General features: G+C 38.2%; 3 protein-coding genes and 1 pseudogene across 5 annotated transcripts; 2 read left to right on the plus strand and 2 right to left on the minus strand.

The window, feature by feature from the left end:
- Positions 1-213,596: 213,596 nt before the first annotated feature.
- On the plus strand, positions 213,597-685,124 carry PPFIA2 (PTPRF interacting protein alpha 2). Its single transcript, XM_081084175.1, has 34 exons — positions 213,597-213,787; positions 214,518-214,625; positions 218,707-218,957; positions 313,978-314,031; positions 510,759-510,860; positions 519,067-519,231; positions 528,893-528,967; positions 556,920-557,036; positions 575,182-575,403; positions 581,912-582,058; positions 583,048-583,182; positions 588,622-588,708; positions 589,135-589,218; positions 589,490-589,621; positions 591,294-591,356; positions 595,694-595,785; positions 602,147-602,282; positions 604,035-604,255; positions 609,953-610,190; positions 612,719-612,748; positions 614,853-614,983; positions 617,441-617,595; positions 626,403-626,496; positions 645,727-645,808; positions 651,733-651,933; positions 661,317-661,379; positions 662,722-662,751; positions 664,490-664,665; positions 668,559-668,656; positions 675,039-675,214; positions 676,061-676,129; positions 679,955-680,114; positions 681,263-681,354; positions 683,741-685,124. Exons 3-33 carry the CDS (start codon positions 218,709-218,711, stop codon positions 681,319-681,321), a joined length of 3,843 nt encoding a protein of 1,280 aa, XP_080940301.1. The 5' UTR covers positions 213,597-213,787; positions 214,518-214,625; positions 218,707-218,708; the 3' UTR covers positions 681,322-681,354; positions 683,741-685,124.
- LOC308512132 (homeobox protein NANOGP8-like) lies at positions 646,703-650,288 on the minus strand (annotated as a pseudogene). Its single transcript has 2 exons — positions 650,200-650,288; positions 646,703-647,544 (listed from the first exon to the last, which is right to left on the minus strand). The product of its transcript is annotated as a homeobox protein NANOGP8-like (transcript).
- A 643-nt stretch (positions 685,125-685,767) lies between the features above and the next one.
- On the minus strand, positions 685,768-837,096 carry ACSS3 (acyl-CoA synthetase short chain family member 3). The gene is made up of 16 exons (XM_081084176.1): positions 836,722-837,096; positions 806,108-806,252; positions 783,538-783,726; positions 777,756-777,890; positions 774,168-774,308; positions 762,029-762,109; positions 761,853-761,948; positions 749,001-749,152; positions 738,938-739,041; positions 723,389-723,484; positions 719,943-720,006; positions 705,798-705,879; positions 703,555-703,677; positions 689,056-689,155; positions 688,794-688,969; positions 685,768-687,974 (listed from the first exon to the last, which is right to left on the minus strand). The coding sequence occupies exons 1-16, from the start codon at positions 837,027-837,029 to the stop codon at positions 687,906-687,908; spliced, it is 2,061 nt and encodes a 686-aa protein (XP_080940302.1). The 5' UTR covers positions 837,030-837,096; the 3' UTR covers positions 685,768-687,905.
- A 127,786-nt stretch (positions 837,097-964,882) lies between these two features.
- Positions 964,883-1,104,532, plus strand: LIN7A (lin-7 homolog A, crumbs cell polarity complex component). Of its 2 annotated transcripts, XM_081084177.1 has the most exons (6): positions 964,883-964,975; positions 1,014,325-1,014,443; positions 1,059,543-1,059,614; positions 1,062,270-1,062,479; positions 1,093,969-1,094,187; positions 1,102,561-1,104,532. In XM_081084177.1, exons 1-5 carry the CDS (start codon positions 964,933-964,935, stop codon positions 1,094,185-1,094,187), a joined length of 663 nt encoding a protein of 220 aa, XP_080940303.1. In that variant the 5' UTR covers positions 964,883-964,932; the 3' UTR covers positions 1,102,561-1,104,532. The 2 variants fall into 2 exon arrangements, with proteins under 2 accessions (XP_080940303.1, XP_080940304.1); XM_081084178.1 differs by lacking the exons at positions 964,883-964,975; positions 1,014,325-1,014,443; positions 1,059,543-1,059,614 and adding an exon at positions 1,059,691-1,059,766.
- The last annotated feature ends 48,901 nt before the right edge of the window (positions 1,104,533-1,153,433 follow it).

The raw sequence follows: 1,153,433 nt of genomic DNA on the forward strand, positions 1-1,153,433 counted from the left end.
TAGCCCACTAAGACTCTAAATTCCTGATGCACAAAAATTGTTGCAAAAAAATGTTTTATATTAAGCCAAAAACATTTGGGGTTGTTGTTATGCAATAAAATTGATGATTAAAATAAATCTGTATTTGAAAACAAACAAAATCCTAATGTCTTTGTAGATCTAAATTTGTAATTCTACTGATTTTTTTCTGGTTTTGCTCATATTCTGTAATGAACTCATATGTGATTGCTTTTAACAGGTGAGAATCCTAAGCACCAGAATTGAAACTATTCTCTGTAAGGGAAAAGGGAATTGTATTTGTTATAGGAATTGAAGTAGGCCCCAGATTTGACGCAGGTTTCTCAATTTTAGCTCCCTCATCTAACCATAGGTCCAAAGTTTAGTGCTGTGTTTGGAGAATAATATGGGCAACCCTACCTATACCTTTCACCTTCACTTATCAATAACCACTTTCTATTCAGGTTTCAGCTCATGAGTTTTATTTTGTTTTGTTTGTACAAAGAGGTTGTAAATTGGAGATTTCTCTCAGTTCCTATAATTTTAACAATGTATTAAAAAGTATGCTTTATCTAGAAGTGTTTGTTTTTTACTAGAGAGCCTCTCAGCTATCTACTTGCCATATTGTATGGTTTCCTTCTGTCATCTTATTGGTAATTTAAAAATGGTCCATTGAGAAACAAATTTATGTGTTAAGGTTCTAAAGGGGCTACACCACTTCCTTGGAAGACCTCTAATCTGTGGCTGTGAAAGAGCCCCAATTCTATAGGAGCATCAGTAACCCTCTCCGACTAAGACCCAGCATAATAAGACATTTGAGAATTTTATTTCTTTAGGCTTCTTATTTAAAAAGAACAAGATGGTTCAATATTCAGCTTTATTCATTTGGATTTTGATGCCTTTAATTTATACTAGGATTTAATCTTTGTATTTTAATTTCTTCCATGGAATATAAAAATATGAGGAAATTTCTTTCAGATTTTGGAATCTCTGCTATTATTATTAGACTATCCCAATTTGACATTTGATCCTTTTTGTAGACTCTTAGAGAATTTATGCACAATATAAGTGGATATAATTTGAGATGGAAAATAGAAGTTAGAGCACACTGTTGCCTTTAGGTATAAAATGACCTTGGAGGTAATTCTTAATGGAATGCGAAATGACCAATCCTCCATGGTAATTGTCTGGTTCGTACACAAGGAGAAAATTATCTGATTCAACTTGAGGTGGCCCTGTGCCTTCTGTTTGGACAGTGTGCAGTTTTATAATAATTCCAAGTTTTACAATTTTACTATTCACATGAATTACTGGACTGTTAAAAATATTTTGTACCACAGATCATTTCTCTGATTAAATAAAAAAGAGTCGTTGTCCGGCTAGTAGATCATTATATGAAATTTTACAAGTAGATTTTTCAAGTTTGATTTGCAAGTTTGATTGTGGGACTTTAGATAAATTTTCTGAGTTAAGTTTTAAAAATTTCTGGAGCTACAAATGAATATTTTTCTCTTCCTTGTCATAAAAAGTAGTCTGCAGATAGCCCTGTGCATTTCATATTTATTAGTATTAGCTCTAAACTTTTCATTTTGGAGGGATCAGTCATAGTTCCAAAATTTTCTCAACCAATTTCACTAATTAGTATTTTAAATCTTTTTAATAAACTTTAAGAAACAGAACCTGCACTATTCACCAATGATCCCAGGAAGGTACTAAAAGAAGCAAAAGTTGGTAAGGGAAGAAGTGACCTCATGAATAAAAGAAGCAAATTGTCATGTTTCTCTTTTAATCACCATCAAAGGGAACATAATCTTAATGTTTAAAATGAATGGATTAAGAGAACCAATAGCTAAAGAAGATTATAGGGAAATGCTTCTTGCCTATTCTTGATCATTCCTTGTATGTGGAGGGGTTCTAGTAGTCAAACATCTTAGCCTTTTTGATACTCCCCTTCTCTCAATTCTCCCCACAAATGTGGAGTGAGTTATTATATTAGAGACCTTGAAAAGAGAAAATGCTGATGCTGCTGGTCTAGGAACCTCACTTTGAGAACCACCGCTGTAATATAACTCTGCCCAAAGAGAGCACATTCTGCTCTGCTTCTCCATCTAACAATTAAGCAGTGGCAGCTTCTGCCCCCATGGTGAGTCCAGCACTGGGGTCACTTCTAACAAAGTTAGTAAACCTGTAAATCTGTTCAATTCTGGGTTGATATAAGTAACCCTCCTTTACCGCAGATAGCTCCCTAATTTGGTCTTTTATCTGCCTGAACCTCTTGTCTGTTTTAACTCGATCAGAATTTGAGTTGGGAAGAAGGGTGCTATTATTGTATCTTTTCAAAATCTCAAAATGAATATCTATGGTCTCCTGAAGTCAATTAACATGTATGTTGGTCTGCCTACTTGGATTGCAGGAATTTGAAAAGAAGCATACGTTCTCTTTGTAGAGTCAGTATGCAATCCAGGGCTGCCCTTCGTTCCCTTTTATCCAGTGGAGATTAAATAAAAAAGACCTTATATATAAGTATTGTCAGCTCCTATATTTCATGGTTAGTTAGAATTTTAGACATTGTCTCAAATATATGAAGAACCTGATCTATAGAGTGGACTACCAGCAATCTCTTTTAAAGGTCTGATGCTGCTGAAATCATTAGAATGGGACTTTTGGAAATGATGCCCATGGCCCAGTGACTAAGCCATCTTGATATATGCTATTCCAGGAAGTTAGTTTTTCAAGTTTGATGAATCATCAACGTTATTCCTTCAAGGTTTTCTATCTCATGCTGGGTGAATTACAGTCCAGTGACTACTCCTAGCAGCTAGCCAGCTGGTGATAATTGCTGTTAGTTTCCTGGTATTTGGCAACTAACTGTTCCCTGATAATCAGTGGGAGGTAATATAAGAAAATGTCGGAAGGGAATTACTAAAAATCACATTTATTGTTCTAGTTGACTATAAAATGACTAGAGGCCTGGTGCACAGATTCATGCACCAGTGGGGTCCCTCAGCCTGGCCTGCAGTACTGGGCTGAAACTGGCTCTCCAACATCCCCTGAGGGGTCCCAGATTGTGAGAGGGTGAAGGCCAGGCTGAGGGACCCCACTGGTGCACAATTGGGGCTGGGGTAGTTGGATGCAGGAGGGCTTCAGGGTGTGTCTGGCCTGTCTTGCTCAGTCCTGATCAGCCAGACAGCAGCAGCAAGCTAACCTACTGGGTGGAGCGTCTGCCCCCTGGTGGTCAGTGAACGTCATAGCAACTGGTTGACTGGTCGACTGTCTGGCCCCTGGTGGTCAGTGCATGTCATAGCAAGTGGTTGAGAGGCCTTAGCATATCATTAGCATATTATGCTTTGATTGGTTGAATGGACAAACAGACAAATGGACACTTAGCATATTAGGCTTTTATTATATAGGATACAGGCTTATAGTTCAAAGTTAAAAATATGGAAAATATAAAGAAAATAGAAGAATTTAAATATAACCTTTCTATTCAGAGAAACTAATTTGCATAATTTTAGTAAATATATGTTTTGTATGTCATCTATGTATACTTACATATACTGATATGTACATGTACACCACATCACCACCACCACCACCACCACCACCACCACTTCTACTAAGAAAATTTGGCATCATTTCTGTTTTCCCAGCTCTGAGTTCCGCTTTTCTTTTCTACTTAGAAATCTATCTTCATCATTTCTCATCTCTAGTTTTCAGAAGGATAATTTTCTCATGGCATCACAATATTCTATCAGATGGTTGTGGAGTATATTGGTTTAACAATTAACTAGGAGTCATAAAGATAAATAAATAAATAAAATAACTGGGAGCCAAAAAGTCCATCAAACAGGAAATTAATTCTGAAGTTCATTTTAGAACCCAAGAAGGGTGATTCTCAAAAGCAGCCAGATAATAAAATTTTATTTGATCACCATAGCCTGATGAGGGCCTAGGCAGCCAAAGAAACAAGTCTAGTGTCATAGGATATATGCTATGTTTTTGCTACATATATATTAATCATCAAAACCTATATATTTTCTACCTTTAAGTGCTAACTAAGGTATAATGCTCACTGATTCACCTGACAGAGGCTCTTCTGATGCTTAAAAATGATTGGTACTTGTTGTTACTCAGGGTTCTCTACCGAAGCAGAACAAAGAAGACCTATCAAGAAATAGATATAAAAGGAGATTTATTATAGGAATTGGCCCAAGTGGTTATAGAAGCTGAGAAGTCCCACCATCTGCCATTTGCAAGCTAGAGAACTGGCAAAGTGAGAGGTATAATTCAGACTTAGTATGAAGCCCCAACAACCAGGAGCTCCCATGTACAAGGGCAGGAGAAATAGATGTCAAAGCCCAAAAGAGAGAGAATTCACCTTTCCTTTTCCTTCTTTCTCATTTGGGCCTCCAACCGATTGGATAATGCCATGTACATTGCTGAGTTTGGATATGTTTTACTCAGTTTATTACTGAATCAAATGTTAATCTCTTCTGGAAACACCCTCACAGACACACATGGAAATAATATTTTACCAGATATCTGGGCATCTCTTAGGCCAATCAAGTTGACACATAAAATTAACCATCGCAGTACTCCTTGGTGAGTGCATTGGATACTCTTTGGGTGCTGATTCTTTTTTTAAAAAATATGTTTTTATTGATTTTTAGAGAGAGAAGAAGGGAGAGGGAGAGAGAGAAAGAAACATGGATGAGAAAGCAACATCATCAATTGGCTGCCTCCTGCATGCCCTCCACTGGGGATAAAGACTGCAATCTGGGCATGTGCTCTGGACAGAATCCAACTGTGACTTTCTGGTTCATAGGTCAACACTCAACCACTGAGCCACACTAGCTGGGCTGGGTGGTGATTCTTTAGAAGCTTAGCACAAGCATTTCTTCAGAGTTTTACCAACAAGCCTATCTACTTCCCTAAAGTACATAAGAATGGAATTCATCCTGTTTCAAATTTATTTTAATCTGTGATAAATATCTTCTTTTATTTTCGTGCTCTTTGAAAACATAATATTTTTGTAAGATGGGCTAACTAAAACAGGATAAAGCACTGTCTTTCAATAGTTTTGGGTTTGGTGCACAAAATCTCTAAGACAAGAAAGTTTCAAGTTCCTCAATACCTGCTTGTACTGGAGTGAAAGGGAATTATATAGAGTTTAATATATTTTTTAATACATGAATGTATGCATGAGTGAATGAATGAGAGGTTACTAAATTATGACTGTCAAGCATTTTTATAGTGTGTTATAGTTTTAAAATCATACCTATTGTCTTATTTTAGCTTACAACTACTCTAAGATATACAAATAATTATTCCTATTTTTAGAGGAGAAATAGATGCCCAGGGTCACATTTATAGAAAATATCAAGTGCATGTAGTTTTGATACTAGGGTAAGTGTTCATTTTGCCAAACATGACTCATCTCGTATAATGGAGTAAGCACTAGAGAAAGAAGAAATAGTACAAGAGTCTAAGGGAATTGAATTTATAAAAATCTATAAAAATCTATTCAGAGAATGGAGACTCATGACTCAGAAATGAAGATAACAACTCTTTAATTTCCTAACTAATACACATGGGACTTGTTACATCAAGGTTGACACTAGGGCATGTTCATGCTCTGTGAAATAAGGATGAAAGAACATTTGGAAATCAAAAGAAAGTCATACAGATAGATAGTTTAGAGAAGTGATGTAAGGAGAGTAGCAGAATAAACAGCTCTACTGGAGTTCTAAAATCAAGAATGTTCTGTTACAGGGAATATAGATTTCTGGGAAAAACAATGTACCAGTGTAATAACGTTCCCTGAGTTCCATTAATTCCAGGAATCCAACAGTGTTCTTAGAAAGTAGTGATGGTTGGTTGTGGACTCCCTAATGAGGCCTGTAGATCTGTGATCCACTGAGAGATGTGCTCATTGAGTATGGGATGTAACAGACACCTGCCCTTACCTAGCCTAATCTGCTGGATGCTAGTTGTTGCTACTAATTTATATGGAGGTAAATGATATTTTTGGAAGAGGGTTTCCAAGATTCTTAGAGAACTTGGCAAAGTGGTTTGAACAAAAAAAATGAAGTACTGAAAGGGTATATTTTCAAGTGAATTCAAATATTACAAGTGGTCCTGAAAAAGGGAGTCTGAGTCATAACATCAAAAGCCTGAACCCTTAACTATGAAATTAGCTTACTTCCCAAGAACCAAGAAGAATATATTAGTATTTTCTTTTTGCCTGAAAATGATATCACTTGAATACTGTCTAGTAGTAATCATAAACTACTTAGGAGAGGCTAAGGAATAAAATCTATGATCTCAGAGGTCTATCACATACCAATTTTCAGCATATGGGTAATACATGTGAGGTGATTTGCATAAGTTGGTAATGTTTAATCTCACGGAGGTCCTAAGGAGTTGTTGGAATGCATTCACAAAGGAAATAAGCAATTGGAACCAGTGAAAATAGACACATAAATCATGAGAGCAGGAACCAACATCAGGAAGACATATTCTAATATATGCTGGATCCCTGAATGCATTGGGGCTGTAACTGACAATGGAGATGTACATATATTCTCCTAATGCCAGTATACTTTTTAAATATCCACTCATCTTCATGGTGTTAGGAGCCTCTTGGATAAAACAACATCAACAAAACAAAAATGAAACAATATAAAATAAGCCTTGACTTTTTCCATACTGAGAGTATAGATCTAGGTTAGATAGTTAGGGGTGATGAATTGAGGAAGCAGGCGGCGTCAGAGGTCAAATTGTAATGAAGTGAGAGAGGGAGTGGAAACTTTGGCCCTTGAGAAAGGATTCTTTTAAAGGAAAGACAGATTCTGAACCTCAAAGGGGAACAGTGGTTTTGACTATAATTGGGAGCTGAAAGAAAAGTAAGACTGCAGCTCTGTTTCTTCATTTCCCTCAAGGCAAGACATTTTGTGAATATTCTGGTGGAATTTACCAGCTGGAAGATAAATGAAGGTCTCCAAGGAGCTGCTATATACTGACCAGGTATCTTTTTAGCAGATAATTTCTGGCTTGTTAAAACTGGTTATTATAAATAAACCTACAATTTATAGATTTATGAGACACAGCTGTACTGAAGAAGAGAAGTGCTCATATAATCTTTGTAGCTATCTAGCTAGTAAGGGATAAAAATCTAAAGGACCACAAACTAAGTAGCTTCCCTATAAAGTTTGTAACAGTCATTGCTAGTGCTGGTCACTCCCAATAAACTGTAGAGTGGAAACAATTTTAGGAAGGTGATTCTGATAGGGTTAGGGCATCCAGATTTGATTTAGCCTTGAATGTGGCTCCAGCTTGGTCCTGGGTAAGATTTGTTCTTTGTAAGTCTGCTTGAGACTAGAGCCTTTTGGAAGAGAGCAGTAAATATAACTTGATATAAGAAGGACTGAGGTCCTACAACCAGGTTTGTGGGATTAACAACCTAATGAAATCTAAGTCTCTATGACTCAGTGTTAAAATGACTTCAAAGTAGGGACCATTTTTGAAAAGGTAAAAGGGAAGAAGTGCTGAAGTAACATCATTATCATGTCTGAGTCAAATACAAATGCTGCTTCTTTATAAATCTTACATTTGAAGGTGACAGACTAACAGATGGGGAGGAAAAGGATGATGTGTTCCTGACACAAATTATGGAACTGGCACAGAGGCAAAATGAGGGACTTGCTGGACATCTGCTGGAAGCCTCAGTTGGCTAGAATCAGAGTAAAACAGGTTCTTGACTTGTATTACTGATTACTTCATGTCCCAAAAGACAAGAACAGAAACTGCTCTTCTAATTTTGACCTTCTCCTCAAAAGAATTGGTGGAATAGAAAGGAAAGGAAAAAACTCCATTTTGGAAGTTAGTGTAGCCATGAAGTAAAGGCTGGATTTATAATGACCTATAATCTATTGTGAAAGCCAATTTCATAAAGGTAAGGGGAAAGATAGGCTCCCTTACAGCAAACAGGGCTTTACAATGGAAGAGAGTTGTGAATGTGTGAGCTTTCAATTGCTGCTTAAAACCATGCGCATTACCTCAGAGGATTAAGGGTCAGGACTCTGGGCTCAGTGTGGCTAAGCTGGACTCTCTGCTCAAGGCATCACAAAGCCAACATTACTGTGTTGTCTTGGCTGGGTCTTATCTGGATGTTCTGAGGAAAATTCTACTTCTAAGCTCATCCAGGTTGTTGACCAAATTTATTTCCTTGAGGTTATAGTACTAAAGCCCCTATCTCCTTGCTGGCTATCAGAAAGTGGCTAGTTTTTGTTCCTAGCAGCTCCCTCGGTTACTTCTCATTCTTTTCATGTGGCTCCTTTCAGTAACAGCAGAAGTGTCTTTCTCACATTTTGAATCTCTCTGACTTCTCTTTCTGTGGCATCTCTCAGACTCCATATGAATACAATTTTCTGCATTTAAGGGCTCATATGATTACATTGGCTAAACATGGACCATCATGGGTAATTGCCCTTAAGGTCTGTAACTAATTATGTCTACAAAATCTCCTTTTTCTGTAAAAAGGAAGGGATTGAAAATTTGGGGATCATTCTGTACATTACATTAGAACTTTCTTGATAAGATTTGAACTGTACAAAGGGTCAAAACAAAGCATGAAAAGTACAGATTAAATTTCCCTTGAGGTCAAATTTTTAAAGAATAGCTATCTATATATCTACACTTTTAATAATAGTGTCAGGAAGACTAATACCCTAAATGAGTTGAGACATCAAAAAATGTTAAAAAATACTAAAAGAACCATTACATTTATATTTTCATTAGAAATATATTTGTATATTATGCTTATGATTTACCTGAGGAATTCTACTATGAAGCCTCAATTGAATATACTTGCTCTGTCAGGCACCTATAGGAATATGTATACAAAAAATAAAAATTTATACCCTAAACTTTTTGATGACAAGGCTTTGGGAATTTTTAGTGGAAGACTTTTGTTTTTGTTTCTATCAAGATTCTAAACTAGACAACTTTTATTTGTCAGAAATTTATATATATATATATATATCTCCTATCTAATAATAGACAAACATGGTAATTAACCGTAACTTCACTACCCTTCCCATTGGCTAATCAGGGTGATATGCAAATTAACTGCCAACCAAGATGGCGGCCGGCAGCCAGGCAGCTGAAGCAAACAGGAGGCTTGCTTGCTCCAGTGATGGAGGAAGCCAAGGTTCCCCGCCTGCCGCTGCTGGGCTCTGAGCTGCACTCTAAGAAACAATGTTGCAATTATAGAAGCTAAACAAGCCCCAGATACCTGCTTTCAGCCAGCTTTTGCCTCAGAGCTTAGAGTGGCAGTGATGGCAACAATGTTTCAATTATAGAAGCCAAACAAACCCAGTACCTGCTTTCAGCAAGCCGCAGCTTCAGAGCTGGAGCCGGCTCTCAGCTCCAGTGACAGCTATAGAAGGTAAATAAATCCCAGAATAAAAACAAAAAAACAGATAAAAAGGAGAGGCTGGGAGCTTCAGTTGCCTGCCAGCCTGAAAACGGCCCTCAGCCCCTCACCCAGACTGGCCAGGAACCCCAGTGGGGATCCCCTCATCCAGGCTGGCCAGGCACCCAAGTGGGACCCCCACCCTGATCCGGGACACCGTTTAGGGCAAACCAGCTGGCCCCACCCGTGCACCAGGCTTCTATCCTATATAGTAAAAGGGTAATATGAAAATTGACCCTAACAGCAGAAGGACTGGGAATGACTGGTCACTATGACACACACTGACCACCAGGGTGCAGACGCTCAATGCAGAAGCTGCCCTCTGGTGGTCAGGGCACTCTCACATGGGAGGAGCTCTGCTCAGCCACAAGCCAGGCTGATGGCTGCCAGTACAGTGTTGGTGGTGGGAGCCTCTCCTGCCTCCTCAGAAGTGCTAAGGATGTCCAACTGCAGTTTAGACCTGCTCCCCGCTTGCAAGTGGACATCCTCCGAGGTCTGCCGGTCTGCCAGAGGGATGTCTGATTGCCATCTTAGGCCCAGTCCCCTGGGTAGCGGACCTCAGCCAGCAGGTGGTCATCCCCTGAGGGGTCCCAGACTGTGAGAGGGCACAGGCCGGGCTGAGGGACCCCCCTCATCCCAAGTGCACAAATTTTTGTGCACTGAGCCTCTAGTATATATATAAAATTAAATTTCTGGCAAAAGAAATTTGTATATATATATATATATATATATATATATATTATATATACATATTATATATACTGCATATATTACAACTTATGCATACCTCCTTTACTTGATTGAAAACCTTCTTACGGTACATACAATGTTTTACATAGTTAATATCAACTTTGTCCTCTCTGATTTCAGTGAGTTGTGTTTGGGTTTCTATGCTCCAGACTATGTTGCCTGTGTGTGTGTTTTTTTCAGGACCAAGGTGGGCACTTTCATATAAAATCTTCTTTCCAACTCCTCTGGCAATTATTCCCTGGATTCTTAGCTTTGTATAATTATACCCACAATGGAACCAGCATCCTAAATCACAAGTTAAAATACTCTTACCCCAACATCACATGATCTTCTAATTCTATTAGTTAACAGAAAAGGTCCAAGGCCTGCCACAACTGCACCTAATGAATGATATAATACTGAGTCTTGTGCACAGGGAATATTTATTTTAGTTACATTTTTTCTTTAAAAATTTTTAAAGTAAAACATACATTTATTGACTGTGCACAGTTGTTCACAGTTCACATTTCACTTTATCTCCTGAGAGGAAGAGCATTTATTCTTTCATTAAAAAGTTAAGCTCTTAGGGCAGCAGCAGGTATGTAGAGCCGTCTTCCTCTATATGGCACTAGGAATGTGAAATGCTTCCATATTAATACAAAAGAGAAAAAGAAATAAAGCTAATGATTTCTGCCATCATCCATCATCCTGTCTCTGCCAATATGCTCCTCTTATTTTATAAAATGCCAAAAGGTAAACAGTTCTCACATTAGTAGTTCCATCAATCAGAAGAGTTTTGTTAACATTCATTTGGCACCATTAAGTTCAGAACCTCCTCAAGGCTGTGTGACAGTTGACAAAAGGAGTCCAAGGCTGTGGTCACGTCCTCAGGAAGATGCCTTTTGACAGCGAGGGTGGAAAATGACAAGGGCTTCCATCAGCCTGTTCAAGTTTCTAGAGCTATTTTTCAAGTTTTGAGATGTTTACTTGATACATCATCAGAAATTTGCCATTCGAATGAAAGACAGGGATGTCAAATTTATACCTCTCATACCAAGCAGAGTTTTCTGGAAGTATGATGTTCACCTCCTATAAAATGGGAATATTTATATTTTCAACAACTACAATTCCTCGGAGCTTAAAGGGTGTTAGGGTTAATTTGCATATTACCTCTTTATTGTATAGGATAATTTACTAAACTGGCCCCTCTAAATTCAGCAGATTGCAATGAATCATGTTTACCAAATGGGTGAAATGAGAAGAGTGGTCCCATTTGAGCAAAGGATGGTTATTCTTTGCCTAACATGGTTAAGACTGACCTGGGAAAGTGTTATACAACATGTCACCACATGCATGAGAGGCAAAATAGTACATAGATCAGGACTCTTTGGCTTTGTAAGACAACAGTCTCAAAATCTTTTTAATAAATTAGGTGCAACTGCCACAGAGGACTCCCCTACACATGGCATAGAGCCAGTGGAGGGTTAGTGAGGGGCACACAGAGGAAAATAGGCTTGTTAGCATCCTCAGATGTTGCGGACCAGAGGCAGCATGGTGGTAAGAAAATGGGTGTATGAGATCTGACACATGAATCTGAATATTGATCCAACCCATGAGCTCACATCAAAGGGTCAATAGTTCACTGTTGTCAGGTCCCTTAACTCACCCTGTGTCTGATTGTCTTTTAACATCGTACTGGTACACAATTAGCTTGTCAAGGCCATTCTGGAAGCCCAATTTTATGTAGTCCTGTGAAAGAAATGGCACATGGGCCTATAGCAGTGGTCGGCAAACTCATTAGTCAACAGAGCCAAATATCAACAGTACAACGATTGAAATTTCTTTTGAGAGCCAAATTTTTTAAACTTAAACTATATAGGTAGGTATATTGTTATTAACTTAATTAGGGTACTCCTAAGGCTTAGGAAGAGCCACACTCAAGGGGCCAAAGAGCCGCATGTGGCTCGCGAGCCACAGTTTGCCAACCATGGGCCTATAGGGTGTAATTCTCTCTCCAAGTTACACTTCAGGAAATAAAGCCCAGCCTGGGGCTCTGAGGTGATCTCATGGGCATATGTTTTGGAGCTTTCTAGGGGCCTCTGTTTGACTCCAGGCATGGGATAGAATTGAAAAATGGCTGAAGGGGAGAGACAGGGAGCAGGGACCTCACAGGACCTAATCTGAGCCTGAGACTGTCCTTTTGGACAAGACTGCTGCCTCTGCAGGCCCCAGGCATAGGAGGGGGCTTTGACAATTTTGAGGAAAGCTGGTCCTTCAATGTCTATAGCCCCTTGAAGAGCAGAGCCTGGGCCAGGGGTCCCACTTACCTGAACCTAAGGGAGTTACTGGTCTCCCTTATGAAATTCAAGAGGGCAGGAACAAACACGAAGTAAATTTTTAAAGAATGAATGGATTGGAACTTAATAGCTACACACACACACACACACACACACACACACACACAGACAAAAGATTAAGTTAATCATGACAAGATTTTTAACTTGGGAGTACTAGCTTCTTAACTGTACAATATATATCATAATACCTTTATCATAAGATTTTTTTGAACATTGTTGTAATAAGTTATATAAAGTGCTTAGCAGAGTATCTGGCACAGAGGTATACTTAATACATATTACGTGAACAATGGATGAATCCTATATAATAAAGAGCTAATATGTAACTGGTTGTCACGCCCTCATGCCATCACGCTGTAATGGCTCAGACACTCAACACTGGGGAGAGAGGAATGGGTACCAGCCGGGCACAAATGAGCTCTTGAGAGAAGAATGTGGACCAGCCAGGCTGAGGCCCGGGAGAGGGACAAACCGCCTGCCCTGCGGTCCTGGGTGCCAACGACTGCACCTGCTCCTGTGGCCTGGGAGAGGGACACACCACCTGCCCCACAGTCCCAGGCACCTGCGGCTGTGGCCCAGGCGAAGCCACCTGCCCACAGTCCCCTGCAGCTGCTGCTAGCCTGGGCAAAGCCAGCCCAGGTCTTGGGTGCCTGCAGCCAGCCAGAGGGAGAGAAGCCCGGTTTCCTGGGTGCCTGCGACTGGTCAGAGGAGGGAATCCTGGGTCCCAGGTGTGGGGCGAGGCAGAGGTAGTTATGGGTGATCAGGCCAGCAGGGGAGCAGTTAGGGGTGATCAGGCAGGCAGGAAGAGGTGCTTGGGGGCGATCAGACAGGCAGAGGGGTTAAGGGCAATCAGGTAGGCAGGCAGGTGAGCGGTTAGGAGCCAGTGGTCCCGGATTGCGAAAGGCAGTCAGACATCCCCCAAAGGGTCCTGTATTGGAGAGGGTGCAGGCTGGGCTGAAGGGACCACCCCTCCCATGCATGAATTTTGTGCGCCGGGCCTCTAGTAAATTAATAAAACCATAAATAAATGTAATATTTCTAGTTTTTCTGTTTGTAGAGCTTTAATTCATTATTTAATTCATGATTTCTAACTCTATCATGACTTAAAAATTAATTTCAAGAATGGTATGTGTTGCCTTGATTTACCCTGGCTGGTAGGCAGTAGAATATATAGATTTTGTCAACTGCATTTTTATTTTTCAAACAATGAAATTTCTGGGGTTCCAGATACCAGTATTTAGTTTAATTTCTACACACAATAGGCGCTTAGTTTTTGTAGAACTTGGTTGATTCTATGGAAATAAAATTAATCCTATATACCAGGTAATAAAAGCCTAATATGCAAATTGACCAAACAGCAGAGTGACTGGTGGAATGACTGGTTGCTATGATGTGCACTGACCACCAGGGTGCAGACACTCAATGCAGCAGCTGCCCCCAGCCTGCAGGCCCCAGGCCAGCCAAGGCAGGTGCCAGCAGGGGCCCCCCTGATCGTCCACTGGTCGCCCCGCAGAGGGAGGCGACCAGCAGCAGTGGTGGCAGGGGATGGGACCTGCAAGCGGGCAGCACCTGACCAGCCAATGGTGCCAGAGGGGCCCCACCATTGCCCTACCAGTAAGCCCCTCAGATTGGCCCTGATTGCTGGCCAGGCCTAGGGACCCTACCCATGCATGAATTTCATGCACCAAGCCTCTAGTTGATTATATTGATGGTACACTGGCCTTAGAGCTTGCCAGGGACTATAAAAATTCCTGTTTTGTTGTTGTTTTAAATTTTTATTTGATCTAAGTGTGTAGAAACCTTAAAAATTCTGAAAAGAAATCTGGGTTTAGGTTTTATTTTAGAGACTTCTAGCAAGAAGAACTAAGAACTGATTTTAGAGGGGTTAATTTCCTTGTGGTCATTCTATTTTTTTACATACCTAAAAATAACACTCTCAAAGGCCAAAAGATTATAGAAGGTATTTAAATATTTTGAAGCAAGTAGGAAAATGCTAGTTTTTCTTTTATTTTTAAGTTGTACATATTGTATAGCAAGCAGAAAAATGTTGAATATTTAATTCATCCATAGGACTCTCTAATTCATATTAATAAAAAATATGCTGAGACATTCATATTATAGCTTTCCTTGGAAAATCTTTAAGGGCTAAAATTACTCTTTTATGCACACATAAAACCCTCACTCTCTGGCATGTTTTCTCTTTAAATAACAATGACTACTTGAGAAAAATGTATAATTCCTTGGTAGCTAGAAGCTAGTAATATTTCTGCAGAGGTTTGGCATATTCTGGAGGACAATAAAGGAAAGTCTAAATAATCTTATTTGGACTTGGGGTTACAATAATAAAAATGTGTGCTCTTCAAGTTTTTTCTTTCTTTGGCATTTAAAATGTCATTAGCATCTAAAAGCACTCTATCATTATCTTAAAACCTCTATTCATGTTTCTCACCTTACTTATACCTGTGTTAGGATGACAGCTACTGGTTTGATCTTCTGACATAGATCCAGGGACCTGATCATTTCCACTGTAATCCCAGTTCCCCATGAAATGGTGTCAACTTTAATAGTAAGTGCAAAACTGCCCTCACAAGATGATGTCATGATTTTCTTTAATGCACCACAAAGTTTCAACCTGAACATGAACATGATGCTGATTGGCATGGCATGATTGATATTAGAAAATCTACTTTGTTCCCTTCTCTAAAGATAAAAGGAAAATATGGAGATGAGTTGCACCATGAAGAATGGTGCACTCTAGAGCTGGACAACAGCTATAGTTTCCTTGATTGCTAAGGACTAATCGGTAATCTCCTACCGACTAACTTAAAACCATCATTTGAACCATAAAACTTAAAAAAAAAAAATCCCTTATTCTTTCCTAACTTAGAAATCCTGAAACAGTGGCAAGGTCCTCCATGCGTTTGATTGTTATAATGATCATCACTTTTGGATTTCATTAATCTGGAATGGAGAGCACTTTTTGGCAAATGGGATTTTTTTCTATTGAGTCTCACCATCAGACCTGTGACAAATAGCAATTTTACATGCAGTGAATCATCTGTAAAGATGAAATATGCTCAGAGAGTGAGGGAGGGTGTGCTCTAGCTCTTCTGCCTGCTGTCCTTATTGCAGTTGGATTCAGATAACTGAAAGCCTCCACATTCAAAATGTTTTCAACTGCCAATTGCTCCACACTATATGATTTTTATTATTTTTTGAAATCATAACTGCTTATAATATCACTAATTAACTTTTAGTTAACTTGTGCTCATTTGAGCTATTTTGGTGGTGTCTGTGTGTGCGTGCGTGCGTGTGTGTGTGCGCGCGCGCATGCACGGAATATGCATTGTTAATAAGGACTGCAAAGCAATGATCTTATTAAGTAATCTTTGTTTTTGAGTTCCATTGATATTAAATGCAGTAGGCGCATGTGGAGTCGAATAGAAAACTACTATGGATTCTATCAATTTAACCTGATGCATATTACCCAGATCTAGACGTACTTGACATTAAAGACAATAGATATTTACTAAAAAGGTAATAAATTCTACATAAATGACAGAAAATTTAGTGTCTATTTCAAGTAGATAGGTAGATGACAAGGAAGTTCTAAGTAGGCGTTGGACTCCTACATGACATACAGATTTCCGGATCATATTATCTTTAGGAAAATTTCACCATTATTTTGAGCCATTCATCGCTGAAATAAGCAAGATTATAGACAAAATGTAGTTGTAGTGACCTAGGTATGGCTTAACATATATTGAGGTTTAATTTGGAAACATTTTAAGTTAATGTTGCTTTTATGCATCTGATACTGGTACATTAGGTGACTTCCTACCTTCATGACTCTTCAATTATCCATGCATGCATTTACTGGTCCTCTGAAGACATTCCTTAGCAGAGGATATTTGAGGAGCTTTAGAGCAGCAGCTCAGCATCTAGCTAATTTTGCTATTAGTCATGTTCTAATCTTTGGCCCAGACCCCGTATCTGAGCTCTTGCCTGGAGTCCGTTTCTGTTATGAGGATCCCTGTGGCACTTTTTGCCAGAATCTCTTCCCTATTGAATTTTACACACATCTTTACTATATATTCCAGTCATGTTAGGTTTCCTACCTTTTGGTCCCTTCATTAGTTTGCTGGGGCTGCTATAGCAAAGCACCACAGACTGGATGGCTAAAGCAACAGGAATTTATTTTCTTGCATTCTGGAGGTTGGAAGTCTAAGATCAAAGTGTAAGCAGGGTTGATTTCTTCTGAGTCCTCGCTTCTTGGAAGATAGCAGATGGCTATCTTCTTGTGTTTTCACGGGGTCTTTCCTCTATATATGTCTGTGTTCTAACCTTCTCATCTTATAAGGATACCAGTCATACTGGGTCAGGGCCCATCCTTATGGACCCATTTTAATTTAATTACCTCTTTACGTAAAGACCCCCATCTCCAAATATAGTCACATTGTGAAGTACTGGGGATTAATATTTCAACATATGAATTTGGGGTGGGGGACAAAGTCAGCCTAAAAATGTCACCATTTTTCTTATTCCTGTTACAACAGCAACACCAATTATTATTTTCATAGCTAACATTCATTGAGTGCATATTATATGCCAGACACTATTCTAGCTGCTTCACATCTACTGTGCCCACACATCAGATCTCTAACCCGGTGATGTAAGCCTTGCTACTACTGCCAGCATCTATGATGTTAGCTGGTTGAGACCTGACTGTAGAGGCAGGGTGGCCAAGTGGTAATGAGTGTGTGCTCTAGAGCTGGGCAGCACAAACTTTTATTCTACCTCTGCCTTTTATTGGCTGTTTGATGTTGGGCAAGTTACTAACCTCATTGTACTTCAGTTTACTCATCTGTGCAAAGGGGGAAATAATACTAGCTACGATATTGTAGTTAATGTAAGTGAGTTACTATAAGTAAAGCATTTTGAGTTTTGCTAGTTATGTGCATGGCCAGTAGATCACTGAGATCATTTACCTTGCAATAGAAAATAGATAGAATGTGATTAGCAATCATCCTTTACAGCATTCTTACCCCAGTCATTTCATCACCTTCATATATTGTAACTTCACATGGTACAGGTTATGTTTTTTGGATCTCACATATGGTATTATGCTGGAGTTTCATGGTGCTTGTTATATTTTAACTCATTACTATTTTCTTGTTCCTGCCAATGGGATTCCTGCTTCTGTTTCTATACTTGCCTTTGTGACATCTGCCTGAATTGTCACCTAGTCTATCATTGGAATACTATACCGGCCTGACTGTGTTTTTGACTGCAGCTTGTAATAGGTTTGCTCTGCTCCATCAGATACGTTTGATTCCTCACCTGATTTGGGCATCTCAGTGCCTACTTCCCATACCTGCAACAAGGCAGGAGTCCTTGAAATTCATCATCGGCTGCAAAATTTTTTGGTATCTGTGTATAAGTCCAAATAACCAGTGGACTATGTTCATTGGAGTGATAAAATTAGTTTACTTCAGTGACTTAGCAATGTATGTTTTCAGAGGTTGTACTGTCTTGTCACTGTCTCATCCAACAGTTACCTGTCAATAAAACTCTTGCCATGTGCAAGAAATTGTGGGCATGGCATTGTTATTGGAGAATTATACGGGTGGAACTTCTCTGTTGCTAGTGAAAATGGGGTTTTGGGGGCACCACTGGAATAAGAATTTCCTGAGACCCCCATGGGAGGATGAGATGTGGTAGAAAGCTTTATTTACATGGAATTATGTCCCTTGGTTTCCAAAGTCCCATTTCCAATAAACCAGTCCTGGAAAATGAACAGCTGGGCAGCCAGCAGAGCTAAAAGCAAAGCCAGTGTCCAGAGTTTCTGTTCTGTGGTGGGACTGGGTCCGACGCGGCATCAGGCTAATTAAAGTCCCCTAGTCCATTGTGTGGGGTCCACGTGGCTGTGGGCCATGTGGGCGAGGGCAGAGTGTAAGAGCCACACAGCCAGGAGTCAGGCTAGAGCAGAAAGAGAGAAGGGAAGGAAGCTTCTTTGTTTAGGAGCTTATGTATCTAGAGTTCATGGCCTTGTGGTGGGCATGCCTATTCTGGCCAATGACCTGCTCCCGGGCATGCCCGACATCATTCCAATCTTCCTGGGCATATGCCTATTCTTTCTTTGTCCAGTCCTTTCCGCCAGGACCTGCAGGGAATAGACCTACAGGTGTTAAACTCCAGCTTCCTGGAAAAGCTGGACAAATGACATGCCTGTATTATTTGGCCTTCCCTTTGCTCCTTTCCTGTTAATTAGGTAATAACTGGGTTAATTACAAGGTATCAGTAGTAGTATATTTGGAAGGTGTTATCATAGACAAGTTAAGTCTATCACTTCTGATAAAATATTGATGAGCCTGAATATCATCCTAATGATATCATCCTAATGAGCTAATATCATTTATTAGCCTGATGATTTGGCCTCAGTTTCTTTATCTCTCAAATTGGGTTATATGCAACAGTGGGGAAGATGTAGCAACATAATTTATTAAGCAGTCACATTTGCCAGTTATCTTATTTGACTCTGTAGAAACTCTTTATTCTAGATATTATTCTACTCACTTTAAGGAGATGTTATTATTTTTTTAATATATTTTATTGATTTTTCACAGAGAGGAAGGGAGAGAGATAGAGAGAGTTAGAAACATCGATGAGAGAGAAACATCGATCAGCTGCCTCTTGCACATCCCCCACTGGGGATGTGCCTGCAACCCAGGTACATGCCCTTGACCGGAATCGAATCCGGGACCTCTCAGTCCGCAGGCTGACGCTCTATCCACTGAGCCAAACCGGTTTCGGCAGGAGATGTTATTATTAAACCAGATTAGACCCTGCCATTTTTACTATGCTGTCCTGCTATTTTTGTGTGAAATATCTTTGGATATTGAGATCTTATTTATATGCTTCTTAGATAGGGGAAGTGTTTTATGTTTTTACTATGCAAAAGCCAGCTCTTAATTAATAAATTAATATATTTCCTGAAAGTGATTTTATAATGAAACTTTATTATAATGGAACCTGTCATGGCAATTAGAAAGAAATGTATTCTACAGAATAGTTTTTAAAATGTATTTTTTCACTTTCCTAACTGAAAAGTTGTATTTGGAAAGGAATAGGAATCCCATGAATAAAAAGGATGATAGCAAAAAACTGACTGCAAAGATCATTTTCAATAGAGCTTATTTTGAACATTTCTGGGGAAAAAAGGTTTAGATCTTTTTTTTTTTTTTTTTAAAAAAAGGTCATTAATGTGTTAGCACATCCTATAGTCAGTTCTCTCTTATTTTTAAAAAAGGCAGCAGAAATCCTTTAAGAAAATAACTATGGTAGGAATGCATGCCACTCGTTAGGAAAGGCAAGACTATAATTGGCATCAGATCCAGAGACTATTTGGGCTGAGAAAGCACTGGAACAACCAAGCAATCAAAGCCCTCGGATAAAGGGTGAGGGGCTGAAGTCTAACTGCATTGTGTGCTTTGCTCAAAATCACACCTAGAGCCTCAGAGCTAGGATTAGATTCCCTGAACTTTAAAATATATAGTATTTATGGATGTGAGGAAAATGGCCCTTAAAATTTGTGTATTATGTATAGACTTATTCTAGTGTAAGAAAAATGTCAAGCTTGCCTCATTGAAGTGCGCTTGCCATCAATATAATTAAACTCATCTACTATTTGTGTATCTGTGTTACTCACTCTTAGGTCAGTTCCACAATATAGCTGCTTCATTGAAACACTCTCATTTGTGCCACTCACAGCTGCTGGGTTTGCTCTGGTTGTATCCATTGAATACATGAATAAATAATGTATGAACGTAATATCACCTTGAATTCATTTAAAATAAAATCTAATTCCAAGCGAACCTGCCATGACACCTGGAATGTGGATCCTGTCTATCTGTCCTCTTGAGAAGATGGCGGTAATCTACCCAGGCATTGGTAGAGGGGTAATTGTAGTGATGACCACATTTCTTGTTTCTACTTTCCTTCCTTCCTTCCTTCCTTCCTTCCTTCCTTCCTTCCTTCCTTCCTTCCTTCCTTCCTTCCTTCCTTCCTTTCCTTCCTTTCTTTCCTTTTCTTTTTGTTGTTAATTCTTACCCAAGGATATTTTCCCTATTGATTTTAGAGAGAGTGGAAGGGAAGAGGAGAGATAGAAAGAAAGAAACATCGATATGAGAGAGATACATCAATTAGCTGCCTCCTATACATGTTCTGGCCAAGGCCAGGGATGGAGCCTGCAACCAAGATACTTTCCCTTGACCAGAATCGAACCCATGACCCTTAAGTCCTCCGCAGTGGGACAACACTCTAATCACTGAACCAAACCGATTAGGGTTTTCTCTTATTCTTAATACCACCACATGAGGACATGTCAGTGTATCAGGCTTCCTGAAAATATGGGGTTTAATATTATATGAGTGAAAATAACTTAGAATCGAATATTTAGTATCCTCTGTTCTAAAACATTCCCTTTAGCTATGAGAAAGTTCTCTCTGGTTACATTATTGTTCTCTTTTTCTCTCTCTCTCTCCCTCTCTCTATCATTCCCCATCCTTCCCCACTCTGCAGCACTCCACTCATACCCACCCCACCCCTCCTTTTCCTTCGCTTTCTCTTCCTCCTCCTCATTCTCCTCCTTGTTCTCTCCCTCTTCATCCCTTCTCCTTTCTTCTTTGACCTTTTCCACCCTGAAATTCTCATTGATTTATTATGCAGTACAGTTTAGCTATGCCATTTGTCTACTTCACTATTGTATAACCTATATTCAGCTCCCTCCCTAATAAGGTTACATTTCTCCCTCCAGCAAATTTGGAAGCAAGGAGTTTTGCCTCACATCTGCTGCTGAATCAGTTCCATACTTCAACTGCTAATCTTAGCCTAGACCTCTTCGTCCAGGTGATGTTTCAGGTAGATATTGTCCCACACAAAACTGCACCCCTTTTTAGAAGCATTTAGGGTGTCCATGTTGCAATAATAATCATTTTCATCTACATAGTTAAAAAAAATCTTGCTCTAGATTCTCTTTGCATTTCTATTTGACATTGATGCTATCCAATCCAGTGCTGGCTCCTGTTTACTGAACAAGGTATTTCTAATTCTCATACTATTTTATCCCATTGCATCATAGTAAGTGGTATTTAATATGCACTTATGTATGATTTTTTTTCCTAAGAGGAAAGCACAAGTTATTTATTATATGCTTCTAGTGTCTTCATTTTTTCTCCTAATCATTGGATTTGGCAAAAAAAAAAAATCAGGATTTAATAATTATGGAAAAAAACTTAATTCACAAAAAAAGAACTGGGTCCTTTGGTAATAATTAGTAATTATTATATCTAATTATCCATTTTTGCTTCTATTATAGAGTTACATTTATAACTTAAACATCTGAAATGACAAGACACTGAGAACGGAAACAATTTCAAAGGTACAACATATAGACATGTCAAATGTATACCCAGAAACCAGTTCATCATTTCTCATCACAAATTCTATTTCCTTTGGCTGCTAGGGTACCACCACCATACATGTCCTTTCGACCAACCATAAAACATGGGATGCATCCTTAGCTTTGTTCTCTCCTTCATTTCTTAAATCCAAATAATCTCCAATATCTGTCTGCTCTGTTGAATACCTCTTGCATCTTGCGTCAGTGTCTCTCTACTGATAGCACTTTGTCACAACCTGCTACCCAGTTTCTGCTTCTTTCCTTGGTTCTGTCCACTACTCTACACCTTGCAGGGTGGTACTTCTAGCATGGCAATCTGAGTGGTTTCTTCCTCTGCTCAGTTTGATGGCTCTTAGTTGCTTTTATGATATAATTGAAGTTACATGCCAAATACAACAGGCCAGCTGCCCATGCATTCAATTTTATTTTTCCCATTACCAAGAGCCGGGTTTCTACTGGTTCTGGATGGTTTCAGGGTTATTGATTTCATCTTGGCTCCAGGGTTTGAGCAGGAGACCTGGGTAAAACCAGTCAGTCCATTCCGACGTCTCACCTTCATGTGACCTAATTTGACCCAACCGAAGTGAATCTCAGGACTTTCCTGGTTTTCCTATGCTGGTTGTGAAGCGGAAGGCAAGTAGTTCTGGGAACCGCTGATAGTCACTTTGAGACTGTCAATGTAGGTATTGGGGTGCCAAGAATGAAATGAATGGTGAGGAATTGGAACTGAGAAAAGGAAAGAATAAATTGGGTCCTATTCTAATTGTACGCATAGCAGCTCAGGATTTTGAGGTGATTTTTCTGCTTCTTAGTGTTGAAAGCATCTGCTGAAAAATACTTAACTGATAACCACCCCTCCCTCCTCAATTTAAACTCTGTAGTAGAATTGTAAGGAATCTCTCTAAGGTCATTCTCTCCTCTCTGGGTCATTGCACATATGTTCCCCCATGTTGAACAGTTTTCTCTCTTTTCTGCCCACCTCTCAAAAACTTGGCTAATTTCCAAACATTTTTAGGTTTGAGGGTTTTTTTGTTTGTGTTTGTTTAAAATATATTTCTATTGGTTTCAGAGAGGAAGGGAGAGAGAGAGATAGAAGCATCAATGATGAGAGAGAATCATTAATCAGCTGCCTCCTGCATGCCCCTACTGGGGCCCAAGCCTGCAATCCCAGCATGTGCCCTGACTGGAAATTGAACCGTGACCTCCTGGTTCATATGTAGACACTCATCCACTGAGCCATGCCCAGCCAGGCTAGGTTTGCGTTTTGATTTCAGAAAGCGTTCTTCTAATTTCAGAGTTGGTACCTATGCCTTGTGTTCCTCTCTTATAGTATCTGTGATATTAGTTCTTATAATTTTCTACCTATTCTATAAAATATAAGCTCTTTCATGATAGGGACCATGTCTATATTGTTTATTACTGCATCTTTGGCACTTAGTTAAGCACATGGCGCAATAACCATTCATTCATTCACTCAGTAAATATTTATAAAGCACCTAATATGAACCGGGGACTTGTCTAACATCTGGGTATTAAATTTTTTAAACTACAAAGACAGGCCTCCTCTCATAGAGTTCATAGTCTAGTGGGTGATATGGACAATACACCAATAAATATGTAATAGTTAGGTGATGATAACTGTTATGAAGATGAATAATTCACGGGGAGAACAGAGTAAATGAATGAATAAGCTTCAAGAAGTTGAGTTTTTGTTTTATGTTTATAACTAATGCCCCAGTGCATGGATTCATGCACATTGAAAGGAAATTAATTAGAAGGTGGCCAGCAGGGCGGGACTGGGTAAGACGGGCCAGACATGCCCTGGAGCCAACTTCCCGAGGTCCCTCCCAGCTGGCCACACCTGGAATGGCGCAGTCATCTGCGAAGTGCGTAGGGTCCCTCCAGCAGCGTGGGGTCCCTCGGCCCAACTGGCTCTCTGACATCCCCCGAGGGGTCCCAGATTACGAGAGGGTGGTTCTTGGGTGATGCACCCTGGAATCGGGCTCCCTCTTCTCTGGTTCTAGGTCTATTACCTGAGAACTGCTGCTACCAAGTCACTGCAGCTCGGCAACTCCTGCATTAAGCATTTGCCCCCTGGTGGTCAGTGCACGTCATACCTATCGGCTGGTTGGCCGGTCGGATGGTCGCTTAACCTTTTATACATATAGATGTTATAAGATTTGAGAAATTTAATTGTTCTGGTCATTTAAATTGTTCCTAACAATTATTTTCTGAAGAAAATGCTTTACTTTTGAAACCAATGTCTCAAAGTTAGAAGAGCATTGTTTAACAATTACCCAGCAACATTTATCTTAAACCTCCTTCCATTCCTTTTTTTTTTAATGCAATAATATTAACAAAGTAGTATTTCTAAGAATCTGTTAGCCACCTTCTTAGCCTTTTATTCATTGCATTTGAATGGTGCAGATTATTAAAGTATAGGTTATTATAACTTAAAATAATAAAGCCTAGAAAAAATTTATGAATATTTAAATTCTTCAATCATATCTTTGAAAAAGTTGTCAGTTTAAAATTGCCTTTAAAATGATTTCTCAAAGTCACTCTTTCATTTCCTTTCCAGAATCATGAATTATAAATTATAGTATAGAAGAACCTATGAGACAAGACTGAGAAAGAGGTAGTTCATAGCATATTTGAATTGGTTTTAAATTACCCTAATTTCAGCTTTTGAGTCCTGATATAATTTTCACTGAAACTAGATACAGATACTACTATAAGATAGAAAAGAGGTTTTTGTTGTCATTTTTATAAATACTAACTGACCTTTTAAAAATATAAAACACCTATTATTTCTTTTTCAAAACATAATTATTTGGAGATATGAGTTTCTAGACTGGCAGAAACATTTTGCTTCTTGTGTGTGTGAATCTTTTAAAATGTACTTACATAATTATGGATGTTTTTAGTCTTCTTTAGAAGGTCCATTTTCCTTTGCATTATTAACACAAATATATAACATATTACCATATTTTCTTTTGTCATTTTACACAAAATGGAGTAGAAATAAAGTGTATTTAACCAATAAATGTTTAGAATGCCTTTTATGTGCCAACCACTGTGTGATCATTACTCTCAATTATGTGAACCAGAATAATAAAATTATTGAAAATATTGCCCTGAGTCCCATCAACTTTATATAATTGAAATGAAAATTACATGGGTTGTTTGGAAAACTTTCTGTACAACTGAGATGAATTCCATAGCTCAGAAACTGGAAGGTCAGGATGCTTCTTCTCAAGGATAAATATGACTACACTGAAGAACCCTCAAGCGAATCTAGACTTAAGTGGACATGAGGCAGTGTAAAAAGTCTGCTCAAATGTTTACTTAGTTAGTAACATGTGAGAGGCATGGTGCTAAACTGACATTTTGTGCTGTTCTGCTCTTTCAACTTTGCAGCAGTAAGCTTTCTGATGTCTCTGCTGGTTTTGCATTATAGTCTTAGGTTAGAATAAAACTTACATCTCTAAACTTTCCTGCTTTCTCTGCACACCTTGTCTGGGCCACTGGGACAAGTAGGGCTCAACTCCCCAAGGTGGATAATAGCAGTGATTCTTTGGTAGCCACCCTCCAAGACGACACCTAATGATTCCTCGTGTTTGTTGTCACACCTCTGGGCAGTCCCCTGCCATACTGTACCAGGTTGGCTGTGTGATCAGTAGCAATTAGCAGAAGTGATGGTATGCTATTTCCAAGATTAGGTGTAAAAGGCTGCAGTTTCTGTCTTGGGGACTCTCTTTCCCTTGTCAGTTGGTATAGGCAAAGGCATCCTGTTTGCACAACTCTGTGGGGGTCTCAGAAGGTGAAGAATCAAAGCCCCCATCAGTAGTCACATGAGTGAACCTGGACATGGACTTTCGGCTCCTTCGGAGGACTGCAGCCCTGGCTTCCTCATGAAGATTCTGAGCCAGACCCACCTGAATTCCTGACCATCATAAACTGTGTTGAAATAGTACATGTTTGTTAACAGAAGCTGCTAATTTTGCGGGCATTTTGTTCCATAGTAATAAATAACTAAGACATATGTAAATTACTCAATTTTGTTTTCTGGTTTTATAAACTAGGATAGGAGTGCGGCACAATGGATTTTCAATAAGTGAGATTTATTCTTAGAGTGAACTCAGGAAAATTTAGAGAGATCTGCCATTTTTTCACAAAGTAGAAAATATTTGTCATCTTATTTTTTCAGCCTTCCTTTCTCTTAAACCAATAGACATGTCTTTAAGGGAGAAAGAGGAGAGAGGAATGACAGGGATGGTGGGAAACATATTGAATGCTTGCTATATTTCTGGCCTTGTGATAGATAACCCATTTAACCTTGTCAACCATGTCTACAAACCTTGGCAAAGCCCCTTTTCCTTAGGCAAATTAGATGACATCATGCAGAATTCAAACATGGGTCTGCTTGACTCCAATGGCTGATTTTACATTATATTGCTAAATAATAACATCAAAGACCTAAGTCCATAATGTGGAGATGCTATTTATTTCCAGTTCAAGTGGAGCTTCTGTTAAAATGTTTGGGGAACATTTTCTCTAAAAGGAGAAATATATCTCTATTGACAGATTGGTTGCAAGGATAAAATTAAAAAGCAAGTGCAAGCAAAGCTTTCACAGCTGCAAAGCATCATGCAATCTAAGACCTGTATGATTTTTACAGGTCCTGTGGTGGATGCTCAGTGCATATTTGTTCATGAATAACATCGCTGAACAAAAGTGGATTCTATCCTTTTGTGTGCAAAATGAGTTTTAGTACACATTAGCTTAATAACTGCATGTTTTTATAAGACAGCAATTTTTTTTCTATTTGTAAATCTGACATGCACTTATTTCTTGCATTGAGAATCTATTTTAGAAAGATTTCTATAGATATAAAATTTATGAGAGAAAAATAATCTTCAATTTATAGGATGTAGAATGTTATTACTGCACATTATCTGAAGTACAAGAACGTAGATAAAGTCTTAAATTGCTGAAAACACATGCTAATGTCAGCTTTGGTTACTTTGTTTTATCTTACAGGCTGGTTGGTTTTAGCTGTGTATATCATTTTGTGACTTGTTGATGCCAGCTGAGGCATTACCAATGTGCATTTAAATGTGTTTTACTTCAATTAATACCAAAATGAATTTGTAATTGGTTCCATTCAACTGAATGTGTTGGAGGCATGTTTGAACTTTTGTCCTGCTGCTTTACTAATGTCAATTCTAAAAGAAGGTATATTTACTGACAAAGTTTAGTAATTTATGTTTATAGCTATTTAAATAAGTGAACAATTGAATAATTCTACTTGCAAGCTATTGGTTTGTTATAGGGAAATGAAGACTCAAGTAAAGAAAAGAAACCACTGAGAATGAAGTCTTCATTGACTCACATGTAATTTTTATTAGATTTCAGTATGCTTATATGTTATAAAAATGCTAGAGGCCCAGTGCACGAAATTTGTGCATGGGCGGGGGTGGGGGGTGGGGGGAGGAATCCCTCAGCCCAGCCTGCACCCTCTCCAATCCAGGACCCCTCAGGGGATGTCCAACTGTCTTTTGCAATCTGGGACCGCAGGCTCCTTACCGCTCGCCTGCCTGCCTACCTGATCAACCCTAACCCCTTTGCCTGCCTGCCTGATCACCTCTAACTACCTCTGCCTGCCTGATCATCCCTAACTGCTCCCCTACTGGTCTGATCACCCCTAACTGCTCCTCTGCTGGCCTGATCGCCCCTAATTGCCTCTGCCTTGCCTCACACCTGGGACCCAGGATTCCCTCCTCCGGCTGGTTGCAGGCACCCAAGACCCTGGGTTCCCTCCCTCTGGCTGGCCGCAGGCAACCAGGACCCAGGCCAGCTTTGCCTGGGCTGGCCACAGCCATAGGAGACTGTAGGTGGGCAGCTTCGCCCGGGCCACAGCCACAGGTTCCCGGGACTGCGGGGCAGACGGCTTGACCCTCTCCTGAGCTGCAGGTGCAGGTGCAGCCATTGGCTCATGGGACTGCGGGGCATGTGGCCTGTCCCTCTCCTGGGCCCAGTGTTAAGTGTCTGAGCCATTACGGCATGATGGCATGAGGGTGTGAGGGCATGATGACCATTTGCATATTAGCTCCTTATTATGTAGGATGTTTTAAAAATTCTTTTCAAAATTATTTTGAGTTCCATGACATAGAAGACCAGAAATTCATTTTGCATTATTTTCTACACATATGAGTTAGGACTAGATCCTGTGCAACTGGTTGGTTACATTTTCTAACATGGGATTCAGATAATTTACAGAAAAATTATCTGATGGCAAATTTCATTCTTGTGAGCATTTGGAGAATAAAAAATTGTGATAAAAGGGAAACTACATAGAGATTGGATTGTGTTTGCCCAATATTTGTTATATCCTTAATAAGTATGTGCTTATTAATAACTTTTAACACATGAATTAAGGAAGTTGGAGAGGCATTTATATGCCAGTCATCCAGATTATGATAAGGCCTTTGAATTTTAGCCTCACAGAAATGGGGAACTACTAAAGGGTCTTAAAGAGAATGTGATGAATTTTGGACTACAAAAAAATTATCTGATGGCAAATGGATTAAACTGGAGGCTGTAAGACCGATCAAATAGCTGATCCAGGCAATAGATGCTGGTTTGCTAATAAGAATGGTTAGAATGGGAGAGTGGGATGCAATTCTGAATACTTGGCATATTAAATAGGAAGGCATTTGGCTGCAAGTAGTAGAACACTCCATTTCTAGTGGTAAAAGCATACTTCATGTTTTTCACAAATGGACTCCTGGGAGCATATTGTAGCTGAAGTTGGTTCAGGAACTCAGTGATATAGGATGCAGTGTCTTTGTAGTTCTTTGGGAAATATTATGCTATTCCTTCTTAAACACAAAATAATACAGGACAATGACAAAGGAAAAGAAAATGGCTAGGTACAAATGTCTGTTTTTATCATGAAAAGCTTCCCCAGAAAATCCTTCAGCAGATTTTTTAAAAAGTCTATTTGGATAGAGCCAAGTACCTTAGCCCCCTAGCTTCAGGGGAGGAAGGGAAATCAGGGAACATTTTGTCATGTTTGATTGGCATGACCCATCACTAGGGTGCAATATTACTTCCCTAAATAAAAATCACGATTCTGTTAGCAATGGAGATGGGGAAAATGGATGCCACAAGAGAATTAACAATGTCTTCCACAGTATCTATTTTCACCCAGGTGACATGATGAAATAGGTTGCTGCAACTCTACTTAGGTGTGAATGTGCTGCTCCATTGGTGAATTCGTGTCCATGATTATTTGTGGTGGCTTTAATAGTGAATATATAACCTAAGGGGTGTGAAAATTCAATTAAAAAGAAAGCTTTTCATACAGTATAATTTTGCTTATCTTCTATTTTTATTTATAACTTTCACATAGACAACCCGTACCAACCAAAGCATCTATCTCTTTAGCCAGGCTGCTATAGAGCTTTTTTGTTCCATGGTGATAATATTTTAATTTTCATTTCAATGAGAAGACATTGAAATTCAGGTTTCAGAACTAGTATGTGAAAGGATACCATAACATTGATCTGCATTTAAAATTTTTCATTATCCAGATATTTCATTATTTTACCCTTTTTTTATTGAGGCAGTTGATTTTTCTTGTGGCCATAGTTTCTCAAAAGGAGTACAGTCATATGATCATGCAGACTTTTATAATCTGCTTCAGGTTTTTTGGCAACAACTGCCAGAAAGGACATTAACTTCAGGGAGGCTTCATCTAGCTTGAAGATATGCAGCATCTGGCATGTTAATCAACGATTTTTGGAAAGTCAGTGAAAACAAGGGAGTTTTTATGTATTTTTAATTCATTTAAGAAAATTGAATACCATGTACCTTTAAATGTTATAAATTTAGCAATTGAATTACAGTAATCAAGTTCTTTGTCTATTGAAGGGAAGGTATTACGCTACTTTCTAAGATGCATAGGAAAGACCTGACTTCCTGCTACTATGCAATAAATATTCCTTAATTTACCTTTAAAAGAAAATTGGATGTCTTAAGCAGTTTTGTTATGGAGTAATTTCTTGGATGGAAACTACAAAATATGCACCTAAGATATATAATCAGAAAAAAGAAAAACTAGCCGATAAAGTTCAATTTATGTCATTTTCTACTATTATATTTTCATATATTATATTTACATATATATTTTTACTTTATGCACTATAAATAAAAACTAAAATATGAATAGATATCTCCTATTCCATAATGTACTTTTATATTAAATTATAGGCTAAGTGAAAATATCCCACTCATCTGAAAAATTAACAAACCAATCAAAAATATAATTTTTAGGGTCATTGAAATTTAGATTATAGACGTGGTTTGAGATATTAACTTCTTAAAAATACTAAATTTGCAGATAAAGAAATAAAAAACCCAGGTCATTGAGTTTCCTGTTCAAGATCTCACAGCTTACCAGGGAAATCTGTACTAGCTAGGATCACAGGATCCTAATAGTCAGTGAAATGAGCCTAAATTTATTTTCCTAAATATCCAGATATAGTCATTATCCAAACCTGGAAGTCCTTCAACTGTAGCATAATGTAATGCCAGATAGATGAGATTGCTAAATTATGTACTAAAGAGCCCCTTAAGTAGTTGCTCTTTGAACCTCAATTTGTAAAAAGATGGAATCTGTGGGAGGTTAGGAGACAATTGACTGGAAATTATTCGAGTTTTGGTTCATTCATTCACTCATATAATAGATATATAGGGAATATTTGTCAAGTATTTATTACCAGTCCAAAGTCCATGTGCCCAACACTTGGAAAGACCTCAACTCAAAACATCAGAGTTTGGAATAAGGAAATATTTATTGATCAAGACTAAACCAACTGAGAAGATGGGAGACCTAATCCTCGTACCTCTCTTAAGAAAATGCAGAGTTCAGGCTTATTTTATGTCAAGGGAAAAGGAATTGGGAAGGACTGTTTTTGGAAGCCACACGCAGGATGCCTCTAATGATTCATATCTCTACATGTAAGACTAGGCAGAAAGTATTCGCCTGAAGGCCATGGGAACTAAGCAAGCTTGAACAAGATGGAGTCAAAGAGAGACTGAGCATTTTGCTCTGTTACACCATGTACTGTTGGAGGAGCTGGGGCTGTCATATTGTATAACACAGATAAAATCTTGTCATGGCACTTACATTCAGAGAAGACAACTACGTGGGGATTAAGCAAACAAAGGAATAAAGAGGAAATGTATGTGCTTGTAAATGTTCATTCTCAGCACCTGGCTACAATAAATTTTCCCAACTGACAGATCCCACACATTCTTTGAAGTAGATGGAAAATCTGTTATACTTTAGTACTTTTTAAAAAGTTTATAATTTTTTTTTTTACTGAGGGAATTATTTAGCCTTATTCTAATATTGCACATTAGGAAATTATGGGCTTTGGAATGAAGCTCACCTGGACTCCATTTTTCATTCAAGCATATATCATATTTATTTATTCAACTTTAAAATAGACCTAACTCTATGCCTAGTATATATTAGGCACTCAATAAATGCTATTTTCCTTTATTTCCATCATTCTTAGGGTTAGATCTACATGAGGAATATAGATTTGATCTAAGATAAGCCTGGATAAATCTTCTATTTTAGGAATCTGTTCAGAATCTAATTCTGATAGAAGTTTAAGTGAGTAGTTACTATGAGTTGGTAAGATAGCAGCATCTTGATATTTTGTCCTCTAGCTGGGAACACAAGTGAGTCTTTACTAGTCCTTTCCTTCATTTTTACAGTGATAAAATCATTAAATCCATGAGCATTAGCCCTTTGTCTATGTCTTTTGCCATTTGTCTGATGATTAGAAGTAGTGTTGTATGGGACAAAGTGTTGATCAATCAGGCATTTAGCATAGCCACAAATGGTGGTTCTGATAGAAGCATGGTGAGTAAAAAAATCAAATTCAAAAGCAGAATGTTTCTCTTTCCATGAAGATGTTTTACTGCCTTCTTCATAATAGAAGAAATCCAATATAGTTAATCTGCCATCATCTAATTGGACTGATTTCACTGAAGCATGATGGCATACTAAGGGACTAGAGTTAGTCACCACTTCTGCAAACTGAGTTACAGTGTGATCGATCAGTCTTTATAAAGACAATTCCATGGTGTTATCCCAATGCATATTCAATGTCCATGCCACCATCTCTGCTTACCTCATTTATAAGTAAGTAGCGGGTTCCTGAGAAGAAGGCTAACCTACCTCCAGAGCAGGTGAACATATCCATCAGATTTAACGGTCTACTTCACTGTGGAAGTGTTTTGTTAAGTATTTCTTCCCTAATGTTCTTAGTCATGTCTTTAATCTTGTTTCTTACAAGTTCCTGATTATTAGCCAATATTCATTAGCCACAGCCCAGTAATTGGTACAGCTCCTTACTTCAGGTCATCTATCTTTGCAGGCAAAGTGGACAATGAGATATAAAGCTAATATTCTGTCCGTTGAAAGGATCGCCTTTAGTTCCAGACCTTCAAAGCCTTTCAGAATTTGGTTAAAATAGTCCACTTTTGGATCTGTGTCTGGGCTTTAGACTATTTCATCTATCTATTTGTCTATGTTTTATGGTTTTAATTATTTACTTTATGGCAAATTTTAATAATAGTATAGACATCCTCTCAACATTTTTCTTTAAAAATAGTATTGCCAATCCTTGCATATTTCTTCTTCTATGTAATATTTTACATTAATCTAGGAAAACTGGGTAGTTTTATTCTTTAACTCGTCAGTTACTCAAGGCTTATTTTAATACTTTTAATAAAATTGAGTATATATTTGGCCTGGTTTTGAGGGTCCAACATAATAGGACCTCACTCAAGCAATTTAACTTTGTCTCAATGATCAGTCAGACTCTTTTTATTAGACCCACCCACACAGCTATTTAAATAAATAACATTAATTGTTATTAGTGAATAATAAAATATTGCAAACTTACTGTGCTAGTTGCCAAGTAGTTAGCAGACTTGGTCAAATATGCTTTATTTTTTACTAGAAATTTGTAATGGAGTGGAGAAAATTTGTTATGCAAACAAGAGTGAGAATGGCACAAGCTAGTCTGTAAATAGATGCTCCATAATAAAGGTGTGAATGAAATTTAAATCCAGCCTTCTAATCCTGTCTCTATCGCTTCCCCAGTGTTTACTCACTTTCAAAGCCCAGATCAAAATCATTTTCTACATGATATCTTCTCTCGTGGATATGATTCTTAATGATCTCATTGATTCCACTGTTCTATAATATTAACTATATTACTAATACTGAATGAATTTCCTGTTGTATTATGTGCTTTAAAAAGCCTATTCCCAAATGTTACACAAGGAGATATATTACTATCATTCTCACTTTATTGATGAGGATAGAGGCTCAAAGAATTTCCTTTCTCTTAAGTTATGTAATTAATGACTGGTAGAATTAAAATTTGATCTTTGATTTGTTTGACTTTGGGCTTCAAACTTTTTCAACATGTTTCCTCTTCACTCAGATCAACACTAATTTACATTCTGTATATTTAAGTTTCTCATTGAGCATTATGTTATTTTATTTCCTCAATGCCTGTTTGACACCAAAATTCTGTCAAATTGTTGGCTGTATTTATTCAGCATCTTAAACAATTCCTTTACTAGTACATATTTACCAAATGTTATGGTCTATCTTCCCTCGAAAGAAAATCTCCCTTATTACCTTGGGAATTTGTTGGTAATTACCTTATTTTATTATGAGGAGATCCTCTAAGGTAGTAAGTTTGGGAAGTAATACATAAATGTCCTAGTTTAAAACGTAACGAGAATCATATTTTGATTGACTATCCATGACACGTAATCTTGCCTAAAATACTAATTTTCTTCCTTGTTTACTTACTGTCTATTTGTGAGGTGCCTATTTTCCTGTCTCTCTGCCAGACTAGGGATATGGTGGTAAATAAGTAGGGGAGAGATGAAGGGACTCAGGCAGGAAACCCATTATAGTTTTCAGTATTCCTGAAAAATGTGACACCTAAACTGAGATCTGATGGATGAGAATTAATTAGACGATATAGGGGAGGAGTATTTTAAATAGTGAAATAAGCATGTGTAGAAGCTCAGGGGTTTACAAGAGCATGCAGAAGCATAGCATACATGGGGTGGGACTGGGGAACGCATGTTAGGAAATGGAGAGAAAAAAGATCTGAATTGTATGTAGGGGAATGGTTATACAACATTTAAAAAGTTTAGGCTCTGTTTTGAGATGGGTGGGTAACCTCTAGGAGACTTCCAAGTGAAGTTTGATGCTCAGAATTGAATAGCAGAAAGATTATTTTTGTCTAGCTGCATGTTGGAGAATGCGTTGGGTTGGGGATGGTGATGAGATTAGAACCAGAGAGTTAGGTTGAGTGGACAAGCAGATACCCGAGGTGGACATGGCAGGACTTTGTAATTGATGGATGCAGAGATTCAGGAAAGCAGCAGACTAAAACCAGTGAACCAGCCATGTGCAATCTGAAGCTATAATTTTTTGAAGAAAATATTAAAGCATAAGAAATGCAAAGATAATTATAGGTATTATTTCCTGATAAGTTACATAGTGGGCATGAAATATTTTATAAACAGTTTAAAAATAATTTCTAGGCAACATAAATGTTAAAGGGGCTTTCAGATATGATCAACACAAAGGCTATTTGAGATTTTGGAAGTCCCACAATTTGTTCCATTTCCAGGAGCAAATTTACAGACAGTATTTACTTAGCCAAAAATTCTCAGGAAAACAGTGATCCTCCATTTTATTAATACACTGTGGTGTTGGCTAGTTCAAACCTAATTTATTGGTTAGAGTAACATTTACCTGACAATGTACAATGTGATGTGGTATTTTAAATATACATATCTTATTGCTTTTATATATTCTTTCTGCTATAAGACATTATTATTCATTTTTTATTCATTTTATCTTTCTACCTAACCTTGAATCTTTTCAAATTATTGCATTAATATTTTCTATTTTTCCTTCATAGTCTTCTGTTATCTCTGTAAGTCAAAAGTACAAGATGAAAATCAAACTAAAATTAAACATAATCAAAACATGATTTTACCATAACTCAGTACATACTCTCTAATGAATAGAAATCTTTTGTCTTGTTATACACTAATGTCCTGAGAGTGAAAGTAAATTACACAGAAAAATTGCTAATAAGAAAAGGGAAATGAACTAATCACAATGAGAGGAGAAATGATTACTCTATGAATATTTCTATATTGTTTAATTGCACTGATACCAATATTACAGTTATTTAATCCAAGTTACTGTTATTTGAAATAATGATTATTCCAGGGAACAATAGAAGGCAACACCAGAGGTACAGTAACACTAATTAGAATTTTTGCATCATATTGATGGGATAAATTTGGTTTTGATATGTATTCTAAATTCAAGAGTATTTGGATGTTTCATCTTACAGAACACTGTCATATTTCCTATTTTTTATGATCCCGTCAATAATTCTGTTAAAAAGTCAGATAATCCTTAGTTTATATAACAGAAAATTGAGACATAGTGAGGTTGAATAACTTCTGATAACACCAAACTGATAAATATCAGAGCTGGCACTCAAACTTAGATGTCTGACTCTAAATTCTATACTTTTTCCTGTATTATTATTATGCTAACAAAAAACAACAACCCAATATGATGAGTTGCAGTGGATCATTTTCAGTTCCACTAACATTTATTGTATGCAGATTAAGTGATTCCTCTAACTATGGATAGCAGTGCTCAGAGTGCTGAAGCTAACATCAGGATCTTTACTTACATACAGATAACTTCAATTCATGAGGGGGTATGTGAAATTACATTTTTGTTGAGTTAGTATATTCTTTAGTATAGTTTTTCTCTTAGCTACACTAATAAAAGAGAAACATGCAAATTGACCATCCCTCTGCTATGCCCACCAGCCAATCAGAGCAATATGCAAATTAACCCAACAAAGATGGCAGTTAATTTGCATACCCAGGCACAGAACGAAGACTGAAGACAGTGTAGAAGGAAGCCAAATGCTACAGAAGGGGGCAAAGTGGCAGAGAAGGGGACGGAGCCAAGGCAGTGGAGACGGGAGTGGAGCTGAGGCAGCGGACATGGGAGGGAGTGAGGCAGCAGAGAGGGGAGGGAGCGAAGTGGCAGAGAAGGGAGGGAGTGAGGCAGCAGAGAAGGTAGCGAAGCCCGCCAAGGCCAGCTTCGCTCCCTTCTCTGCTTCGCTCTGGCCTCAGGAAGCCCTATTCTTGCAGGAATAGGCCCGAGGAAGCCCTAATCTTGCAGGAATCTTCCTGCAATGGGTCTCTAGTTAAATTTATAAAAGCACAAGAAATGTTATCCACTGTGAAAGTGCAAAGACTCACATTCTAATCCAGCTGTTCTCCTTAGATACCTGTACTAGGATAGGAGATAAAAATATATACTGGTAACTGTTTTGTGAGCAAAGAATTTTTTTTTCTTTTATACTAAATAGAAGAATACAGTGGGTCTAATAAGACAAACAACATAGCACACCTCATTGCCATATATCAAATTCCAATTACTACATTTAAAGTTATGTATCTTTAAATGAAGAGAACATCTCTTTTTGAGTGGTTTGAGAAATGAATTTTAAGTAGCTTTTTACAAATAAAAAGAAAAAAATATACATTTTAACTGGTATCTTTATAGTTTGAGGAGTGGTTTATTTTTGAAGTAAGACTACCTCCAAAAGTAATCTTAAAAGAAATAATGACCTTAGAATTACTTTTTTTTTATTGGAGTTCAATGCCAAATCTAAATTTGTTACATTAATTTTTCCCCATTACACAAGCTTAAGTGTTTGGTGAGTTTAGATAATGTTTTCAATTATTTTAAAAAATTATTTATTAGGGATTTATTGAGATAAAATGATAGCCAGTAGAACAAATAAGGATCTCAGCTTGTGGCACGTTGATCATTACTTAATAAACTACAAGTAGAAATTCTCAGCAGTAAATGGTCAAATACAAATTATAATGTTGTGAATAAAATTACCTTGGGGAATGTAGACTTTTTAATATGCTTGAATTTTTTATTCATAGCATATTTTTCCTGGTTACTTTTCTTCATGGCTAGAGAGAGAGAAAAAAAAAGTGCTCGCTGATCTTTGGGATGTTGGGTCTTATTGTTACTTGCTACTGAGATTCTGCTAGAACTTAAATGATACTAAAGACCTGACTTTCTGTATGAGCATGAGGTCTCTGAAGCATAAATAACCTGAAACTGCCATATAAATTCCAAGTTATTGAACTAAGGCAGGAATCTCCTATTTTATAACCTAGTAGGTCCTCTGTACATGATGAGGAATTTTTGAAGACCTGAGTCCTTTCAGTACCAGGAATGGCCTGTCTGAGGCTGATGGAAGATTTGGAAGCATTAGCAAGTGGGAAAAACATGATCTTGTGCTGCTCATGGTGGCCTGAGTTTGGTCACTGAGGTGGGGGTGGGGCTGTGTTTGAGGAAATATGAATAGACTAATCTTAATAATTCTTATTACTTTTATAAAAATCACAAAATAGGCTATTGATCCAAAGTTAATAGTGCATTTTGTTATGAATACTGTACAATTATACAGTTGTGTAAACATACAGAAGTTAGAGGTTTCAGAGACCCCTAGCTTCATGGAGGTACTTCAGAAAACGGCCCAAGTCTTTTCTATTACATTTATGAGTCACCTAGTGCCTAAATAAATAAATGTGAGGGAAACTGAAGTTTTATGAAGACTAACAAAATTTTAGTGGAAATATGGTTTAAACTTAAGTAGACTTAAGTTCCTTGACTCTGATGAAAAACAGATGCTTAGATAGAGAGCAGGCAGGTGGCTCTGGTGTAGAGAAGTGTTGAGATTAAGCAAAAAAAGAAAAAAAGAGAGAAAGAACTCATGGACAAGGACAACAGTGTGGTGATTGCAGGGGCAGAGAGTGTAGTTGGAGGTGGAAGAGAGGATGGGGATAAATGGTGATGGGGAAAAAATAAAAATAAAAAAATAATCAAATACTAAAAAAAAGTTAAAAGGAGAACATAAAAATATCTACACTAGTAAAAGAGAAACATGCAAATTGGTGTCAATCTGCAACACCCACCGGCCAATCAGAGCAACTATGCAAATTAACCCAACAAAGATGGCGGTTAATTTGCATATGCAGGCGCAGAGTGAAGACTGAAGACTGAGAGGCTTGGCTTCTCCACTGCAGCCAGACCAAAGGCCTGGGTCCCGGTTGCCGGAGGAAAACCAGTGTCGGCAGCCAGGGGAAGAACAGCCTATTGCACGAATCTCTTCATGCAATGGCCTCTAGTGTATATATAAAAGAAAATAACTTTCTGTTATCTTTGCATTTTGTTACAAATAATAGGAAGTTCTAGTGCTTATTATTGGACCTGAAAAATAAATTAATATATATTATTGTAATATCTATAGCAGATAAAAGAATATTGTTTATATTGATTACTCTTTTGCTCCATAAGAAATACTGTTCTGCCCTAGATGGTTTGGTTCAATGCTATAGCATCAGCTGTGGACTAAAGGGTCCTGGATTCGATTCTGGCCAAGGACCCATATCTCAATTGTATGCTACTGAGATTTAGGGTTTTTTTTTCCTTGAAATACAGAATTATTGTGGTCATACAATTAACTGATACGTAGGAATGCTTGTACAAATAAAAAATATAAATTTCACAAAACGTTTTTTTTTGTGTGCTAGCTTAAGTTTATTAAATGTTATGCCCTTTAATTTTTAAAATAATTATACTTATTTTTTTCATTTTTCCTCTCTTTTGTTTCTATTTCATTATTAAAAGTGATAGTTGTATACAATTAGAATGTATTGTATTCCATGACTATCTCAAATACCTTTCTCGCTTTATTATTTCAGTTCTCCTGGACTTCCATATGCCTCATATTATCTTTAGTATGGAGATCCTGTTAGTATCAGGCAAATACACAAGACAGGCAAGGACAAGTTCAAGGCCTAACTGATTCAGCTCTAAAGATACAATGAGCTGCTTACAGATTTAGACTGTCTATTACTTAATAGATAATGAGATAAGATTAAGTTAAAGGTGTCAGCTGTCGGAGATTCTTGTTCCACACACCAAAAAGGATGGTATTGAAGCAAAAGGGGCTGGATAATTGCAATGAGAACTGTTGGACATGCCATTGCTGAGGAACCAAATATAGACTGTAGCTAAGTGGGTTTATATTGTGACATTATTCTGAGGGAGGTGGCAGGGGTTAGGTTGAAAGCACACAACCTCATTAGAACCCAGAGACCATGAGAAACTGTTTTGTGAAAGCATCAGAGGTAGGGGATGGTGGAAGGGAAATAGGGAAATGACCTCATAGCAACTTCTCTTAGTCTTTCCATCCTCTCCTATTCCAGGAGAATCATAAAGCATCCTGCTTCAGACCTCGGCCTACATGGATTTGTTCAAGGTAAGCAGGGCACCATGGTGGAGTTATTCCCCTAGAGGTAACACCTTATCTGTTTTTGGTGTGGCAAGTGCTCAAAGTTCACAGACTTTATAGAAGTGTGACATGCCTCCAATAGTCTATGCAAAAATAGTAATAGCCTGTTTTACTTGTTATCCCAAATGGCTGCACAATAAATATATCAGCATCCTTCTCATTAAGTACACTTCAGAACAATTTCATCTCTCTGACCTAATTGTTTTTTTTTCCCCAGTGATTAGCATTATGTAGACTCTGGTGATTAAAGAGTTACTTAAAACTCTTTTGGAAGGAAGAATAATTTTTTTTTGAAGTCTGAGTTGAATATGGACTTAGATTATATAGTGCCATGAAGTTTCTTGTGTAACATCAATAATTTTTGTCCAGAGCAATCTTTCAGAGACTTTAACATTTAATCATTTCATCTGATATTATTTATTACTAGAGGCCTGGTGCACGAATTGGTGCACAGGTGGGGTTCAGCCGACCTGGGGGAGGGGATGCAGGAGGTTGGCCATCTGGCCCCACCCCCAATTGGGTTGGGGGGGGGCAATTGGGGGTAGGGCTGGCCAGGGGGTGGGGCTGGGGTGAGGCCAGCAAGGGGGAGGGGCCGTGGGTGGTTGGTGGGCTGACTCCACCCCTGATGGGGGGGGGGCTGGTTGGGGGCGGTTAGCTGACCAGCCCCGCCCCCTGGTCAAAATCCCAAACTCCCAGTCGAGGGGACAATTTGCATATTAGCCTTTTATTATATAGAATTTTATTGTTGCCATGCTAGAGAAAGGTACTGATTAAATAAATAGTAGCTTGGAACTTGTGTTTCAAATAGTATTGTTATATGTAAGTTGTTCATGATCCAATTATTCAGAGTATGTAAAATAGCATTACACTAGGGCAGTGAAAATACTCTGTATGATGCTACAATGGTAGGCAGATACATTTTATTATACATTTTTCTGGATCCAGAGTATGTAAAATACTGAGAGCAAATTCTAAAGTAAACTATGGATTTGGAGTAATTATGATGTGTCACTGTAGGTTCATCAATTTCAGCAAATGTACAGCTCTGGTGGGGAATGTTGATAATGCTGGAGCCCAGGTATGCATGGGGTAAGGGTATACGGGAAATCTTTGTACCTTCCTCTTACTTTTGCTATAAACCTAAAATTGCTCTTAAAATCAGTCTTTAAAAACAGGTAAAAAATTTATTACAGCTCAACCATTATAGTGTACTTATTAAAAAATAGTTTATTTTAAACTAAATTTAATTTCCCTCCATGTGTGGAAAAATGTGAATAAGATCATTAAATGTTCTATACAATCAGAAAACAATATGTTTTTCTGGCATTGGCATAATTACAAAATTACTGCAAGAAATTTATTAAATTTTTCATGAATAAACATAGCTTCATTGTTCTGAGAGAGGCAAAGTAATTAATTCTACACACACCTTCCGCAAAATGTTCTGACTAGGGAATTAATCAAAATATCATTTTATATTTCTTGCTTTTTATAGGCCCATAGATAAAAGTGAAAATATCCCCAAATATTAGGGCTAATTCTAAGGACATAAAATAGCTATTCTTGGAGAGACTTTGCATGACAAGGTTAAAATTAGATAATGACTGACACAAAGACATTAAAAATAAAAGATAGAAAAAAGTGTGTTCCTTTAATATACATAGTTAACAGTTTCAACACTTTATAAAAGGAAGACAATTTCACAACTTTCCTAGAAACTGCACTGAAAAAACTGCTATTTTTTGTTTTCTTTCTCCTTGGAATAAAACTCTACTCTTCACTGAAGGATCCCCTGCCTCCCTGAGCCACAATCTTCCATTATCACCATATGATGTGTTACTTGCATTTGTACCAAACCTTCTTTGGCTCAGTGATGTCAGAGATAAAATGGTACTTGGTTCCAAATATATTTCTGGTTGGGAAGACTATATATTTTAAAATAATCTGGAACAGAGAGAACTCCTGTTGCCAAGGTGCATGGTGTTAATCTTGCTCTGACAGGTCCTCAATAAATAGGGTGCTTTCCTGCCCTATCCCAGCAGGAAGTACTATTCATGCCAGAGTTAAAAAGCTCCCTTAATGTTCATGCACAGTTCAACACATGCCTTCTGATTTCCATGGGCTGTGCCTATTGGAGCAAAAGAAAAAAAAATCATTGAAACAGAAAATACATCTGATGAGGCAAAATAAATTGCTCTGTATAGAGAGAAACATTTTAATGTATTTTTAATTGAAATGCTATAAGAAGCATATACAAAACAAAAAACAAAAACACTAACAACCCTGCCTGGCCTGTGTGGCTCCCAGGTTGAGCATGGACCTAAGAACCAGAAGGTCATGGTTGAATTCCATATCAGGGCACAAGCCCAGGTTGAGGGCTTGATCCCCAATAAGGGACATGCAGGAGGCAGCTGACCAATGTTTTTCTCTCATCATTTGATGTTTCTCTCTCTCTCCCTCTCCTGTCCTCTCTGAAATCAATAAAAATATATTTTTTAAAACCCCAACAACCCTAACACACAGAATATACAATTAAAATGTTCTCTCTCCATTATATATCTACTAGAGGCCCAGTGCACAAAATTGTGTATGGGTAGGGTCCCGAGGCTTGGCCAGTGATCAGGGCCAATTTTGTCCTTCCTTCCCCCAGCTTCTGGCTGCTGACTGGGGCCTTCCTTCCCCTGAGTGCTGGCTGCTAGCTGGGCCCTTCCTTCCCTGGATGCCAGCTGCCGGCCAGGGCCTTCCTTCATTCTACACCACCCTCTGGTGGTCAGTGCATGTCATAGCAAGTGGTCAAACTCCTGGTCGGTTGAACTCCGGTCAGTCAAACTCCCAAGGAGACCAATTTCATAGTAGCCTTTTATTATATAGAATAACACCTCTACCTTAGAGGTAATTACCTGAACAGATATTTGTATCCTTCCTGATATAATATTCTGTGTTTATAAACATAAATAAATATGTATTTACACATATACAAATTATAAATTTATGCATATACTTTTATAGTATTAATACACACATACTTATCTATATAATAAAAGCCTAAGTGAGCATTATGGAGGAACAACCAGAATGACTGGTCGCTATGATGCGCACTGACCACTAGGGGGCAGACGCTCAACACAGGGACTGTCCCCTCAAGGTCAGTGCACTCCCACAGGGGGAGCGCCGCTCAGCCAGAGCTGAGCTCACGGTTGGTGAGCACAGAGGCGGTGGCGGAAGCTTTTCCCACCTCCGCAGCAGCACTAAGGAGTAGCAAGCCGGGCGGTAAGGAGTGAAGGGTCCCGGACTGTGAGATGGTGCGGGCCAGGCTGAGGGACCTCCCCCCCCCAGTGCATGAATTTTGTGCACTGGGCCTCTAATATATAATATAAATACATGTATGTATTTATATATAAATTCATAAATATGATTTTTATATGTTTGTATATATACATATATGTTCTTACATATACGAATATATATGTATGTTTTTAAAGCAAATTATGGGCATACCTTGAGAAATATTTTTTAATTTATATACTATATAATAGGTATTAATATAAGTAGTACCACTGGAGGTATTCCCAAAAGATATGTTTAAAATATTTTACTTTCAGTAGCTACTTTCTCCCTGGACTCAGTTTATTGAGAATAATTCAACGTTGCCTCTAAGTCATTTTAATGCATTACCAGATTACTAGAGGAGACATATTATTCAAATAAGATATTGACTTGACTAATAATAATAATAATAATGAATAAAGTTGAGTGCTCATTGTGTACTAGACTCTCTTTTAAGTGATTTACATGTATTAACTTATTTAATCATTGCAACAAAAGCCTACTAATTTTATTCTGTTTTATAGATGAAGAAGCTGAATCCCAGAAATATAAGTAATCTGTGAAAGCGCACATAAAATATTAATAGCAAAGGCTGAGTTAGAATCCAGATAGTCTGACTCATGTTCTTATGTATTTTGCTGTATTAGCTATTAATATTTAATAAGAACTAATTTCCTCTTATTAATCTGAAAATATTGTAACTAGAGTATATAGCTTTAAAGAAATTTTCTGCCACAACATTTTCTTTAATTTTTTCTGTGGTTTCCTGATACAAATGGCAAAGAGGTCTTTCTTTTTTCATCATCATATAGTCCCTAGAAATTACTTCCAACAATCTATATTGCTATCATTCCTACTCTTTCTGACAGAACTCTCAGAAATACAGTTTTTATGGGACTGTCTTGACAGCATAGAGTGCTGGATTCATCTTGTGTATCTGACATTATGGCCTCAAGCTTTCGGCTTCATGTAGATCCATCTGGACATTGACTTCCTGTCTCTCTCTGTCATTGTGTGCCTTAGCTCTGTGACACTTGGATAGCTATTGGGCTCTTCTTCCGGCTTCTCTCTTATCTTCTCTGTCACTCCCAGCAAATCAAAAATATCCTTTGTGATATGTTAACTCTTCTGGAATCAAATCACCTTTTACTGGGGTAATTGTGATTTTACAAAAAAGGTCCTCATCAGTGTGAAAGTGTGGACCCACATTATCTTCCTCAATAGCAACATTCTGCCGACCGTGTCTGAGAGAGCTGTGCATGACCAAAATACTTCCACACACAGTTTCCCTTTGTCATTACAGAGCAGAAGCTGAACCGTGTTCCTGAAAAGAAAAATAACTAGGATTTTTAAGGTTGTTTTTTTTTTTTTAGAAGATCTCAGCTTTTTTATGAAATTACATTCAGTTCCTATCACTATAAGTAGATATGTATTTTTAAGTCCTATTTCTCAAAATATGAAACCATCAGATTACATCTAATAAATTATTCAGACTCATCTGAGAGAAAAAGAAAAAAATGGGGGCGCAGAGTAAGGAAGATTTTTCCAAATTTATTCTAAGAATATTTGCCTAGAAGCCTGATGTAGTACTTGTCGCCTGACTGATAAAAACTCTATATATTGCATTTCACTTTCAATTGTATATAAGGGGCAATTTTCATCCCTTGAGAATGATGAGCTACAGGGGTAGGACTCTTAGGTGCTAATCTCTCAAAGGTGAGATAGCATTAACAATTTGTTAGGAACTAAAATTGTTAACTGCTTAGTTAAATTAAGCCTTTACTTTTAAAAAAAATTATATGCATATTTGCTTTTGAAAAATGTTGTTATTTATTTGGTTTATTTTCTTATAATTTTGTTGTGGTCATTAGGGCTAGTATATATAACTTCCACATGTTACCATGCCAGTGTTAGAGAAGGGGTCTGTCAGCTGGGTTCATGAGTCACCTCCATGAACAGCTTCTCTGCTGATCTGTATTGGATATGTAGTGTGAGGGAGAAATAAATCATTACTATCATAATCCACTGAGATTTGGAAATCATTTGTTACTGTAGCAAAATCTAGTCAGTCTTCCCTATCATAATACACATAATTTCTCTCTTCCGAATATATCTGTATGAATCCTTTATTTTGTTAAAATATCTATCAAGATATCTTATTGGGGTATATTAGTTTTGTTATTCCAACCATCATATATTTTTATATTATAAAATATATATTCTTTATAATTTTCATCCTATGTGTACTCTTAGGAGAAATTATACCTAGTTCTCCATCTACCACTTTTGTTTTTCATATCACATTCATATCCTCTCTGATTTTATTGTCTTAGTTATTATACTTTCACTAGAGGCTTGGTGCATGATAGCCATGCACTTGGGGGGGGGGGGGGCGGGGTGCAGTGTCCCTCAGCCTGGTCTGCGCCCTCTCGCAGTTCGCAGTTTGGGAGCCCTTGGGGGATGTCTTACTGCCAAGGAGGTGGGAGAGGCTCCCGCCACCACTGCTACAGTTGCCAGCCACCAGCTGTGAGCCTGGCTTCTGGCTGAGTGGTGCTCCCCCTGTGGAAGCACACTGATCACCAGGGGCAGCTCCTGTGTTGAGTGTCTGCCCCCTGGTGTTCAGTGCCTATCATAGCAACCAGTCATTGCACTGTTTGGTCAATTTGCATATTAGCCTTTTATTATATAGGATACAACCTTAGCAATTAACATTAAGGGAAGTCTCCACATATCATATGTCTGACTCTTAAAATTAATGAGTATTTTGCACCAATATTTTGCATATATTGGTGCACCAGATACCTACTCATGTCAATTTCTGTAATAATAAGGATATAACAGTCTCTGAGAAAATGGTCTAATCCAGGGGTGGGCAAACTTTTTGACTCGAGGGCCACAATGGGTTCTTAAACTGGACCGGAGGGCCGGAACAAAAGCATGGATGGAGTGTTTGTGTGAACTAATATAAATTCAAAGTAAACATCATTACATAAAAGGGTACGGTCTTTTTGTTTTTAGTTTTATTCATTTCAAATGGGCCGGATCTGGCCTGCGGGCCGTAGTTTGCCCACGGCTGGTCTAATCTCATCTATACTAATAAAAGGGTAATATACTAATTAGACTGAGTTGACCAGCAATCTTCCAGATGTCTGACTTCCTTCCGGATGAAGCCATGGTGGTGGGGGCCAAGGCAGAGGCAGTTAAGGGTGAGATCAGGCCAGAAGGGGTTTAGGGGCAATCAGGATGGTAGGGGAGGGCAGTTGGGAACAACCAGGCTGGCAGGGGAGGACAGTTGGGGGCGATATCAGGCCAGCAAGGATGGGCAGTTTGGGGCGAGATCAGGCCGGCTGGGGAGAGAAGTTGGAGGCGACCAGGCCTGCAGAGGAGGGCCATTGGCAGCAAGATCAGACCGGCAGGGGAGGGCTGTTGGGGGTGACCAGGCCGGCAGGAGAGAGCAGTTGGGGGCAACCAGGCTGGCAGGGGAGGGCAGTTAGGGGTGATCAGGCTAGCAGGCAGAGGCAGTTACGGGTGATCCAGCAGGCAGGCAGAAAGGTTAGGGATGATCAGGCTGGCATGCAGAGTGGTTAGGGGCAATCAGGCAGGCAGGCAGGTGAGCAGTTAGGAGCCAGCGGTCCCAGATTGTGAGAGGGATGTCCCCCAAAGGGTCCCCAGTTGGAGATGGTGCAGGCTGGGCTGAGGGAACCCTCACCCTGTGCATGAATTTCGTGCACTGGGTCTCTAGTGTACTATAAGAGATGTTTTTCCCTTCCTCTACTTATAGTGTGGAGGAAGACTTTCTGTCTCATTTCAATTGGTAACGGTAACTCTATAAATTTATTCTTTTGGAGACCAATTCCACAAAGTCATATTTGTTATTTAATGCTCTTTAACTGTAACTAAGTTGGCCTTACATGAAAACAAAGCTTTAAATTAAGATGAATACGGAGGACCATGCATTTTACATCAATGATTTTCTTCATTAGATTATATATTATAAATGATATTCACTTATCAAGAATTTTATTTCTGCCCTGGCTGGTTTGGCTCAGTGGATAGAGTGTCAGCCTGAGGACTGAAGGGTCCCATGTTCGATTCCAGTCAGGGGCATGTACCTTGGTTGTGGGCACATCCCCAGTAGAGGATGTGCAGGAGGCAGCTGATCGATGTTTCTCTCTCATCGATGTTTCTAACACTCTATCCCTCTCCCTTCCTCTCTGTAAAAAATCAATCAAATATATTTTTTTAAAAAAAGAATTTTATTTCCCTTTGTGCAGTCACTCTCTTGTGACTTAATTTTGAGTATTTAAAAATATTCAAAATATGCATGTAGGTAATTTTTCCATCATCATACTCTCTCTGGCTTTGACCCCCTCACCTCCATTGACCTTGCCCTCCATCTTAACTCAGCTGCACTTGTCCATGTGGATACACTAAAGACGCTGTCCTTACTATAATTACAACATTCCAAATTTCAATTTCATGCATCTCACTCTATAACCATATCTTTCTCCTTTTTTATAAAAAATTGACCACAAGAACCTAGACATCAAGTCTCCTTTAATCTAACTAATACCTCCACTCACTTCAGATGGACATTCTTGTACTGTTCTTCACCTGCTCATGTCTTTTTCTTCTACTCAGCTTAAAATCATGGTCTCTGATTTTCATGCCTTGTATATACTCTCTACTCTCTTTTCATTATGTTACTCTTGGCTTTATTTTACTTCCTTAGCAAAACACAAATCTTATTTAATTAAACTATTCTCCTATACCAAGCTTCCACCCTGCAACATAAGGCTGGGAAAAAAAGCACAACTATGCTAACTTGTCTCACATTAAATTCACGAGTTTGAATCACAGATGGATCCTTCATTTTTCCCAGCGATCATATTCTGTGTCCCTAATTATTTCATATTTTAAGATGACTATTTATTTTATTTTCTCCTTAGGCTCTTAATATTTATTCAGCCTCACTTTACTTCTTACTTCAGTGAGAAATTATAGCAATCACCATTGAACTTTCACAGAAAGCCACTACTATATCTAATTACCAACCAATATTTGCACATTCATACTCTAATTACCTGTTTGTTTCCATATATGAATTCATAGTGTTTCTATTTAGAGACAACCCCTCCATTCATGCACTAGATTCCATTTCCTGTCACCTACTCAATGTCATTGTTCCAGGAGTCCTTCCCTCTGAAATATGATTTTTTATTCACTTAGTACTTGATAACTATACAAATATATTGTTATTTCTTCTGTTTAAAAATAGTTCTTTCCTCATTTCCTCCAATGCTGTTTTCTCAAGGAAGATATACAAATACCAATAGGTACATGAAAAGGGACTCAATATCACTAATCTTCAAGAAAATACAATTCAAATCACAATACATATCACCTAATAGCTGTTAAGATAGTTATTATTTTAAAAAAGAGAGAGATAGTAAATGTTGGCAAGGATGTTGAAAAAAAAAAAGAGAGAGAATCCTTGGTGTGATTGTAATTTGATGCAGCCATTGTGGAAAACAATACAGAGGTTCCTCAAAAAATTAAAAATAGAAATACCATATCATCCAGCAATCCCACTTCTGTGTATATATACCAAAGAAACAAAATCTCTGTCTTAAAGAGATATTTACATTCCCATATTCATTGCAGCATTATTCCCAATAGCCAAGATATTAAAACAAGTTAAATATGTCAATAGAAGAGTGGATAATGAAAATGTGATCTGTATAAAAAAGGCTAATATGCAAAGTGTCCCCTCAAGAGTTAAACCTGGATACCGGGAGTTTGATCACTCGCTATGACATGCGCTGACCACCAGGGGGCGGCATGGAATGAAGGAAGGCCCCAAATGGCAGCCAGCAGCCAGGAAAGGAAGGCCTCAGCCAGCAGCCAGAGGGAAGGCCCTGGCTGGCAACCGAAAGGCCCCTATCGGCCCTGATCACTGGCCAGGCCTAGGGACCCTAGCTGTGCACGAATTTCATGCTCTGGGCCTCTAGTATATATGTAATGCAATATTATTTAGCCTTAAAGAACAAGGAAATCCTGCCATCTGTGACAACATGGATATGAACCTGGTAGTTGTTATGTTAAGTAAAATAAATCAGTCACAAAAATATAAATAATGAAGTACTGTATGGTATCGCTTAAAAGTAGAATCTAGACAAAACAAAACAAAAAACACCCCACAAACCCTAAAACTTTCAGAAACAGAGAATAGAATGGTAGCTACTAGTGGGTAGAGATGTTGGCCAAAGGTTATATACTTTTAGGTATAAGTTGAGTAAGTTCTGAGGATCTAATATACTGCATGGTGACTCTAGCTAATAACACTGTATTTTGTACTTGAAATTTACTGATTTCAGATTTGAACAGTTCTCAACACACACAACACACACACACACATAAAGTAACTATATGAAGCAATGAATGTGTTAATGAACTTGATTATGGTAATTATTTCACAATGTATATTAAATCATCATTTGTTCACTTTAAATATATACAATTTTATTTTTAAATTATACTTTAATAAAGCTAGAAAAATTCACTATTTCAAATTAATTTCTTTTATAGTAGTACTAGAGGCCTGGTGCACAAAAATTTGGGCACTCGGGGTTATGGGGGGTCCCTCAGCCTGGCCTGTGCCCTCTCGCAGTCTGGGACCCCTCGGGGGGTGACCACCTGCTGGCTTAGGCCTGCTCCCCAGGGCATTGGGCCTAAGATGGCAATCAGACATCCCTCTGGCAGCCCAGCAGCCCTCGGGGGATGTCCACTTGCCAGCAGGGAGCAGGCCTAAACTGCAGTCGGACATCCTTAGTGCTGCTGAGGAGGCTGGAGAGGCTCCCACCACCACCGCTGTACTGGCAGCCATCAGCCTGGCTTGTGGCTGAGCAGAGCTCTTCCCACGTGAGAGCGCACTGACCACCAGAGGGCAGCTTCTGCATTGAGCATCTGCCCCCTGGTGGTCAGTGTGTGTCATAGTGATCAGTCATTCCCAGTCCTTCTGCTATTAGGGTCAGTTTCCATATTACCCATTTACTATATAGGATAGAGGCCTGATGCATGGGTGGGGGCCGGCTGGTTTGCCCTGAAGGGTGTCCCGGATCAGGGTGGGGGTCCTGCTTGGGTGCCTGGCCAGCCTGGATGATGGGATGATGGCTGTTTGCAGCTGGTTACACCCCCTTTAGGGTGGGGATCCCACTTGGGTGCCTGGCCAGTCTGGATGAGGGGATGATGACTGCAGCTGGTCACACACCCTTCAGGGTGGGGGTCCTCACTGGGGTGCCTGGCCAGCCTGGATGATGGGATGATGGCTGTTTGCAGCTGGTCACACCCCCTTCAGGGTGGGGGTCCCCACTGGAGTGCCTGGCCAGCCTGGGTGAGGGGCTGAGGGCTGTTTTCAGGCTGGTGGGCGACTGAAGCTCCCAGCCTCTCCATTTTTCTTTCTTTTTTTTTTCTTTTCTTTTTTTTTTTTATTCTGGGGTTAATTTACCTTCTATAGCTGTCACTGGAGCTGAGAGCAGGCTCCAGCTCTGAGGCCGTTGCCGGCTGAAAGCAGGTACCTGGGTTTGTTTAGATTGTATAATTGAAACTCTGTTGCCATCACTGGCCGCTCTAAGCTCTGAGGCTGCGCTGGCTGAAAGCAGGTTTCTGGGGTTTGTTTAGGTTCTATAATTGCAACATTGTTTCATCCGGAGCTCAGAGCTGAGCTGTGGCAGGCGGGGAACTTTGACTTCCTCCATCACTGGAGTAAGCAAACCTCATGTTCATGTTCACTTCAGCTGCCAGGCTACCTACCGCCATCTTGGCTGGCAGTTAATTTGCATATCTCGCTGATTAGCCAATGGGAAGGGTAGCGAAGTTATGGTTAATTACCATGTTTCTCTATTATTAGATAGGATATGTGTCCCAGATTCAGCCACACATTTACATATTTTAGCTTCTATTTATTTTTTAAATTTTAAGCAGTTTTATTTTAAAAATCCATTTTTATACCTGATTTCCTATTAAAAAATCAATTTCTATGTCACAAAATAATTGATGAACTTAATGTTGCTAATTACCTGATTAAAAACTGTTCTTCAAAAAAAATTTTCAAGACACTGTAAAAAGATTTTATTCAAATTGTTATTTCCATTCTCTCATGCCCTTTATAGAAAAAGGACATAATGCTATAAAGTGTTCCAGATTGATCTGTATATTTATTTAAGAACTTTGTTAAATATTAAAAAGAAGTTGATCTGAAGAAGTACTATAAATGGTACACATTATTCTATCAGGAGGAAATATCTCACTTAAGTCATATGCCTACTTAGTCTATATATAATTCAAATATATGATTAGCTCAACATAGACTCCTGCTAGCTTGCAAACTAAAAGTGGAAATTGTAAGAAAATAACAGACTGGGCAATTCTTGTTGCATAATATTAAGGGTAGATTATTGCAATATTTATTTGACTTTTTTGCCTGTCTTTTATAGGTTATTCTTCATATTTTGGCTGTGTTTTTTACAACATTTAATTTATAAAAATGATACTACAATTATAGTAATCCTTGCTCCCAGTTACTAGAAGTATATATTTTCACCTAGAAAATGCTCTAAGATTCTTAAGTTTTAAGAGGTTATAATTTATAAAGTTGTAAATTAATTTCTATATATTTATGTAAATAATAGTATGTTTAAAATATTTTGAGCACTGTTTTGAGTAAAGTTTATAAGCTAGTTCTTTATAAAAGAACTAGCCTGATGAAATTGACTATGATTTACTCCATTTCATTGGTTTTTACATTTTTATATGTAGTTTGAAAACCAGATATACAATACTTCTACATATATATATATGCGTATATATATGTGTGTGTGTGTGTGTGTGTGTGTGTGTGTGTGTGTGTGTGTGTAGCCAGTCTTCTGGCAAATTCTTATGACTCAACTCATAGTAAGCATCATCAGACTTTAACAGTCACATACAGTTTTGTGATCTTGATTTTTTTTCCTAGAGAATTAGACAAGGTGAGAAGATGAAGTCATAAGACTTTTAAAAATGAAATAAAATAGTTACAGTAGGTGAGCTTCCTATTAAAAATAACCACCATTGATGGCTGTGTATTTATGAGATTTAAAATATTTTAGAGCACTTTTATGAAATTATTTTTGAGTCAAATTTATGAGTGATAAAATAATTAGCTTATTATTAGACTTCATGTATAATGAAAATGTAGTATGAAATCATACCCATATTTTTAGAGTCCAAACAGCAGTATGAAATGTTAGTCTGGTAACATCGGGCTCATATCAGTTTAAATGAAGACAACTTTAAACACACACAAAATGTATCATTTCATAAATTAAATTAAAGTTTCCATCAAATTCTATTAATCTGTGATCTATGTTGCCTTAGGGGAATAATGGGGAAAACTTATTAGGGAACAGTATCACACATATAAAAATTGCCTGACATTATAATATAAATATAACTCAGATAAGAATCCACTCATCAATTATACCATTTCTTCTTAAACTACCTTTGCTCTAAAAGATATGTATTAGCTACAAGCATTATCTATTGATTTCCATTATCTAGGAGGAAAATAAAATATTTCAATGAAGCCAGTGCACCAACATTGATATTATTTTTTCTGACAACTGGACAATATTCATCCTGGTTTGTTTAGAAAACCAATTAAAGTAAGATATCAAATCAATTGCTGATCCCTTTCTGTGTGGTAAAGTCAATACGATGACATTCTCTCTTTTATTTTTTTCTCATCTTTTTATTTTGTCTCCATGAGAGTAGTCTAGTAGTATGGGCTGACTTTTCTCTATTTGCTCTTCACCCCTAGACTCACTGGATTTGTAAGCAGGAAGTAGGGAGTATTCCAATGATTAGTAAAACATGGGCTCCAGAGAATGAGAGATAGACTTCATAACACTTAGAGGCCTGCCATATCTATGTTGCCTGGTGGCCAAGGAGTCTGTAGCATGTCAGGGCACTTATTTTAAAGAAAAAGAGAAACATCTATACCTTACATGACTCACTCATGAGCAAAGAGGCACACCACCTGCAGAACCTGTGTGGGTTCTGGTGAAAATAAAAGCCACATTTCAGTTTTCCCCTCTCTGAGTAACCCCATAAGCTTTGAGTGGTACCCAGAAGATGAGTGTTCTGCAGAAAGTATATGTTAGGCCCACTATACTGCCCCTTGGGCCTTATGATTAAGAAGATCCAAGAAAAATTGAATATCCATGGGAAATATTGCCTCATTTATAAAGTTTTGTATCTCACATTTGTAAGTTAATTTATTTATTTTTTAAAGACAAACAACAATGTTGGGCAAGTGTAGAAGAAAAAGAATAAAACACAAAATGGATTTCCTTTGCTTTTTACAGACTAAGCTCAACATGAATCATAAGAGACAGATCCATGAAAAAAAACTGATAGCTTCCAATTAGTTAATTAGCTCATAGGGTCACTAAACAAATGGTTAAATATTAATTGATTTTAAGTAAAAGTTTTGTCAGTCATTCACAAGTGTTTTCAGCAGTACATGTTGATAAAGAGTTGAAAATTATGTGAGGCAGAAATTTCAAATATTATGGACTTGTTTTATACTTTTATCATGCTATTGAATTCTCCCTTTTTTTGCTAATTTTCATTGTGAGCTGGGAGGTAGTATGATATAATTGGTAAGAATTTAGGCTTTTTAGTTAAACCATATCTATTCAAATGTTAAGTCTACCACTTCCAAGTTTTGTGGCCTTTAGTAGGTTATTTAAATCTCTGAACCTCAATTTTACCCCACATAAAGTGGGGATAAAAATCATACTGGATTAGAGTTGATGTGAGGTTTAAATGAGATAGAACATGAAAAGTACTGGCCACAGAGAAAGACTGCAATAAATATTAAGTATTAATGATCAGGAGACTGCATGTCAGCTTCAACTGTAAAATAAGTTATTTACAACACCCAGAAATCTATGACTTTTTTATACACCAATAATGAACTCACAGAAAGAGAAACTAAAAACAAAACAATCCCATTTATCACTGCAACAAAAAAATTAAAATACCTAGGAATTAACTTAAGTAAGGAGGTAAAGGACCTGTACTCAGAAAATTACAGGACGCTGAATAAGAGATAGAAAAAGATATAAACAAATGGAAGAATATACAATATTCATGGACTGGTAGAATCAACATCATTAAAATGTCCATATTACCCAAAGTAATCTATAAATTCAAAGCAATCCCCATTAAAATGCCAGCAGCATACTTCAAAGACCTAGAACAAACTCTTTAAAAATTCTTCTGGAATTAAAAAAGACCCCGAATAGCTGCAGCAATCTTGAGAAAGAAAAAAAAAAGTTGGAGGGATCACAATACCAGACATAAAGCTATATTACAAAGCCATTGTTCTCAAAACTGCCTGGTACTGGCACAAGAACAGACATATAGACCAATGGAACGGAACAGAGAACCCAGAAATTGACCCAAGCCATTATGCTCAATTAATATTTGACAAAGGAGACAAGAGCATGCAATGGAGTCAAGACAGTCTGTTCAATAAATGGTGTTGGAAAAATTGGACAGATACATGTAAAAAAATGAAACTAGACCACCAACTTACACCGCATACACAAAAACAAACTCAAAATGGATAAATGACTTAAACATAAGATGGGAAACCATAAAAATCTTAGAAGAAGCCATAGGCAGAAAAATAGCAGACATTTGTCATAGCAATATCTTTACTAATACAGCTCTTAGGGCAATGGAAACTAAGGAGAAAATAAACAAATGGGACTACATCAAAATAAAAAGCTTCTGAACAGCAAAAGAAACCATCAACAACACAAGAAAGCCCACTGCAGGGGAGAACAGTGGTACATCTACACAATGAAATTCTATGCTGCTGTGAAAAAGAAGGAATTCTTACCATTTGCAACAGCATGGATGGAACTGGAGAGCATTATGCTAAGCAAAATAAGTCAGTTAGAGAAAGATAAATATCACATGATCTCACTCATTGGTGAACATAAACTGATGAACAAAAATAGAACCAGAGTCATAGAAGCCCATTTGCCAAAGTTATCTCTCATAAGGGTTTGATCTCTAAAATTTATACGGAACTCATACAACTTAACAAAAGGAAGATAAACAATCCAATCAAAAAATGGGCAAAGGACCTAGACACTTTCTGAAAGAAGAAATACAGAAGGCCAAGAGACATATGAAAACATGCTCAAAGTCACTAATCATCTGAGAGATGCAAAACAGCAATGAGGTACCATCTCACACCTGTCAGAATGGCTATCAACAAATCCACAAACAACAAGTGCTGGAGAGGATGCAAAGAAAAAGGAACCTTCTTGCACTGCTGGTGCTAATGCAGACTGGTGCAGCCACTGTGGAAAACAGGATGACGCTTCCTCAAAAAAATTAAAAATGGAACTTCCATTTGACCCAGTGATCTCACTTCTAGGAATATATCCCAAGAAACCAGAAACACCCATCAGAAAGGATATATGCACCCCTATGTTCATAGCAGCATAATTTACAATAGCTAAGATTTGGAAACAGCCTAAGTGCCCATCAGCATATGAGTGGATTAGAAAACAGTGGTACATCTACACAATGGAATACTATGCCACTATAAAAAAGAAGGAATTCTTACCATTTGCAACAGCATGGATGGAACTAGAGAGCATTATGCTAAGCAAAATAAGCCAGTCAGAGGAAAATTAATATCACATGATCTCACTCATTGGTGGAATATAATGAACAACATAAACTGATAAACAAACATAGAACCAGAGTCATAGAAGCATGGAACAGATTGTCCAATCTATGGGTAAAGGTGGGAGAAGAGGGGGGAAGAGACCAACCAAAGGACTTGAATGCATGCATATGAGCATAATCAATAGACACAGACAGGCCCCGGGGGTGGGGTGGGGGGGAGAAGGAGGGTGAGAGCATGTGCTGGGGGATGGGGGTTGCTGAGGAGAGGTCAATGGGGGAAAAAGGAGATTAATGTAATACTTTAAACAATAAAGAATTTAAATTATATAAAAAGAAGTTATTTATAGCCTTAAAATGGTAGATTACTGGTATTTTAGGTCATATCTATGGAAATTGAAGTGGTGATTCAATCAGCTATTCAGTGAACAGAGAAAATAACCAATATATAATCAAGGTTTAAGAACTAATTGTAAGGACCATTTGTATATCAATGATTCACTGAATAATTTCTATTTTGTTAACTTTAACAAGTCAATCTCATTAAACCCCCTTTCAGAAGCATTTACTTATACCACAGATATATTGTATCCTAAATTGCCTTAGTTCCCAGCTACCTCATCCTTTTCTTTCAAATTACATTTATCATGTCTTCCTCATATTAAAGACTTTGCAATTAGGACACATAATGTATATAATTAGCAACTTAATTTACATTTAAATAATGTTTTTATCTTGTGTTTGGTGAAAAGACTCAATTTTTTCTACAATCTTAATTTTTTCTTACTAATACTATCAAAGGAAATACTTTTTAAAGATAGAAATATTAATGGGAAAATGGGTTCATTTTCTCATCCAATACAAGAGTAGAAAACACCAAAGAAAAACAAAAACAAAAAACTTTTTTGGCATTTTCAATTACAGAGGGTCTCACAGCAGAAAATAGCTGGGTAATTGTTTTGTCAGTTAGAGATCACAAACAAAATTATAGCATTTGCTTCATTTCACTCCATGCCTTGAATTGATAGGATACACAATTTGGGGGAAGATTTTGGTTTCAAAATATACTGTGGACTTTTTTCATCAAAATCAATATCTCTAAAAATGTGTCCATGATGAATGAAATTTTATGCTATTAATGATGGCCTGCACAGTTCCCAACTATTTGTCACTGTAAAGTACAAAGTAGTTATCATAAAAGGAACTTGCATCAGGCTTTGCATTGTTTCCTTCAAATTGTGGACTGATTTCTCATATTTGGATTTCACTACCTGACCTGAAATTGGCTTATTGATTGTGATACATTTCTCAGTATTTTTTTTTTTGCCAAAGAATGTGACTTACATGTTAAATGCTAAATAGTTTGTGTAGGATCAGGAGACATCAATAATGAACCTAAGAATAAAATGCATGGTATATATTTAAATATTGATAATCTTCAAGGCATATAACACTGTAACTAGCAATTTCCATTGAAATCCTTATAAGTAGTGTCAACAATAAATTTTTTTAAATGGCCTTAGAGTCACAGACATTCATAATTCTAACATTACTCAGAAATACTATTCAAACTATGGAAAGCAGGGATGTGTTTATTATGATAAAAGAGAGCATCACAAATATGATGTGGAAAAATCAGCTGTACCTGAGACAACAAAGGAAAGACTTCTGATCCCTCCTCTCCAACTCTCCTGGTACTCCTAAATTTGGAACAGAACTCACAAACTTAAATGCTTGAGGAAATTGCACTGTTAACATTTCTTTCATAAAGGTAAAGAAAAAAGAATACCAGACAACAAATCTGCTTATGAATTCCATGCATAGCATCTGCCTAATTTCACTGCTGCTTATCACTAACAGCCTACACAGGTCACACCTTTGTTTAAAATAATTTTTACAACTTGGTTTAGGCCACTTAGCGTGTAGTCTCTGCTTTCTATCTTCAATAACTCAGGTACACCCCGTATACACTACACTGGTCTCCTAAACATCCAAACCAACTGCATCATTTTCCTATTTCTACTGCATTCCTTTGTTACTTAATGCAAACACTTTACTTTCCAATACCATCTTCCCTCTCTAGCCTCATGGCAACAGCACATGCTCCATCCACACTGAAGGTTTCATTGAGCCCTGTCAGTCCCTCAAGATGTTTCATCACCAACATCTATCCTTTAATTTCCTTCATTTCCAAAAATTGACTTTGTTTACAAATCTTTCCTTTACAATCAGCTGTATTTCAACAGGCTCTACCTATACCCATACCACTTCTCACATTGTATTGCAATTTTCAGTGTATGTGTATGTTTCTGGTACTTGACTCTCAAGTCATAGAAACATTTTTGTTTATGCTTGCATCAAAACCTAGCAATATATAGTTCTCAAGAGGTTTTTAATTAATATTTGTGTGTATATGTGTGAGTTTGTGTGAATAAATGAATGAGTAAACTAGCAATGTGATAATATTAAATTTCAATATGTACACATCAAAGCATTGTGAATGTTTCCTATAATTTTCACTTAGTGATGATTGATTGCTTTCAACAAATGTGAAGAAATAGAAACAAACAACAAATGCAGTCAGAATTTTCAAAGGACATGTGTCTTCTAGTTTTCATATTAACTGAGAATATTTTCTACTCAATCTATGTATTGACTATTGTTTCTTCACCTTGACTTAAGTGGCTTCCATATCTGGGATACTTTTATGATTTGCTACATTATTTGTAGAGATTTCACTCGCTTTTCATTCTAGCAATAGCACTGTCCTTGAGATTTGAATGTTTTTAAAGTAACAAGACATTTTAGCTATCTGCTTCTGAGGTAACAGACTTTTCTATGATATCCTGCACCTGGGTCTCAATTATGCCTCGAAAGAGAAAATAGAAAGGCACAATAAACTTTCATTTGGTGCATGATTGTGTGTGTGTGTGTGTGTGTGTGTGTGTGTTTAAATAGGATGGGCTAAAGCTAGTGATTTGAAATTCAGTGTGGTGTTCTAGAACATATGTTATTCCCTATGCCTCCATAAAATCTCTATATTTCTTTACTTGAATTAGAATATTACTATTATTTGTTTTTATAAATGATTCTGCTCTATTATTATAATGTTTTAAAATTAATTTCCCACTAGAATTGATTTTCCAGACTGATGAAAGAGCATAGTCATTGTCTACTTTTATCAATCAAAGTGATGATGTAAGTCTAGGGTATGGCATAAAGCTCTTCTTTTTTTATATTTTGATATTTTTCAGATCTCTTTAAAAACTGACATTTTTATTAAAGCACACGTTTTACATAAGAAATGTTTATATTTCTTACTGCTGAACTACTTTAATATCTTTCTGTCTTTTTCTATTTCCTTGGTGTGCTGCAAAGTTCTAGAACTGTTCTCGGTGATTTCTGTGCTCACCAGAGAGTTTAGGTTATGAACTGAAGCTTTAGTATCAAGTCCAGTTTGAAATAACAGCTCTGCCAATTATTCTATCTTAATTAAGGTACTTAAACTGTAGAAAAAAATGGGACTAATACTAGAGCCCATGTCATAGAGTTGGGAAGATTAAAAAAGATAATGCATGCAAAGCAGATTGCAAAGTATCTGACACATAATAAGCATTCAATAAATGCCGGTTGTTGGGATAATAATGATGATGTTAATGATGATGATGTGGAGGCTAAAAACATTAATTTTTAAAGTTTTCCTCCCACCTTCCAAATTCTTCTAGCTGGCTAATAAATTAAGAGACAGATTAACAGGAGAAAATAAAATTTTAATACATGCACAGCGGGAATTCACATAAGCATGAAAATTCCAAAGACAGTAAAGTAACATTGGGTATAAATGACATTTTTGAACAAAGGAGAAAGGGGGAGGACAGGGTATTAGATTTCAGAAGTGAGAATGGGCGATTTCAGGTAGTCAAGGAAGAGCAGCACGCATGGCAAGAAAATTCTTGTTAGGCAACTCAAACAATGGGGCACGGGTGTAAAGAGGTGACAGGCTGGGAGTCTTCCTGACTAATGCTAGGGTGCAGATTCTTAAGGTGCTTCAGCCAAAGCTCCTTTCCTGAAGCAGGGTTTCCTGTCTGAATCTCTTGGGTAGGAAAGGAGGGAAGGTCTTTCTGAGTCTTGTTTCTTAATAAACAGCTTAAAATCAATATCCCCAAAAGGCAACCTCAGGGTGGAAACACTTTGGTTCCTTTCAATGACAATGCTATTCTCTCTCTGTGTCCATTTACACTGTAACACCTTTGTAATCCAGCTTCCACCTACGTCACTTCACACTCTAACCACCACTGCTGTTAAAGAACAAAAATTCAATTGTGCAAATTTGAAAATGTAATTGGCTTTATGGAATGACTCATGAATCAAGCAGCATACCATCTAGTAAATATAGAGATAGTCTGAGAAGCTGTACAATTTGGAAGGCTTTTATAGGCAGAAACCAGGGACCAGAAACTTATTAGCAAAATAGAAGAAAACACTGTTTCAGGCAAGGTTACTGTGGGGGGGGGGGGCGCAGGAGGGGTCTTATCAGATGGATCCCCTCACCTCAGCTTCTTTGTGAGAGGAGGGGCAGGGAGAGGGCACCTAATAGGCTACCTCATTGATATGAACCGGAAAATTCCAGACTGACTGATCAAAATGACATTTCTGAAGAAGGTTGATGCCATTAGATCATTTATTAAGTTTAGGCTTGGTGTGTGGGCTTTATTTAGCACAAGTGACACCATTTTGGGCCTGAGGTTTTCTCTTTAATACTACCTTTAGTGATAACCACTCACCACATCATTCAATAAGATCTACAGTGGACCAGGCCCTGCTCTAGTGGATGGAGATGCAGTAGCATAGGATAAAAAATCTCAGTCTTTTTGAAGTTTACATTTGAGTGGAGGGGCAATAGATAATACAGAAATAAAAATGAATTATATTGTATTTCAGGTAATCATAAGTGCTACGGAGAAAAATAAAGCAGGAATGGAATACTGACAACTGGGAAGCAATGGCATTTAAATAGTGCCATCATGAAGCTCTTTCTAAGAAGGTGATCTACACTAATAAAAGAGAAAGATGCAAATTAACCATCACTCCATCACTCTGCTACACCCACAAGCCATGCCTACCAGCCAATCAGAGCGACTATGCAAATTAACCCAACAAAGGTGGCGGTGGCCACAGAGCTGGAGTGAGCAGGAGGCTTGGATTGCCCCCGGTGATGGAGGAAGCCAAGCTTCCCGCCTGCCCTGGCAGGCTGTGGCCTCCACTCAAGGAGGGACTGGGAGCCTGGGTTGCCAGGGGGCATGGCCAGCCTGAAAACGGCCATCAGCCCTTCACCCAGGCTGGCCAGGCACCCCAGCGGGACCCCCACCCTGATCCAGAACACCCTTCAGGGCAAACCAGCTGGCCTCCACCCATACACCAAGGCTCTATTCTATATAATAAAAGGGTAATATGCAAATTGACCCTAACAGCAGAAGGACTGGGAATGACTGGTCACTATGACACACACCACCAGGGGCCAGATGCTCAATGCAGGAGCTGCCCCCTGGTGGTCAGTGCACTTCCACAGGAGGAGCTCTGCTCAGCCACAAACCAGGCTGACGGCTGCCAGCACAGTGGTGGTGGCAGGAGCTTCTCCCACCTCCTCAGCAGCGCTAAGGATGTCCGACTTCAGCTTAGGCCTGCTTCCCTCTGGCAAGTGGACATCCCCCGAGGGCTCCCGAGCTGCCAAAGGGATGTCTGACTGCCAGCTTAGGCCTGATCCCCTGGGGAACAGGCCTAAGCCAGCAGGTGGACATCCCCCGAGGGGTCCCAGACTGCGAGAGGGCACAGGCCAGGCTGAGGAACCCTCCCCCACCAAGTGCACAAATTTTTGTGCACCAGGCCTCTAGTATCTAAATAAAGACCCAAAAAAAAAGATGACAAAACATTTGTGTCAAATTCCTAGGAAAAAACATTTCAGGAACTGAGCAAATACTAAGTGTGAGATCAGAATAAGGCTAGAGGATTATAAGGATCAGGATGTGGCTAGAGATTAATGCCATTATGGTATAGGTCAGCCGTGGGCAAACTACGGCCCACGGGCCGGATCCAGCCCTTTTGAAATGAATAAAACTAAAAAAAAAAAAAGACCATACCCTTTTATGTAATGATGTTTACTTTGAATTTATATTAGTTCACACAAACACTCCATCCATGCTTTTGTTCCGGCCCTCCGGTCCAGTTTAAGAACCCATTGTGGCCCTTGAGTCAAAAAGTTTGCCCACCCCTGGTATAGGTCATTACTAATATAGAGATAGATTATAAGAACTAAACAAAAGACCCAAGTGAAGCCTTTTTAGGCTCAGAGCATGCTACAGGCCATCAAATATAAAAACTTGGTTAATCAGTCATGAGATAAGATTATTGCTCAAATCACAATTGTTTACTCATTCCATAAAGACAGACAACACAAAATGCACCTTGTAAGGGTTAAAGTCAATCCTGTTGTTGTTGTTTTTCACTCTTTACTAGTATTTCCCTATACAAGTAATTTTCCATAGAAACTACAAACAGATATAAGCTCAAATTCTAAGGAGAGTTGGAGTCTCTTTTCCTTTTCTTGTGAGGAAAGACCACTACTCTGTCTGTGAAGTGGCTTCTCTTGCTTGTTTCTCTAATCAATAAAATCTGCTTTTCCACTTCATTCCAATATTCCCTCTTGAGTTCTTTTTTTGCTTGAAGTGAAGAACTAGGTTCAAGTCCCCACTAGAGAAATGCCACTCTGGTGTCATTATCGTACTTTGCTTTTTACTTCAAGCCGGTTAAGGTTTTGAGCCCTTGCTGATCATAACCTTTTCCATTTAAGATTGCTCTATGTGTTTGTTCTTAGTAACGATGGGGCCAGGGAGCACTAGAGGGCACTCAAGTGAATCATTTGATTTCCACACAGATTCTTTCCTGCCCTCATTGTGTAGAAGCAAATCTATTTCCTGTTGAACACAGTCAGTACTCAGGGAGGATGGCGAACTCATTGCCAGTTGGTCCCTTGACACAAGAAGTCTAAAGCTCTGACAGCAGCTGTAATTTATAATTCAATATGCCCCTTGTGGTGTCTCCTGACAAAATAGTGACTCCTTGGGGTACTGAGATCTCCAGTACTGACAAGCCCAGAGGGATGGGGCCAGGAAACATAAGATCCTCCAGTGTGTAATTGGAAGGATGGTAAGTAGGATAACTCCTGTTTCCTGGAAGGATCCTGTATCTTTCCTATTGAGGATACAGAACTATACTGTGGTCTCTGATTAATTAATACAATATATTCTGAACAATAATGCATTGTCTTTTTAGAATGCTTCCTTTAGGCACATCTTTTGATGGCTCCTGCAGCATCTTATGAGACTAGCTGCTTCTGAATGGTGTGGTACAAGATTTTACCAGTGGATTACATGGCCCTGAGGTCACTCTCACACCGCCTTTACTGTAAAGTGAGTATTCTGGTCTGATGCTATGTTATGTGGGTGTTGGGGTTCAGCCCCAGCAGGTCCAGGGGTTCCCTAAGGTGTGGACAGAGTCAGTGAAGAAGGAATGACACGGAGACAGCATTCAGTTGATCAGCATAGCCAGATTCTCTTTTTCTCTCCTTTATTTTCCTGTTACAGCTGTATTTATAAGCAATGGTATGTTTTGTGTCCTCCCTTGGCCTTCTACAGTTCCTGGTTTCATGTCCATAGTTTCTTATCTGACCTTTGCCAAAAATCCTGTCTCTATCTAGTTCTGTTGATTTTAATCTTGTCTAGGTTAATCTCTGTGTTCCATTATAAGGGCTATTCCAAGGTCACTATTCTACTGCTCTACTGATAAGCTACAAGGAAGTGACTGGAGGAGATTATCCTACCCAGTAAAGGTCATGTCCTCCCAGACCCGCTGCTTGCCTTCCCTGGGACTGCCCTGTGTCAGTGGGTCTCCAGGGGTATAGGCTTTGGTGCTTTCCCTGGTGGGCAGACCCCTGGGGATGTGGGCCCAACAAGTCCCAAATTTATTGCCAACAGTCTTAGTCCAAGTTCTTCATAAGTAGTACATGGTATTTCTGTAACTCTAGGGGGTTTACTGATTCATTCCCCTCCCCATTCCCATCAATCCCCAACTCCAGGGAAACATCCCCACCTGGGGAAACAACCTTTATTGGGGCGGTGGCCCTGGTTAAAACACATAGCTCTAAGAGGGGGAGCAAACATATTAAGAACAGTATGCCATATACGCCAGGTCCCTTGAAACATATGCTGTGCAGATGTTTCTTCCCTGCAGCGACTGTGTCAAGTAGCAAGGATGGACCGGCTTCTGGCATGTGGGATTCCATGTTTATGAACTAAACATTCCATAACCCCTTGATAGTAGTGATTCTGCAGAGAAGAAAGGCAAATCCAACCTTCAATAAGTCTCCCTATGGGGAAAAAACACTTTCCCTTCTAGGATGGGAAGGGACTCATGCAGCCAATTTGCCAGTAACAGGGTAGTTAGTCTTCTTAGGGAATAATATTGGAGTTCAGTGTTGATGTCTGTTTTTACAATTAGCTCACCAGAAGCATTAATTAGTAGATAGATTTGCCTTGACAAGTAGACTCCATAATTTTGGTATCCATATGTACTTTTCATGTCTGCCATAGTGGCTACTCTAGTTCAGCTTAAGCTTGATCCTGGATATGTTATTTCTATCTTATGATGGACTTCTTGCCAGTCATGTTTAACTTTATGACTTGGCAGGTCTGAAAGAAGCCAGCTCATCATGAATAGTTCTGGACACATACTCACTGGGCGTCCCATTGGTCAAACATTTCCTTTCTACCAGGTCCCAATAACATGCCAAGACTTACTTCTCAAACAGCATAAGTTACCTCCTCTGAATGTATGGTGTTTTTCTGAATCCCAGTGGCTTACAGTTGCTTCTCCCACCAGAGCTTGCATGCTTTCCCATCACTGACACCTCCAACACCATAATGTCTACCAGATCACATGATATAAGCTGCAGAGCTTGCTGCAACAAGGCCTGGGCCTACCACAGCATCCTGTGGTGCTTTAGGACCTACTCTGTGCAGGTAGCTTATGTTTCACCCAGTATCTGAACCAGAGGAAAATTCCTAGCTATGGAACATGTTGGCTCCAGACCCTAAAAAGGCCTATAGACATTATGCTTCATTTATTCTATGGAGAACTCAAAATGCATCAATTTATATTTTAATTTGTGGGGAATCATAGCATGCTTTGTCTACTGGATCCCTGAAAATTGCACTGCACTGTATGTATGGTTTCTGAAACTTCCTAGGGCTCATTTCCTATACTATGGAACACATGTGTTTTACCATAGCCTCTAGAATACTAACCACCTTTTGTTCATCCTGTCCAATCAGCATGACATCCATCAATGTCATGGATAAGTGAGATGTTTTGTGGGATGTCTAATAAAGATCTCTTCTATATCATGACTGTATTATGACAGAGGATAGGAGTGTTAAAATACCTGAGACAAATATGCAAATGAAAATTGTCATCTATTCCATAAGAAGAGCAGTGATTTTTTTATAGTTTATTTTATTTTTAATTTTCACCCAAAGACATGTTGAGAGAGAGAGAGAGAGAGAGAGAGAGAGAGAGAGAGAGAGAGAGAGACATGTTAGAGAGAAACATCTATTGGTTGCTTTCTATATGTGCACTGACCAGGGATCAAACCTGCAACCCAGGAATGTGCCCCTATCAGGAATCGAACTGCAAATCCTTTGGTGCACAGGAATGCTCAACCAACTGAGCCACTCATGCTGGGCAAGAGCAGTGTTTTCTATACTTTTTGTCTGTTTGGAATGGTAAAAACACCTTCACCAAGTTAACAACCACCAGGCACATATTTGTGGCTTTAATAATCTGCTTAGCTATAAAACCATGAACAAGCAGCTGCTGCTATCAGTGATACTGCTTTGTTAAATCTGAGACGGTCTGTAACCATTATAAGTATTCATCCCATTTCTTCAGGGGGTAGACTGTGAATTAAATGAAGTGATAATATGGAGCCCCAATCTTGCATCTTCAGTCTTTATTGATAGTACTATTCTATCAATAGTACCCATGGAACATGATATTGGTTTTAATTTACTATCTTGACAGGGATTGGATGATTGGAGGGTAGATGGTTTCAGAAGTTTCCTTCTGGCCTTTCCCGATATGATAGCTCTTATTCTACAGACTAAGGATTCCCACAAACAAGTACACTAAAATATTCCCTCGAGGATTTATAAAATGACCACTGGGTTGGTTTTCTTTGCCCACTGAGCACACTCTATGCTGAAAGTTAACTAGGACACCATTCATTACCTGTTTCCTATAGACTGCCATTCTAACAAAAGGACTGTGGTAAAAGTAGGAATCTTCAGGTATCAAAGTCATTTCAGAACTTTCATCTAATAGTCATTAAAAAGTTTCATTATTAAAAATAATAATAAAGAGGGTAATTAAATAAATAAAAAGTTGAGTTATTCCCTTAACTAGTTATTCCTTTAACTAGGCTACAGTTACTTGAGTAAATGGTCATATGTGGGTCCTTTTGGAGAGTTCCGATGTGTATACTTGCTATGGTGTTGCCAGGTCACTCTTCCTAGAGATTCAAACACATTCACGTAATGGTCTACAGGTCCGAAAATGGGCTCAGGCCTGGGAACTGAGCAAGGGGTTATAATTTTATTGTGACTGGCCTTCTGCTTTTCTGTTCTTTTTCTGTTTGCTTTTTTTTCCCCTCCTAGGCACATCATGGTTTATTAATCATCTTCACAACTTTCTGTAGGTCAAGGCCCCTTGTCTATTCCCTGACCTTACCATAGTTACAGTAATTGCAGCCTCTTGGCTTCTGCCAATTAAGAACTACCTTTAGCATCTATTATTTTGAGGCCACCATCATCCCATGAATGTTAATGACAGCATCTAACTGATTTCCTCTTCTACCATCTCTCCTGGATTATAGAGGTGATCCAACAAAGAACTTCTTAATGATGGTACCCCTGTCCCCATACATTCCTGAAGGACTTGGTGAATGGTGTGTTCTCTGAACCTCTTTATGAATCATAATTCTCTGGTGGGCCTTTTGCCCTTTCATAATATACTATTCCAGTATGCCCACTTCTCTCAAAGTCCTCATTTCTTTCTCAATCATCTACCAGGGTAACTCAGACATTTCTACTTTGCTTAAAGTTAACTATCACTTTATTTCCAGCTTATAAGAACCACTCCAGCAACAACTTCGCTCCATTTAATAGTGTCCTTGGTAGAGAATTAAATCCCATGTCCCAGTAAAACTCCCTGCCTCCTCAAGTACAAGAATTCTTGCTTATTCAATCTTACATCCTGGCACTCTTGATTAAGCAAATTTAAAATCCAATCCCAGGAGGACTCTCTTGGCTCCTGCTGGTAAATACCAACTAATTCTTGCAATTGCTTATTTTGGATGTCTCTATCCTCCCTTATACTCAGCACATCCCCACCTGGATTATGTTGGGATTTAATATGTTATCAGCTTGGTGGCTAGGAGAGGAGCCAGAAAGATGCTTCATGAGAGAGAGGCTCCTAAAGCCTGTTCAAGCACAGTGAAGTGCTAGCTCTAATGGAGAGAGCATAGGCCACCTTTCTGCTAGCCCAGAGGGTCTGAACAGCTCAGAAGTCTCCATCTAGTTATCCCTGACTTTATGTTAGCATCTCAGTTTCCTCCACCATGCCCTGACCTTTGTATAACAAACTCACCTTGATTGAGCATTAAAATATCTCAACAATCTTCCGACTTATGCTTGACTGTGTTTTTCCTTTACCTGTAAGCAATAAGGATCACCATCTCAGACACCCTGTAGCTCTAATACTTAGCCATTAACTGCTTGCTAAAAGCCCTTAATTTCTCAATTTTTTTTTCCTGGATATCAGTAAATTATGGCAGAACCTAGTCAACTCCACTGTCTTTATAGGCAACCCTGTCCCTGCCAAGTTTTCAAATGGCTGCATCACTTCACCTGCCAAGGTACTCTCCTCCATTGAGGCTGATTTCTTTATTTTCTTTTATGTTTTTTTTCAAGTCACTATAGGAAACACTGTTAGTAATGACAGTGTCACTTTGTGGCAGGGACTATCCATGTCTTATTTATCAACCAGATGACATTCTCTTCATCTTTGTGGTAGCGGTGAGCCAGTCCCAAATCCACATCTTATTGCCTGCTTTCTCAGATCATTCTACTTCCAATACCAGTTCTATTTGTCTAGGCCTAACAAGAAGTAGACATTAAGATGAGCTTAATTAGGCCACCATTTTATTAGAAGAAATGCCTCCATGACAGAAAATGAAAGGTGTGCCGAGCCAGCTCAGCCAGGTTCAGCGAGCCTGAGAGGGGGCGGTGAAGGATTGAGAAAAGACAGACAAGAGAAGAAAGCTGGGTCTGGGTGGGACGCTGTCCTCTCTGATGGAGAGCTAGTGACATTGCCACAGACTACAAGCCGAGTCTTTATTTTATAGCCAGTTTGCACGAGGCAAAGTAAGGGTGTGGTTACAACGTTCTCATGAGTTTCAAATCTACTCAATTACATGTACCTGGTCAAGCTTTGTTTACTTGCTGTACCTTCCACAGTCTATATCACTCAGCCATGTGGGACCACAGGTTTGAATCATAAGGTCAAGCTTACAAGTATAATGGGGCCTTGACTTACGAGTTTAATTCGTTCCATGACGGAGTTCATAACTCAAATTACTCATATGTCAAATCAACAGTGAACGAGTGAGACACGTGATGCTGGGCTGATGTTGTGGCATTCACTGTGACGTTCGCTGTGCCAACTAGCGGTGGGTATCTGAAGCTGGCTTGTAACCCGATTTTTAGCTCGCAACTCAAAGCAAAAAATCGGCCGAGAGACGGCTCCTATCTCGAAAAACTCTTTAGACGAGACACTTGTAAGTCAAGGCCCCACTGTATAGCCTTTGGCTATAATTGTGCTGGGAGGGCTTTGGCCTCCAAGCTGGGACTTGCACGTGGCTTTGCCATGAGAGGACCATGCCCTCTCATTAGTCCAAGGCTTGAACCTGTCCAAACTCTGTGGCTGCTCTCCACAGGGAGGCAGCTAAAGAAACCTGCAGGACTTATATTTAATTTTTAATTTTAATATTAAATATTAAATTAAATGTTTAATTTAATATTTAATTTAAGTCCAACCCATAGTAAAGAAAGGTCGGATGGAAGCATCTTATTGTTTCCTACAATCATAGAGGATTTAGCAAAATCATCAGAGAATCTGGAGTGTATTTTAGAATCCCTACATGCTCAGTCAGTGGCTGGGAGCAGTCAAGAATGGGCTTAGTGAAAATGTGGTAGTGGGTTCAAAGTACAGCATGATGGCTTTGGCAATTAAGTTCCCTAGAGCTGAGGGTCTGTGAGGTGCATCCTCATGGCTGCCACATTAAGTTAATAAAATATCCATAGAGGACCACACCAAGACACATCATAATTAAAATGCCAAGAGCAAAAGACAAAGAGAGAATCTTAAAAGCAGCAAGAGAAAGTCAGTTACCTACAAGGGAGTACCCATACAACTGTCAGCTGATTTCTCAACAGAAACTATGCAGGCCAGATGGGAGTGGCAAGAAATATTCAAAGTGATGAATACCAAGAACCTACAACCAAGATTACTCTACCCAGCAAAGCTATCATTCAGAATTGAAGGTCAGATAAAGAGCTTCACTGATAAGAAAAGGCTAAAGGAGTTCATCACCACCAAACCAGTATTATATGAAATGCTGAAAGGTATCCTTTAAGAAGAGGAAGAAGAAGAAAAAGGTAAAGATACAAATTATGGACAACAAATTACACATCTATCAACAAGTGAATCTAAAAATCAAGTGAATAAATAATCTGATGAATAGAATAAACTGGTGAATATAATAGAATCAGGGGCATAGAAAGGGAGTGGACTGGCTATTCTCTGGGGGGGGGGGAAGGAGTACGGGGGGTGCGGGAAGAGACTAGACAAAAATCGTACACTTATGGATGAGGACGGGGGGGGGGGGCGGTAAGGGCAGAGTGTAGGGTGGGAACCGGGTGGAGGGGAACTGGGGGGGGGGGGTAAAATAGGAACAACTGTAATAATCTGAACAATAAATATTTAATTTAAAAAAATAAAATATAAAACTTTAGTTCAGGGGTCGGAAGGAGTGGGTTACAAACTCAAATAATTCTAAGGATGAGGCAGATAACGGAAATGAACAAAGTAGGCAGCCTGGCTACTGGAAAGAAAGACTGCTCAAACTTGAAGGTAACTTGGCCTCAGTGTTAGAAAAACAGTAGGGTTTGGTGCTAACTGTGAAGGAATGATTGTTGGGTAGAAAAATTGGAGTCTAGCATTTCCATATCTTCTGATTTTCTTTTTTTTGAGAATCCAGAAATGTAGATATTTATATGACATGAATTTTGCATACTGAAAAGTAATTTTTAAAAACCTATTGGAGCCAAGCTGGTATTGCTCAGTGGTTGACCTATAAACCAGGAGATCACGGGTTCCATTCCAGGTCAGGGCAGATGCCTGGGTTGCAGGCTCAATCCCCCGTAGGTGCATGCTGGAGGCAGCTGATCAGTGATTCTCTCTCATCATATATATATATATATATATATATATATATATATATATATATATATATATAAAATCTCCCTCTCCCTTCCTCTATGAAATCAATAAAAATATATATTAAAAAATATATTGGATATATTCCTAAAAGTGGGATCATTGGGTCAAATGGCAGTTCCATTTTGAATATTTTAAGGAATCTCCATACTGTTTTCCATAGCGGTTGCACCAGCCTGCATTCTCACCAGAACTTGTCGTTTGTTGATTTATTGATGGTAGCCATTCTTACAGGTGTGAGGTGATACCTCATTGTCATTTTAATTTGCATCTCTCTGAGAATTAGTGACTTTAAGAATTTTTTCATGTGTCTCAGCCTTTTGTATGTCCATTTTGAAGAAGTATCTATTTAGGTCCTTTGCCCATTTTTTAAATTGGATTATTTGTCCTCCTTTTGTTAAGTTTTATGAATTCCTTATATATTTTGGATATTAACCCCTTATCAGATGTGTCACTGGCAAATATGTTATCCCTTACTGTGGGCTCCCTTTTCATTTTGTTGATTTTTTTTGCTATGTAGAAGTTTTTTATTTTGATGTAGTCCCATTTGTTTATTTTCTCCTTAGTTTCTCTTGCCCTTGGAGAATCTTAAAGGAGTCTTTGTCCCAAAAATATATATGAAAATCTGTATTCTTTGCTGTTGGTATGAGGGAAATGTAGTTGGCCCAAGCATCATTAGGTTATTTTTTTTATGCTCTCTGTTCCAGAACCATGATTGTCTCAGTCACCAATAAGAGGATTTAGAGAGTAAATTTTCTCTCCTGCACACCCCTGCATACCACACCATCCATCATTCCTCCCTTAGAATTAGTCCCATTCAAAAAATATGTGATTTCATTGTTCATTGATTTTCTTTGTTTAAGTGTCCATTCAAGTAAAGAGCATTTAGAGAGATTAAAGACTGATCTTTGACTTTATATTCAACCTCTTGCAGCCCCAATTGTTTATTTCAATGCTAAAAGAAGTTTAAAATATGAAATAAAATGTTATTATTGTAGCATTTGTAGATATGTATAATGAAAGAATCATTCATCCATTTCTCTATAAATGCCATGAAGTTTACATTTACTGTAAGGATGTTATTGAGGAAGTCAGTTAGTGTCAAAGATACTCTTTTTTGAGGTTTCTTGGAGTAAACTTTGCTCTGATCTCAGAAACAGAAAGAGTTAATGCTTTCCTTGGGAAACTAGTTGTTTTTATCTTAAGGCACTAAGTATGTAACTGAATAAATGCCATTCTTCTGGAAAGTTTGGAGCCAATCTGTGAACCTTCCAAAAAGGTTAATGGTATTTATTTTGTGTTAAGCTCATTTATTTCCCCATCCTTCTTTTTTCTTTGCCTTGTTTTTCCTTTTCCTTTTAGAATTTAATCTGACCCTGAAACATAACATATGTCTTTTATTGTATACCTCCTTAAAATTCCTTTTGGACCAAAGTTAAAAATATCAATAAATTACACATCAAATCAACACTCCTCCAACTAACAAGTTTCTAATTTGAATTCTTAAGTACCATGTATGGTTTCATGGGAGCCTTTAGCCTGTCCAATTCAAAGACATATTATCAGACACGTGATTAATTTTAGACTTGTTTCCTAAGTATATGGTGACGTTTATTTAAAGTACATTTCAGAACAAATGCGTGGAGTGAAATTAGGTTGTGTGTCTACCAGCAGAAAACGTGTGAAGCTTGTCTGCAGAGGTTGCCATTCTTCAATCTCTATTTCTCACCAGAGTCAAGCTAGTCCTGTGAAATGTGACTTTGCTGAAGGAATAATCTGACCTTCCAAACGTAGACAATTCTAGAGAATAAATCGCTGCTCATCCATCCAGATATAGGGGTAAAGAAACGAACACCATGAGCAGCCTTGAGTTTTATTAAACTTCTAAAGCTCAAACTCTTTTTTAGATTAATAACTTCTAAGAAAACTCAAATATATACCTTAACTGATATTGTCTCTAATTTTTTTACATGCATTATAATGATTGTTGATTTCTCCTATTTTTCTCTGCAAACTGTACATTATTTCATTGAAGGTTTATTCTTGTTATTTTATGTACTATAATTAAAAATATCATTTATGTAATCTACTTTTAGTGAAACTGCTAAATGGTTAAATTGTCATGGTGAAATTCACTTTTTCAAAATGGTGGATATCACATCTTCATTGCCTAGAACCCGCCAAGAGCTCCCCACTGAATTTAGAATGAATCTCAACTGTATTATGATTAGTAATCCTTCCCTAGTCTGATGTCTAACTAACTTTTCTGTCCTCACCACCTAGCTCTCTCCCTTTCATTTTCAGGATCCAATAATATGGGTCATCTTTTTGTTCTTCTAATAATATTGTTTCCCTTCTCAAGCATTTGCACTTACTTCTTCCTTTTCTTGGAAATTTCTCCAGGCATCTTCAAATGTCTGGCTCTTTTTATTTATTCAAATTTGGTTTAAGTTAACCTCTTAAGAGAGAGGCATTTTTGAACAATAGCCTATCTATAATAATAAAAGGGTAATATGCTAATTAAACCTGAAATCTTCTGAACATCCTTCCTGACAACCAAGGGTCTGGGTCCTGGATGCCACTGGACAGCCCAGAGGAGGGAAGCCCAGGTACTGGGTGCTGGAGGGAAGCCGGTGCTGGCAGCCAGGGGAAGGAAGGCCTACTCTTGCATGAATTTTTGTGCATCAGGCCTCTAGTAATATCTATATTAGACTACTTCCCTGTGTCCCCACCCAACCCCCCCATCACATCATTCTTTTCTTTATTGTGTTAGGTTACACTAATTGGTTTGCTAGCTCATTGGTTTTCTTATTGACTCTTAGTTGTCATTGGTTGATTGTAAACCCCTTGAGGGAGTAAGCTAGCTGGTCATCTTAATTGCTTTACCTCCTGTTTCTGTCACAGAACTTGGAACAGTAGGCTCTCAATCAACACTTTTGCTATTTTAATTAATAAAATAAAAACAATGCCAGGTATTAGCAAACTATGCCAAGTATTAACTTCAACTGTGCTCTATCAAGCCAGTGAACAAACATTCTGAAATGTCTTCTCTCCAGCAGCTGGTTTGAGGACTGGGAATGCTGTTTCCTTCACTCAGCTATTATTATTTTTTTTCCTGAAAAAATATGTACCTGTGAAATAGCTCAGTTAGTTTTGAAGGCCCAAATATATGGCTGTTAGAATATTCTGTAAGACTTACTTTTCAACTTGGCAAATTTCAGTGGTTATACTTGAAAACACTGTGTACTTTCTACTTGAGGCTCATAATTGAAAACTGTATTGCTTGTCTGCATTATTTTAAAGTTAGTTTTAAAACCCTGAAACCTAGAGTTACACAATATAATTATATAAGTCAGGAAATTATTAGAATAAAATGTCTTTCAAATTCCACATTATTCAGTCTTTATTCCTGTTTTACCACATGTCTAATAAAACTAATTAATGACTCAATCTCATATTTTATTCAAAGTACATGAGTGATAGTTATGAAAACTCCTACAAAATATTGTTAATTGAGTCCATGTCATGTCCCAAGCATTTTTCTAAGCACTTAATTTAATTCTGAAGCAACCTTCTCTGGCAGTACTATTATTGGTTCTATTTTAAAAGTGAGGAGTCTGAGGCAATGAGCTCAAACATCTTTAGTGTGGACCTAGACTGTGAATGCAGGTTACCTGATCAATGGCCTTTGTGGATTTCAGCAGGGAGAAGAAAGAACATTTTCTTCCCTCTCAGTGGGCAGACATCATTCTACTTGCTGTTAGGTAGGCTATGAAGTCTTTTGCACTTGAGGTGACCCCTAGGATCTTCCTTCCCTTCTACCCAGAATTATTTTACCCATACTAGCTTTGGAGGTGCCATTCAATCCTTCTCTAAAACTTCTATTGTGTTTTTTTTATTACAAAATATTTTATCACTCTAGACAATTTTGTAAAGAGTAAGACTGTGTTTATAAATGTAAAAAACCCTATAATTTTACAACCGTTAATAATTATTTATTTTCTTCCTCAAGTCTTCCCTTTATACTTATACTTCGTGCTTACATATCCTTATGTGTTGTTTCAGGTCTTCTTAGAAGCAGATGCCAAGATAGGACTAAGCATGATAAGAGACTTATTCAGGGAAATGCCTGTGCTGGGTCAAAGGGGAGAGAGCTAAGGAGGGTCAGGAGAATCTTCAGATTATGATGCAGGTTTGATCCCAGTAAAGGTGAGAGGGAATGAAAAAGAAAGAGTTTCAAACTGTCGGGCAGTTCTCAAAGTTTCACTGTGGTGGCAGGTTAGAGACATAGTAGCTGGGGCTATCTGTCAATTGTGCTCTGCGTGGCTCATCATCAAAGTCATCAGGATCTACCCATTGTGCTGTACACTTCTGTTTCGCCATGCACATTCCAGGAGCTCCTCATGGTACATGTGGGCCTCTCAACCTGAGGAGAAATATAAAAGTTGGATGTGAGTAGCATGAACATTAGTCAGTGACCTTCTTGTTGATCTAGAGGCCACATCTGATCTTCTTCCTCCGCCACCATTCATTCTAAAACATCTCTCACCTTCAACTATCACCTTGCCAAGTCATATTGGCTTACCTGTGTGACTCAGACCTGTGTTTCTGAAGATTCTCAGCCCTTGGTAACTACACCTTCCTTAGGCCAGAGTTGCTGTATTTGTTTGTTCAGTGACATTGGACCGCAGGTTACCAGAGGCACCAAGTGAATCACTGGGTTTCGCCTCCACTGTGTAAAAGCATCACTGCTTCCTTCTGATGATCGCAGTCAATTACCTCTGCCACAGTAGTGACGCCTCTTTTTACCTACTGGGTCCTAAACACAATAAATCCAAAATTCCCTGGTAACAGGCATGTTGGTCAATGAGACCCTTGTGTCCACTGGCAAGAATATGGCCCCTTTGTGGACCAGAACATCCAGCACTGGAGATCCCAGAGTTGATTTAGACAGGAAGACAAATTCTTCAATCTTTAAGAGTGACAGTAAGAGTGATGGTAGGTTGTCAGTTTGCATTCTGATCAGGGCACATGCCTATGTTGCAGGCTTGATGCACGGTAGGGGTTGTGCAAGAGGCAGCCAATTGATGTATTGCTCTCACATCGTGTTTCTATCTCTCCCTCTCCCTTCCTCTCTTTAAAAATCAATAAAAATAATTTTAAAATAAGAGTAATGGTAATATAGGCTACTCAAAGGGTACATCTTTAATACTTTCAACAATAAAGATCACTTTAAAAAAATAAAAGATGGGTTACACAATGTTTTCACTCTTTGGACCCAAGACCCATATAATCTTTCTATTGGGAACACAGCATCATAATACAGTTCTCAGATTACATGCATCCACAAAAATCATGAAGGATTTCACCCCACCTTCTCTGAATATTGCCTCCAAACTACAACTTCAGCTGTTCTTGAACACGCTGTCCCATTGTTCTCTAGGCTGGCTATTTCTGAATGATACGTATGACCAGCGAATCCCATAGTCATGGTGGCGCTCCCATACCCACTTTCCCTGAAGTGTGTCTGCTGACTGGAAGCTGTGTTGTAGGGGTTCAATGCCTATAGAGCAGGCACTCTGTCAGCTCAGGACAGTGGTGGGAACTGAGTCCTGGGAGGCAGGAAAGGCAAACCCAGGCCCTGTGTAAGCAACTGTCTTTCTGAGGATGAACCACAGCCCATCTCAGCGTGGGAAGTCAAACATAGTTGATTTTCTAAGTGATCAATTGGTCTTTGAGGAATATTACCACATTTGGGAGGGGGGTGTCTACTGTTAATGGCCTGAATTGTATCCAAAATGTATATGTTGAAGTCTTAACCCTCATTGTTACTGTATTTAGAAGCAAAGCCTTTCAGGAGGTTAATTAAGGTGAAACGAGGTAGTTATGGTGAGGTCCTAATCCAATGGGACCAGTGTCTATATAAACAGAGGAAGCAGCACCAGATCTTTCTTCCTCTCCATGTGCAGAGAAAAAGACCATGTGAGAACAGAGGGAAAGTGACATCTGAAGCCCAGGAGAGAGGCCTCACCAGAAACCACTTCTACCTGGCACCTTGGTCTTGGACTTTCAGCCATAAGAACTATAAGAAAATAAATTTCTGTTGTTAAGGCCACCAATAGGTAGTATTGAGCTATGGAAGCCCAACCAGACTAATACGGTTGCTGACAGGATGGGAATTCAGAGACGTAGCATCTTGGATGCAGGTGTCCATTATACTCTTCACAGCAGATCTGAGAGAGGAAACATTTTCAAGGCTTCCACACTTTTATTTTATTATTCATTAGGCAGGAGACTGTTGTAGAATTGGAATTGCTTTAAATGAAGTAACTATAAAATTATAATATTAAACATTCTCCCCTCAATTCTTCTTAAGCACCTGGATATTTAAGTTAATAGTGCTAAGGAAGATATGATTAATACAATATTTTAGCCATTGGAGCTTCTAGTAAGCAGTGGAAAACTCAATTGATATGATATTTCTGCAAGAAGGTATCTTTTGCCTTCAGTTCCAAAAGGCATTTTGTTGAGCTTGCCAAAGCTGGAAAGTTGGATTGTTTTGGATATCTTTTTATGGTTCGCTTACCAAACATTTAGTATGAATAAAAGTGAATCTGAAATCTTTTTAACATCTTGAAATAAATACATTAAAAAATTTTCTACTTATTTAGAGTTGATGTCCCTGAACCAGTAGATACGTTCCTAAATAATTCTGCAAATTTTATTTTGCACTTACTCTAGTAGGTGGTGGGGACAAAAGAATGAAAAAAGACAGGTATTAGTTACACTCTTAAAGAGATTACATATTAATGGCTTCCTTGTCAGAGTTTCACTTAAGGTGTCAAGGTAAGATATTTGTTACATCTTTTGAGGCAGCTTTTGAAGCCTGTGTATCTACTTTAACTCCATTATCATCTGCACAGTTAAGAAAGTCAAGAAGAATAGCATAATGAGAGGAAACACTAACCAGGATATCTGTCACTTTGTTCAGTTGATACACATAGTGAATATAAATCTTGCTAATAGACTAAGCAAGAATGATTATTGTCATAATGTGTATAGCTAGTTGAAAGTGCAACATAAAAACAAAGAAAGGAAGCTGAATTCATGCAACAAATCCAATTTAACCTGAATTCATGACCAACAGAAATGGAACCTGGGTAAATTTTCTAATTGTCAGTCTCAAGTTATATGTTCTAGAGCATTTCTATAATGTGTTTTAATGTGGGAAGATATTTATAAAATAATTCCCAGTGATGAAATTCTTTTGTTTATCATTTACAAAAGTACTTTAATGTTTTAACTTACCATTATTATTTTTGTATTTGCTGAAAGCCTTTTGTTGAAAGCTGCTGGCAGTGTGTGTGTGTGTGTGTGTGTGTGTGTGTGTGTGTGTGTGTGCGCGCGCGCGCGCGCATTGTTGAATAAAACCCGTATAATTTTCCCTATATCATCTGGTTCTTTGTTCTACATTATACTTTTTCTAAGGTTTCTGGTAAACTGATATTCTGTATTAAGTTGCTAAGTCTCATGAGGAAATGTCTTTTCTTTCCCAAAATAGATTTAATATAGTCATACAAAGGTTTATTCCCAAGACCTTTAGCAATATCCAATAAATATGTCCGAGTAAGAACATGCATTATTTTTCATATCATCAAACTCAAGGACAATATCACTGGGGCAACTTTACAGTGCTCTATAAAATTAAATGCATATAATTCTTTCAGTGCAGTTACCTAGGAACACATTGTATTTTACAGTGCTTTCCACAGCAAATTTATAGATGTTGAATTGAGCCAGTAGAAGATTTTTCTTTATGAATACAGTGTAAACTACTTTTAAAAACACACTGAGATGTGTTAGTATATTTGCTTCTGAGTTCAATAGAAAAAAATATACCTCCTAATTAGTCATATTTGCTAAAATACTAAAAATTGCCACATCTTATCTCACATGATTTGGTTGCTAGATTACATAATTAATAATGTGTAGTCTATGGAAGTGTGAGTACTCCCTTAGTAATATGACAAGGCAATTCAGTTTATTATTTCTCCTTATAATTTATCTTCAGTTGTGAATGTGATTCTAGTGGCAAAAGCTTTATGAATAAAAAATAATCATTACTATATCATTTTGCTTTTGGGTGAGGAAATATTTGGGTCTGAAAAGAGTAAAAAAAATAAATATGTTGTGTTAGGGAGTGCATGACTAGAATAAGCTATGCTATTCAAAAGTGCATTGTTTTTGTCTTTTTGAATAATAAAAAAATATATACTTTCTTATTGATTTTTTTTTGCCATGGATCTAATCATATTATTTTATTATTAACCCCTAAACTCTACAATTGGTTTATATTTTGTATAAAGTACCCTATTAACTAGTACCGAGGTTGCTGGTGTAAAAAGTAGTCTGTATGTGACATTAATATCATTAGAGAATTGTTTTGTTATATAATTAGGGTTCTTATTTAACTAGAGAGATATTTAACTATATATTTAGAGATCTGGTTGGTTTTATTTCATTTGGTCAAGCAGTGGTCCACATCTCAAAGATGCAGGAAGCATAAAGCATTCCTATGGCAAACATAATGCTGCCTGACTTTTATGTTTAAGATGATATGTGACAAGTAATATTTGTTTTATATAAATTCTAAAATGACAGTTCAACAAATTCAACAGATAAAATAACCCCAAGCACCGAACTCATTTATCTTATATCAATAAGCCAGATATCTTCTGGCTAGAGTCTCCTGCTCCTTTGAAATCATTTAAGAGGCTCAAACAAACTTCCAAGCATGATCTTCAGAAACCTACACCCTGTCTCTGACATTGTGGGAACTGACTGGAGCTTCTGAGATTTTGATTCCTCTTCTGTTGGGCTAATGCTTTTGCACATGCTGTTGTACTCCATACAGCATGTTTCAGGGAAAATATCCTACAAAAAATCATTTGTAACTGAGCTTCCTCCATCAAATGCTAGTTGGGAAGCATATTATTCGGGGGGCGGGGGTGCTGGAGTTGGGAGAGGAGAGGCTGTACATTGAAGAAACAGAAATAAGTAGAAAGTAGATTATTTCTACTAGATACTTCCTATAGGTATGTCTGCCATACAACATCACTCTGGTTCTTCTGACTCTCTTGTTATTCTTTCTTTGTCTTCATATACTTCTATCCTCAGAGCAAGACTAATTTCTTTCTTCATCTTTTACAGAAAAAGTTTAGTCACAATTCATTTTATTTATTTATTTATTTATTTTTCTGATAATAAGGTCCAGAGAACTAAACCTCTATAGAAAGTAGCTTAGCAGGATGATTACCTAACAACATTTCTCTTAAGTTTTTATTTTTGCCTTGTTCCACCTGACTTTTGTAAATGAGATGTTATGTGAATGCAGCAGAAATGGCTCACTTGTTGGTACCTGAGGGCTTGACATTCCCTAGTTAGGCGTGTAGTGGGTGTCTTGAGGTCCACGGTCAACTTAGCTCCTCACAGAGTGATGGCTTCTTCAGCCACCAAGTTCCCCCTATGGTGGAGCTATCTCTATAAAAGCAAAGCAGTATTTTTATAGGAAAATAATTCACAGGCCTCTTCCTCAGGCTGCATGACTTTATATGGAAAATGAGTCTTCTCTTTTTGTTTAAGAAGTGACAAGTATATCCCTGGCCTTTTTAATAGTAGCAAAAACCTACAGTTATTAAGTAATTTATTGCTGGATTTTTAGTGTTGTGCCCTCATAATAAAATTATGTTAATTACATAATGTGTTTTAAATTAGAATGTATGTTTTCAAGTCAGGTAATACCTTTTTGTCTTGGATTTTTTCAGAAATAATATCTGTAATATGCCCTATTTCCAGAGAAGAGTCATTGATCTAGAAAATCTAAATGGTTACTGTTTAGAAGTACAAAGAAACCAAAAATATTTAGAAAAATTTCATGCTTTTGCAGGCTAACAGGGCCAATGCAGAACTAAAGAATTATTATTTAAAATTAACCCAATTTGGTTTAGATTTTGCTTTCTTTTTCACAGTCAATTTATACACTTTCTCTGAATGCAAATGCACATTTATAAAAAAGAATATTGAAAATATTTATTTTTAAAATAATATGAACTGACTATACATAAATATTAGAGAAACTAGAGGCCCAGTGCATGAAATTCGTGCAGCGGTGGAGGGGGGGGGCGGGGGGCGGGGGGAGGCAAGCTGCAGTCTGGCTTCCCTCTGTGGGAGGCGACTCTGTGATCAGGGGAAGGCAATGCCCTCATCATGCCTCTTCTGCTGCCACTGCCGGCCACGAGGCTGCCTGAGCCTCAGCCATCGCAGCCACTGTGGCTAGCCTGAGCCTCGCCTGGCCCTCATTGCCTGAGCCTTGGGCCCTCAAAGTGGCAGCAGCCATCGGCGACCTGCCAGAGCCCCGGGCCAGCCCTGGGCAAGTGGCAGTGGCCATCGGGAGCACTCACAGCCGCTGCTACCATGTGGGGAGTACAGGCCACCCGCCATGGGGCCCCACCTTCCCCGCCCCATCCCCGCTGCCACTTGCCCAAGGCCAGCCCAGGGCAAGTGGCAGTGGCCATCAGCAGCTTGCCAGAGCCCCAAGCCAGCCCTGGGCAAGCAGCAGCCACCATCACTTCCCCAACGCTGCAAGTCCCCGCCCATCCGCTGCGCACACGGCCTGCTGATCAGTCGTTACTGTGATGGTGTCCCAACAATTTGCATATTACCCTATTATTAGATAGATATTATCATAGACTTTATATGTTCATGTCTTTATATTTAAGAATTGTTTTACACTGTTACTTAGCAACAGTCTGGTCATTTAATTCAAAAGCAATATCTAAATGAAAAAGTCTTTTTTGAGAAACTAATAAAATAATTTGTATTTTTATGTATAGAAAAAATGCAGAGAAGGTTATGCATAAAGCGACCATAGTATTAAGTGCTGAAAAATAACTTTTTGACTAAATGATTTGTCATGATTTTTATTTTAGTCTGTTTATATAATACACTGATAACAATAAAATTGTTCTTCACTCTGTTAAGTTGCTAAAGTGACATCCAATTTACATTCAAAATGTTAAGTGTATATGGAAAGCCTAATCTTTCAAGAAAAATCTGGAAGAAATGTGCTCCTTTGATTTCTATTTTTGTGTTGCTTAAAGAAGATATAAAGTAGGGACTTATTATTTAAAACACATAAACAAGTATTGTACTCATAGCACTTATGCATCTATTGGAAGATGCATTTCGAGACTTATTACATTCTGGCTGGTATTAGAGTTTTGTACATATTTTATCTTCCATGTTAGTCTCTGTGCTTAAAATCAAAATCCTTATACATATGTGAGTTTCTATTATCTAGTAGTATATTGTACATAACTAGCACTCCATAAATATGTGTCAAGTTGAATATTTGATAATAATAACAACAATGACATTTTTGAACAGTTATTTATGTGTCGTGTACTATACCAAGTACTCTACTTTGATTGTGGGAAAAAATTGGTTCTTTTTTCTGCTTATATCAAGGTCAGAGAAGAAAAGCTTAAATTATAGCAACTGTAAGGGTTGGGAAACACTGAAATAGATGACCAAGAATTTGCAGTCTTTCATATTGTGCTAAATAGGTAAATTTAGATGCTCATATTTTTAATTATCGATAGGTTTATCAATTGTTACTGACAAACTTAGGCCTCAAGACACACCAGGAATAATTGGTTCTATCTTAATGTAGTGGAGATCTGTTGATCTAGGCTGTGCATCATCTATTGTCTCTCATAGTAGCAACATCCTGCTTTTCCTGGGGGAATCTTCTCTCCTCCATTCGCAGTTCATGTGGTTGCAGTGAGACTACCCCGTTTGTCAACCCAGGAGTGGGGATATAAACCAGGCCTACTCTGTGACAGTCATCTTCCCTTTGGCTATTCATTTGGGAATCAGTTCAGCAATGAATTTGTAAGCCAAAGAAAGGAAACAATTGATGGCACTGTTTTGTTGCATCTGGGGAAAGAAGTGGCCTGTTTTCACTGGGATTGCTGAGCTGGTTGAATTTAAGTCTAGAGCTACTTGTAGTCACTCTTTACCTGTGTCCCTTTGAGAATGAAACTAATGAAGAAAACACAGTGCCAAAGCAAACATCACAGAATAATTGTTCCCGACAATATCTACCAATGGATGCCAAAATCACTGGGTGAAAGTTTGAGGAGAAACAGGGTATTAGTATAGTCTCAGAGCACCTCCCCCTAGTTATCAATGACAAAGGAAGAAATATTAGCTTTACAATAAAGAGACCTGGGAAAGAAATCTTAAGAAAGTGAACAAGTTTAACATCACCAGAAATAAGATACATTGGCATTGTGTTATCTCGATATTATGCACTTAGAGAGAAAAAAAATGATTACTTCTGTGGTATTCTTGCCAAAAGTACATAACCTAAATCTAATTAGCATACAAGAAGAAAAAACATCAAACTCAAATTGAGACACATCTCCAAAATTAGTGACCAGTACTCATCAAAAGTATCAAGATAATGAAAGACAAGGAAAGACAGTGAAGTTTATCACAGATGGGAAGAGACTGAAGAGACAGAACAACTACATGCAATGTAGATGTCTGGATTGTATCTTGGAAAAAAAAAAAGACCTTGGGTGGTGAAATTCAAATGAGAACTGTAGTTTAATTAATAATATGGTAACAACGTTAATTTCCTGATTTTGAAAATTATAGTTTGGCTATCAAAATTTTTAACATTAGGAGAAACTGAGTAAGAATATATGTAAATTTTTTGTAATGTCCTCCTAAAATTTAGTAAGTCTAAAACTATTGCAAAACGAAAAGTAAATAAAAAAGAAAGAAATAAATTGAGTCAAGAGATTAATAACAACAGATTCCTGGCAACTTTATAAATTCTATCCGGCTATATTCAAATCCAGACCAAACACTAGGCTTTTGAAGTTTGTGAGTCAAAAAATTATTTAATCATTTAAGTTGGGTTTTTCTCACTTCCAAGCAAAAAGATATGACAAATATATATTTCTTTCCTTTGCCAGTTAGTTTACTGTGCCTAGTCTAGAAAATGCCTCATGACTAATGCAGTGTTACACATAAGGAAATTTTTCACATAACTTCTATACTCAAGGCAATACTCTTTTTTTGTTTTTATTTTAATAATTTTGCATGGAGACATTTATATAATGTATTTTTCACTTTTATGTGTTTGTTGTGAAGTGTATGGGAGGTGATTTTTCATTCTTTTCTTTAAATTTTTTATATATTTTTAAAGAGAGAGGAAGGGAGAGAGAGAGAGAGAGAAAGAAACATCAGTGTGAGAGCAAACCATCAATAGGCTGCCTTCTGCACACCCCTTACTAGGAGTCGAACCTGCAACCTTTCTGTGCATGGGACGATGCCCAACCAACCAGGCATGATTTTTTATTCTTTTAATGATTTTGAGTCATCATTCAGAACATAAAGCATCTTATAGAATGTGTTGGTATCATGATAGGTATAGGTGCAGAAATATATGTTTCTATATTTATTGACTGCTGATTAAGATTTATTTATTTTGTCTATTCCTATAATTTTTATGGTCCCCTCCCTTAGCTTATATGGTTTTACATACATTTTTCTGTTGCTAACATATTTATAGCAGCTCCTTCCCTCCAAAACTTGCTGCTGCATATCTACTGTTGAAGAACACAATCTTATTAAAATTAAATCTAAAATGAAGAATCATGCTGTAAAATGAGGGTATCTCAGGTGATCAAAGTTGGTGGATGTTTTTATATCTGAAAAAGTAGTTTTTGTTGGTTTTGTTTAATTCATATTCATACTGTACATGTGATATATATGGGTGATTTGTTGAATGTGTAACCTTGGGATGTGATAGTGTGACTCAATGAGAATTAGTTTACATTTTTACCAATATTTTTTGGCATTTGTTGTCTTAATAAGTTATCAGCATTCCTAGTCACCATGATAGAATTCCCCAAAAGGCCTAAGGAAAATGAACATCACATGTTGACAAGAAGAAATAAGAGTAACTCCCTGGGCAGATTAAATGTGTCTCCATGTTCCAGGCTGTGTGATTACTTCTTTCTGCTTAAAAGTCATTCATGACATCCCTTCTGTCCTAGCTGATGTGAATATAGAGCCTTCTTTTTTTCTGAATGTATCAGTCCCCTATAGCCACATTCAAAGCCTCTCCCCTTTTATCTTGGTCTCCTTCAAAATTCATCTCCTGCACATGTATTGGGCTTATAATTAATCTGAGCTGCTTGTACTTCTCACTGTCCATATGCAGCTATTATTATTATCCTTTTTATTTTTTCTATTCCTTAAAGTCAGCTGCAGCTCTACGGTGCTGTCATTTCCTTGGCTTGGAATCAATTCACTTTTCCTGCCAAGTACTATAGATTCTACAAAGTGCTTCTGCAGTAGTTATTTTGTTAGCTGATATAAATAAATAGCACAGCTTCGGAGCATTCACTATAAATAGCATGGAGTTTCTCAAAGGTCTCCCACTGATTGCACACCCGAGTGATTTAATATCTACTAGTGGTCTTAATTCATTAATTGACATTTTAGTAGTCCTTTCTGGAATTTTTTCACCATAGCACCAATTAATTTTTCTTATTGTTTTTAGAGAATCGGCTCTTAATTGTCTGTTTTAGAGCACTTATATGTAAACATATTTAATTTTAAAGAAAGAGGAAAAAGGGAATAAACAGGAAGATTTAAAAATTTCCACTATTTCTTATTCTTGTGAACTCTTTATCTCTCCACCCTCTGAATAAAATGTTACTGGGGATTTCTGTACATTTTGTCAAATGGGATCATCTTTTGGTAAGCAAATTTATTGATCACTGACTATGCTCAGGTATAGTTTCAGTAAAAGGGAAATGAGGTAATGACGTGATGGTGAAAGCCCTGGGCAGGGAGCCATAAGACATGGGCATTGGTACCAACCATGCCAACATACTTTTCTGTGATAATGTATAAGTTAACTTCCATCTTCTGTAAATAGTTAGGCTTGACTAAATGAACTTAAATTGCTTTCATGTCTATTATTTTCTCAGTCTAGAATAGTGTATTCCTTGAGGAATTCACAATTTAATTGAGATGTGGAATGAGAAAAGTGCAATTGCCTGCAATTTCTGTAAGTGTTTTATAGCACAGGGACAACATCATATTCTCTCTTTGTTACCCAGTCTAAGCATAACCTGAAACAGAGGTTCCAATTTTTCCCCACGGAGACACAAAAGACAGATGACAGTCACACCTGTAACATATACTCAAAGGAGCACATAGGATCATGAGCTATTCCATGTCTAAATTGTAACATTCATCCTTTCTGACATACTAAAATCCAGTTATACTAGTCAATCTCCCCTTGTTCATTTATTTAAACATCTTTATTCAGATATAATTGATATATGTAACCTGCACATCTTTAACATGTAATATTTAATATGTAAAATTATCACAGTATAATGAACATATCTCCAATTACAACAATTTCCTCAAGTTTGTTTGTAATTCCACCTGTCTACTTCCCACCATATTTTTTTAGTATTCAGGCTACTACTGACCTGCTTTCTAAAACTTGAGATTAATTTGACTTTTCTAAACTATTTTGGGGTGAGGTGGGGGCTCTGGCTTTTTGTACTGCATAATTATATTTATATTCATATTTTATATTCATTTTTATATTATAGGTTAATAAGGTCATTAATTTTTATTGTGGGGTCATATTTTATTTTATGAATATCCCACAATTTGTTAATCTATTACGTGGCTGGTGGAAATTTGTTTATTTCGAGTATTTGGCAATTACAAAATAAAGCTACTGTAAACATGTGTATTTGACTGGTATGGACCTATGCTTTCATTTATCAGGGGTAAATACCTAAAAGTGGAATAAATGATTGGGTCATGTGGCAGGTATATGTTTAACTTTGGAAAAAAAATTGCTAACTTATTTTCCAAATTAGTTGTACTATTTTACATTTCTACTATCAGTGTTTATAAGAGTGTCAGGACCTCCATATATTCATCAGTATTATGCTCCATCATTTGAATTTTAGTCATCCTAATAGGTATGGTGATATATCATTTTGGTTAACTTTCATTTCTTTAATTATTAATGATGATGAGGATGTCAGTGTGTGTATATGCTAGAGATCTGTATATCCCTGAAAATGTCTGTTAAAATCTTTTGCCCATCAAAGACAACTCTCCAGTTTTCAACGGCTTCCCACGTATATTACTAGGCTGAGCCCACTCAGGAACAGTCAAAGCGAGATGTGGGCTAGACTTGAAAGCATTATCCAAACCTCACTCAGAGCAAACATGTCTGAAAATTTACAGCAAAGGGGCTTAAATGCAACATCTGACTGAACAATGATAGAAAAATAAGCCATTCTGACCAGTTGTTTTAAAATAATATCACAGTCATCATTTGGCAGCCTCAAAGATCATGTAAATGCCCCAGACTGTATTCTCTCAGGTGTGTTTAGAGAGAGAACTTCTAAACTACTATTCCTGGATGAACATGGCAAAAAAATATATAAAATTCATGAATTGTGATAGCAGTCTCCAAACCATAAATATATATTCAACTAGAGGCCCAGTGCATGAATTTGTGCATGGGTGGGGTCTGGCTGGCCCACCCCAATCAGGTCAATTAGGCCAGACCAGCCAGGGGGGAGGGGCCGTGGGTGGTTGGCCGGCTGGCCCCGCCCCCTGGTCGAACTCCCGGTTGAACTTCTGGTCAAGGGGACAATTTGAATATTAGCCTATTTTATATAGGATGATAAAGGGTCAAAATCTAACTGGCTAAGGAGGTTTATGTCTCACTATGACCAATAAGTGGCTTATGATGACCCAGGAGTGATCAGGGTAAAAAACAAAACAAAAACAACAAGGAAATATATGAATGCCATTATCAGAGGCTGCACACTGCAGAGGAAATATACTTTCAATAATCATTTCAGCGAAGTTATTTAAAAAATAAACTATTGACCAAAAGTACGAACAACCTTCAGGGGTATGTAGCATCCATAATTTATACAATACATACATATCTTGGACATATTGTGGATTCAGTTCTAGACTATCACAATAAAGTGATTAGTATTGCAATAAAGTGAGTTATAAATTTTTTTTACTGGTGGAGCATCTTGCCTTCAATTTGTAAAAAAAAAAAAAAAATACATCTGTAAAGTACAATAAAGTAAAGCACAGTAAAACATGGGATTCTTGTATATTATCAAAAAATGTCCAGTTTTCAACAAAAACAAAGGGACATAACAAACAGAAAAGTGTGAGCCATACACAAGAAAGAAAAAGGCAATTTAATGTATCTTTGAAGGTGTCAGGATAGTGAACTTAGAAGACAAAGACTTTAAGGCAGCTATTATTAATATGATAAAAGAACTAAAGGAAATTATGGTTAAAGAATTAAAGGAAGGTATGACACTGTCTCATCAAATAATAAATATCAATGATCAGATACAAATGAAATTGTATGGTTGAAAAGTATAATAACTGAAATATTCACTAGAATGGCTCAACAGTAGGTTTTAACTAGCAAGAAAAATATCAATGAAATTGAAATATCAATTAAAGCTGGATCAATAGAGATTAAGTAATCTGAAACAGAAGAAAGAATGAAGAATAATTAAGAGCCAGGGAAAAGTGGACACAGCATACATGTAATGGGACTACCTGAAGGAGAAGAAATCAAGGGACAGAATAAATAATCAAGAAAATAAAGGCTGAGAACTTCCCAAATTTTATGAAAAACCAGGAATCTCTACAAATTATCCTATCTAATAAAAGACAAAGGTGCTAATTGATTGTACCTTCACTACACCCATCAGCCTATCAGAGTGATATGCAAATTAACCACCAACAAAGATGGCGGATAATTTGCATACTGTAGGCAGGGCTGGCCAGCATGAGCCACCATCCAGGCCCCCATGTGCCACCTAAGCCCAGTGCTGCCTAAGCCCCGCCCCCAGCCTGGATCCTCGTGTGCCACTTAAGCCCCGCCACCAGCTGGGACACAGTGGCTATCAGAGAGCAGGAAAGTGCAGCCTGCAGGCAGCAACCAGCAGGACCTGCTCCCCGGTCACCGTGGCAATCTGCGAGTAGGAAAGTGCGGCCAGCAGGCAGCACCCAGGAGGGCCTGTCCCTGGATCGCCACGGCGATCCGGCGATCCGGCGATCTGTGAGCAGGAAAGCGTTGCCTGCAGGCAGCACCCCACCCTGGCCACAGCTCAAGGGAGGGAACAACACAGAGTGGAGGCCAGGAGCCTGAGAGATCAACACAGAGGAGCGCCTGCTCCAAGCCTCCACAGTGTGGCTGGGGGCAGGCCCCCAGCAGACACACACACACACACACACACACACACACACACACACACACACACAGGGGGCAACTGCTCTGAGCCTACGTGGTGCAACTGGGGGCAGGCCCCCAGCAGACACACACACACACACACACACACACACACACAGGGGGCAACTGCTCTGAGCCAAAGTGGTGCAACTGGGGGCAGGCCCCAGAAGACACATACACACACACACATACACACACACACACACACACAGGGGGCAACTGCTCTGAGCCAAAGTGGTGCAACTGGGGGCAGGCCCCAGAAGACACATACACACACACACATACACACACACACACACACACACACGGGATGCCTGCTCCAAGCCTCTGCTGCCAGACTGTGGCCATCAGTAGGACACCCACTGAGGGCTCCCAGACTGTGAGAGGGGCAGGCTGGGCTGAGGGAACCCCACCCCCCAGTGCATGAATTTCATGCACCAGGCCTCTAGTATGTAATATAAGTACAAATAGCAAAACACCCAGAACAACTGTAGACAAATGGTGAAAGACAAAGAGTAAATCTTGAAGAGAAAATAAAAGGTGATCAAAATATCAAGCTGACTATTCATTGAAAACTATGGATGCTAGGAAGCAGTGGGATTAAATATTCAAAGTGGTAAAAGCAAAAACTGTCAAAAAATAATCTTATATATAGCAAAATGATCTTACATATTTTCAAAAATGATGCTAAAGAAAACATAATTTATTGCTAGTAGATCAAAGAAATATTTTAAAAAGTACTTCATGCTGACATCAATTAATATCTATAATAATAAAAGCATAATATGCTAATTAGACCAGACAGCTGACTGTCCTTCTGGATGTCCTTCCGGAAAAAACCACGGTGGCTGTGAAGGCTGAGGGCAGGCAGCACGGCAGCTGTGGCGGGGTGATGGGGGCGGCGCCTTCCCCTGATTGCCTGGTTGCCTCCCACAGAGGAAGGCCAGGCTATGGCTTAGGACATCTCCTGAGGGCTCCTGGACTGTGAGAGGGGGCAGGCAGGGCTGAGGGAACCCCTAGTAGAGTATAATTAAAAATTACAAGAAAAACCAGAGTGCCAGCAAAAGTAATTATGTAGGTATTTACAAAATACAGTATCATTGCATAGTTTTGTTTTTGTTGTTAATCCTCACCAGAGGATATTTTTCCCATTGATTTTTTAGAGAGAATGGAAGGGAGGGGGAGAAACAGAGAGAGAGAGAAACATGGATGCAAGAGAGACATATCGACTGGTTGTGTCCAGTACATGCCCAGACTGAATTAAGCTTAAACTGAGGTATGTAGCCTTGACCCAAATTGAACACACAACCCTTCAATCCACAGGCCAACACTCTAATCACTGAGCCAAACTGGTCAGGGCATGCATAGTTCTTTTCCCTTTTTTTTTTTTTTAATGGACTGATTTCTAAAGCAATTACATAACACAAAATGTAGACATGGTGATTATATTACTGGGTATGTAACATACAGAAATATAATATACTAGGGGCCCGGTGCACGAAATTCCTGCACTGGGTGTGTGTGTGGGTGGGGGAGAGTGTCCCTCAGCCCAGCCTGTCCCCTCTCACATACTGGGAGCCCTCAGGCGTTGACCCCCATCACCCTCCAATCGCCTGATCGGCCCCTTGCCCAGACCTGACGCCTCCGCCAGAGGTGTCAGGCTTGGACAGGGGACCCCCATCTCCCCCCGATCACTGGCTCTGGCCCCCACCCAGGCCTGAGGCCTCTGGCCCAGGAATCATGCCTGGGCAGGGGACCCCCATCTCCTCTGATCGCTTGCTCCACCCCCCGCCCAAGCCTGATGCCTCTGACCCAGGCTTCAGGCCTGGGCAAGGGGACCATTATATCCCCCCAATCCCCGGCTCCGCCCCCCACCCAGGCCTGTTGCCTCAGCCAGAGGAGTTGACCCTCATCACCCTCCGATCACCAATCACTGGATCGGCCCCTTGACCAGGCCTGAGGCCTCCGGCAGAGGTGTCAGGCCTGGGCAGGGGACCCCCAGCTCCCCGCGGTTGCAGGCTCCACCCCTGCCCAGGCCTAACGCCTCTGGCCTAGGCGTCCGGCCCAGGCAGCGGGGACCTGCAGTGGCAGCGGGGGGTGCCGTGATCGTGGGCTTCGCTTTAGGCCCAGGCAAGGGAACCCTAGCTTTGACCGTGCCCAGCTCCCATCGCTGGCTCCACCCCTACTTCCTGCTATCACTGGCCAGGGCGGCAAAGGCGCCTGATTCTCCGATCATGGCTGGGGGGCCGCCTTTGCCCTGCCCCCCAGCTCTTAGCTCCCCCCTGGGTTTCAGATCACTGTCAGTGGCAGGGGGCTTCTTCCTGCTTTCCCTTTCGCCTCCCTGCATTGTACCTACATATGCAAATTAGCCGCCATCTTGTTGGCAGTTAACTGCCAATCTTAGTTGGCATTTAACTGCCAATCTTAGTTGGCAGTTAATTTGCATATAGCCCTGATTAGCCAATGAAAACGGTATCGCCGTATGCCAATTACCATTTTTCTCTTTTATTAGTGTAGATTTGACAATAACTGCATGGAACAGGTGGATGGGAGTAAAGTTATGCTGGAATAAACAAATGATACCAAAAAGTAGAAATAGAACTAGAAAGGTATAATAAGAAATTTCATGTAAAAAACTACAGGCCCAGCTGGTGTGCTCAGTGGTTCAGTGTCAACCTATAAACCAGGAGGTCATAGTTTGATTCCTAGTTGGGGCACATGCCCGGGTTGTGGGCTTGATCCCCTGTGTGGGGCGTGCGGAAGGCAGTTGACCAATGATTTTCTCTCATCATTTATGTTTCTGTCTCTCTCTTTCCCTCTCCTTTCCTTTCTGAAATAAATAAAAATATATTTAAATATAATAAATAAAAAACTGTACAAATAGACATTTTCAGTGTCTAAAAGATATGTATTTAAAGTAATAATGTAATTATAACATTGTATTATTTGGTTTATAAAATGTGTAAAGTATGCATAAGAGTAACAACACAAAAATATCGGGAGGAAATGGAACTATATAAGCAATAAAACTTTAAATAATTCTATGAAGGCCTATATAATAAAAGACCTCAAATTAAATAACCTAACCTGCCACTTTAGCCACTAGAAAAAAAGTAGAGAAAATTAAAGCATGAAGAAGGAAGTATTAAAGTAGAAACAAATGCGTAAAGAATAAAAAAGAATAGAAAAAATAAATGAAACCAAAATTTGGTTCTTTGAAAATATCAACAATGTTAACAAATTTTTAGCTAGAATAACTAAGAATAAAATATAGAAAACCTAAATTATTAAAATTAAGAATCAGGGTTAGACCATCAGCCTTACTGAAATAAAAATATATAAATATTACCTGTGACTATAATCAATATGTTAGATAACAAAAATAAAATGAACTAACTTTTAGAAAGACACAAGACTGAATCTGACTTAAGAAGAGATAAAAATTCTGAATAGTCCTATGACAATTAAAATGATTAAATTACTAATTTTAAAACTTCCCAAAAGTCCAGGCCCAGTTAGATCAATTCCAATACTGAAGACTGCAAAGGCTTGGAAGGTTGACCATGGCCACTCCTTTCTCTACCAAGTCTTCCCCAGAGAGGAGTTCTCAAGAGGAGGTGCACAGTAGAGTTACCTGGGGAGCTTAGACAAAATCTTGATGCCCTGGTAATTAATTAATTAACAGGGCATCAAGCTTAATTAAATAAGAATATCTGGGATGAGACTAACATCACAGATAAGTAACATGACTTATTGGTTGGGTAAATTGGACTAACACGCTGAATGTATATATGCTGAATGTATATAGATCACCCATTCCTTTCTGCTTTCATTTTGAAATTTGAGTGCATAAAGATGCATTATCTGTGCCTCTGTGCTGCAGGTTTTTTTCAGATACAGGACCTCGTGGGTAAGAAGTATAGTTCTTTTGTATTTATATTTATGGCAGGCCTGCTATGTAAATTTCAGAAAGCCATTTGAACCTTTTTTCCTATAATTGCAAAATTATCAAAATTCTCATAGTGAGAATAAAGAAGATAATTACATGCACCATTTTGAGAATTTAAAAAGCCTTAATATATCATTTTTAACTAATTTAATCTTATATATTGAAATTCAGGTGAAATAGGGATAGTTGTTTAAACTTCAAAAGCTGTTACTAATTTTCAAAACATCAAATGAATACTGGAGGTTGTACTATCTTGGGAAAGATAACAATCACAATCTTTTTATTTTTATAATGATTCTTTTTTAGGCCCTCATTATTGCTCTACAACATTTATTTTTAAAAATTCTTTAAAGTGTGCTTTAACTGCACTCTTGAATATTTAATATTGTTGTAAAATGGTCTCTGCTGAATTTTACCTCTCTAGTGAACTACATAAAAATTGATTTTTGTTTTCCCAGAAAAGTGGTGAAAATGTAGTATAAGGAAAGACTGTTTCCTTTTTTGTTAATTCCTTATATTCTCTTGTGTTTTAGTTTAGAGTCCTTCCATTTAATTGTATTTTAATGTTGTAGGACTTAAAAATTTCCTGGGATACAAAAGGATGCATTTTGGTTTTCCCTTCCACTTACCAATCATTGATTGGAAGCAGTACGTTTCAAGTTGAAATCGCATTGGCCAGAGTTTTGGAAGAGGTGTATTTGATTCCATTTCTGTAACTAATGATCTGTATGACCCTGGGCTGGTGAAATTTCTGAACCTTAGATTTCTCATCTGTGAAAGGAGGGAGTTAAAATATATTTTCTTCAATTTCCCTACTAGTTCTGGTATATTCTTTTATGATGGCTTTGTGAAATGATTCTTGGTTTATAGTTATTATGGTAAACAATTGTGATGAGCATTGAATAAAATACAGCACTTGCCTGGCATAAAGTAGCCACTTGATAGATCAGCTGTGTATTATTCTTAGAAATGTTACCTATGTTTAGATCACCTGGATAACTACATCCTGTGACTTGTACTCCTGTCTTGTATTCCTTCCTCTCTATCTCTTTTGCTATTACCTGAATTGTACATCTTTCACTTCTCACCATGATTATTGAAATAACCTCTTGAGTAGTACACAATTGGCTGTCTCTATTGGGGAACTATAAACTCCATGAAGGCAGGGACTCTGACATTTGTATTTATAGTACATATTTATTTCCTTATACTTCACACATTCACAAATATTTGTTGAATGTATGAATAGAATATTAAACTCTGTATACAGAGAAAGTTTTCAAAAATCAAATCGTGTTACTCTGCTTTATTATATTTCTCCAGTGGCTCCCCGTAGTGTTTCATAATAAAATGTAAGTTTTTTAGCTTAACCTATAAGCTGTCCATGATCTAACCCCTGCCTCTATAACTTCATCTGTGACTCTTTCTGTACATGTAACCTGTCTTTGAGCAGTTTTTTTTTAATCCCATTGTGTTTTAATAAAAGATGTTCTTTTTCCCGGAATATTCTGAGCTCTCTTTTTCACCTGGCCTACCTCCTACATGTCTTCAAGACTTAGGTCAACAATTTCCTACTCTGGAACGTCCTCCTTGACATTCCAGCCTTGGCCAGTATCACTCCTAGCATACGACGCATAACCGTACGCATAACAACGATTATCAAGCTAGAGAGCAGATGCTGTATCTTTCCTCTACATATGACCAGCAAGTATCTGGCATACAATAGATGCTTTATAATTATTATGTGAATGAATAAAGACAAGATGGCAGGTGTGGAAGAAGCGTAGCTTTAAAATTCATTTCCAGTTTGATGGATGCCCCATTTAAGCCTGGGTATATTAAAGTCTCACTAGAGTTTTCTTCCACTAAATGGACTAAATTGCCTTTCTTTGTGCTTAAAACAATTCTCAGTAGTGAGCTTGGTGTAACTCTATTCCCAGCTGACTATTGTTCTAACCTTTCTTTGCACTGAAGCTTGAAGTCATTTCTCTTTGATTGCTTTTGTTGATTGAGCAGGTGGCTTGTGCTTTATTTCTGAACAATCTCAAAAGACAGACTGGTCCGAGTAAAGCTATATTTGCACACTGCTAGACTATTCACTTGGTAATGGCTAAATTATTTTGGCATCTTGGGCACAGAACCCATCTCAGCTTTTCCGTAATAATAATGATATTGTGTTAGTATAAGTGCCTCTGGGAAAGGAGAGGAAATCCAGCCTCAATTTGACAAGACTAATGTTTAGTGAATTCTGCTGCATTTGCTTTTCAATAGAAAGAGAAAAATGATAGTTCCTGTGTGTGCCATTTGTGCATAAGTGAAAGTAGCCCCAAGCAACTTTTTACTTACTCTTCTTTGATTTACTGTTTTTGTGGTTTTTTTTTTTCTCAAAATGAAATATAAAGGCATTCTACACAATTTTAGGTCACCGAGTGCTTCTCACTGTTTCCCAGCTGTAGCCTAATTCTTAAAATTCTTAACTATTTAAAGGAAGAGTATCCAAAAGGAACACAATTTAGTAAAGAAAAATACAACATCCACAATATGGGAAAAACCACCTTTTCCTATTTCTTAACAGCCAACTAGAGCTAGTCATTTCATTAACACACCGGGTAATTTTAGAAGATGGATGGGCTTCTTTTTGAAAAAATATTATTCTTTATTTTTCTTTGTGATATTGTCTAAGATTGAGCATCAACTTTCATTATCAATTATTTCCCCTTACTGCACTAATAATAACAATTGACATACTTAAATGCACTTATGATGAATAGGACTTTGTTTGATTGGTTAAAACTGACATTCTCTTTATCCAGGTGGCAAAACTGAAGCCCAAAAAAGGAGGTGACTAGGACAAGGTCATACAGCTGTCTGATGCCAGAGTTAAACCAGGTAGCACATCTTCAGTTTCCTTTCTGTTCTTTTTACTACATCACTACCAATTTTATTCTACTTGTTCTTTTTGGTGTTATCCTTCTGAATGTTTATTTATAACAAATTGTTTTAATGGTGGTTATACATTTTAAAGGGAATAAGATTTTTAGCTTAATAGAATTGGTTCTAAGGATTTATTTAAAGACACAATGCAATTATTATCCAGTTTTAATTTCTTAAGCTACCTTTTATGGTATTTTACATAAATCAAAAAGAAATTAGTATTTAATTAATTAGTATTGTTATAGAAACTATAACTTATTCAGGTCATTTGGGGATACATGCTATTGGCAAGATATGCTACAAGTAAAATGTATCATCTATATTTAATTTGTATTTAAATTAATTTTTACTGGGTGCCAGGAATTTCTTGGAAGTATTCTAAAGCACTGTTTTAGTTATCCTTACCCTATCTTTTTATATTGCACTTATATTTAATATAAATCTACATACAGAAATACAGATGTATTTATGATTTGTCCAATTTAGCATTCTGGCTAGGTCAATCAAGATATAAATATATCTGTATAGTATTAAATACTGGTTGAGTTATTTTTCCTTTAAATTAAATGCTTTGTACACATCTCAAGGTACTGTAACACATATAGATTTCATTTGTTTTCTATATGTGTAAATATATAAAAAAACATGCAAACTTGTATTTACATAATTATGGTCTAGGACTCAGTGGTCGGCAAACTCATTAGTCAACAGAGCCAAATATCAACTGTACAACGATTGAAATTTCTTTTGAGAGCCAAATTTTTTAAACTTAAACTATATAGGTAGGTACATTGTTATTAACTTAATTAGGGTACTCCTAAGGCTTAGGAAGAGCCACACTCAAGGGGCCAGAGGACCGCATGTGGCTCGCGAGCCGCAGCTTGCCGACCACTGGTCTAGGTGAACAAGAATATAAGTATTCCTCTACATGTCAAGATTAAATGGTATATATGTGACTGTTAATATGTATATTTCTTTTCAGACCTTATTCATTTACTGTCACCTAATATTTCTTCACATTATGATGTATATCTACCTCTTTAAGACCTCATTGCCAAAGAGGAGTTTCTCATTTTTAGAAGCATTTCACAACTCTTACTCATTAGACTTTTGAAACAATATTGTGAGGTTTAGATATTATATTTTTTTATTAGGGGAGAAATAAAAAGGCATAAATATTTTCTAAAAACATGTTCTCCCCAGCGGTGTTGTCAAAATAAGTGGAACTAGAGCTCAGTTTACTTGAGTTTTGTCCTATTAGGGGTCATGCTGAAACTATATCTATTTTTCTAGTGCAGAAAACTGTTTGTTCTGTGAAAAGCTACACATTTTCAAAGTAACTATTTATTATGAGCAAATGATAACTAGCATTTTTGTCTGTTTTTGCACGCACTCGTGTGTGTGTGTGTGTGTGTGTGTGCATGTGGGCGCGCTGAGTTGGGAAAGGAGGAGGATGATAATGGGGAGGGTGAGGATGTTTCCGCAGGAGCAGAGCAGGAGTGTGCTTTGTAGCGCTACTATAATCCTGACCTTGAGAAAACAGGAAACGTGACCAAGAAAGGAACTCTGGACCAATGACAACAGAAAGCACTGAGGAACATTTCTGAACTAGTCAGATACGATTTTGGTTGTTAGTAACAGAGACCCAGCTCCGTCTGGCTTAAGCAAGAATTCAGGTCTAGTTTCAGGCAAGCGAAGCCTAGTGTGCTGACCCCTCGGGTGCCATAAAGATGTGTCTCTCTCTTCATCTCTCAGCTCTGTTCTCAGTGGTGTTTCCCCTGCCTGCCACTTAGGAGCGAGGTCTCTAAAAGAGGATAGATTTAGGTGTCAGTACCGGAACACTGTTCATTGTATCCTTGGGGAAGGATGAAATCACCCGGGGAGAGTGCCAGAGGGAGAGGAGAAGAGGACCCTGAAGGGAATCCTGACAGTCACCAGCATTAAGGTCAAGGAAGACAGAGCCCAACGAGGAGACTGAGCAGGAACCACCTGAAAGCGAAGAACACCAGGAACCCGGAGGCCCTGGGAAGGCTCGAGTGTCATGGACACATGTTGTCTGGCTATTGACGTATCACAACTTCTCCTTCTCCAGAAATGCTCAGGGATGGCCACCAGGATCATATGATTGACTCCTGGCCACCCTTGCATGCTTCAGGTGGGTCCAATTGAACCCAGCTGGCCCATCAGATTCTTGTTTCTCAGAAGCTGGAATTTAGAACCAAGAGTCACAGAAACCACATAAGGCAGGCTTAGGGGAAGCAAACAAAAAATAAATAAACCCAGACACATCAAGAAGTAGAGGTGTTTAAAGAGACTCAGCAGCAGGAGGAAAGTATTCGTTGGGAAGATTGAGAAGGGTTTGCATAGGAACGGGGAACTTTTTTGCTGTGTGTGTTTTTTTAAGTTTTCAAAGATGAATTTGTTTTTGATGCATTTACTTCACCATTCTCACCAGATGAACTTGCTTCCTTAATCACAGACAAAATAGGACTAAGTAGGTAGAAAATTCCTCAGTTCCTTGCCCCCACAGCTGTCAACTGTTTACATCACTGTTCAGTCCTTTGTCCTCCTTTGTACGATGCCAAAGTGGCAAAAAGTGGCTCTCTGGTAAATTCCCTCACATAATATTATATAGTAGGATCCAAAAATTAAGTAACTTAATATGTGGGGGTTACCTTTATTGCAGGATTAATAAAATGAATTCTGATCCTGCACGGCTACCCATCCTGAGTTCCAGGGGTCTGTCTGCAAGAGTCACATCCAATTTGTTCTGGCTGATGTTTGGAACCATATGATAACTGTTTTCCACTGTGGTTTAAATATGATTAAAATTGAAGATGATTCTAAGACCTAAAGCTGGTTGTGACTTCTAGCACTTGCAACTCCAGGAATATTCCTAGATATTGTTAGAGAGGTTGAGGCTGAAAAATACTGATAACAAAAATCTTGTGCAGTTTTCCTGCCTGAATTCAATCCCCTTTGATATATTCTCTTCCTTCCAGGAAACAAAAGCTTTGATCTGCTCCAGTTTGGGAGTGGGGTCTGGATGGATGACAGAAGCTGATTGGCAGTTTTACTAAATGTTAATTTTCTTTGTCTTCTCAAACATTTTCTCTAAGATTGTATTCTCCTCAGTCACTATCATAATTCTTAGTACATACTAGAATCACAATACAATTTTAAAGACTATGTGAATGAATGAAAATATAGATCATTTGTGCAAGTTAGGAGTGGTCAAGAAGGAAGAATTTTAGAGAAGGAAGAATTTTAAGGAAGAGGAACTCCTTTTCCTTTTAAAACCTCTCTGTTCTTCCGGGGAGATAACAATATGGATTTTGTCTCACACAGTACAAAGAAAAAAAGAAAATCAGATAATAGGTGTTTGATGTTATTTTTAATTCTCAGAATGGTGTTCTGTGTGAATAAAGGTTTATAATATTTGGAAATATGTTTAAATGTTTACTTCTAATTTTCATTTCCAAATGAGTTAATTGAAGTAGTTTGATACAATTTTCTTATTTTGGAACAACCAGCCTTATTAAAGTAAGTTATCATGGACTTAACAGCTGTGGGTGTTAAACTAAGGATAACTATTAAACTATGTTTCTTGAGTTTGAAAACAAAGTGCTTTATTTATATTGCTACAATTATAATGTGGCTCTGTTTGGTGAACACCTTTGGAATTTTTTTTAAAGAAAAAAATATGTATAGCCCAGCTGGTGTGGTTCAGTGGTTGAGTGTTGACCTATGAATCAGGAAGTCACACTTCAATTCCCTATCAGGGCAGATGCCAGAGTTGGGGGCTCCATCTCCAGTAGGGGGCGTGCAGGAGGCAGCCAAGCAATGATTCGCCCTCATTATTGATGTTTTTATCTCTATTTCCCTCTCCCTTGCTCTCTGAAATCAATACAAATATATTTTTAAAAAGTAAAAATATGTATAGACATGCTTTTTAAATGTTACATTTTGGTTTTTTGCACTTTTAGTCTTCAAAATTGACATGGAACCCTAATACTCTTGGAATATTAATCTAAGCCACAAAGAAACAGCTATCTAGAATGAGCTTTATTTTTAGTATATATCTAATAAGTTACTCTAGTCCAGAATTTTTTTCATACTGCCTAGGTTTATCTCCTGTTATTTCTAAATCACCCTGGAACACTGATTTGTTTGATAAATCCTCTCTGATGAATGAAAAATGGACAAATCACTTTGAAATCTCTTTTGAGATACTTTAGTATTCATTAAAGTAGGGGATTCATCAAAAAAGCTGGCTATTATTGCTAATACAGGAAATTATCATTAATAGTAGGTGTCCCCTGTAAAAATATGTGAATGTAAAAAGAGGTTCTATGGAAAATAACCTCACAGGGTGATCTGTTTATAAATTCTAAGCTGGGCAAGTCATGGTGGGTAGTCATACCTAGGTATATAAGTCTTTACTAAAAGAATTATCTTTGCCTTAGCAAGCTTTGTGCATTGTTTCGGTGCACTAACACACCATTGAAATGCCTCCTTTTACACCCCTCCTTCCAATATCTAGGCCACCCTATCATACCCCTTCTTTTAAAGCATGCAAGAGGTAATATGACCCTCTTACTGCTTTCCCTCACCTTCCTGTAACCTTCTGTCCCTTCCCTCCTAATCATAAATGCTTAGAAGAAACTGCAAACTTATTCTCCAAAGCAATTTTCCTGTCTGTCAAGATCTTGATTCCAGCCATATCCTTTTTGACTCAAGTAAACTTTTATAAAATTATCTTGAACCTTCCTTATATAAACAAATTTGAACCTTTCTTATATAAACAAACAAAAATATAGGGTCTCCCAAAAATGTATGCACACTTTGAATAGTTATAAAGACAGTGTTTATTAAAATAGATTTCATTTTCAAAATTGAGCTATCAGCAGTTAAAGTGTGTATACATTTTTGGGGGATACCTTGTGTATGATGTTAGTTTAACAGTGGTGCCTGGATAGAAGGAAATCCATATTATGATATGGCAAAATATTAGGCAGTATGTCTGCTGAGGTCACATGGAGGAAAATTAGGCACACAATGAACTCAACTTTAGGAGATGTAAGAAAATAGAATGCCAATATGTATGTATGTAGGTTGTTGTTGTTGTTTGCATTTGCTGAGGAATTACAGAAAGGGAGGAGCTCAAAAATAAAATTGGTGGGTTTTCAAGCAAGAAACAACAGGACTGTATAACCCAGAAATCAGGGCCTTAAAATATTATTAGAGGCAATTAATGTTAGAACATAAACAATAAAAATAACATTAAATGAAACACTTTATGCGACAAAGACTGATTTGAGCAACAAAGACTTTATCTTTCCACCACCAAACTATCAGAATCCTAAACTCCAAAGCACTGGCTAACACCAAATGCTGGTGAGGATGTGGAGCAACAGGAACTCTCATTCATTGCTGGTGAAAATGCAAAATGAAACAGCCACTTTGAAAGACAGTTGACAGTTTCTCATGAAGCTAACCATATGCTTCAGCAACCCTCCTCCTATGTATGTACACGAAGTTATTGAAAACATGTCCATACAAAAACCTGCACATAAATGCTAACGGCAGTTTTATAATAATTATCTCAAATTGGAAGCAACCAAAATGTCCATCAGTAAACATATGAACAAATGGTGGTACATCCATACAATGATAAAAAGACATGAGCTATCAAGCCAGAAAAAGACATAGACAAAACTTAGATGTATTTCGCTAAGTGAAAGAAGCCAGGCTAAAAAGTCTACATATTTGCTGTCTGATTCCAATTATATGACATTTTAGAAAAGGCAAAACTATGGAGACAGTGAAAAAAAAATAGTGGTTGCCAAGGGTTTAGTGAGCCCCCTCTCCCACAAATACACACCTGGAAGTATGTCATATGTTAAGATTTTTAAGCCACTACAAACGATAATCTCAGCTTAGATTCAGCAGTTGGCTTGTTTCTTATTCTCAAAAAGACCAAGGAAATAATATTTGAAATAAATAAAAATGAGAATCTAAGAGTGTTGTACAAATTATTTTTATAACTATGAGTACTAACTTCATGTAAACTTTTGGGGATCTTTAAGTAAATATTTTCCTTCTTATTACTCTATTGTTTTTGAGAACAAATAGTTATCTTCTGGAGTGTTTGTGTGTGAGCTTGTCAGTTTGTGAGAGAGAAATAGAGTGGTGTGTGTGTGTGTGTGTGTGTGTGTGTGTATGTGTGTGTTCATGTGTAAAAATAAGAAGTCTGTGCAAATGACACTGGTGAGAGAACTGAAAGCAAAACAAGGGTTTGGATTATCAAAGCATTGGCAGACACTGTAGTATGGTGGAAAGAACCTGGGCTTTGAGATTAAGAAGTTTTGGGTTTAATTCAGGTTTTAGTTTTCCTAATCTCTATGGGTGTTTATTTACTTATTTGCAAGTGGGATTAGTGATTTATAGCTCTTAAGATTAAATGAGGTGATACATGCAAAGGGATTGGCTCATGGTAGAAATTCAATAAATGCTAGCTAGTTTTATTCTGCTGGTATTTAAAAACCATTGAAATTGCTTGAATAAATAGTGAGTCATATTGAGAAAGTAATATAAGACATTTCTTTGGTCATGGCACCATATAGATCTTGGTCCAACTCCATGTAGATTCTTTTATACAAATGAGTAAACTTTTCTTTATATTGTCTTAAGTATTAAATATTTACTGAACAATTACTTTAGTACATACTAAAGTAAATGCATTTAAAATATATAATTCTTTCCTTCAAAATGCTTAGAAGAAAATTCCTAACCACTCAACTGCCTGCCAGTCTGATTGCCCCTAACCTCTCTGCCTGCCTGCCTGATTGGCCCTAACTGCCTCTGCCTGCCTGCCTGCCTGATTGGCTCTTACTGCCCTCCCCTGCCGCCTGATCTCACGTCCAACTGCCTCTGCCTGCCTGATCACCACCGAAGGCCCCCCCCTGCAGGCCTGATCTCACCCCTCAACTGCTCTCCACTGCCAGCCAATTTGGTTCTGATTGGTCAGTTTCTATGCCAGTCAGTGTCAAAAGCTCCACCTCCTAGGCAGCCATTGGCTCCTCACAGTTGACCCAGATTTGGTTCTGATTGGTCAGTTTCTATACCAGTCAGCGTCTCTGGGCCTATCAACAGGGCCTGATCAGAAAGGCGGGACTGATCAGCAGCCCTGGGGGAGGCCTGGAGAGAAATGGAGGTCTGGACTCTTGGCCAGGCCAGGAGAGAAAGAGAGGCAAGTTCTGATCAAAGGCTGCCACAGAGGCTATGGATCAGACTGCCTCTCTCTCTGCAGGCCTCTCTCTGGGCCTGATCTGCAGCCCCCTATGCAGTCAGTGCTGGAGTGCTGGGTGGGGTGCCCACAGCACCCGTCAGTGCTGGGTTGCCATGGCAACCATGCCAGACTTCCGGTCTGGAGCATTCTGTCCTTATGACCCTGGCTCCTTATTATATAGATATGTATGGATATCTCCTATTGGTTCTATTTCTCTGGAGAAACCTTACAACAGCAAGTTTTAAAAATTATTTAAGTATCCGTTAGCTTATCTCTTGCATGCAATAATAAAATTTCCTATATGATAGAGTTAATAAAAGTAGACCTAATAAGTATAATCAAAGATTTTCAAACAGAGTTTCCTTCTGAAAGAGAAATTAGTGTGGATTATGATAAAACAAATTTTAAGTTACTTTGTAGAAAACCTTTTTAGTAGCCAGCCATCATCCCACATTGGAATAAAAAATGAATAATTTATGTCATGCTGGATATCAGAAGGTCTAATATAAAAATGATTTCTGAGTTAGATGAGGTCTGAAATTAGAGTATAGCAACTACATATAACAAGTCAAGCAAATTTTTTTAGTTTTGCTTAAAGGAGAAAAGAAGTGGCACAGGAAGAGATTATGGGAAAAGAGAAATTTGGCTTTGTTTCTTAAACTAGAAGAAAAGACAGCATGCTTATATGTTAAGAAAGATAATCCAGGAGATAAAGGGGGCATAGAGAAGAAACATTAGGAAAATTATGGAAGTAAAACTCTATGCTGTGAAAAAGCAGGTGAGATGCAGTTGACAAGTGGCAGATTCATCTTTGATAAGAATGCAAGTTGTTCATTCTGGTAATGTGAGCTGAGGCAGAAACATGAGTATAATGCAGTGGGTTGAGGTATATGATGGTGAGAGAATGAAAGGATTCTAATAACGTTTCATTATATATCTTAATTTCCACTTCCATGAAAATCCTAAAAATAAAAATCTGATTTTTGAACTTTTTTGTTTTATGTGAGAAGAGTAAAAAAGTACAGAAAGGATACCAACATGTACATAATATTTATGATATTTCCAGGCACTCTTAAGAAAGACTTATATTATCACATTTTATTCTCATAAAACTCCTGAATTAAAGAAATTAGTGTAATTCTTTTATTGGTAAGTAAACTAAGAATCAGAAAGATGAAGCTATTTGTGTAAATGACACACTGCTAGAAGTGACAAAGTCAGGACTTAGAGCAAAGGTCGGGAAAATTTAGACTCCATGTCTCTCCCGTAACTCATCATTGCCTAAGTAATTGAAAACCACATTCAAGAAACCCCATTCAATTTCATTTTAATGAAAAATTAATACTAGTGTGTTTTTAAAATCTTTCCTAGCATGTGAATTTTACGATAATGGTTGAAGCCATTATGATAGGCGCCCTTTATTTTCATTTTTTAAAGACTTTAGAGCACATTGGCACTCTGGTAGTACTTACACAATTCCTAAGACAATGCACTTAGAAGCTAATATGTATATTTTTACAGTTCAAAATTTATCTCAATTTTCTAACTCTGCCATTATACAACAACTCCTCTTTGTTGTGCAATTCTGATGCCCAATAATTATTTATACATATTTTTGAAATTCACAACACACCATATGTTTAATGTAAAGAACTCAGCCCTATCTTCACAAAGTTTTGGACTTCAAGTAAAATATCTCGCTTTGAAAAACTGTGTGGTCCCTGAGAGGACAGGCAGCTGCAGGGGATGGCTTCCCTGGCATGCTAAGTTACTCTGCTGCTCTGGAGGATTCATACGTGATTGCTATCTACCTCTGGTGAAACTATGCCCAGAAAACCTGGCCATGGGATTGCAGATTGTCCAACCACCCTTGCGAATCAGGAGAGGGGTGCTGGAATATGTTATCGCTGTGGATCTACAGAGCACGGAATAACCAAGTGCAAGGCTAAAGAGACCCAGCTCTTGGTGAATTTCCGTTTGTAAAATGTTTTGCTTGTGGGGAAATGGGCACCTGTCCAGATCTTGCCCTGATAATCCCAAAGGAGCCTTTGCTGATGGTGGTTGCTGCCGACTTTGAGGCTCTGTGGGAGATTTTAAGAAATCATAGGGTTACAGTTGGTTCCTGGGCCAAGAGAATGAGTGCCAATTACCAATAAATTTTGGATGTGCCTAAACCACTGACACCAAAAACAAAGATACCTAAAGTTGTTAATTTTTGATAATGATCAGTACTATCATATGTTACCACCTCATCGTTACATTCTCAATTGGGCCTTCTCACAAGTTGGAACCAACCTCCCTTGGAGAGACCTATGTTGTGGATATCAATATGACAAATAGTTTCCTGAGCTCTGTCCATCAAGGAGTACTTCTACTGCGTGGAGAAAGTCACTGAACAAAAGCATAAGATGTTTAAGTTAAATTCTTTGAAACAGCTTGTTTAATAGATAGAACTTAGGTGTAACTAAGTGGTTATATGCCAACTTGTAACAATCATCTTTTTCTTCTTTTTAAAAAAATATATTTTTATTGATTTCAGAGAGGAAGGGAGAAGAAGAGAGAGAAAAACATCAGTGACGAGAGAGGATAATTAATTGGCTGCCTTCTGCATGCCCCCTACCAGGGATTGAGCAACACAGGCATGTGCCCTAACTGGGAATTGAACCGTGACCTCCTGGTTCATGGGTCAATGCTTAACCACTGAGCATACCGGCCAGGCAATCATCTTTTTTTTTAAAAAAACAAATCACACTTTCATCTGAACCACCCCTAAACAAAGGGTGACTGCTTTGCATTTGAAAATTAATTTTTGGTTATATTGTTTTCTAGGTTCAAAGTATCAATTTATTTATAAGTTGCCACAATATCTGCTGTATTTAAAAATACTTAATAAAAACTTATTTGCTATTTTTCTGAATACCTAAAAAAAGAAGAAAAAAAGCAGTACAATTTCATAAAGTAATTACTCAGAAGGTTCTGAATATTCGTAATTCCTTTTAATTTGTCTACAGTAGGAAAATAAGTTGAGTGTTCTTCCATTCTATTAGTATACATGGTCATTTATAAATCAACATCTTTCTTGACTTTAACAAAACTTATAAGTGCATACCATGTTAAGCTTCTCTGCCCTATCTTCTGTAGTGTTAGCAAATATTTTATGCTATTCATAAATAAGAGATTCTTTAATGCTTGAAAGTTCTTTATAAATTGGAGAAAACAAACCTCTATTCTATTTGGCGTAATTATTATTAATATTAATAAATCTCAGTAAAAAAATTAGAAATAAGTACATTGTCAAAAGAGACTGTTATACATAAAGTGAGCTGAATGCAGAATAACTTCATTGGAAGTAAAAACAAAAACACAGAGAAACATACTGAATTATATATAACTTCACCCCACTGTTCTTTCTAATGATGGAAACAAGCAACCCAAGATGGATAAGGCCTTTGAAAATATTTAAAATGTTAAGGTTAGTCAAAGAGAAATTTTTCAGAAAAAGTATTATAGAATATATAGGGACTTATAAGACAAGGCTAGGCTTTGTTTTTTTAAAAACACAAGTCACAACAATGAGAAATATTTAGATAAATTCTTTTATACTGAACATTATGATAATACATTAAAGGCAGTCTGCATCATGTTGGCTTTCTTAAAAAGAGAGTATTGAGCTTTATGCTGGCTAGAGATTAAGTGGAACTTTTTGATCCCATCAGGCTCTTTTTCTTTGAGCATTTTATTTCAGTTTTATTTTTACCTATAGGCTGTGGTCTTACTCTATGCATGGTACCTACTCTTGAGTTTTGGGTGACTACGGGTCTCACCTAATGACCTTCCAAGAGTTTTCTTCACTCTGGTCAAGCAGCAGTATCATGGCATGAGTTCTGGTGTCATGGTTCAGCCATGCAGGACTAGCCCTTGCCCTTTGCATTTACGGTCCAGGCATTGATCAAAGACTCAATTGGAAACCCTCACATTGACTTCTGGATCGACATCATCAGCTTTGAAATTATCAGCCACTTCAGCAGCCCTAACTCTAATCCTTGATCCTTACTTCAGGGAAACTATGTATTTTGTTTAGTTTTATAATTATTATGGTAGAGGACAGATCTAGTACCAATTACTCCATTATTTCTGGAAGTGAAAGCTCTATAGATAAATTATTAACTAAAATATAATCATGTTGGTTTTTTTCTCCTAAGAACTCTTTTCTTTCCTGAAGGATCTATGCTAAAGCAATCCTTAATGATAAACATTACATGTGCATTGTAGGAGAAAGTAAATATATATTACCTTTTGTAACTTATGCTACTTGTTGGTAAACAAGATTTCCAGCATGCGACAAAACAATGCAGGAATTACAGCAAAACAGCTAAAGGTAAAACTCTGTAATTGTGCAATCCATGGGGAATAGCAGTATGGCCACTTTAATTTTTCCTTTTTAAAATTTTACATATTCCTCAAGTTACCAGTTAAAAAGACCTAGAAGGAATGACAACATAGTAGTATTGGCCTTTTAATTTCTCTAAATATCATTTCCACTTAAAGGAAGGAATCCTCCTTGAAAACATGACTGGCTTCAAGTCTGGGTCAGAGGATGTATATGAGAAGGCTGGGACGTCGTGCTGTGCTGGAAAGTAAGCTAAAAGAACTAATGGTGTTATATCAAAACTTCACAGGAGTTGTCACTGACTAATGATGGGACAGTGTGACTCTCAAAGGAAAAAAAAAAAGACAGAATTTGATTAAAACATGTGAGTATTAAAAGCCATGAGTTTATCATAGTATTTAAAATAAAACGGTGGACTGAGAAACAAAACTCAGTGTACAACACTAGAAATAAATAGTATACTGATCAATAATTTATAATATCAAAAGAATTAAGCACTTTTCTACCTTTCCAACATAATTGTAAATCATGGTAACAAAAGACTCTAATGGATGAATAAAAGTCCTTTTTTAGAGAAGAATTCCAGGTAATGAATCTAGAAGGAAGGACATAATTAGGAAAATCACTGTTTTGCTATCATGAACAAAAGGACTGATTTGGGCAATTCCCAGTAATGGATGCTAAAATCATCAGGTGAACTTTGATGGAGAATTTTGAAGTAAAAGAATTGAGATGTCATCATCTAAATCAACACATCAATCAGTGTCACTAAAGTAAGACAATTAGACAATGTGTACCGCCAAAGTGATGCCTTATGAAGCATACAGAATGATTTTGTGAAAAAGAAAATAAAGTACCTGAATTGACTCAAGTCTTAACTTATACCCAGTCTAACAAAATATACGGTGAAACAACACAAGAAAGAATCAGCTAATCTAGACTGTGGATCATCTGTATGATAACTGATCTAATTTCTTCAAAAAGGCAATGATATGAAATATACAATGGGAGGAGGAGAAACTGGGATATATTTTTTTTTTAAAAAAATATATATATAGAGAGAGAGGAGGAATATCTTGGTTTTTGTTTGTTTATTTTGTTTTTTTTGTTTTTGTTTTTTAATTTATTGCTTAAAGTATTACAAAGGGTATTACATATGTGTCCATTTTATCCCCCTATTTTGTTTTTTTAATCTGGGTGGAAGTACACAGAGGAGTATGTTGGTAAAATATTTACAGAAGAATATGTCTGAAATCCCTTGAAAAAGGTAAGCAGAGAAAAACAAGTGATTTTTTTTTTTCAAAAAAAAAAAAGGGATAAATCTGAAGATATCTTTTCATAGATGTTGCCAGAATGCTGGAATTTAAAACATTTGAAATAAATATGCTTAAAAGAAAGAAAGAAAGACTATCTAGGTACAGAAAGAATATCCACAAATCTCTAAGGAAAAAAGAAGAAAGTCAACAAAGGATTATGATGACAGTTTATAGAATTAGAGAAAGGAGGTCATTTTCTGAAAATACTGAAGTCCAGTCTATGTCTCATGAAGATAAACTGAAAACTGAACATCAGTTAGAACCAGTCTATATACGTATATAGCATACATTATTTGTAGTTTTGAATGTGTCATCTATTTCTGCACATACTCGGATGATAAAATTGGCCAATAGTAAGACCAAAAAATACTGTTAATAAAAGTATTTTAGGTGTGTAAATGGCATTATATTTCTAAGTACATCGTAAGTGTTCAATAAATGGTATTATTGTTATTATTATTCAATATTTATTCTCAATATTGGTATCTTAGTAGAATTTTGTATGGCATTTTATATATGGTATTGCTTTTTAGCATATACTATAGCATACAATATAGCATTTTACTAAACCATCTGCCCTTCACCAAGTTAAAATATCTTACCAATAACTAGAAAGTGGTAGACTAATAACTTCATGATTAATTTATTGTCATTTTATAAAAATACAAGTTCATCCTCCAAAACTGCTGCAGTAGCAGAAGTACATTTACTTTGTTTTATGTCAACTGGGAGAGTCCTCTGTATATAATAGTGTAGTTCAAATATAGTTCAATTTATGATGCAGGCAAGAAAGTAAATCATAGAACAAGGTTCTAAAAATAGTGATTACCTGTCTGCTTCCTGAGTTTCAGAAGCTATAATAAAGCAGCTCACTTCTACTTCATTCAGACAATAGCCACCACATTCAATTGGCCAAATATAAAGCTATGGGGAACTCAATAATTAATTTAAACTTAGGTTTTAAATTCTGTGTTCTTCTAATTAATGTTTGTGAGTAATTTTTTGAGAAGGTAAATCTACATGATGCTATTAACGACTTTTTAAAATTTTTTGCTGGTAAGGAAATCAACATCCCAGCCTTCCCTTTGGAATTGCTTTTAAGCTCATACCTGAGCATCATGTAGTCACTATAACACGACATGGAGTCCCAGATCTTTAATGAGCTGGGCAGAATGACTGGGGTTAGAAGTACTTGAATGTCCACAGGGAGTCCTGCAAGCTTCTTCATTGCCAAAAAGATAAAATTGGAAAGGGAGCACCACAGCCTTTGGTCAATATATAAACTCAAAAAATATTACCTATAGCAATATTATGTAATTTACTTTATACTGTAATTATAATTTTAAACTACATAATTAGTAATTTTAGTTTTAGTAATTTATTTTATTGACAGTAAAAAATCAGATAAATCTGATTTTTTTAAAAGCCAAATATCCTTTGAGATATATCAGATAAATCCATGTGGCATCTGTATTTTGTCATACATATCCACTATGACTATGAAAGTCAGTAAAGCTTTATTTCCCCCTGTTTTCCAAAATTCCTTTAACTCAAATTCTTCTGTGTCAACCACCAATGACATTTGTCTTCCAGATTTACAGTTAAGCCATTTGTCAGACATTTCTTTACTCTTGGCACATAGAACACAACCAGCTGTTTTCAATCTTTATCCCTACCAAGCCTTTTGGCTCAGTGACAACATCTCACCTCAAAAGATTCATTGGTGTCTTGCCTACATAGAAAGCCAAATGAGTATCCATGGTCTCAGACCACAGGAAAATGCTTCTGGGAAATGAAAGGCTGTTATAGTTGCCCACTGTAATGATAAAAATGGCCAAAAGTACAATTTGTTTACAGATCACCGAGGATAGGACACGACTCTTCATGCTACAGAGAGTCAATGCTGAACACTTCCCACTTAGAAGGAAAAGAAACACTGCTATGCCAGCTGTTGGGATTGTTCATCGTAACTTCTCTAGAATACCTACATTTTTAAAGATCTAAAAAGTTCATGTTCCATAAAAATCTATGGAAAAATTTTAAGAATATTTAATATTTTAAAAAGTGAACTTAAAAATGTAGTCAATATGATTAACCTTTGTTTTTTATTCGCTAACACTTTTTATTAATCAGGTCATTTGGTTGTTCCTCATAGAATTAAGATTGCCTACTTTTGTTAGTCCCACCTGACAGATTGCAGGCAGCTCAGCAAGGCAGCAGCTACAACACATCCCTTCACGATGCTGTATGTCTTCATGCCCACGTCTCTTTGTCATATAAAGGGGATGGTAGACGGACCGGAAAGAGCAATGAGAAATGCACAGATGATCTCTAATGGTGCCTTCTGGCTCATGGACTCTGGGGCCCAAGATAATCTAAATGACTCATTTAACTCCATCTCTGCCCAGATGGTACTCTTTACATATATATTCAGTGTATATATATTCAGCAATCATAAAAAAATAAGTTTAGGAATAATGCTGCGTCAGGCATATTGTAACCTTTCTCTCTCGGGATTTTTACTGAATTTCTCTCTCCATTGACTACCTCCCCTCCCCAAATTTTTATTTCATATAAAAGTATTTATCAAAGCAATATAAAATATAAAGCAGTTTAAAAATGCAGAGCATTGAAAAATCACACTTCCCACTGCTAATCCCCAGTGCAATGACCTCTCTGTTCCAGTTGCCTCTTCTGATACTTACCTATAGTTTTCCAGGAAACAAGTTGATGCCATCATCTCTTAATTTGTATCTTTGTACATATATATATATTGGTTTCGTTTTATGGCAGATAAAGATTTAGTTTCCCTGTGTTCTTGCTATTCCTTTTCTTCCACTCAATATGAAAATTATAATTTTTAGTTAAATTAGAAATCAGTGCTTAGAATATCATGGTTGTGTAAATGTTATTGTTGAGTGTACTGTGATTTATATTTCCCTTATTGAATACCTTTTAATGGTTTTTACTTTTTTCCCCATAAATTCGTTGTTGACTTTTCTGGTGAAAATCAAAAATGATAGAAAAATATGGAAGAGTAATGTTAAAGACACACAAAGGGAAATTTAAAAACTAAAAGTCATGTCAATGTATTACAGTTCTTCAGAGAATCAGAGTCAAATTTACACACACACACACACACACACACACACACACACACACACACACATATACTAGAGGCCCGGTGCACAAAATTTGTGCAAGGGGCTTGGCCCTCGCAGCCCCAGCTGCCTCTTGGCCCCGTGGCCCTGCCCACAGGTCATTCTGGAAGGCCGTTCTGCCATCTAGTCTAATTAGCATATTAGCTCTTTATTATATAGGATATATATTTTACTTATATATAATTGATCTATGTGTATTTTATTTATATACGAAATAAGGAATTGGCTCACACAACTATGGGGCCTGGCCGTCTGCCATGTGGGCCAGCAAACTCAACACTCAGGAGAGTCGGTGGTGCAGTTCCAGTCCAAAGGCCAGCAGGCAGACCCAAGAAAGCTGCTGATGCAGAATTAGTCCAAAGGTAGTCTGCCAGAGAACTCCCTCCAGATCAGACAGGCCAATCTTTTTATTCTATTCAGGCTTTCAACTCACGGGATGAAGCCCACTCACACCATGGAGAGCAATCTGGTTATTCACAGTTTACTGATTTAAATGTTAATCTCTGCAAAAAATTACTCTCCTAGTTGATACATAAAATTAACCTTCACATCCATAGTTTTCTTAACTACAAGCACTATATTTAAAATGACATTCTACTTAACCAGAATTTCCCCCAATATGCACATTTTAGGGAAATTATGAGAAAAAAAATGGTCTCCTTTGTATATCCTTATGTGTTTAAAATAGTAATTGACTTTGTTATAATGGGCTGCTATAAGCTTACTATGGCTTGTTTTTACCAGGGGATACAAAAGTTCAAATAAAAAGAGAACATGAGCTTTCAGTGACTATAATAGAAGCAGGGGGGGGGGGAATAAACTATAATTTAAAAAATATGAGTGTTCTGCCTGTCTTCAGGGTTCTATTATTTTTTAAAATTGTTTTCACTTTCCTAGACCTGTGCTGTAAAATGTGGGAGCCATTAGCTACATGTGGCTTTTAAAATTTAAATTAATTAAAATAAAATACGTTTGTAAATTCAGTTCCATAGTCACACTAGTTCCTTCTTTCAAATATGCAGTGGCCACATGTTTTTACTCCACTGCACAGAGCAGATATAGAATATTCATCTTATCATGGAATGTTCTGCCCTGGGAAAACATATAGAATTATTAATGACTAGAAGCCCAGTGCACAAAAATTTGTGCACTGGCAGCAGGGGCAGGGGAGGTGTCTCTCAGCCCAACCTGTGCCTTCTCACAGTCTGGGACCCCTCAGGAGATAACCACCTGCTGGCTTAGGCTAGCTCCCCTGGTGGCAGATGGCACGCCCAATCCCGCGGTGCCTGCCCCGTCTCCCCCAGTCGCATACAGCAGGCCCAGATCCGGCGCTGGGGTGGGCGGTGGCTCGGGATCACGCTGCCACCCACGCAGGGGGGCGCAGTGGGATCTGCCTGCAGTATGCAAATTTAACGGCCATCTTTGTTGGGTTAATTTGCATACTCTTCTGATTGGCTGATGAATGTAGCAAAGGTACGGTCGATTAGCATCTTTGTCTTTTATTAGTGTAGATGAACAAATATATTATTCCTATCTTAAAAGATAATTGAAGCATGAGTTGGATTTCTAAAGACTGCTTGATTCTCTTTTCCATTAATAAAAGCTGTTTGAAATTGAAAACCAAAACTTGGACAAAATCTAACCTTTAAAACATTCCATTAGGACTTCTTGATTCTTACAACTCAACCTATAATAAAGGCCAAGACATGAACGATAACAGGGAACATTAGAGGAAGAGCAATGTGCTTCATATTTGGGAATGTGGTACATGAAGGGAGAGAGCTAGGCTGTCAGGGGTGGGTAAGGACTAGGTTCTGAAGGTGTATGTCAAACATGTTCAGAAGTTTAACTTGAAAGCTTCAGTAGGAACTTTTCTGAATCCCAAAAACAGTTTGGGTTGGGAATTAGAGCCAGTAATTCCAGGGGCAGAATATGTTTGACACATTTATGCTGTAGAGGTTGCACACTGGATGTACACTTGTCACATCCTCCCTGAAGGCATTTTTCCCCCCAGACTAGGTTTAAAAGTATTGAATTGTTTTACAATTTTAAAATGCTTGATTTCATAGCAAACTGAACTATGGGCTTCTGGGCTCCATTCTGGCTATCCTACATAGCAAAACTTTTATGGAATGAGCACCTGCAGGACTCCCTTGATGGAGCCTTTGCATTCAGGCTTGTCACCCAAGATCTGCATTGCTCATATATATCACTGGTCCAACTCCTTTATAGAATTTGAATTTATGATCATTTCATTAGGTTATGTCTAAACTCTTGCCTAACAGAAAATTATTTCCCAAAATGTCTGCTATGCCACCAAATTCCATAAATAGAGACCTTGTTTTTGATTTACAAACTCTACAAAATTACCAGGCAGAAGGCAGATGGTATACTATGGGAGAAATTAATAATTTCATTCTCATGTTAATGAAGATTGGTTTATTAATGCCTGAATAGGGAGTAGAGTTCTCAGTGAAGGTGACATATAGGGTATATAACTGTTCATGGGTTGAACTTGGAAGCTATTGATGCCAAAAGGTCTATGAAACTCTGAGTGATCAGGTTGCAGGGATGAGAGATAAAACAAACAGTCCATAGAAATCAACAAAATTAATTTACTTTTGAAATTAGTGTGTAAAATTCCCTGACTTGTGATAAACACAGCAGCTTAAAAAGCTGCTCACATTGGCTTTTGAACAATTCTGAGTTAGTTGCAGAATTTTGAAATAGTGGCTTAAATATACATCCTTATTAAGCATATAATATGTTTAATATTCTATGGTAGTTTGAACTCAGAAGCAGTTTTTAAATCTCATACTGTTCTATATTTTCATGAAAAACAACTGAAATCTGTTGTTTTCTCTTCAAGATACATGCGATTAGTCTACATTGGCATTGCTCTAAGAGTAAACATCATTAAAATTGTAATGAAACCACTCATGCAGCCATTAATAAAATGTGAATAAAATCCATACTTAAAAACTCACATGGTTCTTTCTGTAAATCTATTCAACTTTCAACTTTTCTATTTTGTCTCAGGCAATTTGGAATAGAGATTTACCACAGTCAGCAGTTGTTGGAATGGTTTGATGCCCTATGCGATGATAAAAATTGGGTCAGAAAATTTAGGTCCCATTTGGGAAAATAGAGTATATGATCCTTTTACTCATTCAAAAACATTGAAAAAAATCTGAGTATATAATATAAGCATGTCAAACTCATGGCTCTTGGGCTGCATGCCTCGTTTATTTGGCCCATGTTAGCCTTTGAGGTTGACATGCTTGATAATACTTTCACTAGTCCTTGCTGAGACTATACAGAGGAGAAGACATGGTTCCTGTTTATCAGGAGCTAGCACATAGCCAGGAGGAAAGACAGCTAACTAGTAACTTGTGATAGCTGTAGTAATGATCAGAGGTGACTACAAAGGGAGCACATGTGGAGGATAGATTAATATTACCATGAGAAGCAGAGTTTTCCAAAAAAAGAAATATCAGTGAATTGAACTTAAAAGCAGACTATGATTTTATCTCAAAGCGAAGGGATCTATGAAAGCACATGGCAGGCTCAGAGAGCCATAAGTAAACTCACATGAAAATAAATTTGATGAGTCATAAGGTGGCTACAGGATATTGGGACCAGATGGCGAAGTGTTTTACATTGAGGCATTGTCCAAGAAAAATTAAGACAATTGGGAAATACATACCAAGAATCTTGGAAGTTATATATGTACTTTGAGCAATTTCATGTCTGGGAGTTTATTCTAAGAAAATAATGCAGAATAGACAAGGATGTTCCTCACAGAATTATATAAAAGACAAAAATTTAGAGACATCTGCAGTGAATAACATTAGAAGCCTAAAACAGGCCTAGACCTTTAGAATAGACCTTTAGAATCATCTACATTATGGTCTGTAAGGATAAGATTTTATAGTTAAAGCAAACTGAGTTAGACAGGACGAACTTCCAACATCTCTAATTCTCTCCAGAAGGACTATTCCTTATATCCCATTTACAATTTTTCCACCAATTTTAATGATTTATGAAGAAACTAGTAGATTCAGGGAATGACTGGGGAAAACAACTGGTTGGCAAAGCGAGTCTTCCAGACAGGTTTCTGCATTTGTATCTATCGGACAGGTTTCTGCATTTGTGTCTATCACTTCACTCTCATTTCGCAGTACCCTTTGTTTATATGCTTTATTTGTACTTCTTAAAGCAAAATGTATCACTTTTCCTTAAAGTTAAACATTTGTAATATGTTCAATATACACTAAGTCAACCTCCTATCACAGGTAGCTTTTAAATTCAAGCTAACCACTAAGTTAAAGATTGGGATATGAAGCCAGATTGCTAGAATGCAGATTTGGACTTCACCTAGATGAGCTTTAGCAATTTACTTTGGCCTTCTTGCCCTCAGTTTACTCATCTGTAAAAATTTGGATTAAAAATACTACCTACCTATTATGGCTTGAATTTTGTCTCTCAAGTACTCATTTGTTGAAGTCCTAAGTCCCAGTACATCATATTATTACCTTATTGGGAAATAAGGCCATTGCAGATATCCTATCTAATAAAAGAGAAACATGGTAATTGGCTTACGACCGCTACCCTTCCCATTGGCTAATCAGCGAGATATGCAAATTAACTGCCAGCCCAGATGGCGGCTGGCAGCCAGGCAGCTTGAAACTAACATGAGGCTTGCTTGCTTCAGTGACGGAGGACTCCAACGTTCCCCGCCTGCCTTGCTGGCCTCTGAGCCTGCAGTTTGAAACATTGTAACAAATATAGAAGCTAAATAAAACCCCAGAAACCAGCTTTCAGTGAGCTGGGATCTCAGAGCTGGAGTTATACAGTGTTTCGATTATAGAACCAAAACAAACCAGATACCTGCTTTCAGCAGCAGAGGCCTCAGAGCTGGAGCCAGAGCTAAAACTGGCCCAGAATAAAAAAAAAGAAAAAAAGGAGCAGTTGGGAGCTTCAGTCACCCGCTAGCCTGAAAACAGCCCTCAGCCCCTCACCCAGACTGGCCAGGCACAGCAGTGGGGATCCCCACCCTGAAGGGGGTGTGACCAGCTGCAAACAGCCATCATCCCCTCATCCAGGCTGGCCAGGCACCCCAGTGGGGACCCTCACCCTGATCCAGAACACCCTTCAGGGCAAACGAGCCAGCCCCCACCCATGCACCAGGCCTCTATTCTATATAGTAAAAGGGTAATATGCCTCCCAGCACCGGGATCAGCATGACAGGGGGCAGCGCTCAAACCCCCTGATTGCCCTGCGGCTCTGTGTGTGACAGGGAGTGGGGCCACAACCTCCCTATCGGCCCTGCTCTGTTCCTGACAGGGGAAGGTGCCCCAACCCCCTGATCGGCCCTGCTCTGTGTGTGACAGGGGGCAGCGCCCCAACCCCCGGATTGGCCCTGCTCTGTGCGTGACTGGGGGTGGTGCCGCAACCTCCCCATTGACCCTGCCTTCAGTGTGACAGGGGGCAGTGCCTCAACCCCCCAACCAGCCCTACCCTGAGCATGACTGAGGGTGGCATCGCAACCTCCCAATCCGCCCTGCTCTGTGCATGACAGGGGGCAGCGCCCCAACTCCCCAATCGGCCCTGCTCTGAGCCCGACCAGGGGCTGCACCTAGGGATTAGGCCTGCCCTCTGTCACCCGGGAGCAGGCCTAAGCCAGCAGGTCGTTATCTCCCGAGGGGTCCCAGACTGCGAGAGGGCACAGGCCGGGCTGAGGGACCCCCCATCCCCCCGAATGCACAAATTTTTGTGCACCGGGCCTCTAGTAATTAAATAAGGGCCTAATCCAATAAGACTAGTGTTCTTATAAAAAGGGGAAATTTGGACAGACTTATAGGAAGAACATTATGTGAAAATGAAGACAGAGATCTACAAAGCAGAGAATTCCAAATATTTCCAGCAGAAACTAGGAAAGAGACCTTTACCTTACTATTGTCTTTGTCTATAGGTTATGCATATATGCAAATAAGTTATTTCGTTAATCTCTGCCAGCCCCTTTCACCCCCTTTCCTCTGAGATTCCTGTCTGTTCCATGCTTCCATATCTCTGGATCTATATTTTTTTGTCAGCTTATTTGTTCATTAGATGCCGCATATAAGTGAGAGCATATGATACTTGTCTTCCTCTGACTGGCTTATTTCGCTTAGCATAATGCTCTCCAAGTCCCTCCATGCTGTCTCAAAGTTTCTTTTGAAAAAATTCCATTTAATTTTTAAAAAATATTCTAGCAGTTCCTCTAGACTTCCCCCTGTTCCAGGAAATGCTGTCATCTTTTTTTATAACCTTTGATGTAAAAACTTTGACTCAACTTAAATTTTTTATATCCTTCATGATTGGTCACAGCAATCTTATTTTGTTTTGTTTTGTTCAGATTTTCATAACATTTAGGTGATCTTTTAAAATATGTTTTTATTTATTTTTTAGAGACAGGGAGAAGGAGAGAGAGAGATAGAAACATTGATGAGAAACATCAGTTGGCTGCCTCCTGCATGCTCCCTACTGACGATCAAGTCCACAATGCAGGCATGTGCCCTGACCAGAAATGGAACCACCATCTCTTTGTGCACAGGGTGACACTCAACCAACTAAGCCATACCAGCTGGGCACATTTAAATGATCTTAATAGTTTCCATATTGTCTTTCCTGTACATTTTATATACTGATACTCAACATACCATCCTGAAATGCTCTTTTGAGCCCATCATCTCCCTGCTAGAAAACATAGTTTTCAGAAACTGACTTAAACTCTTCAATTTAGCATTTAAGATTCTTCATTAATAATTGACCATTAAATTGATATTTTACTCTCATTTACATTAGCAGTTATTCTCAGGGGCAGAGAACATAACAAAAGAAAGCCTTCTGCTTTTGCATTTCACCTTATGCCAAACAAATACTATCGTTCAATTTTCCTATAAATAGTCTTTCTCCTTTTTTCCCCAGAGCAATTCACTTTATTATTTTTATTAACTATATTGTATTTATGCAGAAGTTTATAAAATAATATGATGAGTATTCATGTGCTCATTACCCAGAAATATAGAGCATTAAAAAAAATCTTGGCAGTTCAGTATGCGTTCCTCCCCAATCTAATCTCCCTTCTTAAACTTCAGAGAAAATCAGCTCCATGAATGTCCTTATACTTGCATTATGTTTTCATCTCTAAATAATGTACAGTATTATTTTAATATGTAGTATTTTATATTTATCTTGTATGTAGAATTTCTTCTGTAACTGTTTTACTCAGTATTATGCCTTTGGTACTCATCATGTTGATGTAGCTCTGGTTAGTTTATTTTCTCTTTTGTATGGACTTTTATATATGACTATGCCAAATGAATCCATTGTCCTATTGGTGCTCATTTAATTGGTAATTGGTTTGATTTGATTCATTTAACAAATATTTATCAATCATTTAGAATAAGAGGAAAATGAAGCCCTCATTTTCCTGAAGCTTATGTTTTTGTACAAATCCATTGTAAACTTGCAGTGGTGACATTGCTGGGGGGATTGATTATTCATTTATTTAACATCAATAGATAGTTTCAACATTTTCACCACAGAATTTGTAGCAGAATATTAGCATGCTACCTGGTCTATAGCCGCACCAATACAAACAAATTTTACCAGCCTAATGGATATGAAATAATCTTTCCATACGGCTTTAACATGCAATTCCTTAATTACTGGAAATATACACATTTTATTAGTTTGTTTTTGCTCTTTATGTTCATAAGCCATTTGTGTTTTCTGTGCTTTTGCCCATTTTACTACTGGAATATTAGACTTTTAAAAACTGATTGGTGGGAGTTCTTTATATTTTTTGCATGATAATCTTATAATTTTCTCTGTATAATTTAAAATATCTCTCATATTTACTCTGTATAATTTTCTCTACAAAATCTTAATACTTTTGATACATTTGTCTTTTTTAAAATGTTTTTATTGATTTCAGAGAGAGGAAGGGAGAAGAAGATAGAGATAGAAACATAAATGATGAGAGAGACTCTTCAGTTGGCTGCCTCCAGCACACCCCCTGCTGGGGATTGAGCCCACAACTGGAAAATGTACCCTAACCAGGAACCAAACTGTGATCTTCTTATTTATGGGTTGACACTCAACCACTGAGCAATACCGGTTAGGCTGATACATTAGTTTTAACTTATATTATATTACCTTTTGTATATGACATTTATAAATTAGATTGTCTAATGTTTTCTGGTTGTGAAAGGATTTTATATGGGGAAATAAGTCAGGAGTTGGCAAACTTTTTCTATAAAAGAGTAGTTAGTAATACGATTTGGGGCTTTGAATAATAAAAAGCAAAATCTAGCAACTGTTCTCACCCCAAAACTAAGAGATGTTTTACATTTAAAATCATTTTTAGTAGATAGGTCTTAGAAAAAAAACAAAAAAAAAAAAACAGGCAGCAAAATGGATTTGGTCTGCAGGCTGTAGTTTGTTGACCACCCATCTAAATTATAGCACACTTGCCAAAGTCTATTTTCAAATGTAATACTTTTATACATTTGTGTGAGATTTCTAGTTAGGCAATGATGTCATCTTTGATATGGAATAGTTTACTTTTCTTTTTAATTATCATAAAATTACTTCCTTTATGTTACTGCATTTTATTAGGACTTTCAGAAGAATATTGAGTAAAGTGTTGATTGTTGTATCGTTCTTGTTTTTTATATACTGGCATATCTCATTTTATTGTGCTTTGCTTTATGGCACTTCACAAGTGTGGTGTTTTTTTTTTTTTACAAATTGAAGACAAAACCCTCCACCAGCAAAAATATCACCACTTAATTGTGGGAGTTACTTCATTACAGTGTTCTGGAACCAAAACCTCAGTATCTCCAAGGTAAACTTGTAATAGTGATCATCTTAATATTTCACCATTGGGTATGGTATTTGTTAGGGACTTGTATTAGTATTTTCATCAGCTTAAGGGATTGTCTTCTGTTCCTAGTTCCAAAGGATTATAATAATTATTATTAATTACCATGAATGCACATTTAATCATGTTTAATTCTTTTTCTTCATTTTTAAATTAAGATCATCATATTTTCCTCTTATCATAACTAAAGCAAAACAAGAGATCTTCTGATGTTAAATTCTTTTGCATTACTTGTATTTACATATTGCTAAATAAGATTTTCTGTTTATTAAGAACTTTTCACCTATGATAATATGTGAGATTAATCTACAAATTTTCTTTGTCATATTGTCCTTTTCTGGCTTTGGTATCAATGCTATATTCGCTTAATAAAGTGAATTGGAGAGCATACTCACTTTACCACTCTTTCAAAGGATTTATATGTAATTGAAATTGCCTGTTTCTTGAATATATAGGTCTCACCTGGAAAAAAACACTTGAGACTAGTAGGTTTAAGGTGTGTGTGTTTGTGTGTGTGTGTAGATTTTTACTATGGGTTCCAATTTCTTCAATGGCTATATATCTATTAAGATTTTTGTTTCTTAAAAATGAGGTTTGATAAGATGTTTTAGGAAATTGCTTATTTTCATCTAAGTTTTCAAATTCATTGGCATAGATTTGTACTACTTTAAGTTTTCAGATATTTTATTATGGAAAATTTCCAAACATTCATCAAATAAAGTAATGAAATAAACTGCCATGCACTCATTGCCCAACTTCAATTATATATAATTATATAAATACTAGAGGCCTGTTGCACGGAAAGATTCGTGCAATAGGCTTTCCCTTCCCCTGGCTGCCGGCATCAGTTTTTCTCTGGCACCCGGGACCAAGACCTTCACTCTGGCCACCGCCTTCCATCTTTGCTCTGGACACAGTCTTCGCTGTGGCTGGAGCCTTCAGTCTTTGCTCCTCACTCCGGCAGGAGTCTTCAGTCTCTGGCCAGAGCTGCTCCTGTAGCTCCTTCCACCCCCAACCCTCCCCCTCATAGCTTGATCGCTGCTTCACCTGCAGACCTCGCCAATGGGCTCCTGGGTTCCAGGGGGCCGCCTTGCCTCTGGCCCGGCTTTCCGATCAAGATCACAGCCGCAGGCAAGGCGGCTCCTGGATCCTGAGCTGCCGCCTTGCTTGTGGCCTGGCTTTCCAATCATGATCACCGGCTGGAGGGTGGGCAAAGGCAGCCCCGGTTCTCCAATCCAGGGCCACCCGGTTCTTGCCTGCAGCCTGGGTTTCCGATCACTGTTCTTCCGTCCTTCCCCTTTCACCTCCCATCATTGTGCCTACGTATGCAAATTAACCACCATCTTTGTTGGCAGTTAACCGCCATCCTTCTTTGCAGTTAATTTGCATATCACCCTGATTAGCCAATGGGAAGCATAGCGAAGGTATGGTCAATTACCCTGTTTGTCTTTTATTAGATAGGATTGTACTATATTATTTTATTTATCTTCCTGACAGACTTTTTTGGTATAAATATTTTAAAGCAAATTTAATAAGTCATATAATTTTACCTGTAAATAATTTACTATGTATTAATTAATCTATAATAATAAAAGCATAATATGTGAATTAGACTGGACAGACAAATGACCTTTCAGATGTCATTTTGGACGAAGCCGCAGCAGCGGGAGCTGAGGCAGAGGCAGTTAGGAGCGATCAGGCAGGCAGGCAGGCAAAGGGGTTAGGGGCAATGAGGCAGTCAGGCGAGTAGTTAGGGATAATCAGGCAGGCTTGCAGAGTGGTTGGGGCAATCAGGCAAGCAGACGAGCAGTTGGGGCAATCAGGCAAGCAGGCAAATGGTTAGAAGTGATCGGGCAGGCAGGCAGAGGGGTTAGTGATGATCAGGCAGTCAGGCAGAGTGGTTAGGGGTGATCAGGCAGGCAGGCAGAGTGGTTAGGGACAATCAGGCAGGCAAGCAGTTAGCAGCCAATGGTCCTGGATTGCAAGAGGATCCCGGATTGCGAGAGGGTGCAGGCCAGGCTGAGGAAACCCCCACCCCCGTGCACGAATTTCATGCACCAGGCCTCCAGTAAATTAATAATGACCAATATATGTATTTTAATACACTGTCTGCATTTAGTTTACCTCATTTTGGGGGAATGAGCAGAATGCACCTTTTTGAGGAAAATAATTATGCCTCTAAGTTCAGTCTGGTTTTTTTCTGTAGTTTCTCACTTAGTAGTAATAAGTTTAAATGCTTACATGACCTTGTTAATCACTTTATCTTCATGGCTCAAAACTATCCTGTAATGATAAGATAATGTTGATCAGAGAGAAAACTTGATTAGAGAATTTGAATTTTAGTTCTCATTATCTATGTGATTTGCCAAGTCTCTTGCATCTCCAATTCCTTAATTGGATAAACAGAGCAAAGATACTTCTACTGAGAATGCAAGAATTTAGATATGTATTAATGCACTTGCTAATCCTTAAATGCTATAGAGAATGTGATTTGCAAAAGCCATGTAGAATGCTGTGATTGGTCAGTTCAAATTTACCTCCACTTATGAAAAAAGAATTCAATGTGCATGATCTACTGATGGCATATAGGAAGCCCCATCTCTGTATATTAGGCAACAAGTTTTGAGTTTGGCATATAATAATCAACATGAACAGAATTTTGCAGAAAAATATCCTATATAATAAAAGGGAAATATGCAAATTGACCAAACAGTAGAACAACCAGTCACTATGATGCTCACTGACCACCAGGGTACAGACGCTCAATGCAGGAGGTGCCCCCTGGTGGTCAGTGTGCTCCCAAAGGGGGAGCGCTGCTCAACCAGAAGCCCAGAAGCCCAGAAGCTGGGTTCATGGCTGATGAGCACAGTGGCAGTGACGGGAGCCTCTCCTGCCTTCATGGCAGTGCTAAGAATGTCTGACTGATGGCTCCCAGACTGCAAGAAGGTGCAGGCTGGGCTGAGGGACCCTCCTGAGTGCACAAATCTCATGCACCAGGCCTATAGTCCTATATAATAAAAGCCCAGTGACCAAACGGAAGAATGACCAGAACGACTGGTCAACCAGTCACTATGATGCACACTGACCACCAGGGGGCAGACACTCAATGCAGGAGCTGCCCGCTGGTGGTCAGTGCCTCTCAGCTGCCTGGAAGGAGCGGCTGCTCCCACTGCAAACCCCTGGACAATGAGCAGGAACCTGGGCTGTAATCATCTCCTCCTTGCCCCAGGCTCCTCCTCCTCACTCCCTGCCACCTCCTCCAGATGCCTGCAGTCTGCCCAATCTGCCACCAGCATGCAGAGCTGACTCTGGAGGCTGGGAGTTGGGGTCATGGCCGCCACGGGATTGAGGCCTACTTCACCGCCTCTCAGTATCCCTGTGCCAGGCCCTGACCGGGTCCCCTGGAGAGGCGAGTGCTCCAGCTCCACGGACAATGCTGGACCAGGGAGAAGCCACTCAGAGGGCAGGTCCACAGCCGCTTGTCTGACCGAGATGAGATGAGTGGTGCTCCCACAGCAGGCAGATCCCCACAGGCCACGCCCCCGACCAGTGCACAAACCCCATAATCTAGTAATTTAATAAAATTTCTTACTGCTACTTTTTGGAGTTGGGTAGAGGAGATGATAACATTTTCAATTATTCTTTTAAAAGTTTATTTTGTATGTAATGACACAAAAATGTTTCTGTAGATTTCCAATATTTATATTTTAATAATTGTAGCGGAAATGCTAGGACTCTATTATCTGTACATTTTCCATGTACCACTTGCAATCTCTTTTATTTATGCTCATATTTATTTTTCTAACCCTTATATTAATTTTTTTTCATGATGAGAAGAATATTAAAGACCTATTTACCTCTTATGAAGCCAATTATGCCCATGGAAAGTCTATTTTCAATATAGTTGAATTGTAGTGCAAATAGTGTACCAATACATTTCATCACTCATAATGTGCAAGGTAGAAGTCATTAACTATAGATAGATGTTGGTAGTCATTATCTACTTAAGACTTTATTGTTAGAATCTACAAAATCATCTGGATTATTTGGGTGCCATGCCTTCTCTTTTGCTCTTTGCCCTTTTTAAAAAATGGCAAGGCATTTTTATCTGTGTTTGTGTGTGTTTTTAAAGGGGTTTTGGGGTTGTTGTTAATTTTAAAACATATTTTTCTCATTGTAAAAAATGTTATTCTTAAATAATTATTTGGAAAAAATATTTTAAAAAGAAATAAAAAGAATGGTAATCGCTTCACCTAAAAAATACTATTATTTTGAATTCTTCAATCCCAGTATTTATATGCATTTTACTACTATATTTTCATTTAATAGGAGTATTTGCTAATATATTTTCATTTAAAAACATTTTAAGGAAATTTATATGATAAAATTTAAAGTTCAAATAAAATTTAAAAATTGAACTAAGAAAAATAAGTTAAGTTAAAATGTTAGCATTGTGATGTAAGCATTCTAATAATTTAATGAACCCTTTCAAGATCTCTAAGTGTATGCGCATGTGCGCGCATACACACACACAGCGTATTTTGATATATCATGTTAATCATGCTGTTCCATAAGTACCCTTTTCCCTTAACAGCATATTCTACACTGAACAGGAACAACTTTTAAGAAAAATTACAATAAAGATAAAACTCAAGAGAATTGTTTACTTGAGACCCATCAGGGAAAGCTTAAATATGTAACATTCATTTTTATCTTTTCATGAGGTCTTTCAAGTAACTGCCTCATAAATTATTACCTTCTGTGACTTGGTTCGTTCTCATACATTTCTGCATGCATGTATACATTAGGCATTAATTCTACTATGGAGAGCCCATTATTTTGAGTGCTAGAGTTAGCTGCTGGGAAGCAAATGCAGCCCTGCCCTTGAGACATATCAGCTTAGTGAAGAGTAAAAAGAATTAAACATGTATAATATGTATTAGTGACCTACATAGAAAACATCAGCAGTACTTAGAGGAATGGGCATTCTTCCTAGGGATGAAGATGGTTTAAAAAAAAAATCTTAAAATAGAATATCTGTATTGAGTCTTAATAATAAAAGGATGTCTGTTTACTAAGTACATTGTGAAATTTTAAGACTCAGAGAGAGGAAAAAGAAATCTGAAATCATATCCGATATTGAAGTAATAGCAACTTCAATAGATTCGCTAAGTCAAGAGTGTAAGAGTAACAAATTATAGGTACTGGTGGTAGAAGTAGTAAGCCCAATTACTGAAAAAAATTAAGCCAAAACAGACAATTTTTCCAAAATGAATTCATTTTCAGTGATATGTACTCCTTATTTTATAAGACAGCTATTTTGTATGACCTCCTGCTATGATGGTGAGATTAGATATTCATTTCAGTAAACACTTCAGTATGTTTTAATTAAAATGCCTTCTGAGAAAATGGAATGTCACATTTTAAAATAGAATTGTAGGTTGCTATAGTAACTGGTAAAACTGTCACTATTTATTCTAAATAACATTAAAGCATCTTCAAAGAGGATAAATCATTTTTTAAAATATCCTATTAGTTACTGATATTAAATTGAATTGTATTAACAATTAGTTGAATGTTTCGCATGTGAGAAACTGTAGAAACTATATAGAAAATGAAGAAAATAGAGCTATCTTTAAAAAGCTTATGAACTAATTGGAAACAAATATTTAACATACCTTCTACAAAAGAGAAGACTGTTTTTCTTCACAGATCAGATCATCTGTTAATTTCAAATCATCCAAAATAATATTTTTTTCGTTCCCATAGAAGTATGCAAGCCACTGAAGCATAAGGATAGCTAAGTGAGGGAAAGAGTGAGTGACATACGGAGTAATTCATCCTGGAAGTATGGGCCTCTTGCAGCCAAATCTCTGCAGGAATACTTGTCTCGCCATTGCAGACTTTAAGACATTGGAAACAAAAGGCCAGTTGAAAACAGTTTAATATTTTGAAAAAATGTTTTTGCACACTATAATGAATGCATTATAGAACCTCAGAGATTTCCCGACATCTTTTGAAACTTACAATATTGTATTAGTTTCAGGTGTATAACATAGTGATTAAACATTTACATAACTTAGAATGTGATCGCCCTGATAATTCTTGTAGTTCTTAATCCCTCCAACTTTTTCACTCCTCTTTCCAACACTCCTATCTGGGAGCCATCAGTTTGTTCTCTGCATGAGTTTGTTTTTGTTTTGTTTGTTTATTTTGTTCTTTAGATTCCACATATAAATGAAATCATATGGCATTTGTCTTTCTCTGACTTATTTCACTAGCATAATACCCTCTAATCCATTTATGTTGTCACAAATGGCAAGATTTCATTCACTTTATGGCTGAATAATATTTGATTGTATATATGTATCACCTCCTCTTTATTCATTTATCTATCCATGGACATTTGAATTACTTCCATATCTTGGCTATTGTAAATAATGCTGCAATGAGCATAGGGGTGCATATGTGTTTGACTTTGTGTTTTAGATTTCTTCATATAAATATCCAAAAGTGGAATTTCTAGGCCAGATTGTAGTTCTTTTTAATTTTTTTGTGGAACCTTTATACTATTTTTCTTGGTGGCGGCACCAGTTTATAATCTCGCCAACTGTGCATGAGGTTTCCCTTTTCCCCACATCCTCCCACTTGTTTGTTGATTTATTGATGACAGTTATTCTGGCAGGTGTGATGTGATATACCATTGTGGTTTTAATTTGTATTTCCCTGATGATTAGTGATGTTGAGAATCTTTTCATATGTCTATTGGCTATTTGCATGTCCTCTTTGAAGAAATGTCTATTTATGTGCTCTGCACATTTTAAATTCAGATTATTGGATGTTTTGTTTTTTTTTCCGTGTGTTGTTGTATGTGTTTCTTATATATTTTAGATATTCTCCCTACTAGATTTATCACTGGTGAATATATTCTTCCTTTTAGTAGGTCCTTTCTTTTGTTTTATTGACAATTTTATTCCCTATGCAAAATTATTTTAGTTTAATATAGTCCCATTTGTTTATTTTAATGGTGTTGTTGTTTTCTTTGTCCTAGGAGACATATCCAAAAAGTATTACTAAGCTTGATAGCAAAGAGCTTCTGCCTATGTTTTCTTTTAGAAGTTTTATGGTTTGGGGTCTTAATTTAAGTCTTTAATCCATTTTGAGTTTATTCTAATATCCTATATAGTAAAAGACTAATATACTAAGTGTCTGAACGTTCGTTTGATCATTTGACCAGTCGCTATGACGCACACTGACCACCAGGGGGCAGATGCTCTGACTGATAGATTAGCTTGCTGCTGGGGTATGGCCAATCGGGACTGGGTGAGATGGGCTGGACACGCCCTGAAGCCCTTCTGTGGCCCCTCCCTGGCCCTGATCGTGGACCAGTTGGGTCCCTAGGCCTGGCCTGCTCCCTCTCACAATCCAGGACCCCTCAGGGAATGTTGGAGAGCTGGTTTTAGCCCAATCCCCACAGGCCAGGCCGAGGGACCCCACCAGTGCATGAATCCATGTAATTATGGTATAAGTAATCCAGTTTCATTCTTTTGCATGAACTATTCAGTTTTCCCAACACCTTTTATTGAATAAACTGTCTATACCCTACTGTATGTTCTTGCCTCCTTTGTCATGGATTAATTGGCCATATAGGCATGGGTTTATTTCTAGGTTCTCTATCCTTGTTCCATAGATTTATGTGTCTGTTGATCTATGTGTCTGTTTTCATGCCCATAGAATGCCATTTTGATTACTATATTTGTGTAGTATATTTTAATACCGGGTTGCATGATACCTCCAACTTTGTTCTTTTTCAAGATTACTTTGGCTATTTGAGGTCTTTTATAGTTCCATATAATTTTAGGGTTATTTGTTCTAGTTCTATGAAAAATGTCACTAAAATTTCAATAACCATTAAGAAGGATAAAAGTATACATTCATGCTTTTCCAAGGAATACTATAATATACTAATAATCAGCTTTGCTTTAATACAATATTTAATAATATTTTGTGGTAGAGGAAGGAACATATTACTATGATTTTCTTAATTGAGACCTTAGTCATTAAAATATTTGCACATTTGAGTGCATATATATTTAAGGTATAGTATTGTCAACTTGTGCCATAAATACACTGAAGAGCATAACAACTAATATTTAATGCTTAAAATAGCAAAGGTAATTTTACCACACTATAGAGATATTTCTAAATTCCATGTAATTTGTAATTAAATTCTGAACCCAAGTAACAGGAATAATTATACGTTCCTTCTCTAGATTTCTATAATAACCACTTTCATTTATTCATTTATATTACTTTAACATGTCAGAGGGAGTGCTCATAAAGTCCAGAATGTTTTAATCAGTGTTTTATAAAGTATTTGAGGAAAAAAAACTTGATAAGAAATCAGAAAAAAATTTTTAGGAAGGGTTTATGACACATTAACTGCATGTGATTCCTATCAACACATATTAAATCACAGTTGCTTTCCATTGTTTCTTTATATAGTGATTTACATTTTCAAAATTTTTGTGTCTCATAATGAGTTTCTGAATTATGTTATCAAATTTGTATGTTTCTCTTTCCAAGACATATTGTGAGTTCCTAAATAATGGGACTCCTTTTCATCTAACTTTGAATGGACATCAATTGGTACCTTGTATTTGATTGACTAAAATTGAATTTCATGAAAGATTCCTTCTGTCTGCTTTTGGGAGACTTAGATTCATATACTAGCTCTATTATTAATATTGTGTGAGACACTAAGATAGTTGCAAGCACTCTAAATCTCTGACTTCTCAGCTGTCACATACAGATCATAACATGTTCTGCCCTGCTGACCTCATAGTTCTATTTAGTGCAATAACATGAACTAAAATGTGTTGTTTACTCTAAATCCATTGCTTCCTTTCTAATCACACATTGTCCACCTAAGCCAGGAGCTCTCCTTTAACAACTCATATAAACTATAGGGGACAAATTTTATCAGACCAACCTTTAGTGGCAAATAGTCCTGTAGTCAGTTCTTTTTTTCAACAAAAACACAATAAATTTATGTCCACAAATATTAGCTGATATTCTTTTCTATAGCACAAATTTATAAAAGGTCACCAAGGACAAAAATGTGTCTATGTCCATTAATTTTTTTAGCATAATTCATAGATCTGGACAATTTTGTCAATTCTATTATTAATCTTTAATATGTCTTGTACTTTATCAATTCTGATTGCTTGCATTTCAATTGGAGATGTATGGCTTTCCCTAAGTTGTATTTGTGTCTTGACTAGGCAGTTTTATAAAAAAAATACATATAAGAAACATCATAAACCAATTATAGATAGTGTTTTTATGATGTTGTTTTAGCTGTAATTTTTTTGAATTATTTTTACTATGATATCTAACGTGTTTGACAGTTTTATTAAACTCTCCATAATTACCCACTGTGAGTGTACTATCTGTTTCCTGACGGGCATGGCTGAAACGGAGTATTAAGTATTATAGTAAAAAGGAAAGGTAGCTACTGAATATGAAGGACTTGCATTTCACCAAAAGAGTATAACTTTATCTTATAATCCGGGTGGGCACTGAAGATTTTTAAATAGAAAAGTAGCATTTTCAAATTTCAATGCTTATCCTAGTAGTAATAACCCAAGATCATGGCAATTTGATACATGAAGAGATTCTGAAATTTGAGAATTAAGCACATTCAGATCCAGTGATTTAATAAATAAAACATGAGCAAATAGCTTGTCTACATCAGTTTATTGACTGAAATATTTAATCTAGATGAGGCAAAATTCGAAAAAGAGGATTTATCAGGAGTAGTCTTCCCTGAAAAACACCTTCGACTCCTCAAACATTCATGAACCTCCATTCTTAGATCACTTCATCACATAGACCACTAGTATTATCCTTTCCTTGTCTTGCTATCTCAAAAGTACTAACAGACATTCCTTTGACATTTAATCTTGACTGGACTTGTATCTTATTCTCACTTATGAGAAGACTCAGAAAATATTCTACCCTATATTCCTTGTTATGCAATCCCCCCCCCCTTTAGTCAAAGTCAGAAACTTCTACAACTTACTCCTAGAAATGTTTTTTGTATCTACTTGTTTCAAAGTTCTTCTACTAGATATCTGTATGATTAAGTCACCACCTTCTATAATACTTGTTCAAATGACTTTTTCTTTTTTAAAATTAAATTTATTGGTGTGACATTAGTTAATAAAACTATATAATTTTCAATATACATGATCGGTATATTGCATTGTGTGCGTACCACCCAAAGTCAAATTATCTTCAGTCTCCATATATTTATCCCCCTTTACCCTTTACTCCCCCTCCCCACCCCTTTCCTCTGGTAACCATCATACTGTTGTCTGTGTCTATGAGTTTCACTTTTATGTCCCACATATGAGTGAAATCACATGGTTCTTAGCTTCTTCTGACCTTATTTTGCTTAGCATGATATTCTCGAGGTCCATCCATATTGTCACAAATGACAGTATTTCACCTTTTTTATGGCTGAGTAGTATTCCTTTGTATATATGTCCCACATTGTCTTTATCCAAGCATCTGTTGAAGGACATTTTGGTAGTTTTCATCTTGGCCATCATGAATAATGCTGCAATAAATATAGGGGTGCATATATCTTTCTAAATAAATGTTTTCAAAAAATATTTTTTAAATATATTTTTATTGATTTTTCACAGAGAGGAAGGGAGAGAAATAGAGAGCCAGAAACATCAATGAGAGAGAAACATCAAACAGCTGCCTCCAGCACATCTCCCACTGGGGATGTGCCCGCAACTCAGGTACATGCCCTTGACCGGAATCGAACCCGGGACCCTTCAGTCCGCAGGCCGACGCTCTATCCACTGAGCCAAACCGGTTTTGGCGTTTTCAAAATTTTTGATTATATACCTAGAAGAGGGTTTGCTGGGTCATATGGTAACTTTATTCTTAAGTTTTCTATAAGTGGCTATACCAGCTTTATATTCCCAACGTCAGTAAATGAGGGTTCCTTTTTGTCCACAACCTCTCCAAGATATATATATATATATACCATTTGTATGTCTTCTTGTGATAAATATCTTTTAAGGTCCTCTGCCATTTTTAAATTGGACTGTTTGATTGCTGTTGAGATGTATGACTTCTTTATATATATTTTGAATATTAACCTCTTGCTGGAGCTGTTGTTTGCAAATACCTTCTCCCATTCAATTGTTTGCCTTTTTTTTTTAATGATTTCTTTTGCTGTGCAGAAACTTTGTAGTTTTATTCATTTATTTATTTCTATTCATTCATTTTTGCCTTTGCTTCCCTTGTCTTTGGGGTCAAATTCATAAAATCTTCTCTAAGACCAAGGTCCATAAGTTAAGTACCTATGTTTGCTTCTATGTAATTTATTGTTTCAGATCTTATATTTAGGTCTTGGATCTCTTTTGAATTAATTTTTGTACATGGAGAGAAAACTAGTTTCATTCTTTTGCATATGGCTTTTTTATTTTCCCAGCACCATTTACTGAAGAGGCTTTCTTTATTCTATGTTTTTTATTCCTTTGTCAAAAATTATTTGCCCATATATATGTGGTTTTACTATATCTGGGCTTTCAATATTGCTCCTTTGGTCTGTATTTCTGTTTCTCTACTAATACCAAGCTGTTTGGATTGTTGATACTCTATAGCAGTGATGGCAAACCTATGACACGCATGTCAGAGGTGACACGCGAACCTATTTTTTTGGTTGATTTTTCTTTGTTAAATGGCATTTAAATATATAAAATAAATATAAAAAATATAAGTCTTTGTTTTACTCTGGTTGCAAATATCAAAAAAAATTCTATATGTGACATGGCACCAGAGTTAAGTTAGGGGTTTTCAAAATGCTGACACACCAAGCTCAAAAGGTTCGCCGTCACTGCTCTATAGTATACTAGTAATTTGAAGTTAGGTAGTGTGATACCCCCAGCTTCCTTCTTTCCTTCTTCATGATTGCTTTGGCTATTCAGGATATTTTGTGGTTCTACAAATCTGATAAATTTTTTTGTTGTATTTCTTTAAAAAGTGTCTTTGGGATTTTTATGGGGATTGCATTAAATCTGTATATTGCTTTGGGTAATATGGGCATTTTAACTATGTTGATCCTTCCAATCCATGGACACAGAATATCTTTCCATTTTATAGTGTCTTTTTCAACCTCTTTTAAGAATGCTTTGTGATTTTCAGTATATGGGCCCTTCACATCCTTTGTTAAGTTTCTCCTATGAGTTTTCAATAGCAACTTTACACATAATTTAAGATGTTCAATCTTAATCAAGTTGAATGAGAAGAAGCAAAGAGCTCCAGTTAAAATTATATGCTTGTGGTATGTAGGGCCAAAGAATCTATAAAAAGTTAGATTTGTTTTAGAAATAGCATAGTGATTGTGCAGTGGTTGGATAGCCAGGGGAGACAGGAAGACCATTGAGGATGCTATTTCGATAGCATAAACAAGAGAAGTTAATTGAGGATAGAGTGTAGGGAAGAAATTTAAAAGTTAATCACTAAGGAGAACTTGCTGACTAAATGTAGAAGATATTAATAGAAGTTGAGGATGTTTATAACTTGAGTGAGGGTTGGCAAATGACATGACTATTTCTATCATTCCATTCAGGATCTCAAATATTGTTGGTGGGATTATAAACTGGTATTTCTTTCTCCCCATTCTCTCATATCATTTCAATTAGGCCTTCACTTTCACCACCCCAGTAAACAAGCTCTTTTCAAGGTCACCTATGACTTGTATGTTGCTAAACCCTACTGGTCAATTCTGTTCTTATGTATGTGACCTTTCATCAGCATTTCACTAAAGTGATCATCATGTATTCTTTTATATACTGTTGTCATTGGTTTTCTTTATTTTTTTTTCTTTATTTTCAAGTCACTCTTTATTTTTGCTAGTTATTCCTCTTTTCATTGACCTTTTATTTATTTTTTAAATATATTTTATTGATTTGTTACAGAGAGGAAGGGAGAGGGATAGAGAATTAGAAACATCGATCAGCTGCCTCTTGCACACTCGCTACTGAGGATTGCCCGCAATCAAGGTACATGCCCTTGACCGGAATCAAACCTGGGGCCCTTTAGTCTGCAGGCTGATGCTCCATCCACTGAGCCAAACCAGTTAGGGCTCATTGACCTGTTAATGCTTCAATGTCACAAGACTCAGCCCTAGGTTCCATTTTATCTTTACCAATAATCACTTCCTTATGTCTTATCTAAGATACTTCAATTTTTCCCAAATTTATATCTTCAGATAAAAGATCTCTCTCAAATTCCAGATATGAGTATAATACTGTACGCTTGATATCTTTATTTAAATTCCATATAGATATTTTGAACTTGGATAAAAACATCAAAAACAATGCTATTTATGTTACTTCAGCAAACTGTTTTCTTTCTAGATTTGTCATTTCAGGTAATGGAAATTTAGACTTCTGGATGATTGGACCCAAAATTTTGGAATTATATTTGACTTCTATTTTTCTTTACACATCACATACATTCTCATGGAAATATTTTTGTGTTGTTCAAATGTTCCTAAAGTCCAATAATTTCTTATGAAAGTCAATGTTACAATTGATCCCAAACACCATTAACTCTTAGTTGAAATATTGCAGTCGCCTCCTTGTGAATCTTCTTTTCCTTTATCCTTGCCACTAAACAGTATCTTATCAACACAGCATGAGGAGTGCTCCCTTGAAAACATTAGTTAGACCATGTCTTTCATATGCTCTAAAATCCATTTCATTAAAAGTAAAACCCAAAGTCCTTATGATGACCAACAATTTCCTTCATAATCTGTGTCACCACAGACTCTATTATCTTTCTGATTTTATGTCCTATTTACTTACCTCTTCAGCTGCAAGGGCATTCTTGCACAATGTATTTTGAACCCATGTTCCCTCTACTTGAATATTCTTCCACTAAATATCTGTATGGTCAACTCCCTCATCTCCTTCAATTCTTGCTCAAATGTTTTGTCAATGGAATTAAATTGCAGGGCACCCCTGCTCAACAGTTCTCCCAGTTCTCTTAAGCATATTATACATTTTTTTTAATTTTTCTCATTGTGCTGATCACCCTCTAACATACTATGTAATTTAGTTAGTATATGTATTGTCTGTATTCTCTATTTAAACGTAAGCTCCAGGAAGGCAGCATTATTTCGTTTTTATTTATTTTGTTTTGTATTCCATGGATACAAAATGATGATTAGCACAATATATTTTTTTCAATAAATACTTGCTGAATGAATGAGCTATTTCTCAATTTGACAGTGTAGCGTGGCATTAGACATTACTGTACTCTCCAGTAAGTTCACTTCAAGGCACATATACCCAAAAGAAACTTTAGCACACTGTACGAGGAGATATATACAATCCAAAATATACAAAGAACTCCTACAACTTAATAGCACAAATCCAAATAATTAATTCTAAAAATGGACAAAGGACTTGAATAGACATTTTTCCAAGGAAGATATCCAAATGGCCAATTGGTATAGGAAAAGTTGCTCAGCATCATCCTATCTAATAAAAGAGAAACATGGTAATTGGCGTACGACCACTACCCTTCCCATTGGCTAATCAGGGCAATATGCAAATTAACTGCCTGCCAAGATGGTGCTGGCAGCCAGGCAGCTTGAAACTAACATGAGGCTTGCTTGCTTCAGTGACGGAGGACTCCAACGTTCCCCGCCTGCCTTGCTGGACTCTGAGCCTGCAGTTTGAACATTGTAACAAATATAGAAGCTAATCAAAAACCACAGAAACCTGCTTTCACCGAGCTGGGATCTCAGAGCTGGAGTTGATACAGAGTTTCGATTATAGAACCTAAACAAACCAGATACCTACTTTCAGCAGCTGAGGCCTCAGAGCTGGAGCCAAGCCTCAGAGCTAAAGCTGGCCCAGAATTAAAGAAAAAAGGAGCGGTTGGGAGCTTCTGTCACCCGCCAGCCTGAAAACAGCCCTCAGCCCCTCACCCAGACTGGCCAGGCACCCCAGTGGGGACCCCCACCCTGAAGGTGTGTGACCAGCTGCAAACAGCCATCATCCCCTCATCCAGGCTGGCCAGGCACCCCAGTGGGGACCCCCACCCTGATCCAGGACACACTTCAGGGCAAACCAGCCAGCCCCCACCCATGCACCAGTCCCCTATTCTATATAGTAAAAGGGTAATATGCCTCCCAGCACCAGGATCAGCGGAGCCGCGAGGCTTCCCGGCACCGGGATCAGCGTGACAGGGGGCAGCGCACAAACCCCCTGATCGCCCTGCGGCTCTGTGAGTGACAGGCGGCGGGGCCACAATCTCCCTATCGGCCATGCTCTGTTCTTAACAGGGGAAAGCGCCACAACCCCCTGATTGGCCCTGCTCTGTGCCTGATAGGGGGGAGCTCCCCAACCCCCTGATTGCCCTGAGGCTCTGTGTGTGACAGGGTGCAGCGATCCAACCTGCCCAACGACCCTGCCTTGAGTGTGACAGGGGGTGGTGCCCCAGCCCCCCAATCGGCCCTACCCTGAGCGTGACTGAGTGTGCATCGCAACCTCCCCATCTGCCCTGCTCTGTGCATGACAGGGGGCGGCTCCCCAACTCCCCAATCGGCCCTGCTCTGAGCCCGACCAGGGGCTGCACCTAGGAATTGGGCCTGCCCTCTGCCACCCGGGAGCAGGCCTAAGCCCGTAGGTCATTATCTCCTGAGGGGTCCCAGACTGTGAGAGGGTACAGGCTGGGCTGAGGGACCCCCCACCCCCGAGTGCACAAGTTTTTGTGCACCGGTCCTCTAGTTAATTATAATGGACATGCAAAACAAAACTACAATGAGATATTACCTCACACCTATTAGAATGGCTATTATAAAAAATGAAAGATAACAAGTGCTGTCGAGCTTGTGGAGAAATCGGAAACTATGTGCTGTTGGTGGGTCGGTAAAACGGTGCAGGTACTGTGAAAACAGTATGTATGTTCCTCAAATAATTAAATACAGAACTGCCACATAATCTCAAAATATTACTTATGGGTATAATACTTAAAAAAATTGCAATTAAGACCTTGAAGATATATATGCACTCCTGTGTTTATAGCAGATTTATTCACAATATCCAAGATATAGAAACAACAAAAATGTTCCTCAATATATGGATAAGTTAAAAAAAAAAACCATGGTATATACATACAATAAAATATTATTCAGCCTTAAATAAGAATGAAATATTGCCATTTACAACAATGTGGATGGATATGTTAGAGGGCATTATGCTAAGTAAAACAAGCCAGTCACAGAAAGACAAATACAGCATAATTCTATCTACTTAGATGAGGTACCTAAAATAGTCAAGTAATATGAATAGTACTGCTAATAGTCAAGTACAGGAAAATATGCTATAAATCTTAATAACAATGTTGAGTGAAAATGCAGATAGTAATATAAATAAAATATTCAGGCTGAAGATTTGATGAGGAAAAATCCATAGTAAATATAAATAGTGTTAGTGTTTTAATTGTTAGTGGGTAGTGGGTTTATGAATTTTTTTGTTTTTATAAAAAGAAAAACATGACAGAAAAAAGAGCATGCATGAATCAGTGCTAACAGTGTACCATGAACTATATGCTATTTTATCATTCATCTAGTTCTCTATATATAACTTCCAAAAAAGGAAGAAGAAGAATATTTGGAATTTGGGAAGAAACTTTCGATTCTCCTTGGTTGTGCATCAACTTCCTTTCTTTTTTCATTTAAAGGCATAGGAATATTCAGAGCAATCATCTTCCATTTCCCTGAGCTGGGTGTCTTGGGTCTTACAGAAGAGTGCTCAGTAAGCAACATGAGTCAGGTGATGTTCGGGTATGAAATTAAGAAATCTTCAAGTGTGATGCAGGATGTCAAAAGGTCAAAACACCACCTCTTTTCATGTAGTTTCAAAAAGTGGAAATTTATTCTCAGCATGTAGATATCACAGTGGGAGATTCTGGTGCAGCAATTAACACTCAAAAGTAGTCAAATGCTCAAGTAGTTTAATAACATGAGATTCTCTGTTTTTTTGAAGTAATTTAGAAAAGGGAGAAATATAAATAATCAACTACATACATGAATTAAAATGAAAATAGCCAGCAACATGGTGGAATGGTACTTAAAATCAATTTCTTTGAAATATTGTCAAATTTCATTTAGCTCCCCAAATAGAAATGCTCATTTTCTTGCTTTTAAAATATTTATGTGTCTTTAAAAATTCAGCAGTATCTTGGTTTCTGAATTTTATTTCACCTTACACACATAATAAAGTAAATATGATGATGAAGATAGTATACACATTAACTATGACACTTTCTGAAAATAAGGAGTTTTAAAAATAATATTATTATGAATATTAGCACTAGAATACCAATAAAAAGTAAAATCCAGATCAAATAATTGACATTGTCTAGAAAAGAGTCTAGAGTTTAAATTTTTATTATTCATCATATTTTTTCTTGCTGGAAGAGTCTTATGAAATATACATCATAATATTCATCCAGGAGAATAGTAAAAATTTTGCTTTCCAAACATGCTTAGCAGTACATGAATAATGTTATGTTGAAAATTATATAATATCAATTATAATTATTTTATAATCAAGTGGTAGATGATACATGTTAAACCAAGTTTTTGACTATAAAATATTTACTCTTTCCATAATGGGAAAGTTTACCACTTTCCTGGTTCTTTATCCTGTAAACAGGCTAGATAAAGTATGAATGAACCAATTCTCTTTGGTGATAACGATATAAATACCATCACTAAAGTCTTAGTAAAATTTCTAATAATGATATAACCAGCTGATATTTTTCTTCTACTAAACATAATTCCATTTTGGATCAATAAGAAAACTGTAGCTTACTCCAAAACAGAGTAGAAAAACAAATCATAGTGGGTTAACTGATTTGCATGCTCTGAGATGTTACCAGCTGCTGTTCTTAATAATAAATGAAGTCATTGCTTTCAGCAATCTGGAAAATAAACTGAAGTAATTATGTTTTCAATTTTGATTTAACTGGAAAATAGTTCATAGGAAGGGAACAAATATTCACCCAACTAAAAAAGAAAAAAAAAAAAAAGAAAAGGCTGTAGTTCACTAACAAGCAGGTCAAGTGTGTATTTTCTGCAGTGGCCTAATTTATTGGTATGCATACCCCCTAAAGTGAAGAAGCCTCAGAGGGCCTTAATGCAGAGGCCCAAGAATTAAAATCACAAACTGTATATCACAGTCAAGCTATCAAAGGCACTGTTTTGAGATTTATGACCTCATTTTTTATTAATAACAAGCATTTATTCATAACAAGCATGTAAAGAAACTGAAAAGTATTAACTTGCCCAAAGTCACACAGTAAGCAAAAGATCTTGGATTTCTACAGTATTTCTGATTCAAAGCCTGAGATTCCTTCTCCCCAGCCCCCATGTGATAGTAACTTCCTATGGACTCATTATTAAATCCACTATTTCCATTGAGGAATTAATATATAGATTGCATCTTTGGTTTAAGAAACATTTTCAAGAGAAACAAAGAAACTCTTTTTTAAAAAAATATTTTTATTGATTTCAGAGAGAAAGGGAGAGGGACTGAGAGAGAATCATTGATTGGCTACCTCCTGCCTGCCCCCGACTGGGGATCAAGCCTGCAACCTCAGCATGGGCCCTAACTAGGAATCCAACCATGACCTCCTGGTTCATAGGTCAATACTCAACTACTGATCCATGCCTGCCGGGCAAATAAACTCTTTATAGCTACATATAGCACAGGAGTCACAATCAATCTAGTACCATAAACATTTAAGATCCCAATATTCCAGAAGACAGTACTAAAAGCACATTCTAATAAGTTAAAATATTTATTTTATTAGAGCTTAGAATTTAGTAGTTGGATCCCAGAATTTAGCAACTCAGAGCTACAATGCACAATTGTGGTGGTGTGCACACCCAACTCTACTGGGCACTATGCATGTTGCTCACTGTGTAACTGAGATACACTATTAAATTATATATATCCAACTTCTGTGTGCTTCCAATACTTTGTAGAGCTTTGATTTTAAAGAGCTAACACTGGAACACATTTCTTTTGTATGTATTTTGCTAAGCAGTAAATTACCAGGAATTAGTATTTTTTCTTCTTTAATGAAGAGACAGAAATACAAATTATGCATTTTGTAATTCTATGTAATCAGAGCCTTAAATATCTATGTTCAAAATAAAGCAAAAGCAATATGCCTGTTGTAAGGCATTAGATATTTCTAGGAAAGTAGTAGGCGTTCTGGAGTTAATCTGCTGGATTTGGCATTTGGCTTTCCTTACTAGAAGTTATTTAATACTTTATACCTCAGTTTCTTGTTTATAAACTCAGGGTGACAATAGCACCTATCTTGTAATTAGTTTTGAGAATACAATGAGCTAGTGTACAGCAACCCCATGGCCCAGTGCTTGTGACATAGAATAGTTCAATTAATGTTCAACAAGTATAAAAGAAAATTGCAAATGGGGTAGAAATAATTGGTTTATAAATAATCTTGCAAATTAATGAGAAAAAATAAAGTAAGTTATGACTATAAAAGGAACATGCAAGGAGGAAATATAATTAATACCTACATGTATATTTTAAAGAAGTAAACTTCAGTCATAATCAAACTAATGCAAGTTAGGCAAAATAAAAGTGATGAAAATTTTTCTATGCACTCAGTAAAGAAAGTAGAATAAATATTTATAACAGAGAATGTGATTTAAAGTAGTTTTATTCTTCATTGATGGTACTACAATTATATTGAAAACATTATACAATTATATTGAAAATACGTTTTGCAATATGTATCAAGAAGTGTCCTTATTTTAATAATCTTTGATATAGTAATATTAGTCCTGTGGACCTTATCTAATAAAATGACCTTGATATAAAAAACAAAAATAATTTAATAAGGACATTCTTACATAAATAATAGTTTATTTACATAAAATATTGCATAATATTAAACGCTATAGTTTATACAAAAAAGGAAAATCCTTGTTTTTATTTTAAGTAAAAAGGGGGCAAAAATTATAAATATGTTTTTTAAAAAGATGAAATAAATCCTAGATGAAAGTATAACATCACATCACAGTAATTGTATTATATTCATAGCATTTTTAGTGACTTTTTTTTCTTTCCATATTCTGTAATATGGTTACAATACTTTATAATTCTAAAAAATGTTTAAAAATATATATCATACAATATAAATATATATATTTATATATATATAAATATATCATACAAATAAATTCACAATTATGTACATTGTCTACATGGGAAAGTTATAAATAAGCTTTTACTCTTTGGAAACTTTGTAAAAAAAAAAAAAAAAAAAAAAGATAGCTCCCTCCCTTTAGTGTTTATCACAAATCGGGCATTATGCTTCACACAGGGATACAAATTTAAAAAATTTAAAAGATCAAATGTCCCTTCAATAAGTTTTGGGGCAAGAGAGAAAAGCAAGCTCAGTTTAGGAGTTGGGATAATACACTGTGGGTGATTTGATTTCTTAGTCAAATTTTGAAAGATGTGAAAAGTTTGCTAAACCAAAAATGCGGAGGCAGAGGATACAGTATAAAAAGATATTAGAGAAAGCAATATCAAAGTCAATTTAAATAGAGAAGAGGCAGTTCATTATTAATATAATGTAAATTGACAGATAGGAGTAGCAAGAGATGATGTCCGAGAGACAGCCAGTTCATGAGAAAGCAGATATGCAATATTTAGAAAATAAGCTCAATAAATAGTTTCCTCTGTTGCTTTAAGTTATGAGGCTCTAATTATCTGATGCAGGTAATTAACTCACTTCTCCTCAAATTGTACATATATATATTCAATTATTTTGCACACAATTTTCATGATTTCACTGAGCACCTGAAATCTATTCATTGACTCTGGAATATCGTGACAGGTGAATAACAATAAAAAAACCCAAAACAACAAAATTGATCTCATTAATTAAGCCAAAATGATGACAGTAAAAAAGGAGCTGTGATTTTTTTTTTTAATCAGATGTCTATCAGTAACTCTTGCTTATTCAAAATTAAAACAAATACCAAACAAATCAACCTTTCCCCATTTCAACCTTTCCCCATTTCAACCTTTCCCCATCCTGGACCAAAGCCACTATTTGGCTCTCTAGCAGACTTCTTCGTTGGTCTCAGGGTTTCCATTCTGCTTTCGGATAAGCTGTTCTCTGCTCTAAAGCCAGAGTGATATGTCTAAAAGGTATACCAATTCATGCTACTCACTGACTGACTCTAAAGGCATTGTATCGTGCTTAGCTTAAACTCAAAACCAGAACAAGTACCAGAGTCCACAAGACTGGTGCTCGGGCCCTGGCTGACTTCCCCACCCTCACCTGATACCTGCTTTTCTGAGTGCCTGCGCTCCAGGCCACTGGTTTCTTCTCTCCACCTACCAAGCTTGTTCCCATCTGAGGCCTTTGAATCTGCTCTTTCCTCTGCAGCATATCCTTCCCCAACAGGCTCATGATTGATTTCTTCCTATAATTAAAATATCAGCCTGCCCAGACCGGTTTGGCTCAGTGGATAGAGCATCAGCCTGTGGAGTGAAGGGTCCCAGGTTCGATTCCGGTCAAGGGCATGTACCTTGGTTGCAGACACACCCCCAGTTCGGGGTGTGCAGGAATCAGCTGATTAATGTTTCTCTCTCATTGATATTTCTAACTCTCTATCCCTCTCCTTTCTTCTCTGTAAAAAAATCAATAAAATATATTTTTTTAAAAAATCTCAGCCCAAATATTACTCCTGAGAGTAATATTATTGAGAAAGAAATTCCTTAACAACTCAATCAATAGTACCCTGGTACCCTACAGTCACTATTTCAATAATATATTTTTATAACAATTACTAGAGGCCTGGTGCACAAAAATTTGTGCACTCGCGGGGGAAGGGGGGTCCCTCAGCGGGGCCTGTGCCCTCTCACAGTCTGGGACCCCTCGGGAGATAACGACCTGCTGGCTTAGGCCTGCTCCTGGGTGGCAGAGGGCAGGCCCAATTCCTAGGTGCAGCCCCTGGTTGGGCTCAGAGCAGGGCCGATTGGGGAGTTGGGGCGCCGCCCCCTGTCATGCACAGAGAAGGGCAGATTGGGAGGTTGTGATGCCACCCTCAGTCACTCACGCTCAGGGTAGGGCAGATTGGGGGGTTGGGGCACTGCCCCCTGTCACACACAGAGCAGGGCCAATCAGGGGGTTGGGGCGCCGCCACTGTCACACTCAGGGCAGGGCCAATGGGGAGGTTATGGCTCTACCCCATCACACACAGAGCAGGGCCCATGGGGGGGGGGGTTGGGGCGCCGCCCTCTATCACCCACAGAGCAGGGCCGATCAGGGGGTTAGGTGCCACCACTGTCACACTCAGGGCAGGGCCAATGGGGAGGTTATGGCTCTACCCCATCACACACAGAGCAGGGCCCATGGGTGGGGTGGGGGGGTTGGGGCGCCGCCCTCTATCACCCACAGAGCAGGGCCGATCAGGGGGTTAGGTGCCACCACTGTCACTCAGGGCAGGGCCGATGGGGAGGTTATGGCTCTACCCCATCACACACAGAGCAGGGCCCATGGGGGGGAGGGAGGTTTGGGGCACCACACCCTGTCACACACAGAGCAGGGCTGATCAGGGGGTTGGGGCACTGCACCCTGTCACACACAGAGCTGCAGGGCGATCAGGGGGTTGGTGAGCTCCCCCATATCAGGCAGAGCAGGGTGGATAGGGAGGTTGTGGCCCCACCCCCTGTCACACACAGAGCCACAGGGCGATCAGGAGGTTTGGGCGCTGCCCCCTGTCACGTTAATCCCAGTGCTGGGAGGCATATTACCCTTTTACTATATAGGGTAGAGGCCTGGTGCACAGGTGGGGACTGGCTGGTTTGCCCTGAAGGTTGTCCTGGATCAGGGTGGGGGTCCCCACTGGGGTGCCTGGCCAGCCTGGATGAGGGGATGATGGCTGTTTGCAGCTGGTCACACACCCTTTAGGGCCGGGGTCCCCACTAGGGTGCCTGGACAGTCTGGGTGAGGGTCTGAGGGCTGTTTTCAGGCTGGTGAGTGACTGAAGCTCCTAACTGCTCCTTTTTTGCTTTTTTCTTTTTATTCTGGGCCAGTTTTAGCTCTGGCTCCAGCTCTGAGGCCTCTGCTACTGAAAGGAGGTATCTGGTTTGTTTGGGTTCTGTAATCGAAACAGTGTATAACTCCAGCTCTGAGATCCCAGCTCACTGAAAGCAGGTTTCTGGGGTTTTCTTTAGCTTCTATATTTGTTACAATGTTTCGAACTGCAAGCTCAGAGGCCGGCAAGGCAGGCGGGGAACGTTGGAGTCCTCCGTCACTGAAGCAAGCAAGCCTTATGTTCCCTTCCAGCTGCCTGGCTGCCGGCCGCCATCTTGGCTGGCAGTTCATTTGCATATCTCCCTTATTAGCCAATGGGAAGGGTAGCGGTCGTACACTAATTACCATGTTTCTCTTTTATTAGATAGGATTGTTTGCTACATTGTGATTATTTAAATTATTTATATTAGGTTTCTTTCTCTCTTTCCCTCCACAAACCTCTAAGTAGAGTTTGACTGTTTTTTTCTCAACATCTCTACCTGCCAGGCACATAGTAGGTACTCAATAAATGTCACTGAAATCAATTTCTCCTAATAATTGAGAATGTATCACGAAGTATTTAGACTGAGTCTAAAATATAGCTTCCATGTGTGTCCTGAACAAAAGTGTTAAAATGGACAATAGTTGTTTCATGTTCAGTAGTTGTTTCATGTTGACATTCCTGAGATGAACAATTAACCTTAGCAAATGGATTGAGGTTTATGTACAGTATTCTGATTTGTTTTACAACTATGCCTTCTAAATAACTGACTTGAGCAATTTAAAGCTTGAAATATTTGTATATCTAAAGGGAACATAAAATTCTCTGTATTTTTCCAGCCTAGCTCCTCTGCCAAGTTGTTTTCCTGCTTACTTGAAGTATAAGGCAAACATTACCTAAAATTGTTTTGGCACTCCTGCTTAGAAACTATACAGTCAGTCCCAAGGATTTGGAACGAATGAAATAAAAATTTAGCATTGTACTCATTTTTTTTAAGTGTGAGAAAAAGGAAGACTAAATGTTGTGTAACTTCTATTTTCTTAAATCCATCATGAAATATAAGTGAGATGACAAATGGTTTTGTTTGCCTGAGATAGTCCTAGTTTATGTTTGGTTTCTTATCCTAATTATTCATACTTTCACTCTCAAAGTATCTCAAAATGGACAGCAAGTTATATGCTAACTATAAGTAGGGGCTATATTAATTTTGGTAGCATTGTGAGAAAAATAATAATAGCATTTACTTTTATAAGTTGCTGTCAGGATTAAATACCTTAGCATATGTAAGTACTTAAAAGGTGTCTGGCATATGATGCATGTGAAATAAATATTTGCTCTCATTCTAGTTCCTTTGGAAAGGATAGACCAGCAAAAGCTATTCATTTTGGTAGAATGAAAGCATTTAGATTTTAGAGGGTCTAGACAGGGGTGGGCAAACTTTTTGACTCGAGGGCCACAATGGGTTCTTAAACTGGACCGGAGGGCCGGAACAAAAGCATGGATGGAGTGTTTGTGTGAACTAATATAAATTCAAAGTAAACATCATTACATAAAAGAGTACGGTCTTTTTTTTTTTTTTTTTTTTTTTTTTTTTTTTTTTTTTTTAGTTTTATTCATTTCAAATGGGCCGGATCCGGCCCTCGGGCCGTAGTTTGCCCACGGCTGGGAAGCACTGTCCCATCATAGGTACCTTTTCTTGTTTGGTTATATTTGATTTTGTTGTTGTTGTTTATCCTCACCTGAGGATATTTTTTTCCACTGACTTTTTTTTAGATTGGGAGGGAGGTAGAGAAAGAAAAAAAAAAGAGAGCGAGAGAAACATTCATGTGAGAGACACATCAATAGGTTGCCTCCCACACATGCCCTGAGTGGGGTGGGGATTGAACCTGCAACCCATGTATATGCTCCTGACTGGGAATCGAACCTGAAACCCTTCAGTGCATGGGCCAACACCCTAACCATTGAGCACACCAGCCAGAGCTGTATTTGATTTTTACATATTTTCAAGTTCCCTGATTTTTCTATGTAAATGAAACCAAATAACCACGCAGACCACCACAGTCCTTTAAAATAATTGCCTCCCTTTGTAGGCATTTTTCTAGCATTTGATTTCACTAGAAACAGGTTATGCTGAACAAAAGACTGAAAAAAAAATAACATACTGACATTATTAGGTTATGAATAGTATGGGGACACAAATTTCTTTTCGTGTGGGGAGAGAATTAGATTTTGGAGAGTGTGAGAACTAGAAGACAGAAAATCTGTTTGATTAAAGTTATTGTGCTTTAGCTAACATATTCTCTTATTCCTCCAGTTTTAGAATAGAACTTAATTAGATAAAACAGTTTCAGATGTAATAGACTCACAACTGAAATGAAAGTATATGTATCATATATCCAACTAACACCAAAGAGCTTATTATTCTTGTGTTAAGAAGCATTTTCTTGTATTTTATGATAAAAAAAGGATTTGAGAATTTCTTTGTGATCTTCAGGATATTAATTAATATTTCAGAACTACAACTCTCATTTTTCTTTAAACTAAACAAAATTTTGCCTTTTAATTTATGTATGGAGATCACATTCATATTAAAATTGAGGCAATTTACTTAAATTTTACAGCAAACATCCCTAGTAACAGAAACACAGTTGATCAGGCGCTCTTCACTCTTGAATATGTCTGTATGAAAGGTCACTATTTATTTCAGAATGCTAAATTACCAAGGTATTTATGACCTTTGCTTCTTTTATAAACTAATTACAAAAACATTTTGAAAAGCATTGCTGGTGTATATTTGTCTTTTTATATTCATTGGTCCTTAGTTTACATTGTTATTCAGTTCTAAATATATTCTCTTTAAAATAGATCTTTTTGGGAAATCTACAGATCCATCTTGAGTGACAATTGCTAGAGAACACAGTAAGCTCCTCTATTCCTAAATTTTGTCACAGGACAAAAAAAATGCCAATGCTTATCTTTAGTCTGCATTTCCTCAGACTATGGTCTTCCATGAGTGTATTTGTGGGAAATGTTTATTTTTTAACATAACAAGTGTCAAAGTAGCAAAAGTTTTGCATTTAAATTGTGCAAAAATAGATTCTTAAATTGAATTCACAATCAGTTTTACTGGCTTGGATGTATAATACTTCCTATAGAATAAAACAGGAAGTAGAGATCATTTGCCACTTAATTGGTTGTGCAATACTCTGAACAGTGGAAAGATATCAGATTTTGGGTGACAGAAATTCTATATGAGTATAAAGAGCAGGAGGATGATGGTTTGTCAAAAAAGGGTGCTACTGTGGAAAACAAGAAACTGATGACAGATATTCTGTAAGTGACTAAGAAAATGACAGCCAAAGTAAAGAGAACTCCTAAGAAATAATATGTCAGATAATGGCTGTCAAACAGTAACTTCTACATGAGATTGGATTTAAACATATAACAAAACTGATAATTGTTCATTATTGAATGAATTACTAAAGATTTGGTTAGAATCCATTGAAAAGGCAACAAAAAAAATGTAGTATTGCCACTTTATCAAATTAACCATTGAGTTATTTTAGATATTGACTCTTTCAACATGAATGAAGGCTGGCAAAAAATTGCCATACTCATATCTAGCCATTTTTAGTGCATTATCTGGAACCAATATGCAGAGTTGCTACAGGCTGTTTTTAGTGATGATTCTCAATTTGCATTATTTATTCATTCATTTATCAAATAATTACAATCCTATATAATAAAAACATAATACGCAAATCGACCAAATAGCTGAACGACCAGTTGTTGAGGGGGTTGGGGGGGGGGGAGCTGCGAGCAAGCTGCGCCAGGCTAGCCAAGGTGCATACCAGCGGGCTGAGGGAGGGGACAGCGATAGGGGAAAGGCATGGCAACCAGCAGTGGCGGAGGAGCAATGGGGGGGGGGAGGGGCAGGGCTGGCTGCTTGCTGGCCGGTGCCATCCCCTGATAGGACGCCTGGTGGCCTCCAGTGGGGTGATGGGGGGCGGGGCTGGCCCCTCACCACTGGCACAGTCCCCAGATCGGCCTTCAGGTCGCCTCCCACAGAGGGAGACCAGACTGTGGCTTAGGCCTGATCAGGGGTGCGGGACTAATGAAGCAGGCCTAAGCCATTAGTCAGACATCCTCTCAGGGCTCCTGGACTACAAAAGGGTGCAGGTCAGGCTGAGGGACCCCCCCCCCCAAGTAATAAATATAAAATAAGCAGGCATTCATTGTGCAAAACCCTGGAGATTCAGTATTGACAGAGAATACTTTGTCTCTTTCGATAATATGAAATACTTTAGGGATCAAATGGCCTACTAATAATGTGGCCTTAAAAAGTTCAGTTTATTGTTTAAATCTTCTTAGATTACAGTTGATTGACATTTTTCAGTTACCTTATAGAAATAACTGACTGATAAGGCAACTGTGCAAATATCAAGGAATATTTCACAGTAAGAGCATACCCGATAACATTTACTAAGCTTTTATTATGGGTGAGGCTATGTGTTAAATCATTCCTCACAGCAATCCTTGGTCAGTTGTATTAGTTAGAATAGGGTAAATTACTCTGGCTGGTGTGGCTCCAATTGTTGAGCATCGACACATGTACCAAGAGGTTGCTGGTTCAATTCCCAGTCAGGGCATATGCCCAGGTTGTGGGCTGGGTTCCATCTAGGGCTTATGCAGGAGGCAGCTAATTCATGTTTCTCTTTCTCCCTCTTCCTTCCTCTATCTCTCTAAAATAAATTTAAAAAATAAAAGAATAGAGTAAATTACTTTCAAATGGCTCAAACCTATTTATCAGTTAAATAATCAAAAGTGATTAGTCCTGGTAGGTGGCCCGCTGTTCTCCATGGAGTGATTCCTCTGCAATGAGCTAGTTCAGTGAGAAAAAAGGGCATGGAGGAAGATCTCTCTCTTCTAAATAATCTTGGTCCAGAGCAGGCAGACATCACTTCTGTTCAGATTCCGTCAATAAGTGCTAGTAATATGGCCATACCGGCTACAGGGAGAGCTGAGAAATGAAGTAGATAGATGGGCAAACATTTCTTAATGAAACCTAATGAAGAAGTGGAGAGAGTTAAACAGCTAACCTACCTGTCTAATACCTGTTAATGTGATCCACATTTTACTGATGAGGAAGCTGAATGATAGAATTACCCAGAATTTTCCAAGAGTATTTGATATTGGACTTTTTTCTTTTTATGAAACACATTAAAACCCATAGAAAACTTGTAAATCTATGAAATACATTTTGAACATGTTGGAAAAATATGTCTATATCACCAAACACTGGAAAGATTTAACCATTTTAGTCACAGTAGAATATCTGACGGTACATTTTAGAATATATCTGGAAAAAGTAATTGCTTAATCTTGAATGAATTTGAAAGGAACTGGATTTAAGTCATTGATACTGACTGATAGGTGACATGAACAAATATAACTGCAATTTCATCATTTGGCTCTATTTTTAGCTATTAAGTCTTGGATACTTCTATGACCACTAGCAAGGAAAGGTGGCCTGAGATACAATTATTTGTATATTAAATACATATACATAAAATAAATAAATGCATGCACATATGTTTTATATATTTACATATAAATACATCATTACTTGAAAATGGAATATCTCATAACAAAGAACTTCAAGGACTGATTAATTCTTTTAAGTATAGTTTGTTTTAAAATTGGTTTAAAGAATTTTCTTGTTTATCATTTATTTATTAAGAGGTTTGCAAAGTCATAATACTCTTACTATGCTAAATACATTTTAATTTCAGAAGCCCAGCAGGATTAGGCATAGTTAAAGGAAAAAGAGAAAGTTAGGCCAACATTCTATCTATTTCAAAGCATTTTATTTGGTTTCTATTGTTTGGAATGCATAAGGCTACAGGTAATTTATTCCAATTGATTTACTTCACTTTAAATCAATCTGTTAAATCCTCATTTCTGAAAAACTACTCAGTCTATAGAACTTGAGTTTTGTTAAACATGGACCAGATGATGCAGGGTATGTAGAGGATTTTGAACTTGATCTTCAGATCAAACGAAAAATATTGAATATTTTTAGATAAAACAACATAATATCTAAACATATATAGAAACATACATAGAAACATATATAGAAACATCAATGAGGAGAATCATTGATCGGCTGCCTCCTGCATGCCCCCTACTGGATATCGAGCCTGCAACCAAGCAAGGTATGTCCCCTGACCTGGAATGGAACTGTGACTTCCTAGTTCATAGGTCAGTGTTCAACCACTGAGGCACATTGGTCAGGCTACATTTATATTTTTAAACTAAATTTATTGGGGTGACATCTATACTAATAAAAGGGTATTATCTATACTAATAATATGCTAATTAGACAGGGAGACCTTCCAGATGTCCTTCTGGACAAAGCCTTGGTGGTGGGGTCAAAGCAGAAGCAGTTAGGTGTGATCAGGCCAGCAGGGGGGGAAGTTGGGGTTGAGCAGGCTGGCAGGGGGCCAGTTGGTTGGGGGTGATCAGGCCAGCAAGGAGAGTCAGTTTGGAGTAAGAAGGCCAGTCGGGGGGGCAGTTGGAGGTGAGCAGGCTGGCAGGCAGCGTGGTTAGGGGCGATCAAGCAGGCAGGCAGGTGAGTGGTTAGGAGCCAGTGGCCCCAGATTGCAAGAGGGATGTCTGACTGCCGGTTTAGGCCTGATCCCACAGAGTTCCCAGATTGGAGAGGGTGCAGGCTGTGCTGAGGGACACCCCCCTCCCCCCAACATGAATTTCATGCACAGAGCCACTAGTCTATATATAAAAGCCTAAGCAACTGTTCGACCATTCAACCCTTTGACCATTCAACCAGTACCTATGATGCACACTGACCACCAGGGGGCAGATGCTCAATGCACAGGCATGGAAACATGGAACAGACTGATGAATCTCAGAGGGAAGGGGACAGGGGGAGGGTGGGAAGAGATTAACCAAAAATCTTATATGCATACTAGAGGCCTGGTGTACCAGTGGGGCCCCTCAGCCTGGCCTGGCCTGGCCTGTGGGGATCTAGCCAAAACCGGCAGTCCGACATCACCCGAGGGGTCTTAGATTGCGAGAGGGTGCTGGCCAGGCCAAGGGACCTTACCGGTGCACGTGCACAGGGCCTCTAATTGGTAAATAAGATTACAAAGTATAAAGGGAATCATATATATATATATGGTGGCGTCTTTGCATTTAAAATGATCTGTGGGAAATAGATTGGATTAAGAAAAAACAGTGAGCTGAGAGTCAGTATCAAGATTCAGCCTATTATTTTTTCCTTATATTGATTGTAGATCTCCTTCCTTGTCTGATCTCCCTTTTCAAACTGAGAATCCTGAATTACTTCTCTACTTATGAAAACTACACTCATCAATTCCAGGATAAAGAAGAACATCATAGGAGAAACAAGAAGCAGGCTCTCAGTATGGGGAACAGGAGTTACTTACTGATAGGTAGGGGCATAGCCAAAGGGAGCAGGAACTAGAACAGGAGTGGTAGACAGTGAATATTTCAAAGCCTGGATTCTTAAAAATCACTTCTCACATTAATTTTATTTAATTTGTGTTTCTTGGCAAGATCTTTGGCTTAGTATAGATAAGTATGATAAATGTTAGAAATGAATACTATATTAATATCATATTTTAAATTTTTGACTGGAAGAGGAAACAGTTTGAAAAGTTAAAGAGACAAATATAATAAATAGTAAGAAAAATTATTTTAAAATGGTAATAATCCTGAAAAATATTTTGGATGTGTGGAGTTTTATGTTGTCTCTCAAAGCTGAAGATAAATTATATTCTAGTTGGTTAATTATTTTTTGCTCAACTTAACTATATTATTTTTGGTATTCAAATAGATTTTATCACTTTTGAAGAAACTTGCAAATTACAAATTTATTGCTAACTTTTCTATTCATCTCATATACATTATGGTCACATAAGACTAATGTTTTCTTTAAAGTAATATTTTAAATTATACTTATGGTTTTAAATTATTTTCTTAAAATTATTTTTTTATTATGCAAAATCTTTACTTTGGTTGTCTCAGAGGAAAAGAGATTAAACCATACAACTTATATGAAATAGAAGATATAGATTTTACATTTTTTAAATAAATTTAATTCATTTAACTTGATAATTGACATTCATGGTACTAAAAGTTTTTCTTACACAACTGTACTTAGAAAAGTAAGTGTTAAATTAATCAGGTTAATAAATTATCTTTCATTTTTTCATTTCCACTTTGGTACATTAATTCTCTCTAATTTTTATCTCAAGTATTATGTGAAATATATGTACTTAACTCATCTACATCATTTAATTAAGAGCCTATTAGTACTACAAAATTAAGTAGTAACTAAATAAGCTAATATAAGAACTTTTCAAGAGATGTCAATAATATGGGAGTAGATGGGAGAATGGTAGGCATACTGAAAAGTATAGGTTACTAAAGAGACAAGCTTTGCATTAAATTCCTATTTGCAAACCACATCCAGGTTAACAATTGTGTCTCATAATTTGAAGAAAAAAGAAAATAACATCTTAAAAATACTAGTATTATGGGATAAAATTATTGATTATTTTTAAGAAAGATACATTTTCATTTAAAATATTTCCATTTTCAAAAGTTATTCATCATTCCAGGATATTAATCTAAAAAGATTCATGATCTTGTCAGCAAAACCTCACAAAGCATGAAGAAAATAGAAGGTAGTCATTTTGTATTCACATAAAAAATTGACCAGTGTGTTTTTTAGATTTGCTTATGCTCAGTCTTAGGCATGAAGCATGTGAAAGGATGGGAATGCATGAGAGAGGATGGGGTATTTAGCTGGGCACCACTTCAGCTGAACTTACTTATGTTTCCACAGATAAAAGTAATGGTTGTCTCCTCTACATTTTCAAAGCATTTGGTCATACCAATTCTTGAATGTGTATTCGTTTGGGCGTGTTTATTTTAAAATTAAAGCACACATTTATAAAGTTAATTGCAATAATTTTAAGCGTATGACTGGATAAATTTTGACATGAGTTTTATATATTAATAGACTTATCTAACCACTACAGAGATCAATATATTTAACTCCATGTGATTCCATTTTTATTGTGCTCCATCCAAGAGTACCTTCCTCCAGAGGTAACCAGTATTTGGATATATATTATAATAGATTTGTTTCACCTATTCTTGAAGCTAATATAAATTTAATTATACAGTATATATAACTTTTTTCAATTAAAATGTTGTCTGTGAGATTCATTTATGCCATGGTGGTTATTACAAATTTGTTCTTTTTATTACTAGGTGTGCATATACCTAATCTATATATCCATTCTATTGTTTATGGTCATTTAAATTTTTTCAAGTACTTGAGCATCCTATATAATAAAAGCCTAATATGCAATCGGATGGTGGGACAACCGGTCACTATGATGCACACTGATCACCGGGGGGAAGATGCTCAATACAGGAGCTGACCCCAGCCCGCAGACCCTAGGCCAGCCGTGGGCAAACTACGGCCCGTGGGCCGGATCCAGCCCATTCGGCTGTTCTATCCGCCCACGGAGCCGAATGAGCGGAGGGTTCTCTTGCTCTCCCCTCTGCTCCTTCACCAGGGGCAGTGTTAACATGGCAACATTGGGAAACACGGCCGCAGCTCCTTCTTCTGAGTCCAGTTTAAGAACCCATTGTGGCCCTCGAGTCAAAAAGCTTGCCCACCCCTGCCCTAAGCCAACCAAGGCCCTGCTGGTCACTCCAAGAGGGAGGTGACCAGCGGCAGTGGCGGGGGTCGGGGCCGGCAAGTGGGTGGCACCAGGCTGGCCAAGGTGGGTGTCAGTGGGATCACCCCCATCATCCCTCTGGTCACTCCACAGATTGGCTCCAATTGCTGGTCAGGCCTAGGGACCCTACCCATGCATGAATTTCATGCACTGGGCCTCTAGTTATAAATAAAGTTGGATAAACAAATCATTTGGTACACATATGTACTCTTGGGAATTTAAAAGTAGAAGTGATGGGTCTAAGGCAGCAATTTTCAACTGGTATGCTACAAGAATTTTTAAAACATGCCATTCCTGACTATTTAGTCAGGGGCACTTAAATTGTCAAATAAAAAAAATGAGCCTGGCTGGTGTGGCTCAGCAGTTGAGCATCGAACTATGAACAAGGAGGTCAGGTTTGATTCCTGGTCAGGGCACATGCCTGGGTTGTGGGCTCAACCCCCATTAGAGGCAGCCAATCAATGATTCTCTCTCATCATTGATGTTTCTCTCTCTCTCCCTCTCCCTGCCTCTCTGAAATCAATATTTTTTTTAATTACGACAGCCAACACATCAATAGCTGTCAAATGTGAATGAATCAAAATTATACCTATTTTTAAATTAGATCCACAAAAAATACTATATATTTTTTGGTGTGCAGAATTTTTGTAATTCGTTTATGTATGCCATGAGATGAAAAAAAGTTGAAAATCGCTGATTTAGGATAAATGCAGGTGTAATTTTCATAAATACTACCTAAAAGTTTGCCAAAGTGGTTGGACCAATATATACTACCACCAGCAATGTATGAGAGTTTTTCTTACTATATCACTGTTCTAACACTTGGAATGGTCTCTCGTTTTAATTTTTGCCACTGTGGTGAGTGTTTTGTGGTTTTAATTTCAATTCTTGGTTAATAATGTCTATTGCCTATGTGAACATGCTTTTTTGTGAAGTACTTGGTCAGTCTTGGCTATTTTTCAGATTGAGTCATTTTTTATTATTATTATTGTTAGTTTAGTGAGTTTTCAATATATTCTGGATATGAGTCCTTTGTCAGGTATATTTATTGTGAATATTTTCTTCTAGTATGTCTTAGTCACTCTCTTAATGATAATTTTTTATGATAAGATATTGCTAATTTAATGTACAATTAACAATTTTTAGTTAATTTTTGTGTGTTCCTGGAAAGTCAGGAAGGCTTAGAATACAAGCACAGACAGAAGAATTGGGCTTGGATATGATGAGGGGCACCTCTTTTGAAAGGAGAAAGATAGAGAAGAGAATGTGTATAGATATGTGGTTTGCAAGATAGGTGGGAGGAAGCTGAAAGACTTCCTCTTACTTTTCTTCTGTGAAATAGCAAGGGTGACCATTTGCTGACAGGGTGGGAGACAGAAGAATGGATGTAGAGAGTGGAAAAGATTTTAAATAATTTATAGAATAAGAAAGCAATTTGACCAGAGAAACTTAGCAGGACAGCTATTGGGAGGGGTTCAAGGTTAATGTTACTTTGTTATCATAAATTTGCTTATTGTAGAAATCTCTCTAGAAGTAACTGTGCAAATTATTGTCTTGTAGGTATATCTAAGTTCCATATTTTTTTTAAAAAAATATTTTCAAATTAAGTTTTCTCACAGACACGTATTTCATTATGTCTGGATATTATAACTTAATATGAAAATATCCTTTGATACAGAATATTATTATGCTTAGAAATCTTAAGAAAAGTCTTTATTTTAATTTCTCTGGATTACAAAAACTCTTATTTTATCTGTGGTGAAGAAGAAAAATAAATATTATTATTTATATGATTAAATCATCAGCTGCTTAAAAGTAATTATAAAGTTAATTCAGGTTTTTCTTACCAAAATTTTTTAAATATGTTTTTATTGATTTCAAAGAGGAAGGGAGAGAGAGGGAAAGATAGAAACATCAATGATGAGAGAGAATGATTCATCAGCTGCCTGCTGCACGCCCCTCCTGGGAACTGAGCCTGTAACACGGGCATGTGCTCTGATTCAGAATTGAACCGTTACCTCCAGTTTCATGGGTCGATGCTAAACCACTTAGCTACACAGGCTGGGCCAAAATTTTTATGTATATACATATACCTTATTATACAATCCTTATATGAGTTTCCCTAGTGTATATTTCTTTATATTCCTTTAATTGTCAAGTTTAGAATAATAATAATTTACATTTACATAAATTTGAAGACTTACCAAGTATTTTCTCCTGTCTTGCCTAAATTCATACAACTTTTATGCTCTATAACTAGAACATAAACTCAATTCTTTTGATTCCAATCTAGTGCTCTTTCCTCTATACCCAGGGGGGGATAATAGTACACTTTTTGTCAGACTGATTTAATTATACTGGAAAGTTTGAATTGTATTTATTGATGTGTATGTTTTCATTTGAACATGAAGATACAGTATTTTTTTCTTTTATGTTTAACAAATGTTTTGTATAAACTTATTAATTAGTCAGATGATTAAATGCAGTGGACAAGTATTGTTTTTTAATCTTGTAATCATTCTTTTTCTTACATTTTTTGGAAAAGAAAGAATACTATATGATGTGTATGTGATTTTACCCTAGTTTATTAGTTTTGTAAATGTAGATTCTGTTATTTCAGTTTCATTTTTTTCTAGAGTGAGGCATACCTAAAATTATAAGAAGGAACATTTAACATATAATGTGAAATAACCAAGAAATTGAACATCTACATTTCAACTCCATCTATATTTTAGGAAACAATTTCAAAATTTGAAGATATGATTTATGGTTTAATGTTTTATGTAAATTAACACTGGCTGAGATTCAAAAATAAATACCAACACTAATAAAGACAGATTGTTTATATTTTCTCATGACCTACATTAAATGTTTTTGTTTTTGTTACACTATTACACCACTTACATGACAGCTAAAATATCGCTTTAAAAACCTCCTTAAATCTGAAAAATCAAAACAAGAGAATTTTAAATTTAATTCCATGTAAAAGATTTAAGCAGATATTTCTGCAGATGACAAACACATGAAAAGATACTCAATTTCATTAGGAAATACAAATCAAAACCACAATGAGTTTCTATAATATGTCCAGTAGAATTGCAGTGATAAAACAGATAATAATAAATGCTGGAAGGATATGGTATCATTTGAACTCTTATATATTGTTGGTGGGAATATAAACCTGTGCAGTCACTTTGGGAAAGAGTTTAGCAGTTTCTCAAAATATTATGCATGGAACTAACCCAGAAATTTCACTCCTCAAAATATATCCAAAGGAAATGAAAACATGTCCGCACAAAGCCTTGTAGGTGATTGCTCATAGCAGAATTATTTTTCATAGCCAAAAAGTAGATGTAATCCAAATGTTTATCAACTACTGAATGAATAAACAAAATGGTACATCCATACAATAAAATATTATTCAGCAATAAAAAGGGATGAAATCCTGACACATACTACAACATGCATGGAATTGAAAGCATTATGCTAAATAAGATACCATGTATTATATGATGACATTAATTTATAAAATATGCAGCATAAGCAAATATATGAAAACTAGAAGCCTGGTGCACAAAAATTTGTGCACTTGCAGGGGGGGTATCCCTCAGCCAAACCTGTGCCCTCTCACAGTTTGGGACCCCTCAGGAGATAAGCACCTGCAGGCTGAGGCCCACTCCTCTGGTGGCAGATGGCACACCCAATCCCACGGTGTCTGCCCCATCTCCCCCGGCCGCAGATGGCAGGCCCAGATCCCGTGCTAGGTTGGGCGGCCGCTCAGATGGTGCTGCCACCCGCCCTGCCCGCCCCACACACAGCAGGCCTGGATCCCCCACTGGTGCGGGCGGTGGCTCGGCATCTCTCTGTCACCTGCCCCGCCTGCCCTGCCTCGCACTCGGCAGGCCAGGATCTCGCACTGGGGCAGCCAGCGGTTGGGGATCACACTGCCACCAGCCCCAGGCGGGGTGGCGCAGCGGGATCTGCCTACAGTATACAAATTAACCGCCATCTTTGTTGTTGGTTAATTTGCATATCATGCTGATTAGCCAATGGGAGGTGTAGCGAAGGTATGGTCAATTACCATGTTTGTCTATTATTAGATAGGATAGAAAATATATTACTGTTGCCTATATCAAAGGAAAATTGCACCAGACAAGCTAAATAGGCAAGGAAGATTTTCTTTAAAACTATTGCAGTAGAGGAGAGAGACTGAAATAAAAAGTGAAAGGATTGTTAAATGCTGGGGTGAGCTAGGGATGTACTGGAGGACATTCAGGGGAAGTCCCTCAGTGTGATCAGGCTATCTATGTTTGCTAATAAAATTAGGCTCCTACCCTCCCACAGAGATAGGGAGATAGTGGCATTATCTCCTTTGATGTTTATATTTCAAGGTGATGACTCTCAGGTTCTTGAGAAAGAGATTTCTTGGTTGTAAAGCTAATAAGAGACTGGGAGGAAATTGATCAACATTTCAAAAGAATAGAGAAATAATTTGCAATGATAAGTTTCCTAAAGTAGATATTCTATGAAAAGGGGGTTCAAGGGTCTATAGCAGGGGTGGGCAACCCCTGGCACATGTGCCAAACATGGCACGCCAGTAACTTTTGCTGGCACGTGAAACCCTCTCTTATAATCTTCCATTTACAATTTTTTTCTTAATATCGACTTTTTTATTTTTAAGATAAATTCAGTGTAGGTGCATTTTAGATAAATAAATAATTTTACATACAAGTTATCTTAAAGACCATAGACATGGATTGACAAGAGAGGGGAAGAGAAATTTCTATGCCTCTGCCTTAATTCTCCCTGCCTTCCTAGATCCGACCAGTGTTTTGGTTTCATCCACATACACTTGTGAATCTTTGTTCTCAGTAATGAATTTTGTTAAGTCTCGTAATAGGAGTAGCCTGACGGATGAAAGTAGTAGCTCGTCCATATCTCTGAAGGTCATGAAATATAAACCTGATGTAAAATCTCTGTCATCAGTGATGCAGCAGCAAAAGTTCCACTGATAATATCAAATGGAGTCATAAAGTTTTCTGTCGGACTATCAGTGTACATGTACACATTAAAAAATAAATGTATTTTTCATCACCATATACTGTGTTTTTGTCGCTCGAATGAATTTTATTATTTTTTCAAGGTTCTTCACATACGTACACCTTAAGAGATATCAAGTAGGCATAACATGTTCTCAAAAAATTAGGGTTGGCACGCGGAAGAATTTTGAGTCAGAGATTTTGCTGGTTTTGGCACACACTCACAAAAAGGTTGCCCACCCCTGGTCTATAGTCAGGAAGAAACCTATCTATAGTTTAGTCAAGCTAAGGGCGTAAGGTCAGTCATATTGATCACCTCGGTCCTGGGAGAGGGTTTGAGTGAGAACAAGAGTCACTGCTAATGGGTAAGAATGAAGCTTTGTTTTGGAGTGAGGAAATGGTCTAGTAATGATTGTGATAACTGTTGCCCACCTCTGTGAATATAGTAAAAACCATTGAACGGTACACATTAAATGAGTAATTGTGTTAATTATATCTCAATAAAACTTTTAAAAATAGGAGCTTGTATAATTATTTGGGTGTATAGTCCTACTTATTACTAGTGTTTCTTTACAAAATTACTATGAGAAAGAACAAAAGGGCATGTACTTGCAGTTGATTATAATTTTTGTCTATAACATATCTTTCTTTGCTTCTTAAGAAATATTACAGGGTTCTCACTACTTGACTCCAGACGCAGTTCAGTGTTTGTTGAGTATCTTTTGGTCTTCCTTTATACTGCTAGTACCAGCCAGAACAGTCTGCCTGTCAACATTGTTGCTTCATGATCATCTTATTGGATTTGCAGAACAAAATAGGACCCATATCCCATGTGACATATGCACTCAGACAAATGATATATCCTTTAACCAAGACTTGGGTCCAAAATCCTTGCATGACCTCCAACTCTAATTCATTCAACATGTAAATTTTTATGGGGACCTTAAAAATTCCAATACCTTTTTAGCACAGATTTGATTAAAAGTTAGACCTGAATAATGAGGATTGTTTTTCCTTTGCCTGAGAAAAAGGTTATATTTGACAATTTAGCATCATTTGACACATTTGACCTCTTAGAAATCCCCCTTTTTTAGCATATTTACATAAAAGCAAATTTTTCTTATTTTTCTTCTACTTCATGAACTATTTCACCTCTCTTTTGCTGAATCTTTTTTTTTTTTCAGACTTCTGCACAGATTCTGTCCTCCCACCATGCTTTTCTTTCTTTTTTGAAAAAATATGTTTTTATTGATTTCAAAAAGGAAGGGTGAGGGAGAGAGAGATAGAAACATCAATGATGAGAAAGAATCATCGATCAGCTGCTTCCTGCATGCCCCCTGCTGGGGATTGAGCCCACAACCCGGGCATGTGTCCTTGACCAGAATCGAACCTGGGACCTTTAGTCCCCAGGCCGATGCTCTATCCACTGAGCAAAACTGGCTAGGGCTCTTCTTTCTTTATATACATTTCTTCACTATGTGTACTTTATGGATATTCAATTCACTTTTGCAAACTAATGATAATATGTATGTAACAAGGAAAAGTGGTCATTTACCTTCACTTAGAGACCAAATAAGACTAAATTTCTTTAGTTATGAATTTAATTCATTATTTATTAGATGTCTTTTTAAAGTTTTTTTTTTCATGGGGTTATGTAGGCAATTTTAAAACTTTACCTTTTAATTTTCATAAATATGCATACAGATATTTATTAGAGGATTTTGTGCAGAGCGGTGGTTTGACCTGTTACATTTTTAAAGGAGCACTCTTGCTTTTATGTTGAGAATCAGTTTTAAGAGGGCAAGAGTGAAAGCAGGGAGACCTGGTGGGAGGTCATTGCAAAAATGTAGGGCAAGGGATGGCAATGGTTGGTGGAAAGTATTGAGAAGTGGCCAGTGTCTGGGTATATATCAAAAGTAGATGTGAATGGATTGGATGTGGAGTATGAGAGAAAGAGAGGTGTCAGGATAACTTCAACTACTTTATTATGCAATAACTAGAAGGATGAGTTTTCTTTAACTGACATAGGATGAGTGTTTTGGGAGGTAAAACACAGAGATGGTTAGAGCCATGCTAATTGTGAAATGACTATTAGAGAGATTGAGAATGCAATTGAATCTCTGAGAATGCAGTTCAAGGAAAAGGAATCAGTATGAGATTTACAGTTGGGAGTCATCACTGTTTATAGATATTATTTATGAATGAGATCTCCAAGGAACGACTAGGCAGAGAGCCAAGTGACCCAAATCCTGAGAGTCAGCAAAGAGACTGAGATAGCCACTACGAAAAGAAGAAACCAAAAATGTATGGTATCCTGGAAGCCAAGGGAATAAAGTCTATCAAGATAGAAATGAACAATTATGTAAATACTAGAGGCCTGGTGCATGAATTAGTGCACGGATGGGGTCCCTTGGCCTGGCCGGTGATTGAAGCCTATCAGGGGGCTGGCCAGTCAGGGGGAGGGACCATGAGAGGTTGGCCAGCCAGGGCAAGGGGCCACAAGAGATTGGCTGTGGTAGTGCACTGACCACTAGGGGGCAGCTCCTATGTTGAGTGTCTGCCTCCTGGTGGTCAGTACACGTCATAGCGACTGGTCGACCAGTTGTTCAGTCATTCTGGTTGTTTGGTCATAACGGTCACTTAGGCTTTTATATATATAGATAGCTGAGAGATCAAATAAGATAAGAAATAAGAATTAACTATGAGATTAAGCAACTGGTGTCTCTGAACAATATTTTTGGTTTTGCTGGAAACTCGATTATATATTGGCTTAAAGAGAGAATAAGAGAGGAATTTAAGTAAAGATAACTTTGATTTGTTTTTATTTTTGTTTTATTTGTTTGCTAAAAGGGGAGAGACATGCATATTATTAGATTGGTAACTACAGTAGTTCTTAAACATCTTCAAGTGTGCCTGTCACCAAGTGTTTTAGCTTTCATGAGTGTACTGGAAATATCTTGTAATCGGAAGATCCATCAGAACCATGATCTCAAAAAGTTACTTCTTTGGTGCTTGTTAGTAGCCTTGATAAGTGGAAAACTGTGGCAAAGTAAGATGACAGATTCTATAATAAAGATGATTTGGGTTACTCCACTGAAGAACCCTGTCCAGAAAAGTTACTGGTATAGGGTAAGGAGAATATGACTGTATTGTGAATTAAGGCAATTATGATCACCAATCCAGGTCAAAGAAGTGGCGACATAGCTGTATTTCACATTATTTAACACTTTTTTTCTCTCACTCTTTTTTTTAACCCATTTTCTTATATGAACACTGGTTGTGGTTAATATTTTAGGTTTTATATAGGAATATGATTGAATGAATGTTCTGTGGGACTTTTATGTGTCTCCTGTGTTTGGGACACACCTGTCACCTAGGTCAAGACAACAGTGTATGCTGTGAAACAGAAGGATGAACTGTGCCATATATCTTCCTTTGTCCTTTTAGATTCACTCTACCCCCTGCCCACCTTCCTGGAATGTGTATCTGTAGAGGTTATCTCAGCAGGCTGTCTTGTCCTCTCACTTCCAATTGAAATTAGCCAATGAACATTTCTAAATGATTTTCAGAAGGAAGGCAGACAGACACATTGGGTATTTAGTGCATGAGTCCTTTCCCAATGGAGTTCCTCAAGCAAAGATTGAGGAACTACTTTTTAAATAATCTCTTTAATAAACTATCCTCAATTTATACTAATTGAAAATACCATCTGTTTCTTGCTGGCATCTTGATTTATACATTAACTATGACATATTTTTGTTTATATGGGGGTTAATTATATATCTATGTTAGTCACATGACCTATAGCATTGTATTAAATATGAAGCTAAGTGAAGAAATATTTTGGCCACAGAAAATATTCCAAATCTTGAAAGCTTTGAAATTAACTGCTACCTTAGAAAAACTGAATATAATATGGCCTGGTAAAGTCAGTCATAATAGAGTATAACATTCTTCCAGGAAAACCAAGTTTTTTTTAAGAAGCCTTTATATTAACTTACATACTATTCTATTGATGAACAAGAATGATAAATGAATTATCTATATTTGCATTTTTTTCTAATCATATGAAGATAAAAATCATGTATATACCTAATGTGTCTTAATAGTAGTTAGCTTAGTATATTATTTTTAAAAACTAACACTTCCATTAATCAATGTTACATCTCCAAATATGAAACTAGATCCCAAAGCAAATATTTTTAAAATGATGTTCCTTTCTGATTAAATATTTCATCTTTACTATTTTGTCCTCCGGTTATGGCACAGTGAATGACCTACTTTTCATGAATTAAAATAAACTGAAAATATTTATTGAATGAATGAAACCTAGTTTTAAAAAACCTATTTAAAAATCACATAATGAATTCAAGAATTCATATCACAATTCATGAGCTTCGAAAGCTTTCATTCAAATAAAGGAGATAAAAGTTACCATTCTTTCCAGTTTCCTCAGGGTAATCTTGAAAAGGAAAATGGGGGGTGTTGGTGGGGGGTGCTTACAACCTAGTTCAGTATCTGGTTAAAACTGTAGTCTCATTTCCCCACTCTGACTGACTTGGGCAGAGCTGCTGAGCATACCCCCAAGGCCTCCCCAAGACTGACTTGGGCAGAGCTGTGGGGACCCTCAGGGGCCTGCCACAGGAGGACTATATAGGTCAGAGCCTCCCCAGGAGTTCAGTTCAGGTTTTGGGTCCAGAATTTCCCTGGACTAGCAGATCTGTGAAATAAAGGTTAAACTTTCCTCCCTCAGAGTGCTGGCTGATCGTTCTCCCTTGCATTCTGCCACAACAATCTCAGTTTATACCTGTGTTCCTGGCTTAATTACTAAGGTGCCCCCTTTCATTCATTATTAGGGCAATGAATTATATGCTAACCCTAGAGATAATGTGCATAAACCAGTAACTAAAATATAATGTGGCAAGTAATTAGTATTAGGCAATAAATACAAAGCAAGTACCATTGAAATTCACATCATGTGAGTTCAATTCTCTCTGATGATCAGAGAATTGGCAGAGATAGCAGATCTTTAAAAAAAGCAGAGGTAGCAGATCTTTAAAAAAAAGAGAAACATTTCAGTAAAGATGAAAGGCAGTATATATATATATATATATATATATATATGTATATATATATATATATATATATATATGTATATATATATATATATAATGTTTTTTAGTTCCTTCCAGGGTTAGCTTTCTCCCATTTCAATAATTTAATCAAGATACTGATACACTATGAAAAAAATGTTCCATCTCATTGCAAAGTATTTACAATGTTTTAACTTAGTCTATTTTTTTATAAAAGTTTACAGAGTAATATATTTAATTCTGATTCATTAAGATTTTGTATTTTTCCATTCCAGCAATACTTCCATTGCACTTTTCCTCGTCTTTAGTGAAAGAAGATTGGCTGCTGGTATTTTGGGGTTCTGCCAAAGGCAGGAGAATTTGAGTTGGGACTACATTTATTCCCCTGTAGAATTCTGTTAGTACTACCCATCCGAGTGTATCAGTAGAAATGGCTTCCCAGAACTACCGCTGCTGTCCACTGTGACAGCTCACCCTACTTTATGACAAGGGATACAGGGCAAGAGGATATAATATAATATAATATAAACATGTTTTATGGCATCAGAGACCAGATGTATGTGGACAGCAATGGAGAGAAAAAAAGGTCTAAAATGTACAAATGATACAGATACAGATACAGAGCCAGAAGCTAATCTATGAAAAAATTCTTCCAATTACTTTAGTATATGTGTTACCAAAGCGAGCACTCTCCCAATTATTAAATATGTAAAATTGCAGGGGACTCTCTCTGTGTCTCTGTCTTTCTATCTGTCTCTCTCTTTTACTCTCTTTGTCTCCCTTCATCTCCCTCTTTCACTTTGCCTCTCTCTGTCTCTGTGTCTTTCTCTGTCTCCATCTCTCTCGATATGTATCATGGAATTTCTCAAATAGAATTGATCTGTATTTGTTTGGTATGGCACAAATCAGTAGCAATATTACCAAGTTAGGTCTAAAATTAGGGACCAGTGAAACTCATACTCTGTTTCCTTCTAGTTTGGTCAAAGCATGATGGTTCTTCCTGAGAGAATTGGTCTTGTTTTCAGGTCTTTTTGCCCCGCCCCACTTGTGTGGCTCGCCAGCCTGTGTGAACGCCCAACCACTCTGGGAAAGCTCAGCAGCCAGGATCCTCTGTGCCTTCTGGGCCCCACACTAACTCATGCAAAAACTCCGGGAGTCAAACTGAATTGCCTAATATGTCATATGACCACTTACTCTGATGTGGACAACCCAGGATTGATGTGGGAGAAGATAACACCGGAGAAGCCTTTTTATCCCATAATCCAAAAGGAAACGGGGTAGGACATCCGAACTCTCTCTTATCTGACTCTGCCTTCCATGTCAAGGCCTAGAAGGAAAGATCAGAACACAAGGTTCACCAGTGTCACTCTTTTCTCTCTTCCCTGCTCCGATAATCCCATGGGTCAGAGAAGAGCTGGCTTATTCCCCTCCTCTTTGGCCTAATTTCTTTCTATGAAGAAAAAAAAGCTTTAAGGCCCAGCCAGTGAAGGAAGAAGAGGTGTCTTCTCTGTGCTATGCTTGTGCCCTTTATTATTGCCCTTCAGTATGTTAAATGGGCATTGAAACAGTCTGGAATTTTTTTTTCTCTCTCCATAGTTTGTTCATCAAGTCCAATGTCTTGCTAAAGAGAGAAAGGTCCTAACCTTTCCTTCCCAGGAGCAGTAAACCTCCTGGATTAGCTCTGGAGGTGGAAGAAGGAAAAATAAGACATGATTTAAAGGGGAAATTAAAATGCATTTGGGTCACCATTTGCAAAATATTAATCATGATACACAAGTTTGTGTCTTTCGGAAGTTTTTCTTTTTTCATAACCTTATTCACAACCCTTGTTTTCAGAATGGAGCACATAAAAGTGATGGAAACAAACTCTGAAACATCTTAAAAGTATAGACAATTGATATTTCCTAATTTAAAAAATAAAAAGTTCTACTCCATTTATTGTTAATATCCTTGAAACTATAAATTTTAATTTCCTTGGATAAAAAATTTATAACCAAAGTTAAGAAGCCATATCTATATAAAAGTATTGACATGTTTATGTAGATGAATAAAAACAATGAGAAATCAAATTTTTATCTGTCCTTTGTATAACTTACAGCTTAACTCTCAAATTATACCTGATTTATCTTATTTTTAATATATTTAACAAAAATAAATTAAAATTATGTGGATTATACTACCAAATGACAGCAGAATTTAAATTTCTCTTACAAAAACATACTGTCATTCTAATTTTTGCCTAAAAGTAAAATATTAATAACATTCTTCAGTTTGTCACATTTTCTATGATAGGAAGAAAGCGAAGGGTTCTGTCTTATCTTTAAAATGATTTTCAATCACTGCAACAATTTCTAACTTTTTAAATTCTGTTACATATTTGCTCTATTAGCGTAATGAGGCAGTTAATTTTCTTTATGATCAAGGATCTGGAGGTTACACATGGTCCAGGTCTACACAAGGATGTCTTCAGTTAACCAATGCTTCTTCTCTCTTCTTTTCCTTCCATCCTTGGCATACACCGTTGACCCTTCCTGGTCTTAAGAAAGCTGCTGCACTTCTGATCACCATGTTCACATTCTAAAGAGGAGGAAGGAGAAGGGGGAAGGTCAAATGTAAAAGTCTTTTATTAAAAGAGATTTTGACTTTTCATTCAGGATGTAAAGCTTGAGATGTCCTTTTACATTCTACTGGCCAGAACATTACATTCTGACCAACTCTGTAAGGAGACTGGAGTAATGAGTATTTTCTTATTTTGCTTCCCAGTCTTTAGAGTAGAGAAAAGTAGAGAGTATTTCAATGAGTTGTGAGTGAGCCATCTGCCAGCATCTGCCACACTGACATGCAGCTATCTTTTGGCACAAATTCAAACTTAAAGGAATTTTGAAAATACCCTTACCTATCTACATTCAAAATTATAAATTATATTGTAATGGTAGTTATTTATTGTAAATGTTTGTGATTTGGGGTAATAAGCATAACTAGTTCAGTACCACTTACATACTATGTAGCATCTAGTATAATTAAATACTAATTCTGATCTATTATGACAAAAGTTTCTTCATGATTGGGATGATCATTCTTAGTCAAACCATAGTAAGATAACAATATTTTCACATATAATAAAATGCCATTGTGTGCAATATTAATTTTCTCCCAGGAAACAAAGGCGATTGAATTTCAATTGAAATTCCACTTGAACTTCAGTGAAAAATTTGTTTGGTCAGCACATCCAAAAAAATACAAAAAGAAAAAGAAAAAGGCAAAACTCATGAATGAAAATGAACTTGATTCAAGAGAACATTATATTTAGTTCTTTTATTTTCTTTAGGTAAAGTTCTTTATCATAGCTACAGTTCAAGTTATACTATTTCTGATTATATACTATAACTATTGCAGAATAAGAAATTTGAGGATAAGGGTCAGATGACATTATTTGAGCTTTTGTTCATTTATTTTACAATAACAGACACCTTGTATATGTTTTCAAATGAGATAATTAATTCATCTAAATAGGGAAATATATGTATTTCATATAATTACTATCATAGGAAAAAATCCTAAAATCAAGTTTTGAAACCAATACAACTAAGTTTTCATAAGAAAATAAGTATCCCAAAATAAGCCTTGATGGGCAGTTTGAGAACTTTTACCTAAATATACAGAAATTACCCATTCGGGAAATATTTATGGAGTATCTACAACAAGCATGTCAAACTCGCTGCCCGCAGGCCACATGCTTCATTTATTTGGCCTGTGTTAGCCTTTGAGTTTGACATGCTTAATCTAAATTATATTAAGAAATGATTCTAGATGATAAGAATACAGTCATAAACAAGATAGATGTTAAGATATTTGAACCATATTTAAATAGTTCAGCCTAGAGAGGATGAGATTTCTATGTACAATAGTTTAAGGTCCAATAACTATGAGCCGTTAGCTTCTGTAATGAAGAATTCAGCCCTGCTGGCATGGCTCAGTGGTTGAGCATCAACCTGTGAAACAGGAGGTCATGGTTCAATTCCCAGTCAGGACACATGCCCAGGTTGCAGGCTCGATTCCCACTATGGGGCATGCAGGAGGCAGCCATTCAGTGATTCTCTCTCATCATTGATGTTTCTATCTCTCTCCCTCTCCCTTTCTCTCTGAAAGCAATAAAAATATATTTTAAACAATTAAAAAAAGAAAAGAATTCAATCTGGGTGGTCAGTCCCATCATTCCAGAAGACCTATGCTCTAGTGGTAGCTTCAGTAAGGGCTTTGGATATCTGTGTATTGAACAAGTAATGGCTTTCTAATTAGCATACTGGACATCAGAAATGGGTTTATATTAGTAAAAGTAGTGGCTCTTGAGTATTATGATGAATACTATGCTGGAGGCAAATTCCAGCAGGTCATAATTATGCCAGAAGTTCATCAGAAGGCTGATGGATCTTGGGGCTTCAGCAGGGCTGAAGATCTGCATATTATTACCTGCTGTCGAACAGCCTAGGGCAATTCTCCTAACCCATGGTCGGCAAACTGCGGCTCTCAAGAGCCACATGCGGCTCTTTTGCCCCTTGAGTGTGGCTCTTCCTAAGCCTTAGGAGTACCCTAATTAAGTTCATAACAATGTACCTACCTATATAGTTTAAGTTTAAAAAATTTGGCGCTCAAAAGAAATTTCAATCATTGTAATGTTGATATTCGGCTCTGTTGACTAATGAGTTTGCTGAACCTGATGGTCCTTTATTGTTTACCAGGCCTTACCTTTGATATGTATATATATCTGCTTTGCTAAAGGGTAAAATGTGGGAATAAAATGCCATGGGTTCAGACATTCCGAGAGCCCACTTCACTAGAAAGTGGAGCCTCCCTGGCTCCCCCATGCCTCCCAAATTTATATTTCTTATCTAGTCTCTATTCATTTGTGCCACAGCCCCTTCTCCAGATTCCTGAATCCTAGCTGTGGAAAGACTACAGTATACTAAATTTGGATTCTTGGTGGAGAACATTCAAGAAATATCCATTGTGTTTTAGAAATACTTCTGCTGCTGCACAACAAACCATAAGACTCTAGCAAATCCTTTCTCTTGTAACCTTCAGTCAGCCTCAGGCAGGGTTATGGTCAGTGCCTGAAGATAACCACAAGTGTAATAGAACAGATTGTTTTATCTGCCCTTTGGGCAAAGTGTGGTTGAAACTCCTCAAAGAACAGAGCTGAAATGTTTTGATTTACAGAATAGTTTGTGTGAACTGTTTTGTGCCAGCTTGCTAATGATTGTATTTACTAATGTCTGACATAGAATTGGTCTGAGGTAACTTTCATCCTGATCTGGTAGTACAACCGTGGAAGAGAAGGAAGGCTATGGAGGAGAGTCACGCTACTGCGCACTTTTTTGGAAACTGCTGTAATATAAAGCTAAAATAATAAAAGTTTAAAACTTCTGCATGACCAAATTGTTACCCCAAACAGCAAGCCAGAGTTCTTATTTTAGGTTCTTATCCCACAAAGTTTGAAGACTAAAAACTGTGGACTACAAGGTTTGGAGCAAAAGCGTGGAAATTTGTTGCAAGCTTATACAAACTCCCCACTGGGGAGAGGTCCCGGAATGGGTAACTAGTGAGGTCTCTTTGTCTAAGGGTTGATAAATGCTGGCAGCTTCTTTTTCTGTTCATGCTACTTACTAGTTGGACCCTTCCCCATTTTATATCCCCTTGTGTTTTTTCCCAATTGGCAGATTTCCCCCTTCCCTGCCTGGTATCAGTTTCAAAGTTTCAAAGCCCACTCAGCGCTCCTCCTCTGCTCCCCCTTCTCTTCTAATATTCTGCTGCCCTCTGTGCTTGTAAGATAAACATTCTGGCGGTTTGGAGCTGGCTCCGCCTGTCACATACTCATTGCTTTCCCATGGACTCTACCCTAATTGCCTCTCTTATCTCTACATCCTCTCAAAATCAAATTAGGTCAGATTACGACAAAAACTTCCCTAATCTGTGGAGTTTACATCCTGGTAAGAGAGATGAATAACACACAAATGTACATACCATATGTTACTGTTATGCTATGTTACTGGGTACTCATAGAATGCCCCTTAGTAGATGATGATTGAACTAAGACCTGAATGAAACGGATTGAAGCAGGTTTAAAACATTACATCAGCGTAGAGTCTTGTCAGGTATCATCAGGATCTGGGAGCTCTTCTTCCCGAGGTGTACCTAAACCAGGGTTGTTGGAACTACGGGTCTGCCAACCATGCAAAATGAATACCAGGCAGGAGGGAATAGTCCTGAATTCTAGGAAAAGTTTTATCATCTAGTTGTGTGACCTAGAAAAAGACAGATACTATTTTGTCCTTTATGATATGTAAGCTGAGGTTGGAATATAAAGTATCTCATGCTTCTTTCAATTCTAAAATTTAAGTGGTTATTATTCTAAATACTCTAGGAAATGTTGACCTCCTAGGCTTTGATACAAATGAAAGTCAAGACATTTTTATAAGCACTTTTTTAACATATAATTCACATAACTTACAATTTACCCATTTACAGTGAATGATAATTTCTATATTTACAGTCATGCAACTGAAAGGAGTTTTAGGGGTAAAATAGGCAGGTTTAGGGAGTTTTAGAAATAAAGAGGGTCCATGGGGGAGGACTGCATAGATGGGGGCTTATAGTTCCAAAAGGCATACATCCACAGAAAAGAAAAAAGAGGTGCCACAGGATAAGGGGAGAGGAGGACATTCATTCACAGAAGTTAGGGAAAAGCCACAGGGTATGGGGAGAAACAGGAAACAAACATTCACAGAGGATAGAGAAATGCTGACAAATGGGAGAAAGAGGAAAACATATTTTCACAGGAGATAGAGAATTCTACCACTGAAGGGGGAGATAAAGAGGGGCGCATCACGTGGGTTTTGAGTTTTGAAGCTGACATTCTACCAATTGAAGGCAGTATGAAGAAACAAAAAACTGCAGCCTTTATAAACCTTAGAAAAAGAGAGCTTAGCGGATCACCTCCTTGGTACCCCCTCCCTACATGGGAGTCTGGATTTGCTTCCAATACATTTCCACCTTTTCATCTATAACCCTTTTGCCTGTGGCTTCATTCTTCGAATCCACCTGGACAAGAACCCAGGAAAGAAACCACCCTTGCATCCTGATCATGAGAAAACCAGCCAACTCACAATTGCCACAATCAATTTTAGAACATTTTCATCATCCCCAAAAGAACCTTATACCCATTAGCAATCTTTCTTCACTTTCCCCCAAATTCCTTCACTTCCAGCCCTAGCCAACCACCAATCGACTTTCTCCGTGGATGTGCCAATACCAAGCATTTAATAGAAATGGAATCATAAAATATGTGATTCTTTGTGATTTGCTTCTTTCACTTAACCTAATGCTTTCAAGGTTCATCCATGTTAGAAAATTCATCAGCACTTCATTTATTGCCACATCATATTCCATCAAATGTATATACATCCATTTATTGCTATTTGACTTGTTTTTATTCTTGCCTATTATAAATCAGATGCAGCTATGAGCATTCATATACATGTTTTTGTGTGGACATATTTTAGCTTTTTCTGGCTACATACATAGGACTAGAATTACTAAGTCATGTAGTAACTATATGTTTAATCTTTTGAAGAACTGCCAGATTGTTTCAAAGCTGTTAACATTTTACATTCTACATGCAGTGTATGAGGTTTCAAATTTTGCACAAAGTAACCAGTTAAAGGTAAAGTTTTTTAATTCAAAAGGTAATCTGAGGGATAGACTAGCAGTTCAATCATCCTGGCCCCCAACTTGTTCTTAGAATGTAACAAGTTGTGCTAGAAATGTAATGCATGCATATCAGAGTTTGTTATGCAAGGATTAAAGGATTTATAAAATACTAAATACAGAGCCTAGTGCATAGTATACATTCAAAAGTGGCATTTCTTTGTTTTATTATTAACTAGAGGCCCGGTGCACAAAAATTTGTGCACTCAGGGGGGAGGGCTGGTCCCTCACCCCAGCCTGTGCCCTCTCACAGTCTGGGACCCCTCAGGGGATGACCACCTGCTGGCTTAGGCCCGCTCCCTGGGGGATTGGGCCTAAGATGGCAATCAGACATCCCTCTGGCAGCCTGGCAGCCCTCGGGGGATGTGCACTTGCCAGTGGGAAGCAGACCTAAACTGCAGTCGGACATCCTTAGTGCTGCTGAGGAGGCAGGAGAGGCTCCCACCGCCACCGCTGTACTGGCAGCCATCAGCCTGGCTTGTAGCTGAGCAGAGCTCTTCCCATGTGAGAGCGCCCTGACCACCAGGGGGCAGCTCCTGCATTGAGTGTCTGCCCCCTGGTGGTCAGTGTGTGTCATAGTGACCAGTCATTCCCAGTCCTTCTGCTGTTAGGGTCAGTTTGCATATTACCCTTTTACTATATAGGATAGAGGCCTGGTGCATGGGTGGGGGCCGGCTGGTTTGCCCTGAAGGGTGTCCTGGATCAGGGTGGGGGTCCTGCTTGGGTGCCTGGCCAGCCTGGATGAGGGGATGATGGCTGTTTGCAGCTGGTCGCACCCCCTTCAGGGTGGGGATCCCCACTGGGTTGCCTGGCCAGCCTGGGTGAGGGGCTGAGGGCCGTTTTCAGGCTGGCAGGTGCCTGAAGCTCCCAACCTCTCTTTTTTTTCTTTTTTCTTTTTTATTCTGGGATTGTTTCTTAGAGTGCAAGCTCAGACCCCAGCAGCGGCAGGTGGGTTACCTTGGCTTCCTCATTCACTGGAGCAAGCAAGCCTCCTGTTCTCTTCAGCTGCCTGGCTGCTGGCTGCCATCTTGGTTGGCAGTTAATTTGCATATCTCGCTGATTAGCCAATGGGAAGGGTAGTGAGGTTATGGTTAATTACCATGTTTCTCTATTATTAGATAGGATAACAAAGTTATTAATGTGTGATAGTTGCATATTGATGAAGAGCTCAGATTCTGAAGTCAGAGTCCCTAGAACTCAGACAAATATTAGCTGTATGATCCAAGACAAGTCATTTATCATCTCTGTGTCTCAGTTTATTCCTTTATAAAATGGTTTTAATAACAGAACCAAGTCACAGGGATGTTGTAACTACCTAGAAGCTCAGTAAATTTTAATATTATTTATGGGAGAATTGTTTTCAATCTCCTTAATTACCACATTGAAGGTCTCACTTTTTCAGATGTGGAGTTGTATTTGTTTACATGTGGGTAGAGGAATCTTGAATAGTGTGGTGTTGTGTTTCTATAATTATCTTCCAGTCTGTCACACCCTATTTGTCACACAATTCACACCAAACAATGTTGCCTTGATCCCTAAACCAGTGGGGAAAATCCCCTATTAAGTGGCCCATTTACTCAACCCCTGTCACAGTGCTTGATCATCAAGGTGGCTTCTAACTCTGAAAGCTTCCCTGAAGGCAACCTCCCCAGGCCTGCACTTGTGTGCAAAATTGTTTCCACTTTTAGGAAAGGAGCTTTGTTTGCCCTGATAGCTCCTATGCAAATACCTGTTGGCTCTCAGCTTAGAGTCCAGTCCAGCTCAAATTCAGGTCAGGTATGAGAAAGGAGCAAATCAGCCTGCACAAGCATGCCAGAATCAAGGCCAGAAGCAAACAAAAATACATCCTGAATTTTATGTATGGATTTTCTCCAAAAGCACTCAGAACAATTCAAACACTTTGATTTGCACAAACATTATTTTAATAACTCTTCTCAAGCACAACATCTCACTGTTTCATATTGCAAGACACGTTCAATATTTTTTCTATGAATTGTCTGTGTATATCTTTTAAAAATAATAACTGGAGCTATTAGTGGAATTTTAGAAATTAATTTATGGGAAATATCTTTTTGATTCTCACATGTTATATTTCCTCTGGTTAAGTTTTGCTTATTATTTTGTTTATGATGGTTTTGATGTCTGTAATAGGTAATTATGTATTAAAAAGACAAAATTCTGTGGTAAATTTGAAATATCTTATTGGATTTATTCAACAATTTATGAACTGGGAAGCATTCCATCCAAAGAGCCATGCAAAATAGACAGGTGTGGGAAAAGGTAGCTATGCTAGCAAAGAGCAGCTTGTTTGTGTCAAGGTCACCTTTATTATGGGGCAAATTACCTTACTAGTGCTAACCAGGTAATTTCAGGTTGACTGGTTTAATATTCTGATACCACTGTAATTAGCTAGTTAGTTATTAATAATAGAAAAGGAGCAAAGGAAAGGCCAAATAATATAGGCATGTCACTTGGGCAGCTTCACTAGGAAGCTGTAATTTCACACCCCTCAGGGGACATCTATCTATTTCCTACAAAATGTTGGGGGAAGGAATCCAACAAAGGAAGAAAGACACATGCCCAGTAAAGCTGGGTGGAGCAGGGAAGGTACTTGTCTGTCAATCAAACCTGGGGACAGAGATGGTTGGCCAGAAGAGGTGTGGCCATTGCAAGTGTGCCAAAATGTGGGAATACATATCCCTAAACAAAGGAATTTGCTCTCTTGAGACTCTTGTTGCTCTTGGTTCTTGTTGCTCTTGGCTCTTGTTGCTCGTGTGTGTGTGTGTGTGTGTGTGTGTGTGTGTGTGTGTGTTTTGTTGTTGGTGGGGGTTTTTTTGGTTTGTTTGTTTGTTTGTTTTTGCTTTTACCCATGTAATCATGGCCATGTGGACCCTCACATGCAACTTACTGATAGACTGCAGTGGTGAACACAAGCTAAGTTAAGCTGATGCTGGACTGGACCTGGCTCCGACATGGAAAGGAAACTCTGGACACTGGCTCTGATTTTAGCTCTACTGAACCCCCAGCTACACTTCTTCTATGACTGGACTAAGGAAAATGGAACTTTGGAAGCTCAGGGATTTAATTCTGCACAAATAAAAATCATTCGTTCGCCCATGTGAGTCTCAGAGAATTCATTTTCTTGACATATCACAAGAACTTCATCCCCAGCAGCAACCGAGGGAGGTAAGACCTTCTCCCATCCTTTAGCAATTCTACTCCTGGAAGAGGCTGAAAATGTAATTAAGTATTATGTCTCACTTTGGTGACATGGGACTTAGCACAAGTGACTCCATTTTGGGCCTGTTATCTCCTTTTTAACACATTGCAGACAGATCTCGAGAATTCTCATGTTTCCTGTTCTAAGGCTTGTGGGCAATCACGATAATTCTCAGCTTTTCATTGTCATTTAGAGAGAAACAGTGTAACGGACAATGCATTCGTTGAAGTTAAAAATTACAAAAGGAATTAAAAGTGATTAGTCTCTTGTAATTAGTAATAAAAATAACTGTTTTTTATATAAATTTGATATTTTTAAAGTGCTCAGTAACCATGGATAGTGATGAAGAACATGATAAAATTTGGGATATATTTGCTGAAAATTTATCAGATATTCCAAGTGAAAGTGATGAAAGCTTTGACAGTGGCATTGATATAGTTATTCCTTCAAAAGGTGAAAAATAGTAATTTCAAGTGATTCCAAACCTAAAAATTTGAACAATTCTACACATGATTTTGAGTGTAATTTGTGTCTTGGTTGCTGAGATAATGATTGGTCAAAAGAGGACTTTCAACTTAATTTGGTAAAATTTGAAGGTGATTCTGGGGTTAGTTATGCCATCTAATTCTAAGAACATCATTGAAGTCACCAACTTGATTTTTGATGCCAATCTGTTTGAACTATTTTGTCATCAATCAAACATAAATTATAACCAAAATTTGGGAAAGCACAAAATTTCGAAAGCAATAAAGTGGTCTCCTGTTACTCCAACAGATATAAAATTTTTTTAGGACTTATAATGCTAATGGGGAATACTGGAAAGGATACTTGGAAAGAATATTGGTCTACAAATCCAGTTGTAGCTGCTCCAATATTTCCTCAGACGATGAGTCAAAATCGTTTTGAACAAATCTGGACTATTGGCATTTCAGTGACAATGCAAACATGACTAAATCTTCATCCAGGCTATTTAAAATTCAATCTGTACTCGACCACTTTATTAGTAAATTTCAAACAATATATAAATCTATGCGAGAATTATCATTAGATGAAGGCATGATTCCCTGGAGGGGATGTCTTCTATTTCAAACTTACAACTCAGCTAAAATTATTAAATATGGTTTACTTGTAAGAATGGTATGTGAGAGCAAGCCTGGGTATATTTGCAATATGGAAATTTACACGGGTGAAGGAAAAAAATTGAATGACTTTATTCTGTCACTACTTTGACCATATCTGGAATTGGGGCATCACATATACCAAGATAACTATTACAATAGTGTTTCAATTGCAGAAGTAATGGTAAGAGAAGAGAAATGCATTACATTTGCCAGCTTTGTTTAGTTCCACTTCATATTACACAGTGTTTTACAAAGTATCATACTTTAAAAAGATATTAGCTTGTAAGAACATGTGGTAAATAACTTCAAAATGCAATGGGTATTTAATTTTAAAGTGTGCCTTTAACATTTATGTAAAACATTTTTTGTACTCGTTCAATAGAAACTTATCTGGCCACTGAGTAAAGCTAGCAATAAAACTACTGGTCCACAATGTGTTAACATGCCTAATAATAATATATGCAAATTAATTTTTTCTTTATGATTTACTTATAATTTTGTCATAGAAAACCTTTATTATCTCCTTCCCCTAGATCACACACCCATGATCATCTCCATCTTATCTATTTGCAGGTGTATGCTTCACATATAATTCTTCAAACTGGTTGGCATATTATAGTCTATAGTGTAAGGTTAGAAAATAACTATTTTTTTCTCAAATAGAAAGAAATATCTAGCTGTGTCATATATTTATTTATTCTTGGTAGTATTTTTAAAATACATTTTTATTGATTTTAGAGAGAGAGAGCAAGGGAGAGAGAGAGAGAGAAAAATATTGATGGGTTTCCTCCTGTCACATACACACCCCAACTGAGGACCAAACATGCAACCTGGGCATGTGCTCTAACAGAGAACTGAACGGGTGACCTTTCAGTGCATGGGATGATGCTGAACCAACTGAGCTACACCAACCAGGGCTATTCTTGTAGTTTTTATTAGAGCTCTTAAACCTAGTACGGAGGCTAAAACATTTATTTATTTTTCTTCTGGCTTCTAAGTTCTTCTGGCTGGATGAATAAAGAAATTAGCAGAGACAGAGTAACAGGAGAAAAAGCAAAGTTTCAATATATGCACATGGGGAATTCACATAGGCATGAAAATTCCAAAGACAGTGAGGCAACACTGGATACGTAAGACACTTTGGACAAAGGAGAAAGAGGGAGAATGGGGTATTAGATTTACAGATAGCTGAGGAACAGCCAGAGCATAAATGGCAGGAAAATTCTTGCTACCCAACTCAGAAACAATGGGGTATCTAGCTAACAGGCTTAGGGTCTTTCTGCCAGAAGCCCTCTATGTCCCATACTTAATTCAAATGAGGCTATAGCAAATACCCCTAGATCTCCTTCCTGAAGCAAGTTTCTCTGTCTGAAACTCTTGGACAAGAAATGGGGGAGAGTCAAAGACTTCTTTCTGAGTCTTTTGTTTCTCTAATATGCAGCTCCAAATCCATACCCCAGAAAGGCAGCTTCAGGGTAGCAAAACTTCGGTCCCTTCAGTAGATCGTATCCTACACTTTTCTTTTTTTATTTTGAACTATCTTTATAAATGTTAGCATTATTCTAGTTCTTACTTATTATTTGCAAGGAGCTTTATGATTCTATAAAGCTAAATAACAAACTAAAATCAGAGTTGATAAGTGATGCGATGAAGCCATGTTTGAATGCAAGCAATCAAGCTCTAAATGATGTATGGTTATCATCACACTGGTCTGTCTCCATTTTATTTCTTGTCTTTTTTCTCTTACTTGAGATAGCATATGTGTTTCTTACATTTTAGTGACTGCATATATTAAAGTATTTTAACATTTTCTTACTTTTCTTGTATTACATTTGAGGAGTCAACTTTATGCTATATTTTGAAGGCAATGTTCCCATTATGTCTTGCCTAGTCTTTTCATTAGCCTAAGGCCATTTCCTCTGTTTTAAACTTTTTCCAGTTTCCTTATTCTTTTATTCTACTTTTATTATATTTTCTATCACCATTTATTTCCCTCTATGCCCTCTTCCAGTTTTCTTATTCTTGAATAATGACTGCTCTATCCCAGTAGTTTGTAGTTCAGCACAGACAAGATGCACATTTTTCTCTTGAAATACCCCAATTCCACCTGCCTGCTACCAGAACACTCTCTGATTTTAAGCTGCAAAATCTTAGCCAAATTTCCACTGTCTGACAGCTTTTAGCCAGTATGGTTCTGCAAGCCTAAGAAATGATGTGCTTCTCATTTTGCCTGTGCTTCCAACTCTAAAAGGATAGGATTGTTTTCCCTAGACATTTTGAAAGAAACCGCAGTTCTTTTGCCAGCCTCAGAATGACTGCCTGAAGGTACGGTAGTGTTTACATCCCCGGGGGCTGGTTTCCCTGTTTGGAAATGTTCTCACCTGGCCAAGCTACATTACTGCGTTCTTGGTCTCCAGGGCAAATGCTAAAAGTATAAAGCAGGGGTCCTCAAACTATGGCCCCACGGCCACATGCAAATACAAATATTGTATTTGTTCCCATTTTGTTTTTTTACTTCAAAATAAGATATGTGCAGTGTGCATAGGAATTTGTTCATAGTTTGTTTGTTTTTTAACTATAGTCCGGCCCTCCAACGGTCTGAGGGACAGTTAACTGGCCTCATGTTTAAAAAGTTTAAGGACCCCTGGAAAGGGAGCACCTAAAAGTGAAGAAAGATTTAGAGTTTTAATGCAGTTCCTTTCTTTCCAAGGGCTCTCACTGCACCATGTGACCGTCCCTGAACCTCATACTCATGACTTTCCTAGGTGGCTATGTTTGTTTCACTAGTCAAAACCTAGAGCAGCTCTGAGCATTTGCAGAACCTGACACATCTGCTGTGTAGCAGGGGGAATTCTTTGCTGAATGTGGCAATCAGAGTTAGTACTCTCTCTAGGGCAGTGATTTTCAACCTCTTTCATCTCATGGCACACATACAATAATTATTAAAATTCTGCCACACACCAAGAAATATATTCTTTACCAACTGGTCAAAAATAGGTTTAATTTTGATTTGTTCACACCAGACAGCTATTGTTACATTGACTGTTGTCATTTTTTTTTTTATTTGGCAGTTTAAGGGAAAAGAGATCAGTACCCCTGACTAAATAGGTATTGCATGCTTTAAAATTTTTTGAGGCACCCTGGTTGAAAATTGCTGCTAGAGAGCCATGGAAACATCGACACTTGTGATTTCAGGGGTAATTTGAGGAGAAAGCGGAGCAGCAGGTGGATGAGTCAAACACTGAGAAGTGTTAGTCACCAATGTAAGACAAAGGCCATGAGCGGGTTTAAGAATTCTAATACCACACAAACCACGATGATTTACAGATTTGTAACACCTTATTTCAACCCACCTCCCTGAGAACTGTTCTGGACGTACATGATTCCAGGCACGCTATGGGAGAGTTCTGCCTGTTTCTCACTAATGCTTTATACTTTTTCCTATCTGTTTCTCTTCATAGAACCCAGTGCAGTGAGGCAATTGTGAGTCACATAAGTGGTTATAAGTTGATGCTGACTAGGTTTTCTTCTCTTAACATTTTGTTTCATCGTTTTCATCCACCCTGATTTAGCTGCTATATTTTCACACATGAAACTCAGGTAAAAGCTATATTGACTCTGGAAATCTTCTGAACCATTTCCCATTCCTGCTGTTTCTTCATTATCTTTAGGAAACACACATCACAAAGCCCTGTTCCTGTTTTCTTGACTCAAAACCTTTTGGTTCAGGAGTACCTTCTATTTGTTTCTTCCTCCTCACTCAGTTATTATTTTGTATTTACTTGAAACAGTTTCTCAAAACTCACAAGGCCTATTGTTAGGGGTCATTTCAGTAGCTTGCCCATAGCCACATACCTGATGAATCAGTGGTAGAGCCCTATGTGAGTATAAGGATGTTAACCTTACTGGTTTACACTTTAAAAATCATTCTAATATACTCATGACCTCAATGAAGGCCATTATTCATTTTGTAGGTAATAATGAAAAACTGATATAAAATGTATTATTGCTGAACTATGACATAATGTAAATTCTTTATAAAGCTAATAAATGTTGCCTAGATCACATTCAATTTTATAACAATTCATTCGGACAGTAAATGGGACAATGCAGTGGTTAGCAGAGTGTCTGGCACATAGTAGGTGCTCAAAGTCTTTCCTGTCATTGTTTATTCAGTGACTTATAGGTTCCAAATGAGCTGGTGTTTACTTTATAGCCAAGGAAGACTTTAAATCAAATTATTTATCTGGATTTTTTTTTAGGCTTTGATATTTTCTGTGAGTTTATTGTATCTATTCACTGTTATTCCAGTATAATTTATATCTCAGTATAATTAGAATTGGCATATCAGAGAGCAGTGTGTTTTTCTTCATCTATTTAAGTTCCTTTAGTGAATGCTGCAGTGAATTGGTCACATCCAGAACTGCATTTTCTGGAAAGAAATGTGCTCTTATAAGTCTGCTTTCAACTGTTTATCATAATTTCTACCTGAAAAAAATTTAAAAACCTTTAAAATGTTTTTATGCTCTGATTTTTCTTATACAATGAGTATATAAAATGAAAGCCTGCTGATTGAAAATAAGCAATTCTGTTATGCCCAGATTTCAAGATCCCCAAGAAAACCACACCAGGGAGCCAGTCCGATGCAAAAGCAGAGGGTCCTTTATTGAGCTAGCTAACTCGACCCTGCCTTCCGGCCGACGCAGGGACCGGAAGCAGAGTGTCCCCACCGTGGGAAAAACAGGGTTTTAATAGGGGGTGGAGTGAGGGGAGGGGAGCTGACTGTGGGCCCTGACGATTGGCCAGGCGCCAGTCGGGTCTTCTTACACAGGATGTGGTCATCTCTATGGCGCGCATGTCCCTTGATTGTCATTGGTTAGTTTAAAGAAATCCCGGGCGTGGCCAGCAGGGACCTGGGCTTCCAGGAAGAAGGTACTCTCCTGAGCACATGGCGGCTGCCCCAACATGGAGGGTACGGGGCAAGATGGAGGGCATAGCCCTCGCCCTTTCAAATTCCAACTTAATACTGAAAGGGCGAGGGCTATGCCCTCCATCTTACCCTGGATCCTTCATGTTGGGGCAGAGGCCACGTGCTCAGAAGAGTGCCTTCTTCCTGAGCCCAGGCCCCTGCTGGCCACGCCCGGGATTTCTTTGAACTAACCAATGACAAGCAAGGGATGTGCGCCATAGAGATGACCACATCCTGTGTAACAAGACCCGACTTGCGCCTGGCCAATCGGCAGGGCCCACAGTCAGCTCCCCTCCCCTCACTATTAAAGCCCTGATTTTCTCATGGGTGGCACTCGGTTTCCTGTCGCTGCATCGACTGGAGGCCCAGGTCGGGTTAGCTAACTCAATAAAGGACCTTCTGCTTTTGCATCGGACTGGCTCCCTGGCGTGGTTTCTTGGGGATCTTGAATTCTGGGCATAACAAATACCATGGCTTCAGTTAGTATCAAATAGACATTAAGGCCATAGCTGGAAAATGAAATGAAAAACAGTAATAATTCATTTCATAAATACACTAAAGCTTTTTTCCCCCCCAAAGGATGCCCAACAATTTCTCTGTTTGAAACACTATTGGGATGTACCACCATAAGCAATCTTGGGTGAAAATCACCACCACAGTTTAATCCTTAATACTTCGTGTTCATGGAGTTTTCTTTATGGCTGTGATTGGGATGCCAGTGAAATGTGGAAACCAAACTGGTGGTTTGGTTTCTTCTAAGTAGGATGCAAAGGTGATTTCTTTCCCGGGTTCTTGTCCAGATGGATTCGAAGAATGAAGCCATGGACAAAAGGCGGTATATGCAAAGGTGGAAATTTACTGGAAACAAGTACACTCCCACGTAGGGAGGTGTCCCAAAGGAGGTAGCCCTCTAAGCTCCGCTTTCCTAAAGTTTATAAAGGCTGCTGTTCTTTGTGTCCTGATATTCCCTACTGATGGGTCACTATAGCAGCTTCAAAGCTTATACCTCCCCCGTCAGTGGTAGAATTCTCTATCCCTTGTGCAAATCTGTTTTCCTCCTTCTCCCTTTCATTTCTATATTCCCTGTGGCTTTCCCCTATCTTCTGTGAATGGGTGTCTTCCTCTCCCCTTATCCTGTGGTGCCTTTTGCCAGCTCCAAGTCCCCAACCAACTATGCCTCCTTCCTCCGCGGGCCCCCTAACTCCTAAAATTCCCTAAACCTGCCCATTTTACCCCTAAAACTCCTTTCACTCAGATCCTTCTCCTTTCACTGTTCTCCAAGAAATACTTTTTTTTTTTTTTTTTACATTGTTTCTTGCTTACAGGAGGCAGCAGTAGCTAATCTTTTCAGCTGTCCAAAGTTAGCCTTCTATTCCTTCGGGGGCGGGGGTTGGGGGTGGTGGTGCGGTGTTCACATTGATCCCTGTCCATCCTCTGATGTGTGTGAATGGTCTGGAAACAAGAAATTAACATATATGTATTGTTACCATCAGTCAGAGCTTTCTGCTGATTCATTATCCTCTTCTGCCCCAATACAAAACAAACCCACGTCAAAAGAGGTACCATGTCAGGATATGAAATGAAAGAAATCAGAGCAGCAGAACATGCAGGATGTGACATACCTTTTGCAGGAAACAGAACCCAGTTTTCATGAAGAAGGAAAGGCTGAACTCACCAGAAACACACATCCTTCTGCCCAGTTTGTTGCCTGCACTGAGAAATGAAGACGGAGAAGTTTCATTATGTTTGGAGCTTGCCTGTGTTAAATCAATCTCTCTTCAGTATTCCATGTTTCCATTATTTTACTTCATCCTGTGCTCCACTGTAAAGAAATTCTCAGTTATCTGTAAGTAAATCCCATCCCAGTATGATCAGATAGTGATTTAAGGGAAAGGTTTTCAGAGTAGGTGTGTGGGTGTGTGCACAAAGCCCCAGTATATTTATTTAAGAGTGCAGTCCATTGCACCTTAAAGAAACCTGCCTAAACAAAGGTTAGGTCTAGTTGTACTGTCTGATATAGCGGCTACTAGTTACATGTGGCTATTTAAATTAAAAACGCACTAAATTGAAAATATGTTCCTCAATCTCATACTGTATTTCAGATGCTCTATAACTACATGTGACTAGTGGGCAGCACACACACAGTAGAAAGTTCTGTCGGACAGCACCGGAGAGCTGGGCAGTCACAGAGCTAGCGACTCTCAGGCTCCTTCTAGGTTCTTACTAGGTTACTCATTATATGTACTTATCCATGAGCCCACCGCTCAAAGGGACTCCTCCACCTCCAGGCTCGTTCAATGCTTCAGGAAGGAGAAAGGCAAAAAGCAAGAACTACAAAGTTTACTACAGCTGATGATCTCCCCACTTCTTGTTTTTCAGAAAAACAATGGCTTTTCCAGAATCCCCAACTACTGAGCAACTTATAGCACATTGAACTGAAATGGGTCACATGGCCTTCCCTGACTGGGAGAAGGTCTGGCATAGTGAATATTTGTAATTGGGAAATCACTACTACAAACAACATCAGAGTAGTGCTGTAAGACAGAGGGACGAATCACAGTTGTGGGGGCAACACCTGAGTCTTTTGTGGCATCAATTTTAAGAAATTTAAAACATTTACTTTAAACTTTGGTAAACAAATTTAAGTAATATAGACTATTAAAGTGCATATTAAAATAAATGTACTATGCAGTAGAATATAAAAAAAATCATAAATTTTTAGATTAAACATGAAAATACAAAGGAATTTTATCCTTAGGCAGGATCACTTTATCACATCCATTCGGAGTACTTATTCTTCCTCTTCTGCCATGAGGAGGATTTTGGCTTAATATATATTTGTGTTATTAAAATATATATGGCATCAATTTCACATATAGTTAGATATCCTTTACTAGTAATAAAATCTCCATTTTCATAGATGACTGTAAAGAACTATCTTCAGTGTGTCAAGAAATAAGGAGATATCCACCATGGTAAGTGAGAGTTGAAAAGATTTTTGTTGTTTGGGGTTGTGTGGGGACGAAAGTTTCTTCAGTCTTTGAAATAAACTTCATAACAATCATGTACACTAGTGATATCAATGCTCCAACTACGTTAACAGGCTCTTTAAAATCCTGATAGGATCTTCTTAAAATTAGAAATTATGTTTTAAATTGCCACATGCTATAGTGTTAGAAAGTATCAACCTAAATATTCTGTCATTAAATAATTAGTCTCAGTATATGAAGTATAAGGATATCTATTTTCAAGTGAATTTGCTTTGAAAGAGCTGTGGTATTTTTTTTTTAAGGTACCATTATTTTTTTTTTTTGGGGGGGGGAATTATACTTTTTCTCTCTTTGCAAGAAAAAAATATGTAAGTTTAGTCTTTCTTTTTTCCAACCAAGTTATCTTTTAATAACACCATTATTTTTTTTTTATCTTTTTTATTTTTTACAGAGAGGAGGGGAGAGGGATAGCGAATTAGCAACATCTATGAGAGAGAAACATTGACCAGCTGCCTCCTGCACACTCCCTACTGGGGATGTGCCCACAACCAAGGTACATGCCCTTGACCGGAATCGAACCTGGGACTTTTCAGTCTGCAGGCCGACGCTCTATCCACTGAGCCAAACTGGTTAGGACAATAACAGCATTATTATCATAAAGTACAGGTCTAAGATTTTCTCTTCCATGGTCATTAAATAGCTCCCTCACTTAAAAAAAAAAAAGTACTGTACAGTATCCTTAATGACCATTTTACTTAGGTCTTTCAGGACCTGAATTCAGTCTATCTCCTTGATCATAGGCCCGTCTGTGTCTTTCCTAAGTCTCTACTTTGGACAAACCTGAGAACTCATACATCCTCAGCAAACACTATGTGCTTCTTCTCAGAGTTTTTAAAAAGATAGTTTTACTGATTTCAGAGAGAAAAGGAGAGGGAGATAGAAATATAAATGATGAAAGAGAATCATTGATCAGCTGCCTCCTGCACCCCCCACTGGGGTTCGAACCCACAACCTGGGCATGTGCCCTGACTGGGAATCAAACCATTATCTCCTGGTTCATAGGTTGATGCTCAACCACTGAGACACACCGGCCAGGCTTCTTCACAGAGTTTTAATGATGTTTCCTTCATGGGCATGGACAGAGGCTTAATATACTACCTGGGTAGCCCAACCAAGGAGGGTCTTAGTGGAGAAGAGCTATGATTTTGTACAATAAGTAGATCAATTTTTCATCATTTTCATGACTCCTCATTGCATTTCAATATTTTCAATAAAATAAAATGGGATTTGATACATCTTCCCTCCTTGATGCCTCTATCCTGAAAGTTGCATATTAATCACAAATATTGAAGATAGAAATAGCCCTTCACTTTGTCTCTGTAAGTATATGCTTTTTATCTCCAAAGTAATGATTTGAAATAGTTTGATGAGTGGATAAAAAAGCTGTGGGACATTTACACTATGAAATACTATGCAGCTGTGAAAAAGAAGGGTTTCTTACCCTTGAATTGCTTGGTCAAGTTAGATGATTATTTTTTCTTAAGGGTTATCTGTCTTTGTATTTTGGGATTGTTTGAATTTAAAATAGCCTGAACGAAAGTTCTCTTTAGATATAAGTGTTACAAGTCTTATCTCTCTGAAGCTTGACTTTTTACTCTTTAGTGTCTTTTGATAAATATTTTAATAAAATTATATTGCAAATAGAGAGACATCATCACCATGCAACACAACCTAACAAAATTTCTATAAGCCTGCTGCTGTGTTTTCATTAGTATCCCCCGACCCCCTTCAGTGGCCTATTTAACCAATTTGTGCCATAAATTCCTATAAATTTCTTTTACTCTCTTGTTCCAATCCTTAAATATCTTTTATTTTCAGATATCTATTTTACTTTTGAATAAAAACATTACTTGTCATCAGCAGATGAGTGGATTAAAAAACTGTGGCACATCTACACAATGGAATACTACGCTGCTGTAAAAAGGAAGGAGCTCCTACCATTTGCAACAGCATGGATGGACCTGGAGAGCATTATGCTAAGTGAAATAAGCCAGTCAGAGAAAGATAAACATCACATGATCTCACTAATTTGTGGATTGTAATGAACAACATAAACTGATGAACAAAAACAGATACAGAGACAGAGAAGCATCAATCAGACCATCAAACCTCAGAGGGAAGGTAGGTGAGGGCTGGGGTAAGGGGGAGAGATCAACCAAAGGACTTGTATGCATGCATATAAAGCCTAACCAATGGACACAGACAACAGGGGCGTGAGGGCATGAGAAGGGGGGAGGAATGGGAGGATAAAGACACATATGTAATACCTTAATCAGATCCTGATGATACCTGACAAGACTTTATGCTGATGTAATTTTTAAACCTGCTTCAATCCATTTCATTCAGGTCTTAGTTCAATCATCATCTACTAAGGGGCATTCTGTGAGTACCTAATAACATAGTATAAAGAAAAAAAAAACACATTATTTGTGACAGAAAAAAAGATTTAATATTTTAAGTCCCCAAAACTTTATAAGGAACACTAGAGGCCTGGTGCAAGAATTCGAGCATGGGTGGGGGCCATCAGGGTGGCCTGTGGAAATTGGGCCCCAGCTCACACCCCCAGCCTTGCAGCCCTGCAGCCTGGCACCCCGCCTTGGCCTGGTGCTGCCCCTTCACCTGCTCCACCATCCCACTTGTGGGACAATGGATCAGGGCCGGGTCCCCCACCCAGCTCCCTTAGTGCCTGGGAGCCCAGCAGTGGCCCCACCCCTGGTCGCTGCTGCTGGTCACCATCTACGGGGTGATCAGCAGGGCAACCGGGCCCCTGCTCACACCTGCCTTAGCCTGGCGCCACCTGCTTACTTGCTCCACCAGCCTGCCGTGGTCCCACTCTCATCCGGGCCCATCGGGGCCAGCAGCACCTCTACTGCTGCCCGCTGCCAGCGCTGTGTCACTGACGCCTGCCATGTTCCGTGCCACCCCCTGGTGGTCAGCGGACATCACAGCAAGTGGTCGAACTCCTGGTCTCCTGGTTGAACTCTCAGTTGAAAGACTGCCAGAGGGGACAATTTGCATATTAGGCTTTTATTATATAGGATGCTTTGCTTCCTGAATGAGGTGATAGGAATGAGGACATTTGAATTCTGTGAAATGGAGAGACCCTGAGGGCAGATTCCAGAGGTTGAAAGCAGTGGTGGAGGCTGGAGAGAGCTAGAGAAAGGAAATGGAATGGAGGAACTTCGAAAATTTTTCTTAAATTATGTGATTGCAACAAATCTCCTTTTTCAGTAAAATATACATGTAAAGCTGTTGCTTTCTAGAATTGCATTCACTTTGCTGGAGGGTGTGCACAGGGTTCTTATTCAGAATGGGCACAAATAAGTGAGATGCTGATCAAGAGGATCCCATCACACTTGCATTACCCAGAGTTCCAACTTACATCTGCACAGTGTAATTTATGCTGCTTTTTAAGTTGTATTTTCAGTTAACAATAGGAAAATGATGTGTATAATCTGATAGCAATACATTTATAACAAATAAAATGATATTATATTTCCAACCATAGTTCTCTAATTTGTGGACATGTGAGAATTATATCTGAAAATTACCATTTTTTGTTTGCTACATCATATTCATATTTTTAATCAGATTTGCATTGGTGACAGACAGCCATTTGCCGTGTTGTAGTTACAAAGTAGGTTTTGTCATATTTGACAAACTTTAGCCATGTCTTTATTTTTTTATCTCAATTATATTATTTTAGAGAACTGTGGTTTTAGTGTGTCCAAGAAAAAAATATCCTGCTAAAATTCCTTTTCTGCTAGATTATGTAATTTCTTATAGTATTAGAAATTAATAAAATTCACTGAACTACTATCCCCTACAGATAATTCCCACCTTCCTTTCTACAAAAGAAACTTTCACATAAAATTCCCATCAAAATAATTTTAAGACTCATACAATTTTGTATGCATGTAAAATTCATGTCATGTACATTCACAAAGGCCCTTCATGCTGCTACCATTAGTATTGGTGAGAACTGATCTAGTGGGGAGGAATGCCAGTGCCATGGGGGGAAAGGGGTAAGATGATTTCTGCAGGGAACCTGAGTGCCGATGCTAGAGTCCTGATGGGATTCTTTGTTGAGACTTTCAACAGAGATTTTCAGTCATAAACTTTAGATGTTGGTAATTCCTACATTTTGTAAAATGACATAGAACTCATTTTGTGTGGTATCTCCTATCAAAAGAATTTACTTTTTGTCATTGACTGCCAAAGGCTGATTAGGTAACACAGAAGCTGAATACTAAAAGACTCTTTTTTAAAAAAATTAAAAAATTAATGTCTATAACCTTCTAGAACAACAAAAAAAAGATTGATATTCTGTTGCCAGTAGGATAAAGGGATTAAAAAAAAAGGATTACACATGAAATAAAGCAAGACATTTAATGCACATGTATGGAATATTTGTTGAGTGCCTTCTTTGTGTAGTATGGACACTCAATGAAATGGTCTGAAGATTATTTCACTTCTCTCATTTGCCTGGAGAGAATGTTAATGCTCAGGTGTCAATTCTCTTTGTGTGTGTGTTGTTTTTTCTCCTCAATTGCCTTACAAATTGGTGTTTAAAAAAGGAAAGTTTGTGCCCGGTCAGTGTTGTTCAGTAGTAGAGCATCAACCCAGGAACCAAGAAATGGCAATTTGATTCCAGTCAGGGCACATGCCCGGGTTGTAGACTCAATCTCCAGAAGGAGGCGTGCAGGAGTCAGCCAATTGATAGTTTCTCTCTCATTGGTGTATCTATTTCTCTATCCCTCTCCCTTTCTATCTTTCTCTAAAAAGCAATAAAAACATATTTTAAATAAATAAATACATAAATAATAAATATTAAAAAGCCAGGCTTGTTACTATGACCATTTATGTATATTTGACTGAGTCACGGAAAATATGTCCTATAGGAGCAGCAGGACTGTCCGCAGTCCTGCTGGATGTGTTTCCTGTCATCTGCTTCATGATTCTTCACTTTGCTCCTCCAGCCCTTCTCTAATAATCCAGCAAACAGAAGGTAGCAGCAATCTCGGTAGTTTTTTCTTTCATCCGGCACCCATCCTCTTGTTGATTACTTGTTTCCTTGAGGTCAGATATCATCAAGAACAAACATAATTTACTAGAAGGCAGCATGCTGTGGTGTGTAGAGAGAGAGCTTTGGAGCCCAGGGTCTTCAGTCTGAATCATGGTTTTGTCACTTACTTAGCAGCATGGGCTTAAACACAAGTCACATACTTCTCTGTCACTTGGTTTTCCCATTTTAAGATGATGATAACAACACCTAGTGAAAGGGCGAGGGCTATGCCCTCCATCTTGCCCCGTATCCTCCATGTTGGGGCAGCAGCCATGTGCTCAGGAAAGTACCTTCTTCCCGGAAGCCCAGGCCTCTGCTGGCCACGCCCGGAATCTTTTTAAACTAACCAATGACAATCAAGGGACATGCGTGTCATGGATATGACCACATCCTGTGTAACAAGACCCGACTTGCACCTGGCCAATCGGCAGGGCCCACAGTCATCTCTCCTCCCCTCACTCCACCCCCCTATTAAAACCCCTTTTTTTTCTCACAGGGCGGGCTCTCTCGTCTCGCTGTTTTGCCGGTGGAGGCTGGGAGCCAGACCCGGGTCTATAATAATAAAAGACTCTTTGCTTTTGCATCGGACACGGCTGGCTCCCTGGTGTGGTCTATTGGGGATCTTGAAATCTGGGCATAACATTAGCAGGATGTGTGGTGTAATTAAAGATATGAGACATATAACATTATTACAACAACGAGGTGTGACTTAAGTAATAGCTAGATGTCAAAAGTAAAATCCAAGGTCTCTGTCCCCAGTAGCTTAGAATATAATCTGAGATACTTTTTTTTTTGGTTAATCCTCACCCAAGGATATTTTTCCATTGATTTTTAGAGAAAGTGGAAGGGAGGGGGAGAGATAGAGAGAGAGCAACATCAATGTGAGAGAGACACATAGAATGATTGGCTCCTGCTCAGTCCCAACAATGGTGGAGCCCACAGGCAAAGTATGTATCCTTGACCATGAGGTATGTGCCCTTGACCAGAATCGAACCCATGGCCCTTCAATCTGTAGGCTCACACTCTATTCACTGAGCCAAACCAGCTAGGTCTGGAGATACATTTTACACACACACACACACACACACACACACACACACACACTCAGTATTACAATACAGTATGTGATTTTGCCAAGTTGTTGATCAGGATTATCAGTGCTAGAGAAGTTTAGAAGCCCATGTGAAAGAGCCCATGACATTCACAAGCTAGTGACGTTTTCTGAGTCAAGAGCACCACTGTGACATCTCTGTCTTGGGTACGTCCTCGTGACAGCAGTTGCCGCAAGACACTGGAAGTGGCTACGGGAGACTACAAACCTATTGCAAAAATTTAACAGTGTGTTAGAGAATGGAATTGTACAGGCAGATAATCTTGTTTACATTGGGATTAACAGCATTTAAAGACTGAGGGGAGCAAGTAGCACAAATAGGTAATTCTCTCCCCAAAGGTTAACCGGAGATAGAGTAAGCATAATTTTTTTCCCACAGATAGATTGGTAGCATCATTGACTTGAAATGAATTCAATTGCATTGTGCTACTTATTAGTCCAGAGAAAACCAATTGCAGCTATGTGTAAGTATCTTTCCAAATTATTTCCCTAGCAAGTCCACAGCCTGGTGCTAGTGTTGAATTTAATAAAACAGGGCCAAAGAAGCTGTGGAAATGGAAGCATGTAGCTTAACTGCAGAGCTGAGGGAGGGCACACAGGGCTTTCTCCAGACCATTTCACAAAGATATAATATCCACAGAAAGCACCTCAGGATTTGCTTTCTTATAAATTCCTCATCTTCTCTTCACTCTTGGCCTCCTACATATAGGAAAGATTAAAAAAATTCTACTTCCCAATAGAATAATAATAATAACAACTGTCTTATCCTATATTGGCTTAGTACTTTGAAGTTGTCATAGTGAAATCACATATATCTTAAGCCGTTTTTATTGGCTATCATCTCTACTAGTAAATTTCTAAATATCTTAAAATATATTTTATTGTCTCAAAAATTGCAGACATTCACATTATTGAAAGACAGTCTGTGAATTAAATTTAAAATGTCCCCTATGTTAAAATCACTTTAAAAATTGATGAATAGAAACATGAGAAGTTTGGTCAGAATAATTATGTCTCTTGGTAGGAAAGGAAATGGAAATGTGAAGAACATGGCTTTTATTTAAGAAACTAAAATGAATTGTTTGAAATAGGACATTGAAGATGATGAGCAATAGAAAAAGAGTAACATGCTCCCCTATACCTCACCCAGCTTCTTGAATGCCTCAGTTTAGCATTAATATTGAATCGGAATTTTTGGACTGGAACCGTTTTCTTTGTTCGCCGGAATCGAAAAATGAATCTATGGACAGAAAGTGGTATAGAAAAGGTGGAGATTTATTGGAGAACAAGTACAGACTCCCACATGGGGAGAGGGAAAGAGTCCCACAGAAGGGACTCCCACATAGGGAAGACAAAGGGTCCCACTGAGTTCTTTTTCCCTATGGCTTATAAAGGCTGCAGATCCTGGTGCCTTGATATCCTCTCTGATTGGTCACTATTACCTTAGGCTGGTTACTATAGTAACTCCTGAACTCAAAGGTCAAACATCACTTGGGACAGGTGATGCCCTCCTCCCTCATTGTTCTTTTCTTTCTGGCTATCTTCATTCTTTATTTTGTAAATATAGACCTTTTGGGCTACTTCCAGCTCCCTTGTCTTATGGAAATGTTCTGTTTCTGCTTCCTTGTCTTATGGAATTGTAACTGCACCTGGCTTCCTTGTGTTATGGAGATGTACCTTCTCCCAATCTGTAGCCCTGTGTTTTTCCATGGACCCCAATTCTAAAAATTCCCTAAGCCTGTCTATATGCCCCTAAAATTCCTGTTTCAATATGATTATATAAGTCTTTCAGAGAAAGAGATTGGAGTCTTCAGAACTCTAAACTCCGACATTGAGAACAGCAAGTAATCGATGAGCATTAAAAGTGCCACTTAAACGTAGTGTGCTCAAGGACAAATGCCCAAGTTGAAAAACATGTATTGCTCATTATCAATTGTAATGAATGTGAGTGTTGCACATTGCAATCCTGTTACGCCCAGAGTTCGGGGTCCCCAATAATCCACCACCAGGGAGCCTCTTCCGATGCAAAAGCAAGGAGTCTTGCCGAAGCCGGTTTGGCTCAGTGGATAGAGCGTCGGCCTGCAGACTGAAAGGTCCCAGGTTCGATTCCGGTCAAGGGCATGTACCTGGGTTGCGGGCACATCCCCAGGGGGTGTGCAGGAGGCAGCTGATCGATGTTTCTCTCTCACTGATGTTTCTAACTCTCTATCTCTCTCCCTTCCTCTCTGTAAGAAATCAATAATATATATATATATATATATATATATATATATATATATATATATATAAGCAAGGAGTCTTTATTAATCTTATTAATCAAACCTAGGTTTGGCTCCCAGCCTCTGTCCTACGCAGCGGTAAGGCAAGAGAGCTTGTCCCAGGAGAACAAAGGTTATATAGGGCTAGTCATTTGGGTGGGCTTAGGGGGTGACGTGGGTTACAGAGATTGGTCATTTAGGTCAGGGTTTTTCATCAGGGTCTTACAGCACAAAGGTCAGGAAGTGACCAGCACATTCTGAGGCTTGGGCCGTCCCCCACTATAGCCTTATCAGGACCTTAGCTGCATTCCTGGAGCTTCATTGGTCCACTCAGGTGGTGGTTGGGGGAGTTAGGTCAAAACCGGCATTCTTGTGGTCACTCAGAAAAGGAGGGGGCTTGGGCTGAGGGCCCAGCCCTACAAGGCAAGATAGGGGAGAGGGAGGGGAGTGTGTTTCTGCTTTGTCCTTTCAATCCATGTACCAGTGTTCCTGACAAGGAAATGTATAGTTTTTAAAGCCTGTGCCCTGAGTGTATGAGTCCACTTTTCAGCTATAGGAATCTATTGGTAAAGCATAATAAGCTCAAAAGAAGTCAAATAGTAGGAGAGCCTTTACTGTGAGTGTGTGTGTGTGTGGGAGGGGGGGGGGAGGGGGGGTAAGAGGGAGAAAAAGCACCTAGTGTAGATAGAAAGTTCAGATAAATAAACATTGAAAATAAAATTTTTAAGTGCTGTAAAAGATTGTGTATTTCAAAGCAATGATTCTGAGTATTCACTTAATATTATATTGTCTAAAAGTTTAAGCATCCTATTTGGGAAAGGCCAGGAATAATAATGAAACTAAGCATGCTATCTCTAACTTTTGCTCTGTTTAATTATACTGTGAGTGTAAATTCTACAGTCTATATGAGATCACATCCAAGGATATTTCAATGAAAATATCATAATATTAATTAATATTTAAACTATTATTAAAATGAGGATTCTGGAGAGAAACCAAGATGGCAGCATAAGTAAACACCAGAAATTACTGCCTCACACAACCACTTCAAAAATGCAGCTAAAAGACAAAACGGACATCATCCAGAACCACAGGAAGTCTGGCTGAGTGGAAATTCTACAACTAGAAGGAAAGAGAAAAGCACTGAGACTCAGAGGAGGTGCCGTGTGGAAGTAAAGTGCAGAGGTACAGAGGCGCACGCCGAAAGGACTGGCAGCTGAGGACATGGCGCATGTGGAAAGGGCTGGCGGCTGAGGACTCGGCACATGTGGAGAGGGCTGGCGGCAGAGGATGCAGTGCACGTGGAGAGGGCTGGCAGCTGAGGACATGGTTGTATTTTTCAATCAGGAGTGAATCTCAAGCTCCCGACTGCTCTGAACTCCAGTTCTGGGTGAGTCTCTGGGGACCCAGACTCATACAGGGAGAAACTGAACTGTCTGGCATCAGTCGGAACTTGAGGGCGGCTTTCTCTCAGAGGTGCTTGCAGCGATTACCAGGACACTGAGATGTGGGGCCTCTTAGGGTAGGACTGAGGAGCAGCCAGAGCTACTTGCTCCACACTGTTGATCCCCTGAAACCCTGCCCCAACCAAACTGTGCGCAGAGGTTTTTGCATATGAAAGGGCTGGCCCCTTGCAATCTGAATATTACCTAACAAACTGCAGCTGGGTCAGAGAGACCCAGAACTTCCAAAAGAAGGCCCAAGGCCCCACAGCAGCTTGCATTGCTTCACAGTTGGGCCTCATCTGGGCACCTCCAAACTCCAAACAAAGAAGAGGAATCTCTCCATAGCTCCTGCTGGGTAGCCTCAGGCAGAGGCTAAATTAGCACCTCCTTAGAGATCCAAGAGCCAGTGTACCCAGTGGTCAGAGTGGGACCATCCAGATTACAACTCGTCAGATCCATAAGGGACACACTCAGGGGGAAGACTCAGTGAGCACCAAAGCCCCACTGAAGCAAGTCTTGTCCCAGAAGGGTGTCTCCAGCTCAGAAGTTCTCCCACTGCAGACACAGCTGATTCTCACAGTCAACTGGCCTGGAGGTCAATTCCTCCCAGTGATACCTACAACAATCAAGGCTTAACTACAACAAGACTGTGCACAAAGCCCACAAAGGGGTGCACCAAGAGTGTCCACCTCAGGTAATCGGGGAGGCTGAGCAACTGAGCCCTATAGGACACCTAACACAGAAAGCCACTCTATCAACACAGGGAAGCATAAAAAATGTGGAGACAAAGAAACAAGTCACAAATGACAGAAATGGAGGACAGCAAACTACTGGATATAGAGTTCAAAACCACACTTTTAAGGTTTTTCAAGAATTTTCTAGAAACCGCCCATAAATTTAGTGAGACTCTCAAGAAATCTAGTGAGACCCTCGAGGTTATGAAAAAGAATCAACTAGAAATTAAGCATACACTGACTGAAATAAAGGATATTATGCAGAGTTCCAACAGCATACTAGAGGATCGCAAGAATCAAGACAAAGATTTGAAATACGAAGAAGCAAAAATCACCCAAATGGAAAAACAAAAAGAAAAAAGAATCTAAAAATATGAAGATAGTGTAAGGGGCCTCTGGGACAACTTCAAGCGTACCAACATCTGAAATATGGGGGTGCCAGAAGAAGAGAGAGAGCAAGATATTGAAAACCTAGTTGAAGAAATAATGACAGAAAACTTCCCCTACCTAGTGAAAGAAATAAACTTACAAGTCCAGGAGGCACAGAGAACTCCAAACAAAAGGAATCCAAAGAGGACCACACCAAGACACATCATAATTAAAATGCAAAGAGCAAAAGACAAAGAGAGAATCTTAAAAGCAGCAAGAGAAAAACAGTCAGTTACCTACAAGGGAATACTCATACGACTGTCAGCTGATTTCTCAACAGAAACTATGCAGGCCAGAAGGGAGTGGCAAGAAATATTCAAAGTGATGAATAGCAAGAACCTACAACCTAGATTACTTTACCTAGCAAAGCTATCCTTCAGAATTGAAGGTCAGATAAAGAGCTTCACGGATAAGAAAAAGCTAAAGGAGTACATCACCACCAAACCAGTATTATATGAAATGCTGAAAGGTATCCTTTAAGAAGAGGAAGAAGAAGAAAAAGGTAAAGATACAAATTATGAAAAACAAATACACATCTATCAACAAGTGAATCTAAAAATCAAGTGAATAAATAATCTGATAAACAGAATAAACCGATGAATATAATAGAATCAGGGGCATAGAAAGGGAGTGGACTGATTATTTTTTGGGGGGAAACAGGTGTGGGGGGTTTGGGAAGAGACTGGACAAAAATTGTACACTTATGGATGAGAACAGTGGGTGGCGTGGGTAAGGGCAGAAGGTGGGGTGGGAATCGGGTAGAGGGGAGCTATGGGGGGGAAAAAGAGGAACAACTGTAATAATCTGAACAATAAAGATTTAATTAAAAAAACATATGTATATAGGCATAACCCATGGATACTGACAATAGTATGGCAAAGGTGGGGAGGGCTGTGGCGGGTGTCACTGCAGAAAAGAAGGGAGCATCTGTAATATTTTCAACAATAAAGATAAATTTAAAATTAAATAAATAAATAAATAAATAAATAAATAAATAAATAAAGGATTCTGTGTATTGCCCACGTTTTTCACATGCTAGGCAACATTATAGCATAAGCTGGACATTTTGAAATAGCAGTTTACCAAGTGCATCTTGCCATACTTAATGCAAGAGTTAATAGTAAAATTTTATTTAAAAATGAAAAATCTTAGACAAATATAAAAATGAATGTGACACCATAACAGCAAGCATGATCCAAGGTTCTCTTGAGCAAACCAAGAAATATTGTCATTATGGTTAGGAGTAGAATTAGGAAATATGGTTTTAGGAAAGCTATAGAAAAAGTTCTGAGAAATAGGGCTGTCCGCATTGCCTACTGTTTCTGCGAGCTCAGGTTAGATGAAGCCTGGAAAGTGCCCATTTGGTGTAGTAACATGAAGCTCACAGTTGACCTTCGTTAGAGAATCTTGTTGTGTGTTGTAGAATGAGTGGGAGCTCATGCAATGGAGAGATTATGAGTGAATATGTCAAGAAGGTTGGCTATGATACGAAATTTCTGGACTGGAACCCAGATTCTTTTCCTGCCGAGTCGAAGAATGAATCCACAGACAGAGGGTGGTATAGCAAAGGTGGAGATTTGTTGAAGAACAAGTACAGACTCCCACATGGGGAGAGGGAAAGAATCCCACAGAATGGACTCCCACGTGGGGATGATGGGGAAAATGGGACATTTTGGGGGGGCTGGCAATCTGAATCTGTGCCAGTAACTTGATGTACAATCCTGAGAGCCTCTAATTAAGTCACTGCCCCTTTCTCCTCAGTCTGGTATGGTGCGACCTGTTATCCTGATTGCCCCCAATTTACAAAGGGGCCATAAACAAAGAATGTAACAGCTTAGCAGTCAGTGATGGCGAACCTATGACACGCGTGTCAGAGGTGACACGCGGACTCACTTTTTGGGTTGAGTTTTCTTTGTTAAATGGCTTGAAAATATATAAAATAAATATCAAAAGCATAAGTCTTTGTTTTACTATGGTTGCAAATATCAAAAAATTTCTATATGTGACACGGCACCAGAGTTAAGTTAGGGGTTTTCACAATGCTGACACGCCGAGCTCAAAAGGTTCGCCATCACTGGCTTAGTTAGAGGGGAGGTCACTGGCACCACCCAGACCAGGCATTAGATACAATCTCACTTCCCCTTCTAACTGACTCAGGAGGGGCTGTGCAAGCCCACCACAACAGCCTGGTAGTTAGGAAACAGATAGAAAACAAAGAAACCAAAGGGTATAAAGAGAAAGCTTCCTCCATATTGACGTACTCAGGATTTGGAGAACTGACCCCCTGAGTCATTGTACTAGAACATGTGAAACATCTGAAAATAAATGTGTTTATCCTGGACCTCCAAGTACTCCTGTGTATTTTTTGGTCTCCTGGTAAATTCTGTACCAGGAAGGGGGAAAAGGTCCCACTGAGTTCCTGTTTCCATGGTTTATAAAAGCTGCAGTTCCTGTGTCCTGATATCCCCTCTGATCATCAATATTCCCTTTCAAATTGGTTACTATAGTGATTCCTGAAGCCCTCCTCCCTCATAGTCCTTCCATTCCTTCTGGGCTGTCTTCCTCCTTCTTTATTTTGTACACATAGACCTTTTTTGGCTACTTCCAGTTCCCTTGTCTTATGGAAAAATAGCTGCACCTGGCTTCCTTGTGTATGGAAATGTACCTTCTCACAATCTGTAGCCCTTTTTTCCCCCCACGGACCCCAATTCTAAAAATTCCCTAAACCTGCCTATATCCCCCTAAAATTCCTGTTTCAGCTATAAATGGGAAGAGATCTATATTATTAATTGATAGTAGAGTAGATAGGCCCTAGGAGGGATTTAAAAGATAGATGAGGCTTGAGTAGGTTTGTATGTTTGTAATAATTAGAGCCAAAAGAAAGGGAGAGGTTGATGATACAAACGAGAGGTAGATCAATAGAATAAAACATGGAGAGAGCTCCAGAGCACAGGCATATATTTAAAGCCAATTTAAATGAACTTTGAACATGCTATAAAAAATTTGCTTGTAATTGTGTGAAGCAAACCTAAAGTGAATTAGATCCAACAGAAAGAACAGAAAAAAAGTACACTTATTAAGAGAGGATAAAATAATAAGTTATGAGGACAAAGTCTTCAGTAGTTTGAAATGAATTTCACTTTAAACTACATTAAAAATAAATGAGAAAATATTAAGAAGTTATCATGGCAATAATGAGTTTTAAGGTTTATTTTTAAAATGCTGAATAATTAGGTCAGATTTTTCAAGTGAAGATTGAGTTATCATCCTTAGAGATGCAAAATACACATGGAACCTATAACAAGGATGTTATTAAAGTTTCAGGTAAGTTTAATTCAGTTCAAAATAATAAGCTTTCATTTATCTTCCAGAATGTCAATAAAATTTAGCTCCACATTTTTTATGGAAACTAAAATTCTATATAATAATTTTTACAGTTTCCAGATGAGAATGTCTGAAACTCTTCTAACTTTGAAAAACAATTTTTTGAACAGTTGAAAACCAGTGAAACTGCTATGTATAAATATAATTCCCCTGTTTAAAAACTTTGGTTCAATTCAGTCATTGTATCACTTCTCACATAACAATGTAACTTGTTAAGGTTTAATTTATTGTCTACATTTGGCTGTATCATTCTATCTTTTCATTATTTATACCACTACTGGAAAGAAATCAATATCTGTTTATAAGCTATATCTGATAAAAATAAAGTTTCTTTATTATTAAGGTACATGATGGAGTGGCTAGTAAAAACTTAAAATGAGAAAACCTATATTCTATTATAAGAATATGACTTTCTCATTGTCTAACAATATAAAATCAGTCTATCTCTTTTTATATTTAATTTCTTCAAGAAAAAGAGAATAAGATAACTTTCTATATATTTATAATAGAACAAATTTCATGGACACAGCTATCTTTTCTTCCATAGCATTTTAGCAATACTATGATTATTAATGATATATTCTATTTAATGTTACCACTTATTTCATCCTATATTTTCAAATATTTATAATTAAATAGCTCACTTGCTATCTGAGTAAGTCAAAGTAATTTAACAGATTTTTATTTGTAGTGGTGAAAAGCTTACAGTATGGCTTAGAAACTACTATTTTTATCATGTAGTGAAAGAAAGCCCATGAAAGACACCATATCTGCATGCATATGGAGAATATGATTATTACTTGAACTCAAAGAAATTCTAACGTGTGACTTCAGTTTAATCACTAAAAATAAATCAAGCGGAGTGCAGAGAGGTCAGGCGTGAATCTGGAGACCCAAAATGACAGTGTCCAAAACACTCTCCTTGTATTATATCCTTTTCAAAACATTACAGAATATCAATTGTATTTCAAAACCTTAATTTGTTTAAGTAGTCCCTTAGGAATGATCATTAGTATTTTTTTTTCCAGTTTTGACTATAATAAACTTATATAATGATGATTTTTATCTGCAGAATGCTATTTAACATATGCTCAATGAAAGAGTATATACGTTAGTTCTGTTTCACTTAGAAGCTTTTGATATTGTTTAATGTAAGTAGCTGATATTTTAAAATCTTGTCTCTTACTGTACCTCCCTCAAGAATAGAGGCTGTTTTAAAATACTAAAATATGCCTCAAATGATGGACATAACACAAATTAATAGAAGCTCTGACTAATGCAGAACCTCTAGTGTAACCATGGTTTCATCATTGAACATTTCTATTGTTAGTTCCCTATTCTAGTGGAGAAAGGCAAAACAGCAGGACTTTTTGATATCAGAATAATTTGAATGTAAAATGATAGAATATAATACAAAAGGAAGATAGCTGAGCTTTTATGTGAGTATTGAATTAAATATATATGTATATCTTAATTTCACAAAGGCAATATGAATTCTTATGCCAAAGCTCTGCCGCTAATTTAAACTTCAATTTATTGTGAAGAATGAAGTGCATGATGAAACATTAAGGCAAACTGTCAATACCAATGCTGAAATGTTGTGATTACAGTTGCTACTTGAGGGCAGTGATCATTTTGCTGAATTCCTTGCCAGTAAATTTATTGTTCAAATAATATGGTCCCTAAAATGTGGTCTAAAATGGATGGCTACAATCAATAGACTTATGATTTATGCATCTGTTGTAGATATTTTCATTGTCAGGCTGCTATGTACAAAGAAAAGAAAGAGGGCATACCAGTGGGAAATATGTTGAAGATGCAAATTACAGAATATGTTTTCAATTCGCTCAGTGGCAAGGAAATTTTAAGGTACACACCAGCTTCATATGTTTTTACTTTTTTGGTAATTAGAAGAGAGTAAATGTTCTTCAGAAGGTGTAAAGTGACAAGAGACACTAGCTCCTTTGGTAAATAATATTGAACAATTTTATGTGTTAGTGAAGTTACATTATAAATTTACATTGATCAATAGGTCTGTGACATAATTTATTAAATTAATTGTTATAATGTAAAGTTTAAGTTTAAAAGCTCCCAGAGCAAAACCTTCAAAGATAATAAATTAATATTCCTTTGAACTGTTATCCAAACATTGATGGGCATAGAAGATAATTTTTGTTTGTTTGTTTTTAGAATTTTGCCCTGAGCTGCATCAAATTATGTTCAAATAAACAAAAACTCCTACTTCACTTTTTAGAATACTACATCCAAGTTTCTATTTGGGATTTGGCAGATTAAAAAACAAAAAACAAAACACTTGTAAATATTCTTTAAACTGATAAATCATAATGGTGATTAATGACCCTCTAAGATAAATTACTTCTTGAAATAGATCTTAAAATGGCAGGTTTTTTCCCCCCAATTTTCATGACTTGTGTTGAGATACTATGAACTTTCCATATTCATTTTTTATTGTCTAGTATTAGAAAACATTTTCTAACTAATCAGAGATGCAGATGACAGGAATAATTATTTTATTTAATTTTAGCTTTGATTCTAAAACACTGTATTAAACAGAAAAAAAAACAATACTTATGACCTGATTTTCTTATAAAAATGGTTTTATTAGTAGTAGTATTAATATTATTATTAAAAATTGATTTCTTTTTAGTTCACAGGATGGTGTCATATGTAATGATAGACAAGAATTGGTCTTACTATAGAAATCATATATGATTCTCAGGTTTCTTAAATGTGAATTCATTACCAATACAAAATGGAGTTAGAACATTAGAAATGTATTTTAAACCCCACTCAGCATACCTTCTACTTACCATTTGATTTGAACATATTTTAAATACTTTGGAGAAATGTAATATAATTAATTTTATTATCTTCTACAAATATATATATATTTCTTTATATTATACTAGGAGCCCGGTGCACAAAATTCGTGCACTGGGTGTGTGTGTGGGGGGGGGGCGGGGAGAGTGTCCCTCAGCCCAGCCTGTCCCCTCTCACATACTGGGAGCCCTCAGGCGTTGACCCCCATCACCCTCCGATCGCCTGATCGGCCCCTTGCCCAGGCCTGACACCTCCGCCAGAGGTGTCAGGCTTGGACAGGGGATCCCCATCTCCCCCCGATCACTGGCTCTGGCCCCCGCCCAGGCCTGAGGCCTCTGGCCCAGGAATCATGCCTGGGCAGGGGACCCCCATCTCCCTCTGATCACTTGCTCCACCCCCCGCCCAAGCCTGACACCTCTGACCCAGGCTTCAGGCCTGGGCAAGGGGACCATCATATCCCCCCAATCCCCGGCTCCGCCCCCCACCCAGGCCTGATGCCTCGGCCAGAGGAGTTGACCCTCATCACCCTCCGATCACCAATCACCGGATCGGCCCCTTGACCAGGCCTGAGGCCTCCGGCAGAGGTGTCAGGCCTGGGCAGGGGACCCCCAGCTCCCCGCGCGGTTGCAGGCTCCGCCCCTGCCCAGGCCTAACACCCCTGGCCTAGGCGTCCGGCCCAGGCAGCGGGGACCTGCAGTGGCAGCGGTGGGCCCCGCGATCGTGGGCTTCACTTTAGGCCCAGGCAAGGGACCCCTAGCTCCTGGGACTGCCAGCTTCGACCGTGTCCAGCTCCCATCGCTGGCTCCACCCCTACTTCCTGCTATCACTGGCCAGGGCGGCAAAGGCTCCTGATTCTCCGATCATGGCTGGGGGGCCGCCTTTGCCCTGCCCCCCAGCTCTTAGCTCCCCCCTGGGTTTCAGATCACTGTCAGTGGCAGGAGGCTTCTTCCTGCTTTCCCTTTCACCTCCCTGCATTGTGCCTACATATGCAAATTAGCCGCCATCTTGTTGGCAGTTAACTGCCAATCTTAGTTGGCAGTTAATTTGCATATAGCCCTGATTAGCCAATGAAAACGGTATCGCCGTACGCCAATTACCATTTTTCTCTTTTATTAGTGTAGATTACATAAATACTGGAAGATATAACTAATGAAATAGGTACTGTCAAAACATTGTAAAATGAGCATACAACTAAGAATATTTGTCATTTATGAGTACCATCTGCATGAAATATTTGATGCCCAGGCATTCCATAAACAATTATGTTTTAACAGTCTCCCTTCCTTCCTTCCTTCTTTCCTTCCTTTCTTCCTTCCTTCCTTCCTTCCTTCCTTCCTTCCTTCCTTCCTTCCTCTCCCTCCCTCCCTCCCTCCCTCCCTTCCTTCCTTCCTTCCTTCCTTCCTTCTTTCCTTCATCTATTTTTATATTTACTAGTATATGAATAAGAAATGTTATTTCTTTCATGAACTTATACATTAGGTATTTATATTTTAATCTTACAGTATATATATATATATATACAGTATATATATATAAAACATTTTTTTTGTGTATCACTCAAATATAAGCAAAAAATTTGTTTTACACTGTTTCTTTTTGCCTTTTTACATTAGCTTTTAAAGTGACTTTACTTTCAAAGATATGAATCAAAGGATAGTGGTAGCACGTAATTTAAAGGTGTCATTTAAGATTTTAATATACTTTCCTTTCACAATAATTAAATTGTGAACTGCTTGGCTAGAATGGTTCCTGATCTGAAAAACTTTTACTACAGGGATATTATTTAAGAAAAGATTTATTTCAGAAAACTGACAGCATAATGGATATCACATCATTAACCTTGAAACCAAGACTTATAATTAGCTAAAGTTTACAAAGAACAACGGTCACCATCTGAAGGTCATCCTGAATATCTTGATCTAATTTCTAAAGAACAAACCACTTCTTTAACACCTGATCACAAAATAACTATAAATTAGTCTACACTGAATCACCTTGTGTATCTGTGGAGTGCTTTTGTCACATGATAGGCAAATGACAAAGAAGGAAATATTAGATTACTTTTGCTGATATTCACATGGTGCCTGATCCAAAACGTATACGCTTACTAAGCTAGTGGTGTTTTATTAATCTTCTCCAATTGGCCAATGTGGTTAGTCCTTAAAATGTGCCATTCCTTCACCAAGTATAGGTTTTCCTAAAGTTTTAAAAATAGATAACCCTTAAGCCTTGAATAGTCTCCCCACTTGAATAAGTTAAACATCTTCAGGTCACAGAAAAGTAATTAACCAAACCATTCAAAGGACTTTTAGGTAAAGATGTCGCCTTTAATTTACATGGCATGTACATTATTCCAGTAAAAGACAAGAAAATAAATAACTACAAATATAATTTGGGATTTTTTTCAACTAATGTAGGTTTGTAATACAATATAATGTAAGCTTAAAACATAAATACCTAATGTACAAGTTCATGAAAGAAATAACATTTCTTATTCATATACTAGTAAATATAAATAATAGAGATGAAGGAAGGAAGGAAGGGAGGAAGGAAGTAAGTAAGTAAGGAAGGAAGGAAGGAAAGAAGGAAGGAAGACTGTTAAAACAGTAATTGTTTATGGAATGCCTGGGCATCAAATATTTCATGCAGATGGTACTCATAAATGACAAATATTCTTAGTTGTATGATCATTTTACAATGTTTTGACAGTACCTATTTCATTTGTTATATCTTCAAGTATTTAGCCAATTTTAAATGTGCATAATCCTTCTGTACAGCTTGAATTTATATGGAATATTATGAGTTATTTGTTAAAATTAGAGCTTCTGAGATAAGTATAAAGTAATGTCTTCTAAAATGAACCAAAGCATAAATTATACATTTAAATTCATAAAATGTAATGTTTATGGCAGTAAACATAACAGGATATAATAATACTAGAGGCCTGGTACACAAAATTTGTGCATGGGTAGGGTCCCTAGGCCTGGCCAGTGATCAGGGCTGATCAGGGCCTTCGGCTGTTGACCAGGGCCTTCCTTTGTTCTGCGTCGCCCCCTGGTGGCCAGTGCACATCAGAGCGCACGATTGGTCTCCCAGTCAAACTCCCGTGAGGACAATTTGCATATTAGGCTTTTATATTCTTAAACACTGTCTGACAGGAGTATCAAGTTTATACTTAAAGTAAAATAAAGAAATTTAACTAATATTTTTCCATATTATAAAAAACTGTTTCAGTCAAAATCCAATTTTAATATTCAGTTTTTTATAATATGCACCCAAATATTCAAATTGCTTTATAGTACTTAAAAGATTTTCCTGTAATATGCCTTCTATTTGGAAATTTTGTCTCATTTTACTATAAAAATAATATCTGGGAGGTAATTATTTTTAGAACCCCATATTTTTTTTAAGATTTTGAAACTTGTTTCTTGGTTTGGCGGAATTCATCCTGCTTCCTGAAGCCTTATGAGAACTCTGGATAAGCCTTCCCAGATGTTGCAAATCAACAAAGAATTCCTATTTAGAGATCCTCACATTTTCTGTGTCCTGTGTCTTTCCTACTATACCCTCACTTGCCAGCCTACTACCTCAATTTCTTCCCAAGGCAAAACTTAGGAAAAATTTTAAAGTAAGCTTAGAGCCACTACGGTGTTCATTAAATGTCATAAACTGATTGAATAACAGTGTGCCTTCAAAGGAAGACAGAATAAAATGTCTTCTCATAACTACTATACATGATGATATCAGAAGTTAGCCTGACAACATATTGGTGAGGTAGGAGGAATAAATAAATACAAAAATAAAACTGTATTTGATGTAGGAAAAGTTATTCGAGTGAAAGATATCTTTGCATATTTTAGTTTAATATTAAAAAGAATAATTGTTCTGTTGAGTAAGTCCAGTGTGTCAGCTATTAATTCAAGTGCATTGAAGTACATACAACTCTTTACCTTTTTAAAGTAAAAACAATACCTTAGAACAGCAAGTTTCAACCTTGTGCCATAGCAGGCACACTGGTGTGTGTGCCGCAAGAATTTTTTAGTCAGGGTGTTGACTTCTTTTCCCTTAGATTTTCAAATTAAAAACTGAGAACAGCCAACACAACAATAGCAGGCCAATGGTGAATGAGTGAAAGTTTTACTTATTTTTTCTTCAGATTGGCAAAAAAAATGTTTTTTGGGGTGCCTCAGAATGTTAGTGATGAGTTCATGTGTGCCACAAGGTAAAAAGGTTGGAAATTGCTGCCTTAGAACAGTTTAAGTGGATATTTATTGCTTGTTTTGACAGGTTGCTCCTCTCTATTTAACAATCATTTTGGTAACTGCTCAAAGAGAGTATGTCGGATTTATCCTATCAACTGTGCTGGCACAATAAATATTTGTTGGATGAATTAATAATTTACTGTTTTAAACACAGGGATATTTTCTATAGATCAAAACACATGTAATCCTAAGATGGCTGTATTATTAATGTTTTACCATGTGTTCTTATTTTTTTAAAAGAGCTCTCACATAGCCTTGTCAAAGAATAATATTATCTGAGATTAATAAACTAAATGGTATGTTGATGTCATAAATCTATATATATAAAAGCTTAAGCGATTATTATGACCAGAACGACCGGTCGACCAGTCACTATGATGCTCACTGACTACCAGGGGGCAGACACTCAATGCAGGAGCTGCCCCTTGGTGGTCAGTGTGCTCCCACAGTGGGAGTGTTACTCAGCCAGAAGCAGGGCTCGTGGCTCACGAGCGCAGCTGCAGTGCCTGGAGCCTCTCCTGCCTCCACAGCAGCACTACCCAGCAGTTGCAGTGGCAGGTGCTGCAGGGCAGGGATGAGCATTGGCCTGGCCTGGCCCCAGCTCGAGTTCCTCCCAGCCGCCTGCCGCTTTGGCACTGCTACATCCCTTGGGGGATGTTGGACTGGCGATTTTGGCTTGGCCTGCAGGGATCAGGCTGACACTGGCAGTCTTACATCCCCCAAAGGGTCTTGGATTGCGAGAGGGCGCAAGCCAGGCTGAGGGACCCTACCTGTGCACGAATTCGTGCACTGGGCCTCTAATATTAACATAAATTTTATATAATTTAGTTATATATTCTCTAGATGAAACCTCAGAATTCAAAGAATAAAGCAAGGTATCTATTAGGGACATCCCTGACTTCCATCTGCTTATATAAATTTGATCTACGGTGACCTCTAATTTTTATCTCACTGCAAATACTAGGTTTTGCCTGGTTTCTCAGGTCTGGAAATACTAAAGCTAATAATAGCTGGCATTTATTTAGCTCTGTATATAAATGATCTCTTTTAATTCTATGATGCAGATACTATTTTATCTCTATTTTATACATAATGAAATGGGAAATACAGAAAGTCTAAATAATCTGCTTAAGGTTGGCTAGCATATGATAGGATTTGAAATGGGGCAGTATGCTTAATTATACTTTCAAGAATACGTTTTACCCCCTTACTTAGGGCCAGTGTCCTCGCTTGCTCTTGCAAGGTCTCATGGGCTGGAACTCTGCTCATGTCTATATCTGAGTAAACCTCACACGCTTTCCAGCATTCCATTTGCCCCTACTCAACTGCTGGTGGCCATTTGGCACCACTTGATGATAATTTACATATCTATGAGATTATTTTAGGTTCTGTGGCTAAATGGGAATTCATTGATTCCGGAGGACATCCAGTTGGCTGACATCTGATTGGTTGGTATCAGAGACATCTGGTTGGTTGGTATAAGGGTTTTGTTGTTTGTTTATTTGTTTTATTTTGGGCTCAATCCATGGAGCTAACACTGGGAAAATATTTGGGGTTATGAAAAACCCAGTTGCCTCTTCACTTGTCAAGATAAATTGTTATACGGGACATCACCTTGGTACACTAATGATCTCCAAATATATTATCAGCAAGCTACACCAGTGGTCATGAAATAGAAAAGCTCACAGAACAAATTACTGAAATCATACATTTTATCAAATCTATTGAAAACACACGGAAGCAGAGAAAAGAGCTAGGATAAATGAACATACCTATGATAAGGTACAGTGGAGAAGGGCACCATTATCTGAATCCTGGGGTATGTAATGTTCAAATGTCCTGTTCTTCTCTCTGCCACACCAGCCTTCCACACTGATGGTATGGTTTCAAGGGCCAGAGTTGAAGTTGGAGCCAGGAGGAGTCAACAGGCAGAAGACACTCTGGGGCAACAACACATCCTTGTTCTACTAGAGAGATGCAGGAACAATTACACCTGGCCGATAGATGTAGCTCTCCAGCCAAATGAAAAGCCATGAGCTTTATTTATATTACATAGCAGAAAACATCTAGGGTTGTAATTGAAGTCACCAATGGACGGCCAAAAAGGATTTGAGAATGATCGTACTTTTCTTCTTTTTGCATATCTAGTGGTATTTGAACACCTGCAGGCTCTTGTATATTTATTCTTAGACATATATACATATTATAAATATAGAGTACCTAGGTGTCTCCTAAATATTTGGTATCTCTTATCTTTTCGTCTCTTTCTGTCTATGTTTGACACACAGGTGATCTGCTTTCTCATACTTAATTCCTATGAATTCTGCCCATCTCTAACAAACAGCTTATCAGCTACATATATATTCTTTTTAAAAAATATATATTTTATTGACTTTTTACAGAGAGGAAGGGAGAGGGATAGAGAGTTAGAAACATCGGTGAGAGAGAAACATCGATCAGCTGCCTCCTGCACACTCCCTACTGAGGATGTGCCCACAACCAAGGTACATGCCCTTGACCGGAATTGAACCTGGGACCCTTGAGTCCACAGGCTAATGCTCTATCCACTGAGCCAAACCGGTTAGGGCGCTACTTATATATTCTTATTCTTAAAAGACTTTGCCTACATTTAAAAACCTATTAATGTAATATAACTGAATTTTTAATAATAAATATGCTTTTCATAAAGGCAGGCTGCTGTGGCTGATTGTATTTGCTAAATTGGCTTCAATAATATTCTTATTATCATGTGATTTTGATGCTCTTCACACCAAGAGAAGTGTGTGTGTGTGTGTGTGTGGGGGGGGTGGGTTGTTTTTTTTCCCTTTGGAATCAAGAGAGCTCGTTACTATTATCTAATGACAGAATATGGTGGAAGTGACACTATGTGACTTTCAAAGCTGGGTCATGAAATGTGAAGCACCTTCTGCCTTGTACACTTTTGACTTCTGCTGACATGTCTGACTGCTCTTAAGCTGCTGTTTTGTGATGAAGCCCAAACTATCCCATTTAGCAATACCACATGGAGAAGTCAAAAGGAGAGAGAGAGAGAGAGAGAGAGAGAGAGAGAGAGAGAGAGAGAGAGAGAGAGAGAGAGCCCATCCCTCTGAGTCAGCCTTAGCTGCTTTAGCTGTCCCCACTTTCACTCTTTCAGCATCTAGCCACTGTTACACTGCATCCCATGAGAGCTTCCAAGCCAGAACTACCTAGGCAAGCTATGATAAAATTCCTGGCCCACTAATGCTATGATAAATAACCAAAAGATTGTTGTTTTAAACTACTAGATTTGGAAATGAATTTTTTAATATATGCCAGGACACTTGCCATTTTCCCACTTGGTCTTGACCGCCCTTCCACATCTCACTCCTCTGTACTCGTTAGATATAAATTTGAGTCCACCTCATTTAAGACTGAACATCAGACAAGAGCCACTTACTAAAGACATATATAACAATCATTTTGAAGAAAGTTTTCTACACAACATCAACTGTCTAGGAATTATTCTTAATAATTTTTTTTATTGAAGATGCTGTCTTCTATTCACAGTCTTTATAAAGCATACATTTGTATTCCTCATTGCTCTATGAATATTTAAACTGCATTCAATAAGGATTATCCATATAAATTATTTTTTAAAAATATACTCTTATTGATTTCAAAGCAGAAGGGACAGAAAGAGAGATAGAAACATCAGTGATGAGATGGAATCATTGATCAGCTGTCTCCTGCATGCCCCTTACTGGGGATCGAACCTGCAACCCAGGCAAGTGCCTTGACCTGGAATCTAACTATGACCTCCTGGTTCATGGGTCGACACTCAACCACTGAGCAATACCAGCCACGCATTATCATTTTATTTTTATTGTTTAATTTACTATCCATGACTGCTTACATGTCTTTGAATGGTGAACACTATGGGAAAGCTTATTTTTATGTTGGTGAATTTTCTTTCCCCAATGATTTCTAATCTGAAGAACAGCAATACTCACTTATCTCAACTTCATCCACTTTATTTGTGTTGGCAATTGAAACAAAGAAATATTGGATTGGTATCAGTGATGTCAATGATCAAAGTAATTAGGTAATCATTACTCATTTGGAATCAAATTCTGGAAGATTTATGTTTAATAGAAGTTAAAAAGTACCTGCCTAGCTTCTTTAGACACTTCATTTGAAAACCCAGGAATTAATTCTACTGACTTTTATTTTATTCATCTGTAAAACTGTAACTAGATTAAAACTCCCAGCATAATATCCCATAATTCTTTAATTACAAAGTGAGGTTGCCTGAATTGGAATAAAGGCAGGAATGAAAATCTTTATTATGAGGGTTTATGTTAGAATAAATCTTCTCTCTAAAAACAATTAGAGAATATAAGTAGAATGTTTTTTCCCTTTTAATATTTGATCTCAGGGATTAAAAAGAAAATATATTTTCTACAATGTTATTTTGTCCTTTAAAAAGAATAAAAAATATTCCAAAAGCCAACACTATTTAACTTAACTTATTTTAGAGCCCTTATATTGCTCCTACATTGATGTCTGATAGCATTAAAGAATGCAAAAAAATCTCTAAAACTTGTTTTCTTTTATCACACCTTGACTTCAAAAAATAACAGTTTTTGCTCTTCTTTAATACTAAGACATTCTTAGTTATGAGTTGAAATCTTGGTGACTATTCATCAAATTGCTACATTTTACAGTAATTCCATATAAATGCATAGATAAAGGTTGATTAATGCAGCCTTTCACAACAATTTATTTTGTGAGAATTAATACTTATACATTTAGTGGAGGCACAAGAGTCAGCAAGTGTGTGCTTAATATAGCTTTCATATTCTGTAGTTTGCTTCTTTAGACAAATAAAAGAGTAATGTGTAGCATAAAAAATAAAAAACAAAATGTCATTTAATTGTTTTAATAATGTTAATATAAACTATTATGAATATAGGTGAAGTATTTTCATAAATGGGTAGCAATATAGTTGAAATGAGGTGACATTAATATCAACATGTCTATTACAACTAATATTACTTGTTTTCATTTTGCGTGAAAATTATTCTTGTACTTAAAAGAAAATTACTGCCACTTACTAAATTGCTATTATTGTCATGGCCCATGCTTAATTACCCATTTTCTTTGGTGCTTGATTTAAGTAAACTTTATCTTTACAAACAAAACTATATTTGATTTAAATAAAACAAGTGTTTCTTCTTATTATTATTACTACTAGAAGCCTGGTGCACAAATTCATGCACCAGTGGGGTCCCTCAGCCTGGCCTGCAGGATTGGGCCGAAACCAGCTCTCCGACATCCCCCAAGGGGTCCTGGATTGCGAGAGGGTGCAGGCCAGGCCAAGGAACCCCACTGGTGCACGATCAGGGCCGGGGAGGGATGTGGGAGGTTGGCCAGCTCGAGAGGGACTGCAGGGGGTGGGGGAGTTTCAGGATGTGTTCAGCCCATCTCGCTCAGTTCCGATTGGCCAGACCCCAGCAGCAAGCTAACCTACCGGTTGGAGCGTCTGCCCCCTGGTGGTCATTGCACATCATAGAGAGCGGTTGAGTGGCCTTAGTTTATCATTAGCATATTAAGCTTTGATTGGTTGAATGGACGACCGGACACTTAGCATATTAGGTTTTTATTATATAGGATCATTTTTACTACTAACAGAACATGCAATATGTAGAATATCTAAAGAGATGGAAAGAATAGCCATCATAGTGAAAATGAGAGTGGTTGTACTTAAAGAGTATATAGACAAGAATACTCGTATTTGAAATAAAATACAGTAGAAGAATTAGTGAGTATGGCTGACAATACTGTATACCTCTATGGAATAACTCATTTCATTGACGTTAGGTACTTAGACTAATGAAAGAAGTAGCAAATAGTTGACTATTTAAGAGGTAAGCTATTTCATCTTAAACATTGATTCTTACCTATCAAAAACTAGTAGGAGTAGATGATAAAGTCAATATAATAATTGGTTTTATATTTCTATGAGAGATTTTTGTCCTGAGTGAAAATATTTATCAGTTGGTTTTCTTGTTCTGTAGAATAAATACTTAGTGTACAGAACAAGAAATATTTTTTGTTCAGGTTAATTTCTTCAGTGGTTCTGAAAGTCGGATTTCTGACCTATCACTATTATTAGCATTACTTTGGAATTTATTAGGAATGCAAAATCTCTGGCCACACCACAGACCTACTGAGTATGAAATTGTGGGGCCTGGCCTGGAAATATGTATTGTAACAAGACCTTTGGACATTCTCTTGCATGCTAAGTTAGAGGGTCACTAAACTTGAATAACTGGTGCAGGGAGTGACTTTTTTCATGTGAATTGTTTTACCTGATATTTTCTGCAAAATTGCTTCTTAGTAATGCCTTTCAGTTTGATAGAAAATGTTATTTACACTCTTGGCCATAATGTTGGGACTGATAACATTAGATTGTATAGTTTCTAAGCTGAGAGTATCCATAAAGACTATATCTTCTTAATTAAATATCTTTTACTTCACAACTATTCTCTGCCTTCCATTATCAAATTCTTCTTTAATGTGATACCAACTATGGAGTAGACTTTCAACTCTGTTATATCAACTGAATGTACAGGGTTTATACTTAGAATTAAAACTTTTATTTGATATGCGAATGGGAGTCAGGCAAATCAAAACTTTTGCTGGAAATGACCCTGTATTTGAAAAATGTTTACTACCAAAGAAATTAGAGGCAAGGTTTAAGAAGGAAGGAATTCTCGGACAAAGAGACGTACTAACTGTCCTTTAAAATATGAAGGTCTACCATGTATAAGGACATTTTATGTCTTCTGGGGAATTTTAGAGAGTGAGAGTTATCTGATATCTGATTAATATGATAAAGCTATCATCTAATCAGATGTATTTGAAAATGGACTGGACTGCCTTGTGTGCTAATGGGTTTCTTATGGTTAAGAGTATTTAAGTCACAGCAAAGGATGACATGATAGGATGGTTTGGAACTTTTCTGCTCACAGTGTGGTCCCATCTGGGAGTTGTTAGAAATGCAGAAACTCAGGGTCCACCCCAAATCCTAGTGAATCATAATCTGAAATTTAATAAGATCCATGAATGGTCTACATGTACATTAAATTTGGGAAAGTGTTCCAGTTGACATATAATAAATCTTCATATTATTCTATGTTTAATTCTCACAGAATTATTTTGTGATTCAGAATTTGAATAATAATCTAGAAGAGGCTGGGAAGGGTGTACTTGACTTCACAGGTCATGGTGGAGTCACTAAATGAATGAAATGCTACCCTCAAAATGAAAGATCTGTATCTTGAATATTGTGCTTAAGGGAGCTGGTATTTGAATATTATTTCATTAGTTAGCTTGTGACTCTTGGCTTTAAACAAAAGTAAAACATACCTTTTAGAAGGTATGTCCTGAAGGTACTTGCACGAACCCCAAAATTATTCCTAATGTTTAAAACCCCTTTCCCAGTTCCCTTCTGCACACCCTCTTTCTTTCCACGGAAACTGGGATATGTACATTTCCCACACTGAAACGTTTTCTCTTTGGCTGAGAGTAGGTACTGGTTTTGTCTTCTGCTCCCTCCCCGCCCCTGCTGAGATGGGTTTGTATGAATGGAGAAGGAAAGGAGAATGGGTAAAAGGACATGTAGGTACAGAGAAACCAGAACTCTATGGAGACCAGACTTCGCCCAAATCTGAAATTTACTAGGGCAGGGAGTACTTAACACACAATCCTCATCGCCAAAGCAATGAATGGAGAGGAACCGGAGAGCTAATGAGAAGTGACAGATGCCGCCACACCCTGGATTGACTCAAGTCTTTACAACCGTGACTGTCATGCCTCGTCCTGGGAGAAGGAAGCCGCTTAAAGAAATGAGCACGGGAGACAGGAGAGCCAGAAGGTGCCCCAGCCCATTCCCCTCCCCAGCAGCGCGGGCAGACACTCGGCTTCCAGCGAGGACCATTGTGTGGGGGGAGGCTCGGTGAGGAAGAGCCTGCCCCCGCCCCACACCTGCCCATCCCTAGCTCCCGCCTTCGCCGGGGGCACGGGGACCCGCGCGAGCCCCGCAGCCTGGCAGCGGCTTCGGGGCAGTCGTGTGTATCCGCGAGCGCGTGTGCGTGGGGAGGGGAGAGCGAAGACGTGATTACTTCAGAATTTATTTAAGGGCCGGTGGAAACCACTGCAGCAGCTTCCAGGGGAAGCCCTTGTTCCAGAGGAAGACGAGGTGGCTGCTGCCAGGGAGGAGGAGGGGGAGAGACGGAGGAGGAGCAGCGGCAGCAGCCACAGCGAGAGGCAAGTGGGGAGAGACGCTGTAGCATCCACGGCGGCTCCGGCAGGTTGGTCCTCCCGGCCCCCGGATGCCGGCAAGGAGGCTTGCAAAGAGGCTGGGAGGAGAAACGGGGTGTGTGTGGGGTTGACTGCTTGCCTTTCCGGAGAAGGACTGCCTTTTTTTTTTTTTTTTTTTTTTTTTTTTTAGTGAAACAAGACACCGTAGCGCGGAAATAGGCTGGGGGCCAGGAGGGGACCTGTCCTGCCTCTCGCATCCCTGGGGACTCGCTCCCCTGTAGCGTTCCTACCTGGGGCGTCAGCGGTCAACTCCGGAGGGGGATGTGGTGGAGAACTTCCCTGCCAGTTACTCAGCATCCTCCCCCCCCCACGCCCCCCGAAGCTCACGTTGGGGGAGATACCCTGCGGGTGGCTTGGGCCTGGACGGGGAGCAGTGCCACTAGATTAAGTTTCTACAGGTCCAACCCAGCCCCCAGTTCCCGGCTCCCCGCGCCGGGTGTCCGGCTGCACGCGTGGAACTGGGGCGGCTCTGGCAAAGGGGCCGCTGCTGCTTTAAGAGCCGCCTCCCCCTCTCCTCCCTTTGACAATGGTCTGAACCGAGCTCTGCTTCCCAAAGCAAAATTTGTAATATGCCATTTTTCCGATGGACGCTTCTCCTTCGGGCTGCTGACGGAGCCGCGGGAAGATGCGGGGCCGCTGCCTCGCCACGCAGCCGGGGCAGGTTCCGGAGGGCGCGGGGGCGCGCGCGGGTCTGAGCCGCCTTTCTCCTCCCATTGCCAGGGGAATGGTCCCGGAGCGCCGGGCGTGAGCCTCCCCCCTGGTCCAGCCGGAGACTGCGGTTGTCATTGATCCATTGAAGAAGCAGGACCCGAAAACTACTGGCATTAGGTACAATAACTGCCTTTGAGTTACATGGCTCCCCTACCGCTTTATTTATTTATTTTTTTTAACTCCCTCCCCACCCCGGCCCCACCCCGCCCCCAGGGAAGATGAGATGCAAATTCCTCCTTGCCAATTACTGCTCTGTACCTTTTCGCTCTCCAGCAGACTCCCATCCCTCCTCCTCTCTCCCTACTGCCTCCCTGCTTGGTTCCCTCCTGTTGGGCAGAATGAAGAATGTTAAGTGTGGAAACGATGAAGTCAACTTCTTCAGGGGGTGGGGGTGTGGCCGAGAGATAACTGTCCAGCTCTGTGAGATGATCTGGCTCTTTGGCCAGCTGTAGAGGCACTGGGGTAAAGAAAGTGCAAAATGCTTCCCTTAGAGGTGATGGTATTATTTCCTGAGGACAGGAGATTTCAAAGGGTTAAATAGGAGGAGGAATATTCATGTAACGTAATCAGACAATAGCTAGGATTTCTCTCAAGGAATTACTTTTGTGTGTGTGTGTGTTAACTGAGATGGAGCTGGGTTAGCTCTTAAAACTCAATCTTTGCAAAAGAAACTGACTACCAAAGATAATTTCATCTTTGCCTCTACTAAGGTTTAAATCCTAGGGATCTGCCTGAATAAAGTGATTCACTGACAGGAAAAAACAAACACACACCTTTTGTAGTACTATTATATCTGTATAGGTATTGCTTAAATGGTAAACATTGCTAAGAAACACATTGGATCTTGAATCTTTTGGGTACTGACTCCAGTGGGCATTCAAACTTTTATTTTGAAATCTGGAAGATTTAGGAGACAGTCAAGGTTATGTGCTAAGAATAAGGGAGTTGGTTTTCCTTGTATAAAATTATTCAAGCTAAACTTATGCACTGGGATAATTAAACAAACCAACTTATTATTATTGTTTTTTTCTTTTTAAAATAAAATAATCTCTACTAGGTCTTGAGACCTTCAGTAATTTAATGAACAAGGCATAAACATCTAGGAGAGGATAACATAATTCATGTATCCAATTGACTTTGAAGAGGAGGAGATAAAAAGGCAAATATCAAAGCAAAGTGTTAATAATCCCTTCCTGGTTTTTCAGGAATTATGCTATGCAAGGCAGTTGTGATTTTGAAAATTATCAGAAAAGTTAGAAGTGGTATATGAAAATGAAATGTACTAGAGGTTGAATGATCATAGACTTCTGTACTGCCAAGTTGCTTCAGATGTCATCTATTCTATGAGAGGGTGTTTAACTCTTACACTGAATATCTATTTTTAATTGCTTTTAATACCTAAAATGTGCATTTAAGAAATAGGTTATATTATATTTTAAAGATTATACAAATATTTTGTCACTTATGTTAGAATCTGAGTTCTATTGCAAGAAGCTAAAGTAGTTCATGAAAGTGCCTTATTTTTTATAGAAACATAACCACCCCCTCTCCTCTCCCCCCCCCCTCCCCCCCAGTTTTGTTGAGAAGAGTTCAGATGTACTTATTTGGGTTGACTGCTGGTTAAGAAAAGCAGCATGTATTTATCTTATTTCCTAAGTAAATTTTGCATAGTTTGATTTTTTAAATTGAATGTGGAGAGTTCAGAGTACCCAATGAAATTAAATCTTTAGGCATAGAAATATAATGAACAAAAAACCAAAATATTCTTTCTGAAAAGATGAATGTTGGTCACTTTATAATAAAGAAATACTTGAATTTATAAAAGCCTTTATTATCTTACTGTGTAATCTCAGTTAGGTATACTATCAGAGCCTTAGAACACCTTTTTAAAAGCACAGATTATTAACCCTACTTTACAGAAGTTTTGACAGGTGAAGTGACTTTCCCTGGTTCACATGCTACAGAAGTGAAATTGAATCCAGTTCTCTTGAGTGAAGATTTAATAGACTTTCCAAAGTCCCCAAGGTGCTTCTTCTCATCATAGCATCTTTGGACTTAATCAAAGACCAGCTTTTATAGCTATCTAAGAGCCTGGTGACAAGCCTTTGTTAGAATTAGGGTAGTATATTCAGGAGAAAATTATAACGAAGTTAATCAATGAAGTTATATTTTTCCTTGGAATTTAAAGTTGTTATAAGTAATTCTGAGTGAAGATGGGCTAGTGGCTTTCTTTCAAGAAAGCTATAATTTAAAATACAGATTTAATAATGTTTAAGTAATCCTAAAATTTAAACCTTGCAAGTGTTTTGACACAAATTGTCACAATGCTACCATTTTCTCTTCCAGTATTTTGTTGTAACCATACATGACAAACAAACAAATAAACAAACAAACAAAAAACACAAAAAAAACTCTACATTGGCTCCTGGTAATGATTTCCCAGAATGACACAGCTGTGTGTATGTCATGCATGGCAAGTAAACTAATCGTTTTAAATATTCAAATGTTTTGGAACACATTTTTGTTTTTGCAATTTCCTTTCAATCAATGTAAAGAAAATTTGTAAATTTAGGAGTCTCTTTTTATTCCATCTTTGTGATAGTGTTTGAATAAAATGCAAAATTAAAAAATACAAATAATATTTTATTTTCATCATTATTTAACAATAGTAACAATGTGTGTGTGTGTGTGTGCCTGTGTGCACACATGTGTGCATGAATACATCCTGTGTATCTAACCTGTTATTTATTTTAGGGTGAATAGAAATTAACAAGTCAAATTCTTACCTACAGGTAGCACAGTGTTTTGAACGATAAGCAATAATTCCAAGCATTATCTTGAATTATTCTAAAAATCACCCTCCTTAAATTTTTTACATAGGGTAGCAGTGGCAAAAGTACTTTTATCTTTCTGAAAGTTTCTCCTAGTTTTCAGTGAGCCCTGACCAAATCATTTACAGATAATTGAATTTCTCTCCTCAATAACTCAATTTATAGAAAGAATTACATAAAAAATAATTAACTATTGAGCTGTTAAGTCTTGACATTTTATTTGAAAATATCATCATAAACATTTTCCCCAAGGACAGGAATATGTAGGCAGAAAAATGAATTGACCTTGCATTATAAAACCAAAGAATGCTTCAGGATCAACAGCCAAACCAGCCTTGCTCCACATCAGCCTTCTACAAAACCAAGCCCTCTAATTAATAGCTCCTGGCCTCAGGACAACAGCTAAAGCTGAGATGTGTTTGATTCTTTTAAAAATATAAGACAGAGCATAACTGATTATTAAAATGCCACACAATAGATCAATGTTGCATCCTAATGTCTGTGTTGTCTATTTTAAAATAAATCAATATATTTTTTTAAATATCCTGTGCAGTTAATTTATTTCATGACTGGTAGCCTCTGATTAGCAGCTGAGATGTGAAGTTACTGCATTGGCTAATGTAATTCATGGTATCTGTTTTGTGGAGTATTTGAAAGTGTTAGTTTGTATTGGTTGGATGAAAACTAGACAATGCAGCTCACAGGAAACAAAGGAATCTTCAGTGCAATTAGTAGTATATTAACCTAAACAAATGTATGTGCCTCAGTCTATTTCATAAAGCTTATATTTAATTCAGTCACTTTACCGTGTAGTCTACTGCAGGAATTTAGGGAGAGAGCATGTGAAGATAATAAAATGGGAGTTTTGAAGTAAAAAAGCTTTAAATTGGTATGAAAAAAAGTTGATAAAATAAAAAAGTAAAAACTGTTAATGGTATAAACAGAATACTCTCTTATTTGTAAATTTTCCTGAATAAAAGAGTGAACATTAATTCATTGAATTACTCAAGTCATTTAAAAATAATTTACTGCCCACCCATTAAGGGGCAGACCCTGCTTGTGGTTAACAATATAACAAATAAAGATAACATGAAGGTATTAGCAATAAGGGATTTGTAAATTTATAGGGGAAGAAAGGTGACCAATTAATAAATGTAGCAACATGTTACTATAAATTGAATTAGGTGGAATAAATCATGAAAAAATAATCACTTTTCCTTGAGATAAAAATATTTAGTTTGCTTGGAATAAGGGAAAAAGAGACAATTAAGCTAAGGAGCTGCAAAGCATTTGCTGGGTTGAGGCCTGGGCAGCATTTTTGGAAAACATTTCTTTACTAAACTCCCCTCCCCTTTACTTTCTTTAAGCAATGATGTGTGAAGTGATGCCCACGATTAATGAGGACACCCCAATGAGCCAAAGGGGGTCCCAAAGCAGTGGCTCGGACTCAGACTCCCATTTTGAGCAGCTGATGGTGAATATGCTTGATGAAAGGGACCGTCTTCTAGACACCCTACGGGAGACCCAAGAAAGTCTTTCACTTGCCCAGCAAAGACTGCAGGATGTCATCTACGACAGAGATTCGCTCCAGAGACAGCTCAACTCAGCCCTGCCACAGGTATGCTTCCTGGTAGCATTTGTCCTTCCAACTGCAATTGAAAATATGATAAGACTTAAGTAAGCTTTGTTTTATTTCCATTCTTATAATTACATTTCCCTGTATAATATATGGTCTGCATGTTTTGGTGAGAAACAAATTAAGAATCGATACTAATTCACATAACACCTTGCCTCAAAGAAAATTGTGGTATGTTGGTGATGGGAAGTTTGAAGCATGAGTTTCTATCTGGTCTTTTCTTTTTATTTTATTTTAATTTAATCTGTATGTTTTGGTGGGGGTGGAAAAAAAATCACCTGTTGATCACCAGAATATGGGAACAGTTGATTTCTCTTCCTTGCTTTTTAAACACAATCATGACATTTGGAAGTATGTGCTTTCCATTTTCAGTTGTGTGTTCTATCTTTGGAAGTGATAACAGTTTGGAAAACTACTGTCTAATTATTTTTATTTAGACAGCGTTAGGAATATTTCTTTAAAAATGCCTAACACCTGCTTAAAAATTCTGGGAGTTATTGATGTATTGCCTTCTCCACTCAAAAACATTTCAACCAGTTTCTTTTAGTAAACTATTTTGGAAATTAGAAAAAGAGCAAAAGTTCAGCACCATTCTCACAAACTTAAAATTGTTAGATGAGTTATTTTTTTTTAGAATATTTTTGTGAAGAATATCATTTTATAAAAAAATGATATAAAATTTTAAGGCTTTCCAGATTATTTATATAGAAAGTTAGTAATGAAAGTTAATTTTCTTATTTAAGAGTAGCATACTTGTGTTTATTTGCGGTATGGAAAAAAAGCTAAGAAAATGAACAAGATTTTTAATAATAACTTCCAATATATACTCTATTTTTTTGTAAAATATACAAAAACCCTAACCGGTCTGGCTCAGTGGATAGAGCATCAGCCTGCAGACTCAAGGGTCCCAGGTTCGAATCCGGTCAAGGGCATGCACCTTGGTTGCGGGCACATCCCCAGTGGGGAGTGTGCAGGAGGCAGCTGATTGATGTTTTTCTCTCATCGATGTTTCTAGAGATCCCTCTCCCTTCCTCTCTGTAAAAAATCAATAAAGTATATTTAAAAAAAAATATATATATACAAAAAATTGGTCCTCTTCTTTACATACAATATAGCAAATGTTGAAGAGTTTACTTCTATCTGTGAAATTATATCTTGTAAATATTATGCTTTCATAAATATTAAAATGTATATAATGAAAGTTGATGAAATTCTAAATCCAGCTGTATTATTAACTTACACTGTGGTGTTGAGGTACTGATGACTATCAGAATGGAAAGGACCACCTAGAAACTTTTTTCACACCCCCATTAGGTAATCCCGTAACTCTATATGGATAACTCGTGTCCTAGTTCTTTTCATTTTCAGCCAGCTTGTCTTGTTTTGAGATATAATAATATTTCCAGTAACTCTCACCTCTAGCTACACTGGTGTGTCTAATTACACAGAATGAGTTGATTCATTTCAAAAATTTCATCAATAATTTTATTCTTAAAGCTAGACACTTCAGGCTTTGCAATTGTTCTTCATAAGGTAATTTCTAGAGTGATCACATCATGTTTACTCCTCACTAGGATTATTTGAGTTGGTCAATGCTGCTATTAAAGGGTGGTCCCTGAACCAAACATAGTATTCATTATCTTCTGTGACAAGCATAGAATGGGACAATCATTTCTCTTTCGAGGTAGAGTGTTTCATTATCAGAAGCATAGGACTGTATTATATTTGAGAGCAGCTTCAACATACTTTCAGTATGTCCTGGGACAGTAGTCAACTTATAACTGAGTTGCAAAAATGTTACCTGTGTTCCCATTTTCCCTACTCTTCTCGGAAGTTAACCCTTTGGTCCTAAGTGTAAGAATATGCATGTATCCCTCCTACACTTATCTTTTCCTATTTTATTCAAGCCTGATGATGTTGATTTGGATCCTAACCCTACCAAAGTGATTCTAAGAATAATTTGGGTTTTTGAAAATTTTTTCTCTATCTTTATAAAAATGAGTGATTATTTCATAAGGATGATGAAGATAGAAAGTACTAGAACAAGGTATTTTTTGGGGAAAAGAAAAAAAGCTGGAAATGTTTTCAGCATAATGATATTGTATAGATAAATCTATTCTTAAAGGTATAAGAATGAAAAATTTTAATTCTAGAAATTCACTTGTGTTGAATATCTGGTTTATAACATGACCTAAAATTTCAAGTTTTGAATTTTAGTTAATCTCTTATCCAAACACTTTGGGGCCAGGTGTTTTAGAATTCAGAATTTTCCTTAGTGTTTTGTATATATGTAATAAATATTATGAAATACTTCTGCAGATGGATTCTGGATAGAACCCCATAAATACACATTTACATATCTGAAGATAATTCTATGAATATTTCTATTGTATGGAAAAAAAACTATAAATGTTTCATGTTAGTACAGGCCTGGTTTTACCACCAATCAAGGTTGCAACACACAACAAAATATCAGTTTATAGAGTGTATAGGTTTGGGAATTATATACTAGGCATTATAAACCTGTTCATTTAGATGCACATGATTTCAATCTGTTCTACAAATACTTTGACACACTTCTTCAATATTGTTTTGTAGTTTACAATTATAAATATCAAATACTCCTAGTAATCCACAGGTTCTTAAGTGATCGTCCTGTCATTTTAGTAACATACTCTGTACCTTAAGGGCTATAGTTTTCTGTAAGTAATAGAAGAGTATTCTTCTTTAATTGTTATCTTTGAATCTTTTTCAATATTTTGTAAGCAATGCACTTGCACTGTTTGGTGGCACTGCACTTGACATTTATCTTGATGGAGAAAATGATTATCGTAAATGTGAGTTTTAAGGCAGAAATGAAGTATGTAAAATTGAAAATTACTATAAATACATCACATGAAAATTATTTTAGCAAATATGGGAGAGAATTCAAAGCAGAGTCAAACTTTATGACACATCATCATAAAAATTGCCTATCTAATACTTTTAGATATTGACGACTTGGTGTTTTGCTTTAGTTACTTTCTCTCTTATCATTCTTTTATGAACAATGCATCAGTGATTAGTTCTTCACTATATGAGTGGGTATAAATGTGTTTAAATAGGACTCACAGTTTTAAATTATTCCACATCTCCAGGCCTGATGTATCTTAACTACTCACTCAATTTTTTACCTCACACAGATCCATGTACATGTTCCACAGAACCTCAGATTCTATGTGCCTCAAACTCAGTCATCATCTGTCTCCCACTCCTCAACCTAATCTGCTTGAATTCCTCACCCAGACACCTGAGAATCCTCAGAGATGAAGTCTTCTTTCTCATCTCTGAATTTAGACCTCTTTGGGACATTCTGTTTTTAATCTCTTAAGTAATTCTCAAATCGCTCTGTATTTTCTGGTTTTCTGCAGCTGACTCACTTCTCACCTTAGCCTAGCCTTTATATCTTGCCAGAAGCCTTCTCTGAATGCCCAGGTATATTTCTTCTGTGTTCCTTATCCTTATCATTTAGCATATTATCACTAAGATATCTGATTAGGTGGCTAGATTGTAGGCTCCTTGAGAACAGGCACACATGTCAATCATCTACAACCCTCTCAGCCAGCAGAGTAACAGAAGTAAGGACTTTCAAGGTAAAACTAGAACTAAATGTACATGGTTTAATATAAAGAGAGCAATAGATTTGAAATGGGAAGATTTGGTTTGTATTGTGACTCTACCATACATCATAAATTTGAGTCAGGGCTTCAGATTTCCATACTACAAAAAGTGGTTAATGCAAATACCTCAAATGATAGTTTATGATGATTAAAGAAAAGAATGTAAGTAATAATGTAAGTAAAAATTAATTAATTTGTAAAGCATTATATAAAAAATGGTTGCATTTGTTTTATCCAGAATGCCTAAAGATAAACTAATTTCTACATATGTATGTCAATGAGCATTAGAACAACTTACTAGGAATATTGATAAAATAAACAGTCTAACATTTTTGAAATCAGAATAAATATTTGTTAATTACTAATATGCTTATTAAGAATATTTAAAGAAAAATTAAAGACAGTGAGATTTTTTAAAAAATATATTTTATTGATTTTTTTACAGAGAGGCAGGGAGAGGGATAGAGAGTTAGAAACATCGATGAGAGAGTAACATCTATCAGCTGCTTCCTGCACACTCCCTTCTAGGCATGTGCCCACACCCAAGGTGCATGCCCTTGACCGGAATCAAACCTGGGACCCTTCAGTCCGCAGGCCGATGCTCTATGCACTGAGCCAAACCAGTTAGGGTGACAGTGAGATTTCTATTGCAAAAAATCTACACTAATAAAAGAGAAAGATGCAAATTGACCATAACTTCACAATGCCCACCAGCCAATCAGGAGTGAGTATGCAAATTAACCCAACAAAGAAGGCAGGTTAATTTGCATACACAGTCACCGAGCGGCCAGAGGCAGGTTGGGACACCATGGTAACAATGCAGGCGTTCCGCCCCGCTCCAGTTGCTCCGGGCATCTGGGCAGTGGGAAGGCGGAAAGGTGGCTCTAGGCTGGAATGAAGACGGTGCCAGCAGCCAGGGGAAGGAAGGTCCATTCTTGCATTAATCTTTGTGCATCGGGCCTCTAGCCATATAGAAAAGTTTAAAATTCATTTTTATCATTTTATTTAGCATTTATTGAGGGCCTTCTGTATATTATTAAATGGTTACATGTATTTGTAAAGGTATTAGAAAAAAAGGAATATAATTTGGTTCCCAGAGAATTTAGGGAATAGAGTTGCTTAACAAAAATATATAAGTGGATCAAAATTAATATGGTAAAAGATTATAGAAGTACTGAAAATATTTGAGACATAATATTGATTGTGATTAACTGCAGAAAGTTTCATGTGGAAAGCAATTTTAGAGAGTTATTTTTAGGAAAAGGTTGGAAATAACTCGGGTATGCCATGTGAAGGAGTAAAGTTTTGCATAGGCTTCTGTTCAAGGACATTTGGGGGATAGAAATTAAGCCTATACTTTGCTTTCAGGTTTAGGCTTTGGGTTTCCTAATATTCACAGTATCCCCCCCCCCCCACTTTTTTTTTTCTTAAAGAAGACGAGGAATTAAGTAAGGAGAATAACAACAGATTTATTTACTGAAAGATTTTAGGGTAGGAATGAAATTTTTTATAGTGGCAATGAAGTGTGGCCTGTTCATACGTGTGGTTTCAGCTCAGAACAGGAGTTTCTTAGCTGGATACTTAGTAGAATTATGAATGAACTGGTGATATGATAAGGTAATAATGAAGAAATATTATTCTGATGTTTGATTTAGGATAGATTGCATACTATTCATTTATTAGCTATCTTGCTAAAATAATGTGGTGTGACAAACAACACAAAAGCTTAGTGTCATGCAAAAATATTGGTTTATGAAATTCAGGTGATCTTGACTTGGATTGGTTGATCTTGGCTATGCTCACTTATGCCACTGGTTAGCTAAAGGCTGACATGGTTAGTTATACTGGCCATTGTCTGATATAGATGGCCTTAGCTAGACCAACTGGACTCACTCAACTCTTTGCATGTGTTTAATCCTGCAGTAGGCCAGAATATTCATGGTCATGGCAAAGGAGTACGAGAAAAACAGAATCAAGCAAGTGCTCCATAAGCTTCTTTTTGGGTATTTTTGGTAATATCACTTGGCTTAGACCAAAGACCAAGTGGAAAGCAAGACAAAATTACATGGAAAAACTATAGGGAGGGACGAAGCAGGGACCATAAGTGCAATTCATCTATTGCTAAAATAATGCTGTGTAATCTACGCTAAAAGAGTTACTTAGGTAATCATTATGTTAGGGAAACATCATCATGGTAATGTATCAGTTTTGGTGAAATGTAGGAATTTAAAATAGGATTGTGAAGCTTGAATATAAAAGAAACAATACAAACGGAAAGAATATTGAGGAGAAAAAAGAAACAAGAAGTAGTAATGAACTGAATGGCCAAGGCTTTGGACTTGAGTGGGAAGATTTGATTATTTATTTAAAATATATTTTTATTGATTTCAGAGAGGAAGGGAGAGGGAGAGAGAGATAGGAACATCAGTGATGAGAGAGAATCATTGACCGGCTGCCTCCTGCAGCCCCACACTGGGGATCAAGCCTGCAATACAGGCATGTGCCCTGACTGGGAATTGAACCATGACCTCCTGGTTCATAGGTCAATGATAAACCACTGAGCCATGCGGGCCAGATGGAAGATTTGAATTTGAACTGGAGTCCTTTCCCTTACTAGCTGAGGAACCACTGGTATATAACTTGACTTCTTTGAAACTCTGTTTCCTTAATTCAGCGGTTCTCAACCTGTGGGTTGCAACCCCTTTGGTGGTCGAATGACCCTTTCACAGGGTCGCCTAAGACCATCCTGCATATCAGATATCAGATATTTACATTATGGTTCATAACAATAGCAACATTACAGTTATGAAGTAGCAACAAAAATAATTTTATGGTTGGGTCACAACATGAGGAACTGTATTTAAAGGGCCAGAAGGTTGAGAACCATTGCCTTAATTGGAAGAAGGGATGATATCTTCTCTCAGGAGTGGTTGAAAAGAGCTGTGCTTACTAGTATGTGCTTCAGAAACCCTGAACATTATAAAATGTCAGGAGGTATTTTTCATTAACTGGGATGTGCTCATATACTCTCCAAAGAGGAATTAAATTAAGAGAGGCTACTTGTGGAGAAGAGGGATATGTTTTTGTTTTGACATTTTATTTATTTTTTTAACTTTATATTTAATGTTGACACTATTACAGATGTCCCCATTTCCCCCTTTGCCCACCTCTACCCAACCTCCACTCCCCCTTCCCTCTGGCCATCACTGCACTGTTGTCTGTGTCTAGAGTTTATGCATATATGTTCTTTGGCTAATTCTTTCACCTTCCTTCATCCACTTTCCCCAGCCCCCTCCCTTCTGATAGCTGTCAATCTGTTCTATGCATCCAAGCCTCTGGTTCTATTTTGTTTGACAGTTTATTTGTTCTTTGGATCCCACATATAAGTGAGGTCATATGGTATTTGTCTTTCTCTGACTGGCTTATTTCACTTAGCATAATCTCCAGGTTTATATTTTGACATTTTAAAATGCAAAATATTTAAGTAAATTTGATGAGAGTGACAGAAATTACTTTTATTCTGGAGGCACACTACCTAGGTATCTTTTTGGCTTGCTAGCTACTAGCTCAATAACCCTGGTCAAAGTAGTTAATTCAAATAATGATAGAACCTGCCTTATAGGATCATTATGAGAAATAAATGAACTGGAACATGTCAAATGATCAATTCAATGCCTCATAGATAGTACATGCTCAATAAATGTTAAAAGCCACTATTGATGCTGTTATTATTACCATAGATGTTATCATCATTATTAGCCAACCTTAACTGCACAATTTTACTGGGTAATAATGAACACTGGCACACAGTGAAAACACTAAAATCCTTACCGTCCAAAAATCTGTATCAAATTTTGCAAGTCCTTTTATTATTTATTTGTGTGTGTGTTTTTTAAAATCTTAACTACACTCTTCTAAATAGTTTTCCCACATTCTCTATTTCTTCAAAGTCCACTCTCATGTGTTTCTTGATTTAAGTCAAACAACATCCTTTCCTATTGTGCTGAGAAGATAAAATCTGGGTTGAGCTTCTCGCTTTTCAGGGAAACCTAATGCCACCACACTAAGCATTTTGTCCCTTGCTCCTGTCAGAAAGATGCTGCATTTTTTACTATCTCTTATTGTAGTCATTCTATTTTTTTGATGGCTATTTCTACCAGTTGGCGATTTTCCCGCCCAGGCAACTGAAATGGTATTCACTTTAAGCTTTTATTTTTCATTATTTCTATCTCTTTATTTCTATCTCTATTTTTAACCTTTACAATCAGACTGCTATCATCATCATTCTTCTAAAACTGCATTTCTATATGCTATCAATGGATGCAGTTTTTTTAATCTATCTATCCTTTCTTTCTCCATGCTCCTTGTATCTTTGTGCCAAGCAATGCTATTAATTATTTTATCTTGAAATTCTAATGTCCTTAATTCTCTATAACTGTTCCTTTTCTAGGCTACTAGGTATGTTGTCCTTCAATATACATTCTTTTTTAACATACCATTATACACTTATTTATACCCATAATTGTCTTTATTTACTATGTTCTCTAATCTTAAGCATTGCTTTTCCTGCTTAGGACTAATACTTTACTCTAAATCCTTGATCCCTCCTTCTCATCTCTTCCAATTATTTTTTTTCTGTCTCTGGTATCTTCAGCTTCCCCCTTTCTCTCTCTCTCTCTCTCTCTCTCTCTCTCTCTCTCTCTCTCTCTCTCACACACACACACACACACACACACACACACACACACACACACACTGGCTTTTGGGGTAACATTAAAATCTATTCCTTAAAAGTAAAATAAGTACAATCTATACTAATAAAAGGATAATATGCTAATTAGACTGTACGTCTTCTGGATGACCATCTGGACATCCTTCCGGACAAAGCCGGGGGGCGGGGGCGAGGCAGAAACAGAGGCAGTTAGGGGTGATCAGGAAGGCAGATAGCCCCTCACAGGTCTGGCCCTGCCCCCCCAGCAAGCAGTTAGGGGTGATCAGGTAGGCAGGAGAGCAGTTAGGGGCATCAGGCAGGCAGGCAGAGAGGTTAGGGGGGATCAGGCAGGCAGGCAGAGTGGTTAGGGGTGATCAGGCAGGCAGGAGAGCAGTTAGGGGCATCAGGCAGGCAGGCAGAGTGGTTAGGGGTGATCAGGCAGGCAGGTAGGTGAGTGGTTAGGAGCCAGCGGTCCTGGATTGCGAGAGGGATGTCTGACTGCCGGGTTAGGCAGGGATTGGGCCTAAATGGGCAGTCGGACATCCCCTGAGGAGTCCTGGATTGGAGAGGGTATAGGCTGGGCTGAGGGACCCCCCTCCTGTGCACTAATTTCATGCACTGGGCCTCTAGTACCAATAAAAAAAACAAAAACAAAGCACTGTCTCCCCAATCTAACTTTTCTTTTCCTATAAACTTCTTTCCCATCTTGTCTGTCCTCACCTTCTATTGGCTTTCCCTCTAACTCACTGCTCAAAATTACATCTCTATTAACCAATTAATGAATGCAGTTGTTTTGTTTCACTAAAATTCACCATAAAATTTGACACTGTGATTACTCCCTTCTTAACAAAACAAAACAAACACCTACTCTCTTGATTTTTATGACACCAAACTGTCTTGGTTTTTAAATCATTTTGATTTTTTCTCTAATTTTTTTATATGTGCAACTCCTCATCTAGCCACTCTTTAGATGTTAAGATGAATAATAGCAATAGCGAACATTTCTGAACTCTCCCACAATGCCAGGAATGTTTCATTTAAGTATCCACATATTAAAATGGGAGTCTTTCTTTCTGTTGAAAGGAGTCTAAATAAGTGGGGTGTGAGACTTTACTTGCAGGGCATGATAAGATATAGTCCTACTATAAGTCCAGCATTAGCTCAACCTCTATTTTAAGATTCTAAAGTTTGAGGTAATAAAGCTCAAAGGGATGGGGTTTTCTTGGAGAGCTGTTGCTTTGCTGTGTATAATCTACCATTTCATGTATGAGGGCTGAGTGGTTCCTGTTCAACTTAACTAAGTGAGAAGGTCTTCAGGGAAAACATTCAGAGAGTTTGATGTTTGTTTCCTTCGAGATGAAGATGAAGGATATAGGGTCTGATGTTTGTTTCCTCCAAGATGAAGATGATGAAGGATATAGCATCTGAAGTCAAATGTAGCTTGAGATATCCTGCCTCTATGGTAGATTAAAGAATCATAGTATCAGGCAAGTTGTAAGAACTCCAAGGTCAAGACAAAAGTTGGTGGTTTTTTGAAGAGCCAATGAGACCCTCAAAAGGGGAGCTTGGCCCAGCTGGTTCAGCTTAGTTGGTTGAGCATCATGCCATGCAGCAAGAGATTTCCTATTCCATTCCTGGTCAGGGCACATGCCCAGTTGTGGGCTCAATCCCCAGTAGGAGGCATGCAGGAGGCAGCCAAGTGATATTCTATCTCATCAATGCTTTTATCTCTCACCCTCTTCCTTCCTCTCTCTGAAATCTCTGAAATCAATAAAAACATATTTAAAAAAGGGGATGAGCTTGCTTGGGATTGTTTTTGTGTAAACCTACAGAGTGAGTACCTTGTTAGAAACCCAGGTACCTAAGTAGTGAACAATAAGTGAGGACTGGGTGATTGGTGCCAGAGAAGAGCCTGAGAGCAAGTCAAGTAAAACTGGGGAGGAACCATTTTTACTTTGGAAAGCCACAAATATACTCCAGAAGGAGGGTCATTAATCATCTATATATTTAATATATTTTTATTGATTTCAGAGAGGAAGAGAGAGGGAGAGAGAGATAGCAACATCAATGATGAGAAATAATCATTGATCAGCTGCCTCCTGAACACTCCCCACTGGGAATCGAACCTGAAACCCCAGCATGCGTCCTGACCAGGGATCGAACTGTGACCTTCTGGTTCAAAGGTTGATCCTCAACCACTGAGCCACACTGGTCAGCCAATTTTATCCTCAGAGCAATGGGAACACATGGTAGTGTTTTAAACATGGAAGCATCCTGATTAAATACTGTTATGAACTGTCCATGTTCCTAGAAAAGGCCGGCTACCTTTCCTGTGTTCTAGATCTCATCCTCTCTTGCTATTCAAGGACAAAACATTCTGTTTCCTACATCATCAATGTTTCTATCTCTAATGGATTATAGTCAAGCACATTAAATAGTCTTATATTTATCCCATTTAAGAAATCTATTAATGACCCTGTCCTACCAAGCTACCACCAGTACAGCAACCGTATTTTTCTTTTCCAGTACAGCAAAAGTATATTTTTAAATTATGTATCCTTATTTTTTTGTAATTTCTCTTGAATCCATTTCAGTTAGGTATTCACTCAATCAACTTTATCTAACTGCTCTTGTGAACATTATCTATAATGTCTATATTGCTAAATGTAATGATCAGTTCTCTGCCTTCATTCCTGTTTATCAATATGCACAGTAGATTTCTCCCTTCTGGAAACATTTTCATTAGGCTCTAGGTAGGGCATATCACCTGTCTGTTTTTTCTCCTACTTCATTGCTCACTCCTCAGTCTTTATTATTGGTTATGCCTCATCCTCCAGGGTTTAGTTCCTGTACCTTTTCTCAAGTCTCGACTGACACCATTAACAATCTCTTTCCTCTCCTGGCTTTACATATCAGCTAAGTGTTGATGATGCAAGTGTATATTTCTCATCTAGACATGTTCCTTGATGTTCAAACTCACATTGCCATATGCAGAAATTTAACATGTCCAAACTGAGTTCATAATCTTCCTTTAGTCTTCTGCATGTCAATTAATGGCAATGCCAATTTTCCATTGGCCTAGGCCAGAACCGTGGTGTCTTATTTTGTTCACATTCTGTATTTAGTCTAAGAGTTGAGTCTCTCCGTTTTATCTTCAAAGTATATGTAGAACTGAATCACTATAATCACCTCTACAACTTGATCCTAATTTGTCTTCATCTCAGACCTGGGGATTAGACAGGATTTTCCTAAATTGTCTCCTTGCTTGGATCCTTGTACCTCAGCAGGAATAGCAAGTGATATTCTGATTTTGATAAAAGGTAAGTCATGTTTGTCTTTCATCTGCTCAAATCTCTGAAATGCCTGCCCATCTCAAAGTACAAGCCCAAGTTTTAAACTGGCCAAGGTCAAATATCTGTCCCCTTCTTTTTTTTAAAAAAAATATATATTTTATTGATCTTTTACAGAGAGGAAGGGAGAGGGATAGAGAGTTAGAAACATCGATGAGAGAGAAACATCGATCAGCTGCCTCTTGCACACCCCCTACTGGGGATGTGCCCGCAACCAAGGTACATGCATGCCCTTGACCAGAATCGAACCTGGGACCCTTCAGTCCACAGGCCGACAATCTATCCACTGAGCCAAACCGGTTAGGGCTGTCCCCTTCTTTTTACCTATCTGATCTCATCTGCAATTTTCTAGCTCACTCACTCTATTCCCACCACCCAGGTGTTCTTGCTGTTCAACATTTCATGCAGCTGCCTTAGGGATTTTGCACTGTCCATTTCCTATGCCTAGGAAAGTTGTCCTCTTACCATTTGACTTGCTTTCTCAACTCATTCAAGGCTTTACTCAGCCATTATCTCCTCAGTGAAGTTAGGCCTGATCACCCTATTTAAAACTGTAATAGCCCCTACTTAATACTCCCAATCCCTTTTCTCAGCTTTCCCTCCATAGCACATAACCATCCAACAGTGTACATTATATTATTATATTAATTATATTATATTATATTATATTGTATTATATTATATTATATTATATTATATTATATTATATTATATTATACTAGAGGCCCAGTGCACAAAAATTTGGGCACTGGTGGTGGCGGGGGGTGTCCCTCAGCCCAGCCTGTGCCCTCTCACAGTCTGGGACCCCTCAGGAGATAACAACCTGCTGTCTTAGGCCCACTCCCGGGTGGCAGAGGGCAGGCCCAATCCCTAGGTGCAGCCCCTGGTCGGGCTCAGAGCAGGGCCGACTAGCGAGGTGGGGTGCCACCCCTTGTCATGCACAGAGCAGGGCAGATCAGGGGGTTGGGGTGCTGCCCCCTGTCACCCACAGAGTGATGCCACCCCCAGTCACACTCAGGGTAGGGCTGATTGGGGGGTTGGGGCGCAGCCTCCTGTCACACTCAAAGCAGGGTTGATGGGGAGGTTGCGGCACCACCCCCTGTCACGTACAGAGCAGGGCAGATCAGGGGGTTGGGGCACTCCCCCCTGTCACACACAGAGCAGGGCCGATCAGGGATTTGATGAGTTCCCCCCTATTAGTCACAGAGCAGGGCCGATCAGGGGTTTGGGACGCCTTCCCTTGTCATGAACAGACCAGGGCGGATAGGGAGGTTGTGGCCCTGCCCCATGTCACACACAGAGCTGCAGGGTGATCAGGGGATTTGGGCGCTGCCCCCTGTCATGCTGCTCCAGGGGCCAGGAGGCTTCGCGGCTCCGCTGATCCCAGTGCCGGGAGGCCTCGCGGCTCCACTGATTCTGGTGCTGGGAGGCTCCACTGATCCCAGTGCCAGGAAGCCTCGTGGCTCTGCTGATCCCGGGGCATGAGGCCTCGCAGCTCCGCTGATACCGGGTTTGGGAGGCCTCGCTGCTCCGCTGATCCCGGTGCTGGGAGGCATATTACCCTTTTAATATATAGGATAGAGGCCTGGTGCATGGGTGGGGGCCGGCTGGTTTGCCCTGAATGGTGTCCTGGATCAGGGTGGGGGTCCCACTTGGGTGCCTGGCCAGCCTGGATGAGGGGATGATGGCTGTTTGCAGCTGGTCACACCCTGTTCAGGGTGGAGGTCCCTACTGGGGTGCCTGGCCAGCCTGGATAAGGGGATGATGGCTGTTTGAAGGTGGTCATACACCCTTCAGGGTGGGGGTCCTCACTGGGGTACCTGGCCAGTCTGGGTGAGGGGCTGAGGGCCGTTTTCAGGCTGGCAGGTGACTGAAGCTCCCAACCTCTCCTTTTTTCCTTTTTTTCCCCCTGGGATTTATTTACCTTCTATGGCTGTCACTGGAACTGAGAGCCAGCTCCAGCTCTGAGACCTCGGCTGCTGAAAGCAGGTTCTGGGTTTGTTTGGGTTCTATAATTGAAACACTGTTGCAACTCCAGCACGGCCAGCTGGCTGAAAGCATGGGGTTTGTTTAGCTTCTATAATTGCAACATTGTTTCTTAGAGTGCAGCTCAGAGCCCAGCAGCGGCAGGCGGGGAACCTTGGCTTCCTCCTTCACTGGAGCAAGCAAGCCTCCTGTTTGCTTCAGCTGCCTGGCTGCCGGCCGCCATCTTGGTTGGCAGTTAATTTGCATACCACCCTGATTAGCCAATGGGAAGCATGTCAGAGGTATGGTTAATTACCATGTTTGTCTATTATTAGATAGGATTATATTATATTATATTATATTATATTATATTATATTATATTATATTATTTCTTTGTCCTGTTTACTAACTCTTTCTCCCTCTACTAGATTCTTTTCTGTGAAGCCTCGTGATTCTTTTCCAATGGCAGTTGTATTTTCTACCTACAACAGTATCTGGCATTTGATTGTTGTTCAAAATACTAAGTAATAAAATGAAAATAAAAATAATTATTTTGCATGTTGAACATATTTCCATGATATTTCCTCTGTGCTTAATTGGCAAGTCATATAGTCTGAATAATTAGACAGTATGTATTAACTATCTGGATAAAAAAAGAAACAAATACAACTTATAGAGCTTTATACTATACTGAAGTCATAGTATAAAAAGGATGGTGTTAATATTGCACCTCAAAGCCCCTGCTAGAATGAAGTGGGTTTTATATCAAGAGGTGGTGGCATTTTGAATATTTTATAAATCAGATCAAAGAAGATCAGGATGTAAATTACTTGCTTTGAAGATATGCATAAAGGATATTGATCCAAGTCTTCAAATTCAAATTCCATTTGTTTCTTTTTTCTTTCTTTTTCTTTTTTACTAAGGAGTGTTTTTACAAAATAAATTATATGGATCATTTTGTGATGTTTTAATACTACTACCACTATTTGATAGCTATGTCTGACTTTCATTTTATAGAAAGACAAAAGTAAAATAATGTTTTGGTTGTTTTTTAATTTTGAATCAGTTTGTTGTAATTATTGATTTTTAACTTGCTCCCTTTCTCTTTTTCTCAGAAGGAATGATATCAACAGGAAAACAATCACTAGTGTCTAACCCAGCCGTGGGCAAACTACGACCCGCAGGCCGGATCCGGCCCATTTGAAATGAATAAAACTAAAAATAAAAAGACCGTACCCTTTTATGTAATGATGTTTACTTTGAATTTATATTAGTTCACACAAACACTCCATCCATGCTTTTGTTTCGGCCCTCCGGTCCAGTTTAAGAACCCATTGTGGCCCTTGAGTCAAAAAGTTTGCCCACCCCTGGTCTAACCTGTTTTCCACAGAATTTCATAGATTAATTTCTTATACTTAATATTAGCATATATATGATTCATTTATTTTTGAAGCATTCCTAAAAATCCATGTTAATGTTGATGCTAATTAGACAAAATTCCTCAAGAATGGATGTGATTAGAATTTGATAGTACATTATTCTACAGTAAACTAATTTTCTTGATTTTTCTGACCTATGATTCTTTTTTTTAATGCCCACTTGCTGGGTAATCTGCTTCAATTAGGATATGTAATATATTGGCTCAAAATTTTATCAGTACTTGTGAGAGTTTAGAAGTTACATGTTTTGGTGATTTATAATATATTTTTAATGGACCAAGCTTAAAAAAATAATACTTGTTATTTGAAAGTTTTTCATGATGAAGGTCTTACTTAGTGATCTATTTCTAAGATAAAGGAGATAAATCACTTTCAAATATTAGCAAGATTATTTTATCTTTGTTAATTTTATATATGAGAAATATTATTTAACAATATGCATAAAATGTCATTTAAAAAGTCTAATAGCCAGTTGCCTCATATACTGTCACTAGAGGCCCAGTGCATGGGATTTGTGCACTGGTGTGGGGGCGTGGCCTGCAAGGATAGACCTGCTATGAGAGCGCAGCTCATCCCAGTCATCTGTGTGGCTGTGGACCCGCCCTCTGAGAGGCTGCTCCAGCAGTCGAAGTACCAATCATCCCTGTCAGCCTAGCGGCTCATCCACTGTGGGAACGCACTGACCTCCAGGGGGCAGCTCCTGCATTGAGCATCTTCCCCCTGGTGGTCAGTGCACGTCATAGTGATTGGTCGACCAGTTGTTCTTCCGTTTGGTCATTGGGCTGTTATTATATAGGATTAAAATATGGTCCCATTAACTATATTAAATCTACATAAAATAATCTCTGGGAGTTGACATTGATAGAGTTAGAAGAAACATATCTATTAGGATCTTTTCTTGTAGAAAAATGGTGTGTCTTGGGCAGATCCTCCTCATTTGGAGCTGAGACTCTGAAGGGTTGTAGTATAGAAGAAATAATCCTTGGATGATAGATCTTCCCAGGAATTGTTTGGACAGAAGTGATTGAGGATTGCTATTTTCTCAGACACATGGCCAGGACAAATAGATATTCCCTCTGGAAGAAGATAATGTAATCCTAGAGCTAAAATGACTTCCACTAACAATTTTACAAATAAAATGACTGACACACATACAAAAATAATCATATAAATGAGATGACAAGGAATCAAAAATGTATTTTTTGCAGATCTGACTAAAAAAAAAAAATAGGTACAATTTTGACTAATTCACACCAGATGGCTATTGTGTTGGCTGTTGCCACTTTTTATTTGACAGCCTAAGGGAAAAGAGGTCAGTGCCCTGACTAAATAGTCAGGTAGTGCATGTTTTAAAAAATTTGGCACACTAGTCCAATGAAGTTGCCAAATATGCTGACCCAGCCCCTCTAAAACTAGGGAAAAAGCAGATATTAATTTCTGAGACCAAACTTTCCCCCTATTCCAAACTCTTAATTCTTCACTATCTTTCTTTTTATATTAGGTCATAAGTGAATAAAAAAGTTAACATTTGTAGTTTTCTAAATAAACAGAGCTGGTCCATTATGCACAGTCTGCCATTACTAGAAGCAGAAGTTTATAAGCTTTAATGAGTACGATAAATGTAATTAATTCAAAAGACAGCTTAAAGCAATTTTCTTAAGATAAACAGGTCAATTTCCATTAAAAAAATAGCAATTTTATTTCTTAATTTATTTTCTGGTTGACTCCTAGTCTTATTAAATATTCCTGCTAGGATTCTGATGTCAGTAACTGTTTCAACTGTGTTAAAAAATAATCTTCTTTCTCCAGCACTTCCTCCTTCAAATACATCCTTCTTGCAGCTGCAAAATTATCTATTTAAAATGCAAATTTCACTATGCTACTCCCTTTCTTAAAATGCTTCCATGCTCACAAGAAGGAAAAAAAAAATCACCCAAAACTACTAGAACCAATAAACTAATTCAGCAAGGTCAAAGGATAAAAGGTGCATATAAAAAATATTGACTGTTTCTATATAGTATCTAAAAGTGATCAACAATGAAATTAAGAAAATAATTTCATCCAAAATAGCACCAACAACAGTAAAATAATTAAGACTAAATTTAACAAAATGCATGCAAGGCTTATGTACTGGAAATAAAATGTTATGAAGAAAAATTAAAGATTCTGAACAGATGGAAAGATATTCCATACTCATGTTTTGAAAGACTCAAAATTATTAAGATAGCCGATATGCACAAATTGATCTATAGATTGAGCACAATTCCTATCAAAATGTCAGGTGGCTCTTTTTTTTTTTTTTTTAAACAAGGGAGAAGGTGATTCTAAAATTTATAAAGGCAAAAAAAGAACCAAATAGCCAAAACAATGTTGAAAATTAATAACAAAGTTGAAAAACTTAAATTACTGGTTTCACTACTTATTTAAAAGTGCAGTGATCAAGATGGTTAAAGATAGCATATTCTTAACATAGCTTAAGAATAGACATAAGGCTAGAACAATGGAAAACAATAGAGAACAAAACTAAACTCTAAGATTTATGGTCAATTGATTTTAACAAATATACCAAAAGTGTTCAATGTAGAAAAGATAGTCTTTTCAATAAATGATGCTGGGATGAATGGATATTCACATATGCAAAAAGATTAATTTAGGTCTTTACCATGCATAATACATAAAAAATCAACCCAAAATGGCCCAGAGATCTAAATGCAAGAGCAAAACTATATACATCTTAGAAAAAAAAAATAGAATAAGATCTTTGAGACCTTGGACTAGGCACATGACACATAATTCATGAGAAAATTAATAAATTGAACTTCATCAAAGTTAAAAACTCTTATATTTCAAAAGGCACTGTCAAGAAAATAAAAAGACAAAGACACCTAGAGAAAATATTTCCAAATTGCTAATCTAATAAAAGACTTGTATTCAGAATATATAAAAAACTCTCACAACTGAGTAAGAAAACAACTCAGTTAAAGTATTGGTAAATAGGACGTGCTGTCAGGAACAGAGCTGAGTAATAGTCCCACACTCTTGTTCTCCACTCAACAACAATTTGGCATCTATTCATGGCAAAGTGCCTTTGTGGGAGCTGTGGGACCCAGCACCATATGCAAAGGGACCCAGGAGGAGTCTCACCCAACTGAGTGTCAGGTAATAGACATATTGACCTGGGTTTTAGCTTGAACTCTGCAATGGCTCCAGTATCTGGTAACTGCAGTCCAGGAACTCATAAGAGAATAATGTCAGACAAATACCCATGGTCGAGAAAGTTTTTCTGGAAGTTCAGGTTTCCAGTGAAGTTGTAGCACCAACAAAATTGGTACAGTCACTATGGAGGAGAATGGAGGGTCCTCAAAAAAGTAAAATTAGAACTATCATATGACCCAGCAATCACTTCTGGGCTATTTAGAAAGAAAATAAAATCAGGACCTAGAAGAGATATCTGCAAATCAGAATTACAATAGCCAAGATATGAAAAATACCTAAGTGTATGCCAATGGATGAAAGCTTAATGTACAATGGAATATTATTCAGTCATGATAAGAAGGAAATCCTGACACTTGCAAAAACATGGATAGACCTTGAGAGCATTATGCTAAGTGAAATAAGCAAGACATAGAAAGACAAACACTGCATGAGATTACTTATATGGAATCTAAAAAAGTCAAAATAATAGAAATAGATTTTAGAATGGTTGTTGCTAGGGCCTGGGGAGTAGGGGATATGTGGGGGACATTGGAGAGATATTGTTTCAAAGGTACAAACTTTGAGATATGAAAAATAATTTCTGGGGATCTAATGTACAGCATGATGCCTATAGTTAATGCGTAATACCATATCATTTACTTGAAAGTTGCTAAGAGAGTAGATTAAATGTTCTCATCACAACAAAGAAACAATAATTATTTGTGATAATGGAGTTGTAACTAACCCTACTGTGGTAATCATTTCGCAATGTCTGAGTGTATCAAATCATCCTGTGGTACACCTTAAACCTACACAATGTTATATGTCAATTATGTCACAATAAAATTGGAAAAAATTAAAATATTGGAACATTAAAAAATGGGCAAACGATTTGAATTGACGTTTCATCACTAATGATAAATGGATGTCAGTAAGCACATGTAAGCACTCAACACATTTAGTCATTATGAATTCAAATTAAAGGCACACTTCACATTTATAAATAAAAAGACATCCAGTGCCAACTGTTAATGGTATTGTAGAGATCCTAGAACTTCCATAAATTACTAATTGACATGTAATATGGTACAATCACCATGAAAACTTAGTGGCAGTTTTCTAAATAGTTAAGCGTAAATCCCATTCTTAGAAATCTACCCAAGAGAAATGAAAACATATGTCTACATACAACCTGTTTACAAATGTTTATAGCAGCATTATCCATGACAGCCAAAATGGCAGCAGCATAAACATTCCTCAACTGCCAAATTAATAAACAAAATAGTGTCTATTCATGCTATGAAATGCTATTCAGCAATATCAATAATAAACTGACACTACAGCTTAAATTAAACTCAAAAGCATTATTCTAAGTGAAAGAAGGCAGTCACAAATGGTATGATTTCATTCATATGAATTATCTAGAAAAGGCAGAGATATAGTGATGGAAAGTATATTAATGGTTTTGAGGGATAGAGGTGGGAATAAGAAGTGACTGCAGTTGAGGACTAGGGACCTCTTTGGGTTATGGAAACACTCTAAAATGGTATTGTGGTGATGATTACATAGCACTATAAATTTATTAAAATCAGGCCATTGTACATTTAAAGCAGATGAATTTTATGGTATTTAAATTATTGATCAATTAAGGTCTTTAAAAAAATATATTTTTTCATGGCTCCCAGTCATCTAAAATAGTTTTCCCAAACTTGACTAAAGATAGAAATCACTCACAGTGCTTCTTGATAATGACATCATCTCTAGAGGTTTCGATATCATATTTTTAACAATTACCTTGGATAATTCACATAGATTTGGAAAACACTAACCTGGAATATAAATTATTAAGCTCTTACTATATCTCTAAAGTCTGATCTCTAATCTGCCTCTCCCACCTCATATTCTTTCACTCTCTGCCTCATAACTTAAGATACAGTCTAAACTTCCTTATTAATGCTGTCCTGCTCAATGTCATTTCTTGCATTTTTTTCCTCCAAATAAATACACTCTCTGAGAATATAGATATTTTATCTTATATCTCCCCAAACTACTAATGCCGTCCTGAGCCTGACTTTATTTGCAATTAACAATTGTTAGATGTTTGAAGGGTTCACCTGAATTAAGAGAAATTCAAATTATGAGCTCCACAGTCCCAGGAAGAGCACTCATCATTTTCACCAGCGTTCTCAGATTTGGGCCTTATATGCACCCCTCAAATAGGAAATGGTGGCGACATGAGAGCATGGTTTTATCTAGGACATAAATTGATTATCTTTAACCTGCATTTCTACCCTCAATGATTTTACATATTTTCAGAAGATGCAGATCCTAATCAGAAAAGTATAATACAGGGTGGGGCAAAAGTAGGCTTATAGTTGTTTATATGGAAAATAATGCAAAAATTAATAAATAATAATACAAGAATAAACTGCATTTTGTGTACTCACAACTGTAGACCTAATTTTGCCCCACTCTATATAATGGTTATGTAATAGGCATGTGACTACTAGCATGGGAACACATAGAATGGACAGTTAAGTTAGCCTGGGGGTTCATTTTACTGGGCTTACAGAAATGGAAAAGAAAAATTAAAAAATGCCTCTCCATCTAGAAATGCTTAGCTTATTTGAGGTGACTGATGAATAAACCTATATTTATGATGTTATGAGGTAGAAGCATGATAATGATAGAAGTATGCGAATAATGAATAAAGGTAAAGAGTGCACAGTAGTGGAATGGTAGGAGAGGAGAAACATCTGTTCATCATGTATTATACTCCCAAGTACTACATTAGATGACTCCAACACATAGTTTACTCTCATTGGGGTCCAGAATGCAATCCCTTTAATTCTATTTTGTATATAGTAAGATAAAGTCTCAGAAAAGTTTGTTTTCTACTCTCACATTATGGGTGCCAGGAGCAGGATTTAAATACAAATTTCCCTGATTTATCTTATTTCTTTTAAATTATCGTTCTTGTGGTAAGAATACTTAACATGAAATTTATCCTCTTAAATATCTTAAGTGCACAATACACAGTATTGTTAACTATAGGCACAAAGTTTGTTGTACAGCAGCTCTACAGAACTTACTCATCTTATATACTGAAACTTTATACCATTACACCTTTGAAATACAGCTTCTCTTAAAGCACTTAACATGTTAGCGTCAAAGGCAGTCAAAGATAGTCAGGAACAGTATTAAACATGTGATACTTCCTAGTTGTTTTACATTTCTGGAGGAAGTATTTAACCTGAAACTTAAAAAAAAAAAGATTCTTAAAAATGATAACTCACATGTTAGAACTGGAATTATATATATTTCATCATCAGAAACTTAAATATAATGTATATTTATACATGTAGTCTCTCTATATAGAGACCACAAAGGGATTGCTATTTTAAGGAATCCCTCTCTAAAAGATTTGTCAAAAACATAAGACCAGACACAACTAAGATAATTTTTTTCTGATGCTATGAGCTGATTTTCAACACAGTTTACAACATCTATTTTGCTGATTTTCCACTTTGAGTCACATACTGACCTTGTTCAATTTTTGCCTGCTCTTGGAAGTTGTCTTAATTTGCTTTTTTGTGCTTTGCAGTACATGTTCAGGTAGCTATATCTACAATTACTTGAAGGTCAATTTAAATAGATTTTTATCACTGGCTATACTAAGGGAGAGGTACTTTTCTCAAAACTAAAATCATACTGTATCTAATTTTATATATTGATTTTCTCATTTATCATGTCACTAATTGTTCTTTCTTCTTCTTTGATATTGCCTTTGCTTTTTTTCTTTGGCTGTTAATTGGCTTTGTTTGCTTTTCTTCCTGCAATATATGTAAGAAATACAAATTACTGTATCCTGTTTTCTTTTTAAAATTATCCAGAGTGCTCGCTTCGACAGCACATATACTAAAATTATCCATATTATTTTATAGCAAAATTAGGAAAGTAATTGCATCACTTTTGTATAGACTATAAAGAGGAAGAATTTAACACTTCTCTCTTTTTACTGTTTTCTCATACTGAACTTACCCCTCTGTGTTAACATGAATTAATATTTATTTTTAGAAACTTTTATACAGGTTTTTTTTTTTTTTTTTTTTTTTTTTTTTTTTTTTTTTTTTTTTTTTTTTTTTTTTATCCAAGACATATTGTCTTGAAGTACAAAGAAAAAGCACTGCCTGTGAAATTTGATGTTTAGATTTCAAGTTGCATCAACCTTGAGCCTCTCCATGCCAAAGGGTCTTCATGTTTGAATCAGCAAAAAAGCCCTAACCCGCAGATTCAAGTATTTCACATTGTTAGGGAGGGAAGTGGAAAGATACACTGGAAAGTTTCAGTTCCAATCTCAATCCTCCTAGACAGGTACAAAAAGAAGAAAAGAGTATGAAAGAGGAGAAAACATTTTTTAAAAAATATGTTTTTATTGAATTTTAGAGAGAAAGGAAGGGAGAGGGAGAGGGAGATAGAAACATCAATGAGGGCGAAACATCAGTATCAGTCAGCTACCTCTTGCACACCCTCCTCTGGGGATCCAGCTGGCAACCCATACATGAGCCCTGACGGGGAAAACCGGTGACCTCTTGGTGCGTGAGTCAACACTCAATCACTGAACCAGTGGGACGAGAAAACATCTTTTGAGCAGCCAGCACTGGGTGGGGTGTCAAAGCAGCACCCACACCCTGGTGGAGTCCAGAAGGGACTTGCGGCACCAGCTCTCCGCCGACTCCCCCACCTTGCTCCCACGCCTTGCTGGGACACTAAGCCTTACAGAGTGCACTCTGTGATGGCTGTTGCTGCCTCTTCCCATGTGACCAGCTCATCGTGGCTGGTAAAGAAGCTCAAGGCCTTGGGCAGGGAGCCCTGCTCCTAATGGGCATCTGGCCAGCTGTCTGAGGGACCTGAAAGCAGCTGAGGCTCTGTGAGCATTGTGTGGAGGGGGACAAAGACTTCCTCAAGGCCAAGGACAGCACCTACCAGATACTACCTGACCCCCTCAGGCCTGGGTTGCGCACTGAGGGAAGGAGGACAAAGGCTGCTCTCTGGGTCCCCTTGTGGGCACCAGGGTTGGCAAAAACTTTGGCCACCAATTTTTGGTCCCTGAAGGCACCAAGCAGTCTCAGTGTCATTACCTGTAACTGAGAGCAGACTTCAACCAGCTCTTGTCTCAAATGTCATCCCTGTGGGCCCCCTCCAGACCCTCAGCTTGGCACTGGGTCTGTGCCTGCCTCTTTCCACTGACCTGGCCTGGGCACTGTCCCCAAATAAAGGAACTGTTTCCAAACAACCAAACAAAAAAAGACTCATTGTCAAGCTATGGCAAAAGTTGAATTTCAACTGAACTTTGTAGCAGTGCTGTCAGCGTGTGGAAGTGGTGGTAGTTGTAATCAGAGTAGCAATATCAGGATGTTAGGAGCCACAGAAATGTAATGGCTAAGCAAACATTATTGACTCTGTTTTGCCATCATTAAAGAGTACCATTTGAATGCTTAAAATTTTCACTTTTCTTTTTAATCTTTTTGTAATCGATGGTATCTACTAGTATTTCTTATCTTGTTTGTTTGTAATCCTCTGGAAAGTATGACTATTTTACATTAGAAACTTCTCAGAAGCATAGCCTGTATCTAATTAAATTTTGAGTATGCCCAACACTACACTATCTAGCATATTGTAACTTTTTTTCTTTGCACATTTTTGGTGAAGCAGGGTAGGCAAAGCCAGTTTCAGTAAATTTAAGAGAAATTGAGTTGATTAGAATTAGAGATTTTAAGTATTTAAGAGATGTTTCAAGGAATTTTGCTATAAACAGGAAGATATAAATAGATGGTAGCTGATGGGTAAAGTAAATAAAGATTTTTTTTCTTTCTTTTAGATAGAATAGCAGGATGTTCTTATATTTACAGATGCTGATAGGAATAATTCATAAATTTGTGGTGTATGAAGAGGGGAGATTTCCTGGAATTAAGTTGTTGAGGAGGTTGACAGGGAAAGTACTGCCAATAGCGACAGTAAGAGAATACACAGTTTTTTCTGTGTAGTATCTGAGATGTTCAAGGATGTCAGCAGAGGTGCTGGTGAGTGGCCAGATGTGATTAGGGAGCCAGCCTGTTGCTTTAATTTTCCGTGCAGTAGGGAGCATGGCATCAGTTGAAGTTGAATCTGGGGGAGAAGTGGGAGGATAGAAGAGATGTGAAATAGTTTTCTAAGAGAGTGAAAGAAAAACGAATTAGATGTGGAATATGATTGCTGGAAAGTGTGAAGGATTCTGTTAGGTTTGTTAAAGTAGCTATTACTGTAGCTGTTGTTTTTTGTGTTGGTTTTTTTTTCATTTTGTGTACCCATGCTTGTCCCTTCCCCTTTTTTCTTGATTAGGATACTCCAAAGGTGGTCTATTTTGTTTTGTTTTGTTTTGAACTTATGGACTTTTATTTGGTTTATAACTTTTTAATACTTGTTTATATATTTATCAATTTATTTACCATTTAAAAATATTTTATCCTACATTCTATAGGTTTATCTTATTTTTCTAACTTTGTGACTTGGATGTTTAATCTCTATTTTTATTAATATGGTTATTAAAGACATCCCCCCCCCCAACTGTTTTGGTTTCTTTCCAATAGGTTCTGATATGCTGTGTTTAAAATATTCTGCAGTTGAAAAAAAAAAGTTTAAATATCCCTGACCTGTTTGGCTTAGTGGATAGAGCGTCGGCCTGCGGACTGAGGGGTCCCAGGTTCAATTCCGGTCGAGGGCATGTACCTCGGTTGCGGGTACATCCCCGGTTAGGGGTGTGCAGGAGGCAGCTGATCGATGTTTCTCTCTCATCGATGTTTCTAACTCTCTATCCCTCTCCCTTCCTCTCTGTAAAAAAATCAATAAAATATATTTTTAAAAAATGTTTAAATAGCTTTGATTTTTAGATGACGTAAGGATTTTGGGGGTTTATTTTCTAATTTTATTAGTATTTCTATTTCTATAAATTGTGATGATAAATTGTGGTCTCTATTTCCAAATTATTGATTTTCTTATGTTTTAATATGATAAAATTTTTGAACTTTCTAAAATAATTTGGGGAAAAAAACCTTAATTTTTTGTATTTCAATTTATAGAATTAAGGCACATTTCAGGTAAACATATGTTATTAAGTTCTTCAAAATTGTTATTTAATTTTTGTTCACTTGATCTCACATGAACTGAAAAAAATCCGAATTAATTATAAAGGCAATTTAATAACATTTTGTCATCCCTTATAATTATAGAGCTTTCAAGTTATCAGCCAGGCATAAAATAATGACATTTTGAAACTTATAATAAATGGAACAATTAACAATCACTATTAACAATGTCAAATCAACCTATTTAAAGAAGATATTCTACAAATCTTTTAATATTATTTTTAACATTCAAATTTAAAAATAAACAATTGCAGTCAAGCCAAAAAGTGACTGGAAATACTCTCACATGAAACAGTGACATTTTCTGTTTTTCCCCTTATGTTTGTAGATAACTCCATTATTTAAGATAAGCAAAGTAATAATAGCTTGAAATTCTTTAAAATGTGCTTCAGTTTCAAACATTTCAGTTGACAATTTAGATAAAATTAACAGAAAATGTCACATAATTTATCTCATTTACAGTCTTGAAGGAGAAATGTCTATTAATTGTACCCTCTAATTTGTGCTTTCAGAAATAAAGCACCTTAAGTAGGGAAATTATCCCATTGTAATATGCAGAACTTTCTCAATGAGCTTGCTTTATAGACAGAAATTATAGAGTATCTTCATATTTCATAATTTGCATTACAATAGATGTTATTTGCAAGAACTTAATGTACTCAACTGAAAGCTTTTCAGTGTGTACAGGGAATTGTATTCTGTGAAGTGATGTCATGATTTTTTTCTTTATGTAGAAGAGTAATTATTGTCTTGGACACCTGGGGTATATGTTAGAATTAGAATACCTAGGACAGAATAGATGATTATTATGATATGTAAGATTATGTCCAATTGATTCCCCTATTACCTCAATATAGACAGTTTTCTACAGAATGATAATCTTTCTTTGTTCACTGTTTTCAAGAAACTAAAAAAAAATATTAGCTTTCTATTTATTTACTTTTTTTAACATTATATATTTAAAACAATATCCTATGTTATTTCAATTAATTGTTTCCATACACTATGAGGCAGCTTATGCAGTCTTGGCTGTGCAATCTCTGTAGACTGACAAAGCATGTCTTCTTTATATTTCGTATTCAATTGCAAACAGAAGAGGTGTAGTGAGCTAGTCAGTATTTTGAGATGTTAATTACAGGTTTCAAAGGGGTTGCATGGAGTTAGCAGAGCAGTGAAATTGAGGCAGTGACATAAAGACTCAGTATATTTATAACCTTTATGTTCCTGAACATGTTTGCCTGTATGCTTAAACCTGTACACATGTGCAACTAAACTTAACTGAGGTTAGGCACAGATGACAGAGGTTATATCTCAGGCAGGTTTTTTGCTGTTATTTATTGCCAATTGGTGTGTGGTTTATGTATTTCAGAGGCCTGAAATGTTGCAGAGGTAATTAGTATATTTTATGCTTGACACATGCACCTTCACGAAATCTCAGAAGAGAAATTTGAAAATAAATCATGTCATGGCAAGACAGCAAGACCAGTTTAGATAGGCATCAGTTGGACACGTTTTTTCAAAATAGGGATCTTCATTAGGATGGTTAGAATGAAGTGATCTGGAAAATTAATATATTAAGACCTGAATTTTGAATAATAAAAAAACTTCCCGTGTGGAAGCTGAAGCCTGCCTGAGGGGGTATTTTGATTTGCAAGCAAGAGGGCAAGGGAAAGGAGATATATAAACTCTTCCTCAAGGGGTGTTACTCTGGGCAGCTGAAGCTTAATGTAGGAAGTGAGATGGGTGTGCTCTCATGGCATTCTGTGATGTTAGGCAATACCTTGATAAAGGAGGAATTATTTTAAAAAATATTTGAAGGAAATGACATAGACATTGTTACCTGTCAATATGTATTACAGAAGGCAATCTCAGATCTATTAGATCTATTTCCAGTTAATTTAAATTTGAGAATAAGTTATGTGTGGTATGCACATCAATAGAATTCTCATAAAACATGATTTTATGGGCAGTGTATCTTGTTTAGAGAAAAATTTATACCAGAGGCAGGTTGATAGGCACATCATCAAGTTCTTGTTGTTGGTTGTTATATACAGCCTTCTATTATTGCATGGCTCAAGACCACTTGTTTTTTTGTTAAGATTAAACTTGGCTGGGAAGTGGAAGGTGAGGGAGACTGAAGAGTATGTTATACTGAAGAACTCTGTCTGGGTTATACTGCTCCATATATTGCATAATCTATAAAAGTTTTGCATGAAAATGTTATTTTAGAGGTAAGCGCTATAGAAAAAGTTTTCTCTGAAAAATAGATGGGCTTTTCTTTCTAGACAATAGGAATAATTATAAATCACAGGTCTAAACTATTGACCTACACATGTCACTACAGATATATTTTGGTTTTACAACTCATTGTTTTAAATAGAAATGATAGCTAATATTTACTAAGTACTTATATCAGGCATTCTGTAGTCCCATTGAAATCTTCACAAAACCCTTATGAGGTAGACACTATTATTATTTTGTTTTCAGTTGAGGCATAGAGAGAGTGATTGTTATATCCAAGGTCAAACAACAGAAAGTGATGAAGCCAAGATATCAACTCAGGCAGTCTGATTGGAGACATAATTATTTTTTAATCTCCCAACTATGATTTAATTTCAAATTTGGTACATTTTACATAAAATCTGTAATTCCAGTTTCTCTTAAAACTTGGGTAATCTGGTGACTAGAGTGTTTGCATTTCTGCATAGAAGCAATGAATTTCAGCTGAAGAGCAATTGCTCTTTTGACACATTTCAGTAGGGCTGTTCCAGTTGTTTGTGCTCATGGGAGTTGTGACCCTGATTGTAAGTCATTATGTCCTCCTCCTGGTTTTGATCACCAGCATATTCAGAACTATTTTTGAGACTAAGTAGTAAAATACTTTTTCCTTTTGGAATTGAACTTTAATCTTCATAGTTCACTATTTTATTGTATGCATTTCTTTATAGGCATGTCAAAGTCTTCTTAGGGTATTTTACTCGACTATTATGTTAAAATCTCTTCTGTGGTTGTGTAAAGACCTAGGTTTTTAAATAGGCACATATTTTGTTGTAAAGGATTTAAATAGATGTCTGTGGAAGTATAGTAGAGCGTCTATAGTTTATCTGCATTTTCTTTAAGTATATGAAGTTTATGGAACTAAAAAATATGTGGATGATATGTCACCAGAGCTATAGTATGGTATTAAAAATAAAGAGGAAGAGTTACTTTTGGAAAAGACTTAGAGAAAAGTATTATTTTTTCTAGTGGTAAAATTTGGGGGAATATATTTTCTGAGACACCCCAGTTCATTTGAAGTCATGTTCCAGTAGCAGCTACCTAATCATTGGCGGTAGCCTTAGAGACCAAATTGCTATATGTGCATGTGTGTGTGTGTGTGTGTGTGTGTGTGTGTGTGTCCATTCACTTCTTAACTGGAATGAAGTCAACATCTACACTAATAATAGACAAATGTGTAACTTGACCATACCGCCACGACCTCCCACAGCCAATCAGGAGGTAATATGCAAATTAGCAGGACGAAGATGGCAGCAGCCCCGGAGCCAGCTAGAGCTTACAGTAGGCTTGGGTCACCCTGGTGACAGAGGAAGCCAAGCTTCCCCTGTCACCCTGGTGACAGAGGAAGCCAAGCTTCCCTCCTTCCTGGGCTGGCCACTGAAGGAGGGGCCTGTGGGCGGTAGCCATGGAGCAGGCTGGAGCAAGCAGGAGGCTTGGGTCCCCCAGGCCAGCCGCCGAGGGACGGGCCTGAAAACGGCCCTCAGCCCCTCACCCAGGCTGGTCAAGCCCCTATGGGATGAGGGTCCCCGCTGGGATCGTGGCCAGCTTGCAAACAGCCATCAGCCCCTCACCCAGGCTTGCCAGGCACCCCAGCAGGGACCCCCACCCTGAAGTGGGTATGGCCAGCCTGAAAACAGCCCTCAGCCCTTCACCCAGGCTGGCCACACCCACCCAGTGGAGACCCTCACCCCATGGGAGCGTGGCTGGCCTGAAAACTGTCCCAGCCCCTTACCCAGGCCACCCTGCCCCCCAAGGGAACCCCCACCCTGATCTGGGACACCCTTCAGGGCAAACCAGCGGCCCCCACCTGTGCACCAGGCCTCTGTGCTTATAAAAGGGTAATATGCTAATTAGACTGGGAGTCCTTCCAGGAGACCTTCTGGACATTCTTCTGGACAAAGCCATGGTGGCAGGGCCAAGGTAGAGGCAGTTAGGGGCCAAGAGTGGAGGGCAGTTGTGGGTGATCAGGCTAGGATGGGATGGCAGTTGTGGGTGATCAGGCCGGTGGAGGGGCAGTTGGGGGTGAGCAGGCTGGCAGGGGAGGGCAGGTGGGGGCAAGCAGGCTGTCAGGGGGGGAGTTGGGGGCAAGAAGGCTGGCAGGGGGCAGTTGGGGGTGAGCAGGCTGGTAGGCAGAGTGGTTAGGGGAAATCAGGCAGGTAGGCAGGTGAGAGGTTAGAAGCCAGCATTCCCGGATTGTGAGAGGGATGTCTGACTGCCAGTCGACTCCCTGTCCCAAAGGGATTGGGCCTAAACCAGCAGTCAGACATCCCCCGAGGGGTCCCAGATTGGAGAGGGTGCAGGCCGGGCTGAGGGACACCCCCCCCCCTGCATGAATTTTGTGCACCGGACCACTAGTGTATTAATAAAATAAATATTCTGCACAATTCACTTTACTCGATATGGAAAACATCATAACCATAAGTCCTGTCCAATTGGAGCTTATAAATACATTGAGCAATTCAATACATATTAGAACACATGCAGAGCAAAATATACAGTCCTTGAGACCAGAACATAATTAAGCAGGGGAATTTTTCCAGGAAAATCCTGGAGTCAACATGAAAGAATCTGCAATCTTGGCCCCATTTACACCTGCTTCTCCATTTCATTAGAGGCCCTACACTTTCCCCCTTTTTTGTAGTACTAATGTAACTTCTAATAGCTGTAGCTAGGTAATAAAAACTGTCATTTTTTGTCCTGCTAGAATGTTACATTTTATCCATTACATAATCACTTCCCTCTCTGTTGCCTTTTCCACCTTGAGACTTAAGGTCCATTTTATGTGTCTGTTCTAATTTATTTGGTATTACTCCCACACAGAAACATTTCATTTTCTCTGAACATATAATATTTTATTTTTATGAGGTTTCATTGGTCAGGAATCTTTCGAAGTAACATAAGTTGATTCTTGCTAACTAAGGCCAAACACAAATTTATTATAAGTATATAAGGCAGCTCAGAGTCTCAGAAAGGAAAAGTTAGGTCTCAGAAAGAATAGTAACCAAGGAAATTACAGGGATGTGAGCAGGAACTAAGGGACATCAACAGGCTGTTTGCATATGAGCTGAATCACCTTCAAATTTTTTCAGCCTTCCTGACATTCTGTCGAGAATTCATATTCTGAGGTAAGGGGTTTGAAGCAGCCTAAGTTTAGTCAAAGCCCATACTTCGCCAGAGGAGAGCAGTACTTTAATGGACAATTCTAATGTAATGGGGAGAAATATTGTTCCAAAGAAGGTGAGGTCTCATTAACACAAGGAGGAATAAAAGTTGTGCAGGAAAACCATCACAATGACAAATCTTAAATTCTACCCATTTTAGGTTCTCTGATATGTGTGTAGCTCTTGGCCATACTAGAATGACAATGTATATATATTTGACATGAAGACCCAAATGCATTTAGTGCCAGTAATTTCAATCAATACCTTCCCCAAATTCTATAATCAGGGAAGTGTTTTTTTAAAAAAAACATTTCTCTTCCTAATTAAAGAATTCTGCTAAGAGCAAATTCTGTCTGTATAGAAGAAAGAACAATTAGGGATTTGATTTTATTTGAAATGTAATATGTGGGCATATGTAGGCCATGCTTCCTCACCAGTTATAGCATAGGTTATTTCACAGAATCATACTTGACCTCTTAAAGTGGAGAAATGCCAGACTATTTTTAAACCACGTTGAGTTTTCTTGAGACTTACTAACTCTAAATACATTTAGAATGGATAAAAATTGTCAATAAAACGTCACCCTTTAACCATAAGCGAATGAAATAAGTGCTCTTTTAGACTCAAATGGTCCAAATATTTTAAACGAGTTTTAAAGTATATTAGGCTAAGTATGACATGATGTTATTTTTCAGAAATATCTCCTTGTAAAAGTCAGTAGTGGTACACAGTATTTAGAAATGACTTCGTCCCACTAAGGCATGAAAATAAATAAATATAAATGTATATTAACCTATATAATAAGAGAGGAATATGCTAATTAGCCATTACACCTGAGGTGTAACAACCAAGCATGTCACGACCAGATCATGGATCAGCAGGAGGGTGGGCCAGCGAGGTACAAGCGGGCTGCGGAGAGCTTCAGAAGGGGCCAGGGCAGCCAGCTATGAGGTGGGGGAGGGTTTAGGGTGGGGGGAGCTACAGGAGTGCAGCAGTGACCTACTGGCTACAAACGGGTGGCAGAGAGCTACAGGAGAGGGCAGGGCAACAAGCTATGGGGGAGGGGGGCAGGGGGAGCTATAGGAGGGCGGGGCAGTGGACGGAGAACTATAGGAGGGCGGCAGCGACCTACTGGCGCACGGATTCGTGTGCAGGGCTACTAGTAATATATATATAATTGTAGAAAAGAAATAAAGTTTTACTCAGTGACCCTTTTAACATCTGTGTTTTAATGCTGTTTTAAATATAAATTTTATTAAACTAAGATAAATAAAGATGTTCAGCTAAAAGCTCTATCTCCTCTAAATGTATCACTTTGACTTAGATTTCCTTTTTTTGCTATTTATGTATATTTTATAAATTTTATTGAATTTATTGGGTGACATTGCTTAATAAAATTATATATATGTTTCCAGTGTACAATTCTATAATACATCATCTGTTTTATATATTACTAGAGGCCCAGTACACAAAAATTTGTGCACTCGGGGGGGGAGGGGAGGGGTCTCTCAACCCGGCCTGTGCCCTCTTGCAGTCTGGGACCTCTCAGGGGATGTCTACCTGCTGGCTTAGGTGCGCTGCCCGGGGGATAGGGCCTAAGCTGGCAGTCAGACATCCCTCTGGCAGCCCGGGAACCCTCAGAGGATGTCCACTTGCCAGTGGGGAGCAGGTCTAAGCTGCAGTCGAACATTCTTAGCACTGCTGAGGAGGCAGGAGAGGCTCCCACCACCACCGCTGTGCTGGGAGCCATCAGCCTGGCTTTTGGCTGAGCAGAGCTCCCCTGTGGGAGCACACTGACCACCAGGGGGCAGCTCCTGCATTGAGCGTCTGACCCCTGGTGGTCAGTGTGTGTCATAGTGACCAGTCATTCCCAGTCATTCTGCTGTTAGGGTCAATATGCATATTACTCTTTTATTATTTAGGATAGAGGCGTGGTGCATGGGTGGGGGCTGGCTAGTTTGCCCTGAAGGGTGTCCCGGATGAGGGTGGGGGTCCTGCTGGGGTGCCTGGCCAGCCTGGGTGAGGTGCTGATGGCTGTTTTCAGGCTGGCCATGCCCCCTGTGACCCAAACTCTCAGCCTCTCCTTTTTTCCCCCCCCTGGGATTTATCTTCTATAATTGAAACTTTGTAGCCTTGAGCAGAGACCAGGGCAGGTGAGAAGCTTGGCTTCTTCCATTGCCGGGGCAACCAAGCCTCCTACTCCTCCAGCTCTGTGGCCACTGCCACCTTAGTTGGGTTAATTTGTATATCTGCTCCTGATTGGCTTTGTGGGCATGGCTTGTGGGCGTGGCTTTTGCGTAGTAGAGGGATGGTTAATATGCATGTTTCTCTTTTATTATGTAGAATGTGTTCACCACTCCAAGTGAAGTCTTCTTCTATCGCCATTTATCCCTCCTTTACCTTCTTCTACCTAACCCCACTCCCCTTCCCCCCTGCTAATCTTTATACTGTTGTCTATGTCTATGAGGTTTTTTCTTTGCTTAATCCCTTCACCTTTTTCACCTCCCCCCAACTCTCCTCCCATCTGACAGCTGTCAGTTTTTTCTCTGTATCTATGAGTTATTTTCTATTTTGTTTGTTAGCTTATTTTGTTCTTTAGATTCATATATAAGTGAAATCATATGGTACTTATCTTTCTCTGACTGGCTTACTTCACTGAGCATAACACTCTCCAGGTCCATCCATGTTGCCACAAAAGGCAAGATTTCCTTTTTTTTTACAACCAAGTAGTATTTCATTCTGTAAATGTACCATAGTTGTTTTATCTAATTATCTACTGATGGGCATTTGGGCTGCTTCCAAATCATGGCTATTATAAATAACTAGAGGCCTGGTGCACAAAAATTTTGCACTCGGGGGGGGTGGAGGGGGGTCCTTCAGCCCGGCCTGTGCCCTCTCGCAGTCTGGGACCCCTCGGGAGATAGCAACCTGCTAGCTTAGGCCTGCTCCCGGGTGGCAGAGGGCAGGCCTAATCCCTAGGTGCAACCCCTGGTCGGGCTCAGAGCAGGGTTGATTGGGGAGTTGGGGCGCCGCCCCCTGTCATGCACAGAGCAGGGCGGATCGGGAGGTTGTGATGCCACCCTCAGTCACTCTCAGGGTAGGGCTGATTGGGGGGTTGGGGCACCGCCCCCTGTCACACTCAAGGCAGGGTCGATGGGTAGGTTGCAGCGCCACCCTCTGTCACACACAGAGCAAGGCCCATGGGGGGGTTGGGGTGCTGCCCCCTGTCATGCACAGAGCAGGACCGATAGGGGAGTTGGGGCGCCGCACCCTGTCACACTCAGGGCAGGGCCGATGGGGAGGTTATGGCTCTACCCCGTCACACACAGAGCAGGGCCTGTGTGTGTGTGTGTGTGTCGGGGGGGGGGGGGTTGGGGCGCCGCACCCTGTCACACACAGAGCCGCAGGGTGATCAGGGGATTGGGGAACTCCGCCCTATCAGGCACAGAGCAGGGCTGATCAGGGGGTTGGGGTACTACCCCCTGTCACACTCAGGGCAGGGCCGATGGGGAGGTTGCAGCAACACCCCATCACGCACAGAGCAGGGCCGATCAGGGAGTTGGGGAGCTCCCCACCTGTCATGCACAGAGCAGGGCCAATCAGGGTATTGGGGCGCCTTCCCCTGTCATGAACAGAGCAGGGCGGATAGGGAGGTTGTGGCCCCGCCCCCTGTCACACAGAGCCGCAAGGCGATCAGGGGGTTTGGGCTCTGCCCCCTGTCATGTTGATCCTGGTTCCGGGAGGCCTCGTGGCTCTGCTGATCCCAGTGCTGGGAGGCATATTACCCTTTTACTATATAGGATAGAGGCCTGGTGCATGGGTGGGAGCTGGCTGGTTTGCCCTGAAGGGTGCCCTGGATCAGAGTGGGGGTCCCCAGGGGGTGCCTGGCCAGTCCAGGTGTGGGGCTGAGGGCTGTTTTCAGGCTGGCAGGTGACTGAAGCTACCAACCGCTCCTTTTTTTTCTTTTTTTTTCTTTTTTATTCTGGGCCAGCTTTAGCTCTGGCTCTAGCTCTGAGGCCTCGGCTGCTGAAAGCAGGTATCTGGTTTGTTTGGGTTCTATAATCGAAACACTGTTTCAACTCCAGGTCTGAGATCCCGGCTGGCTGAAAGCAGGTTTCTGGGGTTTTGTTTAGCTTCTATATTTGTAACAATATTTCAAACTGCAAGCTCAGAGGCCGGCAGCGGCAGGCGGGGAACATTGGCTTCCTCCGTGACTGAAGCAAGCAAGCCTCATGTTCGCTTCAAGCTGCCTGGCTGCTGGCCGCCATCTTGGCTGGCAGTTAATTTGCATATTGCCCTGATTAGCCAATGGGAAGGGTAGCAGACGTACAGCTAATTATCATGTTTCTCTTTTATTAGATAGGATGCTGCAATGAATATAGGAATGTATATGTTCTTTTCAATGGTGTTTTGGGTTTCTTAGGATATACTACCAGAAGTGGAATCACTAAGTCAAAAAGCAGTTCCATTTTTAATTTTTTGAGGTAACTCCTTACTGCTTTCCACAGTGACTGCAACAGTCTGCATTAACTCCAATGATGTACAAGGGTTCCTTTTTGTCCACATCCTTCATCCTTGACAAAATGTTGTGTTTTTTGTTTTTTTAAATTTATTCATGGTAGCCTTTGTGATAGGTATGAGCTAATATCTCATTGTGGTTTTAATTTGCATTTCTCTGATGATTAGTGACTTTTAGCATCATTTTATATGTCTATTGGCCATATGTATGTCCACTTTGGAGAAGTGTCTATTGAGGCCTTCTGCCCATTTTTTAATTGGATTGGTTGTTCATTTTTGTTTGTTTTGGTGCTGAGTTATATGAGTTTTTTTCATAAATTTTGGAGATTAACTCCTGATCTTATGTATCATAGGCAAGTATGTTCTCCCATTCAGTGTTTTTTTTTTTTTTTAAAGGTTTCTTTTGCTGTGCAAAACTTTTTAGTTTGATGTAATCTTACCTGTTTACTTTTTTCTTTTTTTCCTTGCCCAAGGAGATATATTAGAAAAAATATTGCTAAGAGAAATGTCTGAGATTTTATTGCCTATGTTTGCTTCTAGGAGTTTTAGGGCTTTAAATCTAACATTAAGTTTTTAATCCATTTTTAGTTTATTATTGTGTGTGGTGTAAGAAGATGGTATAGTTTCATTTTTTGGCATGTATCAGTCCAATTTTTCCAACATGGACTATTTTTATTCAATTGTATGTTTTTTCTCTGTCAAATATTAATTAATCATAAAGGCATGGGTTTATTTCTGGGTTCTCTGTTTTTTTTCATTGATCTATATGTCTGTTTTTATGCCAATACCATGATGTTTTGATTACTATGGCCTTGTAGTATAGTTTGACATCAGGTAGCATGATTCCTCCAGTTTTCTTCTTAGTTCTCAAGATTGCTGTTGCTATTGGGGTCTTTTGTGGCTCCAAATACGTTTTTGGGATATTTGTTATAGTTCTGTCAAATATATCATTGGTATATTGATAGGAATTACGTTGAATCTATAGATTGCTTTGGGTAGTATGGACATTTTAATGATGTTAATTCTTCCTTCCCATGAACATGGTATATGCATCCACTTCTGTATCTTCTTCAATTTCTTTCTTTGGTGCCTTATAATTTTCCCAAGTACAAGGTATTTTACACCCTTGGTTAAATTTATTCCTAGGTATTTAATTTTTTAATATAATTGTAAATGGGATTGTTTTCTTAGTTTTCCTTTGTGATAGTTCATTATTAGTGTATAAAAATGCAACTGATTTCTGAGCTGTGGCTGGGTAGCTCAGATGGTTAGAATGTTGTCTCAATACTCCACAGTTGCAGGTCAGATCCCTGGTCAGGGCAATTACAGGAATCAACTAATGAATTCACAAATAAGTGGAAGAGCAAATCAGTGTTTTTCTCTCTCTCTTCCCTTTCTGTCTTTCTAAAAAAATCAATTAAAATATTTTTAAAATGCAACTGATTTCTGGATATTTATTTTGTATCCTGCTGCTTTACTAAATTCATTTATCAGTTCTTGTAGTTTTTTTGTGGGATATTTTGAGTTCTCTATATTCAACAACATGTCATCTGCAAATAATGACAGGTTTACTTCTTCCTTTCCAATTTGGATGCCTTTTATTTCTTCTTATCTGACTGCTCTGACTAGGACTTCCGGTATTATGTTGAATAAGAGTGATGGAAGCAGACATCCCTGTCTTGTTCCTGATCTTTAGGGAAACACTTTTAGTTTTTGCCCATTCATTGAGTATGATGTTGTCTTTGGGTTTGTCATATATTATTTTTATTATGTTGAATTATGTTCCATTTATTCACACTTTGCTGAGAGTTTTCTCATAAATGGGTGCTGGGTTTTATCAGATGCTTTTTTTGCATTTATTAATATGATCATGTGATTTTTATCATCCATTTTGTTTAGTGGTGTATCACATTTACTAATTGGCATCTAAACTTGCATCCTCAAAATAAATCCCACTTGATCATGGCGTACGATCTTTTAATGTATTGCTATATTTGGTTTGCTTATATTTTTGTTGAGGATTTTAGTACCTATGTTCATTAGGGATATTGGCCTATGACATATTTTTGTAGTGTTTTTACCTGATTTTGGAATTAGGATAATGCTGGCCTTATAAAATGAGCTTGGTAGTCTTTCCTCCTTTTGAATTGTTGGAATAATTTGAGGAAGACAGATGTCAGTTTCTCTTTGAATGTTTGGTAAAATCCACCTGTGAAAGCTGTCTGGTCCAGGACTTTTATTTCCTGTGAGTTTTTTTAAATTACAACCTCAATTTCATTCCTTGTAATTTGTCTATTTCGATTTTCTGATTCTTTCTGATTCAGTTTTGGAAGAGTATACATTTCTGGGAATTTATTCATTTTGTCCAAATTGTCTGATTTGTTGGCATATAGTTGTTTGTAATATTGCCTTACAATCTTTTATTTCATTGGTGTCAGTTCTCCTCTTCATTTCTGGTTTTATTTATTTGGGTCATTTTTTTTTCTTGCTCAGTCTGGTTAAAGATTTGTCAATCTTGCTTATCTTTTCAAGAACCAGCTCTTGTTTTCATTGATACTTTGTATTTTTTTTTAGACTCTATTTCATTTTCTTCCTTCTACTCACTATGGGTTTTGTTTGATGTTTTTTTTTTCAGTTCCTTTAACTATAAAGTTGTGTTGTCTATTTGAGATTTGTCTTCCTTCTTAATGTATATTGCTATGCATTACCCTCTTAGGACTGCTTTTGCTGTGTCTTATAGATTTTGTGTTGCTATGTTTTCATTTTCATTTGTTTAAATGTATCTTTTGATTTCTTCTTTGATCAAAAGGAAGAAAACATTGTGTAGTAACATGTCATTTAACCTCCATGTCTTTGTGTGTTTTTCAATATTTTTTTTGTGATTGATTTCTAGTTTCAGACCATTGTAATCAGAGAAGATGCTTAATGTGATTTCAATCTTCATAAATTTATTGAGACTTGTTTTGTGGTCTAGTATGTGGTCTATCCTAGACAAGTTTCCATATGCACTTGAAAAGAATGTATATTCTGGTGCTTTGGTGTGAAATGTTCAGAAGATATCAATTAAATCCATTTGATCTAATCTGTCTCTTAAGGCCACTATTTTCTTCTGGAAGTTCTATCCATTGATGTCAATGGGGACTTTGGTTTCTTTTTTATATCATTGGTATCTCAGCACATTTTAAAAATGGAAGAAGTGTGACACAGAGATGAAAATTAGACTTCTATTTCGAGTTTATCTCCTTAGGAAAGGGTAATTTATTTGAATGCCAAATAATTAGGAAGCAGTATTGGTGTTAGAAAATTTTATATAGAAGAATTGCCATCATAGTAGGATATGGGGTCTTTAAGGTAAAACCAGAAACTTAAGAAATTATTTTTAAAAAGCAAACAAGTATGGCTTTGTGTTGGAGAATATAAAAATATTTTTATTTAATAGAGGCATTGGGTACAGTTACTTTTCACTAAATCAAAACATCAGCAACAACAGAGGGTTGCAGCCATTAGTAAATATTTCTTGAAATGGAATATTTCTTTTAAACTAATAGAGATAATAGGATATCATTAGAGTTATTGGGTATTCATGTGCAGTTATTTTCAAATTACTTTATGACTACTTACTGATTATCCTTCAAGGACAGTCTGCTGTTCTCCATTCATTGACTTGAACATAAAATACTTTGCATTGGGCCTAGTGGAATTCACAATTTGTGGAGGATAGTCATCCTGGCAGTTGCATGTAAGGGAAATATGGCTCACTTGTTGAAAAACAGTTATCACTATTTCTCTTTCCCCAAGGTGGTGAAATTACAGCTAGCATAAATGCCAAGCCAATGCCAGACTGTGAGCAAGCATTCTCTACACATCAGCCAGCTAGCTCTTATTCTCTCACAGTTTTGTCATTGATTGGATGACATTAAGATTTGGGACTTAAACAAATGGAGCCTAATATGCAGAAACTGTTCAAAAATTTCTAGCAGAATTTCTTTCAAATGTATTAAATGGGACGTCACTTTCGATACATTTTAGAGTTCTATCTTTGTCCTTTAGCTTCAATGTAAATTTTTCCATTGTAGAAATGCTTTAAAATTGAGGAGTTAGACCAGATGGCATTTGAGAATCTTGTGGTTCTAAAACTATGATGAAGATACCTTGTGGAACTTGGTACTTTTTAAATAAAATATGTTTGTATTGATTTTAAAGAGAGGAAGTGGGGAGAAGAGAGGATAAAAACATCAATGATAAGAGAGGATCGTTGATTGGCTGCCTCCTAAATGTCCCCTATTGATGATCAAGCCTGCAACCCGGGCATGTGCCACAACTAGGAATCTAATGATGACCTCCTGGTTCATGGGTTGACGCTCATCCACTGTGTAACACTGGTCTGGCCAGTTTTTGTTGTTGTTGTTGTTTAGTTTAAGAGTTCAGCACCATACAATGATCCTCAAGGCTCTCACACTACCCCTTTCATCTCCAGCCTTAGCTGCTACTTCTTTGTCCCTTGTTACCCACACTTCAGCCACACCTACCTTTTCAAACTTCCTAGAACATCCCATTGCTAGTTCTGTATTGATTTAAACTCTCTCTTCTCTCAGATAACTGCAGAACCAGGACTCTTAATTTCCTCAGGTCTCTTCTCAAACTTCACATATCAGAGATGCCTTCCTTGTCCACCTTATCTAAAAGAGCAAATTTCTCTACCAATGTCCTTCTCCACCCACATAGCCATGTCACCATCTGAAATATTAAATGTTTATGGGTCTAATTTTATCTCCCTCTGGTAATGGATAATGTCTGTTCCTTGTCTGGATTCCCCTACTGACCACTCCCCAGTGCTTCTGTCTCCCTCGCTTGGGGATATTGTCTCAGGCCAAACAGGAGCTGTCTTTCAATGAGGCCATGCTACCCCATGCCAAGAGTACACAGGTCTAGCCCCTTCCCTCATGGGGCAGCCAACTGTGCTGCAGTTGCTACTTCACATTTTCTCAGTGGGATCAATTTGAAGCCTGTCTTCAGTGAAGTCTGAGTTATTGCTTAGATCTTACCTCTCCTGCCAAATTCTGCTCCCTCCATTTATTTTCTTTTGAGAAAACTTTACTATTGGATTGCTTGCTCAAGAATTCACACCTCAGGCTCTGTGTCTATGGAACTTGACCCAAGACACCACTCTGGGATATAAGTTCCCTGAGGTTAGACAACGAGCCTCCTTTATTCACTGCTCTATTTCCAGCACCAGGACACTGCCTGACATATGTAGGTGCTTAAATTATTTTGAATGGCTGTGTTAGTCTTGAGGGCTCTAATTATTTGAGGTAGAGCAACACTCTAGGTCAGTGGTTCTCAACCTTCCTAATGCCGCGACCCTTTAATACAGTTCCTCATGTTGTGGTGACCTCCAATTTCATTGTTACAAATTGAACATAATTAAAGCATAGTGATTAATCACAAAAACAATATGTAATTATATATGTGTTTTCCTATGGTCTTAGGCGACCCCTGTGAAAGGGTCATTCGACCCCCAAAGGGGTCGCGACCCACAGATTGAGAACCACTGCTCTAGGTTATTTGAGTATACATTTTGCACTGAATAAAACAAACAAACAAACAAATAACAATTCCATCTACCAGTTTCACCCTTCTCACTTGCAAGCATCTTAAAATTCAGTCAAATAGAGGATCATTAACCTAAATATTTTGTTAACCAACATTGAATTTTCTGCAGTTCTAGAATGATTTAGGCTAGAGGTGTGTCCTGTGGGCCAAATCCAACCCTCTTTGGTGTAGCTCACAAAATCAGAAGGCTTTCACATTTTTAAATCATTGAAAAAGATAAAAAGAAAACTTTTAAGTCACGGTACATGGGAACTGTATTTACATTCCAGTGTTTGTGACTAACGTTATATTGAAACACAGCCATGATCATCGATTTATGCATTGTCTGTGTTTGCTTCCATGCTACAAAGGCAGAGTTTCTTAGTAGCTGCAACAGAAACTGCATATCCGGGGGAGCAAAAGTAGGTTAATAATAACAATAACTAATATAAAAATTAATAAATAAATAATAATACAAGAATAAACTCTATTTTGTGTACTCACAACTGTAAACCTGTGTATGACCTTCAAAGCCTAAAATTTTTCTATCTGATCCACTGCAAAAGAAGTTTGCTGACCCCAGATTTAAACTTCCAATTTGTCCCACTATCTTTGGGTTCTTAGAAGCATCACCACATCATGAAATGTCTTTAGTACATCAAGGGCTATGATGCCATTGCTTACCACGTCATCATTTTCTGACCTCTTCAATTTATGACAAACTTTACTGTTTCCTGGTGGGAAGTTAATCTTTTCCTGGTTGCCATCTCCTACTTGTCCAGCTAGTAATCTTTCTTAGTTATCCAAAGATCTGCAACTCTGAGTACATTTGCTGTCTTACCCAGAAAAACATCCCCAGCATAGGTCTTGCTAACAGAAACAAGAAAAACAAATAAAATACACAAAAAAATCTCACTATGGCAATTTTCTTCTAAGAGTTTTTTTTGTGATTTAGCAGGTGCAACTTTTAAAATCCTTTATTCCAGAAGAAACTACTTTTAGCAGCATTCCTTCTAACATGCATTGCTTAAAGAACAGGTCTCCCCCCTCTCACCTACAAACAGTGTACAGAGGACAGAATGCTTGTGTGTGTATGTGTGTGTGTTGGTGCTTTCCAACTAAGAGGTAGTTTATTATCTAGTTGAAGATCTGTTAGGAGGTAAAAAATAAAATTTAAAACAATAATCATGGATTACACTTGATATAAAAAATGAATTTCACCTGGCTGGTGTGACTCAGTGGTTGAGCATTGACCCATAAAGCAAGAGGTCCTCAGTTTGATTCCTGGTCAGGCACATGCTTGGTTATGGGCTCAGTTCCCAGTAGGGAGAGTGCAGGAGGCAGCCTGTCAATGTCTCTCTCTCTCTCATCGATGTTTCTATCTCTCAATCTCTCTCCCTAAAAATCTATTAAAACATATTAAAAATGAATATCTTGGCAGTTATATCAACTGTGTCATGATTTAGCTATCTCAGTTAGCAGTTAGACCATAGTTCTAATGAGTTGAAAAGAATAAGCTTATTTCCTGCTTAGGCAAATTAACGTTATGCAGTTCTCTGGACACACAACTTCAATTTAGTGGCATATTTTGTTGGTCCAGCTCTTTGTTTGCATTGAGAATAAAGCAATAGAGAAGATAAAACCAATATAATTCAAGTAAATAACTTTTATTCACATTCTAGAAGAAAACATTTTATGCTAGAAATTCATATTACATTTTATGAAACTTGGTTATATGTACAGAAACTCAGTGGTAAAATTAAAGTCATGACAATTAAGGTCATGACAATCAATTAAGGCCATGATAATCAATACTAAAACCAAATATTTGGAAACTACACAAATGTTAAATATTATTACTTTATTTACTTAATAAATTTATTAGATTTATTAAAGAAAAACATTTCTGGCTCTTCCTAAAGTTTTTAACTGAATTGTCAGTTAAAATTTATTACTTCCATAGAAATTTTAAAATTGTGTTTTTTATCTCTGTGAAAAATACTTTGGAATTTTGATAGAGGCTTTGTTGAATCTGTATATTACTTTAGATACTCTTTTCTAACAATATTAATTATGTTGATCCATGGGCACTGTATATCTTCCCATTTATTTATGTGTTCAATTTTTTTTATTTATCTTTTTTTTTTTAATATTTTTTTATTGATTAAGATATTACATATGTGTACCCTCTACCCCCGCTCATCCCCTCACCCCCCGTTGTCCGTGTCCATTGGTTAGGCCTATATGCTTGCATATAAGTCCTTTGGTTGATCCTTCCCCCTTGCCCCCACCCTCCCCTACCTTCCCTCCAAGGCCCGACAGTCCAATCAAAGCCTCTCCGTCTCTGGATCAGTCCTTGTTCATCAGTTTATGTTGTTCATTATATTCCACAAATAAGTGAGATCTTGTGGTATTTATCCGCTCTCCAGTTCCATCCATGCTGTGGCAAATGGTAAGAGTTCCTTTTTCTTCTTCCTCTTCTTAAAGAATACCTTTCAGCATTTCATATAATGCTGGTTTGGTGGTGATGAACTCCTTTAGCTTTTTCTTATCCGTGAAGCTCTTTATCTGACCTTCCATTCTGAATGATAGCTTTGCTGGATAAAGTAATCTTGGTTGCAGGTTCTTGCTATTCATCTCTTTGAATATTTCTTGCCACTCTCTTCTGGCCTGCATGGTTTCTGTTGAGAAATCAGCTGACAGTCGGATGGGTACTCCCTTGTAGGTAACTGACTGTCTTTCTCTTGCTGCTTTTAAGATTCTCTCTTTATCTTTTGCTCTTGGCATTTTAATTATGATGTGTCTTGGTGTGGTCCTCTTTGGATTCCTTTTGTTTGGGGTTCTCTGCGCTTCCTGGACTTGTAAGTCCATTTCTTTCACCAGGTGGGGGAAGTTTTCTGTCATTATTTCTTCAAAAAGGTTTTCAATATCTTGCCCTCTCTCTCCTTCTGGTACCCCTATAATTCTGATGTTGGTATGCTTGAAGATGTCCCAGAGGTTCCTTACACTATCTTCATATTTTTTGAATCTCTTTTCGTTTTTTCTTTTTCGGTTGGGTATTTTTTGTTTCTTTGTATTTCAAATCTTTGACTTGATTCTTGGGATCCTCTTGTCTGCTGTTGGATCTCTGTAAATTATTCTTTATTTCAGTCAGTGTATGCTTAATTTCTAGTTGGTCCTTTTTCATGTCCTCCATGGTCTCACTATACTCCTTGAGGGATTCATTAAATTTATCGGCGGTTTCCATAAAATTCTTGACAAACCTTATAAACGTGGCCTTGAACTCTATATCCAGTCATCTGCCCTCCTCCGTTTCTGCCAATTGTGACCTGTTTCTTTGTCTCCGCATTTTGGCTGCTTCCCTGTGTTGTTGGAGTGGCCCTGCGCGCCAGGTGTCCTGTAGGGCCCAGTGGCTCAGCCTCCCCAGTTACCTGGGGTGGACACTCTTGGTGCACTCTTGGTGCCTTGGTTGTTGTAGGATCACTGGGAGGAATTGACCTCCAGGCCAATTGGCTGTGGGAAGCAGCCGTGTCTGAAGTGGGAGAATGGTCCCCCTCTGACCACTGGGTACAGTGGCTCCTGGATCTAAGGAGGTGCTAATTCAGCCCCTGCCTGAGGCCACACAGCCGGAGCCGCCACGAAGAGGCTCAGCTGTGAAGCAATGCAAGCCGCTGCGGGACCTTGGGCCTTCTCTTGGAAGTTCCGGGTCTGGTTGGCTGGGCTGTAGTTAGGTACATTCACATGCAAAAGCCTCTGCCGCAGCCTGGGTGGGGCGGGGTCTCAGGGAGTCAAAGGGCGGAGAGAGCAGCTATGGTGATTCTCCGTGCCCCCAGCCTGGGTGGGGCGGGGTTCAGGGAGTCAAAAGGGCGGAGAAAGAGGCTATGGCTGATTCTCCGTGCCCGGAGTCGCGCGTCTCAGTGTCCGGGTAACGGCTGCAAGCACCTCTGAGGGAAATCCGCCCTCAAGTTTGCCCGCTGCTGCCTGACAGACCAGCCTCTCCCCGTATGAGTCCTGGGTCCCCAGAGACTTCCCAGAACCGGAGTTCAGAGCAGTCGGGAGCTTGTGATTCAAAAAGACAGCCGCGTCCTCAGGTGCCACCCCCTTTCCGCGTGCGTGAGCCGCCGCCGTACCTCTGCACTCAGCCTCCGCAGCTCCTCTGGCTCTCAGCGTGCTTTTCTTTTCTTCTAGTTGTAGAAATTACACTCAGCCAGCCTTCCTGTTGTTCTGGACGATGTTTGCTCCGTCCTTTGGGATATTTCTCAATTGTTGTGGGAGGCGACTATTTCCTGGTGTTTATCTATATCCATTTATCTTATAGTTGTTAGTGCAGAGATCTTACACCTCTCTAGTTAAATTTATTTATTAGTATTTTATTGTTTCTGATGCTGTTGTAAATGTGATTATTTTCTTTATATTCAGATAGTTTATTGTTACTATATAAAAATGCTATTGATTTCCATATGATGATTTTGTATCCTACAATTTTACTAAGTTCATTTGTTAGTTCTAATTGTTTTGTGATGGAGCCTTGAGGGTTTTCCATATCCAATACCACGTCTTTCGCAAACAGAGACTACTTTTTCCTTTCCAATTTTCATGACTTTATTTTGGTTTTTGACTAATTGCTCTGTCTAAAACTTCCAGTGAGATATATATATATATATATATATATATATATATATATATATATGTATAGCTTTATCTCTTGATTTTTACCCTATATTTTATTAAGATAGTATATCACATTTATTTATTTTTTAAATGTATTTATTTATTTATGTTTATTTATTCATTTATTTATTTTTGATCCTCACTAAGGATATGTTTTTGTTTTTTTGTGTTTTTTTTTTAGAGAGAGAGCAAAGGAGATGGAGAGAGTGAGAGAGAAGTATTGATGAAAGAGAGAAACGTCAATTGGTTGCCTCCCATTCACATCCTGACCCAGGATGGAACCCGCAACCTGGGTATTTTGCCTGATCCATAATCAACCTGAGCCCTTTTGGTGTACCAGAAAATACTTCAACCAACCGAGACACACTGGCCAGATTAGTATCACATTTATTGTGTAAGGTGAACCATTCTTTCACCCCAAGGACAAATCCCACTTTATCAATGTGTGTGATCCTTTCAATGTGCTATAAATTTGGTTTGCTAGAATTTTGCATCTTTATCCATCAACGATATTGGCCTGTAGTTTTCTTTTCTTATAGTGTCCTCATCTGACCCTCATATAAGGGTAATTATGGACTCATAAAATGAGTCTGAGAGTGTTCCCTCTGCTTCAGTTTTTAGGATGAGTTTGAAAAGGATTGGCATTAATTATTTTTTAAATGTTTGGTAGAATTCACCAGTGAATCCAGAGTCAAAATAGCCTAAACACTCTTGAGAATGTTAACAAAATGGGAGAATCACACTCTTAATTTTAACCTATATTGAAAAGCTATGGTGATCAAAACAGTATGATACTGGCACAAAAAAAGAGACACAGAGACAAATGCAACAGAATTGAAACCCCAAAAGTAGACCCGCTCATATACAGTCAATAATATTTGACAAGGAAGCTAAGGATAAACAATGGGTGAAAGAATATTCTCTTCAATAAATATTGTTAATAAAAGTAGGTATTCAAATAGAGAAGAATGAAATGTACCCTTATCTTGTACCACAAAAATTAACTCAAAATGAAGTAAAAACTTAGGTACAATCTGAAACTGTATTACTCCTAAATGAAAACTTAGGGAAATACTTCTTGACATTGGTCTTTTTTTTTTTTTGTCTAAAGTTTTACATATGTGTCCTTTTTCCCTGCTTGACACCCCGCCCCCAAGCCATTCCCACTCTGGGCAAGCCCCCACCGCCCCAGTGGTTATGCTAATATGAATGCATATAAGTCCTTTCGTTGCTCTCTAACCACCCCCTCCCCTGCCATTTGTCTCTGGATCTATTCTTGTTCATCAAATTATGTTGATCAGTATATCCCACATATGAGTGAGATCATATGATATTTATCTTTCTGCCACTGGCTTATTTTGCCTAGCATAATGCTCTCCAGTTCCATCCATGCTGTTGCAAATGGTAAAAGTTCCTTCTTTTTTTATAGCATCATAGTATTCCATTGTGTAAAGGTACCACAGGTTTTTAATCCACTCATCTGCTGATGGGCACTTAGGCTGTTTCCAAATCTTAGCTTGAGTATTGTAAATTGTGCTGCTATGAACATAGGGGTGCATATATCCTTTCTGATTGGTGTTTATGGCTTCTTGGGATATAGTCCTAGAAGTGGGATCACTGGGTCAAATGGGAGTTCCATTTTTAACTCTTTGAGGAAACTCCATACTGTCTTCCACAGTGGCTTTACCAGTCTGCATTCCCATCAGCACTGAAGGAGGGTTCCTTTTTCTCCACATCCTCTCCAACACTTGTTGTTTATTGATTTGTTGATGATAGCCATTCTGACAGGTGTGCGATGGTATCTCATTGTTTTGATTTGCATCTCTCTGATGATTAGAAGATAAAACCAGTATAATTGTTTTGTTTTCATATGTTTGAGCATGTTTTAATATGTTTCCAGGCCTTCTGTATGTCCTCTTTCAAAAAGTATATATTTAGGTCCTTTGCCCATTTTTTGATTGGATCCTTTATCTTCCTTTTGTTAAGTTGTATGAGTTCTCTGTAAATTTTGGAGATCAAACTCTTATCTGAAATATCATTGGCAGATATGTTCTCCCATGCAGTGGGCTTTCTTCTTGTTTGGCTGATGGGTTCTTTTGCTGTGCAGAAATTTTTATTTTGATGTAGTCCCATTTGTTTATTTTATTCTTAGTCTCTCTTGCCCTGGGAGCTGTGTCTGTAAAGATATTGCTACAATATATGTCTGCTATTTTGCTGCCTATGGTGTCTTGTAGGATTTTTATGGTTTTCTATCTTACATTTAAGTCCTTTAGCCATTTTGAGTTGGTTTTTGTGTATAGTGTAAGTTGGTGATCTACTTTCATTTTTTTTTGCATGTATCTGACCAAATTTCCCAGCATCATTTATTGAAGGGACTGTCTTGACTCCATTGTATGCTCTTGCTCCTTTGTCAAATATTAATTGAGCACAAGGGCTTGGGTCGATTTCTGGGTTCTCTGTTCTGTTCCATTGGTCTATATGTCTGTTCTTGTGCCAGTACCAGGCAGTTTTGAGAGTTGTGGCTTGGTAATATACTTGATATATGGTATTGTGATCACTCCAACTTTGTTCTTCTTTCTCAGGATTGCTGTGGCTATTCGGGGTCTTTTTTTATTCCAGATGAATTTTTGGAGAGTTTGTTCTAGATCAGGGGTGGGAAACCTTTTTGTGAGTGTGTGCCAAAACCAGCAAACTCTCTGACTCAAAATTCTTCGGCGTGCCAACTCTAATTTTTTGAGAACATGTTACACCTACTTGATATCTCTTAAGGTGTACGTTGTTGAGTAAGACTCCCTCCACGTTATGCGTGGAGTAGGGTTCGGTATCTGAAAGAGGAGCCGCACAACAAATGAGAGAAAAAGACACGAGATAATTTTTGCAATATTGGGGGACCAGGCGGCAAGTCCCGAAGGACTCCTTCCTTGCTCAGGCCTCACCAAGCTTTTATTGATCTGGGATGCACCCATAGCATAGCCCTTAGGCAGGTGACCCCCAAGTAACAAGCAGACTAGCCCATCAGCAAGGATTTACATAATAATAAATGGGGGAGTAGTTTCAACTACCACTGTCTGGACAAACAGAGGTGGCGCCTAGCTCCAAGCTTTGCTAGGGTTTCAAAGGCACCCAGCCTTTGGGGGGTTTCGGGGAGTTCTCTGTCTATGCTTATCAGATAGTGAAGACAATAAACAATTTCCCACAGTACGTATGTGAAGAACCTTGAAGAAATAAAATTTATTCGAGTGACAAAAACACAGTATATGATGATGAAAAATACATTTATTTTTTAATGTATACATGTATACTGATAGCCCAACAGAACATTTTATGATTCCGTTTGATATTATCAGTGGGACTTTTGCTGCTGTATCACTGATGACAGAGATTTTACATCAGGTTTATATTTCGTGACCTTCAGATATATGCACAAGCTACTACTTTCATCCGTCAGGCTACTCCTATTACGAGACTTAACAAAATTCATCACTGAGAACAAAGAATCACAATTGTAAATGGAAGATTATAAGAGAGGGTTTCACGTGCCAGCAAAAGTTACTGGCATGCCATGGTTGGCACACGTGTCAGGGGTTGCCCATCCTGTTCTAGATATCTGAAGTATGCCGTTGGTATTTTAATGGGGATTGCATTAAATCTGTAGATTGCTTTGGGTAGTATGGACATTTTAATGATGTTGATTCTACCAATCCATGAATATGGTTATGTTCTTCCATTTGTTTATGTCTTCCTCTATCTCTTTTTTTCAATGTCCTGTAGTTTTCTGAGTACAGGTCTTTGACCTCCTTGTTAATTTTATTCCTAGGTATCTTAATTTTTTTGGTGCAATGGTTAATGGGATTTTTTTTTTCAGTTCTCTTTCTGTGAGCTCATTATTGGTGTATAAAAAGGCCATCGGTTTCTGGGTGTTAATTTTGTATCCTCCTACGTTGCTGAATTCATTTATTAGGGCTATTAGTTTTTTGATGGAGTCTTTGGGGTTTTCTGTCTACAGTATCATGTCATCTGCAAATAAGGACAGTTTTACTTCTTCTTTTACAATTTTGATGCCTTTTATTTCTTCCTCTTGTCTGATTGCAATGGCTAGCACTTCCAGTACTATATCGAACAGGAGTGGTAAGAGTGGGCATTCCTGTCTTCTTCCCATTCTCAAGGGAAATGAGTTTAGTGTTTGCACATTGAGTATGATGTTGGCCGTAGGTTTGTCATATAAGGTTTTTATCATGTTGAGGTATAATTCCTCTATTCCCACTTTGCTGAGAGTTTTTATCAAGAAAGGGTGTTAGATTTTGTCAAATGCTTTTTCTGCATTGATTGATATGATTATGTGATTTTTGTCTCTCAATTTGTTTATGTGATATGTCACATTTATTGATTTATGGATATTGTACCATCCTTGCATCCCCAGAATAAATCCTACTTGGTCATGTTGTATGATCTTTCTAATGTAATGCTGAATCCAACTTGCTAGAATTTTTTTGAGGATTTTGGCATCTATGTCCATCAGGGATATTGGCCTGTAGTTGTCTTTCATTGTGTTGTCTTTATCTGGTTTTGGAATTAGGGTAATGCTGACTTCATAGGAAGAGCTTGGAAGTGTGCCTTCCTCTTGAATTTTTTGAAATAGTCTGCGGAGGATAGGTTTTAGTTCTTTGAATGTTTGGTAGAACTCCCCTGTAAAGCCATCTGGACTAGGGATTTTGTTTGCTGGAAAATTTTTTATCACTGCTTCAATTTCTTTGGTAGTTATCAGCCTATTCATGTTTTTTGATTCTTCTTGGTTGAGTTTTGGGAGCTTGTATTTTTTTAAGAATATGTCCATTTCATCTAGGTTCTCCAGTGTATTGGAAAGGAGTTGTTAATAGTATTTTTTTATAATCCTTTGTGTTTCTGTGGGATTGGTTGTTACTTCACCTCTTTCATTTCTGATTTTGTTTATTTGGATCCTCTCTCTTTGCTTCTTGGTGAGCCTGGCTAGAGTTTCATCAATCTTGTTTATCCTTGCAAAGAACCAGCTCTTGGTTTTGTAAATCTTTGGTATTTTTTTCCTCTATTTCATTTATTTCTGCTCTGATCTTTATTATTTCCTTCCTTCTGCTTACACTGGGATTTTCTTGTTGCTCTCTTTATAACTCTTTGAGTTGTAGGAGTAGATAATTTATTAATATTTTTTCGTGTTTTTTTGAGGTAGCCCTGTAGAGCTATGAACTTCCTTCTCAAGATTGCTTTCACTGTGTCCCATAGATTTTGGATTGTTTTGTTTTCATTGTTGTTTGTTTCCATGATGCTTTTTATTTGGTCTTTGATCTCTTTGGTAACAAAATCATTGTTTAATAGCATGCTATTTAGTCTCCAGGTTTTTCATTTTTTCATTGTTTTTATTGTAGTTGATTTCAATTTTATGCCATTGTGATCTGAGAAGATGCTTGATATGATTTCTATCTTCTTAAATCTGAAGAGACTTTGCCTGTGTCCCAGTATGTGGTATATCTTTGAAAATGACCCAATTGCACTTGAGAAGAATGCATATTCTGTGGCTTTGGGGTAAAATGTTCTGAAGATGTCAATTAATTAGCTCTGATCTAGTGAGTCATTTAGGATTGATGTTTCTTTGCTGAATTTTTGTTTAGAGAATTTATTCAGTGGTGTTAGTGGGGTATTAAAGTCCCCTACTATAACTGTATTGCTGTCAACCACTCCCTTGATATCCTCCAGAAGTTTTTTTTTTTTTTTATGTATTTGGGTGCTCCTGTATTGGGTACGTATATGTTTACCAGAGTTATATCTTCTTGTTGAATTGCTTTCTTTAGTATTATTAAGTGTCCTTCCTTATCTTTTGTTATGGCCTTTAATTTGAGGTCTAATTTGTCAGATATAAGTATTGCTACCGCAGCTTTTTTTTCATTTCCATTCACCTGAAAAACCTTTTTCCATTCCTTCACCATCAGTCTGTGTGAGTCCTTTGTTCTGAGGTGGTTCTCTTATAGACAGCAGATATATGGGTCATGTTTTTTTATCCACTCAGCTACCCTATGTCTTTTGATTGGGGCATTTAATCCATTTACTTTTAAAGTATTATTGATAGGTAATTGTTTGTCGCCATTTCTATTCTTTATTCCTATGTTCCTTCTTCCCTTCCTATTTCTTCTTTTTACAGCAGTCCTTTTAGAATTCCTTTCATTGTTGGTTTGGTGGTAATAAACTTCCTTCGTCCTTTTTTTATCTGTGAAGCTCCTGATTTCACCCTCAATTTTGATTGATAGCCTTGCTGGGTACAGTATTCTTGGATTCAGACCCTTTCTTTGCATGACTTTGTATATTTTATTCCATTCCCTTTTGGCCTGATGTATTTCTGTTGAGAAATCAGTCGATAGTTTGATGGGAGTTCCCTTGTAGGTAACTTCCTGTCTCTCTCTGGCAGCCTTTAAGATTCTTACTTTGTCGTTGGTGTTTGCCAATTTGATTATAATGTGTCTTGGTGTTGGTCTTTTGAGGTACATCTTGTTTGGGACTCTGTGAGCTTCTTGGACTTGTGTGAATTTTTTCTTCCCAATATCCGGGAAGTTTTCTGTTTTTATTTCTTCAAACAGTTTTTCTATTCATTTCTCAGTTTCCTCTCCTTCGGGGACCCTTATTATGCGGATGTTGTTTTGTTTTGTGTTGTCTCAAAGTTCCCTTAGGCTCTCCTCCTGTTCTTTAAGTTGTTTTTTTAGTTGCTGCTCTGCTTGGGTATTTTTTCCTACCTTGTCTTCTAGCTTATTAATGTGATCCTCTGCTTCTTCTAGTGTATTGTTGATGCTTTCTATTGTGTTTTTTATTGCAGTGATGCCATTTTTCATACCTTCTTGGTTCTTCTTAATTTCCTCTTCGTTCTTACACATATTGTTAAATTTGTCTTCCAATCTTTTCAGTGTCCTTATAACCATTGCTCTGAATTATTTCTCGGACATATTGCTTGCCTCCATTTTATTTACTTCCTTTTCTGGTGAGTCCTCCTTATCTTTTGTATATGGGCTATTTCTTTTTCTCCCCATGTTCACTCCTCTCAGGGTGTCTGGTTATGTAGCTCTGTCTCTCCTGCGTTGACTTAAAGACACAAAATACAACACGACAGGATGCAACACACAGGGCACCTAACACAAATGTATTCACAATACCAAAAACCCCAAACAAGGTTACCACCAGAGAAAAGAGAATTAGAGGAAAGAAAAGAGTTCAAAAATGATATTGAGAAAAGGAAAAAATGTAAGAGAGAAAAGAAAGAGAAGAAAAAGGAAGGGGAGAAAATATATGCATCTGAGGAGAAAACTCCAAAAAACCAACAACTACTCCAAAAAATGCAAACAATAAACAGCCAAACAACCAATGGCCAGCTGAATCTGAGGAGGCAGAGCTCTCTCCAGGTGATCTCTGATCTTTCCTTCCATGGATTGCCTCACCAGCTGTATTTAATTCGCCAATTCCAGGCAGATGCTGTTTGATTTGGCTGTTCCTTCTATCTGCTCTGTGAGAAGGCGCAGGTCCTATCCACTTATTTGGTGCCACTTTGTCTCTCCCTGGACAAACTTTTTAGGTACCCATGGCTGGTGAGGCTGGAATCGTAGTGTTCACGGGTTTTCAGCTGAGGCAGCTAGTCCCTGGGTGATGTGGTTATAGGGTCCCGGGAGGTATCCGAGATCTCCTTGGTTGAAGGAAAGACTGGGCTTTCGATAACAGCCACTCTCCCCTTTAAGATGGTGTGATCACTTTAGCAGAGCCAGCCACTCTGGGAGAGATTTCAGCAGTAGTAGAGACTGCCCGGCCAGGGGAGCCTGGTCTATTAGTCCCCAACAGTCCTGTGGAATATAGCTGTCCCTCACTCACAAATACAGACACTCCCTGCATATCCACTCACTCTCCTTTCACTCTCTCACTTGCACACTGTCTTACAGCCTGCAGTCCTGTTGGCCGCCATGTTGGATCAAGAAACCTTGACTTTGGTCTTGGCTATGACTTTTTGGCTATGACACCAAAGCACAAACAACAAAAGCAAAAATAAACAAGCAGGGCTACAGTAAACTGAAAAGCTTCTGCAGAACAAAGGAAACAAGAAAATTAAAAGACAACCTATGGAATATGAGAAAATATTTTTAAACCATGTAACTGATAAGGGGTTAATGATGTTCAAAATACATAAGGAACTCATAAACTCAGTTGTAGAAAAACAGTCTGATTTAAAAATGAGCAAAAGACCTGAATAAAAACTTTTCAAAACAAGATATATAAATGTCGAACAGATACATGAAAATGTGCCCATCTTTAATAAGCATGAGGGAAAGGCAAACATTACACCTACTATCAAAACATACAAGTGATAACAACTGTTGGCAAAAATGTGGAGAAAAGGGAACCTTATGTACTGTTGGTGCAAATATAAATTGACATAGGCTTTATAGATAACTGTATGGAGATTCCTCAATAAAATTAAAAATAGAATTACTACATAATCCAGCAATCTCTCTTCTGTGTATAGACCTGAAGTAAATAAAATGTATATCTCAAAGAAATATCTGCATCTCCATGTTTATTATAGAATTATTCACAATAGCCAAGACATTGACACAACCTAATTGTTTGTTGACAGATGATGGAGAGGGAGGGAGGGAAAGAGGGAGGGAGAAAGAGAGAGAGAGAGAGAGAGAGAGAGAGAGAGAGAGAGAGAGAGAGAGAGAGAGAGGTATCAATGAGAGAGAGATACATTTGTAATAGGTATGTTATATTTCATATTCCTATTTAACGTTCAAGGGGAACTATTGAGTATGTAGAATCTAAAAAATTGTATTAATAGAAACTGAGAGCAGACTGGTGGTTACCAGGGTCTGGGAATGTGGGGAAATAAGAGGTGTTAGTAAAGGATACAAACTTTCTTAATAAAATAAATTCTTGAGATATAATAATATATAGCATGGTGAGAATAGTTACTAATACTGTATTGTATACTAAAATTTTCTGAGAAAATAGATCTTAAATGTTCTCACTAAAAAAGAAAAAAAAAGAAAAAGGTAAACATGTGAAGTGATGGATGTGTTAATTAACCTTATTGTGGTAATTAGTTCACAATATATACTACCATGTGTTTCAAATAATCACATCCTATAACTTCAACTTTTACACAATGTTATTGGCCAACTATATTTTTAAAAAGCTGGAAAAAATTAAAATTGGTTTATATATCAAGATCAGTCCTATGTAATGAGCTATATGTAACTTGGTAATATATATTTTATTTTAAACTAGAGGCCCAGTGCATGAAATTCTTGCATTGGTAGGGTCCCTAGTGGCTGCTGGCTGCCACCCAGATACTCCCTCCATTCCCCTGGCCAGCCCCGCCCCCACCCCAGGTCGAACTCCCAGAAGAACTCCAGTCAAGGGGACAATTTGCATACTACGCTTTTATTATATAGGATCATTTTTTAATTAATAAAAATACAAGCTATAAATAAAATTGTGTACACTTGAAATCTATCTAATATTATTAACCAATATCACCCAAATAATTCAGTAAGAATTTATAAAAATAAATAAATAAAAATGAAATATACCAAAATAAAAAGAAAATAGGAATTGAAGACTAATGCATAATGGGGTATCTTTTTGGGATGATAAAATTCTTCTGAAAATAGTGGTGATAGTTATACAACTTTGTGGATATACTGACAACTACTGACTTTTATACATTAAGAGAGTGAATTTTATGGCATGTGAATTATACCTCAATAAAAATAATAAAAGATAAAAAAACAAGGTAAAATGAATAAAGGATCTACAAGCCATTAACTTTGCTTAAATTCCTGTGAATTATATTACTTTGTCAGTAATTGTTCATTTGTTTTATATAAGTTGTATTTTCTTGTCTATGTTTTATACATCCAACTTGCAAAGCATTATACATAAAATGTGTGTTTTTATTATTGATTCTAGCATTAAAGTTTATGCTCATAAAGTCTTTGATCCAATTTTGCATTCTTCTCAGTAATATTACTGCCTTCACCTTAATGTCATTTTTTTTTTTAATGCTGAGACAAAACACAGAATATTTGATTATCTCCTAATCGCCTATACCTAGTAGATTTTCTTCACATGAGGTTTGAACATGAAATCATCTGAGAAATTGTTTTATTTATTATCCCCTATTTTAAAAGAATTAAAAATGCTCTCTCTATAAAATTTAGGGGACAAGTATGCATTTAAGAACATTTACCAGATTCAGCTATTACTATGTTGCTATGAATATAATTACTATAATTAAAGTATTATACTTATTATAATAATGTAATTAATATAGTTAAATTCTCTTAATATTAGTAAAGGGGAGGAATACATGAATGAAGATAAAGAGTTCATATTCTTATCAAATAGATATACTGTAAAGTGTTTCCAGTAGTACAGCTCTATGTAAAAATTGTGTTATATGGTCTGTTGCATATATTAGGAAATTATGTGCATTTAAGTACCAGAGATCTTGTGGCAGGCATCTTGTAAGATCGGGGCCAAAGAATGCTTTTATTTCTTCTGCGATTTGACCTCCTATTGCCTTCCAGATTAATAATAAGAATAATGGCTGAGGGAAATTGATAATAGACTTTTCTCTTCATTAACATCTATTGATCATTTATAGGTATTTATAACAAATCTTTTATCAATTACCTCTTATAAATGGTAAGTATTGACATGTGCTCTTGGCATCCCATGCCATGAATTAATGTATGTTTTCCTGGTCATTGCCTTTTTCATAAAACAATATCAATTTATACTTCCCTTGGCTCGTTGTTAAAATCAAAGAGTCTTCCCCTAACCAGGTACAATATCTCTATGACATCTAGGATGTATCTTTTATGAATGTACTTGAAAAACATAATATGGTCATAGAATACTGTCTCAAGGATATTCAGAACCTCTGTTTCTTCAGATCCTATATTCTAACTTTTTAAAAATTTGAACAATAAAATTTTTTCTCATTTCTCTAAATGCCAGCATGCACCGAGGTGGGCCCCCTGTCTTCTCTTTCTACATGGACTCAGGGTGAGCTCATCCAGCCTCAGGGCCTTACATACAGTTTGTAGTGGGATAACCCCAAATTGCATTTCCAGCTAGAAGATTTTCCTCAAGGAAGGCTCGCATCTTTAACTATTTACTCAATAGTTCCCATCTGACATTAAGTAGGAATATGAAATATAACATACCTATAACTCGAAACCCTGATTTTTACTCCCAGACACCCCGAAATTGCTCATGTAACTGCCTACCAGATCTTTGTAACATATTCAATTTTTTCACTTGCTTAGGCCACAATTTGAAATCACCTTATATTTAATTTTCTTTCTCACACACATTCAAACCAGCACTTAATGTTCTTGGTTCTGCTTTCAATACATAGAAATGTATGTGTGCATGTAGATATGAACACACACACACATATTAATTTACATATTTCCAATTTCATCTGACTCCTCTATCTCTTTGACCCAGCCTACTCTCCTTTCTGTTTTCTTTTCTCTAACCTCATCGGTACCTTGGATATTCCTCAGAACTCCTCCTGGCATGGTTTCCTCCTAGAGATTTACATGGATCACTCCTCTTCATTTAAGACTTCACTCAAATGTCATTCTGTTGTTGAGGTCTGTGCCCACCACCCTATATAAAATATCTTCCCTTATCTTTGACTTTTTCATCCACATCCGTATGCCTAGCTGACAAACTATCATTCGTCACTCTTCTCTAGAATATAAGCTTCATAAGACAGAGATTTGGTTTTATTCTTTGCTATTTTCCCAGAGGCTGGAACAGTAGGAGACGCATAGTAAGCACTCAATAAAATTTGATCAATAAATTAATCAGGCTGACCTGAGAGTTAAATTAGACAGCAGGAAAATTCATGACAGTGACATAGGAAATATGCTATAGAATAAATACACTGGCAAGCCCATGACACATAGCTAACACATCAGGATTTCCAGAACTTGCTAGGAGTAATTGAAATTGGAATGATGTAGAACTGCAGAAGTTGGCCTTGCTGAATCAAGGAAATGTTTTCTCTATTACACACTTTCATTATGACCCTGTCATAACTTCAGACTATGGAATCTGGGGAAAAGTGTAAGTTATATGAAGCAGTAGACAATATTCTGTAGATGCAGTTGGCCTGGCTTTGTGTCTTAGTTCTGCTGCTCCTAGCTGTGTGACCTTAAGCAAATTTCTTAATTTTTTGATGTGTCAATTTTTTTGTCTGTCGAATAGGAATACACAGAATGTGAATGTCATAATATTGCTATGAAGATTTAAATGAATTAATATCCTTAAAGCTTTTAATATATTGTCAGTTCTCAAAAGATGTATTGTTTATAATAGTTTCTAATAAATTTGTACTATAATATTCAAGGGAACCATAGAAATACTAATCATGGTTATTATACACTGGTGAAGTTTGACTTATTAAGTTCCATTATGCACAGAAAAGAGCAAGAAAATGAACAAAGTTAATCAGAGTATTTTAGACTTCCAGAAATAGGCTCCGGTTCTTGCCTTGAGAATAATGACCTTTTGATAAACTCAAACTTGACTTACTCAGTGGGACTTAAGTCACACCATCACTTCATCATCTCTCTTGGAAATGTGGTTGAAAAATCAAAAGATTTAAGCAAGTCTTAGGCTACTGACACGATAGCACCTCCATGATGCAAGTTAAAGGCTCAATTGAAAGTATAAAAACAGTGACCCCCCCATTAAAAATCTCTGTTTTATTGTGAGAGCCAGAATGAAGGGGCTGAGTCACCCAGTAAGCCACCTGTTAAATCGTGTTTCAACAAACTGTATCTACTTTCAGAATATATTTGAGAGTGGGTTGTTCATTAGTCAGAACTGAAAACATTGTGTGGTACTGAAATGCAACCTAGAAACACGACATTTCTATAACTGATACTAACTTATTATTACACCCCTACTCTAAGCTTCTAAATACACTTAGAAGTTTAGTCATCCTGCTTCTAAGGATCGTTCTTATAAACCCAAATTAAAGTCAGTTGGGAAAGACACATGAGCAATTATGGGGTTTCAGCATTTTTTTATTCCACAGAAACAATATTATTTAGGAAGTTCTCTTTGAGATCTATCAATAGAAAATATTAAGTACTTTGTATCAAACTATTATAATTGCACCTTTATATAAGCCTCAACACATTCAAACTTGCAAAGTAATTTCTCTGCTATCATTTATTGATTTTTTAAATATTAAAGATGAAAGTGAGACCAATGTAATAACATGTAAATGTGTGACATTTATTATAAGGTATGCACATTTTTATACACGTGCATCTAATTTTCACTTGGGATAAAGTGGGACTTTTTTAAAAAAAAAATTGTTTTTATTGATTTTAAAGAGAGAAGAAGGGAGAAGAACAGAGAGATAGAAACATTGATAGGCTGCCTCCTACACACCCCCACAGGGTATCAAGCCTGCCACCTGGGCATGTGTTCTGACAAGGAATTGAACCGGTGACCTCTTAGTTCATGGGTCGACGCTCAACCACTGAGCCTCACAGGCCAGGCAAAGTGGGACCTTTTAAAATTTGATACTAAAAATAAAAATTCTGCCCAAGCCGGTTTGGCTCAGTGGATAGAGCGTCAGCCTGCGGACTGAAGGGTCCCAGGTTCGATTCCAGTCAAGGGCATGTACCTTGGTTGCGGGCACATCCCCAGTAGGGAGCGTGCAGGAGGCAGCTGATCAATGTTTCTCTCTCATCGATGTTTCTAACTCTCTATCCCTCTCCCTTCCTCTCTGTAAAAAATCAATAAAATATATTTAAAAAATAAATAAATAAAAATTCTGAGTTAAAAATTCATTGTCTATAAAGCAGCTAAAGATAAACATATAAAAGATAACATGCATATGAAAAATTAGAAAAACATTTGCAGCTGAATTATTTGACTACTTATATTAAGTATTTTAAAAATATTAATAGACCTTAGAAATCAATTCATAGCAATTTAACTTAGGGGAATATCTGGAAGAAACAACCAGGCAAGTGATCAAATATCTAAGTACAAGGATGTGAATCAAAATATAGTTTATAATTGTATAAATTGGTCCTAATCTATGTATCCAAAAATAGGGGATTTGACAACCAAGTCTGGTATATTCAAATGGTGGACTACCCTGTAACCATTAAAATATATGCTGCAGAGGTATGCTTATGGACTTTGAAACTGAATATGCATACCATCAGTCTGCTAATGGTAATTTTTTAATGGCAAGTAGGTTTCTGCTCTCCTGGGTGTATGCTCCACAGAGGAAAGTCCAATAATAAATAACTATGCACATAAATTAACAAGACACCTTTAAATTTGTTGGTTGTTCTGAGGGAAAGGAGGGGATAATTTTTGCATTAGGGGAAATGATGAGCACTTAGAAAAGGAACTTTGGATAGATGTTTGAACTGAGACCTAAATGAAAATAAAAACCTAGTTGTGAGGCCTGAGGAACATAGTCTTCCAGGGAGAGGGAACAGCATGAACAAAGATTATCAGGCCAGAAGAGGGTTGCAGGACTAGAGCAGGATGAAGACCTATGAGATGGAGGGACCTGAGCAGTGAGAAGAGGGGTGAGAAAAAAAGAAGTCTGAGATGCTAGTAGTCTAAGGGCCCTGGTGGTTCATTAGTATAAACAAACAAACAAACAAACAAACAAACAAACAAACAGTAATCCTAGTGCAATGTATGAATTAAGCAGGACTTATAGTTATAAAAACAATAAAGCAATTTAATTTTTTTTGTTAATCCTCCCCTGAGGATATTTATTCCATTGTGTTGTTTTTTCTTTTTTATTCTTTTTTCTGTTTAAAGAGTGAAAGGAAGGGAGGGGGGGATGAAAGAGAGAGAGAGAGAGAGAGAGAGAGAGAGAGAGAGAGAGAGAGACATTAATGTGAGAGAAACACATCCATTGGTCGCCTCCTGTACACACCCAGACTAGGGCAGGGGATGGAACCTGCAACCCAGGTATGCACCTTTGATGGAGAATCAAACCCACAACACTTTGGTGTGTGCATTGATGCTCTAACCAATGAGGCATACTGGCCAGGCTTAAAACAATTCTAATTTTAAAATTACCTTGCCTTGAAAAGTAAAAATTCAGATAGAATCTTTAGTATTGACTTCCTAAAACAACACTGCTTGCCTTCCCTAACAGTTTAACAGGTAATCTGGTTCATTGAATCACAGTTAATTGTAAAACTTTCAAAATTAGCAGAAATCTTCCATTAAGGGCCCAGTGATTATTTGTGGCCTGATTTGTTATTAGGGACAAAATGCTATTGCTGTGTAATCTCATGCATTTTAACAGCTGTGTTATTCCCAGTCATTTAAAGAACACTATAAACTGAGTCTCTTATATTAACACAGTAGAGTAACAATCCTTTTTATTTTAAGACACTTCACAGAAGTTAGTGGAACTATGTGATTAGTTTAACGTTATTAAATACCACTATAGCTTCATGTTAACTCAGCTAAATAAATATTAGATGTAATTTTATACAAGAAATAATGTTATCAAAATTACTTCAAAAAACATGTCATATGAGGTTCATTGACTTATAAGAAATTTCTAAATGTATTCTTCTTAATTTTACAGCAAATTGTCAATAGATTCCCAAATCTTTAGTTTTAACAAATAGGTATTGACCATTTAAAGCCATTTTTAATTTGATTCCAGATTATGTTGTCATCTTCTGTGATTTTATATTTCTTAAAATTAAAAAAAGTAAAGAAAATCAATGAATATGTTGCTGTGTACATTTCTACTTGATGTTCACAGTTTGATTTTATCTTTAGTTTTAACATATACAAAATTCTATTGGAAATCAGAAGATTCAATTGAAGGGTATTATTCATGAATCAGAAAAATAAAGAATTTTTGTGAGTTGATTTTCTAGGGTTGAGAAATAACAGAAGTAACACAATAAATAGCTCATTTAAAAAATGAATATGGTTATGAAACTTACCCCTAGAGTAGCACAATATTGTAGAATCTTTTCATGTTTAATTAAAATTATAAAATATTGTTTATGTAGGTGAAGCCCCATTTTTAATGCTTTCTTATATGTATATGAAAATACAACTATGCTATGTAATGCTGGATTTAAAATTTAGCCATTACAGCTAGAACTGGTGAGCCAGTGAGAGTGGCAGAAAATAAAGGTGGAGGAGTAGGCAAGGGGTGGGATTGAGCTGAGATTTGTAGGCCACAATAAGGAATTTTGGTTACTTAAGATATTTTGAATAATGAAGGGCATGATTTAAACTTAGCAGAGAAATCTACAGAAGTAGATGGAGGAGAGCCAGAGGGCATATGGAATAAAAATAAGGGGGGCATTATAGGAGAGTCTATGATAGAAGATAGTGGCTTGAGCCAGAATTGTAGCCTTGGCGATGAAGAGAAAGTGACTATTTTGGATTTGAGGAATACTTATTGAGGGATAGGATGTGAGGATCCTATTGAGGAAGGGTGAAGAGTGAATAATGACTAGCAGTTTTTCTCCTTTGTAACTTGTGGGTGTTAGAATTTTTTTTTATTTTTATTTTTAGATGGGAAGACTAAGAAATGCTGTGGGTATGAATTTTCAGGAGATACAAACATCTTATCCATAACAACAACCATTTAGAGTTTCATTTTTGGAGGATACACCAAAGAATTAGGAGTACATCCCAGGATTTGTAATGTCCTCGGATCCTTCCCTCTCCTAAAAACCTTTTGTAGCTTTCTATGGCCCTTTGGCTAAAAAAACAACACTGTGATTTAAATATCCCAGGGTTTTCAAAAAGTTATCAACAAATCCAGGACATGCTACTGACATGTATTAAAATGGATTTAAATAATTGGGTGATGCCAACATGATTGGCTGTGCTGGAGTGGTGGTATTTGAAGCCAGATTGGAGTGGAGGAAGTACAGTGGAGGAAACTAGTAGACACAATGTTAAAAGTTTGCAGTCAGTGGCAAGAGAGAGAAAAAAAATTATCTTCCTGTGTGCCCAACACCTATTTTAATTTTAACCGTTTGTGGGGTATTTTTGTTGTTGTTGTTTGTTTGTTGGTTTTGCCGCATTTGCTTTACATATTATTAAGAAGTACATTAAGAATTAAAGTCAAACTTTACAAATACTATTGCATGAAGAACTACGTCAGCTTGCAAAATCTGTGCTAGAGTGTGGCACTGGACAAGAGTAGCCATTTGTGTTGGGTGTGGGTCTCCGAAAAAGAAGCTACACCCCAACTGTTTGCCATTCACCCTCTTCTTCCTATTCTTATCTAACAACCAGCTGTGGGTCGCGACCCCTTTGGCGGTCCAACGACCCTTTCACAGGCATCGCCTAAGACCATCCTGAATATCAGATATTTACGTTAAGATTCATAACAGTAGCAACACTGCAGTTATGAAGTAACAACAAAAATAATGTAATGGTTGGGTCACAACATGAGGAACTGTATTTCAAGGGCCAGAAGGTTGAGAACCACTGTGTTAGGAGCAAGTGATAGGGACTTCCTGCTTACATTCCACATTTTCTCTTACTTTCTCCAGCTACCTGTCTGCTGTTCTCTCCCTTTCCTTACTGACCCAACTCTTGCAAGTCTCAGCTTCCAGCTACTTTCTTTTTACTCTTTTTACCTTCCCATATAATGTTCAGCTTTTGATGTTAACTGAAATAAAATAAAAGTTTAGTTTGGGGTTTATCAGAACAATCATGTGACCAATAAAATGAAGCATATGTAATAAGCCTCTGTTTATTTTTAGTGGAGAACCACATTACCATTTTTACAACATACTGAATGATAGAATGGTAGAATATTAGACAGTAATTGATATTTATTTACTGAGCACTGACCATGATTCACAAACTATAAGTACTTTATGTGAAATGTAAATTTCACACAACCCATATAGGCAGCTATTATTATTTATCCCTCACCTTATAGGTAGAGAAGTTAAGTAATTCAATTAAGATCAGGCATTTTGAAAGTCCTGGAAATAGTATTTGAACCCAAGTAGTCTGACAGCAGAGCCTAAGCTCTAAACCCTAAATTCTACCGCCAGGGACACCAAATAAATGGTGTGGATGATGTCCTAATAGAGTTACAGCATCACATGGTTCCTTTAAGTTGGTGTCCTTCTAACTCCCTCTAAACACATTGCTCAGTTCGACCCAAGGTCCTAAAGGAGGGCACTATGCCTTTAACTAACATATAAGCAATAGTAAAAGCAGCAGCTACAGCAGCCTCGCTTAGACCACCTGTGCTCTTGGTTGGTGACTAAACAAACGCCAGGCACTGTGCCAACTAATTGACTTGTAGTATTTTATTTAATCTTCCCAACAACCCTGTGCATGATGATCCTCATCTCACAAATGAGGAAAATGCGCTTCACAGTGGCTGGGTAATTTGCCACCTAGCCCATGAGTGCAGGAGGAGGCAACATTACTATAGAGTCCAGGCTGTCAATCTCAAAATCTTGAACACTTTTACTAGCTTAAAAATTTGTTGTGCAGTTTAGCCACTTTTTCATATTTCACCTCTGCTTTATCTTCCAAATCTTTTTTCTTTTTTTAAATCCTCACCTGAGGATATTTTTTCCATTGATTTTTAGAGAGAATGCAAGACAGAGAGAAATATTGATGTGAGAGAAACACGTTGATTGGTTGCCTCCTGCACGAGCCCCAACCAGGGCCCCGGGTTGGGAGGAGCCTGCAACCCAGATAGGTGCCCTTGACCTGAATCAATCCGAGAACCCTTCAGTCCCCAGGCCAACACTCTATCCACTGAGCCAAACCTGTTAGGGCCCCAATATTTTTATCCCAATTTGTTAGGTGACATTTTATTGATATCTAATGTCTATGAAATGTAGGAAACCCAAACTTCCAGCATTCTCAATGAAGTTTATTTCCATTCAAAATTTTTGTTTTTAATCAATTTTTATATTCAACTCATCTATTTGGATTTCATGTACTTTTTTTCCTTCTCTGTTGCCTTTATTGGTAATTGTCATATGAAATATTTCTGTAGTTATTGTTAGCATTGCTTTACCTTTTATATCATTTTCAACACTGTATGCAGTTGAAATGTAAATTCAAACACAATACACAATGCTCGAAGTAGGACTAGTAATCTTTTATATAGTGATATTAAATTGTTTTGAAACACATGTCCCAAAAACATATGCTTTGGAATGTGCAAACACACAAACCAACCTCTGGGCAGAGAAAGGTTTTCATGTTTCTTGTTTTATTCTTTTAAGCTAATCATTTATTGTTTCATGAGCTATAACAGATTTTATATTGTCAGAAGAAAGCATCTTTAAAAAGCATAAAAACAGGAATTTTATATATTTTTTAATTTTGCAAGCAATAGACATAGTGTTGGTAGAACTTTGTGTGTGATTAACAACTGGAATTTTTCAAAATACTTGATATTTATATGTTAAGTGTGATCTTTGTTGTTACTTTTACAGTTAGATAGGTTTATCTTTGCTTTCCAAATGAGGCAACTGTCCTCAGAGGCTAGCCAAATAATTTTACATAGCAAGGTCATAATTAGCATAGATGACAGGGAAAAACATCCTCCATTTTGGGCCTTACTGAGGGACTTCATTGACAGTATGGAACAACCCGTTGGATGCAAGAGGCATTCCCAAAGATAGTGCAAAAGATATTACCCTCCCAAGGTCCAGAGCCACTCCCTAAGATAACCAAAACAAAGATTCAGACAATTTCCCTGAGAGCTGCAGCAGTCAGAGGGACCCTAGTCACAAATGGAGTGCAACTCCCATTTTTGTTCAGCCATATTCGGCCTCAGATGGGATGCAACCCACATTTCTGTCTGGCCATGTTTTGAGGGCCCCAACCTGACAGATGCCAAGCCAAGTTCTCAAAGGACACAAAATGAGACAAACAAAAAGGCACTAGTTGTTCCTGGGAAAGAAATGACTGACAACCAATGGGTACCCCAAAACAAACTCACGGTTCCTGATTCAAAGATCTAACTTTTTGTTGTTGTTGCCAATCCGTATTTGGGTAGGAAGGGACACTGTGAAGTCTTACCTACCTCTCTTGATTAGGCACCATGCCTAGAGATCTGAGAGCTGACTTTGGTAAGATTCTTACCCTTCGTGGTCTTCTGACAGTTTTTCCAGGGCTAGTCTGTAGCTTCTAGAGCCAGTGGGGTGTCCCAGTGGGTCTCAGCCTGGTAATGAGAAAGTGGAGAAGAGAAAAAGATTTCCCCTCCTCCACCTTTTATAGTGAGTGCTTGGTTAACGCTACTTTTTTCTCTGGGACACCTCATAAATGGGTAAGTTTATCTAGGTTAACAGTTCTCAGCTGTGGCAACTGTAATTCACAACTATCCTGGTAAAGTTAGCTTGCTTGTCAGGATTAAAATTTTATTAACCGAGGCCTCCCACTGGCTCCAGTCCAGTTTAAGTTAGACCTGATGTGACCAGGATCCAGTCCAGTTTCTGAGTCTGACTCTGTCCAAACTTTGACCTGTCCGATTTTTAAGTGGGACCAATCTGACTCTAGCATTTTCCGATCCAGTCCAGAAAATAAATGCTCAAGTTTGAAAGCTCATAAGGCAAAAGCTGGGAAGTTGAGAGGGACTTACCACCTCCTGAGGCAACGAAAAAGGAGTGAGCTGCAGGGGCTCAACAGGTCCCTACATCTGATTGCTCGTTGGTCCTGGGAGTTGTTAGAGTTTCCTTAGGTTCCAACTCTTACACCAGACCTGTTAATAGATAAACTAAGGCATATTAAACATTTTTAGAGATTATTTAAGCAAAAATTGATTTGAATTGGTCAGAATCCAATGTAGCAGATAGAAAGGAGCTCCATGCCTTGCCTGGTGGGGCTCAGTTGGTTGAGTATCATCCCATGCACCAAAAGGTTGCCACTTTGATCCCCAGTCAGGCCACATGCCTGGGTTGCAGGCTCGACCCCCAGTGTGGGGTGTGCAGGAGGAAGCTGATTAATGAATGATGTTCCTCTCTCATTGATGTTTCTATATCTCTATCCCTTGCTCTTCCTCTCTCTCTAAAAATCAATAAAAACATTTAAAAATTATAAAATAAGAAAAGGGCTTCTGGAAGCTGTTCAAAATAAGACTTTTATAGGCACAAGGGAGTGGGAACAAAGAAAATAAACGAGGCAAAAAGTCTGGTTGGCTATTGTAGGTTACTTTAGGTGCTGGTAGGGGTCTATATTACTGCAATAGTGCTGATTAGGTAATCCTATATAATGAAAGGCTAATATGCAAATCTACTGAACGGCGGAAGGACCGGTCGCTATGATGTGCACTGACCACCAGGGGGCAGACGCTCAACACAGGAGCTGCCCCCTGATGGTCAGTGCACTCCCACAGAGGGAGTGGCACTTGGCCAGAAGCCAGGCTCACAGCTGGCGAGCACAGCTGCGGTGGCGGGAGGCTCTCTTGCTTCCATGGCAGAGGTAAGGATCCCCGAGGGTTCCTGGACTGCGAGAGGGTGCAGGCTGGGATGAGGGACTCCCCTCCTCCAAGTGCACAAATCTTGTGCACCAGGCCTCTAGTTCCTGATAAACTGGTTTAATATTGATACCTCAAACAGCAAGCTGGATTGGGTTCTTGTCCCACAAACTTTGAAGAATAAATTTTGAGGACAAAGAATCTTAAGCAAAAGTGTGGAAATTTATTGTAGGCACATATACAAACTCCTGCATGGCCAGAGATTCCCAAATGGGTAACCAGTGAAGTCTCTTTGTCTAAGGGTTTATAAATGCGGACAGCTTTTTTGACTATACATGCTACTTTCTAATTGGACCCTTCCCCATTTTATGCCCCCTGTGCTTTTCCTAATTGACCACTTTCTCCTTTTCCCTGCATAGTAGCAGTTTCAAAGTTTCAAAGTTCACCCAGTGCCCCCCTCTTCTTCTTCCCCTTATCTTGAAACATTCTCTGTCCTCTGTGTATATAGGGTAAACAATCTGTTGGCTCCCATCTCAGCCCGTCACATATGCAATCCTGTGCCATAGATCCCTCCCTAACTGCCTCTCCTGTCACTAAATTCTTTCAAATACTGCAGTATCCTTTCAACAAAGGATATCATTTTTTTTCTAATGCAATATAAAATATAACAATAAACTTTCAAAAAGAAGCGAATAAAGTAATTTTTTTCTGATTCATAGAACTAAGAAGACTAGATAGAGTAAAATAATGGGATCTTTAAGCTTTGTACATTATCCATCCCCCAACAACCATTTCGCTTTGTATTACCAAATGTTACAGGAATAATTTTACAACAAAGGAATGTCTCCATGCCTAACAACTGTATTAGTTCCCTATTTTCTTTTTTGGTGACTCCTTATCCATAGCCTACATGCAGTTTATAAATATACTCAGACCTTTCTCATCCTACAAAAACAAACCTCCTTTGAAAGAAATGCAGATATTTATTCCCAAACACACTGAATCAGAAACTTTGGATGAGGTATGGGATCTGCATTTTTATCAGCTTTATAAGTTATGTATGTACACAGAAATTTGACATTTACTTAAGGTGTAAAATTAGCAGGAGATTGAATAGATGTGATGGAGAAAAGAATCATCCAGGGTTTCTCAAAGTCTGACCTGCATGATGAATGGTGTCATTAATTGAGGTATGAAGTACAGTTGAGAAGAAAAGTGAGGACTTTGGGGTACATTATATTTGAGATTTCCCAGTGACAATAAGCACCAGGACAGATAAAGATTTAGGAATCACCAGTATATAGGGTGGGGCAAAAGTAGGTTTACAGTTGTTCCCGTGGAAAATAATACAATACTTAATAAATAATAATACAAGAATAAACTCTGTTTCGTGTACTCACAACTGTAAACCTACATTTGCCACACCCTGTAGGTTATTGGTGGTGGTTGTAACTCTATGAATGGATGAGATCATCTAAAGGAATCACAGAATAAGAAGACAGATGGGTCAAGTGTTGAACCCCTAGGAATACCAGTGTCAGAAGAGCTCAGATAGAGAGGCATCCATAACACACAACACAATATACTGATGATGTACTATAGAATCATACCCTTGAAACTTGTATAATCTTATTAACCAATGTCAACCCAATAAATATAATAATATTTTAAAAAAGCAAATCTGAAGAGTGGTCAAAGAGGAATAGGAGTAGAACTAAGAGAAAGTCCAATATTTTATGGAAGACAGTTTTATGAATTAAAATGTCAAGAAGTGGGGATTCAACTTTGCTTTAGTAGTATTGACAGCTAAAAGAATTTAATTTAACAACATATTGAGATCATTGTGCCCTTGGCAAAATAGAATTCAATAGAATTGTGGAAGCAGATATAGGTCTGGAATTGTATGATAAGTAAAAATATGGAGAGAGGAAAACGTATGTTACTTCTTCTAGAAGGTAGATTAAAAAAGAGGAGAGATGGACATATCTGGAGGATGAATCAGGGCTAAGAAATGCATATTCAGAAACAATAATTAATACTGGTTAAAGTTATAAGAGAGAAAAAATATGGTGATAAAATACACTAAAATAAAACTTTTACATATGGAATCATCATTTATTACAATAATGTATGTTTTTCTTTTGTTTACCTTTAACCTACATCAATTCTAATATTCAAAGAAAATGTTAACTTTTGTTCTAGAATATATTTCATATTTTTAAGGTAGTATATTCTTGACAGGTGCTTATAATACTACTATAAAAAGTAATTTTGCCACTACACAATTTTTCTAACATAAAATAGCCATGATAATGTTTTAAACAACTTTAAATCAAGAAAATATTTCTGCAAAGCTCATGTTTATCCAAACTTAAAATCATTAAAAAATAATGTTCAAATATTATGCTTATTTTAACCATATATATAATGAATACCACAGTAGGGTATGCTGAACACCAACAATTTTTAAACTGCTATCGAAGCAAATCAAATTCAAGTCACTATTCAAACATTAATAAAAGCTAAAGCAAAATCAATTGAGCAGTGACTTCATACCCTATATACCACTTTTAGTAATTCTTAAATTCTATAATGTTTTATTTCTGAAGTCTTTCTGTGGTTTCATTGTAGGTCTATGGCCTGATTCTGCATATCTTTTGATAGTAGAATATATTATCTAAAGGTGTTTCTGGATGAATTTTCTCATGAATAGCAAATACCATATATATATATATGTATATATATATATATATATATATATATATATATATATATATATAAAGCCAGAGGCCGTAATGCCATCACGACCATAACATTCTAATGACTAGTCGCTATGACACCCACTGCGGCCAGTGAACCGGCTTGATCTGGGCCGGATTGCCCCCAACACCCTAATCAGGGTGGCCAGGCTCCAATCAATCAGTGGAAGTAGTGACTAGTGAGCGAGTGGAAGGGATGGCTAACGGGGGAACCGGGGTGAGTGGCGCAGCAGGGACTGGCAAGCAGGCAGAAGGCAGACCTTTTGGTCCCTCCTCCAGGTCCTCAGTCTCCAATTGATCAGGGGATGGCTAATGGGGGAACAAGGGTGAGTGGTGTGGCAGGGACTGGCTAGTGGGTGAAAGGCAGACCTCTTGGTCCCTCCTCTAGGCCCTCAGGCTCCAAAGGATCTGTGGCGGCAGCGGTGGGGCGGAACTGGGGATTGGCGAATGGGCAGAGCATGGCCCTGATCGCAGGCTATGTCTAGGGACCCTAACTGCACACAACTTTGTGCACTGGGCCTCTACTTTATAATAAAGTCCCTTGTGCTCAAATGTACTTTATTACAATATATGGTCATTGTCATGGAACATGCAACAGGTAACTTATATTCAGTATATTCACAGTCACTACTTTAAAGGTGAAAATTAATGAATGTTTCCACTAACTCTCCATGTGTATGTGTATGTGTCTGTATAAGTATTTGTATGTTATATATATATGTGTGTGTGTGTGTGTGTGTGTTTAATACATATACAGTATATGAAAAGGACTAGGGCCCTAACCAGTTTTGCTCAGTGGATAGAGCATTGGCCTGTGGACTGAAGGGTCCCAGGTTCGATTCCGGTCAAGGGCATGTACCTTGGTTGTGGGCACATCCTCAGTAGGGAGTGTGCAGGAGGCAGCTGATCGATGTTTCTCTCTCATCGATGTTTCTCTCTATCCCTCTCTATTCCTCTCTGTAAAAAAATCAATAAAATATATTTAAAAAAAAGAAAAGGACTAGGTAAGTTGAAATTAATAATATGTGTAAAATGCACATTACATACACCCTCTACAAGCACAGGGAATGATAAAAGTTATACAAATTAATTTCAATTAATTAAATTTAAAAAGGATTTATCTCAAATTTTAAACAAAATGCTTCTCCCTCAGTTCCTACATCTTCATATTCCTTTTTTGGTACTTTATCCATAGCCATTCTACATGAGGAAGCCTCCTTTCTTAGAAATAAATATTTTCAGTTCTTGGCTTACTAAATCAGAAACTCTCAGAATAAGGCCTGGAATCTGCATGTTTGTCATCTTTATGTTTCTTTTCTGGTAACATTCATGTAGATATATTTTATGTGGCATTAACAATATTGCCCAACAAATTTATTTGAATGGACTTATTTTTATCACCTTGGTTGTAGTATTCTGTACTTCAGATTCCAAACACCATATATAAATAAAAAAATTATAATGTCAACTACTTCCTTGATTGTTCATTCTAGCCTGATTTGAATGGAAAGAGCATATTCTCTCAGTTATTCAGTTGTGTTTGCTGAGTGCCCATCATATGTAGACATTGAGCCAGGTGCCTGGAAATTGAGTGGTGAACAAAGCAAAAAGTCTTGGCCTTGAGGAAATATGCTGGATTATAAGGAAAAGAAACAACGTAAGTGTATTTGTAACATTTTAGAAGTTTCTCTATTGGTTGATTTTCATTTCACTAAAGAGAACCCATGTTGTCTTGCAGTTTCCGAATGAATGTTGTTGTTTTTTTATGTTTTTTAAAAATATATTTTATTGATTTTTTTATAGAGAGGAAGGGAGAGGGATAGAGAGTTAGAAACATCTATGAGAGAGAAACATCGATCAGCTGCCTCCTGCACACCCCTACCAGGGATGTGCCCACAACCAAGGTACATGCCCTTGACCGGAATTTAACCTGGGACCCTTGAGTCCGCAGGCTGACGCTCTATCCACTGAGCTAAACTGGTTAGGGCCCAAATTAATGTCTTTGATAAAAAGTGGTATAAATTTTCCTCCTCTGGATAATCTAAGCCTGTAGTCAATAATGTTATATACTTACGGACAGATTTCTTTTCTTTTCTCTTTTTTTTAGCTGAAGTGGTCTGTAAAACTCTTCGTAATTATAAATATGAATTATTTAATTTCCCTTCCCTTCCATCCCCTCCACTCCCCTCCCCTTCCTGCCACTCTCCTTCTCTTCCCGTTTCTTCCCTTCCCCTCCCTTCCCTTCCCTTCCCTTCCCTTCCCTTCCCTTCCCTTCCCTTCCCTTCCCTTCTTCTCCAGCTAATTGGATATATGTCTCTAGTCTGAGTCGAGAGGTTGTTGCAAGGGAAAAGAACTGTAACTAGACTAAATAATTATGTTTTGTAAATGTTTTTAAATAATTTAGTATAATTTTTCATAACATTGTATGGTATAAAATTTAGTGAATTAGAATAGCCTAAGGTTTAAAAATAATTACTGAGAAATTAATTCATTTGGAGTATACACTGAGAAAGACAAGGAAAGATATCTTTCTTTTTATATTTAATTTACTGTATAATTAAAACATATTCAATATTAAATTTATAATTTGAGGAAAATTTTCATTTCCTATGTAAGCCTTCCACTTTTCTATTAGGTAATGTCTATCTATGATTCATTTCAACAACAACAAAATGATACTAGGTTCATAATAAACCCGGATATAAAAATGATATCTTCTACTTTAACATGCAAAAACTTTTTTACTTCTCAAGAGACAAAAACCAAGGTCAAAGGTAGAACTTTATTTCCTTTTAAGTGTATGAGGTTTAAGGATAAAAGAGAATCTTTTCATCTAGTGGAGAAAAACATAGCAGGAGATCAAATAAAACAGGACTAATTGGATCCCATTTTATTGCCTATTTTTTAAAATATGTCCATAAAATCTTTAATTCCTTTCCTGAAAGAAGAGCTCATGATATGGATTGAAAAATTGCTTGATCTTGATCAAAAATAATCTCTTAAGAAATGGAAGTACAGTAATGTGTATGATAAATGAAAAGTTTTGCTGAAACCATTATATACACATATACTTAAAAGAGGTTCTGCTTATTAATGGGCTCCTATTGAACCTGTAAGAATATTATGAGATCTGTTAACCTTGGTTTACGTCTCTCCTTTAGAAGATAAGCATGTTTGATTCATGGTTTTGTAAGTCAAATATGCAAGGTTGAAATAGACAAATGTGCAAGATGTCAGACTCTTTTCTTACTGTTCACTAATTCACAATGTCTGCTGATGAAACTGGGATACAGCATCCTTTGTGATTGGATTATGAGGGTGAAGAGCCTGTAGGCCATACACCTGGTAGAAAAACCGAAAAGCCAGATTTCCCTCCATACCCATATTAATTTAAAATTTAAAACAAAACAAATCAAAAGAAAATTGAAATAATTACTATTGCTACTTAGCTGCTCTCAGCTAACCCTTGTTTGCATTTACCATGTCTAGTCAATTACCCTCCCAACAACCATGTGAGATATGTACTGAAATGGAATTTTTGGAATGGAACCCGAATCCTTTGTCCCCTGGAGTCAAAGAATGAATCCACAGACAGAAAAGTGGTTTAGCAAAAGTGGAGATTTATTGAAGAATAAGTAGAGACTCCCACATGGGTAGAGGGAAAAAGTCCCACAGAATGGACTCCCAAGTAGGGAGGGGGAAAGGGTCCCACTGAGTTCCTTTTCTCTAAGGCTTATAAAGGCTGCAGATCCTCCTGCCTTGATATTCCCTGTGATTGGTCACTATTCCCTTGGCTCAAAGGTTGAACCTCACATGGGACATGTGAGGTCCACACCCCTCCTTCCTTATTGTTTTCCTATTCCCTTTGGGCTTTCTTCTTCTCCTTCTGGATGAAGGGCTTCCTTCTCTTTATTTTGTAAATATAGACCTTTTGCTGTTCCCAGCTTCCTCATTCTATGGAGATGTACCTGTTGCAGCTTTTCAGCTTCCCCTATTCTATGGAAATATACCTTCTGCTGCTCTGCAGCTCTGAGCTTCCTCCATAGTCCCCTTAATTTCTAAAATTTCCTAAACCTGTCCTATTTTACCCCTAAAATTCCTGTTTCAGTACTATTATTATACAAGTTTTACACATGATACAATAAGCTTAGAAATGTTAAGTAACTAGCTTAAGTTTATATATCTAATCAGTGGCAAAGTTAGGATTCAAACCTAGATACCCTGCCTCTAAAGCTCCAATTGTAATCAAGCTATACAACCCAGGTATTAATACTAACATTAAACTACAGGACACAACCACTATATGTTGATATTAAATTAGCTTCTTCATTGATTTTCTGATTCCCAAATTCTTTATAAATTCCTTTCTCTCATTGTTGGAAACCCTGCTTGTTCAGATAATTGTATAACAGCACTGGGAATTAGGAATGAGGTCAGAGAGTTGCCTAAGGAAATCAGAGTTGGGTAATATAAAATGCAAAACCATTTAGAAGAAGCAGAAATCTATTGATAATGTAGTGGCGATCATTGGTATGTGGAGTATGTATGTGCATATGAGGCTCGATCATTCATAAATATTCAAATAAATGGGTAATTCTTTATATGGAATTAAAAGAATATCTTATACTAGCGGCCTGGTGCACAAAAATTTGTGCACTCGGGGGGCCCCTCAGCCTGGCCTGTGCCCTCTTGCAGTTTGTGACCCCTCGGAGGATGTCCACCTGCTGGCTTAGGCCCGCTCACTGGGGGATTGGGCCCAAGCTGGCAGTCAGACATCCCTATGGCAGTCCGGCAGCCCTCGGGGGATGTCCACTTGCCAGCAGGGAGCAGAGCTAAGCTGCAGTTGGACATCCTTAGTGCTGCTGAGGAGGCGGGAGAGGCTCCCACCACCACAGCTGTGCTGGCAGCCATCAGCCTGGCTTGTGGCTGAGCAGAGCTCCCCCCGAGGGAGCACACTGACCACCAGGGGGCAGCTCCTGCATTGAACATCTGCCCCCTGGTGGTCAGTGTGTGTCATAGTGACCAGTCATTCTGTTAGGGTCAATTTGCATATTACCCTTTTATTATATAGAATAGAGGCCTGGTGCATGTGTGGGAGCCAACTGGTTTGCCCTGAAGTGTGTCCTGGATCAGGGTCGGGGTCCTGCTGGGGTGCCTGGCCAGCCTGGGTGAGGGGCTGATGGGTGTTTGAAGCTGGTCACACCCCCTTCAGGGTGGGGTTCCCACTGGGGAGCCTGCCAGCCTGTGTGAGGGGCAGATGGCTGTTTGCAGGCTGGTCAAGCCCCCCCACTCCCCGTGGGGACCCTCAGCCCATGGAGGTTTGGCCAGCCTGGGTGAGGGTCTGATGGCTGTTTTCAGGCTGGCCACACCCCCTTTTGGGTGGGGGGTCCCCACTGGGGTGCATGGCCAGGCTGAGTGAGGGGCTGAGGGCCGTTTTCAGGCTGGCCAAGCCCCCCAGTGAGGGAAGCTCCCAGCCTCTCCTTTTTTTATTTTTATTTTTTTTCTGGGATTTATTTACCTTCTATAATTGAAACTTTGTAGCTTTGAGAGGAGCTCAGAGCCGGCCAGGACGGGTGGGAGGGAAGCCTCCTGCTCACTCCAGCTCCGTGGCCATGGCCAGCTGAAAGCAGGTATCTGGGTTGAAACTTTGTTGATTTGAGTGGAGCTCAGAGCTGCTGTGGCAGACGGGAAGCTTGGCTTCCTTCATCATTGGGGCAACCAAGCCTCCTGCTTACTCCAACTCCGTGGCTGCTGGCCGCCATTTTGGTTGGTTAATTAGCATATATTCACTCTGATTGGCTGAGGGGCATGGCTTAAGTTGTAGCAAATGTACAAACAATTTTCATGTTTTTCTTTTATTAGTGTGGATACCTTATAGTAGCTCCTTAAAAAGATACTTTTAAATTCCCTTATTTATTACTAAAGCACTAGGTAGAAATGAATTAAATAGACATTATCATATTTTTATGTGGTCTACATTGAATAAGGGTATTTTAATCTATGTTGTAAAATATCTCAGGTTAAAAATAAAGTATGAGTCATCTGCTATGATGGTATATTCAGCAGCTAAAAATCACAGTGCTTTTAAAACATTCTTCTGTGTCAATTTTACCAAGTTATTCATACATAATTGAAAAGAAATTGCTTTTTTATAGGATTTCACATAATAACTGATAATTATATGACTTTGAGGTATCAAAACTCAACCTCATAGTAATCATCACAAAAAATGTCTTCTTAGAAATGTAAAGATCTTTAAATATTCAGAAATGGCCAAGACAATAGAAATGCGTGTGTGTGTGTGTGTGTGTGTGTGTGTAAGAAACTATATTGTGAGTTATATGTATTTTTTAAATAATTCATACTGATAATTATAAAAAATGTAGACAATGGATCACTTCATATTTTGCCTCAACATTTCTTCTCTTTTAGAAACATAATTAGAGTTGTACAAATGCATAAAAATAGGAACAAGAAAAATGTTTATTTTTATGGATTATATTGGTAAAAAGTTTAATACTGTGAAATATTTTAATTTTATGTAGAGCTTTTATAATGTGAATATACAAAATTGAATGATAAATTTGAAATATATGCAATTTGAGTTTAGTTGTTTGTTTTAATTATTCTTTCATTTGTAAACAACTATATAGTTTTGTAAATCTCAAAACTTACTAGCTTAAAACAACAGCATTTATTACCTTAGAACATATGTGGATAGGGATTTGGTGCAATTTATCTGGGTCCTCAGGCTCAAGATCTCTCACAAAGCTTCAATCTACTAGTAAGTATTAGCTCAGGCTGTGGTCATCTCAGGCTCAAATATGGGAGGAAGGGCCTCTAAGTTCACATACATGAGCTCAGCAAGCTTCAGTTCCTGACTATTTGTGGGCATGAGACATTCATATCCTGCCACATAGACCTCTCCATAGGGATATTCACAATGTGTCAGCTTATCCAGAGGGTTCTGACAGAGAAAGATACATAGAGATGTCACAGGTTTTTGTAATCTAATCTCAGAAATGACATCTCAACATTTTTGCCATATTTTAATTAGGTCCAGCCCACACACAAGGGGAGAACATTACACAAGGGCATAAATTCCAGGAGATGAAATCATTGAGCGTCTTCCAACCACAGTTTCCAAAGGCATCTTAAACAATATTGTAAAATAAATGAGATGTATCTTTTTCTTTTCTTTTTGATAATTTTCATTCTTATAGAATGTCTCACTGGATGTTATCTCTGGTCTGAAATTATAATTTTCTTTCCATGATTCATTAAAGTTTGTTTTGAGCTATTATCTATCAACTAGAGGCCCAGTGCATGAAGATTTGTGCAAGAATAGGCCTTCCTTCCCCCAGCTGCTGGCACCGACTTCCCTCCGACACCCAGGACTTGGGCTGCTTTGCTCTGGCTGCCGCTGGTACCCGGGACCCAGGCTGTTTCATCCGGCCGCTGCCAGGCACCCAGGACATGGGCTGCTTCGCTCTGGCCACCATCACCACCCACCGGACCCGGGCTGAGGTGGTCAATGCCACCTTATGGCAACCAGTCATTTGGTCATTTTGGTCGTGACGCCTCTTGGCCTTTGATTATTATGACTAGAGGCCTGGTGCATGAAAATTCATGCACTGGAGGTGGGGTTCCTCAGCCCAGCCTGCCCCCTCTCACAGTCTGGGAACCCTCAGGGGTGGGAGGTGACCCAGCGATCAGGGGAAGGCAATGCTCCATCACACCTCTGCTGCTGCCACTGCCGGCAGTGCAAGCCTTGGCCGGCCCTGGTTACCTGTGCCTCAGGTGGCTGGGCAGCTGCCATTCGAGGTTTGCCTGCTCCTCAGTGCTGCCATCTTTGAGGGAGTGGAAGTCAATTAGCATATTCCCTCCTTATTGACTGTGGGTGCTGCCATCTTTGCGACAGTGTGTGGGTCAATTAGCATATTCCCTCTTTATTAGATAGGATAGGCATTTACTGAAGTTACCTTATTTTATGTGCAAAACATTTGGAAAATTCAAAGCAGAGAATAAAAGAATGAGTAACTCAATGTACTTCCTCCCAAAGAATTTATACTGAAGGTGCTTAAAATTGGGTAGAATCTGTTGAAATGATTTAGTTAGTGTTAGTGACTAATTACAATAAGTGTTTTAATAATGCCTATGGTTTCAATGACTTACAAAAGAAGAATAATGTATATTGGGAAAATTTCAGATTCTAGGACTTGAAAGGGAATGCTTTCTGGCATAGGCCTTATGAAGGCCTTGCTTCCAACAGACAGGAAACTCCAACTGCCTACTTCATGCATACTTCCATGGTTTGGGGTTTTTTGAATCAACATATTTATTTGGAGCCTACAGAAAACCGTGAGTTGTAGATAAATGTTAGCTAAGGGTATTAGAATTTATATGGAAAAAACAAAAAGGATGATAATATAAGGCAATATATACATTAACATAAATAATTAGAAATTTAGTGGACAGAGGTCACAGTCTGATCAAGAAAGTGCTGTTTTGATCTGAGCTATCTGTACAGTTCCTGTGATTCAGGCCAACACTACTCTGGCTTACATTTTTATTATCCCCCTGCAGTTGGCTGAATAAGGATCCATCAAAAATGTTGTGGGTGATCAGGCCAGCAGGAGAGGGTGCAGGTTGGGCTAAGGGACACTCCCCCTCTCCGTGCATGAATTTTGTGCACCAGGCCAGTAGTATTTTAATAACTATGTATAGTGTCAAAAGGATGCGAGATTTCTTGGAATGAGCACTTAGTAAGTTATGTAACATCAAATCACTGGGGTGTACAACTGAAACTAATATAAAAATGTATGTGAACTATAATTGAAAAATAAAAAATTATTTTTAAAAAATAAAAAAGTGGAATCTGTATGTATAAAATGATGTCCGACTGCTGGTTTAGGCCCAATCCGGGACTGCTGATTTCCATCCACTTGCCTGCCTGCCTGCCTGATTGCCCCCTAACCACTCCCCTGCCAGCCCAATCGATGTCTAACTGCTCCCCTGCCAGCCCGATTGCCCCCAACTGCCCTCCCTTGCCAGCCATCTTGTGATCACATGGGGGCAGCCATCTTGTTCAAGGGTGTGAGAGTCAATTTGCACATTACCTCTTTATTATATAGGATTTTAGCATGGTCTTGTGTAGCTCCTTTCTTGAGAATGTGGGGTTACTTGTCACCATAGCTTAGTTATTGATATCTTTGGGCCAAGCTAAATTAGAGAAAGTTTCTAGTTTCAATATTGGGTTATATATAGCTACTCTATTATTCATTCAGAATTTACAATTTAGTTTTGGGGATGCTAGAGGCAAAGGAATAAAGCTAGTCTACTATTAAAAAGTAACTGCTGCCCTACTATTAAAAAATAACTATAACTCAGTTTGTTAGAGCACCATCCTGATATGCCAAGGTTGTGGGTTCTATCCCTGGTCAGGGAACATGTAAGAGTCAAACAATGAATGCATAAATAGAGATTTGGTTGGTTTCTTGGAAACTTAATCAGATGAATAAAAGAAAGCAAGACTGTCTATACAACTTATATTGACTATTGAACATTCTGCCATTGACTAAATTTCCAGTTTGGAAGATTCTCAAATTATGCTATAGTCTCAATTAGTTTAGTAGCATAATATCAGTGCATTTTAGTATATGATTTTAGTCAGTTTCATTTCCTTTCATTTAGTAGTATTTTGAGAATGTGATGTTGATATTGCATTGATTCATATCAGAATCCTGGTAGTATAAATTCAAATGGAACTGCCCAGAAGAAAAATAGAGAAATTATGTCTTATTGCTATTTCTGGTTACCATTATAATCTTCATTAATCACTTAAATAAAATAATAGAAGAACTAGGAAATGAATTTTAAACATACTTTCTATGGTTTTAAATGTGGTAAATTTTTCCCCAAAGAAAAAAGTAATGCAAAGGGAATTAGTCTGCACATCATTTACATTCAAGTTAGACTTCTTTCTGAAATTTTTGCAAATCTGTTTTTAGATAGTGCTACTAATTGCTGTTGTTTTCTAGTTCCTACCTCTTCCTCCAGCTCCATCTGATTCCTGCAGGGCTAGTATTTCTAAAATGAAGGTATGGACATGAAATACTTAACATGTAGGTGAAAAATCTCATACCAAATTTCTCTGAAAGTGTAAAGTTAATGAATTTGAAAATATTTTATCTGTTTGTTTGTTTTTTACCACCTTCTCATGACCACATTAGAAAATAAGAGATTAATTGCAGAACTTGTATGCATATATGCATAACCCATGGACAAAGAAAATAGTGCGGTGAAGGCCCGGGGGAGGAGGGGGGCAGGCAGGTGCAATGTGGAGGGGGTCAATGGGAGGAAAAAAGGCGACATCTGTAGTACTTTCAACAATAAAGATACATTTAAATATATATATATATATATATGAATGAATTGGCCTAATCCCTAAAATTTAGTGAGAGATAGATAATATTTATTAGAAATATCATATATAAATATATGTTATTTGCTCTGTTTTTGTTTTCAGTTAACAAGCAATTCTTCCTTGCATTTATTTATAAAGCAAAATGATAAATGGTCTTAAGGTATAATAAACAGTGGAATTACAGATAATAACAGTTGGAAAAGACAGACATATTTTATTCTTCTATTAAAATATCACATTAGGAAAATCTCCTTTATTTGTATTTTATTTTTTTGTTAATCCTCACATGATGATATTTTTTCCCACTGATTTTTAGAGAGAGTGGAAGAGGGAGGGACAGGGAAAGAGAAAGAAACAAGATGTGAGAGCAACGCATCAATTGGTTGCCGCCTGTATGCACCAAACCGGACCCTGGATCAAACCTACAACCTAGTGAGATGGGAATTTGGTGAGCCGACTCTCCTTGTGGGTTCTTGTCCTGTGAAGTTCGAAGAATAAAATTCGCAAACTAAAAGACATTTTAGTAAAAATGTGGAAGATTATTGTAAGTGTATAGTAACTCTTCCTGGGAAGAGATCCCCAAAGGGGAACCCCCTGAGGAGGGGACTTCAAATGGAGAAAGCCTCTCTCTTTCTTCAAGATGGGAAAAAAGCAGTCCTCCAAGTCCCTTTGTCTCAGGCGTTATCTACTAGTATGCTGGTAGCTTCTTTGTCTGAACATCTCACTTTCTAATTGGACCCTTCCTTACTTTATGTCCCCTGTGCTCTCCTAATTGCCTACTTGCCCCCTCTGTCCTTATAGGGTATCAGTTCCAAAGTTTCAGAGCTCACCTGGTGCCCCCTCTTCTTCTTCCCCTTATCTTATAACATTCCTCTGTCCTCTGTGAATGTCAGATAAGCAATCTGGCTTGGAGCCATCTCCACCTGTTATGTATGTCTTCCTCCCCTTTCCTGTCTCTAAAATTCCTTTCAGTAGGTAAGTGCCCTTGATTGGGAATTGAATGCTTCAGTGAGCAGGCAGACACTCTAACCACTAATAAGCCGGCCATGTTAATCTCATTAATTTTTTTAACCGAGTGAATATTTTAAGTTATTATTTAATGAGTCAATAAAACCTGATTTCTAAAAGAAGGGTAGGATATTATATTTTCCTTGTTATTTACTTCTGTTTTGTGTTAGAAAGGGAAAGATCAAGCATTATTAATTAATTGGAGATTTCATTGTAAACTAAGATCACAGTAATTAAGCCTCTCTGACTCTCAACCAACAAAGGCTGATAGATATATCTCTCATAAATTATGTGTATCTAGGGTTATACCACTGATATTCTCTTTTAAGCATTAGATGCTTCCTCTCAGTTGCTAGAGCACATTTCAAACAGGCTCAAAGCTGTCCACCATGGTCCATAACCAGGTGATGCCAGATACACAATAAAAGGGGAATAAAATGTGTATGGGTTCTTGGTATGGATTTTATCCAATAAATAAGTTTTATTCTAGAGCAAAACAATTGCTCAATTTTTAGAAGAAATAATAAAAATGATGCATTTTTAAATGACAGTGTAAAACTTACAACAATGTCATAGAAATACATGAAAATTATAGGGCTAATTGAGGAGGTAAAATACAAAACAGGATCTCTTGCCTTTGAGGGAAAACACAGAAATTTAATGGAGATTATAGCCAAACTTAATATATATCTGGGTCTTATGTACATGCATTCTAATGCATGTATGTTTAAACATATTATCCTATAATATGTGCCCATAACCTATCTTAATTTTATTCATGTGTAATCCAATTTGTGCCAGTGCATGATTCCATGGATAATAATAGATAATATTAATTTAAAATTTACTATAAGTTATCAATAGTAACTTTTCATGAACTTTCATAATATTCTAAGATCCTCCTAGTACCTACTAGGTCTAGGACATAGATTAACTTATTTTCTATGAGAAACATAATTGCCCAATGTCACACAGTTAATAACTAGTGAAGCCAGGCTTGGTCCTGTTCTCTTGGTCACTATGATCCTTTTTCTTGCATGTGTTGCATCTTGCAGGTTTGAGCAGAATTGAAGTGCTGCTAGCTATCCCTCTGGCAGGTCTCTTGGGACAGTGCTTATGTTATTTTGAAAAAAATATATGAACAGTTGCCTTGCCATTCAGAATTTCAATTTCTACAGTAAACTCAAAGATAATCAGCTTCTCAATGGCTGGTTTACAATAAGAAAACCAATATATAAACATAATTCAAATCTGTTCATATATCGTACTGCACATTTCAGAGTGGTCCCAAGTACCAATGTCAGCCAAATCAGTTCATTCTTTACCTGTAGAAGGAGTTCACGGGAAGCGAAATTTAACATTGATTTACTTAATTCCTTTAACTATTTTTGGTCATTCTTTGTGATAACTTCTGAGGATACAGAGATGACAAGTACACCACTGAGTTGTTTGACACTTAAGTACTTGGGAAAAATGAATGAGTAAAATGAAAATTATAAAATGGTGGACTAAGAATCATGGCAGAGATGCTGTGAAAGTAACCGTAAGTAGAACAATTACCCTCACGTGAGGGACTCAAGAAAGTCTCCTAAAAGGTGGTAAAGCCTGGGGTAAGTCCCAAAGGGTGACTAAGATTTATCCAAAGGAGAGAGGTGACTTTCTAGGCAGAGGAAGCTGTGGTGCAAAAGCATAAATACTAAAACAAAAACAAACAAACAAAAAACACAAAGAGGAGGTATAGAGTATATTCTGATAGAAGTATAATATCACTTTTAGGAAGTGTTGAAGGGTGAAATGAGAAAAATAGTTCAGAACTTTATAATGAAAGACCTTGCTATTTTTTCTTTCTAAGAATGAGGACCTTATTAAGAAGTAACCTATACATATTTGCATTTGAAATACAACATTCTGGAGCAGCGGTTCTCAAACTTTAACCTACATCAGACTCACTTCAAGGAATTGTTAAACAGTTTCTGGAGTAAGCAAATATCGGAGGAAACACTGCCAAGTATATTATTGACTAACTACTAAGCAATACACCCAAAACCAATGCATATATATATGCATTTCTGTTTCCAGTGCTACTGTCTCCCCCATTTTAGGGTTGAGAGTGGAAAAAATAACTGAAAAAATAAATCACAAAAGACATTATTTTGGAGAAAACCAGTGATGGGGAAAAAATAAAAAGAGACTTTGAACTAGGTAGTGAATGCAGTGGTTATTTTAAAAAAAAGAATAGATAGGCTGAGCAGATATTTCTAAGGTAAAATTACTGGCTTGGTGTGGCAGATGGATACCAGATTGAGAGAAGACTATTGACCTCCAGAAATCTAGCATGGTCACTGCGTCTTGGAAATACCAACAGGAAAAAGTGTTGGAGGATGAAATTGGATGGGAACAGTTGGCCATAGAATGGCAGAGGAGAGGAGATGATGTCTGATTTGCATATATGGAGTTTGAGATAACAAGGAAAACTTGATGTGTGAAAGTTGGCAAGGAGGAACTGAATGAGACTAAGTCAGGATTTAGCAAAAAGCTGTCTTTATCAGCCATATGGGACAAACAGTCATGGAAGAAAATAGACAAGATAAAAGCAGTTCAAAAAATTTCATAAAGGAAAGTGCTTCAAAGAGAGCACTCCATGGGAAAAAAAAATGAGCCTTAAATCTGGCGCTTTCTTCAGAAATCCCTACTCCATGGTTCGCTGACGCAATTGTGTCTTTGATAGGTATTAGATTGCCTGTTTAGGTTTGAATTTGAGGAGAATATTTAGAAATTAGAACTATATAGAAAAAAATCTTTGGAATTTTACTTTTTTTGCTAAATCCAATAGCACTAACTCTCATATCCATAGATCAAACGAGGATATTCTCTTTTCTATCAGAAAAAAAATCTGTGTCTTGGAAATACCATTGCAATTTCATTCATATACAAATATTAAATGAGTACGTTTTCTCTTAAGTCGCTATGTGGCATGCCAAGAACCCCCCACCCCCGACCCCTTTTATATTCCTCAACTTATACAAGAGAGCACATTGTTAACAATGATTGCCTGTGGAGTCGGCCTGTCTACATTTGAACACCTACTATCTGTATGATCTTTGTCAAATTATTTAAACTCTTAAAGATTCAGTTTCATCATCTTGAAAATGGTGAGAATAATACCTGGTCAAAGAGCTAGGATGCGATTTCATGAAGCAGTAGAGCTCAGTGTGATGACTAGCACAGTAAATCCTCAATAAATGTTAGTTATTATGTTACCCAGCCAAGTTCACAGGACAAACGTACCCAATATGCATTCAAAAAGGAAGTAACGTTCTGGCAACATGAAATGCTCAAACTTGGTTTCACTCTACAAAATGTACCCCACAACCCCTGTTATAATTTTAGCACTTATTTCCCAAAGTTCTTCCTCATGCAGTTCTGCAGATTGACATACTCTTAGATAAAAGATCCCTGAAGTCAGAGAGCATGTCATAAAGTCTGCATTCCATGCCCCAGACTGGGTGTTGCAACTTGCGCTTATTATGTATTCACTATATGCTTGTTGACTAAATTCTCTGTGCCATTCTGAGTCTGTACTAAACTCTGCACCCTTTGAAAGCTGTGACCTTGACTTATTCATCATCATGTTCTCGGTGTCCAGCAGTGCCTCCGTCACAACAAAGGCTCAATCATTCTTTTTTTGAAGGCATTAATTATGTGGTTCAAGGAAAATTCAGATTTGGGCTGGAATATGCTCAAAGTAAAAGTCTAGTCATTTTTTTTTTAAAAAAACTAATGACTATATAGGGCTCCGTCTGGCTTCCATAGGAAAGATGATTTCTAAAATTGGTGTGTGTGCTTCCTCCTTTTTCTCTGCCTCCCTGTAAAGTAGCCAAGGCAACACTCACAGCTTAAATCTGGTAGAGTAGAAAGATGCCTCATCAACAAACTCAGTTTTATTATTTGGATGCTTGCCTCAAGGAGCTGTGACGAAAGACAGTTTCTGTTAAGCATTGTGTGAAAAAACTGAATGATTTAAAAAAAAATACTGTCTTCTGACTGTTACTCATTCCCAGTGCTGTGAAACTACTTACCATGAGATGATACACAAAAATAGTGACTTTAGTTTAATATATTTGAACTCTTTATCAATACTAAGCATTTTAAGCATTGATTTATTCATTGTATAATGATTAAGGTATCAAGTCTTTAATCTGTAGTAATAACCGCATTTTGCCAGAAAATAAATTTAATGTATTCTTTATTGCCTATTGAATTATTTTGTACATTTTCCTTCTTATGAACTGGATATCCTGGGATATATAAAATGTATTTCCTCAGGAGGAGACAATACAGAGTTGAGTGCATTTTCCTTTAGGAGGATATCTCATTAGTGAAGCATAATGAAATAGAAAGTACACTGGGCTTGAAGTTAGAGCACTTGGGATTTTAAAGTCTCTTTCCAGCATTCCCCAGCTATGTGATCCCGGGCAAGTCATTCATTAGTTTGTTCATTCAGGCATTCTGTAAAGACTTGTTGTGCAGACACTATAGCCATGAGCCCTGCTTTCAAAATGATACATTTATACAAAAGTGAGAAATACTTCATCATTCACATAATCTGAGCCTCAGCTTTTTTATGTATACACATGGTATTACGTGCTTCATTCATTTATTCAGTCATTCATTCATTCAAAAAGTATTTACTGAGCTTCCATTATGTGGCAGGCTGTTCTAGAGGCTGTTGTTCCCCTTTGCTGGACTCTTCACAATATTGTTCTTTTGCCTTATTACTTCTTTGGGCTTAAGGGTGGTTATGATCTCCGGCTGTTGCTAGCCCATGTGACTCAACTTTCTTCTCAATTCACTAAGCCATCCATACTTCTATAAAATATCCTTTTATTACACCTTCTTTTATAGTGTTTTTTGAGTTTGCCATTTATTTCTGGGTGAAACCTTCACTGATTTAGACAGCTCGTTAGGGAAAATTTGTCTGAGATTTTGATACTTAAACTTAGAGATCTGAATGAAGTGACTGAGTTAACTAGGAGGCTTTCTAAGGAATAAGCATCCTAAACAGCAGGAAAAGCCTGTGCAAAGGCCCTGAGATAGGAGCCATATTTGAACTGTTTGTGAAACAGCAATGCAGCCAATGATACTGATGGCATGAAATGAGGGGGGTTAATGGTGAAAAAGAAATCAATGTTATGGCCAACACCAGATCACCAAAGGGCATTGCTGGACATAATAATAAGTTTGTATTTTATTTTAAGAATAATGGGGCATGGCTGGTGTGGCTCAGTAGTTAAATGCGGACCTACGAACCAGGAGGTTGAGCTTCAAGTCCTGGTTGGGGCATATGTCTGGGTTATGGGCTCGATCCCCAGTGGGAGATGTGCAGGAAGCAACCAATCAATGCTTCTCTCTCATCATTGAGGTTTCCATATCCCTCTTTCTCTCCCTGATTCCTCTCTGAAATCACATGGGATTAGGATGGTGTGAATATAGGTGGTAAGAAATAGTCAAATTCAAGGCATATTTTAGAGATAAAATTGGCAGGATTTGCTGATGAATTTGGAGCTGAGAAACTAGGTGAGTGATAATGTCAAGATGGACAGCAATGGGACAAGAACCTAATTTGGATGAGATATTCAGGTGGAAATCAAGTTTGATTTTGCAAGTGAAGATTGGAGTAGGCATTGGAGATCTCACAGGAGAAGTTAAGGCTGAAATGAATTCACAATTCATCAATATACATGGTATTTAAAGCCATGGTATTAAATAAATTGATATAGAGGGTGAAACTAAATTGAAACCAAGAGAAATAAAGTATTTCAAAGAGGATGGAGTGGTTACTGTGTCAAATGTGGCTTAGAGATCAAGAAAAATGATAATGGAGCAGTGACAACTGATTCAGTCAACTCGGTATCATTGGCAATCTTGATAAAAAAAGGTTGCAGTGATGTAGTGGGGACTAAAACCTGTTTCAAGAAAAATGGGGGATGAGGAGTAGTTTCAGGAATTTTTCAACAAAAAGGGATGAGAGAAATGCTTAATTTTGATATTTTGAGTATATAAATTGTGAAAACTTCTCTACAAACATAAAATACCTCACCAAATAATTTTGAAGGTTTTAAAAACAAATTTTGAAAACAAGCATTCAATTAAAATGATTGATATTTTACTATTTTATACAATGTACTGATACACTTTCATAGAATGTCTAATGCACTAAAATGTACTCTATATTGAAATGTAATCACTTTCCTCCAAAGAATTTCTAAAATAGTCCCAAATTATAAATATACATAAATCAAATTTTAAAATACTCCTAGCTGGAAACAATATTGTTATGCTTCAAGTATCTTCATATTATATAAAGTTATTTTTTTTGAAGAGTAATGCTGAAAACTTGATATAAAGTTTACATCGACTATCAGGTTTAAAGATGATCTGGGTCTTGTGGCAGGTGGAATGTCAGATTCAATTGACTATAATTTTATTTTTATAATTTTTACTGTATTTTACATTCAAATTATTTTAAAACTTTTTCTTGACCATAACTCTTCAGAAATAAAAATGAGGATCCAGCAATAGCCTTGAAAGAAACCTCAAATTCCAATATCCTCTTCCCAGCTCTACACAGAGGAAGCAGGACTTACATCTAAACTTAATGACTTGCACTGAAAACCACATGATTAATCCCCATAGCTCCATCATTCAAATTGTCTGTCAAGGGAAAAATATGTTAACTATTGGCACAGGGATCATAGGGAGGGGGTACGGATGGAAAACCAACAGTTATCAGTTCAGCATAATGTAGAGTTTATTTTAAACCTGTGCTAAGGTGTTACCTAATCCCCAGGATACCCTCAAATCTCGCTCTACTTGTAGCTCTGACACTGATTGCCTCACTCCATCAGCAGGTCAACTTTCCAAAGCTTTAAGACTTCTGATTCACATGTCAGCCTAGTATGACCAGGTTTCCATCCCAGGAACAGAGCTGCCCAATAATAAAAGAGGCGGACTCTTCACATTTTGTGTCAAGGGCTGGTAACAATCTCACTTAGGTATTTGACACCTTGGAGAGAGAAGTGAAACTTTCATTACCTGAAATTTATTTTCAAGAAATAAAGTTGATTATATCATTAATAGGTCCTAGTTTTTTTGTGTTTTTTTTTTTTTTTTCTGTGCAGCTGATAACAAGTCATATAGCAGAGGCTATATATTATTGGTATTAAGCAGCAAGCAGTCTGTGAGCATGCAGGCAAGTGCCAGGATCTCTTGTCACACTTCTATAAATTTGACTTCTATAAAGGAGACAATGAATCCAAATAGATTTTTTAAGATTTTATTGCATATACAGCATAAACAAAGGCATGTTGGCATCAGCTCTCCATGTCCTTAGAAGAGCTAGGACTAGGGTGAGCCAAGTAAAGGACTTAGGGCACAAAGTTTAAGGAGTCCCTCACTTCCTGAATTGTGTAACTGCCAAACCTGCCCTTGCAGGACTCTAATAATGAGGTTGCTGGGGCACAACATTTCAGGAGATACTAAATCGCAGGGTCCTGCCAGTGCAGGGTCAGCACTTGTGTGACACTTAGAATGAGTGCTTCTAAGTTTTACACCTTCAGCACATCACTTGCCTCTAATTTTGCGCTGGTCCCTAGTTCCACAGCACTACTCTGAATTGCATGGGTCAGATAGTGAACAATACGAGCAGGGGAGTTGCTCTGTTGGCAAGAGCTGATTCCATATTGCACCCAGGCAGTTTTATAGACTGCAGATGGATCTGGTTTGGAGAAAAGTGAGGTGGAAAGTACCATGCCTCATTGGTGCCAGGGAGGAGAGTGATAGACAGCCACGTGGAGGCTCTTCATAAGACCATCTACCTTGTCATGTTCTTGGGTGGCTCACAGGGGGTTCCACCAGCCTATGGTATAGCCTTGCTTTGTGGATATGTGCAAAGTCACCAGGATGCCAGGGTGAAGCTGTTCCTTCACAACTAGTGTTAAAAACACAGGTTGGGCATCATGCAAATAGCTGTGTGATACTAGTTGAATTATATAAACTCTTAACCTTTAAGTGAGAAAAGAAATAACTAACTTATCTATACTAATAAAAAGGTAATATGCTAATTAGACTGGACATCTTCTGGATGTCCTTCTGGACAAAGCCACAGTGGCAGAGGCCTAGGCAGAGGTGGTTAGGGGTGATCAGGCCGTCAGGGGAGAGCAGTTAGGGGGCGATCAGGCCAGCAGGAGGGAGCAGTTAGGGGGCAAGTAGGTCGGCATGGGAGGGCAGTGAGGTGGCAATCAGGCTGGCTGGCAGGGTGGAGCAGTTAGGGGGCAATCAGACTGACAGGGAGGGCAGTTAGGGGGCAATCAGACTAGCAGGGGGGGGCAGTTAGGGAGGATCAGGCCAGCAGGGGAGCAGTTAAGGGGCGATCAGGCCAGCAGGGGAGCAGTTAAGGGGAGATCAGGCCAGCAGGGGAGCAGTTAGGGGGCAATCAGGCAGGCAGGCAGGTGAGCAGTTAGGAGCCATTGATCCCAGCTTGCGAGAGGGATGTCTGACTGCCGGTTTAGGCCTGATCCCACAGGAATCGGGCCTAAACCAGCAGTCGGACATCCCCTGAGGGGTCCTGGATTGAAGAGGGTGCAGGCCGGGCTGAATTTCATGCACCAGGCCTCTAGTGTTATCATAAGAAACATTTGAACCTTTGAAGAATTTGTGCGAGTTTATTTGAGCCAAACTGTTGACAGTTGCTGGGAAACAGAATCTCAAGGAATTGAGATAAGGCTCCTGAGAATGAAAGTTTTGCACCTTGTTTTATACCAGTGGTTCTCAACCTTCCTAATGCCGCAACCCTTTAATACAGTTCCTCATGTTGTGGTGACCCCCAACCATAAAATTATTTTCATTTGTACTTCATAACTGTATTTTTGCTACTGTTATGAATCGTAATGTAAATATCTGATATGCAGGATGTATTTTCATTGTTACAAATTGAACATAATTAAAGCATAGTGATTAATCACAAAAACAATATGTAATTATATATGTGTTTTCCGATGGTCTTTGGTGACCCCTGTGAAAGGGTCGTTCGACCCCCAAAGGGGTCATGACCCACAGGTTGAGAACCGCTGTTTTATACATTACAATCAATAGAAGAGATGTAAGCAGGTTACATGAAATCCATTGGTGATACATTAGGGAGGTGGGGGAAAAGCAAAGCGGGTGGAAAGCTCTGGGACTGGATAAAAAGTAAAATGATAGGCACATACTTCTTTTACATAGGTGGGTATGGGATAGTTAAGAGTCAACACTTAACACAATAACAATAACAGATAACAATAACAATGAGGGAATTTATGGTTTCCGCCCCGGTGCATTGGTTGTGCTTTGAAGGGTCCAGAAAAAGGGAAGTTACCTTGACACTCCAAAGGTATGTTATAGTAGATGCAAAAAGGACAATAGGCTCAGTTGAGGTCAAGGTTGATCTTTGTCAGGGAAGGTACCAGCCTAGAATATGACTACCTACCATAGACTGCATTTTAATTAAGAAAGTTTTAATTTCAGGCCATCCTTTGTGGTTACTTTATATCTCTGAGTTTGCAAGGCCACTCCATAGCACCCCCTGAGCTTGTCAGGTTAGTATGTGGGCCCTTTTCGCCCACACTTTGAAGGTTGCTATAACCACATTATAAAGTTGTTTATAATGTGTATAAAGCATTTAAAGAGAGTGCCTGGAATGTAAATGTTCAGTAAGGGGTAGCTAGTTTACTAGCTATTAAATCTAAAGCATGAAGTATAATAGAGTTAATAAATTCTGTAACAGTAAAAAATCAAAGTTTGTTTTAAATTTTTTTAATCAAATAAATATTACTATAGTAGTTAGTTTAAAAGTTTTCTAGGATATCAATGTATTTACTTTTGATGTCCTCTTTGGTTGCTATCTATATAAAAATAGATTTAAAAAACTTTTAAAAAAAATCTATCTAAACAAGATAGATACATTTGTCAAGGGTTTCGGTTATATTTTATAGGTAAAATATTTAATAACTATAAAAGAATTTACTCACTTTTAATTATGTTCAGAGCATCTCAAAATAATTATTTATTTAACCTATTAATTTTACCACAAAAAAGCATTTATCCACACTTACGCTCATTCATACATGATTTTTTTTTTTTATTGAGAGATGAAACATGCTTAACAGGGTGTCTGTCCAAGTAGGACACTCTTTTTCAACTTATGCTCAAAGTAGAACACAAGCTCAAAAAAGTTTTTCAATTAAACAAGTGAATGGAATAAAAATGTACATCTATACTCTGTTTATAGCCATGAGTTCAGCGTTTGCTTTAATTCAACATGTTAAAAACCATAAATATCAATGCATTTCTATTTATTTTTTAAATTCTCATTTGCTTTATTTTTCTCAGGACCATGACTATCATGAAAAGCTTAAGATTTTAGAAACCTGAAAATTTTCCCAGTTTATCTATGATAGCAAGAAATTCATGATGGAACTTTTAACACTATGACAAAATGCATCAAATTGCTAAAGTACTTTTTAAAACTGAATCAATTTCTCTATTATCTCTGGTAATACCATCAGCAATTCTACTGTTAATTTAAGTTATATGCCTCTCTATGAAGAACAGAAGGTATTAACTCAAAATGCACTTAACATATAATTTTCTTTCATTTTAAATGTACTCACAATAAACCTTTCATAGGAATAGAATTTGGAACTTTTTTTTGTCATGGTCATAACAGGAAAATGGGTTGTGTGTTTTTTCTGTTCATCTAATAGTTTAGCCATTTTACTACCAAATCTTCTCAGTTCATCCCTTAAAACTCTGAAACATTTTAAAAAATTATATTATCTTTGGATTTATAAGGAATATTAATTTTGTTGGGCAACTTATGTATATGTTTTATACTTTGCTTTTAAGGACATAATTTATAGATGACTTAATAGAAATGTTAAAGAACATGCAAGATCTAATAATGTAGGTGATTTGGTTGTTTATAGTGTGTATGGTATTGGAATAAAGAATTTTAACAGGATGGAGAGGGGGAACATTTTAACAATAGACAGAACAATGCAGGAGTATTAATTAGGACCTTTTGGTTTTTGAGAGCCAGAAATGATCTAAAGTTTGAAGGCAGGGAGAACATTTAGTATCAAGCATTGTTCATACAATAAAATTACGGACTTTGACTATACCATTATACTTTCCAGAACCTAAATTGCCTTAATTCTCTGGCAGGCTCTTACAACATTTGAAGCAATTTTTGTAAGCCTTTTTATGGAGCTAGAGTCAGGGAGCAGGAAGGTTCCCCAAAGGAATGATGGATAGGAAAACATATTATATACAATATTTCCATTACGGAGAAGACAACTTAATTTTTTTGGCTAGCATCCCTTGTGATTTTCTTGTCATTTATGGCCCTAATAAAATATGCATGTCAAAATTCATCACCCACTGAGTTCCCATTTAGAATCAGCTTCTCCAAATGGAAACTTGCATTGCACCATCCCTTCCTTCTCCCCAGCCTTCAGTGTTTTCTTCACATGCTCATTTGAGCCCCATATTTGTTGTTAAGATTCCCCATTTTTTGAGATAACCAGGGAAATGGTGTGATTAAGTCCCAATGAACTAGTAACATAAATCTTCATGATATCAAGGTGTTGGCTGTTTCTCTGATCATAGGTATTTATTTTCTTCTTTCTATCTTTATTCAATTATTTTTCATTTGATTTTTTTAATACAACAATATTTTCCCAGGTTCCTCAACCTCAACCCTATATGTATGAGATGCAAACATATAAGAAGTGACCAGGATCACACAAAGGAAACTTTTTAGCAAATAATGTAACTCTTCAAGGTAACCCCAAACTCCTAACTGACAGCCTTTGAGCAGACAGTTTCTTGATTGGTTGCTTTTTCATTTTGGAGTGTGGGCCCATGGTTTTAAAATCAAAACACTTGCAAACGTTAACATCCTGAGAGATTTTGCTTAACACCCTGGACGGTTAGCTTCTTTTGGCAAAGTGGTCTGATTAGAAACCCTAGAACCGAAGCCCTGCAATGGCCAGGCTGAGCTCTACTTGTCCCTGCAATATGCATGCTCTCCAGTGTGTCACAGCATCACTCATTTCTCCATTGGCAATACCTTTGGCAATCAATCTACTCAGGCATGATCCTCTGTGGTTAGTGACTCAAGATTAGAAATGACCCTTGTAAAAGAATAGCTAATCTATCCCTCTCTGTTTATAGTTTCATCTATGTATGAAACCGGAGGTCAACCGAGTCCAGTGCTCGTGCTACTACCTGTCACTATCCAGCCAAAACGCAGAGACAGGGGTTAGACCAGTGGTTCTCAACCTTGGCTGCACATTAGAATCACCTGGGAATCTTTTTAAAATCCCGATTTCTGGGCCTCATCCTCTGGAAATTCTGTTTCTTTGTTATGGGGTGGGGGCCCAACACTAGTAACAAAGAAACAGAATTTTCAGAGGATGAGGTCCAGAAATCGGGATTTATAAAAGATTCCCAGGTTATTCTAATGTGCAGCCAAGGTTGAGAACCACTGGGTTAGATTATAAATGTGCTTAGTATCAGATGCTGGAAATTTGGGAAGGTAACAGGTGAAAACCCTAACATCCGCCTTCCCTTTAAACTTGTTAGGAATAAGCTTTTAAAGGGGAATCAGGGGAAGAGAGTCTGGGTAAGGGTACAGAGGGGGCTCTGAAATTTGAGTCCCTGTGGGGGTCCTGGGTCTTGATGAATGTCTTCATTACTGGTCCTCAGAACAGGATGGCCCAGTGTCCTGAAACCGGTCAAGTGAAGATTGGGTGTGCATCATCCCAGTGTTTCTGAGACCTAATCCATCAGCCTATGCATTCCTGGTGGTCAGGCATGTAAATCCGGGGCTGGATTAAAAGTCTCTGTTCTTGTCTGGCCAACTGAGACTGCAACAAAATCTTAGCCAGAACATAGGTTAAACACATACCATTGATGAATCAATTACTTACACATCCTGTTAGTAAAGGGGAGGGAAATGAAAGAGAAAGGAAGAGGAGGGGAAAAAAAAAAGTAATCCTATTTTCTTCTACCCTTGTACCCCTATCATAGAACAGATGGATTATGGGTGATTGAATCATTTCTATAGGTTCAGCATTTTCCATGGGATTAGTATTCTTGCAAATGATATACTGTATTATATTGAAGTTTCATTAATTTTTTTCATTTCCTTTCTTCACTTACTTTAGCTCCTCAGAGAACAAAACATCTGCTCTCCCTCCTACAGCCTTTTTTTGTATAGTCAGGAACACTTCGTCTATTTATACTTTTTGTTTTTATAGATTGTACAGAGTTGGAAACAAATCTAAATGTTTAGATACAGGCTATTTGTGTAGTATTTGTATAGCAAGATGGTCTAAAAACAGAACAAATGTAGCTTAGTTACCTAAGTTTGTAGCTTAAAGAAAATATTACACTGTGGGACTGGGAAGTTCTCCATGCTGTTGAGTAGCATTTTACAATCAACACCTCTCCCCTTTTCAGGATATCGAATCCCTAACAGGAGGTCTGACTGGTTCTAAGGGGGCTGATCCACCGGTAAGTTAGCTTCTTCATTAAATTTAACTATTAACGAATTGAATTATGTACACACCACATCATCAGACGGTTACTTGCATACAGTGGTTATAGAGGTAACTTTTTGAAATATATAGTTATTGCAGTAACAATACAAAAGTGTGAACTTGCCTTATGGTGTCATTTGGTGTATAAAAAAGTTTTAATAACTCATAAAATTCTTCTCCATGTATTGACTCTAAAAATAAGAATAAAGACTTCATTAGAGTATGGAAATGATTTTATGTCTTGCTAATAGATTATACCAAAAGTTAAAATCTTTTGGAATTTGAGAGTTTACCTTTCCAAATATGAGTGTATGATTTGGGTTGCAATATATTTTCTAATTATTTTTTCAGCCTATTTGATCAACAGTATTGATTCATGATATTGCTGTTTCTTTTCTACTTTACCTAGGAAGCCTCTAGAAATTTAGAAAAAGTGTCCAAAAGTTTTAAAGAAATCATTTTATTGTGTTTTTTTTGTTGTTGTTTTTTCCATTGAGAAAGAGAGTGGCAGAGAGGGAGGAATGGAGAGAGGGAGGGAGGGAGAGAGCGAGGTGAAAGGATGTGAGAGGAATGGGAATTGAATCTTTGATCCTTTGGTGTGCAGGCTGACCTTGTAACCACTGAGCAAAATGAGCCAGGGTGAGAGAATTATCATTTTTGCTCAATAGTCTAGTTTTGGAATATTTTGGTTCTTTCTGTGATGTCTGATTTCAGAAAACATTAATTAATATAACATTCCTGTGATTTCATGTTTGAAGTATAAACATGAACTCATGCTGTATGTCTAAAGTACTAAGATTCAATTTATTTCAGCAGTCAATGCAGTAATGGTATCACCATTTGTTTTTTTACTCAGCATTGTAAGATTTAATGTGGAAAAAACAGAAACCAAAGTTATCAGTTTTTAGCTGGACTGCATGTAGACATACAGGTGAAGAACGTTATTACATTGAAACACCAGTGAGCTGTTAAAAAGATCACTTGTAGTTGTAGCTTCTCTTCTGTCTCCCTCTCATGTGTCTCGTGTTATCTAATCTTCATCAAATTGCAGGGATTTTAAAAAATGTATTGTCTTCAGATAGTAGCTTATATTTAGTTCCTGAACCAATAAGATTTCAGTATAAGACAAAGTGAAATGTAAGTCAGCCCAGGAAGTATATTGTGACAGGATTTATGGCCACCCTTATGTGTAAGGAGTATAGGTCACTGCTTATGTGATATAATTTCACCCTGCTGTCTTGCATAGTGTTTGTACATAATCTAATGAACAAAATAAACTGATGAACAAAATCGATCCACAGACACAGATGCATGGAATAGACTGTGGAATCTCAGAAGGAAGATGGGGTTGGATGGGTGAGTGGGAAGAGATGAACCAAAGAACTTGTATGCATATATACATAACCCGTGGACACAGACAATAGGGTGGTGAAGGTCTGGGGTGGGAAAATGGGGTGGGCTAGGAGGGGCGAAGGGGGGGGGAGGGGACATATGTAATATTTTAAACAATAAAGATTTTAAAAAGTGAGATCACTGGGTCAAATGGGAGTTCCATTTTTAATTTTTTGAGGAAACTCCATATTGTTTTTCACAGTGGCTGTACCAGTCTGCATTCCCATCAGCAGTGTACTAGGGTTTCATTTTCTCCACATCCTCACCAGCACTTGTCATTTGTTGATGATAGCCATTCTGACAGATGTGAGGTGATACCTCATTGTCCTTTTAATTTGCATCTCTCTGATCTGACTGAGCATTTTTTCATTTCTCTTGGTCTTCTGTATGTCCACTTTGAAGGAGTGTCTATTTATGTCCTTTGACCATTTTTAAATTGGATTGTTTGTCTTCCCTTTGTTAAGTTGTATGAATTCCTTATATATTTTGGATATTAACCCTTTATCAGATGTATCATTGCCAAATATGTTCTACCATGCACTGGGCTCTCATTTCACAAACAAAGGGGACATCTGTAATACTTTCAACAATAGAGATAAATAAATTTAAAAAGTTAAAAAAAAAGAAAAGGAAAATAAATCCATTTCCTTCAATGTATCTTTCTCATCTGTTCATTGATTCTGGAAAGAAGTATACAATTAAGATCAATCAGTTTTAAAATGATTTGTCTCTTGTTCAAAACAAAACTAAACATCTATCTTCTGCAAATAGTGATAGAACTCTTATCCATTATTTACATGTTAAAATAATTTGCTTTATCATGTCCTGTCAAGAAAGCATCTTTCTGCCTGGCCAGTGTGGTTCAGTGGTTGAGCGTCAAACTAGGAACCAGGAGTCATGGTTTGATTCCTGGTCAGGGTACATGCTTGTGTTGCAGGCTTGATCCCAACTCGAGTGCATGTAGGAGTCAGCCAGGCAATGATTCTCTCTCATCATTGATGTTTCTCTTTCTCCCTCTCTCTTCCTCTCTGAAATCAATAAAAACATATTAACAAAAAAAAACCCAAAACCAAAAAAACATCTTTCTAAGCATAAATGATTGAGTGAGCATAAAGCCTAATTATTGGAAGCCCCTTGCAGGGGAAAAGGTCACAGACAGGCAAGATGGTGTTCTGAACTCAAACTTAACCAACTTCATTCCCATTCACTAAATGTGACATGCATATGTATATGTATATTTACACATATGTATGTTTTTTTTTCTTTAGACATAATTTATAATATTGTGAAGATAGAGGTTCTCTCTTTGCTATGTCCTGCTATGATAATGGGTATTTTATACTGCTGCCTACAATGACTGAAATTCAATGACTGTGCTTACTTTATAACGTTTGTAGAGTGGAGAACATAATGCATATTTCATAGTACATAAGAGTTTAGGCAATCTGGGGGTGGGGTAGTAAAAGTACACATAACTTTAGTGTCTCCCATGGTTAAAGAACAAGCTGGGGTGTATTACTAGGAGCTATGTAATGAAATAATTTGTAGTCCTCCCTAAAGCTTATGGAAAGTAGTCTTAAGTAAGAAGTTGAAATGATGATAGTATTCTAGGAGTTACTTCAATCATTTAAAAATAAGGCTTTTAATGAAGCTATTATTTTTGCCCCCAAGTTACAAAACTGAAGTCAGGTTAAATTATACATAACCTAAATCTATTTGAAGTTTTATATTTTTTTCTTTAAAAATTCCTTTGCAATAGTCATTTAAATCTCTTATTCATTTCTATAATTGTGTCTTTTGTATAAATATTTATAGTGAATTTCTAAATCCTTTCTATGATGAAATTTTCATTGGTTAAAAAAATGAAGGTTCTCTGATTTTTCATTCCTTGAACAGAATATATAAAGTGCTGAAAGAATGCATAGCTGTGGACTTATTTCTTTACCAGTATAATGAAATCCCAGATACATATTTAAATGTTATATTTAAAAATTGCAAATTTTTCTGTGGATAGAAATAAATATTACTTTTGAAGCATAAGAAAAAAGTGAATTTTTCACTTTTTAAAATACCAAGCGTGTATAAAAGTTGTGTCAAATTTTGCAAATGTTATAAATAAATTTGTGTAATAAGAATAAATTTGAGGAACTCCAGAAATATAGTTTGCATTAATTAAGGCTATGTAGGTATTTTAAAACTTGAATTAGTCTCAGTTTTAATGCTAATAATGAAAGAACCAGTCATTCATGATTTTCAGGGGGGTCAATTCAAGTTTTCTAATGGTTTTCTTTTGAAAAGGATTTTAAAAAGCATGTTTTTAAATTCAGACCCTGGAAATTAGTTGCTGCAGCAAAAAGAACTTGCAGATTTTTCTAAATCACATAGTAATTATAGAAAAAAATTCTATCAGTAAGAAAAATATTAACTGTTAAATGTTAACTTAGAATTTTATTTGAAATATTATATTAGATATTCTACATTTGAAATGATTTTCATTTACAAAAATTGGATTAGAGATTAACCTTCAGCATAAAAGCAGCATACATTTATATATAAAAAGTAAGGAAAAGAGAATAGATAATTAAAATCTAAAAGGTAAAATATTATTAAATAGAACTTTTAAAGAAATTCCCATAGTGTTTTAAATTTTAAATATTAACAATATTAAAATGTGAAAAACTTGTGAACTATAAGTTATCAGGGGTGTTTCACATGATTGTCATCCAGCCTTTGGGAAGCCAGGGTAAGGTCTAAGCCACTTAACTTCATATGGCCAAGAGGATTCTGGATACTGAAGCACTGAGTACAAGGTCTGAACATCATTCAACTGTGCCCGCTGTACCTGGCATCTGGAGAGTGTGGCTATGCAGTTCCATGTGGAACCAGTAGTGTGACAGATTGTTTTCCTGTCTGGGGCCAGTGAGGCAGTGACATAGAGGTGTTAGCCAGCCCCTGGACAGGAACCAGGACTTTTCCCAGACTGTGGGCAAGATTTAAGGTGGGATTTAGTAGCTCAGCTTGTTCACCAATACAGTATTACGTTTATTCATGTAGACCCAAACAGACTAACATACACAATGAGAGGATTTTCTCTTTTATTTAATTTTATTAAATGTATTGGGGTGACATTGGTAAATAAGATTATGTTTCAACTGCAGTTCTATAGTACATCATTTATATATTGCAGTGTGTGTTCACTACCTAAATTCAAGTCTCCTTTCATCAAACTATATTTGACCACTTTACCCTCTTCTGCCTCCCCCTCCACTCCATGCTCTGGTAACCATCATACTGTTGTCTGTATCTATGAGTTGTTTGTTTGTTGTTTTTTGTTTTATATTCTACATGAGTGAAATCATAAGGTTCTTGTCTTTTTCTGTCTGTCTTATTTCACTTAGCATGATATTCTCAAGATCCATTCACGTTGTCCCAAATGGCAGTGTTTCGTCTTTTCTTATAGCTAAGCAGAATTCCATAGTATATATGTACCACATCTTTATCCAATCATCCACCAAAGGATATTCAATGTCTTGGCCACCATGAATAATGCTCCAGTGAACATAGGGGGTACATATATTTTTACTCATAGATGTCTTCAGTTTTTAAGACAGATACCCAGAAAAGGAATTGCTGCGTTATATGGTTGCTCTATTTTTGATTTTTTGAGGAAATTCCATACTGTTTTCCATAGTGGCTGTACAATTTTCATTCCCACCAGGAAAGTATGAGGGTTCCATTTTGTCCATAGCCTCTCAAACACTTGTTACTTCTAACACTTGACAACAGATTATTGCCATTTTAACAGGTCTGCAGTAGAATCTCACTGTGGCTTTCATTTGCATTTCCCTTATAGCTAGCTAATGGAATTGAGTATATTTCATGTATTGTCGGTCTTTTTATGTCTTCTTGGAAGAAATGTTTCAACAAACAATAAAATAAAAAAGCAACTACTTGAATGGGAGAAAATATTTGCAAATAATACCTCTAATGAGAGACTGATGTCCAAAATATGTAAAGAACTCATATAACAACTAAAAACAAAAAATCTACTTAAAAATGGGCAGAGGACCTGAGTTTCATTTGGTTTAAGAAACATTCTGATTATTAAATAGCTATTTGTTTTCTTATCATTTCTGATTTGTTTTAAAGGTTAATAGAGACAAAATTTAATAAAGAGGAATGAGGGCCAAATCTTAGACAACATGAAACATTCCTGAACACATTGGTCCAAGGTGGGAGTGTGATATTTCAGAGTGCTTTTATGAGGTGTTTGAATTAATTTCCCCTCCTTGCTTCATCTGGAATTTACAGCAAGATTGCCACTTGGGGTATGCAGTTCTTTTGTTTTCCTTTCTATTTTTTACCTTTGGAGTAATAAGATCTATAAATTTGCTTCCTTCAAAACTTGGTACTTTTTAATTGTTCTAAGTTTCCTTTATCCAAATGCTAATGGTTCTCTTTATTTCTAAAGTGTGTTTAAAAAGTGATTCTCTATCTAGTTCCTATCCTTGGGCTTGAGATGCACAATGTGTTGAACATTCTACAGTTCCATTAATTATTTTCCCCCACTGAGGAACCAGAATTGTACATTCCATATTTCTGTACTTTTTGTTCTCAATTTAATGGTCTTCCTGTTGGTTCTTAGCAATGTGAATAAACACTCCACAGAATTGAAAACAAATTTAATTTCCTGAGGGTGCTGTTTAGACCAGGTTATATATTTTTCAAATTGTAGGTGATCTTACAATTTAAAAGTCTCCAAAACTGATTTTAATTTGATTACTCAAAAAATGCCAATGTTCTGCTTATCTGCTTCAAAGAATAAAGGAATAAAGGAGGTTAATCTAAATCATGATCTAATTTAATATATTTTAACCTGAATGTTATGCTGCTATATTACTTACTTTTATTCTCCTATTTTTAGTCTGAATTCTGTGTATATTTCAGTGTATATTATATACTAGACATTTGGTTAGGTTTTGGAAATACAAAGGCAAAATGCAGTTTTATATTTCAGAATCTTGCAATATAGGGAAGTTAGTAAAAACCAATTACAATATACTGTAAGCAAAGAATGAGATGAAAGTAAGAGGGTTGTGTAATTCCAATTGGTGGGAATGAAAAGTGGCTGGAAAAACAAGGAAGGTAAAGAAAAAAAAATAACTTGATAATTGCAGGATGAGTTGAAGTTTGCCAGATGAGGAAGGTGGTGCATGGTATTTTAAGCAGAGGAAATAGTGTCTGCATAGGTCAAAAAATGAGAAAATAACTTCGTGTGGATAGATTAAGAAATAAGGAAGAGGATAGGAAGTAGGATGTTGTCAGGGCAAGAAATAAGACATTTCATGGAAAGAATTTGAACTCTATATTAAGGATCATGAGGACCCATTAAAAGTTTTTAAACAGGCGAATCATTTAATCAGCTCTCTCCTTTAGAAATATTTTCTTGGCTCTGGTTAGAGAGTGAGTTAGAGAAAAGACTAAAGCAGGGAGACCAGTGAAAACACTCTTACAGTCACACAAAGCAGAGATTATGAAAATGATTATGGTAAGTTTTTAGAGTGTCTGTCCCACTATATTATAAAATGAACTGAGGGTAATAACTCAGGAGAAAGTCACCATTTTATTTTGAGTAAACCACTAAGTTATTAATATAAACCTTGCAGTGGTTTTCAACCTTCCTAATGCCACGACACTTTAATACAGTTCCTCAAGTTGTGGTGACCCCTGACCATAAAATTATTTTTGTTGCTACTTCATAACTGTAATTTTGCTACTGTTATGAATCGTAATGTAAATATCTGATATGCAGGATGTATTTTCAGGGGTCACGACCCACAGGTTGAGAACCGCTGCTTAGAGTGACAGTGAGAATGAAGAGGAATAGACTGATTCTTGAGATGTTAAGGACATAATGAATACACAAGATTGGAGGTTGTTTGGAGGGAGAAGAATGAGGCTTATTGCGAAGTCAAGGCTGAATTTGAACTTTCTGGTTTGACAACTGAGTGGCTGAAGGCATCATACATAGGAATAAGAATCTGATGAGCTACAGAATTTTTGGAAGGGTGATGATGAGTTCAGTTTTGGACACATTAAATTGAGCTGACTGATTTGGCAATACATAAATGATTTTGGAATTTACAGGTGATACCTCATTTATAGCCTTTTATTTGGACATACTCAGTAGTGAATTGGAGCTATTGGAGTTGATGAAATCACTCCCCCCTCCCCCCCCAAAAAATGTACTCTGCATGAGAAGATAAGAGAGTTCTTCTCTGAGAAAGAAAAGCATTGAATAAAAATCAGAGGAAAGGGAAAAATTGGAACTAGTCTATACCTCAAAAAAAAAAAAGATAATACAGAGATGGATACAAGGAAGGAACACCAGGAAGATGTGGAATCATGAATGCCAAGGTCAAAAGAGGGTGGCAAAAATGACTTATTAGCAGTTTCATGATGTTGAGAGTTCAAGGCCAAATTACTCATTGAAATTTAGCAGCAAGAAGATAGAGGGTGATTTGGTGAGAGTAATTTTAGTGGAGTAATTCAGGTGCAATCAAATTTCCAGTGGCCTGAAGATTAAATGGAAGATAATAATTAGATTCGGTCGCAATACAAAACAATTTCGAAGTGCTTAATTATGAAAGGGAATAACAGCCAATATAGGACATGAGGTTGTGAGACAATTATTTTAAAAAGAGAAAATTTGAGTGTGTTGAAATATGTGGAAAGCACATAAAGAGGGAGAAGAATTAGGGCTGAAAAGAATGGACTCCAGGGCATGTCATATAGAAAGAGCAATGTCTCTTCAAATTTAAAATGAAAGTAGAAAAAAGGATGAAAACTGATGCAAACATATTTGCAGGTAGGGATTTTACAAAGTTGAGAGTTTCCATTTAATGGCTTCTATTTTCCCCATGAGTTTTTTAAAAAGCAAATTAGCTGATAGTGACAGGGGAGATGATGGGATCAGGTGTTTAAGGAATATGGAGAAAATTTACCTAGCATGATGGATTGTGAGGCAGCTAGGTAAACCATAGATGAACTAGTGGAAAGTGTTTAAATATTGTATGTCTTATTTATTCATCATGTTCAATATAACTAGGTATCGGCCTCTTGAAAACAGGAATTTCTGTCTGGCTTATAGCTGCATCCCCAATGTTCTGAATATGTCTGGCACATAGTAGGCCTTAAATAAATGTTTAATGAGCAAATAAATGAACCAAGCTTGATAATACTAGTAAGTCTTCAGACAGAAAAAAATGTGGATGAGCTATTGCAAACCTCAATAAATAAGAGAGTAATAGGTGTGACATGGAACTTCCATTGTTGATTCAGAATTTTATTTAAAGACACAAAGCATTGTACCATTGGTAATAAGTATCCCCATGTTCTATGGAGAAGTGCTAGACATACTCACACAGACTTAACTGGAGTAGTAACAGTCCTGTAAGTGTAAATCACCACCTTTAGCCTCTCTAAAACAGCGGTTCTCAACCTGTGGATCGCAACCCCTTTGGGGGTCAAATGACCCTTTCACAGGGGTCATCTAAGACCATCGGAAAACACATATATAATTACATATTGTTTTTGTGATTAATCACTATGCTTTAATTATGTTCAATTTGTAACAATGAAATTGGGGGTCTCCACAACATGAGGAACTGTATTAAAGGGTCGCAGCATTAGGACGGTTGAGAACCACTCCTCTAGAACAAGACCAGAAAGGACTCAATAGCAGAATTTCAGCTTGTAGGGAAGTCCTGCAGGGTTTTTACTTGTGAGAGACAACGTTATGCTTCTCCAAAGCCAAATGAGGGCAGAACCAAAGCAAGGACTCATAGATGGTCTCTGAATCTGGGTATTTATTCGGCAGCTGAGTCAACATGTGATTCCATGAAATAGATGTGAGGGCAGAAAGAAATTAATGTGCCCCTTGGAGTTTGAGGACATGAATAAAATTGAATCAGATATTCCTATATGCTAGTGTAGCTAGGGGAGAGGAAAGAAATAAATCAACAACATTTTAATTAGTCTATTTATTAATATTTCAGTTTATCAGAATAGGTATTTAAAATGTTGGTGGCATGAATATCCAGTCAAAATAATGAAAGGTTGTTCATATGCAGGAATTTTATCATGAGAGAGATGTGATGCTTAGTATATGTGGCACCAAAAAGATCTCCATGATTAAATTTCCTACTCATTAGTGCATTACTGATTAGAACTATTTAAACATCTATATTTCAACACAATTGAACTACTTAATCAGAGGGCACATTAGAATGTGGGTTTCTATATTAAAAATTAAATTATGCTAGGTATAAAAGTGAGCAAGATATATGATTTTTAAAAATATGTTTTTATTGATTTTAGAGAGAGGAAGGGAGAGAGATGGAGAGATAGAAACATGGATGAGAGAGAAACATCCTTCACCTGCCCTGCTGCATGCCCATCACCCACTGGGGATCTAGCCTGCAACTCTGGGGCATGTGCCCTGACGAGGAATCACACTGGTGACCTCCTGGTTTATGGGCCGAGGCTCAACCACTAAGCAACATTGGCCTGGCAAAATATATGAATTTACAGGCTCACACTTGAAAATTGGGTTTAGACTAACACTGAATATAGGAAGCATTTTTTATATCTTCCAGCATATTCTTTCACTGGTGATTAATATGTTAGGAAACATTTTAGAAATGTTTTCAGTATTGGTGAAGTTATTTGGGAAGCTCAGAGTAATAAAACAACTCCTTACTGGGAATAGATTTACATGATACTTACAGTTAATGTCAAAGGCACTTGAAATTTTTTTGAAGGAAAAACAATCTACACTAATAAAAGAGAAAGATGAAAATTGAGCCTCACTTTGTGACACCCAACAGCCAATCAGGAGTGAGTATGCAAATCAACCCAACAAAGATGGTGGGTTAATTTGCATACGCAGGCGCAGAGCGGTTGTGGGCAGGGTGGCTGCTTGCGTGCATGCCAGCACCAAGTGGCCTGGGTCCCGGGGATTGGCCTCCTCGGGACCCAAGCCGCTCTGAGCCCTTAGGCCCGCATGTAGGCCCAGAGTGGCCAGGGTCCCGGAACGACCCCTGGCCACTCTGGGCCTACATGCTCAGGTGCCGAGTAGAGGGGGGCGGGGCAGGAACATCTCTGGGACCCAGGCCCTCTGAGCAGGTGCGCATGCAAGCGGCCGGGAGCAGGGCAGGAACGCCCCCCGCAGCAAGCGAGCAGACAGCAGGGCCCTGCTTGTCCCTGGACATGGCAGCGAGGGGCAAGCAGTCCCTCACAGGGCCCCCACAGAGAGCAGACACCAGAGCCTGTGGTGGCATCAAGCAGGCAGGTCCGCAGAGAGCAGAGAACCACAGGGAGCAGGCCTAAGCCATCAGTAGGACATCCCCTGAGGGCTCCCAGATTGGAGAAGGTACAGGTCAGGCTGAGGGACTCACCCCTGTACATGAATTTTGTGCACCGGGCCCCTAGTATGTTAATGAAAAAAGACAAATAAAATAATTCAGAAACTTGTATTATTGCAAAGATATATTATTTTTGTTAATAATAAAACATTGAAATATATATTAAGATATACTTAGTTTCCTGGTCATATAATTTAAAGTTTAATGTGAATTATGTTAATTTGCCTCCCTTTGCTCCCCCAAATATCTACCATAATTCAGGCCAAAATAATAATATACTTTGAACTACATATATTGTTCATACTTATATTTTGTTTTGTTTTTTCTACCTTCTTTTCTATTTCTGTTTAATTTTATTATGTAAAGATTCATTTATATATATACACATATACTTAATATAGCATATATAAACACATAAATCTATATAAAACATATAATGTTCATAAACACATATATATATTTGCATGTATTTCTTTTTTATTTCTTTTTAATTTATTTTTTTAATAAATATATTTTATTGATTTTTTACAGAGAGGAAGGGAGAAGGATAGAGAGTTAGAAACATTGATGAGAGAGAAACATCGATCAGCTGCCTCCTGCACACTCCCTACTGGGTATGTGCCCGCAACCAAGGTACACGCCCTTGACTGGAATCGAACCTGGGACCCTTGAGTCCGCAGGCCGACGCTCTATCCACTGAGCCAAACCAGTTAGGGCATGTATTTCTTTTTTTAAAAAAAGGATATTTTAGTTTCTTGAGTTCTTGATTAAACAAAAGGGCATTTTCTAATTAGACTGTTCTTATCTAACATAATAAAGTGGGACTGTTTTTATTCTTGATCAAAGATACATATAATATAGGATGTTTATGAGAAAAAAGATAGATGAACACACCTTTATACATAGAATTGCTCATTAACATGAAAAATATAAAGTAAAATTAAAGGTTTATTTGCCTATTGTGTACTCAGCACATTATTCTGGTCACTTTAGAAAAAATAAACTATAACTCAGTACTATAAATATTTGCACTCTAACTGGGTAACAATTGTTTATCTTAAAAACCTGATTCATAAGTGTAAAAAAGGTATGTAGGTAAATAATTACTTTTGTGTTATAGGAAAATAATGATGATAATTATATTGGGGGAGATTTTATTTTTATTTTCTGGGAAGACTTATTTTAAAAGGTGAATGTTGAACCAGACCTTGAATTAATCTGCATCTAATTAAAATCTTTATTTTGAATAAAAGGAAATCAAGAGTCTTTCTTCCCCTGATATCCAATAGTACAATTCTGTAGGCTTTAGCAACTAGTAAAGCTGGCTGCTGCCACTTATTTACAGTATGTTTGGTTAAATTTAATTGCCAAAGTTATTTATACTATAAAATTAAAACTGGTTTTAAGATATATTTTAAAAGGTATATATATATATATATATATACACACACACACACACACACACACACACACACACACACACACACACACTGAGTGGCCAGATTATAATGACCACCTCATCAGTACTTCATTGACACTTCCAAAAATACTTCCTAAGCAAACACTCTTAAGGTTTTATTATTAGTATTATTTGCATAACTAATTCACTTCATTGTACTGATGGGGTGGTCATAATAAGCTGGCCGGTCATAATAATCTGGCCACTGTGTGTGTGTGTGTGTGTGTGTGTGTATAATTTTTTTTTTTTTTTCTGTAAGAAGCCCCGGCAACCTTCTATTTGGGCTGCTTAACAGCTAAACACCTGTTCCTAAGCCTCAGTGAGTTTAGGCTGCTGGGGATGCTTGCACCCAGCTGGCCCTCTAATGGGCCATTCCAGCATAGCCTGAGGCAGTAGAACATCCACAGATCCAGTGCTGCTGTTATTGCCTTTTCAGGGATCCCAATGAGTGGATTGATGCTCCATCTCCTTTGGCAAGATGAGAAAATTTTTCTGAGAATTTTCCTTCTTTTTGCCGTTAGTTATTTATTAATCATAGGTTGGGTGGATAAGAAACTACAAACTTCTTTGGCTTGGGATCCTCCCATTTTTCCTCATTAGGCTTCCAGAGGAGGCAGCATTAGGGCTTCCTTGCACTCTAACTCTACCCAGGAACTTATGTCTCTGGGAAGGAACACTTATCTGGAAGGAAACAACTTGCTCTAGTTACTGTTCAGTAACTAGATTGTTTCAAATGCTTACTGTCTGGGAAACATGAAACAACAAAATGGAAATGCCTGAAATTGCATGCAGAGTCTCTCTCTCTCTCTTCCCCCACGCCCCCAATTTACATTACTCATAACCACTACAGCAAGCATGTCAAACTCATGGCCCGCGGGCTGCATGCAGCCCAAAATGAATATTTTTGCAGCCCAGCCAACATAACGGTATTAAGAAACGTTTTAATAAAAATTTCATAACTTAATTTTTATAATATCCTGTTACACATAATTATTAATAAGGAACTACAACGTTTGCTAATGACTGATTACTATAATCATGTTGTATTCATTTCTCTTATGCGCCTTACACCCAGGCGCACCATTTCTCTCCACTAATACTGGCAGCGAATATTTTAGCAGCTGATGGCCACGTCACTAGTCTTGGACTGACTTGTTTGGTATACGCAACAGGAAATATTTCGCTTTCATAGAACAAGAAAAATAGGTTTATTTGTGTTACGCTTATTAATTTGTGCAGTTATTCAGTGTCTGGTAAGTTAATGTTCAAGAAAAAAATTAATTTTTATTAAAATGTTCTATTATTTTATGTCAACGATTACTCATTTACTTCATCCCTTTGTATTCAGCATGTCTCTATCAAAATAAACCTACATTTTTATGAAAATTGAAGCTTTTGTTTTTTTGTGGCCCACATAAACTTAAACCTTGTTTATTTGTCCCAAGTTAGCCTTTCAGTTTGACATGCTTGCACTATAGATACTTTAAAAAGGAATCTGATTATATATTCATAATAAATTAAAGTTGAGATTCTGCAGAACTCCTACTTTCAATTAAAATCTATGTTGATTTAAGAACACCACATAAGGATATGATTTTATGATAGGCTATTAAATTATTTTTCAAAAAGATATTTGAAGCAATTGAAGTGTTTTTAAAGTTATAAATATTATAGGAAAAGTGGAAGAGTTATAATATTAAAAATTTAATATTTGGCCATAAAAGTTCACCAAGGTCCCTGACCTAAATAATCTTCTGGTTACATAAATTCTCCATATATTCTTACATTTTACTCATGGGAACCATTTATATTTTTACGGGAGTATGATGAATTTTATGGTAATGCTAGTTTTTTTCTCTATTTTTACTTTTCTTTATCACAGATTAAAATGTGTAGTCCACATGAATGACTGTTTTTCTTCTGCAAACAACTCTTTCTGCAATAAAAAGAAAACGTCCTGTTAGTAGGCTTATCCAAAAAACACTGGGTTTTATTTAATTTACATCACCATTCTCTAAAAGACAAAGAAACTAAAATTTGACATTACAACCAATAATATTATTCTAACTTTGAAATAAAAGTATATAAGTCATCGCATTAAATATAAGTGGGAAGAAATAGTCAATGTGAGGTAATGGTTGTCCAAATGAATTTCTAAAATACATAGCTTATAAGAGAGGTCTAAAATATGAGAATAAAGAAAGGTTTAGACTAACATGATAGAAAATATATACCATATAATATGATTTTTAATCAAATAACAACAATAAAAAACTAAATATAAAAAAAGATACTTAAGTATAAAAATTGGTATACCAGGAAGATAGAAATGTTAAATGCTTATGCACCTGATAAACACTTTAAAATGTAGAAAACAAAAATTAACAGAAGTAAAAGGAGAATAAAAACATGGTGGAGAATGTTAATATTTCTCTCAGTACATGACGGAACAAAAAAACAAATTTGTAAAGATGATGATAATTTGACCAATGTGATAAACTTGTCCTCAGTGATATATAGAGAATCCTGCACTTATTTCCCATAATCGACAAATGTACGTCGTATAGGAAGACTCAACAAATTTCAAAGAATTGAAATGATGTAGAATGTGTTTTCTTACAATAGCAGAATCCAGCTAGAAATCAATGCAAAAAAATGAAATTTAAAACATAAAATACTGAATTTTTTGCAAAGTATAGCATATATGTCTAATTAACTCATTGGTCAGAGAATTCAAAATAAAAAATTTTAAAAAGTTGAATTCAATGAAATTTATATACTAAACATTGTAATTCCCTAGTTATAGTCCTCTTAGAGAAAATTTATGGCATTAATCTATATAGTTGAAAAAATATTCAAAAAAATTGATTATCTGAGCACTTATTTCAAGAAGCTAGGAAATAGAAGAGCAAATAAAACCTGGGGTATATAGAAAGGAGGAAATAATGAAACTAATAACAAAAATTAATAAAGTAGAAATACTTAATATAGAGTATAAACAAATCTGAAAGTTGATGTAAAAATATTGATAATTCTCTGGTGGGTTGATAAACAAGTGAGACGCTGTAAATACATTAAAAAATAAGATAATTTGAATACAATTTATGCTGATTAATTTAAACTGTAGATGAAATAGAGAAATTCCTAGGAAAACACACTTTAACCAAGTTGGCACAAGAAATGAAAAATGCAAATACTGTAATTTCACATTATAGAAATAGAATCTTCAATTAAAAATATCCTCACAAAGAAAACTCTAGTGAACACTATAATTATTAAAGGAATTATACCAACTATTAAAATTTCTAAAAGTCAATTAAAAAGAAGAAGGGCTTTCCAAGTTATTTTGTAAGTTGCAGTAGTTTTCTATTGCTGTGTAACAAATTACCACAAACTTTCAGGCTTAAAGCAATACACTTATTATCTGAATATCTGTGGACCAGGAATCTGGGAATAACTTAGGTGGGTCCCCTACTCAGGGTTTAACTGACTGCAATCAAGGTGTAGGCTAGGCTATGTGTATGTGTAAGTGTACACAAATATTATATACACATATATACATGTAATGTGGAAATGACATCCAGCTGCCTTTACCGTAATCTGTCTAGTTAAAAGCAAATCACATGAACATGGGGAACACCTGCGGCCAGAAAAAAAATTATTTTTGATTAATCCTCACCCGAGGACATTTTTTCCATTAATTTTTTTTTAAGAGAGAGAGAGAATGGAAGGGAAGGAGTGGAAAAGAGAGAAACATTGATGTGAGACACATCAATTGATTGTCTCCCTCATGCGCCCTTATGGGGACGTAGAGCCCAGGTATGTGCCTTTGACCAGGAAACAAACCCGCAACCCTTTTGTGTGCTCTGGCTGAAGCTCTAAACACTGAGAAACCACCAGCCAGGGTGAGGCCAGAATAATTTAAGTTAAATTTAAATTTTTTAAAAATGTAAAATTAAAATTTTAAAAGCATTAGTTTAATATTTATAATTCAATGAAGGTAATTCACCAGCTTAATTAAGAGTGGAAAATCATATGATCATCACATATATCCAGACAAAATATAGATAAAAAGTTGACATTTATGACATACTTTTATATTATATACTGGTCATATAATGGTTAAAATTATGTAGTGATTCAGTATCATTAGCTATTGGCATGATAATTATTTTTAATGATAATATTTCCACATTCTAGAAATAGAAGTGAAGTTCCTTATTAATTAATTAATCGTTGTTATTATTTTATCCAAACATTTATTAAGTAACATTTGCCAGGAACTCAGTTGTTTTCCCCATTCATGTACATTCATGAGGATCTCTTCTTTTAAAATATTGGCAGCTCTCCATGTGCGTTCATTATACAGAGAAGACTACTCTATACTTATTAAGTTATTTATACATCAAAGTATTATACATCAAAAGTACTCAAAATGTACTGTACACTTATCAAAATGTATATCTATATTTATTTATATTTAATAATAAATATTTTTTTCTCTCACTCTTCTTTCCTTCCTTTTTATTTAACCAAACATAATAGCTCTTTCAGATCTTTCCATATTTAACACCTAGAGTTGTATCTAATTTTCAAAATTTATCTAATTACTCCCTTATAATAGCTAAACTATATACACTTATTTTTGGCCAACTGTACTAAATCAACAAAATGAAAAATCTTTAAGGAAATGTGACTTTCATCCTGGTTTGAATTTTTTAAAAGTGAAAAGAATTAGATTATTATAAGTAAATTATATAGTATACTTCCCAGACATTAGGAGTATGGAAATTTTTGAAGAAATTAATGTATTTATTTATTATATACTTTTTAAATTATTATGGAAAATGTATAAAAAAGTGTTATTCTCATTATATAGAAAAATAACCAGCTCTAGAATTAAGATTTAATTAAAAACTAATATCTTTTTTATTTTGCTACTCAGTGCAGAACTTTAATTCTAAAAACAAATCACCAAAATGCATATATTACTACTAATAATTAGTCAAGAATTTATGTTAGTATAGTTTTAAAATATTGATAAATGTCTGGAACTTGTTTCTTGTAATTTTGTTTTGCTTATCTCATGCTTTTTTAATATTAGGACTTAATATCGCTCATCCTAAAAAATGTTTTTTATGTATAAAATAGACTTTACTTGGTAAGCTACAGTACAGTTGATATCCTGGATAATATGCTAAGACTCTCTTCCTTCCTTCCTTTCTTCTGCCCTTCTTTCCTCCCTTCCTTCCTTTCACTCTCCCTTTCTCCCTCTCTCCTTCCTTTTCCCTTTAAAATTCTTATGGATCAATTTCTTTTGAAGCACTAATCATCTCTTTGGATTATACTAGTGCAGCCATCTTGATTGCTTATAGAAACTAGATGATTTTGGATGTCATAAGAAACACAGGTAAAATGCTATGTTCAATGTAGCCCTTAAGACATGCAATTCTAAATTTGTCAAGGCATTAAGTGCACATATTTTAATGCTACTTAAAAAAATTTAAATATGTATTTGGACATAAAGGATTTCTAGTTTCAAGATATAGTAAGAAAGATTGCAGCAGATACTCGAAAAGAAGTTTCACTTATATTAATGTTGAAGGTTTTCTAAGGATTCAAAATGCACTGTATTTCTAAAGTGTAACTATAAAAATACAGGTTTTGCTAAGCATGAAGTTTTTTATTTAGATATCATATCAAGCAGGGTCTCCACAGCTAGACATTTAACTATCCTCTTTGCTGTCAAGGTTGGATTTTATAGGAATGGCTGACAAGACTGCTTTCCTTCCTTTTCACTTGATAAGATGCTTTTGCCTCTGGCAAGCTAGGTTTCTTTTTTTTTTTTTTAAGCAAAAAAAAAAAAAAAAAAAAAAAGTTCTTTTTTGCTCCTCCTATCAGAGAACTCTATAATCCTTACACTCCAAATAAAAGACTGACAGTTTTATATTTAATTTTTTAGAACATTGGATTTTTTTCTCAATAGCTCATATAATACAAAGTGCCATTGCCTTGTGCCTTCCTTTTCCCTTTCCATTGCTTTCTCATATTTTATCATTGATACATATTTATATTTGCGGATGTTTCTGTTCATTTTCTTTCCTTCCTCACTTGTACTCTTCATTCTTCAGGTGATTTTACTATTTTTCTCCATTCCTTAAATACTTCGCTTGAGTACTTGCTAACTTCCTTTGAGTACATGCCATGACACAGTTAAATCACTATGTTCTTAAGTGATCACACAGAGTGTGTGGTGTGTATACACACACATATGTTACTATATGTTTTCTTTTATGTTTAGACTAGAGGCCTGGTGCACAAAAATTTGTGCACTTGAGGTGGGGGGTTCCCTCAACCCAGCCTGTGCCCTCTTGCAGTCTGGGACTCCTCAGGGGATGACCACCTGCTGGCTTAGACCTGCTCCCCAGGGGATTTGGCCTAAGCTGGCAATCAGACATCTCTCTAGCAGCCCGGCAACCCTCGGGGGATGTCCACTTGCCAGTGGGAAGCAGACCTAAGCTGCAGTCGGACATCCTTAGCACTGCTGAGGAGTCAGGAGAGGCTTCCACCACCACCGCTGTACTGGAAGCCATCAGCCTGGCTTGTGGCTGAGCAGAGCTCCCCCATGTGGGAGCGCACTGACCACCAAGAGGCATCTCCTGCATTAAGCATCTGCCCCCTGGTGGTCAGTGTGTGTCATAATGACCAGTCATTCCCATTCTTTCTGCTGTTAGGGTCAGTTTGCATATTACCCTTTTACTATATAGGATAGAGGCCTGGTGCATGGGTTTGGGCCAGCTGGTTTGCCCTGAAGGGTGTCCTGGATCAGGGTGGGGGTCCCGCTTGGGTGCCTGGTCAGCCTGGGTGAGGGGCTGATGGCTGTTTGCAGCTGGTCACACCCACCTTGAGGGTGGGGGTCCCCACTGGGGTGCCTGCCAGTCTGGGTGCGGGGCTGAGGGCTGTTTACAGGCTGGCCTGTGACTGAAGCTCCCAGCCTCTCCTTTTTTTCTTTTCTTTTTTTATTCTGGGATTTATTTACCTTCTATAATTGAAACTCTGTTGCCGTCACTGGCGCTCCCAGCTCTGAGTATGTGGCTGGCTGAAAGCAGATAGCTGGGGTTTGTTTGGCTTCTATAATTGAAACTTTGTTGCCGTTCTTCTCATTCCAGCTCTGAGGCGGTGGCTGGCTGAAAGCAGGTATCTGGGATTTGTTTAGCTTCTATAATTGAAACTTTGTTGCTTTTGGAGCTGTTGCTTTCAAAGCTCAGAGCTGGGCTGCGGCAGGTGGGGAACCTTGGCTTCCTCTATCACTGGAGCAAGCAAGCTTCCTGCTCGCTTTATCTGTGTGGCTGCCGGCCACGATCTTTGTTGGCAGTTAATTTGCATATCTTGCTGATTAGCCAATGGGAAGCAAAGTGGAGGTATGGTTAATTACCCTTCTTGTCTTTTATTAGATAGGATATTTATTCTGTAGATATCTATATCTATTATCATATGCTACTGGAAAAAATGAAAGTAATAAAATAAGCATTGAAGTTATCCACATTTGGTGTGAAAAAACAATGGGGAACTATTATTAAGAGTGGAAGACAAGGTCAAAGAAACTCTCCCTGAGGAAGTGACTTCAAAAAGATAAACTATTTGGAGAGGAGATGACAAATAATTTGGGCAAATGTTATAACACAAGGTGTGTAGTGAGTTAAGTGGTGTGCACCCCAAATTCATGTTTACCCAGAATCTTGGAATGTGATCTTATTTGAAAATACAGCCTCTATAGATAAAATTCATTTAAGATCTTGAGATCAAATCATCCTGGATTTGAGTAGGCTTTAAATCCAATGACCAGATGTCTTCGTGAGAACAGCATAGGACATGAGAGATGTTCAGAGGAGAATGCAATATGAAAATGGAGATATATTGGGATCACTCACTTACATGCCAAACAGCACCAAAGATTGCTAAGGACAACCGGAAGCTGGGAGAGATACATGGAATCTGTCCTCCTTCAGAGTTTCCAGAAAGAACCAAACCTGCCCAATAATTTGGTTTTAGACTTCTGGCCTCCAGAGCTATGAGTTAGTTAATTTCTTTCTAAAAGTTCCATCATTTGAACAACTTGCATTTCTCTGTGTCTGATTCTTCCTTTTTTTCTTTTTATATATCTTGCAGTTATGATTAAATACTAAACATTGTGTGGGGAAAAAAACTAGGGTAAATTATTTCATAAATGGTCACCTGTCTTTATCTGGCCATTAATTTAGGGGGTTGAGTTGGTAGGTAGTTGTTGAGTGTGATTTTGGCTTTAATGACACTTTTAGTGTAACACAAGCTTAAAATTCCTCTATTTTTGAACTGCACCTATGTTGTATTTTTTATGAGTTTTAAAATACTGGAGGATTTGTCTAAGTGTTGCTATTCCACCCTCAACTTTCAGAAGACTGCATGTGGTGTTACGAAAGGGGTGGGGAGAAAGAATTCTGCGCTTTCTTGTGCTTCCTCTTAGCTATAGACTACTGTCGCTTATTACTCAGTTCAGGGCTCATGGTAGGAGCAGGCAAAGAGGAGCCTAGGCCTTCATAATTCTACTTCTTCAGCTTCAGTCTTAAGCTGGATCTGTGCACCAAGCCTCAGGACTTGGCCTTTCTCCATTTTCCTGGCCTTTACCAGTGGATTTAGTGTTTTCTACCTTTCCTCCAAAGTAGCAGCTCTCTGTCTTGAATCAGTGGGTGTTTCCACAAGCTAGTCGCCTGCCCTTCTCCCACAATAGACCTCTTATTAATATCATTGCAGAGTCCTGGGTTTTTTGCTCCTCTCCTAATGGCAGACTTTTTTTTTTTTTTTTAACCTATTGTGAGTTCTAGTTAGAGGAGGTGGATTTCTATTCCACTCCCACAGAGAATCCTCTCACCCCTAGTCCCACGCTGGCCTTTGCTTAGGACTAAGGGGTGCGAGGATTCTCTGTGCCCTCCCTAGTGGCAGCCAACCTTTGCCTGTGATTTATGGAAGGGTTCCTTCCTCTCTTACATACAGATGACATTTCTTATCAAAGCAGGACTAGGTGTTTGATGCTAGAAGAATTCTTGCCCTTACCCCAGTGGCAGATAATCTTTTCTCTTTTCATGCCTGTCCCCACGCAGCAGATGAGCCCAACTTTCTAAAGAGCTGTTAGTCAAGCAGGGGTAGACTTCCCTTGGTCAAGGAGCTCCCAGGAAGTCTGATCTCGTAAAAACCCACACGAAGCTTTAAAGAATTTTTTAAAATGTGAGCTTATTTCTTACCTACTTTTATGGCTGCTTTCAGTTGTATCCCATATTTTTTCAATAATTAAACAGATTGTGTATCCTGTCTTTCCTCAGATGGGCTTGTCACCTTGAAAGCTTGGGTCTTCTGGATACCTTGCATCATTAGTTCTCTGACTATTATATAAAAATTTATGTTTTTTAGATCACCTGGTCTATTTCATTGTTAGCATGGGTCTCTTAACATTTTCTATATCCTCAGTGGAAATAGCACTGCTTATCTAATTTATTTTTCCAGTATTACATAAAAGAAGAACATATTCTTCTTCTTTTGGTTGGTTACTAAATAAAATCTTTGACTTGTGCTGAGAGGTGATATGAACCAAATAATGTAAAATTTTGAATATTAGAATGGGCTCCAGGTAGGTGAGATGCAAATTCTGAGAGTTGAGGGAACTTAGGATGTTAAAGAAATTGCAGATTCAATCTTCCCTGTTCATACTCAGGAAATTATATCCTTGAAAAAAAATGGTGGATAAAAATCACTATCATTATTTCTTCTCTCTTTAATTTTATTTCCTTATTTCTATGCTATTCTAGTTTCCCTGTTTCCAAATAACAACTGTCCCAGACATGCTTATCTTCCTACTATCTTTTATTCCATGTTTTTACTCAAAATAGAGTGCATTTTCCTATTTAGATTTTAACCCTGCATTTTGAAAACCTCTACATTTTCAGTGACTGTATTGCTACCAAAACTTATTTTGTACATTTGGCATTTTAGAGGTAAATCCTAACTATAATCCAATAAGTGGAATGGCATGATCAATAAAGATAAAATTTAAATCACATAGCATTCTCAGTGATCATTTGATCATTGATGATATGCTGATGCTATTATGTCATCAAATATAGAACAAAACTGCTTTCTGCTATGATTTTTAAATAAAGAGCACCACCTTGTGGGAATACATGCTTGTATGAAATGGAAGACAGGAATCTTAAAGGAATAATAATTCATTTTAAAATACTTTTATACTATATCAAATTATTAGTGTAGATGGAAAACATCATATCTTTTCCTAAGAAAAATACAAAACGGGAATATAGAATTATAATTTTTATTGTCTAATCATATGTTAGTTTTTTTCATATTTCATGAAACAATAAAAAATCCCCTGCAAAATTGTAATTTTTAATAATTACTTTTATACAAACATTCTGTTAAAAATAATTTTTGGTATAGAATAATTAGCATGTTAATAAACTGTTACCATTACCTAATAAGAAAAAGCCTTACTTTAAAAAGAAGTAAACCAAAATTGAGGGTGTATTTAGTGTGTCCACCTACTTAGGTATGAGCAATGGTAGGCTAAATATATTCACAGAAACTTCATTCCTGTTTATCTGACTAGTTTTTGATCAATTGTCAGACATTAGAATATAGCAATGCTTCATTGTCTTATATTGGGGAATAAATTATTTATCAAAAGTAAATTTTGTTATCATAATAGAACAGTGCACAACATATACTATTGTCTGCTTAAAGAAAATATTCACTTTTTCTAGAGTCTTATGTTTTAAACAGCAGATAAATGCATCTAGTGTTTCATGGAATTTAATGTGAAAAAATTCTTAACATTTTTTGTGGTTAAATTGTTGTTATTTCTTTTTAAAGTTCCATATTTTACATTGTTTCATCCCAACTAACTTTTAAAGGTTGGACTAAAGTTTGTTGATATTCTTACACTGGGGAGCCCAGAGCAAGAAAGCAGTACTACTCCCTAATATAAAACGAATGTAGGTTTCTTCATCTTGCAAAATTGAACACTGTGGTTATGTTTTGGAATGCTAAATTACCATACTACTTTTCAATAACAAATTATATCATGCTTCTATATTGAAATTAAAGAAAACTATGTTATGTTGTTTGCTTTTGTAATTTTTTGTTGTTTAAAGATGGAGTTTTCTTAAGCCAGATTTCCCCCAGATTCTTCTAACATGTTAGAGTTGGGCAATTATTTCCAATGAGGTTAAGCAATCTGGCTTTGATTCTTCCAGTTTGTTGGAATCTTTATGTATCCAGATTCTGTTCTTTGTTTCTTGTTTCTCTAAGTTTAAGTGATAAATATAACTTATGAATGTAACTTTGTGTCTTCATATGCAACGGTGAATTATAAAAGGTAAGTAACACATTTGGAGTTTTGCTTCTGGTAATCCTACACTCAGGTGACTCCCAACCAGTTACTCCTTATAGAAACCATCTCACAAGACATTAAGCAGCCTTCATGTCTTTATCATTCCTCTAGGAGCCTCAGCTCAGGTAATTATACCCACCAGGATTATTGGGCTTTAGTAATATTTATCTCTTTATTCTTATAACTAAATAAAATCCAAATGAATCTTGTACGTATGGCTGTGTTCATGAATAACTTATTGCATCCCATAAGATGCATAGTTCTTTGCATTCCAAAGAACTAGAGATAGCAGAATTATTGGACTTTGCATGATTTTCAGAAATCATACAGGATAATTAATAGAAGTTTTAGGGCAGAAATCTGTGCATGTATTTTGTCATTGAGGGATATTTGATGTTTATATTTCAGTTTTTAGATAGGTACTTCCATATGGTATATTTATTGGAAACCTGTCCAGAGAGAAGACATGTGGAAATAAATTATTTGAATAAATTTAAATTTAAAATCAATAATTTCTTTGCTTTTTTAGCCAATCTGAATAGAGTGCTGAATGATAGCATGCTGTTTTTTTATAGTGACATTTTAAATAATTTGGGTATGTGTGTTTTAAGAATCAAGTGAACAAATGTATATAAAGTCTTAGTACAGTGTCTGGCACATATTAGTAGCTGAAAATGCTTGCAGTTATTATTAACATCATCATTGCCAGATTCCCAGGAAAGTCTTGTAGAAAATAGAAGGATCAGAAGGCTATAACTATGAGGTTTCTTTTTTTTTTAATCCTCACAAGGGGATATGTTTTCTTTCATTGATTTTAGAGAGAGAGGAAGGGAGAGAAAGATGGTGAGATAGAGAAACATTGATGTAAGAAATATTGATCTGTTGCCTCCTGCACATGCCCCGACCAAGGATTGAACCCATGACCTGGGTATATGCCTTGACCAGAGATCGAACCCATGACCCTTTGCTGCATGGAAGGATGCTCTAACCAACTGAGTCACACTAGCTGGCTAGGGAAACCTATATAGATCTAATTGAATAAAAGAAACATGCAAATTGACTGTACCTTCGCTATGCCCCAAACCACACCCACCAGCCAATTGGAGTGACTATATGCAAATTAACCTAACCAAGATGGCGGCTGGCAGCCATGGAGCTGGAGCAAGCAGGAGGCTTGGTTGCCCCAGCGATGGAGGAAGCCAAGCTTCCCACCTACCCTGGATGGCTGTGGCCTCCGCTAAAGGCAACAAAGTTTCAGTTATAGAAGATAAATAAATCCCAGATACCTGCTTCCAGCCAGCCTCCTCTGGGAGCTTGGGTGGCTGGGGGGCCGTGGCCAGCCTGCAAAAACCCATCAGCCCCTCACCCAGGCTGGCCAGGTACCCCAGGGGACCCCCACTCTGAAGGGGCTGTGGCCATCCTGCAAACAGTCATCAGCCCAGGGGACCCCTACCCAGAAGGGGTGTGGCCAACCTGAAAACGGCCCTCAGCCCCTCACCCAGGCTGGCCAGGCACCCCAGCGGGACCCCCACCCTGATCCAGGACACTCTTCAGGGCATACCATCCATCCCCCACCCATGCACCAGGCATATAATAAAAGGGTAATATGCATATATTGACCCTAACAGCAGAACGACTGGAAATGACTGGTCATTATGACACACACTGACCACCAAGGGGCAGACGCTTAATGCAGGAGCTGTCCCCTGGTGGTCAGTGCTCTCCCACAGTGGGAGTTCTGCTCAGCCACAAGCCAGGCTGACGTCTGCCAGCACAGCAGTGATGGTGGGAGCCTCTCCTGCCTCCTCAGCAGCGCTAAGGATGTCTGACTGCAGCTTTGGCCTGGTCCTCGCTGGCAGGTGGACATCCCCCGAGGGCTCCTGGGCTGCCAGAGGGATGTCTGACTGGCAGCTTAGGCCCAATATCCCCGGAAGGCAGGCCTAAGCCAGCAGGTGGACATCCACTGAGGGGTCCCAGATTGCGAAAGGGCACAGGCCAGGCTGAGGGACCCTCCCCACAAGTGCACAAATTTTTAGGGTCAATTTGCATATTACCCTTTTATTATATAGGATAGAGGCCTGGTGCATGGGTGGGGGCCAATTGGTTTGCCCTGAGGGTGTCCCGGATCAAGGTGGGGGTCCTGCTGGGGTGCCTGGCCAGCCTGGGTGAGGGGCTGATGGGTGTTTGCAGGCTGGTCAAGCCCCCCGAACCCCCAGTGGGGACCCTCACCCTATGGAGGTTTGGCCACCCTGGGTGAGGGGCTGATGGCTGTTTTCAGGCTGGCCAAGCCTCCCAGGCGATGGAAGCTCCCAGCCTCTCCTTTTTTTCTTTCTTTCTTTTTATTCTGTGATTTATTTACCCTCTATAATTGAAACTTTGTTGCTTTGAGTGGAGCTCAGAGCTGGCCGCAGCAGGCGGGAAGCTTGGCTTCCTCCATCATTGGGGCAACCAGGCCTCCTGCTTGCTCCAGCTCTGTGGCTGCCGGTCGCCATCTTGGTTGGGTTAATTTGCATATAGTCGCTCTGATTGGCTGGTGGGCATGGCTTAAGGCATAGCGAAGGTACAGTCAATTTGCATGTTTGTCTTTTTTATTAGTGTATATACTTATTTGAAATAGCAAGCTTAGGGTAACTGCCATAATGTCTTATCAGAAGGTAAAATATGTCAATGAGTTTAATCCATATGACATTATTACAAGAAAATAATACGAAAGTTTGAAATAAATTATGCAAGTATAAGATTGTGTGAATATTAAGTAGACCAGTTTGACTAGAGCAGAGTTTTCATAAGTGAATAGACTACACTTTGATGCATAACAACACCCCTGACATTTAGTATTTTAAAACAGTAAACATTTAGCTAGCCTTGAATTCTGTGGGGGTGGCAATATGGGATGGGCCATCAGCTCTGCTGATGTGTGCTATGTTCAGGTGAGCTTGGCTGGGTTTGTTCATATGACTTTGGTCAGTGGCCAGATCCAAGGTGCTGGCTGGTTTAAGTGTTTCAGTGGGAATGGCGCATCTTGTGTGACCTGTCATCCTGCAGCAGGCTTGGCCAGTTGGCAGAGGTCTCACAGGAGAGCGCAGAAGTATAAACTGTCTCCTATGGCTTTAATTCAGAAGTCATATAACTTAATTTCTGGACATTTCTGTGGTTCACAATAAATCACAAGCCAGCCCAGATTCAAGGAGTGGGTAGCTGTACTCGTTCATGGGTGGATCTGCAAAGAACTGTAGTCACTTTTGTAATCTATCACAACCAGAATTTAGCCATGGAATGGAAATGGTATACTCTGTGAGATTATAATCAATATAACTTGGAATCACAGAAATAAATGAAGAAGGGAGAAGAACAAACTTAAATTGTGTGAACTAGGTGACTTAGTTTATGAGAAGGAACATAATTTATGCGTTAAGATTTGCAGTAATGATGCTTGGCTGGCATGGTTCAGTGGTTAGAGCATCGACCTGCACACAGGAGGGTTTTAGGTTCTATCCTTGGCTGAGGTGTGTGTGGAAGGCAACCGATTGATGTGTCTCTCTCACTTCCTCTCTTCCACTCTCTGTAAAACTCAATGGAAAAAATATTCTCAGGTGAGACACACACACACACACACACACACACACACACACACACGATTTGCAGTAATGTTGATATGGATTAAAAGTCCATTTAATTTTACCACCAATTCCTGTCTCCAAAAACTGGCCTTAGGTATGCCATTTTTTTTTTCTGTGAGTTCCCATTTGTTTCTTCCTTGACAAAACAACAACAACAAAACAAATAAAAAAACCTTGAAAATTATAACAACTACCTATTAGGTTATTGAGAGAATTAAATAAAATCCTGCAAATAAATTGCATAACTGTATTCATGATATGGTAAGGGCTCAAAACTATCAATAGTTTATCATTTATAGAATTCACATTTTTCTTAGTAGTAGTATGAATAATATTCTGCTTACAACAAAAATATATCTCAGAAGAAAAACTCATTTGAAAGTAATTCTGTTTGGACAAGGTTTGATTACACAGTCAATGTAAATATTTGATGGGGCATTGAAAATTTAAAACTGGACTGTTAGTGAATATCATAGGGAGAGATATCCATATAGAGATGATAGTGAAAACCATTTCATTCATGGGAATGAATTAAATATAGAGCAAAATTCTGTGCAAGAAAAAGAGCAGGCAGCCAAAACTGATTAATTTGGCATGTTTAATCAAATATATAAGATAACTAGAGGCCTGGTGCACAAAATTTGTGCACTTGGTGGCAGGCCTAAGCCATCAGTCAGACATCCTTAGCACTGCCGCAGAGGCAGGAGAAGCTCCTGCCACCGCCGCTGCACTCGCCAGCCGTGACTCTGGCTCAGAGCTTCTAGCTGAGCAGTGCTCCCACTGAGGGAGCACACTGACCACAAGGGGGCAGCTCCTGCATTAAGCATCTGCCCCTTGGTGGTCAGTGCACATCATAGTAAATGGTTGTTCCACCATTTGGTCGATTTGCATATTAGCCTTATTATTATATAGGATATGACATTTTTGTTATTGTTTGCTTTTCTGGCACTAAATTTTTTCTCATTCTGTTTCCAATCATCACAATCACCAACTGTTAGAATTCTATTCCTTTGCAAAGGCTTGTTTCATACATCTCCTGCTTTCTGTTCTTAATGATCTCAGCCTGAAGTATGGTGTAGGCAAAAAATAACTGTTCAAGGAATATTTTAATTGAATAAAAAGTAGATACAAGATCCATAATATAAATACAATTCCAAAAATTTATTATAAACCTAATATTATATAAACATTAAATTTAAATTTATATAACCATACTAGAGGCCTGGTGCATGAAATTCATGCATGGGGTGGGGTGTCCCTCAGCCCAGCCTGCACCCTCTCACAACCCAGAACTCCTCAGGTAGGGTCCCTAGGCCTGGCCAGCGATCAGGGCCTATCTGGGCTTTCCTTCCCCTGGCTGCCGGCAGCTGGCCTTGCCCCTGCTTCTGCCACTGCTTGCCACCTGTGCAGCACTGCCCCTCTCCCCCGCCATCAGTTGCCTCCCTCTGTGGGTGACAGGCATGGGGTGCGATCGCTTGGCTGGCCTTTGCCTCCCTCTGCGGGGTGATTGCTGGCTCGCCCCACATGCCTGCCACAGCATTGCTGGCCAACGGTCTGGGCCTCTCTCTGTGGGGTGATCGATCATGTGGCCCCCAGATTGATCGCCCCACAGAGGGAGGCCCTGCCCACCAGCCGCAGCTCCACCAGCCAGGTGGCCTGGGCCTCCCTCTTTAGGGCAATCGATCATAGGCTTCCTCAATCGATTGCTCAGCAGAGGGAGGCCCTGCCTACCCAGCCAGGGCTCTGCGATCAATTGCCATGCAGAGGGTGGCCTGGGCCTCCCTCTTTGGGGCAATCATTGAGCCCACCTCCACCCCTCGGTCAATCGCCCCACCAGCTGGTGGCCTGGGCCTTCCTCTGCTGGGTGATCGATCTTGGAGCCCCCTGACCAATCACATCACACCTGCCTTGGCTGGCCTGGCACCAGTGTGTGTCATAGTGTGGTCGTCCAGAAGATCGTCCAGAAGGTCATTCAGATGGTCGTTCTGCTGTCCGGTCATTCGGTCAGTATGCATAGTACGCTTTTATTATAGATACTAGTATATTTATATGTAATCATGTTCACATTCAAGGACCATTAATCATAGCTAAGCTTCCTCTAAACTCAACTATTTAAAAAAACACATGAAAAAAACTATTAGTTCCTGATAGTGTGTTATAAACTTAGCACTACCAGGTAACTAACATTGATTATAATTAATTACCATTGAATGGGACACCATAGAATTATCTGGTTCCTTCAAAAGCAACCTGACATTCATTTCTTTTTAATGGTTTACCACAGGACAGAGCATTGCCCAGATTATCAGCAATGTGGGCCTCAATTTTATGATTGAATATTATGACTTTAGTGTGAATTCTTCATGAATTATGTAATTTTTCAGTTTTATTTAGTAGACATTTCCTTACCATATATTATGTGAAGGATGTTCTTGTTCATCAATTAAGAAATTTTTTTACAATCGATGTGTGAAACACATCTATTTTAATTCTTAGTTTAAATTAAAAAAAACTTAAAACTTAAACATTTCAGTAGAACATGTTTGACTGCATATTATATCTTATTGCTGACTTAGGAAAACTAAATTTTTCAACTGAGTCTTTGTAAGTGTGGTTAAGGGGAACGTGTGTGGTTCAGTCATGCTGAAGGTGGCAGGGGATGTGGGTGATTATATTTTATTTTTCCAGCTGCAGTCGATATATTGATATAGTGGGGATATTTCAAGTCCTGAAAGTGAATGCTCTATTGTAGCTTCTGGGTTTTTTTTTTGTCAGAGATGCTCTGAATCTTGTTTTTGTTACAGGTGGTATTTGGAAATTGGATCCAGAGAAACATGTTTTAAGAGGAAAAAAAGTTTGGGAAATTTGTACCAGTCAAACATACTCCTACACTACTCATCTGGTAGTTGTTATTGCTTTTGTAGTTGTATTTTGTTTCTTCATGAGGCAGATATTGAGTGATGAACAAGATTATTGGCTTTCATATCTGAAACATACTGGCTTTGACAATTCCCTTAGTAACAAGTATTTCCCTGAAAGGAGATAAGAGATCAGCAACAGGAAACTAAAGAAGAAATATGGAAAGGAGTCTCCAAAAAACATTAAAGTGGGAAAGAAAATTTAAGTCATAAAAGAGAATACTGGAATTGCTGTCTCCATTTTACTATATTAAAATGGAACTTTAAGAAATCCTTGTATAGAGACTCAAATTTATAAAATGACTATGATGCTACATAGATCTTATGTGTATAAAATCAACTAATCAAACAATTGCTCCAATATTCATCCATAGTTTACTACTTATCTCTCTACATAAAATCATCCAAACTTGTAACTGCAAATATAGCTATAAAAATGATCTGTCACTGTAAAGATAAATTTATCTCTTAACATACAGAAACTTCTACTTATTATGTTTTCCTAAGTTCTAGATCCACTTTATAATTTGGGTGTCATATAAACACTTGATGTACAAATTCAGTGTTACCCTCATTTTTCTCCTGTATATTATATTATATTTTATTTATTTATTTTTCATTGTTTTATTTTTTATTGAACTTGTTGGGGTGACACTTGGTTAACTACCAAGATAGGTGCTCCAGTTCAGAACTTGAATATCATTCTTAAATCTTCCTTTTCCTGAAACATACTTCCATAGCCAACTTTCATCAATTTAATCTCCAATTTCCATCAATTTAATCTTTAAACTACACCTTTGCCACAGCCTGGATAGACCTGGAGAGCATGACATTAAGTGAAATAAGCCAGTCAGAGAAAGACAAGCACCATATGATTTACTCATATGTAGAATCTCATAAACAACATGAATTAACAAGCAAAATAGAGACAAGAGTCATAGAGAGTAGGCTGACAGCTACTGGGGTTGGGGCCTGAGGTGGGTGGAAAGATTGAGCAAAAAGAAAAAAAAAGAGAAAGAACTCAAGGATATGGACAACACTGTGGTGATTGCTGGGTAGAGAGAGGTGGAATAGAGTATGGGGGCAGGTAAATGGATGGACTGAGACTCAAGTTGGGGTAGTGAACACACAATACAATATTCAGATAATGTGTTGTAGAATTGTGCAACTGAAATCTGTAATTTTGTTAATCAGTTTCATCTAAGTAAATGCAATAAAATAGAATAATAAGAAGATGAATAAGTAAAAAAATATATACAGGAGAAAATGAGAGTTTCAATCAAGTGATCAAAGCTATAAAGGGAACCACATGGAAATTTGGGAACCAAAATGCTATAAACAAAAATAAAAACTCGATGGCTGAGCTCAATACCAGAATGGAGAAGGCAGAGGAAAGAATTATTGAAGTTGGAGACAAAAATAGCTTTGGGACTTAAAATAGTACATATTCATCTTGTGTGAAAAAGCATGATGCATACATGAGTGATCTTAATTACATAAACATGAAGCTTAGTTGTGAAGATGCACACAGGGCACTTAGAAGGACACGCCAATCTGTAAAATGCTTATCATTATGGATGATTTTGTTCTTTGCTTTTTGTGTTTTTCAGTTTCCTATTATATGCACATGTTAACTTTAAAAAATAAATATTATTTTAAAAACCTAAAAAAAAATAATAGAGGTTACCTAATCTGAAAGACAAAGAGTAAATAAACTGTAAAACAAAGTAAACAGCGTCTCATACACATATGGAACTGAAACAAAATCTCTTTTATTTATGTCGAGTCCAGTAAGAAAAGGCGAAAGAGGGTGAGCTGAAAAAGTATTACTAAAAATAGTGGCTGAAATTTTTCCATTTTTGAGCAAATTCCAAATGGGATAAATTTAAGCAAATCCTCACCAAGACACATCATAGTCAAATTTCTAAAGACAAAGACAAAGAAAAAAAAAATCTTAAAAGCAACCAGAGAGAAATGACACATTATCTCTAGGAGAAAACCAATCCAAATGACAGTAGATTTTATTAAAAACTTTGAAAGTGCAGAAAGAAAAGAACTATCAACACAGACTCTTGTATCCAGTGAAAATATCCTTTAAAATGCAAGGGATAATTACGACATTCTCATTTGAGGGCAAAATAAGAGAATTTGGCACCCAGAAACCTACTCCAAAAGAATGTTAAAAGAAAATTCTCTAAATGGAAAGGAAATGATAAAAGAAGGAAACTTAGAATATCAGGAAGAAAGAAAAAAACAGAAAGATTAAAAAAAATAGGCTTTCCTTCTCCTCTTGGGTTTTCGAAATTATGTTTAGTGGTTGAAACCAAAGTTATTGCACTGTCTAATGTGGTTCTCAAAACTAATTATGATGACAAGCATTGTCTATGGAAATTGTACTATAATGCGCAGCATGTTCCTTCAAGGAAAAATAATCCACTTTTCTTCACAAGAGGGTAATGAAAAGTCCTCCGGGGGAAGGAGCCATGAGCATTAATGTGTAAGACATGAGAATGACTCAGTTCCATAAAGTTATTATCAGCCTTGCCGGCTCTGGGCAACAGCAGAAGTACAATCGGACGGGGCCACTTCATTAAGTCTCCGCGAGGCCAGAAACGTGCCCCTGCTCTACAGAATACAGAGCGTAACCATTTTTTTTTCATCCCACAGAGTAAACTTACAGAATTAATCCTGGTTTACGAAAAATGGGACTGTTCAGTTGTAGCAGGAACATTCAAAGAAAGAATAAAGGCTTCTTGCCTGATCCGCACCTTTAAACCTTTGCTATAAATTTGTATTGTAAGTTATAAAAAAAAAGTGCCGGCCTTCGAACCAACAGTTCATATAGAGCAGCTTGAGAACAAAACTTGCTATCGCAAAGGTTACAGGAATTTCTAGAAATAAAAGAATCTCCAACTTTTATTTTGTATCCATATTTGGTGTGAGAGGACACATTTCAGCTTTACTGAAATAAAATAACACTTTGCTTGTATTTTTAAGTGAACAGCAGCTTAAGAGACAGTACCATTAAGTAGATTTTTTTTTTTTTTTACTTTTAAACTTTGCCAGAGTCCAGCATTTTAAGTACCTGGTTCTCTCATTTTTGCTTTGTATTTTCCTGAGTTCCTAATAAAAATATAAACAACCTCTCTATTAGCTTTCTCCTACACAAAGGAAAAATAAAATTACCTTAGATATCATCCTGATGAGGGATTATGGCTAATTTTATACTCCCCTATCTCGTTTAATGTTTCCATTTCTCATTATCTTCCTACATTCAATTATATAGTTTTTATTTGAATAAATGTGTGATTTCTTTTTTTTCACTCATAAAACTATTCTGCCCTGAAATGCTCTACTCCTGTATTTACCATATGCTTCTTTCCTGGCAAGCTCCTTTTTAGCTTTCAAGAATGAATTTAAAAGTGACTACCTCTGGGAAATCCCTGCAGGCATTTTTTTTCTGTCCTGGAAAAAACACACAAACTAGCTAACTAACTAATCATGACTACAGGATTACAGCACCGTTTCTGTAACCTGAGCTCCCAGGTAAGCTCCAGAATATCCTGTATCACATTGTATTAGAGTTTTTACATATCCCTCTCCATAAGGTTGTCAGAAACTGAAAGGTGGGGACAATGAGAAATGTATCATCAAATTTGCTATACCTAACCCAGTACATAGCACATCACTGCAGTGATTGGTTTATTAAATATTTCCTAAGGGGAAATAAGCTTTTTCCCATCTAATCACCCTAAGCCATTCTAGAGGTATTTTTTAATCTCTTGCATTAAAAACAAACAAATAAACAAAAAAACATGAGAGAGAAAAAGAGAGAGAGAGAGAGAGAGAGAGAGAGAGAGAGAGAGAGAGAGAGATCCCAGATGTGCTCCAAATGTATGAAGTTGGAAAGTGTTCTCTTTTCCTATAATTCTGTTTAGACAGAAGGGTGATATATTAAAAATAGAAACAACCCCAAATTTTGAAATCAGACAAACACCACATTCATTACTTAATAGATATGTAATCAGAATAAATTTTTCTAACCTCTGCAAGACTTAGTTTTTCTCATTAATACATTAACTACCTCAAAAGAGTTGTCATCCATATAAACTGCGATAAACCACTTAAATGTATTTAGAGTTCTTCACGCAGCATTAGGAATCATTACACTTCCTCATCAGGAAAAAACGAGATTCCAGTTAGGTCTCCAGAACCACCAAAGATCAGAGTGCCAACAACTTGGATAGAGACCTATTGGTTGTCCAGGGCCCATGTGGCTGGGATCAGAAAGGAAGAATGCAGCAGTTCAGAACACCCATGAGCTATAGAGGCCCACAGGGCACAGAGATGGGTGTATCTGTAAGAATGGGACCCACTGATTACATCCTAGCTTCCTTCTCTTTGCCTCAGAGACTAAAAGGAACTGCATTTGCAGCTTGAATATTTCCTTTCTAATTTCTGTGGCAGGTGAGAATTTAAACTTACTATGTAATGCCTATGATCAGTTAAAGCAAGCTATTGATAAAGCAAGAGAATGAAACAGGCAAAGAAAAGAGCAAGAATGAAATAGCAAGGAATTTCAGACCAATGTAGTGTTTTCCTTTCCATCTACCAACTGTATTTTTGCGTTGCCTTGATCTATTTGCTTTTTTTGCATTTTTTACTATCTTACTGCAATATACACTTGAACACTTCCAGATATATGATAATATTTGGGATATATGTATATAGTATATACTAGAGGCCTGATGCACAAAATTTGTGCAAGAGTAGGCCTTCCTCCCCACCCCCCCCACCCCCCCAGCTTCTGGCACCAGCTTCCCTCTGGCACCCAGGACCCAGGCTTCCCTCGCAGCTCCAGCTTCGTCCAGAAGGATGTCCAGTCTAATTAGCATATTACGCTTTTATTAAAGCGTAATATGCTAATTAGACCGGATGTCCTTCCGGACATCCTTCCTTCCAGACAAAGCCGCAGCAGGCGAGGGCCATGGTAGCAGCAGATGGGGGTCACAGCAGAGTCGGCAGAGGCCCCTGGCCGCAGCCCTGGCGGGCAGGGGCCAGGGTCAAGGTCTTTGCATGAATTTCGTGCATCGGGCCTCTAGTTATAGATAGTTACACACACATATTGTGCAATTTAATATAAACACCTACTATTTGTACATTTTAATGGTTTACAATAATAGAAACCTGTGAACTAAGTCTATATAGTCCTTACGCATGGACACAAATAATATTCACTCAGTACACATTTGACTAGCCCTTGACTTATCATTGCTTATGTTGACAACTAACATGTACTGAGTAGTTATTTTGTGCCAGATAATGTGCCAAGTCACTGAGGCATTATATCATGCCTCTAAATCACATTACTAACATATGAGATAAGTTCTATGGTTACTATTTTTCACATGAAGAGACTTGTTTAGAGATTGTACCTACAACAGGTCAGAGCCAAAACTGGACGTTAGGTCTGTTGGGAATTAAAGCTTTGCTCTTCAACACAATTCTGCATGGCTTACATGCTTAGGAGTCACTGTAAAGCAGTATTGGGATGAAAGTGTTCACAGAAGCATAAACACTGAATAGTACACGTGTTGAAATTTTGTTGTAACTTGGTTGGATGGTATCTTCCAAATTTAAAGTTAAGCAATTCATGAGCTATATCTGTATTTATTACCAGAAATGTTGATAAAGAATGAAAAACTTAATTTTGAAATTTGCCTTTTGCATCTGTATTTTTACAAAAACATTTTATAATTTTACTAGAGGCCCAGTGCATGGATTCGTGCACCAGTGGGGTCCTTTGGCCTAGCCTATGGGGATCAGGCCGAAATCTGCTCTCTGACATCCTCCGAGGGGTCCCAGATTGCAAGAGGGCCGCTTTCAGGTGACGTACCCCAGAATTGGGCTCCCTCCTCTCTGGTTCTGGGTGCATCACCTGAGAATCTCAGCTGCCAAGTCACTGCAGCTTGGCAGCTCCTGCATTGAGAATCTGGCCCCTTGTGGTCAGTGTGCATCATAGGTACTGTTTGGAGCATCTGCCCCTGGTGGTCATTGCGCATCATAGCTACTGGTCGGACGGTCGAACGGTCGGATGGTCACTTGGGCTTTTATGTATATATATAGATTGTCAATAATTTTCTCTTCATTTTAACACATCATCAGATCTTTGGTTAGGTTGGGGAGAGCATTAGCCAAAGGAACTGGATACAGAAAGAATCATTTTCAAAAGGCCAGTTATTCATTCAATAAGAATCTTATTTTAAACCTAGGATTCAGAATTTAGTCTCACTTTTAAGTCAACATGATTTTTTACCATACAACATTGATAAGTTTAATTATATAGTCCACACTTTATATTCTAAATGCATTTATATAAATAACTAGAAATGTGTATTTTAGAGTAAATATTGATAATAGCATTAAAATAATATATAATCATATGAATCAGGTTTAAAAAATTCTACAGACTGATAAAGTCTAGCAGCGCAATTTTCAAAAAGAAAGCATTGTGCAATTATATATAAAATATTTTCTCTTTCATAATATGTCTGAAATAGCTATAGGTTGAGCTATTATAACAATGTGTTTTATTTCTGATAAAGTAAAAACAATTTTTTTTTTTAGTTTTATGATTTCACTTTGATTTTTTGAAGGCAGTGGTTTAGAAAAGAAAGGATATAATAAATCAGAAAGTCATCAGGACTAGAACATCAAAGAAGTCTTCCAAAAGCGATTTGATGATAACATAGTCTAAAGATAATAAAAGTAGTAAACCATGATAATAGGAGATATTTGTCTGTTCTTTGAGTTTCCCAGAAGCTGGAACTCTTCCCTATGTTTGGGGGAACGCTTCATCATATACTTTCCCCCCAATGCCAGTTTTATCGAATTATAATTTTTGTGTAGCATTGTATAAGTTTAAGGTGCACAACATAATGATTCATGTATATAATGTGAAATGGTTACCACAGTAAGTTTAGTTAACATCTATCACATCTCATAGTTGCAATTTTCCCCCTTCATAATGAGAATTTTAAAGATTTCTCTAAGTAACTTTCAAATATACAATAAACTATTGTTAACTATAGTCACCATGCTGTACATTACATCCCCAGCATTTATTTATCTTATAATTGGAAGTTTATTTCCTTTGCTCACCTTCACCCATTTCTTCCTCTCCCAACCCTGCCTGGCAACCAACAATCTGTTCTCTGTATCTATGAATTCTTTCTTTTTAATACTATGCATGAGATCATATAGTATTTGTCTCTTTTCTCTCAGTCTTATATCACTTAACATAATGCCCTCAAGTTTCATTCACATTGTTAAAAATAGCAGGGTGTCTTTCTTTTTCTGGCAGAATAATCTTCCATTCTCTGTGTGTATCTCACTTTCTTTATCCATCCATCAATAGACACTTTGGTTGTTTCTATGTCTTGGCTGTTGTAGCTAATGCTGCAATGAACTTGGGTTAAAAATATCTCTTTGAAATAGTGATTTCATTTCTGTCAGAGATATGCCCAGAAGTAGAATTGCTGAATTTTATGATAGATCTATATTTAACTTTTTGAGAAATCTCCATACTATTTTCCATAGTGTCTGGACCAATTTACATTCCCACCAGCAGTGCACAATGGTTCCCTTTTTTCCACATCCATGTCAACACATCTGTATTTTTTATGGTAGCCATTCTAACAGGTACGAGTTGTAGCTCATTGTGGTTTTAATTTGCATTATTCTAATAGCTAATCATCATTTTCCTGATGGTTAGTCATCTATAATAATAAAAGCATAATATGCTAATTAGACCGGACAGCCAAACTACCTTCTGGATGTCATTCCAAACGTCCTTCTGGATGAAGCTGCCACAGTGGGGGCTGAGGCAGAGGTGATTAGGGGTGATAAGGCAGGCAGGCAAGCCGTTAGGGGCGATCAGACAGGCAGGAGAGTGGTTAGGGGCAATCAGGCAGGCAGGCGAGTGGTTAGGGGCAATCAGGCAGGCAGGCGAGTGGTTAGGGGCAATCAGGCAGGCAAGTGTGTGGTTAGGGGCAATTAGGCAGGCAGGCAGAGTAGTTAGGGGCAATCAGGCAGGAAGGCAGACTGGTTAGGGGTGATCAAGCAGGCAGACAGGCGAGTGGTTAGGAGTCAGTGGCCCCAGATTGCGAGTTGGACATCCTCTGAGGGGTCCTGGATTGCCAGAGGGTGCAGACCAGGCTGAGGGCCCCCCCATGCACAAATTTTGTGCACGAGCCTCTAGTATTAAATACTTTTCTATGTTGGCCATGCAGATATTTTCTTTGGAAAACATGTCTATTCAGGTCCTTCTCCCATTTTTAAATTGGATTATTATTATTATTATTATTATTATTATTATTTTACTATTGAGTTGTAATATTACTCACTATCTATCCCAGGGGAAGTGGAGCTCATGTGTCCTGTAGAAGCCACGAAAACACTGCATTTTTAGGCTCTCGTGTGACTGTGCAGTGGATGTATTCCCTGGACCTGGCAAGTTCTGATGTACCCAACCAGGGTTGGAATTAAAAGACGATCAAATTAGTATCTGCAATTTGGGATTTAAATATATAATTATATGTTTTCTACTACTGTAACAAATTACCACAAATTTGGTAATTTAAAACATTAAAAAAATATTATCATCTTACTTTTCTAGAAGTCAGAAGTCTGAAATTGGTCTCACTGAGCTAAAATCAAGATGTCAGCCAGTCTATATTCCTTTCTGGAAGTTCTAAGAAAGAATCTTTTTTTTTCCATTTTCTAGTGTTTAGCACCCACCTGCATTCCTTGGCTCATGGCCCCTTTCTCCATCTCCAAGCCAACAGTGTTCAAATCATGCTCACACCCTTGCATTCCGACTCCCTCTTTTAAGGATGTATGTGATTGTATTTTGGGCTACTGAATGACCCAGAATAATCTTCCCATTTTAAGATTCTTAAATTAATCTTATCTGTACAGCCCTTTTGTCATGTGAGACAACATATTCACCCATTTCGGTCATTAAGATGTGGATATTCTGGGGCAGCCATTATCCAGCCTATCACAAGAATCCTTTTGGGTGGCTCACCAGAAGCGGCAATATTTATTCTGTAGGAGCAACAGTGACCTAGATCCTAGAGAGGACCTCTGGAGCCCAGTGGAAACTGTCCATTTAGGGGCATTCCATGTTCTGTAACAGCGGTGTCTTCATCTGATGGTTCCAGGAATGGAAGTTTAATCTTTGGTGTGATCCCAGTTACTCCCAAACCTTCTCTTTGTATTTTTCAGGTGGGAGGTGCCTCAGATTTTTGGTGGTTCTATGAGCTGTTAAGGACCCTTTTTATAAATTCTTTTTTGTTACTTAAGTTAATGAGAACCCTGATTATATGGAAGAAAGGGGTGAATAGATGAGATATATGATGAGAGGTCCAGGCAAAAATAACAACAAAAACACACAAAAAACAAAACAAAACAAACAAAGAATCCCAAAACAAAGAGAGTTTCCAGCTGTAAAAAAAATAATCATTGACTTATTGAATAAATGTAGTGACTAACTAGTTATTTTTAATGTTAAAGACTTTTCAACTGTAACATACCAGGTGGGGCAGAAGTAGGTTTACAGTTGTGAGTATGTGAAAGTTTATTCTTGTATTATTTATTAATTATTGTATTATTTTCCATATCAAAAACTGTAAACCTACTTTTGAACAACCAGGTATTTTATATGACTCCTATATTTTAAGTAGCTATCTAGTTAAATCATACTGTCAAAGCTCACCCAATTCAATATAAAATTTATTAATGTAATCACTACAGTATAAAATAAAAAATATCTATATCCTCATATCTATGATACATACACATTTGCAAAGCTTGCATGATCTAATTTATTATTGTGATGGTGACTACAGAGCTTGCTTTACCTTTCTTCTTGGCATATATCCCTCTGGAAGAGGTAGAAAGGTCACCTAATTTAGTTTACCCAGGGGAGCTTACTCAGCAGCTCTCTGCTTGTGGTCCTTTTCTTCCCTTCCATTGGCTTTGGGTCACCCCCACCCCTTGCTATTCTTACACTGAAAACAACAGAAGACTATGCACATCATGTGTCACTGTGTCCCTTTGCTCTCAAAAGAACTACTTCAGAAACTTGCAAATGTGACTAGGAGGCAGAACTTCAAAAACAGAGGACTTAAGTAGATATTTTGATTTACATTCTAGAAATCAGGTGCAGAAAGTAAAAAACAAGAATGGAGCAACTAATTGTTAGTTAGTTCTTGCTAATAGGACACATCTAAAATGGATATTAAGATCACCTGGCTCAAACTTCTCATTTTAGAATGAGGAAAGTGAGGCCTACCAAACTTAAATAGATAGCTCAGGGTCAATAACTTTTTAACAGCTTAGTTGTATGATTGAATTTGTTTTATTTCTTAAACAATCTTTGAAAATAAAAGAGCTTAGTTTATTAAGTATGTTAGGTAAAAAGAAAGCCACTTCTAATGCTAATACTAGTTATTTTCTAATACTCAATATTAATATTATATCCTAAAAATTTCTCTTTATGCTAACAATTATATTAAAGGGAGCTCTAGAACTTCAGTTTTTAAAATTAAATCATTATGTCGGTTTTATGGGTCAATGAATGTCATGGCCTAAAACTAATAAATAACCATAATGAGCCTACATTCTCTTTTTATAGTAATTCTTTAATCATTATATTGGAATCAATATTGAATTTTCAGAAATCAAGATTTTGCTTCCAATTCACACTGAACACTAGTCATTTCATCTTAAAACATTAAAAAGTAAATGTTAAAATATTAATAAACCCTGAAAGAAAAATAAAAAGAAACAGTCATTTTGTCGTTAGTAACATTAGATATGGCCACAAGAGGGCAATATATGAAAATAATTGAAATTCCAAGGAAAGCATTTAATTATTTAATCCACATAAAGGATTTAATATGTGGATGTTATATGGTGTCTTTGATCATTAATTTAGCATTATTGTTAGAATAGATAAAAGGGGCCCATTTTCACTACATAGTATTTAATATTTTTCTAAACTTAGACAAATTAAGCTGTAAATTTTCCTGTAGGTTGTGATGTTGACAGCTATTAGTAGGTACATCCCATGTGTGACACAGGAATATGATTACTTGTTTGTAGTAACAATGTTTTGAAAAACAGTTGTAATGTCAATACTGTCCTAGGAAGTGACCATCTTTCAATGATCAAAATGACCCATTTTTAAAGACTGTCATGAAGCTTAATGACCCTTGCCTAATCACTGATAATGCCCATTACCTGCTTTCAAGCACATGACATAAGACTGAGGGGAAAAAGGAACCCTTATAAATTAAGATCTCTTCTAATAGATAAAACTAGATTGATTACTAATTTGTCTCCACCCCTATGACTCAAAGTAACGTAGCCTAAAATGATTACATTTTACTGAATCAAAGAGGAAAAAGTGTTTAGATGATAAAGAATGTTTTGACATATTGATCACTTCAAAATCTCTGCCCACCCTAAACTCCCACCCCAACAATTCCCAAAATAATGCATGTATTTTAAAAAGCTTTTCTTCTTAGGGAAATAATGCAATAGAGTCTTCCAATTGAATTTCTGGAAGCAGGTGTCCTTTTTGATAGCATCACCTTAATTCCTGCCAAGAACAGAGTGTTCAGCACACGATTCCAGTTTTATTAATTTCATTATTGTTTGCAGTACTCTGACCATTCTACCAGACATACTGCAGGGTGACTCAAACAGCTCAAGAGATCATTTCTATTTATATCTGACATTGTGTATATTTGTCACAGGCTTTAATTGTTAGCACTATACCATTTTAAATTTAATAAGGATGTAAATATAATACTGGGTTAAATATTTATAGAATTACATTTTAGGTGGTGCCTCAGATCATGTAATTAGCTTTAATTTGAGATTTTATGAGTCAAAATAGCTTCATTAGTAGGAAATATCCCTTTGATGTGCATTGGAAGAAGCTCCAGAATAGCTTCTTTTCAACTCATGGAGAAAATTTCTCCCAGTTAGTTTTAAAGTCCTTTTTGACCTCGGATGAGTTCTCTCTACTACCTTTGATGTTCCTGTAAGTAGAGTAGGATGTGTAAATTACATTGATAATCTTGCTATAAATGCTATCAACTTGGGATGATGCTCAGGAAATGAGTAACTAAAACTAGCTTTACATATTCTACTCTGGAAACTGAACCTGTCTATTAACTAAGTATGGCTCTGTGGTTGGGCTTTAAAATAAAATCTAATTATGATTGCTACTGAGACTTATCTGTCCCTCTTTCTGTAACTTTTTCTTTTTATCACAGACATGTAAGTAAAATACATAAAATAATTATTGGGGGTAAAAGTAGAAGACAGGAGAAAAATCAGAAAATAGCAATAATGTTTAGTAAAATGCTAAAGAATAATAGAAATGACATATAAATGAAATTAACACATATTTTATTTAACTACCCATTATTTTCAAATAGTATGCCTAAATATAATCTTCACAAGAACACACTTAGGTATGTGTTATTATAGCTAGTTCACAGCCTTGGAAACCATGACTTGAAAAGTTAAGTATCTCTCCCACTGATAGACACTATACAAAGTGGCAAAGCCAGTATTCAACTTACACCATTTGGTCCCGGGGGAATCACTAAACAAGCAGAAGACTGATCAAAAAACGTTCTGGGTATTCATAATGCCTCCGAGAAAGAAGAGGCAGAGAGAGGAAGGATGTAAAAGGAGGAAAAACAGAGTAAGAGCAAGAAAGAGGGAAGTAATTTGCCAGGATTTAAGGTGGGCAAATTTGGGTTCTGTATCCGAGAGGCACCGGAGCATACTCAAGAGGTGGAGGCCACTTCTCTGCACATGTGCTCTCACTCACCTGCATTCTGCCCTAAGCCTGCTCTGCACGTGCCCTGTGGTCTGTCCATTGGCACCCACCCGGTCCCTGACTGAATGCAGTCAGTCTTTTTCTCAGATGCTACAACTATGCTGGACAACTTTGGCCGAATTTCTAAAGCTCATTCAGGCTCTCTTTCAGGCTATTATCATTATTATTATTATTATTATTATTATCATTATTATTATTATTATTATTATTATTATTCCTAGAGGCCTGTTGCATGAAGAGATTCGTGCAATACACCTTCCCTTCCCTTGTCTGCTGGCACAAGTTTTCCTCTGGTACCCGGGACCCAGGCCTTTGCTCTGGCTGGGCTCCGGCCAGAACCCGCACCCAGCCGTCAGGCTTCATGGCTCTGCTGATCCCGGGGCTGTGAGGCCTCCTGGCTGCACTGGTCCCGGGGGCGTGAGGCTTCTAGGCTCTGCTGATCCCGGGGCCGTGAGGCCTCGCTGCTCGGCCGGCTTCTGGTATGTTTGGCTTCGCTCCACTGCTTGGAGCCTATGTATGCAAATTAACTGCCAACAAAGACAGCTTTGTTGGCAGTTAATTTGCATATCGCCCTGATTAGCCAATGGGAAGCGTAGAAAAGGTATGGTCAATTACCCTTTTTGTCTTTTATTAGATAGGATTATTTTAAACTGAGAGACATTTGCTAAGGTTGGCCAAGGAACCAAGGAAGATCGCCTGTCAGGGCACCACTGTGTAGATGATTCCAGCCCTGGGTTTGACCTGCAGCATTCAGATCTTTTCTATCACCCTGCCTTTTCCTGCCTTTTTGGGGTTCCATCTAAATGGAGTTCAGATTTCAATAATGAACCTGAGTACTGTATCTGAAGTAAAGCATTGCTGAATTCCTTATTTCAGGATGTAAATATAGGCTTTGAATTCTTCATTCACGGCTCTTTCCAAGTGTTTAGCACATGTGCATGCAGATTGGACATATTATAGACAACCTTGTCATATCAGAATTAATGAGATTTAGAAGGTTAGGCCCCAGGCAAGCATGACCCAACCTTGGCCTATCAGAATTAATGAGATTGATAAGGTTGGGCCCCAGCTATGAGCCTAATTAAAGTGTATAAGTGCACAAGTTAGAAACTAGTCATTAATCTGAGTCCAAATCTCTTTATAGGTTGTATATAATACTATGAGCTAAAAAGATACATTTCTGATCCCAGAAGCCTCCTACTCTTTATGTAGAGCATAGAGTATATATGTGTATGTATATAATATATAGTATGTTCATACAGATATTTATAATGTATAGTCTTTTTTCTTGGAAAAATAAAATTACAGTTATAGTTACTTTATTTTAGTAACATATCCAAGACTGTCATAAATTTTTACTTAAATAACCATATTTTTTGAGCCAAGTCCCCCTACAACTAAGGACAACTCTTTGCAACAGAGTGTTGAGCATGGGGTAAATTCTGGTACCACTTGAGAGAGTGAAACTGATTAATACCTCTGTATTAACAAACTAGGTTAATATTCTACATGAAATTTGCACAATGATTCACATTTTATTGGACAATTTAAGTTATTCTAAAATTTTTTAATAGCATGGTTAATTGCAGATTGGCCTAACTTTCTTTACTTCTGCAAATTGATAAAATATTTAACATATGGAAAGATTTTTAAATGTAATGTAACCTGTAACTAAGAAGTAGCTACTTCTATCAAAATTTCTAAGACAAAATCAGTAATAGAGTATGGTTAATGTCTATGTTAAAAGGTGGAGAGGCTAATCTTAATTGGTTTAATCATACTTGTCATGATTATACTAGTATATTATATATAAAAATTTTCCCTGGGACAAATGCTAAAGCAATGTACAGAGTATTGGAGTAGCCTCACTCTGAACCTAACGAGTTAACAATTAAGGCATGGGGTACATAGAAATTAGCAAGCATTCATCCACTCAACTAGTATATTTTCCTGGATTTGCAAGTTGGCATATGATAGTCAATTACTCTAAGAAGAGTATAGTATTTTGATGGTAAGTGCTTGAAAATGTGAAAATTCATTTTCTAATCCACCGGTTTCTTCCTAGTCACCATTTAACATGGAATCTTTTCCCCTGGCAAGGGCAGGGTAGATTAATCACAACAACCAATTAGTACAAAATAAAATGACAGGTGATTCATTACCAAAGTATATGTTCTGATTAAAAATAGTGAAATTTGGTTTTGGGTATGTATGTGTTTTTCTTTTTATGCAGCTATTTGAGCAGTGGCCCCAATGTAGTTGCCTTGCTTACAAGGAGATAAAGGCGTACTAAGTAAATTTGCCTTTTGACCCCAATATCACAGTCTTACCTTCATCATATCTTACGCAAATAATGATGTGGTTAATACTTCTCTATTCAAAATAAACTCCAAACTTAAAAACATGATATCTTTAGCTACAACATAATTTTCATTTAAAATCTTTTCTGGTGTCCTGATTTATGTACTTGGAATCTAATTATTTAAATAACCTTGTAGAAATTATTTTAACTGTGTATCATTACATCAAATACTATATGTCCCAACGACTATGGTTCTTTATAACAATGCAAAAAATATAAATTTTTATAATGAACCAGTTAATAAATATTACTGTACTTCCTCCTAGGCATAGACTATATAGTCATGAGTAAGTGAGTGTCTTTACTCTCATGTGGCTTACAGTATCAATTTATAGAGGAAGAAAAAATAATACAGATTTTCTGCCATATTTTATAATTCAAATATCCTATCTAATAAGAGACAAACATGGTAATTGACCATACCTTCGCTATGCCTCCCATTGGCTAATCAGTGCGATATGCAAATTACCCACCAACAATGATGGCGGCTAATTTGCATACTGAAGGCAGGGTGGGGCAGCGCCATCCCGCCTGTCCTGCTGCCATCCGGGCCTGCTCTCTGCGACCGGAGGCGGCGGGCGTCCGTGTGCAACCCGATCTGGGGTGGCTGGGTGGTGCAGCAGCAATTGGCCAGCCTGCCTGGCCTCCATCCGGTTGTCTCATGTGTGACCCGACCCAGGGTGGCCGGGCGGGGCAGCAGCGATCAGCTGGCCCACCCGGGAGTCCCGTGTGCAACCTGCCCAGGGCGTTGCATGTGCGACATGACCTGGGGCAGTGCCACAACCCCCAGATCGGCCCTGCCATGTGCATGACCTGGGGAGGCACCCCAACCCCCGGATCGGCCCTGCCATGTGCATGACCCAGGGCAGCACCCCAACCCCCGGATTGGCCCTGCTGTGTGCACGACCCAGGGTGGCACCCCAACCCCCGTATTGGCCCTGCCATGTGCACAACCCAGGGGAGACAGGGCAGGCACCAAGGAATTGGGCCTGCCATCTGCCACCCAGGGAGCGTGCCTAAGCCAGCAGGTGGTTATCTCCCAAGGGGTCCCAGACTGTGAGAGGGCACAAGTGGAGCTGAGGGACCCCCTCCCCCCCTCCCTCTCCCACCAGTGCACATATTTTTGTGCACCGGGCCTCTAGTGTGTGTGTGTGTATATATATATATATATATATATATATATATATATATATATATATATATATTAGTGCTAAAATTTAATAGGCAATTATTCATACTCTAGAAGAGAATGACAGTTAATTGACAGAGAAAAGTATGCAAATTATTCTAATGTAAGAAATGCAGCTATAATCCTCCTAATAAAACTATAAACTGAGCCCTGACAAGTTTGGCTCAGTGGATAGAGCATCGACCTGCAGACTGAAAGGTCCCAGGTTCGATTCCAGTCAAGGGCATGTACCTTGGTTGTGGGCACATCCCCAGTAGAGGGTGTGCAGGAGGCAGCTAATCAATGTTTCTCTCTCATTGATGTTTCTAACTCTCTATCCCTCTCCCTTCCTCTCTGTAAAAAATTAACAAAATATATTAAATAAACATTAAAAAAACTATAAACTGAATTATCTGGGAGTATGTGAGAGGGAGAAATTATACCAGCATGGCTGGAGGTTCCAATATAAGAATAAATAATTATTACATGAACATTCATATTTCCACAAATTTTAATTACATGGTAATCACATACGGATTGATTGCAACTAGGATAAATTGAGTTATTTAGAATGCAAAATTTTCCTTTTCTCTCTCCCATTTTGCATACCCTTGCATACACACAGCCCATTTAAGAATTCAAAGTTAGCCCTAGCCAGTGTTGCTGAGTGTATAGAGCATCGGCCTGCAGACTGAAGGGCACATACCTTGATTGCAGGCTCGATCCTGCCAGGGATCCTGTGGGAGTCTCACATGAAAGTTCTCTCTCTTTCTCTGTCTCTCTCCTTCCCTTCTACTCTCTCTGGAAATCAATGGAAAAATATCCTCAGATGAGGATTAACAACAATATCAATAAGAATTCAAAGTTAAATATTTATTATTTTTGGAGTTACCTGCAAACTGGGTTTTAACTGCCCTATGATTACTTTGCTTGTAAGCTTTTTGTTTTGTTTTATTTTAATCTGTTTTTTTGCACACTTTTAATCTGAGTGGGAAAACCTAATGCCACATAACCATGTTCTAAGGCTTTCTCCTTCCCTAATCACCTTGATGATTATTGGCTTAAGTAAAGTTAGAAAATCAATTCCTTAATTCCCAAGTTTGTTTCAATTACCAAATATTGTTACGTTTCTATTTTGACCCAAACCACAGTGTATTATCTATAAATGGGGAGTAACTAATGTTTTCTTCTAAAAGGTGAATGTACATTTTTGGGCCTCCTTCTTGTTCAAGTGTATAATTCTGCTATGCAAAGTAGCTTGTTTCAAGTAGACATTTTACCAACCAGTCCTGGGAACAGTGTTGCACTTTGGCTTTGTGTATGATAATGGTGTTCATTCTTTCAACAAATACTCATCGGTTATCTATTTTATGTGAAGCACCGTCTAAGCACTGACGTCACAGCAGTGAGCAAAACAAAATCCCTTGTCACTGTAGAATTTACATCATTCTAGAAGGAGGAGAAAATGATTTAGTTTCATTCCCGGCCTAGATACTAATCATTTTTAAAATATATATATATATATATATATATATATATATATATATATATATATATTATTGATTTCAGAGAGGAAGGGAGAGGGAGAGAGAGATAGAAACATCAATGAGGAGAGAGAATCATTGATCTGGCTGCCTCCTGCACACCCCCCTACTGGGATCGAGCTCACAACCCAGGCATGTGCTCTGACCAAGAATCGAACCATGATGTCCAGGTTCACAGGTTGATGCTCAACCAGTGAGCTATGCTGGCTGGACTAGATACTAATCATTTTAATGAGAATTTACAAATACCAGTTTGTATTTCTAATAACATTTATGTACTCTTTTAATATAGTTCCATATATTTTAAGCATCTCTATTTTCACTGTTTTGAATACCTCCTGAAAGTCTCACATCTCTAAATAAACTGGACAATCCTCTTGAGAGACCCCACAAGCTTGTTTTTCTATTCACACTTCCACTTACAGCTTGCTGGAAGGCTAATCTTCCGTTTGATCAAAATAGAGTTATATTGGATGCAATTATAGGTTCATTTTCATGTCTGCTCTTCAGTGCAACTTCTTTCTTCCCCAAGGTAGTTATAGAGAAGCATATTCACTCTCTTGTTCTTAAATGTGGTACATCTGTAATAGTGTCAACAATGAAAGATAAAAATAAAAATAGCTCTTAAATAAAAGCTTTTTTTTGTCTTAAAAAAACTCCCAAAACTTTTAAAAGCATCTTTTTAACCCCTTACATTAGTGTTAATGTGTTATTTCTGAAATGGATAAAACTTGCTGTATACATGTATTCTTATTCATATCAGTTTAATTGTCTTCTAAACTATAAATTTTCTCTTTTATAAATTATATGTTATTTACTAGTAAAACTAGTGGCCCAGTGCATGGATTCATGCACATTAAAAGGAAATTAATTAGAAGAAAGATTTGTGTGGTAATTACATTACTCCAAAAAAATACATGTCAAAATAGTACACATAATATAGTATTATAAAATGAAAACACACATGCTATTGGCCCCATCAAAAGCTTTATATGTATTGAGCATGCATGAGTCAATGATTATTTTTAATTTGCCAGTGCATGTTATATGTACCAGCCGGTTGGTTGGTCGAATGGTCAATGAATAAATCGCAACGTGGTTCATGTTGAATGTCAAGAAAAACAACCAAATTCATGATTGACAATGACAGATCGAAACACATGCATGCGATTGGCGTCAGTGAAAGCTTTATATGTATCACACATGTGCGAGTCAACGTTTACTTTTAAACTAGAGGCCTGGTGCACAAAAATTTGTGCACTCGGGGGGCATCCCCAAGCCGGGCCTATGCCCTCTTGTAGTCTGGGACCCCTCGGAGGATGTCCACCTGCTGGCTTAAGCCCACTCCCTGGGGGATTGGGACCAAGCTGGCAGTCAGACATCCCTCTGACAGCCCAGCAGCCCTTGGGAGATGTCCACTTGCCAGTGGGGAGCAGACGTAAGCTGCAGTCTGACATCCTTAGTGCTGCTGAGGAGGCGGGAGAGGCTCCCACCACCACCACTGTACTGGCAGCCATCAGCCTGGCTTGTGACTGAGCAGAGCTCCCCCATGTGGGAGAGCACTGACCACCAGGGGCAGCTCCTGCATTGAGTGTCTGCCCCCTGGTGGTCAGTGTGTGTCACAGTGACCAGTCATTCCCAGTCCTTCTGCTGTTAGGGTCAGTTTGCATATTACCCTTTTATTATATAGGATAGAGGCCTGGTGCATGGGTGGGTCTGGCTGGTTTTCCCTGAAGGGTGTCCCAGATCAGGGTTGGGGTCCAGCTGGGGTGCCTGGCCAGCCTGGGTGAGGGGCTGATGGCTGTTTGCAGGCTGGTCACACCCCCTTCAGATTGGGGGTCCTCACTAGGGTGCCTAGCCAGCCTGGGTGAGGGGCTGATGGCTGTTTGCAGGCTGGCCACACCCCCTTTAGGGTGGAGGGTTTCCACTAGGGTGCCTGCCCATTCTGGGTGAGGGGCTGAGGGCTGTTTTCAGGCTGGCCAAGCACCCCGGTGATGGAAGCTCCCAGCCTATCCTTTTTTTCTTTTACTTTTATTCTGGGATTTATTTACCTTCTATAATTGAAACTTCGTAGCCTTGAGAGGAGCTCAGAGCTGGCCAGAGCGGGTGGGAAGGAAGCCTCCTGCTCACTCCAGCTCCATGGCCACTGGCCATGGCCTGCTGAAAGCAGGTATCTGGGGTTTATTTACCTTCTACAATTGAAACTTTGTTGCTTTGAGTTGTGCTCAGAGCTGGCCACGGCAGGTGGGAAGCTTGGCTTCCTCCATCATTGGGGCAACCAAGCCTCCTGCTTGCTCCAGTTCTGTGGCTGCTGGCCGCCATCTTGGTTGGGTTAATTTGCATATAGTCACTCTGATTGGCTGGTGGGCGTGGCTTAAGGCGTAATGAAGGTATGGTCAATTTGCATGTTTGTCTTTTATTAGTGTAGATTGCCAGTGTGTGTCATCTGTACCGGCCGGTCGGTCAGTTGGACAGTCAGACAGACAGTCCAGTCACTTAGCCTTTTATATATATAGACTAGAGGCCCGGTGCATGAAAATTCATACACTGGAGGGGGTTCCCTCATCCTGGCCTTCCCCCTCTCACAGTCCAGGAGCCCTCAGGGTTGGGAGGTGACCCAGCGATCAGGGGAAGGAGACACCCCATCACACCTCTGTTGCTGCCACTGTCAGCAGTGCAAGCCTCGGCCGGCCCTGGTTACCTGAGCCTAGGCTGGACCTGGTTACCTGCATCTTGGGCTGGCCCTGGGCAGCTGGAGGGCTGAGGGGACTGGGGAACTCTGAAGGCAGGCATGTGGAGAGGCTGGGCCCACCTGGGGTCGGGCCCAGCTTTGCCATGCTCCTGCTGCCTCAGCGGGGCTGAGGGGACTGGGCACCACCATCTTGTGGCTGTGGGCGCTGCTATGTTTGAGGGTGGGGCAGTCAATTACCATATTCCCTTTTAATTGGCTGGGGTGCCACCATCTTTCCGATGGTGTGAGGGTCAATTAGCATATTCCCTCTTTGTTAAATAGGATTATTGCTAGATGGCCCTGGTTATCCCCGATAAGCTATCTGCAGTTTTGGAGGTTTTGCAACTGAGATGTCATAATCTGGGGCGGGGGAGAGCGAAGCATTGACAACCTGGGCACATTGGATTCTGTCGAGTCCATTTTCCCAGGCCTCCCGTGACTGCTTCAAATACCACTTACTTTAATCTCTAAACTGCTTTATTTTATGTTTTTGCCAGTGTTTTCTAAGTGCTAACCAGGGTCAAGATGCATTAAGGAGAGCTTCAGCAAGGACTCTTGAATAGGCAGGTCTGTGATTCTGTGACTCCTGCCTCAAGCAAAGAAACACCACTCTATATGGCTTATATCTTGTACTTCCTGTGTCCACTACTTATTTGAAATCTCCATGTGAATGTCTAATACGTATCCCAAACTCAACATGATGAAAACTCAGCTCTAGATATTTCTTCCAGACCTGATGCAGTTAGTCTCCCCCATCACAGTTTATCCCAAGCTCACCCTTCCTCTATGTAGGTAACATTCTTAGAGCTGTGCTTGTGTAACATTTCTCTCATACTCAAACCTACCTTCAAAATATTTTTAGAGTCCAGCTATGTCACCTTCACCACTACTGCAGTGGGGCCTTAACTTACGAGTTTAATTCGTTCCGTGACGGAGCTCATAACTCAAATTACTCGTATGTCAAATCACTGTGACGTTCGCTGCGCCAACTAGCAGTTGGGTATCTGAAGCTGGCTCGTAACCCGAATTTTTTTGAGCTTGCAACTCAAAGCAAAAAATCGGCCGAGAGACGGCTCGTATCTCAAAAAAACTCATTAGTTGGGACACTCATAAGTCAAGGCCCCACTGTACTTTGGTCTGAGCCATCTCTAGCTTTCACCTGCATAGAATTTAGCTGTTCCCCTTTTTCCTATCTAACCACTCCTCCCCATGCTTTATCCTCAATCCAGGAGCCACAATATTTTTAAAATGTTATTCAATCATTTAATTATGTCACTCTTTATTGTTGAGAGTATTACAGATGTTCCCCCTTCTCCCTCCCACCCCCATAGTCTCCCTCCTGGCACCTGTCCCTCCCAAGCCTTCACCACCCTATTGTTTGAGTCCATAGGTAATGCATATATGCATATACAATCTTTGGTTAATCTTTCTCCCCCACTCTTCCCTCTGAGATTTGTCACTTTGTTCAATGTTTCCATGCCTCTGGTTCTATTTTATTCATCAGTTTACTTTGTTCATTAGATTCCTTGTTTGTTTATTTTGATTTTTAGATTCAGTTGTTGATAGATATGTACTTATTGCCATTTTATTTTTTATATATTTTTTATTCTTCTTATTTCTAACTGCTTTTCTCTGGCTGCTTTTAAGATTCTCTTTTTGTCTTTAACCTTTGGTATTTTAATTATGATCTATTTGAAGAAATAATGACAGAAAACTTCCCCTACTTAGTGAAGGAAATAGACTTACAAGTCCAGGAAGCACAAGAGGAATGAAAAGAGGCCCACACCAAGACTCATCATAATCATCTACTACTGTTTTACTCATACCCCAGCTTGGATACACCACCCTCCCGTCTTTCAGTCACACTCTAAGCGTGCTGTCCCTTAGCACCTTTGTGTTTCTTCTTTGCTCTGCCTGGTATCCTCTCTGTTATCCGTGTGGCTCGCTCCCTCACCTCAAGTCCCATTTCTGCTCCAATATTATTTTCTCATTGAGGCTTTCTCTGCCTATCTTAGAGTTTCCTACTCCTCCCGACTTTTCTTTTTCTCCTCTATAGTACTTATCACCTCCCAATATGCTGTATACATTTCTTATTTATTCCACTGGAAGATAAGCTCCATGGGGAAAGGAAACTTCTTTCTGTGTTGTTCACAGTAGAATCTTTAGCTGTTCAAACAGATTTGGGAGCTTAAAAAAGATTTGTTAAGTGAATAAATGATCTTAAGTTCTTTCCTTCAATATCTAAATAATATATGTACTTTACTATGGGGGTTTCAGCACCTTTAATATTTCCGAAGATGCCAAAGGGGATTTTAAATATGCTTGGCATTTGCCTCAGATTTCTTACTGCTGATTCTTGCTGCCTGCCCTATTCCAAGGACCTCAGATACTCACAAGGACCTCCTAAAAGATTCTGTCCCTACAGAAACTACTTTGGCTCATTCATGGATGCAGCCTCAGCACCTTTCTTCCCCAAGTTGTCATTAGTGAAGGTTTTAAGGAATGATTTTAACATAACAAAAGATTACATTGCCAAACAGAAAACAGTTAAAAATCAACACTAGATATAATGGTTCATAACATTTATTGGCCATCCTCTGCCTCAGATTATGTTTTTTCTTGCTATCTCTTACCTGAAACTTTGGATATTTGTTTATACCTTTATAGTTCTAGGTTTTAGTTATAGTCTGTCAAACTACAAAAGGTGGTACATTAACCTTAGAGATGATGAAACTAATTTGGGTAGTTTTGATTGTTTCTATATCTATTTTGGATCCAGAGGACAAAATGGAACCATTTGAACCTTTTCTGTTTGGAGTTTTCATGAATAAATATTTTTCCTTTAAAATATTAATTATACATTTAGTTGTTAGATATTTTACTTTTGATGTGTTTCTGTTTTGTCCTCTGTGAATAAAGAATTTGAATTGATCTAATCAATATTTATTTTTATCATTGAGCAGTTTTTTTTTTAATAGTTAGCTTTATTTTGCTAGTGGCCATAAGGGAAATTATTTAGGGTGTCCCAAAATTCACGCAAAATTTGCAATTGAATTGAATTGCAAATCTTGCGTGGATTTTGGGACACCCTATATTTCATATTGTGAATATTAAACTTTAACAACTCACTAACTAAAACATGGATTTTTATAATGTGCTTGCCTTTGATCCCTATGGGAGAAACTCTAAAACTGCCAGAAAAGCAGTACAATGTTTGAGTTGCAAAAATAATAAAGATCTTACTCAAATTTCTTGTTACAGAAAAATATTTTTTTGCTCATTCTAAAAAGTAAGTAACATTTCCTTAATATCTTACAGTAAATTTATATCGTCAGGATATTAACTAGGCCATTCACCTTTCAAAGGCATGAATACTCTTCTTAAACCAGGTCATATCCAGGTAGAAATTTCAAGGGTGAGAAAAAAACAACCGGTGACTCCATCCTGTGGCCTTCCGGTGGGCTGCTTCGCTGACGTCTGCGACCACCTGGGATTATTCAGTTATGCATCCAGCATCCATGATTACCTAGGCTTACACGTCTATTTCACTAACCCCTTAAGCATCAATGCCATCAGGACCAAAGCTCCTAAGAATGGAAGGAGCATTAACCAATTCAGATGCTCCTAGTCCTTTACTAGGGAGAGAGTTTGCTTTACCCTAAGGAGAAATATAAGAATATAGTAAGTAGCATATCAGAAATATAGTAAGTCATATCAGGCTTCTATGACTATTATTGAATTATGATTTAACTCAAAAACTCAGTGTAATGAACTTCACAATCTTTGTGTTTTAATGTTATAATAATATATAGTTGAGGTTTTTAATAATTAGATATGCCATTTAAAAAATAATTACATTCATTACATTCATGTTTTGAATGTACCCCCCAATGCATAATATAAAATTTAGGACATTATAAGCACTCAATCGATAACTGTCGAGTTAATGACTGGTGGTCTCATTTAGAGAGGTTTGGCAAATCATTGTTATCTATAGAAGTGCCATGGGCATCAAAAGCATAATTTTTAAATATGAAAAATTTTCTCAATTATTGAGAAATAATATAGTTAGTTAAATTTCAGCCTAGCTGGTTTTGCTCAGTGGATAGAGTGTCGGCCTGCAGACCGAAGGGTCCCAGGTTTGATTCTGTCAAGGGCACATGGCTGGGACTGGGGGCATGCAGGAGGCAGCCAATCAATAATTCTCTCTTATCATTGATGTTTCTGTCTCTCTCTCCCTTTCCGTTCCTCTCTGAAATCAATAAAAATACGCTTTAAAAATTTCAGTTTTCTTGGCTTTACTTGTGTTTGATAGCCATCAGCTGAAATTAATTATTACCTGCATTTTATTATTCAATAAATACTTATTCAAAACCTTATGCTAAACATTGTCCTAAGCCCTGGGAATGCAAATTAATAAAATATAAAAAAATCCCTTCATAAAATGATTAAATATTTTATAAAGTGAAAATACAATGAGGAAAATAAAGCTTATCAAGAGAATAGAGAGTTACACTGTGAGAGTGGAGGCAAACATTTTGCACTCTCTTCAGTTAAGGACTTTAAGAAGTGTTGATATTTGGGCAGACACCTAAATAACTGATGGAGGGAACCATATGACTATTGGCTTGGCTGGGAGAAAGCCAGGCAAAAGGAACAGCGATTGCGTATACCAAGGGAAGAACATGCTTAACATGCGATTTGAAATCACAACCCACTGAGCCCAAGTTCCTGTCTCACTTCCTGGCTTAGCTTACCTTCCTTGCACTTACTTACTATAGCATTGATGGTTTCTTCACTTTTCCCTCTGGAGTGAAAGCTCTACAAGGAAGCATGTTTGTCTATTGTGTTCACCATGTATCCTAAATGCCTAGAATAGCAGCTACCTTATAGTTGATGCTCAGTAAATCTCCGCTGTATTGACTGACATTATATTCTAGAAACTTAAAGGAGATTGTGTGGTCAGTGGACAATGTGTAGGAACATACTGATATAAAGTGATGACAGAGAGGTCTAGGAAAAAAAATCGTATGGCTTTTTAGACATGGAAAGGACTTTAGATTTTCTCCAAAGTGTGATAGGAAGCTTTTGGAGGGTTGAGAGTAAGAGAGTGAAATGGTCTGATGTACTTATTTATAGATCTTATTGGCTGTTGTGTGGAGAACACAGTCCACATTCTCCAGGAGCGCCCAGTTGAGTGGACAGGCGCACCAAGTTACTGATAACTCACCCACTGCAGACCTTAATAAGGGCTGCAGCTGAAGTACAGATGAGCTGTGTGGCATAAAAAGATTGTGGACTGGCGAGAACTTATAGAAGAGGGCTCACTAGAACTGGATCTTGAGTATGAGTAAAAAGAGAATTATGGGCAACAGAAATCAATTGAGAAAGGGATAAATGCAACATAATCTATTGGTGAAAAGAAAATAAATTTAGAAACTAAATTTTATTCTGAGTTATTGAGGAGGTGACAATGGCTATAAGTGTTTTACTATATTATCTGACTTAGTTTTCACAACACCCCAATAAGTTAAACTTATTTTAATCCCCACTTCTCAGAGAAGGAAAATGAGGCTTGGAGAAGCTAAATCAAAGTTTTTTTTCATCAAGAAAGTAGAAGCATGGAGGTTGGGTCTGTTTGACACCAGAGCCCGCGTACCGAGTTGATGATTTAATAATAATACAACCAGAATTTAAATCAAGATTTAATCTTTTGCATCTAATCAGTTTGATCTAATTAATATTTATTTTGTGTGACTGGAGATGTCAGTGTAATAATGCTGTCCTAGGCACTGTAATCATATTACTGATTATGTGTCTTTTGATATTAAAGGAAAGTAATTATAATAAGAATTTCTGCCTTTGTTATGACATGTTAATATTTATGTTCCTTTTATTTATTTATGTGTAGTGAATGTCAAGTACAAGGCAGATACATTGAAGAAACTAACGTATGTCCATAATTTATCCTGCCATAATGACCTCATGTGTCTCTGCATGGCCTCCTAATCAACAAGCTGCAAAACTGGCTCGACCATAGTTGTTTAGTGTCTACATTTCCACCTGAGAGGCTGTGACCCAGGACATTTTTAATAGCTCACTATCAATATGTTCAATATGAAGTTTTGCTATGGTCATTCCCTAAATGGTATTTAACCTTTTTATTCCTTATTTAGCTAGTGGACTGAAGAATATACTCATGACACAGAACTACTAATCGTCACATGACCTGGACTTAGAGGAGAGGGTCAGCATTTAGAAATGGAATTTAACGGAGAAAAACATTAAAAGATAAAAGTCTCAAAGAAGAAATATTAACCAGAGATATTTTGAGGATAAAAGTACACCAGATCAATGTTTCTGAAACTTTTTCACATTTTGGCACAAATAGAAAATCATTATATTTCCGTTTCACAGCAATGAAGAGAGAGGAGAATGCTCAAACCTAGAATTGACTACCGCAGGAGCTCAGGAAGTCCCAGGATTTAAGGCGTCACTGCAGCGGAGAGACTGATGTTTCAGCACGCCTGTAACCTACTTGCAACACTGGTTGGAAAGCTCTGCCCCAGTTAGCTCAGAATGATTCATTGTATGACCAAGAAGAGCAGGGCATTTCATCTCCCTTATGTTCAGTTTCACTATAAAATAAAAGATTGCACAACATTAGTGACCCCTCCATTCTGTGTGCACATTGAAAAACACCTGGGGAGAAAAGTACCCATTTGGCATACTTAAACTAATTAAAACAAAATCACTAGAGGTGAAGCCTAAACACTGGTGTTTTAAAGAGCACCCCAGTGGTTTCCAAGGTCCTACTCTGCTAGATGACCTCTAGGGTCTTCTAGATCTCTAACCATCTGGGACTTTAATTAATGGCAAGGGATAGTCTATAGCAACCTCAATTTGGAGACTGAATATGTGACTGTTTTAAAGGGGCAATCAAGGAAAAGTCATAAAAGAGACTGTTCCAGAAAAGGGAATGTAACCATTGCTAAGGAAGCATAAGATACCATGTGAGCTTAAACTTGCTGGGAAGCTTCTCTCTCTCCTTGTGACAGAACTCAAGTGGAAATATCAGTCTCAGACTTTGCAATGAAAGAAAAAAAAAATAAGAGGAGCAAATACACGTATGTTTGAAAGAAAAGGAATTTCAGTATAAAACTGCGAACTATTTGTTCATCTGTGGAGAGTGAGTGAACAGCAATGGGAGAGAGGTTGTAAATAGACTGGAAAAAGGTTTATTGCGCTTCTGTGAAAAGAAAGTGGGAGTGAATGAGGACCAGGCAGTGTAGATGGCATGTTGGGGTTGAGGACGGTAAGCCTGTGAGTGCACTGGTTGTCTGATGTAAGCACAGAGGAACTCGGGTTGTAGCAGAGAATCTGGATAATTGGACTAATGCAATTTTTTTACTGAATGGGTCAAACAAAGTACATTAGGAAATTAGGATGAGGGTATTTCCAAGAGAATGGAAGAAATAATAGACCATGATTTTTAGTTAGGTATAAAGACACACAGTTAAGAGTTTATTATGTTGTGATGAATTATGGACATACACAATTTACACGCCCCCCTCCCCCAGGAAGAAATGGTTTACTTAATAAGAGAGTTCGAGAGAATAAACTGGATATGTGTGGCTCATCCCTTCCCTCCTTTGTTATCATTCTAAACTGCTTTCTGCCATGCTGGAAAAACTTTGTGGTTTTTTGCAACCCACTCATTGACAGCCAAAGCCTTTAATTTAAGGAGGTAAAGTCAACTGATTTGCTTGCATAGCTAAGGTATGTTCTTTAATATGGTATATTTTTATATTCTCCCTTTCTCTTACATGCCTATTCCATACCACTCCCTCACTACTCATTCACAACACTTTCCCCCAACCTTACTCTCAGTTGGTTTCCATTCATCTTAAGTTCCTGATAACTGGCACAAAGTCCCACCATCACAATGACCAGCATGGGAACCCACATGCTCTGCCTTCCCACCTGTTATCAAAAATGGTGTCCTCTTCCTCTCTAAAGCCGATCTCTTCTCTCATAGATTCTATCTCCTCTCACCTAAAGAAGGACATTCCTCCAAAAATTTGCCTCTTTCCATCTACCTCATCAATTCTTCACCTTCTCATAGAGCCTTTTCTCAGGAAAACTTGTTCTTATTTCTCTCTTTTCCTTGCCAGCCACCGTCTCATTTCTTTGGTTCCCTTTGCAACAATATGCTTTGTTGTTGTAGAAGAACACCTTTTCCCAAATTTTCTCCTCCCATTTCATCATAAACTGACTCCAGTCCGGTTTTCCCCCAAACATCCACTGAAGCCAACCTTTACATTGCTGAATCCAGTGACCTGTTCTCAGTCCTCACCTCTAATCTCTCAGCAATGTTTGATAAGGATGATCAGTCTTGCCTACTTAATGCATGTAATCACTAAACTTTAAGGGCACATCCTGCTGGAAGCCGGTCCATCCTTTCTGCTTGACACAGTCGCTGCAGGGAAGAAACATCTGCACAGCATATGTTTCAAGGGACCTGGCGTATATGGCATACTGTTCTTAATGTGTTTGCTCCCCCTCTTAGTGCTATGTGTTTTAAACAAGACCACCTCCCCGAGAAAGGTTGTTTCCCCAGGTGAGGATTTTTTCCCTGGAGTTAGGGATTAACAGGACTAAGGAAGAGAATAAATCAGCGAAATCCCCGAGTGTTACAGAAATACCATGTACTACTTATGAAGAACTTGGACTAAGACTGTTGGCAATAAATTTGGGACTTGTTGGGCCCAAATCTCCAGGGGTCTGCCCACCAGGAAAAGCACCAAAGCCTATACCCGGGAGACTCACCGACACATGGCAGTCCCAGGGAAGGCAAGCAGCAGGTCTGGGAGGACATAACCTTTACTGGGTAGGATAATCTCCTTCAGTCACTTCCTTGTAGCTTATCAGTAGAACAGTGACCATGGAATAGCCCTTATAATGGAACACAGAGTTTAACCTAGACAGGATTAAATTCAACAGAACTAGATTAACAAATGCCCTAACCTTTGGAACAGAATGGATAGGATTAAAATCAACTGGTATAAATACAGATGTAACAGGACAATAAAGACCGAACCTGGCTGGAGAACCTGGCTAGAACCTGGCTAGGCTGCTGATCAACTGAACCCTGTCTCCATGTCATTCCTTCTTCGCTGACTCCATCCACACCTTTGGGAACCCCTGGACCTGCTGGGGCTGGACCCCAACAACATCCCTCTCTTGGTCTTCCCCCTACCCCATGAATTGTTTCTACTTATTGTCTTTCGCTAGTTTCTCAGAAATCTTGTGCACTAGGGTGTGAACTTGGACCTCTTATCTTCTCTACTTGCTTTCACTTCCTGACAACTTCATTTCAGGTTTTTTATTTTTAGTCTGCATGCTAATACGGTCTCCAGATTTGTAAACTCAATTGCCAATGTAACATGTCTTTTTGACTGAGTAATAGAGACCTTGAACTAAACATGTACATAACTGAGCAACTGAATTTTTTCCAAGCCTGCTTCTCTTGCAGTCTTCTCCATCTCATTTGGTGGCAGTTTCATCCTTACCCTGTTCAGGTCTAAAACTTCAACAACTGCTCAGACCAATGACCTTTCATTTGTTCTGTGTTCATTTCTGTTTTTCACAGCTCATGTCTGATCTATCAGAAAAGTTGGAATATGTCCAGAAAATAAAAATACGTATTTCATTAAATAGTCACCTAAAATTGTTTTGATGTGTGAAATTAATCAATCAGGTATTTATTAATCCCTTCTTCGTATTCTGTATTGAATTAAAGTCATTGGCAAATAAAGCAGTGCCAAAATGTAATTTTGATTGATAGTGTGGCTTTGAAATCAGATAGACCTGATTTCAAATGATGAGGCTTTTCCACTTAGTTATGTGATCTTAGATAAGTTATAACTTACCTAAGACTCAGTTGTTTTTTTTTTTATAACTGAGGAATAATATCTTCTTTAGAGGGCTTAAAAGCAGCACTATGGCTGCCATAAAATATTATTCAATAAATGGTAATGATTGAGCCACTGCTCTTGCCCTTAATAAAAATAAAATAGAATAGTGATTGGCTTTGTCTACCAAAGAACATTCTTGGAAAAAGTAAAATTAAGGAGAAAATAATGAACTTGCTACCAAGGCAACTGTGTCAGTTTTACAAAGTACTACTCCACAGTTTTGCCGAATATTGCCCTTGTTCCTATAATCCTGCAATCTTTTTTTAATTCTTAAACTTGGTCCTATTATGGAGTGTCCATATTTATAAATTAATTTTTTCTTAAATTATTTCAAGCTAACCATGGTCGTGTGACCCTAAAAGCCATCGCATAGAATTAGTTACCATCATGATTCTTTTCCTCTCATCTTATCAGTTAAACCTATTTTCTCTGGAATGATATAAACAAAGTGTTTGGAATAAATTGAATTAGATAAAAACATTAGAACACCTGCTTTGTTTGCTTGGGACATACCTTTTCCCCTATTTAATGTGATATTTCTTTCAATGCTCTGTGAATGTGTGCATGGAGATGAATTTAGCTGTGTGTGCATCTGGGTGGATGAATGCATATAAGTTTGGAAGGTTATGTGTCTCAATTTTTTTTTAAGAATTTCTTTTTAAAAAATATATTTTATTGATTTTTTACAGAGAGGAAGGGAGAGAGATAGAGAGTTAGAAACATCGATGAGAGAGAAACATCGATCAGCTGCCTCCTGCACATCTCCTACTGGGGATATGCCCACAACCAAGGTACATGCCCTTGACTGGAATCGAACCTGGGACCTTTCAGTCTGCAGACCGACACTCTATCCACTGAGCCAAACCGGTTTCGGCTGTGTCTCAATATTTTTAAAAATCTATTTTCTAAATCACTTAGGCAGCATTATATAATAAAACAATATGGTTAATATTTTGACCATCGGGATTTGTTTATTCATTTTTTTTCATTCATTCATCAGTTCTTTCTTATCATGTGCCAAGCAATACACCCAGCCTAAAATTTGAATGTTAAATATAGGGTGTCCCAAAAATGTGTACACAAACACTGAATAATTATAAAGGCAGTGTTTATTAAAATACATTTAATTTTCAAAATTGAGTAATTAGCTGTATACATTTTTTGGAAAACCCTGTAAATACCACATATTAACTTTAAGGACCTGGGAATATGAATTTTTAAATCCAGACTAGTCAGCAAGTCAAAATTAAATAATGAATATTACAATGTAATCCAAGAAAAGAAAGAAGCAACACAGCCAGAGAAAGATGTTTCAAGCATTTCTCAAATATTTAGTGATTGCTATTCTATATTATGCATTGTGCTGGTCCTTGTTGGTGATCGACAAGGAGTTTCATATAAAGCACAACTTTTGCCCTAAGAAACCATTTTTCAGGTCAAACATTAGCTAGAAATTTTGCTTCCTTATAGAAAAATAAAATCCAAATTCTGTATAAGTGACCGAGAATTCTTTGTATCCTGATACAATAATTCTAGTGCAAAGTATCAGATAACGTATATGGAAACTAGACAGTAAATAAAGTAGAGAATATAGACTTACCCATAGTGGAAATATTTTCTTTGGTCACAAGTGGCTAGGAAATTACCAATTTCTGAGGAAAAGTGAAACTTAACTTCAAACCCATACTATAGAATAGAGCATGTAGGGAATATCCAAGTTTAAGTTCAACATATAATGCTCTATATGAAGTTTTCATGCCATAGAATGGATCCAATATTTCTCATCTAATATGAACATCTGGCATTCAGAGTGGTAGATGAGCAAATAACATCCTTTTATATAATTTTAATGTAATTTTGGTAAAACTAGGCTGATTACATATTTCAAAACATGAAATAAACAACAAAATATAATAAAATTATTCAGTTGTAAAATTACAGAGTTGTAATCAACTAATATTTTTAAAGGAACAAAATAAAACTCAATCCTGAATTTCATACAATTGAATATTTTTCATTTACATAAAGGTGTTCCTGGACTATCCTAAAACATGTAAATATTTGTGGAAAATGTGCTTTAAGCAAAGAGAAACTAAAGTAAATGAAAAGAAGGAATGTGGAAATAAGATACTACTTTAAAATTTTCTAATTTCAGGTTTGAAGACAGTATATATGTAAGTATGTATGTGTGTGTATATATGCATGTACATGTGAAAACACATGCATACACATACATATGTTTGTATATATGTGTATAGCGCATACACAAATATATGAGTACAACTACACACATGCCTAAATATACAAGCATATAGATTATGTTAAAAAACGTGTTCTTGTCAAGATGTGGATTAAAGTCAAATTTAATATTTTTCTTGTTATAAATGAAAGTTTATAAATTTAAATATGCTCAAATTTTTTTTTTTTTGTCTACATGACTACAATCTTGAGAGTTCCCAATGAATTCTAAATATTGTCTTCATTTACTTGGGACATTTGAATGAATGGTTTGCTAACAAAGAAATCACTCGAACTTGGAAGAAAATGCCAATGGAGTTCTTTGTTGTTTTTTGTCCTGTTTATTTGCTTGTTTGTTTGGGTGCCCCAAGAAAAAAAGCTCACTGCTAAGATGGATTACACCTGTTGGATGGAGCTCCCTACAAAATGCAAAGTGTTTATTACTGGGTTCATCTGCTCTTCATTTCTGTTCTAACTGTCACAGGTGTCTGGCACAACATTGCTTCTCAGTAAGGATTTCTTGAACACATGAGTGAGTGAATGCCATCTTATATCTTTTCACACATTGATCCTTCTCTTTGGAAAGCCTTTAACTTCCTGCTTTTGCCAGGGTCTCTTTGATATCTCTTGAGTTAGGTACTTTCCAGATAAACTCACTTAAGTGTGCTGTAGCTTAAATCAGTCTTAAGCATTTATTAGACTGCATTTGAACTGTCATACTTGCTGTCTACCTCTTATAAGTTGATATCTTTCCCACCAAATTTAAAGTTTCTTAAAGGCATAGACCATATATTTTATAATCATACTAGAGGCCTGGTGTAAATTCATGCACAGGTAGGGTCCCTTCCACAGCTGCCAGCTGCCGGCCGGGGCCTCCCTGCATCCTGCACTGCCCTCATAGCAAGTGATAGAACGCCTGGTCTTGTGATTGAACTCCTGGTCTCCAGGTTGAACTCCCGAGGGTACACTTTGCATATTAGGCTTTTATATTTATAGATCTCCAGGGCCTGGAAATCATACCAGTTCTGTACAACCATGAGGGACAAGGCAGGATTCTATATGCTTAGCAATTTTCAGACCTGGGCACCACTTTTCCTATACCTATCTGACTGAGAGAGAAAGTTGCATTTTCTCCAAATAGGTCATCAGAAGAATGAAATAATGTCATTATCATAAATAGCTTACATAGAAGAAACATTTTGGAAAGATTGTATGTTTTGGCAATTTTCAGCAACATTTAGAATAAAACACTATATATACATCAATTATATATTTATACTGTTTTGTCCTGCTTCTTTTAACATTAGTTCCTACTACTATCTTTCCTTCCCACACAAGAAATGTGGAAAAGAAAAACGTATTCTTATTGGCTCAAAAGCTTCAGAATTCCAAATTAAGATAATTTGCTGGTTGATGCAAATTCAGCAAATATATGAGATTATATTATACCAGATATATTTGTTTATTGGCTCCCCTACAATAAAAATGAGAAAGCTAGTGAATTGTCTGGTGAAAATTACATCAGACCAATTTACAGGTAAGGATAAAAGTACATGGAGGTTATATTTGCACATTTTTTCCCTGTCACTTCAACATAATTCTTTAAATAAAATAATTGTAGATATATTCTGCTTCAAGACAATCAAATTTTTCTTTTAAAACCTGCTTTCCAAGAAGATTCACTTTGTTTGGAGACATTATTTTCACTCTCAACTTTTTACTAAGCACAATTTATGGGGCCCCACTAGCTACAGGAACGCTTAAGCGTGACCACAACATGTATCTTCAAATGAGAAGAATGAAAATATCTTACATACATCACTGGTTACTGCAACTGGTAAGCTTATACAGTTTATTTAATTTGAGAATCATTGAAATAAATTCTATCTGGGCTAATAAATTAAAATGGATAAAAACATGATTATTTTGAAAAATAACCTAATATGGCTATTTAAATAATTCTGAAAAATATAAAACATTTTTCAAGTTCACTTGTAGTGTTAATTAAAATTATAGTTAAGGGAAATAATAGTTTTAGCAAGTAAGTAATTTATATAGGAAAAAAAAAACATTTTTTATTGTTGACCCCTCCTTCTATCCCCCGTCCCACCCAGGCCTTAACCACACTATTGTCTGCCCATGAGCTATGATTACATGCATATAAGTTCTATGGCTAATCTCTTGCCCTCCTCCCCTATTAGATATGTCAGTCTATTCCAGGGGTCCTCAAACTTTTTAAACAGGGGGCCAGCTCACTGTCCCTCAGACTGTTGAAGGGCCGGACTATAGTTTAAAAAAAAACTATGAACAAATACCTATGCACACTGCACATATCTTATTTTGAAGTAAAAAAACAAAACGGAACAAATACAATATTTGTATTTGCATGTGGCCCGCGGGCCGTAGTTTGAGGACCCCTGGTCTATTCCATGCATCCATGTCTTTGGACCCATTTTATGTGTCAGTTTATTTGTTCATGAGATTCCATGTATAAGTGAGATCACGTGATGTTTGTCTTTCTCTGGCCGGCTTATTTTGCTTAGCATAAGAATCTCCAGCTCTTAGAAGGGAAAGGAGATCCTTTTTTATTTTTTTTTTGTTTTTAATGAACATATTTTATTTCTATAATTTATATTTGGTTCTTTATTTATTTATTTATTTATTTATTTATTTATTTATTGCTTAAAGTATTACAAAGAGTATTACACGTCCCGTCCCCCCCCCCCCCACTCGGAGGTCCTTTTCTGTATTGCACTAGTGGCCCGTTGCACAAAGATTCGCACAATAGGCCTCCTTCCCCTGGCTGCCAGCACCAGTTTTCCTCCAGCACCCGGGACCCAGGCCTTTGGTCCGGCCACAGCAGCAAGGCTTGGCTTCTCCACTCCAGCTGCTTCCAGCCCCTCCTTTTTTATTTTTTTCCAGCTCCTTGAGCAGAGGCCAGGGCTGGCTGGAAGCCTGGGTCCCAGCCACTCCTTGAGCGGAGCCCACGGCCGGCAAAAAGCTTGGGTCCCTCCATTGCCAGGAGCAACCCAAGCCTCCTGCCTGCTCCAGCTCCTGGCCGTCGCATTCTTCAGTTGTCTTCAGTCTTTGCTCCATAACTGCATATGCAAATTAATCACCATCTTTGTTGGGTTAATTTGCGCAGTTGCTCTGATTGGCTGGTGGGTGTAGCAGAGTGACAGAGTGATGGTTAATTTGCATGTTTCTCTTTTATTAGTTTAGACTAGAGGCCCTGTGCACAAAAATTTGTGCACTTGGAGGGGAGGGGGGTCCCTCAGCCCGGCCTGTGCCCTCTAGCAGTCTGGGACCCCTCGGGAGATAACGACCTGCTGGCTTAGGCCTGCTCCGGGTGGCAGGGGACAGGCCCAATCCCTAGGTGCAGCCCCTGGTCAGGCTCAGAGCAGGGCTCATTGGGGAGTTGGGGCGCCACCCCCTGTCATGCACAGAGCAGGGCGGATCAGGAGGTTGCGATGCCACCCTCAGTCACGCTCAGGGTAGGGCCGATTGGGGGGTTGGGGCACCGCCCCCTGTCACACTCAAGGCAGGGTCAATGGGGAGGTTGAGGTGCCACCCCATCACCCACAGAGCAGGGCCAATCAGGGGGTTGGGGCACTGCCCCCTGTCACTCACAGAGCAGGGTCCATCAGGGGGGTTGGGGCTCTGTATCCTGTCACCCACAGAGCAGGGCCAATCAGGGGTTTGGGGTGCTGTCCCCTGTCATGCACAGAGCAGGGCCCATCAGGGGGTTGGGGCACTACCCTCTATCACCCACAGAGCAGGGCCGATCAGGGGGTTAGGGCTCCGCCACTGTTACACTCAGGACAGGGCTGATGGGGAGGTTATGGCTCTACCCCATCACACACAGAGCAGGGCCCGGGGGGGGGGGGGGTTGGGGTGCCACACCCTGTCACACACAGAGCAAGGCCCGTGGGGGGTGGGGGGTGGGGCGCCGCACCCTGTCACAGAGCCGCAGGGTGATCAGGGGGTTGGGGAGCTCCCCCCTATCAGGCACAGAGCAGGGCTGATCAGGCGGTTGGGGCGCCTTCCCCTGTCACAAACAGAGCAGGGTGTATAGGGAGGTTTGGCCTGCCCCCTGTCACACAGAGCTGCAGGGCGATCAGGGGGTTTGGGCGCTGCCCCCTGTCACACTGATCCTGGTGCTGGGAGGCCTCGCGGCTCCGCTGATCCCGGTGCTGGGAGGCATATTACCCTTTTACTATATAGGGTAGAGGCCTGGCGCATGGGTGGGGGCCGGCTGGTTTGCCCTGAAGGGTGTCCTGGATCAGGGTGGGGGTCCCCACTGGGGTGCCTGGCCAGTCTGGGTGAGGGGCTGAGGGCTGTTTTCTGGCTCGCAGGTGACTGAAGCTCCCAACCGCTCCTTTTTTTCTTTTTTTTTTTTTTATTCTGGGCCAGCTTTAGCTTTGAGGCTTGGCTCCAGCTCTTAGGCCTCCGCTGCTGAAACCAGGTTTCTGGCCTTTGTTTACAATGTTGCGATCCTGCTGGCTGAAGCCCTGAGGACTAAAGCAGGTTCTGGGGTTTTGTTTAGCTTCTATATTTGTTACATAGTTGCTTAGAGTTGCAGCTCAGAGGCCTGCAGCGGCAAGCAGGGAACGTTGGAGTCCACTGTCACTGAAGCAAGCAAGCTTCATGTTAGTTTCAAGCTGCCTGGCTGCCGGCCGCCATCTTGGCTGGCAGTTAATTTGCATATCGCCCTGATTAGCCAATGGGAAGGGTAGCGGTCGTATGCCAATTACCATGCTTCTCTTTTATTAGATAGGATAGTATTCTATTGTGTACATGTAACACAGCTATTTTATTTATTCATCTACTGATGGGCACTTGGGCTGTTTCCAGATCTTACTATTGTAAATTGTGTTGCTATGAACATAGGAGTGTATACATTCTTTCTGATTGCTATATCCAGATTCTTAGGATATATTTCCAGAACTGGATTGCTGTGTAAAGTGGAAGTTCCATTTTTAATTTTTTGAGAAAGCTCCATGTTGTTTTCCATAGTGGCTGCACCAGTCCACATTGCCACCAGTAGGGCACTAGTGTTCCCTATTCTCTACGTTCTCACTAGCCTTATAGTTTTTTGATTTTTGATGGTAGCCATTCTGGCAGGTATGAAGTGATACCTCATTTTAATTTTAATTGGCATCTCTCTGATGATTAGTGATGAACATTTTTTCATATGTCCATTAGCCATCTGTATGTCCCCTTTGGAGATGTGTCTATTCAGGCCCTTTGCCCACTTTTTAATTGTATTGTTTATCTTCTTTCTGTTGAGTTGTATGAGCTCTTTATATACTTTGGAAATTAATCCCTTATCAGATGTATGGTTGGCAAATATGTTTTCCCATATAGTGGGTTCCATTTTCATTTTGTTGAAGGTTTCTTTTGCTGCACAGCAGCATTTAGTTTTATGCAGTCCCACATTTTTATTTTCTCCTTAGTTTCTCTTGCCCTAGGAGATATATCCACAAACGAAAGATATCTGAGATTTTACTGCCTATTGTTTCTTCTAAGATTTTTATGATTTCATGACTTACATTTAAGTCTTTTGTCCATTGTGTATGGTGTAAGTTGGTAATTTAGTTTCACTTTTTTTGCATGTATCTGTCCAATTTTCCCAACACCATTTATTGAAAAGACTGTCTTTTCTCCATTTTATGCTCTTGTATCTTCTGTCAAATATTAATTGACCATAATGGTGTGGGTCAATTTCTGGGTTCTCTGTTCTGTTCCATTGATCTATATGCCTGTTCTTGTGCCAGTACCAGGATGTTTTAATTAAAATAGCTTTGTAGTATAGTTGATATTTGGTTTTGTGATCCCTCTAGATTTGTTCTTTCTCAAGATTGTTTAATTTATTTGGGGTATTTTTGGGTTCCATATAAATTTTTGGAATAGTTGTTTAGATCTGTGAAATGAAATATGCCATTGGTATATTAACAGGGATTGCATTAAGTCTATACATTGCTTTGGGTAGTATGGACATTTTAATGATGTTATTTCTTCCAATCCATGAGAACAGTATATGCTTCCACTGGTTTATATCTTCCTCTATTTCTTTATTCAAAGTCCTATAATATAGGTCTTTACCTCTTTGGTTTATTCCTAGTATATATTATTGCATTGGTAAATGCGATTTTTTAAATAGTTTCTCATGTTGTATAAAAATGTCATCAAGACCTGACCAGTTTGGCTCAGTGGATAGAGCATCAGCCTGCCGACTGAAGGGTCCCAGGTTCGATTCTGGTCAAGGGCATGTACCTTGGTTGTGGGCACATCCCTAGTAGGGAGTGTGCAGGAGGCAGCTGATCGATGTTTCTCTCACATTGATGTTTCTAACTCTCTATCCCTCTCCCTTCCTCTCTGTAAAAAATGAATAAAATATTTTTTAAAAATTGCCATCTATTTCTGGATGTTAATTTTGTATCCTGCTACTTTGACAAATTCATTTACTACGTCTAGCAGTATTTTGGTGGAGTCTTTAGGATTTTCTCTGTACATCATATCATCTGTGAATAATGACAGTTTTACTTCTTCCTTTCCAATTTGGATGCCTTTTATTTTTTCTTCTTGTCTGTTTTCACCACTATGTTGAAAAAGAGTGGTGAAAGTGGACATCCTTAATGTTAAGGAAAAAGCTTTTTGTTTTCGTCCATTGACTATGATGTGAGCTGTACTTGTGTCATATATATAATTTATTAAGTTGAGCTATCATCCCTCTAGTCCCACTTTGTGGTCCTGGATTATTTCTGATAATTTTTCAGGGTCTATTGATATGATCATGTGATTTTTTTATTTTCCAATTTGTTTATATAATGTATCACATTTATTTATTTGCAAATATTGTACCAGTCTTGCATTCTAGGAATAAATCTCACTTGGTCATGGTGTATGATCTTTTTAATATGTTTCTGGATCCAATTTGCTAATATTTTGTGAGTGTTTTATTCTGAGGTGGGTCTCTGATAGACTGCATATGTGTGGGTCATGATTTCTTATCTATTATCTACCTTACGTTGTTTGATTGGAGCATTTAATTCATTTACATTTAAGGTTATTATTGATAGGTACTTGTTTATTGCCATTTTTATAATTTATGCCTATGTTCCTTTCTCTTTCTCTCTACTTCCTCTTCTCACAGAGATCCTTTAACATTTCTTGCAATGGTGGTTTGCTGGTTAAATATTCCTTTAGCCTTTTTGTGGTCTTGGAAGCTCTTTATTTCAGCTTCAATTTTGGTATATTTTTATTGATTTCAGAGAGGAAGGGAGACGGAGTGAGAGATAGAAACATCAATGATGAAAGAGAATCATTGATTGGCTGCCACCTGCATGCCCCACAATGGGGATTGAGCTCGCAACCTGGGCATGTGCCCCAACCGGGAATTGAACTGTGGCCTCCTAGTTCATAGGTCAACATTCAACCACTGAGCCATGCTGGCTTGGCTTCACCTTTAATTTTGTATGCAAGCCTTGCTGGATAGAGCATTCTTGGTTTCAGATCCTTGCTTTTCATTACTTTGAATACTTCATGCCATTCTCTTCTGACTTATAGAGTTTCTATAGAGAAATCAGGTGACAGCCTTATGGGAGGTCCCTTGTAGGTAATCGCTCTCTATTGCTGCCTTCAAGATTCTCTCTTTGTCTTTAATGTTTGCCATTTTAATTATGATGTGTCTGAGAGTGGTTCCCTTTGGGTTTATTTTGATTGGGACTCTCTTTGCTTCCTAAACTTGTGTGACTTTTTCCTTCACTAAATTAGAGCAGTTTTCTGTCATTATTTTTTCAAACAGATTCTCTATCCCTCACTTACTTGATACTCCTTCTAGTACTCATATGATGTGGATGTTGTTCTGTTTCATGTTGTCCCAAAGTTCCCTTAAACTGTCCTCATACCTCTTAAGTATTTTTCACTCTGCTGCTCTGACTGAGTGATTTTTTTCTACCTTTCCTTCTAATTTACTGATTTGATCTTCTGATTCCTCTAACCTACTGTTAATTTTTCTTTATTTCAGCTAGGCCAGTGTTTTCTTTATTTCAGCTAGGCCATACTTTATTTTTGACTGGTTGTTTTATGTGGATTCTATATCCCTTTTCATGCTGTTGAGCATGCTAAAAACTATAACTTTATACTGTGTTTCTGATAAATTGATTGCCTCCATTTCATTCAACTATTTTTTTAGAGATTTCTTTCAGGACTGTTTCTTTGTTTTCCCCATTTTTTTCCTGTTTCTTTGTGTTTATTTCTGTGTATTGGATAACACTGCTATGCCTCCCAGTCTTGGTGAGGTGGATTTCTTGTGGGACCCAGTGGTGTAGTCTTCTTGATCTTCTGAGCTTGGTGCTGTAGGCATAGCCCATGTGTGGGTTATTTGGGCCCTCCTGTTAAATTTGGCTCTTGACTGCTATTGTCCCATTCATAGGTTGGCTCAGCACTCAGGCTGACTGACTGTGAGGCTCAACTCTGACCACATCATGAATACTGTTATATAGGTGCTGACAGAACAGAACAGACATAAGACCACACCAAAAACAACACACACACACACACACACACACACACACACACATAAATAATAATTACAAAGAATACTAAAAGAGAGAAAAAAAGAAAAACATAAGACCAAGAAAATTAGAGGAGAAAAAAGAAGAACCCCCAACAAAGAGAATATGAAAGAAAAAAATTGAATATACATAAAACAGAATTAAGAGTTTAAAAAGAAAGAAGAAAGAACATGACAATAATTCTTTAAAAAGTAATAATGGTAAATAAAATATAAAATAGGAAAAGATAAAAGAAAAAATAAAATTAAAAATAAAGAAAACAGAAAGAGAAAAATAAAATAATAAAAGGAAAGAGAGAATAAGAGATATGAAAGAAAATAAAAGAAGAAAATAAAAACAACCTTTGCGTCTGCTGTTTGTGAAGCCTGCTGAATTTGCTCTGATGTTGTTGAATCTGACACCTTGTTGTATCCATCCTGGGTATCCTGGGAGGTTCTCTGGTGCAAAACAATGTGAGTCAGCATCCCTGCCTGGCCCTGTGTAACTTGACTGAAGCAGAGCAGGGCAGAGCCCCAAGTAGTCTGGCAGGTGAAGCATCTGTATCCCAGGGGCTGGGTCTGCCTCAGGTCTCGCTCCTTGAATGTCCCTGTTTTGATTTGCTCTCTTTGCCCACATGAAACTGGGCTCTGTGAGTGTATCTGGGTTCTGGCCAGGATAGTTTGGGCAGACTTGAGTTGGGAGTGGTGCCTGTAGCTTTGTAGGAGGGCTACTGGCCACTCCTCTCCTTCAAAGGCCTCAGCTCTGCCTGGCTCACTGGAACTCCCTTAGCCCCGCTTGGCACTGCAATCTTCTAGTGGTCAGGCCCCCACTGGGTGGATTCTGCCCAGGCTCCGTCCTAACCAAATGGCTGATTACCCAATGTCACCATACCTAGTCACATGGGCACAGATTTCCAGTCCAGAAAGGACAAAATAAACATCTAAAAAATAATCATCTGTGTGCTCAATAACACAGAAGAGTGGAAGCATGTCAAAGGGAAACAGGAGCAACAATTTGAGTATCAAAATATATTATATTTAATTGTATTATCACTCAAAATATACAATAAATATACCATAGTATATACTGATATAAATAACTGATTAAAAAGTAATTAGAGGAGAAGAGGCAAATTTTCTATACAAAAAAATATTCTATTTAATATATGTAGATACTAACCCCTCCAGGAGGTAAATCTTAATTTCACCCCTCCCTATCACCTCATTGAGGATGCACTAGATTATTGACTAACTTCCAAAAATAGAGTATGGCTAGAGAAAAACAATAACTTTGCAGTAGAGAAACCTGGCAAACACTACCTTAAACAAGTGAAGGTTAATATCAGTAGTGATATGTGGACATCATGTACCCCCAATATGATATGATGGGGTTACTTCACTGATATGATGTGATGAGAAGGACACTTTGCCTCTGTGGTATTCTTCTCCCAAATTCATGACTCTTGTCTAGCATGAGGAAATCATTAAGCAAAATTAATATATGCATCAGAGCAGGGAACCTACAGGATACTTGGGCAGTACTTCTTTTTTGTTTTTATTGTTTTCAGAGCGGAAGGGAGAAGGAGAGAGAGAGAGAGAGAAACATCAATTATAAGAGAGAATCATTGATCAGCTGCTTCCTGTACACCTCCTACTGGGGATTGAGCCCGCAACCTGGGCATGTGCCCTTGGCCGGAATCGAACCTGGGACCCTTCAGTCTGCAGGTGGATGCTCTATCCACTGAGCCAAACCAGCTAGGGGGTGGGAAGTACTTCTTGATTGTCTAATAAAGATATTTTAAGCAAAAGATAAAAAAAACAAAAGCTGAGAAGCTTTCACAGACCAAATGAAACTGGGATAGGTGGAAAATAAATAAATGTGGTGCCCTGGGTTGCAACCTGGAACAGAAAGGGGACATCATCAGAAAGATTAGTGAAATACAAATAAAATCTAGAGTTTAGTTAATAATAATGTACCAACATCAGTTTCTTATTTTGATAAATGTACCACGGTAATGTAAGATGTTAATTGGGGAAACTGGGTGAAAGATTTATAGGAACTTTCTGTACTATCTTTGCAACCTTACTATAAATCTAAAATTAAATCCAAATTTAAAAATTATCTTCTGGTTTATTGAGCAGTTTTCTAGGTAAATGATTACCTACTCTCATAATTTACCAGATTCTAAGAATCTCATCTGAAGAACTGAGAACCATTTTTTTCTGCTTCCTCCTCATTGATATTATAAATTTGAATCATAATTGGAGAATCTAAATACAAATGAATAATAAGTTAAGTTTGAAGACACTACTTTTGGCTCATTCTGTCTCTGTCCTCCTAAAGTCTCCACCTTGGAACCATGTGTAAATGGAACATTTATTTTTACCTCTAAAAAGTGTAAAGTCATCTGAATATGATCTTTTATACAGACAGTAATTTGTGTTAAAAGACAGAAGAATGAGCATGCTTTGCAATGTAGCCTAGATGTTTCAAATTAATATTTTTGGATCTTGTGTAAAAAATATACGCATCTAAAAGATATATTGTTTGTTTATGTATAAGAGATAAAGTTTGACTTTTTAAAATGTTCTTTTTAGGCATTGACTGTGAAATTGAATAATTTTTAGTTAAGATGGGAAAATAGAGTAATGATTATGTTCATATTATGATGTTTTTTAAGAATTCAGAAAAGTAGAAATATCTAGTGCATTTTATTTTATAATAATCCTAGTATTATTTAGACTTACTGAGTTATATGCCTGGGGCCTCGGCGCCCAAGCCAGCTATAATATGCTTTGATCTATAAATTTAAAAAGAATCCTTTATTTTAACATAAAGGGCTTTGTACAAAAATTGAAAACCTTGTTGAAAATACTGGGAGTGACAAAGAGATTTGGAGACATACAGAAATAAGAGCGATGGAACAATAATTTGTTACTACATACAGCTTGAAACATGCCTCAGGTTAGTCAGAAGAGGTCCTCTGAATTACACTGTGCACGCTTCCCTGAAACTGTACGTTATTGGTTAACCAGGATATTTAGCATAATCACTCCGCTAGACTGTGGTGGAGGGAGGTGATTATCACTGAGAACAGATGGGCAGGTCCAGAGCACTGCCAGATTCTGCACAAGCTCCATTTACTGTTGCTTCTTGCTTTTTTCCTTCTGTGTTTAAAAGATTTTTAAAAACATTCTATGTTCTAAAGAACTAGCCACACAAAAGGCCAGTGGCTGATGACCTTTCAGCTTAGATTTCAAACGTAGGAGAAAGATTCAAAATGCTATCACTGTGTATCTATGAAGGATGGGGCAGATTTCATTTTGCCCTCTAGCCTCCCTCAATGCATGCACGGATTTATCTGTACGCTAAGCTCTCTGCTCTGCATCTGTAGCTCCTTGTGGATTATATTGTCTCTGTGATCAGAAATGATTTTCTCGGATATGAACACCGTTTCTGGCTCCCCTAAAGTGCATCCTCCTAATGGGACCCGGTTTTACACTTTTCAAGTAAGTGTGCTTTAAATAACTTCACTACTTAAGAAGTTAATATATAGTCAAACTTATAATAAAGGGAAAATAAGGAAAGAAAAACTGCAAAGTGTAAAAGTATTAAAGAGGATATAAGAATGAATAACATGCATGCCAGTTTATGCTTGAAATATGGAAATAAGATGGTATTAGGATTTTTTGTGAATTCAAGAAAAATAGTAGTGAATAATTCATTTTCACAGGGATTTTTAAATTTCTACAGTATCATCCTCGATATGTCTCCTGAAATTGTTATTTATAGCTATGATATGGTGAACATTATAGATTTACTTCCCTTATATATCACAGAGAGTAGAATTAAATTATATTTTATGGAACTTTGCAAACTCTGTCCTCTGGGCTTAGAAAAACATTTGTCATTTCATATACATAATAATATAATTCCTATTTTTTAAATTTCTTATGTGTGCAATATATGAGCAATTAGCAACATAGAAAGTGTAAGTATCACATTTAATATGCTTTTCAATTTGAGGTAAAGTAGAAACTCTTTAAGATGGAAGATTCTGGGTGTTATCAAAAAGTCAAAATGATTTATAATATATATGTAATAGTGAGTTACAAAGCTGTTACCTACTAAATGTATTTCAACTGCCAGAGAATAAATCAGTCATCCATCCAGAAAATGGTTAAGTCTAAACTAAGTCAGATTCTACCTCATTTTTTTATCCTCAAATTGCATCTTTCAGTCGTGAGGCTTACTTTGTTATTCAGTCATGTCATCGTTACATGAAAAGGAATCATGAACCTCATTTCTCTGTATAATTTCCATTATGGGAATATAAACATCCTGGCATTTAATTATCTTAGCAACATAATTATAATGTTCTGAAACAAACTATAAAGACCTAGAGAATTAATATAGTAGAGGTAGTCTGAGTTCTTTAAAAGGTGGCTCTGAATAAATGCGTATCTTATTTATTAAAGCCTCTTACCTTCACAAACTATACGCAGTAGATATAATTTCTCTCTCTCTCTCTCTCTCTCTCTCTCTCTCTCTCTCTCTCTCTCTCTCTCTCTCCCGTTTTATACTTCTATTTTTAATCCTGTCGCCTCTCCTGCTTTACACTGATGTCTACTGATAGTGCACGTCTGTGCTGTTACAGAATGTATTCGCTTCCCAGTGGCAATATCCTTTTTGTGGCAGCGACTCAAAATGCAAGTGCCCTGGGGCTGTTTTACAAAATTATTACTTTTTTGTTTTTCTTCTTCATAGACTGAGACATAACATTTTACAATATCCCTATAGCTGGCTCTTTGGGGCAGCTTTTGACATTAGATCTTCTACTTCAGCCTCTTAAAGTGTAAGGGTCAGTGAATTCCATATGCTCAGTCATGACACAGGCTTTCTACAATTCCTTCAGTAAAGATCTTGCTGACACCTTTCTTAGCAGGTGATTTTCTTGAAAAGACCCTGGAATGATTTTTAAGCAGCCTGTTATTTTGTTGATATTATAACAATTTGTGTAAAAACTCTAGGATTTCAGATAAATAAAAAATGTTGGCAAATGTGAACTCTACCCTAGATTTTTACTTTATAAAATAGTATTTGATCTTGACATTTATGCTAACAGGAAATGTGCTTAACTTTTAGTTGCTAATATTAGTTTTTGGTGGAAGAAAAGGAAGAAAGAAAGATGGTTTTAATAAGCATGAAGGTAAAGGTTTATAAAAGTTGACTCTGCTTTTATTTTCAAAGGGACAGAATGAAACATGATCATTTTTCTTATTTATATACGTTAACCTATTTTAAGGCAATATATTTTCTTTGTTTCAAATACTGTTACAAGAGATGAGATGCTACAAAAATAATAAATCAGTCTCAAGAATGTATCCTGCGAAAATGATTAAATTTTCAAAAGTGGTTCTCATTACAGAATGGCATAATTGCATTTCTGAAGTGATTCTGCATCAAGGAGTTGAGATTTTAATACTTACTTTCTTAAAATTATTCTAGCACAAGAGTTAACATATGCAAAAAACATGGAAGATAGCTTAGCATGACTAAAACTGAGTTTTAGTTTCATCTTCTCATTAAATATTCAAACTACCCTGTCATTTTTGCTGAAATTGTACATTATCAAATTTTAAGAGTAATATTTAGAATGCATTTCACCAAAGTAGTTTAAAGGTAAAAGGACAACAAATAAGAAGTTGAGGGAAATTTGAATTACAAGATTTTCTTTTTCATTGCATTTTAATTTAGTTAATGATAGTTTTAACAAGTATGAAGGTAAAGGTTTATAAAAGTTGACTCTGCTCTTATTTTCAAAGGGACACATGCAAATCATCTTTTTATGGTTCATCTAACACATAATTTAAATTAATTTCCTTGTGTGTGAGATCTCACTGCTATATTATGAGGAATATACTTTTGTCAGCATTTTTTTTTTCTCTTCAGAGGTGCCTGAACCATGATGATGCCAATGCCCAGTTTACACTGTATGTTTAGTAATTTACTTATCACCAAAATTACTAGTAAGTTCTGGAGTATAGTTGTCTAGAATGCCCTTGATTGACAACAATTAGGATTGAATGCTACTATAATAAAATATTAATTATGATATATGTATGCATGGGAATTATCAATTTATAGGGCTCAAATACTTGGGAAACCTACTTTAAAATAAAATTAAATGGTTATACGTGTATAATATAGTATATATGAATGCAGTAGCTTCTCCTTAATTTTATGTCCCAAATAATGATGTCCCCACATGCTTTTACATTTAGCTCTATTTTTGCAAATAAAAACATTTACATGCTTTACTAAACCTCTAGATTGGTTAATTATCACATAATGTCTTAATCTTCCCAGAGGTATTGGTAAATAACACCCCCCACCTCCCATTTCCCAGAGATTAAATATCTCAACCTAGTCATTTTCAAACTGTCTGCACAGCCTTGAGGTTTCATGGGAGTTTGTCAGTTTTTGCTAGACACAGTAGGGAAGAGGAATACATTCTTTTGAAGCCCTTAATGTTTCCTTATTCTACATTTACCTGCTCTATGCAAGCTTCTATAAGCAACAACAATAATAAGTAGTGTGCTATATCAAAAACACATTTGCAAACCACTTTCTAATCCAAAGGAATTCATTTCTGACAGGAGCACTTTTATCTATTATCCCTGGCCCTTAAGGAATAAAGTTCATTTCCCTAACTTGGCATGAAAAGCCCTCTGTGGTCTGGGTCACATGCAACACACTGCTTTCCTGTGCTTCCCCAGAAAGTTGCCCGTGTGCTTCTGATGTCTTTGCCTCATCACTGCCTGCCCATTGGATCATTGTTTTTACTTAAAGACTCATCTTAAATGCCACCTCCCTCAAGAACCTTCACTCATTCACCTCATTTCTGCATGCCTTAGTAAATGCCTTTTCTTTGATCCTTTGCCTGTTCCTGCCACTATCGAAGCACTTACGTTTTGATTTAATCTCTGAGAATATTTTATTAATCTGTCTCTATCACATGGATACCTCCAGTATCTCTGTTTAATAAGGTGGGGGCATTTATTTAAAAGTTAAGTGATTAATATGAATACTTAACACAATAGGCAACACATTCTTTTTCTTTTAACTATATGGATAGGTTGTGAGGGATAACTACATATTATTAAAGAAAACACCTAAAGATATAGCAAGGTAAATTTGTTTAATACTCAGCTTTTGTGTACCATGATTATACCAAAATAGGTAACTGTTCCCTGAGTAATCAATGAAATGCTTTAATTTTGTTATTTTAAAAATATATTTCTAGCTTGAAAGGTACAGATTGGTAGTTACAAAATAGTCATGGGGATGTGAGTACAGTATAGGAAATAAAGTCAATGATATTGTAATAACTATGTCTGGTGCCAGCTAGGTACTAGAAATATCAAGGGAAACACTTTGTAAAATATATAATTGTCTAATCACAATGCTGTACACATGACACTAATACAAAATAATATAGAATGTAAACTAATTGAAAAACTAATAAAAATAAAAAGTTTTTTAAATGTATATTTCTGCGATAGCTAGACAAAAACCTTTTTTGAGAATTTTTCCTTTATATCCCTTTACGGTTCCTTATTAATTGGTATTTTCACATTTTATTCAAGAGACATTTAAAATTTGATTAGTTTATACTTTGCGATTTAAAGATATAATTAGCAGTTGAAATATATAGACGACTAATAAGCAAGCTGGAAATCTCAAATGATGAAGAATTTCACTCAAAAGATATGACTGGTAATTAGCGTGAAACCATAACTTTGTGAGCAAATGAGATTGAGGTAATTCTGTCTGTTGCGCAAAGAACCAGACTTTTTTAGATTTTGTCATTTTGGCACTACTAGAAACCCACCATTATTTTTATATTATTTGGGGCACATTATGACTTCTTATTGTTAATCATTTTTAAATGCATTGGAAATGTCCAGCAGGATGGTTGGAACATGTTTTTACCTATATTTTTTTAGAAGAATGAAGGCACAGATGCTGAGAAAGGCAGAGCCCTTGGCTCCAGGGTTGCATAGCAATACAGGCCGCGGTCCCCAGGTAAATGAGAGACCCAGGGTCTTAATCTGTCTCCCAACTGCATGAAGTCATGATTATGAGTAACAGAGATAACACCAAAGGTGTTGGTGGACCAGCATGTTCAAAGTTACATACTGGTGTGTGGGAAAGGCAGCATTTAATATAACTGGAGCATAAGTTGGAGATAGTAAATGACTAAAAATAAAAATCTCAAACTCCAGAATATAGAGATAACTTTAAATGTCATCTGCAGGACATTGGACTTGAGACTTAAGGATTGTCAGTGAGGACTGACAGACTAGTATTTCTGTTTAGTTAGAATACTGGACTGCGCCTCTGCTGGGCGGTAGGACGAGAGCAGAAAGAACAAATCCCTAGCTTTCTACTCTATCCAGATGAATTGTCATGATTTCCCTGCTTTACAGATGAAACAACAACAACAACAACAACAACAAAAACACACCTGATGCTCATAAAAGGTACCCAGGTAGTTGTTTATAATGCAGAGAGTAACTACCAATAAAGTAGCTCCTTTCTGAACCCAGGATGATAGAACCCAAAAGTCCATGCTCTTTCTTCTATATTCAACTGGCTAAAGTGTTTATGGTAGAATACAGTAGCAAAAAACATTCCCAGCTATATACTTTCTAATCTCGGTTATTGATTCATTCTGAAATTTATAGAAATTTGGCTCCACCACTTCAAAGCACTGTATTATAAAGACTCATTAGGTTTTTAAACTTCAGGCTTTCATTTAGTTACACCTCTCCATTCTGTCTTTACTGACACACTGTTCTCCTCATTGGAAATACATTCATATAGTAACTGAATTGTCAATAAATTTATATCCTGTATTTGCACTGAAAGACAAAATGGAAATTGAGGGGGAAAGCCTTTCCTAAATACACACCTTTGTTAATTTAATAGTACTCTTTACGTAAGTGAGGTTAACACTAGAAGTCGCTGAGTAGGCCCTGGGGCTCCATGTAGGAAAGGATAACTCTTCCACCTGCAGAGGTTTCTGCTTAATAGAAACCTACTAGGCTATATGTTCTGTGAGGACAGGTACTGTGTCTTTTTTACTATTGAATCAGTAGCATCAAGCAGAGTGCCTGGCACATAGCCATGATTAGGAAATATGTATTGCATTGGATTACAAATTAAAAATAAGAATGCCTTGCTAGGCATTGATGATATCCTGATTTAAAATGACCTTCCCCGAGGAACACACAAATGGCTGTAAGATTCCCAGGCTGAGGCCCACACATACAACTAGCCTATCCCGAGCTAAAATCGCGCTAAATTTCAGTTCATGCCTCAAAGGGAGGGAAAGTGCATATTGGGAAATGATTTAAAAGACTCTTAAAGCATTTTCTGCACTGAGCACAGTGCCTGGTGGTGAGTAAGAGCTCAGTAAGCAGCTGCTGCAACACTGGAAGCAGCCAGAGTTGGGGTCTGTAGGCCATAATAGAGGCGGCAAGAATGTGAGCAAGAATAGTTAAGAACGAGAGAGAAGTCGTTAAGACATATGTTCAAAAGATATGTTAACTTACTGAATAAAGGACACAATAAAGGACACAAAAGAGAAAAACTTCAGAAAAACCTCTGAAGTTTCTAGTGAGGGAGAGAGGGATGTGGAGGAGGAGCTTTGGAAAGCAATATACTGAGTTCAGTTTTGGACAGATTGAGTAGACAGTTGGAAACACAGGTTTGGCTCTCTGGAGAGAGGCCCGTGAGTAGTAAACGTAAATGTGTGAGGCATCTGCTTACAGGGGAGGGGATGCTATAGAAATGGATAAAATGACCTTGGCATAGAAGGAGGAGGATGGGGCAGGTGGGGTGGGACACGAAATCCTTGGACACATTGACATACCCAGAATTATCATTTTGAGCATGTGTGCTTGGTCCATTTTGCAAACACATTTTGGAAGCTTTTTCCTTACCTCCTCTCCTTTGAATATTTACCCTGAACCTAATTCAAGTTAGATGCTTCTGCCTCTTGAAGTGTGGACATGCTTTATTTTGTGAATGTGTTTTGAAAGCTAGTTTCCTTTTAACTCCTTCCATGAATGTCATCTCTGGACCTTAATTCAAGTGAAATCCCCCAGTTCTTATATTTCAATAAAGTAACAAGTGTGTCCATTGTACTATTTATTATACTCCACTTGGTTTTTCACGTATCTCTCTCTACCACTAATTTGTGAACTTTTATATCTGTTTATTGACACCTAGCCCAATGCCTATCAAATAGAAGCCTGTGCTTTTAGGTTGAGTGAATGAATTTGTGTTTAGCTGAAGATTGCCTAAAATGAATTATCTTCTATTAATTTGTTAAGTCATTCAACAAATCTTGTTGAGCATCCCCATTATGCCGGACTTTAGCAATAGTGAACAAAACACCTAGTTTCCACACTCAAAAATCTTTGAGTCAACTCAAGGAGAATTACTTAAAAGCTACAATAGCACATTATTTGGGTCGACTCTAAAGGTACATATAGATATTATTATTATTATTATTATTACTATTATTATTATTATTATGTGGTAACTTTAATTAAATAATTTCATTTTCAAATCCACTTTGTTTCATCCTAGTTAACAGTTAACTTTTTCGCTGTTCCTAGTGGTAATAATAAGATTGCGTAATATTTAAGAGCATCTCTTTTGGCGTTAAAACACATGATTCAAAATGAGAGTGTGGCTATGAACAAGTGGAATTATTTCTGAATTTTCACTTTCCTTGACTAATGCAAGGGAATAAGAGTAGGCCATGAGATCATTATGAACTCTAAAAGGATTATTTGTGAAATCATGTATAAAGTCTTTTCTTCCAATAAAGATGCCACTCAAGCAAGATTAGCTAATGTTGGCCAGCTGAGTGTCCTCTCATCCACCAGGAGGTCACCAGTTCAATTCCCAGTCAGGGCACATGCCTGGGAGGCAGACTTGATCCCTAGTAGGGGGATATGCAAGAAGCAGCAGATCAATGTTTCTCTCTCATTGATTTTCTACCTCTCACTCTCCCTTCCTCTCTCTGAAATCAATAAAAAAATATATTTTAAATGAGATGAGTAGTGTTTTAATGATTAATTTGCTTTCTAAATAATAGCATAATTTATTCCACAAATGATGTTTTTGTTTATTCTTAATTTAGAAAAAAAACTAAGCATATTCACCACTTTAAATACTTCATTTGAAATACTGTATACATAAGGAAGTTTATTAAAATATTTGTAATTGACTTTTAAGTATCTTAATTTTTGTGCTTATAGAATATAAACGTTCAGGGCTTATTGATATTGGTATTAAGTATCCTTTTGGATGTATACTTGGATTTCTTTTATAAATACGTATTTTGTATTTTCAAATGTATTTTTAAAATTTATTTTTAAGTTTACTTTGTATATTCATTATTACTTTTATTATCATCTCAAGCTTTACATACATACAAATGCAAATTTAAAATCACCTTTTTATGAAATTGGAAATTTAGTGTACAATTCAAAATATCTACAAATTAAAAGAGGCTAGTTCACTTTGTGTCCAGGGTGCTCTGTATAGCATGTAAAGATTTAAAGTAGTGTACATTACTGAGAGTCAACAAGATTTGGTGCTATTTGCAGGAGAACTGTATGTGAATTGATGAGCATCTCAAAAATTATTAGGCATTTTAACAGTGTTAAAAGTATATAATGTTTTTAAAGAATATCACAAAATGATATTTTGAGGTTATCACAAAGCAGAAGTTGGCAAAGTTAAATGAAAAACAGCAATATAATTTAAAAAATGAGCATAACCTAGTTCTTGTAGCTTAAATATTCACAATTTTAATTGTGTAAGGGAAAAATACAGAAGTGATAGAAAATAATGTTTGTTTTCTACGAATAAAGTCAATAACAAGTGACAGTTCTATGCTACAAGACCATGTTAAGCTGTTCTATAGCATGCTGCTCCTTTTTGTTTTTCTTATTTAGTACATCATCAATCTGCTTTTTCTAAGATGATCTATCTTTGAAGTTACAGTAAGCCTATGGGGGGGAGCCACAAAAGTATTTTGATTCATGTTTACAAAAGAAAGCTTCTTTGAAATTCTAAAAAATATAAGCTATCATAAATAAAACATGAAAATTCACTGTATTTGAAGAATTATACTTTATTATTATTTAACTGTTTTTGTTTTAATACCATTTTGTTTAGGATGTTAAAATATGTGCATAAAGAATCAAATGTTTTAACAATGATATAATACAATTCAAATATTTGCATACACATTTTTTTTCATTTAGGAAACACTTATTAATAACTTACTTTACATATGGTCTATATTTTTAAGGAGCAAGTATTTTAATATGTAATAGGTCAAAATAAATATTATAGTAAAGTATCATTCAAAATTCATTGAATTACCTAAAAGAGTCAGGTAATTTCAAATGTATCTTCAAGAAAGAACATTACTTGAAAAAAATAGTAAGGACCTTCAAAATAACTCTATCACAAGATAGTTGAACAAAAATAATTTTCAACCCTTACTAACCATCCTATCTAATAATAGACAAACATGGTAATTGACCATACCTTCGCTATGCCTCCCATTGGCTAATCAGAGCAATATGCAAATTAACCACCAACAAAGATGTCGGTTAATTTGCATACATAGGCTCCAAGTGCTGGAGTGAAGCCTGACGGGCTGGGGCCGGTGGAGCAGCGAGGCCTGACCTTTCCGGGGCCGGCTCCGGCCAGAACTTGGCCAGAGCGAAGGCCTGGGCCCCAGGTGCCGGAGGCAAACTGGTGCCATCAGCCAGGGGAAAGGAAGGCCTATTGCACGAATCTCTTCATGCAACAGGCCTCTAGTATTCTATAAATGGCCAAGAGGATAATACCTATGCAACCATCCTAGACAGAGTTCCACTCTTTCTTTTCCTATATTTTTAGAATTTTCTAAAAAAAAATATATTAGCATAATATAGGAAACTTCAAAAGAAAACAGATTCAGGAATTTATGGACTTATGCAGCCTACTATGTGCCAGGTTCTGATCTATGCACTGGATATATAGTGAACAAGTGAACTATGAAGCTTACAATCAACAGGATGGAAGATAAAGTAGATAGGACACTATATAGTTTGTTAATTGGTATTGAATGCTAAGGAGGAATATAGACCATAGAGAGTGGGGAAATATTGGAATATGCAGTTTGAACCATGTGGGCAGGGAAGCTGTCCTGAAGAAGAGACCATCTGAATGAAGACCTGAAGTTATCAGAGCAGCTTTTTACATCTCTGTAGTAGAATGAGCTGAAGGGTAGTTTCTTCACATGCCATCACCAGATAGGTTAACTACCTGCATCCAACTACTCAAGATTTACATTCAAGGGAAAGAAAAAATGGTTGGCCCAACCTGGACTTGCCTTAATCATAAGTGTGCTGTCATCTGCTTGCCATCTAACTGGTTTGCCTAACTTCTGTCCCAAAGCTTTACTACTTTAATTGAAGGAGATTTATTGTAAACAGACTATGGTGTTCAACAGATTTTAGACTTCCTTTAAGACATAAGAAAGTGTTCACTACATCTCTGTATTCCTCACTGCTCCAAGGACTTCCTTTGTACCCCAGCCTCTCTTCAATTTCTTTTTGCCCCAAATATCACTAATTCTTTAGAGTTCAATGAAATGTATGTCTTCTATGAACGCTTCATAGTGTCTAGTTAGGTTCATCTACCAGTGTGCTAAGATCCTATAAGAAGTATTTTTTACCTCAATCATTATAATTAACACAAATCTAATTTAAACATCATATCTGTTTCCTCATTATATTATACTAGAGGCCCGGGGCACAAAAATTTGTGCACTTGGGGGGGGGGGGTCCCTCAGCCCAGCCTGTGCCCTCTCGCAGTCTGGGACCCCTCGGGGGATGTCCACCTGCTGGCTTAGGCCTTCTCACTGGGGGATTGGGCCTAACCTGGCAATCAGACATCCCTCTGGCAGCTCAGGAGCCCTCAGTGGATGTCCACATGCCAGTGGGGAGCAAGCCTAAGCTGCAGTCGGACATCCTAAGTGCTGCTGAGGAGGCGGGAGAGGCTCCCACCACCACCACTGTGCTGGCAGCCATCAGCCTGGCTTGTGGCTGAGCAGAGCTCCCTCTGTGGGAGCACACTGACCACCAGGGGGCAGTTCTTGCATTGATCGTCTGCCCCCTGGTGGTCATTGTGTGCCATAGTGACCATTCATTCTCAGTCATTCTGCTGTTAGGGTCAATTTGCATATTACCCTTTTATTATATAGGATAGAGGCCTAGTGCACAGGTGGGGGCCAGCTGGTTTGCCCTGAAGGGTGTCCCAGATCAGGGTGGGGGTCCCGCTGGGGTGCCTGGCCAGCCTGGGTGAGGAGCTGATGGTTGTTTGCAGGCTGGCCACACCCCCTTTAAAGTGGGGGTCCCTACTTGAGTGCCTGGCCAGTCTAGGTGAGGGGGCCCTGAGGGCTGTTTTCAGGCTGGCCACACCCCCTTCAGGGTGGGGGTCCCCACTGGGGTGCCTGGCCAGTTTGGGTGAGGGGCTGAGGGCCATTTTCAGGCTGACCACACCCCATGGCGACCCAGGCTCCCAGCCTCTCCTTTTTTTCTTTTTCTTTTTTTCTGGGATTTATTTATCTTCTATAATTGAAACTTTTTAGCCTTGAGCGCAGCCCAGGTCTGGCCAGGCCAGGCGGGAAGCTTGGCTTCCTCCATCGCTGGGGGTAACTCAAGCCTCCTGCTTGCTCCAGCTCCCTGGCCACTGCCATCTTAGTTGGGTTAATTTGCATACTCGTTCCTGATCGGCTTGTGGGCGTGGCTTGAGCGTAGAGAGGAGCGGTTAATTTGCATGTTTCTCTTTTATTATATAGGATTTTCCTTAAGGTCACAGTGTTTATTTATTATATGAACAAACTGTAAGTGCCCAATAAATGTCTAAATATATAAAAGATGTTGACAATTATACCAAAGATCACAAAATGTATTCTGTACCAATCTTTATGTTGATTAAACTTGACATTGTGACTATAAAATATTAATTATCTGAGAGAGGTAGTTGAATACCCTCATTATATTGTACTAGAGGCCCAGTTCATGAAATTTGGGGTTCCTCAGCCTGGCCTGCACCCTCTCCAATCCAGGAACCCTTGGGGGATGTCTGATTCCCTCTCCCAATCCGGGTCCACTGGCTCCTAACTGCTCACCTGCCTGCCTGATCACCCCTAACCACCTCTGCCTGCCTGATTGCCCTTAACTGCTCCCCTACCGGCCTGATCGCCCCTAACTGCTCCCCTGCTGACCTGATTGCCCTAACTGTCTCTGCCTTTCCCCACACCTGGGACCCAGGATTCCTTCCTCTGGTTGGTCACAGGCACCCAGGACCCAGGTTTCCCTCCCTCTGGCTGGCCTCAGGCACCCAGCACTGGGGCTGGCTTTGCCCGGGCCAGCCACAGCCACAGGGGACTGTGGGTGGCGGCTTTGCTAGGGCCGCAGCCGTAGGCTTGTCCCTCTCCCAGGCCACAGCCACAGATGCTGGCACACAGGATCATGGGGCAGGTGGCTTGTCCCTCTCCTGGGCTGCAGGCACAGGTGCAGCCACTGGCACCTGGGACTGTGAGGTGTGTGGCTTGTCCCTTTCCCAGACCATAGCCCCAGCTGCTGGTGCCCAGGACTGCAGGGTGGGAACCTTGTCCCTCTCCTGGGCCACAGCCTGGCTGGTCCCCATTCCTCTCTCATGAGCTCAGTTGTGCCTGGCTGGTCCCCATTCCTATTCCTCTCTCCCCAGTGTGGAGTGTCTGAGCCATTACTGCATGACAGCATGACAGCATGAGGGTGTGATGACCATTTGCATATTAGCTCTTTATTATATAGGATGTGTGTGTGTGTATGATTGTTGATATTGTTTATTTTACTTGGTGGAGAATTTATAATTATGGTCATAATTTATTTTTGTAAGAATTTTAAAAATATTCCTAAATTTTAGATAAATATACTCATTCAATATTATGTCCACCAAATTATGTTATGATATGTGTACTTCATATAACCTTTATAAAACTTAGATGCTCCATTTCAATTTGTTTGATGTTCTACATTACCAGGCTACACAAATCAATTTCAATTTTTTCTCCTCATCTAACATTTTTTCTAAAGTTATCACTGTTAACTAGTAAATCTTTTTTACTCTATAATGATATAGTAAGCAGTTTGAAGTCAAATAGACTGGAATGTTAGTCATCCTCTGCTTACTGGACAGGTGACATCATCTCTCTAACTTCACTTTTTTTTTTCATCTGTGAAAAGAGGTAAATATAATTACAAACTTCAAAGAATTAAGGCCAATTGAGGTGCTTACCATAGGTCTCAAGATGAACAAATACAAAACAGGTGTATCTACAGCAGTCTCTTTATTAATATTATTATCATTATAGTATCAAATATTTGAATGAAATACTTTGTTTCTCAAGACTATATTTACTTTTTACTCTTAATGCAAATTCTCTCTGGGATTTGAAATTGGACTTTCAGATTTTATGTTATTGACTACAGTTTATTTTACCCCTTCTTTCTTGTGGATTGGAATAATAGATCCTTGGCATTTTATATATACTAGAAGCCCATTGCACAAAATTTATGCACTTGGGGAGAGGGTCCCTCAGCCCAGTGTGCGCCCTCTTGCAGTCTGGGACTCCTCAGGGGTGTCTGCCTGCCGCCTTAGGCCTGCCTGATCCCCGGGCCGGCAGACAGACATCCCTCTTGCAATCCAGGATCTCTCACTCCTTACCACCCACCTACTCTCTCCTTACCACTTGGCTCACTGCTCCTTAGTGCTGCCACAGAGGCGGAAGAGGCTCCCACCACCGCTGCTGCGCTCGCCAGCCATGAGTCCGGCTTCTGGCTGAGTGGTGCTCCCTCTGTGGGAGCGCACTGACCACCAGGGGGAAGCTCCTGCACTGAGTGTCTGCCCCCTTTTGGTCAGTGCACATCATAGTGACCGGTTGTTCTGGTTGTTCCATGGTAATGATAGCTTAGGCTTTTATTATATAGAAGATTCTTAAATTTCAGAATACATAATTATCCAAAATGCAGGTTTGCCAACCCCAGAGATGGTTCCAAAAATCTGGTAAGAGCCAGATCTTCATTTAAACAGAGTTCCAGGTAATGTCTATGCAGAAATGTCACAAATTGGGAAACAGGAAGCAAGAGATAGAGAAATTGTAACACTATGAAAGGTACTTTCTATTTGAAAAGTACCTGATGAGCAGAGGTTAAATATCCGCAGTGACATCCTTTTGTGTTTTGTGGTTTTTTTTTTTGTTCTTTTTTAATATGTCTTATTGACTTTGATAGGGAGAGGAAGCATGAGGGAGGGAATGAGAGAAACATCAATGTAAGACTGAAGCATCGATGAGCTTCCTCCTGCACCACCACCCCCAGGATCAAGTCTACAACCCAGGCATGTGAAAGGGACAATGACCAACCAACTGAGACACACTGTCCAGGGCTTCCTCTAGTCTTGAATAATTATTCTATGTTAGAAAACCATGCGTTGATTTGTTGTGATGAAGGCATTATTTCTTTCATGGGCTAGTTTTAAAATCCGATTGATGAATTAATTGTTAGGATTTCAAACTACAACTAAAATAAGCTGATTAAATGGTAGACCAGCCCTCAGTAATGATGACCTTTAGCTTATCCTTCCTTTAGGGCACTTGTTTGTCATAAAATTTCCAAATTCAGACTTAATATATTGCCATGTCCAGAATAATATTCATCTATTGTTCATGATTTACCTGTCACCTGGAGACTGTGTCAAATAAAACAAAACCTTTAAGTTGTCCACAATAGTAAATAACGAGCTTTAAAATTCTGATTTTAAATTAGATCTTGATCAAAATAATTCATGTTCATTAGAATACAGGTGTTATGTGGTTGCTCTTCCTGTACTACACAATATTTAAATACCAAGAATAATCCATCCTGTGTGTTTGGTCATTATTTTTAAGCCTTCAGCTGAACTCAGTATTAAGGCCTACAAATTGTGGCTTTGCTTTCATAAAATATCTGCCCGTATGCCAAGATGTATTTGCAAGTTCAAAACTACAGTTTCTTTCTTAAGAAAACAGTAATGTTAAAAATTCATGAGAGGGCCCTATCTACTCTGTGATTGGTTATTAATTCACTAATTACTTATCTTAAGATTTTTCTGAATTTATCTTCACTTATAAGAAACTTATAAATATTAATTTAATAGAGAAAAAAATAAGCTTTGATAATAAATATACTTTATCTAGAAAAATTATTTAAATAATGGTATTATTGATGTGGATTAATGTTTCCATTTCCTGCACTTTGTACTATATTAAAGAAGTGCAATGCTAATATCTAACAGGATCAGCTCAGAACAGACAATATTTTTGGAAAGGTATCATGTTATAGTTGAAAGTGTAATATTTGGAACCAAATCAACATATATCATGCCACTTACTACTTATGTGACTTTTGGCCAGTTATTTAACTACTTTGAATTTTAGTTCTCTCACTATAAATTGAAAATAATAAAACCTGCTTATAAGAATTTTGTGAATATTAGAAATGAAGTAAAGGAATTTTATAAAGATTGGAAATGATAATAATAATAAAATAAGAATATTAATAATACCTGATTTAGTCTGGCTGAAGTGGCTCAGTGGTTGAGCATCAATCTATGAACTGGGAGGTCACAGTTCAATTCCTGGTCAGGGCACATGCCTGGGTTGCAGTCTCAATCCCCATTAGGTGGCGTGCAGGAGGCAGCCGGTCAATGATTCTCTCTCATCATTGATGTTTCTCTCTCTCTCTCTCTCTCTCCCTCTCCCTTCCTCTCTGAAATCAATAAAAATATTTTTTTAAAGACCTAATTTCATTTCTAACCTCCAAAGCAACTGCCAATGATCCTCACTTCCTAAAATGCATGCCTTTGTGTAAACTTGTCCTTTATTAAATTAGAACTGACCCCCAACATATGTGCAAGTCAAAGAATGTGCCTTCTGAAATGAGACCATAAAGGCACTGCAGCTTCCGCTTTCTTGGAATTTGTTCACAATCCAGCTGCCGTGCTGTGAGTATGCTGCAGTCCTGGGCACATGTTCACACAAAGAGGAACTAATGCCCCCAGCCAACAGCCACCACTAAATTGCCACTCATGAGAGTGAAACACTTTGGAAGTGGATCCTAGTAGTCATGCCTTCAGATGACTGCTGCCCCATCCAACATCTGATTGCAACCACAAGACAGGTCCCAAGGCAACTACCAAATTGACTCACAAAAACAATGAGAGATAATAAATAATTGTTTTTCAGCCACAATATTTTGGGATTTTTATGCACTATAAATTGCCTATGTTGAAAGACAACTTTGTCATCTCTAAGCAAGTTCATGATAATACAGTCTGTCCATGTATCTATCATTGTCCTAGCCAAACTGACTTGCTTGTGGTCCACCTAATTTGTATTTGCTCCCACTTAACCTCAATACTTTACTTCATGAGAACATCAATCTCAGAACGTCAATATCTTACACATTAAACCTATTTTATTAGTCTTTCTTCCTGTAAGTGTTTTCTTAAGTGTGTCCACAATACACTTATAATTTGCTGGTCAGCGGGTATATTATTGTCTTGGAATCTTTTGATAGCTGATATGGTCTAATCTCATTTTATGGAGGTTAAATAAATGTGTAGAGATTTTTTATAAAAACTGAAATACTTTACTGTAATTTGAAGTTCCCTTCTGAGAAGAATGTTAAGTTTAGTAAGCTGGATAGTTAAAATAATTATTTTAAAAAAAATTTTGTTAATCCTCACCCATGGATATTTTTTCCATTGATTTTTAAAGAGAGTGGAAGGCAGGGAGTGAGGAGGAGAGAAGGAGCGGGCGGAGAGAAAGAGAGAAACATAGATGTGAGAGAGACCCATCGATTGGTTGCCTCTCGCAGGTGCCCTGACTGGGGCAACAGAGGCCTGGGGATCAAACCTGCAACCCAAGTATGTTCCTTTCACCAGAAATCGAACCTGCCACCCTTTGGTGTGCCGGCCAGCACTCCAACCACTGAGCAACACCAGTCCCTTCTAAAATAATTACTTTATGAAAGATAAGATATAGTAATGTGTATCTTGGATAAAATATCATTTTGTACTGAAAGAACTCTTGTTAAATATATATACAGATCAGAATAGCTGGGTTAATAATGCTTTTTATTATTCTAACAAAATTCAATGTAATATTAAATCTCATATTTGAGGTATAATGTTTATGTGAAATTCTAGTATCCTCAGCTGTATTTTAAAACTGTTCCTGACAAGTCTTGGTTTGTCAAAAAACAAAGGACAGGTCTAAAAGTATTTGAAATGGTTTTACATAAATTGCCAACACCTCTTCCTCAAAAGAAAAAATGGATAGGAGATATTTTCAGAGACTATATATCACATGAAAGTATAGCAGTTAAATTGGCTTATTTTAAAATATTTTTTTAGACAAATACTTTTTTAAACGTAAGATTTAATTATATAAATGTTTTAAAAATCTTTGCATTAGCTTAGCAAAATAATACTTCAACTTTTGTAAAATATTTATATATATATATATTATTTATATATTCTAAGGACATATGATCTTGACAGGAGATACTTATTTACATGTCTGTAGGTGATACTATTGGAAACTTACATAAACTCATTGGAAATGTAAATCTATATTACTAATAAACAAGAAGAAAGCAGTAATCATGCACCAGGCTCAAGAAAAATAGTAAAATAGAGAAATTAAATGTTATCTAAGAAGTTAACAAAGGCCATTATATTAGATAATATTAGTTAGGATAAGGTTAAATTGTATATTTAAAAAATCTTAAAACATTGGTTGCGGGCACATCCCCGGTGGGGGGTGTGCAGGAGGCAGCTGATGGATGTTTCTCTCTCATCATTGTTTCTAGTTCTCTATCCCTCTCCCTACCTCTCTGTAAAAAATCAATAAAATATATTTTTAAAAATCTTAAAACAACATTGACTAAAACAACAGAGAAGTTATTTTCTTTCTCACATAAAATACTACTGGATACACGTGGTCCATGTCCAACTGCAAGGGAGGCTGGTGTAGCCATGTGGATTGTGCTTCTGCCTGGAATGTTCTTTACTCCTCCCCTCCACCCATCATCTGGTTAATATCCATTCACCTTGCAAACCTCAGCTCTAAAGTCATTTTCTCAGGCAGGCAATGGTAGGCGTTGATACTTGCCTCTAAATATCCATTTGTTCTTCTCTATTAAAAGATTCCAAATTATTAATTAGTCACATTTTATAGCACTATATCATTTCGTACTTTCTTATAGCTAGGCATGGCTATATGGATCAGTTCTCCATATAGTGTAAGGTGACAGGTTTGTGAAACTTCTAGGAAGCTCTTTAAAAGAGATGGAAGCAGACATTCCTTCCTGCTAGTTGGAATGCAAAGCTGATCACTGAATATCAAACAGCCATCTTTGATAATGAGGCAAAGCACATGCTTAAACTGGCAGAAACAAAGGAGAAGGAATATGGGCCTCTGTCAGCTTGGAGCTTCGTCTACACATAGCCCTGGACCACTTATATTCAGTAGTTTTTTAGATCAGAGAGCAGTCACTTTTGTTTCTGCCACTTTTACTCTATAAGTTTTATATCCAACTGAACCTTATCCTAATACAAAAGTCTTTGCTGACCCACCAGACAAGGTCAGGTTCCTCTATTTTATAGGTTTATGACACCATATTCTTTTGTTTCTCACTAGTTATCTCAGGACAGAATTACATGCTTATATATATTGGCTTTTTTAAAAATTAGAAACTCTAGACAGCAGGCCCATGTATGTTTTTACTCACTGTTACTCACTGAAATCTACTGTTGTGCTGCCCACAAAGTCAATATTTCATAAATATTTGTTTTATAAGGAATGATCACAAGGTCAATATGTAAGAGCTGAGATTAATAAACTTGAGTAGGACTTAAAATTCTTCATGAAATACTGTGAATAATGATCATTTTCTGGTTGTCTGTTCAGCAGTAGGAATGGATTTACAACTATTTACTTGGTTGTGAGACTTAATTGGTAAGAGGAGTAATGTGAGAAATACTCTCTATTTTGCGTGGATGATGAAATTCACTGTTCTCCTTGCTCTGTGATGAAATCCACAGTTTTAGATATTTTCTTATATTTCTCTTTAATCTCAGAAACTATTTCCATTATGGATATGGAAGTATTGAAAAGTAATTATTAAGTAAGTGTATGTTGATAAACCTATAGCTAGTTAGAATTTTAATAGTCTTAAGGTGATTTTTAAAAACCATGATCCCACAAATATTGCAATTTTAAATTTAAAGGACATCTCTTTGAAATGACTATTCTTTAAAACCTCCTATACAAGTTGAAAAAAAATTAAATACATGTATATGAATCTTTTTTGCTTCATAATAGAGTATTCTGCCAGTTTTCAGAATCAAGGAAACCATTTATTTAGCATTCAGATTAGTCTTAATTAATTTCATGAAAATATCAAAATCTTTTGGTTGCATGTCATGTAACCTCAGGTAACACAAAGCTTTACCACAGCAAACAATTAACTTGGCAAATGTAAGAGCACCACAAAAGAACCAATTGAGTTAGGACTTTGTTTCTATAAATGGGCATGTGATTCACTGAATGCAAGCCCTCTTGGAACAATGGAGGTTTTTTCCAAGAAACAAAAGACCTATAGGAATACCACTGTAACTAAAGGTAGAAATATATTTGCACATATTTGTTCATGGAAACTGGAAAGTCAAAGGGTATTTTAGGGATTATGTGGCTAAAAGGGAATTGGTGGGTTGTGCAACTTATCATTGCATTCAATAAGTCTTAATGAAAAAGTTTATCCCTGGGAAGCTGAATATTGTGATATAGTAGTAAGAATCACCTGCTCTAATTCTGACCATTTTCTATTTAAAGGGGTTTATATAAATTTTTTTAATATAAGGAATTTCAGCCCTGACTGGTTTGGCTCAGTGGATAGAGCGTCGGCCTGCGGACTGAAAGGTCCCAGGTTCAATTTCAGTCAAGGGCATGTACCTTGGTTGCGGGCACCTCTCCAGTGGGGAGTGTGCAGGAGGCAGCTGATCAATGTTTCTCTCTCATCGATGTGTCTAACTCTCTATCCCTCTCCTTTCCTTTCTGTAAAAAATCAATAAAATATATTTTTTAAAAAATATAAGGAATTTCAAAATTCTGATGGGCCTTTTGAAATATTGAGAAAACAGTAATGGTCACTGTAGTGTTGGCTTTAGATATATTCTAATTCTTTAAAAACTGATCATTGCTATTAACAAAATGTTATATTATTCAGAATTTTCCATTAATTCCATGATTAAAACCAAAATATATTAAGAAGCAATACATCAACAGATTGTAAGGCGTGGCCTGCAAACTTCTGGCTGCACAGAAGCAGATGATAAAAGAGGAAATGCGAAAGTTATTTTTCCTGGGTGTCTACAGAAAATGGTTATGTAGCCCATGATATCTATTTCTGTTCTGTGATGTTAGAAAATGTAACATTAAACATGCAATTGAATACCATCTGTCTAGTTGCAAGTCAAAATCATGATCACAGATCTGACATATTAATTAAGTAAAGCTCTAATGAGAGGAAGAAAGTAAGAGGTACAATTCTGTTTGAGAATGTTTTCAGCCTAGGACAGATTGGATTGCTGTGTGTGGTTCTTTTTCAGCTATTAGTGTTTTTAAGTTAGAAAGAAATATTAACCTCTCTATGACCTTAGGGTCAACCAACACTTCTTTAACAGCAATAGATATTCAAAAATAATTTAAGGTAGTTAAGGACAATAGTTAATTAACATTTTAAATAACAGTTTTGAAGCTCCTGGCAACATTGATTGAACCCATGCTGCTCTTTTTCTGTATTCCTCAAGGGAAGTTACAAATCCATAGATGGGGAGGTAAAGAAAGACCTGTGACTGTGGTTGTCAGACCCAAGGCAAGCTCAGAACCAGCTGGTGAAATCAGAGGCAGAGAGTGGAATGTGGGGGTTCAAGTTTACCCAAGAAGAGCTTATTATTCTGCTGTTCCCCTATGAAGATGCAGTCTTGATAATGCCATATATGGTTCAAGAATTAGAAGGATAGATGTTGGTCAATGTTTTCTAAATAGGCATGCAGAGACTGTTAACATTCCAAAATGGAGACATAAGGCCTACGCTTAAAACACTTATGTGTTGTTAGTAGCAGAGAATGTGATGACAGTTGTACTGGTCCTTTAGGGTACGAATGGATAAGGACACAGAAAGCCAAAATATTCTACTGTTTGTGTGGTGCCCTTCTTTTCTTAAGTTCTGTAACCATCACCATATAAATTGGGAACTTTGGATCAAGTATACCTGTGCTTTTCCTTCCCACCGATCTCCAACACAGTTAAAAAAATCTCAAGATAGTCATATTGACATTTGGAGCACAATATTTAATTAAACTTATTGTTAGTTTATTTATTTGTTTGTTTATAAAATGTATTTTCACCTTCTTGTGATACCAACCAAGCTATATTAGTTGCTATTATATATTGTATAAGTACTTTTAATTAAAGGTTGTGTGTTTTGGGTAGAGGCAGGGTTGGGATGGAGAGTGCTCTACATAGAAAAAGAAGCAAATGAAAATCTGAAGTGGAAGGTTGTTTGATGAATCCTAAGGAAGCAGAGACCAGTGTGGCTGGAGCCAGAGTTTTTTGTTTTTTTTGAAATAACTTTTAGTTTTATTTTTAAACTTTATATAAATGGTGGTAGACACTATGTCCTATTGTGACTTCATTTTATCAAGGAAAACACTTGTTACAATTTCTTTGTCTTGATACATGTAATCAGAGTTTGTTCTATCCCAGCGCTGTATCAGGATATACCTCAATTTATTACACATTCTCCATTTGGTGGACATTTGGTTGGTGTTTAGATATTGCTCTTTTACACAATGCGGCTGCAGACATTTTTCATGTCTTCTGGTGCAATGATGCAAGAGTTTCTCCAGAGTGTAAATCCCTCCTGATAGAAGCTCCTAAAAGGGAAGCATCTTTTCATCTGTGTCTCAGGAAGAGCAGATCTTGGCTGCGACATGGGTGGTCCACAAGAGATCTGACTGATGAAGAACTGTCTCTGCCGAAGGAAACGTTTAGCATCCTCTGATATTTTTCGGCTTCCTTGAACCGCATGGGAGGAGAACCTGGTGTATGCCTCAGTGCACACAGCCAGCTGTCCAAGCACCTTCAAAGTTGTGTACTGTTCCTGTGCTCACAGGGTCACAGAACTACATATCTGGCATGTTCTGAGGGATACCCTAAATCTGGTTCGCCCTTTAGCTTCCCTATCAAGACTCAGAATCCACATTGGCTGAGATAAAATAGTTAGATAATTTTTTGTTGGAATGCCACTTTCATATTTGGAAGAAGTAGATAGACCACATTGTATTTCCCTTTTGTTAATGTCTTAATACCTATTGTTTCATATCACCTTGAACAAAATGTTCTAGGCCTAGGAAATATATTGCTATGAGGGATGTCTGAGATTTTGCTGCCTCTTGTTTCTTCTTGGATGTTTGTGGTTTCTCAGCTTACATTTAAGTCTTTTATCCATTTGTATTTTATGTGTGGTATATAAGTTGGTGGATAGACACATTGCATGTGTATATCCAATTTTCCAATACCATTTATTGAAGAGACTGACTTTACTTCATTGTATGCTCTTGCCTCCATTGTAAAATATTAATTGAGAGGAATTGCTTGAGTTAATTTCTGGTGTCTCTGTTCTGTTCCATTGGTCTATATGCCTATTCTTATGCCAGTACCAGACTGTTTTGATTACAGTGGCTTTGCAGTATAACTTAATATCTGGTATTGTGATGCCTCCAACTTTGTTCTTCTTTCTCAAGATTGCTGTGGCTATTTGGGGTTTTTTGGTTCCATATAAATTTTTGGAGTATTTGTTCTAGATCTGTGAAATATGCCATTGGTATATTAATTGGGATTGCACTGAATCTATAGATTGCTTTGGGTAGTATGGACATTTTAATGATGTTCGTTTTACCAATCCATGATCACAGAATACTCTCCCTCTCTCTCTTTTTTCAACATCCTGTAGTTTTCTGAGTACAACTCTTTTACCTCATTGGTTAAGTTTATTCCTAAGTATCTTAATTTTTGTTGCAGTGGTAAATGGGATTATTTCTTTAGTTTCTCTTTTTGAGAATTCACTATTTGTGTGACCTAAATAGGTACTTCTTCAAAGTGGACATACAGATGACCAAGAGAAATATGAAAAAATACTCAAAGTCACTGATCATCAAAGAGAGGCGAATTAAAAGGACAATGAGGTATCACCTCACACTTGTCAGAATGACTACCATCAACAAATCAAAAAATCACAAGTTCTGGCAAGGATGTAGAGAAAAGAGAGCCCTAGTACACTGCTGATGACTGCAGACTGGTGTAACGATTATGGAAAACAGTATGGAATTTCCTAAAAAATTTAAATATGAAACTGCCACTTGACCCAGTGATCCCACTTCTAGGAATACTAGTATATCCTAAGAGACCTAAAACACCAACCAGAAAGAATGTATGCACCCCTATGTTCATAGCAGCACAACTTACAATAGCTAAGATTTAGAAACAGCACGAGTGCCCATCAGTAGATGAATGAATAAAAAAGCTGTGGTACATTTACACTACGGAATAGTATTCAGCAGTAAAAATAAGGATCTTTTACCCTTTGAGGCAACATGGAAGAATCTGGAGAGTATTATACTAAGCGAAATAAGCCAATTAGAGAAAGACACATATCTCTTTATCTCACTCATATATGGAATCTAATGAACAAAATAAACTGATTAACAAAATAGATCCAGGGACATAGAGCATGGGACAGACTATAGAATTTCAGAGGGAAGGCAATAGAGGGTGGATGTTGGGAAGAGATCAACCAAAGAACTTGTATGCATATATGCATAACTTATGGACATAGACAATAAAGTGGTGAAGGCCTGGGGTGGGTTGAAAGATAGAAGGGTAATGGGGGGAAAAGGGTGACATGTGTAATACTTCCAACAATAAAGATTAAAAAATAAATGAATCAGGTTCCTAAAAATATATATACTTTTTCTTCTAATATTTTTCCTTTATGTGTTTACTATATTATTACATATTTTCCTTTATCTTTCTCTACCCCAATGCCCTGTTCAATGCTCAGAATATAGTTCAGAGTTGTTAATTGCAGTAGTTGATCACCACATGGGACTCTAAATCTGAGGTTGTATGAAAGAATATGTTATATCTTCCCCCCGCCCCCAGTTTTATTGAACAGTATTGCTTAAAATTTTTTTTAATTAAATATTTTTTGTTTAAATATAGTTGGTATACAATCCTGTATTGGTTATATTAGTTTCAGGTGGACAATATAGTGATATAACATTTTGTACCTTATCCTATCTAATAATAGACAAACATGGTAATTAACCGTACCTCCGACATGCTTCCCATTGGCTAATCAGGGCAATATGCAAATTAACTGCCAAGCAAGATGGCAGCCGGCAGCCAGGCAGCTGAAGCAAACAGGAGGCTTGTTTGCTCCAGTGATGGAGGAAGCCAAGGTTACCCGCCTGCCGCTGCCAGCCTCTGAGCTGCACTCTAAGAAACAATGTTCCAAATATTGAAGCTAAACAAACCCCAAAAACCTGCTTTCAGCCAGCCGCGTCCTCAGAGCTGGAGCTGCAACAGTGTTTCAATTATAGAAGCCAAACAAATCCAGATACCTGCTTTCAGCAACTGAGGTCTCAGAGCTGGAGCCGAGTCTCAGAGCTAAAGCCAGCTCTCAGCTCCAGTGACAGCTATAGAAGGTAAATAAATCCCAGAATTAAAAAAAAAAAAAAAGAAAAAAAGGAGAGGTTGGGAACTTCAGACACCCGCCAGCCTGAAAATGGCCCTCAGCCCCGCAACCAGACTGACCAGGCACCCCAATGGGGACCCCCACCCTGAAGGGGGTGTGACCAGCTTCAAACAGCCATCATACCCTCACCCAGGCTGGCCAGGCACCCCAGTGGGGACCTTCACCCTGATCCAGGACAACCTTCAGGGCAAACCAGCCGGCCCCCACCCGTGCACCAGGCCTCTATCCTATATAGTAAAAGGGTAATATGAAAACTGACCCTAACAGCAGAAGGACTGGGGATGACTGGTCACTATGACACACACTGACCACCAGGGGGCAGATGTTCAATGCAGGAGCTGCCCTCTGGTGGTCAGGGCGCTCTCACATGAGAGGAGCTCTGCTCAGCCACAAGCCAGGCGATGGCTGCCAGTACAGTGGTGGTGGTGGGAGCCTCTCCTGCCTCCTCAGCAGCGCTAAGGATGTCTGACTGCAGCTTAGGCCTGCTCCCTGCTGGCAAGTGGACATCCCCCAAGGACTGTCGGCTGCCAGAGGGATGTCTGATTGCCATCTTAGGCCCAATCCCCTAGGGAGTGGGCCTAAGCCAGCAGGTGGTCATCCCCTGAGGGGTTCCAGACTGTGAGAGGGCACAGGCCGGGCTGAGGGACCCCCTCTCCACCCCGAGTGCACAAATTTTTGTGCACCGGGCCTCTAGTATGTTATATTTTTTTTATCCAAAGAATTTTCAATCTTCGAGTCATTCTCAATATAGACATGCTCTAATTAGGTTCTGTGAATGCTGGTATCGTAGGTAGTTTGTGTAAGCACAGCATAGCCGAGTGGAAAAATAAATTCTCAATGTAAAAAGAAAGACAAAGAAATGTTTTTGTAACAAATGCTCTAGAATACAATAAATGCTCTAGAAGAATTTTTTACTTCAGGAGGCAACTTAAACTTGGCTATGTATGTGATACTTTGAGATAATCTATATTTGTAGAGCAGTAAACATTTTAGAATAATAAAAAAACATAAGGGAAACTTATCTTTAGTGATTTTAAAACTATCTTTCTATGATGAAATGATGTCTCATGCTAGGCATTGTGGAGTTATTTTTATAATCTGCATTGCAGTTTACTATGGTGTAATTAATAAGAGACTTTTTGTCTTTAAATTACATTATTATATAAGGGTGTCCTCAAAAGATGTGTACACGCTCTGAATGATTATAAAGTCAATGTTTACTAACATACAGTTCATTTTCAAAATTTGAAAGATTCTACAGAAATGAATTATTTTTTTGTCAATGCCTGTTTTCAAAGTGATGACTGTTCTGATCCAGGCACTGCTGATAACGTGGAGCAATGAAATTGCAGATATTGAGAATCCTTTCCTTCAGTATTTGTGCCCTCAATTTGTTGATTGTTGACCGTTTTGTACTGTAAACTTTAGCTTGTTTGTATCCTATAAAAAAGAAAAAGGCTAGTGTCACTTTAGGGTAAATTTCCTTTTTTCAAAGCTTAGTTTGGCTTCACCTATTATTTCACATCAGTTAAAACTGAAAAGGAGTGAAAATTAAGTTAGTTTTTAGCTATTAAATTGAGTATACATTTTTTGGGACATCCTATATAAGCTTTGTTTTATTATTAACTAGAGGCTCGGTGCACAGGATTTGTGCACTGGCAGGGGGTGTGGCCTGTGGGGATCAGCCCACTGTGGGAGCAGCTGCTCATCCCAGTCAGGGAAGTGGCTGTGGACCCGACCTCTGAGCAGCTACTCCCGCTGTGGAAGAGCTGCTCATCCTGGTCAGCTGAGTGGCATTCTACTGTGGGAGTGCACTGACCACCAGGGGGCAGCTCTTGTGTTGAGCGTCTGCCCACTGGTGGTCAGTGCGCATAATAGCAACTGGTCAACCAGCCGTTCTGATCATTCTGCCATTTGGTTGCTGGGCTTTTATTATATAGGATTTTTAAGGATTGAGGAAGGGAGAGGGAGAGAGAAACATTGATGTAAGAGTGAAGAAGAAACATTGATAGGCTGCTTCCTGAATGCCCTCTATAAGGAATGGTGTTCTCAACCTGGGCATATGTCCTGACTGGGAAGCAAACCTGCCACCTTTTGATACATGGGATGACCCGCAATCAACTGAGCCATACTGGTCAGGGCTTTATGTTATAATCTTTTTAACTGAATGGGTCAAAAGTTCCTCCTTCTTTTAAACAAAAGTGTCTATAATATTCATGAATGTTAGAGAATGAATAAATTTTTGAAAACAAAACAAGATAGCATAAAAATGCACAATAGATTATTTTTAATGAGTCATGAATACTATATTTGTCTTGTCAAAAATAGCAGCATCTCTTATTGCTCATAATCCAACTCCCATCACCCTGCCTAAGCACATTTCACGATTTGGCAACAGCAGTTGTCTTTCTCTAAATTTAAGTTGGCAAGAAGTGAAGAAAAATAACACACAAAACTTCGTATGGACTTTGCAAGAAATCAGTGGGACCTAGGAGAAAATTCTCCTCTAAAACTTTACCATTTTGGAATAACATACAAACCAATATATAATGCAGTTGTGGAGTTAAGAAATAGCACCTCTCATCGTATTGTTACTGGATATAGTCAAAACAGTCTTGTCGTATGACAGGTTCCTTTTGGCTCCTGATGTTAACCATATAGGAAGTCATCGTATATTTGAAAAATAGGAAGCAGTAATAGGAATAGGTTGAAAACAAAGATGAAGGAAAAAGGGTGAACAGTTGCTTTGATGAGGTGTGAAACAATTTTGGATAGCTATATAGAGATCTCTATTCCTAGGGGATGCAATTTAAACTCCAAATTTAAACATGGAGTTTGTATTGCAGATAGACTTGACTTGAACACCTTTACTACTTCTTACAATTTATGTAACCGTGGGTGATTTATTTACCCTCTTCAAACATATAAAAGAAATAATGATAGTGTCCTATTTATAGATTTTGCATATTACATAAAATAGTATATATAAAACTTTTTGCACAATTCTTATATTCATTAAAGGACAGTGAGTGGAAGATTGATCTTATTATTTAATTTATCCTTAATTTCACAATAAAAAATGTTCTAAACGTGTTCACTATTCTAATTTTAAGTTTGTCATTTTATGGTCTATGTACAGTATGATTCTATTAGTGTAAGTGTTTTAGAGTGAATGCATTTGTAAAATTATAAAAGTATACTTTTAAAGATGATCTTTTCCCCGAACAGTAGGACTTAAAGTGATTTTATATATTGTAAATATTAAATATTTTTTTGCCAGGGATGTAAGATTTTAGGTAATTTTAAAAAAATATTTATTTGTGCATTCAAATTGTTGTATAGTACGTGAACATTAATTTTTTTTTTGCTAGGGAAGATAATAGTTATATACAATTCTCAAGGCATCATTTTCATCTTTTATATTTTCAACAAAGCTAATAAATCTGCTACTAAGTCCTTTCAAATCATTGGAAGTCTAATGCTAGTTGTTTACCAGATCTTTTGTTTGTTAAAGATAAACGAATCTAATTTTTTCTATTGTCCCCAATGCATCCCTTTGGTCTAAATAAAATTATTTTGAGCTTGTTTATCATTTGGCTCTGACCTGAATAAATCTAAAAACTGAAGCATAGAAAGATGACATGATTTATACAAATCATGTTATCATGTAGGTAAATTTTCAGCAATATCATTAAGAAATGCATGGTTCAAGATGAAAGCATATTGATGACCAAATTAAATATTTGAATTTTGCTTTTTCTTCAGCAATTGTATTTAAATATTATTATGAAGAAAAGTAAAAAATAAAAGTTTTACCTAAACAGTGGCTTTCTATTTTGGCCACATACACATATTTTACTTTAAATAAATGATGATAAATCTATATTCTTTTTTAACAAAGGATAATGTTTTGAAAAATAAATAAACTGATTTGTTTTAATTTCCCCATTAAACCATGGTTTCATTTGTAGCTTCAAACTTCAGACACTGAGTAATTATGTAGCGAATGTGGTAAAGCCTGACTCTCTCCAGCAAGAGATCTAATGAAAGGAAGCAAGGATAGGAATTGATCAGGTTAAATATCTATATATATAAAAGCCTAAGTGACTGAATGACCGAACAACTGGTTGACCAGTCGCTATGATGTGCACTGACCACCAGGGGCACGAGCCTCTCCTGATCGGGACTGACTGGACATGAGCCCACGGCAGGCACATTGGGGCCGGGATGAGCGAGAGTGGCAAGGAGGAGCAGCAGGTGGCCTTCGACTGTCAGTTTCCACCTGATCTCCACAGGCCATACCGAGGTACCCCACTGGTGCATGAATCCATGCACCAGGCCTCTAGTATTAGATAAGTAGAGATATGTAAGGTAGACAGAAGACTTGACCATAATGGATTACTGTTTGGTACTCTGAGGTGAGCCTTCCTCACCCAGGGCCATAAGGGAGTTTGGTTTCCTAGGCTCCCTGTTTCCCCTATAGGATGTACAGACCTGTGCTTTCTCAGGTTAAATCTTCCTGAGAGGACATGCTAGAAGCAGCTGATTTGAGGACCTGTGGGCTTGCAATTGGGCTTGCAAAACACAACATTTTGATCCAGCAGTAAAGGCAGAAGGGTGAACCACACATTTGAGAAAACTCAGTGGAACCTGGAGTTTAGGTAAGGATAAGCTGCCTGACAATAAGGCTTTCACAGAGATTTCAAATTACATTAACCACAGATAGTTTTTGAATATAAAAAATAAGACCCATTACCAGTCAGATAAGGGACTTAAGGAGGTAAAGGACTATGTCCTTTGAGGTCCCTGACTCTTGTCCTTTTTATGGACGTTTCTATAAGCCCCACCACTCTGAGCTGTCATCTCAGAGAGAAACCAGGGCACCAGATATAGATGTCTTGTTGATCAAAGATTAACCTAAAGGAACTGTTTCAGTGATCAGACATGGATTAAGGTAATTTTTTATCTTTTACCCAGATTAGATGAATTCCAGATTAAACAAACAACTCACTCTGTACCTTCAAACATAGTTAGTGTTAATCACACTATGACATGATATTGCAATGCAATGCTGACACTGACTACCCAGGGTTAGCACAGCTTTCACAGACTGAGGGCAGAGTCCTCCACAAGACACCCTATGCTGCACACACCAGATGCAAGCTTTGGGGCTCCCTAGTCACCCAAACTTCTAAACAACTGGTTATAAATTTGAGGCTCCCCACTACCTGCTTAAGTTTGATAATTTACTAAAATTTCAAAGAACTCATAGAGAGGCTATACTTAAGTTTCACTATAATAGATACAAATCAGGACAAGACAAATGTAGAGACACATAGGGTGAGATCTGGGAGGGTCTCAAATGTAAAGCTTCCCTGTTATCAGGATGCCTCACCTTTCTGGCACATTGATGTGTGTTACCACCCAGGAAGTTTATCAAGCTTCAGATGTCCAAAGTTCTTGTTGGGGTTTTATTATACCAGTATGGTTAATGGGATCATTGGCCAAATGATTGAACTCCACCTTTAGTCCTCTCCACTCTTTAGAGGTCAAGAGGTCAGGCTGATTTCACATTCATCAAAGCCCCAACCTTCTAACCACATGGTTGATCTTTCTGGCTTACTCTTCCCCAGTAGGAGGGATATGTTCTAACTTGGGGGAGGAAATTGCCTGGAGTGTACTTAGTTGGACATAGTATGCTGATGGGCAGTGCTGTGTCTCCCTGAGGGATTCTCTAGAGCAGTTTTGAATAAATTGATTTTTGTCTTATGAACTGACTTTAAAAGTTAACCTCCAGAGAAAAAATGTGATTTCCCTGTAAACATTTATATGTGAGAGATTTGAGGCAGGTTTCAGATACAGGTCTGCCTTTAGCAACTAATTTTTCAAAATAGTTGTAGATTTACCCAAAAATGACATGATTACATGACAAATAAAAGGGATGTCTGTTGCATTTTTATGACTTTTTTTGAGGCTCAGATTGTAATATTTTATAGTATAAAAGACATTTCTAGGAATATGATTCCTCATTCTTGTTTTTTATGGCAACACCCTATTAGCTATGTTAAGTAATATCCATTTGAAGGTTACAGAGAGTTCAACCCTATATTCAGGAGTTGGTCTGTCATTTTATAATTGGAGTAAATGAGGGGGTGAGAAAACACATGTACGGAGTAATACTTATTAAAATATTTTTTCTTTAGACTATTAGAAATAGTTCAGAAAAAGGTGTGCTTCACTGTATAGAGTGACCATGGTGCTCAATTGGTCTTTTTGTAGAAAGATCATTTGGTACAGAGCATCCTGGCTTCTAATTCAGTGTTGCCCCTATGCATTCTGTCTCCCAGAGAGTTAGTTCCTTCTTTGTAAAATAATGAGTTTGGACCAAATGATCTCTAAGTTCCCTTCACCTTTAATAGTCCACAGTTCTATGGGTTTTCTCATTTCAAATAATCTGTCTTTGAATTACCATTTGAATAATGATTAATTTCATACATAGTCAATGAAGATGAATATTTTCTATTTGCAATGTTAATAAAAATTAATAATATCATTCAAAGTAATTACTTTTCATATGTATGCCTGTTTTACAAATGAGTGATTTTTATGTCATTCACACAGTATTCTTTTTTTTAAATTTTTAAATTGATTTCATAGAGGGAGAGTGAGAGAGATAGAAACATTAATTATGAGAGAGAACCATTGATTGGCTGTGTCCTGCAGGCCCCACACTGGGGATCAAGCCAGCAACCCAGGCATGTGCACTGACAGGGAATCGAACCTCCGCCTCCTGGTTCATAGATCGGTACTCAACCACTGGACCCTGCTGGCCAGGCCACACAGAATTCTTTAGAAGCCATTTGTGCTTGCTTATTTTTACATAAAGGATGAGATTTATATAGAGTAATTTTTATCAATTTTATGTACTTGAATGGAGTGATTTGTATTAAAGTTTTTAAATAAGCCCTCTTCCATGATGCCATACTATAATATAAATATTTTGATTATAACATTTATCACATTTTAGAATGATTATTTGTGTACTTGTTTCCCCTCAAACGTTCAGATATCTTATTTTACTGAGCTTTATACTTTGGCACTTGGCATCTATAATGATTGATTCCTGCTACATAATAATAGTTTGATATCTGTTAAGTGACCAAATTGATGCATAGTGACTGAATAGTGTGTCATTATAGAAGCCAAGAATAGAGACAGCTTTAAAGAAAGGAGTCATAAATTGTATCAAATATTAGAGAGATTGGATGTAGACTGAAGGGACCATTGGATTCATTTCATTAAAAATGAAGCCAGATTGCAATGTACAAATTAAAACCAATGGAAGCAGTGAAGTGAAACCCCTGAGGCAGAGTTGTAACAAGGAGAAATCTAAGGCAGTAGAATAGAGGTTGTAAATACATTAAAGGCAGTGTTGTAAATCCTTAAATATATCAGTGGTATATAATGTTTGAAAGTCATGCTGAAGGATCTAGAGGAGATACTAGGGTTCCGGGAGCCAGTCCATCCTTGCTGTTTCAAAGGACCTGGCATATATGGCATACTGTTCTTAATATGTTTGCTCACCTTCTTGGCACTATGTGTTTTAACCAAGGTCTTCTCTCTTAGAAAGGTTGTTTCCCCAGGTAGGGATTTTCCCCTCAAGTTAGGGAGGGAATAAAACTCCTCAACTAAGTGCCAGGTGGGTAATTAATCACTTTAACTACGAACAATCATGCTTAAGCTACATAACCTTTACTCCCTGGAATGGAGATAAGAAATGCCCTCACCTTTGTAATAGAGATTGATAGGATTGAATCAACTGGTATAAATACAGATGTAACAAGACAGCGAGAGACAGAACTTAGAAGACAGAACCTACACAGAACCTAGAGACAGAAGAACTTCGCTGGAGAGAACATGGCAAAAGATCCTGGAAAGAACCTGACTACAGAAACTGGCAAGGGAACCTGACTAGAACCTGGTGACTGAACCTGGCTGGAGAACCTGGACAGAACCTGGCTGGAGAACCTAGCGAGGGAACATGGCTACAGAACCTGGCTGGAGAACCTGGAGAACCTAGCAAGAGAACATGGACACAGAACCTGGCTGGAGATCCTAACCAGAACTTCGCTGGAGATCCAGAGCAGAACCTCTCTGGAGATCCAGACCAGAACTTGGCTGGAGAACCTGGCTGGAGAACCTAGCAAGAGAACATGGACACAGAACTTCGCTGGAGATCCAGACCAGAACTTGGCTGGAGATCCTGGTTAGAGATTCTGGCTAGGCTGCTGATCAACTGAACGCTGTCTCTGTGTCATTCCTTCTTCGCCGACTTCGTCCACACCTTTGGGGACCCCTGGACCTGCTGGGGTTGGACCCCAGCACTAGGGGAGAAAGATACCCAGGAGAGTAGTGGAGTGACACAGCAGAGAAATACAAGACAAAAGTAATGGCAGAGACAAACATATATTTGGAAATAAATAAATGGCTGAGATCTTTCGAAAAAATCATTTAAGAATAAAATGAATGCATTTTTTTAAAAGAGGACAAGATGAAAAAATTCACTCCTGAATAAGAAAGACAGAATATGGAAGCTACAACCTCTCATAGACAATGAAGAATATCTCTTCATGACTAATACCCTACAGCAGTGATGACGAACCTTTTGAGCTCGGCGTGTCAGCATTTTGAAAAACCCTAACTTAACTCTGGTGCCGTGTCACATATAGGAATTTTTTGATATTTGCAACCATAGTAAAACAAAAACTTATATTTTTGATATTTATTTTATATATTTAAATGCCATTTAACAAAGAAAAATCAACCAAAAAAATGAGTTCGCGTGTCAGAGGTGACGTAGGTTCGCCATCACTGCCCTACAGTAATATTTATTTTCCCATATTGGAATTTTCCAGAGGAAGTAGTTATTATAGAGCCAATGCAAATTCAACGACTGCACATTCTTTTTTTTAAAAAAAAATAATTGCTTTTTTAGAGAGAGAGTGAGAAAATACACACATCAACTTGTTTCACTTATTTATACATTCCTTGGTGATTCTTGTATGTGCCCTGACCAGGAATTGAACCTGCAACCTTGATGTACCAGGGTAACACTTTAACCAACTAAGTTATCCAGCCAGGGCCTACATACTCTAGAAATATTCCTCAGCTATCAGCTTTGGTCCTAAGAATTTTCACTGCTTTTCCTAATAGTATTTCTCTGTAACTATCTGTATAAGGAAAACAAATTCTTGATTGGCAATAAAAACAATGCAATAACATTCTCTGAATCATTTTTATTTTACATGCTGGATTAATTACTTTTTACTTAAGTTATGAGCTTATGATCAGAAAACATCTATGCCAATAATACTTGGTTTAGGTTAGCATACATTATTCTTAGTAATTTATCACTTTTAGATTCATTCAATGTTTATGTTTCTTTCACTGGGTTTTCATTACTTTTTCTTTGTGTCCCATAACTTATATTTATCTTTCTGCAATGCTAGGCAACTGCTATAAAATTAGGTCTGAAAAACATTCAGGCTCCATTCTTTTCTTAAGAGATAAGAAGACTTTAGAATTAAAAAAAGTCCTGTCAATATTAACTTATTAAATGATTTTTATCTTTGATAATATTCCTGTTTTCTGTCACTAGTAAAAAAAAAAATGTGGGCACAGAGTACTTGTTACAGTTAAAAAGAAAGTCTAGCCGTAATTCACTGGACATAAAAGGCTGTCACTGAATGCTGAATATTACTGCCTCCACTTTGTTGGGATGAATCGGACTTGTCCATGTTGCTGCTTATCACGTTTCAGATTAAAAACCTCAGGTAGAAGCATTGATATGGCTGAATGTGTAGGTGCTAAGGATCAGATTTTTAGGAGACACAGAAAAAGAAGATGCTTTGTACTTGTACACATAAAATTTGGGAGCTGTATGAAGTCCCATTTTTTTTTTTTTAAATCAGGGGACTTAACAGGTAGGTCTCCTGATAAAAAATTTCTTAGGGCTAAAATGGAAAAGAACCAAGAAGATTAAAAGAGAGGAGTACAGTTAAAAAGAGTGAGTCTGCTCATATTCAAGTATTCTTTCTTTTCTTCATTCCTGAGACACAGTTCTATTCCTATCCCTGACTTTTATGAGGCACCACTTATCTTTATTATGATTTATGCTTCTTACTTAATTCCAGCTGTTGATCTGTTTGCTATGATTGCTGTAAAGATGTTCCTTATTTGTAGGCCAATTGAAATAAGATAAAATATGATGAGATTTGATGTGGATGAAATTGTCAAATCTATACTAATAAAAGGGAAATATACTAATTAGACCTGGCCTACCGGACATCTTCTGGTCATCCTGCCTTCCTTCCGGACAAAGCCAGGGTGGCGGGGGCTGAGGCAGAGGTGGTTAGGGGTGAACAGCTGGCAGGGGAAGGCAGTTAGGGGTGATCAGGCCGCAGGCAAGTGAGCCATTAGGAGCCAGTGGTCCTGGATTGTGGGAGGGATGTCTGATTGTGGGAGGGATGTCCAGCTACCGGCAGTCGAACATCCCCTGAGGGGTCCCAGGTTGGAGAGGGTGCAGGCCGGGATGAGTACCTTCAGCAATGTTTCTACACTAGTGGTTTCCTCCTGTGTGCATCATCAACCATACCATAAGTTTGGTAATATATTTGTAAAATTGTCAGTCATCCAAAGATGCCATTTTCATATAAAATTAACTGTTTTCTGTGCCAGTTTGTGTGAACTAGGGAATTTAATAATTTGGTAATTCTAATAATGCTAAAATGCATATCTCATAATTATATGGTATCAACACCAAAACATTAACAGTAATTATCTTTGTGTTGCAGTATTTATGTAATGTTATTAAGAAACTTTTAAATTATGGAATAACTACCATAAATAATGCCATATAGGTTACATTAACATACAAATTTTTTTAAATTGGAGAAAACAAAGGAATTATATCTCTGAAAAAGCCTACATGTTTTGCTTAGAGACAGAATTAGTCTTTGACGATTTAACTTACCAATAATAGGTTATTTCCATTTCAACAAATGGAAAAACTTGCTTATGCTTTGTTTTGTTTTTTTCTGAACATACTTTAGCTTATTATGTCTACATTCACAGAACAAAGAATAAAAACTTCTCTCTGGGTTCAAGTAGAGAGTATTCCTGTGGAGCATATTAACATTTTAAATTAACTTTCACACAGAACATTTTCTAGATTTTAGTTGCCTTCTTCTTTAAAAGCTTTTCAAAACAGCTGTCCCAAATTAATACACTGTACTTAAAAGTAATACTGATAGCAGAGGTTTTAATTAGATAATTTCTGTTTTTAAAATCCATGTATGTTTTCTATATCTTCTTGATTCTAGATGTATAATAGCTAGCTAGTATTTATAAAAGATGCAACAATTCCTGAATTGTAATTCTGAATTATAATCATAATTCCTGAATCATTAGCACAATAATTATTTTATCAAAGTTGTTGCTTTTTTATTTATATATGTGATCAAAAGAATAGATATCTTTAAGTTCTTCTTTAAACTACAACGTGTGACCATATTTATTAAAATTTAATTGTTGAAAAATCCCCATATGGATTTTTATTTTAATCAGACTGCTGACTTCACACAACACAGAAAGCGCCTTTTCCAACCTTGGTAGAAAACTTCTCTATACGATCGAACTCCTCGTTTCCTCTCGCTTCACCCACTTATGTGAATTCTGCATCTTCTCAACTCCTCTCTGAGTCATCTCTGGTTACCCCTCATACTGCAGTCTCCTTTCCTTGAACTCCATGTGTAATCTTCTAACATCGACCTCAAAAGTGTTAATGCAAACATGAAATTACATAGAATCTGTACAATAACTGACTTATTTTAGGTGCTCAACAAACACAAAATCTCCTTTTGGTGAAGTACATAACTGTCTTAAGACAGAAATGTTTACTTTACGTTAACCAAACCATGCACTAAATGAGTGGTGTTTCGTGATGTTTTATAATAAATATTGTTTGAAAAGAAAGTGGAGAAGCTTTGGAAAGTGATGGCTTTCACTTAGGAAACAGAAGTTGGTGGCTTTCATCTGTTACCAATTTCATTAAAACTCTGTGTGGTAATTGAGACAAAGTGATTCATTAAACTATCTTAGTCAGTGCTCCAGAGAAGATAAAAAGTATTCAACAGAAGACAAACCTTTGGTCTATATGTTTACTTTTTTTTTAAAAAAAAAAAATGATGATTCTTTTTTCAGAGAGAGAGAGAGAGAAAGGGATAGTGAGATAGAAACATGAATGAAAGAAAAAAACATCAATTTGCTGCCTCCTATACTCCCCCTACTGGGGATTGAGCCCACAACCCAGTCTTGTGCCCTGATCAGGAATTGAACCAGTGACCTTTTGGTTCATGGGTCAATGCTCAACCACTGAGCAACACCAGCCAGGCTTGTCTACATAGGGGTAGCAGCCCCTGGCGTACCTTCAGCAATGTTTCTACACTAGCGGTTTTCTCCTGCATCGAATTTCAGTAAGCCATATCTCTCCTGTGTGCATCATCAATCATACTATAAGTTTAGTAGTGTATTTGTAAAATTGTCAGTCATCCAAAGATGCCATTTTCATATAAAATTAACCGGTTTCCTGTGCTAGTTTGTGTGAACTAGAAATTTAATAATTTGGCAATTCTAAGAATTCTAAAATGAATATCTCATAATTATAAGGTATCAACACCAAAACATTAACAGTAATTATCTTTGTATTGCAGCATTTAGGATGACTTTTTTTCTTAAGAGCTATCATTTCCATCTTTCACTTTGGTTATTTCTACATGAAACCTAGCCTGCCTATATAATTGATCTTGTAGAAGTTGCCAGAGGTGATTATTTGCAAAGAGAAACTTGCTTTTTTTTATACTTGTCAGGTTAAAACCCCTCAGTGGCTCCTAATTTTGCTAAAAGAAGACTATCCTTCCTAACACAGTTTAAAAGACCCTAGAGGCTGGGATGTTTTTGGCATCATTTCTTGCTGTTTTCTTGCAATTTATGTTTATTTAGTTCCACTACACTTTACAATCTGTTTCTTATTCCTGTGTTTGCTGACTTTATTGCACCTTCACCAGGAAAACTCTACTTAACCTTTCACAATTCTTCAGATTCCTCCTCTTTCTTCATTAATACACCAAGTGTTTTCTGTTGAGAAGCTACGTATGATAAGATAGACACAATATAGCTGTCTTAGAGCCTCTTGTCTAATAAAAAGCACATGTTTATTAAATACTTAAATATAAAAATTAGTCAATAGTTATAAAGTAAAAGGATGAGGTTGCAAGAAACTTTCCTTGAGGAAGTCAAGAACTAAAAGAAAAGTTGGCTTTAGCTACTCAAAGGAGGGCAAGGAGTGGGTTGGTGGCTGAACAAACCCCTGGACAATAGATTCAATTAAGCATTTTTCTTGGCACTCCTCTCCTATATGACTATCTACACATCTCAGCCTCAGAACTTATCTCATTAATGTATTATTTCTACTTGCTCTGTCAGAGAGATTGTAACATTTTTGAAGCATGAACTGTGTCTAATTTGTTTGCTTTTTCTATTGTAGTTGCCTGACACATAGTTGGCACCAAAAACTATTTTAGGAATTACCAGTATTGTAGCCTAATTGACATGTTATGTCTCAAAGTAGTGAGATTAAATTAGTTCCAATATCATAAGAGGAAAGTTGGACATAAAGACAACATATTATGCTCATGCATTTTGCTCTTTGCCATCTCATGTGATATTACAGTCTGTGTATGTCTTTCTTCCTGTGTAAGTCACAATAGAAATATATCCTAACCTTAAATGAATCATAGGAATAATTTTGGCATGTTATTACACTTTTAAATGTATTATTGAATTCAGCAAATCAGTGCTGTAAAATAACTAAGATATATATCTATATCTATATCTATATCTATATCTATATATCTATCTATATATATATATATGCAATTAGCTTTTCATTTAGAATCAAAGCTCATTTATCATAATTTGTGCAGAATTTATTTATTTTCATAAAAGGTTTATTAATATCTATTCTCCCCTGATTGGAAGTCTCAGTAGATTAAATGTACTAATTTTATTCTGATCACCCAATAATTTGTTAAATTTTCTCAGTTTAAGCTCCTATGTTCACCAAGAAATAACTCCCATACTAATAAAACCTGAGGCACCTGTACTGGAGCTGAAATTTAAATTTAGGTCTTTGTGATTGCAAATATGACCCCTTTCTCCTATCCTACACTTTCTCTTGATGATATAAGGTTTCATGATGTCAAAACATAGTTAAAGCAAACATTTACATGATTAAGCTAAATTGGTATTTAGAACTATAAATTCAGGATCTGAAGAAGTTTTCTATGAGAGAGAGCACAGTTTTCTGCCTGGCAAATAATAGGCTTTCAAGTAAATCAACCCAGTTTTTATTTTGGAATGAACTAAGACTTCTGATAAATCTTCTAGATCTTTTTCAGAATACATATGATTATCTGTTAATATTGTATAAGAACACTCAAAGAGTGAGGTAATGTCAGTTAATACTGCTTATTACATATTGATTACATATTGCTTTTCACATATAATTCAATATCTAATACCAAAGGATTATCTCTCTCTGTCTTTCTGTCTCTCTGTCTCTCTCTCCTCCCTTCCCTTTCTCTCTCTCTCTCTCTCTCTCTCTCTCTCTCTCTCTCTCTCTCTCTCTCCCTCTCTCTCTCTCTCTCTCACACATAGACACACACATTTTGTTTTTTAATAAAGAAATGCCAATTTTTGAAACTACTTCAAACATCTGTAACCACACCACCTCTAGTTTCTGTTCCACTTTAACCATATTTTGCCTTCTTGCATAGTGGTCTCTCGTGTTCCTCAGGACCCCAGGTATCGCCCAATAAATGTCAGTTAAAAAGATGAGAAGAAGAAACAAGGTTCACGGGTCTTCTGCTTCTGTTAATGTGAAGTATAATAATGCCACGTGTTTAATTTTTTATGGAGGAGGTCACATAGGTCAGTCCATAAATTAGCATTTGAACTTTTTATTCAGGCTAAATGAGTCTATTGAGATAGGATGTTACATAATTTGAGCAGAGGTATATCAACATCAATCTGTGGAAAAACATGAACCAGGAGATTGCAAAGGAAATCAGCATCATGGAAGGCACTGGATAAGAGAAATAAATGAAATGTAAAGTTATTTAATAATTATATTTACATTGCAATTTAAAGATATTCAAAACAGCCCACCTAAATATGAAGATTTTTGTGATGTTCTTGTGAACTATCTGATACAGTAGCACATAGTTCACATTCTTAACTCTGGAATTACTTCGCCCTAGAAAAAAAGTTTAACGTCATCTTGGGTATAATTTTTTCATATATATTTATATATACATAAAATTCTCTTAGGTTGCCACAGGAAAATACTAATTTAACTTTTGGAGAAAAATAATTTTCCAATCAAACATTGGAGAACCCATAACCCACAACTCCATGGAATTCTAATCCTGTATCATCTTTTCTTGCCCTCTAATTTCCTTACCACCTAAAATATGTGTGTGTGTACACACACACACACACACACACACACACACACACACACACACCATGCCCACATTCCTTTTTTTAAAAAGAGGAGCAGAGTTCTTTAACACTTACTTTTGAAATGTAGTTATCTCTTATTACCTGAGTTTTGTACAAGTCAGAGTATCCTGAAGCAATTCTTGACTTCTTTAGACAAAGGATGGCATTTCCTCTGTGATGGCAAATATCTTTTATGTTTTCAACTATGACATAAACTATATAATTTTCAAAAGCTTCAATATAATTTTTAATTTTCATGATGATTAATTCTTGGATGAAGTTAAAAATGAGATTAAGCAAGCCAAATAGCCCTACATTGTAACTCAAGAATTTAGAAAAATAAGTCACCTGTGTTGCCCAGTGCAGAAAGGCCTATAGTTTGGCTTTTTAAATACACAACATATTCATCTAGAAATGGCACTAACTCCACTGACATAAAATAGAAACACATGTATATTTATAACCTATGTTACAGTGTGTGCTTCCCCAGTGCACTCTAACCAGAGTGTCAGTGGGCAAGTATAGTCGTAACCTGGAGTAACCTAATTTTCACTAATTAGACTACAGTTGGCATTGCAGAACTTTAAATACTTAGCAAAAAGTGGCTGTACTTTTAAGTATTTTACAAGTCTCCAGAGATGTCTGAAAGCCTTTGAGCTGCTGTTACTTTAATTGACGATGCTGGTGGCCTCTTTGCTGTGCATTGCTCGACAGCTCTAACCATACAGGCTAGGCTTCTCTTCACTGCCACTGCGTGCCAGGGCCATGCTACATTCCATGACAAAATGGGGGAATACTCTTTCTGGGTGGTGCAATTATTGGTGATTTATTTGTATTTTGCTTATCTGTATGTTATTTCCTAATTTTTCTCAGTGAGCTTATATCAAACTATACATGAAAATCTATTTGTATTAGGGTAAGGAAATATCCACTGTAGTAACTATACATCAATCTTCCATTTCTTATAAATATTGGTTTAAGGTCCAAGCTCCACTAGCTGAGAGTGCAGAGAACATTTGGAAAACTGTGAATATGTTTCTCTATATATTTCAACTTAGTCATGAGAACAATCAGGCATGATACAAAAATATTTATCACATACAAGGTGGAGTGAATCAAATATCTCCTTTGAGAAATGAGCCAAGAAATGAGAAATCCCAAGAAGCTACATTTGATAAACTCAGTGAAATCTCATCTTTTTATGGTGATTTGTGTATAAATAGCATATATTTGGAATAGCAAGATCATTAGTCAAAAACTTTTTAAATATTATTATACCTGTTAGGATGGCAACTTTCAAACAAGACTGCCTAGATCTAATGCCGGTGAAATTAATGGGCCAGACTTCCCAGACATGAGTGGGAGTGCGGCTCTTTTGATATCTTCAGAAAATGAATTTTCTAAGACTCGCATGGGAGGATGGAATGTGGAAGAAGGCTTTATTGGCGTGCAGTTACATTTCTTAGATTCCAGAGTCCCCTGCCCAGTCCTGGAAAAGGTGCAACTGGGAGTTCAGTCAAGTCAGAAACAAGGCCAGTGTCCAAAGTTTCTATGCCATGTTGCAGCCGGTGTGGTTCAGCATTCATTTCAGATTGAAGTCCATTAGTCCATGTATGGAGTCTAACATGGCCATTCTCCATGCGGGGCAGGAGAGTGCAGCCCCTACAGCAGAAGTCCCAAGAGGCCTGGTGCCCTGGAGCCAAGAGATAGAAGACCAGCTAGACTTCCTTTGTTTTAAAGTTTCTATAGATTGCATGTGCTTCCAGTGGCCACGCCCATCCTGGCCAGTTACCTGTTTCCACGTGTGATTGACGGGCAAGCATTTTCTCATGTCACTCAGACCTTAGTGGGCATGTGTCAAAACTGCCTTTGTCTAGTCCCCTCCCCCATCAATCCCTGGGGAACAAACTTGGAGAATGTTATATGTAGCTTTGGGGCAAAACTATAGAAATGGCATGCCTGTATTTTTTGGTCTCCTCTTTCACTCATTTTTGGTTAAATAATAACCAGGATATTACAAAGGTATCAGTCCTAGGGAAAACCCTATTGTGCCTTCCTGTGGCTCTGATTTAAGAAGTTTTTTAGTTTGCCAAAATATATACATTTCTTGCGAGTGAGTATGAGTTAGTTTCTACAGCTTTTTTTTTATTATTATTCTACAATGTATATCTAAGATATATACTTTTGAAACATAAAATTCCTTCTTACTATTTCAATAATACAGTTTGGATTTTATATTAAAATATTGCTTATTTGTATGTTATGTCAGATAGCATCAATAAAATATGCAACAATTTTTTAAGTAACATTTTGGGGTGACATTGATTAATAAAATTATAAAGGTTTCAAGGATACAATTCTATGATACATCACCACCCCAAGTCAAGTCTCCTTCCTTCACCATCTACCCGCCCCTTATACCCTCTTTCTTCTACCTCCCCCTGGCTCCCTTCCCCTCTAGTAATCACCACACTGTTGTCTGTGAGGTGTGTTTCTGTTGTTGTTTTTTTCCTTTTTTGCTTTGCTTCATCTTCTGCCAATTTTTATTATAATAATGGTAATTTTTAAATCTAGATAAATTTATATGTGTCAGATAACTAAAGATATATATTTTAATCCAGAGAAGACCATTTATTATTCAAAATAAATAAAAATGTTGTGATATTATATTACTACATATTAATGCTTTAACATATAGTTAAATGATGATTATGATGAATAATATAACAAATTGTTCAATTAAGAGAGAGCTATGTAATGGCTGCCATGAAATTTGAATCAGGAACAATTCCATATTCTTACCTCTCAGATTTTAAAGAACGGAAACGGAAATTTTCTTTGCCATTTTTGGGCTAAGATAGAAAAACAAGATATACATTAATTTTATTTCTATTAGCTATGTAGAATTCTTAAAAGCACAGATGAAACATTTGAACATATATTTAAATTTATATTAGAGGAAAGGAGAGGAAGAAACATCTATGTAAGAGAGAAACATTGATTGATGGCCTCCCGCACTCGCCCTGACCAGGGATCACACCCAAAAGCCTTTTGGTGGATGGGAGAATACTCCAACCAGCTGAGCCACACCGGCCAGGGCTGAACATATTTTTAAATAATTTAATTAAAACATTTTATCTCTCATGAAGTAAAAGAAAATATTGTACACCCAACCACATTATATAGACCCAATTGATGAAATTAGACATAATTTTAAAGTTATCATCCAGGGCCATTGATTCCCAAGCACATGACCTGTAACTAGAAACCCACCATTCTTCAAGGACCTTGTTGCTCCCTTTTCCTATGATAATTAATTTGGCAATTGAGAAACATAATATGCTAATCAAATTTCAATGGCTAAGGTTTAGTGATTTTATAAATTGTTCCTATAAACATTTATACAAATTAGGCGATGGCTTTCCTATAGAAACCTTTCCTGAGTCTCAGCTGATAGAGATATAATATATGGCCAGGGAGTTTGTAAGCACATTTAGCTTAAGCATTAATTCTCTCAGACCATTAATACTCTAAGTAAATTTCCCATTTAGCGAGCTAAATGCTATTTAATTTGAAATGGTTCAGTTATGATCTGGAATTACTTAACTCTGAGTAATGGCCTAGACTTACTGTATTTTCAGCAATGAACTTAAATAATAGAGAAAGGAAATTACTATAGCTATTCACCTATGCAAGGAATAATTTTAAGGATAGCTAGTGGAAATCGCTGAAATAATGCTTATTCCCAGAACAATTTATAGCCTTTATGATAAGATCTTTGAATAAGAAAGCATTAACTCTAACAATTATTTAAATCTTAAAGGTTGATCAATCTTAAAGATTCTTCTGTACTCTGCTAAGCAGAAATAAAAAGTGCAGGAATTCTAAAAAGAATGAGTTTGATGTGTTACTCTAGCAGAAGTGATCTTAAATGTTCTTTAGGGTTTGGGGGACTGGGAACTGTGCAAATCTATCCTGTGTAAGAAATTGCTGATCTGAGAATATCATGATGAATGAAAGCACACCAGATCCCTTCACTCATGGAGCTTTCAGTCCAGTTGACAGACAAATATGAATCCAGTAATCACTCTAAGTAATGTACAGCTGTAGATCAAGGAAAGATACATAGTTCTATGAAAGCATGTAAGAATGCTCCTCTTCAACTTGGAGAGAGACAGAAATGCTTCTCATAGGTAAATATAATTACACTAGAGGCCCGGTGCACGAAATTCCTGTGTGGGTACGGTCCCTAGGCCTGGCCTGCGATCAGGGCCATCTTTCTCAGCTGCCTGCAGCCGGCCCCACCCCCTGCCACCACCCATCCCCAGTACCCAGTTTGCCATCAGGTGATAGGTGCCTGATGGCCATGGGAAGGGACCAAGAGGTTGGCTGTTCCCAACCACGCACCAGCCCCATCCCACCACGGGTGGCCATCAGGCGTTTGGATCCTGCCAGCCGGGGAAAGGAACCAAGAGGTGTTTAATGTGCCTCATAGTGACTGGTCCAGTGGTGGTTCTGGCCATTCTGCCGTTAGGGTCAATTTTCATATTACCCTTTTATTGTATAGGATAGAGGCCTGGTGCATGGGTGGGTGCCCTGAAGGGGGCCCTGGATTGGGGTGGAGGGTCCTTACTGGGGGAAGGGGCTGGCCTAAGTGAGGGGCCATGGGGTTTGCAGGCCGGCCCCACCTTCAATCAGGATGGGGGTCCCCGCTGGAGGTGGGGTGGCCTGGGGAGGGGCCATGGGCGGTTTGCAGGCCAGCCACGCCCTTGGTTTTGTCAGGAAGGATGTCCTGAAGATGTCTGGTCTATCTGGTCTAATTAGCATATTACCATTTTATTAGTATAGGTTCATTTACATTTATTTTCATTGAATTTATTGAAGTTATATTGGTTAATAAAATTATATAAGTTTCAGGTGTACAATGCTATAATTCATCATCTATATATAGTATGTGTTTACCACTCAAACTCTAGTCTCCTTCCATTACCATTTATAATTTATGCTCCCTTTACCTCTGTACCTGACCCCCATCTCCCCTTTCTCTCTGGCAGTCACCAGACTGATGTTGTGTCTGGGAGTTCTTTTTTGTTTAGTTTTTCTCTTAATCCCTTCACCTATTTCACCCAGGCCACCAATATACCATTCCACCTCACTCCCAACAGCTGTCAGTCTGTTCTCGGTATCATGAGTCTGTTTCTATTTTGTTTTCTTTATCTCAGATCTACTATCTCAATTCTCTAGCAGTCTCTGTAATTACAATTTTGTGGCAAAATGAGTTTATTTTACCAATGATTCAAATCTAAATGTGAATAGGGATGGGGATTTTATCAGTCAGAATAACCAAGATTTCAAGAATGCTTGGTAGAACTTATATTGAATTAATGAGATGATTTCAACTTCATTTTGTGAAAAAGACTACTGTGTGTGTAAGTTTTCAAATAAAAAATCTCATTGAGGAAAAAATAAAAAGTAGAAGCTATCAAGATAATTTAGGTCACTGATATAAATATGTTTTTTTTCAGTAGTTAAATAAAGAGATGCTAGTTAAAAGTTATAGTGAATCCAAAAATTAGATAATCTGCCACATTTTTGCTAAAAATGAAAAACACTAATAAATGCAAGATTTACTGACCTGATGTAAACCTTAAATTTTAAGCTTCTCTTAGTTTTATTATAAATTTCAGTAATAAGGACCACAATAAGTGATAATTCCCAGGATTCATGCTATATGTGGAATTTCTCTCTTAAATTAGTTTATTGTCATTGATAAGGTTTTTGCTTAATGTCTTACCAACTGCATAAGTTAATGTAGCGGACAGATAGATTGAACCAAAACAATCTGACAAAGCATGTATCAAAAAGCTCGATCAAATTTTCCCATTTCTGTTTGATGAGAAACTCCATCGCCTACCTAATCTCACCTTCAGCAACAAGTTTTTGCTGATAGGATCCCCTAAATCCAATCAACAGATTTTACATTTAGTTATGAAACATTTTGTTTCCTTTAACATTCATAAAAATTGTAAGAAATTTTCTCTAGCTGATTACCAAACCAGTTTATAATAGCACATGATCTCACTCATATGTGGGATATAATGATCAACAGAATTTGATGAACAAAAATAGATCCAGAGACAAATGGCAGGGGAGGTGGCGGCGGGGGTGGGGAGGTTAGAGAGCAACTAAAGGACTTGTATGCATGCATATTAGCATAACCAATGGACACAGACACTGGGGCGGTAGGGGCTTGGCTGGGCGGGGGGTGGGGTTAATGGTGGGGGAGACTTATGTAAAACTTTAGACAATAAATAAAAGTTTATCAAGGAGATATTTTAAAATGTTAGAATCTCAATAATCCCACTTTATTATGCATAAGACACATTATTCATTTGATAGTGTGGGGCGTTAAGAATGAGTCACCCTGAGACATAGCTCAGTGGCATGCAGATTACTTTGAGCTAAAGGCAATTTTAGTTTCAGATTCAAGAGAAAGGTCTGTCCACTTGTTTAACTAACTAGATAGAAGAACTTGAATTAGGGGCCTTGTCCAAAATGAGATTATCAGAGATAACTTCTTCTGACCTATCTGTAGTGCAGAGCAAACTTCCATTTAGTAAGCATCTGCTCTGGCTTTCATCCTGCAATGACTCTTTTGAAGCCCCAAAGGTGTATTACCTCATCTCTAGCTCAGGATGGTTTATATACCTCAACCCCACTTTTGATCTCTGAACGTCTTGTGCATGTAGGGTTTCTGGTTAGCTCATGTACACAGGGTTAGCTCATGTACACAGGGTTCCCATACATATGTATGAATTAAATCTGTCTCGTGTCTATTTGATTATTAGACCAGCCAGAAGAACATTGAGGTTAGAGAAAAGTTTGTTCCTCCACCACAGCAGCCATGGACTCTTGTTTATGCATTGGGTTAATTTTGGTAAAATAATTACCACACACTTATCAATGAATAACTATTGGACTGGCAGCACCTCAAGTATTTGATCAAATTAGCAAGTTTTTATTATGATGAATAAGTAATGATAATGAGAAAGTATGAAAATGTAATGTACAGAGTATTTGGAAATAGTTAGCTGGTGATTTAGGAGTACCCAGTCCAGTGATTCTCACGTGTCATGCATGGCAAGTCACAGAGTAGTGGTCTCAAAATCACCAGGGGTGTTTTTAAACATAAACATTTCTTGGTCCTATGCCAAAAGCTTCTCATTCATTTGTATTCAGTATATTTCAAGTTATACCCCAGGGGTATTTATTTCTAAAAACTATTATGATTATCCTGATGGGCAACAAGATGCAGGAGTGACTGAATTTGACTATGTTCTATTATATTTTGTAAGGGACCTACTCAAACATCCAGAGAAAGTGTAACTAGTATGTATATTTCTGAGCCTTAAGGTTTTTCTTCTGGATACATGATTTGGGATTCTGGATATGTCCTCCTCCTCAGTTGCAATTAAAATTTAGTTTTGAAAAATATCTCAACTTCATCAATTTACTGATTTACTAACTTGTGCTCTAATCTTATTCATGTCCTTTGTGTAACTAATTATGTTTTGTGTTTTGCCATCCAAAATGTCAGTAAAAAATTAAATAACAGAAACTCATGACTAAAGAAGTATTTATTTTCTCCTAATGAATGTCTGTTACCATTTGAAAATTATACCTATTAAAATTTACAGATTATTATTAAATCAAAGAATCTCAGATGAATAAGGCATAAACACATTTGGAAAAATATGATAAGAGTGAATGCCAACATTGTCCCTTATTTATAGCTATCATATTTAATGAGATTTTATTTAGCTAATAATATACATGATAATGATTTTATACATAATACTAGAGGCCCAATGCATGAAGATTTTTGCAAGAATAGGCTTTCCTTCCTTTGGCTGGTGGCACCGGCTTCCCTCCGGCACCCAGAACCTGGGCCTTCACTCCAGGTCAGAGCCGCCTCCTGGCTGCTCCAGCCAGCTCCATGACTGCCCCTCAGAGGCTGACCCTTGGTGGCCTGCCGGGACTTGTGGGAGGCTTGGCTTTCTTTGTCACTGGGGCGACGGAGGAAGCCAAGCGTCCCACCCACTCTGGCTGGCTCCGTGGCTCCAGCTGGTGCCTCCATCTTTGTGGCTATGGGTGCTGCCATCTTTGTGCTATGGGCGCCGCCATCTTTGTCATGGAGTGATGGTTAATTTGCATATTACCCTTTTATTAGTATAGATTGTGTTATAAAATACTATATCACTCATCATATAGTTTAAATTGGAATTGCAATTTAAATGCTTTCCATTTTAAAATCACAGAAATATATTTTTAAATCACCATTATCTTATATGCATTTCCCACAACATGTAGTACAGAATATTAGAAAGGTTATCCTATACTAATAAAAGAGAAAAATGGTAATTGGCGTACGAACGATACCTTTTTCATTGGCTAATCAGTGAGATATGCAAATTAACTGCCAACTAAGATTGGCAGTTAACCGCCAAAAAAGGTGGTGGCTAATTTGCATATTGCAGGCAGGATGGTACAGTGCCATCAGAGAGCGGGTAGGGGGCGTGAGTGCCAGCGGTTGCCCGGTCCCGATCCGGCTGGCAGATCCGGATGCGGGCCGGCGGGGCGGCTGCGGCGTCCGCCCGCACTCACGCCGCCAACCCGCGTTTGGGGCATGAGTGCTGGCGGTCCCCGGGGACCAGATCCCGCTGGCTGACCAGGACACAGGCTGGCGGGGTGGCTGCGGTGTCCGCCCCACTCACGCCGCCAACCCTGGGCAAGGGGCTGATCAGGCGATCGGAGGGTGATGGGGGTCTATGCCTCTGACCAAGGCATCAGGCCTGGGAAAGGGGCAGAGCCAGCAATCGGAGGGGTTTGGGGGTCCCCTGCCCAGGCCTGATGCCTGGGCCAGAGGCATCAGGCCTGGGCTGGGGGCAGAACCAGTGATGGGGGGAAATGAGGGTCCCCTGCCCGGGCCTGATGCCTCTGTTAGAGGCATCAGGCCTGGGCAAGGGGCCGATCCTGCGATTGGAGGGTGATGGGGTCAATGCCTGAGGGCTCCCAGTATGTGAGAGGGGGCAGGCTGGGCTGAGGGACACTCCCCCCCCCCCACCCAGTGCACGAATTTCATGCACCGGGCCCCTAGTTTGAAAATAATTGTCAAATACATTATTAAATACTTTATGTATATATGTATAGATATAGATATAGAGATACTTTTTTTCAGAGTTTTTAATCTTCTAGTCTATGTAGTGAATGCCTAATAGGCAGACATAGAATATAACACTTCCAAAATTTATATGACCATAAAACCCTGTTTTCAAAGTATTTAGAGGAACACTCTCAGAATTGCTAACCTAAGTCCAATAAACTTCCTTAAGATTTTCTCACAAACCATACCACATGATTTTATTCTTGAAAAAACTTCTACCTTAAAAAAAAAAAAAGAGTGAAGAACCTTAGTTATCAGACTATCTACCTAATCCTACCACTGAGTTTGAAATGAACTTACATGGTATTGAACAAGAAAAACACTGACATTCATTTCAAACAGTCTTCAGTTATTGTGCTGAAAAATTGTATTGCATTTTGGTTCAGAAAACATTTCTACTTTATTTTTTAAATATATTTTTATTGATTTCAAAGAGGAAGGGAGAGAGAGAAAAAGAGATGGAAACATCAATGATGAGAGAGAATCATTGATTGGCTGCCTCCTGCATGCCCACACTGGGGATCAAGCCCACAATCCAGGCATGTGCCCTTGACCAGGAATTGAACCTGGGACCTTTCAGTCCACAGGCCAATGCTCTCCACTGAGCCAAGCCAATTGGGACAACATTTATATTTTAAATAAAAGAACTAAAAGCTTCTACTTGATCTATTGGAATTTCACTTGAACATAATCATTTGCTTTCATAAGACTGTTCACCACACCAGAAAAAAAAAACAAAAAACTCCCACTTAGGAGAATGAGTACTATGGAGTGAAATCTTTCTCAAATATCTGCCCAGATTTCTTAAACATTATTTTCCTGTATTTGAGGAAGAGAAAGTAGGCTTTCTATTAGATTTTGGAATATTAAATGCAAACATTAGCCAATTTGGAGGCCATGTTTTCCTCCACTAAGATGAGAAAATGTAAAGAAGCCATTGTACAGAGAAATAAAATATGAAAGGTTTAGGAAGGAATAGAAAAGAAAGATTTCTAGTTCCAGTTGCCCCTAAGACTCAGACACATGCCAATCTTTGAGTTTCAAGGGTACCCCTTCTATCCCAGGAATATGTCCCATGCTGGCTTAAGAAAATTTAATTTGGGTTGCTGACATTTTTTACTATTTGAGTACTGAAAATTATATCTCCCATCCAACTGATCCAGTTCAACTGATACATTTTTTTCTCCTATGTATATCTCAACACCACTTGTATCCTACCTTCCTCACTGCTGCTATTTTAGTTCAGGCTCATTATTTTATTTCAGTTATTAAAGCACCATTCTACTGGATCCCCTGATAGCCTTTTAAAAATTAAGTTGCAATACCTAACATATAAATTATATCAGGTCAATAACAAAAAAATGTTTCAAATCAATTAAAAATTTTCTGTCTTTCCACTGCTGATTTAAGATTTTGCCTAAACCAAAATCTTAAAATGCCATAAAGACCATACTTAATCAGGTTCCAGCTCCATCTCTTACCACTTCACACATTCTATAATTCAATTATCCACTGTTGCTGAACAAAAACTCCAAAACATAGTGACTTAAAACAATAATTTATTACTATTTCTTTTTATCTGAGAGTTGCCTGGATGATTCTCACTTGGAATTTCTCATGACATTGCAGTTGGGAAGCAGTTGAGATTGGAGTCATGTTAAGTCTCAACTGGACTATGTGTTAAAGATGGCTTCTTAGGTAAACTATTTCTTTTTATATTTTCTATTACAGTTTACATTCAATATTATTTTACACTAGAGGCCCTGTGCATGAAATTTGTGCATGGGTAGGGTCCCTAGGCCTGGCCAGCGATCAGGGCTGATCAGGGCCTTCCGGCTACCGGCCAGGGCCTTCCTTCATTCTACGCTGCCCCCTGGTAGTCAGCGCACATCATAGCGAGCAATAGAACTCCCAGTCGAACTCCTGTGGGGACACTTTGCATATTAGCCTTTTATATGTAGAGATTAGTTTCAGATGTACAGCATAGTTATTAGACAATCATATACTTTACAGAGTGGTCCTCCCAATATTTCAAGTACCCACCTGGCACAGTATTACAGTATTATTGACTATTCCCTCTGCTGTACTCTACATCCCCATGACAATTTTGTAACTACCAGTCTGTACTTCTCAATCTCTTTACCTTTTTCACCCAGCTGCTCCAACCTCTTTCAAAATATATCACTTTATTACCCTACCTCCTGTGTAATTGTATCACATCATCCTGTATATGCCCTGTCAAAGATATCTCAGTATTGTTTTTTTCAAATAAATTACTTCTATGAACAAATGCTCTCCCCTTGGTCTAAAATGCCTTAACTTCCTAAGTGGCTGGCAAATTCTTACCCATCCTTGAAGACTTAGTTCAGATCAGCTGTTTCCTTATATGTGTGAATCCTCCCCCTAGCCATGAGCTCTATATGCCCTGGATTTTTCCTGCTGCTTAAACACCTCACACAGATCTATTAAAGCAGTTAGTGGATTGAATGTAACTTTTTTTACTTGTGTATCTTTCTGCTTAGACTGTGACTTTTGAAAGAACAACAATTTTGTTGTTTGTATCTCCTTTTTCTAGTGCTAATTAATTAGTCTATCTACTTGAGATTAAAAATAAATTTTAGACTACAAAAATTTTTTATCTAAGAAGTTCACAAACTCTTCTCAGGAAGAAAATTGTTTTTGCATTGGAATGTATCTTAATGAGCTTGTTTTTTTTTATTAAGATAAATGCTCTGGAGTTGCTTTTTGAGAGACAGAGACAATTAAATTGCTTTATATAATAAATTAATTGGGATGTGTGGGTTTGGGACCCCAGCAGGAAAATGATTCAGCTGGACAGAAACATTAACAGTAATGTGAAGAAATGGTGACAAAAAACAAAACAAAACAAAAAAAACCAAACACTATTTAAAATAAGAATGCTTTATACTCAGATTATTATTTTAATTCTGATGTTATTATGCATTACTATTATTAATTCTGAGATTACTTTTATTATCTGTTAAATATACAAATGTCTTATGTGAATGATGTTTTGAGAATATTTAGGGGGAAAGGCTATATTTAAAAATTCAGTGAGTCAAGAACTTTGGAGTTAAGAGGGTGTTATGAGAATGAACACTCCTGTATTTTTAGAAACATCAAAGAGGAATGGATTAAGCTTCCCAAAGAGCCTGATATGGGGGTAATAAAACAAAACAAGTGTGTTTGGCTGCCTTCCACAACAAAAACTGAACTCATGAGCCAGGTGCTGGTGTAAATGGAAAGAGGTTTATTCAGGTGCCGGGACCTGGGAGAATGGTGGACTCCCATCTCAAAGACCATCTACTCTTCCTACTCAAGCTGTGGTTCTTATAGAGATAGGGAAAACAGGGCTTGTTTTCTCTATCCAATTATCTTGCTAGCTTTTGGTGTGCTAGGGCCCTATTCATTCATTGTTTTAGCCTTTGCCACACTCAGTGTAAGAACTTTCCCCTGCACCATCTTGGCCAATTGGAGAGACTCCCAAATACTCCCTGTAACAGTAACAGTAGCAGTCAATATTATTTCAATATCAAAATGAAGGAGACCTCTGTTAGCATCTAGGTCATATTTTTACAGAAGCTAAATTTTCTGTCAGTTCCTATAGGGTCTTTAATGCCCATCATTAGATATCTTAAAAGTAGTTTTTTTCTTAGAATATACATTAATTCTCCACTTGTTAATTGAAAATACTATTTCCAATTATGAATAGTAGCGACTGGTATCTTTCCAATAAAGTATGTAAATCTTTCTTGACATCATTAAAGGACAGAAGGTTCTAGGAAAATAGAGGCATAGCTTGAACTATATATAAACGAAAGCAATAATAAATGCATGTACCAATGCTCTTTTTAGAGAGGCATGTGTTACTAAAAGACACAGTTGGGTTGGGACAGATGGATGAGTATGATTCACTACTGGTGTAGAAGGAAGCTATGGCTTAAAGACATTGATTTCTATTACTTCTATTCTAAGAAACTAAGCTCTCTTGTATTTTTGCTAATTAAAAGTTACCAACTAAAGCTTTGGAATAATGTAAATATTTTCTTTGCAAATTTAGTATTATAGTTCCATAATAAGCACCTGTGTAAAATCATAGGATCTATTAGTTTAATGACTGCCCTCAGAATTCCTAACTGCAGGTACATGTGTCATGAATTAATGTTGTCATTGTCTAAAAGCGTGTAAATATCCTAATTCTCTTCTCACTTTTTAAAAGTAAGAATAGTCCTTTGCCAGAAAAATCTCAGTAGAGTGCTGGTTCCTTTCCTTACTACATGTTTCCTAGGTATATTTTATTATTGCTATAATTAGAGATCAGTTATTATTTCTATTTTTCTGATTAAAATATTAGACACGTGGGCTTTACATAGAGTGTGAAAGAACTGCAGAAAATCATGGTGGAATTGAGCTCAAATCTGTAATTATTTTTGTTCTTTCTCTAATTCTCTGTTGGCTTTTCAATTAAATATATTATGGATCCATTTACAAGTTAATCAACCAGTTACCAGTTACCATAAAGTGAGGTATATAGAATTTTATTTTAGAATGAGGCTCAGAGGTAGACCTTTGATGTCTGGATTTAATAGTGTTCAAAATATGTAATTAATCAATTAGAATTTTTGGTAATAAAATAGGAATTCAAATGCAACTTGTATAATACAACTTAGGTTTGTAGTTAATTTAAAGTGAGCATAATTCCATAAAATGAGCACCATTTCCATAAAAGATAAGCACAGTTTTTCATGGACAAATAATTTTGCTGCCAACCCCAAATTCTAAGTGCTGGAAAGTATTATTTCCTTTTCCCTTTCAGCACACTCACCCCAGCATCTGTCACACGTCACACTGCCAGCCTTAGGGCATGATTAGGAACTGAGAAGTCACACCTGCTAACTCTTCACAGTGGAGAAGAAAACAATCACAGGGTGGGAAGCTTCAGAGACTAATGGTGTTCAAACCTCCCTGACCCTAGCCCTGACTTATAATAAATCCAGTGCTTCCCAAAGAAATGCTCTTTTATATTTCTTAAAGTGAAATTCATACAACATGTAATTCATCTAAATACATAATTTAAAACTATATAATAAAATATATAGTATTCTGAGTGCAAAAGAGTAGTCAAAGAAAGTTAATGCATAATAAATGGCATTTATTTTGATATGTAAATATTCAAGCATGTCCTGACATAATCAATTAGATGCTATTACTTATGTACATGATCTCTGTGAATGTGGCAGATGAGATATTAACATATCACATATTGGCAACTTGAGTCATTAGTAATGGGGCTTCCCAAAAAAATCCTCAAATAAAACAGAGTTTGGTCAATATTCCTTTGCTACTGGAGTCTCAATACTTCTAGACCCTCTCAGCTGCCAGACAAATATATGTGTATATTAATATAGATAGATAATAGATAGATAGGTGATATATAGATAGATAATGATAGATAGATAGATAGATAGATAGATAGATAGATAGATAATTGATGGATGGATGGATAAATAGATGGACAGATGTGTATTAGTTTCCTGTGGATGCTGTAACAAATTGTCACAAACTGGGTGCAATAAAACACATACAAATATATTCTTTCATAATCTGGAGGCAAGGTTTCCTAAATTGAGTTGTAGGCAGAGTCACACTCCTTCCCAAGGCTCTAGAGGAGAATCCATTCCTTGCCTTTTCCAAATTTAAGTGATTCTCAGCATCCCTTGGTTTCTGGCCACATCACTCCAATCTCTGCTTCTGTGGTTTCATTGCCTTCTCCTCTTCTGTCTCAAAATTTCTTCTGCCTTTCTTTTATAACGATACATGCAATTGCATTTAGGGATCACCAGGATAAAGTAGATTAGCTTTTTTCAAGTTCTTTAATTTAATCACATATTTTGCCAAATAAGGTGATTTATTCACTCTTTTGCCATGAAAGGTAATAGTCATAGGTTCCAAGGATTAGGACAAACACATCTTGTTAGCGGTCATTAATCAGCTCAATACAGTATTTCTCTATATTTATATCAAGCTAAGCATGAATTCATTCTGCTCTCTCTAACCATGAGTAGTCTTCCATTTACTTATTTTTTCAATTCCATTATATATCTACTAGAGGCCTAGTGCATAAATTTGTACACAGGTGGAGTCCAGCTGGCCTACCCTCATTGGGGCCAATTGGGCCGGGATGGCAGGGGGAGGGGCTGCCCCCTGGTCAAACTCCTGGTTGAACTCCCAGTTGAACTCCTGGTTGAGGGGATGATTTGCGTATTAGCCTTTTATTATATAGGATAGAACAGCCATGGGCAAACTACAGCCCGAGGGCCGGATTCGGCCCTCGGCTGTTCTATCCGGCCCATGGAGCTGAAAGAGAGGAGGGTTCTCTTGCTCTCCCCTCCGCTCCTTCACCAGCAGCAGTGTTAACATGGCAACGTTGGGAAACACGGCCGCAGCTCCTTCTTCTGAGTCCAGTTTAAGAACCCATTGTGGCCCTCGAGTCAAAAAGTTTGCCCACCCCTGGGATAGAAGCAATTTTCAGTCTTTTTCATCTCATGGTACACATAAACTAATTACTAAAATTCTGTGGCACACCCAAAAATATATTGTTTGCTAATAGAACAAAAAAATGACTATAATTCTGATTCATTCACACCAGAAGGCTATTGTTGGTTTTGGCTGTTGTCATGTTTTTATTTGCCAATCTAAAACAAAAGAAGTCAGTGTCTCAGACTAAATACTCAGGTATTGCATGTTTTAAACATTCTTACAGCACATCAGTGTGCCACTATACACTGGTTGAAAATCACTGATCTATAATCATTTCAAAATTGTTACCTTGTAGCTTGGAGCAAGTCAACTCCTGAGCAAGTCCACTGAAGAAAAAGTTTCTTTTGCTCAGTCGTAGTGGCTCAGTGCTTGAGCATTGACCTGTGAACAAAGGAGGTCAAGGTTCAATTCCAATTCAGGGCACATGCCCCAGTTGTGATCTCAGTCCCTGGTGAGGGGCATGCAGGAGGCAGCCAATCGATGATTCTCTCTCATCATTGATGTTTCTATCTCTCTCCCTTCCTTTCTGAAATAAAAAAAAATATATTTAAAAAGAAAGTGTGTTTTCATCCCAGAAACCTGATCTCAGATATCCTACTTAAGACGCTATTGTTTACTGATCACTTTAAAGAGATAATCTATCTCATTAACATAAAGAAAGGGAGCTATTTGTTGAGCAATAAAAATTGTTTTCACAAGTTTGTTATAGTTTCCACAAAAGAACATAAGCCCTTTTCAAAGATGTCATAGATACTATAAAGATCATATAGGGAGCTTCCAAAAGGGATTTACTTTGCTATATTTCTTCTTGGTGTTGTGATTTTCTTTTGGCACTTGATTTTCTACCACAAAAGGCAATTTCTTTCATGGGAACTTCTTGTATAACATTAATTTTTACATAAAATTATCTTGTATTAGTATGGACAGCTATTGAAAAGGATTCTCAGATTTGACTATGCCAGGGACAATTTCCTACAGCTGCATTCATTTGAATAGCAGTTATTAAAAAGAAAAAGCCTGCCAATTAAGTCTTAATGCAAGAAAAAATTGGAAATGACAAAGTTCTCTGTAAGAGAATAAACAAACTTTTTTCTTTATCATAGGAGACTAGCAATTAAAACAAATGAACTATAACTAGATATAAACATACATATAAATTTTAAAAATTTAGTGTTGTTAAAAAGCAAGTTATTTATGCAAATTCTTAGAATAATACTGTATATTTTGTATGAATGCATATATATGTATAACATGCAAGAATTGTATGCCATATTATTTCTGTACTTTTCTATATGTTATTTTATTGAAATGCACCAAAATACGTTGGTATTCTAAACTGTGATAACATGTGAATAAGGATAATTATTTGAGTATGTAAATTTTTGTTTTGAATACACCCTGTCTTACCCATAATAACAGAAAAGAATGGATAGACGCATACAATCTACCCTTAAAATATTTTTAAAGCCATAGTTAAAGAGCTATATTTATTTTAAATTAAACAGTTGTTAAATCCCCCTAGTCCCAAAATTTCTTCTTTTAATAAGAGATAATGTTTTCCATCTATTTTAATAGCAACTTAATCTTTGCTGAGGTTTTGGATTGACAAAGCATTGTCACATAACATGAGAGGTTAATCTCAGCCCTCATGGTGAGTTTACAGGAGGGGGTGTCCTGGTTGTATATATACTTACTGTTGAACATGATGAGGTTCTGAGAGATTAAATTACTTTCCTCAAAATTAGTTGTTAGGCTGGTATCAAACCTTTACAGTCTATTCTCGCAACTGTCAATTCTTATTATTCTTTGTGATCAAAACTCTCCAAAAGCTCCCAATCTCACTCCAAATAAAATCTCAAAATCTTAAATGAACTACAAATCAAAATTTACACTCTAACTTCACCCCACACTATCTATTTTCTAGTTTATTCCACTCTGGCTATACTGACTTCCGTTCTAACACACACACACACACACACACACACACACACACACACACACAGCAGGACTATACCTTTGCACTTGCAGTTAATATTATAATGCTTTTACGCCTGAAACCCATATGCTCACCTCCTTCAAGTCTTTACTCAAACAGCATTTTATTTTTATAAATATATTTTATTGATTTTTTTTTTTTAACAGAGAGAAAGGGAGAGAGATAGAGAGCTAGAAACATGGATGAGAGAGAAACATCCATCAGCTGCCTCCTGCACACCCCCCATCGGGGATGTGCCCGCAACCCAGGTACATGCCCTTGACCGGAATCGAACCTGGGACCTTTCAGTCCGCAGGCCGACGCTCTATCCACTGAGCCAAACCGGTTTCGGCTCAAACAGCATTTTAATTAGACCTACTGGGATTTCCTAATTTAAAATTGAAACCCCTCTTTTCATCCTTTATTCTCAGTATTTCCAAACTCCCTGTACCTTCTCTATTATTATCTCCAAAATACTTATCATCTTATCTCTTATTATATAAAATACATATTTATTGGATTTTAAAATGCATGTTCATCTCCACCAGAATATTAACTCCATATTACTGTTCTGTATATGCATATATCTAAACATCTAGAATAGTGTCTGACACTCAGTAAGAATATTTAATGAAGGAATTAATTAGTCATCAAGACCCACAACTTCATCTTCCTTGTTTGCCTCAGTTATTGTCATGATAATATCAACATTTACTGCTTGATGTGAACATGCAGTGATTGTGCTATGCATTTACAATACTTTGTCTTTTTAATATACAAAACCAACTTTTGAGATGGACATTATTATGCTTATGTTACAAACGAGGAAACAGGCTAATCGGGATATAGTAACTTTCTAACACTACCATTTGGTAGGGATGACAACATTGATCCAATAAAATCTGATCTAAGACTTGGACCTGAACCACTGTACTGTGATGCCTGCTCTTCACTCATTGACTTGTGCTTATCATCACATTATGAACATGGTTGCTGTGAGTCTCTGTTTAGGACATTACTCACTCTTAGTGTGTGTCCAACATCAAAAATGTAACCCTGGAAGATTGTGGGGAGGGGACTGATCTAGGGAAAATTCAGTAAGGAGATGTCGCACCTTGAGATCCCTGATAGCCTGTCAGCTCTCTTCTCCCTCAGAGCTCTTGTCTCTTCTGATTACGTTTTTGTAATGGCCAAGAACTGTGCCAGGCCCTGGATAGCATTGGTGAAACAACTCATTCACAGTCTAATGGGAAGAAGGGGTTCTTAAAATAATTTGTGATCTGCACTCTAGTAGAGGTGTGTTGACAGAATAAATGGTCTATCAAGAGCACCTGAGTTTCCCAGGATGTTTAGGGAGGCATCTCAGGGATCTGGGTTAGATGAGTAAATTATCCCCAAAACGTGGTGGAGAGGGGGAGAGGGAATCCAAAAACAGGACATCGCGTGGGCAAAGGCACAGAAGTGAGAAAGAGCTGATGTATCCTTGGATGCCTTCGGTTCTAGTTCAGGTCACACTGTATTTTTCTCTCTCCTGCCCTTATCTCTTTTACTTCTTTTATTTCTTTTTTTTTTCTTATAAGTTAGGGAGAGAGGAGTTTGGGTACAGTGTCTGGATTGCCAATGGGGAGGATTTTTGAAAAAATGGAACAAGTAAGTCAAATGTTTTAATGTTGAATTTTACTTACTATGTAATTGTCCCAGCAGAGATTTTTTTAAATTTTATATCACATCAAATAAATCCTCTATTGCCTGGTTTCTCTGTGACTGTATCTATAAAATGCATATGTATTTAAGTGTTTTATAGAAGATATGTATTTTTCATTCTTTACCCTTCTGCTTCCCACTGAGGGTTTAGGGCTGTATTGTACAGACAGTGTATACTGGATAACTTAATATTTACTGATGAAAACCATGAATTTGTTAGGCACTGACAGGCAGTCATTCATGGCTTTTAAAAGATGTTTAACTTATTCACATTTAATATATATTGCATAGCATATATTATTAACTGGGTGATCTGCAGTAGCTGATATGTCATAAGCATATTTTTATTACTCCTTAGGGAAATTGAATACTTTTATTCTTTTCAGTATAAAACTTGGGAATGTTAAGAGATTGTTTTTACTGTTGGTTTTCTGTGATAAACTCATGAAGAAAGATATCTTTAGCTGGTATCTAAAATAAGGTTTTTGATATTTTTTGTATGGTACTTAAATAGTTTAGAAAATATAACTAAAAGCTTTATTTGTTAAGCATAATAAGATTCTTAAATAAAAATTACAGTTTGTGCCCTCTCTGGTTTGGCTCAGTGGATAAAGCATCGGCCCATGGACTGAAGGGTCCTGGGTTCAATTCCCATCAAAGGGCACGTACCTCTGTTGCAGGCTCCATCCCCTCTCCCCTGCTCTGGTCCCTGCACAAGCAGGAGTCAACCAATTGATGTGTCTCTCTCACATGGATGTTTCTCTCTGTCTTTCCCTCTCCCTTCTACCCTCTAAAAATCAATGGAAAAAATATCCTCGGGTGAGATTTAACAACAAAAATATTACAGTTTATATGCAATGTTCAATATTCATGAGTATGTTAGAGTAAAATTTGGAAATGCTGCTGAGCCAGTGAGGATAACTGTGTTGATAGTTCAGAACAGATAATACATTTATCTTGTTACGAGTTTATCTTCAGCTAATCTGATGAGGAAGTAAATAATAGTTGTCAGCTTTGTTGGGATTGATGAATTTTAAGTGCTATGACAATTAATTCTTCTAGTGTATTCTATGCATGCTGAGAAGCTGACTATATTTATAGCACTCAAATTTCACTGAAGACTTTGCTTTGATGATGTGTGAAAATGAATTTAGGGAACAAATGTAAAAATCTGGTTTTGCTTGTATTTTATGACTTGACTGACTTAGTGAAGTAACTAATAGCACAATTTGCTAATTTTTTTTCCCTAGTTTTTACATTGTGTTATTCTGGTTTCACATATAAATAGTGGATTTGTATTCAGCTACAAGGGCAATATGAATGAAGAAGTATTTCAAGTTATCAGTCTTATAATGGAACTGAAATTTTCATACAATTCCTAAATATAAGAAAAAGTCCTTCACATATTCTTATTTTCTATATTGGATATATTTTTTATTCTTGAACTTTCATTGTTTTATATGAAGAAATGTGTGAGACTATCATAAATGAGACCTCCGTTTCTTTTAGCTTAAAATAGTCTAATTTTACATAATTAGTCCATTTTTTGGGAGGAGAGGGGGAGAAGTGTTTCTATCCATGCTCATGAACTTTCCTCCTTCCCTTCTTGCCCAGATAGTATCAGGGTGGAGAGGAAAACAGGTATTTTTGTGGCATTGAGTTAGAATTTCTTCCGTTTAATTGTCTCACCATGATCTCATGGCAGGCATCATCTGCAGTGAAATGTTACCTTCTCGAATCTGGGCATCATGATCTGATGTCCCCTGAAGTGTGGTTGGCCCCATCTGATCTTGCAAGTGTTGTTCTGGAACCCCGTGCTGATGACTGTAGACCTAGCCTCTGCCTGTAGTTAAGAGTTCCCAAGCTCTGATACTCTCTTATCCAGGCCTTTTGAAAGCCACAGCACTCTCAGAACTTCCATATATCTAGTAGCCTGTGGTGCCCATGGCCCTGAAGATCTCAACTACGTGTTTCATACTCCAGGCTGGAGTGTTTCAGATCTTTTGAGCCCACTCTCATATCTATTCACTTAGATGGCTTCTTCAGTCAGTACCTGTTGGCCATAGCACCTGCTAACATAGGGGTTTCTCCGAGAACATTGAGGCTTTCTAGGGCTACATAGGGGGAAGCAGGGGATATCCCCAAGATGATCAGTTCTCCAATCTACCTGAATTAGTTCAGCCCCTCTAAAACTATTTGTATGTCAGTTACTGTATCTGCTCTTTCTTCTGTCTTCATGGTCTGTCATCTTAACTTTGGTTCTTGAGAGATGTAAAGTCTGCTTTGATTGTTTCTAGAAAAGCTTTTATTCTCTATTTTGAAAGTCTGCCTTTCTGTGAATTATTGGTCTTAAAACTCAAAGTTCAATCATGAATTCTTGGTTCTTGGCATCCAATCATGACTTTCTCTAAAAGAATTCTAAAAGAATAAAAAGTAATAAGACAATAACTTAATTTCCAAGAAGAAAAAAAAATGCACTGGCAATATTTCAAAACATTGGCCTCCTTCATTGTATTCCTTCTTTTACTTGGTAAAAAGTCCAGCAAGGTATTAATGATCTAAAGGTAAATGTGATGTCATTTAACAATCTTCCTAGATTAGGGCAACTACCTGAAGCAAGGAAATACAAATATAGGAATCATTATAATTAAAGAGGATCTTTGCCATAACATTGGTAAGTTCTAATAAAATTTTTTTTCACATTTATCACTAGGACTATTTCTAAATCAGAGTAATTTTGCAAACAAATTCATTCCCACCCCAAAACTTCACAAGTTTTAAAAGTTCACAAGCAATGGAAAATAACCATGGAAAGTCAGCAACTGAGTATAACCTATCAGCAATTATTTCTTTCAAATTTTGAGGTCTTCTCAGTAGCACTTAAAAAAAAAAAAAACTTGGGCATAAGGAGTAGGATAAAAAGGGAACTGAAGACATACACCACATAAAGAATATATGTATAAATTTGGTAGACCCTAGAAGCATAAACGATCTTTGGAGAAAATTAGTACCTTTATAGAGTGTTTTTTATATTAAAATGTTACAGCATTATTTATAACAGTACCATACTTGAATACCTATAAGCATTTTGAACATTTTAACCAGTTTCCTTTTCATAACTTTTACAACACTTAAATATATAAATCCCAGCCAGGTATTGGTGATATTGGATATGAAACTGAGCCCTACTTTGCTCAGAAGGCTAAGTGCCCCTTCACAGCATTCATATCAACGTTATAACACAAAGTTGGAATGTCAGCTGAATTTTAGCAGAAGGAGGAGGAGGAGGAGGAGGAGGAGGAGGAGGAGGAGGAGGAGGAGGAGAAGAAGAAGGAGAAGAAGAAGAAGGAGAAGAAGAAGAAGAAGAAGAAGAAGAAGAAGAAGAAGAAGAAGAAGAAGAAGAAGGAGGAGGAGGAGGAGGAGGAGGAGGAGGAGGAGGAGGAGGAGGAGGAGGAGGAGGAGGAAGAGGAGGAGGAGGAGAAGGAGAAGGAGAAGAAGAAGAAGAAGAAGAAGAAGAAGAAGGAGGAGGAGGAGGAGGAGGAGGAGGAGGAGGAGGAGGAGGAGGATAAAGACAGATACATGAGGAACACACTATTAATAGAAAACTCTTAAGTGATATTTGACAAATTGAGACAAGTTATTGGTTGAGATAAACGGGCTTTTGCTTCTGAGTGAGAAACTATTTCAGTTAATATGTTGAGAAGGAGTGAGATGCAAACAAATTTAAAAACATTTCTAGGCAATCTGCTAAAAAGAATGAAGTCATGGTTTGAGGAGAACCAAAGAGTAAGAGCAATTCTTGACTTGCTAATAAATAAAGATCAAGATAGATTTTACCATAATATTAAGAGCTTGCTAATAATTAATACCTAAAATTCTAAAAATGGAATAGACTTTATCTAAAAGAGATGGCTTCCGGTAACTAGATATTTATAGAGAAGCTAAATAGCTCTTTCTTTCTCTTTTTTTGTACACAGAGTAAAATTCCTAACTACATAGTTTCTTATTTGTGTTTTCTTTTATTGTTGATTTATTGCATTTCCCACCCACTACTCCTTCAGTTGCAAGCAACAGACACATGTGAATCAGATCAAGAACAGGGGCTATTAATTATAAATGTTTGAAGGGCCTCACAAAATCCAAAAATGGAGTGAAAGGACTACTTGACTTCATGAGAACTGGCAGGCCTTTGGGAGCTGAGCACTCTGGTATCGCATGATTCTTATCTCACTGTTGTTTTTCATGTCTTCTCTACCTTCCTTTCTCCACAAATTGGCTTAGTCATCAATTTGTGCAAATCTGAAAATACCCACCCCAGAACCTAAGGGTACACAATCTTCCAGCTGTAAAGCTCACTAATAACAACCTCTAAATCTCTTGTTTGATTGGATTAACTCATTTGTTAAAGCCAGACCACCCAACTCATAAATTTCCTCTGGTAAATGTCATGGCTGCTTTTATTTCAGAAGACTATTTCGATCTAATTAACTGTGGTTAAGGTTGTGATTGGGGAGACAAGATTGCACTAAAGATAATGCTAACCTTTTAAGAAACTGAGTCAGTATGTGTCCATTACATTTATTTAATTAATATGTATTTAATTAATTCTCAGTTATTTCCAGAAGTGATTTCATACACCTGACAGTTGATCTCTAAGTTTCTTTCTAATTTTCAGATTCTCATTATATCTTACCAATTTTGTTGTTATGACACATTTTACTGGTAATAAAATATCACAATTGTCTCTTTTCATAATTATTATAAAATATGCTTTTGTATCCATTGATTTACATATAATCTTAGAGTGCACAGTGACTGTTTTATATGTGAAATGTAATTTTTTATTGTTCATGCTGCTGATTCTGTTGTGTGGGTGAGAACTGTAGTCCCATGACTCTGAGAAAAATAAATTTGGCTTCAGCACATTTCTTCTGTTGCTGATTATTGAGATAATTATTCTAAAGTTGCTGAGGACATATGTTTAATGAGAGTTTTTGTAGCTTGTGTTGCTAGTGTAATATTTCATTTTATTTACTTATTTATTGGTGAACTTAAGTCTGGGCATAGACAATCTATAATAATAAAAGGGTAATATGCTAATTAGACCAGATGTCTTCTGGACATCAATAAAAATATATTTAAAACAACAACAACAACAACAAAATGGATGTCATTCTGGACATCCTTCCTGATGAAGCGTGGTCTCAGGTACTGGAGGAAAGCCAGTGCAGGCAGCCAGGGGAGGGAAGGCCTACTTTTGCATGAATTTTCATGCATCGGGCCTCTAGTTAAGTATAAAGCAAGACTGCATAGGGCTGAACACATAAGTGCTCAGTAGTTTGAGTGGAATGTTGATTCCCTCCCATTGTCAGGAACTCCTTGTATTTATTTATATGTTTTTTGTTAATATTCACCTGATGATATTTTTCCATTAATTTTTAGAGAGAGTGGAAGGGAGGAGGAGAGACACACAGAGAGAAACATCTATGTGAGAGAGAAATATCAATTGGTTGCCTCCCACATGGGTTTGGGGATTGAGCTTGCAATCTAGGTTCATGCCATTGATTAGAATCGATCTGGGGGCCCTTCAGTCTGTGGGCTGATCTCTATCCACTGAACCAAACTGACTAGGGCAGGAACTCCTTTTATTGCATCTCATACCTAGAAGTTATGTGTGCCTGCTTCCACTTGTAAACCAGCTGTGCTCAGAACAAGTTATGTCTCTAGAACAGCGGTTCTCAACCTGTGGGTCGCGAACCCCTTCGGGGGTTGAACGACCCTTTCACAGGGGTCGCCTAAATACATCCTGCATATCAGATATTTATATTACGATTAATAGCAGTAGCAAAATTACAATTATGAAGTAGCAACGAAAATAATTTTATGGTTGGGTGTCACCACAACATGAGGAACTGTATTAAAGGGTCACGGCATTAGGAAGGTTGAGAACCACTGCTCTAGAATATATGAAGGGTGTGTGGGTATCCTTCTTTGGCAGAGTGCAGATGCTTTATCTAGTTTTGCTCTGGAAGGTGGAGTCCTGTGCATCTTACCTAGCCTTTTTGTTGAAGCTTTAAATTCCTCTTATTTATATCAGTGTCTGGATTCTTGATCCTTTCAATAACCTGTGTGCTTTAAGACTTACCCTGACATTCTATGTCTACTGATGGTGGCTGGTCTGATGTTTGCTCATTTGATCAATGTTTCTCTCTCATTTATTCAACAGAAATTATTGAATGTCTACTCAGGAGCGGGCACTAGTCTAGGAACTTGGATACTGAAATGAATAAAATAAATAAAAGGCCCTCCCTGGGGAGCTTGCATTCCAGTGGAAGCTCCTGGTGATGATGATAAATAAAATATATAGTATTTCAGGCGATCATTAAACACTAAGGAGAAGTAAAGCAGGGGACGCTGGAGGTATTAGGGAAGGCTTCTCTAAAAAGGTTGCATTTAGATAAGATCTCAAAGTACGTGAGGAAGGAACTATGCAGATATTTGTGTGTATGTGTGTGTGTGTGTGTGGGGGGTCACTGTGGACCTTATCAAGATGAGTTTTACTCAAGAAGGTTTGCGGGAAGGCCGGGGAGGGTTGGGGGGCAGGAGGGAGGGGGGTAAGAGATCAACCTAAGGACTTGTATGCATGCATATAAGCATAACCAATGGACATAAGACACTGGGGGATAGGGGAGGCTAGGAGACTGTCAAGGGCGGGAGGAAAAAAAGGACACATATGTAATACCCTTTGTAATACTTTAAGCAATAAAAAAAAAAGAAGGTTTCAGAAAGAATAGAAGAAGTGGAAGTAAATACCATGAGTAGATACAACATTTTACAATAATTTTATTCTAAAGAGAAGCAGAAAAATGGGTGGTAATAGGAAATGAGAGGATTAATAATGTGTTTTTTTAGGATAGTTAAAATTATAGCATGATTGTATATTGATAGTACCGATCCAATGGGAAAAGAAAAGTAATGATGCATCAGATACCTAACTCTGGTTTCTTGGTCTGTTTTCATACCTATTAAAGTAAGATATTGATCATCTCAATTCTTACAGGCAAAAAAAAACCCCAAAACAAACCCCACTTATGGTTCAAAAATGTATACACAAATATTTTGATTATATAATTGGCATGGATTTTCCAAAATTAATCCTCTTGGCCATCAACATTTTACAGATTTCACTTAATTTCCCACCAGTTTTGTTATACATAACCTTGGTTCTAATCAAGGGCTACTTTAAATTTTTATGGAGAGAAATATATTATTTTAACCATTAGATAATACTCTCATCTAGAAGCATAGGTAAAATTCTGTTATGGGAATTTCAAAATATGAGTAATTTTATCTGTCAATTAAAACAGAAACAAATCACATGTACACTAAACCTAATCAGAATCACCAGGTATTAGGAGCTAGAGATAAACATTATCAAGAAATCTAATATGTTAAATATCTTAAAACATCTGATATTTGTTACTTCTCTATTTGCAACTCAACATTAAGCTGAGATGCATTATTTTCTGCTTACATTACTATATGATGATTATATTAACAGAATGTCAAAACAATTCAGTTATTTGACATTCTGTAAATAATTGATTTAATGACTACAAGTTCATTTTATATCAAGTTTTAGCAACGCCCTGAAAACATAGTTTTAGAAACTGCAACAAGTCAACTTTATGTTAAAGCTCTAATAGAGTCCCAATTGAAACTTGTTTTAAACTGTGAAGAAATTGTCTGGTAACTCAAAACCCAAAAATAAGGCAGGATTCAGCACTAGGTGGTATAATACTTCCATTATGTCATCGATAACACAGTTTGCTCTGTTTCTCTGCTCTGCACTACACACATCTCCACCCCCAAACAGGAAAAACTCAGAGCCACAGATCGGCTTTCATTACAACCAGGGCCACATACTCCCGTGTTCACACCTAGCAGGAGACAGGCCAGTTTCTGTTTCCAGAATTCCAGAAGAGATTCAGTGAGGATGATTTCCTAGGACAGGGACTGAGACCAAGAAAATTTTTTTAAAAAATGCTAATTATTTCAAGTCAAATGGTTCTCTGAAGTTAGGAGATTAATCAGCATTTCTCAGACTGCCTGGGATGCATGTAGGAGGGATAAATAACTGTTCTAAAATCTGGATACATAGAAAGGAGAAAAGAAGACAGCAATTTCCATTAGTGTGACCTCGATTTTTATTAGAATTTCTTAACTTTTTATATTTTATCAATGACTATATTTCTTAGATAAGAGTAGTGTAGCCCTGACCGGTTTGGCTCAGTGGATAGAGTGTCGGCCTAGGGACTAAAGGGTCCCAGGGTCGATTCCGGTCAAGGGCATGTACCTTGGTTGCAGGCATATCCCCAGTGGGGGTGTGCAGGAGGCCGCTGATCGATGTTTCTCTTTCATCAATGTTTCTAACTCTCTATCCCTCTCCCTTCCTTTCTGTAAAAAATCAATAAAATATATTTAAAAACAAAAAGAGTAGTGGAGAAATTTATAGGCATTATTGTATAAATATATTATTCAAGTCAACAATAAAAGATTTACTGATGTATGTAGTTTTTTATATGAGATGTGGACTCTGCCTTCACGGAATGCAAGTCTCACCATGAAGAAAAATACGAATGAGTTAGTTACAGCATGTAACTGAGTTACTCTACTAGGAGAACATACAAAAAGATCCGTATTAGTTTTCTAGTGCTGAATAATAAATTACCACAAATATAGCAACTGAAAACAACACACATTTATTTTCTCACAGTTGACTTGGTTCCGAATCTGGGCACAACCTAGCTGTTTTCAGTTCAGTGTTAAAAGCCCATAATTAAGACATCAGTCAGGCCTGAGTACTCATCTCAAGCTTGGGGCCTCCTTTCACGCACACAGGGTCATTGGCAGAATTCAGGCTCTTGTGTTTGCAGTACCAAGGCCCTCAGCTCCCAGCGACCACCTGCAATTTCTTTCAAGATCAGCAGGAGAGTCCCTCTCATTTCAAGGTGGTCCCGTCCTCCTTTGAAGGCTTTTCACATGAATAAGCCCACCTCACCCGAGATATTAACACTCAAAATCAACTAGTGTGGAACTTTAATTACATATGCAAAATCCCTAAACCTTTGCCATATTTTATTGACTAGGAGCAAATCACAGTTCCTGTCCACACTGAAGGGAAGGGATATACAGAAAGTGAACAATAGAGAAAAAAAGGTGAGGGTCATGATCCTGTCCCTGGGCTTCATCCCCCACAGCAGGAGCCAAATGGACTCTTTCTGAAGGAGCAGAGGATTATGAAGGAAGGCTTCAAATAATGGACAAAATGTGAGTGTGGTAATGGGAAATAAGTACAATTATTTTTAGGAAGAATAAGAGAGGAAAGGGCATGGAGGTACTGAACTAAAATAAGCAAAAGTATGGACTTTTAAAAGGGAATAACATGTGTTACAGATAAATAGGTTCAACCTGGTTAAATCAAAATGTCGATAACAAAAAATTGCTTTAGCTTTGGCCATATATGGCCATGTCATAATATGTAATAAAAGGATTAGGCTTTTTTTGTATATGCGATGGAAAATGATCACAGGCATTTTCATTTTTGCTCATGTGTTCATTCATTCATTCATTCATTCATTCATCAATATATATAACATGGCACCTTGTGTAAGGCACCTCCTAAATGCCAAGGGCATGAAGGTTAATGATACCCTTTCTCTGCCATCAGGGACTGCAGTCTAGTGAGTAATGAGTCCAGTTTGTTTAGCAACTTGTATAAACATGACTATGACACAATTATAAATCTGTGATTTACCTGGTTCAGTCCCAGAGATACTTTGACATCCAAAGAACACAGTTTAGCAAATAAAATTATTTCAAAATAATTAATTTCTTTATTTATGTTTGTTGGAATTGGAAAAAGAACATGAAATTTTTAACAGTATTTCCTAAACTCCTCCGGTTCTTTTTCCCCATCCATCTTCCTCATATACTGCAGCTACTTCATCCTTATCTTTGTAAATTACCTAGAAAAACTCAATAGCCTAATTCACATTCTCCATATCCCCATATCTCATGTCCTTTTCTATTTATATACAAATATGAATGAACCAGTTCTAAGAACTTGGAAAACCTCCTTATGGAAAAAGGTAAAGAAAATAACAAAACAAAACTGGTTAGACACAACAAAAATCTCCTTATGCAATAAGAGGGTGTGAAGCATGAGGGAATAGTCATATTAAAATACATTTAATTTTGTCAAAGAGCAATAAAGAGTAAATATTTTAATACAGGAGAAAAACAAACCAAATGTTAACTGTGTAAGACTTTATTAAAAGTATTGCAGCCCGACCTGTGTGGATCAGTGGTTGAGTGTCGACCTATGAACCAGGAGGTCATGGTTCGATTCCTGGTCAGGGCACACGCCCAAATTATGCTGGCTCAATCCCTGATTGGGGGGCATGCAGGAGGCAGCTGATCTCTCTCATAATTGATGTTTCTATCTCTCTTTCCCTTTCTCTCTGAAATTATATATATATATATATATATATATATATATATATATATATATATATATATATTTAGCATTGAAATGTAAGAACATCTGAAGATGAGAGTTTTGTGGGAACTAAGATGCTTAACATTTTAGAAGATAAATTGATCAAAGACTTTGAAGATAAATATCAAAGTTCAGTTTTATTTTGAGAATTATTCATTTTCCATATTTTTGGAGGTATGTGGAACTGGATATAGAGAGAGCAGAACTAGGCCATGGTTTAACAGTTCTTGATGGGTAAATATGGGTTTAGCGAGTTTGGGTGGAAAGATTGAACTAACTAAGGTCTTGCTTAAGTTAGTGGGAATTTTTATTTTTTTAGTATCCTTCATAATATAAAGTTAAACTCTAGTTCTTTGTTAACACAGAGTATAGATATTACTCCAAGGTTAGGGGAGGGAAGGCCAGAAAAGACTTTCTTGTAAATAGTAATTTACCAAATAATTCAAATGTTTGAGTGACAGAAATGTGTAAAGCAATGAGGATTAAGTGTCCATGGATATGAGAAGCAGAACAGGTGGAAAGTCAAAATATTTATATTGAAATAAATTTAAAATACAAAATAAAACTAGGTGTTGGAATGGGTCAACCATATGACAACTAAAGCTTCTCACATTGATAAGAATATAGAAGGCGGTCAGTTATAAGAAGGTGTGATTTCTATATGTTTCTCAAGGAATAAAGAACTATTTACTAACCAGAAAAATGGAGACTGTGAGAGACTGGTTAGCTACATTGCAAAACTGTTTCTCTTTCCTGTAGGGCACTTGGTTACAGTATATTTCCCATTTTCCTTTGCTCTTCGGAGCAGCCTTATGACAGATTTATGGCCAATGAAATAGTGGCCACAAGAGCACACACCAGTTTCTAGTCTGGCCTATAAAATCTCATGTAATTCTCCATAGATGGGTGTTGATTCCCCACACAAATTAGAAGCAGTATGGTAAAGACCATAGAACCTCCATCAGCCTGGATCCTTGAGTGAGTATGTGGGACAAATTTCTCCAGATTACTAATTAGAAGAGCTTCTATTGAGATTTAAGGGTTTCTCTGTTATTAGAAGCTACCACTATCTTAACTAATAGAAAACATTGTCTTCATGAATAAGGGAGAGTGATGACTTCTAAATCAAAGTTGGTCTCAGTCAAAGCAGGCAGATGGAAAGGCTTTTGTGAAGAATTTAAGTATATAAGAGAGTTATTTATCATGGAAAATGACTTTTGAGGAAAAAAATTATGGAAGAAAAACAAAGTGGAGTAAAATGATGAAGTGACGTAACTTTTATAAAGATAAGTCATGCAACTTTTATAAAGATAAGAAAGAATTGTAGTACTGAACTAGTAGAGGCCTGAAGGCAGAAAGCTTGTGTGATTTTCTACTCAGAAGTATGTCTATTGTATACTAAAAGAGATGTGGTGCTGATTGATTCAGGTTTTATATCTAAAGAATGTTGCATAAGAACTTCTAAAACACTTTCCCAGAGAGCTAACCTTCAGATAGATCTAATACTCTATTTCAACATATCATGTTTCTGAACATGTAAGACAGATAGCGTTACATTGAATTGTCTTATATTGTATTCTATGTATAGAATCCACAGAAGATGGTCGATACATGTTTCTAAAAATAAGGTATCTATGAATGTCTAACAGTACTTACTCCTTGGGAAGGTGTAGGAAGTGGAATCAAGAGAAATGTACAGCTTCAAGAAGTTATTTTGAAGCCATTAAAGCATGTCTGTGGTCCAGTTCACATTTCTTACATTTTTTTCATTTTTCAAATTTATGGATTTAATATTTTCAAGAAGCTATTATAGAACAAACATACTAGTATAATGAAAAGCCATATTTTACTATTTTCCTTTATTTATCTTAATCTGTTCCCCTAGATAATTTCTCTAATGATATTTGGTTGAAAGAAGAGCAATTGTAAAAACTAATCCTTGCTCTTAGCTATATATATAAAAGCCTAATATGCTAAGTGCCTGACTGTTTGACTGTTCAACCAGTCACTATGACACACACTGACCAACAGGGGGCAGATGCTCTGACCAGTAGGTTAGCTTGCTGCTGGGGTCTGGCCGATAGGGACTGGGCAAGACAGGCCGGACACACCCTGGAGCCCTCCCTCAGTCCCTCCCTGGCACCAGTGGGTCCCATGGCCTGGCCTGCGCCCTTGCACAATCCAGGATCCCTTGGGGGATGTTGGAGAGCCAGTTTTGGCCCAATCCACACACCGGGCTTCTAGTCTTTATATAACAGCCAACAATGTAAACCTTGTACAAAATTAGTCAGTGCTGGATCCAATTTAACTTCTTCATAATTCAATAAAATTGACTTGTACATAAAAGTGTGCAATGATTTGAATAAAAGTCCATTAGCATTTCAAAACCTCTCCATTTAGATAACCTATTACTATTCAAAATCCTACTCCAATTAAGAAAATAGGATAAGCACTGACTACATATAGACTGCACTTACTATTGTGGATCATATATTAAAGGTGCTTGCAATATGTTGGCTCTTTTCCAACAAATTAGTGATTAGTAAAGAATAAACCTCCATCCACTCAATTAGATGATTAATATGTCAAATTGCCAATCACAGAGTTACTGTATTAAGCAGAATTTATTAAGGGCTGTTATCTCGGGTATGCAGGAGACTCTAAACTCACTTTGATCTTTTGTTAGTAATCATTAGAGCACACTTTCTTTCTTGCGATGCCTTAAATTTCTAGGTGTCAAAAATATTTTTTTTTCCAATAGTGCTATTCATTTAGTTATAGTCTGATAATTCTTATATGGGTATTTAGCACCACTCTTTTTTTAAAAAAAAAGTACTTGTGCCCTACCCAGTTTGTCTCAGTGGCTAGAGCATCGGCCTGCGGACTGAAAGGTCCCAGGTTCGATTCTGATCATGGGCATGTACCTTGGTTGTGAGCACATCCCCAGTAGAAGGTGTGCAGAAGGCAGCTGATCAATGTTTCTCTCTCATCGATGTTTCTAACTCTCTATCCCTCTCCCTCCCTCTCTGTAAAAAATCAATAAAAATATTTTAAAAAGTACTTGTATTACATTATTTCCTAGCGTTACATATAAACTAGAGTAGCATATATTTTTAAAAAATGGTTTCTATTATTATCTTTTACAAAATGTCAATAATTTGATTCTTTCCCACCTTCCCTCCGTCCCTAAAAAGCATGATAAGCCAAACTCCCTCCCCAGGCTACCAGGCACTGCATGATATCAATCCTGCCTACCTATCTATGCTCTCTCTTCTCTAGCACACTCACTGCCAGGCATGCCGTTCCCAGCACACAGGATCTTAGAACAGGCAGTGCTTTTCCCAACAGAGGAAAGTTGTGGGTGCTCTCCAGAAGGGTAAGCCCCAACTCCTGACCTCCTCCCCCACAGCTCTTATCTTGATGGACTGCTTCCTCCCTTTCAGATCCGTCACCTGTCTGTCTTGCTATTTGTTATCCTTCCAAACCTGGTGAAGTGCAGGCACATAGGAGGTGCCCAACAAAATACTTGTTGAAGGAAGGAAAGAAAGGAGGAAAGGAAAAGGGGAAGAAAATTATAATTGCCTTTCGCACTTTTTATTGCACACTGTGCACACTGTGTGGAGTTACAAATACATAAACCCAGATCATATATTATTATGATAAGCTCTAAATAACATTTTGTGTGATATAAACTTCTACAGTTAAAGACTGCAGGTCTTAGGACATGTTAATTACACGGGACTTGAGCCATTTCTTTAAGTGTACTGTTTCATGCAATTTGACACACTATAGATCTCTGAATGCTGCATTATAGCAACAAAAACAACATTGCTGTACACAAAGATAGATGCCTGTTAGGATACTGAGAAGGCTCCCTATTTCATGCTTGTGCAGTGTAGATCTCTATAATTAGCTAATCAGTTTAAATAGTTCTTACTAATTCCATTTTCTTCTCTATCTCTTATTAATAGATTTTCATGGTTGATTTAACTGATATAATTAATAACTTGGGAGCTACATTATGACTGCTGAAAAGCATCACTAAAATGAATCTTTAAATATTCAAGCTATTTAATTTTCTTCCTGAAAGACAGATTGAAGAGAGTAGAATCAATTTGAAGAGAATAATAGTTTTAATACAACCTTAATGAAATTAATTGGCCATTTGAAGAATTTATTCAATTAGTTATCACACATATTTTTAATGTTCAAAAATTATATTATTACTTTAGCTGAATTATCATTAAAAATGTGGGAGATTTTATAAGGAAAAATAGGAAAGGAAAAATTTCAAAGATATATATTCAATTTTCATGATATATAGCAAAAAGAATAGAATGCTTTTGTATTTCTTATATATATCATTTACAAAATGAACTTTTCCATTTCAATTTATTGGATAGTCCAAGTAGAATTTTAAGGATTTGCTTCATCTTAGAATTGGAATGCGGTATGATTCATTTATTCAACACAATATTTGAGCACCTATAACATGTCAGTCAGTGTTCTAGTTAAACAAAGGAATTATTACAAGATAATCATGTCATTAATTTACTCAGTAAATATTTATTGAGCTCTTACTAAATACCAGACAGTATTGTACATTCTGGGACAACAGTAGTGAACAAAAGTGTCTATGACATCATGGAAATTATAATCAAGTAGGGAAAGAGGCAGCTAGCTAGCTAGTTAGATGATAGATGATAGATAGATAAATAGATAGATAGATAGATGATAGAATAGATAGATGTTATGGAAAGTTACAAGGCAAGAAAAGTAGTTTTGAGAGTGTCCAGTACTTGGAAGGGTGAAGAAATCTGCCAAATTATAATGATGATCATAATGATGGTTTATAGTATCTAACATAGCTAGGGATGTGAGGACATGAGAAAGAATGAAGAGATGATATGCAGTAGATGTGAGTCCTAGCTTTGAAGTAGTGCTGAATTTTGGGTATTTGAGGGAGTAGTTAGAAATTAGAAGACAGTACATAGAAAATATGTTTAAAATTGAGATTTTGGGAATCGGGGGATAGCTATTGTTATTAGCAGAACATTATATGACCTTGAAAGTGAAAAGGTTAAGATTGTTTTGCATGAATATTGAATCATCAAAAAATTCTAACTGGAAAAACAAAAGCTGTGGTAAGCCAGGTGTTAAAATCTTTAAGGAATGAAGGAAACAAACTGAATTATGTCTTTAAATGACTGCAATAAAGAAAGGTGGCAGGCAGTGTAGTCTGAGAGTTTGGACTTGTGGGAACCACGCCAGAGATGCCTGGTAGTCAAGGCCAGTTAGAGCACAGAGGCCATGTTGTTAATACACCGAATGTCCAAGGCCACTCTGTGCCTAGGCTAAGATACCATAAGCAGGTGCAAGGCCACAGCAATCTCACAGTACACTGTGCCCTTCTGTAGCCAAAATAATTGATGTCACTGTTGGCAACTAGCCTCTTTTGTGTTAGTAGTATTAAAGTATGTCACTAAGGCTAGGGAGCTCAGACAAAGCTGGGGAGATAGACAGCTTTCCTGAGAGCTGATACTGCTACATTGTAAGGCTAAGAGCTCATAGAGAGCTCAGATATAGCTACCAGGTTAACCAGCTAGTGTGCTGGGCAGGGGAGAGAGGAGAAGGAAGCTGCTGAACCAGAGAGCTCAGATACCGCAATGATGTGAGGCGATGAGTTTAGAGGTAGTGTGTGGCTGCTCAGATAATGGCTGTGGGCACAGAGATTAATGCTGCTTTTGTAGGAAAGATATGTATTTACCAGTCTGTGTGTGGCTGCATATATGGAACTTTGCTGTAAAGAACTGTTTTGTCTAATGACTTATGGCCACTGGCTTCTGCAATAAACATTCTTATACACCCACAACTTCTCATGGCTTCTCTGTCTAAGACGCAGCGTCTTAGGAGGCCCAGCCCCAGGCAGAGGGGCTCAGACCCGACACCTGTAACCAGGACTAAGTTCCCAACTGTTCGTACAGTGGGCAGGGTTCGAGAAGGAACCTGCCCTGAAGTAGTCCGGGGAGAACTTAGAAGAATATAGGAACTTGAAGCAACTCAGAGCAGCAGTGCTGTGCAGTGCTCGAGCGGTCTCTGACAGGACTTCAAAAGTGGAAGTTTCAGGAAGGAAATAGTTTGGCAATGACAATGAAGAGTAGGCTGCTATACTGAAAATTTCATTGGGTACCCAAGGCACTTCCATAACAAACCAGCCTTCCTGGTCTATCTGGTGGGTAGGGTGGATGTTCAAAACAGCCCTCCCTCTTTCTAGTGGGCCTTGATAATAGAATGTGGAAAGCTATAAGCTACATTCTCAAGATTCTCTTGCAGCCACAGCAGCCGGTGTGATTTAGGCTCAGTCAGTTTCACGTTCTCTCAGAAAGCTCTCTTTCTGTGGCTTCTTCTCTACTGGATGACGCCACACCAGAGAAGTGAGTGGGGCCTCTGAGGCAGCCTCCCAGAGGTCTCAGCATCCGGTCAGCTTCTCTGGGAGGCGGCATGTGGCACAGATCCCGCTGGAGCAGCGGGAGCAGGAAGCTGTGGTTCTGGTGCTGCCCTGGCTTATTTTCCTGGCCATGGCCGTGGTGCTGGAGGCTGGAGACTTTCTGACTGGGGAGGAGAGCAGTTCCCTGGATCCTTGTTCTGTGGAATTCATTATTAACTATATGATCTCATTCAGCCATTTAATATGCTCTGACAAATCCCCCACCAGCTAGAGTGAAATTCCATTTCTCTACAGAATCTGAACAATACCGAACAGTTACTCAGAGCTACATGGAATTCTATTTGGTAGACAGACAGACAGAGAGAAGTTATGGACAGATGTCACATAAATAATTTAATTTAGCTTTTCTTTTGACCATGAAGCCTTCCTAATAAGGATGATTTATTTAATGTGTTTTCCTCTGAGTTCAATAGAATTTCATGTCTGGCATTATCGATATCTTTTTTAACTATCTAGTTAGTTACTCATGGTACTTTACTAAGTGATCAGACAAGTGATCTACATATTTCAGCTGCATGTCTTTTCTTAATTAACCTTCTAAAACAGTTAACACAAGAACAGACAAATTTACACAAAACAACTGCATTCATTTCCTGCTGCTGCTGTAATAAAGTATTACAAACTGAGCGGTTTTCTTCACAGAAATTGATTGTCTCGCAGTTATGGATGCTCAGTCTGAAATCTAGGTGTTGGCGGGATAGATTCCTTTGGAGAGCCATGAGGGAGAATTTGCCCCATGCCTCTTGCCTCCCTCTGGTTGCCTCAGGGATTCCTTGTAGATAGTGTTCTCCTGTGTCTTGACATTGTTTTCCAGGGATATGTCTGTCTGTCTGTCTGTCCAAATTTCCCCTATTTATAAGGACACAATCATATTGAGTTAAGACCCAAACTAAATAACCTCATCTGAATGTGATCATCTGTAAAGCTCTTATTTCCAAATAAAGCCATACACAGGTACTGGGGGTTAGGACTTCATCAGCTGTGGGGGAACAGAATTCAACCCTGGACAACCAAATAAATATATAAATATCTGATAACTGAAAGTTAAGTGTTTAGTAGAGTTGACAAATAGAGACCAGAAGATTTTACGTTGTATCTCATTTACTTATTTAACCTCAACAACAACTCACCAGGAAATATCCTCATTTTAGCAGCGAGCAGACTATCTGTGGGTAGTTGCATAATTTGACTGAATATAAACAATCATAAAGACAGTATCTGATCTCTGGAATTCTAAAACAAATCTATTTGAAATGAATCCAATGTGCTTTTCCACTCTTCTACACTGTGTTCCCCCAAAAGAAAAACTACATAAGAATTATAAATCTAGGAAGTAATTTTTCTTGATTTTTCACTGCCAAGAAAATAGTTATATTGTAAGGACTATTTTCTAAGAACAATATTATAATAACTATTTCAATCATCAAGAACAGAAAATTTGGTATGCTCAGAATTTAAGAACCTATCTGGGTACATATAATGTAAACTTGGTAAGAGATGATGAGAGCAGCGGGCAAGGAGAGAAAGAATGAGATCCCAGAAATATAGCTGAAATAGAATGTATGTCTTGATGATTCATTGGATGTTAATAATGAGGAAAAAAAAGGAGTTTAGAATAACTCCTATATTTCTGATTTCAGTCATAAAAAACCACTCACATGACTATGGAAAATATTCAAAAAAAGAAGATATACAGAAAGTAAGTTTTTAGGACACTGAGTTTGAGGTGATTTTGCAACATCCAGATCATACGCACTTACTAAAAAGTTCCAATATGAGAATCTGAGCTGATGGGAGAAGCCTGGACTGCACATCAGAGTAAATGCTGAAGTGCAGCCAGATCCAAACATGAGTCAGAAATCAGACAAATGGATGATGAAGCTGAAATAACTGTGGCACGTTGTTTAGAATTATTTGCGATCTACATTTTATTAACTTAATTATGTAAGCACAGTATGTTGATCAATGTAAATAATATGCATTTAAATTTTTGCATTATCAGAGTATGTTTATAAAAGTTTTGGATAATTGTCAGGATTTATGAGAAACAACAGGATTTATTCTACAATAAGTTTCCTTTTGGTTTATCCTTTGCCAACCATTTAGTACATCAAGCTGGTAGGAAGGAGGAATGTAGCCTTATTGTAGATTTCATTACTGTTGAGTTAGCATTATCTCCTATTTTTCAGGTGCCAAATGTTATTTATTACAAATAAAGCATAATTTTAATAGTCAGGCCATTTTTATAGTGTTTTAAAAGCAAATAAGTGACATAAGATTCATGGAGATGTCAGTAATAGGAACATGTTATATTTTCTTATTAAATTCCTTTTAGTTTGCACATGTGTGATTAAAATTAATAATAGGAAAGAACACTGAAGAAATGCACAAAAAATGTATCAAAAGACAGGCACTAAAACTACACAGGGTTTTTCTTTATAATAAAAGAGTAACAGCTTAAATGGTAAAATTTCATAAAATAGCAAATGAGCTCATTTTTTTCTACAATCTATTATCAAGCAAAGGATAGTGGATTACAGAAAGTAAAAAGGCTAAATCAAGCAGAATAGCTTAGTATATTTACTTTGAGAAATAGAGCCAAATCTGTTATTGTATAAAAGTAATTATTTTGAATTTTCAACTGTGTCAAAATATATAATTTAGTTGAATCAGCGTACCATGCTATGGGAGGGTGGAGGAAGGTAGAAGAGGGTAAAGAATAGATAAATGGTGATAAAAAGAGACTTGACTTTGGATGGTGAACATACAATACAATATACAGATGATGTATTATAGAATTGTATACTTGAAACCTATGTAACTTTATTAACCAGTGTCACCCCAATAAATTCAATAAAAAGAGGAATACCATGGTACCTCTCTAAAGTTTTTCTCCTAATTGCATGGTCTTAATAAAGAGTTTACTTATATGGGAATAAATTATAAGAGAGTACAGAGCTCCAAAAGATCCTAACTTTATATGGATAAAATGTTCATAAAAATACTCATTAAAGGATTAAAATAAAATATCTTAACTTACAATTAATTCATTTCCTCAGATGACTGGGAAAGGGAAGTTACAGGCATTTGTCATTATTTAGCAACCCAGATGTGAATTACTATCATTCGATGTAAAAATCAAGGCCTTCATTCTAACTGTTGCATATCACTTAAAGTAGTGTGCTCTTAGGGTAAATGGAGGCTATTTAATAAATTATAACAATTCAAAAGATTTTCTCCTGAATGAGTTTTAAACCAAGCATTACTTCGCAGTTTGCCCCAGTTTTCTATATATTGTAGATTCTGCTTAAAATAACTTTTTAATGTTTATGCATAGCCACTGACTATTTAAGATTTGAAATCAATTTTTAAAATGTAGGACTTATAAATAGAGAAAAATACACAATCCACTCCACTTAGGTACCCAGGAAAATTAATTTCTGAGGAAAGACTATAGATTTTGGCTCATATTTTACCTATAAGGTTGTCAAAAACTGCATAAATGACAAAAACAGTTTGCATCTTTTTTCTTCTTCTTTATTTATTAAAGTTTATTCTTTTTATGAAACAACAGAGTAGTCACATGTGTATCTAGACTTGCCTGGCTGGAGTTGCAACCAGGAAATTTGATCAGAGTCAGGTTGTGGAAAACTGGGTATTGCCATATTAAACTATTTGATCTTTCCCATGTAAATACTGGAAATTCTCTCTCTCTCTCTCTCTCTCTCTCTCTCTCTCCCTCTTTCTCTCTTACAATCTGATGGACAGATCTGAGTTTCAGGGATATATTTTGCAACTCTCAAAGGCTATCTGAATAGTGAAGATTCTAAATGGAAGGAAATTAAAAGGCTGCTCCCACAGTCCTTACCAGAGGAATTGACCTGGACCAGGGCAGTGGCAACGGGAGGGAGATAATGAGAGAAGAGGACTACTCAGAGAGGTGTTGGCTATGGTAGGTGGGAATGCTTAGCCTGGAGATAAAAAGCACACACGCACACATCAGGTTTCAAAATAACTGAGGAGCTCATCTTTGGTTTCGAATTAAATTCTTCCTCCCTCTCTGCCTTTGTCTCTGTCTCTCTCTCTCTACCTTTCTCTACTCCCCTGCACCTTTGTTTACTTCTCTCTTAAAGTTTCTGTAGGCCAATGCCTTTCGACAGAGGCTGCACTTTCTCCTAGAGGAGACATTCCAAGCAAGGGGAGCAGTGTAACTTGTATTAGATAATAAATTAATTATTATTTAACTAGAGGCCTGGTGCACAAAAATTTGTGCACTCGGGGGTATCCCTCAGCCTGGCCTGTGCCCTCTCGCAGTCTGGGACATCTTGGGGGATGACCACCTGCTGGTTTAGGCCTGCTCCATGAGGAATTGGGCCTAAACTGGCAGTCAGACATCCCTCTGGCAGCCCAGCAGCCCAAAGGGGATGTTCAATTGCCAGCGGAAAGCAGGCCTAAGCTGCAGTCAGACATCTTTAGCGCTGCTGAGGGGGTGGGAGAGGCTCCCACCACCACCACTATACTGGCAGCCATCAGCCTGGCTTGTGGCTGAGCAGAGCTCCCCCTTGTGAGAGCGTACTGACCACCAGAGGGCAGCTCCTGTATTGAGCATCTGCCCCCTGGTGGTAGTGTGTGTCATAGTGACCAGTCATTCCCAGTCTTTCTGCTGTTAGGGTCAGCTTGCATATTACCCTTTTACTATATAGGATAGAGGCCTGGTGCACAGGTGGGGGCTGGCTGGTTTGCCCTGAAGGATGTCTGGATCAGGGAGGGGATCCTGCTGGGATGCCTGGTCAGCCTGGGTGAGGGGCTGATGGGTGTTTGCAGGCTGGCCAAGCACCCGCCCCCCCCCCCCCCCAGTGGAAACCCTCATCCCATGGAGGTTTGGCCAGCCTGGGTGAAGGGCTGATGGCTGTTTTCAGGCTGGCCACCCCCCTCTGGGGGGGGTCCCCCTGGGGTGCCGGGCCATTCTGGGTGAGGGGCTGAGGGCCGTTTTCCGGCTGGCCAAGCCCCCCGGCGATGGAAGCTCCCAGCCTCTCTTTTTTTCTTTCTTTTTTTTCCCTGGGATTTATTTACCTTCTATAATTGAAACTTTGTTGCTTTGAGTGAAGCTCAGAGCCAGCTGCGGCTGGTGGGAAGCTTGGCTTCCTCCATCATTGGGGCAACCAAGCCTCCTCCTTGCTCCAGCTCCGTGGCTGCCAGCCACCATCTTGTTTGGGTTAATTTGCATATAGTTGCTCTGATTGGCTGGTGGGCATGGCTTATGGCATAGAGAAGGTATGGTCAATTTGCATGTTTGTCTTTTATTAGTGTAGATAATTATTGGCCCAATTTTACTAACTCTTATATGCAATTTAGATAAATAATAAAAATAGATTTAGATTCATTTGAGTTCAGATTCTCTAAGAGTGAGGCTAAGAAAGATTGAAAGTTTGGTTCATCATGAGAAAAAGTAATTTTATCTATTTTCTTAAAATTACAAATCAGATCAGAGCATGACTTCATGAAAATATGGTATTTCACTGGAAAAGAGAGAAGGGCTCCAAAATGCTCATCCCTTTTTCTTTGAGGAAATGTTGCTTATTACGTAATTCCCTGCCTATGCCAGAGCTCAGATCTGCTCCTCTTCAAAACTACAGTAGTGGCTCTAGTCCTGTGCATCTTTGCCTTTCAATTTCTTTTTCTTTGATCTACTGTAGCAGAAAATGAAAATAAGAACACTACATATACTTAAGAGCTGATCTGCACCTTGGAAATAACACTGCCTTTAGTATATTCTTTTAAAATTTTCATTTAAAAAATTAAAATATTGATGATACACTTCTAACAATATATATAAAGATATAACAAAATATATCCACACTAGTGGCCTGGTGCACAAAATTTGTGCATCAGGGAGTCCCTCAGCCCAGCCTGTACCCTCTCCAATCGGGGACCCCTTGGGGGATGCCCAACCAAAATCTGGGACCACTGGCTCCTAACCGCTCACCTGCCTGCCTGCCTGATCACCCCTAACTGCCCCTGCCTGCCTGTCTGATCACTCCTAACTGCCCTCCCCTGATGGCCTGATCTCGACCCCAACTGTTCTCCCCTGCTGGCCTGATATCACCCTCCATGGCCCTCCCCTGCTGGCCTGATCTCACCCCCAACTGCTCTCCCCTGCCAGCCTGATCACCCCTAACTGCCCTCCCCTGCCGGCCTGATTGCCCCTAACAGCCACTGCCTAGGCCCTCACCACCATGGCTTTGTCTGGAAGGAAGTTGGACATCCAAAAGATGGCTAGTTGACCTGGTCTAATTAGCATATTACCCTTTTAGTAGAATAGATAGATTATAAAGGATAGGATTGCTTAAATGGGGGGGTGGGGAAGCCTTTTTTATCAGGAGGAGATGGTCTTGGCAGACAAAATTACATAATTCCTACATCTGGACTGATAATCAGCCATATCCACTATAATGCCAAACCGGTCATTAAAAAATTGAACCACTTTCTAAAACCTTACACCAAACAGCTGTTGCCCTTAAAACCCCTCCTCAGCCCCCACCTTAGGTTCTGCCTTCGCAGTTCACCCAGATTAGGTTCTTTTTAAAAAATATGTATATATATTTTATTGATTTTTTACAGAGAGGAAGGAAGAGGGATAGAGAGTCAGAAACATCGATGAGAGAGAAACATCGATCAGCTGCCTCCTGCACACCCCCTACTGGGGATGTGCCCACAACCAAGGTACATGCCCTGGACCGGAATTGAACCTGGGACCCTTCAGTCCTCAGGTGGATGCTCTATCCACTGAGCCAAATCAGTTAGGGTCAGATTAGGTTTTGATTGGTCGGTTTCTATGCCAGTCAGCATCAAAAGCTCCACCTCCTGGGCAGCCATTGGCTCCTCACACTTCACCCAGATTTGGTTCGGATTGGTCAGTTTCTATGCCAGTCAGAATCTCTGGGCCTACCAATGAGCCTGATTAGAGAGTCAGGCTGATCAGCAGCCCCAGTGGAGGCCCAGAGAAAGAGAGGCACTGCCGCTGGCCTGGCCTGGAATGAAAGGGAGAGGCAAGTGCTGATCAACAGCTGCCACGGAGGCTATGGATCAGACCCTGCTTTTCTCTCCAAGCCTCTCTTTGGGCCTGATCCGTAGCCCCGACAGCAGTCAGCCGAGGCCACCCAGCACTGACTTCCGGTTGGTTGAGCCTTAGGTTGTTTTGGATGTTACAGACCCTGGGTTTTTATATATTAGAATGATATTAGCTTTTATAAACTGGCTGGTATTATTTAGTAATAATAATCCATGCCTCAAACATTTGTGGAAGCCAATAGTAGAAAGTACATTTATTTATTTATCCTGTCATTTGGTAAATATGTTTTGGGAAACAATTAGGCAGCAGGCACTTCTCTAGGCCTCATAATATAACAAGACTCAAAATAAAATAATGTACCTCTGTCATGGAGCATACAGTGTTCAGAGGAAATCTATATATATAAAAGGCTAATATGCTAAGTGTCCAACCACCTAACCAGTTGCTATGATGTGCACTGACCACCAGGGGGCAGAGGCTCAACACAGGAACTGATGAGCTGCAGTGACTTGGCAGCGGTGGTTCTCAGGTGACGCACCCTGAAACCAGAGAGGAGGGAGCCCGATTCCTCATGGGGAAGCAGGATTCTACCTTCAGCCGTGGGTTATGTTGTTGCTGGGGCACTGTCGGCCCCAAATCTGGTTTACTGTACACTTGCATTTGCGTTCCACACCCTGTATGACAGCAACTTTGCAGAGTGCTCTCTCCCACTTCTGGACCCCTCAGGGGATATCAGAGAGCCGGTTTGGGCCCGATCCCCGCAGGTCAGGCTGAGGGACCTCCCTGCCAGAGCGAACCCACTCACTCTGTAGCCACCAGGGAGGGACTGCAGGAGATTGGCTCCAGGGTGTATCTGGCCCATCTAGCCCAGTCCTGCCCCACCGGCTTTTAATTAATTTCCTTTCAATGTGCACAGATCCATGCACTAGTCACTAGTAGATAATAAATAAAACAAGCTAATATAGAGTATGTTAGATAATGATAAATGTGCTGGTTGAAAACAAAGCAAAGAAGGGATAATGAAAACTTAATTAAGGAGGTCAGAAAATGCCTTGATGAAAATGAGACATTTGTATAAAGTTTTAACTAAGATGAGGGGGGAAAAATATCTGGGAAAAGACAAGGAAATAGCAAGTTCAAAAAGCCCTGAGGTGGAAGTATCCTGTCATGTTTGAGCAAAGAAGACAATATGCTATAAGAGAATGTATTAGAATAAAACTTATCATAAATGCAATCAGAAGAGAGGAGTACAGATAGTGGGGGATGTTGTAGGCAGTAGCAAAGACTGGCTTTTACTGTGAGTGAGGAAGAAGCAACTGGAAGATTAAGAGGGGGTGGTGGTGTTGGTCTGATTTTGGTGTGAACAGGATCTCTTGGCTACTGTGTTGAAAATAGACTGAAGTAGGGCAACTACTATTATTAGCAATGGCTTGGACCTCTTCCCTAAAGCAGCTTTATCTGCGTTAATCTGATTATGAGGAGTAGAGGTCAGGAGTACAAGAGTTAAATCCATAAACAAATGAAAATAACAGTTGAGAAATCAGGGTCAAATTAACAGATATAATTCAGAAAAGTCCACAATTTGAAGATATGGGTCATACAGCAGGTTGAGATATGAACAATCATTAGCACAAATGAATTAATGAGCATTTAACACCCTAAATGTTATTTTATATTACATAATACCCAAGTGAGATAAAATCTGATTATATTAATTTAAATTATATATTTTTAAAAAATAGAAATTGAGCAGCATCTATTGTGTATCAATGGAGACATGTTGTTAGGTTGACAAGATGTTGGATGCTTTGTGCCAAAAGTAGCATCATGTGTGAATTGCAGTCTTTGAGCTGGAAGCTTTCTAATCTGAAGTGCCTAGGAATTTGGGTAAAATGTGCAAATGAAATAAAAATGACTAAAAGCTCATGAATATTATTTAATTCATATTTAATAAAATGGATGGAATGCTCATTGTGTTCCAAGCACTTTACTACAAGGAGAGGCTGGGCAGAGGTGGGTGGTACAGAGGTACATAGTTCAGAAAGGGTGTCAGCACAGTGATTGTGAGGTCAGGCTTTGGGCCAGAGAGAAGGGAATTGTAATCATTCCTTGCTAGCTTTGTGACATTGGGTAAGTTCATCTCTCTAAACTTCAGTTTCCTCAGGTGTAAATGGTGATCACAGTATCTGCTTCATAGGGCTGATGGAAGATTAAATGAAATAATTATATCAAGTGTTTAGCAGAGAGCCAAGCACATAATAAGGACTCAGTTAATGATAGTAGTCCCTCTGTGGCTGCTTTTTGTCTGAATTTAATTATTTTTAGGTTAGGATAGCAAACTCTAAGTTTTGCAATGTATTTTAAAATAGATTGATATATAGATAGACAAATAGATGATAGATAGATAGATAGATAGATAGATAGATTAATGTAATTTCAAGAAAAAATAACACTAAAGATATCTGAGGGAATAAAAACAAAAAAGTCACCTAGACAGATGAGGGAGCAGATAGACTGGATTTTGAAGAATTAGTTTAAGTTTCCATTCATTCATTCATTGTCAGTCACTTAATTAATACACATTTTGTTGTTTACTATATCCAGGAACTGAAAACACAAACCTTTATAAGAAATAATCGTTACCCACTCTTTTCCACTCTGATGGCAAAGAGCCACTTGTTAGAATCAAATGTTATACTATGTGAGTATTTGTTCTCTAAAGCTGCCTGTGGGATATATGCTCTGAGAATGAAAAGGGGATAAAGGTTGGTTCTGTTTACAGTAATGAGAGAAGGAAAATAAAAAGAAAATTCTAGCAGTGTCTGTTCTAGGTGCTTTACACGCTCACTTCATCCTCATGACAACCCTCTGAATTAAGTGCTTCCTCATTTGACAGATGAGGAAACTTATTTCAAGTCACATAAGTAGCAGAGCAGAGAATTGGGATGTAAGCATGGCCACAGCTAACTTCACTGTGAGAAAGGAGATTCATGTTGCTCTCTGCATAAAGGAAAGGAGACCTGGAATATTTGTGAGCAGCTCTGATTGACAACCTGCTTTGAGGGACTGCTCACAGCTGAGTTGGCTGAAGTCCGTCAGTGTAGAAGGATTATTGCCGGGAGCTGGTCCATCCTTGCTGTTTCAAGGGACCTGGCATATATGGCATACTGTTCTTAATATGTTTGCTCAAGATCACCTTCTTGGCACTATGTGTTTTAACCAAGGTCACCTCTCTGAGAAAGGTTGTTTCCCCAGGTAGGGATTTTCCCCTCAAGTTAGGGAGGGAATAAAACCTCTTAACTAAGTGCCAGGTGGGTAATTAATCACTTTAACTACGAACAATCATGCTTAAGCTACATAATCTTTACTCCCTGGAATGGAGATAAGAAACGCCCTAACCTTTGTAATAGAGATTGATAGGATTGAATCAACTGGTATAAATACAGATGTAACAAGAGACAGAAGAGAGACAGAACCTAGGCACAGAACCTACACAGAACGTTCTCTAGAGACAGAAGAACTTTGCTGGAGAGAACATGGTAAAACATCCTGGACAGAAACTGGCCTCAGAACCTAGAGACAGAACCTAGCGAGAGAACATGGCAAAAGATCCTGGACTGAACAACAGAAATTGGCAAGAGAACCTGACTAGAACCTGGTGACTGAACTTGGCTGGAGAACCTGGACAGAACCTGGCTGGAGAACCTAGCGAGGGAACATGGCTACAGAACCTGGCTGGAGAACCTGGAGATCCTAGCAAGAGAACATGGACACAGAACTTCACTGGAGATCCTGACCAGAACTTGGCTAGAGATCCTGGCTAGGCTGCAGATCAACTGAACGCTGTCTCCATGTCATTCCTTCTTCGCCGACTCCGTCTACACCTTTGGGGACCCCTGGACCCACTGGGGCTGGACCCCGGCAGATTATGTCCTGGTAAGAGCTGGAAACAGCAATGCAGGGTATTGGAAGAGTGGTATCGGGAGAGATGATCAGGTAGGCACTTATGCATGGAGCCTCACATGAAATGAAAAGTGCCTGGGAAGCACTGGGCTGCCCAGGCCTCCATCTGAGTTATGTTACCAGGTGGGCTTTTTATTTTTAATAGGAAGACCTAAAGCCTTGCGCATGAAGAAGTTTGTTCTGCAAGTTCAAGATCTTTGCACATATAATGCCAAAGCCAAGAGTAAAGGTCAGAGTCTTTGTGTTTAGTTTCTAATTTTGCCATATTCCTGCAAGGAATTCTTAGTTTCTGTTGAGTGTGGATCAAGGAGCCATCAGAAACAGAGAAACGTGCTTTGTTTGTACTTTAGGATTACATGATCTATAGCTACTTATTTGCAGTAGAGTAGGACTAGCCATCTGAAAGCCATTTGAGGGAGACAAAAGCCTTCTTCGTCTCTAGCAGGATCCAATCTGTATACAGTTGAGTAGCACTGAACAAGAATTTTACAAAACCCTGTGTGCTGTGGATCTTATTGTTCACATCATTTCTCATTTTCAAAAGGGATCAGAGGCACAGAAATATCATTACCAATTATCTCAGGGAAATTACTGGGGAAACTACCCTAAAGAATGGGATCAGTATTGAGATTTCATTGGTGATATCAGGCAGATGTGTCTTTCAACCACAGACTCAGAAAGCGTGTGAGATCTCTGTGTCCAGGTGAGACAGAAAGGGGGCATGCTATAACCCCAGCTCTTTACCCCTTACTACCTGGCTGACTTTGAAGAATATTTTAATCCTATTGAACCCCACTCTACTTGCTGTAGAATAGGGGTGACCACAGTTACCTCACAGGCTTCTCAGAATTAAGGGATATGGTGGAATGCCTGTTACAAATAGGTGGTTTGTCTTCCCTTCTCCCTCTTTCCCTGTTACTCAAAATATCATTATTATTAACTGAACCTCTAACTCCAAAGTGAGAATTAACCAAGGAATGAGGGTGGACTCCCCTAGAAGAAGCTTTAGGATGAGCCTCTCTGCTCAGGTGTAGAATAAAAGAGAGGAGAGATAATATGAAAGAGAGAAGGAGAGTGATGGCCCCTTTTTTGAGATTATCAGAAATTTTCTTAGTTGGAACCAAAGGAAAGAATAACAGGCAGGCCCTCCTGCTACTTGTCATAGTTGATAGCAGAAGAGCAGATGCCGCATGGTGCACTCTTGGACGAGGCAGTACAGAGACATGGTGCAGAGACAGATGTATGTCCTGGCAGGGAGAATGGTCCATGAGTTCACTGCTGGGATGTCAGAGGCGGCAATGGTTGACATGGCAAAAGTGCTAGCATTCTTGTAGCCCCTACCTGCTAGCTCATAGCATTGGCTTATGGCCAACAGGCGAAAAATGCCAGCAGAGTCTCATCATTTTTTTCTCCATTGCTTCATGCCCAATACTTTTCTTTACCTCATTTTTCCCAAGAGAAATGTGCATTTTTAAATACCTATGACCTGCACCCCAAGAGGGCGCAATAAGAAGGGCGCATCACCTCTGTGGTATTTTAAACCCAAACTTGCAACATCTGTGTAATCTTGGGGAAATATCAAATTAACCCAAATTGAGGATCATTCTACAAAAATCTGTGGTCAAGGTCATGGAAAACTGAGAAGCTCACAGATTAGAAAAGACTAAGATGTGATGAATAAATCCAACATGATTTTGTGACAGAATAAGAATATTAGTGGAAAAACGTTGGAAATATGGGTGGCTTAGTTAATAGTTTGGCACTAATGTTAATGTCTTAGCTTTAAAGAATGTTCTGTGGTTATGTCAGATGCTAACCGTAGGTGAAGCTAGTGAAGGGTATATGGGAAGTCTTCGTGCTGTCTCTGTAACTCTTCTGTAAATCTAAAACTATTTCAAACTAAAATTTAAAATGCTATATGGCACATACCACAGTGTGTCTGCAAGTCAGGTCACCTTTTCATAACTTTGCGAGAACAGCAGCCATTAGGATTTTTGTTAGTTTTACCAGCATTTGGGATACAGCCCCTCCAACCCCCGCCACCCACCCCCCGCCCCTCCCCCCGGCTGCACACTCCACTGTCACTTTTCCCTTATTGAAAGTGAAGGAAACTTTTTAGCACTAGAACTTTAGGTCATTTTTAAGAGCTCCAAAAAGGGACCTAACTATGAAATATAGTAACTTATTTAGATGCAAGATCAACATGAGGGCAGGGAGAAGACCCTTCTAATAGCTCATCTCCATTATGTTTTGTTATGTAACTCATTCCAAAAGCATATAAGGAAACCATATATAAAGAAAAGAATAATACAAAGCTTAATTTACAAATATTCTTGGGAAGAACAGATACTAAATTACAAGTCCCATCTAGAAATTCAAAGGCATCTTATTTTTTAAGCTTTAATGTTCAATATCGTTGAGCCAAAAAACAATCATGAAATGACCTGAAAATGTGGCCTTGGTGCAATTGCTTCTTCTCGTTTTATTAATCACAGAGAACAAGCTCTAAGAGGATTATTTCTGTAGTCAAAACTGTCATTGGTGACTAAAGCATTTGGTTGTCTCTAGGGAAGTGGGGCTGCTGCCAAGCCACTCACATGCATGAGGAGGTAAGCATGGGTGAGGACATTTATTTTGACCTTTATGATTCAGGGCTATTAATTAGGACACATTTGGTAACCAATTGTTGGATTTTAAAAATAAATCATCTGTATCCCCACTCTGCAGGGCGCTGGAGCCCCAGTAGGGGTAAAGCCATTTTAAACTCTATTTGTTCTGAGACACATCATAGTCAAGAAAAAGAGCAAGCTGTGGTACATGGCATAAGATATCCACCTTCTCGGGTTTATTTTTATGCCTCAAAGCTGTCTCTCCTGTCTATGGTACTAAGCCATCCTTCTAGTATTATATATATATATATATATATATATATATATATATATATATATATATATATAATCTCCTTTCTGTTTTTATTCCTAAATGCTGAATTATCTCATCCTATCCCAGAGGGTTGTGGGCTACAAACATTGAACTCTGACCATGTGTATTAAAGCTGACAAAGTGGGCAGAGTAAAAGTTTATTTTATCAAATTTTTCCTTCATCTCTATTTATGATTATTTTGCCACATTTGCTTTATCCATTTCTTTTTCCAACTTCTTATCTGAAACATTTGAAAGTTAGTGGCAAGTAACATGGCACTTCACTCCCAAAGACTGAGTGTCTCTTGCAACAACAAAGACTTTCTTCTATTATAACAACAGTAATGTTATCACACCCAATAAACCTCACAGGATAAAATAATATTATCTAACAAATAGTCCATGTTCAGTCTCCTCCAATTATCTCCCAAGTATTCTTATTCTTCATTGCTTTTTATTCATCCTAGAACTTAATCAAGGACCATATATTGACCTGTGATTGGATTTTCCATGAGCTCCCTTTTCTAAAACTGATTTGTCTATTGAAGAATTCAATTGATTCTCCTTTAGCACATATAACTCTACAAATACATGTCTCTCTATTTATATATAAAAAGAAATACAAAAGAGGAAAAGAAAGGAGGAAAAATTGGAAGAAAGGGAGGGACAGAGAAGATGCATCACTCTCATCAATCTCAAATTTCTTTCTGGTACATTGCTCTGTTATAAAAACTCCGGGGGCATCAAGCAATGGTACAAAATACAAAATTGGCATCTGTGAAGTATTTCTTAGTCAAGTCGTGATGTATTTTCCCTTTTAGGCAGTGTCAATAAGATTTACTTTCTATATTTTATAAATATGCATCAAACTTTATAATATCTGTATATCATTTTTATTTTCACCAATAATTTGACTGAAAATAATTAGTCACTAATTTTGACTAATAATATTTTGACTAATAATAATTGAGGATAATTAAAACCAAAAGAAAAATTCAAAAACTGAAACCTTAGCCCTAACCGGTTTGGCTCAGTGGATAGAGCCTCGGCCTGCAGACTGAAGGGTCCCAGGTTCGATTCCGGTCAAGGGCATGTACCTTTGTTGTGGGCACATCCCCAGTAAGGGGCGTGCTGGAGGCAGCTGATCAATGTTTCTAACTCTCTATCCCTCTCCCTTCCTCTCTGTAAAAAATCAATAAAATATATTAAACACTGAAACCTTATTATATTACACAATTTAATTTACTTAAATATGTTTATTGTAGGTAAACATATTAGGTGATCAATAAGTGACTTGATACTTAAAAATACATTTCATGTGATTGAGAAATAAAATGCAAACACAATTTAGGCAGAACAAAAATGCAAAATATATGTCTTGAAGAAGAATTTGTGTTTATTTATGTTTTAGTGGATATTGGTGAGTATAAAATTGCAAAGCTATTGTGATTCAATTTGATGCATTTAAAAGAGTCATGTCACAGTTATGGTTTAATATGTCAAAATTTATAATATATTGAAAATTATATACTTGTTTCCAATTAAACGTAACATAACAATTTTATGTAAGATGCCTGAGGAGTTACATCCCTTAAATGTCTTTAAGAAATCATTGAGCAAACATGTTTGAAGACCTAAACAACACTTTCACATCTTCAATTTCTCTCAAATTTCCAAACGGCCTTTCTCATTTTCAGTTGTTGACTCTGCTTCCTACACTAACTAGAATACAGAATTTTCCAACATTTCACCTCCCCACGTCCTTGCATGTTATGCATGCATGTGCTGTCTCCTCTGTGGAAAAATAGGCCCTACCCCAGCAACGGCCCGGCCCATGCTCCCCTTTCTCCTCCTCAAAGACAGAGTTTTAGTAATTCTTCCCTCTTTCTCCTTGATGGATCCCCTCTTGTACTGGGTCTTTTCCATTAATGTTCAAAATTCTGTTATTTTTCTGATGTTAATAAAAATACATAATAACCCTCCCCCCGTCCAGTTCCACTTGTGCTTCCAGTTACACCTGTCACTTCGATTCCTCTCATTTCCTTTACAGCAAAATGAGTCAAAAAATTGTGCTTCATAATTTTCTCCAATTTCTGTCTTCTAATTCTTTCATGTTCTGCCCCCAACTTGCCAATGAAACATAATATCAAGAATATCAGTGATCTTTGTGTTGCCAAGTCCAGTGATTCATTTGTAGTCTTTAGGGGTATTTAGCAGATTTGATTACTCTCTCCTTAAACATGTTTCCTCCTTCTAGTAATATAGTCCTCTGCTTTCTCTTCCTCCTCTCTGCCCACTCTCTCTCAATTTATTTCATTGACTCCCTCCTCATCTCCCCAATATCCAAACATTGAGGAGTGCACCAGAATTATTATGAATACTCTTCTTTGTATTCATTCTACCTCATATCTTTGGTAATCTTGGCTGGATCATAAATTTAAGTATCATTTGATAAGTAATGACTCCCAAATTAATGTCTTTAACCTAGACCCTTCCCTTAAATTCCAGACTTCAAAAATACATCTTAATTTTCTGATAAGCATTTCAATTCATTTAACAGATCAAAAACTGACCTCCTGACTTCCAGGCCCTGACCCAAACCTGCTCTTATAATTTTCCCAATCTCTATCATTTTTGTCTAGTTGCTTCAAACAAAATTCTCTAAATCATGGCCATCATCCTTAAATTTCCTCTTTATCTCACACCCACATATACATGTTTCAACATACCCTGTTGTCTTCCAGGGCTAACACTGGTTCAAGTCACTATTACTCTCTCCAGGTTTTTGCAATAGCCTTCTCCTTGATCACCCTACTTCTCCTTTTGTCCCTCTTCTCAAGCAGCTGCCAAAAGGATGGTATAAACACAGAAATCAGATCAAGCGATTTTCCTACTCACCATGTTCCAATTGCTTCCAAAGAGCCAAGTCCTTGCCATTGCCTAGGGAGAGTAGCGCACACTTGAGTCTGAAGTCACCCCTGGGACCTGGTCTCCTTTTCCTTGCTCAGTCTGCTCAAATGCTCTGACATTTATGCCCAATCTTCCATTATCTCAGGAGCACTCTACCCAACCCTCAGCTATCCGAGTCCTACTTTGTCACTCACTCACACCTTTAGTCAAGCATCACATACTCCTCCAGTGTTCTCTGCCTACCCTACCTAAACTCAGGTCCCTCTCCCATTTTCTTTTATTCCTTAGCACTTACCACCACCTAATATAGTCGATATTTGCTAATTTGTCTTTTTTATTTGTATGTCTTTCCAGCCCCGCTCACCATACAAAGAATCAAGTTCTGTAATAGCAAGGAATTTTGGCAATTTTGACTGAATGGGGTCTATTATATTTCCATCTTCTGGCAGAGCACCTGATCCTCTTTTAGAAAGTCTATCAATGTTTATGACTAAAGAAATGCAAGAATGAAAAAGATGATTTTTTAAAAAGAGATCATTGGTATATTTTCTGGCCCTTTTTTTTGGCTGATTTTATTACGTCAGACATAACAAGTATGTGACATGATACTTCTTTTTGTAAAACAATTTGCAAGACAATTTTAAATAGTCTTCATAATTAGGAACACAAAACTCTTTCTGCTTAGATCTGAAGAAAAATGGATTCTCAAATCCTGGGACAGCTGGAGAAGTGTTCACTGAAGTACTGGAACTTGACTTAAGCCTTTAAAAAAGAAAAAAAGAAAAAAGAGGATTTAGAAGTATAGAAAGGTGAACAAGGGAGTATTCCAGGCAAGAGAAGTGATGTGAAACTAAACTGAACAGGCAGGACTTTACGTAAACATGCATTTCCCCTGAGGCACAGCATGCCTTTCCAACGAGTAGAAGCTGTAGTTTGGGGCTCTAGGTAGAGACTAGCACATGGTGACCTTGCACAAAGGGCTAAGGACTTTTTATTTTATCCTCTAGGTGTGGATATTTTCAAATGTGGGAACACACGTTGCGGGTGGGATGGGGGAATAAAATGGCCAGACAAGGCTTTGGGATAAGGGGCATTCTAGCTGTACAATGAATTAAACATAAAACTAAAGTTAGCGAACCCACATGAACATTTCAGTAGATGTTAATTTCAGTAGAACGGGGATTAAAAAGGTAATGCCTAATTCAGGGACAATATCACAAGGTAATTTTCCTAAAGCCTGATAGACTGGAGAGAGATGGTCACTGGTAAGAAGGGGTTGCAGAAACCTAACTTACAACAGGTACAAAGGGAAGCCCTCTCTCAGAAGATGGTATTGAAGAGGGGAGAGCATTCCTATCAATGAAAAGCAAACAGAAAGTCCATCTGTAGGTGGGAGTTGGTGTTATAGAGAAACAGGTAGAAATGGCATTATGCTCAAGTGGGAAATGCCAAGAGATGAGGCCAGAAATAAAGTCAGAGACCTTGAAGAAATGGAGTCAGATAATGAATGACTTATGGTCCACAAATTATGGTCATTTTCTTTAACTGAAGGATACTCAGTAGAGGATTTATGCTTCAAAGAAAGTTGAATGATTGACTGGGAATGTTAAACATGAGGGAAATCAATGGAACATGTACCAGCAAATGCCTCGGTGCCATGAGCAGCCTTGTACAATGAGAACAAAGCAGGAAGAGGCTGATGTGACGGAGGGAAAACGGCACATTGGAAAGGTAGAGCTGGGCACCGGAATAGAGAATCTGACGGTGTGGAAGCCTCAGGAGGCTAAAAAAAATTTGTTGCTGCTTTTTCCTTTGCACAGTCAAATCTACTTAACAACATTTACATTTGATGAATGTAAACCTGACACCTGAAATTCCTGAAGAAACTAAATATTCAAACTTCAGCAAACCTCTAATTGCATGTAGTGCTCTTACTTTTGCATCTTCTTAGATATAAGCATCCAATTTAGAAGAAATAGGATGTTGCTCATTTCGAGCATTAGTGATGGTAAATGGTGGTAGAGACATCCATGGGAACGAAAGATGCTGATAGCCTGGATGCATTTCTCTCTATTTGGCAATTATGAGCTTCCATTGAGGCAGGTGTTTATGTTTATGCCGAGTTTGCATTTCCAATTTTCTGTGGATTGCATTTCTAGAAACACCCTACAAAGCAATATGCCCAGGAAAGAATTAACAAACAACAACAAAAAAATTTTCTAAAAGGTGACCTTAGAGCTGCTAAAATTCCCTGGGTGAACCATTTGTGAATTGGTGGACATTGTAAGTTTGAACTGCGTATTTCCAAACTACTTAATTACTTTAATTCAACATGAATTTTTAAAGCCTGTGCTCAACACTGCTAAGGTGTTTATTCATGATACGAAGATGAATATTATAATGGGGAAGATCTTATCATGGGGAACCTGGACATATATACAAAAGAAAGACTATCATAGTAAGAACAAGTGATATGAGACATGTGACCAATGATATATAAATAGATAGATGATAGATAGATGATAAATAGATAGATGATATATAGATAGATAGATAGATAGATAGATAGATAGATAGATAGATAGATAGATAGATGAAAGAAAGAGAAAGGAAGAGAGGTCATTTATTTCTAACTGGGGGAATATCTGAGTACCCTTCTCCATCTACAGTGGTAAAATACAAAATGAATCTTAAAAGATAGGAAGTTATGCAGCAAGAGTTAGAAAGATATTTTTGTCAACCTCCACTTATGCAATGTTTTGAATTGTTAAATATGATGCATTGGCAAATTTCAAGAAATGCAGGTTATTTTTTCTTTGTGTTATTTTTATTGCTTTAAACTGGCAATTGAAAATATTTACAGATATAAACATCCAAATAAACAGAATATTTGGTAAAATACTTTAAAAATAATTATGTTATAAATATGTTAATGTATTAATAATTTCTCTATACACTATTAGCATACTGAGCTACTAGGGAACCATTTTTTTTTAAAATTTCTCTATTACTTTAACACTTAAAATACCCCAAAACTCATGAACTACATGATTAATTAGCAATGCGCATGACTATAGCAGTTTATCATTTTTGTAACCGCCAGTGTTACCAAACTAAAATATAATGAGAATATGGTAAACAGTATATGTGATCCAAGAAAAGTTGGGCATTGGTGATCTGGTCTGACCAATTTGTGAAAATAGCACACATACTTGTTTATGTGGCTGAACTCTGCAATCTTAGAACCATTGTGCTGTGCTCACTGTACACCTCTATCTCATTAGGTAATTTCTTCATTCAAACACATTGAGGTCCTGCTCTGCTCAATAACCTTGTTGTGAGAAGGATACTAAAATAAAAATATCACAATCTGCCCTAACCAGTTTGGTTCAGTGGATAGAGCGTCAGCCTGCGGACTGAAGGGTCCCAGGTTCGATTCCGGTCAAGGGCATGTACCTTGGTTGTGGGCACATCCCAGTAGGAGATGTGAAGGAGGCAGCTGATCGATGTTTCTCTCTCATCGATGTTTCTAACTCTCTATCCCTCTCCCTTCCTCTCTGTAAAAAATCAATAAAATATATTAAAAAATGTGGTCTCCTGTGGGTCTTTGGACAACTGCACAAATAATGACAGCATCATGAATAGATAACTCTAGGCTATGGGAAACTTCAGGACAGGTTTCCAAGTTCTTCCTGCAGAAGATAGGCTTCTTGGAACAGAAGATATGCCATCCAAGTCTTAGAGAATAAGGACGGTCACGTTGAGCAAGAGCTACCTGCACAGAGGGAAAGGTTTACAGCATAGAGATCACAGTGCCTTAGGTAGACACTGCAAGGCAGTGGGCGTTTGAGTGGCAACACTTACGCAAATGCTATCAGGAGCCAGATCACAGAGATTTTAAGAGAAGAGTTAGGGTGATACTGAGTTTTTGAGAGATCACTTTGGTTGCCTTGTGGAGGGAAAAGGCCCTGGGTGCTGGAAGAGTTGATAAGAGTCTGGGCAAAAAATAAGCCTGATCTTAACTAAGACAGCAGTAGTGAAGGAGAGTGTCAATAGTTACAAACGAGAGCAAAAATGTTGAATGACAAAACATACTATAATTGGCTATTTTGGCAGAAATACAAGGATAAATCTTTGTGTTACTATCTCTGCCTCATTTTATTTGCGTTTGTATGTGTGTGTTGGTGGTGACTTCAGTGATATCCCCCAGTTATAATGGAGCATTCAGATATTTTGGCACAAGATATTTAACACCCAGCTCTGAAATGGCAACTGGCAAGTGATGAGAATTGTAAATAGTGGTAATGGGAGGAAACAGATGACAAAATAGTATATTTTACTAGTACAGTTGAAGTGAATTCTGACTTCATATGGTTATACCCTCTGCATGTTTTATATTTGTCTGATCCTGTTCTACAAATGCAAAATTTTTAAAAACCTGTAATAGTAAAACAAGAGGAAAAGACAATGAAAGATAGACCATTGAAGCTCTCTGATTTATTCTGTATAGTATTGTTGCATGCGAACTTTTCTTTGGATAAGTGCTGGATTTCTCAGCAATGATTAGTGTATTCACAAAGTAGTTAACTCCAATTTACATTTATTTTAAATCACCAATTTATATGTGAAAATGAATAAAAACGGAAATGCAAATGTTAACCATAAAATCCGATTATGGAACTTATTACCCTCTCATACATTTTTAATTATTTGTGAGTATGATTACTTTTTATCTCACACATTCTAAATTATTTGTGCATATGTTTTTTTTTATCTTTTGTTTCTTATGGTCATTTATATAAATGAGTCTTTCTGTCCAGTCCTGTCCAGATTCTTTAAAAACATCAGCCAGGCTATCAAGCAGCTGTCATCACCATGATATCAGGTCTGAATGTCACTGTGTTGTTTTTCTTGCTATAACAGAAATCACTGAAGTGGACTATGATAGAATTCTGTTGGTAGACTCGAGGGCATGGATGTCAAATACCAGCCATGGCAGCCCATGGTGAATGTAACAATGTCAGTACCTATGGACTGGTGGGGTGCAGAGACATACAACTTACTCCGAGAATCACTTGTGACGTGAGCCTCCCTCAAAGATGTGAGCTGTGAGTTTGTTCCAGCAATAAAAAAAATAATAATAGTTAATACTTATCAAATACTTACACTTGTCCAAACATGTTACATGAACAGCTTAAGTCTCATAGCAGCCTAAAGAGACTGTTTGGTTCTGTAATTTATCCTTTTTCTAAAGGTGAATAAAGTGAAGCACAAAAAAGTAAATTTCCCAAGGATACACGGCTTCTAAAAGATGGAGCTGGAATCCAAACACAGCTGCCTCTTGAGCTGGAGGGGTGTTTTGCTTTTATTGTTGACACTATTACAGATGCCCCCCATTTCCTCCAATTTTTTTCCCATCCCCCCCGGCTCCTCCTCCGTCCCTTACCACATGGAGCTGGGGGTGTTAACCACTGTGCTATTTTACCTTCCCAAGGGTCACTTTCTCCCTCCTATAAATAGACCAATGTCACACTCACCCCAACGGACATTCTTGGTCAGCCCAGTCATGGCCAGTTGAGGTTCCCCATTCTTCAAGCTTAACATTGGGTGCTGAGCATGTCCACATGGTTTTCATTCCCACGGAAGCTTCCTAAAGGCAGGCATCACATTATGTTTTGCCAAATATGAATGTCCATTGAATAAATAAAGAAATTCATTAATATATACATTAAAAAAATCTGGGGAGGGTGGTTGTGGGAAGTGATCAACCAAAGAACTTGTATGCATATATGCATAACCCATGGCACAGACAATAGGGTGGTGAAGGCCTGGCATGGAGGGGTGGGGGATAGGGGAAGGCTAGAAGGAGTTAATGGGGGAAAAGGGGACATATGTAATACTTTTAACAATAAAGATTTCATTAAAGAAATAATATGGCTCCAGGGTTTTACATGATTCATTATCTGACTATAAGAAGGACATGGACTTGGCCGGCATATGTATGGAATTTCTGGGTTATATTGTAACTCGATGGTTAAATTTTGAGAAAGTGCCAAACTGTTTTCCAAAGTGACAGTGCTGTTTTTAAATACCACTAAAACAATGAAGGAAGGTTCTATGTAATTTTTATGATACATAGCTGAGTTGCAGAAGAATTCTACCACCACTTCTATAGCATACTTTTTCATTTTAACACAATATAGTGTATGTCACAGTATAGCTGGAACATCCTTAGAGTGTAAGCAGACCGTTAGAGTTACATCGTGTTTTATCCATCTTTGTGATGCCTGCACAATTCGGGCAACTGGCAGTCACTTGTGGAATGTTGAATAAATAAATGGTGATGTGGATTTATCATTCAATAAAAATACCTTTCTGACTTCCTTAAAGTCATTCTTGGACTGTGAAGCAACTCTTTCAAGTGAAAGCCCTTCAAATAATTGAAGCTAGCTCCCGTCTCCCTCTCCTCTCAGTCCTGAGGTTTACGGGTATTTTCTTCAGAAGAAACTAACAGAAAGCACTGCACTGTTGAAATGTGAATGTTTTAGTTGATTGAATTATTTTAAATATCATATCTTATGTGATATTAACCAGATGTCTTGTTTTCCTTTTATGAACTCATTATTTTTTTTTATGTTACATTTAATCATGTGTCACACAAACTAGGTAACTGGCAGAGAAAAAAAAAAACAAACAAATTTTGATGATCTTACTTACATGTGGAATCTAATGAATAAAATAAAGTAACAAAATATAAACAAAGGCATGGCCAGAGGGAACAGACTGACATCTGTCACAGGAGGAGCTTGGGGGATCGGATGTAAGAAGATGAAGGGATTAAGCAACACACACACACACACACACACACACACACACACACACACACATATATATATATATATATATATATATATGAGGGAAAAGAGGGAAAAGGGGTTGGTTAGGTGGAGGTGAGCAAAGTGCGGGATAGGGATTTACTAGTAAATATACTGCTTGAGGTGATGGGCGCAGATGATGTTTTCTTGAATTATACACTTGAAACCTGTGTGGTTTTGCGAACCAATGTTATCCCAAAAAGTACAACTAAAAAAATAAATAAAAGCCAGCCCAGCCGATGATGCTCAGTGGTTGAGAGTAAACCTATGAACCAGGAGGCCATTGTTTGATTCCCAGTCAGGGCATATGCCTGGATTATGGGCTGGACCTCCAGTGTGGGGCATCAGGAGGTAGCTGATCAATGATTCTTTCATCATTAATGTTTCTATCTCTCCCTCTCTCTTCCTCTCTGAAATAAAAAAATATTAAAAATAATAAAATAAAAGCCAAAAATAAGAGCAACTAAGTTACTAGAAAACGGACTGGGTATTAATGTATATTTATAAATGTGGAGTTGTTTAAAATAGAATGTAAAAATTCAACATTAAGGAAATGTTGAAAATGTTTTCTTCTCTGAGTTATAATCTGCTTTTACTTTTTCCTGTATAAAATTTTCCTTTTCCTGTATAAAATGTTCTTACTCATGCAGTATGTTCTTTCTCTTGATGTATATCATAAATGAACCATTTTAACACCAAAGATAAAATAGTCCCTCACAGAGCTTACCATCGGATTATATACATTGACTTATATAAACATTTCATTTTCCCAAGTAATATTAGCTTAAGTTAATAAAAAAGGAGCAGAGAGTGCTATGGACCCTCGGATAAATAAAGTGGTCTTCTTGTTGATTTCTCTGCATAATGTGCACAACAGTCAGTCATTTTATGCATGTAAACAAATAATGGTAATGAAGTCATGGTTTTCAGTTGAAGAATTCTCTACAATAGAATTTTTTAACTTGGACTATTTGCAATATTTATTTTTTAAAGGAGATGTAAAAAAAGTACAATTCTAGAATAAGATGGCAAATAGGATTTATCTCAGGTGCCAGTTAGGCTATTAAGTAGTTGCTGCTTAAAGTCCAGCATCAAGAAATGTTATGAGACTGATTCAAGAAAAAAAGTGATTTCATGTTGTCTCAGGCAAGGAAGATAGAGTGTGAACACACATGTAATTTATTGGATAAAGTTGTAGCAAAACAGTAAAAAATAGTAAAAATCAATATATTATGTACCTGATTATACATTTCACTCTTTACATGAAATTTTACGCATGTATATGTTTAGATACAAATTCATTATTGACAGGATTTGTTTCATGTGAGTAAACTAGTGGCCCAGTGCACGAAATTCATGCACATTAAAAAAGAATTAATTAGAGGAAAATTTTAATATTGTTATTTGATCTTTCTCTATAATAGAAGTGTCAGAGATGAAAGAAAATTAGTAAAATGTATATGAAAATCTTCCTCCTGTCAGAGTCTGGGGTGCATCACGGGACCCAGAGTCAAGTCCCCGCCCACCCGTGTGCACCTTGAAATCATCTGAGACCCAGACCCAGCCGGCCCCACCCACATTGGGCCAGATCCAGACCCATCCGACCTCACCCCCATCAAGGTGAGGGGTGCAGCTTCAGGTCCCCCGTCAAGCCCCGCTAGGCAGGGGACACAGCCTCAGGTTCCCTGGCCTGGCACCAGGGTGGGGGTGTGGCCTCAGGTCCCCCATCAAGCCCCACTGGGCGGGGGATGGGACCTAAAGTCCCCTGTCAAGCCTCACCAGGTGGGGGGGTGCAGGCTCAGGTCCCCACCCTGGCCAGGCACCACACAGCCTCAGGTTGCTGCTGATCACTCATTACAGCTCGTTATGGGAACCCCGCCTCAGCTGTGCGTGCAACCATCTTGTGTTACGGGAACCCTGCCTCCTCTGTGGGCACAGCCATCTCATGACGGCATGATGGAGTGAGAGTCAATTTGCATATTACCTCTTTATTATATAGGATATCTAAAAGACAGGCAGAAGTCAAGAATTTTTCCTAAATTTGACTAAATCTTCTGAATTCTTATGAACAGTTGCAAAGGTTAAGAATAGATGTAGTGATTTTACATATATTTTTCTTGAAAAAATGTATCATGCTCCTCAAGAAATAAGAGACTTTTGCATTTCTTTCTCCTTCTACTGACCAAAAAACTACTTAGAATTGAGAGAAAGTCCCCTGGGAGAAGAATGGAAAATGGCAAAGAGGGACTATGGTATATTTCTTATGTAAATTTTTTTTTTTTTAATATATTTTGTTGCTGGGTGAGGGACATCAAAATGAACAGAATAGGAATGAAAAATTTTCCAATGCTGACAATAAACAAATGCTGTTGAAGTTGAAAGAATGGGGTGTCCACAAGCAGACTGAATGGCTATTACAAGGAATAGGCAAGGATGCTACTACCTTGATAAATTTAGCAAGATCCAGAATTCTACTCTTAGTTTAGCAAGTCCAGAAATTTGGTGTTTTCAATGTCTTTGCATGGTTGCTAAAGGAGATAAAGATAATGATGTCACTCACCTGCTTAAATCCCTTCCATTGCTCCCATTGTCCTTTACCAAAGACCACAATAACTAAGATAGCTTATACTTGACACATCTGTACTGAACTGCTCTTTTAAAATAGCTATATTGACATCTCATACTATTTTATTCACCCACTTAACATGCAATTTATTGTCTTGTGCACCTATCAATGCAATCAATTTTAGAACATTCTCATTCCCCCAAAAAGAAATACTGTACCTCTAAGCTGTCACCTCTTCCAATCTCCCTATATTCCATACTAGCCTTAGCAACCACTAATTTACTTCCTGGTTCTACATATTGACCTGTTTTGGACTATTTCATATTAATGGAATTATATAATGCATGGTCCTTTGTGACTGGCTTCTTTAACTTAGCATATTTGAAAAGTTCATCTAGGTCAGTGATGGCGAACCTATGACACGCGTGTCAGAGGTGACACGCGAACTCATTTTTTGGATTGATTTTTCTTTGTTAAATGGCATTTAAATATATAAAATAAATATCAAAAATATAAGTCTTTGTTTTACTATGGTTGCAAATATCAAAAAATTTCTATATGTGACACGGCACCAGAGGTAAGTTAGGGTTTTTCAAAATGCTGACACGCCAAGCTCAAAAGGTTTGCCATCACTGATCTAGGTTATAGCATGTGTCAGGACTTTAGTTTTTATTTTTGTCTAATATTCATATATATATTCTATATTAAAAAATTTTATTGTTGAAAGTATTATATATGCTCCCTTTTTCCCCCATTGACCCATTTTAGCCCACTCCCACCCCCTACCCTTTGCCCCAGGCCTTCACCACCCTATTGTCTATGTCCATGGGTTAATGCATATAAGCATACAAGTTCTTTGGTTGATCTCTTCTTACCCACCCACCCTCCCCCACCTTTCCTCTGAGATTTGACAGTCTGTTCCATGTTCCTATGTCTCTGGATCTATTTTGTTCAACACTTTATTTGGTCTTTAGATTCCACATATGAGTGAGATCATGTGATACTTGTCTTTCTCTGACTAGCTTATTTCTACATTTTTAAATCCATTCTTTAATTGTTGGACATTTGGGTTGTTGCCATGTTTTACCTTTAAGGAATAATGCTGAGATGAATATCCACACAAGTTTCTGTGTGGGCATGTTTTCTACTTTATTGGATTTATTCCTAATAGTGAAATTGCTGGGTCATATAAAAACTGTTTTTACTGTTTGAGACACTGCCAGACGTTTTTTCAAAACAGTTGTATCACTTTACATTCCCACCAGCAGTGTAGGAGGCTTCTCCACATCCCTGCCAACACTTATTATTTATCTTTTGATTATAGCCTTTCTGGTGGGTATGAAGTCATATTTCATTGTGATTTTAATTTGTATTTCCCTGACGGTTAGTGATGTTGAAAATCTTTTCATTTGCTTATTGGCCATTTGTATATCTTTGGAGAACTGTCTATTCAGGTCCTTTGCACAATTTTAATTGGGTTATTTGTCTTTTTATTAATGTCTTATAATAGATAAATATATAGATGATTGAAGTGCAAAAGTTATTAATTTTTATGTCGTATTAGTCATCTCAGGCTGCCATGCCAAAATACTAGAGACTGGGTGACTTAAAACAGATTTGTTTTCTCACAGTTCCAGTGGCTGAAAAATCTGAGTTCAGGGTGCCACCATGGCCAACTCCTCTTTCTGGCTTATACACAGCTACTTTCTGGCTGTGTCCGAGAGGAGAGAGAGAGAGAGAGAGAGAGAGAGAGAGAGAGAGAGAAAGGAGGAAGCGGGGGGGGGGGGGGGAATCTGGTGCCTCTTTTTCTACTTACAAAGGCAATAATCACATCATGAGGGCCCCACCACTATCTAAACTGTATTATCTCCCAAAGGCCCCATCTTCAAATGTCATTGGTTAAACATTTGAATTTGAGAGAACACAAATCAGGTCACAGCAGATGGTGACCAATTTACTTATTTTTTCTTGTGTTGCTTGGGCTTTTAGTTTCATATTTAAGAAACCGTTGCCTAATTCAAGATTATGATTTACCTCTATGGTTATTTGTAAGAGTATTATCATTTAAGTGTACTTAGATTTTTTTTTTTTTTGGACTTAGAAATCATTCAAGCTGTTGTCCCCTTGATCTGGAAAAAACTGTATTTAACATATATTTTGCCCTGCTTACTCTTACTCATTTTTCACATGTTGTCTTAGGTGCTCTCTGCCTACACATACCCTTTACATGGATTACTTGAACTGTGCTTGTGCTTTCTGAGCACCCTAGATATAGCCCGATTAACACATTTATCATACTGTATTGTAATTGCTGTAGTTACCTTCATTTACCATGTCTTTTTCACCATTATGCACATTATAATGTCTGAAAACATTACAGGATCTCCTTCATATTAGCATTCAATATTTTGTGGAGTCAGAAAGCAAATGATCAAAATGTCAGTTTATTAATTTACAATAAGGCCAGGCTGACATGGCTCAGTGGTTGAGCATCGACCTATGAACCAGAAGGTCACAGTTCGATTCCTGGTGGGGTCACATGCCTGGGTTGCAGGCTCTATCCCCAGTGTGGGGCATGCAAGAGGCAGCCAATCAATGATTCTCTCTTATCATTGACTAGAAACCCGGTGCACAAATTCGTGTACAGGTGGGGTCCCTGGCCTAATCGGCAATCTCGGAGGTTGGCCAGCCGTGGGAGGTTGGCTGTGGGAGCCCACTGACCACCAGGGGGCAGCTCCTGTGTTGAGCATCTTCCCCCTGGTGGTCAATGCATCATCATAGCAACCAGTTGACCAGTTGTTTGATTGACCGGTCACTTAGGCTTTTATATAGAGAGATTTTCTCTCTCTCCCTCTCCCTTCCTCTCTGAAATCAATAAAAAAATATTTTTAAATAAAGGAATAGAATTTTCAGGCAGACCTGGTATCCAAACTGGGTTAACAAGGGCAAATCTCTTCTCTGAAGAAAACTACACACACAAAATTCAGTTATTCTAAGAGCATTTCTTGGTATTCATGGACTCAGAACTTGTGACATTATCTCAACATTCAATGACACAATGTCATGTTAGTGTGTTCTGACAATTGTTTCTACCCCCATTCCCAGATTACTATAATCCTTGTGCCTGGACTCCCTTTCAGACTGAGATTGTTTAGATGTTTAGGTCTTTCTTTTTCATTATTTGGTGCCATCCCCTCCCCTTCTCATCGACAAATAATATAATGGGACACAAATGTTATTTTCTGAGCCATGTTCTACTCTTATAAATGCTACACAGGGTACAATTCTCTACGTCAGGACAATATGTTTTCATACACTTTATAACTTCTATAGCACCTGACACCTTTTTTTTTTTTTCAAAGAGAGAGAGAGAGAGAGAAAGAGAGAGACATTGATGTGAGAGAGAAACGTTGTTCTGCTGCCTCCCACATGCTCCCCAACTGGCAATTGAACCCACATCCTTTTGGTGTACAGGACAATGCTCCAACCAGCTGAGCCACACTGCAGGCACAGGGGCCCACTACACCATTTTAACTCAGTGAATAGCAACAATGTCATAGCCCAAATATTTTTGTTACATAATTATAACTGTTAATGCTAGAGAGACATGTTTAGAGTTTGAGCTTTGTTGGGCTATATTGGGAGAGTTAAACATTCAGTTTGGATGCTATTTTGTGTGCCTGAGAGTGTTCGCCACAGCAGGTGTTACCTAACCAGATGCTAAAGCCTTTGAAATTAATCTGTAGCATCTTGTCAAACATGCCTCCTGCTTTGCACTGTCAAAGCTGTTGAAAATTGGCTTCATCTGGCAACAGAGTTTTCAGTTGGCAATGACTCAGCCCTGACATGCTTTAGCTACAATGCTTACTGGGCCCGGTGATTTTACCAATATATTAGAATGCTGAGTTTTAATAAATTTTCAAATGCTTCAAGCATCAAAAAACCAAAAATATCTTTTGGTAATCAGCAGCGATAAAATATATTTTTCCACTCTTTTTATAAAGATGAGTCAAGATTAAGGACGGGAACCTGAATTGGGTTACAGGACTAGAAGGCATAGTTCCTCTGTTAGGATTTGTGTCTGACGATCCTTCTCTCTCTTATTTCATATGTCTGATACTATAAGATGAGGTCTAAGGGCTTTTTCTATTTGGGGGGAAATAGGTTAAAGGGGAGGGATACTTGATGCGGGTAACTTTGGTGTTGGTACTAGGCCATTGAGTCTGTGTCTCTCCTTCCAGTAATAACATACACAGGAACAGGATTTGGAAATTAGAGAAGCTGCTCAAATTTAGGATTTGTGAAGCTACTCAAAGAGCCAGCGCTCAAAGGAGCGGAGTCTTCATTGTCCATCCTACGCCCCTGTGTGGTAGGCTTTAGGCTGTACCCTGGACTCTGGCCAGCCTCGTAGGCAGCTGGGCTCCTCTCACACAGCACCTCATAACAAACAACACAAGCGTTCACTGAAACCTTCTCAAATCCATTTTATCCTGTCATTGTATTTCATTCTTCAGACAACATCTTGAGAGTTGTGTGAGCCCCAGGGTAGGAATAGATGCAATCAGAGACATGTGGAGAGAATAATAGCAGACAAGGTCAGAGACGTTTTTTAGGGGGCTTTTAAAAACAGTTTTATGATGCCTAGAGAATTTTCTCATAGTTTTCATCTTTATAGACATAAACATGATGTCCTCTTTTAAAAAGAGAATATAGACTGTTATTTGATGTGCTCCAGATAATGAAAACCTAATTAATTGATCAGCAAGAATTTACTAAGTGCAAAGGAACAAAGGGTACAACAAGCCATTTTTTCTTATAAAAATGTGCTGGGTATTTTTACTTTACCATATTCATGTCAACAATTTTTAATATGCTAGTCTACTAATGATACAGTGAGACCCTTCTTTCTTTATTGATACTCTTAAAAGCAATCATACTGTCTCTGATTATTAGGAGTAATATTAGGATCTCCCCCCCCCCCCCGCCAAAGTTAGGGATACTTTGAGATTTATCTAAGTGATTTATTTTAGTCAGTTACATGACTCGAGTTACATTTCAGTTACCATTAATGAAAAAAAACGCTGCATGATTTTTGCATTTCCTGAAGCATCTAATGAACTATACTATCTAGATATGGAAAATTTGGTGTTGGAAGAAAACAAAATTGTATGCGAAATAACTACAAGTAGATCAAAAATTACTGAGTGTATATCACTTATTGGACATCTATTATAGTCAGAAACTATACTAGTCATATTTGTACTAAGGCTCTCATTTTTTTTTCTGGTATGTTAACACTTTATATTTTAGAGCAATTTAGATTCACAACAAAATTGAGAGGAAGGTACATAGATTTTCTATATACCAATTGCCCCCCTCCAGGTGTAGCCCCCCTCATCATCAACATCCTACACCAGATGGCACATTTCCTACAATTTATGAGCCTACAGTGACACATCGTTATTATCCAAAGTCCATAGTTTACATTATGGTTCTCTCTTGGTGTTATATATTCTATGGGTCTGAAAAAGGAATAATGACATATATCTGTCATTATAGTACTATACAGAGTGTTTTCACTGTCCTAAAAACCTTGTGTGCTCCACCTATTCATCCCAACCCCCTCTGACTCAACTGCTGACAGCCACTATCTCCATAGTTATAACTTTTCCACAATGTCATAGAGTTGGAATCATACAGTATGCATGATTGGCTTCTTTCACTTAATAATATTCATTTTGGGTTCTTCCATGTCTTCTCATGGCTTGATAGCTCCTTTCTTTTTAGCACTGATTAATAACTCATTGTATAATTGTACCACAGTCTATTTATCCACTCACCTATTGAAGGATATCTTGGTTGCTTCCAGGTTTTGGCAACTATGAATAAGCTGCTGTAACATCCATGTGCAGGGCTTGTTGTAGGTATGTTTTCAATTCATTTGGATAAATATCAAGAAGCATGGCTGCTGAATCATAGGAACTAATAATCTAAATTTTTACCTGCATCCATCTAATAAGAAAGCATGCTGCCTACATTTCCCAGAAAGACAACTGAGGTATTGGGCCCAGATATGAGCCTAGCTCTATTTCACCCTGAAATTTGTACTGTGTAGACCAGTGATGGCGAACCTTTTGAGTTCGGTGTGTCAGCATTTTGAAAAACCCTAACTTAACTCTGGTGCCATGTCACATATAGAAATTTTTTGATATTTGCAACCATAGTAAAACAAAGACTTATATTTTTGATATTTATTTTATATATTTAAATGCCATTTAACAAAGAAAAATCAACCAAAAAAATGAGCTCACATGTCACCTCTGACATGCGTGTCATAGGTTTGCCATCACTGGTGAAGACCATGGCACAGTGACTTCCGGGAGCAGGCAGAGTATAAAGCCAGTTTACCCATTAGGTACAGTGAAAGCACTGCTTAAGGTTTATAATACTTTTTACTTTTCATGAAAATGATTCAATTACCTTTAAAACTAAAAGAAAAAAATGAATATAAACCAGACTGGATTATATTTATCTCTATATCTGCTGGGTAATGAAATACAGTTTTTAATAATTTTTATGAACAAATGGGCCCACAAATGCAAAAGTACTTAGGACCCACCAAAGTTATAATGCCAATTTGGGGGAACTGAAAAAACTAGCTTGCTTCTAAATATGTTCCCAGCCAACCTGGGATAACACTGCCTGACCTCCAGGACTCAACAACCAAGAGGAGCCTTCTCTACCAATTGCTGTTAAAAAGCACCTGGTATCTGGGGCAGCTCTATGCACACATTGACAAATTCAAGTCCGGGAAGCAAAGCGGAGATAAGATGTAAGATGGCACATTTCAGGGCGAGTGTAGTAAGTGAAGCATGGTAGGAATGCCACTTGATAGCCAGGCAGCCCAAGGCTCTGACAGCACCTATGTTTGATTTCAACCAACATCCACTTTTTGGACTTTGTGATGCCAGTTACCTTGACTAGAAGATTTTTTTTAAACAAAAGTTACCTAATACCTATGTCCACATACCATAAGATAGCTGTCAAAGCATGTTTGATTTTAAATAGACTTACATGCCTCAGGTCACTATTAATGCATTAAAATAATCTACTGTGCAGTTTTAGGGGGAAAACACACACAAAATAGTTCTCTTAGTGGAGTATGAACACAAAAAATCAAGGGAGCACAAAATATTATTTGCATGGTGTTTAAATCTCATTTTCTTTTTAAATTGAGCATCCTTACTCAACAATTTCTGTGATACTCTAGGAGTCCAGTTGTGCCTGTCAAATTGTATTAGCTATGTAGGAAGTTCTGCCTTCAAGCTGTCTAGCCCAAAGCTGACCACGAGACAAGGCTGTGGCTGACCATGAGACAAGGCTGTGTCACACAGTAATTTTGGATGACAGCTTACCCTGAGCTCATGCAACTCTAGGAGGCAATTAGAATACCGGAGGTCATTAACGCTGTGTTTGATTATGTAACATAGTATAGAAAAAAATTACACACACACAAACGCACACATTGGTGGGGTATTGATTTCTATGAAACAAATGTGTGTGTGTGTGTGTGTTTTCCAAACCGAATGATTTCTGAAGTGAATTTCTAAAGTCTCTTGTGAATTTATAACCAATATTCAGAGATATGTGTACATATAAAATTTAAGGAATATATTGTCTTTAATTGTTTTGTTTTCATTTCTCCAATGAAGTATTTCTGATATTAAGTTGTTCTAAAAAGTATGTCCTACGGTGTGGGGAAGGATGTATTTTATATATGTAAATTTATGTGCAGTTTCGTCCGAAAATATACATATTTAAAAATCCAAAGCTTCCTACTGAGTATTACAAATAGAATTTGTTAGAAGAATTTTCAATTTCCAAAAGAAGAGACACTCAAATATAGTAAATTGGGGGCATAGCCTAAGGAAGTCTTTATAAAAACATTTTGAAGCAGTTAGTTTTGTCTAATTTAAGTGCTGGATGGTCAAATCGGCATACTCTCATGCCATATGCTTCCCTCGGAGCTAGTTTTGATTTGCATAAATGTTAGATGGTTGGAGAATAAACTTAAAAGATGCTTTTTTGTGGTCGGTGAGGGTGTTGGTGGTGCTCGGTGAAGCTGAATTCCAACTCAGCCTTAATGTTACTCTTCTCTCTCCCACTGGTTTGCACTCAGATGTATGGCTGCAGAAATAAGGCCATTATCAGTTCGTTCATTTAGTAACCACAAGGTTAGAGAATGCAGGCTTGATTGCTAGGTAAAGAATGTTCAAACTGTAATTATGATGAATGCACTGTCATAGATTGCTCTGGAGACTTCTGTCAATGACTTGAAATTAAAAGGTTGATTTTCCTTGTTGCCATGCAGTGTTTCCTGACCTGCTTTTCTGAGGTGAGGGCTCACCTATTAAACCAAGGCCCTTGCAAACATTTCAATAATGAGAAAATATACTTCCCTCCCTGCAACTAAACCTCCTGGAGTTAGCACACCATTCTGTAATGAGCCAGGGAAGTTAACAGTCCCTTTTCAGTACTCCTATGTTTAATATTAAATATAAAAAAAATGGACTTAAAGGTACACATGTGTAAAAATTGAATGTTCGCCTGACTGGTGTGGTTCAGTGGTTGAGTGTCAACCTATGAACCAGGAGGTCACGGTTTGATCCCTGGTCAGTGTACATGCTGGATTGTGGGCTCAGTCCTTGGGGGAGGGGGGGTGAGGTGGGGGTGGGGGGAGGGAAGGGGCGTCAGGCAGCCAATCAATGATTCTTTCTTAATGCTGATGTTTCCATTTCTCTCTCCCTCGCCCTTCCTCTCTGAAATCAATAAAAAAAAATAAAAAATAATTGAATGTTCTGCACCTGTCCAATGATGAGCAGCCTGGTAGGCTGTGGTGATTTTCAGGGTGGAAAGAGCATGAGGAGAACAGATGAAGGAGGATGCCAGAGGAAGCTCTGAATCTATACACCTTTCTGACCAGGTTACTTCTGTGGAATCTAAGTAGGCGCAGGAACTGAGTGAATCTGTATTTTGCCCTTTTATTTCTCACTTTGAGAATTACACATGTGGGACCAAAACAAGAGAAGATTGTTTGCGTGAAACTGGTTGAGAATAACCCACTGACCTAAAGGCTATTAAAAGAAACATTAACAGCTCAGCCACTTAAATTACTCAAGTTCACCCTTAGCTGGATGCCAGCATGCACAGGTGAAACCACCATTAAGATAAAAAGGAAGGCTACCTGTGCTCTAGGGTTTGAAGAGTGTGAGGGATGTTGATACCAGCACGGACATTGCCAAATATTAGTACTTCCGTGATCCTTGAGGGAGTTAAACCTTTTTATACAAATTGTGTTATCTGTGTTATAAGCTCAAAAGGCTGCCATGATAATTAATCATGTAACAGATGCAAAGTTCCTAACAAAGCCCTGGCCTATAATAAATGCTCAAGAAGTAACACTTTAAGAAGAGGACGAGGAAAGGCAGTAACACCAGGAATTTAGCTAAAAATGAAGCAACTTTTGATTTTATGTAATTTAAGAGACTTGTAATTTATAATTTGGAGCACAAGAAAATTAGATGACTGTGTTGGTAAATAAGAAATGACACCTTCAAATGACCTCATGAGTTGAACTAGAATCGAGGGGACTTGATGTAGCTAAAAATGATGCACTCCTGAGTAAAATGTTTGACGGGTGAATGCCTGAGCGCCTGTAAACTTACTGTGAGCAAGGGCTTTAACTTGCTTCTTTTACTACCATCTCCCTTGCACTTAGAACAGTGCCCAATACATAGGGAGTGCTCGTGTGTGCGTGTGTGTGTGTGTGTGTGTGTGTGTGTGTGTGTGTGTGTGTGATGTGCATGAGTACGTGCTGAGAAAGAACAGGACATTCCCTTTGGTCTGTGGGTACTTATATAGTACTGTGTGTCCTCACTGCTTTTTAAAATTTCAGGAAAAAATACAGAGTAGGGAAAGTAATTTTGGTTCTTGGGCAAGTAAGAATTTTGGCTGACTGTGGTTGGGAACACAATGATTAGTCTGAAAAGTTGTTGAGTATAATTTGTGGTTGGTAACGGATCTATGACTCCCATCTCAGCGATTCAAAGCAAACTCAGTGCCTTTGAAATCAGACATGGTGAAGTAAAAATGAAGTTTTCTTCTCACATTATGCTTCACTGTCTTCAGCTTCTAACAATACTCTCTGTTATACACTGTGTTCTCTTTCTTTCTTTCTTTTTTACCATAAAGTGTATTTTTTAATCTTTCCATGTTGCTATATAAAGTTCTAGCCTACTTATTTTGCTCTTTGTACAATATTCCATTATGTATATTTAGTTTATTTAGTTCATCCATTTTATTGTAGATGGAAATTTGGATATTCCCAATTCTTTTATTTTTTTAATCCTTTATTGTTGAGAGTATTACAGATGTTCCTCCATGCCCCCCACCCCCATTGCACCCTCCACTCAGGTCCCACTCCGCCTCAGGCCTTCACCACCCTATTTATTACCTATGTCCATGGGTAATGCAGGCATGTATATAAGTTTTTTTATTAATCTCTTCCCACCCCCCTCCTCACTTCCCTCTGAGATTCATCACTGTTCCATGTTTACATGCCTCTGGTTCTATTTTATTCATCAGTTTATTTTGTTCATTATATTCCTTATTTATTTTTATTTTAGGCTCAATTGTTGATAGATATGTATTTATTGCCATTTTGTTGTTCATATTTTTGATATAAATATATATTTTTTTCTTTTTTTTCCTTTTAAATATATTTTTTTGATTTTTTACAGAGAGGACAGGAGAGGGATAGAGAGTTAGAAATATCAATGAGAGAGAAACATCGATCAGCTGCCTCCTGCACATCCCCTACTGGGGATGTGCCTGCAACCAAGGTACATGCCCTTGACGGGAATTGAACCTGGGACCCTTGAGTCCGCAGGCCGACGCTCTATCCACTGAGCCAAACCGGTTAGGGCTTCTTCTTAAAGAAGACCCTTCAACATTTCATGGTTTGGTGGTGATGAACTCCTTTAGCTTTTTCTTGTCTGTGAAGTTCTTTATCTGACCTTCAATTCTAAATGATAGCTTTGTTGGGTAGAGTCCTCTTTGTTGTAGGTCCTTGCTTTTCATCACTTTGATTATTTCTTGCAGCTCGCCTCTGGCCTACAGAGTTTCTGTTGAGAACTCAGCTGACAGTCATATGGGTGCACACCTGTCCAAGAGAAAGCTGCCCCCCCCCCAGTTTATGCAAACCCAGTTTATGCTCTGATGCAGATAATTTAGTCCCTCCCTGTATGTCCCTGAATCCTTTCAAACTTCTGCCTCAGTGCTGGAGCTCAGAGAGAATGAGTCTGAGTAAGTCCTTGTTTGGGCACTTTAAGAGTATCTGGGATTCCAAATACCATCAGTGACACTCAGCATCAAGTCTGCTATTTTTTAAATATATTTTTATTGATTTCAGAGAGGAAAGTGGAGGGGGATAGAGATAGAAGCATCAATGATGTGACATGTAGGCTGCCTCCTACATGTCACCCCACTGGGGATCGAGCCCACAACCTGGGCATGTGCCCTGACCAAGAATCAACCCTGGGTCATAGGTCAACACTTAATCCCTGAGTCAAACTGGCCAGGCAACTCTGCTATTTTTTATAGCTCAAAGTTATGGGAACTTCTACTCCTGGCACTGGTACCCTGGGCTAAGGGGTCTGGTGCGGGGCTGGGACCCTTGTTCCCCATGGGGACCTCCACTTCCAAGATATCTTTCCCAATTGAAAACACACCACACATGTGTGTCAGACCAGCCTGTTCATCACCTCTGCTCCTCCTACCAGTCTCAATGTGGCTTCTTTAATTATTTAGTTGTAAGGCTTCCATTCAATTAGATTTCAGGTGGTTCTGAATGATGGTAGTTCTGTGGTTTTGTTGTAATTTTGATGTGGTTGTGGGAGGAGGCGAGTACTGCGTTTACCTACATTGCCATCTTGGCTCTCCTCTCCCGGATATTCCCAGTTCTTGAACACAAAACCAACTTTCCTTAGAATCTCTTATATTCTGGCACCTATAGTACATTTACAAGAGCAAAAGTTAGCATACATTATTTTTCAAATCCATTTGATTATGGATTTTTTTTTCTGGGACTCTTGTGGAAATACTGTTCTATAGAATATATTTTGAGAAAAAAAAGTCTAGAGAAATAACATATGGGTTAACTATGTATTTCACTTTGAAAATGAATAAGACCAATATAATATATCAATAAACAAATGCTAAGTCTGAATGCACAAAGTATTGGGAGCCATAATGTCACTTTATATACATGCAAATAAAATATAGCAGACAATAATGTCATTGTGTAGAAAATGGTATAATATTTCAGATATAGACAAAAACAAAAGCTACAAAATAAAATAAATATACATGTTATGTATTGAGAAAATTTAAAAATCTCACTCAAAAGATAAATAGCTTCTTAATTATACCTTTTAAAATTGTTTTGGTATTAAAGTTTCGGGAATATGAATCATTCATTTCTTGTTACAACAAAACTATATTAAGTGTATGCAGTTTGTCAGGAACTATATGAAGTCTTGAGGATATGAAAATAAACAACATAACTACGTTGCCTTAAAGGAATGTACTGCTGACTTGGAGGAGATGGACACATAATCCAATTAATATAAACACAATACTGTAAGTGCACTGATAGATTTTGAACAAGGAATTATAGAGCATCAATAAGGAAAGCTGGTGCTTTATGAATAAATTAGGCAGACAGGATGGGTGATTGTATTCCAGGTACAGGAAGTAGTATGACAACAAGAGAGATTAAGTTCGAAAGGTGGAAATACAAACAGGAAAGAAAAATCTCTGACAGATGTGGAAGATACACCTTTTAAGAAAGAGGTTTGAAAGGGTCAGTGTCATCTATACATCAATGGAATTTGTAAGCATATAATGTTCCTTGTGTGTGGTACTTTGGTGATGAGTTTTGAGTGCTTGTTAGTGATGAAAATCCCTGATTTGCCTCAAATGTGAACTATGAAAGATCTTTGGGGTCAAGTGTGACAACTATGTCTCGGTTAACTCTATATCTTCAGCACTTAACAAGGCTCTGGTAGGTAGTAGGTGCTCATTAAATATTGTATGGATGGATAGTTAGCGGGATGATAAATTTGTATAATTTGTACAGTTGAGGAATTTGATGATTTTTCATTTTCAGCCAGAAGGAGGCAGTGTTGCAGAAATTTAAAAATTTTGAAATCAGTGGATTGTTTTTAACTATGTGACTGTGAGTGATTTATCCACCTGTGCTAAGCTTCAATATCCTTACATTCAAAATAGGGAAGAGATGATGTAATTCATTCAAAATGCTAAATTGTTTTTGTCTATATCTGAAATATTATACCATATTCTCCACAATGACATTATTGTCTGTTATGTTTTATTTGCATGTATATAAAGTGACCCCTACTCAAAAATGATAATTGTTATTATTCAGTGAGAAATAAAGCTAATTAATTATAAAAGGGCCATGTTTAGATGATTTAAAAGTTAAAGTCTGTTTAAATTTAATGTATTTGAAACTAGGAAGCTCTGAAAAGTTCTGTGATCTTAAAAAAATATATATAATTTTTACAAAGACTGAAAGAAGGACAAATTAGAAGGAGAAAGCTCATGATCAGGAAGAGAAAAGACAACATATTGTCATCATTCAGAATGAAATAGATTGTTTGGGTTCAAAGTCCAGCTATACCATTGACTAAGTGTCTAACTTTGGGGAAATGTCTTAACTTCTCTATGCCTCAATGAGATTTAGAAAAAGAAAATTTATACTCTTAGAGCAGTTTTAGGTTCACAGCAAAATTGAGGGACAGGTACAGAGCTTTCTCATATACCTCCTGTAACCACACATGCATAGCCTCCCTCATTAAAAATATCCCCCATCAGAGTGGTACATTTCTTATATGTAATTGATGAACTTACATTGACACAGCATCACCCAAAGTCCATAGTTTACATTATGGTTCACTCTACATTATGGAACATGCTACATGTTTGAAAAATGTATAATGATATATATCTGTCATGCTATCATACAGAGTATTCTACTGTCCTAAAAGTTATCTGTACTTGGTCTATTTATCCACCCACCCTCACAGCACCTGGCAAGAATTAATCCTTTTACTATATCTATAGTTTTTATTTTTTTTTCAGAATGGTATATAGTTGGAATCATACAGAATGTAGCCTTTATCAGATTGTTGTTGTTCTTTTCACTTAGTAATATGCATTTAATGTTCCTCCATGTTTCTTTCCTGGCTTGTTAGCTCATTTCATTTTTAGCACTTTATAATATTCCATTGTTTGGACATAGCACCATTTGTTTATCTATTCACCTACTGAAAGGCAACTTGGTTACTTACAAGTTTTAGCAATTATGAATAAAGCTGCTATAAACACCCATGTGCAGGTTTTTGTGTAGATAATTCTCAACTCTTTGGGTTAAATACCAAGGTGTGAGATTGCTGGATTATATGATAAGAATATATAGTTTTGTTTAGTGAGATATTGTATTTTTCAGTGTTTTAATAGGATGAATCAGATAATCAATATAAATTGCTTGGCAGAGTACCTGGCATATCAATCCATGCTAATTATATTTTCTTTTTTTAAAAAATATATTTTATTGATTTTTTTACAGAAAGGAAGGGAAAAGGAGAGGGATAGAGAGTTAGAAAGATCTATGAGAGAGAAACATCAATCAGCTGCCTCCTGCACATTCCCTATCGGGTATGTGCCCGCAACCAAGGTACATGCCCTTGACCAGAATCGAACCTGGGACCCTTGAGTCTGCAGGTCGACGCTCTATCCATTGAGCCAAACCGGTTAGGGCATAATTATATTTTCTGATATTATTTCATAAAAGATTATATAAAACTCAATTATTGACAGTATGGATGGAAAAGTAGGTAGAGAAAAAAAATCAGAAGAAAAGTGTAAAATCATTTGATAATTAACTCCATGTGAAGTAGTCGCATCTACAGCAGTCCTAGATATGCAGAATATGTTGTCTAATACTTGTTCCTCTGCCTGGAAGGAATACCTTGCCTCGAGTCTCCTAGTTCCCCACCCTCCCTTTGAACTAATTAAGAAGGATTATGCAAGGTAATTGTAAGTAATGGTTATCCAATTCTTCGAATAAGAAAAAAGAGTATTGCTAAATGCACCCTGGATCTGAATCATATAAACCTGATGAACAACTAAGGTTAAAATGGTGTAGTGGAAAAGCACTAGACACACAGTCTGGGGAGCCAAGTTCATGGCCTAACTCACTCTCCATGGCTTGCTTTGTGAACTTGGATTTAATTCTTAGTAATTGAGTTTCCTCCACCATAAAATAGGAAGGAGACTCCCTCACTGGTTATTAGAGAGCAAGATGAGATAATGAATGTGAAAGTAGTGCCTGAAATATTCAAGAAGTCAATAAGTGTAAGTCTAATTTTAATACATGGAGTCACTAAATAGCTTGCTCATAATCAGTGCCATGGTAATAAATAAAAAATGCAAAGTCATCTGTCACCAATAGCATCTTGAGTAAATGTCATGTCATGGTACATTTCTTACAATTGATGAATTTACATTGACACATCGTCACTCAATTTTGAATAGCCGAATGCACTTGCAGAGTTATATTTTTCTCTTATTCTCTACACATAAAAGCATATTTCTACATTGCAGGGGGTTTGATAATAGAAATACATAGGAAGAAGCCAAAAAAAATCACATATTATTCACTACCTGGAAATATTCAATTTCTTTTGTTTTTTTATCTTTCTGTATGTAACAAGCTAAATCTCCAGAAAGATCAACCCAAATATATGTTTCTTAAAATGTCTATGTTAAATACACATAATTGATTTCTGTTTTATAATAATATTCATGAGCATAGGGTTACATTTAAGTGACTATATGTTTGTATCATTTTTGTTGTTGTTAATCCACTCCTGGGGATATTTTTTTATTGATTTTTAGAGAGAGTGGAAGGGAGGGAGAGAGACAGAGAAATATTGATGTGAAAGAGACACTTTGATCAGTTGCCAGGGATCAAGCTTGCAACTGAGGTACATGCCCTTGACTGGAATCAAACCCAGTACCCTTAAGTCCTGGGCTGACACTCTATCCACTGAGCCAAACCATCCAAGGGTTAAATGACTATCCTATCTAATAATAGACAAACATGGTAATTGACTGTACCTTCGCTACGTCTCCCATTGGCTAATCAGCATGATATGCAAATTAACCACCAACAAAGATGGTGGTTAATTTGCATACATAGGCTCCAAGCAGTGGAGCAAAGCCTGATGGCCCAGGGCCAGTGGAGCAGCAAGGCCTCATGGCCTCGGGGCCAGCGGAGCAGCGAAGCCTGACGTTTCCGGGGCCAGCTCTGGCCAGAACTCAGACAGAGCGAAGGCCTGGGCCCCAGGTGCTGGAGGCAAACCGGTGCCAGCAGCCAGGGGAAAGGAAGGCCCATTGCACGAATCTCTTCATGCAACAGGCCTCTAGTATGTTAATAATACACAATGCAGAACCTTTGTCTCTTTCTTCTTTTCTCCATCAAAGTATGCAGTTCATACAAAGGCTTCATTTTTATGCAAATTTTTATTGTTCTCTACTTGTTTATTTCCATTCTCCAGTTAAATAACATATCAGAAAATATCAATAGCATTTAAGCAGGCAGCAATTAGGGGAGAAAACCCTTATATGTAATGCCAGCCCAAATGGAGCAAGGGACCCTTTCATCTTGATTTTAAGCTCTCCTTCTATTCTGATGGCTTTGAAGTGCTCACTTGGGCTGAAGCCACTCAGAAAAATTCAGCAAAATAAGTGGTTTGACGCAAGCAAAAATATAATCCCTGAACTTTTCCCAGCTTTGTGTAATCATCATATTTGTTTACTTTATACTAAACTTGCCTTTGTGGAGGTTACATTAACCAAACATATTTCCCCCATTTTTTAAAATCCTCTGACAGTGCTTTCTCAGTCTGCAGCTAAGTTTCCCCAAGTACTTAAATATTTGACAAGCACCAATTTTGTTACTAAGACTCACTCTAAATTATTAAATATATATATAGACCCGTTTATTATTTTTCAAAAATGTTTTAAAATAATGTCTGCTTATAAGAGTAGCAGAATAGGCAAATTTGATTTCTTGATCTTCTTTTAAAGTAATTTTTACAGTGTCTAAACTCTGCTTAGTAGTAAAATTGTCCATATTATATACAGTTGTTTGTATGAAGAATAATACAATAATCAATAAGTAATAGTACAAGAATGAACTCTATGTTTCCTCTACTGTACTCACGACTCTAAATCTAAACCTACTTCTGCCCCACCCTGTACTGTCTGATCGCATTCAGGGGAAGGAAGCCACTGAAGTGTCACTTGTTGTACAGAGCAATACTCCAAAACTTCCAATATTTCATAACATGACCCACTTTCATTTACTGAAAATAAATATCAATTGAGCACCCACTATGTCGTAGACATTGGGAGTATAGTAGTGAAGTCAGACAAAGTCCCATTTCATATGGAGTTTACAATTAAGAAGAAAGGCTATGCATAAATTAGTAAGAGACTCTTTGATAATGTTATCAAGTCTTAAGTCCACTTATTATTTTGTAAGAGGTACATTCTCTTTCTTTATCTTGTTAATGGGTAAATGAACTTTTTAATCTCTGAATAGCACATTTAGTAGGATTTTTTTGGTTGGTGTTGGTGGTAGTATTTTTGTTGTGTGTTCTTTGATGATCCGGTATGTACAGTCACAACATTGCTCTCTATAGGAATAAAAGTGTAAGATTTTTTGAGGGGTTAACAAAATTAGCCAAATTTAAATTTCTATATTATTAATACACTAGGAGCCCAGCGTGCGATTCGAAATCGCCAAGTGCCACCCACTCCCTCTCTGGCCCTTGAAGCAGCCACAGCCACTGCTGACCATGCCCTCTCTGCTGCAACCCCCCCCCGACACTGCGAGCGCAACCGCCTCCTATCGGGTCAACCCGTTACGGTGTCCTGGTTAATTAGCATATTTCTCTGTTTTTTACATATATATATTATCATATGAATGTTAAGTTCAGTACAATATATCTGATACATTTTGAAACATATTTTATCCATTCATCTAAGCAGCATACTATAATAAAATGTATATTTTAAATACAATGAATTCAAATTTTTTGAATGTTGGAATCAAGTTAATTTAATAACAGCAATATATGTATATAGCCAGTCAATTGAGTCATTTTTTTTTTCATTCTTTACATTCAAAAGATTAGACTTTAACTTTTTAAATTTATGTTGGAATGTTGTTTTTCCTTAATCTGAAATATGTCTTCAAATATGTTTTTTTCCCTTTTCAGGAATTTGCTGCACTGACAAAAGAATTAAATGCATGTAGGGAACAACTTCTAGAAAAGGAAGAAGAAATTTCTGAACTTAAAGCTGAAAGAAATAACACAAGAGTAAGTATAAAACTGCCTCTGCTTGAAATTGATTCCATATATATATATAATTCAGTGCCTTATCTCTTACATGGGCATAAAAAATAAATATTTAAAAACTTCAGGAAGACTTTAAGCCGACATCACTTACAGTCAGTTACTTAAAGTAAAGGACAATATACTACAAAACTCAAAACAGGAAGACAGGAAGCCTAAACTAGAGTTTCAGGCACTAAATTACCATGTTGCCTTAGAAAATGTCCCTTTCCCCTGTCCTTTTTGCTTTTTTCAATTTTAAAAAGCAAGGCTGGGTTTCGATACAGAATTTCAAACTTTCAAAGTGTCACACTGGAGTGGGCGACCAATACCTCAGAGGCCGGAGATAGGCACAGGGGAGAGGTTTGAGGGGGGAGCATGAGTTTCGATTATGAGGTAATATGAGGGAGTGTTGTGGCCTTGGCCTTACCTCACCCAGCAAAATATTTATTTATAAAAAATTTTTAAAAGTTTTAAAATGCAAAACCACTGGAACAGAAATCTCCAAGTTCAAAGAGACCTACTTTTTCTGTTTTAGAAGATTGTCATGGAGACTTTCATTTCTGATTTCTGAGTTTAGGAAAATGATGGAATATACTATATTCTCCTCTTGGACACCCACGTATTGTTTCAATCTCATAACATTTAACATTCAAGTTCAAAATGTGATTGAAGATTCCGTCTTTTCTAGCTATGAAGTCACTAAATTTAATAAAATGTATAAATTACCATAATGCCCAGAAATGAGAGCAGCTATTCTACTAATTAACATAGAGAAAAAATACTTTTGTGTGATGTAGCTCAACTTCATATAAAGTAGGTGAAAAATATTTTAAATGTTAGAGTTCTAACAGATTAATGCTGAGAAAACAAGTTATAGTTAATGTACTTGTTCATTTTATGCTTGGTCTTGGAGAGTAATATAAAAATTATAGCTTCATAAACAGTGAGCTAGTGCGCTAATGAGAGATACTGCTACATGAACAATGGTTATATCATCAGATTCAGTTTATCTCCTGATTCATCAGGGGCTTGTTTTATGCCTGTGCACACAGGAACTGGTTTTTATTGCGACTCTGATGAGCCAGTCTCATGGTGCTCCAAACAGGACAAAATGAGAAGTTTAGATCGTGTTATTTAGGGATCAGGTTAATTTTTTTTCTCCCTCTATATATTGCCCCACCCTTGACTTTTGAGTTACACTGTATTTTTTCCCACCCAAATTTAAAGTTTATTTCTGCCATGAACTTTATTCTGCCCGGTTTCACTGCTCTCTATCTTAACACTTCTGGCTACATTCCCTGATGTAGCACAATATGCCAAATGTAAAAGTAGGAGCCAGAAGCTGAAAATGGAGGGAGATGCAAACCTCCAGGTAGCTTTCAACTATTTCTCATATTTAAAATGCACAGAAACTCTCTTATTGGTTGTGTATCTATTTCTGCTTTATGTAGCCTTTCTTTCCACATCCCTGTTACCCCTTTCCACAGCCCTGTGTGGGAGATGTTATAATTATCTCCATTTTGCAGATGAGTCAGCTGAGCTCAGAAAAGGGCAGATAACTTGCCAGAAGTCATGCAGTGATAAATAGCACATAAGGGATTTAAAAACTAAGGCAGAATAACTCCAGAGCCTGTACCCTTAGCCATAAGGCCTTCAGCACAATTATTCAATTTAAATCCATGAAAAAACGCCTAGGTTTACTACAGCTTATATGAGACATTGCCTAAGAATTAATGGCTACCATATAGAGTATGTCAGTTCTCCTTAATTGTGACTAATTTCAGAGAACTGGGAGATTTGGGGACATCATCCACACGGTTTTCACCATATTATACCCCAAGAGGTCCAAAAGTACCTGTGACTATTGTACCTGCAAAGGAGCTTGGGTAGTAAAAGAACAAAGGCAAGCTATATTTGAAATACCTATTCAGGAGTCAATGTGAGCAAAATACAAGTATTAAGTTTCATTAGGACAGTAGAAATTGAAGCCATTGATTTTAAACATGAATAATAGTTACTTTGAAAACATGGATAAACCTGGAGAATGTTTTTCTTTTCTTTCTTTTAAAATTAATTTAAAATTATTTTTTACATACAATACTATATTACTTTCAGGTGTACAAATTGGAGATTAGACATTTATGTACCTTATGAAGACATCACCGAAATGTGTCTACTTCTCATCTGCCACCATTCATAGTTATTACAGTATTATTGACTATACTAGAAGCCTGGTGCATGAAATTTGTGCACGGGAGAGGGGAAGTCCCTCAGCTTGGCCTGCACCCTCTCCAAACCAAGACCCCTCAGGGATGTCTGACTGCCAGTTTAGGCCCGATCCTAACTGGCAGTCGGACATCCCTCTTGCAATCTGGAACTGCTGGCTCCTAACTGCTCGCCTGTCTGCCTGCCTGATCACCCCTAACCTCTCTGCCTGCCTGCCTGATCAACCCTAATCACTTCTGCCTACCTATCTGATGTCCCTAACTGCTCCCCTGCCAGCCTGATCACCCCCTAACTGTTCCCCTACTGGCATGATCGCCCCCTAACAGCTCCACTGCCTGCCTCATCACCCCTAACTGCCTCTGCCTTGGGCTCTGCCACCACAGCTTTGTCCAGAAGGACATCCAGAAGGTCATTTGGCTATCCGGTCTAATTAGCATATTGCTCTTTTATTAGCATAGATTCCCTACAACCCTGTGACTATTTTTATAATTTGTGATTTGTACTTCTTAATCCCCTTTACTTTTTTCACCTGTCCTCCACCTAGAAAACATTTCTCTACTTTCCTTAAAATCAGTTATATGAAGGATTTTTTTTGTTGATTATGTCAAAGGAAAATGAATTTATGAAGTCTTCCTTGTGCAAAGTATTGGTTATATGACAACTACCTAAGTTACATAATCACCTCTGACCTTCTCCACCACACAAAAAATATAAAGGGCTGAAAACTAGCAATACCCATCTCTTCCTCCATAATGCCCTATTAAATGTTGCTAAATATAACAGTTTTATAGATTTTATATAATCGTTTTTCTTCTATATGTTGTGTTTTCCCTTTGCTATAAACACCAACTTATTGGTCATTTAGAGAAAGTAACAAGCTAGTATTTTCTTCTCACACCTGCAAAAATTTTTGATTGGTGTTAGATTGTGAGAAAGTTTAAAGTAGAATTGCATGTTTTAATTTCCATGGTTCTCATAAACTTGTCCTTTTATCTTGAGTAGTTAACATATGGGTTGAAATAACACAAAAAAAGACAATCACAAAGAGAACTCATAAATGGATAAAGGTATTTGTGTTAATTTTGAGTATCATAAAAAATCAGATCAGAAGGGCCCTCCTGTTTGATATTTGGATGAATTATACCTTCTTTGAAATAGAAAACGGAAGTTTTCAATGGAGTTTAATGAATAAAGTTTATTTAATATATCAAGTAATAAAAATGATAATATAATAGCTGAATTAATTAAGTACAAAATGTTTTTCTAAGGGTTTCACATGTTTAACCCACTTTATCCTTGTGGCACTCCCACTTTCCGCACTTAACTGATGAGAAAACTGACATAATAAGTAACTTGCATCAGGTCACATGACTGATAAGTGACACACCTAAGGAATCCATTGCTCAGCTTCACCACAGGTGATGTATCTAAGAAATCATATTCCTATGTAATTCACAAGTCACATGTGCTATGACAAAATTGTGTTTAAGGAAGAGCAGAGCCCTTTTTTGGTGTGTAATTCATTCCTAATCTGTTCAATAATTTATTTTTGCCTCAATGTGTGGAAAATAATGTACTAGGTATTTATTGTGGTGTCCAAGCTGAAAGTTTTGGCTATGTATCATGTTGTCACTACAGAAACAACTGGTCCCTTGCCCCAAAATATGAGTGAATGAAAATCCAACTGCCTCAAGTAATTAAATTGAGGACATCCAAATAAAAGCATCCTAATGTTATTACTTGATTGTACAAATATTATAGCAAGTATTTACAGAAACTATTAAACAAGCTTTATTGTTTAATATTACCACACTAATAAAATATAGAAAAAGGTGATTAAATAAAACTTATCATTCTTAATACTCTGATCACACTTAGATAAAGTTATACGTAGAGAAAATAACTTATTTCTGATGTTTATTTCAACTTACTCAATTTGATTACTAAAATGTACATGGTTTTTTATTCAGAATTATCTGAATTAATGACGAGATAAAAGGAAAACCAAAAATGTTGATATAGTTACTATCTCTTAATACCGGAGTGGAGAATTTTTTAATATGTTCTTATTGATTTCAGAGAGGAAGGGAGAGGGAGAGAGAGATATAGAAACATCAATGATGAGAGAGAATCATTGATCGACTGCCTTCTGCACACCCCACACTGGGGATCCAGCCTGCAGCCTGGGCATGTGCCCTAATCGAGAATCGAGCCTTGACCTCCTGGTTCATAGGTCGATGCTCAACCACTGAGCCACGGTGGCTGGGCTCAGAGTACATAATTTTTGTTGTTGTTTTGGAACTGTTTCAACTGTTTTTGTGGCTGAGGATCTCAAAGGATGGTTGTAACGATTGCATAACTTTGAAAAGAAAGCTTTGATTTCAAAAGTCAGAAATAACAAAGCTGAAATCTCATCTCATGGGTCATAAACTAAGACCTAATTGTCCTTAATTCAAATTAAAGACCTAATTTAAATCAATTCTTACTATGCCCTCTTATTTTTATCTAAAGGAATTATATAAATGTTCAAATACAGAAACCTGCCACTACCAAAGGAAAGCTTCCCATTCCTGACAAACCTTTCTTCACAAGTTCATAACCTTCCTCCAAAGACATTTCCTCAATGATTATAAAATACAGTCCAATTGAGGAAAAAGAAGACCCTAGTGGTGAAAAGCAGGTGATGATACATGTGTATGCATATATGGGTGCTTTCTACTTCAATGCCACTTGTGACTGTAAATAATTGTGACAATGTTATGTCAAATTCAGGTATTAATATAAAGATGTATAGTTTTAGAAATTTAGTTAAAAAATATCCAATGGTGCCATATGTGTGCATGCATATATGACATGTTTCTTTGTATAGCTATATATGCTGTGGTCATTTAAAGTGAATTCCAACATAGGATTAATGGCCATTCATATAGTCCCTGAATTTTTTTTTAGTATACCTCTGCAAGCTTTATTAAATATTATACTAAAGTGTGGCTTCCAGAAAAGGTACAATAAGCAGATATTAAGTGGTATCTTAGATTAGTTCTTTTTATTTTTAATTTATTTTCATTTGTAAGCTTAAAAGCCATAGATACACCTTACATTAAAATATCTGTAGGCACATTATCCAGGCTAGATAATTTATATTTATCATTAATTTAAATCGTCAAGTACTAAGCATATGTTATGTAGAATATTTTCCTAGGTATTGAAGAGTATTCAGGATAAGTTAATTTAAGCTCTTAAGGAGTCTGTTTTATACTAATAAAAATATATTTGGTTTTATTATTATATAGATGAGAGTTCCTAGTTGCACATAAGAGTACAGCTTAGCTGTTTTAATCAAGAAAACATGAATTAAGGTATCTAAAAATCTCTCAACTGAGCTTCCAGGCACAATTTCTAGGACCACATTTCTTAGTCTTGTAAATTTTCCTCACACCCCCAGTCCCAGTAACAGGCACCCTCTGCTGCTATCTGTGCCAGCAAAACAGATGCCCCGCCCATCACGTTTCCTCATCTCACCCCTCAGAATCTGTCCTGTGCATGTGGCTCTGATTAGCTGACTCTAAGTCACATATCTGCCACCTAGTGGTAGCCATGACTGAGAAATGTTTCTTGGAGCCTATGTTACTGAGACAATAGCATTCAGAAAGTGGGGAACTATTAAATATGGAGGGTTTGTTCATAAGATTTGGGGGAACCACAACTGTCAAGTCTACAGTACAATCTCACTTTTATCAGCTCCTTTTCCATATTAAAATTCTAAACAACACTCAACAAATACTTACTGTGTATCTATAGATGTCAGGAACTAAGCCAATATTCAAATACCCAGATCATTTAAATCAAGATAATCATCATACCTACCCTTGCGGAGTCTATATTTTAATGAGGAAACAATAAAATTTAGTGAAACTGTTCTTGAGAAATAACACAGCATATGTTGTGAAGAAAATAAGCAAGAGATTCAAATAGTGGATTATGGAGGCTGGGAAGAGGAGAGACTACCTCACATAGAGTATCAAGCAAGTGTTTCTTTGAGAGGGTGAAGTTTAAACTAAGATTAGAGAATGAGAAAGAGCTGGTCACATGAAGAGCCAAAGGAAGAGTATTCCAGGCAGAAATTTCAACATAAGCAAAGGCTCGGCATATTGAGGGTCCAAAAGTAGGCGTATGTAGTTAGACCATGCTGTTCCAGGGAAAGACTAACACCAGATGATGCTGGAGAAATAGGCAGGGTTAAGTGCATAACATGCTATATAGCCTACCTGAGACTGATTAGATTTAATGAACTCGGGCATGTATCTATAGAATTCAAGAGTAGAATATCATGAATATAATCAGAAGTTGATAAATAAAAGGAAAACTCCTTGAAATATCAATATTTGTGTCATCTTCATACAGAATTTCTATTACAATTATTTTGATCCTTAAACATGACCTCTACCTACTGATTTCTATATGTTTAGAACCTCAGGTTTTTATGTTTCTTTATGCCAGTGGCATGGCAAAGTTTTCTGACACTGACCCATAATTAGAAACAGTAAGTGTAGAGAACTTATTAACTTAATAAACATTAAGAAATGTGATGCTAATATGTGACACTGAATCTAGCAATGACATTATGAAAATCAAAAATTTTCATTACTGTGTAAGCTTTAGGAAAAAATCTTGGGGAAAAACTAAATTTTTTATTTTCACCCCAGTATCTTTTATTTGTTTTTTTCTCTTGTTTGAGTAACTTCTGCTTTATTTTGCACAGACACCATTTGTTAGCCTACACTTCCACCATCCTCCTGAAAGGCTCTCCTACAAAACCAACTGATCATGTGTTATTCTTCAATAGCAACATTTTAATAACTGATAACCCAGTAGTTTTTTTTTAATTTTCTTCTCATGTATCTTTGCTTTTAGTGGCAGAACTCCCTCATAAAATAAGATAAAGGTGATATTCTAAGTCACGAAACATTTAAAAACAAATCTTGTCTGGAACAATCAAAGCATAGAGTCTGTAACATACTGAAACCACTGGACTTCTATCTATCCTGGACTCCTATCATGGCTCCAGTGGCCACTCTGGGTAAATGAAGGTTCTAGACTACTCATTTTAAAAAGTATTTATACCTGAAATTATATATATATATATATATATATATATATGTATATATATATATGTATATATATTATATATATACATATATTATATATATATCATGTCAATTGTAATTAAAAAAATGATTTAAAATAAAATTACATCCTTTAACCTTTTTTCCCAAAATAGCTATTGCAAATTTCAGTTACTCTATTCCATTTGACTGCATACATTTTTATGATATAATTTAAGAATTAATTGTACATAAAATTATTAGCGATTATCACTAATAATTACTATAGCAACTGGTAATTGTGATTATTACTGTAATCACTATACAACATGTGATTATCATTACAATCACATTTAAAGCCATGTGATTATTATGTACATTTCCTTCAAATAAAAAATTAAATAACCAAATATAAATGGAATTAATTTTTACTTTAAACATTATTAACAAAACCATCATGCATTGTGCAATGTTCTTGAATAATTTTCAAATTGGGTCACACATATTACGTTGTGTTCTACTGAATCCATACTCAAATGGTTAAATTTTCCAAAATAATGTATACAATTTACATTATATTTTTAAATTCAGTAATTGTTCATATAATAGAACTGCAATTTAATTGATTTCCCCCATCACCTTTATCCCCTCTATGCCCTCTTGCAATGCTATTTAGTTTTAATGTAGTTTATGAAGCCTGGTTTGGACACAGGTTTGCACTTTTTGCCACTTACCTATATTATAATCTGAGGTTATCATTAGATATTATGTAAACCTACAATCTTTTAAAGAAGTCATTTTTAAGAATTAATGATTCAAATCCATAAGATAATTCTATTTTCTGTTAAACTCAACAGCTGTTACTGGAGCATTTGGAGTGCCTTGTGTCACGACACGAAAGGTCACTAAGAATGACGGTGGTGAAACGGCAAGCCCAGTCCCCCTCGGGAGTTTCCAGTGAAGTGGAGGTTCTCAAGGCACTGAAATCTTTGTTTGAGCACCACAAGGCCTTGGATGAAAAGGTACAGTATTGTGAAAGGATTCTTACAATCTTACATGTCAACTTTACTTCAAAAAAGCTATATTTAAAAAAAAAACTTTACTAAAAATAAAAACTATAGTAATGGCAAAAGATTTCAGCTTCCCTGTGCTTTTGCTGAGGATTGCAGCAACTGTGCTCTTTGTCTTCATCCATGACACTCCTGACTCCTGAACACTCAGTTCAGGGGAACACCTTTGAGTTATAAGAAATTTATTTTTTATAAATGCAACAGGATTACTGTGTGTATATTGGTAATATTCATCACCATGTGAATGTTTTTAATGTCACTGGATATATGGCTTCTCTAGTTAGACTTCTGTTATGGTACATTATGGTCCAACTCCCTATTGCCAGTTGAAATTTAATATTATCACTCAGCTTTTCTCTCTCTCTCTTTTTCATTTCCTCTTGCCCCACCTCTCTCTGAAATGCATGTATATAGATGCCAACATTAGAGACAACTAATTGGCAAGTAAGCATATCTTGAGGTATATATTATAACCATACAGTATTTATAGGTCTCTAATATCATAGTTTTTAATATACATTTTTAAGCCTCTGAAGATAATAGCATAAGGTATTAGTAGAAAAACCTACTTTAGGTCTTTTTTAAAGTAGCCATAAATTTCTTTCAGCTGGTCCTCAGATAGATTCTACTGACATAAGCCAATATGATGATAATATTCTTTGCGGGTTAGTAAGGTTTATGACATAATTTCCATTTTGTAAATTTTAAAGAATGAACATTTAAAAATGAATAAAGCTTTAGGACTTTGTAAAGTGGAAATTGGGTCACTTCATTGTAAACTATCAGAAAAGTTCTGGGCATTAAAATCCACACTAGGGATTCTTACCCAGTTATATCTAGGTTTTGACATGCAGGCTCTTGCTCTATTTAATATTTATATACATATGTATTTTTATCATTGGTCTTTCAGATGTTCTTTGAGCTGGGGATTATGTGGAATATGTACATAATAATAACTATAGTTCTGTTTTCCAGACAATTAGGAATAAATTATTTTATTTTTTATTTTAGCTCTGAGAGGTGACTTTTTATGAATACTGAATAAATCAAAAATATATAATGATTCCTGATAAACATAATACCAACAAATATTGCTTATCAAATCATCATTTAATATATTTAATGTTGTTTCATATTATTTCCCCTTTCTTATTACAAAAGTATATTGTTAAGAATCTGCAAGACTTTATAGAATATCTGTTATGTATCAGACTCCTTGGCAGATATTTGGCACAAAAAGATAAATAATATATTCTTCTTACAACTGAGGAGTTTAAAATTAGTACTGCAGACTCACATGTCAAAAACAGGCACTACTAAGAAGACGTGTAAAATGTGATATGGATTCACAGAAAGAATCGTGACTTATTCTGCTTGAGAAAGTGACAAGGAAGTCATGAATGTATTCATAGAGGGGGTAACATTTGATCTGGGTATTAAAAATGTGTCAGGGTTTTTTAAGCAGAGAAATAAAGATACTTTAAACACTGCAGCCAATATATAATATAACCCAGAGGTATATGAAGAACATGACCTATTCAGAGAAAATTTAACATAACTTGAATGAAGGTACTTGAGAATGTGTGGTTTGGGACGCTCCCTGGAAGCACCCCACATCATTTAAGTGAGGAATACTTTTATGCAGGAATGAATAGAAAGCAAAAAACGCCATTTAAGACAAATAACCTGATAGATGTACATACATTTAAGAAGAAAATGATTGTTGTACAACTTAGAATATAGAAATAATTTACTATCAGTACAGTGAACTCAACATAATTAAATGAAGTATTTTAAGCCATGGCCCTGGAAGCTGTAATATGTTGTAATAACTCACCAGGTGTGTCTTGCATATTAGTAAGTTTAGGGACAACTGAACTAATTATCAACTAAGTAATGCTCAACAGCTTAAAGGAAAACTGTCATGACTTTGGTCTCTGAAATTGGACAGACATGCATAAGTGTCATCTCTAAGCATCTTCTTTTTTTGAGGAGAGAATAATAGCACCTACCTCAAAGAGTTGTCATGAGGATTAGGAATGATCTGACATGCAAAGCTCTTAGCTCATGCTTAGCATGTGTCAAATGCTCAGTGAATATTAAATGGATATTACTATTAACATGAGTACCAAGTTTCAGCATTTGACAAAACTTTAGAACTACGTAAAGATATTATCACTGTTGACCTTCATGCTTGTTTTAAATAGTATTTCAGCCCTAATCGGTTTGGCTCAGTGGATAGAGTGCTGGCCCATGGACTGAAGGGTCCTGGGTTTGATTCTGGCCAAGGGCATGTACCTTGGTTGCAGGCTAGATCCCCAATAGGGGGCGTGCAGGAAGCTGGCTGATGTTTCTCTCTCATTGATGCTTCTATCTCTCTATCCCTCTCCCTTCCTTTCTCTAAAATAAGTAAAAAATATTTAAAAAATAAATATTTCATTTAGTTATTGAGGAATTAATATGTGCCTAAGCACCTTCATAGACAATTTATCTAAGAATAGCTCACAGCTTCTCATGATGATAGGAATGTGTGGGGAAACAGACATAAAACAAGTAATTACAATATTCTAATTTAATTTATGGACATTATATTAAAATATAGATAGAAGATCAAATGAATATGCAATTAACCATATCTTGAGAGCAAGAAACTGCCAACTTTATCATATAGGGTTTAGAACACCTGAAGAGCTAAATGCAGCATAAAAGCTTGAGCATGCTATGGACAATTAAATGACTGGCAGTCTTCATTGCTGATGTCCTTATTCATACATCCACTGAGTTCTAAGGTAGGATTATTACAATTAGCTAAGACCAACAGTAGTTTTGACATCACTCTAATATATTCACCAATTCTATAGGCTGGAGGAAGTGAGAAATATATATGTGTTTTGTAATTGACTATTTTTAAAAAATGAATAGGAGATATATGGCAACTATAGCAAAAATATCAAATATATACGCACTCCCCATTAATTTCTGTGATCTAATATAACAGTACCAAAACTGGGTTTGAACTTTTGCTATTTGAAGATTTCCTCACAATGGTGTTGTTACAAGATGGATAATTCCAAAATTAAATCCTGCCACAACTTAATACTTATTTAAAATGTATGCTTATTCCACCAAAATTTCTTTTCATTCTGAAGCACATTTGTTGTATTTAGGGATTTATTTTATTTTAACTCACAGGGATACAATTTCTGTGGCTTTCAAACATCTTTTGGGAAGAAAAAAATTCCACATAATTATTTTAAAAGCATTATGAGGAATATAGATGTCACAAATGAAATTATATATCAAATATGCTATACATGCATAAAATATATATTTTGGGGGTTATAATATAGCTCTCTAAATAAGCAAGCAACATATCTTAACATAAAGACTATGCAGGAATTGATGAATTGAATATAGTCAAATAAAAAAAATTAACAAAGTTAAGCTGAGAGCCAAGGCTATACATTGTGTACTCATATTTAGGGGGGAAAAAAACACGAAATCCAATATGAAGAATTAAGGTAATTATGGCATCCTGCTGATGCTATGCTCAGAGCAGAGCAAACAGGTGAAAGCCTTGTCAGATATACTATTGTTTTCCTATCAATGGAGTTTCACCTATGTGCACAAGGTAAAATGTTCGTGTTCTTTACTAGTAAACCCTGGAAATGTTACCCTTTTGTCCTACCTGTTGTTTCTTTACTAAGTTTAACATAGTAAATTATATACAGAGAACAAGTTCATTTTAATATCCTATCTAATAATAGGCAAACATGGTAATTAACTGTAGCTCCAATATGCTTCCCATTGGCTAATCAGGATGATATGCAAATTAACTGCCAACCAAGATGGCGGCCAGCAGCCAGGCAGCTGAAGTGAACAGGAGGCTTGCTTACTCCAGTGATGGAGGAAGCCAAGGTTCCCCGCCTGCCGCTGCCGGCCTCTGAGCTGCAACTCTAAGCAACTATGTTGCAATTATAGAACCTAAACAAACTCCAGAAACCTGCTTTCAGCCATCCGGGCTTCAGCCAGCAGGACTGCAACAGTGTTACAATTATAGAACCCAAACAAACCCAGATCCCTGCTTTCAGCATCCGAGGTCTCAGAGCTGCTGCCGGGCCTCAAAGCTAAAGCCAGCTCTCAGCTCCAGTGGCAGCCATAGAAGGTAAATAAATCCCAGAATTAAAAAAAAGAAAAAGAAAAAAAGGAGAGGTTGGGAGCTTCAGTTGCCCGCCAGCCTGAAAACTGCCCTCAGCCCCTCACCCAGACTGGCCAGGCACCCCAGTGGGGACCCCCACCCTGAAGCAACAAGATGACAGCTAATTTGCATACTGAAGGCAGGCGGCAGCAGGCAAGGCTGTCCGCAGTCCGGGACCAGATCTGTGACCCTGCCGGGCGGGGCGCAGCACTTGAGGCTTTCCGTGGCCCGGGACCCGGATCCTTTACCCTTCGTGGTGGGGCTGCAGCTCACACAGGGGCAGATTGGCCGGGGTTGGGCAGGGCATGGCAGAACGCCTGGCTTCCGCCCAGCCCCAGTCACTCTGGGTAGGTGAGCAGCACAGAGAGCCTCTGGACAGGGGAGGCAGGCTGGTGGAGGGTGGCCTGTACTCCCCACATGGCGGTGGTGACAGCTGTGAGCGCACCAAGCGGATCCTGCAGGCTGAGCTGAAGTAGCACATGCAGGCCATCAGCGCCCAGGAGTGGCTGCGCAAGATCCGCCTCCTGGCCCAGAAGGTCCAGGATCGCAGGGACAGCCACCGTGGCAGGCCAGACTGATGTCCTCCTGGCCGCACCATGGGGGTTTGCAGATCTGCAAAGCCAGAGGCCTCTGGTGTGTACATCCCCCCCTGGTGTGCAAACATCCCCCAGCACACTGTCACCCTCCCACGCCTGCAACAGTTGCAAACCAAGGTGTGCACAAGTTCCCCCCACCTCTCCACCTCACTTCCATCAACCCAGCATGCCTAACACCCCCACAGGATGTGCACACATCCCCTCTGATGTGCTCACGTCCTTTGCAGAGTGTCTGGGTGTTCTGGGTGCTGAGCGTGGGCACCTGTGAGATGACAGTGAGAGGGCGGAGTGGTGATGCTCTGTTCCCAAGGAGGCCAGTGCAGCTACGAGATCACCTCTGGGGGGCTAATGCAGGTGCTGAGGCAGGAGCAGATGCAGACAGACACACCTGGTGGGTGCAGGCGGCCCTTGCTGAGGTGCCTTCGGTCAGCGTTCAAGATCAAGAACCCAGAGGCGGAGAGGAATTCCGTCCTCTCAGTGAAACAGTGGGACAGTCGGGGTGACTGCAGAGGAGGAATGTGCACTTTGGGTGCCAGCACCCATGAGCGAAGGCTGCCCTGACTGAGCCTCGCTTGCTTGGGGCCTAGCGCACTCCTGCCGGGCAGCAGGTGACAGGACGTGCTTTTCCGAATTAATGAGAGAAAACGTTGATTCTCCTGCTGCCCACGAAGGTGGAAAGTGAAGTGGGGAGACATGTGGGGAGTGAGCGAGGATCCCTGTCTGGGGGTTCCAAATCTGCTGTTGGTTTCTTTCACCGCTGACTAGAGATATACAGGGTGTCCCCCCAAAATGTATACACACTTTGAATACCTACTAATTCCAATGGTTTTAAGCATAAGAAAGAAACAACAATGGAGCTGTTATCTGTTAAAAGTGTGGGCACAAACAGGTAGTTGGACATTCCCTGAGGGGTCTCAGATTGGAGAGGGTGAAGGCCAGACTGAGGGGCCCCTTTCCCTTCCCCACCCCAGTGCACAAATTTCGTGCACCGAGCTACTAGTAAATGTGAATAAAAATTAACCTTATGTATTGATACTTATATCAACAGTGTTTACATTTAGAACATTAATTCACAATATATTCAGAAATTATTTTTATTTTCTTGTAAAGACAGCTTCAGATTCATTACTTTGTGGCTAATATAATATCAAGTTTTTAATGCTGTTCTAAATTTATTGAGGGGTGATGCTGTTTCCTTAAAGGCTCAGTATAATGGGAATATAAATGTTTAACTTACAAGATAGCCTAGTTTCAGCCATTCTTATATGACTCAGGTGACTCTTTTAGAATCATTCCAATATTTTAATATATCTTTTAAAATATGGTACCTTAACCTCTTCACAGCAGTCTAAATGAGATCCAATCAATGTTACATATAGTGAAATCATTTACTTATATTTAAGCATTGCTGTTCTCATCAGCTGGGATACCTAAACCTTTATCAGAATACAGTGTGGCCTTGACTTACGAGTGTCCCGACTAAGGAGTTTTTCGAAATATGAGCTGTCTCTTGGCTGATTTTTTGCTTTGAGTTGCGAGCTAAAATTCGGGTTACGAGCCACCTTCAGATACCCGACCGCTAGTTGGCTCAGCGAACGTCACAGTGAACACCACAACATCAGCCCAGCACACGTGTCTCACTCGTTCACCTTTTGATTTAACATACGAGTAATTTGAGTTACGAGCTCCGTCACGGAACGAATTAAACTCGTAAGTCAAGGCCCCACAGTACCCACATTTATAGTTGGTGTTTTAGGAAGTGGGCATAAAACTTTACAACCATCCTTGTTAAACATCAAGCACAGCTACTAAAACTCTTTATTCATATCTGCATTCCAGATATCAGCAGTCCTCCTATTTTCATGCCTTAGGGGTATTTGCTTCTTTGGCATCTTTCCAAGATGTTCGTACAAAAGTATTCCCTAAGTCAGATAATCAAAGAGTTTCTTCCAAGTAGCTCTTGTTCAGTTATTAATCAGAATAAGTTTTATGCATTTTTTAAAAAATATATTTTTACTGATTTTAGAGAGGAAGGGGGAGGGAGAGATAGAAACATCAATGATGAGAGAAAATAATTGATTGGCTGCCTCCTGCACGCTCCCTACTAGGGGTTGAGCCTGCAATCCCAGCATGTGCCCTTGACTGAAATTGAACCCAGGACCCTTCAGTCCACAGGCTGATGCTCTATCCATTGAGTCAAACCAGCATAAATATTGTTATGAACAATTGGATATTCGTCTAACAGCACTGATACCTGGCAGTCCATCTAGTATGCCTAGATATCATGGAGTATCTGCATAATCATCTCTGTTATCAAATATCCATTTATGTATATGTACTAGAGGCCTGGTGCACAAAAATTTGTGCACTTGGGAGGGTCCCTCAGCCCGGCCTGTGCCCTCTTGCAGTCTGGAATCCCTCGGGGGATGACCACCTGCTGCCTTAGGCCCACTCCCCGGGGGATTGGGCCTAAGCTGGCAGTCAGACATCCCTCTGGCAGCCTGGGAGCCCTCGGGGGATGTCCAATTCCCAGTGGGGAGCAGGCCTAGCTGCAGTCAGACATTCTTAGCACTGCTGAGGAGGCAGGAGAGGCTCCCACCACCACCACTGTACTGGCAGCCGTGGGCCTGGCTTGTGGCTGAGCAGAGCTCCCCCTGTGGGAGCACACTGACCACCAGGGGGCAGCTCCTTCATTGAGCGTCTGCCCCCTTGTGGTCAGTGTGTGTCATAGTGACCAGTGATTCCCAGTCGCTCTGCTGTTAGGGTCAATGTGCATATTACCCTTTTATTATATAGGATAGAGGCCTGGTGCATGGGTGGGGGCTGGTTGGTTTGCCCTGAAGGGTGTCCTAGATCAGGGTGGAGGTCCCACTGGAGTGCCTGGCCAGCCTGGGTGAGGGGCTGATGTCTGTTTTCAGGCTGGCCACAGCCCCTTCAGGGTAGGGGTCCTCACTGGGGTGCCTTGCCAGCCTGGTTGAGGGGCTGAGGGCTGTTTGCAGGCTGGCCAAGTCCCCCCAGCAGGGACCCTCACCCCATGAGGGGGTGGCCATCCTGGGTTAGAGGCTGATGGCTGTTTGCAGGCTGGCCACAGTACCCAGCCACCTAAGCTCCCAGTGGAGGCTGGCTGGAAGCAGGTATCTGGGATTTATTTAGCTTCTATAATTGAAAGTTTGTTGACTTTTGCGGAGGCCACAGCCTGCCAGGGCAGGCGGGAAGCTTGGCTTCCGCCATCGCCGGGGCAACCAAGCCACCTGCTTTCCCCAGGTCCATGGCTGACGGCCGCCATCTTGGTTGGGTTAATTTGCATATAGTCGCTCTGATTGGCTGATGGGTATGGCTTGGGCGTAGCATCTTTGTCTTTTATTAGTGTAGATTAGCAATTGGCAGAGAATTTGAGCATAATGAAAATAACTAATATTAATCTCCACTCATATACTTATTCTTTATTACTCAAGATTATTTCAGGATTTAAGTACAGTCAGTCACCTGAATATATATCAGATAACATTATCCTATCTAATAAAGAGGGAATATGCTAATTGACCCCCACTCTGTTGCAAAGATGGTGGTGCCCACAGCCAATAAGGAGGGAATATGCTAATTGACTGCCCCACCCTCAAAGATGGCAGTGCCCACAGCAAATAAGGAGGGAATATGCTAATTGACTGCCACACCCTCAAAGATGGCAGCACCCACAGCCACAAGATGGCAGCACTCATTCCCCTCAGCCCCACCAGGTGGCAAGCATGGCTGGGGGCGGGGCCGGCTGCTCCACGTGCCTGCTTCCACAGTTCCCCAATCCCCTAGCACCCAGGGCCAGCTCGAAGCACAGGCAAGCCTTGGATGGTGGCTTGCCAGCCACCCAGGGCCAACCCAAGGCACAGGCAAGTCTCAGATGGTGGTTGCCCTACCACCAGGGCCACCTGAGGATCAGGTAACCAGGACCGGCTGAGGCTTGTGCTGCAGGCAGTGGCAGCAGCAGAGGTGTGATAGGGCGTCACCTTCCCCTGATCACCAGGTCATCTCCCGCCCCTGAAGGCTGCCGGACTGTGAGAGGAGCAGGCCAGGCTGAGGGTCCCCCCTCCCCTCCAGTATATTAATTTTCATGCACCAGGTCTCTAGTACAGTATAAAAGTATATTGAGATTTTTAAAAATTTCAAATTAGATTTTAGATTTATAGGACACTAGTGCTTTTTGTTTGTTTGCTAATTGGAAAAGAATGCAACTTAAAAATTGTTGTTTATGGCCCTGACCAGTGTGGCTCAGTTGGTTGAGCATTGTCCCATGCCCTGAGAGCTTGTTGGTTCCATTCCCAGTCAGGACATTTGCCTGGGTTGCTGCTTAATCCTCAGTGGGAGGTATGCAGGAGGCAGCTGTTGGATGTTTCTCTCTCATTGATGTTTCTCTTTCTCCCTCTTCTTTCCTCTCTCTCTAAAAAGCATCTTTTAAAATATAATTGTTTTGTATGTTTTTATCTATTTCATATGTTATCTAACCTATATTCCTCATTAAATCTTACTAAACGTTTAAATTTGGCCTTCACTTACTATGAATCAGAATTGAGAACAAGATGGGTCAATCTCCAAACCCACAGGAAAATCTATCCTCAAAACACTAAACGGACTTAGTTACAAGGAAGTCTCTTTTGATACAGTGGCACTATGAGGTGACAATGTATTCATCATATTCCCAAAAAATTAGGACTATAAATAGTGGGAACATAGCCAACCATGACTGTCTTTGATAATGTTAATGACGGATTAGCAGTTTAACTTGTATGGGATGTACATTACGGCACATTTTTGGTTTTTCTTCCAGGTAAGGGAGCGACTGAGGGTTTCTTTAGAAAGAGTCTCTGCACTGGAAGAAGAACTAGCTGCTGCTAATCAGGAGGTAACATACCAAACTTTCTCCTCTTCTGAGGTGCAATATCGCTAACATTATATCCCTTGTGTTTCATGTCACATTTATGAAAACTGTCACACAGAATAAATTACATTCTGTATCTGCCACTGAACAAGGCCTGTTGAAACTGGTTGCCAGTCATGTTTTCTCATTTCCGGCGATTCAGATCTGTCACTAAGAGATGAAAGGAGACTTAGGAAGAGCTAGTGACTTGGGAACTAGTGAGATGGAGATTGAGAAAGACTGCAGTCAGAGTGCCAGTCCTTCTGAGAAGCAAAACTTGGCTCCAAAATTGAAAAACATGGAAATTGTCTGTTAAACTTAGATAATGTTGCAAATGAAGTTAATTCCTTGGAGATATAAATATATTTCCCCTAGGGACCTTATTATTCTTATCTTCTAAAAAACACTGTGCCCATGTTTAGTGGCATCATTGAATCCATTTCATTTTATCTAATTCATGACTTTAAGAAAGTGTTTTGTAATGATCTCAGATTTAAAGAGCTGTTGTTTCTTTTCCTTTTTTTAACTTTAGAGATATTTATTTATTTATTAATTTAAAATTTATCTTTATTGTTGAAAGTATTACAGAGCTTTTTTCTTTAGAAGATTTTACCGCTTTTGGTTATTAGTGCACAAATGAACTTGGAGTCATTAGACTATATAACAAATTTAAGCTGTGTATACCACAAAAATAGCCCTATCTCTCTTTCTTTTCTTCCCTCTCTCTTTCTTATACACACACACACACACACACACACACACACACACACACTTTATTAATGAGGATATTTTTTCCCAGAACTTTATTCTTATACTATAAATATTGTTATTACTAGTAGTGGACATAATAGAATAATTCAATAGTTATTGAATTATTTAATACAGCAGTAAAGAAGTGGGAGGTTAATGTAATTAATTATGTATTATCAAGGGATTTATAAGAAAATAATATTCACATTTACACTACACACACAAATTCACACATTTTCAAATCAGACTAAAAATCTTATCCAATACAAACTCCCTGCTCTTTAAAATAAGCTGAGGCAAATGAGCAAGTTTACATATGCTTTTGTTTGTTCCAGGTTTAACAATTTAAATATCAGAAGTAATGGACTTTTAATTACAGGAAGAATGAGTTCCATGGGAATTAAAGGCTAGCAGTGTTAAAAAGCATAAATGGTGGAAAAACAGTTTAAAATATATAGAGCAAAAGCTTTTTGGCAACCAGATAGCTTAACAAACTGGATGGAGAAAAGAACTCCTAAAATAATGGGTAATAACAAGAACTCAGTCCTTTTAGGAGAGAGAATATGTAAATTATCTGCAAAGTGAGTGTGCTAATTCCTAGAGTGTGCAGTAAGAAAATGTTAACTGTGTCTATTTTGTCATTGTTAATTCTGATTTTCGTTTATGTTTATCTTGGGCGAATCAAAATATTTTATTAATAAGGGTAAACAATCAAAAGGTTTGGTGACTACTGATTTGAAAGTCTTGCTTAATATGACAGCGGTAAAGTTTCTATTTGTCATAACAAAGGTGTAGTAGGACCACTTGGCTGAAGTATTTACGCTGAAATAAAAATGTTCTATACATTCAAGTGAGGCTCTGAAACTTTGCTCCAGAAATGGCAACTGAAGAGTCCAGTTACATAGAGAAACAGCAGTAGTGGAGAAAAGAGTTTGTTGTCTTTAACACAGTTTTAGCCCTCAAATATTGTTACTGTCTCTTGTAGGCTGAATGGTACATTTGATTGCTTATACTAGTACATAGATTCATTAATTTTAAATCATTAGAATTACTCTCAAAATACTGTAGTTTTTCTGAATGCTTTTGTTTTGTTTTAAATTATTTATATAAATAAGAGGAAAGTAATTGTGTACTCATTATAAACTTTAATATATTTTGTTGTTGTTGCTTGTAATAAATTTCCATGAGGCTTAATCTGAGTTAAGGAATGCAAAGATCCATTAAAAAAGGTAAAAAATAAAGGTATCTTAGTTCTCACAATAAATAGTTTATAAATGACTAGTGGCCTGGTGCATGAAATTTGTGCAGGGGGGGGGGCTGTCCCTCAGCCCGGCCTGCACCCTCTCCAATCTGGGACCCCTTGGGGGATGTCTGACTGCTGGTTTAGGCCCAATCCCTGCGGTCTCACAATCCGGGACTGCTGGCTCCTAACTGCTCGCCTGCCTACCTGCCTGATTGACCCCTAACTGCTCCCCTGCCAGCCCGATTGCCCACAACTGCCCTCCCCTGCCACGACCCGCCTCCTCCGCACCATGCAGAGCTGCGGGACCCCCAGGCCTCACCACGCGGAGCAGCTGCTGGGCCCCACCTCCACTGTGCATGTGGCCATCTTTGTGGTGGCCATCTTGTGACGAAGTTGCACGTGAGGGCCACTTAGGCTTTTATTAGTATAGATTAGTGATTTTTAAAGAAAGAACATAAGAACAAGTCAACTTTTCTTTACAATGCTATTTATATTTCACAATGAAATACTAAAAAAAAAATCAGAAAACACAGCTTGACTTGTTTCTCTATAGTAACAGCAACCAGTACAATAAATTTTTATAAGTATTCATTGTTTATTGATGATGACACATTTAGAAAACTGACAAAAGTCAGTTTAGAAAAATTCATGCTAATGGCAGCTTTAGAAAGGGGAATAGATAGTTTGGGTATTAGAGAAAGTAATTGAAGAAGGTACTTTAGAAAATAAAGAGAAAATTTTTATTTCAAAAAAGAAAAACTTAAGAGCACATTCTTAATAGTCAAATAAAAATATGTAAGATAGAAGAAAAACAATCAGTTATTAGAACAAAATTTCTGCAAATGACTGGTGGTTTGGGAACATTTCATTTGATGCTTTAAATTTTAAACTAAAACTATGATGTAGTTAGTGTTCCTTATAATTCCTTTTTTCATTTTTTTTTTTACCTAGCATGAATCTATTCACATTCTACCATTTTTAAAATTTTTACTGTTGAAAGTATCACATATGTCCCCCTTTTCCCCCATTTACCTTTTCTAGCTTTCCCTGCTCCTTGCAACAGTTCTTCACCACCCTATTGTCTATGTCCATGAGTTATGTATACAAGTTCTTTGGTTGATCAATTCTCACCCACCCACCTCCCCCACCTTTCCTCTGAGATTCCACATTCTGTTCTATGCTTTTATGTCAGGGCGCATCATAACGACTGGTTGTTCCGCCATTTGGTCGAATTGCATGTTAGCCTTTTATTATATAGGATTTCTGTCTGCTCATCCCCTATCCCTTTCTGCTATATAATTCTTCACAGTTAAACCTATTAAGCAAAATTCAGTCATAATGATTATGTTTCATAACATATTCCAATATGTAATATATACTTATACATAATGTGTGCCATATTAATATATTAATAACATAATGATATAGTATACTATATTAATATATAATCACATATATTACATAGACCTTTAATATACCATCGAGAACCTCTTCAATGGTCCTAACCTTTAAATCTAGCTCTAACTTCCACTACCCCTACTGCCTCTGCTAAGGTCTTGTTCAATCATTGTATTCATTGTTTCTGAAAGCAGCCCACATTTTTCCTGCCTCTAAATCGTATGCTAATGTCTCTCTTGGAATGCCTCCACAACTCCACTTCACCCACTGAAATTATAGTTCCCCATTGAAACTCAAGTTCAGACATCATCACAATTTTGATGAAATATTTTATGGTTTCTTGCCAACAGCCATTGCTCTTTAGTTTAAATTGTTAAAGCTTATTGCTTCAGCACTTATTATGACCGTTCACCAAGCATTAAGGTTAATTATATGCCTGCATAATCCAGATTGTTGGTTCCCTGAGAAAATGGACTGCATCTTTCTCATTTTTATTTGTTTCACTCAGTACAATGATATGAATCTCGTGATCAATATATATTTGTCAAATTTCATTATATAGAGTTTGTGGTAACCAGTGTTTTCACATTATTCCTTAACTATTTCATTAATAGAGAGTTTGAATAAGTTTAAGCATGCTCAATAAACACCAATGCATTGGTCTTATACATCAAATTAGTAAGATTTTTCTTCTTTCAAAATATAATTATTGAGCAACTACCATATGCAGAAAATCCGAGGAGTCTCTGACAATCAGGAATAGGAAAAAATAAAATAATTTAAAAATTATGGCAATTTTCATGTAATTTGCCCTCAAGTGATAGCAATGCACATATAAACATATTGGTAAAATGTAATTTGGTGCAAAATTAGAAGTCCAGAAGAGCAGAGAAGAGAAGGGTATTTATTCTGATTATAGAAGCCTCACCTAAGAAGAAAGACTAAGATTTAGCTTCAAAACTGATAGAAAACATTTCAGGCTGAGCAGCCAGTATAATAAAGAGAACCTGAAATTGGTTGCTTCTATGATAATGTATAATGTGTTAGTAAGAATCAAGTTGTGAAAATATGTAGAAGTGGAGGGTGGTGAGACTGATCGGACTCAGATTTTAGAGAACCCTGAACAATATGATCAAAATTTGAAATTCATACTTTATAAAATGAGAAAGTACTGAAGGCATAGTTTTGATTTGATTTGTTTTTGTTTTTTAAAAAGAATATCATTAAAAGGATGTGATGTGTGTGTGTGTGTGTGTGTGTGTGTGTGTGTGTAAGTGTTAACTTAGAACTGGAGAGTTGACATAGTCTGATATAACTTGTTGATGTAATGATCTGATATGTGATTTTGATCATAACATTTCAATTCAGCAAACATTTGATGGGCATATTCTGTTAATCAGGCAGTATGTTCACTACTTGGGATCAAAATATATAATAATAAAACGCAAATATTAATAAAGCAATCATTCTTCTTTTTAGTGTGGGAGATAGACATGATAAAAAGTAATTATAGTGGTGAGTTATTTAATGAGCAGAGTTTCAGGTTGGGAAGATGATAAAAGTTATGAAGATGGATGGTGGTGATGGTTGCATAACAATGTGAATGTCCATAACACCACTGAACTGTATACTTAAAATGGTTAAAATATTAAATTTTATGTTATGTACACTTTACCACAAAAAATGTAATTATAATACAGTATGACTAATGTGAAAATTAAAGTAAGTGCAAGGTTTAATAAGTACAAAGTCTACTTTGTTTTTTTAATATTACAAAAGAGAGTAGTTAATTGTATGGGCATGGATGAAGAAAAGAAGAAGGTGTTAAAAAAAAAAAGTCTTCCTAGAGAAATCATGCCATTTGTAAGAGCATGAATGAATCTTGAGGACCTTATATTGAGTGAAATAAGTCAGACGAAGAAAGACAAATACTGTCTGACCTTACTTTCGTGTAGAATGTCAAACCCATATTAACAGAGTAGATTAGTAGTTTCCAGGGACTGAGCGGTTGAGGGAAATTGGGAGCCTTTGGCCTAAGGATACAAGCTTTCTCTTACAATATGAATAAGATTAGGATATCTAATGTATAGTATGGTGACTATAGTCACCAATACTATATTGCATGCTTAAAATTTGCTGAGAGTAGAGCTTTAATGTTATCATCACCAAAAAAAAAGGTGACTATATGAGATAATAGCTGTGTTATTTAACTTTTTTGTGATAATCATTTCTAAATACATACATATATCAAATCATCACATTTTGCACCTTAAGCTTACACAATGGTATTTGTTAATTACATCTCAATAGAGCTGGAAAAATATTTTTAAAAAGTATTCCTACAGAAAAAAAGTTACCTTCAATTTGAAGGGTGACTATAAAGCACTTACCAAATGGACTGGGAGGAAGAGAAAGCCGGCAGCAGGAGGGAAGGGGAAGAAGCTGCAGTGACTGGCAGATCTGAGTTAGGGATGGCTGGACCGGGCTTCCTCCTGTAGAAAATGGTGAGCCAACAAAGAGTTTGTAAGGAGGGAAAAGATATCATATTTTTAATTTTTCAGACCAATCGTACCTACAAAAATTAAAGGTAAAAAATATATATGTTAGTAAATGTACTGTGTTTATAGTTCAGATTATTTGAAAGAAAAAAAATCTTGAAAGAAATGAGGGGCTAAGTGTGAGAAAATACTGAACTGTGTAGAACAGAAGTATTACACCTGTCTGTCATTTCTTATGTCTTTTTAGTGCTGGAAAATACAGCTATAGATGAAAGAAAGCAATATTGAAATGAATATATATATTTGCTTTTAATTTTTGCCTGTTTGAATAGCCCACACAGGCTGGTTGTATTTTTGTTACCGCTTAAAATTGGAAGCTACAACAAAGTAAAATCAAAGCAAGTGAAAAGAGAAATAAATAGATTACATTCTAAGAATATGTATTCTCCTTTAGAAGTCTGTATCACATGATCTCGCTCATATATGGAATCTAATGAACAACATAAACTGATAAACAAAAATAGACCCAGAGACATAAAAACATTGAACAGACTCTCAAACCTCAGAGGGAAGGCAGGGTAGGATATGGGGAGTGGGGTGTGGGGGAAAGATCAACCAATGAACTCATAGGCGTATATGCATAACCCATAGACAGACAATAGGGTGGTGAAGGCTTGAGGGGACAGAGAGAGAGAGGACAATGGCTGAAAAAGGGACATATGTAATACTTTCATTAATAAAAATTTATTTAAAAAATAAAGAACTTTCATGGGCAAATAAAGTACTATTTACATTCAGAAAAATATTGGATCAGGATAGTGGGAGGAGGTTGAGGCAACAAGCATGTTTGAGAGGTTAATAAAGCCATGGATGGGGCATGGCTATTGCTTTAAATACATCTCACCATTTAATGATCACAGCAATCCTTTGAGTTGATTTAAAAACAAGTATTCTGTTGAATTTATGGAAAGGGATGGAAAAGGTGAATAAATATGAGAAAAAAGTGGAACTTACCTTAAAAAGCCAATAAGAAGCTGGGAAGGAGAGATGAAAGCTGGAAACTCAAGTGATTCAGTCTTTGAAGCAAATAAACATAGTGATAGAGGTACAGAGATAGAGGGATGGAGGGATGGAAGAAGGAAGGGAGAGAGAGAGAAACAAAAGAGAGAGTTTTATGTATAGGGATTGGAGGTGATCAACAGTGTCAAAAGTTTCATGAAGGCATATAAGATTATGTTTAATATGAGGTGATTAGACGTACCATTAGAAGGTCACTAGAAATGCTTGCAAAGAAAGTTTTAATAACTGTAATGCAAGGAGAATAGCTCTGATAAAAGGAAATTGAGTCAGACATTTTAAAATGTGAGATGCTAATACTCTTTTGAGAAGTTTTCAATACAGAAAAGTGGAAAGTAAAACCTGAATATGAAAGCAATAATAAGAGATAGCCTACTGAAAATGCTTATAGCCAATGGAAAGAAAGATGGAAGACACAAAGGGAAGGGATTATTAATGGACAACACAGTAGAGGATAAGCATGATTTCAAAACCAGTAACAAGTAGCAGAACTACTTCCTCTGAGAAATGGGCGAAGGAGAAGGGGATGTGTAATGGAAACTCATTAAGTTTCCACAACACTTACTCAATCTATTAGAATTCTATCACAGCATTTCCTTGTCTAAATCTATGAAGTTGTGTTATTCATAATAATTTGAAAGAAAAAGATACAAATATGAAGTTAAAGTTGTCTCAAATGACTTTAGTCACTTGGAATAAATCCAGAGGTGAAATGTTTCCCTGGAACTTAACAGGGGTAAAAAACAGGATGCTTCAGAAATCCATAAGCAACTCAGCTATATTTAGACAGAAAGAAATTTAATGGCTAAAATAATCCCAGAAAATCATGTGAAATGTGGGGAAGTTGTTGAGCAGTACTTATTAAAGGACTGGGGTAACTGATAACAGTATTATTCTGAAATTATTAAATTATTTCAGAATCCCAAAATTGAGGTTATTTATCTTGATAGATCCTGTGCCAATTGTTCACTTCTTTCTTTCTTTCTTTCTTTCTTTCTTTCTTTCTTTCTTTCTTTCTTTCTTTCTTTCTTTCTTTCTTCCTTTCTTCCTTCCTTTCTGCTTTTAATTCTATTTCTTTTTTTGTCTCTGAGTTAAAAGCAGGCATAATTTTTGTTTATCACTGCCTTTATAATAACAACTAATCTTACAATTTTCTAACTTATACTACATATCCTAATTCAGCTGAGTTGTTTATTTTCATTAGTAAGTGTGTGAAACTATTTTCATTATTAGTAAATCCCATTAGTCAAAATCAAGTTTTTTGTTTGATTAGCATTTGAAGCAAATCATCATGGCTAAACTTACCAGGAAATAACATTTGTTTAATGACAACAGTATTTGCATAAGGTACTGATGTCCTTGAAGCTCTAAACATAAATCCCTAGAAGACAATGTAAAAGTCTCTGATGTGATGTTTTTAGCTTGCCTGCAAACTGTTAGGAGTTTCCAAAGGATCCACTTAGTGGAACCAATTTTCCCTGTTGGAATTGTATTATTTGGGGGTAGAAAATTATATAGTTTTGGAATGGTCTATCTTTCAAACTTCATGACATTTGGATGAAATAATATACAAGAAAGTATGTTGTAAACTTTATGTACTAAAGTTGCATTGCTAGTATTATGCTCAAAGTTCAATATCAGCTAGTTAGTAGCCAAGTAGATAAAATTTCTTTTCAGTTGACAATTTGAACTTGGGGATAAACAAAATAATAGTATTTTATTTTATACCCAGGCCTAAATCTCCTTTTATTGGGTAAATAAATACTGTACCTTATTTGTTTATAGGAATATCCTGTACCATTACCTGAATTTTATAAATCACTTGCAATTCACTTATTTATGAAACTGGTAATAATAAAAGCATCTACAATTTCGAGGGGGAGATTATTCTATGCCTGGCACTGTGCTAAGCACTATAGAACACTTCCCTCAAACATGCACATGGGCACACACACGCATACATTTTTCACTTAATCATCACAATTACCCTATGAGGAAAGTATAATTACTACTAGCACTTTGCAAATGAGGAAACTGAGGCTCAGAGAAACCAATTGAAATATTATGTATGTTATCCCTAGTTAGCAAGAATCGAAAGCCAGAATGTCTGACTCTGAATTTGAGTGTTTAGCAGTTGCCACTGGAATGCCTGGCCTTTCTCTTAATAAAAAAGTAAAATAAAATCTTTATACATGAAAACTGTGTTTCTAAATTCACAGCTTATCTTCTACCAGTTATTTAAATTCATCATGACATCTTTATATTGTTATATTTCCATGGATTCATAGCTTTATTAAATTGACAGGGGAAAAAACACACACAGATGTTAACTAAATTAATAAAATGTCTTAAATCAATTAGTTCAATTAACATGACTTTAAATTGCCAAATATTGGGTTGAAATTAAACACTCAACTCTGTAAAAAAAGCACACACACATTAAAACATCTAGTATGATAAGTAATTTAGATGAATTGGATTACTGGATTTTAAACCTTGCATCTAAATGCTTTTCCTTGGTATAGATAACAGTATCAGTGGCTCTGGCTAGTTTTCTGAAGTTCATGGCATAAGAGCATTGTATTGGTCATTATTTTCAGTGTAGAAAATGTGAGACTTGAAGTTACATTAAACAAGATGAGAGGATTTCTGCAGCATTTTTTTTTTATTTCCATTTCATTTTTAAAGGAGAAGAACAATGAAGCTCAATGTTGAGAAATTTGAAAGTTCAAATAAGTGAACATTTGAGACACTAAAAGGAAATGATTGTCAAAAGGATACATGGATTGCTTTAATCTGTTTGTTGTTGTTGCTGTTGTTTTATTATTTTTGTGAATAGTAATTTGATTGTTCATGAATTTAATTTTTAAAATTTTTGTAGCGGAAAACATAACAAATTTCATCATCTGGTACATACCATATGTAATTTATTTGTCTTAGCCTTTTGGGGGAGGGTTGCTTTAACAAACTAGCATAGTCTGGGTGGCTGAAACAACAAACACTTATTTCTCACAGTTCTGGAAGCTGGAAAGTCAAATATCAAGGTGCTGGCAAAGTCAGTGTCTGGTGAGAGCCAGCTTTCTGGTTCACAGATGGTGCCTTCTCTTTGTGTCTTCTCATTGCAGAATGAGCGAGAGAGATCTCTAGGGTCTCCTTTGTAAGGGCACTAAATCCACTTCATGTGGGCTCCACCCTCATTACCTAATCTCACTCCAAAGGCCCCATCTCCTATCACCATCACATTGGGTGTTAGGACCCAACATACGCATACTGGTGGGACAGAAACATTCAATCCATAACACCATTACCATGCTGAGCCAACCTGCCAATTCTGAGGGCACAATCCTTCACAAGACTGGCCTCACTTCTGACACCAGCTACATACAAGGGGTTCCCAAATGTACTCTCAGGTTCAGTAGTTCACTAAGAAGACTAACAGAACTCATTGAAAGCTAATATACTCATAGTCATGGATTATTTTTTTTAAATTGTTGTTTCAATTTTATTTTTTAAATAATTCTTTATTATTGAAAGCATTACATATGTCCCCCTTTCCCCCCCCATTGATCCCCCTCCAGGCAACCCCTGCCCCCCACCCCAGGCCCTCACCACCCCATTATCTGTGTCCATGGGCCCGATCATGGTTTATTATAGGGAAATGTTACAGACCAAGTTAGCCAAAGAAAGAAGCACATAGAGCAGAGTCTGGGAGGGTTTCAAATTTCCACTGTCCTTAGGATGCATTTCTCTCCTAAAACTGATATGTGATAACACACACAGAGCACTGCCCAACCCAGAAAGCTCACCAAATCTCTGAGTGTCCAGAGTTTTTACTGAGGTTTCATTATAGGAGAATCATGAATTGTTTGTCCATGTCATTGACCTCAGCCTCCAGTTCAAGATGCAAAGCCTCCTAAATCACATGGTAGGTCATTCTGGCATAACCTACAACTAAGGTAAGACTATTAGGTGTGGCGTGCCCCATCCTATGATCCAGACCCCACCCTAAACAAAGCTATTTCTAGCAGGTGTAACAGATTACTTCCCAAAAGCTGAGGACAGAGGCCTCCAGCATAGCAGTTCTTCCTCTATAGACACAGCAGGTCCTCACAGCCAATTGGCCTGGAGGTCAATTCCTCCCAGTGATACCAACAACAATCAAGGCTTAACTACAACAAGACTGTGCACACAGGCCACAAACGTGTGCACTAAGAGTGTCCACTTCAGATGACTGGGGAGGCTGAGCCACTGGGCCCTATAGGACACCTAGCACAAAAAGCCACTCTATCAACACAGGGAAGCAGCCAAAATGCGGAGACAAAGAAACATGTCACAAATGAAAGAAATGGAGGAAAGCAAACTCCTGTATATAGAGTTCAAAACCACAGTTATAAGGTTACTCAAGAATCTTCTACAAACCTCCGAGGTAGTGAGACCTTCAAGGATCTTAATGAGAATGCAAAAAAATGGAAAAGGACCAGTCAGAAATTAGGCATACACTGACTGAAATAAAGAATAATATACAGAAATTCAACAGTAGACTAGAGGATCCCAAGAATCAAATCAAAGATTTAAAATACGAGGAAGCAAAAAACACCCATTCGGAAAAGCATAAAGAATCCAAAAATATGAAGATAGTGTAAGGAGCCTCTGGGACAACTTCAAGTGTACCAACATCTGAATTATGGGGGTGCCAGAAGAAGAGAGAGAGCAAGATATTGAAAACCTATTAGAAGAAATAATGACAGAAAAATTCCCCTACCTGGTGAAAGAAACAGACATACAAGTCCAGGAAGCACAGAGAGCCTCAAACAAGAGAAATCCAAAGAGGACCACACCAAGACACATCATAATTAAAATGCCAAGAGCAAAAGACAAAGAGAGAGCATTAAAAGCAACAAGAGAAAAGCAGTCAGTTACCTACAATGGAGTACCCATCCGACTGTCAGCTGATTTCTCAACAGAAACTATGGAGGCCAGAAGGGAGTGGCAAGAAATATTCAAAGTGATGAATAGCAAGAAACTACAACCAAGATTACTCTACCCAGCAAAGCTATAATTTAGAATTGAAGGCCAGATAAAGAACTTCACAGACAAGAAAAAGCTAAAGGAGTTCATCACCACCAAACCAGGATTACATGAAATGCTGAGGAAGAAGAAGAAAATGGTAAAGATAAAAATTATGAACAACAAAATGACAACAAATACATATGTATCAACAAGTGAATCTAAAAATTAAGTTAATAAAAAAATCTGATGAACATTATAACCTGGTGAATATAATAGAAGCAGGGGCATAGAAAAGGAGTGGACTTACAATTCTTGGGGGGAAGGAGGTGTGAGGGGTGTGGGAAGAGATTGGACAAAAATCTTACATCTATGGATGAGGACAGTGGTGGGGGGTAAGGGCATGGAGTGGGGTGGGAACCGGGTGGAGGGGAGCTATAGGGGGAAAAAGAGGAACATCTGTAATAATCTAAACAATAAAGATTTATTTAAAAAAAAGTAAAAATAAAAAAAACTGAAGACATGAAAAAAATTATAAAAATGTATATAAAGGTAATATTTCAATATTATATTTATACTTAGTAGAAACAATAATCACTCAGTAAACATTTAGTAAAACAACATTAATCACTAGCACTTATAAGTTACCGAAAGCATAAGAGCCTCTCTTTTAAGTGTTTTATACTTTTTATTTAATTTTATCTTCACATTAGTAACCTTTGAGGTTGGTGTTACAAATGTCAGCATTGATAGAGGGAGAGAGAGGGGGTGGGGAAGGAACCTGAGGCATATAGAGGAAAAATAACTTAAGTCCACACTGCCAAAAAGTAGTGGAACCAGAATTCTACATCATAGTTCATGTTGTTAATCAGTGCTCTATATTATCTACTGGGCAGTACTAAGCACTGTTTGGAGCCTTGAGTGCATATAGGTAACCAAGTCAGAAACAACCAAAGACCTTGTATGCATATATGTATAACCCATGGACACAGACAATAGGATGGTGAGGGCCTGGGGCAGGGGACCAGAGCAGGCTAGAAAAGGTCAATGGGAAAATGGGGGACATATGTAATACTTTCAATAGTAAAGGTTAAAAAAGAAAATGAAAGAACCCCAGCTCTCAAAGAACTTATATTAGAAACATAAATTTAAAAATAATTTTAAATAGTGATAGTCTGTGAAAAAATTTACAAAACTATGGGTAGAGTATTGAAAATGTTACCCACACTTATTTTTAAAACTAGAGGCCCAGTGCATGAATTCATGCACGGGCAGGGTCCCTCAGCCTGGCCAGTGATCAGGGCTGATCGGGGCCAACCCCACAAGGGGGAGGGCCCATGGGAGGTTGGCCAGCCAGCCCTGCCCCTGATCAGGGCCCATGGGGGGGGGGGGTTCGGGCTGGCCCCTCCCACAGGAGGTTGGCTGGCCAGTGGGAGGGGCCGTGGGAGGGCACTGGCTGGCGGGGGGTGAGGAGCCGCAGAAGGTTGGCCAGCCAGGGCGGGGAGGGGCCTTGGGAGGTTGACTGTGGGAGCGCACTGACTATCAGGGGGCAGCTCCTGCATTAAGCATCTGCCCCCTGGTGGTCAGTGTGCGTCATAGAGACTGGCTGACCAGTTGTTCCAGTTGTTCAGTCATAATGGTCGCTTAAGCTTTTATATATGTATATAGATATAGATATAGATTAGATATAGATAGATATAGATATAAATTTAGATATAGATATATAGATATAGATATTTTTTGTCCTCTTAGTTCTTATTTTTATAATATGATTAATTTCATCATGTCATCCAAAATATTCCTTTTTTAGACACAAGTATACCAAATCATATATGAAAAACACATTCACTCAGTAAGTATTACAGTTCCATAGATAAGTTATCCAATGTTTTTACTGATTTAAATGAAATTAGAAATAATGTGTTCCAGTGAATAGAGAGCATAAATCTAAAAATCAGGAGTAAGAGTTATAGTTCTGACTTTCACTGGGTTCATTTGAACAGTTTTTTTTTTTTTTGTTTTTTTTTTAAGGATGCACATGACCTACTACATGAGGGATCTGAAAACTTTCCTCTGAAGGGCTAATAAATATTTCAGGCTCACTGGCCATATGGTCTCTGTCAAGACTACTCTGCCATTGTAGAGTGAAAGCAATCATAGACAATTATGTAAAAAGTGAGCCTGGCCATGTTCCAATAAAAATGATTTTGTGGACACTGGAAATGAAACTTCTTATAATTTTTATGTGTCACAGAGTATTCGCCTTCTTTGGATTATTTTTAACCGTTCAAAAATGCACAATCATTTTTAGCTTGCAGGCCTGACAAAAATAGGAGCCTGAAGCAGATCATCCCTGCACTCAATGATCACACAGGTCATGTCCTAGAGGCCAAATCTGTCACAGGCCGTCAGCAGCCTTTCACCAGGCTGCTGCCTCTGCCTCCAGTAAAGGGACATGAGAAAAACTGCGCTTGAAGAATTCATGTGTTAGTCCTCAGACTAAACCAGCCGTGGGCAAACTACGGCCTGCGGGCCAGATCCGGCCCGTTTGAAATGAATAAAACTAAAAAAAAAAAGACCGTACCCTTTTATGTAATGATGTTTGCTTTGAATTTATATTAGTTCACACAAACACTCCATCCATGCTTTTGTTTCGGCCCTCCGGTCCAGTATAAGAACCCATTTGGCCCTCGAGTCAAAAAGTTTGCCCACCCCTGGACTAAACGGTGTATAAGGGTCCCCTGGAAGCATATTAAAATTTAGATTCATTAAATGGGTTTCGTACTTTTAACAAGTACCATAGGTGATTTTGATGAAAGCGACTTTGAACTGCTGATAAGAACCTTCATCTAAATAAGACATAAACGGAGAGCATATAACCTGTAAACAGGAGATTACAAAGCAGTGAGATACGGATCATAACAGAAATAAGAGGAGCAAAAGAATACATCATTTTCTATGAACAGTAAGGAGTAGTTAGGAGTTAGTGTAGACAAGTGGGTGAAAGTTCCAAGTACAAAACCTTCATTCTATATAGAATACTTATTGGGTGCTGTGAATATATTCTGCCCTGGCTGAGAAAAGAAGGCTGAGGACAAGAAGGGAAAGGAGCTATCACACAGCAGACCAGAGCTGTGATCTCCAGCCGGAGGGGGGGGGGCATTTTATTGCTCTCCAGTGGTTCTGCCATTTGCTAGCTCTGTGACTATAGGCAATTTCCTGACACCCTCTCTGCCTCAATTAGCTCCATTCTAATAATAGAACTTACCTTGTGAGGTTGTTGTGAGATTTAAATGAGTTTTTACATGCCAAATATTTAAAACTGCGCTTAGCAGAGAGTAAATGTTACTGCTATTGAAGTTGAAGCTGATCTTTTTAGCCATGTTACTGTCCAACTCATTTTAAAGGTGATTGAACTGGCAGGTGAAAGGTGCAATGTGTGTCCTACGTTGGGGACTGATGACGTGGAAATTCGTTTTATCATTCATTCATTTTCTGTAAGCTTCATTTTCTTTATCCATAAAAATAAAGTATAAAGACCACATAAGTTCTGTTCCCTTTACAAGCTGACATTTTTTTCATATGTTCACATTTAAAAATCACATAAAAATAAAATTGAAATGCACCCAAAAAATACAACATATGATTAATTCCATTAAAGCCCAAGCAAATGGATTACTTTTAGAAGAATTGTTCAGAATAATGGGTTTACTGTGCTTCTTTTGTTATTTCTAAGGAATGCACTAAATGGGTAAATTATTTTTATTGCCTTGGCTTGCTGTTTTATATGCAAGAATGACTAATGGATATTGTTTCCGCCTCCTGTATTTTCTAAAGTACAATTCAAGCACTTCGAAATCCTTTTCCCCCTCTTAAGACTCTTTCCTTTAGCATGCAGAGCTAAAGAGAATTGTTCTAATACACAGCCTATAATTTTGTCACTTCAGCTCTGACTAGGAAAAAAACACACACAAAAAAACTAAAGTGTGTACTTAAAGTGTTAGCCATGCCTGGCTGACGAGGTTAAATCTCATGGTACTAACAGGGAAATATAGTCCATCTTCAAAGAGATTAATTTTATTTATTATAATATACTAGAGGCCCGGTGCACGAAATTCGTGCACTGTGGGTGGGGGCGGGGGGGCGGGGGAATCCCTCAGCCCGGCCTGTGCCCTCTCACAGTCTGGGACCCCTCGCTCCTTACTGCCCGCCTGCTTGCTGCTCCCTACCACTCGGCTCGCTGCTCCTCAGTGCTGCCGCGGAGGTTCCTGCCACCTCCGCTGCACTCACCAGGCTTGAGCCCCACTTCTGGATGAGCAGCACTCCCCCTGAGGGAACTCATTGTACCTCCAGGCCCTGGTTGGTGTGGATCAGTAGTTAGAGTGTCCTCCCACGCACCAAAGGGTCATGAGTTCGATTCCAGGTGAGGGCACATACACAGGTTGTGGGTTGCTTGGGCAACTGATCAATGTTTCTCTTTCTCTTTCCCTCTCCCTTCCTCTCTCTCTAGAATCAATGAAAAGAACATATCCTTAGAGGAGGACTTAAAAAGAAAAAAAAAAATGCTGGTTTGGTTCAGTGGATAGTGCTTCTGCAGGCAGACTGAAGGGTACCAGGTTGGATTCCAATCGAAGGCATATACCTGGGTTGCCGGCTTAATCCAGGGCCCTGGTTGGGGATTCAGCAAGAGACAACCATTTGATGTCTCTCATATTAGTTTCTGTCTTTCCCCCTCCCTTCCACTCTTCGTAAAAAATATAAATAAACAAAAAAAAAATCAATGCAAAAATGTCCTCAGGTGAGGATTAACCAAAACAAACAAACAAACACCCATTCCCAGTGTGATTATTGAAGGAGCATATGAAGTATTTGTTGAATGAACGGGAAGGGATGAGACTGTGCTTTCTAACTGTTTTAGCAAGTCTGCAAGCCAGAGGGTTTATTTTTATTTTTTTAAAATATATTTTATTGATTTTTACAGAGAGGAAGGTAGAGGGATAGAGAGTGAGAAACATCGATGAGAGAGAAACATCAATCAGCTGCCTCCTGCACACCCCCTACTGGGGATGTGCCCGCAACAAAGGTACATGCCCTTGACCAGAATTGAACCCGGGACCCCTCAGTCCACAGGCCGATGCTCTATCCACCGAGCCAAACTGGTTAGGGCCAGAGGGTTTATTTTTTGTTTTCATTTTTATTGATTGATTATTTTAGAGAGAGGAAGGGAGCGAGAGAAACATCAGTGTGTTGTTCCACTTACTATGCTCTCTTTGGTTACTTCTTGTCTGTGCCCTGACCAGGGATCCAACCTGCAACTTTGCTGTATCAGGAGGAGGTTCTAACCCACTGCGCTGCAGACTGCCTGTAAGGGCCCCTCAACAAAATCCCTCTGGTGTGCCCTGGCCCCTGCTGTGGGTCGGAGCTCCTCTGCCACAGCAAAGGTTTGGGTTCCATTGTCAGGTTTTGGGTTTGATTCCTGGTCCAGGCTGACTGCTGCTCAGCAAGTGACCGAGGACCATTGAAGTCCATGTGCTCTAGTCATTCGGGGCGGACCGGGGTTCCATGGCTAACTTGGCCGACTCTGATCCCTGCTACCCCCAGTCCTCCATCCAGGGCGACTTCAACTATAAAAGCTGTGTGGCCTCCAGGTAGGTCGCCCTCTCCATGGCTCACCAGGCTTGGTTTCTGCGCAGTTGCCCTGGGAGGTGGATTTCCAGGTTCCCAGGGAGAGCGCCCTCCGATCCAGACTCCCAGGGAGAGCCGGTTGGGGGCTGAGTGCTGGCTGACCTCTGTGGTCGCCCCACCAGCCCCGATCTCCACTGCCTGTGGCCCCGCCCCTCACTTCCTGATCTCAGATCAGGGGACCACAGGCATCTCAGTACCCAGTCCCCTGGGTGCCACCATGCCTGTGGCCCCGCCCCTCCCTTTGCATGGCAGATCAGATGGCCGCAGGCAGGCTGCACCCTGGGCCTGCACCAGGTGCCCTGGATGCTGCCATGCCTGCTGCTCCACCCCTCCCTTCTCCATTGCAGATCCGGGGACTGCAGGCACGGCTGTACTGGATGCCCTGGGTGCCTTGGTGCCTGTGGCCCCGCCCCTCCCTTTGCATGGCTGATCAGATGGCCGCAGGCAGGCTGCACCCTGGGCCTGCACCAGGTGCCCTGGATGCTGCCATGCCTGCTGCTCCACCCCTCCCTTCTCCATTGCAGATCCGGGGACTGCAGGCACGGCTGTACTGGATGCCCTGGGTGCCGTGGTGCCTGTGGCCACTCCCCTCCCTTCCTGATTGCCGATCAGATGGCCGCAGGCAGGCTGCACCCTGGGCCTGCACTGGATGCCCGGGATGCTGCCGTGCCTGCTGCCCAACCCCTCCCTTCGTGATCGGCCGTGCCTGCTGCCCAGCCCCTCCCTTCGTGATCGCATATCCGGGGCCGCAGGCACAGCTACACCTGGTCCCCCGGTGCAGCCGTGCCTGCGGCCCGCCTCTCCCTTCAAGATCGCAGATCAGGGGACTGCAGACACAGTGGCACCCGGTGCCAGGGTGCCTCTGTGCCTGGGGCCCCACCCCTTTTTTCACCATTGCAGATCAGGGGGATGCAGGCCAGTCGGCACCCCTGGCCCCAGTGGTCCTACACCCCGGCTCTCTCTTCCTCCCATCGCCATGGCAATCACCCGCACTCCTGCCTGGGATATCGCCTGGCCTGCTGAGCTTTCTGATGGTGATCACTGCCTTTGCCCTCCCCCCAGCTCTTGCCTGCCACCATTCTTCTGTCTTTCCCCTTTTGCCTCCCATCATTTCGCCTATGTATGCAAATTAGCCGCCATCTTGGCTGGCAGTTAATTTGCATATCGCCCTGATTAGCCAATGGGAAGGGTAGCGGTCATACGCTAATTACCATGTTTCTCTTTTATTAGATAGGATGCTTGGCCATCTCTTTTTATAAGTGATATTGAGATATAATTGATATACAACTTTGCACATATGTAATATGCACTTTTTTTTAGTTTGGACATGTGCATACACTCATAACATCACCACAATCAAAGTACTAAACTTATCCTTCACCTCCAAAAATGTTGTGTTCTTTTGTTGATTTGTTCTTATTAATTTTTGTTAACCTTAGTATGTTGTATAATAGATCTCTCGAACTCATTCATCTCACATAACTGAAACTTTATATAATTTGAGCAACAACTCTTGATTTCCCCATCACCTCCACACACCCCCCCCCCCCCCCCCCAACGAATGCACCAAATCTCTTGTCTGATCTCAGAGGCTAAGCAGGGTAGAGTATGGTTAATACTCAGATAAGAGAGATTAAATCAAATGTGACTTTTAAAAAAGTACAATATTTATTGATAGAAATGTAGAAATGTAGCATGTTTAAATTTTGAGAGCAGAACTTTCATTCTAAAACATCCAAAAATTCCTGACAGTGGATAAATCTCACTTGAATAAGCAGATGACAGAGACATGATTAGTATTACAAAGGTTTACCTTTATTAATTTCATAATCAGCATTTTCTCAAAGCATTTCAATACTTCCTATATATAAAGCAATGAAAGTAGAAACATATTCCTGTCTTAAGATATTTCATAAAAAATAAACATTTATTGAAACTTTGAAGAAAGGGACTCATTCATAGAGCTACTCTGAACTGATTATTTCTGGGCCCATTGGACTATTAAATTTGCTGTGACTTTCGGAATAACTTGGACTCCTTATTCTTGCTTTTTTTTTTTTTTTTTTTTTTTGAGGGGGCGAGATAAATACTACAGTCAGTTGTTCTGCCCTTAGGTGAAGGCCAAGTCAAATCAGAGGCTTAGGGGCCTGGGGGAGTGATAGTGGGGCACATCATGAAGGAAGCCTCTATTCTATGCCAAGATGCCATTTATAATAACCCATACCTTTAATAAGTCCCATTTTTTTCCACTGTGAGACATGTTACAAGATAAACAGAAGCATATTAAAAAATTTAAGAGTTTATTTGAACAAAAATGGATTCATAGCCAGCAGAGTCAAACCGGAAGTGGTCCTCACCACCACTCCATGATCAAAGCCAGAAAAGACTTTTAGAGGTTTCCCCACCATCCCAAAGTAGAGCATTCCTAGGGAAGCTTTCCTAAGCCTTGATGGCATAAAGCAAAGAGTATTCCCTGCTTTCCAAAGTGCGCCTTATTTCTCAATTTTTATAGTTTCCCAATTAATGGATAAGTATACAAATCCAAACTATTGTGGCTGGAGAGTTACTTAAGTGGAAATTGTAAATCCCTTCTGTTCTAGTTGCTTTTTTTGTTTTTGTTTTTATATTGCAACCTCAGTGTAAACTAAGCATGAATTCAGCTTAATTAAAATAAGTATGTGTGCAGAAGCAAATTATGTGTTGGTATGGTGAGACTTCTGTGAGTCTCACTCTTGGAATTGTTAATTGAACTTGGGGTGAAAATAGATGAAAATAATCTTTGTTAATTAAGTGCGGGCACTGTCTTAAAGTCATTGTTAAGTAGGGAAAGGCAAAAATGAGCCTGAAGACCTCAGAATGCAGATCCCTGGAGAATTAACATGAGGCCTAGATATGATTTATTTTTAAAAGTTGTTGGGCCCTAACCGGTTTGGCTCAGTGGATAGAGCGTCAGCCTGCGGGCTCACGGGTCCCAGGTTCGATTCCAGTCAAGGGCAAGTACCTTGGTTGCGGGCACATCCCCATTGGGGAGTGTGCAGGAGGCAGCTGATGGATGTTTCTCTCTCATCCATGTTTCTAACTCTCTAACCCTCTCCCTTCCTCTCTGTAAAAAATCAATAAAATATATTTAAAAAAAAGTAGTTGGGAAATTTTCAAGGTAAAATGAAATGCCTGTGACACACAGATTTGTAATTTAAAATGATAAGTAATGTAAACAGCATGATTTTAATTCCTAGGTGTCGTGGGAGACATCTTCCAACTGTATCCAAATTATTTTGCCAAGTCAGGGCAAATAAATTCCCCTGCTATCAGTCCACAGAACAGTAGCAGGACTAGACAAATATTTGGATTGTGTATCCTGTGAATTGTTTTATTATTTTTTTAAATAGTATTATAGAGTAATGCTTATAAACATAAATTTTGAAGGTATCAGACCTGTTTTGGAAATCTGCCAACATAGTTTCTTTTTCTTATGACCTCAAGTATATTACTTATTTCCTCTATGCTAGTTTTTCCTTTTGTAAAATTAAAAACAACAATATCCAATTTATAAGGTTGTTGGGAGGATTACATGAGATATTACATGCAAACTGCTTTGCGTGCATGTGGCATATCATAGATGTTCAAGAGATAGCAGCTATTATTATTGCTAGTAGTTCTTAATTACAAATCTATTTTCAAAACTCCTCTCTCTTATTTTTCTTTTTTCCTTAACTTCATAAAATTTCCTGAACATTAATATTTTCAAAAATGAAGAAGTGGGGAGGGGAGTAAAATCTAAATTAATTTACATTTCTTTTCTCATCCTACTTTAAGAATTATGGTAACAGACATAAATCCCTAGACACCCTTGGAATTCCATTTTTCCATCGGTTGTCAATCGAGTCTAAAGCTAATGTGTATAAACACAGCATGCAGTTCAATGCACCTGAAACACATTAACTAGACTACAATATACTTATAAGGATTTTAAGACATAATGAAATTGCCTACTGCTTTATATTCACATCCTATCTCTTTCTGACTTTCATTAAGCTGCTTTGCCATGATCCTACAAGACTATGTTCTTTTCTTTCTCTCTTTCTTTTTTTTTATATATTTTATCGATTTTTTACAGAGAGGAAGGAAGAGGGATAGAGAGCTAGAAACATCGATGAGAGAGAAACATCGATCAGCTGCCTCCTGCACACCCCCCAACTGGGGTGTGCCCACAACCGAGGTACATGCCCTTGACCGGAATTGAACCTGGGAACTTTCAGTCCACAGGCCAATGCTCTATCCACTGAGCCAAACCAGTTAGGGCATGTTCCTTTCTTTCTTAATTTCCCTTAATCAATTCTTCTATGCTGAGGATTCCCTTTTAACCTTGGATTGTGTAATATAAACTTCGGGAAATACTTTAAGTTTATATAGTCTTCTATGCGGATGACTAATTGTCTTCTCCATGCATAAACACTTGATTACTTTTCCATCCAATTTACCCAACTCCCTGCACTCTTTTTTATTCACACGGTTTGCTGTCATCCACCACTTCATAACATTTCTAGAGTGCCTCCCATTTGTCAGTCATTATTATCCTAAGAACTGGGAATGAATAATCAGATATAGCTTCTGGTCTCAAGGCACTCAGTGCCAAAATGGGCGGTCAGAAAACTAACAGCCAATTGTGATAGAGAGTGATGTTTGGATGACATGCGTCATTGGAGAATACTAAGGGATTACATAACTTAAATTCCTGGACGGTAGGATGGTCTCAGAACCCATCCCAAAGTGAGTGACATATAGGCTAAGAGTTAAAAGATGAGTAAAAGGCAGTTAAAAGGAGGAAGGGTATGTAGGGAAAACCCCCAGTCTACCTCCTATGTTTCTCCTTTAGCTCGCACTACTCCCACATCCACACCTCTGATACCAGGTATGTGGGAGTTTGTCCTCCACCGAACAATTCACTGAGACAGCTACTGGGTGTCCTACAATTGAACTCAATTCTCACACTATCCACTCGGAGTCAGTGTCAGATCTGACAGGGCTCAGTCCCATAAGATTACTCCCATCACATTTTAGATGCCAATGGCAAGTGCAAATTATCACCTGTGCCTCTGACTAATTGGCTTTACATCAGAGGTTCTTTCAACCTCTTTAGGTTGGATGAATGTGTTAGAGCAGCTCACAGGACTCAGGAAAACAGCTTCAACTTATGTTTACATGTTATTAAAGGAGGTGTTAAAGGATGCAAATGAACAACCAGATGAAGAGATACATATGACAATATCTGGGAGCATCCTGAGTGCAAGAGCTTCTGTCCCTGTGAAATTGGGGTGCATCACCCTCCCAGTACATGGATTAATCACCAACCGGAAAGTTCCCTGACACCTGTACTCTGGGGATTTTTATGGAGGCAGCATTACATAGGCATGATCAAACAGCTCCGTTTCCATTCCCTCTCCCCTCTCTGGAGAATGGGAGATGGAACTGAAAATGCCAAGCTTCCAATCATAGCTTAGGTCTTCTGGTGACCAGCCTCCATCCAGGAACACACCCAGAGTCACCTCAATGGAACAAAAGATTCTCCCACTGCTCTTATCACGTAGGAATTTACAAGGGTTTTAGGAACGTTATGCCAGGTATTGGAGGCAGAGACCAACATATATTTATGTATGTGTATGTGTATGTATGTATGTATGTATGTATGTATATACATATACATACATATATATATTTTTTTCCTATCACCTCACAAAGGGTAATCCAAGTGAATAAAAACTCAGTCAAGATGGCATTTCCTATGTGTGTGAATGGAATACCATCAATAAGCCAGAACACGAAGTGTGGATAGGAAGATAAAGCTGAAGAGGTGACTGGAGGTCTTTGTTATTATGTAACAAAGTTTTACTGTACACCAAAGTTGACTAAGTACTTTATAGCACAAACACTAAAAGGTATTATTATCCCTTATTTTATAACAGAGGAGCATGAACTTCAGTTTAAGTAATGTGTACAAGGTCATATCGTCAGTTACACCTAAAGAGGCCAGGACTCAATCAAGGCCTTTCAAGATTATTTAAGGATGAATAAACTACATGCACATTATTACATGTCTCAAAGTCTGCTTTGAAGAAATCTCAGACTTGGTTAGAAAGCATAGTACAGGTAAACAGTTGTTTTAAAGATGCAAATTTCTATAATGTGTTTAGCACAATCTTAAGCACATTTTAAGAATTTAACAATTCATTGCTATTTTGTTATCTTACTGCATTTTCTTCTTTTTCTTTCTTTTTTTTCTTTTTTGCTAGAATGCAATCTTATTGCTTGATCTGCCTTTTTCCTGGTGGTGTTTGATACTTAGAACAGTGATTAATGAGTATTTGTTGAATAAATGTATTAATACATCTTAAACTCCTGAGAAATTTCAAAATTCGGGAATATAAATTGTATTTTCTCCAAAATCACTTTTTTTAAAAAAAAAGAATCACATGTTTCTGTATATTTCCTCACACCTCAGGTTCTAAGGCAGCAGTTCTCAACCTGTGGGCCGCGACCTCTTTGGGGGTCGAACGACCCTTTCACAGGGGTCACCTAAATACATCCTGCATATCCGATATTTACAGTACGATTCATAACAGTAGCAAAATTACAGTTATGAAGTAGCAACGAAAATAATTTTATGGTTGGGGGTCACCACAACATGAGGAACTGTATTAAAGGGTCGCAGCATTAGGAAGGTTGAGAACCACTGTAATCTAAGGCATCGATTTTCACTGGTGTTTAGTTTCCTTTTGAAAAGACATTTTACATCATTTGAAGAACTCACTGAAACATTTGCATGAATCTCAACTCTTTTTTCAATAAGAATTTACATCTTCCCCACCCTCTGCCTGGAGAGTTCTCTCCGATACCCACATTGCTGTCTTTGTCCCGTGTCTTCAGGTCTACACTCAGAAAGCACCTAATTCCTAATGAAACTACACCTCACAGCACCTCTCCCCTGCTTTCATTTACAGTTTGCAATTATCACCATTTAAAACTGTGTGCTACTAAAATCAATAAAATATATTTAAAAAAAATGTATGCTAGTTATTTTTGTTAATAGTTTCTCTCCTCCAACAAGAATTAAAGTTTTGTTAAGGCAAGAATTTCTTTTTTCCCCTTGATTTGTTTTTCCCCAATGCCTGTTCTCAATGAAAATTTGTGAAGTGAATGAATCTCTCCAGGTTGGCAGGGAAAACAGTTGTTCAAAGACCAGGGGATAGGAGAGAATCTGTTGGAAGACATGGTAGAATCCCAGAGAGAGTTTGGTAGAAACAAGGAATGAGAGCTGGGGAATTTTCCAGACTTGAAAGACCAGCAGAAGTCCATTGTATGGGCTCAGAGCTTCTCCAGCAGAATGCCAGAAAGACAGGAGCACTCCGAGGCCAGAGCTTTAGTTGAACCGCTTTAGTTTTTTTAGTCTCCTGTCCTAATTCCAACTTCCTCCAGATACTTTTTGCACAGAAATAGTGAAGCCGTAGTACTAGGAACACACAGAGCTCTTATATAAGAAAATTTTTCTCCCATTGTGCCTGGTAAATTATTAGTAATTTTACAAAACCTCCTCTTAGCAATTCCATATGCTGTGTTGCCTTCCATGTTCCCTGCTATATTTGCAAGGATACTTTTATTATTATAACTATTATTATTATTGTTATTGTTATTGTTATTTTAGTCCTCATCCAAGGATAATTTTTCCATTGATATTTTTAGAGAGAGTGGAGGGGAGAGAGGTGGATGCGGAGGGGAGAAAGAGAGAGAGAGAGAGAGAGAGAGAGAGAGAGAGAGAGAGAGAGAGAGAGAGAGAAAGATGGATGTGAGAGAGACACATCAATTGGTTGCCTCCAGAACTCACCTGGTCTGGGGTAGGGGACCGAGCCTGCAACCAAGGTACATGGCAAGGACACTTTTAGTTGCAGGTGACAGAAAACTATCCGAACTAGTTTGAACACAAAAGGGAAATTTTTGGCTTTTATTGCTGAAATGCCAGAGGTAGAGATAGATATAGTCAATACTATTGTGATAACAATGTATGGTACCAGGTGGGTACTGGGAATATCAGGGGGAACACTTTATAGAGTATATGATCATCTAACCACTTATACTGTATATATGCCTGAAACTAATACAAAATAATATTTAATGTAAACTGTAATTGAAAAATAAAATTTAAAAAAAGTCAGGAGAAGCCACGGATGATTAAAAAAAATGGCAAAAGAAGTTGAAAAAAAAAGCTAGAATCAGGAACAGCAACATTCATCAGGACTCCATCTCAGCCCCTGGCTTTCTCCACAGGCAGAACTACAATAATGGCAAACAGCACCCTGATCATCTCCTACCAGCTTATCTTCCATAGCAGAGAGAATCTCCCCCCATAGCTCTGCCAGAAGCATCTCAAAGAACATGCTAATTGCCCTGACTTGGACCATGTGCCCAGCTATTTGCCATCAGCTATGACCCCTTGATTGATAGTCCCTCTAGGATTAGAGTTGAAAGGGAAATGCGTTAACTCCAATGAAAATGTGAGATGTTGTTACCAAAAGGAATATGCAGGGATGATGGGCACTTAGAAACAAATGTCAACAAACACTTGACAAGTCCTGGTTGATCCGCTAAATTGATTGTGGAAATGTCTCCTGACTACATTTCCATGGGCCTTCAGTGGATTGAAAATGTATGCACAACTTGCCTATATAAGAATGATACATGCAGGGCTATTTCATTTTGGTTTTCTTTTGATTTACTCCATTTACACTAACATGAAAGGATGTCTCAAACACTTTAAATCTTTATCTTTTGTTATTTCCAGATGAGTTAGTTTTATACACTCATTGTTTTTCCATATTCATTCATTATGTAACTGAACACATTTTTACTGAATACGATGCACATAATAATATGATGCTGCTTCATATGAAAATGTTTCCAATAAGACATTCCTTTGAAAATTATTTTCCCATGAGATATTATTAGTTCTTCTGCTAGCTAAATAAATAAGCCAAGTGGGTAAATAGGGAATAAAATATTATATTTTAATGAGTGAAACACCCACCAAAATAAACAGGGATATTGTAATAAGTGTTTGACAGCAAGGCATGTTTTCTCTGACGAGTGGTTGTGTCAGCTGAGTTGTGAAGGCTGGGATTGTGCGGGCTGGTCTGAGCTGGGGAAGGATGTTCAGGCAGGAAGATCGTGTTTCTCAGTTCTGGGTAAGGAAGAGTCTGGTATGTTTAGGTGACAGAAAGGAGGTAATTGTGGCCAAAGGGATCATGTAGGAAGTTAGAGACCTTGTTAAGAAATTTCAATGCAGACTCAATAAGTTGGGAAGACATTGAGGTTCTGTAGAAAGCTGAGAAATGACACAATATTAATGTACAGTTAAATGAAGAAACCGGTTGCTTTGAAAAAGATTGTAGATGAGCAAGAATGGGAGCACGGGGGCTAATCATTTAGTGATTGCAGTACTTCAAGAAGTGGCATTTACATCGTTGTTCTTCGTGGTGTGGTGATATGCCCCTAGAAAATGAAATGCCATATGTTCAAGTGCTGGAACGCACGTGCAAGTTCACTTGATCTTGTGAACACATCACGGTCCACCTGGGCACTGCAGCAGTGGCAGGTAGCTGTGCAAACACCCAACTAATTTATATATTTTGTTTATTTGATGATTATTGGTTGGTGATTTTCTTTAATTAACTACTATATTTGGACTAGCTGAGCTAAGACAATGGTCATTAAAATAAGACAGTGAGACCAATTTAATTCTAAGTACTTATGATAGTGCTACAGCTATTTAAGTCCAGCTTATGTGTTTGTTAGTTTTTAAATTGCAGATACATTATTTCTTAGGGTAAATGATTGTGCTAATAATTAGTCTTCAGCTTTCAATCTTTTCATTTATGTTTCTTTTATGCTTTAAAAACACAGACCAACGCAAATTTTATCACATTTCATAAATTAATTTTGAAGGTAATTTCTGATTGAACAACACATGGATCATACTTTTTATTTAGGTACATTTCCAACCTGATAGATACCTTTTCCAAGTAGAAAATTTTTAAAGAAAATTTTCACATTCCTATAAATATTATAAATGTTATTCAACATGCTAGTCAATTTTTGAAATAATAACGAGTAAAACAATGTTTATTTTCTGATTGTGCTCATTAGTTCTTAACCACATTCAAGTAAATTCAAATTTTTTATACTTTATGTTCTTCTTTAGGTTTTAAAAGCCTGTCTTTTTATTTTACAGATCGTTGCCTTGCGTGAACAAAATGTTCATATACAAAGGAAAATGGCATCAAGTGAGGGATCCACGGAGTCAGAACATCTTGAAGGGATGGAACCTGGCCAGAAAGTTCATGAAAAGGTATGACCCACATAACATGCTCTCACATGGAAATGCTTACTTGCTATACATCATTTGACAGGAATATACAATGTAAAATCCATGTAATAATTATTACATTTTGATTTTTTTGTCAAAAGTTCATGATGATTCCTTTTCATTTATTGCTCTCAATTTGATTCTCTTAAAAATATGTGTGTGTTTATGCCCTGGCCAGTGTAGCTCACTTGGTTGCAGCATCGTCCGGGACACCAAAAGGTGGTTGGTTCAATTCCTGGTCAAGGCACATACCCAGGTTTTGGCTTCAGTCCCTTATTTGGGTGTGCACAGGAGGCAACTGATCTATGGATTGGTGTTTCTCTCTCACATCAATGGTTCTCCCTCTCTCTCCTTCCTCTCTCTAAGAGTCAATAAACATATCCTTGAATGAGAATTTTTTAAAAATCTGTGTGTTTTTGCTTATGCATATATGAATGTCTCATTACTTACTATTAACTTGATTCTCTTAAAAATAATTCAATCGTATATAATTATATACCCAGGACTTTTTAAAATACAAGAACAATAATTTTGATTTATAACTGATATTTGTACAGTTGTCAAAAATCCATGATTTATCACTACAAAAACTTTTTGGTAATTTCTTATTTTACTTAGTATTTTCTGTTTGTTTGGGAAGACCTTGGCAGTACTCCTATTAATGATAAATTGCATAAAAGAATATCTAAAGTCATAGGATTTTTACTGCTTTTTTGGAAGGGAGTGATTCTCCGTTTGGGTGGGGCTTAAGCGCAGGCCACAGAAACCAGCAGCCTGCTTGGCCCTTTTCTGTGCTGAACCACTTGTATCGAGCGCAAGAGGAAGAAGGTTCGTTGCTGGTAGGTCTGGAATCAGGTGAATGTGCACATCCTGTGCATGAGGCTCAGGCAGTCTCCTGATATTTGTCTTCAATAAGTTTTATCTTTGGGTGGACTTCTTTAATCATCGAGATCACATGAATCAGGTAGATAAATTGGTGCCATTGCAAATGTCAAGAGGTTTTAAAACATAGAGATTACAAAGCCACAAAACAAATAGCACTAGACTTTTTACTAGAAGATAAATTGAGCACTTCCTCACTCACCCAGTTGAAATAAATGGAAGGACTTCTTATGTTTCCAAATTCAGGTAAAAAAGCAAAGGAAGCCCAATAAACCAGACTGATTTCTGAGACCACCATCAAGTCTTGTGGTTATGAAGCAAACAGCCCTTTATTTAAGGTTTCATTATTTTAAGCTTTCTCCATGTATTTTATAGATCTTAAAATAAATATTAAAATAAACTATAATCTGACAGCTAGATTTTATAAGCTGTATCTCAAATCTGAATACCTATTACCTCTCTTTCCATCAGATAAATGAATTGACACTAATTCAGTAAATAAACCACCAAGATCTTTAGAATAAGGCATTTGCACATGAAACTAAATTTAGGGAACTAACATTATAATTTTCTATTACTGTTTAATTTTATTTTATGAATACTATATTTATTTTGTATGTATATTATTTATTTAATTTTATTTTATTGCTGTTTTATTTGAATCATGTCATCAGTAATACAGTGCTATCCCTTTCCTCAGAGAATAATAGAATCCCACTCATTTGGATATGAAAATGGACTTTATAGTCATCTAGTCTTTTTTTGAAGCCTATAAAATATTGTCTTCTGTAACAATGCTATATTTATAATCACCCAGATTAGAATTAAAGAAAGATGCATTTCAAAGGCATAAAACCTTGACATCTTCTCTACTAAAATAAAACTATTTGATGCTGAAGAATTCTTCTAGTACTTCTGAAGAGGAGGGTTACTCACACAAGTATTGTTTTTTCAAATATTGTTTAAGATATTAATCCTAAATATCCAAGCGTTATGGAATGTAAGAATTCATGTCAGATTAAGTTTTAGAAATTCATTACAGAAATAGGACGAGGACCTATGTGTAACTGGTGTTTTGTCTTGTGGACTCCATAGGTAGAGGAGTATGTATGGAAGATTCTGAATACTTGTCTTTAACTTTCTTTGCCTTCCAGTTTTTTGTGAAGGCATTTCAACCAGTGTAGAGAAATTCTGTGACATTGCTATCTCACCCACTCTTTTTTCCCCTCTTTATTTATTGTTTCCATCCCTATTTATCCCACCTATACTCCCGTCCACCTCCAAGGCCCCTGCACTCACCATACCATAGTCTCTGTCCATTAGTTATCCCTGTCCATTAGTTCTTATTTCATTTTTCCCAATACCATTTATCACTTCTATGCCCTCTTTCATATCCTCCTCTTCCCCCCACCCACAATCACCATAGTGTTGCCTATTTCCATGAGTCCTCTCTCTTTTTTTTTCTTTTTTGCTCAATTCCTCCACCTTCCCCAACAATCCCCCCACCAGAACTGTCTGCCTGTTCTCTATCTGTGAGTTTGTCTCAATTTTGCCAGGCAGACCAGTGCGTTCATTAAATTCCACATATGAGTGAGACTATATGGTACTTGTCTTTCTTTGACTGGCTTCTTTCACTTAGCATAATGTTTTACAAATTCATCCATGCTGTTGTAACATTTTCTTCCTTTTTATGGCCAAGTAGTATTCCATTGTGTTCCTGTACCAGAGCTGTTTTATCCATTCTCCTACTGATGGACACTTGGGCTGTAGAGAACCCAGAAATAAAGTCACTCAATCTTTTTAAAAATTATTTTATTTTTTAATATTTTTGTTGATTTCAGAGAGGAAAAGAGAGGGAGAAAGATATAAAAACTTCAATGATGAGAGAGAATCATTGACTGGCTATCTCCTGCACAAGCCCACAACCTGGGCATGTGCCCTGACCGGGAATCAAATCATGACTTCCTGGTTCATAGGTTGACGCTCAACCACTGAGCCATGCCGGCTGGGCTGAGGGATGAATTTTAAATGCTTTGGAATAATGATATACTAATATTATTTAATATATTATGCCCCTATCCTCCAAGTGAAGCTAAAATATGTCATGTGTACATACTTTTTAAATTTAAAAGTAAACTGTGTTTTAGTTTATATGACACCTGAGATGATTCAAGAAAGCCCTCCAAAAGATTCATTTTTATTACAATTCCTTGCTTGACCCTTTCTCAGCTTTATTGTGATATAATTGACATTGTGTACACTTAAGATGTACAATGTAATGATTTGGCAATGCATAAACTGTAAAATGATCACAATAAGGTTAGTTAACACATTCACTACCTCACATAGTTATCTTTTGTGTAGGGAGGGGGATGAGGATATTTAAGATCTATTCTTTTAGCAATTTTCAAGCATACAATACATTATTGCTAACTATAATAGCCATGTTGTATATTAGATCCTCAGAACTTATTCATTTCCTAACTGCTGACATTTCTTAATAAAATATGAAATAATATCCTAATTAATACTTTATCATCCTTAAGTAAATCCTTCTCAATTGCACGCATATCACATTGTAAAGCATCTTTTCTTTTCAAAATTTTTCCCTATAACATGATTATTTAAACTATATCGATATCATTGAATAACAAATACCATAGCATTGTCATTTAAATCCTAACACTTAGTTTTTAACTGAGAACTGCTCTAGAGGTATATTCAAACAAAGAAAAAGATCATATTATTTGGGTGGAGTGTCTATGCAATGAAATTTATCAGTGTAGGATGATTGTTGCATTAGTGTGTAAATTACAAAATGGTTATTGAGGGGAAAATGACAAACTATGGTGAGGTGCTATGGAACAGTCAGAAAGTGACTTGTAAATCCTAGTCACATGGATTACCCTTTGTTTAGGTTGGTAAAGTTACTTAAAATTGTAACTAAGTTACAATTTAATTCAGTTACTAGTAATTAAGTTACTAGTCTGTGTGGGTTTAATTAGCCACAGGAGATATTTTATGTGTGTGGCTTGAGAACCCTGCTGACAAAGTAGTTGATAAAAATAGTCTTATAAGAGCACACTCTGAAACAGGCCTATTACTCATAGAAAAGTTGTTTAATCATTAACATTTTCAAAACAAAAAATGAAAAGAAAATATAAGCTGAACTGAAACAAGCTCAAATGTTTTTAATCAGTTGTTCTAGAAGAGCATAAATATTCCTAGGGTAATCAAAATTTTCAGAACACAGGATTTTACCTCATTAGGAGTTCAGACTGAGCTCAAGAGCTTTCTTTCTGTTGCTTTCTAGAGGTCGGTCAATTTGTCAGTTTTTGGTTTTGGTTTTTGTTTTTCAAGAAACATGTTACTCTCATAGAGATAATAACGCTCCATGATCGTATAGTCTGCACTTCCAACTATTTTTTCCTGCTGTAAATGTTTTCTAAGTGACGTGGATAAGCAGAATGTGAGACAGTGATGGCGACTCGGGAGACATAGTCCCTGTAATAAATTCACTAGGAAACTGGAATGAAACATAAATATGCCCCCCCCAAAAAAAAAAATATTACAGAAGATGGTAAAGTGGAGTCAAAATGATTCTACAGCTTAAAGAAGAGACCAATTATTTCTGATTGGGGGTGTCAGAGAGACAGTGTGGAACACTGATTTGTTTGGACCTGGATGCAAATTCCATTTCTGCCAATTACTAACAGTGTACATGTGACCATAGGCTTCCTCCCTGAGCAACAGTTGCAGGGAAATACACACGCATAACTTACAGCTTTGCTGCAAGGAATAGAAACACTAACAATGAATGACAAAAACCCTGGCACATTGATTACAGTCATTAAGTAGTGTAGTTCTAGTATTTCATAATATGGGCTTTCATGTGCATTCATTTTTTAATAAGTATTTTGTGATGATCTTATTAAAGGTGCTAGGAAGTAGGTCCTGTTCTAGGTAGGCCAGAGTAATGAACAAAACAGATGAGGACACTGGCAACAATTAAATACATATAAATGGTTAAAGGGGGTCAAAAGGTAGAAAGAAAACATGTTTTTTAAAAAGTAGTGAATGTGAACCAAGGTGAGTGGGGGAGGATGTTAAATAGTCATGGCAAGGAAGAACTTTCTTTAGAACCACGTTGAGGTTTCACCTGGGACTTTAAGCTTAGAGTTTCTGAGGCAAGGGAAGCACAGTGGACAGGGTACACCAAGGATAGGAAAGAGCTTCTTTGGCACATTCTCTGGAAGGAAAGGTGACAAGGTAACTGAAGCCTCTATTGGTCGGGGGAGAGAGCAGAAGGGGACAGAACAGCAGTGAGAAGGGCCAGATCCTTTAACTTCTTGTAGGCTGTGGTAAGGATCCCAAATTTTAAAAATATATTTTTATTGATTTCAGAGAGGAAGGGAGAGGGAGAGAGAGAGAAACATCAATGATCAGAGAGAATTATTCATTGTCTGCCTCCTGCACACCCCACACTGGGGATTGGGCCTCAACCTGGGCTTGTGCCTTGACCAAAAATCAAACCATGACCTCCTGGTTCATAGATTGATGCTCAACCATTGAGCCACATGGGTCAAGCAAGGAGCCTGATTTTATTTTCAAAGCAATGGAAACACATGGTATTTTAAACATGGAAGCATCCTGATTAAATACTTTTTGAACAATCAGTGGCATTACAATTTTATGTGGATTTGTCATTTTTTCACATATCAGATTTCCCAAGTAGGTAGAGATTTTTCTTTTATTAATTTCATAGATATTAATATTATAGGACCCTTGTCTTCTCACTTCCAGACAATAGTGTGCTCTCACATTCCCTCATGCCAGGTTGATTTCTCTAGGTGTTTGATGATTTAAAAAAGTGTCTCTCTAACCCAATCTGATTGTTTCCAGTCATTTATTATTTCATAATTATACATATTTACTTGTTTCTTAGAGTGGATTATTTTATTACATACAAGAGTATTCTTTTTAAGAAAATTCATTAATATTTCCCACAACTTCTCTCATTAATTTTACTTTGAACCAATTCTCCAAGTCAGTGGCATTCAAGATTTTTGACCACTATGAATATAGCTCTTACACCTGGGCAAGAGGCCCATGCTCTAGGCCAGTGATGGCGAACCTTTTGAGCTCGGCGTGTCGGCATTTTGAAAAACCCTAACTTAAATCTGGTGCCGTGTCACATATAGAATTTTTTTTATATTTGCAACCATAGTAAAACAAAGGCTTATATTTTGGATATTTATTTTATATATTTAAATGCCATTTAACAAAGAAAAATCAACCAAAAACGTGAGTTTGCATGTCACCTCTGACACGCGTGTCATAGGTTCGCCATCACTGCTCTAGGCCCACACCTTATGGCGTCTTGCTTTAGCCCTGTGTGCTCCTTTCTGCAAGATAAGAAGTTCATGGGAACAAAGGAAATTATACATTGACTAGAGGCCCAGTGCACAAAATTCATGCATGGTGGCGGGGGGGGGGGGCGGGGGGGAAATCCCCCTCAGCCCAGCCTGCACCCTCTCCAATCAGGGACCCTTCGGGGGATGTCCAACTCCCAGTTTAGGTCAGAACTTAATAAATGTTAACAAAATGGAGTAATGTGAAAACCCATGCATACTGATAGCCAAAAATTACCAGCAATATATTCTTGGATAAGCAAGTACTCAATAAATGTTAGCTAGTATTGTTACTTGTCATTATTCTAATGAATGATATACTCTTATTTAGGGATTTGGAGGTAAATTCAAACTTAAGGATTTGAAGTAAAATAAGGAACATAACAATCTCTTAGAATGAAAGGAAACACTTATTAGAGCATCATATTGGCAGGAGTGTTCCAAAGTCCTTCCCTAGGTCAATGCCTGGTCTAGGACTTATTCACATATTCACAATTAGACTTTATTATTGGCCTATAGAATCCCTACTTGATTTGGCCCTTAATTCTATATATACATTTCTTTCACCCTGATACATTGCTTATGCTCATAAAATTTATAATGGACTATCATCTCTAGTTTTTCATTTTTATTTTTATTCCTATAAATACTTTTCTTGTTTCAATTTGTGGTGTTTTGTGTGTGTGTGTGGTGTTTTTTTTTTTGTTTGTTTGTTTGTTTGTTTTTGTTTTGTGTGGTGTTTTTTTTTTTAGTACTACATTTCTCTTCTCCTCACAGAATAAAATGTACTTTACAAAACTTTCCCATTTTATAGATTCATTCAAATCCTACAAATAATTTTTAGTGCTAGATTCTTTATGTTAATGATTGCAAATTTTACTGTAAGTTCTTTGACCAAACAATAATTCATCTCTAACCATACATTTTATAGAACTATTTTTGGAAATGGAATGGCACTGCTCAGTGTTTATCCCTAAATGCTGGTAAGTTTTCAGTATATCTGTGCCTTTAATATCTGAATTTAATTAATAGTAATGAGGAGATAGAAGAGGGCTGGGCAGTTAGAGATGGGGAAGTGGAAGTGGAGTGCTACAGACTTGGGTAGAAAGTAGCTTGATGAGAAAAATCACTGACAAAATGACCTAGAACTGAACACCGCTGGGCAGGGAGAACTAGAGCCTTCTAGGAGGGAGTTCCTAAGGCAACCCAGCTGGTCAGGGAAAGAAAGGTGGCTGGAGCCTTGAGCTTTAAAATGTATGGATAGCCCTAACCGGTTTGGCTCAGTGAATAGAGCGTCGGCCTGCGGACTCAAGAGTCCCAAGTTGATTCTGGTCAAGGACATGTACCTTGGTTGCGGGCACATCCCCAGTAGGGAATGTGCAGGAGGCAGCTGATTGGTGTTTCTCTCTCATCGATGTTTCTAACTCTCTATCCCTCTCCCTTCTTCTCTGTAAAAAATCAATAAAATATATATATTTTTAAATGTATGGATGTTATTAAGGCAGGCAGCTTGCAGATAACCAGTCACAAGGCAGTGAGGCATATAACCAATCCTAAGGATGTTGCTAAGGCAGAATTATTTTAAATAACCAATCAGAAGCTAGCAAAGTATTTATCTACACCTAGACAAAGAAGCTTAACAGGCAACCCACTTTGGGCCTGCGCCCTGCCTGCTACAGAGAGTCATTCTGTCTCTCAATAAACTTTGCTTCCACTTATCATCTATGCCTGTGAACTCTTCAATTTTGTGAGACAACAAATTTCAACAGAAATGTTGGCATCAAATAAGATGAATTACTAAGTTCTACTCTTCGACCCCACCTTTTTCTGATGTTTCTCTCATACATTGATGTTTCTCTCTCTCTCTCCACCCCTCCCCGATTCTTTTAACTCTCTCTAAAATCAGTAAGAACATATCCTTGGGTGAGGAATAATAATAGTGATAATAATAATAGTAATAATAATAAAGTTATATATTTTTTCTCTAAGATAAAAATGAGTTTTTATATGGCCTTCTTACTTTGAGATTATGAAAACATATTCAGCTTACTATAAAATATATTTAAGGTGATTTGAACAGATGAAATATTACACATTTTTAAACAAAAGACTCATAAACAATTTAGAAAAAATTTTGAATTTGAAAATTTTCCCATGGAGAAGTACCAAATTTCAAAATGGTGTAAAAATATGCAGTACACAACTGTTCTTTAAAGCAATTAAGGAGGTTAGCTTTTTAAAAGTATTTTATTTTAGTTGCCTGATTGCTGTTTATATTTGGTTAAAATTGTTCTTACCTTGAGCCCATCAAAAAATATGCAGTTTTTAAAGAAGATTTTAATGGATCTCAGGTGCACAGAATTGGAATAACCATTTTCCTAATTAGAAAATGAACATCATTCAGTTGCACTGAACAAATATTTGTTGAATATGAATATATGTGAATATATATATGCTAGAGGCCCAGTGCATGAAATTTGTGCACTCAGGGGGTTCCCTCAGCCTGGCCTGCACCCTCCCGCAGTCCAGGGGGAGTGGGCCTAAGCCAGCAGTTGGACATCCTTAGCACTGCCGCAGAGGCAAGAGAGGCTCCCACCACCACCGCTGAGCTCGCCAGCCATGAGTCCAGACTCTGGCTGAGCAGCACTCCTGTGGGAGTGCACTGACCACCAGAGGGAAGCTCCTGAATTGAGCATCTGCCCCCTGGTAGTCAATGCATTTCATAGAGACCAGTCGTTCCACTGTTCAGTCAATTTGCATATTGGCCTTTTATTATATACTAGTAGCCCAGTGCATGAAATTCGTGCACTGGGATAAGGGGAGAAAGGGGCCCCTCAGTCTGGCCTTCACCCTCTCCAATCTGAGAACCCTCAGGGAATGTCCAACTGCTTGTTTGTGCCCACACTTTTAACAGATAACAGCCCCATTGTTGTGTCTTTCTTATGCTTAAAACCATTGGAATTAGTAGGTATTCAAAGTGTGTATACATTTTGGGGGGACACCCTGTATATCTCTAGTCAGTGGTGAAAGAAACCAACAGCAGATCTGGAACCCCCAGACAGGGAACCTCGCTCACTCCCCACATGTCTCCCCACTTCACTTTCCACCTTCATGGGCAGCAGGAGAATCAACGTTTTCTCTCATTAATTCAGAAAAGCACATCCTGTCACCTGCTGCCCAGCAGGAGTGAGCTAGGCCCCAAGCAAGCGAAGCTCAGTCAGGGCAGCCTTCACTCATGGGTGCTGGCACCCAAAGTGCACATTCCTCCTCTACAGTCGCCCCGACTATCCCACTGTTTCACTGAGAGGACGGAATTCCTCTCCGCCTCTGGGTTCTTGATCTTGAACGCTGACTGAAGGCACCTCAGCGAGGGCCGCCTGCGCCCACCGGGTGTGTCTGTCTGCACCTGCTCCCGCCTCAGCACCTGCATTAGCCCCACAGAGGTGATCTCGTAGCTGCACTGGCCTCCGTGGGAACAGGGCATCACCACTCCGCCCTCTCACTGTCATCTCACAAGCGCCCATGCTCAGCACCCAGAACACCCAGACACTCTCCAAAGGACGTGAGCGCATCAGAGGGGATGTGTGCACATCCTGTGGGGATGTTAGGCATGCCGGGTTGATGGAAGTGCGGTGGAGAGGCGGGGGGAACTTGTGCACGCCTTGGTTTGCAACTGTTGCAGGTGTGGGAGGGTGACAGTGTGCTGGGGGATGTTCCCACGCCAGGGGTAGATGTGCACACTAGAGGCCTCTGGCTTTGCAGATCTGCAAACCCGCATGGTGCGGCTAGGAGGACATCAGTCTGGCCCGCCACGGTGGCTGTCCCTGGGATCCTGCACCTTCTGGGCCAGGAGGCGGATCTTGCGCAGCCACTCCTGGGCGCTGATGGCCTGCATGTGCTACTTCAGCTCAGCCTGCAGGCTCCGCTTGGCGCGCTCACAGCTGTCACCACTGCCATGTGCGGAGTACAGGCCGCCCTCCGCCGGCCTGCCTCCCCTGTCCAGAGGCTCTCTGTGCTGCTCACCTGCCCAGAGTGACTGGGGCTGGGCGGAAGCCAGGTGTCCTGCCCTGCCCAACCCAGGCCGATCCACCCCTGTGTGAGCTGCTGCCCCACCGCGAAGTGTCACTGATCCAGGTCCCGGGACGTCGGACAGCTTCAAACGCTGCCCCCCGCCCGTCAGGGTCACAGATCCGGGTCCCGGGACAGTGGACAGCCTCAGGCGCTGCCCCCCGCCTGCCAAGACATGGGTCCGGGTCCCAGACCACGGACAGCCTCAAGCACTGCCGCCCTGCCCGCCAGGTCACGGATCCGGGTCCCAGGACCGCAGACAGCCTTGCCCGCTGCTGCCCGCTTTCAGTATGCAAATGAGCCGACATGTTGTTGCTTCAGGGTGGGAGTCCCCACTGGGGTGTCTGGCCAGCCTGGATAAAGGGATGATGGCTGTTTGCAGCTGGTCACACCCCCGTCAGGGTGGGGGTCCCCACTGGGGTGCCTGGCCAGTCTGGGTGAGGGGCTGAGGGCCGTTTTCAGGCTGGCAGGTGACTGAAGCTCCCAACCTTTCCTGTTTTTCTTTTTTTTTATTCTGGGATTTATTTACCTTCTATGGCTGTCACTGGAGCTGAGAGCCAGCTTTAGCTCTGAGGCTTGGCTCCAGCTCTGAGACCTCGGCGGCTGAAAGCAGGGATCTGGGTTTCTTTGGGTTCTATAATTGAAACACTGTTGCGGTCCTGCTGGCTGAAGCCCGGCTGGCTGAAAGCAGGTTTCTGGAGTTTTTTTAGGTTCTATAATTACAACATAGTTGCTTAGACTGCAGCTCAGAGGCCGGCAGCGGCAGGCGGGGAACCTTGGCTTCCTCCATCACTGGAGCAAACAAGCCTCCTGTTCGCTTCAGCTGCCTGGCTGCTGGCCGCCATCTTGGTTGGCAGTTAATTTGCATATCCTGCTGATTAGCCAATGGGAAGGGTGTCGGGGTTATGGTCAATTTGCATGCTTCTCTTTTATTAGACAGGACTAGCGGCCCAATGCACAAAATTCATGCAAGAGTAGGCCTTCCTTTCCCCGGCTGCTGGCACTGGCTTCCCTCTGGCACCTGGGACCTGGCCTTCCCTCTGGCCACCAGCAGGAACCCAGGAACCAGGCTTCCCTTGCTGTGAACCTAAGGAGGGGTGGTGAAGGATTGAATAAAAGACAGACAAGAGAATACAGCTGGGGCTCAGTGGATCTCCTGTGCCTGGATAAGGAGACAAAAGACCTAGCCTGCAAGCCGACACTTTATTTTACAGTCTGATTAAAACAAGGGTAGATTAACATGTATACAAATGTTCTTGTTTTGGCAACATTTGCTGCACCTCCCACAGCCCATTAGCTGTGGGAGGAAGGAATTAGGGAAGGCTAAAAGGTCAGGCTTAATTATGCTAGGAGAGTTCTGCCCTCCAGGCTGGGACTTGTTTGTGGCCCTGTCACAGGTCAGATGGAGCCTTGACCCTACAGCCGCTCCCTACACTTTGCAGCCCTAGCTTTGTCTGGAAAGTCATCCAGAAGGACATCTGGTCTAATTAGCATATTATGCTTTTATTATTATAGAGAAAAAAAATATATATATATATCCTATCTAATAAAAGAGAAACATGGTAATTAGCGTACGACCACTACACTTCCCATTGGCTAATCAGCGAGATATGCAAATTAACTGCCAGCCAAGATGGCGGCCAGCAGCCAGGCAGCTTAAACTGAACATGAGGCTTGCTTGCTTCAGTGACAGAGGACTGCAACATTCCCCACCTGCCTTGCCGGCCTCTGAGCTTGCAGTTTGAAACATTGTAACAGATAGAGAAGCTAAACAAAACCCCAGAAACCCGCTTTCAGCTAGCCGGGATCTCAGAGCTGGAGTTGATACAGGGTTTCGAGATTATAGAACCCAAACAAACCAGATACCTGCTTTTAGCAGCAGAGGCCTCAGAGCTGGATCCAGAGCTAAAGCTGTCCCAGAATAAAAAAAAGAAAAGAAAAAAAGGAGCAGTTGGGAGCTTCAGTCAGCCTGAAAACAACCCTCAGCCCTCACCCTCACCCAGACTGGCCAGGCACCCCAGTGGGGACCCCCACCCTGATCCAGGACACCCTTCAGGGCAAACCAGCTGGCCCCCACCCATGCACCAGGCCTCTATTCTATATAGTAAAAGGGTAATATGCCTCCCAGCACCGGAATCAGTGGAGCCGAGAGGCCTCCCGGCACCAGGATCAGCGTGACAGGGGGCAGCGCCCAAACCCCCTGATCGCCTTGGGGCTCTGTGTGTGACAGGGGGCGGGGCCACAACCTCCCTATCCGCCCTGCTCTGTTCGTGACAGGGGAAGGCGCCCTAACTGCCCCCCCCCACCCCCGCGGGCCCTGCTCTGTGTGTGACAGAGTAGAGCCATAACCTTCCCATCAGCCCTGCCCTGAGTGTGACACTGGCGGCGCCCCAATCCCCTGATGGGCCCTGCTCTGTGCATGACAGTGGGGAGCTCCCCAACCCCCTGATTGGCCCTGCTCTGTGCATGACAGGGGGTGGCGCCACAACCTCCCCATCAACCCTGCCTTGAGTGTGACGGGGAGGTGCCCCTACCCCGCAATCGGCCCTACCCTGAGCATGACTGAGGGTGGCATCCCAACCTCCCAATCCACCCTGCTCTGTGCATGACAGGGGCTGGCGCCCCAACTCCCCAATCGGCCCTGCTCTGAGCCTGACCAGGGGCTATACCTAGGGATTGGGCCTGCCCTCTGCCACCCGGGAGCAGGCCTAAGCCAGCAGGTCGTTATCTCCCAAGGGCTCCCAGACTGCGAGAGGGCACAAGCCGGGCTTAAGGACCCCCTCCCCCCGCCCCCCCGAGTGCACAAATTTTTGTGCACCGGGCCTCTAATATATATATATATATATATATATATATATATATATATATATATATATATATTTTTTTTTTTTTTCATATAAACACACATACACACTACATTCTTGGTACTTGTCCATACCACATGCTTGTATGACTTTATGATGCTGATTTATATGTTCTGAATACAGGCAATATGGTAAAGAGTAGATGACCTAAACTTGGAATTCAAAGTTCTGCATTTTATTTTAGATCAGCTGTATGATTCTCAGTTTCTCCAAAAAATAAAAATTAGGGCACTAAAATCCTAAATGTATTTTTTTAATTATGTAAAACATTTTTCAAAGTAAAACTTTGTTTTTAAAAAGTTTTATAGTTTCTAAAAATCACTGTATTTAGTTGATGGCAGAAAGTTCTCAATGTGAGGAGGTAGGGGTTATAGTAAAGCTTACATTTGCCTAGTCACTTGTAAGTAGTGTCCAGAGTTAGAAGTTATCTGTTATTATGACAAGAACCCTTAATATTATCCCTTAGTTATCACAAATTTGGACATAACTGACTGGAAATTGGCTCTCACCTTCTTCCCTAAACCAGTTCTCAATTGCTGCCTAGTGATTAGAAACTGGCTTTTCCAGTTCAATGTGTAGTTAGTTGTGAGCTGCATAAAGGTCACTATCAATGTTTTCGAGAGTTGTGTCCATAAAAGCTGTCTAAAAGTTTGTTTTTCATTGGTTTCCCAATAATACAGTGCTACATGTATGTAGTATTGCACGCCTAGGGAGAAGGGCATAATTTAGGAAAGGCAGTTCCCTTCCCCTGAGAGCAATTCCTGGGGACATTCTCAGCTGTGATCTCTCAGCTCAATAACAATCTCACCAGAGAGAATAAAGATGTTGAAGAAGGATCTGTCAACCTACTGTAGTGTCCAACCAACGTTCTTATGTAGTTGTAATGTCTCTTATCATTTCATTAGATAATTAGAGGTTCAGTATCTGCAATAGTGAAGTTCAGTAATACTGTCAAAGTGTTAGGGCTGTAGATCTGACTGACATCTTAAAATACTATCTTAAATCTGACTCCGTCTTTTTTTGCCTGTTTTTCTCACTGTTTTTTAAAAATACATTTTTATTAATTTCAGAGAGGAAGGGAGAGGGAGAGGGGGAGATAGAAACATCCATGATGAGAGAGAATCATTGATTGGCTGCCTCCTGAATGCCCCCTAATGAGGATCGAGTCCGCAACCTGGGTATGTGCCCATGACCAAATCAAACCCGGGACCCTTCAGTCTGCAGGCTGATGCTCTAGCCACTGAGCAAAACTGGATGGGGCTTTCTCACTGTTTTTACGTTGTTTTCTGCTCTTCCCCTTTTCTCCTGTTGTCAGTTGCTCTTTTTTTTTTTTTTTTTTTTTTTTTGAGAGAGAGAGAATAGAATCACAGATTTGTTGTTCTACTTATTTATGCATTTGTTGGTTGTTTCATGTTTGTGCCCTGACCGGGGATAGAACCCACAATCTTGGCATATCAGGATGACACTCTAACCAACTGAGCTACCCAGTCAGGGACATAACATTTTTTTTAATTAAACTTTTTATTTTGAGATCATGTAGGTTCACATGTGGTTCAAAAAAATAATGTATAGACATTCAGTACACCCTTTGCTCATTCCTAAATGATTTCATGAACTGTACAAAGTGCACAATAAAAATCACAGGGTTTTGGAGTAAAAGTGATTTGCAGCACACATTAAAAACTTTACCAGTGACATAAAAAAGAGATATAAAACTAATAAAAGTGGTAGCAGTTTTACATATGTTACATGGTCAAGAATAGCATAAATACTATGATAAATAGGCCTCTTTACCTTGAGAAAGACCTGAAGTTTGCTGATGGAATGGGTGACGAAAAGGTTATAGCTGTGAGTTATTGTGTGATGGTGGAAGGAGAGGTATCTGAAATCAGACAGAAATTTATAACACAGATGCAGAGTGTTTGTCTCTAACCACACAGTGAACTGAGATCAGTGGTAGATGTTTGGGGAAGGTGCATGTGTGTATTCTGTGTATTTCTACATTGATTCGTGCAGGTAGATGCAGTTTTCTGTATTTAGCCAGTGATTCTCAGAGATGAAACAATGTATAAGAGGACACATAATTTACGTATGTTCAAATTGTTTCTTAATATATCTATTGTGTTGGAACAAATTTATATTTTCCAAACAAGCATAGTGGAATTGATTGTACTTTTTTGTAGTTTCTTATTTTGTTAGTTCAACTTGGTTGGACTCTTTTTCTCTTAGCACCATTTCTGTCTAATTGTTGCACAATTTTTGCCACAGAACTTCTTCAATGTGGCTAGGCTGTAGGCATGCTTTTGAAAACATGGGTCACACAAGCAGCCCCTTCAGAAAGGGAAGAGTTAATTTCCCTTTATTTAATTCTTTTCAGTCTTCTTTCCATAGGTTGTGTGCACTCATGACTTTTATTTTGATAACAATATAGAGATCAAGACTTTTCTATACTTTTGTTCTAGCTAAGTCACATTCACAGTGGGGACAACCTTCTTTAAAAGATAATGTTGCATCAGTTCTTCATCTGAGTGTCATTGAAAATAAAACTTGCAGATGCACACTGGATCTTGAGTAAAAATATTACATGTTTTCTACCCCCTTACTTATTATTTAATATCTAGAGGCTCAGTGCATGAATTCATGCACATTGAAAGGAAATTAATTACAAGAAATATTTTAGAGGCTGGGGAGAGACCACAGGAGGGCTCCAGTCGTGTCCGGCCCATCTTGCCCAATCCTGATTGGCTGGACCCTAGCAGCAAGCTAACCTACTTGTTGGAGCATCTGCCTCCTGGTGGTCAGTGAACATCATAGTGACTGGTCTAGTGGTCGACTGAGTGGTCAACCGATCGGTCGGACACTTAGCATATTAGGCTTTTATATAGATAGATAATATACTGTTACATAAATGTAATATTACTTCTAATATACTAGAGGCCCAGTGAATGAAATTTGTGCACTTGCGGGGGGGGTCCCTCAACCCTGCCTGTGCCCTCTCACAGTCTGGGAGCCTTTGGGGGATGTCCAACTGATAGCCTAGGCCTGGACGGGGAGAAGGTCTAAGCCAGCAGTCACACATCCTTAGTTCTGCCGCTGTGCTCACCAGCCATGAGCCTGGCTCAGGTCTTCTGGCTCAGGTCTTCCAGTTGTTCCACCGTTAGGTCGATTTGCATATTAGCCTTTTATTATATAGGATCTTATATATAACTAGAGGCCTGGTGCATGAAATTCATGCACTGGGGAGGGGAACCCTTTAGGGGATGTCTGCCTGCCAGCTTAGGCCTGCTCCGTGGAGATCAGGCAGGCAGACATCCCTCTCAGAGTCCGGGACCCCTTGCTCCTTACTGCCTGCCTGCTCACTGCTCCTTACCACTCAGCTCACTGCACCTTAGCGCTTCCACTTCCATGGAGGCAGGAGAGACTCCCACCACCGCCGCTGTGCTTGCCAGCCATGAGCCCGGCTTCTGGCTGAGCAGCGTTCCTCCTGTGGAAGCGCACTGACCACCAGGGGGCAGTTCCTGCATTGAGTGTCTGCCCCCTGGTGGCCAGTGCGCATCATAGTGACCAGTTGTTCTGGATGTTTGCTCTAATGGTTGCTTAGGCTTTTACTATATAGATTTATACCATAATAGCTGCCACTTATTAAATGTTTAGCATATGCCAGTGTTTTGTGTGAAGCCATGTATAATCTCTATATATAAAACCCTAATTGACCGGTCAACCAATCGACCGGTCGACCGATCGACCAGTTGTTATGACACACACTGACAACCAGGGGGAAGATGCTCAATGCTAGAGCTGTCCTCTGGTGGTCAGTGCACTCCCACAGTAGGAGTGCCACTCAGCTGACCGATAGGTGCCAGACACTGGGCTCACAGCTGGCGAGTGCAGCTGCAGTGGTGCAAGCCTCTCCCACCTCTGCAGCAGCACTATCGAGCTACTACATCCCTCTGGGGCTGTGGTCGGCAAACTCATTAGTCAACAGAGCCAAATATCAACAGTACAACAATTGAAATTTCTTTTGAGAGCCAAATTTTTTAAACTTAAACTATATAGGTAGGTACATCGTTATTAACTTAATTAGGGTACTCCAAAGGCTTAGGAAGAGCCACACTCAAGGGGCCAAAGAGCCGCATGTGGCTCACGAGCCGCAGTTTGCTGACCACGGCTCTGGGGGATGTAGGACTGCCAGTTTCAGCTGATCCCCACAGGCCAGGGCCTCTAGTAAATATATAATACCTTTCAGTTCCAATGCCTCTGTTAACCTGTTTGAAAATCACTGATTTACCTTTATATTCTAACTAGGGGCCTGGTGCACGGATTCGTGCACCAGTGGGGTCCCTCGCCTGGCCTGCACCCTTTTGCAATCTGGGACTGCTTGGGAGATGTAGTAGTGCGCTAAGTGGCAGGCAGCCAGGGAGGAGCCTGATCCCAGGCTGGGCAACGCGCTGCTCCTGCTTATCCTGACCCCACTACACCTGCCACCACCCGCTCAGGCATGCAGGGGGAATGTCCACAGGAGAGGCTATTGCCTGTCGCAGCTGCGCTTGCCACCCATGAGCCTGGCATCTGGCGCCCATATGTCAGCTGAGCAGCACTCCTGCTGTGGAAGTGCACTGACCACCAGGGGGCAGTTCCTGTATTGAGCGTTTGCCCCCTGGTGGTCAGTGTGCATCATAGCTACCAGCTGGTAGTCGTCTGGTTATCCAATCACTTAAGCTTTTACATCTATATGTGTCAATTAAGAGTTCTTGTCAGAAACTTAGTTGTCCTCTTAAATTAACTCTTTTAGAGTTCTTATTTCTCAGTGTGAAAGCCGTATCCATTTCATTTCTTTAAGTTTGTGAATTGTAAATTAAAGATGAGAAAATCCTAAGCACTGTGTCTTTTCTTTTCCTGCAGCGTTTGTCCAATGGTTCTATAGATTCAACTGATGAAACTAGTCAAATAGTTGAACTGCAAGAATTGCTTGAAAAGCAAAACTATGAAATGGTCCAAATGAAAGAACGTTTAGCAGCACTTTCTTCCCGAGTGGGAGAGGTGGAACAAGAAGCAGAGACAGCAAGAAAGGATCTCATTAAAACGGAAGAAATGAATACTAAATATCAAAGGGACATCAGGGAGGTGAGTGATTAATAACGCTTTCAGTCTTTACTTTCTGAATGCTATCTCTGAGATGCTTTTTTTCCATAATATCCCCTGTGGTAATGCTCTTTTCATCTCAAAAGACCATAATCTGGGATGTATTGTGTTAGTTATGAAACTTGTTCAATAAGGCAAATATTGTTTACTTCATCATCTCTTTAAATATGTGTGGAAAGGAATTTTGATATCAAGTCTCAAATATAATAAAAAATTACAGTTTTTAAAGATTTTTTTTAAAATTGTGAAGCTGTTCATTTTAAACCACCCTTGATATGAATATGTATAGTGAATTGTTATGCTCTTAAATATGGGACTACTCAAAAACATTTTAAGATGTCCCCTCTCATTTTTGTATTTGTGTCTATGAATGTGAATGTGTATGCTTGTATGTACTAACTTTACTTTTTCTATACAATTCAGTTCTTGCTAGACTTAACATCATGTTACTACTCTGTAAAGAGAGTACTGGAAAGTTACTACAAAAGACACAATGATATGGTTTATTTGTAACATTGCCAAATCATCTTACTAGCTAAGGTGAAAAGTTTAGAAGTTTTTCACTTTCTCACTTTATTCAATTAAAAAGATGATATTTATGGAAATTTTATTTTGTGACTTACCGTTTTCACTTTTACATATTCATTTAAATAATCTATTTTAGACATTTTATATCTTTTGTATATACTAAACTATTTTTATTGAAGTTTAACCTACTCTGTGTAGCCAGTTCTTTTCTTCCCATTTTATCTTCAGTTTATTCTACTCATACTTTTGCCTTCACTGTCCTATCCAAACTGTTCTTTCCCGCATTGTTCTTGGCCTCCCTGTCGCTGAATCTAGGGACCGCTTCTCAGTTCTCTGAAGCACTTGATCCAGCTCTCACTCCCTGGGGCACTTTTTCACTTGGCTAATAACACACTGCACTCGCCTGATTTTCCTCCAGCCTGTTTACTACTCCCATTTCAGCCGCCTTTACTGGCTCAGCTTCCTGCCAAGTCATGGAGTGTCATCCTTTCTCAATCTACCTTTACTCCCCGAGTAAGTTCATGTATTCTCATGGCTCCGAAAACCACCTAGTGACTTATGACTCCCAATTTATATCTCCAGCTTACCCTTCTCTCCTGATTTTCTGATGCCTGTGTCTAAATGTCCAATGGGTCTCTCAAAATTAGATTTCTCAATATTGTTTTCCTGGTATTCCCCTAGGAAGCCAGGCTTAGTTGAGGTCCTACACATCTGAACCGATGGCAACCCTATTATTGTTGCTCAGGCTAAAATCCTTGGAGCTGTCCTTGGCACCTCTCCTATTTATGTTGCAAAGTCCTTGCAGAACCTACTAGCTATAGGTATTGTCTGACCTCTTAGAACTCATCTTTTAACCTTCCATTTTATCCCTATCTGTTCAGTTAAGGGGGCCTCTTAAAGAAGCCAGGCCTATTCTGTTACGTCTTCTTTTCCCTCTGCTTTTGTCTCAAATGTTTTCTCAGTGAAGTGTTCCCTATCCATGCTATTTACACATACACAACCTCCCTCTTCTCTCATTTTTAGTCACACAGCATTACTGCACCTGAAACAATTCATATTTTACTGATTTACTTGTTTACCAAATGCCTTTCAACTAGACATAAAAATGTATAAGGGATGTAATTTTTTGTTTTGTCTTTTTTGGTTTACTGCTCCATGTGAATTGAGCATAGAATAGACACTCAAACATCTTTATTGGGACAATGAATATTTATAGATTTTTGATGTCAACATCAAAAGGCATGGATGAGATTAGAGTAAGTCTTAAAACAATGTCAATTCTCTCAGAAGATGCATGATCCAGGAAGTGGTAGATTGCTCTACCACTGCACCAATAAAGATATTGTGCTCTCTATACCCTTATATGAATTAACAGTCTATAGATATGTCTCTTAGCTTAACTCCTTCTCACAACCCAAACTTGGAGAATTTATAAAGTAAATAAATTTGACCTCTCCTCTATATCACTGATAAGGAATACTGAGATTTCTGGCCAATAAATGACCAAGGCAATTTCTTGAGCTTTTGCTCATTCTGTATTTGTTGATTTTCTTAGTCCTGGATATTTAGCTGTTTTCCTTTCATTTAATGCTCATCTATTTTATTCACACTTATTTAACCCAGTGTCACAGGTGGAGCCCAGCATCACCAGCTTCCCCTTTCTTACTGCTGATGTAAAATAGTTCCTTGATTCTAAGAGTCTTTGAATGTAGGTGACAAAAAAATTTCAATCACCTGGCGCCAGGTGTTCTTTTAGTGGGAAACTCTTCTCTTGTGTAAGCTGTTCTGCCTTTAGATGAATTATTTTAAAATATAACTATTCTTATCAGCTCTATCATTTCTATGTAGTTGTACTTTAGAAGAGTTTCATAAGAAAAGAATGTCTGTCATTATTCACCTTGGAAGGGAAGTTGCAAACACTAATGCTTTCAGAGCCAGACAGACAGTGTAAATGTATGAAGTGCCAGGTGCAGGATAGTAGAAAGTGATAGAGTTAATGAAACCTGGACAAGGAGCCTACACTCTGCCCGACTTCCTGCATGCATCACGTGTGTGTGTGTGTGTGTGTGTGTGTGTGTGTGTGTGTGTAAGACACTGTGAAGGTCAAGTAAAATATTATCAGAAAGATTCATGTCACAGGCCACAGGCTCCTGGTTTGCTGCTCTGAATTTCTTGAGGACCAACCAGGAAAGCTATTTTAGGTGCATTATAGCTATGCAATAGAGAAGGTACTTGTCATGATCCCACTTTTCTCAGGTGAATAATCTCAGGTTTTAGTGAGATGAAGTGACTTGTCCAAGGCCTATGCACTGACGTCCCCACTCCCTCAGGCCCCAGAACCAGGAAGACATAGGACAAGCCTGACTTCAAAACCTGTGGTTCTGACACTTTGATCAGCTTTCAAAATCAGTGAGACGCAGGCATTACTTCAGTGGTAGAAACTGTCCTAAACATGCAGCTACAATATAACGGCCCCCTAAATGATCAATCCCAATAAGCATGAAGATACACAAAGCACATACTTATAAAGGTATCATTTACTCACACTCATAGCCCCAGACTTAGCTTTTATTTTCCTGAATAATAATGCATTCTTGGACTGTGGTCACACAAAATCTACTAGATTGCAAATATTTTAGTAGAAAGAAATTAAGGTGATTTATCTCACTACCTCTGCTAGCACAGTATGATTTACATATTGAAAAAACAATAAATGGTTATCGAATTAAGAAAAAATTCTATCATAAGCAAAACTAACCATATAATTAAAACTGAAGTGTATTTTGCTTTGCATGTGAGAACAATCAACTATATCTGAAATGAATTATTTTAGTATGCTTCATTAATGCTTTCAAATATAGTTTTGTAATTCTCCTTTGCCAAGAAATAAGTCTATCTAAATTTATTTTGATTTGAAGTTTAGTTTCAGTTGCTTAACAAATTGATTGTGACCTACTAGAGTAGGGGGGCTGGATCAAGGCATAGCGCGCATTTGGAAAGCACAGACTGCATTGTCCTTCGTGTTGGGAAAGTGTTTTTAAGAGCAGCTATTATTGGATATCTTCAGGTGTTTGATCCAAAAGCACAGTCTGAAAGTTCAGCTAAAAACCTATTTTTCCTGCAATGTTTGAAAATACAATGGTCAGAACAAATCAAGAAATCTACTAATATGCGGAAGAGTAGGGAAGTTATCTGTTAAAGCCTTAGTTTTTGAAAGTAAAAAACAGGAAAAAAAGTAAACATAAACAATCTCATAACAGAAGTTTAGCGCTCCACTTTTTAATCAGAGGGCTACTAAGCAGGCATTGAATATAATATCACATTAAATATGTTGATACGCAAAGAGTTAGAATTTTTTGTGAAGTCTTTAAATTGTATTTTATTTTACAAATAAAATCAGCTTATCTTTCCAACTTCTTATAAAAGCTCCTCAAAAGGTTGCTAAGTGATTAAATAAATTTTGTATTTTCTATTATCTGAAATATGGAATTGTATTCTTCACTTTACTAGATTTATGGAGTTATATTTATTTGATATAATAAAATTCAGTTTATAAATAAACTTCAGGTCAAGAGATAATTGAAACTTTCATCTGTTTTTCTCCTTTTTTAGATAGCATTTTCAGGGATGAAGAAAAGCTTTCTTTTTTAGAAATTCCAAGTGACACACAGGGAAAAGATATTTCTTGAACTTGTAAATTCAAAATTTATTTTTGTCAACACAGCCTACAGCTAAAAATTGAATCTCCCACATGAATCATTGACCCAAAATGTAAAACCAAAGTCACATACCATGATTCCTGCATTTAATGTGTGGCACAGCCATATCAGTTAATTGTAGGCACAATACCAATTAATAATAAAAGTTAGGTATTATTTATTAAGTGTGTTTTCTTCATGAAACACCATGCAAAGTATTTCAACATCACAGCAAACATACTACAACAATGTTATGTGGTAAGTGCCAATATCCCACCCCCCCCCCCAAAAAAAGGGAGGTTAAGCAATATTGCAATATTTACCTGATAACAAAGGTAATATGCATCAAAAACTAGGATTTGCAGCAAGTATGTACTTCTCTAGGATCCGTGTTCTGAAGAAACATATCTATGCCTTTTACTGAATTTATTGCCATTAAATTTGGTGCAAGTTTTATAGGTGCACTCTAGTTTCAGAATTTTCTCTTTGAGCTAAAACATTAGCAAGATATCCCAAAGTTCTGGATGAAAATGAAATTAACAGGATGCAATATTGTATGTGCTCTGAAGAGATACCCTGCCATCATTGGACTAAAATTATATAAAAATAGTCAAAATTTAAAATAAAAGTTTTGTAAATAGTCACTGTTGTTTGGGATGGCTAAAATCTAGGGTTGTGTACCTGTCAAAAAATATAATCTGGATTTGTTTTTGCCAAATTGATGGATTACTTGGATTTTATACATCTGAACTTAATATTCACATAATTAAACAAGCAGTCTTTAATTGGGCCTTGAAGGTCGGCAGAACTGAGTTAGGCAAAGAAGTCAACAAAAATGAATTCCAGGTGGAAATGAAATCACAGCGTTTATTAGTTTCCTGAGGCTGTGGTAACAACTACCATAAACTGGGTGGCTTATAGCAACAGTAATTCATTCTCTCACAGTTTTGGAGGCTATAAGTTCAATATCAGTAAGGCCATATTACCTCTGAAGGCTCTATCTAGAGAAGAATCTTGATTTGCCACTTTGAGCCTGGTGGTTGCTGAGATTCCTTGGTGTTCTTAGCTGGTAATAGTGTAACTACAATCTCTGCCTCCTTCTGAAGACTGCCCTTTTCTCTGTGTCTCTGCGTCCCCAGATCTCCCTCTTCTTATTAGAACACAAGTCATTGGATTTAAGGCCCACACGAATGCTGTATGACTTCATCTTAACTTGATTACTTCTGCAAAACCTTATTTACAAATAACGTCAAGTTCACAGGTCTTGGTGGACATGAATTTAGGGGGGTTAAGAGGGGAACATGATTCATTCCAGTATATAGAGCTAGAGATGTGTCAGGTCATAAAGCTACTTCTTTTCTAGACTTTGTAGCTCAGATTTTACATAAAAGATGGAGTACAATGTGCTCACATTGGCATTTAGAAATGTCTCTTGGTCAGTAGGGTGGAGAATCAGTAAGCAAGAAAAAAAGACCAATAGCAAGTGACAGGTTAGGTTATTAAAGTGAGAATATTATGCTCAGTGAAATAAGCCAATCAGAGAAAGATAAATATCATATGATCTCACTTATATGTGGAATCTAAGGAACAAAAAAACTGATGAACAGAATAGATCCAGAGACATTGGAGCATGTAACACACTGACAAATCTCAGAGGGGAAGGATGGTGGGGAGGATGGTGGGAATTGATTAACCAAAGAATTTATATGCATATATTCATAACCCATGGACAGACAATAGTGCAGTGAAGGTTTGGGGAGTAGACTGGGTGAGAGTGGGGTAGAGGGGGTCAATGGGGAGCAAAAAGGGAGACATCTGTAATACTTTCAACAAAGACACATTCAATTAATTAATTAACCAATTAATTAATTAAAGTGAGAGTTAGGGTGGAGAAATTTTCAAGAATGATCCTAAAATCCTAGGGAGATTGGTGTCATTCTATAGCCAAGTAATACAAGAAGAGCTGATTTGTGGGTAGGCAGGGTGACTAAGGACAACATGAGTTTCATGGTAGATATGTATGCACGCCATTGCACTCTCAGAGAAAGACAGCTTTCGGTTATCCCAAGATATAAGAAGAATTCAGACAGGTAATTTGGGAAAACTCACATGAAATCTTACATTCCTCTCGTGAAATGAAATAAATTAATATTTACTTCAATAAAGCAATGGTTTTCATGGCTTAGTCTTTTATTTAAATAACAAGACAATAAGTTACACTGTCTAAGAATCTGATTTAAAAGTTTTTATTATTTTAATTGTAGGCCATGGCACAGAAGGAAGATATGGAAGAAAGGATCACAACCCTCGAGAAGCGTTACCTCAGTGCTCAGAGAGAATCTACCTCCATACATGATATGAATGATAAACTAGAAAATGAGTTAGCAAATAAAGAGGCCATCCTCCGGCAGGTTCAGTATCTCTGTGTTGTTTTTGTTCTGGTCCATGTGCGTGTTCTCACCATTCTCACAAAATGTTGAGTAAATTAAATACGTTATTTCTTCACAATCGATCATTCTCTAAAATTTAGAATGGTGTGAACTAAACATGTGGTTTTCAGTAGGTAATTTAGAAATTGTTCTTAATAATAATAAAAATAATGACTAAAATTTACTTTGGATCTAAACATGAACCAGAAACTGTGCTAAGTAGTTTACATGTATTACCTCACTTAAATCTAACCACCACCTGTGAAGTAAGCACAGTTATTATACCGCCGACAGTAAGGTTCAGCGACATGAACGTTTTCTCTGGTAGTTGCCAGCGTCTGTAATGGAAACTACAGTCTACTCCACTCCAGAGCAGGAGTGGGCAAACTGTAGCCTCTGAGACAAAACTATGGCTCTGCTTTGTAAATAAAGTTTTATGGAAACATAGTCATACCCATTATTTAATCATTATCTATGCTTTTGTGCTACAACTGTAGAATCAAAATGTTAGAACAGAAACTATATGATACACAAAGTCTGAAATATTTACCACCTGGCCCTTCACAGAAAAATATTTGCCAATCCCATCTTTTGAGCCTAACCATTATAGTACATTACCTCTCCCTCTCCAGATAATACTCTGACTTTCAATGTTATGCTTAATATGGTAAATCAGAAGTGTAAGTACTGACTTGTATTCCATTTGTCCAAGTATATATTCACTGTTAACTTCTCTTCTTTTTGCTGCCATTGGTAAGAGCTTTTCTAAATTTTTTTAATGTCCTCAATTTTATTAAGGAATGTGAATAAGTAATATATAAAAAAAACACAAGGGCAATGATCTTTTTGCACGGTAAGTGTGCAGCTAATTTTAAATCTATGATAATGGCTGAAGTCCAAGCCCCCTAGTGAATTGGGTCTGCTATACTAACTGTGATCCTTTAAGTGTCTCTTTCCCACCCCTGTTTCAGATGGAAGAGAAGAACAGACAGTTACAGGAACGACTTGAGCTTGCGGAGCAGAAGTTGCAGCAGACTATGAGAAAAGCTGAGACCTTACCTGAAGTAGAGGCTGAGCTGGCTCAGAGAATTGCAGCCCTGACAAAGGTACTGCAATATAACACTTGGTCAGCTTAGATGTGCTCACAGAAATGACTGGCAATCAAAATGAACCTGTAAAGATTTTCTCTAGTCTTTATGAAAATTAAGTTCATCTAATATTTATTATATTGGTTTCATTATTAGGTGAATTTTTCAAACTATGTATATCTTATTTATGCTGACATGAATGATTAACATATGACTGTGATGATTCCCTTGCCTACTTAAACATTAACAAAAATAAAATTTTATGTCCTTATATTAATTTTCCATGGCAATATTTTCACATCAGAATAATCACAATATAAGCACATAATGATATTTAATATGTATATACATGAGACATATTTTAATATGCTAAACATAAATTGGTACAATAAATATAGGAAGTATCATAGCAGTTGATTCATTTCTGACTATAGTAGAAAAGAATTTTTAGAATTTGGAAGTTAGATTTATAGCAGTCTAAGGTCTCCAGCCATTAAGTAGTCAGAGAGTGGATACAATTTCTTCAGAACCAATTAAAATCCATGGTATTATATCCCACATTTGAGTGAAAAATCATATGGTTCTTTACTTTTTCTGACTGACTTATTTCACTTAGCATAATATTCTCAAGTTCTATTCATATTGTTGCAAATGGCAGTATTTTATCCTTTCTTATGGCTGAATAGTATTCCATTGTGTATATGTAACACATCTTCTTTATCCAGTGAATAATGCTTCAATGAACATAAGGGTGCATATATCTTTGCAAATACAAATTTTCGAGTTTTTCAGGTATATCTCCAGGAAAGGGATTGCTGGGTTGTGTGGTAGCTCTATTCTAAATTTTTTTAAGGAATTGCCATACTACTTTCCATAGTAATTGTACCACTCTAAATTCCCACCAGCAGTGAATGAGGGTTCTCTTCTTTCCACAACCTCTCCAACACTTGTTCTTGCTTGTCTTATTGATAATGGCCACACTAACAGGTGTGAGGTGGTATCTCATTGTAGTTGTGATTTGCCAGAGGAAGGGTGATGGGAGAAGAAGGGAGTTATGGTGACAAGAGAAGATTTGACTTTGGGTGGTGGGCACAGGGTGCAATATCTAGATCTTGTAAAATAGAAACTCATACCTGGGACCTATATGATCATGTCAACCCATGTCACCCCAATAAATTTAACTTAAAAATATAAATAAAAGATAAATATTAAAAAGTAAAATAAAATCTATAGTATTCTGAAAAATGTTCAATATTATCTTCCAAGTAAGTTATAGGCATTGGATTCTGTAATTATCTGCATATTTTAGAATTCTGCAACCATTATAATGTTTAAAAAAAACTACCCTTACCTTTCACTATCAAACTGAGATGACATTGCTTCAGAATATATATATATACATATCACTAAAATAAAAGTCCATATTTTTTACTAAAAGCATGTTTAACTTTCAATATCAATTGAAAATATACACATATTTTAGTGGTTCACACAATCATTACTGTGTGCTAAGTTGTGTCCTCCACTGCAAGTAAGTGGGTAAACTACAAGTTACAAATTCTGTCATTAGGGATTATTCAAAGCAATTGATGTGGCAATATAAGAGTAGGCACACATATTTTATTTCCTGCAAAAGTAAATAATTAAAGAGGAACAGTAAACTGACACCTATTAATTAAAATAGGGAAGTCAATCGGGTAGAAAAAAGGCAAACGTTTGGCAATGAATTGCAGGGTTAGAAAATGTTGGAATAGTTGGTTAACTATAGAGTATTGGAGTAACTAGCTGAACTAAACATTAGGTGATTAGGGTTATGTTACAATCTGGATCCTTCCATAGTCACGTACCATGCCATAAATTCCTCTGGCAATTCCAGAAATGTGTGATTTCTAATATAAAGATAAGTTTAACATTTAATTTAAATATCTTTTCTAAATTATATCAAAATGTGCAAATATATTAATAGCATTCAATTTTTTTCCTGTGAAGGTATTTTCAATTACTATATTATGGATTGAGATATGTACAATTAGCCTTTTTATCTGAGGAACCCAAAAAACTTTTATAAAGAGTTATTTTATTGAATTGAATTATGTTAGTGGCCATTTGGTGGCTAAATAATAAAAAATAACTTTTGTAAAATTTTAGTGTAAAATAATCATCAATATTATCCTGCATAAAATACAAGAAAGTTTGGAATCTCTCCCAATCAAACACAATTTAAAATTCAACATAAAATTGCCCCAAATTTACCTCTGATAGACTGAAAATAAAACATAATTTAAAAGGCAATACTTTACATATGAAACTTTACATTAAATATTCATGAGAATTCTTAATTTAGAATAGTTTTTAAGTTGAAATATGTGTCTCACCTTTTTTTTGCCTTTCATTTTATTCTCTTGGGCTCTTACTTTGATACATATATTCACTTGTGTACCCAAATAATTTTCTCAGTTTACTCCGACCTCATAATATATTGCTGAAATTTCATTTCTTCTGGACCCTTTTGATTTCTTCTTTTTACAGTAGAGTTTTGTTCTTCTTAAAAAGTGTTAAAAATGCTAGAGTTTACTCTGCTTCTCCTTCTCACTGATTTTTCTTCTGGCTGACTCTATATCAGCAACATTTCAGATATACCATTTTCAGATGATTGCTGCATTTAATTCATCATACATCCTCCTCTAGTGCTGAGATTTTTATCAAAACACTCCCTCTGTAACATTTTTATAATATTTGAAGATCATTCTTTCATATTTCCCCCCAAGATTTATGGCCACAACAATCATACTTTTTCTTGCCTTCTGTTCTTGAGACCATTAGGGAACATCTCTAGAATTTGCTTTATTTATTTATTTTTTGAATTTCAATTTGTTTTTATTATCTCACTATTATTGATCATCACAGTCTTTTTCTAGTTCTTAATATTTTTGACTATTCACAAAAATAAAATATTTTTGCCTATTTTAAACCTAGGCTCCTCTCTCCTATATTTTGAATGGTATTCTTAACAATCCCACATACATTTTATTTGGCCTATATATTTTTCTACTTTTATTATTAGCTGCCTATTTTTTCCCCTTCTCTTTGGTTCCCCGCTCTGTAACTTTTGCTTCTTCTCCATTTCCAAATATATCCACACTCTTCCCAAAACTGCTTCTGCCTGTGTGATTTTTTTTTCCTGAATCTTTAGCTCATTTGGAACTGTCCTGTGCCACATTAAAGAGTGAACAGAAGATACATTCTATATCCCATCAAGGAATGTAAAAAATAGCAGATTGTTCTTGTGTGACACTGGTGTTTACAACAATTGCTTAAGCTGCAGTCTTTACAAGGCTAAGGTGAACATAAATCAACAGTAGTTGAAGCTGATCCCAGTGTCTGTTCAGAAATGATGTCTGAATCTATTCTTTGATTGGTAGGGGTATCTTTCTTTCTGTGTGTGTGTGTGTGTGTGTGTGTGTGTGTGTGTGTGTGTGTAGGAGGTAAACCTCATTTAAGATTTTTAGAAAATCAGAAGTATAACTATGGAGAAAACTTAAAATTTTTGGCCCCCAATCTTGTTATTTGTGATGTTTACTTCTTTAATTACAATGCATATTCCTTCATCAAGGACATAGTTCATCTTAATTTCACAAGGTATTTTATTCATTTTTAGTACCAGTAAAAAGATCAGCAATGACATAGATATTTAATCATGACAGAATTCTCATTCATTCTCTGAAGTGAATTTTGACAATGTTTTGGTGTATTTTCATTATTTAAGATAGAAACAGGTAGAAGTTTTAAGTACCTTGGAAGACCTATCAGAAGATACAGTTTTGGAAATTGAAATGTTCATGTCTTGACTATCTTGAATCAGTCCCCTGATTAATTTTCATGCCACTGTCTGTTAAATTATATTTTTAAAAATTAAAAATACCTTTATGAATTTAGATTATATAATTTCAACAACATTTTGACCCACTAACTGTATTCTTGATTTAATTCTAAGTTTTAAATGCTATTATAAAATCATTTATGACATTTGGAGACTATGATAGCTTTCTGTGTTGCTTATGCTTAGAATTTGAAGAGAGAATTTGGTTATTGTTATTTCTTCATTATTTCTCATATTTATGAAATAAGGGTATCAGAAGGAAAATTAAAAACTGTAAATGTTGAACTATAACTTGTGTAAGCACTCCAGTTAAATGTTAAATGTTATTTGATAGATTAAATTGGAATTTATTATACACAATAGTACATATGCATGTGAACCAATACATGGGGACTATTTCTTTTCAGATACTGAATGATATATTTATATATAGTCCTATATTTGCATATAGTAAGTTTCACTGTTTTAGAATAAATATATAAATGTAATAGAATATGGTCTAGAGTTGAATTTTGTTGTCCTGACATAGGTTACTTTTAATGTTATAATTACTTAATAAGTTGTAATTATCATGAACATGTTGATGTAACTTTACGTGTAACCTGTGTATAACATACTAATACAATTCAGCTATCAGCAATGTCACATGTGTTAAACAGTCTGCGTCTGTGGTAACCTGGCAATCACCTCTAAGACATGTAACTAACCTTGGCACTGGGGAAACTTTAGCTCACAAAGGCAAGTGCTGCCTATATACATTAGGGCACTATTTTGTTTCCATAGCAACAAATCAATGCAGAAACAGTTTTGGAGTGGTCACTGGTGCCATTCAGGAGAGTTCACAAATAATTTTTCTTGTCCTCGCAGTATTATTGTCACCTCGATAATTTGAGAACTTAATAATACTCATTTAAAAGTTCAAATTAAGACTGTCCCTGAGGACATACAGACATAATGTGTATTTTGAGAACACAAGTCATTTTGCTGCCGTTGCTGAGGAAACCCAATCCTGCTTGAATTGACTATACTACTAATAATTAACCCCATGGCTTAGCTTTTCTCTGATTTCTACAGAGTTGAGCTTATAACAAATTGTATTCCAAATTTATTTCATCAGAGTCATTGCCTTAGCATATTCCTCAACATTGAGATACATTGTTTCCATTTTTAAGTAACACGATAAACAAACAAGCAAACCAAAATACCAAACTTTTAACGATCTATCGAGATATATTCTAGTGTTTGGTTTCTCATAATTCCAATTATTACATGACTCTTTCGGAGTTGCTTGAATTCATTCTGTAGTAGTCTGTCATCGCCAGCCATCACTAACCTTCCATACCTTAGGTTGGTAGCTTTTTATTTGAACATACCATTGTTTTTCAATTATAACCATCAACTGCATTATGTTCACCCGATACCAGTGTAGATCTTTCCACATAAAGTTCTGTCTATTAAAATAGTAAATTTGCTGTCACGCTTTTCTTTTAAGCATTCTGTGCTGTGTTCTGTGCAGTGTCAGTGTCTTTAGTTCTGATTTTTCTATTTTGTCCCTCTCCTTTTCCTTGACTTGTTAGTCTGATCCAACCTCTTCTACCTCATCCGATGATTATCAATATGTTATGGAAGCTAAACTACAAGAAATGATCTCCATACGTAGGAAGGTAGTCCTACTGGACTTTACTTTCTATTGCTAAATAGAATCCATCTAAGTTTTTCTTTTCATTTATTAAAATTATGTTACTTTTATTTATTGATAATCGACCATCTGTGCAGTTCAGTGCTTCAGGAGCTTAAGATTGGACAATGGCAGGTTTGTGTTCAAACCATGCACAGTCTGCATGTTACATTTGGCTGATTTCATTGCTCATAAATAACTCCAATGTTTTGCTGATGCTTGGATGTAACAGGCCTTTGTAGCTGACACATTTCAAGCAATGCTGTTCAGCTGCCTGTTTAACGAAAGTTTATTTTTGAAAACTACATTTGCGGTTGGTAGTAGCTTGCTTTACATTTGATTTCAGTTTATTTAGAGGAAATGTGTTCATCAAGTCTTACATGTCAGGTGCATTCTTCATATTTCTTAACAGGCTGAAGAGAGACATGGAAATATTGAAGAACGTATGAGACATCTGGAAGGTCAACTTGAAGAGAAAAATCAAGAACTTCAAAGAGTATGTCTATTAAGCACCTCTACCTCAATGATCAGTTTATGGATTTATATTCTACATACAAAAAAATGAACGTCTTTTGTGGTCATGGGTTGTATTGAAAAAGTTATGGATATGCCGTGCGCACTTCAAAGAAATTAAGTTTCTAACAATTTAATCAAAATCAATATAAAATTGAATCCATTTTTAAAACTACAGAAAATGTAGAAATAAACCCAGAGACTTATTTAAGGATTTTATGTCGAATTTATTTATTTTTTTTCTTGCATGTAAGGCTAGGCAAAGAGAGAAAATGAATGAGGAGCACAACAAAAGGTTATCGGACACCGTGGACAGACTTCTGACTGAATCCAATGAGCGCTTACAGCTGCACTTAAAGGAGAGAATGGCTGCTCTAGAGGAGAAGGTAACAGGGCAGTAGAGTGGAATCACGTGAACATTTCACAGAGTTCTTGTGCTCACGTTTGTTTTATACCAGCTGGGGTCATTACATTGATCGGATGATTCATTGACTTTCCTTAATTAAAAAAAGGAATGTTCTTAGAAGAGAATGAACAGCTTCTGTAAAAATGTATAAAATCAATTTTTATTTATTTTAATTTTTTATTTCTTTTTTATAAGATCGATTTTTAAATGAATAAAAATTATTTATAGTATATAAATTTTGCATATTAATATGATCATCTGAGACAATTGTGTTAAATGTGCTGCACTTTTGTGTTAAAAATATTTCATTTGTCCTTCGGTATGCAAGGAAGAAGAGTGATAAGACAAAAAATAAATATGTTGGGGGTGTGCAAGGAAGCTTGTTTTGAATTATTCAAATGTTTTAAGTAACTGAATCTATCACTGGTCTAAAAGCCAGACTGTGGGTGAGCTTCATGTCAATCTCAGTACAGAGTTTAGGCATGCAATCTATCTAGCTACATTGTTTTTTTAAAAGTGCTTCTGTACAGTCTGCAATTTCATTCACATTTACATATGTCTCATTGACAGCAGGCAGCTTCCAAACCAGCAAGAGTTACATGAGCTGGTTTCCAATTCCAAGGCATAAACAAAAGTAGAGGATAAAACCTAGGTGCACAAATCATTTTGGAAATTTAGATTGAATGCCAGCACTACTTAAGCTAGACATTTTCCCCTGCATCATCCAATAAACCAAAATAGAAAAAATAGGTTTTGATAAAATGTTAAAGTATTTTGATTAATTTACCCATTAGGGAGTCATAGGCATGACTTCTTCCCATTCAACTCCAAATTCATGGACTACGCCAATTACTACACTCTTGGTTTAATTTAACTCTGTAAACTTGAAAACCAGACATGGTTTTAAATCACGCTTTGTAGTACTATAAGAACATTATAAAGCTTATAACAGTAATACTTTTATGGCAAGGATTTTTTTAAAATATCTATAATGCAACTTATGTTCACATGTTATGATGTGTAACATCAGTTTTTTAAATCACTAAAATTTTGCTTTATTTCTGTAAAAAATAACTATCACAGAAATTGATAATTCTGCATTTGAAATATAATTCCAGAAGTTATACATTTAAAAAATGGACTGGGAGGAGTGGGGAAAAGGTGGGAAAATGGGAGATATCTGTAATACTATCAATAATAAAAAATATATTAAAAATAAATAAATAAATAAATAAAAATGTGATCTTATCTTTGCTTGTTTTTTCAGATAATAAAAATAATCTGAATTCTTTATCAACAATACCTCTGGACAATATTGACCTTTTTCTTATTTGAAGAATAACCTAATTATTTCAAATTTTACAGTGACTGAGAGGATACACACAGAAATATAAAGATAATATTCAGTCCATTTGTCAATTCAAATGTTACAAAGTATCCCATTTAAAGTTGTATTTCTCAAAATGTTAAGGTGTAATGTTTAAAGGTTCCATTGAAACTTGGTTTTCAAGGAAATCTATAAATAAACGCAGAAAAAATTGATGAAGAAGGTTCTTGAAGGTTATTTTATAAATATATAAAAATAGTTTATATATTTAATTATTTTCTGTTTAGTTTGTTAATTATTTTTGTTTTTCTTTCCTCTTCTGTAGAATGTTTTAATTCAAGAATCAGAAACTTTCAGAAAGAATCTAGAAGAGTCTCTCCATGATAAGGTATTACAGAAACTTACATTTTGCCTATTTTTCTATTTCATATTGGTGAATGTTTTATAAAATAAATTTCAACAGAAATAATTTTAAGATGCCTTCTTTTTAAAACAATTTTAAATTTTATATTATACATACAAAGAGATTACATATATTGGGAGAGCTTGATGAATTTTTACAAACTAAACACACTAAAAATCATCATTCTGGAAGCCCCCCTCTCATTAATATATAATCACTACTCAAATACTAAAGGGTAATCACTATCTTGACTTCTTAAAGAAAAAAATTAACTTTTGACTTATTTTTGCTTTATATAAATGGAGTAAAAATGTATACATTAATTTGTGTCTAATTTGGGATATCATTTTAGAAGAAATATATTAAATACCTATTATGCATATGAATTATAAGTTATAAATTTTCAATCATGAGTCTAGTTCCAAAGTAGCTGAAAATTTTAATTGAGGAAAGAGAACACACCTTTGACAAAGCAGTGGGTTGCAAATTAGCAGATGCTGAGTATCAAATTAGTGAAATAGACAATAATAACTACAGGCAGGAAAGATCACCATACATTCCTGCTATAAAGAAGTCTTCAGGGAAGTGGGGCTTGACTAAAACTTTAAGAAAAGGTAGGACTGTGTTGCAAGCCTTTTGAATACAGAACATGTAGCATGATTGCAGGTGCTTGGTGGGGGAGGGTGTGAGAAGTGAATTTGATTTCTTAAATAATAATAGGCATATGGCCCAGCTGAAATCATTACGCCAGTTGTAAGATATGTGGCAGAAGAGGAAGATCAGGGCCACATTATGAAATATTTAAAAAATTGTGATTGCTAATATATCTTTGGTCTCCTTCATTAGCCTGTAAAATTCTTGTTAGCAATTTTGTCCTAATTTTATTTTATTATTTGGCAGAAGCAAAGAATAATATCAAATTACTAACTTTTGAAATGATCTATAAATGTGTATTGAACAAAAGATGGAAGGATAGAAAGAGAGAAGCGGGGGGGGAGAGGAAGTGAAGGAAGGATGAACAAAAGTATGGCATAAGAAAGGTATTTGAAAACTTAAAAGAATAAAGGTAATAGTGAACAAAGAGATTAACCAGTGAATTTATGTACATACTAGAGGCCCATTGCATGACATTCGTGCACTGGGCGGGGGGCGGGGGGGCGGGGGGCGTTCCTCAGCCCGGCCTGTGCCCTTTCACAGTCCAGGAGGAAAGGGTGGATGGGGCGAAGTCAAAGGGGGAAAAATTAGACCTATGTAATACTTTAAAAAAAAACTTTTCGGTCTCACAGTCAGTGTGTACACTATCTCCGAAAAGATAGATCTACTAGAACAGTATAATATGATGCTTAGAATATAACATCAGATTCTCTTTGAAGTAGTCGAGAATGTCTACATGGGGAGAGATGACATTTCTTTAGGCTCTAGAAGGCAGATATATTCTTATATAAAGAAGGGTAGGACAAGAGAAGAGAGCCTATGTAATAGCATAGAGAAAACAAAGATGGTTGATTTGCTGTATCATCAGAAGTTTGCTGAGACTGGTATGTGTGTAAAAATAACTAGATTTTGACCAGATTGTAAATTTTGGACTTGATCCTGTTATGCAGTATTATGTTATTCAAAACTCTGTGTGTTCCTGGCAAGATATCCAGAACCTACTCCCTCACCACCACCCTACCCAAGCCTTGTAGCATCAGCAGTCTGCTTAAGCAGCGAGCAGTACTAATCACTCCATGCTTCCCATCCTTGTTCATGTCAATTGCCAGAAGAAGCAAGTTCATGTCATACTTCATTTCTGAATATCATCTCATACAGCCAAGCATATTTCCTAATCTAACCATATTTCCTATAACTCCTGAAATTTCTACTCAATTCTCTATAATGCATTATCAGCAAAATCCCCTGTGTACACAGCCTCTTCTCTCCATGTTTTTCTTCATCATTCTGATCTCTTAAATTTGAAGTTCATAGAATTGTCCTTGGATTTCTTCTCTATGCTTAGTCCCTGGTGAACTCATATGATTTCATGGGTTTAAATACTATCTATAAATTGAGTACTTCAAAATTTACATCTCCTACTGGGTTCCCTATCCCGAGGGAGTTCATATATGCAATAATCTACGTTTTTTTAAAAAGAGTCTACTTAATATCTTTATTTAGACACATTAACAACTTAAACCCTTACATCACCACTTAATCTCACCATCACTGTCAGCAATCTTCTCAGTAAATCTTTCTCTTAGTTACTCAGGTTAAAAGCCTTGGAGTATTCTTAACCACATTCAGTCTAATAGAAAATTCTGTTCTATTTTCAAAATATGACCAAATTCCAGCCATACCCTCCATAACGCCATTGTTGTCCAAGCCATGATTCTCCTGCCTGTTTTTGGAAGAACACTAATAAGTGCATTTCTTCCTTTCCTCCCAATCAATTCAAGTTCATTTTACAGCCATCAGAATGGTCATGCCACTTCTCTACTCAAAAATCCTCTAGTAATTTCCTGTCTCACTCAGCGTAAAGCCAAAGGCTCTAATGGTTTACAAGGCCATTCAGGACTACTCTTCTCAAACCTTGTAATCCTACTTTTCTAAATTTATCGCATGTCTGCCGTTGTTGTTAACCTCCCCAATCCAGCCCCACTGGCCTCTTTGCTCGCTACATATACTCCCACCAAGGGGCATTTGTACTTGCTGTTCCTTTTCTCTGCCATATCTTTTCATACAAGATATTCCAGTTTTCATAACTACCTCCCTTTCTTCAGTTCTTTACTCAAATATCACTTTATTGAAGAGCCTTTCCATGTTCCCCCTGTTTACTCCTTCCTACCAACATCCTTAAGACCATATTTGTTTATTGTGTTTTCTGCCAAATTATAAATTACATGAGAGCAGGAAATTTGTTAGTTTATTACTGTATCTTAGGTGCCTAGACACAAGAGGTTCTTAATGCATAATAGGGGAAATAACAAACAAATTAATTAATAAATATAAAAAGCAATGGTTTAATTTTTTTAAAGTATTGATCTAACCATACATCATTTTTAAAATGATATATCTAACAGAAGAATATGTGGGGAAAAGATTGAAGGGAGCATCACCTTTGTGGAAGCTGGTAAAATATTCATAAAAGAGATAAAAAGGATGTAGGGTAGAACGGTGGTAGTAAGAATGAAAATAATAGATATGAGAAACTTTACAAAGTTCACATTGACAAAAAAATAGTGAAATGAGAAAAGAAGTATAAGTCAAGTAAAATGGTAAACACATGACACCTAGAGAGGGAAAAAACAGCAATAGAAAATCCAGAAGGACACATTTAAACGTCTATATAATAAAAGCCCAAGCGACCTTTATGGTGGAACAACCAGAACGACTGGTTGCTATGATCACACTGGCCACCAGGGGACAGACGCTGAATGCAGGAGCTGCCCCCTGATGGTCAGTGTGCTCCCACAGAGGGAGCACTGCTCAGCCAGAAGCCAGGCTCATGGCTGGCGAGTGCAGTGGCAGCGGTGGGAGCCTCTCCCGCCTCCATGGCAGCACTAAGGAGCAGCAAGCTTAACGTTAAGGAGCGATGAACAGACAGGCAGTAAGAAGCAAGAGGTCCTGGACTGCGAGTGGGCGCAGGCCAAGCTGAGGGGGACCTCCCCCCAGTGCACGAATTTCATGCACAGGGCCTCTAGTTCATATTATAAAAATTATAATTATGAAAACAAAATTAAGTGCTTACATGAGCACTTAAATGCTATAAGACAACTTTTGATAAATTTTTAGACTGAAATTGATAATGCCAATCTGAGAAAATTATCAGTTGCACAAATAATTGTACTATTATCAAACTGATAATTTAACTCATATTAGATGATTATTTTTTTCCTCATTCTTTTAATTCAACCTTCTTTCTCCTTCACCTATATATCTTTCTACTCTTATAGAATAATAGAAATCCTTCACTGACTGCATAAATAGGACCTTTTCTTATTTTTTAAACCAGCTATGGTTTTGACTCTGTATTTTTAAGTGATGTAAACATAGCTGGTCACAACCTTAGTATTCCTGGGGGGTTTTTTTAATTAAAAATTAATGAATTCCAGTAACTATAGATAGTGTTTTGTTGATTTCTGCCATTCACATTTTCATTACAAGGGGAAAAAATCAGGCATGCTTTACTTTCATGACGAATAATTTTTAATAAAATTATATCCATCAGTTTTTTCATTTTTTAAAAACCCACTAAACTTGGTGGCTGGCTTGGTTTATCATAATTGAGTCTTGGTATTATTGGTATTTGTATATCATTTAAGTAACACTTCTTTGATTTTTAGGAAAGATTAGCAGAAGAAATTGAAAAGCTGAGATCTGAACTTGACCAATTGAAAATCAGAACTGGCTCTTTAATTGAACCCACAATATCAAGGTAACATTAAATTAAAAGCTTATCTGCAGTTGACTAAAAACCAGCATGAATCTCCTTATGGTTAATATCTCCTCAAATAAAATAGACAAATACATGTGTCTCCTATTGCCTAGCCATTGCCTTATTTTGACTCCTCACCAATTTAGTTTCTACATTCCAAAATAATTGTATAATTTAGAAATCCTTTCTGCAGATTTGCAATAAAAGTTGAAATCACTATCTTTCATATTCTGCATTTATTATATAGATATAAGATGTAAAAGGAATATTAAATGAAGAAATGAACTGTATGGTAGATTACATCTCATTCCAGGAAGAAGTATCAGCTCTTTTCTCTACATGCAGAAATATTTTCAATGCTTACTGTTATTGAAGAAATATCATTGATTATGGTCATTCATATTCAAAGAGCATATAACTATTTTGGTAAAGTAATTGCAAATAAAGAGGAAAAGCAAAATTATATTTGCTAAAGAATTCAAGTTAATTTAGCTTTACTTATCTACTTTGACTCAATACCTAATGTTTAAAAAAGAAGCAACGAGACAATTGTTTCTCTCTAGATAGACTTCAATAATTCACATAAAAGTTTCTTTTTTGCTTAGAGACTTTTATTCAAATTCTATTAGAAACCCTAGAAGGGCTCACTCATTTAATCATTTATTTATTAAGCAATACAGTGACATCAGCTATCTGAAACTTTTGACACCACAGATTTCTAGATGTTCATGTTTCATGGTCATATGTTTATATTAAGAATATTAGTTTCATGAGGGCTGAAGCTAATATTCTTAATATTTTCTCTCTAATAACTACAATCTCAGCACCTTAAATAAACTGCCATATAGTGTGCTTTCAATCAATATTGTTGAATGAGTTAATATCTGGTAAAGGATTTTTCAGATGTTCAGATGACTAATCCAAATTTTTTAAAAAAAAAATTCTAAAGGAGATTATATTTGTCAGTATAGGTACTAATGAAACATTCAGTATTTTGAGTATTTCTCTAACTCATTTCTGTAGCCACAAATACACCTAAATACATCCAATTTTTTTAAAACGGATAGGCCTTTACTTTTGGAAATCATGCTTATTTTAAAGAAAGTATTCTGACTCTGAATCAAATTAATTCAGTTCCATGTGTTCATATGGCAATGATTATTATGACGATGGAGAAGAAAAAAAAAAGAGCTGATAAATAAAAAAGGTGTAAATACAGAGAATGAACATTATTAAATTAACAAATTAAATGTATTTTAATAGGATCCAATGGGCATTTCATTGTCTTTTTCCCTTTCAATCTTAGGAATGCAGAGTTCTAGAGGTGTTGTCTAAAAGTTCATGCCACAGTGAATCATCATGGGCCACCTAACAATGTGACATTTATTCACAATTACAGAACAACACAGTACAACTTTCCTCTATGCTGCAGACTGTAGTAGAAATAACACTACAGCAAGCATTCTTAGCTTCAGATATACAATTACTAGCTGTTTGATTTTGAAAAACCCATTTCCTTACAAAGGTTCTAATTTTGTATATATTTTGCATGAGTTATATATAAAATACTGTTTTTCTGACCATCTCACAAGCTTACATTCCAGATAAAATGAGAAGTAATCAAAGGGGTTTTGTGAACAGTAAATCACACCAAAATTATAAAGTATTATAGGAATTATTAAGCTAAGCTGATGGAATTTATAGTAAGTTACAGTATAATCAAATATTTATTAAATAGCAATTATTTGTTGGACAGCCATGCTTTTGAGTGCATGTAATTAAGAAAGAAACAATGAAGAAAACAGATGGTGCATGATAACTTCATCAACTTGTGTTTGATCTTCCAGTTGAGGAGGTAGGAAGAGATGAGCTAAATTTAGTGATTATCTATCTACACTAATAAAAGACAAACATGCAAATTGACCGTACCTTCACTACACCTTAAGCCATGCCCACAAGCCAATCAGAGTGACTATATGGAAATTAACTCAACCAGATGGCGGCTGGCAGCCACAGAGCTGGAGCAAGCAGGAGGCTTGGTTGCTCCAGTGATGGAGGAAGCCAAGCTTCCCGCCTGCCGCGGCTGGCTCTAAGCTCCACTCAAGGCAACAAAGTTTCAATCATAGAAGATAAATAAACCCCAGATACCTGCTTTCAGCCGGCCATGGCCACAGAGCTGGAGTGAGCCGGAGGCTTGGGTTGCCCCTGGTGATGGAGGAAGCCAAGCTTTCTGCCCGCCCTGGCAGGCTCTGCGCTCCACTCAAGGCTACAAAGTTTCAATTATAGAAGGTAAATAAATCCCAGAATAAAAAAAAAAAAAGGAGAGGCTGGAAGCTTACATCACTGGGGGGCTTGGCCAGCCTGAAAACAGCCCTCAGCCCCTCACTCAGACTGGCCAGGCATCCCAGTATGGACCCCAACCCTGGAGGAGGTGTGGCCAGGTGAAAACAGCCATCAGCCCCTCACCCAGGCTGACCAAACCTCCATGGGGTGAAGGTCCCCACTGGGGAGGGCTTGACCAGCCTTCAAACAGCCATCAGCCCTCACCCAGGCTGCCCAGGCACCCCAGTGGGGACCCCCACCCTGAAGGGGGTGTGACCAGCCTGCAAACAGCCATCAGTCCCTCACCCAGGCTGGCCAGGCACCCCAGCGGGACCCCCCACTCTGATCCAGGACACCCTTCAGGGCAAACCAGCCGGCCCCCACCCGTTCACCAGGCCGCTATCCTATATAATAAAAGGGTAATAAGCAAATTGACCCTAACAGCAGAACGACTGGGAATGACTGGTCACTATGACACACACTGACCACTAAGGGGCAGATGCTCAATGCAGGAACTATCCCCTGATGGTCAGTGCAATCCCACAGGGGGAGCTCTGCTCAGCCACAAGCCAGGCTGATGGCTACCAGCACAGCAGTGGTGGCGGGAGCCTCTCCCGCCTCCTCAGCAGTGCTAAGGATGTCCGACTGCAGCTTAGGTCTCCTCCCTGCTGGTAAGTGGACATCCCCCTAGTGCTGCAGGGCTGCCAGAGGGATGTCTGACTGCCAGCTTAGGCCCGATCCCCTGGGGAGCAGGCCTAAGCCAGCAAGTGGACATCCTCCTAGGGGTCCCACACTGCAAGAGGGCATAGGCCGGGCTGAGGGACCCCACCCCCGGGTGCACAAATTTTTGTGCACTGGGCCTCTAGTATATATATAAAAGCCTAAGCGACCTTTGCAACTGAAAGACCAGAAAACTGGAACCACTGGTCATCCAGTCGCTATGACACACACTGACCACCAAGGGATAGACACTCAATGCAGGAGCTGCCCCCTGGTGGTCAGTGTGGTACCACAGCCAACCTCCTACAGCCTCACCCCCACCCTGGCTGGCCAGCCTTCTGAGGCCCCTCCCCGCTGCCTGGCCAGCCCCCAATAGGCCTCAATTGCTGGCCAGGCCAAGGGACCCCACCTGTACACCAATTCGTTAACCAGGCCTCTAGTCAGTAACTAATATCCTCTACTAGTATCTCATCTGAGAAGAAAGTAAAATAAGTAGCAGAGTGTCTGGAGACAACCTGATTTGGCTAAACTCTGAAGAAAGGGTAAGATGTGGATAATTAGGACAATAGAGGACATTCTAGAAGCAGATGAATGGATTACTGGTTTACTCTAAGAAAATTCATATTTGAGTTATCTATGGACATTCTTTTGTGAGATAATGTGCAAGAGTCACAGGAGATTCCAGAGTGAAAAAAACACGAGGGTTCCTTGTCTACATGAATTGGTGACTGTAGATGCACTTGTTTTTTTAAATATATTTTATTGATGTTTTTACAGAGAGGAAGGGAGAGGGATAGAGAGTTAGCAACATCAATGAGAGGGAGACAGCCATCAGCTGCCTCCAGCACACCCCCTACTGGGAATATGCCCGCAACCAAGGTGCATGCCCTTGACCGGAATCGAACCTGGGACCCTTCAGTCCACAGGCCGACGCTCTATCCACTGAGCCAAAACGGTTAGGGCGATGCACTTTTAACTTAAACCTCCTAGTATGTCTCAAAATAATGTACAGCACATGATTAAAATTTTAAATATATAGAAATATTACCTTTGTTAGAGAACTAGCTCACAGAATGAATAAAAGGAAAGAGGTGAGCAGTAAGCTCTTTTTTTAAAAAAAAATATATATTGTATTGATTTTTTACAGAGAGGAAGGGAGAGAGATAGAGAGTTAGAAACATCGATGAGAGAGAAACATCGATCAGCCGCCTCCTGCACATCTCCTACTGGGGATGTGCCCACAACCCAGGTACATGCCCTTGACCGGAATCGAACCTGGGACCCTTCAGTCTGCAGGCGGATGCTCTATCCACTGAGCCAAACCGGTTTTGGCAGCAGTAAGCTTCTTAGATCAAGTGTAAGCAATGGCCTCTTCTATGATTGCTGTTGTCTCAGGCCTCAGGTTATTTCAAGGTCAATTAAACATTTTTTACTTACCAGACACTGTGGTATTACAGATACAGTGATGATGGTGGTGAAGAGGACACGTTCCAGATGGAAAATAGAGGAATAATGGTTTGAGGACCATTTTAATGGAAGGAATGTGAGGCGTTAAAATAGCATATGACAATGGGACTTTTAAACTGAGACTTTAAGAATGCTAACCATGTAAATGTGTGACGAGACTGTTTTCAAAGGCTCAGAGACAAAAGAAAGTGTGAGTTGTTGAGGGAATTGAAAGTCAGTACAGCTAGATGGAGAAATACAGACAGTAGTTAGAAGTGAAGCTGGAAATTAATTGTAGAGGGCCTTTTAAGGACACTGAAGATGTTTAAGCTGGTTGTCAGTGGGACCAGATCTGTGTTTTGTTTTATGTTTTTAATAAATGACCTAGAGTTGAGAGATAAAACAACAAAAAATACTCCTAGGATGATATCATAATTTTAGAAAATCCACTCCAATGCCCAAAGAGGCATTATCCTAAGTACCACAGGCAAAAGGCACATAGAATGTTCTGAGCTGGTTTGGAATGTATTATAATCAATTTCATTCATTATCTTACCAGACATTTATTAGGTATTTAATAAATCCTTGAGCATATAATGGTGATGAAAATATATTTGTCTGTCAAATAGATACATACTAAGATTTGTACCATTTACAACCATGGCCTTCTTGGTTAGTTTTTTATATATGATTAATCCACATAAAAAATATAATTTGCTTAAGTCTCACATTAACAGCTGTAAAAAACAATCTCTGTCCTCTATTTTGGGGATGATTCCTTAATTCATTTGCTTTAATGTCCTATTGGGCAAAACAAGGGCTTGCATCAGCCTGGTCAATATCTTCTAATGTTATAAACACTCAGACTTCACCTAACCTCTTTCATCTAATCTGGCCAAATATCTGGCAATGCTCCATTCACAAAGAAACCTAGGGGCAAAAACATAGATCAGCAAGAGTCCCAAGTTCCAGAGTAAACAGAGCTTTAAGGATATTTGCTACTGATAATAAATCATTTTGTAGGACAGCATCTTGCCACTGTTATCATTATTATTATAGTAATAAACTGAATTTGCTGTAAATCTCCATATAAATAATGTTCATGGAGAAACTTTTACTGCACTTTAATTAGAATGTACTTTATTATCATGCTTATTGAAGAACAGTGTGCCAATATTTTCCAATTGGAATGTTCCAACTGTTTCATCTGTAAGTAGATTTCCAAATCAGATGTGATCATCAAAATATTTTTTTTTAATTTAAATGAATGTCTTGTTAAAAGCTAAAAAAATTATTTGGGTGGTATATCCTATTTTATTACAAAATAACTTTAACCTTGGGTCAATCTGATTTTAAGCATTTTTTTGTTGATTTTTCTAAGTTGAAAAATAGAATGTTAAAAAACAGAGAATTCTGGGACCCCAAAAGTTTACTTTTTTTCTGTTATATTAATGAGAAATGCTTAAAACAAATACAGTAACAAATAGCATATATTGGAATATCCACTAAACAGCTCAAACGAAATATAGAATTGCCAGAATTTAAGCCTCAGGATTTTGGCTAGCGATCTTAACATGTTTTGTTGTCCCACGACATTTGAAAATAATAATTAATGAACAGAAAGGCTTTTTATATTCTAAAAAGAGAAAATGCAGTCGACCTTCAGGAAGTCGACCACAGGAAAATGCACCTGCGGCCAGAATTTCTGACATAAGCCTCTGGAGTGACCTCAGAGGGTCAGGACAATTCATCAGTTTTCTTTCTTGAAGTTTATTTCCTTGAGGCTTCATTGCCAATTAAGAAGTGGATAGTGATTTGCTGATAAGTTTAACTTTGGCGATTGACTATATTTCATATTTTTCATTTCTTCCAGGACTCACCTGGACCCCTCAGCTGAGTTGCGCTATTCCGTTGGATCCCTCGTGGACAGCCAGTCTGACTACAGAACCACTAAAGTAATAAGAAGGCCACGGAGAGGCCGCATGGGCGTGAGAAGAGATGAGCCAAAGGTTAAACTTTTTATTTCAAGTCTCTGATGGTTTTGAGTAAATATGCTATTGCATTTTGGACAGAATTTTAATCCTGAGAAGATTTATAATGCTAACATTTTTATTAGTGTGACATATGCCATGCTTTAAAAACAATAACAAACTTGAAACCCCTACTGTATGCTAGGAGTTCAACCAAGAATTTCCCTGTATTTATCCACATAATTTTATGAATTGGGCACTATTTTTATGCTATAATTTTATGAATTGGGCACTATTTTTATGCTAACTTAAGATATAAAAATATTGAAGTTCAGAAATTTTGTGTTCAATTACACAGCCAGCAAAGTAATAGAATCAAAACATGAGCTTATGTTTGCATCGTTTTAAATTCCGTGCTTCTATCCATTATGCTATTTTGCCAAACAAATGTATTTTTTGTTTGCTTGGGCACCTAAGCAATGGCATTCATACTGTTGATTAAAATTAATTAAATAGTTTAATTGTAATTATGACTTTAAAAACACTTTGAGGAAAATGTACACAGAGTATTGAAGGTGTTTGGAGAGAATTGTCCATGATCAACTGCAGTGCCAGCCTTGCATTCACTCAATAACTTCAACTTTGTAAGCTATGCGTGCTCAGTAAGTATGTAGTTGCATTTGATAGAGAACATAATTCCTTTGTGCCCTAAGTATATTTGTTCTCCCCAACCCCTTGTATGTGTCCAAAATACTACATAATCTGCTTGTCTTTATTTGTACAAACCCTTTCTTTCCTTTTCTTTTTTAACACTTGGTTTTTTAATTGGTACCTATGTGTCATGTACAAATTCTTCCCTCATAAAAGGTAATCAGTATCTGCTTAATGGATAGATAAATAAACAAATGACGAATAAATTAAGTTCATCTTAGTTCTTTTCTCATTTTAATGAAAAAATAAATTAATACTACTCAGTGCCAAAACAATTTGTGAAATAAAAGCTAACTCAGGTTTTCAAATTTTAAATAAATGCTCAAGGCAATATCATTATATCATCACAAAGACTGAAAAAAAATTAAAACAGCAGAAAACTCTAGAACCTCAGTTTTACTCCCAAACCTCTCATACTTTGAGATTACAGCTTAAAAAACCCTGGTCTCTTGGTTACTCGGGACTTTCATTCATATGAGGTTTTATTATATCAGTTAAAACATTGGTATGCCTTGGGCTTTAAAAAAAAACACTCAGGCATTTGAGTAGAGCAGAGCAGTGGAAATGAAATGAAATTACTTTGCAATATTTTTAATAATATTTATTTCAATTTATGTAAATGACTGTTGGGGAGAGAATTCATGTATAATTTTCTGTGTAATAATATTAGTATTCTGAGTCTGTAATTCAAAAGTGTAGATAAGATGAATTAGTACAAGAAATGGGAATGCTTGAGTACAAGTCAGTAGAAAGGGTTAATTTGTAAAAAAGGAGAAATGTTACAAACACAAATGCTTTAAAGTAATTCTTACCTCAGTTTGGGGTTGAGCTAGATATCATGGGGAAGTTTTACATTTATTATTTTTATTTCTATTAAAATGTTGATACTTATGTGGACACTACTTCCCATAACATAAAATGCCAATGAGTTATTTTATTGAACCAATACATTGGAATGTTAATAATCAGTTCAGCTTTTGCCAAGTAATATATAAAAGCATGTGTGCTTTTGTGTTGTTTTTCAGAATATTGCTTTGAAAGTGAATAATGTTATCAATACTATAATTGTTCACCATTCAGGTGAAATCTCTTGGAGATCATGAGTGGAATAGAACTCAGCAAATCGGAGTGCTAAGCAGCCACCCTTTTGAAAGTGACACAGAAATATCTGATATTGACGATGATGACAGAGAAACAATTTTTAGCTCCATGGATCTTCTCTCTCCAAGTGGTCATTCTGATGCCCAGACTCTAGCTATGATGCTTCAGGAACAATTGGATGCTATCAACAAAGAAATCAGGTGAGTTCTGTTATTCTGGTGGTGATACCTAGAAGACCTGGACATTAAAAATATGATCATCATATCAGAATCATTGGCATTGACTGGGAGGGTATTGGAACTGCAGAATTCCATACTTCACTCCACATCTACTGATTCAGAATGGCATTTTCACACCATCCCCTGGATGTCTGTATAGATCCTATATGAAATTAGGGCAGCTTTTGTAAGGAACATACATAAAACATAATAGACATGATATGAGGGGGATATGAAAGAATGAGGTAAAGTTTAAATCTTCTCCAATGAATTTTAAAGCACTTTTTAAATTTAAATTTACTATTTAAATGGTATTGGTGGTGATAAGATACGTTATCAAGGTACAGCTAGCACTGCTGTAAAGCTACTAAATAGCGTGCAAATTCATGTGCAGCCAGCTCCTTAAAAGTATTTAGACATTGGTGTGAAATTAACCATGACTGAATTATTTCAAAATATGATATTTAAAAAGGTATCTAGGTAATGGATGATTTTAAAAGAGTAGAATAGAAGTTGTACAACTTAACATTCAAATATTGAGAAATATCACTATGATCATTTAAATTTTAAGTTATGTGTTTTCTTGAATTCCGATGACATCCATGGTTTGTTTCTATTATTCCTTTGATTAATCCCAGTGAAGAACCTTATTGTGTCAGGTGGATTTGTTTTCCTTCAAACTAGGAAACTATTCTTTATTTTTTTTTTCCACGGATGAGCAATTTTTACTATTTTGAACAATGCCTTTATTGGTTCTTTCTACACTAGCTTTAATCTGTTGACCTCCTACTTTGATTCAAATTACCTCATTCGCCACTATCATCAACATATTGTACATTATAGTAGTTTCTCACCTGGGTGACAATCATAGTTTTACCTGGTTTCTTTGTAGTATTTGGATTTCCAAGCTAGTTCAAACTGACACGGCAGCCAGAGCAGACTTTTTAAAACCCAAATGTGCTTATGTACTTTTCTTGTTAATTAAGCCCTTCAGTTTCTCTTAAGATAAAGATCAGAATTCTTTGATGGTCTGCAATGCCCCATCTACTTCAGCATTCTTTTGCCTTCACCTGTTCTAGTCCATGTTCCATTATACCAGTACATGACTTCCTGTTCTTTGAATGTTCCATCTATTCCCTTGTTGTGGCTGTTTTCTTCTGTTATATTCTCCTCAATCTACACTGTTCTACCCTAACTCTTCACCCACTTTATACTACTCACCATGAACATCACGCCATCGCTTCTGTCCTTCAGTTCACTTTTGGGTCCTTTAGGTTTTTGTGTGTGTGTGTGTTTTTTTTTTTTTCACTAGATCATATGTTATATAAGAGCTAGGAGGTATATCTGGTTTTGCTCCTGTTTTATTTCCAACACTTAGCACTTTGCTTGATAAATAGAAAGTGCTTCATGAATAATTATTATAAATAGAAAAATATATAAAACATGAATTCCAAATAAATAACACTTCCTGATGCTGTGCAGCTAATGGTTGAATTCACTATTAAATAGATTAAAAATCAAGTATGCACCCTTGTGATATTTGTTTTCACACACACACACACACACACACACACACACACACACACACACAACATGCACATGCTCCCAATAACATGTGATGTCCCTCCAGGGACTCAGCTTTCTTGCATTAGGGTAGAAATTCCCAGTAACAATCATGGCCTAGACTAATTAAGTTGATACCCAAATAGTAAACTCAAACTATTATCTTTTAATATGTTCATCACTACTCCCCCCCTTAATGTAGAGTAAAATAGTTGCTGATTGTAAGACATTAAGAAATATATAAAATTTGAGTACATAGCAACATTTAAAAGAAATAGGCACCTTAATATAAACTGTGGTATTATGCTAACAGTAATTGGAATTTATCTCTGGTTAGAATTTTTCTTATGTCACAAATTAATTATTTCACAAAATATTTTTATTTTAAATCCTCTTCTCTGGCTTCTTACTGTTCACTGATTCTCTTTTTTTAATTTATTTTTTAAATATATATATTTTTTATTGATTTCAGAGAGGAAGGGAGAAGAAGAGAAAGAGAGAAACATCAATGATGAGAGAGAATCATTGATGGGCTGCCTCCTGCATGCCCCCTACTGGGGATCAAGCCTGCGAACTGGGCATGTGCCCTTACTAGAAATCAAACTCCTGGCTCATAGGTCAATGCTCAACCACTGAGATCATTCACGGGACTCACTGATTCTCTTAACGAGAGAGATCAAAGTACTTTAAACTCATTTATCACTGACATAGTCATTAATCTGTTCATCTATAGTTAGCTACTATTGGTCCAATTTACTTTTGTCATTTTATTTATTCATTCAACTTGTCTATGATTCCTATGAGAATCCCTTCCCAACACACTAGAACATTTTAAAGGGAATCTATTTTGTTATTTCATTTGCTTTCCACGTATACATCATGATTAGAAAGATCAATGAATTGACATTTATTTTTTAAAAAATAAATTGAACAACAAGGCAACATTTGATTTTCTGTTTGACTAAACTTTGATTTGCCTCTTACTCAACTTATTTCTCTAGGTTTGACTCTCCTTTACAATTAATAGAATACTAAAGTTAATAACAACAAGTTCTTTGTATAATAGAACCACATCACCAGATTTTTCTGAAGTCATTATCCACCACTCATTTTAAATGTACAAAAAAATTCATTTTTTAAGAGGACTTGTGCTTAACGCATTAATGATGCTATACTCTGATACTTGATAAAGCCTTTATTTTAGATTCTGATCTTTGATTCAAGTTAAAGTGCACCCATGAAAATAAACTTCAAAGTAACAGAAGTTAATTCTTTATGTAAGTAAAAATTTTAACTAAGATAAAATTTTCTTTTTAATATTTTTATTGACTGTATTTGTTTAGAGCAGTTTTGGATTCACAGCAAGTTTAACTGAGGTGGAAGTACAGAGATTTTCCCATATTTCCTCTGACTCCATACGTGCATATTCTTCCCCATAATCAACATCCTCCCTCACAGTAGTATGTTTATTACAACTATTGAACCTAAATTGGCACATCATATTCACCCAAAGTCCATAGTTTATGTTATACTTTATTCTTGCTGTTGTGCATTCTATGTGTTTGGAAGAATGTAGAATGACATCTACCTATCAATATGGTAGCAAAGAATATTTTCACTGCCTTAAAATCTGCTGTGTTCTGCCTATTGATCTTTCTCCCCATCCCCAAACCTGGCGACCACTGCTCTTTTTACTGCCTCCACAGTTTTGCCTTTTCCAGAGTGCCATATAGTTGTAATTGTATAATATGCAGCCTTTTCAGATTGGCTTCTTTCATTTATTCATGTGCATTTCATGTCCTCCTATGTCTTTTCATGCCTTGATAGTTCATTTCTTTTTAGTGCTGACTAATATTCCAGTTTATTTATCCATTTACCTATTGAAGGACATCTTGGTTGCTTCAACGTTTTGGCAACCCTATATAATAAAGAGGTAACATGCAAATTAACCCTTGTGCCCTCACAAGATGGCTGCCTACAACCAGGCCAGCAGGGGGGTTAGTGAGGGACCACCAAATGACTGAACAACAGGCTGAGTGGGGCGATCAGGCCAGCGAGGGGGCCGTGAGGGGCAACCAGGCTGGCAGGAGGGGACAGTAAGAGGTGTCCAGGCCAGCAGGGGGGGCAGATAGGGGTGACCAGGCCAGTGGGGGGGTGCAGTTGGGGGCGATCAGTCTGGCAATGGGGGGCAGTTGGGGGCGATTAGGCTGGCAGGGGTCAGTGAGGGGCAAGTAGGCTGTGGGGGGGGGGGGCAGTTGGGGGCAACCAGGCTGGCAGAGGGGCAGTTGGGGGCGAACAGGCCAGCAGAAGGTGCAGTAAGGGGTGACCAGGCCAGTGGAGGGGGGGCAGTTAGGAGCAACCAGGTCAGCAGGAAGGGGGCAGTTGGGGGCGACTGGGCAGGGGGGAAGTTATGGGCGATCAGGCTGGCACACAGAGGCAGTGAGAGGTAATCAGGCCAGCGGGGAGGGGAGGGTAGTTAGGGGCAACCAGGCAGGCAGGCTGGTGAGCGATTAGGAGCCAGTGATCCAGAATTGTGAAAGGAATGTCCAGCTGCTGGTTTAGGCCCAATACCGGGTTTAGGCCCAAACATCCCCCGAGGGGTCCAGGATTGGAGAGGGTGCAAGCTGGGCTGAGGGAAACACCCCTCCCCGCCCCCCCCACGAATTTTGTGCACCGGGCCTCTAGTTTTAAATAAGATGCTCTAAACATCCATGTACAGGTTTTTGTATGGACATAATTTTTCAACTTCTTTGAGTAAATACTAAGGAGCATGATTACTGGATCATATGCTAAGGGTATGTGCAGTTTTATAAGGAACTGTCAAACTGTCTTCTGAAAACTCAGGAGGTTTCTGTCCCCATATTTTTCAAACAAACTATACTGGTACATGGTTTCATTATGACAATATGTAAAATATGTATAGGTTCAACTTAAATAGGAACTTTATTCAATCCAGCAGAAGCTCTTTATTCTTTGTCTTTGTATAGCTAATACACACTGAGTGGCCAGATTATTATGACCACCTGACGTTTGTAGGCAAATTAGCTATAATTTCTCGCTGAAGTTGCTAGAGGGCCAGACCATTATAAATAGGGAAGCAGGTTGTTTACCACAATAGTAGAAGTGATTTTTTACTATATACTATATATATCCCACCTTCAAAGGCTGTTAAATTGCATTGTTTACCCATATCTTCAGAAAAAAATCACTCCTACTGTTGTGGTAAACAACCTGCTTCCCTATTTATAATGGTCTGGCCCTCTAGCAACTTCAGCGAGAAATTATAGCTAATTTGCCTACAAACGTCAGGTGGTCATAATAATCTGGCCACTCAGTGTATACACCTTCTTGAAGCTTGTTTCTATTTAAGCTTTGTCATCTCAAAGGGATCTATAGCAACAGTTTAATTTTATAATTATCTATCATCTTTCATCTCCACATTTTTTTAAAATATTTTTTTATTGATTTCAGAGAGGAAGAGAAAGATAGAAACATCAATGATGAGATAAAATCATTGATTGACTGCCTCCTGCACGCCCCCTACTGGGGATCGAGCATGCACCCCAAGGATCTTTCAGTCCGCAGGCCAATGCTCTATCCACTGAGCCAAACAAGCTAGGGCCATCTCCACATTATTAAATTGCATGGTGTTTATTTAAAGGTGACTTGGCTAAGTACCTTAATGTTTAAAAAATGACTTAGTCATTTATTTATCCAAATGAAAATTATGAATGACCATTTATTTAGGATTTTATCAATTATACTTTCTTATTGGGTTGGAGGTAAGATTTAATAACTTTGTTGGAATCTGAGTTTCTAAAACTCATTTATCAGCGCAGGAGTTCAAATGTAAGTTTAGGATTAATGGCATACATTAATTATGCAGGCGAGGGGTTTTGTAGGTTATAGTATAAAAGTGGAGAGGAATTATGTATCACTTAGAAAGTGATTTCTAAATTTCAGCCAGGAAGTCTCTTGAATTTAATGAAAGTTATATTCCCTAGAGAAAAAAAAGATGGAACTACTAGATTTGATATAAAATATTCACAGAATTTTTATTGACTCATTAGCATTATGAGAGCATATAATGAATCAAAATTAAACTGTACCTTTCAGGCTAATTCAGGAAGAAAAAGAATCTACAGAGTTACGTGCTGAAGAAATTGAGAATAGAGTAGCAAGTGTGAGCCTGGAAGGCCTGAATTTAGCGCGAGTCCACCCAGGGACCTCCATCACTGCCTCCGTTACAGCTTCTTCACTGGCCAGCTCATCGCCCCCCAGTGGACATTCAACGCCAAAGCTCACACCGCGAAGTCCTGCCAGGGAAATGGATCGGATGGGAGTCATGACCCTGGTATGCTGATGCGTCCAGAGACCCTTTGCTGCCACTAGGATTCATGACACATTAGTTGATACTGATTGGGTGTTTCCTCTAGTCTAAGGGCTTTCTGTGTATTTTATTATTTCTTCTTTTTACAACAACCTATGTGGTAGGTACAGTTATTAATCCCATTATGAGATGAGGATATGTAGTCTACATAGGTGTAACTTTCCCTAGGTTATATAATAAGTAAATGGATGAGGCTAATTAAAAGGCAAATAGGTAAAATAATAGTTGATGCACCGTAAAATCCAGCACAAACGTAAAAATTGGAGGATAAATTAGTCATACTACAGAAAAATCTGAAATGTATATTGTGTTTCTGGTAAGAAGGTTGTGAAGGGTCTATAAAAGTTCACAGTGGCTGTGTGTGTGTGTGTGTGTGTGTGTGTGTGCGCGCGCGTAATATATTGCCAAGATGTTTAATTCACTTTCTAATGACATTTTAAAATAAATATGTTGCAATCATTTGTGATATGGCTAGTGAATTATATAGATAAAAACTACCTTATAAATAATTGACTTTTAAGTTTTTATTTTATCTTGATGAAATTTCTGTTATGCATATAAATGTAGGTATCTCTTTCTTTGATTATGCAATTGAGAACTTAAAGAGAAAACTATTTATATGGTGAGGCAATATTTCCCACAGCAAACTTTGTAGTTATGGGCCTTCCATGCAATAAAATCTATATAAGAGAAATGGTGAACTTTTTTTAAAAAGGAAACATTTATCTCTTTAAGACATTAAGCTAGTGAGTCCTCTAGTCTCTGCTGACTTCCATACTTAATATTAAAAATAGAAGCACCAGCAATAGCCACTCAGAAAAAAGAACAACTAATCAGAACCAACTCCAACCAGATACAGAGCAAACTTTTAGCAAATGTACTAAGATATACTAAGGCAATAATGGAGCTACATTATGATCTACTTATTTTAGAAATCTAGACATCCCTCTGATTTTATTAACTAAAATGACATTGTCTCTGGCTTAGATTCTGCCTGTTTATTACATGCTACATACTGATGACCTACTTGTTAACTACAGCTAAGTAAGAATCTTGGTCCATAGAGAATAATTTATTCAGCATTCAAGGCAAGGAAACTGGTTATTTCTGTACTACTATTATTTACTTACATTTTTACAACATAGTGTTTTGAATTTTTAAGTATTTTCATGAACACTAGCATTATAACCCTTGACAGTGTTATTATTTTTATAGTAATATGATAAAATATTTTTAATATTTAGATGTGGCATTTGTGTGACAAGGGTAGCAGTGCTCTTAGGAATTTTCTTGAGTAGTCATTTATAAGTAAATCAGTGGTAAATGAACATTATCACACTATAATGTCAGCACTTAAAATTACTTAGGACATTTTCTGAGGGTTAACAAGTATTTAAAATGTTGAATATCTGACCCAGATAAACAAGAAATGAAATCCAGAAAATCTTTATTACCTAATGAAACATTGTCATCAAATAACAATAATGAAACAGATTTTCTTTCACATGTATAAAATAGTGGAGGAAAAATAATATTGTTGGGTATAATTTATATTTGAATATTCAAAGAAACATTAGAAATTTTAGGGACAGAAAATATAAATTGCAAAGACATTGTAATTGTTTGGGTTGTCTATGTTTATATGTTTTGCAATCATGTTTATTGTTTTGTTGCATTTATTTTTATTAGCGTATCCACTTTTACCTCACAACGAATACATAAGCATAAGTGACATGTTAGCAATATCTAATTAGAACACTGGATGGGGTAAACCTACCCATTTTCTAATAACAACTAAAATGTAAAGTATATGGAATAGTTTAAAAAAATTATTTTATTTTCATAACAAAAAGCAATAAAGATATTAAGTGACTAAGGTTCATACGGAATCATAAAGAATTAGCTTTATAAAATATTCTGTAAAAGAGTGTTGACAAGAAAATAGCAGCTCCAGAAACATGTTATACTGAGGGCTGAGCTTGTGGTGCTTGGGAATGGGGGATGCGTTAGAGTCCAGGAAGATTGAGATCCCCCAGGAACAGCCCACCTGCCCAAAGGAGGCGCAAGGCTCTGCACAGCTGGGGCAAAAGGCAGTGTTTGTAAACTCCATATATATGCATTGAATGTGTGTTTATGCACAATCTTTTCATGGCCATTTATATTTTACGGGGAGGATTTAGTTCCATTTTTATTTCTGGCTAGCTCGCTCTATTTGTGCTTTATGCTTCTTAGGGCCCCTGTCTCCTATCTGATGCCTGTGCACAGGTGACATGCCCCACCCATGCCACGCAGGAAGTTCCCTCTCTAAAGTGACTCCCAAGAGGAGTGCTCTTATAATGATTGCAACAAGTAAATGTAAACACACTTATCTAGGAAAAAATGGAATAAAAAAACAAAGTCAAATTATAGATACTATTTAAATTTGTAACATGGTTAAGTGATCATCATTAACTAGTTGTGTTTTATGTTGCTTTTATTGCTGCCAATCACAGCCAAGTGATCTAAGGAAACACCGGAGAAAGGTACTGTAAATACCTTTTATATGACTATGAGTTAAATATTGTGTGTGTTTTTCCTATGAGAGCTTTAAAATTATATTCCCTGTAGTTTAAATACTGTAGTAACATAAAAAAGAAATATCAAAAGTATTTAAGCATTATTGAATTCTTTAAATATGACCATAAGAGCAAATGTTTTAAAACAAAAAAATTTCTTTCATGCTTTTTTGGGTCAATGATTAGATTATAGGGACTAAGTATCCTGATTTTCTACAGAAGATTTAGAGCACTGCTGGCACAAAAATTATCTAGTTTACTATCTCTACTAGAACAACAGTAAATGTAGGTTTCACTATTATTCAGGTATAGTGAGGCCAACAGGTCAGGAGGCAACTGCAATGAAAAGATAACTTGTTAAATTTTCCAAGAGGGTTGGCTCACCCAGGGATGAAGGGCCACAGGGAAGCCAGTGTAGTCAGGAGACAGAGAGAGTGGGAAAAGCATGGGCAGGAGGCTTTATTCTGGTTTCTGTGGGAAAAACAAGGCGAGGTAAGGCAAGTAGGGTTAGGATTGGCTGTTTTGAATAATTTTGGTGGGCTCTAGGGAGGGGGGCTGTCTCTAGTTGTCTAACGCCTAACCTGGATGATTACAGCCGAGGAATATTGCTTCCTGGAGTGTAAGAGCAGAAAGATAAGATGGTATGGGATCCAGATCTGGATTGATTGACTTTCGTGTGGAAGGCCCATTCAGAAAGGAAGTGCTTTGCTCTCTCTAGGATTTAGCTGGCCCTGGGAGAGGCAGTCTCTCCTGGCTCAGGATGGCCCCAGGCGCCAGAGCATCAAGAATATAGAAAATATGCAAATATAGTTAATACACTGCTTTCCTGTTCAGAATGAAATCAAGAGCATAAATATTGAAGTAGGCAATAAAGTTATATTTTGACAACATGTGTTCTCACTTCAAAAATCCCCCACTGAATAGATGTCCATGTTATGCTAACCTGACTACGCATTTTTAGTAAATTTGCTCTAATTTTAGTAAGTTATTTATATTCTGGTATATTAAAATAGATTCCAAAATAGCTTTTTCATAGGCCCTGTGTTATCGACGGGGTGCCCTCTGTGTCCCCGCCTGTTGTTGCCAGTGGAAATGGAATTCTCTCAATGTCAAAAGGAAAGGAATTTCCTGAGACTTGCACAGAGGATGAGTGACGTTTATTTCTGTGGAATTAAAGCATCTAGGTTTCCAAGGTTCCATTTTTCTCTCTTGCCATGGAAAAAGTCCAATCTTGTTCTCAGTGGGGCTAGGATTAAAGCCACGGCCCAGAGTTTCTGCTCCATATTAAAGCACAGACCAGTCCGGGATCTGGCTAACTTAGCTTGTGTTCCCAGCTGCATTCCATTGGATGTGGGGTCCACATGGCCATGGGCCATGTTGCTGCTTAAGGACGCATGGCAGGCTAGCACACCGGTGAGTGTGGGTCACCTAGCAAGAGAGCTCAAGAGCTGGGAAGAGGACAACAGAGAGAGGATTATAACTGGGAGCTTAGCCAATTAACCCCTCAGAATGTCGTGTGCTTGCAGTGCCTCCACCTCCTAGCCAACTATTTTTCTCAGGTTAGATGGGCAGACAAGCTATGTCACACTGACTTCACTGCACAAGCACCCATCTCCCCCTTTGTTGGGTCCCTTCCTCCAGTGAACTGCAGGGAATGGACAGGTGGTTCCCTGGGGAGTGTGAAATTGCAGCTTCCTGGTGAAGCTTCCTAGGTGATCATGCTTATAATGTTTGGCCTCCCCTTTGCTCCTTTCCTATTATTAATATTGACTAGCTAATTGTGACTATAACACCTGCATATTGATCTTTGGTATTTATTTACTGTTAAATATTTTTGTAGCAGGTCCATATTTACTTTAACTGGAGTGTCTACTACACTTTTAAAGAGTTATTACATTAACACTCTTTAATAATGTGAATTTATATATGTAAAACCTATATGCCCCAAGTTTTTTTGATTGTTTTTATGTTAGATTTCCTCAGATAGCCTTGCCTTGATGATTCTCCATTTGTATTCGTTTCAGTTGAAATTTAAAAAGAGTTCATCTGAATATATTGTTTTTACTTGTAGATTGCAGTGGTGGAAGAAGATGGTCGGGAGGATAAAGCAACAATTAAATGTGAAACTTCCCCTCCCCCGACCCCTAGGACCATCAGGATGACTCACACCCTCCCTTCTTCCTACCACAATGAGGCCAGAAGGTATGACTCTCCCAGCACAGGACACTGCCCGCACTCCTCCTGAAAACATTATTCTTCCTTTCAGTGTGGTCAAATAGACTGCTTAAAATTTTATATAACATATTTTATTTCAACTTGTGAAATAAATAGAAACAATATCACAATTTTCACAATATTTGTGAAAAGAACAAATTTTCATTCTGAGATCAAATTTTTAGTTTTAAAATTGACTTTACATTTGTGGTCCTGTTATTAGCCAATACTTATAAGAATAGCTCTTCTCTCTCAAATGTGGGATATAAAACTGAAACTAGTGAACACAAACAGCAGTGTGGTGGTTGCCAGAGGGAAGGGGATGTGGGGAGAAGGGGGTCCTAATATATGGTGACAGGAGAAGATTTGACTTTGGGTTGTGGGCACACAGATCTTGTAACATAGAAACCCACACCTGAAACTTATATGATCATGTTGACAAATGTCACCCCAATAAATTTAATAGAAGAAAAAAAAGAAAAGCTCTTCTATGTTTTGTGTATATTTTCTTTTGAAATAGAATCAGGCTAGATGAAGAACTTAATAGGAATAGTAACAAAAACTACAGGGATTCTAGGATGTAGGGCCAGAAAACTTTCTACCTCTTTCCTTATAGATTTTTGGCTGCTCTAAATTAAATTGACATTAGACAGATTAACAGGAAAAAACAACATATTTCACTCATATGGGAGCCCCATAAAACTAGGAGATTCCCTGGCAGTCGGTCTTATATTGAGGCTTACATACTATCCTGAGCTAAGAAGGAGGGGTTAAGGGTCTGGAGCTTCAAAAGGAAGGAAGACAATTCATAGAAAATGAGGTCTTATGTTTGGTAAGTAAACATTTGCCATGCTATGCAGATAAGTCCTTCTGATATAAAAAGTTTTCTTTTTTAATAGCTCTCTTCCTGGTCCAGGCCCCTGACCTAACTTCTTTGGGGTAGTTAAGGGGGAGGTATAAGCTTCTCTTGGGAGTGTTGGACTCTGGCTGTCTTCACCTTTAAATAATCCCCAGGCCAAAGTGGTACATCCCAACATGGCATATTCTGCTCCCATCAAGGACAGGACTATACATTTGGCTTGGAGTGTAAGAGTAATTAAGGTCTGAAAAGTCCATGATGGTGCCCCATTTCCCTTTAGCAGACGAGGCACACCACCTTTTGGGTGCTGCTGCTACTCAGGCAGAAAGTTCTTAGAAAGGAACACACACACACACACACACACACACACATTTACAAAATATTTAAGGAAAAGATAGGGTAATATCAGGAAATATACCACCTGTCATAATGATACTTCATATTGTCCTTTCCATCTACCTAAAAAATTAGAAGATCTATATAATAATTAATGACATAAATAAATCTAAGCATGCAATTTAATCTTAACTGTGTGTCCTTTTTCTGTCATCAATTGCAGCATATCTAGATACATAATTGATATAACTGAACATAACAATGATTAATACTTGAAGTAAGAATTTGCCTTCTAAATACTATGGGTTTTACAACAAATATTTTTGAAAACAGAGCTTTTTGTTCTGGTAAGCACTATTTCTGCTGTGCTTATTTTTAATTTCTAATGCTTCAAAATAGACACTTCCTTCACTGTCCAAAAAAAACCACAAATGAATTATATTGTCACATAAGAAAAGCAGTAGTTTTTGAGTTTAGGGATTGTGGACTCAAATTAATTAAAATGAGTAAGTAATGTTAAATAATTTATTATGTCATTGTCAATTGAATATCTTTGGAAAAAGAATGAGGGCAATATCTATTGAACCTCTCCTATTAATACAGTGTCAAGTACACTGACCAGGAATGGAACCTAGACCAACTGCTTGAAAGTCATTTCAGTTTATCATGTACATCAAAGAATACCTTAGGGATTACAAGAAAAAGTATACAATGATCACTAGGGTATATGATTTGTTACTTCTGAATCCCAACCAGATAATTTTAAATTGAGTGAACTGGGTTCCAAAACTGAGAGAAAGAATGCTAGATGAAAATCCAATGAAACCATCCACTAGACTTCATTATTAGTTTTATTTAAATTTCTTATCATAGGTTTTAGGTTTAAGATTTTAAAAGCACTCAGAGAAAAAAATAGGTAAAGGGTCAAGTGCTAAATAATAAAAGGTCATTTAACATGTAGTTAATAAAGCCACCTATGTTTACTGATTAGCTTGAGGTTGTACAAAAAATAAGGGAGAAGGTCATTTGGAACAAAAATAAATTTTTTAGAGAAAATTTGGAGGCTCAGGACCCTAAGGATGTGAAACCATACTTCAGTTTGACTAAGAGGAAAGGTGAGCAGAAAGGGAGAAAACTTCAGAAGTCTACCTGTTTCTCCTTTCATACCTTTATAAAGGAAGCAAGTCTTGTGTACGTACCTTGTGGATGTTGCATTAAAATGAGCACTTGCCCTCCTTTGTGGTTTGCAGTAGTTTGGCTGCCTCCCTGGAGCCAGACAGCTTTGGGCTTGGCAGTGCCAACAGCAGCCAAGACTCTCTTCACAAGGCCCCCAAGAAGAAGGGAATCAAGTCTTCGATAGGACGTTTGTTTGGTAAAAAAGAAAAAGCTCGGCTTGGGCAGCTCCGTAAGTATGCGTGTTTGACTTTCCACTGCTACTCTCTTCAGTCACTTCTGAGTGTCCATCTGGTTTTTTTATTTCATTTTATTTCTCAGTTTTCTCTTTTTTTTCTTTTTCCTACCAATGAAAATGGAAGATAAGAAAGGATGGCACGGAAAGCAATGTGGTTGAGGAATGATAATGTCCAAGAACCAAGTCAAAATTTTGAATCATGTCCTAAGATTTGGAGCTGTTAGTTGAAGAGTTTATCTCATAGGGAAGAGAAATACATATTAAGCTGAGAGTAGTTATGCTAGATGGTATGGAGGAATAAAATTGTCAAAATAAAACTATGAAAATGTTCACTTGGTTCCATCAGGAATAATAAATGACAAGGAAGGAATTCTTAGTAATTCATAGAGAAGACTATTTGTAAAGGGGTGCTATTTGCCTTATATAACAATTTGAAAATCTAGGTTAATAAGGGAGAAACTTCAGATGTGGTAGATTAGTCAATGTGACTACACTGATAGCCCCTAACCATGAAGGGACACATTTAGTATACTACATATAATGTATGTTTACAGATGTATTGCTAGCAAAAGCAATATGTACATGGAAACCCCCCATACATACAAATATACAGCCTTTCCTTTAAAACAAAACAAAACTATTCAGCATGTTCCTGGCCCAAGAATGTTTGCCTGCTATGTCCTATGTTTGTCCTATCCAAACAGCTATAAACAGGGGTTCTGAAACCCAAGATCCATGAGTATGCATCAGTAATTAGAATCCTGACTGGCTTGATTTTTAATTTTATCAGAAAGCATTAACCTATTTTGAAACAAAACAAGTTAAGCTGTGTTAAAAATAGCCATGTCAAACAAAGCTTGTTTGTTTCATTGACAAAGTTATTCTGTAACAGAACAGGAAAGGTAGTGGACAAGATGTCAAAACGGGGTGTGGATGATGGAAAAATTATGTGGCAGTTATAATTGGTTGAGTAACACTGCTGTAATAGTGCCAATCAATAGAGTGATGCAACCTAGCTCAAGGTTTCTCATGGCTTGGTTATGACTCTTTACTCTTCTTGTTCAGCACATCCCCTAATTGCTTGGACATAACATTTCAACAACACAGATATCTGATTTATGGATTACTAATATGGTTATGAATCACAAATTTTAAGAAATAGACTTATTCCTAAGCAATGTCTAAAATGTAAAATATGGAAGCTCATAAATATTCGATTCTAAACATTTTTCTAAGAAAAATTCAGATATTTCATGTGACTCTAAAGTCAATATATTAGTCAATAAAGATAGGCCACGTTGATTGACATAGCATTGGGACAAAAGAAGACTTTTCTATTCTACTCCACTGTGGTAAGTTAACAGCCAAGGAATAGTATTCATTTCTGTTTACTACACTTTTAGAGGCATAGCATAACCTTAGAGCAGTGGTCGGCAAACTCATTAGTCAACAGAGCCAAATATCAACACTACAACGATTGAAATTTCTTTTGAGAGCCAATTTTTTTTAACTTAAACTATATAGGTAGGTTCATTGTTATTAACTTAATTAGGGTACTCCTAAGCTGGTCTTTGCTAAAAACGTCCGACTGACACCCCCCACTTCTTCTAATGCCACTTCTTCAAAATAGACTCGCCCAGGACGAAAACCGACTTCTGTGCATGGGCCACGAAGTTTCAATCGCACTGTACATGCGCGCCCGCATGTGGTATTTTGTGGAAGAGCCACACTCAAGGGGCCAAAGAGCCGCATGTGGCTCTCAAGCTGCGGTTTGCTGACCACTGCCTTAGAGGAAGGTTAGGGGGGAGTATTTAATCTCATGTACAGGATTGAACTTGTGAGAAATAGACACATAGATGGGTGTGTTTATTCTTCTTGCTGACCCAAAGGTATGGCTGATTGCAAATATTTGAAGAGCTCTTTTGTGGAAGAGCTGTTGGCTTTTTCATTGTTAAATGAGGGTACAAAGCTAGAACTAAAGTGTTAATCAAAGATAATCTTCATCTCAATGTAAGAAAGAAGTGTCAGAATTATATCCAAAGAGCTGGCTTTTGAGGTAAGGCCTTCTTCGTTACTGAAAACTAGGTAAAGTATAAAGCAAAAGCTGGGTAAATACTAGGAAAATGTATTGTCGAGGGGATAGAAGCATTGGAAAGATAGTTGGACTGGATGACTTCTAAAATCTACTTCAAATCTAGTAATACTGAATCTATGACACTAACATTTAAGCCGATGTCAAACAACATTTTTTTAATAAAATATATACTATCAATTGTTTACTATAAAATGCATGTGTATTTTTAAAATTATAGACTTCAGAGTTAGACAATATCTAAGATCATGTCGTGGTCCACATTCTATAGTATGTAAAAACAGACGAGTTTAATAATGGTTAAGGGTATCAGTTCCCAGCTCTCACTACCTGGTCTAGTGCTCCAGACAATATACTCTTGGAACTGTTTTAATAAAAAATACCTCATTGATCTCCTAGTCCCGTGGAACAAGTTTGGCAACTTAATGAAATTAAAAACATGACTATTTCATAAAGTTTATAACTTTTTGAGGATATTGCACATAAGTGCATAAAAATTAAAAAGTAATTCAAGGTAACAGTAAGAAAGACATCATAGAATACAGTATAAATTTTTGTTATTAAAGATACAGACATAATGTAAGAAAGGAGTTCAGATTATCAATTTTCTCTCCCTAGATACATTTGATTCTACTAGGAAAATCTGAGTGAAATTTTTCTACGGAATTGAAAAGGTGTACAGCTAGGGTTTCAAATAGAACTGATGCCTGAGAAAGGGTACTGAAGTGACATGAAATAAAAAAAACTCTAAGGGGAGTGTGCTAGAAAAGAACTTGGGTCTTTTCTGTGGTTAGTCAGGAAGTGGGTTATTGGTTGGGGTCAGGAATGGGAAACCAAATTATCAAGCAAAGGAAATGGCTGGGCTAAAGATAAAGTTACTTAACTGTGGAGAGATTGGAAATGCAGAGCTCAAAAGGCAACTACTTGAAGCAGAGCCACGCACACAAATTAAATGACCTAAATTCCAGGGTCAAGTATCCAAGCAGAGGCTAGGGGTTAGAGCAATCAAGTGCTTTGCGAAGAGGCAGTTAACCTAAAGCTTATGAAAATGGTGATACCATGTGAAGACAAGGTAGAATGTTAAAGCATTTATTGCTTCTGGGGGAATCATCTGCTCCATAGGATCTTAACATTCATTGGCTTACTACCTGGGAAACACAGTTCTCCCAGGTCTGCAGAGAGCACTAATAATAATGACTACAAAGAAAAAAAGAACGGAACACACATGACCAGCCTAGCTGATGTTAACAGTGAGGATAAAGACAAGAGGCCATTGACAGACATTGCAAGAGAAGGAACCATAATCAAGAACAAAAAGATCTTCAGGAATGGAGAATTGGATAAGTAGAACCCAATATAGCAAAGCTGAGAAAAATGAGTAAAAAGAACACTGTCCCTCAGGGGAGCACGACCATGCCTTTCCCTTCCCTCTCCTCCTCCCCCAGGCTCCTGGCCTTTGTCTCTCCTATGCTCCAGAGGCTTTTCTTTGGCTTCTGTAACTTGTTTCCTGAGCCTGCTGGCTCACTTCTAAGATCTCTGTAATTTTCTAAATAAACTTTCTTTTATAATCTATACTAATAAAAGGGTAATATGCTAATTAGACCAGATGTCTTCTGGACAACCATCTGAATGTCCTTCCTGACAAACCCATGCCTAAGCAAAGCTGCCTGCCATCAGTCTCAGGGGCGCCAGTGGCTGCTGCTGTGGCCTGGGAGAGAGGGAAGCCACCCACCAATGGTCCCCTGTGTCTGCGGCCAGCCCAGGAGAAGCTGGCCTGGGTCCTGGGTGCCTGCAGCCAGCTGAAGGAGGGAATCCTGGGTCCCAGGTGTGGGGCCAAGGCAGAGGCAGTTAGGGGTGATCAGGCAGGCAGGCAAGTGGTTAGGGCAGCTGTGGGCAAACTACGGCCCGCGGGCCAGATCTGGCCCGTTTGAAATGAGTAAAACTAAAAAAAAAAAGACCGTACCCTTTTATGTAATGATGTTTACTTTGAATTTACATTAGTTCACACAAACACTCTATCCATGCTTTTGTTCCGGCCCTCCGGTCCAGTTTAAGAACCCATTGTGGCCCTCGAGTCAAAAAGTTTGCCCACCCCTGGGTTAGGGGCAATCAGGCGGGCAGGGAAGCAGTGAGGGGTGATCAGGCAGGCAGGCAGAGGTGATTTGGGGTGATCAGGCAGTCAGAGGTGGTTAGAGGTGATCAGGCAGGCAGGCGAGTAGTTAGGAGCCAGCAGTCCCAGATTGTGAGAGGCATGTCCAACTGCCAGTCCAAGGATCGGGCCTAAACTGGCAGTCGGACATCCCCTGTGGGGTCCCAGGTTGGAGAGGGACTCTCCTCCTGTGCATGAATTTTGTGAACCAGGCCTCTAGTTTGAAAATAAAAGGAAAATATATTAATTTTGAACAGGGAGAATCCCCAATTAAAGACATATAAAATGGATATATTATTGATTTTTTTAAACTACTTTTACAAATATCCTTTAAATGAATATGAAAAATAATACATTTCAGAGGCATTTTGCCTACTAAATTGCATATCCCTTTTATTTATAGCCATCTGCCAGATTGTATTAGAATTGTCTGAACTCACTGACCTGCTATAATCAGCATAATAAAGAAAATTATGTCATCATGACAAAAACAGACTCAAGATTGCACCAGCATTATTTAGCAAGCACCTTTCTACACATAAAATTTGGGTGGCTGTGCTCATCTTTTCCAAAAAAATAAAAAATAAAAAATAGATTATTCCTAGATGCTATGGAACCAACAGATACAATATAAACTTCACAAAGTACCAGTTAGAGATGACTCATTCTCTGCATGGTGAAAGGGCCTTTTTTTTTTTTTTTTTTTTAAGAAATCAGTATTTAGCTTCAACTGTGAACATTTTTTACACATTCTCTATGAGCCTGGCACTGCCTAGATGCCTCCTCCAGAGAGCTAACAGACATGGCAACAATTAAGTAACCATTTATCAATTCAAGTGTAAATACAAACTAATAAAGAGAGGTCCAATAAAAGAAAGATGAAGCAACTGATCAGCAGCAGTTTATAGTCTTAATGTCTGTAGTTAGAGCTCCCCCCCCCCTCCAACCCCTTTTAATACAGGTACTTCGGCTGGAAAAAAATGGAGAGGCAGAAACCTTAAATTGCAGAATTGGGTCAGAGATTTCTCTGGACTTTTTTCTCAAGGGCCATCATGAAATAAATTATTTTGAATGGAGTCTAAGGCCCAGGCAACATAGAGATATTTTCCTTCACCATCCAAATGAACAAATATCTCCATCTAGTATTACTCATAGATCTGGGCATAGGAGGGTCTTTCCTTGAATTCCTCAGCCTGGGCCTTAGGCAACCTCACACTTTACAGCACCTTTGTTGAAATTCTCTAAGAGCTTCCCTCTGGTGCCTAGGAGAGGCTGGACTGGGATGGCTCGCTGGGCAGGGAACCTTCATTGAAAATCTAGACTCGAGTGGATCCAATTGCTGGGAGCATTGCAAGTTTCCATAGTGTCTCAGACCTTAGGACCAGTATCATCTAATATAACTAAACCATGCGGACCAGGGTGCCTGTTTCTCCCCATCAGGGTGCTCTCTACTTCTCTACCCCATGCCTGGGTTTGATAAGATGTCCTACTGAGCCCAGAGACTTTTGCACTATGCAATTGATCTGGACCAATGACCTCCCCTGGTTCCAGGAGGGTGCCCTCACAAGTGAAACATTCACTTCTGCTGGCCAGAATAATATTATATAAGATTGAACCACTAAATTGTTGCTGCACTGATTTGGGGTTACTCAAAGTGTTTATATAGAAAATGGGCTGGAAAAAAATTGAATTGGGCCCCTCACACTCTAGGGCAATTCCAAGACAATTCTCTAACAATTCCAAGTCCTCAAGGGCCTTGCAAAAGTATACCTGAGTGAAAAATAGCCCAGAAAACTTCAAAGATTTTGACTTGGGCTTTTTGTATGTGCAACTACTAAACCACAGACAAGGTGATACATACTTTGTTATCTGAGTATCCACTGAATCATGAGATTCAAGCCTTTTATGACTAAATACCCTATGCCATGAGATGGGTGGAGTTAATGTTGTTCTCTCCACATTCCTAAGGAATTTTCTAGAGGAAAAAGTCACCCACAAGCCAGTGTTTCTCATCAGGGGCACTCTTGTCATTTTCAGAAGGGCAAGCTAAAGTATTCTCTACTCATCAATGTTTAGAATCTTTGTCCCCTATTTAATGAATATCAGCTGCACTTTGCAGTCATGGTGACATCTAAACATGTAGCCCCCTCTTTCCACCAACATAAGTGAATATTTACACTCACACTTATCTCCAGTCCAAGAGTCAACAGATAGATAATGCAAACCGCAAATGTGAGTCACATATGTAATTTTTAATTTTTTAGTAGCAACATTAAGAAAAGTGAAAGGAGACAGGTGAGATGAATCTTAGTAATAAATTTTATTGAAACCACTGTAAGAAAATGTTATTTTAACTGTAATCAAGATAGCATTATTAATTAGATATTGTATATATACTTTTGTACTAAGTTTTCAAAATCTTATGCATATTTATAATGAAGTATTTAGTTTGGAATAGCCACAATTCAAGTGCTCAATAGCCACATATGACTAATGAATAAAAGTGGTATTAGATGAATAGATATTCCCGAAGTTCACACTGCCATAGGAGCCTGCTGATGCCTGGGACAAAATGAGACTGACTTACCTTTACCAGTTAGGTAGCTGATCAGGTATGTAACAAGATGTACCTGGGATTTATGGGACAGCTGGGTCAAGTCTATGAAAGAATGTTCTTCTCATCTAGCAATAGTTTAATTGGGCTAAAAATGCATGTATTTACCCTTTTAATTCTGCTTAAGGGTACCTTTCTACATATGATGCATAAAAATAAATTTACCTACTATATTAAATTGTCATTTTCTACAGGCATTTTTAAACCAGATGTGTCCACAAGTCTCTATTCAAAGGACCTTAGGTTTTGAAGTACTCAGTGTATTTCCAAACTCCTCATGCTTTTTATTTTTATAATTTTAATTATGAAAAGCAAAATTTAAAACCTATTTTTTTCTAGATCTAGTTTGACTCTCAAAATCATTTTAGAGCTTTCTTTGTTTCTCTTCCAGAGTTTTCATTGTTAAAAATGTTCTTTTTCTATCATTGAAATCTAAGGTTTTTAATAAAGTTAACATCAGAATTTAACTGTTATTCTTTGTTCTGAAGAATAAGAAGCCTAATTGATCCAACCACCTGGTGGCTGGAAATGTCTCACTTTTTTGAATGGGTCTACCTCATCAATCTCTATGTCCCCATGTGTACTGTGAAAATTTTGTAACTTTAAAAATGAATTAATCATTTACATTTAAAGAGTAGAATTTTATTGCTAATTGCAGATTGTGAATAATAATTTATGGATGTACAGTAAGGCAAGTATACCAATGAGAGAAATAAAATGAAAATATTCATTCACTGTGCATAATGGAAAAATCCCATGATTCAAGATGATCCCCAAGAGTGCCTTAGTTAGGTTTGGGACAACTTTACCATTGATACCTAAAAATGAAAATCTCTCATAATAAAAAAAAGTGTTTAAGTATTAACTGCACGTGTTCATATTTGAATAAAATAAATTTTGGTCCCCAAAATTCCTCAGCCTGGGTCTTAGGCAGCCTCACACTGTTGATCATTATATCCCACATATGGGTGAGATCATGTGATATTTATCTTTCTCTGACTGGCTTATTTCGCTTAGCATAGCATTTTTAGATTTTTCACACAGAATAAATATTAAAGAGAAAACAGAGCCCAGGATTAAGTTATCATTTTTTATTGTAACAAATTCTGTATGAATTAATTACATTTTTAGGGATTCTGAATTAAATAATTATATTGGAAAATGTGTAATTCTGTGCTTGATGCTTTCCATATTTTTTTCCTTTTTCCTTTCATTCCAAGGTTACATATATTTTATATACTCCAAAGCCAATAAAATTGCCACTAACCCAATTAATTTTTTTATTTACTGGATAAAAAGAATCCTTTCAAGGGGCTTTTTGAAAATAGACTTAGAAGTTTTTCCAGGTATTATAAGATTTACAAAACAAAACCTGCCAGAACGTATGAAATTCTGGAAGTAAAGTTTATACTGGGTATAGGGATCATGCAGATGAGCAAAAAAGGATTCCAGAAGCTAGAAATGAAAAGCTTTTAGAAATCAGGGAATGCCTCTCCATTCTCTTGTCTTGGAATTGAAGACATACACCTGAGTTTCTACTCACTGGACTATCAATTAACCCAATTATATAATAAGTCTTTTAAAAGTTTTAAATGTTGAAAAACTCAATACTCCACAAATATTTGCTCTTATTTTTTATTAAAAAAAAAAAGTAGAAAAAGGGATGACGAGATTTTCAAATTATATATTCATGTGTTTATCAGTGTTTAGGCCACATGTTTTATGCTGCTGAAGTACCATAGTCTAACAGTAGGTACTATTTTTTTTTCATTCTCTCAGTGTATGTTTATGCATGTTGGTTTGGAAATATAAACACACTCAACAAATGTGTGGGGGGCTGAGGAGGAAATGTGGTAGTAAACAGTTGCTCAAATACATTTTTAAGAACTTAATTGCAGAATTGACACAATATGTTTAACCTAATGTGAATAGTTCCTTCTTCACAGGAGGCTTCATGGAGACTGAAGCTGCGGCTCAGGAGTCCCTGGGGTTAGGCAAACTTGGAACTCAAGCCGAGAAGGATAGAAGACTGAAGAAAAAGTAGGTTTGGAGATTTTTTCCCCTCCCTTTTTAAACTTTAATTTACACTTTGTCATTGCTTATAGGGAATTTAAAAAGAGACTAGTTGGAAGAATATAACCGACTGAGGCGGATAATGCCCTGGTATTTCCTAAAACTATTCAGTGCTCGAGTTTCCTTGTTCTAATAGGCTAGAGTTTGAAATAACATTTCTCTAAATATAGTTATTTCAAAACACAAGTATATTAAAATCTTTAAATACAGCCTTACAAATAATGTAGTAGTCTGTTTGATGTGACATTCGGTGCTGTACTGTATTAGTATGATACAATGAGAGAGTATGCCATTCATCTTTGTGTTTCTTCTCATGACAAAGTATCTCCTCTTAAAATGGAATATTTAAAAGGAGAAATTCCTCCGAATGATTGAATATAAACTAATTTTAGACTTGCAGCAGATTGTTGTACATCTGTCAGGAAACTGATAGTATATCTTTTCATTCACATATAATATGGAACATTTAAGTACCTTGCAGAATTTGCAAATTTTGAGTCCCACCAGCTATTGGAAAGCAAGTGGATACATAAATAACCTTTTTTGAATATGTAATAACATTTTCAGTGAGGAAATAGCACCTTTAGAATATATTTTTAAAAGCTAAAGAATTTCTCTTTATTCCAGAATCTAGTGGCTGGTTACTCCGCAACTGTTCATGGCTCTAGTCATCATCATTGTAACAGAGATTCTAACATAGATGCTCTCATGGTTATAGCATTCAGGCTAATCAGCTTACTTCATATATTGCCAGCTCACTTGCATTGCAGATGTTTACTAATAAGGAGGAAATATGTACTTACAAGTTGCAGAACAATTCACTAGCTAAGTTGTTTCATTAATTTTCTACTTATAAAAATTAGGTATTCATCCAAATTCAGTAGAAATACTGTGCAGAAAGTAAAAGTAACATTGAAAACATATTTTTAATATACAATGAAATGTTCAGTAGCATTCCATTCTAGCAAATATTTTCTTTAATTATCTCTCAAAATGTATATTTAAACAATACCATAATTTGCTTGAAATCTCTTAATTTTATTTATTCCTATCAAGGATTGTTATATTCAATTTTATGGTTATATATTGAGAGAGAGAGAAATTCAAAATCTTCTTTGATAGATTCTTTAAAATTTATTTCAAGTCTAAAGGATTTTTAAGTTTATTCTCTGAAAATTACTTTACATCTAAAGGAATAAGAAGAGTCAAAACCCAGTCTGGCTAATAGACTTGGTTTACTTCTCTTAAAAGTCATTTTTTGACCAGTTTTGCTCAGTGGATAGAGCGGTGGTCTGTGGACCTAAGGGTCCCAGGTTTGATTCCAGTCAAGGGCACATGCCTGGGTTGTGGGCTTGGTCCAACATGCAGGAGGCAGCCAATCAATGATTCCCTCTCATCATTGATGTTTCTATATCTCTCTTCCTCTCTGAAATCAATGAAGGTATATTTTTTAAAAAATTATTTTTTATTTTTCCCTCAATGAAATATTTACATACAATGGCAACCTGGCCACCTTTCATATTGCATACAAGACTGATATTGAGGCTAACATTACATAGTTCATTGTTTTTTTATGGGACCAAATTAAATGTCTCTTTCGATAGCTGCTAAAGTTGAATATCCCAATTATACAATGATCATAAAATATTTATTATTATTAGCTATTATTAACTTTACATACTGTTGGATTGATTAGATATCAATGTTATGGAATTATTTTTCAAATCCTACATAACCTCATAGGCAGAAACTGATTTTAGTTCTGGATTGGGTTTGAAAATATTACTATGTTTGACTTTTGAGTTTATTTTGCAATACGTTTAGGCAAAATATGATTTTAAAATATATAAAATAGAATACTTGTCACTAATATAAGAATAATATGAAAAGCATTATTTAATATAATACAAACTAACATTTATTAGTTAATTATTTTCTATAGAATAATAGTACTTGGATTAAAGTGAATCCAATGAAGTTAATTAATGGAAGAGAGTATTTATTTTACTATTGTTTATCCCATAGTAAGAACCCTCTGACCATAAATATATAACAAGGATGTGTGAGATGTATATGTAGTGCTAACACTTATTCAGGACTTGCATGACATTATACTGTGGTTTCTGGGTTACTAAAGGGTGAAGTGTTTTCATGTGATGAGTTATATAAGATAGACAAGATAAATTATTCTTAAGTTTTCTAAAGTATTTAAAATTTTATAAAGGAATTGGCAGACCTGGAGAAAATTTTTATTTTTAACTTTCCTAAGACACCAGGTACTTAAAATGGACAATCTGTGATTCTTAATTTGGGAATAATTTTCTCTAAAGATGTTAGTTATGGCACATTTTTAAAAACCATACGTTCATAGAGCAATATTCAAGACATTCTGAATTTTTCCAAAGTTCAGAAATCTGTAATGTTGCCAGTCCCAAAAGAAAAGTCTAATTTGAGGTACATTTAAAATCCAGCAAACTGAGCACACAAGACTTAGAACAGCTTACTAGATCTGTGTTCCTACTTTATTATAGTTTAACTTTTCTTTCTGGTACAGGCATTTGTTTTTCTTATGTTTCTAGCTATTGTCCTATGATGAGAAATAGAAAATCAACAATACTGGATCTGCTAAAGCACCCACTATTCAAAAACATCTTATCAACCTTCACCTTTCTGAGCTGGGTATGATCATGCAGGTGCTATTCTTTCATCAGAACATCTAACCTAGCCTAAGTCAATCTATTATTATTCTTAAAGTTCACATTTACTATGCCTTATTTCTGCTATACTTTCCTTTAAAACTTAAATTCCTTAATTTTTTCCAGCAGGTTTGTGTAGAGTGCTGCTAATACCAATAATAATTGTGTCAAACTGACAGTATAGCTTTGAGTACTTCACATTAATTTTTCTGGCCTTCACCCTTAAAATTTGTCTTATTTTTCTGTAGCCCACATGGTATAGCTCCTAATCTTTAAGAATTTAGTCACTTATTATTCTTATTATAGATCTCGGTATTAAAAATATGATTTCTAACAATTTTCTTGATGTCAAGTCCCTCTGGAGGGTCACTATTTTCTGAGATCTTGTCCATCAACTTCTGTTTGATTTAATTGGACTACAAGCACTTTCCTGATTTAACACAAACTAAACATCTCTATTTCTGAGGCTCACATTACAAACAACTGGACCTAAGAACTTGTCCTCTTTCCTTGCATACCTATCACCTGATCTTCAAGAATGTGTTTCCCTTTTTTAGCTCTCCAGCAATGTTTTAGGCTAACACCTAAAATTACTTGTTCAAGCTGGTCAACCACAGCTACAAAAAAATAACTGCATGACATAATAGGCCCTACTGTAGGGCCAAAAACTTACATGGTCTGGCACATCAAAAACCTCAATTTCTGAATGTTCTTTGACTGCATGAACCCCTGAATTTCACTTAGAATATAGATGTGGTATTTTAGGACTCAGAAAATGGAAGCTCTGCTCTTTGACTAAAGTTTAGAATCTATTTGATGCTAGACAAAAGAGTCAGACAATTAGAGACCACAATGCCAGCTTTATTGCTAACAAAGCTGTTAGAACATGACTTAAGTATATGGGGGGAAAGGGTTTTCTAAAACTGAATCCCCAGATTTGATAAACTTACCTGACACAGAAAGAGTCACAGGCTTCCAAAATGCACAAGTGTGGCCCCACGCCTCCTTCAGAATAGCATCTACAATATCCCGAGTCCATCAATACGTTAATCTGGAATCAAGGACCATAAACTCACAAGGAAGGAGATGAAATGTTACATCATTAGCATCTTTGCCAGAAGAAGAACTTTCTGAAATACCAATGTCAAATGTGTCTGTATTAATGTCTCACCAGATTTCTTACCTTACTGTTCTCTCCTGGAATATATTTAACTGCCAATTACCCATATCACCTCTCTGGGAATGTGATGATAGGGTGTGTGGCAAACTCCCTAAATACTTAGAGTTCTGAAAATATATTATACACCTAAAATTAGTTAATAATTGCCCAAACTGTAAAACTATTGATTTAAAATAATTTTCCCTCAAAAATTTGAAAGTATTACTCTTCCTGCTTCCAGTTTTGCCCACTGTCAATTGCTTGTCATTCTTTCATATTTAACATGTAGGGTTTCTTTATACACATTCTCTCTCTCTCTGAAAGTTTAAGATTTTTCTCTTTATTTTTGAGGTTCAGAAATGTTATAAGCATGTTTATAATCAAATGTTTTTTTTATGTTTCATTTTCTACTTTATACTTTTAATCTGAAGATTTGTTAGACTGGACTATCTTACACATATTGACCTAAATGACTTTTATTTCTAAATTCAACTTTATTTCCAAGAAACTAATTTTTACAGATACTATGGCATTGAAGATGAACTGGTCTGTTTCAGTAGCATTGCACCTGCCTAGCACTCAGGACAGTCCTTGACAGGCAGTGAACACATTAATCCATGTATATCCAGTGGATGGTTAGTTATCCCAGAAATATAAATTCTGAACATATTATATCAATTTTTTATCTGCTGTCATTTTCCCCTAGATTTTAACACTGTACAGTTTTTTACTAAAACATATATTCATGCTGAAATCTGTATCTTGAGATGAATTCATATACAGATATCAAATAAATATTAATATATTGACTAATTTATCATTTTCAATCTTTAGTTATAATATAGATAATATATTATTATATGTTTTATTTGCTATGTTCTCCTGAATGGATGTCACTGCTAAATAAAAATGGGCTTATATTTTAAATCAATTTTTCAACATCATTAAAACAAAATTAACATTCCAACCCAGCTATCAGCAGCATCCTCAGAGAAGAGTTTATCCTTGGAGCATGGCAGTCACAGTTAATCACTATCAATGAATCTTTATGTTAGAGCTTCAAAGACATAAAAGTGAAGCTCTGTAGATTTAGTTAATTTATTTCCATTGCAATCCTAAGGGTCTCCTTCAGTGCATAATCATTAATGTGTTTCGAGACTCTGCACTTTTAATCTTTGGTATTTGGAAGGCTCCGAGATTAGCTATCTCTAAGCAAAACAAATGTCACTGCAAATATTCATAAAGGTATCACAGAAATTTCACAACAGTCTTTCACTTAATAAATATTTATTAAGGGCCTATATGCCAAGTTAAATTTCAAAACAGGTTGTGCCTCAGAGGTTAATTTGTAAGACATGTTTTGGAGGCTTTGAATACATTTTCCCACCTAAGTAATGCTGTATATATGGAAGGTAAGTGTCTTCGCTTGCCCCACAAATATCTATTTTTTTAAGCATGGTAGAGGAACTAAAACTTGTGAGATTAAGCAAAAAGAGGAATTCTCTGGTAGGGTATTAGAGATCTCAGAGATTGCAGAAACAACAGAATCAGGACAACTTCAAAATTTTAACAATAACAAAGTATTAAATATTTCTCTAGAGTGTTGTCAATACTCATATATTCTATTTCACATTTATAAGTTCGTAGGCGAAGCATCTGATTGGCCCAATTAATAAAAGATATTTGCACTTGGCTCAGTTGGCTATAGTCAAGGGTTCATTTAGTTACAGACATGGCTATAAGGGAACACTCCTGGGCAACTGACTCAAAAGGATCTAATAGTGTAGAATTTTCAGAACCTAAACACAAGGTTCTCAATATTTCTCTCTCAGAAAATGTGTCCCAACTTCCTAGTTGGAACTCTGGGAATGTGTCTTCTGTACCAGCACAAACCTAGAACAATCATGGCCTTGCCATCTGATCATGGATGGTCCTGCCTGGTTCCAAACAAGGACAGTTGTAAGAATTCCCTGGAACCTAAAAAATAGTAACACCCGAAGGCTAAAGGCTCAGATGCATTGTCTTAGGAAAAATAAAGCTAAGGGAACCAAGTGCTCTCTCTATATATTTTATCTATTTAGGAAAGAAAAAAACATATAGAAAGAATGGAGTTGCTATTTTGAACCCACAGTACAATATTAATAGACTAGAGATCTGGTGCAGGAATCCGTGCACTGGTGGGGTCCCTCGGCCTGGCCTGTGGGGATCAGGCCAAAACCAGCTCTCTGATATCCCCTGAGGGGTCCCGGATTGTGAGAGGGCACAGGCTAAACCAAGAGATCCTACTAGTGCACACATCTGTGTACCAGGCCTCTAGTACGCATATAAGATCTTTGGTTAATCTCTTCTCACTTCCCTCCCTCCACTCTTCCCTCTGAGATTCATCAGTCTGTTCCATGTTTCCTTGCCTGTGGTTTCCACTCCTGCATTGAGTATCTGCCCTCTTGTGGTCAGTGTGTGTCATTGCTACTGGTCGGAGAGTTGAATGGTCAGAAAATAGGCCAGTCGCTTAGGCTTTTATATAGAGAGATTACAGAGGAAATAGAACAGAAGCCTTAGAAAGTCTTCATATTTTCTGTCCATAGAAAATATAAAATAAGAATTAGTAATAGGAAATTAAAACTCAAGATAGCTACATGTACTGGAAGAAAGACCTTTTCTAAATTAATTTGTATTGTTTGTCTTGATTGATACTAAAGAGACAGACATGAAGACAAATGATTGCACTAAGTATTTCAGGGGGCACTGTCCCTTCCCTAAGTAACTGGTCTTCTAACAGAATGAGAAAAGTGCCACAAGCCTAAAGCCATGTAATGTTCTTATTTAAAATATGTTCTCCAAGTTAAAGATTGTTTCACCTCACTGTTAGTTTTCAAACTAAAGATAAAACATTTATCAGATCATCACCAAGAATAAATGGAGTCCCTTAACTATAAACTGTGTCCTTAAATTTTTCAAACTTAGCTGGACATGCAGATCAGGAAAAATGCTGTGGAAACACTGTGTGTTGAGTTCAGCAAGATATTTCATATACTTTTTAAAAGATACTTCTGAACATGGGTTGAGATTAATAAAATGCACTTATAACTGATAGGATGGTTGTAATCAGAGGGGCTGAAGAAATTAATTTTTGACTGAGTGAAATAGAAGGTGGTCAACTCAGCACTTTTATAAATGATTTAAATAAGAATAACAGTTTTATGAAAGCTTGAAGTTAGAAGACATAGTCAAGTTTTTTACATAAATACAGTACTTTTGTTTAACACGTTAAGCGTCGTGTCAGTCATTGGTACTGACGCTATACTTTCTGTCCAGACCAGCCAGTCACTGGTGCCGCCAGCTTATGGGTGAAATCGGATATCACGGGCTACATGGAAACAGGCTTGGAGCTTAACATGTTAAGGAAGACCTTCATAAAGAGATCCAAATCTAACATGATGAAGTTTAATAAAGGCAATTATATAATTCTGTATCCAACTTCATTACTATACATATTATTTGTGTGTAAGAGGATGTGTATAATTTAACTTCAGCTCCTAAGAAAGTTTTTTCACCAAAAAGGACAAATTAGCAATGTCGGACAAAGAAGTTAATGACTTTCAATATCCATAAAAGCAATTAATAAGTCCAAAAATCTATGCACTGACCGGATCATAGCCAAATATTGTGTTAATTTCTGGGACATAAGCTTGAAGCAGATGTATTTGAGGCAGCATATATTCTGAGGAAATGACCAGTATAGCAAAATGACACCAAACCATTTCTCCATGGAGTGTTATAAATAACTAGGAATATGTGGAGTGTAGACAGCAAAGATCCAGATGCTGCCAAGCAGACAAGAAATCAGACGTATTCTTTAAGGCTTAGTGATAAAATCTTGGGCCAAAAGCAGAGGTTATTACCAACAAATTTGAGCTAAGTCTATGTGAGAACTGATAGTGATCACAGATCTGAGAAGAAAGAATTGACCACCTGGAGTTGTTTCTCACTTTTCTGTCCAATATGGACCTGCCAAGCATATGTATGTGGTAAGATTATGATAAGGGAAATTCAAATTTCATACATGAGATTGGGTTTTATGCTCTTTAAATTGCCCCTACCCTGGGGTTTACTATGTTCTATATGATTCAGAGAACTGGACTCAGAACCTCTGCTTTTTTAAAAACACTTGCAGTGCTGCATATTGTAGGCACTCAAATTATATTTTCTGAATAACAAAGTGTGTGATTAGAAGCTGGGTGGGAAAGAACTCTAGGGTAAAGAAGAAAACCTAAGAAAATGGAACAGGTACTAGGGCAATGGCCTCTACACAGAAGACTAAACCAGAAACCTGGGTTTCATCCCTATTCTCCCTTTTTCTTCCTCTATGCACCTTCATGTACCACTATCACTCTCACCTCTGTTGTATACTATCAATCACTCTCCTCTCTGTTCCTTCACCTTCATGTACCGTCGCTCCATATACTAGCTCTTTAAAAATCTCTCAAGCATGTTGATTTTCTTCTTCTCTTTCTCATACCATTTAAAACAATCTTTGTACTTCCAGTCTTGCCTTCCTGTAATCTATTCTTCACACTTCTGCTCAAGAGCTCTATCTAGGTCATATTTTGTAATCTGCCTGAAATTCCCCAATCATTCTAGCAGCCATAGGATACATTCCAAATGCCTTTATGTAGTCCATAAATTCCTACATTATTCAGTCCCTATTTATCTCATCAGCTCTGTTTTCTCTATTTCCCATCATGCACACTATGGTCTTAATATGCTTAATATCTAGCTCTTGTTATGATTACTCCTATATCCTAGTGTGCATGTATTCTGTTCCATTTCCTCCTCATCCTTTGTATAGTAATGATAGTAATCTATTCATATGTATTAAATATTTAATAATCACGTGGAACAGTTATGATATGCTAGCTATTATTCTATACATTTTAAGTTGTATTATATTTTAATTTTCACACCTTTGGTTCCCAAAAGTGCAGATCTCCTGAGCCTATATTGCATCTGAATTTAAAGAATATGCAGTCCAGCCGGAACCGGTTTGGCTCAGTGGATAGAGCGTCGGCCTGCGGACTGGAAGGTCCCAGGTTCGATTCCGGTCAAGGGCATGTACCTGGGTTGCAGGCACATCCCCAGTGGGAGATGTGCAGGAGGCAGCTGATCGATGTTTCTCTCTCATCGATGTTTCTAACTCTCTATCTCTCTCCCTTCCTCTCTGTAAAAAATCAATAAAATATATATTTAAAAAAATTGTTTTAAAAAAAAGAATATGCAGTCCAGTCTTTCAGCTGGACCTTGAATACTTTATATAATTTAAAATGGTCTATATAGGGAGTAAAAAAAAAAAAAAAACAACTCTCATTCTCTTTATACTCTGAAAAAGTAACATATATTTTCCTTTTACCCAACCTCATCCCTCCCTTCAAAATGTTCAACAAGTATATTCAAACCAAATAAATACTGTACCTTTTTAAAAACAAAGATAGGTAGTTTCAAAACACAAGATTTAGCCATGTATATAATTGACTTTTTCTGACATAATTAACCCCACATAATATTCCAAAGCTTAATATAACAATAGTACTGATCACTAATAAATAAGCAATATACAAATGTAAATGTGTGCTTGAGTCAATCTAACATTATTTATTCCAGTAAAACTTAAAAAGTCAGTGTCTAATAACAAGGATGATTTAATTACTTTTTTAAAAAGAAAAACTGCCACTAATTATGGTACATTTAGATAAATGCTGACATCTTAATCTAGAAAGAATTCTCCATATTTTTTTCTACAAATATAGGATGTTGCATTAGCTCTGTATTGTATTTTTCATATATTTATTTAAAATTAGCCAGTCATGAAGCAAGTTTCTTTTCCTTGTCTCCACGTTTCTAAGAAGGGTAGTGAGCCTTCATGTCCTATTGCTAGGGTTTTATTTAAAAAGTCTTTACCAAAATACATTTCTTTCAAAAATATATATGTATTGTATATATGTATATTTTATGCATACATACATATATACATACCATCAAATGTGCTTCCTTCTAATTCTACATTATAAAATGCTTCATTTGGGTTAAGTTTGCTAGGCAAAAGAATAACAAGATTCTTAGAAGAATTAAGATTCTTAACCTCTTTTAAAAATATCTCTAAAAGCTATTTGAAGTCAGCATTAACTTGAAAGAAACGTTATTTCTAAAGTAGTGTCATGATGAACCATACTTAAACCTTCTGAAACATTTGCTTTTGTATACAAGGATCAGAAGAAATGTGCTTGGCTGTCTATTTCTATCTGTGTGCCATCATGTGACTTTCTATATAAAGCCGCTCCTGCCATTAGCCTGGGGTGCTCTTACATCCACGGAGCTCGCTCCGTCTCAGCACGGCCTTGAAGTCTCAGGGCTTCCTCACTTTCAATATTATTCTCTACTCCAGCTCCCCATGGTCCTATGCTGAGTCTTGTCATCATCCCGAGTCATTCTGTTACAAAGTACTGATTTAGGTATATCATTCCTCTGGGACTGGAGTCTCCTCCTTTCAACATGCTTTGTGGACTTCTTCCACTGTCATCTTTATAAACTTCTGTCCTCTCCTCTTTCCCTTTTCTGTCCTCTCCTCTTTCCCTTTTCAGCTTAGATTCCATGTCCATAATTTCAACACAACCAAATATTCCTAAATTTTTTTACTTCTCTTTCCTTTGCTCATATCCATGTGTCATAAACGCAGCCACCATTGAATTGTCATTCTCCCTGTCTATATTTGGGCACCTTTGTGCTTCTGGAGAAAATCACAGCAAGGGAACTTGCACCAGCTTCATTTAGGATTTCAGCACTGCCCAGTAATCCTGATATGTTTCTCTCAACAGTTCTACTCTCTGCAACTTATGTTAGAGTCCTCCACTCTGCTTAAACCTGCATCTTCTGCAAATGAGCTCGCATTCTACCTTAGAAAGAAAGAATAAAGAAAACAACTGAGTACTCTGACTTATTACTGTCTAATGCACACTAATACTTGCCCTAATCCTGTTTTGTTGTGTTTTATTATTACAGGAAACTAGGCTTCCGTCTTCTTACTTAAGGCCGTCCCTTCCCATTTTCTTAGTTATGTTGAGCCTATTACTACTTGCTCTTAGATCTTCAAATTCTGTTCTCTTCTGTGTATGGCCATCACCATTCAAACATTCTCAAGTTTACACCATTAAAAAAATCCTTTCTTCATTCTACTTTTCCACTCCAGTTATTACTCATTCACTCCTCAACCTGGTGCTAATAACTGATTTAAAAATATTTCTGAGTTATCAACTTGAACCTTCAAAAGCGAGAGACAATTGTATTCCACATATAAAGCTCATTTCGTGAATTATTTCATGTGAAATATGAATTATTTTACATCCACAGTTGACTTGTTTATAAACAGGTGAAAGCCCAGTCATTTAATAGGTGATCTAGAAAGAGAAAGTAAGACAACTGACGTTTAAGGTGCCTGTTCTGAAATATAAGACATACGTTAGCTGGTAATGTCTTCTTGTTGTGCGGATGTTCCCAAGGAAAACATTATGCCAATAATTAAATTAGAACTTATTCATTAGATGGTAACTTAACTGTCTCTTTTCTATGTCAATTAAAATTTATTTGCCTATTTCTTACAGTGGTCTTTAACTAAAGAACATTTATTCTTGACAGAATCTCTCTTGCTATTATCATAATCTGGAGTGGAGAGGAAAAGAATAATGAGGTTATATGTAACTGCAAATAACTGCTTGTAGGAAAGAATGTATTAATTTTTAGAGTATAAATTAAACACTTTATCTTTGCATATATATCTTTGATACAAATTTATTACCACAAAAATATCTGAGTTACTTATGACAATAGCTTTCTAGTTTTTGCAGACGATATATTTTAGAAAGTCATGAGCTGAAATACTTAATATTCTAAAGTGAGATACCTGTTCAAAGTGACTCTTAAATTAATTGACCATGGAGGAGATGAAAGTTTATAAAAAGTACAAGAAAACAGATAACTTACACAAATTAATAAGAAATATAGTAGAACTTAAAGCAATACTTTTTAATTTGTGTTTATCATTTGTTTTCATAACTTCTCATGTTTTGTATTTAAGATATTTTTTATTGGTGCAAATTTTATATTTTCAAAAATGATAAATGAAGATGTGAGGAATATTAATATTCTACTTTATGCAGATTTAACCTGCTTGTTTTAATGGAGAGCAATTTCTAGGTAACTGGTAGGCTATGGAAGATAATTTTGTCCATGGTAATAACTGGCCCAAATTTTGGGGCCAATTTTTGTATAAAGCTCAGAAATTGCCTTGTTTTCAAAGCTCATGAAAAAGTTCACAGGCATGTTGACAGGAAAAACACCTTAATCACTTAGGAGCTATTTCTTTTTTGTTTTAATTTTCTTTGTTGTATGTATGATGTAAAAAGTATGACTTAACTTGCTTAAGACATTGTGGTGCCAACTTGTTTGGACAATTATTTTTGTTTCTTTGAAAATTTAAAGAGCTTGCCCCAGCTATTCTGGTACTAAGGTCAAAGAATATACATTTCTTGTGATGCCCATTTAATAAAGTAATACATGGTTTCTCTGAATGAATGCGTTTAGAGAGGCACGTGCAGGGTGTTCCATTGCCACGACAAGTTTTTTCTTTATAGTGATTATGCAATAATCAAGAAAAATCTGATTTGCCTTATTTCTGAGATAGGAACTCCTGCTTCATATTTTGTTACATTGAATATATTTTATGAGTTGTAGTAAAAGTTTTATTTTTCTGAGAGTTAGTCTAGTATGCTTGTCTAGAAAATTTAAAATAATATTTCCATGGCTTTTTGTTGAATTATTTAAATTCCATATTTTCCCAGTGCCTCTACTATATCCAGGGAACAAGTGGGCCCCTTCAAAGATTACATTTAAATCAATGTTGTTTTTGTGATGATTTCTGATAATATTGGTGAACCAATCTCATTCATTATTTTTCCTCATAGCAATATTTATAAAGTTCAGCTCAAATAAATGTTTCTATTGAAAGAGATTCAATTGGCACAAACTCAACACTTATTCTGCCAGTTCAGATAAAGGAAGAAGTAGGGTGGCAAGCAAAAAATAATATAATTATTTTATACTTTCTCATGTTCTGATTACTGGCCCATATCTATATACAAAAAATAAAAAATACTAATTATTATAGCAATTGTTAGAATAATAAAATTATGGACCTGGAATGCACAAATGTATTTTTTCCCCAAATTGAGGAAATTCAAGATCAGAACCTGCTAATAATTTTGACCTAATCATGTGTGAGAACTAGAATACAGACCTCTGGTTCAAACCAGTTCTTTCTTCAAGTTGCTGCCTCTCCGGAAGCCTGCCGTGCTTCTTGAGCTCTAACAGTGGGCTTATACGGCTGTATAAGCCATGCCGTGAGTTATTTGCTTCTACTTGTAAAATAACCCAGAAGTGCACTGCGGCAAAGAGTGTCCTTTGACGGGTGCTGATTTCCTCCCGGGGTATACCAGAGGCTGGGGAAAAGGTGGCCACGCATGTTTCAGAGTGGCTCATTTTCAAGAGACAGACTTACTGGTCAACTGTTAGAACTCCCCTCAGGCTGGTCATGCTTTTGGACACAGTGAGTATGTGTGTCATGGTGAAATAACAGTAAGACACCATATCTTTCTCATATTTGAGCTTTCACACATCTGAAATAATGCTCTTATTTTATTCCACGGCTTTCTTTGAATTGAAATGTATGCATTAACATTTGTGTGCTTTTCTTTTCCATCCATCCTTCTCCATCTCATGAAAAGCACATCTGGGTAAGTTGAATCACCATGGCTGGTGAACATGTTTATTTTCAGCATCATCCTCTTTTTGTTTTATCTTTGGTATTTCTCTTTTCAGTTGTAACACAAGCTGCACTGCCTCTGACCAAAAACAAAAATTGGGAAGTGTATTTATTTCTACAGCATCAAAGGAATCATTGGTTCAGAGAAATGTTCATATTTGAATTAATTATGTTGGCCTTCTAGGCAATTGTGTTTTGGTTCTTTGAGACACATGTCAACAGATATCCAGACATCATCTCCCCTAGTTCTCAAGTCATTCTCTGTGAGCTAGTGTGGCATTCAGTGAGGCCTAAGTAATAGTTGCAGGCTGTTCGGGTATTTTCAACTGTGCTGCAGGACCAGCTCTACTGTGTGTTTCCCCGTGCTCTGCGCTTCTGCGTTGACATTGTAGTCGAGAGAGAAGTGTTGTCAATTGCTACAACTGCACTAACATGAAGAGGGAAAGTGCTAGATCTCCCCTAGTTGCTTCTTTACACTCAGGTTCCAAAGTCAATCTTATTTTTGGTTGAACCCTTTCATTTTGTGTTCTTTCCATTGTTTCCTGCATATGGGTTAATGTTTAAGGCTTTAAACATTTATACTATCTGGATTACAGTTTCAAATTTTTACCTTTTGAATTAAATTAGGGTATGCTAGTTATTCTTAAAACAAATCGGGCTTCAAAGTAAAACAAATTATGCATAATTTTATAAAATATTTACATTGGTGTAAACTTTGCTTTGGTAACCTGGGGGACTATTTAGCACACTTTAGATGGGGAGACATATTGCTCTTAAATTCAGAGCCAAAAGTTGGGGGAGGAGTAAATGAAATAGCTACTAGGAGATGCAATTATCCAGGAAGCTGTGGAGAGTTTTATAATTGGCTACATGGATATTTTTGATACCAATATAAGGTCATGTGCTTTATAATATTACTTAGTTCACTAGCATGGCTTATATTTGTTTTATTTTCTTCTATAATTTCAAGTTATACTTATTGCTACTACTTATTTAACAATGCAATATTTACTCCAGTTAGGAAATTCATGATACTAATGGAAGCTCTAATAGGTATTCTTAAAAATGCAAGGCAAGCTACGGTTAGAGTGCTGTTTAGCTATGCTGGCCAAATGCAAGTTGTACGAACTTACATTTTCAAAATAATGAATACCTTGACAATGGATTTCAAAGTATTATTTTCATGTCATCACTTAACATTGGTCTTCCATGTTTTAATGATTTTTAAGTTTCATGAGGAAAATAATCCCAAGAAATAAAACTTCATTTCTGTATCTCTTTTGAATGAAATTTGAAAAATAATGAATGTATAAGGTGTTGTCGTTTATGGGCTTTAAGGAAACAATATAATTGCCTTAATTCTAAAATGCAGTTTCTTGTCTCGCACATGCTCCTGGAACTTAAACATTTTAGATATCAAAATAATTTCCTTAATACAGTTGCTAAAAGGAAGCTTAGGTGTCTAAAATGTCAGGAGAAGATAGAACAAACAGTGTTGTGCAAAATTTTGGGGTGGAAAGAACATTGAATTAGGAGTCAGAAGACAAGAACTTAAGCCCCAACTTTCCCACTTATTTCCTGCATTCCCTTGAGTGACTAAGGTGACCTCGGTATGTGCTCTGAACTCACCAATGTTACTCTCAACTTCGTAATTCTCGCAACAGCATAAGAAAATATGAATAACCTCAGAAGTATGGAAACTGAAAACTTCAAATTGGAGTTAAAGAGTGCTTAAATTAAATGAAGTACTAAAGTAATCCAGTCTAAATGGTATGCAAATAACCTGAAAATTTACCAATGTTCCTCCAGTAAGTCCCCAATTGGGAGAACAGACCACAGTATCTTGCAAAAGTGAAAATGTTTAATGGAAGGTAATGCAAGCCCCTCTCGTTTTCAGTAACAGCATGAGTAATTATATTGTACCATCACATTTGTGTGTGTGTGTCTGTGTGTGTGTGTATTTTTAATGGTTTTCATTACATTTAAAATAAAGTAAAGAAAGAAATTATGTAAATCCCAACTCAAATTCACACATAAATTCAATTTCTTGTCAGTGACTATGCTCTCCATTTCAAAGCAACTTGAAGAAAAAAGGTTTCAATATGAATGAACTTTGGTTTTAATGTAATCAAATCACTTCAGTCTGAACAAACTAGAATGTGTTCTTAGACTCTAAATCAAGCACTGCTTAAATATGTAATGGAATTTTATATGCACTGCATGTAAAAATGCACCATAATACAATACACAAACACAATTGTATACACACACAATCAGTGTGCTGTGCTTTCCAAATCAAGTCAAATATGTTAATGTTGAATTTGAAACTCTTCATTATATGGAGCTAAATATGAATATTTAGCTAATTAATATTCTGAAGCAACTGATTGAGATTTATAATATATTTCTGTTTGGAATAATTATGTTGAGATATACATTTTCAGCATACAGATGTTAAAAGAAAAACTGAAGTGCATACTCTTACTAAAGTCATGAGAGCATATGATTTAAACACAACAAACAAAACAAAAAAATTTTTGAAGGGCCATATTGTCCAATGATTTTTCAAAAAATTGTATGGTAAAATATCTGTTTAGAAATAATTATTAAGCACACTGGCTTGACTCTTAACCAGATTTTCATCACGAATCCCAAACCAAGTCAAGCTTTTGGAATCATCTGGAATGGATACTATTCTGACAAAGTGGCTCAAAAATTGGACTACAAAAATACATTATGGGATGCAGTTTACTGAAACAAAAGTACCTGAATGGAAGGTCTGGTCTACATATTCAACATTCACAATTATTTACTGAGCACCTCTTTTGTGCCTGACCTTGTTTTAGATGCTTCAAATTTACCTCTGAACAGAATATATAAAACCTCGCTCCTCTTTCAACTTATTGTCTATTGGGAGATAACAGAGAGGAATAAATGACACTTTATGTTAGAAAATAAAAATAATAAAACAAGGAATAGGGATAAGGAGTGCCTGGTGGGTGTTATGGGAGGGAGGGTAAGAGACGTTCAGAGAGCAGGTGACATTTGAGTGAAGATTTAAAATAGGTAGGGAAGTAAGCCATGTGGAGATGGAGAAGACAAGAATTCCAGACAGAGGAAATAGCAGGTGCAAAGGTCCTGAGGCAGAAAGAGGCCTGGGCTGTTTTCAGGTAACAGCAAGGACACCAGTGTCATCAGGTGACATGGAAGTTGAGCCAAAGAGATGAAGAGAGTAGATTAGGTTCTATGAGCCTCTTTGGCTTTTATTCTCAGTGATACAGGAAGTAATTGAAAATTTATGAGCAGAGATTACATCATCTGACTTAAGTTTTAACAGGATCACTCTTCCTTGTGTGGTGCAATTTTATTAGGAAACTAGACAGAACTTTCACAATTAAAGTTTTCTAACTTTTAAAAATGGCTTTTGGACAACTCATATAATTCACATGTGGAAATGTTACGTGCTTTCTAAGTGTTGAGTGCATATTTCTTGTTGTTTTTTTCTTTTATTGAATGTAGAAAAGACTATTATAAATGTATGCTTGTTACTTCCACTTTAGTGCCACTCACCTGTCACATAAGTAAAAATGTTCCTTTCCCTAATGTATGTAAATTACAACTCTTACTAGTGCTTTTCACCTCTGTAGAGGTCTGCTCTGAAGGAGGTCTTCTCTAAATTTTCTTGCACAGATTCCACGTTCAGTCCTGCCTCTGCCTCTCCGCCCTTACTGCTTATCCTGCCTGGAACACGGTCCCCATCTCCTTTCTGCCTGCCTTTCAAAGCTTAGTTGCCACAAAGACTTCACCAATTGTTTCCCATGCTATTCGCCCCCTTTATGAAATCCTCACACTCAGAATATGCATTGCTGATATTTCACACCTATTTGTATATTTCATTCTGTTTTCAGAAAGTTTCGTGTGTTTACTTTTTTTATCTAACCAGGGATCTCCTGGAAAACTGGGTCCATGTCTGTTTCCTCAGATGTTCAATAAGTACCTGATGATTGGTTGTTTGACCCACTTCAACCCATTTCTATCAATATGTCAGTCACAGTGAGACTAGGCTATTTGAATCTGGTTTTCAATGAAGGGATGGCATGAGGAAGCCTGAGGGAATGGGTGGTGGCAGAGCAAGCCAGGTGAGGAAGCCCTTTGTAGTTTTGGGGATGCAGGGCGTCCATGTCGCTGTTGCCTTTGCCAGGTGCTGAATAGCTTGCTTGCAGAATGGACCCATGCTTTTCTTGCTATCCCGTCAATTGAAACAACAGTCGATTTATGTGTCTCTTCAGCCGCTATAACTTCAATATGTGTTTTGTCTTCTTGCTTATTTTTCACAATGCATACTTCTTGGTAGCATCCTTTGCAAACACAAAAGCTCTCCTGTTGGAAGTCATTTTTGATTATGTATTTTAACATATTATAGTCCACTGTAATAAGCAATTAATTGATTGACAGAAAATAATTAAATACTTTATTTTGGGGTTGATATATGATATTAATTATGAATTCCTAAGCACAAGATATACACATTCAAAAAACCAATTATTATATATGTTTCTATTATTTGTGTGTAAGATCAAAGCATACTAAGGAACAGAGAATTCATTTTTAATATAGTCCTGGCCAGGTATATTAACATAAACCTGGAAGAAAACAAACTTGCTATGTCACTAATGAGCAAACTCAAATTGGTTTTGTAAATGGACGTCAATTCTAAAGGCTGAGTAGTAGGGACAGTGATTATAGATGCATTTGTCAAGGCTCTTTACAACTTTTTATTGTCAGAAACAAACATTTGTTGTTATTGAAGTGTTTCGCTTTCATTAAAAACAGAAGTGGTTATAAATGAAATTGAGTTTATTATTGAATTTCAGACCTTACATTCTTTGTTGTGATAGAAGTCTATTTACTTTAGCGTTCTCTTCAAATGAGAACTAACTTTGTAGTCTAATCAAAGAACTAACTGCTAAGATAGCCACCTGGACCAGAGAGAAAGTTCTAAAACTAAGCACATCTTTTGAATGCGGCCAAAATGGCCAAATTTATCTCCTGCCTCTATATACAGGCATTTTCTCTACTATTGAAATAATAAGGGAAGACGAGCAAGGCAGATGTAAGAAACCACATTTAGACCCCATAATGTATACTTGAATATGCTTATGTGGGCAATTTTCTTGTTAAAGGGATATTTGCTGATAATATAATTCAGCTTCTTAGTCCATTAACATTTAATGGTTGAATTTTAGTGAGTAAATGTTAGGAGAAAATTATTTTTAGATGTCACTGTTTAATTTCTAATAAATCAATGAGTGATTTGCATGTATTACTCAAAGGAAGGAGGAATTATGTTATTCTATATTATCTCATAAAAAGTTTATAAAGGATTATTTGATTTATTTAAAAATAATATAATTTAAAATAATCACAGCCATCTTTTGCCATTTTACCTGACTAATCTCCGTTATACACTTCAGGCATGAACTTCTAGAGGAAGCTCGAAGGAAGGGATTACCTTTTGCCCAGTGGGATGGGCCCACAGTGGTTGCATGGCTAGAGGTAAGAGAATTCAACCAGAAGGCTCTTGATTCAATCACTACTAATTTGGTAGTTTTTGTTGTTGTTGTTGTTTTAGAGAGATGGGTAAAGGCAGGTTTTGAAGTAGCTTTCCAATAGACTGTAATATCTCAGAAAGGGAATATTGCTTTTTCTAGGGACCTGTGAACATTACAATGTAACTGTATTGCTTTCTTGTGCTAGGGGCTGAAGGACATACCCAGTGGATAAAAGGGAGTTTCTCTAAATCCCATCCTCTTTATGTCTTGAGTAAGAGAATAATCAGTTTTTGTGTGTGTTTTTTTAAATGGTAAAATAGACGTTTTATTTATTTGTATGTAAACTTATAAACCAACCAGCCAAACTGGTACTATTGTCATGACAGCAAAATGCAAAAAAAAACATCTTTTACAAATACTTGAGTAATAAACAAATTAAAGATTGTAAAACAGCAAAAGGGGCAGAGGAAATCAGTGAAGCATATTATAGCTTAACCATTCACCTGAATTGAGGCTTTTAATAAGCCTCCCAATCCCAGAAAACAAGTAATCCTTTATCACACACCTTTATACTTTTACTGTCTATTTTTGAGGTTAAGATTCTAGATCTAGAGTTATCCAAATACTAGATCTAGTATTATATCTAATTATCTATAGCCAGAGGCATCTTTTATCATTTGTCTAACAGCAGCAAGACTACAGAAGCCTCTTTACTTAGACTCCAATCAGACCCAACCCCTACCCTCCAAATTGGCACAGTAGGCATGAGAAGCAGCATATCAAGGCAGAGGTACATAGAAAAATCCCAGGAGAGGTAATACAGCCACTGCCCAAACTGAGATTGAGTAATACACCCATCATCACACTATGTTCATGGCTATATGTTCATGAACTCAGGCTATACATTCATGGAATAATCTGGGAATAAATCCACGGATTGCAGGGTACCATAATATTTAGGGGCTTGCAGTATTGCATCATAGGTTTCCCCAGCAATTTCCAAGGAGGCCTCCAAATCACTGACAGGATTTTGCTGGAACTGGATCTGGGGCGGCAGGGATTCCTCTTCATAACTACATAATTGGCTGTTCCAGGTCTGGTTATTCCAGGCTTGGGGTCACCAGGTCTGACTATTCCAGGCAGGGTAGTTCCAAGATGGACTGGTCCAGGAATGGTTGCTCCAAATGGAAAGGTTTCCAGAAGCATTCACCAGGTATCCCTGGGGACAGGAGGAGAGGTCCAGGTACTCTGTAGTTGCTGAGCTCATCTGAGTCACAGGGTGGCTATTCTTTGGCCAGTTGTATTTCTGCCACCTCTTACACTTCATTCTCTGGTTCTGGAACCAGGTCTTAATCTGTTTGTAGCTAAGGTTCAGGATGTTGGAAAGTTCTTACATCTGCTGGCAGATGAGATATTTCTGTCTTTGAAATCTCTCATTGAGTACACAGAGCTGGGTCTGTGAGAATATGGTTCGGATCTTCTGTTTCTTGACCTGGGCTTTCTCCTCCTTCCCTGCCCCGTTCTCTACAGAAATGAGTAGTGTTGTGCTGGGACTGCTGGGACTGGTGGAAGAATCAGGGCTGTTCAGACTCTGTGTGGAGTGTCTCAGCAGATGACATTTGCAAGGATGCATAGTTTTCTTCAGGCTCATAAATCTCAGGCACTGGTGAAGACTCCCTAGAATTGGGTGATTCAGAGCAGGGCAGGCTTTGGGGATAAGCCAAATCCACACTCCTGTTGCTGAGTTGAAGGAGAGAGAAAAAAACACCAAAGAGCTAGAGTGTAAGAAAGACCCAGGCTGAAGTATTTGGCTAGAAGAGCTTAGAGAAATATGAAAATCTCCTGATGTAAAAGTACAAAAAGACGGGAGAAAATGGATCAGCTTTGCAGTGACAGGATCCAACCAGTCAATTTTGCAAACAGATAAAAATTTGGAGGCTCCAGATTTATAAAGGAGGCTCAACCAAATTTAGGCCTGCCCTCTGGCAGACCCACACCCACACACACCCTTGCAAATTCTGTTAATCCTGTCTGAGAATAATCAGTTTTTGAGCCACACTGTGTTGTTGCAGAAAACATCAGTCCCAGCCCATCAGTCCAGGGTCCTTTCTCATCAGCAGGCTGCAGAGAAAAGCCATTTCTTGCATTCTCCCAAAAGATACCACTGCCACCTAACTGCAGAGAACTGTTCCTTTGCTTATGGTATTATTCCTGAGCCTAATTCTCTAACGCCTAGGGACCAGCTAGATTTAACCACTTGGAATAAAACGGAAGATGTATCCCCTTTTTCCCTTCTGTTTCTAAACTGAATGTTATGATGAAACAAGAATTACATTCAGCATTCCTTGCACAACGCAGGGGCCTGGGAAAATTCAGTAATACCTGAGCAGGGTGGAGGGCATCAGGAGCCCAGTAGGACAATTCCGGAAATACATACTTGACCACAAGGCATCCCTCATGCTACTTATCAGGAGTGTTCTATTTAGTTCAGTAGAGTGGGCTTCTGGGATATGCCAAAGTCAGGGCAAAGAGGAACACAGGCTTTTCCTGCCTGCCGGAGGCAATTAGAACTCATTGTTTCCAGTGGTTTGGGATTATAAAGTTACCCACATTCATTAGCATATCATACCCAGAGCAGAAGAGTTGATCAATGAGAAAAAATTAAAACCCCTATGAATTTTGAAAATGGTCTTGTATAGATAGATATGAAAACTTTTTTTTTTTTCTTGGCCTGGAAGAAAGAAGCTCTGTCTTGCTTTATTTTACTTTCTCCTATCAGGGCTTTTTTTTTTTTTTTTTTTTTTTTTTTTTTAGCATTTTAGTAATCAGAGCTGCTTCTTCCAAACAGGTCTTTAAAATTTCTATATTTTAGAAATAATTTATAAAACAAAATGCTTCAGGATGCACCCTCAAATTTGATAGCCCTTCTTTGATCAGCTTCATTCCAATAAAGTGAGCTATACTTTGACAGAGAGTTAGCTGCTATTTTGGCAAGTGAAGAAAACAATTCTTTTAATAAAATACAATAAACATATTTACTGACTTTAAAGGGCTAGGAAAGGACAGGCAGTAAAGTTTGTGCTAATTAAACATATCTCAGCATACAAAAATTGCTCATAATGTGCTTCTTAAAGTGACTCTGGTTCTAAAATGGAATAAGTAAGATAAATGAGCAGGGTGAACAATGAATAAGAGCTCCTAACTCTCACCTCCATTAGCACCTCCTGTGCATACAGCTGCTGAGAATGACGCAGAGAAGTAAGCCTGGTGCTTCATACACCATTTATCCACTCCCAAAACTTTCAAAAGTCTAATCATAGATGACATTGATAACAGTGTATTGACAAGCATTTGGATAAATCCAAACATTTCCGTGAGTTGTTTTGTGTTTTGGTTTTGTTTTGTTTTTTGTCTGTTTTGTTTTGGTTTGGGTTTTTGTTTGTTTGTTTGTTTGTTTGTTTTGTTTTGGCAGGGGTTTTGAAATCCAAATATCTTACTTAAAAGAGAGGAAGTGGAAAATGACTAGGGTCCAGCGAAGGTATATGGAGATGTTTAGTTATTTTGAACAACCTGTGTTTATAAACTAAGAGGTCAAGTACCATCTTGAGTCATATCTAATCATATCTGTCTAGGTAAGGTCAATTCCTTGTCCTAGCCTGCTGGAAGAGTATATAAGATTCAGTCAAGCACTATACTACTAATAGATCCTGTTAGGTCGGAGAGAACCCAGGATCAGATACATGCAGACATGTGATGAGACAATGGACTTCCCCTGGAATTTCTCACAGATCAACGTGCCAGACACAGATACTGGCTTCTCCACGACCCCCACACAGATACTGACTCCTTCCTGAATACCTGGCTGACCCCCCTGCAGCTGAAAGTTCCTCAACTGAATACCTCAGCTCATGTCCCTGCCCCTCACCCAACTGCAGTATAAAAAAAGCGCCCCCCTCCCTGTTGGCGTGAATCCACGTGCCCTGTCCTTGGGGTACGTGGGTCTCCCGGAGACGCAGAATAAACTTTCCTTCCTTTCTTTTCTGATTCACTCAACTCTTTATTTCTTATGCCACCTCCTGAGCCACCTAACCTAACAGATCCCCTCTCTCCTTTCTTTATTTCAATCACAGCCTAATCCACATTGACTCAAAGACTTGGCTTTGTGTTTCCCTTATAGAGATAAGTAGCCTTTCAATGTAGTAGACTTTTTTTTAAAATAAAGGATATCTGTATTAGTTACCTATTACCATGTAACAACTTATCTCCAGACTGAGCATTTATTTTTCCTCATGACTTCTGTGGGCCAGGAATCTGGACACGGCTTAGCTACAACCTCTCTCCAGTCTCTCACCGCCAGCGTGGCAGTGTTCTCAAGGCTTGACTTGGGGAGAATACACTTTCAAGCTGACTCCTGTTTTCACAGTCATGATGCAGTGTCTTGCTAGCCGTTGTCCAGAAACATCTGTTCTTTGCCATGTGGGCATCTTCATGGGACTTCTCACAACATGGAAGCTGGCTTCCAGCAGAACAAAAGCTCTGAGAGGGAAGAGGTGGAGAGGGCTAGCAGGAATGAAGCCTTGGTCTTTTGAAATCTAATCTGGAAAGCACCATCCCTTCCCTTTTATCATAGTCTGTTCCTTAAAAACTCAAAGGAACAAGATTATACAAGGGCAGGAACATTAGAAAGAGGAGCTCATTGGGATCCATCTTGGAAGCTGCCCAACACAATGCCTTAGAAAGAGGCTGAATCCATTCACTTTACAAATGAGAAAAATAAGGCTGAGGTTTAGAGGGTCACATGACTCACTAATGACAGGGAAGGAATTAGATAGAGCCCAGGCCTTCTGATTCTTGGCATTGCATTTTGCTGATTTATTGTTTTTCGTCTTAGTCTTACTTCTCACTTTTCTCACCCTCATGCTCTCCTTTTGCTCTATCTGTTCCCATCAACAAATAAACAGCCCTCTACACTTAGTATTTTGGCTATTGAAAAAACAAGGTTTAAACTGCTCATTTGCATGTGCTCTGCTTCTTACTCAGAGCTAAGTAAAAGTATGGCTTCTTACCCATAACTCATGATGGGGGAAAGTGGAGGCAACATTCATTTTTTAAGTATATGTAATTCAGATGCCACGACATGCCTGTGAATTGGCATCCCTCCAGTGCTTAAGATGAGTGTCAGTCCCTGTGCTGTGCTCATTGCACTACTGATTCAAATGTCTCTCAAGAACATTACAGCAAACTTGAAAATTGGAATCCCTAATTTCTAATTCATTATTCATGTTGTTACTCTCTTTAGCTAGAGGTTTCCAGATGTTTATAAATTTAGTGTCTTTTATCAGCACATTTCATTCTCCATAAGTATGTTCATATAGAACATCTAATTAAGTTCACACAAGCATTACTTGGTGTAGGTTGATGTGTGATAAATGTGGCTTAGCTACACTGCAGGCTTTGATCAAAATCATGGGGCTGGAGGTGGGAGCTGGCACTTTCTGTGACAGAATTTCTCGCACTCAAAATCCCAAAGGAGAATTATAAATTGAAGTCACTCATTCAACAAACATTGATTGAGCCTTTACCAAATGCAGCTTGTAGCTGTTCTTGTTCTAACTCAAGGGGGGATTTTGTGTTGCACAACTATTAACTTTATCCCAAATAATAAAAATTAGTTGTTACATTGCAAACTCCGGAAACTCAATTTCAAATCTTTATCTCCATCACTATCTACCTGAATTTTTAAAATAAATTGCTTAATGCCCCCGTTCATCTGCCTCTTCTGGGGAGATAATAGCATCTATCTCATCGGATGGTAAAAACAAAAGGGTTCATGCATGTAAAGTACTTAGAACAGTGCCTGGCACATACGAGACACTAACATATTAATTATTACTGTAATCTGTTATGTATTTTTTTTCTATCCAACAGCTCTGGTTGGGAATGCCTGCCTGGTATGTGGCAGCCTGCCGAGCCAATGTGAAGAGCGGTGCCATCATGTCTGCTTTGTCAGACACTGAGATCCAGAGAGAAATTGGAATCAGCAACCCCCTGCATCGCTTAAAGCTCCGACTAGCAATCCAGGAGATGGTTTCCCTAACGAGTCCTTCAGCTCCTCCCACATCCCGAACTGTGAGTCAATTTGTGCTCCTTCCCTGCCACAGGGCTGGATAAATACCAGCATCTCAGAGTCCACAGAGCAGAATGGTGGGCAGCACACATTTCCATGTCAGCGTGAATTATTCTGAAGAGATTTAGCTTGCTCTTTCTTCATTAACCTTGCTGCTCCTTCCAATAGCTTTTCAGCTGCGGAGCTGTGATTGCTATCAGATTTGAAGGCTGCAACCCAGATAGACTTTTGAACTAGTCTCTAGACTAATGTGTGCGTTTTTTTCTTTTTCCTCCCAAGCAGCTAGACCCCAAGCAAACTCATTTTCAGGATGTCCCCTTTTTTAAATGTAATTCAACATCTCAGGTGATTATTTGTTGGCATTAGTGCTTTCTGAAGATGCAGTGCTTAATGCACGGCTTCTGATGCAATTTTAATATTTATGAAAGTACAACACTATTTGATGTTTTATAAATACCAGGTGGGATACCTCCCTTCAAACTCTGTTAGCTTCTCATTTATAAATTCCTATTCTTCTCATAATTTTACCATATCCTAAAATTAGGAAAGAAAAAATGTCTAAAAATATGCACACCAGCTGACAAATTTAAAACTTAGAAAAACTCCCAAATGATATTCATTCTGCCTTTGTCTAGTCCTGAATTATATCTTTTGCTGATAAAAGATGTGGTTTCTGATGTTAACTGGACTTCTCTGGCCCCATTTCTTATACAGAATAATATATTATGAGAGAAGGAAGTAAATTTCAGTGGTGGATAAAAGATAGTAAAGGGATGTTATGTTAATACAGTTTTTATATTTGGTCTTAAATGGTTTTAGAGAAGTTGCTTCATTTTTACTGTATCTGCCTTTATATTCCTTCCCAGTGTACTAGATTCTAATGCCAGAAATACATAAAATTGAAAAACCTTTCTTTCTTTCTTCCTTTCTTTCATAATTCCATTTTAACTTCCTCTTAAATTACATGTGGAAAATATACAATTTTTAAAACTTATGTATAACATATTCTCAACTATTTATAAATGCTGTATACTATAGCCAAAGTACTACTCCAGTTACAAAATAATTCAAAACAAAAACTGAACACACCATTAAAGTTATTGTAAACCAAATTATAAACAAATCTAAGAGTTTCCTCAACAATTTCTAACTGAGAAAGAAGCATCACAACTGGTTTACATCAACCCTCTGCTCCCAAGAGCAACTGCATACAAAATTACTAAAAATTTCTAGCCTTGCAAAATGAAGAGCATTTCGAGTTCCAGCTTCAAGATGGAAAATAGAATATACTTTATCGTTTCTGTTTAGCATCCTGATTTATTTCTTAAAGGAAAATGGAATAATTAAGCACTATTTGTCTAAAAAGACCTAAGCAAACTAAAGGAATGCAAAAACTATTAAAGGGGGTGGGTGCTCAGTTGTTCAAAGAACAATGAAGTGTGAAAAGAGCATATGAGACTTCATAATCTAGCCCCAGTTCACCCAAAAGCTTTGTTTCCTCAGGTCAGGTCCCAACCACACGGAACTTCTTTCAGTTTCCTAAGCTTTTATGTTCTTGGTTGATTATCGGCTTTTGTAATTGATCTTTCTTCTGCCTAGAACATCTTCCCATTCCAGGATTCCCATCCTTCTCCAACTCACCCCTTATCTAATGATTCCTGAATGTCCTTTTCCTACAAAGCTTCCACTAGCTTCCACGCCTGGCTCTGGTTTCCTTCCTGAGTTTCCATCTGGGTACTTAGAAAAACCATCTTATAATTTTCTCTCCTTGATTCATCCCACACTAGGCCAAGCAATAATATTATCAGATTATCCGTAGTCCTCAAGCCTAAACTCCGTGCCTGGCAAATTGTGGATAATCAATAAATATCCTTCTTAAAAATGATGCTCCCCAAGTCACCCTACCCACCGTTACAGAGGAACTGAAATGGGTATGGCCCTGACTTCAGAGAGGGCCACTATGGTGAGGAAAGCAAGATGTGCTTATGGGTAGGTGTGGTAGGAGATGATATATTTTAATTTCTGAATGTGAGATTGAAGCAAAATGTTATGGGATTCCATGAAAGGAGAAAGCACTTCTGCTTGAATAGGCTTCGAAGAAGAATTAGCATTTGAAAGACTAGTCATATAGTGTTAATTAATTTTTAAATATTTTTGTCACTCTTAACTTTTGGACAAAGACCTTTCCAGTCTGTTTTCTTTACATTTTTGACAAAGATGAATTATTTTGTATTTTTTGTTTAAAACAGTAATATAGCATAAACATTTTCCTCAATTTAATAAATATGCAATTCTAATATGAATTTTAATTGCTACACACCTCCTTCATGGAAATACCATAATTCATTTAACCAAATCCCTAATAGTGGACATTCTGCTTATTTAAAAATTTTCATTGTGTTTAAAATACCATAGTGGATATCTATGTAGTTATGTTGTTGCATAAGCTGTGGTTATTGACAAAGCAATATTTGAGTATAGGGCATTTATAGTCTTATTATTTTTAACCCTTAGTTGCCAAATTGTATTGTATAGGCCTTTCCTTTCCCTTTTGTTAACATTGATTATCACATCAATTAAATTTATATTTTTTAAATTACTCCTTAAGTTAAAATTTTTATATGCTTATTGATTTAGTATTTAATGAATTTCCTATTTATAATTGTTTCCATTTTTCTGTAGGATTGTAGAAATTTTCATCTTTTTACTAATGTCTAAAAGCTCTTTATTCACAGAAGATATATGCCCTTTGCCAAATATTGGTTGAAGTTACATGAGATAAAGTTAAGTTCTATTTGTTTTAAAAATGATCTACTGAGTGCTCTTTTTTCTTCTACCCCATCTACATGGAAGTTGTTACTCATTTATAGTATATCTCAAATATGATTTGCTTTTCAAGAAGAAAAAAAGAAACTAAAACTCAACTTCTAGTAATGAATCCGCCGCATCAAGTAAACATGAAAACATACAAAAGTGGTGTTTTTTTTTTTTTTTTAAGAAATATTTTAATGTCGTCCAGAAAACTGCAGTTAGCCCAGATCATTCAACTTCTTTTGTGGGTTTAGGTTTGGGTTTGGATTCCTCAGCAGGTGTATCTTGTCTGTTCACTTAAATTCTCAAGAGAAAATGACAAGATACTTAGGCTCTTTTTTTCCAACTGAACAGAACTTCTGCCTGATTCTGCCTCCTTTTTGCAAAGATAAAATGGACTAACCCATCAAAAGGAAAATCTAAAGTTTCCATTGATTATTTCCTTTGTCCAGTCCTAATCTTCCAGTTTTCTTTCTTCCTAACCTGGTGCTACTGCAGAAGGCCTTTTACCTAATAGAATAGGGATGCAGATGTCAGTTCATTGACATCACCATAATTAATTTCAGTGAATATTTGGGTTAAAAAGTGTGTCACAAAGAATAAGTTACATTCTTTAAATATTTTTTCTTGCCGAAGCCGGTTTGGCTCAGTGGATAGAGCGTCGGCCTGCGGACTGAAGGGTCCCAGGTTCGATTCCAGTCAAGGGCATGTACCTCGGTTGCGGGCATATCCCCAGTGGGAGATGTGCAGGAGGCAGCTGATCGATGTTTCTCTCTCATCGATGTTTCTAACTATCTCTCTCCTTTCCTCTCTGTAAAAAATCAATAAAATATATATTTTAAAAAAAATAAATAAATATTTTTTCTTAAGTAAAAATATGTAAATGTTCACAACTTTCAAATTGAGATGAGACACCTAATACTTTCTTTGAGTATGATTCCATTGCCTGGAGTTCCACAATATCCCTTTCATAACCTCATCCATAAAGCATCATCAATTTCACAAGTTTGAATTTCTTTTTAAAGTAATAACTTCATGATACTCAAAAAGCTATTCGAGTGCAAAATCCTCCTGGATATTTACAATTTCTTCCCCAACTTTGACCAAGTTGTATCTCATTGATATTGTGTTTTAAGATTTGCCTTTATCTAGGCTTTTCAAATAATTCAACTTATTTGAGCCAAATTTCTTTATTTTTGGCTTTATGTTATATTTAAGTCACCTAATTTTTAAAAAGTGCAATGGAAAGAAATAGGATTGTGAGCAAATACAAATGATCTTTGGTAAAAATATAATCAGGCAAGTTTGCTCAGATATGTAAGACATAAGATAGGTATCAGTCAGCCCAAACTACAGGGGAAAGACAGGCCATTTATTAAACTAAACATGTCTGGGTGCAGATTGTTTAACAAAATTTCTAATGACATTGTACTAATAGCCGACAGTAAGTGTCAACCCCTGTTCTAAGTGTTTTAAATGTAATAACACCTCGCGACAACACCAGGAAGATAGGTCCTTCTATTACATCTGTTTTGCAGATGGGGTAAGTGACTTGTCCAAGGTGACACTCCTATGTGGTTTTCCCCCAGAATCTATGATCCTAACAAGTGCGTCTCCTGCTTCCTGTACTCTCCTAGTTTTCCTTCTCCTTTACAGCATCCATCCAATCTGCTTCGGCTCCCACTTTCATTATTATTAACCTCATATAACTTAATCTTTAATGTGAATAAGATGAGGTATAATTATTATAATGGAAAATATGTACTTTCTTATAATGAGAGACATAAATTCAGAAAAGGGAAAAATGTGGATCTAGGCCATTTTGAATGTGAAAGTAAATTTCAAGTCAATGCATTTTGGAATCTACACTAATAAAAGAGAAAGATGCAAATTAACCATCACTCTGTCACTCCACTACACCCACAAGCCACGTCCACCAGCCAATCAGAGCTACTATGCAAATTAACCCAACTAAGATGGTGGTGGCCACGGAGCTGGAGTGAGCAGGAGGCTTGGGTTGCCCCCAGCAATGGAGGAAGCCAAGCATCCCGCCTGCCCTGGCTGGCCCTGGTCTCCACTTAAGGTTACAAAGTTTCAATTATAGAAGATAAATAAATCCCAGATACCTGCTTCCAGGCCGCCCTAGAAAAAAAAAATAGAAAAAAAGGAGAGGCTGGGAGCTTAGGTCACCAGGGGGCATGGCCAGCCTAAAAATGGCCATCAGCCCCTCGCCCAGGCTGGTGAGGCACCCCAGTGGGACCCCCTACCCTGAAGGGGCTGTGGCCAGCCAGAAAATAGCCCTCAGCCCTTTACCCATGCTGGCCACACCTCCATGGGGTGAAGGTCCCCGCTGGGGGGCTTGACCAGCCTGAAAATAGCCACCAGCTCCTCACCCAGGCTGGCCAGGCACCCCAGTGGGGACCCCCACCCTGAAGGGGTTGTGGCCAGCCAGAAAATAGCCCTCAGCCTCTCACCCAGGCTGGCCAGGCACGCCAGCAGGACCCCCACCCTGATCCAGGACACCCTTCCGACAAACCAGCCAGCCCCCAACCATACACCAGGCCTCTATCCTATATAATAAAAAGGTAATATGCAAATTGACCCTAACAGCAGAACGACTGGGAATGACTGGTCACTATGACACACACTGACCACCAAGGGGCAGATGCTCAATGCAGGAGGTGCCCCCTGGTGGTCAGTGCGCTCCCACAGGGGGAGCTCTGCTCAGCCACAAGCCAGGCTGCCAGCTGCCAGCACAGCGGTGGTTGTGGGAGCCTCTCTCGCCTCCTCAGCAGCGCTAAGGATGTCCGACTGCAGCTTAGGCCTGCTCCCCGCTGGCAAGTGGACATCCCCCGAGGGCTGCCGGGCTGCCAGAGGGATGTCTAACTGCCAGCTTAGGCCTGATCCCCTGGGGAGCGGGCCTAAGTCAGCAGGTGGACATCCCCTGAGAGGTCCCAGACTGCGAGAGGGCACAGGCTGGGCTGAGGGGAACCCCCCCCCCCCATTGCACAAATTTTTGTGCACTGGGCCTCTAGTCCTATATAATAAAAGGTTAACATGCAAATTGTCCCCACGGGTGGGAGTTTAACCAACCAGAAGTTAGATGTGCACTGACCACCAGGGGGCAGCACTACACATGGCAAGCATCAGTGATGCAGTGCTGGCAGTGGGTGGCAGTGGAGGCATTGCCCGCCCTGATGGGTCCAGATGAGAGTGGGACTGCAGCGGGATGGTGGAGCAGGTGAGTGGGTGGTGCTAGGCCAAGGTGGGTGTGAGCGGGGCCCTGCCCCCCCCCCCCACAGGTGGCGACAGGCAGGGGGAGCAGGGCTGGCGAGCAGGTGCGAGCAGGGGCCTTGATTGCCCTGCCAGTCGCCCCACAGATTGGCGCTAATCACCAGCCAGGCCTAGGGACCCTACCCGTGCATGAATTTCATGCAGCAGAACTCTAGTACAATCATAAATTAAAAAATACTTCAAAATGACATTAGTAGTAACAGAAGTTACTTCCAACTAGGTAAGGTTAAGGATTATTCTGAAGTTCTGGCTGCTTTACTTATTTTATTTTTCTGACATCAAGAGAATACATTTTTTCCCCTAATTAATTTTTATGATTTTTTTCTTAAGCTCACTTTGACATTCATTTTTATGTCATAATTTCCTCCTGAAAGATTTAATTAGGTGAATCCTTTAATCCTTCACATATTTTAGGAATTTTTCTTCCAGTTCTTCATTTGATAATACTGACTAAATATTCAACTCCATCTGGACTTAGGTGAGGCAGGGGTCATCTCAAACACAAAATTTAAGGAGGCACTCACTATCAGCACCCAACCTTGCACTTGTAAACCCCTGAAAGTGAGGCTTCCTTAAATCTAGTTGGTATCTCACCTGCCTCATCATAGTCCCAGCATGTATCAGAATATATTACATTATAATGTAAACTTTTCAGTGTTTTTCTAGTATGAAGTATGTGGTTTTAGCCACTTAACAGAAGTAGAGTCGAACATTTAGAGAGGTTTAGGAAATGTCCTATGGTAGTTTCTGAGAAGTGGAACTGGTAGAATGCAGGCCTCCTGATTATAATTTGTTAAATTACCAGATAATTTCACAAGTTGTAATTGAAATCGAATCAATCACTTGTTAGACTCAGATGGTATTAGCCACACAGAAAAATAACTGGCTACCGGTTTGCATTCTCCAGCTCCAAGGGCAGGGAGTGGATGATTTTCAGTGACTCTCAGAGAACCACAACCAACGATGTGAGGCTTGTCCTTTCTGCTTTTCCAGCCTCGTTTTTGTACTCTGTCCTCAGACCAAGGCACCAGTGTCCTCATTGCCTAGGGTTGCTCAAAGCCTCTTACTCTTGCTACTCACTATGATAAGCTCTCTGCTGAAAGTCTCACACTCTACATCACCCCTTTATTAATTACCTACATGTAAGTTCCATCCCTTAAATTGGTGGCAAAAAGAAATAAATCTGAATATCTTGCTACATCTGGACTTGCTTATAAAATAAACTTGTTAAAACCTTGACTAATGGCTAATTGATTGCGCTGTGTAGAAGCTATTATATGAGTAACTTTACAAGATTCTAGAGTGGGCAGTGTTCCTCACTAGTAGAACTAAAGATCAAAGGTGAATGAGTAACATATAATTTCAGAAGGTTTGCCAACCATACTGTAGAAAATTGCACTGGATATATTCATGTTGCATATACAGGTACAGATTCACACCATAGGTTACAGCACTTTGCCCATCCAAGAATTTGGTAACAGGTTGGCAAATATAAACTTTAAGATAACCTATTAGATTATACATGTATGCATTTTAGGATGAGATAATATTGGTTAAGTTTCTTCCACGCCGAGGGAGTTCATTACTTGAATTCACAGTCAAGGTAGAGACTACAGAAATCATTGTAAATTCAGACGGGCTTAAATGAATTTCCTATCAGGTGATCATCACCGGAGCTCAGATTGAAGCCAGCACAGGCACTTGGGCAAAGCTCTGTGACCACTGGTTACAAAGGGCATGTGACCGATGGGTGGGAAGTTCTTTGTAGCATAATACTCATCACGGGGTCCATAATGTTTATAATTAAGATCATTCCCAGAAATTGAGGGGCAAAAGGGAGAGGATTTTAATGACAGGGGTGGCTCTTGTATTCTAAGCATATTTTACAGGTGTGTACAGTTATATCCCACAGACATAATCGGATATACTCCAATTTCCAAATGGTAGAGAAATGAGAATTCTGTACATATATATGGTGACTGTTCAGGGTTGCTTTTTTTTATGCACATATGACTTACTTATAATTATGAGTATTTACTGCTCAGCTCTCCTTTGTTACTCAATTATGTATAATTTTCTTATATATGAAATTTCTCTTATATCGAATTATACTCATCATTTTAGTTTATATGTAGTTATTTTTAAAATTGTTTTAAATTGTATTATTTATAGTAGAAGGAAATTCAAGCATGGTACTTATGTGAATGCTTGCAAAAGCTAGACTAGAGAGAATTATGTGGGTGACTTATGTTAGGATATCAACTTTGCTATTTCCAATTCTTTAAAACTAAACATGTTCTAAGCAAGTAACAAGCAATGGGTAAGATGTAAATTCCATTGTAACTAGAGGATCGATGTATTTGGATGATCTTACAATGTTTGTAGATGTTTCTCAGTTATATAGTGGAATTTGGTTAGAAGTGGTTCCCACTGGCCATTAACATCAACGATGTGCCTGATCCTTTGTGTTACTAAGTGGACTTCGGTTTAGAAATTGTACATTATTCAATGTATAGAACAATATCATGGGTTGTCCTATTCGGAAAGTAAATTATGTGTCATAGGGAAATAGTGCCTGCTGGAGGGAAAGTTTTCTTTCACATCATGTTCTCTATAGTGATAGAGGAGACTGCTGAAAAATTAGGAAATAGATTTTGTAATTTCTAACTGTATATAGTAAAGCTGGAAAATACCTTTTATTAAATAAAAATAGCATTTCACTTCCTTCTATAAGAATAGAGGGAAACAACACATTTACTGAACTGTAAAAGGAAGAACACATCTGGAAAAAGTTGACATTGATTTCCAGACAGGTTTATAACAGTGCTTTTAGCTTTGTATTGACAACCAATTTTCTCTTTCTAAGGACATTGAAGAATCAAAACTCTGTGAATGGAATATTGGTGATAACAGAACAAAACATAAATGCCTTTGTTTTCTGAAGAAAATAAAAAAATACACTCTTCTACAGTTCAAATTCAATCCATTCTCTGTGGATACAATAGCCACATATCTTTGAAAGGGAAATTTTGATTCAGCCATTTTCCTAATTAATAAACACAGAAGTATTATTTTAAATCTGTGTTACAGGAGCTTCACAGAATGCCTCTTTCTTTTGATCCTTTTAAGCAGAAGAAAAGGGGAGCCATGGGCAAGTCAGTAATGCTCTCTCTGGTGCACAGAGGCCCTGTTGCTTGGTGTCAACTCACTGTGGCTCTGCCTTCTTCTTTACACGCTTCCCTCCCTGGATCCCACTGCTTCCCTCCGGGCCTCCTTGCAGCCCTCAGGCAACGTGTGGGTGACCCATGAAGAAATGGAAACTCTTGCAGCTCCAGCGAAAACGGTTAGTCCATATGGCTCTGCTGAAAGTTACTTTGCTGCTATTTGGATGATAAAGCTGTTTTGTTCACTATAGGTTGAAGTAAGGGGTATGTTTCCATAGTGTGATGTAATGATAACTGACATTTTTGCTGTGGTTTTAGTTTTCTGCACTTGGGCATTTTTCAGTGAAGCAGTGCTAGATTGTAATAATGTGGTTAATGTCATAAGCATCTGTAATATGCAAACACTACTCAGTAACAACTTATATATCTATTTTGCAACACTGGTAACAAATATCACTTAGTATTGGGCACATTCACATTTAATACATATTACCAAACTCAAAAAAAATTTTAATAAAAAAATTTAGGTGGAATACTCATTTTTAATGCAATAATTTCATTTCTTGTATTTTAGCATTTCAGAGAGAGCACTTTACCCTATCCCCTGCTCCAAAAAATGTTCTGTTATTTGTTATTCAAAGAACGGGCTTAAAGAACTCTTGGTGACACTGATTGTAATTGTCTACTTTTAAAAATATATTACATATGGCCATTTTTTAAATTTAAAGTAGCAAAGTTGAGCACAGCATGCATTTTATTCTTACCAACTTTTTAAAAATTTAAATCTTCTTTCAGTTTTATCCCTATTTGAAAAATGTATTATCCTGTTTATTGTGGATAAAAATGCCAATGCCCAGTGCTAATTCCATTTCTGGTTTAGTTTGTTGTGCTAGTTTTGTCTTTTTTGGTTTTGCTTGTTTTGGCTGTTGCGGAAATCTATTTGATTACCACAAAACTCTCTTAGAGGAATGCAGTTATTTTTCCACTTTATTAATTTAATTTATGTAAGATTTCTCCATCATATGTGTATATGTGTGAGTGTATGCTTGTATGAGAGTGTGTGTGTGTGTGTGTGTGTGTGTGTAAAACAATGAACTGCATAGGGGTATAACAGGCTATAGATATATAATGTACATTTTATAATATATGTGTATATGTCCACATTTGTGTATTATGTTTTTATGTATATGATTAGAAATTTTTATTATAATTCATTACATTTGGAAAAGTACACACTTTTAAGAATTAAAAAGAGTTTAGAATTACCAGATCAAATATATCATGAAAATTCCATGTGTCATATGTGTGTGTTTAGTTAGAATTAATTAGAAACTATTAATTAGTAGTTGCCTTTGAACTGCTAAATTGATTACTGTGATCTGAATAAGAATCTGTCTTTAGCTTCCTATGTCATAATTAGCACTTTCAATAACAATTTTGCTTTTTAGAAATTTCACCATAATAATTTGAAATTAATTTACACTTATCTGCTTTATTAATCACTCTCTGCTGCTAACACAGAAAGAATCTGAGGAAGGAAGCTGGGCCCAGGTAGGAAATTCAAATGCTTTAAAACAGTATCACTAGTACCCTATGAGGATATAAAGTATGAAACTGTTATATATCACAATATTGTAAATCTTCCCTTTGCCTAAAATTAGGCTAGCATGCACATTTAAATTTATTATGCTTAATTATATTTATCCTTTTAGATCACCATATTTTGCAAAGAGGATAATTATCATTTTACACCTGGCCTCTTTTTAAAGGGAACTCTCATTTAGTCTTCAAAAGAAGCAACTGTAACTTAAATTTCTCTGAAATCACCCCTGAATATATTTAATCAGGAATCATTCAAGTTGGATATAAGGGTGGGGGAAATTAAACATTTATTTGGAATCACATTTGCTTTCAAGTATAGTGGGAAGTGTATGAAGATTAAGGTGGGAGGGATGCTGTCAGCATTGCAACTGCAAGTCACAAGTTTCTCCTATTTATTAGGATGGCAATAGAAGACACACATATTCACTTTGAGCAAACATGTCACTAGGAAGCTGTGCATTTCCTAGCATTTCCACATGCTGTGTAACTGAAAGAATTACAGTCATGTACCAACATTGTGGTGAGTGAAAGGCTGCTTTTACAGCATGGCCTGGGTGTGCAGTAGACTATACACCATCCAGGTTTGTGTAAGCACACACTGTGATGGTCCCAAAATGATGGAATCATCTAAGGACATATTTCACAGAACATACCGCCACTATCAAGCAGTGTACTGTGTGTTACTGCAATTCAAACCTTTGACAATCAGGAAAATTTCAGTAGTTATTATTAAGAACTACTTGAGTAGTTATTATATTTAAACATTCAGTAAATTAGCATTGCATTAGGTTTTGATTTGGTAAAAATGTCATCATTTTTAAGAACACACCAAAAAGGAAGCACCTAGATTTTTGTCAGAAATATGCAATTCCAGTTTGTCATTTGATAAGGACAAACACTATAAAATTAATAGAGAGTAATAATATTTACTAAAAATTGGTTTAGAGGTGATGTTTGATTCTATTTTTCATTTTGGCTGTTATAAACAGCGTTTGGTAAGATCAGTTCATCTTGTTGTATTAAAGAATTGGATTACCTTTTTTAGTTTTTGATCATGCCCTACTTCTTTAAATATAGAGTCTATATCGATTAATTTCTCAAAAAGACTGATTCTTTCCAATAATCTTTATAAAATATGGCTCATGCTTCACTAGGTAATGACAATTGTCCACCTAAAACTTCAGCTTTCTGTCTCTCTAGCCTTGTTGCTCCTTTCTTATTCATTTACTATTTTCTCTTTTACATCAAGATGATTTGCCATTATATCATAGCAATGTCACATCATCAAAGAGAAGCAAATGGTGGAGTATTAGCTAACAATTAAACAAAATATTAAATAAACCTGTTTATATAAAGAATCTTTAAGCTCAGCATCTGTATTAAATCATTAATTCTAATTTTCATTAAAAATGCACATTTGTATAAAATGTAATTCCTTTTGAGAATACAAAATGAAAAACATCATTTTCCATAGGCAAGTACCTTGATACATGTACACAGAGTTCCACTTTGTACCAAAGTAAATCGCATCTTAGAGGTTAAATATTATTTCTGCCATGTTTCCATATATCATAGTAATTAAATATCATTATAATGGTAGACAATACCCCCCCCAATTACCACCTCATTTTATTGGCTAAGAACCTTGACTGCTATAAAACAATTCTAGTGTCCGGTTTTCCTACAGACCCTGGCTTATGGAGATATGAACCACGAGTGGATTGGAAATGAATGGCTTCCCAGCCTGGGGTTACCTCAATACAGAAGTTACTTTATGGAGTGCTTGGTAGATGCAAGAATGTTAGATCATCTAACAAAAAAGGATCTCCGTGTCCATTTAAAAATGGTGGATAGTTTCCATCGGTAGGTTTCTTCCAGAGTCATTAAAGTAAAACAATAAATAATGTACATATTTAAGCAGCGCATGACTGCTTAAATCAAAAAGAGATGTAACTAAATAAAAAAGAGATATTTAGGAAATAGAGATTATTTTCTATTCTGTGAACATCTAGTTGACAAAATATTTTCATGCAGCAAATTACAGGGCCTATCTAATGTCCCACTGTGTGCACGTTTTGTGCCCAAAGCTTATAAAACTATACATTCGTAAAATTTTCATACAGCATAGTTTTTTATTATTTATCTTTGGAAGTCCCATGTTTGTAATTTTATCTATGTATGTTTTTCTATTATAAAATTCTTTATCAAGAATAAAATTAATTTAGTTTTAACTATAAATATATGTGGTTGTAAATTACATAACTTAGGGATATACTAGGAAAAAATTGAGAAGAAATTCTGCTGTAAAAACCACTTTGTGCTTTTGCTTTTGTATGAGTCTTTCAGTGCTTTTACTTACTTGTACATTAATTTTCAGGGGAAAAAATCCTGAATGGATTGTGAGACAGCTGTAAGGACACAGATGAATAAAATGCAATTTCTTTTTCAAGTTGTTTGCCATCGAGGCAGTAAAAATAGGCTTGCTATAATACCATGTCATAAATTTTATGCTGCAGCTTGATATCTTTGAAGGTTTATGTGAAAAATTGTCAGTTAGATTATGATTGTCTTATGTATGGTTGATTATGATGGTAAATTAATAAATATAGATGAATTCAGTTTGGGGAACTATTTGGTCACATCCTGTCCAACATTAAACTAGGGACTAAAAGGAAAATGATATAAAATCAGATTCATAGCACCGCCCAGGTGGCTCAGTTGGTTGGGGTGTAATCCCATAGCCCAGAAAGGTTTCAGTTTTGATTCCTGATCAAGAAACATAGCTAAGTTAGGGGTTCAATCCCCAGTCAGGGTGCAACTGATAAATGTTTCTATCTCACATGGATGTTTCTCATTTTTTCTCTCTCCCTTCCTCTCTCTTTAAAAAAAAATCTTAATATCATATATGATGACATCAAGTTAGTATAAAAAGATAATAATTGGGACTCTTTAATCAAAGATATGCAAATACCTTGAATCTTAATAGAGTTATTAACACTGTTGAATTAAATGAGGTACAGATAAATATAACACTTTTCTATTTATTGATTTGAGAGAGAGAGAAAGATATTTATTGTTCCACTTATTTATGCATTCATTGGTTGATTCTTGTATGTGCCCACACCAGGGATCAATCCTGCAGTCTTGGCGTATGGGATGAAGCTTTACTAACTGAGCTACCCGCAAGGGCCATAACATAGTTTTTAAAAACCATTAAAATATTGGATGGAAAATCCTTGATTTAAAAATAGTTCAAGGGAGAAAGATATGTGACTTGTAGTTGACACAAATACATTAGTTTGGGTTAATGACTCTCCAGGGCATATTTAGATTGTATTTATTGGCAGGCATAATAGTAGTCCTACCATATAGTGAGATGACAATAACAAATTGTATTAATTTATATACATTAAATTGTTCTTGATAAAGTGATAAAAGACTGGTGGAAAGGTCGAAGAAATTAAAGACATTTAACTTGGATATGGGAAGACTTCAGATAAGTTCTCTATGCTTTAATATACTTATGTGATGGGAGAATAATATTGGTTCTGTTGAACACACACTTTTCTAGTTCAAACAGGTGTAGATACTAAGATGAGTTCTTTGTGTTCAATAGAAACTTTGTATGACTCTCAGTTGCCCTATAGCATACACATTGTGAGATAATGAGTTCCCTGTCACTGAGCATTTAGGTCCTCAAATTGTGCATAGTTGCATTAGCCCTTTGCATACTAGAATTTTTGATGACACACTTGTATTTCTTCCCATTCTTCACTAGATCTACCTTTTTTAGATCTACTTTTAATCACTTTATTATTATAGTAGAAATAATTATTACAATAATCAAGTTTTCTTTTTAAAAAAATAAAAACTACTTAAATGGCAAGGTTCTTGTTTGTTCCAGGAAATACACAAGCTTCATCTTTATTCTGTGCTTAGGTCTGATGTATAGCCGGTAGTACCTAACTGCATGCTGCATGTCATGATGGATGGAAGCCTGACAGACACTGTTTTAATAAGATATATTGTCTTTATAGCACAACTTTATATTACATAAAAAAAACTTGCCAGAAACTTGCCAAGATTCATTGATTTAACCTCAAGCAGCCTAATGCCTATGATGTTTATTACACCAACATTTTATGGGATCCCGCTGAGTTAATTTGCTAGGGCTGCCATAACAAAATACCACAGGCTGGGTGGCTTAAACAACAGATATATATTTTCTCACAATTCTTGAATCATAAAATCTGGGTTCAAGGTGCCCATAGGATTGGTTTCCCCTGGCATCGCAGATGGCCACCTTCTCCTGTGTCCACACGCTGTCTCTGCTCTGCGTGTGCATCTGCATAGCTCCCGTCTGCGTGTCCAAATTCTCTCTTCCTGTGAAGACATCAGTCAGACTGGAATAAGCCTTACTCTAAAGACTGTGTTTTAACTTAATTACCTCATTTAAGACTCTATCTCCAAATACATTCTGAAGTACTACTGGGTGTTAGGACTTAAACATGAATTTGGGGAAACATAATTCAGCCTGTAACACTCACTCAATGCAGATTTCTTTTCATTTTCCTCTAATTGTGAAGTATTTTGGGCTCCACATTGTCTTTATTAAAGTGCAGGGCTTAGGACTGCATCTAACACTTAGGAGTAACTTGGCCAATGTGTATGTATAAATTTCTGTGTCTTTCTAAACACCTAAAAGATCACTAATGATCAATGTTCTTTCCTCTTGAAGCTTGAAGATTCTTTTTTTAGTACACTCTTCCACATCCTTAATATCTGATATTTCCAAATCTCCTCTTTTCTTCTTTCTAGACATTTCTGGTTTCTGGGCTCACTATTCATGCCCGTGGCAACTGTTCTTATTATGACCATTATTTTAGCAGCCCTGACACCCTAATTGAGTTCCTTGTCCCCTAGGTTTTCCTCATCTTCTATTTGCTGCCAGATTATTCTTCCTTAAGCCAGAAATTTTCATTGCTTTTCTTTCTGTATTCCACACTTAAAATGAATGCAAAGCTTTCCTTAATAGAACTCCCCTCTCTATATATAATATTATTTCTCTTGACTTCCTACCACAGATTTTAATCCCAGATAGTGTACCTCAGTAACGCCAGGCATTTAAACTTTCATCTGCAGCCCCATGGTCATGATGCTCCATTTTCTTTAATAACCCTTCTTTTGCACCTGATCCTAAGGATCAGTCAAGTTTCTGCTCTTCCTTTCCAGAGTTCCAATGTCTGCCGATTTGTTCCTTTCACATATTTCTGTATCACTTAGAGTTGGTGGCTGATCATCTTAGTATTTGGTTATCTTATTACTTCACTTATTCATATTTTTATATTACTGCCCTCATTACTAGTAGCTTTAAAGGAGAGTATAAATTTCACATATATTCCTTCCTGTCTCCATAATAATGACTCTTTAAATTATTTTCAAAAGAATGAAATGTTCACTTGTCAAAATAGCCTAATGGAAGACAAAAGCAAATGAATAAATGACATAATCCATAATTATTTTCAAGACTATACTTTTCTCGTTTTGCAAGTATTTTTTTTCCCTTTAGAAACACTGTGTGCTTACTTAGATAACTATAATTTTATTTTCCTGCAATACTAAAGAATTTAATTACAGATGCAATGTATTAACCTGTTGCCCTAAAAGTAGTGCACACTGTTGACTCCGCTTAATCAAGGAACATTCTTCATCTGCTGAGTATATTTAACATGTTTTTTTACTTTAAAAAATAACAGAACAAGTTTACAGTATGGGATTATGTGCTTAAAAAGGTTGAATTACGACAGAAAAGAGCTGGAAAGAAGACGAGAAGCAAGCCAACATGAAATAAAAGGTAATATACTTTCTTTCATGTCAGATTCCTTTGGGGGGGAAGGTGGTTAGCTTTCACTTTTATTAACCTAAAATGCTGTGTGCTTTACAATGATCATTAAGTAACCTAAGTGTTTGGCTAGAATTGTGTCATCATTATTTCTTTTTTATTACTTTTCTGATTAAAATACAGAAAAGAATATCATCTCTTTGCAAGGTAAATATCTCATTTGATAAATATCTCAAATGATCTTTTAAATTGAAATTTATTCCTCTGAACTTATTAATTATACATTCTGTTTTTCTAAATGTACCTCCATATAGATATTTTTGTTAAACTTTTAATAGAACATCCTCATTATGATTCAGAGAAATATGGTATATAATGTATTTCTTGTAGTGCATTTCTGGTTTCTATCATTTGAATTTAAGGGATACCACTATCTAGTTTTCTTTCTGAAGTATATTTTCCTAGGTGATTTTATTATGCTTTGTCTCACCACATGGAATATTCATATATAGATAGATATAAAGAAGAAGAATTACCTATTTAGTCCTACATCAAATATTGTATTAGTATATGACAGTTGCTGTTTAGAGTGTAGCTCTGAGAAAAAATAAACTTCCATAATTTATTAAGATTAAACACAGACAACTTCCTATGATAAGTAGCTGTGAGTAAGATTATAAATAGCCCCTATTTCCTGTAACTGATGTGATGACATTTACAGGAATAACTCTTGACTGTGACTAGGAGACCTCTGTTATTATCTGAAGTGTTAATTAACCTTGACCTTAATAAACAGCTTTCAAAAGTGAAGAGACCACGTGAATATCAAGAATGTACTAACATTTAATTTGTTGCTAAGGAACAGTCAGCTCTGATCTCTGGCCATTTATTGTTTAGGTCCAGGGGATCTCTAAAAAGATTTAAAGTCAGGACATAAATTTTTCTTAGGAACAGATTTATATAAAGGGATTTGATTTACAAAATGGAAAAACAAAGGTACATTGCTGTTCTGAAGAAGAAAAGTTTGGATTAGTGCCTATTTGTCTTCACCCTATAAATAAATGGCTTATTTTATGTACTTGATGACTCTTAACTACAGTTGTGGCAATGGAATTTTTGACTAAACATATTGACGTAGGTGTTCCAGGGGTCCCAGGGCCCAAAGGTCTATTATCCACTGTGGGTGCTGGTTTCCCGCAGGAAAGAATTCAAAGGCTAGCCAGTGTGGAGTTCAAAAGGAAAGAGAGCTTATTAGTGAAGCAGTGAGATAGAAGGCTACTACACAGACAGAACAGCCTTTCCCCTGCCCCCAGTGGGATTTAGTTCATTCATTGAGGCTCATTTAATCAAGGGATAGGGCATTCAATGAGGGGGAAGAATATTCAGATATTTTCTGGGAAAGGGTGGAGACTTCTTGGAAGAGCATGGTTCGCCATTCTGTGTCTTTATATGGGCTCTCTGCTTCCTATCACTGTAGTATGTCTTTCAATATGTTAATGTATTGCAATGAGCAAATAATGAGGCTAGGGGTTACCACAAGGTGGAATTAGTCACCTGTGTTGGATTGAGCTAGTCTCTTGCTGGTTCTAAGCCATAAATCTTTTGAGCGGGGGAGTGTCTTACTATCTCTGAGATAGCCCTTATGAGTTACAGCCATTTCACCACATACCCTATCTCAATATATTTGCAGGAAAAAAATGATGACTGTTTAATATTTCTTAGACTATCAAAACATAAACCCAGCTCTAAAAAAGAACAAACACTTTCTATACATAAATCCATTTAATAGAAAGAAAACTGGACAGTTTTGTTGTTTTCTTGAGAAAACTATTATCCCGTGAGTTTTTAAAAATGTTGCATTTAGTGAAAACAACTGGATAACCATTGCTGTCAGCTATACATACCTGCCCAACTTTTGAAGTGCAAGTGTGCTATAATCAAGAGTTAGAACTAATCAGTTGCTATCAACAGTAGCAGATTAATATAACCAAAGTATAATGCTAACCAACTTACACCCTATTTGCTGCCCAGAGGTCAGTTGTCATAGCCAGTCCTTGCAGCTGATTGGCCAGGGAATAAATCCCTCCCATTGACTTGCCAACAGCAATCAAGGCTTAACTACAACAGGGATTTGTCAGCTGATTTTTCAACAGAAACTTTTCAGGCCAGAAAGGATTGGCAAGAAATATTCAGTGAGCCCTGGGTGGTTTGGCTTAGTGGATACAGTGTCGGCCTGTGGACTGGGGGGGTCCTTGGTTTGATTCCAGTCAAGGGCATGTACCTTGGTTGTGAGTGCATCCATGATGGGAGGTGTGTGGGAGGCAGCTGATCGATGTTTCTCTCTCATCGATGTTTCTAACTCTCTATCCCTCTCCCTTCCTCTCTGTAAAAAATCAATAAAATATATATAAAAATATTCAGTGATGAAAAGCAAGGACCTACAACCAAAAATTACTCTACCCAACAGAGCTATCATTTAGAATTGAAGGAAAGATAAAGAGCTTCCCAGAGGAGGAATCAAAATGGTGGCATAAGGTATACACTTGTACGTGCTGCCTTCCACAACCAGACCAAAACTACAACTAAAAGACAAAACAGCTATCATTCAGAACCATGGGAAAGCTGGCTGATTGGAAGTTCTGCAACTAGAAGAAAAGAAAAAAGTGCATTGAGACTGGGTAGGAGGTGCAGAGGCACCAAGAACGGAGGTACGGAGGCGGGCGAAATGGGCTGGCAAATAGGTGCACTGTTTTTTTTCAATTGGAAGGGAGATACAAGCTCCTGACTGCTCTGAACTCCAGTTTCTGGCAAGACTCTGGGGACCCAGACTCCTACAGGGAGAAACTGAACTGTCTGGCATCGGGTAGGAAAGCGAGGTGGCTTTCTCACAGAGGTACTTGCAGGGATCATTGTTACTGTGTGGGAGTGTGGGATGCAGAGACGTGGAGATGGCTGACTGGCAGCCATTGCTGTTTGCTCTGCCCTGGTGATTCCCTGAGACCCTGCCCCACCCAATTTACGACCCCACCCAAGCTGTGCACAGCAGCTTATGCATAAGAATGGCCTGTCCTTTCACAGCTTAACCTAACAAACTGCAGCTGGGTCAGAGAGCTCCAAAACTTCCAAACCCCAAACAAAGAGGAGAAATCTGCAGATCTCGCTGTAGCTCCTGCTGGGTGGCCTCAGGCAGTGGCTGACTTTGCACCTCCTTGGAGATCCAGGAGCCAGTGTACCCAGTGGTCATATACCAGATTTCAACTCCTCAGATCCATAAGTGACACACTCAAGAGGCAGACTCAGTGAGCACCAAAGCCCCACTGAAGCAAGTGCTGCCCCATACGGGTGTCTCCAGCACAGCAGTTCTTCCACTATAGACACAGCAGATCCTCACTGCCAATTGGCCTGGAGGTCAATTCCTCCCAGTGATACCAACAGCAAACAAGGCTTAACTACAACAAGACTGTGCACCCAGCCCACAAAGGGATGCACCAAGGATGTCCACCTCAGGTGATTGGGGAGGCTGAGCCACTGGGCCCTACAGGACACCTAGCACACAAAGCCACTCTATCAACACAGGGAAGCAGCCAAAATGCGGAGACAAAGAAAAATGTCACAAATGAAAGAAATGGAGGAAAGCAAACTACTGGATGTAGAGTTAAGACCACAGTTATAAGGTTACTCAAGAATCTTCTACAAACCTCCGAGGAACTTAGTGAGACCTTCAAGGATCTTAATGAGAATGCAAAAAAATGGAAAAGGGCCAGTCAGAAACTAAGTATACACTGTCTGAAATAAAGAATAATATACAGAAATTCAACAGTAGACTAGAGGATCCTAAGAATCAAATCAAAGATTTGAAATATGAGGAAGCAAAAAACACCCATCTGGAAAAGAAAAAAGAATCCAAAAATATGAAGATAGTGTAAGGAGCCTCTGGGACAACTTCAAGTGTACCAACATCTGAATTATGAGGGTGCCAGAAGAAGAGAGAGAGCAAGATATTGAAAACCTACTAGAAGAAATAATGACAGAAAACTTCCCTTACCTGGTGATAAAAACAGACATACAAGTCCAGGAAGCACATTACCAGAAAATCCAAAGAGAAAATAAATATTAGAATGAGTTATTAAGGCAAAAAGAAACTAATCCTATAGAACATTTTTAAATACAGGCAGTATAAGGAGAGTGGAAGGAATGTATGGGAAATTTTAATAATGATAATAAAAGCAATAAATCATATTGTCTGTGTGATTTGATTTTCACATAGAAATAATATATATTATAGCAACTATAATGCAAAAGACAAGAAGGGAATACATGGAATTAAATTAAAGTTCTTTGCATTATCTAGGAACGATAAAAGTACTGATTTTCAGTAGATTATAAATCAAAGATGCATATTACAAGCTTTAAAAGCTAATAGAGTGGTAGAATAATATAATTTTTAAATGACATAGTTTGTAAAAAAGCAAGGAAGAAGAGAAAAGGAACAAAAGACAGGTAAGACAAATTGAAATATAGTAGCTTTAAACTCAAATATCTGAACAATAGTATGAAGTGAAAGGGAATTAACTAATCTGATTAAAGAGACCATTAAAAAATTAAAACAATGATATGCTCTTTCCAACCATAAATATAAGGTCATAGAAAAGTCGGAAGTAGAGGCGATAAGCAAGCGCTAAGGAAAGTTGCTGTGGTTTTTGTAATATCAGAAGATAATTTAAGGCAGGAAGCATTACTAAATATAAACTGGGTATTTTGTAATAAAAGGGAAGATGTGGCAAATTTGTATGCATGTGATATATAGACTTAAAATAGGAAAAGCAAAATCAGACAGATCTAAACATAAAAGTAGATATTTTTGTAATCATAGTGGGAGAGACTAAAAATATTACAAATTCATAAGACACATAGATATAATCAGTGAGTAAAGATATGGGAGATTTGGAAAATATGATTAAAAATTTGAACCTAGCCCTTGCCTGTTGCTCAGTGATTATAGCATCGGCCCTTGGACTGAAGGGTCCCAGGTTGCAGGCTTCAACCCCCCTGGGGCACATGGGGGAAGCAACCAATTGATGTGTCTCTCTCTCTGTCTTTCCTCCTCCCTTCCATTCTTTCTAAAAATAAATGGGGAAAAATATCCCCAGGTGAGAATTAACAAAAAATTTGAACCTAATTGAGATGAAGGAACCTCTATGGGGCTGAGGCATCACTTTCTGGCTTTAATGTTATACACAAGAAAACCTCACTTGGTTAAATGAATGCATTAAGACAAACTAGTAATGCTTTTGAAAAATGTATATAAATACACTTTCTCACCTTCCCTTCAAAAAATACTACCTTGCTTTTTGCAGGTAAATTAAATTGAAGAAGTTGAAAACTAATTTCCAAAATCTCCTTTATACTTTTCTAAAAAGGTGTACATTTCATTTAGAAAGAAAAAAATGAACAGAAAAACTTACTTGTACTGTAATAATAATTTATGAGTTTCATTTGCCTTTCTATAGGATTAGGAAAATGTTTCCATTCCTTTTTCTAACGTCCCCTTAAGTTCCTTACATTTTTTTCCTATGGAACATTCTATTCTTTCTATTTTAGTCATTGTTATATAGCATTCTGCCAACTCATAATGGGAAGAAATGGAAAAAAAATAAAATACACATTTATATGTTTTCGTCTAAAAAAAGCATTTATGATATTTTTCCTTAAAGGTTTTATTTTTTAAAATAAAATTTAATGTGTTTCATACCTCAGTAAAATACTGCTTTTTAAGCTAATAGGAAAATCAGCATGTGATTTGACTGAGTGATTGATTTTTGCATCGGTATGTGATTTTAAATAATAAATTGCCGAAATAGCAGGAAATATCAAATTAGCTAGTCCTTGTTTTATCTTGCTGCTTTGGTCTCTGATTTATTACTTCAGGTGAAAAAAAAAGAGTATCTCCTAGTCTATCTGAAATGTTTACATAGTGATTCAAAAACGCCATGACGACCCTTTCTAGGTTCTCATTTTGCTCTCTTTACTGAAGCTATGTATCAAGAAATATCCCCATCTGGTGGCAAAAATATTGAACTTCAGATAGACTCCTGGAGCTTCTAAGTGAAAACAAGAAACACAGACATTGTGTTCCATGTGATGGAAGGGGTCTCATATCAGTGACAACAAACTCTTAAAAGTGACAACTTTTTTTCTAGATTAAAAGTACAACTGGTTAGTTGTTAGAACAGTAAATACATGCAACCTAAGGGGTCCAGCCAGGTGCATTAGGGAGTAGATAAAGAAACAGCATAAATGCTGACTTGGCCAGATGCCTGTGGCCCATTTCAGCCAGTAGTTTTGTTTATTATGCAAAATATCGCAGCCTAAAATGATGCACCTCTTTCCCTAGATGTGCTGGTGTGGAGTAATGATCGAGTTATCCGCTGGATCCAAGCAATTGGCCTTCGAGAATATGCAAATAATATCCTTGAAAGTGGCGTGCACGGCTCACTGATAGCCCTGGATGAGAACTTTGACTACAGCAGCTTAGCTTTGTTACTGCAGATTCCAACCCAGAACACCCAGGCAAGCCCTCTGAGTGGTAGCGGCAGTGCCCTCATTTACATCACAACAAGCTGAACTTTAGGGGGGGAAACGTTGGCGGGGTATTAATGATTCCTAAGGAGATTTAGCTCAAATATGTCACTGGGGCTTTCATTTCAAGTTACTGAATTTCTATCCAAAACAAAATCATACAATTAAGCTGGAAGTCATTTGGAGATTATGTGGTCCAACCTCGCACCAGAATGCCAGATTCCCCAAAACAGTGTCCCTGACAGATGGCCTCGGTCCCTGCCTCTCTTAGAGGCAGTCATTTCTATTTACATATCTGAATTATACAGACACTTAGCATTGGGAATGCCATGGATTCCCAAATCTGGATAATTATTTGAATCACCGGAGTTCCTTAAAATTTTAAAATAAAACCTGCAACCTGTATTACAGGCCTAATAAATCAGGTATCAAGAGATAAGTCACAAGAATCTTACTTATCTAAAAGTTTTCCCAGTGGTAATCATTGACCAGGTTTGAGAACTTCCTGCCTAGACTTGTTCAAAATTCCGCAGTCTAACCTCACTTTTCAGTTTGTTTTTATGTATTTCAAGGTTTATAGAAAAGTTTCCATTTCAATAGAGTAGCAAAGTGAGGACATGTGTATGAGGCTCTCTTCTGTTCGTAGGTGAAAGCAAGTTGCCCTACCTTTTGTTTATAGGTTAAATTTACAATGGCTTGTAGACATGGAGGAATAAAAACTTAAGACTCCATAAATGAGACAGGGTTTGGAATACTTTCTCAGATAAATATAATCTCTATTTTTTTTAAAAATGCAATGTGACGTCAGTGTTGGTGACTGTTATTTGATGTCAACAGGCCAGGCAGATTCTTGAAAGGGAATACAATAACCTCCTGGCTCTGGGAACGGAGCGGCGACTGGATGAAGTAAGTCCTTATCTCTCATTCAAAAGGATCTTGTGAGTACAGGCAAAAATGGCCTTCAAGGCATAGTACCCCAAAATTAATCAGATGCTTGCTCCATGGATAGGATCTAGAATTTCCCCCAGTATTGTTGCTAAATATTATATTTTATTACTCATTTTATTTTTGAAAGAACTTCATGAATTCATAAATGTGATCATATCAACAGTTAGAACCACTAAGATGTAATCCAAAACAAGACTGTTTTTCATGAGCTGTGAATGCAAAATAGCATTAAGCGACAGTTTTTAAAAATTGTAAGTAATGATAACACCAATCCTAATAAGTTTAGCTTTTAATAAGAAATGTGCTTATTTCTTAAATATCAGTATATCTTCACAGGAAATTTTAGGATATTAAAATGAAGAGAACGTCTTTGAATAAGTGGGGAACTTTTCATAATTTTAGGTAGCAATATTATTGAGTCTTCCTTAAAAACGTAATAACATTTTACCAGTTGTAGGATTTGAGTGTAAGAATCCCTCTACATCATATATGCATGTTTAAACGATTTGAAAAATAATAAACATCTAAGTAGCCTCCTGAGATGGAAGAAATACAAGGGACCTGACACGGTAGCTCAGTTGGTTAGAGTGTCATCCCGAAATGTCAAGGTGGCAGGTTTGATCCCTGGTCAGGGCACATACAATAAACCAATAAATTCAGAAATAAGTGGAACAAGTTTATGTTTCTCTCTCTCTCTTTCTCTCTCTCTTTCTGTCTCTCTCAAATCAATACATTAAAAAGAAAGTGGGTTTTTTTTAAAATAAACATAAAAGAAAGAAATACAAGCGATATTAGCAGACTCTGCTTGATAGTCACTGTGAACTTTAATAGCCCTGAGTTTTACACTGTCTCTCAGGAAGCAGTGAGGAAACGTGAGCTTGAAGAGATGCATACTTGTGTATCACAAAATGCAGCTCTTCCGTGGCTACAAAGAAAAGCTGATTAAAATAGTTTTGTGAATGAACCCAGAAAACTCTAGTGATGCAATAATTCCACATTCAAATGGACAGGGCTGATGATCTTGTTATTGTAAAACCCAAACTGCCTTTGTGGAGGAGGTTGTAGGCCAGTAAACTCTACAGCCCTGGCCTCAGCGAACTCCCTATAAATTCATACTCCTGTCCAATCAGGATAATGAGTAATATTTTTTTAAAGCCAGTTAATATTTAACTGATGTTAGTTGGATAAGTAGGTTGATTATCTTTTAAATCCTTATTATTAATTGCTGAATAAAAGGTAGTGTGCATACACCAGTACACATTTTTAAATACAACATTCTTCTTGCTTAGAAGTTGCAAAAACATTGTAATAAAAAGTACTAAGGGCCTGTCGTGTTGCTGCATTCTAAAATGCAGACTGGCCTGAAGGAGCTGTCTGGTAGGGACATAGCCTGGGTGATTGATAGAGCTGCTTCCTGAAAGTAACAAGAGGAGAGTTCTGAATGGAATGTGATTATCTGCCTTTAAATCATACAGCGTCTTCTTATTATTGTTAAAGACACAGCAAATGATTTTATCATTCAAACCCTTTATTATCTTCTGTCCTAGCTTTTTGTTTGTTACTTTTGGGGGGTTTTATTGTGTTGGGTTTTTTTTGTTTTTGTGTGTGTGTGTGTGTTTTTTTTAGTATAAACAAATGAACTAAACAGCTTGCCCACAACCAGAGTGGACTTGTTTCTGAGGTTGATCACATTCAGATTCAACTCAAATAATTTGAGAACTCATGTGCTGACTTCAATTGAGAGGATATATTTTAACCTCATTTCATAGATTTTTTCCCCATGATGTTGCTGCTTTATTGTTTCCATTAACTTTCTGCAGAAACACTACGTGGAAAGAGCAGAAGTCAAGAATCATAACATGATTTAAATTATTAAATGTATGGCTTTATTTTTGAGCCCTTCACTCATCTGTATATATAAAAGCCTAATATGCAAAGTGTCCCCTTGGGAGTTCCACTGACCAGGAGTTCGATCGCTCGCTATGACATGCGTTGACCATCAGGAGGCGGTGCAGAATGAAGGAAGGCCCTGGCTGGCAGCCGGCAGCTGCTAGGGACCCTATCCGTGCACAAATCTCCTGCATGGGCCTCTAGTACATTATAAGAGTTGTTATTCCTACAATGGAAAATAGTGTTATGTAGAACTGAAGAATATCTGTGTTAATGCAACAACTTCTCCAAGACTCAAGAAGTCAGAGAGGCCACAACTGTGAAACGTTGCTTCTTTCCTGCATTAGTGAACACTTGGAGATCTAGGTCAACGTAAAACCAAACAGAGGAGGAGTAGCAGGCATTTCTCAAACTGTAAAATGTCTACCAAATCTAAACAGAATTTAGATATTGATAATAAGAATTCTAAGACAGCAGTTGATATATATCATTACAAGTGACCTTATGTGTCACTTAACTAAATTCACAATCTATGATGAAGAATCCCTTACAATGTTACTTATTTATAACAGTGATTATTTGAGCTGAATGGCAATCATTCTGTATGTTAGAATGAAGTCACCTGAGTTAGTGGGTCACCCATGCATACTTAGCTATAACTTCAGGAAATAGACAGTCCTTCCCTAGATGAGAAACTTAGTAATATGAGAAGAGAAGATCTATGTGGAATGGCTAATATTTTCCTTAGAATTAGATACAAAAATGATATTAATTAAATGCTGAATTACATATTGGTGCTAATCAATGTAGAGAAAAGAATTGTGTCTGTGTAGGTACTTTATGTATGCACAGAGAGGGCAAAAAAAGTATCATCCATATATAATAGAATCAGCAACTAGAATTACATTTATAAAACAGCAACCAGAGTTATGTTATGCTTTTAGTGGCATCTAAAGGGAACATGCATTTATTAAAATGATGTTGCTCAGGCTGCACAGATTTTTCAACAAATAAAAAATTAATTCTGTATCAGCTAAAATCTAACATGTGACAAATTGAGTTTCTTACATAGAATATGTGTTATAGTATCCTATATGAGCCAGGCTGTATCAAATATAGATTCCTATAACACATATATCTTATACATATAGAAACAACATTTATAAAATAGATATTCAAGTATATGAGCCAACACTTATTCCACTAAGTATATTGTAGCATAAAACCAGTTTGCATAAAGTGCAACAAAGTATAAGTTTTGGAAAAATGTTGGGATTTTATTTTAGGTTTTCAAAAATGTTTCCTTTTATAGATGACAAACCTTGGATTTGAAATCATATGAAAACTTTACAAAAACATTTGTTTCAAACTTCCTGCATTTTCATTTTGTAATCAAAATAAAACATAACATTATATATGTACTAGAGGCCTGGTGCATGAAATTCATGCACTCAGAGGAGGAGGTCCCTCAGCCTGGCCTGTGCCCTCTCACAATCCAGGAGCCCTAAGCCGTCATTCGGACATCCTTAGCGCTGCTACGGAGATGGAAAAGGCTCCTGCCACTGGCGCTGTGCTCGCCAGCGTGAGCCTGGCTTCTGGCTGAGCAGTGGTCCCCCTATGGGAGCACACTGACCACCAGGGGGCAGCTCCTGTGTTGAGCATCTGCCCCCTGCACATTATAATGACTGGTTGACCTGTCTACTGTCTGCTCCCTGGTGGTCAGTGCATGTCATAGCGAGCAGTTGAGTGGCCTTAGCATATTAATAGCATATTATGCTTTGATTGGTTGAACAGACCACCAGACACTTAGCATATTAGGCTTTTATTATATAGGATATTTGATGGGCTGAATGTAAATAATCAATGTTCCACATTTTAACTCTGTACTGGCAGAGCGATGACAAGAATTTCAGGCGTGGGTCAACCTGGAGAAGGCAGTTTCCTCCCCGTGAAGTACATGGAATCAGCATGATGCCTGGGTCCTCAGAAACATTACCAGCCGGATTCAGGTTAACCACAACATCTGGACAATCAAGGAAAATGGCGACGGATGGTACAGATGTTTTGCATTTCTGCTTCTAAAGTCAAAAGCTCATTTAGCAAATGCTAGTATCATTCTCTGACCTTGCATAGCTTTTTGGAATTGTTTTCTTGAGTTGGTTTGCTTTGCTTGAAGTTTGCTTTGCTTTCATCAGACCAGACTCTTTTGCAAACTGCTAATGCATGAACTCATGACACTTTATTTACATTTAAACAATGATTTATAATATCCTAAAAGAAAAATGTTCACATCTAGGAAGATTAATAAGCATCAGCATGACTTATGTTTCTTTTCTATTCTTAAATTAAATAATTTGTTTAATTAGAGGTAGTAATTGGAAATTAACTCCACTGTCATCCACATATTTGAATATTTCAAGTTTTATATGTCACCTTAGGAACTCAAACTCATCAGATACTCTCACCTTTGACCGAGGTAGAAGGCCGTAAATAAACAAGCACAACCATGAGAAGAGAATTAAACAAACACGAAACCAACAGTCATTTCCCAATGAGCACTTCCTTCTGTGGACATTAGAATTGTGTTACCTACTTTCCAAAGGAAAATAGCCATTCGGGAGGAGAGACAACTAGGCATGCAGCCACGAAGTTATTTCTGTTTGATAAGCATTAAAAAGCAAATAGCCCCACTCTATCATGGCAATCACCTGGAACCGTTTCTTCCCAAGTTTACAGTTATCATGGCCTATAAAATTCATTCCCGCATAAACTGTGACCTTTGATTCACATGTTTTCTAACTTGTTAATATTATGGAACATGCTAGCAAAATTTATGAGTTATTTAACATGATTAAAATTAGTGTAGAACCCCTTCAATACTCTGAAGGGAAAACACCCACCCTACTAAATCCTCTAAGAGCCATCTTTGCTTTAAAAACAGAAGCGCCCTGGGGAGCTGCTCTTGTTGCAGATTTCATCTCAGGAGAAGGCACAGCTTGAAAGCTCAGTTGAATCGCTTTGGAATACATTTTCATTTGTAACTTGGTCTAGCAAAAAAGAATGTGAGTGGCTTATATCTGAGAGAAAGAATGTCTACTGATAAGTTCAGGCTCCCTCTATGCAGGGAAAAGAAATCTTTCTCATCTGAAATTCTGTACTCAATCATCCAAGTCCCTCTAAAGCCCTTTTCTCCATTTGCAGTTGCCTCTTCAAGACTGCAGAGGTTAGACAACTCCACTGTTCGCACATACTCATGTTGACAAGCCACTCAAAGGAGGCAGCACTGACTTGCTGTGAGTAGTTTTCCTTGGCTGACAAAAACCAAACCACCACAAAAATGGAACCTACATAGACTAGTAAATATACACAATATTCTTTGGTACGGCCTAGCAGAACAGAGGTGAGATAACCCCTTTGAATTGCTAGAGGGTGGAAAGGAACCTATATTTTAACTCTTCATCTAGGATTTTCTATCATCACCTGTCTGCTGTGGTTCAAGGTCTGTTTGTTGGAGACCTGTCACTATCTCAGTACACACCAATGGGTTGCTACCACAGTTTTCTACTTTTTAGTAGCATATTATATTGACGCTCATAGCAATATTTATTGATGAGAGTTTGGCACTTACAGAAAAATACACTTATTTTTATTGCTTAAAGTATTACAAAGGGTATTACATATAGAAAAATACACTTTTAAGTATTTTAATAAGGGAACCTGAAATACGCAGGGAGTGATTTTCAGAGTCAAATAGTGGCAGACAGGAAAATGATTTGGAGATGATTTCATTTTAAAAATAAAAACATAACTGAGAACTTTGAACTTTTAGTATGCTGTTTTTCACCACTATGATTTATATTTGTTGAAATTAAATATGAATTTTAAGTATCTCAGGCTTAAAGCATAGGAACAGAGTTAAATTACTTTGTAAGAATTGTGGACAGGACTAACAGAAAACCTTGAAATTTAATCATAAGGTATAACGCATGCGTAGTTACAGAAATACTAGTTGGTGGAATTGACTTGCAAATCTATACCAAAATGGAGTTTCATTAGCAGTCTTAGAAAAACTGGCTTCCTAGATTATAAATGTTCCAAGCACTCGGGGGAGGAGGTCCCTCAGCCCGGCCTGTGCTCTCACAATCCGGGAGCCCTAAGCCATCATTCAGACATCCTTAGCACTGCTATGGAGATGGGAAAGGCTCCTGCCACTGGCACTGCGCTCACCAGCGTGAGCCTGGCTTCTGGCTGAGCAGTGGTCCCCCTATGGGAGCGCACTGACCACCAGGGGGCAGCTCCTGTGTTGAGCATCTGCCCCCTGCACATTATAATGACTGGTTGACCTGCCTACTGTCTGCTCCCTGGTGGTCAGTGCATGTCATAGCGAGCAGTTGTTTAAGTGCTCATAAAACATTTTTTAACCTAAAACTGTACATTACCAAAATACTTTACCATTCACAATGAATTAATATTTTAGAAAAATATTTGTAGAGCAATAATTAGAAGAAAATATATGCACAGAGAAGGGAGAGGAAGCAGTTATAGGCAGAGGAACAGCTCATCTTGTGCTGTTTATTCATTGCCTTGAACGAAAAGCTCCACACAACTTGTTGTTGGTCTTTGGGGCTTAATTTAGGAGCTGATATGTTGCCTTATTTAGGTCACTATTTGAAGCTGCTGATGATAAAATAAAAAGCCTTCAGATAAGAGATTTAATTTCAGAATATAAAACCCTAACATTAAAATTTTAATTGCAGTATGCAATTTGTCATCTAATTGGGCATGTTCTAAAGTATATAATAATTTGGCTAATTTGGCTAAATGAGCAGCTTTTTAAAATACTGTTTGGAATAGCTTCTATATATAACATAGTTTTCCCAGAAATGAATACTTCACTAAGTTACAAATGTCTACTTAGTATGTTGAGTAGTGCTTGCTTTTTAGCTCTTGACTGATGGGTAGAATAACTCTTAACTATTTGCGATCTGTATTTTGTGCATGGCATTCAAGTTCATATTTTCTAGTTTTTACCATTCAATAGGAAAAAACTTATTTACCATAGGTTAATCTAGGACAACCAATTTTTATTTTGACATAACATTAGCAACTTTGTCATTAAAATAATTTAGAACATTATTTATTATTTATTTTGTGTTAGGAATAGTAATTGTGGGTTTTCCTAAAAATATTATGATAGGAAAAAGTCAATGATGCTACATCTCTGACGCAGATCCTTTAGAATGTTATTTATTATCATTATATTACTGTCATAATTAAACCAACGTATCTCCAAAAGAGCTCTAAAATACTGGTAAATGAGCTAGAATACAAATCTATTCCAAGGAATAGGCCAACTATGCCCAATTCATTATTAAGCAAGCTGTAAATATTTCAAAGGGACTGCTGACATTTTCTTTGAACACCTTTTTCTTTTAATATTCCCATCATACTTTCCACAAAAGTGAGCAAATATTATTTGTTAAGCTTGCCTGCACAGAATTGGAGAAGAGCAAATGTTCATTACATACAGCTGTTGGTTACATCCTGGATGATATCCTGTTCATTATCTCTTAGGACAGGAGGAGGCAAGCTGCATGGCTGCAGCCTGTGTAATGGGGTAGGGAGACTTTTCAGTCTTGGACCTTTCAGTAAACTAACACTGTCCATTGAATATTCTAGATGTCGTCTTTTCGGTCTACCCTACCTAAAGTGCACTACCATCCAAGAAGACGAGCAGTGAACACCTTTGTGAAAACTGAATTCTAAGGAAATAACCACAAGTAATGGTTTATTAAACTGAAAATGTGATTTTGGGGGGAGTCAGATATCATGTTTGATTAGTTCACTACAGTTGTAAGAAAATGCTTAAGTCATTTGAATAATAAACATCATCCACATCATAACTTCTGTACAACAGATGCTTTTATGAAATGGAGCCACCTGTTTTTTCATGTTTTATTGTAATATACTAGGCATTTATGTATTACTGTGTATGTATTTCTTTTTAAATGTGTAAGTCTTATGTAAATGGATATAAATATGATTTTTTAAAAAATAAAATATATGGTTCATGGAGTCTCAAGTGCAAACATTTGACAATACCAAGTACTGTTTGTATTTTACCATTCCACCATTTTTACAGTTTTTGAATTATAACAGTCAAATTGGTATGTTTCCTGGAAGCATGTTTCATGCCTCCACATGTTTCACCTTCAAAGTCTGTCAATACTTAAAGCTGAAAACCTGCCTCTGATCATGTAAAAAAGAATGATTTAACCTGGAACTGGAGCCAAAAATAGACCTTTCAAGGCAATCAGGGATGTCCTCTATCTTTAGAAATAGCACTGTGATGGCTCGATCTCCTTTTCAATACAAGACAAAACCAAACTGTTTACAAGAGTCAAAAAGATTATTTAAAAAAATTTATAAAGAAAAAGACATTATCTTCTCTTGTTACCTGTGGACCAATAATTTTTTTTTTTCTTTACTGAGAACCACATGTCCATTTAAATATCTTGAACCGCCAGCAAGAACTGTTCAGTGAATGTCAACCACTGCAAAGTCCCAGGCTCGTTTCCACTGGAAGAAAACAAAACCCCGCAACCCTCCCCCTTTGTCAGTGTACCAGGGCAGTAGCCAGAGTCATGTCTAATGTTATAAGCTTTTAGCCGAGATGGCCTTGTTTCGACTTCCCTGAAGTCAGTCTTATCAGAGGAAAGAAATGAAAGACAGAATGATTAACATATATAGTGTATAAAGTATAGAAGAGTAATCTCTTCCCTGTGGCTTTATTTGGTGGTGTTACTGTTGTTTATTCTTTGTTTATATGGGAGATTTCAGAGTAAAACCTATTTAAGAATACATTTATCTATCTGCTGATTTTCTGCTGTTTGATCTTATTAAGTGCAAGACCTGTCATTAGTAATTTCATTTTTGTATTTAATTTGCTATGTTTGCACGTACATTACATTTGTTTTGATGTCTACTTTTGTTTAAACAGATTCAGTCATAAAGTAATGGTAACAAAAGCCCTCTCCATTGTCAATAAAAAGAATACTTCCAATTCTCTGTTTAAGCTTTGTTTTCTAGTCACGTAAATTTGAACAATTTACTGAATATCATTCTTTTAAGGAATCTCCTCAAAAGTGAATCAGCCACAAGGGGGAGTACTAAACTTGCTTATGAGAGTGATTTTACAATTTTCTGAAAATGTTGCCTGGGCAGAAACAATGGAAAAGAGCTTTTTAAGCTCATCTGAACATGGGGATGCTGATTCAGAGAAATGAAATATAATATAAAAACTATGATATTATAGCAATATAAACTACATTTGTATCTACTCATACAGGATTTAATCACAGAAGTTTCTTCCCTTTAGAGATCATAAGCAAGAAATAGTAATCATTTATAACAGACTCAAATATATAGGGATAAAAAAGATCCATCTATGTGTGTCAAAAAGCATAAAATACTCTTTAATTTATAGGATAATATCTTTCAGATTCTAAAATCCATTTAATCCACTTAAAATTCATTTAATGACCGTCGAGCAATATTATACATTTTCACATAATTAATAATCTAAGCCTTTACAAATACAGTTTTATATAAACCAAACTGCTTTTTAAATGCAAAACAGGTCTTAATTGTATATACCCAATATATTTTCATGGGCAAAATAACTTGAAAAACACTTCTATAGATTTTAAAAGAAAATCTTTATATTTTAATTTTTCCAATGTCTTACAGTAAAAGAATTATAAAAATATGAAAGAAGGTCATACAGAATTTATTTCATCAAATTTAAATACGACTGCATTTTTAGTAACATTATATTGTTATTTTTAAAGGTACATTTAATTCAGAATATTTTAGGTACTATGTAGTAAAAGTGCTTTATGATATAAGTATTAAAGTAGAAATTTCCTTTTTCTCCCCAAATTTTAAGCAATCTGATGATGTGAGTGTCTTTCTGGCCCCATAATTATTAGTATGAACGTGACATCCTCTGACCCTGCAAAGGAGATATATATTTCCTCAACCAGACACAAGAAAAAGCTGCTTTCCCAGTCTTGTGCATTGTCTTCTTCTCACTCAGCTAGAAGACAGCTCCAGCCTGCTTGCTGACCTTCCCTTCCAATGTGATTACCAGGGAAAATGTGCAAGAGATCAAAGTTGTAACTTTTACACACTTCTTGCCCCTGTGTAATATACCTTGAGTTTATTATACCTGGCAAATGATACAGTTTCAGCTAAAGAATTTTCCATCTCAAATTAACTGAATCTTACATGAAAAAGTAAGGTAATACAATTAAATGCTAAGATACAACAAATGGATTATTTGTTAAGATTACAGATGTGATAATGGACTAAATGTACCCAATATAAGCTACACTTTAAGAAACCCAACAGTTTCAAATTATAAACTGAATGTCTGTCTAGTTGGTTTAATTGAGGCTACTAAAATAATTAACAACAACTAGATGAATATAGTTTTTCCAGATGTAACGATCAAAAAGCCAATTTAAGCAAATAGGAATTTATTTGAAGAAGTCATTTATTTGAATAGCCTATGGTCCAGGTAAAAAGCACACGTTTTCAAAATGTCTTTATACAGTTTGTAAGCAATTTTATACAACAGACAAGTAAATATTCTCCTTATCTAATATCTCTGACATATATTTCATGTACCCAGACTATCATATTAGGACAGCTATTCTTCACAACAATGTTCCTGATGGACTGAAAGATTAAGGAATACTTTGAGTACCATCAAAGACTCAGTGGGCATGGTATATTTTTGTGTTTAAATGAATTCTTTGATTACTGATAACATGTCCAACTCTATGTAAACCAAATATTTAATTATCCATATTGTCTACTCTGATTAATTGGAACATTATCATAAGCTTATTAACAAAGATTCATTTTTCAGTGTTTTAAAAAATATATCAATGGTTTTATACAAGTTTAAATGCAAAGATGTGTTTGAATAGCACAATATTTTTAGTGCGTCATTTAAAAATCAGAGGTTTTGCATAAAAATCTGATATTTTTTGTTTCTCTTACATAATGTAAAAACTTCTACATTTCTTCCTGAAAAGCTTTTTTTTTTTTTGCCAGTGTACCCCATTTCATATCATTTCCTTGTTTCCATAAGAAGCCGGAATCAATAAGTACAGTCCACTAAGCACCAAAACAAGAGGAGGGGCTCCAAGAAAACCTCCACTCCATGACAGAGAAAGGATTCAACGACCTCCAGACTCTTGGCCAGGCACAGGATTCCCTTGACTAAGTAACAAATGACCTGACCCCAGAGCTGTATCCAGGAAGCCAGCCTTCCCTCAGGAAATGACAAGACAGATCCAGCTACCTAGGAAATCACCGATTAGATGATTACCATGCATGCGGGCAACTCAATAACATTAGAAAACTTTCCAAATTTCCATAAGAAAAATTGTAATCATTTTTTTTTACTTCAACTTGAATTTTAGGTTTTGGGTCAAAGCTGCAGATGCTTATTTTTAGGAAGTGGCTCTATATTAATGTCACTTTCAATCAAAATGCTTTTGGGGGAGGTACAATTTTTAAAAATCATTCATTAGATACCTTTTTCTAAAATTAAAGTGCTAGACAACCTATAATGAGTCATGTTATAAGTAATCGTAACATTGTAAACATGTTACAATGCTAATTGGGTCTAATCACTAGTCTTCGAGTTCATTTTTTTAAGACCACACCTCACAATTCACATTTCAGTTTGCAAGTAATTTCGATGTAAATAGTTATTTCTGTGAAATAATTCAAAAACCTTGACTCCAATTAGTAAACTGACTCAAAAAAGTCATGATGCTTGCTTTAGTACTTCTTCTATGTGCCTAAAAATGCTGGGGTCTTCGATCGTAGGCGTTACCTGAAAAGAGAAGTGGAGGTATGAGTGCACTTCCTTAAAACCCTTTCATACATTTCATAATTAAATAATTACATGCAATGTTGGATTCCCCATTATTTTATAATACTCATATATGTAAATGTTCAAAAATAGGGAACTTTGAACCTAATATTTTAAAATGTCCCTCAGCTTTACAGAATGATAAAACAAACTGTCCCGTTAGCAAAACTAATGGTCCTCAATGCTACTTTCTACAGAATTCCTCTTGAGATTTTCTATGTGCCTCTATAAAAATACAATTTTTTTTGCACTTGCACTACTCTACTATTAAAATATGTATATCTCAGTATGTACAATATGCAGAAAAATTTTAAAAATTCATATGCTTGGATCAGCCTAAAATTTCCTAAAATAATTTTCACTCAATACAATTAGCGTATGTATCAATGCAAAGAGTTAAACAGGTATTGCCAACCTTAATTACTTGCTTTCTCACTAACAGCCATTAATGAATACAATGCAGGAAAATGTGATTCAATAAAGATTGCATTTCCACAAGTTTGATTGGATTTAACTAACATATTTACTAATAGTAATATTTTCACACACTGATTCTTATATTCTCAAAACATATGATTTTAATTAATCTGTGGTTCTCCAAAGCCATGATTCCTACAGAGTGACTATGCAATTTCTCACTTAACATTTTAAAAAGAGCTATTATGTGTATGTTAGGGATGCAATTCATACTTGAGAACCATTTTTAAGAACTCTGCTGATGCCAAAGAAATGGGGATAAACCATTTCAAAACTCAGCATTAAACATCCTTGATAATTTACCTTATAAGGCTTGCCATTGACAAGGGCAGACAGAGCTGACCGGGGAATTTTGCCAGATCTAGTTTTGGGTAATTGTTTGACAAAAACTGCATTTCGAAAAGCAGCCACAGGTCCAATGCTCTGTCTAACGTGCTTCACAATTTCTTCCAACACTTGTTCCTCGGTTGTATTGATACCTGGGGAGAAGGTCAGATGGGAAGCAGTGAATTAACCTTAGTTAATCATTCAGGGCCCAAACAGTCAGGGAGGACAAAGCTCTCACCTTTTCTCAATACGCAGAGGGCTAAGGGGACATGCCCTTTCAAAGGGTCTTCCTTGCCAACAACAGCGCAGTCAGCCACGGTGCCATGGGAAAGGACTGACTGTAATAAGAAAAAGCATTCATTTAGTGCATGTGTGTGCACGCGCGCGCGTGCGCGCGCGTGTGTGTGTGTGTGTGTGTGTGTAAATTATTTTAACTGGGAAACTAAGTACATGTCAGATAACTCAAAAACACGTATCTGTCTTTGTGAAAATTACTACTAATTCACAATTCATATCTTACTACTGGTGTGAATGATTAGGATCCCCATGGTAGTCACTCACTAAAGGCTGACAGTAATTAAGACAAATTGCTTAGTTCACCTGGAAAGTAAGGGATTTGTTTCTTCATCTCAACTGGTTATTAGTGAAGTCAGGGAAAATATGCCGGGGATACCACAGGTTAACCAATTGCAACAGGTCTCTGAAAATAGACAGGCTCGTGGTGATTTGGCTTTAGTGGTGGCAACCAAAGGCTCACCTACCAGGAGTCCATGGCAGCCCCAGGACTAAAGACGTAGTGCTTATATTTTTGCATCTGTTACTAAGCAAAGACTAAAGCATTTCTTTTCTTGAGTGACCACCCAACCAGAGAAGACTTTCCAAAACAAGAGACTGGACACGGGAGTGAAGCCCTGACATCAAGGAATCACATTGTCCAGGAGCCGCTTTCCTATGCTCACCTGAAGCTCTCAGTGTCGTAAAGAACAAAGCAGCTACCTATCTGGAGTCACAGGAACCAGCTGAGTCACCACAAGAAACATAGAAGCTTAGGGTATAAAAAGCCATTTCTGCTGTGATGGGATTTTAAAAACTGAATATCCAAAAAGTTATTTTCTGAAAAAGTAATACATATTTCAGTGACTGCAAATTTCTAGTGACTAGACAAAACAGTGAACAAGATACCAATAGTTCATTTAGAAGTTCTCATTCTTTCTTCCAGTCATTCATTCAACAAAGATTGACTAAATACTTCCTGTGTTCCAGCCACTGCACTAGATTCAGTGGTGAGCAAAAATAGGCAGAGTGCGGTCTCATGGTGCCTATGGCCTAGTCGGGGACAGCAATATTAACAATCAAGCATAAATATTTGATTATCATAAATGTCTAAATATAAAAGTGTAAGGGCTTTGGGGCATTAATCTGTTTTTATATGTGAAATAAAGCAAAAGTAATAAAGTTGGCCAAAGGATATGGATGTCAGAGAAACCTTCCCTTAGGAAATGACAATAAACTCAAGTTTAAAGGATTAGTAGACATTGATTAGGCAAAGAGGAGGGAGCCCTTGGAAGGATTGTGCACGTACAGTCACACCTGAAAGAAACCAGTGTGGCTGGAAAGCAGGCGCACGGCTGAGAAGATGAAGCTGCAGAGGTGAAGAGAGGCTGTGCAAAGACTTCCAACTATAGTTTTGGCAGCACTGGGAGGTAATAAAGTACTTTCAGGAGTTGAGGAAGAGATGCAAGGTCAGATAGATTCTTAAAATTAACTTTATATTTTAGAGTAGTTTTAGGTTCACAGAAAACAGCAGAAGTACAGAAAGTTCCCATATACTAGTACCTCCCGCTCCTGTATATGAACAGCCTTCCCCACCATCAAAACCCCTCACCACAGTGATATATTTGTCACAAGTGATGAACCAACATTGACACATCATGATCACCCTAGTCCAGTGATGGCGAACCTTTTGAGCTCGGCATGTCAGCATTTTGAAAAACCTTAACTTAACTCTGGTGCCGTGTCACATATAGAAATTTTTTGATATTTGCAACCATAGTAAAACAGAGACTTATATGTTTGATACTTATTTTACATATTTAAATGCCATTTAACAAAGAAAAATCAACCAAAAAAAATGAGTTCGCGTGTCACCTCTGACATGCGAGTCATAGGTTCACCATCACTGCCCTAGTCCATAGTTCACTTTAGAGTTCACTCTTGGTGGTGTACATTCCACGTGTTTTATGACATGTATCCGCCATTACGATATTTTTCAGAATGGCTTCACTGCCCTAAAAAAACCTGTGCTCTGCCTTCCTGCTAACCCTTGGCAACCCATGATCTTTTTACTGTCTCCAAGGTCCTTTTCCAGAATGTCCTGTAGTTGGAATAAAACTGTAGCTAGCCTTTTCAGATTGGCTTCTTTCACCTCAGAATGGATTTTGAAAAACACAAACTTGTTCCATGTGGAGAATAAGTAGAAGATTGTTATAAGAGTGAGTATCACAGTTTGCAGTGAAACCACTTACGAGGCTCCTAGAATAGACCAAGGATATGGCAGTTGGGACTGAAGATTCTAGTTTATTTAAAAGTAAAATGGATACAGGTTCTAAATTGGACATGGAGCACGAAGAAGCGGAAGGGTTAAGAATGATTCTGTGCATTTGGTTGAGCAGCCCATTGGATAGTGATGTCATTTTCTAAGCAAGAAAATGCTACTGAGGACGAGGCCTGAGAGGAAAGACCGTGTAATAAGTCTTGGAGACTTACTGAAGGAGTGTTGAGATAGCCAAGCCAAAGCAGTTGGAGCTGAGGAAAGGCTCAACCTGGAGATGCGTATTTGAATAGCATTAATGAAGGCTGCTAATGAAGGCTGTGGACATGGACAACTTTGAGAGAAAGCTGTGAGAGAAAAAAAGTGAAAGCCTTAAGGAACTGCAATAGCTAATGGCTACACACACACAAAAAGCAGATAAACTTGACTAAAAAGGCACAACCAGAAAGGGAGGAAAGACATCAACAGAGTCTGGGTCATTTCACTTTCAACTCCCAAACTTTACATGAAGAAACTTTTTCTCTTTTGAGTAAGCCAAATAGAAAACGAATGTTCTCTCCTCCAAGCTCCTGGAAAACTCAATGAACTGCTAGAATGTTTGGTATAAACCTGGTATGCTACCTCTCACGGCCCTAATTAAACATACAAATCAACCTTTCTCCTCTATCCTATTGTTAGCATCCACTTTGAAATTTTGAGTTGCAAGGGTTCTCATCCCCACAGGTTTTGACTTCTCTAGTGTGTAGGGTAGAACTTGTTAAATAAATAGTTTCTATACTACATGTTTTATTAACTTCATTGATAAGGTAAATACATCCACGCCCTCTTTCCATTAGCTGGGCCTGACTGAAAAGCTTCTGCAAAGCGCATACTCGACCATGCGATGCCATGTTCTCCCACTGCTTCAATATGAACTCTCCGATGCTTCCAGCAGCTTTCCCATTTGTTAAGGTCTTATTTACTTTTTTGTTTGTGTGTTGAGAGTGAAGAGTAAATTTAATTGCCAGAGATTTGTTTGGGTAGTCAGTACAGTCTGTCACCAGTTCACGGAAGAGAATACTTTGTCTGTGGCAGGTGCGATATGGATGGGATGGGGTCAATTCTGTAATTCTGAGTTACTATTCCTATTTTTATGAACAATTTTACTTGACAAACCAGAGTTAAAATTGTCAAAAACACATTTATGACAGTGTTCACTGGTGCCATGAGCCTCTGTACCTGAGTTTTTGGAATGCCAAGATATCAGTTCAAATCACTGTTAAAAAAAAATCAATCATTCAGATATTTTGTCACCTAATCAATATGATGTGATTTAAACTAAATTAAACAACAAAACTTCTAAATTGTCATTCTTTCACATTGTTATTTTAAGCTCACCACGTTGCCTTCCTCAATCTTCGTGTTTTTAGAAGTAGATGGGAAAATGTTGACTGGGTTTCTATAAGGTCAGGGAGTATTTAAAATCAAAAGCAATACATAACACAGTTCTCTATAATTTCAAAGTTTCCCATTTTTTTCCAACTGTGTATAAATTCTTAAAAATTTGTGAGAGACAAATCCCTGTCCATAATTGCATGTCATCTATAAATGAGGTTCATAATTATAGTGGATAAAATATTATATTGATTTATCAGTGTTAAAAAGATACCATAAAGGAAAGGAGGCAACCAACTTCCTATGTTGGCCCCACCAACAATACTGACATGCCAAATAATGAATTCAACAACTGAGTCATTATAAAAGAAAACATCAAAATATGCCTTGCCAACATTTGAGGGACATAAGCGAGCCAAACGTCCCATGAGGAAAAGCAATCAAAAGCCACGTTTGTACATCCCTTTGTATAAATTCTATGACGCAGCTGTGAAAAAGAAGGACCTCTTACCCTTTGAGACAGCATGGAGGGACCTGGAGAGTATAATGCTAAGGGAAATAAGCCAGTCAGAGAAAGACAAGTATCACAAGATTTCACTCATATGTGGAATCGAGTGTACAAAATAAACTGATGAACAAAATAGATCCAGACACACAGAAGCATGGAACAGACTGAGGGATCTCAGAGGGAAGGCAAGGATAGGGGGTCGGTGGGGAGAGTAACTGGGAAACTTACATGCATATATGCATAACCCACGGACACAGACAATGGTGTGGTGAAGGCCTGGGAGGGGCAGGTGTGGGGTAGAGGGAATTGACGGGGGAAAAGAGGGTGCATCTGTAATACTTTCAACAATAAAGATAAATTTTTTAAAAAGAAAGTGACTGTGAAATAAATAAATGAATAAAGTAAATTCTATGACATATCTGTGGTTAATAGGCAAATCCCCCCTAAAGATATAACTTAAATGGTAATTGTCTCACCAAAAGTAAGCATATAAATAAGTGATGGTAATAGGCCTGGTAAATGTCTGTTGTTCATTGTTATTCACTGTTATTCATTGTTATTCATTGCCACTTTTGGGTGACTTTTAATGAATTAAAAGGTTGCACCTTTAGCCGGCTACCTTACATCAGCTTCTCAATACTTTGCTGAGTATTTCCATTTAAGAAAACATAATTTAAATCAAGCACCCCGTAAGATGTGAGGAGTTGAAGAAGATGAATGCTTCATCATTTCCTCTGACATTGGAGTCATCTAGAAAATCGCCATATTTTGCATGAAAAGCCTGCCCACAACTGTGAAAGAGAACCAAGCACAAAGAACCACATTGACGCCTAGTAATTTTGGCTCAGAAGAACTGAACTAGCAGATTTCAGATCCAATTTCCTTAAGAACACCTTGAACTTCCACCAAAGTGGCCCAAATGCCCAGCCAGATGCTAGGCTTTTAAAGATTAATCAACTGTTCGAATAGATATGATTATTACTTAACAGCTACAGAAGGCCTCACATGTGTTGGGATCTTCAAGGATAATTTGCTCTTAAATGTATAAAAGCTCTCTTAGGACTCCACTTTCTTATGGTGAGGACAGAAAATAACATCGGGTTTCCTGAAATGTTTTGGATATAACAATTTTTTTTAAATATGTTTTATTGATTTTCTACAGAGAGGAAGGGAGAGGAATAGAAAGTTAGAAACATCGATGAGAGAGAAACACCGATCAGCCGCCTCTTGCACGCCCCCCCCCCCCCCCAACTGGGGATGTGCCTGCAACCACGGTACATGACCTTGACTGGAATCGAACCTGGGATCCTTGAGTCCGCAGGCCGCCGCTCTATCCACTAAACCAAACCGGTTCTGGCAGGATATAATAATTTTAATAGAATTTCTGTTAGATTAAGTCTGATTTTTATTTTGAGAAGATGGAAAAGCACAGATATTTTCACCATATAAAAAACAACATTCGGTCCACTTTTAATTTCTACAAATGAGACTTCCAAAAGATTAAAACCCTCAAGTCTTATTTTACAAAGGCAAAATGAAATCTAGCATTTACTACTGAGAATCCTGGAAAAGCATTGAAATATCCAGTAAGGTTTGGGCACTTTCATAAAAGCTGTCTATGGCATCCATGTTGTAAACATTTCACATGCATCTTAACTGTCACTGTATTAAGCATTTGTGCTAGGAGCTGAGAAAAGGCCAATAAGGCACGATAGTTCACAACTCTCTCCAACTGATCCCAATATAGAAAAGACAAACCTGATAGGAACCGAGATACTAAATTTCTTATTAGACATAAATATGAATGAAAAGGTTAACCATTTAATTCATATAAAGGCTTGAAGGCCGAGAGGTGTCCTGTTAGGTGCCGTAAGTACTCCAAGACTCGGTGACAACATTCCTGTTAAATGCCATTGATTCCAGCACAGTTTTTCAATTTTAACTGGCTATCTTTTGCCTGGCTCACTCTGCTGTTACATATTGTGATAAATATGTCAGCAGAGACATATTAAAGTATAATATATATTTAAATAGGTTGATACTTCTCTTCATTCTAAGAATAGAAGGAAGAATTTTTATTGATATTAAGATTTATGCATATGTAATCTCATATTTTGATTAGCTGAGTCAGCCATAAATGCAAGTAAATACTGGAAGTAATCTCCTACAAGCAAGAAATTAAAAGTTCATAGAACCAGAACCATCTTTTGCCAGCACACTAAAATACCTGAAGCGTAAATTTCAATTTCAGGTTATCACAAAATCCAGAGTCAGTTAAAAACAAGATAATATTGTGTTTGCACATAAAGGTCACATATTCCAAGTCATTTTCTGAAATGCTTTCCTTTTACTCAAACACAGTAAATTCGATTCTGTGGACCTCCATTTAATGGTCTTCGGATTTAACGGACAATATTTCTGCTCCATATGTCATATGTGAAAATTAAGACCCTGTTAATTTTAAAACACTGTTAACCAAAATTTGCTAATAATCAAGTTAACAGGTTATTTTTTTTTTGTTATTAATTCACTGTTATTTTTAACAAATTTTAGTACCTAGGCTGTATGTTGAAAAAAAAAAAGCACACTGTAGTAATTTCGCCAACATAAATATTACATATCTACAACCATAGTCTACAGATTTAAACCCAAGAGTCACCACCCGTAAACAATGTTCAGCGAATGATTAGCACGTGGTCACACCACACTGTGAGCGGTAATTGGTTCTGTTGTCACATGGTGTGACTTTTTGCAGCAGTTTTAACACTGCTCATTGATGTTCCCATGCCACGCCCCAGATGTGTGCATTTGTTTACTCAGAGTGGCTGGTGAAAGCACACATATACTAGTCCTAGTCAGTATACATTTAAAATTACTATAATACGTATAGGAAACTTTCCTGTGGAATTAAACTATTCATACACACTTAATTTTAATTACACAAATGTGTCTACATAAGTAAAAACAGGTAAACTAACATCTATCAATATTTTTAACATATACATTCAGAAAACCTACTCTATTATATAATGGATTTTGGCTTTAATGGACACCCCCTTGCCAGAATTAATCCATTATATGGAGCTTTCACTGTAACTTCTCATTGTCACTTTTTTAAAAAGTTACTTGACAAGAAGTGTTAAGCTATTAAATTTAGGCTGAAGATAAGTACGTCCTTTAAATAAGGTGAACATCTTTTAATCAAAGGAAGGGAGCTAAGCTTGGATTCTGCACACTCTGACCCCACTTTATTTTAATCACATAACTTCAGATATTTGCTTTTATTTAAACTGCAGTTTGCCCCACTCTGTCTAAACTACCCTTGGTTTGGTTCTAGAGAAGACAGAATAAAGACATTCCACCTTATCACTTCCACTAATTGTAATGAAAAAACTCTGGGGTAAGTTACAGATCAGAAAATTCTATCCTAACATGAGAGACAGCCTGACAGTGAGTCTCCTGTTTTGTTCAGTGGTTTACTGGTTGCTTGGTTGGCTTGGAGGGTTTTACATTTTTGTGTTTTTTGTGGTTTGTTTGTTAGAGTTTGCCTCCAATATATTCTGGCCTGGGTGCTAGAGTAACCCCAAATGTGCCAATGAATACAGACAAAAAAAAAAAAAAAAGCCCAAGAAATGCATACTGTGTCTAGCCAGGGGTCCAGGAAAAAGAAGCAGAGATGCTGGGACACATAATCTTTTTACTTTTATCCTCCTTACTCCTGATGAACAGCAGCAAAGAAGCAGCGCCCTCTTTCTCCCTACAGAACTGGAGCAAGTATGTTGTCTCCACACACCCTGCACCAAGAGAGCCTGGGGAGATTCAGTGCCACTTGCCTCCCACCAGCAGCCACCCAGTCCCTGGGAGCGGATCCCTGCTGACTTGCTTTGCTCTATACCAGGTGAGTGCTAGCAAGGATGCAGAGTCCCTCTCTCTCCCCAGGGCCACTGTACAGAGAGGCCTTGCAGACTGAGCACTAAAGCCCCAGCTCTCTTTACAAAAGAGCAGAAAGAGGAGCCTTAGGAATCAAAGACTGAGGAATAGACCGTGTAGAGACAGGAGCTAGAGAAAAGGATATTTTATTGTAACCGTGAAGAAACTTAATTTCTTTAATAGGATCTTTTCTCCTATCTTTCCTTTTAACTCAAAGTGGCCTCATCCAGGATCCTGACTTAGCTGCCTCCTTCTCCTGCAGGACCACTCCCTTCCTCATTAAGCCCTCAGGACAATGAGACCTTGGTCAGCATTAAACAATCTTAGGAACAAAGCCTTGGGCTATTGACCACAGAGAAAGTTTCAATCAAACTATAGGTAACAGCTAGGCCTCACTTGTGTCTCAGCTCCAGACCCAGAAAAGTGGAATGATCACATTCCTGCAAAACCAGATGCAGCTACCCATGGCTGACATCAAGACTAGATGCACTGATCAGCTACCCCCTACCCTAGCACCGACCAAACAGTAGAGACCATGCCCTGACCATGACCCTAACTCCCATAGTCACCATGATTAATGCTTTTCCTCTATGTAACCATCCCGTGGAAGCCAGCAAAAGAGGTCTTTGAGCATGAGCTCACCTGTGACTCTGGGTATGGCACCATATCCTTAAAAATAAAACTTTACTTTCTTGGCTGCAAACTCCTGTTCACACTTGCTTGGGCTTTGATTTGCACAGGCGAGCAACCCCCTTTAGTTCAGTAACAGAGTCAGCACACTTAACTTTCAGATTGACCGTCAGAAGAGACACATGTGAGATGAACTAGAGTAGCACTGCAAAGGCTTTGAAAACTAAACTGACGTTGAAAGCATAGCCCACAGAAAGTGGGTAAGGAGAAGGGTCTGATCTTGACCACCTGCTAAAATAAAAAATTACAAGAACACAAATCCAGATGGTTTAAACAGAATCCAGAATATCATAATGTAATATTCAAAATATCCAGGATAAAATCTAAAATTACTGGACATTAAAAAAAATGAGGAGAAATTAATAATTAAAAATATAGAAAAAAATTAAAAACAAAGAAAAAGAAAAAAAATGAGGAAAAACGAAATACCACTTAAGAAAAAAAACAAGATGGCCCAAATATTAGAATCACCAGACAAATATTTTAATGCAGCTTTTACAACTGTGGGGGAATAAAACTTGCATGAATTTCTCCTGTAAAAAACTGTAGCCTGAGAATTTTAAAATACCATGAGAATTAGAGTTGCAGATATTCATCTAGTTAATTGCCCAGATCTAACAGGATAATACCATTTTTCTAGTTTCCCTGAGAGGGCCAAATGATTATGGCTTAATCCCTAGGTTAAACTCCCAAGGTGCGAGGGAGACTGGCTCACTCTTTTCCTAGATATTTACATGTCAAAAAGATGAAGCCTCAAAGCATTTCTAGGTTGCAAAGGCTGAAGACCAGGGGTTATCTTGCTCCAGGAGAGGTTTTATTTACATATCAAACAGTTGAAGTTTGGATCCAGGCCCTTAGATTCCAAGAAGACGCTTCCAGGAGGGTGAAAGGTAGCTGCCTCCTTCCTCTTTATAAAGAGAAAAATCATTCTCCTTATTTCTCATCTAGGGAGTGTCTCTGGCTACTCATGTAGGGACATTTCCCATCAGCTCCCATGGGTCACCTAGGATTAAGATCTGCGGTAAGAAGATAATGACACACTTATTATTAAGAAATCTGTCTTTTATCCAGAGCACATCTTTGCACATTCAGGATAAAAGTAACAAATGGCCCAAGAAGTATGGGCAAACACTTTTAGAATAAATGGGAACAAAATTTCTTAGGAAAAAAAACCCAGAAGTTACAGAAAGCACCAAATGACCTAAAAGAAGAGAGAAAAGCTGATATGGGGGAAGTGAAAAGAGAAAAGGCAAAACAAACAAACAAAAACAACTAATAACTAGTAGACATAAATATATCAATAATTAATTTAAATGTAAATGATCTAAAGACACCAGTTAAAAGATAAATACTACAAGACTGGATAGAGATAAAAACAAAATCCAACTATTTCATATCTACAGGAAATCCATAGGAAGCATAATTATCCAGATAGATTAAAAATGAAAGAATGGAAAAAGATAGATGACAATATTCTATAAATATTATCCATAGAAGATAAAGTTGCTATATAATTATCAAACAAAACTAACTTCCGAACAATGAATATTACCCTTTTTAAATCAATATACAAAAACAATAATGCATTACAACTAAGTGAGGTTTATCCCAGCAATGAAAGGCTGAACAGTTGAAAATTAATTAATATAATTCACCATGTTAACAGGATTAAAAATAAAAGCTGCACACTCATATCTATACAGGCACATAAAGCATTTGACAAAATTCAACATTCATTTAAGATTTTTTAAAAATTCAGCAAATTAGTAATGGAAGGGAACTTCCTCATTTGATAAAGGTCATCTATTATAGAAAAACCTATAGGTTATAACATTCTTAATGTCAAGATATAAATTATTTTACCCTATGATAATGAATAAAACAAGGCTGTATGCTTTCACTACTCTTATTTAATATCATATTGGAAGTTCTAGCCATTTCAAGAAAGGAAGAAAAAAAAAGACATTCAGATTGGAAAGAAAACACTAAAACCATTTCTATTCAGACATTAATGTCCACACAGGATATCAAAAGGAATCTACAAAACATAAACAACCTAAAGTAATGAGTTTAATAAGATCACAGGATATATATCAGTTTACAAAATCAATAGTGTTTTTATGGACTAGCTATGAAAATTTGAAAACCCCCCAAAATTTTAATTTATAATAGCTAAAAATATTAAATACATAGGTATAAATCTAACAAACTATGATCACACTCTGTAAATTAAAAGTGCAAAATGTTGATAAAACCTATCAAAAAGACCTAAATAAATGGAGAGACATACAAAGTTTATGAATTGGAAGATTCAGTGTAGTTAAAATAACAATTTTTCCCAAATCAATCTATATAGATTTAACATAATCCTAATAAAAATTCATGCAGGAATTATTGTAACAATCCCAAAGCTCATTCTAAAGCATATATAGAAAAAAAAGAAAAAAGAAAAAAAAAAAGAAAAGAAGGCCAGAACACCCAAAACATTTGTGAAGAAAAAGCAAATGTGGATATTATTCAACTTTAATAAGACATTCTATAAAGCTACAGTCTGAATACAAAATAGTATTGATGATAAAGATAAACACATAAATCAATTAAACAGAAGAGATACTCTAAAAATAGGCCCACTCAAATATTGTCATTTGATTTTTGATAAAGATGCAAGGGCAATTCAACAGAGAAAGGCCAGTCTTTGCAACACATGATGCTTGGAATAACTGACATCCATATTTAAAAAACATAATCCTCCATGTACGTCATGCATCATATACAAAAAAATTCCTAAAAACATAAATGTAAACTAATATAAAAAGCAAATCCATAAAACTAAATGTAAAATGTAAAACTATACAACTCTTAGGTGAAAACAAAGGAAAAAGTATTTATGATATTGGGTTAGAAAATCATTCTTAGATGCAACACCAAAATCAAAATCTATAAAGAAAAAAATTGGTGAATTAGACCATCTATATAATAAAAGCCTAAGTGACCATTAAGGCGGAATGACCGGAACAACCGGTCACTATGATGTGCACTGACCACCAGGGGCAGGTGCTCAACGCAGGAGCTGCTCCCTCAAGGTCAGTGCACTCCCACAGGGGGAGCGGCCACTCAGCCAGAAGCCATGCTCACAGCTGGCGAGCGCAGCGGCAGTGGTGGGAGCCTCTCCCGCCTCTGCGGCAGCACTAAGGAGCAGCCAGCCAAGCTGTAAGGAGCCTGCCACTAAGGAGCAGTGAGCCCAGTGGTAAGGAGCGAGCAGGCAGGCAGTAAGGAATGAGGGATCCCGGACATCCTCCGTGGGGTCCCAGGCTGCGAGACGGCACAGGCCCAGCTGAGGGACCTCCCCACTCCCCCAGTGCACGAATTTCATGCACCAGGCTCTAGTATCAATATAAAAGACACATTTGCTCTGTTAAGAACACTTTCAATAGAATAAAAAGACCAGTCACAGACTGGAAGAAAATATTTGCACATCTCATATCAAGGAACTTGTATCCAGAATATTTAAAGAACTCTCAAAACTTAACAATAATAAAACAACCCAATTTTTAAAAAATGGGTGGAAGATTTTAACAAATATTTCACCAAAAAAAGATATAAGGGTGGCAAATAAGCATATGAAAAGATGTCCAAAGTATTAGCCATTATGGACAAAGAAATTAAAAGCACAATGAGATACTCTTACATATCTATTCAAATGGTGAAAATAAAAAATAATGACAAATACAAGTGTTTATGAAGATGGGAAGAAAGAGGAACCCTGGCAATGCTGGTGGAATGTAAAAATGACATGGCCATTTTAGAAAACAGTTTTAGCATTTAGAAAACAGTTTTTTTTAAACCTAAACATACACTTACTATATAACCTAGTAAACTATAGGTATTTATCATAAACCAGAGGCCCAGGGCACAGATTCATGTACTGGTAGGGTCCCTCAGCCTGACTTGAGCCCTCTCACTATCTGGGACTGCTCGGGGATATCGGAAACCAGCAGCCCGATATCCCCCGAGGGATGTAGTAGTGCGCAAAGTGGTCGGGGAGGAGCCAGAGCTAGGGCGGGATGCTGCGCCACTCCCACTCATCCCAGCCTCACTTGGCCTGTTGCCTCTGCCTGGCACCTGTTGGTCAGCTGAGTGGCACTCCCGCTATGGGAGCACACTGACCACCAGGGGGCATCTTCTGAATTGAGTGTCTGTCCCTGGTGGTCAGTGTGCATCATAGCGACCAGTAATTTGGTTGTTTGGTCATTTGGTCGCTTAGGCTTTTACTAGAGGCCTAGTGCACAAAATTTATGCATGGCAAGGAGGGTCCCTCAGCCCAGCCTGCACCCTCTCCAATCCAGGACTCCTTGGGGGATGTCCAATTGCCGGATTAGGCCTGATCCCACAGGCATAGGGCCTAAACTGGCAGTCAGACATCCCTCTTGCAACCCAGGACCGCTGGCTCCTAACCATTCTCCTGCCTGTCTGATTACTCCTAACCCCTCTGCTTGCCTGTCTGATCGCCCCTAACCACTCTCCCCTGCTGGCCTGATGGCCCCATAACTGCCTCTGCCTGCCTGCCTGATGTCCTTAACGGCTCTCCCCTGCTGGCCTGATTGCCCCTAATCGCTCTACCTGCCTGCTTAATCACCCCTAACTGCCTCTGCCCCTGCCACAGTGGCTTTGTCAGGAAGGATGTCTAGTCTATCCGGTCCATTTAGCATATTAGCCTTTTATTAGTATAGATAAGTAAAAAGTAATTTTTGTACAAAAAAACCTATACTTGAACATATATACCAGCATTATTTTTAATTGCCTCAAGCTAGAAACAATCCAAATATCCCTTACTGGGTGAATGAGTACATAAACTGGTTGGCACAGCCATATGATGGAATACTGCACAGCAATATGAAAGGACAGATTAATGATATACACAATTACTGGGATGGACCTCAAATGTATTTTTCTGAATGAAATAACCCAGTTTCAAAAGGTTACATACTGTGTTATTTCTTTATAGGACATTCTAGAGAATGCATAAACAATGAAACAAAAAATTCAGTGGGTTCCAGGCAGGGGTTAGAAATAGAGAGGGTCAGAGTAGGAAAATGACATGGAGAAATTCTTTGAAAGTGTTGAAATTTTTCTGTATCCCTTCTATGGTGGTGGTTACAAGAATATATACAAGTAAAAAAACCCTCATATTATTATACAACAAAAAGTGGATTTTACTTTATGTAAAGATGAAAAATTAAAAACATTTAAAAAAAATCTCTTCTGGGTACTTTGTGTAACTTATATTGGCAGAAAATTCTCATGATTTAAAAGTATAATTAAGTGTTTAAATTTACACCACTTTAAGACTAAGCACAAACCTGGTTATGAAGCAGGAGAAAAATCAAGAAGCTAGAAGCAATCAAAGCACAAGTATCAAAAAACAAGTGTATATAGACTGCCCCATAAATAACATAATATAAATAAAGATTCGTACTGTCACTCAGACAGGAATGGGGGTGCGTATGGAGAACATGAAAAACCACAGGAGAGGAAGTTGGGTGAGATAATAGAGTAACCTAGCCTCTGCTTCACATGAAGAGTGTGGTGATTTTCCAGGTTGAATAATTTAAACTCAATACTGACTTTGGCTCAGCTCTTTTCCTAAACATTACCCAGCATAGAAGACCAACATTCATCAATACCTCTTCAATGGCACCTGCAGAAATCCTGTGACCTGCAACATTTATCACGTCATCAACTCGTGACATAACATACAAATAACCTTCTTCATCCATGTAACCAGCATCCATGGTGTCATAATATCCCTGAAAATCAAAATAAATAATCTCTAATTAACATATACTATTGGGTAACATAATCATTTTTAAGGCTGATAAAATATATAAAATGTCACAAAATTAATTTATTGTATGCATTGGACTTTTTTCAAATGCCTATGAAATTAAATTACTTTTGATTGTTGAAAGCTTAATAGAAACTCTTTGCTCCACTAATAACCAGGAATAAATTAAAATGTTCTTATATGTGTTTGAGTTAAGCTTTTGAACTTAGAGTTGTAAAGCTTATGAACCAAATTTCTTTTTTTTTAAGTGAAAAGTAATAGCTCAGTATTTCCAATTTGGTATCGCCAAGTAATTCTTTGGCAGATTTATTCTCTAATTGTGCTAATAATTAAAAGCTTAAAATCTCTCTATGAATAATTATAAAACAGAGCAAAGTTTATTAACATGGATTAGGATTGAAATCTCGCTTCAGTGAAACATAGTAAAGTAGTCAGAATGAAATTAAATTTTTAATCAACTCAAGGGAGCAGTACATCCTCACTGGTCTAGAAGTCATGTAGAATGAAAAGTCAAGAAGAATAAGTATAAAGAAATAAATATTATGTCGCTAATGCCTCTGAGTTATCTTGATACCTATGTTTGTGAGCATGGGCTTTGGAACTGATCGAGTGAGTCACTATTTGTGTTTCTTAATCTTTCTCACACTCAGTATGCTCATCTTATAAGGCTTTTGCGAGGCATAAAGGAGATGGTGCATGTAAAGAGGACAGACCCTGGCGCATCATGAGTCCTCAACAATTGGCACTAATTGCAATAACAACTGCAATTACTATTAGAGAGGGAATCTGTAGTATTAGTTCAAGAGCAGGGACTCTGAAGCCAGATTATATGGGTTCAAACGTAAGCTCTGTTACTTCTAAGCTATGGTCAAGTTACTCAGTCCTCTGTGCTGTTATTAACCCCTTACATGAGAGATTTGCGATCAGGATAACAAGACAGGGTCCAGATTCACTACCCATAGTTTAAACGTAAACTGGGACATTGAAAAAGCTTTCAGTTATTAAAGGTGAGCATGTTAAAACCACATGCACAGAGTATTTGCTTTTGGCAGGTTGGAATTAACCATACCAGTATTCTGATGACTGGACTGATCTACTGGACTGACTGGTGTCAACTATACTCACAGATCTTCCTTGCCACAGTCCCTCAGGGGTATGTTTAATCTTGGCTACTGAGGCCATTTGCCTGTGAGGTCTCTTTCTAAAGGAAGCTATTTTAATTTCTGTCATTTGTCTGGTTGATTAGGTTAGCTGTCCTTCACTCACAAATAAAAAAGATAGAATGCTAAATACCTAGATTCACCTTTTCCTTTTAATGAAATTGTGAACATTCTCTTTACCTAGTGCATCGTGAGGACCACGTATCTCTCTCAAGGAAGGAAACAGAAATGAGATGACAGCAAAAAGATGACTGTGGGACCTGATGTGTATTATCAATAAAGTTCTGTTATAGACATAAAACACAGGACTGTGGCACAGAGGAACAGGTACACTGTAAGACAGAAAACAGGAAGACACTTTCTGTTATTCAGGTCACTGGGTGCTGGTTGTTGAGAACACTGTCTTTATCCTGTATGTGTATTTTTAAATGTGATTTTAAAATAAAGAACTCAGGGACCACACAGAAAAGAATGTCAAAAATACGAAAAGAGATGGAAAGATACAACTTCTGACAAGTCAATTGTTTTTGCTCAATAACCAGGAGCAGAAGGAATCTTAATGATAGTGTACAATTCTGATCAGGTGCTTTCAATCTCTGATGGAGTCCAATGGAGGAAATAATATACCAGTAGAGAGCCCAAATAAGTTTAACTCTCACAAAAACTTTTCTGATACTGAGGGCTGTTAAATTGCAGGAGAAGTTTCTAAAACAAACTGAGAAAATTTATGTCTGGAGAGTAATAAAAATAAATATAAAAATGACTTCCTTATGTAGTTTGGGCATTATTATCCCTGAAATCTGGAAACTGGTCCAGACATCTTTTCAAGGTTGCTTTGTCATCTACACTCTTAGGAGCAAGTTGCCAAGAGCTATAGAGAAGTCTATAAGAAGATTAAAGGAAAGTATAATAAAGTTCTTACAGGAAATTTTTCAAAGTATAAGTGCTTGAATGCTTCCTGATTCTTCCAGAGTCCTGAAAAAGCCCCAGGTGGTAATGGCAACCTTATATAAAAACAGAGCATTTAGAATTATTATAAAAGCAGTAAAAGAGGAAAGGGTTGATTAGAACTAATAATGTTCTAGTGTGATGGACAATTACAATTCAAGTCCTATAAGTAAGATGTAACCCTTAAATCTGCTGGGTAGATCATGTCTAATTGAAGCTGAAATAGTTGACCTACATAGCAGAGTCATTGAGGGATGACTGTGGTTTCTGGGAAGGGCACACGAGGTGAACTCATTTGGCATTTGAGTCATTATTAGCAGCAACCATTGTTTCAAAAAAATATATAACATTTATTTAAAAAGTCAAAATGCATCACTAAATTACTTTTTAAGAAAAATATCCTTCTACCATGGTCAAATCAATTCACTTTTTTAGGTATTTTGAACGCTCCAATTAAACATCCCATGAACAATCTTGTTCACAAGCAATGTGCCTCCCTAATCTGTGAATTCTCTCTCACTCCTCCCTCTTCTATTATTTCTTTTCATGACCATACAAACCTATGTGATATCTCACTCCTATGAATAAAATAGAAGGTAGTAAACATCTCTTTTTTTCCAATCAGTTTCCTCTTGATACCATTATAATTAGCTAGTTATTAAATAGGAAAGGAGCAAAAGGAAGGCCAAACATTATAGGCATGTCCTTTGAGCAGCTTCACCAGAAAGCTGTAATTTCACACTCCCCAGGGAGCCACAGGCCCATTCCTGCAGATCCCTGGGAGAAAGGGTCCCACAAAGGAGAGGTGAGTGTGGAAAGTGGCTACAGTGTTTGGACAGGTTCAAGCCTTGGACTAATGAGAGGGCACAGTCCTCTCATGACCACGTGCAAGTCCTAGCATGGAGGGCAAAGCCCTCCCAGCACAATTATAGCCAAAAGCTATAGTGGTAAGCTTGACCCTATGGTCCAAACCTGTGGTCCCACGTGGCTGAGTAATGTGGGCTTGATAGAGTTCAGGTGCATGTAATTGAGTAGATTCGAAACCCAAGAGCATGTTGTCAACATCTTGACCATGCCCTTATTTTGCCTCATGGAATCTGGCTATAAAATAAAGACATGGCTTTCAGGCTGTGGTGCTATAGCTAGCTCTCCATAAGAGAGGACAGCGTCCCACCCAGACCCAGCTTTTTTCTCTTGCCTGTCTTTTCTCAATCCTTCACCACCCCCTCTCAGGCTCACTGAACCTGGCTGAGCTGTCTCGGCACATATGGCGACCAACGTGGGGCTGAGTATGCCATGGCCATGCAGGCTCACCACAGGTGAGTGCAAGCACAGTGAGTCAGGTGACAGGGAAGATGCGTGTCAGTCAAACCTTGGAACAGAGATCATTGGCTAGAGGGGGCAGGGCCACTACAAACCCAAGAAAATTTAGGAATATATAATCCCTAGACCAGCGGTTCTCAACCTGTGGATCGCGACCCCTTTGGGTGTCGAACAACCCTTTCACAGGGGTCGCCTATGATCATTGGAAAACATATATATAATTACATATTGTTTTTGTGATTGATCACTATGCTTTAATTATGTTCAATTTGTAACAATGAAAATACATCCTGCATATCAGATATTTACATTATGATTCATAACAGTAGCAAAATTACAGTTATGAAGTAGCAACGAAAATAATTTTATGGTTGCGGGTCACTACAACATGAGGAACTGTATTAAAGGGTCACTGCATTAGGAAGGCTGAGAACCACTGCCCTAGACAAAGAAATTTGTTCTCTTGTGTGGCTCCTGTGGCTTCTTGGCTCCTGGCTCACCACTCTGTTAGCTGTCTGGTTACTGTGGTTTTGCTCTGCCTGTGTTCCCCTACGGCCACATAGCCCTGCAGACCCCACATGCAATGGACTGATGAACTCCAGTGGGGAGCACACACTAAGCTAGCCTGATACTGGACTGGATGTGTGCTCCAACATGGAGCAGAAACTCTGAACCCTGGCTGTGATTCTAGCTCTGCTGAAGCCACAGCTGCACTTCTTCTATGATGGGACTGAGGGAAATGAGACCTTGGGAATTTTCCAAAAGCCAGTCCATCCTTGCTGCTTGACACAGTCGCTACAGGGAAGAAACATCTGCACAGCATATGTTTCAAGGGACCTGGTGTACATGGCATACTGTTCTTAATATATTTGCTCCCCTTCTTGGCTCGATGTGTTTTAACCAAGGTCACCTCTCCGAGAAAGGTTGTTTCCCCAGGTAGGAATTTTTCCCTGAAGTTAGGGAGGGAATAAAACCCCTTAACTAAGTGCCAGGCAGGTAGTTAATCACTTTAACTACGAACAATCACGCTTAAGCTACATAATTTTTACTCCCTGGGATGGAGATAAGAAACGCCCTAACCTTTGAAATAGAAATTGATAGGATTAAAATCAACTGGTATAAATACAGATGTAACAAGACAATAAAACACAGAACCTGGCTAGGCTGCTAGAGAACCTGGCTAGGCTGCTGGTCAACTGAACGCTGTCTACGTGTCATTCTTTCTTCGCTGACTCCGTCCACACCTTTGGAAACCCCTGGACCTGCTGGGGTTGGACCCCACCAGGAATTCAGGGGTGTAATTCCACAGAAATAAAGCTTTCTATCATACCTCACCCTCCCGTGGAGGCCTCCAGAAATCCTTACTCCAGCAGCATCCTAAGAACCCCACTTCCATCAATAACACTCTTATATTTCCTTCTTTCCTCCATATGACCAAACAGGTGTTATACGCATAGCAAGGGCTTACTATCTATCTATCTATCTATCTATCTATCTATCTATCTATCTATCTACCTACCTATCTATCTATCTATCATCTATCTATCATCTATGTACCATCTATCTATCTATAAATACATTAATAGATTCTTATATTAGTTCCCTGTAGGAAGTGCCACCTAACAAAAATAATCACCTTATGTGTTTTCTGGATACAAAAACATTTTAGAAGTTTTATAGTTTGGAAGTTTAGATACTGTAAAACTTAAGGATTTTCAAAAACCTATCCTCCTGTATTCACACAATAAAAATACTAAGTGAAATGGTTACTTCACAGGGCTGATGCTGAGAAAACTGAACACGAACTAGACATGGCTATTGCCCACATGAAGCAACTTCATGCACCCTTCACCCCAACCTCAGAAAGGGGAAGTGCTGAATTGTAGTCTCACTTTCTGTCAGGCAGAAAATGAGATCAGGTTACAAGTGGGATCCAGCTGCAACTGCCCATTTCCACCGACTCCAGCCTCCCGGTAGGTCCTCCCTTGTTAGATATACTTTTTGTAATATTTTAAAATGTATGTGAAAGCATTTTGTAATCTGTTTTTTAAAAAAAATACAGAATTTGCTATATTCTTGCTGTTGCCTTTGTTTCTATTATTGTTCATCAAGAAACTCCAGTGAAGTCAGCAGGAGAAAGCAGGTAATCCCCTCAGGTCCTTTTAACTGATTTTGTTATGCTAATCCTTCTAAACCGTCACGTAAATAATTTTACTTCAGTTTCCATGTTAATATTTTACAACCCAGTGTAAAATTATTAATTATTAAACATTCAACTAAAACAGGACTATGGTAACCACTAAAAATCATTCTAAATGTACTAGCAACATTTTCAAGGATAAAGAAGTGAAGAGGACGATAAGAAGAGGTGATGAATCAAAATCCAATAGGGACCAAAAGAAATATAGTTCATGAGTGAAGACAACTAAATGTAAACAACAACAATAAACCTTATGGAGAGGCATTCTGCTTGCACATTAAATGACAAGTAATTTTCAGTTGTTTCCAAGAAATACAGTGTGTCCCAAAAATATATAAACACTTTGAATAATTATCAATTCCAATGGGTTAAATCTGAAAAGAAACATCAATTGAGCTACCAGCTGTTAAGTGTGTATACATTTTCTTTGGGCGGGGGGGGGGGGGGGAGGAGGGAGGATATTCTAAATATGATGCATAGTCCATTCTTTCTCTTTTGGTGACTTTTTAAAAAATATATTTTTTTATTGATTTCAGAGAGGAAGGGAGAGGGAGAGAGAGAGATAGAAACATGAATGATGAGAGAAAATCATCAATTGGCTGCCTCCCACATACCCGCCACTGGGGACTGAGCCCACAGCCTGGGCATGTGCCCCCTACCAGAATTGAACTCGGGACCCTTCAGTTCGCAGGCCAGCACCCCATCCACTGAGCCAAACCAGCCAGGGCATGGTGACATTTTTAAACAGACACATCGGTATAAGAACATATATCCCTACAATAAGAAAAGTAAAAGGTAACTATAATAAAGAGTGGCAACTGACATTCAGGCTGAATTGGGGACAATAGAGAGTAGTGGGGTCTGAGGCAAATTAGAATGCACATGTCAGGTTTAATGAGAGCAGCTGTTTTTTAGTTCCCACTTGATTGGTGATATACAGATATTCTGATCCAAATTCTTAAGCACATAACATTGCCCATACTAAGAACGATGCATATAAAAGGACACACTGTTAAACAAGCATCTCTATAATTTTATCTATCTCAAATTCAAGATTTGGTCTACCAGCATCTAGACACTATCTTCTCACAGTAAATGGAGATAGACCTAAGTGTTTACAATAATTATCCAAATGAGTTCATATGTAGTGTACTGAATATTCCCTGGTGGTTTAATATGTACCTAATTCAATGAGTGTATATGGGACCAAGAATTCCACATTTTTCAATACGAATGCTATTGGCAAGAAAGAGAACATCTTATACTTCCTAGAAGTTGAATACATTTACTATCTCTATTTCTTCAAAGATCCCTGATAATCTTAGCTGGTTCACAAAACTTTAAATATCTGCATAAATTTTCTAAAGAACAGGAACAGTATGTGTTTTTATACTATCTCTCCACATTCCTGTGAGAAAGGTTTACATAAGGATATTATATCTATAGAACTTTAAAATTAAGAATAATGGGTCATGGGTAGTTCTAGGGAGATAGTGCAGAATAAGAAGGAGAAATTCAAGATCAAACACTAGTGTTAAAGAAGGACCAAAAGAAAAAGACTATTAACCCCTGGGTCTGGCTCAGTTGGTTGAATGTCATCCCATGCACTAAGAGGGCACTGGTTCAATTCCTAGTTAGGGCACATGCCTAGGTTTCAGACTAGATCCCCAGTAGGAGATGGGCAGGAGTGATAGCTGATCAATGTTTCTCTCTCCCTCGCCCTTCCTCCTTCTCTAAAATCAACATTTTTTTTTTAAAAAAAGACCATTGAACAAAGTAAAGTAAAAATAAGAGATCTATGAGAACTAAGAGAAATAGTACCTTAGGAGTCACCAGGGCAGAGTGTTAATATTGCCTGAGTGTTCAACATGGTTAAATGAAGTGCACATGTTTGAAAGTGGATTCAACAGAGGTCATGGAATCAGTAATGAAGATATTTGGGGTATCCTTAGGATTTCCATTTCAATAGAGTGAAGGAGGCAATAGCTGGAGTGATTAAGGAATAAACAGGAAGTAAGTGGAGGCAGTGAGGTCAGACTATACTTTTTCAAAGTGTGGGTCACTGGAAGGAGAGATATGAATCAGTGGTTTAATGTAGAGAGGCAGGCTGATTTAGGATGACAAACATTTCAATAGTACTGGCCAATGGGAAAAAGATGAAAATATTAAAGCTAGAGAAGAAAACAGAAGAGGAGTTATTCAACTGTGTTCATTCATTTATTAACTTATTCATTCATTCATGCATGCATGCATTAACCCATGAATTTATTTTCTTGATTCAATCAATAATGTTGGGTGCTTGGTGTTCCTCAGTCACTGTGTTAGATACTGAGGATATAAAGATATAAACTCTGGCTTCAGACTCAAGAAGATCCTGGCATTATTGTACACTATAAGAAATGAGTATTCTTTAGAATACAATAGTGAGGCTGTCATGAATTATGTCTATCGATCAAGTAAATGAAATAATGACCATATGTACACATTTAAGATGTTTTTCAGGAAAGTTTCACACCAAGTGGTTAAACCGTATACTTCTAGGAGATCTACTTAGAAGAAAAGATTTTTAACACTAGCCAAGGTACAGACCTGCTGGAAATGGCATTAAATGTCTATCACAAGGCATTTTTAAGATTATCCCAGAAAACTACTTCATTGTTGCCACGTATAACTGAGGAACAAGCTAAAAAGCAAGATGAGAAATTGCATTTGGTAATTAGTAGTATAAAATAAACAAGTGCTCTATGTTCTTCACTAATAAATTCTGGTATCTTTAAATATTCCGATGTTGTTATTTGAATATTAAAAAGGAACTCTAAAGAAAGAATCTTGGAAGACACAATTTAGTTAGTCCTTAAGAAAAGTAGAAAAGCGAGGGTTCCAGAATTTGTGAACATATATTAATGAAGTAAAAAAAAAAGTGAGAGAAGGAATAACCTCCAAACAGAAGCGATGTGTGTATGAGCTACAGAGCAGAGAGAACAGAACTTTTTTAGAGTATTTCAAATTATCACTTTACTCATTGCCGTCCTAATCATCATTTTATATTACATTCAGGTCTTCCTTCTGGAATAGAGGGTACACTGGGGCTCTTTTTCTGAAGTGATAGAAAAAGGACATTGGTGTGTGTGTTTGTGTGTGTGTGTGTGTGTGTGTGTGTGTGTGTGTGTGTGTAGTTATAATAACAAAAATGCATTAGATTGGCAGAAGGAAGGAAAATTTATGAAAATACTAAGATATATGCTGGTTGTTGCCTATACTCATCCTTCAAATCCAAAATCAAATGTTACCACCCTGTGATACTTTCCCCAACTCTTCCAATCTTTCAAGCAGAGTGAAAGGGAAGGTTTGTTATAACGTTTCAAGTCGTGAATCAGGAGTTCCTCATAGAGTTTGTACTTTCCAAAGAGATCAATCTTGAGAGAAACAAGATGGTGGTGTAGGTAAACGTTGGTTCTTACAGGCTTTCACACCACATTAAAATTACAACTAAAATACAGATCAACCATCATTTAGAACCACCTGAAAGCTGGCTGAATGGAAGTCCTACAACTAGATAAGTAAAGAAGAAAACACATTGAGACTGGTAGGAGGGTGGGAGGTGCGGAACAGGCTGGTCATTTTTTTTATTTAACCTGAAAAGATATCTTGACTGAGGAGGCCTCTGGTGATGAGCAAGGGGTTCCAGTCACACACCAGACCTCCATCCCATGAGTGCCAGAGCTGGGAAGAGAAGTCCCCGTAACTTCAGGCTGTAAAAACCAGCAGGAATTGTGGCTGAATGACAAGGAGCCTGACAGAGACCCAGGAAATTCCTCTTAAAGGACCAGCAGATGAACTTACATGGACATGCTCCCTCTAAGTTCCAGCTTTGGGGCAAAGACTCGGGGAGATCCAGGGACATACTGGGAGGAACTGGATTGTCTGGCATCAGAGCAAGAACTTGGCGGCGGCTTTCTCCAAGACAGGGCTGCTCATATGGGTTATTATTCCTATGCTGAGACCCTACCCTATCCCTGAGCTGACTGGCTACCATGTCTGAGTTTCCATCAGCCTGGCTCACACTGTTCCCTCTGCCCTGGTGATTCTCTGAGATCCCACCCATCCAATTTGCAGCCCCACCCAGGCTGTTAGCAGTTGCTTTTCCATCTGAATGGCCTGTCCTGGCTCAGGCTTCAGACTTTGCTAAAATCTCTCAAACAAGCAGCAGCTGAAATCAGCATGCCTCAAACCTATCAATCAAAGGCCCAAGACCTGGCACTAGCACCAGCCTGCCTTGCTTCACAGCTGGGCCTCCCCTGGGCTCTTCTTAACCCAATACAAGTAGCAGCCATCAGTGCCAGATAAAAGTTGGTCTATAGTCATTGCTCCATCAGGAACTGATGTGGTAACAGAATTAAACTGAAAATATAACTCCTGTTCCCTAGAGAATCTGAAGTTAGCTTGCAATTTTGCACTGCCAGTATTTTCTATGGTTTCTGTAGGCTTTACTCAAGGTTTTCATATGAAACTGCTTTTTATCTTCCCAGAAGAAACTAACTAGGCCATAATTTCTTTCTCTCTGGGAAGACAAATGAGAAAGTAATAAATGTGAGTTTTAGCTATATAACTACTAATGATGTTTAGATTCCTGGGTTTAAAATGAGGATAATGCCTGTCCCACTGCCCACATAACAGTGTTGTTATAAGGCTTTAAACAATTATACTAAAATCTGTCAATGAGATTTAGAAAAGAACAGCATTATAATTATATGACATTCTTGATTTTGCTCAAAGGATACACTGATAAGAAGAAAGCTGTCCTGACCCTCCCCCAAGACAGGAACACAATGAATAAATCACTCTTCTAAGCTGTAAAGATGTAAACTAACATCATTAAGGACCCAGAATTCAGTATTTGGAGGGTGAGAAACTGGCAGACACCAGAGTGAGAGGCATTGGGACCGTGCCATACAGCTCTCTCACACCCCAGCACTACCTTCAGGGCACAGGCCATGGAAACAGCAGGAGGCAAACAAGCCACACTTCCAATAGCAACCACTGGATTTAGTCAGAGAAAATGTCTGCCCACGAGAGAGGAAAAGCCAGAAACCTATGGCTTTAATAATAGTGAGCGCTGTGGTACTGAGGAAGGCAATTACAGTTAAAATGTTCTCTCATGCTCTGCTTTGTGTTGACTGGAAATTACTGATTCCTATTTTTATTTCTCAATTTAGAGTTCTAGATGCAATTGCAGGGGCACCTTCTAAAATTCATGAACATTTTATATTCATAGAAATTCAGATATCCTAACTTTCCCACAAAATTAACTGCCTGGAGTAAGTTTCAAAATCAAAGTAATTTTCTAATAACTGTGCAGACATGTCATTTTCTACGAGAAAGGTTAATCCTGTAAATGTAACTAATCTATGAAAACTGCAGGATTCATGTTCATTGCACTCTAAAGTCTGCAATGGTTTAGAAATCACTAAAATGCCTACCTTCCAGTTAAGGAATCCCTGGGAGAGCAAAGCTGAGATTTCTAGAAAGCCTTAACAAAGGAGTTTGAAATACCAAAGGGGATCAAGTATTTTTCTCAAAATTACTACATATCACTTTTGTGATTTGGGATGAGTCATCTTAATATAATCAAATGAATTATTACATTTAGTATCTTACAAAGTATGGAAATATCACTATAGCTGCAAAATTTTTAAAAAGTGCCAAAAATAGTTTCCATCTTTTTTATACTATTTACAATAGATTTTATTGTAAAACAAGGATATTTAAAAAAAGCAAACAAAGTTAGGATTAAAACAATCTCATTATTTTTATTGACTTATTTTAACATAGTTTGAGCCCCATATTTTTCAAATATTCCATGCAAATTTTTCCCTCTATTCTTCCTAATCACTGTAAGTATAATTAATGAACATAAATGGCATTAGGAAATATTGCTCTTTCAAAGGCTATTCCACTTAATTATTATATAGAGCATGCCCAGCAGTAGCTTTTGATGCCAGCTCAGTTTTAAGGCCTTCATGGACTGAATCCTTTTTACTACTAGTGGCCTTGCCCCTCATCCATGAAAATAAAATAAAATATAACAATGTACCATATAAACTGGAATATTTTCTAAAAAATAATAAGTTGTAAATTTGCTTTTGAAATCACTTGACAAGAAGTCACATGCATAGTTTACCATTGGTTATTATTTCCCAGCTGCCATTGTACATATTCAGGAATCATGAGAAGAAAGTACAGCCTAAAAATTATTTGCAAATAAAACAAAATATGAAGACTAAATTGACAATGAAGTTGTTATAATGTAAAATTTTATAGATATTTAATTAAACATGTTGATTATGTATTTCTGAAATTTGGGGATCTATAGATTTCTTAGAGTTTAGAATCTCAGATATTTAGTGGACCTTGGACACTGAATATAATCCCTAATCAAACACCATTTACAAGCCACCAAGGGGATCAGCGGCCATATAGCTGGTCTCTGGAGAAGACCTTGTTCCCAGATCACAGACCTTCTTTAAAATGTTCTCTACAAGAAAAATAAGTTAATTAAAAACAAATAAAGTGTGGTCCACCGAGAATGATTATCTCTAAATTACATAGTGTTTTTTAAAAATCATAATAATTTTTATTAAGAAGGTGTGCTTTTTTCCTTTCACTTAATTCAATTAAGCATTTATTTATTATGCGCTTTTAAAAATAATTCATTGACCTTTATCCATTCTAGAAAAGGCACACCAGACAACTAATGGACTGACACAAACAATTCTTCTTGATAGATTAGACGCTAAATATGAGAACATCTTACGTATACTGTAAGCAGCCATTGGAATGCAGGGATAATTGTCAGGTCAAGGAGTTAGACTGGGATACTGGATGTGTGAGTTTCAAGCGGAAATCCTTGCTCTCACAGACAACAATGAGTTCCTGAAATAACGTTTCAAAAACTGTTCTATTAAAAAGGAGATATTGGTAATAAGTTCTTTTCTGAATATTTTTACCTTACCTTTTAAATATAATTATATATTTATATTAGATCATATTTTCAAATACCTAGTTTCACTATTACCTTAAGGAAAGAATCAAAGTCTCCTGCACATCATTATACATTGTATTCTAATAATTTATAATGAAATATCAAAAATCCCAGATCTGAACAATAAAATTCCCTATTTAGGAATAGAGAGATAGAAAAATTAATCTGAATTGGCAGCAATCTAAACCTAGAATGCTTTTGGCAGTAGTCATGTTACTTCAATTAGTTGAAGTAACACTAATGGCTTCAAGAAAAAATAATTATAGTTTCTGTGGGGTATTATTATATTACTAGTGGCCCAGTGCATGGATTCGTGCACATTGAAAGGAAAATAATTATAATATTTTAATATTACTATTTGCCCTTTCTCTGTAATGGAAGTGTCAGTTTCGCCCTCTCACCTGTTCCACCATCCTGCCTGCGGGGTGATCGATCGGGGCCAGCCCCCCAACCAGCTCCCTCAGCATCTGGGAGCCAAGCAGCAGACCTGCCTCCCCACCCCCACCGCTGCTGCTGGTCGGCGTCTGCGGAGCGATTGGCAGGGTGATTGGGCCCCCGCTTGCACCTGCTTTGGCCTGGCACCGCCGGCTCACCTGCTCCACCATCGTGCTGTGGTTCGGCTCTCATCTGGGCCCATCAGGGCCGGCAGCGCCTCCACTGCCGCCCACTGCCAGCACCGTGTTGCCAATACCTGCCATGTTCCACACCAACCCCTGGTGGTCAGTGCACATCATAGCAAGTGGTTGAACTCCCAGTCGAGACAATTTGCATATTAGACTTTTATTATATAGGATATTATTTTTGAATGGATATGGGGCAAAGCCACTGATAATTAGAGAGCAGAGCACATGAAGGATTTAAAATTGTGCTGGTATCAAATGCCACCACTGAGATCTTGCAAAAGTTGCTTTATGAAATAGGTGACTCACTTACAGTTGGGAGATTATATAAAAACTAGGAGCTCAGCGTGCGAAATTATGCGGCCCGCCCATCCACCTGCCGCCCTGCCTTGACACCTGAACCTCTGCATGCAGAGCTCCAGTGACCTGGCCCAGCCCCCTGACCCCTCTGGCCTTCTCTGGCTGCTTCAAGCACCGCCCTCAGTCCCTCAAGTCGCCTAGGGCTAGTCCCGCCTTCTCCGGGAACCTCCCCACTTCTGCCCCATCTCTGGAGCAATGCAGCAGCTCAGACCCATCATGGCGCCAGAGGAGAGCACGGAAACCTCCCGCCTGCTGCACTGTGCTCCTTCCCCAGGCAGGTGAGCGGCGGGGCGCTCTGAGTGCGAGCGGTGGGTGGCAAAGGACTGGTGAGGGGGGCGCTACGGGCTCTCACCCCCGCCCTACCGGGCACAGGCCTCCTCCGGGCGCCTCCCTGCTTCCACCCCATCTTTAGGAGCAATGCCCCACCCGCCCGCACGCGCAGGCAGCCTCCTCCTTAGCGGTTGTGACTGTGACACCCTTAGGACCAATTAGCATATTACCTCCTTATATATATAGATATACACTGCTGCCATGCTTCACAGGCCTCAAACCATGAGCTTCCCTGAGCAAGCTCAACATCCACTGACAGTCTTGTTCAGATTAATTCTTTAGCAAACCCTCCTGCTACTCACAACATTTTCCCCCATAAAAGTCAAATTTCAACTAGCCCTATGTTTTGTTTTGTTTTATTATTATTAGTTAAGGTATTACAAATGTGTCCTCATCCCCCCCATTAACCCCCAACCTCCCCCCCCCCCGCCCGCCCCGCACACTCATGCTCCCCTCCCCCTGTTGTCCATGTCCATTGGTTTGGCTTATATACATGTATACAAGTCCTTTGGTTGATCTCTTCCCCTTACCCCCGCCCTCCCCTACTTTCCTTCTGGGGATTGACAGCCTGATCACTGTTTCTCAGTCTTTGGGTCTGTCCCTTTTCATCAGTCTATGTTGTTCTCTATAATCCACAAATGAGTGAGATCATGTGGTATTCATCTTTCTCTGACTAGCTTATTTCACTTAGCATACTAGCCCTATGTTTATATGCATTCTGATTCAGAAAAATATGACAACAACTAGTATATATTCAACATTTAACTTTTCCATTTACCAAAAAGATGTTTTAAAATTTCAACTTTTAATAAAAGTGATATAGTGCTTACATGTTTACTGATAACATAAGAATCTGAAAAGAACTGCATCAGAATGTGTATCTTCTTTATTAGTGTTTTATAAAATTAAAGTATTTCTACATGAAGAAATACATTTTTTAAATTACTATTTTTCATTTACTTTTCATAGAATTTAAAATGTTTTATTAACCTGAGACAATCTGCTACCAATATGAGAATGCCAAGTAAAAAACAATATTCCAAATAAATGGAAAAACCTGTTAGCAGACTTGACATGCAATGTTCTTTATGTATAGCAGCTCATTCTACTTAAACCATATCATTAAATTTTACTAAACCATTCAGTAAAATTCCAAAATCAGAGGCACTAAAGTATGTTGAATAGTGTCAGTTATTAAAATGACACATGCTGCCCTAGTCAGGCTGCTCAGGTGGTTGGAGTATCGTCCTGCAACCCAAAAGGTGGTGGGCTCAAATCTTGCTCAGAGCCCATGCCTTGGCTGCAGGTTCAATACTGGTCAGGGGGTGAGTGGGAGGCAACCAATCTCTCTCTCTCTCTCTCTCTCTCTCTCTCTCTCTCTCTCTCTCTCCCTCTCTCAAACAAAACAAAACATATTCTCGGTGGGGATTTAAAAAATCGTTTTTAAAAAAAGAAAGATAATGACACATTTTGTGTGTCTCCCAGTTTAGTCAATTTCTACTTCAGCTTCCATCAGCATAGTAATTTTAAAGTATTGATTTAATCAAGGCACATTTAAATATTTTCATATTTTAGCACTTTGTCTATCAAATGAACAATGACAAAAAATGTTAGCAGCAAATTATACTTGATGAGTCAGGAATTTTATATTATGCTAGTGTTTGACTCAGTAATTACACTTTTAGAAAACTATTCAATACTATAGTAATTATTAGAAAGGGAGAAAAGGCAACACAAAGATGTTCATTCAGAATTATTTATGAACATAAGCATTAAAAAATGACTAAGAAGCTTAGAATGGGGGTAAACATTTTTAAGAAGCAGAGAAAAAGTTAAAATGCTCATGAAACAGGGTTAAGAAAAAAACAGCGATACACAAGAATAAACTAAATTGGTTCAACAACCTAAAATGTTTGTCAAAAAGAGGAAAGTCATATATATATATATGTGTATATATATATATATATATATATATATATATATATATATACATATATACATATACATATATATATATATAACAATTTTTAGATACAATTTTTAAAAATTGTATCTAAATTTGTTCTAATTTATGGAACTTACATGTATAAATTATATGTATTGGCACTGTGTATTTTCAAACAGTATTTAAGCTCATTCTGTAACCTCCCCACTAATAACATCATGCATTGCAAGCATTTCATTTTATTAAAATTATATTTCAATTCTTGCTCTTTTAAATAGTAGTATTACAATTTTACTTACTTCACCACAATATTTCCTAAACACCGAGCCTTCAGTTTTTGCATGTTGTCATCCAAAATCATAACTGCAAAATAAAATACAAATAAATAAATACTTTGAGCCCTAGCCGGTTTGGCTCAGTGGATAGAGCGTCGGTGCAGACTGAAGGGTCCCAGGTTTGATTCTGGCCAAGGGCACATGCCCGGGTTGTGGGCTTGATCCCCAGTAGGGAGAGTGCAGGAGGCAGCCAATCAATGACTCTCTCTCATCATTGATGTTTCTCTCTCTCTCTCTCTCTCTCTCTCTCTCTCTCTCTCTCTCTCTCTCTCCCTCCCTCTCTGAAATCAATAAAGAAATATAGTTTTAAAATAAATAAATACATACATACATACATACATACTTTGACTAAAAATGCATGACCTTAAAGCATAAATGTTTTCCTATTTTCTATATTCAACACTCAAAACTGTAGCTTAAAAAAGGCATCCTTTAATTCCTGAGATCATTAATACATATAAGTAAGCTAAAATGTCTCACAAAAAATGTAGAATACATGCTTTTGATTAATTTGTTAGCAAGCCCTCCTGCTACCCACCACATTTTTCCCCATACAAGTCAGCACCGCGTCGCTGACAAAATCATGAATTTGCCTTAGAATCTTCCATAAAGACATTATATTGCAAACATACTAATAATTTCATAATCTATATTCATATTCATTTAAACATATCCTTCTATTCTATAAAAAACATTAAATATATGCTCAGCTTTTCAAAAATTAAAGGAAACAAGTAAAGTTTTAAAACATACCAAAAACCATACCACTAACATACCACTAACAATAAGTACTTAAAAAACATACCACTAACAATAAGTACTTAAAAGCCTGGAAACCCTATTTTTCTGATGTAAGGCATCATATCTACTTACAAGCCTTACAGGTCAATTTAACCTTCCCAAATATTATCCCAGTGCTTTCTGTGTTATACTGTTAAAATCCTGAGTGATTTTAGATCAAAGCTTTATCCACTTTCAGTAACCTTAGTAGAACCTGGAAATGAGGATATAGCATCATGTTTTAAGCTTTAAGAGATTCTTTATGTAGCTTCATCCAGCCAGGTTATTCTACTGAAAGAAGCTATGAGAAAAAAAGGACATTATCCCCAGAAAAAATTAATCACTCCCTTCTTTGTGTGCCCAGAGCACTTTGTTTTAAAATTCCATTCTGACAATTATTAGCAGGGTAGCTATCTGTCTCTCACTAGATTGTGAGCTCATTAAGGGTAGAGGCCAAGCCTAATTCATCTTTGTTTCCCGGAATCCCAGTACAGTGGCCAGTTTACTGTGTGTCCCTGAGCACATTCTATTACCCCTTCAATTTCCCTATCTAAAAAGTGAGTGTAATTCCTTTCTCATAGTGTTGGTATAAGAATTACTTGGGGGGGGGGGAAATAAAGTGACACGCTTGTATAAGGTATTCAGTGAATGTGTATATTATATTGAATGTTTTTCACACACACACCAAAAAAAATGGTATTCTTTCCTTTCTCAAGGGAATGCTTTTTATTCTAATATTGAATGTTACATTATTCTTTTGAATCTCTGAAAAAACACAAAACATATAAAGATCATGAGTCATAAAGTCACTATTTCCTTGGTTATAAATATTTTAGTTCTAATGTTAACCTGTAATGGCTTTCAGACAATAAAAAATGTCTGTACTGAAATTCCATGAGGCATCAAAGCTTAACTCGTCCTTACAACTGGATATAAAAATGGCACTGAAACTACTGACGGGAAATGTGTTCAACATCTCCCACATCTTCAGTGCCTAAAAATGGCTCAGCACTAAAGCAATTTTTCTGACAAAGGGCGTTGGGATGACAGAACTGTTTGAAGGGAGGATTTCACTAAAACTGGATTTGCCTTTCCAAGCCTGGAGATATCACTGACTTCACAGAATACCTATTTCTGCCCTTTAAAAGAAATCTTAAGTGCCTTTTTATAAATATACTTGCTGGGTTAAACCAAGTGATCCACATTATCTTAACTAGTCATTGTCCTAGGAGGAAAATACAGTGTTTTTAGGTTGGAGAAGCAAAAGACAAATCTCTCAATTTTATAATTTACATGCAAATAGAAACTATATGCAGGAATCATACTTGGTCCCACAAAGCCTGGTTTTCCTCATAAATCTATTAAGCTAAATCGTGTGACCTTATGCAAATACCAACTTGTGCGCCTCATTTTCCTTGTCTGTGAAATGAATGGATGAGTCTACATCGAGTCAGTCCACCTGGCTGCTCCTAGATATCTGTACCGCTCCCAGCTTTGACTTAGTGCAGACCTTCCACAGGCGGTCGCTGTGCTAATGCTTCATTGTTACATCGCAGCACAGCAGCCCTCTGAAGCAGGTGGAATAAGGAAATGGAAGGCCTGAAAAGTTAGATGATGTCCCTAGTTATGCAACTAGGGAATGGAGCCCAAGGGAATGTATTGAACTATTATAATCACTACCAACAATTTAACAACAAATACTGAAGGATATTGTGAATGAAAAGATTTTTATATTTAGAGTCCTTATTCTTTAAAAACAAAAATGCATTATTAGCCAGAAGGTTCAAAAGCCTTATCATCATTACTAAATTTTAAAAAAGTAGCATAATAAAAAAAACTGCAGCTTTTATAACAAAAATAAGTAAAACACAATGATTTGCATTGTCTTCAGGAGCTAACGAGCTATATTACCTTTGGGAAGTTTTTAATCTTTCTGGGCATCAGTTAGTTCATCTCTAAAATGGTACTAATATCTCTGAATTAAATATACTTCAGCGTGAAATAAAATGATGTATATAAAGTCCTGGGTACCTAACAGGTTTCATACACAGTAATTTCACATCCTTATATTTTTTAATTTAAAGCTTATTTTTCAATTACAGTTTATATTCAATATTATTTTTATTAGTTTCAGGTGTACAGCATAGTGGTTAGACAATCATATACTTTACAAAGTGTCCCCCTGATATTCCTAATACCCACCTGGCATCATACATACTCATCAGAATATTATTGACTATGTTCCCTATGCTGTACTTTACATCCCCATGAATATTTTATAACAACCAATTTGTACATTTTAATCCCTTCACCTTTTTCACCCAGTTGCCCAACCCTCCTCCCTTCTGGCAATTATCAGTCTATTCTTTGTATCACATCCATATCCTCAACAGCCTTATAAATGATATTATTTTCTTGGTTAAAATGCCATTTAGAACATGTTAGTGGAACATGTTACTTTTTATCAAATTAACTCAATAAAAATTAAGGCATTCCTTATTAATACAGGTATCCATTCAAATACTTATTAAGCACCTAGCATATTTCATGCAATCTTATTCACACTATACACGAGAAAATACCAAATTTATTAACCTCACATATTTTTAAAAATCAGGGTCATTTCTCACCATTGTATCCTGGAACACATTTTCCTGCTTGCCCTGGAGGAGGTGTTTTAGAATTGCCTAATCCAATGCAGGACGCTGTAATGGGGGATCCAGTTTCTGGGAAAAGAAATATTTATCGTTTAATGTTTCAACTTGAGATCATGATTTGTTCAGTGTGTTCTCTGTCCTTCTCCACCAAGTTTGTCACAGAATTTAAATGCATGAGAAAAAGATCAATAGTGCCACTGCATTATTTAAAAATGAAAAATATCCAGTAAGGTATGTTATATCGACATTTTAAAAAACTTGAGGACACAAAGAATAACACATATAATCGTGCTTTTTTCAGAGAAAAATAAGTCCTCACTAGTGTTCTCGGCTATGAATGGCAGGCGCCAAGAATGGAGAATTATGTGACCGGGAGAGGTTTACAACACATGTTATAAATGAAAAGATCTCTAGAAAAGATATCTAGAGTCATTTTCTCATTTTATCACAGTAATGTGCAAAATATTTCTGTTATTGATAGCTTAGTCTCTGGAATAAGAAACCCAACCATTTTTAAAACTATATGAACAATATCATACTCTAATATTTTTGAGAACTGCCTTTGCCTGGAGACACTGGCCTCGGAAGCTACATTTTCCAATGCTTTATCAAAGCGCTCTGAGTCTGTTTTTCCCGGGCTTCTAGAAGGCCCGAAACATAGAAAGAAAGATATTTACACTATGCTGCTTATTTCAGCAAGACCAGAGACAATTAGCCTGCATTGACAAGCAAAAATGTTAAATTTCTTTGTCTCCAATTGTAACACTCAGAAAAATAGCAGCTATTACATTATAACTCAGTTCTGAAAGTGATTCGTTTTTTGAAAGAGTTCATTTGTTACTATTAGTAAATACAAGTTTAAACTTAACAGAATCTTTTAGGTATGAGTTTTGTATCCGTGAAGGGGCAGGAGAAGAGGGTATTGATAGTGAAAATTTTCAGAGCTACTCGCTTAACATTACACACATACATACACCCAAGGGACTCGTTGCCAACTCAATCAGATCCAAAGTAATCTAAAGTATTAAAAATATCCATCTTCCTAAGTACTCAGAATGTACTCCTTCCAGTACGGGCCCTGCCGTAATTTATCACACAGTTTTATATCACTTTAGAGTGATGGGAAGAATTTATTACTCTTCTTTACTTTCCAGCATCATTCAGTTTATTATTCAGAGTTTACGGATGGTGGCTCAGCTGGCATCAATAACGGAAGATGGACTCTTGTATTAGAACACAGTCCCTAAGTCACAGCCCGGTGCTTACGGTGCGAGGCCATATGGCCACTGCGGGGGAGGAGCAGCAAGTACCCAGAGCAGACATTTTTGATGTTTAACAAAAGAATTCTCAAATATTTTCTCATAGCGAGACAGAAAATGAGGATGTATCTTATGAAATCGAATTCATCCGCCATGCAGTCTCCTGGCCATTCTTCCTCCAGCATGGTCAAAGCAGGGGAGGAGATCCACAGGTTTAGAAGGGTCGACAGCATTTTCCCCTTTGCTTTTTAACAACTAAGTGCTCACCTCAGCTGTCCCCCAAAACTGATGGGGGAGACAATGGCAGCAGTGATGACAGGAAGCAGCCCTGTGGAGTGAGGCTCTTAAAGGTAGGTGCACAGACAGAGCAGGCGACATAGGAAACAGAGATGCTGGGGCACATTAGGAAAGGAGATATCCCCTTCAAATGCTACTGTTCCCCTCCCACCCTTGTGGGAAGCAGCTGCTAACGTAAATCTGCTATTTTAAATCTTGCCCAGCTGGCATGGCTCAGTGGTTGAGTGTCCACCTACGAACCAGGAGGTCACAGTTTGATTCCAGATCAGGCCACATGCCCAGGTTGTGAGCTCGATCCCCAGTGTGGGACGTGCAGGAGGCACCAGATAATGATTCTATCTCATTATTCATTGATGTTTCTATCTCTCTCCTTCTCCCTCCCTCTCTGAAATCAATAAAAAAATTATTTTTAAAAGATAATAAAAATAAAGGAGATCTTATCAAGTTTAGTTTATCAACAGGGGTACTCCAATCATCTGAGTTTCAAACTCACCACATTTCTTAACAACATAAGGTTTCTCAGCAACTTGTCAACAGATGGCTGACGACCCTACACAGTACCTTTTTATATCTCTAGCTCCTGCCACCTAAAAGAAAAACAAAGAACCACTACATTCAAACTCTACCTGCACCCCACTTCAACTCATCTTACTGTGGATTCTTTTAAAAGACACCAGCACTCTGCTCTTGCTGTAAGATCAGGGAGTGTGGGGAGAGGGGGTGAGAATACAACCTCGTCTTTCTAAGGAAGGGCGTAAGAAAGGATTAGTGAAGCACTGTGGATACTCACTGCCTAAATAAGCTAACATTACACATACTTCCTGAGATTTTTAAGCATCTTTGTATAGTGATTACATATTTATAACCTTTTAACCTTCAGCTGTTTTGTTATAGTTCATAGTTGTAAGATGACTATGAAAAGCATATCTTTAAATGATTATCTTCAATGAATTTTAAAGGCAGTGAAAAGGATTATCCAGTCAGTTACTTAAACTATACGATATTACTTTATACCTTGAACATTAGCAATTTGAGTACCTCATTGACCTTATTGTGATAGTCATTTAGGGGATGAGAAAGAAAGAAAAAACACACGGATGGTAGTTACATGAAAAGGATGCAATTGGACAAAGTGCCAGTTCCTAGGACTCTAAGCGTAATAAGGAGTCATTCTTAGGACAAAAGTGGGATTAGAAAGACCATAATGATTGCTACAGAAACGTTATATCTCTCACTTTCCTGAGGCCCCAAAACTAAACGGCCTGTAGGGCCAGCACGCACACGTGTGGGCACAGGCTTCATAACCACCCGGCTCTCAGGCTGGTACACGTGCAGAATAGGCTGTGGTTAGGGAAAGCCCCCAGGCTGCTGCAGCCCTTAACCAAACTCCAAGGGCCTCCTCCAACCCCATTTTAAAGATGCTCTAAAAACCTCTGCTTCGCACCATCCAGGCTACAATGAATAGGCGAGCAGTTATCCAGGGAGACAGGAAATCCAGGCGTGACATTGTGACAGAGAAACAGCTACATTAAACAATACAGATCATTTTCTTTGAAGAAGTGAACACAGTACTACCTTTGGAGAAATCTTTTCAAAGACCCCTAATTTTAGAAACACACGATGCTTAGCAATTCAACAGCACAATTTCTTTAGGTAAGAGACAACCAGGAAGAAGATGGCAGGGAAGTGAAGAATGTGAAGGATAAGTTACCTTGGCACATTTATATTCATACTGCATTAGAAGCTAATACAGACACTTCCCTTTTTTGTATGTGTCTTTACTGCCTCACTCTACTGCATTAGTGAGTTGTTACCTAAATGAATTCTCCTTAACACTTGTCACTCTAAAGCAGGGGTGGGGAACGTCCAGCCAGTGGGCCATATAAGGCCCAAGAAATCATTTTAGGGTTGAGCTAATTAAATATTTGACCAAATATAGCAGGCTAATTTTTAAATTGATAATTTTACATGGCTCATAAATGATGTTATAAATATCCAATTGGCCCTTGGCAGAAAAAAGGTTCCCCATCCCTGCTCTAAAGGAAGGAAAGAGAAGTAACATACATTATATTTTCAAAGAGAAACTATGCTGTGTACCATGCTAATTTTTGTGTGTTTACATATGTGTGTATACATGCAAAAACATACTGAGGCCTACCAAGAAAATTTACCCTGGTTTGCAGAGTTCTTTCAGAGAAGGAGAAGAATGAAATAGACAAGGTACCTCATGGGGTTCTCTGAAGAGAATTAGAAGGGAAGAGAAATCACCCACATTGTGTGTCAGAGGAACAAAAATCCTTGTGACAGAGAGTGAACCCAGTCTCTCACATCCGCAAATGGAAGCAATGGTGGTATATATCACTTAATAGCAAATATTTATTGAGCAACTATTATAGGTTAGGTTCTGTCCTTAGAACTGGGGATACATCAATAAACAAAAGCAGGGGTCATAATCCCTAGTCTCATGGAGCTTATATTCTAGTTGGGAAGACAAAAAAGAAACACCTATAAAAGTGAAACATAAGGCCTGTTAAAGAGTGATACACATTCAGAATATGAAGAAAGCATAGGCAGGGGATGAGACGTAATGGAGAGATACTGCAAGTTTAGATTGGGCAGCCAGGAAAAACCTCCCTGAGAAGGTGACATTTGAGTAAAGACCAAAAGAACAATCAGGACTTGTGTCATTTACATATCTAGGGTCAAAGAATCCAAGTGGAAAGAACCAGAAGTGCAAAGGTCCTGAGATAGGTTTATTCCTAGAAGGTTGGAGAAGCAGTAAGGCAGCCAGTGTGATTGAGGCAGAATAAATGAGTAAAGTATTAATGAAAAAGAAGCTCAAAGAGGTAATGAGAAGACAGATCATAAAGATGACTTCAGCCTGGCCAGCGTGGCTCAGTGGTTGAACCAGGAGGTCACAGTTCAATTCTTAGTCAGGGCACATGCCCGGCTTGCAGGCTCAGTCCTCAGTAAGGGGTGTGCAGGAGGCAACGGATCAATGATTCTCTTTCATCTTTGATGTTTTTCTCCCTCCCTCTCCCTTCCTCTCTGAAATCAATACAAATATGTTCAAAACAAAAACAACTACTTCAAAGTCCTTGTAAGGCTTTAAGCTTTAAGTCTGGGTAATGCTGCAAGCTAATGAGGGCGTTTGAACAAAGATGCTAATGAATCACAACAATGTAAATAAGATTTACTTACACATTTGCACATCATTTAGGTTTTATTAACAAGTTTATTTTATTTGGGGATTTGGAGAGATGCATGGGAAGAAGGACATGGACAGACATAAGCTATATGAGACTAGCTGGTTAATGGTAGAGATTCCTGTGGCTTCCTCAACATCGGGAACCAATTCACAGAAGAATTCACTGCTAAGGCCTAGTTGCATGGTATATGGGAAACAGCCCATACAAACCAAAGATGATAACTTTTGTTGTTGTTGTTAATCCTCACCCGAGGATATGTTTCCATTGATTTTTAGAGAGAGTCGAAGGGAGGGGAAGAGACAGAGAAAGAGAACATCAGTTGGTTGCCTTCTGCACTCGCCCTGACCAGGGCCAGGGATGACGCCTGCAATCTAGGTACCTGCCCTTGACTGGAATCGAACCCAGGACCCTTCAGTCAGCAGGCCTACGCTCTATCTACTGAGCCAAACCGGCTAGGGCAAGATGATCACTTTTGTTATATAAGTGTTAGTGTGTATACAGATGAATACAACATTTCTGAGTGGCAACTTGTCAATTTAAACAATACTTAAAAATGCACATACCCTTTAACCCAGTTGTTCTAGGTAAGAGATATATACAAGGAAATATTTGTAGGAGTTCACAAATATTCAGCAACAAGGGCATTCATCACATATTATTTATATTAAAGTTTAAAAGATTATCCAAAAATATGGAATGGTCTATATCAAGTAGTAATGCAAAGCCATTCAAACACACTAAGATATATCTGATCGGAAATAATTCTCACAAAATGTTGTTTAGAAAATTTGTGAAACAGAATACCCAATATAATCTTTTTTAAAAAATGCCTGTAATATACACTGAGCAAAAATAAACATCTGGGCAAGACACATTAACATTTTAACAGAAGTTACTTCTGAATGGTGCACAAAAGGGATGTTATGTTGAAGAGTTCAAAAGGTCCCATCCATAAGATTGGAATTTGTCCACAGTGGGGGTAAAAAAGGCTGCAATTTGTTTGATACCCCTCCTAACACACAAGACCCATGTCCTCTCTTTTTTAATTTGGGTCACCCTTTGAAGGCTTTGACAGATAGAAAAGAAATGGAAATTATACCTTGTTTCTAGGCACAGGCCTTCAGACTTTTAGAACACTGTTTCTGGAACCTCTGAGCAGCATGTAAGATGGCCGCCTACTCTAAATTCTCCAAGACAAAAATGCCACTGGCAGCCTGGTTCAACCTATGAACCAGGAGGTCGGGGTTCTATTCCCAGTCAGGGCACATGCCTGGGTTGTGGGCTCAGTCCCCAGTGTGAGGCGTGCAGGAGGCAGCCAATCAATGATTCTCTCATTATTGATGTTTCCATCTCTCTCTCCCTCTCCCTTCCTCTCTGAAATCAATAAAAATATACGTTTTAAAAAATTGCCACGGGCAAGTGTTTCTATCAACAATCTCCAGCCATTCCCGGGCAGAAGAATGAAGTGATCGGGGACCCACCAGCCCAGCCCATTCAACACTAACTACCTCTAAGTCAGTGATGGCGAACCTTTTGAGCTCGGCGTGTCAGCATTTTGAAAAACTCTAACTTAACTCTGGTGCCATGTCACATATAGAAATGTTCTGATATTTGCAAACATAGTAAAACAAAGACATATTTTTTATATTTATTTTATCTATTTAAATGCCATTTAACAAAGAAAAATCAACCAAAAAAAATGAGTCCGTGTGTCACCTCTGACGCGCGTGCCGTAGGTTCGCCATCACTGACCTAAGTTGTCTCAACCAACAGCCCTGAGCACAAACTCCCTGGTTAATCTCTGCCCCTAACCCTGATACACAAAGCCATGATATATGGTGGTTGTTTTAAGCCACCAGGTTTTGAATTTTTCTTTTTTTGCAAAGTAATAAACTCTTAGAATGCTCACCCCTAAAAATGCTACAAAATCTTTCAAAAGAGAATGAGTGGAATTCTCAAAAAGAATTGTGCACATAATTATATGGAAACATTCTCCTAGCCTGTTACAGTTGGAATCAGATATTTTCTGTGTGCTTGAAAATCATTGTGTCAGCAGGACCAAACACAGTCCAGTCCTGGACATTTCATCCTCAGGAACTGTTTGCTGACAAGTAAATACTCATTTTTACATGATTTTAGGCTCCAGTTCCCATCATTGAGATCAGAATACTTGAAAAAAAAAAGAAAGAAAGCAAATCACAGAATGCAATCCCCTAATGAACAGAAGAAACAGAGGACTCAGGGGAAAAGACAAATATTGTGTGTTAACAGCTATACTTCTGATGCAATCTTTTCTTATTCCAAGAATGATCATTAAAAGTCAGTCCCTCAATACATAATTATTAACTACATTCCACTCAGTGAAAAGCATTTTTTGGGGGAAAGGGAGTGTCCAGGGTGAAAAGATGTGGTAAACAGAAATAGCAGCATGTTCAAAGGTGGAGAAGTTAGACAAAGTAGGGAATGCCTGCAAGTTGTTCAACAGAGAAAAGCTTGGGGGTAGTGGGTGGACAAGCGATAATAAGAAACAAGCGAGATAGAGGAGCAGAGGCAGATCCTGACGTGTTTACCGTGCAATGTTAAGGAATCTGGATATAAGTCCAGGAACCAGGAACGCTGGGAGACACAGGGGAATTTAGCAGAAGCGATTTGCTCAGAATTGCATTTTACAAAAATCTCTTCAGTAGCAAAGTGGAGCACTACACCAACAATCCCAACCCAGGGCAGAAAATCAGTTAGATGTTGCTGCTCTGATGTCCTGGAAGATGAGACTAAATGTGAGGCACACTCAGCATCGAAAGCTCTCGGTGATGGTTGGGGGTAGGGGAAGTCAGCCCCAGGATTTGGTTTACAAATAAAGGTTAGCACAGAAAGAAGAGTAGGTGTGAGTGAGAGTTAAGTAGAACACCGTGGCAGGTTTGCACGTCCAGCTCTGCTCGTCCGGAACCCTGCCGTCCTGCCTCCACTGCGGTTCTAGAAACACTACGCTTAAGCAATGCGGATTGGGAAGCTGGTGGCCCATGCAGAGAACTGACGTCCTGGAAATAAATTAATTCAGCAACCTAGTACCACGGAGGCATATTAATCACAAGCATCGTGATGGGCAGAGAAGCAGTGTGTAAAGAAACCATTCTCTCCACCTCGGAATCTATACAGTGAGCCATAAATAACTTGGATGGTGGTATCGGAAAGAAAGCAGAAAAATGAGACGTACCCGTGAAAGAAAATCAATTTGATCTTTGTGTTCAGGAGATGGTAGGATTATAGTTTAAAATACTTCATTCAAAGCAGCCTACCTTTTCCTACTGGAAGCGGCTCATTAATTCAAACTGTGAGACATTGGTCTTATCCCACACTCTCACCAGCCCGCTGCCTCCGACTGTGGAGAAACTCATAAATAACCTGCAGTTGAATTAGATAAGAATACAGAACTAATGAAGGTGTAAGGTAAGACATATGGAGAGAGAAGTCTGGGCAACACAGAACAATGAGAGTTCCGGTTCTAATCGTAACTGGCTGGTCGACTTTGGGAAATGGATCTGTGATTACTTTCCTCATCTATAAATTGAACTCTTAGGTTCCAAGTTTTCTTGAGTCTGGATTATGGACAGGCCAGGGTGCTAAAACGGCCTTTACATTCATGAAGGGTTATTTATAGAGAGGAAGGTAAAAGAAACATATTTATTGAGGGTTACTGTGCACCAGCAACTCCGTTGCACTGTTTGTATATATTTCACTTCAGGTCAAGCTTTCTACAGGCCCCTGTGAATAGCCTGAGCGGACCACGGACTTGCCTGTAGCTACAGACCAAGTGACCGAACCAGGATTTAAACACGGTGCTATTAGGATTTCGCATCACTTTTCACTACCTTTTCACTTTTCCAAGAAGAATCATGTGCTGTTTTCCAAATAAGAACTAACAGCAAAAGAAGAATCAGGAGCTATATTGTGGGGCCGATAGACCCCCCAGTGCAGGAGTTTATATGCAAATTTGCAGACAGTAGAAAGGTTTGTCTAGGAAGGGTTTAAAAACGCAGGTGTTTTTTTTTATAAAGATGTACAAACACAGAACGTATTTCACTTTTCTAGATCAGATTAAGTGTGATTCTTGCCAAGGGCAGATTTAGAATAGATGGTATTTCAAAGACCAAACCAACTTTGTATTATTCATCGATTTCCCAGTGTTTAGTATCGTGTCTGATATAATAATGAACACAAATAGGGTTTCTTAAAAGCAATTCTACCTATTCTAACTGCTTCATGTATAGTAATCACATTTGAAAAATACCTGACTTGAAGTTATTTCTATGTTTAATGCTATGAAGATGAAAATGTCTGATTCAATGACCGCGATTTGACTTGGGGCATTATTTTCAGATGGTTTAACTATTTGTAAACAGTGATTCACCTTCAAAAGAGAAAGTCTCACCAAGCCCACCTTACATTTGGCAAAAGATTATTCCCTCTACAAACCAAATTCACGTAGTTTACCTCTAAGCCCCTGCTTCACAAATTATCAGTAAAAATTACCTACTTTGAAGTAAGGAAGACTGCTTTAAATGAAAAAAAGAATGTGGTTGCCAGGCAACAAAGATAACATCAAGTCTTTTTTTTTCTCTCACCAGATGGATACCATCAGCATCACTAGCTGAACATTGCTGAGATAGCATTGTGTCGATATAACTGGTTTTCTCTCAATCACAACTCCTCATGCTAGATTATATAGATTTTCTTTTCCATGAATGAAAATGATATACATTTATTTTTGACCATTACATCGAGAAAAGGAAAAATGCAGCAGTGATTCATTCCTATTACCAAAGACTGCATTGTACTATTAGAAAGCAGCATGAGGTGTGTACTGAACAACCCAGTCCATGGGGCAATGGCATCGCCAGTTCAGGCCAACCCAGCCCTTTGATGTCCACAGTGTGCATTTCAGAGTCTGCTTCAACCCATTTGAAAATCTTTGATAATCCAAAAATGTACTTTGATGAAAACTTTTCACCATAGCCCAAATTTGATGGACTCAGAAATTAAGTAAAACCCAGAAACAAGGAATGACAAAGAGTTGAAAAGTAAAACCTAGGAAGACAGCATTTCATTGAACAAGAAGTATTTTACTCCAAGATCTGCTGCCAGAGGAGCATTAGCTAGTGATTACTGGTTCCCCAACCACAGAGTAAAGGTTTTAAATCATTCAAGATTGAGTCTTCAAGGTAAAGTCACCAAGAAGATGTTTTCCTCATTGTCAGTCATAGAGAGCCTCTTATGTGTTCACCCTAGGAAGGAATTTTGCAGGAAAATATACAGGATTTTGCAGGGGCACAAGCTAAGTATGTATTCATTAGAAGAAAGGCACTCATAGCTAGCACATAGTTGTAAAATGTTTTTTAAAAGGAAGAAATAACAAGTGTCAGAAAGCTTCCGGTGTTGAATTCCAGACACGGAGAAAATTGCCTATTATCAGCTGAACTTAGAACTACAGACTGACAGATTGAAACCTTTCTGCAATAAGTACATCAAGTCTGATGCACAAAAGTGGAATGTTAGAGAACGCAAGGGTAACAAAGGAAAAGGATGATTCAGAAAAAAAAAGTGGCTTAAACTTTGATACTCTACCTATAAAATGTTCAAATCCTGTCTGTATTCACAATTAGTCTACTTAGGAAGAATGAGACACTGCTATATTTGAGCCTGTACCATCTCCTCTAAAAATCTCTACCCAGGATAATTACCATTAAACTCTAGTGACGTATTCCATTTTGTATTTTGATTCTTGTAAATAAAATGTATTACTGTCTTTTTAAAATATCATGTGCTAATGGATCTTTCCAGATAAACCAAAGTATGAGGACTAAATTGAGCCAGCCTAACCAATTTTTGAGTTCACAACTATTGTCCTAGTTGTCCTTTCTCAGGAAATATGTCTTACCAAACTGCAAAAATAAGGATTATCACATCCAGTAACCTTGACACATTTTAATAACACAGTATTAGGATGTGTGTGCTTTGAGGATCAACGATTTTGATTTAAAACTGGCATGATTGAATTTGCTTGTGCCTTTGGGTCCACTTTAATAAAATGCAGAATTATCAGATTCCTCCTCAAAGGAGGAGGATTTAGACTATATATAGAATATAGTTACTTCAGAACTAGCAATTGCAATTAAAACTGCAGCAGGTCAATCAAACAGGGAGAGAAATACTGTGATTACTGCAAGATGTAGGAACTCAGCAAAGAAGGCTCAAGGCAGATAAAGTCAGATCAATAACTTCAATCGTCACCAATGTCTCAATCCATTAGGTGACTGTGTTTTCCCATTGAAATCCCTCCATGGGGTTTTAAAAATTCTGTGAAAAAGTTTAGTCCTCCATTGGTCCTCCACTGAAGTGACAGAAACAAAACAAATAAACCAGCCACAAAATCACCCAGTGCTGCTCAAGTTCCTGGGCCTAAGGATACTTGAAACACTTTCAACATAAGCTCTATATCTTCTCATGGGAACACACAGATATGTCTTGCCAGCAAGTAGAAGGAATTATGGATTCTTTTTTTTTAATTTCTTTATTGGTTAAGGTATTACAAATGTGTTCTCATTTCCCATTAACCCCCAGCATGGGTTCTTTTATTCTAAACCATTTACCAAGTTGTCCCTTATAAACACCATTATGGAACTTGAATATTCTAACTTTGTAGCTGTTGCCTTTGATTAACTGATTGCAAGTGAAGGAATAAAGTGTTTCTAACTAGGATTAAATAGCATTAAAAAGTGGGAAGTCATCTCAGACGGTGTTGCGCAATGGTTAAGCACTGACCCATGAACCACGAGGTCACCAGTTCTATTCCCGGTCAGGGCACATGGCCGGGTTATGGGCTGGGTTGTGCAGGATGATGTTTCTCTCTCATTGATATTTCTATCTCTCTCCCTCTTCACTTCTCTCTTTCTAAAAATCAATAAAAACATATATATTTTTTTAAAGTGAGATGTCAAACTGTTTTGTTACAATCATTTCTAAACCAGTATCATGTTGTGTAATAAACTGGAAAGAAAAGAAGGGAGTGGGGAGGGGAGGGGAGGGGAGGGGAGGGGAAGAGAGGGGAAGGGAGGGGAGGAAGAAAAATTAAACCTCGAAAAGGAATAAATTCTAATTTGTTTTGGGTTTTTGTGGTCAGTCTCTGAAATTTAATTCTTTTTTTGTATTTGGTCATTCACTCATAAGAAAAACAATTCCTTTATAGTCATCTTGAATAAGAAAAAAAGATCCTTTTGAAGGACACTGTGCACTGAACTGACAGTTTTTTCTTCTAAACCTGTGCTTTCTGTCTGATTTGTGGAAAAGCTGCTCTTAGTACTAAAAATGATCTATAACAGTACAGTGCACACCTGAGGATAATGACATTCTGTCCGTTTAGTTTTTGGCATATGAACTGCCATATCTTGATGAAACAATTATCTGTTCTCTTAATTTTCCCTTTTTAAATTATGATTATAGCATCCCTGTTTCTCTATCTTTATGTAAAAAAACAAAATGAAAAGTCTTTTCAATAATCCAGATGCTTTCAATCACCTTATCTATAAGTTACTGTGAAGATTAAACATCTAGGTGAGTGACAACAATTCATCTTTTATCCAGATTCATTTATCATATAGCTACAACTCACCTTTCTACACGTAGCAAGACCAATTTCCTTCATGAGAGCATGGAATGCCTACATCATTAGAATCCAAAACAAGGGCTTAATGCTTCAGTAGTGTTGAACTGAGACAATTCTTTATTTAAACGCTCCTATGAAAAATTGATCTGCTCTTGAATTTTCCATGATTAGTTCTCAATTTAGAATCTTAGATATTATTCAAATCAGATAACAAAGTTGGTATTAATGGGCCAAAAGGGGATGTTAGTCACTGGAAATGTGTTGTTGCTAATACAAATTTCACGTGTAACAAAACCTACATGGTAATAAAGTGGATTGACTGTGTGTGCCTTCTTATAAACCAAGTCACAGAAACCAATCAATTTTTATTCATACATTTTAGTTACTTAACATATCCTTTACTAATTCCAATTACACATCCAAGTTTCTAAACAGCTCATGTGTACACACATATTAATGTAATCAGAGAGCAAATTCATAAATTATACATCATATGGAAGGCTCATAAAAGTATGCAATTATATTAAAAAATCAATTTATAAGTCAATAACAAGATAGAGACCTTGTGAAAAACCTGGAATTTGAAATAAAGAAAAACATTCCTTTGGGAAAAGCTTAACATTCCCTCACCTGTTATTCAATTTTTACTGGCATGCCTCTTACAGAAGTGTTCTACCATCTATTTGACATTTAAAACATTAAGAAATTCATGAATATGCTAGAAATATTGAATTTATCTTTCCTTTTCCTAAGAGTTAAGTGTAATCCACAAAGTATTTGTCTTTTACCTTTGGTGGTTTAACATTAAATTAAAGTCACCTTAAGATCAATTTGATATCACCTTAGTAAATGTGAGTGGTTGCCAAAGGTAAATTTCAGTGTCACTCCACAATTATTTTCCACAACATACAACTTTGAAAATAATTTTTTTTTCAATGCAAATGAGATAAGATTCTAACTACATTTTGTTAGTAGCTGACATCTATATCACCTCAGGGGAATTTCTTTTATAAAGTACAAAATTGCCTAGTTAGTTAGTAAGCTACCTACCTACCTGTCCATATGTATATATTTGTGTGCTTTAATTGGACACAATATCAAATGCTGTGCAGTTGACTGGAAGGGGAGTGGAAAGAATCAGTCATTATTAGCAGAAATCCACTCTGTTTTTCACAGTAATGAGCAGCCATTCAAATATGATTAAAGTGACAGCACACTGACATAATGTGGCTATTAATTCTCTCTGAACAATACATTAAAGAAAAATTTGGAATTCACATGAAACTCAGTACCCACCAGGGACCTCATATGCTTGTTTCTCAGGCTTCAGTGAGCTTTTCTGTATGCCTGAATGCCCTAACTATCTATATCTGCACAGGCTGTTGTACACAAATCTATCAATAAAAAGTAAAATAATTATAGTTATATTTATTAATGTGTCGCTTTCTTTCAGCAAGCTTTGGCGCAGTCAACTTTAAGGAGGAAAAAATAAAAACAAAAAACCTCTTTGTAAGCATTTGTGTAAAGTCACTTCAGTGTTGGGAACAACACTGCCATTAGACCAAAGGGCAGCCATCTCAAAGGTGACAGGATATTCTTCTCTTTCAGCTTCAATGTCTGTTAAACTCTCCTGGTAAGTAGGTGATGCATCAATTTGATAAATACTCTTCCTTAGAGAGGCAATAACTCTTTACTTGTTTTTATGTATTTATACACATAGCATTGCTCTTTATCCAAATTCAATGTTGTTGTTTTTTATTTCCTAAATAGTTACAAATCTAAATTTAGATAAGAAGTTCCTCTTTTAGTTAGCAAAAAGGAATAGAAGCTCTGATTTTCGCTTTATTTAAGGGACATCTTTTCTGCTCTGATTATTTATTTTACATTAGATATTGCAAAAGATATAGAAAACACACCTTTTTTTCCCTAAGAGAAATATCCAAGAAGATAATATAAAGCTACAGTTTATCAGAATCAGAGTTCTAAAATGACAAACACTGAAATTAAGTTTTAGTCACTCACTTGATCTTTAGATTATAAACACTTTTAAAATCAGATGTAATTTTTGCAAAGAAACTTTATTAATGTTTAATCCAAATTTGATATTCTTCCCTAGTTGCTCAGAAGATGGAGATTCTGAAAACACTAGTATAAAAGCGGTGATCTGTTGTACTGGTTAAGTAGAACTGAACTGAAATAGGTACATATGAAAGCTACAAGATTCTCATAGCTCATAGTTACTCTCAGTAGCTCAGAGCGAAACCCAACAAAATCCCTACACTCAGTGAGGAGCAGAACAGATTCCAAATAATCTACTGACTTTCACAAATGTACACAATTACTCCTCAAACGAAGCAGCAGAAAGGTGTGTGGGTTTTTTTTTATTTGTACCAAAGCTTATATTCTATCTATTTAATATGACAGTTTGTTTTCCAAGGGTCACTTAGGGAAAGGAAAATCGGGAATAAATCAAATAAGTTAATAAATAATTATATATAATATGTGTGTGTGTGTTAAAGAAAAATACATTTTTCTGCCTTGAATGCTAAGCAGAAATATTTAGTTTTATAGAGCACAAGAAGAGAGCCAGACAACCACAGGAAATCCTACGAGAGAAACAGTGCTTGTAAAAAACACACACAGAGAAAAAACCTCTTAGAGCAGTGTGCAGGGTGTATAGGAAAGCAGAGAGAACAGAGATGAGTGATGAGAGTAATTTAAATCCAGTCAGATGATAATGAGGTTTCCACAGCTCAAAGACAATGGAGTATTGAAGGTAGAATGAATGCAACAGACACTTCAAAGAAAAATCTGAGAGTTAGTGATTTACTGGATACGGAAAACAAAGAGAAGGAGAAGCAAAACAGGTGTTCGGAGCTTTACACCTAGGGACCAAGAGAATGGTGGCATCAATGTAATTTATTGAAGACATTTTTAGCAATAGAATAATCAAACAATTGCTTATTTCTGCTGAAACCAGAACCATCTGAATGCTGAGTTTGTGCCTGATGGTCGGAATTTAGAACTTCCTCCAATTCTTGCAGTGTTTTTTTGAGCATTTCTGCAATATTTATGTACATATTTAGAAAATGCTCACCAGTTTGCCACCAATGGTCTAAGACGGGTACTCTGAAGACCTTTTTGGACCATTCCAGAGTCTCAACATCACATCGTTCTCCAGCCACAAATAATGTTTTAAACCTAAATATAAGAGGGAGAGTGAATTCAAGTTATTCCTTGAAAATAAATCTAAATAACTTCATCTACATTCTTTTAAACATTGTACAATCTAACCATAGTAATTTTCTCTGAGGAAAGCAGCCATATTACCGGTATATCATACTGCAAAATGGTGAGAGACATGATTTGTTTTGACCCAAATGTAACTTAATACACATCATGGCATTGGAGAGAGGTATTTCAAAAGTACAATTCACAGCTACAGCTTCTCAGCTTTGAAAAGAGCAATCAAGCTGATCTCTATCACGTATCTGTCATCTTCATCTAATGCTTAAAGATGAAAACCCCTTTCCCCCTTGACATTATCCCTGTTAATTTTAGCTCCAAGTTTGATTGCTATGTTCACCTTAGGTCTATACACAAAATACACTCTCAAGTATCAACTAAGACAACAACTATGCTCATAAATATGATGCATGTGCTTCTTTTTATGAGTTCCTTTGGTAACGAGTACTCTGATTTCAAGCACATATTTCCCCTGTTTCAAGGACGTATATATAGGGAAGATAGTAAAAAGTAAACACCATTATGGCCTTCAAAGTTTAAAAAGGCTCTTATGGAAAGGAATACATGATGACTGAGAAATGAAGAATCTTTGGCAGGGAGCACCATGCCACAAAATAAAAAGGATGAAATAGAAATATAGAATTAATTTGACACTATTGCTGGTTCATTGAGAGAATGACTATTTTTCTTCTATTCTCAATGCCCATGACGTGTCAAGACAAGGACTGTGTGCATGAAGAGTTAATTTATATCATCAAAGTAAAAGAACAATCAAATAAATGAAAACCTGCCTACCCAATGTAATACTGCCACAGAAGATTTATTGCCATTCCCTAAACTTATATCATCTCATGAAGATTCATGGAGATTCAAATATTCTCATCTTTACTTTCTAACAACATGCATATCCTGTCTCTGCTATAAACACACATTTCATTCTATAATTATTTGTTTCTTATCTATTTCCCACAGTGCACTCTGAGCCCCTTAGGAGCAGTCATCTTTATCCCTCAATACCAATCAAAATACCTGGGAATTTTAAATACTGAAACATTTCTAGAAGGTTCAAAAGACGAAGTACAGAGGTGGGGAGTTGGCAAAGTTTATGTCAGCTTGACTCATTCTATTGAGTAAAAGAGGAGGCATGTTGTTTTGTAAGAGCATGGAAATTGACAAAGGAACAGTGGCTTGAAGAAAGAAAAGTCTTGGTTATTTTGGGGAATTTTAAATGTATTACATAAAAGTGAAAGAACTAAAGAGCAGCTTCTTGGCTTTCATAAACTCAATCAGTAACCTAAGAGGCTAAGTCAACACAGCACAGGTTGAGTGTAGTACAAAAAAGAAGGGATGGCAAATCAATGTTTGTGAATCTAAACAAGGCAAGAGAAATGGGGAAACAAGGTAGGAATAGCCATGATGGAGAAAATTATCAGGAAAAATAATGGGGTCACAGAAGAAATTTTAAAAAATCAGTAAAAGCAAAGGCACTGTAGGATCAGAAAAAAAGAGGATGTAGTTGTAAAAGGGGAATGTCAAACTTTGAGATCTTTACAATGTGTCTGTTCTGAGAGAGGATCATGTTTATGGTAACAGAGAGAATCTAACATTGAAAGACTGGATAAAATAAGTGTATTGATAGAGAAATTTATCCTCCAGATATTAAAAATCACTTAAGGATGGTAACAGTCAAGAGGAGAGAGGACGTCCATGACTTGTTGACTAAAGTTGCTGAAGAGAGATCTGAAGAGAAGAGAGGGTTACATAAATTGCAAGAGCTTTAATAGAAGATGAGCAATTAAAAACAGAATGATCAAACTCTCATGAGCTCAACTTTAATATCCTCCTTAACTTTTATAAATAATCATGACCCTAAAGGTGCAGTTTGGCCTCAAGAGTCTCAATGTGGACATTTCAGACGCTCAACAGCCACAGTAGCTAGTGGCCACCAAATGGAATAATGCAATTAGATCATGACTTTCTGAAGCAGCAGCAAAATTCCTACATTGGCCAGGATGATAATTTTTCTTAGTTAACACTATATACACAATTCCTCCTCAAACCATTATGTCAATATTTTTTACTTGTATCTGAGTGCATGTACATGTGTGGGTGTGCAAGTGACAATAAATGCAACGAAAACAATCTGTTACTTAATGTTTCTATAAGAAGACTGTCATCACAATAGCTTTGCAAAATTTTGGGTTTGGTTTGGTTTGGCTCAATAACTTGTCATAGTTACAGGACTTCATATAATGGTACAAGGCACTGCCAAAAATAATGTTTGAGTCTGGCTGGTGTGGCTCAGCGGTTGAGCATCCACCTATGAACCAGAATGTCATTGTTCCATTCCTGACCAGGACACATGCCTGAGTTTTGGGTTGGATCCCCAGTAGGGGGCATGCAGGAAGCAACAGATCAATGATTCTCTCTCACCATTGATGTTTCTCCCTCTCCTTCACCTTCTCCCTTCCTCTCTGAAATCAATAAAAATATATTTTAAAAAAATAATGTTTCAGTAGTTGCCTCGTGGCATATTTTCCAACTACTTAGCCACTAGTCAGACCTGGGCCTCATCATGAATGGGCTTGTAGAGCAGTATAAGAAACTTAGATTTCATCATGAAGGAAGTGAGAAGCTAATTAAAGCCAATTAATGATTTTAAACAGGAGAATGGCACAGGGAGATTTTTGCTTTAGGAAGACTCCATCGGCAGTAGCGTGGCAGGTGGATGGAAGGTCAGGGCAGGAGCCCTGGTGTCTGACTGTGGGAAGCTGTTGCCTCGAGTGAAGAAGTGGTGAGGACCAAACCCCAGGCCAACCTGGGAGAGGAGGCAGACAGAATTATTCAGGTCTGAGCAAACAGACTCATCACTACAAGACCACTCTCATTTCCTTTAAAATCCTTTTAGAAGACATTGTATTCTGTTGGAAGAAGAAAACCAAGACATAAATAAACAATAACAACAACAAAAACTCTCAAATACTTAATCCTAAATAAAAGTAAAATGTAAGAAAACATAATTGAGAGGAAAACACAGGTAATCATGACAAATTGTGAAAGCAGAAAAGACTGAATGAAAATGTAGTTCCATTGTTTTTGTGCTGCTTCAAGTTGTATCACACACACTTTTGAGACTGACAATTGATACATGATTTAAAATTTAGATTAAGTTAAAAGTATATTGTTGTTGTATATCATAGGAAATTTGAGGAATGAAAAGAATACACATATGTTATTGTACATATTAGGGTTTTTATTGTAATTTTGCCATTTATGACTGCAGGAGGTTTCAAACATAGTTTTCCAATTGATCAAAAAACTATTCTTTGTACTTCATTGAAGATGTAATAAATGGAAAGAAAATGTAATCATTTTCTAGAGCATATTTTATCTTTTTTACCTCCTTTTTCATCAATAATACAAGTGTAGCCTAGCCAGTGTGGCTCAGTAGCTGAGCATAGACCTATGAACCAGGAGGTCACTGTTCGGTTCCCGCTCAGGGCACATGCCCGGGTTTTGGGCTAGAACCCCAGTGGGGAGCACGTGGGAGGTAGCTGATCAATGATTCTCTCTCATCATTGATGTTTCTCCCTTTCCCTTTCTCTCTGAAATCAATAGAAATACATTTATAATAATACATGTGTAGTACACTTATTAGTCTAAACTTCTTTAAGAACAGAATTTAATTTTCAATGGTATGCTGTTTGAAAAAGTAAACAATATCCACCCAGCTGGTGTTGTTCAGTGGTTGAGCATGGACTCATGAACCAGGAGGTCAGGCACATGCCTAGGTTTCAGGCTCAATCAATACCCAGTAGGGGGCTTTCGGGAGGCAGCTAATTGATGATATTACTCTCATCATTAATGTATATATCTCTCTCTCCTCTCCCTACCTCCCTCTGAAATCAATAAAAAACATATATTTTTTAAAAAGAATATTATGCATCTAGATCATTTGTATTAAAATATGTAAAATGATAGGTTTGGTTGATGCCAACAATATAAGAAAAAAAGATATTTATAGTTATAAAAGGCAGCATTTCCATCATCTGTCAAACCACAGATTACTTCAAAGAGCTCTAGATGTTCCAGATAGTTGTATGTTTAGTTTATATATAAAATTGAAGATCTAGAACTTCAAAAGTATTTATTAATAAAAATAATGCTAAACATTGTCAATTAAAAATGTTAGTACAAAATACAAAACATTTTTTGACTAATGAAGAAACAATAACTTGATATTACCAGATTTTAACAAGCTTTATCATAATTTTTATTTAACTAATTTTTGGCATTATTTCCCAGCCAAGTAAATTACAATTAAACAATTAATTATTACAATAATAAGCCATGCACTAGCAATGAATTCATATCTGATGGCAAATTTTAGCATTACGTATCTTAAAACTTAGTATTTATTGTTATAATTGTCCATTATAATTCTATTGTATTTCTTTCCTTAGATTTGAATTACATTAATATTATGGTAGTAATCTTTATGCTGGCACTAAAGCAAAATAGAAATATTTAATATTCAATAAAAAAAATGGTAAAAGTGACAACTAGCTTCACCACAAGTTAGAGTCCTTTCCGTTTCCATTAAACTCAAGATGAGAAAAAATTTTGAAATCACTGGTGATTTAGAAAAATGTAAAAGTAGTATAGACATTTGCTTTCCCTGGATACATTACAAACTATCATTCACCTGTGGCTATTTAAAACTTAAATCAATTAAAATTGAAAAAAATTGAAACTATCATTTTATTTTTTTTTAGCAGTATTAATCCTTTGTCAAGAGTTTAGTAGTGACATGTGGCTAGTACCTACCTTATAGAGCTCAGGTTTATTAGATAGTGCTACCCTAGATAATTATAGACTAACTAGATTCATGCACTGGTGGGGTCCCTCAACCTGGCCTGTGCCCCCTCGCAGTCCGGGACCCCTTGGGGGATGTAGCAGTGCGTGAAGCAGCAGGCAGCTGGGGAGGAGCCTGAGACCAGGCCAAGCGCTGCACTGCTCCTGCTCATCCTGGCCCTGCTGTGCCTGCTGCCACTCCGTAAGCTCGCTGAGTGGGGCTCCTGCTGTGGGAGCGCACCGACCACCAGGGGGCAGCTCCTGCATTGAGCATCTGCCCCCTGGTGGTCAGTGCACGTCATGGCGACCAGTCGACCAGTCATATGGTTGCTTAGGCTTTTACATACAGAGATTAATTATCTGGATGATATTATGATGGTAGCACACACACAAAATGACTACTTCCAAATTTATAATACTAAAAATATAAACAAAAAAGATAATATGCAATATTCAGAGTAGGAAAAAGGATGGGGGGGGGCATTAATGGGAAGGAGACCTACACACCTTCCCCCAACTTTATGTAAAATTGAGTACAGCCCTAACCGGTTTGGCTCGGTGGATAGAGCATCGGCCTGGGGACTCAAGGGTCCCAGGTGGATCCAGGTTCGATTCCAGTCAAGGGCATGTACCTTGGTTGCGGGCACATACCCATTAGGGAACGTGCAGGAGGCAGCTGATCACTGTTTCTCTCTCATCAATGTTTCTAACTCTCTATCCCTCTCCCTTCCTCTCTGTAAAAAATCAATAAAATATATATATTTTTTAAAAAAACTGAGTGCAATTCGAGATTAAAATAAAGTTGAAAATTAGGCAAAAAGGAAATAGAAAAATGGTAGTGTTACCAAATTAATTTTAGTCCAAAATGGACAGAAAGCTGCACTGAAATGAATAAAGAGCTAAAAGATAAATTCTAATGAAGAATTTCCAGGTAATAAAGTAGGTACAGAAGAAAACTAAAATGAATGTCTTATGCAAGGTCCATAAACTACCAAAATTACTCTTTATTTATGCCAAAAGAAGTTAAATTTAGATTATTTCAGTGATGCCGCATCAACTCCTAGTTCACATGACAAACATCATTATTTTTTGCCATCAATGTGCCTGTGATTATCTCCATCTTTCCTTCATTCTATTTTCTCCTACTCTTCCCCAATAGAAGAAAATTACTTTTTCAAGAAAAAACTCAAAGTACTTTTTGAAAAAACTCTCCACCATTTTGTTATTGTTATTTACCATATTAATTTTGGCTTCTGTTTAAACACAATATCCTATTATGACTGTTATGCCAAATATATAAATTCAACAAAATATTTTATCAGTTTTATCAGCTACTTATTTTTTAAACTCATACCATTCCCCCATGTGTACTTTTTTCTTTTATGAAAGTCTTTGGACAATAAGTTCTTTTAGCTTTGTCCATATGAACATTTGTCTATTTTGCCCTCAGTCTTTAATAATAAATAAATAAATAATTAGTTTGACAATTCTCCCTCAGCACTTTGAAGATCCTTCATAGTTGTCATCTGAAATCTATTAGGATCAGTTTGATTTTCCTCTTTGGTGCTTTGTTGATTCTCTCTAGTAGTTTATAGATTTTATCTATAGCCTCAGCTTATGTTTTACAACTTCCAAATGTCATGTCCAATGAGAATTTACTTATATCTAACCTGCTTAGTACTTGGATGGCACTTCCACCTGGGATATATCTGAATACAACCAGCCTTACCACTTTCTATTCCAGTCATTTCCAGCCTATAGAAATGTTTTTGTTTTTTAGCTCATCTCTGATGGTAGGCTTTTTCTCTTTTGTGTTAGCTCTCATTGCTAAGTTATTGGAAAAGAAAGGCTGCATGAAGTAAGAGGTACTGTGATATCTTGAATGGAAATCCCAGCACTGAATACAGGAGTGGGCAAAGTAGGCTTACAGTTGTTCATATGGAAAAGGACATTCAGGTTATGAATATTACAATAGCTTTATTAACTCAAAGGAATGTCACAATGGCAAAGTACACTTACATATAATCTCATATGTGCTCCAACTGCCAGCCTTCATCATTTACACATTCTTGTAGACTACTTGCTATACTCAAACACAATTGTAAACCTACTTTTGCCCACTCTTGCATTTACTAACTTAAGATTGAACTTGAAAATCATAGGAAAATAAACTATTATGATGTGATGTAAAAGGGAAATGAGTTAGAAAGCAGGAGATAATAATAGCTAAGACTTGTCTAAGTTAAGAACTGTTACAAGTGCTTTGCATGTCTTAGATACCTTTTATTTTCATTATATTCTTGCTCTATTACTTTTTACAGTGAATAAAGGTGGGGGAGGGAAGCTAGATCCAAGGTCTCACACAGCCAGTTAATGGTACATTGAACCCAGCTAGTCTAATTCCAGAGTCAGAATCTTAACTACCATACTGTACTGCCTAGTTCCAGCTTTGTCCCAGAGTAGTTGTGAAATCCAAGGGATACTATTTCACCTCTCTATGACAATATTTTCTCAACTGTAAAATGAAATAGCTCCATTAGATGACTTCTAATCTATTTTTCCAAATTCTAGAATATATAGTTCTGGTTATGTAAGTACAAAAGGTCTTGAACATAAATATAAAAGTACTAGAGGCCCGGTGCACGAATTTCGTGCACAAGTAGGGTCCCTAGGCCTGGCTGGCTATCAGGGCTGATCTGTGGGGCAACTGAGGGGGCCCCAACTGGCACCCACCTTGGCTGACTTGGCACTGCCCACTTGCCAGCCCAGGCACCCCCCCACCACTGCCAGTCACCTCCCTCTGTGGGGGTGACTGGCGGGGCGATCGGGGGGCCCCTGCCTTGACTGGCCTGGTGCCACCCACTCACCAGCCCTGCCCCCCACCACCACCACCAGTTGGGGCCTGCCAGCTGGGGGCAGCTCCTGTGTTGAGCATCTTCCCCCTGGTAGTCAGTGCAGATCATAGCGACTGGTCATTCCGCTGTTTGGTTGATTGGCATATTAGGCTTTTATTATATAGGATAGTTATATGAGAAAAGTTGAATTCTGGTATTTATTCTGTCTCTAAACCAAATTTAACTTTTTTGGACCTCAGTTTCCTTGTTTTAAAAATGAGATAGCTGGATTTCTATGCTCCCTTCTGTTTCTAACATTCTCTTAGTCTACAAATGAGAATCCATTAAAGTAGTTCAGTGAAGGTATTATCTCTGAATAGACTAAAAATATATGAAAAGTGAAAGTTGCTTTTATCCCACAAATGATAAAAATCTCTAGGCTTTGTGAGTTTCTTACTTTACCTCTCACAGTAAAAGAATGTTTGTGGTATTTAGTTAAGAGTGTGGGGCCTAGTCAAATTGCCTGGATTATTTTCTTTCTCAAGAGTTACTTAAATGCTCTGGGACCAATGTTACTCATTTGTATAATGAAGATCATCACAATTCCTATTTATTATGATGACAAAGCAAGATAAAAGCAAGCTGCTTATGGCTAACACATAGATTTTGAGTATTTGCACTTATTAGTAGTAGTAACTTGAATAATTGAAAGTGTTTGCAGAGTCTTCATTCCTAAATACCTATTAGAAACATATGCGCACATAATCATAAATAATTTAGTTGCCTAAACACAAAGGAGCATGATCAGGAGGAACTTACTGCAATTTCTTTTACGCTAAAATCTGACTCCATATCGTTATGTATTCTTTGGTAAACGATGACTTAATAGCCAATTAGGATTGTTTGATGCTTTAAACATTAGGCGAATTAGAAGCAGCTCCTGCCTTCACAGAAATGATGGCATCTAAAGCCCACATACAAACGGAAAAAGACGATGCAGCAAATGAGCAAGCTTAGTTTGCTGGTCACACAGCTGAATGCCCTGCAATCAGAATGCGTTTGTCAGTAAAGAGACACTGCAAGAAACCACAGTCACTGCTTCTTCAAAAGCCCTGGAACTGTCTTAAGATGTGAAGATTACACACAGCCTCAAATGCAGTTGCAAAGTTTATATTTCTATCCTTTTGACTAAAATGCAGGAAACCTAATGGAAATGTCACAATTGAATGAAGAAATAGAGGGCTAATATAAATATTATAATAGAGGATTCATTTTATGAACACCTTTTATTTTAATAAGAGAGTACTCTTTGGATGATAAGTAAATTTGGATGTAAACACAGATCTACTTTTTCATAAAATAAAAAAGGAAAAAGAAACAAATAAAACCCTGCCAAAACTGATTGCTTACATCTGTAATCGGTGTGTGTTATCTATTTTAAACTCCCTCTTTGGGCCATAACAACACAAAATTAGTAACATTTGGCTTTTAACTTAAAAAAATTCAAACCGACTTCATGCAAACACACTTTCTGACTTGAGAAAACAATAAAATCTCTTCCTTTAGTTTATGATAGCAGTGACCTATTTCAAAGAGATTCGATGAGAATCGATGCTGGAAACTGACTTAAAGATATAAATTACTATAATTATCTTTGGATATACATATCATTAGGTTAAAGAGGATGTCAATAAGCCAGCATAAAAATATCTAATCTCTTCACAGCATATTATTATAAAATAATAAAAATAATTTCCTTCACTCTTTCAACAAAGGTAATTTGAGCTATAAAATTCGTGTTTTATCTGTATATGTAAAATAAAATAATATTTTTCTTCTATTAAAACCATTATTTTATTTTCAAAAGACAGGTATATACAGAGATATAGATCTAGATTACACAGGTATACATCTATATAAAATGCATATGTGTATGCATCTTAATTTCTAGTCAGCACTTTAAGAAAAATATAAGCAGCGTAGTTTTAAAAATATTTGGGTAATATTTGAACTGACATAAGCATAATGTGGTATTTAAAAATATCCATGGTGTAATTAAGATAATTCCAAGTATTTCAAAGATATGTTTAGAAGAGTCATTCTTGCTATCATTCAGAATCGTTGGGCTCTCTCCATAAGATACTACAGTGCCAGAAAAAATAAAACGTTCAGTTATTCATTCAGATTGCGGTTTTTGATGTAATTTGCCTTGTGCATCCCATTCACCTTGTTAGCGAGTACTGCTTCCCCAAGGCTGCCCCAGGGTCCTGTTGACGGATTGCTCTAATTGCAGTGGGCGCTGTAAACAAGGCAGCTACTCCATGCTCCGCCAGCACGCGGAAATAAGCGCCAGCATCTGGTGTTCCCACAGGCTTCCCCTACAATGAGATTCGTTTAAAATGTCACTGGGTAAAATGCCTCATATTTCATTGACGGGTCAACACACATTTAACACAGACACGTTAATAAACTGGGACTCTCAGCAAGTCTTACTTGTAAAACATTCCCATGTTCTATCATAAATAAAACAAACCAAATGCCCGGGCATCAGAGAGGTTGTTCCATTACAACAACCTAAAAGCTTTTCAAACTCCGATGTTTCTTTTCTCAAGTTTTGTAATTCAAACTATTTTATAAGAAATTAAATAGATGGTTTTGCATGGTAGGCTGAATGAGAAATACATTGCTAACTTATCTTTTTTTCATGATCACTATTACAAGCGACAATAGTAAATCTTAAAATATCTGAGAAAAGAGAAAAATCTGGAATCACAGTGATTTCTGAGCAATGACCTTTCCAATTAAATGTCTCACTCCAAGGATAGCAAATTCTATGAATTTTTTTTAAATCCAACAAGACATCCCAAAATGCATGTTTCCCACAGCCTCTAAATGACATTATACACGTTCAATCAAAATTCATGCATAAAAATCTAACAATTATGACAAACTGTGCAATTAAAAAGAACATAAAGCATTTTTAATTGATGTTTCTGCAAAGTGGAAAATGAGCATGTCATTTAAACAAATAAATAATTCTGTAAAAAGCTGAAATGGCCGTAACCAGTTTGGCTCAGTGGATAGAGCGTCGGCCTGCAGACTGAAAGGTCCCGGGTTCGATTCCGGTCAAGGGCATGTACCTTGGTTGCAGGCACATCTCCAGTAGGGAGTGTGCAGGAGGCAGCTGATCGATGTTTCTCTCTCATCGATGTTTCTAACTCTCTATTTCTCTCCCTTCCTCTCTGTAAAAAATCAATAAAATATATTTAAAAAAAAAAAACTGAAATGACCCACAAAAATCTATCTTGGCTCTACCACACCTATTATTCTTCAGTCCATTCTCATCTGTGCTGCTTTTTCTGTTTCTAAATCAACGTGCCTGGAATGTTAATATATGTTATATATATACCATTCCTTAAACTTCTTTGACCACATGTCCCATCTGAGCACCCCAAGGATCTGATGGTCTGGAAAACACACTGGGGAAACACTGAACTAAGATAAAGGAGAGAAGAATTTGCTGGCAGTAAACTTAGAGATCTCCCCACAGAGAATAATAAATGAAAGATAATAATATAAGGCAGACCATAACCGTTCAATAATACAGATTTACTATCCACTTCTAATTGGACCTTTGATGGGGCACGATTTCGATTTTACTTTTATTTTTTTCATTGTTGATTTTATTATTCTTTAATGAAAATTACATTAATTTTTTTAAAAAAAACACTTTAGGACTTCCTTATGTCCTATTGCTTTTTTTCTTGCTCCTTTTTTAAAATATATTTTTATTGATTTCAGAGAGGAAGGGAAAGGGAGAGAAAGATAGAAACATCAATGATGAGAGAGAATCATTGATCAGCTGCCTCGTGCATGCCCACTACTGAGGATCGAGCCCACAACCCAGGCATGTGCCCTGATCGGGAATCGAACCATGACTTCCTAGTTCTTAGGTCAAAGCTCAACCACTGAATCATACAGGCTGGACTCTCTTAATACAAAAGAAAGTATTATTGCAACTAGAAATTTATTTTTTATTATCCCAGCTATCCCAAAAAACTTGATTTCATTTTATTTTATTACCACCTCATACAGATCAACAGATTGACACAGTATATAATCTGGCAACTCATGTACATAATTTGACTAACACATTTTGAAGCCTTAAGCACAGCAATCTAAAAATGAGTCAGCAACTTTATTCTTTCTAACCAAACAAGGTAAACATTTGACTTTTACTTCTTTGATCTTAGGCACTGATCAGCTCCTTGTGCAGTAGATTGTGACTTTGAGAAACTTGATATTAACCCCATAAGAAATGATTTGTCAGCTGACCTTATGCAATTGACTTGCCATTTTCTTGCTTGCTAAATCAGAATAAATCACTGATCTAATATTTCCTCAATAAGCTAAAAGCACTGAGATAATATTTTAAAGTAGTTTGACCTCTAGTGAAGAAAGATATTTTATATCCAATCGAAGTTCATGCGACAATAATATACTTACTAAAAGATGATATGAGCATCATAATGAACATGCTATCCCATAATGACTACCTACATAAAGGGCACAATTTGATGTAGTTTACAATGCCTTTAATTAATTATGTCTAAAGATAATAATGATTAAAGCATTAAAAATATTAGAAACATTACCATACTTTTATAAATAATATAGAATTATAATGATTGTTGCAATTCTGACGCTGTGCCAAATTTTCACTAATATTATATTTACCCAGTATAAAAATCAGATAACATACCATTACTATTAGGATACTGAAGGATGGATACATAAAAGTTTATAATGTTTTTAGTTGATCTCAATAGGTTCAGGTATTTGCATTTTATTGTCCATTCCCAGATTATTCAAGATCATTTGAACATCATAAGGAATATGATGTTTCCTTATTTTAGAATTGCTTTACTACTTATATATTTTAAACTTTTATTTTCTTATGAATTTCCATTTGATATCAAATCTTAAGTAAAACATATTATGATATAGTAAAGAACTTACTGTTCCCCAAAACAGCTGCGGATTAATACAAACATTAGGTTCTGAATGATGTAAACACTTCAAGTAATACTATGCAGCACTAAGCAATCTCTTGCATCAGAACCATGATCCACATAAAAACAAGTCATACTAAATTAGGTAGTGCTAATATATTTATTCACTTAATAAATATTTATTGAGCACCTACTATGGCTAGGCACTGTTCTAAATGCTGGGAATAATTTTATGAACAAACTAGGTAAGGCTCTGCTCTAATGGGACTTATATTCTGGTAATAATGGGTGTTTGTGTGACATAATATTATTAAAAATTACATAGCAGATGGTACAAACTACTTGTGTCTAATAAAGGGAAGGAATAAAGTAATAAATATAGGACTCATACGTTCTCAACAACTATCACCTCTAGAGCTTTAGAAAAATGAAGCAAAGCCTGTAAGCCACTTTCATTATGAGCTCTAAATGAAAGTGACTCCATAACTTACTGATTTTATTGAACAATCTTCTCTCCCGCCCTCCTGCACATACACAGGCTCCGATACACACACACACACACACACACACACACACACACACAGATAGGCAATATCATCCCTTTACAATGCTTTTTTAAAGTAACCAGTAACACACTAATTATGCTGAACTGCCGGAGAGGAAAAATGACGCTAATTTCAGAATTTGTATTCAGTAAGGGGCAGGAGCCCAAATACTATTCAAATTTAAAATGAGTTAATTCTAAAATTATGGGGATTTTTAACAAACAACATACACACCAAAAGCAGCAATATGCCTAAAAGGTGAAAGTAATTTAAAAATCCTTCAAAACTCAAATCTATGTCCTTACCATTTGCTTTTATTTCCTTCCCCTAACCTAGAGTCTACCCTGTTGGTGGCTGCCCGGAAAACAAAGGCAAAAAGCAATCCCTCCAGTGGCAAAGCAGAGGTTATAAGCTTTCAGCTGTTATAAATCATGAAATTTTTACATCAGAGGTTCATAGACAATCAATTGCCCATATTTATAATGTGGTTAGTAGGATGTTACAAAGCACTGAAAACAAGCCAGTTACCAAATATCTTGAAATTAACATGCACTTACAATTTTCTACAAATGATAAGTCCTGAGTTAAAAAACCAGGTAATGTCTTGACTTCTCACATAATTCCCAATGAGGTTACACTTTCAACACAGGACAGTAGTAGAATATAGCAACTTAGCAAAACAAAGATTAAAAAACACTAGAGCTACACCTTTGAGCAAAAAATCACTTACTTTATTAATAACCCCATGATTTCCATTAATCTACAGCTTGGAGTCAAAGTTACTTGTGGTTTCTCAAATTTTGACATAAAACTTTTGTAGCAGGATTAAAAACACACCTGGTCTTTTTTTAGAACTCTAAAAAAAGCATGTTCTAAGGCAGTGGTTCTCAACCTTCTGGCCCTTTAAATACAGTTCCTCATGTTGTGACCCAACCATAAAATTATTGTCATTGCTACTTCATAACTGTGATGTTGCTACTGTTATGAATCATAATGTAAATATCTGATATGCAGGATGGTCTTAGGCGACCCCTGTGAAAGGGGTCGCGACTCACAGGTTGAGAACCACTGTTCTAAAGTGAGGACAGTACCATCCTTTTGTACAAACTTTCAGCTATAAGATTTGTATTGTATAATTAAAACTTTCAAGAGTAGAACTTAAATATTCTCACCAAAAATAAACACACATAAATAAATGAGGCTATTGATGTTTTAATTAACGAGGTAGGAGCAATGCTGTCACAATTTACATGTGTTTAAAATCATCACAATATACACCTTAAATATCCTACAATATTTTGTCAATTCTACCTTGATAATGTTTTGAAAAATTTATCTATCCCTTTTGGTTTGGTTCTTCCCCTGCCTTCTCCCAGCTCTGAGTTAGCCATGTACAGCCAGTGAACAGGCCATTGCTTCCACCTAGGTCATAAGAGTCTATCTGTCTCACTAAAAAGATGCTTAACTCTGAAGTATTGATGCCAGGCAAACGAAGCAGCGCTCTGGAACTGGTAATCCTGAAGGACCAGTACTGTGCTAATTAGAGACTCTGACATATTTACCATTCTCAACAGTCAGAGGGAGCATTTATCGCTAGGAGAGCTGGTGGCTTGTGAATTCTAGCTTTCATCTCTGAATTCCTCCATGCTGATGTACAATCACTCTGCTGTTCTGCACTAGAGGGACCAATTAAGGTGTGTTGTGTTTTGTTTTATTTATGGTGAATAGTGAGACTTTGCTGTAAGCAGAGAAATTAAATGGCGTCTTGCTTTCTTACACTTCCAGATTTCTTCCCAGAAAATAAAGGGTGGCTATTCCATATGTATGTACACTGCAATTCGACCTGAGGTTGTACAAAGCCTGGCTCCTCCATACCACTGAATCCTTTACATAAAAAAGCCCTGAAACATGCACATACATCCCCATGTTAAAAAGCAAAACAAAATAAACACAATAAACCTTCCTATAAATTTGCTCGCATAAAGGTGGTTAATGACACCTACTCTCCAAAGCTCTCTTCAGCTGCTGCCTGGCCAGACCTCTCTCACTCAGATTGCTGAGGCCTTATCTTCTGAAAAACCTCCCCTCCACGGGTCTTCAGGACACCTTGCTTTTCTGATTCTCCTACAGCCTCTCCAATTTTTCATTCTCAATTTACATCATGCCCCTTTCTAAATCTTCACCTCTCTGAGGATCTTCATCACCTTAGGGACTGAATGATTAACTTTTCTACATCTCTAATTCTGAATGTTTTTCTGAGCTTCAAACCTGGTTCCCAGCAGCATGCACATGTCTGAGTAGCACCTTTAAACTCAACATTACCAAACTCGAAAGTACCATTTCCCAGCACAACAGTCGTGGCTCTACTGCAGTATTTCAGTTGATAACTGCCATTATGTACGTTGTCCTAACTGAAGACATCACAGCTATGTTCAACGTCGTTTACTTCTTTCTTGTAATATCCACCCGAATCCCTGTCATCCTGCCTTCTTAATGTTCAGACCACTGGTTCTGGCCATGCAGTTTGCACTTAACAGCTTCCCAATTGTTCGTCTTTAAAACGTAGCAAGGGGGCGCTGACCTTGGAGCCAGAAAACCTTGTTTCAAACCCTAGCTCCATCTGGTTATTTACTGTCTTTGATCCTCCGTTTCTGCTGTAAATAGGGGCTCAAGATATTTGCCCCATGGGTTTGTAGAGAGAAAATTAATTAAGGCCTTGTATATAAGTGCTTAGAAGAGTTCCTATTACCCAACATTCAATCAATAGTAGCTACTATTATGATTTGTATGGTCTTTTCCATAGTTTTCTCTGTCTATTATCGTCCATAAGCTTCCCTTAAGGGACTGGTGGATGTATTTTTGAGTCAGAGAGGCATCCCAACTCTGCCATTTACAAGCTATGTGACCTAAAGCAACTTATTTAATTTCTTTGATCCTCATTTAGTTCTAGCATCAGAAAACTGCATCCAAACAGGTACAAGAATTAAATAGAGTATTTATCACAAGCCATGGCTCATTATAGTTTCTGAACATTTTTTTCATATATTTTACATAAAGTAAAAAAAAATTTAGTCTTGATTTGTTTGCTTTCTGTCCTCTATATTATCCTCTTTAAATATATTGTCTGGATTTTCAGTGCAAGGAGTGCACCCGATTTTTATTCTGTCTCCCTATCAGCCCCTAGCAAGATGTTGAGCTACAATAGGCACCAATAAATATTGTTGATGGAGCTATGACAATAGCTGAACTTGCTTGCACCAACATAAAACACAGGCGCACATAGAGAAAAATAAACTAAACAATAAGTATCTTTGTACAACTTGGTCGAGTGAGAGAGAAATCTAAAAGGTGCTGGCATCAGCTTTACAATCTTTCCCAGTTGAGAAAATCACATTATATGGCCTGAATCAGAGGAAAAACCGAATCATCGTTCTTTTTTCATTCCATAGATACAGAAAAGGACATTGGTGATATACTACATTAAAAGACTATCGTTTTCCATTACATGACGGGGAAAAGAAAGGATTATCATGTGTGCCTACTGAGTGCACTAGTTAGCAACACTGTGGCTACTAGTCTTATAATGAAGTACCATGTCCCTCTGCCTGAAAGAAGCTAATCTCTCTCCCCGAAACAGGGATAATCAAGTTAGACAAAACAGATTAACATAAGTGAGATGGCAAAGTTCTTATAAAAAGAAGATAACTACAATAAATACAGGTAACATTATATTGTTAAAATGAACGCTGGAAGGGGCCAAGCATTCGGAGGGTCCATGTGAGGAAAATACACTATAGGATGGCTTCGCGAAGACTAAGGGTCCAGTGCAGCATTGACAGAAGTAGATGACGTATGCATTCAAGATCCACTGGGGATAATTCCACAAGACTGTTCAGTACAAAAACAATCTGGAAGTAGTTCTTATCCTCAGCATTTGAAATATGAAATGTTCAAACGTGGAGAAGGTTTAAAGTTCTGTGCGTGAATATACAGTGGTAATAGTTACCAATATTTTGAAAATATGTGTAAAATATGTGTGTATAAGTGATGCTGTTATATTTTACTATATATAATATACATATATATCATATTTCTTTGAAGACTTCAAACTCATTTAACATACATTATCTTATTTGATTCCTATACAAATAAAGGAGAGAGTAGAGCTAATTTTCACAGTAATCATTCATAAAGAGAAAAAAGACAAGATTATCTAAACTCTTCCTTCCTCCTATGAATTCAGGAAAAGAACATTCAATAAGAGATTATCAAACTTAATATCCTGAAAATATATATATATATATATATATATATATATATATATATATTAAAATTAGTAATGGCAAAGCCCATCAAAAAATGAAAATGAAAGCTTATAAATGTATGGGTAATGGTAAACCATGAAATGCATTATTCACAGATGAAAGACTTCAAGGCCACTCATTTCTCTCACAAGTTCTACTCTAAAAGAACAGACTCTTGAAGGGAGAGACAACTGGGTTATTTTCCACATCTGCCTCTCATTCTTCAAAGTTGTTGGTAGCAGGATCAACACATCCCTGTGTGCTTATTCCTTTGCAAGTGCTTAGAGAGAATTAATGGGCTCCAAGGGGAGCTACTGTAGTGCTGTGATGACTTTTTCAAGTGGTGAGGACAACCAGACTGAAAGAAGAAATGTCGAATATCTGAAAATTCAAACATTACAGTGACGGGCTCACATGGGAATGAAGGTTGGTGTTTATATTGTATAATTCTATTCTGGGAAAGAATAAATTCATATTTCTAAATAACAACAGTAGCTCATAATAGCATTTGTTGTATTATTATATCCTGGCAACTATTCTAAGGCCTTTTCATGGATTCACCAATTTAATGCCATATAAGAAAAGTACAATTAATATCAATATTTATACAGGAGGAAACTGAGGCTGAGAGCAGTTAAGTAACTTGTCTGAGGCCAAACAATTTGTAGACATTTCAGGAATCATTGTATGGAAGTCTTAACTGCTATGCTTCCTCTCAAACACTAAAATTTTTCACTAATTTAGAATGAAACATTTCTTCACTAAATGCATTTGAAGAGTAAGCTTCACACACTATGAATATAAATTGGAATAAATTCCAGAGTCATAAACATTAAAACATGCTATCAAATCATATACTGATTCTAGAAAAAGAAATACAATGGACTTGGAGCAGAGTCACAGAAGTACAGAACTGGGAGAACATGTGTCCACCTTCTATTTTAATGATGAAGAAATTGATTCTAGATGAGGTTGAGTTAATTGGCCTAAGGTTATATAGGCAAATAAAGGCAGAGCAAGACAAATAACACAGATATTCACATTTCCAGACAAGGGACTATGCTCCCACACCACAGTTCAGAATCTTACGTCCTCTACTCCCTCTAACTAATTTATTGCCCGAGTAGGCAGATGTAGTACACACCTTCAAAATTAATTATTGAATTACCAGAGGCCCAGTGCACGAATTCGTGCATGGGTGGGGCCCTGCCTCCAGGTCCCCGTCAAACTCCCAGTGGAGGGGACAATTTGCATATTAGCCTTTTATTGTATAGGATTAACAGACAACCATCTGCCTTGGCTACTCTAGTGAGCATACTCTGAAGAGTCATTGAAGTAGTTTGCTGCTTAAAGTTAACAATTTGTTAAATGTAAACAAATGTAAAATAAGAGCAAACTTCCATTCCTTAAAAACTTTCAAAGAGAATGTTATCACACAAACATGACATTTGCCATATCAAGATCAAGTATGCCAACCAGTTTATGATGTAATGCCAAGCTAGATTTAAGGTGACAAATAACTAATATTCCACTCTAACTAATAACTTAGCCCAAAAAAGTACACTGGTTTCTTTTTTTAATATTTAAGATAAAATATATTTTTGTGTCATTTGATATATGAGCAGTTTTACATCATTGTCCCCAAGTTTTACTTAAGTATAATGAACAAATAAAAACTGGCTGTATTTGAGCTGTACTACTTGATGTTTAGATACATGTGTACACTGTGAAATAATCACTGCAATCAAGCTAATTAATATAGTCACTACCTCACATAGTTACCATTCTTTTAATTTTTTTATGGTGAGAACACTTATAATCTACCCTCTTAGCAAATTTCAAGTATATACTACATTATCGTTAACTATACCACATTACTGTACATTATATCTCCAGAATCTATTCACAGTAAATAACTAAAAATTTGTACCTTTTGGCCAACATATTTCTACCCAACAGCAGAAAAATACACATTCTTATCAAGAGCATATGAAACATTTTCAGAACAGCTTACATGTTAGGTCACAAAACAAGTCTTAAATTTAAGAAAATAGGAATAATTCCAAGTATCTTTTCTGTCCACAGTGGAATGAAACTATAAATCAGTAATAGTAAGAAAACAGAAAAATGTATAAGTATATGAAAACTAAACAAAACACTTTTTAATAATGATTGGGTTAAAAAAGAAATCACATGAAAAAATTTTACAGTATCTCAAGACAGATAAAAATGAAAACACGACATCAAAATTAGGGAATGCAAGAAAAGCAATTATACGAGGAAAGTTTATAGTGATAAATGCTGACATTAAAAAAAAAGATATTAAATAAACAAAATTTTACACCTCAAGAAACTAGAGAAAGAACAAGACCCCACTAAACCCCAATATTAACGATCAATGTAAGAGAAACCAAGACAGCAAAAGGAGACACACTGTCAAAAGTTAGAAAGAGTAGAGTTCAGTTTGGTTCCACAGCATTTATTGAGTGCTTGTAGGCATGCTATGCATTGTGCCAAGAGACTATTTTTTGAGGTTTTCACACTATACAGGGTTTAGACAGATATAGTTTCAGTACAATGTGGTCATCTCAGTGACAGACATATGCTCAATGGACAACAGAGCCATAGAGCGAGGCACTGAGTACAGCCAAAGACTGTGAGAGGAACCTCTGGAGAGATAACATATAAGCAGAGTCTTCAAGGTTAGTAGGAATTAACAGATATGAAAAAATCATAGGGAAAGTCATGTCAGGCAAAAGATACAGCATGAACAACAGAGAAGGGCATGGAGCACAAGAGTGGAGAGAGAATTACCTGCAAGGAACTGTCAGGGTGATGCCACTGAGAGGAAAATAAAATCAGATCAAAGAGGCCCTTTGACTTATGAAGTCACTGTTGGCTTCTGCTACAGCAGCTTCTATGAAGTGATGTGGACAGAACTTGGACTCCCATGGAATGAAGAATATGTTCAGACAGTGTGGGTAGAGTTTTTTTTTCAAGGATCTTAGTGCAGAAGAAAATAAAGATAGGCAAGCTAGAAATGGGAAATTGTCTAAAAGGCTTAGTTTTGTGATTACAGAGAATTTGGTATGTTTACAAGTCATAGGAAAAACACCTTAAGTGAAGGGAAAAGTTTTTAAAATGTAGCTTACTTCATTCACTCTTCTGCAAAATCAAGTATTTATAGAGCATCTACACTGTTCTTGAGCACATCATTCTAGATAAAGACAAACAACCATGACCCTTTTAGAGATGGTTTAATGGGTCAAAATCTGACTTAATATCCCAACCATTTAGAGAGAAAACCAGCCAGGTAAAAATGAAGGAACACTAATATCTTCAAATGGTGACTGGAAGAATTCCACAAATATAGAGAATAGCCTCTAATTTTTTTCAGAATCATTGCATTGCAGGATTTGAAGGTTGGCTTGATTTCATACTATTATCCACATCCCACGTATAAAATTCCCTTCTCCACATTCCTCGTCTGATATTGAGAGACTTTATATAAAAGAGAACCTTTTATTTAAGAAGTTGACTCTTCTACTACTAGACAATTAATTTTATGTCTAATTATTCCCAAAATATTGGCCCTGCAACTCTGAATTACTACACTACTTCCACTATATATAGCAATTCTTTAAATATCAAAAGATACTGAACATATATATATAGAGAGAGAGAGAGAGTAAATATATTTCAAACCGACATTTCACGATTCCTTCATTTCTTTCTCATATGACATTATTTTCATCCCAGTCCCCATCTTCCAGATGCCTTTTTGTTTGTTCTGTTCTGTTTTGTTAATCCTCACCCAAGAATATTTTTTCCATTGATTTTTTTTTTTTTGAGCGGGAGAGAGAGTGGAAGGGAGGGGGAATGGAGAGAGACAGAGATTGATGTGAGAGAGACACATCGATTGGTTGTCTCCTGCACACACCCCACAGGTGATCAAACCTGCAACCAGTTATGTGCCCTTGACAAGGACTTGAACCCGTGTCTCTTCCATACTTCAGCTGATGCTCTAATCACTGAACTACTCTGGCTAGGGCTCCAGATGCTTTCTAATAAGTTAATTATTTTTTCTCCTCCCCATTAACCTGAACACAAGTTTCCAAATGTGAAAGAATTAAATAAGATCATAACATTATATACTAGCATGGCATTTTTTAAAGCAATACTACCAAATGCTTTTGTTTGAATTATGGACAATTATATTGCACAGGCACTTAACCACATAAACTGCAACCAACTCAAGTTTCCAATACTTCATCTCTGCAATTATTTTTAATATAAAAATAAAATAGCTGAAACTGGTTTGGCTCAGTGGATAGAGCATCGGCCTGCGGACTGAAAGATCCCAGGTTCGATTCTGGTCAAGGGCATGTACCTGGGTTGTGGGCACATCCCCAGTAGGAAATGTGCAGGAGGCAGCTGATCGATGTTTCTCTCTCTCATCAATGTTTCTAACTCTCTGTCTCTCTCCCTTCCTCTCTGCAAAAAATCAAGAAAATATATATAAAAAAATAAAAATAAAAATAAACTAAAGATTTCCATATTTTCCTATTTTGTGCTTTTTGTACCAAAAGTCCAATTTCACTTTCAACACTGATTTAGTAAACTACCATTTTTCTATTCCTCTAAATTTCGGCCTCCTACAACTCTAAATATGTGTTTTAAGTATTCATAAAAGGCATAGATAAAATCAAACATAATGAGCATATGAGCAAAATCAAAATTTTCTTGTATACACACAGAAATCTTATTCCTGGGTGACATTAATCCATGCAACAGAATCTTAAAGCAAAAATTTATTTAGCTATAAATCTGGTCAGCCTATGGTTTTCTTCCATGTTTGTGTATCCATCATCAGAAACCAGTGAAAACATCTACCTAAAATCAAGACATCATACATTTGGAAACCCATTAATCCTTTAAGAACAAAAAGGTGAATCTTTGCTGCTTGCTTAATGATAACTATTTTCTTTACTAAGATTCTAAGATCGGTATTAATATAATATTTTCTAGAAATCTATTAGTGATAGGCATCAAGTTTTAGTGTATGTTTTTCAGAATATAATTTTTTATGGCATTGTTCCACAAATAAAAATGTCCCTTGTCCCAATTCTAATGTTTCTACTCTTACATAGAACTACATGCCAAAATGGTTCAGTAAAATAATATTATGCATATGTTGCATTATTTTCATTTTATTACCTCATATAAAACTGTTGTGTTCCCATGAAGAAGAGGTCCATAACAGATATAGGAATGTCCAACAACCCAGCCTAAGTCAGAAGCTGCCCACCACACCTAAAAACAAAAACCATAATAAAACGCATGTATCTTAATCAGAGAAATGTCATGTAAAGTGAATTGACATCCATGATTACCTCTCCAGGTTGAAGTCCATAGATAGAAGACATTGTCCAGTTTAGCATTACAGCGTACCCCCCAGTGGGCCTAACCACACCCTAAATGAGAGAAAATATAAAACTAAAATTAATAATGTGTTACAAGAGTCTCTGTCTTCCTAGGATCTACCTAAAAAAAGTTTCTGTTTAAAGTATTTCATCTTTCATAAGCTACTTTTATATAATTGTATCTGAGTCATTACTTCTTTGGCTCCTCCAATAATAAGCACAGGATAAATTGTCCACATCAGTTCAATTGCAGAATCCATTCTCACACATCATTCTTGACCTTCTAAAGAAAAACTTATGATTTCACAGAATCACATGCAATAAAAAATGTATTCTAGTGGTAACGTAAATTAACAACATTACATTTTCAGATATATTTCCAGAACAAAAATGGAAACTCAAAATTAAGTACACAGAAAGACCAAAGGTAGCTGTGTGTCTAGCATAAAGACTATAATAGGATGTCTAGCCCCTAATATTATTAAATTTTAGTATGCTTAGAAGAAAAAAAGACATATTCTAACCAGAGCCTCATTACAATGCTGAACTGGGGATCATGCTAACCCAGTACTGAGCTGAGCAATTCTTTAGTGATGAATTCTGAAACTCTGAGGAATCAACCCTGGTGGGTTGGATCTAAGGCTGACAGATTTGCCTTATATTACATTTTGGGCAACAGGAGGGATTGAACCAGTTCCTAGCAGCTATTCACAACACTGAACATACGCAACTTCTATACAGAGTCATACTTGAAAACTGAGCAAAGTCTCATGATAAATAAGAACTGATGGTAAATTTAATAATCAATTTTGTTTATTCCTTCACTATAAAGATTAATCATCAATGGCTCAAAAAAAAGACCTGATATTAATATTTCGAGCAGGAAGTTGAATGCTTGCTAAGAAATATTCAATATTTCACTCAAATGCATTATGAAGCATTTTTAGTAGAGCAATAATAATTACTCTGTGCAGAAAATAATTATTTTACCCAAAGGGCACATGTGGTCCTAGCGTACCTAATTGCACCTCTCTGGCATAGTTCTGCGACTGTAACACACATACATAAATGAGTGGAATACAAAAGGAATTGACTTTCTGTCAGTTACTAAAATTTCTGCTCTCCTCGGGTACCACTAATAAAACATAGGTACCAAGCTGTGGAACACGTTTTATCTACCAGCAGCAACACCTGGTCTCTTAGCAAATATCACTTTGTTGACATTTGACAGCTACTTTTGGGGCTGTATGCCATAGTTAGCATGCAGCTGGCTCTCTTGATCACCTTGGGAGAATGAGAAATCCTAAGCATCTCCCCATGTAAACTGTGCAGCTCTTTCCCCAATTTATTCTGTATTATCTTTCATGTATTTTGCTAATTCCTTTGTCCTACTGAGAAGGTCGTTTCCTCTGGTTTACTAGCTTGATGAATTTGAAGGTAATCAACTTGCAAATGCTCTTTTCTAAAAATCTGTATTCATTTTGTGGAGAAAAAAGTGAACTTTTTCATAGAAAATATGTTATTCATACATTACAGTAGACAGTGATAATGTCAATAATGATTTCACTCAAAATGTTTTAGAATTTTCTCTACACCTCCTGTCTCTGCATTCAGAGCTCATTTTTATCAATAACTAAAAATATTATAATGGGTCAAATTTTAGATTATGTAATACAGAGGGTAAGGTAAATCAACCGGAAGTGATAAAAAGGAATTAAAGGCTTGGGATGACATAAATAAGTAGCAATTCATTTGGGAAGTTGAGAAGATAACTTAAAGGATAGGTTACAAAATTTCTATTTCTCTCTCAAGTGATTACTTTTTAAAGTATATTTACCAATGCTGCTCTGCCTGTAAGATGGTAGATATTTAATTCATTTGACCCCAAAAAAGTGAGGCTTAAAAATGAGATCATGCATGGTAAAGCATTTAAAATTGTAAAAGCAAAAATTTTAAATCATAAAAGCTAAAATCTTATTAACAAAATTATTTCCTTAGTTCTAGCAATTATTGATTTTTATTTCTCCCTGTGCTAAGCCCACCCAAAAGGCAGAAATGTCAAAATAATTAGATTACCTTCAAAGGTTCTCATTAAAAAACAATTAAAATGGAGCTAAAGGAGAGAGAAAACCCATATTTGTTTTTTATTGGTCTTTGATATCCACTTATTTTTATTTTGTTAAAGGATGAGTGAAATAATTTTCATCAAGCATCACTTTGCCATTCATTAATTTAGACTTTAGATCTGAAATTTGGTATTGCCTCCAAAATATTCAGATAATAGTTTGCAATTTTCTAAGTATTTAATATGGCGCAGAAAAAAAGAACTGCATCATTTCATATTCTCCATGTAGATCTTTTACAAGACATTTGAAAGTTAAAAAAATTAAAAGATTATGTTAAAAAAGAGTTCATTATAATGTTGCTATTAACATGTGACTAAAAAGAAAGTATTTTTTATTTCTTGTTTATAATCCTACTTTCCAGGTAATGATAATTAAAATGCAAAAGAGAAATCTTGTTGAGCCTTTGAAAACACATAAATTATATTTTTAAAAAATCATCATATCCTAAGTACACCAAATTGATCAAAAACTAAAAATGGAATCTGAACATATATTTGAAACCTGAGTATGAGGTAAAAATACTTATTTAATACCAATGCTTAACCCTGAAACATAAGCACACTGCATTTTACCCTTTTGAGTCCCTGTTATTACTTTTTTATGTACTTACACTCTATATTCCTTAAAAGTAAAGACAGTAGATGACCTAATATATTCTCAGAAAAGCTCTGTAACCTGCCAATGTACTGCTCTGTTTTCTGTGGAATTGGCCATTATACTTAGTCTTCTGCAGAACTTGAAAGACAGCCAGGTGGGAATAACACTCCATTCCACAAATAAAGACATAAAAATGAATTCTACCTCAGAAACAGGAAAGAAAACAATGAGAATGTGCTCTTTAAAAAAAAGAAAAGAAAAGAGCACAAAATCATAAAACCCACTTTCAATAGAAGGGCATTTTTAAAAATTCAATCTGTACAAATAAAATGAAAGGCTAACCATTAATTACCCAGGAATGGGACCAGAGAATTGTCACAGATGACTCCGTGCGATGCCCAGCTTAATGAGCTGTCTTTGAAGACAAGGACAGCCACAAATCATCATAAACAGGACCGATAAAGTAACACAGAAACCAGGTAAATATCAAGTGTTATGCAGTTTTGGTTGTTGCAAGTTAAAATAGTAAGAACAATATGGGTTGTTGCAGAAGAGGAAGGGAGACTGAGGTGTTTGATAAGAATAAGAGCTTGAAATTCTTCATCCTAAACATGTTTTTATTTTAATTTTTTTTATTTTTATTTTTTTAAATATATTTTATTGATTTTTTACAGAGAGGAAGGGAGAGAGATAGAGAGTTAGAAACATCGATGAGAGAGAAACATCGATCAGCTGCCTCCTTGCACATCTCCCACTGGGGATGTGCCCGCAACCCAGGTACATGCCCTTGACCGGAATCGAACCCGGAACCCTTGAGTCCGCAGGCTGATGCTCTATCCACTGAGCCAAACCGGTTTCGGCAACATGTTTTTAAATTGATCTATAAAAATAAGAGGAAAATCTTCAAATACTCAGGTAAGAGAATTCTGGAATATGTGACAAAACTTTGCTTCCTAAATTGAGCCCCTCTGCCACCCAACTCTGTGACAAAGGCTTATACAAGGAAAATGGACATGTTTACACACATGAGATATATATATTTATTCACACACACATATATGTAAATGTGTGTATCTATCTATACGTATTGTGTGTTTACATGTTTTACTTATGCATGTTTATATCCATTTCATATATATTAATTTCAGCCTGACAAGTTGGAAAACAAAATAAAGAAAGAAGAAATATTTTGCCTGAAGAAAGAAAACCCATCACTAAGCAATGGTTGAAGTCAGAAAATTGAGAAGAAAAAAGGTATGGTTCTGATAACTTACAAAAATCCAACACATCAACATTATTCTTTTCTTATAATGGCTAGGCAGATGATATTCCCTCTTCCTAGGGTAAGTCCCCACCCCCACCCCTCTTCTGAACTTGGTTAGCTCCTAGTTCATCACACAAGCCCTTAAAGCCCTTGCAAAAGTGCTGCCACCTCTGCTGGACGTTGTCCAGGATCCCACAGTAACCGCGTCCCATCCTCTTCCAGGGCCCCATGGCCTGCACACCTCCTCCGAGCCCTGACAGCCCGACCCGCGCTGGGTCTCCCCCAGGCTGGTGCTGCGAGGTGAAGCCTTTGCCTTTCAGCACAGTCTGGCATAGAATAGCACTTCAATACGTTTGTCCACAGACTAAATGACTGTACGTTAATTGAATGAGCCCATGTATGAAAAATCTCCTTAAAAATACTCTTCTTGGATCAGGGGAAACCTTTGAAACTTGTAGAACTTAGTGAAGCATATCAGTAGAAATGGAATGGTTCCATTTAGGAAATTCCATCAAACATAAAATCTCTTGCTACAAGCTCTGATGCTGCCTCTATGAGCAGTAGACATTTTTGTTGATCTGAACAACTGTGAGGTAATAGGCAACGAACGGTGTAACAAGTCCAGCATTTTAACTACAAGAACTGTAACACAGATAACAAACTTCACTGCTTTTATATTTTTTAATATATTTTTTATTGATTAAGATATTACATATGTGTCCTTGTCCCCACGTTACCCTCTACCCCCCCCCCCCCCGATCATGCCCTCACCCCCCGCCCCCCCGTTGTCCGTGTCCATTGGTTAGGCCTATATGCTTGCATATAAGTCCTTTGGTTGATCTTTACCCCTTACCCCTACCCTCCCCTACCTTCCCTCCAAGGCCCCACAGTCCAATCAATGCCTCTCCGTCTCTGGATCAGTCCTTGTTCATCAGTTTATGTTGTTCATTATATTCCACAAATGAGTGAGATCCTGTGGTATTTATCCGCTCTCCAGTTCCATCCATGCTGTGGCAAATGGTAAGAGTTCCTTTTTCTTCTTCCTCTTCTTAAAGAATACCTTTCAGCATTTCATATAATGCTGGTTTGGTGGTGATGAACTCCTTTAGCTTTTTCTTATCTGTGAAGCTCTTTATCTGACCTTCTATTCTGAATGATAGCTTTGCTGGATAAAGTAATCTTGGTTGCAGGTTCTTGCTACTCATCACTTTGAATATTTCTTGCCACTCTCTTCTGGCTTGCATGGTTTCTGTTGAGAAATCAGCTGACAGTTGTATGGGTACTCCTTTGTAGGTAACTGACTGTCTTTCTCTTGCTGCTTTTAAGATTCTCTCTTTATCTTTTGCTCTTGGCATTTTAATTATGATGTGTCTTGGTGTGGTCCTCTTTGGATTCCTTTTGTTTGGGGTTCTCTGCGCTTCCTGGACTTGTAAGTCTGTTTCTTTCACCAGGTAGGGGAAGTTTTCTGTCATTATTTCTTCAAAAAGGTTTTTAATATCTTGCCCTCTCTCTCCTTCTGGTACCCCTATAATTCTGATGTTGGTACGCTTGAAGTTGTCCCAGAGGTTCCTTACACTATCTTCATATTTTTGGAATCCCTTTTCTTTTTTCTTTTTCGGTTGGGTATTTTTTGTTTCTTTGTATTTCAAATCTTTGACTTGATTCTTGGGATCCTCTTGTCTGCTGTTGGATCTCTGTAAATTATTCTTTATTTCAGTCAGTGTATGCTTAATTTCTAGTTGGTCCTTTTTCATGTCCTCCATGGTCTCACTATACTTATTGAGGGATTCATTAAATTTATTGGCGGTTTCCATAAAATTCTTGAAAAACCTTATAAACGTGGCCTTGAACTCTATATCCAGTCGTTTGCTTTCCTCCATTTCTGCCATTTGTGACCTGTTTCTTTGTCTCCGCATTTTGGCTGCTTCCCTGTGTTGATAGAGTGGCCCTGTGCTCCAGGTGTCCTGTAGGGCCCAGTGGCTCAGCCTCCCCAGTTACCTGGGGTGGACACTCTTGGTGCACTCTTGGTGCCTTGGTTGTTGTAGGATCACTGGGAGGAATTGACCTCCAGTCCAATTGGCTGTGAGAATCAGCTGTGTCTGAAGTGGGAGAACTTCTGTGCTGAAGACACCCTTCTGGGGCAAGACTTGCTTCAGTGGGGCTTTGGTGCTCACTGAGTCTGCTCCCTGAGTGTGTCCCTTATGGATCTGAGGAGTTGCGATCTGGATGGTCCCCCTCTGACCACTGGGTACAGTGGCTCCTGGATCTAAGGAGGTGCTAATTCAGCCTCTGCCTGAGGCCACACAGCAGGAGCCACGAAGAGGCTCAGCTGTGAAGCAATGCAAGCCGCTGCGGGGCCTTGGGCCTTCTCTTGGAAGTTCCAGGGTCTGCCTGGCTGGACTGCAGTTAGGTACATTCACATGCAAAAGCCTCTGCCGCAGCCTGGTGGGGCGGGGTCTCAGGGAGTCAAAGGGCGGAGAAAGCAGCTATGGCTGATTCTCCTAAGGAGTCGCGTGTCTCAGTGACCCGATAATTGCTGCAAGCACCTCTGAGGGAAAGCCGCACTCAAGTTCGCCCACTGCCCGACAGTCCAGCTTCTCCCCGTATGAGTCCTGGGTCCCCAGAGACTTCCCGGAACCGGAGTTCAGAGCAGTCAGGAGCTTGTGATTCAAAAAGAACAGCCGCGTCCTCAGGTGCCACCCCCTTTCCGCGCGCGCGAGCCGCCGCAGTACCTCTGCACTTCACCTCCGCAGCTCCTCTGGCTCTCAGCGTGCTTTTCTTTCCTTCTAGTTGTAGAATTTACACTCAGCCAGGCTTCCTGTTGTTCTGGATGATGTCTGCTCTGTCCTTTGTGGTTTTTTTCAATTGTTGTGGGAAGCGGCAATTTCCCGGTGTTTATCTATGCCACCATCTTAGTTCCTCCCACTGCTTTTATATTTGACTTTTTAATTTTTCTTTTTTTTTGGGGGGGGGGGGTCGGGAATATGAATAAGTCCCTTAAGGTGCAGGAATAAAGTGACATAAGCTGTGTAAATGCACATCAGGGAGAAAGCCCTTATCTACACCTTCCTGGCATGCCTTCCTTTCAAGCTTCTCCTTTTGGTTTCTTTTCCCCTGTTCTCCTTTGGCACTGAACTTATTTTTCACTTTTTTTTTTTTTTTTTGCGGGGGGAGGTAGTGTATAGAATAGGTTTCACTATCCCTCTGTGATATCAAGCAAAAAGAAGATAAATATGACTGTCGCTAAATCTCTCACTTCCCAAAAGGCACCCCATCCAGATGAGGAATTCTTCTATCATGAAGCTCTTTGAAGTATCTTGAATGCTGGCAACCAAACCAAACAAAATAGAGGCCCACAAGACTGAGATGTATGCAAAGCAGCTCTGCTGTGGCTGCCGGAATATTCACAGCAGCTAACAGATTAACCTGTCATAGAACAACCTGACAAATCCAGGGCTGGCAGATGCAGAGATGCAAATATGCCCTAAATATAACTGCAAATTCTAACCAAAGAACAGACTGTCTTATGTGTATCTTATATGTGCCTAGGAGAAATGAGCATTTTTAAGCAGAATATTTTTATGGGCTAACATTATTTTTCCTTGTGAAGATTAAAGATTGAGAAATCAAACTAAATGATGACATAAAACTTATATCTAAATGCTGCATAATGAATGTGGGCTCATCTTTCCTGTACTTCTATTGAGAACCCAAATATTAAATTTTCAGATCCCATTAATCCTGATTATACATACCAAAAATGAAGTGAGAATCGTAAGAAGAAAAAGGATGCTGGGAGCTAACTGCAGGAGTAAGAGATCATTTAATAAATGATTTTTTTTTTTGCCCTAACCAGTTTGGCTCAGTGGATAGAGCATCAGCCTGCAGACTCAAGGGTCCCAGGTTCGATTCCAGTCAAGGGCATGTACCTTGGTTGCGGGCACATCCCCAGTAGGGAGTGTGCAGGAGGCAGCTGATCGATGTTTCTCTCTCATCGATGTTTCTGACTCTCTATCCCTCTCCCTTCCTCTCTGTAAAAAATCAATAAAATATAAAAAAAAAACTTTATAAAAAAAAGAAATGATTATTTTTATTGATTAAGGTATTACATATGTGTCCTTACCCCCTCATTGCCCTCCACACCCCCACTCATGCCCTCACCCCCCTGTTGTCGGTGTCCATTGGTTAGGCTTATATGCATGCATACAAGTCCTTTGGTTGATTTCTCCCCCTTAATCCCACCCTCCCCTCCCTTTCCTCTGAGGTTTGACAGTCTGATCAATGCTTCTCTGTCTCTGGATCTGTTTTTGTTCATCAGTTTATGTTGTTCATTATATTCCATAAATGATCAAGATCATGTGACATTTATCTTTAAGAAATGATTTTTTGGCAATGTATAATCTCAAGGCATTTGAAATTCTAAAGTTCATTAAAGAGATGAGAGAAGTATTTCTGAGTGATCTTGAGAGATGATTATTTTCTCTTGCCATCCTACACATCCGACTTTCCAAAATCTACCTACTCCCATGATGTAAACACCAGACTTCATACTGGTGACCCACAAGGGTCTATCTACAAACTCAGATGTATTTCTTAGACTCAGATCTTCACCTCCAACTATTGACTAGGCATCTTCATGTTAAAAATGACACATCGCACTCAATATGTTAAAAAACAACAACAACAAACCCTCTCCAGCCCTAATCCATTCTCCTGTGTTTCTAGCTCAGGAAATGTTCAAAAGTTATCCCATGTTCTCAGGTTCAAAGTCTTGGACTTCTCCTCTGCACCAGTCCTATACTTGAACCAAATTTGATCCCTCCTTATTAAGTGAGCTGTCCTAAGTAAAGTCCTAAAGTTTAGGACCTAACAAAATTAGTCCTATTAGTTTAGGATCTAATAAAACAACCTGGAATTTCTTTGCCTCTGTTGTTTATATGTGCTTATATTTCCAATAAAATGTTGCAAGGATTACCTTCCTTCATGTTTTTTCTCCTGCTTAAAAAATATTAGTGCCCTCCATTCCTTACATACAGAATATGAACCCTTCTTACTTAGGGTGCTTGGCTCTCACCTATATATCTAGCCATTTCTTCTTCCCTTGCACTGCCGGCACTATCCATCCTGAAAGCTCCCTTACACACTCCTGCCTTTGCTTCTGCTGGTCCACTCTGCCTGGGATGCCCTCCTCGCTGTGATGTCACTCTCTGAAGTTCTATTCATCCTTCCAGTGTCACCTCATCAAGAGCTTTCTCTGATAGAAATGTACTCCCACTTCTCCATCACTCTGGCCCCTTACCCCACTTTATTTTTCTTCATAATACTTATATTGCAGAGCTCTTTGTTTAGTGCCTGTGTCCCAGTTAGAGAATATAAACTTCTAAAAGGAGAGTCAAACACCTATGTGTGTGTTCAATAATATTTGATGAATAAATTGAAGGTAATCTTTCAGATACCATTGAATTTCATCTTTTATTGGAAAGAAACAGCATTGTCCTCTCAGAGCAAGAGCACCATTCAGCTCTGGCTGAGTAGCTCAGTTGGTCAGAGTATCGTCCCAATATGCCCAGGTGGTGAGTTTGATCCCTGGTCAGGGCACATACAAGAATTAACAAATCCTATATAATAATAGGCTAATATGCAAATTGACTGAACGGTGGAACGACCGGTTGCTATCACGCACACTGACCACCAGGGGGCAGGTGCTCAATGCAGGAGCTGTCCCCTGGTGGTCAGTGCCCTCCTACTGGGGAAGCGCTGCTTAGCCAGAAGGCTCACGGCTGGCGAGCTCAGCTGCAGTGGCAGGAGCTTCTCCCTCTTCCGCGGCAGCGCTAAGGATGTCCAACTGACAACTTAGGCTGTCATTCGGACATCCCCCGAGGATTCCCAGACTGCGAACGGGTGCAGGCTGGGCTGAGGTACCCCGCCACACACACTCCCCAGTGCAAGAATTTCGTGCACCGGGCCTCTAGTGAATGTATAAATAAGTGGAATAACAAATTGATGTTTCTCTCTCTCTCACTCCCTCTTTCTCTAAAAAAATAAATGTAGTTCTTTTAAAAAAATACAGTTTATCTTGCATTATCTGTGTGTATATATATTTTTCAACCCCACTAGACTGAAGGGGCTGTGGTTTACTCATATTTTTATCTCTCTGAGTCCAGAATGAAAACTCAATGAATGTATATTGAATTGTGTTAAATTCAATGTGACTAAAGATCACCAAACAATTAAAGCCTTTGCTAATCACTGAAACAGACTATCTTCATTATGGCACAATAGGATAAATGAGAATAATTAGAACTTCAAATGATTTTCAGTTTGAGCATCTAGAAATCTAGAAGAGAAATTCTTGACCCAGAGCTACCACGTGTTATGTAATGCTCTCTATATTGTTTTCCTTTCTTTCTAATACACTGGATGAGTCCATTTTGAGTTTCTAAGTTCTTCTTGGGATCCTCCCACAAAGATCCCCATGCAGGCCACAGTGAGTTTCAGACTAATTTAAAATAGTGAGGTGATACAAATGCTCTTATAAGATTTCTTCAGGCTTTTATTTTATTTATTTTTAAAAAATATGTTCCTATTGTTTCAGAGAGAGGAAGGTAGAAGGAGAGAGAGTATTAGAAACATCAATGATAAGAGAGAATCATCCATCGGCTGCCTTCTGCACACACCCTCCTGTGGCTTTTAAGGAGCTAAAATGACTTTCTGTTTATTTTTATTTTGTTTTTGGTTAGGTTTTCAAGGTCAGGGGGTTCCTTTCATGTTGAAAATTTTATATTAGATTAAAACTTGCCTTTGTTTTACAGCCAAGCGTTCAGTTGGACTCTATGTGACTGGCACATAATGTAAAATTGCAAAAAGTGGAGGGTAAGGATTTGGTCCAGCAGATCACTTGAACAAGCCTTAAGAGTCTTCAGTATAACAAATATTTATTTTTCTAATGACCAAAGTTGTTTTCCAAAAGAATGCTAAGGCTTTGATTCTACAAGACACAAATAACTTTATGTGTATGCCTTTATTTATTTATTTATGCACTCAACAGACATTTATAAGCACCAACTACACACAAAGCACACAATGATAGACTAAAATGTCATAAAACATGGTCTCTCTCCTCAGCAAGATTATATTCCCCTACCAACTGTTATCTTATTCACAGCAAGTGAGTTTATATGGAACATCTTAATTTCCCTTTTTTAAGATTATTAGCCATTTATGTTTTTATAACTCTGATGCTATAGAGAACTAATATTAACCAAAAGGCCACTGTATTCTCAGATATGAGCAATTGTGAACATCCCTTACCCCACTAAAATTCTATGACTCAATGAATGTTGAACCCTCTAATAAAGATGAATAGAAAGATGATATTGCAAGCCGTTATGAGGTTGTATAAAGAAACAGTATTGTTTGGCAATACTAGGCAGAAGTGGAATTTGTTATCTGACATCTTCATAAATATTGATGCTTTTAACTTTGTTTTGTGAAGACACCTTTCACAGTAAGCAGATTTAAAAATTCTGAGTGTCTTCAGTACTAAAAATCAAAGGGTTCAATACTCAGGATAAATTGCTTGTTGTTCAAACTCTCTAGACCAATTCTTGCACTTGTATTTATAACAAAGAATTACACTCCCTTAGATCAAAAATCAATCCCATACTGTATAAAAGTTATACCTAAATTTAAAAAATAGTTCACTGAAACTATATTTTTATAAAATTCTATTAAACCAATTGCTATTCAGTCAAACCCCTATTAATGTTAATAGCTTAAGCAATTATATATTGCTGATATAACTGAAGAGTTTGGAAAAAATTGGGACAGAATCCTTGACCTTAAATATAATTCATACTAGAGGCCCAGTGCACTAATTCATGCACAGGTAGGGTCCGGCCAGCCCGCCCCCTAGTCAAACTCCTGGTTGAGGGGACAATTTGCATATTAACCTTTTATTATATAGGATTTTTCTGTTTTTAAATACAACATTTCTTTAAACTATAAAGTACCTAAGTCTAAACCTCAAGGTATAGTCTGCAAGCATTGTCAGCTAGTAAACAAATATTTTCTGTGCAAAAGAACTCTGCCACTGTATACTTATCCCTAAGAGAGTGAATACCTTCGGCAAACCTGTTGTTCCAGATGTGTAAAGAATATATAGTGGATGTTCCGAAAGAACAGGAACACAATCGTGTGACTGTGCTTTTGCCATCTCTTCATCCCAATCAAGGTCACGACCTGGAGCCAAAGGAACTGTCTCCTACGGAGCAAAAAATTGTGAACAGGCATTGAACAAAGATTAAAATCAGAGAACAATGTTAGTCTGAGCATCTGACTTACAATCTAGGCTGTCTACATAGCACTAAATATCAGATTTATAAACATCTCAGGTAAATGTTCATAAAAAGTCCAACAGTTGCCATTGGCTTTGAATCTGGGGCTAACCTTAAGAAACTCAATGTGATGCAGTCATGTTTTCATCAACAAAGCTTAACAACTAACAGAGGTTCATGTTTTCATAAATGTGTTTTTACTATTAACTTTATAAACTAATTTCTATTTTTGTAACCAATTTCTTTTCCTTTGGAACTATCATCTTTACAATCAAATGTCAACTAACCCATTAAGATTTCTCTTTATACAAGGGTCATTTAGGAATAATATTGTGGCTGTCTTTCAAAATGAGAGAATATTAAATCCTTTTTAAGGGCAGGGGGAAAATCTACTTTTGCTTTTAAAAGAAGAAAAGTCAGTTTTGAAAATTAAAGGGGGTATGTGACATATCTAAAATGCTATGCAAGTTTCCCTCCATCTATGTCATTGATTCACTTGGTAGAAATGTTTGAGTTTTTCTTTTTGTTCTTACAACCAAGCTCTGTGTTGTAAACTTTATGATATCAGAGTCATGAGTTAGACACATATACCTTAAAAGAAGGTAGGCAGACCTCTTCACAACTTGTGCTAGTGAAATAGGCCAGACAGGTGAAGAGTAAGGAAGTGGCTTATGGAAAAATTACCCTCGTGGAGAGTTACATCTATTTAAGTAGAGTTAAGACCCAGCACATGTCGAGTTATTTTCTGAAATGATAACTAAACTCAAGATCAGGAAGCTTACAGTTGGTAAACTTGTTAGTCTAGGCACAAGGCAAGGCTACACATTCCTTGGTGAAAGTTAGTAAGATCTGCCTAGAATATATATAGTAATCATCATTCATCAAGGTGAAGCTAAACCCAGAGACTATGAGAGATTTAGAAGAGCCAGGCCATTTCTGTTTTGGAGGGCTCCTTAGTGTATTCATCAGGGTTGTTAAATTGGTCATATTTTTAAATGCAAACATTTACGAATTAACACTTCAATATAACATCACAATTGCAATGCCTATATGAATAAGTACACTGGTAAATAACAATTTGAATTGACTTCCATGAAGGTGAAGTTTTAGGCACCTCCAGCCTCACTTTGAAAAACCCTAGTATGCCACTTAGATAAGTGAAAATAGTTAACAGTGACCAAATTGTATATTTTTTCATTTGTTTTTATGCATCAAACATAACAAATTTCAAATTGTCAAGCCTTTGACATCATATTACAGAACTTTAAAAAAAATCACAGTGCACAATTAAAAATGCCAACTGAGTCATCACAAAAATAATTATAAATCAAGTGAAATGAGGACTTGAATGAGTGGTTGTTTTTCAGGCTAAGGACCACAGGCATGTGTGTAAAATAGATATGATAAAAGGAAGAGAGGAAAAATTCAACACTAGCTTTTACAGATATACATTTACCTCTATACACAAGGCCTTCTTAGTTGTTAACATTCATAAAAGGCAATAATTGGGACAACAGTAGAGCTGACTGCTAGTATATTCTTTTAATTTGCTTTCCTGAGGCTTAGGAGGGTCAGCCAGGTTTTTATCTCCTCTGGCAAAAAAGCAAATCTGGTTAATGAAAGACTCCACTAAGCTTCAATTTGTGTCTCCCTAAAGTCAAAGTAAAGCCAGTCCATTGGGCTTAATTACTGCCTGCATAGCAGTTCTAATATGAAGAACAAGAGACATCCAAAGCCTTCATCTAAAATAAAGACATGTCAAAATTGAAAGAGGGGTCTTTAAAAAAAGGGAGAGGAAGAGAAAGGGAGACAGTTATGTATGGGAGGGGGAGAGGAAGAATGTATCTCTACTCATTAAGAGGAAAGAGATTTGCACTAGAAAAATCTGGTGTGTTATAAAGTAAAAGAAATATGTTGGTTAAAAGTTATTTAACTGGAATTCAAATCTTGACTCCACCACCTTACTAGGTATGACTTTGGGCTATGATTTCTCCACGACTCACTTTCTTCATCTGCTACATGAGGCTAGTAATAGCATTTGTGAGTTTGTGAGAATTAAATAAGAAGTATTTGAAAGTACTCAGCATCAGACCTGGCATAAGTTCTTTATAAATTCTACATGAATTCATACATGTGTGAATAGCACACACATACCCACATAAATGCTTGTGTGTGTGTGTGTGTGTGTGTGTGTATGCTCCTTCCCTTCTCTAATCTTCTCTCATCCAAAGACTTCTTTATTGTTGACACTGCATTCCCTGATTTAGACCAACAAACCTTTTTTAAAAATATGCTTGAGGTCATCTGAAAGAAACTTAAAATTCTTCTTTGACACAATAAGAATATTAAAATCATTGAGTGCAGCAATTCATGAGCCACCGACAACTAAAACTTTACACAGGAATGTAATGTGGTGAAGAGAATTGCTAGGTGGTAATCAAAATGACACAATTTTTACTGCTTTCTGTTCTTACATCTTATCATTTAAGCATTTTTTGCAGATAAGCTCTCAAGAGTTCCACAAAATTATACATGATCAATTCCACTCTAGCAATTTTTCGTATGCAAAAAAATTTAATCTGCTAGAAACCCAAGTTGGTCCTACTGTAAATACCTGAATATGTACTTGAATGCAAAAAGAAGGTCCAATTTACTAGGAAAAGCAATTGCAATATATATTCATTGATGTGTTATACTGCTTTTTTTTTTCCTTCATGGATCACAGAATAAGGTATCTTTTTAGAATATTCAAATATTGTTTTCCTAAATATAATTTTTACTTCTGAACTAAATACCTTTCTAATGTTTTAAAAAATAATTTACATACAAAATGATCATACCTATCCACAAGGCAGGATAGCTCAGGATAGGCAGGCAGTCAGAGTGCATGCATTCAGGTCATGACCCTGACACTAGCTGGGTATGTTTCTCTCTCTTCATCCAATTCCTTTTCTTTAAAATAAGAATAATGCTATCACCTAGTCCTAGGTCACAGTTACCCAGAGGATTTTTTAAATGATTCACTAGTAGAGTGTCTTAAAAATCATATGGTAGGCAGTCAGTAAGTGTTACTAGAACTATTATTATGGCTATAATTTATATTAACAAATGATATCTCAGTAGACTATACAATCAATTCAATAATAATATAGCTATTTCTGTGTTTTCATCATTTTATTTTAAGCTAGTTTGTTTTTTTATAAAGAGAGAAAGTATCACTCATATCTAATATCTTTTTTTTGCCAAAAGTAGAAAGTATATTCAGGAAGTATATTTAATAGTTCATAAATTAAAGGGTTTGTATGAAATGATGAAAACAAGAATCATCCTTAGCACTTGTTATAAGCAAGAACCAAATTCAATATTCAGATTACCATATTTGGACGATTATAAATGAGAACTTTATCTGGTTTGTGTTGTCCAATTCTCAGCGCTTCTTCTAGAAGTGGCATATATTCTACCTTCCTTCCAGGTTCAATGCCAAAGGATGCTGTAACCACCACCTTGGGCTACAATTAAAAATAAAAATAAAAAACGAGAAAGCTTAATAACCCTAATTAAGGTGATCACAGTATTTCAGGTGCAGGCAAGCAGTTTAACATTGCTAAAGAAATGCTTGAATAATTTTGTTCTCTATTGACTAAATAAATGACCTAAAAACCAATAAGCCCTTTTTAAATGTTATAAACCTAACCACTTCCACATAAATCTCACTTACCTGTTCAAAATTACACGTCAACATGCTTTCAGCTACTAAGTATGAGCTGCAAAAATGCTTTCCAAAGAAGCCATCAGGCCAGTGGATTTGCCATGAACCGGTAAAATGCAAGCTTAGGGTCCCCTCACTTGCAGAGGCCCCATAACAGTTGGCTGTTGCTAAAGTTGGAGCATTTTCTTAGGTGGAGGGGGTAGGAGTGGGGGGGCAGCCCAGTTGCTATCAGGAAGTATTTTTAACTGGTTTTGTTTTGTTTTTATGTAAGCATCTCTGCTTAAATGCCTAGAGACCACCGAAGGAAGGAAACCAAATCTCTGATAATTCCTTTATGATTCTTTTTCTCATTCTAAATACATACTCATTTTCTATAAATATTTGTAATTTTGTTGTATTGTTTTCTTCAAAGAGCCCCCAAATGATTTAGGCTTCAACCCCACAAAGCCGGATCTTGCCTCTGTCATTAAGACACACGCGACACTTTTCTTTACCTGACAACTTGCTAGTTATTGAAGATGTACATAGGTGGAGCCAATAGGCATGCCTGGAAGAGGCCGAAGTTAGGTGAATCTCCCTCCCTCAGTACACTCTGGGCAAGCCTCAGATGTCCGACTATGTCAGTGTTCCTTCATCCCCACCACTGGACAGGAAGCTCTCCCAGGCCACATGTAGGTCCCTTACACCTCCTTGTCTGCTATGTCTGGCACAATGCTTGCCATACCATAAGCTCTGAATAAATATTTGTGGAGCTGAACCAAAACTCTCCTTAATTTACAAAAACAAACACGTCATTATTCTTTTACATACACTATTTCTTCACCAAGAAATCCAAAGCAAACAGATAATAAGTTATTCAGGAGACAGATAATCAATCGGAGATAGTGAACCTATTCCTGAATTCTAATTTCTGGTTACAACACAGTTCATCTAGAGAAGGTTTATATTATGCCCAATATATGCATATACAGTACTTTCTGCTTTTTGAATATCATTTAATATTCACAGAGCTGAGGCTGCGTGCAGTTACATAGCTTGCCCCAGGTTATAAGTGGTGAAATGAGAGAGAGGCCCATTCTGTCTGATTACGGAAATATTCTCTTTTTGCTACATCAAGCTGCCTTTAAAAGGAAAAAAAAAGTAAGTCTTATTTCCTTTTATTATATTTTTAAAGGTCAGACATTTGAGTATAATTCATATTTTAATATCTTTACTACTTACAAAAGTAACTCCAGATAACATTCCCTAAGATTAGAATTCTGAATAAATAAAAATTACACATCAAATTAAAAACATCTAGAATATATCAAAACTTGAATAATTTAATAAAGTCAAAATTAGACTCTCCCTCTACAAAAATAATTCGTTTTTACATTTCTATTAGTCTTTTATTGGAAGTTTTGAGACAGGATAGTAAGAAACTAAGAAAATTCCTTGGCAAGTGGAATGGGGAAACTGAGACATACAGCTGAACAACTGGACGAGCAATTTACAGGCAGATAATAAATTGCCAGGGCAGACTTCCCTCAGTCCTGGTCCCTCTTTAGTGACATTCTTTGAAGGTGAAACTGACCAGAGAATAACCCTGATACACTCGTTTTGATGAATCAGCATATTAAAGGACACATCTGGAAAGCTGATGAATAGTCTACTGAGATCCTCACTTTGAGAGCTCCCCTACAATTCCAGTCTTTAGGAGGCAGATTAAACAAACTTTAATACAAGGGGCCCAGTGGGCACTTGCTCTCTTGAACATGGTTGCACCTTCTCTTCGGCATGTATCTTTGCTTTCTCTCTCCTAAGCGCGAAGGGTCCCCATGAGACTTGCAAGCAGGGAAGCAGTGGGCAGTGGCAGCTTGTCCCGGGCTAATCCCCTGAACCCATCTCCAAGGGCCCTCTTTCTGCCTCTGTTATTTGTTCCCTGAGGCCACACTTCTGCCTCTGTGACTTTCTTTCTAAAAGGCCAAGGCATCTCTCTGAGCAACCCGCTCTAATCTTCTCTTCCAGGATACTTTTGCTTTGCATGCTAAATGAACTTCCTCCTGCACTTGAGTTCTTGGTTCTGAATTCTTTCTTTGCCAAACTCAAGAACTGAGAGCCACTAACAGTTTTATTTGGTCTTGACTGACTTATTGCAATATATTCTTACCATCTTCTGTTTAAAATATAACTTTTTCTTCAGCCTATTTATTTGAAAATCATGACATCAAAATCATCCCTGATTTCAACTACTAATTGTATCAAAATACCTCAGATATACATCTCTATCTCCATCTTCTTGCTTTTAATTTGACATGATTAAAAGTCTTGCCCATTGCCGAAACCGGTTTGGCTCAGTGGATAGAGCGTCGGCCTGCGGACTGAAAGGTCCCGGGTTCGATTCCGGTCAAGGGCATGTGCCTGCATTGCGGGTACATCCCCAGTAGGAGGTGTGCAGGAGGCGGCTGATCGATGTTTCTCTCTCATCGATGTTTCTAACTCTCTCTCTCTTTCCCTTCCTCTCTGTAAAAAATCAATAAAATATATTTAAAAAAAAAAAAAAGTCTTGCCCATAGCCCTGACCGGTTTGGCTCAGTGGATAGAGTGTCGGCCTACGGACTGAAGGGTCCCAGGTTCGATTCTGGTCAAGGGCATGTGCCTTGGCTGCGGGTACATCCCCAGTAGGGGGATGTGCAGGAGGCAGCTGATCGATGTTTCTCTCTCATCGATGTTTCTAACTCTCTATTCCTCTCCCTTCCTCTCTGTAAAAAAAATCAATAAAATATTTTTAAAAAAAGTCTTGCCCATAAAATAATGCATTTATTGCATAAAATTCTTAAAATGTGGTGTGTGTGTGTGTGTGTGTGTGTGTGTGTGTGAGAGAGAGATAACAACTCCTCCACTGGTACAGCATACATTTTATAAATACTTATTTTTTTATACATCTCAATTTCCACACATCATATGAAATTTTACAAGAAGGAAAGAATACATCTCATACCTTTATCCAAATGGTGTTTAGACTTCTGCAGGTAAAAAACTGGAGTCTATACCTTCCTCAGAGAGGTCCCCACTGCCCACTGATTTGCAGGTCAGTGCTTGACTTATATTTCCCTCTAGATTTCCCTTCATAAGCACTAACTCAACATGTTTAAAAAAGAGAGAGAGAAAGAGAAATCCAGCCAGTTAATCCACAAACCAGCTTCTAGTTCTAATAAATGATCTGTTCCAAATGAAGTCAGACATGCAAAACTTCACTGTATGCCTAGCACTCAGGGGGCCTTCAATACACAGGGTGTCCTCAAAGTGTATACAGACTTTGAATAATTATAAAGGCAGTAGTTATTAAAAGACATTTAATTTTCAAAATGTAATAGAATCTACAGACATTGTGTGTATACACTAGTTTCCTTCCTTGTTAAGAATGTCTCATCTTGGGCTTATAAAACTCTAAGGCAGTGGTTCTCAACCTTCCTAATGCCGCGACCCTTTAATACAGTTCCTCATGTTGTGGTGACCCCCAATTCCATAAAGTTATTTTCGCTGTTACTTCATAACTGTAATTTTGCTACTGTTATGAATCGTAATGTAAATATCTGATATGCAGGATGTATTTTCATTGTTACAAATTGAATATAATTAAAGCATAGTGATTAATCACAAAAACAATAAGTAATTACATATGTGTTTTCCGATGGTCTTAGGCGACCCCTGTGAAAGGGGCATTTGACCCCCCAAAGGGGTCGCGACCCACAGGTTGAGAACCGCTGTTCTAAGGTAAATCATCTTTTACTCTTTATTTTAAAAAATAGTTTATTGGTTTTTAGAGAGAGAGGAAGGGAGAGGGAAAGAGTGAAACATCTATATGAGAGTGAAACAACAATCTGTCGTCTCCCACACACCCCACACTGGAGATGGAGTCCAAAACCTGGGCATGCACCCTTGACCAGGAATGGCACTGACAACCTCCTTGTGCACGGGGCAATGCCCAAGCAACGGAGCCACATGCGCCAGGGCAATCATCTCTTAGTCGTATAACAAACAGCCTTCCTTTCTTCATCTCCCCACTGCCATTATGCTCCTGTACATCGCCCATTGCTTCACAAACAGACCACCTACCAAAGGTTTTTATTCCAGCCTCTCACCTCTATCCCACTCATCATATGGAAAGACTTGTCTCCTCTTAACGTTGCTTAAAACAGGACACTTGTCTGCTCAAAACCTTTGACTGGACAAGGTCTACAGGATCCAGTTCAGACAGAAACTGCCTTTGCAAGGTCACCTCTGTCCCTCTTCAGTCACACTGGTCTATTCACTAGCCTCCAAATGAATTTTACGCTTTCTTACCTCTAATGCTAGACTTATATTGTTTTTCTCTCCTTTTGGATCCCATGAGGTCATTCTCTTCAACTAGCTGAATTTTAGCCAAGATCTAAGTACAATCTCACTTCCTTTGACCACCCAACTAAAAGAAATCTCACTTCTTTGACCATCCAACTGAAAGAAAGAAATCAGGGGTCTGCAAACTATGGTTGAGAGCCACACCTTGCCCACTGCTATGAGTTTTTCTACGTAGCATCTAAGACTGCTTTTGTGCTACAACAGAAGTGCTCAGTAGTTGCAACAGAAACCACATGACCCACATGCTTAAAATGTTTACTATCTGTAACATACAAAAAAAAATTTCTGATCAATGCTCTCAATCAGTGGTTCTCAACCTTCTGGCCCTTTAAACACAGTTCCTCATGTTGTGACCCAACCATAAAATTATTTTCGTTGCTACTTCATAACTGTAATGTTGCTACTGTTATGAATCGTAATGTAAATACCTGGTATGCAGGATGGTCTTAGGTGACCCCTGTGAAAGGGTCGTTCGACCGCCAAAGGAGTCGCGACCCACAGGTTGAGAACCACTACTCTAAATTAATAAAATAATAATAGCTAGGTTTATTTTATGAGTCCTCTATGTCAGGAACCCTTATCAAGTTTATTTAGCATCCAATTTAAACTTGCCACTCTACTCCTCACTGACACCCTCTCTTATCCTCCGTGCTGCCCCACCATTTCTGGAAGCATAGAGTATAAAACTAGTTATGTGTCCCCACCATTGGATAAGTATCATTTATTACCCTGCTCCAAGCATAGTACCAAGCACATAGTGGGAGCTTAATAAATATATGTTGAATAAATTAGTTATTAGTTATTTTACTTGTCTTATACACTCAAATATATGTCACACTAACTTATATTTTATATTCCTCACTGCACCTAAGCAAGATGCCTTTCATGTACTATTGACACAAAAATAAAATTTCAATTAACAGATATATTCCAAAGAAAAAGTAAACTTTAGGGTATCCTGTATTAAAGGAGGATTTAATAAGTACAGATCACTCTTGAATGATTCATCCGCAGATATGGCTGTCCTATACACACTACTGCCTGATTTCTCCAAATAAAGCACTTACCTTTGCATGATCAATGCGGGTACTTAGCTCTTTGGATGCAAATCCCCCAAATATGAGACTGTGGATGGCTCCTATCCGGGCGCACGCCAGCATCGTATATATTGCCTGAGGGATCATGGGCATGTAGATAACCACAGTGTCACCTTTCTGGACACCATGCTTGACCAAAACACCAGCCAGTTTAGAGACCTGTAACACAATCATTAGATCAGCGAAGTGTTTTCTGTGTTCTTTTACTAAAAAGTTAAGTAGGAAACACAAGAAGATGATCGCCCTCTTGTTAGTGAATTAAAGAAGCCTGAGATCCATATTTGATGCTGCTGCTGATGATGATGATGGTTTAGATAGTGACAATAATAACAGACATCTGTGTTATAACAATTGACTACAAACCAGCTTACTATTATTAGACCATATGAACTTCATGGCTTAAATGGCTTAATTATTCATATAACAACATGTTTTCTGAGAAACTATTACATGTCATATGTTGTATGCAGAGTTGGGAACATGACATTAAAAAGCAAAGACAAATTTGTTCTGGTGGAGCTTTTATTCTAAAGGTAAATCAGTCACATGAATAGAAAATTGAAATGATTATAGATTTAGATATATGTTGGGTTAACTGTTGAAGAAAACAAGTATGTTTCATATGTTTTATGAAAGAAAACAAATCACTTATACACTTATAAGGTAAAAAGACAACGTACATTATTATTATTATTTCTATTTTAAAGATAAGGTAACTGAGGCTCGGAGATAATAAATAGCTAATCAGAGGTGAGAGAGCTGGAAGCTGGTGTAGCCAAGATATCATCACAGTTCTTTTGACTTCATGCTCTTTGCCTCAAGTCAATTATTTTTCTTCATAGTTTTTATGCTAATTATCTATACAAAGTGACTGCCCTCTGTATTGAGACCAAATATACAAATGTCTTTATTCTCTTAACATGTGTTTTTGCAATTTCTAGTAATAAAAACAAAACAGATCATAAGTCCATACATGATATAACCTTACCCTGGGCAATTACCTCCTGTGGGAGGTATGCCCAGACCTAATAGAATAAGACATTCACCATTTCTTCATTTTAAAAATATATATTGAGTACCTATATATGCCAGACACTGTTTTTTGAAACATTAGTAATCAAAATTAGATAAAGGTCTCTATCCTCAGAGTGCTTATGTTTTAGCAAAATAAATATTTATAATAAACATAAGTAAATTATGCATTATGTTAAAGGTAATCAGTGGTATTGAGTAGAGGGGAGTAGAGCAAAGTAGAGGGGATTGGAAGTGCAGGGGGGGAAATTCTCAATGGGACAAACAGAACAGACCTCACTAAGAAAGTGACATTTTGGCCAAGACATGTGGCAGGTTGAGAATAAGTGAATCTGTAAATCTACTATTTCAGGCAGAAAGAATACCAGTACAAAGGTGTCAGGGTGGTCAGATGTAATGACAAAAAGGAACAGCAGGGAGACTAGGGGATCTGGATCAGAAAAAAAAAAAGAAAAATATGGTTGTAGATCAGGTCAGACAGCTAACAGGGCCTGCAGGGATCCGGTGGGTGACTGGGAGGAATATGTTATGTTCAAGATAATGAGCAGAGAAGGCCTGAAGAAGGAAGTAGGCCACACGGCTATTTGTGGTTCCTTTCATTTCACTCGGCCGCTCCTACTTTTTGAACAAGTTTAAAGGGTCTGAATCCTGATCATTCTTAATTATTTTTTTCTTTTGATTTACTTCCTCTGTTCAGATGGGGAAAGATGTGGTCAAGGTTAAGAACGTTGGTGAAAGAAAGTAACAGCTATCTAAGCATCTTATTCTCCCCTACATTGCAAACTATAATTCAGTGCTACTTTTTAAGAACTCAAAGCTGCCCCATAAAAAGTTACAAGAAGGACACATGAAAATAATATAAGTTATGCCCTTAAATTCTATGTGGAATTCAGAACCAAGATAAACACTAAAAAGTCATATCCAAACATCTGTGTGCAATCTCTGCAGAAAGTGGCCGTGCTCCGTGATGACGTTATTTCGCTTCCCATTAAAGGCACAGCAGCGGGAGAGACCAACAAGAAGGGCTTGTCCTATTTACAGCTATAACCTCAGCATCTCCATAGTGTCTGTTGATGAATAAAATGTAATATTCAACAAGACTGAAGCTAGCAATAATTCAGCAACTTTATATTCCAGTTCCACTTCATAATGTTGTTGAAAGATGCCAACATTTTTTCTGTTCTCTAAAAGAAGTAAAATAAATAAATTCAAGACTGCCCTCGCCAGTTTTGCTCAGTGAATAGAGCATCCGCCCCGGGACTGAAGGGTCCCAGGTTTGATACTGGTCAAGGGCATCTACCTAGGTTACAGGCTCGATCCCTGGCCTTGGTCCGGTCAGGGGTGGGAAGCAACCGATCACTGTGTCTCTCACATTGATGTTTCTCTCTGTGTGTCTCTCCCTCTCCCTTCTACTCTCTCTAGAAATCAATGGGAAAATATCCTCAGGTGAGGATTAACAAAACAAACAAACAAACAAATAAATAAATAAAATCAAGACCTTTTTTGAAAGAAAGATCTAAAACTGGACAAATGTTATTCCAAAATACATGTGAGCCAACATATTAAAATTAGACGGTTTCATATACAAACCCAGCTTTCTATTTTCTCTAGAAAAATTGGAAGGTCTGACAACACTGGGTTCCTGCTCTTGAATGACAACAATCGATTGAACCTGCTCAGTGTGCCATACAGCTCGCCATTCCCTGGGTCTTTTATCACGGAGCTTGCATTTTTCTTTCCGTTCTGAATTTAAAATGTATTGTCTACATCCTGTTTATGTTATGTGCTTACACCAGACTTTCATAACCACAGAATAAGATATATGCCAATAATTGATTTTTCTCCCACCCACTTCTTCCATTTATATTGTCTGCTTGGCTCCTGTCGGCATGAGTTGTTAACCCCTGCCCAGAAGACAACCCTTGTCAGATTAGGCTGCACCAGATCTCTATAACCGCTAGAGGGCGAGCATTTGGCCTAGTTTACCTTGCTTCTGGCAGCTAATCCCCAGTGTTTTGATATTTTGCTAATCACATCACAGATGCGCTAAAGACAAAAGTTTTATACAATCAATAGAGTAAATTTATTTTGTAGTGCTTGTTAGGGGTAAATGTCACTCCAGTAAAATTATCTATTGTAACTTCTAAATTTAAAACATATATGTATATATATATATGAGAAAATGAATGGGAATATGTTTCTGATGAGACTTCTAGTAAAGAGGCTTATGAAAAATAAAACAGCTCACAGCAAGAAAAAAAAAATAAATGGACACTGATTTAATTTAAAAATATTTAATGTTTCATTAAAAATATTCCTTATGAATATTAAATCAAGAGTTGGTTAATATGAGAACCCCAGAGCAAAATATTTAATAGTCTTGTCTCAGATGCAAATAAAATCATTTTGAAGAAAAGCGTAGGCTACAGTGAGCGATACGAGGGAAAATCTAGAAATCCCAGTCACCTAGGAGTTCACAATAACTCAAATAAAGTGCTATGACATTTTAACACAAAGGGCAATTTGATGATTGCTATTTCAGGGTTCGCCTTATTTTTATTGACTTTCAAATTAAAAAAAAATTATCAAGAGAAGAAAAACGGATATTATTTTTATTCAATGGCATCTATATTCTTATCGTACCATAGATGTCTCAGTATACAGATAATTTTTATTATTTTTCCAAAGGTAAAATATGTTCACGCATATCTTATATAACCAATTGTTTTTCAACTGAGGAAAAAGTTAAATCATCTGCAATTCACCCGATCCGTATTCATCTTTGCACCTTCTTAAATATGCGTTTTAATTTATCAACAACTCAATAGCTTTACGTCAGGCATACACCACTCAATTTGGTTTCTATGCCGACATCAAAGACAGTGCATATCCCATGCAATCATGGCCAGGCTGTGCTCCTCTGCCAGAGTGAGGATAACGGAGCTGCGAAGGAAGGCTGGCGACACAAAACACACAGTATATTAATTTAGATACGACATTGCTCGCTTCTTTCCACTAAGAGTATGTGAAGTATCCTGTCACTGATTCCATTTTGTATATAGTATCTGCTCTGTGTCTTATACAAAGTCAAGTCTGCAGATGCAAAAATGAGGAAAACATGGTCATTAAAGCAAATACATTCAGAGTCCAGGAGAAAAGAGTGTGGGCCCAAGAGGGGCCACATATTCAACCTGACAAGCTCAGGAGAGGCCTGCATGGTGGCCTGCATGGTGACCTTACAAACTCAGAGACCCCAACCACACAGGATGGTCTGAAATTAAAATGTCCCACCTAAAAGCGAGTCAAGCGGGTAATGAAAGTGGGTATTTTCCTAATTTTCCTTCTCCCACCTCCCTAATGTACCCCCAGTGAATTTCATGTAACCCTCCTTAGACAGGCTTCTTTGATTCTAGTGTGTAAAATAAGCAGTGAAACTGCCTTTCTGGGGAGCATTTTCTCAATCCCTTGACATCTTGCTTCCTGGCAATTGTAGTCAGTTTGCCTCAAATAAACTCATAAAAATTCATGCAAGTTTGGATGTTTCTTATGTTGACAATAGCATACATAAATAGTAATGATAAAATAAGAAAATGCAACAACAGATATTCATGTAATGTAACATAGTATACTCATATATTTGTTTTACCTGCAAAGTAAAACTTTAAATTTTCTATAATAATTAAAGCATATTATGCAAATCCACTGAACAGCTGAACAGCGGAACGACCGTCTGGATGAATGACTTTCCAGATGAAGTTGGGCTGCGAAGGCCTACTCTTGCACAAATTTTGTGCATCGGGCCTCTAGTAGAATTATAAAGTAAAAACATACTAGTACAAATAATGAAAAAGATTTCAATAAAGTTTTTATTTATTCACTCTGCAAAATCTTCATCCAAAAGAAGCCTGTGGATTAGTATAATTTCATGAGCAAATGCCCATAACACAAATATAAACATTAGTGGAAACCAACCAAACACTATGTTCTAAAGCAGTGATGGTGAACCTATGACACACGTGTCATAGGTGACATGCAAACTCATTTTTTGGTTGATTTTTCTTTGTTAAATGGCATTTAAATATATAAAATAAATACCAAAAGTATAAGTCTTTGTTTTACTATGCTTGCAAATATAAAAAAATTTCTATATGTGACACAGCACCAGAGTTAAGTTAGGGTTTTTCAAAATGCTGACACACCGAGCTCAAAAGGTTCACCATCACTGTTCTAAAGAGTATATTAGCACTTGCTTCACAAACAGCCAATGTGTCCATTGAAAGAAAATCCTGTTTATATGACAAAGATAGTGTTGGTGTCCAAATTATAGTAAACAGGCAACAATCATGGGCAACCTCAGAACCATGTCAAAGAAATCTATACAAAGAGAAGACAAGAAAAAGCATATTTTCAAGCTGCAATGATGTCACACTGCAAACCCTGGTCTAATCACTGGAAACTGAACTAATTTAAAAACCAATAACAGTATCTGAGAAAACAGTTTACTAAAATTAGGGATAAATGAGCTGCTCTTCAGAATTACAGAATTTCTCACAGAAAGAGATGATTACCTAAAGTGCTTGCATTTTACTTTTAAATATATTAAGTCAATCATTTACACACACACACACACACGGCATACACATGTTTTGGTTTTTCTGCTTGGGCACACATACAGAAGATAAAAATTTATAGTGAATCTGATACCATTGTAATCAACCTAGTTGTTAATAACAGGAAAGGAGCAAAAGGAAAGCCACGTGTGATAGGCATGTCATTTGTGCAGCTTTGCCAGGAAGCTGCAGTTTAACACTCCCAGGTCTGCTCTCCACAGATCGCTGCGGGAAGGCATTGACGGGGGAGAATAGACTCATGCCCAGTAAAGTCTGGGTGAAATAGGGAAGGTACTTGTCTGTCAGTCACATGTGGAAACAGGTGATTGGCCAGAGTAGGTGTGGCCACTGCAAGCATGGGAAGATTTGGATTATTTAACCCTCTCAACAAAGAAGTTTGCTGGGGGTTTTTTAGGACTCTTAGGACTCTTGTTGCAGGGGGCATGCTCTCTTGGCTCCCCTGCATTCGCCCACATGGTCCACAGCCATGTGGGTCCCACACACAGTGGACTAATGGACGGCAATAGCCTGATGCTGGACTGGACCCGGCTCCAACATGGAAAGGAAACTCCGGACACTGGCTTTGCTTTTCGCTCTGCTAAAGCCCCAGCTATACTTCTTCCAGGACTGGATGAAAAGAAATGGGACTTTGGAAACCCAGCAATATAATTCCACACAAAGGAAAATCACTCATCCTCCCCTGCAAATCTCAGAAAATTCTTATTATCACAACACAGAGAAAAATTTATTTTATATTTAAAAATGGAATTCTATGAAGTTTTGGAAGAAAAACTGTAAAATCTTATGTTCAGAACAGTTATCTGCACTGCATTAGAATGCATTTTACTAACATATGTCTCCTCAAATAATTTTCTCCAAATAAAGGAATAAATATCTTTACTCAGAATAATCGTTTTTCTCATTTCCATTTTCTTCGAGGGGGTTTCAAGCAATATTTAGTCATTTTAAGACTATGTATTTGCAAGCAAAATGAAAGCGAACTGTTTAATCCATTTAGTTCAGGCTCAAAATAACCACAATTTCAATAATCTGTATGCTTTCAATACTAATGTGATTTTCAGACTATATTTCATAGAAAATTAGTTCAATCCAACATTTCTCTGTGCATATTAGCTCAGAGGCTTGATAAAGAATGTGCTCTTCCATTTCTTTAATATTCATATGCTGTGATTTATAAATAGGTCAAAAGAATTTATCACATCATGAAAGGGACATCTTGTTAATTTTAAAATGTACTTCTATTTAACAATTTGTCTATTGTTGACAGAGAAAATAATCCTACATCAAGGAGAAGTCCAAGGTCTAAAAGACTGGAAATGACAAATGTAATTGATGCTTATTATTAACACATGACAATAGTACAGTGTATGTAATGAAAAGGGATAGAAAATAGTTAATGATGGCCTTCCCTTTTTTACCATTTTACATCTTTCTATTCTAGGCGTTAATGGTCAAGTAATAATGACTTACACCTGCTTTTACTCATTTGCTAGTTTCTGCCAAATTCCTAAATTTTATGGCATTTGTCATTTAAATCAGGTATTTGCCTGAGAAAATAAAGGATGTTCAGAAAGGATAGATCAAGAATTCAGGGTGAAGTGGGTAGTGAGATGGGCTGAAGAGATATAGAGATTCAATATCATATCATTCAGAACTCTTTTAAGCCCAGTTAAGTATAGATTTAGCCTAAGAACACTGTAAAAATTTGAAAGTGTTAAATCCTCTTTAGAAGTAGGCACTTCCCATATTTTTACACTGCAATGATTATTTGAAGAAATCGGATTTTGACAATAGGGATAAAAAGAAATGATACGATTTGAGAAATACTTAGTGTAGGATGTATTGGTGATTGATGGATGCAGGGAAGGAGTGAGTGGAAGGGAAGTTTACTAGTAAGAATGGGTCCAGGTTTTTGGTTTTAGCAACTGGTTGGTTACAAAGTGATGCCATTCATAATGTTGGTTCCTTGGTGTGAATTAATGTTCCCTGATAAGGTTGAAGCATGGAGGTGGAAAGGTCAGAAGTTTAAAGTAGACTTTGGAGGGCAGACACAGAACATGTTAAAGACATGCTAAAGAAAAAAATGAAAATGCAGCATTGAAATCCCAGTGGATACTGAGAAACATGAATATATAGTAAACCCATAATATCTGGAGTTATGCGATTTTTTTTTTCTCTAAGAGAACTCACCATATTAAGATTGTGGACAAAAAGGTCCACGTTAACCTGACTAGCTTAGGGAAGGTCTGTGTGGTGGCCTTGCAAACTCAGAGACCTAAAGTAACCACAACGGATGGTCTGAAATTAAAACTTTCTAACTAAAAGCAGTTTATGGAAGGTAGTCATGTCCTACGCTAGAATTTTCCCTGACAAAAGCCAATCTTTACCTTAACTAAGCCTGTCTATACTCCTTTGCATCTATAATAGTGTTAATGTAAGGAACGTTCGAACCTATAAAGAACTATTGTGAGTTTATTTGAGCAGAATCTTAATACTCCCTGGCAAGTGTCAACAGTTTGGCTCAATTAAACCCACAAAAATTCTTTACAGGTTTGAGTGTTTCTTACGTTAACATTACTTGGTGTCGTCAGCAGGATTCCAAAGAAGCTCACCCAGAACTATCCCATGGACCCAGACCTGGTGCTAGGATCCAACAAAGGGTCCATTGAGCCTGCTGGTTCCCTGTCCATTGGGTGAACTTGAGTGAGTTGTCTCTTGGATCCAGGACCTTCCCTTGCTTTTTGGTAGAGGTTCTGCCTTTATTTGGGCTTATTTTTAAAATCCTCAAGGTGGATCTAAGGTTAAGGGTTTACAGAACCCAGGCTAAGGTGAGACTGGAGAAAAAAATAAATGTGTGGCTGGGTTTTATTTTGGCTTTTCAATTGGAATTGCTTTCTGAGAGTCTGAGAAAAAAAACACACAAAAAACCTTGATCATATAAATGAGAGCTGAACTCACTCAGCTCCCAAGATAAAGGGGCACAGCCTCCCTAGAGCCCGAATCTCGGGTGTTCTCAGGCAACTAAGAATCCTAGTGGAGGTGTCAGAGGTAATTCCTTATGACATGCAGGAGCCCCGTAGGGAAGTCCTAACTCAACTGTAATTAACTGACTTGCTCCTCCAAAGGCCGCCATGGGCTTGGTCTGCCAGGGCCCCAAGCCCTCCTGGTTGTTTTAGACAGCCGGGAGAGAAACTGAGGTACATAAAAGGGTTGAATGAGACTCAAGGGCTGAGAGTCTCATGGAGCTCCACCCATAAGCAGCACACTTCAACCCATTACACAACATCCCTAGAAACTTTGCTCTGACTGCAGCTTTCCCAAGACGTCAACAAGGTTCTATGCTCACAAATTGATGCTGCTTCAACCTTGTTTTTATATCACTTAATTTTTAGTGATTGAGTGTGTATAAAATAATTTTATATTGTTATTATCCTCCTTATGGTTTCCTAGTGGAAACAGTATCTGCTTCTCCAGATCCCCCTCCTTTATTAGATATGAAAAAACGTAGGTACCTGCTAATCTTTCCTACCTACTAGACAAAAACATTCTGATTGTAAGCTATGATAATGAAGTTAATGTTTTGTTGGCCACACACAGGTCTTCTTCTACTATCAATATAAGCTTTGGTATGTTTTATTCTAACTATATGTACCATATAGGACCCATCTTGGGCAAAGCCCGCTAAGAACACCTCGCTATTAATTCACCAGGTAGAATTATATGTGGATCTGATCTAGATGAGTATTTTAGATGAATATTGTCTAGCTGTAGGAGTAGATGAAACTACTAACTGCCCAGAAGAAAACTTAGAGCTTCTGGATAATAAAATAGTAGAAAGTCTTAATTCATCTGGCCAAACTTATCATAAGATACAAGTGACAGTGGGTAAAGGAGGAAAACATATAATTATCTTAATAAAAATTATAATAATCCATGTAAAGGATTTTAGTTGGCTGGGATGCTTGTTCCCCTCAGATTCTTCCGTAACATTAGACATTTTCTGTTCCTAATCAGTGTTACTGGTTTAATATTGTTGCTTTTGTTCCTGGTACGTAAATGTTATACTAGATGCAGAAAAACACAAAACTTAAGACAAGCAGCAAAAAGACTTGAATCATGGTAGCTCAAAAATTAGAAATGATCCAGAATATTTTTTAACAAGGACATATGGGATCTGGCTACCTCCCTTTTTATTTTGAATAATAATAATTCGACCTTGAATGCCATCTAAGGTTATAGTCTTGCCCCATCCCTAGTGGTCGACCCTGTTCAGCAAGACAAATGCTGACACTGAGACTACCTAGGAATGAGCCTTCCTAGCCCTGTGGGACTCCATTGTCCAACCAAAAGTTTGGTCATCAGTGCATCCTTTGGATTGATTTATGACCAAGAAAGGGATGTGTGGAAGAAAAGGGCCCACATGCTAACCTGACTAACTCAGGGAAGGCCTGCGTGGCAGCCTTGCAAACTCAGAGACCTAAAGTAACCACAAAGGATAGTCTGAAAATAAAACTTCTTAAATTAAAAAGCAGTTTATAGTGAGTAGTCATGTCCTAGGCTGGTATCCTCTCTGACAAAGATTAACTTTGATCTTAACTGAGCCTATAGTCTTTTTTGCATCTGTGATAACATACCTTTGGAATGCCAGGGTAACTTGTAACTTCCCTTTTTCCAGACCCCTCAGGGCACAGCCAGTGCCAGGGCAGAACGGATTCCCTCATTGCTATTGTTATCCTGTTAAGTTTGACTGTTAACTATCCTGCACCCACCTATGTAAAAGAAACAGGTGTCTATCATTTTACTTTTTACCCAGTCCTAGAGGTTTCCCTGCGTTGCTTTCTCCCACCTCCCTAATCTATCATCAGTGGATTTCATGTAACTCCCTTATGTCTCCTCCTTTGATGGTAATTCATACAAATAGGTGAAAAACTGCCATTCTCTGGAGCATTATCTCAATATATTGAAATTCCACTTCCTGGCAATTCTGCTTCCTGGCAATTGTCAACAGTTTGGCTCAAATAAACTCACAAAAATTCTTTACTGGTTTGAATGTTTCTTAGGGTAAAAATAACATACCTTTGGAATGCCAGGGCAACTCCTCTTTTAGCCAGACCCCTCAGGGGACAGTCAATACATCAGGGTGAAGACCATAAATCCTCTCACTGTTATTGTTACCATGTTCACTGTTGACTATTAATGGTCCTATACCTACCTAATTAAAAAATGTGTCTATCATTTTACTTTTCATCCAATCCCAGATGTTTCCCAGCTTCACTTTCTCCCACATCATTAATCTAATCCCCAATGGATTTCACGTGACCCACTTGCATCTGCTCTTTTGATTGTAATGTATAAAATTAGGTGCAAAACTGTCGTCCTCTGAAGCATTATCTCAATCCGTTGAGATTTTGCTTCCCGGCAATTGTCAACAGTATGGCTCTAATAGACTCACAGAAAATTCTCTATAGATTTGAACGTTTCTTACATTGACAGTACAGGAATGAAGATAGTAAAGAATTGGGCTGATTCAGGTTTGGAGTTCTCCCAGGGAGGTAAGATGAAAACTGTGTGGTAAAGCTGAAGAATCTAACAGTATAAGTAGGGAAGTGAAACCAGAAGGGACCCTTAGTGGGTGACTATACAAAGTCAGAACCATTTAAAACTATAGTATTTAAATGGAATTGTGTCTAAAATTGCAAACTATCTGAAAATTTGTTTTTATTACATTGTGCAAGAATACCAGAGTTTTAAAATAGATACATACTCTGAAAGTTATAAGCTCCAATTTACATATGTCCTTTACTCCACACCACCTACCCCCTCCATCTACCAAAAAGGCCAAACTCCAGGGTAATTTCATGCATCTGTGTCCAGCTGATCCTCACATATCCTCCTGTTGTCCTGGGGAAATTATCTATACTAATAAAAGGGTAATATGCTAATTAGACCAGGAGACCTTCCGGGAGACCTTCCAAACATCCTTCCGGACAAAGCCATGGTGGCAGGCTAAGGCAGAGGCAGTTACAAGCAATCAGGCCAGGAAGGGAGGGCAGTTGAGGGCAAGCAGGCTGGCAGGCAGGGGCAGTTGGGGACGAATAGGCCAGCAGGGGGGGGGGATCAGTTGGAGGTGATCAGGCCAGTAAGGGGGGACAGCTGAGGGCAAGAAGGCCGGTGGGGGGCAGTTGGGGGTGAGCAGGCCGGCAGGCAGAATGGTTAGAGGTGATCAAGCAGGCAGGCAGGTGAGAGGTTAGGAGCCAGCAGTCACAGATTGCAAGAGGGATGTCTGACTGCCGGTGGGATTGGGCCTTAACCAGCAGTCAGACATCCCCCGAGGGGTCCCAGCTTGGAGAGGGTGCAGGCCAGGCTGAGGGATCACCCCGCCCCATGCATGAATTTCGTGCACAGGGCCACTAGTACTATGATATTCCCCTTCCCCTCCGCTGTTCACCCCATCGCTCAGCTTAGCCCATCTCAGGCAATCTCTTTGGCACAGACCACCTCCACTCACCTCCTTCACAGGAACATCAATATCTTTAACTAAAATGCTCAGGAAGACCTCTCCAAACTTCCTCGTTGGTCTCTATTTAACTATGCACGTTCCTCTAATTAAACCTGGTTTTCTCTAGCACCAATATTTTTAATTTGTATTCATTTTATTTCTGTCACTTACTCATGAGCATTGCAAGGATATTAACTTTATTATTTTTCTCACTGTGAATGCCCTCTATTTCAGCTATATTATGTGTTAAGCACTTTGGTGGCTAGATTAGAACCCAAGCACCACTCAGAAAAGTACTATTCATAGATATATGGGGGAATACAGTACAAATTCTAATTTAACAGTTCTCAAATGAATTTTTAAAATATAGCTCATTTCAAAGTTGATTACTTTCTGTATGTTTCCTGGGGAGTTTCTTAAAAAATATTCCAAATCCTGAAGCAAATTTTATTACGTTTTTTAAAATATAGCCCACCTGGACTAAAATGAAACACAAAATTCAACTACCAGAGAAGTCACTTTCACAATTTTGCATTCAAAAATCTTTATATAGATATCTGAAAAAAATTAGCATAATATGGTTAACATGCAAATTTTTCCAAATTTATGTTTAAAAAGTTACAGGATATTCTACATATTATTAATAAAGAGCATTCAATTCAGTACAAATTTATGTAAGTCATCTAGATATGGCTATATTCCTTCAATAAACATAAAGGCTATGGTAATTAATATTTCCCTACATACTTTTTTATATAGTAATAAACACACAAAATGAAAAACAGTTATTATTTTTTAAAAATTACAGTGCGGTTGCTATAAACACTACATTAAATAGCTGATGGAGAATATTCTTTTCAAAGTAGCAAAACTCACGCTGTCAATTAAAGCCAGATTTCTTTCACTTTATCTAATAAGTCATTTAGTTTAATGTAGTGTGTCTGAATCTGGGGTGTATGGAGATATTTTCAGGGTCCATGAGTTCTCTATGAGAATGTGTAACTTTGTGTTTTCATTTGACAACAATTTAAAAAATTAATACAGTATATTGTGGATTATTTGAGCACACATACAATTTCACTGTACTTTTGTATTTGTTTTTATAATCTCATATAATCTCCTATAAAGGCCAGATGATGTCACAGTGCATTATGTAATAAAAGACTTTATAACTACTACTATGATGCCGGGGGCTAATTTCAGCAGGTCATAAATGCAAGAAGTCCTCAAAAGGTTGATGGGCTTCTATATTCAGCAGGGCTGAATCATTTTACCTGCTGCAGAAATAGCTGAAAGCATCTCCCCAAACCTGAAAATCTGCATATATCATTGCCTGCTGCCAACAGCTGAGGGCAGTTCCCCCAACCTGACAATTTTACTGTTTACCAAACTTTACCTTTAATATGTGTGTTTGCTTTGCTTTAGGGCAATTTGTGTTAATAAAAAGCGAGGGGTCCAGAGATTCAAGGAGCATGTGGTTACTGAAGCTTGGTCTCCTCTGGCTCCCCCCAAAAATAGCTCCCAAATTTACATTTCATGTCTAGTCTCTTTATTAATTTACTCGCAGCCCTTCTCCAGATTCCTGAACCCTTCTAGTTGCTGAGAAATACCCCGGCACTATGACAAGAGAATTAAGGCATCACAGGAAACATGTGGCCAAACTTAAAGGATTTGGGAGTGCAGCACTCAGAACCATAAGCACCTTTCAATAAGTCATTTAGTTCCAGCAAAACATCACTCACTATATGAAATTAATATTGTCATTTTTTTACTTTATTGACAAATATTGACTTTCTAGATTTGCTTTTATCCTGTTCATAAGTCAGATATGGCTTTGTATATGTATAGAGTTTACAAAGAATATCAAGGCCAAGTTATAACTTAAAGTAAAAATAATGTAAGCCAATACAAAAACTATGTGAGAATGTTTTTCTTTTATACAGTATTTGGACATGTCACAATTTTGAGAAAAACATGGTTTCCTTGAGTTTTTCCTCATATGAAAAAGCAGAAGATGTGACCAGGAACCTTGCACCATTTGCATCAATCCTGCATTGATTATTTAATCAAAGCTTTAATTAAGCAAACACTTCTGGCATTTTTACAGACAGTACATAAAACATGACAACTATCGGGGCTGCATCAACCACACTTCCCAGCATTCAGCTATGTTCCCATTAACCTTTATGGTTTTGTTGGTCAATACATCCTGAAAGTCAATCAATATATAGGAAGGGCTCACAGGGAACTTGTGAAATACCCTGGAGGGTCAAGGACGTGCGATCACTGCAATAGCTGGGTCTGTCCCAATAGCATTAACATCACCCAACAGAAGGAGCCATACATCTTTTAAAAGTGAAAAATTCCCCAATATAATGCATACACTAGTAACTAATAAACAAAGCAAACATAGTTCATCACATATGCCAAGATTTTATCATAAATACATATAAAAATAGATCAAATTTCTCATAAAGACTATATATGATAAAGTTAATGTAATTCAGTTTTGCAATGGAAACAAAATTATCTTAAATCAAGTATGGCACGAGAAAATAAATAATCAATTTCCCCAAGTTCTCTAATCTTGACAATAATTCTATTGAATATAACCTTCCATTGATTTATTCAAATTTATTTTACTTAATTATTACAAATGCACATATGTGAGCATAAAACTGCCAAATGAAATAAAATAATGTTAACACCATCACTTCTCGTATCTACATATTTATTGATTTCAAAGTTTAAAATAAAATATTGTTGTTTCATACACTCAAAATATGATCCTATCCTTATATTTTTATTCGCATCACTCGAGCCACTCAATGTCTTTAATTTATGTTAATTAGCTTTATCCTCTACTTGCTGTAAAAATTATGTCAAGTCAAATTATTTCACAGTTTCATGCATAATCTAAGGTCAGGAACTAAAAGTGTTTATGCATTCAGCTGTCGTAAAGTTGCTGACTATATTTCAGGTGCAGACATGCTAGTCAATACACAAGAAAATAAATGTTATTAATTTCTCCCACTTCCACTTGTAGGAACAATTTTTTTTCTTTTTCTATTCTGCTCCTTTTTGAATTTAAAAACTGCCTGTCTCCCTCCTTTACCTTTCGATCATCTTTTTGTTTTGTTTCCCCTTTCATTCATCTTGCTGGCCGAGAACTTGGGCCAGCAAAGACAATCAGTTTTGTCTTTAGAGTGCACAGCTTCATCATTAAAGATGTCAACTCCAAATCTTGAATAAACACACCTCCTGCAGTTCTTCAGAGACACCTGTAGGCAGACCCCCCTATGTCTGCAGCTCATATTTCTATATTTCTATCATGACTTAGCTAGTGCATCACTTCCTCAGCAGTGGCTTCTCTGACCTGCTAGGACCAGGTTGGTCCTTTCTTCTTTTGTGCTACGAATGCACAAAGCTTTCTTGCTATTTTATCATACAACTGGAGGCCAGGTACACAAAATTTGTGCACAGGTAGGGTCCCTAGGCCTGGCTGGCAATCAGGGCTGTTCGAGGCCTTCCTTCCCCGGCTGCCGGGTGTTGGCCAGGGTCTTCCTTCATTCCGTGCCACCTCCTGGTGATCAGCGCACATCATAGTGAGCAGTTGAACTCCTGGTTGGTCGAACTCCCAAGGGGACAATTTGCATATTAGCCTTTTATTATATAGGACTGATCGTGCACCGATGGGGTCCCTTGACCTGGCCTGCGCCCTCCCGCAATCCGAGACCCCTCAGGGGATGTTGAAGAGCTGGCCAGGCCGAGGGACCCCATTGGTGCATGAATTTGTGCACCAGGCCTCTAGTAATAACATAATGCAATATCACTACACATTCATCAGAAAGGCCAAAATTAAGACTTGGGATTCTCAATGCTAAGTGTGACAACCAGCATGCTCATATACCAGAAGTGGGATATACATTGGTACAACCACTCTGGAAGACTGTTTGACATTATCTACTCAAACTGAACACATACACATTCCATCAACCAGCCATCTCACTCTTGAAAACAGTCCCAAACAAATGCATACATTTTGTCACAAAAATCGGTGCACAAATATATATACAGCAGCAGCATTTGTAATAGCCCAAAACTAGTCACTACCCAAATCATCAAATTCGTGCACGGGTAGGGCCCCTAGGCCTGGCCAGCTATCAGAGCTGATCAGGTTCACTGCCTCCCTGCCTCCCGGCCTCCTCCTTCCCTCACCACTCATGCACCACCACCATGCGGTTCCCCCCGACTCCTGTTTCCCTCATTCCCTCAGCAGCCCGCCAGCCATGTTCCATGCCGCCCCCTGGTGGTTAGTGCCCTTCATAGCGAGTGATCAAACTCGTGGTCCCATGGTCAAACTCCCAAGGGGACACTTTGCATATTAGCCTTTTATAGATGATGATAGTTAGATAGATGATAGATAGATAGATAGATAGATAGATAGATAGATAGATAGATAGATTGATTCAAAGTTCAAAACAGGTTAACCTCATCATAGGTGGACTTTTAATGTCTGGATATAATCATGTGAGGGTGTGAGGGGAGAATGACTAAGGGGATGCTTGATAAGGGCTTCTAGGGGGCTGGGAATATTCTCTCTGGTTATATGACAGATCTCCTTGCATGTCCATGTTTTATTTGTGAAAATCTAATAAGCTTTGCCGCTATAATCTATGCACTAATCTGAATGTATGTTAAATTTCAATAAAAGGTTTTTACAAATTACATGTTAGGAAAAATCATACATTAACCACTCTAAGAGTTCAGTCTTGTACTAGCATCACCCACCTATTTACCAAGCATGCAGAGGGTGATTTACCTTACAGAGATAGTTTTCAGTGGAGCTGACAGTTACACAAATGAAGTTGTTATTGCTTTTTCAGGAAGTTTAAGGAAAGGAAACTGGTAATGGGCACTGTTGTATCCTTTCCCCTCAACAAGGCAACCACTGGCAAGACTGATTTTCTGCATTGTCTGGATTTTGTGTTTTAGGTTTTTACTTGAGTAAGTACTGATGATGTGACAGACAAAAGGATATCATATTACCTCACCCTGACATATTTCTGAGACAGTGGGATCCACACTTTGAAGAGAGCAACCCAAAGGGCAGAGATTGGAAGGAGGACTTCTCATGAGACATGGCCCTAGATTTCAGAGTAGTTGTTGCCTCTAAATTATTCAACCTTCATAATTGAACCACTGCTGTAATTATATTTCCCAAATTACTTTTAGTAGAGATAGCAGACACTTTCAGTTTAAATTAAATCAGGAAAATTTAGCACACACTGGGCTTTATCAAATTCTCCTGCATACATATATTTTAAAAAAAAATTCTCGAATGCCCTTTAGGAGATTGTGTTCTCCTTTAGTGAGTAAATGTATAAAAAATATATAATTGTATTGATATAAATAAAACAAATTTACCAGAGACAAAGGTAAATTTGAAATAAAATCAGAGTTGAACAAATTAAATTCAATGTAGGAATTTCTAAAAATGATAAACACTGTATATGATATATGCAAACACATACAAAGAAACTTTCACACACGCACACCTTTTATTTCACTGAGATTTGATATAGCTACTAGCTTGAACAGAGTTAAGAAAAGAAGGACACAACAAACATATACCCATCTCCTGGAATACAGATCTGAGTTGTGTAGGTGGGAAATTCAAAGAGGAAATATTCATTCTAAACTGCCAAGCCAAATATTAAAAAAAGCTAAAATCTTTTACAGATATTAAGAAGTTAGAATTTGCCAAAACCGGTTTGGCTCAGTGGATAGAGCGTCGGCCTGCGGACTGAAAGGTCCTAGGTTTGATTCCGGTCAAGGGCATGTACCTGGGTTGCAGGCACATCCCCAGTAAGAGATGTGCAGGAGGCGGTTGATCGATGTTTCTCTCTCATCGATGTTTCTAACTCTCTATCTCTCTCCCTTCCTCTCTGTAAAAAATCAATAAAATATATTTTAAAAAAAAATTTACTTGGAAAGATCAAGTTCTATTACTGATGCAATTTAAAGATAAGAATTTTCTGCAATAAAGGAAATTAGAGTCACTTAGGAATCTCAAATGGTATTTCATTCATCCATTCCTTCTTCAATCAACAAATATTTACTATGTACCAAGCACTGTTCCTGTAAACAAAACAAAAATCCCTGCCCTCATGGACCTTACATCCTACAAGAGAAAACAACACTCAACTGCCTCCAGCAGATGGCGGGGAAGAACAAAGGCTCTCACGGAATGAAGCAGGCCAGGAGAGCTGGCTGTAGGAGCCAGGGCAGCTGGGGCCTGCAGGACAGCATGGTGGCCGCAGGAGTAGGTTACAGGAGCCAGATCACAATGAACCACAGGTCACAGAGTTGGATTTTGTTGTCTTCTCTCCACTGCCTTCAGGATAAAATACAAATACAGAGTGTGGCACTCTCAGACCTCCAGTCTGCCTCACTCCAGCCTCCTCTCTCCCTAAAATCGCTTGTGCTGCACTTCACCAAATCCACTGTGGGCACCAGGCTCTCTCTTCCCTGAGTATCCCTGTATGTCCTGTTCCTTCAGCTGCAAGAACTTCTCCCCCGTTTTCCCTTCCCACTTTGGGTCCTCTGTGCTAATGTTAGGTATTGACTCTTCCAGAAAGCCTTCTTGTGTCCTATTGTGGTAGGCAGTTACACATAAACTGAGCACGGGTGATGGGCCAGGGACAGAAGGTCACCAGGGCGGAAAGCCCTGGGTGCCAGTTTTTCCAGGACAAAACTGGAAAAACAAGAACCTCACCCCCAGGGTGACCTTCTGTCCCCTAGCATATCGCTGGTCATGGGGTTTGGATCCTCTGATCTTTCATGTCACTGTTCATTCGGTTTAGACCCCCTGACCTTTCTTCCCTAGAAATAACATCTAGGCCTCAGTTGTGTTTCAGCTACAGACCCAGAAAAGCAACGGAACCAGACAAGGGACTCCATGGCTAAGGTCAGGACCATCTGTAATGAATAATGACCCCGTGCCCGGGTGCTGACCATTCAGCGGAGACCCAGATCCTGAAGGGACACACCTGGAAAGCTGCTGAATATTCTATTGAGATCCTCTCCCGGGATCACCCCTAAAATCTCCACCCTTAAACCCTTAGGACAGAGGACCTAGTATACTCTCTCTTCCCAGGAGCTCCCCCCACCTGCTTTACCCCCTTCTATTCCCCCCAGGCACGTTACCTTTACCTTCTTCTCTCCTAAGCTCCAAGGACCCTTCTTTTGCCTCTGTAATTTGTTTCCTGAGCCCATTTCTTCTACCATTCATTTCTTCCACCTATGTGATATTCTAAATAAATGTTCTCTTATAGTTTGGGTCTTGCCTCTGAATTCTTTCTTAGCCAGAACTCAAGTACTGAGATTGCTGAACCCAGGTCCTGTCTTACCCCTCTGGTCTCACACCTGGTGCTGTTCTTGCCACCGCCAACACTGTGAACTCCTGGCTGAGCTGAGGGTTTTCCCATGTGTTTCCACAGAATATAGCATTACCCCCATCATATTCTTTACTGTGTTTACACGCTATTGTAACCCCTTGAAAATAAGGAATGGGTCCATTTGCCTGGTATCTTATGTTCCTAACAGGGTTTGGCATATAAAATAAATATTTGTTGAATGAATGCCGGATCTTAAACCAGGCTCAAATCTCTCTATAGAAAACTTAAAGGGTTATTTACGTTATCAGATCTACATAAAGATGGCGATTTTGGAAAAAGCTCTAATTCTGAATCATTCTGTAAAATCTCCAGTTCTTTCATGTCACGGAACCAATTTAGCCTTCAACTAGTTGGTTCACTAATTAAATAAGAAATACTAGGTGCAGTTTTACCTAGCCAGAAGCTCCCAGTAGAAATGAGAGGGGAGATTAAAACAAGTAGAGTGCAAAGACACTACTTTTTGTTTGTTTGCAATGGCATTACCCATTAAATCCTTCTCCGTCTTCTCTACTTAATAAAATAAAGGCCACAGGCAACCAGGAGCCGGTAATCGAAGTGCAGCACAACGTGTCCCTCTTTCCGAGCAGGTCCCCCTTCAGTTCTTTGGAGAAGCAGAGCCTGGGGACTCAGGCTGTCAGCAGGGGACAGAAGCAGACCTTTTAAGTGCTCGATGACAAGCTGAACTGAAACCAATAAACCAGTACAAACCTCAAAAGGAAATGAAGCTCCATTTAATATTGGAAAAACAAGATGAGTAAGCAAAACAGCTTCTAAGTCAAATGTGGACATGTATGTATCATATAAATGTATGTAATTGGTTAAAAAGAAAATGTAAATGAGAAGAGCAGCAATCATTATTTAACTCTTCTGTTTTTAGGTTTCTCTGAAGCTTTTTCTTTGACTCTGATGTTTGGCTATGTATCAAATATAATATGTTGATATAGATAACATTTTTCTAATAATATCAAATGGGAGTGTGACAATATGCCTAAAGAGGAGTAAGCTTTGAATCAAAGAATGAACCTTCTCTATAAGCTAAAAATGCAAACCTAAAATAAAATATGGAATGAATAGGTTATCAAGACACCGATGCTGAATTATTAAGGCAGAGCCTCAAATGGATAACAAAGTCATTCATTTGGCGTGCATATCCCTAGAGAAGCTAATGTGCAATTTCTACCCTAATGTGCATAGCCCTAAGAGAAGCTCTGTCTCTGCATAATTTATTCAGAAAATACACAGTTCCAGCTTAAAGACCAATCTAAAGTATCCAATAGTATATTTACAGAACTATTTTGTTTGTTCTGTCTTGGGCTATCTACTTCTTATCAGATTTGGAATTCCCCAAGTATAAGTACTAGAGGGAGGCAGGGCCCCAATTCCTACTCTGTCAATCTAGAAGGAAACTGATTCAAGTCAGCAACTCTAATTTCTAGACAATTTGTGGGCTCTCTTTAACTCTCCACTGCTGCCTCTTCTGCCTTGCGATGTGCCATTTTTCTGCGTCTCTTTCCTTTTCATAAATCCCTCAATGTTTAAATCATCTGAAGCAGGGATTGTCACCCAGTCTGGGCAAAACTGGCTTCTGTTTTTTCTCTTGACAGCGACAAGTCAGAATGGGGAGTTCATTGTTTTGTCTCAGTTGCCTTTCTTGAATTCTCTTAGAAGGCTAAACAGGAACATTGTGGACGCAAAAGGATGTAATTTCAGAGTCAGAGAAAGTTGAGCAAACTTTCTAAAAACTGAATGGAAGCCCTAAATAGGTTTTAAAAAAAAACAAGCAAAAGAAGAAAATGTGATTCAAAAAGCCTTAATTTAAAAGCAAATTGCTTGAAAACCCTGGCAGGACAGACTATTCAACCAGTAGTTGTTAACTAGTGGTAATTTTGACACCCAGGGGACATTTAGCAGCATGTGGAGTCCTTTATGACCATCACAGTGGGCGGGAGGGGTGCTGCTGACATCTAATGAGTAGAAAATGGGGTGCTAAACATCCTACAATGTACATAACAGCACCCACAACAAAGAATTCTCTGATTTAAAATGTCAATAGTGTCAAGATTGAGATACCCTGTCCTACACTACTATTTCCCTTTAAATCAGATATAAATGCGCCACAGAGCTCAAATAACTCTCCCCCAGTCCACAATACCCAGACACTGCTATGATTGCCTCTGAAACCTCATTTCTACCCTAGTGTTCAAAGAAAGTCTCAAAACTCATCTGTCAATATCACGATTCACCTAAGAACTACACAGGTGGGGAAAAACTGAAAAAGAATCAATAGGGGAAAGGAATGAGCCCAGGCAAAGAGCTGTAAAGGGCCCGGAGTGCCTGAGGGAGTGACAGGACACCCAGGGTGAAAATACAGTTGTGTTCATGGCCACGAATATTGGGAAATAAAACTATGAGGGATGCTGTGATCAGAATCCAATGTGTCTTAACCATCACAGCAGTCCATATTTTACTTTCTGAATAACAGTAATCTTTAAGGAAAAAAATTTTAAGTGGAGTAAAGAAATATGTTGTTTCTTAGAAAAAAAATCTCTGGTGTCAGTTTAGGTGAAGATCTGACATGAGCAGACCTGGTAATAAGGAAGTTAGGAGACAGCCTCCATAGTACAAAAGCTAAAATTAGAATAGCTGGATGGAGGTGATGGCAATGGTGATGGAAAACAAAGAGCAGAGAGGATTTAAACATGTTCTTAGGGACTTCCAGCTCTGTAAAATAGAATTTTAAGGGATAGAAACACTTTAAAAGAGTTAACACATAACTATGTCCACTGTGCATCAAAGGAAAAGTATGGTAACATGTCAATGGATTAAGAGAAGTAAAGGTTATACAATGATCTTGTATGCTATTTGAATAATTTCCTTATGACTTCTAAATAACATATACAGAAAAGGTATGATATTACCTGCTCCAGGACTTCTTTATAGGTAATAGTTGCTTTAGTGTTTGTAACAGGACTGTCATAGATGATAGCAATCTTATCTCCTTTGCCATTTTCAATATGACGATCAATGGCATTATAACAAATGTTAAGCATGCCTTCCACAAACCTGAAAAATAATTGGAAAGTAAAAGTAAATGACTCTTTTCAAAAGATATTGTTGCTTAGTTAGCTTTGTACATTTCTAGTTTGGCAGAGCTGCCCTTAAAACACTGCTTCCCTCTGCATGTTATGCTAGGTAATGATAGCTATAAACTGGATATGCAAGATGACACAGAGTGGCATTTTTATTTTATTTTAATGATTGTGCATTTATTTTGATGTGCACTAAAAAAGTACCTCGCACTTCTAGGTGATATCTTTGTGGATTGTATTGCTTAGGATGAAACTAGAGTATAGAGCAATAAAATAATCTATGTGGATGAAAGGAATTGTATATAAGTGCAGCACAGACACAATAGGCGGAGGGAACAAATGGTAGATGTATGACTGAAGACAGGGTACGGGCTGTAAAAAAACCAACTTACTGGAAAACTCAAGTCTTCTTTGAAAGATATTTAGATGATTGATAGATAATAGATAGATAGCTAGATAGGACATTAGTTTCAATTAAATATATCTCCAACTGCATAAAAAAATAGGTGAGCTCTTTCCACATGTTGGAAATGCTTCGTCTTTTGAATAAAAAATGGGCATGCACATAAAATTTTAATTGTTAAGAACTTTTGCAATTAAGTACTTTTCACCTCATAGTTGATCAATGTCTTCTTATGAAAATACAGGCATCATGTATAGATGAAGATACTTTATAAGAAAATACAACTCATTTTTTTTAAAAAAGGCTAATCATTTACCACTTTTTGAGGAGGAAGGATTAAAATAAAAATACATGCACAAAAAAATGCTCCATTTGTCAGAGTAGCAAACATTTTAACAATGCCAAATAACGGGGGTGGGGGGGGTTGGGGGGGATAGTAAAGCAACAAGAAAAAGAACTGTTAAATAGCTGAGTTTCACCTGCAAGTATTCACTCAGAGAGCCTTGTGTGAAATTAAGCGGAAATTAAGAATAGCTATAGATACAGTGGCAGCATTACGAAGGAGCAGATTCAGAACGCAGCAGCAGGAGGGATCATTTCATCACAATCAAACAATGATAAATACTTCAATAATACTGAATTTGACTACCTTACAGCATAGCACAGGAAGTGGTTAATATAATCACTCCGAATTACCAAGTGTGAGAGCTTCAATACTTGTTCAAAAATATTGACCTAACCAGTTCGCTCAGTGATTAGAACTCAGGCCCTTGGACTGAAGAATTGTAGGTTCAATTCCAGCCAAGGGCGTGTACCTCAGTTGCAGGCTGATTCCTGCCCAGGTTGGGGAGTGTGTGGGAGGCAACCAATCAATGTGCCTCTCTCACATTGATGTTTCTATCTCTCTCTAAGTATCAATGGAAAAAATATCTTCAGGTGAGATATAATAAAATTAATATCTTTATTAATACATACTAATAAAAGAGTAATTTGCTAATTAGACTGGACAGCCTTCCAGACAAAGCCATGGAGGAGGGGGCCAAGGCAGAGGTGGTTAGGGGCAATCAGGCTGGCAGGGGAGAGCAGTTAGGGGCAATCAGGCCAGCAGGGAGGGCAGTTAGGGGTGACCAGGCTGGCAGGGGAGGGCAGTTAAGGGCATCAGGCAGGCAAGCAGAGTGGTTAGGGGCGATTAGGCAGGCAGGCAGATGAGTGGTTAGGAGCCAGCAGTCCGGGAATGGGAGAGGGACGTCTAACTGCTGGTTTAGGCCTGATCCCAGTCAGACATTCCCCAAGGGGTCCTGGATTGGAGAGGGTACAGGCCAGACTGAGGGCCCCCGCCCCCGCACGAATTTTGTGCACCGGGCCTCTAGTATATATATAATTTCATTATTTATTGTCTTTCCCTCTCCCCACTTCCTGGTGTGAAGAACAACTCCCTTGGTTTTGGGCTCATCCATGTGACTTGCCTTGGTTAATCATCAGACACAATACAAGTAGAGGCCTGAAAGCCCTTGGACAACTGGGCTTGCTGTACTGCACCTCTGCCTCCTCCTGCAGAAGAACCTCCAGGTATTACCACTGCCTCTTCCTCAGCCAGAATGAATATTTGCAGGTGGGAACAGAGCCCGAAAGAAGTAAGAAGCCCTATCTAGCCAGATACATGTCTTGGAGCAATGTTTCCAGTTACACACATCCTAGATCAGCTGATCCCATGACAACCTACAGACACTAGCAATAACTGCTGAGCATTTCATGATTTGGAGATTTTTATGGTTATTTGATATGCAGCATAATTGCAGCCATAATTCACTAATACACCAAAATAAAGGTAAAGTTTACTCAACATCTGTGGCAAAAATAAGAAGAGATGTTTCATAAAAATTCCCTACAAGATATTTAATTATTTTGTTGTTGTTATTTTTGCTTTTGTTTCTGAAAATACATTTTAGGCACATGGAAGATTGACTTGCTGGAACATGTCCTGATGTCATTATTCTTTTTCCCTTTATCTACAACATCTTCTCTACCAACTTTTGTGCTCAATATTCAGTCATGTTTATGACATATCACAAAAAAAGGGGCCTCTCAATTCCAAATACTCATGGAAAATTCACTTTATCTACTATCTCTTTTCTTGTTCCTTCTCAATATATTTTGGAGGAGGTCATCAAGAGGATAAGACCCTTGAGCTTAACCCAGACTATTGGTGGTTCCCCATTCATTCCCAAACTAGCAGCCTTTTCAAAGAAATAACCTTGAGGAAGTAAGGTGTTGTTGAGACCATCTGGACTGAATATATGACTGAACCCAGTTAAGGCCTCTATATAATCATTTAAGATTCTTGTGGGTGGATGTGAAGATCTACGTATCTTGCAGCTATCCAAGACAAGCCTGGTATGTAAGTTCTCTTGCTTATTAAACCTACAACCTAACAATCTGGAATGGCCTGCCTTTGTGTGTGTATGTGGGGGTAGGGGTCAGCTTGCAAAACAACAATATATTTCATGGAATATTCTTCCTTTGCCAAATTTTTAAATGGCAATAAGCTCTAACATTCTATATATATCCCTTTACTCCATATACATTCTCTAAGGGATATCTACACTCCTATGGTTTCAACCTCCATCTTTAACACTGATCCCCTTTCTGAGTTCCATACACTATAACCAATAGCCTTCTGGACATTTATACTTGAAAAAATATGTCCAATTATAATCATTTTCAGCCAGCCTCCAGCCCATAACCCATTCTGTCAGCCTAAAATACAAGAACCAGTTCAAGACACAAAAGTATTTATTTGGGAATCCAAGAATGGCAATTTTCAGGGTAAACAGATTTAGGTAGAAATCCAAAAAGTGTCCATATTACAGAAGAGGGAATCATGCTTTTGTATGAAAAAAAAGAAAGAAAGAAAGATGAGGTAAGTTGGTTTTAAAGGAGTTCATTGGTACTAACAAAGCTAGATTTGTACAGTGGGGCCTTGACTTATGAGTGTCCCAACTAACGAGTTTTTTGAGATACGAGCCGTCTCTCAGCTGATTTTTTGCTTTGAGTTGCGAGCTAAAATTCGGGTTACGAGCCAGCTTCAGATACCCCACCGCTAGTTGGCGCAGCGAATGTCACAGTGAATGCCACATCAGCCCAGCATCACATGTCTCACTCGTTCACTTTATGATTTGACATACGAGTAATTTGAGTTACGAGCTACGTTACAGAATGAATTAAACTCGTAAGTCAAGGCCCCACTGTACTTCATTGATTGGTCAAGTGAAATGGTCACTAGGTAAAATTTAACTTTTGTCGGTCCTGTCAACAGAAAATTCTCACTCTTGCTGACATGGAATGTGGGTGGTTTGGCCCCATTCAAAGGTTCAGAAAGCAGGGCATACAAGACAGTTCCTCTGTAATGGCTGCTCCAGCTCCATTTTAAAACAGCTTCACTTATGTCAACTTTCACATTTCCCCCTTCTGATCAAGGTATTTTTTCAAAAGGATCAGAGATTAACCATTGGAGTGGATTTTCTCAATTTCCTCATGTGTTCACATTGTGATCTCCTGTCACCAGGAATGTTCATATCTGGTATGTCATATTCATGTAGGAGAGAAACTGGTTTTCTTCAGAGCCTTTAGACCACATTTGAGCAATAGCAGTGCCAAACTGAGGAAGGCTTGCCATCCAGTTCTATGAAATAAAAGTTAGCAGAATTCAGCGTAGGTAGTCGAATCATTTTCAATCTTGTCTTTTAACTGTCCATCTAAGATTTTATGTGGATTAAAAATCAGTTCAAAATGTTGTGCTACCATTATTTTTGTGAAGTTCTTATAGCATTGTGAAAGATAGCAGATATCTAGACTAATACAAAAGAAAGGTGCAAATTGACCATACCTTCACAACGCCCATCAGCCAGTTAGGAGTGATTATGCAAATTAACCCAACAAAGATGGCAGGTTAATTTGCATACACAGGAGCCAAGAAGTTGGGGGTGTTCCACACCAGCCCAGCTGCTGCAGGTCTCTGGGCAGCGTGGGAAGGCAGGGGAACGAAGGCAGAAAGGCTGCTCTGGGCCTCTGGGCAGTATGGGAAGGCGGAAAGGTGGTTCCAGGCTAGAACAAAGGCAGAAAGGCAGCTCCGGCCTGAGTGAAGGCGGTGCCAGCAGCCAGGGAAAAGAAGGCCCATTCTTGCATGAATCTTTGTGCATCGGGCCGCTAGTAAGTTTAATAATAACAATTATTCTTAAAATTAAAAACAAGACACAAATTCCAAATAGTAGAATAATTCTAAACCATAAGGCTGTCCTTTTTAAACAGGTCAAAAACCCAAAAGCTTTCTAGAGGCACCTATAACCAATGGACTTATTCTCTGATTTTGTGCGATTGTGTTTCAATCTATCCTGAAGAATTTATTCAAGCACACAGGTGGTGACACAGACATCACCACCTTATTTTGCTAGAATATAGTCAAAAGCAATAGTTATGTGAAACAACTTGAGAAAGTAAATTTAAAGATATTTCTAGAGCAGCCATGGCTTTGGCGATAGATTCAGCAATATCCCCTAAAGTCCTAATGTTTTAGGCAAATTTCTGTCCGTTTATTCAATTATGCCAATACCCCACCACCATTGAAATAAAATTCTCAAGAATATTATTTCTTCATTATCAGAGACATCACCTGGCAATTCTCATTTTGTTCTGTGATGTAAACTTAAGGGTGATGACCAATCCTGAGTCTCTGATTGACTACATAATGAAATGGATGTAACCAGTAATCCAACTGTGCAGTAACTTCCCAGTAGGTAAGAATTTAAGCAACTCCACCATAGATTTTTCTGCCAAGTACAAGTGAAAATAAATCCTAATGGGAGACAGATAATGGAATTATAATGAAATTGACTGAAGTAAGGGTCTAAAGGGAGTAGGCACAGTGAACTGTTGTAGAGCCAGCCACACATCATAGACCTGTTGAATCACCTCACTGGTGAAATGAGTTCCCCAGTCATTATGAAGTTCAAGAGGGGTTCCCCCATAACAGGGATACTTTTCTGTAATAGAATCTCAGCTAAAGAAAAGGCAGTAGCCTGTCTACAAGGAGAGCAGATGCTTACTGAACTCATTCAAATAACAACATTGCTATGAAATAAGAATACTAATTGAGTTTCTGAAATCCAGAGGGATAAGGTAGAGTGAAAAGTTACTGTTTCACTTTTGTTCACAAAGATATACTTTACCAAACTGCTTTGAAGTCGCAGATAGCTAAAAAGAAAAAGTTTCCTTAAATGCAATTCAGTGGTATGACCTGAAAGTTATCAGAGACTTGTATTCTAAAGTATTTGTCAGTCCTTTCCATGAATTTCTCTAAAGATGAAACATCAAAGTAAAATAGTAATTGTCTATAAATGACAAAACTTAAAAATGCCCATTTTTAAAGATAGATAACTATTCATCACAAATAAATTCACAGAGTAGACCGGTTTATGTGGCTCAGTGGTTGAGTGTTAGCGCATGAACAAGGACGACACGGATGGATTCCCAACCAGGGCACATGCCTATGTTTCAGGCTCCATCCCCAGGAGATGGCATGCAGGAGGCAGCCTATTGATGTTTCTCTCTCACTGATGCTTCTATCTCTCTATTCTTCTCCCTTCCTCTCTAAAATCAATAAAAGTATATATTTTTCAAAAATAAATTGACAAAAAAATTTTGTTATTTCTGTAATATACCCATTATGAGAGATAATTGGAATTATGACTGATATTATATCAGGTCACATCAGAATTTAGGAATGTTGAGGCATAAGACAAGCACATTCGCATAATGATTATTTAGAATCAAAGTTAATTGAAAATCAGCAAATAAAAGGACATCTTAACCATCCTTTGTCTCCTGTAAGCAAGAAATACATCTCCCCTATAAAAGGTGCTTTCCCTTCACCTGGAGACTGAGAGAAATATTCGTATCACCAGAGTCAGAGAAGTGAAGGCTGAGAGGTCTAGCCTATCTAATAATAGACAAAGATGCAAATTGGCCATACCTTCACTATGCCCACCATTGGCTAATCAGAGCAATATGCAAATTAACCGCCAACAAAGATGGCGGCTAATTTGCATATACTGGCTGGGATCGAAGACTGAAGACACCATAGAAGGAAGCCAAGCAATGCAGCCGAGGTAGTAGAGATGGGCGGGGTAGGAGCAGCAGAGACGGGAGCGAAGCCCTATTCTTGCAGGAATCTTCCTGCAATGGGCATCTAGTATAAACATATCTTCCTACTTTCTTTCTTTTGTTTTTTTGTAATTTACTACTCAAGCCCAACCTTTGCTTAGATTCCTCACAAATGAGCACCTAAACCTAAGTGGGTTTTTTTTTTTTTTGTATTTAGCTTTTGCGTGTGTGTGTGTGTGTGTGTGTGTGTGTGTGTGTGTTGTTTGTTTTTGTCCCCTCAAATGCCCACAAATTTTTGTTCCTTTGGGTAAAAAGATATAAAAGCTGACTGCTTTTGGTCACTCTCTGAGCATTAATTAACATCTCCTGTATGCACAAAATTAAATTGACTTTTCTTCTTTTAATCTGTCTTAAGTCAATTTTATTAATCCACCCATATTAACTCAAGAGGGGCAAGGAGAAAATTTTCCTCTCCCTGACAGAAATTTTATATAATGTTGGGAATACATTAATATATTAATAATACTCAGCCAAGCAATATAACCTAGGAAGGTGAGTCATCATTTATTTGACAATGCCATGTAATCTGACATATCAAGTAAGCCTAACTGGTTTATTATCTTTCTTCTATAAGGAGAAGGAACAAATATTTTGGAATGTTCTAGGGCAGTGGTTGGCAAACTGCAGCTTTCAAGCCACATGCAGCTCTTCGGCCCCTTGAGTGTGGCTCTTCCACAAAATACCGACTTCTGCGCATGGGCCACGAAGTTTCAATCGCACTGTACATGTGCGCCAGCACGTGGTATTTTGAAGCTCCATATGTCCTAGGGGGCTTCTTAAAAATCCCAAAGTTAGCTAAAAGTCAAGAGGACTTGATCTAAAATTTGATTTGGGAAATTTGTCAAAAATACAAAAAGGTATGACACTTGGCTAAGTAGGGTCACAGATCATTATGAACCCGTATCTACTCATCTACTCAACCAAACTGACAAAATATTTCAAGGGCAAATACAGGAGATTACACAATTGTTAGCAAAAACTTAGGTCCTTTAATATTGAGGAGACTATGTTTACTCAAATAATCAAAAACTGATGCTAGAGATACCATGAAGCACAGAAATTATTCTGATAAAACACACCTTTGTTTTTTAGGTAGTCAACTTAAAAGATAACAAAACGTTCCATTTGTTTTCAAAAGCAGACAAAAGTCCAACAAAACTTTAACCTTTCAACAGAGAGAAGACCAATTCCAATTTTGTATCAGTGTACTTTTGATATTTAAATAAATCTATTTCAATCTTAATGAGATTGGCCTTGCATAAATTCCTTTCTAAAGATTCTTTTTCCATGAACCTCTATAATGTTCTTTTTTTTATATTCAAATTTTGTCCAACTGCTGGTTTAGGCCAGATCCTCAGGATCTGGCCTAAACCAGCAGTCAGACATTCCCCTCACAATCCAGGACAGCTGGCTCCTAACTGCTCACCTGCCTGGCTTCCTGATCACAACTAACTGGCCCCCTGCCAGCATGACCACCCCTAGCTGCCTCTGCCTGCCAACCTGATCGCCTCTAATTGCCACTCCCGACAGCATGGTCGCCACTTACTGCCTGCCCTGCCAACCTGGTCACCCCCAACAGTCCCCCTCTGCCAGCCTGGTCAACCCTCAGTGTCCCTACCTGCCAACCTGGTCGCCCCTCACTGCCCCCGCCACCAGTCTGGTCGCCCCCAAATGCCCCCTCTACTGGCCTGGTCATCCCTCACTGCATCCCTGACACCCTGGTTGCCCTTCACTGCCCCCCCTCGCCCCGCGCTGGTCTGGTTGCCCCGTGCAGCCTACTGCTCAGTCATTTGGTCATCCCTCATTAACCCCCCTGCTGGCCTGGTCACCCCATACGGCCTGCTGCTCAGTCATTTGGTTGTCTCTCACTGCACTCCTGCCGGCCTGGTTGCCCTTCACTGCCCGCCGCCCCCCCCCCCCCGCCCCCGCCGGTCTGGTCACCCCATGCAGCCTGCTGCTCAGTCATTTGGTCATCCCTCACTAAACCCCCTGCTGGCCTGGTCACCCCACTCAGCCTGTTCGGTCATCTGTTCAGTTGTTTCAGATGTGACGGCCCCTGGCTATATATATGTGTTAATTTTTCTGAACATGTATTTATATATTGAATGGGTTATTTAAATACATTTCAGTAAAAATATAAATTAAAACAGTCAAGATTGCTTGACTTTGGTCTTACTGAATCATCAACTTTATAATCAGTAAAATGAGCATTAATAAAAAAAATGTTTTAATGAAATAAAAGGATCTCTTTTCAACTTCATCTAGTAAAAAGGACCATTTCTTATGACAACATCTAAACTTGGTTTTAAGAAACTAAAAATTGGGTCATAAAAATGTTTGCTCCTTTTTTTTATTTACTTTTGCCATCAAAATCAACCTCAGGCAGCTGAGCAGTCATAATAAATGGCTACATAGAACCTTCAAATCACATAGATTTGCTATAAATCTGTCATTGTCATTCCTACTGTCCACTATGATTTTGGTTGCCCTCATTCTAGCCACTTACGAGACTGCCCTTTCACACCCACTTAAAATGAGGTATGGCCATGAAGTCTGCTATGGCCATAGAAGTAATCAAGGAAGTTTTTAAGGTCCAATGTATGTTTACCACAGTTCCTTCTTTCTTTCGGTCACAGGAACGAGTGACGGTCAAAGTGGTAACTCTCAGCTGGCATCCTTGAGTGAGGATGGATGGCATGGAGCAAATCTCCCAGGAACCCAAGATAAACTCGCATGAGTGACACATACCTGAGCTTTTGAATCCAGGGAGATTTGAGAGTTGTGTACTCCTGCAGCAAAACCTAGTCTAGTCTGATTGATACAAAGGTCTTAAGATTCATCAATTTTAGCAAATTGAAACAAACTTTAGAATTGTCATATTTCATAATTTGAGAAGCAACGGGATACATTCCAGGGCAACCAAAATACAAGGAATCTCAACTAGGATAATTACATAGTCACTACAGTAACGTTAGATGTCCTTGCAAAGGAGTCAAGCTGTGCTGTCATCAGTGTCTGAACTGACGAAGGCATTGCTGAGGGTCTTGAGAAGGAGCTCCAAAAGAAGGAAGTTCTTGAAACTCCTTATGAATTATTCTTGCACATAATTTTCTATTTTCCCCTGCTTTTTCTTTACTAACCCTTGCTGGCTCATATCTGACATAAAAACTTAGACTCAGCTCTTTGGAGGGAAGGGAATCTTGTTTGAATTTGATTTATTTTCTTCCTCACTGCAGCCTAACCTGAATCAGACTTCAGAGCAACTAATACCAGACTTTAGCCCATTCCGTGTTTCACTTTGGCCTTGCTCATCAAATGACCCACTGGAGTGTGTATTTGGCCTACACAACGGGCTAGGTCAATGAATGTGGTAGATGTCTGAAGGATTTTTAAGAGGCTGGGAGCCTAACAAGTTCCACAGTCTTGATCTCTGGGCCCCACCAATTCCCAGAGATTACCACCAACTTACCCTTTGCTGAGAGCTAAAATTTTGTTATTTAAGCATGCATTTATTAAATCAATTTTTAAACATTATAAAAGGAAATAAAACCTGACACTCAAAAAAGCATTACTTATTTTTAGAGGGGAAAATTGACAGCATTTACTCTGTGAATGTGATTACCCAGCGATGGAAAGTTAAATTAATAAAATCTAAAATGCCGCTCTCAACCGCTGCCACCCACTTCAAGAATAAAATGTAATGTACTTCAAACAGTGTGACCCATGTAACTCACAAAGGGCCATATTGCAATTTGCATGAAGTAACTGTTAAAGCTTCCTCCAGCACAACCACACTTAGTAATCTTAATGTCACAACCCTCTCTATATGCTCAGCTACTGACTTCTGTAGTCTGCACATATTCATTGTTAAATAACTGTAAAGACCAACTCAAAAATTAACCTTCTGATATGATCTTCCTTCTTTGGATCATATTACAATTTCTTTCCTTAATGACCTACTATTTGGGTCTTCATTTAATCACAATTACATTAAAAAAAAAGTCACGTTCTTTTTCAAAATTTAATAGATCAAGGAAAAAGATGAGTGCATTTCGTTATCTATATAATAAAATATTAAATCCAGATACTAGTGATAAATGTATAACCTTTATAAGAAACAATTCATTATTTTATCGGAAGACTTCAACCACCTATCTATTGATAAATTTCTATCAATAATAATTTTCTCTTTAAAAGTTTTTCTACTCAACAAATTTAATAATAATTTGTTGTTGATTAGACTTGAGACTGGGAAGGAATGAAGAAAAATTTAACTGGGAGCATGTTCTTCACTCTCCAAAGGTAGACTAATTTGTAATAACTATAATACAACATAAAATGTGGCAACTTTCCTTATACAGATGTCAACTAAGTATAATGAAAGCACAGAGAAAAAAATAGATTAATTCCAACTAATGGGATATGGTAAGGAGCCAGTAGATGTTGAAAGAGATGTAGTAGAGTGTAAAGGCCTGAGCTTTAAGGTCCAAGGACGAGAATTCACATTTCAGACATGTCATTTACTAGCTGCATGATTGAAGGCAAATTAGCATGTCCAGGCCTTTCTCCCTCATCTTTAAAACCAGGAAAATAAAACTAGAAACAACAACACAGCCCTTCGCACCAAGACAATGTTATAAGCATTTAACACAGATTAATTCATTTAATTCTCATAGCAAATCTGTGTGTCTGCTAACAGGATCCTCGTGTTACCAATGAGGAAACTGGGGTGCACAGAGGTTAGGGGCCTACCCGAGATGCACACTGATGTGTCACAAGCTGGGACTGGATGTCAAGCAGTCAGACTCCAAGTCTCAGCCATATTCTGTTTTCATAATGTGAGAGTACTTTATATCTACATAAGCACAATTTTATGCACATTTCATTGTGTATACACATTTCATTGTAAAATTGTGCTCATGGTAGGTATAATCTATATAATAACCCTTTGAGGTATTTACTACTTTAGACACACTTACCTATGAGGAAACTGGCTTAGATAAGTTATAAAAGCACAGTTGTGTGGCAATGCATACAATGGACAGGAGCACGACACAAAGAGAGGGTGACTGTTTAGAGATTTTTTTCGCAATAAAGTTGTGATAAAGGTGAAAAGGAGGGAGGGTTTTGAGAAATAGGGGGACTGAAAAAGGAAAATTTTAGAGAAAAGTAGAAAGAAATCTTAAAAGGTATATATGAAGAAACTAGGGCTCTATGAGGGGGTCAGCAAACTACAGACACGTGACAAATCTGGCCCACCACCTATGTACGTAAGAAAAGTTCTATGGGCCCTAACCGGTTTGGCTCAGTGGATAGAGCGTTGGCCTGCAGACTGAAGGGTTCCAGGTTCGATTCCAGTAAAGGGCATGTACCTTGGTTGCAGGCACATCCCCAGTAGGAGTGTGCAGGAGGCAGCTGATCGATGTTTCTCTCTCATTGATGTTTCTAACTCTCTATCCCTCTACCTCTCCCTTCCTCTCTGTAAAAAATCAATAAAATACATTTTTAAAAAAAGAAAAGTTCTATGGAAACACAGCCACACTCATATGTTTACATATTCTCTCTGGCTGCTTTTGCTCAACAACAGTAGAACTGAGAGGTTGCAATGGAACCTATCTAGCCCACAAAGCCAAAATTATTTACTATTTGGCCTCTTAAAAACTCTCAAATAAATATATTTGTGGAATATAGAGAACATAGACTGATGAATAGGGACAGATCCAAAGACAGAGAAACAGCGATCAGACTATCAATCCCCAGAGGGAAGGTAGGGGAGGGCGGGGGGTAAAGGGAAGAGATCAACCAAAGGACTTGTATGCATGCATATAAGCCAAACCAATGGACATGGACAACAGGGGGATGAGAACATGAGTGGGGGAGGGGAGGTTAGGGGTTAATGGGGGGATGAGGACACATTGGTAATACCTTAACCAATAAAAAAATTAAAGATAAAAAAAAAAACTCTCAAGTAAGGCCTGCCCAATAGAAATTTCTGTGATCATGGAAATGTTCTCTATTTCCACGCTTAATAGGGTAGCCACAAGCTACAGATGGCTAGCTAGATGTAAATTTAAATTAATTGAAAGTAAATACAATTTGAAATTTAGCTCCTCAATCACACTAGCCACCTTTCAAGTATTCAATAGCCACATTTGACTAATGTGACTGCAGAATTGAATTTTCAATTTTATTTAATTCTCACTAAATTAAACTTAAATTTCAATAGCCACATTGGCTACCGGCTACCATACAGGACAGTGAGTACAATTTAAGGAACTTCAAAGACACAAAGGTGGTCTACAGAGTCAAATACTAAAGAGAAATAAATTAAAGTAAGGACTCAAATCAATCCATTGAGTTAAGCAAAAAGTAGGTATCAATGATCTTTGGGAGAGCAATTTGGATGGAGCAATGAGGACTGGGCCCACCTTGCAGTGATGCAGAAGTATAAGGGAGAGGAGGACCTGGAGTATAGACAACACGGCCAAGAAGTTAGGACAGAAAGAGAAGGAGGAGCCCTCGCCAGTGTGGCTCAGTTGGTTCGGGGTAGCCCCATGCAACAAAAGGTCACCACTCCAACTCTGCCCAGGATTGTGGGCCTGATCCCCAATAAAGGACGTGCCCGTAGATGTTTCTCTCTCACATCAATCTTCTCTTTCTCCCTCTCCCTCTGTCTGTAAAATCAATAAAAACAATATTTTTAAAAAGGAAGAAAGAGAAGGAAGATGGTCTGATTTCTCTTTAGCTTGTACAAATCTTTCAACTGTTTTATTAAAAGAAAAAGATAAAAAGTGTAGGTAGTGAAGGGGAAAGGGGTGGTAAATTAATGAGAATATTGTTTGTTTGTTTTCAATGGCAATGACAATTGAGACAAGTACAAAAGTAAGGCAAAGTTCAGGTTCTGTTTTGGAAGTCCAGGTTCATGAGCGCTGCTGAAATAAGAGATGTGTTTGGAGCATAACATGAGCTAAGGCACGAAAGACCAGTGCAAGCCGTGTCTTCAAAGCCTTGAATGCCTTCTTAAGGGCAGGCCATGAAAGGATTTTGAGCAGGGGAATGTCTTGCTCAGACATGGATTTCAGGTCAGCCCTGAGAGGCATCTCAGAGGCAAATGAGGAAATGGAATCAGTTAGGAACTATTGAGAAGCCTAGGACGACATGGTAAGTAAAGAAATGGTGGGGAGGGAGGACTATTGTAGAAAAAAATCAAAAGGAACTAGAAGTAGGAGGAAGGATGCTATCAAAGAAAATGGAGGCTTTTTTCCATCTCTGAGTGCCAAATAGATGTTCTCTTTAAGGTAAATTTCGAATAAGAAAAAAAAAAGTTTTGAAGTAGGAGAGATAGCTAACATTTTTTTAATCACCAATAATGTGCCAGATTCTGAGTTCGGTAATTGACATACATCAAATCATTCAATTTACACACTACCCCTTGAGGAAAACAATGTTACTCCCATTTTACATTTAAGAAATGAAGCTCCGCGTAGTCAGGTAACTTCCCAGAATTTATACATTTCACACACGGCAGACTGGAACCGAGTGCTTTCTCCCTCCCAGGGAGTGTAATGAATCTCTGACTTGATAGGACTGTGGGCTTATTTGAGTAATTCTTGTACTTTCACTAGACACTACATCCTGTGGCCAGAGACCATGAGCTCCCTCATTAATGGCACACAACAAATGCTCAACAATTGTTTTTACATAAATGTCTTCAGGTGTGAATGAATGTGAATGGAAGTAGTACTCCTCTGACACATTAACACAAATAAGAAAAAGAGTCTCATGAGGTAAACGCTCAGCAGAAACAATGACTAGCTCAAAAGACTACTATTGCCCACAAACAGAGAAGGCTTTAAGCATTTTTAAGAGGGCATCATATTGCTTTAGTCACACAGTGACATCCCATCTAAATGAGATCCTTGGCCTTCAGCAGTATCAACTGACTGTTCCAGGAAACCCTCCAAATTGGGTAATTGCTTACTTGGGCAGCATAATAACCTTATGGTAATTTAACCACTAGGGATGTTGTTTTTGAAAAAGTACTTGGAAAACACATATCTCTATAGGACAATTATTTAACAGAGAAACCTAACACAAAGAGAGAGACTTCTGTAGCCCTACTGATCCTTGCATCCATGAGTATACACACTCAGAACCCGGCCTCATCCCACCAGCTCTGGCCACAGATTGCCCCATCTCGACATGAAAGGACAGCCCAGACATCTGCACCGGGGCCAGATCATCTCGGATTAAAACTGCGTCAACTGCCAATGGTGAGACATGCAGCCAACAGGAAAAAGAATGGAAAGAAAGGCTTTCAAGAAATCGATACCTGTTATCTGAACTGGATCCACTGTCAATGAAGAGAAAAGGCATAAATGAATCATCTTAAAGATCCTCCGGCTGTGAGTCATGCTTGACAGTTAAATTCAAAGCAGAAGGTGAGGACACCCTTTTATCTTGTTTTATTTTTATTCTAGAGAGAATGCAGGAAACAGAGACTTGAAGGAAAAGGAACTAAGACTTGGTTTAATATAAGAAAAGAAAAAGATAAAATAATAGTTAATTAAATTACTATTAAAGGTCAATGTAAAAGATCAAAACACCTTTAAATTCCAAGCATGAATTTATTAAAATTTAAATATAATCCTAAATGCATATACACGTAAAAGTACATTTTCAAGGAAAGTAAACTTCATTAGACAGCCCTTTTCAAGAGAGCACTTAGCACACTCTTAGGGGCAGTAGGCTTCAGGAACAAATTCAAAAATAAGTCATGATAAGGAAACAAATTCCAAATCAGGGCAGATTCTCAGAAAACCACATCTTCAGACCAGGATGCCCACGGAGGCCCAAGAAGGTAACCCTGCAAACCGCAAAGCTATCTAGAGAACCAGGAGGGAGCAGAAGAGGAGGCACATTCTCCATTGTCAACTGGTATTTGTTGGAGAGAAGATGCATGTCTGTCAGCACTTAATACTGATGATGATAATAATGAAGTGATGGAGAAAGAACAAAAATGAAAGGGCTAGGGGGACAGAGGAGAAGAGATTGCAGCCCAGCACCATGCAGGGAGGAGGAAACCAATTTTCTGACATGGTGTTATCTCACTCTGGTCAAGGAGAAAAAGAAAGAAGAGAGGGGAGAAATATGTCAAGATTGAAACTAACGTGCTCTAAACCTTAGGACTTTAGGACTGCATATTTTTCTGTTTCCATATTACATCTTTGCCTTAGCTGTCCATTTATTTCTCTTCAAGGCTGTAACTCATGCCTTATGGCACACTTCTGTTCTGATGAAACTCCTCTGCCACTGAGGGTCACAGAAGGCCAACACCACATTCATTAACTCATTCTGCACAACACAGCTCATGTCCACAGACAGGTGTTTAATACAAGCTCTTATTAAAGAGGAGGAATACAATCAATCATTTAAGAATATCGAAGAAGAAATTGTTTTTCCCATTGAGCCTTTAAAATTCTTCAAAGATTGTTTCTATAAAGACTATGTAATTGAGGAAAATACCAAGGGAACATCAATTTTGTTTTATTGCTTAAATAAAAAGGTCTGAAGCAAATATGACACGATGTTGAGATTTTACAGAGCCTAGTATTCAGTGTCCACTAGATTATTACCTTTATTTATTCTCTACATATTTCCTAAGGAAAAAGGCTGTGGGACCTTATTCACAATATTAATCTGTTCTGAGAAAAAATTTGACAATGTACATCAGAAAGTATATAAATTCTCTTTGACTCAGAAATCTAACAATTCTTCAGTAGGAAGGAAGAAAAGAAAGAAATAGGAAGAGGCAAACAGACAGAGAGAGAGAAATCTTTGGAATTCTGTCCAAAGATGCAAGTGTATCTGCCTGTTCATAATAGCACAAACAGAGAAACCACTTAAATATCAACATAATGGGATTGTGAAATAATTTTACATTTACCAAACAATATGTTAAAATATTCTGCATACATTGAAAATCATGAAATAGAATAGAGCTGTGGTCAGCAAACTGCGGCTCGCAAGCCACATGCAGCTCTTTGGCCCCTTGAGTGTGGCTCTTCCACAAAATACCATGTGCGGGCACGCGTACAGTGCGATTGAAACTTTGTGGCCCATGCGCAGAAGTCGGTTTTCAGCCTGGACGAGTCTATTTTGAAGAAGTACAGTTGATATTTGGCTCTGTTGACTAATGAGTTTGCCAACCACTGGAATAGAGGAATGGAAAAATCACAACTTACTATAACTGAAAAAAATGAGATATCAAGTAGTATGGGTAATATAATTATACTAGAGGCCCAGTACACGAAATTTGCGCACGAGGGCACGGGGTCCCCTCAGCCCAGGCTGCACCCTCTCCAATCCGGGACCTCTTAGGGGACGTCTGACTGCTGGTTTAGGCCTGATCCCGGGGAATGGGCCTAAACCGGCAGTCGGACATCCCTCTCACAATCCTGGAACACTGGCTCCTAATCGCTCACCTGGCTGCCTTCCTGATTACACCTAACTGCCCCCCGTGCCAGCCTGATCTCCCCATGCAGCCTGCCGTTCAGTTGTTTGGTCGTCCCTCTCTAACCCCCCTGCCTGCCTGGTTGCCCCAAGCAGCCTGCTGTTCAGTTGTTTGGTCGACCCTCACTAAACCCCCTGCCGGCCTGGTCATAGGCAGCCATATTGTGAGGGTGTGAGGGTAAATTTGCATATTACCTCTTTATTATATAGGATTTTTCTGTAAGAAGAAAAATAGAGCCCAGAATAACAAACATGCATAAATTATAGATTTTTTAGAAAGACAAACATGTACACAGGCAAAAATATGAGTGCCTACAAAAAATGGTAAATCTGAACAAGCGTGGTAGTCTAGTGAATTGTATTGCCAATATCAAGTTTGGTTTTGATAAGGTGCTGTGGTTATATAAGATGTTACCCTTGGGGGAAGCTGAGTGATGAGTACAAAAGACCTCTCTGTAATACTTTTGCAACTTCTTGTGAGTCTGTAATTATTCCAAAATAAAAATTTTAAAGGAAAGAAATGAAAGATTGAAGGGAAATATACCAATATATATACTGAGGATATATTTTGATATTGAACTACAGCTGATTTTTCCATCTATTTTGGCTTTTCTAAGTTTAAATAAAATGTAAAATAATACTTCTTTGTGAAACAAAACATAAACCCAAATTTCAATCAGAATTATTTTGGAATAAAGAAATATCAATGAAAAGTAATTAGTCAAACCTAGGTCTCAAACCTTATCTTTATAAAATCTCTGCTCTTTTAATTAAAATACACTATATCTTTCATCAGAATTCCAACCTTCACCTCTCACCAAAACAGCCTGACACACAGGTACAAACATAACATAGACATACCTACAAAGATAAACCTAACATAACTAACTAGATATTATTGAGCATAAATTAAAAATGTTAAGGAAAGTAGACAAAAATGTATTATGCCATTTTTCCTAGCTTTATCCTCAAAATAATCTGAGAACAATGTCACAAACTACATCTTTGTTCTCTTTGCCAACTCCCCTACTATCTACATATTCGTAAATAAATAATTTTCCATTAACATTCAATAATTTGAAACTTGAATACAGGGAAGCCTGCTCAAATATCCAAAAGTTCATTATCTATTTTTATTCTCTTTTTGTTTCTTTTATTCTCTTTTTGTTTCTTACTTGTCTTTTCCTCATCTAAGAGAAAAATGAGAGGCTACACAAAGGGATAAAATTAAATTGGTGGAGTCTTTTATCTGTTAAAGGATTCATTAGTTAGAGAACGGCTGCTGTTCACCAACTAAATGGTCCATACCACTCATGATTACTCTTCTTTTATTAAGCAGGTAAATGAAAACTATGTTATTACAAGCAGAAACACGTTTTTCCTTTGATGTATGACATTGTTCTTCAAAGTTATACACTGTCTAGACTCTAGACTCTCATTCAATGCCTGGATTAGTGCCTGGCTCACAGAAGACATTTAATAAACATTTGCTGAATGAACAAGAGAAAGAAGGAAAGAATAAATGAGGGAACAAATAAGTTAATGAATGAATACATTTTAGAACCAAAAAAACTTTACTTTTATAAATATAACAGGTCAACAAATAGATATGCATGTATGTATGCATGCACGTGACTTTACTTTAAGTCTGTAACACCAGTATTATGAGGACAATACAGGATTAGAGAGGAGGTATTATGAGGACAATACAGGATTAGAGAGGAAATGTGATACAATTGGAAGATTATGCACTCCGAAGTCTAACAGCTCTGGTTTTTCATGCCAGATCTGCCACCTGCATGCCTAGTGAACACAAGCAAGTTACTTAACCCTCCCTAAATTCTTCTTTAAGAAACTATGTCCTTGCCCTGGCCAGTGTGGATCAGTTGGTTAGAGTATTATCCATACACCAAAAGGTCAAGGGTTTGATTCCTGATCAGGGTGCTTACTGGAGGCAACTGATTGATGTTTCTCTCTCACATTAATGTTTCTCTCTTGCTCTCTGTCCCTCTCCCTTCCTTTCTCTATAAATCAATAAAAACATATCCTCAGGAAAGGATTAAAAATAAACAAAATAAAAATAAAAATTTTTAAAGGAAGTATGTTCTTGAAAAGTTAAAAACTATGGTAAGGGATATTATTGTAGTTATTGTTATCATAATAATATATTTTGTCTCCTATAACACCTTAACACACACTCACAAACACACGCATATGCACATACATAAATATATACATATAGAGTAAGATCAGCCTTGAGGATTTAAGAGATTTTAATGCAACAGTATTATTATTTCCATAAAATACAGTTTTTCAACTAACTAGATACTTAGTAAGAAAAATCAAATCTTCCTGATTAAAGGTATTTTATTAATTATAAATTTTATATTAAATAATATATTAATATAAGATTTTATTTAACATGAACATTAATCCTTTTATAACTTCATTAAATTAAGATACAATTTTTATCAAATTATATCCACTAAGCCTATAATTACAGTCATATTTCAAACAGCTTTTGAACTATTTAAATAATGAGATGTTTATAGTAGACATATGTACAAGACCATGAACAATTAGGACCCAACATTTTAAACTGACAATAAATTCAGCTTTATATATACATTTTTTAAATTCAAGCTTTTATCAGAATAAAATCAGCTTTTATTCCAAATAACTTAAATATTAAGAGTGTTGTCATTTGTGGCAGTACCTAAATGTGTCCTAAAAGAAATAATATTTATATTATTTGATTGCTAACCCATTTTTTACTTTTTTCATTGAAGAACAAATTACATATAATATATTAGTTTCAGGTGTGAAATATAATGATTTAATATTTGTATAATTGCTAAATCATCACCACAATAAGTCTAGTTACTATCCATCATCATACTTCCTTACAATTTCCTTTCCTGTGATGAGGACTTTTAAGATTCACTCTCTTAGCAACTTTCAAATATGAACATCATGTTATATATTACATTCCCATGACTTATTTATTTTATAATTAGAAGTCTGAACCTTTTGATCTCTTCAGCCAATTCACCCAGCCCAGATCCCTCTTCCCCTCTGGCAATCACTGACCAGTTCTCTGTATCTGTAAACTTGTGTGTGTGTTTTTGTTTTGGTTTGGTTTGACTCATTTTTAGATACAACATATAAGTGAAATCATATGATATTTGTCTTTCTTTTATCACTTTTATCAATAAAATTTTATATATTTGGTTAACATATGTACTACACAATGACAATCTAGTAACATAATATTGATCCAGCTCTTAAATCTGAAATTCTTAGAGCCTGATATGTGCCAAAGAGACAACTTTTCCAATCTATACTCATATGGATACTTGGTCTGTACCACTGAAGTAAAGTATTTCCCTCCTTGCAATATAAGTGTCTTTGGCTTGATGACTAAGAACCTATGCCAATGTAAAATATTCTCTACTACAACTTAAATATAAATTAGCTAAAGAGGAGCAAAAGGATCCAATTGCCTTGTAATAAAACTTAGAGCCATGAAGATAAAGAGAATTTCCAACCCTTGGATGCTTTTATTCATGGGTCATTTTGGGTTCTGGAAGGATGGATAATTCAAGTAATAAGATGCAATATATGTACAAATCAAGATTAAGGAAATGGGTTAAGAAGGTTAATCTGAACATAGACTTATAAACAAGGAGGTCAGGTTTTGATTCCAGGTCAGGACACATGCCTGGGTTGTGGGCTTAATCCCCAGTAGGGGTCATGCAGGTGGTAGCTGATCAATGATTCTCTCTCATCATTGATGTTTCTATCTCTCTCCCCCTCTCCCTTCCTCTCTGAAATCAATAAAAAATATTTTTTTTTATAAAAAGAAGGTTAATCTGCATATATTAAAGTTTCAAAATAAATTCAATTGATATACAGTTATGTGCATTCCACTATGGAGATAACAGAGGTGACTGAGACCTGATCACTGCCCTTCCATGACCTTGTGGTGATTTGTTAACTTACTGGTAAGACCAAAGCATTGTGGAAGGTGAGCATTTACAGTGGATGTATAGTGACAACATGGAGATGAGTATTGAGCATTCTTTGCCAAACTAGCTTAAAGGGAAATAAGATTCAAGGTGATGTGCTTTTTACGAAAGAGGCATTTGTCAAGAAGACATGTGCAAGTTGACTCTGGGAAAACAATGAAGATATATTCCTCTAAAATGAGAGGAGGGTGGAAGACACATAGAAACATAAACAACAAATGAGGAGAAAGGAAGTTACAACTCTGATCAAAAATTTTTAGAGTTCTTACATTGTTCTCATTCTTCTGGACCTTCTAGGTCCTGACATCTAAACAGTCATATGACACCAGACAGAAGTTAAAAGTGTAGTTACAACTAAATACAGAAATTAAGCTATATGATGTGACCCAACTAGGTTAAAAAATTAAGTCGATCACTATTCAACATGTGTTTTAGTTAGCACAGCTATAAAAATACATTTTTATTTGATAAGGTGTTGGGAGAATTGAAAGAAATATGCATATATAATGTTAGTATAAGTCCTAATCCAGAGCAAGTGCCCAATAATCAGTAACTGCTGTTATCATTGCCATGGTTGTTACTGTTGTTGTCATAATCATTATTGAGATACAAGGCATCATCTTTAAGGAAAGGAATAGCTCAGTCATCAGCTAGAGAATAATCACATACAAGTATCCTTCCTAATCCAGTACAGATTCTGTAAATGTACCAAGTCTTTTGTGGCTGACCTCCTAACACTCAACGGCAGTACAGGAAAGTGAGAGAGCCCGCAACTCATTGTCCTTACACTGAATTTCAAAAAATGAGCTGTTCATATTCAAACTAAGAAAGCTGTATGCAATATAATTCCTAAGAAACTCATCTCTGCACTGAACATATATAAATAAGCCTGTCCACCTGCACTAGAATCAAGATGAAAAGCCATTAAAGAAAAACAGGAAAGAATATTATACGTGAATGCATTAAAAAATAAACAAACTCATTAACTTCCATAATTATAAAATTCAACAAGTTCTAATATTTTATTTTATTAGCAGATTGGAAGAAAGGAAAAATTTCAAATATTCATAAGTAGATGAGTTAATTAGGTTATTTATCACTATGTTCCCATAACAATAATATTAAAGTATACTGTAAGCAATGAATAATGTGGTCATTACTCATTTTCCTTAAGCCAAAAAACCAACAGAGCATTTTTTAAAATATACTTTATTGATTTTTTTACAGAGAGGAAGGGAGAAGCATAGAGAGTTAGAAACATCGATGAGAGAGAAACATCAATCAGCTGCCTCCTGCACACCCCCTACTGGGGATGTGCCCACAACCAAGGTACATGCCCTTGACCAGAATCGAAACTGGGACCCTTCAGTCCACAGGCCGATGCTCTATCCACTGAGCCAGACCAGTTAGGGCCAACAGAGCATTTTTACTAGAGGAGAATAATGTTTTCTACTGTCCAGGAAATATTTCTAAAGTAGGTAATAATTAGTATAAAGCCTTCCTCCCCTCCCCTCACCTTTGGGACTATTGTACATATTTTAAATATTTTATATATAAAATATAATTTCCCCCCTCCCTCCAAAAAAACACACACAAAAACCTCTTATTCTATATTTAATAGTGATATTTTCCAAATGTTACTAAGATGTAGATCTAGATTTTTAAAGTTGTTTTTAGTGGTTTCAATGGAGAACGGATAAGAAAAGAAAGAAAAACTAAAATTAACTGAGGCTATTGCTATAGCACAATATAATGTAGTACTTAGATAGAATCTAGATACTAAATTCAGGCTGCCTGGGTTGAAATCTTAGATCTGCTATTCAATAGTTTTATAAGCTTAGGCAAATAGCCTAAAGTCTCTGCATCTCTATTTTTACCCTTATTACATGAGAATAAAAACTGGCAAGGTTGTTATAAGTATTAAATAAATTAAAGCATTTAGCATTGTACCTGGCTCATAGCATGGATACAAATAAAGCTTAGCTCTTTTAACTATATGCTAGATGCTACTTCTGTACATTATTAGCACACTTAATCACTTTAAATATCCTATACAGTTGTTATTCCTTCTCAATCAATAAGGACAGTTAGATTCACTACAATAATAACCACAAACTTTCTGTAACTTGAAAAAAATGTTCATTTCTCACTTATGCTTCACTGCAGGCTCAAGTGGACTCCCAAAGCATGTCATCTATGCATTTCTGCTCAGCAATCCAGGCTACTTCTCTGCTACATGTGCTTCCATAATGCCTGTGACAAAATGGCAGGCACTAGGCACTGAAGCACTGACACGCCTTATTCCTCTAAGGGCCATAGCTAAGCTAATCACATAGCCATGCTGAGGCGGGGAAATTCTATCTTCTCCTGTGCTCAGAAGTAGAGGGGAACAGATATTGCTGAACAATAATACCCATCACAACCCGAATTTTATAATCCTATTTTATGATTATTCGAGGCAAGGTGCAGTTCAAAGAGTGGAGCCAACATTTTAACCAACAAATCAGATTTTCTCCACAAATAATGATCCTCAACCTTTTTCTTCACTCACCAAAACAGGCTATCTGACAAATTTCCATTGGTAAGTAATAGTGGCAGACTTTATTCAGCCGTGATAAGGGGAGAGTTGTGAGGAAGGCTAAATCAGGGCATTTGTGGTTAGAAAAGCACTTAACTCTCAATTGAGAATCAATGAAGCCCTATAAAAATAAGAAAAAGTGTAGAGAAAGCAAAGTGAGATTAGTGCAAAAGTAGACTTTTCTAAGCTCCAATACTTTCACTTAGTTATTTAGCTAATAGTCAATAATACCGATTTTATGTTCCTCCAGCTCCTAATTTTTTTTAAAATCAATCTATCATACTAATTTTTTTTTTTTGCAAATACTTAGCATTCTTTCTTTATTCTTAATCTTCCCGTTTATTGTACTTAACTGATGTATCCATTTAGGAGAGAAATCTTGAAAGATTATACCTTGGAGATGTTATTCTAACATCAAAACCTAAGGAGAAGGTGCTCCTATGGTCCAGAGCTAGCTCTGAAGTCAAACACCTACAAGACGAGTTGGTCTTCTCCCACTTAGAGCAATTTGCATTTGAAATTAACAAAATTCACTATTTAATACTTAAAAGTCATAAATGAAACTCTAACTTAGGATTTAAAAGAGTTTCTTTTTTAGCTATTGTAAGACTGTCAACTGGACTATTTCAACTCAAAACTTCAACTTCAACTTCAACTTCCCTAGATATTATAATAGTACCTCTCCTTACTACATTAGTACACTGTCTCTTACATCTGTTAGCCACAATGCCAGTGAAAGCAAACACAATTAAAACTTTTTTATAACGAGTTCTCTATCCGCATAGTTTAGATCAAGAATGTGAGTTCCACGTTCAGATATGCTTCCTAAAACCATAATTTTAAGAAGTTATTACAATATTTATATATATTATCACAAAGATGCCTTGGTTTCCCGCACATTTCTCTTGCAAATGTAACACCACACTGAAAAGTAATGCTCTCCTTCATGAAGTTGCTGCTTTTTGCTTATAAAAGTGGAATTTTATTTTATTTTTTTTAAGAAGGAGGAAGAGGAAAAGGAGAGGGAGGAAATGACTCGAACCACTGGATTTCTTTCTCAATGACAGTATATGGCAGTGATGGCGAACCTATGACACGCGTGTCGGAGGTGACATGCGAACTCATTTTTTGGTTGATTTTTCTTTTTAAATGGCATTTAAATATATAAAATAAATATCAAAAATATAAATCTTTGTTTTACTATGGTTTCAAAGATCAAAAAATTTCTATATGTGACACGGCACCAGAGTTAAGTTAGGGTTTTTCAAAATGCTGATACGCCGAGCTCAAAAGGTTCACCATCACTGGTATATGGCATGAACAAAGGAAAAGTAAGCCACCTTCCAGGAGGTGCTCAGAGCTTGGCTTTCCCCCACACCTGGTTGTGGATTGGTAGCAGCTGCTTGAATTTCCATTGTCCATTGATTGTGGCCTTTGTCAGGCAATCCATCCTTGCTTATGTAATTGCCGCATTCCTGCAGTTCTCTCTGTTCTGTCCTGAAGGCTCAGTTGCAGGACAGACTGAGAAAATTAGATACAGCAGAGTAAAAAGCTGCTGACCTTCAGAAACAAAATGAGGCCCATCTTTTACAACTGGTCTTTTTGATGAGTACTGTATTTCCAACAGGCCATTTTCATGCTGACCATGTGTCTTCTAAAAATATAATAATGTTATATTTAAGTTTAGATATACCTATACTGTGCATAATATTATGAATAAATTCATTTCCTGCAGTGGTTCTCAACCTTCCTAATGTCACGACCTTTTAATACAGTTCCTCATGTTGCGGTGACCCCCAACCATAAAATTATTTTCGTTGCTACTTCATAATTGTAATTTTGCTACTGTTATGAATCGCAATGTGAATATCTGATAAGCTGTATGTGTTTTCCGATGGTCGCGACCCACAGGTTGAGAACCGCTGCTAGAGTTTGACAAATAGGGGCAAGTCTTCATCCTTAGATAAAACTCTGACCTTCGCCGAAACCGGTTTGGCTCAGTGGATAGAGCGTCGGCCTGCGGACTGAGAGGTCCCGGGTTCGATTCCGGTCAAGGGCATGTACCTGGGTTGCGGGCATATCCCCAGTGGGAGATGTGCAGGAGGCAGCTGATCGATGTTTCTCTCTCATCGATGTTTCTAACTCTCTATCTCTCTCCCTTCCTCCCTTCCTCTCTGTAAAAAATCAATAAAATATATTTAAAAAAAAAAAAAACTCTGACCTTCAAAAGAATTAAATATAACTATATAAAATCTGAACATATAAAGGAAATTTCTCAGAATCTTACTAAGGCTTTAAAAAAGACTGAATTTCCCTAACAGTTGAAATGTGCCTGAGAAATTGTTTGCCAAAGAACCAAAATTCAGTAGGGAATTAAATTACTTCCCACGGTCTCTTCTGCCCTGTCAATCTCACAATCAAATGTTTAGCTATCTAGCTGAATAGCTATAACAGGAGCATATAGATCTGCTGAGTAGTTCTTTATTCCATCTTTTAAACGTCCATCTTGTTTCTTTCATGAACTTCTAGTATCTAAAGAAAAATATAATAATAAGCCACAAAGTTCAACTTGCAAAAACAGGGAGCCCTGCTGATGAGGAATAGTTTCAATTAAGCAAAATTCCCTTTATTCCTGTTTCACAGATTTTTTTCACTTCTGCCTTTTAAACATGGGTTTCTCCTAAATGGGGCAGAGGAGAAAAGTAGAGAGTGAGGAAACTATCTTTTAGGGAACCTGGGCACCTTCACAATCTCTTATTCTATTTCCCTTAGGTCACTGTCAAATACATCCATGTGTTTACCTATCATCAGTTCACTCTGAAATGCACTGTTCTGGCTTTAGCCTTCATCTCTCCATTGATATGACATTATTAAAAGTCACTGATGATTTCTGAGTCAAAACTGATCTTTCAATCGTCAATAGCCTTACAACAACTCTAGAGCCATGACCGCTATGGACTTCCCCTACTCTTCCCTCTCCTCTTTCTCATACTCCATGACACAAAAATACCCTACTCTTGCTTCTACTTCTTTGAACAAGTCCCAACCATTCCACAGTATTTTTCCTCCTCTTTCTCTCCCTACACTCAACATCCACCAGGCTTTAACTCTCATCTCTTTGCAATTTATAGTCAAAACCATAATTCTACATCAATTCCCTCTCACATTTTCAACCGATTATCTTTAATTTCTCAATCAATTCCTCCACTTGGACTTTTGACTCATATTCTTGCAGTCACCACAACTTCTTTTCTTCCCTGCACCCCAGCCAGCCAGTCACTATGTCTAATTTTGCCTGGAACAGCAGCTACTCAGTTCCAGCCAAGTGTTACCACAGGAAAATGCTGACCCACTGCTGACAGATGGTCCGCTTTTTGTTTTCTTTTCAGGAGAAGTCCAAAGTGTGACTCGTTAAAGGAAATTTAATTTTAGATGAGATCTTCCAATGTTTAAATACTGATAACTAATTTTTATAAACAAACAAAAAAATGTCCAGCATCTGGATCAAACAAAACCTATCTGCAGCCTGTCAGACTGTGACTTATGGCCTGAGGGTGAATGCAAATGCCTGAGCATGCTTTCTGAGTCTTCTTAAACCATCCTGAAACTACCTTCTGAATTCCATTACCAGTAATTCAAAATAACCACTACAAGCCAACTGTTTTGTTTAGATACTCCAAGCACACTTGATTCTTTCATATCTCCATGCCTTTGCCATGTTTGTTCCCCACATTAAAAAAAAAAAAAGTTGTTTTTTTCCCCTTAAGTCCCACTTTATGATCAGTTCAAAAGCTACCATTTCTCTGAAAACTTCCTGAACCACATCAGCTAATGAGACTATCTCTCCCATAGTCAAAAGACATTAATACCCAGTACTGTGTGCCAGGCACAGTCCTGGACATTTTATAAGTTCCCTTCCCCCACACAATCCTAAGAAATTGATACTAACATTATGAAAATATTGAAGAAAACCCAAGGTAAGTGTTAGAGCTGGAGTTGTAACTTCACAGAAACTCCATTTCTTTAACATGATCCTTTCTCCTTTGAACTTTTCTCCTTTCTGTCCAAGTCCACTCCCTTCCTTAATCATTAAGTCCGTAGGACATCACATTCTGTTCAGTATTAATGTGTCTTAAGACCAAAGCCTCAGGTCTGTTGACCACAAAACAGAGTTTCCTTCCAAGTAAAGATAGCATTTTTAATTCATTGAGCTTCAGTCCCAGGCCCATGAATGCAGAAAGACCCTACCCTAACTGTTCCACAGCCTCAGGACACCAGGCAGAACATCAGCACTTGACACAGTGATCACCTCCTCCCTTTCCTGGTCCCTGCCAATCAGTAGAACCAGGATCCCAACTCCTTTAACCACCATGATTAATGATTTTTCCCCTATATCACCCATGCCCTGGAAGCCATTGGGGAGCCAGATCTTTGAACATTAGTTTACCTGAGACTCCAAGCTTGGCACCATTTCCTCAACTAATACTTTACTTTCTTGGCTGCAAACTCCTCTTGTGTTTGATTGCGCTTTAATGTGCTCAAATAGACCCATTTAGTCTGGTAACAGGGTTGAACTAAAAGCTGTCTTGTTCTAGTGAAAAAAGAGTAGGACACTCATGTTTTAATCACATTATATGACATGCGTTATGTGGGAGGAAAAAAAAAAAAATGTTCAAATCCTTAACACGACTCCTAAGACCACTAGGAATATGGCTCTCTTCTTCCATTTCTTGATAATTTTCCTGTCATTCCTTAAGTCTCAGCCACATTAGCCTGCTTTCAGTTTTATAGAATTTACTGAGCTATTATATAACTCAAGGCCTTTGCCAATGCTGTTTTCATAGTCTGGAATGGTCCTCCCCTCTTCTCACATCTAATCCTTATTATTCATTGTGAACCACTTTTAAAGATTTCCTCAAGACTCTGTTTTTTCAGTAGTGTTTGACCGAATAGTAGTGTTAGAATAATATTATTTGACTGAATAACATCATTCAGTTGTTGTCCTTTCTCCTCCATGTATGCTTGGCCACTGCCTTATGTTTGGCCCTTGTTTTTGTTTGGACTGTCCCAGTGACTTCTTGAGTTCTTTGCAGTGTTATGGAAGAGATGGTCACATCAATCATTTCAGTACCATACTTTATGACAGAACTTTGAGAACACACTCTTAGGAGAGGAAATAATCTGTGTTTTGATCTAAGAAACACTAGGAGGGTTTCCTGCTCCTAAAATAATTGTGGCATGAGTGCAAAATACCTATTCTTCCTTTAACTTTTACAGGGTCTATTTCATTCAAGTCAGGGTCTTAATTCTTTATTTAGGTAATCCTCATACTATTTCTACATTTATATATATGAAAATTGAAGCACAGAGAGATTAAGTAACATGCCTGGGAACACACAGCCAGGAACTGCAAAAGCCAGGACTCAAACCCAATATTCTGGTTCCAGCTCTCAATCGTCATGATTCCCAAAAAGCAGGGGCCACGTATTACTCATTGGTGTATAGGTCACTGCCAGGCATGTAAAAGAGGATGAGTCAAACACTACTGTCAAAATAAGAACTGGAAGAGGAAAGGCCCTCAGATTCTAAAGGGAAAACCATGCAAACATTGAATTTCAAACAGGACAGGACGGGGTAGGGTGGCAACACAGATCAGCCCTGGTCCACTTACCCTTCCCCACTCCAGGTTCCCTGCCTTCAACAAGGAGACATTTGTCAGATGCAAACCTGACCATGTCATTTTCCCCATCTCACTGCTGGGAACTTGGAAATGGGAAACCTTCTTGCAGTGCTTCTAAAACTTTTTCAGGAAACATTGCTCCCTAATGGCTGGCAGAGGAAAGCAACCACAGTCATACCGGTGAGGCGCATGTCCCAAAAAGTTAGCCACCATTCTCAGTTCTCACAATCTGTGTCTCACCCTCACTATTCTAGCAAGTTGGTGTTTATTCTATAAAGTATCTCTGATTGTTGTAATATATAAAAAAAATGTTTATAACTACTTATAATTGCCGCTCTAGAAGAAAAGCTTTTGCGCCTACCATGATTTCTAGCACCACGTGGCCTCTATCTGCATTCTTTCTGGGCACTCCCATACTCCAGCTTCACACACAGAACAGGGCTGTGGAGCTCCTGGCCACGACACATGAAACCCTTCCCGACCCAGCCCTGACTGACAGCCCCTCTCCCACCTCTTCAGCTAACACAATCAGAAGCAGTCCAATTTCAACCTGATTTCCAGCTCCTGGTCTTTAAGTCTTAGGTACTTGAGGACTTTGAGAAGACATACCCACCCTCCCCAACCCTACTTGGGTGTGAATTTACTGATTGACTATCCCCTTCTCCCCATGGCTACTTAGCCGTATTTCCCTAGTTTAATAGAGTGCTTGCATTTGTTTACATGGGTTTCTCCCATGTTAGGCTGTGCTGTTCCTGGAGACAGGCCCTTGATTTAATCAGTTTAACATCCCAGTGCCGCGCAGAGCCCTGCCATACAGGTAAACTGTCTACAGGAAACTGGACTCACAATAGATAACCGAATTCCTCAAGAGCAGGCAAGAAAGCTGTGAAATTGAAATTAAACACAAACTGAAGGGTCTGAGCGCACATCTCCAGCCTCGATTTCCATTCCTAATAGAACTCCAGGTTCCCCGAGCAGGGGACGTCGAGGCCAGAGATCGGGGTGGGCACAGGAGTCACTCACCAGCTGGTGGAAGGGTGTCTGTTCTCCAGCGTTTTGGTCCAGGGCTTGTACCAGCTGATCTGCTCCGCGGCTTTGCCCCAGAACCCATCGGGGTCCGCCACCGAGGCCGCGAAGTGGGTCTTGTACTCGCCGCCACCGCCCGAGGAAAGCGCGCGGCAGCCGCGGCCCCCGAGGGCGCTCCGCGGACCCGGGGCCACGTACGCCCTGCGGGCCGGGCCGGCTCCCCGAGCCTGGGAGGAGCCGGGCAGGGGTCCCCCGAGCCCTCCGGCGCCGGTGACTTTGCGGCACTGCAGCCAAGACGGCTTCATCGCCGCTAGCGGCCCCTGCCCCCTGCAGGACCTGCGATCTGCGGCCCCCGAGTGCACTTCGCAGGCGACGATCGGGGTGCTGGAGGCTCCCTGGGGCCTGAGGGCAGCAGGCGGGAGGCGGGGGCTAATGGCGAGGTGAGTCGCAGCCTAGGAGTTTGGAAGTCACACTAGAGTCGCCGGGAAAAACCGACCTGGAGCCGCGGAGGAAGCAACAGGCTGGAGTGGGGGTAGGGGGTTCGGATAGTGAAATGGGGGGAGAGGGGAGGCGTCACTGTGCCCTTGCGCGTGGTGACGGTGGCCCTGCAAGAAATCCAACCTCTCCAAGCATTGCCCACCTCGCGGTTCCCAGGAACAGCGCCCTCAAACTGCAGCACGGCCTCCCTTCTCTCACACACAGGGCCCCTGGGATGAGGCCCATGGGCCCATCCCACTCTCAGTTGTCAGGCAAACAAGTTGTGCTCAGCGTCTCTGGGCAAATCTCTGGAGAGCCAGCTGGTGCTGGAGGCGGCCTCGCCTCTGGCCCACAGAGGCAGCCAGCAACCCCGGGGTATGCGGGGAGGCCCCTGAAATGTGAGTTTTAGTTTTGTATTGTTTCAACTCAACTCAATCGCTGATTATTAACAACACAAGCGGCTCCAGGGCAAAGACTGCTCCAGGATTTCCTGGCAGCTGAGAGAGTAGGAGGAGTGGTAGGAGGTATTGCAGGCAGAATTGGGAAATGCTTCCTGGGGGTGAATGACAGGCCTCTGGGGTAGTTAACCCCACTGAGATAAGGGCTTCACTCCCCACCGGACCAGAAGCAAAAAGAAGAATGGGCTTGCACATTTCCTCCCTACCAATTTGCCTCTTTGGAGTTTCTGTGTACCTCTTATTGATAAGAAAGAAAAAAAAAAAAATGAAGACCTGATGAAAAGAGAAAAAGAGGAAGCTGAAGAAAATTAAGAGAAAGGCGATATAAAGTAGTATCTGGGTTTACCATTCTTCAAGCTCTTTCCCTGTTTTTTACATGTTAGCGAAATTCATGTGCCATCTCATTTGCCTTAGGAGTATGCCAAACACGTTCCATTTTGGTGTGGCAGTATTTTCTGTTTTAAATGAAAGATGTGCATTTCCAAATCTGAAGTGAGAAATAGTGGCATGCCCCTGGCCCTAGGAAGGATTGTAAACCTGAGAAGTTGTAAACAGATTATTCTGCAGGAAAAGATAAGGGTTAAGCAGAACAGAGATAAATCTATTGCAAAATAAAGAAGAATCTTTAGCCACCTGGGCTGTTTCCTTTCAACTGAGAAACAAGGCACTAGACTTTCCTGACTCCTACAGAGTACTTTATTCCTTCTAATAGCCTCAAATCAAAATGATTTCCAATAACAAAAGACACTTGTCACCACATGAATCCAGAGAAAGTTACAACACTTCTTAACCTCCTGGCTCCCTCTTTTCCTCTGCCCAGTTGCTTAATGCTGGTCTCCTGTATACAAGACCCCCTGACCCCAAAGTATTCCCTGACCCCAAAGTATTCCCTGGCCCCAAAGTATTCCCTATTGTATTACAATGATGTCCACCTTAGCATTTGATTAACAAATATGTGAGCACCTACATAGCGAGGTAAAGTTGATTGGAGGAGCTGTCAAGGAAGGGAGTAGACAATTATTGACCTACTGTGTGTATACACTGCATTCCCACTTTCAAATATGCTAGCCCCTCTGATTCTCAAAAGAGTACTAAGAAGTGGAAACTAGCCCTAACTGGTTTTGCTCAGTGGATACAGCATCAGCCTGTGGACTCAAGGGTCCCAGGTTGGATTCTGGTCAAGGGCATGTACCTTGGTTGCCTGCACATACCCAGTGGGGAGTGTGCAGGAGGCAGCTGATCGATGTTTCTCTCTCATTGATGTTTCTGGCTCTCTATCCCTCTCCCTTCCTCTGTAAAAAATCAATAAAATATTAAAGAAAAAAAAAAAGAAGTGGAAACTATAATCCTCACCCCCACGTTTACAAATGGAACTTAACCTGCTCAAGGTCATGCAACTACCAAGCCAAACAGGATTCAAACCTGTTGATGCACAGAGCAACCCAGACACCTAGTGAGGCATGTGTGCCATGAGATGGATCACCACTGTCTCAAGGTGGAGGCGTTGCTCAGGGACAGTCTACTTCAGTCCTGTCACTCACCCCAGCACACTATACAAATATTACCATTTTCTCTGTGGTCTCTGACTTTAATAAGATGGGGAATCTGATTCCAAAGTCCAGGATTTTACCACCAGGCTGCTTTTCTTCTTATTTTAAACAATTAGACTTCCAATAAAATATGACAAATTGAATGCCCAGATGTATTTTTCTTCATCTAGAAACCCTACTGAAAAAGAATAAAAACCCCACAAAAACAGAGAACGGAAGAGAATAAACCAAATGGGAGAATGGAAAAGAAAGGCAGATTTTTCGTCTGTGACTAAAAAATGAGAAGCGGGTGCTGAATTTAACTGCTTTTAAAGGAGAAAATGATTTTCTCATGATATGGAGGCCCGGGGTTTCTGTCAAGGTTCAAACTGAAGGTTAAGGGGTTAAAAACAAAAGGATTAATTTAAAAGATTGTGTGAGGTGAAGTTAAACCCCCACATTGCCAGATGAAACCATCTTCTCTGGGCTCAGCAGTACAATAGCCCACAGGGGATGCCGGAAACCTTAGATAGTACCGAAACCTAAATATGCGATATTTTTGCTATACATACATACCTTTTCACTTAAAGGAAGCACTTTTCTGGCTCCTCTTTGGCATATTCGAATTGCCAGAATCACTGCTCTTGTACTTGGGGGCCATTATTAAATAAAGTGAAGGTTACTCGAACACAGGCACCACGATATCAAGACAATCCTAATAACCAAGATGGCAAGTGAATGAGTAACGGGCAGGAAACATGTACAGCTTGGCTACTCTGGACAAAGAGATGATGCATATCCCAGGCAGGATGGAGCTGGACGGTGTGAGAGTTCATCAAAACAGCTCCTAATGAAAAAACTTATAATTGTTCTTTCTGTAATTTCCCATATAATATTTTTTGGGCTGCAGTTGCCCATGGGTAACAGACTGCAGAAAGTGAAACCACAGATGGGGTGCGGGGTGGGGAGTGGCAACTGTCCATTGTCTTGTTTTGAGTAATTGTACAAAATAGACTGTTAATGTAAGTTCCATTCCAGGGCAAGGAAAGAGCATGAGTGAAGGCACAGTCCAACAAAGACGGCAGTGATGGCGAACCTATGACACACGTGTCAGAGGTGACATGCGAACTCATTTTTTTGGGTTGATTTTTCTTTGTTAAATGGCATTTAAATATATAAAATAAATATCAAAAATATAAGTCTTTGTTTTACTATGGTTGCAAATATCAAAAAAATTTCTATATGTGACACGGCGCCAGAGTTAAGTTAGGGTTTTTCAAAATGTTGACACGCGAGCTCAAAAGGTTCGCCATCACTGGGCCAGGGTGTAGTGTATGGGTGGAGCAGGCGTGGGCAGTAAGACTAGAAACACTTACTGGAGCCAGATAGGGAAATGTGAAATAGTGTCAAATGCAGTTCAGGGCCTAAGGATAGACCATTGGCCTTTATATTAAGACTAAAGGCCCAGTGCACGGGATTCATGCACTGGTGGAGGGAGGGGCGGTGACCTGCAGGGATTGGCCTGCTGCAGGAGCAGCCGCTCATCCTGGTTAGCTGAGCAGCACTCCCACTGTGGGAGCACACTGACCACCAGGAGGCAGATCCTGCATCGAGCATCTGCCCCCTGGTAGTCAGTGCGCGTCTTAGTGACCGGTTGACTGGTCACTTTGGTCGTTCCGTCATTTGGTCGCTGGGCTTTTATTATATAAGATAATAAAAGCTTCTTGACTGGTCACTAAACATACGAGTCTCAGTTTGAATCCTAGTACCTAGTAAGTGGGAAAACTTAGAAAATATGTTAATTCCCTACACTGCCCTGGCCCGTATTGCTCAGTGGTTAGAGTGTCAGCCCAATACACTTAAGGGTCTCGGTTTCCATTCCCGGTCAAGGGCATGTACTTGGGTTGCAGGTTCGATCCTTGGCCCCCAGTCTGGGTGCATGCGGGAAGTGACCAGTGGATGTATCTCTCACATCAATATTTCTCTCTCTCTCACTCTCTCTTTCTCTCTCTCTCTCTCTCTCTCTCTCTCTCTCTCTCTCCCTCTCTCTCTCTCTCTCATTCATTATCTCCCCATACCCCCCCCCTCTCTCCCTCCCTTCCAATCTCTCTAAAAAGCAATGGAAAAAATATCCTTATTGAGAATTAACAAAAATTAAAATAAAATATTAATTCCCTACACTGTAATTTAGTATCTGTATTCTGAAGTTTAGATATGTGTAAACTGTTTAGCATCAGGGCAGTAGCAAACCAAACTAATTTAGGACTGCAGCAAAGCCTGTGAAAAACAATCAATCCAAAAAAATAAACCCAAAAAACTCCAGCTTTATTGCCATACTTAAAATTGTACAATCAGATAATTTCTAAAGAAATTCTTTTAATTTAACCATGTATCTGTACTATTTTTTAATTAAATTTTTAAATAACTTGGGGACAGGTAATCACAATCTTTCCAAAGTTTAAACACTCTAAAACTCCAGCTTTTTAATACACAATATTTACTTTATTGTATGTCAATAAGTGGTATATATTAATATGCTATCTAAGATGACATTTAAACACCTCCAGTGGTTCTCAATCTTCCTAATGCAGTGACCCTTTAATACAGTTCCTCATGTTGTGGTGACCCCCAACCATAAAATTATTTTCATTGCTACTTCATAACTGTAATTTTGCTACTGTTATGAATCATAATGTAAATATCTGATATGCAGGATGTATTTTCAATGATGCTAAAAATAATAATAATAATAAAACAGAAAGAAAGCAGAGTAAAGTTAGAATTGAAAGGGGAAAAAAAAGATACAGAAATTCTACAAGTCATTTACCCCACTTAACAATTTTTTACTACATTTGGCCATCCCTAGTACATGCAAACCTTACCAGAGAGAAGAAAAGTTATTAAAGAGAACACAACTTGAAAAGAATGGTAGATTACTCTGTTCATGTTTGTGCTAGCATATAATTCATATTTATAATTCAAATTTGTGAAGAGTCAAATGTCTGACTTTGGGTAAGTAGGTAAATATTAGAGCTGCTGAGATTTTGCTTGTGACGAAAACAAGAATGTTCCTACAGATCTAATTTCTTGGTTAGTGTGAAAGTGTGTCAAGTAAACATGGAAACGTTTGCACAAAGTACTATATCCCTGCAGCAAAAGCAAACTGAGTTGATATTTTGAGGCTTCAGAAACACTGCTCATGGACTCCGATTTAGCAGAGTTTCTGGAAACTATGCTGATGTTCATAGCTTAAAAAATATCTTTAAAACTTCCAAAGTGATGTGGTACACAGTAACGTAATTACAAACTCCTGTTTCAAAACTCTCTTTTTGCCCACATAGTGATTGCAATAAAGGCAAGGAGAAGAGGCATATGAAAGATTTGTCTTAAAACTATTGACTCTCCAGTAGACGCTCCGGGTTGCAGAGGTCAGTAGAAGCAGGTCGCTGTGCCACTGTAGACACTCCCAGTTGCAGATTTCGAACTAGAACAGCCTATGAACTCTGAGAAGAAAACACACATTCTGAGGAAAGTAACTCCAGGCCCCTTGGTTGCATGGTACCAGAATCCTGCCTATAATCCATTCTCATTTCCTAGATTCAGAAATGGAAATCTGTATTTTTCATGTTTATTGAGGCCCAATGAGTACCGGACCTTCCTGGTACCTCAATCACCATTGCCCACTACATCTCACTAAAGACCTATATCCCCTACGTGTTATGAGCCGGGACTGTAGTGGCTACGGAGAAAGATAAGTACCTAAGGGACTCAGATTGAACTTCATCAGGTGCAGCACCATGGGATTTCACAACGGAGTTCATGTAAAAGTGAAGGTGTACTTGGTAACCCTGGCGACGGTGGAGACCGCTTCCCTGGGAAAGTGTATGAAGAGGAAGTGGGCCATTCTCTCCACCTCCCTGTTGGCCCAGTTTAACAAAGTTGAAGAAGGCGCCCAGTGTGATATGAGCTGGTGGCCAGATGCAGAGCTTGAGAAATCCTCTGAGCAAATGCCCTTGGTAAATGAAGAGTCATCACTGCACAACAAAGAGATCAAGGAAAAAGTCCAGGAATTGGACATTAAACTCAGGTGACCAGGTCTGGAACATATTTTTAAATTGTAAGACAGTGTTTTTGAAGAAAAATGCTGTCTTGAAACATTGTTCTTCCCGATGATTCAGGCGACTGTGAGTTGGAAGAGGAAGAGTATGGGGTAGGTAGAGTGGCCCTTTGAAGAAGTTAGTAGTCTGAGTTCTAAAGAAAGGTTTTACAATGAGGCCTACAAGGGCAACTAGGTTGTCTGGAGAGCTCTCTTTGTCCCTAAGTTATCTGGTCCTCCAGAAATAAGAACAATAATAATAAGTATGCTGAATATAAGAACATCCCTTTCAACATGGTTTATATGTTGAAGAGAAAGGAGGACTGTGAAATCATTTATAGCAAGCTCTAAACACAACATCCAAGCAGGAGGCACTGGAATCCAAAAGAGTTCCAGAATGAAACAAATTACTGAGTTCCAGCTACAAAGAAGGGCCAGATTATGTTGCATCATCATGATGGGTTAGAACATGTGATGTTTTAAAGCTGTTATACCAACAAACAAGTTAAGCCTTTGGAATTATAAGTTGTAAAATAAATAAACTGAATTGCATGTGTATAAAAAATTGTCTTAATAAAACAAATAACATTCCAATCAAAGGGAAGACTCTGTACAACTCCAGTTCATTCTAATAACCAAATAAAATAAGTCATGGGATTCATCCATCAGCTTTATTGTTATTTCTGATTTTTAAAAAAAGTAACCAAAATTTATTTCTAGCTAACAAAAAATATGTAGCTGATTCTATTTTGGGGGGAAAAAACTGGAAAGGAACAACCTAGGCAAAGATTTCCAGTCATGTTTTCAAATTCTTGTTTGTTTTTTCTCTATGCATCTGCATAGCAATTGAGGAAAAAATATCTCATCATTGCAGTTGTGATGAAAAAAATCCAATAAATTACTAATATTTTAATCAGATAATAAAAATCCTTGAGAGATCACTTTAATTCTTCTGCATAGATAATTCCTAAGAAATTTCCCCTTTTCTCTTTCATATTCCTAAACTAAAACCACTATATGGCATTTAAGTATTTGTAATAATACTTTAAATATAGCAAATGATCTTATTAGAGAACAAACAATGAAAAGGAAAAAATATACTTTGTAATAATATTTTTCATAAAGTGTAGTTGATTGTTAACATCACCTTAAGTTGCCAGTTGTGTGTCTGTGTGTGTGTGTGTGTGTGTGTGTGTGTGTGTGTGTGTGTGTGTGGTGGGAGATTATGAAATTAAATAAGAAAATGAAACTCAAGGCCAGTTTGCCAAAACAAGAGCTACTGTTACTAGTATGTAACAAGGAAGTAGTCATTAATTTGGTGATTTTAAGACAAAACAATGACTTCAACTGAAGTACTAGTACAAAATGGCATGAAATATAGAGATAAGCATTAGGTAGATCATGAAACCAGGTGTCTCATTTATTTATTTCAAGCACTGAAGATAAAAAAAGAAAAGAAAGAAAAGCATGGAATATGTATTGGTTATTTTGACACCTTTTTGCAACCATTATTTTGAATGATGAGATGCTTAGATGACTCTTGCCGTACCTTTATGTTCTATCTGTTGAGGCCATTTCCTAACTGATTTTAGATTTGAACTAGTACATATTTACACTTGCTTAGGATATTTACTTTAAAAGAGATTTTTGTACATTTTATCGAGTGCTCCAGAATGTATTCAGAATTTTGTGTATAAAACAATTCCAATTGACATCTCTTTGTTATTTGCTTGCACTCCTATATCTTGACGTGAATATAAGGTTTCATTCTTTATAGCTACCTATAATAATAAAAGCATAATATGCTAATTAGACTGGATGTCTTTCCATATGAAGCCGGGGTTGCGAGGGAAGCCCGGGTCCCGGGTGCCAGATGGAAGTTGGAGCCAGCAACTGGGGGAAGGAAGGCCTACTCTTTTTTTTTTTTTTTTTAATATACTTTATTGATCTTCTACAGAGAGAAAGGGAGAAGGATAGAGAGTTAGAAACATCAATGAGAGAGAAACAACGATCAGCTGCCTCTTGCACACCCCCTACTGGGGATATGCCCACAACCAAGGTATATGCCCTTGACCGGAATCAAACCTGGGACCCTTCAGTCCACAGGCCGACGCTCTATCCACTGAGCCAAACTGGTTAGGGTAGGAAGGCCTACTCTTGCACGAATTTCTTTCATCGGGCCTCTAGTGTACTTATAACTCTATGTAGATATGGAGTCTATTTCAAAACTAGACTATTTCAAAACGTTGCTACTTCAAAAACATTATATTGCTTATTCCCCCTGAAACTTGTATCAGCCTAGTATAAACCAATTCATCACAATTGAAAAAGCAAGAACATGTATTGGTTATTTAATTTAATTTTTTCATCATTTCTTGTATTGTTGTTTCATAACAACAAACTTCAAGTAATATTACTGAGCTCTTCCAGACTATTTCAGCTACTGGTATTTCCTCATTTTATCTCTGCTTAAGAGCTATGACAACACAAATAGACAGTACAAAGGTTTACGTTTTTTGATAGAGGATTATACCTGAAAAACTTACTATAAATGTGTGTGTGTGTTTATGTAAAATGACCAATTTGTACTTTCTTATTCTTTACCACCTCTACGGTACATTTCTTTATCACTTATCCAGTGAACTAATACAGTAGCCTGCTACCCCAGCTCCCTTTCTTCAGGTTCACCTACCTCCCATCATTCAGTTAATCACAATAAATACTGAGTGCCTCTCAACATGCTCAGCAGGCAGGTTTCCAGGGACACAAAGGATGGTTTATAAATAACTAAGAATCCAACTCTGTTGGCAGGAAGCTCAAGATCTAGGCAGGAGTGAAACAAATAAACAATTACCATGTGGTTTGCTAAGCCTTTTCAGAGAGAGATGAAAATGCAGTAGTGGAGGACCAAGGAATGGAATGGAAGGTACTGTGTTCAAGGCAAAGGGAATCATTCTAAAGCATAAATGAACATCTCTTGCTTAAAATGTATCTACAACTCCCCACCTCCAATAGAAAAGTCCAGCCCCCTTAGCATAGACCAGTGGTCGGCAAACCGCGGCTTGCGAGCCACATGCGGCTCTTTGGCCCCTTGAGTGTGGCTCTGCCACAAAATACCACATGTGGGCGCACATGTACAGTCCGATTGAAACTTCGTGGCCCGTGTGTAGAAGTCGGTTTTCGGCCTGGGCGAGTCTATTTTGAAGAAGTGGTGTTAGAAGAAGTGGGGGGTGTCGGTCGGTTGGTCGGGCGGGCAACAGGAGATGCAGGACGGGCGGGGCCAAGGGATACGCAGCGCGGGGGAGGCATGCGTGATTCACGCACGAGTTGAGTGAGCCAATCAGTCAGCAGTCTCATGTGCAGTGGTTAGTGCTAGTCGTGTCCGCAAATCGCACGCAGGTGACAAAAGTACCTACTTGAAGCATAAAGTTACCTCTATTTTTCCAACCAGCTGCAAATCCTACAGCTTTTCTCAACAGGTTTCAGGAATTCAGAAACAGCAAAGCGACATTAGCCTTTGTTAAAAAAAAAAAAAAACCTCTCAATGCTACTGTAACAGAATTAAATTTTTCTCCCTTTAATATTGACATTGGCAACTTTGAAATGAAATTGCTGGATTTAAAAAACAAAGAACTGTGGAGCTTGAAATTTGAACGTCTTTGTGCTGATATAGAAATATTGGAGAAAAACAAATGTGAACTTAGTTCACAGTACAAGTGGTCTGCTTTGAAAGACCTGGAGAAGGAAGATATGTTGATTTTTAACACCTGGAATAGTATTCCTGCCTCATATAATCAACTGAAAAAACTAGCGTTTGCTGTTTTTCCTTATTCGGGTCTACATATTTATGCGAACAATCATTTTCAAGCATGAGCCTTATCAAGAGTAAATTGAGAAGTCGTCTTATTGATGAAAACCTGGAATCGTGCCTAAAATAAAAAACAACATACAAACCTAACTTACCTAAACTTTCCAAGGAGATGCAAGGCCATTGTTCACATTAGTGTTTGTCAGTCATTGTCATGACTTAATTTTATGGATATTGTAAGGTAAATTGTAAGTAATTTAATTTTATCAATAAATGATATCATTATTAAGTATGATATCAAGTTTTATTCAGTGTACCTATAGTTTAACTAAGACTTAAAACTTTAAGTAAAGTTTATTAAGTTAATTTTAGGGAACGTTGTGGAGTGAAAGAAGATGTAGTGTTGAGGATTGAGAAAGGTATGTTGAGATGGTTTGGACATATAGAGGGGATGAACAAAAGGAGATAGACGAAACAAGTATACAAGACGAGTGTGGATGGGAGAGTTGGAAGGGGTCAACCTCAGCAAACGTACCTCAATCAGATTAAGGCCGTTTTTTAGCAAAGGCCAGTTTAGGAGTACCCTAATTAAGTTAATAACAATGTACCTACCTATATAGTTTAAGTTTAAAAAATTTGGCTCTCAAAAGAAATTTCAATTGTTGTACTGTTGATATTTGGCTCTGTTGACTAATGAGTTTGCCGACCACTGGCATAGACCTTTGGTTTCACTTGGTATTTACACTACTCCACTAGGGGGCATTTGGAAGTGAGTAGTGTATTTCTATACATTGCTGTCTGATAAATTATAGCCTAATTTAGCAGTTTACAACATGTTTGTTTGTTATCTCACATGAGCTTCTGTGGATCAGGAATCAGAATGGTTTAGCTGGGTGGTTCTGGCTCTAATGAGAACAGTCAGGCTGTTGGTCAGAATTACTGTCATCTGAATGGGCAGGAGAATCTGGTTCATGGTCACTCATGTGGCTGTTGGCAGGAGCCTTTAGTTCCAGACCACTTGCTTTCCCTAAAGCGTAGAGCAGTGGTTCTCAACCTTCTGGCCCTTTAAATACAGTTCCTCATGTTGTGACCCAACCATAAAATTGTTTTTGTTGCTACTTCATAACTGTAATGTTGCTACTGTTATGAATCGTAATGTAAATATCTGATATGCATGATGGTCTTAGGCGACTCCTGTGAAAGGGTCGTTCAACCGCCAAAGGGGTCGCGACCCACAGGTTGAGAACCGCTGGCCTAGAGTGACATGAGTGGTTGAGGTGTGTGTGAGAGAGAGAGAGAGAGAGAGAGAGAGGGACCCCACAATCTTTTATAACGCAGTCTCCAAATGGCAAATTATCATTTCCGTTTTATGCTCTTGGTAACACAGACAAACTCTTGTATACTGTAGGAGGAAATTATGCAAGGGTGTGAATAGCAAGAGTCTGGGATGATTGGCGACCCGCTTGGATACTTTTGGTTTGTCATAATGACTGGAGATTGCTACTAGCAAGAGACAGGCCCAAGGATATTAAAGTCTTGCACAATAAAGAATTGCAGTCCCTCATCAAGTCACCAACAGTGTTGCCAAATAGCCCTTCTACACTTTGTGTACACTATCTTTTTTACATGTACACATCTGTGCTCTGTGTCTGGCTTCTCCCAATTCCCTGTAAAATGCAATTCCTTTTGATCTCCACAAATCTTCCTTCTGGCTCCAGTGCCTTTTTCGCCTTGGCAATCTTTCAAACACTCTCTTCAGGCTTTTGTACAAATATCTTCATCTCCTGGATGCATTCCCTGATCACATTAAGCAGATGAGCCCTTGCTTCCCTCTGCCTTATTCATATCTTTGTTATAGCTCTATTATGCTGCGGTGATTATTCCCTTACCAACCCTTCTCCTGCAGAAGGCTGTTAACCCCTTGTACAACTATGTTTTATAATCTTAGTTTAATCTCAGTGTCTCATACCTTACGCAGTCCCTGCACATAGTAAACATGTCCTAATACAAGTTAGTTGAATGAATAATCAAATTAGTGTCATGCTGTCTGTTTGTAAATGTGTATGTACAGGATCGTGCTTTTGTTAAAATATATTTTTATTGATTTCAGAGAAGAAGGGAGGAGAGAGAGATAGAAGCATCAATGATGAGAGAGAATCATTGATCAGCTGCCTCCTGCACGACCCCACTGGGGATCGAGCCCACAACTTGGGCATGTGCCCTTGACTGGAATCAAACCTGGAACCCTTTAATCCGCAGGCCAACGCTCTATCCACTGAGCCACACCAGCTAGGGCCGGGTCGTGCTTTTTAAGAGGTAATTAAACAATGTGAAAGCTTGATTTGCTCTGTTTTAACTCAGACTCTGCTGGTTCCATTGTTTCTTATTAAGGTGCAAATCTGCCTTCATATAATAACTCCCACCTCAGGAAAACTTTTAAAAATAGATGTTTCTATCCTAACACATCATAACAATACATAAATATTATTTTATATAAGTACTAGTGACGCAACGTGCAAAATCACGGAGACCTGGGGCCCCAGACCCTGTCATGCCGAGGGACCTCCCTGAGTCCTGCTTCACCGTGAGACCTAGAGTCAAGTCCCCACCCATCTGTGCACACTCGCCATGCACGCAGCCTCCTGGTGATGGGTCTTTGGTCATTACAGCATTAGGGCTACTGGGTTTTTATAATATAGACTAGAGACCCGGTGCTCAAAAATTTGTGCACTCGGGGGGAAGGGGGGGTCCCTCAGCCCAGCCTGTGCCCTCTAGCAGTCTGGGACCCCTCAGGAGATAACGACCTGCTGGCTTAGGCCTGCTCCCGGGTGGCAGAGGGCAGGCCCAATCCCTAGGTGCAGCTCCTGGTCGGGCTCAGAGCAGGGCCGATTGGGGGGTTGGGGCACCACCCCCTGTCACACTCAAGGCAGGGTCGATGGGGAGGTTGCCATGCCACCCACTGTCACGCGCAGAGCAGGGCCAATCCGGGGGTTGGGGCACTGCCCCCTGTCACACACAGAGCAGGGCCCATCAGGGGGGTTGGGGCTCCATACCCTGTCATGCACAGAGCAGGGCCCATCAGGGGTTTGGGGAGCTCCCTCCTGTCATGAACAGAGCAGGGCCCATCAGGGGGTTGAGGAGCTCCCCCCTGTCACTCACAGAGTAGGTCCAATAGGGGAGTTGGGGCACCGTCCCCTGTCACACACAGAGCAGGGCGGATCAGTGGGTTGGGGCATCGCCCTCTATCACCCACAGAGCAGGGCAGATCAGTGGGTTGGGGCACCGCCCTCTATCACCCACAGAGCAGGGCCGATCAGGGGGTTGGGGTGCCGCCACTCTCACACTCAGGGCAGGGCCGATGGGGAGGTTATGGCTCTACCCTGTCACACACAGAGCAGGGCCTGGGGCGGGGCGGGGAGGGGGGAGGTTGGGGTGCTGCACCCTGTCACACACAGAGCAGGGCCGATCAGGGTGTTTGGGCGCTGCCCCCTGTCATGCTGATCTCGGTGCTGGGAGGCATATTACCCTTTTACTATATAGGGTAGAGGCCTGGTGCATGGGTGGGGCTGGCTGGTTTGCCTTGAAGGGTATCCTGGATCAGGGTGGGGGTCCCCACTGGGGTGCCTGGCCAGTCTGGGTGAGCGGCTGAGGGCTGTTTTCAGGCTGGGAGTGACTGAAGTTCCCAACCACTCCTTTTTTTCTTTCTTTTTTTTTCTTTTTATTCTGGGCCAGCTTTACCTTGAGGCTTGGCTCCAGCTCTTAGACCAGCCGTGGGCAAACTACGGCCCGCGGGCCGGATGCGGCCCGTTTGAAATGAATAAAACTAAAAAAAAAAAGACCGTACCCTTTTATGTAATGATGTTTACTTTGAATTTATATTAGTTCACACAAACACTCCATCCATGCTTTTGTTCCGGCCCTCCGGTCCAGTTTAAGAACCCATTGTGGCCCTTGAGTCAAAAAGTTTGCCCACCCCTGTCTTAGACCGTCGCTCCTGAAAGTAGGTTTCTGGCCTTTGCTTACAATGTTACGAATATGCTGGCTGAAGTCCGGCTGTATTTGTTACAATGTTTCTTAAACTGCCCGCTCAGAGGCCTGCAGCCGCAGGCGGGGAACGTTGGTTTCCTCCAATGATCCTCCATCACTGAGGCAAGCAAGCCTCATGTTAGTTTCAAGCTGCCTGGCTGCCGGCCGCCATCTTGGCTGACAGTTAATTTGCATATCTCGCCGATTAGCCAATGAAAAGGGTAGCGGTCGTATGCCAATTACCATGTTTCTCTTTTATTAGTGTAGATGTGGCCTATGGTGAAAATTAAACAAAGTAAAGGGTGAGTGAATAACATCCCTTAAGAGGTGATATTAAAACTAAGACCTGAATTTAGGGGGGGAATTGCCATGCGAATACCTGTGAGAAGAGAACTTTAGATAGAAGAACAGAGAGGTCGACAAATGCAAGGTCTCTGTGGTTGGGACAAGCGTGGCGTATATGGGAGTTAGAAAGTTGACCAGTAATGCTGAAGATATTTAAAAGGTGGAGAGATTTAGAATGAGGGGAGGAGCTAGATCATGGAGGACCTTATAGCCTGTGGAAAGGAGTTTAGATTTTACTCTAAATACAGAGATTGAATGAATTTCAAAAACAAAAGTGATATCTGATTTATGCTTATAAAGTTTTTAAGTGTTGACCCTTCTATTCTGGTCTTTACTATAACCCAGCGATTTTCAACTGGTGTGCCACAAGAAGTTTTAAAACATGCAATAGCTGACTATTTAGTCAGGGACACTGATCTCTCTTCCCTTATATTGTCAAAATAATAAAAAAATTACAATAGCCAACACAAAAATAGCTGTCCAGTGCGAATGAATCAAAATTGTATCAATTTTTTGTCAGATCAGCAAAAAATATATTTTTGGTGTGCAGCAGAATTTTAGGTATTAGTTTATGTGCCATGAGATGAAAAAGGTTGATAATCACTACTATAATCATTAGTTCCTGAATCTGACATCTCTGACAAAAGTTCTTGAAAGAATCCAAATGCAGGGGTGGCTTGTATTTGCTGATTGTGTACCATGGCTTTTATCTACAGTGTTAACATTGCATGGAACTTCAATATTGACACTTAACCCACAATCAATATTTGAATTTAAGATTTCGTTTAAAATGCCAAAATTTTCTTACACATGAACATTTTTTCTTGTCAGGTTTAGAGAAACACTCATAGAAAAGTGACTAACTTTGCCCCTATATACTTCTTTATTGCCTACCATATGTGCATTGCCCATTGATTTTGACAGTGCTACACATATTAGCACTCTATAAGACTCTATAGAACAGGGGTGGGCAAACTTTTTGACTCAAGGGCCACAATGGGTTCTTAAACTGGACCGGAGGGCCGGAACAAAAGCATGGATGGAGTATTTGTGTGAACTAATATAAATTCAAAGTAAACATCATTACATAAAAGGGTACCGTCTTTTTTTTTTTTTTTTTTAGTTTTATTCATTTCAAACGGGCCAGATCCAGCCCGCAGGCCGTAGTTTGCCCACGGCTGCTATAGAAGGACGATAAATTTAAGCCTCACCATTGTAAATGCATTTCTGTCTATTAAAAGAAAAAAAAACAAAACTGTTATAATTAAGTTGTAATTAGGATATGTAACAAAATTCATAAATGTCTATGAAAGTCAAAATAAGTATTTAGACCAAAGCAAAAGCTATTATAGTAAAAACTAAATTACTAGAGATTTGGTTGTGTTTCATATTATAGTGAAAACTAAATTAAATGTAACCTAGACATTTGGTTATGCTGTATATAACTGAATGGTAATCAAATTTCATTCATGATTGCTATGATAACCCTCAAGTTGACTTGTTTCTCTACAAATATTATTAGGAAATAACGTATAATTGACTTCTTGTAATAGATATTTAAAATAATGTTCTTTTAATAAAAACATGTGAATGTTTAACTGATAGCTGCAATTTTACTTTTGTTAATTTAATCAAGATTTTGTACAAGATCTATATTTAAGAGATTTGAATTTTGTAGGCAATATTATTCCTCCACCTCTCAAAGAATACACTTAATCAACTTAGGTTAGAAAGAGAACAATCAGTAAGCTTACAAAGAAAAGGACACACCCACTTCAAATTTCTATTTGGAGATGGAACATAGGTTAAAAAAAAAAGTGACTTGCCCTAACCAGTTTGGCTCAGTGGATAGAGCGTCGGCCTGCGGACTGAAAGGTCCCAGGTTCGATTCTGGTCAAGGGCATGTACCTTGGTTGCAGGCACATCCCCCGTTGGGGGTGTGCAGGAGGCAGCTGATCGATGTTTCTCTCTCATCGATGTTTCTAACTCTCTATCCCTCTCCCTTCCTCTCTGTAAAAAAAAAAACAAACCAATAATATATATTTTTTTTAAAAAGTGACTTAAAAAACCCCAATCATTCCATTGTCATGCAATCTAAACAAATTTATGAAGAGCAACAGAGCATAACTATTTCAACTCTACTTTAAACCTTTCTGTAAGCTCATCTCTTATTTAAAAAACAAGCCAAGTAGATTTTTAACCATACCATAGAGTCAAATCAACAACACTTTGAAAATTCATCTGGTCAAAGCACATGTGAGAAATAAAGTAAACTGAAGAACATTTAAAGTTATATGGTTTTTTCCACTCACTATTGTAACATTTCATGTGGGCAAAATAAATTGTAAATCCCAGATCATCAAAAACAAAAGAGTAATACAACAGGGAACACCAGGGAGAAATTATTATAATACAGAGGTGAGGAGTTCAGGCTCATGAGTCAGACAATCCTTGGTTTTAGTCCTCTGTCTCTTATTAGCTGTGTGATTTGGGGCAAATATCTCATCACTAGACTCGGTTTTCTTGTGTGTAAAATGGAAATGCCACTGGGAAAATTAAGTGAGATAATGCATATAAAGTACTTGGTACAGTGCTTTATGCATACTTGGCATTAAACAAGTGGTCATTTCCATTCATTCATTCAACATATACATTAGGCACCAAGTATAAGCCAAGCATTCTGCTGGCTAATAGAAATACAACAAGAACAAGACTTTTGTTGTGGAACTTATAGTTTATTAAGAAGGAGAGGCCAAAACCGGTTTGGCTCAGTGGATAGAGCATCGGCCTGCGGACTGAAGGGTCCCAGGTTCGATTCCGGTCAAGGGCATGTACCTGGGTTGTGAGCACATCCCCAGTAGGAGATGTGCAGGAGGCAGCTGATCGATGTTTCTCTCTCATCGATGTTTCTGACTCTCTACCTCTCTCCCTTCCTCTCTGTAAAAAATCAATAAAATATATTAAAAAAAAGAGAGAGAATATTAACAAATATATATATATATACATATATATATATACATATATATATATATATATATATATATATATATATATCCTATATAATTAAAGGCTAATATGCAAATTGGCCAAACATCGGAACAAACGGTTGCTATGATGTGTACTGACCACCAAGGAGCAGACACTCAACACAGAAGCTGCCCCCTGGTGGTCAGTGCGCTCCTGCCTCCACAGCACCACTAAGGATGTCTGACTGACATCTATCAGTAAGACATCACCCAAGGGCTCCCAGACTACGAGAGGGTGCAAGCCGGGCTGGGGATGCCCCCACACACACCCCCCCTTCCCCAGTGCACAAATTTTGTGCACCAGACCTCTAGTATATATATAAAAGGCTAAGTGACTGTCTGACCACACGACTGTCCGACCGGTAGCTATGACCTGCAATGACCACCAGAGAACAGACGCTCAATACAGGAGCTGCCAAGCAATAGCAACTTTGCAGAGTGCCTCCTTACACTCCGGGACCCTTCAGGGGATGTTGGACTGCTGGTTTTGGCCCGATCCCCGCAGGCCAGGCCGAGGGACCCCACCTGCCAGAGGGACCCCACTCACTCTGCAGATGCCCTTCAACCATAGTGCTGCCCCAGGTGCATCCAGCCGGGGAGGGACTGTGGGAAACTGGCTCCAGGGCATGTCTGGCCCATCTCACCCAGTCCACCCCACCGGCCACCTTCTAAGTAATTTCCTTTTAATGTGCACAAATCTGTGCACCGAGTCACTAGTTAATTATAAGAAAGTACTGTGAAAAGGGTGGGGAAGGGAGGTAAGCAAGAGAAAGCTTCTTAGAGAAGATACATTTTAAGCTTAGAAATACAGGAATAGACAGGGGTTGGGCAAGAAAGAAGGTAGAGGAGTGTTCCAAACAGAGGAAACAGCATATAAAATGGCACTCATTTTTTTTTTTCAGAGATTCAGATGGATGTGTTTTTCTCTTTTTCATCTCTAGTCATTCTCTTTATGGCTAGTTGTCATTCCCCTCTGCTTATGTACATTGTTTTCATTTTGCTACAGCATTTTTTACTTATTTGTTTGGACAGTTCCTCTACAACCTTCAGACAGCTACTGGTACTTTGCATTGCCAGGAAATTTTTTCTAAATATAGTAAGTACTATAGTAGGTGCCTCTGTGTATATTTTTTCACTTAACATTTATCACACTTTACCCTATACTTCAATTTGTGAGTGTAAGGATCTGACTTACCTTTGTACCCATGATATCTAGCATAGTACTGTTATATAGTAGGTTTTTAATAGATATTTGGTGGAGGGATGAGCCAAAAAAGGGAAAAGAAAAAGAAAGAACTCACTGACACAGGCAACAGTGTGGTGATTACAAGGCACAGGGGTTGGTGGAGGTGAAAGAGGGTATAGAGGGAACAAGTGGTGATAGAAAAAAAAATTAAAAATTAAAGAAAAATAAATAAATAAATAAATATTTGGTGGAGACTGTATCTGATGTGTCAATTGCCTTAATGAGCAAGTGAATGAATGAGTGCATATGACAAAACACACAGAAATAAAATTTAAAAACACACAACAATAACACTCAAGAGCATGCAGAAAAGAAAGAAAGAAGATAAAAACGCTGTGTGATGTTTTACCCATAGGGGATATAAAGAGTTTGCCACTACTATAGCAAACAAATAAAAGGTACCTAGGAATAAATTTAACCAAGGAGGTAAGGGACCTGTATTCAGGAAATTATAGAACACCGAAGAAAGAAATTGAAAAAGACACAGATAAGTGGAAGCATATGCCATGTTCATGGACTGGAAGAATTAACATCATTAAAATGCCCATACTATCCCAAGAAAACTATAGATTCAATGCAATTCCAATTACAATATCATTGACATACTTCACAGATCTAGAACAAATATTCCAAAAACTTATATGGAACAAAAGAAGACCCCAAATAACCTCAGAAATCTTGAGAAAAAAGAACAAAGTTGGAGATACTATTCCAATTAGAATTAATCCCCGTTGTATTTGATCTTATATAATAATATAAAGAGTATTTTTTGCTTTCTATTTTAAAAACCAAAATCATATTGTAGCTACCAGACTAATTAGTTTTTAGCAATATAAAGTTTCTCATTCTTTAAATGCATAGAAAAAGTCCAATCATAATGAACAGCAAAAGTACTTACAATTATTTCGAAAGTATTGTACATTATTTTTATTGAATTACACCCAGAATCCAAACATCAGAATTGCAAGGAGTCTCTGTTTTTTTGAAACTAGAGGCCCGGTGCATGAAATTCATGCACAGGGAGGGAGGGTTCTCCTCAGCCCACCCTGCACCCTGTCCAACCCGAACCCCTTGGGGGATGTCTGAACATCCCTCTCACAATCCTGGACCGCTGGCTCCTAATCGCTCACCTGCCTGCCTGCCTAGTCACCCCCAACTAGCCCCCTCTACTGGCCTGGTCACCCCCAATTGCCCCTCCCGCCAGCCTGGTCACCCCTAACTAACCCTCCACCAGCATAGTTGCCCCTCATGGCCACCCTGCCAGTTTGGTTGCCCCACTCAGCCTGCTGTTCAGTCATTTGGTCATCCCTCATTAACCCCCCTGCCAGGTTGGTCACCCCATGTAGCCTGCTTGTTCAGTTGTTTGGTCGTCCCTCACTAACCCCCCTGCTGGCCTGGTTGTAGGCAGCCATCTTGTGAGGGTCTGAGGGTTAATTTGCATATTACCTCTTTATTATATAGGATAACATTTTTGCTTACAGATTTTATGGGTGAATGAAGTGTTTTTCTTAATTAATTCAACCTAAGAGGAAGTGTGCATTTACATTAAATTATATTTGTTTATTTTACAGATGAAAAAATTGGGATTCACAGAAGGAAGTTAACTTGCCCAAGGATCCACAGCTAGTAAGTGGGAAGCTGTAATTAACCTAGATGAGATGGGCTCTGATGGCCTAAGTTCTTAGTGACCAAATTCCTTAATCAGAATTTCTCAGACCCTTAGGGACCCACAGATACATTTCAACATACAGTTGAAACTGTATCTGTGGGTCCCTAAAAGTCTGTGAATCCTAGGTTGGGAAATATACAATTAATGAACACAGTCTTATTGTGTCATATTTTGCTTCAATAAAACCATAAACAGTTTACATAGAAATTATGAGGCATGATTAATTTAAATGTAGCATGATAATAAAAGAATCTATTAGATTATCTAAAATGTGTTAATACACACATGCATGTCTATTTATCTAACTATTTATTCGGTTATTGAAGGGTGTGGACTTGGCTGGGTACATGTAGAGAGTTTTAGTTTTCTCTAGACACTGCCTCTTTGAAGCAGTCTTTAAACCTAGGTATGCAAACCATTATAACACCAAGACTTGAAATGAAATAAAGGAGCAAGCACAGTTTAAAGAGTATCAATATCCATTTACTCAATTTCATATGTGTTCTTTTCTAAGAGTGACCCAGCTGAGAGTGAATCTGTGAAGGAAATTTTAAAGCAGATTTCCCCGATCCCCTTCCCTCTGCCTATCTCTTCTATCCTGCTTCACAAAAGAAAGACTCACCTCAAAAATCTCTCTGAACATCAAAGCGACTTTAGAATATCAGTGCAAGAAAACAAATCACTGTCAATAAATAACCAAGGAAGCATAAGTCATCTTAGAACTTGTGTCTTTTCCGGTCTTATAGACAGTTCTGTTAAAGGTGAAAAACTGGCATTTAAAGGAGACTGATAATTGTGGTTTAGAGATCTCACCTCTTCCAGCTCCCCGCTATTGTCAAAGAATGCATCAATTTTGAGGGAGTTCCACAATAGCAAAACAAATAACATATAGTTAAGAAATATTTCCTACTGGAAACAGATTTGTACATGAACTTAAATTTTATTTAAATAATAGAGGCCCAGTGAATGAATTCGTGCATGGGTGGGATCCCTCGGCCTGGCCAGCAATCTGAGCTGATAGGGCCCTTCTTGCCCAATCCTGATGGGGGCCAATTAGGGCTGGCTGGCTGGGGGGTGGGACTGCAGGAGGTTGGTCAGCTTGGGGGGGAGGCTGTGGGAGTGCACTGACCACCAGGGGGCAGTTCCTGCATTGAGCATCTGCCTCCTGGTGGTCAGTGAGCATCAGAGCAGCCAGCTGACTAGTCATTCGTTCGACCTGGCATAATGGTCGCTTAGGCTTTTATATATATAGAATATAGATAAGCAGTTCCTTTCAGCTATTCTCAACACGCATCCCTGGAACTTGTCATTATCTGGGGAAAAAAGAACAACCTTGAAGAGTTGAAGCAGTATAGGCTAATGGATTATACTATAATTTTTACTATAATTGGAATATATTTTGAGACTACCAAAAATTTTCAAGAGACATTGGATAAAACCTATGGATAAAATTTTTATAATTTCTTTCTGAATTGGTATATATTATTCAACAAAATAGTTAAGAAATTGTAACAAGTCATATCATGAAATACTCTTAATTATTTAATCTTCCTTTTATTCTATCTTACAAAATGACTATATTCTCTACATTTTATTAACAAAAGTAAAAATATATTGCCCCCTGGTTTGGCTCAGTGAATAGATCATCGGCCTATGGACTAAAGGGTCCCAGGTTTGATTCTAATCAAGGGCACATGCCCGGGTTGTGGGCTCAATCTCCAGTGGGGAGTGTGCAGGAGGCAGCCAATCAATAATTCTCTCTGATCATTGATGTTTCTATCTATCTCTCTCTCTCCCTCTCCCTTTCACTGTGAAATCAATAAATATATACTTAAAAAATATGTGTGTGTGTGTGTGCTAGCTGCCAGACTGCTGAGTTTTGAGTAATAGAGAAGTTTCTTTTTATTTAGATACAAGAAAATGTAATAATCATGGCTAATAAAATTAATAGAGTTCTTCCTGTCTTTATACATTACTAGAGGGCTGATGCACAAAAATAGTGCAAGAGTAGACCTTCCTTCCCTGGCTACTGGCACTGGCTTCCCTCTGGCACCAGGGACCTGGGCTTCCCTCCGTCCCTGGCTTCGTCCAGAAGGACATCTGGTCTAATTAACATATTACCCTTTTATTACTATAATTTAATTACTCTCAGTAGCCAAGCATCAGAGTTATCAATATATATATGTACACTCATTTAAGAAGAAAATTATTTCTGGGTAAATAAATAATTTATGACCTGAGTTGCATATTACATTACTTTATTAAAAATCTATATATAGAAGCCTAAGCAACCTTTCGACCATTAGATCATTTGACCATTCAACCGGTACCTATGAAGCGCACTGACCACCAGGGGGCAGACGCTCTGACTGGTAGGTGAGCTTGCTGCTGGGGTCTGGCCTATCAGGACTAGGAGAGACAGGCCAGACACACCCTGGAGCCCTCCCGTGGCCCCTCCCTGGCCCTGATCCAGGTGGGGTCCCTTTGCCTGGCCTATGCCCTCTGGCAATCTAGGACTCCTAGGAGGATGTCAGAGAGCTGGTTTAGGCCTGATCCCTGCAGGCTAGGCCAAGGGACCCCATCGGTGCACAAATCCGGGCCTCTAGTAAGCAATAATAAATATCATATTGATTTATAATTTTGTTTTATAAAATTATATGAATTAATGAGGTCTTGATTAAGAGGACTTATTATATCCTCTTATTAAGAAGACATGTTCTGTATCATATTTCTCAGTGGTTTTTGAAATACTTTTTAAAATGAGTATTAGAATTCTTAATTAAATAAAAAAATGAAGTTAGATTTTCCTTGTCAGAATTATTTTCGTTAATGGCTTTTTGGCTTGACAATGAGAACTGGCTTTACCAATTAAATTGCCTGGTAATTAAATTTAGATAAATCTGCAACTCCAAAGTTTTATAAATTTTATTTAAAGCACATAGCAAGATAAAAGCCTATTATTAAAAATATTATATTGGCAAATATGTATTAAAATTAAGAATGCTTTTATTTTCCAAAACTTTCTGAATATATTGGTGGTGGGGGGGGGGGGAGGTAGAGATAGCTGTAATTTAGTAGATAAGAGAACAAACCAGAGCAATAAGACCTGAATTCAAATCCTGAATTCACTAGTTTCTAGCCAAGAGATTTTAGGTAAGTGACTTAACCTGTCTATCCTTTGATTTTCATCTTTAAAATGGGATATCAACAGGACCTAAAGTTGTGATGAGGATTGAGTGGTTAATAGTTAGGTTAAACTGAATAAAATTTCCATGTTCAACCATTTTTAACCTCTAGAGACAGTGGTTTCACATGGTCAAACTAATAAAGTTCTTAGAACAAATGGTGAGGACTATACTGTAGGATTATTAGCTCTTGTTCAGTTAAACTAGGTGCCATTAATGAGAGTAACAGTTACAGATAATAGTTGCTTAATAAGTCTTAGAAAAGCCATTGCAGAGTACTTCCCAGAAATAGTAAAAGTAAATGATTTTGACCACTAGGTAACAAATTCTTTTGAAATTAATGGTTTTCAAATTCTTCGCTTTTGACAAAATTCAAGTAGGAACTAAATGACCTAGTAGTAAATAGGTTATTTTTTTTCCCAAAAATATATCTTTATTGACTTCAGAGAGGAAGGGAGAGGGAGAGATAGATAGAAACATCAATGATGAGAGGGTGTCATTGATCGGCTGCCTTCTGCACACCCCCTACTGGAGATCCAGCCCACAGCTCAGGCATGCACCCCGACTGGGAATAGAACCATGACTTCCTGGTTCATAGTTCAGACGCTCAACCACTGAGCCATGCCAGCTGGGCTTAAATAGGTTATTAATAATGATTTTTGATGATAGATTACTATGAGTTTACTTCTAACAGAAAAAATTCAAGTAATTGAGTTATATTAAAAAATACTGTCATTCCTATCAATATATTAATGAAACCAATTTTTTGGTCTGTACAGTTATAAAAATGAAAAATCAAAATATAGGTGATCCTGAACTTGTTTCAGTCTAACATTAAGTAATATATATCTTTGCATATATTAATATTTTTAAATAGTTTAATCTCAGCAGATTCATTTCTAATAAATATTTTAATTTATAATAAAAGTTTCCTTTATTTTTTGGGATAACATTTATTGAATATGTTATTTATGATGAATGGTATATCATATTGAAATAGCTCAATTCAGAAAAATGCCTATCTACTTATATAAAAACCATGGGTGGTGTTCGTCACATATGGACAAACAGTGACCAAGCAGAAGGAAGTCAGTCCTACAGGGGTTGTTTTGGCAATGGCTGCCCCTCCCCCAAGCTGTTTCCCAGAACTGTTTTCTGAAAGGGCGGAGTTTGAGGCAGGAACCCGTCCTGGGAGCATGGAGGCAGATCTTTCTAAAGCAGTGATGGCGAACCTATGACATGTGTGTCAGAGGTGACACGCAAACTCATATTTTTGGTTGATTTTTCTTTGTTAAATGGCATTTAAATATATAAAATAAATATCAAAAATATAAGTCTTTGTTTTACTATGGTTGCAAATATCAAAAAATTTCTATATGTGACACGGCACCAGAGTTAAGTTAGGGTTTTTCAAAATGCTGACACGCCGAGCTCAAAAGGTTCGCCATCACTGTTCTAAAGTGTGCCCCAGCACGGGGTGAACCTGAGTGGGGTGGCTGAAAGGCTTAGAAAAGACAGACAAGAGAATGAAAGCCGGGTCTCGGGTCTTGGTGGGACGCTGTTTCTCTGAGACACAGCAACCACACCCACAGCCATGCCTTTAGCTTATAGTAGATGCTACAAGGCAAAGTAAGGGTGTGACCAAGATGTTTACAAACATTCTCCTGGGTTTCAATCCTACTCAACTACCTGCACCTGAACTCTATCAAGCCCACATCACTCAGGCACGTGGGGCCATGTGTTCCGACCATAGGTTCAAGCTTGCAACTACAGCTGTTGGCTATAATTGTGCTGGGAGAGCCCTGCCCTCCAAGCTGGGACTTGCACTTGGCAATGAGAGGACTGTGCCCTCTCATCAGTCCAAGGCTTGAACCTGTCCAAAACACTGTAGCGGCTCCCCACAATAAAGTTTTAATTCTGTTTCTTTGTTACTAATGTTGTGGCCCCACCCCATAAAAAAGAAACAAAGGAAAATTTCCCCATCGAATTTCTGAATAGTATTACTCCTTCTGGAATGCTGTGTCATAAATTAAAATTGAAAGTGGGTGCAATCATCATGCTATTGAGAAATCTCAATAGTAAATGGGGTCTTTGTAATGGCACCAGATTCATTATCAAAAGATTACGACCTAACATTATCGAAGCTTAAGTATTAACAGGATCTGCAGAGGGAGAGGCTGTTTTGATTCCAAGAATTAATTTGTCCCCATCTGACACTGGCCTCCCATTTAAATCGATTCGATGACAGTTTCCCATGATGCCAGCATTTGTGATGACTATTAATAAGTCACAAGGACAAACTCTAGACAGAGTAGGCATGTTCCTACCTGAACCCGTTTTTGCACATGGTCAGTTATATGTTGCTTTCTGTCGAGTTTGAAGAGCATGTGATGTTACAGTTAAAGTTCTAAGTACTTCATCACAAGGGAAATTAGTCCCACACTCTGAAAGTGTTTTCACTCTTAATGTGGTGTACAGGGAGATATTAGAATAAGTTGAATCACTTTATCAGTCGTTTGCATCACTGTTGTTTTTATATCATGTTTTTGTTGTTTTCATATCATGTTTTTGTCATTTTTATATCATGCCTCTGTTGTTATATCCTTTTGTTGCTGTTTATTTATTAATAAATTTATATATTATTTTCATATACATTTTATTAATTTCCTTTAATCTCTCACACTTCTATTATAGAGAAAGGGCAAATAGAAATATTAAAATATCTCTGCTAATTAATTCCCTTTTTTAAAAAAATATATTTTAATGAGTTTTTATAGAGAGGAAGGGAGAGGCATAGAGAGTTAGAAACATCGATGAGAGAGAAACATCGATCAGCTGCCTCCTGCACACTCCCTACTGGGGATGTGCCCGAAACCAAGGTACATGCCTTTGACTGGAATCAAACCTGGGATCCTTGAGTCCGCAGGCCAATGCTCTATCCACTGAGCCAAACCAGTTAGGGCAATTAATTCCCTTCTAATGTGCACGAATTTCGTGCACCGGGCTACTAGTTAAATATATAATTATAATAAATTTTAATAGATCAATTCAATTTATATCCATCATCTAATTATCTTGTGCCTGAACAGATAGGAATAAATCAGTAAGTGCTGTATAAGATACCCTGTCGACTTCTTTAATTTCTGGGGGTGGCATTTCCTCAGGCCTTCTCTCTTGGATTTGATGAGCATTATTTCTTTACTCTTAAAGCAAAGAAGTGAAAAATCACAGTTTCTTCTTCCCTGGGTTAATACTTCATAACTTGGATTAATTCTGGCTCTCCCTACTCTCTATGTTTCCAGTTAAAAGGACTTGGTGTTGGGATAGACACCAGGGCAATGATCTGGAATGGCTGAGTTATTTGCATTGTAATAAGCTGTCAGGGAGTTTGTGACCTCTTAATTATTTTTAGCATTCTTTAGAATGTAGGGAATTGATCCTCTTTTTTTCTTGGTCTTGGGTATTAGTTGTTGAACTGAAGACTATTAATAAGCAAATCAACACTCAGCACTCACACACAGAATGAAGCAAATATTTTTTTTAAACCTTATTGTTGAAAGTATTACATATGCCCCATCTTTTCCCCATTGACCCCCTCCAGCCTCCCTCCCCCAAAGCACAGATTTTGTACAAAGTGTAGAAACATGCCCAGATTCAGGGGGCTGAGGACACCAAAATGAGGTTCTATAAACAGTATGCTTTCTAGCTTTTAGACAGGTGCTATATAAATCCAAGACAGTCTGTCAAGTGGAGATTATATCAGCACCACAAAATGTCTATACTATACTTCATAAAACATATTTCACTGAGATCTACTTAAAAATAAATATATATATATATACCCATTTCTAAATTATCTGTCATTTTATTTAGAAATTTCAGGAAAAATAATGAAATAAAATTAAGATTATTACCCTCAACATCGTAGGTTAAAATTAAAAACTATTTTTAGTCTTTTAGTATCAATTATTTAAAACTTTATTACAGAATAAATTATCAAAACTAGAAGAAAAGAAAAAACACACAAGAAAAAATGCAATAATTGTACCAATGAAATTATATTATTTTTATTAGGACTTCAACAATCTAGATGTAAAGACTATTGCCCCAGTATACAGATAATCTCTAAAAGTGATTATCTAACAACATTGCTTCTTTTTTTGTTTCTGTTTGATCACCACTCTATAAGTTATCATTGACCTAATCAATTGAACATCACTGGGGGCTAGGAAGAGGCTTTTAGTACATGAAAACAAATGAATTTTAGAGACAATCTTAGTTCTTTATAATGTAGTTGTAACAAAGTATCAATATAGTCAACTCAGGTAAGATTGGTAAGAATAAAATCACAAATTAAAGTTTGGGATTATCCTATCTAATAAAAGAGAAATATGGTAATTGGAGTACAACTGCTACCCTTCCCATTGGCTAATCAGGGCGATATGAAAATTAACTGCCAACTAAGATGGCGGTTAACTGCTAACAAAGATGGCGACTAATTTGCATACTGAAGGCAGGTAGGAGAGTGCAAGCCACCATCCAGGCCCCTGTGTGCCATGGGGGGGGGGGGGGGGGGCTGGGGCTAAGGCAAGCGGTGCTGATCACTACACCGGAGCCCTCCCCCGCCCACCGAGACACAGGCTGGCGGGGGCTGGGGCCAAGGGTGGTGGGGAGGAGGAGGCACCTAAGAAGTCCCCAGCCTCTGGCGCTGGGAGCTGGGAACTTTGTGCCGGGCGCTCCCGGCGGGGCCATGGCAGAGCGGAGCTGGGACTCTGGCCACCACCGCCGCGCCCCCCAGCTGGCTACTGCTGCTGCTTTGGCTGCTGGAAACTCCGCTGCTGCTTGGGGTCCAGGCGCAGGAGGCTGGCCAGCGGCCAGGGCCAGGTCAGCAGCCCCCGCCGCCGCCTCAGCAGCAACAGAGCGGGCAGCAATACAATGGTGAGTGGGGCCTGAGCCCCGCCCGCCCGGACACTGGGCCCTCTGAGAGAGAGGGAGAGAGAGAGAGAGGGAGAGAGAGAGGAGAGAGAGAGAGAGAGAGAGAGAGAGAGAGAGAGAGAGAGAGAGAATTTGGCACCCCGCATCCCTCCCTGATCAACCACTGTGATTCAGGCCAGGGAGGGCTGCCTTCAGGCCATAGCACCAGGTCCCTCATCCCCACCCCAGGCCCGAGAACACAGTGCTGGTCAGAGGCACCCAGGGGTTCAGGAATGCAGCGCAGTGAGGGGCCAGCACGAGGTGGGGGGGGGGTGTGTGTTTACACCACCAAGTTCCCCACTTCTGCCCTGGGCCACATCCCTCCTCCTTCCCCTCAGAGGCCCAGCTCCTGCCTACATGCTTGCTGGGCAAGCCCAACTGCACCGGAGAGTGAGCTATGGCGATCAGGATGGCCACTTCCTGGGATGGGATGGCCAGACCACAGGGATTCATGAGGGTGATGAGGCCCATGGGGCATGCACAGCCCTCCGGCAGTGGGGGTGGCCGTCCAAGCCGAGTCTGGCTACAGTGGGGCCAGTGGGAGCCTGAGGCTACCCCAACCCCCACAGGTCCTGGGCGGATGGTGGCTCAGTGGAGAGTGGTATCTCCATGCATGGTGCCCAGGGGCAGCTGTGAGCTGCTGCAACCCCGCCCCACGCTTCAGGGATGGGGAGAAGGCTCGCAGCCACCAGCACCCTAGGCTGCACCGCCTGGCCTGTGCCTCAGCCTGCCAGGTTTCAGTCCAGAGCAGGTGAGCTGTTCCCTTCCCCCAGTGGTAGAACAGGGAGGAGAGCGCTGGGTGCAGGGAGGGGACCTCAGCTGGTATTCTCCTGGTGTGGGCCCTGGCAGGGACCAGTGCAGAAGTACCAGGACACAGTTGCTTTGTTGTCTTGGTGAAGCTTGCAACTGACCCAAGGAGGAAACCCGAGAGGGGAAAGGCCAGGAAGCATGAATTGCCAGCACTTTAGCCACTTGAAAACAGCTCCACTTGGAGCTGTGAGGTGGTTGCATGTTCAGCTGAGAAGTGAGGGGGCTGAACTCCACCGTCGCTGGGCTCCTGTCAGTCCGAGGCCCAAGCGTCCACCACGACAAGGGGAGATCAGAGCGAGGGGCCCGGAGGAAGGGAGGACAATTGAAGAAAACCGTGTCTAGACTTTCCCCAGCCCTCTCCTTCTTTCTGCTGCCTACAAGAGCCCCAGGCCCGGCCACAGTTCTGTGTCCACCTTTTAGTCCCCTATTCTCCAACCAGAGGAAAGAAATAAGGAAGGAGTTTGTGCTGCCTTCAGAAAGTATCTATATACCTGATCGGCTAGTTGCCTTCCACAGAGGGAGGCCAGACTGTGGCGTAGGCCCGCTCCTCACAGGGACATCAGTAGGACATCCTGTGAGGGCTCCCAGACTATTAGAGGGGGCAGGCTGGCCTGGGGGATGCCCCCCGAGTGCACAGATTTTTGTGCACCAGGCCACTAGTATAACATAACTTGGAGAGTTCCTAAGGGAATGCTCAGTAATCTTGCAGTTTTCAATTATTATCTTCTGAGAATACTATTATTTAGGACTGATTGTGGCTTACATGTGGAAAGACAGCAGATTCTGAAGTTTATATGTGACTTTCCATCTATATTATAAATAAATATAAAAACTTCTCAAGACAATGCTTACGTTTATTAACATACAGTATTGCCCAAGAACACAATGCATTATTATCTATGTCATTTGCTCATTGATAATAACATTGATTTTTTTGTAGTGGACAATCTTTTGGCAACTTCAACATCTGTAACAAATCTGAGAACCTGATAATAAGTGGATAAAGTTCTGATCCTTTGAAACATTTGGTATTCTAAGATTCAGCAATGTTGTTTATTGGCTACAATTCAGTGATCGGCAAACTGCAGCTCGCGAGCCACATGCGGCTCTTTGGTCCCTTGAGTGTGGCTCTTCCTAAGCCTTAGGAGTACCCTAATTAAGTTAATAACAATGTACCTACCTATATACATTGTTATAATTTTAAAAATTTGGCTGTCAAAAGATATTTCAGTCATTGTACTGTTGATATTTGGCTCTGTTGACTAATGAGTTTGCCGACCACTGGCTAGGTCCATGATTCAATGAATGCACTTTTCCAACAAGCTTAGCTATTTTATTTCTCTGCCCACATAAAATCCCTGAGGACAATATTACTCCCTCCCCAACAATTACCAAAAAGAGTCAATGATTTGACTCATGTACATAAAACCAGTGGGCAATGAAGCATCCATCTTATATAAAAACTGCTGTTTGAAATTTTAACCCTGCATTTTGGCTTCTGTAAATGCTTGCTGGCTCCTAAATAATAAAGAAAATAGGACTACTCCCATTTCAGAGAGGCCATTAAACCTTCTCCAGACAAAGTTATCATGCTGGCATCAGGCCAAGCCTTTGGTCAAGGTCTCAAAGCCCCAGCACATTAGGGGCTCTGTAAGAACTTGCAAAGGGAACTGGGAAAACCCCATATTTGGGAGACAAAGAAGGTAAAATGGTATAAATACAGGAAACTTCCTGTGTGATTTCACCCAGAATTTGAGAGACATTTTCCTCTGGGCCCGCGCGGAATAATAAAAAATGTAACTCCATCTCTCTAAGTGTTGCTTGGTTCTTCTCCAGTTTTTCTGTAACAAAATAAGCAAGAGTAGAATTGAAAGTTTCATTTGAGAGTGCATGCATTCATTTCGCAAGTATTTTCTTTAAACTTCCCATGTGCTCAGCAAACTAAAATGATTTATAACTAAATAATAGTAAGGGAAGACATAGAAAAATAACCATGCTAAAGCCATGGATTAAAATGGCGATAATGAAAATGACTCTGAAGTGTTAAAAGAAGAGCTAAATTATGCTTGCTATTTTTTATTTCTGAAAGCAAGTAAGTGTTTTTATTTTAGTAAGCTTTTTTTATTTTCTCTTTAGTAGGATTGTAACTTAAAATACATATTGTTGAAAATATTACTTTTGATACTTAAAGAAAAAAAATTATCAGTAATTCATTTATTGAAGCAATGTATTTTACAATCACAGCAGGCATATGGCAATAATAATAATCATTGCCTCTCTGTTTCTTTAGAAACATTTAGAATTTATTCTCATAAAAAATAGTCATCTCTAAAGGCCAGGACAGCAATTTAATAAGCTGGAGTTTAATTACAATTACATTATGTCTCAGAAAATGGACATTGTGTAATAAGGCACGGTAAGATTCCCGGGAGAAACCACATTGGTTATTTTCAGTTGGCTATTTCTATTAGATACAGGAATAGCTCTGAGAAGTTTTGAAAATTTAATGGTCTCTGTCCTCCCTGGAGGACTAAATTCGTAGATTGAAATGAAATATTATGCTGGATTTCAAAATAGAATATCGTGAATTAGGTACACAAATTAATATCAGCGGTTAGTCAGAGAAAACAATCAAACATTGCACATGTTAAACCAGCCATGTAGAATGGCATGGGTTCATAAGTTCAAGGCCTTCATGAAATACTGCTGTGGCCAGGTCAACATTTCAATCAAACTTGAAAATAAAATCTTCAGGTCTATGGCTGAACGTATTTTCCAGTCTGCGTTACATATGCACTATCACATTCTGTTATTATACAAAACGCATAGGTTCCAAAAATAAGCACAAATGGTCACCTCCCATCAAGTTATTAACAACTCAGTGAAATTCAATCTGGCTAAAAACCAAAATTGGCAGTCTGCTGTCTGATCTCCTACAGATGTTCTTTCTTCCCTGTACAATCTATCCTTTGTTTTAACCTGTCAGCATACATCACTGCTAATCCTTACCCAAAGCAGCTATGCGGGACCATCTCTATATTTTGAAATGTAAAGTTGACCATTGTTTCTGAGCAAATGTTTCATGTTTTACTTGCTATTTACTTATTTCTGAGCTTTCCCCAGGAATGGCAGTTTTAAGTCACTAATCCTACATTATCATTATATTTCTATAAAAGTATTCCATTAACTGTTCTTAGCACCCCATTTTATGTAATTATATTTATAAGTGCAAATGAAATAAAAATAAAAATTCTACCGAATGTTTGATTCATCCATTTGTAAAGCAATTGAGTAAAATAAAAGCCTGTCATCTGCTCTGTTATTCAAAATCCAAATGTTTTGAACATGGTCCTCAGTAGCCTTTTAATAGTTATGACTCCAGGAGAAATATATTAAGATAATATCTGACAGCACTTCTCAAAATATGTATTTTGGACTCTCAGCACCTTCATCGATTTACTATTGATATGTACTTTTCTATTGCAAATTTACTGAGGTGTTTTAATAATGAAAATAGCTTTTAGCTTTTTTTAATGTTAAAAAGAAATGAAAGAAAAATTTGTTTACCTTGGCATAATCACAAAACCTCAAAATAATGAGTCTTTAGATGTTTTACAATTGGGAAAAATAGAGCTTTTTTATAGTAATATTGTATAAAATCACCAGATGGCCTCCCCTAGTCCAGCCGTGGGCAAACTACGGCCCGTGGGCCGGATCCGGCCCGTTTGAAATGAATAAAACTAAAAAAAAAAAAAAAAAAAAAAGACGGTACCCTTTTATGTAATGATGTTTACTTTGAATTCATATTAGTTCACACAAACACTCCATCCATGCTTTTGTTCCGGCCCTCCGGTCCAGTTTAAGAACCCATTGTGACCCTCGAGTCAAAAAGTTTGCCCACCCCTGCCCTAGTCCTTGTAGAAGATTCCTATTCTCTTGGTAGACAAAACATTTAAAAGAACAACCAAAAATTAATCTGCACCAAAAATGGAGATATTTCTAAGTACTAGCTGCTTGTTTTTGTATTGTACTTTTTTCATTGAAGTTAGTCCCTTGCTTCCACTTTTACCAATATTAAAAACTCAAATATTTATTGCCTACATGAACTATAGGGTTTATGACCAAGCAAGGCCTAGAAGCAAGCACTAAAATTCTCTTCTTAAAATCTCCAAGGACATAAAGTCCATGGTTGTATGTCAAATGCCTGACTGATTCTCCTAACATGGTAACGAGTCTTCAAAATCAAAGCTGTTTTGCTACAAAAGGCACAGCCCATAAGGCAAAATTATATGTACAATTTCTAAGCTGAGCTCCCTGATCATTCCTGTTTTTCTCTGAGAACCTCAAGCTGTGGTTTACAAAGAGCTTTCTTGCAGAATGTGCTGTGAAATAGCAAATGGATTTTAACTTATCTGTTACCTTGGGGCTTTGTTTACTTCCCTAAATGGAGAAGCAGTGGGATATAAAGAGAGAATTCTGGAAAAGAATACCTTCTAGAACTGTTTCCCATGCCCTCTTCTGAAGAAAAATATTGTTGTGGTTAAATGTGTTGTAGAAATACAGTAGCTGATTAAACAAAGATAAATGTTTTTGCTTATCTGCTTGTTTGAGATGGCCCAGAGCTTTTCCTATTCTAATGTTTGGTGAATGCCTCAAAAGGAAATATGGATAAAACTAGTGTGAACTGTTATTTCACCCCAGCATATATATTTTGTTGATTTCTTCTGAAGATTTATATTCAACCAAATGTACTTTGGGAATGTTGTCCTAGTAGAAGCTAATGGTAACCACTTGTTTTAAAAAATTAATTACAAAAATTTCAATACTATCATTAATGGTGCATGTTTTTGTTTTGTGTGCCATATCAATGAATGCAAAGATTTAGAATATTTTTCTATTCCAATTACTATTGGAAAACAGTCTATTTTAGATGTGATGTGTATCATGCATTTTCTCAAAGAGAAATGCCTATACATTTAAAAATACCCAAGTATGTGACTAAATTTGTTACATTTCTATATGAGATATGTTGATGCAAATTGTGACATGGTACGATTGTTTAAATTGATTGTTAAAAAATTCCTGCTGAATCAATGTATGTTAAAGTAGGAAGATGTTAATAGAGCCATTTCATAAATTTACCTCCCTCATTTTAAGGAAATTCCAGCTCAAGGAGGTAAAATAATATGTTCAAGTTTGAGTATTGGGGGGAGAAGCAAAAAAATAAGATAAAACGGTCATAAACAAAAAAGAAGACCTGTGGTAGAAATGAGACAATTTCTCTCTCTCTCTCTCTCTCTCTCTCTCTCTCTCTCTCTCTCTCTCTCTCTTTCTCTATGTTTGGAGCCCAAAGATTTCCAGCCCAGGCTTCTGTCTTGTTGACATGTTAAAGGGCTTCCATTCCCAAGGCCACATCATGGTCCTGTGAAAGCTACTGTAGTTTTATTTTATTCTTTAATATTTTATTGATTTTTTACAGAGAGGAAGGGAGAGGTATAGAGAGTTAGAAACATCGATCAGCTGCCTCCTGCACATCCCAAACTGGGGATGTGTTCGCAACCAAGGTACATGCCCTTGACCAGAATCGAACCGGGGACCTTTCAGTCCGCAAGCCAACGCTCTATCCACTGAGCCAAACCGGTTAGGGCATGCAGTTTTAGCATTTAGGTGTTCCTTCTAAACAGCGACAAGGAGGGACAGATGAAAAGGATGTTTGTTAAGAGCATTTTCTGAAAGTTGCACACCCTGCTCTCCGTATATTCATTAGCTAAAATTTAGACACATAATCAAACCTCAAGGCAAGGAAGTTGTGTGCCCAGGTGAAAATTGAGAAGAAAGTGAGAAGAGTGATTAGGAGATAATTAGCACCTTCCGCCACTCGGGAAGCTAATTAAGACAGAACTTTAAAGTTAAATCAGCTCTTTAGAATTCCTGTCTATTTCTTCTTGACCACATTTCCACTTATTATGTGAATATTCTCAAGTTCTACATTATTAAATCTGTCATGTTCTATGTCAAGTCTTCCCTACCTCACAAACCTTTTCCTAACTACCCTGTCTCAGAATGATGAGTTAGCTCTTTGAATTGTGATGTAATCAGTCAAACCACAAATTCCAGCTTACACTGTGTTGCAGACACTGACTTCTGTTTGCATGCCGTCTTTCTGTACCTGCATTGCAGATTTCAAGAGGCCAGGGAGCGCAACTTTACTACTGGCTTGTAGCTGTCCCTAGTTTGTGATTTGCTAGATAGAATGGCCTTTGAGTCTTCATCCTGGTTTACTGGGTGTAACCTTGTTACATACTAATTTACAAAAATTCATTCTACCTTCTGCCTCCTATAGAACCACAAACCAACTCTTCTTAAGGGTGCCAACTAACATGTTAGTATTGGAACACTGTAGCCATGATGCACAGGAGAAGACATCTTGAATTTTAATCCTCTCCTCAGTGCTCAATCATATGATATTTTAATAGAGTCAAAGTTTGCAGATTGTTGGCCTACAGACTGGATCTAGTTTTAGATATATATTTTTTGGTTCATACAAGGTCATTAAAAGAGTGATTTAGTAGTCAACATTTAAAAATCAGGAGATGTCATGTTAAAAAAACAAACAAACTGCATTTCTAGGTTCTCCTGAAAATTCAAAGATCTGGCAACTTGGGTCAACATGCTCACATGTTATTAATAGGCATCAGCTGAGTATCTGTCATCTGTTTGGCAGAGACAGTGCTATGTGTTCACTAAATCACTCTTCCTTCCTTCCCTTCTCCTTTACTTCACTCCTCCCCCTTTCTTTCTTTCTTTCTTTCTTTCTTTCTTTCTTTCTTTCTTTCTTTCTTTCTTTCTTTCTTTCTTTCTTTCTTTCTTCCTTTCTTCTTTTTCTGAGCATACGACCAAGCCATATTTCTCAATAAATTAGGTATGCATGTTTGATCGAGTTCAAAAAGTCAAATATAGTTAAAAGTGATTTATGTCACTTCAAGGTATGACTGTTGAAAAAGTTGTCTATATATGATGCTCAATGCTCAAGTTTTACCTTATTTGTCTGACTATACAGAGGATATGGTTGGAAGACTTCAAGGCCATAAGAGATGAGGGAGGCACTGCCTGGAAGAAGCCTGGATCCCTGAACTACTACCTGGAGCTGAGTACCCATGCTAATTTTCACCATAACATAAACAATAAATAAACCTTGTTGTAATAAGCCATAGGGATTGGGGGATTATTTGTCACATCATTTAACCTAACCTGACTAAAACATCCACTTTAGACAGTAGTAGGCAGTCTAGTTCACCCTGATCTCCATCAAGCCTGATTTATCTTCCTACTTTCTGGTAAGGAGTTGACATTATGACTCAAATTGTGCATCTAGATTAGTAATGTAGAGAGTTTTGAGGACCAAATTTAAAAGGAATTTGACAAACTGAAGCACTTAAAAATTAATTTACCAAGGTCTGGATTACGTGTAATTAAAAACACCTGAAGGAATTATGAATGAATGTACAGCTTAGAAATGATAGATTTAAAATATATTATAAACAATTTCCAAGTATTTGAAAGGGTTGATGCAGTGAGAATTTGAGTTTGCTCTCCATTGCTCTTGAGGGTATATTAGGACCAATTGGATAAAAATACAAACTGAAATTCCATCATTCGAAGAGTTACATTGGGTTACTAGGTTGAACTAAAAGACCTCTGAATTCCAGAAAAGTTCTTGGATTTTATTAAGTTGGTACTATAAAAATTATTCATCTTATATGTTAGTGGCTCTGCTTTCTTTGAAATACAATATTTGTTTTGTTGTGGTTTGGTTTTTACTGTTGCAGTGAGCTTCCAATGATTTGCTTTCAAAGTAAGCTTCAGCTATGTTACAGATTGATTGTTATGAATGCAAAATGAAATTGTCTTGGTAAAATAATTAGTAATCAATAGGCATAATTAATAAGAGCATTTTTATTTTATAGTTCCTAATATTAAAGATAGATACATGAGCTTTTTTAATATGAATCTTCTTAATAGATCCAATGACTATTCAATTAAATTTTATACATTTTTTTACAGAATCTCAGTTAATGTTAATATCATTAAAATATATTTAGTGACTTTCCTAAAATAGTTCCTTTACTTAAAAACACCAAGTATTTCCATGTTTCTGCCCATCTTTATATTTTTAAAATCTATATGACCTACTATGAAATGATGACGAAAAAATACAGATGAAGTTACCTGACTTCCCCTTTCCCAATTCTAAGTTTATTATTATTTTTTAATCCTTACCTGAGGATATGTTTTTATTGATTTTAGAGAGAGAGGAAGGGAAAGGGAAAGAGTGGGGAGAGAGAGAGAGAGAGAGAGAGAGAGAGAGAGAGAGAGAGAGAGATTGGTTGCCTTCTGATCCATTGCCTCCCTTGCCTCCCATACACTCCCCTACTGGGGATTGAACCCACAAACTTTTGGAGTACAGGACGACTCTCCAATCAACTGAGCCACACAGCAGGACCCCCTCCCCTAATTCTATTCACCTCTTTCTCTTTCCAGAAATAACCATTAGCTACAATTGGGACTGTATCATTCCTATGCATGTTTTTGAATTATTACTATACTTGAGGCCCGATGCATGAAAATTCGCGCAAGAGTAGGCCTTCCTTCCCCTGGCTGCCAGCACTGGCTTCTCTCTGGCACCTAAGACCCGGGCTTCTCTCCCCTGGCTGCCAGCAGGCACCCGGGACCCAGGCTGCTTCCCTCCTCCAGCCACCCGCATGCACCCAGGACCCTGGCTGGCTTCCCCTGGGCCCGGCTTGGTCAGGAAGGACTTCTGGAAGGACGTCAGGAAGGACGTCCGGAAGATGTCCAGTCTAATTAGCATATTACCCTTTTATTATTATAGATAAGCAAGTATTAATAAGCTATATATAATTGATTTGTCTGTTTAAAAAACATATATATGCACCACATGGAGTTGAATTTGCTTTTCTTATTCGACATTATGTTTTGTTTTCAATAAAGTACATGCATTTCTGGTATATATTTTATTTTTCCTTTAAGCATTTAAACAATTAACTAATTTGTAGAATAGATAATCCATTCATATGCCACCAAAGTCAATAAGCATAAAACACTACTTACAGAGTTTAAAGTCTCCTTCCTACCTCTGTACTTTAGCCACCTAGTTTCCATCCACCCACCTCAGTCACCAAAAATAGGTACCCATGGTTACTAGTTTCTTGTGTAGCCCTCCTGAAATGTTTTAGATGTATAAATAAATGGTATTATGCTATGTTTGCACTGTTATGTACATTGCTTTTTAAAGCTTACAATAAATTGGTTTTCTTTTCACATCAGTGCATAAAAGGCATCCTTTATTCTTTCTTAGTGTAGTATTATGTATGTTTCATTTCACAAACTTTTGGCTGGAGGCCTTCCTCCCTTCCTTGCCAGATGGGCCTCTCCATAGGGCAGCTTACAATATGGCAGCTTGCTTCTTCCACAGCAAGGACTCTATGAGAGAAATAATGCCAAATGCATAGAGAACTACAAAGAATAGGGAATAAAATAATAGATGCACATGCATCGGTGTGAAAATAGAAAACTAGAGCAGCCAGCAGATGTTCACTAGGAAGCACTGTGAGACAGCAAAACCGGAACTGACAGGAGGTGGAGTTTTGGCCCATTCCAAATGTAGGTAAATGGCAGGGCTTGCAGTAAGGAAGCTTAAAGGAGTAGGAATATTCTAATAAGGCTCAAGCATGACCTGCCAAGGCCAATTTTCATGGCAGGATCACAGGGAGTGGCTGTTGGCAATGGAATTCAGATTTAGCATGGCACAGGTAACAGAGAGGAAGACAAGGGCCTCTCCAGGTAAAAGGCGGAACAGAGAGCAGAGCCAGGACTATCAGGAAGCAAGGTGCTGCAAAAAGCTACAGAAGAGGAAGCTCTGTGAAATTAGAAAGCGTATCTGAGTCAAGTCTTCCCTTGAAAGATTGGGAAAACGAATTTCATACAAAATAAGCATGCAGAAAATATTAAGGTCGAATCCCATTAAGTAAAAAGAGAATAAAGAACAAAAGCACACCCATTCAGTGAAAGGACCTCAGAAAAGACATCCTATAGATAGGTAGACAAATAAACAAATATATATTAAAACCTTACCTACTATCTCAGAATGAGATAAAAGTATCAAGAAAATTACATAAGAAATAAACACATAAAAATACCACATAAAATCAGACTTCAAAAAATTCAGAAATGAGATAACGGAAATTTTAAAAATCATATCTTATTGTTTAAATGCTCTTATGAATATTTTGTGCCTATAACTTGGAACATATGTGCTAGTGTTTCACTGAGGTATATGCCTAGATATAAAATTGCTTCATCGAAGTGTGTGCACATCTTTAAATTGACTAAATATTGCCAAGTTGTTATCTAAAATGGTTATGCTAGTTTACATTCACACCAATATGTTAGGAGATTCAACAATTTCTACTTATACTACCCACATATTTATGGTCAGACTGTTATAATTTTGCCAGTCTATTTTGTGTGAAATTGTATCAAAACATTTACATTTTTATCTCTGTGATTACTAATGAGGTTTAGCATTTTAAATATGATTTTTTCAGAAAAAAAAAACACCATATTGTTTTCTGAATTACCTACTTACATCCTTTACCTATTTTCTTCTGCATTTTTTTCTTATTGATAGTAATAATCCTCCTTCTTCTTTTTCCTATTCCTCTTCCTCCTCCTCCTCCTCCTCCTCCTCCTCCTCCTCCTCCTCCTCCTCCTCCTCCTCCTCCTCCTCCTCCTTCTTCTTCTTCTTCTTCTTCTTCTTCTTCTTCTTCTTCTTCTTCTTCTTCCTTTTCTTCCTCTTTTTTTTTCTTGTTAATCCTCACCTGAGGATTTTTTCCCATTGATTTTTAGAGAGAGTGGAAGGGAGGGGAATAGGATGAGAGAGAGACAAAGAGAGAGAGAGGGAGGGAGACAGAGAGAGAGAGACATCAATGTGAGAGAGATACATGGATTGATTGTCTTCTACACACACCCTGACCAAGGGTTGGATCAAACCCAAAACCCAGGTATGTGCTCTTGTTGTGAGGTTTGATGCTCTAACCATTAAGCACACAGGCAAGGGCTTGATTGTAATAGTTCTTTTACCTTTTCTGTAAAACACTACTCTGCTATATGCATGTTAAGTGTCTTATTTTAAATTCCAGATTTTTATTTATTTATTTTCAATTTCAGTGTCTCTTTTTGAAACAAAATTTGCCATTTTTATGTAGCATACATTTCAACAAATTTTTATATATGCCTTGTGGTGGTATGTTTTTGTGTGTTTTTTCTCTCCTGTCCCAATAAGAAAAATAAATGTCTTATACATTCTTCAACATTTTATAAAGTTTTGCTTTTATAATTGAGTCTTTAATCCATGTGAACTCGATTTTATGAGGTATGATGTGAGGTATGGTTCTAATTAGTATTTCGATAACCACGTGGAAACCAGTTGTTCACTCATACGAACAATACTGCAAATGGCATCCTTGTGCTCACCTAGAAGTGCAGGTACTGGAGTAAAGCATGTGCTCATTTTTGTATTCATTAGCTATTGCCAAATTATTTTTCTAAGAAAATTTTCAAATTGACACTATCACTAATGAAGTTTGAGTTCTACTTTTCTATGAATGCCATCAAATATTAATTTGCACCAATCTGATTAATGTTAATTGCTCTATCAGTAGTCATTTTACAAAGACATTTTTTTCTTTCAGTTTGTTTACTTGGGATATATTACATAATTACTTGTTCAAAGTGGATGATCTATTTTCTGAGTTTGTATGATTTGTAAATCCTAGATTATTTCTTTCAGACTGGTAATCAAATGTGCACAAAGAACTTATTAAATAATGACCCCTTCCTCCCAATGTTGCCTTGTATCTAAGACATGATCTTAAAGATAATCAAGGAAAAGAAACTTACCATTATCCATTTGTATTTTCTCATCACCGTGCTTTAAACATTCATAATACTAATAATATCTTAGGTCTGTATGAACACTTGACAATTTTAATTTTTAACATACATTTCAGTGTTTAAAACCCTGATTAGAGTTTCTCATAACTAAACATAATAGAAGCAAAAAAATTTTTGTGTCGATGAGTCACTTTCAATTATTTAGTTACCTATTATTTAATGTTTCATCAAAAATGCCTGCATATTTATATCAACTTTCTGTTTATCCCTTAGATTATTCATGCCTGAGTGGAGTGTCAGCTGCAGAAATAGGAGGTTTAATGAGTTTCATGGGGATACCTCATTCCAAGAACAAAAACTGGAAAAGGAATATAACACAAGTGCCTGCATACTAATATGGCCCCTTGTTAGAACCAATTTCAGGGGCACACGATGATAGATAGCTCATACACAATATATATCTCCTTAAGAGAGGCTTGTACTTCCGATTTGGTTTACTTTGTATAAATTAATCTACAGACACTGTACAAATACTAAACATATAAGCAACAAATACCCAAAGGCAGAGATTGCCATTATTCTACCCCAAATACTGCCTTATTCTGCAGTTGCTCAGATTTTATTTTAGGCTTTTAATTTGTTCTGCTTTTCTTTTTTCTTTTTTTAAAAGAGCCATTGTTATTTATAATAGAAATGGGACACATCATAAAAATAAACATTTAACTTAGCATACTACACAGACATTCTTTTTCTTTGAAAGAGACCCTTAATTTACTTTGGTGAAGATAATGCATTATAAAGCAACTTTTTAAAACATGTTTAATCTATGCTCTGCAGTGCTAGTCTATTGGGACAGCAAGCAAAGTTAATTTAAAGAAGTGAAATTTAAATTTTATGATCTATAAAAAATAGAGAACTAAAGTAATTATTCATGCTTTTCAGGTTAAAAATTCCAATATATCTATAATAATCTATAATAAAAGTGTAATATTCAAATCGACTGAACAGCAGAATGACCGTCTGGACGACTTTCCAACGACCACGCTATGACACCCACTGGCTCCAGGCCAGCCAAGGCAGGTGCGATGTGATTGGTTGGGGGCCGGGCCATCGCCCATGATCTCCATGCAGAGGGAGGCTCAGGCCACTGGCTGGCAGGACAATCAATAGGGGTGCTCCACAATTGCCCCAAAGAGGGAGGCCCAGGCCACCAAACAGCTGGCTGCAGTGGGGGGAGGGGGACTCTCCCCGCTCTGTGGGGGGCTATACATCACGGAGCCCCGGCCAGGTGTGTGCAGGGTCTACCTCTTTGGGGCTATTGATCACGGGGCTCCCGGACTATGAGAGGGCACAGGCTGGGCTGAGGAACACCCTCTCCGAGTGCGCACATTTCATGTGCTGGGCCTCTAGTATATAAATAAAAAGAAAGATTTTGAATCTGTATAATATAGGTACATTATTGTGTGTATGGATTCTGTGTGTGAGTGTGTGTGTGTGTGTGTGTGTGTGAGTGTGCAGCAAAATACAAGGAATTATAAGACATTCTAATGTTCATGAAAAATTTGGTCTTTATTTTACAGTAAAAGTTAAAAAAAGACTTCTGAAGAACCCTATGTTTCTTAAGTCAGGTGAAGTTTATAAAGCAATATTTTCTAATGGTATTTAGAAGTATTTCATTAACTTGTCTGCAATGGGGAAATATAGTTTGATTTGCTTTTAAATTTCACTTTAACTATATTCAGAATTTTTGAATGAGTACTCTCTAAATTTCTTAATTTCCTCAGCCTTCAAAGAGAGTAAATTTTAGTCATTAAAGTAGAAAAGTGCTGGTTCCTTCACACACACACACACACACACACACACACACACACACACTACTCTGATATTATGGTGCTCAGGTGACAATGAGGAAGGGTATAGGCAAAAAAGACAAATGGCAATGAACCTGTAATCACTAATTTATATGGACACTTTACATATTTATATTACCATTGTGATTGATGCTATCTCTCCTAATCCACTTATTTATTTCATTGTTTTTGAAAAAGTGTTCTTTGTTTTTGCCAAATGATCTGAGAGATGTTAACATCAATTTGCATGGTTATGGAGGCAGGGTCAGGATTTGAACTTTATAATTTCTATGACTATAAAGTCAATACCCTGTCTAACGTACAATTCACCAAGAAATAAACAGGGAATTTTGACTAAGGATAATATGATGTGAAAATGTGTCCAATAAAATTATGAATTTATTCTTAATGCTCTTCTATGTTGTAAGGGAGGATGAATGTATTGCCAACACCATTTATCTAAGAAATACATTTTTTTTAGAAAATTAAAAAACGTTAGATATTTCTACTAACAGGACCTATAATGCTATAGAATTTGCAAAATATTTTATATGATTTAGATTTCTTTCTTTGAAGGATTGCTTTCTGCCAGTCATGGTTCTATTATCACATTTCATCTATTCAACAAGCCAGCAAGGAAAGTATTATTAACCAATTTTTATAGAAAACACTGAGTTTTAGACACTGACTAATATACAGAGTCCTATAGGACTTCCCAAATTTAATAAAAGTTCTCCAAACTCCTAATTCCTTAATATTTTACTCTTCCCACTACTCCACATAGACCAGGGTTGGGAAACCTTTTTGTGAGTGCGTGCCAAAACCAGCAAAATCTCTGACTCAAAATTCATCTGCGTGCCAACCCTAATTTTTTGAGAACATGTTACCCCTACTTGATATCTCTTAAGGTGTACATATGTGAAGAACCTTGAAGAAATAATAAAATTCATTCGAGCAACAAAAACACAGTATATGACAAAAATACATTTATTTTTTAATGTATACATGCTATGTAAAATTATTTATTTATCTAAGATGCACCTACACTGAATTTACCTGAAAAATAAAAAAGTCAACATTAAGAAAAAAATCGTAAATGGAAGATTATAAGAGAGTGTTTTGCGTGCCAGCATAAGTTACCGGCGTGCCATGTTTGGCATGCGTGCTAGGGGTTGCCCACCCCTGACTTAGACTGTTCAATACATCAGAATAAAGAACATTTAAGAGTCTAACGTCTAACGGTGGTTTAAAGTTAGATAAATGGAACAATTATTGTGATTATTCAAACTTCCAAAATTTCTTTTCTATACAGTGTAATCCAAGTATTTAAATTTCAAAACACCCAAATAATTATCTCAATCTTTTCACTTTGCCCAAAGAAGTTAACTGGGGAAAAAACAACTCGCCATGAAAATCTTTACCGTTAGATAAAAATAATAATAAACACTTTTTTAAAAGTCCTGAAATGTGCTGTTAGTGAATGCAATGTTTCCTTTAGGAAGGCCATCTATCTTATCAGTTAAACATCATGGCTCTGGAGTTCTGACTTTGAGAATCCAAATCCTAGTTCTAAACTATATTTTCTTGGGTGCTTGCATTTTCATTTATTCCCCAGTTTGCAAAATTATATGACTAAAGGAAATAATGATTATTCTAATGTTGCTGCACTGAAATAAAGTATTATAGTATATTATTTAGCAGAATATTTACAAGTTTCTGTTGACCTTGTTGGTTGAGCATGACTACTAAATATTATGTAATAATAAAAAGCATTAATCATAACAGTCTTGCAAAATAATTCATTGAATACAGAAGTTTGCATAATTTAGTCCATGAAATGGGGATAACATTTCTGAATTTAATTTTCCCAAGTAATAGGGATAATAATGTACGTGTGACTTGTTTTGGATGCTTGACTGTAAGTTTCGAAAAACTACTCAAAACAAACTTAATAACCCAAATGTAGTGGCTCACATAAATTAAGAGTTCAGAGGTTTCAAGAATGCTTTGCTCACAGCTTTGGCTCCATTTTCTAAGTTTTGTGCCAATGTTGGCTTACTTCAGGGTAACCAAATGGCTGCTTTAGTTGTAAGCTTCCCATCTCACACTACTCACTCCAGAATAAGAGAGCCTTTCTCTTCTCATAACCATCAGATACAAGCCCTTCAGGCTTCATCCAGATTTAATTAGCTTGGGTGCCCATGCCTACCCTTTAAAATTATTTTTAACTCAAAGAATGGGAAGGAGTACTCTTACTGACTTAGGCCAATGGGTTGATTTGTGGGAAGGCTCAATCTGAAACAGACCACGTAGTGATTTCACAATGAGGAAAAAGACAGGAATAGTGGCTGGGGGCGCCAGAATCAATGTCTCCTGCAGCCTGCCTGATAGGGTGGTAGAAGAATTGAAAGAAATAATCTTTGTAATACACCCACCAGAGCTTCTGACACACAATAAAAGATACATAAACATTAGATAATATTATTCTAATGCTTTTACTACTTTATTTTCATTTCACTTGATGATTTTATTAGCAGGAAAAATGAAATATAATGCAAGATTATACATAGTATCTTGGAAATAATTTTTCTAAAAGACAGGTCTGGATTGGACTGTTGTTATTTTATGTGCTGAATTTGCCTGTACAGAGAGCCAAATCATATAATTTGATTCAAACATTTTTTGCTCTTGCCCTACCCCATTTTTCCATGAAAAGTATTTATAAATTAAATTAATCATTCAGTACCCTCGCTGGCTTGGTTCAGTGGATAGAGCATCAGCCTGTGGACTGAAGGGTCCAGGTTCGATTCCAGCCAAGGGCACATGCCTGGGTTGTGGGCTCGATCTCCAGTGGGGGGTATGCAGGAGGCAGCCAATCAATGATTCTCTCTCATCATTGATGTTTCTATCTCTCTCTCCTTCTCCCTTCCTCTAAAATCAATAAAGAAATATATTAAAAAATAAATTAATCATTCAGCAATGGTTGATTTGGTAACAAAAACTTCATTTTTTTTTTTTTTAGTTAGTTCATTGGTTCTCAAGTTGCATGTACTTGTGATACACTTTCAAATGCATCAATTTTGGCTGGATACTTTAAAGGACTGAAAGAAAATGGATGATTTTTCAGGAACTCATTTCATGAAGATGAAGAGCTTAAAACTCTTCATTGCAGTTACTCAACTATCCTCTTCAGAACTGAGCCACTAATGTTTATTTTCTATTCTGACACACTCCTGAACTCTCAAGACAGAGTTCACATATTCTGATAAGCTTGTCATTCCTCTTTTCTTCACTTTCCTTTCCCCCACAACTCTTTTAATTGTAAGACATTCTGTTGCTTCACCAAACCCAGCTTTTCATAATTATAATAATAGGTAAAATTTATTGAGTCATTATTATTTCCCAGAGACTGTTCTAAATTTTTTATATGCATTAACTCTTTTCATCCTCAAAATGGTGACATTCCTTGTGAAGGACTATTAAGTTCCTTCATGTAGTAGCACACATTATGGCTAATCCTTGAATAAGTCTCTCTTACAGAAATCTATGCTTCAAGAAGTTATTTTTATAGTTTGAATAGATCATCACAAGAAAGAATGCATATGTTGCCATCCCCAACACACACAAACAAACACACACATCACTACTATGTGATAAATCTAGAGCTCTTCAACTAGCATGGGTCTTCATGCACAAGAACTTTACATTTCCTGAGATTACAGCTTCGTATTCATATACACACAAAGACTGCTCACGTGTTTCTGAATCATTGTTTCACATTCCTGGAACAGGGAATCTGATTGGCCCAGCTAGGGTTAAATGTCTATAAATGATTCATTCACCTATATCTAGGAGTTAAAATCCTATAAGTTAAAAGAAGGAGGAGAAGGAGGAAAATGGAGGAAGGAAAGGAGAAGGATTAAATCTATCATAGACTGATCAGTTTTTGCTATTAGTAATAATCTCCCAGATGAAAGGGAGCAGCATTATATTGGTGCTTAGTGGAATTGGAGGACATGGGGGCGTACAGAAACCAGCAGAGGCTGGACAAAGAAAAAGAAAAGATACTCTACAGAGACAGTTCCTTCGCTTTGTGTCTAAGGGTCTGAGGTGATGAACATGGAACATTTGTGAATTATTTATAGTTACTTAATTGTGTTTAACTGCATGGTACACTTGGTTTTCTCTGTAGTGTGAGCTGAATCATTCTCATTCAATTTTTTGTATTTCGAGTCCAAGAAATCTTCCTAACATTATTATGGGAATAAGAACTTCCATCAGTAATTGTACTTAAGATTCTTATACTCAGAGAGGGCAGACCAGATTAATTAGCAAGCCTTACAGAATACTGCAGTAATAAGATATTGCTGTGTGGAAGTATTCTGTCGTTATCCTTATTCTTTTAAAACATGTTCTTTCTACAAGCACAGAAGTGAAAGCGAATATAGAAAGAAAGCAAGACAAAAACAACTAAGGACTCATAATCAGAAGTGCAGTGATCGTTTCCCTGGACACCATGTCTGTAGACAGTTCTTCACGTGTTTTTCATTAGAGAGTAGCTGACACTCTGAGTTTGAGGCAGAAGCTGTCAATGCTCTTTCTCTCTTCTTAGCATGTCTGATCTTCCTCTCCACTGTCCTGAGAGCACCACAGTTTTATTTGTTACCATGAAGAGCCACAGCATTATTTCAAGAAGCTAACCAGTTCGTATCTGTAATTTCCACTGTAAATATTGACATGGAGAGTAAGGAAAGAATAGAACCTGCATTATTCACTCAAACTTAATCTCAAATCAGGAATCTGAATTGCACATTATTGACAGGTACATTTAAAGGGAAAATTGGAAGAAGACAGCATTTGATATTATTTTAATTTTAACAATCTAAGTTTCTGTGCAATGATACTGCATTACAGTTTAAATTTGAATTTCCTTGATGCTAATGTTCCTGAACATGTTTTCATTTTTAAAAATTCTTTATTATTGAAAGTGTTACATGTGCCCCTTTCCCCCTTTGTTGTCTCCCAGCCTGCCACCAACCCCCAGTCCCAGACTTCACCCTACCCCCTCATTGTCTGTGTCCATTGGCTATGCCTACATGCATACAAGTTCTTTGGTTGATCTCTACCCCTGCAGTCTCCCCCCACCACAATTACCCTCCCCTGACTTCCCTCTGAGGTTTGAGGGTCTTTTCGATGCTTCTATGTCTCTGGATCTATTTTTGTTCATCAGTTTATGTTGTTCATTAGATTCCACAAATGAGTAAGATCATGTGATAATTATCTTTCTCTGACTGGCTTATTTTGCTTAGCATAATGCTCTCCAGGTCCATCCAAGCTATTGTAAATGGTAAGAGTTCTTTCTTTTTTATAGCAGCATAGTATTCCATTGTGTAGATGTACCACTATTTTTTAATCCACTCATCTGATGATGGGCACTTAGGCTGTTTCCAAATCTTCGCTATTGTAAATTGTGCTATGAACATAGGGGTGCATATTTTCTTTCTGATTGGTGTTTCTGATTTTTTTGAGATATATTCCTAGGAGTGGGATTACTGGGTCAAATGGGAGTTCCATTTTTAATTTTTTGAGGAAACGCCATACTGTTTTCCACAGTGGCTGCCCCAGTCTGCATTCCAAACATCAATGCAAGAGGGTTCCTTTTTCTCCACATCCTTGCCAGCACTTGTTTGTTGATTTGTTGATGATAGCCATTCTGACTAGTGTGTGGTGGTGTCTCCTTATTGTTTTGATTAGTGACTTTAGAGCATGTTTTCATATGCCTCTTGGCCTTCTATATGTCTGCTTTCAAGAAGTGTCTATTTAGGACCTTTGTCCATTTTTTGATTGGATTGCTTCTTCCTTTTGTTAAACTGTATGAGTTCCCTATATATTTTTGAGATTATACCCTTATCAGATGTCACATTGGCAAATATGTTGTCCCATGCAGTGGGCTTTCTTGTTATTTTTTGATGGTTTCCTTTGCTGTGCAGAATCTTTTTATTTTGATGTAGTCTCATTTGTTTTTCTCCTTAGTTTCCATTGTTCTAGGAGATGTGTTGGTAAACTTATTGCTATGAGCTACATTTAATATTTTCCTTCTATGGATTCTTCTAAGATTTTTATGGTTTCCCATCTTAAGTTTAAGTCTTTTATCTATGTTAAGTTTATTTTTGTGTACAGTGTAAGTTGGTGGTCTAGTTTCATTTTTTTTGCAAGTATCTGACCAAATCTTAGCTATTGTAAGTTGCACTGCTTCATATTTTCCCATCACCATTTATTGAAGAGACTGTCTTGCCTCCATTGTATACTCTTGCCTCCTTTGTCAAATATTAATTGATCATAATGTTTTGGGTTGATTTCTGGATACTCTGTTCTGTTCCATTGGTCTAGTTGTTTGTTCTTGTGTCAGTATTAGGCTGTTTTGAGAACAGTGGCTTTGTAATATAATTTAATGTCTGGTATTGTGATCCCTTTAACTTTGTTCTTTTTTGTCAGGATTGCTGCAGCTATTCGGGGTCGTTTTCTATTCCATATAAATTTTTGGAGAGTTGGTCCTAGGTCTGTGAAATATGCTGTTGGTATTTTAATGGGAATTGTGTTGAATCTATAGATTGCTTTGGGTAGCATGGACATTTTAATTATGTTGATTCTACCAATCCATGAACACAGTATGTCCTTCCACTTGTTTATATCTTCCTCTATATCTTTTTTCAATGTCCTGTAGTTTTCCGAGTACAGGTCTTTCATCTCCTTAGTTAAGTTCATTCCTAGGTATCTTAATTTTTTTGTTGCAATGGTAAATGGGATTTTTTTTAAGTTTCTCTTTCTGTGAGTTCATTATTGGTGTATGAAAATGTCATAGATTTCTGGATGTTAATTTTGTATCCTACTACATTGCTGAATTCATTTATTAAATCAAGTAGTTTTTTTGATGGAGTCTTTAGGGTTTTCTATGTACAATATTATGTCATCAGTGAATAATGACAGTTTTACTTCTTTTCCAATTTGGATGCCTTTTATTTCTCCTTACTAGAGGCCCGGTGCACAAAAATGTGTGCACTCGGGGAGGGGGGGGGTGTCCCTCAGCCCGGCCTGTGCCCTCTCGCAGTCTGGGACCCCTTGGGAGATAACAACCTGCTGGCTTAGGCTTGCTCCCGGGTGGCAGAGGGTAGGCCCAATCCCTAGGTGCAGCCCTTGGTCGGGCTCAGAGCAGGGCCGATTGGGGAGTTGAGGCACCGCCCCCTGTCATGCACAGAGCACGGCGGATCGGGAGGTTGCGATGCCACCCTCAGTCACACTCATGGTAGGGCCGATTTGGGGGTTGCAGCGCCACCGCCTGTCACGCACAGAGCAGGGCCAATCAGGGGGGTTGGGGCTCCATACCCTGTCATGCACAGAGCAGGGCCAATCAGGGGGTTGGGGTTCTGCCCCCTGTCATGCACAGAGCAGGGCCCATCAGGGGGGTTGGGGCTCCATACCCTGTCATGCACAGAGCAGGGCCACTCAGGGGGTTGGGGTTCTGCCCCCTGTCACGCACAGAGCAGGGCCAATAAGGGGGTTGGGGTGCCACCCTCTATCACCCACAGAGCAGGGCTGATCAGGGGGTTGGGGCACTGCCACTGTCACACTCAGGGCAGGGCCGATGGGGAGGTTATGGCTCTACCCTATCACACACAGAGCAGGGCCAGTGGATGGGGGGTTGGGGCGCCGCCTTCTATCACCCACAGAGCAGGGCCGATCAGGGGGTTGGGTCGCCACCACGCTCACACTCAGGGCAGGGATGGGGAGGTTATGGTTCTACCCTATCACACACAGAGCAGGGCCGATCAGGGGGTTGGAGCGCTGCCCCCTGTCACACACAGAGCAGGGCCGATCAGTGGGTTGGGGCGCCGCACCCTGTCACACACAGAGCCGCAGGGAGATCAGGGGGTTTGGGTGCTGCCCCCTGTAATGCTGATCCCGGTGCCAGGAGGCCTCGTGGCTCCGCTGATCCCGGTGCTGGGAGGCATATTACCATTTTACTATATAGGGTAGAGGCCTGGTGCATGGGTTAGGACTGGCTTGTTTGGCCTGAAGGGTGACCTGGATCAGGGTGGGGGTCCCCTCTGGGGTGCCTGGACAGTCTGGGTGAGTGGCTGAGGGCTGTTTTCAGGCTGACGAGTGACTGAAGCTCCCAACCGCTCCTTTTTTTCTTTTTTTTTATTCTGGGCCAGCTTTATCTTTGAGGCTTGGCTCCAGCTCTTAGGCCTCCGCTGCTGAAAGCAGGTTTCTGGGGTTTTATTTAGCTTCTATATTTGTAACATAGTTGCTTAGAGTTGCAGCTCAGACGCCGGCAGCGGCAGGTGGGGAACGTTGGAGTCCTCCGTCACTGAAGCAAGCAAGCCTCATGTTCACTTTAAGCTGCCTGGCTGCCGGCCGCCATCTTGGCTGGCAGTGAATTTGCATATCGCCCTGATTAGCCAATGGGAAGGATAGTGGTTGTACATTAATTACCATGTTTCTCTTTTATTAGATAGGATTACTTCTGATCACTATGGCTAGCACTTCCAGTACTATGCCGAACAGGAGTGGTGAAAGTAGGCATCCCTGTCTCGTTCCTGTTCATAGAAAAAATGGGTTAGTTTTTTGCCAGTTGAGTATGATGTTGGCTGTAGGTTTGTCATATAAGGCTTTTATTTTTTGAGGTATGCTCCCTCATGTTCCTACTTTGCTGAGAGTTTTTATCAAGAAAGGATTTTAGATTTTGTCAAATGCTTTTTCTGCATCAATTGATATGACCATGTGATTTTTGTCTTTCAATTTGTTTATGTAATGTATTATTTTTGTTGATTTGTGGATTTGGTACCAGCCTTGGATCCTCAGAATAAATCCCACTGGGTCATGGTGTGTGATCTTTTTAATGTATTGCTGGATGCGATTTGCTAATATTTTGTTGAGGATTTTAGCATCTATGTTCATCAGGGATACTGGTCTTTAATTCTCTTTCTTTGCAGTGTCTTTATCTGGTTTTCAGATTAAGGTAATGCTGGCTTCATTACCCTAATGAACATGTTTTCACAATTTTTTGGTTATTTTTTTGTTTGTTTTTGGCCAACTAATTGTTCTCCCTTTTTTATGCTTTTCTTCATTTATAAACTTGAGATTTATGTTTTTCTTATTGATTGTTTTTTTCTCAATATATTTACTAATTAGGTATGAATAAGATTCATATTCTAAAGACAAGTTTTCTTCTTTACATTTTTTCTTTATTTTTAACATTTCAATTTGAAAAAAAATTTAAACATACAAAGGTATTACAGATATAGAGTGGTCATGTCTACCATTCATCCAGCTTTCTTTACCTGACCACTGTACAACTATCAAAAATAAGGAGTACAACTTGGCACAACACTATTTACTAAACTACAGATTTTGTTTAGATTTACCCAGAGTTTCTACTAATATCCCCTTTTTTTGTTCTTTTGGCATTTAACCCAGGATACCACACTGTATTTAGTCATGTCTAGTTTGTGATAGTTTCTCAGTCAATCCTTGTCTTTTTTGAACTTCCATGCTTTTGAGGAGTACTTGTCAGGTATGCTGTAGAATCCCAATTTTGGTTTGTCTAATATTTTCTCATGATTAGGTCTGAGCTATGGGTTTTGGGGAAGGCTACCACAAATGTTATGTGCCCTACTCAGTGGATCATATCAGTATATGCATGATGTTGCTCTGTCCCCTGTTACTTGGGATGCTGATCTTGGTCACTTGGGTAAGGTAGTGCCTGACATGTTTCTCCAATATAATGTTACTGTTTTTCCCTTAATTATTTGGAAAGGGAGATACTTTGAAGCTATGTAAAAATCCTGTGAAGACAACTTTTTTAATGGATGTATGTAAATTAGTTATCTTGGTACAATCACTGGTTTATAACTGTGTCCTTTGTGGAATAGCTATTCTTAATTTCACAAAAATCAACTTATCAATCTTTTCTTTTATAGTGTGCTTTTTGTGAACTATTTCAAGAATCTTTGCACACCTCAAGCATATAAAGACATTCTATACTTTATCCTGGAAGCTTTATTATTTTACCTTTTATATTTATATCTATGATCCATCTCAAATTATTTTTTTGGGATCAAGATTTACTCATATTAATTATAAATATCCAGCTGACATAGCAGCACTCATTGAAAAGACCATCTCTGTATCACAGTCTTCAATGTTGTTCTTATCACAAAACTGATGAGTAAATATGTGGGAATCTATCTCAAACCTCTACTGTGTTTCCTTAATCTACACATTTATCTTTGTGACAATATCACAAATTCACAATTACTGTACCTTTATATGTCTAATATATAGTAATACTGGAGGCCTGGTGCATGAATTAATGCATGGGTGGGGTCCGGCTAGTTTGCCCTAATTGGGGCCAATCAGGCCAGTCAGCCTGGAGAAAGGGCCAATTGGGGTAGTGGGGGTTGACAAGGGCAGGGCTGGCCTGGGGGAGGGGCCCCTGGTCGAACTCCCGGTCGAAGGGACAATTTGCATATTAGCCTTTTATTATATGGGATAATTAATCCATTTTTATTCTTCTTTAAAATTTCATTGACTCATAAATCTTTTGCATTTTCTTATAAATATTATAATTAGCTTGTTAATTTTCATTTAAAATATGCTCAATTTTTTATTGGGATTTTGTTTAATTGATAGCTTAATTTGGATCGGGTATAAGACCTTTAGTGTTTTAGTTTTCTATTGCTGCATAACACATTTCCACAAATGTAGGGAATTAAAACAACACATTAATTATCTAATTTTCCAAAGTCCCAAGTCTGGGCATAGTATTTTTGGGTTCAATGTTCTCTGCCCAGAGCCAAGGCTCACAAGGCTACAGTCAAACTATTGGTGGGGTCTTATATCTGATCCGAGGCTCAGGGTCTGCTTGCAAGTACTTGTTCCTTTTTTCTTTCTGCATAAATCACTTTGACTAATTGTTGTGAAAATTATGGTAGCACGGCAATTTGACTACGTCCTGCTCCAGATGTAAAATAAGTTGGGGTTAGGAAAAAGGATGTAAGACAGAAAAGGGAAGATGAAGAGACAGCTGAAGAGGAGGGTGAGAAGGAGGAAAGGACATTAGAGCAAGAAGAAATAATGTAAGTCCCGGGGAAGGCAGCCCGAAATTAAACACCTCTGGCCGGTAAAACCTGATGAAGATTTCTTAAATCTGCATTCGGTAAGTCAGGCCTGGAGGGAGGAATAGTTAAATAAATTGTACAGGACATATCCTCCAAGATAGGAGGGACAAGAGGATGGAGATGTTGGGAGGCAGGGAGAACCAGATTCCTGCTGGCTCTTTCTTGCCACCTGGCCCTGTTCTTAGGCGAGTGTATGAGTGAGCAAGGTGGGTGGGGGATGTATTACAACGCTATTTTGACCAAAAGTTCATCAACACTGGCTTTCCTCTGGGGTGAGTCCTGGCCCAAGGTCAGGCACACCTAATCCAGCTGGCTCCACCTCACAGTTTGTGCAGGTGAGAAACTGGCCCGAGTCTGTGTCAGCAGTCTGGATAAACTCAAAGGTGAAATTCACCTGTGTCGTGTAGGCTTGGACTGAGAATTTCTCCTTTATTTCTTCAATGTTGCTGAAGGCCTGACACTGGAGGTAAATGGAATTGACCGATCAATGCCTGTGGTGAAGTTTACTAGTACATAGAATTTGCTGTCTGTGTTGCCAATAGAAATACCTGGGGAACAATATTGACTTCCAGGAAGACAGACTGTATGACTGATGGAATAGCTGGCAGTACAAGGCCTGATTGTCAGAGGGGCTGACAGACAGGCGTCAGAGGCACTCAACAGGTGGAACTGGATGTAGTCATCAGCTGCGATGTTCTTGAGGAGCTCTGGGGTCTCCTGGACTGTCAGTGTAAGATGAATCCTGGAGTTGGTTGTGGCTTGGATCATTGTGGGTATAACTTTACCTTGATTGCTGCATTAAACGTGGTAAGTGACATGAATATCCTTACCAGCTCATTGGTTATGTGATTTATATCCAATTAACCGAGGCCTGGGTCAGAGGTCAGAAATCAGTATTTGTTTTTTGACTATGTAGAATGGAGGGCAGCTTATTTCTTTAAGATCAGAAGAGAGGATCTCTGATTTCTTCCTTCTTTGCTTCTACTGTAAATCCTCTTTAAAAGCTCATGTGATTAGTTGGACCTGCCTAGGATAAATGCCCTTTTCTTAACTTTAACAAATTAGGGACCTTAATTATATCTGTGAAATTCCTTCACCTTTGACATAGTCTAAGGGAGAAGCAAGTTAAAGGTCTTGTCCACAGTCATGAGGAGGAGATTATGGAAAAGTGTGAAATCATTAGGGCTCATTTTTAAGTTTTGCACAGTACGAAGTAGTAAATATTCCAACCCATGAACATTATATTCTCTCTATTTATTTATGCTATTTTCAAATTTTCTCAGCCATATTTTGTAGTTTTCTTTTCAGAGGTTAAGCACATCTACTGGAAGATTTTTTCTTTGGAATTATATATATATTTTTTTGTATTTTATCATTATATGTTAGTATTACTTTTTAATTCCTATTTTAAACATATAGAAATAAAATGTACTTTGCATATTAACTTTGAATCCAGCAATCTTGCTAAATGTACACAGATACTTTTACTAGTTTATCTGTAAATATTACTAGATTTTATACATACAAAATCATGTTAGCTAATTCTCTCTCCCCAATTGTTATACTTTTTTTTATGCTTATTTCATGAGGAAGAACATACAGTACAAAGTTTAATAGAAGTGATAATAGTGGCATTCTTGTTTTATTCCTGACCTAAGGGGAAGAATGTTAAATTCACCATTAAGTATGATGCTAACTATGGTTTTTTGGAAACTGTCCTTTACCAATTGAGTAGGTTTACTTCCCTTTCATTGCAATTTGTGAAGAGTTTTTGTTTTTTTATCCTACTGAGTATTTAATATTATCAAATTCTTTTTCTGCATATATTAATATCATATTTTTATTCTTTATTCTTTTAATGTGGTTAATTATATTGCTAACTTTTCTAATATTAAACCAACCATACTTTACTGAAATGCATTACTCTTCATCATGATAATACATAATATATTTTATATCATACTTTATTTAATTTGCTAATGTTTATTTAAGGGTTTTGCTTGCATATCATGAGAGATATTGGCCTGTAATTTTTCTTTTTTATATCATCCTTGTCAGGTGTTGATATTGAGATAATTGTAATAATCTGGTTATTAATGAACAGAAAAGAAATGAAGGAAAGGCATGCCATTTGTACAGCTTTGCCAGAATGCTCTAGATTAACACTCTTTAAATTTGTTTCCCGTAGACTGTTGGGGGAAGGGACTGGGCAATGGACCCATGCCCAGTAAGGTCTGGATGACATGGAAAGATGCTTATTTGTCAGTCACACCTGGGAACAAGTCAGGGGACAAAATAGGCGTGGCCACTGCAAACTCAAAAAAGATGTGCTATTTAAACTCCTAAACAAACTCCTAAACTGTTGTGCTCTTGGCCCTCTTGCTCTCTTGGGACTCTTGTGGCAGGGACTACGCTCCCCTGCATTTGCCCACATTATATTCTCTCATGGCCATGTGGGACCCACACAATGGACTAATGGACTAAATCTAGCCCAACGCTCTGCCTGACTCAACTCCACCATAGAACAGAAATGCTGGACACTGGCTTTGCTTCTAGCTCTGCTGACCCCCAGGACACCTTTTCCAGGACTTTTTTTTAAAAGACATGAGACTTGCCCTAGGCAGTTTGGCTCAGTGGATAGAGCGTAGGCCTAAGGACTGAAGGCTCCGTGGTTCGATTCTGGTGAAGGGCACATGTCAGGGCTGTGGGCTCGATCTTCAGTAGGGGGCATGCAGGAGGCAGCTGATCAATGATTCTCTCTCATCATTGATGTTTCTATCGCTCCCTTTCCCTTCCTCTCTGAAATTAATATATATATATATATATATATATATATATATATATATATATATATATATATATATTATCCTGGGACTTTGCAAACCGAAGAATATAACTCTATGCAAACAAAAACCACTCATTCTCCGATATCAGTCAGAAAATTATTATTCTCAAGATATTGCAAGAATCCCACTCCCATGAGTGATGGAGAAATTCCACCCATTCAATTCTCTGGCAACAATATCAGATTTATTCTGTCCTCACACATTGGAAAGTAGTCCCTCTTTTTATATTCCAATAAAATTTTGTTTTAATTGGTATTACTTCTTCCTAACATGTTTAGAAGAACTTAGCAGTAAAGGCTGATATTTTATTTTTTTGTGAAGATTTTAAGTTACTGATTCTATTTCTTTTTTTAAAAAATATATTTTTATTGGTTTCAGAGAGGAAGAGAGAGAGAGAGAAATATCAATGATGAGAGAGAATCATTGACCAGCTGCCTCCTGCATGCCCCATACCAGGAATCGAGCCCACAACCTGGGCATGTGCCCTGACCAGGAATCGAACTGTGACCTTTTGGTTCGTAGATCAATGCTCAACCACTGAGCCATGCTGGCAGGGCCAGATTCAATTTCTTCAAAAGATTTGGACTGTTCAGACACTATTTTTATTGTCACTTTTGGTAAATTGTCTTAAAGAATGCTTTCTGTCATTGTTTCTTTCTGTTTACTGTATAGTATTTTCAGCCTAGGCTTCCAGGCTTCCAGACTTCCCACTCCCACTCAACTACCAATGAGAGAGTACGTTAATTATTGACAAATTTTTTTGAAGCTGTTAGGTAAGTTTAACAACTATAATTGAATGATATATTTAATAATTTTTCATCTTTCTCATAACCAATTAATCATAAACAACAGTGGAAGAGTTTTTGTTTGTATTTTGTGTCTTTTCTAAAAGGTTTCTTTGTTTCTATAAATGGTGTTAGTGAAGTCTCAGCAACTGAAGTGAGGGAGCAAAACACTTGAAAGGGCTGAAGACCCTGCTGCATGCTACTCCATCCACTGCAACGTAGTTGCTGAGTGGTTATCTAAACAGCTCCTCACTCGCTGTCAATATAGCACAATGGGGCTATCCTTCATAATAAAAGTAAGAGGGTGTTTTCATAACTTTATAAAATAAGAGTTTTTTAACTTTATTGCCAAAATATCCTATATAATGTGAAAAATCAAAGTAAACATTTAGATTTTTATAGCTTGCACCTAAAATACATTTTATTTTACTATTTTGTTCTTTATATGGATATAAATTTTAAATAGTTCTGAAAGACACTTCAATATATGGGTACTAAAATGATAGCAAATATACCTGAATTTTGAGAAATGAGAAATTCATTACAATAGAGCTAAATGAAGTTTATTTAAAGTACACATATTGTTTAAATATTTTAGAAGGATATTGGGAATAATTATTGTATTTGTGAAATGGAAATACTAGACTAAACAATTGGAAATTATGACTTTTATTTCTTTATGTCTTAGATAACTTTTATCTCTTACCAACACTTATAATTGTACCAAAAATTTACTTATTTGAAATTAGCCTTAGAAATACTGTGTCATGCTTTTGTCTAATCAACCAAAGAGATATTTATTTTAAGTATAAAGAAATAAGGATTTCAATTTATATCACTATAAAGTGATAAAAAATCAGGAAAATAAAAATTGTTTCCCGCCCTAGACAGTTTGGCTCAGTGGATAGAGCATCAGCCTGCGGACTGAAGGGTCCAGGGTTTGATTCTCGTCAAGGGCACATGCCTGGGTTGTGGGCTTGATCCCCAGTGTGGGGCGTGCAGGAGGCAGCCAATGATTCGCTGTCATCATTGATATTTCTATCTCTCTCTCCCTCTCCCTTCCACTCGGAAATCAATAAAAATATATTTTTAAAAAATTGTTTCCCTGTTTGTGTTTGTTGGTTAATTGGTGTTTTTGCTCTCTTGCTTTATCTTCGAAGGGTGTAGGATGTTACTGGAGGGATTAGTGAGGAGTCAAATGGAGGACATAGATGTTTAAACAAGAATCATCTTCCACAAGATATAAGTTGAATGTTCTGAGATATGTGTTACATCTTGATATGCATCACTAGTATTTAACACACCAGATATCAAGTGTTCACTCTGAAACCCAGCAGAAGGCTGCCCCTTATGTATTTTCATGCTTTCCCCTGCTCTGCCTGGGTAGGCTCCTGTTAATGCTTGATTGGCATGATAAATTCTTTCTTCTGACTGCCAAATATCCCTATGGTGGCCTCTCTCTAGACTTCAGTTCCCTTATTACCCATAATTCTAACCTGTAAACCATTTATTTTCTTATCCAATGTGAGTGTTAATTTATGTCTAACACCCAAGGAAATAGAGCTGTAAGTAATTAATACAGAGTGCACGTATATGACCAGCTCTCCCTGGAGGTATCTTCTTGGTGGTCTAATGGAAGAGAATTCTGTTTACATACACAATAATATTGAGATTTCATCATTTAGCATTCACTTCTTTGGACCCTCAGTGTTAAAATCCATGTATTTTTCACTGGGTAGCATCATGCCTGTGGATAAAAAAGGGGCCACATACTAAACCTGGCTAGCTCAGAGGAGGTCAGCATGATGGGCCTTTCCTTTTCCGTATCAAAAGTAGTCACATATGATGGTTTGAACATAAAGATTTCTAACTAAACGCAGATCAGTGATGGGTAGCCATGTCCTAGACCTGTAGCTTCCTTGACAAAGTTTCAATCTTTATCGTAAGTGAGCCTGTCTACTGTCTTTTTGCATCAGACCTTATTGTGAGAATACTGTCCTTTTCCAGACCCCCCATGGCACATTCACCGGAGCATGAGACCAGAGCATAGACCTTCTCATTGTCATCTTGTTCCCCACATGCCCTCGCTCTGTGCTGTAAGTGTTAATCATTAACTATCCTGTACCCACCCATGTGAAAAAGGTGTGTCTCTCTGTTTTACTTTTATTCAGTCACAGAGATTTCCCCTCTTTGCTTTCTCCAGCCCCTTTCATCTACCACCAATGGATTTTATGTAACCTTCCCTACGTCTCCTCCTTTTATTGTCATGTATAAAATAAACTGTGCAGCTGCCATTCTCCGGAGCACTTTCTTCATCCACCGACATTTTGCTTCCTGGCCATTTGTTATCAGTTTGGCTCAAATAAACTCATAAATATGATCTATGTGTTTGGATGTTTTGTATGTAGACACACCTTAAACTGCTGCCTGCCTGCCATAAAGGGACGAATCAGTGGGAAACCAGTCTCAGCACTGGCGGGAAAAAAGAACACCTGCCAAGGTTAGGAAAGATCATCAGAATAATGGAAGGCGGAGTCCAGCATGAAGAGTAAATGTTGGGGACGCAGGACGATGTCCTCCTGTAGGTTCTTCACAGATTTGCTTAAGGTTGGTTCTATAAACCATATTTATTTTGCAGGTGGGAGTAACTGAAAAATAAATACTTTGATCAAAGTTAAAGACTACATTTTTAATCCTTTCACACAGGTTATTTAAATGTTGAGGAGAGTTACATTTCTTTGCTGTTGTCTTGGGAAGGGTTTTTGGTAAATTAATATCTCTTCTATGTGTATAAAAGATTTTTTCCCTAAACACAAGAGATGTGTACAGACTAAGATTAAACTATGTGCAAGAAACAGATAAGGCACATAGCTGATCTCCTGGCAAATCTTTTGCATTTTCTATTAAGTCAATGTTACAGTAGTTTCAGAATTCTTTGTGGCTCTAATATTAATATCATGAACCTTAGAGCTGATAAAGACAATCTAATTTTTATCACTCCCCAGGTGATGAACAAAGAGCTAAATCCCAACTCAGATTAAATCAGAGGTGATTCTACAACATTACTAGTAAAATGCCACTGTCTCCTTACATATTTGTTTTTATTTATTTCAGGAATGAAACTGAGATCTATAAAAGAATAATGTTTGAATTAGCATATTAATTTTTGAATAGTACTTTAGACAAAACACATTGTTTTAGTATAATATTTTTTTCCAAAACCTGAATAGCTATTTTGTTTACTTTTATGTCATTTAAAGATACTGAAATAATATTATCAGTATTTAAAACAATAAAAATTTATATGAAATCTATTCAAAATTCTTCCTTGGATAATTGGCATTATCATAAATAATGCATACACATGATTTGAAAATTTCTTTTTTATTTTTTATTTATTTATTTATTTTTAAAATATATTTTATTGATTTTTTACAGAGAGGAAGGGAGAGAGATAGAGAGCTAGAAACATCGATGAGAGAGAAACATCGATCAGCTGCCTCCTGCACATCTCCTCCTGGGGATGTGCCCGCAACCCAGGTACATGCCTTTGGCTGGAATCGAACCTGGGCCCCTTCAGTCCGCAGGCCGACGCTCTATCCACTGAGCCAAACCGGTTTCAGCAATTTCTTCTTTTTAAAAAAATGTATATATTTCAGAAAGACAGGGAAAGGGAGAAAAACATCAATGATGAGAGGGAATCATTGATTGGCTGCCTCCTGCATTCCCCCTACTGGGGATTGAGCCCACAATGTGGGCATGTGCCCTGATGGTTAGTCCAACCTTGACCTCCTGGTTCATAGGTTGATGCTCAACCATTGAGCCACACTGGCTGGGCAGAAAATTTCTTCTTAAAAAAGCACAAACTCAAGCCTTCAAGTGAGAGATATAAACAGTGTATCTTTTATTTGGGTTTAAATTACTTACAGTTTTAAAAACATGAAAGTTTACTGAAAATTATTCTTTAAAATCGACACAGTGTTTTTAATATTGTGTGTCCTGCAGTTCTGGTGTCCTTCTAGTCATTCAATAAATTATTTTGAACAGAGAGCTGACTCCTTGAAATGCATGTTGTTGCATTTTATTAAGTAAACGTCTAAGGAGAACAAATTATTTATGTATTTATGTATTTATTTATTTAATTTAACAGAGAATATGTTAGTGTTACACAATAGAGGACTGAAAAACAGCTTTGTCACTTGGAATTTTAAAAGTTATATCGAGTAAAAAATACTTGGGGGAGTATTATCATATTGTACATAGACTCGGATGTTTGAAATTATTAGATCTATGAAATTTTATCTGTAAAATGTAATTATAAGAATGTTTGTTAGAGATAGAACAATATTCTGTTTTGAGCAATTTTTTCTCAACCTTCCAACTTCAGGAAAGAGATATATATAGGAAGAATAAAGTAAATGACATGAAAGAACTACTTAAAAAAATATCTAACTATTCTTTCAGGTTAGCTGTATTTTGATCACTAATTTCTATGCTTATATAAAATTGTGGGACCAAATTTTGAGAATCACTGCTTTGAACCACTTGACTCTTTTCTACCTTTTCTTCAAATTATATTTTCCTATTTTTCTAAGTTTTATATGGTTATCCTGATTAAAAGGTTTCCTCTCCTTTGAACTGACATTATTTGCATGCATGGAATATATATTTTTATTATCTGCTATTATTTTGAGCCATAGAAAATTTCCATTTGGATAATGAAAGCCATCAAATACTGGTAATTTTATATAACTCAAATTAACATTTGGCAACCAGTTAGTGTATGCTTTCAAATGTGTGATTTATTTAATTCCCTTGTGTACTCATTGTGTATTGCATTTTATTATATGTAATTATATACATATCATTTTTTTTCCATCTAGCTTGTAAATGCTAAAGGAAAAGGAATGTCACATTATTTGTTTTTAATTAATTAGAAGGAATGAATGAGCAAATGGAAGTAGCTGTAGGGAAGGTACAAATAGAGTTATTGCTTTAATACTTAGAACATTTCCTAGCCAGAGCTTTTTTATGTACAACATAGCTAGAAAAGAGAAAAGCAATATAAAATGTCTTTAATATCTGATATAATTTTTAATCCAGAAGCATAGATATTCATTCATTTATTCATTCAACAGAATGTAGTTTGTACCTATTATTTTTCGACATCACACTAGTATGAAAGGCAAAAATAATATCAAATATTTATTGAGTTCTTATATGCCAGGTACAATTCTAAATATTTTACACATTTTAATTAATGTTATGCTCACAAGAAACTTATGATATATTAGATAACTAGTTAGCAAATGGTGAAAATGAGATGCAGAGAAGTTAAGTAACATACTCAAGGGCACATAGCTCATAAATGGTAAAGATGGGCTTCAAACAATACAATCTAATCCCAAAGTCCTTTCCCTTAATCACTGTCTCGAACGTTTCTCAAGATAAAATCCAGATACAACACCCACTAAACTCTGAGGCCCCAAATCATTTGTATTGTTTTTATTACTTCATCCTGAGTATCCAAACCAATGCCTGGCTCCTTTTATGTGCAGAATAGCTGTTGTTGAATAAATGAAAGGCTACTCAAGAAGAAATCCTCTAGAGAAGTGATATGCAGAGATAGAATCTGTAATTGAGACTTGAAAAGAAGTATTGTGGAAGGTCTCAGGATGCAGGACCTAACCTTGCCTAATAGAATTAGGACAGCTTTTCTGAGCAACATGTGCACAGTATTTAAAAGATATTAGTTATAAAGTATCCCTGGTATAGAAAGTAGCATTTGAAAAAAGCTCTGAGTCTTGTACTGAGTCAGATTCTACTACTGGGTGTTAATAGAATAGAGCAGAAATGAGAAAACTGGTATTTTCATCTGGGATTTTACTGTGAAGGGGAAATGTATTTCAATCTCAGGATATTGCTTTTAATCCTATGGGCAATGGTAAGGCAAGCTGGCTTGCTTTCTTCTTCTCTCTTACTGTTTAAATCTATGTATGAATTAATTAGTGTTTTGTTTTTTTGTTGCTGTCATTATATTTACTCCCAAGAACATCTCAGCTAGATTTAGTGAAATATCAGTTATTAAAACAGTAAATTTCAGATGTTAAAACTATGTAGCAAAGTATTAAACCAAGCCTCCACAAGGTCAAGAAGAATGGCCAGTAATTTAACAGTTAGAACAAAAAAGAAACACTTTCAGAGGAAAATAGCAGAGTGTAGTTTCTACAAATTTTGCTCACAATGTCTAACATGTAAAAAAAAGCACTAGACTTAACAGAAGCCAGAACATGACTCATTGTCAGGACATTTGTTCAGTGGGGTTAACAGCAGACTGGAGACAATAGAAGTGTGTCAGTGAACTTGAACCTTTATCAGTTGAAATGATTCAATCTGAAGATAGAGAAAAACGTGTAAACAAAGATGAGCAGACATGTAGTAAACTGTGATTTAAAAAAAAAAGTGGTGTGGCATACATGTGACTAGAGTTCTATAAAAAGAGGAAAGAGAATAGAGCAGAAAATAATTGTAGAAATTTTTTTACACATTTGGTAAATAACAAGAAACTCAGGTAAACTCCACACAGAATAAATACTAAGAAAGTACATTGAGGGACAACATAATCAAACCACAAATCAATATCAATGGCAAATAGTGTCTTAAGTAGCAAGAGGGGGAAAAATGTATTGTATTCAGGGGAACAACAATATGAATTAAGTGGACTGATTTCTCACTAGGAAAATAATGAATAACATGAAATGACACCTTTAACGTATTAATACAAATCAGAATTCTATGTCTTGCATAAATATTAGTTAACAATAAAGATACAATAAAAGACATTTTTCAGATAAGCCCAAACTCATAGAATTCATCTCAGAGATCTGCATTTCAAGAAATATTGAAGACAATTGGGCAGACTGTTCTTGTTCCTTTCTGTATTCCTCTCATTGCACATCACAATACCTTTTACAAGATAGTGCTCAATAATTTTTTTTTCAAAATCCACGTTAGTAATTAATTAACATTAAAATGTGCTTTTGGACCAGTTATCAGAGCTATCAACACCTCATTCTCCAACTTTATTTTTGCAATTATTTTTTAATGAATCATATTCTGTTTTTCCTGGCAATTGGGAAGTCTGACAAAAGATTACCAGTACTCTCCAGAAATTTAACTAAAATTTGGCCAATATTTAGAGAGCAAATGAGACCTTCTTTTATCCAAACAGCAATTCTGAATAACCAACTATTTTCCTTGACAGGGTTATGGTTTCCTTTTAGTGCTGCCTGAAGCGCCCAAGTAATTGCCTTTTGTTTAACAGAGACTTAAACATCATCATGGTATAATTCGTTTGAATATTGCTACCTTTGTTTTCCAGACACAACACAACTTAAAAAGCATTAGCATGCATTTTTTCTGGCATATGGTTTAAACTATGGCCTGCAAGAAAAAATTATTGGAAATATTCTGGAACTGCTGTATGATTTTTTGTATGCTTCTTTGTTTGTTTTGTTTTTTGTAAGGACAAAAATTTACTACAATCCTAAACTTTCTATTCTGTATTTTAATTACCTTAATTTTCAAAACTAGAATATAAACTTCTCATGAATAGAATAAAATCCTTTGGTCCTCCTTCTGAGAAAGATTATTTCCCATGAATGTCTGGTACTTGCCCATCATAAGGCCCCAGTTTTCCCTGACATCCTGGAAGACAGTTTTTCCTGCAAGTTCCACGGATCTCATATGCTTTTGTTTTATGTACATACTAGGGGCCCAGTGCATGAATTCGTGCACCTTGAAAGGAACTGTGGGCCACGAGGCTGTAGTAGGCACAGGGGCGGGTCTCAGCCCATCCTCTGCACCCCCACTTGGCCCCTACTGCCGCAGATCCCGGTCCCCTGTCAGCCTACAGCCCTGCTCCGGCCTCCACTGCTTCCACACACTGATGGCACTGGCCCCACTTGCACCACTGACAGCGAAGAGCAATTGAGTCCAGTGCCAGCAGTGGGTGTGAGCAGAGACTGCTGCCCCAATCGTCCTTCAGGAGCAGGGGGAAGTGGAGAAGCCATCAGGTGCGATCAGGGCCAGCATCTGATCGCACCGCTGATGGCACCGAGTGATTGGGACCTGTGCCGGGCACTGGTAGCGAGTGTGAGTAGTGGCTCTGGCACTAGCTGCAGGTGTGAATGGGGCCGGCGCTGGCAGTGGGTCCAAGCGCTGAGCAGGACCACGGTGTGCAGGAGCAAAGAATTTTCAGTAACCACCAGAGGTTTGCCCTGATGACAGCAACCGGTGCCCTTCCTTGGTCTGGCACCCCTGCTCACCTGCTCCACCATCCCGCCATGGCCAACACTTGCCATGTTCCACACACATCCCCTGGTGGTCAGCGCACATTATAGCAACTGGTTGTTCGGTTGTTCTGGTTGTTCCACCATTCGGTCTATTTGCATATTAGCCTTTTATTATATACCAGTAGCCCTGTGCACGAATATGTGCACCAGTAGGTTGCTGCCACCCTCCTGTAGCTCTCTGCCTGCTGCCCCGCCCTCCTGTAGCTCTCTGTCTGCTGCCCTGCCTTCCTGTATCTCCCCCCACCACCCCCATAGCTTGTTGACCTGCCCTCTCCTGTAGCTCTCTGCATCCTGCTTGCTTGGTTCCCTGCCCCATCCTGTAACTCTCCGATGCCTACTTGTAGCCAGTAGGTTGCTGCAGCCCTCCTGCAACTCCCCCTGCCCCCTCTCTCCTTCCCCACCTCATAGCTTGCTGCCCTGTTCCCTCATGTAGCTCTCTGCAGCCTGCTTGTACCTCGCTGGCCCACCCTCCTGCTGATCCGTGATCTGGTCATGACACACTTGGTCGTTACGCCTCAGGGTGTAATGGCTAATTAGCATATTCCTCTCTTATTATATAGGATGATAGTTTCCAGAATTTCCATGCTTTCTAGTTTTGTAGAACATAGAGTGTTTGAATTTCCCTTTTCTCTTCTCACTCCCCTTGATTCTTTATACTGTTTCTAGGAGAGCAATGAGAAGATAAGTAATAAGCCATGGCTCCTTTTTTTCAGAGACTGAATTTATAAAATATTTATAGTGACTTAATGAATCTGCTATGACAGAATGAATCTTTTTTCTCCACTAAAATCTCTGCTCATTAAATATATTAATACACTTTTTTATAGCATTTCATCACTACTAAAGTTAATGTTAAATTAAACTTTTTTATCAACTAATCTAACTTTAAGTTATTTAATGTTCAGGCCTCCTGTGTCTATTCAAAGAATGTGTGATTAACATTTTAAAAGCTAAATTGAGTTTACACCTAGGGAATTGTACGAACAGTGGTAGCTAGATTATAAGGTACTTTGGTGGATAATGATAAAAGTAAAATGAATCCAAAGAAAAACACAGTGAGTTCTCTACTTGAATATCTTTAATATTTAGAAAACTATGTAAATCACTAGAATGATCTTTTTTTTATCATGAATTTATTATTCATATGACCTATTCTTTGATGTTTTTATGAGATTGGTCTGATTAAGTTTTATGAATATGGTCAAATCAAAATTGTGTATGAAAGGCTATTCATTTTTTTTAAATGAGAGAGGAAATTAATATCTATTATTGTAGGTATAAAAATAGCTCAATTAAAAGAGTATTATCAGGTTTCTATTTTTCATGTGTTTTTTTTTATATTTTAAGCTATAAATAATGATCAAATATGCAAGATCCACTCTTATCCAAGCCACATGTCAGCCTTCTATATTTGAACTTATTATTTGTCACAGCTGCAGAGTCTCTCCTCCAATAAAACTGTCTCAAATATTTATATTAAGGACTAACCTGCCTAGTAATACTATACTGTATATATATTTCAACTATCTTACATCATTACCTTTAAATGTTGATACCTTCTGTTTGGTTAATTTTGGTTACAATTTTGAACTCAGCATATTGAGGGGTTTTCTACACTCTTATTTCACAGTTTTAATTCAAATTTTATTGTTATTTGATTAATAGTTTATAGGTGCTTTATGGAATCTGCTTTGAAGAGTAAACTGAATACTCTTGTCAAAATATGATAACAATACTGTGGTTATTGTAGTATCCCTACATTATTGCATTTTATGTAGTTCACCTCCAGTTGTACAAACCATTTCATTATCAATAACTTAATTGTGATTACTTCAAAGTTTGGTCATTCTCTTCTTTCAGGTCCTAACTAAAATGTTATTTTCTTGGCAAGGCCTTCCCTGTTCTTCCCGTATAAAACTATACCTCCAATGACCTCTGACTCCAACCTGATTATTTTCTGGAGCATTTATTATCCTCTGATATTTTATTATTTGTTTATGGTTTGTCTCCCTTCTCTAAAATTTAAACTTTATGATGTCAGAGATGCTATATGCCCTTGTTCATGCTCTAATAACTGCTACCTGAATAGTTCCTGAAATGTAATGGTTCTCAATAAATATTTGTTGAATAAAAAAAAGCAAAATCCAGAATGATAAGGACATTGTAAGCGAAGACATATAAAAAGTGCAGTTGTTGCCGAAGACGGTTTGGCTCAGTGGATAGAGTGTCGGCCTGTGGATTGAAGGGTCCCAGGTTCGATTGTGCCTGGGTTGCGGGCACATCCCCAGTGGGAGATGTGCAGGAGGCAGCTGATCGATGTTTCTCTCTCATCGATGTTTCTGGCTCTCTATCTCTCTCCCTCCCTCTCTGTAGAAAATCAATAAAATATATATTTTAAAAAAAAAAAGTGCAGTTGTTACAGGAAGTAATGGAGGATGTTTTTTAATAAAACTGTTTAATTATCTGATCTAATAAAAGAGAAACATGCAAATTGACTGTACCTCCACTACACTCACCAGCCACACCCACCAACCACGCCCACCAGCCAATCAGGAGTGAGTGTGAAAATAAACCCAACCAAGATGGTGGTGGCCACAGAGCTGGAGTGAACAGGAGGCTTGAGTTGCCCCTGGCGATGGAGGAAGCCAAGCTTCCCACCTGCCCTGGCCAGCTGTGGCTCCACTCACAGCTACAAAGTTTCAATTATAGAAGATAAATAAATCCCAGATACCTGCTTCCAGCCGCTGTGGCCTCTGCTCAAGGAGGGTCTGGGAGCCTGGGTTGCCCAAGGTCATGCCCAGCCTGCAAACAGCCATCAGCCCCTCATCCAGGATGGCCCCACCCTCATGGGGTGAGAGTCCTTGCTGGGGGGCTTGGCAAGCCTTCAAACAGCCATGAGCCCCTCACCAAGGCTGGCCAGACACCCCAGCAAGGACCCCCACTCTGAAAGGGGTGTGGTCAGGCTGAACACGGCCCTCAGCCCCTCACCCAGGCTGGCCAGGTACTGCAGCGGGGATCCCCACCCTGAGGAGGGTGTGGCCAGCTTCAAAACAGCCCTCAGCCTCTCACCCAGGCTGGCCACGCCCCCCTCAGTGGGGACCCTCACCCCATGGGGTCATGGCCTGCCTGAAAACCACCACAGGCCCCTCGCCCAGGCCGCCCCATGCCCCAAAGCTATGGTGGCAGGGCCAAGGTAGAGGCAGTTAGAGGCCAAGAGGGGGGGGGCAGTTGTGGGTGATCAGGCTGGTGGGGGGTGAGGCCATTGGGGGTAAGCAGGCCATCATTGGGGATCAGTTGGAGGTGATCAGGACAGCCAGGGTGCAGTTGGGGGTGATCAGGCTGGCAGGGGGGGCATTTGGGGACAAGCAGGCTGGCAGCGGGGGGCAGTTGGGGGCAAGCAAGCCATCAGGCAGAGTGGTTAGGGGCTATCAGGCAGGCAGGTGAGTGGTTAGGAGCCAGCAGTCCCAGATTGTGAGAGGGATGTCCAACTGCCAGTTTAGGCCCAATCCCTGTAAACTGGCAGTAGGACATCCTCCTAGGGGTCCCAGATTGGAGAGGGTGCAGGCCGGGCTGAGGAACACCCCCTCCCCCATGCATGAATTTCGTGCACCGGGCCACTAGTATTACATAATACTAGAGGCCCAGTGCATGAATTTGTGCACAGGTGGGATCTGGCTGGTCCCAATTGGCAGATTGGGGTCAGGCTGGCTTGCAGGAGAGGCCATGGGAGATTGGCCAGCAGGCCCCACCCCCAATTGGGGTGGGGGGCCAATTGGGGGCAGAACTGGCTGTTGGGAGAGATCGTGGGCGATTGGGGTGGTGAGGGCTGATCAGGGGTGGGGCTGGACTTGGGTAGGGTCTGTGGGTGGTGGGCTGGCTGCCCCACCCCAAATGGGGTGGAGGGAGGCCAATCGGGGACCAATGGCCTGGGGGAGGGGCCATGGGTGGTGGGCTGGAAGCCCTGCCCCTGATTGGAGTGGGGGGGTGATCTGGGGTGGGTCTGGGTGGGGTGAGGGGCTTCAGGAGGTTGGCCAGCTGGCCTCGCCCCCTATTGGGCTGGGGGGGGGGGGCGATCAGGAGTGTGGCCAGCCGGGAGGAGGGACCATTGGCCAATTGGGGTGGTGGGGGCCAATCAGGAGTGGGGCTTGCTGGGGGGAGGGGCTGCAGAAGGTTGGTTGGCTGGCCAAGCCCCCTATTGGGGTCGGGGGGAGATCAGGAGCAGGGCCAGCTGTGGGGAGGGGCTGTGGGCCGATCGGGGTGGTGGGGGCCCATTGGGGGTGGGGCTGGCCGGGCACCCCTTGATTGGCCGATTCGCTGGCCACAGTGGCTGGCCACAGACTGGTCGTTCTGGTCATTATGGCATTCTGGTCACTGGCTTTTTATATATATAGATGCTGTTTAATATTTTTAATAAGATTTGACAACAAAAGTCAGTATATAGGAGTTTCTGTACTCCCTTGTAATGCACAGTTGTACAGAGCCATAATATCTGGCAGAATCTTGAGACAGGAAATAAGAAAGAGGTTCTCAGTACTCTGGAATCATGTTTACAATGAAGATATTAAATGATGAGCTAAGCATTTGCTGTGAGGGGTTGGAATATTGTGAAGCTAGAAAACTGAACCAGATGTGCTGGTGGTAGGTTGCCTCTCCATTTCCCCTCAAATGCTGTGTCATTAAGCCACCCTCATTGTGACTTGCTTTTCACTGCCAAGACTACTCCGCATGTAAAACACTAGACAGACAGCTTTGTCTCTTGATTTTCCCCCCCAATCTTCTGGCTGGCATGCATAGTACTCTGGGAAATAAAGACTCCCAATATAGTTGGTTTCTCTACCAGTTAAGGTGCTTCTAAATGTCTAATGGAGCAAAGGATTCTATGACTGAGTAGCTATGGATATCAATATCAAAGCAGCTGCAATCATGGTTCATTTTGGCACTGGTGCCTAATGTAGGATGAAGGAAGTAGCAATATGCCAGGTGGAGATAAGTCACTTAGCTGGCTGATTACATCAAATTGCTTCCAATATAATGGGCCAGGACACATTTGTCAAATTGGCATTCAAAATCATTATAAAGAAGGTGAATTAATTACCTAGTTATATGGCTTAATATTATGTATTCTGAATGTGCTCATCATAGGCACTTAATAAAAATATTATATATGGAAGGAAAAATAGAACAAGTAAAATCACAGCTGAAATTTTTTGGTAATATTATATATTTTTACATTCTAACCCTATAATAGTGTACTAACTATAAACTCTGTTAGTTATCAATGAATGTTTTTGATTAGTCTAAAAATCTATACTGAGGTATTCACTGAGAAAATTAGGAAACATGGTCTGAAACTGATAACATTCAACACTGAATTTTCTTGTGTCATTCTCCCGTTTAGAGGCAATCAAGATTAGATTGTACCTTATTTTTAAATTTCTGTAGTTCTCCATTGCTAAAGTGTCTGCCAGCTCTTGGATCACAATTCATCTGTGCTGTGCCCTGCACACATTCCTCTTCATTAGAAGGCTTTATTGGTTGGCTGTGATGTGGTTTTACACAGTCCCTTGATCCCAAAGAGTTCCCTGTCTTTGCCATTTTCTCATTTCATTACATTGGGAAAATGAAAGACAGGCAGGATTGGGGCATAGTATACATCATTTTTCTAACCTTTGAAACTGCTGACATGGCAAATAGCAACAAAAATTCCTCCTAAATCTTAGTATAGTAATATTAAAAGTAATGTAAATAGTGAGTGCAGTGATTGTCTTCCTCTTCTATTAAAAATAAAGGTTGAATATTACTGCCTTGACACTATAACAAATATTTTTTATGCTTTTAAAATATTTTAAAAGCTGTTCTCAGAACTAAGTGATTTCCTTTCTTGGAGACATTAATACATTGACAACATCAAAATTAAGAGTATAAATTGTTGATGGAGGTTTTTTCTTATCATTTCAAAATACTTTAGTCAGTGAAGGCTCTAAAATGTCACTTCTGGTACTGAAAACGTCCTTTAAACTATTAATAATGACTATCTTAGAACAGATTTTACCTTTAAAATTTTTTTTGACTTGTTAAGACCAGAAATATTACTTTTTGAAATTTAAAATATGCAACATAGATTTGATCACAAAATAATAAACTCTCACTTTGAAGTATTTAGTAAGCCCTTAGTTTTTATTGAGCACATTTATGAGTCATAAATTTCTTTGCTGTAAACAAGAAAATACACTTATTGTACTGTATTTATTCTTGGGTATTAACATAGTGGACATTTTACATCTTTACCCTACTGCTATTATCCTACCATTTATTATGCTACAATCCATCTTATTTGCGAAGAATTTTCCTGATTCAATTGAGAGTTCAATCTACTACAGAAGATGAAGGTTTCAAACATTGCCTCTCCCTGACTTTCCTGGAGTGTCAGCTCATGATGCACCAGTGAGCTTCAGTTTTGATCTTGAATCTGCAAAGATGCAGATACAGTTAAGGACTTTAATCAAGCAGCACTTAGAGTCCTGGTGAAGTGCTAGGAATGCTATCCATGGCATTAACTTGACTGTATTCCCTGATTCCTAACGTTCTATTACCTATTTTCCCCTGATACTTATTCTCTAACCTTTCTATACATTCTTGAACTAATTATTATTGGTTCAGGAAAATAACTTCTTTTTTGAAAATTTATCTTTATTGCTGAAAGTATTTCAGATGTCACTTTTGTTTGTGTTTTTTTCCCATTGACCCCTTCCACCCTGTACCCCCATACAGGTAAATAAAGCCTGAACATTCAATACTTAGTGCTTTTTTAAAAAGAGTGTAAAATACCTGATTAGTAATTCGCATGCTGTTTCTATGTTAAAATATAATATATTTGGGTGTATTGGGTTAAATAAACGATAAAAATTAATTTCATCTGGTTCTTTTGACTTTTTAAAATGTGATACTAGAAAAAAAATAAATTGCATAAGAAACATTTCTGGCTTACAAATTAAGGCACTTGTTGAAAAAGAGTGAGGACAAAATAGCGATGGCTATACTGATGAGATCCGGGAAGACTTGTAATACCTCATTCTCCAGTCCCACTAACCTTCTCTTGCCAGATAAAGAACCTGCCTAAAACATTATAACTTTCTTTCATAAGAGTGTTACATAAACAGTTCATCCAATTTTCCTTCATAGCCAGTGGTCCATCCTTCATGGTCTCCAGGCTTCCAATTAGAACCACGTACCAACATGGTTCCTACAGGCTAAACGAATTTCAGAACTTTGATATTTATGCCTGTAAATGTGTAAGGACATGAGTGGAAATAGATGATAAGGTTTCTCAACAAAAGGGAGTGATATAATTTGAAACTGGGCTTCAGGTCTCAATAAGAGCACACCTCCCGTGGATCCCGATTCAGTGTGTTACCTCAACCAGCTGACATGTGTCTAATTACTTGCTTTCTTAAAGTGACTTGTGACTAGTTACCTATATAACTTCTCCAGACCTTTCAGGGAATTGGTAAAGCAAGTCCAGTTAGTTCCCAGTATCCCACAGTGCCCCTGCAGTCTGGAGAGTTCACTGTAGTCAAAAAGCTGGTGGAGTTCTGACCAAAATCTGCCCAATGGGAGCCTAATTTGTAGAGATTTTATTTCAGAATTTCCTGAAATTATTCTGTAGATCTCATTTTTTGCTGAAGTTAACCCGAGTTCATTTCTATTATTCACAATAGAGGGCACTCATTGGTTGACATATATTTATGACACTTAGTAATGTCTTCCATTATCTGAAAAGGGTACTGCTGATCTTGATTAGAATATGCCTGTTTAATCAAGGCTTTGAAAGTAAATAATTGTGTGACTTTGAGCATTTACCTTCTTCACTTGTAAAATTAGGGTATTTGAGTATTATTTGGATTGATCATTTATATCATAACTGAATATGTTTATAAGTGTCTCCAAACTAAATTTATCTTTAACCCAGTGTTTTGACAGTTCCCAGCCCAAATATCCATGTGATAACAGAATTAGAATTATTGACAAAGCCTGCTCCAAACCTGAGTTGTTGTTTTTTTAATTTTATTTTCCTGTTCAGTGATATATCCACCCAAATCCTAAAACATAAAACTACATTCACTAGTTTATCTCTTGAAAATGTGCTTCTTCTTATTTTCTTTAAACCATGTGGCTATAGCCTTTGATTATTAATTTATAATAATTACAACTAAGCCAACCTCTTCCTATATAATAAAAGCCTAATATGCTAAGTGTCTGGTCGTCCAGTTGGCCATTCAACCAATCGAAGTGTAATATGCTAATGAATGCTAAGGCTGCTCAACTGCTCGTTATGGCATGCATTGACCACCAGGGGGCAGACAGTCAACTGGTTGACGAGTCACTATGACATGCACTGACCACCAGGGGGCAGATGCTCCAACTGGTAGATTAGCTGGCTTCTGGGGACCGACAAATCGGGACTGAGTGAGATGGGCTGGAAATGCCCTGGAGCCCTCCTGCAGTCCCTCCCTAGCTGACCAACCTCCCGCATCCCTCCCCAGCCCTGATCATGCACCGGTGGGGTCTCTCACCCTGGCCTGTGCCTTCTCGCAATCCAGGACCCCTCAGGGGATGTCAGAGAGCCAGTTCCGGCCCGATCCCACAGGCCAGGCCAAGGGACCCCAGTGGTGCATGAATTCATGCACCGGGCCTCTAGTTAGTCTATAATAAAACATAATCCTCAGGCTATAGATGAAGACAAGTATAAAAGGAATAATTTGGAAAACTAAGATGGCGGCATAGATAAACACCGGGAAATTGCTGCCTCCCACAACAACTTCAAAAAAAAACACATAAAGACAAAACGAACAGCATCCAGAACTACAGGAAAGCTGGCTGAGTGGAAATTCCACAACTAGAAGGAAAGAAAACCACACTGAGAGCCAGAGGAGCTGCGGAAGTAAAGTGCAGAGGTACGGAGGCTAGCGCGCGCGCGGAAAGGGGCTGGTACCTGAGGACGCGGCTGTCTTTTTAAATTGAGAGGGAGTCACAAGCTCCCGACTGCACTGAACTCAGGTTCCGGGAAGTCTCTGGGGACCCAGGACTCATACGGGGAGAAACTGGACTGTCTGGCAGCGGGCAGAACTCGGAACTTGAGGACAGCTTTCCCTCAGACGTGCTTGCAGCAATTACCGGGACACTGAGACGCGCAGCCCCTTAGGGCAGGGCTGGGAATTCGCCATAGCTGCTTGCTCCGCCCTTTGATTCCCTGAGACCCAGCCCCACCCAGGCTGCAGCAGAGGCTTTTGCATATGAATGCCCCAGCCCTTTGCAACCTGAAAATTACCTAACAAACTGCAGCAGGGCCACAGACCCAGAACTTCCAAGAGAAGGCCCAAGGCCCCACAGCAGCTTGCATTGCTTCACAGCTGGGCCTCATCAGGGTACCTCCAAACTCCAAAAAAGGAAGGGGAATATGCAGTTCTCTTCGTAGCTCCTGCTGTGTAACCTCAGGCAGAGGCTAAATTAGCACCTCCTTAGATCCAAGAGCCAGTGTACCCAGTGGTCAGAGGGGGAGCATCCAGATTACAACTCCTCAGATCCATAAGGGACACACTCAGGGTGCAGACTCAGTGAGCACCAAATCCTCACTGAAGCAAGTCTTGCCCCAGAAGGGTGTCTTCAACAAAGAAGTTCTCCCACTGCAGACACAGCTGATTCTCACTGCCAATTGGCCTGGAGGTCAATTCCTCCCAGTGATCCTACAACAATCAAGGCATAACTACAATAAGACCGTGCAAAAAGCCCACAAGGGGGTGCACCAAGAGTGTCCACCTCAGGTAACTGGGGAGGCTGAGCCACTGGGCCCTACAGGACACCTAGCACACAAAACCACTCTACCAACACAGGGAAGCATAAAAAATGCAGAGACAAAGAAACAGGTCACAAATGACAGAAATGGAGGAAAGCAAATGACTGGATATAGAGTTCAAGGCCACGTTTATAAGTTTTTTTAAGAATTTTATGGAAACCGCCGATAAATTTAGTGAAGCCCTTGATAAATCTAGTGAGACTCTCGAGGATATGAAAAAGGACCAACTAGAAATTAAGCATACACTGACTGAAATAAAGAATAATATACAGAGATACAACAGCAAACAAGAGGATCCCAAGAATCAAGTCAAAGATTTGAAATACGAAGAAACAAAAAAGACCCAACCGAAAAAGAAAAAAGAAAAAAGATTCCAAAAATATGAAGATAGTGTAAGGAGCCTCTGGGACAGCTTCAGGCGCACCAACATCAGAATTATAGGGGTACCAGAAGAAGAGAGAGAGAAAGATATTGAAAACCTATTTGAAGAAATAATGACAGAAAACTTCCCCTACCTGGTAAAAGAAATAGACTTACAAGTCCAGGAAGCGCAGAGAACCCCAAACAAAAGGAACCCAAAGAGGACCACACCAAGACACATCATAATTAAAATGCCAAGAGCAAAAGATAAAGAGAGAATCTTAAAAGCAGCAAGAGAAAGAAACTCAGTTACCTACAAGGGAGTACCCATACGACTGTCAGCTGATTTCTCAACAGAAACCATGCAAGCCAGAAGAGAGTGGCAAGAAATATTCAAAGTGATGAACAGCAAGAACCTACGACCAAGATTACTTTATCCAGCAAAGCTATCATTCAGAATAGAAGGTCAGATAAAGAGCTTCACAGATAAGAAAACGCTAAAGGAGTTCATCACCACCAAACCAGCATTATATGAAATGCTGAAAGGTATTATTTAAGAAGAGGAAAAAGAAAAAGGAACTCTTACCATTTGCCACAGCATGGATGGAACTGGAGAGCGGATAAATACCACATGATCTCACTCATTTGTGGAATATAATGAACAACATAAACTGATGAACAAGGACTGATCCAGAGACGGAGAGGCATTGATTGGACTGTCGGGCCTTGGAGGGAATGTAGGGGAGGGTGGGGGTAAGGGGGAAAGATCAACCAAAGGACTTATATGCAAGCATATAGGCCTAAACAATGGACACGGACAACGGGGGGGAGGGGGGGTGAGGGCATGAGCGGGGGTGGGGGGGGGTAGAGGGTAACGTGGGTATAAGGACACATATGTAATATCTTAATCAATAAAAAATATATTAAAAAAATAAAAAAATAAAAGGAATAATTTCCCAAATATATCATCATTGTGTTTAGTGCCACAAAGTTTAATAGGATGCTAGGAGAACACAAAAGAAGACACCTGGCAGGTAATGGCCTCTAGAGAAGTAATGTATTTTTCAGAGGTGTGTTAGAGATGGGATCTGGATCACATTAAGTCTGGCAGCTGATGGGCACTGGGCTGTTCTCTAGCTGATGTGTTTCATGCAGTTCAAACTGAAGCACAGAATAAAGCATGGTGTGCCAGCCTGCTGGCATCAGAACGCTTATTAATCCTTGTTTCTTCTTGGAGTTCTGGAGCCTGAACCCTCAAAGGCCTTGGATCCAGGTTTCATCCCCTCACCAGTCCGGAAGTAGATCTTCATGTCACCTGAGAAAAAGAGTGATGAGAAGGTAACGAAATGTCTTCTGGTTGCTTCAAACATCAAGATATCTTCAAAGCGTTGCCTTACATGTGCATGGCCTTTTCTTCTCCTTGTTAGTTCCATGTTCTTTTAAACTAAGAGAATAAAATTTTCAACATTCAGGAAACCAGTTTCAGAATTCTCCTTCAGAAGCAGAGGCCCATACAAATCCACTTTCTACAAAATAAGAAGTGGATTTCTTTTAGGCTAGTGGCCTCATTTCTTTGCCACTTTAGTTTAATTTAGGTCCTACGCATGAGTTTATTTTCACAGAGATATTTATAGGGAGAAGAAGAAAAGACAGAGAAGTTTAGATTTGAATTTCTCCAATGCCTTCAAGATATCAGGACTCTCTCTATGGACCATGAATGCATTTTCTTCATAGTACCAGCTTCCTAGACATGACAGCCTGGTGGCTAAGTGCCAGGTTCTGGATTGAGTAGGCTAGGTTATTGTTTGTATTAACACTACGTAGAAAAATCATTTAATCATCTAGGCCTCAACTTTCCAGTCTGTAAAATGTGAGCAATAATAAGATTATGGTGAGGAGTGGATAAAATACATCTGTGAAGTGTTTGGCACAATGCCTAGCCAATATCTGCTCAATAAATGTTAGTTATTAATATACATGCCATTACATTTCTTTTTTTAAAAAATATATTTTTATTGATTTCAGAGAGGAAGGGAGAGAGAGAGAGAGAGAAACATCAGTGATGAGAAAGAATCATTGATCGGCTGCCTCCCCACACTGGGGACCAAGCCCACAACTCAGGCATGTGCCCTTGACCAGAATCAAACCAGGGACCCCTTAGTCCCCAGGCTGACACTCCACCCACTGAGCCAAACCAGCTAGGGCACGTCATTCATTTCTAACAAGTACTCAATATCAGAATAGCGTGGACACTGGGAAGCACAGACAGATAGATGAGGAAAGGAGCATATTCGTGTTACACAGGCAGCCTACGAAAACGTTGTAATTTACATAGAACCTATACTCATCTAAAGGGTGTCCCCAAATTCACACAAGAAGTAATTTTGATAGAAAACACAGGTTTGTAATTCAAAATTGTAAATTTTTTATTGATTCATAAAGTATATAGTATAGGGTTATGTATGGAATAGGATATAGGGTAAATGGCCTCCACGGCTTTGCTGGCACATACGCACTCTTTTGTTGAAATTTTCCATGACCGTTTTGCATAAATGTGGCTGAATATCGATGGGTCTCATTTTCATCTTGATGGCTTGGTTAATCGACAAAATTGTCGCATTTGGGGTTCAGAAAATCCACGAGTGATTGTTGAGAAACAAATGCATTCACAACGTGTCACTGTTTGGTGCTGATTTTGGGCTGGAGGCATCATCGGACCATTCTTCAAAAATGCGGCTGCTCAGGCAATAACAAAAGAGTGCGTATGTGCCAGCAAAGCCGTGGAAGCCATTTACCCTACATGCTATTCCATACATAACCCTATACTGTATACTTTATGAATCAATAAAAAATTTACAATTTTTAATTATAAACCTGTGTTTTCTATCAAAATTACTTCTTGTTTGAATTTGGGGACACCCTTTACATTATTCATTTAACCACTTTTATTGATGATGTGTGCTTGGATTGACCTTTATTTATTGTACTACAAAGCAGCACATTGTAATGTGTAAGAATAAAGTCACTGGAGTCAGAATGCCTGGAGACAATCGTTGTCTTTTCTATTTCTGAGCTGGGCAATGTCAGGCGAGTTACCTCGCTGAGCTTCTGCTTTTACATCTTTAAAATAGGGGTAATGATAGTGCCTCCTCATAGAGATGTGAGAATTGAGTGAAATAAGGTACAGAAAGTTCTCAGAACAGAGTCTAGCACAAGATGAGCATTCAAGAAATATTAGCTCAAATTAATTATTATACACTATCAGAGATTTATGATGTCCTTTCCCCCAAATTAATAGGTTCTTCTTTCTTATTCTGTAATGGCTATTTAAGACTACTGCTTAGTGTGGTGAAAGCTGATCACATTTCAATGAAAAATCTCAGGCTAAAATAAGCAATGTTGGCAAATCTCAAATGTTCACGATTGATTTCAATAATTTCATGGTATCAGCTAGGAATCAGAAAAATAAAGCAGCCACTTTGGGATTTCAAGCAGAAAGAAATTTAACACTGTGAACTAGTGGCTTACACATATATAGTTGGGGTGAGAGGAGGGCAATTAGGGAAAGCACCAACGATTACTCACTATTTCTCAGTTTTATCACCAGCCTGAGAGGATGAGGATGTTCCAGGAATCGCAGGCAACTTCCACTAATGAGTGCAGCCAACAGTACACAGATGGACACGTGCCAGGGCACCCGAAGGAGCTGCAAAGCGTTGCATCTGTTGAAAGTCACGCATTATCCTTACTGGACGAAGAATAATTGTTTCTGCTTCTTTCAAATTCTGTGGCTTCTGCTTGGTGGACTCTAAACCAGAAGCATGCTGGCAAAAAAAATTCTTGGAAATGTATTTTCTAAACTTGCAGTCACTGTGGTATGAGGACATCAAGAAAAGGAAATAAAGGTGCATGCTGGTTGCTCTAGAAAAAATAATATGCAATGCAGCCTCCTTTGCCCATTCAGCAGCCATGTAGACTGCCTACCTGTATTTAAAGTTAAAACAACAGTAAAAACAACAAAATAACAACATTCTTAAATCTAACATATTGCAACTATTTCTTATTCAATTGCACTCTCTCCCTGAGAAAAGATCCCAAATTCTATTAGTAACTTTATCCAAATCAGGATATTACTTATCTTTCTACTTTGATCACAATGTTTTTGATAAACTTTAACTTAATCAATTATAAAGTTTCCCACCACCGAAATACTTTTAGTAAAATAGCATGAGAAATAAAAATAATGATATAAGTTAATATATACAAATACAGGGTGAGGCAAATGTAGGTTTATAGTTGTAAGTACATGAGTTTATTCTTGTATTATTATTAATTAACTATTGTATTAGTTTCCATACAAATAACTGTAAATCTACTTCTACCTTTATATTTATAACAAATTAAAGAAGAAAGTAGAGGAACCAACAATTAATATCAATAACTTATTTCTTCTCCTAATTGTTTGATGTCATCTTTGTCCTCAGTTAGCTTGTCATTCTTTACCTGATCTGATAGATTGCCCGAAACCTTAATGGTCCCACCTGAATTTGATTGTTGTAGGTCCTCCATGAACGCCTCCCACCACAGATGGACACAGTAAGAGTTTCCCAGAGAATCCCTTCTATTTCACATGATACCCCACTGGTTAGCAGAAACCTTATTTTTCCTTAATAATCAAGACCATTCACTCCAAACTGTTCAGTAAACCGCTTCTTTGTCTGTTGTTTCATTGGAAATCTCAACTTCTGGATTCATAGAAATTTCATTTTTTCCTTTGGTAGAAGCATTCCTCCATGGGAACCAGAGAGCCAAAGTTGTAGGACAGGAATTGGCACATCAGTGATGAGATGAGCCGCTCTGGTTAGTTCTAGATGCATGTGTTCTCATTATACTTCTAGATGCTTGGGTACCGGATAAGACCAGGGACACCCATGGATATTAGTTTACTCCCTCACTTGTAGCACAGTAACTGAGTTCCTTGGTCAGAAACAATGTTTGGGACCCTATGACAGTAAGTCCAAGGTTGACGCTGCTGGCAAAAGTTTATGGGAATTAGAAGGAAAACACATATCCATAGTTCCAAAGAGCGCAAATTGCTCCCCTTAATAAAATATACACATTTAATATATCAATTTGCTACCAGGTGAGTGGTCGTTCCTAGGGAATGTGTCATACTGGGAACTCAGCTTTTATCTCAGCCCTGACAAACTATGTGTAGACAGCAAGTGTTCACTGGCCAACAGTGTTCATCTTGAAGAAATTACACCATATGGCTTCACTTTGCATATCTTCCATCTGAACTGCTTTGGCCACTTGGTTTTTGAAATCACTGAGCAAACAATGGGTAGTTGTTGGTAGAGACTGACTAACATCCACAGATCAGGTCATCTTGTCTACCTTATTATTAAGAGTCTTTTTTTGCCCTTTATTGAGGGTGTATGTATATGGGGTACAAATATCCTCACACTCAGTAATGACCTAAGAGGTCCTCTTCTTCTTCTATTCACCTCCTATTTACTTCCTCTCCCGACTTCCTTGTCACTAATGTTTCAGTCAAATCCCTTCCATGTTATCAATATTCAGTAAATCCATTGAAATCATATTCTAATTGGTATCTAATCCATATAACTGGTCGTCTCCTTTACCAGCAAAATGAAACACTGTATCTATGCACTGCTCCAGGTTCTGCCCACCAGGAAGATTTCTTTCCCACAGTCTTTCAGGATACCAACTGAGTGGAGTAGTTATGCTATAATTGAATAGTTTTGACTGGTGGCAAATCTTTTTTAATGTGTAAACCAACCTTGAAATTTTTCTTTCTCATACAATTGGTCATAAAAAACTCCCCATGAGGTTACAGGCACAGGCGGAGGAAGAGGTGGAGATGCTTGTTGCCTACAGAATCTAAAGAGGCCTTTCTCTCAATAGTAGCAGAGTAAAAGGTGTAGAAACGCATTTTTTGCGTTGGAGGGAGTATGTTAATATGACATGGCCACTGGCACATCAGAAACTTCACTGAGGAAACAGGCTCCAGAATTTTTATAAAGATTACTTTTCAGCTTCTGGCATATTATGTGACATGCCAAGGCATCTAGGACATTTGTTGATTTTTGCCAACCAGATCCATTTTTGTCATCCATGTAGTAAACCCCAAATCTTATGGGTTGGAGAAATTATTAAGATTCCTGTGGAGGAATCGTATCTAATAAAAGAGAAACATGGTAATTGGCGTACGACCGCTACCCTTCCCATTGGCTAATCAGGGCAATACGCAAATTAACTGCCAGCCAAGATGGCGGTCGGCAGCCAGGCAGCTTGAAACTAACATGAGGCTTGCTTGCTTCAGTGACAGAGGACTCCAACGTTCCCCGCCGGCCTTGCCAGCCTCTGAGCCTGCAATTTAAGAAACATTGTAACAAATATAGAAGCTAAACAAAACCCCAGAAACCAGTTTTCAGCAAGTCAGGATCTCAGAGCTGGAGTTGATACAGAGTTTCGATTATAGAACTGAAACAAACCAGATACCTGCTTTCAGGAGCGGAGGCCTAAGAGCTGGAGCCTCAGAGCTAAAGCTGGCCCAGAATAAAAAAGAAAAAAGAAAAAAAGGAGCAGTTAGGAGCTTCCGTCACCCACCAGCCTGAAAACAGCCCTCAACTCCTCACCCAGGCTGGTCAGGCACCCCAGTGGGGAGCCCCACCCTGAAGGGTGTGTGACCAGCTGCAAACAGCCCTCAGCCCTTCACCCAGGCTGGCCAGGCATCCCAGTGGGGACCCCCACCCTGATCCAGGACACCCTTCAGGGCAAACCAGCCGCCCCCCACACCTGCACCAGGCCTCTATCCTATAGAGTAAAAGGGTACTATGCCTCCCAGCACCGGGATCAGCGTGACAGGGGGCAGCGCCCAAACCCCCTGATAGCCCTGCGGCTCTGTGTGTGACAGGGGGCGGGGCCACAACCTCCCTATCGGCCCTGCTCTGTGTGTGACAGGGTGCGGCGCCCCAACCCCACCGCCCCACGGGCCCTGCTCTGTGTATGACGGGGTAGAGCCGTAACCTTCCCATCGGCACTGCCCTGAGTGTGAGAGTGGCGGCGCCTCAACACCCTGATCGGCCCTGCTCTGTGGGTGATAGAGGGCGGTGCCCCAACTCCCCTGGCCCTACTCTGTGAGTGACAGGGGGGAGCTCCTCAACCCCCTGATGAGCCCTGCTCTGTGCGTGACAGGGGGGAGCTCCCCAACCCCCTGATGGGCCCTGCTCTGTGCGTGACATGGGGGAGCTCCCCAACCCCCTGATCGGCCCTGCTCTGTGTGTGACAGGGGGGAGCTCCCCAATGCCCTGATCAACCCTGCTCTGTGCGTGACAGAGTACGGAGCCCCAACCCCCTGAACAGCCCTGCTCTGTGCGTGACAGGGGGTGGAGCCACAACCTCCCTGTCGACCCTGCCTTGAGTGTGACAGGGGCCGTGCCCCAACCCCCCAATCGGCCCTACCCTGAGCATGACTGAGGGTGGCATCGCAACCTCCCAATCCGCCCTGCTCTGTGCATGACAGAGAGCGGTGCCCCAACTCCCCAATTGGTCCTGCTCTGAGCCCGACCAGGGGCTGCACCTAGGCATTGGGCCTGCCCTCTGCCACCCAGGAGCAGGCCTAAGCCAGCAGGTCGTTATCTCCCGAGGGGTCCCAGACTGCGAGAGGGCACAGGCCGGGCTGAGGGGCCCCCCTTTCCCCCCCGAGTGCACAAATTTTTGTGCACTGGGCCTCTAGCATTAAAATAACTCTGGTAAGTAAAATAAAACTTCTACTAGTAATATTCTTTACTAGGTTTAACTTTAAAAACTAGCTATAGGTTTTTTATTTGTGAATTAGTGATCTAAGAAAACATAAAATTGGGTGAAAAGAAAAATAATTTTATATCTAATAAGCAGATTTATAAAACAAAGCAGATGAATAAAAGTGATTTCTAAGAAGAGAATTATAATGTAAAAAGAGCAAGTAATCATGCAAAAGATAGCAAGATGGAATCATAGGCTAGAAAAAGTAAGAACTTAAGTAAATTTTAGGGAGATAATGATATAGAATGCTAGAGTAATCTATACACAAGTTATTCTATCTACCTTAATTTGTTGTTGTTTTTTTTTAATTAACAACTATGAAAGGGAAAATATCCTAAGTGTTGATAGCATTTATGACTGGTGTATATGTATTTCATCTTGCAGGAAAATCATAGATTTCATTTGATTCACTTTTATGTAAATGTTTAAAATTCTAAATGCTGATTCATTATTTTTATTTTCTTAGTTGCCATTGTTGTGAAAAAATTATGTATTTCTCTTGAATAATTCATTATTCTTTCCTGGTAAAGTTAGTCACCTTCATGCTACTGTTATAAATTAGAACAGTATTTCTGGTTCTAGAAATAATTTTCTTTGCTTGAAAAATAATATTTATAAAAACTTATGTTTCCCCCAAATGTCTTCCAATGTAACATTATTTAATAATTCTTTTAGCTATTTAGTTTCATTTACTTATCATGATATTCTAAAGATTCATCCATGTTGTAGCATGTACCAGTACTTTATTCTTTTACTAGAGGCCTATTCTTTTACTAGGTGCACAAATTTGTGCATGGGTGGGGTCTCAAGGGAGATGAGGTGGGGGTGGGGGGCAGGACACAATTGGCACTCTGGGCTGGCAGTGGGGCGGCCTTGCCCACCTGGGATCTGGATCTGTCCTGCTGACATTCACGCTGGTTGTCAGGAGCCACCTGTTGGCCGCTTTTATATTGTTTCTTCCTTGCAGAGTGTCTAGGGAGGGGAAGCTGCCATGGTGCCCAGCAGCACTGTCAGGATCATGCCAGCGATGGTCTGTCAGTGCCTGGCCCATTCTCCAGAGATTGGACCTGCAGGACTACTGAAGAAGGGGGTGGCTGCCACTGGGCTGGTGGGCTACTGGGACAGGTCGGTCAACTGAGCGGCGCTCCTGCTGTGGGAGCACACTGACCACCAGTGAGCACCTCCTGCATTGAGTGTCTGTCCCCTGGCCACCATAGTGACCGGTCGTTCCGGTCAATCTGGTCATTTGGTAGCTTAGGCTTTTATATGTATAGATGGACAAATAGGACTGTATGGATATACCATAAATTTTATCCATTCATCAGTTGATTGATATTTATGTTGCTTCCACATATTGGCTTTTATGAATAATGCTGCTATAAACATTCAGATATAAGTTTTTGTGAGACATAAGTTTTCAGATGTCTTGGGTATATACCTAGCAGTGGAATTGCTGTGCCATATGGAATCTCTATGTTTAACATTTTGAGAAAATGCCAAAGTGTTTTCCAATGTGATTGTGTAATCTTACAATCTCATTAGCAATGCATGAAGGTTCCTATTTCTCCACATCTTAGCCAACACTTGGTATTGTCTGTCTGTTTTGTTTTAGCCATTCTGATTTGTGTGTGAAGTGATATCTAATTGTGGTTTTGATTTGTATATTCCTGGTGAATAATGATATTGAGCCTCTTTTCATATCTTTCCTTTTTATATAAAAATTCAATTTTATTTGTATTCAAATTAATATAAAATTAGACAAAATTGGATACTATTTTCTGTTTACATACTGAGAGTAATGGAAAAAGATAATATCTGATGTTAAGTTGCAAGGTTCCCATTTGTTTATCTTCTTTGGGAATACCTCTATTCAAATCTTTTGCCCATTTTGAAATAAGATCATTTGTTTTTTAATTGTTGAATTGTAAGAGTCCTTTGTATATTCTGGATACAAGTTCCTTTTCGGATATATGATTTGAAAATATTATCTTTTGTTCTTTGGGTGTTTTGTTGCTGTTTTTGTGTGTGTGCTTGCTTTTTGTTTGTTTGCTTTTTACTTTATTGATTCTGTCTTTTGAAACCTAACATTTTTAATTTGATAAAAATAAATGTATCTATTCTTGTTTTTGCTGCCTGTGCTTTTGGTATCATATTTTAGAGACCATTTTCTAATCCAAATTCATAAACATGTATGCTTTTGTATTTTAGGAGTTTTATAATTTTAATCATTACATTTAAGTCTTGGCTCCATTTTGAGTTAATTTTTGTATATGGTGTGTGGTAGGGGTTCAACTTTATTTTTTTTATTGTAAATATCCAGTTTCTTAGCATTGTTTGTTGATAAAACTATCCAAGTTATTGATGTCTATAACTAGCATTTTATTTGTTTGTTATTCATCTATAAAACATATAAGTATGAATAAATATACTAAAAGCACCTATATCAAAATAAATAAATCCCATCCTTCTTTAAAAAAATAAAAAGAAGCCAAGCCAAAAATATTATGAATATCTTTGTCTATCTTTGTCTCACTTAGTCTATACCTACCTGAACCAATATAAAAATTATTTTCCAGTATTATCTCTGATTGTTAGTAACTTAGCACCATTCCTGAATCATTCCATTGTCTGTCTGTTTCCCTTGCCAACAGAATTATGTCCTAGATTTACCAATAAAAAGCACTCATGTGAGAAATGAAAAGCATTGCTTCTGAATCAATAGTGAGATAGACGTGAGCGCCAGCAATTCTCAGAAGTGAAGCCTCTGAGAATTCCCCTGCAGATTATCTGCCTTAGGGCTACAGGTAGCTATAAACTTACATAAGTGGAGCCCTCATTTCCTGAAATTGCCCGAGTCTCAGAAAGCTAGCAGTGAACCTGAGAGTTACGGTGTTTCTTTTGTTTGTTTGTTTGTTTTTTTCTGATCTTTACTCTTCCAACATACCCAAAAGTTTTCTAAGCTTCTAATTCCTTGTATTAAATCTCTTCCTTCCTGGATTACTTAGAATATATTTTTTTTTAATTTCTCTTATTAAAGCTTAAATGATATAGCCTGGTAGTTGTGGCTCAGTGGTTGAGCATCAACCAATGAACCAGGAGGTCAGAGTTCGAATACCAGTCGGGGCACATGTCCCGGTTGTGGGCTAGGTCCCCAGTGTATTGGGTGCAGGAAGCAGCTGGTAGATGATTCTCTCTCATCATTGATGTTTCTATCTCTCTTTCCTTCTTCCTTTCTCTCTGAAATGAATAAACATATTTTAAAAAACTTAACTGATATATTTATGTTGGGGGATATGCCACGCACATATTTTCAAGTACTGTGGAATCAAAATTGTATTCACACATTCTTTTAAGAGACTTTCTTTTGAAACATTAACTACTATGAGCAGCTTTCTCATGCTGCCGTCTCCTTGCCTTGGTACTGCCATAGCTTTACCTGGGATACCTACAAAAGATGGAAATTCTTCCTCTTATGCTTCTTGCTGAGAATCACTGTCTCAGTGCCTCTGGCATAATGGGCTCTACAATCTATCTTTTGCAGAACCACAGCCCACAAATTTCTTTCTGCTTTCACCAGATGTCTCTTCATGGACAATTTTGGGACTTCTCTGATTTCTTTTTGGAGTACTGAGTCTTTCTGAGAGTGCATGTAGAAAATAGAGTCCTAGTTTCTATTTTTCAACTTAGAAAAAGAGTTGCCAAAGTATTATGTTCTGTTCATTTTGGTTCCACCCAGGTGCCCATTTTTTATAGTACATTCTGTTTCTATAACCGAGGCATGTAGACAAATAGATTGATAGAAATGTTGATGTCTCTAAATACACATGAAAAGACTACCATTTTCTGAGAACCAACTATGTGTCAGATACTGTATGATTCATTTTACATGATAATAAGAGTTATTCTTAGTGCATACTATATTTAGACATTAACTTAAAGAGTTTATATCCAGTATCTTATTAAACCATTAAACAGGTACATGAGGTAGGTACTGTTATTTCCATTTCACTGATGAAGAAACAGACTCGAAAAGGGTGAAAAATATTCCCCTGATCACAGAGTTGCTAGGTAGCAGAGCCGTCAAACCCAATTCTGTGTGGCCCTGAAGTCCATATTTTTTTTTAGTATAGCAATCAATTTTGTGACCTATATTTGTGCACATATTAAAGGAGTTTGTAATTCCCTCCTGTATTATTTCAATCTGTCCTCTATTACCACAGGGTGTTGTCTGTATGTTTTATATAAACAAACAATACAGTCACCTTTGCTCATGATTCTTCGATGGTTTCCTACACTATGCAATCTATACTTTCTAGCATGGCTCAAAAAGTATTTGTGATTTGATTATTTGAACCGATTGAGTATTAGTATCTCTCTTTCCTTCATATATTATCTTTATCAAATTTGTTTTCCCCACTGCCTGGAATGCTTATATGTATGACAAACTTCTAATCATTCTTCAAGTCTTGCCTCCACACATCATATGTGAAGAAGGTTTTATTGATTTGATTTCTTCAGGAAGACTTGGACAGAACTTTGCCACTACTCTCATTGCTTCTTGCATCATTGTTCTAAGTCTGCCTCCATCATCGATGTGTTGTGAAGATTAAACAAGATTGTCCTTATAAAAAACTCGGTAGAATGCCTAGCACACAGGGAATGCTCATCAAAATGGTAGCTATTCTTTTTTTACTTGTATTATTAAGCATTATACAAATATATGAACTTAGCACTTCGTAACTTTATATTTATTATAGTTTTCCATTTTTTTAGTGTTTTACCTTTTGTATTGTAAATGCTCTACATAGTGTGTGTGCTTGCCAGAAAAAAATCCTGGGTCTATTCTAGGTTAATATTTACCTGCTGCTGAAACTATCTAGTTGGGAAGTGAACAAATTTATAAGATTTTAGCCCCCCAAATAAAAATACATTTTATGATGGTATACATGTTGGTTTGTATTTAGTGTGATTGATTGCAAAGAATTGAAATGAACCAGCTGAGCATCTCTGGTAATGACAGAGAGGAACCATGGTTTCAGTTGCTCAGCTTAACAGGTTGGGGTACTAGGCCTCCATTTGGGGACAGTGTGATAGAACCACACCAACACTTTACCTGCTCTGCTGGCTGCCACGGCATGCTGATGAAGATGCCATCACTTCATTGACAGGAGGAAGGCGATACAGTGGGGACTCCCAGACTGTCCAAACACACATCTAATTCCTAGTCCTTCTGTTAGGGAAGTCATGTAGTGTGACCTCAGTGAGAGCCAATGCTAAGGTGGCCTCACGTTCTTAAGCTAAAAGTGAGTATATGTGATCATGTCATGTCATTGTCATCCTAAAACATAAAAGAACCCAAGACAGGCATGGGATGAGGTCTATGACCTCAGGCGTTAGCTATCTTTTTATCTTTGTAACTACAAATTACTCACAACATTTTTGTCCCATACCAGACATTGAGGGAAAGATAAAAGAAAAGAAAGAGAAGAGAGGCAGAAGGAAATGGAGAGAGAGAGAGAGGAAGAAGAGAGAAGGAAGGAGAGAAACAAGGAAAGGAGAAGAAAGCAAAAGGAAGGGAGGATTGGAAATAACATTTCTCATTTTTACTGACTGCAACATACCCATTTTTCTTGCTGCCTATTTCTCTAAATTGTTCCCTGCTGAAGGTTTATTTTTCTCCACATCTTTTTGCATTGCCTTGCTACAACCAGTTTCTATTGTAACCATTCCTTTATGCTAAAAGCTATTAGGGAGGACCGGAGGCCTGGTGCATGAAATTCTTCATGGGTAGAGTCCCTAGGCCTAGCCTGCAGTCAGGGCTGATTGGTACCTTCCTGCTGCCGGCTGGGACCTCCCTTCCCCTGCTGCTAGCCATAGGCTGGGGCCTTCCTTCATTCCATGCCTCCCTCTGGTGGTCAGCACATGTCATAGCAAGCAATCAAACAGTCTCCCAGTCCAACTCCTGAGGGGACATGTTGCATATTAACCTTTTATTTATATAGACTAGAGGCCTTGTGCATGAAATTTGTGCACTGGAAGTGTGTGTGTGTGTGTGTGGGGGGGGGGGCTCTCAGCACTGCCTGTGCCCTTTCACAGTCCAGGAGCCCTGCGATCAATCACCCCAAAGAGGTAGGCCCACCCACTCATCTGGGGTTCCTCGATGGATTGCCCCCACAGAGAGAGGCCCTGCCCACCAAGCTGGGGCTCCACAATGGATTGCCCCTACAGAGGGAGGCCCAGGCTACTCACCGCAGTGCTGCTGGCTGGGTAGCCTGAGCCTCCCTCTTTGGGGTGATCAATTGCAGGGCTCCGCCATCAATCACCCCTGGAGGGAGGCCCTGAGCATCCAGCCAGGGCTCCACGATGTATCGTCCCTATAGAGGGAGGCCCTGCCCACCCACAGCAGTCTGCCAGTCAGTGGCCTGGGCCTCCGTCTGCAGGGCGATCCTGGGGCGATGGCTGGGCCCCCAACCAATTGCATCGCATCCACCTTCGCTGGCCTAGCACCAGTGGGTGTCATAGCATGGTCTTCAGCAGGTCGCCCAAATGGTCATTCTGCTATTTGGTCGTTTGGTCGATTTGCATATTACACTTTTATTATTATAGATAACTAGAGCTTTCTGGGACGGACAAGAAGAAACTATATCCTCTTAAAGTTAGGAATGCCCATGTGACTGTCTCAGTACATTAAAAGTGAGCAGCAGTAATGAGTGTCTTTGTCTCTTTTGGATAGAAGCATTTCAAAGTGGGGAGCAAACGTTTGCACTTTTCTTCCTGCCAAAGCAACGCTGTAAGGTCGACTTGACTTGTAAGCTAGCAGAACATCTCTCGGTTTGGATCCTCATGTTATGCTCAGCTCTTAGGCCAACTCATGTTCACATATAAGTAAGTAGTCACAGGTATTTTAAGTGACTACAATTTTAGTGTTTTTTACTACTGCAACATAACCTTGCATATTCTGAATAATAGACACACATTTTGTTTATACACATGGAAAGAGACATGTGCAGACCACAGAGAAAGAGAACTTAGTAAACATATGATTAATAACAATTATTTTGAGGTGGTAGAACTTATTTATAAGAAGTGTTCTGGATTAGGAAATTATTGAGTCATAGCTATGACAAGGTGAACACCCATTATTTCTACCTATTTTGACTTTTATACTGATAAAAGATAGATTCTAATGACTCTGTCCTTTCCTAGGCTAGTACCCTTCTTAAAATAAGTTCTACCTTTTCAAAATAATTGCTATTAATAGTAATTGGTTTGGTTCATTATGTTCCAGATTTGACTCAGTTCCAGCCTGAGTTCTGACACAGTCCAATTCCTTTGGTTTCATGGTACTCAGATGCTAAGAAATGTAGGAGGCTGGATCATTCTGGTTTGCTTTTTCTCATTTCAGGGAATTAAGGGTGATAAGAACAAAACTGTCTCATTAATTCCCAGGGATGTGTCTATAGTTCTATACAAAATTAAACAGGTCAGTCTGACAACAGCAATTACTTTCCTGATGAGGAAAACTTTAAAAACCTTACTCTTCTTCAGTTATGTATTCATTGAACAGAATTTTACTTTCTGAAGATAGTAGTTCAGGCAGTTTTCTACATGCCAGATCGTGATAAGGGCTACAAATAAAATGAAATAGGGCTCTGGGCCCCGCAGTGCCTGCGACGTGGGTCACGTTAGATTAGGGGGTCAGGGGAGACTCCTCATGTTATTAGTGTGAGCACAGTGTGCTCTTCCGGGTGAGCTCACACTGCCTTGGACGCTGTGCAAAACAAAAACAAAAGTAGCAGAAAATAGAAAATTGCCCTCCAAGGTATTAGGGAATTTGGGAAGGAAGATGATCAGATTGACTTCAGAGGACCTGATCCACTCCCTCTGTTTTGCCACTCACACCATCACCCCCTCCCATTATGCAGGCCTCGTCCAAATCCAGCCCAAACATCAGAGTAAGACGGGTTTATGAATGCGGTGAATCACACCACCATCTGACTCTCTGCATTTGGCTCAGAGTGACACTCCAGGCATGAAGAGATGTAGAGCCAATTCATTTCAGCGCTGAAAAAATCATCACTATTGTATTCATTAAATAGGCTCATTTTTATCACAGTGCTTTTATTGACATAGATGAAAAAAGAGAATTATTCTTATCAACACCAAATTTCAGAAAGGGTCCATGAGAAGTTCAAGTGCCTTGTAGACCCAAAGACATTTTGTTCTTTGCTGACAGCAAATGAAATAGTCATTCAGAGAAACTGCTAGTGCATGGTTAAGTGGCCAACACGACTTAAATGGGTTAAGTCTTTCATTGCCACCTAGAAGGGCCATTATTGAGCCTCAGTGCACAGAAATCTAAAGGTTCTCCATTTGAGGTTTTCACACATGCAGAGGCTGACACTCCATAAACTGGACAGTGTCTTAGCTGCCACCTATGATCTGAAAAGGAAGAAAGAAGGGTAACCAGGTTTATTTAGTGTCTTTGATGGCTGCTCAGGCAATGTGCTGGCTCCTTTGTGTGTATTTCCTTGTTCCGGGGGCCCTTCATTTCCAATTGGAATACTTCACCAGGGCAACAATCTCTGCCCTGATATACACTCCTCATTTCTGTTCAAGTCATTCTGCAGCATTTACCAGGATATAGACGGGGCCTCACGGCTCTAAGCATAGTCATCAGTACAAGAGAGCAGTGTGCATATCCTCAGAAAAGAAGTAAATACAAGTTGATAAATGGCTAAAGGTGCCATTTACCGAATCCCCTTCTAGAAACTATATTCAGAAAACGGTATAACCATATTTGATGCTATGCTATAATGGTATTCAAACTATACATACATAACCCCTTTCATTTAAAAAAATAGAAAATAAAGTAAATAAAGGATTCTAGCCTCTTGCCTCTGTTTTTATAAAAGCTTTTTCTATGGTAAGATCAGCAAGGAAAAGATAATGTAAATACTGGAAGGAGATGAAGGGAAGAGCCAAATAGTGGAACACAGGTCGAGTGCTTCTGTGGAGTACCCCCTTAGGCAAGAACATAAATTAAGCCATTCCCCACGGTGGGTGCACAATAGCAGACTGAATATTAAGGCAAGGTTTAGAGATTCTTATTGTCTGGATTTTTGTTGTTCCTTTTTGTAACTAAAGTATATGGGACTTTCCCCCCAAATTTTAATTTGAACCAAGGTTATATGACACATTTGAAAGTGAATAATCATCTGAGGTCTATTTAGAGTACGAAAGCCCATACAGGAAAATATGAATTGCATTTTCACATTTATCCATAAATTAATTACGCAAGCATTTGTGCATAAGTATAAATTGTTGAATTTTCTTCATATATTAATTATTGACCAAAATCTTATGGATGGTTAGATACACATCATTCAGGCATTATTTTTTTTTCTTATGTGGACTATAACTACAGAAATAAAATATGAGCCTGTAGGGTAATTGAAAAACCACTGCATTTTACAATTACCAGATGAAGTCTAAGGTAATGAATACTGTCTTTAAAACACCTGGGAAATCATAATTAAATAAATAAATAAATTGTAGACTAAGCATGGTTTTATTTTGCTGGGCTTTGAAGCTATAACTGAATTGATGCCTGCCTCTACTCATTTAACCTATTGTCCCCTCACTTTTCCATTTTCAAGCTGGTGATAATAATAACCCCTGGTATCTCATAGGGATTATTATGAAGATAAATGGGATAATATATGTGAGTATGCTTTGGGTTACCTGAAAGAGTATATATAGAGAGACTTTAAATAATACAAATATATTACATATAAATTAAAATTTGGCTAGCATTAATTGTTTCTTAGGAACTGTACAATGAATATTTAATAATATTTTAAACTTTAATCTAAATAAAATTTCATAAACATATTCTATATACTTTCAATACAATAATCAGTGATTTATCACATCTTCTGATTCAGGCGATTTAGAATAAGAGTTATTGATTTTTTTCTTTTGCCTTTACTATTTTTGATCACTCAGGTAACTCCTCATGGGCCAGCACTCACTGGCATATGTTCTGGCCTGTTTGCTAAACTCAGAAACACACCTACACCTTTCTACCCTGTGTTACAACTATAAACTGTTAAGTCAATGGCTATCTAGAGTTAACAAATTATTAACTTCACATTAATTTCTAAAAGCCATTGTGTTATCTTCAGCCTTAATTGTGCTATTTTCAGCCCTCTGTTTTATCCACAATAGAGAGGAGCAATGATGCAAGTTATTAGAAACAACAGATAATCCATTGATCCCTCCAGCAGAATGAGCTATGCTATGTGCAATGGGTGGGGGCAGTTGTGGTGATTGAAAAAAAATGTGGCTGTAACTGGGTTGAATTTATTTTTTCTATGGCTTTAGTGTATCTTGGGAGGAGAGTCCCAGCTGGGTTCTCCAGCCCCCCAGTTAAATTGTGGCTATTCATGGTTTCAAGGTCATGACCAGTTAGAAAATGAATGTAGATTAATATTGGGAATTGAATTTAATTCTCATTACTCTAGAGAAATAGCACTGGGAATGGTTACTCTGCCTGCTTGCCTAATAGATCTTTATCCTGTTGTCCCAAGGCACCTTGCCTACAGAAATATTTTCACTTGGACAAATAAATGAGCCAGACAATTGTATGGATCCTTTAAAAGACCAAAAGCATGAATTGTGCACTTTTGCTCCTAGCAACTAGAATAGTGGCTGGGATGAAACAGATGCACTGTAAATTAAGCTTACATCAATAAATGAATGACCTGAAAAAATACTCGTTAACCATTTTAGATCTCAATTTTGAAAAATGTCACTTGTATTTTGAGGTCAGAGGAAATTGGAAAACAGGCTTAGAAAGGAACTTGGGGAGAAAATGGTGGAATTCGGGTAGTCCTTGCACAGGCCATTTTGTTAGAAAGTCGGAACACCTTATCAGGCTATTTAGTTAAACATAAACAAAGCAAGTACTCTGCCTCTTCTTCTTTATTCTTGACAGAGACTGCGGAAATTATTTGGATCTTTTGAGCTCTATTTAAATATTTGTTCCTTTGTCCAAATGTCTTCTCTCTCTCCCTCTCGCTCTCTCTCTCCATCTGGTCACAAAGGATGCCATGCAATGGCAAAGTAGTTGCCTTTGTAAAGATTGTGTATTCTTCTTTGGGAAGTTACTCATAAATAAAACGAGTTGATTCTCAGTCACTTACGATTATGAGTATCTGACCTTGAACCAGGAATTAAATGGTGGGTGCAGCGCTTGAGAGGGATACACATTTCACATGCTGTTAAAACAAGACATATTAGGGGAGTTAAGATAAAGAGGTTATCCAATAAGAAGTAAATGATGAAACCACATTCTAAGCTCAAGGAATGCTGAGAAAGACCTTGCCCTGTTTTGGGAAACTTTTGTGGAATTTCTGTATTACACAGATCCAAATATTACACCAAACCATTATCTTGTTAAATGAAGTTAATTAGTCTACAACTTGCATTAGAAAGCCCCAATTATTAAGAATTTGTTTTAATAATTGGTAAAGGGAGTGGACACTTCTATTTTTATTAATCATGTTAGAAACCAATCAAAGTATGGAAATACAATGTTCTAAAAGTTAAAAACATAGCTCATAAAAAAGAGTACATGTATTGCCAAAGCAAGCAGAATTAATAAACATATCAAGTAAGCTCATGTTGAAAACCTAACTTAAAAATTAAGCCAGAGGTTAAACTGGTCCAATGGAGTATAGGAAAGGTCAAAGTATGTATAGGAATAGGAAGGGGAAAAAGGCTGACACGGCACTGTTAGATGAAATACTAAATTACTTAATATCTTCCAAGACCATAAAACATACTAGTAATCTTTGGGGTTATCTTTTTCTATCAGACAGAAATCATTTGTGTCTAAACTGGACAAAATTCATTTGCAATTTAACAATCTTCTAAAGGTTAACATCTAACTGCACAGAGGATGAAATCTTATCAATAGTAAATCAAATCGAATCATCTTAGAGAATTAGGTAAGCTTTGCACAGGCCCATTGGACAGTGTTAGACTGTGGCATAGAAAGGCCATGCAGTTATTCCTTTGCATCCCAAGTTTTGGATATCTTTTCTTAGTAAGGGAAGGGGAATAAAAACTGACAAATTCAATCTTAAATTTGGGTGAGAGGGGGACTCCTTCTCTAACTGGCGCTTAGGCAGTGGGCCAGGGCTCTGATGAATAGAGATAGCCTCAGAAGCATACCGTGTGGTAAGAATTACTTGTCCCTGGCTATTAAGAGGCAGGTCAGAAACCAGGCCAGGGCGTGTCCTGTGACTGGGACTCTTTAAGGACAGGCCCGGACTGGTCCACTCCAAAAGCAGTCTCATTTCATTGTAATTGTAATTTATCCTGCGTTTTGATAGCTTTTCTTTATGCCCAGTTTACAACAAAATCCTGCCAAGTGATAGTCTCATTGCTAGCTTTGTTGTGGGAAATTAAAGAGAGGAACTGCTCCATATTGGGGGAGGTATTCATGTGAAGTAAGAGAAAGGCAAAGAGCAGTGTTTTTCCTCACGCTGAGGCCAATGTAGCGGTAGCAGCAGGGGCTCAAGGGAAGGTGAACTGGCAAGAGAACCATATGAAATTGCTTACCATTGAGATTGTTGGTTATACAAAGAGGAGGAGCCATATAGATCAAATTTAGCTGATGACGGTGGTACATGAAGATCGGGTCATACGTGATACCTGGACAGGAATGCTTCAGAAATCCTCAGAAAGGGGACCCTGGGAAAAAACTAGTTATTTTCCTTGGGCAAATGAATGAGGCTCCAAACCACCTTGCTTGTTGGTTTGTAATAGAATGATTGTAGTATGAATTCTAGAATTATATTACCTGGGTTCAAATCTAAATTTCACTTCTTAATAGTTATGTGAACTTGTTATTACTTTGCTTCTTTATGCCTCAGTTTCTTCACTGGTGAAAAGGGTATAAAACATAACTACAACACAGAGTTATGAGAACTAAATGAATCTATCTATCATCTATCTATCTATCATCTATCTATCTATCTATCTATCTATCTATCTATCTATCTATCATCATCATCTTAAAATACTTAAATTGTTGCACATCATATTGTATGCATGTTGGTTATTTTATGCGGGCATAATTTGCCTTCCTATACCCACTTTTGAATTGTAGGAGTGGTAGTCTTCAAACTATATTTTCCTTGCTAGTTGGGTTCAGAAAACTGGAAAACAAGAGCAAGAGAGGCGCCTTTGGAGATGCCTTCAGCGGAAGTGGTAGCAGCAATATCATGCAAGCTCTTTGTGGGAATGTGGCTCCCAGGTTCCCAATCGGTTGTAATAACTCCAGGGACAGAGCTTCCAACAAAGTAATGGCACAGGAGTGGCACCAACTCTGGATCAATGAGTAAACCTTTGTATTTTGTTCATTCCTCCATTCCAACAACTTTGTAACTAATTCAATGCACAAATCCCTTTGCACTTGAAAAGCCTGGAGTAGTTTATGCTTTTCTGACTATTGAATGCATCTATTACTATTTTATCATATGTTATGATATTATATTTTATTATATCACTTATATTATTAATATCAGTTCTCTGAAACATTATCTAGTAACAAAAAGAAAATCTAACCATGTGACCTTCCTATGCATCTTTTCTAATCCTCTATTCCAGTCCTCCCCACAGACTTTGTCCTTGACCCAGAGGTATATATAATAAATGATCAATAGTTACATGAGCTGGTGTCTCATTTAAATACACCACTATCGGTTTATATCTATCACTGATTAATGGCCTAGTGGGAGGAGAAATTTGTTTCATTTGATAGCAGCCTAAGAAAAATCATTGGTATTTTGGAGAACAGGTTTTGAACAATTAGAAAAATGTATAATCAATAATAGGAGAATTTTTATGTCCTGCATAAGGCTAATGCATCTAGAATTATTATGTGATTTGCCTTTAATACATTATCTTTCTCCAGTTCTTTATTGATTACTCATGACTTATAATAGCTTGAGGGAGTAAATATGCACCACAAAGGTAATTTTGTTTCACAGCTGCAGCAAATGCTGTTGATTTCCAGTAGCTGGATTTCCTTGGTAAGAGGAACGTTGCATCTAGAATTATAAATTCATGGAAAGATTTGTGAATGTGAGGGCTTACCACTGGAGAATAATTTGAAAAATGGTCTGGAAATGGCATAACATATACAGGGAAAGTATCTGCCTCGGCAATGGATTTACAATGTTCTAAGAAATCAATTTGGCTCACATTAGGGTGTCTTCATTTTTCTTTGGTTCTCTTTCTTACCTTTCTTTGGCTGTTTAAGTCCATCTTGAAATTGTCATATCCATCTTTCCTCATTGTTTCCTCTGCTAGTCTCTGGAGAGGACTATTGTTGAGTCTGTCATCTTCACATGCTGGTTTTTGCTGGCGAACAAGCAGCCCCTCATCAAACAGTTCCAGTGATATCTAACTGGCCAAAAACCATGTTAGCCAGAAAATGTCTTTACTTTGAATGACTCTTTTCAACAGCATATTTCAGCAAACAGCTTTGTGTCTAGGTTGACCTATTTATCAATAACCTGGAGTTTATAACTGTACAACATGTGACCGAAAGTAAATAAGATTAACATCCAAGTACAGCATGTAGAACCAACCTCTTTGTTACAGTTATATCGCTTCTGACATCTGATTAGCCTGTACATGAAACAGTCTGCTACCTTCTGAAAGCTGGAAAAGGAAAACACAAAGAACTGCAGGGATATAATTTGAAGAGTCAACTGAAAGACACTAAAGTGAAATAAAAATAACACTGGCTTATAATCAGACCAGTTGAGCTCAATTTCCGACTCTTTCGCTCTAAGGATTAATTCATTTAATTCTTAGCTCTCTCTCTCTCTCTCTCTCTCTCTCTCTCTCTCTCTCTCTCTCTCCTGATAGGCCCCCTCCCATATACAGGAGCCACACATATGGCATATATTTAGCCTGTTGCCTATTTTTATAAATAAAGTTTTACAGGTAAACAACAATACCCATTTGCTTACATATTGTCTATGGCTGCTTTGCTGCTTTTTCTTCTTTTCTTTTTTTTTTTTTATTAAATATTTATTGCTCAGATTATTACATTTGTTCCTCTTTTTTCCCTCCGTAACTCCCCTCCACCCAGTTCCCACCCCACCCTCCTCCCTCACTCCTCACCCACTGTCCTCATCCATAGGTGCACGATTTTTGTCCAGTCTCTTCCCGCATCCCCCACACCCCTTTACCCCCCAAGAATAGTCAGTCCACTCCCTTTCTATGCCCCTGATTCTATTATAATCACCAGTTCATTCTGTTTATCAGATTATTCACTTGATTTTCAGATTCACTTGATAGATGTGTATTTGTTGTTCAAAATTTGTATCTTTACCTTTTTCTTCTTCTTCCTCTTCTTAAAGGATACCGTTCAGCATTTCATATAATCCTGGTTTGGTGGTGATGAACTCCTTTAGCTCTTTCTTATCTGTGAAGCTCTTTATCTGGTCTTCAATTCTGAAGATAGCTTTGCTGGATAAAGTAATCTTGGTTGTAGGTTCTTGGAATTCATCACTTTGAATATTTCTTGCCACTCCCTTCTGGCCTGCAAAGTTTCTGTTGAGAAATCAGCTGACAGTCGTATGGGTACTCCCTTGTAGGTAACTGACTTTCTTTTTCTTGCTGCTTTTAAGATTCTCTCTTTGCCTTTTGCTCTTGGCATTTTAATTATGATGTGTGTTGGTGTGGTCCTCTTTGGATTCCTTTTGTTTGGGGTTCTCTGCGCTTCCTGGACTTGTAAGTCTATTTCTTTCACCAGGTAGGGGAAGTTTTCTGTCATGATTTATTCAAATAGGTTTTCAATATCTTTCTCTCTCTCTTCTTCTGGCACCCCTATAATTCAGATGTTGGTGCGCCTGAAGCTGTCCCAGAGGCTCCTTACACTATCTTCGTATTTTTGGATTCTTTTTTCATTTTGCTTTTCTGGTTGGGTGTTTTTTGCTTCTTTGTATTTCAAATCATTGACTTGATTCTTGCAATCCTCTAGTCTGCTGTTGGGAGTCTGTATAATATTCTTTATTTCAGTCAGTGTATGCTTAATTTCTAGTTGGTTCTTTATCACAACATTGAGGGTCTCATTAGATTTCTTGTAGATCTCATTAAGTTTATCGGCAGTTTCTAGAAAATTATTGAAAGACCTTAAAAGTGTGGTTTTGAACTCTATATCCAGTAGTTTTCTTTCCTCCATTTCTGTCATTTGTGTCCTTTTTCTTTGTCTCCGCATTTTTTATGCTTCCCTGTGTTGATACAGTGGTTTTCTGTGCTAAGTGTCCTCTAGGGCCCAGTGGTTCAGCCTCCCCAATTACCTGAGGAAGACACTCTTGATGCACCCCTTTGTGGGCTTTGTGCACAGTCTTGTTGTAGTTAAGCCTTGATTGTTGTAGGTATCAGTGGGAGGAATTGGCCTCCAGGCCAATTGGCTGTGAGAATCAGCTGTGTCTTCAGTGGGAGAACTTCTGTGCTGGAGACACCCCCCTGGGGCAAGACTTGCTTCAGTGGGGCTTTGGTGCTCACTGAGTCTGCCCCCTGAGCATGTCCTTTATGTTTCCACGGAGCTGCAAACTGGATGGTCCCACTCTGACCTCTGGGCTTCCTGGCTCCTGGATCTCTAGGGAGGTGCTAATCTAGCCTTTGACTGAGGCTATCCAGCAAAAGCCTCCCTGCAGGGCTTGGGCAGGGCGGGTCCCACGGGATCAACAGGGCAGGGCTAGCAGTTATGGCTGCTCTCAGTCTTGCCCTCAGAGGCTTTGCTTCTCAATGTCCCGGTAATCGCTGCCCTCCAGTTCCGACCGCTGCCAGACAGTCCCGCTTCTCCCATATGAGTCTGGGTCCCTAGAGACTTGCCCAGAACTGGAGCTCAGAGCTCCCTCCTGATTGAAAATGACAACCGCGCCCTCAGCCGCTAGCCCGCTCCGCACGCACCTCCACACCTTAGTATTTTACTTCTGCACCGCACCTTCTCTGAGTCTCAGTATGCTTTTCTCTTTCCTTCTAGTTGTAGAATTTCCCCTCAGCCAGCCTTCCTGTGGTTCTGGGTGATGTCCGTTCCGTCTTTTAGTTGTATTTTTGAAGTGGTTGTGCGAGGCAGCAATCTCCGGTGTTTACCTATGCCGCCATCTTGGTTTCTCCCCTGCTTTTTCACTTCAAAGTGAAAAAGCATATAGTTTCAAAGCCTAAAATATTTACTCTCTGGTCCTTCACAGAAAGCATTTGCTAAATCTCTGACTTAGATTATAGTAGAAGCTCAAGAAATATTAGTTCCATCCCTTTAGCTTGAAAAAAATATGACAGAACATCTAGTGCCCAGATCTTGGTTTCTAATACCCTTTTCCAGCAAAAAATAAACCCACGGCTCCTTGGAGAAATGGCTCATTTTATGGCCAGGGAAGAAAATGTACATGATGAGCCTGAAGCATCTATAGTGCTAGAAAGTAAAGAAGTGCTAAAAAAAAAAAAAAAACAAAACCCAAAAACACAACAAGAAGAAGAAGAAATGAAGGTATTCCTGATGGCTAAAGCTGAAACAACGTGAATAAATAAATAATTGTATTGGATTATAACTCAAAGTCCAAAATAAATCTCCATGAGTCCACACTAATAACTGATTGAATAAATAAATAACAGAAGAGAATAGAAAAATCTCTAGTAAAGAATTCCAAATACTTTTTATAGATATTCTGTCCTCAAGGATGTGAAACGTATTGGTGCACTGCTTAAGTTTGGCTGTGCATAGTGACTTCCTTTAAAAAGTACAGTATGAAAAATAGGGAAAAGGAGTAACTTTATAGTGGAGAAACCTGACAAACACCACCTGAGCCAGGTGGTCAAGGCCAACATCAACAGTGATAAGTCAGGTTGAGAGTATGTGCTCTTGATATGATGGGGTGAGAAAGCTAACTTTGTAGCCTTCCTCCACAAAATATGTAAACCAGGTCCGAGCATGAGAAAAATGTAAAAAAACAAAAACAAACACAACTGAGAAGCAGTCTACAAAATATCTGACCAGTACTCCTTGAAATTGTCAAGATCATCAAAACACAAGGGTAATCCTAGAAATCTTAAGAGGCAAGAGGAAGCTAAGAAGACATAACTACCAAATATAAAGTGGTTTGCTGGAAGGAATTTTGGGACAGAAAAGGGACATTAGGTGAAAACTGAGGAAATATGAATTAACTATGGACTTTAGTATCAATATTGTTGCCATATTTATTGTAACCAATATGCAAATGTAAGTTGTAAATAATATGGGAAACTAGGTTTAGGTGTATATGAACTGTCTGTTCTATTTTAATAATTTTTCTGTAAACATAAAACTATTCTAAAATAAAATGTTTATTGAAAGATTTGGCAGAAAACACTTGAACAGTTATTGTATTTAGATGGCCATATCTTACACATTTAGATGTAGAAATTACTTCACCATATGGACCTAACAAAGCCGACTAAAATGAACAAAGAGCTCCAAATGTATTTATTCCCTTACAGTAATATACTGTACTTTTACTTGAAAATTGATTCAGCTTTTGAATTTGTAACTAATGGGCTTTGATCCTAAAAATACTAGAGAAATAAGGAACTCTATTTCAAGTAGAAAAGACAAAATAGCAGGAAATAACAGTCATGCTCTGAAATATAATAAAGTCATTCAGATGTTATATGTAATAGCAGTACAAAGGAGAGAAGGGCACAGTTAAACGGTAAAATCTACTGGAGACATATTTAATTCAGGCATTGTATTTTGGAAACTATCCCAAAACAGTAAGATTTAGCATAACATTTGGGAAATTAGAGTGAGTAATACAATAGAATGGCAGTTCATTGTATAGTTGGAAAGGAAAATCAACATACTAAGAAAAAAAACCTTTTTTTTTCCTGTCATTCAAAAGAAAAATAAATACTCTAACCCACCAACATATTTCCCAAAGAAATAAACTATCCCTAGGTAGAAAAATGTGCAGCTTATACTGCAAGGGCAAGCCTATGCCAAAAAGAAACTAAAATTGACACACCATTTATTCTAGAGATCATTCAAGTTTGAATGCTTTAAAAAGTTAAGCAAATAAATTCAAAGCTGTCATCAGAAAATTTTAAATTTGTGCTGACATGCTTAGTTATAAAATGATGATTCTAAGCCAAATTAAGCCATACTGGCAATCCTTCTGAAAGGGAAACTGACATTTCACAAGGGCTAGGTTAGGTCATGTTGGAATAAGTTATCATTGATACACTGGGCCTCTGATTCTAGAAGCAAATTAATAAACCCTGATTCAGTCCTCAGGAAATATTTTTTTAATCTATTTAAATTTAAGGAAGCAATGCAATATTTTAGAAGACTGATGATATTCCCTTCAAAGACATATTATTGCAAATGAGTTAACCACAAATCAATTATTTCAATGGCTTACCTTGAAAGAATAGAAAAAAAAACAAAAACCATTAAGAATCACCCTACCCTTGCCCAGAAAATAATTTTTAAACAGACAGCCCTCAAATAATTAAAGACAGTAAAGTAATTTAATCTATTCTATGATGCTAGATCAGAGAATATCTGCTAAATAAAAACATTTTTAAAAAATATATTTCTTTTTTATTGATTTCAGAGAGGAAGGGAGAAGGAGGGAAAGAGATAGAAACAACAATGATGAGAGAGAATCATTGATTGGCTGGAGATCGAGCCTGCAACCCAGGCATGTGCCCTTGGCCAGAATCGAACCTGGGACCCTTCAGTCCACAGGCTGATGCTCTATCCACTGAGCCAAGCCAGCCAGGGCTAAATAGAAAAATTTTTACTAGCTTATTGGTACTCTATGTTAATACTTAAATATAGAAAATCTACACAATGTGCTATTAAAAATTCCATTGTCAAAATAATTTTCAAAATCTGATTATATCAATTAACTCCAAGTTGAGTATATAAATTCTACATGTGTTTGCTTTGGCCTGATGTCTACAGTTTGAATATTTTTTCAAAGCAACTAATATTTATTTCAATGAAGAGTAAAACATTAAAGTTGAAACAGACAGACTGATTCCTTTGACTGCTTGATAGTTATGCTTTCTAATGTCCTGGCTAAAAGGTAATGAAGTAATTTTGCTTTTTCCATGATATCTTTAGCACAGATCATTTATCAAGGTTCATTTCTATTTAGCAAAGTTTATTGGTCACAGAATGTGCATCAGGCATTGTGCTAAAACTCTGGAGATACAATCATGAGCAAAATCAGAAACTATCTAATGGGGGGATAAAGACACATATGTAATACCTTAATCAATAAAGAAAAAAATTACATACATATAAAAAAACGTATAGGCTGATAGAAGAGACAAATATTCAATAATCACATAAACAAAGGTGAAACTGCTCTTGTAGAAATTGCTGGGAAGGACAGGTGCATGGTGCTATGTGACTTAGCAAGAGTTGTAAAAAGCTTCTCTGAGAGTAATACTTGAGATCAAAAGAGTAAGGAAAAGTTCACTAGACCAAGAGAAGAGGGAAAATTTCTCAGGTAGTGGGAAGAACATATGATACCACATTATGGTGGAACATAGTTTTGACCATGTATGAACTTTGAAGATCATAGTAAGAATGCTTGCTTTTATCTTAAGAGCACAGGGAAGCATTGAAGGATTTAACCAAAAGTGATATAACTACTTTTGTATTTAAAGAGTGTCATGCAGTCTATTATATAGATAAATTATCAGATAGATCTGGCCTGGATGCAGGTAGATTAGTTAAAGGGTTATTATAAAATCCAGGAATCAGTTTTTGAGAATTGATGGATTGTTTTTTTCTAAAGATGCTAAAAGGTAGATAAATTTGAGAGCCATTTAGGAAGTAATATGCACTGAACTTGGTGATGGGGAATAAAAGAAAGAGAAACAGGTATAAAAATTAGTCTCTGGATTTCTGAATAGTGCAGCCTGAAGGGTCTTGGGGCTATTCATTGAAACAAAGTAGAAAATAAGATTAAAATGTGGAGAAATATGATGTAGAACAGAATGAGTCAATTTTGGAATGCTGACTTGAAGATATAACTGAGCCCTTCCAGAAGGGATGACCCACTATCAGAATGGCAGAGTAAGAATCTCTGAAAAATAATAGCAATAATTGTTCCCTATAAAAACAATAAAAATGTTAGCAACAATTGTTCAAATCAACATTTTTTAACCTGGAAATTAACCAAAGCTTACAACAATGACAGAATATTTTATGAAAGAAAAATGGCTAAATCTCAGCAAGGACAGTGAGTTCTGTGGCATTTCAACTTGCCTTGCTCACGTCACCTTCTTCCTAGCTCCATAGCAGGACTAAAAACACCAGGCTCACACTATACAGCTGAAACAGCAGCAGCCTAGCAGCCAGTGGCTGGGACAGAGTGGGTTTGGTATTTCCTAAAGCCCCATCTCCAGAGAAGTGCTATTATCTGAACTTCTTAGCAGCTGCTACAAGTCAAGCTACATTCTTAGGACTTGCCTTTATTTAACCTAACTCAAAACTCCCTTGTGTGTCTGATCGCTAATTGTCCAACATTGCAGCTGCCTAAAGCAAGGATGTTAGCTGCCCCTAACAAGAGGTTGATCAAAAATCTTGGAAAGGGAAATGGGAGAACGAGATATCCATGGGGGGATTTGTAAAGGTCCAGTTTACTTCTGAAAATGTAGAAGGTCATACACATATGCACGGCTGTGCATATGCCCTGGAATGACTTGAGAAGGCCCTAATTTCTCACTTTTGGCTGATGTTGTGCCCTAGGAGAAAGCGAAGACTAAGTTGGAGTTTTCACTGTGTGCTGGAGCATTGAAGGCATACCCTAACTTTCAAGCAGGGCCCTCAGCAAACACTGGGAGACTTATTGGTTCAGGGCCTTCGAGAAAATCTCTGTCTAATCATTAGCTGATCCATATGTTAACTGAGAAGAGACTTCACTGGCTGCGCACAACAAAGAACACACTGAATTAGTCCAAGAAAATCACTTCACTGGTGGGATTTTAAAGCAGTGAAACTGTTTTAGAAACACTTGAGCAGATCCTAAAATTGTTAAGTATGAATTTACCAGAAGATCCAGCAATTCCACTCCTAGGTATATGCCTAGGAGAAATGAAAACCTATGTCCACACAAAAATTCATACATGAATATTTGCAGCAGCATTAATCATAGAGCAACAAAGCAGAAACACCCAAAACAGCTGAAGAATGGATAAAATTATACTATATCTGTACAGGGACTATTTGTCCATAAAAAGGAATGGAGTACTGATATTTGCTATAATATGAATGAACCTTAAAACATCATGGTAAATGAACAAAAAAATGCAGACACAAAAGGTCATGTATATGATCTTATTTATATTAGATTTCCAGAATATGTAATTTATAGAAATAGAAGATTAGTGGTTGCTAGGAATTCGAGGAAGCTGAAATGGGGAATGACTGCTACAGGGGAAGGTGTTTTCTTTAGGGATGATGATAATATTATAAAATTATATAGCAGTGATGGCTGTAAATATACTTAATTGTGTGCTTTAAGTGGATGAATTTTTGGCATGTGAATTATCTCAATAAAGTTGTTAAAAATATAAAAGATAGAAAGATAATCCTGAATGTTTGTTGTTTAAAGAAAGGATAATAACTTTGGACACAAGTTAGAAAAGTTTTCTGCCACTATTTTAAATATGTTGAGAAATAGAAAGTTTTATAAGTGTCTTAGTTCAGGCTGCTATAACAGAATACAGTAGACTGGGTGACTTATAAACAACAGAAATTTATTTCTCACAGTTCTGAAGTCTGGGAAGTCCAAGATCAAGGCACCAGCAGTTTCTTTGTGTGGTGAGGGTCTACTTCCTGGTTCTTAGATGGCCATCTTCTTGCTCTGTTCTCACACATGGTGGAAGGGGTGAGGGAGCTCTCTAGGCTCTCTTTTATAAAGGCACTAATCTCATTCATGAGGGCTCCATCCTCATAACCGAATCATTTCCCAAAGGCCCCACGTCCAAATGCCATCACATTGTGGGGTTTGGATTTCAACACATGAATTTTGGAGAGACAATGCATCCATAGCAATAATAAAATTACAGAGTACAATTTTAAAAGTGAATATAAAAAATAAAGTAGGAGAGATTTGGGGTCCAGGATGCAATGAGGAAATGATTGCAGGGAACATCCTAGAGGTATTACATACTATCCCTGGTTCACACTGGCTTAAAGTTCTCATGTTAGAGAACATAAATATTCAAAAGTTACTTTTAAAGCAGTCAAGAAATACTATTAAGTGAAAAGCTGCCAGCTAAGAAGATTAAAGCATATGGTCCTTTGTTGTTTCCCAAACTACTAAACTTTTCAGAGGCATTTGGATAGCAGGACAAAGCATTAAGACAGCAAGAACAAAAGAGAGCGCTTCATAGTCATCGAAACAGCCAAATTCAAAAGGCAAATAGTTTTTAAGGCATTGGTTCTGAGCCTTGAGAATGCTCCAAGGATTTTCAAGAGGAGCTAGGGATGTGCACAGTTTGTATGAATAAAGAAAAGAGATTTAAATGAAAAAGAAACATTTTACTTCACATGTGTGATCCATTCAAATCACTACTCAATTCTAAGGGCAAATTAAATGCATTTGCAAGAAAAGCTAAAGCAAGCATTTTGGGTGTGTTAGTTTTTACAAGAAATACATTGTAGCATCAAAGAAATCAATCTCCTCATTGATTGTCTTGTTTTATATTATTATATTCTCTCTATCTTGCTTTTGAGTCCACATTAGAGTCTTATTCAAAGAAGTGGTCTTGGTCCAATAACATTTAAACAATTTCCAACCTTGAATACTAATATCAGAACTACCAATCAAGAACAGACTGGGCTAGTGATAGATGACTGAGCTTTTGAACAGTGGTTGAAAAGCTGATATGATCCATGGTGGGTTTTTAAATGTAGTTTTTTGAGAGGTATGAGTAGGGCAGAGTAAAAGGAAGGTGGGCTTTGAAATCAGGCTTATGAGAGAGAGTGGTTATATTCCTTAGCTTCTCTGTGTATTAAATTATTTACCTGTAAATAGAGAGTAATAATATCTTCTTCATAGAGATGAGGGAAAGATTAAATTTCAAAATGTTAGTAAATACTTTATGTGTACCTGGCACATAATAGGCCCTCAATTACGGTAGCTACCATTCTATTTGTGATTATAGAATTTTACTTTTTTTTAAAACAATGAAAAGCATCAGAAGAAGAAATATTGTTGTGACATTATACAGTGTCCAGATATTTATAAATCATTGTAATAAGCTTTGAGAAAAGGTGATAAAATAATAATCTCTACCTAAATATGGCACACAGATGCAGTGCCTATGAAACAGTTATCCTCATTGTCTAATAAAATAAAATAAAAATGAAAATGAAAGATTAACCTTAAATGAGATCATACAACAACTGTGGTAGAATGAGAAAAATGAAAAAATGTCAGACTCTTTTGTTCCTTTTCTCCTTCACAGATGAAAAGTAGAACAGGAAAACAAACAAACACCCGATTGTTTTTCAAATAACTGTACTTGTCACTCAAATACAAATAGTGTACATGCCTGAGTGCTCACTAGTCTTTCATATGATGTAGGAAGTATTCTGGTCTGGCCATCCTACAAAGGAAAGTTAGCTATAGAATTGCATTGGTGGCTTATATCACAGCAAATTTCCATTAGTATAATTTTCTGCCAACTCAGAAATGTGATGAAATCAGTGTATCTTCACCTATTAGTATCCTAAGTGCAGCACATAATCTCAGATATGCTGAATAAATATTGGTTGAATAATTGATATATTTAGAATGAGTATGCGAGGAACCCATCTACCACCACTTTTCAGTAGGAAAGGATAAAACTTGCCCTTATACAACAGAGAGTTGGGCAACCACATATCTGATATCTCTACTAGGCAAAAAGCTCAATGGAGGGGCTGGCGACAAAGGGGTCAAGTTTAAGTAATTGGACTTACAGAAGATGTTGTGTGTGGTGTGTGTGTGTGTGTGTAGATAACAGAACTAGTGGTTTTAAGGCAGAGCACTTAGAGAAACCATTCTTTTGGGAAATCTAGCTTATCTGGGTTGGATATGTGAGGATATGTGATTGAAACTTGGTTAGGTATAATGGTCAGGGAGGTTTCTTTTTGGCCAAGTAGTGAAAAATTTTTATGCAGTGGAAGTAAACTGGTAAATCTTAGTGCAGTGGATGTATATTATATATACATTTAACTTTTCAGCTGGATTTATAACCTAGCCACCATTTAATATGCAATTAATGCTTAAGAACATGAGACTGATTCCTGTTCAGTGAGACCTCAAAATATATTGACAGACTAAAAAGATAGATGCAGGAAGTCGAGTCACTTCTATATCTTTTCCAAGAATAGTATGCACCCCCATCTGCTCATACGTGATTTAGATGAAAACCCAGCATGCATTACCTACTGTGTGCCAGGTGACACTTTATCTCATTACCTCCTCACTACTTCCTCCCAGTGAACAATTTATTTATATTTATTAAGTTACATAAGCTGATTTATTAAAGCAGAATGGAGTAAATCCTTCAGGCAAACAGAAACATTTTACAATTCTCATCCATCATTTGTTCTCTACTAGGAACTTTATAGTCAACATAAAGCCAGGAGGAATAGCAAACACAACTACTATAATCCAGACACTGTTTCAAACAGTTTACACAGATTCTCTCATTTGATCTTCGCAACAACCTATTCCATCAGTACAGTTATAATCTCATTTTACAGATGTGGAAACAGAGCAAGCGACATTAGGTCCTTTGGCCAAGGCCACACAGGTAGTAAGCAATGGATCTAGGATTCCACGTTCACAGACTGATTTCAAAGCAGGAACTCCTAACCTCCAAGCCACCCTGTCACTGAGCACTGGGTCATTCGCTGCCAAGGATTTAGACTTTGTTTTAAGTTTGGCACAGGACTCTTCCAATTTTAATGCACTTATGAATTGCTATACACAAGCAAAGACCCTAAGTCAAGTTTTATGAATGACATAAAGGATTTCAAGGGCAAGTTTGCCTTACCCTGGGAAGAAGTAGTCTCACTGTAATTTGCAAAATTACAGCCAGCCTTAAAGCAGAGGCAATGTAAGCAGAAGTCCACCCTCCCTCACAGGGTGCTTGAATGTGCCAAATACAGATAACTTACCTATTCATTAGCACTCAGAAGCTTTAGATAAGACTAGTCTGCCTGCTGTAGTGCAGTTAGTACACACAATTTAAGAAATAAAATAAATATGTATTTAGAAACATAATTTTATTAGTGTAGTTGCCTATTCAGACAAGCCTTAATCACTTTTCATGAATTCATTTAATTGTCTATTTCCTCTTTTCCTTTCTTCTTTCCATTTATTCATTACTTACCCACTCTTATGTGTTAGATGTGGGGACAAAAGATAAAAACGAAACCCAAACATAGTCTTGTCCATGTTCAGTTTTTGTCCTTTAAACGAGTAAGGAGCTTCCATATTTTCCAGTATTGGTTTAACTCTCAGCAGCAGGCTCAACATTAATTAGTGGAACTAGGTCTTTTGCCTAAAACCATAGAAAAAATTTAAGATGTATAGAATTAAGTCTTGCTATTTACACTTTAGAATTCTAATGAATACAATTCTGGCACAAGATGAGGTTTATAAAAATCTCATTTGAATTTGGTAAATGCATTTGTTTGTCATTGTGAAACTTTCTTTTTTTTTTTTTTAAATCCTCACCAGAGGTCATGCTTAGAGAGAGGACAGGAGAGAGAGAGATAGAGAGACATCATGTGAGAGAGAGACATTGATTGATCGTTTGCCTTCCATGTGTACCCAAATCTGCATATGCCCTGACCAGGGATTGAACAGGCAATCTTTCAATGCACAAGACTGAGCCGCTCTGGTGGATATGAAACTTTCTTTTGCTGCTAGATAAAAGCTGGGGGATAAATTTCAGTGGTCTATATTCTATTTTTATATTTCCACATTTAATATTTTCTTTAAAAGAGTTCTTGACTTTAACTTTTAAATGATCCAATGATACAAACAGAATTACACAATAGTTTGATGCCTAAGCACTGTTGTATCTAAATGAAAATGTCTAAGTCATGAGTAACATCAGGATATTATTCGATGAATATTGTAGGAGGTAGAGATTCCAGGCCAAGAAGATGAAGAAGTTCAACCTACCTCTCATTCTGAAGGAAACATTTCTATTCCCTCAGTGCATTAAAGTAATGTCCATTGTGAAGAGTTTATCTGATGGAGATAAGGATGTTGCCAAGTTTTAGAAAGACATCTTAACATGTTGCAATTAGTTTAGATTTTATAAAACATGTATTTTGTATGCCCAGGAAAATAAATGTCTGAGTCATGGTTTCCATACAAATAAAAGAAAAATCAAAACCATAAATAAGCCTATGAACAACATAATTATATAATCGTTTCTAACATAGAATGCACTTGGGTTTGTAAAAATTAAAAGACAATATTACGTGACTTTTTAAATAAAAAAACTTTAATTGTGAGGTAAGCCAGGCAATGACATTTTTAAAGTTTATTTTTTACACTATTACAGATGTCCCCATCCCCACTTTTGCCCACAATTTTAAACTTATATGTGATTCAAAAGCTTACAAATTTAATTTGTATTTGTTTCACTAAACTATACAATAAAATGTGTAACCTGATGAAGGTTGTTTTCTAGAACTCTATTTGAAAGATGAAGGCAAAAGAGAAAAGTTTTATTTATTCCCCTTTAAAAAGAGGAATTTTTCATTTAATAAGGAAGATAATTTACAGTCCACAAAAGGTTGTTTTATATTTCTCTTTGCTACCTTCAGTTCCCTTGTGATTTGTGTAATTGCTTTCCAAATTTAGCAAAGGAATATCTCAAAAAATAAGATAATTGGAAAGGCAATACTTATATTGATAAAAAGGATGAAAGTAAAAGCCAATACAGGAGTAGAAAAATTGACAAATTAGAGCTTGAAGAAAAGAATATATTAGTAGACGAAAATCAAAATACAAGCATTCTTTAATGTACAAATATTAACTTTCTGAATTAACAAACTACCAAGAAAGTGTTGATAGTATTCTGAAGCCTCAAATGTAAAGAGAATTTAAACCAGGAGTTGACGATAGTTAGGTAGTAGCAACCTTGACACAGTACTGAACTGTATCCCACATGTAAACCACATTGTAAAGATGAGGACTCAGGGGAATATCAAAACCAAATTATTGAAGCTGCATATTTGGAGTCAGAAGTTCTTTCCTTACATAAAAAAAAAAAAACACAACTCCTATAGTCAATGACGAGGTGGTTCCCAAAGGACTAGAAAACTACTAAAAAAGAAAAATGACCTGTCAAGTGATAATTAAAATTACCTGCAGGCTTAGTATTGGTGGTGTACCACAATCCCTAGCATGCAACGGAGACATCTAGTAAAATGCCTCTTTCCTCACAAAAATCTATATTTCAATGAGGTTACTTGGTAATATTTTCTGTGGAGCTATATATCTTATTCTATATTGAAAATGAAGAGATGAATGGTTGTTTCTTTATTTTTAAAATGCCTTGGAAGTCAACTTTATAGAATATATTTTTTCAATAACCCAAGGAGTTAGGGGAGGAAAAAAAATCAGACATGGAATATAAATAACAGCCAGTGAAGAAAGTATAACAAGTATAGAGATGAAGGAAAATTGAAGGGCAGAAATATAAATGCTGCAATTTTAGCTCCACTTTTTCTCCTGAATGATGTTGAATGCAACAATTAACTTGGCACTAACCTCCACCCACACTTTTCATTGGCTCAGTGGGAGCTCTTCACAGAGCTACAATTATGAGCTGCACATAACACTAAATTGTTAACTTGCTCATTTACCGTCTCTCTTATTCCCTAAATATTTTATCTCATCTACTAATGTGAAAGTTCCACTGACATCAAATGCAAATACTTTGGCTTAAGAGCTATAATATCTATATACATCCCATATGAACATGAAAGATAAATCTCATATCTATAATTAAAATGTCTTACACACATTTGAATCATTGTCTTACATACCCACTAGTCTGAATAAAAGTACCAGTCACTATGTATAAACACATTATGATGCTGAAAATGTATGGTAGCAATGTTGTCCACATTAAGGCCTGTGGTAAAATGAGGAAGATGCTTTGGCCTGATAATACAGGGTGGGCAAAAGTAGGTCTACAGTTGTATAAACAATGTGTTTCTTGCACTCACAACTGTAAACCTACTTTTGCCAATCCCCTGTATAATTACTATAGGCTCAGTGACATTTTCCATTTTTCCAAGCTTCATTTTTAATTTTAAAATTGCTTTTACTAGTGATTATAACAGAAATGACAGAAATGACTCAGTGCACCATCTTTTAAATCTCTGTAGCCACTCTCTCCTTATCTAGTCCATGCTCTTTAAAACATTTCAACTGAATTATCTAATCATCATTATTTCAAAACTCATCTTGGAATGAAGAGGTTCTCTCAGTAATCCCTGAAAGCCTCCCGTAATGGACACATCATCTTTTATGTAATACCAGTGTTTGTTTATATCCTAGCTGCATAAAAATCTCTCTTCTCTTCCCCATTATATGAGTGTTGCTCTTTTTATACTATTTAGAGATAAAATAAGCTACTACAATTTTTATTTCAGAAATGAGCAGAGCTATTTGAGGGCATATACATGACATGTTAAGAAGAATGTGGCTGTTAAGAAATCTTGAGTCCTCAGAATTTCAAACTTAAGCCACTGTGTATTTTTTTCTTTGTATGCTAACAATTCTTTTACAGCCCAAATCATCAGCCCTCAAAAAAAAACCAATATGTGTTTTCTTATCTACCATGATAAACATTGAAGAAAACAGTGCCTCCAAACAATGAACCAAGGCTTTGATGCAAAGGCCTGCCTCTCTGGCCTCAGAATGGAATGTTCTTTTCAGATGTGACAACAACATCATCAGTTGATATGAATAATTTTGACCTATTAATATATGTTTGAAACTTGCTGTCATTTTTCTAGGATAGAATTTAATGTGCTATTTCTAAAAGAACCTCACATCACCTTCCAGCCCAGAGAGCCTGGAAAGTCTTCTGAATAAATCCTAAACTCTCTAAGGTGGCTCTGAAGCCTCCTACAGTGCTCACCATTTCCCTTCTTTACCAGCTTCTTTCTAGTGTTCATATTTTGTTACTTCCCTCATGTTTTCCATTTTTCAGTCAAGTGGACTCTTTCAAAAATAAAGTAAAAACCACTGTTTCCTGATCCATACATTTACACATTCTGTTCAGTTCAATTGAAATGTCTTTCAACCCTACGTTCCCCTAAAAAAATCCTCCTGTTTTTACAGACTCAGCATATGCTATCTTTTTCATGACTTCCATATTCCATGTAGTACTTTGTTCATAAGTCTGTATGCCGTGGTATTTAACATGCCTACCCTGATTTGCAGATAATAAATTCATGTAAGTCTGGGTCTAAATTTTATTTTATCCTTTTATTATAAACTAGAGGCCCAGTGCACGAATTTGTGCATGGGTGGGGGGGTCCCTCAGCCTGGCTGGTGATCAGGTCGATTGTGGCCAGCTAGCCGGGGGGGGGGGGGGGGAGGGGGGGACCGCGGGAGGTTGGCTGGCCATGGGAGGTTGGCTGTGGGAGTGCACTGACCACCAGGGGGCAGCTCCTGCATTGAGTGTCTGGCCCCTGGTGGTCAGTGTGCGTCATAGCTACCATTAGGTCATCTGGTTGTAATGGTCGCTCAGGCTTTTATATATATAGAGATCTGAAAAGAATATACAAATATGCTTGTATAAAGCAAGCAATAAATATAGTTGAACTAATTTTCCTTTGTAAAATGCTAGGTGGTATGGTTCTTTTACTTATTCTTTAATTCTTTAATGTTTACTAAATATCAATTATATGCCAGGCAATGAGTATATAGTGGCAAACAACATTGTCCCTTTGCTCATGAAATTTACAATCTAATATTATATTATAGTGTAATATATAAAGTACTGGCTATTGTGGCCTGGGTTTCAGTTTGAGCTCCTAGAAAAATCATTTTTTGAGTGGATGCAACTTATTCAATAATATCAATATCAATGCTGTTGGTTTTTTTTTTTTTTTTTCACAAACCAAACACATGCATGTAGGTATTTACTAAGTAATTATAGAATAGTCATAAAGAAATAGAAATAAACTCGTAAACAAGTATTTTAGTAGGCCTAGTATAAATTACTAAAAGTTAATAATAAAAAAATATGAATAGTATGCATTGCTTTAGATAAGCAATTTCCAACCTTATTTCATCTTCTGGCAGACATAAACCAATTGCTAAGTAGTCAGGTATGGCATGTTTTAAAAATTCTTGTGGCACATCAGTGTGCTGGGGCACACCAGTGGAAAATCGCTGCTTTGGGTAAATGACCATATTGGAAAATCCTGGGCAGGATTTCCCCAGAGTTGTAAGTTCTCTCTCCACCCATGTTTTACTCCATCAGGCTGTCATGATGGAGAAGAGTATTTTCCTGCAATAAGTTCAGTGCTCTCAGAAGAAAGTGAAGACACTACATAATGGTTAAACTATAGAATGTCATTTTCCTTTGATAAATATTAAAGAGAGTTATTCACAAAGCCACTCACAGATTCCATAGTTCATTATATAAGGGATTCCCGAACAGGAATTGCATGACCCAAGCATTATCAATTACCTCAGGAGGAAAAAAATCCCTGAAAGCCTAAACGTGAACCTTGATCCACTTTTGTCAACCCTATCGATAGTTATTTCAAAAACTCTCTACTCCTCTCAGACGTTCTTTGGTCCTAGCACATGTATGACATTATCAAAATTATGGAAGCCTTCCAACAGAATCTCCCTCAATCTCTTCACAGATTCTACAAACCTACCTGAAATGGTGTCCATCATCTCTTCTTCAGGTTCCAAGGAAGGAAATATCCTTCTCTCACCAAGGCCTATCTTGCCACCTATTCTCCAAATCCCTCTTAGCCTCACCTGCCTTCCCGGTAACCATATGCTATCTCTTACAGATTTTACTATATCTTCAACCCTCCCTCTCTGCCAGCTACTTCTCCCCAGTATGTAAACATGCTCAAGTCTCCTTAGCACACCATAAACTGCCCATCTTTGGAGAAGTATTTTTGGAATTCCCAGGTTAGTTTAAATACCTCAATTATGCATCGTGTACTTTCCTTCATAGTGTTTATAACTATTTTAATTTAGAAATAGTTCCACAGATACCAATAGCTGCAGTAAGGTTCTGTTGGTCTTGAATACTGTTTTATCTTTAGTGCTTAGCAAATACAGTACTTGGTACATAGTGGCCACTTGACATGAAACCATATAATGAATGAATGAATGAATGTATAGGAATAAATATTCTATCTTTCTCTCTCTCTCTCTCTCTCTCTCTCTCTCTCTCTCTCTCTCTCTCCCTCCCTCCCTCTCTCTCTGTCTCCCTCCCTCCTTTCCTCCTTTCCCCACCCACACAGACTATTTGAAAAAAATGGCTTTCATAACTATTGGTAACAAAATTTCCTGCTTAGGTTTAAAAGAAGCAGCAGCAGTAAGGTGATTTTTTATTATTTGGGGAGTGGTGCAGGAAGGAGTGGCAGAGAGGAAAAAAGAGAGGGTCCATGATGGTAGTCACTGTCTCCTAAGCATGGCAGAGTATACACAGCCACCCATTCTCCTTCTGGTAGGCCTTCACCTGTCATCTACAGGGCCCAGGGAAAGCAACAACCTTACATGCTGCCACTGCTTGTTAACTGAATGGAAAAACATTATGCTTTACATTAAAGATCTACATCCATCTTGCATTATCACTTTATTATGTAACTAGTGGCCCGGTGCATGGATTTGTGCACATTAAAAGAAAATTAATTAGAAGAAAGATTTGTGCAGTAATTATGTTACTGCAAATATTTACATATCAAAATAGTATATACAATCCTATATAATAAAAGAGAAACATGTAAATTGACTGTCCCTTTGCTACACTCACCAGCCAATCAGGAGTGAGTACACAAATTAACCTGACAAAGATGGTGGATTAATTTGCATACACAGGCGCCAGGTGGAGAGCAGAGTGGGAGAGCCAGAGGAATTGGGGGATGTGGCTCCCTCGTTCACTCCTAGCAGAAGCAGAAGCTCAGAGCACAAGGAGCACCAGGAATGCTGGAAATCATAGTTCTGGTGGCAGATGGATCTCCTAGACCAGTGATGGCAAACCTTTTGAGCTTGGCGTGTCAGCATTTTGAAAAACCCTAACTTAACTCTGGTGCTGTGTCACATACAGAAATTTTTTGATATTTGCAACCATAGTAAAACAAAGACTTATATTTTTTTATATTTACTTTATATATTTAAATGCCATTTGACAAAGAAAAATCAACCAAAAAATGAGTTTACGTGTTACCTCTGACACGCATGTCATAGGTTCGCCATCACTGTCCTAGACACTAGAGCAAAGTGATCCTGGAGCAAGTTACTGTTGCCGTGGGGGATGGAGGGAAAGCAAAGGTGAGAGACATAAATAAAATCAGAGTGTCTAGGAAAAATTAAAGGGAAGATATCCTAAAGCTTCCAGGAAATCTTCACCAATGAAGCAAAGAAAATAAAATACCTCTATTATTCTGTGAGCAACAAATCAAACTGAGTTGGGTTCTCAGACAATTCGCTCACATGATTGCAAAGAAAGACAGAAACTCCCAAATTGGATAGGGTGCAGGTCGGGCTAAGGGACTCCCACATCCCCCAGTGCACGAATGTGATGCACTGGGCCTCTAGTGTAGTATAAAATTAAAATACAAAATATTTTAATATCACGTTTTGCCCTCTCTCTATAATAGAAGTGTCAAAGGTGAAAATTAGTAAAATGTATATGAAAATAATATATAAATTGATTAATTAACAATAACAACATGATATAAAAATGACAAAGACATGATATAAAAATAACAAAAACATGATATATAAACATTGATAAAAATGATTGATAAATTGATTAATAAATAAACAACAACATGATATAACAACAACAAAGTGCCAATAGTTGGTCTTCAGATACAGTCTGGCATTGTGTGTGATTGGTACCAGTAAGAGCTTTATATGTGTCATGCATGCACAAGTCAAAGTTTATTTTTAAATTGCCAGTGCGCGTCATATATACTGGCTGGTCAGTTGGTCGGATGGTCAGATGTATGTACAATTGGTCACTTATCCTTTTATATATATAGATTATTTGTCATAGCACATTGCAATAATTCATTTGCAGAGTTCAAAACTGAATCCAGTATAAAAATTCAGGAATGAATATCTGTGTGCACATGCACATACCTGCACACACACATGCACATACACATTTAAAGTAGAAGCCAAATAGAAATAAAAATACTGGTAGTCTTTTGTGGTAGAGATGATTTTCATGGACCCTCCTGCATATACAAATTTGGCATTGATTTAGTTGCAATAAAGATAAGACCAGTAGAGAGCACTACATGCACTTTAATAATATTCTTTCAAGTACTAACTAGCAACAACATTTAATGAAAAAAATGCTTCTCATTTTAATTTTTACTTATATTTTTCACCAATTAGAATCAATGTGCTATTTTGTTTGAAAAAAAAAGTACTTAAACATTTCCTTGTGTTTTTATCGTGTTCCTATCTCATTTTATTTGGTGAAAATAAAAGACAATCAAATATCTAAAAGTAGATTTTTTTAGTTTTTTGCTTTAAAAAAAATTCTTAACTTGCTTTAGACATATATGCTGGTAGCTTCCTATTGAAAACTATGGTAATCATTGTTGATTTACTGAATTGCTGGATGATGTATCATACCACATATTTTAAACAGAATTAAATGCTCTATGGCAACTAGTTGTTGTTTTCCCAATCACTTTGGCATTTTCGGTTTTAGAAACTCAATTAAATATCACATGACTATTGAGCTGTCAATTGGCATGTGATAGAATGGAAACAACGAAGCAAAAATAAAATGGCCACAGGCATTACAACCTGGAAGCATATCACTGAAAATGGCCATATTATCCAAAAAGTACAAGGCCATAACTGAATGGAATGCATACTTTTAAATATGATCTAAACAAGAAAAATGATTCATTTGTAGCACTGCTTGAGATGGCGAAAACCTAAAAACACCTGAAAGTGCATCTACATGAAACAACTCGAATGGAATTTCATGAAGCTAGGAAGAATTATTTAATCTACATGTGCTGACATTAAGATATCACTAGATACGATAACCAAGGTGTAAAATATGGTGTATAGTAATGCTATCTGAGTTTTTTAAAAGATGTGTGTGTGTGTGTGTGTGTGTGTATGGATTTTCTGAAAGAATACAAACACAGAAAGAACCCTCTTTTTAAAAGAAAAAATCTGAATATTTTAAAATATATTTTATTGATTTTTTTTTACAGAGAGGAAGGGAGAGGGATAGAGAGTTAGAAACATCGATGAGAGAGAGACATCGAGTGTGCCCACAACCCAGGTACATGCCCTTGACCAAAATCGAACCTGGGACTCTTGAGTTCGCAGGCCGACGCTCTATCTGCTGAGCCAAACCAGTCAGGGCCAGAAAGAACCCTCTTAACATTGGTTACATGTGGTGGGTGGGCCTTTGTAATGCCCTTTGGGAGTTGTTTTCCATGTGCATTATTTTACACGCAAAATATCTAAACAAAAATCCTGTTAAAAAGAGAACATATAAACTATATCAAATATTAAATAGAATACTTTACTTGCCTATCCTAGATAAAAATGGCAGAGATTTGCTTGCTTTCTTCATTTGTTTGAGATTGCTTTGATTTAGGGGTTAAATAAAAACATGTGTTTGGCTTGATTAACTTCTACTGATTTATGCAAAATCCAGGTGACAGGAACCTGAAGAGATTCAGAATTAAAGCCATCCTTACTTGTCTCAATTTTTCTCATCCCAGTAAAATTCTCAAGAGGCTAAAATAAAGCCATAATGTTATTTATTATGTAAGTAAATGCTTTGAGCAAGAAGTAAAATTAAGAAATCTTTCAAAGAGGAAACTTCTCAGAGACAGTGCACTTCAGGAAGCAGGTGTACCTTGCCTAAACGGTAGATTTGGGGAATGGCATAGTAAGATTATAAGCATCAGAAAGTCCCACCTACATGTACAAGGAGTTAAGGACCAGAAAGGCAGGGAAGGCAGAGGATCTGAGAGTGACGAACCTATTTTAACAGCATAATTTGATCCCACTGATAAGTTTTAAGAAAAAGATAACTTATGCTTCAGGTTGGGCCCAGCATATCAGACTTAAATGCAAACTAATTAAAATTGCAGTAATCTTCGCTTTAAATTAGAGCATCAGAAGACAAAAAAAAAAAATAAGAGTCTGGAAGTCTCTTCTGAATGTGCTGTCCATACTAATGATGCATTTTGCTCTTAAACTTGCTAATTACTGACATGCATGTCCCTCAGCACAACTAAATTCTATTACTAGCCTCAATTCCTGTCCTATGTCATAACCTGGGAAGGTGGTCTTTTCATCTATTTCTCCTGAATATCCTTAATCAATTTCATAGTACTAGAATTAGAAATAAATAAGTTTAGCTGGATTGAAAATATAAAGTCAGGAATTGAGGTGATTTTTTTTAAAAAGCCACTTAATCCATATTGTAAATGAAGCTGAAGTCCCAAACAAATGAACAATGTGATTTTTTTCAAGGTCAAGGTAATAGCAAAATAGATAATCAATTATAATGATAATGTCTCTCCTTTTTCTTTAGTTTCTCATGAAATCTCTTTGAAGATTCTGGTTCACCAGTTAGCAATCTTTCAATGCAAAATTGCAAAGAGTAGCTTTCTGCTAAAAGGTTTAATATTTTATTATCTACATACAGGAAAGAAATATCTCCAAGTTTCTCCTGAAAGTGAACATAAAGGGCCTCCAGCAAGCCTTCACAGAATCCAGACTTTCCTTCTTTCCTGTATACCTTTAACACATACACATTTATAATATCACTTACTCTTATTGATACATTTTATAATTAATTATATGCTTTTCATTGATGCTTTTATTTCCTTTCCAAATATTTTATATACTCATCAAAAAAAAAACCATGAACGTCTTTATTTCTTCTAACTCCATCTCAGATCCAGTATCCTAGTCAGTACTCCATCAAGTACAGTGTAGATTTGTTATTTTAATTCTTTTTTTCTATCAAGTACAATGTGACTTGTTTTCTGACCATTCTAAAGTAGCCTCCTCCACTGCTGCATATTTCATCACAACTTCCTATTTTCTTTGTGGACTTTGTGGTATCCTGGTAAATGTTTAACAACTGGCTTTCCAGGGGGCGGGGGAGGGGAGAGGAGAGTGAGGGGTAAACTACTGGTATATATAGTATTTCCCAGTCACCATGGTGTAAATACTCCCACCATGGCCAATATGAAGATACCAATGTGATGTCACTAAAAGTGATGTTGGGACAAGATGCACACAGTTGGGTTTTGAATAACAGTGTGAACAGGCTTTAGCATATCACTGTTTGTTGTCCTTACTACCTCTTAGGATTACCTGATTTATTATGTATTTGTATTTTATGTCTCCCATCATAAAAACTAGAATCCATTAAGACAGACTATCTTTACATCTTTAACATCGAATCTCCGCAGGCACAGAAAAACTCCTGGCATATAGCAGGTGCATAATAAACATGTGTTGGATAAGAATAATTTTTACTAAAAACTGAGTATCTTCAATTTTTTAATGTACCCCAGTAATGGTGATACAAATATATTTTTAAACCAATAAAGATTTTGAGTTCTAAAAGTTTGGAAATACCTCTTGAGTATATGTGAGAAAAAAGATGAGTCCAGTATTACTTTAAAAAATCATTTTGTCTTGACTCTCTTTTATCATGTGCGCTTTCCCAATGCTGTCAATATGAAGTTGGGATGCATAAAGGAAAAGAAAAAAATTGTAAGCTTTAAGTTCAAATTTCAGTATAAAAAAATCTATCATAACTTCAAACTGTGAAATCAGAAAATGTGCATTTCCAACTAAAACACAAACATCATTTTATATTCTATGAGTTAAATAGGCCTAAATAAAACACCAACTATCACATGATTGCACTCATATGTGGAATCTAAATAACCAAATAAACTGATGAACGGAGTGGATCCAGAAACTCAAAACATGGAACAGTGTGGAATCTCAGAGGGAAGACAGGGGAGGTTGGTTGAGTGCCAGGTAATGAAGGCCTGAGGCAGGGGTGGGCTGGAGGGGGCCATATATAATACTTTCAACAATAAAGGATTATTAAAAAATAAATAAAAATAAACCACCCTAGTATCAAAAAGACTTTGCACTTACTATATGTACTATTCCCTATGGCAGAATCAGAGTAAACGTTAATTATTATACTTATGATTTGCATGATAACTGGTAATATAAAATAATGCAAATAAGACCCTACAACTGAGGAATTATTCAGATGACAGATTTTCTTCTCTCAAGGCTCTTTTCTATTTCTTCTGAAAGAAAGAAATAAAAATAATTAGAATTGACTGTTAATATTTACATTTCATCTTCAATTTTCTAATATCCAACGCTGAATTAGTAACTCTTCATTTTATTCTGATGCTAGTAATTTTTAATGCAGATGCTCCAACAGTTTTTTTTCTCAGCCCAGATTGTACTCGTACATTTCCTTCTATGGTGGACACAAAGTTATTCATGAAAAAGTTCATTGTAATCTGTTAATTGCACTATTGCCATCTGACTCTCAATGGCTGTCTTTAGGCTTGTTTTTCTTATACTGCAATTGAACTGCCTGTTTTACCCACACATGCGACATGCCTGCTCTCCAGGCCCTGGCTTTGCTCCCCTACTCCCGGGGAATGCCCTTCTCTTTAGCTCTGTCTTTTGTGATTCTGACATTATTCTAGAATCTAGACCCAATTCAAATGCCAAATTGCTCATTCTCTGCATAGCACTGCGCCACTCATTACTCTCTTTTTTGATGTGTTTATTACTTTGCTTACCATCTCTCCCCCCTCCCCTCAGCACAATCAGGGCCTTTTCTTGTTCGCTGAAATCCCAGTGCCTAAAACAGTGCGTAGATGGTAAGTACATTAAGTATTTGTTGAATGAGCAGAAAAAATATTTATCAAACCAATCTAAGGATAAAATAAATCTAGCAAAATTCTCTATAAATAATGATTAAAAAAACAAACAACCACCTATAACCATTTGTGTTCCAAAGTATAGGTTGGCACTTCAGCTTAATCTAGTGTTATTTTGACAAAGCTGTGAGAATTAAGGAAGATAACGTGATATTTTGAATCAGTCAAAAATAATTTCTAACACCAAAGGCTGAAAGAATTCCAGTTTGAAGGTGCTATTTTTCTCATATGTAACTGTGCTTGTTATACTCCATTTATAATCTAACTAAACACATTTTTGGTATGCTAACATTTTATGCAAACCTCTTGACTTTGTCACATAATCAAAAAAGATTCAATGAAGTAAAAAAGACCTTAATGTAGTTTTGAATGATTTTTTTTTAACAAAAACAGATTTTATATTTCAAAGTAGATAGTCATTTTAATATTAACCTATATAAAATGAAACCTGTATCATAGTTTTTTTTCTACTTTAACTTAAATTTCCTATATGCATTCTCCCTTTTTAAAATATATCTCAAACATAACAACAAAAGAGGAAAGAACTCTGAAATGCAATGCTGAAATCATGAAATCTTCCAAAGTACAAAATAAAGTCATTTTAAATGTTTTATTTTTTTTTTTTAAAAAAAGTATTTTCATTGATTTTAGGGAGAGAGGAAGGTCGAGGAAGAGAGAGAGAGAAACATAAATCAGCTGCCGCCTACCTGCCTCCATCTCACTGGGGATCTAGCCTGCAACCTGGGCAGCAGCAACCTCTCAGTGCAGAGGGCGGAGGATGATGCTCAATCCACTGAGCCACTCTGGCCAGGCTAAAGTCTTTTTCTTTTTTAAAAAAATATATTTTTATTGATTTCAGAGAGGGAGGGAGAGGGAGAGAGAGATAGAAACATCAGTGATGAGAGAGAATCATTGATCAGCTGCTTCCTGCATTTCCCTCGTTGGGGATAGAGCCCGAAACCTGGGCATGTGCCCTGACTGGGAATCGAACTGGTGACCTCCTGGTTCCCAGGTTGACACTCAACCACTGAGTACACCTGGCTGGGCTAAAGTCTTTTTCTTAATGAACAGCATAGGCACTACTAAACAGGTGTTGCTTAACCTCTGAGTCTCAGTTGTGCTTATCTATAAAATGAAATAACAAGACCTACTTTTTCTGGCCTGAAAAGAGGAAGAAAGAGAAAACAGCCTAGCACCATGCCTGGCACATATAAAGTGCTTAGTAAGTATATATTGAATGAATGAATTCCATTAAAAACACAGGTGCCAATGAACTAAATTACTATATATAGTTTAATGGAAAATAGTAATTAATGATTGTGCAACCAAATAGCTAAAGGTATAATCACATGTGTTTTAACAGTTCCCTGATTAATACACAATCAACAGAACAGCATATATGTGAATAAATCAAGTACATTGACCTTAAAACACTATGGGTGGCATAGGAGTGGTCCAAGCAATTATTCAAGAGACCTAAGTATGGTCACATCTACCCAAGTAAAAGAAGAGATTACAGAAATTTTCTTATGTCTTAAATAGAAATTCACATATGTTATTGGAGAGATAGTAGTTATTTATTTATACTTAATTAAAAAATAAATTCTAACAGATAATGATTGTTTATTACTCATTTTCTATACCTGCATAGGCACAAGCTAAAGGCATTAAAGTTCTCCCTTTTAGAAATAATAACCAATTAATGTATGGTAAATTATGCTTCCTCTTACTTTCCCTTTCAGTCCCTATGAAAACCCTACATTGTCAATGCCGTAAGAATGATAGAACAAATTTTCAATTAGGGAGCTCAAGGCATAAGTCTAGAAACAAACATGTTTGGTGTTGGGGATATATTAGGAAACAAAGATAAAAAAACCTTCATGGGCCTTACAATCTCAGATTTGTGTTGAAATAGGTACAGTGTATGGCTTTTAGAGTTAGGGATGAAGCTGCCCAAATACATATTCATAATAAAGTATGTTCTTAAAGAACTGCATTAGTAGCTAGGGGATTTATATGTTCTTTTCATCCTCAATTATTGAATGAGGTTTGATATTTTGTGCAAGGCCTTGGAACATACTATGCTTTTATTGTGCACAATTCAACTTCTTTCTGTTGTTTGATTTAGGGGATGTGAATAATGATAATCAAGCAGAATTGTTGCTTCTTCCTCAGTCCCATAGTACTTCCTTTCTGTGATGCTTAGAGCACTTACTGCATAGCTTGCTCATTTGTCTCCCAGCCTGGACCCAGCACTGTCCAGGGACAGGGCCACATCTCATTAATCTCTGCAAGGCCAGAGCCTAGCAGAGTGCTTGCCGCACAGTTCAGGTGGGATATATGTTTGCTGTATGTATAAATTTATATATGCCTTCCTGTTTTCAAAGCACATTCAGACCCTCACAAACTCAGCAAGATTGAAAGGTAGAGTCAGCTTCCTCTTTGACAGACTCTCAGTGAGAGTGAAGGTTATTACCATGTTTGACAGGTGAGGAAACGGGATCAGTGAGGAATTATGTGATTTCTAAAGAAAACATAACTAAGACTTGAATTTCAAGATCAGGTTCTTTCTAAAACACTCAGCAAAAATATAGGCATGTTGAGCTATCTCAGGGATGTCTTTAGGGTCTGTTGGATGTATGGCCATCTTCTACTTTTTCAAATCATTGGTGAAATCTTGCTTCCTTTTTTAAAAAATATAGACCAATGTCCCAGCCAGTGTGGCTCAGCAGTTGAGCACCAACATATGAACCAGGAGATGGCAGTTCAATTCCTGGTCAAGGCACATGCCTGGGTAGTGGGCTCAATCCCCAGTAGCGGGTGTACAGGAGGCAGCTGATCAATGATTCTCTCATCAGTGGTGTTTCTATCTCTCTCTCCTTCTCTCTTCCTCTCTGAAATCAATAAAAATATATTAAAAAATAAAAATGCAGGCCTTGGATGCAAAAGATCTCCAGAAATCATCCATTTTGTCATCAGAAGACCATGATATGGATCACATACAAATATTTTGCTTTAAAACAGAATGTATTGCTGGCCAAAACAATTCTGCTCTGTTCTAGGGAAGGGAATGGAGGCAGCTTTGTCCTTTACAATCCTAAACCCACGGTCATCACCATTCTGCTTACATAAGATTTCTATATACTACTTAATTTCTTTACCAGGAAGTGAGTCCCTACAGTGGCAAGATAGTGAAAGCAGTTGAAGAGGTCACAGCCAGTACTTGAAGGTTTTAGTAATTGGATTCTGATCAACTGACTCTAAAGTCACCCTTTTAATAACATCACATCCCACTAGATCATAAGCTACAGGAAAGTAGGAGCTGTATTGAATTCCTAAATCAGGCCAGGGCACATGGCATGTAACACTCCTAGCTCTATTCCTGACATACATGTTAATAAGTGACAACCAAATAACCACTGGCTACAGAGACCAACCTGAAAATGTGCTAGGTACATGTTTCACAACTTGGTAATGGAACTTCTCTTCGTGTTTTTTATTTAAAACCATTTTTACTAAGTTTGCTTTTGAGATAAGTTATTTTCTAGGCAATACACTCAGGTCTTTAATGGAGACCTAGTGATGGAACCCTGGCCTGAAGTCAGTTATCTTGCTACTGTTACAAGTCAACATTCCAAATAATAATAATAACAGAAATTAACAGCAACTACATATAAATCCCAATGTTTCTGAACTAGAAGCATTTTCTCCCCAGGGGATGGGGTTACAGGTTTGACAAATTCTCTTAATCTGGAAAAAAAAAAAAAATCACCTCTCTACCTCCCTGCCCCCATCTCTCTTCAACCTTCTCCCGTGCCCCTGGGCACGCATACTCTGACCATTTCATTTCACTGGAAAGTTGAAAGGAAGCAACACGCCATCTGCACCCGTGTGTGCTCCGTGGGCTGGAACAGCGAAGTTCTCGGGCAGAGCCTTCCGCCCCTGAGCCGGCGATGCAGGCGCTCTGATACCTGCTCAGCTCCACGCGGCATCTCAAGGTCTGTCCGCAGCCAAACAGTTGCGTCTCCATCTGGCTGCCAACCCACCCAAGCTTTCTTCTCCTCCACCGCCGCCGCCACCTTCCTCCTCCCCGCTCCTTCCCCTCCTTTCCATCTTCCCTCTCCACCCCCGCCCCCAATCTCCTCCTCTTTTTCTCACTAAAAACGGTTGCTGCTGCTGAAGCCGAGCGTCACTTGGGCTCCCACCGCAGACATGGCGACATTGACAGTGGTCCAGCCGCTCACTCTGGACAGAGGTAAGGGAGCGACCCGCCCGTCAGCCCATTGCCTCCCCTCTGCCTCCTCTTCTCTCCCCGCCAACTGCCACCGGGACAGGCGGACATGCTCGGGCGCGGGGAGCAGAGCGAGCGAGCAAGGACGAGCGAAGAAGGCGAGGCGTTCGCGCTGAGAGCAGGAGACTTTCTTCCCCTTTCTCTGCCTCGGCTCCCCGCCGGGGCGGCTAGGGGTGCCTTCGCCGGCCCCAGAGCCCTCGCTTCCCCTCGCCGCCCCTCCCAGCCCCTCGCCGGGTCGCCGGGGGCCGCCGGCTTTGTTGGAGCGGATGCGGGGCGACCGCCCGGCGCCCGGGGCTCGGGGCTGCGGAGGGGCCGGGAGGAAGCTCGCCGTGCCCGGCGGGGGCGCCTGCAGCCCCAGACCTGGAAAGCGCGGCTGGGGGGACCCAGGGAGGAGGAAGTTTGTCCCTGCGCCGGGGGCGATGGTCGGTCCCGCTGCCGGTGCCCAGGCAGCCTTCCGGGGGCGGGCCAGGCGCACCCCGGGGCAGCGGTGCCCGGGCGCACGGCGGCTGGGCTGCGGCGGCGGGAGTTGCTCTTGGCCAAAGGGCAGCGCGGTGCCCCGGCCGGGGGCGCATCGTCACTGCAGCTGAGTCCCGTTATCCCCGGCTCCGAAGGCGGAGGGGGTCGTATCTGCCCCCACCGCCCGGTGCTCCCCGGCAGCGGCCACCCACCGTTTCCCTTGCCCCGCCAGCCTCGGTCTCTTCCCCCCGTAGCCACCGCGGTGCCCGGGCTGCGGAATGCGCTGGGACGCAGCGCAGACGGGATTGAAATTCAACTTCTGACCTGCGACCCTGTGCGCCCAGCTCTCTGACTGGATGCGGAAGCGGTGTTCGCTTTCCCCCCAAGTCCTCCTCCAGCCTGAGGGTGAGGACATCCGCTTGGATCGGGGCCTCGCTGTTGCACCCCTGAGGGGTTACACCTGTCACCGAGTGTTGGGTTGTCTTCCTGGCTTCCCCTGTCCAGTGGCGAAGGCGCTCGAGTCCCGCGACCCTGCAGCGGAGGACACCTGCTTGTCCCCCTCCGCAGCGGCCGGATTTAGGACCCTGGGTGGCCATTTGGAAATGGTGTGTTCAGACGAAAATGATTTAGTTTGATGTGCCTCTAAAAATATTCTTTTGAGCGGCTTAAACTGGACTGTGGGACGAGGCAGAGGAGCATCCTGCTGCGAGTACAGTGAGAGAGCCAGTGAGGTCTTTAATTTGGAGAGATTGTGGGTGACTTCAAGGCAATCTGTTGGCGCCAGAACAGATCTTATTTGGTGCTCATAGCAACTTCGCTTGGGGGTAAAAGTTGAAAAAAATTTATTTTTATTTTGGGAAATGTTAATTTGCAAACTTGTAAATTAGTAACAGTACTTAAAGAACTCAGAAATCCATTGTATGATCCATGATATCACTCCGGTACCATCATCTGCACTAAGCAGGATAAATCCATTGCCACTAAGAGCCAAACAGATGGCAAGCTACGAGAAATTATATATTTTCTAAGTATTTCTGTTTTAATGTAATGAGCTCTTATATTGTCTCATTACTTAATCAGTCTTTAAATAGCTCAAGTAAATCGACTGCACTAGGAGAAAAAAAAAAAAAACTCCAAGAAAATTGCATACCTGAGCAATTGAAATACTGCTACATACTACTGAAAATATTTCACTTTTGGTTGTACCTTAGCCCTTAGATGCCTCCCTCAGTTGTGGAGAGGAAATGCAATCTGACCAAGATCTGGTCTTAAAGTTTGTTCTTGTTCACAGCCAGGCTGTCCCTGTCCTTCCCAGTGTGATTAGTTTCATGCAGTAAGTAGCTCAAGAGGCAAGCTGGGAGGATTGCTGTGCATAAAGTCAATACATAAAAGTATTTTTATCTCTTTGTCATTAAAATATGATTAATTGATTAATTTCATCATTAAACTGTTGAAATAAAGAATTCTGAAAGAAAAAAAAGAGAGTCTCTTAACAGACGAAGCCAAATACTACTTATCTGGGTCCTAGTTGTAACTCTGATACTTTGGATGAGTCAGTTCGTCTCTCTGGGCATCAGATTTCCACTGTGCAACATAAGGAGTTTGGCTTAGATGATTCTGACATTGTGCAGCTTTAATTTGATTCATTAAAATGAGGACTCAGTTTCTGGTCACCTGCTGGAAGATTTTTCAAGTGCACCCCAGTTTCCCAGGTTGTCCTGATGCCCTTTGATGTGCACTGCGGTCACCTGCTGCTTCGGCTCCATCCAAACATTTCTCACACTGTTGCATCTTTCTCCTTCCTCCTTGAATAGAGCTCCTTCAGGGAAGAGGCCGTTTCTAAACTCATCCTTGTGTTCTCAGTGTCTCACCTTGTCCCCGATCACAGTAGAAAAATCACACGTGAGTGTAAGTTAGTGTGAGGACGGCAGTAAACTTCATCACCGTTAAAATATAAGGATTTAGTAGTGACCTGAGGTACAGTTTATAGATTCACAACATCTTGGCCCCGGAAAGGGTGGCAGGGAGAACGTAGGCCGGCAGTTTAACCTTTCATTTTCCCTACATGCTTGACAATTACTCTCAGTTACCATAGCTCCCCAGGGCTGTGATCATTAACCAAGGGGGACTGTAGCAGGTGGGCAAAGGAGAGGAAGGAAGGAAGATGTCTGACAAAACCTCCAAGGACATCTCAGCAAGCCTGAATCCATGTCCATGATTTGAGAGCTAGTTCTTTTTTAGCATCTTCATTTTTCAAATGAAAAAACATGAAGGAAAGAAGAGGATACTATTTTAGGAACTGGGAGGTTTTACGCTACAATCTAATTTGTCTTATTTGATGCCCTTTGGCACCATAAATGGATTTATCTGGAATCTTCATGGCAAAGGTTTTAAGCAAACTAATCAAAGCTATGGATTGAAATTAAGATTTACTCCTCCCAGAGTACAAAAGACATCTGAAAGGGAGACGCTCAGAGTAGGTGCTAGCTTCTTGGGTCTTGTCTGGGAAGCAAGCCTCTGCTAGGACCAGGCTGGGCCCTGAAAGGATAAACAGGGCAGTTTAAGGTTTTCACTTCTCTGTGCATGTCCTAAGCTCCTTTCCATCTGCCATTAAGACCTCATATTAACTTTGTGGAGGCCTCTGGGTAGCTATTGGCAGAAGAGGTTCCTAGTCATTCTGGTCCCAGTCCTGATGATTTTTCATATATTTATTGTATGTCTACTATGTGTGAGACCCCACTATGGGATTGGCATGCATGGTGGGCTAAACAGACATAATTCATCTTTGTTGTAATTAGACTCTACCCAGAGAGAAAGATTACACACACACACACACACACACACACACACACACGCACACATATATGCAAACCATTCATTATTTATTTATCTATAACCTACTCTATACAAGATGCTGTAGGAATACCAGAAACAATGTTCCTGCTTTTATGGCCCTTAAGAGTCTAGTGGGAGAAACAGATAATAAGCGATGAATTAATTGATTCAACAAATAAGTATTGAGTGACAGCCTATGGCAAGCACTGTTTTAAGCAATGTAGCAGTACTAATGCACAAAGCAGATAAAGTTCTAATGGAGTTTACATGCTAATGAAGGAGTCGCACATTGAACACGTACGTATACTAGTACAACTATAAGTGCCAGTGAGAAAAATAAGACTGCGTCCAGGAGAGCATGTGAAGTATGATAGTCAAGGAAGGCCCTCTGGGTTGGTGACGTTTAAGAGACCTGATGAAACTTAGGAGCAAACTTTGCAGCTGTGCTCTGGAGAAGACCCTCCCTCCCGTGTGCACCCTGGGACCAGGAAGGAAATTGTTGAGAAGATGTGAGCACAGCGGGGAGTCATAGAAACTGGGATGTGAGGAGTTGATAGCCAGGAGCTAAATGATGTAACTTATACAGAGGATTTTAGATTAACTGAAAATATGAAGTGCTCACAAGACAAATAACATGACATAAGGATAGAGGAAAATAGGGAAGGACCTATTTAGGTAGTGTTGGTTTAGGATGGCTCCCTGAAAAAGCAACATTTAAACAGTTCTGATCCTTACTAATAAAAGCCTAAGTAGTCCTCATGCCTTGATGCCCTCACACCATCACAAGATGGCTGCACACACAGCGGGCACTTGCATGCGGGCATGGAGCCTGCCTGGGAGTCCCGCCTCCTCTCGACTCTGCTGCGTGGTGTGGAGGAGGGATCTCCAGCTCCGGCCTACCTCTCTACCTCTTTGGGGCAATCTATCGCAGAGCTCCTGCACTGTGACAGGGCACAGGCCAGGCTGCCCACCCCTTCCACCCCCACCCCCCCGCACCCCCACCTCTGAGTGCACGAAATTCATGCACCGGGTCTCTAGTGTATTAATAAGATCCTTAGGAAAAAAGTATTCTGGAAAGAGGGAAAAATACACATAAGAGCATTTTCGTATGTACAACTCCGCTACTATCTCTTTAATACATCTATAACCAATCAAATAATTGAAAAATATTACCAAGGAATAATAACACTCTATGTATCCTTTCTTGGTTATAAGTATACCAAGAAAATCCATAAATCTGTGTTGTGTTTCTTTTTCCTAAGCTGAAGCATCATATGTTATAACTAGATTTTCAAATGTAATTTAAATAGATATCACTATGCATAAATTTACATGTGAAATCCAAGTAGTCATAATATGCGATATATTCATTTCATTTTAATATTTTATATTAGACAGTGATGTAGAAAGTAGCACTTGATAGTTACCCTTGTGGCAAAGAAAAGATGCTGATAAGGAGATTAGTGTGGATCTTCTCTTCCAGAATTTAAAGCATTCACAGCAATTCTTCCCTACAGCAGAGGTTAGTTTACCCAGATTTCAGTCTCTAAAATCAGAAATGACCTTCAGTTAAACTCAAGGGAACAAAGCAAGGTACCAGCCATGACATTTAACACCTTCATTACAAAGAACATGGGAACAGATCACTATGTAAAAGACTTCATGGGCTCAGGCACTTTCTTAAGTCCAGTCATTCCGATGCTCCTTTCACTTTCTATCTCATCTCAAGGTCAGAGAAAGGTAACAATAGAATTTTTCAAAATTTCACTTCTGCTACCATTTCTAATTTTAAGCAGAATGGCTTAAAAAATAATGGTTTATAAAAATAATACAAAGCCAATTTGTGGCTAGAAATGGATAGTTAAGACAATTTTGAGGAGTAACTAATATTGTGCTATCTTAAATATTCGAGACTGTTTATGAAATGATCAGTAGCTTACAATCTTTCTTTGGTGCTTAGATAAGAAAAAATGTTGTTGTCAACCGTCATCTAACTTTTCTGTGAATTAAATTCAACTTGGATAAATTTGCGTAAGTGTAAGTGGAAATCTCGATTTCTTGGCTTCTAAAATGTCATACATCAAAATATTGATTAAACAACTCTTGATGTGCTTCCCCTTTTAAATTTTTGTCCTTTACAAATTCTAAAACCAAGAGCTTTTATGTTGTAGATTTTGACCTTATGGGGAAAAATAACATGAGAGCAAGCATTGAATGCAAATGAAAATCTCATGGCACTACACTTTTCAAAGCATTTGTGATACATTAAAATTTTTCTCTCTTCCTTTCACTTCTCAGCACATACAGAGCTTATTACTTTATGTATATCCAGATTCAAGCCTTGGAGCAAGCCCGTAGCTTTTCTAATAAGCTGTACTCACCAGTTTTTATAAGATCTGTATTTGCCTGGAAATTGCTTTTGCTCACAGTCCAAAAGAACTTGCCCCTTCTCCTCTTCTCTCTCCTCTCTCTCCTTGTTATAGATATAGATACTAGAGGCCTGATGCACAAAATTCGTACTTGGGGCTCGGCCCTCACAGCCTCGGCTTTGTCCAGAAGGTCATCTGAAAGGACGTCCGGAAGGTTGTTCGGCTGTCCGGTCTAATTAGCATATTATGCTTTTATTATTATAGATAGGAAAGATTAACTAAGAAGAAAAGTAAAAATTAACTTAGTTCTTATGTTGCTTTAAAAATATATCCCCCGGTAATTGTGATGGGAAGGAAGGAGAGAGGGGCTGGTTATATGTTATGTCTCTTGTCCTAAAGCCTTCTCACATCAGCAGTCAGATATGTTTTAGTCTACAAACATTAAGTGCTTGCTTGCTTGCTTTCTCATGTTTTCTGTAGGTGTCACTAAACATTAAAAAATTATTGAACTTTTTAAAAATAGCAAATCAATATTTGAGTGTTTATTTTTTCACTATGTAGTTCTAGGCTATTTTCCAGGAGTCAGAATTCTGTCACATTTACCTTTTCTTTTCTTTTTGATAATGAAAAGTTGGAAAGAGAAGGACCTAAATTTCCAAAGTGTTTTGGTTATTAGATCAAGGTATTTCATAGCATTTAATGGGAGTAAGTCTTTACACAGCTTTGAAATTGAAAAGAAATTCAGAAATTAATGACAGAGCTTCCAGAGAAAGAAAAATAAATATGGTGAGTACCTTCTAATTTGGTGTGTCAGCTCTCTAAACCCTAAGATAGATTTGGTGTGCTCTGCTTAGTTATGAAATTAACAATTTTGCTTTTAGAGTGTTTTTTTCAGGAATCACAACTAAGGAAAGGGGACTATCAAATGAGAAAATGTATACTGGATATTAGGGCTTGTACTATAGGTACAAAGCCAATGCCTCTTAGAGTTTTATTTTTTAATTTTTATTTTAAGCCTTAATATCTTCTATTAAGATATACTTTTCATCAGATCAGAGATGTAGAACCCAACACATTGTTTGGCATATAGTTGGCACACTCAACATTTGTCTATTGGTTGAAGGAATGAATGAAATTGGTTTAGTTGGACCCTGTATCCTAAGAGTCATTCTTATATATATATATATATATATATATATATATATATATATATATATTTTTTATTGATTAAGATGTTACATATGTGTACCCTCTACCCCCCCCCCCCTCCGCTCATGCCCTCACCCCCCTGTTGTCCGTGTCCATTGGTTAGGCCTATATGCTTGCATATAAGTCCTTTGGTTGATCTTTCCCCCTTGCCCCCACCCTCCCCTACCTTCCCTCCAAGGCCCGACAGTCCAATCAAGGCCTCTCCGTCTCCGGATCAGTCCTTGTTCATCAGTTTATGTTGTTCATTATATTCCACAAATGAGTGAGATCCTGTGGTATTTATCCGCTCTCCAGTTCCATCCATGCTGTGGCAAATGGTAAGAGTTCCTTTTTCTTCTTCCTCTTCTTAAAGAATACCTTTCAGCATTTCATATAATGCTGGTTTGGTGGTGATGAACTCCTTTAGCTTTTTCTTATCCGTGAAGCTCTTTATCTGACCTTCCATTCTGAACGATAGCTTTGCTGGATAAAGTAATCTTGGTTGCAGGTTCTTGCTATTCATCTCTTTGAATATTTCTTGCCACTCTCTTCTGGCCTGCATGGTTTCTGTTGAGAAATCAGCTGACAGTCGGATGGGTACTCCCTTGTGGGTAACTGACTGTCTTTCTCTTGCTGCTTTTAAGATTCTCTCTTTGTCTTTTGCTCTTGGCATTTTAATTATGATGTGTCTTGGTGTGGTCCTCTTTGGATTCCTTTTGTTTGGGGTTCTCTGCGCTTCCTGGACTTGTAAGTCCATTTCTTTCACCAGGTGAGGGAAGTTTTCTGTCATTATTTCTTCAAAAAGGTTTTCAATATCTTGCCCTCTCTCTCCTTCTGGTACCCCTATAATTCTGATGTTGGTACGCTTGAAGTTGTCCCAGAGGTTCCTTACACTATCTTCATATTTTTTGAATCTCTTTTCTTTTTTCTTTTTCGGTTGGGTATTTTTTGTTTCTTTGTATTTCAAGTCTTTGACTTGATTCTTGGGATCCTCTTGTCTGCTGTTGGATCTCTGTAAATTATTCTTTATTTCAGTCAGTGTATGCTTAATTTCTAGTTGGTCCTTTTTCATGTCCTCCATGGTCTCACTATACTCCTTGAGGGATTCATTAAATTTATCGGCGGTTTCCATAAAATTCTTGAAAAACCTTATAAACGTGGCCTTGAACTCTATATCCAGTCGTTTGCTTTCCTCCATTTCTGCCATTCGTGACCTATTTCTTTGTCTCCGCATTTTGGCTGCTTCCCTGTGTTGATAGAGTGGCCCTGCACGCCAGGTGTCCTGTAGGGCCCAGTGGCTCAGCCTCCCCAGTTACCTGGGGTGGACACTCTTGGTGCACTCTTGGTGCCTTGGTTGTTGTAGGATCACTGGGAGGAATTGACCTCCAGGCCAACCGGCTGTGGGAATCAGCCGTGTCTGAAGTGGGAGAATGGTCCCTCTCTGACCACTGGGCACAGTGGCTCCTGGATCTAAGGAGGTGCTAATTCAGCCTCTGCCTGAGGCCACACAGCAGGAGCCACGAAGAGGCTCAGCTGTGAAGCAATGCAAGACGCTGCGGGGCCCTGGGCCTTCTCTTGGAAGTTCCCGGTCTGCCTGGCTCGGCTGCAGTTAGGTACATTCACATGCAAAAGCCTCTGCTGCAGCCTGGTGGGGTGGGGTCTCAGGGAGTCAAAAGGGCGGAGAAAGAAGCTATGGCTGATTCTCCGCCTGGAGTCGAGCGTCTCAGTGTCCCGGTAACGGCTGCAAGCATCTCTGAGGGAAATCCGCCCTCAAGTTCGCCCGCTGCCGCCTGACAGAGCAGCCTCTCCCCGTATGAGTCCTGGGTCCCCAGAGACTCGCTGGAACCGGAGTTCAGAGCAGTCGGGAGCTTGTGATTCAAAAAGACAGCCGCGTCCTCAGGTGCCACCCCCTTTCCGCGCGCGCGAGCCGCCGCAGTACCTCTGCACTTCACCTCCGCAGCTCCTCTGGCTCTCAGCGTGCCCCTCTTTTCTTCTAGTTGTAGAATTTACACTCAGCCAGCCTTCCTGTTGTTCTGGACGATGTTTGCTCCGTCCTTTGCGGTATTTTTCAATTGTTGTGTGAGGCGACAATTTCCCGGTGTTTATCTATGCCGCCATCTTAGTTTCTCCCTGAGAGTCATTCTTAATGGGAAAAAAAGCCTTCCAACCTATAATAATGCAATGGCTGTCTTAGGTTATTACCTTTCCTCTGTGTGTAGCAGACTCCTAAAAGTGGGAAGCTTTCCAGGGCCAAGAAAAGAGGTGATGGGTTGATGTTGGTGTTTGTAGCTCTACTTCTATTGCTTGAATGTACATGCTGTCTTAACTTGTTATTAAGTCAGGCAAGTTAATGCCACCAGAATACAACTGAAAAGGTAAAAAAAAAAAAAAAAAAAAAAAAAAAAAGTGGGTGGGTTGGGCCCCAGCAGAATTCCTCCCCCCCCCACCCCCCCGCACCACACACACACACACACACACACACATACACACACACACGATACTCTCTTTCATCTTATTTATTTTTAACTACAAATGGAGGAATGATAAAGTTATGTCCTGATAAACAAGTTAATGTGGATTTAATTTGAAATCACTCTGTATTTGCAAATGTAAGCATAACCTTAAAGTCATATGATTGAGTTTACTAAGTAGTATGCTAGCTGAATTTGAAGACTTGCCTAATAAAAATATATATAGTCAAGGAAAACTTGGTAATTACGTTGATTGAGAATTATTTTGCTGTTATATTTAGATAGTTATTTGTCTTGGACAGAAAACTAGAACTTCTAATTTAAACTGGTGGTAACTTCCTCCTAAAAACACTATAGGTATTTCAAGTCCAACTGGTTTTGCTATTTTTGTTTACTTGCCTAGTGTGGTAATAGTTAATATATTTTGGCATATATATCTTTTCTATCAAAGAATTATCTTTAAACAAAAAGGATAGAATAATGGGAATCACAGAATTGTAATAAGATTTAAACGCCCAAATTAGATGGGGGAAAAAATAAAATGACAGCTGAGTTTTGGAGAATGGCAGAGAGACCACTGAAAGTGGTTTTTGCAGAATATTGAAGAAACACAGTAATTGTTTACAGACAAATATTTTGCCTTCCAAAAAGGTGAGAAGGACACTGTAGTCCAATCTACCTGCCAGGAAAATCTAAGGCATATTCACAGAAGAGTGGGATATTGGCATTTAGAAAAGAAAGTGGTAATCCCACAGAGCTTACATGGGATCACTAAGGATAGGTCTTGTCAAAATTTTATGCTTGTGCCATAGCCATACTATCCTCATGACATCACAATTCTTGTGGAAGCCTTGTGGGAACTGTGGAGGTGTGTGAAGGGGATGGTTGCTCCCTTGGGTGTCAAGTGGTTGAAACTCTATACCAAGGCAGTTTCCTTCTCTGTCTTATTCAACACTATTATCAATATCTTGTACTAGGGTAATAGACAATTTTTACAGGTGACCTAGACTTGGAAGGAATAGCAAACGCTATGACCAACCATATCAATGCTCTAAAATTATACCTAGCTTGAATGACAGTGTTAAAGAACAAAATCCAACCAGGAAAATGTAAAAATCTACTTGGCTTTATTAAGTGATTCTTGAATCTGGCAGCATCCCATGTAGCAACCAGAAAGGCACACTTACGAACTGTACAAAATGGAAGGTGTTTGTAAGCAGAAAGAGGGTGACTAAGAATTTAAAAAAGTAGATTGTTTTAGGCAGGGACAGCTTCCCTTAATGGAAGGATGGGAATTTAACCAGGCAGATGACCACACTAGTGTTGATCAGGAAATTCCAGATTGATTGGTTTAAAATTCCAGTCCTGGGAGAGGCTGAAGCTGCAATCAGGTTACTTATTAATTTTTTGTTTGGTGACATAGCTTAGCAAAAGTGCCTCTATTTTGGTGCGCGCGCGCGCGCGTGTGTGTGTGTGTGTGTGTGTGTGTGTGTGTGTGTGTGTGTGTAACAACAGTTTACAATAAAAGACATAAAATTTAGTGGAAATGAAATGTGATTTTCATTCATTCATTCATTCATTCATCAGCCAAGGGAGCCAGCCCCAGCTATTCACTTTTCTTGTTTGTACTGCCCAGTAAACACTGCCCCACAGGACTCCACTCAAGCACCTTGGAAACCTCGTACAGGGCCAGGCCATTGGGACAGTCCTGGGCTGGGGCAGGGGAGGCTTAGAATGGCAAACAGGCACTCCAGAGCCAGCCTGCCTGAATTGGAAACACTAGACTGTTTTCCAATCTGTCTTCTTATTTGTAAAATGGCAAATGATAAAAATAGGACAGAACTCATAGGAAGCTGGCTTTAAATAAGTTAATATGTACAAAATACTTAAAACAGGCTTGACATATTAACTACTCAACAATGAAAATTATTTCTTCCTTGAGTCCTAGAAGACATGTACTCCCACCCTGCTGCCAGAGGCAGGAAGAGATAATGCTTGTTGTCTACAGACATACTTAGAGGCAGGAATCTATTTATTTTAGTGCTAGAGGCCTGATGCATGAAATTCATGCAGGAGTAGGCTTCCTTCCCCAGGCTGCCAGCACCAGCTTCCCTCTGGCACCCAGGAACCGGGCTTCCCTCGCAGCCCTGGCTTTGTCTGGTAGGTCATCCGGAAGGATGTCAGGTCCAATTAGCATATTATGCTTTTATTAGTATAGATTCGCTAGAAGCAGGGAGCATTTGGACATGCCTGCAGGTCAAAACAAAAAGATTCCTGTACACTCACCTAATCTGCCAACCCACTCTTCCCCCAAATCACTTCTTTCTTGATGCTCCAATGATACTTTTTTTTTTACATAATTCTGGGAGAGCACTTAACTACATAAAGTTAAAATTCTATTTTACACTGCTGTCATCCTGACACCATAGTTATTTATACACATGTTTGTGTACCCATTGCCTACTACAGTGCCTGAAATTTAAGTGCTCAAATATGTGCTGAATATATTAGTGGTTTGTCTTTAAGTGTTGTATCATTTCCAGGTTAAAACTAGGTAAGTGAGCAGAGATACAAATGACAGATTTTTATTCAAGAAAAAAATTCCCTACCTTTATTCTCTTCAAAATTAGAATGAGTGCCTTCTGAGAATTAGTGAACATCCTATTACTGGATTGCTAGAAACATATAGGAAAAAATTGAATGAAAAATTGGGAAAGTTGTTACAAATAAACTTTAAGATTCAGTAATTGTTTAGGACAGGGATTAGAATTTATGTCAATGTTCAATGTTTTTATTCTATTTATAGGAAGATATCAAAAGTGTACTGAATAGTTGGCTGGGGAAAATATAACCAAGAGTGACTTTTTTATTCCTTTTCAGTGCTATTTAATTATAAAGCATCACGAGACACTGAAATAGGCAAACATGTGCCAGTCAGGGTGTGAGTTCTGGATCCAGACATCTGGATACAAATCCTTCCTCTCCCTGCCTCTTCCTAGCTATTTAACCTTGGCCTGTTACTATCTTCTCTATACTTGCATTTTCAGCTGTGAAACTGAATGTAATAATGCTCTGTACCTCCTCAGGTTGCTGTAAAAATTAACTGAGAAAACATATGCAAGTGCTAGGAGCACTGCCAGGCCCATAGTAAGTGCTCAGTAATGAGTGATTATCCTCACCGCTTCTCCCCAGAGCCTGCACTTTTCCCAGTGCAATAAATGGGAAGTGCAATAGACAGATATGGGGATGAATTGCAATTCTGCCACTTACTATCTGTGGAAGCTTAGAGTATTGCTTACTCTCTCCTCATTTTTCTTCATTCCTAGTATGGGAAAAGGGACACCCAACTTTGCATGGTGATACACTCCTTTGATTCTTCCTTCAATTAGCCATTCAAGGAAAAGTGAATGAGAAGCTACTCTGTGTCAGGTCCCAAGTCAAGGGCCAGGGGGTAAAGCTTGCAGTCCAGGGAAGATAGACATTGGACAGTTAATTTATGATAACACAGTTTGAGTGTTTTCGCAACAGCTCACACAGAGTGGGCATTTACAACACGCCAGGCATTGTGCCTAGTGCTTTCCATGTTTCATTTCAATTAGTCCTCACAAGAAGCCTTTGAGGCAGATGCCGTTAGTGTTTTGAAGATGTGGGAATTGAGGCATAAAGAGGCTAAATAAAGCAGCAGAAGCAATTGGAGCTCAGGCTAGTTGGCTCTTGAGGCCTTGAGCTTAATAACCATACTACACCTGGGAGAGCAAGTACATAGGTCTGTAACAGGGTCTGTAACAAGCCTTGGAGAACTTGAACCAACACAGAAGTGCTTGCCAAGGCTCCAAAGAACAGGCAGACAGGTAGGAGGCACACCAGGACAGCAGTTGCCAAGGACAAAAGGGAAAGAACTTTGTCCAATGCTTACAAAAAGAATGTAAATTAAATGTTCGTAAAGAATAATTTTTTAATATAATTTAAGTGATGTATTTGAAAAGTCTAGTAGAATTATTAGAAAATAGCAGGTGTTTAATAAATGGTTGTGCTTATTATTCATGACAGCTATTAATTTCTTAAACCTAAAAATCAAAATGCTCATAGATAGGATTGTAAGAAAGTGCCCGCAATATTTTGTTCCTTCTTCCCATGCTGTGCCAGTGACACAAGAGGTGATGACTGTGACATTCAGATTACCTTTCAGTGATCTGTCATGCACAGGCAGAACTTCTCCACAGACCTGCACTGTGGTAATAGCGCCCCAAAGCTCCTTTCCTTACAATCCTTGCCTTCAGTTAGGGTAAGTGAGAGGGGTTTGGGAATATAGCAGCATGAAGAGATATTTGTGACTTCTTTTTTCCCCCTTCAATGTTAGCTCTTGCCCGGCCAGGTTGCTCAGTTGGTTGGAGTGTCATCCTGTACACTAAAAGATTGCGAGTTCAATCCTGATCAGGGCACATACCTAGGCTGTGGGTTTGATCCCGGCCAGGGCAAGTACAAGAGGCAATGTTTCTCTCTCACATTGATATTTTTCCATCTCTCTCTTTCTGTCCCTTCCTCTCTCTGAAAATTAATAAAAACATTCTTGAGTGAGGATTTAAAAAAAAAGATTAGCTCTAAATGTCCTGAAAGGCATAAGCACTCTCTGCTTACCCATCATCATTAAAATATATGTCTTGAGGTTTTAATATATATTTCAGTGGATCAACTAATCCCATATTTGTCTAACATTAAATGTATAAGACATGTTCTACTTAAGTAAAACTTACAAGCTGACTCCTTCAAGTCAAAATTTATTAATTTTTAAACATTTTAACCTAAAAATAGAGGATTCATTTCCTTCTCTGGTATGGCATATGTTCTCTAGAAAATGGGGTTTTGTAAAGGAGTAGTGGACGTTAAGACAAATAAGGCAGTACAACTTAATGCATATGACAGAAGCAATGCCGAGATGTTTATTTTGATTGCTCATAGGGAAATTCTGTGTCACTCCAGTTTCTCAGACCTACTTTAGTTCGTCGAGGTTGACAGATAAATTCCTCTGGATAAATGAGGTATTCTCTGACCATGCAGACACATATTTCTTCTGATATCACACAGTTTCTAAGTACTGCCAGTTTGGCATCCAAATGATAACTGGGAATTGCAAAGTGTTAAGACTGGGTGGATGCTATGACTGAATGTTTGTGTCTCCCCCATCTTTCCCTTCCAAAATCCGTGTTGAAGCCCTAAGTCCCCTTGTGATAGACTTTGGAGCTTGAACCTTTAGGATAACATCATGAGGGTGGGCCCTCATGATAAGGTTAGTGTCCTTAGACAAAGAAGAAACCAGAACAAATTCTCTCTCCATCATGTCAAGTCACTTCCAGAAAGTAGAAGTCTATAATTGAGGACAAGGTTTTCCCCAGAAACTGAATCTACTGGCTCCTTAATCTTGGACTTCCCAGCTTCCAGAGCTGTGAGAATAAATGTCTGCTTTTTTTTTAAAAAAAATATATTTTATTGATTTTTTACAGAGAGGAAGGGAGAGAGATAGAGAGTTAGAAACATCGATGAGAGAGAAACATCGATCAGCTGCCCCCTGCACATCTCCTACTGGGTATATGCCCGCAACCCAGGTACATGCCCTTGACCGGAATCGAACCTGGGACCCTTCAGTCCGCAGGCTGACGCTCTATCCACTGAGCCAAACCGGTTTTGGCAATGTCTGCTTTTTAAGACACTTAGTCCCTGGTGACCTCTGGGTTCCTAGATCGATGCTCAACCACTGAGCCACACTGACTGGGCAATACTTTAGTCATCTAATAATGATGGTGAACTTTGCTAATCTTGCTTTGTCTTTGTTTGTTTGTTTGTAGTGGTGGCCATAGGGTTGACAACATATATGTTTAATTTATCACATTCTCCCTTCAAATAACATTATTTATATCCAACAATAAACTTCCACTTGCTTCCTCTCATCATTTGTACTGTTTTCGTATGCAGTCTATAAACCCATAATTCATTGCTACTAATTTGCTTTTAACCAGAGGTCATGAGCTATAACCCACAAGCTAGATCCAGCCTGTGAGCTAAGACTATTTTTCACATTTTTAATTGGTTGAAAAACTATGTGACATCTGAAAATTATATTAAATTCAAATTTCAGTGTCCATAAGTAAAGTTTTGGACTGGAATATAGCCATGCTTATTAATTTACATATTGTCTATGGCTGCTTTTATGCTGCAATGGCAAGTTGCAACAGAGATCATTTGGTCTGTAAAGCTTAAACTATGTACTACCTGACTCACAGAAAATACTCACCAACCTCTGCTTTTAGAGCATTAAAAATGAGAAGAGAAAATGTTTTATGAATTTACCTTAATTTAACTATTTGAGGAGCTCCATGCGCAGCTTCCAGTCTTCCCTGAGAACCTGTGTCCCAGATGGTGCTCTCTCTTTGCTCTCTACCTCCCCCTAGGCGTAGGCTGTTGTTGCTTATTACTTGGTACTTACTAGCCTGATGGTGGGAGACCAAGGTGCCTCTCTGTTGTCCTGCCCCAGCCTCAGCCTCAGGAAGGCCCTGTGCCTGCATACAAGAATGGGCTTTCTCAGTGATTCTGCCTCTCTTGGATCTACTAGACCAAACTCTGTCCTCCTGGTTGGAGGGTCTTGTATGGGGGAGTTCCCTGGCCAGAGGTGCGGCCACTAATAGTATTGGTACAGGATCCTGGAAATAGGTCTGTTTTCTGTGTTCACTTTCCTTGCCATTGGGATAGAGCAGTGGTTTTCAACCTTCCTAATGCTGCGACTCTTTAATACAGTTCCTCATGTTGAGGTGACCCCCAACCATAAACTTATTTCCATTGCTACTTCATAACTCTAATTTTGCTACTGTTATGAATCATAATGTAAATATCTGATATGCAGGATGTATTTTCATTGTTACAAATTGAACACAATTAAAGCATAGTGATTAATCACAAAAACAATATGTAATTATATATGTATTTTCCAATGGTCTTAGGCGACCCGTGTGAAAGGGTCGTTCGACCCCCAAAGGGGTCGCGACCCACAGGTTGAGAACCGCTGGGATAGAGGGTTTGCTTTTTATTTTCTCCCACTTGTAACGGTCTTTACTTCTAGTCTTTGTCCTGATCCATTCTTTCTTATGAGCTCTCAGTGAAAGTATGTGGAAAAAATCCCGTCAGTACTATCCACAGAGGCCCTGTACTCAAATACTTGCTCATATTTGAACTTTGATCAATTTGTTTTAAATTTTAGCTCAATTCTTCCTACCAGCTTGTATGGCACCTCTTCTGCCCATGCTCTGTCACATGCTCACTTCTCTCTCTGCTAGGATGGGTTTTTATATGCTTTACTGTTTTGCAAAATTAACTCATCCTGTGTGAGCTATATAATTCACGCTAACCTAGTTGAGTAAGACATTTTATTCCCAGTTGGGAAGACAGATTTTGAAAGCATTTTGCAGCCTGGCTAATTTTTGCTACTTATTTGCACATCTGAGCAACTATTTGGTCAGGCAGACTGTCTTTATGTTGTTGCTCATATTCCAAATTAAATTCCAATTTAGAGACTAATTTGAATGAATCTGTAACATGTCAAGCTGAGCTAACACAGAACCTCCCTCATTACAAACATCGAGATGTGCTACATAAAATTTAACAATTAAAAGACTATAGCATTAGATTGCAAATGAAAAAAGTATAACCTCAAGGTTCCAGAAATGAAAAGGGAAGTGAAGACTGGAACCGTAGTGATATTGACCTGACACCTTGGTAAAAGTGAGGGAGGGAGATAAAAAGGCTGCCAAATGGTCCCAGACTTAGAAATAAGTCCATGGTTGGGGAGGGGGAGGGGACAGTGCAAGACCAGGGGGTGAGATCTGCACCATTACCACACCCCAATCTGCATTGCTTAGCTTGGAGTCTGAATATACGCCACAGAGTTGGTTCAGGAAAGTTTCTCCCAAGAAACTTACATAAAATGAGTCCTAAGCTAGGACAGATCAAAAGAAGTAAAATGAAAGACAGAACTCTTCAGAAACATCTAGCTCCATTGGTTTCTCATAGACTATACAATCTCTGTCACAGGCATGCTCACAATTAATTACACATTAGCAACAAAAAAGCGATAAAACATTGGAGTGGTCACAACAGATTAGAATGTAAATGAGCCCTGTGTTTCTGGCAGAAGGAGGAGAAATTCAGAGAGAAGAAAGTATGTCTGAAAAACTAAAAAAAGCTTGACAGAAGAAAGCAGAAAGAGACTATAAAATAAGCATATTTATAATTATTAAAAACATATTTCAAGAGAATAGAAACTATAAGGAAAGAACATGACACCAAAATTAGGTGATTTTTAAAAAGATTATTGAAAAATATGGGAAAAGAATGCTAAATTTTTTTGAAAAATGAAATGACATTAAATTATATTAAAGTTTTGAAAAATTTAAAAACATTTATTTACAAGATTATAACATACAGGAAAAAAAATCACTTAAATAGCACCATTTTCACTTTATCTCATGCTATAGGCTTATACTAGAAATGATTATTGAACCTGAAAGGAAGCTATTGTGGGTTAAGTATTAAAATATCCAGGAACTTGTCATGAGGGTTATGTTTGGTTTTGATTTTTCTGAGATATTAATCTGATCGTGCCATTCAGTGCATTAAACTCTTCAGTGGCTTCCTATTGTCCAAGATTCTTAACACAGTTGGCTGCTGAGTTTTCTAGAGTGGGATTCCAGGGTTTTGTCCTCCAGCCTCCCTCTTACCACTCTGTATGGCCACTGTTTTAGAGTTCCTTCTATTTGTAAGCATACCCTCCTGAATTTGCTATTCCGTTGCCTGGAATGCTTTTTCCTCAGATAATAATGAGCTTCATTCAATTTCTGCTCAAGCTTTATCTCCTGGGAAATATTATCCATATTTAAGCAGTCTTCTTTCCCTACTCTCATCATTTTTTATTTTTCCATCCCAGATTTGTTTTCATAGCATTTTTATTAACTGACCATATCCACATTTTTTTTACTTGTATATGGCCTTTCCTCCTTACTTCTTATGTTTGAAATGCCTAGACCACAGCCTGGTACATGATAGGTGTCAAGTGAATATTTGTTGAATGAACAAAGAAACTCGGGGCCTTGGCAATATTGTTCTCTTGGTGGGAAGCTCTTCATTTCCACTTCTTCCTTTCTTCCTGGGAAACTCTTACTTGTCTTCTTAGCATTCAGATTTCTGATCCCTGAAATCTTTTCTTGTTCCCTCAGCCTAGGTTGGATTCCTTTGTTTTATGTTTCTATAGCACCTTATAATGTTCTTTTTTAAAATTCCTTCAATGATTCACTCAACAAATAGTTATCGATTGCCTACTATGCTCCAACCCCTGTTCTACGCCCTGGGGATGCAGTAGTGAACACAACAGATGTAATCTCAACTCTCATGAAGCTAATATTCTAGTGGGCAGGGGTGGAGGGCAGGCAAGAAGTAAATAAACAAGTATACAGTACTTCATATAATCATAGGAGTGTAAGAAAACATGAAGCAGGATTATGGGAAGAGAGGGCTAAGAGAATAAGGGTCTGCCCTTTCACATGGAGGACCTGGGAAGTTGTCACCTATTAGATAACGGGTTTTTTTGTTGTTTTTGTTTTAATTTTTATCTTTTGTTTTTATTTTTAAATATATTTGGATTGATTTCAGAGAGGAAGAGAGAGGGAAAGAGATAGAAACATCAATGATGAGAGAGAATCATTGATTGGCTGCCTCCTGCATGCCTGCCCCCACCCCACGGGGATTGAGAACACAACCCAGGCAGGTGCCCTGGCCAGGAATCTAACCTTGGCCTCCTGGTTCATAGGCCTATACTCAACCATTGAGCCACACCTGCCAGGCTTGTATTAGATGTTTTAAAAGAGAAATTGTAAGGAACTGAGGGATTGGCCCGATGAAAACTGGGAAGACCTGAGTCAGAGGAAACAGCAAGTGAAAATGTCAGAGCCAGTAAATCTCTAAAGGTGTGTATGAACAACAATGAGCCCAGAGTGGCCAGAGCGGAGTGAACAAGGAAATGGTAGATCTCTCAAAGAGAGATCTTTTAAAAACTTGTTTTTTGACAAGTGATGTCATTTTAGTTTTCACAGTTCTCACTGGGATGGGCCAGGGAGAGGGCACGGGTCAGGTTGCAGGCTTCAGCAGGATGGTCCCAGGAACCCCAGGTCCTGGAGGTGCAGCCCAGGAACAGCTGTGAGGGGGCGACAGGCTGCACCTGCTACTTTCAGAAATGGGGGCCACAGCCGGGAGCTGAGACCAGCCCAGCCATCCCAGCAGAAGATCAGCACCAGCTCTTTTCCATGCTGCTGTGGTCGTCCGGCCAGGGAGGACTCCTCGCAGTGAGGTCACCACACAGAAGCTGTGGCTAACCCGCCTCCAGAAGTTATGATGGGCTGCTGAGAGCCACCTCAGGGCCTCCTGGAAGGCGGCGTGGATATTCTTGTGGAGCTGAACTGAGCACTGGAGGTAGGACACCCTGCCCACGGACCGGATGAGGCTGGGGCTTGCTATTTTAGAGACTGTGGCTCTTATGCTAAGATATTAAAGCCACAAGAGGGAATTTCATTTTAGCAGACTCTTTCTGCTATGTTGACCAAGGAGTAAAGGGTAGACAGGGAGATTAGTTAGAAAGTTATGAAAAGAATCCAGACCTTCTCATAACTGGAAAGTAGTCGTAGCAGGAAAGGTCATGGTAAGTGGCAAATTCTGGACACATTTGGAAGACGTAGCCAGCAGGATTTGATGAAAGATTAAAAACAGGGTTTGAGAGAAACAAAGCAGTCGATGATGGATCAGGTGTCTGGCCTGAGTATCTGAAAAGGTGAAGCTTCACTCTACTGAGATTGGGAAGGTTATGGAAGAGCATAGGGGGAGGGGCTAGTCTAGGAGGATTATAGAGTTCAGTCACGTTAAGATATCAGATACCCACATAAAGAGTTTGAGTTGGCAGCTGTAGATAAAATTCTGGAACTCAAAAGTCCAGGACAGAGATATAAATAGGGGAATTATCAACATATAGATGGCATTTAAAGCCATCTGGAGGATAAAAAGACATGATGTTTGATGACTCAGCTCTGGGTAATTCTAACATTTAAAGATAGAGAAGATGAGGATGCACCAGCCAGGGAGAAAAACCAAGAGAGTGGTGATCAGAAACTTTTAAGAAGATGGGAAGGATTATCTGGGTGAAATGCTAGGAGTGAGGTAAGATGTCCTCTGGCAATTGATGTCATTGTGTCTAGCAGTGTGGAGGTCCTTGGTGTCCCTGACACTTTGTTGAAATATAGAAGGTAACCCGAAACCGGTTTGTCTCAGTGGATAGAGCGTCGGCCTGCGGACTGAAAGGTCCCAGGTTCGATTCCGGTCAAGGGCACATACCTTGGTTGCGGGCACATCCCCGGTGGGGAGTGTGCAGGAGGCAGCTGATCGATGTCTCTCTCTCTCATCGATGTTTCTGACTCTCTATCTCTCTCCCTTCCCCTCTGTAAAAAATCAATAAAATATATTTAAAAAAAAAAGAAATAGAAGGTAAAACTTCATTGGAGTAGTTTCATCAGGGTCTAGACACAGATATTTAGAGACAGTATTAACAACTTTTTTCACGAACTTTGGCTTTCAAAGGGAGTATAGAAATAGTAAGGTAGCTGGAGGGCGATGTAATTCTCAACATGCTTGAAACTCCTGTGTATGTAAGAATAGTAAGAGCTATATGTGGTAACAACTACGTCCATCTTGTTGACTGCTTTTTGCAGAGTACAATGCTTGACCCAAAGCATATGAGCAATGAAATATTTCTTGAACAAATAAGTTCTATTTCTGATAAAATTATAAGCTAAAATTTGTTATGGTTTAGAAATATTTTCAACAAATGTTACTTAAAAAAAAATTCAACAAGAATATGTATTTTGACACTGGTGAAAGCATGAAGTGATTGCAGGTAATATGATCAGTCCACATCTACTTACCAGTTCCCCAGATGACTCATTTATGCTAAGCACCACATATCATCTTTATTTCAGAAAAACCTGAAATATGCAAATTAATTTGCTAAAAATATTCAGTGCAGGTAGCTTTAATTATGTATAGCAGCATTTTCAAACAATGGAGAAAATAAAATAAATATATTTTCCTTTAGTAAAGTAGACTGATTTAAGTTTGGTGAGCATCAGGAAATCATTTTCTTTAAAGAGATGCTTATAGTACCACAAGAGGCCCAGTGCACAAATTCATGCATGGGTGGGGTCCTGCATGGGTGGGGTTCCTTGGGGTGGCCTGCAGGGATTGGACCCAATTCACACCCCCAGCTTCGCACTCCCGCAGCCCTGCCTGGCATCCCACCATGGCCTGGCACCACCCCCTCACCTGCTCCACCATCCTGTCTGTGGGGCAATCGATTGGTGCTGGGCCCCACTTCCCCCCACCCCAAGGCTCCCTCAGCACCTGGGAGCAGGGGTAGGAGGCAGCGCCACCCCCCTCCACTGCTGGTCACAGTCTATGGGGCGATTGGGCCCCTGCTTGCACCCACCTTGGCCTGGCGCCACCCACTCATCTGCTCCACCATCCCACAGAGGTTCCGCACTCCTCAGGGCCCATCAGAGCCGGTAGTGCCTCCACTGCCACCCGATGCCAGCGCCGCAACACTGACACCCGCCATGTTCTGCGCCACCCCCTGGTTGTCAGTGCACGTCATAGCAAGTGGTCGAACTCCTGAGGGGACAATTTGCATTTAGGTTTTCATTATATAGGACTAGAGGCCCGGTGCACAAAAATTTGTGCACTGGGGGGGGGGGGGTGTCCCTCAGCCCGGCCTGTGCCCTCTCGCAGTCTGGGACCCCTCGGGAGATAACGACCTGCTGGCTTAGGCCTGCTCCCCGGTGGCAGAGGGCAGGCCCAATCCCTAGGTGCAGCCCCTGGTTAGGCTCAGAGCAGGGCCAATTGGGGAGTTGGGGCGCCGCCCCCTGTCATGCACAGAGCAGGGCGGATTGGGAGGTTGCGATGCCACCCTCAGTCATGCTCAGGGTAGGGCCGATAGGGGGTTGGGGCACCGCCCCCTGTCACACTCAAGGCAGGGTCGGTGGGGAGGTTGCGGCGCCACCCCCTGTCACGCACTGAGCAGGGCCGATCAGGGGGTTGGGGAGCTCCTCCCTGTCACGCAGAGAGCAGGGCCGATCAGGGGGTTGAGGAGCTCCCCCTGTCACACACAGAGCAGGGCCCATCAGGGGGTTGGGGAGCTCCCCCCTGTCATGCACAGAGCAGGGCCCATCAGGGGGTTGAGGAGCTCGCCCCTGTCACACACAGAGCAGGGCGGATCAGGGGGTTGGGGCACGGCCCTCTATCACCCACAGAGCAGGGCGGATCAGGGGGTTGGGGCACTGCCCTCTATCACCCACAGAGCAGGGCGGATCAGGGGGTTTTGGCGCCGCCACTCTCACACTCAGGACAGGGCCGATGGGGAGGTTATGGCTCTACCCCATCACACACAGAGCCGGGCATGTGGGGTGAGGGGGTTGGGGCGCTGTACCCTGTCACACACAGAGACGCAGGGTGATCAGGGCTTTGGGGCACTCCCCCCTATCAGGCACAGAGCAGGGCCGATCAGGGGGTTGGGGCGCCTTCCCCTGTCAGGAACAGAGCAGGGCTGATAGGGAGGTTGTGGCCCTGCCCCCTGTCACACACAGAGCCACAGGGCAATCAGGGGGTTTGGGCGCTGACCCCTGTCATGCTGATCCCAGTGCCGGGAGACCTCGCGGCTCTGCTGATCCCCGTGCTGGGAGGCATATTACCCTTTTACTATATAGGATAGAGGCCTGGTGCATGGGTGGGGGCTGGCTGGTTTGCCCTGAAGGGTGTCCCGGATCAGGGTGGGGGTCCCCATTGGGGTGCCTGGCCAGTCTGGGTAAGGGGCTGAGGGCTGTTTTCAGGCTGGGACTGAAGCTCCCAAATGCTCCTTTTTTTCTTTTCTTTTCTTTTTTTTATTCTGAGCCACCTTTAGCTCTGAGGCTCCAGCTCTTAGGCCTCCGCTCCTGAAAGCAGGTATCTGGTTTGTTTAGGTTCTACAATCGAAACTCTGTATCAACTCCTGCTCTGAGATCCTGGCTAGCTGAAAGCTGGTTTCTGGGGTTTTGTTTAGCTTCTATTTTTGTAACTATGTTTCAAACTGCCAGCTCAGAGGCCAGCAAGGCAGGCGGGGAACGCTGGAGTCCTCCGTCACTGAAGCAAGCAAGCCTCATGTTAGTTTCAAGCTGCCTGGCTGCCGGCGCCATCTTGGCTGCCAGTTAATTTGCATATCGCCCTGATTAGCCAATGGGAAGGGTAGCAGTCGTACACCAATTACCATGTTTCTCTTTTATTAGATAGGATAGTTGTGTGTGAAAGTTTGATTCATTGCTAAGTGATGGTACGCATCTATTTGATGCAGAACATTTATTTGATATGGAGATGAGCAGTTGTAGTACACCATAATATCCCAAGCTTGACATCTGGCTAACTACAGAGATGAAATCATGAAAGATAAGATGAAACATGTAGGTTGCAGATTGATAAGGGTGCTTAGCTTTCTTTGATGGGTAATCGAGAGTATTTGAAAATTTTGAGCAGAAAAGTGAAATGATCTGAGTTATGTATCTATTAGTTAATATGAAAATTGGTTACAGAATTGAATGGATGGGGAAAATCAGTGTTTTACAAACATTTTTCTGGGGTATTTTATTGGGTGCTCCTTGAAAAAAAGATTCCATGGTAAATGAATTAGGAAATATTGGGTTTCCCAACCTTGGGTTAAACAAACTTAAAGATGCTTCTTTACTGTAGCTCATGCTATACTTTTTGAATATCCAAGTCCTGTGGAATATGGTACTTTTTGTTCAAGGGACCCGACTATTCTTGGAACAGTTTGACAATTATGTGCTATATTATTGTTATAATCTGGATGACCTGACCTGGACTCCAGAAGGATTGTGGGAATGGAAATGGAGAAAGAGATAACAATAGGCGTGCCTCATTGACTAGTAGGTGGGGAAATAAGGAAAGAAAAAAAAAATCAAAGGGGAAACATATTGCTTCAAGAAGTTGATGAGTTTAGCTTAGCACAATGAGCTTTAGAATGCTGGGGGGGGGGGGGGATGAACAAGTAAAAACCCGGGTTCTTTGACCTGGGAACAGTATTTAAGGCTGGAAACAAGTTTCAGAAGCACAGACACTAGTCTATAGCGCTGGAGAATAATCTTGAAATGATTAGAGCATAAATTGGGGATATTGAAGAAGTAATACCTACAGATTTCTTTGATTAAAAAAAATGCAGGAATCAAGCAAAAAACTAGTTTCAGAAAAGATACATCAACAAGTACTTGAAAATAAGTACTTTTTTATTAGTGTGAGTAGCATAATTTTCACTATTCAGGCTGAGATATAAAAAGAAAAGTGATGTAAAATTTTTTTTTTTCTGTTCAGCATATTAATTCACCATGGCAGGAGAATGTAATGCATCCTTCAGAAATCTTGACATACTCAGTGGGCAATCAGTGTTTTCTGACAAGCCAGGGAGTTCTCCCTGCATTGGCTTTGTCATTCCTCCTGTGAGTATTGCTTCATGATGATCCACTGTGTCCACATCAGGATTATAATCCTAGATTTACACCTCCTGTCCTTGACATTCTCAGAGGTCTACCTTCAGGGCCTTCTTGTGAGGCTTCCCCCACCTCCCCTGCTCCTCAGAGAAACCTTTGTTTGTTAGAACTGTGCTTGTCAGCACATGCAGGTGTATCAGAGAAAATGTAAGAATTTACAGAGCAGCTGAAAGGCTGAAAAGGCATCGCCACCAGAAACAAAAAACTTTTTAAAAAATCGGCAAACTGAGATAAGTAAAATACAACACAATATGCCTTTTGTTGTATTAATATTCTTTGCTGTATTAGTATTATTTGCATAATTAGGGCTACATGCATTTATGTTCATAAGGAAATCCATGTAACAAAACATGTAGATACATTTTCAAGGTCAGAATGTAGACTTTGGAGGATAAATATGGAGCAGACGGTAAGTTCATAGGAAAATGAAGTCAGTCAGCTCTCCCTAGGTGGTCAGTCACTTTTATACTGTTTTTTGTAGCTTGTGAATTAGGCACCTGTGTTTTCTTGAACTCTCTCCCAACATGTGAATTCTTGCATTTGACATTTTAATGGCAAATAAAAACAATAAATCTTGATTTTTTTCCCCCACACAAAAACCCACCATGTTGTTGGTCTCACTTTTTCTTGGGATGCAATAATACATATTTTGGAATGTTTAAATAGTTATTTTAATTTTACAACTTAATGGCTGGTGTGATAGTAGAAATGAAAGTATAATGGTTTAATTCATATAAAGCCTTTCTTTTTGCATTTTTAAGGACACTGGCTTGAGTAATTTTTAACATTTGTTTAATTTAAAAATACTGTATGGATATTATAACTTTTCTATAAATATTTTTGAAAGATCTATGATTCATTATCAGAATAGTCACATTGATTTCATATTTAATTCAGTTTAAAGTGTTCCTTGAATATAATAGTCACATGGTAGGCACAATACCTACCCTTATACATGAGAAGAACAATGCCTTTAAATAAACAATGATTTTCAGGTAAACGATACACTTTTCTCACTACATTCGAACTTCTATGACACTTGAACTGGCACTCTATTCTTGAAGTGTCAGAAAAAATGATAAGCCTACTTCAATGAGTGCTTATAAATCAGCACAATAATTTCTTCTTTCTTTTGCATTGTTTGTATTCATTAATAAGTATTGACATTGAGATTCACAGAAGAAAAGGGATTTCTCAGAGAGACATATTAATTTTTTCCATATCTGTTAGAGATACCCTTGATAAATGTAACAGAAAAGTAAATGTGTTTAAAGCATGAGTAAAATGTGATGAATTACTTTGCACCTGAGATGAGGTATTCAGTGAATGCATAATTAAAGATAAGATAAAACTACTCAGTAAATTATGGCAGGAGTGGTTTATGTTAAAACCACTTGAAAAATAATGCCTTCCAAATTAAACTTGTTTATGTCTGAGTAATTTGTCTTGTGTTAAAAAAATGTGATATTATATTCAGATCAAAGCATTCAGATCTTGTTTTTCATATTTGAAAGACAAAACAAAGCTAAGCTTATTTTATTTAATCTTCTCCAAAGTGGTACAAAACCAAACCATCTACACTAATAAGAGAAAAATGATAATTGGCGTACGGCGCTACCCTTTTCATTGGCTAATCAGGGCTATATGCAAATTAACTGCCAAATAAGATGGCAGTTAACTGCCAACAAAGATGGCGGCTAATTTGCATATGTAGGCACAATGCAGGGAGGCGAAAGGGAAAGCAGGAGGAAGCCCCCTGCCACTGACAGTGATCGGAAACCCAGAGGGGAGCTAAGAGCTGGGGGGCAGGGCAAAGGCGGCAGTCCCGGGAGCTAGGGGTCCCTTGCCTGGGCCTAAAGCAGAGCTGACGATAGCGGGGCCGCTGCAGCTGCGGGTCCCCGCTGCCCGGGCCGGATGCCTCAGCCAGAGGCATCCTGCAGGGGCAGGGGCGGAGCCTGCAACCGCGGGGAGCTGGGGGTCCCCTGCCCAGGCCTAATGCCTCGGCCAGAGGCCTCAGGCCTGGTCAAGGGGCCGATCTGGTGATTGGTGATCGGAGGGTGATGAGGGTCAACTCCTCTGGCTGAGGCATCAGGCCTGGGTGGGGGGTGGAGCCGGGGATTGGAGGGATATGATGGTCCCCTTGCCCAGGCCTGAAGCCTGGGTCAGAGGCATCAGGCTTGGGCGGGGGGTGGAGCAAGTGATCAGAGGGAGATGGGGGTCCCCTGCCCAGGCATGATTCATGGGCCAGAGGCCTCAGGCCTGGGCGGGGGTCAGAGCCAGTGATCGGGGGGAGATGGGGGTCCCCTGCCCAAGCCTGACACCTCTGGCGGAGGCGTCAGGCCTGGGCAAGGGGCCGATCAGGCGATCGGAGGGTGATGGGGGTCTACGCCTCTGGCCGAGGCATCAGGCCTGGGCAAGGGGCAGAGCCAGCAATCGGAGGGGTCTGGGGGTCCCCTGCCCAGGCCTGACGCCTGGGCCAGAGGCATCAGGCCTGGGCTGGGGGCAGAACCAGTGATGGGGGGAAATGAGGGTCCCCTGCCCAGGCCTGACGCCTCTGTCAGAGGCGTCAGGCCTGGGCAAGGAGCCGATCCTGCGATTGGAGGGTGATGGTGGTCAACAGTATGTGAGAGGGGGCAGGCTGGGCTGCCAGTATGTGAGAGGGGGCAGGCTGGGCTGAGGGAAACTACCCCCCCCCCCACACCCAGTGCATGAATTTCGTGCACCGGGCCCCTATTCTACACTAATAAAAGAGAAAGATGCAAATTAACCATCACTCCACTACACCCACAAGCCACGCCCACCAGCCAATCAGGAGCCAGTATGCAAATTAACCCAACTAAGATGGCCGCAGAGCTGGAGTGAGCAGGAGGCTTGGCTTGCCCCCTGCGATGGAGGAAGCCACCTGCCCTGGCCAGCCCTGGGCTCCACTCAAGCCTACAAAGTTTCAATTATAGAAGATAAATAAATCCCAGATACCTGCTACCAGGCCACCCCGGGAAAAAAAGAAAAAAAGAAAAAAGAAAAAGGAGAGGCTGGGATCTTGGGTCGCTGGGGGGTGTGGCCAGCCTGAAAATGGCCATCAGCCCCTCATCCTGGCTGGCCAAGCACCTCCACGGGACTCCCCAACCCTGAAGGGTCTGTGGGCAGCCTGAAAACTGCCCTCAGCTCCTCACCCATACTTGCCACAACCCCATGGGGTGAGGGTCCCCGCTGGGGGGCTTGGCCTGCCTGCAAACAGCCATCAGCCCCTCATGCAGGCTGGCTAGGCACCCCGGCAGGACCCTGACCCTGATCCAGGATACCCTTCAGGGCAAATCAGCCAGCCCCCACCCATGCACCAGGCCTCTATCCTATATAATAAAAGGGTAATATGCAAATTGACCCTAACAGCAGAACGACTGGGAATGACTGGTCACTATGACACACACTGACCACCAGGGAGCAGACGCTCAATGCAAGAGCTGCACCCTGGTGGTCAGTGCACTCCCACAGGGGGAGCTCTGCTCAGCCACAAGCCAGACTGCTAGCTGCCAGCTGCCAGCACAGTGGTGGTGGCGGGAGCCTCTCCTGCCTCCTCAGCAGTGCTAAGGATGTCCGACTGCAGCTTAGACCTGCTCCCCGCTGGCAAGTGGACATCTCCAGAGTGCTACCGGGCTTCCAGAGGGATATCTGACTGCCAGCTTAGGCCTGTTCCCCTGGGGAGCGGGCCTAAGCCAGCAGGTGGACACCCCCCCCCCCCCAAGGTGTTGCAGACTGCGAGAGGGCACAGGCTGGGCTGAGGGACCCCCCCCCCCCCCCCGAGTACACAAATTTTTTCCACCGGGCCTCTGGTTTATTATAAATTCAAGGCCTTATTGAACAAGTCATTTCAAGTTTATTGCATTTGCCTGTTTATTTTTAGTCAATTAGATCCTAATAGCTCATGAACTAGAAAAGGTACAATTATAATTTTGGGACAGTTAGCAGTCTATGGGCTTAAATATTTTTTATCTGACAGGAAAATATAAAATTATTTTTAAATCTAATGTGAGGTCCCAGTATGTATTTACCTAAATAAATGTTTTATTTGTAAATTTTAAAATTCCTCATGTATAGAGTCTACAACCCAACCTCCAAACTTCATCTCCTACAATTTTTAAAAATCCCATTTAAAAATGATTCAGATACATTTTTATGTACAGAGATTGAATTACTATTGTAAAGCTAGTGAGCAATCATTTGAGCAATGTGTGTTGAATAACTTTGAGCCAGACAACCCTACCCCAAAATACTTCCTTCATCTTCTGGACTGGTGTTTTCTTTTGGCTCATTACTTATTCAATAAATATTTAATGAGTACTTGCCATGTTATGTGGACATCAAAGGAGAACAAAAATAATCATGGTCTGTTTTCATGAAGCTTACAATCTACAGGAAAGACAATTATGGAGATAAATATAAAATTACAATAATGATAAATACTATGAAGCAAAAATATATGGTACTATGAAAGGACCATGGCAATAGTAGGCATTTAATAGTAGGCAGTTAATATTTGTTAGCTGGATTAATGAAAACTAATAATGAAAATGATAACATGAAGAATTGTTCGAGAGAAAGCTTCCCTGAGGAAGTTATATTTGACTTGAGATCTGAAGCATGAATAAGCATTTAGTTGGTACAGAATGTAGGAAAAAGGTCTCAAACAAAAAGAAAAACAAGGCTTTATGTCAAGATTGAACATGACAGAAAAAAGGAATGAGCCTGTAATAAGAGTTTAAAATAGAACATGGTGCCAGAGGAAGCTGGAGTGATTGATTTTTATTCATAAAACTAGAGGCCTGATGCACAAAATTTCATGCAAGAGTAGGCCTCCCTACCCCCGGCTGCTGGCATCAGCTTCCCTCCGGCACCCGGGACCAGGCGGCTTTCCTTCGGCCCAGGCTTCATCTGGAAGGACGTCTGGTCTAATTAGCATATTACCCTTTTATTATTATAGATTATAGATGATTGCCTATGTAGAAAATTCTATAAAATTTACCAAAAAGCTACTAAAACTAATAAGTGACTTTAGTGAGGTGAGAAGACACAAAGTTAACATAAAAATATCAACTGTACTTCTATATAATAGCAATGAACAATTGGAAACTAAATTAAAAAATAGTAATATTTATAAAATCATGGAATACTTAGAGTTAAATTTTGCAAAAGATATGTAAGAATTGTGTACTGAAAAGTATAAAACATTGCAGAGAGGAATTAAAGTTCTAAATAAATGGGATGGTATATTATACTCATGGGATCAAAAGACTCAGTATTGTAAAGGTGTTATTTTTCCCCAATTGTTACATAGACTAAACACTATCTCAGTTAAAAAGTTACCAGCCTTTTTGTTTGTTTTGGTAGAAATTGACAAGTTGACTGCAAAATTTATATGAAAATGCAGAGAATATAGAATAGCAAAATTGAAAAACACAAACAAAGTTGGAGGGTTTGCAGTACTATCTTTCAAAACTTAGTGTAACCATAGTAATCAAGAGAGTATGATATTAGTGTATTGATATATAGATCAATAAAATAGAATAGAGTTCAGATATAAGCCCATGGATATGTAGCATTTGATATTCAACAATTGTGTTGGGGAAACTCAATGAAGAAAAGCTAGTCCTTTCAATAAATAATACTATAAAAATTAGATAACCATATGCAAAAACATTGAACCACAACATACTCAAAAATCAACTCAAAATGGACCATAAATCTAAATGTAAGACCTAAAAGTATGTTCTTTTAAAACACAATATCTATATAGAATAAAATCTTTGAGACCTTGAGTTAATCCAAGATTTCTTAGATTGAATGTAAAAAGCAAGAACCATAAAAAAAATGATCATAAATTTAAAATTATTGGTCTTTGAAAGTTATTGTTAAGAAATTTAGAAGACAAGCCAAGGACTAGGATAAAGTATTTGTAAAACATATCTGATAAATAATCTGGAATACATAAAGAACTCATAAAACTCAATAATTAAAATAAATGACTCAATTAAATAATATTTGAATAGACACTCCACCAAAAAAATGTATAGATGGTAAATAATTACATGAAAAGATATACAATACCATTAATATTTATGGAAAAGAAAATTAAAAATACTCCACAATACCTTTATTAGAATGTTTTTTAAATGGCTCGTTCCTGTGTATGATTTTTTTTAAGGAAACTTCACTCTGCATCGCTATTGTCTCAAGTACAGAACAGCATGGAATGGCTCTTTCCTCATGCACAATCTCTTACCTAGTCTCAGTACCTTCAGTCTTCTCTCTCCAGTAATTAGTTTTCATTTGATAATAAATGTTCATCCTTGCAAATTATCTCTATGATCAAAACCTCAGGCCAATCATTTGATGTCCTCCGTCCTCAGCTTTCTTATACTTAAGAAGTACAGGCTGGAACATGAAGTTCCTTCCAACTCTGATACTAGCCTCCTACATTTGATAACTTTTTGATAAAAAATCAAGCAAAATTAGCATCCTTCACTTACATTTAACCCATCTATGGCATCAATAGATGCATACAGATAACTATTCTGGTGAGTCACCTCCATATATAACTGTGCATATTAAAACTATAGCATTTATTTTTATAATTTTCATTAGCTTTCCCTTAGTCAGGTTGATTTCAAGTCAGGACACATGGTTTTATTGCAACTTTTATCACATACTGGTGTAATTGAATTTCATAAAAAGTATAAGCATAGATCTAGTATATATGCGAATATGGATTTGTAATATGTTGGCATAATAATTGGCACACATATGTGTATACAGCAAGCTATTTTTAATTAGGGCCAAATGAAAAAGCAAGTCTCAACAATATCAATTAAGCATTGAACAATGTAGTAAAAAAAGATCTGGCCTGGGATTCAGAGCATCTTAGTCCTAGTTCTGGCTTCATCATTGATATTTCAGACGACTAAGAAATGTTCAAGACTAGGAGTGACTGAACCATCCCACCCAATGCAAACCATCCCTTTATTCCTCCTTGCTGAGGTGGCTCTTCTCTGCCACGTGCATACCTCCTTGTCTTCAATAGAGGCTCTTATTGTTGGAAACTGTACCCACTGACTGCTGGATGAGAATACCTATTAGATTATGGAATCATTACAATTTAATCTAATCCCTTTAGTAAAAATATTAAATGAAAACAAAAAAAAATCACCAACTTTTTGAGAATGAGCATCCTTTTAAAGGTACCTATCTCAAAAATTATCACAGAGAAAATAGAATTAATAGAGCAAGCAGAGTATATGTTTTGATGCACTGGTCAGGTGGTTCAGTGGGCTGGAGCATCAGCCCATACACTGAAAGGTTGATTCCTAGTCAGGACACATGGCTTGTTTGCAGGCTTGATCCCTGGTAGGGAGCATGCAGGAGGCAACCAATCAATGTATGTCTCCCCTCTCCCTCTCCCTCTTCCTCTCCCTCTCCCGTCCTCTTTCTCTCTAAAGAATCAATTTAAAATTAAAAAAAAATTTGACTCTGAAGTGTTGGACGGCGGGGAAAGCCCAATACAAAAATTGGCAAGAAAAGCTAAAGTTATACCTAACAAAGACCCCAGGTGCAGATGAGTTTACAGTGACCTGCTCTTTAAGCAATAGACACTTCTAAAATATTTTCTATTCCAGAGCATATGTTAAAATTAATAGAAAAAAATATTTGGTAACTCAGCAAGTGAGTCAGAATTATATTACTTCTCATATAAAGAATGATTTGATAACAGAGAGAATGATTCTCATAAAATGAAAATTTTAAAGAAATGGAATCACCATATATGCATGATTATAATTCTTAGTAAAATAAGGAATTTTGGGACTTAGAGAAAATTAAATAATATAGCTATTTCTATTTTAAGCTAAAGTAATTCATTTGTTAAATCATTTTGAATAATCTTTGAAAGCTTTTATTTTAAATTTAGAAAAATAATGATTAGTAATAGTCTTTATAACATACATAATGCGTTAAATGATTTTTTAAGCAAATAGAATATGTCTAAAACATAGGACTGGGATTCATACTAATTCTATAAACTCAGCAAGATGGAGTTTGTTTTTTAATTTTTTTAAAAAGCATTCAAGTTTGATGATTTTTAATTTTTTTCACTTCGTCGTATAACTATACTTATGACCAAATAACACTTCATTGGTCACTAATAGCTTACAATGCAAATGCCTTTTCCTCCATTTTTTTAAAAAAATCCTCCTGGAGCATATGTTTTTAATGATTTGAGAGGAAGAGGGGGAGAGAGAAAACATCAGTGTGAGAGGGAAACAATGATTGCCTCCTGTACAACCAGGGATCCCACCTGCAACCTGGGAATCTAACCTGCCGTGTTCTGGTGTACTGGATGATGCTCCAATCAACTGAGCCAGATTGTCCTGGGCTTTCCTCCTTTTCTATCCCCAATGTTTGGTTTATAAAAGAAACATCAAAAGAAAGTCTGAGAAAGCCCTTAGGAATTTAACATAATCAGGAAAAACTCATTATTTCATGATTTGTACTTGGAATTTTTAATAATCTTTTATTCAACTTGATAGTAATCATGCTCTCAACAAAATACATAAACTATTCACCATAACAATTTATACAAACACCACCCTTCAGTTTGTCCTCTCAGCATCTTTAAAGATGTGAATAGCACCACACTAACTTCACCATACAATTTTCCAAGTAACTAAGAAACTGATGACAGTATGATATAGTAGTGATAAGGTAAAAGAGGAAACATATTATTAAGGAGCTTGATAGCAGAATAATATATCAAAGTGTCAGCTTAGATAAAAACATTCATCTGTTTTTTAGTATAGGAGATATTTGAGGACATGAAAGTTAAATTTGTAAGGTTTCTTTACAACAAGCTCTCTGAAAAACCCCACTTGATTGGGTGTCTCTCCAGCAATTTCCTGATAAAGCCTTTCCCTTCCAATTTCCTGAGCACTATGAAAAAGGGAACTGGGATTTGTTAATAATAAGTATAAGGAAAAACTCCCATTTTTATTATATTCACAGATGGGACCAGTACCTATATAAAAGCTTGGTGTTTTTAGGCTAGGGAAATATTACAACTCTTGGAGCCGGTATGCATCTTTTTATGTCTAGTATTTTAAGATGCCTGACAATAATTATTTAACTAACCTTGAGTGAGAAGTCTTTAAATAGGGAATTATGGAAGGAAAGGTAAAATATAGAGACTTCAATTTAAACTGAAAGCTCTGTGTACGGTGTCTGTTTTTTTATCCAGCTGCATCTAATATGAAGTGAGGTCATAAATGAAATGTAAACAAGGAATGGTGTGGATGGACAGGCCTCGTTGTTGTAGCTGGTGATGCTCTGTTGAGGTGTCATATTGCTAGTCTGTACGTGGCAGTTTTATTGTGTTTCTACAGAAATACCTCCAGTGTACTTAACTAGCTAATGAATGAGTGCACATTATATGCATTTCCCCCAAGAAACTTCAGAAACAATTTGTCTGCATACAAATTGTAGTTTGGACAATGTACTTTAAAACAACTGCCCAGAGCCCTAGCCAGTTTGGCTCAGTAGATAGAGCATCAGCCTGAGGACTGAAAGGTCCTGGGTTTGATTCCGGTCAAGGGCACGTACCTAGGATGCAGGCTCTATCCCTGGACCTAGTCAGAGATGTGTCTCTCCCCCTCCCTTCCACTCTCTCTAAAAATCAATGGAAAAATATCCTCAAATGAGGATTAAAACAACAACAACAACAACAACAAAAACACCACCTGCCCAGAGAGCTTAAAATAAGATTTCCTTAAAAATATTCACAAGTGCTAAAATGACCTCTGATCCACTCTCAAGTCATACCAATTAGTTCTTACTTCTCCTCTTTATAGATAACATTTGATCATTACAGATAGATGGAGTTCAGTCCCTTAAATTCTCATTTTCTTAGAATTTACATTTTGTAAGAAATCTAAATCTTGTCAAATAGAGGTTAACACAAATATCATTGTTAGCTAGTGAATACAAATACTTATCTACACTAATAAAAGAGAAACATGCAAATTAACCATCACTCCATCACTCCGTCACTCCGCTACACCCACCCGCCAGTCAGGAGCAAGTATGCAAATTAACCCAACTAAGATGGTGGCGGCTTCAGAGCTGGAGTGAGCAGGAGGTTTGTGTTGCCCTCGGTGATAGAGGAAGCCAAGCTTCTTACCTGCCCTGGCCGGCCCTGGCCTCCACTCAAGGCTACAAAGTTTTAATTACAGAAGATAAATAAATCTCAGATACCTGCTTCCAGACCATCTTGGCCTCCCCTCAAGGAGGCACTGAATAAAAAAAAAAACAGGAAAAGGAGAGGCTGGGAGCTTGGTTCGCCAGGGGGCATGGCCAACCTGAAAACGGCCATCAGCCCCTCACCCAGGCTGGCCACAACCCCATGGTGTGAGGGTCCCCACTTGGGGGCTTGGCCAGCCTGCCAACAGCCATCAGCCCCTCACTCAGGCTGGCGAGGCACCCCAGTGGGACCCCCACCCTGATCCGGGACACCCTTCAAGGCAAACCAGCCGACCCCCACCCGTGCACCAGGCCTCTATTTATAATAATAAAAGGGTAATATTCTAAGTAGACTGGGAGACCTTCCAGGATACCTTCCAGATTTTCTTCTGGACAGAGCCATGGTGCCGGGACCAGGTAGAGGCAGTTAGAAGCCAAGAGGGGAGGGCAGTTGTGGGTGATCAGGCCAGGATGGGATGGCAGTTGTGGGTGATCAGGCTGATGGGGGGCAGGGTCGTTGGGGGTAAGCAGACTAGCAGGGGGGCCAGTTGGGGGCGAGCAGGCCATCACTGGGGGTCAGTTGTAGGTGATCAGGACAGTGTGTGGGGGGGCAATTTGGAGTGAGCAGGCCAGCAGGGGGGCAGTTGGGGGCAAGTACACTGGCAAAAGGGAAAGTTGGGGGTGATCATGCTGGCGGGGGGGCATTTGGAGGCGAGCAGGCCGGTGGCAGGGGCAGTTGGGGGCAAGCAGGCCAGCAGGCAGAGTGGTTAGGGGCAGAGTGGAGAGGGTGCAGGCCAGGCTGAGGGACACCCCCCCCCCCCGCCCACCGTGCATGAATTTTGTGCACTGGGCCACTAGTATAAATATAATGAGGAAATATAATTCCATACAATTAATTTTATTGGGTAAACAATTTTTAAGTACCTACAGTTGTCATTATTCTGTGTGGGGTACCATGGCATATACAAAAATTTATAGGAGCCCAGCTGGCATGGCTCAGTGGTTGAGTGTCAACCTATGAACCAGGAGGTCATGGTTTGATTCCAGGTCAGGCACATGAGTGAGTTGTGGGCTCATCATTGATGTTTCTATCTCTTTCTCTCCCTCTTCCTTCTTCTCTAAAATCAATAAAAATATGTATTTTAAAAAAATTAATAGGATACAGGTTCTCTAGTATTTAGAAGAAGGAAAAAAAAAAAGGTCAGTAGATTGTTGAATTTCTTTCAGACATGCAAAAACTGATTACATTTTGGCCAGGTCTAATCCCTCATAGACTCACAAAACACAATCAATTTGCATGGATGTCATGAGGCTAAGTGAAAATGAAATGAGCTAACTTGAATGTGATTAGGAAGACTGTAGTTGGCTATCATAATATAAAGACATATATGCACGATTAAATAGAAAAGTGAGGTGAAACTATAGAAGAAAATGAAAGACATCAAACACAATAGAGATAAGAGGAAGCTCAAATAAAAGTGAAGGTGGGACTTTTGGTTTCCTGAGGTCTCAGGTAATGGTAGGCAAATCAAGCTTCAATTTTAGCTGTTTGGAAAAATTAGATGATTTTTTTTTAAAGGAAGGCAAAAAAAGAAAAAATGCTGAATAGAATTCCTGGAAACATTGGGAACACATTACTCATTGCAACCACATAACAGGGATTGTTTAACAAAGAAAGCCATAGCTTAAGCTTTGTCTACCCAAAGGTTTGTTTATTGTGTATGTATCACTTTCAAATGAAATAGCTACCTTCCTTTTGAGAGAATCTCTTAGCTTCCACAGCCTTTCATGTGGAAGCTGAGCCTGGGACAGGATTTTGTCATTCTATAAGTTTATAATTTAAAAATTCTAGTATTATCAAACTTTTCTGTGATATATGTCAATGTTGTCCCAAATCCCACGAAGGAAAGGTCGCTCGGCATTTTGTAAGTATAAACTGGGATAATTTTAACAGCATAATAAGTGAAGTTTTTTTTAATTTGAGTACATTTAAATGAGCCGTTCCTTAATTGGAGGGTTTACCAGTTAGTCTGCATTTAAGGAACATGGCAAGTTGTTGTCAGATCAAAGCAGAGACGGGTTTCTGATGATAGGGACACTCTGATGGTTATGTCTAATTAGTATCCTGTAAATTGACAGTTTCCTTTCATATCACAGCAATGGAGGTGCAAAGCATTACTAGTATTGGCCATTTATTTTATTTTGTTGGTACACATTCTCTGTTGTACAGCAGTAGATTTTTAAACTGAGTATTCTTTGGCCCAATTTTTAGATATACCAAAAAGCTAGTGATAAGTCAATATTTTACATATACTATTTAAACTATAGCCTTAATTATAGCTTCTATAATACTGTGCATGAAATACTGACTTAAGGCTTGATATAGTGTTTATAGCCAGTCTACTTAATTGCTCAAATATGAGTATGTCTTTTAATTAAATTTTACCATTTGCAACACATGGATGGATCTAGAGGGTATTATGGTAAGTGAAATATGTCAGTCAGAGAAAGACAAATACCATGTAATTTCACTTATATATGAAATGTAAAGAATAACATAAACAAACAAAATGGAAATAGACTCATAGATAGAGAGAACAGATTGATGGTTGCCAGAAAGGAAGGTGGTTGGGGGACTGGGTGAAAAAGGTAAAGGGAATGAGAAGTACAGATTGGTAGTTACAAAATAGTTATGGAAATATAAAGTGCAGCATAGGAAATATAGTCGATAATATTGTAAAAACTATGTATGGTGCTAGGTGGGTATTGAAAATATCAGGGGGAACACTTTATAACGTACGTGATTGTCTAATCACTATGCTGTACACTTGAAACTAATACAAAATAATATTAAATATAAATTGTAATTGAAAAAATTTTATTTCAAGAGAATGTCTTTTAAAAAAGGACATCTAATCACCTTATCAAAGGAATTTGGGTAGCATAATTTTCTGTCTACAATTTTACATTTCCTCTTCAAACATTATCACAAATAGAACAAGAAGTAAGCACTCATAGTAAGAAAGGCTTAGGAGAAAAGATGATCTAGATCTTATATCATACTAGAGGCCCAGTGCATGAAATTCTTGCATTCAGCGGGTCCCTCAGCCCCATAGGTAGCGGACCTAAGCCAGCAGTTGGAGATCCTTAGAGCTGCAATGGAGGCGGGAGAGGCTCCTGCCACCACCACTGTGCTCACCGGCCATGAACCAGGCTTCTGATAGGGGGAGCGCACTGACCACCAGGGGGCAGCTCCTCATCGAGCGTCTTCCCCCTGGTGGTCAGTGCACATCATACTGACTGGTCGTTCTGCCATTCAGTCAATTTGCATATTAACCTTTTATTATATAGGATGCCAGACACTCTATTAAAATCTCATTAAATTACATTCCCATTTAGACCTCATGGTGACTATATAAAGTCAGTGTTGCCACATTTTATTTCCCAGGTCTCTTTGACTTTTAGGTTTACACCCATATTATCCAAATATTTGGTGCAGTGATAAAAAATTTTATATAATCCTGTATTGACCCTGAATGAATAGATTTTATATGGACAGGGAGAGAATAACAGGGGAAAGTGCTACCCTCTTATTATTTTTAAAAAATAATTTTGTCTTCAGGGTAATGATTATTCTTGCTACTTATTAAATTTAGCCAAAGAATATATATGTGTAACGCATAGACACTGTCAGTAGTGTGGTGATGGCCAGAGGGAAGAGAGGCCAGGGCTGGGGGGCAGTTATAGGGGGGGAAATGGGGACATCTATAATAGTGTCAACAATAAATTTGTTGCCATCATTTAAGTATAAGTAAAGCAACAGCCACAATTACTGATGAAACACGAAGGCATGTGATTGTATTACTACTAAATCCTTTTCTGCTTAAGAAGCATCTTATTGAGGCCTCATCATATAGATCAGCATCCTCAGGGTCATGATTCTTCTTTCTTCTGCCCACCTGTGCCGTTCATGCATTGCCCTCCCCACTGCCACCATTCCAGTCTGGCTCCCACCATCATTTGCCAATGCCAATGTAATAACCCTCTTCCCTGCTGGTCTCCTGTGTATACCGTTGGTCTACTTTAATTCATGATCCCAACAACAGTCATGCTGATATTTATAAAATGTGAATCAGATGATGTCATCTCTCTGGTAAAATCTCTTCAATGACTTTCTTTAGCAAGTGTACTAAACTATAACCTTCTTATGAAATATTTACACAAAACCTGTCCCTGTTTACTTCTCAAACTTTGCCTTCTATCTAGTGGAGTGCTGGGTCTGGTGCCTTCTGATTTAAAAACTTATTGTCAAATAGTAATTTTGCAAGCCAGTGATATCATATTGGTAGCTTGAAACAGACCACGGTGGGTATGTTTATACTACAGAAATCAGCAAATACTACAAATCAGGGCTTTTTTTCTTTTTTTATTTATTTAGGAGAGCTGATTGTTAATCAGTTACCAGCATGCCATTGTTGCTATTGCTCTCTGCCTTACCATGTTCCACTGACCCTGGTTTTGTCTGTTCTTCTAACATCTAAGCTTGCTCCTCTCACTGTGGGGTCTTTGCCCTGGCTATCCTCTTTGGATCATTCTCCTTTGGACTGTCATATGACTCTGGCTCCTTTTGACATTCAAGTCTAAGTCCAAATGTTACCTTCTCAAGAGGCTTCCCATGACTACGTAATCAAAGGACCACCATTTGTGACTAGTTTCTTTATGACATAAACTTTATCACGGCTGCCTAAAGTAGTGCCTTTAAAGTCGTGCGCTCTTGTGTTAGCTTGTATTTGGTTGCAAGCCAAAGAAAATCAAATAGTAAAGCACGTATTTGTCACATAGATAAGAATCATGGGGTTGCACAGTTCAAGGCTAGTATAAGGTAACAGCTCAGTGATTACATTAAGGGCCTTCCTTCTTCCTGCTCCACCTTTCTTAGCATGTAATCATCATTGTTATAATCACAAAATGGCTCTTTCACCTATGGGCACTTTAAGATGTCGTAGCTGGCAAGAGAATAGGGAAACAGGAAAGGTGCAAAGACCGAAATGCTGAGGCATAGGCCAGCAGTTTGTCCATTTAAAAAGCTTTCCTGGAAGGAGAATATTCAGGTGAATATCTGAAATTATATAATTTTATTACCTAATGTCACCCCAATAAATTCAATGAAAAAAGAAAAGAAAAAGCTTTCCTGGAAGCCATACCCAATGACACTCTACACTTGTAACAACTTGGCCAAATTGCAAAGGAGTCTAGAAAGAGAAGTACATTTGCTTTCTAGCTTTTGCAGTAGAAGAAAGCAAGGAATACTATGGTTTTCTCTGTCTTTGGGTCAAATAATTTATATTGTATCTAATAATATTTTTTATGAAATTAGTGAACAATATGCTTTAAGTGGCCAGCTCCATCTTCATCCAAATTCCAGATTCGGATGAGTCATGGATTCAATTTGGCAGTCTAAATGTCAACCAAGTTAATTAAAATTTATCATTAAGGAAAGAGATGATAATTGGACTATTCCTGATATCTGGAAGCTCATCTCATTTAAGTTGCAATATTTTATTGTTGTTTCTAGTTATAGTGTTCAACCTGTTTTAAAGAAAAATTTTCCAAAATACATTACCTTACCATCATAGGCAATTGATGTTGATTGATGATTTTTCAATGTGATAACAAAACATGTTGAAGAGTTACCTTTGGGGGCTTTGGGCACTATTATGACTGTTTTCCCCAGCTTACAATGATCATGATGCTATATTTAAAAAGTAAATTTGCCCTACCTGTATTGTTTTATTTTTCATCTGTTTTCTGGGACAGAATAGATAAATAAATGAAAACATGGGCATTGGAGTCAAACACATCTGGTTTTGAGTGCTGGCCCTAGTATTTACTAGATGTATAGCCTTGGGTCAGATAATTCATATTTCTGAGCCTTAGTTGTTGTTATTTTTTATTTTTACTTTATAAAATGGAAACAGTAGAAATCCTTTCATATACTTGTGAGAACTTAATAAGATGATCTAAATAAGGCAAGTGAGTACTGAATAGATGATGGCCATTGACTTCCTTTGTTCTGGGTCACATAATGAACTGGCAGTGCCCTGTGACGTGCATTTGTGAGCCACTTCCTGCATCAGGACCACCTGAGATGACTAGTAAAAGCAGATTTCAAGCTCCATGCTCAGCTTCTTCTACTTCTTTTTTCAAAATTTTCACCCAAGGATGTGTTCATTGATTTTAGAGTGAGAGGGAGGGAGGGAGGGAGGGAGAATCACTATTTCCAGCCTTCAAGCAAGGATTTGTTGGTCAGATTCACGTAATCTCTATGTATAACCTTGGAGAACAGGTGCTGGGAATGATTTGAAGGATATGGATTCCTGAGCCACATCTCACATACAGCCCAGATCCTAGAGCCATAACGCCAAAATTCAAATCCTAGCTGTACAACTTACTAGCTCTTTCCTTGGAGAAGTCATTTTCACTCCATGGGTCTCATTTTCCTTTTGTATAAAATGGGGATAGTAGTACCTACTTCATAGTGCTGTTAAGAGAAGGAACATGTTTAGATCAATGGCCCAGTAAACACTACATGTGACAGCAATTAGGATTATGAGTAGCATGGCTGCTAGTATCCCCAGGGTGTGCTTTGAGAGTCTATATCAGTGCTTCTCAAGAGAGCCACACTTTATGAACACTGGGAGCTCTGAAAATTCTAATGTCCAGGCCATAGCTCAGGACGATGAAATCAGAAATATATGTGGGAAGGATCTAGGTATTTATTTTCATTTGTATTTTCCCAGTGCTCCCAGGTTATTCCAGTAGATAGACAAAGCTGCGAACTGTTCCTCGATAGCATTTGAGAGCCCTCCAGGTGGTTCTGATGACCAGGGAGTACCAACTGAGAGGGGTGTGCAGCTCTCTCTTGTTTTCCTGCATTTCAGTTTTGCGCATAAAGAAACTGGCATTTTTACAAATTGAAGACAAGGACTTCCATCAACAAAAAGATTATGACTCACTTTGTTGTGATACTTGCTTTATTGTAGGGGTTCTGGAACCTAACCCGCAATATCTCAGAGGTATGCCTGTACCAGTAAATGGAATAGGGGTTAATCATTATTGAGGGAAGAAGGATTAAGAGCTCAGCCTCTGACCAAAAGCCTGCAGAGCACAGAGCTATTATAAAAGTACTAAATGTTGAAGGGAAAGGCTGCTAAAAGAAAAACTGTGATGGGTATAAAAATAAAAGACACATGGTTTAGAATCACTTAGATGCAGATGCCAAACCCAGATCTCCTATTTATTAATGAGATACTTAAATTCTCTATAAGCCTCAATTTTTTTTCATTAAATAACATGGGTTTTAAGGATAAAGTGGGTTAAAAGATGTACAGCTTTTAGCATACAATGACCCTTGCTTCGTAGACATTAAATAAAAGTGTATTGCTGTTGTTGCTTTTAGAATTGAGGATTAATGGAATGCAGAGTGTAAGAGAGGAGTCAAGGGTAATAGCCAAGTATTTTCCTTAAATAATGGGATAAATGGTAGAGGTATGAACCCGAGAATTGGCAGACAAGCAGAGTTTGGTTTCTGAGAACTTCATGCTCTGTTGTGTTTGTAAATCAGTCTCCCCAGTCCTTATCTAATATTTCTTTTAATCTGAGCTGTACTAGCAAACCCAGACTTATATGTCAGTAACCAGATTTGATAGTTTCATAAAATAAGTGTAAGGAAGTTCTGAATAAGAACCTTAAGGGAACTCACAAATAAACTCCACACACTTTATTGCAGTCGTTTGAGAACAAGTACTTTGCTGATTCAAAGGCTCCTTTTGCTGCCTCCCAGGTCCAGGCCTTGCAGATTTCTGGCACTTTTACAGACTAAAGGGAATCAGAACTCCACTGAAAACTGCCGTCTCACTCACCACCAGTTTGTCACTCACCACCTCTTTGTTTGCAGCACCGGCCAGGTCTGGGCTGGCGGGACCTAAAAACCACTTTTGGTTTTCAGACTTCTTTTGGCCTTTTAGCAACTGCTTGTCTATCCCATAACCCTTGGGTGGGTACGAGCAAGTTGGTTCAGGTCCAAGTGAGCATTGCTCCTCAGTTCTGTGCCTCTGATCAGATGGGCAGAGAGGAAGGCAGTTCAAGTCCATTGCCTGTGCACCCAGGAAAGAGATTCTTGTCTCCCTTCTTGCAGGCATCCTCAATGGCTACAATGGGTTCTGGTGGAACACTTCTCATTTAGTTGATAGAAGGGAAGCAAAAGACCTAGTACGCTGTCCAAGTTAATGACTTAGCAATTCCCCATGAATTTTCTTTCATCTCACAATTATGTGTTTACAAGGATTGGAAAAAGCCTATGGTATAATGTCACAGGGCTGGCCCAGCTTTTAATAGGTCTTAATGGGGTGTGTCTGGTTTCCTTGATGGCTCTTTTTGAACGATATTTCTCAACTTTGGATGGTCATAGGAATCATCTGGAAGCTATAAAAAAATAACTGATGACTAGATCCCACTTTTAGAGGAGCAGGCTGGTTTAAGAATTCCACAAGTGATTCTAATGAGCAGCCTTTGCTAAGGAATACTGGTTATGAATGTGGATGGTAACTAGCACTAATTACTTTTATTCACAGGATTTTCATTATTCTCCTGGAAGAATCCCATTCAGTATCTGGTAGCATAGGGTATTAAAGAATAACAGAAAATGCAAGAAGAGTTCCTGTAATGCTGGGGCTGAGAGATCATTTCGTTTACGTTCTCTACTAACGGGGTCTGTGAACCAACAACTTCAGAATCACCAAGCATCTGTTTAAAAGGCCTTATCCTCACACCTCCTGAATCAATCTCTCTAAAATGGAGCTGAGGCATCAGGAACCTACATTTTAATAAGTTCACCCAGATTATTCTTGGGCACATTCATGATTTAGAGCCATTAATCTGTACCAGAGCTTCTCAACCCCGGCTGCGCATTAGAATCACATCAAGGCTATAAAAATAGCCATGCCAACTAGCCAGGGGTTCTCAACCTTGGCTGAACTTTAGCATCACCTGGAGGCCTTTTAAAAGCCTCATGCCCAGACTCCACCCTGTGCCAATCACATCAGATCCTCCGGGGGTGGGACCCAAGGGATCTATGGTTTTTACTGCTTCTCAGGTGATGCCAATATATCTACAGCCAGGGTGAGAACACACTGTTCCGAATATTCTGTTTCAGTTTGTTTGGGGTGGGTCGTAGGCATTAATCATTTTTAAATGCACTCCAGATCATTTTAGTGTGCAGCCAAGGTTAAAAACTGATGAGTATCAGGTTTTGAACTTTTCTGAACTTCCCCAAGTGTACTTATTCAATACCCTTTAGCCTACAGATTCAGGCTTTCCCCACACTAGATCCAAGCCAATTTAGACCAAGGTTGTTAGGTATGGTCTCATGAGAATTTATATGACTACACATAAAGCTCTAATCCAGTGGTTTTCAACCTGTGGGTCGCGACACCTTTGGCTGTCGAACGACCCTTTCACAGGGGTCGCCTAAGACCATCCTGCATATCAGATATTTACAATACGATTCATAACAGTAGCAACATTACAGTTATGAAGTAGCAACGAAAATAATTTTATGGTTGGGTCACAACATGAGGAACTGTATTTAAAGGGCCAGAAGGTTGAGAACCACTGCTCTAATCCTTGCCTTTCTGAACCAGTCTCATTCATTAATTTATCGTTCATCCACCAAATGTGTACCAAACACCTAATACTTTTAAGTAATCTGCACTAAACTATGGATACAATGGCAAATATAATATTGTTCCTGTTACCTCAAGAGGCTTATAGATTTGCATGGGCATCTTTTTTTTTTTTTTTTTTTTTTTGCAAACAGGTATTGCAGAGAGAATTATTACAGTGGGTGAGTGAACAAAGACCTGTAGGAATACAGATATGGTAGCAACTAAATCTGCCCTGGAAAAACAGGGAAGATGTGCCTAAGGAGATGCTATTTAAGCCAAGTCTTCCCAACACGACCTAAAGCACCCTCATGATGTGATTTCTCTCTACCTCATCTCTGGCTACTCTTGCCCTGGTTTCAATTTCAGCCATACTGAACTCCTCTCAGTTCTTTGAATGCCCACACTCTCTTGACAAGACTTCAATTTGCATTTGTTTTCCTGGAACATTCTTCCTTTTTTCCCCACCTGCACCTCCTACCTAAACTCTGCTTAGCTGCTGTTACTGCCACAAAGAGGTCTGATCTCATGGATGATGATAAATGTCTTTATTATATGTCCATGCACTAACTTGCAGCAATTCTTTTATAGCACACACTCTCTTTATTGCATGTCTGTGACCTCTCAAATCTGTAAGTTCCATGAAAGCAAGAGCAATTGGCTGACTGCTTTACCACTGTGTGTCCTTCACACAGCACAGTTCCTAACACTCCTAGATGAAGGAATAAATTGCATTCCAAGAACAGGGGCTGTTATGTACAGAGCCGTAGAGGCGTGGGATTCTGTGGCATATCCTAGAATAACAAAACTTTTGGGTGGCCAATGTATAAGATGGGCAGAAAGAGGATTCTAGAGGTGAGTTAGACGAGGCAGTTGTTAAGGGTCTTGTGTGCAACCAACCCTAAGTGGTCTGAACTTCATCCTGGAGGCAGTGAGAAGCCAGAGAAGGTTTTATACAGGGGAGTAGAATAATGAGGTTTATCATCCAGAACAATCATTCTGGAAGCAGTGTGGAGGACGGACTGAAAAAGAAAAGATTGACTTAAAGAACAGTTAGGAGATGTTTTAGTACTATGGGTAAAAAATAATAAAGGCTTCCCTGAAGTGATGAATCAAAGGGGCTCTGTTCAAAAAGCATTTTTGAGATAAAATCTATAGCACTTACTGACTAACTGCTTGTGGGGGTGATTGTGAGAGAGGATGCCATGGCCTAGCTTGGAAGACAGGCTGGGTGTGGAAATATGGAGTATAGGCAGAGAAGAGCTAGTTTCAGGATTTTCTTTTTAAAAAGCTCGTTTTTAAACATGTCGATAGTTTCATATATCTGAGGACATATAGGTGTAGAGACTTTTGTGCAATTAGCAATGCATACAATTCTTAGCTTGGTACCTTATTGATTGTGGATGTGGTTGGTATTGTCCAGTTGACTATGTTGACTTTCAGCTTATGTACAAACAGACAAACTTTTGAAAAGGCAGTGTCGCATTGATTTCATGATTTGTGCTTCTTTGGGGTGCCATTGGCAATCCATTTGGCACTATGTCAAGGGAAAAATCTTCATTTAAATCACTTATTGGTTACATTCTTTGGTTAGATGCGGGGGTTCTTGTTCCAGCATTCAGAAGGGTTTCAGCAACCTGGAAAAGGGGCTGTGTGTAACTTAAGTAAGAGTCCAGAGACGAAATATAATTTTGGAAGGCATTTGGGGGTCAGAGGAGCCTAGCTAAAAGGAGCTAAGATCTCCTGGTCTCAGGACCCCATGCTTTTTATTAACACAAATTGTCCTGAGGCAAGGCAGAGATATACACTTCAAAGGGTAGGGTTTTGTATACACAGTCCATTGTCAGAATGGGGAGAATTAGCCTACGGCTGTTCAGGTGTTTGGCCAGTAGGAGGCAATAACATGTAGATTAAGATGCCCTGAGCTGTCTGGCAGCAAACAATCAATTTAATGCATCTTTTTCAGGTTTGGGGAAATGCCCTTGCCACTCCAGATGATTCAGCCCTGCTGAACATGCTGGAATTGGCTTCCGGCAGTTAGATACATACACCTATGAAAATCCCACCTGAATTCTGAGGTGATAACGATTTTATTTTAGGTAACTATGCAGTAATAATTCTTGCTCATTTGATAGTTCAGAAAGGAAGTGTCTTATTGTTCTTGCTAAACTTAGTACCACATCTAATAGGAACACAAATAAATTAGTGGCTGGCTGGCTGGCTGAATTTATAATCTGACGGCAAGGGATATGGAATACTTTCTAAAACTAAATATTTAGGAATTGAAAACCTCTATTCTTGTGTGTGTGTGTGGGTGTGTGTGTGAATCCTCACCTGAAGATATTTTTCTCATAGAGAGAGTGGAAGGGAGGGAGAAGGAGAGAGAAAGAGAGAGGCACAGAGAGATAGAGAGTCCAGGGATCCAAACTGCAACCCAGGAACGCACCCTTAACTGGGAATTGAACTCATGAACCTTTGTTCTGAGGGCTGAGGCTCTAACCTCTTAGCAGCCAGCCGGGGAGAACACCTCTATTCTATACATAAACACCTAAGTGACTTTTCAGTGAGTTATTGACTAAATACAGCAACAGAAGTAGAAGAGATCACGATAAGCATTACTAAAATGGCCTTTCATCAAATTATTTTCTCTTGGCAATGCAAAACCAACCTGGGAATTTTAAAGCTATGGCCATAAAATGCTATGTTTCTTGATACAGTGAATTATTATATTGTTTGTTCAGTGAAAGAGAAGCATTTAAATTAATTGTTATTAAAAACTCTTTTGCTTGGTACTGTCCTAAAAGCTGGTAGTGGGTACATGATCAGATTTTTATTTTAGGAAGATCACTTTCTGAACCATAAGAGGCTGGAGGAGAAAAAAATGATTCCAGTTGGACAGAAGAGAGATGATGGTGAAGGCCTGGAATAATGCAATGGCAGTTAAATGGAGAGAGGCCATTAACTAATTCATTCATTATCAAATATGTATTCACTGAATTGTACCAGACTCTGGGGATGCAGTGATGATCAAACCAGATAAATTCCTACCCTCTAGAAGTTTAGAGACAAGTTTAAGAGATGTACATTAATCAAATCACCTATATACTAGTATATAAAAAGCCAGCGACCAGAACACCACAAAGACCGGAATGACTGGTTGCTATGACCCACTGTGGCCAGCGAACCAGCTCGATTGAGGGGTGCAGGGGGCTGGGGAAGGGGGAAGGCCAGCTAGCCAACTGCCTGCCGCCCCTCTCCCCAGCTGTCCCCACTCCCGATCAGCCCCCACAACACTAATTGGCCAGCGGCCCCTTCCCCCAGCCAGTTCTGCTCCCGATTCCCTCCCCCTCCCCCACCAATCGGGGTGGGTCTGGCTGGCCAACCTCCCCCGGTTCCTCCCCTGGCCACTGACCCCAGATCGGCCCCCCCATCTCATTCGAGGGTGGGGCCTACCAGCCCACCACCCACAGCCCCTCCTAATGGCCAGCCCCACTCTTGATCAGCCCCCACCATCCCGATTGACCTGTGGCCCCTCCCCCCAGCCAGCTCTGCCCCCAATCAGCCCCCCTACACCAGTTGGGGGTGGGGCTGGCCGGCCAACCTCCCACGGCTCCTCCCCTGGCTGCTGACCCCTGATTGGTCCCCCCACCTCATTTGGGGGCAGGGCCAGCTGTCCCACTGCCCGCAGTCCCTCCCCACAGCCAACTCCACCCCCAATCAGCCCCCCACCCAATTGCCTTCCATCCCTACCCCCAGCCAGCCCGCCCTGATCGGGCCCCAATAAGGGGGAAGCTGGCCAACCTCTCACTGTCTCCTCCTCTTGACAGGCCCAGCCCCAATCATCCCCAATTGGGGCTGGGCTGGCAGGACCCCACCCATGCACAAATTCATGCACTGGGCCTCTAGTTATACTAATAAAGGTGAAACTGCTGATGTGATAAATGTGGTATGGTTAAGGAAAAGTCAAACTGAGAAACCATCTCAGAAAGAAAATTGACAGGACTCATTTGGTTATCGGGGTGTCAGAATAAATAAAAGGCATGTTTCCTGCTCTTTTTCTGAAAGAATATTCAAACTGATTTGTGTGACAAATATTATACATGAAATGACATCAAAGAAGATGTATTCAGTTACAAATTGTGTGGAACAGATTTAAACGACTTTTTAATCAAAAGATTAGATCAATAAGCTATGAATTGTAAATTCTGATTTTGCAGTTAATTCCACTTAATTTTCGCCATCGCTATTCAGTGGGAATGACAATCCTTTGCTGATGAGACATAGCTACTCTAGATCTTTTCACTTGATTTTTTTTTTTTAACTCAGATGTTGCCAGAGCCATTGAATTACTGGAAAAACTACAGGAATCCGGAGAAGTTCCAGTGCACAAGCTACAATCCCTTAAGAAAGTGCTTCAGAGTGAGTTCTGTACTGCTATTCGAGAGGTATGACACTAAGATTCTAATAACTATGTTCAGCCATATGTGTTCTGAATGGAAAACATATCTTTTCCACACAAACAATTGAAATAATTAAGATCAGAACTATACCTTTGCCTCCCATTTTTAGCTCCTTGGACAGATGGTAAAATATAATTTAGTCGCCAAAACCGGTTTGGCTCAGTGGATAGAGCGTCGGCCTGTGGACTGAAGGGTCCCAGGTTCGATTCCAGTCAAGGGCATGTACCTCGGTTGCGGGCACATTCCCCAGTGGGAGATGTGCAGGAGGCAGCTGATCGATGTTTCTCCCTCATCGATGTTTCTAACTCTCTATCTCTCTCCCTTCCTCTCTGTAAAAAATCAATAAAATATATTAAAAAATATATAATTTAGTCTGCTAAATTCTTTATTTAGATTCAGTCAGGATTTATATGGTCATATAAAACCCAAGGTTTATCTTATGGTACCAATAAAGTGACTACCTTTGCAGGTTAACTATTACATGTAAACTATTTAGTGGTCACATGAAGTCATCTGGAAATTCAGTTAGAAATAGTCATAATTAATGAGGGCTGAGATTTTCTTTAAAGAACTTTCAACTAAGTCCTTTACAGGCAAATCTGAAAGAGTAATTGCCTACTGACTAAATGATAGTTATCCAAATATTGCTAGGGTAGGGATTGCCAACCTTTTCATCTCATGGCATATACTAGTATAAGCTAATTACTAAAATTCTGTGGCACTCCAAAATATATATTTTTTGCCAATCTAACAAAAATAGGTATCATTTTGATGTATTTATCAAAAAATAATAATAATTATCTACTCTTTTTGTTCTAAAGTTACTTTTATTTTATTTATTTTTAAAATATATTTTTATTGATTTCAGAGAGGGAAGGAGAGGGAGAGAGAGATAGAAACATCAATGATAATAGAGAATCATTGATTGGCTGCCTCCTTCACGCCCCCCACTGGGGATCGAGCCTGAAACCCAGGCATGTGCCCTTGACCAGAATCAAACCTGGGACCCTTTAGTCCGCAGGCCAACTCTCTATCCACTGAGCCAAACCGGCTAGGGCCCAAAGTTACTTTTTTAAAAAAATCAGGTGCCTATACTTGTATATAAGAATTTCTGATACAAAGAATTAACCAGTCAGACACAACTTTATTATGAGAGGTGACCATAAGATGCAACTTTATTATATGACCTATAATTTACCATGCAAGACAGGGTATTCATACCGGATGGCTATTATTGTGTTAGCTATTGTCATTTTTTTATTTGACAATTAAGAGAGAAGAGGTCAGTGCCCCTGACTAAAGAGTCAGGTATTGCATTTTAGACATTCTTGTGGCACATGAGTTGAAAATTGCTGGTCTAGTGCAATAATGGAAAATCTCTGAATAGGCTGACATGCCCTTCTAACAAATCTTTGTAATGCTCTCCTGGCTAATGGTTTTAGGATTCCTAAAGTGAAAAAAAAAAGTGTTATAATGACCATTTGAATAGTGTATTGACTTGTGGTAGAATTGACTTGTCAATTAATGAATTTAGTTGTTTACAAGGAAGTTCACTTGAGAGATATATGCTATATTGCTTTTTAAATGAAATAATATTTAGTAAACCTATCACCCCTTCCCCATCGTGTACTAAGTGATAATTTCTTAATTAGAACCTAAAGTCCATAAATCCAGTATATATGCCTTGGTAGAAGTCCCTAGTAATGAATTACCTTACATCATCTTCTCCAAGGAGTTGAACCCAATGACTACCTGGAGAGTTTGCTGTAGCAGAGGTCATACACCTTCCTTTTTGCAACTCTGCTTGTGGCTAATGCACATTTAAAAAACTTTTTTAAAAATAATTAATTTAGTTTTTAATCCTAATTCAATGTTTTCATTGATTTTAAGAGAGGAAAGAAGAGAGACAGAGAGTGAGAGAGAGAGATATTGGCAGATTGGCTGCCTCCTCTACGTGCTCTGATAGGTGATCATACCCTCAACTTAGGTATGTGCCCTGACCAGGAATTAACCCTGCAACCTTCTGGTATACAGGACGATGCTTCAACCAACAAGCCACTTGGCCAGGTCAATGTACATTATTTTACTGCAACAATGCTAACTATGTGTAGTCACTAGGTGGGAACAATCCAGGTGACTAAGGTAGAGACATACAATACCTCTCTCACTAAGGTTTAAACTGCAGCCTACCCAATGTGGTTACATCAATGATGAGAAAAAATCATTGATCGGCTGCCTCCTGCACACCCCCACTGGGGATTGAGCCCTCAACCCAGGCATGTGCCATGACTGGGAATCGAACCATGGCCTCATGAACTCCTGGTTCCTAAATCAAAACTCAACCATCAAGCCACGTTGGCTGGGCATCAGAGACCTTTTAAAATCTAATCAAGTCTGGTCAAAACTCTTGGAAGGTTTCCTGTCATTTATTTTAAAACTGTATTTTGAAACCTATATAACTTTATTAAACAGTGTTGCCCCAATAAATTCGATGAAAATTTAAAAATAAAAAAAGGAAAGTACAAGTAGGATGTATGATGAATCGTCTGAAAATTACAGTGGTGAATATCTGAAAATTAAATTTTATTGATCCGAGAACCCTTTCATTCTTTGTCTCTTGAGTATTGACTGCTATGCTGGCATAAAAAGTTTTGGTTTCTTATTCAAATAATGCTTAAAATTTTTGTGGTTACATTATTTGAGTTTTGAGAAATATTTGCTAGTTAATGCTTTCCAGTGTGAAAGTTATGATTTTTTTCATGACTGGTAGAGAAGAGAACAAAAATTACAGTGGCATTATTCTTAGTTGCATTTGTCAGAGCAAAAACAGTACAGGTCATGCCATTGCCAACGTGACTATAAAATCCACATTACACTCAAAAAGAAAGTAGGGCAAAAAATGCCAAATTTTTAATTGCCTTACACAAGCATAACAGTAGATATTGTTACACGCTGAAACAATCCCACATTTTGTTTTACATTTTGATTAAATCACTTAATCAGCTCTTGGCATATGTGCAGCTCTTCTAAGGGAAAAAATAGTTTAATGAAATTTTGCTTTTTACTTAAAATGTATGATTAAAATGTTTTCTAAAATGTTTTTATTTATTTTTAGAGAGAGGAAGGGGAAAGGAGAGTTAGAAACATCAATGAGAGAGAAACCAATCAGCTGAAGAATAGTTAAATGAAATTTTATTTTGTTTTTTACTGAAAGTACATTATTAAAATGTTTTTTTTAAATATGCTTTTACTGATTTCTAGAGAGAGGAAGGGAAAGGGAAAGAGAGATAGAAACATCATTGAGAGAGAAAAATAGATCAGCTGCCTCCTGTACATCCCCTACTGGGGATAGAGCAGTGGTTCTCAACCTTCCTATTGCTGCGACCCTTTAATACAGTTCCTCATGTTGTGGTGACCCCCCCCAACCACAAAATTATTTTTGTTGCTATTTCATAACTCTAATTTTGCTACTGTTATGAACCGTAATGTAAATATCTGATATGCAGGATGTATTTTCATTGTTACAAATTGAACATAATTAAAGCATAGTGATTAATCACAAAACAACATGTAATTATATATGTGTTTTCCGATGGTCTTAGGCGACCCGTGTGAAAGGGTCGTTCGACCCCCAAAGGGATCGCGACCCACAGGTTGAGAACCGTTGGGATAGAGTCTGCACTCCAGGCATGTGCGCTGACCGTGAATCAAACCGGTGACCTCTTGGGGTTTGGGTTGAGGTTCAAACACTGAGCAACACTGGCTGGGCCTGAAAATGGATGATTAAAAGCGATTAGATGTTTTCTCTCCTTAACTATTTTTCTGTAATCTGTATGTTTTGTGTAGATCAGTACTGAAATACGGCCATCTGTGTATATAACTAAGAAAGGCATTGATCTATTAATAAATACGTTTCAGTTGAATGACAATTCACATACAGCTTTATTCATAGAGTGCTGATAATAGTAGGCGATACTTATCTTGTTTGTGTTTTATTGCTGAAGGAGCTCGAAAGAACCTAATTAATAATTAAGTCGCATCTATTCTGTGCAAGTAATATCAGAGAACAGGACAGATAAATGGGCTGACACACAATGCTGTTTTTTCATAATAAGAGGTGCTGACTGACAAGAGAAAGTTCACACACATTTTTGAATGAAGATAAAAAATTTTATGGTACTGCCCTGGCCAGTGTGCTCAGTTGGTTGGAGCTTCCTCCCTTAACACCAAAAATGTTTCGGGTACAATTCCCAGTCAGGGCACATACCAGGGTTGCAGGTTTGATCCCTTGTTCGGGCATGTGTGGAAGGCAAACAATGTTTCTCTCTCACATTAATGTTTCTTCCTCTCTCTCTCTTTCTCTCTCTCATAAATGAACATATCCCTGAGTAAGAATAAAATAAAACTTATGGTACTGAAAGTCCCAGTGAAAACCATTTCTGTGATTTTAAGTGGCTTCCTTAAATTTTTGTTCATCGCTGTATTAATTAGCTTGAATGATCTAAACCTACACATTAAACATAAGGTAATTTAAGGGTTGAAATGTACATATTATAAAATATTGTTTTTGGATAAAATAATTTCTTAAGAGAATTGGATTGCTGTTCAAATAGCTCTATTGCCAAGAGATGGACTTTCCCCCAACACTTTATATTCTTTGGGCCTCAGAGGGGGAAAAAAAATCAATAGTATACGAGTGGTCATATTTTCAGAGGACATCCAATTTCTGCAACAGAATACAAAGGAGTTATTTCTGAAACTAAAATAATCTAAACTGAACTAGCAATCTATTTACTACCATCATTTTCCAACTTGTAAAACATCCAGGCTTCCTGCTTTCCCGGTGATGTGCTCATTGACCTGGCGTATGAGGTGCTGCTGAGAGAGGTCTGTGGTGAGAACTTACTCCCACACTTATGACTGTCATATGCACGTTTGACCCAAAAATTCAGAACTAAATAACAGTCATCAGAAACTGCCTTCCTTGGGCAGGGACCAGATGTTGTATGTTAGTGTTTTCTCATGTAGTAGGACGGAATAATAAGACAATAAGCCGACTCCATATGGAATCTACCATTTTGTGATAGTAGGGTTGCTGAAAAATAGTCCAGTTCTGCCCTGACTGGTTTGGCTCAGTGGGTAGAGCGTCATCCTAAGGACTGAGGGGTCCCAGGTTCGAATATAGTCAAGGGCACATGCCTAGGTTGTGGGCTTGGTCCCCAGTGGGGGCGTGCAGGAGATGGCCAATAAATAATTCTCTCGCATCATTGATGTTTCTATCTCTCTTTCCCTCTCCCTTCCTCTCTGAAATCAATAAAGATATATTTAAAAAAATAGTCCAGTTCTCTCCTCCTTCAGCTAGATGTGGCCATGACAACTGCTTTTGCTCAGGAAATGTGAGTGGAAGTGATCTGTGCTACTTCTCATAGAAGCATTTGACTCAGTGCATGGTTTGCTATGTCTTTCCCAATAATGTTTTAGAAGATAAATATCAATCAGCCTGGGCTGCAGAGTGAGAAAATGAGAACTATAGGCTTTAGCCAACCTTTCACTAATGTGTCACCTGAGTAAGTAGTAAACCTCTGTTAACCTAAGCCTCCAAGATATTGGGGTTATCGTACCATAGAATAACCCAAGTTATTCTGACTGATAATGCACAACCACTAAGTCAGATATACCTCGGATAAAGGATATATGCAGCATCATCCCTTTAGCTGTGGTGAAACAAAATTAATTTTAAACAGCTATGTTGTATGTTTAGGAAGCTGTGATAAATCTTATAACTGTATGAAATTGGTAACCGGTGTCAATACCTGTGCCCATTAGGTGGCTCATGATTTTTTAGAAATTTGAGACACTTTGTTCATAGATTGTGTTTGCTTCTAGATTATGTCCCATTTGTTCCTACTCTCAGTTTTTTTTTTCTTTCCAGGGAGGCTCCAAACTTTAATAATATGCTGACAATATGGAATGGTTTTATTTTAAGGCACTCCATATAGTAAGGAATCTGGAAACCTGTCATAAGACAAGAAATTAAGGACTTGGCAACATTTAGCCACAAAAAGAGAACAATTGTGTTTAACATGATGCTTGTCATTTGCTATTTGGTAGGATAAAGGGAAAGGGAAGTAACTAGGCTAGACCACTGGATGATACAGGTAACTAAACATAACTACCAGTACCAAGCAATGGTTTCACTCATAATGTAGGAAGTTTCTATAACTATAGTAGAGGTTAGATCTTTGTATTTCAGATCACTTTAGCAAGGGCTGTGTTTCTTGATACATCTTACTTTTTAATTAAATTTATTGGAGTAACAATGGTTAATAAGATTTTATAGGTTTCAAGTGTACAATTCTATAATACATAAACTGTATATTGGACTGTCGGCCCACCACCCAAAGTCAAATCATCTTCTATCACCATATATTTGACCGCCTTTGCTCTTCCTTTACTACCCCAACCCCTTTCCGTCTGGTAACCACCATACTGTTGTCTGTGTCTATAAGTTTTTATATGTTTTTCTTGTTTGTTGTTGCTTTCAGTTTCATATCCCACATATGAGTGAAATCATATGGCTCTTAATTTTCTCAGTCTGACTTATTTCACTTTGCATGATATTCTCAAGTCTACCCATGTTGTACCAAATGCAGTATTTCAGCTTTTCTTATGGTTGAGTAGTATTCCTTTGCATATATGCACCACATCATCTTTATCCAATCATCCAGCGAAGGGCACTTTAGTTGTTTCCATTTCTTGGCCACCGTGAATAATGCTGCAATGACAACAGGGAGGCATATATCTGTGCAAATAAATGTTTTCAAATTTGTGGGGGTAGATACCCACAAAAGAGGTTGCTGGTAATTCCATTCTTTTGAGGAGCCTCCATACTGTTTTCCATAGTGGCATACTAGCTTACATTTCCACCAGCAGTGAATGAGGGTTCCTTTTTCTCCATAACCTCTCCAATATTTGTTATTACTTATCTTGTTGATAATAGGTACTCAAACAGGTGTGAGGTGGTATCTCATTTTGTTTTGATTTGCATTTCCCTTATAGCTAGTGAAGTTGAACATGTTTTTATGTTTCTGTTGACTATTTGTATTTCTTTGTGGGGTAAGTGTCTGTTCAGGTCCTCTGCCCATTTTTTAATTGGGTTGTTTGTTTGGTGTTGAGTTGTATGAGTTATTTATATAGTTTTGATATTAACCCCTTGTCGGAGATGTTGTTTGCAAATATCTTCTCCCATTTGGCTGGTTGCCTTTTTGTTTTGCTGTTGGTTCTTTTGCTGTGCAGAAGCTTTTTAGTTTGATATAGTTCCACTCATTTATTTTTACCTTTACAGGCTCAATTCTCAAACATCTCCCATCTCAAAAAAAGTTGTTCATGGAAAACATGTTTCAGATGTGGAACAAAACTTCACTTCTGGATCCGACAACTCTTTCATGCTTATGCATTAACATGATAGAAAGTGTCTCTCAGGCCACAAACAAAGGAGAGAATGCAAGTCAGTTTACTGATAATATCTCAGTAAATTGTGCTGTGAATATTTTCATGTAGGTTTTGTGGTTTTTGTTTTTTGCTTGTTTTTTTTTTTGTTAGTGAAGTAGATGATTAGCACAATTTTAGAACATAAAGAGGGCATCAAGAATGCCAATGTTGCCCAGCTGGTGTAGCTCAGTGGTTGAGCTTAGACCTATGAACCAGGAAGTCATGGGCACACCTTCTAGTTGAGGGCTCTATCCCCAGGATGGGGCAAGCAGGAGGCAGCCAATCAATGATTCTCTCATTAATGATGTTTCTATTTCTCTCTCCCTCTCCCTTCCTCTCTCTGAAATCCAGTAAAAATATATATATATTTTTAAAAAAGAATGCTAATGTTGCTAAGGGCATGAAAGAAACAATGATCAGAGGCAGTTGAAGAGGTAGAAAACCTTGTTGATTTAGATAAAGCAAAAGGCAGTTAGCTGGTGACAGCATTTAGAAGGCAGCAACATGTGAAAAAGCAAAGATGCTGCATGCTGACTTCCTGAAAGACACCCCTGGAATGAGTGCTGAAAATGGTACATTCATAGTAGAGGGGGTTTGATAAATTTAAGAAAAGAAGTGTTTGTATATAGATTAAGCAGTACATTAAACGTACTGTATATAAGGAAGGTTAGAACTGGAATCAGCCCTGGCCGGTTTGGCTCAGTGGATAGGGCGTCAGCCTGCGGACTGGAGGGTCCCAGGTTCGATTCTGGTCAAGGGGCATGTACCTGGGTTGCGGGCACATCCCCAGTGGGAGGTGTGCAGGAGGCAGCTGATCGATGTTTCTCTCTCATCGATGTTTCTAACTCTCTATTCCTCTCCCTTCCTCTCTGTAAAGAATCAATAAAATATATTTTAAAAAGAAAAAGAAAAAGAACTGGAATCATTTGGGGGTCTGGAATGAATTAATTCAATTTACATTATCTCTAATGGGGAAAAAAATGATGTGGTTTTCAAATAAATCACTTCTTGAACAGCTTTCTGGAACAAATCAAGTTTGAGAACTGAGATTCCACCATACTTCTCTTGCCTTTGAGGTCAAATTCATAAAATATTCTCTATGACCAAGGTCCATTAGCTTAGTACCTATGTTTTCTTCTTTGTAACTTACTGTTTCAGGGCTTATATTTAGGTCTTTGATCCATTCTGAGTTAATATTTGTTTGTGGGGACAAACAGTTCAGCAATTTTCAACCTTTTTCATCTCAAGGCACACATAAACTAATTATTAAAATCCTTTGGCACACCAAAAATATAATTTCTGCTGATCTGACAAAAATAAAAAGGCATAATTTTGATTCATTCACACTGGACGGCTATTGTTGTGTTGGCTGTTGTCATTTTATTTTATTTTATTTTATTTTATTATTTTATTATATTTTATATATATCCTTTTATTATATCCTTCCTTTTGCTCATTCCAAACTTTTCTTCTTGCTCTCTTTCTAATTCTTTAAGCTGTAGAGTTAGATATTTTATAACCATTTTTTTCTTATTTTTTGAGGTAGGCCTGTAATGCTATGAACTTCCCTCTTTGGACTGCTTTCACTATGTCCCTTAGGTTTTAGATTGTTGTGTTTACATTTTCATTCATTTACAGGATGTTTTTAAGTTCTTCTTTGATATCTTTGGTAACTCAATCATTGTTTAATAGCATACTATTCAGCCTCAAAGTGTTTGAATTTTTTTGATTATTTTTATTGTAGTTCATTTCTAATATTATGCCATTGTGGCCCGAGAAGATACTTGATATGATTTTAATCTTCTTAAATTTGGAGAGACTTTGCCTGTGATACAACATGTGATCTATCTTTGAAAATGTCCCATGTGCACTTGAGAAGAATCTATATTCTGTAGCTTTGGAGTGAAATGTTCTGAAGATGTCAATTAAGTCCATCTGATCTAGTGAGTCATTTAGGATTGCTGCTTCTTTACTGATTTTTTGTCTGGAGGATTTATCCAGTGATGTCAGTGGGGTATTAAAGTCCCCTACTATGATTATATTGCTGTCTACCTCTCCCTTGATATCCCTCAGAAGTTTTTTTATGTGTTTGGGTGCTCCTGCATTGGGTGCATATATGTTTACCAGAGTTATATCCTCTTGTTGTATCGATCCCTTTAGTACTATGAAGTTTCCTTCCTTATCTCTTGTTATGGACTTCACTTTGAAGTATATTCTGTCAGATATAATATTGCTATTCTGCTTTTTTTCCATTTTCATTTTCCTGAAAGATATTTTTCTATCCCTTCAACTTTCAGTCTGTGTGAGTCTCTTGTTCTGAGGTTGGTCTCTTGTAGACAGTATAAATATGGGTCATGTTTTCTTATCCATTCAGCCACTTGATGCATTTTGATTGGAGCATTTAGTCCATTTACGTTTAGAATTATTATTAATAGGTATTTGTTTGTAGCCATTTTTATTTTTTTGTGCCTGTGTTCCTTCTTCCCTTTTTTCCCCTTCTTTTTACAACAGTCCCTTTAGCATTTCTTTCAATGCTGGCTTGGTAGTGATACACTCCCTTAGTTTTTTTTTTTTGTTGTTGTTGTTGTCTGTGAAGCTCCTGATTTCCCCTTCAATTTTGATTGATAGCCTTGCTGGATAGAGTATTCTTGGATTCAGTCCCTTGTTTTGCATCACTTTGTACACTTCCTTCCATTCCTTTCTGGCCTGATGTGTTTCTGTTGAGAAATCATTTGATAATATAATGGGAGATCCCTTGTTTGTAACTTTCTGTCTCTCTCTCGTAGCCTTTAAGATTCTCTCTTTGTCATTAACACTTGCCATTGTAATTATGATGTGTCTTGGTGTGGGTCTTTTGGGGTTCTTCTTGTTTGGGACTCTCTGTGCTTGTGTAATTTTTTTCTTCCCCAAATCAGGGAAGTTTTCTGACATTATTTCTTCAAATAGGTTTTCTAACCCTTGCTCCTCTTCTTGTCTTTCTGGAATCCCCATTATACATATGTTTCTCCATTTCATGTTGTCCCAAAGCTCCTTCAGGCTCTCTTCCTGTCTTTTGATTGTTGTTTTTATTTTTCCAATTGCAGTTCAGATTGGTTGTGTTTTGCTTCCCTGTCTTCTAATTCACTAATTCGATCCCCTGCTTCTCCTAGTTCACTGTTGAAAGCTTCCATGGTGGTTATTACTGTAGCTAAATCACACCTTATTTCTTCCTGATTCTTACATAGATTGTTGATTTTTTTCCATCTATCTGGTTTATGCATTGTTTGAACCTTATTCTGAATTCCTTTTCTGACTTATTGCATGCCTCCATTTCATTTAGTTCCTTTTCTGTCGATTCCTCCTTTTGTTTCCTTTATGTTTGTTTGTTTATTTGTCTCCCCATTTTTGCTGTCTCTTTCTGGCCCTGGGATACCTGCTTAGGGTCCAAAGTGCTGAGGCCCTTCACAGTCCAATGGTTTTGAACATGCTAGCCCCAGGACTTTATTCTCTCTGCTCTGAGTTGTACCCGCTTCTCCCACAGTTCTGATCCCTCAATTATCCATTTATCAGGGTTGGTGGGGGCAGGTGCACAGTACCCTTAGTGAGCAACTCTCTGTGAGGGTCTAGAGCCCTCTGGCATACAGTTTGCTGTGCTGCTCCAACCCTAAGTTGGGATGGTGCCCTAGGTCCCTCTGGCACTGCAATTGCAGTGTGGACCTGTGACCTGTGGCTTGGCACTCCAGGTTGCACCAGCAGCTCTAACCTGGGCTGTGGGTAGGCATGTGCCAAGTGTCAGCTCTGTCTGTGCTGGTGGCAGAGCACCCACCGGCTCAAGGTTCTGTCTCTGCCAGGTGCGTAACACACACTGGGCTACAGCTCTGTTCAGGGGCAGGGTGCGCTCCAGCCAAAGGGTCTGTCTGTGCTGGCAGCAGAGCACGCTCTGTCTTTGTCAGGATGTGGGGCACTCGCCCAGCAAGGGTTCTGTCTGCATGCTCAGTCTATGCTGGTGGCTGGGTGCTCGCCCTGGTCTGTGCAAGAGGCGGAGTTCTCGTCCTGCAAGGGCTCTGCCTAAGCTGGCGGTGGAGTGTGCTCAGTCTGTGCAAGGGGCAGGCACTCACTCTGCCTAAGCTGGCAGCGGAGTGCTCTTAGTCTGTACCAGAGGCAGGGTGCTCACCTGGCTAAGACTCTTTCTGGGCACACCCAGCTGAGGTTCTGTATTGGGATCAGGGATGGAGCGGGGAGTGGGGAACCCATGGCTTGCACTCACAGTGAGAGAACCTGAAGTGTGGGATCCAGGAATTCTGGGTTTGGGCTCTGGTTAGGAGGCTCAGCCCCAGAGGTCTGTCTGATGTGCTCTCACTGGAGATATCTGTGATCCACGTTGCATTGCTCACTGCCAGAGCATGGTGATTGGTTCCACATAGGTTATGGCTGGCAAGCGGCTCCCAGCACAGGTCCAGGAGTGCTTTCTGAGGTCAGTCCGGATATGGTGTGGCAGCACTCTTGGCCTCCTTTGCTCCCATCTACAAGATGGTGTGCTTTCTGCGTCAAAGCCTAGCTGGTGAGGGGATGCCCACAGCAGTAGCTGAGGCTCCCCGTCTAGGTGAGCCAATCTGCCAGTCCCTGGGACTCCTGAGATATCTATCTGTCCCTCACTCACCCACTCACTCACCACAAATATCCACACACGCTCCTCTCGCTTTTTTACTCTGTCACACTCTCTCCCTTCCTGCAGTCCTGTCAGCCACCATCTCCAGAATTCTCCACTTTTTTATTGCTGAAAGTATTACAGATCTTTCCTCTTTTTTTAAAGTTACGTGTCTCTCTCTCATCGCTTCTCGGCCTTTTGGCTAAGATCAAGTGTAAAGTTACGTGTCTCAGTTGTGTATATGTGCAGTTGTCATTAGGTTTATATAAAAGAGTTTCACATATACAGCAGCTTTGTTCTGCATGCATCTAATCTCCATCTCCCTTTGCAATTTCAGATCTTTACTCCCTTCCCTTTTATGTTTTTGCTGTTACAAAGTATCCTTATTTATACTGTGAGTTCCTTTATGAGTTGCAGTGGCTATTGTTGTGTTCCTCTTTTTTAATGCTATTACCTCCTTTAGCCTGTATGCAGTGTTTAAGTGTATAGTACCCTTACCTAAGAAAAGGTTGTAATATCCTGCTCCTGTCGTAGTTTTGTGGCCTTTTGCTCCTTGTTTCAGGTAGAATAACCCCCTAAGAGCAAGAGTTTTAATTTCAAAGCTAATGTATATTTGCTTTATTTTTGTTTGTTTTTTTTTTTCCTTTTTGTGTAGAATATTTTTATGGCAACATATGCTTTGAATGTTTTACTTTAAACATGAATAGAGTGGCATGAATCCATTATGTAAACTTATCATCTTTGTTATATAATGACATCTGGAATAGCGTTGCTGTCATCAGAAGGAACAATAATATATCAGACATTATGTTTTAGTATAGCTCTTTCTATTCATATTGGACTTAGCTTAAGTTGGGGAATAACAAGGAAAATTAAACTTGCTGGCTCTTCATTTCTTTTGATTTTATTTGCATTGCTAAATGTGATTGGACACAAAAGCCAGACTGTTTCTTGTGTGCTAAGTTTCCTGCCAACAAGAAATCAAAAAAGCTTATTTCTGAGAATCCTGAAAATATATCGCACAATATAGAATTTTTATTTTCTGGAGCAAAAGTTCAACTTTAAAAGAGTAGAAGTTTATCACAACTTACAATTGCCCAAACATGTCTTGAGATGTTTCTAAGCAAAAGGTATCATAAGAAAGTGGAGAAAACTTTATAAAATCATGTACTATAGAAATGTTTGAAATGGTTGGTTGTTCAGGACAACAACAAAACAAAAATAAAAGAGTGCCTCTGTTCACTTGATATAACCTACTTCTGAACTCTGACATTTTGCTACTGTTTTGAAGCCAGTTGTGGTCAAAATAACAGCTGTGCCATTTTCACTTGGCATGCAATTTGTTGAAAAAAATGATTGTTTCAGTAAAACCCTGATTTTTATCTATCATATGAATGCTGATGTCCTATTGTGTGTGTGTGTGAGAGAGAGAGAGAGAGAGAGAGAGAGAGAGAGAGAGAGAGAGAGAAGAGACCAACTCTATGTATACTTTTAAGGACCAAGTTGTTCCAACAGTGAATTATTTTTGTCAAGCAAAACTCCTAATGGACGAATGATCTTGATACTATATGTACATGTGAGATGCCTATGGATATGTACATATGAGGTGTATATGGAGTTTCTGGGTCCAACATCCAGCTTGATTTTTCTGGTAAAGACATAGGTTCTACTTTTCATAGAGACTTATTACTTACAGCATGCATTAATCGCAAAGACTGAAGATTATCCTAAAGAATGCCTTCCTGCTCCATGAAAAGTCGCTCAGTAATTTTATAGCCACAGCCTAACCTAGTTTTCACGTTTTCATTTAGAAATGGAGCAAAATGTGTTCTTTTTACTGTCAAATTTTTGTTGGCTTTCCAAGAGGATGTGTTAATATGCTTGGTTGAACTTGAGTTGAAAATTTTACTTTACTTATTTTTTAAGGATTGCTGTATATCTTAGAACAATTTGATAACAATATCTTAAAGAACTTTACTACCGGTTTGACCTTATTGGAGACATAAGGAGGGTAGTGGTTAGATTCCAGATTTGCTGAACTTGTCTGGTGCTGCTGGGAACACCTGCCATTTTGGAGGGAGAGATTAGAGCCCAAAATGTGTGACCTTTCCCATGTTGAAAGATGGATATCTATAAAGGAAAGGGAGTGGAAAAGGAGAAAGCCTTGACAATTTATCTACAGGGAATATCTACCCCTGGAAAGACTGTAAAACTCTTTTAAATGTTACTTCTGCTTACATGACTTAAAATTGAAAAAAGGATTCAAACATTTTTCCTTGCTGATACAGGCTGCATTGTTGATGCCAACCTTTCCAAAAATAACTTCATTTGACTTTTTACAGAATTTCAATTCAACTTGAAGTGTCTTGGAGAGAAAGCACAGGTGTCTTGACCCAAGTCTACTCTGCTCTGATAGGGAATTTAATTCTGTTTGATGTGAGCTACAACTTTGAACACTTGCTGTTATTAAAATAAACTCAAAATTGATTGAGCCCTAAAAATGACATTAATATTTCCATGTAAAAGATAACTCCAAATTTTAATTTATTCCAAGGCAAATAAAACAGCCTTCTCATTGAAATATATTTTAAGCAGACAGAGTTTTCTCATTATATGACTTAGCTAACTTGGAATTATTTTTTTACAGAAAGCAGCCATTAATTTCTATCAATAAAGTAATAGCTCAATGTTCAAGGAAAAAAATATGTCATGAATATTTACATATGAGTGTTTTTTCTTGAAATAACACTATAACATCATTATATTCTCAAAAGAGTCCAAGATATCTTCTCCCATCCCCACCCTCAACCCCCAAAATGAAGACTACTCCGTAATAAAGGATTCGGGTATCAGTTGAGAAAGATTACTTGGATAGTTGGTTTCTGTCTCTGGTCCTTCCAATTCCATCAATCTATAGTTACATAGCAAGTAATCCATGTTTTTTCATGTAAATTACATGGCATTATGTAAGACTGGCATGTATGGGTGGTAGAATATGTGATTATGTGAGACTGTATTAATAGGAAGGGAAGACAGATACTATGAATATTTTAAACTGATGAAATAATAAAAGATAAATGTAGTCATTTTATTGAGCTTTTTCAGAGTATAATCTAAAATTTTATGAAAAGAAACTATAAAAACAAAGTGATTAATTATATCACTCATTGAAAACAGAATTTTTATGCTATAGTTATAGTTCTATTTCTGCAGCTTTTTCAGAGAAAGGACATATTTTCACTATTTGAGGCATGTTTATATAATCAACATGCTACTTTCTGGTAGCAAGAACAGGGTCTGGTGGCAGGAACCATCCTAGACTATAATTGCACTAATGGGTCATTGATCTTAAAGATATGTAAACAGACCTTCACAAATAGTCTTAATGACTCTGTTGGGTAAATACTCCACTCAAGTTTTTCAATTTGCTATTAAAATGATAAAATGAACAGTACATCTTTCCAGAAGCTTATAATTACATATACTTACACTGTAGTTTGAAATAATAGAGTTCACAAAGTAGTTGACTTTTTTATCAGTCAGATAAAGTGAATGTTCTTCCTTCTGTTTACATCATGGAACTGGAAATCAGAATTTCTATTTTTGGCACATGCAGGACAACTGTTTTTGTCCCCTCAACCCTCTCAGTGAACAAGTCATTTAACCTTTTCTTTCTTCAGCATTGCCAACATATGTGGAGACAAGTCCATTTGTACAAGCCCTCTAAAAGGAATTTTACAAAAAGGCCTTTTTATCAAGTGTGCTTTTAAACCTCAGTATGATATGCACATAAAAAAGGAAATGAAATTAGTGTCACTCATAACTCAAATATATGCAAGGCAATTATTAACTTTTTACCTTCCTCCCTTCTTTCATACAAGATTTAGGACTGAAAACTGACCACTACATTTGTAATAATAATTTTCTTGCTTTTTATATAGTCTATGTGTGCTTGTATATTTTCCCCAAATATACTATTTTAATTTAATTTGTTTAGAATGTTATAAAAGGTATCATACTGATGAAATCTTTGTGGATATACTTTTATATTTAATATCATACTGCTAAGATTCAATCATGTCTTTGTTGTTGTTCTTGTTACTGTAATTCATGTGTTATACTGTTGGGTGATATTCCATTGTGTAAATGTACCGCAGTTTAAATTCATTCTCCCATGGATAAGCATTTGAGTTGCTTCCAGGTTTGCAGTATGATCATCAGAGCTGCTATTAAAATACTATGCATGCATTTCTGCCCAGCTGGAGGGCTCAGTTGGTTGAGTGCCATCCTGTGCACCAAAAGGTTGCCGGTTCAATTCTCGGTCAAGGCACATACGTGCATTTCAGACACATATGGAAAGCAACTGATCAATGTTTCTCTCTCACATCGATGTTCCTTTTTCTCTCACGCTCCTTTTCTTTCTCTAAGCATGTCCTCGGGTAAGGATTTAAAAAAGGAGACATGAGTTTCTTGTTAGATGACTGAGGCTTCTCTTGGGTAAATATCTAGAAGTGGAATTTCTGGATCATTAGGTGTAAAAATGTTCAGCTTTAAGAGATACTGTCAAATCATTTTCAAACTGGACTATTCCATTTTATACTCCAACAAGCAATATAGAAGTTGCATATCCACAGTACCTCAACACTTGGCGTCTGAGAAATTTAATCTTTTACCAATTGAATATACTAAAATGGTATCTTATTGTAGTCATCATTTACATGTAATTGATCACCAAATTGTTGAATATATTGTAATTATTGTTCGCTATGTTTCTCTTTCTGTAAACATATTTTCACATATTTTTCTACTGATTTGTGCTCTTAGGTACACTTTTATATTTCTTTTATATATTATTGTTACTAATTCTTTTACAGGTGGTATAGTAAATATATTCTCCTACTTTGTAACCTGTCTTTAAGATGTCTTTCATGAGTACAATTCTTAATTTTAAATATTCACATTGTTCATTTTTAAAATAATCAATGCTTTTCTGGTATATCACTTAATAACTATTTTTCTACCTCAGTGTCTAAAAGATAGTCACCTATATTTTACTCTAAAAGTGAAAACTTTATTTTGGATAGTTTTTTCTTAAGTCACCTAGAGTTGATTTTTGTAAATAGTATGAAATAGGGATTTAATTTTGACTTTTATCTATAAGGATTACTATTTCCATCTCTGGTTTTTTTAAAAATATATTTTACTGATTTTTTTACAGAGAGGAAGGGAGAGAGATAGAGAGTTAGAAACATCAATGAGAGAGAAACATCGATCAGCTGCCTCCTGCACACCTCCCACCGGGGATGTGCCCGCAACCAAGGTACATGCCCTTGACCAGAATCGAACCCGGGACCTTTCAGTTCGCAGACCCATGCTCTGTCCACTGAGCCAAACCAGTTATGGCACCATCTCTGTTTATTGAATAATCCATAATATCCTTCCTGATCTGTCACATTAACATACACCAAAGATAATACACATGGATCTGTTTTAGGATTTTCTGATAAGTTGTTCAATTTATCTATTCCTTCATTATTGCCCTACTTACATCATTTGGGAGAGCCAAGGCAATCAGTTTTGAGTGGGGCAGGGCATGGTTTTAATTCTAGCTACTTGGGATCCTAAGCTTTTGTTGCAGTAGGAGGTCTGTGGGTGTGTGGGTGTGTGTGTGTGTGTAAAAGTAAATTAATAAAAGCAAGCCATCCATGAATTAATGGACAATGATGAATATGTGCCATAAACTAAAGATTATGATAATTCCAATTCTGTCTTTTGCACCTGAGGTCCAATGGGGTAAGAAAAAAGAAAGAACATAGTCTAATGATCTCAAACAAGGAATAGTTCTGCATTCATGATTTGTGGGTCTCTTTTAATATCTTTCATCAAGGTTAATTAATATTTTAAGTCAAGTCATCTATCTTACTCCACTGAAGGCAGTTTTTCCATCACCACAGCAAAATTAGCACCTAGCATTGTGTCTGCCAAATAATGAGCATTTAATAAATATTTGTTGGATGCATGAAGAAATTCATTAAGGTGGTTCATTCTCATCATTACACAAACATATATTTTTTTCATAAGCCTTGAATTTTAAATGAGCTCATACAAATTCCAGATAAAACATGATTATACCTCTAGTTCAAAATAAGATTTTACTTACATTAAAATGGCTTCTAACCTTGAAAGGTGATATGTAATTATAATCAAAATTTTATTAAAAATATAAAAGGGGATGGGGATATGTGGACTGGGTTAAAGAAGGCGAAGAGATTGGCTAAAGAACATACATGCATAACTCATAGACACAGACAGCAGTGAGGTGATAGCCAGAGGGGATGTGAGCTGTGTGGAGGTAGGCAAAGGTGGGGGAAATGAGGACAGCTATAATAGCGGCAACAACAAAAATACAGTTAAAAAATAAAAATTGTCCCTAACCTTGACAACTGATCTGTAATTAGAATCAAACTTTCAAGGTTTTGTATACATTGGTATGAATGTGCAAATATGTAACACGTGCGTTTTCATTTAGTAAATGGATGAATTTTGTAATGTGTGCAGGGTGAAACAGGAATCTTAGAAAGTACCTAGTCCTGTTGTCTCTAGCCTTTAGGATGTCATAAACTTCCTTGTGAATTTGATGATGACAAATCAGGTTAAATTTTGGTCTGTTTTTCCTGGATCATGTACATGTGAGTATATATATATATTTAGGCGGTTAGTCAACCTGTGAAATTGATCCATTTGGCACCTTGACGTGTTAAAACCTCTTAATATATAGATGAGAAAGTATGATCTGGAAAGTATCAGCTGTTTTTCAAACCAGTGAGTGCCTGAGTTAGTACCAGAACAAAGTCTCTTGAATCCTGATCTAGTTCTAGTTCCACTTGCTATGAACAGTGGCAAAAACAGAACATTCTGAAATGTGGAAACAATGCAACATCGTTTCACTACTTATTGGTACTAAACTAAAATAATTGGAAAATTGTGTGATGATTCCCATTTTCATAATTCCTAGTCATATCTGTGTCCCATGTGTACCAACAGCATTATTTTGAATTTTTGCCTCTAGTTATTACTTTGCCTCATTTAGCACATGACAATGCATTGTGGTTTAGTAATGTATTCTCTCATATATTTGTTATTCAAATTTCCAGGAGGCAATCTAAGAAATTAGTTACTAATTATTGTATAATTGGCATTATATCATCAAAACAAGTTATGGCGGTTCCAGAAAATTTCAACCCCTTCTGGAATATCTAGTTTTTTTAAGACCAAACTTTGGCAAGTGTGTTTCAGGATCTGTCACAAAAGTACCCATAGTCCTTTTCTTAGTAAGTGAGCACTAGAGCCAAGGAAACTTTTGTTAAACCCATAACCACAACATTAATGAGAAGGCCTGCTCTCCTAGATGAAAACAAAAGAGATGTTATGGGTAACCTTGTCTTCTCAAACTACCTTGTCTTCCCATGTCTACTTATTGACCATAAAATGGACCCCAAATATTTTTTAAGCCTGACACTTGGAAACTTTTTGAACTACATTTTCTCCATGCTGCTGTTACCCTAGGTCAGCAGTGGTCCATCCCAGACTTGCCCTCCTTCCTAAAGTTCAGCTCCAAATTACTTAGTTATCTATTCCCCATTTGCTCGCACCTGGAGGTGCAATCAGATCACCTAGTCCTATCAGTTGACAGGCAAGAGACAGCAACTATTCTGAAAAGCATCTTTCCAAGTTTTTCAGGGGCTATGCAAAGAAATAAGCAAGTAGAAAAATCAAATAAAGAACCAACCAGCAACAACAAAAGCAACACAAAAAAACATTTACCTTAGAGTCATTGAGAGAGGGATTAGGGGCCGGCAGAGATAGATGCTCCTTGTCCCCTCAGACTTGCTTCTGGATAGATGGGACCAGTGCCCAGGGACACAGGTGACAAGGATAGCATGGAGGACTGGATAGCCAACAGAAGCGTCATCTTGATGACAATGGGCAGGTGTGTGTTTTCCATGTTAATTGCCACAACGTTCCTTTTTCTTTTAGGTTAGGAAAGGAGAGGGAAATTAGTCTTTCTGGAACACCCAATAGAATAGATAATTTCTCTTTTGCTGATTCCCTTGACATCATTTTCTCCTCACACTTTTCTAAACAATTTTCAGGTTCTACCCTGAATATCAACTGGCATGTAGCCATATGAGGATGACAGTGCCACACACATATTTCTAAAGAATTTTCAGGGCTAACTATTCCGAGGAATATAAACCCATAGAGAGTTGATGTGGGAAAGGTTACTGACAGTATAACAATATTAAAGAATCGTATCTCCTGGGATTCCTGATGGAAAAGACATTCCCTTCAATCTCCTCAATGGCACCTGCTTGATTACCAGGTATTTGTGATGTTGTCTTTCAGAAAGTGAGTTGTAACTGGAGTCTAATAACAGTTCATTGAAAATCATTTGATTTCTGCACAGATGAGACGGTAATTACTTCAGTGTCCAGGACAGATAATAACCAACTGCCACTATACATTGAGAGAACCGTGATCGCTAAGTAAATCAGACATTCCTACACAAGCTATAAAATATGCCCTTCCTACAGATATGACAAAGATTTGTGTTAATTATATTTCAATAAAAATTAAAATAGCCAGACAATATTGGAAGAATTCAAGGTCTCAGAAAACTATAAAGACACCATAGTAGTTCAAAATAATTTTTCAACAATAAATATTTTAAATCTTTGAAGATAGTTCCATGAGAGGACAATAATTTATTAATTATTGTGCTTCAAGACTTTACAATTATGAGTGTGATTCAAAGCACATTGTTGATAGTTCATGCAAAATACCTTGTCAAGCATAAGCAACTACTCCAACAATGGTTCAGAGGAAGAGTCATTTAGAATGTTCATTTGCCTTAATTAATTTTGGCACACTATTACAGCGAAGGGAGAAATGTTCAAGATCTCCATGACTTATGGACTGAAAGTAATAGAATCACTGAATCAAATTAATACTCAAAATTTCATTTTAGAAAGAATAAACTTGGGCAATAAAGAATCCATTTAAAATATTGATTTAATCATCATGGCATAAAACTAAAGAATGAAATTGACTATTATAATTATGACTTTATAATATTTGCAGTAACAAGTGCAAAGACAAATTGAAGTATATGCATATTTGAACATGTGACTATGCAAATGAGTTTTCCTCAAATTGACTTTCTATATAATGAAAATTGGGTCCTGTTAAGTTATAGCTTTATAAAAAAAATCTCAGAACATTTATTCTGTTTTTAGTTTAGTTAGATAGATAGTTATAATGATCTACTAATGGGAAAAAGAAATATTGAATAATGTCATCTTTTTAAAAGCCATTTTCATTTTGTAGAATATAAAATGATGATTTGCTCTCATTCAATTCCCAGTGATAAGAAGTTTTACATTTGTGCGTTTATTAAAAGATTCTAGAAAGTTTTTGACCATCAAATGCATTTAATTTTGAAAGATGTTTCACAGTGATGATCAATTAAACATGAGCTTATAAGCAAAATATTCATATGTTCATCAATTTGGTTATTTTGTTTATTCACTGCCAATGGTCAGGTATTTACAAATACTGATTTCCTTTTCGAAAAGCAGTATTTATAATTGTTAGAAAAACATATGCTTATTTAACTAAATTTCAGTGTATTTGGTATACATGTACATATTGGCAGCTAAAAAGAAGGGTAAAAGGAGAGTATATATACAATATCTAATTTGAATATATAACACTGTTTCAATGAATTTAAAAACAGTTGCATTGTAATTAAGCTAATTGATTTGCTCTGCTAATAGAGATATAAACTTTTAGAAATATTATTTCACACACTGCAATTCAATATATAATTTTATTTTAATGTAAGTTATTTAGGAAATAAATTCACTCTATGTTGTATGCTCTCTGAGAGACATTTCCTGTTTCCCACCCTTCTCCGTCACCTTCTCTTTCATGCAGCCATTAAAAACGAAGTAACCACTGATTTCTTCTCTTTCCCTCTTCTCATTCCACTGCCTTTATTTTCTAATGTGTCTGGAAGAAGGAGAATGAGATGGATACATTTACCCCCACTATTTTCAGCCTGAGATTATTTAATTCTGTCTATGATATTGGTTCTTTTAAAAATGTAGCAGTTCCTAGTTAAATGACTTTCGGGCCTAGATTATTTCTATGAGAATGCTTTTTCCAAAGCAGAAATTTCCATTGACCTTTCCTAAGGTACATACACAGAATACCTTTTTAGAATCCTATTTGCTGCTAAACATAATAGGAATATATCATACATGTAGTCTTTATTTAGATGGTAAATTATGCCCCAAATTAGTGAATCTGAATGTACCTGTGATAATTTTTCCGATTGACTATGCAAAATAATTTTGCATCAACTTATGAACCATGAGGTCACGGTTCTATTCCAAACCTGGGTTGTGGGTTCAATCCTCAGTAGGGGGCATGCAGGAGGCAACCAATCAATGATTCTCTCTCATCATTAGTGTTTCTATCTCTCTCTCCTTTCTTCTCTGAAATCAATAAAAATATTTTTAAATAAATACATTTTTCCTATGCAAAGAAATATTAATTTTCGGCAGCCAGCACCTGGAGGAGCTCTTTGGGAAGTTCAGCACTCTGACATACATAGTCTAGCCCTAGTCTTGGCTCAATAGCTTTTCTCCTTATAATGTCTAGTTACAAGAGACAGTGTCCTTCACTGTGACCACCCTGTAAGCCATAGATGATGGTGCCAAACACTCAGGTGTTTGTTGTGATTTAGTGCATCATTGGAACCTTTCCTCAGTCCCCTATGCCTGCCCGGCTCCCCACCTCTGCTTATTTGACTGCAGCAGCTTGGCTTCCACCCAGGACTTGTCTGTTCTTTGTATATAGCATCAGTTCTGACCACCTGGATTGGCAGGATTTACCTTGCTCCTTATTGAAGAAGAGAGTGTGCTTGCTTTAGTAATTCCTCTGGAAGTCCTCAAGGGCAACAAGCAAGACTGTGCCCTGCACGCTTTAGGGACATCATTTATTTTCATGCTCATCTGGATTTGAATATTTATCATTACAGTTTCCTGACAGATGGCTGTGTCTTGACGAATGACCAGTTTTTTCTAACATGCATAGAGGCACCAGTTGTGCTACGTACAGGACTGGATTCCCATAGCATATTCTTTGTTATTTTGTGCATTTATAACTGAGGGGCAATATTTTACACATTGAAATTATAAGAGAAATCCCAAATATATTAGGAGTTAGCAAAAGTTCCTGGAGCTTTACAACTTAGCAAGTTTCCTCTCTCTGACTTAATCGTCCTCATATCTTTTCATTTCCTTCATGCAGGGTAGCTTCCCATTCTTTCAGTCACCTGGGTATCTCTTAACATATTCCAAAGTTCATGAGCAATGCTTACTGGAAATATTTGATTCTATCATTTTATACTTTACTAGTGACCTGTTGCATGGATTCATACACATTGAAAGGAAATCAATTAGAAGGTGGCCTGCAGGGGGGGGACTGAGCGAGACAGGCTGGACACACCCTGGAGCCAACATCCCAGGGTTCCTCCCCAGCGTCTGCAGAGTGAGCGGGGTCCCTCCAGCAGGTTGCGTCCCTTGGCCTGGCCTGAGGGTATTGGGCCAAAACCGGCTCTCTGAGTCCTCCGAGGGGCCCCGGAGTGCAAGAGGGCACTCTACAAAGTTGCTGTCGTACAGGGTGTGGAATGCAAATGCAACTGTCCAGGAAACCAGATTCAGGGCTGATAGTGCCCCAGCAACAACATAACCCACAGCGGAAGGTGGAATCACGGAGCCCCACGAGGAATCAGGCCCCCTCCTCTCTGGTTCTGGGGTGTGTCCCCCGAGAACTGCTGCTGCCAAGTAACTGCAGCTTGGCAGCTCCTGTGTTGAGTGTCTGACTCCTGGTGGTCAGTGTGTGTCATAGCGACCAATTGGATGGTTGGACACTTAGCATATTAGCCTTTTATATATATATATATATATATATATATATATATATATATATATATATATATATATACTAGAGGCCGGTACACAAAAATTTGTGCACTGGCGTGGGAGGGGAGTATCCCTCAGCCCCACTTGTGCCCTCTCAAATCTGGGACCCCTCAGGGGATGTCTGACTGCCAGTTTAGGCCCGATCCCTCTCACAATCCGGGACTGCTGGCTCCTGACCGCTTCTGCCTGCCAGCCTGATTGCCCTATCTGCTCCCCTGCCAGCCCGATCACCCACAACTGCCCTCTCCTGCTGGCCTGATTGCCCCTTAACTGCTCCCCTGCCGGCCTGATTGCCCCCAATTGCCCTCCCCTGCAGGCCTGATCACTCACAACTGCCCTCCCCTGCCGGCCATCTTGTGATGATGTCGTGCATGATGCCACCTAGCATTTTATGATATAGGACTAGAGGCCCTATGCACAAAAATTTGTGCACTCGGGGGGGAGGGGGAGTCGCTCACCCCGGCCTGTGCCCTCTCGCAGTCTGGGACACCTCAGGAGATAACGACCTGCTGGCGTAGGCCTACTCCCTGGTGTCAGAGGGCAGGCCTAATCCCTGGGTGCAGCCCCTGGTCGGGCTCAGAGCAGGGCCGATTGGGGAATTGGGGCGCCGCCCCCTGTCATTCACAGAGCAGGGTGGATTGGGAGATTGCGATGCCACCCTCAGTCATGCTCAGGGTAGGGCCGATTGGGGGGTTGGGGCACTGCCCCCTGTCACACTCAAGGCAGGGTCGATGGGGAGGTTGCGGCACCACCCCCTCTCACGCACAGAGCGGGGCCAATAAGGGGGTTGGGGCGCTGCCCCCTGTCACACACAGAGCAGGGCTGATCAGGGGGTTGGGGCACCTTCACCTGTCAGGAACAGAGCAGGGCCAATAGGGAGGTTGTGGCCCCACCCCCTGTCACACACAGAGCCACAGGGCGATCAGGGGGTTTGGGTGCTGCCCCCTGTCGTGATGATCCTGGTGCCAGGAGACCTCGCGGCTCCGCTGATCCCGGTGCTGGGAGGCAATTTACCCTTTTACTATATAGAATAGAGGCCTGGTGCATGGGTGGGTGCTCGCTGGTTTGCCCTAAGGGTGTCCTGGATCAGGGTGGGGGTCCCCACTGGGGTGCCTGGCCAGCCTGGATGAGGTGATGATGGCTGTTTGCAGCTGGTAACACACCCTTCAGGGTGGGGGTCCCCACTGGGGTGCCTGGCCAGTCTGGGTGAGGGGCTGAGGGTTGTTTTCAGGCTGGGACTGAAGCTCCCAAATGCTCCTTTTTTTCTTTTTTTTTTTTATTCTGAGCCAGCTTTAGCTCTGAGGCTCCAGCTCTTAGGCCTCCGGTCCTGAAAGCAGGTATCTGGTTTGTTTAGGTTCTACAATCGAAACTCTGTATCAACTCCTGCTCTGAGATCCTGGCTAGCTGAAAGCTGGTTTCTGGGGTTTTGTTTAGCTTCTATTTTTGTAACTATGTTTCAAACTGCCAGCTCAGAGGCCTGCAGCCACAGGCGGGGAACGTTGGAGTCCTCCGTCACTGAAGCAAGCAAGCCTCATGTTAGTTTCAAGCTGCCTGGCTGCTGGCCGCCATCTTGTCTGCCAGTTAATTTGCATATCGCCCTGATTAGCCAATGGGAAGGGTAGCAGTCGTACACCAATTACCATGTTTCTCTCTCTCTTTTTTTTTTAATATATTTTACTGATTTTTTACAGAGAGGAAGAGAGAGAGATAGAGAGTCAGAAACATCGATGAGAGAGAAACATCGATCAGCTGCCTCCTGCACACTCCCCACTGGGGATGTGCCCGCAACCCAGGTACATGCCCTTGACCGGAATCGAACCTGGGACCCTTCAGTCCGCAGGCCGATGCTCTATCCACTGAGCCAAACCGGTTTCGGCACCATGTTTCTCTTTTATTAGATAGGATAGATAATATTGGTTTACATGCAATACTGTTATATAATTCAGGCCCACTTACTCTCAGTATCCCCTGGGCCAGATTTGAAAATATTCAAGTGTAGCCTCCTCTTAGACCAAAAATAAGGCAATTGGTAAAAAACTATTAACTTAGACATTTAGACATTATTCAATTTAGTTATGCTTTTAGTAGCTATATAGTAATTTAAATTTATATATCCTATCTAATAAAGAAGGAATATGCTAATTAACCCTCACGCTGTTGCAAAGATGGCAGTGCCCACAGCCAATAAGGAGGGAACATGCTAATTGACTGCCACGCCTTCAAAGATGACAGCGCCCACAGCCACAAGATGGTGGTGCCCAGTCTCCTCAGCTCCACTGGGGCACCTGCCTCTGGAATCCCTCAGTCCCCTCAGCCCCCCAGCTGCCCAGGGCCAGCCCGAGGCGCAGGCAAGCCTCTGATGGCGGCTGCCCGTCTGCCCAGGGCCACCCAAGGCTCAGGTAACCAGGGCCGGTCGAGGCTTGTGCTGCTGTCAGTGGCAGCAGCAGAGGTGTGACAGGGCGTCACCTTCCCCTAATCGCCGGGTTGCCTCCCACCCCTGAGGGCTCCCGGACTGTGAGATGGGGCAGGCCAGGATGAGGGTCCCCCTCTCCAGTGCATGAATTTTCATGCACAGGGCCTCTAGTATATATATATATATATATATATATATATATATATATATATATAGCCATCTACTTCTTAGAATCTTCAAAAATAGATGTTATTTAATGAAATAATTTCCAACACTTTTACAATTAAGGTTATGTCCATTCTAAGTAAACCTGTGATAAAATAAAAAAAAAGTCAGAGGGTGCCAGTGGACATTGTTTTCAGCCCAAACCTCTGGGGACTTTTGCCAAGCTTATCCCACAGTGCTCTGATGAACTGCAGTGCCCGTTGCCTGAAGATCAGTCACACCCAGCCACTAAGCAGTCTACCCAAGCAGTTTGAATCAGGTAGGAGGGACAGATATATTCCAGTGTCCCCAGAGTGCCCCCCACTGAGAAATTCTCTAATTCAGATTGAAATGTTCCATTTATGTGTGACTAGAAAACCGTATGCATCTTTAATATTAAAGTCCCTTCCCATGAAGCCTTGAGCTTTGTGGGCTTCTGCTCATTTGTCTCATGAACTACATATCATTTTTCTTTGTAAAGTTTAATATACCTTGATTTAACCTGATAAATGCCAATGCTTTTTGTCCATCTAAGCCCAAACTTGGGCCACCTTAATGATACCGAATTTTTGGACTGGAACCCAGATTCTTTGTCCACCGCAATCAAAGAATGAGTCCACAGATAGAAAACGGTATAGCAAAGATGGAGATTTACTGAAGAACAAGTACAGACTCCCACATAGGGAGGGGGAAGAGTCCCACAGAATGGACTCCCATGTAGGAAGGGGGAAAGGGTCCCACTGAGTGTTATGCCCAGATTTCAAGATCCCCTACAGACCACGCGAGGGAGCCAGCCGTGTCCGATGCAAAAGCAAAGAGGTCTTTATTACCACAGACCCAGGTCTGGCTCCCAGCCTCGCAACCGCGAGACGAGAGACCCCCGTGGGAAAAAAATGGGGTTTTAATAGGGGGGGTGGAGTGAGAGGAGGGGAGATGACTGTGGGCCCTGCCGATTGGCCAGGTGCAAGTCGGGTCTTGTTACACAGGATGTGGTCATCTCCATGGCGCGCACATCTCCTGATTGTCATTGGCTAGTTTAAAAAGATTCCGGGCGTGGCCAGCAGAGGCCTGGGCTTCCGGGAAGAAGGTACTTTCCTGAGCGCATGGCTGCTGCCCCAACATGGAGGATACGGGGCAAGATGGAGGGCATAGCCCTTGCCCTTTCACTGAGTTCTTTTTCCCTATGGCTTATAAAGGCTGCAGTTCCTGGTGCCTTGATATCTCCTCTGATTGTTCAATATTCCCCTTTGAGTTGGTTACTATAGTAACTCCTGGGCTCAAAGGTTGAACCTCACATGAAACATGTGAGGTTCTCCCCCTCCCCCCTTCCTTATTGTTTTCCTGTTCCCTTTGGGCTGTCTTCCTCTCCTTCTGGATGAAGGGCTTCCTTCTCTTTATTTTGTAAATACAGACCTTTCTTGGCTACTTCCAGCTCCCTTGTCTTATGGAAATGCAACTGTTGCTGCTCCCTGGTCTTATGGAGATGTAACTGCATCTGGCTTCCTTGTGTTATAGAAATGTACTTTCTCCCAGTCTGCAGCCCTGAGCTTTTCCATGGACCCCAATTCTAAAACAATCCCTAAGCCTGCCTATATCCCCCTAAAATTCCTGCTTCATTAAATTCATCTTGTGCTTTACCCTTGCAGCTTCTTGCTGGCAATTGTGTCTTTGTTTAGATTGGGCATCACATCACTGTCCATCTCCCTTAAGTGTCACGTGCAGAGCAGTTGAGATGCAGTGGGTCTGGTTTTTGACACGGAAGAACAGTCTCTGCTCTAGGGTTTCCTCAAGAGTGAGCCTGCCCTGCTACCTGATAGTGATTACGACTTATGGGAACCCCTGGTGAAACCAGCCCAGAGGCAAGCCCTGGCCTTGCGGTCTTATCCAGCAGGTTGTATGTGCTCACTTAGTTCACTAAAGCTGAGCCTTAGGCCTGCTGAGCAGCTTGGCAGGCAGCATTTCAGATCTGTGTTCAGGGGACAGTTAAATGAGATACTCGCCACCTCCTGGTTTCTGAATTAATTAATTCCTGGGAACTTTGACCTAAATTATACCAGAAGACAAATAACACACAGCTGTGAAGAAAGGCGTAATCCTGTCCATTTCTTTCCTGTCTTGCTAGCATGGCTGTCTCTGTATCCTTGAGTAGGCGAACACTGACACGTTGGAGGAACTTTGTGAGTGATTACCCTGGTGCTAGGCAGATGGCCTCCATAATTACTGTTGCACTCTCCTGGGGGCAACTTCAGCACTATTGGAGAGAAGAAACTCCGGCAAGGTGCAGTGGGGTTGCTAACCTTCCATCCATTATTTCGCTGCAGGAGGCCTAAACTAGCTGCTTCCAGCTCTCCCTTGCTTTGCTGTCAGTGTAGTAACACTTCAGGGATAAGTATTCTTATGTGGACTGTAAATCTTTAAATGTAAACAGAAACACTACAAATACGTTACATTGGTAATATGAAACACTAGCCGACCATGGTGAAGACAATAGAGTGGTGAAGGCCTGGGAGGGGTGGGTGCAGGATGGAGGGGATCAATGGGGGAAAACAAACAAACAAACAAACAAACAAAGGGGGTATCTGTAATACTTTCAACAATAAAGATACATTAAAAACAAACTTGCTGAAGAAATTTTTTACACATTTCTAGGCCTGCGGAGGATGGGTTGCAAATACTAGCAAACCGTCGATTAAAAATAATCAACATTTACTATAAGCCCTTCCCACTAAAACATGCTTTAAGAATGAGGTTGTTTTCAGTCGATATTCCTCTGAGCCCTGAATCATCATAATTGCTCATTTTTATGGAGCACAACGTTCATATGAAGTCAGGAGTGTAAGAAAAAATTTCACGGAAGCCTGGGTAAGAGGGAACCTATCCAAATAGATGGCAAGCTGTGGAATGGAGTAGAACATGGAGAAAAGGAGAGAACAGATAGATATTCTAGATTTCCTACCAAACTGCTTCTTTCACTTTTTCCTTACAGGAAGAAATATGATTTTATTCAGGTGCCTACACCCCCTACCTCTTCATCCCTACACTCCACATGACTCGGGGAAGGGTGACCCAACCTCTGCTAAATCCGATTGGTTTAATATAAGGCATGGGCTACAGTGTCAATCCCCAGTGAGTGATTGGTTCCCAGGGTGGGGGCAATACTCTAACCTTGCCAATGTAGCCCGAGTGGCCGTCCCAGTGACAAGTTTCTGAGAAATATATGATAGCTATTTAAAGAGACCACATCTACTGGATGTTGTCCTGTCCGGGTATGATTTTTTGGGACCCCGAGAGTCTTTGAGGGCCACATGGAGAACAAGCCTCCAAAGACAAAGCTGACTTCCTGAGCATTTCAGAGGAGGGAAAACCTGGGGCCTTGATGACAAGATTAAGTCCCTAAACGAATTCTCTAGATTCACTTTACCTTGAATTTTCTTGTGATTAGCCATTCTCAGTGCTTGAGCCAGTGGTTCCCAAACTTTACTGCACTCCAGAGAGCTTTTAAAACCCTGCTGCCCAGCTCTCACCCATTTGCAATTTGATCAGAATGTTGGGTGGGAGCCAGACATCAGTGTATTTGAAGGGTCCCCAGGTGATTCCATTATGCAGCAACATTTGCGAGCCATCTGGTCTGGGCCATTTTGAATTTTATCTTTTGTTATTTCCATCTGAGTGCTTCCTATCTGAAACAATAGGATTTAAAGTAAAAAAGACAAAACAAAAAAACCATTATTTGTATGAGTAGCTGTACTGGATTTAAAAAAATAACAACCCAGAAACAATAAAGAGTCAGAAAAATGCTTTAATAGTTTTCAGAAGGAACTCTAAGTCAGTTACTTAGCAATCTAATTGAATAATATTCAAATGCAATCAAGTACCTACAGCTCTTGGTAGTCTTACTGATTATTTCCTTTTATAAAGCTTTGTATCTGTTTCATTATCTGAAGTTTAATTTATGTAAAATAATTAAAAGTGAGACAACCTTTCTATCTTTATGATATTTTCTCTTTGAAGATTGTGTGGACAAAATAGAAACAAAGATTGGTTTCTATTTTACATAATATCAAGAAGGGAAGATTTATTATCTGTGTCAGCTATTGCAAATCCTCCCAAACACACACACACACACACACACACACACACACAAACACACACACACGGTGTTTCTGTAAACCTCTGGAGAATCATAGATTAAGACCCTATGATATCGTAACTTCTTGCCTGGTTCCTGATTATTGCAATATTGAATTTAGGAAACCAATTAAGACAGTGATTTGCAACCTTTTTCATCTCATGGCACTACTAATATCTAAAGTTCTGTGGCACACCAAAAAATATAGTTTTTACCAATCTGACAAAAAAAAATAAGGGTAATTTTCATTCATTCACAGCAGATGGCTATTGTGTTGGCTATTGTCATTATTTTTTATTTGACGGTCTAAGGCAGCAGTCCTCAACCTGTGGGTCGTGATCCCTTTGGAGGTCGAACGACCCTTTCACAGGGGTCGCCTAAATACATCCTGCATATCAGATATTTACATTACGATTCATAACAGTAACAACATTACAGTTATGAAGTAGCAAGGAAAATAATTTTATGGTTGGGGGTCACCCCAACATGAGGAGCTGTATTAAAGGGTCACGGCGTTAGGAAGGTTGAGAACCACTGGAGGGGAAAAGAGGTCAGTGCCCCTGTCTAAACACTCAGGTGCTGCATGTTTTCAACCTGTGACACACTGGTTGAAAAATCGCAGAGCTAAGAAACAGTCCATAGCGACTTTCTACTCCACACGGGAGACATGGGCAACAAACCTAATAGCTCACCGTGAATCCTGGCAACAATTCTATGACTCAACCAATTTATAGAGGAAACGTTTCTATGCTTATTTTGAGAAGGGGACCTTCTCCTGATCTACCTCTTCAGGGTAGTCATCACAGAGCAGTAAGTCACCAATTCATCCCCTTATCTAAGAGCCAGAGGGCAGTGGCCCATTTCTCTGGTCACACTTTCATAAAATACAATGCAGTGGACTCGGATCTTGCTGAGGATCTCAGTGTCACCGTACAGTTCAAGAGGGGATATTTTGGTACCTTAAGATAGAACACTGTGATCACACTACATCATGATCTGATATGGCAGCTGCCGGAAAAAAATAAGCATATTTTTTTTGAGAAGTCCCCTTCTCAAAATAAGCATAGAAACGTTTCCTCTATAAATTGGTTGAGTCATAGAATTGTTGCCAGGATTCACGGTGAGCTATTAGGTTTGCTGTCCCAGTCCAACGACTATGCAGTGAAGAGGAATGTGATCAAAGAGAGGTGTGAGCTATCCAGAACATTTCCTCCAAAACTAGACGTTTGTGTATATATATATATATATATATATATATATATATATATATATATATATATAAATCTTCTGATTCCTTGCCTCTTTCTAAGTCAATAGTGTCCTCTTTGTATTCTTACTGCCTATGTAAATGCATATTTTTAGTCTTTTCATTTAAAGAACAAGATTGGGTAGTTACTTTTCTCATCTGTAACATATATAATTTGATTTCAGAGAGGAAAGGAGAGGGAGAGAGAGAAACATCAGTGATGAGAGGGACCATTGATCAGCTGCCTTCTGCACACCCACACTGGGGATCAAGCCGGCAACCCGGGCATGTGCGTTGACTGGGAATTGAACCTCCTGGTTCATAGGTCAATGTGCAGCCATTGAGCCACACCAGCCTGGCAAAATTATTGCTGTTGTTTTTTTTAATGATGAGTTATGCTGACAGTTATCTCTGATTAAAATGAATAGAATAATCACTGGCTGAGAGATTCTTTGCATCAGCCTGAATTGAGAGCACTTACCTGACTATGGTAGGTAGTAATGAAACACCTCAACCTAATTAAAACTTTCTAAGCTCCCTTCCCACACCTTCAAAACTTAGGTTCTTATGAGATTGCATTCGAAGGATATGGAAATACAAAGGCAGACTTTTGTCATGCCTGAGGACAGATTAATAATACATTCAGGTTCACATTATCTTCCATGTTGATAAAACTGACCTATTTTTTCTTCCAGAGAGAAAATGTCTTGTGAAATGTTTTCATATAAAAGTGTTGCATTTTTGATAGCTTACTTCTTACATTCTATAATTAAATTTGGCATATCACTTTCAAAAGTTAAATGAAGTTTAGTTCATTTTCAGGTCTGGGCTTTTTAATGGTTAGCATCTCCTCTGACAAGTGGCATTTACAGCTTTGCATGCCGGATGATTCTTCTGACAGTTGTGATAATGATGCAGATGTTTTTCTTTGTAGGGATCTTCCAACAATATCCCTAATGAAAACACAAGCCTGTTTCCTGGCAAATAAAAAAAAAAATCATTCCTGAAAAAAAATTCAGATGCTTTCATCCTTAGATGGCAAATGTAAACAGTCCATTATTTTCTTCTCATAGTTTTGGTTGTTTTCTGTTACAGCAGTAAAGTGGCCATTTTCTTTGACTTCTTTTTTTCCTGGTTTTGATATAAAACCAACTCGAACAAAATCTTAAGTAGATCCACGTAGAGCTGGGATTTTCAGCGCAGTGGGGTTACAATTAGATAGAGGGGTCAAGCCTTATGAAGTGACTCTTGAATTTGACTTGCTATGTCATCTTGAACCTTATGTCTAGGGAAGCTGAATTGGTTTCAACAAAGAAATAAATACAGTTGCTCTAACTATTATTCCCTTAAACTTATGAGTGTAATGTTGTCTTTTGAGGTTTACATACATGGAAATAATGAAAGATCTGTGTAAATAATATTTGATAAATATTTTTTAAAAAATTGTTGTATAATTGACATATGTAACAAATCATTTTAATGTGAAACTTTGGAAAAATGCAGCTGTGATTTTTGCAAAACTAAACTCTAGATATATTTTGGGGTTTAGGAGAATGTTTGCTTAGTGTATTTCAAAAACAAGCCTTTTATCAATTAGCTTTTGAAAAAGAATTTCCAATTGACATGAACAAGAGATGTACTTATCCTGATCTTTAGTATATTGTAATAAGAACACTTAACATGAGATTTAATTTTAAAGCATGCAATGTGGTGTTGTTGAATATAGGTACAGTGCTGTACAGCAGAACTCTGGGACTTGTTCACCTTGCTTAGTTGAAACTCCATGGCCCTTGTTTAGTAATTGCCCATTTTCCCATTGCTCCAACTCCAAGCAACCACCATTTCACTCTTTGATTCTATTAGTTTGAATTATTTAGCAGAACACATGAAAAAAGATGAGGTGGAAAACGCCTTTCCATAGTCTAGTGTTTCTGTAATAATGAGCCAGGACAGTGTCAGGAAAGGGGAGCCTGCTCTGATATTCTTATTCTGTAGCTTCTTAAATGAATTATCATTATACAATCAATCCTCATTATTCATAGATTCAGTATTTGTGAACTCACCCATATTTGTGATTCATATAGATGGAATCATGCAGTATTTGTCTCTCTGTGACTGGCTTATTATTTCACTTAGCATAAACAAAAGACAAGTGTTAGCGATGATGTGGAGAAATTGGAACCCTTGCACACTGTTGGTGGGAATGCAGCTGCTATGGAAAGCAGTATGGAGTGTCCAAAATTTGAGGAAAGTTCTGGGTATTTATCCAAAAGAATTGAAATAAGGGTCTTGAAGATATATTAGCACTTACCCTATTCTTTTCGTTTTAACTTCCAATATTATTTTGTTTTGGTTTCAGATATACAGCACAGTGGTTAGACAATCATATATTTGATAAAGTGTTTCCCCCCGATATTTCCAGTAACCCCCTGGCACCATACACATTTATCACAATATTATTGACTATATTTCCTTTGCTGTATTTACATCCCCTTACATACCCTATACTTAAGCATCATGCATGACAACCTTATTCATGAGCTTCACAGCGAGCATGACCCACACCTCCAGATGGGGTATGGGATGGGGCAAAGATAAGACCTATTTGCTGTACCCATTGCCTGGTTGTGAAGCAGCGGTGTCTTAAATGTATTTATATGTGTTAAGAGGACTAAGTCAAATGCCACATCAAGTGGGCCACATCCAAATATTCTCATTTTCAAAACGTATTTACCTCCTGGGAGTTATTACGAGCCTCTGTTCTCTCGTACTTGGGAGACTGTGCCATCATAGGTGTCAGGACATGTAAGTAAACAGCTCATCAAAAATAGAGAAGGAAACAATCTGGATAATTCAAGGCAAAAAAAAAACAAAACCCAAAAAACAACAAACCTGTCCTTATAGCAGTTTATTTAAGTTTGTGTACAGTTATGGATAGGTGATTTTGTTCTCTCTCTTATCTTTGAGAAGATACATTGACTGCTCTTTTGTACGACCAACCTTTGAACATTTTTAGGCTTTATCTTGATAAACCAGTATGTTTAATTATGTTTATTTACTTGCTCTATTTCAATTACCTTTTTAATTTTAAGAAAATGGAGAACAAAGTCATTATTTCTGAGTGTCCACTTAACCCTTGAATGAATGAACTTGAAATAAAACTCTATAACAGAAGTCTGTCTTAATGCCAGCAGTTTTTAAATCCCCTTTCGTTTTTCCTTCTCTTTTTCTATCAAACGTGTGCATTTTAAAAGCTATGGGTTATCTTTGATCCCTAATTCAAACTTAGTGATTGTTTTATAGTCATAGCATGCACTATATGAAATTCATTATACAGAGCCAAGTCTGATGCCTTGAACATAAGTTCCATTTACTATAACACATGAGAAAAGATGAAATGGAAAACTCCTCTCCATAAAGTGTATAGTCTGGTGTTTTCATAATAATGAGCCAGGAAAGGGGAGCGCATTCTGATATTCTTTTGTAGCTTCTTAAATGAATTATTCTTATACAATCAATCCTCATTATTCATGAATTCGGTATTTTTGAATTCACCTACTTGCTAAATTTTATTTTGTAGTCATTATTTAATTTTCAGAGTTGTGAAAAATTTGAGTAACCCAATGAGCACCCTCATTTTTCAATCATATTTTCATAAATACACTATGGTACATTTATAAGGTCAAATATGATGGCACCATTAAAATAATGAAGAAGGGTATTTAATATGTAGGGAAACTATACCTAATACTTAACTGAAAATCAGATTATAAAAAGTATATCATGAATAACTTGATATTGATTTTTTAAGTCAATAAGTAAGACAGCCTAGGAATATGTCCCCCAAAATGTTAACAGTGACTGCATCCTGGTATGGAATTATATAATTTTTAAAATTTATTCCTTGTGTAGTTCTATATTGTACAAATTTTCTGTAACGTATATATGAATTACTTTTACTGTCAAATCACTTACATTTATTTCTTTATATTTCTTTTCTCCTGAATATATGTCATTTAAAAAAGAGTACATGTGAGTTATTTAAATTTAAAATACTATGCCTTACGTCTATAGGTTAAGCAAGACTAAGGCTTGGCTTATAAGTTGCCTAAGTAGATGTGGGAGCCCATCAAAAACCTCTCTACTTCTCACTCTAAATTTCTCGTGGAGGATAACATAGACACCAAGGGCTTCATTTTCCAACTAAATAGTAGCTCACGAATTTTATATTACAGCCTATATCTTCTGACCTTCAGACCTATGTATCTAGCTGAATACTGGACATCTTTTAGAGATCACAAGACAACTCAAATAACATTAGCTAAGTCAAACTTAGTATCCCCTATTCTGCTCACATGACCAAACTGCAACTCTTCCTATCTGTTCTCACTCAAAGCTTACCATCACCAAGTTCTGTTCCATTTACTCCTTAATTGAATTCACTATTCTGCCCTGAATTGTATCCAACCTTTCCTGCCAACCAAACTAGAATAGTTTCCCTTCAACCATAATCTGTTTATAAAGTCCAAAATATTGTATTGGACATACTTAAACTAAAAATGTATCATTGTTTGTCTGAAATTCAAATTTAATTATGCATCCTGTGTTTCTAGTGCTACATCTGGTAACCTTATTGTTAGTTATAGTAATTTTAATTCAATCAATGGAATATTGAGGTTGATTCTTAATGTGTGAGCTAAATTTTTTCTTTAGTGTTCATTGTTTAGCTGATATGGCCAATATGACAAGGATATTATACACCTAATTGATCCAAAATGATTAAATTTATTTTCCAGATAAAGACTTATTTTAAGAAGTAAGAACTGACTTTACAACTCTTGAAAACTTTTAACTACACTGGTCATCTCAACACTGCTGGGCCAATATTCTAGCACATTGGGATCCTTCATGAGATTTCCCATTGTCTTAATCCAATCAGTAGAATGAGTCTTATTAGGCCCCAAACTTTGAGTTTTACTCAAAATAAGAAAATACAAATCCAGTTCCTTTGAATGGTGCTATACTAATGGGAAATGACATTTTTCCAAAATTATGCTCAGGCATCTCCTGTAACAGGGGACTCTGGTTGTGTAACAAGGACAGAACGGGAACAGCTGCCTTAAGGGAATGTGGTTTTTTTTTAGTCAACCATAAGGAAAGAGATTTCTCCCTGGTGGCCTGGCCACTTACCATGTGGACCCTGTGGGAATGCTCTGTTATTTGTAATCTCACTTTTTCCTTGCAGTTATTAAATGATTTGCACAAAATACTTAGTTTGTACTACCTCATGTAAGCTAAATGTGTTAACCCACTAGGTAATGCAAGCCAGTTATTAAAAAAAATAGAGAACTTAATGCTAATGGCACCATTTTAAAAATTATAGTCATTCTTCAGTTTCAGAACTCCGCAACTAAATCATTCTGCTTTTATATAATAGAATATTTAGTTGTGAAATTATGAAACTGAACAAAGTATTTTCTGTTCCCTTTGGAAAATTAAGTACAAGGCATAGACATTTCAATTAGTTTAAAACAAGTTATATAAATAACTTCTGGAAATTTCAAAATTGATAGAAATTTTGAGGACTGTGTTATGTAACATATCAATAGCCCTAATGCTTCCCTAATGAGTTCCTACAGAGCCAAAAACAAATTAAAAATGTGAAATTTACTGTCATTCAGGAGGGGGGCATTTAATCCACTTTGTTAAGTGATTCCAGAAGACCTTCCTTAAAGGTCCTCTGATCCCTCTTACATCATTTAGGAGGTAGAGTAATAAATAACTTTCTTCATGTGTCCTATTCAGTAGAATTAAGCTATTAGCATCATTTCAGAAACAATCCCAGTTCCTTTGTAACTTGGCTAGGCAGATGGGGAGATATTTAAAGGCATTATTTTGTCCAAAATGTTCTTTAGCTCCAATTGATCTAAATCTAAGCATTGAAGATCACTTGTAATTTGAGACTATATTTTCCTTCAGTCTAGTAATAGCATTTTCACATAAATTCACTCTGAGACACAAGACTGGTAAAAATCACAGGCCCTTTCAATTTAACTTTTCTATTATTGTAGTTTACTTAATATCCTTTAAAGCAAATCATAAATGGAATTTATCATATTAGATCAGGAAGTCTGATTCATGTAATTGACCTTGGAAATACATGTGTGGGCTGTGAGAGGTAGATTGAGTTCTCAATGCTATTAAGAAAGTACATGACCCTAGCCAGTTTGGCTCAATGTATAGAGCCTCGGCCTTTGGACAGAAGGGTCCCAGGTTCGATTCCTGTCAGGGGCACATACCAGGGTGTGGGCTCAATCCCCAGTAGGGGGCATGTCCAAGGCAGCAGATCAATGATTCTCATTATCATTGATGTTTCTATCTCTTTCTCTTCTTCTCCCTTCTTCTCTAAAACCAATAAAAATATATTTTAAAAAGAAGGTACATGATATTGTACATAGAAAGTCTTAAAGACTCCATCAAAAGACTACTGAACTTAATAAATGAATTTCTCAATCTAGCAAGATACAAAATTAACACCCAGAAATCTATGGTCTTTTTATACACCAGTAATGAACTCATAGAAAGAGAAACTAAAAAAAACAATGCCACTTATCATTGCAACAAAAAAATTAAGAGAGCCTAACCGGTTTGGCTCAGTGGATAGAGTGTCAGCTTGCAGACTGAAAGGTCCTGGGTTCGATTCTGGTCAAGGGCATGTACTTGGTTGCGGGCACATCCCCAGTGTGGGGTGTGCAGGAGGCAGCTGATTGATGTTTCTCTCTGATTGATGTTTCTAACTCTCTATTACTCTCCCTTCCTCTCTGTAAAAAATCAATAAAATATATTGAAAATAATTAAGATACCTAGCAATAAACTTAACTAAGGAGGTTACTCAGAAAACTACAGGACCTATACTCAGAAAACTACAGGATCTATACTCAGAAAATGACAAGATGTTGAAAAAAGAGAAAGAGGAAGACATAAACAAATGGAAGAATGTACCATGTTCATGGATTGGTAAAATCAACAACATTAAAATGTTCATACTACCCAAAGCAATCTATAGATTCACTGCAATCCCGATTAAAATACCAATGGCATATTTCACAGACCTAGAACAAACTCTCCAAAAATTCATCTGGAGTAAAAAAAAAGACCCCGAGTAGCCACAGCAATCTTGAGAAAGAAGAACAAAGTAGGAGGGATCACAATACCAGATATAAAGCTATATTACAAAGCCACTGTTCTCAAAACAGCCTGGTACTGGCACAAGAACAGACATAAAGACCAATGGAACAGAACAGAGAACCCAGGAATAGACCCAAGGAATTATGCTCAGTTAATATTTGACAAAGGAGGCAAGAGCATACAATGGAGTCAAGACAGTCTCTTCAATAAATGGTATTGGGGAAATTAGACATTTACATGCAAAAAAATGAAACTAGATCTCCAACTGAACACCATACACAAAAATAAACTCAAAGTGGATAAAGGACTTAAACGTAAGATGGGAAACCATAAAAATCTTATAAGAATTCACAGGTAGCAATATATCAGATATATGTCATAGCAATATCTTTACTGATACAACTCGTAGGACAATAAAAACTAAGAAGAAAATAAACAAATGGGACTACATCAAAATAAAAAGCTCCTGCACAGCAAAAGAAACCATCAACAAAACAACAAGAAAGCCCACTGCATGGGAGAACATATTTGCCAATCTTATCTCTGATAAGGGTTTAATCTCCAATATTTACGGGGAACTCATAGAACTTAACAAAAGGAAGATAAACAAACCAATCAAAAAATGGGCAAAGAACCTAAATAGATACTTTTTAAAAGTGGACATACAGAAGGCCAAGAGACATATGAAAACATGCTCAAAATCACTAATAATCTGAGAGCTGTAAATCAAAATGACAATGAGGTACCATCTCACACCTGTCAGAATGACTATCATCAACAAATCAACAAATGACAAGTGCTGGCAAGGATGTGGAGAAAAAGGAACCCTCATGTACTGCTGGTGGGAATGCAGACTGGTGCAGCCACTGTGCAAAACAGTATAGAATTTCCTCAAAAAATTAAAAATGGAACTCCTAGTTGACCCAGTAATCCCACTTCTAGGAATATATCCAAAGAAATCAAAAAGGATATATGCACCCCCGTGTTCATAGCAGCACAATTTTACAATAGCTAAGATTTGGAAACAGCCTAAGTGCCCATCAGCAGATGAGTGGATTAGAAAACTGTGATACATCTACACAATGGAATATTACGCTGCTGTAAAAAAAGAAGGAACTCTTACCATTTGCAACAGCATGGATGGACCTGGAAAGCATTATTCTAAGTGAAATAAGCCAGTTGGAGAAAGATAAATATCACATGATCTCACTCATTTGTGGACTACAATGAACAACATAAACAAAAATAGATCCGGAGACATAGAAGCATAAACAGACCTTCAAACTTCAGAGGGAAGGGACAGGGGGGAGGGGGTAAGAGATCAACCAAAGGACTTGTATGCATGCATATAACAATAACCCATAGACACAGACAGTAGGGGGGTGAGGGCATGTGGTGGAGGGTGGGAACAGCCGGGGAGAGGTCAATGGGGGAAAAAGGAGACATATGTAATACTTTGAACAATAAATAATTTAAATTTTTAATAATGTATCAAAGGACACCCATTGTTTTTCATGTCTTAACCACCATGAATAATGCTGCAATGAACATAGGGGTTGGTAAGTCTTTACAAATAAATGTTTTCATATCTGGGGGTTATATATATCCAGAAGAGGGGGTGCTGGGTCATATGAAACTCTATTCTTAATTTTTTGAGAAACCTTCATACTATTTTCTATAGTGGTCTTCCAGTTTACATTCCTATCAGAAGTGAATGAGGGCTCTTTTTTCTCCACAACCTCTCCAACACTTGTCATTACTTGTCTTGTTGATAATAGGCATTCTAACAGGTGTGAGGTGGTATCTCATTGTAGTTTTGATATGCATTTCTCCAGTAGTTAGAGAATTTGAGTATCTTTTCATATATCTTCTTGAGAGAAATGTTTGTTCAGGTCCTCTGCCCATTTTCATTGCATTGTTTGTTTGTTGTTGAGTTGTATGAGTTCTTTGTATATTTTGGATATTATCCCCTTATTGAAGCTGTTGTTTGCAAATATCATCTCCCATTCAGTTGGTTGACATTTTGTGTTGTTGTTTCCTTTTGCTGTGCAAAAGTCTTTTAGTTTGATATAATTCCATTCATTTATTTTTGCCTTCACTTCCCTTGCCTTTGGGGTTAAATTCATAAAATGTTCTCCACAAGATCCATAAGTTTATTATCTATGTTTTCTTTCATGCAATTTACTGTTTCAGATCTTATATCTCAGCATTTGATCTATTTTGAATTAATTTTTTTAAAAAAATATATTTTATTGATTTTTCACAGAGAGGAAGGGAGAGAGATAGAGTTAGAAACATCGATGAGAGAGAAACATCGATCAGCTGCCTCCTGCACATCCTGTGCCCGCAACCCAGGTACATGCCCTTGACCGGAATCGAACTCGGGACCTCTCAGTCCGCAGGCCGATGCTCCATCCACTGAGCCAAACCGGTTTCAGCTATTTTGAATTAGTTTTTGTACATGGGGTCAAACAACAGTCTATTTCCATTCCAGTTTTCCCAGCACCATTTAATGAAGTGGCTTTCTTTTCTTCATTTTATGTTTTTGGCTCTTTTATCAAAAATTATTTGCCCATACACCGTTATCCTATATAATCAAAGCCTAATATGCTGTGTTTGGTTGTCCGTTCAACCAATCAAAGGGTAATATGCTAAGGCCACTCAAACGCTCGCTATGATGTGCACTGACCACCAGGGGGCAGACAGTCAACTGGTTGACCAGTTGCTATGATGTGCACTGACCACCAGGGGGCATATGCTTCGATCATAGGTTAGCTTGCTGCTGGGCTCCGTCAGATCGGCACTGAGCAAGATGGGCCAAACACACCCTGGAGCCTTCCTGCGGTCCCTCCCTGGCTGGCCAACCTCCTGTGTCCTTCCCCTGGCTCTGACCATGCACCAGTGGGGTCCCTTGGCCTGGCCTGCACCCTCTAGCAATCCAGGACCCCTCAGGGGATGTTGGAGAGCCGGTTTTGACCTGATCCCACAAGCCAGGCCAAGGGACCCCACTGGTGCATGAATTTGTGCACTGGGCCTCCAGTCATGATATAGAACAGTTCCAATGCCCCCCTCCAAATTCCCCCATTCCTGATAGTCAACTCATCTCCACTCCAGCTTCTAGCAAATTTGGATCTGTTTTTTCCCCTATTATTTTCTTTTTTTCCAGAGTATCGTAAAAGTAAAATCATCATAGAATATGTGTTGTTTTTTTTTCACTTAGCAACATGCATTTGAGATTTATCCTTACTGCTGCATATATGATAGTCTGTTCCTTTTTATTGCTTAGCTTTATTATTCCATTATATTAATTGATATACTTGCATTTTATTATTCATTCACAGTTGAAAGCTATCTGAGTTGTTTCCAGTTTGTGGCAATGATAAATAAAGCTATTACAAGTGTTTACATCTCATTATTTAATGAACATACACTTTTATTTTTTTGTTAATTACCGCCCGAGGATATTTTTTTTTCCATTGCTATTCAGAGAGAGTGGACAAGAAGGAAGGAGGGGAATAGAGACAGAGGAGAGAGAGAAAAAAACATGATGTGAGAGACACCCATCAATTGGTTGCCTCCTGCACGTACCCCAACCAGGGCCAAGGTTGGAACCTACAACCCGGGTACATGCTCTTGACACTCGTAATGACATGACCATGGCTAATGAACATACATTTATTTTTATCTTGGATAAGTAACTAGAAGTAGACAACTGAATCCTATAGTAAGTGCAGATTTAACTTTGTAGAAACCTGTTATCTTGTTTTTTCAAGTAGCTGTGCCATTTTCCATTCGACCAGCAATATTTGAGAGTTCTAGTTGTTCAACATTCTTGTACTTAAGTATTGTCAGTATTTTTAAAAAAACTAGACATTCTAATAAGTGTGTAGATGTACCTAATTATGGTTTTAATTTCAATTTTTCCCTAGTGACTATGTTGAGTATCTTTTCATATTAGCCAACCATATATCTTCCTTGATGACATGCCTGTTCAAACACATTACCCAATTTTTAATCAGGTTGTTTTCTTATTATTGACTTTGGAGAGTTATTTATGTGTTCTGGATATGAGACCTTTATCAGCTATGTGTTTTGCAATTATTTTCTCCCAGTCAATTTGTCTTTTTATTTTCTTAACAGTGTTTTTCAAAGAGTTAGTCTCTACCACCCTTTTATTAAACTACAATTTTAGTCTATCCTTTTTCAGTTTCTAAGCTCTCAGGTTAACAATTCGCACCAATTCCTAATGAGCAAATTATAATATTTTGGAACCTTATGGGGATAGAAGATAACCAACTTTAAAGACAGCATGCTTCTATATACGATTTATTTGAATACTATAACAATCAGGAATTCTCTTGGCTGAAAATAGCAAAAAGTCAAACTTTAGTGGCTTAAACATATAGGATTATTTTGTTGTTGTTGTTGCAAGTTGAGAGAAATGCAGCTGCTTGCCAGGATTCATTATATTTACACTTAGGACAAGAAGTAGAGAAGGGAAAAGGACAGAACTTGTACCAAGAGAGCAAAACTTTCCCAGAAGTCTCTCTGCTACTTTCAATTGAATTCTCATTGGACAGAACTGGGTCATAGAGCCAGGCAATGCTCAGCAGAGCTGGTTGGGTTCGGAGGGCTTACCTAGTGTCTTCCTCACACAGCAACTTTTATTTATTTATTTCATTTCTTTAATATAGTTTTATTTCAGAGAAGGGAGAGGGAGAGAGAGAGAGATAGAAGCATCAATGATGAGAGAGAACTGTTAATCTCCTGCCTCCTGCATGCCCCATACTGGGGACTGAGCCTGCAACCCAGACATGTGGCCTGACCAAGAATCGAACCAGTGACCTCTTGGTTCATGGGTCGATGCTCAACCACTGAGCCACACCAGCCAGCCAGTCAATTCTTCTTACGAAGTGTGGATGAACTTCATGTCCTAGGAGATTTCTTCCCAAAAGATCAGGGCCAAATAATGTAGAAAACATTAAATAATAATAATCATCATTACCCTAATTATATTAATGTAAGGCTTAAACATATATTGATTAGTCAGCATAACCTTTATGCTTTCTTCAACATCATTCTGCATCCAGATTCTACCCCCATTCTTACTATTTCATCTAAAAATGAATGGTAACTTGAGCCCATAGTTGGTATGTTGCTCTGTGTTACTAGTTTTAAGGACCTCTTACTTTACTTGTCTTTGTTCTGAATACTTTTTTGTCTATGAATTCTGAGTGTGTCAAGAACAGTAACATACCTACCAACATGCAAAGAAAAGATAGTTATCCTGGTTTTGTGGAATATTGATTTGGAAAACTATTTTGAAAGTGTTACATGAATTCAAGAAGTATATTTTTATCACATATTTTACAGATAGAGCTATATATAATGGTAAAATATCTTTACCAACAAAGTAATTTTTATAATATATAGAAGAAAAATAAATATGCGTTTCTATATTTGATAAACATGGTCAGCCAAATTTAAAACCTATGAATAAAAGTGATTGCCTTGTCTGCCCCAAACTCCATCCTTTAACCCTTAGCCCCTGCCCCCCCCCCCCAAAAAAAATAAGAAGGATTTTTGGCCCAAGGCATCAGGATAATTGATTCAGATCTATTTCACTTTGTGACAGGGAACTTTTGTATTGCAATGAAAATGTATCATATTGTCTGCAATGAAAGAATTAATATTCTTAATGTTCTTACACATTCCTTTTTTATGTGAACATTTTAGGTGTATCAATATATGCATGAAACGATAACTGTTAATGGCTGTCCCGAATTCCGTGCCAGGGCCACAGCAAAGGTAAGGCTTGAGTAACTTTAAAAATATACTTAACCACAGTGATCTAGTAATTGATTGTGCGCGTGTGTGTTTCAGGTATTCTCGTGTGTACACTGTAAGAGAATTTAGACATCAGTGGCAGCCCAGAGTCTAGAACCAGTACTACTTCCCAGGTAAAAATCCTAATGGAAAATTGAACGTTTCTGCTGCTTCTGTAGCTTAAGAAAGGAGAATGATTTCATTAAACTCACTAAATGTCCATTTGGCACAAGCAAATCTACTCACTCATTATATGAAATACTACTTGGTTTTCTAACACATTCCTCTAATCCAAAAAAACCTGTTCCCTATTCAGTGCAAGAAGATTTATTTGAACATGTCTAAAGGTCTGACTTAAGTTAATCATTGAGAGAACTCGCCTGATACCCAACAATGTAGGATCCGTCTATGTATTCAGCTGGGCAGTGGGTAGCTGAAAGAATGTGATGCTGACCCAAAGGGAAGACCTGTCACCTTTTGTGGTAGTGACCACATTTGCTCTGTAAAAACTTAAATCCAGATACTACAGAGGCCCTGCTAATGGAAATGTTCCAGCAATAGGATCAGGAAATTATCTGGAAAATAGACCATTAGGAAATGATAGTTAAAAACTAAAATCTCTAATGCAGTTCTTATTTTACAAATACAGAAATATTATAATACATACACACTTGCTTTTTAAAAGCTTTTCTGTTTTTAATCGTGTATAAGAAGTAAGAACTGGCCGAAACCGGTTTGGCTCAGTGGATAGAGCATCGGCCTGCGGACTGAAGGGTCCCAGGTTCGATTCCGGTCAAGGGCATGTACCTGGGTTGCGGGCATATCCCCAGTAGGAGATGTGCAGGAGGCAGCTGGTCGATGTTTCTCTCTCATCGATGTTTCTAACTGTCTATCTCTCTCCCTTCCTCTCTGTAAAAAATCAATAAAATATATTTAAAAAAAAAAAAAAGAAGTAAGAACTGGTGAAAACAATTAGAAGTTTTCATTTAAATTTTTTTTTTGTGTTACATCATCTCTTGTTTGATTTTCCTCCTATAACTGAACACTATAGATTTGTCAGTGTGTTTGTTTATTTTTGACCCAAACCAAAAGAGGATACTGTTATCATTACATCATGCTTTGCTTGTACTGAAGTGGAACACACACAGAAAAAATGATCCCTCCATGGTTTAATTAAGAGGAAAGTGAATTATGTAGCATTTTACCATTCTCATTTCTTATTCATGTAGAACAGCAGGATAGCAGCATAATGTTGCAATAGCACAATATTTTCTGGTTGTTTCTGGGCTGTCTGCATTGCATCCATGTCAGCCATTAAATCTATGCATGACGACAAGGTTTGCATGAGCAAATGCATGGAGCTGAAAACAAGCCATTATTTCCATATCATTCACTATCTTTCACTAAATGCAGACAGTAGCATAATGCTGAATTGATGTGATAATGCTGTGTGTGGAAAAGAATGTACAGTAGTTGCAAATCAATATTTTTATAGTGTTGAGTGAATCACTTTATAGTAGGCTTTGAATCAACTGTGCTTAAGAAAGGTTAATGGAGGTGGAAAATAAGCAGGCAGAGAATATTTTCTTGATAGAAACTACATCATTGCTTTAATTTTATTTCAATGAGTTGTCAGGACTAATGGTAAGTTGTTTCCTTCAACTTATTTTTAAAAATTAATAGTAATGAATTTTAAAATACAATAATATCCATATTATATGATATTTTTACAGCTAGGTATAAAACCATAGATCAGTGGTCAGCAAACTGCGGTTTATGAGCCACATGCGGCTCTTTGGCCACTTGAGTGCAGTGATGGTGGTGGGAGCCTCTATCACCTCCGTAGCAGTGCTAAGGATGTCCAACTGATGGCTTAGGCCCGCTCCCTGCAGGTCTAAGCCATCAGTCGGACATCCCCTGAGGGCTCCTGAACTGCGAGAGGGCATAGGCTGTGCTGAGGGGACCCCCTCCCCCAAGTGCACAGATTTCATGCATCGAGCCTCTAGTATGAAATATTGATGTAAAATAATAATCTGTTTGAATCTATTATTTCATTATAGCTTTTATTTTTTTTAGATATCCCCCAAAAAAACACAAAAACACCAAATTTGCTAAGGCAAAATTATAGATATATTTACCAGCTTTATACATATAAGTGCTCCTCAGTGTATTGAACAAATATTTATGAAGATTTGTGTGCAAGCACCAGCTTAGACTGTGTGTCATACAAAGAAGTGTAAGCCACAAACTCTGCCCTTCAGGTGCCCATAGTCACCATACATACATAACAATTATAGTATATGTGCCATACGTAGGTAGCATATGGACCAATCCTATTTTGAGTGCAAGAATAGGAGGAATTCCATATGAGGTAATTGGGAAAGATATGTCTGTAGAAGGGAAATTATTATCATTATGGATAATGTCTAGAAAGCTGGAAATAGCTGAACTTGGCTTTACCAAGGGAAAGGAATCATAAATGGCATCTATATGAAGAACACCCCTCCATTTTGTGCTCTTTCCTTCACAGGAAAAATGCTATGAAAATATGAGGAGTTGCCTGACCTCCCCACTGCAAAGCATAGGATTAGCCTTCCTTCCCTCCTTCTACTACCAAATTACCATCTTGTCTTTCAGGCAACAGTTGCAGCTTTTGCTGCTAGTGAAGGCCACTCCCACCCTCGGGTAGTCGAACTGCCAAAGACTGATGAAGGCCTTGGTTTTAACGTGATGGGAGGAAAGGAGCAAAATTCTCCCATTTATATCTCTCGCATCATTCCTGGAGGGGTGGCCGAAAGACACGGAGGCCTCAAAAGAGGAGACCAGCTGCTATCAGTGAATGGAGTGGTATGTTCATAACATAACCAGAAGTTTTCTCCTTAAGCACATTCTCTCTCCCCTTACCCCCTGCCCCTGCTGTTACTGAAGTTAGTGTTGATACCCTGGAACAAATCATAATTTTGTGTCCAATCAGCTTTCTAAGCGTTGATGGATATTAAACCAGCAAAAACAGTAATTTTACAGTTTTTATGTCTCATTTCATCTTGTCCAGATGTGATCATCCCAACTGGTAGAATTTCTCCCATATTTACTTTAATTGAATTAATGGTTAGAAGAACATAATAATTTCTAGGCACTCTTTATTCAATTTACTATAAACAAATACATTTAAAAAATAAAGATAAAACTCTTCACCCTATATATTTTATTTTAATTAAAGAGGAAGGATAATTTTCATATACATAATAATATATATGGAAAATGGCAATGCACAGGTAATTCTTTAAGCCAAGTGTGCAGCAATAGTATAATAAAAATATGTCAGCTTCCGAATGTTTGATTATATTATCTATTATTTCATTTATTTATTTATTTATTTATTTTCACATGAAGTTGGAATAAACTAAAGTAAGTAACATTTTAAAGTAAAAGCAGGAACATACATTTTTTCCATAACCTCATATTCTTTGGATGCCATTACTTCCACGTGTAATAATGAGTTGCCAAAGAAATAGCTTACTCTAAAATGAATAATTTTATCCCCATAACTTCTACCTACATCAAAAACAAATAACCTAAAAGTACACATTTCAGAAGTATAAATAGGAACATGTCAATGGTTACCTTTCTATTAATCTAAGATCTTTTTCTTAAGAATTTAAGATTTTAATAAATAAAATAGATTTGTGTGCTTTTTTTGTGGACAGATGATTTCTGCTTAGACTACCTAAAATAAAATTCATTTTAAAATGTAATATTTTATTGCTAACTATGGAGAAAATTTTTCTGTACTTATCTTGTGTGTCATTTCTTTTTTATTTTTAGCCTGACTAGTAGTTTTATAGAACCCAAAACCATTCAACTCTGCTGGTCTCTGATGTGCTTCAAAATCATCAACCCATGAATATTTTATGTCATTTCAGCATTTGAATTCTAAAATTACCATTTCATTTACTTTTCTCTATGTAACAATGCTTTGAGATGAGCTTTTTATTGACCTGTAGATAACTGTGACTTTTTCAAAGCTTGTTTCAACTGATAATTTCAGAGTCAAAATCTAGTAGGCTACTCGGGAGCTTGGTCATGTGATTATGTCACAAAGTAATTAATCTGTGCCTCAGTGTATGAATTTATAATTTCTCTGAATATATTGGGTAGATAAAAAGAAAGTATAGATTTTAAAACATGAAAAGTACAAAAAGGGACCAAAAATATATTAGTAGTAACTGTAATTATATAAAGCAATAATAAGTACATATGAAATCACTTTAATAGGTAGTTGACTTCTAACTATCAGTCAAGGTGAGCTAAAAAGTCTTTATTTAACCCATACAATTGCAGTAAACACATCTGTAGGCTTTTAATAATTATTCATCCATTTCTGGCAATGACCAGGTGGGAGGCTTTAAATGGTGGTGGTGGGTGAGGGGATTGGAGAAATGAAATCAGACACATAAGACTCTACCACCCAAAATCTATATGATTAAATTAATGTCCCCTAAACTTGAATTTCCTAATATGGATAAGGGGAGTAGTGACTTGAAGGGTGCTGATGAAGATTAAAATAAGACAAAATGTCCATTGAGAGATGTCCAGTGATCATTTAGTCACACACATCTTTGATAGATAAGGGTGGTTACTAACGCAGGTTGAAGCACGTTAGCAATCCTCCTATTATCATCCTAATGCTAATTATGTTAAAAGTAAGCCTTAAACCAACTTCTGCTAAACTTACAGGCATATTTTAGCAAACATTTATTAGCAAAAAAAGCCTAATAGATTCATGCAAACTCTTCCGTAAGTTTGGTGAAATCGTAGGAAGGTTTATGCCACTAATTTTGCCAATGAGAGAATGCACTTCTGCCATATTTTTGCTAATAAGCAAAACATTATTTGTTCATTGAAATAGGTAAAACAAATGCTTTTACAGTAGCCAACCTCTAAAGTGTTGCCTTTCTGATATAATGCTTTCTGACCACCTTGGATTGGTTTAAAAAAGCTTCTAAATTTAGAGTTTAAGATATTGCACTTCCATATAATTAAGCCATATATTATAAATGATCTATTTTAAAATATTTAAAAGTAAGTTATATACATTTTAACAGTGTCTAATTTTTATCAGATGTTCATCAAGAGCTAGTTTTCCTTCTGTCAATGCAAAACTGCACGGCCCAGTGGGCTTTCCATAGTCACACAAAGAGTGGTTAATCCAAGGCAAAGTTCCATTTAGCATGCTTGATAATGAGTCACTAATTTCACCAATGAGAATGCACTTCTGCCATATTTTTGCTAATAACACCAATCCAGGAGTCTTTTTAATATAAATAATTCCAGTCAAACAGAAATATTTAATGAAAAAAATTTACTCTGTATTGAAAGGGCCAAAGAAGAAAAAGAGAGAAAATATTAGCAAATGGTCAAATTATTACTATTTACACTTAAAATAAAGAACCATTTGGGAAAATTAATATGGAAGATTTCAGAACATGCCATTCTAAACTGAGAGCACATTCTGGAACAGCATGATTTGTAGGGCTGACGCAAACCTTAACCGCTTCAAGACCCTACGGGAAATTTCCTAACGCCCTACTTAGAAAGTAAAGAAATTATTCCATAGATCTTTAAACATCTGAAAAGATAAAGCATCTTAGAAGTCAAAAAGAAGGAAACTCATACCAGCTCAGCTTTCATTAGGAGAATTTTTTTTTACTATCCCTGAGCTCCAAACGAATTTCCTATGAGACTTTTACTAATGAGACATTGAATCATCTAATGCATTTTTATAGAAAATGCAGAGGCCTTTTGTGTATGGCTGCTGCTAAAGTCAACTCTCAGTAAAAACTTAGAGCTGAATTCGCAATAAAAATTTAACATTAACAGGAAGTGAAAATGTTACAGATAGAATTTATAGCTACCTAATGATCTCCTGTTCACCCTTTTATGCCCAAGTATTTCATCAACAATTTTGAGAAAAGACTAAAGGATTTTTTATAAAGGCAACAGCTGAGGTGGAACTAGTAAATACATTTAGTGATAGAGTCCAGATATAAAAAAATCTCAATAGCATAGCACAGTAGGCCTAATTGATTAAGAATCTACATGAAGTCCTGCTCCTACTCCCAGAAAATTAGCTACCTATGTGCAGAATTAAGGAGAAATGGCTAAACATCATAACCTGGAAAAAAGACAAAATGCCTGGGGGATTTTCATTGATTTTAAGAAAAATATGAGGCAAGATGGGAAAAACAAAAACATGTTAATGTGATTGTAGGGGCCATGACTACAAATATTGTGCACAGACATGAGATATTAGTCCAGCTCTTGAACATGCTGTTCAGCTCATAGCTCATTGTGCTACCCAATCCTGGTTCCTTCCTTATGAAGAACAGTAAGCTAGTTCAGAAATGGGCAGTCCTGCATATGATGAACATGTTAAAGAAGGACATGAGCTGTTTAGGATAGAGAAGAAAACATTAAGGGAATGATGGCTGTCTTCAGTCTTACTCCACCGTGTGAGGCACCAGATGACAGAGCCAAGACCAGTGGGTAAGTCACAAGGAAGGCAGATTTCAGCTTATTAGAACAGAGCTTTTAGACACTTAGAGCTCTATAAATATGGAAAGACTGAATCATGAAATAGTATGTGTCCTTCATTTGATGTTTTATTCAGAGATTAGAAGACCACTGGCAAGAATATTTCAAAATTTGTGCACTGTGTAGAGCTAGAACAGTTGGCCCAAAGTCCATTCTAACCCTGTGACTCTGATTCTGTGTCTTCAGATGAGATTTTGTCGATACTGCCATATGTTCCTACACATACGCACACATTCACACATCTCCTTATACAGGTAAGTAGGCTCCACCTAGTTTCTATGCACACAACTGAGACATTTTTCCTAAACAGAAAATAGAAAGGGTATAAATATACTACAGTATAATACCTATTATATTTTTTATTTACTTAGTACTCTAAAGGGAGAAAGCCTAAAAGAATCAACCTGCATATGATATTGTACTGGCACTGAGGGGAAAGGGCAGGTGGGAAGCAGGAAACAGAGGACCAAAAGATAAAATAAAATCACAAGAACTTTAAAAATATGTCATAAAGAAAGGAGGCCTTCATTAGCATCTGAAATCCAAGCATCAATGGTAGGAAAATTACAGTTAAATTCACCCAGCTCTGTAGTTAATCCTAAATAAAGCCATCGATACAGTGTATGCACAGTTGCTAATTGATTTTTAAGCATAACAGATGAATGAGCAAAAATTTAGGGATGGAACAGAATAAATTGTTTTCCTGGAATCTGGCCTTTTTCCATTTTATAAATATCTATGCCAAGTTAAGAGTGAGTACTCACAGCTCAAATTATTTATGCAGGAAGACTGTCAGGTGTGGAATGAGGATGGAAAAAAAAAAACCTTAGAACTCTGGATTTGAGTGCTATGAAGCTACAGCACATCAAGAGGAAATGTGTGTGAAAAATCTTATTTCTCTTTTATCTAAACAAAGAGAAAAACACAAATCATGTTTTTTAAATTGCTCTGAAATACTGTAAGATTTCTGTGAAAATGTAAGCTCCATTTTAAAATGCCTGCAGTAATTTTTTTGTTCATTGCCTTGTCTTTAGTCTTAGAACAGTCCCTGAATATAGTGGAAGCGCCATATGCATTTTTTTTTTAAACTCAAGGTACCACTGTAAGCACTTTACATAATGAATTTATGATTCCCCCATCATGATCTTTTGTGGTAGGTGCTATTATTGGCTCTCTCATTTAACAGATGAGGAAACCGAGGAAGAGAGAGACCAAGTAACTTGTCCTAGGTCACACAGCTTCTGAATGACAGCTGGAAATTCTAACCCTGGCAGTCTGGCCTTATTCATAATAATTGAAGGGTAAATAAGTATCTTAGTCATTGCTAAATTAGTATTTTCATATATGGTATAGAAAAGATCAGGGTGTCTTCATCTCTATGGGATTGCATAAGAGCATTTTTGGTGGGGAGAAGGTCTATTGTTTTTCTCAAATTCTCATAAGAGGCTATGACCTTTAAAAAGTTGAGAACTAGTCTTAAAAATAGTCACATCTTGAGAAAAGGAGATTACTCGAATCCAAATGGCTCAGAATAAGGAGAGGGCATGACTATTGAATTGTTCCATACCTGCCTAAGTCATCACTCCACTTTGTGCCAGGAACGAGAGTGTGGCCTGAACAGCCAGGTAGCCCTGATGCACACTCACTCTCCAGGTCTACTTGACTTAGAGGGGAGCACAGGCAGGCATAAAGAGGGGGAAGGCAGAGCCTCAACCCTGGGCTGCCCCAGAGGCCTGGGTTAAGCACACCCACCTCAGTTCTAGGCTAAGGCCTCAAGTAGCGCAATTCTCCTCACATTCTCTCTCTGCCTAGGAGTCATTTCCAGATTCTTTACCTTTTTTTTTTTGGCATCTGAGTGGGAGATTTGGGGGTTATAATTAAATAGAAGTGAAGACTGGAATTTCAGGTAAATGTTGAACATTTTTGTTCATTGAATGGCATCATGTGATACTCCATTCACAATTGTGAAGGAGCCAAGACAAGTACAATTAGGTTGCTTTATTTCATTCACCTTTGGAATGGCACAAACAAGGCAGCGTAATCCAGTATATTTTGCAACACTAAGCAGGTGGTATTGAGTCCCCTTCATTCTGGGTTGGCTCATGACAAGAGTCCTTTTCATTTAAAAAGTGGAACAGGGAGAGATTGTGCTATCCTAAAAGAACAAGTAACAAGAGCTCACCGGCCAAAAGTGCTACATTCTCACCCTGTGATTTCAGCAGCAGGAATGAGCACCAGGTATATTACTTCTCAGATTAGCTCTCAGACACTGTTAGACTAACTTGAGCTTTGAGCAATACCCTGAGATTGTGTTGATAAAATTGATTGAAAATGTATCAGTGTAAGAACACACATCTAGCCAGTGTAAAAGGACAAATCTCTAGATGCTAGAGAGCATTCCCGCACATGGGGTCAGACTGGCCTAAATCTCCATTTAGGTTGCTGGTAGTAGATATTTGATTACTCAATTTAGTTGCTGGTGCAGTCTTTTTCACAGTTATTACCATCATTTTCTTACCATTTGTTGTTTGTGTTTTCCTCATTTTGTGCTATTTTCACAATGTTTTTTGTTCATTCAACAATTATTTGTAGAGCAATTATTATGTGATAGCTGCTGAGCTAAGCCCTGGGTATAGATGGTGAACAAAAAGAAAATGTTACAACCCTCTTGGAACTTTTTGCCTGGTAGAAGGTAGGAAAATGATGATGGTAATAATAAGTATATGCATATAAGTGTATATGTAACTGGTGAAATATCCAGCCTGTGTCCCACCCTAAAGGAAATCCCCCCCAGTGATTCAGTTCAGTTCTACATTGGTCAAAGTAATGGGATTTTTACTCCTCATGTGTATTAAGTTTCTTATGGCTGTTGTGACAAATTACCACAAACTGGGCTTAAACAATAAAAAACAAATGTTCTCTCTCAGCTCCGGAGGCCAGATGTCAGAAATCAGAGTGACCCAAACCCAAGGTGAGCGGGACTGTGCTCCCTCCAAAGGCTCCCGAGGGGACTCCCTTTCTTGCTCCTTCCAGCCACTAGTGGCTGCCTGTGCTCCTTGACTTGTGGCTGCCTCACTCATATCTCTGCTTCCACGGGAGCATTACCTTCTCTTCTGTGTGAAACGTTCCTCACCTTCCCTCTTGTGGGCACCCTTGTGATTGCATTTAGGGCCCACCAAGATAATGCCGAATAATATCCTCAAAAGCCTTAACTTAATCACATCCGCAAAGACGCTTTTTCCATAGAAGGCAATAATTACGGTTCCAGGGAATAAGTTTGATGTCTTTGAGGGCCATAACCCAGCCTTCTACAATGTGTTTATATCCTAAATCCAGAGGGCGTACAAGTGTCCAGGGGGACCAGTTGTCCACAGTTCCTGGGCACATGGTTTTCCACTGTAAGGATAGCATGTGCTGAGTATTTCCACCTACTCCAGGTTCTGACAATGCAAGTTCCTTCTTCCCTCCAACTTTGGGTACTTTTATCTTTATAGTCAATGAAGCCCCTCAGCCTCATCATCTTCCTTCCCCCAGTCCCAACCCTGTCTAGTCTTTGGATGGTGAAAATATGAAAACATTTCTTTCTACCTTACAGCTAAAGGCTTTCAACTAATTTTGAGCCTTTTGTTGTTGTTGTTGTTGTTCCAGGTGTGGGCTGAAGGAAGCAATGAGGGAGGGGAAATACATGAAGAATACAAATTTATACCTCAGGATGTAACACTGTCATATAATTCAATGCTATGACAACTGTTAAAGGGGAAGAGGGAGAAGAAAATAAGGTGTTATGTAAAAGGGTAAGAGGCACTACCATTAACAGTGTTAGGAATGGCCTTTTTGAGGGGTGACGTTTAACCTGAGTCTGGGGGAAAGGAAGAGTCAGTCATTATCAGAAGAAAGAGCTTGTGAGAAGGTCCCCAGCTAAGGAAGTTCATGACTTGTCTTGTAGGAGTGGCTGAAGGAAGAACAGAGTGACGGGGCATGGAGAGTCAGATAAGATAGCTGAAGAGTTGGTTGGGAGTCAGATGAGGCACAGTCATACCACAGTCATATAGGTGCTACAAAAATGTCTATTTTCTTTTAAATACAAAAGGAATCTTAGTGTTGTCCAGCAACTCTCAAATCTGGTGATACGTTAAGAATTTCTAATACCTTTATGACTGTTCATTAAGAAATGAAAAAATATTTTTCTCTATTTTAGTAATTACTATTATTATTTCTATATTGAAGTGTTTTTATATACTCTAAACCATGTCACTAAGTTCTGACATCTAATAACTTTAGGAGCCATTTCATATTAGTATTGATACGTTCAATAGACATTAGAAAACTTTTTATTGTCAATTAATATTTACAACATTTCAAATAAAACATTGCTTTTATTTGAGTTCTTATAGTTTCGGAGGAATTTAAGATATTCTAACCATAATATGATCAGTTACTTTTTGAGACTCATTTCATTGTCCATAAAGCAGAAATAACAATACCCTTCACAAAGTGCTACTCTGCAGATTAATTGAGACAAAGTATGTGAAAGTATCTGCCACTATGGTGGGTACTATTTAAATTATAATATACTAGAGGCCCGGTGCACAAAAATTTGTGCACTCGGGGGGGAGGGGGGGTCCCTCAGCCCTGCCTGTGCCCTCTCGCAGCCTGGGACCCCTCGGGAGATAACAACCTGCTGGCTTAGGCCTGCTCCCGGGTGGCAGAGGGCAGGCCCAATGCCTAGGTGCAGCCCCTGGTCAGGCTCAGAGCAGGGCCGATTGGGGAGTTGGGGCGCCGCCCCCTGTCATGCACAGAGCAGGGCAGATTGGGAGGTTGAGATGCCACCCTCAGTCACACTCAGGGTAGGGCCGATAGGGGGGTTAGGGCACCTCCCCCTGTCACACTCAAGGCAGGGTCCATGGGGAGGTTGTGGCACCACCCCCTGTCACACACAGAGCAGGGCCCATCAGGGGGTTTGGGGCTCCATACCCTGTCACGCACAGAGCAGGGCCCATCAGGTGTGCTGGGGCTCCATACCCTGTCACGCACAGAGCAGGGCCCATCAGGTGTGCTGGGGCTCCGTACCCTGTCACGCACAGAGCAGGGTCAATCAAGGGGTTGGGGAGCTCCCCCCTGTCATGCACAGAGCAGGGCCGATCAGGGGGTTGAGGAGCTCCCCCCTGTCACTCACAGAGTAGGTCCGATAGGGGAGTTGGGGCACCGCCCCTTGTCACACTCAGGGCAGGGCGGATCAGGTGGTTGGGGCCCCGCCACTCTAACACTCAGGGCAGGGCCGATGGGGAGGTTATAGCTCTACCCCGTCACACACAGAGCAGGGCCCGTGTGTGTGTGTGGGGGGGGGGGGGGGTGGGGCGGGGATTGGAGCGCCGCACCCTGTCACACACAGAGCTGCAGGGCGATCAGGGGGTTTGGGCGCTGCCCCCTGTCACGCTGATCCCGGTGGCAGGAGGCCTCTTGGCTCCGCTGATCCCGGTGCTGGGAGACATATTACCCTTTTACTATATAGGATAGAGGCCTGGTGCATGGGTGGGGGCTGGGTGGTTTGCTCTGAAGGGTGTCCTGGATCAGGGTGGGGGTCCCTACTGGGGTGCCTGGCCAGCCTGGGTGAGGGGATGATGGCTGTTTGCAGCTGGTCACACACCCTTCAGGGTGGGGGTCCCCACTGGGGTGCCTGGCCAGTCTGGGTGAGGGGCTGAGGGCTGTTTTCAGGCCAACTGAAGCTCCCAACTGCTCCTCTTTTTCTTTTCTTTTTTTATTCTGGGCCAGCTTTAGCTCTGGCTCCAGCTCTGAGGCCTCTGCTGCTGAAAGAAGGTATCTGGTTTGTTTCGGTTCTGTAATCGAAACACTGTATAACTCCAGCTCTAAGATCCCGGCCTCGCTGAAAGCAGGTTTCTGGGGTTTTGTTTAGCTTCTATATTCATTACAATGTTTCTTAAACTGCAGGCTCAGAGGCCAGCAAAGCAGATGGGGAGCATTGGTTTCCTCCGTCACTGAAGCAAGCAAGCCTCATGTTAGTTTCAAGCTGCCTGGCTGCCGGCCGCCATCTTAGCTGGCAGTTAATTTGTATATCTCGCTGATTAGCCAATGGGAAGGGTAGCGGTCCTACGCCAATTACCATGTTTCTCTTTTATTAGATAGGTTGTTCATTGTTATTAATTATTATTATTATTGTTAACTGTTAATATAAATTCCTTTCCTCTAAGGTAGATAATATCCTCCTCCTATCTTATAATATCACCTGCATATAGACTTCTATTCTCAGCTTAGACTAAGTCATTTCCTCTGCTCTCTGTTTAACTTCAGGAGACAGTAAAGTCCCCCATTGAATATTTTAACTCAGAGGCAGTTGAATCCCACTTATTAGAAGGTATTTACAAGTCCTTGGATTTTTTGGCATCTTTACATCTCCAAAACTGATGTAACCACAACTGTTCTATTTTTCCTAACAGGGTAAAAGAGAGAATTAATAAATATAACATTGGCAAAAATAACTTATCTTTTCACAAAACACATTCCTGTGTTGTATTATCAAAGAGTTTTTTTTATCACACTCCTAGATAGGTCTTTCTATATTTACTATTGTGACAAAGTCTCAATGTACAAAAGCAGGAAATGTAAATACTACAGTAATCATCCTAAATTCTTTGCTAGGTCAAGTTCTGGCATCATTCATGCTTTGTGGAACTTACCAAACCCAGTTACCAGTTACTGTTTTAACCACTGATGGAGAAGCCAATTTCTATTGCCTAAAAGCTATGCTTTATGATTCAATTGATGCCTAACTTGATTGAGAAGTAACATTCTTCTAATTTATTCAGCGTAGGCCTATAGACTGCCGGCACGCACCTAAAGCAGAGTTAGAATGTTGTTAATTTGCCACAGCTGCGTAAGTATACCTAATGAGATGCAAACCAAGTTAAACCTGAGTGCATACAGTTATTTATAATGGATTTCGATCTCGTCGTATTCTTGATTTTTCTCAAAGAGAAAAAGAGACTGATACAAAGGGAACTCAAATAATATGTCATAAATGAAGTGTGCTTCCTGGGAGGCTCATGTGAGATGCCCACACTCTAACTCAGCTGTAAGGAGCTGCACCTCAGATGTGGGAAATGCAGGGAGAGAGTCTTGACAGCTGTGATGCAGAACCTCACCTTTCTTAGTGCAGCCAGAGGGCAAGGCCAGTTTTAAGAAGTTGTATAATACTGATACAGGCTAATATAGCAATTTAAGAATATATATATATACACTCACACACACAGTATATATACATAGACATAATAATAAAGATTCAAATGTGTGCCAAGCCAGCTCAGCCAAGGGTTTGAAAGCCTGAGGGAGGGCAGCGAAAGGATGAAGAAATGGCAGACAAAGAGAATAAGCTGGGTCTAGGTCAGTGATGGCGAACCTTTTGAGCTCGGCATGTCAGCATTTTGAAAAACCCTAACTTAACTCTGGTGCCATGTCACATATAGAAATTTTTTGCTATTTGCAACCATAGTAAAACAAAGACTTATATTTTTGATATTTATTTTATATATTTAAATGCCATCTAACAAAGAAAAATCAACCAAAAAAATGAGTTCTCGTGTCAGAGGTGTCATAAACCTATATGTGTCATAGGTTCGCCATCACTGGCTAGGTCAGCCATGGGCAAACTACGGCCCGTTTGAAATGAATAAAACTAAAAAAAAAAAGACCGTACCCTTTTATGTCATGATGTTTACTTTGAATTTATATTAGTTCACACAAACACTCCATCCATGCTTTTGTTCCGGCCCTCCGGTCCAGTTTAAGAACCCATTGTGGCCCTCGAGTCAAAAAGTTTGCCCACCCCTGGGCTAGGTGGATCTTCCCGTGCCTGGCTGAGGCCACAGAAAGAGATCCAGAGGCAAACTGAGCCTTTATTTTATAGCCAGAGGTAAACAAGGTAATGGTCACCATAGTGACAATGTTCTTGTGAGTTTCACTTGTTTTGGCAGCACTTGCTGCACCTCCCACAGCCCATTAGCTACCCAGGTAAGATCTAGGGAGCTTCATAAGGTCAAGCCTAATTATGCTAACAGGGCTGTGTCCTCTAAGCTGAGACTTGTTTGTGGCTTTGCCAACAGGTCAGTCCGAGGCTTAACCCTATAGCCATGCCCTACACAAATGAATAAAAACAACTTATTTAAAAATAAAACCTAAATCAAAATTTAAAAAAGAAGTTGCGTGATATGGCCCTTTGAACCACAGGCCTTCCCTCCTTGGTTTTCCCTTTTTTCTCATAGACACAGACTCATTACTTGGTCATTTTTATCACCGTCGACTTTACTCTAAAATGTAAATTACATTCCATCCCTCCGGTGGCACCTAAACTCTTCTCAAAAGAAGTCATATTTCTACTCATAGGTGTGTGACTATTATCACCAACCGTGTAAATATAGGGGAGCTTAAGTTTTAAGAATGTCCTTTTGAATACAAACCCAGGCAGAGACTTTACCTCCTAGAGGTAAAATATGCATATGTTTTCATTATTTTTTTGAGTTTAAATCACTGCAAAGCTGGTATGCATCAGATTTGATCTCCTAGCACTTGCCTACCCTGGTTCATCACCCAGTACCAGCATCTCAGCTCAGCCTTTTCATTCTGAGCTCATTGCCACATAAGCACTCATCATTATGTATTCAGAAATATAGTAAAATGTGATGTTAGAAAAGTTGAGGATTCTAGACTCTCTCTGAGCTACCTCTGAAAGCCAAGGAAGCATGATGTTGCACTGGATTTGGTTTTGCAAAGGGCTCTCCTTGAATTAGGAGGATAAAGTTGACTACTGTGTGTCCAGGAGGAGATTGTACAAAAGAGTGGAGATGACCAAGTGGGAATTGTGTCCATCTCAACAGTTCCAGCTAGTTATTGCCATTGGGGAAAGCCAACAGTGTTGTCAGATAATTCAGAATTTAAAAAAAGGAAAACAACACAAAAACATTCTGGTTTTGTAGAGGATATGTAGGATCTTATAGGTTAAATAGTAGTCATCCAGGGAAATATCAGAGTGAGTGGGTTGGTGCAAAAATACTCCAGGCAATGTGGACAACATGTGCACTAACATATAAGAAACAGCATGATGTGTAACTGATGAGTAAAGCAAGGAGTGGTGGTATTGAGGTTGGAGGGATGGACAGGGCCTCCTGAGCCATGAGAAGGAGCCTGGACTTGCCATTTGCAGGTGGTAGGAAATGGCCAACAGAACATGGCTTTGTTCTGTCAAGTGCCAGCTTGCGGGAGTGTAGAAGTGGAGGAAATCTGAAGGTGGGGAGACTGACTAGGATTCTCTTAGGAGTTTTGGAGGGACGTGGTGAAGGTCTTAACTGGAAGAAGAGGAATTAGGATGGAGAGAAAGGAAGAGACTTGAAAACTATTTTGGAGGTAATGGTGTTATAACCGAGACCTCGTGATTGATTGGATGTGAGATAAAGGAAAGGGCACTACCAAAGCAGTCCCAAGTTCCTGGCGTGGATCCCATCTCCTGTTGATACAGGAGAAAAGGAAGTTCAGGTGAGAAAGTGAGGCACTTCATACTCAGCAGTTTGTGGTGTCTGTGGGTCATCCAGGTGAAAGTGTACAAGATAGAACGATTTCATTTGGTTTTGGATAAGGGCATAGGTTTTAACTTAGTTTTATGGGTGTTAATTTAAAATGAATTAACTGAGTTCTAGCAAACTGACAGCATCTAAAAGAAGAAAACTTAAGAAACAAACTTCTACTATGTAAACTTCTCACTAAATTAATAATTTGTCTTAATCAGAGTTTCTTAACCTGGGAACAGCTAATATTTTGAACTGGGTAATTCTTTCTTGAGGAGCCTGTTCTGTGCATTGTAGGACGGTTAGCAGTATACCTGGCCAGTGACACTCCTCACTCGAGGGGTGACCATCAAAAATGTCTCCAGATATTGTCAACTGTCCTCCAGGGGGCAAAAATCATACCTGTTTGAGACCCATCACCTTAAACTAAATTAGCCCAGTTTCATGGAGACTGATACAAACCAAACAGGAGTTGCACTTTTAAAATCTGAATTGTATATATTATACATTACATGGTGTGTGTGTGTGTGTGTGTGTGTGTGTGTGTGTGTGTGTGTGTGAATAGACTGGATTTACCGAATCAGCATGTAGGGAATCCACAGGTGGACCTTTCTGGAAAAGACTTCATCCAAGGCTTGTCCGTGAATTGAGGGGTCTGTGGAGAAGAGCCCTGTAGTTGACCTTAATTACCAGGGATGACAAAGGCAAAGAGATTGCCAGCTCACCACTATTGAATCTTTCTCTGCAGGCAAACAGCGTTTTAAGAATTTCACCTTACAGGCATTAATCAGACTGCCAAAGAAGTAATTAACAATGTGCCATGTGCCTGGCACTGAGGAAGGGACAGTTTAAACAAAAAACAGTTCATTAAAAGGGCTTAGTTTTAGCTAACTCTCCTAGAAACATCAAGTTAAGTTATTCATAAATAGAGTTGGCTGCATTACTCATAATTTGCCCTAGCTTTAGCTTTGGGTGATTTGTAGAAATATTTTACCAGTGTCATAAACAGAAATGTGCTAAGGCCTCACCACTTTTCTCTTCTGCCTCAGCATAGAAGGCAGAGTTTCTGTTTGACCACTTAGGGTCTGTAACCAGAGGCCACAGGGAACTGAGAGTTCTCTGAGTTTTACAAATGGGTCTGAAATGAGGTTGGCCACCAGGAAGGTGGGGGACAGTTGTTCATCCTGAAATTCTCTTTATTTTTGTGTCCATGATCTGTTTAAAGTTTTTATAGATTATATTAAATGATCCGTATTACATTGCCAGTCACTGTTAAGTAGTAGAAGGAGCAACTTTAAATATCACTGCCCATGCTATAGCAATTTAGACAGATATAATTACCAAAAGAACCCATTGCACAGCTTTTCACATGGGTCCTATTTTATTAATTGGTAGTAGGGATGATGCAAACCTGTATGATGCTAGTTATCATATCACACATCAATTATTTTATGGTATTGACATGGGCAGCTGTTAGCAATATGACTTCCTCTGGTTGTATTAAATATAATTTTACACATATTTATTTTAAGTGCTCCACAAAGAAGCCCAATCACTTTAAACCTGTGTGGTCTTTAATAAATGTGTTTATTTTTTAAAGAAAATCATCAAGCATTTAATTATGTGCAACTTTTAGTAGGCATGTTTGATTACCCTGTGAATAAAACAAATCAAATAGAATCGTTATAATTCCTGCGATGCACTTGTAATTATTTGTAGGAATACAGGGACTTGAGTCAGACTTGTAACCTGAACTACCCTTGTTGGATTACTCGACCTAGATCTCCTCATGATTATCTGCTTTTATAGATTAGCTGTGCAGAGAGAGAGAGAGAGAAGGAGAGAGAAATCAGTAGAGTGTAAGGAGGACTGGAAGTGCCAGGGTATGAAAGGAAGTACCTGAGCAGAGTAGCCTAAGTGAGAAGGTGATATTTGAGGAGTGGATTAAAGCAGGTAAAGGGGTGAGCCACCTGAGTCTCTCCCTTAAGGAAGAACATTCCACCCAGAGGAAGGAGTCAAAGTCCTTAGATGGAAAAGCTCTGGCAGATTGGAGCAGCAACAAGGAAGCTAGACATGAGTTAAGTGGTAGTACCTCTCTTTTAATTTTTAAAGTTTTTGCTAATTAAAAAATTGCAACTTTTAAAAGTATATTTTCTACTTAAATTACATTAAAATTGTATTTTTAAATCTTCACACACTAGGTTTAGAAATAAAGCAGGCAGTCCCCCAAATGTAGTGACAAAATTGATAACAAAAGTAACAGAAAAGCTTGCGTTGAGAGCTAACAGGCCAGGCATTTGCTAAGCATTCTAAGTGCACTGGACCATTTAATTCTCACACACTAATTCTTTGTCATTTATGGAGTTGGAGGAGTAATTTGGTAACTTCTCTAAACCTTCGTTTCCACATTGCTAAGAGATGATGTTAGTGGCTACCTTGTTTTTATGATACAACATAGTTCCTAACACATAATGAGTACTAAATAAGTGCTGTGATAATTGCTGCTAATTCAATTATTAGGGCATCAGTCATTGGTTTAAACAAGAAATCATTGTTTCCTCAGAGAAGTTACAACATAGTTAAGTCACAGATTTGTTGAACAAACATTAACCAACCCATAATACTTAGATATTTATTTATTCACTCATTTTGCAAAATATTATTGGGCCCGGCATTTAGTCTCTAGTGAAATAAAAATAAATACCCCTGATTTCATGCTTATAGGCCTGGGGAGGAAATAGGCAAGAAAGAAGATCATCTTTACAACATAAGTTATTTTATAAATAACTAGAGGCCCGGTACACAAAAATTTGTGCACTCGGGGGTGGGGGGGAGGGTCCCTCAGCCTGGCCTGTGCCCTCTCACACTCTGGGACCCCTCGGGAGATAACGACCTGCTGGCTTAGGCCTGCTCCCGGGTGGCAGAGGGCAGGCCCAATCCCTAGGTGCAGCCCCTGGTCGGGCTCAGAGCAGGGCTGATTGGGGAGTTGGGGCGCCCCCCCCCCGTCATGCACAGAGCAGGGCCGATCAGGAGGTTGCAATGCCAACCTCAATCACACTCAGGGTAGGGCTGATTGGGGGTTGGGGCACCGCCCCCTGTCACACTCAAGGCAGGGTCAATGGGGAGGTTGCGGAGCCACCCCCTGTCACGCACAGAGCAGGGCCAATCAGGGGGTTGGGGCACTGCCCCCTGTCATGCACAGAGCAGGGCCCATCAGGTGTGCTGGGGCTCCATACCCTGTCACGCACAGAGCAGGGCCGATCAGGGGGTTGGAGAGCTCCCCCCTATCATGCACAGAGCAGGGCCTATCAGGTGGTTGAGGAGCTCCTCCCTGTCACTCACAGAGTAGGACCGATAGGGGAGTTGGGGCACCGCCCCCTGTCACCCACAGAGCAGGGCCAATCAGGGGGTTGGGGCGCTGCCACTGTCACACTCAGGGCAGGGCCGATGGGGAGGTTATGGCTCTACCCCATCACACACAGAGCAGGGCTCATGGGGGCAGGGGGCGGGGGGGGTGCCGCACCCTGTCACACACACAGCAGGGCCGATCAGGGGGTTGGGGCACCACACCCTGTCACACACAGAGCTGCAGGGCGATCAGGGGTTGGGGCGCCTTCCCCTGTCCCAAACAGAGTAGGGCAGATAGGGAGGTTGTGGCCCCGCCCCCTGTCACACACAGAGCTGCAGGGCGATCAGGGGGGTTTGGGAGCTGCCCCCTGTCACACTGATCTCGGTGCTGGGAGGCCTCTCGGCTCCACTGATCCTGGTGCTGGGAGGCATATTACCCTTTTACTATATAGGATAGAGGCCTGGTGCATGGGTGGGGGCCGGCTGGTTTGCCTTGAAGGGTGTCCTGGATCAGGGTGGGGGTCCCCACAGGATGAGGGGATGATGGCTGTTTGCAGCTGGTCACACACCCTTCAGGGTGTGGGTCCCCACTGGGGTGCCTGGCCAGCCTGGGTGAGGGGCTGAGGGCTGTTTTCAGGCCGACTGAAGCTCCCAAACACTCCTTGTTTTCTTTTCTTTTTTTTTTTTTATTCTGGGCCAGCTTTAGCTCTGACTCCAGCTCTGAGGCCTCAGCTGCTGAAAGCAGGTATCTGGTTTGTTTGGGTTCTATAATTGAAACACTGTATCAACTCCAGCTCTGAGATCCTGGTGGGCTGAAAGCAGGTTTCTGGGGTTTTGTTTAGCTTCTATATTTGTAACAATGTTTCTAAAACTGCAAGCTCAGAGGCCAGCAAGGCAGGCAGGGAATGTCGGAGTCCTCCATCACTGAAGCAAGCAAGTCTCATGTTAGCTTCAAGCTGCCTGGCTGCCGGCCGCCATCTTGGCTGGCAGTTAATTTGCTTATCGCCCTGATTAGCCAATGGGAAGGGTAGCGGACGAATGCTAATTACCATGTTTCTCTTTTATTAGATAGGATGATAAGTATGGGGTTCCCTCAGAGATCAGAGAAAGGGCATCAACCCCATGTATGGAAGGGCCAGAGACAGTTCCTCCTGTGGAGAAAGCTTGTAGGCAGGTACGTATTGGGTAGGTGATTGGAGGCGGTGAGGCAGGTGAAAAAGCCATATTAAGAGGAGACAATATTAGAGTCAGACACTGGAGAAAATTGCATAGTCTTCTGTTTGGAGAGTTCAGAGTCGGCAGATGAGGCTGAAAATATAAGCAGGGGCCATCTTGTAATGAGGCTCATTGAGCTGAAGACTTTGAGCTGCGTCTGAGCAGGACGGGGACTCAGGACTTTAAGCGGGAGAATGACATGATCAATTTGCATTTTAGGATGATTACTGTGATTGCAATGTGAAGAGTGGTTTAGAAAGGGCCAGAATTAGAGGCAAGGCAACCAATGTTATATCTCCGTGAGGGAACAGATCTCATTATGTGGGGAATAGCTGTTTCTTTGTTTGTTACAGCACACTTATTTGGGGGAAAGGAAGGAGAGGGTCAATAATAACCATAGCAAAGGAGAAATATAAAGCCAACTCATTTCATTTTCAAAAACATTGCTAGGTTGACTGATTTGTAACTCTCTCTGGGATTTCACATCAATCAAGCTCAAAGTCACGGCAGCTTTTCATCTTAGGAGCCATTAGATGAAAAGCAAAAATTTAAACATGCAGTATTTCATAATTCTTTCTCCCCATTTCTCAGTCGGACACGATTCCCTGAAAGCCTGGATTTATAGCACTCACACTTAAGCATGAATGATCTACCAGGCCATATCACTGAAATGCTAGCACAGATATAAACAACCGAGGAGAAACAGAAAAAAGAAAGTCAGATTTCAACACATGAAGGATAGCAAGAGAAAAAGCATTCCATCCTGGTTGTTTCAGCAGAATTTCAGTGGCAATCCCTTATCATTGGGGCTTTGAAGAACCTGCAGACCACATTTCTACATTCATAATTTAGGTAATGCAGCTAAAAATCCCTTCATTTCACCTAAATTACTCAGGCAGTTACAGTTACCGTTGATTTTTGCTCAAATCACTTCAAAGCTGTGTCTCAAAGCACTTTTTAAAGAAAATTACCCTTTGCTTCACCTCCTCCAGTTTGTTCTAGGATGGCTTTTCCTCTCATTTTCATTTTCCTCATGATGATGCTGCACTAATGTATTAAAACAAATTATACAAGAAATATGTGACTGTGTGCTTAGGAGATTTGTAAATAATTCCTTGTGAAAGGACTGAAATCAGATTGAAAAGTCCCTTTAACCACTCACCTCTCCTTCCCTCCGCCCCAGTTCCTTCCTCTCCCCCATGAAGAATTGCTCGGATGGTGTGCTTTCATCCAAACATTTTTTCCTTGCACTCAAGTGCACACACACACTAGCACACAAACATACAGTTATTTGATTACTTATTTATTACTTTATAGAGATAAACTTATGGTACCACAGTGGTTAAAAGGCCAGGCTTGGAAACAGAATTTTTACCCGTTAATGGTGTGCCCATTGAAACTTTCTGTGCCTCGGTTTCCTCATCTACAAAACTGGAATGATAACATCACATCCCCCACCAGGTTGTTAGGGAGAGTAACTATTCTGATAAATTTAAAGCAGATGAGAGAGTACCTGACAGGAGATACTCGAGGAATGTTGTTATTATCATTATTATTTTAAGTCAGTTGTAAAACAAATACCCCAATATTTTCATATACTTACTCTGTGACTTGCTTTCTTAGTTAGAAGTACATCTTGGATATTGAGCCTTGTCAGTACTTGGGTTTTGCAATCTGCTGTATAGTATTCCATAGTATGTGGATACCATAGTTAATTTAAACATTCTCCTATTGATAGATATTTAGCTTGTTACCCAATTGGTTTTTGTTATTGTGAACACTGCTTCAATGAAAATCTTTATGTGTATGAATAACTGTTTTCGGGGGTGAATACTGGTATGTGGTAAGCCAGGTTAAGAGGATATGGGCATAAATTCTTTTAGCAGATACTGCCAAATTGACCTCCAATTTATATTTCCATATTGTATGATAATATTCATCTCACCAAATCCTTGGCAATGCATTACCATTTTTTTAAAAGTAAGTGACTCATTTTTATCCCATTCTGGTTTTAATTTGTGTCTCCCTAACTTGAATGGTAAAGTTGAGCCTCTTTCACCTGAGGACTTTGTGAGAGGGAACTAGTGATACAAAATTCTGGCAGGAATGACCAGGCATGTACAATACTGAAAAACAACAACAACAAAAAACTCTAGTGTGATTTTGAATATAAATAAGAAAGTCTTAGAAAATGAAGTTGGAAAGGCAGGTTGGGAGTAGAGAGTGAAGGTCTTTGTAGGCCATTGTAAGGTATTAGCACTTTATTTTGGGCAGGAAAATGACATAAGCGAGAATATGTGTTATTTGGAATGGACCTTGAGTGATGAGGGAGGTTTACTAAGAAAAGAGAATGGAGAAAGGATCTTCTAGGCTAAGGGAATAAAACTGAGAAATTATGGCTCCGGCCCAGTGGCTCAGTTCATTGGAGCATCTTCCATATGCCACAAAGGTTGCAGGTTAAATTCCCATTCAGGGCACATACTTAGGTTGTGGGTTCAATCCTGTTTGGGGTGTTTAGGGGAGACAACCAATCTATTTCTCTCTCTCTCTCTCTCTCTCTCTCTCTCTCTCTCTCTCTCTCCCCCCACCTTTCTCTCTCCAGGATTAAAAAAACCCCACAACAAATAAAAAATAATGGGCCCTAACCGGTTTGGCTCATTGGATAGAGCGTCGGTCTGCAGACTCAAGGGTCCTGGGTTCGAATCCAGTCAAGGGCATGTACCTTGGTTGTGGGCACATACCCAGTGGGGAGTGTGCAGGAGGCAGCTGATCTATGTTTCTCTCTCATCGATGTTTCTAACTCTCTATCCCTCTCCCTTCCTCTCTGTAAAAATCAATTTAAAAAAATATAAAAAAAATAATGGAAACATGAAGATAGGTGGTAAAATCAAAAGCATGGTGTTGCTTATATATTGCAGATAAATATAAAACACAGAATTGGATCTGCCTCTTTAAGGAAGTGCTTTGCATGCTATAGGACAATTTAATTTTCATTTCTGGAAAATGGAGGATAATTCATGGGGTGCCTGCATTTACTGGGTTCTTTCTGTGAGCCAGATTTAGTCTTGGCGTTTTACATTAGGATTTCATTAAATCTTAAAGGACATCTTCAAAGAAAATGTTACTCCACTGTTGTATGGGTGGTAACACGTTCAGAGAGATGAAATAACTTGTCCTAAATCATACAGTTGGTAACCTTTGGGCCTACGCCTCAAAGCCAGCTCTCCCTGAATTAGTAAGTAAATGCTGGGAGAGTGCTATGCACTGTGCTGGATCCAGGGGAGAAACAACCAAGGCAGCACAGTCCTGCCCTCAAGGACAGAGTCCACCACAGCTGTGTTCTTTCTGCTCTTCACTGGATTATAAACCAGAGCTTGGAAACACCAAGCAACTCAGACCAAAATCTGGAGAAGAGTCTAGACAAGAGAGAAGCTAAAGGTAATTTTATAATCCAGACAAGACATTGCAAGGATGAGATGGTAAATGGGGAATAACTATTAACCTGCATTATGGCAAGTTGGCAGTGGATTGAGGGGAGAATTAAAGATGTCCTCAGGGTGTTAAGTTGGGGTTGCTGCATGGCTAGTGATAGCAGGAGCCTAAGAAAAGGGGAGACAAGAATCTTTGGAGGTTAGATCCAGTTAGAGCATTTAAAATAAGTAAGTTTTATTTAGTAGACCTACCTGAAAATCTTAGCATAAGTCACTGGTGACAAATTCCAACAATATTCTGCGGGTGTGCTTTTAATTTGAAAAGTCATTTATATGCAGAGACAGAGAGATATTGGACAGTAAGCCTGACTTGATTTTTTTTTTTTTTTTACTTTCCACTTCTCCTGTGAGAAGGCATCTGCGATGTTGAGTCTCTGCAATCTAATTAGATGCTATAGCTATTATTAACGTGTTTTATTTTTGGCACACGGCAACATAAAGGTTCCTGCTGCTTTACACTTCACAGGAAACACATTTGACAGCTCTGGACTCGGACAACTATCTAGATTCGTGGGGTTTCTCCCATATGATATATATTCATTGTCCGAGCACCTAGGATTCTGAAACAGGTTAAATAATAGAATGTATCCTTTGAAGGGTTGGGTTGAATAATTTCAGGAACCTGTTATTGTCTCTGTGACACCCCTTAGAAAATGATGGTCTTTGTGAAATCACTAGAATAAGAAGCTGAAGGGAGAAAAAAACACCGACTATTCTGGCTGACAGAATTCTGGGTCCTGCAGCATAATGCATGCTGTCGTCTCGGGAGAGAAGACAGGGTGATGAATTCCATGCTTATTAGTAAAATAAGGTTTCCCACAAACTTCTTACAGCCTCGCATGTGGGTTTTTTATAAGTTGAAAAAATGTCATAGAACCTTCCAGCATTAGCCCTGTCCACCACAATAGCAACCCAGCTGCCATAAAAGTCAGTGGGGACTACTTGAAGGGTGGGCTTTGGTATTGGTCCTCAGGGGCGGCAGCCAGGGTCCAGGTTTGCAGCACTGGCTCATCAACATGTAAAAGCCCTCACGTGAGTCTGGGTACTTCTTCTCAACTGGTGTTGCCATTTTAAGCCCAGCTCCATCATCCTTGGGACTCTGCAGTGGCCGGAGATCATGCTCCACGGTGCCAGGTCTGCCTTGGGTCTTAGCAGAACTGCAGTGAGAGGAAATGACATGGGTGGCCTCAACGCTTTTCAAACCTTTCTCTTAACTCAGATCTCTACTTGCCTTCCCTTTCCTCATGCCCTTGGCTGTTCAATGGGCAGGGAAAGAGAGAGAAACATTGATGTGAGAGAGATACATGGATCAGTTGCATCGAACCTGAAATTTGGGTACCCTGACTGGGAATCAAACTCACGATCTTCCAGTGCATCAGACGATGCTCCAACTAACTGAGCCACACCAGCCAGGGCCCATCCTTCTTTGATAAAATGTCTACCTTTCATGACCACTGAAAATTCAAATTCCACAAGGGCTGCTGATTTAAAAGACAAACACAAAAACAAATGTATATTGAAGAAATAGCATGTACCAGACACTACTCTGCACTCTCTAATCTTTGCAGCCTCTTCCCGTGTCTTCACAGATGATCACCTGCCTCGGTTTGCCCGGGACAGAGGCCCTTCCTGGGACTTTCACTCCTAAAACTGGCACTGTCTCTCCCTGGGAACTGAGGCACCGATGCAGAGGTCATGCTCTAGAGGTCACAGTTCTCCTCAGTGATTGGTCTACTCTTCCCACCCGGATCTGCTGACCCCAACCCCTGGCCTCTCTGCCCTGTCACTTTGGCTGTCCGAAGGGTCGGTTTGAGGATCGATTTGATTACAGAGTGACACTCAATTTTAGTGGCTGAGACGTACTCGCATGTCAGTGGAGCTGTACAAGTGGCAAGTCTGAGAGAGGCAGTTCTCCGAGGGCATGTGGGGGGTGGTGGTTATCACATCCCCAAACCCCTCCCCTGTGCAAACCAGTCACTCCTGCTTCTGAACATTTGCCGGAGGCCTTGCCCCTTGGGGATTTAGTGTCACCAAGTGAGGTGGCTGGGAGAGTGTGGGCAGGCACAGCATGCGTTTTGGAGGCACAGATCAGTCTGGATCATGATTGGGAAGAGTTCCCTCTAATCTTGACTTTCTAGATGAAACCTGCCACTCGAACATGAACAGGCAGATTTAAAGATCTCATTTTCTAGGAATATTTTCCCACACAGCTTTGTTCTGTTTTCAAATCTTGAGTGCTCACATTTGTGCTATTGACAATGGTGTGTGTGTGTGTGTGTGTGTGTGTGTGTATAATTATGTATGTATATGTGTATATATGTAATGCATGTGTATCCATATAGACACATGTATGGTGTGTGTGTGCATACATATATGTGTGTTTAGTGTGTATGAGTGTGCATATATGTGTTTGTGCACATTTGTGTGTATATGTGTATTTGTTTAATATTCATCCCAACAAGCATCAGAATTGTTTTTCAGTCTTTTGGTGCTAGAACAGCAGGAGTTGGGCAGAGTTACCACAAGGCATTAAAACTTGAGATGTAGCCGAAACCGGTTTGGCTCAGTGGATAGAGCGTCGGCCTGCGGACTGAAAGGTCCCAGGTTCGATTCCGGTCAAGGGCATGTACCTGGGTTGTGGGCACATTCCCAGTGGGGGATGTGTAGGAGGCAGCTGATCGATGTTTCTCTCTCATCGATGTTTCTAACTCTCTATCTCTCTCCCTTCCTCTCTGTAAAAAATCAATAAAATATATTAAAAAAAAGAACCTAAATTAAAAAAAAACACAAAAACTTGAGATGTAGTAGCTGCATCTGTTTACATTTTTAGTCTACAGATCTGAAAGGTGGGCTTGAGACCAACCAGTTGTTCAATTTATGATTTCTGGCACTGATTTTTTCTTTAAGCTTTTGCTCCCTTCAGGTTTTCTGTCCCTGGGCCTGCTGCTCTTCACATTCATGTTCCAAATTTTTTATATTTATAACTACTCTCACAGGATAAAAATGTGTGTAATTATAATGCTTTTCCCATAGTAACCTTTTTGCTCTTTTGCAGTGTTTGGTCATTTGATGACTTTCCCCTCTCAGGTTCACTCACACTGTATGATCTAGGAAGTGGATCTCCTGTACAAGCTCCTTTCCTTAACTGAGGGTGACACTGTGGAGACACTGAGACCAGCAGTTTTTTACAAACAAATAATGATCATTTGTAATTAGCATATCAATTGTGTGTATGGAAACGATGCTTCTGAGTTACTTGAGTGTGATCAGAAGCAGTTGACCTGCCTAAGTAGTTTTAAACATTCTTCCAATGAACTCTGTACACTATTAATTTATTTCATAAATGTTTGCTTCCTAGATAATATAAAAGAAACTTCTACCTACTGCAAAGGCAAATTAGATTTTGTTGTTGCTGTTGTCTTTAAGCACTTGAAGCCCGGTAGCAAGATTATCACAGAGGAAATTGTTCCACAAAGAGTTAGCATTTGTTGGATCTCTTCAAGGGCCAGATGTTCTTCCAAAGTGCTTTGTGTATATTAAATTTAATGCTCATAATGGTCTTATTAAGTAGATACTCTGTGATACTCATTTTACAAAAGAGCAAATTTAGGCTTGGAGATTCTAAGTTCCTTGTTTGACTCACAAAGCTGGTAAGTGCAGAAGCTTAAATTCAAACCCAGTACTGGCTACTTAGCCAGATGATAGATTGATTGATAGATAGGGTTTATTCATTGACTATTTACTGAGCATACAGTAATAAGAGTCACCCTGCCCTTGGACAGTCTAGTGACAGCAGAATGATTATAAACTGTTAAATTACTATACACTGAAACAGATATTAATATTTAGGCCGGAAGAAAGTACTATGAGAGAGCATTAGCATATTTTTTCCCAAGGGATATGTGTGGTACTTTTTATACACTGCCACTTTTCTTCAGCAGAAGATAATACAGTACATTTAGAACAGGAAATTAACATATTTGAGAAAGGAAAGTATTAAAGTCATAAAGGTTTTTTTTTTCTGAATATATCCTGTACCTTGTGCAGAGATAGTTCATTCTTAATTAACCCAATTAATATAAATTTTTTAAATGACCTAAAATGCTGACTATGGAGTTATACTAAGCCACAATTATAAGATTTTCTTACCTAAGCCAGCCCTCTTTCTGCTCTCAAAAAGATGTGAATAGGGAAAGCCACCAAGTGATATTTACTTTCTCTTTCTTATCTTTTTTAAGGCTGTGGATTGGTAGGTTCGAGCCTAGTCTCCAGTTCTTGTCCATCTGTTCTGCTTACTACCTGAGGACCTAGGATAACTTTCCTATAGAGTTGTTGTGAGGATTAGATATACTGCACACATGGCTGTTAGCAGTGCCTAGCATTTAATAAGCATAAGCGCTCAATAACATTAGAGTACACACACATTTATAAGTTTAGACACACACACTTAAAATAATATCAGAACACCTTACTAGACTAAAAGCAACACTATCATAATGGTCAATCACCATAACCTTTGTGGGAAAGAAGTACGTCAGTCTTTGACTCTTTTGGACCTTTCCAAGCTGAGGATCATAACCACTAACAGTGAGCCCTTCATGTAGCCTCACCCTGCTCTTTCACTGGCTCAGCTCATTTTAGAGCTAGGAGTTGACATATCTTGTCTTGGTCACTCGTTCTTATCCTTCTACATCACACAAAAACTAGTCTACCATGGTCTACGTTAGTTAATCTAGAAAAGCAGAATGAGATTGTTGAAAGAGCAATCATTAAGAATCATGAGTTCTAAGCCAGCCGTGCAACTAACAAATTTATAATATGGACTAGGTCACAGCCATTCTTGGTGTTTGTTTCCTTATACATTAAGTTGCAAGGAGATAACGAGATTATTTCTAAGGGCCTTTATAAGTATAATGATCTGAGTTTCTGAGCTACTTATTTGCACTAAAATATATTATAATCCAATACCTTTGAATACTTTTATTCCCTGATAATACCAGTTGGCCCTATGGGAATTACGTGTCATTTAGGAGTCTATTCGGAAACCTAGACTAGATAAACCTAGAATAACTGATAGGTATAGCCAACTCTAGGTTATCCAACAAAGTGTTTAAACAGTTAATCAACAAGCTGGGCCAAGATTATGTTCATGTAAACCTCACAGAGGAAGACTTTCATATAGACCTGGGCATAGGCCACTGTGCAGTGATTGTGCACAGATAACTCTATTCCTCCCCAGGGCAGGCATTTCTTCCATTTGCAGTCTTGCAAGGGTCAAAATTTAACTACTATCACAGGGGATAGAGCACATATCATAAGAAAATTCATGTATGCAGTGCAATCTAAAATTCTCTCTTAAAGAGGATTTGTAATCACCCAGAAAATTGGGCATACCAAGAAATGCTATCCATTTTGATATCTCACAATGAGTGGGAATAGAAACACAATTGAATGATCAGAATGCAGCCATGTTTAGCTCACCAGCCACTGAGTTGCTAAACTTCCATCAAGTTAACTAACTTTAAAGCTCCTTAGGCTTACTACTGCATGGGATTGCTAACAAAACAAGTATGCATCTGGTTATTTACTGAACTATTTTCTTCCCAGCTTTCTGAATAAAAACCTATTATTTTACTATATATGGCATAAATACAGAAGATTCAGGTTTATGGTTTAATGCCAGCTTAATATTTTACTTATGCATTTGGAAGTGGTAATAAAATTATTTGAATCCTCCTTCCCATATTGATTTCTATGAGTATCTTAAAAAAAAAAAAACAGCAGAAAAAGATAGAAATATTTTCAGGATAGGGTTGTCTATTCTTAGTATATTTTAATGTATTTTAGAGAATGCTCATATCCCTCTGCCTTCTTTGCCAGCCGTTTACATCCAGCTTTAACCAGATAGATGCTTGTTGAAAAGTCTTATTAAATTAATCCATGTCAATGACTTCTCAAGTTTCAATATACACAGCGAAACTCTAAAAGCCAGAGGCATGGAAACAGAGCACAGATGGAGCTCAGAGGGAAGGTGGAGGGGAGGCTGTCAGAAATTAACCAAAGAACTTATTTGCATATATGCATAATCTATGGACACAGGCAATAGTGAGGTGAAGGTCTGGGATAGGTCAGGAACCAGTTAAAGGGAGGCAGAGGGGGGACATTTGTATTACTTTCAACAATACAGATTAAATAATAAATAAATAAAAGCAAGGGAATAGATCTAAAAGTATAGAATTTCCTTTAGAACGTATCATCAAATTTCTTAAGGAAAGTACAGTGGGGCCTTGACTTACGAGTTTAATTCGTTCCGAGACCGAGCTCGTTAAGGAGCTCGTTAACTCAAATTACTCTATCAACTCAATGCAAAGAATTGGCTGAGAGACAGCTGGTATCTCAAAGAACTCGTTAGTCGGGACACTTGTAAGTCAAGGCCCCACTGTATATAGACTTTCAGGTTTTAAATAGAGGAAGGATTTTCACTTGAAAATTAGAAGTTTTCCTAGGTCTCCTCAAGTCACTTAGGGCCACATTTTCATCCTCCGTGAAAGGCTGGTGCTGCAAGTTTCAGTGACTGCTCAAACTGAGCTAATTGATACAAAGGACAGTTCCTGAATAAGGAGGGCATATATATATGGCTGTGATAGAAACGGCTTAACTGTTTACAAATACACTATTATATTTTAAAACATTCAAAAATACTTATCTTGAAATAAGACATACTTTTATTAAGAGTGAAATATAGACTAAGTCAAAAGTAGGAATCAATTATAAACTTTCAGAGCTCAAGGAATTCCTGTTAACAAGTGTTTGTATGTCAATGTGGATACCCTCACTGAGCACATAGTTTGGCCACTTTTGATGCATGGAATAAGAACTCCATGGGAAAGTAGTCTGCTTTTTTGTTCTTATCTTAAAAGAGAAAGTAAGAAGAGAGAAAACTGCCTTATTCTATTTAAGAAGTTATCCCAAGGGACTAAAAGTACTCCAGAGATCAATAATAGGTTCAGGAGGCAAGCATAAGCACTCAAAATATCCCTAAGAGAGGCAAAGGAGAGACCCAGAACAATTTTTTGAGATAAAAGTTAAGAAATGTTTTGGAAAACAATTAAAAAACAAATTTAAGGAATGTTTGAAATAATATATTCTACGAACATGCTTATATTTCTTCAAATCTCTCTGTAAGAGATGCCTCTTATTTTCCATTATACTGTTCAGCTGTGTAATTTATATTATTGTAACTAAGCACTGTTAGTGGTAGAAATGAAGAAGCATGGCACTCTGCCTGGATCTTAGGCAACGGTTCTGTGCCCTGGTGAAGGGGACAAAGTAAAAGGTAGATTAAACCAGGAGACCTGTTAACTCTGCGGAGCCGGGAAGAATCCGAGTCATTGTCGAAACCAGAGATAGGGCGTCAAGGCAAAAATGTTGGATTCAAAGACCATGGATTCTGCTGTTCATAAGCTGCTACCTGTGTTTGGGGACAGCAGAGCAGGGGTGGGAGAGGGTACGCCTGACAGTGCTGCAGGGACAGGATCACACACCAGCTATGTGTGTCTCAGCTATTCACTGTGGTGAGAGCCTAATGGTCCCACAGCACCTCTTGTGGCAACTCTAAATTGCAGACATAGGGCCTACACTGGGATAATGGGCCTCTACAGGTCTGGCCTAGAATCTCCAACCCTCTCAAGTAAAAGCTAATACAACCAAAGCCAAAAAGTATTCTGGGGACTCATCATCAGGCCTAGAGAATGATGAGCCATTGTTACTGAAACATATAAACACCTAAGTGCTAATATTAAAAAGTAAATGAGAGAAGGTTATGGACAACCAAATCACCCAGTTTTCCTTTTAAAGGAGAATTCCATACATGAACAAGTCATGTTGAGGCAAATTACAAAGAAATTGCATGCACACTGAAAATAGAGTTTGTATTGTACAAAGTTTCTTTTGTCCTTCATGTTCTTCCAAAGAACTATAACTAGAAACATAAATGCTTAATAAACACCTGCTGAGTGACCAGGTCAATGATTGAGTGAGTAATGAAAAGAATGAGTCAATGAACAAGCCTATTTTCCTAAGCTTCAGCCACAGATAAAAATTCATTCTGCCCATCAGTTATTTACAACCCCTGCTCTCTACGGAACCCAGATTTGGCGAAGGAGTGGTTATATAAGTGGCCTCCAGGGCTCACAATGGTCATTTCTTAAACTCTTAATATCTGCCTTTTTCCTGACAAATGACAGAAGCAGTGCTCGTAAGGGTCACCGGATGCCTCCTTGCTAAATTCAAACCTTTTTTATTTCAGTCCACATCCACCTTGCTGAAGCAGACCGCAGAATGGAACACAACCCCTTACCTCTTCTGATCTAATCTGTACAGTAGTAGGAATAGGAATCACAAGATACAATTGAAGTGGGTTTGAGATGCGCTCAGTATGACATCCATATTTAGTTTCCCTTTTACATGGATCAAAATGTAATCTCACCCTGTTTGGAGCGGCCTTCTCTGCCACCTCAGTGCCACTCAGGTGTGCTGGCAGTCTTTCAGCCCGTCTCAGGCCCTATGTGTCTCATCACACAGGTTCCTCCTCTGAGCTCTATCCAGCAAGCAAGTCAGAAAGGCCTTTGTACTTCTATCCTGTAAAGTGGGGGCTATGTCATCTGTCCCGGGGAATAGCGGAGAGGGAAGGGCATGGTCTCCTTTCCTTCGGGTCCTAGAATGTCTGCTTACAACTTTCCTTGGCCTTGCTTCTGCCTAATTCCAACACAGAGATGCTTTAGAAGGTTTGGGAGGAGTCTTTCTGTGTTTACTTAGTGTAAAGATAGTTTCTCCAACTATCATCTGTGCCATTGTGTTCAAGTGATTATTTTGAAACTCAAAAGCCAAGAATTTATTTCATTTTTTTTGCATTTTGTTATAACTACTTTATAGGTACGTGTGCCTCTTCGGTCATATTCTTCATAAATTCCTCTGAAAATAAAACTATTTATTATGAAAGGTTTGATATATAACAAGAGTGCCCTCCAAAAAAAAATGCCAGTTTTTGTTAAATTATTATTAGTGTATGAGAATCCCATTTTCCTACATTCTTGCCAATACACTATATTTGAAAATATATATTTATGATTTTTAAATTAAAAATGAAATATTTTGTGTTTAATCTGTATTTGTTTGATTACTAGGCAATTTGAACACTGTTCCATAGATTTATTGTACATATGGGATTTTTAAATTCTTACTTGTCAGGAGTTCATTTGCCCATTTTGTTAAATCTTTATTGACTTATAAGAGTTTTTCATTTGAAGAATATTAACAAATTGACTGTTGTATATGAAAAATATTTTTTTTGTTTTTTACCTTTTTATGATGTGAGAAATTGAAACTTACAATTTTTAAATCTGATTTTGTGATTTTTTTTATCTTTGGTATTTTTACTTAAGAATTAATTTTTCATTGCAAGATAATGACTACATTATATTTTAGTGGTTTTATTTTTACATTTAAAATTTAATCAATTTGTTATATTTAGCATTGACTGGGAGATTGGGGTCATTTAATTATTATTTGTCCCAGCATCATTATTTAATAATCCTTTTCCCCTTTGATCTAAATTCCACTTTTTTCATATAATAAAATTGACATACAATGGATCTGCTTCTGGACTCTGTTCTGTTCTGCCTCTCACTACACCAATAAGACTCAACTTCACTCATGGGAATAAATACTTAATAAACACTGATATCTGATAGGAAAGCCACCCTTTATTACTATTTCTTAATTTTTTTCAAAATTTTTCTGACTAGTACATTTACTCTTCCAAATAAAATTTAGACATGTCATTCTAAAATGCTAGTATTATATTTTTGGTTATTATTTCTCACCCTCTTAACTTGAAGCCCCAGCCAATCTATTCTGTACCCTAGTGAATCCTAGCCTGATTATAGTTCTACTGCAAAGTACTAAATAATAATGATGATGGCAATAAGTCCTATTTGTCACGGCTTCTGGAAATTTCAAACGTCGATATTTTAATATGATACTAATTTCAGATTTGTCACTCAAGAAAATGAACATGGAAACTCTCCCCTTTAAGAAGTGTCACTGTCTTTTCAGAGTGTAGAAGGCGAACACCATGAGAAAGCTGTGGAACTCCTCAAGGCTGCTAAGGACAGCGTCAAGCTGGTGGTGCGGTACACCCCGAAGGTCCTGGAAGAAATGGAGGCTCGCTTTGAGAAGCTACGGACAGCCCGGCGTCGGCAGCAGCAGCAACTGCTAATTCAGCAGCAGCAACAGCAGCAGCAGCAACAAGCGCAGCAAAACCACATGTCATAGGTGAGACGTGCCTTCCTCTGTACAGGGAAAGTCCATTGCATATTCCAGTGTTTGTTTGTTTTTTAAATATATTTTTTATTGATTTCAGAGAGAAAGGGAGAGGGAGAGAGAGATAGAAACATCAATGATGAGAGAGAATCAATGATCAGCTGCCTCCTGCATGCCTCCCTACTGGGGATCCAACCTACAACCTGGGCATGTGCCCTGACTGGGAATCGAAGAGAGATCTCCTGATTTATAGTCAATGCTCAACCACTGATATGTATTGGCTGGGCTAGTGTGTGTGTGTGTGTGTGTGTGTGTGTGTGTGTGTTAATATGGTTTCTTAGCTGGGATAAAATTATTAGATTTAATAATTAAAAATACAGTCAAACAAATAATAATCTCAGAAAATGTAGATGCTTGCTTTATGTGTCATTCAGCCACATTCTTTGCAAATGCAAGATATTTTGGAAAATAATATACTTTGCGAGGACCAGGTACAGATGCTTGATACCCTTTTACAAATTAGGAAAATGCAGCCTCTGTGCAAACCCAGATCCTCAGGCACAAAGCCAGATGACCAGGGTGCAGGCTGAAATCAGCTCCCCGCTCACTCCCATGGCCAGTGGCCTTGGCACAGTGCATAGACTCAACTACCTCTAGTGCTGAGGCTGGGAAGGCCCCCTTTGGTTAGAAAACTGCTTCACTGAAAAGATGAAGTAGAGGCTTGTCGGTGCCCATGCTAGGAAAGATTTTAAAATTCTCTTTAGATGTTCATTTAGAATGTGCCCGAAATGCACCTGCCTTTTCCTATATTTCACTTTGTGGCAAAGAATACTCATATTTTTCTATATATCTTAAGAAAATTCAATAAAAAAATCTTAAGAGTCTTTGAAGTATCTGCTATGTGCTAGACCCTTCTCACGTGTTTATCCCTCGCCCCCAGAAGTACTCTTTAATGTAAGTATCATGAAAACCCACTTTTTTAGATGAAGCTTCAGTCATTTCAGTGGAGTCCCCACAACCATAGTTACAAGTAGCACAGAATTATTTTACTTTTCACTCTACTAGGTATTTCATGTGCTAACATCAGGTATTCTGGAGTCATCTACATTTATCTTGCTATCTTTTGGAGGCCACAGCTTATAGCATTAGATATCCCCACACTATGACATCTGCAAATGTGTGTTTGAAGTGAGGTTCAAATGCTCTTAGAAAAATGACAGGGGGTAGTGGTGATTTTAACTCCTTCAATGTCAGATTATTATTTGCACAACCAGAAACATTGGATATGACATGAGACTTTCAATTTTTTGTGACACTTATGAAAAGTAGAAGCTACATGGAGAAGTCAAGAGTATGGGATTTGTCCTCAGAGAGTTGGGAATTCAACAATCTATCTTGCTTTTATAGCCTCCGAATCTTATTATATATACATCTGACTTTGATGTCTTTATCTAAAACTCCGTTCCATTCTAAAAGCTACATTTATTCAACAATAAATGTTTATTTAGCACTACGATGGGCGAGGTACTATTCAATAGGCTGAAGAACCAGCACAAGCTAAGAAAAGTCCTTGCTCTCACGGTGCTTACATCCTGGTTAGAGACATAGTTAATAAACAAGTAAATTAAAATATCCTAGAGGGACCAGTATTTTGCCGAGTTAAAATTGGGTGCTTTGATAGAGACTGGTTAGATCATGACTTCCAATTAGGTGACCAGGGAAAACACCTCAAAGGATGTGACATTAAACTTGAAATTGAATGATTAGGAGAAGACAGAAATGAGTAGAAGAGGAGGAGAAAACCAGTATAGTAGCTCTAAGGCTGACATGAGCTACTTGATGTTTGAGAAGCAGAAAGAAAGCCAGGGTGGTTAGGGAATAATGAGAAGGACAGTGAAATAGATGGAGGTCAGGTCACAGAAAGCTTTTTAAACCACTGAAGGAAGTTAGATTTTATTGCAATTGAAGCCACTCAAGCTACTTAAGGAGGGGAGTGACATGATCTGATTTAGGTATTAAAAATGATAACTCTAGCTGCTACTGAGAGAATAGATTATCGCAGGGTAAGAGTGAAAACAGAGACCAATTAGGAGGCTATTAGGAGTCTAGACAAGTCATGTAGTGGTTTGGAATAGGATGATACCATCAAGAGAGAATGCTATGGATGCACATGGACAAGTAATGTTGTCCATATCCTTCTCTCTCATCCTTTCCGAATGTAAAGGTACTTTACATTTATACTTTCAAATCCTTTCAAACATCTCTTTGCTAATAACAATTCACTATTTTTTAGTCAAGCATTGACACTCATTTCACTAACTCATTTTCTTCCATCCTCAATATTATAGATTTGTACCAATTCTGCTCATTAACAGGCCACTAGCCCACAGTAAATTTTTTCTGAAGTATTTTGAAAGAAATATGTTGCCATTCTGACTTCTGAGGTCTTACTAAAAACTTACAGCATTATGCTCACTCAGTCATCTTCGGAAGTATACAGCTTGGCCATAAATAGGTATTTGCTGGGCCATAAACTCAACTTCATTTCTCTGTTCCATCAGCCTTCATTAAGTCACTTCAGAATTTCCTACTGTCTCACCACCAAAGACTAACATTTTTAACAAAAGGCAATTACAAATGGTGTTTTTTTCTTGCACATGATGTGGTAAAGCTCTATTTAAGTGAACATTAACTTTATATTTATACTCGCCAAGACAACAATTTCAATCTTACACAGGCATGGACCCTTGAGATAAAACTGTGGTGACCATTTCAAGTACAAGCAGAATAAAACCAAGTCGTGTCACCCAGGGATTTTATGGTGAATTTATAGTCAGAGACCTACATTAGCTCTTGTTCAACTTTTAATTAATTAAGATTTTTAAGGATTAAATGAGATTTGCTACACTTGCTAACTCATGCTATGGTGGCTTTTGCAAAGGCATTTGAAGCTAATTCGACATATTTACTTTGAACAGATCTCTGATATTTTTTAAGTATTACAAATCAAGGAAAGATTAGGTAAAGCAAAAGACTTGTCAGATATTACCTTATTGCTTATCACACAAAATATAATTTCTATTCTCTAAATTAAAAATAACTTTTAAAAAAATCTGAGATGGTATAAATTATGGAGTAATTAGCATGGTAACTGCTGGATACAAATGAAAAAATATGTTGCATGTGGATAGTATGTAGAGAATATCCCTTATACCTACTTCTAATATTAACTTTATTGAAGTAAAATGCAGTTGTTTTTTTCTCCAGCTTTTATGTTTGGTAATAAGAAAGAATAGATTACATTTCCTAAAATGTAGTAGATATGATCACTATACACTTATATTATAGAATCTTAAACAGAGTATGAATATAGGGTGTTTTTTTTAATCTGTACTCACTTTTCAAAATTTTATTTTTCAATTACAGTTTAAATTAAATGTTATTTTGTATTAGTTTCAGGTATACAGCATAGTGGTTAGACAATCATGTCCTTTACAAAGTGGTCCCCCCAATATTGCAAGTACCCACCTGGCACCATAGGTAATTATTACAATACTAGAGGCCTGGTGCACGAAATTCATGCACTTGGGGGAGGGGTCCCTCAGCCTGGCCTCTGCCCTCTCAAAGACGGGGGCCCTCAAGGGATGTCCGGCCCTCATGGGATGTCCAACTGCCACGAAGGCGGGAGAGGCTCCTGCAACCACTGTGCTCGCCAGCTGTGAGCCAATCTTCTGGCTGAGAGGCACTCCCCCTGTGGGAATGCACTGACCACCAGGGGGCAGCTCCTGCATTGAGGGTCTGCCCCCTGGTGGTCAGTGCACATCATAGCAACTGGTCATTCCGCCATTTTGTCGATTTGCATATTAGCCTTTTATTATATAGGATTATTGACTATATTCCCTATGCTGTACTTTACATCCCTATGATTGTTCTATAACTAACAATTTGTAGTTCTTAATCCATTCACTTTTTTCCCCTCACTCCCCCAACCCTCCTCCCCTCTGGTAACCATCAGTCTGTTCTCTGTATCTGTGAATCTGTTTCTATTTTGTTTGTTTATTCACTTTGCTCTTTAGATTTCATATGTAAGTGAAATCATATAGGGGTTTTCTTTGTCTGACTTATTTCAGTTGTCCATCCAAGCTGTCACAAATGGTAAGATTTCATTCTCTTTTATGGTCAAACTAGAGGCCTGGTGCACAAAATTTGTGCATGGGGGGTGTGACTCTCAGCCCAGCCTGCACCCTCTCCAATCTGGGATCCCTCTCACAATCCAGGACTGCTGGATCCTAACTGCTCACCTGCCTGCCGGCCTGATCACCTCCTAACCACTCCCCTGCTGGCCTGATCAATGCCTAACTGCTCCCCTGCTGGCCCGATTGCCCCTAACTGCCCTCCCCTGCCTGCCTGGTCACCCCTAACTGCCCTCCCCTGCTGGCCTGGTCACCCCTAACTGTCCTCTCCTGCAAGCTTGGTCGTCCCTAACTGTCCTCTCCTGCAAGCTTGGTCGCCCCCAACTGCCCTCCCCTGCAGGCCTGGTTCCCCCAACTGCCCTCCCCTGCAGGGCTGGTCGCCTCCAACTGCCCTCCTCTGCTGGCCATCTTATGTCCACATAGGGGTGGCCATCTTTGACCACATGAGGGCGGCTATCTTGTGTGTTGGAGTGATGGTCAATTTGCATATTACCTCTTTATTATATAGGATAATATTCTATTGTATCCAATAGTCTATTGATGGGCACTTGGGTTGCTTCCATTCATGGCTTTTGTAAATATCACTGTAATAAACATAGAGGTGCATATATTTTTTTGAATTAGTGTTTTTGAAGTATTACATTAATTCAGCTTTAAGCATCTTATTTTTTTAAGACTGACTTTATATACATCCATAAAATATGGAAATATATACTTTATATTTTACCTAGATTCCAAATAATAAAATAGAAAGCAGAGTACTTCTAGAGATGTCAGCATTATGAGGAAGTCTAGACCACACAAGCCTTTTTTATTTCTCTGACCTCCTATTGTTGGAACAAGGATGGAGAATTCATTTATATTCAAAACCAGGCAGGATCTTAGCAGATGTACAAAGCAGCTGGCGTTTGCCAGAGGCCTCACCGACTCTTTTTTGTCCTCCTGCTCTTCAAGCCCTCATTTCCTTATTTTGTCCACCACTGAGTGTTCTATACCTTCCAGCACCATGGCCTCAGCCATGGCCGGATGGTTTGATCCAGGGAACACTGCCAGAGCTGCCAGCCAGGCACTGGTAGGACCAGGTCCCAGAGGATGATCGATAAAACTAAATCCAAGGAACCCAGAGTAACTAAGCTAAAAACTGGACCAGAAATAACCATCATAATGCTGGATGCAACGCATTAGACTGTTAGGCTGTGCCAAGAGCTCTTGTAAGAACTTCATATATGTCCTGGCTGGTTTTACTCAGTGATCAGAGTGTTGGCCTGGGAACTGAGGGGTCTTGGGTTGGATTCCAGTCAAGGGCACCTACCTCGGTTGCAGGCTCAATCAGGGCCTGTGCGGGAAGCAACTAATCCATGTGCCTCTTTCATATCGGTGCTTCCATCTCTCCTCCTCCCTTCCATTCTTTCTAAATATCAATGGGAAATATATCTTTGGGTGAGAATTAACCAAAAAGAAAAAAAAAGAAAAAAGAAAGAACTTCATATATATTAAATTGTTTAATCATCACAATAATCTATGGATATTAGGTACTGTTTTTAAACTCATTTTAAAGAAGGAAACTAGTCATGTTGGATTTTTAAAAGTTGACAGAATGTTTTCCAAAGCTTGTAAGCAGTAGGGTAGTGATTCATAAACATGGGCTTCAGAGCCTCTGTTTCTTAAGCACTTGGCCTCTTTCTTCAGTGGCACCTGCCCTCAGATTCCTCTGTCTCTCCTCACAGACACATTGCCATGAGCTTTCCAGAAATTCATTCTCAGGACGCTTAGAGTTGGAGCTATCCAACTCACCCTCACCACTTACTTTCAAAGCAGTGCCCCATACTTCAAAGCACTTCATTATCACAGCCTATTAGTTTCCCATAGCTGCCCTAAAAATTTACCACAGATTTTGTTACTTAAGAGAACATGAATTAATTATCTTGTAATTCTGTAGGACAGAAGTCCAACATAGTCTCACTGGGCTCTAGGAGGCTCTGGGTGGACATCATTTCCTTGCCTTGTCCAGATCCCAGAGGCTTCTTGCATTCCTTGCCTTGTGGTCCCATCATCCATCTTTCAAACCAGCAACGGTGGCAGAGACCTGCACTGCATCATGCACTGCATTGCTCTAAACTTTGTGTCCATCATCACATCCCCTTCTATCACTCTCTTCTCACCCCCTCTTCCACTTTTCATTATACTGGGCCCACCTGAACAATCCAGGGTAACCTTTCCTATTTTAACATCAGCTGCTTAGCAGCCTTCATTCCATCTACAACCTCAATTTCCCTTCACCGTGGAATCTAACATATTCACTGGTTCTGGGGTCCATTATTCTGCTTACCAGAATGGCCCATTTAAAAGTTAGCAAAGTGCCCGGCTGGCATGCCTCAGCAGTTGAGCATCAACCTGTGAACCAGGAGGTCACAGTTCAATTCCTGGTCAGAGCATATACCCAGGTTGTGGGCTTGATCCCCAGCATGGGGCATGCAGGAGGCAGCCAACCAATGATTCTCTCTCATCATTGATGTTTCTGTCTCTCCCTTCCTCTCCCTTCCTCTCTGAAATCAATAAAATTATATTTTAAAAATAAAAGCAAGGCAAATTAATCAATAGAATTTAAACTAATGTGGGAAATAAAACACTAACCTATTGAACTATAAATCTTGGGAAAGAGGAAAATATGAGACACTTGGAGCAGATGGTTATTCTCCTTGGGCACTATAGTGACGCACATTGTGGGTACCCAGGGCCCCACAGGCCCACTCCCCCTCTTGATGGATGAGGAGACCCAAGACTCTTACTAAAATGTAGTTGTTCTGAGGCCCACTTCCTTGGGACATGTAAATACATGTATGATAAATAAATTTATTAAAAACAGAATCTCTAGATCTCTGCCATTTGGGACTAACAGGAAGTTATTTAATCTAAGGCTCAGTGAAACAGTCTGTTGTGGAGATTCAATAAACAAAAGCATGTAAAACTCTGACCAAAACATGTGGCAAGTAAATGAGCACCCAGTAGGAGTCGTCGTCGTCACGGTCGCCCGTGTTGTAGTTGTTAACATGTCCTTGGCGGATGTCATATGTACTAGTAATGTCTTGTTAGGTGTCTTCTGAAGAAGCGCAGTGGCCTCGTGCCTGGTTTCAGTTCCACTGTGTGAGCCCACGGGCTTTGAGGCACATCTCTGGAAGGCATGGCACCTGGAGGGTGCAAGTACCCCCCACCCCCCCCACACACACACATGCACACATGCATACACACGCATACATACGCATACACATGCACACACATGCACACATCAACCAGAACAATTTGTTAACATCTATTTTGTATATTGTTGTGCTCTGCATTCATAGAAATAAAAAATATTTGCAGCTTTAAAATCAAAGGTTGAAAACCAGTGTTCTCTCTGAAAGAAATGACTCATCACGGTGGAAGAGTGACAGGTCTCAGAGGAGAGTTTGGGGAAGGCTGCTCCCCCAAACCTGACCATATGGGCAGCTGCCTGCTCGGTTGTAGCTGATGTCAGGCTGGCCTTGTGGGAGAAGAAACAGACCTAATATCTGCTTCGGAGGAGAAATATTGGTGCTTCCTGCAAGAACACCACTAACTGCCCCTCAGAGTCTTATAAAGCTTAGCTATTCTTTGTCTTCATGAAAAAAAAAAAAAAGTTACCTGGAATTGGGAGGAAGAAATGTTTTACATTTAAGATGTTTCCAGCCGAAACCGGTTTGGCTCAGTGGATAGAGCGTCGGCCTGCGGACTGAAAGGTCCCGGGTTCGATCCCGGTCAAGGGCATGTACCTGGGTTGCGGGCACATCCCCAGTAGGAGATGTGCAGGAGGCAGCTGATCGATGTTTCTCTCTCATCGATGTTTCCAACTCTCTATCTCTCTCCCTTCCTCTCTGTAAAAAATCAATAAAATATATTTAAAAAAAAAAAAGATGTTTCCAAACTGGTGTTCTTTATTTCATTTTAGGGAACAACTGGTGTCTTTTCCATCCTCATTCAGCAATTACTTCCTTTGCAAACATCAGTGTTTGTTTGTTTTTTTTCATATATGGAAGATTGTGTATGAATGGTAGCGCCCAAAATAATCCTTGCTGTTCTCACAGAGCACATGCTCTTTTGATATTTTTAGCAAATTGTAGTTGACAAATGAATGCTAATCACCGATTTCTCTTCACTCTTTTTCCTCTTTCAGGTCCTTGAAGTAAAGCTACTTGATCAAACATCCGATAGTCACAAATTTGAAACCGTGCTTCTGAATCCCAGCACACAGTAAAAAGAAAAGACAACACTGATAATTATACCTGTCAAGAAGCTGTGAACGCGTGGTGTGTAAATTCTTTACCAAGGCAACTCGACACCTTCTTTATCTGGGCTGAACCCGGGCTGCTCGCTGCTCTTCACACACACAGACCTTCCATTCACTGCAGTGGGAATTCTGTGTGCCAGTGGAGAGGTTTTCCAGTCTGCAGACTGAAACAGTGTAAGAATAAAGTCCATGACTTTCAGATTAATCACCAGGGCCAGGATTAAGTAAACCTTGGGTCTATAGCTTTTCCAGAGATGAACAAAACCCTCATTAGGCTATAGTTCAAACTGCATCAGTTCAATATTGTCGCCACTTAAAACCTACACATTGCTCCTCACCCTGACCTGTTTCACGTCCATATTGCTGAGCTGTCAGAATTAGAAATTCAGTTAATTGCAAAGTCAACATCTTTCCCCCTCTTGAAAACAAGTAATTATACTATATTTATACTCTCTTCAGGTTCCTGAAGCAATTGGCTTTTTGTTTTGTTTCCTTGAATTTTATTATGCATTAATAGAGTAGGCCGATATAGCTCAACTTTTAGTTTGCTAGAAGCAAGGATAGAGAAATCAAGTACTGTATTTTTTTTTAATTTAAGCATTGCTTGTATCTATTATTAATTCTAACAGAATATAATGTATATTTATTCCACAAAATATATATTATGAGAGTGTATTTGTTACAAACTTAGGTCTTTCCTTACCAAATATTATGAATCTGGTAGGAGATCATTATTAGCAAAGGACCTGGTTTCATGAACCTCATATGATATTTATATATAACCCTGCAGTCAATATTATTTTTTAGGTTTTATATTTTTGATTGATAAGCTCTAGAGAAATCTACGCTCTTTCTACCTACACTGATGTGCCGTCATAGGAGTCTATTTGATATTTTAAAGCTTGCAGCTTTAACAAAAACTAAATTATAATACATGTGCATATATATACAAATATGTATGTCATACAAAGTTTACATAAATTTCTTCAAATATAAAATGGATATTTTTGTCAATCTAAGATCCAAAGTATTATTCCTTTTAAAATTAGGCATATGTGAACCAGTGATAATAATATTGTAAATGAAAAGATACTGCTGCTTCTAGGGGGTAAAGATACTGCCTTCATTCCATGATTCATGTAAGTAAATAGACAATGAGATAATCACCTTTCAGAAACTATAATTTACTGGGAAATGATCTGTTAGAGCCACATATACAGATGATAACTTTTGACTTATGGTAAACCTAGGCATATAAGTCTGATTTTTCTCTATGGAATGAATAGGAAGCAATAATTATTTGGGTACTTAAATATCTTAAGCACACAAGTGTACCTGGAAAAAGAATAAATATCCAGTTGAAGTATTCTAGATCATTAAAACCGAAGCAAGTATTTGTTTGAATATTCCCTCTTCTCAAATGCAGAAATTGATCACCAAAGATAAAATAGAATTCACATTTCAGACAGTCCTCCAAATTAAAAATCTGTAAAGCTCAGTTTAGGAACTGTTTTCATGAAAATAAACGAGTCAGAATTACTCTACACATTTTAGTTTGCCCTGTCAGGTGATGATGTCAATGCCAAGTTCTGCCTACTCTCATAGCCCATCACCCAACAGAGGATAAACAGCAAGGCAACTAGGAGGTGCACCAACTTCAACAAGATTCTGCTGTAGTAACAGATTCTCAAGCTTGAAAACATCATTTTTTTACTAGATAGAGCTGGGTGGAGGGCAAGACGGAGGCCTCTGAATATTGTGTAAAATAGGTTTGCAAAAGAGATAAGCATGACTAAAAGGAACAAATGGATACTGCTTGAGTATAATTCAGTTTGAAAGAGGTAGTTCTCATTTTTATAAGAAAAAATTAATAAAACATATATTTTAGTTATTATTTAACAAAGAAATATTAAAGGTATTCAGGCAATGCCACTGATTCTCAGAAAGGGAAGTCATTGAACCTTTGTAATGAGGAAATGGTCATTTTGACACATTTTATTACATTGTATAAATTTGGAGCTTAAGGTATGTTTTTATTTAGCTGTATTTGGTTAATGTTAAATTATCATGTTTTAACATCAATATAAATATTTTCATGGACTTACAGAACAATTAACAAATGAGCAGATACCTTACATTTGTGTTTTCTAGAAGTCTTTGTATTTTTGTGCTTCATTTGCATAAAGATAAATGCTAATAAATGTATGCCAGGCCCTTTGTCACAGTGGAGGGGCAATCCATCACACCCGAGACATCTAAGGACTGATTACATGTCCCAGTGTTCCTGCATACAAGTGTCCAGTCCAATGGCCACATTTTTTCAGTAAAATCTAGTTGTTGAAATGTAAATCCCCCCCTAAAGTTTTAATCAAAAGTAACTATGCCTAAGACTTAGAGAGGGGAGGGGAAAAATAAGCACCCAACCGGCGTGGCTCAGTGGTTGAGCATCGATCCATGAGCCAAGAGATCATCAGTTTGATTCCTGGTCAGGGCACACGTCCAGGTTGGGGGCTTGATCCCCAGTTGGGGGCATGCAGGAGGCAGCTGATTGATGTTTCTCTCTCATCAGTGTTTCTGTCTCTCTGTCCCTCTCCCTTCCTCTCTCTCTAAAATCAATAAAAACATGTTATAAAAAAGAAAAGACTTAGAACACTTGTGGTTCTCTAAAGTTTCCCTGAACCTATATATAGGGGATGGGAAAAGTGACAACTTGTCTTAATGCTCTTTATTATTAATGATCATATTAATCACTACTCTTATGTCCAAAATCATATTAAAGATATAATAGTTGCTCTACATGAAGCTCAGTCTCTAATATGATAAACAAATTAGATATTAAAAGTTAAGGGAGGGGTCTGTTGTTACCATTCATCAGTGATCCTGGTGAATTTTAGTTCTTTCTTTCGGTTAGGTTGGTGGCTGGATTTTTCTAAACTCTTTTTTTTTTTTACTTTGAAGGCAAGTACCTGTACCATACTTTTTCACTGGGCATTTATCTTTTAATTCTGATACCACTTGAAATTGAAATAGAACATCCTTGGGGAGATAATGAGTTCAAATTACAATTGACTTTGAAAAGAATAACAGACTTTCCATGCTTCATGTAATCAATAGGAAATTTTCTGTGAATTACCACTATTTTGTAAGACAATGCTAAGGTCTAAATACAAAACCTAGCACCTTGGGGCTTCAAGCCTGTCCCTGAAGAACTTGCCTACAGATGAATCTCACCAATTTACAAATGCAGTTTTCAACCAGGACAAATCAAACAGGTCTGATAGCAATGTATTTTACTCAGCTGTGTCTGTAGGACTCCAAGACATTGTAATGTTTTGTTTACATTATTTTAAACATCTATAGATGTTTGTGGATATGTGAATAATACCTGAATTTCTCCACTTCTAGCTAGCATGTGTTTAGCCTACAGACTCAGCCTGTTAGACCAGCTTTAGAAAGCATTGCAGAGTGAAAATCAATGCTCTAGGATTCAGGAGGCCAGCATAAGGCAAGATCTCCCCAATCTTGGGATGGTCCTACCCATCTCAACCCTCTCTCCATTAAAAGACTCAATGAGGAAGGGCTGTGACTGTCTTGTGGACTGCCGTATCCCTGGCATCTGATATAAGGTCTAGCACAATGTAGGCAATCAATACTCATTGAATGAATGAATGACAGAACAGGTGGATACACAAATAAATTTTCCTTCTGGTCACTTGAAAATTTTTACCAACTTATACTAATTGGCACTATAATTTATGAATTTCATAGTGAGAATTAGAATGGACTCTTCATAAATATTTTCTAGATATGAGTTTGGAATCAATTACTTTGAAGGCTTTAAGTATTTGAGGAATGATTTGGGGATTCAGAGTTTCCATAATGAGTAAAATTCAACCTTTCTAGTTCTTTATGAAAGGACCTTGGCAAGGATAATCAAAACATGGAATTCCATTAATAAATTTTATAAAACATATGTTTTTATTTTTTAAAATAAGAAAAGTCACATCCTCAAGCATATTATTAATATCCCCTTTGATATTTATTAACTTTTTTTCTAAGGAGTTCATAGTAAGTGGGATTACCATCCCTAAATCTTGCCTTGCTTTCACAAGATCACTCTCATATTTGATTCCTAGAATGTACCTGAATTTAAGCTTAATCACACAGCTATTAAGACTTTTTCATGTGTTTATTCATTTACCAAATGTTTATTGTGTAACTAATATGTGGTAGATTCTGGAAATACAACGGCAAACAAGACAGACACAGTGCCCTCATGGAACTTACTGTGAGGAAATATTCAACACTTACACTAGCAATAACTAGAATTTCCTGTTCATCAGGTTCCTTGATAAAGAAACTAAAATCCCTAACCCCATGCAAATCATGAAGACTTCGTGCACATATTCCTGAGCTGGGTTTTCTAAACACACCACTCAAAAATGCTGCTTAGTCTATCCATTAACCATAGTTATATCCCAATGAGGTACGTAAGTATAATTTACTCAGAACTAACATTTAGCTCTTACTGGGTTCCACTGTGCTCAGTACTTTCATAGACTCTCACTGAATCCCTTCAACAATTCTACTAAGTAGTTTCCAGGTTATCGACAAGAAAACTGAAGCACAGAATGTGACTTGTTCAAGGTCGCACATTTAGCAGATGGAATTAGGATTTGAACCCATGCACTGTAACACAGGAGCTCATGTGTCTAATCATTTTCTGTGGCTTGGGGGACACCATTACATTAACATAAATGAGTCGCTGTATATAAAATACTCTGAAATTGTAAAGTAGTATACAAAAAGATGTTTGTAAAGTATTCATAGTCAACAAACCATGTAAGTGGCAGAAACAAAACACAATCTTATGTTATAGCTTCCTCTCATGAACACTTCAAGCCAGAGTAGTGGATAAAAGTACAGGTCCAGGAAACTTCTGACATGTGATAAATATTCAATGATTTTTCAGAATTACTGATTGTTAGCCACTGTGTCCATTTGGTGCTACAAAAAAAAAAAAAAAAACAAACCCTGAAAGAAACAAAATCCCTTGCTATAAGGGCTTATAATAAATGCACAGTGTGGAGATGAACCAAGGATAGTTCACATTTATAGGAAAAGATGGGCAGTAGTACTATTTTCTCACCATTGCATGTGATTGTGTCTTTCCAATTGTTTTAATTATTTTTCTGAAAGAGCTGCAAAATTGTGCAGTGGTTCAACCTGACCAAAGTGGTATTATGCTGCTGGGAAGTAAAAATATTAAACACTAGACTGGAAGTATTGTCTTCATTGTCAAATGACTTTAAATTCTTTTAAAGCATGGATGTAGAAAGATTTTTAGATGCTGAAGGCACCTGAATATCTGGACACCAAGTTCCTCTATTCCAAACCATAGTGTGGGGTCATACAATTGAGTGGTTAGGTTATGAAGCCAATAGGAAAGGCAAATTGAAGATTGGCCTGACTACAATCCAGTGGATCAATGTCCATACTTCCAGAGGCTAGCAGGAAACAACACCTTCTGTGGGAACAGTAAACTCATGGCTCCCTATCATTTACTCATAAAGAGGAATCACATGCATTATTTAAATTTGTTCTCTTGCCCTAACCGGTTTGGCTCAGTGGATAGAGCGTTGGCCTGGGGAATAAAGGGTCCCAGGTTCAATTCCGGTCAAGGGCATGTACCTTGGTTGCGGGCACATTCCCAGTGGGGGTTGCGCAGGAGGCAGCTGATCGATGTTTCTCTCTCATCTGATATTTCCAACTCTCTATCCTTCTACCTTCCTCTCTGTAAAAAATCAATAAAATATAATAAATAAATAAATAAATAAATAAATTTGTTCTCTCTCTCCCCCTCTCAGTTAAATGGGCTTGTGATGCAACTTCAATGCTGTTCCATATTGGTGGAAGCAAGGAGTCGTCTTAAGATAACTTTTTATCCCATTCTTTCCTACTACCAATTAGATCCTTCTAAATAGTTAAAATTTTGAGAAGTTTAGCCTCACACATAATACACTGGTGGATAAATTAAAATGCCTTATGTTCAAAATCATACTTGTTGACTTCTCTCTGTCTCCCTTTTGACAACTTTATTTCTAAGGATATTACCATTCTCTGCACAAATGTAATCATCCTTCTCACTTCCATTCACATCAATTCTTAGATTCTTTACATTTTACCTTGACAAAGTCTCTTGAAACTGTCTTCTCTTATTCATTTTCACTATTTCTACCTATGTATGCACCCTACTAGGACTCTTGTGAGCTTTTAACTATTTTCCCAATTACCTTGTTTCCCCTTGTTTTTCCTACAATTGATGCAGCCGTGGGCAAACTACGGCCTGCGGGCCGGATTCGGCCCGTTTGAAATGAATAAAACTAAAAAAAAAAAAAAAAAAAAAAAAAAAAAGACCGTACCCTTTTATGTAATGTTTACTTTGAGTTTATATTAGTTCACACAAACACTCCATCCATGCTTTTGTTCCGGCCCTCCGGTCCAGTTTAAGAACCCATTGTGGCCCTCGAGGCAAAAAGTTTGCCCACCCCTGTAGATAAACCCCCTGAAGCTATTCCTTTAAACAATTCAGATTCTTAGTCAAGATTCTCTGAACCAAAACACTAGTATGGTATTGGGGACATTATAGTGTCCTCCTATCCACAAGTACAACATATAGAACAAGAAATGTGATGCTATTGAAATCTGGTCATTGGACTGTGAAATACAACCATGAGGTTCCATGTCACTGAAAATGTCACAAGTTAAGGAAATTAAATATTACAAGAAAATAACAGGGTTGTATGGTGAAGATATCTACCAAGACTACATGCATCTGATTATGACCTACCAATTCCAAAGTATTTGCTTGGTGTGTGTGTGTGGGTGGGGCGGGGGGGGGTGGAGCGAGGGAGGGAAAGGGGATGTGAATATGTGGAGGCAGGCAAATGTGCTAACATTAGGAAGAGGTATGACGTATGGTGTGTATTTTTTCTACGATATAGCATTGCTCTTTTAGCCTTCCTATTCTATCTTGCAGTTCAAGGTCACCACTACCTATTCCTGGAAACTGTCCCAAATTTCCTGCTCCTGAGGTTTTATTTCTGAAATGCCTCTTTCCTTACCTCATGTATGCCCGAAAAATATCTTCAATTTTAAAATCCAATTTCCAATGGAACCTCTACCAAGAAGCTTTTTCTAATTTTTCCAGGCCCGATGTTATCTACTCCATCATCAATTCCCATTGTGATATTTTAATCTCTTTTTAGGGCTTTTTCTTAGCTTGTCTTATAGTACACCCATTTGTGTCTTTATCATCATAAGTCTCACTGCAGTTACTAATTATGCATGGAGTGAGTGCTTAATATTTCTTAAATGGAACTACCTTTTACTTTTCAACTTCACCGAATGGCTTCTGGGTTATTTTAGGATCTATTTCAGTCCTCTGTAGCACACACAAAAAGTTCATCTGAATAGAGAACTCAACACTAGACATTTTTAAAGGAGAAAGGAGCTTTAATTATGGAATATTTTGTTTTTAAGCAAAAATAAAAATAAAAGTGTGATATTTATAAACCAAATGAATTCAACATCTAATATAAATGTGATGTTAATTTAACTCTCCCTTCAACCCCCACAAGGATAAGAAACACAACATCCTAACAGAAAATTCCCACAAATAAACTAAGATGCACTTTTTTCATTCTTTAAATTAAAATAATTACAAATAGAACTTCAAGAAATATTCTACATGAACACAACACAGTTTCAGAGTTTAATTGCAACCTGTCCAATAAATCTTGTTTCCTGTGGGTGTTCATTTATTAACTGCATTGTTGTGTCTAAAAAGACTGTAGGAGTGAGAGATTGACTAGCTCCCACAGGAGACCCATGGAGGGTCTGTACTTGGATTTTTTGAATTACAACTTCCCAGCATCTGGGTCTCAGCTTTATAAGGACAGGTTCACTTTTTCTTTTCTAGGAAACCTGGGGAAAGTCTCAGTTAACATCTGTTTTCTCAGAGTAATTATTAATAGCACCCTCCTTAGCTTTCAGAAGTACCTTAATTTAGACAACATATTATAGTGTCAACCTGACTAGAAGTGATAAAGCACTGGGATGATGGTTCACATTAACCTTCCTCAATTCACCAGATAATTGGAAGCATTCTTTTTTGTTGTAAATAACTGAAACAGGATTCAATAGAGCTTGAGTAAAAAAAAAAAAAAAAAAAGTAAATAACCACTGCCAAAGCAGGCCAGATCCAGGGTCTCGATGTTGATACAATTTTTACCTCTTCATTCCTCTCTCTTCCTCAACTCTACTTGTCTCTCCTCTTTTTGTTTGTGGCCCTTGTTATTTATGCTATAGTCAGTTCCTCTCCTACTCCCTTGCAGTACCAGAACTCAGCTATATTTCCTTTATTCTATATCCGTGGTCGGCAAACTGCGTCTCACGAGCCACATGCGGCTCTTTGGCCTCTTGAGTGTGGCTCTTCCTAAGCCTTAGGAGTACCCTAATTAAATTAATAACAATGTACCTATCTATATAGTTTAAGTTTAAAAAATTTGGCTCTCAAAAGAAATTTCATTCGTTGTACTGTTGATATTTGGCTCTGTTGACTAATGAGTTTGCCGACCACTGCTCTATATCCTTAGAGCTCTTAATCTATAAGAAAAACCAGACTCCCTTCTCCAGAATCTGTATCATTGAGGCAGACTCTGACTGGCCCTGCTTGGCTCTGGTGCTCACCTCTGGAGGCAAATCACTATGAGAGAAGTGATGTGATCAGCTATGCTTGGGTCATATTCTCAGGCCTCCAGAGTGTCTACTTCCTAGCTGTGGGGAAACCAAGATAGGAAGCACACTAACAGTTCTACTACAAGGCACGCTAAGAAAACAACTACAAAAGAGATAAAATATCAAAATGAGGGTTCAGTTACAGGTGAGATAACACATTATCTGAGGAAATCAGAAAAAAAATCTTCTGGGAAGCGATACCAATTGAAATTGGTGTTGAAAATTGAATGGGATCTGACAGGTATGGAAAGAGTCTGGAATAGCACTGAGATAGACACTGACTGGAGGAAGAACACTATCCCAATCTTGAATTAAAACAATCATTTATTTAGTTCTAAATTCTGTAGCTCACCAATTTAAGCTGGGCACAGACAGGCAGTTCTTGTGGGCTTGACTGGTTGGGTTCTCCATGTGTTCATAATCAGTTTCACATCAGCTCAATAGCTCAGCTTCTGGGGTTGCCTGACTTCCAAGTGAGGTGCCTCAGTATCCTCCACATGGTCCCTAATTCCCCAGCAAGCTAGTTTGGGCTTGTTCTTGTGGCAAAAGAAGGAAATCAAGAGAGAGAGGAGAGGTCCACAAAGCCTTTTGAGCAGGGGTCCTCAAACTACAGCCCGTGGACCACATGCACATACAAATATTGTATTTGTTCCCATTTTGTTTTTTTTTACTTCAAAATAAGATATGTGCAGTGTGCATAGGAATTTGTTCATAGTTTTTTTTAAACTAGAGTCCGGCCCTCCAACGGTCTGAGGGACAGTGAACTGGCCCTCTGTTTAAAAAGTTTGAGGACCCCTGCTTTTGAGAGTTAAGCTCAGACTGATTCACTGTTACTTCCACCACATTCTATTGACTAAAGCAAGTCATGAGGCCAGCTCGGGATCAAGGACTGGGAAAAGAGTCTATTTCTTGATAGGTAGTCAAAGCTATAGTTAATAGCTAACATTAAGTACTTATCATGTGCCAAGCACTGTTTAAGAACTTTATGTATATTAACACATTTTTATTTCTGCCACATTTTTCGTTTCAGAGAAATAGACTACCTGCTTATACAGTTGAGTTCAAGGTCAGGAATTCCCTGAACTCTGGTGTTGTTCCTCATCAGAAGTCAGGCCACTATGCATAGTTGCTGTTTGGCTTCTGAGCTTCCCAGCTTCCCAGGTAGAATGCAACAGCTAATAGCATGGTATATTACTCAAGCTTCTTCAGAGAAATATATATATATATATATGGAGAGAGAGGGAGAGAGAGAGAGAGAGAGAGAGAGAGAGAGAGAGAGAGAGAGAGAGAGAGATTTTTTTTTATAGGAATTGGCTTATGTGACTATGGAGGCAAAGAAATCCCACAACTTGCCATCTGCAAACTGGAGAACCAGTAAAGCTAGTAATGTAATTTAGTCCATGTCTGAGGCCTTGAGGCCTCCCCAGAACCAGAAGCAGGAAAAGATGGATGTCCTAGGTTAAGAAAAGGGAGCAAATTCACCCTTCCTCTGCCTTTTTGTTCAATGCAGGCCCTTACTGGATTGGATGTTGCCCACCTACATTAGTGAGGGTGATCTTTACTTTCTTGTCTACTGCTAAATCCTTCCAGAAATATCATCATAGACACACCCAGAAATAATGTTTTACCAGATATCTGGTCATCTCTTAGCCCAGTCAAGTTGACACATAATATTAACCATCACAGATGGTTTCAATCCTATTCTCCCAAACAGAATGTAACCTAAGGCAGATATATAATGTTGAGATAATTTTTTTTCTATTGGACAGAATTATGGCTAGGACCAGAAGCTGAAATGAGAATTAACTATGTATTTCCATAATCTAAAGAAAGCCTTGGAATTTCTAGAAGGTAAAACAATTGGCCTCACTCTCTCCAACCCTTCCCCTCTCACCAAGAATTAAAACAGCAGCGAGATAGAGAGGTAGACATAAAGATAGATTGATATGAGAGAGGGAGTGAACGAGGTATAGGAAATGCAGCTTTTTGGAGAGAAAGTTTTCCATCTGCACCTCCACTTCATCCAGCTGAAGCCATATGAGAGAGGGGAGCTTTAAGACCATCTTTCATAAAGATGTAGGGGTAACTATAAGAAAACATTACTAGCCTTGGCCAGTTTTCTCAGTGGTTAGATCATCAGCCTGTGGCCTGAAGGGTCTCAGGTTCAATTCCCAGTCAAGGGCATGTACTTCAGTGGTAGGTGTCCTAGCCCCAGTAGGGGCAAGTTTGGGAGGCAATCAATCGATGTGTCTCTCACACATTGATGTTTCTCTCTCCCCCTTCCTCCCTCCCTTCTACTCTTTCTAGAAAAAAATTTGGGAAAAAAATCCTTGGGTGAGCATTAAAAAAAATTACTAGAAACTCACTCCCCAGCTGAATGCTTGCTAAACAGCATAAACCTATCATTCCTGGATGGTGTCATTGCTTCTGTGGCCAAGTGCAATGGGGAGGTTCCTGAAGAGCTTTGGGACATGTCCTTTGAGGTGTGAGGGCATACATGAGCAAAAAGAATAAAGATGGGAAGCCTCCTACAGGGCCTGTGACAGCAGGGCTTGAAGGGAATGTGGTTCCTGGGAAGAAGATGGTGACCAATGGCCACTTCATTTCAATTCCCTGTGGCCCTCAGGGTTCACAGAAGAGGGCCTCAGCCATGCCCTTAGGCCCATGTGATGAAGTATAGAACTTAGATAAGGAACTGAGATAGTCTTGGGCGCTACATCAATGCCAGGTTACTACAAACTTCTAAATGCCTATTCTCACTTAATTTTAGTTACCTTTGACCAGTAGCATACCATTTGAAACCAAGTGTCCTTATGGCTTTGAATAAATTTATCTTTAAATCCTGGCGCTAGAAATAATATTATGTATGTATCCCTCAGAGACCAAGCCTTTCCCCCAGATAATCAGCAACACTCTGCAGCAGAAGACAGTAGCCAGATCTGACTAATGATGTCAAAGTCGGAACCTCTGGCAGGCTAAAGATGGTATCTTGCCATAAATTATGTTTCAGCTCCTAAGCCCTAAGGTGAAACAATTCCCTGGTTACTTTCCTAAGAAACCAGACAGGGGAGGCTAGGCCAGGCCTCTGGAGGAGAACTTTGAATCAAATAAAAAGATTTCCATTTTAAACAGAACTGGATTTAATTTTAATAAACATAAGCAACCCAAAGTTGTCTATGATATTATCAAAAAGGTGGGGCAGGGGGAAGGTGTGGATTGTTACTGAGGCATGTTAGTAAGAAGCTAGGAAAATGCCTTGGCCACTGGAATGGGAAAACTGAGATAGATAGCTGAACAAACTGGTCACGCAATTTGAGCCAGATAGTACATCATGAGCTCTTATCTTCCCTAACCAAGGACACAGGAGCACACATTCCAGGTCATGCTGGGGCAGACCTGCCTTGGTCCTGGTCCTTTTTCAGTGACATTCTTTGAAGGTGAAACTGACCAGAGAATGACCCTGATCCCCCTATAAGATCATTTTGAAGAATCAATGTTGAAGGACACACCTGAAAAGCTGATGAATATTCTACTGAGATCCTCTTCTGAGATCTCCCCTGAAATTCCGGCCTTTATAAAACAGATAATAGCCCTCAAGATAATAGAAGCCTGTTCATGCTCTCCTTGAAGCATGCCCATGCCCCTTTTTCTTGGGTGTGCTCTTTTGCTCTTTCTCTTAAACTCTAAGGGTCCTACAGGACTTGCAACCAGGAGAGCAGTAGGCAGTGGCAGCTCATCCTGGGCTAACCCCCTAAAACTGTAACCAAAACCCCCTTTTCTCTGACTTTTCAGTGAGCGAAAGCAGCTCTGCTCTGGCTCACTTCGGTCACTGTGATGTTTACTTCTCAGTGAGTCCATGCAGCCCCATGTGGCTCACTTCTTTCCTATAATGTTTCTAGAGGGCCAAAACAGCACCACCTAGGCTCTGTCCTGTTGCTTCTTCTATCCTAAGCCTTCCTTTACCTCACTGTCCTCAGCTTTAATTAACATACTCTCAAAATCATCTGAAATCTTTTTAGCATACAGTTAAGAACCCACACACTACAGGCCCACCCGAGGTAGACCCTCTCCAGTCCTTTCTGGTGACATTACCAGACATTACAGGAGACCATTTGCCTGTATGCATCAAAGCCTAATCAAACTCAAGCAGGAATTTGCAGTCAATAAAGTAAGGGCTTGCTAATTGAGGAAATGGTATCAAACCTGGAGTTTCAGGTAAGCTAATGCCCAAAGACCTGGCTCCCTGATGGCTTCCAAGAAATGAGGAAAACACATTAATCATAGTGGCTAAAGGAGGTGAAGGCCTGGGATCTACTGATTGGTTGCTTGATCATTGTATCAGGTTCTGAGGTCAGCCATGGCATTGTTCTGTCTGGTTTTGTGAGGATTTGGTCTGTAGGGTGGTTCCATTTTCATGGGCCTGGGAATGAAACAGAACTGAAATCAAGATGTTATCCTTAGCTTGATTGAAACTGTTTCTGTGGTCAACAGATCTGAGTTTTTGTTCTTTAGATAGTTTGGTGCTAACCAGAATCTGATATCATAAGGGTTTAATGATTAAGTAAGGGAGTGAATGGACAAAAAGGAGAAAGTGTCATTAAAGAAATGTAGTTTCCGAATGGCTAAAAATTCAACAAAGCGTTCCGGGCGGGGTGGGGGCGGGGGTGTGGGGGGGCGTGATTTAAAAGAAAGAAAACATAATTTATACCACAAGGTGTAGATACTCTTCAATAAACCCATTTATATAACAGTTCTAATTTTAAACTTATTTTATCCTTTTGTGAGTGCTTACATTTGAATAAGCTCCAATCACAGGAATAGACTTGCTCCAAAATTTAACCAATCAGGATAACAGCCCTGTGTAATGCTGTGATTTACAATAAGAAAAATTTGGTCTTCCACTCCTTTCCTGACACAAAGCTCCTAAAACCCTTAGAATTTCCAGAGGAAAGAGTAAAATGATGTCTTTTGTTATGTTAACGAAGTGGGTTTTGGAAAACCCCTTGGTTAACTAAGGATGGGGGCTGATAGCCAGTGAAGCCAGCCCTGTGATTAGAGGGTTGGAACTTTTGGTCCCACCCTCTAGACCTCCCAGGAGGGGGGAGGGGCTGCAGATGGAGTTCAGTCACCAATAGCCAATGATCTAATCATTTATCATGTTTACATAACGGAGGTTCCATAAAACCCCACAGCGAGGTTCAGAGAACTTCCAGATGGGTGAATACATGGAGATTTGAGGAGAGAGGTGCTCTGAGAGGGCGTGGAAGCTCCTGCCCTCTCCCAATACCTTGCCTTATGTGTCTCTTCCACCTGGCTGTTCCTTTTATAATAAACCAATAACCTAATAAGTAACATGTTTCTCTGAGTTCTGTCAGCAACTCTAACAAAGTAATGGAATCCAAGACGGGGGCCTTTGGAACCTCCAGTCTGTAGCTGGTTGTCAGAATCCCAGCTGCAAGGCACCAGCACAGGTATGTTCACGCAGTGTTTCCTGAGTCTGAAATGAAAACTCCTGTTAGTTCTCTTTTCTCACCTTCTGTACTGTTTACATAAATGCCTAGTTCAGGTCAGAAAGAAGCATGCAAACCTCTAAAAGAAGTTTGCTCTTTCCAACCTACTAAAGAAACTGGATAAGCCAACACATAAAAGCCTGTTGTAGTTATGTGAGAAATGCTCACCTGTCCCAATTCAAATAACAGACTCAGAAACAGAAGTACGGCGAAAACAAGACTTTTAATAAGTTCTCGAGAGTGGGTGTCCATCTGATTATACAGGCACACGTGGGGCAGTGAACACAGTCCCTCCTCCGGTTCCTCATTGGCTGAGTACAATGGGGTGACCTGTTTCCTCATACATCACCTAGGTCTATTGTCTCCCACTGGGTCATTTAAAAAAAATTAGGCTGAGGCCTTTTCTAGTTGCCTCCACTTCCCCCTGTCTAGTTGAGGCGGGCACTTCTGGGGTTTCCACCCTGATGCAGGACCACGCCCAGAGTTCCTCTCCTCTCCTCCCTACATTGTTTGCCCTCGGGAAATTCAGCAACCTTTTCCATCAAAAGCTGACCATGCTGGAGATGGGTCACAGAGGCCCATTTACTATTGTTATATGTTCAGAAAGTTGCACAAATTTATATGTTCAGAAAAAAAAAATCATCTATCGTGTTTAAGCAAGTTTTAGAATTTACTGTTTTCATTTCAAATATAATTTTATGGAGTGATCATACTCAACATAACATTATGAGATTTGTACTTCTTATTTACTATTGGACAGAAGTACACCACAGTGTAAAGGTATTAGCATATACCACCCTGACTGGAAATTATTGAACACAGTCTAACTAACACATACTTCTTTTTCCACAAAATTACATGCCTGATATGTAGAAACAAGTGGTTTACTTTTCTCGGGCCAGTACTCATAGTACTAAGAAATACATCTTGGTAGCTGGTTCCAATCATGGGAAGCACAGTAAATTAAATGAGAATTGTCATTACCTACAAAATCCTGGGGAGGGGCACCTCGATGAAAATGGGGTTCTAAGGTTGTTTGGATTTTGTTTTGTCTGCTCCACAATGGTAATGGTAAAGACGTAAAGAGTAGCAAATTTAAAAGTCTAAGCAGGCCTCTCTCCCACTAGAGAGAGACAACAATTTGCTGCTAGTGAAAATGGGTTCTTGGGTGTTTCGAGAAAGGAATTTCAAAGGGCACACATAGGAGAGAAATTTAAGTGTAGTGGCAAGATTGATTGGAGTGAAGGGAAATTATAGGTCCTCAGGGGGCTAGAGAAGGGGCAGGCTCTAGCAGCAACTGCCCCGTGATTCCTGATAATCCTCCATATACTTGCTTGTTTTGGGGGAACCAGCAGCCTGCCTTTCAAACTGTCCAACCTTCTTCCTAATTCTTCCTGGGCTTGTGTTAGGCCCTCCCCCTAGCCAATCCCTCACCTGGGCCTCCTGTGGTTCTGCGCCCTCCTCCAACTGGATCCTTTCCCCAGATTTTCCCAGGCGAGAGACCTCCCCTTATGGTCACCATCTTGACTCTTACTACCCATGCCTCCAAATGCTGCTGCTCCATCTGGTTTCTACAGCGGATGCACCCAGCAGAGGAATTTTCCCTTTATTGGTTCTTCCTCCCCCTGGTAATCTGCAGTGAACAAACCAGTGGTTCCCTGGGGAGATTGGCAAGTGGGTCCTTTCTCCCAGCTGGGGGTGGGAGAGGCAGGTAGAGGAATGTTAATCCCCATGGTGGGGATTTGGCTATCCCCTGGGTATCTGAAGCTGTAACTTCCAGACCTAAGTCTGATTAAGTATAACTTCCAGACTCCAAACAGGCACAGTCAATCTAGCTCCCTTCTCTTTTGCTAAGTAGCTGCCTGTGCTAACAAATGCACCTGGGGGTAAAATGCTAACAGAGTGGACTTTTAGTTAAATATAAAGCCATTACTCATACTTTATTCTTAGAGAAAATTGAATCACTACCGAGTGTGTGTGTGTGTGTGTGTGTGTGTGTGTGTGTGAGTGAGAGAGAGAGAGAGAGAGAGAGAGAGAGAGAGAGAGAGAACTTGTTTTATAAGAATTGAGAAGGGACCCACAAATTGTAACAGCTACAATAAGGTATGTATATGGGTAAATTCTGATTTTGACAGATCCAAAGATTTGAGACTTAAAAAAAAATTACAAAGGCAATGTCTTACAAAGGTGTGAGAATGAATATTTACTTAGAATAGAAATCACAAGAAATTATAAATTTTGAAAAGTTGACAAACACCACAAAATCTACATGTGCTGCATAATTTTATTTTTTAATGAACTGAAAATGTACATAATTTTTTTTACTAAGTTTTTATAGTAAACTATAAAAAGGAGGAGAGACTTGAACAATAATTAAACAGTTTTCTCTAACTGATCAATCAAAATTTGTTTTTTATTTTTGGTAGTTTATAAGAGTTTTTTTTATAACAACTCTATAACCTGCTATTTGGAATGTCAAACTAATTTTTTAAACAGTGGATGACTCACTGTCATACATAACACATAAGTTCTCAGGGCAATTTTTGCTAAATAACTTACCTTAATATTAATTATCTTTGAATTGATAGTACTCCTTGTTGGATTGATGTTAGAGAGAGAGGGAGGGAGAGAGAGAAACATCAATTTATTATTCCACTTATTTATGCATTCATGAGTTGATTCTTGTAAGTGCCCTGACCAGGGATTGAACCTGAAACCTTGGTGTAGCAGGACAGTGTTCTAATCCACTGAGCTATCTGGCCAGGACTTAAATTGACAATACTCTTTAAACACTTTATTACTGATGTCCTCACTGTAGTGGGAGTTCATTATGAGTGTTTTTAAATTTATTTCTGTCAGTATTTCTTGTCCAATAAGCAAGAAATTTACAGCTTTTCCCACATTGTCCATGTAAAACACTCCCTTTTGATTAGATTATATATCAAGCCAAGGGCCCACTCAGACTTTCATGCAAGCTTTTCTTTTTCTCTTAATGAATTGCTCTTTTGGAACAATCTCATTTTGTTGTTGTTATAATTTACTTCTTGATATAAGATTAATTTCTATCAATTTTATCACTTGTTTTGTGACATTTTCATATTTCACTCCTGTGAATTTTTAAGTTCTTTCATTTCATTAGTAAATACATTTTAAAATGGCAAAAAGTCCATATATAGTCACATCAAGATTTTATCATTCTTCACTTATTTTATTAAAACACTCTATCTTTCTAAATTACAACTAAAATGGAGATTCTGAAACTCAATGTGCTCTTACCCCAAACTCAAAGTGCCAAAGGCCATTCTAGGGGCGAGTATAAATTGGGCCAGTCACAGTGAAAAATGGTTTTGACAGGTTAAATTAAAATGCCCTTTTCTTTCTTTCTTTTTCTCTCTGTTCTTTCTTTCTTTCTTTCTTCCTTTCTTTCTTTCTTTCTTTCTTTCTTTCTTTCTTTCTTTCTTTCTTTCCTTTCTTTCTTCCTTTCTTTCTTCTTCCTTTCTTTCTTTCTTTCTTTCTTTCTTTCTTTCTTTCTCTTTCTTTCTTTCTCTTTCTTTCTTTTGTTCTTTCTTTCTTTTTTTTCTTTTCTTTTTGGTAAATTGTATGAAAACATATAATGATGTGAAAACATTTGCTGGGGCCTCTCTCAGGGCCTCGGGAGTGAGGGGTCCAAAGCTTAAGGCTCATTCAGAGTTAAGTTGCAGATGGGTAGGGTTAAGCTTCCTCTGGTTGGGTATGCGTGTGTTTTAAGGATATGGAGACTTAATGTGCAGGAGAGAAAAGTTAAAGAGGGAAGCTTATGCAGGCACTTTCCAGGCATCCTGGGTTAGATTGAACAGCAGCCATACTGCTTTGGGCTTGATATCAAAATGGCAAACTATAAAAAGTGAATAATCACTACCAAGGGAAGCCTACTCTTTTATCCGTGTGTGTGTGTGTGTGTGTATGTGTGTGTGTGTGTGTGTGTTAGACAAACATAGAAGAGGAATCAGAGGAAAGCCATAGTCTTAGCACTCTACCACTGTAGGAATTCAGAAGCAGCTTGTGAAACACCAGTCTCCCTCCTAGTTCCAAGAATGACCTTTAACCTTGCTTTCTCTCCTTTTTAGTTGTTTCCTAACAACTAACCTCCAAGACTATAGCTCTGTACAATAGAAATTCAACAAATAGGAATTTCTCTGTATATAAGTTAGAATATTTATGTTATAAAAGGGACATTTGAAGCCTCAGTGAAATTAAAAAAACAATTATTTAACCTAATACCTGATCCATCTGCTGTTAAATGAGAGACGCTGGACTTCTGAATGCAATTTTGAAGTACTATTATTATTTTTTAATGTGGCTGGAAATTATATATGGTTTTCCAGGGCTTGAAAGTGTAATTTTCAATCTGACCACCAGGTAGCAGACAAATGCCTTTAAAGAAAGGATCTTCAATCACTTAGACATGAAAATGTCAAAACTTACCACAGAAGGCACATAAATAAAGCCAAAGACATAAATTGTATTGATAAACACAATGATTCTTTAGTTTGAAAAATAAAGCATGCCAGAAGCCATATGCTAAAATAAAACATCTCGGCTATTTTTCCTCTCTGTTTATTTAAAAGTTTTATCAACTGTCAATGACTTTGTGGGTTTGGACTGAGGAGGCAGTGTCTCCTCTCTCTGCAAGTGAGCAAGAACTAATGAAAGTAAAGATTACACATGTATCCTACCCACTTCCTGGAATTACTTGACAAGTCTAATAAAAGTGAACATTGTGAGACATCACCATAGTTAATCTATGACACAGACTTTCCTAGAAGTTCTCTCTAGTCATAGCAAAGCTAGCTGTAAAAAAGTGAGTTCTCAATTGACCTCAGCTTGTAAGTGCCAATAAAGAGTTTAGTCTAGTCACCAGAACATTTTATTTTATATTTGTTTCAGGTGTAGAGTATATTGGTTGAACAATGATATAATTTATGAAGTGATTCCCCTGATATTTCTAGTACCCAGCTGTCATCATCATGGTCATTACAATATTATTGATTATACTAGAGGCCCGGTGCATGAAATTTGTGCACGGGGGGGGGGGTGTCCCTCAGCCCAGCCTGCACCCTCTCCAATCTGGGACCCCTCGGGGATGTCCAACTGCTGGATGGAACCCTGTGGGATGTGGCCTAAACTGGCAGTCAGACATCCCTCTTGGAATCTGGAACCGCTGGCTCCAAACTGCTCACCTGCCTGCCTGCCTGATCGCCCCTAACTGCTCCCCTGCCTGCCTGATTGCTCCTAACCATCTCAGCCTACCTGCCTGATCACCCCTAATTGCTCCTCTGCCAGCTTGGTCACCCCTAACTGCTCCTGTGCCTGCCTGATCGTCCCTAGCCACCTCTGCCTGCCAGCCTGATCATCCCTAACTTCTCCCCTGCTGGCCTGATTGCCCCTAACTGCTCCCCTGCCTGCCTGATCACCTCAAACTGCCTCTGCCTGATTGCCCCTAACCACCTCTGCCTTGGCTCTGCCACTGTGGCTTTGTCCAGAAGGACATCCAGATGTTTGGAAGATTGTTTGGCTGTCTTGTCTAATTAGCATATTATGTTTTTATTAGTATAAGTTCTCTGTGCTATACTTTACATCCCCATGTCTACTTTACAACTTCTTTCTCCCTTCACCTTTTTTACCCAGTCCCCAACCCCCACCAATCTAGAAACCCTCACTTTGTTCACTGTCTCTATGAGTCTGTTTCTATTTTGTTTGTTATGCTGTCCTTTAGATTCCACATTCCACATATAAGTGAAATCATATTGTATTTGTCTTTCTCTATCTGATTTATTTTACTGAGCATAATGCCTTCTAGGTCCATCCATGTTGTTCAAATAATAAGATTTCATTCTTTTTTATAGAGTCATTGGCACATTTTAAATTAAATTCCAGTCTATCAACTGTAAAATCAATAGAATTGCAGTATAAAATTTTGTTTTTAGGCAAGTTTAAACAAATTATCATTTAATACACAAGATCAACATAAATTAATATAATATGTACCATTAATTTAATTTAAAGTAATCGCAATGTTATAAAAACCCTCCCTGAGGTTTTATTTAAACAGGCTTATTCCAAAGGATAATTATTCTTAGGTAGAATTAAGCAGGAAACGTTGTCTTTGAAATCTGGGGATTTTAATATTCTCCTTCCCTTTCTTTAAACATTACAGACTCTGTCACCACAGGCACCGTCTTTCCTGGGTGCCACATGTACACGTGACTGCTCTTCCCTCTCTCTCCCAACAGCTGTTGTCATGATCTTAATTACCACAAAGGCATACTGACTGGCTTTCAAAGTTATCCTTCCAAGAACTGACTGCATTTTTAGGGCTTGTCCCTAAGCTAGAGGGACAAGATACGAAACTTTAGACTCAGAAGTCAGGATGCTGGGTTTCAACCCCAGCTCTGCCTCTTGCTAGCAAATTGCTCAACCTCTGTGTGGCTTCTTTTCCTCTTTTGCAAAATGGGGAAAATAGTTCTAAGACCTAGCTCATGGGGCTGCTATGACCCTTAAGTGAGGTTATGGAACAGTGTTTCACATGATGCAAGCTCTTTTATTTATTTATTTATTTATTTATTTATTTATTTATTTATTTATTTTTTACAAGGAATTCTTAGCCCTAATCCTAAACTACTGAATCACAGCTTGCATTTTAATTAAATTCCCAGTTGACTCATATTTTTTTTCTTTTTTTTTATTGCTTAAAGTATTACAAAAGGTATTACATATGTGTCCTTTTTTCCTCCCCGCCCTTGACAGTCCCCTAGCCTCCCCTACCCCCCAGTGTCTTATGTCCATTGGTTATGCTTATATGCATGCATACAAGTCCTTCGGTTGATCTCTTACCCCCCTCCCTCCTGCCCCCCAACCCTCCCCGGCCTTCCCGCTGCAGTTTGACAATCTGTTTGAGGCAGCTCTGCCTCTGTATCTATTATTGTTCAAAAGTTTATAATGGTCTCTATTATCCATGAATGAGTGAGATCATGTGGTATTTTTCCTTCATTGACTGGCTTATTTCACTTAGCATAATGCTCTCCAGTTCCATCCATGCCATTGCAAATGGTAAGAGTTCCTTCCTTTTTACAGCAGCATAGTATTCCATCGTGTAGATGTAAACTCTTAATGACTGTTAGTTGTATATCTTCATTACAAGAAAGGTTTCTTATAAGCCCCTTCTCAGGTGATTGGAATCATTACCCCTGGTAGGTTTTCTCTTAAATGGGCCAGAAGATTCTGAGCTTCTCTGTGATTTAATGCCTAGGACTGCACTTAAAAAAACAACAAAACACTCATATGACAGTAACTGTCATTCTAAGTAGCCTGTGCATGTCAACCAATCCTTTCCACAAATGCCTCTTATTTTGTAAAGAGATGTTACTGACTAGACAGGCAAATATTATACTTACTGTAGTCTCAAAGTTCTTTCTCAATTAGTAAATTCTAGGATAATTTATGAGATGACTAAGAGACATCTCAAACCCAGCACATCTAAAACTTAACTCCTGACCCCTGCACCCCTACATTGGCACCCTCTCATCTCACTTGATGGCAGCTCCCCCCCCTGCCCCCCCCCCCAAGGCTTTTAAACCATATAAATTGGCATGACCTCCAATTCCACTATTTCTCTTACATTGCACATCCAGTGTGTCAGGAAATTCTGTTGCCTCAACCTTCAAAATATGTCCAGAAGCTGACCCCTTTTCACTAATTCCATTGCCATTATCTTAGGTTTCAGCCACCATCTCTCACTTGAATTCTTTTAATAACTTTCCTGATTGATCTCCCTTACTTCACCCCCTCACCCCCAGTCTGCGCTCAACTCAGCAGCCAGATTCTTTAAAAATACATCGATTGTTTCCCTCCTCTGCTCAGTATTCTGTCATGACTTTTCCCTTGGACTAAAAACCAAGGTTTATACAATGCCCTTCTAGGATTTCTGTGACTCAGCTCTCACTTCTCTGCCGTGTGTCCTACCCGTCTCATTTAGCTCACTTCCCTTCAATCACATTGGCTTCTGTGCTGCTCCTCAGAAATACCAGGCATGTCCACCATCAGGCCTATTCTCTTCCCAGAATACTCTCCCCAAGGCAATTGTTTAACTAATTCCTGCAGATATTGCAATCTGTCTGTCCACACCCCTCACATACCCAACCCATATTACCCTGTTCTACTTGTTCTTGTGTTCCTAGTACTCATCACCTTCCAACAACATATCTCCTATCTATCTATCTATCTATCTATCTATCTATCTATCTATCTATCTATCTATCATCTATCTATCTATCTATCTTTGTCTTTCTCTCTCCTTCTCTCTCATGCCATCATTTATGCTGCTTATTTTATTTTGTCTATTTCTCTCCATTTTAATATAAGCTCCACAAGGGCAGTGATTTTGATCTGTTTTATTCATTAGTATATCCCAACTACCTACAATACACAATAAATATTTGGTAAATATTTAAGTGGGAGGATAAAAGTGTATAGACAGTAATAAAGATATATTGAAGATTTATTGATCACTGTTTGAGTACTTTCACATACAAATTTACTTGTTTTACTTTTATATGAGACTAGAGGCCTGGTGCACAAAAATTGTGCACTGGAGGGGAGGTTCCCTCAGCCTAGCTTGCGCCCTCTCACAGTCCGGGACCCCTTGGGGGATGTCCGCCTAAGCCGCCAGTAAGACATCCCTCTTGCAGTCCGGGACTCCTCTCTTCTTACCACCCACCTGCTCGCTGCTCCTTACCACTTGGCTCACTGGTCCTCAGTGCTGCTGCAGAGGTAGGAGAGGCTCCTGCCACCGCCGCTGCATTCACCAGCCTGAGCCCGGCTTCTGTTTGAGCAGCACTCCCCCTGTAGGAGTGCACTGACCACCAGAAGGAAGCTCCTGCGTTGAACATCTTCCCCCTAGTGGTCAGTGTGCATTATAGCGACCAGTCATTTCAGTCATTCTGCCCTAATGGACACTTAGGCTTTTATTATATAGATTGGCAAAAATCAAGCCTATGTTACCACAGACTTTCATCATAATTTTTTGCCTACTAGTTGCTTTTCGGAAAGCAGGAGGAGATGCTGAAATACAATAATCATATCATTACCTCTTTGCATGTAACTGGATCAGGACAATAATAATAAGAATAGGGGTGAGGAATCAGAAAGAAAATAATATGGCAATTTCTTTCAGTGGTGTTTCAGAAGGTATGTAAGTACAATCTTTACAGTGACTCAGTATCTAGCAATCAAGTTCATCAAAATATGCTGATGCTTGTAAGTAATTTTCTTTGGGAAACTGGTTTGGATCCAGAGTATTTAAAAAATGTATAAGCAGAAGCTAAAATTTATTATTTAAAAGTAACTAAATACAACAAACATGCCTAGTGAACATTAACACTAAGCAATATGAGCAGCAAAACAGAAAATGAGACATTGTCTTTGCTCAGGAAGAGGTTATCTATATAATAAAAGCCCAAGCGACCATTCTAGCAGTGACCAAAACAACCAGTCCCTATGATGTGCACTGATCACCAGGGAGCAGACACTCAATGCAGGAGCTACCCCCTGGTGGTCAGTGCACTCCCACGGGGGGAGCGCCGCTCAGCCAGAAGCCGGGCTCACAGCTGGTGAGCACAGCCGAGGCGGTGGGAGCCTCTCCCACCTCCGTGGCAGTGCTAAGGAGCAGTGAGTAGAGCAGTAAGGAGCAGCAAGCAGTGAGCAGGCAGGCAGTAAGGAACAAGGGGTCCCAGACTGTGAGAGGGCGCAGGCTGTGCTGAGGGACCCTACCCTAGTGCATAAATTTCATGCACCGGGCATCTAGTGATTGGATAAGAGACAAAAGACATGCAACATCAATGATTATAATTCACTGCACAAGGTGATAATTGTTATCATAAATGTACAGAGCACAAGAGAAAAACAGGAATAGGAATGCTTAATTTGAATACATAGAGATACTTACTTTTAAATTTCATTTTAAATTTGTGTGTGCTTATCTCTTGCAAGATGCTTCAACTAAATTGATCTCAGCCAACTGCAAATAATTGCTTTGGGTTTTATTTTATGTTATCAGACTCTCTGCTATTAATTTGTCACTACTTCAATTTGTTTAAGCAATGCTTTGCGAAGTACAAAATCTGAATCCTGAAGCTTTAAAGATTATTTTTTAAAACTAGTAACTTTACATAATCTGAAGAGCTAACGGGACTCAATTTAATTGACTTCATTATCTGGAGTTAAAATGAATCAGGAAATAAGAATTATGAATTCCATAAAACATAATTTAAGTATCTGTCAAAAGAAAAATATTGTGGTGTTAGCTTTATGAACACTACTATCTGAATGTATTTTATTTAGATTATCAAAATTATAAATATACAACTAAACCAAAAATTATAAAGAAATTCCTATACTAATATTCCTTTTTTTAGTGAAAGATAACAGCAGAAGCAGAAACCTAGGATTATCTTTGAAACCTCCCTATGTTTCTGTTCATCCAATGACCAATGCAGCACCAAATCATATGAATTTGTACCTCCCCAGCATCTTTCAAATACATCCATTTCTTTCCATCTTTGGTTCAATCTAACACTGTATCTCACCTAGACAATCACAATGGATTAATACCACATAGGCTCTGACCCCGTACGAGTCATTCTCCACACTGTAGCAAGAATGATTCTTGTTTGTATGTGTGGTTATTTTGAGACCCCAAGTGCCAGGAGTTGGATTACTTGTGTTTCTTAACTCATGGCACTGTCAGCATCAGTCTGTGCAATGTCCTTTTCTTATTTTATTACTGTCCCCCAGCACACCCCATCATCCTTTTCTCCTCTCATTCTGCTTATCGGTATAGGTAGATACCAGCGACCTAATGGTTTGCATGTGGCTATGTTCAGCCAGCTCTGCACATTGTCTGCACACACGGACACAGGGAGCCAGTGTGCCTCACAGTCTGGTCAGCAGGCCTCTGTGCTAACTGGGGAACCTGGGCACTCTGAAAGGGACTCACATTCAATTGTTTGTATCAACCTCCTACTGATTAGACCCAAAGTCCCATAAGCCATTGTGTCATTGATTAGATATGTTTTCAAGTTATGTCACTCATCATGAATATACACCAGAAATCTCTACTTTTCAAAATATATTTATATATCTGAGGCACCACAGGTGTTTAGCTCCTTTGAGCGAGATACTCTATGCTTACCCAAAATGGAATAAACATATATATTACTTTAACACCTAGTGAGAAAACATGCTTACAAGCAAAGGAACACTTGGTAGGACAGCTTTTTTACCACCTTTAAGCACCACAAGATAGGTTTTTATTTATTCTTTTTTTATTATTGTCTAAAGTTTTCCATTTGTCTCCTTTTCCCTCAATTGATCCCCCACCAGCCATTCCCACCCAGGGCACGCCCCCACTGCTCCAATGTCTGTGTCCATCGGTTATGCTAATATGCATGCATACAAGTCCTTTGGTTGCTCTCTAAACCCCCCTCCCTCCCATTTGTCTCTGGATCTATTCTTGTTCATCAAATTATGTTGCTCATTATATCCCCCATATGAGTGAGATCATGTGATATTTATCTTTCTCCGACTGGCTTATTTTACTTAGCATAATGCTCTCCTGTTCCATCCATGCTGTTGCAAATGGTAAAAGTTTCTTCTTTTTTATAGCAGCATAGCATTTATTCTTATTAAAATGTAGGATGAGGCATACGTAACAAAATTGATTCCAAACGTGACACATGCCTGACATATCATTCTTCTGCTTCAAATTCATCAAGGGCTTCCTGCTGCTTTTAAGATAAAGACCAAAATATCTAAAATGGCCACCTGTATCCTACAAAGTCTGTCCTCAGTCCACCTTTCTAGTTTCATCTCAAAACAATTATCTTCATCCCTTTTGATTGAACCCTTGTTCAGTGCAGGGACTTTGTATACATCTGCTTGGAACTCTCTTCCCCAACCCCACTGCCCATCTACCCTACATTCACCCAGTTAACTCCCTTAAAGCTCACAATATTTATTTCTTCCTACGAGAAGCCTTCCCTGATTCTCTAGACTGTATCAGGGTCCCCATTGCTTGCTTTTAAAGCACCATATGTCTTTATTTTTTAATTATTAGATAATTTGTAATTTATCTTTTATCTGCATAATTATTTGATTAATATTTTTCTACTTAGAAAGTACACTTCATTTGCATGGCAGCAATTAGTACAATGCCATATTATGGAGTAAGTTTTCATTTATATTTGTTGAGTGAATCAATAAAAACTACTGTCACTAGGTCCTAGTGGAATAGGGCAATTTTCTTAAGTGTTTATTTTCAGTTAAAAAGTTCAAGTTGGAAGCCTCAAGTCATATTGAGAAGTTCTGCATCTTAAATTTTACTATGAAACTGGATTTTTGCCTTAGTGATGCAGATGCTAGGATAATGGATACTATAATTCATGCTTAGTAATGTTTTAGACAACAAATGTGACCTGCCATTAGCCTTAGCTTCTAATATCTATGTATTACTAATGGAAGAGTACAGCTTATTAAGCAAAAAATGTGAATGGAATTTAACTCATTATACATACATAGTTCTTCTAATGAATTTTGGGATTTTTATAGAACATAGCCACAATGCTTATGGGTATGAGTTATGAAATGCCTGAATTGGATATACTCACATTCAATCAAAGAGAGAATTTTAACAACTCTGGTGACACTTCAATGCTTCCACTGGATATTTTTAAATTCTAATATGTATTTAGGTTGACCAGTATCTAGATTCCTTGCTTATTAGTGAAATGGGTTTGCAGGATTTGTCTCACGCTGGCTCAAGATTTATTTCACACCCATGGGGAAAGCTCAAAGACAAGGCAGGGCTACAGTGTTGTCCTTCCCATTTGGGAGGAAGACTTTTTTTGCCTCCGTGCCTGCTGACCTCCGTCCAACCCCCAAACCCATTCTATGCACTCTAAGTCCAAACAAAACACATGGATCTCTTTCCTATTCCCTTGTATTCTCCTTGGATAATTTAGCTAGGGAGACAAAAATGGATACAAGCTGTTTGCTGAGAGATTTGTAATTTAATTTTGAACTTACATGAGCAGAAGGAAGGGATCTTATTGAGTGCACAATAGAACAGGGCAGAAGGTTTGAAGTGTAGAGAGGAAGGAGCAGCAAAAGACTGAAGATCTTGCCCAATTAGTGCTATGTCCCTTTGACACCTCTCATAGCAACAAGTCTGAGAGTTGAACAGAATCAGTTATATAATTATAAAGAGTTTTGGTTAAGCTAAACTCTGGAAAAGTTGTACTCCTTTTTGCCCTTATTCACACCCTTTTATATAATGCTATTTTATATTTATTATAGCACTTATCACTATCTAAAATGTTCTTATTAATTAATTTATTATTTATTAGTTTGTTTGTTGTTTATATTCTCACTAGCCCTACACTCTAAGGCTGAGAGTAGAGACCTCAACAGTTTTGATCTGGACTATGTTTTTATTATCTAGAAAAGCATACAGTACTGACAAGATCCTCAAGAAATCTTTACAAAGTTCATTAAATAATCTTTAAAGTCCCAACAAATATTTCTACTGTCTCTGTGAAGTCCTTCCTGATTTGTTCAGATGAAATTAGTCACTCCCTCTACACTCTATTTGGGAGTATATTTTATTCATCCACCTATTCATTTACTCATTTGTTTGTTCATTCATTTTTTTCATTCACACAACATTCATTGAGTGTGTGCAATATACTAAGGACATTGAGAGCCATTGAAGCTGTAAGATTGAATAAAACTCTGTTTTCATGTTAGTCAGAGGATGAGACAGGAAGTCTAGAGTTCAGACTGAGATGTGCACAGACTTAGGGAAGTGCATTGGAGGAGCTCTTAACTCGGCCTCCCAAAGTCAGGAAAGGCTTCAGACAGAAGAAACTTTCAAGGTGAGATCTGAAGAATGAGTGGAGGGGAATTGCATTTCAGAAAGAAGCCACGGCAATTCCCAGGCTTAGAAACTAAAATAGAGTATGGCTTACCTTACATTGTCCATCTCACAAATCCCAGCAGGGGACAATGCCCTGCACAGAACTAGTGCTCAATAAATGTTTATCCCAGTGGTTGTTTTTGTTTGTGTGTTTTTTCAATGATAAACAGAGTAATTATGGAAACTAGAAAAATCATCCATAATGAATCCCTCTGTGCTTTCCTTCCTGATCTAAGAGCAATATAATCTCGCCTATTACACCAATACATGGATGAAATAGGATTCATTCCTGCACATACTGTATTTTAAGTGCCTTAAAAGACAGAATTCATCTCTTCCATGCGATGGAATTATTGCACAGCACTTACTATTTTAGGGGCACAACAACTCCTGCTGAGGGTGGTGAAAGCGCCTGAGAAGCAGCCATTTCCCTGTTCTGTAACCAAACCAGTCCAGATCTGAGAGGAAATCCTCCTCCTCCTATCTTAGGAGAAGAAATGCAGGTGCTTAAAATTTATCAAAAAGCTTTCACTACTCTTTGGCAAAAAACAATGCGCTGTGTTAGCCCTTCCATATTCGGGGTCTTTCAGTATATTCCATGCTAGTTAATACAGAATAACTTTGGATGATTTCTTGGCAATCATAATTCATGGCTGGCTTTTCTCTGTTCTTTATGATTTCCAGCCAACTCCCATCTGTTTTATAGCTTCAATAAAAACTTGTCACAAAGGAGATTCACTGCCCAGTGAAATTCAAAGGAGTAGCACAAAGGCTGCAGAGATATTCCACATCTCAATCCATAAGGAAAATGCAAATGGAAGAACCCAGGGCACATATAAAGCCTGTCAGTTTCAGGAAAGGTGCCAGTTATTGAGATAATGAAAAGACATGCAAAATAGGTTGTTCAATAATTACCTCACTCTAACACCAAACCAAAAAGTCATACAAAATATAACAGGACCCTAAGGAGAGGGATTGTCAGTCGCAAACCTACTTAATATTGGGCATTCTACTTTGATGGCCATCTCAGCCCCAAAGCCTCTTATCATCTTTCCGGTCTATCTCTTTACTTTCTTCTTCTCATCCCCCCTCCCATTTTCCTCACAATACACATACAAAATTCAGAACTTTAAAACACTTTTAATTAACACTGTTCAAAATTATAGCCATTTTAAATAAAAGTTGAGAGTCATAGTTGCTTTTGGAAAAAAAATGGGCCTGCATTCCTTCTTGATGATAAGCCGCTAGAGCTGACAGTGTAAAGCCTTTGGATTCTCTCTCTGCCCCAGTCCTCACTCATCCCTTTCATCACACGCAGCCTCTTTCACTTGCTTACATGATCTCTCTAGTTTCAATAGTAGTTTGAATTTCACTTCTCTGACTTTTTCTACAGGTGTCTATATCTCTTTTAGGGCATATATCACTTAACGTCTGTTCTTATAAATATCAATACTAGTATACAAGTCCTTTCTCTTACTCAGCTGCTAGCCCTTTAAGAGTTCTCTGCTTTTTGGGTTACCAAAGGGCCTTTAATGAATGTGCAATGAACATTTGATGAAAGGATGCTGCAGTAGATGAGAACGAGTCACAGAGTAGAGAAAGGACTAGTGCAGGAGTTAGGACATCTGGCTTTTTATTAACACACTACGTGGTTTTAGCAAAATAGACCTCTATTTGGGAGTCTCAGTGTCTGTGTTTTTTAAAATGGGGAAGTTAATTTGAATGATCATGATTATCTTTTCACTCCAGAATTTCATGATGCTAGCGTTCTTTGAACTAGACTTCCCTCAATTTCTATAAATTTCCCAGCTGGGTCACAAAATCACCATGCTCTCTACCACTGAATATGAGTGGGAAATTATTCTAATTATAGTTTTTGCAAAGGCAGGCAAGAGAGCATGTCAAAGAAAATAATACTTGGCACATCGTGAATGAGGTTTAAAACTAAATATTTTTAGATTGCTTTTTTTTCTTTGATGTGCTGTTATATAAATCCTCCTTTGCAGGGCTCCCATTTCAGATGTGATTTAGTTAATAATATGGTAAGCGTCAAGCAACTCTGTCTTCCCCATTATGTGACACAAAAGCGGACAGAGAAGCGCCAGGGAACTCATGATGAGGAATTTGCCGAGTCATGTGTTCCTTTCTGTTCTGCAGAGCAGTAAGAATTCCCTTAACGTGTGAAAGATAAATAATAATAATAGTAACAAGTTCTGCTTTATTTCCAGCAGGACTGTCAGAATCTGAAGAGTACCTTTTTTTGCTAATATTGCAACTGGGGGACACAGGCTCCCTGGTGTCTTTGGGAAGCTCAGAATCCTGTCGTGGGATGTATTATCTTTCCCCCGACTTGGCATCAGACTGATGTCTCAAATAAAGGAAGTGATTTTCTTCTTAAAATGTATCACCATAGAAATATTAATTAACCATTGATAAAACATCTCAATAGAAATAAAAAGGAAACATTAAAATGAAAATCACCTAAAATACTGCCATGTAGGCAGTTACTCTTTTTTTTAATGATAATGCATGTTTATTTTTATTATTTTTTCCAAATATGTTTTTATTGACGAGAGAGAGAGAGAGAGAGAGAGAGAGAGAGAGAGAGAGAGAGAGAGAGAGAGAAAGGAAGAGGGAGAGAGAAACATCCATGGACTGCCTCCTGCACTCCTCCTCTTGAGGATCAAGCCCACAACCTGGTCATGTGCCCTGACTGGGAATCGAACGGGCGACCTCTAGGTGCATGGGATGACGCTCAACTAGATGGGCCACACTGACCAGGGTGACAGTTTACTCTTAACAACTCCAAATATATGCACATACACACACATACACACACATACACACACATACACGTCATTTTGAAAAGGATATTTGTCATTTTCTCCTCTAGCATCTTTCCCCTACCTACCAACACTGCTATTCTATGGAGTATCATGTTTACCTCCTTCATATGTAATTTTGGTTACATGGCAAATCTAGGTGTTAAGGAAAAATATTTTTCAACTTTTAGATTTCTATTTGGAGAAGTCTTTCTCAGCCTCGGCACTACTGACATTGTGAGCCAGAGATTTGTTTGTTGTGGGAGCTCTCCTATTCTTCGTAGGATGTTTAATGGAATCCCTGGCCTTTGCCCACTAGATGCCAGTAACATCCCCCCAATTATGACAACCAAAATTTTCCCCAAACGTTGCCACTGGAGCAAAATTGCCCCCAGTTGAGAACTAGTGGTTTAGTGGAAAAATCCCAGGCCTCTTATTAAAGAGGAGTGACAGGTGTTTGGAGAATGTAGAGGGAGGGACTAAGTATGCATGGCCCAACACCTTATGGATTCCCTTTGGAATCTCTTTGCCTCCAGAGAATATAGATATTATTGTCTGGTCTTGGGCTTCTGATAACATATTACCTAGAGCTTAAAGTTTTGGTGGTGGTTTACGTAATCAAATGTTTATTTAAAAAAATAGATGATGGTCAAGATTGTACTACATGGTATTCTTTTAAGGTTCTGTAGTTCACTTTAAAATGGCATGATTTAGGTAAGTGGCTGTAGGACTTGAGGTCTTGTAAATGCAAGCTACATGGTTATTTTGATCTTAACAGATCATCACAGCTTAGAGCTACTTTATCCTCAGGCAATTGACTGAATCTCAGCAAAAATGGGCCATAATGACCTTGGCATGTGTCAGTGACTTGAGCTCTAGAATGCAAGCTGTTGTAGTAGCTTGATAAACTCTATCCTGACTTGGCCCTGCAAAAGAGACAGAAAAATTTATTCATTCTCTTTGAACATTGCCAGAGAAACAAATATTTGCTGCTTATGCTATGTTTTTAATCCAGGCTTTCAGATCAGGACTTTGAACAACACAGGCTGTTGAGTTCTAAGTGGACTCCACTAGTGAGTTTCAAACTTTGAATTATTAGTGCCAGGCCTAAGCAGACAAGGCAAGATCAGCTGCCTGAAATTTTATTCGTCTTTTTGTTGTCTTCAATGCATTCTTGGCAAAGAGCTCACATCTTTTGATTCATGAACCGTGTCCACAAATTCATACATGTACCCTCTTTTCTGCCATCACCACATGGTCCAAAAATGGCTATGGCTTTCTTCACTAAACAAGTTCTGATCAGAGCTTTACATTTCAGAGGTCCAGACTATGATTTTGCTTATATTAGGATGGTCAATTTTGCTAATTATGAAAAAATAAACTTATGTAGTTCTTTAACATAAAGAGGATATTTCTTCTGCTTGTTTGGAGACAGAGAAACAACCCAATGAAACAGGCAAAACTAAAGACTGTGAAATTAATTAAAGAGCTCTATGCCTGGAACAACAAACATGCTTCTTAGAATCAGTTTCAAGGAAATCAAGAGATGGTTTGAAAAAAATAGGTTTCAGCCATACTCTCCTAAAGGAGCAGGATACGAATAAAAATAAAGGAAAGAAAATAATTAAACTTGAGGAAAAGAAAGCATTTTTTTAATTTTAATATCATAGATGATATTACAGTCAGATATAAAGAGAAAAATAACATTAGATCATCAAAGCCACAGTAAACAGATATAAAGGAAAAAAAGAAAAATGCTTCTTCCAGAGCTCATTTATTTGAAAGAGAATATATAAAACTAGAGTCCTGGAGTCAGACTCTTCAATAAATGGTGCTGGGAAAATTGGTTAGACACATGCAAAAAATGAAACTAGACCACCAACTTACACCATACACAAGATAAACTCAAAATGGATAAAATACTTAAATGTAAGATGGTAAATCATAAAAATCTTAGAGGAATCCACAGGCAGCAAAATCTCAGACTATATCTTCACCGATATAGCTCTTAGGGCAATGTAAACTAAAGAGAAAATAAACAAATGGGACTACATTAAAATAAAAAGCTTCTGCACAGCAAAAGAAACTATCAACAAAACAAGAAAGCCCACTGCATGGAAGAACATGTTTGCCAATGTTATCTCCGATAAGGGTTTAACCTCCAACATTTACAGGGAACTCATACAACTAAACAAAAGGAAGATAAACTATCCAATCAAAAAATGGGTAATGGACCTAAATAGTTTTCAAAAGAGGACATTCAGAAAGCCAAGATACATATGAAAACATGTTCAAAGTCACTAGTCATCTGAGAGATGCAAATCAAAATGATAATGAGGTACCATCTCACACTGTCAGAATGGCTATCATCAGCAAATCAACAAATGGCAAGTGCTGGAGAGGAGAAAAAGGAACCCTCTTGCATTGCTGGTGGGAGTGCAGACTGGTGCAGCCACTGTGGAGAACAGTGTGGAATTTCCTCAAAAACCTAAAAATGGAACTACCATTTGACCCAATGATCCCACTTCTAGGAATATATCCCAAGAAACTAGAAACACCAATCAGAGAAGATATATGCACCCCTATGTTCACAGCAGCACAATTTACAGTCGCTAAGATTTGGAATAGTCTAAGTGCCCATCAGCAAATGAGTGGATTAGAAAACTGTGGTACATGTACACAATGGAATACTACGCTGCTATAAAAAAGAAGGAATTCTTACCATTTGCAACAGCATGGATGGACCTGTAGAGCATTATGCTAAGTGAAATAAGCCAGTCAGAGAAAGATAAATATCATATGATCTCACTCATTTGTGGAATATAATGAACAGCATAAACTAATGAACAAAAACAGATTTAGAGATAGTGAAGCATCAATCAGACCATCAAACCTCAGAGGGAAGGCAGGGGAGGGTGGGGTAAAGGGGAGCGATCAATCAAAGGAATTGTATGCATGCATGTAAGCCTAACCAATGGACACAGACACCAGGTGGGTGAGGGCATGAGCAGGGGGAGGGTGGCAATGGGGGGAAAAGGACATATATGTAATACCTTAATCAATAAAGAAAATTAAAAAAAAAAACAGAATTGTGTGAGGCAAATTACATTCAGAACAGTGTCTAAAATGTTATTATATAAACCATACGCAAATATTTGCATTATACTAACAGAGATAATCAAGTTGGAAGGACAATAATTGGTTAGACTCTAATCTACTCTTTCAATGGTTGTCTTAAGTAGGTGGGAAAGTAACATGTTTTTAGTTATATATAGTAACAAAGGTTATATCTTGTTCTATGTAAAATTAAACAAATGTCATCAGCCCCTGGTGTTAAGCTAAGGAGTGACTTATGTCAGAAGAATCCAAAGAAAAATAAAGGCCAACTAAATTTAAAAAAAAAAAAGTAGAGTCCCAGTGCATGAAATTGATGCACTGGTGGGGGCCGGATGCCCTCAGCCCAGCCTGCTCCCTCTTGCAGTCTGGGAACCCTTGGAAGATGTCCACCTGCCAACTTAGGCCCAATCCCCTGGGACATCTCTCTTGCAATCTGGGATCCCTCGTTCCTTACTGCTCAGCTCGCTGCTCCTTAGCATTGCCACAGAGGCAGGAGAGGCTTCTGCCACTGCTGCATGCTCACCAGCTATGAGTCTGGCTTGTGGCTGAGTGACCACTCCCCTTGTGGTAGCTCACTGGCCACCAGGGGGCAGCTCCTGCATTGAACATCTGCCCCTGGTGGTCAGTGTGCATCATAGAGACCAGTCATTCTGCTGTAGCAGTCACTTAGGCTTTTATTATATCGACTAGAGGCACGATGCACGAAATATGTCCAAGAGTAGGCCTTCCTTCCCCTGGCTGCCTGCACTGGCTTACCTCTGGCACCCAGAACCTGGGCTTCCCTCGCAGCCCTGACTTCATCCAGAAAGTTGTCCAGAAGGACATCTGGTCTAATTAGCATATTACACTTTTGTTATTATAGATAGAGGAATTAGTTCAATTATTCATAAAGTGTAAGTAGGGTCCAATAACTTCTAGTAAAGGAAGATCTTAAAAATCAGTTTATAATGCCTGCTCCACAAAGAGCAAGATTCAGAAAATTACAGACTTTGAACCATGCAGTTAGTTGAAGTAAAGTTGCAAGTGTCGCCCAGCCAGCATGGCTCAGTGGTTGAACACCAACCCATGAAGCAAGAGGTCACTAGTTCGATTCCTGGTCAGGGCACCTGTTCAGGTTTCGGGCTCGATCCCCAGGAGGGGGCAAGCAGGAGACAGTTGATTGATGTTTCTCTCTCATCAATGTTTATATCTCTCTATCCCTTTCTCTTCCTCTTTCTCTAAAAAAAAATCGATAAAACATTTTTTTAAAAGCTGCAGAGTCAATGTGAGCACATGTGGGAAATCCCCTTGTAAAAAAAGGACAACTATATCAGGCAGTTGAATATAGAAAGTTTGGACCCTGAGAAAGAAAAACGGAGAAGATTGGAACAGATATCAAGAATTACTTGGTTGCCGAAACCGGTTTGGCTCAGTGGATAGAGCGTCGGCCTGCGGACTGAAAGGTCCCAGGTTCGATTCCGGTCAAGGGCATGTACCTGGGTTGCGGGCATGTACCTGGGTTGCGGGCATATCCCCAGTAGGAGATGTGCAGCAGGCAGCTGATCGATGTTTCTCTCTCATCGATGTTTCTGACTCTCTATCTCTCTCCCTTCCTCTCTGTAAAAAATCAATAAAATATATTTTAAAAAAAAAAGAATTACTTGGTGAACTTTCAAGTGACAGTTATTGTCAACAGACTTGCATATATATATTGCTAGAGCCTTGAAGAAACATTTATTTCCCTTTGATGTTCCCCTACTTATTTTAGAAATGTTCAATTTGGCTTTAATAGTTTACCTGATTCTCAAATTGAGAGAATCGGTTCTCAACCTGTGGGTTGCGACCCCTTTTGGGGTCGAATGACCCTTTCACAGGGGTCGCATAAGACCATCGGAAACCACATAGTGATTAATCACAAAAACAATATGTAATTATATTAATCACTATGCTTTAAATATGTTCAACTTGTAACAATGAAAATACATCCTGCATATCAGATATTTACATTACGATTCATAACAGTAGCAACATTACAGTTATGAAGTAGCAACGAAAATTATGTTATGGTTGGGGGTCACCACAACATGAGGAACTGTATTAAAGGGCCGCGGCATTAGGAAGGTTGAGAACCGCTGTGCTAGAGGGAGGTTTGACATGAACCCGAGGGAAGGTACAGGCATGATGAGACATCCTAAAGTACACCAGGCAGAACAGTAACAGAATCCATGCCGGATCTGAATGTTTGTCCAATGGAACGTTATCTCCTGGGTGAGGTAAGCTGACTCAGGGGAAGTAAAAGTGGACACAATTCGTTTGAATTGTGGGAGCTTTTAGCAGTCCCATAAACTTCATATTTCTTCTGTCTCTGGCAGACCTCAATAACACAAAATCTAGAGTTAAAAATGTAAGAAAAGTAAAGTCTGAACCAGAAAACAAAGAAAGGAAAGGAAAAGACATTTATACCCGACATAGAGCCCTGACCAGGCGTTTCAGTTGGTTGCAGTGTCATCATCCTGTACACCAAATGTTGTGGTTGTAGTTTTGATCCCCAGTTGGGGCACTTTTGGGAGGCAACTGATCAATGTTTCTCTGTCACATAGACATTTCTCTCCCTTTCCCTCTGTAAAGGTCAATAAAATATCCTCGGGTATCCTCAGATAAGGATTTATAAAACAACAACATGGCAATGAGTGCTGGTGCTATTCATCTACACTAGAAAAGGGAGCAATTTGAGAATCAGGTAAACTATTAAAGCCAAATTGAACATGTCTAAAATAAGTAGGGGAACATCAAAGGGAAATAAAGAATATAACAGCCCTGTAACATTCAAAGCTTCAGCAAGTCAGGGTCTTGTCAAGCACACAGCAGAGGTGTTGCTCTTTACTGGACCCTGGGACACAGCGTCAAAATGTCAATAACCAACCAGATATGGACGTCAGTTCAGAAACCGCTGAAGTAGATTCTGCAGCTGAGCAAATGTGGAGCCCAGGTGAACACCTTCCTAAGTGTGCTGTTCTCACCAGCCTGCAAAATAGCACAGCCAAGAGCAGCAAGAGCAGTGACGGAGCTTGTACCCAGGAGAAAGGGAAGGTTTCGTGAATTAACGCAGAAACACAGCATAAGAAGCACAGATTCTAGTGGGAGATGAAGATAAAAGAAGTTTTAAATATGCTGAGCAAAACCAAGTAAGACCTGGTCACAGGGGATCCACACTGCAAATTTCAAACTTTGCAAGGAAATAGCAGTATTACAATGTGTCTAGGTAAGCATTTGCCAGGCTGATTAGGAAGAAAGATTATTCCCAGAGAGAGGGGAAGTGTCTTCAAGACTGAGAAGCATGAGATAAATGCCACAATCGGAGGATTGCAACTAGGTCAAGCAATGGAATGGACTAATGGCCAGAAATAACGCCAGAGGCCAGATCTCATGTTAATAAAAAAAAAAAATGCTTGATCCATAGCAGATATCAAGCATGTGTCAGAAGGGGACATGAAACAAAACAAGTTTTTTTTAAAAAAAAAAAACAGTCTTCATGAGGAAAATATTTAGTGTCTTAGGAAAAGCAGCAGCTAGCTATATGCCTGGTAAGAATGATAAAATTGGATTGCAAAGAGAAGAGGTGCTACTGGAAGTAGCACATAAATAAGTAAATAAATAAATGAATGAATAAATAAATAAATAAATAAAGTATTCTGTATACTGTATTAATTATCTATCGCTGCCTAGCAATGTGCCCCAAATTTTAGTAGCTGAAATCAATTTATTATTTTTCATGGTCCTGTGGGTTGATTGGGGGGGCTCTCCTACTGGTTTCATTTGAGCTTCCTCGTGGGGCTTCTATTCAGCTGGTCTGCTTGTTGGGGATGTATGTGTTCAGCTGGGCAGCTGAAAGGGCAAGGTCTTTCTCTCTGTGTACTCTTTTGTCCTCAAGGAAGTTTGGTTGAGCTTCTTTACAGCATGATGATCTCAGGGGTCAAAGTGCATGAAGCTCACAGCTACCAGGCTTCTGGAGTCCAAGGTTCAAGAACCTGTAAAAAGCCCTCACCAGTTTGGCTCAGTGGATAGAGCATCAGCCTGCAGACTGAAAGGTCCCAGGTTTGATTCCGGTCAAGGGCATGCACCTTGGTTGCGGACACATCCCCAGTAGGAGGTGTGCAGGAGGCAGCTGATCCATGTTTCTCTCTCATCGATGCTTCTAACTCTCTATCCCTTTCCCTTCCTCTCTGTAAAATATCAATAAAATATATATTTTAAAAAGAACCTGTAAATATGATTTATACCACATTATATTTGTCAAAGCAAGCCACAGGCTCAGCCCACGATTGATATGCAGCAAAATATTGTGGCCATATTTTTTCAGCCCACCCAATCAAATAATAAGTCTTTGAGATTTTGTAAGCAAATTTAGTTGAGAACTGACTGACCTCAAGCATCTGAATTAAAATCCACCAACCAGCCTGTGATGTCACCCTCACTCCAAATTACTCCCAGTCTTAGGTCTTAGGGTTCTGTAAATGTTACTCACAGAGGGGGCATGCATTATATGGGTTATTCTTTCCTTCCTGTACAACCTTTCCCCTCAGCCCCCATTGAACTAATTTTTGTTTTATTTTCTTTATTTTGTTTTATTTTGTTTATTATTTTTGTACATTTATATTAAATTCATCCCCAAACTCTCCCCAATGTTTTGTTACTCTCTTCTTGGTACATTTAAAAACAGAAGATAATCTTCAGTCTTCTCTTCCTGGAGATGTTTCTTGTGGAGACTTGTGTCTTGTCCCATCTAATTGGATGGCTGAATAGCTGCCCCTTCGAAATTTACCCTTAGCCTATTCCTGTGTTTGCTCTTCTGTTTCATGCACTTTATGTCTCACTAGTTCTGTAAACTCTCTCCTACTAGTGAAACATATCCTCTAGTAACTTTCTGAAAAAAAAAAAAATCTACCTTCACACTTAATTGAAAGAAAATCTAGATCAAAAATAATTTTCCCACAATTATAAAGGCATTGTTTTTCTGCCTTCTATCTTTGAGTGTTGCTCTATCGATATTTATTGCCTTTCTGATCTTGGCCATGTGTATAAAATCTGTGTTCTTCTCTCTGGAAGGTTTTAGAATCTTTGTCCTCAATCTTCTGAAATTGCATGTTAATGTTATTTGGTTTGAGTCAGTATTGACCCATTGTGTTGGACAGTCAATGCACGCATTTAATCTGACAAATCCTGTTATTAACTTTAGGAGATGTTTTGAATTCTTTTGAACTATTCCGCTCCACTGCTTTTTTGTTTTCCTGTCTTAGAACTCCTATTATTTGGATGTTAAGCCACTTAGACTAGTCCAATAAAATGTCTATTGCTCCACTGTTTGCTCCCTCTTTAATGAGAAGTATCTGGAACTTTACCCTTGAATATTTCATTTTCTATTTTTCATTTCCATGAGCTCCGTTTTGTTCTCCAAATATTTCCTTTTTTCTAGAATCATTTCTTATTTCAGGGTACAATAATTTTTAAATATCAAAAGGGCTGAGCTTTTTGTCTTTTCTACTTCCTACTGAATCCCTTGTGTCTGACACATGCTAGGCCCTCCGATACTTGTTAAATGTATCTCTCTGGGATATTTTTATAGATTTTATTCTCATTTCATAGTCTATTTTCTTCAAAATTTTATTTTCTATTTATTTTGGCTTCTTTCACATATATCTGCTGATTCTTGGTTGTCTGCTCTTATTTAAAAGCTCAGCTTTAAAAGCTGATCAGAAGCTTTTTCTACATAGGCAGAATTTGTTGACATTGGATTTCTTTTATAGGATTAGTAAAATAGAATTTTAAATATTCACCCCAGTTTTTTTAACTCTTTATTATTTAAAGTATTACATGAGTCTCCTTTTTTCCCCATTGACCTTCCCCCCCCACCCCCTCCCCCAAGCACAAGCCCTACCCCCACTTCTGATGTGTCCATTGGTTTGCTCATATGCATACATACAAGTCCTTTGGTTGATCTCTTGCCCCCTCACCCCGCCCTCTTCACCCCCACCCCCACCCCGCCTTCCCTCATAGGTTGTACAGTCTGTTCAATGCTTCTATGTCTCTGGTCCTATTTTTGTTCATCAGTTTATATTGTTCATTATGTTCCATAAATGAGTAAGATCATGTGACATTTATCTTTTTCTGACTGGCTTATTTCACTTAACATAATGCTCTACAGGTCCATCCATGCTGTTGCAAATGGTAAGAATTCCTTCCTTTTTACAGAGCACAGAATTCCATTGTGTAGATGTACCACAGTTTTTTAATCCACTCATCTGCTAATGGGCACTTAGGCTGTTTCCAAATTTTAGCTATTATAAATTGTGCTGCTATGAACATAGGGGTGCCTGTATCCTTTCTGATTGGTGTTTCTGTTTTCTTGGGATATATTCCTAGAAGTTGGATCACTGGGTCAAATGGAAGTTCCATTTTTAGGTTTTTGAGGAAATTCCACACTGTTCTCCACAGTGGCTGCACCAGTCTGCATTCCCACCAGTAGTGCACAAGGGTTCCTTTTTCTTCGAATCCTCTCCAGCACTTGTCCTTTGTTGATTTATTGATGATAGCCAGTCTGACAGGTGTGAGATGGAACCTCATTGTTGTTTGGATTTGCATCTCTCAGATGATTAGTGACTTTGAGGATGTTTTCATATGTATCTTGGCCTTTTGTATGTCCTCTTTTGAAAAGTGTCTATTTGGATCCTTTGCCCATTTTTTGATTGGATAGTTTATCTTCCTTTTGTTGAGTTGTATGTGTTCCCTGAACATTTTGGAGATTAAACCCTTATCAGAGATAACATTGGCAAATATGTTCTCCCATGCAGTGGGCTTTCTTATTGTTTTGTTGATGGTTTCTTTTGCTGTACAGAAGTTTTTTATTTTAATGTAGTCCCATTTATTTCTTTTCTCTTTAGTTTCCATTGCTCTTGGAGCTGTATCAGTAAAGACATTGCTATGACATATGCATGATATTTTGCTGCCTATGGAGTATTCTAAGATTTTTTGTGGTTTCCCATCTTATGTTTAAGTCCTTTATCCATTTTGAGTTTATTTTTGTGTATGGCGTCTAGTTTCTTTTATTTTTATTTTTTTGCATGTATCTGCCCAATTTTCCCACCATTTATTGAAGAGACTGTCTTGACTCCATTGTATGCTCTTGCCTCCTTTGTCAAATATTAATTGAGCATAATGGCTTTGGTCAATCTCTGGGTTCTCTGTTCTGTTCCATTGGTCTATGTGTCTGTTCTTGTGCCAGTACCAGGCAGTTTTAAGAACAGTGGCTTTGTAATATAGGTTGATATCTGGTATTGTGATCCCTCCTACTTTGTTCTTCTTTCTCAGGATTGCTATGGCTATTTGAGGTCTTTTTTTATTCCAGATGAATTTTTGGAGAGTTTGTTCTAAGCCTGTGAAATATGCCATTGGTATTTTAATCGGGATTGCATTGAATCTATAGATTGCTTTTGGTAGTATGGCCATTTTAATGATATTGAGTCTACTAATCCATGAACACAGTATATTCTACCATTTGTTTATGTCTTCCTCTATCTCTTTTTTCAATGTCCTGTAATTTTCTGAGTACAGAGCCTATACTTCTTTGTTTAAATTTATTCATTCCCTGTTTTAACACACATGTAGTAAGATTTAGTACAGAGAGTTCTAAATCATGTGGGATATATTTAAATGTCTAGTTTTAACATGTTCTATCATTTTTTTCTCATCTTCATGAATCCCTTGTAATCTTTACTAATGGTCTATATAGATTAAGTCCTCATCATATGCTTTATCTCTTAATTTTACATTCCAAATATTAATTTAATAGCCCCAAATCCATATACAAGGACATTCATTGCAGTTTTGTTTGTAAGCAACCTATATGTTCATCAGTATGGGAAATGTAAAATCAATGATGGTATGGTTATATAAAGGAACTAGAGGCCCAGTGCACAAAATTCATGCACAGGGAGTTGGTGGGGGGATGGATCCCTCAGCCTGGCATGCACCCTCTCGCAATCTGGGACTGCTGACTCCTAACTGCTCACCTGCCTACCTGCCTGATTGCCCCTAACCACCTCTGCCTGCCTGTCTGATCACTCCTAACCACTCTGCCTGCCTGCCTGATTGTCCCTAACCACCTCTGTTTCACTCCCATCCCCCGTCATGACTTCATTAGGAAGGATATCCGGAATGACGTCCAGAAGGTTGTTTGGCTGTCCAGTCTAATTAGCATATTATGCTTTTATTATTATAGATACTATACTGATTTTAAAAAGCACTAGGAATACCAACATGTACTTATATGAAAAGATGTCTGAATTTCATTTAAAACAAGGTACAAAACCTAAAGAAAAAAAAGGTGGTGTTCCACATGCATAAAAAATGAATATGCATGACATTAATTATTCCTCTCTTACAAATAAAGCCTGGTTTGTTGGTGAGGGTATTAGTGTCAGTCTCCTTGATAACATATTTTAAGGATCAATAAAAATCCATGACAATAAAACCATCTTTATGTCTTATTTACATAACCGCAAAACAAATTTTACCTTATTTATTTATATACTAGTAGCCCTGCACATGAATCCGTGCGCCAGTAGCTTGCCAGTAGCTCACTGCCACTCCCCAGTAGCTCTCCGCCCACTGTCCCGCCCTCCTGTAGCTCCCTCTGTACCCCCTCATAATTTGCTGCCCTGCCCCCTCCTGTAGCTCTCCACTCCCTGCTTGTAGCTTGCTGCCCCACCTTCCTGCTGATCCGTGATCTGGTCGTTACATGGTCTGCCATTACACTTCACAGCATAACAACCATTTGCGTATTACATCTTTATTATATAGGATTGGTTGAACAGACGACTGGACACTTAGCTTATTAGGCTTTTATTATATAGATTACTACATTTCATGTATACTTTCATGTAAATTCATATTTCAGGTACTTTACATGGAATAACTTTAATTTTCACAATGAACTATAAAGTAGATGCTTTACCACTATGCTATCTTATCATTTAACCATTATATATACAGTTTTCTGTTACTTTCTGCCCATAGCATTTCTAGTTGATTTATGATTGAAATGGCCAACTTTCATCACTTTAAAATTATAGTTGGTCCTTCCAAAGAAAATGAGTTTTTAAACATTTCAATCAAACTGCTACTCACTCTTACGTACACTATTACATCTCTCTCTTTACTGGATCATAACTCTTATTGGCATTTCATTTTTATATCTGCATTCTTATAAACCTTAATGTCTTGATCTGTATTTCTCTCATCTAGTGCTGACAGCAGCCAAAAAACATTTGTACATTTGAAATCTACTACCAGGGTAGAACTTACGCATTGTCACTACAGAAAAAAAAGAAGAAGATGGTAACTATATGAGATGATGGGTTGACCAATATTTTAATTAGCTTGATTGTGGTCATTACTTCACAATAAATACATACATCAAAACATCAAGCTGTACACCTTAGGTATGTATCTGCAAATTTTGTTTGTCAATTATTCCTCAATAAGCGGAAAAACCCACATTTGTATTTATACTCTTCTTTTCCACCAGCTGGAGATCTAGTCGGTAAACTGGCAGAATCACCATAGCATGGGTTCAGTCTCGCTCAAGAAATGTTTTATCTCTGTATCCTCTCCTGCCCTCTTAATTATGCCAGAGTTCCTTCTTAATTTTTAGAGAGTACAATTTAATTAAATCATATTTATGCAATAGGACTGGTATGCCAAAGTTATTTCATCCATATAACAGTAAACAAAATGAAGAAATCTACAATGATAGAGCTCTAAAATCTCTAGCTCCAGTTCCAGTTTTATTTTTTAATTTTTTGGGTGACATTGGTTAATAGGGTCATATAGCTTTCAATTATACATTTCTATGATATAAGATCTGTATATTTACTGTGTGCCCACCACCCAAATTCAAACTGTCTTCCCTCACTGTATGTTAGGTCCCCTCTACCCTCCCCGCTCTGGTCAAACTACCACACTGTTGTCTGTGTCTATGAGTTTCAGTGTTATATCCCACATATGGGTGAAATGATTTGGTTCTTAGCTCTTTCTGACTGACTTATTTCACTTAGCATAATTTTCTCAAGGTCCATCCAAACTGTCGCAACTGGCAGTATTTCACCTTTTCTATGGCTGAGTAGTATTGAGTGTATATGTGTACAGGGGGTGGGGGTTAGCTCCTGGGAACCGTCCTGCTATGTCCACTTCCCCTCTCTGAGAGACCTCACTGCTCTTTCTCTGGCATTGTCTCCAGCTGAGAGAGAATTCCCCTCACTTCCATTTGATCTTTTCTGTGGGTCCATGTCAGGTTCAGTGTGTCTTGTTACTATGGGAAGTGCTGACCTGGACTGGAACCACTTTGCCTGCAAATGCAGAGAACAGGAAGTTTCTGAGAGGTTTTTAGCCAGTGACTGACTGAAAGATCAATTCTTGTGTCTTCATAAGGACAAATCCTGAGCTAGGACTTCCACTCCAGAGTTCCCTGTGGGATCTAGCCCACATTAGAGCTCTGTCTGCAGTCGCATGCTTTCTTGAATTTTTCCCCTTCCCTGTTTTGATTTGCTTGTTCTCTTACCAGATTGTTCTCTTCTATGCAAGACTGAAATGATCACCACGTGCTCTTCAGTCACTTGCGAATTCTGTGGATTTTGATTCTTACTTTGCTTCTGGCCTCCAAGAATTTTCCAGACTTTTTGGTTAGTCCAGCTAAAGACTAAAAGATACTTAGGATTAGGAGAATACTGGGTGCTGGGAAACTAGGCTGCTACACCAAGGAGACAGATCATAAAGAAGCCTATATACTAGAACCTGTAGCTATAGGAGTTACTCTGCAAGAAAAATTTCAGAGGAGGAATTGGTGGACACGACAATAGATTGGAATTTTGAGGCAAAGAGAAGATGGGAAAAATCAAGCAAGAACTTCAAGGTTTTGATAACAGCAAATAAAAATTGTTTCAGAGGTGGATTTACAGTGAGGACAATGAAGTTAAAGCTTCAAGGTTTCTCCCTTGTGTAAGTCCCTTAGAAGGTCCTAGAAGGTGCCCTTACAATGTGTTCACATGGTCACTTGCAAATGTAAAACATTTTAACTACTATTCATTAAGATTGCTGTCTCTATTTTGAAGTTTACAATATCACGCTGCCCCTCCTGTTGGGTATGTTAGAATATATACTCATATTTTTATGATCTGGCTAATGGGAATTTGAGTTGGAAATATGCTTAATTTTGGGTTGGGAGATAGTTCCATTATTGTTTACTATCCCCATACAGGCTTTCATTGTGCCAAATTACTTGGCACAGTCACATAAAGGCTTAAGGCCAAGGGTTCAATTATCATGTCATACAGTCAGTGACCCGTCGTAAGATGTCCCAGCAGAGGGAAGCATACAGATAGTGGAGTGGAAACAAAATTATAAATATACTAGAGGGCCGGTGCACAAAAATTTGTGCACTCGGGGGGGGGGGGAGGGAAGGGGGTCTCTCATCCCGGCCTGTGCCTTCTTGCAGTCTGGGACCCCTCAGGAGATAACGACCTGCTGGCTTAGGCCTGCTCCCGGGTGGCAGAGGGCAGGCCCAATCCCTAGGTGCAGCCCCTGGTTGGGCTCAGAGCAGGGCCGATTGGGGAATTGGGGTGCCGCCCCCTGTCATGCACAGAGCAGGGTGTATTGGGAGGTTGTGATGCCACCCTCAGTCATGCTCAGGGTAGGGCCAATTGGGGGGTTGGGGCACTGTCCCCTGTCACACTCAAGGCAGGGTCGATGGGGAGGATGCAGCGCCACCCTCTGTCACGCACAGAGCAGGGCCCATCAGGGGCTTGGGGAGCTCCCCCCTGACACGCACAGAGCAGGGCCCATCAGGGGGTTGGGGCGCCACCACTGTCACACTCAGGGCAGGGCCGATGGGGAGGTTATGGCTCTACCCCATCACACACAGAGCAGGGCCCGTGGGCTGGGGGGGTTGGGGCTCCGCACCCTGTCACACACAGAGCCGCAGGGTGATCAGGAGGTTGGGGAGCTCCCCACATCAGGCACAGAGCAGGGCCGATCAGGGGGTTGGGGCGCCTTCCACTGTCAGGAGCAGAGCAGGGCCAATGGGAGGTTGTGGCCCTGCCCCCTGTCACACACAGAGCCACAGGGCGATCAGGAGGGTTTGGGCGCTGCCCCCTGTCATGCTGATCCCGGTGCCGGGAGGCCTCCCGGCTCCGCTGATCCCGATGCTGGGAGGCATATTACCCTTTTACTATATAGAATAGAGGCCTGTTTCATGGGTGGGGGCTGGCTGGTTTGCTCTAAAGGGTGTCCCGGATCAGGGTGAGGGTCCCCACTGGGGTGCCTGGCCAGCCTGGATGAGGGGATGATGGTGGTTTGCAGCTGGTCACACACCCTTCAGGGTGGGGGTCCCCACTGGGGTGCCTGGCCAGTCTGGGTGAGGGGCTAAGGGCTGGGACTGAAGCTCCCAACTGCTCCTTTTTTTCTTTTTCTTTTTTAAATTCTGAGCCAGCTTTAGCTCTGAGGTTCCCAGCTCTTAGGCCTCCGCTCCTGAAAACAGGTATCTGGTTTGTTTCGGTTCTACAATCGAAACTCTGTATCAACTCCAGGTCTGAGATCCCAGCTAGCTGAAAGCTGGTTTCTGGGGTATTGTTTAGCTTCTATTTTTGTAACTATGTTTCAAACTGCCAGCTCAGAGGCCTGCAGCGGCAGGCAGGGAATGTTGGAGTCCTCTGTCACTGAAGCAAGCAAGCCTCATGTTAGTTTCAAGCTGCTTGGCTGCCGGCCACCATCTTGACTGGCAGTTAATTTGCATATTGCCCTGATTAGCCAATGGGAAGGGTAGCGGTCGTACACCATTTACCATGTTTCTCTTTTATTAGATAGGATGGTGCAGAAAATTATTTTACACATTGGCTCAACAAACTTGTCAGGAAGGATTCAGTTCTCATTGAGACCTAGTTAAAACAGAAGTTCTCTCATGTAAGGGAAAATACATTATATACAACTTAAAAATGCATAAAGTAAATATAACAAAATTTTAACAGAATCCCTATGTTGAAAGATACTACTTATAGCCACACTATAATAAGTGAGCTCATCTGTGTGTATGAGGTCATATCTTTTAGGCACCTCTGCAATCAATTAATGAAGAATTCTATTAGCTATAATAGAAGAAAGACTGAATTGTTTTCTATTTTTTCTATAGATACTTGTTTTACAAACTTATTGACAAATGAAAAGAGGATGAAAATGTATGCAGGCAAAGAAATGTCAGTAAAAGGTATAAAATGTATAAGATAGTTAATTGGTAGGAATAGTGTTATTTTTCTAATTTTGGTGATATTTATGATATTTGTCAAATTTTTGCATAATTTGTTGTAATTATTGTTCTCATTCTAAACAAATGTTTACTTTTATACCTGATTTTATATTTGTAATTTTTTTCATTTTTCTTTTGATATTAATTATACTTTATTTAAAAAGCATATCAATTATACAAGTTTAGTCATTGCCCTAAAAACTGCAATATACATTTACAACTAATCTAAGTATATTTCAAATAACAGCAGTCCAATTCATGGGTAGAGATGATGCAGATAATTTATAACAGAATATTCCTAATTTGTCCCTCCTCTGATTATAAAATAATTATAAATTTACTAGAGGCCCGATGCAGGGATTCGTGTACCATTGGGTCCCTTGGCCTGGCCTGCACCCTCTCACAATCCAGGACACCTTAGGGATGTTGGGCTGCCAGTTTTGGCCTGATCCCCGCAGGCCAAGCTGAGGAACCCCACCGGTTTTGGCCCAATCCCTGCAGGTCAGGCTGAGGGACCCTAGTATGCATATAAGATCTTTGATTAATTTCTTCTTGCCCTTCCTCCTCCCCCTTTCCCTCTGAGGTTCATCAGTCTGTTTCATGTTTCCATGCCTGTGTGTTGAGCATCTGTTCCCTGGTGGTCAGTGTGCATCAAAGCTACCAGTTGAACAGTCAAATGGTCGAACAGTAGCTTAGGCTTTTCTATATATAGATAGTAATAAAAGAGCAGATTGTCTAAGAATTATGTGACAATTTCTAAAGGTATAACATACTAGTAATTGAAATAGCAGAATTATTTCAAAAGGAGAAAAAAGGGAGAGTAGAACACAAGAAATATTTAAAGTAGTAATAGCCAAAAACTTTCCAAAAATTACTGACAGACACCAAAACACAGATCCAGGTAGCTCAGTCTTTCAACATCTAGACATACCATGTTCAAAATGCAGAAAACCAAAGATGAAGAGAAAATCTTCAAAGAAACCAGAGAGACAGCTTCAGAGGACAGCTGGCAGAGGTGCAGAGGTTCAGTCTCTATTTAAGAAGGGATTCTTAGGAAAATACGACAATAAGGAAGTAAAAATAAGGACACTAAAATCATGTCCTGCTTCTTTAAGTGGTCAGTAGGGACATATCAGAAGCCATTCACCTGGAAGCAAAAGTCTAACTGAATAATTTTAAATTTGTGCTCAACTAATTTAAGTAATGAGTGGCAAACCTGAGCCCTTCAATGCTTGACTTCTACTTATGTGTTATGTTTTTAAAATGTGCTCAGAGAATTCTCTATGCAAAGGCTTACTCCTCAGTGAAAAATAAGTTTCTAAAGCCTTGTCTCATGCAGGCTGAAGAGCAATTACCCAATTCTAGCCTCCTCTAGTTGTCTCACCTAAGTGAGGGGAAAGAAAATAAAGATAAGAAGCATTTGTTAAGGTCACAGCCCAAAGACATAGGCCAACCAAGAGACTGAGATTTAATCATAAGATTATAGAATGCTTAAAGGAGCAGAACACTTCTTTGGTACCTTCCTTGAATAAAAAAAAATCAGAGGGCAAAATAAAGAAATAACAATTTTCTTTGGCAGCTCTGAAAGTTTTTCACCAGATAGAAGCATCCTTTAGCTCTTTCCACTGAGTTAATCCAGTCAGTTTAAAAAGAAGAGACTATCTCAAGACAAAAAAACCCCAAACAACTTACTTTTAAAATTCTTCTCCGCTCTGCCTAGCAATTATGGAATCAATGTACTATTTCAAATGAAGTACTGTTCAACAAACTGTATGTCAAGGATTTAAACCAGTAAGTAACTCTTATTTCCCCAAAACATTTCCCCCCCAATAAACACTGAAAAAATGTATGATGAGTGCCCTAAGTAACTAACAGCTGAAATTTGTTTTACTTATTATTTGTTCTCTGATTCAACATGTTAGGATTGTTTCTCATCCTTCATAAACCTAAGCTACTCCAGGGCAGCCCGATATTGTCGAGTTCTTGCACATAATCTCAAGTAATTTCTCTGCACACTGGTGACTCCATAAAGACCTGACAACTAGTTATATTTTACGTCCATATGTGCCAAACAGAGGAATAAAGAGAATGAATTCTGACTGACCTAGCATATTCTTCTAAAGAAGGAACATTTGGGAAATATATCTGTAAGAGGCACTCAAGGGTGCCTCCTTCTAAAAGGGCAAAATAAAACCTTGAAGCCAGTTGCATATCAGAAACGGCATCCATTAATCTCTTTGCCAAGCAGCATAAAGTAGAGAGGCCTTTGAAAGGAGTTGCCCCTAAGAATGGAGTCATGGTTTAATGTGTTTGGCTTGGAGCACCTTGCTTTTAGAAGCTAGCACCTGCAGCAGGATGACAGAGTCGCTGCTTCTGGAAGCAGATTGGGTAATGATACTGATGACATTTATGGCCCAGTGTTTCAAGAATTAATTTACAATGGAGATGGTTCTTAGTGCAGTGAATACATCATTGCAGTGAAAGATTGACTCCCAGTTTATCATCTATAAACTATGCGGGCCAGCTTAAGTCCTTTAGGAGGCAAGCATTACAGACATTACTCACAGTTATTTAGGGTTCATAATGCACTGGGAGAATATTTCAAGTATGAAGGTATATGCCACTATAATAAAAACAAGAGCCAAAACCTAGAAAGGGATTTAGAGGGAGAGAGGGAAATAAAGGAATGTGTTTCAGGTGCCTTTGGGCTTCAGCAACATCCCACCAAAACATTTTCTTCATTTAGCTTCTCTTCATCACTGAAAGTCAGACTATCATTTTCATTAGAAAAAAAATTTCTGTAATTCCATTAGAAAATTCACATGAAGTGTGTGTCCTTGTGTTGTTTTGTGGATTTTATTAAAGTGTTACAAGTCACTCATTTCTAGCCTTCAGTAAAGACTAATATTTTCCTAGGACTTCTGAAATATTCTTTAAATTATTCTAAGAACCTGTTTTTACAGGGGGAAATAGCTTTGTCTAAAAAAAAAAAATACTAGAGATACAATGGTAATACACCCACATTTGAATTTTGATTAGATTCTTGGATATATGAATCAATCTGTTTTACAATTACAAAAAAATACTTAAAATTATCCAAAGGGGACTAACATTAGCTATTATACTACAGTAAACTAAAACCAATTTTTGCATTAGAAGGCTAAAAGAGATGC

This window comes from Myotis nattereri (assembly GCF_964212035.1).
Source record: "Myotis nattereri genome assembly, chromosome: 2".
NCBI classification, from domain to species: Eukaryota; Metazoa; Chordata; class Mammalia; order Chiroptera; family Vespertilionidae; genus Myotis; species Myotis nattereri.

Coding starts and splice junctions, on each gene's coding strand:
- PPFIA2 (XM_081084175.1), top strand. CDS start 218,709: ATGATGTGTGAAGTGATGCCCACGATTAATGAGGACACCCCAATGAGC. Junction 557,037..575,181: donor GCCAGAAAGTTCATGAAAAG/GTATGACCCACA, acceptor CTTTTCCTGCAG/CGTTTGTCCAATGGTTCTAT. Junction 661,380..662,721: donor TTGCAGCTCCAGCGAAAACG/GTTAGTCCATAT, acceptor CTGCTAACACAG/AAAGAATCTGAGGAAGGAAG.
- ACSS3 (XM_081084176.1), bottom strand. CDS start 837,029: ATGAAGCCGTCTTGGCTGCAGTGCCGCAAAGTCACCGGCGCCGGAGGG. Junction 774,309..777,755: donor TTTATAATCGTCCAAATATG/GTAATCTGAATA, acceptor TTTGCTCCGTAG/GAGACAGTTCCTTTGGCTCC. Junction 687,975..688,793: donor TCAATGGCAAGCCTTATAAG/GTAAATTATCAA, acceptor TTCTCTTTTCAG/GTAACGCCTACGATCGAAGA.
- LIN7A (XM_081084177.1), top strand. CDS start 964,933: ATGGCGACATTGACAGTGGTCCAGCCGCTCACTCTGGACAGAG. Junction 1,059,615..1,062,269: donor GTGCCAGGGCCACAGCAAAG/GTAAGGCTTGAG, acceptor CTTGTCTTTCAG/GCAACAGTTGCAGCTTTTGC. Junction 1,062,480..1,093,968: donor TGCTATCAGTGAATGGAGTG/GTATGTTCATAA, acceptor CTGTCTTTTCAG/AGTGTAGAAGGCGAACACCA.